At 38.3% G+C, this 1,153,433-nt stretch overlaps 6 protein-coding genes, 2 long non-coding RNA genes and 1 other non-coding gene across 16 annotated transcripts; 4 read left to right on the top strand and 5 right to left on the bottom strand.

Moving 5' to 3' along the window:
• Positions 1–139,506: 139,506 nt before the first annotated feature.
• LOC149065260 (uncharacterized) lies at positions 139,507–158,897 on the top strand. 2 transcript variants are annotated; one of them, XM_089254188.1, is made up of 4 exons: positions 139,507–139,805; positions 149,885–150,513; positions 157,698–157,768; positions 157,808–158,897. In XM_089254188.1, the coding sequence occupies exons 2-4, from the start codon at positions 149,894–149,896 to the stop codon at positions 158,008–158,010; spliced, it is 894 nt and encodes a 297-aa protein (XP_089110314.1). In that variant the 5' UTR covers positions 139,507–139,805; positions 149,885–149,893; the 3' UTR covers positions 158,011–158,897. The 2 variants fall into 2 exon arrangements, with proteins under 2 accessions (XP_089110314.1, XP_089110313.1); XM_089254187.1 differs by having other exon boundaries at positions 157,698–158,897.
• Positions 158,898–208,112: 49,215 nt separating this feature from the next.
• Positions 208,113–211,271, bottom strand: LOC149065261 (uncharacterized). Its single transcript, XR_016195651.1, has 3 exons — positions 211,009–211,271; positions 209,848–209,924; positions 208,113–208,266 (listed from the first exon to the last, which is right to left on the bottom strand). It is a non-coding gene; the product is annotated as an uncharacterized LOC149065261 (long non-coding RNA).
• A 6,837-nt stretch (positions 211,272–218,108) lies between these two features.
• On the bottom strand, positions 218,109–877,745 carry LOC149065262 (cytosolic carboxypeptidase 6-like). Its single transcript, XM_089254127.1, has 11 exons — positions 877,709–877,745; positions 877,413–877,553; positions 863,056–863,180; positions 511,239–511,333; positions 329,424–329,640; positions 296,001–296,123; positions 233,844–234,003; positions 232,743–232,857; positions 232,523–232,634; positions 218,950–219,209; positions 218,109–218,262 (listed from the first exon to the last, which is right to left on the bottom strand). The coding sequence occupies exons 1-11, from the start codon at positions 877,743–877,745 to the stop codon at positions 218,109–218,111; spliced, it is 1,539 nt and encodes a 512-aa protein (XP_089110253.1).
• On the top strand, positions 669,373–670,624 carry LOC149065263 (uncharacterized). The gene is made up of 2 exons (XM_089254194.1): positions 669,373–669,857; positions 669,948–670,624. The coding sequence occupies exons 1-2, from the start codon at positions 669,842–669,844 to the stop codon at positions 670,307–670,309; spliced, it is 378 nt and encodes a 125-aa protein (XP_089110320.1). The 5' UTR covers positions 669,373–669,841; the 3' UTR covers positions 670,310–670,624.
• On the bottom strand, positions 805,395–805,467 carry TRNAS-GGA (transfer RNA serine (anticodon GGA)). The gene has a single exon. It is a non-coding gene; the product is annotated as a tRNA-Ser (tRNA).
• Positions 877,746–910,536: 32,791 nt separating the features above from the next.
• On the top strand, positions 910,537–1,050,530 carry LOC149065265 (ELAV-like protein 4). Of its 7 annotated transcripts, none has more exons than XM_089254250.1 (9): positions 910,537–911,093; positions 966,751–966,809; positions 993,264–993,473; positions 999,759–999,803; positions 1,016,612–1,016,715; positions 1,026,673–1,026,826; positions 1,029,806–1,029,829; positions 1,032,022–1,032,247; positions 1,038,197–1,050,530. In XM_089254250.1, exons 2-9 carry the CDS (start codon positions 966,752–966,754, stop codon positions 1,038,522–1,038,524), a joined length of 1,149 nt encoding a protein of 382 aa, XP_089110376.1. In that variant the 5' UTR covers positions 910,537–911,093; position 966,751; the 3' UTR covers positions 1,038,525–1,050,530. The 7 variants fall into 7 exon arrangements, with proteins under 7 accessions (XP_089110376.1, XP_089110374.1, XP_089110375.1 ...); XM_089254248.1 differs by having other exon boundaries at positions 910,899–911,093; positions 1,032,022–1,032,274; XM_089254249.1 differs by lacking the exon at positions 1,029,806–1,029,829 and having other exon boundaries at positions 910,899–911,093; positions 1,032,022–1,032,274.
• On the bottom strand, positions 945,285–946,604 carry LOC149065266 (uncharacterized protein F54H12.2-like). The gene has a single exon (XM_089254128.1). It carries the CDS (start codon positions 946,602–946,604, stop codon positions 945,285–945,287), a length of 1,320 nt encoding a protein of 439 aa, XP_089110254.1.
• LOC149065267 (uncharacterized) lies at positions 950,744–957,618 on the bottom strand. Its single transcript, XM_089254199.1, has 17 exons — positions 956,593–957,618; positions 956,403–956,504; positions 956,257–956,319; positions 956,083–956,145; positions 955,789–955,997; positions 955,222–955,705; positions 954,450–955,126; positions 954,018–954,365; positions 953,593–953,933; positions 953,166–953,508; positions 952,961–953,083; positions 952,718–952,880; positions 952,406–952,629; positions 952,273–952,372; positions 951,985–952,172; positions 951,635–951,738; positions 950,744–951,499 (listed from the first exon to the last, which is right to left on the bottom strand). Exons 1-17 carry the CDS (start codon positions 956,671–956,673, stop codon positions 951,210–951,212), a joined length of 3,903 nt encoding a protein of 1,300 aa, XP_089110325.1. The 5' UTR covers positions 956,674–957,618; the 3' UTR covers positions 950,744–951,209.
• Positions 1,050,531–1,099,101: 48,571 nt separating the features above from the next.
• LOC149065268 (uncharacterized) lies at positions 1,099,102–1,113,067 on the top strand. Its single transcript, XR_016195652.1, has 2 exons — positions 1,099,102–1,099,370; positions 1,112,328–1,113,067. It is a non-coding gene; the product is annotated as an uncharacterized LOC149065268 (long non-coding RNA).
• Positions 1,113,068–1,153,433: the final 40,366 nt, after the last annotated feature.

Here is a 1,153,433-nt window from a genome sequence, read left to right on the forward strand (position 1 = left end):
TGAGACCCTTAAGAACACTTTGCTCAAGGAGCCAGTTCTTAAACTTCCCGCTTTCAAAAAGATTGATGCCTCAAAATTTGCCTTAGGGGCTATCTTATCCCAGAAGGATGATGAGGGTCATTTCCACCCGGCGGCATATGCGAGCAAAAAGCTTAAAGGCACTGAGAATTGAGTGTGAACTACAGCGTTGTGGAAAAAGAAGTATTGGGAGTGGGTCTGGGCTACCACGTATTTCAAATATTATTTGTAGGGACGTCCGATCACTATCTACTGCGATCAGGGATCACTTTCCAAAGTGCTCAAGCTAAGAGACCCTACCTCCAGGATAGCATAGCGAGATATACAAATACAAATACATCGCCACAACAGGCAAATTGCCCAACGAGGTGGCTGACTTAAGAACATCATGGATCCCCGAGCCATTTTTTGGAGGCCCTACCTACTACTGCTACACCACACATGTCTCCCCCCCCCCCCTGCGGAACCCCCAACGAATCGGTACATGCGGGAATGTACGTGTACGTGTAGTGAAACCTGACGGGGCGACAGAAAGATTCAATGGCAAAATCGTTAGTTCTCCGAGCCATTTGTCAAAAGACTCACTGGGCGACTGATGTCGTTATGTGGATTTTGCCTTATTGGCTCACAGAACTATTGTGAATACAACGACTGGACCCCTGTTTACTTGATGTAGGGTTGAGATCTCAACTCACCCTCACAACTGTTGACCTCTCAAACCCAAAGGTCTTATGGCACAACAGTCGATTATGCCTGGGACCTCATACACCGATTAAGACAAGCACACAAAATAGTCGAGTCCAACCTGCTCAAGGCAGCAGAACAAGGAAGGACTAGAGAAAAGGTGGCAATTTTCAAGAACCTACAGGTCGGCGATACAGTATATTGTAGTCAATCGAAACTCAGCAGGGGGGGGGGGGGAGTTCACCGGAAATTAGCCCACCCTAACAAGGGTCCTACACTATTACAAGAAAATTAGGACCAGTTAATTTTGAGATTAGACTAGTGAACCAACCCTATAGGGTCTATAGAGTCTATGTGGACAGGTTGGTAAAAGTCAAGTCACCAGCAGTAGTGACTAGTAGAGAGGTGATCTGCACCCGAATACTGGTCCACGGGGGAACTCGAATAGTAATTTTGTTCAGGGGCACTATAACCTTAGACCCAGGGATAATTTTAATTCTGCACAGTAATTTAATTTTTTTTAACCACCTATACATGTGTTTTGTTGATGGCGAGATTACGTTCTGCCAGCGACTATATTGTTTTCCCTGGAGAAGGGGGAAGGACAATCCCTTTCTTCCAGTATCAATTATATGACAAGAGTTGTCCGGTTTACTTCCTGCCAAGGACTGTTAATGCGATTTTCCATGGATGAAGTGAAGCTGCCCCTCCGGAAGGCAGTACCCACAGTGACAGAGAGAAAATAAAATCATCAACAAACATATAATACAAAAATATATATGCGCAACGGAAGCACACAAAATAAAGAATGAAAAACCGAAAATAGATGAGAAAACAAGAACATATGTATACAAATTCATACAACACCTAGTGAAACATGGAATCCTTATGAAAAATATCTGGGAATTCACCCGTATTATAATCTTTGCATGCTCGCAGAATTGGTGAAGCATTTAAAATGTTCGTGCGTGCACGAGGTAAATAAAAAACATTTCGGGAACTATGAACCCGTCGCTCGCGAGATGGCACGGAGATACCAAGGCTCGTCCAAGGAGGTTTTACAATCCCCTCCAAGAGGTTATTCATTCCTCCATTGTAAGACGGCACGGGTGGGAATACCAAAAGTAAGAATTGCCCTGGAACTCCAGGCTGGAGCCCTGTTTGCCCCACTCTTGGGGTGAGGACATAATTTAACTGCGAATTTACGAATGCGTTTTCTTTCATACATACATGTAGACTCAAACTTGATTATGACAGCCTTCATGAAATTATGTTATTGTTTCTCTCGTTGAAACTGAGATAGAAGCAGGGTCGTCTTAATACATGAGCCGGTTTCCCAAATGCATAAGGGAGTCAGTCTCGTGTTACTCAGAAGTGAAAAAAAAAAAAAAAAAAAAACCAACAACAATAAATAAGATTCGGAATCAGGGCCGCAACTAGAGGGGAGCAGGAGGTCTGGTGTCCCAGGCGCTGGACCTGAAGGGGCGCCGGATTCACCCTTCAACAACTTCTTCTACACGCAAGAGGCGTCAAAATTCCGGTTTGTCCCGGATGACAAAGTATCTAGTTGCGGCACTGTCCGGAACAGGGGGGGAATCCGGTCAGTGAGATGAAAATCTGAAAAACAATTTGTATTTAATACAACATATAAGTTTGTAATTGAGGAATTTGGGAAGAGGAACGGAGCGGCGAAGTTCCATTCGGCACAAAATAATTCTTTGATTGGCTCGCGTTCGAACTGATAACAGTAAAAAATACCGCGATGAAAGAAAATAATTCTTTCTACTTATAAAGTTTGTTCATTTGCATATGGTCTAGCTTATTTATAACGTCATTCATAAAATCACGAGATTTGCCGTTAAAAGTGAAATGTATGTTTTGAAATAATTTCAAATGATAGTAAAGACAATTTATTCGGCAGTAATTCTGTATTTACTATCATTTGATAATATTTTTCCGATATCCTGTATGGATCCAATACTGTCTTAAGGCACGGCTGGGGCCCCACAAAAATAATATCTGGCTGAAATTTTCAAGAATTCGCCTGGTAGGGCCTCAAAAAAGAATGAAAAAATCCACTTGGTCCGGGGGCCCATGATGCTCTTAAGACAGTCTAGAATAGATCACGTATTTTTATATGAAGGGGGAACATGGTCAGCCTTGGCTTCTATCATGTGTCATTGATACTTTTCTACCGGAGCACATTTCGCCAGCATCCAGGGCCGCAACCAGATGCTTTGTCACCCGGCATATTTGCGCCCCTCGCCATGTAGAAGATGCAGTTAAAGGGCGAACTCGGCACCCATTCTGCTTCCCCCTAGTTGCGGCCCTACCAGCATCATTGACATAGATGGAGCCTACGCCCAAGGTGGAGTGCAGTTAAGTTAGGCATATCCCCTGCCTTACTTGTTACGAACAATCTACACATGGGATTAACCACACAAATTTAAGGAAAAATATTAATATATATCATAATAACTATATATACAATAAACTATAACCACTGTTCATAACAAATATTTATTTATTTACTATTATTATGCATTAATAAATAGAAAAAAAATAAAATAAATAAAGTTTTTTACTCAAAAGCGATGTCACAGATGTTGAATTCGTTTCTTATTTAGAGTATGTGTTCTGAAGATCGAGTTCAAATGTTTACTTGATAGATGGCAGCACATTTCTAAATGCTTAGGAGTAGGGTTACTATATTCGAAAATAGAAAGTAGTAGGATGCCTTAAGAGTTCTAGGATGCCTGCAAGTAGAACTCCTTAATAATATGTATATGAAGGCGTCTTACCTGCAAGCGCAATATTGGTGACGTTACTTATCCAAATTTTCACAATAGATGGCGCTACTATTCCGACCCATAAAACCGGCCACAACAATGATTTTTCAAACTCTAAAACAGAACCGTAAATAAAATAAACAGAAACAAAAAATTCTGTTAATTTTTCGACGGCTATTGGTGAATGCGTGTAAAAAAAACGCAAAAAAATTTCCCAGAAAAATAATTCCGAAACTTTTCAAGGAGGACAAGAGGGTGAATTTTTCCGAAAAGGAAGAGCGTGGGGGGGGGGACGCTTGAGATGATATCAAAAAGGAGAACAGTTGTTAACCCTACTGGAGAGTCTATTTTCATGAACAGAGAGAGAGATAGCTGCATGTTCACGATATCTACCAGGAGAAATAAAGTATTTCTCCTCTAAGATATCTACAGACAAAATGTTCGGAAGCCCGTATTCTGTTCCCTGATGCATAGACAAAATGCAGGATGAAATTTCAAGAAATTCACACGTACTTAAACATATTTTGGTGTAACTTATGAACATATCATGCAATCCTTTAAATTTTGGTTCGTAACCTGCAACATTACTAGCTAAATGCACTGTGAAAATCACGAAGCATTTCATTGATAAAACTTTTTGCAATCGTGTTTCGAATATCACATTAATTTTGTTTAAAATTTGACATAAAAACGACTTTTTCATAGAAAATATAATAGATAGACCAAAATTTGTTACTGTTTTGACCATTTCGAGACGCTTTCTACCAAAAAATGTATTTAAAGTTCACTCCAGGACCATTTTAAAGAAAAGTGACAAGAAAGGTAGTCGGATACCTTAAACAAATGACCCACAAGTGAAAACTTTTCTTCTTTCCTAGTGGGCCGAATAGGCTTTTGGGCCAAAAACCCCCACCAGTTAACATGCTAAAAAAAATATTTAAAATATTTTTTTTGCTAATGAGATAGGGGCAAACGTTGGGGGGGGGGGGGAAGCTGGGGCCCGATATCCGTATACAAGTTTACTCCTATGTAGTTTACCCGATCTCAGGGCCGGTTACCGGGCTTGCGGCATGGATTCTGAGAAACACCGCTTTTGGATAATATGAAATAGGTAGTCCGAAAAAAAAAAAGCTCTGGAAGAAGAAAACCACAACATCCATTTTAAGAATACCATTGTTTGTTCCGACATTTATTGCCGTGTACTTGGGGGGGGAAGGGGGGTCCACCTATGGTTACGAGATTCGAAAATTAAGAACGGAGGATGACTGCGATCCCACCATTAATAACATCACTTCTCCCAGTTTGCCCAACAGATGGCGCTACTGATCAATGAGACCGGCCACAGAGATTTAGTAATTTTTCCCAACTGAAACAGAACCGCTAAAAAAACCAAAAACTGAAAAAAATTCGGGAAATTTCACCGGATATTGGCCAATACGCGTGGAAAAAAAAAACTATGAAAACACTCATATATCATTGAAGAGGTATATGTTTCAGAGTGGAAACATTTTTTTCCGTAGGAAAGAACAACAACCGGAAAATAGGAAAATAATTCCGAAAACCAGAAAAGGAGGACAAAAAGGGCGCGAATTTCCCGAAACGTAGGAGGACGCGAGAAACGACATCAAAAAAGGAGTCTGGTAACCCTCGCTGTTACCATTTCCATTCAGGAACGAGCAAATAACGCTCAATGCTGATTCCTAACAGCACCGTCTTTTGTGGAAATTCGGGAAAGCGATGTTAAAAAAAAGGGATGCTCACGTAGGCGTCCTCCTTAGACCCCTTTCACACGGAGCGGATGCGGGTCCGCGTACCCTTTCACACGAGCACTAAAGCACTTTAGTTTGAAATTCGTGCATAAAAACTATTTTTTCGCTATTTTTGTAATTATTTTTCTCCTTCACCCCTGATTCAGTGCCCATAGGCAGCCTTTGGTGGTTTAATCTAGAGCCCCATAGAATATGGGGCTAAAGATGCCTTCATTCCGATCCTCACAAGTAGTCGATGGGAGGAAATATCTTCAAATATTTTCAAAAGACTTTGAAAAAAAACATCTATCTTTTTTAAAAAAGGGGAGCGGTGGAGACTTTCAAAATGCCTGTGCTTAGAAATATTCACATCACAATTCTGTTTTAGGCCGGGATTACACTATAAAAGTTTTATAAAAGTTCGTTTATAAATCTTGAAAAATGCAACCAATAGGCGGATCAGTTAAGTTCGCTCGAATGTAACAGATGTGTTTATTGGTTATATTTTTCAAGTTTTATAAAAGAATTTTTATCAAAGTTTTATAGTGTAATACCAGCCTTAGGCCCGGGATTACACTATAAAAGTTTTGTAAAAGCTCTTTGATAAAACGTGAAAAATTCAACCAATAAGATCATCGGTTGCATTTGCTTGAATGCAACCGATGCGCCTATTGGTTGAATTTTCAACTTTTATAAAAGATCTTTTATAAAACTTTAGAGTATATTCCCGGCCTTAAGTCCGGATTACACCATAAAAATTTTATAATAATTCTTTTAAAAATGCAACTGATAAATTTATTGGTTGCTTTTTTTCAAGTTTTATAAAATAACTTTCATAAATCTTTTAGAGTGAAATCCCATCCTTAGATTAGTCTCACTTCTGAAATATAAAATTTCATTTTTTTAAGTTTATAGACTGAATATCGAGTAAAATATACTTGTAGGGGTATCGGGAGAACCACCAGAACTATTCAAGTGCTTAGGACCTTCAAACGTCTTAATCTCGTAATGAACAGAACGGCTTTGGTCCCGTCAATGGCCGTTGTTGGCAGGTTTCATTGTATAAAATTGTAAAGTATGGACAAGAGGCATTTAAAGTTGCTATATCTCAATCTCAGAAGGAAACAAAGGGATAGACGTATATGGGTACATCATATTTGATGAATAGGGACCCTCATATGGTGTTTTTAAGGGTATTTATGGCAAATAATTAAAAAAATTCCGTGCAAAATCACCTTTAAAAAAGTAGCCAAAGATGCGGACGAATTCGCTCCGCATCCGCATCGTGTGAATAGCCCCGAATAAACCTATTGTCAAAACTTGTACGTGCGGATGCGGAGCCCGCACTTAGATTTTGACACATGCGGACGACGTCCGGACCCGCATGAACATTTCCTAGGTGCGGAGATATTTCGGCTCGTCTGAAAGGCTCAGTATGTTCCAATTGTTGAAACTTCTTCCGGACCCGCGTCCGTATCCGCTCCGTGGGAATAGCGTCTGGAATCTGGCAACTCTATGCTGAGGTGAGCAATAACCACGAACAAATGTCACCCACAATCATTTGAAAATTGTCGAACGGCGGTAATTGAAACTCTACTGCACAAGTCACGTGGATTCAATTTGAATTCATGAGAGAAACGTTGAACACATGACGAAAATGCGAGGCGAACATTTACATGTTTTAGGGTTGGGAATCGATTAAAAAATTTTTTTAAAAACTCGTTGATCGAAAAATTTTAATCGATTAATCGAATTTTATTCGAATATTTCAAAATGCTATTAACTTCATTAATTTTATTGTTTTCGATGATTAATGCTACAGAAGTGCATTTCGTTAATTTCATACTCACCTGTTCCTTAGATATGAGTAGGACTACTACTACTACTCATAACCGAACATGCACCTCGAGTACACATTCAACATCATCTATAGCAGAAGGCCTCCACACGAAAGTCGTGACGTTACTGAAGAAGAGCATCTCACTTATAGGTATTAGAAGCGTTCCTTTGAAGAAATTTCTAACGAATCGGTACGTACCAAGGTTTTAAACAGCTGGCTGATTCGAAGATGGATTTTAGGAAAATAGAGAAAACTGCCCTTAGGGGGAATCGAACTTACGTCCTCTCAGGTAAGTGCCATAGACCACTGGACCACAAAGGCAACGACTACGTCAATCCTTCCTTTGAGCTCGTCTGCATTGAACGGGACCGTACATGGACGGTCGGACTTGATTCCTGCCTAAGTTCACAATTGCTGACATTGCCAACAGATGGCGACTTATCGGAGGATGACGTCACTCTTCTGCTATCCGTACGAAGGTTTTTAACAGCTGGCTGATGCGGAGATGAATTTTAGGAGAGAGGAGAAAATTCAACGTCCATGTACGCTCCCGTTCAGTGCACACGAGCTCTGAGGAAAGATTGACATATTGGTTGCCTTTTTAGTCTAGCGCGCTCAACCGGAAAGTGAGAAGACGTGGGGGTTTGATTTTCCGCAAATTCGGTTGTAGTTTCTCTCTTTCCTAAAAATTCATTTACAGTTATCGTGTGAATTGCAATATTTGATTAAGCGGGTAACCAAAACATTGTCTTCGTGGCAGAAATTTCGGTTGCAGAGCATTTTCTTCGTTACCCAATCAAGCGGGACGGACTATATTTGAAAATGATTCTATTTCATTAGATCTTCGATTGCGCAAAGCAAAACCGGGACAAACCGTCACTTATAAGGGGCCGTTCAAGTATCAAGTAAGTTCAACTAAGGGGCCGTCATCATCGATAGAGGGGGAGGGGGTTTCCGATTTGCTGACTTTTGATGACAAGGGGGGGGGGGGTTTGGATAATGCTTACGTCATCAACCACCCTTTATGAAAATACGCGTTAGGATTCAGAGGGGAAGAGCTGATGACGAAATTTTGCTGACAAGGGGGGGGGGTGTCAAAAATGGCTAAAAATTTGCTTACGTAATACTTGAACGGCCCCTAATCCATCGTTCTACTGTATTTATAAGAGAGAGGGGGGGGGGAGGAAGAGAGGGAGAGATAGAGAGAAAAAGAGAGGGGAGAGGGAGGGAGAGATAGAAAGAATAAGAGGGAGGGAGAGAGAGGGAGAAGGAGGGAGAGAGAGAGAGAGTGAGTGTGTGTGAAGGCAAAAATGAAATCTTACACTAATCTCCCCGCATTTCTCACATGTGAAGAAAAAAACCCAGTTTTTGTTGCAAAATGGCCTGTTTTTCCAGACTGCCGCGAAGCAGGGCTACTACTACTCAACCGTACATGCAACTTGTGCGCATTCTACGTTATACGGAATTTCTAACAAACTGGTACATGTCAGAATGTGCATGTAGATATATAGATAGAACCACTCACACCCCCCGGACTGATGCAAAGCATCTTATTTCCGTTACCTCAAAAGAGGCAGAGTTGCGTCGGAAAAAGTAGGCAAAGATTTATAGTGGTGGCACTTCTTGCCACGTGCTCGCAAGTATCGAACCACTCGCGTCGTTCTCCCCATGAAGTCAGCCATCAACTCGATGCAACGCGCAAGCCATTTGACTGAAATGCATTGCTGAATCGAATGACTAGGGAGAAAAATTGCCCGTGCGCCCAGTGGCACATAAGGGCCGGAGACCGCAGCATGGGATTTCAAAAAGTGTGGTACAGATTGCGGGGCAAGTGAAAAGAAGTTGGTATGTTGAAGTGGGAGAGATTTGAAAATGCTAAATACACAATGTATACAAAAAATATATACAGCAACTCCACTGTGACGGGAAACAAAGCCTCCAGCAACAATGCTGGGCAGTTTTGTTTCCCTTTCCTTTTACGGTATATGCAATATACACACAGACAGAGCCTCCGCTGCGATGAGAATTATCAAACAGAGCCTCCATTGACAAGGCTGGGCATTCACATTTGAATTACTCACATATACTTATATAATATATACGCTATTTACATAATATAAATTTCCCTTTTTATATAATTTTTGATGCACATAAACATTACTATGTACAATACATATTGGGAACAAATGTCATTATGAGCTCATATACAAATATTCAAGGTTACGAATGTGCATGTACGTGTTGTGAACCTAACGTGAAATTTGTTTCTGCTTTAATGATTGTTACGTGTAGTGCTGCCATCTGCCATAAATTTTTCCAACTACGAGTGAGCGAAGCTGTACTGAAAGAGATCACGGCAACGGGATAAGTCCGGTGGCAAAGTTCTGGCGTTCATTCATTCTGCCAAATTCCTCTGCCAAAAGCCTGTATGTGAAAGGGTTAAAACTCAAGGACTTGAATTCTACTGAATTATATCTCAATGTAATCAGAAAAGATGTGTGCTGCCATCTATCGTATTGCTATTTCGGAGAAAACTGCAGAAAAAATTCTGAGTGTGAAAATTCCCACATTCTTGCAATGGGAAACATTTTTTGTTTTGCTTTGAATACGAAAAATGATCTATAGCTCACTCTTTTGGTCGCTCGCCGATTGGATTGTGTCCTTCGCTTTCTGGTCAATGGAAGATTTTATGGTTTTACTACCCTTTTTTTTCCCACTCTATTCTGAGTTATGTTCACACCCGATGACTGGTTTTTTAACGGGCTATGCGTTTGTTTTCTTTAGGTACAAAATTTTTACCCCTTAATGCCATTCTAGTGTCGTGTAAATGAGTTACAGGGAAAATCCTCACAAAAGATGTAGCGTCCCAAGGTTTCCGAACAACAACCTGATTAAAATCTATCCAACAGGATTTCTTAAACGCTCTCAGTGGCATTAACGAGATATCGTGCCTTCTTAAAAACCTTTTATTTTAGCATTGGTCAGCCTAGATATTTTGTACAATTGATTTCTCAATGAAACACACTTGCCTATAGTTCTTTACTTTGCACCTGCTGGAAGTCGAAACAAAGCCTACTTCATTAAAAAAAAAAAAAAGATACGACATTTTACAGGGGGTTTTAGGGATTTCTACTATGATGCGAGAAAGCGTTAAGGAAACGGCGACTATTGACGGTGCCATATTTCTGGAACCTCTACAAAGTCGTTCGTAGAAAAGTGTTAAATGCAATTTCGCAAGAAGAAATCTCTAGACACAGAGAAACGATGGAATTTCTATTCGGAAACATCCGTTCCATATAATGCGATATTTCCGAATCTCTCTCTGTATATTAGATTCCCGCTCTTGCTCAATGAGTGTAGAATATATTTCATTGTCCTCAAATTATTTTTCCAGTGTGTCATTTCCTTTATTTTCATAAAACATTGAATTAAACGAGTGCAGATATTTTTGTTATTGTGGCAAATCGCTTCGACCTCGGCCTCTCGGTTTTCACGTGATTACCCCTTTCAACACGCGGCTTCTATGACCATATACATATATATATATCCCTTTGATAACCTTTCATCACCTAAAGTCACAGACAATGCCGACGATGACCCGTAACCGAAACATTTCATAACGACTCATCTCTTGTCGATTTTGGTTCCCCATCGTTGCGGACCGCAACCGGCATCCGAATTCCCCTCTTTTCATACACACATACAATTGTTTCACAAATTGGGCATTAATTGTTTTTAAAAAAAAAAAATATATATATATAATGGTTCACAAGATTAGGGTCGATCTCTCGTGTGTCAAGGACTCGGTTGAAAAATAATAATAACTCTCCCTTTAAATAATAATACAATGACGCTAATAATAATCGTCGTCATTTCCCAGACACGTACGGAGAGGGAAAACGAATGAACATTGCTCAATGTAGCACACATGTGAGAGGAAGTAGGATTACATTGCGGAGAGTTTCACATTGAACTGCAGTCCTAATTCCGTGATGGAAATTGTCCTAGGTAGCAATCGGAAGACATGGTCAGTCGTGACGACCAGCGACTGAGGAGATAGAGTTCTCTCGAGATCTTTCTACCCTGAATGAGTTACACTATGTAACATTTGTCCTTGGTTAGTAAAGACCACGTTTTCCAATGGTTTAGAACTAAAAGAGTCTGAATTTTATGCTTTAATCTGTGGTTAGGGGATCAACATTTGTGAATTGGTCATTTGCCATTGACAAAAGCATAAATCCACCTATGAATGAGCATGTGTGGTTCCCCTTAGTACTAAGTGCAAGGCAGTGGTTCTCAAACTTTTGGCACCAGCGGCTCCTTTGCCCAATTCATAGTTCATCTGCGGGTCCACAGAATAGTTTGGAAGATATTCTCCTATTTAGAAGAACACTTCTCAAAGCATAAACAAGCACACAAGCCAATATCTCCAACACGCAGCGACGTACACTTTGAGAAACACTGACGTAAGGAATAACCATTAGATACCTTCAGTATCACTCTTTATAATCGTAGCTTCCCAACCTCTTTTTGTCCCATCGCATTCTAACCCATAGGATCCTATGTTACACCCCCCCCCCCCAGCGGACATCACAGCTCTATACGACTTACGCCATTAAAGAGAAAATATTCCCTCCATCATTAAGTAGTTGTACAATTTCGGATACAAATTAATTTTAGCATTTTTTAATTGATGTAAAAATTTGGTTTAAATAACTTTGAAACAATCCTAATTCCACATATTTGTCCCAAATTTTTAAACAAATATTTCAAAACAGATGTAAGATAGATATGAATGTCAAATTTTACCTTAATGTATATCCTTTGCTATATATACACTAAAAAAAACAGACATATAGTAATTTTTTATGATGATAGATGGCGCTCTAACAGAATCTTTTCCCTGAGAATTTTATTCGACATTTATGGGGATTACTTTATTCTAGATCGAATATTGTTTGCGAAAATATTTATTGCTTTAATGAGTGTGAGAGCTGATCGATTAATAAGGGATTAATCAGTTTCCGATGAATTTTGAGACAGAAATAAATGATTAACAAACTTAGTTTTTTGGTGAGAATTTTGCTTTTGTTAAGAAACGCGTAATACGCACGGAATGACGCGCCGTGTGACAAAGCAAAGCGCCAGACTACAGGCCAAAACATACTACACTAACGTGACGCGATTATCACGTCAGGGACGCTATCTATTCTGAATCAAAGAAATTGTGAATTATAACGTCACGGCAGTGTAGTGTATTTCGGCCTAAAGATAGGGCCGTCTTAAGAGCATCATGGGCCCCCGGGCCAAGTGATTTTTCTGAGGCCCTACCCGGCAAATTCTGAAAAAATGCAACTGCTTCTAATTTTTCTGATGCCCCTCTTCTCTTGAGGTCCCCAGGCCTTGCCCGGGTGGACCAATGCGTTAAGGCGGCACTGCCTTAAGATGGACGCCTTTTATTTTAAGGAGTCTGGAGGGTAGATGAATCAATTTATTTTGCAATTTTATTTTTTAACATTAAAAATATCTGATCTGGTTTTTAATTGACTTTCTGCAGGTTCAAGTTTGAAGATTTATACCACGGAGAGGCTCACATTGTTTTAAACAAGGGTGACAACTTTCGCTGGCTAAATGCAGCCCGCCAAGGGGGGTCAATCCGGTCCGTGAAAGGTGTTCCAAAACAAAATTATCTCTACAATTATAAAAAGAAAATTTAAGCAACACACACAACACGACATTTTCCATTGCTGACCATAGTTCCTTGAGAAAAAAATACAGGACATTTGCTAATTATCGCCAAAATAGTTGCGGAAAGTAAGCAAAGTTGCTAAGTTGCTGTTTGCAAAGTTGCTCTGAATCCACTGAAAAAGGTCCTTCCGTTAAGAAGTCATTCAAGTATTACGTCAGCATCGATAGGGAGGGAGGGGATTGCTGACTTTTGATGACAAGGAGAGGAAGAGGGGTTCGAATAATGCTTACGTCATCAACCAACCTTTATAAAAATATGAAATATTCTTAACCGTTTCGCTTACAAGCGATTGACAAGAAATTCGGATAATCTTTGTTTGACGAATCGGCGATAAATATGGTAACCTTGTCCTAACCTAACCGCATGTAAGAAAAAGGAAGAAAAGAAAAAGTAGCAAAGTAAGGAAAAAAAAACCAAATGAAATTAAAGCAGTAAAAGTATATGTAAAGTGTGAGAGAGAGAGATATATATACTTATCTATCAAAATCTTATCTCTTTCCCTTTCTCTTATCTGTAATACTTACAGATAATAGAGTAACTACGAAGTAGATTTCTCCTTTAACCCTCACCCACCTGTTCTCTTTCGCTCTTAGATGTGTATCACAGAGGTAGAAATAACTACATTTTTTTTCGTAGGGTGACAACAAAGCTTGGCGGTGATGAGGAGATCTGTGAATGTGCCACGGGCCGCTTAAATGCTCTGGAATTGTGCACGGGTTACTGAAGCGTCCTGTAAATGTGCCGCCTATTTCATTTTTACAGAATTTGGTTTGAGGCGGCGGGCCATGGGTTGAGCATATATGACTTATAGAATGGGTCGCAGTGAATCGCTCAAAGAGGAATTATGAGTTCTTAGCCTTCAAATAGCCTTGAAATTAACAGAAATCGCATATAATAACATATAAAGGTATTTTCTTCCGATATTTTAATTTTTAAACATTTTTTGTGATAAAAAATACCCCCGGGGATATGACCCCCCCCCCGCGTACATCTCTGATCCCAATATGCATTAGGAGGTGGAGGGCAGAGCTGACGGAATTTTACTGACGGGGGGGGGGGGTCAGAGTTTTGCTGAATTTTGCTGACAAGGAAGGGAAGCTAAAAAATGGCTAAAAATCTGCTGCCGTAATATTTGAATGGCCCCTAAGGCACCACCACCAGATCAACCGTGATCCCCGATCTGTCTCCCTAGGCCAGTGGTCGGCAAACTCATTAGTCAACAGAGCCAAATGTCAACAGCGCAACGATTGAAATTTCTTTTGAGAGCCAAATTTTTTAAACTTAAACTATATAGGTAGGTACATTGTTATTGACTTAATTAAGGTACTTTTAAGCTGGCCTTTGCTAAAAATGTCCTCGATCTGATTGAGGTACGTTCGCTGAGGTCGACCCCTTCCAACTCTCGCATCCACACTCGTCTTGTATACTTGTTTCGTTTATCTCCTTTTGTTCATCCTCTCTATATGTGTCCAAACCATCTCAACTTACCGTTTTCAATCCTCGACACTACATCTTCTTTCACTCCACAACGCTCCCTAAAATTATTAAGTTATTATTTTACTTGTTGTCTTACGAATATGTGGTCCCTTCTCTGGGAAATGTGCGGAACATGGGTTCACTGTAAGCTCGTTCGGCGAGATGTTAGCCGGAGGACGTCGCCGATGAAAGCCCAAGGCACTCCATCTTATGGAGCAGAAGCCCCAGGAGCATCGTCTTCGGATGGTCGCCCCTGGTGGATTGCTTCAGCAGCGATGTTGGATGCAGATGGAGAGAGGTGGCCACGGGAGAGTCGTTATGAGAGGTGGAGGCCCAGGAGCGTCATCTTCAGAGGTGTGGTCCCTGGTAGATGGCTCCTAGCAGTGTTGACCGATGTTGAATAAGGATGGAGAGAGGTGACCATTGGAGAGTCGTCATGAGAGGTCGTAAGGTGGTGGTTCAGGAGCAAAGCCGCTTGAAAGGTCTGCAGCAATCTTTCTTAATGCAGCTTTGTCCAGGAGCGTCGTCTTCCATGATCTGGCAGGGTAGTTGACGTTTCTTAGTATGGAAAGCATTGCATGCCCCCCCCCCCCCCCTCCCATGGTCTGAGAAGACACTCGTCTTTTTCGTCTATCTACCCCGAGTACCTTAAGAAAAAAGCCTCGTTTTTGACAACTTTTTCCCGAACTTGTTTCGACCCACATGATTGGTCACGGAAGCGTCACGTGACAGCAGCGTCAGGATTTCACTTTTTTTTCGCACAAGCCCGTGAAAAAATGACTCACTTGGAAGGGGGAGAGGGAACAAAATTTCCATGCGTGTCTAAACATTATTTTGCAAAAAAAATTCTGGAATTTTTGTGTGCCCGCACGTGGTATTTTGTGGAAGAGCCACACTCAAGGGGCCAGAGAGCCGCATGTAGCTCGCGAGCCGTGGTTTGCCGACCACTACCCTAGGGTATATAAGCTGGTCCGTCTCAGGAGACGTGGGCCACGGTGGGGACATCCAAGACCAGCAAACCACCCACACCAAGCCACAAGCCAACCAGCGACAGGACCCCCCAAACACACACACACTCACTTTCCCACTTGTTGTACGATATATCAATAGAAAGATATGGGGGAACATGGGCAGGTGCAGAGATGCACATCGCCTGCAGGCCACGAATGGGGACTACGAAAACTAGTTATACAAGTTATATCAAGTTATCAATATATATATATATATATATATATATATATATATATATATATGTATTTGTGGTATTTAAAAATGCGTAGTATTTAAATATTTAAATTAAGATAATGACACGTAGGCTTAGCAGCAATTCTATAACATTAAGAAAAATTAGAATTTATTTAAATTGGTGGAGAGCAGATGAGAGCTGCTGCCGCCACCCTTTGCAAAAGACAAACCTCAACTAGTGCGAGTATATGGGTTTCTTCTATACACTCCCACGCAGACAGCGTGACCCCCAGACAGCATGACCTATATTTACACTACCGTTCTCAAGCACATTCCAAGAATCCGAAAACATGGAGGGTACATCAAACACCTCGTACATCAGGGAACGTTCCTTTCTACGTAGAAATACAATATATATATATATATATTATATGAAAAGATACAAAAAAATTGCGAATGATACATGGTGCACAGACGCACATAGCCTCCAGGCCACGAATGGGGCCCACGAAAACTAGTTATACAAGTTATATATTTATACACATATGAGCATATAGACAACAATGCAATTATGAAAAGATGCAAAAGAATTGCGAATGATAAATGGTGATCGTAGATACAACAAATACGGCGTACAAACTAAAAATACAAAAAAAGAAGTCTAAAAAGTCAAAAACTTTAGTGCAAACAAAAATACAAATATAACGAAGCATCGACCGAACATTAATATTATACACGCCAAAAAACTCTGTATACAATATTCGGCCTAAAATTCGAGAATTACACTTGCTGCATGATCACATTCAAATCACTTTCCAATAAAACTTTGACAAAGGTTACTCGTGATACAACTACAGAACACTGACGCAACGGAATGTTTGCAAATTAATGCATCGCAACATGTTCAGAACACAAGAATCATTTAGCAGAACGTTTGAAAGATCGAAAAAACGTAAATGTGGGACAAAGACTCTGCACATAAGATTCGGTTGACATTTCAGAAATTACATATTCGAACGGGAAAAGGTACGGGACCAAGAATAGAGTTCCCAGTGTTCATGACAAATCGCACAAGTATAGAGCACGTAGCGATGGAAATCGGCCGTGTGGGTGCCGACTGTGTTTATGGCAAGAAATCTTCAGAATTTGACGAGGAGTCAGCATCCGGATCTGTCAGTTGACACCTCAGATATGCCGGAATTATGAAAGTCACGACTTTCTTCAACGAAACGAACTAGTTTGGCAATTTGCTGACAGCAGGACTTCTTCTGAAGAAGATGTTGTTTCCAGAGAGTTTTTTGTTCGCCTCAGAGAATTTCCCAAAATGAAATTCTTTTGATCAAAAAAATTTATCGGCGACACCTACATGAACTGACCATATGTCCCGGAACACCGGGACATCCCAATTTTTTTGCCAGTAAACGTGCTGGGCCGAAAGAATTTTTCGGACAGCTTGTTTTGATTAGGCGATATTGACTTCCAATTGAATTTTTTTAATATCATATAAATATTTACTTGGTTTTTTGGTGTACTTTTCCCTGCGTCTTTTATTTGTGCAAGAATATTGCACATTCGTGATTCTGGCACGACGGAGCCGATAAAATTGATTATTGTACAAGTAGAATCTGTTAAAATTACATTGACTGATACATGGTAACTAACTCAGCTGAATAAAGTCATTCTTTAGTTTTGACATTTTAAAATAAAAACGAATTTCTTATTTGGAAGTTTTTATTTTGGAGAATCTCTCGCGATCCCGCTAGTTGATACCGACGATTTGCGCACACTGGTACTCTGGTCACGCTTACCAAATAAATCGGTGAAGGTACGAGGGAAATGACCCGTGCTCTGTGAAGAAGTAGACCATTTCCCTAGTCCATCCGAGACTCCGGAAGGCCACTGCTGGGACGATTTCGTGAACTTTCCTCCCGGAACGAATTGTGGAATCCCAGTAATGTTGCCATCTATTGAATAGCTCCTCCTTCAACAACAGTTTTTTGGCCCACGAAACTGGGGGGGAGGCAGTGAAACACCGATCTCTTCACTGTTTATCGTTTCTTTGGCCAGTCGATCCGCTGCCTCATTTCCCCAGTTCTGTGCACGTGCCTTGACCCATGATAGGGATATGTGAGAATGTTCAGCGCAAAGCATACGAATATCCCTGGCCATGGACTGGGGGTTCAGAATAGCATACAGCGAAGAAATAGAGTCCGTATCCAACGCGAGAAAACTTACAATCGACCCTCCCAACACATCACCCTGGGTCTGCGCTTACCCTGGGCTAGAGTTTAGTGTTTAGTGTGCCTTGAAGTTGGGAACCACAATCCTTTGCTACTGTAGGCGAATATCTTATCGACCTGTGCTACCACGCGCCTCAATTAAAAGGTTAGGGATGATATAGACTGCATTTTCAGGGACGCTAGCGTTCTTCAAAAGAGTCATGGTAGTAGACGTTATTGAAGTGACTGTATTATTATTTTCAGCGTTAGAATTTGAATTAGTTTCAAAAGTTAAGAGGGGGAAATACAAGAATGGTTGATACTCGGAAAAGAGAGGTAAAAACAGAAGAATCGATATAGGTACGTTGTTGATTGAGGAAGGGTCAAAGTCGTCAATTTCAACATCAGGGGGTACCAATTCCCCTCCCTCCATACTATGGAGTTCCTATTCCTGAACACGAAACCTATCAAATTCGGGTTTCTCCGCTACTAAAAAAAATCAATCAATCAATCAACTATTTGAGCAGCAATATAACAGAGCATTCGATTCGATCAAGGATAATGATGGAATCGGTTTCAATTTATTATCGATACCGTGCTTGACCAAAGTGTATCTGAAATAAAAAAATAAATAAGATAATGTTTGTTTTACGCGCAGGAGACGAATGACCTTTAAGGAGGTCCTTCCTTAGTGTAAGAGAGTCTATATCTACCTCTGCCATAAATTAAGCATTTTTATTTTATTTATTTTCTGGGTCAGACAGGTTTCTTCACTGTATCGTTCACAGCATCGCCATCATCGATACAAACGATATTACGCGTTATTCTTTCGCATCACGTAATCAACCCGATCGGCCACGAAATGAAAAGGAAAACTTCCATTTATAAAGGATCTCTCAAAACGCAAAGAGAATCTACCGTAACACAAATAAGTCTACAGATCGCTATCGGTGATCTATTATACGTGTATCAAACGGGAGGGGGGAATCGTTAAGTTATTCGAGATAATTACTGGGTTTTCGATCCAAAATCGGCTCCGAGCAAATTAATCCGAGAGCACTCAAATATAGATGGCGTTTTCCTTTCTTTCTTTCGTAATTGACACTCTGTACAGAAAAAAAATGTTAAAAATATAACACATGTGAATAAAGAAAAAAGAAAGTGATCCGAAAATGGAAAGAGAAACGCCGCGTTAATGTCATTGAATAGTTATTGTCCTATTAATGGTCACCATTGGAGGTAGAATATACGCTATAATTATGGATGAGTTTAATTTTAGCGTGACGTTGTTATTAGAAGGGTTTTGTATCGATTTTCCTGGGAAATGAAATTTATAATTTGATAGTCCATACATTCATTCAGTGGAACCCGGTTATAACGACGTTGAAAATTAATAGAAATTTTGTTGTTATAACCGCGAACTTTTTTTCCCCTTCTAACGACGATAACCGTGGAAACATGACCAGTTATAAAACAGTGGTCGCGCCGATAGCGGTTTCAAATAACACGTGAGATGTTCCTATTTGTAAATCCTGTAAATATTTTCGAGAGAAAAATGATGAATGAAACACCCTGGGGAACGGCGAAATCGGGTGGATGGAGGGGGCTGACCGGGGGTGGATTCTGCGTCTGAGTGGGTTTGTGAGGTGGCCCTTCCTGGGTTTGCCACGGGGTGAGGGGGCTGCAAGTTGCTCCGGACGATGGAGATAGGGTGCCCGGGCCTCACGGCCTGGAGCCCTAATCATAGGGACCGAGGGCTGGGGGCGCCGGACCGGGGGTCTTGGAATCCAGGCCTTTCGACCCGGCGCACTCGGTTCTCTCCAGCGTCATCCAACTCCTCGGGGTAAAATGCTTATATCCCTCATGTGACAAAGCCTGGGCCTCGACTGGTCTTAGTTACAGTTATAAATAACGTGACTAAAAATGATATACGTGACACATTCATGTAGGCACTCTCGAATTTATATTCTTCACTCAAACCGAAGATTAAGATTATTTTTGCAATCATACTGTGATAATTATTATCAAGCTGTGGCCAAGTTTACTCGAAAAAAAATAGGAAGAAATACGGGATATCGCAGATATATCGTCGCCAAAAAAAGATAGCAAATTGTCGCCAAAAAAAAGTTGCCAATTACAGTTAAAATCGCTGAAATATTTCCAGTGGCAGAAAATGAAGCACTAATGCAAATCGCAGTGAGTTAAAAATGCATTTCACGGAAATGAAAGCGTTAAAGCATGTAACAGATGTGCGAGATGAATATTTATATTTATAGCCGTGATTATGACAAGATAATTTAGAATTTATGAAAATTATCTTCATTCATGGGTCTCAGATATGCCATTTATGTTGCAAGGGACTGAGTAGTTCTTGGAATAAAAAAAAAATTAACTTTTTACACAGTCTTCTCGTGTGCTTCGGAACCCAACTAGTAAGTTGTTGCACTGTCTCACCTGATGCCAAAAAAATTAAAAAAATCCCACGCCTCTAAATGCAATATTCACGGAGATATACGAATTCGAAAAACGGAAGAAATTTGCGAAAGAACAGCACTGAATGCGGGTAAAACGGGTTTTCCGCATTTAGAGCTGTTTTCCCCCCCAATTTTCCTCCATTTTTCGAATTCGAATATCTCAGTGAATACAGTCAAAGCTCGTTAATGAGTCACTCTTGGGAGAGCAAAAATATGACTTAGTAAGCGGAGTGACTCGTTAAACGGGGTAAGCCATAGCTGTGTCAATTTCTGATTGAGGACAATTAGGATTTCCCAAAAAGTGACCCGGTAAGCGGAGTGACGTGTTAAGCGGGTGACGCACTAACGAGGATTGGCTGTATTGCATTTAGAAACAGGGAATTTATTTGGATTTTAGGGCACACGGGAAATAAATGAAAACTTAATTTTTTTTAACTATACAATCTTTTGCAATATGAATGACATATTTGAGTACTACACATTATTTAAAAACTTTTTCTAATTGGAAGTATACCTCTAGGATCAATGGTTTGCCAGTAAAATGCCATATCCCCCGTTTGCTGTGTACCTTGTATATGTAATGTTAAATTCCCCTCCCCCCCCCCTGAAAAATATTTTAATACCCTGCCATTTCCAGAAAAAATTCCCGGAATGGCGATTTTAGCGATACCGTAATTGGAAATTTTCCTTAACTTTGGCAGTTTTTTTTTGGTGACGATTGGCGATATCCAGTATTATCCTGCACATTCAGAATCACCATATCCCATAATTTTCTCAGTACAGGGAGTAGGGGTGGGGGTGGGGGGCACACTTTTTTACGTATGTCTAGAGCAGTGTTTTCCCAACCTTTTGAAGTTCACGGCACCCTTGGGAATAACATTAAAAACTTGGGGCACCCTTCCTTGAATTCAGAATACAGTTTACTACGACAAAAAAACACTGAGTAAAAATACATGAATAGAGTTTTGTTCGATTAAATCATAAATGTGTGAAACTTTTGATTGATGCTTGGAGCTCATATTTTGATTATCAGGCCTAACAGTTGGCAACGGAACACGCTTGTCGTCCTCACGGTTTCCGCAGTCTATTTCTTTCTTTATATTTTTATGTCTCCATAGAACAGATATCCCTCTCATACCTACAGAGGAACATAGACTTGGTTGAAGGGGTGCAGAGAAAAGCTACGCGTGTCCTTATTGGCACACGGAGCTTGAGTTATGAAGAGAGACTTCATTTATTCAATATGTTTTCATTGGATGAACGCAGATGTCGAGGAGATATGATCGAAGTGTTCAAAATTTTCAGCGGAATTGATAGGATGGACCATGAATTATTACAACACCGTCAATCGACTGCTTTTACAAGGGGACACCAGTATCGATTGGTGAAGGACAATGCAAGGTTATGGTGTCGCAGGGAATTTTTCTCTAATAAGGTTGTCAATAAATGGAATAGCTTACCCCCCGGAGGTAGTAAATTGTAACACAATTGACACGTTTAAAAAGAAATACGATAAACATGTTGGGGTAAATCGAGAAGCTCTGTCCATACTTAGAATAAGATAACCATAAGTATTCTTTATGGGCATTGTATGATATTTATCACGTGTGTATATTGTTTATAATTTTTGTTAATTGCATTTTTAATGGGGTTGCTTTATTTTTGAAATATATGACATCCATATTTGTTATGGGCATATTTTTCTCAGCCACCACGTTGGGCATTTGGCTTGTTGTGGCGTTGTATTTGTATTTGTATAGCAGAGAGGGCTTGCTTGCACATATATGATGTTTAAAAGGGCAAAAGTGCGTTAATTGCTTTCTTCACGAGATTAGGATACTCCCCTCTCTCGATCCAAGCCACAAAGCAGCCACCGCCGCCTCACTCTTGGTGAACATACCTTTGAGTGTGGAATCAGAGTAAAGATCAATCATCTCTCGTTGGCAAGCAGTGAAATATGTTTTCTCCGCACTGACTGCGAAATCAAATGTTGAGACAACCCAGTCGAGATTCTCAGCTTGGAAAGAGATCGAAAGTACATATCTATTGCACCTTGCGAAATGAGGTCTTTCTGCTTATCGGAAGATGATGTCACTCTCTGATTATCACTACGAAGGTTTCGACAGCTGGCCGATGCGAAGACAAGTCCAAGAAAAGAAATTCAACTGGCCTTGTGGGGAATCGAAACCGTGTCCTATCACTTGCCGGGTGAGCACCCCCTAGACCACTAAACTACGAAGCCGACGAATACCCTCGTTCCTTCTCGTGTGCTCTGAACGGGGCCGTGCATGGACAGCCAGACCTAACACATTGCCGACACTGCCACCAGATGACGACTCATCCCCCCACCGTCACCACAGTGGTGGTCGGCTGGAGTTGGTTTAATGCGGTTCCGAACTTCGAGGCACAAATGAGAGCCGATCACCTCCGTTAAAAAGTCTCGTAGCAGATAGCAACAGTTGGGAAAGACTGGTCCAGAGGAACGCAGATTTCTATGCACCTTTAGATTTAAGCGACGCACGCGCCTTACTTATTTCTAGATTTATGTAACGTAGGGACTTCCACTTATTTTTAGAGGTACATAAGGCTTCAATGCATGTTGGCGTGGGGTATGAGAGGTCCAACGCATTTTCATTAATACACACACCAACGCACTTCAGGGAAGAAATGCGTAAAAGTCTCATATGCATGCCTTTAACGGGTTACATAACGTATACCTTCACGTGTATCTAGGAGAGTACGCAAACTTCCGTCGCCTTTTCTAACGCAATGTAGGCGTCCTAGCACTTCTAGGGGGTATGAACCCTCCCCCCCCCCCAACATATTTGAATGAGGGTTCGAGAAAGGAAAGGGTAGAGAGGTTAAGCATGTTTCAACGTTTTTTTAGTGTTACCGAACGCACGCATTTTACTTATTTCTATTAGGTATGCAATTTCCTCATTTCTATACGTATACAAGGCTCCATTTCAGAGGTAAACATGCTTTGAACGAATGTTAAGAGGGTGGGGGGGGGGGGGTTTCCAAACCACCAACACATTCCAATTAATACGCACACCTACGCCTTTCTAGGAGTAGGCAAACCACTTTTGTATTTTAAGGGGATGCACATTCTTTCAACACACTTGAAGGAATACGAAAACTTACGCATTTCTAGGGGCTAGTAAGGGGGTTCGCATGTTTTGAACACATTTCTGGGGGGCATATATGCAACAAACGACTTTTTCACCAGTATCTAGACGTTACCCAATTCTCTAACGCATTTCTGGGGGGGGGGGGGGCTTTTCTCGAAGCTTGAAAGCGGGTGGCTTGATAACCCTGCCTGAGCCAGAAGGAAGAGTGCACCAACTCCTAATGCTTTCAGAATGCTTGGTCCGAAGTTGGGCAATCAAAATTTCTGTTTCGTCTTAGGACTAAAAAAAAGATTTCAGGGCCGGATTGTGTGCTATTCGGACGTGAAGGTGGTGCATCCGATTTGAAAACTAACAATCCCATGATTCTCTCAAAAGTTCTCGAAAAATTCCCCTAAAAAAAGTCTCTCGAAATTCCTTCTAAGCGACTTGATTGACCACAACTGCGTCGCTCAAACAGCTGTAGGCGAAAAACGAAAGTCTTTCCATTCTTACATGCGCACGCACACAATAAGCATTTTCCTCACCCATGCTTGCTTCCAATTAAACACCGCAGTTCAACTTCCTCATTTCGGAAATAATCATGAGTCATTATTAAAATCCAACCCAAGTTGCGCAAAAATGTATGAGAATTTAGGTTATACCACTATAGTTATTATCATTTTATTTTCCCGTGTAACATTTTGTTGGCCGTAAATTATGATTTCGTTAAGACTAGAAGGAAGGTGTTGGCTGGAACTTTCGCAGTGGGACGCAGAAAGGCAAACACAGCGCCCAAAAACCAACATCCCTCCCATTAACTGTGAATTTCCTCTCCTTCCAGGAAAAAATTATGTGTAAATACCGAATTTCGTATAAAAGACGAGGAAAGAACAACCCAAAAAGGCTCGATCCCAATGTAAAGTGTCAAACACTCGCTCGAACCTTGGCGACGAGACAAAAGAAACAACGAGCATCACCTCGTGAGTGGTAATAAGTATTATGGAGCGAATGTAGAACACACAGGGCTCGCTCGACACCTTCGGGATAGCATTAATAAGAGCACACAACAAGCAGAAGTTTAATAACATCTTACGGAGAGAGAAGATGAGAAAACGGGCGTGAGAGAGAGAAAGAGCGCGAGCACGTTGTCCAATCCGCTTCTGGACATGGGCAGTGTGTTTATGACCATCTTAATCCGTGTCATCGGTGTAATTATAACGAGAAAATGCACCGAACAAGAGGAAAAAAGGGTCTAATTATTTATCGACGGAGAGGAAAAAACAAAAACATTGATACAGTTTTTGAATGGGTCGATGTCCCTTGTTAATTATGCATAGATAGTCAAGGACGTTGATGAGTATTCGGTTGCTTGTGTTTTATTCTTCGAGGAGATGGATGTGAATTGCTTTTTTGTTCCTGTTGATGGAACGGGTTCCACCTTGTTATGGATGGGGGATCGTCTTGACAGGTCCTTTTTTTTGAAGATGACTGATAAGTGTGGATTTATGTCGAACGTAAGGATTTCATTCGCGACCAGTTTATTGCGCCAGTATCTGTCATTTTCTTCTTCTTTCTCTGGACAGTCACTGAAGATGGTTAAGATCTCAGGGAAAGCACAATCTGTGACCAGCGGAAAATGCGGCCAAACACAATTGAATGAATGTACTTATATACACAGAATTTCATACTTACAAAATATTATAGAACAAAAAATTAAAAAATTGAAAAAACAATGAATAAATACAAAAATACAAAAACAGTGCAAAAACACAGGAACAACGCAATATACAGCTCGAAAATACAAAAACAATGAAAAAGTGCGAAAATACAAAAACAATTGAAAAATACAAAAAAGAACATATGTAGATTAAATGATTAAAACATTTAGCTTAAGTTTAGAAAGCACAAAAGTACAAAAAAGTAATACAAAGTAATACACATATATATACACTGTATATATAGTGGAATGTACCCCAGAGACTTGGAGGCCTTGTCCTCAATAAAAACCCGAAAAGTTGTAATACAGTCGCCCCCCCCCCCACCCCACGGTATTCGCGGGGGTTACGTTCCGGGGGTGACCGCGAATACTGTAAAACCGCGAATAACCGAAACAATAGTTTATTTTTTGTTTATCTCGTTTATTGAACATCATGAGAAGAGCAGGGTGAAGCAGAGATAGAAGGGAATGTAAAAGAGTGTGCAGCGGTTGTTGGCGATGTTTTCTGAAAGAACATTGTGATTTCTGTTTGCCGTTTCTTCTTCGTATCATCGAGCATGTTGGAGTATGTTGACAAGGCTTCCTCTACTAATTTTTCTACATGTGAACAACCATAGAGGGATCTATGTCATCAAAATAATCCATTGTTGATTTAAACTTGCGAAATCCTCCCGCTATGTTACACATGATGAACTTGTTCTCCACTTTTTTACCTTGATCTTCTTCATCTGGTACAGCTTCTATTTTAGGAGCAGTCAGCTGCATTAAATCCGCCTCGGTCAATGCCTCTGAATTGCTATTAATTATCTGCTCGACATTTTCCATATCCATATCATTGAACCCTTCTCCACTTACTTGTTTCGCTAACGTGACAGTGTCTTTTATAATCTCTTCAGTTGGCTCTGTTGAAATGGTTGTGTCCTGGAGCGCAACACATTGTGGTCAAAGGTTAATACAACCCGAGTTGAGTGTTTCTCTCTTAAGAGCTGCCACGGCTCTAGTTATGACAGTAATGACATTAGTGATAGTGTAATTCTTCTATACCTTCAAGACATTTTACGCATTGGCATCTTCTATTGCGTGCACATCACAATCATCTCCATTGAGTGGGGTACATAATGAGCCTTGAATGCTCGACTTACTCCCTGATCAAGGGGTGAATGATAGATGTTGATTAGGAGGTATATAAAGGACTTCCACACCATCAGCTTTCAACACATTGACATCTGATTGTCTAGGAGATTTATCCAGTATCAAAAGAACTTTGAATGACATGTCTTCGCTCTCAAGGTACCTCCTGACTTCCGGAACGAAACACCGTTTAAAACAAATCCAGGAAAAGTGTTTTCATAGTCCAAGTCCTTTTATTGTTCATTCAAGATACTGGGAGATTCGATATCTTTTCTCTTCAATGCTCGCAAATTCGTAGATTTGAAAATGACGACGGACTTTACCATGTACCCATTCGCATTTGCACAAAACAATATAGTAACTCTATTTTCACTTGCCTCAAAAAACAGGCGCTGGCTTTTCTTCTTGATTGATAAATGTTCTTTGCGGCATTTTCTTCAAAAATAGTGCAGTTTCGTCAGCGTTAAACACCTGCTGAGGTGCGTAACAATTCTCTTCAATAATTTTCTGCAAAGTCTTTGGGAATTTTCTAGCTGCATCCTGGTTGGCAGAGGCTTGATCGCCAGGGATTTTCACATTGCGTAATCCGAATCGTTTCTTAAACCTATGAAACCAACCTGTACTTAAAAATTCTGATTTACCTATTATAAAATTCTGATGAAATAGGCGTTTCACCAGTCCTTCAATTTATAGAAGAGTAAAATTTTTTCGCCTTTTCCGTTATAATATTACAATCAATTGGAATATTTTTGTAGCACTCTTGTACCCCCCAAAAAACAGCATGAGAATCACATGGATCCCGTAGGCGATGCAAAGTTTTCGGTTGATTGAATTCTAGATTCCTTTTTCTTGATATATATCTCACCGTAGATTTGTTGATTCCATAATGGCGGGCAACAGCAGCAATTGATTTACTTTCGGCAAGCATAGTTAGTCGATATATCAAATTTTTCATGCAAACCTTTCACTTTTTTTCGTCATTTGGAACCATTATCAGTAGCACTAGAAAAATGAGCTACCCTAAACAAGCACAACTCAAATTTTGTAAACAAAACACATAAATGACGATTGCTGAGTGTTTCCAAAAAAACCAATTTACGATAAAGGAAAAAAAACCGCGAATACAGGGCGACCGACTGTAGTTCGATAAACTTTGGCCGTAAGTTTCACCATTTCCCTTCAGTATTCACATATAATAAAGTTTGTGAGATACACGTTTGGCTCTTTCGTCTCATTCGGTTACAAATCCTGGTCCCTTACGAAGTCAGGTTGAATCTTCATTCTTTTTCGGGTCACGGCAACAACTGTTATCAGAACAACTATTATCATCAACAACTATTATCAGAAACAGATGTTCGCCCATGTAGCGAGACTAAACCATACATAGTCTAACTCGAATCAGCATAATGTCAATTATTGAACTGGTAGATAAGTTGAGGTGTCGACCACGGGGGCTGAAATACCGAGCCCTTTTGGAGGAGCGGAAAGCTTCGATGAACGCTGGGGCTCGTGAGCAACAGGTTGAAGATGCAATGCATAGTAACCCTGAGGGGCACCTAGATCGTTTAGAAAATCTTGAATTACGATCAGCACAAGAAAAGAGGAAGCACCTCATTATAACGAGGGTGTGTACGCATATGAACAGGAACAGATTTTCATGTATGACATGCCATGTAAGAAAAATAAGAGTTAAGATATAAAAAAGGGGAGAGAATATTAGTTTATATATGGTAATGTGCTTCACAAAATCACCATTATAACATCTATCGTATCGTTTATGAGCCGTAGAATCAAATTGTTATATACATATGTACGAGATAATAACTATCTAATCGATTTTCCTTCAATCATGAATGATTAATGGACGCTAGAAAACGAAATTGCGCATACATCTAACGATTACTATCACATAAATGTTCAGAAAAATTGATTCAGAGGCGGATTTGATGGTTGCCGTGGCTTGCTATCTGGCCGAATATCCCGACGATACCGGAACAATTGAAATTAAAAGAAAAAAAGTAGGGCTGGTCCGATTAAAATCGATTAATCAGGTCGGTTAATCGATCAATTGCTAATCCCAGTTAAAAATTGAGTTAATCAATTCGATAATTCGATTAAAATCTTTATTACCAGTTTGTGAATTAACTTCATTTTTTTGAAAAAAACCGATTAGATGTCTTATAAATCATGTAATGTGCAGAACATTTTGGATAAGTGACCATATTTCAGAAAAATTTGATTTAATATTTTGATCAAAAAAACCAGTTAAAAATTTTAATCGATTCCGAGCCCCCAAAAAAATGTAAATGATTTCGCATTGAGTGGATTTCAATTGATCGCACAATTATAAACAAATTTAAATGAGAGCCATCTAGCAGCAAAATGGTGACTTATCCACAATCATCTGACGTATCGATCTTGTATATTCCTTACAAATACACTCATTGCCATAAAAATTTGCGCACCAAGAAATAATTGTGGGATCGAAACGAAAGTTGGCCTGAAGATACATGTCGGGCAGATATGTAAATGATTAGAAATGCAGCGTGATTGCGCATTGCGTAATGCCACTAGAGGGCGTTGAACTTCGTTCTCCTTGGAGTATAAAACAGGTAAGCAGAGCTTGCTGGAGTGTATTTAATCGTTTGCAAAGGAAATGCTGAGGTAGACATGCCGTTACGCCGCCGTCGAAGACCATATGAGCAGTTGTCAGAGTTCGATAGGGGAAGAATCATCGGGATGATGGAAGCTGAGTGGTCAGCTCGGCGACTAGGTCGTTCTGATTTTACTGTGAGGAGGTGTTGGGACCAGTGGACAGAAGAGACGTCATTTACACGGCGACCAGGTTCAGGACGCCCTCGACAGACCAGTCGCCGAGAAGACCGTCACATCATCCGAAACGCACGCGTAGAGCCAACTGCCTCATTGGCCGCTATCCAGACACAGGCACGAACCATCGCAAGGCGCCTGGCTGAAGGACATCTGGTATCGCGGCGCCCATTACGTGTGCTGCCAATGACACCCACCCACCAACGCCTCCGTTTGGAGTGGTGTCGAGCACGACGGGATTGGACTGCAACGGAATGGAACCTGGTCGTCTTCAGCGACGAATCGAGATTTAACTTGAGCAGCGATGACAATCGTGTTCGTGTGTGGAGGCCCCGTGGTGAACGCTTCAACCCTGCCTTCGCTTTACAGCGACACACCGCTCCCACAGCTGGTGTCATGGTATGGTGTGCCATTGCTTACGATACACGGTCACCCCTAATATTGATGCATGGCACAATGACAGCCCAGCGGTACGTCCATAACATCCTTCAGCCACATGTGTTGCCACTCATGGAAGGGCTCCCAGGAGCCATTTTTCAACAAGACAGTGCTAGGCCACACACAGCACAAGACTGCCTCCGCCACATTACCACCCTTCCCTGGCCTACTCTATCCCCAGATTTGTCACCAATCGAGCATATCTGGGATAATTTGGGACGGTAAGTTGGACACCCTACGAGGTTGGTCGAACTAGAGGCGCATTTACAACAACTGTGGAACGAGATGTCTCAGGACATCATACGGAACTTGTATGCCTCAATGCCCGCTCGTATCGCATCGTGCAGTCGCGATAGAGGGGGTCCAACAGAGTACTAAAACTTCTGTTCATCTGTACTTTTTTCTGCAATAAACGATCCTTTTTCTTGGATTTTCTAATCACTTACTTATATCAACGTAGTACTTACATGTGTAAAATTTCGTTTCATTTTGACGACTTCTTCTGGGTGAGCAAATTTTTACGGCAATGAGTGTATATCGGAATGATATTATTACATCAAAATTTTTCAGTAAAAAATGAATAAACAGCAGTGTCGAATATCGCTGCCACAGTTATTTTCGTGTAAACGTAAATCGTGTGAACAGAGAAAGAAAGTAAATTTGATTGAATATTTCATACTCTATAAATACTTAAATAACAATTGCACCTGTTCGCTCTTACGGCGTAAGGTGATCCCAAGGAGTCGCCAACCTAATGAGCTTACAAGTTAGCCATGGCACATTGCACCAGTACTCGTTGAGGTTTTCAGAGATGCTTTTCTTGTTGGAAGTGTGCCTATGGGATCAACGGTTCGCCAGTAATTTTCGACCAAAAATTCTTAAAATCATTCTGTGTATTCGCGACAGTACTGTACGTTGGTGTTGTGTTGTGGGGCCCGACGTTTTTGGTATCATTATCTTCTGAGTTTTGTGCTCTACGTAAGCATTCGTGACCGATTTTTGTAGTTCTGGTTGTACTTTGCCCTCGAATATATCGCGACGTTTTACCAAAAATCAGGAAATTTTCAAACTTTTTTCAAATTCACACTCTTTTCTTAAGTGTTTAAGATTACAGACTTGAAACCCCCAAAATGGGTCGTGACACACACGCTCCTGTTCAAAACACTCCATTCACTCGAATCGGATAATTAATTAGTCTCTGAGATATTATCCCGTTCATGAACACGTGTCGAATCCGGAAATTCGGAAATTCGGGTGTGCTATCCGCGACGTCCGGCTGATACGAATATCGCAGTTATACTAGCACAACCTTTCATCTTTCCTCTTTAAAACGAGGCCAAAATGGTGGCATTATGTTTATTTTCAGCCGAGTTATTGAAGTTTGAAATTACTTCGACAGAAACCGTCGCTCATTTGTGCGCGACAGCCACCCCACACCCTCTCGGAATCGATTTTAAAGACGCTTTTACGCCAAAAAAAACTACCTTTTGTAAGGAAATATCAGTAAAAGAATTTATTTAAGTGTTATGATATTTTGATCGAAGATTTTTATTCTGTACTGGGGGAGGCCCCCTTTTTGAAGGGAGTCATAGAGAGCTGTGAAGAGAAAAGCTTAAAAAGTGGAACATGGTTGAAAAATGTTACTACTTTCAGAATGCATCAGATCCGTCCATAGGACTAGGGGCATCTTAACCCTTGGGTCTATTTGGGTATGACCCGGGTCTTCATGTCTATAATGGAGGGAGAGGGACTGCACTATATGAGATCTGGTACTATATTATTTTCATATGTAAGAACAGCTTACATGTGAAAATCATAGTACCGAATCTAGTACCGGCTTAGTATGGAGGGCCGCCAGAGCAACGGTTGATGTGTTGGGAGGGTCTATTTATTGTGCATGTTCGTTGGATCGTCCCGTATTTTACACAGACCCATTTTTACCATATAATTTGACTCATGGGAGAGATGATAATCCATCATTTGAATCCGTGCCTAGCCAGGATTCTAAAGATTGGCCCGATTTATTAAAATTCCATTCATAATAAAAAAAATAGAAAGTCTCTCACTCTTGGATGAGGGTGGGGGGGGGGGCTGGATAGGACAGGGGGGCCACGAGAAAAAAATGTGATCCGTCGGGGGCCATGAGCTGAAAAAGGTTAAGAAACACTGTCATATAGTACGATTTATCATGTTTACCAACAACGCGACTCTTGGGTATTATGCATAATCCCTGGTAAAAGTGATTAATTTATGGATATTTATCAAACTTACCAAAATGCTCGGCGAACATGCATAACAACCGCATTTATCACATTTGTCGTAACATATACATACAGTAAAAACCCGTTATAACGAGGGCTTACAATTACACAAGGGAATATCTCTCTCTCTCTCTCTTGAAACGCCTCAAAAATCGCACGTGAATTAAATGTATTGAAGTAATATTACTTTAATAATATACGGGGCTTTCTTTGGGGCCCCTGTAGCTGCATTCTTTGTTATACAAACTATAGTAAGAACTATATTCAGATTGAAAGTTCAAAGTAAAACCAAAAAAATATATATATATTTTAACAAACTAGCGAAATTACTGATATATGCTTTCCAGCTAACAAAGAGTTCTAAGAAATGACAACAGTCGGCTACTCATCACCTCTCGCATTTCTAGGAAGAATTGCGAGAGGCGATAAGTAGCCGACTGTTGTCATTTTTGCGGCTTTAATAATTTCATTCTGCCGCTATTGTATTTGTTTTTATGTGTTTCTGGGTGAGATCAGTGTAATTGAATTTTCTCTTTGTTTTTTCAGGATGACACACCCTTTCCTTGTTAATGTTTACGAGGAGCATGTGCGATGATAGTGATAGTAATACATCCTTTCAGTTCAATTCTTCGTGGCAAAGAAAGAAAAAACAAACTCCTTTTTTTTTTGAAGAGTTTTGCTGACGTTATAGCGAAAGCTTCATAATATTTTCAACTCGGTATTTTAACCTTTGACCTTTGAAGACCGGGCACAACCCGCTTCCCATCTCAGAGAGATATCTGAGACCAAATATCTGATCGATGTTGTATCGGACTTATATATGAGATAACAATCGTCTATTCGATTTTCCATCGATCATGAATGATTAATGGAAAACGGAAATTGTCCGCTTACAGTATTCAAATGATTGCTATCTCGTAAAATGTTCAAAAAAGCAAAAAAAAACAGCCAAATTGATTCAAAGGCGAATTTGACGGTAGAGTAATGGATGGGACCATTGTCTAGCAGAAACTCCCATCAAAAACGGAACAATTGAAATCACTCTGTTTCTTATTCGTTATTATCAATATTTCAAAAAAAAAGAAAGAAAAAAATAACGGTAAATGATTTCATATGTTGAATGATTTCAATTTGTCTCATAATAATGAACAGATATCAACAAGAGTCACCTAGCGGCAAAATGGTGAATAGAACAACAATCATCATGTGTCAATCTTTCATTTGTCACAAATACATTTAAAAATGAAATCATTGTATTATATTTTCAGTTTAAAAAATAGTTTATTGCAATAAAATATAGAATAAGCGAATGTATTTAAATGTTAAAATACTCTAACAGGAAATATATTTATATTTTAAATTAAATAATTACTACTGCATATATTTTCACGGTGGTTAATGCAGTTATTAACTGTCATGGGATGACACATTTTTTGGCACTGAAATTGTAATTTCAATCATATGCGAATTATAAAAATTAGATTTTATTGAAAGATAGCTTCGAAATGGACCTTCTAACGCTACAGAAGGTTCGCGGAATATTGACTTTCACTATAAAGATCTGCGACACCAAAAATGTATGGAAACTGATAAAACATGTAGTTGTGGAGAAGGATTCTACACAATTCATAATCACTTGGTACACAGGCCACTTCGTCAAGGAGCTAGACTTTGCACATGGACCATAATATTGAATGCACGAAACAACCTCTTACAGGTGACTCTGCCATACCTTGATAAACTGACACTACTCAGACGTATGTAGCGCCCATTCTGATAGAGGTATTTTGATGAAACTTATAGGTTATATATTATGGGGAAAATAGAGATTCCATTTTAAAAATAGTTCAATTTTTGACCACCAGGTGAAAAAGTGATGTTTTTATCGCAGTATCTTTTCTCCCCCGTGGTCTAAATAACGTATATACCAAGTCTTAATGAAATACGTCCACCACAACACGCGCTACACAGGTCAGAGTAGTGTCAATACAATTCAACTGACTACTCAGCTTAGTTATACTGACGCTAGTCCGACCTTTGTAGCGCCTGTTGTGTGGTGGACGTATTTCATTGAGACTTGGTATATACGTTTTTTTGACCATGGAAAAAAGATAACTGCGATAAAAAAGCGCCACTGTTTCACATGGTAGTCAAAAATTGAACTATTTTTTTTATACTGAATCTTAACTTTCCCCCATGGTGTCCATATATCCTATATACCAAGTTGTTTCATCAAAATTCATCAATCAGAATGGGAGCTACAGGCCTCTGAGTACCGTCCGTTTAATTTTAACCACCCTGTACTTTTAATCTTTGAATGAGACAATGCATGCACGTGCTGGAAGTGGCCTAAACTTTGAATACATTGCATCCCGAAAAATGGGCAATATCGGTCCCTGGAGGGGGCGATGGAATTGCCCTGGGGAGGGCGATAGAAGCCACGGCCATAGCATAGGATCCTATGGGTTCGCTTGAGTTGGGGAGGGGGGGGGGACGAGAAGAAAAATTGTGCAGAAGTGAGGGGGGAGGGGCGATGGGACAAAAAACTTGATCTGATACAGGGGTCTTCAACTTTTCAGACACGGCGTGCCAAACTGAAACTTCCAACGAAGCCCGCTGGCCACCAAGTCACGTAGTTTAGTGACATCTTAATAGAAGGGGTCAATGGGGCGCCGAGTTAAGTAGGGACAAAAATAATTAAAGACCTTTATATACTTATTCTGAAATTGTTTTATAAATTACAAATCTCTTGTGATTAGTTCTGAAATAGTTTTTTTCACCAATTCTGGAAAAAAGTTTTTGATTAATTATTGATTAAATTTATTAATTCGAGATTAATTTTAATCTGAAATCACTTTAAATGGTTCTGTAATTATTTACTTTAGTAATTCCGATATCATTCCTTGCAGCAATTATGCGATCATTCTTTTATTGATTGTGAAATAGTTTCTACCAGGAATTACGAAATTATTTCTCTTATTGAGTGTATAATTTTTTTCTCAATAATTATGAAATTATTTGCTTCAGAAATTATGAAATTATTTGCTTCAGAAATTATGAAATTATTTGCTTCAGAAATTATGAAATCATTTCTTTCAAAAATTCTGAAATTAATTATTGGCTTAATTATTTCGACAAGGAGAACACTAGTATCATCCAGTAAGCGACAATTCCAGGTTGTAGCGTCGCAGGGAGTTTTTAATGGTGTCAATATGAGGAATAGCTTACCTCCGGGGAGGGGGGGGGGGTCGTGAATTCTAACGCAGTAGACACGTTTGAAAATAAGTACGATAAACATAGTTGGATAAATCGAGAAGCGCTATCCATACTTAAGTAGCGTTTCTAGTGGAGCAAAGAGAGGGTTCGAATTCAAAGAATTGCGCCTAAATGCAGTAACATTCTTATAAACATATATCGATGAGAGTCATCTAGCAGCGAAATAATGAACTATTGACAATCATCATGTATCAATCTTGCACTGACTATAAATACAACAAACTGTTATTATGACTTTGTATTTTTAGTTTATAAAAATAATTTTTCATACAATATCGATCAAGGAAATTTATTTAAATGTTAAAACATTTTTGCGAAAAAATATAATATAAACAATTCAATTTAAATTATTTTATATGGTAAATATACATTCATCCACTACACCAACACATGTACCACCTCAAAATAGATATCAACCTGATGTAATTGATTTTGGCATCTCCAAAAACATTCTCTTTGACGTTCAAACTTACACAAAGTCAATTCTCAGCTCACCGCACAATCCAGTATTTTTTATTATGGATTTTCTTCGCTCTTGCACCAGGAGAACAATTAAACGTATTAATTGGGACATGTATAGACAAATTTTGGAAACAAATCAAACAGCAGGGCTGACACTGAACAACGCTCAGGATATAGATGAGGCGGTATCACATTTAACACAAATAATACAAGCTGCATTAAATGATTCATCTACAGAAGTGCTACAGCCTGAAAATAAATATGGACTTTCTAGAGAAATCATGCAAAAGATTAGACACAAAAACAAAATACGTAGTAATTGGCAACGCTTTCGTAGACGTTCAGACAAAATTACACTAAATCGTCTCAATCGTGAGATTAAAGAAGAAGTGCAAAATTTTGTAAATGGTAGGTTTACCGAATTTGTTGAGAATGCTACCTCAGAAAATGGAAACATATGGAAAGCATGGAATCTTTGCAAACCTGGTGGTACTCGTATGATCAATAAAATACAAGGCCCCAATGGTCTGGTTTTTTCAGCAGAAGAAATAGCTGAAACCTTTGCTACCGCCTATGAAAAGCAATTTACACCCAATCACGTACAACCGTTAACGACTCAAGTTGAGCTCCGTCGTAGAGTTGCTCGTTATATACACTTTCACATTAATAATAATATTTCCAGCTTTGAACCCACAGACTTGGCTGAAGTCACTGACATTATAAACAAATTAAACAACAGAAAAGCTAGTGGCTATGATGGTATAAGTAACAAAGCTCTCAAAAATCTGCCTTGTCATATTGTTTTGACATTCACGAACATTATTAACGCAGCATTAAAATTTAACCACTTTCCAAAGATATGGAAACATTCACTCATTAGAACAATACCCAAATCAGGAACTGACCCGTTACTTCCTGAATCGTTCAGGCCCATTAGCCTTTTATCTAATTGTTCAAAAGTCTTCGAGAGGATTTTAGCTCCTAGATTTCAAAAATATCTGGATGACAATAACATAATTCGAAAAGAACAACATGGCTTTAGACAGGAACATTCCTGTGTCACTCAATTGATTAGGGTGACTGAATATATAATCGATGCATTCAACCATTCTGATTATGTGGTGGCCGCCTTTTTGGATATTAAAAAGGCCTTCGATAAATGTGACCACCCCACTTTATTAGCCAAAATGATTGATCTCAATTTTCCCCCACACTTTATACTTTTCTTCTACAGTTATTTGAACGGCAGAACATTCCAGATAAAAATAGGGGACTTTAATTCATCTGTTAAGAACATCAAAGCATCAGTACCACAGGGTAGTGTTTTGGGTCCACAGTTGTTTTTAATATACATCAATGATTTTCCAGCTCCTCAAGTGGGTATACTTGCCTTGTTTGCCGATGATGCGGCTATACTATGTGATAACCGAGACCCCTCCAAGGCCCTGGAAAATCTGCAGGAAACCACAGAAGGAATTATGGACTGGTGCAAGAGGTCGGACATTGTATTGAACCGTGAAAAAACACAATTTATATGGTTTACTAGGAAACATGGTATACCGGATAGGCATTTATATATAGGTAATCACCAGATCAGTCCGGTTAGAAAAATAAAATACCTGGGATGCATTTTAAATAAAACAATGTCATTTTTACCGCACATTAATTATGTACGTAATAAAACAAACAATGTAATGGGTGCTCTTAACAAAATTTCATTTCCCCAGGCTAAGCTATCAATTAAAAATAAAGTTCTTTTATTTAAGTCAATACTTCGCCCTACGATGCTTTATGCCTCACCTGCATGGGCCCATGCATGCAAAACCAATATTAAAATCTTGCAAACTGAACAAAATAAAATTCTAAGGAGATTTTTGAATGCACCTTGGTTCATCAGAAATATTAATATTCGCCAAGATCTGGGCATTCCTCATATATTCAAATATATCAAAGAAATTAATAAAAATCAATTTGAGAGAATGAAAAATTCCAGCCATCAACATATCAAAGACTTGGTTGATTATAGTTCAGCACCTACACCAAAAACATCGGCTCGAACAGTGTATAGGAGACCCCAGCAGATTTTCCACCTCCCTTGGGTGGAGATTGGATAATGCAGGAATAACTTGGAAGCCTCCTAGGCTATAATTAGGACTGTAAATATTATATATATACGCTTATTCTCTACTAATGTGGCACCTATTTTAAACGCATTTATCTATGTGGCACCTATTTTAAACGCATTTATCTATGTGGCACCTATTTTAATCGCATTTATCTATTTGGCACCTATTTATTCACTTTTTTCCGCATCTAATTATCGTATTTAATTAACACCTTGTACATATGGAAATTACTATAAGGCACATATATTGGAACTTGGAAAAAAAATAATAAAAAGCCACCCGGACGAATGGCATTTAATTTGACGAGTGTATAAATTAAAGCTTTGGATTATAACCACCATTCTTTTATTCTGATTGAGTTCACTTTGACGCATGCAGTTACCACTAAGATAAATATGTGGGTTGGACCTCTCTCCATCCGGCAGTGACGTGTCATCGAAGAGTTGTGGTGGCATTTTCTTAGTGATTTATCTGCATTTAGGCTAAATTCTGTATAGCTATGACCGTGACCTGGATTTGACTATGCTTTCTTTCCCACACAAAACACATACATGCACACACACTAATTATCTTACAAAACTGACAGTCTATTTTTTTCCCCCTTCTTCATAGGCCTTACTGGGCCCGTTCGTAACCCCACAATCAGCCAAGAGCTGGGCATGGGGGGTAACAATTTGATTCTGTTCTGTTCTGTATTTTATATGGTCAGGGCCTTTTTTTTTGTTTCAATCAGTTGTCACTGCTACGGAACCAGACATGCACCTCGTCCACATTCGACTGCGGAATGTGTGTGACGAACCTAATGTTAAGTTTTTTACCGTGTAATACTTGTTATGTATAGTGCTGCCGTCTGCCATCAATTTTTCTAACTATGAGTGACGTGCGATGATTGAATAATTGTGCCTGTTGCTCTCTGAGACGTGACTTTTTAAAGGGGGCTCCGGCTCGCATTCACGCCTGTGGTAGTAGTCATTACTAAACAACATATCCAAAATCGGACAACGGGAACATTCCTAAAAACGAATTTCAAAATGGCGGGGTGGTTTTTCTCGATTTTTTTAAGATAAAAGGCAACTTGATGTACGCTTTTCATGGAAATATATTGCTTTATTTTCACAACTGGAACTTGAAGTATCTTCAAACGAATACAAGGGAACAACAGGCAAAATGCCCAACGAAGTGGCTGAGAAAAAAAATGCCTAATAACAATATATCAAAGTTCACTATTCCTTTCAAATTACTGCTTAATGTTTTTTTTTTTGTTAAATACGAATAGTTAATGATTATTATCACACAAACAAAAACAGCAATATGAGAAAAAAATTACCACCAAGGGGCCAAGAAAGATGACCGGACGAAAGAAAGATAATAATAGAAGTGAAGCAAAACAACTTTGATTAATCATTTTCATCTGATTTCATAGTTAGGAGTGAGGTTGTTATTTTTACATCCATTGATTTGGCACAACCTCACAAGCTGTTGAACATTACGTTTGCATCCGCATCGTAAAGTAGCGCAGTTTGTCTCGCAGGAACATCGAATAATATCGAGTAGATAATCTGAAGCTGATGGCAAGTCGCAGAGTATTGGGTAGTACGAATTATTTTTTTCACATACAAATTCCATTCTTTCGGCTTCATTATGTCTTCGGTAGCTTTCCAGGTATTTATTCGTAAATAAGTTCGATAGCTATGACGTTTTGCGGAAGAATCTGCCGTGGGGGGGGGGGGGGCAGACGTTCAGGTGTAACAAATTATTTTGGCGTGGCTACATTCTAGCCTACCACCATTGGATAACGTAGTTTGTCTGTGGTTTCCAGTGACTGGTAGTCGTAAACACAGAAGCATTACTTTTCCAGTGACAGCGATATCAAAATGTAAGTGAAAATATGGATAATATCTATCTCTGAACACAAAAGGCTCAGATTTGCTAGGCCTAAACATTTTCTGACAATCATTAACCTGACATAAAAGGATTATAATGCGTAAATAATTCATATACTCATTTCATAGTATATTCACAGTTATCAGCATAATACCAGGGTTTCACATGGAAATATTTATCATGAGAGATAACATTTTATGTGGTGGGTATATATTATATATATTTCTAATCGATGATATCTCATTTTCACAATATTTTCCACATTATTCACTTTAATCATCATATACATGTAAAAGAAATATGTATTCTCATTTTATATATATAACCAGCGATAATTTATGTTTGGTATATATAAGAGCACACACACATAAGGTCCGCCTCTACCTTACTACTTCACCAAACACCATCTCTTCGGGAATATAGCTATATTGCAATTTACTGCCATTAATGAGATAAGTTGGAAATGAAGGCGCTGCCTATCGGTGGTTGTCTCAAGCTCGTTAATAGGAAAATATCTTATCTATAGCCTCCCTCGGGTTTGAACCTGGGACCGTGACAGCAACCGTCACGGCAGTAGGCGAGCATCTTACCACCACGCCTCTCGAGCGCTTGATCTTACTGGATCCATTGTAATTTTCTGGGCCGGAAAGGGCACCAGGAAATTTATAGTATGCTGTATTATACCCTATTAAAAATGCTTAGCACGCTAATGTTACCAAATCGGCATGGATAAGATGGAGAGGCCATCAGCTGAGCCTACGCTCAGCGAGGACCCCCTCGTCCAACTATTCCAGGTCATCAGAATCATGATGAGTCTGGTAATTCATTTTCATGATGATTAGTGTAATTAATTTACCGTCATGGAATAAACCATCGTCGTGATGGATCGAATTAATAATCCCACTTCATAATCACTTCGAACACTGGCAACTTCGTAAAGACGGTAGACTCTGCACAAGGACTATAATATTGAATACTATGACAGGTGACTCGATCATGCTTTCAGCATGCGTATTCTAAACCTATTAAAAATAATAGCAAAATCAATAACATCGAAAAATAAAATAAATAAATAATAATAATAATAATATTCAATGCACGAATAGGAACCGAAGATTAATAATTGACATGCGAATTGAATGGGGGAATTTAAAGACGAAAATAATAATAATTATCTATAAAAGAAAACCCCGAAATCGATCAATCATTCAGAGAATAATACCGCATACAAAATGGCTGACATATATAGTTTCAATCTCTGAATAACAATGCACATGCAAAGGCTGAATGTGGCCCGAACGTTGATTGAAGCCTATTGGGAGAGAACCGCATGTGTGTGTAATTTTATTATATTTTATTAATATACGCACCTTGCACCCTGTAGCACTAACAAAGAACAAACTCATACGGTATGCAGATCACGATGCCGCCGACTTGGTTGAGAAAATAAGGGCTCGCAATTGTCTAATATTCAACCGTTGAAGATAAATAGCCATCATGAAAAGGGTTTTGGATCGTCATTTAAATCGGATAATTTATTCATCGATTAGTTTCGCTGCGTTTTAAATTGTCATCAAAATCGTTTTTCACATCAAAAATACGATTTTTTTTTCGCATTTTAGTATGAAGTTCCAAACACTAATTCAACTGCAGCATGAATTAGGCATTGTCATGACATGGACGTTCTGCTTCTCAAGTGTTGTATAGGGCTTATTTTCTTGGAATTAGATCTGCATAAGTATGTATAGAGAGTGTACATTAGAGTAACTTATCATGGCACCGTATAAACAAACACGTTTTACAATAATTCTGGAACTATTTCTATCAGTAGTTCGATCACTATTTTTGCAATAATTACAAATTTTCCTCAATTATGAAATTATCTTTTTTTTCACACACAATGACTCTAAAATTATTTCTTTCATTAAGGTGAACTCTCTCACTCACTCAAGTCGTTTACTTGATCGTTCATATGCTCATCCCCTCAATCACACACTTTCTCTCTCTCTCACGCTTTCTCATTCGGTCACTCACTTGATTATTAATACGGTCACACAATGGTCAGGCACTTGTTCACTCATACAGTCACTCACTCACTCACTCACTCACTCAGTCTCTTACTTGATCATTCAAATGGTTATTCAGTTAATCATATAGTCTCTCACACTTAATCATACAGTCTCTCACACTTTCTCATGCGATCACTCACACTTTCTCATGTGGTCACTCACTTGATCACTCATACGATCAATCACTTATATGGTCACTAATGTGGTCACTCGCCCAATCACTTGGCCACTCATACAGACACTTACTCACTCAGTCATTTGGTCACTCATACAGACACTCACTCACTCACTCAAACAGTTTCTTACGCTATCATTCATATGGTCATTTACTTAATCATATAGTCTCTCACACTTATCCATACAGTCTCTCACACTTATTCATACAGTCTCTCACACTTATTCATGTGGTCACTCATACGGACACCCACTCATACGGTACTCACTTGATCACTCATACGATCAATCACTTATATGGTCACTCGCCCAATCACTTGGCCACTCACGCAGTCAGTCACTTACTTGGTCACTCATACGGTCAGGGCACGCGCAATGTCAGGGACAAAAATTTCCGGATTTCGTCACCAAAATGGGAATCATTCGCCATGTTGTCGATTAACATCGAGAACGAAAACTCGTCTCATTGTAATATAATTTTAGCCTCTTTTTATTCACACAATAGAGCTATAGCCTAGCTCTTCTCATTAAGAGTTTTGATGGAAACTCGTTCAGTGACCCACGAAAGTAATCAATGAAAGTGTACGGAAGTTCAGAATATATATATATATACAGCATTTAAAAGTTTCATTTTCTACTCTCGGCTAGAAATGAAATAAAAAAATGTACGAAATGGCCTCAGGGGATCGATCAGATGAGGTCATCCATCTCATCAGATGATAAAAGAAAAAAAAAATGAAATCGGTCTAAAGCATTGTAGAGGTGGTGCAAAGGATTCAAAGAAAAAAAGTAAATCCTATTCCTCATTCAGCTAATCAATTATTGTTGCAACACGGATGCCGCATATACTCCACGCGGCCCGGCCTATCCTCACTAAACGCTTATTTATTTTTTTGACCCGGTTTTTACGGTTTCGTTTTCCGGTGCCTCTTGGCTTTTTTGTTTTGTTCGAAATAATCGAGCGTTGGTTTAACGCGCACGTAGGCGATTTTTAGCCTACACGAAAAATGAAAACCTATACTTCCTGTGAGACCACGGATGATGATTCAATTGCAACCGTTTCCATTGGTGAATTGCCGATCTGGTTGGCATTCGTGACACTCTGAGCAAGGGGTATGATCAGAGGCGTAAGCAGGAGGATGGGGGGTCCCGTGTGCCACCACCAAGCCGACCAGAAATTAAGAAAAAAAATGATATTTCGGTGGAAAAATCAAAATATCGAAAGAAAGATATAGAGGCACAGTGCTGTGTGTGTGTGTGTGAATATTCTGTGTTCAAAGGTTATGGTTGGTTAAATTCACAACTGTCCAATATAGGGAGGTGCCCAAGATACTCAGGTGTTCAAACTAACAGGTTTTGCTATACAGGGTGTTCTGTTAATGGGCCGACAAACTCAGGTGTTTAGTAGGCATCAAGAGGAACAAAAATTGCAATGGAGTATGGTGTCGCAAACAACGTTGAGAGGGTGAAAATCCGGATGAGACGAAAGATGGATGTCAGTTGATGATCGCCGAATGCGTTCGTGGGTTCGCTCACCATATCTGACGTAATCAGCGTCGCGAAACGCATGCGCTGAGGGTAGGATCACGCGCTGCGGACGAAGTAAATTAGCGCTATTGCGGTAGTAATACCCTTTGCTTGGCTTCCACGTTCGCCGGATAATCAATCCGTGCGACCTTTTCCTATGGGGTCACCTTAAATCACTCATTTATGCGACGCCTGTGGACACACACCGGAGGATCTTATAACGCGGATTGTAGTCGCTGCGGCAGACGTCAGAAGCATACCCGGTATCTTCGAGCGCGTCCGGGAGTCGTTTTTACGTCGTTGTAGACCTGTGCAATGACGTCACGGCTGCCACTTCTAACCAACTCTTGTAATAATTAATTCAAATAAATCGCTTTTTGTAGTTATTATTGTACTTTTTGTCGTTCCAGCGTGACGTCGGAACCTGCACGCGTTTTTCGCCCTCTCAATGTGGTTTGCGACACCATGTATGTTCCGTTGCAATTTTTGTTCCTCTTGATGTTTACCAACAACCCTCTGAGTTTGTCGGTCCATTAACAGAACATCCTGTATATGCTATATTAAACAATTTCTGTTAGTCTAAATGCTTTTTGAAGGGCGGTAACTCAAAATTTCTCAGAAAGAAAATTTTTGTGCTCCCTCAAGACTTTTGTGTCCCCTCGAAAGCTCGATCATGCGTACGCTCCGGGTATGATTCTCATATGGGGGGGGGGGGAAGAGAGGTCTGTGTCTAGAAATGTACGGTGAACTGGAGTTACAGTTTGGCGTGGTGGTAAGGTACTTGTCTACCACAGTAAGGTTGTTATCACGGTCCCAGGTTCAAACCCGAGGGAGTGTAATAGATAAGATATTTTCCCTAACGAGCTTGAGGCGACCCTCGATTGACAGCCGTGCATTTCGGACCCATCTCATTAATGACAGTGAATTATAACACAGCGATATGGCGGGGGTTGGAACGACACCTTTTATTATATAATGTCAATAATTGGTGGTTCTGATTAATTCCCAAAAAGAACAATACTTATAACGTCAATGAAAACGCAAAGACCTTGGATATAATCACACATTTTTTGTCTCGTCATTTCGTAATGTTTTTCATAATTTGAGGCTTGAAGTTTAGGAGCTGAAAATGATCAAAATAGGAAACCAAAAAGGCATTGAAAATGCTTATATAAAAATAGGCATTATAAATAGCCATTTATAATTAATAGAGAAATGGAAAATAATTAAAAGATATTAATTATTTATATAAAGGATCCTAAGGGCTATTAAGGGTCCGTCTTTGGAACCGTCCCAAACCGCAAAAATATCATCCACCTATCTCCTATAAAATGAACAGGGCACGACGTTCAATAGCTTCCATTCAAACTCATCCATTTATATATTACGCGAAATCGGAGAGATGTGATTTCCCAAATGCTAGGCCCATCTGTCTGGGTGTAAAACCTATCGTCAAAACTGAAAGCTGTTTGTGAGGCACATTGCGAATGTGAGATTGCATATATCCTCTACTCTTCAGGCTGTGTGAGAAATAGTGTGTTTTAAAACGTCGTTTTCTAGACGTCGAATACTACCAGTTGCGGGAATATTAGTGAACATTGAGACTACGTCAAAAGATAGTATGTCAAGCTATTTGGATTCAACTGTACGTATGATATGAGCGAAGCTTGACGAATTTCTATAACTGTGTTATTATTTGATTTAGTGAATGGCGAGAGAATGGGAACAAGACTTGGATAATTCGTTCCGCAATTAGTCATTCACAAAAAAATAACTAATAAAAACGGCATTCACTATCGTTTTTTTTTTGCATGACTTTCATATAGAGCCTTATCCAATGACACTTGCTATTGTCTCTTTTTTAGGATTTCTAGGAAATGGTAAATTGCAGTGTTCTCTTTCTCTCTATCGTTGGAGAGATTCATTGCTTGCACATCGCTACAGCCTTATTTGGGTGGTTCTTGCGAGTTTTGCACAGGTTCCCACATTGTACACATCTGTCTAACCTCATTCCATGTGAGAGAGACATCTCCTTACTTCTCTCTTCCCAGATGAAATACCGTCCATAAACTCGTGCAGGTGCGTGCAAAAGAATCTATCGTCAACTCCTAGATATTTTTCACCACTAGTTCTTAAATGCCATCCTCACGCACCCCCCAGTCCATGGCCTTTCCTCAATCACACAATCCCTTCGGCTCCTGTTCATGAGCTAGCCCTTCAAAGTCACGTTCAGTAATTCAAATCAGCCCACAGTTTTCTCCAAGCAGAATTTGAAAAAAAAAACAAAAAAAAAAAAACTTCAAGCACACGTACGCATGGCTACAATCTACATCTAGTTTCGTATCGTAAATATTCACACTCGCACGTGTGTTAATTTTCGTGTATGAGGCACGCTTACCGGAGACTTTAGGAGAGAATATTATCCGCAATTCTCCATAACGTGTGTGAACGGAAGCAAAAAATCATTAGCTCAGTTGCGATGACGCGAAAGTAAATGAACAAAGCGCAGTAATGCGAATTGCTCGTTAACCGAAGTTCCATCGTAATTGTCTGTTGTTCCTAGTCATAGACATATGAATAGAAAGAAAGAAAGAAAGGAAAAAGCCCATCAGGCAAGTGGTTAATTGTGGCTAGGTACCGTTTCGTCCTTTCCCGATTCATCCTTATGTCAAAATAGTCCTGTTTCATCCGATCCCTTCTTTCCCCTCCCCCATGTCGATAGGGGATTACATTACTGTCAATAAAGATAAAACACCCCGTGGTTTCACAAGTACTCATAGACAGAGCTCCTGGAAATACCCTGGCAATAGCAGCGTTTCTCAACCTCTTACAGAATATTTAAATTCAGGAGTAAATATACATAGTATATTATTCAGGAATGTCCCGTCTTGGTTTTAAAAGTCTACGTTATTCATACTTTCGAAATTAAATACCTTATTTCCGAGTTATGCAAGATTCACCTAATGTCTCTCGCTTATGAAGCCAATGTGTGCTTATTCATTTATTCACGCCTCAACAGGCAAGTATTGCCCAATTACAGAGATGGACAAGAGAAGAAAAATACAAAAACGCAAATACAACAACTACGAAAAAAAAAAACAAAGACGAGTGGAACAATAGAAATACATACGGAAAAGCATAATAACATGCGTATTCAATACTCACACGAAACTTTTAAGAAATTCTCTTATAGTTGAATTGAACATATCGGGTTTCACATCGCACTGTCTATATAGTATATTGCACATCTCAAAAATAGGGGACAGTCGTAAAATATTTGTTCGGGGTTTAGGGAGGCGGAAAGGTTTTTCTGTTCCGATCGGAACCAAAAAATCAACAAGTCGAAGAAGGTAGCAGCCATCAGCTATATTATTGACAATTTTATACAAAAAGCGAAGGTAACTCCTTCTTCTTCGGCATTCCGATGATTGGAAATAGGAAAAAAACGTCACAGCTCAGTCATTGATGTAGACGTGAAATTGCCTGTAAAACATGTAACGTAGAAATCTGTTTTGGACTCTTTCTAGTATCAGTGAGTCTAGATTGTTGTGAGGACTCCATATAATGGTGCAGTACTCTAGTTTCGGGAGCACATAAGTCCTGAAAAGTGTCGCGATTGTTGCGATTGATTTGAAATTATTGCTGCTCCTCACAACAAATCCTAGCAGTTTTAAGCATTTATTGGTAAGATCATATATATGATCGGTAAATGCAAGCTTCGAGTCAAAGAAAACCCCAAGGTCTTTGATTACGGAAACACGACTGATCGAGACAGCATCAATGGTGTAGTCGAATTCTGTCGATGACAATTTTCTTGTATAGCTGATGACGTGGCATTTTCGAACATTGAGCTGGAAGAAATTAGCCCCACACCAATCATAGAGAGACTGTAGGTCTCTTTGTAGAGCCATGCAATCTTCCAGACTTCCAACTTCGCGATAAATTTTCACGTCATCAGCATACATCAGACACTTTGATGCACTGAAGCATTGAGGAAGGTCATTCACGGAGATTAAGAAAAGCAATGGTCCAAGATTCGAACCCTGGGGAACAATGTAATGTATGTAATAATGTAATACAATCACTCTGGTACGATTTTTTTTCACTTTGGTTAGGGTAGCCAATGGACACATCAAGTACAATAGCTAGAACGAACAACGGGTACTCGACATGTTATCCCACCCCCCTTGATAACAAAGAGGGGGATAAGAGCGGATAAAATCACGTCATCACCGCGGGTGAAACGGCATTATTTTGACCTAAGGATGAAACGGGACAACACCGTTAATTGTAAATTGGATAATCGAACTATTTCCCAGTGACTTCAGACTTCACATTAACCAAGTTCGACTGTATTTCGATACGGACAGTCTGTTCTTACAATGTTCGAGAGAGTTCTTCTCTCGGATTCATTCTGGTCAGCCATATTTGTATATAGAAGCTCTTCATACATACTCACGATCCCACCTGTATTTTAGAGGGGGAAAAAAACGCAGTTGTGTGTATATATCGTCCGATTTTCCTATTAGACGTGTTTCAGTGGAATCATATACGAACCAAATACGTGATCCGAATACTTAGATGGAGGAAAAAAAAGAAGAACAACGAGAGTGAAAGAGAGAGAGAGAGAGAGATATAGAATTCAGGTTGAGTCGTTTTCTGTTCTTGAAACGAGAGTGAATGAGACGACATTAAAGTGCTCCCCCCCCCCCACCAATCCTCAATTTGAAAATGTTAACGTCGACATCGAAAGTTTATGGATTGCTTCCCGCGGAGCTTTTCTTTATTATTTTGCAAAAAAGAGCTTTTAGAGAGCGAGCAAATAAACAAGCAAACAAATAATCTCACTTTTGCGCGTCCGACTTCCTCTTAATGGTGCGTTTTTTCCCCCCCCACTTTGCAACGTTTTTTCTTCTTCTTTCTTTCAATATATTATTTTATTTTACAGAGAGAAAGACCCATTTATATAATATTATTTTACTTTAATAAAACTTTATGGACTTCCTCGTTCGTTAATGTGGTCAAATGGGCCTTAAGAGAGTTCAGGTGTCTCCTCTTCGAATTTGTTTGCCGTAAAAAACCCGTTAATTTACATGTTTATTCCTGTCAAAAGAAGAGAAAACGTGGGGGTTTGTTTCAAACTGTTACGAGAGATCGCGAAGAAAATAACAGTGTTGTATAAACGGTTTTTTTCCCCCCCGTCTTTTATATATATAGATGACGATGACCTTTGTCATTTGAAGTGACCCTTGGTCAGTGATTTCTTCCTCGGAATCCACTCCGAATTCCACTCGATGCAAAAACCGAAATTGTGTGATCGAATCATTTCTTATTCGATGTAAAAAGGTTTCTATAATTAAAGTTCGCGTGTATATACAGAAGTGTTTCTTAACCTTTTTTTTTCGTCCGTGGCCCTCTTTGACCAATGCTGTTTTCTTGTGCCCCCCCCCCTCCTTGCCTTATCCATGACCCTACCATGGAAAGGATCCTCGTGTTATCGAGGCCAGAGATCCTTTCTACTTATTGAATGGTTTTTTTTAAAACAAATTCAGTTAACAAAAATTTCATGAGTAAAGTCAACCCCTGATTCATTGGGCTCCTTTGATCTATTTTCTTCAGCATCAGCTGCTGCGTCCAAATGGCGTGGTGGTAAGATGCTCGTCTACCACCGTGACGTGAACATTGCCTTCCGGTTCCATGTTCGAACCGGGTGTAGTTTCTCTAACGAACTTGAGGCAACCACCAATAGATGACGCTTTAATTTCCAACCCAACTCGTTAACGTCCATAAATCGCGTATAGTGTGTGGTGAAGTAGCCTCAAAACTACTCATCAGAAAATTACGAAACTTTAGGCACGTCTCAATGAAGGGAATGGAGATTATTTTCAAAGCCCTCCTTTTCGAGACTCAAAAATCTCTACATAAAACTCTTTGCGAGGAATCACTGAGGTAATAAAAGAGTTTTACAGCAAAAAAGACCTTCCTGAGAACTCAACGTTATACTTGAACATTGAATGACCGGACACATGGAAGTTTGCTTCACATGGAGTCCTCGTCCAAGTCAGACAATGTTCGGACACCCAGGTGTTTTAGCTAGTTCTAGGCGCACATTTATGTTTCATAAGTATCCTACATCTTAATTCTCCTGGGCAAACAGGAGAATTTCATCATTCCCGAAGCGTTTGATTATGGGTGACATTTGGTCACCACGTTCACATGTTCAAGTTTTTATTGTTTCTAATAAAAGTTATTCATTTAACGCCATATCAGTTTCGAGAATTTCTAGTACCCCCTGCGTGGCCGCAAGTTGTAGAGCCAATTTTTGGCTTTGGGGACATTTGAAACGTCTGGTAAGTCGTGACAATCCAAGAACTTTACCTGATCTTAGAAGCAGCATTTTCACGCCACGTGCTGAACACTTCCCCGCACACACTTCAGTCAGTTGTGGAACATACCATCTTGCGATTTCACATTGTATCTAAAAGTGATGGCCATCATGTGGAACATTGTTTCAGTAACAATTGTAAAAGTGTTTAACAATTGTTAAAATTGTAAACGTTTGCCTAAATGTGTAATTTCTCAATAAAATGCCCTCTGATGGAGACATGTGCAACAAATGTTCTTCCCCCTGAAACAAATCCGCATGACAGTAGCATGCATGCAGTCCAGTCCAAGCGGAATTTCTAACGAATCGGTACATGATCTGTACATGCCGGTCATTTGATCTGTACATGCCGCAATGTGTGTTCTGAGTGAATGTGTGGTCCACTAATGCATTTACTTTGTGCCTGCTGAGTTCGGGATTGCTTTAAAAGTGTCTGACTCAGAGTAGCGGCTCCGGATGGCGTTTACGCACCTATGTTCCTAGGTGATTATAGATTGTTACCTTATGCCTGAATATTGCCCTTTCAGTTTGGCGATGTTTTTCTGAATCGCCCTGTAGAGGGCGGAGTGACAACAATGTATCCGCATCGTTACTCATCCGTCGTCGGGGGAAAAAATAATTTAAAATCAGTATGTGTGTGTGACATTCACCGGACATGACATGACCATCGACGATTTCCTCCTGCCTCTGTTGATTGTGCGTGTCAACGCTATTTCCCCCAGATCACAAACGTCAACACTTTTCATCAAAGTGTCACGCAACCCCCATCAAAATTATAACAAATTATATAAGTGCCACCCTAAATAACTTCTGACCGTTACGTTCATATCAGACATATATGGCAATAGTTACGGTTGGTTCACGATGGGCATGATTCCGTTCAACGACAGGGGGGGGGGGAGGAGGGGAGAGAAATGGCGCCACATTTGTACAAAGAAGCTTTCCAATTTGGCTCCTTTCTTCGAACGACATTCACTATAGGCTAAACGTTTGTATGCACAATCTATTTTCGATTTTGTTTGCATAATACATAATTACTATTTCTGATAGCAGTCAATGGAGAAATTTGCAAATAATCACTCGATTCGCGTGAACTAGTTCTCGTTGCATTCACCGACAGCCAGCGTTGCCCTCAGAAAAAAACAAACTTCCAAGCCTAAAAGCTATTTCAAGCTATTTGAATAAGTTAACCGTCCGTCCCATTGTGCGCATGCTAATATGTTTGTCTCTTTTGTGCATTATTTGACAAATGGAACTCACATCAACTTTCGCTGAACGGATAAAAGACCACATTAGCAAATAACGAGCGCTCGTACGAGAAAGTTTCGTTTTCTCCGAAGCGGGAAAAATACCATAATTTCGACACATTATCGTCAAAGATACATTTTTATAAATACGAATACATTTGGCAACACGAGGTGGCCAAAGGAAAGTTTTGAATGTTCCAAAATAACTGAATGTATTTTTTAACAGCTTGAAGATCTTTGTGTGTGTGTGTGTGATACTATTACTTTAAAATACATTGAACTCAAGTTCAAATCCTGAGAGGGGTGATCATGGCCGCCCCACATCTTGGAGCAAGGGTCCCGAGCCTGGGATATTGTATGGGGCCCCCTGAACAGACTTTCGCGGGCCTCTTTATAGCGTGAAAAAACAAAGAAATGATGAGAATCGTCCCGGGTCCCCAGGACTGAAGCCCTGTCAGCCCCACCCATGTGGGGGGGGGCATCAAATTGATCTTCCGTTTTCTAGGGTTGTATATTCTGATTCAGAGGTTGTCAACATTTTCGAAAGCGCGGAACACTTACTATATTTGATAATTTATCACGGGCCGCTGAAATGATTTTATAACATGTGGTGGGCCGCTGAAATGATTTGATGATCCGTCGAGGAACGGAAAGGTTTAATAGGTTGCCACGAGCTGCTAAAACGATTTGATAACTTGTCACGGGCCGTTAGAATGGTTTGATAACTTGTAGTAGCGGATCGATAAAATAATTTGATAACTGTCCATGTACGGCTAAAATGCTTTTATACGTTTCCGCTGGCCACTGATATGATTTGTTTCATCAAATCATTGATCCACGATTTGCTAAAATGATTTGATAACTTGTTTGAAGCCCTTAAAATAATTTGATAACTTGTTTGAAGCCCTTAAAATAATTTGATAACTTGTTTGAAGCCCTTAAAATAATTTGATAACTTGTTTGGGACCGCTAAAATGATTTGCCAAGTTTCTGCCGACCGCTAAAAGGATTTGTTGACTTGTCACATTCGGCTGAAATGACTTGATAGGTTGCCGCGGGCCGCTAAAACGACTTGGTTACTTATCGTAGGCAACTAGAATGATTTGAAAACGTCTAGTGGGCCGATAAAATAATCTGATAGCCATCCGCGCGATACGGCTAAACTAATTTTATAAAATTGGCACAAGCCACTGATATGGTTTGGTAAGTAGCTGCGGTAGACAGTTAAAATCATTTGATAATTTGACTTGGGGCGCTGAAATGGTTTGAAAACTTCTCGCGAGTTTCTAAAAATGATTTGATAACTTGTTTGGGGCCGATAAAATGATTTGCCAAGTTGCCGCCGACCGCTAGAAAGGATAACTTCTCCAGGGCCGCTAAAAAGATTTGATAACTTGTCGTGGACCGCTAAAAAGATTTGATAACTTGTCGTGGACCGCTAAAAAGATATGATAACTTGTCGTGGACCGCTAAAATGATTCAATGACTTGTCGTGAACTTTTGAAATGATTTGTGATTTGATAACTTTCCGGTTATGGCCAAAATGTTTTTATAAGTTGGGGGGGGGGGTAATTCAAGTATTACGTCAGCATCGACGGAGAGGGAGGGGGTTTCGGATTTGCTCAATTTTTGGGGGGGGGGTTTGAAGGTTTCTTACGCCATCAACTACCCTTTTTTGAAGGTATGAAATATTCTAAGCTGCAGACGAAATTTTGCTGGCAAGGGAGGGGGGGGGCAGTGTTTTGCTGAGTTTTGCTGACAAGGGGGGAGAGGTTCAAAAATGGCTAAAAATATGCTGACGTAATACTTGAATGGCCCCTTGCCACACGTGAAACCAAAATGATTTGATAACTTGTCACGGGTAGAGGCGGGGATTCAGGGTTTCACCAACCGCTGTTTCCTATATTGCTGTGCACACCTCGCGACTGTGTCTAATTTTCTGGTAAACTAATTTACAGAATTTACCACAATGGGCTACGGTTTTGGCTTAGCCTCCCGCTTCTTGTAAATATACTTTTAGTGGCGAGTTTCACAATTGAAACAATGAATCAGTAATTTCTTCAATTTGCATTCTGATGAATTCAAAAAAAAACAACAAAAAAACCAGCATCACCGTCATAGCGCCCGAGTCACGCAGTGGTAAGATGCTCGTCCTCCACTATGAAGGTTACCGTCAAGGTCCTTGGGTTCGAATCCGTGCATAGAACGTCAAAAACAAGTTCTTTACATACCGAACCTGGAGTGGCCATCGATAGATGGTCGCCTTCATTTCCCACCCAAATCCACTGGTGGGAAATTGCCGTATGGCGATGTATGACCAGAATTGGTGTGCTGTAAAGTAGCATCATCATTTTGTGTTGGCTATGCCACAACTAGGGTAAGGCAGCTGGGCCCTAGGGGAAGGGGAAGTGTGGTGCCGTGGGCTCCGAAACAAAAGACGTCGAATTCATCAATGTTTTTCCAAAATTTCTGCGAGGAAATGCCAAAATCATGCTTAAACTGGATGCCAAAATAAAATTGACGTCAATCATTCTACACCGAGTTATTCTATCTTGGGTTCGACTCATTGCTCAGGTTCCGCCGTAGTAGGTCAAATACGACTCTGCTAATGCAGGCAGCGATAGGAAATCGTAACTCTTCAGGCCGCAAACTCCACAACACGTAACAAAATAAAAGGCTACATAATCCCTAAGCTTGTTATAAATCTGGTGCTACGAGGTGCTATCGAAATATATATATACACACACACACACAGAAAAGCATTAAAAACCAACGACCAGAGGTCACTGCCCGTAAAATAACGTCGTCTCACGCAAACATTACATAACAATAACGACTTGTCAGCATAATCCTCCCCATGATCGATTTCATGTAACCACCATCGTTGACCCATCCAACCTTAGAAAACAAATCCAATCGAATCGAATCGAATCGATATCGGGTGAGGATTAAAATACCCAGAAAACACGAAAAGAAATCGATTCAAAATGGAACAGTTCTTTTCTTCTCGTAATCCATTTATTTATGACTACTCGAGGAGAATCGCACAATCGCGTCTTCGAGAAAAAAAATAGCCTGTTTAGTTACGATGGCATCAGATAAGAGATTTGCGTTTAAACGTAAGAAACTGGAATGATTACCATGACGGCGTCCGTATTGCCCAATTGGTAATCGTTGTGTACGGAGGAAAAAATAAAATGAAGATGTCGTCCGCGTATTTCGTAAATCGGTATACCGCAAAGAGGGGCAGCGCTATTGCCCTCAATCGTGTAATTCATATCGATATTATGTCTTTGTTTTGTGGCATTCTTTCCCGTTTTTTTACGTAATCTTTTCTTTTATTTATTCATTCGGAATCATGTATGGACGTTATACCGAACGAACGATACGTCAACTTTTTCTTTTTTTTTGGCGAGGATCGTTTTCTAGAATAACGTTTCGAATCGTCGATTACACGTTTCAAGTTTGGATTCACCTCTTTCAAAGCTACTATATACAGGGTGAATGTGACATATTCTGCCAAACGAAAGGCGGGTTGGTAGACGAGCCCAAGTGGGATACGAAGCATTCTACAAACCTTGTCTTATCACGAACCGTTTTCGAGTTACGGTGGATAATCGATTATGGGAAAAAAAATCTGAAAAACCCCAATTTCTGAAGTTTCTCAAAGACTTAAACGAAAACTAAGCATATATTCGGAAATAGCAGAATGATATGGTGACAACACCATTTCCATCAAAATACCTGAATTTATTGGCGAGCTAAAAGCTGAAAGATTGGCAAAGATCAAAATCAAATTGTTGCTAAAATTTGTATTCACCAATTCCGGAAACGCCCTTGTAGCTGCAGTCGATCAAATTTACTAAAAATTTGGCCATGGTACCCAGCTTTTGAAAGAGCATACAATAAACCATATCGGTGTCCTGGTTCAGGAGAAAAATTTAGCCTTTTGTTCGCAATACATCACTGAAATTGGTGTTTGTCGTCTTTGGATATTCGAGGAAAATTCGGAATTGGCGGTCACATATTTTGGCGGCAATTTTATTTTGCACAAAAAATTCCTATAAGGTGACATTACTTCTACCTACAGGATATCTGTATTTAATGGCGAGCTTCAAGCGCTGGGAGATTGGTGATCAAATCGAAGAAAAAGCCAAATTTGGGAAGTTTCTGAGAAAAATACACGCAAACATATTGGAAAAAACAGAAAAAAAACTCTTATAATGTAAAATGACACCAATTTCACTGAAATATCTAGATTTAATGGCGAGCTACAATCGCTGAAAGATTGGCGAAGTTCCAAATCGAATTGTAACCAAAATTTTGAATCGTCAATTCCGCAAACACCCTTGTAGCCAATCGGTCAAGTTTACCAAAAACCTTGGCGATGGTGTCAGCTTTTGAAAGAGCCTACAACAAGCCATATCAGTGATCTAGTAGCTCAGGAGCCTCTATTAAATACAGATATCCTGTGAATAGAAGTAATGTCACCTTATAGGATTTTTTTGGGCAACATCCAATTGCCGCCAAAATCTGTAGTCGCCAATTCCGAATTTTCCTAGAATATCCACTTCGATAAACACCAATTTCAGTGATGCATTGTGAACAAAAGGCTAAATTTCTCCTGAACCAGGACACCCCGATATGGTTTATTGGTACCAGATCTTTCAAAAAGCTGGTACCATGGCCAAATTTTTGGTAAATTTGATCGACTGCAGCTACAACGGTGTTTGCGGAATTGGTGAATACAAATTTTAGCAGCAATTTGTTTTTCAACTTTGCCAATCTTTCATTGCTTTTAGCTTGCCAATAAATTCAGATATTTTGATGTAAATGGCGTTGTCGGCGTATAGGGTATTTTCTGCTATTTCTGAATATTGCTTAGTTTTCGTTTAGGTCTTTCAGAAACTTCACAAATTGAGGTTTTTCAGATTTTTTCCCCCATAATCGATTATCCACCATAACTCGAAAACAATTCGAGATAGACAGTGTTAGTAGTGTGCTTCATGTTCCACTTGGGCTCGTCTTTACCCCCCCCCCCCCTTCCTTTCATTTAATAGAACATGCCACGTTTTCACCCTGCACACTAGTTTGTTTCGAAAAAAATCAGAGCTCCCCAGAAACTTGCAAGAGAGCAGTTCATTGAATGCTTGTGTTAGAAAGCCTATGTTTGCTTTTTGCTTGGTACTTGACGTTCCTGTTGAGTGCATCCGTGGACATCATCCATGGACATTGTGAATATGGCTGAACTCCGTCTCCAAGCAGTCTTGACTTGTTGGAAGGTCAATGTACAACAGCAGTGGTTTCCAACGTGTGGTACGCGTACTCCTAGTGGGGGGAGGGGGGCGTTGGCATAACGGGCCATTCGGGGGGAGGTTCTTCACTGGCAAGGAAAAAAAAAACAGAGTATCACAATAAATAAAAAGTGCAAAACATCAATCATAACACAATATACGAGAAAGTATGCAAGTATACTATTCATTTCTATAGATATGGACTTTTTTCTATAAATTACAAGGAGTATCATGCCTAGCGGAAGTATAAGTACGTTTCCCACGCATTTCTAGCGAGTAAGCTAGAATCTTACTCATTTTTAGGGATATGGAAACATCCTAGGCATTGCAAGGGATATGCCTACGTCGCATCCTTGCGTACTTCCACATCGTTAGAATTTCTAGGAGGTACGCGCGTGTAACAGATAAACACGTGTCTTACGCATTTAGGAAGGGTAAGTAAGCATCTTAATATAATTTTCATGGAAATGTAAGCCTCCTACACATTTTTCAAGGGCTACGCACATTTCCTACACATAGATGTACGTATCAGGCTAGGGAAGATCGGCATTTCTAACGGATAAGTAAGCAGCATACGCGTTTTTAGGGGAATACGGAAGTTTTTTATACAGTGAAATGAGGTACGCACGCCTCCTATGCGTATCAAATGGTGAGCAAATACTCTTACGCGTTTCAAGAGTACGCATGCCTTGAACGCATTTCTAGTGGTAGGCAAAACAAGCCTGTTTACGCAAAGCGAATGATAGGCAAAACAGTTTTTAAGGGAAGTGATTTGGCAGTCAATAGTTTTTGATAGTCGACACTCGATATAACGCACCCCTTCGTCCCGTTGAAAACGGACATTAGATTCGGAGGGGTCGTTATATCGGGAGTGAAACATGTATGATAGTCGTTCTATGAAAACATTTGGAACTTATCCTACTGGTCGTTGTAATGAAATGGTTCCTATAACGGTCGTTATAACGAGCGCCGACTGTATATTAGTATTAGAGGGGAAAAAAATCATAATTCTTGAAATGTCACTAACACACTGGCTTTTACTGCACTTGATGGCGCTGCAAAAATAGTTTTTCCTCCGAAAAATGGAAATAAATGACCACTTATCGTAACAACATGTGAAGATTTTCAGTTGGGAAAGAATAGCATAAAATAAGGGAAAAAAAGCGCAGAAATTTCCCCCGAAATTTGAATTCAAAGATTTTAGCAAATATTGCATTTAGAAATTTTCTTTGTTGCCCTCAAGGAGAGAGAGAGGGCAACTACTTTCTAATTATGTCTTTGAGGACAGGGGTGTTTCATATATATAGTTAGTTGTTTACATCTTAATTAGCTATACACCATCACCAAACTATAAAATAATAACTATACAACCCCTTGCAATATGAGTGACGTATCCGAGTTCTACACGTAATGTGGATCATTTTTTTCTATTCAAAGTATGTCTCTAAGATCAATGGTTGCCCGGTAAAAAGCGGCAAGGGAAAAAAATTACATAACCCTGTTAAATAAAATTTTACCCTGCACAGGGCGATTGAGAAAAACATCGCCAAAATGAAAGGGCAATCCAGGGGCATACGGTGACAATCAAAAACCACACAAGAACATAGATGCACAAACTCAGCAAGCATCAAGTAGCAATTCTGTAACACAAATACGTTAAGGGCCACACGTACGCTCAGAACATACATTCCGACATGCACCGATTCGTTAGAAATTCCGCATGGACTGCATGGTTGCTAATACTTCTTCGCTTGTCTGGGGGACCCCTGTGTGGCGAATAATATTCGCCGTGGCCGAGGTAAGTTACTCATACTTCTTAACCGAACGTGCCCTCGTACACAGACCTGTGCTGAATTTCTAATGAATCGGTACATGTGTCCTGAGTGTGCGTGTGACCCCCCCCCCCCCTAACGTATTTATGCTATCAGAATTCAGACTTCATGCCTGTTGAGTTTGGGATTGCTTTGAAAGTTTGTGACGTAATAACTCCATGTAGCGGCTCCGGATGTCGTTTGCGCACCTATGTTTTCAGGTGATTTTGGGTTGTTGTCGTATGAGTGCATTGCCCGTTCATTTTGGCGACATTTTTCTGAATCATCCTGTATATAAGAGCGTATCTAGTTCTTGTCCGGGATCACCAGTTGGAAAAGCAGCGGCAAGAAATTAAGTTATTGTCTGTTTTTTTGCGAGGAATGTATGCATAGAGCTGACGTATGTTGATTCGAAGACATTTGAAAGGAGGCGATGACGTACAATCAAGCCGACCCATACTTCATGGGGAAGAATACGGGACAAAGACGATTTCCACCAAAAAAATTGCCAAACGCGGGGAATAATTGCTAATTTGGTAAAAATGCTGATAAAAATTGCCAAAATGATCGGGAAATTAGAAGGCGATTGCAAAGCTCGGTATTGTGGCGCGTTTCACGCAAAACGCGTTGATCACGTCCGATTTATGAGATGAATATTCGTAGGCATAATTATCAAATATTATTTAATAGTTGCTAAAATAATCTTAATTTTTGATTTACACGTAAAACAAAAATTTTGGCGATCTTCGTTGAAAAAAATATCTCTGTAACAAATTTAGGAGCCGCAAGAAAACCCCCGAACAACGCAATCTGGTGCAATTTGTAGCTAATTTGCACCACATTAAATACTTCTAATATTGATAGGGACTAATTATAGAAAAAATTATAAAATAATTTTTTGTAACTTTTTGATTTTAAAACATAGTGTAATTTAATATAAATTATTTGAGCACCAATTTCAAGTTTAAATTTGACTTTTTAATTTTATAGCTTCATATATATCATTATTAGAGGAAAAAAAATCATATTTTTTAAAATATCATTGAAATAGTTGGCTTTTATTACACTAGATGACGCTGCAAAAATAATTTTTTTTTCCGAGAAAATGGAAATAAATGACCAGATATCGTAACAACACACACGCGCGCGCACACACAACACACATGCGAACGATCTTCTTACGTAAACTTCGATATAGAAGAATGCGACATCTGATCAGAAAATGTCGTCCGTCGTGACTCATGAAAAACATAACGAGATTAAGAAATAACGTGAGAAACAAAGGGAAAAGGAAACGAGATTTTTTAGATGATTTTTTGGAAGAATTTACCGTTTCTTCTACGCAAGTCCATAACATCGATCGTGATTTTGTTAAAGTTACAAAACGACCGACATTATTGTCTTTTCTCTTTCGTCGCTTTTTTAGATGGTATATGTATCTATATTGTAGTAATTTGACGTTAATTTATTGCCAGGGTTTTGAAATGCGTACCCTGGGTTTCGCTCTCTTACCATATATCACGTAATTTCCGCAATGAAGATCTGAATTTAATGTCCAAGAGGAAGTACAAGGCCGGAAAACATGAAGAATCTCCCGAAAATTACCATTTTGTGTATTGTTGTGTATTGGCCTTGTTTTGTTGATGTGACGCTTAGAACTGAAGTTACATTCACTTTAGTGTAGCGTTTATTTTACGTCAAGTAATCTCTGAATAAAAAGTTTAAACACGTTCTACGAAAAATGCTATTTTTGACATTTTACTTTGAGTTTGACACATGATTTTTAAAAAACTGTTGATTGTATCATTACAAAATTTTAGTAAGGGGCCATTCAAGTATTACGTAAGCCGATTTTCAGCCATTTTTGTTTTGACCCCTCCCTCCTTGTCAACAAAACAGTGACACCCTTCCCCCCCCACCCCCGTCAGCAAACCTTCGTCAGCAGCTTAGAATATTTCATATCTTTAAAAAGGGTGGTTGATGACGTAAGCAACCTTCAAATCCCCCTGCCCCCCTTATCATCAAAAGTCAGCAAATCTAAAACCCCTCACCTCTCGATGCTGACGTCATACTTGAATGACCCCTTAGGTATTTTTCCATAGACAGATAGAACCGCTCACAGCCCCTGACCGATGCAAAGTTACCTCAAATAAGGCAGAGTTGTGTCGGAAAAAGCAAAGATTTATACTACGAACTCCAAGTGACCGGACAAATTGCTTCGTTATAACGAAATTTCATTATAAAGGAATTCCGGGTGTTTGCATTACTACGTAAATTTATCTGGCGCTATAAAAGGTGTTTGTTAGAACGAGATTTTCGCTATAACCGTATTCGTTGAAATGGGATCCGACTGTAACTAAACTGACACTATTCAGCCGTATGTAGCGCCCATTCTGATGGAGGTATTTTGATGAAACTTTATGGACCATGGGAAAAATAAAGATTCAATATTAAAAAATAGTTAAATTTTTGACCACCAAGTGAGCCGCCTGGCAGTCGAGTGGTTAGGGAGCTAGCTTCTCACTGTGCAGGTCTGGGTTCGAATCCCGGTTCGGGCATGGATGATTGTTAACACTAACGAATTCTCTGGACGGATCATGCTGATCCCTTGGGAATACGGGTGGATCACGTTTTTTTTAAAAAAAGGGTGCCTTTTAATTACATTATCTTTTTTCCATGGGCCAGATAACGTATACACTAAGTTTCATTGAACTACGTCCACTACAACGGGCGCTACACAGGTCGGAGTAGTGCATCACCTCCTAGATAGATAGATAGATAGATAGAGCCGCTCATAACCCCAGACTTATGCAAAGCACCTTACTTCCGTTACCTCAAAAAAGGGAATGATTTATAGTGGTGGCTCCCCTCTAGCTCGCAAGAATCGAATCACTCGCGTCGTTCTCCCCATGAACAAAGCCATCAACTCGATGCAACGTACAAGCCATTTGACTAAAAAGTAAAGCTAAACCCAATGACTAGGGAGAAAAATTGTACGTGCTCCCAGTGGGACATAACGGCCGGAGACCGAAGCCTGGGATTTCGAAAGAATTGTGGAAAACACTTGTGGGCAAGAAAGAAGAATAAGTTGGCATGTTGAATTGGGAGCGATTTGAGAATGGAAACGATATTTTTCCCATATATATTTTCAAGGTTATGAATGAGAATCTAAGATCTATCACATGTATTTGTCTAATAACAGTGTCTTATACACGACACGTTGTAAATCAGGGCCGTAGAGTGCCTTTTAGGGGCCCCGGGGAAGACGTTTTTTTGGAACCTCTCCCGAAAGGCTTATCATGAGGCAAAACAAATACAAACATTCGTGGCGCCCCAATTCGGCTCGGGGTCCAGGGGCAGTGCCCGGTTGCCCCAGCCTAGTTACGGTCCTGTTGTAAATGAAATTTAAGAAAATTCACATGTGCATCAACAGATTTGAGTTTTTTTCATCTAGTTGCGGGCCAGTTTGCTGGATAAGCGTCTGATCGGTGGGAGCGATGACGAGTTCTAACCGGCAAGAGCCCCAGTGATTGATCTTAAGAGGAAATATGATCTTCGACCACGTCGGCGTCAACAGAAGTTACGGATAAATGGAAAACAGAAGCAAGTTCACCTGCAATAAGATGAATCAAGTCATTGATGGCAAGTACGAATTAAGTGTTATTTACTCGGCTTTATAGTGAATTGTGCTGATCTTAGTTCACCCGGTGAGGATTCCAGTGACGGTTCCGGTAAGGACTTCGGCCTAGACGATGATGATCTGCGACTAATTCACAGTGATTCGAAATTTTATATACCAAGATTATCGGTAATCATTCGATCAATTGACGATTACTATATTCTTATGGGATGGACGGCTATACACCGCCATCTTATAATCCCGTTTATAATTTTGATTGCCCATTGGCGTTGATTGTTTGGGTTTTATTCATTTCTTATATGACTTCAGGGGTTGACGATCGATTTTTATGTAAATTATTTAATTTTGCTGCCTTCGTCTGAGGTGGTCATGTTATGTTGTTTTTAATAAAACTTTCCGGGCCCACCTATCCTTCGGGAACGCTTCGATATCTCTCTGAGATGGGAAGCGGGGGTGTGCCCGGCCCTCAAAGGTCAAAGGCCACCCCGGTATAGAGCATAGAAAAGTCAAACATAATATTAAGCGGATTTTTGACCGTGTGGTCATGTTCACCTTAGACTGGCGTCCATTTTCAATGAAGAAATTACAGAACATACAGGGAGCATAAGAACGTACACGATGTCCTGTAAGTCCTAATTCGGCCTTTATCTCATCAACCATTCGTCGCGTGGAGGTATGGTTTCGATTTTAAAGACTCCCAAAATGTGCCAAAAAATTCCCCTAATACAAGTTTTAAGAGTGAAAATACAGTTTGCCCCTAAATAGGAAAAATTTAGAAATTTATTGCTCAATAATCTCTTCTGAGACCAACAAAAAGGAAATTCATTTTTCAAAGTGCAATATTTGCCGAGATATTTGATTTCATAAAATTGGGAAAAGTTGGGAAAGAGCCGCACAAACTAACGGACAACGCTTCTTTTCCGTCCTTTAGGCTGTTCTTTCCTAACTCTTGCTCTAATTATTGAATTCAAATATCTCAGCGAATACTGCAGATACAACATGACATTTTTTTGTTCACTTTAGACCAGACGGAGCGTTGAAAGTTAAAGAGGACGGGGGGGGGACCATATAAAAATTTAATTTTTTCTATTTTGTGTGATACACTAACTCTCAGAACTGATACAGGATGATTTTCAAACACATTTTGAGTACAGGTTCCGCAAATTGGAACCCATACTTCAACGATGAACGGTTGAGGAGACCAGGGGGGTCTTCAACCTCTTTCAAACAAGCATTGTCTATGGCGATTCAAAAAAACACTAACGTAGCAACTCTGGCATATGTTCAAACTCAAACTTAAATGAACATAATTTGAGTTCTTGACATGGGCGTAGCGAGGGGGGGGGGGACTTGAGGATCTGGGCCCCTCCCCTCAAAATATGAGAAAATGACCGAAAAAAAGGGGAAAAGATGGCCAAATCTATTGTTCTATCACTTTGGTCCCCCCCCCCGAACGAAATTTTTGTCTACGCCCCTGGTTCTTGAATTGGGAGGGCGGGGCGGGGTGGCGTTAAATTTGAATAGCGATCAATAACTCGAGAGTAAAAATTGGTAAACTAACATTGACGACGCTCGAGTGCTTCAAGTAGCACCATGGCGTAAAAAAGCAACAGATTGAAGACACTTGTTTGAAAACGTATCAACAATTACTAAAATGTGCTACATGCACAAAACATGTAGATATTTTGTGCTGGAGTTAGACAATCCAAATAACATATCAGCGTCCTCCTCCTAACCACATGATGGTCCGCCGCTCTGTCTCAGTGAAGAGATTTCAGGAGATGGTCGAAGACCTGAGCCGTGCTGCCAGCTGTGTATGTGTGTTGAGACCCTCCGTTTCTATGTAGTGCTTGTTATGAGTAGTGCTGCCATCTGCCGTCAATTTTTATTCTAACTATGAGTGAAGCGTAACAATTGAATAATTCTATCGTTGTGGGTCTGTTGCAATCTGCGGCGAGACTTTTTCAACGGGAAGATCGGCTCGCATTCGTGCTACGAAGACCATCTAATTACCGGTAAAGTTTAGTTTATACCAGCACGCACTTAACACGCCAACATGCATAGTGTAAACTAATGTAAATCATGCGCGTTAACCGAGAAAATTTGCACTAATTGCCACTAATTACAAGCTATATTGAAAAAGTCTTCCAAAAAATACTCATTTGATAGAAAAACATGAAATAGTTATCACATATTGAACAAAGTTAACACTTTTCTCTCACAAGTTAAATAGTACAGAAAGAAGAAAAAAAAAAAAAAAAAGGAAGAAACGTGTAATTTTGCGTGTCACGAAAAGAACGTGATCGCGCGTGTAATTACATGTCATTTCATGCAAGAAATTTGATGCATTCATTTACTTTTGTGAAGTCGTTTACGGCAGTGGTTGTGACGCGTCACGATCTCAACACGTCGATGTTGACGGAAAGCTGCCAATCTAACGAGCCTACGGGACCCGCGAGCGTTAATAGTACGGCAGACATTTTTTTTATAGTATATTCCCCTATTCTAACAATAGCTAGAGAAAGAAAACGCTGTTTGACACGCAAACACGCGTTTGTTTTTCGCACTGACGGCAATAAAGTAAAATACATGTAATTTGACTGGAAACGCTTTTTTCTCCTTCTTCTGTTAGTAAATGATAAAAGAGAGGAATGAGAGAGAGATAATAGATTTGTTCCATTTTTCACAACATCGCGTGTTCGTTTCTTCAGCGCAGGAAGTTTTGTGCTGTTTCTTAAATAAAGAGTTCCTTTTTTTCTTAAATTTTTTCTCGCAGAAGAACCGAACAAAAATTGTAAGTTGTAGATAGAACCGCTCACAAAACCCCGGACTGATGCGAAGCACCTTACTTCCGTTACCTCAAAAGAGGCAGAGTTGTGTCGGAAAAAGTTGGCAAAGATTTATAATGGTGGCTCCCCTTGCTCGCAAGTATCAAATCACTCGCATCGTTCTCCCCATGAAGATGGCCATCAACTCGATGCAACGTACCAGACATATGACTGAAATGGACAGCTGAACCCAATGATTAGAGAGAAAAATTGCACGTGCGGCCAGTGGCACATAAGGGCCTTAGACCGCAGCCTAGGATTTCGAAAGACGCGTGGAAAAGACTTGTGGGCAAGAAAGAAGAGAAAGAAGCTGGCATGTTGAAGTGGGAGAGATTTGAGAATGGTCTAAATACACAATGTATACAGTATATGTGATATATACAGCGGCTCCACTGTGACGGGAAAACGAAGAAACAAATCGTCCCGCAACAGTGCTGAGCAGTTTTGTTTCCTTTTACAGAATATGCAATACACACACACACACTGCGACGGGAATTACCAAACAGAGCCTCCGTTGACAGTGCTGGACATTCACATTTGAATTACTCGCATACATTATATACATTACGAAAAATTTCCCTTTTCTATACTATTGGGAATGTGCATAAACATTACTATGAAGGTAATACATATTGGGAACAAATATCACCATCAGCTCATACAAATACGTATATTCAAGGTTACAAAATTATTATCATACTATGAAAGTAGCCTCCGTTCACAGTGCTGGGTGGCAGCGATCATATATATTTACATAAGATATTTATAAAATACACGCTATTTACATAAAATAAATTTCCCTTTTTGTAATAATTGTTGATACACATAAACATTACTATGTACGGTACATATATTGGGAACAAATGCCATAATGAGCTCATAATAATATTCAAGGTTTCAAACCACCATCGTACTATTAAAGTGTATATACAAAACATTCATAAATTATACAGTGTGTATTACTTAAATATTATTGTTTAGGAGCCTAAGGGCGCCCCTCTATGTTGAATCTGCATCTTTTTCAGATTCTACTTCCGAATCACTAGTGGATTGTTCACTGCTCCCAGTTATTATCAAAATAGTTTCTTTATTATTCATCGGATAGCCCAAGACTTGTTGTAGTTTCCTCGTTGCAGATCTTTGTAAAATGATTTTCCGTTTCCATAAGATCTCTCGTCCGTTTTGTGGTGCTTCTCAATGGTATCGCTCTTTGTACTCGCGATGCGTCACAGCGTCACATAGTGTATCACGCTTCCCGGATGGCCGCATCTACACGTGCTGATCTGCTTGATTTTGAACCTTTGCATGTATTCACCGAATAGATGGACCGTGTTCTGTGAGGGGCATGACTTCTTTCATTTTATCAACTTTTGGTAATACGTCGAAGACCTTTCTTCCAGTTGTGCATATTTGCCAATGGTGTTGCCAAACACCATTGGCAAATATGTAATTGTAAGTTGTAGAGGTTATATGGCGTTACGGTGTTGAGAGGCTTGCTTAAGTTTTACATTTACCTTGCAAAAGACTACCAAGAGAAGAAAAGTCATTGACAAATTAAGCTCTAGAGTGTTTGGAGCACATGCAGCATAGGTTGATTTGGTGAATCACCAGGGTCTTCCATTGCCCCTATTCTTGGAATTTAAGTCCCTATATCCTATATGACGAGAATATCCTTTCATGACATTTGTCCCAGAGCCATGGCTTACACAAGTGTGGGGGCTACTGGGCCTTGGGCCAGTTATTTTTCACGCTATAAATTCAATATGGAAGGGCCCGTGAAAAGTCTGGTTTGGGGGCCAAGATAAAGATCCCAGCATAAAGGCCCTGCTCCAGCACGGGGGGGGGGGGGCAATGCCCAGAGCAGCTGAATCTGAGAACTCTTGAATTCTTGCCTTTATTTTCCTTTGGGGGCCATTAAAGTATTACGTAAGCAGATTTTTAGTCATTTTTGAGCCCCTTTGTCAGCAAAAGTCAGCAAAACACTGACCTCCCCCCCCCGTCATCAAAAGGCAGCAAATCCGAACCCCCCCCCCCGATGCTGACGTAATACTTGAATGACCCCTTGTCCAAATATTGGCTGGCTTGGATCAGGGTTCCATGTGACGCAGACGCGACTTCGACTTGTTGTTGTACAGCCTACACGACGGCAATTTGTGACATTCAACGCATGCGGACGGACCGCCATCAACGGAACTTCGGTTATTGAGTTCCCAGCCACCTCGTTGGTCATTTTGCCTGCTGTGGCCTTATATTTGTATCACATCTCAAATCAGAGACAAAAATTGCATCCTTCAGAAAATTCCCATCGGTGTTTTCCGACCAAATAGGAGGATTAATTGGGGAGTATTTCCACTCCTCAACAAAATTTGAGGGAGTAAAATTGAATTTTTGATGAGTGAATTCAGAGCCGTATAATAAGGGCTGTTTCCATTACGCGCGGGAGTCGATACAAGTTGAGTCGGTACATGCGCAAAGGCGAATTTTGGGTTTTCTCCACCTGCGGGGACTACGCGAATTTTGCCACCCTTCTCCTATTCAAGTCTAATTTCCTTGACTACTCTTTCCTCGAATTGGCCATCCTGTGCTTATAACCAACTTTTCATTCTCCCCCCCCCCCTTGCCCGCTCCTGCACGTACACAGTGTTTGTAAAGTCACTCTTTCGCTCCCTCACATGCTTGCACACTGTTTTAGTCACTCAAATGCTTGCAAAATGTTTTTGTCTCTCTCATTCTTTTCCCCCCTAGTGGTCAATCACTGATCTCGTCCCTCACTTTGTAGGTCACTTGTTTAGTCATTTACACGCTTGCTTAGGCCACGAATCTCACATACTTGTATACTTTTTTCTTTCACTAACATACTTGCACACGCTCTAGGTCACTCACTGACCTGGTCCCTCGCTCTGTAGGCCACTTGTTTGATCATTCACATGCATGCTCACGCTTTGTCGGTCACTCGTTTGGCCACTCACATGTTTGCACACTGTTTTGGTCACTCGCATACTTGCACAGTCTCTAGGTCACTTACTGACCTGGTTTCTCTCTCTGTATGTCAGACGTTTGGTCATTCACATGCTTGCTCACATTCTAAGTCACTCTTTTGCTTGCTCCCATGCTTGCATACCGTTTCGGTCACTAACATGCTTTCATACCGTTTCGGTCACTAACATGCTTGCATACCGTTTCGGTCACTCACATGCTTGCATACCGTTTCGGTCATTAACATGCTTGCATACTGTTTTGATCACTCACCGTCGTAAATCACTAAACGCTCTAAATCACTCTTTTGCTCACTCACTACTAGTCCCCTTGCTGTCTGGGCAGAGACGGATTTATTTAGGGTCATATAAACAAATTTCACCGCCCTTTTCAAATTCGACTAATTTTCTTGGCCGCTTATTCCTTAAATTTGCCGCACCCCCCCCCCCCCCCTTCTACTTGCCACCCTGGGCCATAGCCCGCTTGTAAATACGTCTCTGGCATGCGTGACGTCATTGCTCAAACAAAACCGAGTGCGCCCGCTTTGCTAACGTTTTAATTACGATAGTTTGCAATCGCTGTACTCCCAATTTTACTGAATTATTCCCAAAATTACAAATTATCTTCCCGATTACAGCCATTAGTATGTATATTTATTGGCTTGCTTCGTTCAACCATTTTAACATTTAAACGGAAAAGTGGAAGAGTCACTTTAGGAGAACGTGGAGAGACTTGTTTGAGAACGAAACCGAGCATTCCGTACGCTTTTTCAACCGCTTCTGAATAATATTCAGAAAACCTAAGCCATTTTGCACCTCCTATGCCTAAAAGGCGTAGCTAGGAAAAAAACTAAGGAAACTTAGATACTGCCGATTTCCTTAGGATTTTAGCAGTTTTTTGAGATACGACTTATTTCCTTAGTTTATTTTTTTTACTTACCAACATTACTAAGCGTGTGGTGGGGGGGGGGAAGAGATACGCCTTTTAGGCTTAGGGGGGGCAGTACGTAGGAGGTGCAAAATGGTTTTGTAAAAATTTGTTCTACAAATTTGTCGAACCATCTGCAATTTGCATTATACTTTTTAAGAGATACTAACCCCCGGCCCGGCATTCATAGTTCGTCATACGGGGTTCCCCGAAAGGAGCATTATACTTTTTTATAATCTATCACAAGCCGCAGGATACACAGAAAGGACAAAGTCCGTAGAAACTTTAAAAATGAATTAAAACCGGAAAAATAATCGAAATAAGAAAAACGGTTTGCAGGGTTCGCATCGCTGAATGAATGAGCGCCAGGGGCTCTGCCACCGGACTTGTCCCGTTGCCGAGATCCATTCCAGCCCAGCTTCGTGGCAGAGTCTGGGACAAAGTGAGTGCACCTAACAGTCTGAGTGTGTATCTAGTGTTGTGTTTGATATTTTAGTGCTGCCATCCATACTTCAAATTGTGAGTGAAGTGTAATGATTGAATATGTGTAACGTTGTAGGCCTGTTGCTCTCTGTGACGAGACGTTTTAACGGGAAGATCAGCTCGCATTCGCGTCTTGAAGTTGGAAACCACAGAAAACCAACTTCAGCCGACCACCACTGTGGCGCCGGTGGGGTTCGATCCTCGCGATGCGAGTCCGTCACTATGACCACTCGACTACCACAGCGGCGGGTTAGCATCGCTAGATCACGGGAACTTTTTTTTACAACAGGAAATATGCAAATGAGACTGTTATAAGAGCTTGCTGTGTTAATCCACAACCAGTTCACCGCTCAGCTTCACCCTCACTTTTTGATCAAAGTTCCCACTCTGGAACATCGGTAATTGATACACACTTCCTGAAACTAAATGAAGAATTAAAAATAAAAATTTATGTAACAAATTCCCTTTCTAACACATTAACAGTTAAAATGATTTTAAAGTGACCAAGAACGTCTGTATACATTTTGTTATTTTATAATATTTTACTGCTGCAATATCATTCTACTTCTGGCTTCGAATGATGTTAATTCATAGCAACTGATTATAGTGGACGCGAGTCTGGTATAGAGGACGCCACTACGAATACGTACATATACGGTCGAATTTCGTTACGGGGTGATTTTTGGGAGAGGAGGAATATGTGACCCCGTAAGCGGGGTGACCGGTAAACGGACTACGCTATATGGTCTCTCACGATATCCCCCATCTCCACTGATGAAATCACGGTTCATAAAACAAACCGTCCGTTTGTCAAACGCATTCAATCTTGGAAATTCACTAAAATTCCAGGTAATTATATCAAATTATTATAATTTAGCTCAATTTCTCCTTCCATCCCGTGAAATTTGGCAAAAGCCTAAATAGAGTTACTTTGACTGCGGTAGATTTTTTTTATAGTCTTCATACACATCAAATTCTTCACACCAGGGGGGGGGGTGTGTGTGAAGAATTTACAAAGGGGTGCACACAACCTCCTTCCTGCCGCCCGCTAAATGTTCCATCAGGGCCGCGAAAATGCTCCGGTGGGGAAGTATCAGACGTTAAAAGCTGATCACATTTCCTTCATAAAAATACGTAGTAGTAGTATACAGAAGTGGTTCTCAACCGGGGGCCATATAGCCCCCTATTGGTACTGGGATACTTCAAAGGGGCCACGGAAGAAAATGGAGAAAGGGGCCATGACAGGTGGTTTGGAGGGCTGCAGAGAGCTGAGAAGAAATATTAAGGTGTGAAGAAATAAAGATATAATCAGTGACTATACACTTGCAGAATCAAACAAAACCACCCATAAAACCGGAGCCGTCTTAGAGCATGGAACCACCCAGGCCTCACCACCTACATTTTGCAGCAGGTTCCCTAGGATGGGTTTTTCGCAGGCCCCCGGCTACATTTTTCACAGACCCCTCCTCTATATTAAATTTATAGTGTGAAAAACAAAAAAATGATGAAAACCATTTTAGGCCCCTGGCTGCAGCTCTGTCAGTCCCACTCTTGTGAGGGGTCATGCCCGGGGCTCTCATGTCCGTAAGTGACCCCACCTTATGATATTTTGCATAGTACAATAAATTTTGCAAATAAGTAGGAAATATGTAGGCTGTTTATTTCCAGCTAAGTATGGGACTACCACATAGCATCACTTTGCCTAGGGCGCCCATGATGTTCAGACGGCCCTGAATAGAACTCGAACTAGCGCGGAGCTTAGTAAATTCTAGGCCAGTGATCTGGAGGCCAATCTTATGTGCAAAATTTCCGTTCAGTATAATTCACTGAAAAAATCAATTCAATACACATAAAGGATCTTGCTTCTAAATGAGGGTCGAAAACTGTGTAGGGCAGGGGAGCCACGAGAAAAAAATCTGGTTCAAAGGGGACCACGGCCAAAAAAAGGTTAAGAAACACTGGTATACAGCGTGGTAACTACCGACCGCCCAATAATTACACACGTGATTCCTTGTGAAAAACTAATATGGAAAAGTGTTTTCCGTTTTTGGATCGGTCGAATATTAATTGAGCAAGCTTTTGAAATTTTGTGACGTGTCAATTTCTCTAACGGTCAGTCATGCGCCAAATTCCGAATGAAAGTACATTTCTCCGCCAGCAGCGGGTTATCACTTCTTGAAAATGAACTGAAATATTCAATCCCATTTTAGAAGCCAAGTTCGGCCTCCTTTTTCCAAGATTGGCGCTTTTTCTCTCAATGTAGTGTGACAGTATAACCTTGTTTTTACGTGTTAGTTCCATCCACTATATTGGCAAATTTATCGCCAGATTTGTAAAGTGTTAGCCAAATGAGATGACAAAACCAAATCAACACTTTTTTGCCTAAATGTGGTAATTTGTTCTCTTTCACTATCAGGCCAAATTTTTGTGGGGAAGGTGTTTACTACGCGATCATTTTTATACAGTGTCATGTTAATCAAATTCCATATTGACCGATGAAACAGTGCAATATTTCTTGAGTTATTTTAAAATTTCATCGAAACAGTCACGTGTAAAAGAATTTCAACGAAGATTGCAAAAATGGAAGCTCGATGAAAGTGATTTGTAAAAATAGTAAAATAATAACAGCGGTTCGATCAGGAACTTTCAATCAAACTAGTCATTTTATGAATTGACGTATTCAAAATAATTAGTGGTTTCTCGGATATTTTCTATTCGTTATTCATCGAGTCACATTTTCATTCCGATTTCTGCATGTTGCAATGAAGATTTTTCATTTCCTTTTGACAGCAATTGATTTTTATCATGCCGAAATAATGTTAATAAATTGTTATTTTAACTTTTCACTAGAAAGATTTAGACTACTTTGAAATTTTTATTCCAGCCTATGTGATTCGCGCAGAACTTGGTCATTTTTTCCAGATGAAGGCTTATTCTGGGGCATATTTATTGGATTGGATTTTTTTGGCGCAAGGACCAATTAGGTCAAACTGTGCCAAAACAAATGACCAATTAAAAATAATTGTGCTTGTCGTGTCAAGAAAGGAGGCGTATTTATGAGGGGTCATTTGTCCCGGGACACCCCTCTCCCCTCTAACAGAGACGGACTTCAGGATGTCGCCGCGCTAGGCACTACTAATTTTGCCGCACCTTTACTCTTAAATGTGTATTTCGTTTCTTAATTTTTTTCCGAAAAATCAATGCTTACCCCACCCGCAGCTCTCAATTTTCGAAATGAAAGCCATGTCTTTACTGTCTGTTGGATATTGACTATTCACTCCCTAAGTCACTATTTTGCTCACCCACGTGCTTGCAAACTCTCTAGGTCACGCTTTTGATCACTCACTGACCTTGTCCCATTGCTGTCTGGGCAGAGGCGGATTTATTGTGGGTTACACAAATTTCAGTAAAAAGCTATGTATACCTAGGACACGAAACTTCCATGGACAACGGAATCATTCATGAAATGAACAGACAAATCAGAATCGAATGGCAGCACTTTTGGCGAAAACTGTGTAATTCCGAAGAGCCACATGCCTAAAGAAAAGTGTTTAACCAGTGTGGGCAACCAGCACTGGTATATGGATCTGGAACATGGACACTCACAAGCAAGATATTTGTATCACTCACGATACAAACACAAAGGAGCATGGAAAGATGTATGCTAGGCATCACAAGGAGAGACAGAAAACGGATCACTTGGATAAGGGACCACGCAAAGGTATATGTGATATCAAGGAAAGAATTCAACGTCTAAAATGGAAATGGGCTGGAGGTATCGCAAGAAGACAGGACCACCAGGACAGGATCGGCCACGCAAACTCTCCATTGGTGAGTCCCCGTGGTGTTAAACGTCCGAGAAGACGTCCCCAAGCAAGGTGGATCGACGAGTTTCGAAAAGTGGCTGGAGTCAACACATAAGATTAACTATATACAGCGAAGCCTGTTTAAGACGGATACTGTATGAGACGAAAACCTATTTAAAACGGAATCAAAATATAGTCTGTTCAATGATTACATGCTTGGATTTGCACCTTCATGAAACGGAAATCCGTCTAAAACGGAACATTATTTCAGTCTCTTGACGTTCCGTTTCATACAGGTTTCACTGTAATATATTGGTAATATTATAAGTCAACTGTGGTTGGTTAGAACATCAGGCAGAGTAAAATGGAAAAATTTATAGACCCTTCATCCAGCATGGAAGATGGTTGATGATGATATAAATTTCGCTGCCCTTCTCCAATTTTACTAACTTTCTTGGCCACCCATTCCTCAAATTCACCACCCCCTCAGAACTTGCCGACCTGAGCTTTAAGCCCGCCAAGTTTCCCCCCCCCCCCGTAAATACGCCACTGAGGTGGGATCTCAAAAAATCTTCAGAAGCTACAAAACAGCTCTCCATAAAAAAACACAATCGTTTTCATCATCGTTATTCCTCCATTTTTGTTCCAGACATTATTATGAAAAGAGAATGGCGTCTGTTGCAGTTCGGACGCGCGCGCGCGCGCGGGGCCATCCCTTCAGAAATAACTCTTTTAAGTGGGATATCACGCCTATTATCACGTTAGTAACGAAAAATAGAAGAGTTATTTCTAAAATTAGGAGGAAAAAAAGGGCTTTTATTTTATTTTTTCTGTGCGGAAGAAGAAGAAGCAAAGAACGCAAAATGCCGGCGAAATATATTAGAGCAAATGTTTCCATCTCTTTTTTTTTGTTCTTTGCTCTATTTTAACCGATTCAAGTCACAAGATCAGGTCTACGATCGGCTTCTTTAGTCCGTCGTCGTCGTTGTTGTTGTTGTAACGGCTGCCCAGGCCATTTCTTATAATACATGGGGGGAAAAAAAAGGTCTTTTTTGGATTTATAAATAGAACCAGGGCACCACAGGCAACAACAGGTTTCCTGATGAAGAAGAAAACTTGTCGATAACATCGTCGGCAAATTTCATCTTATTTTTTTTGTTTTGTTTCTCTCTCTCTTTGCTTTCTCTATTACTCCGTGTGTCGAACAATATTATTATTATTTTTAGATGTCAGGAGGTGGCAACGCGATACAGCCAGCAAACAGGGATGGAGACGCACGTTGAAGGATTTAAAGCTCCGCCGGGTTAAAAAGGAAAAGGACCCAGACATCAGCTGTCAGCCCATTCAGGCCGGATATACCTAATATAATACTACACACGAATAAAGAATCGCGGGCTAGTTGGATCAGATTATCCGATTTATCTGTGGAGAATCGCGTCGTGACGAGTCTCGTCCAGGAAGCTTTTTTCGGACGTCTGGAAATGTGTGGGATTTGGTCTCTATATTTAGAGAGGTTTGTTATCCTCTTTAGAGGTCCTCGACGATTAAATGGCGATGAATCATTCGGCTGGCAACAATGCACTAAAGGAAAATTATAATTATACAGCGATTCATTATATTTGAACGAGTTCAACTCGTGGTGTTGGTGTTCGTGATCCAAGTGATGAATCCCCCCTCCCCTCCCCCAAAATCGTTCTGAAAAGAGAATCACCTCGTCGAAATAAAAATCCGGGTTTTAAAATTCATGCTCCACAATAATCCAGGTTTTGGAGCGACTCCTCGCCCTTAATGAGAATTCCGCTTTCGTTAATCCTCCTCGTCCTTTACGTTAATCCTACCGTCCTTATCCGGGTTTGATACTACCTCCTCGTCCTTAAGAAGAATTCATCTTTTGTACTCTTTCTTGTCCTTAATGAGAATCTTGGTTTTTTTACAATCTTCTCGTTCTTAACGGGAATCCAGCGCTTGCAACCCCCCCCCCCTCTGGATTTTTTAACAACCTACTCGACTTTGACCCCTTCAAAATGCCATGCCTTTTTTAATGCTTTCTTCCTATTTTCAGCGGGTGCTAAAATCAGGGTGATAAACTAAGGGGGTTTAGGGGGAAAAGTCTTCCATTGAGAAATCAATTCTACGAAATATCTGGGCTTTTCAATGCTAAAACGACAGGCTTCTATCGAGGCGAGATATCTCGCCATTGCAGCTTAAAGGGTCAACGAGAAATCCGTTATTGGAGAAAACCCAGGTATTGCATCACCTCCGTTAATGTCCTAAATTGAAAGATAAGTTGTATTTAAACACCAAAGGGGAGCGCCATGAAAAGCCAGAAACTTGATCGAAGGCCAAAATGAGCAGCTTCAACAATCGGATAAGTGAGAATTTACAGGACGATGAGATACTGAAGATCTTTTTTTCGTTTTACACGAGCAACCCCACAGCTTTAATCTGCTAGAGCTGTTGTTGCCACAACACAGGTCGTAGATGTCCCCCATCCATTAGTGATTTGGTCAGCTCATTTTTCTGTTTCTGGAGATAAAACGCGCAGGGCCGGACATGGGCAGGTGCGAAGGTTGCGATCGCACCAGGCCGTAAAACTGAATCTTAATACATTCATTACGTATTCATTCAACGATAACTGCTTTAAAATACCAGTTCTGTCGATCTGTTGATTAAAAATATGTCGATTTATTGACAGACTCAAATAGGCAGTGCCATCTTAACGATACCACCACTACTATCAAACCATACATGTACTTCGTCCATATTCCTCTGCGGAACCTCTAACGAATTGGTACATGTTGGAATGTGCGTGTACGTGTGGTGGAACCTGACGTGAAGTTTGTTTCTGTGTAATGGTTGTTATGTGTAGGTGCTGCCATCTGCTACCAGTTTTTTCTAACTATGAGTGAAATGTAATGATTGAATAATTGTATCGTTGTAGGCCTGTTGCTCCCTGTGTCGAGACTTTAGTGCTGTCGTGGTGGGTTGGTAAGATAGAGTTACAGATGGGAAAAGTTCAGGGTACATGGGTTCAAACCCACCTACAGTAAAATATACCTTTTGCCGCTGTGGTGGTCGAGTGGTTATAGTGACGGACTCGCGATGCGAGGAACCGGGTTCGAACCCCACAGTGGTGGTCGGCTGATGTTGGTTTTCTGTGGTTCCCAACTTCAAGGCGCAAATGCGAGCCGATCTCCCCGTTAAAAAGTCCCGCCACAGAGAGCAACAGTCCTACAACGATAAATCATTCAATCATAACACTTCACTCATAGTTAGAAAAGCTGGTGGCAGATGGCAGCACTACACATAACAAGCATTACAGAGAAACACAAAAAACTTCACGTCAGGTTTCACTACACGTACACGCACATTCCCGCATGTACCGATTCGTTGGGGGTTCCGCGGGGGGGGGGGGTGTGGTGTAGCAGTTGTAGGTAGGGCCTCCAAAAAATGGCTCGGGGATCCATGATGTTCTCAAGTCAGCCACCTCGTTGGGCAATTTGCTTGTTGTGGCGTTGTATTTGTACTTTTCAATGGGGAGATCGGCTCGCATTCGCGCCTCGAAGCCGACCACCACTGCGATGACTGTGGGGTTCGCATCTTAACGATACCACAAATTGGCATTCGTGGCCTTCACAACATCCTTGAATGAGTCTTTGATTTTTGACAGGACCTTCAGACTAAGATTTTTAGCTGGCTCTTTATAGAGATTTTCAAGAAAATTTATAGCTTTATATATTGGAAAAAATATTAACAATACCAAGGACAATCAGAGCCTTGTCAGCCTTTCCCATGAGGGGGGGGGGGCATATCATATATGCCGATAGAAAAGATAAGCTCCTGGAATAAGCTACCCTTAATTTTTTGATGCTAACAGTGTTGCACTGACACAACGCGTGTCCTGAAAACGCAGTTTTCTTTTCAAGAGCATTTTTTTAGTTTTAGCTGAGTCTTTCATTTTACATGAAATGAGTCAAAACCTTTCAGTCAGAGAAGTGGAGGGAAGAGTTGGACGTGAGTTGATTGGGCCCCAAGTGACAGTGATTCTGATGATGATTGGCGGTGAAAATCAGCTCGCTCACGACGCTTCTATTTTACGTTAACGCGTGCATCAACGAAGGGGCCGTTCAAGTATTACGTCAGCAGATTTTTAGCCATTTTTGACACCCCTAGCGCATATTAGGGATCAAAGACGTACATGGGGGGGGGGCGCACGAGTCGCCTTCCCCCAGACAAAAAAAAAACTAATTGATTTTTGATGCAAAATGTATTTAAAAAAAATAAAAATTTCGGAACAAAATACCTTTATATGTTATGGTCATCCATTTCTGTTAATTTCAATGCTGTTTGAAGGCTAAGAACTTCAAATTTCTTCTTTTAGCCATTCATTGCGACCCACTCTTTAAGTCAAACCATACATTCTAAATTCATTACTCGCCGACCAAATGCAGCCCGCCACCTCAATCCTAGTTTTGTAAGAATGAACTAAGCGACACATTTACAGGTCCATTAAGTGACTAGTGCCACAATTCCAGAGCATTCAAGCGGACCGTGGTACACTTTCAGATCACTTGAGTGACCCACGGCACAGTTCAAGAACACTCAATCATCCCGTGGCATAATTACGGATAACTTGAGTGACGCGTGGCACAATTCCGAAGCACTTAAGCGGCCTGCGACACATTTCTAGAGTCCTTAAGGGACCCGCTAAACATTTTTAGAACACTTAAGTGGCTCGAAACACATTTCTAGAACATTTAAGCGGCAGGAACACGTTTCTAGAACTCTTGAGCGGCAAGGACACATTTCCAGAACTCTTGAGCGGTAAGGACGCATTTCTAGAACATTTGAGTAGCAAGGACATATTTCTAGAACTCTTCAGCGGCAAGGACACATTTCTAGAACTCTGGAGCGGCAAGGACACATTTCTAGAACACTGGAGCGGCAAGGACACATTTCCAGAACTCTTGAGCGGCAAGGACACATTTCCAGAACTCTTGAGCGGCAAGGACACCCCCGTTGATCCGTCTATGAGCAAAGTCAAGGACGGGATTCTCATTGAAGAAAAGGAAGTGGTACCCCCCAACCAGACTTTACCAGAGAAGACACCAGTCAATAATTTCTGCTGTTTGGTCCGGAACGTCGAAGTGTGTGTATCAGGCCCGTTATTTGGGAGGGGGGGGGGGGAGTCAGGGGAAAGCTATTGCCACCCCGGCTTTTGAAAATACACTACTAAAAATGTGTGTGGTGTATGTATATACACTGCTGGCCACCGTAAATGCAACACCCTGAAGGAAGCATGCAAATAATATGAAATTTACAACATGCATTAGCGGAGGTGAGATATGCAAATGATTAGAATTTCAGCGCAGACGCACATCACGCGCGCCTGTTGCGCCACTTCAAAGCGCTATTTAAGGCTTGGAGATTTCGACGATTTGAAGTACGGCAATTGTGTTTTTCTTGTGGTTTTTTCAAAAAAACGACCAATTATGCCTCGTAGAAAACAGCGATCATCTTTTGATCAAGTATCCGAGTTCGACAGAGGAAGGATAGTGGCCTACCGAGATTGTGGATTATCTTTCAGGGAAATCGGTAGTCGTGTTGGACGAAACCAAACAACTGTAATGCGGATATGTGATCGTTGGATGCAGGAGGGTACGACGGACCGACGTGTTCGATCGCATCCACCTCGGTGCACCACTTCACGTGATGACAGGCGTATTGTGCGTATGGCAGTGACGGATCGCTCAGCCACATCACGAACCATAGCACAGCACATTCAGTCTGTACCGCATCATCCAGTGTCTGCGCGTACTATTCGACGCCGTTTACAGCAGAGTGGTCTGTCCGCAAGACGTCCATTGCTTCGTCTACCCTTGACGCAGAACCACAGACGTCTCCGCCGCCAATGGTGCGATGAAAGAAGGATGTGGACGGCACAATGGAATGAAATTGTCTTTACTGACGAGTCACGCTTCTGTCTGCAACACCACGATGGTCGGATTCGAGTCTGGAGACACCGTGGAGAGAGGATGCTGAACAGCTGCGTTATGCACCGCCACACTGGTCCTGCACCGGGTATTATGGTATGGGGCGGTATTGGATATCACTCTCGCACTCCTCTAGTACGCATTGCTGGTACTTTAAAAAGCCAGCGCTACATCTCCGAGGTGTTGGAGCCAGTTGTCCTTCCTTACCTTCAGGGCTTGCTCACAGCCATATTTCAACAGGATAATGCGCGACCACACGTGGCACGCATTGTCCAATGGTTCTTCGTCAATCGCCAGATTGAATTGCTTCCCTGGCCAGCTCGCTCTCCTGATCTTTCGCCGATAGAAAACATGTGGTCCATGGTTGCTCAACGATTGACCCAGATTGCATCCCCAGCTGCCACACCAGATCAACTTTGGCAACGCGGGGAAGCTGCTTGGTCTGCTGTACCCCAAGAACACATCCAAAGTCTCTTTGAATCAATGCCGAGGCGTGTGGCAGCGGTGATCTCCAACAATGGCGGCTACTCTGGCTACTGATTTTGGCAGGAACCACACTTCACAGAAGTCTATAAATTTAATCATTTGATGCTTGGTCAACATGTTATCTACAAAATAAATATTGTTGCGATATCTCTTGTCTTTCTTGGTGTTGCAATTTGGGTGGCCAGCAGTGTATATACACATACATTGAGTGCATGTTCTTTGTCCCCCCTCCCCCGGAAATAGTTGAAATGACGGCCCTGGGGTGTGAAGATGTAAGGATTGTGCTTGGAAGCGGTATCATTTCGTTGTCGATCGAACACGCCTAGTTTGGCCGTATAAAGTTTTGGTCTAGACCGGATATGCGAAAGTCCTCGCCAGAAGCATCCGGGTAACAAAAATGCGGCCTAGTGTTTCTCAAAGTGTGCATCACGGCTCCTTAGGGTGCCCTGAGGCAACCTTTGTCAGGGGGTGTCGCGGCAAGCTGAAGATATTCTTTTGTGTGCCTATTTATGATTTGAAGTGGTTCTTTTATGAGTTAAAATTTCTGCCAAACTGTTCCGGTTGAACCATGATGCCGTGTGGGGACAGGGAGCAGTGGGCGACAAATTTTGAGAATCACCGATGAAGCCCATCATCGGCTCGGTAAAAACCGTCATGGCTCTTCCGTTTTTTTCGCCATAACGATACGCGTGCGTGAAGCTTCGTGAAAAGTTTCCAAAAAAGAATGATACTGTAGATACCATCAACTGAGGACATACACGCAGAGCCGTAATAATTACGGCGACGACGATAACAAAAAACCGCGTACGCGGTCTCCAACAAAACCATCTCGTGTCCACCCGAACCGATACGGCCGATTCCCCACGACACCACGATTTACATTACGAGATGCGTGACGCTATCGCCGGTCATTAACGTTATTAAAAATCTCGGAAGCGTCACAGAGAGATGATAATATTGTCCAGCCGGTTCCTCTCCGGCATCCCATACATCGATCCGATCGCGGAAACCGTTCTTTGATTGGACATCGCGTGCGGCTCACATGTGTGTGTGTCGCAATGTGGAAAACCTCATTTCGGAAAGAATCACGATCGACATGTAACGCCGACATCGGATTATCGGAAAAAAAAAAAAACATGTCGGAATTGTTCCATTGTGTCTGATTCTTTTGTCCGCGTTTTTTTGGCCACACACACACATACACACGTTACATATTCTTATTCGGGTCTTTGAATTAATATGAAACGGTCGTATAAGAATATAATAATGCGCAATCTCGCACGCGATACAACGGCATAAAAATGCGCTTATAGTCGCGTCGCATTCTCTTACAATACCGTGCACACGTGTGACCTTGTAGGTGTGTGTATCGCCATAACTGATATACATATAATATAAGAGGGAAAGTGATTTTTATGCCGCATAATACATCGAACTCTCTATCACTACCGTGTTATTTTGCACGTGATCATAAATTTCCGAGTCACGGTTTTTATATATGTGTATATATATATATTTTTTTTTACATCCCATTACTTCCTGGTGTGTGTTGTTGGCGTGCGTTGTGCTGCCCGAGAGTGTTATGTATATCCAAGACAGTGTTTTATGGCGGAATAACTCGGAGGTTTTGCTCTTAAATATCTCAAATTTGATGGCGAAGAACTGTCTTATTTAGCACAAATGACCTACAATTCCGGTGGACGCAACAACAGAAACGTTGATGGTCGATCTAGAATGTATTTGATATACATACTATCAGCATATCCATTGCGTTCTTTTTTTTTACGTTAGCCTGGATTGACAAGAACCAATATCTTCAGCTTAGGGGCCGTTTAAGTATTAAGTCAGCAAATTTTTTGCCATATTTGACTCCTCCCTGTCAGCAAAATTTCATCAGCACTACCTCCTAACGCACATTGGTAGGGCTAGAAACGTACGCGGGAGGCATAGGGGGCTCGAGTGCCTCCCCACCAGACGAATTTTTTTTTTAATGTAAAAAACATTTAAAAAAATTTAAATTTTCGAAATAAAATACCTTTATATGTTATTATAATCGATTTCTGTTAATTTCAATGCCATTTGAAAAGAAAGAACTCGAAATTTTTCTTTAAGAAATTCATTGCGACCCACCCTCTAAGCCTACTTCAGTGATCTGAAAATGTTTCAGTGTTCAAATGTTTCAAATGTTTCACTGAAGTAGGCCCGTGGCACATTCAAAGATCACTTAAGTAACCCGCGATATAGTTCCAGAACACTTGAACGATCCGTGGCACATTATGAGTGATATGTGGCGCAATTTTAGAGCACTTAAAAACGCCCCCCTTAAAACTTAAACGCCCCCCAGTACGGTTCTATATCTCTCAAATTACCCGCGGAACATTCCCAGATTACTTAAGTGATCCGTGGCATAATTACGGATCACTTGAGTGGTGCGTGGCAGAGTTCTAGAGCACTTGGAGGATCCGTGAAACATTTAGAGATCGCTGAAATGACTCTGTAAGGGATTTATCATTAGGGAGAATGTTAATTCAGGTGCTCTCAAACTAGCGAAAGATTTTTCTCGTTTTTGGAGCACCGAGTAAGATGCCATTAAGAATATTTCATATTTTCATAAAGGGTGGTTGATGACGTAAGCATCATACAAACCCCCTCCCCACCATCGATGCTGACGTAATACTTGAATGACCACTTATAGAAAACACCCAACCACGCCTCTAGAGAATGACTGAATTGTGGTTTGGATCTAGTTTTGCTAAGGTTCTCCAACCCCGGTATTCACCCCTTTCTCCCCACCCATTAGCAATTTTAACTATGTAAAACGATTACAGTAAAACCTCTTTTTTGCAGACACCCGTGGGACAAAAAAAATTCGTCAGTAAAAGATTGGATTGGATTTTTGGTTTAATGGCGCAAGGGCCAACAAGGCCAAAATGCGCCAAAGCAAATGATTATTTAAAAATAAGATGGAACTTATTCTTGTCAAGTCAAGAAAAAAGAACTATGCGTGAAACGTAAAAAATGACATGAATTGTAAAACCTATCCGTAAAAGAGGGGTGACCATTAAGTAGGTGTTTGAAATGCATACTTTCATTATACGGGGGGTGGGAAATTATAATTTGGCCGTAAAAGAGTTGTGACTGCATCTGAGGGGGGTTACCATTAAGACGGGGTTTTATATTTCAAATGCAATCTTCTATTCGATAATTCTGTTATACAGAGAAAGTATTTCAGGCATTACAGGGACGTTTTTGGACTGGTGCGAAGGATGCATTTAGGGTGAGGTATGGACATTTTGTGCCATACTAAGACAGTGCCCTTCAACAGCTGGTCTGCGCAAGCATTTCGCCGAATTCTTGAAGCCACTAAGTGATTGGGAAGCAGCATTGTTGCGGAGTAAGAAGTATGGTTTTGAAATTTATGGGAAGAAATTTGTTCAGCCATGTCACGGCAATGATGACCAAAAAATAATTCCAGAATAAGTCGAAGAAATAATTTTCTTGAATACATAAAGAAATAATTCTCTAATAAATGAAAGTAATAATTCTCTAGAATCAATGAAAAAAAATAACTTTCATTTATTGTAGAATTATTTCTCTCATTTATTCTAGAAATTTTTTTTAATTTTTGAATGGCTGTGTAATGAAGCTAATCAAAAATTGAATAAAGTTATTAGCCTTATCTTGAGGAATTCCCATATCTGTCAATAGTCCTGTTACAATACCAGCTCTCCATGCTGACCTCAACTCCATCATTACCATCGTCATTTGTTGATATGGATATGCAGGCTTTGCGCATAAGAAACATCCAACGCTTCTGTTGCGTTGGTAACAAGATAGGGTTTAGTAATTTCTTTTTGTTTTCAGAGTTATTGAAAGATCTACAAAGTTCAAATGGCAGAGTCAATTTTCGATTTACCCCGGCGGTGACCTATCGGTTAGAAATTCTTCGGAATATGGACTGGGTCGCCGTTTCGGTTAGTAAGTAAGTTAAGTCAATTTTCGATGAACCGCAACTGTCAAAAAGTTCAATGAGTTGATAAATCACTTCGTTGAATTTCTTGCCTGTATCACTGTTGATGATCTTTGATCTTTACACTTCTACAGCTGCCACATATCTTTTTTCTAATTCTTCAACAAGTTCAGCTTCCGTTAACTGTATTCTGCCTACACCAAGCACTGATCGGCCTTTAGAGTTTGACATTATGGGAAATTCTTGAAGAGATGGTGGTAACTTTGATATGAAAGTTCTTCCAATATCACCTGTGGGTGCAGGTCTAGCAGGGCATTTTGAATACGTAGAAGAAGCTATCCATACATAGATTAAGACAACCATAAGTATTCTTTATGAGCATTGTATAATATTTTATCATGTGTATATATCGTTTATAATTTTTGTTAATTGCATTTTTAATTGGGTTGCTGTATTTTTGAAACATATGACATCCATATTTTTTTATGGGCGTCTTTTTCTCAGCCACCTCGTTGGGCATTTTGCCTGTTGTGGCGTTGTATTTGTATTTATGTCCCTGAGTGTGGATCTCCACAGAAAGTTCACCTGATTTTGCTGGGGGTCTCCTTTTACTAAGCAGCTTTTGGTACTGTGCTTAGCGACACAGAAAGCACTTATGACAAAAATAGCTTGAATAACAAAATTTCATACAATTTCTGCATTGTAATGAGAATCTATTTCCTTGATACCTCTCTATTTCGATAGGAGTTTCATCTAATTCAATCAAATTTGCAATTTCTTCAGACTTAATTGGAACTTCCACCAGCAAGAGAGGTAACACATGACCTGTTGCATAATTTTTGAGGTTGCAAATTTCAATTACCTCATTAGTGATTTCAGAATGTTCAATATTTGCTGGCGGGCCTCGTATCACAAATTTCAAAGTTCTTTCACTATTCATCGGATAAATGTGATACTCTAAATTGTCGTCTTTCAAAACTTTTGTGACCTTCCTGTGATTATTTCCACTAAAGAGGTTTAATAACATGTTCTTATCAGTAGTTTTAGACACCGGCGTGATTTCACTCATCCTTCTAATTTCTCGGAATGTTGACAGCGGGATCATCAGCGTTGATTTCTTCGGATTTTGACACCACAGCTGGATTGGACCCTGAGTCATGTTGATGCCCTGACGATCCAACAGCAGGTTCTATATGAATCCCGTCATCAGCAGAGGGTATACCAGTATTTTCTGCATTAATTGGACTCTCAGTGGATAGTTTTAGCACAACCGCTTTTTCCCTTGCCTTTTTCTTCGCTTTTTTTCCTGGCATTTGTTTTCTAGGACTAAGTAATTTTCAGTTTCTTTTCCTGGTCGATGACCAAGCTGGGGCTTGGGCTCACAATCGGTTGATTGATCACAGCAGTCTTTGTATTTGTTGCCATTTTTACACTTCTAGGTTTGGTTGTAGGTGCCCCAGCAACCGAAATTCCATTAATGTCGTTTTCTATGTCCACGGCACCCCTCCTAGATGGAGTGTCGGAAGTAGTATTATTTAGAGCACTCACAATGCCAAAGAGAACATCCTTATCAGTACCATGCCCTACTGTTCTATCCGGGAAATTAGCTGTATTTGCTTTCGCTGATCTTAGCTTGGTAACCCCATCAACAATGTTTGAATCGCTAAGATCAGAATCACAGTCCCTTGTTGAGTTTCGAAATCACCATTTGACCCATTTATTTGTATTGGGGCCGTTCAAGTATTACGTAAGCAGATTTTCAGCCATTATTGACCCCCCCCCCCCCTTGTCAGCAAAAGTCAGCAAAACATTGACCCCCCTCTCTCCTTGTCAGCAAAATTTCGTCAGCAGCTCAGAATGTTTCATATCTTCAAAAAGGGGAGGTTGATGACGTAAGCAACCTTCGAACGCCCCTCCCCACCTTGACATCAAAAGTCAGCAAATCCGAACCCCCCCCCCCCGATGCTGACATAATACTTGAATGACCCCTTTAGAGCTGAAAAGTACACACTTTTTCAGTGTTTTTTTACCTTTACGTGACTTAACCTTGCTCCATTTTTACACATTTATTCCCAATACCACTAGTAGAGGGTTTATTCAAATCATGCATCATATTATAACGATTTCCAATAGAATCATTACTATTTTTCACACATAAATCTGTTAAGACATTACGAGACAATAAATCCTTATTATTATTTCTAATTAACGCCTTAACTAAGTTATCAGTCTTAGGGCCATCATATGTACCAATATTATCCCTGCATACTACGTTACCTAGTAATAAATATGGCCTCGCCATATGAACCATGACCAGAAATGATACCAGGATCATCCTTACAAATACCATCAATCATGATTTTTGCTACATTTCCCTCATTTGTGCATACTCATACATCATTTATAACACAATATATTATCATTTACAAACAATCCATTTTCACAACTATTTGTTTTGCTACTTTCGTTACCATCGACAGAACTTTTACCATCTACTTGTTCAGTATTTCCATATGAAATAATATTACCAGAGTGCAATTTAACTTCGTTCATGAAATCACATTAGTTTTATTTTGTATTTTTCTTTCAGAGTCATAATTATCATCACAACAAACACTTCCTCCAAAATTATTCTCTTGGATTTTACTACACTGGTGTAAGAAATTAAGGGAATTTGCAGACTTGGTCGATTATCTCTAGAACTACCGTACCGATTTTAATGAAATTTGATATGTATATACATTGACACAATACAAAACAAATAACTATTCAATAGTTGTAATACACACGCATGATCGTGAGTAACACTCGTTGGAGTCGGAAGGTATGAAACAGTGGTTGCAGAATAAACAAAAAAATGGGTTAATAGATGGGTTAATAGGAGGGTATGGTCCCCTCTTACAGATATACAGGTCTCGCAGCGTGATTTCATACTTGAAATAAGGCAGTTTATCATTTCCTGTGGCAATTGGTCCCACTCGTTCAGCAACGCTGTTTTCATTCCCTGGATGGTTCCCGGAGGGGGGTTGCGAGTTGCAATTGCCCTCCCCAGAGCGGCCCAGACATGGTCTATAGGGTTAAGGTCTGGCGATCTGGCTGGCAAATCCATCCGGCGAATATCCTCACTCTCTAGAAAATCGTCGAGCAGAAGAGCTCTATGTGGCCTCGCGTTATCGTCCATTAAAATGAACTCAGGGCCAACTGCACCCCTGAAAAGGCGAACATAGGGCTCCAAGACCTCATCCCTATACCTCACATCAGTCACAGTGCCTCTTTCAAAGACATGGAGAGGTGTGCGGCCATCCAAAATGATGTCTGCCCAGACCATTAAACCTCCTCCGATATAATGGTCGATTTCGCGGGCATTGGAGGGTAGGTAGCGGGTCCCTGGTTCTCTACATATGAACGTACGGCGAGAATCGGTGCTTAGGCTGAACCGGGACTCATCAATGAAAAGAACGGTCGCCCATTGATCCATACTCCAATCTCTATGCTCTCTGCACCATGATAAACGGATTTTCCTGTCCGTAGAAGTGAGCGGGACGCAAACAGCAGGTCTTCTTGCAAACAACCCTCTCTCATGAAGTCTTTTGGAAACAGTCACCCTTGATACATGGGTTCCTGTGGCTGCATACAAGTCAAGAGAGAGCTGAGAACTCCTGTTACGCCTCACTATAATCGACAAATGGCGATCTTCTCTGGCCGTCGTGGCTCTTGGACGACCTTGTCCAGGCTTTCTCTCGATGGATCCGGTATCCTGGAACTGTTTCCATAAGTTACACACGACGCTGGGCGTTAAATTGAACTCTCTACAAATCTGGACTTGAGATTGCCTGCTTCTAGCCTCCCCACAATTCGCCACCTCATTCCATCATCTAAACGTTGATGGTTACTCATTTTTACTGTTACAATTTAAAATTAACCGATTGCTGCAAAATAGCACCAAGAAATTCGCCGAGGTGTGCTAGCGAACGAAATGCGTCTTAACTTACGCGCGCTTATAAAGCCTGTTTCTCTACTGGCTCCGCCTACACACACGTGCACGCTTACGTATTTGACGTACAAGATTTGCATTTTTGTCTAGAAGCAGTGGCTTTACATTCAGTTCAGTTCTTTCCATGAAATTCGATAAAATATGCAAATTCTCTTAATTTATTTCACCAGTGTACGTTTACACTTTACATTGTTATTCTTAGAACATTTATTCAAGTTATCAACTTCCAAAACCTGAACTTTTTCGAAAGTTTTTGATAGTTTATGAACACAGTCTATATATCAGTGATTCCCAATGTGGGCGTTAATACCCCTGGGGAGCAATGGAATGTTCCAAGGGGGTGGTAAAAGCTACGAGTATAACATAGGATCCTATGGGTTAGATTGCGTGTGGGGGTGGGGAGCGAGGGGAGAAAAAAATTTCTGAAGAAGGGGGCGATGGGACAAAAAAAGGTTGGGGAAACTATGGTCTATATATACCATCAAGATTATCAAAGAATATCATACCATTACCAATAAGGTTCTTATGAACCGACTCGTCATTCGGGGAAACTTTATGCTCAACAAAATATGTCAACAATAACTCTTATCTCATTTACAACTCATAGCTACCAACTTTGGAGAATGAGAATTCGGGAGGGTCTCGCGCAGATCCAAATTCCGCACAAAAATAAATATAAAACAGATCTTCTTTAAAACATTTTAGGGATTTTTCATTAGTGAAAGGGAAATTTTAGGGATATTTTCCCGTTGCAAAAAGCGTGACACTGTGCAAGCCATCGCCAATCATGGCCAACCAGTAGGTTAAATTACCTCTTAAAAATCGAATCTCGCAAACCGAAAAATCTCCGTCGGGCCCGAAATGGGACATATGGATAAAATAGCGATTATACACGCGATCGTGCCAATTTTGGATTTCTAAAGACCGGATCGACGCTTGCTGATTGGCTAATTTTGTGTTTTCTCCCCAACAATGAAATATTTTTTTTTGTGATTTGACGAACTGGCGACAACGCTTATGAAGCAACGGCTTTTTTCCTTGTAAATTATTGGGGGATACTTTTTTCCCTAAATGTAGGGACTTCTTACAATCACGGGCAAAATTCGGGAGATATGAGAATTTTTCGGGAGTCCGGAAGATAGAGTAGCGACCCGGGAGACTTGGCAGCTACGACAACTGAACATACATCCTATAAGCCATCATTACTTTGATCGTAAATTTTAGTTACCCATGGCATAAATTTCTCCATTAGTATCTCAAAATTAGAACGTTCGTCATTTACAAAGGTTTCAGCCGCCGCTGTGGTGGTCGAGTGGTCATAGTGACGGACTCGCATCGCGGGGACCCGGGTTCGAGCCCCACCGTCGCCACAGTGGTGGTCGGCTGAAGTTGGTTTTCTGTGGTTCCCAACTTCGAGGCGCAAATGCGAGCCGATCTCCCCGTTAAAAAGTCTCGCCACAGAGAGTAACAGACCTACAAACAGTACAAATATTCAGTCATTACACTTCACTCACTTCACTTCTGAGATATAGATGGCAGCACTGAAAAATCATACACAACACTAGATACGCACTCAGACTGTTAGGTACACACAATTACACTTCCGGCACAACTCACTAGGTAGAAAATTGCCTATGGCGATAGACCTGAGTTGTGCTCGGTTTGAAAAAAAAAAAAAAAAAAAGGTTTCAGCCATCCGACCAAAAGCCAAAATTTCAGCTATGGTCACCGGATTCGAATACGGTTACATTCGAGCAAATGCAACCGATATCATCATTTGGCGTCCCATAAGGGAAAAGCCTAGGCAAATTTTGCCCATTGCGCTAACACTAAGTGGTTTAACATGAGTTGTGGGTCATGAAGAGAAACATTATTCTGTGGAAATTCCCAGAGTTTGGTGGCTGCTCCGGGGACGAAAGTTATAGTATCTGTTACCACATTATATTGAATCTCTGTATATGGGAGATTATGGAAAACCGCATCCGGTAAAGCCATATCAGAAAATTTGAGGCTGCTCCTGTCTGCGGTGCCCTTTTAGAAAAGGAGCAGAGAAGGTCTCAGAGATATGGCTGAGAACTCAACGTGAAGTTATTAAATAGTAATGCATGAAAGTTCAAGTTAAAGCAGAATTGAAACTCACCATGAATTTAGGTGTTTAGTGTAATTGAGAAAATTTACCAGGTTGTAAATGCTGGGAGCATTAACAACTTCACTTAGTGTCACCCGATGATCACCGAAGTAGTTCCTTCTCGGGATAGAGAAGGCGGGACATCGTCCCACATAGTGGAGTGGAGTTTCGTCTTCTTCTCCACACGCAGGACAAATAGGTGAATCTGTATAGCCACAGTTGTGTGTGTAGGTGTTTCGTTAGGTTAGCATGACCAGTGATGATCTGTATAGTATGAGATAAGTTTGCAATGAGATAACATGAGATAAGTTTGCAACCGATAAGCTCATTGGTCAAATTTTTCATGTTTCATGTTTTATAAAAAATGACTTTTATAAAACTTTTATAGTGTAATCCCGGCCTGAAACTGGTTTGAGATGTACAAAAGCGCGTCTCTAGTTCTCACTAATCGCATTCACACACAAGTATTCTACTTGACTAGCTAACTCTTGTTATTCTCGGCTTTAGTCGTGAAACTTTAAAAATAATGTTGCGAAACGAATAACTATAGTTTTCTTGTTCCCGGCGGGTCCGGTGATGATGTTTTCATGAAAGCTTATATATATAATAACTATATAACGAGTCCTGCAGTTCAACCCGTGACTGGCTGCCCTCTCTAGCTGATGAAACCTTGAGTAGTTTTGTTCCTGATGAAACTCTTTGTCTACTGCTATAGAAACGTCCAGTACCTCTACCATCTTGAAACTTTAAAAATTTGTAACCTCCCTTATGGGGTTACATGTCCGGCTCTTTTCTCCTCGGCTAGTTCTCTTCCATGCAAAAATATTGAAAGGGGATTCGTGTAGTTGCTTCAAGAATTTGGCAAAATGTTTCGCCAATTCTAAGGACGATCCCCCTAAGCAACTAAGAGTTTCACAAAGGTTTTGTTCCATCACATATATACTTCTGGAATTTTTTCTCCATCGTCTCGTCCCCAACTCAAACCTACTGATACGGGATCCTATGTATTATCCACAGCTTCTGCAGCCTGGACCATTTCATCTGCCTCTCCCCCCCCCCCCCCAGTAGGTGTTATCGCTCACTTCGGGAAACACTCATCCAAGCAAACAGTTTCACCGAATCTCTGTTTCCCCTCCCTCTGAGCCCAGCTTCAGTTATTGGACCTCGCGGTTCTTGATTTTATTTTCCCCAGTGCGGAATTTCACGTAAACATGTTTATCAGTGTCAACACACACACACACATGGCAGCTTTTCAAAGATGGCGTTTGTTTTCTGCGAGGCGAGGATTTCCAACTTCGAGGCTGGAATACGATCCAATCTGTCATTTGAAAAAAATGCTCTCCACAGAAAGCAGGCAAGCCTCTAACATGAAAATTAGGGCATCCACTATTTCCACTTCAAAATATCAAAAGGCAGATGCCTATCGGGGTTCGAACCCATGACAACTGATAAAGTCTTTGGTTCTCCAGGCTAGTGTGCTAACCACTGAACCAAATAGACTTAAAGGCAGATGCCAGCACCAGTGTAATACAGAACAAGCATTATTCCGACAACAGAAATATGTGAGGGTCAGGCCATGGCCCCCACAAGGGGTGGGCTGAGAAGGCTCCAGCCCTGGGGCCCGGGATGATTTTCATCATTTTTTTGTTTTTCACGCTATAAATTTATCATAAAGGAGCCCGTGAAAGATCCGAGCCTAGGAGCCCTGCTTCAGGATGAGGGGGCCATGGGTCAGGCTTGTACACACTCATCATATTCTTGCATATAACCAATTCGATAAAAAAATTCCCCAGAGAACGTTTTTTAAAACTCGTTCTAATTTATTGGACAGCCTATGTAGCGATACAACATATCTAATGTGCCAGTTTAGCGAGTTTAACAATAGACCAAAGGCAAACAGCAGGATTGAAAAATATATCGCTCTAGAGGAGCTTATCGTTATATCGACTATCGTTGGTGAAGTTTCACTTGTGTTGATAGATAGCATGCGTCTGTATATATGCTTCTTTGCTTTCTATGTCATCTGTGATCACAAATTTCTTATAAGATTTTGATCGCTGCCAGCAACTGTCGCACAACAATATTTTACCCAACAAATGAAATTTGTTAATATTTCTCTGGAAGGATCTAAATTTTAACAATGGACTCGTAACAATGAGTAACTTTTAGACAATACAGACATCTATAAAAAGAGCTGAGAGATCCTGAAGAAACAACATATGCGAGAATTGGAACTTCTCCAAGTTCCCACTTGCAGCTCTTGTTGGTGAGGTTGGGGTGGGATGCAATGGTGTATGTAAGTGGTGTGGAGGTAATTTGTTATCGGGAGATTTACCCCTTATAGAGGGGTCGATCCCCCCGTAACGCCATCGTCCGAGTTTTCACCCACGGTGCCCCGAAATTGAATGGTGAGGATGAGGAGTGGCCGAATATTTTTAAATGTATTCTTTTTCGGGAATAAACGTGGCTCCGACAATGTAGATACATGTTCGAACTTTCAGTTGTCGCAGAGACGTCGGATAGAATGTAGACAATGGCTTATGTGTGAGGCGGAGAGAGCGTTAGGGAAACGTTCCAGGTGCCAAACCCTGATGTCCAGGTTCATTGTGAACTCATGACTTTCTCAGAATTCAATGGTGGGCTGTGGAGAGGAAGATTATTATTTTTGAGAGGACATGACTCCGAGGTCTATATGACGTCTTGGGATGTTTCAGCAATTGCTTATGACTAGAATTAAAATTTGAATTTAAAAATTTCAATTTAAAAATTTAAAAATTTAATTTTTTTGACAGTGAAAAAAGAAAAGTTAGATATAAAGATATAGAATAAGATTATTAAATAAATAAATACACATATATGACACATTCAAACTCTGTGGCCCCTGTGCGTCCGTGCGGGCATCATGCTGGACTCGCATCGTGAGGATCCAGGTTTGAACTTCGTTGATGGCACAGTCGTGGTAGGCTGAAGTTGTTTTCTGCGGTTTTCAAATTCCACGGCGCATGTGCAACCCGTCTCCAGTTTGATAAAGTCTCTTCACACAGAGTGCGGGCAGGAATTCCCATGGTACTTACATAACAAGAAGAATTCAAGCATTTAACAGCTTATACAAGGTGCCTCTGTAGTCTAGTGGTCTAGGGCGTTCACCCGGAAAGTGAAAGGACGAGGGTTCGATTACCCGCAGGGAAATCGTTGAATTTTCTCTCTTTCCGAAATATATCTTCGCAACAGCCAGTTGTTAAAAAACCTTCGTATGGTAGCGGAGAGTGACGTCATCCTTGTATAAGTCGCCATCTGGTGGCAGCGTCAGCAGTTGTGAGCTTGGCCTGAGTCAGGTCCGGTCGTCCATGTACGGTCCCTTTCAGTGTACACGAGCTCCAAGGAAAAATTGAGAGATTCGGTGCCCCTGTAGTCTAGTGGTCTAGGGAGTTCACCCGGAAAGTGAAAGGACGTGGGTTCGATTTCCCGCAGGGGCAGTTGAATTTTCTCTCTTTCCGAAATATATCTTCGCAACAGCCAGTTGTTAAAAAACCTTCGTATTTAACAGCTTCACTTCAGAACACATGAATGATGGATGGCGGGCACCAGTAAGAACATGAAACAAGAACAACTCTGACGACATAAATAAGTTAGAAGCCGCACATACACTCAGAACACACATTCCGGCATGTCCCGATTGGTTAGAAATTCCGCGTATGAATGTATACAACATGCTTGTGAGGTTAAGTAGTAATAATCAAACTCTGTAATAACGATATCAAAGATTCCGGGAAAATTTGTCTTTACAACCGAGGTTAACGATGAAAAATACTCAACCTCAAATTTTTTGATGGATAATATAATCAGATGCAATCAAATACTGTATATGAAGTTGTTTTTTCGTTTTCCAGAATGATCAGATTAATCATATTTCACCTCGAAAAATACGGGTAACAGGGATCATAAATATGAGATATCTAAGGCTCCCACTCAAAAAAAAGTAAGAAAAAAGTAAGCCTCCACAACGTAGGCGTCGTATAATGTCTAGGCCCTCTTTTTTAACACCCTCCCCTCTGGTGTATATATCACACCAGTAAAACAACCACCGAAACTCGCAGCTGTGTTCCCAGACAGAGATGGAATACATCAAAAATTACATTTTCCTCTCTGAATCGTTCTTCTGTTCAATAGTGCTACTGTCTTCTATGTTCCATACACGTATTATGGTTGTGTTTTCTACCTCTCTCTCTCTCTACAACGCCCTCGTACATATGTATGTATGTGTAGTGCTCCCCGCAGGATGGCCTTGGGGTATCTAAGGGGACCCTTGTATACTTATACTCCATTTTCTGCTGGTGGCAACAGAACAACGCACACTGCTAGTGACGTCAGTTTTCCCTCAGAATATTCAGGGGAAAAAATTCCGCTGCACTTGCCAGTATCATCGTTGTGCCGAAAAGAAATGATCGGGCTCAGATTTGGCGTTTTCTATGCCCCACATACAATCACTTTGCGGTATTTGTGAGCCAATCGGGAAGATTGTGCGCCAAAATAAGAAGAAATGAAATAGGATGCCGTGTTTCCAAATGTGGCAAACTTGCTAGCTAGTCTGAATGACGTTTAAGGCAACCAGTGCAGAGGCCTTCTATCTCTAGGAGGTGTTGGTCAAAGGCGTCTGGCTCTGCTTGTTTGTTGTTGATGTTGTCGTACTTACCGACGCGTGTCGGTAAGTACACATTTTTCTCTACCAGCATTCCCGTCTCTATTATGTAAGTATAATCCGTTGTAAATAAAGTGTAAATATATAAACGAAATAATTTCATGGATCAACTAAATATTTAACCTCAGCGATGGAAGAGTCCTTTTTGTCTGAGTCTTTTCCCCTTTCTTTTTCTTCTTTTTGCAAATACTGTATGTACTTGTGCGAAAAATCAGTCTAATAAACGTGTCCGTGCGAGAAGGTCATCCACGAGTTGTAGTAATGCTGGTCTTGCATCTCAGGCGCATTGAATTTCGAACAATCTGGAAGATTCCGGGTATGTGCAGGACTTCCCTGCAATGAAGGCAGCAAGTTCCTCAGTAGAAATAGAAATGAATTAACTTTTGGGTTTGATAATACGATTGAATTACCGACGTTTCGATGTACCCAAAATTCAAAACGAACACGGCTATACGCGTTTCGGAACTATATGAAGTTCCTTCATCAGTAGCAGAAACAAAGAAGAAAGAAAACTATTGAAAAACTCCTTATAGCGGGAGTTACTCGCTGTTGTAGACCAAGCGTCAAATTCAAAAGTTCCTCAGTGCTGTCAACAGGGTCGTTATACATCGATGTTTTGATATGCCTTCAGTCTGGAGAACTCTGGTACAAGTAATAAAGGCATGATAGATCCGGCGACCAAGCAGGCCAAAATGCACCAAATGCCCGAAACCACCACTTTCATATAACGCCATCTAACGCGTCAGGAAAGCATTTCCGACCCTGAATTACATGTGATTACAAGTCGTCTGGATGCAAACCTACTCCCCTAGACGTTTGTAAACCTGGTGCTGAGACAATCTGTATAGAAGTTTCTGGCCCGCGCGCGGATACTTATACTACTTTTCTTGCCAGTGGAATGAAAAGGTTTTGCCCCCCCCACTCACTTTAGACCAGCATTCCTCAATCTTGGGCCATATGCCCCCCCCTTGTGGTCCTGAGATATTTCGGGGGGGGGGGGGCGTTGGGTGAAAATAAAATTGGAGGGGAGCCATGATAGGCTGTTAAGGGGGCCAGAAATCACTGTGAAAAAAATTCAATTATAAAGAAATGAAAGAAATAGAGACTTAAATGTAATATGGTGGGGAAAAAAGTGTGCCAAATGAAGCGAAAACTTCCCCTAGAGCCAGAGCCTTCATAACATATGTGCCCAATCAGACACAACCCAGGGCCTTGAGTGCGTAGGAGGGCTACCACAAAAATGAGATTTGATACTATTTTTTTAAATGTAAATCTGTACGAAAAGTACTCCCAGTCAAGTGGGGGGGGGGGGCCCGATGGTGTTAAACTGGTCCTGCATAGAACCAGAGTCACCTTAAAACATGGGCCTATCCAAGCATGGTCCTGATGTCAATGGGGAGTCCTATACGATGAGATCTGGTACTATAATTCGCGAGAGTAAGTAAATAATAAGTGTTGTTGTTTTCAGCTAAAGTAGGGGGGGGGGGTACCAAACTTTTTTTTACCCTAAGCCCCACGGAGGTGAGACGTGACGACAGCGCATAGATCCCTCACTCCCCCTAAAACCCTAACCAAATCGGGGAGGGGGTCGACCTTCATGCAGTTATTCTTCAATATGAATCTGCTAAAAAAAACAATAATTCAATAAGAAAGGTCTCACTCCTTGATGCGGTGGGGAGGGCTGGCACGAGGAAAAAAATGGTGTAAAGGGGGCAGCGCATGGGCGAAAAACGGTAAAGAGAAACACTGCTTCAGACTATCGGTTCCCAAACGTTTGATTCCCCACGAGGGCAGCAGGTGCAAACGTCCGAATTTGACAAAAACCGTTTACCACGGTCGTAGACTTCTCTTTCCTTATACAGTCGAATCCCATTTTAACGAATACCGTTATAGTGGAAATCTCGTTTTAAGGAACACTTTTCACACACACAGTGCTGAAAACAAGGAATTCTTTTATAACGAAATTTCGTTATAACGAAGTGATTTCTCCAGTCTCTTGGAGTTCGTTATAACGGGATTGGACTGTAATACAAAAAGCCACGAAATCATTTTCCCTCACAACAGGCCACGAAAAAATTCCTAATTAACCCCGTCCCTGTGCAGACATAAGGATGGTCATTTCCGGAAACGTCACCTCTACAAAAAAACCCTTTTTCTCAAAGTCCCCCTGAAACAATCTCATATTCATAAGAAAAGAACGTCTCTCTCTCTCTCTCTCTTTCTATCATTTACCAGGATATACACAACCATTTAAGACTAAAAACTGAACCACAGTTGCTGTCTCGAAAAGTATCCTACAGTTTTTATACCGGGGGGATATCAAGTCAAACGTAACACTGGAACATTTCAAGCCGAATCGTTGAAATGCACAGAAGAGAGCAAGGAGACACTTTCTCAATTGCCAGCTTCCTCTGCTGCCATCGTTCGCAGATATCGCCGATTGATGTGCCGAACAACGTTATGAAACTAACATTGTGGGGCATACACACATACAAAAGACGACCTTCCCCGACGAAGACAAAACGAAGAGTTTTCGTTACCTACAAGTGCCTCCAACCCTACTAACTCGCTATAACACTTGGATTGTATAACAATTCTGGTACGAACGTTGCCGTTGCTAGTTGTTGCGAAGTACCGAGCTCTCGTCTTCTCCGTCTTGGTTTCTCTACTTAGGTAGAGATATTGATCAGTCAATGGCAAAATGATTGCTTAAAAACGACCATCGGTGATTTTTTTTTTAAATTATATATAACCCTTTATACATAAAATATTCTCACTACTACAAAACAATATCAGTATAATCATTTACATTGTCAACAGTTTTCAGGGGTTACAACATCTTGTACCACATCAGATTACACATACTTTCAATCAATTACAATGACCTACAATCGCAGGTTAAGCGATTAGTGATCGGCACGGATTGGTTAAAATCCTTAATTTAACCAATCCGTTTCGATCATCAATCCTTTCACCCGTGATTGCAGTTTAAACTGTGTTGGTGAATACGGCCGTAACTATGACAAATAAAACAGTTTAGTTCTCGGTTAAAAAACGTGTAAGGTCGTAGACTCCTCTTTCCTATAATACAAAAAGCCACGAAATCATTTTCTCTCACTACAGGGCTCGAAAAATTCCTAATTAACCCCGTCCCTGTGCAGACATAAGGACGGCCATTTCCGGAAACGTCACCTCTGCAGAAAAACGCCTTCTCGCAAAGTCCCCCGAAACGATCTCATATCCATAAGAAAAGGGCGTCTCTCTCTCTCTCTCGCTCATTTACCAGGATATACGCGACCGTTTAAGACCGAAAACTGCTGCCCTTTTGTTTCCAGCCCCATTTACAAAAAGACGACTCGAAGACCCTTCAAAGAAAAGAGAACTTTTCTAGAGAGAGAAAAAACTCATTTACCGCCTCTCATTCAATTACATTCCGTCACCAATTTTTAAAAAAAAAAGTTACATAAAGAGACTTTCTTAAGCGTGTTTCTCTCCTCGAAAGAAGACGTAATAATAATAACAAGTAGAAAAATAAGATACATAAGAGAGAGAATGTACAGCGCCATGTCTTAAGAGAATGTGTTTGTTCCGCTCGAGCGGTCAGTGGCCCTCTTTTTCTCAACATGTCTTGTGCTCCATTTTTTTCTTAGCCTAGAGCCGTCTTTAAGAATCTCTCTCTCTCATGTCTTAAATCTCACAGAGTTATTCTGTTATTTTTTATTTTATTTGTTATTATTATCATTATTTCACCTTCTCTCTATAGAGAGAGATAGAGATGACCCGAGGGCGGGTCTGAACCAACGTTGCAGCTTCCTCCATATTTCTCGATTCGGCCCGACTTTCCTCGAACAACAAACTAACTGTACCAATTTCTTGCTCGGAGGGATGGATGCCATTTCATCTTAAGTAAAAAAGAAGTTATATTTCTTGATCTGATTTTTTTCTTTTCTTCTCTCTCTCTCTCTATCTCTAGGTGATATGTACGTATGGACGCCATCTTTTGCCCGTCTAGATTGATGATCGTTTTCACTTTAATGGTTACGTGTTAACCGGTTTTGGGAATCGATGCGTTTATTGTGTGGTGGTGGTGGTATTAAACTTTTCTCATCTTATTATGGAACGTGTTCATCATCTTTGAGAGAGAGAGAGAGCGAAGACATTTATATATGCGGGATTGAACCACAGCGGTCTGACATGTGTGTATGCGGAGAACTGGTTCGGATGATACTAATATGCAAATGAGGAAAAACAGCGCGTGGGGATTTATTATTGACACCGATTGTATTCGATGTGGGATTATGGACGATGATGTAACGGGATGAAAGATGAGTAAATGGTGGGAAGGTGTTGGTGGTTTCGTTTTCAGCCGACGTGGCCCATATCGGCTTGGTAATTCGAGAGATGGGATATATGGACCAGGGGTTTCTCCAAAGTAAAACTCCTCGCGGAACCCTTGATAGTGATAGGAACCGAGAGACGCCCAGGCTCTGTGACACTACATCAGTTGTTCTTGACCTTTTTTCAGCCGCCACCCCAAAATAAAATAAAAAAATCAGCTTCGTGATCCCTTCGTGATGTTGTTTGTTTATTCTAAATTAGTGACACACCAGTGCCGTTATAAGTGCATTTACACCAGGACTTGATAAGTGGATTTGTACGACTCACGTATGGGAAGCTCCTACGAATCGTGTTTGGGTTGTGACCCATAGATCGGGAATTCCTGGCTGTAAGCGGATTTGTGTGACCCTTGTCGAAGCCCCTCTTTGAATAAAGTTTGAGTCGTGATCCCCATAGCTCAAGAAGCCCTTGCTGTAAGTGAATTTGTACGACCCATCTCTCGGAAGTTCACGCGACCCAGGTTTGGATCCATAGAGGCCCTGATTTATGGACAACGATCTCTATCGCACCATTCGACATCACAATTACAAAACACATCGTCATGTACAACAGAACCTCTGAATAGCGGACACCCTTGGGATCGAAAAAAAGTGTCCGCTAACGGGGAGTGATCGTCAATAAATAGAAAGAATACATTGGAGTCCGTAATCTTTATTTCTTTCTTCAATTCCAGAATTAACCGTTTTTGAATGACTTCAACAACCCTTTTCTCAAAATGTTCGACGGGCCACGACAAAAAAAAAATCCGAGGGCCGAATGTTGCCCGCGGGCTATGCGTTGAAGACCCCCCCCCCCTCGTTCTACCTTTTCCGCATTCGACAACAAACCGTAGGGCTTTTGTCGCAATTTGAATATGATATGGCTTCGGTTTGAATGAAATCATATCATTTTACTTTATGCACATATACGGTGAGCGAAATTAGACCAGTATATAGACAGGGTGGTTATAAATAAACTGACGCTACTCAGACGTATGTGGCGCCCAATCTGATTGAGGTATTTTGATGAAACTTGGTATATAATTTGGTATTAATAATTTTTATTAATTAATAACATATTAATATAATATGTGGACCATAGGGAAAATAAAGATTCAATATAAAAAAATAGTTCAAGTTTTGACCACCAGGTGAAAAAGTGGCGCTTTTTTAGCACAGTTATCTTTGTTGTTGCTTTATCTCTTCTGTATGGGGAAAGAAACATCACGTTTCTAAGTGCAATATTTAGAGATATTCAAGTTCGAAAATCTGAGAAGTTTCCCGATTTTTGAATTCAAATAACTCAGCGAATATTAAAATACAATACAATACAAAATACAAATACAACGCCACAACAGGCAAATTGCCCAACGAGGTGGCTGACTCGAGGTGGCTGCAAGAATGGGTTTCTTATTTGCTGCAGAAGAGACAGGGTGACAACTTTCTTATTGCGTTTTTCAAGATAGGGTGTCCATATGAAAATTTACATTTCTTTTATTTTGTGACACTGTATTTTCACTTTCAAAAATGGTAAAGTGATATACGAAGTATGTCACAGTACGAAGTGACTTATAAATACATTTTAAGCTTTTTTCTTTTAATTTGAATTACATTCAAATTAAATTATCATATCAGATTCCTATACAACCTGATGAGATAAAGGCCGAATTATAGGACTTACGGGACACCCTGTACAAAGACCTTTCTAAACTAGTGTCTCAATCGCCGGGCCCTGACATCAGTCAAACTAGGCCGTGAGTGGTTCGCCGTTTTATTTTGTTCCTTTTATGTACACGTCATGTATATGACCAGGCTTTCCAAAGGTTGACAACCACTTGTATAAACAGCATCACGGGACCCGGGGCAAAAGTTTTCCGGTGCATTGAATGGATGTGTAATCGGCATCGGGTGTACATTTGCGTATAGTTTTGAATGAAATGATTTCGGCTCAGCTCTTGGATCAGTAAACCCACAACCTCAAAACCCGGCACCAAGTGGCAACAGTGACCAGAAGACACTAGCCCGTGTTACCATTGCCACGACGATGTCAAGTGTAAGTGGCTGAGTAACTGACCTCCAATGATGCGAGAGATATTCGAGAACACAAAGAGTTCTCGACTCAACCAGCCAGGATGTCAAGGAACTCGGTACCTCGCTGATCCGCAGAGCTGAGTCCCATCTAACAGGGAGGACAACGAGCCACGAAAGCGTCACGACGAAAAACATTGGGATATCCCCCACAAAGCTACCTAACCATGTCAATCCCAAGCCCCAAAAACTGTTATACTTACTTCAGTCTAGGTTAGACCTCAAAGAGAGGCCGTTCCTTGGAGGCCAGACGCGAACGCGTCTTACCGGAGTGAAATCTGCAATTCGAATGATCCTCAACAGACGTTTCCAATACTACAGAAGCGTATTGTAAGATTTTACTCAAGACTAAGAATGAGATATATCCATTTGTTGAATGGCATTGTTGCTGCGACCCAGTGTATGAGTGATTGTTATCACTCGAACCCTCCGAGCTCTTTATCTTTTTTTTTTATTTACCGGGATCAGCAATTCAGGGGTTCTTAACTTTTTTCAGTCACATTTCAAAATCAACAAGATCACCTTTGCGATCCACGGGACTGTTTGTTCTTCGAAATTAATGAAACCAGCGACGCAGTGCGTTGTTATGTAGCTTCTTTAGATTAGTTGTTAACGTTTACTATATAACTTATTTAGAAATTTAACTAGGGTTGGCCGTGAAGAGAGGGGAGGGGTATTATTCCATGCACCCAGGCTCGTTATAGCTGCAAAACTTACAACAACAAAAAACAACACAATCTCGACTAACCATTGACACCAGGAGTCCAAGTAATGAGAGATTTAAATAATGAAAATTTTAATGTACAATGAGCAAAACAATAACACTTGGTATGAACTTAGGGGCCCCCTATGGAATTATACAGACAAAAAAATTTAACACATTTTACCGTTTCTTTACAACTCGCATGATGGTGTAGCTGTCAAGATGGGGGAGGGTAATGACATTACTTGGGCGAAACATATGCTTTGTCAGAGGATTAGAGTTAATTTACTTACGGTCCAGGATAAGAGCATGATCGACGACGGAAGATCTAGTTGACCGTCAGAATTCATCGGGGTTCATCATCATGGATGCGGCCTATCGGAGGAAAACAGCTCTAGTCGCGATGAGGTGGAAGCTACGTAACCGAGGAAGACGGTGAGGTATTCATTATGAAAGCGGATCAGCGTGGTGTTTTTGATATCGGAGACGTAACATTCTGCAGGCGGCTGACATCGCAATGGTACTCGGGTAGTGATTGACCAGCGTCATACGAAGAAGTCATAGCACACCATGGAAAGTCCTGAGGGTCTTTTATTTAGGAAACCTCAGGAAGCCGAATCCCCTTGCCTTGATAGACAACGAGAGTTCAAGGGGGGGGGGGAGTCGGGGCGAGAGACCCACGGAGACAGAGAAGAGTGTGTCCGAACAGCATCATCTCATCGACAAAAAGCCCCGTTTTTCTCCACTTTTCTCCAGATCTTGAACTTTGTCTGCCTTCCGATTGGACGCGGAGAGGTCACGGGATGACCACGTCATGCTCCTCTCGATGAAAACGCGCGAAAATGGTGACTCACCCCTGGGGGGGAAGAAGAGGAGGAGGGACTAGGGAAGGAAGAGCAGGCAAAGTTTCATGTCGAAACACGATCATGATAAATATCTGGAATTTGATGAAAATTGAATCTCTGCCGAAATTAAGAGTTGAGAGTTCTGAGATCTTGAATTCGATTTCTTGATTTTATTCCCCGGCGAACGAGACCAATCGCTGCGTCGACGAACAGGGTTAAGTTTGACAAAAGAGGGATTTAACAATTTTAAAATATATAAAAAATAATACAATTTTCAGCCTCGCTGAAACATATAATAATTAATAAGAGTAATTAGTGACTGTGTAGTGTTTGTTTTTACGTGTGGGCCACATATGAACAGGGAGTATTTACGTGTGTGTGTGTATATGTGAGTATGAAGAATGAGTATAATAAATAATAATCACAAAAAATAACACTACACCTTCCATTTTCCCCATTCTCCATAACAGCGTTTATAATAGACTGCAAATAGGTTTGCTCGGCTCATCTATAGGAAGACCCTGCGAATCCAGTTTGGGTCGTGAAACATAGTTCAAGAATCCCAAGCCGGATCCCAAGCGGATTTACATGCGAGCTTACATGGAAACTCTCAAAAATTTTATTCAGATCTCATTTCTGTCCGGCCGACCTCTTCTCTTGGGGCCCTGCCGGGTGGCCTCATGCGTTAAGATGGCATTGCCTGTGAATCAAGTTATGATGGAATCAACCTGTGAATGGTCGTGACCCATAGCTCATGAATTCCTGGCTCTAAGTGGATTTCAACGACCCATTTCGGAAGCCCTTGGTACCCGAGTTTGGGTCACGACCCATAGGTTAAGAACCCTTGCGCTAGGTGATGTAAGCACATTGGTCCCAGGAGACTCGGGTGCCTCCGGGAAACTATTTATTAAGCTTGCACAAAATATACACTGCTCAAAACAATTAGGGGAGCAAGCAAAAAAGTGAAGAAAACCGTGCGAGACAGCCACGTATTGGCATACAATGGATAGTACACGCGTATCAGTGCGCAATACAGAAAAAAGACGTAAAAAAATTTGGAATTAAGCTTTAATTCTTTGAAAATATGGAAAAAACATGAAAAGATGATTTAGGGCAACAATTTGGTTACATGTAAACGATACAAAAAGTACTGTTTAGACATGATGCATGAGTTTTAATAGGGCGTGTGGTCTCCTCGAACAGCTAAGACTGCTGCACACCTGTTTGCCATGGATGCGATGAGGTCATCGATCAGACTTTGGGGAATACTGTTCCACTCCTCAAGAAGTGCAATCTGCAAGTCTCGGACAGTAACAGGCGGCCTTGGTCGCGCAGCAATGCGTCGTCCCAAACATGCTCGATTGGATTCAGGTCAGGAGAGCACGCTGGCCATTCCATACGCTGTATTGTTTCAGCTTCAAACATGTTCTCCGCCAGACGAGCTCTATGCGGTCGGGCATTATCATCCTGGAAAACAAAGGAATCTCCAATGGCTCCAGCGTAAGGGATGACATGAGGTCGCAGTATCTCGTCTGCATACCTTCGGGCCGTCAAAGTGCCATTCCGAATGATATGCAGGTCCGTACGTCCGCCTATTCTGATTCCACCCCATACCATCCAACCAGCTCGTCTGTATTGTGGCCTTTCACGAACGAATGCGGGGTTATTTCGAGTGCCCCTGTCCCTCCATACCAGAACACGTCGGGTGCCACACTCCAGACTGAATCGGGACTCGTCTGTAAACAGCACTTGGCTCCAATCATGTTGCTCCCAATCTCGATGTTCAGCAGCCCATCTTCTTCTACGGTGGCGTGGGGTCAACGGAATGCAGACCATTGGCCTACGTGCATAGAGCCCTCTCTCATGAAGCCGATTACGTACTGTTTGGCTGGACACCCTTCGTCCTGTTGCCAAGAGCAACCGTCTTTGCAGCTGCGTAGCATTCTCTGCTCTGTTTCGACGGGCTGTTAACCGTACATACCGGTCATCAGTTGCTGTAGTGGCGCGTGGCCGACCTTGCCCTGGTCGACGTCTAACATTTCCTGTTTCTTGGAATCGATTCCACAGCCTTGCAACAACACTTCTGGCGACTCCAACAGCGTCCGCGACACTACGTTGTGTGGATTCCAGTCTGCCTATAACACGCCATGCCATGGATTCCGGTAAATCACGTTGTTGAGACATCCTCAAGTCACCTTGTCTCAAAAAACAATACTGCGCAATCGGATTTCACAGTTACGGCAGTAAAACAGACGTTTCTGCAACATCCCGATTTCTGCCCTTATCTCCTTTTCCTGGTTTTTGACGTCATGAACTTTGATTTGCATATGAAGTTTTCTTCTTCCGTTTCCTGCTAGGCTTTAAATTATGGATGATTCATTTTATGTTACTTATCGGTATACATCTTTGCGTAATTTTGTTAAAACCATGTGCTCCCCTAATTGTTTTGAGCAGTGTATATACATGGGCAGGTGCCATCCATGCACATCGCTAGTAAACAAGTGTAGAAAGAAAGAGAAAGAAGGACTTGTTTTGTTTTAAGAGTTATTTGGATAATTTGTGAGGGAGAGACATGAGCCCCCCTCCGGTAGAGATTCCGTCTCGAACCGCCCGGGCAGATTTAATTTTTCTTTCTGGTACCGCGGCCCTGTTCATTCCCTGCATTGACGAGGTACGGCTCGAACGCGTGATGTCATGTGGATTTTTACTGTGTGAAATTATTTAAAAACTTTGGAGTCTAACTAACGTCTACGACGTTGCCCCTTACAACTAGCTGCCCTGGTGCACCGCACCCTTTGCGCCCTTGCTCAAGCAGCCCCCCGATCTGGGCTTGTCATTGCTAAAACAAGAGACGTTGTTGGCGAATATCAGTGTGCAAACATGTTGGATGTATCGGTGGCAAAATATTTTCCTTAAAGTAGGCTGAATGCGTCCTAAAAAATGCCAAATTTCTCTTTCGTTCTTTGTTTTAAAAAATTAGAACATCCCGAGACTTGAGAGAGATATAGACGGCTTTTTTCTCAGCCCCCAATATATCAAGGAAACAGATATTTTCTGGATATTATGCCAAGGTGAATTCGAAAAGAAAATTCATCTCTACCGTCCCCAACCTCCCCCTGGGGGTCATTTTCGGAAGTTAAGAGAGGCTACTAATGCCTACACTTCAGCGCCTCGCGCCACAGTGCGTGAAATCGGGGTCGCACCCCTAGTGGTCTAGATGGTAGCATGCTTGACCGGTTTTCAAAAGGGCCTGGGTTCGTGTCCGGTGGAGCCCGGGTGACTTTTCTTCCCGAGTTCACCTCGGCATAATGCCCAGAAAAGAATTTTTTGATCCTGAAATTTATTTAATAAAATCAGAACATCTTACTTGAAACGTATATTACATGAATATTTACATGCAAATTTACGCCAGCTTGATGGAATAATTATTGTACGTCTTTCATAAGAATATATATTACATTCAGACCATCTTTGGTTCATGCATTTGGTTCGAGACATCGAACTTACGTCTCGACGCAGGTTAGTTTTTTCATTTAAAAAAATTTACCGTAATTATTAAATTTCATTAAATTAAAATAAAATTTTTCTTTAGAATCGATTAAACTTAAAAATATCCATCAACATTATACTTATTACAATGTACTTTAGAAAAATTAAAATTATTTCATCATCTTCACTTGATTAGAAATTTGACGCTTTCTTTCTTTTCTGATCGATTCATATTATCCACATCTGATACTATACACAACAGATGGCGCACAAAACTACATGGTCAAAAAAAAGCTCGGTATTGGAAAAATTTTGGGTAAATTAGAGATCAAAGTTAAACGGAAAGAAACATCTCTCGACGCTCGTTTTTACGAACCCGTACGGACTTGATAATTAGTTCGTAAATGGAAGAGAACTCGTGAGAAAAGAGTTACTCGTGTCCTTATTGGCACACGGGGTTCGAGTTATGAAGAGTGACTTCATTTTTTGAATATGTTTACAGTGGATGAACGCAGGTGTCGAGGAGATATGATCGAAGTGTTCAAAATTTTCAATGGGATGGATAGGATGGACCATGAACTTTTAGTACACCGATAATCGACTGCTTTTACAAGGGGACACCAGTATCGATTGGTGAGGGACAATGCAAGGTTATGGTGTCGCGGGGAATTTTTCTCTAATAGGGTTGTTAATAAATGGAATAGCTTACCCCCGGAGGTGGTAAATTGTAACACAATTGACACGTTTAAAGGTCTGGACACACATATCCGCACCGTGCCCGACACGTGCGTCGGCCGAGTGTAGGTCATCACACGGTCAAAGAATAATTCTTTGCTAAGCAATGCAGCCGTTCACACATATCCGCACCGTCGCCGAGCACCGTCACCGCACCGCGTCCGCACCGTCACCAACTAGTTTATTTTATATTTTTACGGTGACGGTGCGGTCTCGGGAGAGAGCGCAGATTTTTTTTATAAAAGAGGAGAGAGCGCTCATTTATTTTATGTCGCTTCTCAATTTTCATCAATTGCTGAATTATTAATTCCATTTATTTCTTGATTTTCATCAATTTCTGCATTATTACTTTTATTAATTCTGAATTTTCAATAGTTCTGGAATTATTTCTTCCGTTAATTCTAAATTTTAATCTATTCCGAAATTATTTCTTTCATTAATTCTGAATTTCCATTGGTACTGAAATAATTTCTTTCAATTATTTTCAATCCATCGATTCAAAAGTTTTCATTAATTTTGGAAACGGTTTCTTACATTAGTTTAAAATTTCCTCCATTAATTTTTGTTAATTCACATTTGTGTAGTTATTGTTTTTTTTTTTTTGTATGGGGGTATTTCTTAGCGTTCGTGTATATTCAGAGTATGCTGATTCCCTCTTCCCACAAAATATATGGAATCTTGTTAAAGGGAGGGGGTGTCCTAAACATTTTTCGTGCCCCGAAATTGTTTAGACGCACCTGGTCTCGCTTCTGTGGTGCTAGCGTAATATGTAGAAAACATATGGATAAACATTTTCACAACTTTGATGGGAAAACAAAGTTTAAAATTATGTTTCATTGCATATAACGAAATTTTGCCGGGATTAAGATTTTTGTTAAAATAATAATGTAAACTTGGAAAACTGAATGGGTTTAATTTCCGATGCTCTATAAATGAATCATTGTTTTGGTTTTAACATAAATTATATATATAAATAGAAAACGGTTCGAAAATGTTTGGGGTTTTTCTTATGGGAATATATGAGACATTTTAAATTTGATACTCACATCAGATGCAACATGTTAAGCCATAAATGCTTAACCCATGTCCTGTGCTCCAAATGCGGCCCTCGGAAGCATTTGATGTGGCCCGTGACAACAAAAAACAAAACAAGGCTCTCGAGTGGTCTCAAGCACATTTCAAAATCACTTGAGCGACTAACGGCACACCTCCAGTTCACTTAAGTGGATCGTGATACATTTGCAGATTATCCTATTTGAGTGGTTAGTGGCACATTTCCAGATCTCTCGAGTGGCCCGCGGCACGCTTGCAGATCACTTAAGCGACACGTGCCACTTCTTTTTAGATAATTTTGGAGGATCGAGACTCATTTCTGGATAACTTACGAAGCCCGCGAAATATTTCAAAACAATGAAGTGGCCCACATCTTCCAAAAAGTCGAGCACCTTTGCGCTAAATATCTGACAAAGGTGTTTCAGCGACTGGGACTTTGGCAATGAGTGCTTTAAATTACTATCGAATACTGGTGAGGCTTTATCATTGAATCAAGCCCCGGCAAACTAAACACCCCAATTGTTATTGATTTTAATATCCATTTGCCATCTGCAGAGGAGCCAATTTTCAGTTTAGAAGATTCCGCGAACACACACACACACACAGAGTAAAAGATATGCTCGCTCTTTCGTACAATATGCTCCTACTGAGCTGAGATACCGAGGTGTTATCGGAATTTGACACCACCTGCCCCTACAGATGGTTATATTTATGATGGCGGTTGACTCTGAATAAAAACGAGTGTGTACGTGAGGAGAGAGTACCGCTCTCCCCACAGATTGTTTTAATTTCTATATGACTTTTTTTTTCTCTCTCCCCTTTTATCACTCCGTAAATAATCTCCTCTCTCCAAACTATAAACAAGAATGTATACAGTCAAACTAAGCAAATGGCCGTCTTTTTATTTTCAGCTGCATTAAATAGATCCTATTTTTTGCGGGTTTATCACATACAAAAAATCTATCGGAGATCAATCCAAAATAAAAAATTTATATACATGTATAGATTATTTACAGAAATGCTTAGAACAATTAATTATTGTTAATTTACGCTAGGGCTATTATATCCAAATCACTCTTGTTAATTAATTTACTGAACATTTTGATTACACCGAACCGGCTGCGTTAAAGACTTGAAGCAATCGACACAGCTTCGTAGTCAGCATGCGGCAGCGACACGGGCAACACACGGAAAGGTGTGGTCTGAAGAGGAACGAGCCGAGCCACGGCCAACTGACGCCCGAGCTACGGTCCTGGCACGGTGCGGATATGTGTGTCCAGACCTTAAAAAGAAATACGATAAACATGTTGGGGTAAATCGAGTAGCTCTGTCCATACATAGAATAAGACAACCATAAGTATTCTTTATGGGCGTTGTATGATATTTCATCATGTGTATATATTGTTTAAAATTTTTGTACTAATTGCATTTTTAATTGGGTTGCTATATTTTTGAAATATATGACATCCATATTTGTTATGGGCGTCTTTTTATCAGCGACCTCGTTGGGCATTTCGCCTGTTTTTGTATTTGTATTTGTATAGAATTGATGGAGGATGACTTTTTTTTTTTTTTCACGCGAATCGAGCTTCTCTGAAATATTTTCAAGATGGTGGAACCACTTGCCGCAGAAACGATGTTTAGCTGATGTTTTTTTTTGTAAGGTATCCGACTACCTTTCTCGTCACTTCTCTTTAAAATGGTTCTGGAGTGACCTTTAAATACATTTTTTGATAGAAAGTGTCTCGAAATGGTGAAAACAGTAACAAATTTTGGTCTATCTATTATATTTTCTATGAAAAAGTCGTTTTTATGTCAAATTTTAGGCAAAATTCATGTGATATTCGAAACACGATTGCAAAAATTTTTATTAATGAAATGCTTCGTGATTTTCACAGTGCATTTATATTTATATTTGTGCAGTTGTATTTCTATTGTATTTAGCTAGTAATGTTGCAGGTTATGGATCAAAATTTAAAGGATTGCATGGTATGTTCATAAGTTACACCAAAATATGTTTAAATACGTGTTAATTTTTTGAAATTTCATCCTACATTTTGTCTATAAAACACTGTAATTCAAAAAGTATATGTGATAGACCTTAGATTTTGATCCATAACCTCAACAATATATAGCACAATATCACATTAAAATTTCGTAAGGATGCAATGAATCAATTTTTGCAAATCATGTCACAAAGTCAAGTAAAATGTCAAAAAAATAGCATTCTTCGTAAAACACGTTTAAAGTCTTTATTCGCGTATTACTTGTATGTAAAAACGCAACACTAAAGTGAACGTAACTCTGATTCTAAGCGTCATACAAACAAAACAAGACCCGTTTTGGAATCACAACAAATAGGGCTTTTATAAAACATAAAAGAAATGAAAATCCATATCTTCTTCCAAAATGACGTTTTCAACGTAGTCGGATACCTTAATAAGAGAGAGGAAAAGGCTTTTATTTGTATGAATAAAATACATACCGTGACATAACAGAAACGACGTAACGCATAAGCTACACACAAATTGATTACAAGGATATGATCCCCCAAAAGACCAATATCCGTCCAGGGCAGATCCATGAAAATACACCGAAACGTTTTTTCATGGCAACACATCGTTTTATATATACACGTATGTGTGTACACGTGCACACACATAGGGGCCGTTCAAGTATTACGTGAGCAAATTTTTAGCTATTTTTAATTCTCTCCCTCCCTCGTCAGCAAAACGCTGACTCCCCTCCCCCCCTCCTTGCCAGCAAAATTTCGTCATCAGCTCTCCCCCTCTGAATCCTAACGCATATTGGTGGGATCAGAGACGTACCCGGGGGCATGGGGGGGGGGCTCGTGCCCCTCTCCCCCGATCAAGAATTTTTTAATGCAAAAAATATTTTTTTTTTAAATTGAAATTTCGGAAGAAAATACCTTTATATGTTATGATCCAAATGAATGACTACGTAGTCATTTATTTGGATATTTGATTCATGGTGAGTATTAAGCCTGATTATATTCAAACTTTTTGTTATTGTTTTATTTAGTAATTGGATATTACAGTCATAATCTCCTCCCCATACACAAATTCCATAATGAATAGGGCAGCGTTTCTCAACCTGGGGCCATATGGCCCCCTTGCCGTCCTGGGATATTCTAAGGGGGCCACGAGTGAAAATCAGATGAAAGGGGAGTCATGACAAGTGGTGAAGGGGGGCCCCTAAGAGAGCTATGAAGAAATCAAGTTTTCATGTGAAATATGTTGGGGAAAAAAGTGACTAAACTTTCAGAATCCAGCAGAGCTGTCCATGAAGCAGGAGCTATCTAAACCTATGTGGACCTGGCTTAGGGTGCTCATGGAGGCCGTTCACGGTCACATAATTTTTTATTGTAAATATGTATAAGCTGTTTCGATTACGTAAAGGAGCAGCACCCCAGAATTTTGCCCGGAGAACTATAGTAGTGAGACGGCCATGCATAGAACCCCTAAAAGAAGGAAGTTCACTGAGCTCCAGACCACGGTAAGGTGCAGACCCATAATGATGTATCTGTAAGAGCGATTTATTGTGTAGGTTCGTTGGATGGTCCGGCATTTCGCACATACCTATTATTTCCATATAATTTGTCCCTTAAGAAAGGTAGCAATCTCCCCCCCCCCCCACTTTGATCGATCTTATCTATAAAATTTTTGTTCATTATAAATTTAGTTTGGATTAAACTAAATTCAGTAAGTAGAAAGTGTTTCGCTCCTTCATGAAGGTAGAGGGCCCTAGGGAAGATGAGGGGGGGGGGGCCACGAAAAGAAAATGTGGTTCAAAGTGGGCCATAAGCTAAAAAAGGTTGAGAACCACTGGAATGAATAGAGGATCCGTGCATTGTAAATAGTTATTAAAAATTTTTCTGATACAATATTACGGAGATTATACAATCTTATATTATAATATAAGAATGTATATATAATATAAGGTGATTATGGAGTTATTAACAATAGAATTATCGTATATTATAATCTAATTCTATTGTTGATAATTTCTGTCTATATGATTTTCCCATTTCAAATCTCTACTGAATGTTATTCCTAAAATACTTGAACGTTTCAGTCTTTTTCTATTTGAGGGTAATCGCAGAACTCGTCCATACATCCTTGATTCCATCCTTCGATTGCGTACATTTTAATGGGATGAAATAGAGTTCGATATCGACTCTCGATGTAGAAATTGCCAAACAAACTTTATCGATAACCTAATATATCAATACATTTTCCTCAAACCACCAGCCTATCCGGTCACAAAGAGTGAATTGAATCGTTTATTTCAGAAACCCGTCGACAAGACATTTTTTGACGGATTCAATTCAGTGACATACCGTGAACACATATTTTAGTGCAGAAACAAATCAACGGCCACTGCGTTTTACGGGAAATTTACGGGTATTTGAAACAAACATTGAGTTTATATAGTGCAGAAACCTGGCAAGTGATATTGCATATCGTGTTTCTGCAGTAAATCTTAAATTTAGGATTTACTGCAGAAATGATGATGGAAGTTTAGGGGAAATTTAGGAAAATGAATTAGGGAAATTTAAATTTCCTTTCTGATGTCAACACTGCGCTGGTGGCAACATGTCACAGCTGAACAAATGGTACACTAGTGGAGGGCCAAAAAGTTTCATTCAAAACTAAAAGAAATTAGTGAAAACAAGGATGAAGATATAGTGGCACTTCGTTTTGACTACATGCAAAATCTTCCCTTATCAAATATTCAAGAGGTTTTCTACATGCATCAGGCTTGGCTTTGTGTTCATGACGTGATAACAAAGCTAATATCTACCTTTACCCAGGGCCGTCTTAACAGCATCATGGGTCCCCGGGCCAAGTGATTTTTCTGAGGTTCTACCTGGAAAATTCTCGAAATTTTCATTCAGACCGCGTTTTTGTGTGAGACCCCTCTTCTCTAGCGGTTCCGGCGTTACGACGGCAATGCCATTACCATGAAGGTGAAGTGGATTAATCACCAGATGAAGTTTACGCCTATTGTATCCATGTAAAAGAAGTGGAGTAAGGCATCTGGTTCTTTCTTCACGACAGAGCCTACCCTTCTGGAAAGGTACCTATTAATAAAAAAAAAAATTGATGACCCGGTTAAGCTTAGGAAATACACTACCCGATTATGAAACTTTCTACAACAACATCTTCCAGTGGCCGACTACAGAAGCCGAGTGTAACCTAGGCAGGGAATATATGAAGATGAGTAGGTCCTAAGACTGAAAGCAGATGCGAGTCAAGTAGTTTCCCCTCCTGCGCAGCAGGTCTATTTATTGTCATCTTTTTCTGGTTTAATGTCATTAATACATAGAAGATTTGAAAGGCGGGTAGACCTGCTGTCTTTTGCAGGACACTAATACCATCCGAGGATGACGTCACTCTCCGCTATCCATACAAAGGTTTTCAACACAGCTGGCTGATGCGAAGATATATTTTTTTGGAAAGAGAGAAAATTCACCTGCCTCTGCGAGGAATCGAACCCACGTCTTTTCGCTTTCCGGGTGAACGCCCTAGACAACTAGATTACAGAGGCAACGAATATCTCAATCTTGCCTTGGAGCTCTTGTGCACTGAACGGGACCGTACTTGGACGGTCGAACCTTAACTCAGGGCAAAGCTCACAATTGCTGACGATGCCACCAGATTGCGACTTATCGGATAAGTCGCCATCTGGTGGCATCGAGTTCTTTTTTCTTCATTTCTTTGTTATAGGCTTGCATCAAAGAAACTCCGACGAAAAATTTTTCTGTATTATTTCATGCATCGAGGGACACGAAGAATCCTCTTCATGATTTCTTACAATGATGGGTTTTTAAAAAGAAGTCGTACTTTCGGGGGAATGGACAGTTACATACATGGCCGTGTCAATGATTCATGGAGGGACCCCAGTGCTTTCCATTTTGTTTGTGTGTGTGTGTGATTTATTCATTTGCATATTGAAATAGTGGCCATTGTGTATTTGTGCGACTCTTGTCATAGATGATTGGAGAAGAAACGTGTTTATGGCTTGTTTGTATTATTCAACTCTTCGTGCCATAGAGACTTCAACTTATTCGATAAGTTGCCATCTGGTGGCATCGTCAGCAATTGTGAGCTTTGGCTTGTGCTAGGTCCGACCGTCCACGTGCGGTCCCGTTCGCGTAATTCTTTACCGTACATAGGATTTTTAACATGGGATGTGCCTCGTTCGCTAAGATTACAATTACGTCACTAAATCGTCACACCCGATCGTGACTTTGCACCTTCGGGCCACTATGTAATGCGCATGCGCGACGTAGTTATTGCCATTAAAAGCCTTTGTGTTAAAGGAATTAGTTTTAAAAAAAATGTACGTTATTTTATATATATATATATATATATAAAATAACGTACATTTTTTTTAAAACTAATATATATCAGATAAAACTGCTTTTATTGCAGAAACCCTCTAATTGCAATTTTTGTTTTCAATAAGGAATAATTATTACAACCTACAGTAAGTTTAAATAAATTTATTTGTAATTTCGTAAAAGTAGAGCGGATTTCAACATTAGCTCTTTGGCAGCGTTTCTCAACCTTCCTGAACGCGAGGACCAGTAGAAATTTTGAAAGAATTCGAGGGACCACTGGCGTCCCGTATTACGGGACATTCCTGTGTTTTTAGTGGTTCCGAATTTCTTTTTTTTATGCCATTTGTTCCGTTTTTTTAATGATGTTTATTTACATTTATAATGTTCACCAAAATCGTTAATAAACAGTTGTTTTCATAATTTATTTTGGGTATAAATGCAAATATTCTTCTCAAAAATTATCAACTTAAACTGTTTTTCATCAATTTTTCAGTTGTTTTAACTACAATTCGAGATTTTGTTAACTTATGGTAACTTTTTTAAAGACTATTGGCGTCCCGTATTTTACAGTAATGTGTTTGTGTCATTTGACTGTGTTTTTTTCCGTCAAATTTTTGTTCACTGCGATTTGTAGTAACCTTTTATTTCCCCTCATGCTTCAGCCCCTTTTTACGTAACTAGCAAATTTGTCGTAAATTGAATTTTAGTGCTGCAAATCAGTGATGTCCCGTATTTAGAATCGCAATTCCCCGCATTTTCCTGGATGATGTATAATGAACCTGAGTATGAAGGTACAATTTTTATTTGCGAAATCATGTATGGATATTACTATAATATCAATTGAATAATTTTTTTTTTCGAATCAAATCAAATTTATTGTTATCATATAACAGTACAAAAAAAAAAGAGGAAAATTTACCAAGGAGTCAATCACAAAATGGCCATTAAATTAAATTAAACTGTTACGTTATTTAAGGATTATATGAGCAACAGAAAAAACATTGAAACAAATTCTCAGCACCATCAAGTGAGAACATGTATTGCTTGACACATTTTTTAAAGGGTGATAAATTAGTATTGTGAGTGATTTCTGGTGGTAATGTATTGTAGAATTTTGGGATAAAGTAAGTAAAATGTTTCTTCAACAGTGTTTTATGAGCCAACAGCAGTGAATACATATTATTCAGTCTATTTGAAGATCGAGATGTATTTAAAGGCAAGGAGAATTGATCTTTGAATAGGAGGAGAATAGATTTATAGAAATATAATTGGCGTAATGTAAGTATTCCGAGATGTTGATGAAGCTGTATTGATTGTGTAGTAAAATTATTTGTGATGGATTCTAATTATTCTCTTATGGAGGCTGATTATAGGGTAAAGGGTTGGAAGGTAGTCACAACCTCAGACAGTTAGACCATATAGTAGGAGTGAGTGAAAAAAGGAGTAATAAAGACTTAGTAAAAACGACTGATTCAAGTAGGGTTTGAGATAGTAAAATTTATAAATTGCCGGCCGTAATCTTTTTTGCAAGTACTTGATATGACTCTTCCATTTAAGATTGTGATCAATGTATACGCCAAGGTATTAAATTGTAGTAACTTGTTCGAGACATGAACAATTACAATCGGAATTAATAGTACAATTGCGATTATGGAAAATTAAATTGGGGTGAAAGTGAATGTTAGATTGGGAAGAGAAATTTATAAACTTAGTTTTTGATGTATTTATCTGAAGGTCGTTAGCAACAAACCACTTTCGGATTCTAATTAAATCAGTATTGATTAGGTTAGTTAGAGATTGGAAATCATCATTGGATGAGTAAAGTAATACTGTGTCATCGGCGAAAGTTATGATATTGCCATTTACGTTTAAGTTACATAAATAATTTATGAATATTAAAAATAATAATGGTCCCAAGACAGATCCCTGAGGAACGCCTTTCACTATTTACAACAATTCAATTACATAATTAATAATTACATAATTTACGACAATTTAATAGTTTTCATCCAGTTAGAATTGAATTAGCAAGTCTGCCTGCGGACCACCTACGCGGTCCGTGAACCACAGGTTGAGAAACGCCGCTCTATGGCATGCTGGTCGGGACAGAGGACCAGTTCGGGGAAAAAGAGCGTGTTCGTAAATTGTAGGTTTGCAAAAATCGAGCGTTGACTGTAGCTATGAGTGCACTACAATTGACGTACCATTGAATCAGTAGACGTTTGGATGGACGTCTCTGAAGACACTTGAAGTATCAATGGCCAGTAGATGGATTTATAATGACCCGTAACTTTTGTTCAGATGATTCGGCTGTCAAAGAAAAAGCAGAGAGACGTTAAAGGAGCCGGCATCCATTCAAATGCCATTTGCATTCACGCTCGATGACACGATGACATTGTACAACGAATGAACCCAAATACGACTTGGAAGCAATTAATTAGCGATGAAAGTCTCCATTACATTATTGATCGATCAGCCTTCGATACGAAATAATTATCCCTGTTGGCGATGCATCGCTCTCGATATTCTATCTTTGGCTGACAATTATGCGCGATGGCAACGCCCTAGGTCTCTTCTGCACGAGAAAATAGACGCATGCAAATTGGATGCTCCGTACAAACGTTGTATATTTTCGAGAAAGGACTTTTCTGTTATCATGCAGCATTTTTCCTTATTCAGTGAAAGTTACCACCGCAGTGCACGATGTACATATACTATTCCTTGAAGACAAAAAGCTATTAAGAGAGAAAACAACAACACAGTGGTAAGCCATTTTTGTAACGGCTAATGAACGAACGGCTTCGAGGAAAGCGACCGCATACGCTCGCTCCAAGACGTTATCAGCGTCCGCAATGGCCAAGAAATGCAAATGACGTTAAAATAACATCGTGCTTGGAAGTAAGTTGACATGGGAAGTAATTTATTGCGATACGCAGCTGATACCTTATTATGGCGAGGCTGAAGACACGAGACGAGAAAAGAACGAAATTGGAGCCAAGAAAGTTCATTAGGGCTATTGTATCGGAAAGATCGACAATTACTTTCGACAAGATATAGATCATAATTGCGAAAAAATGCCTGATGGTAAGCGATATGGTACTCGATTTGTTTGATCGAAAATACGATAGCTACGGCCAGCTGAATCCACTTACACCTAGGTCACTTTGCTGTCTAGTTTAGAGGCCCCTCAAACATAGTACGTCTTACCCTGTGAAATTTCTTATAGGCACCTCCCCCCAGAACTTCCCGGCGGACGCACTTCCCACTTTAGAAAAAACTGGAAAACAGTCTCCTCAAGTACTTTAAGATCCTTTAGACCAGATTTTCATAAACGTTTTGTTGTATCCCCCTTCTTCAGAATTTTTTCTCTCATCGCCTCCGACTCAAACCAATACACAGGGACCTATGTTATTATCGTAGGTTCTATATCGTCCCCTGGACCATTTCATCGCCCTCTCCTGAGGAGCCATGTTGTCCACTTTATGAAACAATGCTCTAGAGTCTAGACCATTGCTTCCCAACCTTTTTTTGGTATCGCGAACCAGTTTGTAGTAACTAGGCAGGTGCACCCGCACAGGGCCAAAGCCTCCTAGTAGTATCTAGGAGGCTTTGACAGGGCCCGGGTCCTAAATTCTTGCACAAGGCACCGGAATGGGTATCGAAGAATAATTTTGATGCAGAATATAGTACTGCTTTTCATAATTTCCATATCATGAAAACTTAAGTACTAAATCGCAACTCCCCCATCACTAAATGGAATGAAAGCGATTCCATGGACCCCCCCCCCGGGTTCCACGGACAACCGGTTGAAAAACATCGCTCTTGACAACTTAGAAAAAATGAAAACCAATGATGGATCACCAACAGAGAATGACAGTTCTATGGATTCTTCAAGTGTTTATATGAGATTCGCCCTGGGACCATCACTTAATGTAGGTCCCGGGGCGAGAGCACCGTACAAAAACTTATCCCTTGTGGAAGACCCTTCGTAGGTGTATCCCTTGTGGAAGTCCATGGACTGAGGTAAGACTCGCCGACCACCACGTGAGACGTGATCAGGATGCGTCAGACAGACCTTCCGGTCGAATTTGGGAAGGAAAATGTCCGGGCCTCCGGCTCCTCTGGTTCTGGCCTGGCTTGCTGTCGCGATGTCTGATCTACAGGTATTGTCGTATGGCCGCGGGCCGGGACAGACCACATTAAATAAGCTTGACGTCCACCACCCGAGTTGGTCTGAAGAGATTAAGCCTTCAAGGATGTGTTTGTTCTACAGGAAGAACTGGAGCCTTTTTCCAGAGAACGAAATGAACGCCATGAAGGACGTGATCCAGATTTCGTCGATCAGAAATTACGTCACGGGTGCATCAGGAAGGAAAAGATGCCCATCAAGCACCAATTAACCAATAAGTCTCTATTAAACAAGAGAAGAAAAACGCGTGCAGCTAAATGGATCCACGTGCTCATCAGCGCACGTCACAAGCGTGCCAAAATTAATCACGGAAGAAAAAGATGGCTCTTCCATCGCCAGGGGTCTCTGCGATCGGCCGAAGGTAGAGTTCGAGAAGTTTGAATGCACCGTCTCTTGATGAATACATACCGTAGACAAGTAAATGATTAAAACGAATTATCCAATCACACGTTGTCAATCATCTATCGATAAACATTCTTTTCCGACGTTTGTTTGAGGCTGCGTTAAATTGAGCGTAACACGAATTGTGCGTAAAAGAAAAGAAGAGCTTTACGAGAATCTTCAGTGGGCTAGTTTGTAGGACTTCCCTATTCGAGTTCTTTTCTTCATTCCTTTCTTCTAAATCTTGCATCAAAGAAACTCCGACGAAAAAGTTTTCCAGCTTATTTCATGCATCGAGGGACACGAAGAATCCTCCTCATGATTTCTTACAATGATGGGTTTTTGAAAAGAAGTCGTACTTTCGGGGGGATGGACAGTTACATACATGGCCGTGTCAATGATTCATGGCGGGACCCCAGTGCTTTCCATTTTGTGTGTGTGTGTGTGATTTATTCATTTGCATATTGAAATGGTGGCCATTGTGTATGTGTGCGAAGTGAATTTGATTTTTCAGTGTTTGGACTTGTTCTATTGAATAATATCACGCAAGGATGAACTCTTGTCATAGATGATTGGACAAGAAACGTGTTTATGGCCTGTTTGTATCATTCAACTCTTCGTACCATAGAGACCTCAACCATCAAAATCCAATTCTTGCGTCTTTTCACTCCGCTCTTCATCATTATTTTCTTACTACTTCCCTCACGAACGCGAAAGTTTCGATACCGAGTATCATGGCTGATCATCGATAATACAGTCTAATGTAATCTCTGAGATGACGCTAAATCAACGTATACGCTGTTTTGTCCGTCCATTATGCCTATGTGAGATCGTGAGATAGATTTAGGGCCGAATTAACTTGATCGAGCGAATGATGGTCGAATGAACTTAGTATTCTTACTTGAAGGTAAAAATGGAAGTCACGCTATTGTCTTCGAAGAAGTCTCGTCGCAGAGACCGCGGGCAAACACAATGCCACACAAAAAGAGCACCTGCTGCACATACAACAGACACTCAATTTTCAATTCGGATAATTGCAAATAACTTCTTCCTAAGAACGGGAAAAGACATCCAATCACAAAAAAATGTTTTATTATTTATTTTATTTATCTGTAAAATTATACGAATGGCCGATCAAAGGATGGTTCAATAAAGACGGCTAAGATCAAGGTTGTGGAAACGAGAGACACCCGGTCTTTGTCGCACAGGCGATGTTAGTACTTGGTCCCAAGAGCACTCTTGATCAACGATGACTATTTATTGAACAACGATGGCTGATCAAAGAATGACTATGAAAATTATTACTGATTGATAAACAATAATTCACAAGAACGGTTAGCTTTATTAAACCAAACGTGTCCCCACGTTAATATTCCGGAGGAACGTCCAACGTATAGGGAACACGCTGTGGACAGCAAAAAAAAAAAAAATTACGTGGGGACAACACGCGTGGCGGACTACATAAACAACGCTTACCAATAAAACAATGATCTGATGAAAATAGTTAATTAAAAAGTCACACTATATACTGGCAACGGTTAGTAAAATCATGATCTGACACGATGACTCATAGAACAATGATTTTATAACCGCAACACTAATCGTCGAACAATAATCGGATAAAAATGGCTACTCGAACATTGATCCGACAGCGATGTCTCGTCGATCGATGAACCAACAACGATAAGTAATTGAACAACGACTAAATCGACGATTACGACAGTATAAATATACGAATCCGACAGCGATGTCTAGTCGAACAATAATTCGACAACCACGACTAATCTGAAAAATGTTTCGACAGGAACAGCTATATAATGAAAAAATGATACACGAGCTATAATTCCATATCAGATGCCAATTAAATAATAATCCAACACCGATGGCTTATCAAACAATGATTCTACAACAGCAACTAATCGAACGAAGATGGCTAATCGAATGTGGCAGCAGTGTCTCATTGATCAATGAACCAACAATGATGGCCAATCGAGCAATTGCTACTTAACCGTACATGCACCTTGTACGCATTCCTCTACGGAACTTCTGGCGAACTGTTACATGCTAGAATATGTGTGTACGTGTTGTGAACCTAACGTGAAGTTTTTTCCCGTGCTATGGTTGTTATGTGTAGTGCTGCCATGTGCCGTCAATTTTTCTAACCGAGGGTGAAGTGTAATGATCTATTAATTGTACAGTTGTAGCCCCGTTGCTCTTTGTGGCGAGACTTTTTAACGGGGGAGATTGGCTCGCATTTACGCCTCGGACAGTGGGGTGCAACTCCGTCACTATGATCACTCGACCACCACAGCAACTATCGAGCAATAACCGAACAGTGATGGCCAATTAAAGAATGATACAACAACGATGGCTGATCAGACAGCGATGGCTTCTTTCGAACAACGATCCGACAACGATGGCTAATCGAAAACAACCCGAAAACAATGGCTTATCGATTCGACATCGATGCTAATCGAACAATTATCCGACATCGATGTCTTACCCAACAATGAACCAACAACGACAGGTAAGGCCAATCGAACCATCATTGCAGGCCAATCTGCAATGATGGTTAATCCAACGTGGATGCGATACCGATGGCTAGTCGAACTATAATCCAACAACTATGGCCAATCGAACGATGATCCGACAACAATGGCTAATATGAAATATGCTTCGACAACTATGTCTAATCTAAAAAGATTGTTAGACAAAAATAGTCAACGTAACCATGATCCGAAAACGATGGATAATCGCTTCGACACGTGAATGAATAAACAAACCGTTATTCAACAACGACGGCTGATGAAAAAAATAATATACAACAACGAAGCCTGAAATAAAGGACGATCCAAACGAGGATGTGTACGAAAATCATACACAAACGGTTAATAATGCAATAACCCGACAATTACGGCCAATCCAACAACACGATCCGACAACAGTTATACATGAATAAATAATTCAAAAACAGTCATTACACGAGCGACGATGGCTAATCGAAAGATGACTGAGGGTGGATTCAGGATTCACATCTACAGACACTCACCGCGTCGCGTCAGACACGGCAACCATTCTTTTACAAGAAGATGCCTGGTTTGTGCCCGCGCAGCAACGATACGATATATATGAATACGTTCATTAGTTTCACGTTAAAGAATGTTTGCGATGTCTGACACGATACTGTGAGTGTCTGTAGATGCAAAGCCACCTTCAGACAACGCTTTTTCAGTCAAAAAATGATCGTACGACGATCTGTAATCGAAAAATGATTCGACAATGGAGAGAATCACGATAACCAACGCTACATCATACATCACTCTAAAAGAAAACACCTACTTTTCTCACCAACACTGACCAATAAAAACTGATTGACTCTATTAAGAGCTATACTAATATTTTTTTTTATCAAATACGTAGATCACTTTTGTATGGTTTTCTTACAACCAAGGGAATACAACCACAAAAAGGGGAATAAAAGCCTTAAAAACAACAACAAAAACTGGCCATAGGTTAATACAATATCTTCATGGTATAATATCATCTCTCTTGGAAAACGTATCATTAACGTAACAATACTATAATAAAAACCAGAAAAGAAACACCGTAATAATTATAATAATAATAATAAATAATGATATATATTTCGGTTTCCGAAATTGTCTCATCTCCCCTATTAAATGAGGGGGAAAAGAATCTTATTTTTATAACACAATATAAAAGAGCTCTTCTTTCTTCAAGGGAAGATTCCAAGGAATCGTAGACACAGTCTGGTCGGAATAATGTAGTACATCATACAATGGTTTATGTATTCTTACCATTGGAATATAAGGAAAAGGTTATTTTTGTGGCCTTTCGACGAAATGAAGGCTCCACGAATTATGAATTAAACTTCGGTTTCGTTCCCGTCTGGTGGCATCCACGAAATCGCCATTTACCCGTTTTTCTTGCTGGTCCATATTTCCACAAACACATTATATATGAACGTTTTATTTTTTTATCTATCTGTTGGAAATGACAGTCGACGCTTGTTATAACGACCATGCGTTATTGCGACCGTTCCGTTATAACGACGATATGATAAGTCACAAATCTCCAACTATTCATCCCATGTCACTTATTAATTTAATAATGACCCACAGAGACCATTAAATCCTATAAAACGCCCGGAGGGGGCACCACTTCCTCGCTTCCTTTTTTTTGCTAAGAAATGTGCAAAATCTGCGGTTATTCGTTTGACCTTGATGAGACTTTCGTACGTAGGGGCGCCCGTTGCATATAAATTATTTTATTACAGTTTTCTTGTTTTCTAACCAAATGCATTTTCATTTTTATGGAATAGGCCTACTAGCAAAAATACCCGGCGCTTCCCGGAAGTATTGTAAAAAGTGACGAACCCCCTATTATAAAGGAACAAACTGTTATACATACTACTTCACCAAACACCAACTCTGGCCATATCGCTATATTGCAATTTACTGCCGTTAGTGAGGTGGGCTGGAGGCGAAGGCGCTGTCTATCGGTGGTCGCCTCGAGTTCGTTAGGGAAAATATCTTATCGATATCCTCCCTTGGGTTCGAACCCGGAACCCTGACAACAACCTTCACGATGGTAGACGAGCATCTTACCACCATGCCACTCGGGCACTGCGGGGTTATACATATTGGCAGCATTAAAGAAGAGGCATTGTAAAGGTATATGCATGTCTCGTGGAGGCTTTCTGCTAATAGGAGGTGTTGCTATAGCCCAGGGTGGAAAATTTGAGGAGTGAGTGGCGAGAAGGAGAATGGGAGAAGCAAAATTTGTGTAACCCGCGATAAATCCGCTCTGCCCAGACAGCCAGGGACTAGTCGGTGAGTGACAAAAAAGTGACTTATAGAATTTTCAAGCATGTGAATGGCTGAAATTGTGATCTACCATTGATGATCGCTCACGCTCAGAGCTGTTGGGTAAGTGATCTAGAGTGCGTGCAAGCATGTGTAACCGTGAAGTATAAATGATCAGTAGAGAAAATATTATGCAAGCGTGTGAGTTACCAAATCAGTGTGCGAGCATGTGAATGACTTAGAGAGTGTGTGCACATCGGAGTAACCAACAGGGTTACTTAGAGACACAGGTGCAGGAGTTGAGGGAGGGGGGAGGCTAAGCACAGGGTGGATAATTCAAGACTAGAAGGGGCGAAGGGCGGTCAAATTCGTGTAGCCTTTAGGTGGCAAAACCATAAATACGCCTGTGGTTGAAGGCAGGGCCAGAACTAAGAAGCGAACCAAGTTTGCTGTTTGTTCGATCAAAATAGTGAGGGGGGGGGGCATTAAAATGGCATACTCACTTCTGGTGACAGTGCCAATTTTTGTTGTAGGCCGCGGCCCTGGTTGTAGGATTTGTTGTGAGACTTTTTCACAGGGAGATAGATTAACATTTGCGTCTGAAGCCAAAAAACGATAGGAAACCAACTGGTGATACAAGGTGGCCAATCACCATCGCATCACTCGCGGGATTCAATCCCAAGGTCCTCGTGACGCTAATCCCTCACGATTTCCCCCCAAAGTTTCCCTTCGGAAAAATAGCAAGAATACAAAGCAGTGACTAATGCTAATCAAGGAATGAAAAGTCGTTTTCAAAAACTAGAAAAGACAAGAATTCATTTCAAGCGCATAACTAATACCGTCAACGTTCGATGTAAAGACTCCCTTCATCCCGTCCAAAACGGACGTTATATTGGGAGTGCCGTTAAATCGAAAACAAAACATATATGATATGAAAGCATTTTGAACTTATCCTACCAGTCGTTGTAATGGAATGGTCGCTGTAACGAGCTTTGACTGTATCTCTGAAGAAAACGCCCACAGATTAAATATTTCAGCGATAAAAATGACCAAAAAAAATTATGTATTGCTTGAAAATTCCTAAAATACGACGAATAGCTCGGAAATAGCCAAAATATGAATTGTCATAGAAAAATATAACGAGTCATTTAAAAAGCCGAACCCTAGCTAGTTATAACGATCGTCATCTTCTTAAGACGAATCTTTTTCCCTATTGATTCATAAGATCGTTGTATTGGAAGTAGCACCATTCAATGAAGAATGTTTATTTTTAGTTCGATAATTATTGTGATTTATCAATTTCAATGGTGGTATTTTTATGAGTTAATTAAAATATATCAGATCAAGAAATTGACAAACAGATGAAGAAATGTAGCGCCACCTAGCGTAATACCAAGATGATTTTTGTTTCGTTTCGATTCGGATTTGCACCGATGCTCTAAACCTGAAACTAAATTTGTCTTATTAAAATCGATCAGCAATATCGATAAAAATATGTAAAATGACTGTGAATCTGGCTTAAGAACTTTGGCGGCCCTCTACAATAGCAGTATGCGTGCCACAAGAGTGGTTGACCGCGCTGTAGTATAAAATCCTTTATAGTTTACTTACATTATGACAATTTCATCTGGCTCATGAACTCAATGAATTCTGTTCAAAACTCACCGGTGCTGAGCCCTCGACTGGGAGTGATCGAAGCGAGAGAGGTAACAATAGTGGAAGACTCGTCATTAGAGCTCGGAATTTTTACGACTCGAAAATATGCAAGCATTTACGACCTTAAACTTGCCAATAATAGCCAAATAAATTGTCAAAGGCAAGTAAAGTAACCAGTTACTGGGAATCCACCTCTCAGTAGCTTTCTTGATTACGAGGCGCACAAAACACGATTACTTCACCTCGACGAGGATATTGTGGCAGAAACTAGACGACTGCGTGTTGCCGACTTCGAAAAGGCATTCAAGCCCTGGTCACAGCACCCAAGTATGGACATAGCGGATAATACTATATAATAGATAATACTATCTATAGTAATCTTGTGATAGCGCCTGATACAAGACTGGCTTTTACGGATGGCTCGAAGACTCCCAAAGGAACCAGTAGTGCATTTTGTGGTTTTGCGGCAGGATGACTCTCGTGAAGTATCTTGGAAGAGAAGGCTTGTGTGCAACTGAGAGCAGTATCTTCCAGGCTCAGGTATATGCAATTTTACATGCAGTTCAATCCGAACAGCATCCAGTGCACATATCATCAAGACAATGACATCTCACATATCATTCAGACAATTCATTAAGTCTGTAGACAATATAAAAAAATCCACGCGTTCGCCATATCACAATGTCAGAGAGATTCGCCACATCCTCTGTGGAAATCCAAGAATACGACTGGCCTGGGTAAAGGCTCACTCTGGAGTAGCTGGCAACGAGCAAGCTGACCAACTTGCTAAGGCAATAATCTAAGCCCTTAATCTTCAAACTCCAGATGAACATCCATGGCCAAGAAGCTTAAGCCAACGCTTATTGCGCGAGGATGTGTTGAAGACGTGGCATTGTAGTTGGAATTCCAATGCTGCCGAAGACGCATATAAAGTCCAACGACGGGTCCGGTGGCACCATCATGTTTGACTCAGAGAAAATATAATAGTGGTCACACACGCACGCACTCACAGAGCACGGCTCATTTCCGGTCTATTTAGAACGGTTTAAGCGCTAAACTCACTTTGCTTGTAATTGTGGAGCTTCTGGATCTTTCTAGCATTATGCAACGCAGTGTTCAAAGACGGCTCAGTTCCACTTTGGTAAGATGCCAGAGTGATACCTTAGCCTGGAAGATAAAGACCCTTCATAGTCATACGAACTTCCGCCGCCTGATAGGTCTTGTCAGGTTTCTGGAGATTGCATCAAATGCACGACGAAACCAGAGCAGCACGCGAAACGAGAGGGGGCGGGGCCCCGACGCGAAGTATGTGCCATTAAGGGAGTATTGCAGGCAGGTCAAGGAGTACGGCTTGTGGTCAAAACTACTAAACCACACATGTACCTTGTCCATATTCCTCTTCGGAACGTCTAACGAATTGGTACATGTTGGAATTTGCGTGTTCGTGTTGTGAACCTAACGGGAAGCTTGTTTCTGTGTAATGCCTGTTATAGTGCTACCACCTACCACATATTTTTCTAATTATGAGTAAAGTGTTATGTTTGAAGATTTTACCGTTGTAGGCCGGTTGCTCTCTGCGGCGAGACTTTTTAATGGGGGAGATCGGCTTGCATTCGCACCTCGAAGTTGGGAACCACACAAAAACCAACTTCAGCCGACCACCACTGCGGCGACAGTGGGGTTCGAATCCGGGACCTCGCGATGCGAGTCTGTCACCATGATCATTCGACCACTACATCGGCTTGTGGTGAAGACTGGGAAGAGTTATTGACGTCACATACCCGCCCTCGTGAAAGTGCAGCAGTCAGGCGAGGATTTATAACTTGCGGCCCAGACGACGGCCGACCCATGAATACTGAAGACCGATGCCGACAATCGAACTGAAATGAGGAAGCTGGACAATGTAAAAACATAGGTGACTGTGATTAGCTGATCCACAGCGATTCGAAATTTTATATTCATTATTGACAATCATTCGATTAACTGACGATTGCTACATTCTTTATGAGACGCCCAAGTGGCGTGGTGGTAAGATGCTCGTCTACCACCGTGGAGGTTCGAACCCAAGGGAGGATATAGATTTGGCGTTTTCCCTAACGAACTTGAAGCGACCACCGATGGACAGCGCATTAATGGCAGTAAATAGCGATATGGCCAGAGTTAGTGTTTGGTGAAGTAGTAGATTTTCCTTATGAGAGAGATGGACTTCATATGAAATCATTTTATAATCTTGTTTATAATTAATTTTGATTACCCATTGGCGTTTGATGTTCAGATTTTAATTATCTGTTACATGATTGCAGATTGACGATCGTTTTTATATATTTTTTGCTTTTTGTTGCCTTTGTCTGAGGCGACAATGTTTTGTTATTCACAAACACCACTATTTAAACTTAATTAACAAGTATTACATTAAAAATTTTCCGGATACACCCATCCTTCGGAAACACTTCGATACCTCTTTGAGATGGGAAACGGGGTGTGTCCGGTCTACAAAGGTCAAAGCCAATTACAGCATAAAAGAAATTGTCAAAGGTAAGGAAAGTTGCCTTCTGCAGCCAAAAAATTGTAAAAAAGCCAGTAGGGTTGCCAATTACAGTCAAAAACAAATTGACTCTCTAAGGCAAACAAAGTATCCAATTACGGCCGGAAAATTGTTAAACACAAGTAAAGTAGCCCATTACAGCCACACACACACACACAAAGAAAAACTGTCAAAGGAAAGTAAAGTTGACAATTACAGCCAAAAAGATGGTCACAGGCAAGAAAAGTTGCCGATTACAGCCAAAAAAATTAGTGTGCTCTGAACGGTTGCCAACTACAGCCAAAAAGATTGTTGTCAGATGTGTTGATCATGAGAATATTCTCGATTCTTGGTTTAAGCAATTCAAGTAACCCTCGTTGAAAAGGTGGGAAAAGGGGGGACACTTTTTTTCCTCTATATGAAAAAGTTGGTATGACCAAAATTATGGAAATGTCCCATAAATTAACCTGTTATACGGTCACCCTATAGATACAAGTTTCTGGCTCACGACCGACAAAATTACTGCATATCCAGGGTGACCATACGTCCCGTATTTCCCGGGACAGTCCCGGTATTTTCTGTTTCTTTGGTCGTCCCGACTTTTTGGCAAAAGTGTCCCGGTTTTTCCCGTATTTTACGCGAAGCCTACTTGAATTTTTATTCTTTATTGAAGTCAAAGATTGACATTATTTTTCAACTCATAAATTATTTTATGATAATTACAACTATAAATGAAAATATTAATCTCCCACATTTTAATTTCGGTGAATGTTTTTCATTTTAATTCATTCATTTTAATCCACTGCAATTTGCAGTAATGCATCATTTCTCGCCATTGTGATTTTTCCGTAATTTCAACAATATTTGGCAACTTTGTTTAGTTTTGAATCATTTTTGGCGATAATTGGCGATGTCCCGTATTTAGAATCCCAATATCCCGTATTTCTCTCAAAGAAATATGGTCAGCCTACATATGCATAAAAATTACAAAACGACAGTAATGACATCTGCCGTCGTTCCAAACTACCCAAAAAATCGATTATAGCGATAGAGAGTTTATTTCTTTTCCCATATAAATAAAGCATCTCGTTATAACATCAATTCACACACATACATGATTGGTATTTAAAAATAACCATTTCCATTTAAGACTGTATCGGCTCTTCGGATAATTAAAATCGCGATCGATCGATCCGATCTCCCTCGATCCATTACAACAAAACAAAAGACCATCCAACATCGAAACACACAAAATACAATCCAGTGAAAAGCTTCCATCCAAAGTGAATGAATGGAATCGCATCCATAATAATGAACAGGTCCTTATTTGGATGAGATTTTTTACAAAACGCCATTTTCCAAAATGGTCGATCTGTTCTGGCAACGTTGATATGGTCATCATGACGTTGGAAAAAAGGAAACGGGCTATGCTTTGGAATTTGACACGAGGTGGCGTGGCGAATACGTAATTACGTGAACGTGTTGTTTATTTATAAATGTATGGGAAGACAGAGAGAAGAGAGGAAAGAATAGAGTGTACATATCTCCGTCTATTTCTTGAAGGCTTTTGTCCATTGTTAAAGCCTATTGTCTATCTCATGTCAACCTACATAACATGTGGTCTCCTCATATAGAATGAGACAGAGATATCTTTGCATTTACCGTGTATTCATATTATGAATACACATGCTTGGAAGTCTGTACGTGATAACGATTAAGGAGGCCCCCGTGTTATCTTTCAGGTTCGTTGATTAGGAGAAGAGCCTTTTTGTAATCAAATCGATTGTTTTCTTGTTTTCGTAATTGATTTCAACTGCCTATTGTCAGTGAGGACTGATTGCCACGAGGTTGAATCGCTGTGTTGGCTTATCTCGGGATCAGAGGCTATGAACAAGGATTCAATTAGCTTAATTATTAGCGTTTTTTACAGCCCAACCTTTTTTCTTTAACACGTTAACTAGTGGGGTTTTTTTTGGCCCACCCCAGTAAAGCCGGGTTTTCCTACGAGCAGGTTTTCTGGGCCGCGTGCAACGTGAATCGCCCACCGGGACACCCCGTCCACTCATCAATAAGAGAAACAGTATGACTGTTTCCCTACAGAGCGCAATACGCCTCACGACAGCGCTTTACGTCGGGCGTGACTGGCCGACTGCTTCTGGAGGAGTCAAATGCGTCGTGCGCCGCGCGTTTCACCGATCTTCCCTTCATTTTTGTTGTGTTTCCTTTCCCTTCAAACCGGAGCATGCACAGGACCGAGTAGCTGATGCCAGGGCCACATATGCTATAATATAGCCGCCCTGATGTGATGCGTCACAACGCTTAGCGTGAAAACACAAACGCTTAGCGTGATTATGTAACACGTTTCTGCCGGCGCGAAATAGTCTAATTCGGTTCACGCAAGAAACCTATTCCTAACCGGCATAAAAAACTAACCCGGCTAAAAAAGAAGGAAAAATGATCACTGGCCATATGACCAGGAATACGTAAATTTCACATAAAAAAAATTATGAAATCGGAAATTTCGCATTTATTGGCAAAAAAAAAAGCTTCAGATAGGAAATTTTGCATTTGTTTCGCTAAAAGCAACACAATTTTTCTTTCAAGTGTAATTACGGCTCTTTTTTAATTATAGTAATGTTTCTAATTTAAATTAATTGAAACAGGCAAGTAAAGTAGCCAATTATAGCGTAAAAGAAATTGTCAAAAGTAAGGGATATTATCTTTTACAGCCAAAAAATTGTAAAAAGCCAATAGGGTTGCCAACTACAGTAAAATATCCAATTACAATCAGAAAATTGTCAAAGACAAGTAAAGTACCGAATTACAGCTAAAATGTTGTGAAAGACAAGGGAAGTAGCCCATTACAGCCGAAAAAAAAACCCTGTCAAAAGCAAGCAAAATTGCCAATTACGACCAAAAAAATTGTCACAGGCAAGAAAGGTTGCCAATAACATCCAAAAAAAAAAAATTGTCATTGGCAAGAAAACTGCCCTCTTGAAAAGTTTTGAAGGTACTGCAGCAATATTTTTTTTTTCTACATTTGGCATCTACCACTACTACTCAACTGAAGATGCACAACTCGTATAAACATTTATTTGGGAATTTCGAACGAACTGGTGCATGCAGGAACATGGTATGCACACATATGCGAGGCCTTAACAACATACCGAAGTTACGCATGTTTCGGGATACGTTGGTGGCATTCGAAGTCGGCATGACGTAACCAAAAGTTTGTTGGTTCACCAATAGAGGTAGCTGTCTGCTGAAATGATCGTTCCCAGCATCCCGTGTCACGTTTTTGAAAAAGAAAAATAATTTTCGGAAAAGGCTTTCAATATAATACATTTGGGTACAATGATGATGTAGGTGTTGTTGATGGCCAAAATATCTATATCCTGGTAGGAATGTCCCCCACAAGGTTGGGGCTGACAGGGCTTTAACCCTGCGGCCTGGGACCATTCTCATAATTTTTTGTTTCTCTTCACGCTATAAACTCATCATTAAGGGGCCCGTGAAAGTCTAGTCTAGGGGACCCGCACAAAAGATCCCGGTTTAGAGGCCTAGGATGTGGAGCGAGCCATGCTGGTAGGCTTCATTCGTTACGTTGGACGTCATGTAAGTAGAGCCAACTTTTAATTTGAATATTCTAATTTGACAAAAATTTTCTGTCTTTTATTAGGTGCTCATAAGTTTTTCAGGACTATTAACTTCACAAAACTTGTGCGAATGGGTAGTTTTATCATTCCGAATTGTCGATTAGTTCCATAATTTTTCTAGGCCAGAAATCGGAAACAAAAGTCAACCGAACACGTATCATACGAGTTAGAATTTCCATTTTAAAAACTGATGGAAGATTACATGAACTAGGCACATATACTGCAAAACAATAGCGTGAGAAAATGAGGCCTAGTTTATGCAAGAAAATATTGTCTTTCAACGCACTGTCGACGCTCGTTTTTACGAACAAGTAATGACTTGAATAATTTGTTCGTAAATGAGAAATGCGTTTAAAGCAGTGTACCTCCTAAAGTGGGCAATATCGCCCCCTGGTGAGCGATGGAATGGTTCAGTGGGGGGGGGGGGGGCGATAGAAGCTACGGATTTAACATATAGGATCCTATGGGTTCACATGAGTTGTAGGCGATGTGTGTGTGTAATGAAAAGTTTGGGGAACTATGGTGTAAAGGAATGATGTATAGTTCGGGACCAGATGACTGGTTCGTGAAAACGAGAAGTTTGTGAATTGGAGGTTCGCCAAACTGAGCGTCGACTGTTATAGGGCAAGTACATAGGCAAGTACTGAGCAAAATTGTGACTAGTTTTTGCTTTTAAAACTTCAAATTATCGATTATTTAACTGAAACGTATTTATTCGTAAAAATTAACAAGTTTTTCGCAGATTTATCCGTCTACTTCGTAAATATGAAATTTACGTATCCCTAGCCGTGACTTTTTTTGTCAACCGTCAAGACTCTCTCCATACTGTTGGATGCCCTTTTTTTTTCAAAATGGCCCACCAGTTTGAATTTCTCATAATATGGCCTGTGGTAGCCAATGGTTTGCTCTCTGGGATTCGAAACCCTATCCGGACTCAGAACTGATTCTGAGTTCGTGGTACAAACTTTAAGGGGCCAATAGATCGAAATAGAAATTTTTTGCATTGCAATGTATGGGCAGAAGTGAAGTGTTTATGTTTCGGCGGCCTATTCAAGCGCTAATGAATTAGAGAAAAGCAGAAAAGAGCAAGAAAAAAAGACGCCATCTATTGTGAAGAAAGCAGTGAGAACTTGTTACCATCTGCAGAATGTCCAAGAAATCGATCACTATGGCCAAGGAGTAATGCTGCATTCGTGTATCGTGCACAGTGGCAGAACTCCGATTCATATCTTTGATGGAGGTATCGTGAAATCACAGCGGCATGATTCATTTTCCTGGATCATGTCCGTCTTTTCCGCGTTGGTGAATACTTTCGGTTCATGGAGGACAAGCCCCCTCCCTCCATCTTCCCTTGCATAGAGAAGGTGAAGTGGGCAACACGCTAGAATAAAGATATTAAGCGCATGTCATGGCCTGCATATTCGCCGTACCTAAATCCCACAGAGCAAACCTGGGATGCGCTCGGCAAACATATAGCTCAAAGACATAACCCTCCTCGAACCACACAGGAGCTCAAAATCGCCATGAAGGACGAATGGGACAAAATCACTCGAGCTCTCTTCAACAGTTGAGTGCACAGCATGCACAACATCAGTGTCCGAGGAGGTCACACATCATACTGATGAACTCACGTCTGTCCTTATTCGCAGCATAACGAGCGCTTTCCGTGATATACTCATAGCAATTGTAAACAGTCAGAGGAGCATCTTTTTATATTTTTCTTAACTTTTTTTTTTTTTGCAATATGGCAATATCTGTTCCATTTTGCACCATAAATATACTTCAGGATGTCTATTAAACATGTGCCAAGGTTCATTTTTTCGAAGGATGCCTATCGTTAGGTATGATGAAAAATAACACTGTTCCTTAGCAATTGTCAAGCAGTGTAAGTCTTCCTGCCGAAGAGCTGTGAATGTGGTCAATTGAAAGAAACTGACCAAAAACTGCTGGAAGGGTTTTTTTTTTAACTTTACACAATCTTTCTCTATAGGAAAGCCATTGAAGAACCAGTGCTGCACGGATATGGATCAAAGACAGAGTACGGAAATTTTTGTCAATAAGGGAGCATTCTGACCCCCTGGTGGTGGTGGTGGTGGTATACAATCTCGATGAGAAAAATTTCCCTAAAAAATTTTCTTTTCAAGTTTATCGTAAAATTTCAAAACTAATGTGCTGCCGTCTTTCGGTAAAAATATTCAGTCAAGTATTTATTTAGCAGAAAACAAATTCCAAAATATCAAATGTTTGATAAGCTTCAAATGTTTTTAACATTCACCACTCTATTGTTGAGATAATAAACATTCATAATATCAATAATTTCAAAATTTAATAATGTTCAATATTTAATAATTTAAACTTCATTTAAGTAACCCATCATGCAATGATTCATAATTTGCTGAAATGAAAGAAAGATGAACAACTTCACTAATAATTATTTATAATTACCATTTAATTAAGTGAAAAGTTCAGATAAGTAGTTAAATCCCGTCAAAATGTTTGAGGCCCGCGATGCCACAGCAAGTATTCACACTAGGTGCGGATCTCTCCGCTCTCTTGCGCATGCGGCTTATATACCGGAATTTTGTTCCTGGTGCGTGCACCCCGCCCGCGACATTGCGTCTGGCCCTCGAACAGAGAGAAGTTGGCCATCCGTGTGTCCTACTACATAGTCTTGCAAGTTGATAACGATAACTTATATGGGAAACAATGAGCCTGGTTTAACACACCTCGTCTTCTCAAAATACGCAAAAACTTTCTACAAAAGAAAAATTGACAACGTAAACCGAAGTCCTGATGACAACAAACGAAATTTTTTCTCGCGTTATGATATTGGTGCGTTCCGTATTCAGCGAAAGTGATTAAAACACCCGAATGATAACATTATCCGACGATGATTTTAATAAGCATCGTAGACTTTATTTGTTGTCTTCTCCACCACACTTTCCATGATAGAATTTAATTTTCATGTAATCACCGTGTTTCCTGGCGTATTCCGCAAACAAATATTTGTCAGAAAATGCTTGCTAATGTTCAGAACCAAACCCTGGGCAGTTTAAATGCTATTTAATCAGTTAATATTTGCATGTTATACAGTAAAATTGGGGAACCCGGCGTGTGGACAAAATTTGCCTGAAAAAGATAATGTTAGTAGATTACTTCATATACCAACCACATCGTTTCACTTACAACAGGGGTCTTCAACCTTTCAGACACGGAGGGGCCAAATTGAAACTCCCCACATTTGCCCGCGGATCACCAACTCATGTAATTTAGTAACATCTTAATAGAAGGGGGTCAATGGGGGCCACGAGTTGAACAGGGACAAAAATAATTGAAGACTTTTATTTATTCTGAAACTATTTCTTTTATTAATTATCTCAATAATTTTTTTTGTTCTGAAATAACGTTTTTGGTTAATCACTGATTAAATTGATTAATTCTGAGATTAATTCTAATCTCTGAAATCACTTTAATTTCAGTTTGAACTCATGATTCTTTAATTTTTTCACTGAAATCACGATTCTTTAATTTTTTTACTGAAGTCACGACTCTTTAATTTTTTACTGAAAACTTTATTATTCTGTAAACTTTTTAAAATTTTCTTCAATTAAAATTAATTAAATGAAATTTTTGATTAATATGATAAATGATTTAAAATTTTGTATTGAATGGGTAAATGATGCAACCGTATAATTAGATGACGCTAAATTATACGGTACGCTGTACAACCGTTAGAGGACAGCATTTCTCAAACTTTCTGAGCCCAAGGAAGTCTGAAACAAATTGGCGGACCGCTTGTGCCCTGTATTACGGGATGTTTCTGTAATTGCGCTCGTTCCGATTATTTTTATCATTTCTCATCGCCTTGTTTTGTAAGGCCTTGTAATACTTAGTTTATCGTGAAAATACAAAGTGTTATCATCTATATATATAAAGTAACATGTCCTGACTGATTCATCATCGCCCATCCGAAACCGCACTAGCAATAAATATCAAATTTTTTGGCAATAGTTTTGATTCATGACATAAAGACTCACTAAGAAGGGGTTTTACGACATTCGAGTTCAACATTACGGAGTGTTCAACGGTTACATAGTGAAATAACGCCGAGCCGACACCGCTGAAGCTAGAAATGTGAAATTTGGTCAGTGTTTTTGTTTTGTTGTGCAGAAACTTTCAAAATTCAACCCCCCCCCCTCCCTAACGGTGGGTGATGAACTTTGCCCAGTAATTTTCAAATTACCAAATCCTCGCGAGCGAAGCCGAGTGTAACAGCTAGTAATATATAAATTATATGATAATTATGGTAAAAAATATAAATATTCATCTCAGATATTTGTCAGGTTCAACGTTTGTTTCCACAATTTTTCAACAATTGTAATAACAATTGATAATTGTTCCCACTTCTGGCAACGTTTTTGATCACAATTGCCGATTTATCCCTTTTAAGATCCCTGTTTACCATATTTTTAGATGACCGAAATATGGTCATCTGATCATTTGAACATATTTTTCGTGAAATACGTTATTTTTATTGTGATTGCGGCAGTTCTTTATTTCCCTACCTTTTAGCAATAGTGATTACCAAAATGCATTTAAGGCAATAAATATCTTTTTTTTTGCAAAATTTAGTAATATCCCACATTTAAGATCGCATTTTACTCGATGATGTATGGTGAACCCAAGTATAGAGGTGTAAATTTTATTTGCATCTATATACCGTATCAATCATAATTGTTCAATAATTATTAAATAATTTGATCCTAACTAAATAATAACTAAATTATGAAGTCTACCTACACGGACCACTTCTTGTTCGCGGACGATAGGTTGAGAAACGCTGCTCCAAAATATTCGTACATGAAACATTCACAATGGGTGACATTGAAAACTGTCTCAGCACACGATCGGAAATGACCATTTCTCCATGAAATTTACAAACCTGTCAACAACCACATCAGCAAACCAACTCTCAACAGACATCAATCCCGTGCGAATTTCTGCTGACAGTAAGAGATAGGAAGCCACTCACAGGGCCATTATAAAAACATTAGAACAACTTGATAATGAAAAAAAAAAGGACGTCATTTTTGCCGCTCCATCATCATCATCATCATGACAATGATCTTGATGGATTATCTCATGAACAACATTATCAGGTAATCGCATCACAAGGAAGACATTCTGGGTTATGGGAAAATGTATCACATCCGAGATGGAGTAGGTATTACATGAGCTTTTTGTAGCCATAGTGTCATCATGTGTCCATGGCAGAGAAGAATGGAATCACGACATGGAAGGTCGGGTTGAAAAAAGTATATCAAGGCGTTGCATATACCGGTTCTTTTTTTTTTTTGACTTTTTCTTGTCTACAGTTCTCTGATAACATTTCCCTTCTATTACTATTCTTATAACGTACAATATTGTTACGCGTTCTACTGGACAATATCCCTTGGGCGGATTCATTCGCAAGGTTGGGATACCAATCATCAGACCGCATCAGATTCCCATCAGATTCGGACCCGTTTATCTTTAGAAAATGATCACGGTAATTAATATATCACTGGCTTTTCTTCCACTTTGACAGGTTTCACGACTGTCGTGGATTCGGAACCATTACTTATTACCGTTTTACGATCCCAGGATTCCATTACTCCAGGTTTTCAACCAGTAATCTTCGGGAGCGCCTTTAAGGAATAAGAGATCCCAAGAAATGGTTGGTGTTTTTTAATTGCGGCAAAAATGTGCTGTAGAGACACTATGCAACATGATGGAGGCGGCATGGACAGGGACTGTAGTAGGCAAACCCGTCTAAAGCAACTCAGTCGAGACATCTTAGAAATAGGTTTTGGAAAGATGCTTTAAAAAAATAAATGTGCTATATAGAGGTGGTACGATACAATTGCCCAAAATGCGATCAAATTCAGCTATAACGGCCTCCGTTTTTGCATTTCGGTTATAACATCAATGAGTGGTGGTTAAGACTAATTCCTATAGACAGGGCCGTAATTAGGATTTTCGCTGCCCGGAGCAAACATGATTTTGCCACCCCCACAACTCGATTGAAATTACCATAACTTTATAACGGCGTTCTTTGTTCCCCACCCCCCCCCTCCTAAGACCGCTGCTGTACTAAATTTTTCCACACGGGGCAGTTGCCTCCCTCCCTCCTGCCCTCTCCCAGTTCAGGCCTGCTATAGAGAACAATGGTAATGAATCTTGTTTATAGCATCGTTAAAACGCAACAACCTCGAATGTAATGACACTTTTTTCAAACCTTTTGCTTCCGTTTTTATAGCGTTTTCCCAAGAAATTGAAGGAATTGAAATTCGCATTGAGGCAATGCTTGTCTGTCGGTATCCAAAGTTGAAAAAAAAAATTACAGTAAAACCTCTCTTTTAAGGACACCGGTGGGACAATAAAAAATTGCCCGTAAAAGAGGAGGTGGGTTTTTCGAACAAAGCTCAATTTAATTCATAATCTTTAGCAGAATCGAGGATGAGGATGATTTGGCAAATTATGTAATTAATGTGACTATGAATATTAATAAAAATTCGTGTCACGCATGTTTATCAAGTTTAATTTTTTCCGTACAACATTTCGAATCACTGCAGGCTTCCTATAGCATTGGATTTCTCACAAAAGGTTATTTATGGTAAATATTTGGCGATTTTCCTGATAAGTCCCAACGTTCTTGGTGAGAATTGACGATATCCCGTATATCTATGATCATAATTTCCCGCACGTTTCCTCACTCAAATATGGTCACGCTGATCATAATAAAATAACAATTTCGCGTGGAATTTTTGATTGCATCTGATTATATTTTTCGTATCTAAAAAGTCTTGAAAATGTCAAGCTCGGTTATAACGACAAAATTTCGTGGAATATTGTCGTTTTAACCAATTTCGACTAAATTATTTTAATGAAGCAAAAATTACATGGAAATTTTAAACAACTCCAGTGCATGTCTTCATGAAGCGAGAATGGTATTTATTGCCTACTAGGGGAAATATTACTCTTACTGCATTTTTTTTACATGCACCAGTTCATTTTTTATATCTTGAAAGTATCGGAGCTCAGGGGAAAAGTACAGGGTGACAATTTTTAAAATTTTTTAAAGAATGGGATCTAAAGAAAATGTTAAGATTTTGAATGAGAATGAGGCTCAATCAATTTCTATACAGTGTTATCCGAAAAAAAAATAACTTTTAAGGGTAATTTCACTCCTCTCCAAAACGTTAAGGGGTAATTTTGTAAAAAGAGGTGTATTTTTTGATATAAAAGAAAGAAATAACTATCTTTTTTTAGAAAAATTACCCTAAATTTGGGGTATTTTCACTCCTTAAAGAAATTTGTAGGAGTAATATTGAATTTCGATGCGTGAATCACGCATCTAGATACGTATTAGCATACACTGCATCTATATATGGACGGCAATATTCACCTTCTTCAAATATGATGTGACTATCAGAAAGCAATGATATCATTCATATGACATAGCCTGGATGATTTTTGCCAGGACATCGCAATTTAATTCAAAATGCCTATGACGACCTCAGTAAACGTGTAAACACGCATGGAAACACCACCGCGGAACGTGCAGCCCTGGAAAATGACTTACGTGAATAATGAAAATTTCTTGGTCAGAAGCTTCCGAATAAAACGTGCCAAATTTATAAGTGAATACAAAAAACCCCTGTTAACGGTCACCCCCTCTCTCTTGCGTGCGTGCGGCCAAATATTAATTTCCCTTGTGTGATAAAAGCATTCGTTTCAAACTCCCTGATTAATGGTCATCGCCCCTCTTTTACGGAAGTTTTTTTTTATCCCACCGGTGTCCGCAAAAGAGGGGTTTTACTGTATTGAACTTTGGAGGTTGAGACTTCCAAGCTGAGACTGCGAGATCTGTTTCCGTTCTCTAGAAAAATTTTTGTAATACGATTTCATTTATAAGACATCCTGTCACCCTACTCTATCTCTTGTACTGCATGCGTCTCATTTTCTCGAGCAGGGTCCGCTATGATTACGAGACAAAATCCAACTGCTCTATAGAAATTATCTGAATAATTATCATTATTATCCAAAAAAAAAAAAAAAAGCCACCGTTCGTAACAATTTTGGGTCATTCAAGAACGAATGCCTCATTATAACAAATTCGGATTTAAAAATCGATCAAAAAAAAATGATTCTTTTATCACAATAGCCATCTTATTATCAGTCCCGGTACCCAATTCATATTCAAATTCCCGTATTAAAAAAAACAACAACAACAATCAATTTAAAACAAAAATAATTTTCCTTCATTAATCTCTAAAATAGGCGTCAGTCCTATTCCGAGTCCATGGGAAAAAAAAAAAAAAAATGTCGCAATCGATATCAATTCACAGAAAACAATCCAGGCTAACGAAACGAAAATGATTTCTTTGCCACCAAACAGCGAAAGCGTTTCACTCACATACGCATATATGAAAAAAAAAACAACCCCAGTAATAATAATAACGATGGTGATAATAATAATAAGAGAAAGTCCGTATAACTTGTTCCACATTCGCGGCAGGGAATCCAGTAGTTATTGCAGAACCACGATCTAGGAAGTGAATCGTAAAAGACAAAAAAAAAAACGAAAACGAAACACAAAAAAAATGGGAGATAATAACCATTCCAGCACGAGGCGACTGACCACCACATGGGATCCAGAGGGGTGGCGGTGGTGGCGCCCTCTCACGGGACGGCAAGTGGGCACTAGACGGTAAGGTTTTGTCCGGTTTTTTTTTTCTTCTTCTGCTTCTTCCTTTCTGTGGGGATCTAGTTTTTCTTTTTTGCGGTATTTGTTATTCTTCTTCTCCCCCTTTTACTATAAGAAATGGGTCACGGTTAGTATTCCATAACGGGTATTTAAACACGCTGTTACGTTGGCATCAAGAGTATTTTTTGTAGAGACGTGAGTTTCAGCACACGCATACGACAGCCAGAGAGAGAGAGACATCACCGCCATCATCGGCACAAGCATTATAGGAATATTTATATTACCGATTTTTGTTTTTTTTATAAAGCCGAATAGGTGAGTGCTCTTTCAATGTTGCTATTCAATGTGCTTTCGATACCCCCCCGTTTGGATACTGAAAAAGTGAGAGTTTTTCCACACGGATTGTTTATTACGTGGAGAAAAAAGGATATCCGTCTAATACCAATTGCTGATTATAAAATTGATCGATCATCTCCTGATATTCGGCTTTAATTAATTATAACGGGTTATCGAATGGCTAATTTTTAGTGTGATTTTTTTTAAATTTTTCAATGGCATTTTATAGCATTCATAAGCATTTGATAATGATTGAAACGGAATACTTGTAATAGTTCTTGGAAATGCATTCCGTGCTAATGCCATGCTGGAATGAGATAATATTTGTAGTTTTATATAACAGTACCACCTATAATACCCGGCGCTGCTCGGGTTTTCTTCAATTACTGGTAGGATTGAAAAACTGGCAAACCATTATAAAGGAATAAACGTATTATACGTAATACTGGCAGTATATTAAAGAAGAGACAAACCATTATAAAGTGTCTAAAACGCATCGTTAGGGAACCACTGCAAGCAAAGTAAACATTCTTGAGGCTCAGAAACTATTGTCGCCCGACAGATTTTTTGGCTCTCCAGCATTTTCCAAGCTCTGGTGAACTTTTAAAGTAGCTTATCGTTCAAGTCGGGCCCTGTTTGGTATATAAGTAAAAGTTGGCGACGATCGGTCAAAATTGTAGATTTGTATAGAGAACAAACATATACAAACGCAAAGACACACAGACAGATAAAAAAATCAATAGATATATAGATTTTGGATTGCATTTATTTGTTCTTGAATTTTGGTTTAGATTTTAATTTATCAAGAATTAATTATCAAAATTAATGGTTTGATAATTGAAAGAGAGGTAATTTTACCTGGTTTCTATCACTGGAAAAATTGCAGCCCTAACTAACGAAGAAAGGAAGACCTAAAGGTTATTTTATGTAGAGGGAGTTTCATCGTAATTACGTCTTATCACTTGTTAAGTTTATTCTCGTTGAAAATTTACTGTGAGTTAAAAGTACCTTGTTTTGTCGTTAGATGTACGGCATCCTTATGATAGGCAAAATGTGATGATATCCCGAAGAAAATTTAATGAGATTGCTTTTATCGTATAGCTCCGATTTTTTACGAATTTTAAACGTTTTTTATACCGTAAAGTGAAATTGGTTTCGTTATCAGGAGCGAGAGAAATGTAACCTATTTACGTCCTTGAAGGTTTAGTAATACTAGAAAAACGAAACCGGCGATGGTATTACAGGAAATATTCAGATTATTTTACCGTAGATTTCCGATTTTCTACGTATTATGCTTTATTTTGAGTGTGTGTGTGGAACAAAATCAAATTTTCCGTTAATGTAAATCATTTTGTTTGGGCGTATGGTAACCCTAACTAACGCAGAAAATAACGAAACCCATGTTAGAACGAAACTTTTCTTATCCTATTCAAAATCTACATTATTGTCTTAATTGTGGTGATAATGTTTGAAATTATAATAATTTCGGGAAAATTTGCTGTCGCAAATGTTATCTTTTCGAGAAATGTTTCTGAAATTCATGGGAATTTCTAGTTTTTCCCTGGGAAATGTTTTTATTATAGAAAAAATCACTCGTTATTTTTTTCCCGATAATTATATAAATGCGTATCAGATAAGATATTGGAAAAAATATTAAAATTACTCTGTAAATATTAAAAAAAGAGAAAAAATATCGCGGGAAGTTATTTTTAGGAACAACTGGGATACATTTTTTGTAGGAAAACCATTAATTCTTTGAAACGATAAATATTGAAGGAAATGTTATTTTCAAAATTATTAAAAATTATATTTTATTAATTTTGATTATTAATATTAATATATTTAATAAAATATTATGATATAAATAATTAGAGAATATTATAAATGAGAAATAATATAATTATAAAAATATAAATTAAATATCACATATATTTAATTATAAATATGTGTGAAAATATATTTTTTATATTTTATTTTAAGAAATAAAATATTGCAAGGAACATTTTAATACATGGGAATATTCATTGAATGATTTTTTTAATATCGGTATTAAAATGTTTATCCATTTAAAATTACATTTATTTAAAAAAAAATCGTAAATGATAGCAAATGGTTTTTCATAAATTTAGAAAATTGATTGTGGTATAATTTAACTTAAAATATAGGTATAAAATTTTTTTTAATGATTTCAATATATGCCAATAATAATAATAATAATCAATACATTTCATTATTTGATTATTATTACTAAAATTTAAAAAAATGAAATATATTTTAAAAATTTAGAAAAAGTCACATACAAGCGCAATATCCTTTGTTTTTGTTAAAAATACGAAATTTTTGATGATTTATGAAAAATAAAGAATTAAATAAAAAACATTTCAACAAAAACAGTATTTTTGCAATATAAAAATCTCTAAAATTCGATAAATCCCCCTCAGCAACATCGTTCATATTTCCGCTTGGCAGCTCTCTCTTATGTAAGCTGCATTCAGGTTGTGCAGTCGAATCCCGTCATAACGAACTCCAAGACAAAGGAGAAATCACTTCGTTATAACAAAATTTCGAGGTATTTGCATTTCTCCTACGTAAACTTATTTGGGGGGATTAGAAAAGTGTTCGTTGAAACGAGATTTTCGCTATAATTTTTATTCGTTAACACGGGATTCGAATGTAGTAATATCAGATTTATAGAAAATATAGTTTCTTTTAAACAAAATTTTGTTAATTATCAAATTTTGTTTCACCAAATTCCTCGATATTGATTGATTCATAAAAAAAACCTGAACCATGCGATGTTTTTGGAAATTTGAAAATATTTAAAAGACAATTGAGAACAAAAATTTGATATTTTAAGCCAATCTATAGAAAATAAATTTGTTCTAAAACGGTGTTATTTAGGGTGAGGTATTTGTTTTCCCATAATGTAAATAAATATTGTGAATGTGTTGCGAGTGCATGTACCAATATGGCCTCATTGTGGCACCCGAAATTAGGCCGCCTTACAGGGAAAACAAACCTAATGAATTATTTAAAAAGTTTTCCAAGTATGACCTATATCTATTTGTTCATGTATTGGGAAAAAAATGTCACTTTTGATTGAGAGCATGAACGCTTCGTTCTTTTCTCATCATGCGAATTCTACCTGAAGATTCACCGTTCATTATGATGGGTTTTAATAGCGTTGATGAATCATGAATAAAAATTCATTAAGTTTCATACATTTGTATAAGCCTATCGTTGTGTATATATATAAGTATATTTACTAATTATTTTTTCAGCCACTGCATTCTAATAATCATTTTCCGGATGATAATTCGCAGTTTTTGTACTACAGTTCCAAGAGACCGGAGGAGAAATCAGTTCGTTGTAACAAGATTTCGTTATAAAGGAATTCGAGGTACAGTTGAATCACGTTTTAACGAATACCATTATGGCGAAAATCTCGTTTTAACGAACACTTTTCTAATCCCCCAAATAAGTTAAAGTAGGAGGAATGCAAATACCTCGAATTCCTTTAAAACGAAGTGATTTCTCCGTTCTCTTGGAGTTCGTTATAACGGGATTCGACTGTATTTGCATTTCTCCTAAACTTATTTGGGGGGGGGGGAATTAGAAAAGTGTTCGTTAAAACGAGATTTTCGCTATAACGGTATTCTTTAAAACGGGATTTGACTGTAGTAAATAAACTCGTGCTGGCCCATGCTAGTAAATTTAGCTGTCGTTGTTTAATTTTACTATGGTACATTAATTAAGTTGGATAGTCGTTCATAGATTCTTAATAAGATTTACTGTTTGAAATCAATGCGAACCGATTTATCACGATAAAATTATTAAATTAAAACGAATCATGCATTAAGAGAAAAAACAAAATCAGCAAAAGATAGAAAAGAAGAAAAATTCAGAAAAAAGTAGGAAAATCATTCAAAAAATCATTTACGAACAATTAACCTAAATTACAACTGTACCATTCATCATAGAGGAATTGACAATAATAATTTTCGAATGAATTTATTAAATCAATTGCTTTATCTAAAATCTAGAAAATTAATGTAAGTTCGATTATTTTTTTCGATTATATTCTGATTCATTTCAATTACATTCCGATTTGTTACAAAAATATATCGAATTTATTTCAATTATTATCCAAAAAAGACCGATAAAAGCGAAAGAAAATCAAATTTGTTAATCGAAAGAACGAGCTAAAAGGAATTTTTACGAATTTATTTTTTCCGTGAATAAGAATAATTCATTTTATTTTAGTAGAATCTTTTAAATTTAATAAATTTATAATTTTTTTTTCAAATTTAATAAATTTATAATTTTTTTTAAATTCAATATATATGACTAATTAATAAATTTAATAAATTAACACGATAATCATTATTCGTAAAATATATTTACATTGACAATTTTCAGGAACAGCTAGGAATTAATTGTAATTATGTTTCATAATAATATTAAAAAAAGCCCATCAGCACCTCAAAAATCAATATTAATTGATTTTATTGTTATCTGTCAATTTATAAAGAAAAATTTAAATATATATTAAATGAATTCTCGATATAAACTTTTTAAGTCAAAATACGATTCGTTTTTGTTTGATAGATTTTTATTGAGAAATATCGGTATTCAAAATTAAAATCAACAGAATATATTAATATAAAATTGATTACCAAATATTCGGTAATTTCATGATCATGAATTATCAACTGTCTAATAAAATTCGATAACAATGATTTGTCAGATCGAAAATATAATTATTTTCGAAAGGTTTCTTTTCCTAATAAATATCGATATTCAAACTCGAAACCAATAAAACGTATCGATACGGTATTTCGCTATCGAATAATCGAGAACTTCAAGTTAATCGTTCACATCTTCCCAACTGATCCGAATCAAAAATGAACGATATAGTTTTTTCCTCGATCTTTCCATATTCTTCGGCAGAGAGAAGAAGATTCCACACATTTGTAATCCGGTGGGCGTGGCTCGATTGTGATCCACTTTTTCACTTTTAATGGATTAACTCATTTCTTTTTCTTGAACCAATCAATCTTGTGCTAAAGAAAAGAGGTTTCAATGAAAAGCAGGAAAAAAATAAAAAAAGCCCCAGCAACACACAAACAAAGTGCTCACAGTGTTTCATTATTACTATGATGATGACGATGAAGAAACACGAGGAAAGTCATCGTCATCTCATGTTTCAATCGGGGCCGATTTGAGTCCTTTTTTTAACCTGGGGCCATCTTGAAAAGGAAAAAAAAAGTGAATGTAGGGCAGAAATGATTTCAGACAGTGAAGATAAAAACGAAACCTTTTTTCCCATGTGGGAGGCCCTGCAGGTTAATACATTCAATAACTTGAATTAGTTGTTTTGTTGTGGTAAGAGGAAAAGAGAAACAAATGGGTGCTACAGGAAGTCTCTTTCAAGAAACTTTTGCCCTGAAAGGTGTTGAAACATGAATTATGACCTAATAAACAATGTTACATGTTGGACGTAACATGAGGAAAATCCCATCAAGTTTTTAACGAAGGGTTTTTCCAGTTTTTTTTTTTTGTTTGCGTTCGTAGAATGTGATTTGAATTTCAAGTTCCTCGTTGAAACTTTGTTCGATATCAAAGGGGCTTTAACGGGACTTTTAATTATTGCCTGTATGAGGACTGGCAACAACCTAGGCTTATCGCCATAGGGTAAGATGTACGATATATCTTGGGAGTGGATGTGTTTAGTTTTATGGCAATGGTTCTCGAACTTCGGGCACCTTTGCCCGATTCATGATTCATCTGAGGCATCCCCGAGAAATTTAGTAGATACTTTCCCGTAGAAAAGGACCACTTCAAGGCACAAATAATCACATAAATCAGTATCTCTAGCTCTCCGCGAGGTCCTGACAAACGTTGGTACCGCATACTTTTAGAAACGCTGGTTTAGGGGTTTCAAAATGTAGTTCCTCATCCCCAATGTATGTCCGTAAGAAATTGCAGATGGGACTGGGGGTTGCGTTTTAGAACAAAGTAGGAACTAGAATGAAGTTATACAAAATCCATGTATGTTTATGTCACGACCATTCGCGAAGTCAGGCCAGACTCCGGATACTGACTGCAAAATGTATACAATAGAAACTCTGCGTAAGGGACATCCATGAGGATCTGACTTTTTGTTCCTTGGGAAGAGGTGCCCTCATTCAGAAGTAAACGAGTTCTAATTCAAAGTGGACAAGTAATAGGATATCTGTCTCTTAAATAAAGGTGTCCCTTATTCGGAGTGTTCATTAAGGAGGTTTGACTATATATATCGTTCTCCTGTGAGCGATTGTGACGCAATGCAAGGTATCCTTCGCTATCTCTATGTTTGACGGAAGGGTCTTCGTATGCGACTACTAAGTTAAAACGTTATTCTGGGGGGGGGGGATGTTAGTGTGACAAGGCTTAACGGTTAACGTCTTACGAACTGATCGTAGGCTAGACGTTACCCCCCCCCCCACCCCCGTCCGTCTACAGGTAACTTCTGTCATATTTGCAGCTCCCATAGGGCAAAGCTGCTTGTTATCCCCTCATTAATGGGAGGATATAAAAAGTGACAAAAGCCATTATAAAGGCATAAGCTATTGTACATAATACTGGCAGCATTAAAGGAGCGACAAACCATTGTAAAGGCATATACATGTCTGAAGCGCATTGCTAGGGAACCACGGTAACTAAAATAAACATTTCGAAAGTGATTGTTGAGGCCCAGAAAACATTGTTGCTTGACAGTTTTTTTTGCCCATTTCGAGCATTTGCCCTGCTCTGATGAACTTTAAAGTAATCTATCGTTCAAGTCGGGTCCCGTTTGGTATATATGCGAAATTTGACGAAGATCGGTCTTAAATTCTAGATTTGTGTAGAGAACATGTACAGTACGCACAACTTTTATTTATGAAATGATGTGAGATTTATCCAAAAAGAGCAATTTCAGAATTATTAAAGGAAATAATTTATCAAAAAGAAATTTCAGAATTGGTAAAATAAAAGATATTAGAACAAATAGAAACCTTCAATTATTTTGGAGCCCCTTCGATTTGCCAATCTGTAAAGACACCACTGCACATTACATTAAGTTCTTGTAAATGGGGAATTGGTTCTTACGATGATGATGAGAGAGAGAGAGAGAGAGAATACACCGTCGTACGACTTGTGTGCGGCTGCCCGCGGGATTCATCGGAAGTTAAAATTTGGCCCGCAACGTCTGAAAGGCTGAAGCCCCTGCTCTAATGAATGGGGGATCTGTTAGAAAGGCACAACTACAGTGCACCCCATCAGCACTAGGATCCAGATTGATCAATCCCGCTTCGCCGTCTCTACGACCGCATACGTACTTGTCCTTTATCTGGTTACTTTATTTGTGAAATATATGGCATCCACATTTGTTATGGGCATCTTTTTCCTCAGCCGCCTCGTTGGGCATTTTGCCTGTTGTGGCATTGTATTTGTATTACTATTCTAGTGAATAACTCCAAATGACAAAACTTCTCGAGGTTAATCACTTCTTTCTTGACTGCGTACCAATTTTCGCAATTCATTAGGTTAGGTAGATAGAACCGCTCACAACCGCGGACTGATGCAAAGCAACTCATTTCATTAGGTAGTAGTACCCTGATCGATCTCTCCCCATAATTATAACGAATCAATCTGTTACAACCATGTGATGGATGGCAAATATTTTCCAGTGATTGAGGCATCCGCTCTTGACAATATCGATAGACGGCCTTAAAAATTTTTTATAAATATGGATCTTAATTTTTCCAACAATCACGTGACTATTACAATGATGTAACTCGTGATGCCAATGGTTTTAGGAGGTTCAAGTTGAAACAATTTTAATACCGAATGAGAGAAAGGTGTGGTGCCTTTTTAACCAGCCTTCCTATCAGTTCGATCTGTCATTAGCACAAGAGTCAACAGCATTCGGTTTGCGGGTTCCGTCTGTGTCCTCCCCGTCAACAGATGTCAGATCCGGCAGTGCCGTCTTAACGCATGGGCCCACCCGGGCACGGCCCTGGAGCCTCAAGAGAAGAGGGGCCCCACAAAAATGAGATCTGGTTGAAATTTTCTAGAATTAACCAGATGGGGGCCTCAGAAAAATCACTTGGCTCGGGGGCCCATGATGCTCTTAAGACGGCCCTGAGATCCGGGTTAGTTTGCTATCTCACTGATGATGAATATACACGGAGATCACGACAGAGTTGTTGGTACGAAGAAAACATTGGGGAAAAATGGGTGCAAGACTCCGACCCCCCCCCCCCCCCAAACCAGTATAGAAATTTAAGAGCATATACAGGGAAGAAGGTACGGTGGTACATTCTTACGGTGGAGTTTGTATTAGTGGATTAGGATGAAGGTCGGAACCTGGGCTGGGACAACACTTTCTATAGTAGAAAGACTTCGCGCGAAGCTCGTGACGTCACTGAAGTCGCCCGTTTCACCTATAGTGTACAAAAAGGTAAAGATTTCGCATACGTCGGACTTCTATGTCCAATGGTTACAGGTGAAATGGACGACTTCAGTGACGTCAAAGCTTCGCTCGGAGGCTTTCTGCTATAGACGGTGTTGGCTGGGGGAGTGATTTATGTTCCAGTACCTATGGCTCTGAATATGCCCAAACTCACCATAATTCAAATTCTTCAATGCAGCTTGTATGGGGGGAATTTAATCAGGAAGTCCACTAATACAGCGAAACCTCGATATAACAATACTCTGGAGAATAAGGAAAAAAAAATCGTTATAGAGGAGTTATTTGTATGAGCGTTATACTACCACGACAAAATGCTTTTATAAGTATTTACTCACAGAAAATATATAATACCAGTTGTTTAGTTGATGAATGAGGTTTGTTGTGCTACCCTGTAAAGTAGTTCAGCACTGCCATGTACTACAGAGAAAGTAGCTTTATGAAAACTTCAAAACACTTCCGTAGGGTAGGTAGTAGGTATCCGAGATGTCATTGAACACCCTCGGAAGAACAAAAGCTGGAGAGGAATTTAAAAATTTTTGATGCTGATATTTTGAGTGAAAATTAAAAATATCGTTGAAGCAAATTCGAAATATCCTAAAAAAATATCGTTATAGAGGGTAGTAAAGGATATCGTTGTATCGAGAGGAGCAAGCCGATCTCCCCATTGAAAGCATCAGGCCTAGAACGGTACAAATACTCAATCATTGCACTTCACATATAGATGGCAGCAGTGAAAAACATGACACAGACGCGCACTCAGAACTGTTAGGTAACTATACATACAAATACTTCCGGCGTAACTCAATCGGTAGTAAATGGTTGCCAATGGCAATAGACCGGAGTTATGCTCGGTGTGAATGAATGAATGTATCGAGAGGAGTTTTAACATTAGACCGTAGGCAATTCCAAATAAGATTTGAAAAGCTATCGTTATAGAGGGATTCACACAGGTTTCATTGTACCTCGCAACTACGACGTCAGGCGTAAGCGTCGAGAACTCTTTGGAGGAAGGGGGGTGTTTCAGTGAGCACCGTGGGGCTCAAGAGCTGGAGGTAGAAGATTCCCCCCCCCCCTCTAGTAGGACGTCACGTCTCATTCGTTATGAAACAAGCGTTTGTTATCTTACGCTTCGAAGTTTCCCGTACGCCCTGAAAAACGTTTTTCTCGGTGACTTCTGTTTTCGTAAGTTCGATGATCCCAATTGGACGCGCCATCATGACACAGCATCGTGATGTTGTAATGAGATTAACGATCTGTTTCGAGAATCTTCCTATTACACATTTTATTTTTGAGGTTGATGCATGGAAATAAAAGAATGGATTGTCTTCAAGCGGAAACGATCCATGACACGCGGAATCGCATCCGTATCCTATACACCTTATTCATGTTAATGGTCCGTTGACAAAGCTATGAAATAAGCTGTTATAACGGGGGATTTGGACATCCTGCTGACTTATGGTGTCTATTGGGCCAATTTCACAATTGCTTTATGTTCAATGTACTCGTGATTGCGGTTTGATATGGATCGAATGGATTACTTACAATTTATTTCTTCTCTTAGCCAAAGGGAATGGCGAGATCATTGACGTATATGGCGATGTGCCTGGCCATCGTGCTCTGCGCAAGGGCAGAGCCCGGCCTCCACGGAGGCGGTGATTACGGCGGCCTCGAGGAAAGCGCCAGCTATGGAGGCGGCGACTACGGTGGCGGCGGCGGAGACTATGGCGGAGGTTCCTACAAGGAACCTATCGTCCACGTCATCCACAAGGACGTACCCGTGTACCACAAGGTCGCCATACCAAAGCCAGTCCCGGTACCGAAGTACTACCCGGTCCCGAAACCAGTGCACGTGCCTCACCACGTGCCAGTGCCCGTAAAGGTGCCCGTGTACAAGACCATCCCAAAGATCATCACCATCCCCAAGACCGTGCCCGTGCATAAGATCATCCACGTCCCCAAGCCGGTCCCAGTCGGAGTGCCCGTACCAGTCTACAAACCCGAGCCAGTTCCAGTCTACAAGACCGTGCACGTTCCTAAGCCGGTACCAGTCCCAGTCCACATCAAGGTGCCAAAATACATTCCCGTGCCAGTCCATAAGGTCATCAAGGTTCCAAAACCGTACCCAGTTCCGGTGAAGGTGCCAGTGTACAAAGAGACCTTAGTGAAGAAACCCGTTGTCCTCCATGTACCGTAAGTATAATTATTTTAAAATTTTGGGGTGGTATCATTTACGTTGAAATCCCATTTATATCTTTATAAGACATTAACCTTTTAAGCGGTTCTTAAAATCTTCCTGAATCCGCATTATAAATGTAACATTGGAAATAAAAGCGTGTTAAAAACCCGAGATATTTCGGGGTGACCGAATAAAGCAGATCAAGTTCGACGAGATATCTCGGGATTACCACTGTAAGGGTTAAAAACCCTTCGTTGCTGGCCAACATGTCTCAAATACACTCGAATGCAGGCTCAAGTTTGTGCAATAGATGACCAGCCACCGATTTTTCATGGACAACATCGTTGTTACATCGCATAGGAGACTGCTTGGATAGCATGGTCACCTATCGCCCTTTAACCCTATCGGCGGCACGTTGACGAAATAACTCGCCTCCTTAAAAAAATCCCCTTTTAACACTGACAAGCCCAGACATTTTGTTAAGTTTGCTTCTCCATTGGGACACTTTCTCTGATATCCTTTACTTTGCAGTTGTTGAAAATCGGAAGAAAGGCACCTGCACAAAAAAAATACAGTATGTACCGTTTATTTAGAGGGAAAATTACTCAAAATGATTATATATCATTTCATGGGGTGTTTTATACCATTGTTAGGCCGGAATAACACTATAAAAGTTTTATAAAAGTTCGTTTATAAAACTTGAAAAATGCAACAAATACGCGGATCAGTTAAGTTCGCTCGAATGTAACAGATGTGTTTATTGGTTGCATTTTTCAAGTTTTATGAAAGAATTTATATCAAAGTTTTATAGTGTAATATCAGCCTCAGAGTTAAATAGGGTCACGATGCAACTGGAGTCACCGATTTGGGGGATTCTCATTGACGAGCGGCTTAGGTTTTCTGAATATTGTTCAGCGGTGGTCAAAAAATCAAATAGAATGCTCGGCTTCATTTTCAAAAAGGTCTCTTCGTGTTCTCCTAAAGTCATTTTTCCGCTTTTTCGAGGCTTAGTCCGTCCTGGACTGGAGTATGCTGTAAGGTTTTGGAGACCATGCCTACAGAGGGGGGCATTGACTTGGTTGAAGGGGTTGCAGAGAAGAGCTACGCGTGTCCATATTCCGAAGAGGAATGTGTACGAGGTGCATGTTCGGTTAAGAAGCAGTAGTATTGATTGGTAAGGGGCAATGCTAGGTTGTGGTGTCACAGGGAATTTTTCCTCTAATAGCTTTCTTAATAAATGGAATATATAGCTTACCCCCGGGGGTAGAAAATTCTAACAAAATTGCTGTTGTGGCTTTGTATTGGGTAATGATTTCCATTATACCACAGGAAGGGTTGAACCATGACCTACAATTTAGAGTGGGTTCGTAAAAGCCTGTTAAAATGAGAGGCTAAAATTTTCTTCGAACGTGCAGTCTAGATGTGTCCGAATCTTCACAGCGACGGACTCGTATTGCGACGACTCGGTGTCACAGGTGGTAGTCGGCTGAGGTTGGTTTTCTGTAGTTCACAACTTCGAGGCGCGAAAGCGAGCTGATCTCTCCCAGTTCGGCACGTCCGCGGTCTTATGACCACTGTGCTTGAATTGCAATAGCGATAGAGCCTGGAAATGCTCGGTTCATTCTGTATTCTGATCTCCCCAGTTAAAAAGTCTCGCCACAAAGTGCAACAGGCCTACAACGGTACAGAAATCAAATCATAACACACTTCATTCACAATTATAAATATAGATGGTAGCACTGAAAAAAATCAGACGCACCCTCACGCAGACTATCAAGTACTCACGCACACATACACTTCTGGCATAACTCATTCGGCAATAAACTGCCTATGGTGATAGACCGGAGTTGTTCTCAGTATGAAAGGAAGTCTAGATGTCGCTATGGCTACTGAAAAAATCCAGGCCGAGTCATCACCCGCCACTAATGATCAGTGTGACGTCACTATCATCGCTCCGGCCAAAAATTGTCCCCATGATGTTTTTTGTAACGGTGAGACGTAACTTTGTTTACGTAACACGTTGAATAGAAAACTGATTTTTCCACCCTCGTTAAGGCGGCTTGTGATTCAAGGTTTCTTAGGCCGGCGACCAAGAGGTACGGGAGTGCATAATAGAGACCAGTGACGAAAACAGTTGCATTGTTTTGTTCTACACCGCACACACTCGAGGAGCGAGGCGAAAGAGAGAAAGAGCCCCCCCCCCCCAATGACGTGCGTGATTGGAACAAATCGTTTGCTTTCACCTCGATCTGCTAATTTCTGTTATCTGCTGATTGGATCGTTTCTTCCTTTTTTTTTTTTAATTTTCTTCTTCTGCTGAGGGATCATCACCATCATCATCATCGTACCTTTACATTTCAGAATCCCTCCAGCCATTTTCACTATCCTCCTCTTTTTACCATGTGCGGACATCTCTTCCTCCACCCCTATGTATTTTTTTAATCCCAGTCGCAATACTTGTACCTCGTACCTCTTCGCGCCACTATGAGCGCAGCTTTAGATGTGTCTAGATTATACTTTCCCAACCTTTTTTTGTCCCATCGCCCCCAACGCAATCTAACCCATAGGATCCTATGCTCTACCGCCCTCCGAAACATTCCATCGCCCCCAAGGGGCGTTAACGCCTACGTTGGGAATCACTGATCTAGATAGACATACACACGACGTCATCTTTTGAGAGACGAAACACTATCCATTGTGAGGACGTTCATTTATAGGCGTTCACGGATCGCTCAAACCAAATTCCGATGACTTAAGACCTCATGCAGTAGAATTGCGCCATCTAGTTTCTGACTTTATGGGTTTCGAAGCGAATCTGTGGCACAAATAAAATAGAGCAAAAAAAAAAAACTTAAACGAAATCACAGAATGGCATCACAGAATACAGAATGGCATCAGTCGGTTAACAGTCAATTCGACCATTTTCTCTCTCCGCACGATTAGTTCAGGATCAACCAACCAACCGACAACTTAACCATGACATTGAGAGCAGTTACTACAAAATCATTTATTCACAAAACAGGTATTAGGCGATTGTTTTGCTCTTCTTTCATTATAATATACATGTATACATACAGTAATAATAATAATACTAAAAAAAAAAGGATAAAAACAAAATGGCTTCGAAAGGGTGAACAAATCGGGATTTTTCACGCTCTGTTTCAGCAAAATACAAACTATACAAGTAGGGGAAAAAGACATTGAAATCGTTTCACTTCTGGCGAGAAGTAAAAAAAAGAGACGATTTCTCTACGCAATCCGCCAAAGAAATACACGCTTCAATTGGTCGCGTTGATGTCAATCCGTTCGAAAAACCTAAAGTGGTCATTATTTTATGACCATTCAAAATCGGTTATGGAATCGACTACATCAATGCAATTCATCTCCTAAAAAAAGCTACCGCGATCGAGTTACGTAATTGACCATCAGTCACTATCGAAGTCACAATTTCTTTCCCTACATACGGTTATTTTATATAACCTCATACGTACCTTCATGCATTGAGAAGGCAATGCCACTTTGTGGCATGTGGAGTCACTATATCCATAATTTATAGCCTATTAGACCATCGGGGTGATTTGATTTGATTAAGGCTATAAATGCGGCCACGTGGTGATCCCAATAGCTTTGTTATGTTTCGGGCGATGGAGATGCAGGGGGTTCAATTTAAGTGACTTGTGTTGGTTTACGATGGCTCCTTACCTTCCATACGTCATTGCAAGCTGTCTTTTCGTTGAAATAGTCTTACCACAGTGAGTGGCAACCTCGCATGGAATACCATGATGGGCAATACCTTCTAATTATACACACATTTAACTGCTAGGATGTATAAAATTAACTAAAAGTAAAGCAGGCTCTGTATGAGTAGTTTCAGGACTATTCATGAAAACTTCAAGGTCCATGCGATTTCATCAACTCCTAGAAAGCATCAGAACCCCGTTGCTTTTCGCTACATGTATCCCAACGTAACTCCTCCATGTATGGGTGAAAGGGCAGTGAATAGACACATAGCAGACCACCAGGGATTTGCACAATCATTGCCCTCCCTATAAGGGAATCAAATGCTTTTTCGGCATTTAAAATATTCTTTCCTGCATTTAAAGCTCCCGTAATTACTACGAACAAAAAAACCAAGCACTAATAAAACCCTTGAGATTTACCTTGAAAGACCAAGTGACTATACCGAATAACTCTACTATTGGAAGGAAGGCAAAAGTAAAATGGCTATGCATTTACTCCACCAAAGTTGTGCGTGATAATTCCCGTCCTCTTCCTCCTAACCAGACCATGGCCCACCGCTCTGTCTCAATGAAGAGATTTTGACAGGTGGTCGAAGACTTGGGCCATTCTTGGCCAAGTTTGTTTCTGATTAATGCTTGTTGTGCGCAGTGTTGCCATCTGTCGTCAGATTTTCTGACTGTGCGGGAAGTGTAATGATTGGATAAGTGTACCGTTGTAATGTCCAATGTAACCTCTGTAATTTTGTGTCTTTCTACCCGTTGGTAGTCTTTCGGTGCCTGGTGCTCCGGGCGTCGCGTCGCTCTTCCATCATGGCCCAAACCCTCTGGGTGATCAGCTTATATCCCTTATGGAGATAGAGCAGGGATTATGGTCGGTTTCGGGTCCTCGCGATGCGACTCCGTCACTATGACCCCTTGACCACCACAGTGGCGACGTCCCGTAAGGAAATCAATAACCGTTTCAGGGTCTTTGATAATCTCTTCGGTATCAAAAAAAGAAGCCATGTACGAAGACGATCACCGCAACTGTATAGTATTCATCTTACATGTGTTGAACAAGTAGAGATTACGGAGTCCCTCTAACCCTATTTACTATATAGGTAGCTTTTCCTCTGTACCAGTAGAAGCTATTGGAAGCACGGAGATTAAAACGTCCAGAAGAATTTTACGGAATGGATCTGAAATTCATATAACGCACACACGCATCCTTTTCTTCCATATATTTCCAGGTTCACGAATTCCATTAGAATTTTACGGTACTTCCACGAGTTTCTCATCATTACCACGGGTCCGTAACGTAATAGTTGAGTATCCATTGGAGTAAGTAACCGAGCATAACCTACATCTGCCGAGAAGAAAAAGAAGATTCATATACATATTATGTATTCAGACAAGCGGGCCAAAATGAGGCCAATGGCTTTCGCTTTCAAATCAAAAATCAAGAAAAAAGATGTCTGATGTCTGACGTAAGAGATTACGGACACATACAATATATTTTTTGTTTTTACTTCCAAAAACACCAGGGTCCGTTGGCGATGGAGGATGCATCCATCCATCCGATAACGACAGCAGCGACACGTTAAATATCCATTCTCGAGACACATCATGTACTTGTCAGAACAAGGAATATAACAATATTCCTCTAAATATATAGTATTATACGTGCCCACTTCCCTGAAGACGCTAAAATATGACATGACCGATGGCTCCATTGTCCAAAGAATGTCTAACGGCCATCTTGAAACAAAAGGGATATACACAAACAGAAAAAATCTCTCTTTCCCCTGAGGAAATGGATGGTATCTACGGCGTCCCGTTTTTTCCTTTTCCCACGGAGTCGGAAATGGGAACTCGAATATTGTTGTTGGTAGAGATAGTGTCTTTTATGCTTAACCACAATAATATAATAATGCATAACCATCATCTTCATGTCTTCGGCAATTGCGAGAAGGGAAGTAGAAGAGTAATGGTCATGTGTGTGTGCTGACCTCAAGCCGTTTATACTCGGTTCTTTTGTGTGTTTGGCAACTTGAACCGATCTGGTATCTGGTCTGTCTATACCACAACGTCTGTCTTTTCTTTTCTTCTTTCTCTTGACTGGTGCTCGAACCAATTTATATTCTGGGGAGCGATCACTGGAGAAGATCTGGGTTAATTTCGTCCATGTGTTTGAGTCGCTGTCTGTATGCGTGTAATGGAGCGTTGTGTTGGTTTGTCGGTCAGTGAACTTGACTCGGGAAGATTATGGGTTTTTTTCCCCCTTCCATTCAGTACTATGGCATTTCGTGTACGAGTACGTGATGGTTTTCAACACCAGCAACCCCTGCTACTGTATCCTGTCGGGCAGGTGATAATGGATAGGTCTATTCAATTGATGGAATTGAGGAGTGAGAGAGGAGAAAAAAGAATCGTTAATGTTATCTGAATGAGGTGTTTTTACATCATCAACGCCCATCTATTCTTATTCATGAGGAAATTTGTGTACGATGGCTTTCTGGTGCCATTCATTTTACGATTATATTGTGCTAGATGACATTGTTGGACTTGTCCGGATGCTGTGGAGATGGATTTTTTTTTATGTTGTAAGGAGAAATATATGTCATGTAGCCGGTCCGCAATCTCATTCTTAGGCGAGATGTCGCTTAACACTGATCGTTCCTGATTGATTGATGCATTGGATGTAATTGAATAGTTTCATACTTTTCATGAGTTGTTGTACTGCCATCTGTTGTCCAACTACAATAACAACTATTTTATGCTTAATAGTCGATAAAATATCCACATTTTTTTTCTGAAATGTGTTTAAAAGTGTTCATTTGTTTGCAAAATACATGTTATTTATATAAGAAAATTGATTCTAACCGATTGACAGAATTTTGGAAACTTTTTTAATATATATAAAATTATTTGCATAATACAATATGACTAATCATTAGTAGGTGATACGAAGCTATGATATCCTGTTGAGCTTGACCATCATCCGCGTCACTCTTCTTACGTACTAATTGTATTCTATTTCAGGTTTGGAATATCCTATAAAAGGCGTTGTTTGCTTTTCAAGCTAATGCGCTGTGACGACAAACAAGAATCGTGCTAGGGCCATGATTCCATTGTCGGAATGATATCCTGGTTGGATGCAGCGTTCTTAAGAATGGACGCGATTCATGCTTCGTGATTCTAATTGAAAAAACACGATGGTGATATTCTTTATTGTTAATTTGATTAGAGGAGAGAGTACTATATTATATACCGGAGATATAAATTGGGGTAAAAGTTGCCAATATTTTGGGGCAATCGCCAAAGTTCGCGGAATTTTACTAATTCGAGAGCCCGAAGGGTGAAAACATTGACGAAACTCTTTCTGAAAATTTACTCAATGTTTTTTGTTTGATGATGCTACAATTTCGGATAAATCTCTATATGTTCTCTCATCATTACTTTTTTTTTGTATTTCTTAGCGTTTACGTAAAAGCACACCAAAGCGAAAGCTATGGTGGCGGCTATGGAGGCGGTGATGGCGGATACGGAGGTGGTGGATACGGAGGTGGTGGTCACGGTGGATACGGAGGTGGTGGTCACGGTGGATACGGAGGTGGTGGCGGCGGCGGATACGGTGGTGGAGATCACGGTGGATATGGCGGTGGAGATCAAGGCGGATACGGCGGTGGTGACCACGGTGGATACGAATCAGCTGGTGATGGCGGATACGGTCACGGTGATGGCGGATACGGAGGTGGCGACAACGGATACGGCGGTGGAGAAGGATGGTGAAAAGTGGGGACTTTTTCTAGACTTTCTGCCAAGAGACCTCGAACTACGCGTATGAAAAGAAGTCGGACTGTTTTTTTTCCACAAAAAATAATGTAGATATCGTTGTGGAGATCGTTCATGATTGACAGACACACCTCTCCCTTTCCTATGACGTCATATTCAATCTCATTCCTATGTCGGAATTTCTCGAACAGGTATGCGAACAGATCCATAAGTCATCGAACACGGCACTTGACCGTCGACATAGTAAAATTTACCAATTTCAAATTTCCCTAAATTATCAAATTTGACACAATCTCTGATTCGGATACGTCCACAAGTGCTGTTGCCAACATAGCCTTCACAAACTTCAGATTATTAACTATTCATTCATGTTTTCGGGATGTTTCATTCATTTCTTTAAGACAGCGTGTGTTAGGTATATTTTTCTTTCAGTGAAAGAAATATCCAATAGATGCAAAAACATAGTTTTCTTCCATATTCTTTAAAACGCACAAAAAATTTAAAGAACAAAAATCGAAATATTTATTATCTTCATATTGGCAACACTCTTGAAACAATGTAAATACGCGTTTACGGTCAAACGAGCGCCATTTTCTCTTCTCGAGATAAAGTTATTACCCATAATTCTCCCATCAGAAATTGGTTCGATTCCGGAGGTGATTTTCTTCCAGTGTTGATGTACATATTGTAATAATGCTTGGAAAGTTCTTTTCATGTCGAAATCATGATCATCATTTCGTGATATTTTCCTGTCACTGGTTCTGTCATGTTGTCTCTTTTATATCTCTCTTTACGGGAACTTTAACTCTCACTCGTCCATTTCTTATCCTCTCGCCCTTTCCCCCACTATTTACTTGTTAATAAATATTGTTATTTTATTTATATATCTATTGTACGTGTGTATTATTCAAGTGTTCTATATTTCACCAATGTTTTGAGTACAATACAATATAATCGGTAAAACCGAGGCCTACAGTTTAGAATAGATTCATTCGAACGTGCATGTGTCTCTCGATAAGAGATGGGCGTGTAGACTCTTCTCTGAGCGCCATCTTTGTGCCATTTGTAATTGTTGAATGAATGAGTCCTTGAGCTGATTGAAGCTTTGAACGTCTTTCGGGACACATAAGGTTGTGCTTTATCTTATCCCCAATTGACCCGAAAACTTTTATTAATATAGAATTGAACACTTCTATTGAATGCGGAACGGAACGAACGTTGTGAACACTTTTTATGAGCTGCAGTGCCGCCATCTGCCGTTAGAAGTTTATGGCAGTTTGAATATTTATAATAATCAACAAAAATGATTATTGAAATCTGTTTAAATTGCAAAAAATTAAAAAAAAAATTAAACTTAGTTTAATGTAATGTTTAAACTTAGTTTTTGTGTATAAAGTAATTTACAACATATTTTATTATTCATTACAATAATAAATTTAATATAGGCCACCCCCTTAGTGGTCCGCAGCTAGTCTATGGGCCAGTAGAATGCCCATAAAAAATAGTGGCATGGAACTGGCGAAACAAGCTTAATTCAGCTCAATAATAAATTCAAATGAATATCAGTCTGACAAAAATTATCGCATTCGATGACTCATACATTGAATTACTTCTCGAATATTAATCAAACTATTGCTGAAATAGTCTTTAATTCGCCACCTATTAGCTGCCAGAATCCGTAGCAACTATCTTCGCGCTAAATGCTCTGTGAATCAACGCGGTGCTTCCCCCGAATGTGCCCAAAAGCTCTTTGATGATTACGCACGATTTCATGTGCGTAAGGTATTGATCAGCACCTGTTTCAAGAGCATTCAATGTCTAACGTCATCCTGATTTTCAGTCGAAAGCAGAAACCAAAAGTGAGCCCCGTTCTCTAGAAGTCGGATGTGAATGGTGCTCACACCGCTTGAAGATGGTTGAAGGCGCTTTGTCTATAGTTTAGGACGACAGGACAAAGACGTCTAGGATTCACGGACAAAGACATCCAGAGGCCTCGGAGCTGATATGCTCGAGCACCCGTGTAATTTTTTGCAACAGTCTGAGAATTTATTTACAAATCAAAATTTCTTACATAACGCTCGAGATGAGCAGCCACAGGTGTGTGTGCTCATCTCGAGTGGTATGTAAGGAAGGAAATGTATGCAGAAATGTTTCCACAGGTTGGAAACATTTCTGACTCAACTGAAAACATCTATGTGCCAGTGGTTCAGGGACAAAAAACATGCGCTGGGGTCACGGACAAAGACATCTACGCGCTAGAATACCCATAGAACCATAGTCTAGTCCAGCGGAAACACATTAATTACTTTTCAAAAGTTTAGCGAAGAAACAAACCTATTAATAAGATAAAGCGAACAGAGATCGGTCATATTCAATCATTAATAAGAGTCAAGAGACTAAAACGACGTCCATAGCATACATGAAAGCGCGTGTCATTAATAAGCCTATATTAATGTACATTGTTGCCCTGAATCCATTTTTACATGAGTCTTAACGCCTTTGAAGCTAATCGAACATGATTCGATGGGTAAAGAGAACTTAATTGATATTTATATAATATTAGAGATATGCAAAACAGAATGCACGTGCCTCGAGAGGAGAGATAAACAAGCGATAAGCAGAATTATCACTATGGAAATAACTAGTCCAATAAACTGGAACGGACAAGAAAAAAAACACGAGGTTCTTAAACTCAAACGGGTACAGACAGATAAGTTGTGAACGAGAGACTGGTTATACGTTTATCAGGTGAATAGGCCCCTGTGAGAAAAACTCGTCCATTCGGTGGCCTCCGGGGGCACCCGTTATCTTTTTTCGATCGCCTCGGGGATATCAGAGAGTGGGGTTTTTGGAACCATTACTTTCCATCACTTGTCTCGTAACTTCCTCCATTAACATCATTGGTGAAAATCTGCTCTGCTTTATCTAGGTCTATTCTTCGCCCCCCCCCCCCCCCACGCTCTTATACGAGTGAGAGATGGGATTATCTAGGCCGAGAGAGATTTGAATCCGGGTTAGGCTTCATTCGAAGACGCGTGTTATAGCCTATACAAAAACGTTCGGTTTCTTTCTTTCTCCTCTGCAGTATTTATTCCTCAAGGTCATCTTCAAAGTTGTGTGAAGACTTTACCTGAATGACGAGTTTGTTTGTTTTTCTTGCTTGTTTTTCTTTCCTCGTTGTAACGCTGCTGGTATTTGTTTGGCCTTGAATGTGTGTCGATCGGTGGTCATTGGATTGCATAATAACGTTGAAGATTTTCCTTTGAGTTGACCGTCGGTCGGGGCATGGTTTGAAATTCAATGATGAAGTATTTAAATTTATCAAGGCCCTAGATATTAGAGGTTCCCAAAGTGTGGGTCGTGATAACCTGGAGGTCGAGAGAGGTTCTCCAAAAATGAAAACGTTCGAATGAGGCATTTATCGCCGCAACGTAAGCAGAAATTATATCAAGTTAAAGAACGTCTCAATTCAGCCGAGCCTTGCAATACATGTATCTTATAATGTTATTTTATCAAATTCTACAAGTGCAATAATATCAATATTTGTCAATACTTGTGCTTGGTGATTCAGAAAGAATCTTCTCATTTCAAAATTATATATTTTTAAAAATTAAAAACACAAAATAATAAGTAATATATGAATATAAAGTGGAAATGTCTACGCTTTTATCAGCAACAATTATGAACAATTAACGCCGCTAGTTTGTCGTTTATTACGCGATCTTTTGGTAAAGGAATGAAATGACGTCTAGCCAGTGCCGTCTTAACGCTTGGGCCCACCTGGGGGCCTCAGAGAAATTAGAACCGATTGAAATTTTTGAAAGTTCATCAGATAGCGCCTCAGAAAAAACACTTGTCCCGGGGGGCCCCATGATGCTCTTAAGACGGCCATGCGTCTAGCTAGTAGAAACCTTTCCGAGTGTTCTTCGAGTGTTTCGTGATGTTAGCCGGCAATTGCCGTACAGAGTTGGCGTGTGTTGAGGAAACAAATGCGTTAAAAGCCTAGTGTGATGAGCTAAAAATATAGTCAGCTCATTTTTTGTACTTATTTTTCACTAAGTCAAATTCCGTGTACAGGGGATTGTGCTAATAGATCATTTTGCCAACTAAATATTGGAAAATAATTTGATTTTATTCATCATCCATGGAGCAAATAAAAATCGAGATGAGCAGGTGTCCCGAAAAATACATTCAGAACAACAAATTTATTAGCAAAAAATTCAGTATGTCCCGGTTTTCCGGGACACGTGGTCAACCTATGTATGGAAAGGAGGTCGCGCTTCATGACCTCCTTGCGGTCCTGGGATATTCTAGGGGGGGGCACGGGTGAAAGTCAGAGGTAAAAGGGAGGGGGAGCCAAGACATTTTGTAGAGTACGGGGCCACAGAGCTGTGAGGAAATGAGCTTTCAAGTGAAAAAGTTGGGAAAAATATGCCTACTTTTTCCGAATTCAGCAGAGTTGTCCATGGAACCAGGGAAATCTTTACCCATGTCCATGGGGTCTCATAGAGAGCCTACGTTCCCCTTACACGGGGGAACTCATGATGATGAGACGGTCATGCATAGGACAAGAAAGAAGGTTACTGGGTTACTGTAGCCCAGCGTAGGTGAGGATCCATGGTGGTGTGTCGGGACGGGGTGTTGAGGCGATTTATTGGGTAGGCGGCGTTCATTGGATCACCCCGTATTTTACACAGACGCACGTGCATTTTGTAGTCATATAAGGGAAATCTAGTACACAGGGTGTATCGAAAAGAATCGTCCGATTTTAAAAAATAATATCTATTCAGCTTTTAACCCGTTTTGATCGAATAATGTATAGGTAGAAAGAATGAAATCTTGAGTTTCACGCAGTTGCCGACAGGTAGCGCTGACACTCTTCCTTCGTCCGCCGCTTCAGTGTTTGTGAAGACGGTGACTGCCCAACAGAAATCGTTTTGTGTTCGCGAAGTGTCAGTCAGTAACAACTGTTCATCGTGCCTTTCGTCGACAATACCTTGGTGTCGACAGTACAGCTCAGAGAATCAGACGATGGCATAAACAATTCCGAGACATGGGTTGTCTGTGTAAAGGGAAATCCCCTAGCCGACCCCGCATGTCCGACGAAAATGTGGAGCGTATTCAGCAGAGTTCCGCACGCGGTCCACAGAAATCTACTCGCAGTTGATGCAAACATGCTCGCAAACGTTTGGGGCGAATTTGACTAACGTATAGACATATGCCGTGCATCCAAAGTTGGACATATTGAGCATAATAATATTGAGACACAATTTTATGCTTGGCCATGTAATATAAAATTAATCTTAAGTGTCTACGTTCAGTATTTTTGGTGATATACGCATATGAAATCCGGTGATACTTTTTTGAAACACACTGTAGATTTAATGGGCAATTTGAACTTTTTTGCTGTGCTCATGAGCTTCGAATAAGGGAACAGCATTGACCAAGTTATTGCCAAAGCCCGAAATTGGCCTGTTCACGAATTGGCCGATTTCGTTATTAATTGACCCGAACAATGTTCGAATTTCAGGCTTTGGCTGGCCAGTTCGCGAACTGGACAGAGATCCCTGGCCGAATTCCGTTAAAAAAAAAAGACATGATTCGGGATCATCGCCAATTTGGTGTGCTTTTTCGTCGTAAATACGTCCACGTTAACCATGGCAACCCATCAAACTGCAGACACGGTGAGGTAATGATGTTTTTCTTCAAAATTTGACAGAAAAAGAAACTTTTTATCTCATATAAATAGTTTTTTCGTTGAAATTTCTCTTCTTTCGTTAAGTGGAACTAATCCAATACAGATACTATGTATAGCCATGCATCACACATTGGCGATGGGAAAAAAAGAATTTAGCGCCTGCAGGACCGTTTTATATCGGGTTTTGGCCAGGGATCTCCTGACCCTCCGCGAATCATTTCTGAAAATCGGACTTCAGCCTAAACTCTCGATCAATTCGCGACACGTTCCGGCATAGCCCAACTTGGGAATACTAGCGTGTTACAGTTAACACAGAAAACGTTTTGTGAAAAAAAAAAAAAAAACACTTGCACTGAGTGCAAAATACTCTTATTCAATGTCAATTTTTATAAATGTGCTCAAATTCCTCTATACTAAACTCAACCAATCAATGCCAAACTATGGTATTTGCTATCACGGTATGTACTGATGAATTGGGATTCAGGCACACAATGTATGTTTTATTTAGAAATAAGGAAAAATAGTTCAAAATTTCATCAATAGATGGAAATGTACGATGACTTGTTTAAAAAATATATGCAAAAATTTGAGACAGACAATCACAGTATCAACCTTTGGATGCGTTCTGGTGAATTAGTGACTTTGAAATCTCCCATAAGGGATTCGGAAAGTCGTTCGTGATTCAGTACTGTGTCAATTTAGTAACTGTTTGCGTAACACAATAAGCTGCATAATGGGATTTCCATGGACTAACAAATTTTCTGGAAGCAATTGGAAGGACTACAAATTTACAGCATGAGTAACTCTCCTCCAAGTCTGTACATGGAGTTCCTAGACATACCAGGGGGCAGTGCTGACAATATTTTGCTGACAGGGTGGTCAGAGTTTTGCTGACAAGGTGGGGGGGGGGGGGCTTCGAAAATGGCTAAAATTTTGCTGACGTAAATACTTGAGAACGGCCTCTTTGTTATATAATTTTAATACAAAACCCTCGCGTTAAAGTATGTAACACCATAGTGTTGAAAGGCACACAGAGTTTTAAGACATTTGAAAATGAGTGGTTCTCGAAAAAAGAAAATGTTTCTTATCTAACAAAAAAAATTAATTTTTGCGAAAAGAGCATTTTAATAGAAAACATTAGCAAACATAAAATGCCTGCCAGCAGATTATATGAAAATGTTTCTAGTACAGATAGAACAAGAACTTGATCATACCAGAAAATTTCATAGTAGATAGATAGATAGTACCGCTCACAGCCCCGGACTGATGCAAAAAAAATTTCATAGTATTTGAAAATTGAAAAATTCGAGAAAATGTGTTTCTTGGAAGGAAAATTTGCGTGCACCAACCCCCTTAAACAAGTAATTACAACATTAAATGATAAGAAACTCAAGGGAATTTTTCTTAAAAAGCAAATTAGCCGAGTTCACCAGTAATTAATGGTTGTCGATGCGTTTCGATGCACTCAATGGGTCAAACATCGATTAATTCGAGAAATCAACCACCGAGAGAATTTCATATAATTCAGAAAGCATACGCATTGCACTGCGAGAGGAACATCAAGTTTCGGATCCAATGATCAATTAAGATATCAATTAAGTGTGATATCTCTTCAATCTCTATCGGGCTTGTTCTTCGAGGTTCGGACCATCGCAGTGTGGACCTGAGCGTCGTCCGTGAATTTCGAAACTCGTGCTGGAACAACAGAAACACGCACGCACATCGACGTGAAAGAGTTGAGCAAACACTCGCTGATGCGTTGAACGTATCTTTCCGGTCATGGCGTTTAGATACAACTTCCATCGGAAAATGTCTAATCTACACCCGTCTAAAGACGATCTAAAGCACGAACGGCGATCGTCGATGCGTATGTGTGTGTTGCTCGCTCTCTGAGACACCAATTACCTCAGCAGTTTTCGCTATGGGAAACACGCATACGTCACTCGACACGTCGTTTTAGTTCGCTCATGCAACTGTTTTAAGGTGAAGATTTTTTTTTTATTTGTCATTGACTTTCATCATTACTTAGACCCGACATTTTCATATTGTTTGGGGATATTATGAGGGGAAAAATAGAGTACAGTCAAACTCGGTTGTAACGTCAGTAATTGGGGGTCTGGCTGATCCCCATAGACAATAAATGTTAATGAACCTTGCTTACGTCGATGCGAATGCTACGAACTCCGGTATAACGACACATTTTTGTGTTTCATGATACCTAACGATGTAAAAAATTAATTTTTAGATTTTGGCTATCTGACATGCTCGTAAATATCATGACCCGCGTATACGGGACACTACGGTATTCTCTAATAACCTACCACTTTTCGACTTATGCATTACAAAAGTTGTCCTCTTTTTTGTTTGACAAAGTTTACTTTGCTTGCGTAAAAATGAAAATGACTATGGATATATACAGTAAGCTCCTCTGAATCAGGTATACGGATAATATTCCCCGCATATACCGATAAAATCCTCTGGAACCAAAATTTTTCCCCATAGACACAATGTTAAAGTCTCACCTAAGGCTCCTTTCACACGAGCAGACGTTTAGACTGATTTTATTTTCACCCAGTGAACGCCATACGTGGAAATCGCGTTGTTTGATAAAAGTACTTAATTTTATTTTAAAGTTTTATTCACGATTTTCTCTGCGAGTCACTCAGTCCAGTGCGCTCTTAGTTTGAAATTTGTGCATAAAAACCATTGTTTTGTAATTATTTTTCTCTCTCCACCCCTGATCCAGAGTGCCCATAGGCAGCCTAGAGCCATTCTTTGGTGGTTTAATCTAGAGCTCCGTAGAATATAGGTAAAAAGAAGAAAAATTCCAAAAACATCCAAATACAAATGCAACGCCACAACAGGCCAAATGCCCAACGAGGTGGTTGAGAAAAAGATGCCCATAAAAATATGGATGCCATATAATTCAAAAATACAGCAACGCAATTAAAATTATATTAAACTTAAAAGTTGGGCAATTTGCCTGTTGTATCTGAATGAGTATTTGGTGTTCTGCTCACGCCAACCAAACTTTTCTGGACTGGACGTCGACTCACAATGGCACCTCGAAACTTCAACCGACCAGGTAGTGCAGACTCTGAGCAAAAATGTGCCATACTTGATAGCGGGTTGAAATTGTACCGTTGACCAAGGAACTTCCACACAGGGACACGATGGTTTCTTCATTCAGCATTCATGTCTGAATTTCGACATGGCAGGAGTTGGCATCACCTTCCTCATTCACCAGACTGGCACTCCTTCGAACTGAGAATTACAAATACAATATTCTGGTTAGAGAAGGTAGCTCACACGTACAGTGGCGTTGAAGCCAGGGGTGCTCGGTAATTTGTGCCATGCCGCTGTGGTGGTCGAGTGGTCTACTCGGGACGGACTCGCATCGCGAGGACCTGAAACCGCCCTGACCCCGATCCGTTCCCAATGGCCATAAGGGAATACAAGCAACCACCCAGAGGGTTTGGGAGATGGTGGTAGAGCGATGCGACGCCCGGAGCACTAAGCACCGAAACATCACCAGTGATCAAGAAGACACAAAATTGAGGTTACCTTAGGCAGATGCTTACGCACATGGCCAAAAAATTAGGAACACCCTGCTAATATCGTGTAAGATCTCCTCTAACTTTGATGACAGCAGATATTCTTCTAGGCATGGACTCTACAAGTTGCTGAAACCGTTAAGGGAGAATATTAGCCCATGCTAAAACGAAATGGCAGCTCTTAATACCCTCAAAATAGAAGGTGGTGTTTCGGAGCTTTAACAGACCTTTAAACCTCGTCCCACTCAATGGTCATAAGGGCCTTAAGATCGGGTAACTGTGGGGGCCATTGAAGCATTTTAAATTCTGAATCATGTTCCTCAAACCAATCTGAGATCGTTTCATCTCCGTGGGAGGATGCATTGTCCTGCTGGAAGTAGCCATCGTCATCAGGAAACATTATGGCCATAAATGATGTGGTCAGCAACGATGTGAGCTCCAGCATTAACGTATGTTTCCAATGGAAATAAGGGACCAAAAGTATACCACGAAAATGCTCCCCAAACCATGATTCCACTGCCACGTGCTTGAACAGTTGTCATGTGGCATGCCGGATCCATGGGATCGGGCTGCTGGCGCCACATGCGGATCACACCATCAACGTCACGGAGAAGAAAGCTTTACTCGTCAGACCAGACGACCTTCTTCCATTCATAAAGTGTCGAATTTCGGCGTTCCCTAGCCCACAAAAGCCGGGTTTTTTTTTCAGTTTTAAAGCGAAATCAAATAGATTCTTGTTGCTCGCCAGCAATTAAAGCCAATTCGTTTTAAGGTCCGTCTTATAGAGTGCACGGATATGCTTTGTGATGATCCTGAGTTGTATTGCGCGGCAATTTGTTGCTCTGTAGCTCTTGTGTTGCTGTACACTTTGCGTGCCGGAGTCACCTGGTACCTCTTTCGTTCACAAGCGATTTCTGCCCACTATTCTGCTTTCCACTCGAAGTTTTTTGGCTTAGCTGCCATTCTTTTTTTGAAGACTCGAGGTAATGTGTGTTGTACGAGAAAAGCCAAGAAGGTTAGGCTTCGAGGATACTGGAATCGCCCCTTATGACGCCCACAATCATGCCAAGGTTGCTTACGTCATCAACTACCCTTTTTGAAGATATGAATTATTCTAAGCTGCTGACGAAATTTTGCTGACGGGGGGGGGGGGGGGGTCAGAAATGGCTAAAAATATGCTTACGTAATACTTGAATAGTCCCTTCACGTTATCAACAAACAAAATCAACACATTACCATTCAAATTCACCATCCTGGACCATAGTTATCTTCAAGTAATTAAGTATTGTATACCCGTTCTAAGTTGGCCTCTGACCTCGATGCGCGCGAAAGGAGGGTTCATTTTCCACGGAGGGGAAACGGGGAGGAAAAAACTCGCTAAAATAGCGCAAACGACGTCAACGAAAAATGCCAACCTGTTCCTTTTCCCTGCGATCTTTTCACCCGAACACCAGACATGACCCCCTGCTCTCTAACTTTTTCCGACACAACTCTGCCTCTTTTGAGGCAAAACGGAAAGTGAGGGTGCTTTGCATCAGTCCGGGGTTGTGAGCGGTTCTATCCATCCACAAACTGCTGGCAGGCATTATATATGCTAATGTTATGCTAGGTTTTTTTTTGTTAGATAAGGAACATTATTTCGAACACCACTCGTTCAAATGTCGAAACTTCGTGCGTCCGACAACATTGTGGTGTTACATACTTTTAACACGAGAGAGAGAGAGGAATGCTAATTAGAATTACCGTATATACTCGTAATAAGCCGACTCGTATATAAGCCGACCTCCCCACTTCAGGACCACCAAAACCGCAATAAATTGAAAACCCGTGTATAAGCCGACCTCCAAAAAATCCGTCCATATCAGAGAAAAAAATTCTTATATTTTCATGCAAAATGAATAGCTTGCGGATATTTACAATAGAAAATGATTCAAACTTTTTAATCCGTTCCTTCTGAGTGTCCAAGATCATTGTAATCCATCAGATCATCACAGGGGGTGCGGCATCTTCGTTTTTATCCTCATCGTCATTGTCACTTTCAAAGAGGATATCATCTTCAGTTCCGTCCATCGCATTGCTGATGCAACACTTTTTTAAGGATCAGCGGAAACAGAATTCCACGCCTCATGTACCCATTGGCACACTAGGCCAATGTCAGGTTTCTTCAAGGCACCACTTTTTTGTAGTTTCTTTATCATCGGAACTCATCCATTCCATCCACAAATTCCTCAATTAGTCTTTGAAAGACTTATGCTCACATCTAAAGGCTGTACAATCGACGTTAGCCCACCTGGTATAAAAGCCAATGATATTTTCGATTTTTTTGCCTCGGTTGACATTATCGGTTCTGTGGGATTTGAACATATCCCATACCAATATATAATGCCGGTTTCCCGAACTCTGCTATAAAAATGACTACTGATTTCGGGGGTCAATATTTTTTCATCAAAAACTGACCCGAGTATAAGCCGACCCCCCTACTTGAGGAACGAATTTTTCCACAAAAAAACTCGGCTTATACACGAGTATATACGGTATTTAAAATATTTTTATGGCACAAAATACGGGTAAATTTTGGTGATTTTTGAAGGAGTTGCACGTCGTTGAAGTTAAAATTCGAGAAAAAAAACACCAACAATTGAAATCCTAAATTCTCGTGTTAAATTGTATAAAAATACCCATAATATTTGAGGGGAAAAAAATTGAGCGCCTAAAGCGAATAGAAAATTTTTAAATGTTCCTTAGGCCGATATTACACTATAAAAGTTTTATAAAAGTCCTTTTATAAAAGTTTTATAAAAGTCCTTTTATAAAACTTGAAAAATTCGACCTATAAGCGCATCGGTTGCATTCGAGCAAATGCAACCGCTTATTGGTTGAATTTTTCAAGTTTTATCAAAGAGCTTTTACAAAACTTTGATATTGTAATCCCGGCCTTAAAAGATGGAGATTTTTCCCATAGGAAAGCATGGGATCGTACACCAACCCTCTTAATGGTGATCACGACAGGTAAATCTTTTTCAAAGTTGAGAGTCGTAAAATATGGAAATATTTTTCACACCTGCCAAGTAATTTCCACGTAAAAGTTTGCTACTTGGTCTTCAATTCAAAAACATGCCGAGATGCTTATAGACGAGGAATTACACACTTTTCCCGTTACAACTGAATTTCGTTAGTTATAGTTTCGCAAATTTTTGCAATTTGGTTTTTTTTTTAGATTTGATATGAAAATTTGCGCCTTTCTCCGCGCTATCGCCACAAGAACAGTCAAATCATGACAATATTACTGCTGCATTCTACCAACATTGCAGCGGTCCTTTTTCGCGTTAATTCAATTTACCAAAACTTTTCTTTTTAAGTAATTCTTGTACATTATTATTTTTCCCAAAACTTAGTATAATATTTTCTTTATATTTCTACAACTGGACTGAGCACCTCCAGTAAGAAAGCCGTGGACCCCAAATAGGGAGCCGCTACTTTAAACGCTCATAGCTCAGGAAGTGTTCAGAATATGTCAGTATTTTTGATATCTGCTTGTAGATCTTGTTAAGATGAATTCAACGAGAACACCTTGAGATGGTTACATCGCCACCGGTCTGGGCAGCAGGCCCGCGGCCCATAATCGTAAAAAAATTGTTTTACGCCATACCTCGGGAGGCTCGCAACGTAAATAAAAGCCAATGGGGAGGTGCCCGATTGATATTTTTATAACAAATCGAATGGTACTATTCTGATAGCTCTTCTAATCTGAGCACCAGGTCCGCGACCCGCATTCGTAACGAAGTTGTTTTAAGCTATGAAAGTGAACAACGCAAATACACGTCAATGGTATCGTCTGTTTTTTTGGCTGTAATTTCCAGCCCTGCTTGCCTTTAACAAATTTTTTTCTGTTGATTGGCAACGTTACTTGATTTCGAAAATGTTTTTGGCTGTAATTGGGAACACTAGTCTTCTTTGACAATAATATCGGCTAGAATTGGAACCCACTACTAGCCTTTGACAATAATATCGGCTGCAGCGGGCACTTTTACTTGCATTTGACAATTTTTTTTCTCGATGTCTGGTATATCTATAAAGGAAATATGGTCAGCTGTGGTGGTCGAGTGGTTATAGTGACGGACTCGCGAGGCGAGGATCCGGGTTCGAACCCACAGTGGTGGTCGGCTGAAGTTGGTTTTCTGTGGTTCCCAACTTCAAGGCGCAAATGCGAGCCGATCTCCCCGTTAAAAAGTCTCGCCACAGAGAGCAACAGTCCTACAACGATAAATCATTCAATCATAACACTTCACTCATAGTTAGAAAAACTAGTGGCAGATGGCAGCACTACACATACCAAGCATTACAGAGAAGCAACAAAATTTCACGTCAGGTTTCACTACACGTACACGCACATTCCCGCATGTACCGATTATTTGAGGGGTTCCGCGGCGGGCGGGCGGGCGGGCGGGGTGCATGTATGGTGTAGTAGTAGTAGGTAGGGCCTCCAAAAAATGGCTCGGTGATCCATGATGTTCTTAAGTCAGCCACCTCGTTGGGCAATTTGCCTGTTGTGGCGTTGTATTTGATGTATTTTCATCGTGTTGCGTGTATTGATACTTTCTGCCCCTCAACGGGCCGCAACTCCTGTTTACGGGTATTTAACGATATCTATGATAATATCGGGAATTCAATAAATCAAGCTTAAGTTGCGTACCCGCCTTGCCCACCAGCGACAGTACTGCACCGTTTACTATATATTCTTGAGGTATTATGAAACATACAAAAAATTACATATACTGTAATTTTTGAAACAAAATTCTTTTCACGTAAATATAATGACAAAAAATTGTACTCTACATAGAATATTTATACACAAACTTGGTACATTACTTGCAATTTCATGGATTAGTACATTTTTATTTGAAAAATTCATGCGAAAAACCATTTTTCAACAACTGCAGAATTTTATTCTTACCAAAACTTGTATAGATGGCGCCACAAAATGAAAAATAATTCTCTCGTTCAATAACCAGTGGTTCTATCTACTACATTAGAACCAGAACTGAAATGAATTTAATTGCATCCCCATCTTGACCATATAAGTCATAAAATCTGGGTTGAAAGTCAAAATGTCTTTTAAAAGAAAAATAAATAAATAATCCGCTCATTTTTGGGTCGATATCTTCACTAGAATCATTTGAGTTAGTTACACATGTGTGTAAACCCAGGTCTTAAGACTAGAAGGATTTAGACCGCAATGCTGTTTTGACATGCGATTATAACCGTAAACGGTTGATCTCAGGTTATTGCGGAATTTCATGACTTTTCTCATCTTGTTGATGCATTCATTTTCCCAAAATATACACTTTCTACAATTCTTAATTTACTGATTAAACGAAGTTCTACCTAGAACGAAGGTAGCGGTCCGCTCAGTAGTGTACTTACGTGGGGTGGGGGGGGGGGGCAAGCGGGCTATAGCCCAGGGCGGCAAATTTTGAGGTTTTTTTCCCTAAATTCACGTTTCGTAAACGTATGGAAGTGTCATGCGTCATTTCTATCGTAAATAATAGTATGTAATTATTAAAGCATATTGCTTATATTTATTTATTGTTGTTTTCTCCACACAGACTGTTGTTGAAAAAGTATATGATTAGTTTAGTTTAGAACCGAGCACGCCCAGGCTCTGTCGCTTTTGCGATATAAGCTCATTAATCGTGAGATCGTGGGCGTGCCGGAGAAAACTCAAACCAGCAAGCCGGCCGGGAAAGCTCACTTGGTTCGGACCAACATCCCGCCAACCCCTCAAGCCCAAACACACAAGCCAAAACTACACCCCACACACCCAAACCCCAATCCCCGGGCACATCACCACTCGACAAAGTCAGGGCAGCACGGCGAGTGCGATTCCCTCTCCGTCCCGACACCCGTGACAATGCCCCGCCGGCGCGGTCCACAGCACCCCAACACGCCCCGCGAAGGGAGCCCACCCCCCAAGAACTTCTATTGTGGATATGAGAGAAAATTTGTAACAGGACGGGAAATGTGCCGCAAGTGCTCGAGCAGCAGGGCCGTCTTAAGAGCATCACGGGTTTTCCCGGGCCAAGTGATTTTTCTGAGGCCCTACCACGTAAATCCTGGAAAATTTCAACTAGATCTTATTTTTGTGACCGACAATGCCTTTAGACGACACTGTCGAACAGCCGGTGTTTACGCAACAAAAACACTGCAATGACGATGTTATCGAGAGCACTGCCGTGGCGCTTTTAGTGAAATTTCTAGGAGGCCAAAACAGCGCTAAAGACGCCAAACGGGAAAGCGCCGTTGCTAAAGCGCTATTCTTGATGGGCAGTTGCTTTACCTAAAAGTAAATAATAGAATCGTCCGACGTGACGTAGCCAGTGTTCTTCTCGTGATCGGTGGACTATACGTAGGCAGCCTAAGACTTTTAGCGGACGATGTTGCCATACTAACCAATCATGGAAGGCTAATATATTTCAAGGACATTAAAAATTGGTGTAAGGCAACAATGTTATTCAACTGAATCGCAGCAAGTGTCAATTCATATGGTTTGGTTCTTGAGGGAACGGATCCACGAAATGCTCAAATCTAGGTCGGTAATAAAACCTTAAAAGACCGGTAAGAAAAATGAAGTACCTGAGCGGTATTCTGGGCCGGACAATGAGTTTTGGTTCGCAGATTGACTATGTCAAGAGCAAATCCACCCAAGCCCTATACATGCTGTCCAAAATAACACTTCCTCAAGCTCGTCTCTCCTTCTGGGATATGATCCCGTTCGTGGACACATGTCAAATTTGAATTCGACCAAGATGGCTACCTATCTCTATTTTTAGTTGTGTTATTCAGGAGGACATTGAAGCAAAAGTTGGAAATGTGCTTCAGCACAGGTACCAGCAGCGAGCGCCACAACATAATAAGAACATATCAATTCACATTTGGAATCGGAAGTCACTAGTTTTCTTGCAATATACGGTTTGCATTAAAAACTACACCAGAAATTCGTATTTCATTTTGTAATAAAATAATAATTTCAGAGTTTCATCTATTTTCTCACCCACGAAAATCCACCTACATCGTGAATTCCTAAGCTTCGCAACTTAGCATTACTTTATACACCTGATTGAAATCATAAAATAAAATAAAATTCAATTAAAGTCAAATTCAATGGTTTTTTTATCTTTCGTGATTGACTTAAGTCCGTTACGATTTCCACTCTGACGATCACGATCGACGAGTTGCCGATCGCTTCTCCTAATCTCGCGTATTAAGAGAAAACTCTGGAAGGAGTGACCGGTATGCCTGCCGTTCACTTAGCTCACTCAGAAAAAAGCCAAGGAATGAATCCATCCATCTTCTAAGGGCAAGCCCAAAACCTCCGCACGCTGTCAAGCTAACGATCTCGATAGGCTGACACGAACCTAATTTGTAATAGGCCTTTCGTGGAAGAAGGAGTCCTTCTCACCCAGACATCGCATACAAAGAATTCGCACCATAACATTCTTTTTTATAATGTGCCAACCCCACCGCATCCATTGTTGAAGAATGATAGAGAGTGCTCATTGTTGTGTGTGTGACAGTTAAGGAATGTGTTTCAACAATGTTGTGGTAGAGTTCATTTCCTCGGCATTGTTGAAAAAATCTTTCATTTTCAAAAGTAAAGTTTTTGTAGATGATTCGATTCCGTTTCATCCTCGAACAAGTGAGTTGCTTCGGAATATTTTGTTTCGGGATAGGGTTACCAGATGCACTTATATATATATATACAGTAAAACCTCGATAAATCGTCACCTCAAGTTATCGAAAAATTATGACGGCTTAAGCGGAGTTCCATCAGATTTAATGTGCAATGTTGTGAAAATCGTATAAATTTAGAGTAATATGACATTTATTAAAGTATGAATCAAAATAACAATATATTAATAAAATTTACAGATTCCGAAAGAAAAAAAAATAATAATTTTTTACCTTTTTTATCTCTTATTACAGTAAATTATTGTGGTGAAAGGCACTGTACACTTTGATTTATACTAGTAATTTTTAATTTAGACTAACAGAGCAACTGTTAGAATAGGTAGCTTTTCTTCATAATAGAAACTGTATCTTGCACATTAATTTTACATATACATCAAATTTAATTTTAGTATTTTAATTCTTCACCAGTAGTTCATGAAATAACTACCAAGTAATCTCGAACACTTTTGACTTTGTGGAGGGGCCCTGGGCAGGGAAAAGTAAACAGAAGACCTCAACTTGGGAAAGAATGACTGGTTTTTTTCAACAAAGATATTTTGTTTAAATTTCAAGCCCTAAATTAGTAGAGCCCATGCTTTCTATGATTATTTATTATCCGTGCCCACGCGTTGCACTTTGACTTGATTTGATTCTTCGATTTAAGTAATTTTTGATTCCCTTGCACTATGTGTAATCTTTGACGTATCAATAAATTTTGGTTTTGCCGGAGATGTCCTGGTCCCCCCCCCCCGGGGAGGGGGGCGAAGTGCTTACATTGTTTCTTGCGACAGAGCCTAGGTGTCTTGCAGTTTCTCCAATGGAGCCCATGCAGAAATGAGATCTAGGTTGAACAGTCCCCAACGTTCCAAAAACATTAGTCGGCAAATGAGCTTCCCCAGCGTAACTTTCGTTACTTAAACTGTTCCGTTTGGGTATATAGGATTTTATGGTGACTTTTAAGCATATGGCCTCTTTCTCAAACTTTTTCATAGTGACGAGTTAACCGAAATTAGCGACGAGTAAACGAGGGTTTAATAACATTGTGGTCTATGAGAGCTGGAAGGGCCTGAAGAAAAATGACGACATAACCAGGGTGACGACTTAACGAGGTTTTACTGTATATGTTATAATTTCCCCTTCTTTCCTGCATTATCAGGGCGGAATTAATTTCAATTTTTTTCTAACTGGCGTCGTGGTGCAATTTGACCCCAGCAAGTATTAATGCGTTTCAAAAATAAACAAAAGAAATTTTCATAAAAGCAATAGGTTTTTTACGTGACTTCATTCATATATCAATTAATTCACTGAATGATTTTTCAAATTTGTTTAATTATTTTCTCAAAAAATGGTCTTTTACTAAGACACACATTCGAAAGAAATAGAGGAATACATGATTTTGAAATTTCTTTTAAATTGTATTTCAAATTTTTTAAACGCTATTTTCACGATTAAAACCGTTGTGGAGAAAACTGACGCTCTTCCCCCCGATACGGCATTTCGATCTGAGCACTCCAGCTGTCTGACAAAAAAAAAAGACTTACGCAAGGGGTGTGGTGGGGTCATTTTGAGCCCACAAGGGAAATTTTTATCAATGATATAAAGTTAAAACAAATTAGAATAATTTCATAAATTTTTCAAACACGTGCTACCAACTAGCTTGAAAGGTATTGAAAGTAACATGATCCAGATGCATTTCTTTCTCAAAGGGTGGCACGATGAAGAATGCATTTACTCAAAATGGCCCACCACGCTTGTTAAGGGTTAATAAACATGATGCCGATAGGTTTCAGAGTCGGATGAATGTTTTTTAAATTTTATAGCCAATCTTTTCAAAACATTTCGTGATTTCATCCCGTGGAAGCTATTGAGAAAATTAAATATGTTTTACATTGAAAGTAACCGTCAGACCAGACGCGACCCAGGATCTGTCCCTTCCGGGATGGACCCTTTTACCCGTGTAGGTTCGGTCGTGCTGGGGAAAACGTTTCCCCACGAGGAATTAATTGAAATTAACCAGCGCTTACGGATTCAATTTTTATGTGAAAATGCATATCTATCAGAGATTGAATTTGACATCAAAGAGATGAAAGTAAAAATATATAATGAAAATATAAATAAAAATGCGTTGTACAAAAAAAGCAAGTGGCATTGAAAAGATTCAAAATAATTTTAGCGTGTTGAGAATTCTTCATACGCTGTAGGTACCATATTGAAGTCTCGATTTTCATAAAGTTGATCAGGAGCCTCTGCAGCAACGAGAACACACTTGAACACGTGTCCTCTTGATGTTTTAGGTCTTGAGATATTCTACGTGGTTTACTCCAAAATATTATTAGTAAAATCTAGATTAATTAACCTTAATTAATTTTTCCAGGTCACTCATGTACCATCAACGAAATCATCTATGTATCTGACAATCCGATAAAACAGGCAATACCTAAGTATGAAATGTTCATTTGCACTCTGCGATTAATTATGCAATTTAAAAAAAATCTATTTTCGTTCTTTCTGGTCAAAGACAGTTTATACATCAGAGTTTTGCGACATGAAAGCCATGAGTTTTACTTCAACTTTTTGGCAAATATTCTCATTGCAATAAATGCCCGTGAATTCAGATTGAAGAGTAGTTTTTCCCGATCAAAGACGCAACGATATTTCAATTTATAAAAGTATTTGCGTATGTTTTGATCGTGAATGAGTTTCGGGAAACGCAATTGATCATTGAAGCTATTGCTTTCTTAGATTAAAATTAACTTAAGTAGAATGGATGTCTCAGGTCGAATTACATCTCAAGCCATTCTAGATTTTATGGAGAAATGGGAAAAGTGTCCAAACAAGCTTACATTTCTTCGACTTAACTACGCCAATTCAATCTCATCATTGGGGACGTGATATTAAAATGTATGATAGATTCAATCAGTACTTCAATTATTGCTTCTTATACACTCGTCTCAATGTTAAGGAGGAGTTAAACAGATTTATTTGACCAATTCCAATGCCATTGCAATTAATGTCTGATGGATTTCCACGTTCACAGTTTGAAAATTTATCAAAAATCTATATGAATTCCGAAGACTGTTTCTCTCTTAGCGTAACTAGTTTCTAGGACGATGAAAACGGGACGCATCAGTAATTTCAGTCAAAACTTTCCAATTCACTACTGAAGAAAAAAATGTATTAATTCTTGTAGATATTTCTTTCATCAATTTTTAAAATATTCTTTATTATCAATATTTAGAATTGAACGGCGTCTACGAGTACTCAAGCAAAATTACTTTGCGATAATTATCCTTGTGTTAAAGTCATTCTATAAATTCAGACATCAATGTCCCTCGAATTAGAGGCACGTAATTTCGCGCACACACGCGTACTTTTTATGCGTATCTCTTTTGAGCCGCCTGATTCGGCAATTTGTCTGCTTTGATATTTTTTGTCTGAATTATAATTTAAATGTCATCAGGTAGGAAATATTAATCTTGTGCGTATATATTTTCATCCTGATGGTTTCATTAAACAATAGAAAAAATGAAATTCCTCAAATTATGATTCAGAAATGTTTGGCGCAACTATCGAACGAAATTCCTGCAGCAATGCGAGAAGTAAGACTTTATTAGAGTTTCCGTCTCATCGATGATTATGCTGCTGCAATTGTTGTTCATTAGGAATAGTTTGTTGCTACATCTACCAACAAAGCGAGCTTGAGATTTTTACATTGCTCACAATTTTGCATGTTCTGGCCATATTCAAAGTGAAGGATTGCGGTGCGTTGTGGTGCATCGCGTACTGTATTGCTTATTATAATGCAGTGCGTATTGCGTATCGTGCTGCATCGTTTATTGTGGTGCATTGCTGAGTGTGATGCGTTCCGTATTGTTATGAATTATAGTGCATCGCCGTGCTGTATTTCTCATTGCTTATGATAATTTCTAACGACCATGACTAAGCGAATGCCCCGTAAAATACGGGACATATAGTCACCCATAAATACAAGAATTCAACTTGCCAGAGGCAGTGATACAGCATATCTCGCCGGTGGACTGTAAAGGTGGTACACTCCTGCTCTAGGCACATTTTCAGACCACCTAAATACCAGTCGAGAGGTACCGAGTTGGCTCGAGTAGCTTTTAGGCCTCCGATATTTTGGGAAGCCAATCCAGATTTATGGTTTCACCATATAGAGTCACAATTTATTATTTCGGGTATAGTCGCAGATGAAACGAAATATCATTCGGTTGTTTCAGCTCTAAGCTCCGATATTCTTTTGCATGTGAGTGACTTGTTGAGAAATCCTCCAAGCACTCAAAAATACACTCATTGCCATAAAAATTTGCGCACATAGAAGAAGTCGTCAAAATGAAACGAAATTTTACACATGTAAGTACTACGTTGACATAAGTAAGTGATTAGAAAATCCAAGAAAAAGGATCATTTATTGCAGAAAAAAGTACAGATGAACAGAAGTTTTAGTACTCTGTTGGACCCCCTGTTGGACTTCTGTTGGAAAGGGATAATTCCAGCATTAACGAAAGATAATTCCAGCATTAACGAAAGACAATTCCAGCATTAACGAAAGATAATTCCAGAATTAATGACAGATAATTCTAAAATTAAGGAAAAAAATATATATTTCCAAAATCAAGGAAGGAGATAATTCCATCATTGACGAAAGATAATTCCATAATTGATCAGTGATAATTCCATAATTGATCAGTGATAATTCCATAATTAATAAAAGATAACTCCAGAATTAATGAAAGATATAATTTAGAATTAATGAAAGATATAATTTAGAATTAATGAAAGATATAATTTAGAATTAATGAAAGATATAATTTAGAATTAATGAAAGATATAATTTAGAATTAATAAAAGATGATTTCCGAAATCCGAATTAATGAAAGAGATCATTTCAGCAATAATGAAAGCGATAATTCCAAAATTATGGAGAAAATGATAATTCCAAAATTAAAGAAAGCGATAATTCCAAAATTATGGAGAAAATGATAATTCCAAAATTAAAGAAAGCAGTAATTCAAGCATTGACAAAAGATAATTCCAGCTTAAATGAAAGATAATTCCAGAATTAAAGAAAGAGATAGTTTCAGAATTAAAGAAAGAGATAATTCCAGAATTAAAGAAAGTGATAATTCCAGCATTAATGAAAGATAATTCCAGAATTAAGGAAAGACAATTCCAAAATCAATGAAAGATTAAACTGGCAGAATTGGATCTCGAGCTTCAGATCCTGACGTCATTATCGTAGAACGAATGGGAAACCCAGAAAGTGCAGAGACAACAATTGTAGGAGGGGCGAAGAAACGAGGAACGAATCACTGAAGAGATAAATGACGTCATTCGTCAGATGGGCCGTAAAAGCGGATTTTCGATTTTCGGTTTTAAGGTTTTAGTGACGTCATCAGATTCATCGCATGACATCTTCTAATGATAAAGCAATGTAAAACTGCTGTTTATTGATGATTTGTTTCCTAGAGTAATTATTCCCAAATCATCATTCATTTTTTTGAGCAGACGCCTGCAATATCTTCTGTTACGAGGACATTTATTTTAAATATTTAGAAAGAATATTTTATTTTTAACAGATGTTTTTCCGAGCTCATGCACGCAATGTTAAGTCAATGGGAAATTGCTTTTCTACGAGAACGTAATCATCAGAAATGTCGGTCTCGTCGGAATCGTGCTCCAACATGCGACAGAAACTGGCTTTTAAATGCAGTTTGCTTGTGCAACGTTATTCAGAAATTCAATGATTCATTCAAATGATGTGTTTTCTGAAAAACCATGTAAAATTCACACACAAACACATAATCAATTGTAGTCACACCAATACTCGCAATCAATGTCCTCTTTATTCTACCGGTGATAGGGCTAACTGGAAAAAAACCCATTTTTTTCCCCATTAATGTAATTCTCAACCCGTGGTCGCTACCCACGGGGTTGAGAATTAACTACAATAAAATGATTTTAGTGTTGTGAATATTAACCAAATCACTAAAGTGGTGAGCGAATGATTATCAAATTAGTGTTTTTTTCCCCAAATTCTGCTTGGATAAAACTGTGGGGTTGATTTGAATTATTGAACGTGATTTTGAAGGGCTAGCCCATAAACAGGAGCCACTACTTGTAGAAGAGATTGTGTGCTTGGGGAAGACCATGGACTGGAGGTGCGTGAGGATGATATTCAAGAGCTAGTGGTGAAAAATGTCTAGGAGTTGTCTATAAAGTTCTTTTGGAAAGTAACGCAAAAAGCTTAATATTCTCACTGTGATTACAATCTCAGCAATGAATATAAAACCATTTTCACATGAAATGGGGGAAAAATTCCATTGAAATATCACTGAAAACAATAGAGGCAATGCAAAATTCATATTCAGGTGAAGTGTTGTGTGTAATTTGTTGTGAATTCCTGTGTTGTGATAGTAGTGAAACGTAGTTGTTCGAATCAAAATGAGGACGCGGTAGCCCAGGTCGATAACATTCTCGCCTAAAGTACCGACGGAATTTTTGAGGTGTCGCGAGTTCGATAATCGTTTCGTTTATCATTATAATTATCATTTCGTTTATTATAATCAACAGAAACAACGACATGACCACAGAAGAAAATTTGCTACCGCAGGCACTTTCCAAAATCATTCGAGTGGCACATTCTGAGATCACTTGAGTGACACGTGACATATTTACAGATCACATGAGTGACCTGGGCAAAGTTCCAGAGCACTTAAAATACAATTAAAAGAATATTACTCAAATTCCGTCCCGGAATATTATCAAATTTGGAATCCGATTTCACAGAGATGTTGGTATTACTCAAAATCCCCCCCCCCCAAACTACACTTATTTAATGTAGCCCTTCATTTCTCCACTACTCCGTAATTTTTTGGAATTTCAGCAATGATCGGTGACTTTGCAAAGTTATGACGTAATCACCAATATTGTGACAGTTGGCATTGGAAATTTTGTGCCGTATTTCCGGCAAAATTGTAATGGAAAATGACATGCGTATTTCTTATCACTTATAACTTTCACCGTTAGGCGTCCTGTCGCTTATCGCGTTTTACCAGAAATAGTCATCTTCCCTACAGGGAATAACCTTAGATGCTGAAAATCCTGGATAATAAAGTCAAGTCAAGTCAATACAAGTTGCAGTGTCTCACCGTTAAAGTTTATTTATATATATTTATATTATATATATATAATATTCACACTTTTTTTAAATATAATGAATCACAGATGGCGCTGTATTAAGACAATATCAGCATAACCATGTCTCTACTGTAGCTTGTTTCAATTTACATATATATTTATTTATTAATTATATATATATATATTGATATTATATATAATTATATAGATATATGTTACGGTAAACGGCCGAAAAACGCTTGTAAACAAATACATTCCACCAAGCACTTTGGTAAATGCTGAAATTTAGCAACTTTCATAAATTTTGAATTCTCGTCATTTATTGATCATCACCATCCTGATGCTAATTGAAATCATGATTAATTAACTAATTAGTCATTCAAATTCGTAAAAATTAGTGAAGTTGTGAGTTTTCTGATTTTTTATAAATTTTTAAATCTCAACATTCTTTAATCACAGTGATCCTGATGCTAATTAAAATCTTAATTAACTAATTACTCATTCAAACTCGTGAAAATTAGTGATGCGATTTACCCAAATTCTTTGATTAATTTCTTTTGAAAATGTTCACGCATTTTGCTTTCAATTAGCAGCTCACATAAAAGAAATTTGTTTTCAGTTTTTCATGTTATAAACAATGGAACTTTAACAATATATACAAGAAGTTTTTTGCATATGCGGGGATAGGTTTTGTAAATGGAATAAGCACTAAGAAATAGAAAATATTCGGAGAAATTGAATTTTCTGGATGTAATGCCGAAACTAATATTTCGAAAGATTTATCTTCTCTGAGGAATCGAACCCGAGTCTCCTTGCATACTAAGCAAGTGCGCCACCAGAGACATATTTTTCGATTCCTTATAACACGCATCAGTAGCGTGAAGCGCTGAGGTATCATCTCTTGATAGAAAATATTCATTTTGGAACCAAATCTGCTTTTCTTTGAATAGTGATTTTTTTAAATGCATATTTTCTCATTTTTGATAGTTTTCAACTTTTCCATGATTTTTCAGTGCATAATGTAAGTTTCAATGCATATTTTGGGATTTTTAGGTACATATTTGCATATTTTTAGAGCATATTTCGCCACTTTTTTAGTGCATATAACCCGGGCTCTAATTATTATTCACAGGACTAAAATGTGGCCTGCGGGCCACGGAATGAGAGCTAAAGTAATGGGAAGAAGCTGATTTTTTCCAGTTAGCCCTAGCACCGAGAGAATAAAGAGGACATTGGTATCAATAAAATTGATTCTTCGTGTGTATTTAACATATTTTCAGAAAACACATTATTTAAGTGAATGAATGGATTTCTGAATAACTTTAAAGAAACAATTTGCATTTAAAAGCCAATTCCTTTTGCAAGTTTGAGCAAGATTCGGGCAAGAGACGTTTCTGACAATTCTATAATGTAGAAAAGCAATTTCTCATTGACTTAACATTGCATGAATGAGCTCGGAAAAACATCTGTCAAAAATTGAATATTCTTTCTAAATATTTCAAAAAATGTCCTGGTAATGGAGGATATTTGAGGCTTCTGCTCCACAAAACTAATAATATTTAGAGAATAATTATTCCAGTAAAGAAATAATCAATAAACAGTTGTTTTGCGTTGCTTTAACATTAGACGATGCCACGAGATGAATCTGATGACGTCACTAAAACTTTGAAAGTGAAAATTAAAAATCCGGTTTTACGGCCCTTCTGACGAATGACGTCACTTATCCCTTCAATGATTCGTTCCTCGTTTGTTCGCCCCTCCCACAACTGATGGCGTTTGCACGTTCTACGTCTCTCATTCGTTCGATGATGACGTCATGAAGTCCTTACACTGAAGCTCAAGACTCAATGCTACCCTTTTGAATCGGAGCACTTCATTGATTTGAAAACGTGTCACGGGACACATAATCAAGTAATCTGTGAAGATGCTGTAGATCAGTCAAGTGATCAGCAAATATGCCGCGAGTCAATTAAGTGATCTGGTGATGTGCCTCGGTGATCTATAAATACACGACGAGTCACTTTACTGATCTGGGAAGAGGGCGATGAATATTTTAGTGATCTGGGATTGTGGCATGATCACTCAAGTCATCTATGTGACTATAGGAATGCTTAAGTAAGTGACCGTATGTTTATCCAAGTGATAGACAGTATGAGAGACCGAGTGATTAACCGCTTGTGTGACCAAGTGAGTGACTGTATGAGTATGTGAACGTGAGCGATTTCCCGAGTGAGTGATTGCATGACCATGTGAAGTGAGTGACCAAGTGAGTTACTGAGTGATTGACCAAGTGAGTTACTGAGTGATTGACCAAGTGAGTTACTGAGTGATTGACCAAGTGAGTTACTGAGTGATTGATCATATGAGTGAGTAAGTGGATGAACGAGTATATGACTGTATGAGTGATCAAGTTGCTGACTGTGTGATTGACGGTTTTTTGCTTTCCTACATAAGCATACATTAAAACTGGGTTATAATGACATTCATAAAGTAACGTGATTACGCCGTTAAAACTGAGATACATATTTTAAAATACTAGAATGAAATGCATTGGATCCCGATTACAACGTTTTAACAAAAAAACCAATTAGTATCTCATCCAAAAAGTACAAAAATTCACTGATCGGTATTAAAACTGGAAATGTAAACTGTCTCGTTTCTTCCGAAGGACTTTGTGTAAGTTTTTTGCATATGATAGGGCTTTCCTTTCCTCAACTCCGACATAAATGAAAAGAGGAAGATGAATGTCGTCTTCATTTTTCATTTGCACTCTAGTCATAATCCCGCACCACGGGAGGGAAGGTAAAAAAGCTACATTTCAAACATCGTCTCTGTCATGACAGCAGCCCTCCCCTCAAAGTACTAATTTGAAGTTAACATGTTCGTTATAACATCTTCCTACATTCTTTCCCACGCCTAGGATCACGGTGCATTCATTTCATTTACATTAGATATAACTTGGTCGGATTCATCAACAACATCGACTCCAATACGTGAAAGCAGCATAATCATGACGAAAAGTCGTCGCGCCATAACGTGCCTTGTTTTTCAAAACATCTCTGGCATCGGAGAAAAGACGGCCAAGCTTTCGTCTTATGAATCGCTGCTATCGTCACAACCCGCATTTTGGCAGTTGGAATCGAGAAAAACACCTTTTCCGTTTCTGTGATCATCCATGATATTTATATCTGCGTTTAGAATCAATACGTGGCTGGTATTATCGGTGAATAAAAATTGCCTCTATTAAATTATTGCAGTTTTTCCTTCTATTGCAATTTTATTATTTTCTATCTACACTTTTATTTACTGTGAATTCATTTCTCCCCGTTAAATTTGAACTTTTTTTTTTCCTTTTTTAAATATTTCCTTCCGTTCGTTAATTAAATAATTTGTTAATCACTTATTTCTTTTATTAAATCTTAAACTTGTGCCGATAACATTGACAAATTATTTTTTCCGTAATTTTAAATTTTCATCGATTATGAAATTATTTTCTCCAAAAAAAAAAAAAAAAAAAATTACACAATTAACGATTCTCAATAATTCTGAAATTATTTCTATCAGTAGTTCTGCAGCTACCACTGATTCCGTAACTATTTTTCATTAATTATAAATTTGCGTCAATTAGGGAAATCATTATTTTTTCGCAAATTATTTCTTTCATAAACGTTTTTTTTTTTTTTTCAGCATTTCTATAAATTCTGTAATTATGTTCAAATTCGGCCACCAATTCGTTACGACGGCCCTTTTAATGCATCAAAAAAATACGCAGTACTATTATTAAATCTGGAAGGTATCTCACAGTTCTGAATACGACAGCACAGATTTCAGTGGACCACTTTTTACACATTTAACGTTTATTAAATTATTTATTATTTTATTTTTTTGGAATCTAAGTTTTTCCTATGTAATTGTATAAGTTTATCCTATGTATTATTGGTATTTTCTAAACATCGTCGGCGGGTCACAGCGAAATGCTCGAAACGCCACATCTGTTTGGTTAACGGAAAATTTGCCGCCCCCCCCCCCCCGAAATTTCGCCCCTGATATTTCGCCTGCCCTGACCGGATGTGCGACCTTATGAGTGATCAAGTTAGTCGGAAATTTACCCCCGACATTTGATCTGCTTTGACTGTGTGAGTGACCACGTGAGTGATCTAGTGGGTGACCAAGTAATGCATAAAATTGCTTAAATTTTAGAATGAGAGCATATTTTCAGCATTTTTTCTATTAATCGCGTTATACCAACGTTTTTCATAATATGATACTTTTATCTTTTTATTCTTCGAATTTAATCAAGTTTCTTAAATTTTTTTCAAGAAAATATTTTAACTATTGATTATTATTGTTTTTTGAGGTCATATTTTTAAGTATTTTCAAGTGCATGTTTATGCACTTTTAAATGCACGTTTTCTTCATTTCTTGCTCAAATTATTTTTTTCTCTTAGTGCATACTTCAGTGCTTTCGATACGCATATTATTGTTTTCCATTTATGAGCAAATAATTTTTTAATTTTAGTGCATATTTTTGTGCTCGTTTTTCATTTTTAGGTCATGTTTCTGCATTTTTTAATGCACGACATTTTTTCCCATTTTTTGATCATATTTTTCTATCTTTTGAAGAACTTCGGCATTTCTGAATGCATATCTGCAGGGTGATTAAAAAAAAGATGAAAAAGAAAAACTTTAAGAGATGGTAGAGTACACACAAAAACAAGCGATTTTTTTTTTTTTTTTGATAATTCAAAACAGCACACATAAATACATGGACACAAATATACAAAAGAAAATAAAGACAACAGAACAAAAGACAAAACATACACTATGCAGCTCTTAGGGACCCATTTGGTCCATCCTAGAGCTTAATAAATATTATATATAATAAACGGCACGCTCGATTTATATTTATTTCATTTCATTCATTTCTTTTTTCTTCTTATTATAGATATTTCAAATTTTTCCTTGGTTACCTATTTATATTTTCAATAAACCTTTCAAAATTCGTTATAGAGTTTGAGAATTTCTTCCTTGAGATGTTTATTTATTCTAAGGTCTGATAATGTTTTTTCCGAATTAGTTACAAATAGTTGGTCCTAGGTAATTTATACTTTTTTGAACAAGGTATTTATTTGTTTTTGGAGTTATATACAAGAAGTTGTATCTATTTGAGGTTCTAAGAAATAAATTATGGTTTTTAGTCATAAAAATTATCATTTTATACACATAAATTTGTCTTAGATCAAGTATTAAAATTTCTGATTTCAGTAGATCTGGATTATTAAATAACATTACCTTACGTTTTATGCGATTACAGATAATATTTAAGTTCTTAATATTGTCGTGATAGGCACCTCCCAACACTGTAATAGCGTAAGTTACTCTTGATTGGATCCAGGCGTAGAAAATTGTTTTAAGCAGTTCCGGACTTAAAATGTTTCTTAATCTATATAAAGCTGCAATTTGTTTTCTTATCGTATTACAAACATTGTTGGAATGGCTATTCCATTTTAGGTCGTCTTGTATAACTACCCCTAAATAACTGTATTAATGAAAGATATAATTTAGAATTAATAAAAGATGATTTCCGAAATCCGAATTAATGAGAAAGATCATTTCAGCAATAATGAAAGCGATAATTCCAAAATTAAGGAAAAAATGATAATTCCAAAATTAAGGAAAAAATGATAATTCCAAAATTAAGGAAAAAATGATAATTCCAAAATTAAGGAAAAAATGATAATTCCAAAATTAATGAAAGCAGTAATTTGCAAGCATTGACAAAAGATAATTCCAGCATTAAAGAAAGATATAATTCCAGAATTAAAGAAAGTGATAATTCCAGCATTGACGAAAGATAATTCCAGCATTAACGAAAGATAATTCCAGAATTAAGGAAAGATAATTCCAAAATTAAGGAAAGACATAATTCCAAAATCAATGGCAAAATTGGGTCTCGAGCTTCAGATCCTGACGTCATTATCGAAGAACGAATGGGAAACCCAGAAAGTGCAGAGACATCAATTGTGGGAGGGGCGAAGAAACGAGGAACGAATCACTGAAGAGATAAATGACGTCATTCGTCAGATGGGCCGTAAAAGCGGATTTTCGGTTTTAAGGTTTTAGTGACGTCATCAGATTCATCGCATGACATCTTCTAATGATAAAGCAATGTAAAACTGCTGTTTATTGATGATTTGTTTTCTAGAGTAATTATTCGCAAATCATCATTCATTTTTTTGAGCAGACGCCTGCAATATTTTCTGTTACGAGGACATTTATTTTAAATATTTAGAAAGAATATTTTATTTTTAACAGATGTTTTTCCGAGCTCATGCACGCAATGTTAAGTCAATGGGAAATTGCTTTTCTACGAGAGCGTAATCATCAGAAATGTCGGTCTCGTCGGAATCGTGCTCCAACATGCGACAGAAACTGGCTTTTAAATGCAGTTTGTTTGTGCAACGTTATTCAGAAATCCAATGATTCATTCAAATGATGTGTTTTCTGAAAAACCATGTAAAATACACACAGAAACACATAATCAATTGTATGAATTCCTGTGTTGTGATAGTAGTGAAACGTAGTTGTTCGAATCAAAATGAGGACGCGGTAGCCCAGGTCGATAACATTCTCGCCTAAAGTACCGACGGAATTTTTGAGGTGTCGCGAGTTCGATAATCGTTTCGTTTATCATTATAATTATCATTTCGTTTATTATAATCAACAGAAACAACGACATGACCACAGAAGAAAATTTGCTACCGCAGGCACTTTAGTGGCACTTTCCAAAATCATTCGAGTGGCACATTCTGAGATCAATATTTACAGATCACATGAGTGACCTGGACAAAGTTCCAGAACACTTAAAATACAATTAAAAGAATATTACTCAAATTCCGTCCCGGAATATTATCAAATTTGGAATCCGATTTCACAGAGATGTTGGTATTACTCATAGGAAGGTTTACTTTTCGCGGCAGAGAATCGAGGCCCGGATCCATTTGCAGCCAAACATGTGCATTGAATACGAGAACACGGGGACGACTTCTTTCTTAAAACACGCACATCAGCGTTATTGCAGATTTAAAAAAAAATACCCCTCGTTTCGCAAAAAAACCCTTAAAATTTTGGAGGGGGAATGAAATTACTCTTTAAAATGACATTTTTGACTGCTACGACCCAAACTGTGCAGAACAAGCGTTAATTTACATTACAATCTGAATAATGGTGGCGTGCATATTTATCCTTAACTTGCACGATTTTAATAATGTTAGGAATATGAAATTCTGATATTTCGGTAAAAAAATGTTTTATTGATCAACTTTTAACTATTTGAAAAAATAATCTATAAAAATTTATAATTTTATAAACGTCAAATGCAACATTTTTGTTTTTATGTAATAATTATCTCAGCGTTAATGTAGTATGACATTCGTATTACTGACTGAATCGAGCAATATCGATTGGCGTTACTCCTCGTCGAAACGAATGCAGATGACGCTCCAAACCACGTACTATAAAACAAATTTTACGGGCAATCGGCGTGTGACAGTCGGTGTAATGGTTAGAATACGGGGCTTGTGTAAGTAATAAAGGTTGTGGGTTCGAATTTCAATGTGAACCCGCTCGAATTCGTTTTTTAATAGTGTTACCCGCGGTCTGTTCAACTTACAAGTTTTGCCATATTTCCGGTTGTGGTGACAACATAGTTGATATTTTCAGTCTGGGGGCAGGGACCCCTGTAACGGCCGGAGGAGCGAAGCGACGTCCGAGCGCAACGAGGCAGCCGAGCCCGAACGAAGTTCGGCTTACAGGGGCATTTATTAATAAAGTAGTCGGAAGCATGTTTTTTTGAGTTCTGATATTATATTGTATATCATTATTATGATAATTATATTATGTTGCGATAAAATTGTATATCTTTGTAATATTATATCGTGATCTTTAATGGATCCTGGTGTTTGGCGATAAGTTGCCAAATGTAACAGCCATAGCTCCGAATCGGTAATGTTCGGCTCTTCGGCTAGTACGTCACGAGAAAGGCTCGGATTAGAATTTCCGTCGATCTTAAATGACGTCATTGTGATCTTCGCCAATGAGCGTATCCCATGTTAAAACCTGTGTACATAATGGACTTGTGCGTCCCGGTCTAATTAGCCCTCGTGTGCAGAAAATGACCGTGGTGCGACAAAAATGATCAACTTGGACACACGTTACAACAAGATCCACACATCCGTATAGAATTAAAAATCTATATATATAAAATTGATTTTCTGTGTGTCTGTGTGTCTGTGTGTGTGTATGTTCTCTATACAAATCTACAATTTTAGATCGATCGTCGCCAAATTTTGCATATATACCAAATGCGACCCGACTTGAACGATAGGCTACTTTAAAATTTCGTCAGACCAGGGCAAATGCCCCAAATGGGCAAAAAACTGTCCGGCAACAATGGTTTTTGGGCCTCAACAATCACTTTCCGAACGTTTACTTTGGTTACCGTGGTTCCCTAGCGATGAGTTTCAGACGTTTTTATGCCTTTACAATGGTTTGCCACATTTTCAATACTCTCAGTAATGAGGCTTTTTGAATAGACATCATCAGCATCACCATCATCGCTTTGAGGGTCAGGAAAAGGGTGATCCTCATAGAAATCAGTATTAAAATTGCCGATTTAACTGCATAAATACGGAAATTTAGTGGGGGGGGGGGGGGTTTCCTGCCACATCAATAATTTTAAAAATTGTATTGAATTCTCGATTTTTGAAATATTCAGTTCGCTTAGAGATATACGAAGCCCAGGAGATTAAATATGAAGTAATTAGCCAAACCTATACTTTTGAGCTCGATATTTGAGCAATATCGTTGATTTCATTTATATCTTCTCAAGTATGAAAATTAATGTCTCCATATTGTCCCTTTTGATATTTATTTGCATAAATTCATGTGGGTTAGGATATTTTAAAATTAGTTATGAGCCCGTGAAAAGTGCATCGAAAAAATTCCACAGCTTTAACTAAGGAGTTTTGGAAGCTGGAACAGACAGATGGATAACTTGAAGTTCGGGGGGGGGGGGATCGAAATACCTAGCGCCCCTTAAAAAAAGAAAAATATATATTCATTTCTACGTTTCTGTGTAAATCTAGATTTGCTTATTTCATGAATCGCGCAGGTCACCATATTGGTTAACTTGCACACGGTTTGTATGTCCCTCAAGAAAAAGAGAGGGAGATATCACGTGATCCAAAAAAGCCTCATTGAAGAAAACCCGGGCAGCGCCGGGTATTATAGCTAGTATAATATAAAAGAGAAAAAAAAAAACGAACACACATACACGCACTGACTAACACTTATCGGCACCCACTAAACTATAAACAGTAGTTATGTTATGTATATGCAAACACGTGGAATTTGCAACAGCTGAAGCCCGGATAAATGCAGTCTGGGTCTCCACTAAAATCTGCGTATTGGGCGCATGCGCGCCATATTTATTGGCGCGCGTTTTTCCGGCGAATGTTGGTTGGCGCCAATATACTTCCTGGCAACGTTTAATAATACATATACCTAATTGTGTGATAGTCGGTGTAATGGTTAGAGTACGGGGCTTGTGTAATGAAGGTTGTGGGTTCGAGTTTCAATGTAAACCCGTTCGAATTCGTTTTTTAATGGTGTTACCCGCGGTCTGTTCAACTGTGACTGCCTGCATGAGTGATCAAGTGAATGACCACGTGATTGCCTGTATGAGCGACCGAGTGATTACCTATCTGAGCCTAAATGCCTGATGCAGTGTTTCTCAAAGAACGTGTCGTTGCGAGCTGGAAACATTAATTTGTATGCCTATTCATGCTTTGAAGTGGTTCTTTCATAAAAAACTACTGCGTACCTCTTAAATAATCTGTAAATGTGCCATGGGCCGTTAAGAGAGTTTCCACTGTAGCTCAACGTAATTTCAAAATGTGAATTTTTTCACAAATAAATTGCCCTATCTATCCTGATGTCAAAAAAAAATAATCCATGTTTCTAAGCGGAATATTCACAGAGATTTGCAAATTCAAGAAAAACTGAGGTAATTTGGGAAAGAACAGCCTTAAAATGGACTCGGTGACTTTGTAAAGTTCCTTCGGGAGAGGGGGTCTGTCACGTGGCTTAAGCAATTCAGGTTGTTCTAGTGCCCATCATTCTCAGGAACAAGTCCAAACAATTTCATACGAGGCTTTCATTGTTGATGGAATTTCGTTGTTCGCCAACAGAAAGAAATAAAATCATGAAGTTCTGTCGAAAAGCCATTGTTGTTCTCTATTATTAGTTGTAATTGTTGTCGGTGATTTAATATCAATATATAAACAGAGCGAATCATCGTATCATTAAAGACAAAAAAAAAACGAGAGATTCGACCACGAAAATCTCAGATGAAGCTTTTTGGTTATTTTCTTAACCGGGATTCAGCAACGCCATGATGAGATGTCTCTATTATGGTGTTGTTGTAGGAGGATGAGGGTAATTTGATTGGTAAAGTACAGGAGCGGGTCGGCGTGGAGCGATATAAGAGCTGTGATACTGCTTCAATACAGTCTGAGTAAATTGACCCTGGAATAGCAATAGGGTCGCTTGCTAAGCTACAAAAAAAGTATATTTACTGGGGAAGAGATATGTGCCTGCAGTATTTTTTTCTGTGTTCTTGCAGCAAAACACAGATTAAGACGCGGGACGCCGTGTTACAGTGTTTATCTTAGCTACGGATCCTGGTGTAGATGTTTTTTCTGTTCAGTGACGGCCTTTTTCAAAATTAGCGTTTGAATGAAAGAACAGTACATTTTTTTTCTGAGTCGTGAGACTAGCCTTAAAATAGAATTTTTATGGTTCTGGGATGAGGCGGTGGGTCAGAACCGGTAAAGCGCACTGGTGAAACCAAGGCATGACCTCGTCCGGTTTTTACTAATTACCTCAGAACGGGGTAAAGGCGAAAGAACTATGGACCGATTTCTGGATAGATGTAGATGAGTTTGCGGGACGCTGCGATCATTGAATTGGTTTTCAGAAAGGAGCTTGATGAATGGCATGACGATGCAATCATCAAGGGTCAAAACCTTCGCTCGGTTCTCTTATGGAATCCTAGGTTGTTCGCCAAGTGTGTATAGGCCTGAAAAGTTTGAGTGCACTCTTGGCGGGCATTACATTATAATAAAGGATCCTCCATTAGATATTATTCTTGAATTTTATCAACATTATAGAACAACAGATAAGCTTTTGGCAAATATAGAATTCCAAAATTGTGGATGTGTGGAATGGGATTTTCGTTTTCAGTGGCGCAATAATGAGGTCGAAATGAGATTTCGTGCTTTCCAGTGGTGATGGTTCCAATACGGAAAACAAAAATGACGATCATGAGCTGCGTTTTTACGAATGAGTCTCAAGAGCTTACGTCAGTTCCTCGCAACTCACTTGCGCTATTTGTAATTCATCCTTGATCAAGGAAGCAGCGGATGTACTATCTGCTCATGCTTCTTCTCGTCCCATCCGTATTTTAAGCATGGGTTCATAAGCATGACATTAAGGAGACGTTCAAGAATTACGTCAGCAAATTTTCAGCTAATTTTAACCCCCCCCCCACTTGTCAGCAATAGTCAACAAAATTCTGACCCCCCTCCCCCTTGTCACAAAATTTCGTCAGCACTGCTCCCTATCTCCTAACGCAAATTGGTGGGACCAGAAACTTACGCAGGAGGGGGGGCAGAGGGGGGCAAGTGCATCTCCACCTACCAGACGAAAAAAAAAAAATTTAATGCAAAAAATTAAAATTTCGAAATAAAATATCTTTATATCTTATTATAATCAATTTCTGTTAATTTCAATGTTATTTGGAAAGTAAGAACTCAAAATTTCTGTTTAAGGAATTAATTGTGTCCCACACCCTTTAAGCAATACATGGCAAACCCTTGACCCGTGGACCAAATCTGGCCCTTAAGTTTGTCTGATATGGATTACCTCCTGAAACCTTAATTTTGTAAAAATGAACTAAGCAGCACATTTTAAGATCACTGAAAGCAGAACCTCAAAGATCACTTTCACATTCACAGACGGTACTTTAAAATACCAGGTTAAATATTTAGTTTTGAACTAATTTTTCCAAAAACATCGCTGTTTTTTTTTTTTCTTGTAACTAACATCACCTACCGAGGGATTTACACGTGACAACTATGTAACATTATCATTACCAGTGGCGTAGCCAGATTTTGCGGAGGAGGGGGGGGGGAACGAAATTCGAAAATGCGCCATTTTTTGTTCCTGCTTTAGGCGCAAGCTTTAAATTATGCATTAGTAGAAAGAACTTGAAACTTTTTTCAATTTAAAAAATCCAATTAAAGTTATTCAGTTGATTTTTCTAATTGAATTAATTACTTTTCAATCGATTAATTTATTTCAATTTTCCAATTAATTAAAAAAAAATGTAAATTATATTTTATGTTTCGCTCACTTTTACAACTGCAAGCACCAAAAACAACTGGGGAATCGGTGGTGGTTGAAAAAAAATTTAGATTAAAATATAAAAAATGACAGGAGGATGAAATTTAAAAATTAATATGTACAGGGTGTTCTGTTAATGGAGCGACAAACGCAGAGGGTTATCAGTAGACATCGAGGGCAACAAAAATTGCTAAGGAACATGGTGTCGCAAAACACGTTGAGAGGGTGAAAAGCGCATGCAGGTTTCGACGTCACGCTGCAACGACAAAAAGTACAAAAATAACTTTTCCCCAAGTTCAACGCGGCGCTTAATATTCGGAAAATCTATTCATTTCATGTATCTGAGAAACAAAATGATCATCCATCTTGGTTCAATTCGGATTTCTAACCAATCTCTTATCCAAAAGTTGTGACTGAAATTTAAACCAACACCGCCCTCAACCGACCCGCGGCATATTTGCAGATCACCGCGGCACACTTCCAGAACACTTGAGCTACAAGAACCAAAATTCCACTCGAGGGACTCGCGGAATATTTACAGATCGCTAGCTTAGCCAGTTCTAGACCATAAGAGTCACCCGTGCTATAGTTGAAAATGGAGAGAAAATTGAATTTCTCACACAAAATAAGTGAAAGGAAGAAGCTCTAATCGGCCAAAAAATGTGATTGTACAGATATAAAAATCATTATTAACCTGCGTTTGTTTTTCTCCCACACACTGCAATGTATGTAGAAGAAGCTAACTTTACAGAAGCGAGATGTCAAAATTGAAACATATTTTTCTCTATGAAATCAGCATTCGTACAATTTTCTCAATTGCGATCGATAAATGACAAGGTTCCAAATTTGTGAAAATTAGAAAATTTTACTGGATTTTACGAATTTGAATGACTAATTAGTTAATTAATTATGATTTCAATTAGCATCAGGATCGTTGCGATTAATAAAAGACAATATTTAAAAATTTATAAAAATTAGAAATATCACAATTTTACTAATTTTTGCGAATTTAAATGACTAATTAATTAACTAATTATGATCTTAATTATCATCAGAATCATTGTGATCAATCATATCAATTACGATATAAAAATGAGAAAATTCAGAATTTTACAAATTTTCGTGAAAGTTGCTAAATTTCAGCATTTACCAAAGTGCTTGGTCAAAGTCCGAAATGTATTCGTTAACAAGCATTTTTCGGCCTTTTACCGTAACACACACACACACACACTAATATTGTATATAAATTATATATAATATTAATATATACAGATATATATAATTAATTAATAAATACTATGTAAAACAGTATCGAAACAAGCTACGCACACTAGACCAGTTATTACGATACTGTCGTGATACAGCGCCATCTGTGATTTATTATATTTAAAAAAAGTATATATATATATATTTATTTACATACCACACATATACACATACACACACATATATACATGCATACATTATATATATATATATATACATACACACACATATATACATGCATACATTATATATATATATATACATACACACATTATATATATATATTATATTATATAAATATATATAAATAAACTTTAACGTTGACACTGCGACTGCAACTTGTTGCAGTGTGACAGCTCCGGCCCTATTTGTGGTATTGACTTGACTTGACTTTATTTTCATGTCTACTCAAAATGCACACACACTTTTTTTTTAAAATACTCCAAATTTAAAAAAAAAACCTATTCAATGCAATATTACAATTGTTTTATAGAAGCAAGTTTCTTTTAATCGAAGAGTTCTTTTATGAGGCGTCATTACTTTAAGCATGGCAAAAACTATACTCTAGTAGAAATATCATTAAAAATACTATTTAACCATTGATTTATTCTACATTTTTTACACGTGTTCTTGATTATATGTGCTATCCTATGCTGGTATAAAGTTTTACGTATCTTAGATACTTAATTTTTTGTAAATTTAAAAAAAAAAAATTCATTAAAAACAGCTTGTGCGCATGATAAAATATAACAATATAATTGAATAAAAATTGATTAAAAATAAGGAAACGTTAATAAAGGAAACTTTTCAATTCATGAAATGAAGCAAAAGGTTGAGATTTCATTGACTCAATCTTATTTGAAATTAAATTTTGAAACTTAAATTTCAAATTCCAAAAATTTTTTGTTAAAATTTAATTTTAAGATTGATTAAAAATAAAGGAAACCGTTCAATTTAGGAAATAAAGCAAAATGTTAAGATTTTATTGACTCAATTGCATTGATGTCATGGTATTTTATCACGCATGCAAGCTGTTTTAATGCTTTTTTTTTTGAAAATTCACAAAAAATTCAGTATCTAAGATATGTAAAATTTCATACCAACATAGGATAGCACATACAATCAAAACCATGTGTAAAAAATTTGGAATAAATCGATCGTTAAATAGTATTTTTAATGATATTTCTATTAGAGCATAGTTTTCCACAATGTTAAAATGTACGAGACTCCTTAATTGAAGATTTGGTGTTAAAGTTATTTTTAGTTTTTATGTAATTATTCAGGAATACTTTAGATATTATTTTGATACAATCATTAGAGACTTGCCTTGAATATTTTACCTTTGAATATTATACTGATGTCAAACTTTTAATTGAAGCTTTTTTATAAAATGTTCCAAGCTTAAAATAATAATTACACATATTTTGGCCATTATCAAACCAACTAACTTCCCAATTTCAAGAAGTTCACAACTTCAGCACTTTTCGTGTTTAGATGTTTCACGTTTGAATTTTGTACAAATACGCTAGGACACCTACTTTTTGTAGCAGCACTTGAAGTAATATGCATGAGGTAGTATCAGTTTATTTGAATTCCTCACAAAGCGATATGAAGCTGGATTGATGAAATAAAATATTGATGTCCATAATATCATTTCTGAGTAATAGCGGGCAGCTTTCATAAAACTCAGTTCTAACTATTCATGCAGAAAGGATAAATTCACTTATTTTACCATAAAGTACTCTGAGTTTTTTTCTAGGAACCACTCATAAGAAGACTCAGCTACAAGATGATTATCGAGCTAGGCAGTGACACTGTTTGAATTGCTTTTCATTGATTTCATTATTTTTCCTCTGGTGACTTTCTTTTAATTGGTAACTTTGTCGTTCCTTTCTAAGTACGACGAGGGTTCCATTCGGTCTTTCGCTTCCCCTTGCAGTTTGACCTACCGCTGCAAACACAGCAGCACCGAGACACCTAAAAGAAAATTTAAAATGTTATAGGTGTAGTATTTATAATATTCAGCATATAGGCAACAAAATTATTGAATTATAAAATATTCTGAATAGTGCAAGAATGCTTACACAGGGAAATGACTCACATTTAAATTTAATGGTTTAAAATGTAAGTTGAATTTGCAAACTATATTATTTATTTAAAAAGTAGCCTATCCCTTCATTAAATTTCACGTCACTCAGCACATTAATATTTGTATTTTTAATTAATTATTGACCTGAGAAATGTGATTTACTCAATATTAAAAAAAAATGTTTATATATTAGATGTGAAAAATGTGCTCCAATGATTAAACAAGTGGATAAAAACTGCTCTCAATGCAGGAGGAAATAAAATTCCGACACGAAATAGCAGCGAACATATCTACTTTCAAATTAATTACGCAAAATAAAGTCAGAAAAAATAAATATTTCAGATGTATTGACTGGAATTGTGTACAAATAGCTACATACCTTTTTTTTGCCCGTCGTCAGATGATTATCGAAGTTCTCGGCTCCTTTTTACAATTATTTAAACGAAATTTCTCCCGCTAATGTGTTACAACAGATACAAAAGCAATAACAATAAGTAAATAGTAAAATAAATACTAAAAACTTGAAAAATTTAAATTAAATATGACGATAAATGCACGTGGCGTGCTTCGTTAAAAACATCCAAAATAGCCACGCTAAGGACCCGGATTGTGACGTCACAACCTCGGCGGAGTGATACATTACGGCTTGTATTTCTAGGAGGCTGTGGTTCGAGCCCCCACTGTCACCACAGTGGTGGTCAGCGGAAGTTGGTTTTCTGTGGTTCCCAACTTCGAGACGTGAATGCGAGCCGTTCTACCCTATAAAAAATCTCGCCACATACATCAACAGACCTACAAACGGTACACGTGTAATTCAGTCATAACACTTCACTTCTGAAATATAGATGGCAGCACTGAAAAAACAGACACAACACTAGATACGCACTCAGACTGTTGGGTACACAGCCTTGCACTTCCGGCGCAACTCACTATTTGATAAATTGCCCATAGATGGCGATAGACCTGAGTTGTGCTCTGTTTGGAAGAAAAGTTAATTTATAGCGTGGAAAAGCAGAAACATTATGAGAATTGTCCCGGGTTCCAGGGCTAGAGCCTTGTAAGCCCCCATGGGTAAGACATGCGGAATATACCGACGGACTCTCGTTGCCCTGCATTTTAGTGAAAGCTTTCACTTCAAAAATTCATAGCAGCGAATATTTTCGCGAATTACCTGCTGAAAAAAAATCTTTCATTGCAAGCAATTAAATAAAATGAAAATTAGAGGAAAAAAGATTTTTGGTGACATTTTTTTTCAGCATTATGTATACAACAATGTATGCATACAAGTTTTTCAATAAACAATTTACAAACACAAACAGGCCCAGAGAGCATAATTTGGAATATTATGATAACAATTCACAAGAGCACTCATATGTTTGCTATCAAATAAAAAGTTACAATCCCAATATTAATTTTTACAAAAATATAAATGCGTTTATAGGTCCTTTGTTTCTTTGATTTATTAGTGCATAATTTTTGTTTTTTCAGGCATTTTCAGGACATAAATGCATTTTTTATGGAGCATATTTTGTCAGTTTTTCGGTCATAGAAATTCGAAACCTAAATAGTAACGAGCAATTTCTCCACTATTTCAAAAAACATTTCTGAAGTTTAAAATTCACGTGAAATTAATTTGTTACTTTGTATTATGCTCATTAAACAAAAATTGAATGTGAAATGAAAACTATATGTTTAATATCACGATTGTAGTATAGAAATCAAAGCATCTTTTAATATAAAACCACCCATGAAACCAAAGTTGATTTCCATCTTCCTTTAATTTATCCCATCGGTTGGTCAAATTAGAAGCAGAACACGATATCACCATTTGTATACGTGAAGATCGTGCAGATAGACAACTATACTAATAAAATAATATGAAAACAACTGAAAGAAATTAAAGGCTACTGAAACAATACTGAAAGATGGCAGGCACTTTCCCTATAGTTTAAATGCTGAAGTACACATACGAAATACAATGCTTTGCCCTCTTCCCTCCGCCACGCCCACTTTTGTATTCCTCCGCGTCGGCTCGCGCACGTCCTTGTTATTATATAGGGAGTTTTCACTCCAGTTTCTCTATAGCTCAGTGGTCGCTGCTCTCTGGAAAGATGCTCTGCTTTAGCTGGTGTTGACCAAATTTGCACCTCTAATTTGAAAAACCCACTGAAAACCACCACTGTGCTGCCACCGGTGTTTGAACCTGGATCTTCACGATGAGAGTCCAGCACAATATTCACACGACCACATAGTGTAGGGGGACTGTATTTCTTCGAAAAAAAAATACGGGAAATTTGGTTCTTAAATTCGAGAAAATACGGGACATTGCCAATGAGGCTTTTTGAATCACGTTATATTTCTCTTTTTCTTGAGGGACATACAAGGTAACCAATATGGCCAAGTCCCTGTGCGACTCATGCTTAGAGCAGAAATAGTCTTATATTTCTTCTCAATAAACTCATGAAAGAAAGAAATCTAAATTAAAGAAACATAAAAAATGAATCGGGGTTTTTTTCCTTTTTTAATGGGAGCTAGATATTTCGAAATCTTTTTTAACTACAAGTTATCGATCTAATGTTTTTCCTTCAAAAAATGCTTGATTAAAGCTGCGGAATTTCTTCAATGTAATTTATATGGGCCCATAATTAATTTTAAAACATCCTGAACTATATGGATTGATGCAATTGGATAATATAAGACAATACAGAGACATTAATTCTCATTTTCGCGCTTGAGAAGATATAAATAAAAAGTTGAAATCAAAATGTTATTGCATGGATATATCCACCTTAAAAAAAAGTGGGTCTGGCTCATTATTTTATATTTAATTTTCTGAGCTTCGTATCTCTAAGCGAACTCAATATTTCGAAAATCAAAAATTCAATTCAATTTTCAAAATTATTGATGTGGCGGAAATCTCACTAAATTTCCGCATTTCTACGTTAAAATCGGAAATGTTAACATTGATCTCTATGGGGGCCTTGTATAATTGAAGAAGAAGAAGAAGGAGAAGAAAAAAGATCTCTATGGGATCATCCAGTGTTTGCTACCTCAGAGTGATGCTGATGACGATTATGACGCCTTTTCGAAAAGCTTCATTGTCGCCAAATGACGGAGAAATTGTCAGTTGTGAGGCGAAACTAACCAAAAGTTTTTAAAATACCAGAAGTAGCTGTTTTCATCACCAAGTTTTGAAATATTTTCAGAATAAGTTCGTTTTTTTTGGTGATTCGGGAATTCCGAATATTTCGTTTCGCCTTGATTGATTCACATTCATTTTTTCCATTCCCCTAACCAACCTGAAAAAAAGAAACTTCTAATAAAAAAAAATAATCTTCATAAATAGCAATAGATGCTCAAAATTTCAATAATTATTCTAATTTTTCCAGAGAAAATTTCTTCTATTCTTTGTCGTCTGCAAGAACAATCAAATCTGCGGCGGAAGGAAAGTATTCCACATGATCCTCATCCGAAAACCATCGAAATATTTTGACGCCAAATCCAAACAGTGGATGTTGTTATTCACGCTCTATGAAGGATGCTCACGCTCATGTTTCTCTCGATGGATGCCGGTCAGGTATTTGTTCCATTTCCTTGTTAAAAGCTTTTATTTATTTTCAATTATCGAGTGTTTTATAATAATAATAACCTAACATTCTACAATAATGAAAATTTATATTTCGTATTAGGAATTAGTAGGAATAGCCAAAAATTTCGTTCGGGTTGGGGGGGGGGCGAAGTGATAGAACAATAGATTTGGCCATCTTTTTACGGTCATTTTCTGACATTTCGGGGGGGGGGGAAGACCGGACCCCACCCCAAGTTCCCCTCCCCGCCCGCTACACCCTTGTTTCGCATCCATTTGGCTAGGTTGGGACAAAAAACTCGGAAAAAAACCACAATATTTTGGGACATTTCATTAAAGATTGAATCGCTTTGAGGCCCTGGCGCATGTATTGTATGTTCCAGAGCAGTTTTTGGTGTTAGAAAAATTTTCTTAGACGTTAACAATAGAGTTGAGGCGTGTATTCCATTTGTAAACACGTGTACAGGGCTCTAATGCACACACCGTGCAAAGCTGATGACAACCCATGTGAAGGACTGAAGAAGCAAAGGGTTAAAACGCTTTCTTCGGTTCCTGTCCACCTCATTTATTGCAGTTTCCCAAAGCACAGAGACGAGGTCATAAAATGTAGTCAGAACTCACCATAGGCGGAGATAGACTTTGAAACCTGGGGGGGGGGGGCAAGATGATGCTGTTGTCGATTCATCTATACATATATGGAAACAGCTGACGTATGGTCCGTGTATGAAAACTGGACGGGCTTGAAGAAAAATGACGACTTAACCAGAGTGACAACTTAACGAGGTTTTACTGTGTTTAAAAAAAAATTTCTATACTTCTTCAATTTTTCCTAAAGAACTGCATAATTGATACAATGTTGTGTGAATATACGGAATACTAAATTTATTATATTCTTAATAGCATGCGCATCAAAGTATAATATGCTCATTTGATCTTATTCTTAAGTTTTCTTGCCATAAAGCAGGGCTTGACGAATCCTCCTTGGTGTCAGGTCGCCATGGCGACTAGGAAATCTGCATTGGCACCTAAACTTTTCTTTATATATGCAATTATTCAATTGAAGTCTATGAACGATACAAAATCTATACATATATGCATTAGATCAGTCGACTTCACCTTTGATGCTGGGGGGGGGGGGGCATTGTCCCCCCACGCCCACCCCCCTCCCGTATCTCCGCCCATGGAACTCACCCTATCATTTTTAACGCCAGTTTCCAAAGGTCCCTGATAGCATAAATAGCCAATTTTGCTTGCTCATTATCGAGCCGCCCTCCTGCTCGAGTTCAGATGTCATTCTCGTTCAATTTCCAACACTGAAATTGCAACAACATGAACCCAGGACACATTTTTACCTCCTGAAGAGCAGTTAGTGCACCAACATCTCTCTGATATGTACAAGACATTATAATAGTGTCGAATATCAGTTATAATAGTGTCGTTGCTCTTCAAATTTGGCAATGAACCGTTGGCCCTTGTGTGCAAAAAAGGATAGATTTCCAAGAGACAACGTTATACTGAAGTACTGTTTAAGTTGCCCTGTTGAACTTACAAGAACTTATTCAGAACTGATTTTTGTTTTTATGTGAGCATGATCCCCAAAGCAGAATGTGCCAAAATGTCGCAGAACAACCAGTGCTGTTGCAGAACAATCTGGAAGAATTTTAAGAATAGTGTAGAAAAACGCTATTGTGTATATGCAAATTTTTACCGTAGAACATTTTCAGTCAGCTGAGGGCTCGTTGCAGAACATTGTAAAACATTCTGCTTTGGGGAGCATGATTATTGGTCGTTTCAGTCAAGAAATATTGCAGATGATCCCATCTTCCGGCATGAAATCACAAGAAGTCAGTCAAAGTTTTTACCGGTTGCACGTTCATGTAAAATACATTAAACGTCCATAAATTTTGGGTGATCGAGGTAGATTTATTTATAACCACGTCACATCGTGTAAAAGTGTTGGATACACACCATAAAAGCAGGGTTGGGTTTTTGTCGGTAAAAACTGTTTTTTGCCAGGACATGGTAAAAACTAGGTATTTACTGGTAAATATAAAAATGGTAACCTTGTATATACAATTACCCTCTCAGTATTGATCATTAATATGCAGAGTAACAGTTTCTTTGTTAGCTAATCATTAATAGTTGTTTAAATATTAATTATTATAAAACATTCAAATGGAATTAAGCCTTAATTAAAGGAAAGAAAATATGAATTTTAGAAACAAACTGTTGTAGCACGATCAATGTTTGTCTTGCAACACACTTTGAATTAGGTTTATGTGAAACCCTATTTTTTCCCCTGCACCCTCTTTGTATGCATAAATTCGAATAACTTTCAACATCAATGCTAATAACTAGGATTTTGTACAATTTATAACTTAACCATGCTACTCTAAAAAGCCTGTATAACGATAATCAAAAGGGCCAGAGAAAAGTATCATTATAAGGGAGTTATCATTAGAAATAGAGTATATCAAAACACTATAAATCAGGACCAGATAGTGATATCGATGTAGAGGCAATCGTTATATACGATTATCGTACAGTGGAACCTTGCTACAACGACACTCGATATAACGATAAATTCCTCTGCAATGCTATATTTTCTTGGTACACAGAGTATTGCTATATCAAGGTTTCGCGTATCAAGGTATAGAGATAACGAGGCTATTGCCTACTATTTCTATACTACACTATCTACCAATAAGTATTTGGACACCTGTGGTAGAAAAGAAAAACTAACTTTATTCAAAATCAATAGTTGGTAGAGCCTCCACGAGAGGCAATTACAGCGTGAACCCTCCGGGGCATACTTTCCACAAGTCCTTGTGTGACGGCTAGTGGTATTTTCTTCCACTCGGCTTGGAGAAGACATGTCAGTTCCTTCACCGATTTTGGACGGGTAGGGCACCCCTTAATTCGGCGATCCAACTCGTCCCAGAGGTTCTCGATAGGGTTCAGGTCTGGGCAGGCCAGTCCATTCGATGAACCCCATTGGCACCATACCAAGCCTTGGTTAACCTCGCAGTATGACAGCTGGCATTGTCGTCCTGGAAGTAACAGGGGTCCACCCCCTGTAGGAAGCACATTGTACATTGCACCCTTGTAGGAAGCACATTGTACATTGCACCCTTGTAGGAAGCACATTGTACATTGCACCCTTGTAGGAAGCACATTGTCATCCAAAATAGTGCAGTAGGCATCGGCGTTGAGCTTACCATGAATGGGAACCAAGGGTCCCAGTCCATACCAGGAGAAACACCCCCAGACCATAATTCCACCTCCGCCGAACTTGACTGTTGGCACAATGCATTCTGGCAGGAGACGTTCTCCAGGCAGACGCTAGCCCCAGACCCTGCCATCCGAACGGTAGAGGGTGAACCTTGATTCGTCGCTCCAAAGAACCCGTTTCCACTGATCTACGGTCCAATTTCGATGTGCTTTGCACCACATTAACCGAGCACCGCGGCTGGACTTTGTAATCAAAGGCTTATGGGCAGCAGCACGACCATGAAAACCAATCAGATGTGCTTCCTTACGGATGGTATTCATTGAAACAATACTCCCGGATGCCTGCTGAAACTCCTCGCGGATGAGGGCCATCGGTTGGGTGCGGTTCTTCCGAATTTCTCTGGACAGCACCCGTTGGTCTCTATCTCCCAGTTTCGTTGGTCTGCCGACTCGGGGCAAATTCCGACAATCACAGCTCACCTTCCACTTCTTAATCACATAGGCCACTCTCGATTTTGGGTACTTCAGCTCGCTAGATATGTCCCTTAAGGATCGGTCATTTTTGTGATACCCGATAATTATATCTTTCTCGAAATCAGAGAGCTCCGAACTGCGCAGCATCTTGCATGCGACTAATGCCGATGTTGTTTCCTACACGATATACACCGGCGGAGGGCGTGGTGTATCTCCGGACCGCAGATATCGTCATTTGCATAGGTGTCCAAATACTTATTGGTAGATAGTGTATAAAAACTATTATTTGTTAATACTGGTGTGAGTTAATTTTGTTTTACAAACTAATTTTAATTATGATAAATGATGTAAAATCAAGATTTTGGTTCTTTTCCCATTTATCACTAAGAGCTTGTACAATTATTTTTTACACGTCTATTTATCGGAGGCGTTATTTACGTAGAAGTGGTCTGTAGCAAAGGCTGGTGTAATTTTATGGTCTAAAACATAAGTTTCCTAACCTTTTTTGTCCCACGCCCCCTTCTTCAGAAATTTTTTTTTCTCCCATCACCACCAACGCAATCTAACCCATAGGATCCTATATTATACCCGTAGCGTCTACTGCCCCCAGAACTTTCCATCGCCCACGTTGGGAATCACTGGTCTAAAACATCATCAAATTGAAACAGAAGAGTGGAAATATTCTAATAGCAGGCGACAGAGTCATAAACCAAGCTTTGCTTTTTATAAATATATACTTTTACTAAAATTTATAGGGTGTATGCTTTTCTCTTTCAATCCATGAGCATATGATAACAGGACGAGACTCAACTCTTTATGGCAGGGCTTGACAAATCAAAAAAATATTTCTGCGCTAACCAAATTGCTTAGGAGCTGAGCATAACTTTTTTCTCAAGAGAAAATGGTCCTAAATAGTGTTTTTTCCAGCATTCCTCTTTCTCTTCCTTTGCTAAAAAAAGCACACTGCCACGAAATCAGAAAATTTTGTGTTGTTCAGAGACTTTAATTGAATAATTACATATATAAAGAAAATTTTAGGTGCCAATGCAGATTTTCTAGTTGCCATGGCGACCTGACACCCAGGATTTGTAAAGCCCTGCTTTATGGCAAGAAAACTTGAGAATAAGATCAAATGAGCATATCATACTTTGATGCGCATGCTGTTAAGAATATAATAAATTTAGTATTCCGTATATTCACACAACATTGTATCAAAATTATGCATTTCTTTAGCAAAAATGTATAGACATTTCTTTTAAATATAGTAAAACCTTGTTAAGTCGTCACTCTGGTTAAGTCATCATTTTTCTTCAAGCCTGTCCAGTTTTCATAGACGACAATGCTATTAAACCCTCGTTCAATCGTCGCCAATTTCGATTAACTCGTCACTATGAAAAAGTTTAAGAGAGTGGAACAGTTTAATTTTATGGTTCCCTTTAAAAAAAATCTTGTTGACAGCATTGCCATATGCTTAAAAGTCACCATAAAAGCCTTATGTATAAAAATGAAACGGTTCAAAGAACGAAAGTTTGCTGACTCAAGACCATTTGCCGACTCAGGGGGTGAACTATCTCTGCAGTCCTTAGTAACTACTAGTCCTAATGAACTACCGGTCGGAGGACTGAAGCTAAGGACCGCTTCAACTACTAGTAGTTAAGAGGTACTATGTACTACCAGTCCTTAAGGTCACGTGACGTGAAACAGTAGTTAGAGGGGGAGAAAATTTTTGGTTTCGAGAGTAACAGATCTCTAACCAATCGGGATGCCGTTTGAAGCCTACAACTACTACTAATTATTTAACAATCGTTTTTCCGCAGTGGGTTGTGGCAGCGATTTGATGTTTACAAACAAACATGTTGTAAACAAACTTTTTTTTTCCGAATGACTCGCCATACATTTTTTTGTCACCCGTGTTTTGCAATTTTTTTTTCTCTAATATCGCTGGCTAGTTTAATTATTTTGTAACCGTATGAGGACGTTGCATTTTTCATCTTGGGACTTTTTTTTTAGAATAAGATTCAGTATATAATAATAGTCAAAGTATTTTTCTTGTCCGAGCTCATGGACCCCACTTTTGGATGCTTGGAGAAACGAGTATATGGGACCCCAGCTGCATATAAGCGGGTCGCATACTGATGAAATCAAAATTTGAAAAAAAAATTCTTACAACCAAATGTAAGATTTTAAATTAAGGTTACCGGCACTAGTTGAGCCTATGGCCGTAATGTGCCTTTTCGGGGCAGACTTTCCCTTTTTTTTTGGGGGGGGGGCTCTTCTTGAAAGGGTTATTATGCAAAATAATTATAGATTTTTGGGCCCCCTATTCACCTCGGGAGCCGTACTTGAGGCCCCAGCTGAATACTGTTTTTAATATTGAGTGCTACTTTTTTTTAAAAACCAATTTGTTAAATGATTTTTCATTATCAATTTTTATTCCTTTTAAATTCATTGAAACAACGAATTGCAAATTCTTTCTGGACGAATTAAAATAATAAATTATTGATAATTTATAATTAAAAGAATTAACTGCCTTGCTGCGTATTGTAGTTCTGTATTTTAAACTATGGGTTTCTCCTCAGTATTAAAAAATATTATCAGAACATGATTCTCTATGAATGAGCACTTACCTGTTAATGCAAGTGAATACTTCAATATTTAAAAGATATATACTTCTATATTAAAGATCTTTCATCAATTTATCTGTTTCATATTTAGCTTCCAACAAATAACTTCACCTGATAACTTTCATTTGATCGTATATTTCATTTCAGTTGATTAGAAGATGAATGATTGATTGAAGTTGATTAATAGAAACATGAATTGAATAACAACTTGCACACATGATTTGTCATACAAAAACATTTTATTTCAAACATATATTCATAGAAAGTTATCATAATCACAATTTATTTGTTGTACTTTTCTTAGAAATCGCATCCTTCAAGAATATAATTTTTTGAGATTCATTAATTTTCATTTGCATCTTCAAATGTTGATTTACCTGAAATTAGAAAGAGGAAGAAAAAAACACCTTTATTATGCTTATCAATCTTTAAATGTACTGTATATTTGATTTCAAATTATAACAGTCTTTATTTGCATAAGTAGAGATAATTCGTGCACAATAGCACTTTGTTGACTCGCCACCATTTTATCACAGTAGGATCCAAAATGCATCAACTGTGTTTTACAAGGGAGGCCTGGCATTGCACACAGATGCACTTGTTCATGTCTAGATCTTTTTGCCTAGGGCTTCACAAATCTTAGGAGCCAACATTGCAAAAAAGAAAATCATACTGACACCTAAAATTTTCTATGCAGATCACAAAATATTTGGAGTTTATTTCTGCATCTTCCGATATGTGAAGATCATCACCAAGTGCTAAAAAAGTTGAATATAATTTGTTTTTACTTTGGATTATTTCTCCTAAAAATATGCTTGGCTGCCAAGAAATTTGGCCGGCACCTAAAATGTTTTTCAATTTTTCGAGCCATGGTTCTACCCTAAAATTTTGGTCAGACAGATGAAGTGAAAAAACCTATTGGCACGCAGCTAACTTCAAATTTTCACTTTACTTTCAGCTTCGCTCTAAAACACATCCTTAGCAACCTCTTGTGGATCAGGGAACCCTATTTAAATTAACATAGAAATTTTGCAGTGTTGTATGGTCTTACTAGTTAAAAAGTATAATATTATTTGTCGTCAAACATATTGTTTTAATATTTCCATTCACAAAATTTGCTCATCAGTAAATATAACACGTTTTTCAAAGAATTAATATTGCTTTTCAGTTAGCAAAGCTTCTAAAGGTTTTTTTTAATGCCCTCCCTCTCATTTATATAGCCAAGACAGGTTTTTCAACAGTATACATGTTTTTACTTGCACTGGTCAAATTTTGAGTGGTACAGGTAGCCATTAAGAAATCTATCTTAATTTGCTCAATTCAATTATGTCAAAAAGAGTTGTTCTTTCAATAGTATCTGAAAAAATTATGATTATAAAGAAAATTACTCATAGCAAGATATTTCTCGAGAAAAACCAATATGGTATGGACTAAAAACAATGCCACCTTTCCCCCCCCCCCCCTGCTTATTTTGTTTTTGCACACATAAAATGAGTTGCTGAAATTACAATAATTTCAGAGGGAAGTATATTTCTGTTAAGTTTTATATTGAGAAATATTCAAGTGATTGTACAGTTTACAATTTTCATGAATTTTCTCAACTTAAAATTGAATGTGTATGAAACAGGTTATTTTAATCATGGTGCAACATAAATAAGACACTGAAATACAACATTTCTTAATAAATATGTGAATTTATGTAATACAACCTCTCCGAAACACTGTTATGTCTGCGATCTGATATAACACCAAAATTCTTTGGGTGGGATGGTGGCATTAAATCGGGGGTTCGACTGTATTTGTTCCACTAGGGTTGTTGATACAAATGAAATCAGTGAAAATGATGCGACACAATGTTAAAATTTATGTCATTAAATCATGCATGGAAATATTTTATTTTACATGAAAATAATAATGGAAACTGTTGCTCAAAGTCAAATACAAAGAATTAAAATTACCTTTGTTTGCTCTGGTATAATTGTTTGGTAACTTTGAAAACCTTCACATAACTTCGTAGCTACCTACAGCCAATTTCCTGGGAAACAAAATTTTTCAAGAGTTAGAAAAGTCTCACAAATGTATATACAATATATATATATATATATCAGCTGTTTACTAACAACATCGTTAAAAAATAAATGCTTGTTAAAAGTTTAAATGTTAAAAGTTTCAGTTCCACAACATCTCAAAATGTTATATTTTAAAGTTCTTAAGTATTCGACATGGAAATTTTTTTTCTGTCGTTACCCATACACACAAAATCAAAAACAATTTTTGGCAAAAAATTCAATTTGAACACACACAGCAAGGCCATAACCCAAATACTGAAGTAGTAATATGTTTCAAACACTAATCTGCTTCCTTTCATTATAATATATATATACCTCAACACTAAAAACTGTGCGTGAAATTAAAACTTTGTTTTTTAGTCCCATTGTACGAACTTCATTTTTTATATCAACAAAACAATATAATGATTCCCTATTAAATATTAATCTCAGAGCGAGTTACAGAGTGCAATTTTTAAAGTAGTAGCATATGATTTTTTTCTGAAAATTTAACTTTCACTAAGTATTACAATATTGTTCATTTGAACAGTTCAAAATATCAAATCTATATTTTAATCCTTTAGTGCACGAGTTTTACAAAAATTAATATTTAACATTACTGCCAATTTTTACCATGCTTTATTTCAATTTCACCATTACTCATCACAAAAAAATTAATTAAAATTTTTGCCATTTAGGTGCTATAATTTATTATCAATGAATTGTATTTGTTATTATTTATTTACGCATGTGCTCAATTCATTTAGACATAATTTTTCATTAAAAAAAATTAATGTAGCAAAAAACATAGAATGTAAAATTTCAATCTGATATTATCGTAATAGAAGATTCATCTTTCATTCGCCATGTAAATATTTTCAATACAACCCAAAATATACATGGGCTATTTGATATTTTTCCAGCATTACCAAGTGGGATCCACTGCCCTATTGATTGCGTGACATTATGTCCATTTATATTTTTAAATAACGCATTTACCGAGCAAAAAAATATTAATAATATCTCTAACACTCTTCTTATATAGTTCGATAGCAATAAAATAATTCTTACCTCAGTAATGAACATGCTAGCACTTCGTCGTGGCTTCGATCGCCGATGTCAACATACACGTATGTATACTACAGCAGGTTTTTGAGGATATAACGATGAATCACTTCAACTTTGATGACACCGAAGATATAATCCAAGTTTTATCTGTCATTATTATCGTAAAAAATTTTTTTAATTCGAAAAAAGAACAGCATATTTCATCGCTAAATATCACAGCGAGAGCTCGCGGCCAGAGGCAAAATTTCCTCTTTTCCAAGATGGCCGCCGTGAACTACTTTTCTTGCTGCTTTAGGACTGGTGCTAGGCAGTCCTTAGCAGCGGTCCTAAGTAACTACTAAAAAAAAGTCCTTAGCTTAGAGATAGTATCGAAAAGTCGAACTACTGGCCATCTAAGGACAAATCGGGGCTTAACTACTTTTTTTCGGCTAAGGACCGCAGAGATAGTTCACCCCCAGTTTCCTCACCTAATCAATAGTGTAGGTGCTGCCATCTAATTTCAGATTTAAAAAAAACATGTGGCGAAGATGAAGTCTAATGAAAAAAAAACTATATTCTTCATTCTACTCAGTTCCTTATTAACAAATCTCATAAACCGAGCTGGATCTTTGAAATTAAAAGTTGGTTATTTTTTCATAACACAAGGAGACGTCCAAAACAAAGAAACTTGGAAGAAGCAGACAACAGAGACTATGGGGCTAAATTTATATACTGTTGGTGCTGCCATCTAATCTATAAATTTTCAACAAATCAAACGAAAGAATATAATTATTTCTTTCCATAAAAAAAAAAACTGTGACAATATTTCCTGGAGAGAAATAGGGGAAAATTGGGATTCCAAATACGGGACATCGCCAATTATTGCAAAAAATGACACTAAATCCGGAGAAAGTTGTCAAATATTGTGGAAATTACGGAAAAATCACAATGGCGGGAGATGAAGCATTATTGCAAATTGCAGTGGATTAAAATGAATTCCACGAAAAACGGAACGTCCTCCAAGACAAATGTGGGAGATTATTATTCTCATTTATAGTTGTAATTATCACAATATAATTTATGAGTTGAAAAATAATTTCAATCTTTGACTTCAATAAAGAATAAAAATTCAAGTATACTTCGTGCCAAATACGGGAAAAACCGGTACACTTTGGCCAAAAATACCGGGACCGTCCTGGGAAATACGGGACGCATGGTCCATCTTGACAATATGGATGATCGAACATATAAGTGAAAATTTAGATTATGCAGTCTTCCGACACTGAGCTATAAGTAGGCTGACCATATTTCCTCGAGAGAAATACGGGACATCGCCAAAAATGACGCCAAATCCAATAAAAGTTGCCAAATATTGTTGAAATTACGGAAAAATCAAAATGGTGGGAAATGGACCATTACTGCAAATTGAAGTGAATTAAAATGAATTCCACGATGAAAAACGTTCACCAAGACGAATGTGGGAGATTAATATTCTCTTTTATAGTTGTAATAAAATAACTTATGAGTTGAAAAATAATGTGAATCTTTGACTTCAATAAAAAGTAAATATTTTATATAAACTTTACTTATAGCTCAGTGTCTTCCGATAGGGTTACCAGATTCAAAACTGAGCAAGGAGGACATCTGGCGCTCACCTTCGATAACACTATTTTTCCAAATTTTTGGAACATATGGCGCCACTGTACTGACAGTGAAATTATATAAAAACGTGATTAAGGCTGGGCTTGCCTAGGAATAGGCTTTTTGGGTCGGTAGAAACTTGTTACGCAATCACGCTACGCGTTTGCGTTTTCCTAGCGAGGCGCATCAGCTTAGGTAGTAGAATATAGCCCTAGCCAGGGCTGCAACTAGCGGGGGGGGGGGGGGTTGCTCATTTTGCACAGTGGTGAACGATATGTAGTACGGCTTTCTTCTGGGAAAAAAAAAAAAATTAGGTTTATCTCGAGGTACCCTTTACTGGAGCCCTGTCAGCCTCTTGTCAGGGTCGCCATTAAAGGCGGCATATGAGGCTTCGCACCCGGGCCGCAGGTAAGCTCGAGCCACCCCTGCCCATAGCGTGTCGAAATGCATAAGAAGTTTCAGTATTTCCTGGTATTTGCCTTTTTAAAAAAAAAAAATTCCTTCCTCAATAAATTTCATTTTATATTTTGGTGGACATGGGGGGTGACAAGTTAAAACTCCGCACCGGGTGCCACCAGACCTTGCTACCCCGGTGGGGGGGTCGCAAAGTTCATTCTCAAACATCTCCAACATTACAAGGGGGTGCAAAGATGCGCACTTGCCCCGGGTAAACAACCATCTAGTTGCGGCCCCGGAACAAGATTGTCAAAGAGCAAGCGCATTGAGATTCTAAAGGGGGAAGTAAACAAATAAAATTTCGATTTCTATGCGGGCAAATAACTGCAACATAAAATCGTTAGAAGTAAATAAATAACAATGGGAAGCAATACATATATATATAGTATTAATACAGTCGACACTCGATATAACGACCCACTTCGTCCCGTCGAAAACGGACGTGATATTTGTAGAGTCGTTATATCGAAAGTAATGAATAATTTACCCCTGCCCGTCGAATATGATTCACCATACGCGGGTTCCCCGGAGGGAGCATTTATTTTCTCAATGTGTAAAACAAATTAAATATGCATCCTACCGCCATTTAGTACTATCATTATCTCGCGATCATTAATTTGGTGGCTTTAGGGCTTACAATAATAGTTGTACATTAAAGAAAAAGATAAGCACATTATGTTATATACATATTATTGCATTATATTACGTACGTTATTATTACATAACATTACGCTATTATTGCATTATATTATGTATATAGTGTTCTATACACTTTTTGTCATTATTTGCTTTTTGTTTCTTATTAGCGCCCGAATGGTGATACTTGCATTCGTTCTTAAAATTGGAATGTTCTGTTTTCCTTCCAAGCTTCGCATTTATACAGTATATTAGGCCGAACACACAGACTGCAACGAAGAGGAAAGAGGGCGACTAGTAAGGAGAAAACGTATCAAGGTGAAAGTAGAGGTGCCCGCATAGGCGTAAACTTGTGTCCGGCCCATGGGCTCGAGCCCCCTCCCCTCTGATAATTCGGGTGGATTTGATTCTCACACTGGGCTCAGAAAAACTTTTTTGACAAAAAATTTCTCTAAATAGTAGAAATCATCTGCTCGAAATTTTATTTGTTTACTTCCCTTTAGAATCTCAATGCGCTTGCTCTTTGACAATCTTGTTCCGGGGCCGCAACTAGACGGTTGTTTACCCGGGGCAAGTGCGCATCTTGGCACCCCCTTGTAATGTTGAAGGAGATGTTTGAGAATAAACTTTGCGACGACCCCCTACCACTTGGGGTAGCAAGGTCTGGTGGCACCCGGTGCGGAGTTTTAACTTATCAACCCCCGTCCACCAAAATATAAAATGAAATTTATTTAGTTAATTGGTAATAACGGAGTTAACACTTCTAAAACTTGCAGCTAATTCAAATGAAAATAACTCGAGATAATTAAAATCAAAAATGAGATAATTGAAATTATTTGTCTCGTGTTGGCTTTCAATTATAATCAACTAACGGACGGGATTCCACTGAAATGGAGCCGAGAAAAATAGTCTCAGTGGAAGTTCCCTCGCTAAGCAAATGCAAAATCTTTCATTTTAAATGGTTGGACGAAACAAGCAGAAAACTGTAAATATGCCCTATAAAACGAAAAATATATGTCGCAAAAAATGTTTCATTCCTATCTCAAATAATATTAGTTTTAGAAAAATAATGTGATAATGAGAAGTGTTGATGCTGTAAATAGTTTTGATATTTAATAATCGTTTTACCAACTAATCTCATCGATCCAAAATTTCCCTTTTTTGAGCAAGTTTTTTTGCCCTACAAATTCAGAATTAATGTGCTACTACCTATAGGTAAAAATGTAGTGTATTTAGCCATACAAAAGCACAAAATTAAATAAGTAAATGATCCTTTTCATTTGATAAAAGCTCTCAAAATTTCCCACAAACGCTAAAAAAGCCCCCCCCCCCCGCCGTTTTCCACTTTTATCCAAATTTTTCTCACGAGTTACCCCAGCACCTCTAGAGATAGGTCTCCACAGTCTGCTTGTGACGTCAGTAAGTAGTCATTTTCCCTGAGAATATTCAGGGAAAAAAATTCCCTGCTCGTGCCAGTATCGTTGTGTGAGGAAAAGAAATGATCGGACTCAGAATTGGCGATTTCTATGCCTCACATCCAATCACTATGCGGTATTCTTGAGCCAACCAGGAAGATTCTACGCCAAAATAAGAAGAAACGAAATAGGTTGCTGTGTTTCAAAATGTGGCAAGCTTGCTAGGTAGTCTGAATGATGTTTATGGCAAACAGTGCAGAGGCCTTCTGTCTCTAGGAGGTGCTGGTTACCGATTCGGATGATTTTATCTATATCTACTTATCGAATCTATTTACAGCCACACACCAGTGTCGTTGAAGGGCAAGTATTGTTACGCTCTAACTATTCAATGTCAATTGCGGATTTGTTGAAAAACCTGTATTTCAGGATTTTATTACCGATCAACAACGACGTTCCATTTTTAGTGCATAAAAATCCTATCCGCGAACCCAGTCTGAATTGGAATAGGGAGGAGAAAAAAATTACTCTTTTTTTTTTTTTTTTAAATTAAAAATCATGAAATATGCAAAACATATGCCTTAAAAATTTTGAAAACATGCTCTATCACGTAAAAATTGCGAAATATGCAAAAAGTAAAAAAAAAAAATAGGCAAATCCGAGCCCTACTAATGACGATAATCGAAAAGATAATCTTGGAAAGAATTCAATAAAATGGGCAGTAGAGCGATTGCAAACTGTCGTAATTAACAGGGTTGCAAAGCGGACTCATTCTCGGTTATGCTTGATCAATGACGTCAGCTGGTGCAGACGCCAGCGCCTCACGAGATGACTCTTATTTACATAGCCCTTGCCGGCAACGGGGTTCGAATCTGGATCCTCATGATGAGAGTTCAGCACGATGCCCCTAATTTAACACATTTTTTTTCCATAATACTAGTAGACATGATGCCCAGTCAACACCACCTATATGGAAGCTTCCGCACGAAGCTTGTGACGTTAATGAAGGCCATCTCTCCTATTGCCATTGGATACACTTAAAAAAAAGGGTAAAAATATCGCATGCGTCGGCCTGCTGTATCCAATGGCAATAGGTGAAATGACGTCACGAGCTTTGTGCGGAGGCCTTGTAGGGCGTTTCAATAACACTGGAAGAAAAGATATCGTTAGGAACAAGAACTGAAGTTCCAGTCGCATGTCTATTTCTAATAGTATTTATTGCATCATCGAAAGAACTGATTGAGAAGTTTTCATGCGTAACATCCATATCAAGGAATGTTTTTCACGGACAACTTCTTCGAGAATCGAACCCTTTTCGAAATTGAAGTTTTGCCGCTGTGATTGGTTGAGGAAATAACTTTCGGAATCTTTTCAGTTACTTTGTTTGCGGTCACTTTCCCGTCAATGGGTGGTTTCGGGCCGCCGAGGCCATCATTCGCTGATCTAGACCTGCTGGTTCTTCGACTCTTCCTTCTCGGGAACGATTCCTCAATGGCCGGTGGCAAGTCTCTGATGTGTCCTTTGTAGCAGTAATAATCCAACACTGCGAAGCACATCAGACTCCCGATTTTATGATCTGGAATTGTTATAGGTTAAGGTTTTTTTTTTTTTAACCCCGATATCCACAGAAGACACGAACAGCAAGAAAAGTATTGTTGGTGGCCGGAGATCCCTGGCCAAAGTCCAATAACAAAGGAAATGATTCGGGGAGTCATCGCGAAGTTAGCATATTTTCCCGTGATAATTATGTCCACGTTAAGTATGGCAACCCATCAAATTACAGTCCCGATGCGGTAATCACTTTTTCCCAAAACTGGACAGAACCTTCTCGTCACGTGGAGCTAATGCACTACAGCTACTATATACAGCCATGCATGCCACGTTGGCGATGGAAAAAAAACTTGTTTCGGTGCCTATCGGACCGTCTTATATCAGCACATCGAACTTTGGCCAGGGATCTCCGGCAACTTCGTGAATTGCCGACGAAAGCTCGAATAATTTCTGAAAATCGGATTTTGGCCAAAACTCTCAGCCGCGAAGTGTTCGCAAAGTGACTGGTGAATATTTGTAAGTTCTACGCTCTACTGTGGGGTAACCATGAATTACCACAACGCTGGTTTAGTTCTGGAATGCAATTTGGACTGTGATGTTTTGTGAGAGTATTTTGCGTCTAGTCTCTCGAATTCCCTCTGCCTTTGTAATCCTGGGTATTCATCGGATAGACCGTGATTACTGTAATTATTTTGTTTCGGTCCCGCCCATTTAACAGAACTGTGATGTTTGTCGTGTTGGACTTTCCTGACAATTTCCACTCGATGTTAAACACTCGCTGTGTAATATGTATGTATGTTTGTTTTCTTTCAGGTGGCAGAAGAGCTGAAATGAGTCCATCTACAGAGGGATTGGTGTGGACAGAGTGCAATGATGACATGGACAGACACGAGCTGCTGGAAAGGGACGGACATTTGGTTCCGTTCTGTTGCTCCTTTGGGCGATGAGTGACAGACGGAGGTGTTCTTTCGTGGGCTGGTGGGGTCACCGGGATGTTTTTGCTGTGTCGGAGTTCTGGTGGTGCGATGATGGCGGGCGGCCCACCTGCGCTCTTTTTTGACCTGGGGGGGGGGGGTTTCCAGGAGCTCCCCGGAGTGTGGCTGCTGCTGATTGGAATGGAGTGGGGGTCCCGGCGGAGGCGGAACTGGTGGCTTACGAGTCGGGGGATGTTCGCCTGGCCCGGATGCCAGGAGAGTTCTTCCAGCATGGCCCAGCCCCCAAGGTAATCTGCTTATATCCCGCAGGGGGCCATATTTGGTGTTAGGGTCCCTGCGTGAATTGGACGCACTTCGGGCTTTGGCTGTAATATACAGACGTCAGAAAGATAGATGCCAGCACGATGCTCTATCCCTAAACGCAGGCGTTCTCTCTCTCTCTTATCAAGAATAAAATACATAATATAAAGCTCCAAGGTATTCTTCACGCTAATCATGATTCCGAGAAACATCTTTTCCAAAGGATACAGTCTTTCTCCATTAATGCCATTAAGCTAGGATCTTTTGCTTTTACTGGTTTGCATCTGTTGATTCCGACTTCGAGGGAATAGACGTCAACATCACCGCAAGTTAAAGATGCCATCGACCTAGGAGAAATGATTTAAACACTACAGTTATCAATTACAGTCAAGAAATTTTCAGAGCCAAGTAAAGTTGCCAATCACATTCAAAGGCAATAACTTTGAAGTCCTGAGAATAATCTTAATTTCCTTGATCTCAAAAACTCAAGCAAGCCTCGTGGAAAAAAACATGAAGTTTTAGTAAAAGGTTAGGATGACCAAAATTACGGGAATGTCCCGTAAAATACTGGTCACCTATACACACAAGTTTGATGCCCGAGGACTGAAAGGTTGTGCAGCCTTGGCCTACGTAGAAGAAATTACCTTTTGATCAGTAAATATTATCACTGAGTATACTGAGATAGCTAATTTGATTTCTTTGCTTGACCCTACTCCACTCTTACCGGAGTGGTACAGTGGTAAGTCTTCCACCATGAAGGCTACCTTCAGGGGTCCACGGGTTCGAATCCGGGGGAAGAACATCGGAAACAAGTTCTATACCTACCAAACCAGGGACGACCACCGATAGATGGTACGTTCATTTCCCAAGAAGCAAAAAAAAATCGGTTTGAAATTGCCGTGTGGGCGATATGACCAGAGTTGGTGTGTTGTCCAGATATAGATCACATTTCCTCTAATCTAAGGATAGCAGTACCAGAGGCCTTTTTTTCTGGCTACTCAGTGTATTGTACTCCACTGAAGTGTAGGATTCACCGGAGGGATAATAAGCAGGAAACCATATAACTATAATGAAAACTGTATAATACCGACCTTCTACAAGTTCCAGACGATTCCGGGCATCTGTCGAATTCGATATCCGTCGGACCATATTCTTCCAAGTAAGTTTTGACGGTGTTAGGAAACACGCCGTGGTGTTGGAGCCTGTAGACGTCACGGAATCTGATTCCTTTGATCGACAATCCAGTAACGTGTGGACTCGAATTGATCTCGAGGACTATGTCGATCCGTTCATCCTGATTGACATGGAATAACATTTGCATGAGCCATAAAAATTAATGTCGATAATGAAAAATTGCAATTAAAAAATGCAAGACTGAAAAGTGTCCACCAAGTCTCCCCCCCCCCCCTGAAAATACGTAAATTTTTGGTACAAAAAATAGATTCAATTTCCATCGATAGAGGACGCTGTTCGACAGCTAATAATAGAATTCTGGACACGAATCTATTTGAGGTCATTCAAGTATTACGTCAGCATCGGGGGGGGGGGGTGGTTCGGATTTGCTGACTTTTGATGACGAGGGGGGGTTTGAAGGGAGGGGGTCAGTGTTTTGCTGACAAGGGGGACACGGGGTCAAAAATGGCTGAAAATCTGCTTACGTAATACTTGAATGGCCTCTTTTCAATCACTTTTGGGTCCGAAACGTTTGTTAAGCTCCAGCCAGAAATTCATGGCTGAGGTAAAACGATTTTACCAATAGTTGCGAGTATTTCCACCAATTTCAACATCACAATTGAAACCCCACGTAAGCTCCAGAGACAGGAAAATTCAGAAATAAACTGTTAATCGCACGCCCTTTATTTCATGTGACTCTGATTTGCACATTTTTAGTGATCTGCCTTTGTGCAGCGCTCTCTACCGATAAAAATTCAGACCTTATTATATTATCCTTTCATGGAAAATAATATTTCCGCAAATCACATTCAAGTATACCAATTTCTTCAGTTTTTATGAACTTTTGAACAATTTACAAATTTAATGGACACGCTGTAGTTGGAAAATTTTCCGTGAAATAGCGTTTCAATGGCAGTGGGGGGAAGTTAATTTAGAGGCATTCTAGCGGACGGTGATTCCTCCCAAGAGCGGACAATATGGGGAAAAATTTGATTAATCATGGTATTGTCAGCCGATAACGCGACGATACAACTATGTAGTTATCAATTTGTTTTCACTTTCTGATAAAATTTCGAGACATTCTAGCTTCTGCCTAAAGGGGTAAGAATGATATTGCTGATAGGTGATGTAACCTGGGGGACTATTACGCTCACGTCGTTATACAACGAGGTCGTTAGTGACGTCACGCCCTTAACGCAAATTCTCAACGAGCCTCATAACGCAAATCTCAGCGACCAGCGTCAAAAACTTGATTTTTCTCAGCAACCCGCGGTATGTCGTTATCTATTTTACGAAAAACTCCCTGGTCCGAGAGTTGCGTTAGCTCCGAAAGGGATGGACCAATCGGATAATTTTCTCCGCTGCTGATAATCATCATCACTATCAACGAGTGCTGCAGCACGTGCGTTATTATTATTTTATTTATTTGTACGCGTTAGTGTGTGTTGGTTGTCCCTAATTTTCTAAGCTGCATTTTTTTTAATTCATCCGGATTATTTTTATTTTCATCAAATATTTGAGAAAAAGGTAGGCTATGCACGCACATGATACTGGCGCGCGGTGAAATTTTCTAAATTATTACGTTTAAAAAATGATTTTCTATTGAAGTTCAATGACGCTATGTGAATTTGCAAAACGACTATCAAAAATATCATCATCATATATTACCATGTTTTTAACACATTTAATCTACCGTCTTGATATTAAGTCAAAATCAAGAACAAGTAACCTTTTATTTACATCATCAATTAGACAATTGGTTTCCTTGTGTCATACATGAAAATGAAGTGCCACCAAATTTACACTGTTGTTGACATCTTGTTTTTTTATACACCGATCAGAAAATGCACTCAAGGATTAGAAAAAATTTATTTGTTGATTAATAAAATTTACTTTGATTTTTTTATAGTGTACTTAGTGCGCAGAGTATAGTGTGTGTAATGGTGTTTACTGCATTACACGTCTGTGTACTGCACAGAAAGTAGCAATACTTAATTGATATTACAAATACAACGCCACAACAGGCAAAATGCCCAACGAGGTGGCTGATAAAATATCAATTACAAAATATCAATGTTATTAAACGAATTAAGAAGGGGAAAATCTGGAGACGTTTAAATATATATTGACGTCGATTTTGAACGAGGTGTAAAAAAAAATATTGAGCGAATTTTAAAATGTCTTGAAAACATCGCGATAGAGAGGTTTACCAGTTAAATAATATTCTTATATTGAGATGAGTTTAAGATTAGAATAAAGGCATTTCCATGCAAGATTTTAAAAAAAAAAAAACCGTTTTGTAGAGTGATTTATCTTTTTACCGAGTATAATTTATACCGATTTACCACTATGAATAATTTTTTCCAATCAGTATGTGTACAGATAACATTCTAAACGATAATGCTGCCTCTAAATCATGTTACTAAATTAAGTAACGTAATTCAGAGAATTATTATTCATTATAATGAACAATTTGATAAATTAATAATGAATGAATAATTTCCAATTCTAACTAATTCGTCTCCGTTGCTCTCACCTTCATCGAAAAATGTACGCGCGAGCGGCCATGTTTATTTCCGTAACGCGAACATAACGAGTGGTCTCCGGTTCTCGTTAGTTAACGTTTTACGTAGCGATGTCGATAACGAATATCGCTAGTAACGATGTGAGAAAAATCAACCTTTAGCGATGGTGACGTAAATCTATCCCACAATGCACCGCAAACCCCAAACACGTTTGAAACGCGGGCATAACGACATGAGCGTAATAGACCCCCTGGGGGTCTATTACGCTCATGCTACGGGCGTTGCTACGGGCGCTCTATTGCTACGGGCGTTGTATTTGTAATATCAATTAAGTATTGCTACTTTCTGTGCAGTACACAGACGTGTAATGCAGTAAACACCATTACACACACTATACTCTGCGCACTAAGTACACTATAAAAAAATCAAAGTAAATTTTATTAATCAACAAATAAATTTTTTCTAATCCTTGAGTGCATTTTCTGATCGGTGTATAAAAAAAAAAGATGTCAACAACAGTGTAAATTTGGTGGCACTTCATTTTCATGTATGACACAAGGAAACCAATTGTCTAATTGATGATGTAAATAAAAGGTTACTTGTTCTTGATTTTGACTTAATATCAAGACGGTAGATTAAATGTGTTAAAAACATGGTAATATATGATGATGATATTTTTGATAGTCGTTTTGCAAATTCACATAGCGTCATTGAACTTCAATAGAAAATCATTTTTTAAACGTAATAATTTAGAAAATTTCCCCGCGCGCCAGTATCATGTGCGTGCATAGCCTACCTTTTTCTCAAATATTTGATGAAAATAAAAATAATCCGGATGAATTAAAAAAAATGCAGCTTAGAAAATTAGGGACAACCAACACACACTAACGCGTACAAATAAATAAAATAATAATAACGCACGTGCTGCAGCACTCGTTGATAGTGATGATGATTATCAGCAGCGGAGAAAATTATCCGATTGGTCCATCCCTTTCGGAGCTAACGCAACTCTCGGACCAGGGAGTTTTTCGTAAAATAGATAACGACATACCGCGGGTTGCTGAGAAAAATCAAGTTTTTGACGCTGGTCGCTGAGATTTGCGTTATGAGGCTCGTTGAGAATTTGCGTTAAGGGCGTGACGTCACTAACGACCTCGTTGTATAACGACGTGAGCGTAATAGACCCCCTGGACTGTTCTCGGTTGGCATGCAGGGGTGGGAACACTGCGCCAAAATTAACATCTTGCGCCATCCTGCTTCAATAGTGTATTTTCGTATTTTTCTGCGCCAAATAGCAAATTTCATTATTTGTATGCCCGGAATTTCGGAAAGGACGCCAAAAAAAAAAAAGTTTTGTTCATGCTTGCCGCGAAACGATTCTTTCCGAAAAGAGCGTGTTTTATTCCACTGTACTATCGACTATAACTATCGGCTCCTCATCGCTCATTGGGCTTTCCATCGCGAAACCCCGATAACATCCGTGATCGTGCAACTGGAGATGGTTTGCAATCGTCTTTCTGCTTTAAAGCGCAAATGTGAGTCAGTTTCCGTTTTCAAAAAAAAAAGTTGCCTCTGGAAGTAGCAAAAATTACTGCAGTCGATCGTCATTGTGTCAAATCCCGATGTTTCGTGAAAAAAAAATTTCATTCCTGGAGTAAAAAGAGCAAGTTCGCCGAATTACGAATGCTAATTTGGAAACTTTGCCGAATAACGAGGGGTAAATCACCAAATACCGAGTGTCAAATCGCCAATCTTGCCAAATAACGAGTTCTGAATCCCAAACCCCGTGTTGATTCTTCCGAAATTCTCTCCCATTTTGCAACAATTTCTTTCCGAATATAAGGGAATTGAAAACTTATAGAAAATTTTTAGCCCATTTGAACTGCTGCTGTTCCATACAGCAAATAGCGCCCACAGTAAGCAAAAATCCTCTTAAATAGACTGGCGTGAAAAATTTTATGACAGCCGCTTTCAAACAAGGTGTCGAAAGCCTGAAACACCAAAAACAAGCTGATGAAAAGATGGTTGATAACAAAAGACAGTGCTCCAAAATGGACTTTGTCACTTCCCACACCTGGGTATGGTAATACCGTAGAAGAAGAAGGGTGGCCATATCGTTTTTTAACGATTTCCGGAGACACAACTCAGAGCGGGAAAACCTGTTCTTTGCTCAAAGATTGACGACCGAGTACACTCTCTTCTGTAGGCGCCTCATCCACACGCAAATTTATGATATTTTCGGTTGTGGGAGCTACCTCAAACAAGTGAAGAATCGCAACATCAGCTGCGCTGAAGCATCTTAAGGCGCGTATACACTAGCGAGCCAATTTTGCAACGCACGACCCCCTGCAGCGGTTCTAATCCGCTCGTGGGTACACAAACTTCTTTTGTGTTCTTTGTCTTTCCTTTGTGTTCGTTGAAAAAACCGATTCCAGGTGGGTCCAGTGAAAACAGGTAAAGAATCGTTCACAACACCGTACAAATTACTGAACAACCATTTGCGAATGCTTTCATTGCATGATTCGCGCGCTAGTGTATACGCGCCTTTACGTGCAAAACACCACGGGTGAAACCTAAAACTATTTTATAATGACCCTATAGTTCAAAAAACATGGGGAAAAATGAATTAATGTGAAAATTCTAATGAGAACAGAAAATGTTCTTCTGATGGATTAAAGAATTGGTTACATGCTTTCGTCAATATAAGTCCTAATTCGGTCTCTATCTCATCAACCGTTCGTCAGGTTTCGATTTAAAATTGTATTTGTATAATGCTAATTGTAATGCCCAGAATGTGTTCGGTAATCACTTTCTACCAGTTTCGGGAGTGAATATACAGAACGAGCAGTACAGTAAAAGAAATATAAATTTTCACACGGTTACCCGTCCCCGTATTCTGACATCCAATTAAAAAGTTTCTTCCCTTGCTCTCCCGAGGATAACCATGAAATTCCACGCTCCCAAATGCAATTTTCCTGGGATATTTGTTTTCGAAAACCAGGGAAAAGTTGGGAAGGAAGAGCATAAACGAGAGGGAAAAGGTGTTGTCCGTTAGTGTATGGTGCTCTCTTCCCAATTTACTCGAATTTTTGAATGCAAATATGTCAGTGAATATTGCACTTATAAACGCGGAATATTTTTTGTTGGCCTCTCTTTCTAATTGGGTGTTATAGGACAGAGAGACCATGTAAAATTTTATGATTTCTTTTTATTTTTGACACACTATATTTTCAGTCAAAACTGCTACAGCGCAATTTCTGAATACATTTTGAGCATTTTTTTAGATCAGAACCATACCTCTACGACAAACAGATGAAAGGCCGAATTTGGACTTACAGGACACCCTGTATATAGAAGGCGGTTGACGAAATCAAATAACAGAATTCCGTGGAAAACTGTATTTATTTATAGGAAAAAATGCTTACACAAACACATGACACAGAAATAATTGAGTAGGTGAGTTGAAGGTTGTTATACACACTCATGTCCATAAATTAAGGATAATGCCAGCTCCGGCAAATAAAGGTTCAGAAACAAAACAAACGTTGCTTATTCATAAAGCCCATTTATTAAACAAAAGATGAAGAACAAAAACGATGGTGTATGTATGATACCATTCATAAAAACTACGATTTTTGCTCCCTGGAGCAAATTGTAAAAAATATCTCCTTTACAAAAACTTACTATTACATGGTTGGTATGATGGTTAATACATTGTAAGTCTCCCATGCGATAAAATACAGTCCGTACAACGCCTAGGCATGTTGAGTATCAAATTATCGATCTGATCTTGGGGAAGATCACTCCACTCAGCAAGCAATGCTCTCCGAAGTTCCGGTACACATGTAGGAGGTGGTTGACGGGCTGCAACTAGTCGGCCAATCATGTCCCACACATGCTCTATCGGATTCAAGTCAGGTGAGAATGCTGGTCATTCCATACGGGTGATATCCTCAGATTCAAGGCATTCGTTTACGATGTTTGCTCGGTGAGGACGGGCGTTGTCATCCATAAACACAAATTCTGCGCCCATGGCACCCCTAAACAAACGTACATGTTGTTCCATGCTTTCATGGTTCCGGTTTGAACATGCAGATCTGTTCTGGAACCCAGTATAATTCCACCCCAAACGAGCAATGCTGCACCACCGTAACGGTGTCGTTCAATGATGTTGTCTTGGTGGTAACGGGTACCTGGCGTTCTCCATATGAAAGTCCGACGTGAATCAAGCTGCAAGCTAAACGTGGACTCGTCGGAAAACATCACACAAGCCCACTGTGACGATGTCCACATTGCATGTTCTCTACTCCAGGCTAATCGCTGCCGACAGTGAGTTGCCGTGAGCGGAACACATCTGACAGGCCTGCGAGCATATAGACCAATATCTCCCAAACGTCTGTACACGGTTTGCCTTGAAACTGTGGTACCCGTGGCTGCAGATAGCTGACGAGACAGGTCGGATGCTGTGCTCCGTCTGCTTCTTTTGGCAGTTACTGCCAAATACCGGTCTTCATTCGGCGTTGCAACTCGGGGGCGACCTGTAATGTAATGTCTACTGACATTTCCGTTATCTTGGAATCGTTGCCAAAGCCTAGAGATGACACTTTGGGCAATTCCAAGTTCCTCGGACACTTCCATCTGAGTACGCCCACATTCCAGGCGGCCGATAATTCTACCACGTAAAAAACCATCCACATGCGTCCTCTGTGTCATAACTATTCGCTTATGGCACTGAGCGCCTTACAGAACTCTTGTGAACAATTTCACTTCTTTGCCACCATTCCTTATATACCCCCCCCCCCTTACACTCTCGTCATTGTGACGTGCTATCGGCATCATCTGGTGGCTTCCTGAAATTTGCATATCATTCTTGCAGATGTGTGTGATAATTCTACAGGTGAAATTTTTACTTTAGATTTCGATTTCCGTGTGATTCTGAATTATCCTTAATTTATGGAGATGAGTGTATTTATAGTGCTATTGAAAGACCCCCCCCCCATCTCTTCCACACACGTCTTTAAATTATATGAATGTGAACACACACGCTGAAGGTTAGTTTCGTTTTTAAGGGTGTCCTCTATCGACAGAAATACCAACTTCTTTCCAATCGCTAAAAATATACTTTTCCGTCAAAATGATGTTATTGCAACCTGTATCCAAACTTCACCAACTTTTTTATTTTTATTGATTTTAACATTTTTTTCCGACTCATAAGTCATGATTGCGCACTTGTAAATGTTATGTTTCATAAAACATGAATTTGTTTAGCAGGTCTTCAAATACAGTTATTAGGACTGCGTCAATAGTCCGGGGTCGTGCATAACCACGTTGACTATGTTTTTTTCTTCAAAATAAAGGAACTGGATTTTATCTCCTTTTTATGATAAGTGGAGTTTGAAAATTCATCGTGTGCATTTTGAGTTTGTTGTGTTCCGTACTGTAGTCGAATACCGTTACGACTAATTCACCGTGATTGGAAATTTTATATTCCAAGATTATCGGCGATCAATTGACGGGATTCGACTGTATATCTTGGATAAATGTCATCTGAGGTAAAGGTCAACATCCGATAAGTCGTAACTTTGCTTACATTAGATAGGTATGGCACCAAAAATAAACTGCTTTTTTTAGGAATGTTTCCTCGGAACTTGAGATTATTCGAAATCGACTCATTCAACGAGCAAAATTTCAGTCTGATTCCCTGTAAAGCGATGATGATTTGGAGGAAAAGTCGTTCCATGTTACAGATGCCAGAGATAATTTCACGGCCAGAAACAGTGCTAGAATGATCCCCGTTGTATAAAATTCAGTAAAGGCCATTGGATCTATTGGTGCAAAAGAAAAAAAAACCCAAAGCAGATGGTCTTGGCACATGCGTGAATTGCCTGGGGGAATCATATCGCATCATGGACTGGACGTACAAAAAATCCTAATGACGTTCACAAATACAAGGATAAGATGAGAAGAAAATAAATGAATGCAACTTTAATCAGAAGCTCCACAGTGCAACTGGAGTATGAGGCTGACGAGCTGCCTCAGACAATTCTCGGGGCCGCTTCGGAGAGTTTCCGTACCAGACATGGATGGACTCCCCAGCGCGACCCAACCCGCAAGGGTAAAAGGCTTACATCCCTGGAGGGACAGAGCCTGGGCCGTGACTGGTTTGTCAGACATGGATGGAGAGTCCTCCAAAAGATAGGAATGTTTCTCCAAATAGAAGAATAGCACCTCTTACGCTCAAGAAAAATCTAGTGGTTTCGATAGAAAAGCTCAGAAAAGAGGCCACGGATGTCTTAGCGGAGAACGCACGAAAGGCAAGTATACTGGTAACAACACAAGGACCGAACAAGGGAATAATGAGAGTGCAAACGCAAGAACCCAAAAAAAGAATGAGGGTACCAATACAAGAACCCAGTAAGAATACCGCAGGGGTACGACACAAGGAACCAACAAGGAATCTACTGTATATTCAAGAGAAAGGTCTAATAAAAATGTTCTAGAAGGACACAACAAAAAACGATGGATGTCCGGAATCAGATATGGAAACATAAATTATGTTGTAATCTTCCACGAGTGGCATGGGCGGAGACCCCGTGCACATTTTCAGATCACTGAAGTAGGCCTCAACGATCACTTTCACATTCAAAGATGACTTAAGTAACCCGCGACACAGTTCCAGAACACTTGAACTATCCGCGGCACATTTAGAGATTCCTTAAGTGACATGTGGCACAGTTTTAGAGCAATTAAGCGTCCCCCAGTGCGGTTCTACATCACTCAAGTTACCCGCGGAATATTCCCAGATTACTTAAGTGATCCGTGACGTAATTACGGATCACTTGAGCGATACGTGGCCCAGTTCCAGAGCACTTTAGCGGCCCGGACACATTTTTAGAGCACTTGAAGGATCCGTGGAACATTTAGAGATCATTAAAGTGCATGGGCGGAGATATGGGGGGGGGGGTCATGTCCCCCCCCCCCCAGCATCAACGGTGGTGTCGACTGATCTAATGTATATACGAATTTCAGTTTCAAGAGAGGAATTCCTGTCCGCTGTGGTGGTCGAGTGGTTATAGTGACGGACTCGCGATGCGAGGATCCGGGTTCGAACCCCACAGTGGTGGTCGGCTGAAGTTGGTTTTCTGTGGTTCCCAACTTCAAGGCGCAAATGCGAGCCGATCTCCCCGTTAAAAAGTCTCGCCACAGAGAGCAACAGTCCTACAACATTCAATCATAACACTTCACTCATAGTTAGAAAAACTAGTGGCAGATGGCAGCACTACACATAACAAGCATTACAAAGAAACAACAAAAACTTCACGTCAGGTTTCACTACACGTACACTTCCCGCATGTACCGATTCGTTGGGGGGTTCCGGGGGGAGGTGTGGGCGGGGCACATGTGTGGTGTAGTAGTAGTAGTAGGTAGGGCCTCCAAAAAATGGCTCGGGGATCCATGATGTTCTTAAGTCAGCCACCTCGTTGGGCAATTTGCCTGTTGTGGCGTTGTATTTGTATAAGCTTCAGACCTCCCCCCCCCCCAGCAATACTGACCGTGCCCCACCAGACTTCCAAGTCTATCTCCGCCTATTGTGAGTGGTTGGAAGGAAATCGTTTCCAGCGTCATTACGTAAGATTTTCCTTTCGACGATATTTTTGATATAGTCGAGGAATATCTTTCCGTCATCCTCAGTACCAAGCCAGAGAACAGCAGAGCGCCACTAGAGGAAACTTTTTTAAAGATCTTAAAAGTGCTCACATAATGCCAAAAGAGGTTAAACCAACAATGGAAGGCAGACAGACTGGAGAGGGATTTATCAGAGTTCTGTCAGTTAGTTGACAACAGAGAAATTGACGTCGCATGCGTCTCCGAAATTTTTTTGAAACCTGGAAGAAAGTCTGAAATTGCGAACTTATCACATATTAGAAATGATAGAATCACTTGTATCAAAGGTGGTGTGGCTATAAACATGGGAGTACGCAAAGGGATGGGGGGAGGGTTGGTTCGGTTTCTAACTCCCCCCAGTCGAGGTTATAGTGTTACTCTGCAGGAGTGTTATTCACTCGGAGATACTCGGAGTACAATAGATAAAAAATGACTTGAAGCCTTATCGGGAACTTCTTAAACGAGAGGTTCTATGAATGGGTCATGAAAGCTAAGGGGTCAAGAAAGCTAAGTATTACGTCAGCATCGATTGTGGGGTGGGGGAGGTTTCCGATTTACTGAATTTTGATGGCAAGGGAGGGGGGGGGGGTATGGTTTGGATGATGCTTACATGATCAACTACCCTTTGCATCGAGTTATTGGGCACATTAACTAACATTCTCCCTATTGATAAGTCCCCTACAGAGACACTTTAGCATAGGCGGAGATAGACTTGGAAGTCTGGTGCGGCACGGTCATTATTGCTGGGGGGGGGGGGGGTCTGAAGCTTACAGGAATTCCTCTCTTGAAACTGAAATTCTTATATACATTAGATCAGTCGACACCACCGTTGACGCTGGGGGGGAGGGGAGACATGGTCTCCCGTATCTCCACCCATGCACTTTAGTGATCTCTAAACGGATCCACGGATCCTTCAAGTGCTCTAAAAATGTGTCCGGGCCGCTAAAGTGCTCTGGAACTGGGCCACATATCACTCAAGTGATCCGTAATTACGTCAAGGATCACTTAAGTAATCTGGGAATATTCCGCGGGTAACTTGAGTGATGTAGAACCGCACTGGGGGACGCTTAATTGCTCTAAAACTGTGCCACATGTCATTTAAGGGATCTCTAAATGTGCCACGGATAGTTCAAGTGTTCTGGAACTGTGTCGCGGGTTACTTAAGTGATCTTTGAATGTGAAAGTGATCGTTGAGGCCTACTTCAGTGATCTGAAAATGTGCACGGGGTCACTTGAATGCTCTGGAATTGTGCCACGGATCATTTAAGCGATTTGGAAGTGTGCCGCTTAGTTCATTTTTACAAAATTAGGTTTGAGATGGGGGGGGGGGGGGCAAGCCACATCAGATAACCTTCAGAGCCATATTTAGTCTGCGGGTTTACCATATATGGCTGAAAGAGCGGGTCGCAATGAATTTCTTAAAGAGGAATTATGAGTTTTTACCCTTCAAATAGCATTGAAATAACAGAAATTGATTATAATAACGTATAAAAAGGTATTTTCTTTCTATTTATAGGTATTTTGTTTTTTGTTTGAGGGGAAGGTTTCTGATCCCACCGATATGCGTTAGGGGGGTGGGGGGCAGTGCTGACGAAATTTTGCTGATGGGGGAGGGGTCAGGTTTTTGCTTACTTTTGCTGACAAGGGGAGGGGGGGGGGTCAAAAATGGCTAAAAATTTGCTGCACGAAATCTACAAAAAAAAAAAAAAAAAAAAAAGGAGCAGGAAAGCCTCTACGGTTTAAGCGATCCACAGCAGATCCAAGGTGCTGACATTTGAGGATGAGCAGAAATTAAATCAATTCGCAGAGGATCTAGAAAAGCATTTCTCTCCAAATGACACCTCAACTTCAGAACATCGACAACGAATAAATCAGGCCCGTAAAACACCTGGCGTGGATGGCCTCACATCTAAAGCGAGAAAAATGCTTACTCCGAACACCATAATATCTCTTGCAAAAATTTTCAATCTCATGTTAATTCTGGCTTATTTTCCCACACATTGGAAAAATGATTCAACAAAATTAATTCCAAAACCCCTGGTCAACCTCCAGCATTCACATCATCGTATAGGAGGCCTATCACTCTTCTGTCTCATTTGTGCAACTTGTTCGAGAGAGTGTTTGCTGCAAGACTGATCTAATTTAATAACGAATTCCCAACTCAGTTTGAGAAACAAAGTTTTGATTTACGAACAAATTATTCGCCCAGTGTTAACACATAGTGCCCCAGCTTGGGCTTTCGCATTGGGCTTTAGGCAAGAGCAACATGTAGAAACTACAACGATTCCAGAATAGCGTCCTCGGGCATTTCACTTGTTTTGGAGCACCAAAATTTTTCCGCCTCACCGATCTGCACAAAGATTTGAAGATGTCGCCTATGTATTCCCACATCGAGGAACTACCTCGAAACTACTTCGAAAAACAAGAAAGGCCGCGTCACCATCATCTGAGAGAGATCTTCAATTATGATGCTCGCGAGTCTCAGAAACATCTAAGGCTTGAAAACATATACCATACAAAAAATATGTATCCGGATTTTGAAAAATGTGTATGCGCTTGTGGCACTAGCGCGCTCGCGCACACACACGCACTGTGGAAGTTCCATTTGAAAATGTGAAAAAAATTATTTATGTGAACTTGAAGAGGAGAAAGCAAAAAATATGAGCATTGAAAGATTTAAAAAGAAATTAATCGTAGAATTTAAAAATGAGAAATTCAAATTCATTTTTGAATTCTTCGATTCATTTCTTTTTACATTTTCTATGTTTATATTTTTTGCTTTCTCCTCTTCAAGTTCACATAAATAATTTTTTTCACATTTTCAAATGGAAGTTTGACAATGTTTTTCCCTACACTTCATATTACAGCTGGCTATGGCGCTGGTATTGGTGAGTTTCGACAGAAATTAAATTTTCATAAAGTACATTTAATGGTATATCATACAGTACATATTGGTATTCCATGGTCTAGTGGTGGTTTTGTTGGCATATTTTTCTCCTGCTGCGGCGACCATCCTTATTACGTAGTCTTCATCATCTTTTTTCCTACCATCACCAGTCCTAAGGAGGAAAGTAGTGCACGGAAAAGAATGCCGGTGAAATAACCGGACAATGATATAAATTCCCGACACGTTGTAATAATTACGTATATGGAGCCAGCCCAGGAAAAAACCCTACAATTTCTCTTCAATAATAACATAGTATTGTTTTCCTGACGCGCGTCGAAGACTGGAAACATAACTTACATTATCAGAAACAATGTTTCTCACGAGATTTTTCACAGATGTTAGACAGGGAAACTCATCGTGATTCGACAAGTGCCAACTGGAGTTGAGGTCTTTGCCAAGTGCTGTTGTCCTGATTGAGTACAGAAAGATGCGTTACATACTATAATAAACGCTTTTCTGAAGGAAAAGCCACACAAAATTACTGAGTCACCTGAAACAAGTGATAATGATTTTTCACCTGTAATTCCCAAAGAAGACGCCATCAGGATTCAGCATTGGCAGAAACAGACACGTGACGTTTTCTCGTAAGGTCTGAGCTACCACATGACCGCTTGCCATGAAATCCATCATACCTAAAAACGATCAAAAGAGATAGAAGACATAAAAGCTTCCACCACTTCAATGGCTTCACCACAGCTGTAAAACGGTGTTGCAAAGTAAATGGACTTTTCTTTCCAACTTCAAACTCACGTGCAGTGATGACCAGAACAAAGGTAATTGGGGTCGAGTGATCCAACGAAGTTTTCAAAACAAAAGGGGAGGAGATTGGAAAGAAAATAAATTGAATGTGTGATAAGTCGTGCATCACATATCACTACAGTGCCACCGAGAGGCTTGCGGGGCATCCAAACTCATTAGGAAACAGCAGCAAGGTAGATAAAACGTATTTAACAAAGGGTGCTGTGGTTTGCTCGAGCACATGAAGGTTCGTATGTGGCTAATTTGATCAGTGACTGAGATAAGAAAGTGCTCTGTTATATATCCATTATCCTCGGGAATGAAGTCTCTGATGCTTCTATCATTGGAAGTGCTCAAAATGCCCATTCTAAGCTTCAAAAGAAGAGTCAGAAACCTAGTTTGTACCCTTGGAATAGGTAATGGAAGCGTTCAAAATGCGTATTCTTAGCTTCGAAATAAGATTCAGAGACCACATTGTGAAACCACTTCAGAGCAGTTCCTGACTTTCTCCTTGCAGTAGTTGTCCTTCAGATTGAGTGCCTTCCCAGCTGTCTTATTTCTGTTCCGATTGCACCGTGATTGCACTATTTAGACTACGTGCTCACAATAATCTTTATTGTTTTCGTCATTGCGCGTGCGCATGTAGCGGAAAGGTTGTCTTTGTTTTGCGACATGGTAGATATATGTATCTCTCATTTATATCTTACCATTGTGGAAATACAAATACACATTTGTATCTTACTTTTGTACTATATTGCATGGCATTTCTGCAGCTATGTTGCCACTATGAGAGAAATTACTCTGGAAAAATTGATTTTGTACGAAACGAAAATTTGATTATGAATTTAGAATAATCGTGACTGTTTTTCTAGAATCTCACCTTGGCAGACAAAAGATGATGACGTGTCACCGGGACGAGATCTCGCTATAACGAATAGGGTCCTTTTCTTCTCTGGATATCGGTTACTGCGACTCGTACGAGGAATCTGGTCTGCATGCTCCGGTTCTTTCATGGTCACCATGCTGATTTTACGTCCTAGCTAAAAATGAAAAAAAAGGAAGAAAAATATGACCAATCGTAATTGTCGATTAAACTTTCAGTCGAAATCTTACAAGGAGATTCTGTCTACATCTTTCCGGTCCAGAAGTCTCTGCTGCCCATCTACGTTACAGAATTCTCTTCATTAAGATAATTTAGCAGGTCCACCCATGATAAAAGTTATGAAAACGACAAAATTTCATAGACCTGCCATTTTTCACTTCCAATGCCAAACAAGATGTAGCAGCAAGTTATATCAATCGACACTCACATTTCAGTTGTTCACAAACACGTCAGAGTAAACCAGTGTCCCAAACTTTTTGTTCCATCGCCCCCTTTCTCACAATTTGTTTTCTCTTATCGCCCCCCCCCCAACTCAAGCGAACCCATAGGATCCTATGTTATACCCGTAGCTTCTATCGACCCCAGGATCATTCCACCGCCCACCAGGGGGCGACATTGCCCACTTTCGGAAACACTGGGTTAAACACATATATTCAACACTTAAGGCTGGAGACAATTCATCAAATAACTGTTTACGAGTTACATATGCGGTTTAGCAAAAATAGTCAAACCTCTCAGTCGAAATGAACCTTCGATTCTGGCGTATGGACAGCTACAAGAGAATCGTCAGGGTCTGCAAGTTTGATCCCAGTGACTGTCGGGAAGAATATATCATGCAGGGCTCCCACTCGTCCTACTTTTCCTACTTTTTGGCAAAATGTCCCACTTTTGTCCTACTTTCTCGGTTTTGTCCTACTTTCTAGTTTTTTGTCCCACTTTTCCTACTTTTTACCAAATCCTATCGACAAAATTTGTGTAATTGATTTTAATTGAGCAGAAAATCATTGATATGTTGCCAAATATTACAAATGTTGGAGAATGTAATTAATGATTCTGCCAAAGCAGAAATTGTATCGTTTTGAAAGTTATTTGGGGGGGGGGGGGTATATGTGGACCATTTGGTTATTTTTCAACCATTGACGAGCGGCTTAGGTTTTCTGAACATTGTTCAGCAGCGGTCAAAAAAGCGAAGAGAATGCTCGGTTTCATTCTCACAAAGGTCTCGTCGCTTTCTCCTAAAGTTATTCTTCCGCATTTCCGAGGCTTAGTTCGTCTTGGACTGGAGTATGCTGTAAGGTTTTGAAGACTATACCTACAGACATAGGCTTGGTTGAGCGGGTGCAGAGAAGAGCAACACGTGCTCTTGTTGGCGCAGAATTCTTAGGCTATGAAGAGACACTCGATTTCTTAGAAATATTTACATTGGAAGAGCGCAAATTTCAGGGGGATATGATCGAAGTGTTCAAAATTTCCAACGGCATGTATAGGATGGACACGAGTTATTACCGCCCCGTCAATCTACTGGGAATGCGCTGGTACCTTCTTTTAATGCCCAGATAGAAAACCTGGGACCTATCAAGTTATAATCCGTTTAGTGTTTTTCTGTACTTTCTGTTCACACACATGTTGTGTTAATTTTTTTAATCTTTTTATTTATTTATTTATATGCTTGCATGATTCATACCGAATTGTAATTTGTGATTGCCGGTAAGTGCCATTTTGCGCTCCTTGGCAATTTTTTACCCTCCCCTATCTCTGTATTCCACATTTCTCACTAATAAAGTATTGAACTGTATTGTAATAATGGTGTCAATAAAGGGAATAGCTAATTTCCGGGGGTGGCGAATTCTAACACAATTGACACGTTAAGAAAGAAGTACGATAGACACACATTGGGACTTCGGTTAACGAGCAATTCGCATAACGAACCAAAATTTTGAATAAATTTTGACTCGGTTAACGAGTTCGCATTACGGAGAAAAATTTTGCGCTTTATTTAGTTACATTCACGTTATCACAACTGAGCTGATGGTTTTTTGGTGTCGCCCACAAACACACATGTTATGGGATTTTGGGTAATATTCTTCCCTACGGTATCCACTAAGCTTTCCTCAGTCGGAAATTTAACACGCGTGCGAGTGTGAATATTTACCATACAAAAAAACTAGATGTAGCATAGCAGCAATGCGTATGCTTGTTTACTTCCTAAATTTATATAAAAGTAAAAAGGACATAAAATCATTATAAAAAGGACCGTTTTCAGATCAAATTGCCGAAGTTCAATTACTTTAGTGCAAAAATGTCAGATTTGTTTGGGGGGGGGGAATACAGTCAAACCCCATTATAATGAACTCCAAGAGACCGGAGAAATCACTTCGTAATAACGAAATTTCGTTGCAAAGGAATTCCACATTTTTACATTGTTCCTATGTAAACTTATCCAGTTTTCGTTAAAACGATATTTTTTTTCAAACATATTTATACTTCAGACAATTTTTTAATAACTATATTCTGATGGGAAAACGTGTGGGGGGGGGCGAAGGGGGGAGAGTAGAAAATTATTCATGTTCGCAAGAGGGGGCCACAGGAATGAGAAATGGGTGAAAGGGGGCCATGGAAAAAAAAAGGTTGAGAACCACTGATTTTTAGAGCAGCGCTTCTCAACCTTTTTCAGCCCATGGCCCCCTTTGGACCATATTTTCTTCTCGTGGCTCACAAATCTTATCGAGGGCCCCCTACGTTTTTGTAGATTCTGTTGCGTTAGTTATATAATGTATGTTTAATTATGTTTGAATTGTGAAGGAAGTGTCGCATCATTCCTTCTACAACAGTTGGCGACCCGGACGTGATCTAATTGTTGTAGAAGGAATGAGGCACACAACACTATCTTCTTTCACCATTCAAACATAATTAAGCATTTATTATATATCTAACGCAACAGAATCGGTGTAATAACAGAAGATATTACATCGATATGAGCGGACTGCGTGTCTGTCTGGTTTGAGCGGCAAACGCAAGTTCAGTACTCTCCATCGCGCAGGCGCGCTCTTTCACCTATTACGCGGACAGCGCCATCCCGTGGTAGACGCTGGCGCCACATCGAACCGTTGTAGCTTGTAGGTCTGTTGCTCTCTGTGGCGAGACTTTTAGGAGTTTGAGAACAATGCAAAAAATATGGAAGTAATTATTTCACTAACTGTTTTTTAAATATTCAGTTTTAATGTTTGGGTGCTTTTTTTTCAGACACCTATTGTCCAAATCGTCAGATGTTGTTCAGGTAATGTTGAAGATTTACGTGTGCTTTCATGCCAAGGGTCAGTCGATTCATTCGTTTCAAAACTGAATCGAAACTCAGTTTTACTGAATTACAGTTCAGCGGTTCGCGTTTCTCCCCCGATATTCCAATAGGTGGCGTTGGCCGTATCCAAATTAAAGCAAAGCTATGTGCATATTCAATACGTAGACTTTAGGAATTCAGTATAAAAGAAACAGACAGATACTGATGTATATTGATTTCATCACATGCCGAGTCCAATATTTGGTCCATATGTTACCACTATTTTTCTATCATCGCTCGCGTTGGGAGACGCGTTTCAATTTTTTCCCCCCCGTTCTTTTCCTTGTGGCAATTTCAAACATTATACTCTCCCCCCACCAGTATATCCCGCCATTCAATTCCATCACCGCGGCCATCATCTTTCCATGGTGGGAGGTGAAGTTATGGACTGTTATTCAATCGGCAATATGCTCCTGCTGTGAGCCCATAGCAATAACGAGGTCTCGTAATGGCCCCTTTACCGATTCCTTCACTTAAGAAAAGCAAGGTGTGAGAAGAAAATATCTCTCCGCGTATATATATACGTTTTCAAGGGGGGCGAGCACTTTATTTTGTTCATGTTCAACGTTTATGGCATCGTCGCCGCGTTATATATTTCGTATTTTATTTTCTTTTCAGTGGAATTTTACTTTTTCCCCAAACTTCAATATGTTCCCAAAACCATTAGAGAGGGAAAACTTAAAATCCGCCTATATTTTCTCTCCTTCGAATTCACCAATGGTAATCGATATTTGTTTTTCAGTGTTTGATTAATACCAGTAACCCCACTGTTATTGTTCTCCATCTAGAGAACTACTAGACATTACCACTGCCGCTACTACTCAACCACGAATGCAACTCGTACACATTCCTATGCGCGATTTCTAACGAATTCGTACATGTTGAAATGAGCGTGTACGTGTTGTGAACCTAACGCGAACTTTTTTGTTTCTGTGTAATGCTGCCATCAATTTTTCTAACCATCCAGATTTAGGCGTCAGTCTAGGCCCGTGAAAAAGTCTCGCCACAGGGAGTAACAGGCCTACAACGTATAATTATTCAGCCATTACGCTTCGCTGATTGAATAATTGCTAATAACCTAAATTTTGGAGCTGGATCCGAATGGCTGGGCAGAGGAAGGTCATCCCAGGAAAGGCTTGAACCAATTAACGCTTTTACTGAAGCCTGGTGTGACAAATACAGTTCGCACTCCGCTTTTACGGATATCAACGATTCCAGCATTTGTCTAGCAAAAGTTTGAAGGAAATTCCTAACCCTTCTTTCAGAGTTTGAATACCTGGCGATGGTTTGTAAGTTAGCTTTTTGTCGTCCAGAACCAAGCGTACATAGAAATGGGCTAGAGCTGTCTTCATCAAAAATGCTCCAGTGGGTTCTCCAAAAATGTCTACATCATCCGTTAGCGTGACGTCAGGGCTGTCCGAAGTATCCTCCTATATAGCACCTATCTATAGGTGCAACTGCCATCATTCAGAAGTGAAAGATGTTGGGCCCTTAATAGATCTAAAAGTTTGCGGCCACTGCTGTCGATGTCTTTGTAACGCCAGTGGATATGATGAGCGTTCATATCAGCACCGATGATTGAAGAAGTTTTGCCGGCTGTTTGGGAAATAATGCAGGGTAGGCAAAAAGTCCGTAGAAAATTTAAAAATTCATAAAAACACGAAAAATAACCGAAATAAAAAATGGTTTGCAGGGTTAGCATCACTAGGCCACGGGAATTTTTTTAAGACGGGGAAAAAATATAAAAAAAACAGCCAATTGGTGGCGCGGGCGTACACAAGTCAAAGAAAAGATAAGCAAATAACGAACAGAATTCCACCAAATCGTTTATTACAGCAGTATATGTTCCACATGACCACCACCACCACAGGGGATAACACATTGCAGGCGAGTCACAAATCCAGCAAGGGCAGAGTGCAGCAGGTCCACATACATGGTTTACAACAATGAACTGCTTGTGGATTAAGAGCGCAAGTTCTCATAACCGTCTTATTTGCATATTTCCACCGAAGTCAGTCACTCGTACCAGCGCCATCTATTGACTATTTTCTTTGAGTTATTTTTTCCCTGTCTTAAAAAAATTCCCGTGACCTCTAGCGAGGCTAACCCTGCAAACCGTTTTTCATTTCAGTTATTTTTCCCGTTTTTATTAATTTTTAAAGCTTTTACGGACTTTTTGCCCACCCCGTATTAAGTTTAGTGATAGTGTCTTCTATACGAGCCGATCTCCTCTTTCAAAATGTCTCGCCATAGAGAGCAACAGACCTACAAGCAGTACAAATGTAATTCAATCATAACAAATCACTCACTTCATTTCTGAAATATAGATGGCAGCACGGAAAAATCAAACACAACACTACATACGCACTCAGACTGTTAGGTACCTACACAGTCACAAACACTCCGGCACAACTCACTAGGTAGTAAATCGCCCATAGAGGGCGATAGACCTGAGTTGTGCTCGGTTTGAAAGAAAGAAAGTGTCTTTTATTTTTCGTAAGCTGATGCCAGAACCAGATCTTTACTTGTCAAACCAATTTTTACTGATACACTATTTCTAAATGTCAAGAAATTTGATGCAATTATTCTGTTTTTCGGAATTATTCTAGCTGCTTCACGATTGTGCGAATTAAATTTCATCCACATACCAGGAAGGCCCTTAAGCAATCCTCTATGTTGCCGCTGTTCTTGAATTAAGGCTGGTGCATCATTGTGTAAGTGGCAATTTCACTCCTGTTCAAGTTAATTTAAAGTATTTTAAGACTTGTGGACATTAGTTGTATTATAGACTAGAATACATAAGTTGTGGCATCCTTTACCGATAAATGGTAATTTTATTTGAAATTATTTCCAACATCGACACATGATCTTTGCCTTCTAATAATGAGTGTGCCCATTTCACTACTACGTCCTTTTTCCTAGGTATAATATCATATATATACTAGCTATAATACCCGGGGTTGCCCGGGTTTTCTTCAATGAGGCTTTTTTTGGATCACGCGAATCTCCCTCTTTCTCTGAGGAACATGCAAACCGTTTCTAAGCTCACCAATATGGCGGCTTCCTGCACGACTCATGAAAGAAATCTAGATTTAAAGAAACGTAGAAATGAATATATATGCGGTCAAACCTCGTTAATGAGTCACTCTTGGGAGAGCAAAAATATGACTTAGTAAGCGGAGTGACTCGTTAAGCGGAGTAAGTTATAGCTGTGCCAATTACAATTGTGAGTTCCAAAAAGTGACCCGTTAAGCGGAGTGACGTGTTAACCGGATGACGCACTAACGAGGTTTGACTGTATATATATATTTCTTTTTTTAAAGGGTGCTAGGTATTTCAATTGCCCCCTTCCCCCTGAACTTCAAGTTATCCATCTCTGCCTGTTTCTGCTTTTAAAAAATGCGTAATTGAAGCCGTGGAATTTTTTCGATGTACTTTTTACGGGCCAATTAATATTAAAGCAACCTATGATTATTTAATATAATATTAACTATATGAATTTATGCAGTTGGATATCAAAAGACAATACGGAGACATTAATTTTCATGCTTGAGAAGATATAAATAAAAAGTTGAAATCAATGTCATTGCAGGGATATACAATTCGAAAGAAAAAAGGCCCGGATAATTACTTCATATTTAATCTCCTGGGCTTCGTATATCTCTAAGCGAACTCAATGCTTCGAAATTCGAGAATTTAATACGATTTTGAAAATTACTAATGCGGCGGAAAAACCCCACCAAATTTCCGCATTTCTACAGTAAAATCGACAATTTTAACACTGGTTTCTATCAGGATCACCCTTTTCCTGACACTCAAAGCGATGCTGATGATGATTATGACGTCATTCAAAAAGCCTCATTACTGGGAGAATTGAAAATGCGGCAAACCATTATAAAGGCATAAATAATATACATACCAGTGTTGACTACGGTATAAATAATATACTACAAGATATACAGAAGACTGGATGTTGTGAAGATATTTATTATTTGAGATGTTAATTTTTTCCTTCCTTAAAAAATTAACATCTCAAATAATAAATATCTTCACAACATCCAGTCTTCTGTATATCTTGTATTAACAAGTGGAGAGCGACATTCACGTCATAAATAATATACTGCCAGCGTTGAAGAAATGACAAACCATTGTAAAGGCATATACGCGTCTTAAACGCATTGCTAGGGAACCACGGTAACCAAAGTAAACGTTCGGAAAGGGATTGTTGAGGCCCAAAAACTCATTATTGCCCTACGGTTTTTTGCCCATTTGGGACATTTGCCCTGCTCTGACGAAATTTTGAAGTAGCCTATCGTCCATTTGGTATATATCCAAAATTTGGCGACGATCGATCTAAAATTGTAGATTTGTATACAGAGAACACACAGAAAATAAATTATATACACATATATAGATATTCACATAATTGCTCATATTCCATTTGTTCTAAGAAGTCATTTAAGATGATTTCTCGATTGATATAATCATATTCACAGAATTTTGAATGCAGAGAGAGATTGTTTACATTCTCCAATGCTTCAGCATATGTGAAACCGTCTTCCTCGGATAGGGGAGTGTGGTACCATTTGTCAGCTGACGTTTAGGTACAATCCTATCTGCACTGTTTTGGCGATGCGTGGAATCTTTTCTTGCCGCTGCCAGAAGCTGAGGTCCAAATTCTTGGTTCTCTCCTGACAGTTTGGCATTCTTGCCTCTCAAAGGATCCTTGATCTTGTGTCGCTCTTCGTCCCTGTTTCATTGAATTAGGCCATGGCGGATGATCATCTGGAAGTAGGACAGAATAAAGGTGCCTGAGGATTTTGTCGTTCAAAATCCACTGCTTAAATTCCAGGCGATCGGTCAGATTTAAACAATATATTGCAGTTCCACCTCCAATGTTCCTGATGTTACTGATTTCGCTGTTGAAAACATGAGAGATAGAGAGAAGGGAAGTTATATACTACACTAGTGACTTGTAGATCTTTCATAATTTTATTCCTACACACAGGGGCGTAGCCAGAAATTTCGTTCGGGGGGGGGACCACTTTCATTTCGGGAGGGGACCAAAGTGACAGAACAATGGATTTGGCCATCTTTTTCCCTTTTTTCTGTCATTTTCTCACATTTCGGGGGGGGGGACCGACCCCCAAGTCACCCCCCCCCCTCGCTGCGCCCTTGCCTACACAGTAGCAGTAGGAAGGTTTTACCACTTGTGTGCGCGGTTTCATTTGCTCTAGACCAGCGCTTCTCAACCTTTCTGAGGCCAAGGACCGGTGAAATGTCTGAAACAAATTGACGGATCACTTGTGTCCCGTATTACGGGACATTCTGCAATTTCGGTTGTTTTCATTTTTTTTATACGGTCCTGTTTTTCCAGTTTATTTGGTTTTTTTAATATTTACTAAAATTGTGAATACAAAGTGTCTTCTTAATATATAAATTCGATTATGGTAATTTCGGCAAAAACTGTAAATATTCATCTTAGATGTTTGTCAGATTCAACGTGAACTTGACAAAATCTTTTTTCTTCCACAATTTATAGCAATTATTTTAATATTTTAATAATATTAAAATATAATCATATTATTTTTAATATTATTTTATAAAATCATAATCAATTATTTTAATAACAATTGATTATTGCTACCTCTGCCAACGAATCACAATCGGTGAAGTCCCGTATTTTATCTTACTTTAGATCTCAATTTACCGTATTTTTCTTAATGAAATATGGTTATGGGACCATAATATATTTTCGTGCAACACATTCTTTTTTCACGGGATTTGTAGCCATCCTTTATACTACCATAATTCAGCAATTTCAGCAATATTAATTACCGAATTACATTTAGGGTGGTAAATTGAATTTTTTTGGCAAAATTTAAGGATATCCCGTATTTAGGATAGCATTCTCCTCGATGATGTATGGTGAACCTAAGTGTAAAGGTGTAAGTTTTGAACCCATACTGTTAATACTAATATCAATCACAATTTTTTAATAATTTTCATTCAGTCAGAATTAATTAAATTATCAAGTCTGCCTGCGGACCATGTATGCCATCGTCGCGGACCACCTCTGGTTCGCTGACCTTAGGTTGAGGAAGCGCTGCTATTGACCATTGTTTTCGCTTTTGTCTTTTGTTGAGTACTTCGGTGAATGTGTGTCTCTCGCCATGGCAAAGATACAGAAGATCATCTTATGTATCTTTGCCATGGTTTTCCAAATTTCTCTTTGTGTTTGATGATGTTTGTTGCACAGACATGTTAGCTTCTTCAACGGTAACATATGAACTGATATCACTGTCATTCTCTATATCCTTTCGTTGGGCCGTTGCTTGTATTGAGGTTGGTGTGTTGTTATTTGGAGCTGTCTTAAGCGTGATATGCATTGGCACCTTGTTCTCAGTGGCGTGTAGATGGTTGATTTGTGTATTCGTTAAGCCGTCCTTACATTTCCACTTTTTTCTCTTGTTATTCATCTGGGGCTTTTCCTTACTGTCTGTGAGTTCATTGTTCTTGTTGATGCCAAAGATTTCTTTTTCGATCTCCCTCTGCGATTTCTCGTAATATTCTCCAGTTTGTGTGATTATGTCACCTCTAGCGGGATGATTCCAGTCCTGCCCTTCGTCAGCTTGCTGTGTCGGGGAGACTTTCTGATGCTGGGAGTTTTCTCTTGGTCACCCAGCCACAGCGATAGTGTGTCAAGCCTCTTCTTCGCTTTTTTCCGGTGCGTCGCCGGTATCCCATGTTTAAAGTTCTTACCTACACCCGTTGTGTAGTTTAAGATCTGAAATAAGTTCTTGATGATGTCATCTACATTGAAAGTTTTGCGTGCGTTAAAAGGAAACACTTGAGCGTTCGTTTTGGCGTTGCAGGATTTGTCAGTCCATCCATAAACCGTTCTGCATGGTGAGCTAGGTGATACCTCATTTGCTTCCGGGCATTCTTTATCTTCTGTGTTCCTGTTTTTGGAGACATCCATTGGAACTCTCTTGGAATCCGGAGATTTGTTCGACCTTAATCTTTCTCCATGTGAGAAATTATCCTTAAGAAAAGGATTAGGGCTGCTATATATAGCTTCCCTTTTCTTTTGAGAAAAGTTCTTTGAATTTTTGGTTTCTCTACGGGTAGAAACAAAATCATCCATGTCTTTTTCCTGTAATGGTGGCCCGAAGAATTTGGAGCACGAATATTGGTCTTTTTGTAATGATAGATTGTGCAGTTTGCCCTATCACCATTTGTGATCATCATCATTTGAAGAAATATCAGCTGCATTTCTATCGAGTCATATGTTCATTTGTTCATTGGGAATGAGTTCGATTAGTTCATTCAACAGCTAACGGATGGAAGTATCGAGTTCCGAGATTGTGTTAATTCAGATCATGCTATTGATAATGTGAACCGAGTGCAGTTGTTGATCATTTAAATTCTTGCTTGCTTTTGTCAATGCACTTCGTGCCACCGTTGACTCATTATCCTCTTCTACTCTTTCTAGTGAGACCTCATTTTTGTCTTCGAAGTGAATCAGCCAGTTTTTTTCTCTTTTGATCCAGTTTGTTGATGTTCATCATCGTGTGTCAGTCGACGACAATTTGTTCGTTTCAGGGGGAGTTTTTTACATCCTTGCACTCTCGGCAATTTCAATTTTAATGAATTCTGATGAAAAACCAGAAACGGGACGTATGGTCTGGTGTCTACATGCTCTCTTAAGTATTGATTACGCTATGGGACGAGAAAACGTGAAATACAGGACAGTTTCTCAATGTCATTTTTGATCTGGACATATGGTCTCATAATTAATAATTTTAATCGATATAAAACATCTTAATCGTTAGGCTGCAATGCCATTATCCACCAGGGACTCCTGGAATAAACAACATACATTCAAAAATTGTGTAAACTGTTCAATTAATCCCAGAATCTCAGTTCTTACGGTGGAGCAATACAACTAGGAAAGATTATACAGAAGAAAAAAAAAATTGCATTATTTTGTAAGAGCCAATTATCAGTGAATTGTGCCACTGTAAAGTTACACCATGTTAGACTCTCGTAGGAACCATTAATCAAATGATTGTAAATATTCAACCACTAAAGATATTTCGATGCGGTTTGCAGCGGAGAGAAATTGAAAGGGTAGGTAATAGGGCAATTTCAAAGTTGTTGTCAAAACCCAATGGTGGCCAGAGCTTCAATCGTAAGTCCGTCAACCCTATACGCAACGTTTGTACCAGGATTTTCTTTTTGAATGTCAGATTGTTTCATCTCCGGAAAAACGATTATATATGTCCGGTCACTGTCAAAGCCGCTGTGGTGGTCGAGTGGTCATAGTGACTGACTCGCGTTGCGAGGTCCCGGGTTCGAACCCCACCGTCGTCACAGTGATGGTAGGTTGAAGTTGGTTTTCCGTGGTTCCCAACTTCAAGGCGTGAATGCGAGCCGATCTCCCCTTTAAAAAAAGTCTCGGCCCAGAGAGCAACAGGCCTATAACGGTAAAATGATCAAAAACATTACACTTCACTCATAGTTCGAAAAATATGTGATAGACGGCAGCACTATGCATAACAAGCATTACACAGAAACAAGCTTTACGTTACGTTCACAACACGGACACGCACATTCCAGCCTGTACCGATTCGTTAGAAGTTCCGCAGAGGAATATGGACGAGGTACATGTGTGTGTGGTTTAGTAGTAGTAGCACTGAAAAGTCAAACACAACACTACATACACACACAGTTACACTTCCGTCACAACTCACCAGGTAGTACATCAACCACAGATGGTGATGGACCTGAGTTGTGTCAGCACCTGCTAGAGATAGAAGGCCTCCGCAGTCTGCCTGTGACGTCAGTAAGTAGCCCATTTTCCCTCTGAAGTATTCAGGGGAAAAAAATTCCCTGCTCGTGCCAGTATCATCGTTGTGAGGAAAAGAAATGATCGGGCTCAGAATTGGCGATTTCTATGCCCCACATCCAATCACTATGCGGTATTTGTGAGCCAATCAGGAAGATTCTACGTCAAAATGAGAAGAAACGAAATAGGATGCTGTGTTTCAAAATGTGGCAAACTAGCTAGGTAGTCTGTGAATGGTGTTTATGGCAAACACTGCAGAGGCTTTCTATCTCTAGAAGGTGCTGACCTAACTCAGGGCAAAGCTCACAATTGCTGACGATGTCACCAAATGGCGACTTATCCGACAATTGCTGACGATGCCACCAAATGACCAAATGGTGACTTATCGGATAAGTCGCCATCTGGTGGCATCGTCAGCAGCTGTGAGGCAAGATTGAGATATGCGTTGCCTCTGCAGTCAAGTGGTCTAAGTCCCTGCTCGTGCCATTATCATCGTTGTGAAAAAAAGAAATGACCGGGCTCAGAATTGGCAATTTCTATGCCCCACATCCAATCACCATGCGGTATTTGTGAGCCAATCGGGAATATTCTACGCCAACATAAGAAGAAACGAAATAGGATGCTGTGTTTCAAAATGTGGCAAACTTGCTAGGTAGTCTGAATGACGTTTATGACAAACACTGCAGAGGCCTATCTTTAGGAATGTGCTGGTTGTGCTCGGTTTGTAAGAAAGAAAGTCAATGTCAGACTTTGCGGACACTGCTTCTCTCCTGCTGCGCATCCCATCGGTATCAGGCCCCGATATCATTAATAACCGACCGCGAATGACTGACCCCTTTTCTTCTGACTTTCCATGCATTTGTCTTTATACGTGTGTTTGACCGGGCCTTCCACTTAAAAAAATAAATGAAACCGGGCTGCGGGCTTCTAAAGGTTGCGAATCACTGCTGTAGAAGTTTCACTTCAAAAAAAAAAAAAAATTGCAAAGCGCTGTGAATTATCCATTAAAAAAGCAACTGTTATAGTTTGAACTTGGAACAATGTCGGAAAACAAGCCGCAAAGCCCTTCGCGCTTTAAACCTGTAGTGACAGGTTTTGAAAAGTGATGATTGTAATAACGTGAAAGCGATCTCGCGTACTATTATCACACCTTACTTATCAAACGACACCGTATGTAAATTCTTCAATACAGGGCTCACTAAACACGCAGCATGTCATTACAATCAACCTTTTGGGGACTGAAACTCAAGACAGTGCCAACTCAACAACAAAAACAAAAAAAAATCAAGACAAAATCTAAAAACATGAAGGACCGAAACATGTTATTGGCAAGTTAAATAGGAAAATTCAAAAATAAAAAAACTACAATGGAGGTCCTCCCCCGATATAAACAGAGACATTACTTTTAAATGGCATAAACATGTGCACGGATATATAACCTTCTTCTTAATGTCAATATCCTCGTAAACATGCAAAGTAATGTATTCGTTGATACTTTTCGTATGATGTCAGCGGCATTATCATTACAATTACCTGGAAACGATGGTATGGTGTCATCCTACTTACGTGCATATGAAAGGGCCTGGGGAAATAAGACATTATGGAGACTTCTTATACCTTTTTTTAAACTAAGATCATGATGAGACGATGATGCCATTTCAGAGAATTTCGCAATTTACATCCTCCATCTTGATGACATCGGTAATCGATATTGACAACGATTCCGAACATCTGGAGCAGCTTTAGATGTCACATTGACGCAAAGTGTACTTGCTACGGGAAGAAAAAGCATCATTTTCGGAAAGATTTTCTTTCATATTCATGTGATAAGTTCAGCATGTTGTAAGTAGACTAATATAGCAATCATATAATCATGTTGTATCAAAGTGAGTCATGTACTTGTTTTTTTTTTTTTTTTGAACTGTTCTTCTTAATACCAACTCTCTCACATTCCTGAAATTGCAAAATCTATATCTCATTACACTGCTGAACCAAAATTTGTTTTTTCATGTTGTTAAGGAAGTTTTAATGGTTTTAGGGTAATTTTTGGGCGCTCATTCCTAATCTGGCATTGGTTTCGTCAGATTATCTTTAGCAATACATACACGCAGTGTACAAATCTCATTGAAACCGTAATAGTCTGGCAAGATAATGATTTCAGGGTGATCTAGATCTAGGAAGCGCTCGCTGATTTCGAATACGGCATAGGTATAGTTATATATTGGCTCTAGTTTTGGAGACAAAGGTGAAAATTAAATTTCAATGGTAATACCATGAGCAGTGTACAATTCACACATTGTTGAAAGTATGCATTATCTCAAAAACTAGAGGCAATCTGACAAAACCAATGCCAGACTCGGAATCGGTGCCCCAAAATCATCATAAAATCACTGTTTTTTTGAGAACAAAATCAATGTTGGGCAGCGTTATCTATAATTTATTGCCAAAGTGAAAGAACACTTCAGATTTTATAAATTTATTTCGAATTTCTAGATAAGTAATTGTTCTGTAATTTCGCTCATTTTTTTGGTTTTTGTTGTTGTCGTAATGCTTGTACTCACATTGTGTAATGTAGAGATTGTCATGATAGCATTAAAGATACCGGCAAGAAATTAAAAAATATATATATATTTCTTCCGATCAACCCTATACTGCAGCCATCTTCAACCAGTGTCTCGCGAGCACCAAGAGTGCTCAAAGCTCGTGTCCGAGCACTTGATCAACTTGATGTTCCCGAGCACTTGATCAACGCTTCAATTAACCATCCGGTAAAAATTGCATTTTTTAGGGTTACAACTAAATGCGTATTTTAGGTATACGGATGTGAAAGTTGTCGTAAGGGTGCTCTTCGTTTGATGATGAGTATAGGAATTCCTCGCGACTTAATAACGGTTGAAGACTTTTGATCTAAGCCATCTTCCTCGAGGTTTCCTGATGTTGCCCACCACCTCCAACCTAATATTGTAGGAATGAACTAAGCGGCATAGTTACAGATCGCTAAAGTGACCCGTGGCACAATTCCAGAGCATTTAAGCGGCCCACTTCACATTTTCCGATCACCAAACTAGTCCCGTGACACATTCACAAATAACTTGTGACCCGCGACACAGTTCCAGAACACTTAAGCGGTCCGTGGAACATTTAGAGATCCCTTAAGTTGCACAGGGCACAGTCTCAGGGCACTTCAGTTGTCTGCAGTGTAGGTATACATCGCTCAAGTTACCCGCGGCACATTCCCAGATTACTTAAGTGAGCCATAGCATAATTACGGATCCTTGAGTGACACGCGGCACAGTTCCAGAGTACTTTAGTGGCCCGCGACGTATTTCTAGAGCACTCAAGTGGCCCGGACACATCTCCCAGAGCACTTGAAGGATCCGTGGAACATTTAGAGATCACTAAAGTGGCTCCGTAGAAGACTTGCAATAGGGGGGGGGGATGTTAGTTCAGGTGCCCAGCAAATAGGGAAATGTTTTTCCCTTTTTTTGGCACACCGAGTAAGATGTCGTTAAGAATCTATCTATCTATCTATCTTCTATATATATAAAATTGATTTTCTGTGTGTGTGTGTGTATGTTCTCTATACAAATCTACAATTTTAGATCGATCGTCGCCAAATTTGGCATATATACCAAATGGGACCCGACTTGAACGATAGGCTACTTTAAAATTTCGTCAGAGCAGGGCAAGTGTCCCAAATGGGCGAAAAACTGTCGGGCAACAATGGTTTTTGGGCCTCAACAATCACTTTCCGAAAGTTTACTTTGGTTACCGTGGTTCCCTAGCAATGCGTTTCAGACGTGTATATGCCTTTACAACAGTTTGTCACTTCTTTAATCCTGTTAGTATATGTATAATAGTTTATGCCTTTATAATGGTTTGCCACTTTCTCAATCCTCCCAGTAATGAGGCTTTTCGAATAGACGTCATAATCATCATCAGCATCAGTTTGAGGGTCAGGCAGGGATGATTCCCATAGAAATCAGTGTTAAAATTGCCGATTTTACTGTAGAAATGCGGAAATTTGGTGGGGTTTTCCACCCCATCAATAATTTTAAAAGTTGTATTTTATCCTCGATTTTTGAAATATTGAGTTCGCTTAGAGATATACGAAGCCCAGGAGATTAAATATGAAGTGATTAGCCAGACCTACTTTCGAGTTCGATATTCATGCAATAACATTGATTTCAACTTTTTATTTACATCTTCTCAAGCATGAAAATTAATGTCTCCGTATTGTAATAATAAAATGTGAAAAATAATGTCTTTTGATATTTATTTGCATAAATTCATATAGTTTAGGATGTTTTTAAAATTAGTTATGGGCCCCGTAAAGTGCATCGAAAAAATTCCACAGCTTTAATTAAGCATTTTTGGAAGCTCAAACAGGCAGAAATAGATAACTTGAAGTTCAGGGGGAGGGAATCGAAATACCTAACACCCATAAAAAAAAGGGGGGGGGGGACTATTCATTTCTACGTTTCTTTAAATTTAGATTTTTGTTTATTTCATGAGTCGCGCAGGACGTCGCCATATTGGTTAACTTAGACACGGTTTGCATGTTCCTCAAAGAAAGAGGGAGATATCGCATGATCCAAAAAGCCTGATTGAAGGAAACCCGGGCAGCGCCGGGTATTGTAGCTAGTGGAATATAATTTCAGTCTCTTTACGTTCCGTTCGTAGAGGCTTCATTGTTGAATTTTAAGTTCGCATGTGCTTGCGGATACACAGAAGATGGTCTAGAATTCAATGCATTGCTCAAACATCAAGACCTGCTCAAGCAGTAATTCACACCTCCTATAGTAATTTTCTATATCAGATGTCGAGAATACAAACTTTTTCAAAGATTTTTTAATATATATTCTTATTCTTACGCCATCTATACGTCATTTTAAGAATTTCGTGTTAAAACATTTCTTTGAAAAGAGAATATCTCAGGATAATGGAGCAGTGAGCACACTGCTACTCTCAACATCAGTGGATGATGGGAGGACGCTGAGGATTAAAAACATCCTAGTATTTTATGTTTTTATAAAGGAGTGTTGATGACGTAAGCATCATTCAAACTCCTCCCCTTGCCATCAAACACGAAAGCAGCACCTCCTAGAGATTTACGGCAAACAGTGCAGCTGCCTTCTACGTCATTCAGACTACCAGCCAAGTTTGCCACATTTTGAAACACAGCATCCTGTTTCGTTTCTTCTTATTTTGGCGTAGAATCTTCCTGATTGGCTCACAAATACCGCATAGTGATTGGATGTGTGGCATAGAAATTGCCAATTCTGAGCCCGATCATTTCTGCTCCGCACAACGATGATACTGGTACGAGAAGGGAATTTTCCCCCTTGAATATTCTGAGGGAGAATGGACTACTTACTGACGTCGCAAGCAGACTGCGGAGGCCTTCTATCTCTAGGAAGTGCTGCCGAAACCCCCCCCCCCCTCCATCGTTGCTGACGTAATACTTGAATGACTCCTTTATTGGATAGTCTAAAATTTCAAGTGATCGTGAAATCGGGGAAAAAAATATATCAGAACATTCAGGTTCTTTTAAGTTTTTATAAACGGAATTCTGTGGAAAAGTTGTTTTTTACCAAAAAAAACGAAGCTACAGATTGACAAAAATTTTTTTCTTGAAACAACAAAGAAAAAAAAAAATGATATTGAATAAAGAAGAAGAAAAAAACCCGGAAAACACCCGGATTCTCCAGATTTTTATATTTTTCATCCTTGAAGCTTTAAAGCTGTTATTTGACTTCCAGTTTTCTGGAATCTTCTATTTTTAGAATCAAGGGAAAAAATAAACAAAAAATATCAATGAAAATTTTTTTTCGAAAAAGAAGTGAAAACGCACATTTTTTCATTTTTTTGGAGAAAAATAGGGGGAAAAAAAATCTTACTTTGATACGTTTTGAGAAACGTTATTTTTCTTCGTTGGAAATGTCAGAAAAGCGAGAGAGATATTTATATGAAATTAGATATAAATTTTATATATAAAGTTTGTCTCAAGTTGTTTTTTTCTTTTCTGTTATCGATGAAGTATTTCCTCTCCCCCCCAAAAAAAAGATAAGCGATCGGAAGAAGATTTTCTTGCTTTTAAAGATGAAGTTTCGAGGAAATTTCTACCAAATTTATACCAAAGTCCTTAACCATCTTTTTGACTGACATTGGCATTTGCGCGCAGCAACGCTCCGCTTAATTTTCTTTTCCCTTCAAATACTTACTTTTCATGAAAATTTTTCTATGGATTTTCGGTCACTAAAATGACTAATGAGTGTCGTAGAATTTTATTTTTTAATTTTTTCTACAATGGAATTTGATTTTTTTGTGATTTTTCAAAAATGAATTTTTGTCTGATTTTTTTTTTCCTGACCATGAACTGATGAGGTTGCTTGATCCCCCCCATCGGACGCCTCCTCAGGTGGTGGATGGGGGAACACCTACCAGATATAAATGGTACCGGGGAAATGAAATACCCGGGGCAACCACTTGCCCTGTTGAACGGAAACGGACACCAAAGGCGGAAGATCTTGCTAGCAAGTTTCGGCATGTCGATGTGGAGGTCAAGGGGAAACCACCACATTATGCATCCCAAGAAAACCCATGATGAGCACAACTACAGAAAATATAAGCATTCGGGGCCTCTTTAAAAAGAAGAGGTGTCGGACACGGCAGGGTGGGGCAGGGCCTGCCAGGTGGTCAACCTGCGAAAGCCCTGAGGAGATAATAGTAGCACTATCGCGTGAAATGTGAGAACATTGCACGACAGTTATTACAACAATATCAAAGCAACCCTCGGCCAAGAGATGCAATGAACACAGAACAATTAGCCTTATCAGTCACGCCTCGAAAGTATTACTCCATATCACACGGAAACGTATGGAAAACTACATCGAAAAATGCCTAGGTGATTGACAATTCGGCTTTGGGAAGAAATTGGTGACAAGAGATGCAATGACAGCTTTAAGAGTGATTGTTAAAGAGTGATACCCGAACACCGGAACACTGTGGGAAGAAGGATACGACGTATATCTCTGTTTCATTAATCATGAGAAGGCGTTTGATCGTGTCAACTGGGCGAACTATTCCCACTGTTACAAAGAATCGGGTATCCAGAAAAATCATTAAGCCTAATTCATGACCTATATACAAGACAAAAGGCAATTATAAGATTATAAGCAGGCGAACCAAACCAGCTCGCATCTGTCGTGGCGTGCGACAAGGATGCCTAATACCACCAGGGTTATTCAATGCCTATTCAGAACTAATTTTAAATGAGGATTTTGACGAATACAATGCTGGTATCCAAATAGGGGGTCGGATAGTAAAAACGATAAAGTTTGCGGATGACCTTGTTATAGAGCAGGATGTCCGGCAACATTGACGAGACTACTCTCCAGGATTAACCGAGAGGTCCCGAAATACGGGATGAAAATAAATATAAGCAAAACGAATGTCAATGGGCATTGAACTCACCCACTTCACAACAAAAATCAAAAGTCAACAACATTTCATTTCATTCCGTGCACCGCCCAGGCTCTATCGACCATTGTCCACGTCAACAACAAGTAACATCGTATAAATAATTGGCGGGGGGGGGGAGGGGTTGATCACGGAAGCTAGCTACTGAAGCTTTGATGTGAGATCTAGAATCGCCCTTGCTAAACAAGGATTGTTTAACGAACAAAAACTATCTATATTTATGAAGTTTGGTCAGACCCTGAAGCGGTCATGGGGGGGGGGGGGCTCAAAGGTTATATGGGACAATAATTGCTGAGTCGAAATCATCGAATGTTTAAATATGAAATTTGGTCAGTAGTTCTATTTTGTAATGTTAAAACTCGCTAACGATGGATTTTTCTAAATTCGTACTGTAAGGGAGACATATAGGGAGGGGTTCAAGAGTTATACAGGGCAATCATCGCTGAGCCCAAACTGCTGGAAGCCATAAATATGGAATTCGGTCAGTATTATATTTTATAATATAGAGACTCGTCAAGACGGGATTTCTGGAAATGCAACACCCAAGGGGGTCATGAGGGATTCAAATTGTATTGGAAGGAATCATCCCCAAACAATGCTCAGATTATCAAATCTCTAGCGAAGCCGAGATCTCATAAGCCGTACTCTCTACGCGAGCGAAGCCGCGGGTAACAACTAGTCATATATAGAAAAACTTCAGTCGATTTCGTCGCGAATTGTAAGAGCGGTCAAAAATGAGTTAATTTGCGTCATGAAATAAAATTAATTATAACACAAAAATACTTGGGGTTTCTTGACTCTGCTCTGTAAAGTGGACGATCTCAATTTTAACTTAACAAAACTTTAATCTTAAGCTATTGGAACGTACAACTCAAGAGAGCGACGGAGAAGGCCTGTTGCACATTCTCTCGTGATAAAGCCAGGTTTTCCTAGGAGCAGGTTTTTACAGCGCGTGAAGCGTGAAAACTGATTGGTCAAAAAACCCGAATTTCAAATTTTTAACAAATCAGCGTTTTCACTCTGCACATGGTGCAGAAATTCTACTCCTAATATCTATTCGTTCTAACTTGGGTCCTGATGTAAATAAAAGCACGTGCGCGATGCCCAAAACGATTGGTTGAAGAACATTTCACCTTTTCTTACTGTGCAACACCGCCAAAAATATAGTCCTCCGTCGTTTGCTCCTCATACTATAAAATACTTCATAATTTTTATTTTTTTAAATATTTATTCCATATTATTTCAAAGTTATCTGGAAGACGGGAAAAAATATTTTTTAAAGATCGGTCACATAAAGCGTTTTTGCTGCTATGTCTTCAGGGTGGGTGTTGACGGGATACGCCTTTCTCACTCTAACATTACCGTCCCCTTTTTAAACGGAAGTTTCATTTTATTATTATTATTATTCCAATTTGCAAACAGATTTGCTATACACTTGTATACGCTTCTTCAAGAGGTCTTGCAAGAAGAGCTTGCTGTATCGTTTGATGACATAAATGAAATATGCGTGTCTATCTTGTTTATCAGAGCCATTTGAAAGTTCATTTCTTTGCAGCTGCTCTGGACTCCTATAAACAAAGTTGCTGTCAACAAGATTTTTTTTCTCACCCACACGCTTTGACGTACACTGGATAAGGGTGGGGGGGGGGGGGTCACGATCGTGGTGAATATACGCATTTCAAAAGAATTCGCACTTCTGCTTGAGCAGCTTGTTGGGAGGAAGTAATATTTGTTTCGTCGAAGGCGGCGAGCCGAAGGATTATCACGAAGACACGAAGGTAAAGTTTTGAAAATCTGGTTCCAAAGAGTAATGCTCATTTTTGATTCAGTTAGCCTCATTATATGACAGATACTATAGATCCCGTGAGAAAGTCTGGCCTGGGGGCCCATTAACGATCCCAGTCCAGGGGCTCCTGCTGCTGGATGTTGGGGTCATGGTTCGCAACCTATGCACGGATAAAAAACCGGAACAGCTTCGGTATAAGGGACACGCCAAGATGGCGACTTTTTTTCCGACGGTAAGTCTCCATCGTCGGTGTGCCCGGGTTCCTTGTTGATCGGCTGGGTTTGCGTTGATCCAGAATGTTCCATTCATGATAAAAAAAATACAGCTAGATGGCGCTGGTTGTTGTTTTCTGTTGTTTTGGCGCGTCTCTTGAAACTTCCAACTGCCATTTTGTCGTAAGTGATTCCGACTCTCTCCTAGGAGGGTCTCTCCCTCTATTTTCTTCCAAATGATGCCACCCCATAGCCGCGACATTTTGAAAACCGTTGGTAGATGAGATCTTTTTTCGTGATTGAGAGCTTGATTTCCACAATGTAGCACGTGGATCGGATTAATTGTGTTGGATATATCGCGCCCAAATAAAAATCACCAGCATAAAAAAAACAACGGAAACCAACATCATCAGATTTTTCTATCGTCTCTCAGGTTGTACCTTTAATATTTTCCTTCATTTAAACAGGGCCCATATTTTATTTATACCCTGATCGCTTTATTAAAAACGAGGGCTTTATTTTAACAATGCCCGTGTTTCATTTATATCCTGATCGATTTGTTATTTGAAACGCTGTTGTTTATTTAAAAGCGTCTGGATACTTTATGTTGTTTTAATTATTATTATTATTATTATATTTAGTAATTATTATTATTATATTTAGTAATTATTATTATTATATTTAGTAATTATTATTATTATATTTAGTAATTATTATTATTATATTTAGTAATTATTATTATTATATTTAGTAATTATTATGTGCTTGTTGGTTTCCGTTGTTTTTATGCTGGCGGTTTTTTTTCGGCACCGGTAATGTGTCTGACGGCCTTGGCGACTTTTGATCGGGTCGTCGGGCATGTTTGGCGCCGAAAAAAAAAGTCGCCGAAAATCTCCAAACTGGCCCTTATATCGAAGCTGTTCCAAACAACCGAAATTGTCTTGACAAAAAACAGGATATCAACAACAGGTTGAAGTAAAGAAACGAAATAATGTGGATGACTCTCTCTGTCATCAAATTGGAACTGTTACAGCCCGTGGATTATTATAAAATATTTAATTATACAGACCCGCAAGAAAAATAAAAAGTGGCAACACAACGGCAAGTGGTTCATAATTTGTTTCACGTTATAATTGGTAGCATATCCGGCCATGAAAATCATACGGCGTAAATTAGCTCAGAAATAAAATTGTAAAATTCTGAAGAAAAAAAAGTAATAAGAAAGAATGAGGATTTTTTCTCACTATCTGCCGTAAAATAATAAAGAACTCGCACAAGCTTTTGTAACGACCATGGCCCCCACATCCTGCCGCAAGACCCTCCAAGCTGTGATCTTCGGCGGGACCTCAGACCAACCTTTCAACAGCCCTTCTATGTAGTAAACTTTTAGCATAAAAAAATGACAAGAATTGTCGCAGGCAATGTCCGGGCTGGAGCCCTGTCATCCCAACTCTTGAGGAGTGTGACGTGATAACGACAGAATACCTTATCGAATTCTTTTTTGGGAGATATATGCCTCTTTCTATTTTAATTAGTGTTATCAACAGTTTTTATTTCAACAAAATTTGGAGAATAGTGAAAAAAAATTTTCCAGGAAAAAATTTTTTCCTTCATAACGAATTTACAATCTCATGTTTGAGGAAAAAATGCACGTAATGAAGGGGCGGGTAAAATTACGACGAAATAGAGATAAAGGATGCGGAGTGATATCAAAAATTGGTACAAAGGTTTATTTACATCAGTACCCAAGTTAGAATGAACAGAGTTTAGGAAAACCCGGCTTTAAGGCAGTAACTTTTTCTTCTTCTTCCATCACGCAGTAGAAGGATTTGGCGCATGGCGCAGCTTGGCGGTCTTAACACTCCCGCCGATTGAAATTACAATTACATAAATTCTCAAATTAGAATGAATAATGCAATAAATAATAATGTCCTGAATAAATGAATGAAATGAATACGCACAATACAACTACATCAGAAAATTTTGTACACAAATGCAAAATAATTCTTATTCAATAGGTATAAAACTCGACTACTTTTCACTTCTTTTCACAATTTTGCCACTGGACAAACGTATATTTATAACTCTTATCTTTCCATCATTGCCACGATGATCCTGGCAGTAATCCACTGAGTGCCTGGTACATTCTCACCTTCTAACAGTACAGGTGAATCGATTTCTACATTATTTTTTACGAATCTCCACTTGTTCCGTTCTTGTAGATTATTAACGTAATTTCTCGTTTCCAAAGTGTTTGTTTGAACCAGATTTGCTGGCCTGCAGTGGATCTGGACTGCGCCGCACACTGCGCAGAAATTCCACTCCTAGGAAAACCCAGCTTTAGTTGCCTGTTTCAATGAGTATCGTGATGGCTGACTACACGAACGAGGAATACACTGATATATGCATCTGATTCACGGCCGAGCAGATGGCAATGGGTGCTTAGCACAGCTGATCTACCAACAACAACATTCTATGAGGCGTTGACCGCACCATACTACCTACGCCATGATCGATCCGAGAATCGTTTTTACGTCATTGTAGACTATGCAATTGTAGACATCAGCGGCCGCCACTTCCAATAACTTTTGTAATAATTAATCAAATAAGAGTTATTATTGTGCTTTTCTTGTCGTTCTGGCGTGACGTCGAAACCTGCACGCGTTTTTCACCCTCTCAACGTGGTTTGCGACACCATGTTCAATTTCAATTTTTGTTCCTCTTGATGCCTACTAACAATCCTCTGAGTTTGTCGGTCCAATAACAGAACGCCCTTTAGAATCCAGACTTACAAGGCCTACTCATGTAATTTATAATCATATCTATAAAGAAAGATCCAATCGGGTCTTGAGTTGATCAGGGGGCAAAAATAATTAACTTTTATTTTTCTGAAATTATTTATTTTATTAATTTTCAATTTTAATTAACTTCTGAAATAATTTTTTTTCACAGATTCTGTAAAAGATTCTGATTGATTGGTGATGAATTCAATTAATTCTGATTAATGTCAATCTGAGACCAATTTAAATTATTTTGTAACTAATTATTTCATTCTCAATACATCTTGAAACTATTTCTTTCGATAATTATGCAGTTATTCTTCCATTAATTGTTCAATAATTTCTATATTCAATTACGAAATTACTTGTCTCATAAAATTGAAACAATTCTTTTCTTTAAAATTCTGAATTGTGAAGAATTCTAGAAATCTTTTTGTTTATTAATTCTAGAGCTACTTCTTTCATTAATTTTAGAATTTATTCTTTCATTAATTATAAAATTTATTGTTTCATTAATTATAAAATTTATTGTTTCATTAATTATAAAATTTATTCTTTCATTAATTATAAAATTTATTCTTTCATTAATTATAAAATTTATTCTTTCATTAATTTTGGAATTAATTCTTTCATTAATTATAGAATTTATTCTTTCATTAATTATAAAATTTATTCTTTCATTAATTATAAAATTTATTCTTTCATTAATTTTAGACTTTATTCTTTCATTAATTATAGAATTTATTCTTTCATTAATTATAAAATTTATTCTTTCATTAATTTTAGACTTTATTCTTTCATTAATTTTAGACTTTATTCTTTCATTAATTATAGAATTTATTCTTTCATTAATTATAGAATTTATTCTTTCATTAATTTTAGAATTTATTCTTTCATTAATTATAAAATTTATTGTTTGATTAATTTTAGAATTTATTCTTTCATTAATTATAGAATTTATTCTTTCATTAATTATAGAATTTATTCTTTCATTAATTTTAGAATTTATTCTTTCATTAATTATAAAATTTATTCTTCGATTAATTTTAGAATTTATTCTTTCATTAATTATAAAATTTATTCATTAATTTTGGAATTAATTCTTTCATTAATTATGGAATTTATTCTTTCATTAATTATAGTGATTAATTTTAGAATTTATTCTTTCATTAATTATAGTGATTAATTTTAGAATTTATTTCTTTCATTAATTTTAGAATTTATTCTTTCATTAATTCTAAAACATTACTCACTTTTTACCAGTATATATATATATCTATTCTATAATATAAAATCACAAACAAACTCGAAAACGGCCTGTTGCTAAGCAACCGAGTGACGGAAGTGGGTGAAATTTTTGAGTGACGGAAATCTGTTACGGAAGTGGGTTCGATTCATATATCGATATTCACATTCATATATCGTACATTCATATTCATATATCGATATGATATCATATATCATATATCGATATTGGGTCGATATTCACATATCAGGACCCATTTGACCCATCGGGACCATGTTATGTGCATGTACCGAGAGGCTCCTACATCCTACAGCAGAGCCCTTAGGCTGGAATTTAGATTTCGAGCCCCCAAACCAGCTTTTCAGGGGTCCCTCTGTGATTAATTTATAGTGTGAAAAATCAAAAAGTGAAGAATTGTTGTGGCCCCTGTCAGCCCTTCCTTTGTGGGGGGGGGGGGAGGTCCATGCCGAGAGGTATATATATGTATAATATACACACACAACAGCAGTGCTCCCAACACAGGGTCGGGGTACCCGGGGAAGATTTCACGTATAAGTAAAAAGTTTTCATTTCCAGGGGCCCTTGATGGATCTCATTGTTTTCTTGCTGCTTTAACGTTGAAAAATTTCGATAGCGGAAGCAAAAGATATATCCAGTCTGGGGCCCCACCAAAAGTATGCGAATTGGTGTCCCGGGTAATTGGTTGGGGGGTCCTGGATTTTATTCGTTGGTAAAACGAATACAAATGAAAATTTTTCATGGCACTCGCTCCGGGGGATGACCGACAAGCTTCCAAGTCGGGGGCCCTATGTTTACAGGTTTCATTTTGGGGGCCCTGGATGAATCTCATTCTTTTCTGTTGTAGAATTTGCAACAGCCGAAGCCCGAGATAAAGCCAGTCTGGGGCCCCACCAAAAGTATGCGAATTGGTGTCCCGGGTAATTGGTTGGGGGCCCTGGATTTTATTAGTTGGTAAAACGAATACAAATGAAAATTTTTCATGGCACTCGCACCGGGGGATGACCGACAAGCTTCCAAGTCGGGGGGCCCCATGTTTACAGGTTTGATTTTGGGGGCCCTGGATGAATCTCATTCTTTTCTGTTGTAGAATTTGCCACAGCCGAAACCCGAGATATAGCCAGTCTGGGGCCCCACTAGAAATCTGCGTATTGTGTCCCCGCTACTGGATGTGGGGCCCTGGATTTTATTCGTTGTAAAATTGATAAAAATGAAAAATTCTCACAGGGGGGTGTCCGACAAGCTTGCAGGTCAGGGCTTCATGGAAATGTTGGCAGGTTGTAATTCGGTGCCCCTGAATGTATCTCATTGATTTTTGTGGTTTAACATTGTAAAATTTGCAACACATCGGTAGCCCAAGATATATCCAGTGTGGGGCCCCACTGAAATTCAGCGAATTGAATCTGGGGACCCCCATGGGGAAGTTTTCTGGGGATACTTGATGAATCTCATTTGTTTTTTGTTGCTTTATTATTATTTTCATTAAAATTCGCTTCTTCAGTAGGCTGGTGCTTTCACACGTCCCTTTCCCCTTTTCCATAGCACGCTGATGAAGTGGGACGAAATAAACAAGATATGTCCGGGAGAGAAGTGGGGGGGGGGGGGTTGGCCGCCAAAGGCGGCAGGGGGGCAGAGCCCCCCTAGCATATATATATATATATATATTTTTTTTTTCCTTTATTCCATAACTTTATTTAAACTTTATTTATAACTTTATTAATCCTAGCGATATTTATTTCATTAATTGTAGAATTTTAATTCTAGAATTATTTCCTTTATTAACTTTAGAAGAATTAGCGTCTTTGAATGTTTCCAACCATTCTTTGGAAATGATCGGCGGGCCACGACAAAAAGCTCCGACGGTCAAATGTGGCCCGCGGGTCATGCTTTGAAGACCCCTGGTCTAGACGTTCGTACTGGCGTAGACCAGGGGTGGCCAACAGCTGACCCGTGGGCCGCATGTGATTTTGTACTGCCCACGATAATATGAAAAACTATTATAATTGAGAATTTATTTCAATTGTCAAAATTGCGGTTAATGTAAAAAAAAATCCGATTTGCTAAACACAATTTGTATTTTCAACATGCAAACGCAAAACCTCGTTAAACGCGCAGGTCGCATAATCGATTTTAAAAACCTACTGTGAGGATTATGGAAGTAGCAGTTTTTCTTGCTCAGTCATCGGAGATCAGTTATGGTGATCTAGACCAGCGTTTCTTAACCTTTTTTTGCCCGTGGCCCCCTTTGAAGCATATTTTTCTTCTCGTGGCTCCCCTGTCTTACCCAGAGTCTTCAACCTTCATCTAGAAGCAAGGTCCTTTATATACGTATTGAATTGATTTTTTCAGTGAATTTATATTGAACGAAAATTTTGCAAATAGTATTGGCATCCAGACCGCTGGCCTAGAATTTATTGAGCTCCCCGCTAATCTGAGGTTTATTCAGGACCGTCTCAACATCATGGACCCCCTAGGCAAAGTGATGCTATGGTAGTCCCATACTTAGCCGGAAATAAACAGCCTACATATTTCATACTTATTTTCAAAATTTATAATACTATATCAAGTATCATGAGGGGTGGGGTCATTTATGGACATGAGACCCCAGGGCATGACCTCTCACAAAAGTGGGACTGACAGAGCTGCAGCCCGGGGCCTGATATGGTTTTCATAATTTTTTTGTTTGTCAATTCTTGTTCAATTAAATTTTTATTCTATAATTTTAATATGGGGGGAGGGGGGGGGGGTTCTGTGAAAAATCTAGCCGGGGGCCTGCAAGAAACCCCATCCTAGGGAACCTGCTGTGAAATGTAGGCGGTGAGGTGCCGGATGGCTCCATGCCCTAAGACGGCTCTCGTTTTATGGGTGGTTTTGTTGGATTCTGTAAAGTCACCAATATAAAAGCTTTATGTCTTCACACCTTAATTTTTCTTCTCAGCTCTCTGCAGCCTTCCAAACCACCTGTCATCGCCCCTTTCTCCATTTCCTTCCGTGGCCCCCTTGAAGTATCCCAGTACCACTTGGGGGCCATATGGCCCCCGGTTGAGAACCACTGATCTAGACGAGCAAAATTTTCCTTTCAAATAAGTAAAACTAAAAGAAAAAAAAAATACGCGATTCACACACACAGAAAAAGATTTGGCCGAGCTGCGAGTAACTAACAATACAACTCGGGGTTAGAATTCCAGAAAAATCTCAGGAGAAGATTCAAAAGTTCACCACGTTTGAACCCCAAAATTTTTCTCCACAAGTCCATTTTCGTCCACTTCGCAAGTCCACTATGGACTTGCGAAGTAGATCTCCTGACTTTGACAAAAACTCGGGAAAAATTCTATTCAATGAGGAGCTGGAATCCGCCGCTGACCGTCTTTACTCACTGGCGTACATTAAATACACCTTCCTGAGCTGTTTACCAGCCCGTCTGTAATCCTACCACCAGCCGTGAGAGATAGGCATGAGGTGGTAACATTCGAGTCTGGTCTGGCAAGAAATTGTAGTCCACGCTGGAATTATTTGCGCAGTTTTCTTCTGCGCTGATTTCACTGTCTATGAGAGAACATACGCGCGCGAATACGCTTTTTCCAAAAAAATCAAGAGCTCGGTTAATAATTCATTAATAATTATTTATAATTGGTATTTAATTAAATGAAGAGTCAAGTTAATTAGTTTATAAAAATCCCTTCAAAATGTTCGTTGGCCAGTAGCGAGCAGTCATACTGGGTGCGGTGCGGCTTATACGCCGTAGTTCTCTGCCCTAGTGCGTGAGGCTTATATGCCAGAGTATTTTCCCTGATGCGACCCACGACACTGCGCCTGACCCTTTTGTGGGCCCTTGAACAGAGAGAAGCTGGCCACCCTGGTCTAGACGTTAGTAACGTTTACTCAAGAGTGACGGAAACAACCTCATTATTGAACGCAGCTTTACGCTTCGCGTGAGATATGTGACCTCGAATCCATTATAAAACAACTAGGCCCGAGGCCGAACCACTGAAGATTATCCAGAGGCAGCTTGTCAGTATTACGTGAGAAAGCTGTTATCGAATCCCACTACTTATAGCCTTCATATCGCGAATGCGGTTGGATAATATGCTAATAATGATTCTTGGGAAAAGAAATTGAAAGTTTTCGGGTGTGAAATATAATTAATAAGATATTAGTTGTATTTTTTTTTTTTAATCTCCCGTAATGTTTAAGAGCCATGGATGAAGGATTATTCAGTGGCGTAACTGAGGTCGAAGATATTTAAATTAATTCGTTTTCTCAGGTTCAGTCATTGGAAATTCGTACATTAATCAATAATTTGTCAAAGGGTGTTTTCAAGGAATCGGAATGACGAATATCTGTTCACTGGAAATTGCTTTTTGAGAGCGATATCACGTATTCAGGAATAACATTCCCGACGTTTGGTTTCAGATGAAATTATTTCCATTCAAAAATATAGAAAATATTGTTCCAAAAAAAATTACACATAGGGAATTATGTAGATTTGCATTTTTTCCGTTTCCATTGAAGCGCCCAAGTTTCCGAAACAATATTTTAAAGCAGGGAATATACAACCTTGTCAGTCGCGGGCCAGATATGCAGTATTGCTGTCACTTGCGAAGTAGAAATTCGCTTATGTTACTGCCAAAGCCCCAGAACTGGCCGGCAAAGATGACCCGACCAATGTCCAAAATTCGGGGTTTCGCTGGGCTTTGGCCGGCTTCTATATGTTGATCCCTATATATCCCCATATATATATATATCACTAAGATATCGATATCAAGATTCTTTGATCGTTAGGGTTGATATAAGTAACCATGGTTATTAAGGTTTGCTTTGGCTAATTATAAATGGCCATAATTAAAACACGCCAACGTTGCGACGACCCCGAATGATAGGGATCGATATATAGGAGACGTCGAAAGCCCGGCGAAATCCCAAATTTCTGACACTGGCCAGGCCAGCTGGGTCGGCCGGTTTACGAACTGGCCAAATTTTATCTTTAACAGTAACATGTATAAAGAACGACCATATATGACCCATATTTTACGGGATATTCCCACAACATTTTGATCAACCACACTTTTTTTATATGTCCCGTTTTCCCCCTAGTTCTAAACCAGGCTTAGTTGAACTTTAAAAATCGAAAACATTAAGATTATTTTCATGACTTGTATATTATATTATGGTAATAACAATAATTATCATTAATTATCTATTCATATATAAATAATAACATGTACTGACTGACTGATTCATCATCACCAGCCGGAACCACCGAAGCTATAAATATCAAATTTGCCCAATAGTTTTGTTTCGTGACGTAAAGACTCACTAAGAAGGTTTTTTTTTTTTGAAATTCGACCGCTAAAGGGGGTCAAAAGGGGGGTTTCGAAGGTAATGCATTGAATTCATCCCGAGCCAAAACCACTGAAGCTATGGTGGTCGAGTGGTTATAGTGACGGACTCGTGATGCGAGGATCCGGGTTCGAACCCCACAGTGGTGGTCGGCTGAAGTTGGTTTTCTGTGGTTCCCAACTTCAAGGCGCAAATGCGAGCCGATCTCCCCGTTAAAAAGTCTCGCCACAGAGAGCAACAGTCCTACAACGGTAAATCATCCAACCATAACACTTCACTCATAGTTAGAAAAACTGGGGGCAGATGACAGCACTACACATAACAAGCATTACACAGAAACAAAACTTTACGTCAGGTTGCACTACACGTACACGCACATTCCCGCATGTACCGATTCGTTAGGGGTTCGTTGGGGGGTTCCGCGGGGGGGGGGGTGCATGTGTGGTGTAGCAGTAGTAGGTAGGGCCTCCAAAAAATGGCTCGGGGATCCATGATGTTCTTAAGTTAGCCACCTCGTTGGGCAATTTGCCTGTTGTGGCGTTGTATTTGTATTTGTATAATAGTGAAATTTGCTCACAAGTGTTATTTCATGACGCAAAGAAGGGGTTTTTCGAAATCCGACCTCTTTAAGGGGGTTCAAAAAGGGGGATTCGAAGGAAACAGGCAGAAATCATGCGCCAACAAAAACCGCTGAAGCTATAGTCATGAAATTCGGTCAGTAGTTTCATTTCATGAAGTAAAGACCCATTAAGAAATAGGCTTTCTAAATTTGATCCATTAGGGGGGGGGGGTCATAGGGGTGTGGGGGGGGTGGGTTCGAAGGTTACATAGAGAAATAACGCCGATAATTATGAAATTTGCTCACTAGTTTTACTTCATGATGTAAAAACAGAACTAAGAAGGGGATTTTTTGAAATTCGACCCGTAAGTGGGTCATAAGAGGTTCAAAGGTTGTACATCGAAATCATGCTGAGCCGAAAACGCTATAGCTATAATAATGAAATTCGGTCAGTAGGTTTACTTCATGATCATTTCATGATAGTTTTACAACATCTAAGGGTTGTCATGTGTGTGTGGGAGGGGGTGTTTCAAAAGTTATATGGCGCAATCATCGTTGAGTCCAAACAGCAGAAGCTATAAATATGAAATTTGGTATTATATCTTATAATATAGCCGCCTTATTATATTAATAGCCGCCTGGCAGTCGAGTGGTTAGGGAACTAGCTTCTCACTGTGCAGGTCTGGGTTCGAATCCCGGTTCGGGCATGGATGTCTACTAACACTAACAAATTCCCTGGACGGATCCGTTGGGAATGTGTGAGGATCACGTTATTATTATTAATATTATACAGAGAATCACCACGACGGGATTTCTGAAAATTTAACTCCCAATGTGGGAATCATTGCAGAATAATTTTCATATGATCAAATTCACGCGAGCGAAGCCACGGGTTACAGCTAGTAGTCGTATAAATATAGTATATTAAATTCCCATATTTGTCCATCATACGCTTGTTTTGTTGAATTACACTTTGAATTGCTTCATTTTCCGCGAATGGCAATTTTTCAGCAATTTTAGGGGTAGTTGGCGACTTTTACTTGCCTTTGAAATTTTGTTTTCGGCTGCAAATGACAATTTCAGTTTCCTTCGGCAATTTTTTGGCTGTAATTAATACTTATTTAGCGATATTCAGTATTTTTGTAAAAGATATATGGTCAGACTAGATATGCATCGTGTTGATACTTTTCTATTGGAACAACTTTTGCGGGCCGCATTTTGCCCGCGGTTGTACACCCCTTGTTTTAAAGCTTTGCGCCGCCTACAGTGACGCAGCGTCAACGTTCAGAATCATTCCGGAAGAACCTTAGAGCACTTTCAGGCAATATGTTATGCGCTTTACTATACAATATATAGATATCTCTAATACAGTTTCAATTCGTTGTAGAGACATAATTTGAATTTGAAAGACCCTCAAAAGGAGTTAAAAAGTTTTTCTGCGCCAGTTTTCAGAGTGAAAATACAGTGTGTCACAAAATAAAAAAAAAAAATCCCAAATTTTTACACTGTCCCCCGTGTCTTCTAGCTTCCAATCAGAATGTTATTGCCCTGTATCTCTTGAGCCCAACAGAAAAAAATATCCATGTTTCTAAGTGTGATATCCGCTGAGATATTTGAATTCGAAATCGGAGAAAAGTTATGAAAGAACAGCAAAAAACTAACGACCCAACGCTCTTTTAATCATTTATGTTGTCCCAACTTTTCTCCGGTTTCAGAATTTGAATATTTCAGCGAATATTGCACTTGGAAACTTGGGATTTCTTTTATTGGCTTCAGGAGAGACAGGGTAACAACTGTTTAATTGGAAGTTTGAGGACAGAGGAACACCATATAAAAGTTTTAGGTTTTTTTATTTCGTTACACACTGTATTTTGACTCTCAAAATTGGTACAGGGTAATTTTTTAACGGCTTTTGAGCATTTTTCTAAATTTGAAACTATACCTCTTTGAAGAGACGGTTGATGAGATAGAGGCCGCATTAGCACTTACTTACAGGACACCCTGTATTTTTTTTTTTAGTTCGTATTAGCACTAGCACTGATGCTTCTTAGCTAATCCTAAACCATACAATTTTTACTTGTGAGCAGTTACCAACAGTTACCAGCAGAATGGTTCAAACGTACACGTCTCCTATTTTTTGACAAATCAAGCAAGAACGATTTTCGATCCTTGCATTTTGGAGAGAAATGACATTTTGATGTGTATTCTTCAACAATGACAACAATTTCACACAAACAATACGAGCGTTTCCTCAAACCAATAGACCAAGGGAATTACACGAAATTTTCAAGTGCTCTACCAAAATTGTTCATGCAATCGCCGCTTGCCAATGTGAGTTCTTCCCCTGCAGTAGCAGAAACCGTTTCCGTACTTAATGCTGTCATTTTCATAAGCCATATATATAGTAAGGCAGTTGCTTCCTCTGTTTCAAACTGTTTCAAAAATTTTCGGAAAAGCCGGCTTTGATACGGAACGCCAAATGATACGCAAGACGTAGAAAATTGCAGGCAGCTGCTTTCCGTGACCGCAGTGCTGAGCGTTACATAAACACAGAGGACAGTGTAAAACCGAAGCTCGGATTGTTATAAGATTCTATGGGTTGGTGTTAGTGGGGGCGATGAACCAAAAAGTTTCGGAAACTATGGTGTACAGCAGTGGTTCTCAAACTGGGGCCATATCGCCCCCCTTGCGGTCCTGGGATATTCTAGGGGGGCCACAGGAGAAAATCAGAAGAAAGGTGATCCACGACAGATGTGAAGGAAGTCAGAGAGCTGTGAAGAGAAAAGCTTTAAAAGTGAAACATGGTTGGAAAATGTTACTACTTTCAGAATTCCGATCAGAATCATCAGATCCGTCCATAAAACCAGGGGCATCTTAACCGTTGGGTCTATGTGGACATGACCAGGGTCTTTATGGCTATAATGGAGGAGGGAGAGGGACTGCACTACATGGTGATCTGGTACTATATGATTTTCATATGTAAGAACAGCTTACATGTGAAAATCATTGTACCAAATCTAGTACCAGCTTAGTATGAAGGGCAGCCAGAGCAACGGTTGATGTGTTGGGAGAATCGATTTATTGTGCATGTTCATTGGATCGTCCCGTATTTTACACAGACCTATTTTTACCATATAATTTGACTCATGGGAGAGATGATAATCCATCATTTGAATCCGTGCCTAGCCAGGATTCTAAAGATTGGCCCGATTTATTGAAATTTCATTCATAATAAAAAAAATAGAAAGTCTCTCACTCTTGGATGAGGGTGGGGGGGGGGCTGGATAGGACAGGGGGAGCCACGAGAAAAAAACGTGATCCGTCGGGGGCCATGAGCTGAAAAGGTTAAGAAACACTGGTGTACAGTATAATGTAATTTTAAAGTAAATATAGTATGTGTTTTAATAAATGATGTTCATATAAAATGATAAATATTTAATAATTACAAAGTTAATTACGTGCATTATTTTATTTTTAATTCATTTATTTCTATTTTATTTTAGTTTCATACGATATTATTACATAATTTTACACACATTACGTCAATTGAACCTTTATTAAGCGGAAACCTGTGTTCGACGGAAAAAAATCTCGGTCAATTGCTATTATGAATTGTATCTGATTTATTATTGATTTCAATATGTGATTTAGGACTTTATATTCGAATTAAGATTTAATATGGAATATATAGGATTATATGCTTGATTTCCGATTGTATACGTAGATTTGTGATCTCGCAATTGATTTTATACTTAGATTATGATTTTACACTTAGATTATGATTTTACACTTAGATTATGATTTTACACTTAGATTATGATTTTACACTTAGATTATGATTTTACACTTAGATTATGATTTTATAGTTATGATTGTAATGTATATTTTGTAATGTATGCTTTTTATGAATAAATTTCCAGAGGTATCCAGTCCGTGTGGACAATGAGCCGATATTGCCATATGGCGATGTGGCCTGGGTATCTTTCGCTGCCCGGGTTTTCTTCAATGAGGCTTTTTGGATCACGTGATATATCTCCCTCTTTCTTTGAGGAACATACAAACCGTGCCTAAGTTAACCAATATGGCGACTTCCTGCGCGACTCATGAAATAAACAAATATAGATTTAAAGAAACGTAGAAATGAAAATACTTTTTTCCCTTGCTGGGGCGCTAGGCATTTTGATTCACCCTGGGCTTCGTATCTCTAAGCGAACTCAATATTTCAAAAATCGAGAATTCAATACAATTTTTACTGAAATTATTGATGTGGCGGAAAACCCCGCCAAATTTCCGCATTTCTACACAAAAATTGGCAATTTTAACACTGAGAGTTCTATGGGGATAATCCTTTGCCTGACCCTCAAAGTGATGCTGATGATGATTCTGACGTCTATTCCAAAAAAGCCTCATTACTGGGAGGATTGAAAAAAAGTGGAAACCATTATAAAGGCATAAACTATTATAAATATACTGGCAGCGTTAAAGAAGTGACAAACAATTGTAAAGGCATACACATTATACACGTTTGACACGCATTGCTAGGGAACCACGGTAACCAAAGTAAACGTTCCGAAAGTGATCGTCGAGGACCGAACACAGTTTATGCCCGACAGTTTTTCGCCCATTTCGGGTGTTTGCCCAGCTCTGATAAACTTTTAAAGTAGTTCAAGTGGGGTCCCATTTGGTATATATGCAAAATTTGACGACGATCGATCTAAAATTGTAGATTTGTATAGAGAACACACAGACAGACAGAAAATGAATTTTATATACATAGATAGATTTAAAACACGTGTATAAGCGGAGAATAAAACCGGAACAAATAATAAGTGATTTCTGGTTTTTCTTAGAAAATTTTCATTGCAAAATCTGAGAAGAATTACTAATTACGTAAAAGGGCTCACAACGGGCTTGTGCCTCAAGGTAAACAAAACATCCTCTGTCTCTGTAGCGTAATACGCGCGCTACTGGAGTACTATTTTTCCCACGTCAAGGTTAAAAAGCGTATTTGTAGCTACTTTTCCACGGTTGAATTGACCATCTTGAGTCAGTGATATTGCTTCAAGACCGACCGCAGACGCTGCCGGAGCATGACCGGATAAGTACCGGGTCCGGTGAAGGGAGTGGTGACTTCTAAGAATCGTCTAGAAACCGGAAGAAAAAAGAAAAGATTGTTCGGAATTAAATGGTCTGACGCCCGGGTCAATATTTTTATGAATTCTTTTTTTTCCGAATTTTTATGAATTTCCCCCCCTCCCCCTCCCATTTTTTAATGCGCGCACCGTGGGACGTGGTCGACGCCAGTCGTTCGAGAACCACATGGAAGTAGAGACGTACGCGCGTTAGGCACGGCCTAACAAGTCGTAACTATTCTACGCCTGATTCACCGGGGTTTTGGCGTTGTTGTATCTTCGCAAATGATGATTTAACGTTAATTAACTATTTTCGGCTAATCGGCGCCAGTATTATTAAACATGGACTTGAATATCATCGGATTTCTCTCGGTTTTGTAAGTACTGCTTACTCATATTTGACTTTTTAATCCCTTTTTCTATGTTTTTGGTACTTCATTCATGCTTTCTAGCACACCTCACAATTACCGAAGGCTCCTAGATGTTAGCTTTTATATTTTGTAAGCTGGCTATTGCACAGCTATTTATAAAACACCAAAGATAACATCCAGGTGGGCCTTCCTGTAATCGTATAATAAGCCATTACAACGATCAAATACCGTTTTTGCTTGATGTCGACTACATCAAGCCCGCTAAGGGTTAATGATTATCATCATATTATGTCATTACTCTTAAGCCTTTATTCTCTCATTAATTACTCTTGAAATTAATAACCTGACCGCTTTTATGCACTCTGTGTATAGAGACGCAGATGGAGAAGTTTCGGGGCGTAAAAAACAGTCGGCCCAGCTTAATCGGATATCAACAACGGTGAATTTTAACATTATTTCTATGGGAGAAATTTTGATGTCGGAGGATTTCATCCGTCTAAGCGGGATAATCATTTATACAAATACAAAAGCCACAACGGGCGAGTTGCCCAACCAGTTGGCTGAAAAAAGATGCCCATACAAAATACATCCGTTTTACCGGTTAAGCGGGACCGACTGTTACCAAATGGCTTAAAAAATAGTCTAACTAGCTTAGGGCTTAAGTTAATACAGGTTTACCTTGCAAATTTTGAGGTCTTTCCATTTGATAACATCGTATTGTCTTCCCAAGCTTGTGGTCCAGCTTTCCTTAGTTTTTTTTAGAATTCTTAAAGGCATATTCGTGTTTTACGGAACATGTGAAATATTTAATATCCATGGGAAACACACTTGAAAAATTTTCCTTTCATTCAGGAACCTTCGAAAAAAATATCTGGGTTCTAGGAGCCCAAGAAATAATAATCTTGTTACAGGAGGCCTTAAAAAAATACAGCGGAACTCGCTTATAACAAGGAAACAGTTTTTTTCCTTATATTACGCTGAGGCGAACTCGGAAAGAAAAGTCACCACGTCTCCGCCGGGACTCGAACCCAGACCCCTCTTGCATACCGGGCACAAGCATACTACCATCTACACCACTGGAGAGACATGACCCTGCCTTCCTTATTTCACGCACTGCGGCGTGAGGCGCTGAAGTAGAGGCAGCCTCTCAGCATAATATCAGGAAAATAACTGTTTCCTTGATATCTCTCGGGCTGAGGAAAAAGCCATCTATCTCTCTCTCTCTCTCTCGCTTATAACGTTTTTCAAAAAGCAGTTGTGAAAAACTTTGTAAGTGAGAAAAACGCTTTAAGCGGGGAAAAAAATCTCGAAGAATGGGACCACGTAAATGAATCGTACTAAGCTGGACCCACTCTGTAATTTTCAAGGATGATATCCATGTTGTTTAGATGGTTATACTGTAAATATTTGATAATGTTATTATAGTACACCCACGGTGAGTTGGCCTCTGGCTTCGCCATGGAACGTCACGCGACGGGCGATTCCATTTATCTTCTTCCGGTAAAAAGGTTGCAGGGAAAAGGAGCAGTGGCGTCTTTTGCTCTATTTTAGCGAGTTTTCTGACCCCCGTTTTCCCTCCTTGGAAAACGAAACCTCCCTTTCGGGCGTCCAGGCCAACTCAGTATGGGCATACAATACCCGTGGAATCCCCCTACTGATATCTCATGCATATAAGCATTAGTAATCACACACTGAGAACCGTTTTCTCTTATTTTATTTCAGAATAGTGGCATCACTAGTCCTTAAAGGTGTTTTCTGCTGGATACAGTTCAATGGAAAACCTCCGGGAGAAAAAGTTCAACTGAAGAAAAAGGGCGTTAAACCTGAAAAGCTGAAAATTGAGAAAATGCCCTCCTCAGTTGAAATACAGGTAAATAGTAACAGGGACATTTCGGCTACCATTTTAACGTAGACTGTGTTTTGATTTTGTGGAACATACACTATGTTTCCAAAAGTATGTGTATCCTTTTTTTGAATTCTAGACATTTTTTTGTCAAATTTCAAGAAAAAATGCCGGTTGAATTATTTTGAAATAATCGGTCATGTATACCTTATATTGGTACTTTACCATACCCGTGCAAATTTAGTCACGAAGTGCATTATGGGACCAACAAAAAATTAAATAATTAAAAAAAAATTGGTATTAATTTACCCTGTATATCAGAAAAACGCTGAAAATGACTTGCAACTTGAAAAATATATATATTGTACCAACTATTTTTTGCAACACTTCTCTGCATTTTCGTGAGAATAGATCGTAAATTCACGAAAATACGATGAAAATTCCCGAATGTGGTTTCCGCTTATAACATGCTGAGTTTCAAACAAAACTTTTTAAGAAATTTTTCGTGTTCTTGCTGGCGGTGCCACCTGTCTTCCATTTTCTGAACTGAAGAGAGTAATCGCTTGAAATTTCATGGTATGTGAGTATCGTGTTGAGGTACCTGCTCTCTGCGGAGAGAATTTCTCAAATGGAAGACACACTAGACATTCTTTTCCATACTGCGTGATCCAGCGGTTAATTATTCTGGAAATAACACTGCAATAGGCACGGTGACCATACGTCCCGTATTTCTCTGGACAGTTCCGGTGTTTTCTGTTTTTTTGGCCGTCCCGACAATTTTGGCGAAAGTGTCCCGGTTTTTCCCGTATTTTACACGTATTTATTGAAGTCAAAGATTGAAATTATTTTTCAACTCATAAATTATATTATGATAAAATTACAACTATGAATGCGAATATTAATATCCCACATTTGTCTTGGTGAATGTTTTTTGGGGTTTTTTTTCGTGGAATTCATTTCAATCCACTGCAATTTGCAGTAATGCTTCATTTCCCGCCATTTTGATTTTTCCGTAACTTCAGCAATGTTTGGAAACTTTGTTCTGTTTTCGCGTACTTTTTGGCGATAATTGGCGTGCCCCGTATTTGGAAGTCCCAAATTCCCGTATTTCTCTCGAGGAAATATGGTCAGACTGTGCAATAGATTCTTTTTAATTTGTTCAAGCATGGTGCAATAGACGGCAGACAACTCGGATAAGTCGTATCGGATATCCTCCACAACTGGAGAAAGGACAAAAATAAAACAGCAAAAAATTTCTCTCTCAGAAAGGGACATGTACTCCATTGTACGAAAATCGACAGTAACGGGTTATCCCAGGATATTGGCAATCGAATTTCTCGAGCCCCTCTCTCTATACTTTCTAGCACAGGTGCAGATTTTGGCTGAAAGTATAGCCTTTAGATATACATTACGTACGAGAAGGCACAGACAGAGAAGAGGCCGAGCAAAGAGTGAAGGTGTCTCATTTTTCAAGCACTTTTTCCCTGATAAAATGCTATAGGTGCTCCATATTCTGACAGGATACCCACTATTCCTAAGGCAAAGGAGGGCGAAGAAAAAAAAGGAGCCGGAGGATTTATCACTAACCCAAGGAGTTTTTTCCGCTTTCAAACAGAAAGAGAAGTGATTTATTATTTTTCTAGGCCTTTTTTAATGCGGAGCCGTGTATAGCAGTGAAACCGATGCTTTTCGGCTTGGGAACGGTAAAAAGAAAATGATAATAACCTATTTTCTGTGGAGAATGTTGGATAATATTCGATTATAAGCCGCACAAAGACCGCGGAACAAAAAGAAACTTACACTGTATAATTCCTCCCGGAAAGAAGAATTCTAACCATGACAGTATAAATGTAATAATGATAGTATATCTGTAGGGACGTAAATTCTTTTTTTCCGGGGGGCCCCGGGAAATAACACTTATTACGAACCTTACACACACACCAATGATAAAATTCGGTTGCCTGATCTCACTGGCGTGTAATCTTTCTTGGTCCCGTTTTATCCCACTGAGCAATTTCTCCTTCTTTTTTTTTTTTTTGGTTCTCCAGGATTTCGGGAGAGAGCGAAAGAATTTCTCTTCCGGGGCCCTTCTCTTTGTTAGGTGTGCTCCACCGACCTCAACTCTACCTCCATTTATCCCGGGTCATTCTCTCCGGAAAATTGCTGCCTGGATATACACGTATGGAGAGTGGTCGGAAAGGAACCGAACTGGTGGAAGGGAACGAGTGGGGGAGTACTGTGTGTACACTAAACACATAATAGTCCCTATGTACCACCTCCACTTCTAACTTCACCCGTTCTGCGTGTGTGTGTGTGTGTGTAGTTTCGCCCTGACCCAGGCAATGACTAGAGAAACAGTAGAGTGTGGGAATCATTTTCTCCTGCCGAGGGAAAAAAAGGAAAATAATTCTGTGTAAAAAGGCTGATGGGTCTGGTGAGGTGGATTCCCGCCTCTGGAATGGGAATTGGAGACCACTATTAATTTTCTGCAGTCATTACAATAAACGTAAGAAGCCTTTATTCCTGTTGACTAGACTCTCGTTTTTGGTGGAACCATCTTTATTGTAACTGTTGTTGGTTGAATATAAGCATCTCTTTTGATGGGGGCGAATCTTCTTTAGGGAATCTTTGATGGCCGCCATTGCAGGTCGACATTTCCCGAATGGACTATTATTCCTTTTTGGCAATGCCGTTTTGAGAGCATAATTAAGTGTGAATAAAGGGTTTTTTTTTTCCAACATATACAAAGTGAGAAACATACGGTCCGTGAAGCTTTGTTACCAGAGGGCCGCCGAAGGAAATACTTACGTGTTGCAGAATTCATAGAAATGCTATGAGGAAAAAGAACCGTGGTAAAGAGAAACGTATTCCAGAACTTGTGGAAGAAGTAATTTCATAATTACTTTCGGACAGCATTTTAGAACAAAGGAGAGAAATAAATTCAAAATGAATGAGAAATAGTGTCAGAATCAGTGAGAAATAGTGTCAGAATCAGTGAGAAATAGTGTCAGAATCAGTGAGAAATAGTGTCAGAATCAGTGAGAATTAGTGTCAGAATCAGTGAGAAATAGTGTCAGAATCAGTGAGAAATAATTTAGGAATCAATGAGAAATAATTTAGGAATCAATGAGAAATAATTTTAAAATCATTGAGAAATAGTTTCAGAATCGTTGGAAAAAATTGCAGCATTAATGGAAATACTTTCAGAATCAATGAGGAATAATTTCGGAATTAATGAGAACTAATTTCAGAATCATTGAGAACTAATTTCAAAATCATTGAGAACTAATTTCAAAATCATTGAGAACTAATTTCAAAATCATTGAGAACTAATTTCAAAATCATTGAGAACTAATTTCAGAATCAAGAAGAAATAATTTCAGCAATCTCTGCTTTCAAACAGAATATTGTGAATAATTGTGTGTGTGTGTGTGTGATAATTGTGAATCAGGACCTTGGAGCATCGGTTTTCAACGTATGAACCGCGAGCTACAAGTGACCCGTGAAGCTTACCGTTGCGAGCCGACGACAAAAGTACAAGTTATAGAATTCATAGAAATGCTGAGAAAAAAAAAGAAGGGAAAGCTCTGTAACGACAGCATTCTAGAATTTGTGAAAAAAGAAGTAATTGCCAAATTATATATTTTCAGAAAACATTTCGGTCATTTGATCATTTACGTCGCACCACGGTTATTTTCTGCCCACGAGGGATAATTAGACCGAGATCGTATTACCGATTCCGATCGGCAGCGTTCGACATTTTTATATTTACCTGCAGTTTGGTGCGCTAACCCGTTGGTGTGGAACTCCGTGCGGTAGAAATCTTTTTTTCCCTGTCGTCATGTTATCGCAGTTTCTCTTTTTTTCACCTCCGCGTCAGGAAAGTTTCTGACAAGTAATGAAATGGGTATCGGGAACTCGCGATACTTCTGAACGTCCTTTGGTACTTTACGCGAATATCTTTCTCGACCTGGGATACCGCGCCCAACGTTTCGAAACTAATGACGGAAATAACTTCAGAAAGTTGATGAGAGATATTTTCATAATCAAGAAATATAACTTCAGAATGAGAAATAACTTCGGAATTGATGAGAAATAATGACATTTTGTTTTTGAAAAATGTTTTCAGAATTATTAAAAAAATAATTTCATTATAATTTTTGAAAAATAATTTCAAATCAACAGAAATTGATGTTTAATAAAAAACGGTCCCATCAGAAATAATGGAAATGAATGTCTAATGAAAAAAAATCCCCAATAATGTGGTGGACTCCTCCAACCTCTTGTTAAATTCGGTATCCTGTGCTCAGGTTATTACTAGTGAGTATATAGGTCTTTACTAGTGAGTATATAGGTCTTTACTAGTGAGTATATAGGTCTTTACTAGTGAGTATCCTGCACTCACTAGTAACGACGCCACTGCTGAATATACAGGGTGTCCTATAAGTGCTAATGCGGCCTTTATCTCATCAATCGTTCGTCGTAGAGGTATGATTTAAATTTGAAAAAAATGCAGTTTTGAGAGTTGGGATGTCACAAAATAAAAAATCTAAATTTTCATACGGTCACGGTGTGCTCTAATTTCCAACTAGAAAGTTGTTGCCACGTCTCTCCTGAGGGCAACAAAAAAAAAAAAAACCCTAATTTCTAAGTACAATATTTGCTGAGATATTTGAATTCAGTCTCCCGGAGAAAAATTCGAAAAGAACTGCATAAACTAACGGACAACGCTCCTTTTGTGTATACTATTTCTGATTGGAAGTGCGCCTCTGGTACAAAGATTCGCCAGGAATTTGCGATTTGTACTCGTAGCAATGCACCATGTACACTCAGTGGCCAAAATATTAGGAACAGCCGCCGCTCAAACTTCTACTCATCCATGTGCTGACGTAATAAACCGAACTTGATAATAAAAAGCTTTCTCCCCGGTCAGAAGCAGTAGCAGCTAACGTTGCATTTTGCCTGTTCATGAGGAAAACAAGAGACATGAGTGACTTTGAACGCGGCATGATTGCGGGTGCCAGAAGGGGCGATTCCAGTATCCTCGAAACCTCTAACCTTCTTGGCGTTTCTCGTACAACAGTATCTCGAGTTTCCAAAAAGAACGACAGCTAAGCCGAAAAACTTAGAGTGGAAAGCGAAATAGTGGGCGGAAATTGCTAGTGAACGAAGTTGTGCTCACAATGCGTGCCAGGCGACTGAGACGCAGAGCAACAGGAGAGCTACAGCGCAATACAACTCAGGATCATCGCAAACCATATCCGTACACTCTACAAGACAGATCTTAAAACGAATTGGTTTTAATAGACGGCAACCAACAAGAATCCTTTTAATTCTGCTGCAAAAACCGAAGCAAACGGCTTTTGTGGGTAGAGAACGCCGAAATTTGACACTTGATGAATGGAAGGGCTTGTATGGTCTGTCGAGTCAAGTTTTCTTCTCCGTGACGTCAATGGCGTGATCCGTATGTGGCGCCAGCAGCCCGAACCCATGGATCCGGCATGCCACATGACAACTGTTCAAGCGGGTGGCAGTGGAATCATGATTTAGAGAGCATTTTCCTGGTATACTTTTGGTCCCTTATTCCCATTGGAAACATACGTTAATGCCGGCGCCTACATTCACATCGTTGCTGACCACGTGGACTCGTTTATGGCCATATTAATGTTTCTTGATGATGATGGGCTATATTTCCAGCAGGACAAAGCAACCTCCACTGGGCTGGTACTATCGGAGATTGTTTTGAGGAACATGATTCAGAGTATCAATCGCTTCAATGGCTCTCTCATTCACCGGGTCACAAATGCGGGTCTGTGAGCAACCCGCTATATTTTTTGATTAATAATTTCCTTCATTAATTCTGAATTCACTTCGAATGAAACTGAAATTATTTCTTTCAATACTTCTCGAAATTTTGTAAGCGCAATACTCGGATTCAAAAAATGGAGAAAAGCTGGGAAAGAACAGTCAGTTTTGCTGTTCTTTCATAACTCCACTCCGATTTTTGAATTCAAATATCTTATCCAATGCTGCACTTAAAAAACTCCGATTTTTTTTGTTGTTGATCTCAAGAGATGCAAGGCAACAACTTTCTCTTCGGAAATGGAGTGGACGGGATAACGCGATGCGAATTGCGCGCCCACGAAGTCCCGCAGACTGTAAATAATTTCAACATACTAGACATATACAAAAGTACTAATACTTAGAAATATATATATATACAGTCAAACCTCGTTAGTGAGTCACTCTTTGGAAAGCAAAACTATGACTTAATAAGCGAAGCGACTCGTTAAACGGAGTAAGCCATAGCTGTGCCAGTTCCTGCCTGAGGACAATTGGGACTTCCAAAAAGTGACCCGGTAAGCGGAGTGACGTGTTAACCGGGTGACGCACTAACGAGGTTTGACTGTATATATATACTTTTTCTTTAATTTTTCATTAATCGATTAGTTAAGTCACTAGAAAATCAGCTTGGAGAAAAAAAATTAATAAAAATTTTGAAATTATTCAATTGGACTCACAAGCTTTACAAGCCTTTGCCAGTGTCAAAGCCACTATGCTCATTCATCCAAAACCAAACGCGCACATTTCTCTCGTAGAAACGATGCGTCGGACAATGCCATCGGTGCAGTGCTGCAACATGAACATGGCAGGCATGATTCAACCCCCCTCAGTTTTTTTCCTCTGTCACGCTCTCCTAGTCCCAAGTAAAATACAGTGCGTATGACATAGAACGTTTAGCTATTTATAGAGCACTTCAAATGCGAACTAGAAGAACGACATTTTACCATTTACAGTGATCATCGCCCATTGGTGTATGCCCCAATCCGAGTCCAAGTTAGGATTCTTGTTGCGTCATTAAGTGTTCGGGCCCAACACAGGTTTTCACAATAGAAAATTAGCACCCCCCCCCCCACGCTACCCAGTAAGAAGATTCTAATCTATTCAATTTGTAAAAACAGGCTTGCTACTTGAATGTGGGTGAAGGTAGATGTTCACAGGAATGCAAAATGGTCAAATAAAAGGACAGCGCGTTGTCAAAAAAAAGGACCATCAAAGTTGGGGGAAAAAAGGGGACTCTACAAGTACCGTTGGTCCTCGGGCAAAGTGATGTTCTGGGAGTATTCTATCTGGCTAGAAATTATAAGCACATCAAAATCTTAGTACTCATACTCTAAGATAGGTGGGGCGGGAGAGGGCGAGGGGGGGGGGTTCACAATCATTTTAGCCCCGTTCACATGTGCAATAAAACATCCCGGGAAGTTCCCATTAACGGGGTTTTTCACTACAAACCATTCACATGACGTTTAGTTTATGCCGGTAATCCTCCCCCTTTCTTTTTCCCGGAAGTCGTCACTGGTTACGTGAGGTGAACGGAAGTGGTTGATTCAAGATGGCTGACGAAGGAGCTTACAGTAGTTTTCGCGGCGCAAAGGATTATGGGAGAGAAGTTCGGTGTCGACCTCCAATCCCTCCCAAGAAATATGGGCTTTTTCTGATGAGCTTCTCTCCAAAAAAAAAGTTGTCATGCCAGTAATTATCAGCAAAGCGACCCCCAATCTTGCACATGTGAACGGGGCTTTTAGTCCGCGGGCCCGATATGTGGTATTTCTGTAGCTCCCGGGTCAAAAACTAGTATATATAAGTTGACCATATGCATTTTGTGTGAGACATTCCCGTAGTTTTGGCCGTCCCTAATTTTCCATAAAAAATTTTCCGTTTTTCTCTCTTATTTTCAATGAGGATTTCTGAAATTAATAACTAAAATTATTTTCATGACTTATATCACGATAATTATGACTATCATAATTAATTGTAGTCATAAAAAAATATTATATATATATATATATCACATATTTGCAGTAGCCCTCAGTTTCTTGTCATCGGCGATTTTTCAACAATTACAGCGGTGGTTGGCAACTTTTTGCCTTTGGCTTTAATTGACAACGTACCGTATAGATAACAAGTTCCTGTATGTTCATGAATTTAATATGGTCATGCTATGTACCTTTCGCGTTGTATGTTATAATATTTTTCTACTCCAATACCGTTCGCGGCCGGATGGAACATCCTAGACGGGCCGGAGGTTGTACCAACCCCCCCCCCCTCCCCCGCTTTAGGAAATAGTACTAGGTGCATGGTGCAGTAGACTCTCGATAATCCGGCTGTGCGCTAGTCCGGCCCATACTGTGTAATCCTCCGTTTTTAGGCGGATTTTCTTCGAGCATAGAAGTGGAAAACACGTCACGTCACGTCTGTGAGCAGAAATTTATATTAATTTTCAATGGGCTTTTTAAGCAGCCAACTAAAGCCGGTGATTTCGGTAATCTGATCCGATATGTCCCGGATTAGCCAGCGTCTGCTCTACTAAGTCTATTTTCACGGGGTTTCCTCCACCTGATTCCACCGGAACGGGCCTAGGTGGACCCATGCGTGAAGCCGGCTATAATTGGAGAAACATATAGCTATTTGTAGACTAGTTCTATGTAGTTTGACTGTTCTTTTCCAGGGTTGGGTGTGAGTTTGCTCATGCAATTCATAACATGGATGAATCCTCCCCAGTGTTCAAGTAAAGTAGGCCTACTCGAAAAAAAAATCCAAAAAACGATTTTGAAGGCCAGTGAATTTGTAGATATAGATGTTTTTTTTCCAATTTATAAACGGTACGTCGGAACGTAAGTCGGGGAGTGGTGGTATAAGCATTAACGAGTCAGTTTCCCATTCTGAGAAATCCATCATGGCACGAAAAATATTGTAGCAATTTTAAGACGACTGGTCAAGAATCATGTATTACTGTCCTGCCCCTAGAAGCACGGAGTAGTTCCTAGGGTGCATGGAAGTCTCCTATACATTGCTGGTCATACGTAAACATGCTACGTGAATGTCATTTGCACGATAAATATTGCCTTTAAGGAATGAAATATTGCATGTGAAAATAATTTCGATGAGGTAAAATCTATTTCACGAAGCTTTTGATTTCAATAAAGACGGGGAAAACACACACCAGAGGGTCTCTCGATCATAAATTCCAATTTTAATCACGCTCATGCTTGATAAGGTGCTTAAAAAATACCCCTCAGAAATATTTCTTCCCGAAAATACGGCTGAAATATAACCATTTAATGATTACGAGGCCACCGGCTCCCTCTGCAACCATTTTGCGCTATAGCCTAACACGCACAAGCTCTCTTTGCCGTCATGTACCGCGGACGGAAGCTATATCCCATTCCTTTTTATGTGATGGGCTAAGCTGGCGAAAAGAATGGGTCCATCGCTTCGTTAATGGGCCACCAGTGGCCCATGTTGCGGGTGTGTAGGCCATTCTTCACTTTCGGAGATGGCCACCTACTTTGAAACATTTGCGCGGATAAGCATGGATACAGTTAGTGAGGGGAAAAACTACAGGAATTTGTTTATATATTTTTGGAGTACCTTTATGAATATACAAGACAATGCTTTTGTGAATTGTAAATGATGAATTTTAATATATAAATTCATTTTAATACTTTATAACTGAATTCACAATTTCAAGAATTATCTTGATTGAAGAGAGAAATAAATTATATGAAATCATGAATTATTGGTGAAAAGTTTTTCAAGATGGTAATACCTAAATTACAGCGTGTTCAAAACCCTTGAGAGATAATTTAATGAACTATTTCACTATTAATAATATTGTACCACATGTACACCTCATTAGGTACGTCATCGGGCTATTCAGTGGTACGCGAGAAATTATTAGCAATGACAGGAAAAACGAGTTGGAAGAATAAGTTCGAGAATTTTAGCAAGCTTCTCACGCCTTTCCTAGGGGGGCACCAATCATGTATTACTACCCTGCCCCTAGAGAAATGCAGTAGGGGTATGGAAGCCTCCTAGATATTTCTGGCCATACATAAACATTCTAACGATTTCTGCATACACAAGCGTTGTACGCATTTCTGAGCGAAGGACTGGGGCGGGTGGATGATACGCAAGCCAGGGAAATAAGCTCAAAAAATTAGCAAACTTCTTACGCCTTTCCTAGAAGAATGGAAGCCTCTTAGGCATTTCTAGAAATAAATAAACCTTCTAGAGATTTCTACCATACGCAAAGAGGGGGGAGTACGTAAGCTAGAAAAAATAAGTTTGAAAACATTAGCAGGCTTCTTACATCTTTCCAGAGCATGGAAGCTGCGTAGGCATTTCTGGGCACACGCAAATTTTCTAGCGATCTCTGTCATAGGCAAGCGTTCTACGCATTCCTGGCAGATGGTTGGCGGTACGTAAGCCAGAAAAAATTATTTCGAAACATTAGTAAGCTAGACATTTCTAGGCATATGCAAACCTTCTAGGGTATAGTTTCCCAACCTCATTTGTCCCATAGCCCCCTTCTTCAGAAATGTTTTTCTCCCATCGCCCCCCAACGCAATATAATCCATAGGATCCTATGTTATAGGATATATTTTCAGGCGTAATATGGCCCTCTCTATCAACAACAAACTCATTTTATATAAATTGATCATACGTCATACATTACTTTGCGGAGCCCCTGCCTGGATATGTATTGTACAGTCATTGTATATTGTACATTGTATATTGTATATTGTACATATGTCATTGTACAGTCAAACCTCGTTAATGAGTCACTCTTGGGAGAGCAAAAATACGACTTAGTAAGTGGAGGGACTCGTTAAACGGAGTAAGCCATAGCTGTGCAAATTCCTGTCTGAGGACAACTGGGACTTCCCAAAAGTGACCCGGTAAGCGGAGTGACGTGTTAACCGGGTGACGCACTAACGAGGTTTGACTGTATATGTATGCTAGAAATCCTAAAAAAATATTGTTGCTATTGAACGTTTCCAAAACGTAACATTCCGAAATTTTCCCAGGTCCCCCTGGTTCATCAGAAATAAGTGTATACGCAGAGATACGATGACTGAAACAATCATGGATTGTGCCAAAAGGCTCTCTTGAAATTGCTACACAACTCTGACTATGAACGTAATATCTGCAATTATGATAGCACTGATACACTTTTAGACTTAGAAAGCCTAAATATTTTCTCGAGACGACGATATTACATTCCCTCTCATCCTCATCCCCCTTGAGTCATAATCGATGCTTCCTCAATGTTCCTGGTGTCTGACATGTACTTGTATTATATGCTAATTTCTCCCTTATGTGGTACTGTCAGAATTGATTCACTGCATATGTCATTGTAAATACTTCATGACTTACATATATTATATTCTCTATTTAACCTTAAGTTGAGTACTGTAAACCTCTCTTTTACGGACACCAACGGACAAAAAAATTTGACTGTTAAAGACGGGGGGGGGGGATGACCTCAGGGGTTTGAAACGCATAGTTTCGTTATACAATGGAAAATTACTATTTGGCCGTAAAAGGGGGGGGGGTGACCACGTGTCAGGGATGTCCGTTAAGTGGATTTTTACTGTATATTATTCACCTTTATTATTTTTATCTACAATATCATATTCATACAGCATTAATTACATCACTTTTAACATGTTGCATCTTCAGCATCTCACTCATCGTATGGTGACTTTATTGTCATTTATTAATATTATCACATATAATTAGATAGCTCAATGTGATCATGAATATATGATATCCATTAATTCCCGTGTGGAGGTGAATGTTCCAAATTTTTCATCTAAATCTTCTAAATTTTTCGCCATCTTAAAGATGGTCTGAGATGACTCTTATATTGCCATCATCCCTATTCTCTTACACCAACCGTGGCTTCAATGCACAACTGCATTTAATTGGCAGAGCGATGATGAAGGGGAGGGGGGGGGGTATAAGCTGTTAAAGTCTCATCTATGGCACCCCGATATACGAGTAAAGGTTCAAAGTATGTGATGCTAAGACTAATAAGAAAGATTTCTCGTTGTATTAGTCGGGGATATGAACTTCTCGAAGTGAACGCTGCCAATTATAAATTGTGGAATAATGCGTTTGATATGTAGTAGACTGTGGAATATCTCCACCTAATGTGGCGGAAAAAGGCCGGAGTTCATAAAAAAAAAAAATACCCACTTCCTACCTCGAACCGTACCATCAAAAACATCATTTTTATACCAAAATCCGCTCTTATTCCTATTTTTTTTACCACTTGTTATGCAGTACTTCTGAGCGGCACTGTTTTAAAAAGCAAAGTCAGAGAATAGAAATATAATGCCCATATTTCAAGACAAAGTTTATAATGCCTAACTTAATTGCAAGGATCATAAAATCACAGCAGTTTTTCAACGTTTCTATGTTTTCCAATGACCCTCGTGGGATCATATTCCTCTTACTATTGTTGCATGAAGGGACATATTTAGTTTGTGAAATTGTAATTTATTACTAAAATTTTGTATGTAAAACAAATTCATGCAAAAAACAACATGATCTGGAATTCATGCGGAGGCAAAGTGGAAATTAACCTCCACTACAGGGAGTCAGTCCGTGGTGCCTTGGCCTTCACCAAAGGCGGAGGGTGGTGTTCTACGATATCCAGGTAGTACGGAGGCCGGATAGTCGTTGAGCCTATTGTATATGGAATCTAAGTAGTTGACATAGGGCGCCCATCTAATAGGAAATATTGTGTTTTGTCACCATTCCTTAACCAACGGACTGCGTAAGTGGGATTTAAAACAAAATAATGTTATGTGTCAACTATTTTACAAACAATTACAGACAGACAGAATTTAATTTTTCTCGTCGCTGCCCAGCCCAAAGGGGCTCCCTGGCGACTTACAGACTGCTCTTGCTAGCTATGAAGGGGGTTATAGACAAGTTTGTGTGTGTTTGTGTAGATGTGAAGTGCTTGTAAGTTAATAGAAAAAAAAACACATACAGTCCGATAAATGCTACCATCAGAATAGTAAAATACACAAAGATCAGCCAAACTTCATCAAAATGTTACTCTATGCAATAGAGCAGTTGATCAGTAAAATCAATAGTAGTAAAAAAAAATAATATATATATATATATATATACATACACATATACACACACACATGTATACACATACATATACATATTATGCAATAAATGTATATTATAATGGACACAAAAATGAAATCACCCATGTACAATTCACCAAAATGCTACATAATGCACTAATGAGAAAATAATAATAAAAAATAAATCTAACATACAAAAGAAGTCATAGAAAAACAAGTGTGTTAGCCGAAATTATACAAATTGGTGCAGTGCAAGATCAGTCATGTACATCAAACCACGATGCCACTCTATGCAATAGAGTTGATCGATTATTTCGATAGCAAATTAAAAGTACAAAAATATTATGATAGATCGACAAAGATTATACAGCTCAGTAATTCAGACCCTAACGCACCGACCATGGCACGTGCGGCACGTTTTGAGGCCTGAGAAATTTTAGTCTTTCACGTGGGTTGTAATCGACCAGCTCTCTCAGATGCTCGTATTCTGAGTTCCTCATCCTTTCAAAGTGATCCTCTGAGATTTGTTGGATGTAGATGAGGATGGTTGGAATCTTCAGGTCTTTTCTAATGTCAGCCCCTCTGATGTACTTTGGGGCACGCACAAGAGTTCTCAGTATTTTATTCTGCTGACTTTGCAGACGCTGCATGTTGGTTTTTGAAACATGAGCCCATACTGGGGCGGCGTAGGTCATGATAGGTCTAATGATTGATTTAAACAATATCACTTTGTTTTTAAGAGTTAGTCTTGCACTTGGAAATGTAATGCGTGATATCATTCCCACGGTTTGGGTAGCCTTAGTTCTTACGTGATTTATTTGAGGAACGAAGGATAATGATTGGTTTAGAATACATCCCAAATATTTCACTTCCTCCATAGGTCTTATCGCTTCTCTGCCCAGGTAGATTGGTGCTCTAGTGAATTTGGTTCTTCTTGTTAGCCAGATGAACCGACACTTGGCATGATTAAGCTCAACAGCATTATCCTCACACCAGTCTTCAACCTCCTCCAGAGTCTCCTGAAGATTCTCTATGCATTTATCAGATTTTCTGTTGTTGGTGATAATAATTGCATCATCCGCAAAGAGTCCCAGTATGCCCATTTGGGGGGCAGGGAAGTCATTGATGTAGATGGAGAAGAGCTGAGGTCCAAGAACTGATCCTTGGGGAACCGAGGCTATTATTGGACGAACAGAAGAACAAGCATTTCCATTTTTTACCAGAAAATGCCTGTCTTTAAGATAGCTGTTGAAGAACAACACGTAGTGGTCAGGAAAACCGTATTCAACAAGCTTGGCCAACAAAGTTACGTGATTCGTTTTGTCAAACGCCTTGCTAATGTCCAAGCACATTGCGCAGGTGAAATCCTTGTGTTTGAAGGCTTGTATTGCGAATTCTACGACTCGATGCAGCTGTGTGACACAGGAGTGGTTTCTTCTGAATCCATGCTGCTCAGGACGAAGAAAATTAGAAGATTCGAGGTAGTTATTGAATCGTATAAGAAGAATACGTTCAAACAGCTTAGATATATTGCTCAGAAGGCTGATCGGTCGGAAATTTTTGGCTATGAGAGGGTTAGAGCCAGATTTGCGGATAGGTATGATTACTGAAAGTTTCCATATTTTCGGGAAGTGACAAGTTTTTAACAAGCTATTAAAAATGTTGGTGAGAGTCATAAGGGCAGATTTTTGAGAGCAAGATTGGAGATTTCATCCAGTCCAGAGGCTTTCTTGATCGAGAGCTTGTTAATAAGTTCTCAAACCTCCTCCATAGTTGTTAGCTCTGAATCTTGAAACCCACTAAGACTCTGATGACGTGGTCTGTTGAGAAATTCCTCAATTTTATGCAAGTGTTCCCGCTGAGTGCCAATCGGTTGATTCGTGTTAGGTTTGAATTGACCCTCGTAAGTTTCAGCTAGCACTTCCGATATCTCAGCATCAGTGAAAACCAATTCACCTCGTTCATAACATCATGTCATGTGTCAACTATTTTACAATCAATTAAAATTCAAATTATTTTCTTATATAACATTATTTTATATTTTTTGTTAAATGATATGAAAAAACGTGAATAATAATTTACACAATAAAAAAATTATAGTGATTTGTAATATAAAAAACGTAAGTGTACTATAAATCATCTTGAGAGTGTAATGAGAATTGCTTTCATTATTTTGGCAGATACCGGAGGTGAAAACAGATCCCAAGAAGGTGTCACAGCCCCTGACGAGTGGCACAGCCAAATGGTCAGAGGTTGCCCTGGACGTCACTCATCTCTATTGAAACTATAAAATACGAAGAAATCTTCGCAATTTTCACTGTGGTTATATCTTCACAATTTTAATTCAATTTCAGAGTTATTGAATGCCACGAACGCCGACAGATGGCACTGCAATGCCATTCCGGATGGGAAATGTGATTATGTGAATTTTTTGAAGATCTCGACAAAAAAAAAGGATTTTCTCAGTTTTTCGTTTTCTATTTTGTCTCATCTTTACTATTCAACATTCTCGCAGCATTATGTAAATATTCATTTCGATTCGCTTGAATAATTATTTTTTAGTTAATTTATTGAATAAATTTTCTGAAATACCTATGTCCATTTTATTTTTTCGATCAAAAACTGATACTTTACTGAGAAATATTTACGGAGGGATCCATGACTTTCCGATGGATCCGTAGATTTTCGAGGAATTCGCATTAATAAATATGTACAGGGTGTCCCATAAATTCTTAAATCGTTCAAAAATTCAGATAAATTAAAAGGGATTGGGAAATTTGAATGTGTTTTGCGAAATAGTTATTCTCACACATAGACAGGGCCGTTTTAACGCATGGGCCCAAGAGAAGAGGGGGGGGGGGGTCCCTCAGAAAAATGAGAAGTAGTTGAATTTTTCGAGAATTTGCTTGGTAGGAGAATCTGAAAAATCACCTGGCCCAAGGGGCCACGATGCTCTAAAGACGGCCCTGCACATGGAAGAATTTTTTTTTTTTTGGTTCACAGAAAAATTTCAGTTCAAATTTTTGTCGATGGAAGGGCTGCTCGATAGCGAATCACTACTTTTACAGTCGAATCCCGTTGTAGCGAAAATCTAGTTTTAACTAACGCTTTTCTAATTCGCCAGATTATTTCACACTGTGTTACGAAAATTATGTAAATAATCATTATTTACCATGTACAATGTCATATTTCGCTTGCAAATACAGTGGAACTTCAGTTAATGAGCGGTTTGGTTTACGAGCAATTCGCACAACGAGCAAAAATTTTGATTGGATTAACGAGCGGTGATTAGCATTTACGAGCAAAAATTTTGTGCTTTCTATATTTATGGTCATGTTGTCACAACTGAGCTGATGGTTTTTCCGCTTTCGGCCACACATGTACTGTGAAATTGTGGGTAATATTCTCCCCAACAGTCTCCAGTCAGCGTGCCTTACTCTAAAAGTGAACACCCGTGTGCGGACTTGACTGGTTACGATAAGAAACTAGATGTCGCATTGTAACCATGGGTATGAGCGGTTGGAGTTTTTTCAAAAATAAATTCTGCTTGGCAAGGAGGTGACTGTAGACAAACTGATGGGTCTTTATTGCCTGGAACAGCAAGAACTTATGGAGGGTGCATCTTTTCTGAGGAAGAGAGAAGTGCCTCACTTCAAATGAGGTCAGAGGGACGTGAAAAATGCGGGAATCTGTGCAAAATTCTGTAGAAAAGAACCAATCAAATAAAGCTGTAGCAGTGTGCGAGAAATGAATCTGTCCAAGAAAAATGAAAATTATTCATTTTTGAGAAATCCTAATACGGAGGCAAAAGCATGAGCGATTAGATACGTTCTTTCTCAACGTCGGACAAAGAGAATAAGTTTGCAGAAAAAAGTGGGTCCCTATATATAAGTTGCCCAAAACACTAGTCCTCATCTTTTAGAGTAAGTTTAATTTTGTGATGTAATTATATATTGAATGAAGCCATTTTCAGTCAGTCACTTTCATGTGAATGAATGAATAATTGTGAAACGAATTATGCGAATTTCCATTATTTCCTTTGGGGAAGTTTGATTCGAATAACGAGCACGTTTGGCGGAACGAATTACGCTCGTTAACCGAAGTTCCACAGCAATCATTAATGCAGTGTTCTGTAAATATCGCCAAGAATTTGCACATTTAGCGACGGCTATAAGTGTTGTGGAGCGTTTTCGCCAAATGACCGTTGGCCCGTTGATGGCGTCGCTAACACTATGCTAAGCTCGTCCAGAGAGAAACCTATTTTTGGAGAAGCTATATCGCTCGAGCGACGTTTCTTTTCCCGTATTAAGCCTCATGATATTGAAACTACACGCTGCGGTATTTAAGAATTTAGGTAATAGAGCTCAAAGGTTTTAAGAAAGAATATACCAGGCCTGGTGGGGCAAATGTCCGTTTTCTATGAAGCCATGATCATACGTAGATGAGTAAATGCGGAGAGTAGTTCTGAGGAGCTGAAGGAGATGCATCCGTGAGGATGCGTCATAACTTTATCCTATGAAGGGACCGGAGGATGAAACCTCAGCTATTATGACCCCATACTTTGAGATAATAGAGGATTGGCGTGGGTTCTCTCTCTCTCTACAATCTTCTTCCATCCTGATGGCCCCTGGATCCGAGTTCCTCGTAACTATGTTCAGTCCATTCGAGCCGGTTGTTCTATTGTTACGACACATTATTCTTTCGGGTTGAGATGGTTAATTCTGCTCAAGTATTATCATTCATGATAGATTGAGTTCTCTCTCTCTCGGGAGCACGAGGCAAAACGAACCTAGCTCCACGGTCCAGAAGCAAAAAAAAAATGGTCGCTCGAATATAGCTCCTCCAGAAACAGGGTTCTCTCTGGACGAGCTTGGCGTAGTGTTGGCGACACTATCAAGGTCATTCGGCGAAAACGCTAAGCAACATACGTTAGCTTAGCAAAGGAGAAGTGCAAAGATGTTACGCGAATCGTCGAGATTATTCTAGAAGATTCCTTCGCCTATGTAATGGGCCATTCAAGTATTACGTATTTTCAGCCATTTTTGACTCCCCTCCCCGTTGTCAGCAAAACACTGGACCCCCCCCCGTTCCCCCCTGTCAGCAAAATTTCGTCAGCAGCTTAGAATATTTCATATCTTCAGAAAGGGTTGGTTGATGACGTAAGCAACCTTCAAACCCTCCTCTCCCCCCTTGTCAGCAAAAGTCAGCAAATCCGAAACTCCCCTTCCCCCCCGATGCTGACGTAATACTTGAATGACTGTAGACCCCCTAAGTGGCGTCACTAAAACGGGACTATGTCCATTTGTCGAAATTTTATCGGGAAAACAAGGGAATCTTATTTATCGATCGCAATCTATTTGTAGGTCGCGTTCCTTCAAAATATCGGCATGTAAATACGTGCAAATAGCTGTTCTTTGAAATGAATCTCTGATTTCCTGCATTTTGTTTCATTCTCTACTCACTTCAATGACTTATGAGAGACATTATCGCGAATAATAGGAACAATATAGGACAATGTCAAAAACCTGGAATTCCTATATAACAGAATTTCCGTTATAACGAAGGGATATCTCTTGGAGGTTCAGTCTCTTGGAGTTCCTTATTACGGCATTCGTTTGTACTACAACTAAACCATACATGCACCCCCATCAATAGTCCTCTGCAGAACTTCTAACGAATTGGTGCATGCTAGAATGTGCGTGTATGTGTTTTGAACCTGACGTAAAGCTTGTTTTTGTGTAATGCTTGTTATGAGTAGTGTGCTGCCATGTTCCCTCAATTTTTCTAACTATGAGAGAAGTGTTATGATTGAATAATAATACCGTTGTGGGCCTGTTGCTCTCTGCGGCGAAAGTTTTAAACGGGGAGATCGGCTCGCATTCGCGCCTCGAAGTTGGGAACCGCAGAAGACTAACTTCAGTCTAGCACCACTGTGGCGACATTGGGGGTTCGAACCCGGGTTCTGCTTTTTCTTACTGTTTTCTTTTGACCTCAGGGGAGTTGCGCCCTAGCTGAACGGTTGTATGGAGTAATCATCACTGAGTCGAAATCGATGAAGCCATAAATATGAATCCCCATTAATTCGTCAGTATTACATTTTTTAATGTAGATACCCGCTAAGACGAGATCTCTGAAAGTTCATCGCCAAAGGGGAGTCATGAGGTCAGCGGCGTAGGAAGGCGGGTGCGGTCCACACCGGTACCAGCTCTGAGGGGGGAGTGACAAAAATTGCTGGTTTTGTATTAATGCGCCATTTTGTTACATAAAATAACCTGTGATTTATTTACATGAATCACCATTTTTTCGATCAGAAATTTTATACTTGTTTACTGGCGAGGTGCGAAATGGCACATGCCCATGTACTGTATGCAATCTTTCTCAAGCTGAATAAATGGTTAGGTTCCCCGGAGGAACCCGAGTCCCCTGGGACAATGTGCTTATATCACCGAGTGTGACAGAGCCTGGGTGTCTCTCGGTTCCTACCACTATCACGTAAAATAACATGTCAAATAATTTACATGGGCCTTTACAATCGCTAATTTCAGGTGAACGATGTGATACTGTAATAATTTAGTATTATTGTGTGGTGCGTGGGAGGGAACGGGGCTGTTCTGTCTCGTTTCTTTTGAACTGTTCTGGTGCTCAAGTAAACAAATAACCGGTCCCGGTGACTCATCGTCTCATCCTTGACACAAATATCATTTGCCCCAAGTCGTTCTGTGCAACAAGATGTTATTTTTAACCCGAACATCAACGAAATAGTCAAAAAATCGTCCATGAATAAGGCAAATGCCAGGAAATATTAAAAAAAATTTCTAATGCATTTCGACACACTATGGGTGTCGTTTTCAGAGGATATAAGAATATCACGCTGACCGAGTATTTCACACTTGATTGATTTCCAAATCTTCAATCCTCAGCGGAAAGAAGAAAAAAAAAACTATACGTGTCTGTCCAAGTTCAAACGTCGTGGCAAGAATGAAGCGAAGCGCCTGCGTGTAAGTAAACTCGGTCAGCGTGATATATAAGAATATCATTATAATTCCCCACATCCATAGCGTGTCGAAATGCGTAAGAAATTTTTTAGTACTTCCTGGGGTATTTGCCTTTTATTCGTTGCATTATTTTAAAAAATTACTTCCTCAGTAAATTTCATTTTATATTTTGGTGGACATGGGGGAAGTGACGAGTTAAAACTCTGCACCGGGTGCCACCAGACCTTGCTACGCCACTGCATGAGGTGTCATCAAATGTTATATGGGGGGAATCACCGCCCAGTAATTTTTAAATTACCAAATCCACGCGAGCAAAGACGAGGGTACCAGCTAGTTCTGCATAGTAATTTTGTAACCTTGAATGTTTGTATGAGCTCATGGTGATATTTGTACCCAATACTACCTTCATAGTTATATCCATTATCAATAGTATAAAAAAGGGAAATTTTTGTAAACTTAATAATGTGTGCATGTAATTCAAATGTGAATGTCCAGCACTGTCAACGGAGGCTCTGTTTGATTATTCCCGTCGCAGTGCAGGCTCTGTGTGTATTCTGTGTGTGTGTATATTGCATATTCTGTAATAGGAAAGGCAAACAAAACTGCTCAGCACTGTGGACGGAGGCTTTGTTTCTTCGTTTCCCGTCACAGTCGAGGCGCTGTATGTATGTAATTTGTATAGATTGTGTTTTTTGACCATTCTCAAAGCTCTCCCACTTCAACAAGCCAGCTTCTTCTTCTTTCTTGCCCACAAGTCTTTCCCACATTTCTTTCGGAATCTCAGGCTGCGGTCTCCGGCCCTTATGTGCCACTGGGCGCACGTGCAATTTTTCTCCCTGGTCATTGGATTCAGTCACTCATTTTTGTCAAATGGCTTGTATGTTGCATTGAGTTGATGGCTGTCTTCATGGGGAGAACGACGCGAGTAATTCGAAACTTGCGAGCACGGGGCAAGGGGAGCCACTACTATAAATCTTTGCTAACTTTTCCGACATAACTCTGCCTCTTTTGAGGTAACGGAAGTAAGGTGCTTTGCATCAGTCCGGGGTTGTGAGCGGTTCCATCTATCTATCTATAATCGTTTTTAATCAAAAGTGAAAAACAATTGTCCCCGGTTATTTTCCGATTTTACTTCAGATTGGGGTTTTTCCCGCTTCCCGCCTCTGACGAGAGCTCCTTTCTTCTTCATGGTAACTCGTGGGAAAAATTGGCTAATATTTGATCAATGGGGGGACAATTTTTTAGCGTTTTTAGGAAATTTCGCGAGTTTTTGTAAAATGAAATAATAATAATTATTTATTTTTGTAAAATTTTTGTGCAATGCTTTTGTGACACCAAATACTCAGTTACATATTTTTATTTATAGATGGCAGCACATTAATTCTGAATTTCTGGAAGAAAAACATTCAAAAGGGGAAATTTTTTTTTGAGGGAAATTTTGGCTCGATGAGATTACCTCACTGCATCTGATCAAGTTAGAGCAGGTAGAAGGCCCATACGACCTCAATATTTTCAAATTCTTCGGAAGTTACTGTAAATAATTTTTGTATCGATTGTGATTGACTCGTGTAATACTGTGAAACCGAATTTTCAACATGCCAGAAGTGAAGCGAAATACTTCACAGAAACTAAAGAAATTCGTGTCTGGTCTTGACTAGCCAATGATTATTAAATTTTTTCCGAGTGCAAGGGGGACCCACACCGCGAGTGATAAAGTATTTCAGGGGAATACTAAATAAGTACAGCAAAATTTTGCTTTTGCTTAATATCCCACCTACGCACATACCAGTTGTGGTCACAGCTATCCATCATGCAAGAAGGTTGATTCCTCCTCTTTCTCCTACTCATCATGCAAAAGTATAGGTGGTACGGGGGGGGGGGTGGCGGCGATCCGCAATTCAGGAAAAATTGTATTAGCGGCAGGACGAAAATAGACAATTCGCCCCTCTCCTCGATCACCATACACTTCCCGCATTCGACGAGCATGCATCGCTTACGTACGGAAGTCCACAAATCACTCAAGAACATCGCATGTTATGCGCCGAGTGGACACCAAACAGTTCAGCCGACCTGCCCGCTGTACGAGTGAGACATGGTGGTAAGATCTACCATCGTGACGGTTGTTGTCAGGGTCCCGGGTTCGAACCCAAGGGAGGATATAGATAAGATATATTCCCTAACGAACTCAAGGCGACCACCGATAGACAGCGCCTTCACTTTCAACTTCACTTTCACTAATGGCAGTAAATTGCAATATAGCGATATGGCCAGAGTTGGTGTTTGGTGAAGTATTACCATATGTGTTGTACGAGTGAGACTGATCGGGGAGGGGAGTGAGCAGAGGTCTACTATAGAAGAAAGTCTGTTAAGTACATATGAATAGGAGGAATGTGTCAGTTCAAGTGCCCACGAACTAGGCGGAAGGTTTTCCCCGTTTCTGGCATTCCCTATAAAGTGAAGTTACTAATGGGTGGTCGATGATGTAACTAATTAATTCATTACCCACATCTCTACCCCCTCCCCCCGATGCTGCGACGCCAAATCCAACCTCCCCTTTGTCATCAAAAGTAATACTCCCCCCCACCATCGTGTAGTGATCCCCCCAAGTAGTGATACTTGGATGGCCTCCGAAGCTACACAAAACTATTTGAAAATTAACAAAATCAAAACTCTCTAGAAGCGCTATCTGTGAATTTTTCTTTCAAGCTTCTAGAGAGTAAGGGTGCGATTATAGCGCACGCGTGTTTCTGATTCTGCAAACCCCGCGTCGTCTCCGATTGGTTAAAAACCCGAATTTCAAGCTGAACAAAAAGTTTAAAATCGGGGTTTTCAACCAATCGGAGACGACGCGGGGGGGTTTGCAGAATCGGAAACACGCGTGCACTATAATCGCACCCTTAGTCTTGAAATGACACACAATAAACGAAAATGATTGACGCAATATTCTGAAATTCAATTAAACGTGAGATAAATTACTTGAATTTATATACAAGCAAATTCAGAAGGCGAATGTTTGAACCATTTGATGTGTAGTTGAGGTAGTTTTAAATGTATAAATAATCATTTTGTACGTAATTTGTGATATTTGAAATTTAGGCGAGTGTCTATGTATACTCCTAAGTACTTAGTCACTATGCTTGGGTCAATCGCTTGATGTTCAATAAACAAGTAAGAATTTTGTGGAATCTCTTTGTTTGTCAGCCACATAAAAACACACTTTGAAACATTTAATTTGGCCCTATTTACTAAATTCCGGTATTCCACTTCTTCCATCAGCTCCTGGAGGTTGCTAAGAGCCTTAGAAGCTATCCTGTCTGCGCATATCATGAGGACATCGTCAGCATATAAAGATAAAATTTCTTTAGGCACCTGCGGATAATCATCCATAAAAATATTATGTAATATAGGTCCTAAATTTGACCCTTGATTGATTCCCGCCTTAATGCACTTTTTGGAAGAACATGCTTCTCCTATTTTGACCTGAAATGTTCTGAAAAGTAAGTATGATCGCAAAAATTTTATGATTATCGAGGGATAACCTCTGTTGATCATCTTCAGTAGGAGGTGCCAAATGCAATCGAATGCCTTGTTATAATCTAAAAAAGCTCCTACTGCATAGTCTTTGTAGTTTTTAGCTTCGTGAAGACATTCCACAACCCTCACGAGTTGATTTGTTGTGCCGTGTCCTCTTTTAAAACCAAACTGCTCGGCTCTGGCTACATTGTGATCTTCTATAAATTTAATCAATCTTGCCGCAAATACCCTTTCGAATAATTTAGACAGATGTGGAAGAAGAGCGATGGGTCTATATCAATTGCAGTACTCTTTTGGTTTACCTTGCTTCGGTATAACCTTTATAATTGCAGTCTTCCAGTAATCTGGAAAGTAAACTTTATCAAGAAGTCCATTGAAAAAGTTAACTATTGTGATGATCATGTTTGGGGTAAGCATTTTTATTGATCTACAAATGTATAAAGAAACTGGCCAAAAAAGTACTTTGAGAAGCAAGATGCTTCAGAAGTGGATGTCATCAGCTAAGCATCCAACTACCCACCTGAACAGAAATTAGCACAGCTAAGACCAAAGAATATCTTGGTTACAAATTTTAGGAAGGTATTTTAATTGTCATAGAACAAGCAATAATGGTTAATCTTACTGAAGTTATGATTGAAAAGACCTTGTATTTTTATTAATAATGTACCACAGCATAGTATTGATAAATATTAGAAATATTGAAAGGTATATGATATGAACGCATTGTGAATTATATAACCATTTGTTATGTGACCTATATACTAATTATATTATAAGACCTATTAAAAAATCAGCATAGATTTTTTAATTTGAACATTTGACAATTATATTATAATTGTCAAATGTTCAAGAGTTACGTAATATGATTCTGAGGAGTGTATTGATGTTCTGTAAATTCTAATGACCATTAGAACCTTATACTCTATTTTTCTATTTTATAATTATATATTTTTTAAATATGTTTGTCAAATGTTTAGAAATCATATTGAACGGTTTTGGTGACATTGTTGGAGTTTTTCATGTATATACACATATCATTTTTTGTCCAAATGGAAATATATTGCAAAATATGCTGTAAACTTGTGTTGTGTTAATCACTTTGTGAAACTGATTTGTTTAATATTGTACATATTGTGAGAATGTTTGCAATCGACGAGATTTATTTTGAAAGTAAGTGTAATCTGATGGGGTAGAAGATGTTTTAACCCCTGAAAACTGTTAACAGTATATCGATATTGTTTTGTATTAGCGAGAATATTTTATATATAAAGGGTTATATATAATTAAAAAAAACAAAAAAACTGCCGGTGGTTGTTTTTAAGCAACCATTTTGCCATTGACTGATCAATATCTCTACCTAAGTAGAGAAACCAAGACGAAGAAGACGAGAGCTTAGTGCTCGGTACTTCGCATCAACTAGCAACGGCAACGTAATTTGTGAATTTCCTTCTTTCTCTTTTTCCGTTCATCATCACACAATTTGTGATATGTTTTGCAATTTAACCCTTTGCACTCGAGAGGTGACTCTTGCTCACCACTTTGTTTGGTGCGGAAATTCGATGCGCGGTGATAACTACACTGAAGAGCCAAAAAAACTGGTCAACCTGCCTAATATCGTGTAGGGCCCCCGCGAGTCCGCAGAAGTGCCGCAACACGACGTGGCATGGACTCGACTAATGTCTGAAGTAGTGCTGGAGGTAACTGACATCATGAATCCTGCAGGGCTGTCCATAAATCCGTAGGAGTAAGAGGGGGTGGAGATCTCTTCTGAACAGCACGTTGCAAGGCATCCCAGATATGTTCAATAATGTTCATGTCTGGGGATTTTGGTGGCCAGCGGAAGTGTCTAAAGTCAGAAGAGTGTTCCTGCTGGAGCCACTTTGTAGCAATTCTGGACGTGTGGGGTGTCGCATTGTCCTGCTGAAGTTGTCCAAGTCCGTCGGAATGCACAATGGACATGAATTTGTGCAGGTGATCAGACAGGATGCTTACGTACCTGTCACCTGTCAGAGTCGTATCTAGACGTATTAGGGGTCCCATATTAAGCCAACTGCACACGCCCCATACCATCACAGAGCCTCCTCCCGAAAAGCCTGGCATGCATCTCGGCAATTGTTAAATGAAATATCATACAAAACAAAATTACAAAGACTAATGTTTGAGAAATTATCTTCGTAAAGATGTAAAGACACATTAAATATTGGAATATAAAAGTTTTATGTGTTAATTTGTGTGTGTAATCATTTTAAGTTAGAAGTAAGAAATTCGCCAAAAGCGCTACGAAACGCTTCGAGCTGCTGATTAGTCCGCGCAGAAACGGCCTCGAGTGCAAAGGGTTAATGTCGATATTGTGCAAAAATTGCAACTGCATTGCTGAATTTAAGAAAGGGTCATTTGTTATTATTTCAATTTTTTATGTTTAATGGATTCGTGTATATAGGCCGGGATTACTATAAATGTTTTAGAAAGTTCTTTTATAAAACTTGAAAAAAGTGCGACCAATAATCTTGTCGATTGTATTCGACTGAATGTAAGCAATAAGCTTATTGGGGGCCGTTCAAGTATTACGTCATCATCGATGGAGGGAGGGGATTTGCTGACTTTTGATGACAAGGTGGGGGGAGGGTTTGGATAATGCTTACGTCATCAACCACCCTCTATGAAAATATGAAATATTTTTAATGGCATCTTACTCGGTGTGCCAAAAACGAGAAAAACCTTTCGATAGTTTGTGGGCACTTGAAGTAACATTTCCCCAACCTATTGATAAGTGCCCTACAGAGCCACTTTAGTGATTTCTAAATGTTTCGCGGATCCAAGCGATCTGGAAATGTGTCCGAGCCGCTTAAGTGCTCTGAAACTGCGTCACGCATCACTCAAGAGATCCGTAATTATATGCCGCGGATCACTTAAATTACCCGAGAATGTGCCGCTGGTAACTTGAGTGATGTAGAACCGCACTGGGGCCCTCTTCAGTGCTCTAAAACTACGTCACATGCCACTCAAGTAATCTTTCTCTAAATGTGTCACGGATCGCTTAAGTATTCTGGAACTGTGTCCCGGGTCATTTAAGTGATCTGAAAATGTGCCACGGGCCGCTCAAATGCTCAGGAATTGTAACACGGGACACTTAAGCGATCTGTAAATGTGCCGCTTAGTTCATTTCTACAAAATTAGTTAATTAATTAATTAATTAACCAGGGTGCATAGCTACCAGTACTCACCACATCTTACTGGCGTAACGTGGATCCTAGAGGCATGCCAATTAGGGAAAAAATCCAAATAACCTTGTTTTGAGTTTATATTTGCCTTTTCGGACCTTTTCAGGTCAAGGTAAACGACCCATTATTAGAAAAGAGACGTATAACCACAGGAATTAAACAAGGTTTCAACTTGAGCCCGATAAACCACAGTATTCTCATTGATGATTATACCAATTGGCGTCCTGGGTTTATAAGCTGACGATGTTATATTAATTTGGAGGCGCTAAGGTACCTCCAGGAGCTGTTCACAAATGTCCAAAGATGGAATGCATACCCCGCCAAGTTGAATATGAACAAATATGTGATGATTAGGAGCCATTCAGGTATTACGTCAGCAGATTTTTATCCATTTTTGACCCTCTTTCCCCTCGTCAGCAAAACACTGGACACCCCCCCCCCCCTCCGCTGTCAGCAAGATTTCGTCAGAAGCTTAGAACATTTCATATCTTCAAAAAGAGTGGTTGATGACGTAAGCAACCTTCAACCCTTCCCCCCCCCGTCATCAAAAGTCAGCAAATTCGAAACCCTTCCCTCCAAAACGTATACATAATGTAAATGTTTGTTATGTACTGTACTGTATGTTTCAAAAATTTATTACAGAGAAAGGAAGTCCGAGAATATAAATATTGTTACGGAAAATTCTGCAAATAGTTCTCATTTATCACCTACAGAGGGACATAGACTTGGTTGAAGGGGTGCAGAGAAGAGCTACGCGTGTCCTTATTGGCACACGGGGCTTGAGTTATGAAGAGAGAGTTCATTTTTTGAATATGTTTACATTGGATGAACGCAGGTGTCGAGGAGATATGACCGAAGTGTTCAAAATTTTCAATGGGATGGATAGGATGAGGCATGAACTTTTAGTACACCCGCCAATCGACTGCTTTTACAAGGGGACACCAGTATCGATTGGTGAGGGACAATGCAAGGTTATGGTGTCGCAGGGAATTTTTCTCTAATAGGATTGTTAATAAATGGAACAGCTTACCCCCGGAGGTAGTAAATTGTAGCACAATTGACACGTTTATAAAGAAATACGATAAACATGTTGGAGTAAATCGAGAAGCTCTATCCATACTTAGAATAAGACAACCATAAGTATTCTTTATGGGCATTGCATAATATTTTATCATGTGTATATATTGTTTATAATTTGTGTTAATTGCATTTTTAATTGGGTTGCTGTATTTTTGAAATATATGACATCCATATTTTTATGGGCATCTTTCTATCAGCCACCTCGTTCGGCATTTTGTTGTATTTGTATTTGTGTTTATTATGCCATTTTTCGCCTCCAAATAGTCATTATATTATGTAAAAATAAAAGTTAATGCACATTCCTCTGCAAATATTGCCAAATCGGCAAGAGGTTTAGTGAAGTTTGGCGACTGCTCCGATGATTTGATGACTTCGTGAGGACAAGAGACTATGCCGGATAGTCGAAATTCTACTGTACTATATTTTCTGACGTACCAAACCTCTTTGACCAAAGTCGAAGGGAGCCTCCAATTCCTCTTTTGCGGAGGGCCCCCATCAAATCAAAGTCGGGCCAAGCTTCGTGATATCAGATATCGTTATAAGCGGGCTCGACCGTACATCCTTTTGAAACACCGCGAAAAAATGGCGACACAACATCCATGAAAAAGCATAGATTTTGGATGACGTGGGATGTGTCAGAGAAATAGGGAGTTTGGAGAGAGAGAGAGAGAGGGAAAAACTCCTTTTTTGAACGAAGAAATGATCCTTTGATCTCTCTCATAACGGCCATTGTAATCTCTACGGGTTCTGATAGGTATATACATATAAAAGGAGAGAAGAGGAGGAGGAAAAAAGGACTTTTCCTTTTTTTTCTGTACTCTGACATCTTCCCTGATGAAGATACACGAGGTTTTGATATCAGGGATTCAGTATATGATTCCACAAGGATTAGTATTCCGTGCCTTTCTTCACGCCTTCGCCGTCCTTCTTTTTTTTCGTCCCCAACATAATCTCCAGATATTATATATATATATAGGAGGAGATAGGCAGCAACGAGGAGCCCTAGAGCGAGAATCTAAGATGATGATGGTTCATGTCGTGGATGGAATGCCAAATTATATTTGCTGGATATAATGAGTAAATATCATATTTCCGTTTTTTTTGTTCGATGACTACTTCTTATGTATGACCGAATTACTCGATTTTCAGTAATTTGACGCGTGTCAGATTTCAGCTCAAACCACTCTACTTACGTGCACGAGTTAGTTCGTCAATAACTATTCGAGACAATGGTCTGTAGACTGGTTTTTTACTTACTTAAAGAGTGAAAGAATGAGAGAAAATATATATATTTTTTATTTGTTTGAATTATCGTTTTCACTTAAATTTGAATTGATGGAGTGAAATTTTAGACTTGTGAAGACTTGTCACACGAGCAATCAACATGAGCGAAATTTGGAGAAATTTCAGTTGACTTATCCCGTTGCAAAGATCCCTTTCAACAAGTCTTTTTGGCAGAGTCAGGAATCACATTAGCAGTGTATAATAAAGGCATTAATTAATCTCCAAAATACCATGAGCTAAATGCCAAATTATTTGGAAAGACGAAATATTTAGACCTGTATATCTCAACCTACAGGACCCCTTCACACGGGGGTACTGAAATCTGGCGACAGATAGAAGACTCCGTATCAAGAAGATTGAACACGTATATTTCTATGGAGCTCCTCACACGAGGATATTGACGTATTTTGCAACGGAATATATATGCTACGCAACGGAGTCACTTTTCGACTTTCATGCTAGTCAAACGCAACAAAGTAACGCGTTTCTTAGCATATTCCTTTATATTTCGATTGTACGAGAGGTGCCCACGCTGAATTTTGCAACAAGACAAACAGTTATATATATGTAATTTTTATTTCCCACAGAAATATTCTCTGAAGCAACTCTAACTCCAAATACCTCTCGAATGGAATGTGTGTAACATAAATATAGGCCACGCACAGTACACACGTGCATACGGGAGTTTATGAGATAACCCCCGTATTGCTCCAAGTAAACGCAGTGATATATTTTTTCTTTCGGTATGGTAGCAGCTTAGTCAACTCTCAAAAGAAAATAAAGTTTCTTTATTTCATGGAACTATACTCCGTCCAAATATTGGATATTTACAGCATGGATCTCTCTTAAGGATAATTAGCAGTTACTCATCGGGGCTGGCAGGTAATCAGCTGATTTATTAGTTCCAGGTAAGCCTCTTCTCTAATTCCGCATAATGCAAGGACTGCGATTCCCGTTGGCCGTAACGAATAGGGTCCGATGAATGCGTTTTCAATGTATGGTTATATCCATAATTTCTTTGTCTGTACTTATCTTTTTTTGCGAAAATAATACTGTAGGATGATAATTATTTATAATTACAATTAAATATCAACTTCATCACTGCTAAAATCGCTGAAAATTTGATTTTCTTCTTACACCCCCCCCCCTTCCGGTTCATAATGTACAGGGAGATAAGGGAGGTGAACTAAACATTTCGTCATTTTTACTCATTTTCCCGGGCTTTGGGATATCTTATTTTTAGTAGCGCCATGTGAGGGAGAATGGGCAACTCGACTCGATCAAGTCAACTAAACTCTCAAGTTGGGGCTACTAGAGTTCGATCAGAGTATCCTCGTGTGAGAAGGTCCAGGAAGGAAGACTCGATAATTTAATTCTAATTAAATGAAAAATTACTCAATTGTTGCAATTTATGTTAGAGATATTAGTGGGTTCACACACAAATGAAAAATTTGACCTTCACACACATAGTTAACTCAACCATAAGAACTTAGAAACATGGGATTCTTTTTGTTGTGTTTAAGAAGAGACAAGACAACAACTTTCTAACTGGAACAGGGCAGGATGTCCATTAAAAACTTTAGATTATTTTGGTAAAATTCGAAGTTTTTGGGTTTCTTGGCCGACGTTACGTAAAGATTTTGTCTTTCGACTGTTCGTTCGCACGGATGGCGAACATTTTCAAGAATTAAAATAGGCTACTACTTACGCCTTCTCCCTGTTTGAGTCGCATTGCTTCGTCGGGATTGGTCCGTTGAGCTAGATTTTTCCCATTGTCCGAAGTTGTTCCTAAGGCTTCTGGATAATGCTTGGGTTTAAGTCTCGTCATTTTTAACACGGGAAACCAAGTACTGTTGATCTCCATCCTCTCTTCCTTTCTGTTGAAGCAGTTCTTGTTCTTTTGAATCCCGATTGCTTCTCTAAAAATGCGTGGAAAATATCTTCTGTCGTTGGATAGCACGTGGTTGTCCGCGAAGACAATTTTGTGATCCTTGGTCAGAGCATGCTCTGCTACGGCTGACTTGTCAACCTGACCCAGACAAATCTGTATGGCCTAATCTGGTTGATATCGATCTTTTTTGTAGTGCCTATAAAGCACTTTTCTATAACTGCACGGGATACGGTAAACCCAAGCTGTTTTTAGTCCGTCCCGTTGATCATTGGCTGACCCGAGACATTCACTTCGGATTATGGTTAGATTGAAGATGGCCACGATGGTGAATTTTCTCCGGTGTCGTCCAGTTCTGTCCGTAACTTGAGGAATGTAAGGCAGAAACGCTTTTCCGGTCGCGGGTACTTCTACTTTCCGTGAAGCGTTCTTTGGATGTGTGGCCCTCATTACATATCCCGTAGAGTATCCAGAGAGGCCCTAGATGGTTTTTTTTTCCTTCACCAAAATTTTCTCTGGCTCACAGATTCTTCTTGCTCTTTCTACCAGAGCTTTGATCATACCGTGCTTCTGGGCAGGATGGTGATTAGACTGCCAGTGCAGGTATCTGTTTGTGTGCGTCTCTTTACGGTATACCGTATGGCCATGTCTATTACATTTCCCCGTGACCAGAACATCTAGAAACGAAAGGGTTCCCCTCTTCTTATTTCTCCATTGTGAATCTGATGTTATGTTTCTATTATTTGATGTATATTGTTAAGATGAACTAGGAACTCTTGAAGTTTCTCCTCTCCATGACCCCATATTACAAATGTGTCGTCCACATACCGAAATCACGTTGATGGCTGGTATTGTGCTGTCGCCAGGCCTCAAATCTTCCCATATAAAAATTAGCAACGACCGGGCTGATTGGGCTGGTCATCGCTACCCCTTCAATTTGTTCATAATACAGTCAAATCCCGTTTTAACGAATACCGTTATAGTGAAAATATCGTTTTAATGAACACTTTTCTAATCCACCAGATAAGTTTGCATAGAAACAATACAGAAACCTGGAATTTATAACGAAATTTCATTATAACGAAGTGATTTCTCCGGTCTCTGGGAGTTCGTTATAACGGGATTCGACTGTATTCACCATTCCAACTGAAAAATATGTAGTTGTGAGACAGGCGTAGAAAAGATTCACAATATCTTTCTTGAACAGTTGTCTGATCTGATCCATGACATCTTTTCACGGTACATTCGTGAAGAGTGATGTAACATCAATACTAATCAATATTTCGATGGGCTGTTGCACTATATCACTAATTTTTTCTATAAAATGAATGGAATCCGTGATGAAGTTTTCCGTTACACCGATGCATCTTCTCCGCATTGTTGCTAGGTGTTTTGTGTGTAGGTGAATATGTAGGAGACCCAATGCTGATCACTATACGCCGTAGAGGAACTTCTGGCTGGCGAACTTTTGGGAATCCATAAATGCGTGGCGGAACCACCTCTGATCTACAGGCAGTCTTTTTGATGTCTTCTGTAAGAGAAAATGATTTAATGAGCCGGTTCATCTGACGAAGTATCTGTGTTGCGTCGGATCCTTCTTTGGCTTTCTGTATAGGGCCGGGTCCAACAGGTTTCGCATCTTCTCTTCATAATGATCGGATTGAAAATGATCATGGCGTTTCTCTTGTCCGTCGGCTGCACCAAGATGGTATTATATGCATTTAAAAGATTTCATCGCTTGTAGCTCCCCCGGTATTATGTTTGGCATAGGCACTTTAGATCGCTGTAGAATGCGAGATGTTTCAATGCTGAAATAGGTTGCTTCATTGGCTCGTGGAAACTAGATAGAAAACTTTTTCACTTTTTATCTATAAACTCGATCAGGGTATCGATGGGATTGCTAGCAAATTCGCAGATGACGTGAAGCTAATGGGGGTAATCGGGAATCAAAGCTATAGGGAGTTGCTCCAGGCCAACTTAAATAGGACTGCAGCATGGGCAAATGAATGGAGCATGATGTTTAGCGTTGACAAGTGCGTGGTCGCTCATTTTGGTTCGAACAACCCACGGTTGAATGGTGTCACTATTCCGGATGCAACTAGGGTCACCGATTTGGGAATTCTCATTGACGAGCGGCTTAGGTTTTCTGAACATTGTTCAGTGGTGGTCAAAAAATCAAATAGAATGCTCGGCTTCAGTTTTAAAAAGGTCTCTTCGTGTTCTCCTAAAGTCATTCTTCCGTTTTTCCGAGGCTTAGTTCGTCCTGGACTGGAGTATGCTGTAATGTTTTGGAGACCATACCTACAGAGGGACATAGACTTGGTTGAAGGGGGTGCAGAGAAGAGCTACGCTTGTCCTTATTGGCAATTAGAGAAGCGTCTCACGAACGGTACTCGGAATACCATCGGTCAAAATATCTTAACACGGCGGAGAAAATGAGGTATCGCGCTAAAACACCGTTTTCCATCAATAACTCATACACGAAACTCATATTTCTGCTCACAGGAGGCCGAACACTCTCTCCTTCATTAATCGCTAGGGTGATTCCGATAATTAACATTAATTAACACCGAGAAGAAAATTCCTCATATATACATCTTTTACAGAATTAAAGCGGTCTATTCATGCGAAATATATGGCAAAAATTTCCGGGAAAGGGATATTTATGAAGAATAAGGATATCATTTTTGACAAGGAATAATACTTGAAAATAGGATGGAAAATAAGGCATGTAAATGCGGACATATTTTTTTTTTTACTTTCATATATGCATGTTTTCGTATAAACCTCGTATGTGTCTTTTTTCCATCTGTAAATATACATTCTGAGAATTTCTGGGAGACATTAACATCTTTATCATACGTCTTCACTACAATGTAACGCTTTTTATACTCGTGTCTTTTTTAGAAGAAACATGCGAACAAGACTCCACTTTGATGTGTATATCGTATATTCATAAATAAAAAGAGTTTTTCTCCTCTCTTTCTCACAACAAAATACTGTTTATTATGTATTTTATTCTAAACAGAAGCTGCAATTTCATGTTTGAAATATTCATTAAGTTTCCCATACGCGTACAACGCCGAACTTGTCACGGACATCATCCGCGGCTGCATCCATCTCTCTCTCTCTCTCATTTGCACATAACTTTTTTGTGTTTTATGTGTAGTATGTACGTACTTCAAGTACTTGAACATCAAAAGAGAAGCAAAAGAAAGGGGGGGGAGGGATGTTTTGTGAAAATGGTATCGAAAAATCGAGGCGTCTGATACATCTGACAAGTCAAGCGTCTTCTATCGAGAAATCAATGAAATTTATTTTGTTTTGTTTTCTCTTCAGCGTTTATTAGTATTATTTTATGTAGAATTTAAGCATGTTTTATAGATTGAGATAACGGATAACGCTCTTTTCTTTTTCGTTTTTGAAGACTTCAATGCGAGATGATAGAAAAACAAAAATGATATGATATGAATCGCAATGAAGTAAGTGAAGAATATCTTTTGTTTCCAATGAATGAGATGAAAAGGAATCGCTGATATTCATGTCGTTTTTGTTGAATCATTTTGTTTATTTTTGTGGAATATCATGCTTCATTCATGAGCTGGACGCTTGTAATAATCGGTCGATAAAGAATATGTGCTTCGTTTCCAAAGCATCGCCAAAGGGTGAGCCGCGTTTCATCAAGAGAAGAAATGGATTCACAGAAATCAAAGGGAAGACAACAATGAAGGAATTTTATTCGGGATATCAAGAGAAAGTTCGATTTGTACATTCATGGGAGAAAAAAGAAAACTTAATTTTTTTTCCTTCCTACTTAAATAAATAAGTATTGGGAATCGAGTTGAACATCAAATGCCAGAATAAATGTCGTTTCAGAATAAGGGAGGATCATGAGGAGTGTTGCCACTGTGGTGAGTACGAGACAGGTTTTCTTAACCTTTCTCAGTCGCGACCCAAACGTCAACAACGTGATCAGTTTCGCGATCCACGGGACTGTTTGTATTTCGGAATTAGTGAAAGCAATGACGCAATAAGTGCATTTGAAACAGACTGTAAGTGTCATACGACTCATCTAGAAAGCCCTTGTGAATCAATCCTGGTATTGACCAATAGCTTGAGATGAGTAAGCTGGCTGTAAGTAGGTTTGTACGACCAACCTCGGAATCACTAGTGAATCAAGTTTGGGCCGTGACCCATAACTCGAGTCCCTTAAAAAGGTCGTTTCGTTTAAATTTTATTGATGATTAGCTGCTCTGCCACATTGTAAATTATGAGTCACTGTTATGGTAATTGAAAATTACTTCGTCACTTGTGATTTGTCCTTACGTTGAAGAATTTCCAAGTCTGCACCATTTCTGGTAGCATCACATCTTCACAGAGTCAATAAGTGGCTTTACGCCAATATTTTTCAACATGTATTGGAAATCATGCAATGCGAAAGGGTGCATGCACTTGGTTGCTCTACACTCTCGATCGCTTCCCTTATCAAAAATTGAATCTTCTTACTGAAACGACGCGTTCACTAGCGTTATGAAGATAACAGCCTTATGCACTGAAGGTAGCTAGATTATGCATTCATCACATTTATGCTGTAATACATATAATGTATTACGATAAACGTGATAAATCCGGCGATTATGCATAACCGCCGATTTTATATTGGTGATTATTAACAGCAAAGAAGACTAGCTGCTGGACAAATTTAAAATCTCTATGTGGATGCGACAGTCGGAGCCATGTTTTAAGAACTTGCACCCTATAACAGTATAAGCAGGCTTTAGTTGAGCGCCAATCCAGATGGCGCTATGGTCATGAAAAAAACCCAACTCAGTCTTCCTCGCTTTGTAGTGACGTAATTATGATCTTAGCCAATGAACGTAACCCCACGTTAAAATCCTGTGAATAGGTTGGAATAACGTGTCCCGTTTACCTCGGATTATCAAGACTCGGATACCGACGACCAAAAGTATTGCCGCATTGTGTAATTCAACTCCATAAATTCACTTTAAAAAAAAAAAGGCTCTAAACTGAAATGTAATCATTCAAGACAAACTACCTTAGTTAGAACAAGATATAAAAAAAAGCAAAATATTACCAAAAAAATATATACATTTCCAATCGCATCTAGAAACTGTATAAATCGCAATTTTTTTTTGTATTCATTCCCATTTCTAGAAATTTCCCGTCAAAAATATAATTGAAAACATAACATAAAATGACGGCACTAACAGATATCGCTGCCGAAAATGATCTTCATGCCGAATTGACTTCACGATACGCTTCCGCTCTTCGATCGATATTATTTCTACAGATCTTCCACCTCGTTCTTCTTGTACCATTTTATTGAATGCCCAAAGAAATGAAAAAAAAAAAAGAACCAACTTTTCAATATCACGAAGGAAAAACTAGGGACCATATTGATAAACGTAATTTCTTCTCTTTAATATCGACTATCTTTGAAACCACTTGGTCCTGAAGAGTCATTCAGCCGTGTATATACGTAATATACAGAGAATGAATCGCAAAAGAACTTTGAGCGAAGAACTAGGATTCATTTGAGACCATATGAACCGTAAATGAAATAGAAGTTTCTGGTTAATACTCGAGATCTCTTCTTTCTTTTTTCTCTCCTTGTTCTGACGGGTGTTATCCAAAAAAAAAAAAAAACCCAAAAAAACTTATATTTATATATTTTCCTTCTTTCATCCGAAAAGCACCGAAATCTCTTTAGGGACCTGATAATACCATATAGGTTGGATTTTCTTCTCCACTCGGATCAGGAAAAAAAAAGTAACTACTTATGACAGTATATTTCAGCGTCGGAATCTGCTAACAGATATCTACTAACGCGTGTCGTTGATGTATACAGGGTGTCCTGCAAGAGCTAATGCGGCCTTTTCCTCATCTATTCATCCGTCGTACAGTTATAGTTTCAGTTTGAAAAAAAAAAAAAAATGCTAAGGAGGCGTTCGGAAATTACGCTGTAGAAGTTTTGAGAGTGGAAATACAGTGTGTAACAAAATGAAATAAAATATTATACGTTTTTTAGAACGGGACGATGAACGTCTCGTTCAGCTAATTGCGCTAAGTACAGGTGATATTGGATACCAAGCGAAGATAATTGGAAAGAAGGGTCACATTCTTCGGTGGGGGAATCGAACCACCTACCACGAACTTTCCACGCGCGTAGTCTGTCATTAAGCTTTGACCTCTGAAGAATACCGGACACACCTCGCTTCCCATCTCAGAGTGTGATATCGAAGCGTTCCCGAAGGATGGGTGTATCCGGAAAGTTTTAGTTTATGCAACAAAACATTGTCAGCTCAGACGATGGCAATAAAAAATAAAATATAGTCCTATATAAAAACGATCGTCAATCTGAGATCATATGACAGATAATTAAAATCGAAACAACAAACGCCAATAGGCGATCAAAATCATTAACAAGATTATATGATGATGTCAGTTAATCGAATGATCGCCATTAAGCTGCAGAGTACAGACATTTTCGTTTCTAAGAACACCGTGTTCCTTTGGGCTGAACGAGACTGCGCAATAGACAGCCTCCTAACTCAACAGCAGCTCGTAACGAAATTAGCCTCCAGATGGCGACATGGAACGAAACGACGAACCTCTCGGCTAATTGTATGGAGTACAGGTGACTGGATATACCAAGCGAATATAATTACGAAGAAAAGTCACATTCCACTGTGGGGGGGAATCGTTTCGTAATGTGCCTTCATCTGGAGGATAATTTCGTTACGAGCTATTGCTGAAAAAGGAAGCTGTCTATTGCGCAGTCCCGTTCAGCCCAAAGGAACACGGTGTTCTAAGGAAAGAAAATGTCTGTCCTCTGTAGCTTAATGGTAGAGCAACCACGGAAAATGCGAGGTTGCTGGTTTGATTCCCCATAGAGGAACGTGACTTTTCTTTCATCAGTCTTCGCTTAGTATCCAGTCATCTGTACTTCGTCTAAATTTTTATACGCCCCCGCCCCTCCTATCCTTTAACTTCCAATTAGGAATATGCTGCCCTTTCTCTCGAGAGGCCACCGGGAAAAAAAAAAATCCACGTTTTCAAGTGCAACGTTCGTTGAGATATTCGAATTCAAAAATGGGAATAAAAAAATAAAGAAAGGGAATTGATTTTGAAACATGTTTTTTTTGTCTACTTTACTGAGAAAATGCAGGACAAAAATTTTCCTGATTGGAAATTAGAGGACGAGGGGACCGCATAAAAATTTAGATTTTTTTATTTTGTTTTCCACGGTATTTTCACTCTCGAAACTGGTATAGGGTAATTTTTGAACGCCTTTTGCGGATTTTTCAGATTGGTATCATACTTCTACGTCGTAAGGTTGATGCAATTGCGAAGGGGTACAATTGCCTCCTGGCAGTTTAGTGTTTAGGGAGCTAGCCTCTGACTGCGCAGGTCTGGGCTCGAGTCCCGGTTCGGGCATTGATATCTACTAACAAATTCCCTGGACAGATCGCAAAGATTTCTTGGGAATACGTAATGATCACGTTATCAAAAAGGGAAAAAAAAAGATAAAGGTCGCATTAGCACTTGCAGGACACCCTGTATAAAGAATGTTTGTACATTCAAAATCCGTTATAGCGATGTCGGTTGTAGCGACACCTCGAAATAACGTTAATAATCGTTGGTCTATGTTGTATTTTCCCGTAAATTCGCCATTTCCGATTTCTTACTTTACAAAAATATCCCGTTTTCTCCGGTTTTTGACGAAATTTACTTTAATTATTACCTTCACTGTAAAAAAATGAGATAAAGGCACTTCCGCATATTTCATAAATTGCATAAAAATGGGTACGGCTGCAAATACCCATTTGTTTTTTATTTCTGGCGCGGTAGATATACAGGTCGGTATGATATTCGCCTAAAGCACTGCACCAAAGGATTCGTAGAGGTTTCACGAGTTCGATACCCGGTTCGTGCTCGTCAGAAACTTTCCTGACGCAGGGGTACAACGGTGGCATGACCACAGGAAAAGATTGCTGCCGCAGGGAGTCCCACACCCCGAGGGGGTTGGAGCACCAACCTCTCTGTGAGTATAAAAAGGCTGCCATTCGGAATCGGCAATAAGTTGTAGGTCTCGGTCTAGTTAACTATTGTGTGCAGAAAATGACCGGAATGTGACAAAAATGATCAATGTAATTTTTTTTTACCCGTTGAATACATTTCAAATCACCATATTCTCTAGTGCTCTATTACTTGCTGAGAAGGTTTTTTTTAGCCATATTTGGCGATTTCTCTACGGTTGGCAATATTTCTGGAGAGCATTGGGGATATATCTTTAATTTGTTAACCAGATTTACCATTTTCTCTCGATCAAATATGGTCAGAGTCAAAGAAAAAAAAAATAAGAACGGCTTCTTGCACAGCATCTGATTGCATCTGCTTACATTTTTCGTCAAAAAAAAGTCTCGAAAACGGCAACCTCGATTGTAATGACTCCTCGCTTATAACGAGAAATATTCACATAATCGTCAATGTCGTTAAAACAGAGTTTGTCTGCATGCACGTATCCGTGTTCATGGACTTTCTTCTTCGAAAATATTTGTGATTTTAATTCAAAGTAATCCCCTGACCTGCGGGCAAAAATTGTTTTTGTTTTTCTTAGAGAATCCTAGATTGACTCTGCACGTAATCAGCGAAGATGTTAGAAATTTACTTGAGAGCCCTTGGTCGAGATGAAACTCTGGCGTTGTTTCAAAAATTTAGCATGAGTTTCTAGTACCTTCAATGTAATTTCGAAGATATTTACGAACGGCAGCTTGCGGCTCACCTTGAATCGTGGCGTTCCGATCAACGTTATTTTGCTTTCATTTTTTGTAAATCTTATTTCTGCCTTTCGTGGTACATACACGTTGAAATAAGATTACTATTATATAAACGCCACTGTCGTATCCTCCGATTCCAATATATATAATAATAATTCCAAAACAATTCGTGTCACGCATGGCCGGATTCGTCGTAACTTGGTGTCGCAGCAAACCATCAGAAAATTACATTGCTTTTAGCACGCTAGAAGCTCGTTCTCAGTGCCGGGGCCGGGACATTGCCGTGTTTTAGAGTGAAGAAGTGATGAAACACTGGTATCTGTGTCTTATGAGAGAAGAAATGTGATATATATATAGGTATACTAAAAAAATCAGCTTTGAGAAATTCGACTTAACCATTTCAGTAGCAATGACGAGATATCTCGCCACGATAAAAGCCTCTTATTATAGCGGTAAAAAAGCCAAGATATTTTGTAAATTTAACTTCTCAAAGGAAAACTTTTCCCTACATCCCCTTAGTTTGCACCCGCTGAAAATAGGAAAACTGCGTTCTTCATTAAAAAAGACGGCATTTTGAAGGGGGATTTAGTGATTTCTAATTGCCGCCTAAAGAGTTAAGGACCAGTGTTTGAAACATGACGTGTTTGTTATTCTGGACTTACATTGTAGTCTTTACAACGATCACTTCATGGAAATGCAGGGTGATATAAACACACAGTGGTATGCAGTTAAGGCTATTCTCAAATATATTGATGATGCAATATGAATAAAATGTCACAATCTCAGAAAATAAACACATTATGTGTAACATAGGACCATCATACCACAAAATGTATAGTGGATATTGTCAAATTGAAACTTTGTCATTCTATAATTGAGCCAGTACAGAATTACGTGAGACGCTATGATGTGATATATAGATGCATACAATAGACATAGAATGTAAAATAAAAACGTCTCGCAAAATTTTAAAGTAATATGGCCACCAACCTATTACGGGACTGAGTAATAATCGATAATCAGTAGTTAAATGATCCACGGGGTACACACGATGCTAGCTATTATTTGACTTATACATCCATACAATCAGCATATAATGTAAATATACAATGTCCAGATTTTCAATTAAAATTATGGTCCGTCTTCAAATATGTGACCATAGAGTCTAGCTTGCGTACCAACTGATCCTGGACGATTGCCTAGATCCTTGCTAAACAATCCTGAGGCTTTTTCCCATTGAACGGAAGATGTCTAGAGACTATGTATTGCCTTTACATCGATGACAAGCAATGGTCAAATTTCTGAGATGCTTTTACTTTACCGGGTTCGTCGGTGGAAGGTTTAGGAAAAATAATAGGTAAAATGTATATTCAATCTTCTCAATCTCTCCATGTGGCCAGTCTTATATTCATATGTAAGTTTGTCTCTTGATTTCTCTCTTATTAGACTTATATGCCGATGTGCGTCACATTCGCAATCGCTCTCTTACCAGACTTATACGAAGATGTAATTCTAGCACGTCCCAATCGCTCTTTCATCAGATATGTGATAAGACGTACATGCTAATGACGTAATAAACGTACATGCAGATGGACGTTTTGCATATCTCAATCACTCTCTTACTAAATTCATATGCAGATGCAAGTCTGGCACATCCTGATTTCTTTTTCTTTTTGCATGCCCAAGTCTGGCATATCTCAATCGATCTCTAATCAAACTTATATGCAGAAGTCTGACACTTCTCAATCGCTCTTCTACTTGCCCTCACAATCCCCAGATGTAAGATTGTCATATCTCAATCGCCCTCTACTAAACTCATATGCAGATGCAAGTCTGGTACATCTTGATTTCTTTTTTTTTTTGCATGCTAAGTCTGGTATATCTCAATCTTCTACTTGCCCTCACAAAATCCAGATGTAAGAATGTCATATCTCAATCGCTCTCTTACGAGAAAGCGAATGTAGATGTAAATTTGATATATCTCGATCACTTTCACCAAAAGTAAGAGTGGAACCTATACGCAATCTAACCTGTGTAGGCAGCATCACACCTAAAATAAAATGCAGAGAAGATGAGACGATGCGAAGGGGCAATTCAGTTCCAAATCCTTCTTACTTTCAACTTTGATCTTAGTAATGACGATCTTAAGTCAATTATTTGGGGAAAAATTTTTCATCAAGCAAACAAAGACGTCCAGACAAATAAAATCCGAGATCGCACTGATCTACATGTTTAGGTCATTGGTATAAATATTTGATCAAGTCAACTTTTTCGAGTGCTCACATTCCGATGATAAATACGGAATTGATCACCATAAATTATTGAAATTTATGAATGCAATACGTCTTGGAAGTGAAGGAAGACTCCCAACTCCCAAACTACAATGCACGCAAATTCACCTTACGCTCCCGAAAGCCAGCAATCCTCTTATCCTTTTTTTTTTTTTTTTATCCTCCACACCCTCGGGTTTTCTTCCCTTTCAGAGAGTTTTTTTTCCCCCTTATTTTTATCCATTTTCCTGTTTATATGTATGTGTCCCGGGGGAGCTATATCTCCGTAAGCTTAAAGAGCATTCTTTCCTCCTCACCCCTCCCCACCTCAAGGCTTTCAGTCATTAAAGTGGCGAGAGGAATACAGGAGTACCCTGGGGCATATTTTAACACATATACCTCCCCACTCCCCTCCTGCCATTTCGCTCGCCCTTCCCCCCTCATACCGCCACGGGAGACGTTCTATTTTACCCATGGGTCCTGGTAGGTTGGAGAAGTGGAAAACACACAAGGAACACTAAGTTCTCATACTTTACCATGGATTCCATACAGGACGAGTGGAGTAACGTCTTTCGCCCGTCCCTTCCCCCAAGAAAACATACAAAATCATTTTGAGTGCTTTTAATTCCCTCTCGTATCCTACATCTTTCGAGGAATTTAACCACTCGAAATCTTTCCCCCCTTCAAAAATGATATGTTTGGAATGTAAATTAGGAATCATTGAAGGGTACAAAGCGTTAATGCAGTGATTGGAGTGGATGTATATATATATAGGTACTGTACATGCGTGTTTGCTTCCACGGGAATGTGTAAGAGGTTATGTAATACGATGTAAAAGCGCTCGGACGATGCGTCGTGAGCGAAATGAATGGCAATTAAAGGAGATATAAATACGAAGATGTGGATTTTCGAAGACTTGATGGGAATGGGAGAAAATGCTTAATTCTAGGCTGATAGATTCTCTTGCAGACAACATTTCTAATTTATTGGGGTGGCGCGGGGCGGATCACGTATGGTAATGTTAAGTTTTAAATTGCTTCTATTTACCATCGGTTCGGATTAAATGGGCCCCCCTTTTATCCACGGGAAAACGCGGAGGTTTTCCGTCTCGAATTAGACAGGAACGTCACGATTCATTTCAGTTGAGACGCAACTGGAAAAAGACACGAATGCTGCTGCTGAAGGAAAACTAATCCCTCGAAATTATGATTTTCTAGTTACTCGGCGAGAGGTATATGTAGTATTTAGTTTCTGTAGCGAAATAGGTGAGGTCTGGTCTTTCTGAACCCAATGGGAGATTAATACATAAAGGAAAAATTGGCACTCAATCAAATGAGAGCATGCATTACCGCTATTGAGGGGTAGATGGAATAGTTTGGTTTCTGTATAGGTCAAGTATGTGAGGTTAGGGTCGTCCTAACTTGGAAACGTTCGCCTAAAAATCCGGACTCGTAAAAGTGCGATGGATACTTTTAGCCCCACATTCTCGAATTCAGTTACATTGCTAAGGCCGGAATTACACTATAAAAGTTTGGCAAAAGTCCTTTCATAAAACTTGAAAAATGCAACCAATAAGATCACCGGTCGCACTTTCTAAAATGTAACCAATAATCTTATTGGTTGGATCAAGGCATGCATAACTCAAAAATGCAAAAAATATCCGAGTTGTTACTTTTTTTGAACTGGGCGGTCGATTCAAACTAGAATCAGCAAAGTTGACCACGCATGTTTCATCATGATTGACGCTACCATTTCACCGAAACGGATAATCAAGTAGGATAAACAATGCAGAGCATTCGAGAAAACTAAGTAGGATAGCCGATGCAGAGCATTGGCTATCCTGGCAATATCCGATGCTCTGCACATTATAGTAAAAAAACCCCATCCATTATTCAACCTCCATTGATAAATAAAAACACTTTTATACATGTTTTACAAAATGGTCATCTAAATCTCATAGTTCTTTAAATTTTTTCTAGTCGCGAGCACTGCCTGTACGCATCATCAAAAGAAGAGCACCCCTTGCGGCAAGTTTGACATACGAATGCATGAAATCAAGATGATTGCGATGCTAGAATTCAATTTGCACATGGTGGTTGTGGAATATTTGGAAGTTTGATCGAGTGCTCGCGAGCTGGAAATCGGACACGAGTATCGAGCACTGTGGGTACTGTCAGGGAACACCGCGGTGCTCGCGATCAACGGTTCGAAGATGCCTGATCTAAATAGACGACATCACCCGTAAGCCTTGTCCGCGATCTGCCACGTCGAATTCCGTTCGGGAACGAATCCGGATCCCGAATCGCTGATTCGTGCTTCCATTTTCCTTCAGTTATTCCATTTTATTGTCCGGCATTTATTTGTCAGATAGGACCGACGTGAACTTTAAGGGATTTGGTAAGAAGAACAGGAACAAAACAAAAACAAACCCGGCAAAGGAAATGCGAAAATATCCCTTCTGTCGTATCAAATAAATCTGCGAGAGCACTAGTCGCCTCGTTCGACCATGGAACGATGATGAAACTAGAAAAAGGAAAAGTTTTTTTGGTTTTTTTTTTTCCTCTCCCGTTTTTTCCTTGGGTCCTTTTCTCTGGGAAAAGTGGTAAAGGAGAAAAGACGGAATTTTACCGTATAAGCTTTATATATCCCCAAGGGTACCAGTCGCATCTGGAATCCCGATTCTTATTAGGTTATCTCGGGATAAAGTAAAAAAACACGCCAAACCTTTTGTCTTAGTTTTCTCCTCCTCTTTTCTATTTGTCAGAGGTTAGGCATTTTTGCTATGTTGTTCTTTTGTTATTTTTTGTCCCGTACTGGGCATTAGCACGCACGGCTTCGGGCCCCCACCCCCCCCGGAACCCCAGAGATTTTTTGTTTCCCCCTGTACAATTGCATTAGGCTGTTTGTTTTTATGGCAGATCCAATACTCATTGCGTACAGAAGGGTATTTTTTTTTGCCTCCTTTTCCTTGTTCCTGTGTCCATGCAACAACTATTCAATTTCCGGAAATAATAATAATAATAATAAGATGAGGAAAAATCTCATTTGATGGTGTTTTCGATCCTTCGGTATGAACTTTGAGAATAAAACAGTGACTAAGATACGTATGACTTGGAATCGGCGTTGTTAGTCGGTTTTTTTGGAGTATGTGTCTATATAGTAAAGTGACTATAAATGATCTTCTTTCTAAGGAACGTGCTCGTACAGTACAAACCTCTCGATAACGTACATCCATGGGAACCAAAAAATTTTGTCCGCTAATGCGGTGGTACGATATAGAGAGAGGAACCTTCGTTTACATAAGTTTCATATTCATACGACGTTCTGATTCGATCGGAGTTGGTTCCTATGTATATGTATGCAATTGTTTTTCTGTATGTCTGTCTGTGTATATATATTTGTTCTCTCCGTTTATATATACAAATCTACAATTTTATATCGATCGTCACCAAATTTTACATATATACCAAATGGAACCCGACTTGAACGATAGGATACTTTAAAATTTCGTCAGAGCAAGGAAAATGCCCCAAATGGGCAAAAAACTGTAGGATTTGGGCCCTCAACTTTCCGAGCGATTACTTTGGTTACTGTGGTTCCCTAGCAATGAGTTTCAGACGTGTATATATGCCTTTACAATGGTTTGCCACATTTTTAATACTCCCAGTAATGAGGCTTTTTGAATAGACGTCATAATCATCATTAGCTTCGTTTTTAGGGTCAGGAAAAGGGTGATCCTCATAGAAATGAAGTGCTAAAATTGCCGATTTTACTATAGAAATGCGGGAAATTTACTGGGGTTTTCTGTCACATCAATAATTTTAAAAACTGTATAGAATTCTCGATTTTTGAAGTATCGCTTAGAAATATACGAATCCCAGGAGATTAAATATGAAGTAGTTATCCGGATCTACTTTTGAGTTGGATATCCATGCAATAACATTGATTTAAAAATTTTGTTTATATCTTCTCAATCATGAAAATTAATGTCTCCGTATCGTGTTTTAATATTCAAATGCATAAATTCATGTACTTCAAGTTGTTTTAAAATTAATTAAGGGCCCATAGAAAGTACGTCGAAGAAATTCCACAGCTTTAATTAAGCATTTTCGGAAGTTGAAACAGGCAGATGGGTAAGTTCGAGGTGGGGGGGGGGAATCGAAATATTAGCACCCCTTAAAAAGGGGGAAAAATATATTCATTTCTACGTTTCTTCAAATGTAGATTTGTTTATTTCATGAGTCGCGCAGGAAGTCGCCATATTGGTTAACTTAGACACGGTTTGCATGTCCCTCAAAGAAAGAGGGAGATATCACGTGATACAAAAAAGCCTCATTGAAAAAAACCCGGGCAGCGCCGGGTATTATAGCTAGTAAATTATAGTGTTAAAATGTATATGTTACTATGTGTGTAAAAAAAGATACACCGATGGTTGTGCATAATCACCAGTCGTCTCGATAAAGAAAGTTTGATCGGATTCCACTACATTTGTGTGTCACTTTTATTGGCGATTATGCATAATTCCCAAATAAAGTTGGGAAGTCTGATAAAAATATGGAAAAATTTATATCTTTTTTTCTCTGCATTAAACCAATTAATTTTACCCGTACATGATACATATTTTGCAATAAAAATTAAAATAAATTAAAATAAATGTAAAGAAGATGAAAAAATTTTCATATAACAATATCAGTCGTGTAATGTTGGCTTTCTTCACACGTTTTCTACACACAAAACCAACATTTCCATTCGATGTCAACATCTTGGACTTGTAATGTTCACTAAATTAAGTAATTAATTAATTGACGGTTTGTCGTTATTTGTCAGCACGAGCGTGGAATTAAACATAATCTCAGTTGAATATGATGTTTATTCTGGGTTTATGACCCATTAATCTTAATACAATACAATACAATACAAAACAATACAAATACAACGCCACAACAGGCAAATTGCCCAACGAGGTGGCTGACTTATGAACATCATGGATCCCCGAGCCATTTTTTGGAGGCCCTACCTACTACTGCTACATCACACATGAACCCCCCCCCCTCCCCACGCGGAACCCCCAACGAATCGGTACATGCGGGAATGTGCGTGTACGTGTAGTGCAACCTGATGTAAAGTTTGTTTTTGTGTAATACTTGTTATGTGTAGTACTGTCATCTGCCCCCAGTTTTTCTAACAGTGAGTGAAGTGTTATGATTGAATTATTTATCGTTGTAGGACTGTTGCTCTCTGTGGCGAGACTTTTTAACGGGGGGATCGGCTCGCATTTGCGCCTTGAAGTTGGGAACCACAGAAAACCAACTTCAGCCGACCACCACTGTGGGGTTCGAACCCGGATCCTCGCATCACGAGTCCGGCACTATAACCACTCGACCACCACAGCGGCTATATAATAATATAATAATATAATAAATATAATAATAATAAATAGTTTATATACCCGATTTTATTGACCGCTATTGAGAGTGTCCGCTAACAGGGAGTGAAATACATTCAAGTCCAATTCCACGATACCGGGGATCAGGAAAGCTTCCGTTATGGAGAGGTTCGTAGGATGACTTAACAACACGTATCACACGGAACATTCTCGCAATTTCCTGTTATTTCGTGAGTCTTCCTGGAGAAATTTACCTAGTTTCCAGTATTTTTGACGCAGCTGACAGATATTTGCAAATTAAACAAAAAAAATCGAGCACATTCACGGAATAAATTCTCGTAAACCGAAGTTTCACCGTGTCATCATCTTCAGTAAACAAAATTAATACAGGTATCCTTCGCTTTACGCGGTCTCACTTTACGCGATTGCGCTGTAACGCAAATCTTGAAAAGCTGGTATTAGAAGCCGTAACCTGCAAGATTTTGCCTGGAGTTTCATGTTAACATGGAAAATGAGCTTGCAGATTCAGAATATGACATAGTTATATATACAGTGACAACATCCGTTTGATTTCATGATTTATATGAGACAAATATGGGACAAACATTTGAATATAATTCAACACAGATCTCACAAATCAACATCTTTAGGTAACATTGATAATGCTATCAGAACTTTAATCAAAGGAGAAACACCCTAATGCAACTAGAAATCTCGTATTTCTGTGGGATATTCAGAATTTTCTGACAATCCTCTTGCTTCTGAAATTTCTCATAGAAAGACGAAGAATGCTACTTGTCATTTAAATTTCTACTGTTTCATTAAAGAAAAAAGTTATCAGCCTACATTAGCGTTTCTGAACCTAAGGTCCGCGGTCCAGAAGTGGTCCTCCACAATAGCATAGGCTGTTCGCTGGCAGATATGCTGACTCTGTTCTGAATGGCAAATTATTCGACTTATTGTTACAATTCATATTAGTGCTATATATGCACATGGGTTCAAATACTGTTCAAACCCAAACTCGGGAATCAAAATGATAGGGAGTTGCTCCAAACCAACTTGAACAGGATTGCAGCATGGGCAAATGAATGGAGCATGACGTTTAGCGTTGATAAGTGCATGGTCGCTCATTTTGGTTCGAACAACCCACGGTTCTCTTACGAGTTGAATGGTGTCACTATCCCGGATGCAACTAGGGTCACCGTCAAACCGAAAGATACCCAGGCCACATCGCCATATGGCAATATCGGCTCATCGTCCACACGGACTGGATACCTCTGGCAATTTATTCATAAAAAAGCATACATTACAAAATATACATTACAACTAGGGTCACCGATTTGGGAATTCTCACAGACGAGCGACTTAGGTTTCCGGAACATTGTTCAGCGGTGGTTAAAAAATCGAATAGAATGCTCGGTCTCATTTTCGAAAAGGTCTCTTCGCGTTCTCCTAAAGTCATTCTTCCGCTTTTTCGAGGCTTAGTTCGTCCTGGACTGGAGTATGCTGTAAGGTTTTGGAGACCATACCTACAGAGGGACACAGAATTGGTTGAAGGAGTGCAGAGAAGAGCTACGCGTGTCCTTATTGGCACAGGGGCTTGAGTTATGAAGAGAGCCTTCATTTTTTGAATATGTTTACATTGGATGAACGCAGGTGTCGAGGAGATATGATCGAAGTGTTCAAAATTTTCAATTGGATGGATAGGGACACATTTTGGGTTAATTGTTACTTCACACTTTGGTTTACTATAGCTCATCAAGAAAATGCTCATCAGAAAAAGATATAGCCACGTTGGCGAGGTGGTAGTAGCCGCTGTGGTGGTCGAGTGGTTATAGTGACGGACTCGCGATGCGAGGATCCGGGTTCGAACCCCACAGTGGTGGTCGGCTGAAGTTGGTGGTTCCCAACTTCAAGGCGCAAATGCGAGCCGGTCTCGCCACAGAGAGCAACGATAAGTCATTCAATCATAACACTTCACTCATAGTTAGAAAAACTGGTGGCAGATGGCAGCACTACACATAACAAGCATTACAGAGAAACAAAAAACTTCACGTCAGGTTTCACTACACGTACACGCACATTACCGCATGTACCGATTCGTTGGGGGTTCCGCGGGGGGGGCACTACCTACTACTGCTACACCACACGTGTGGTGTAGCAGTAGTAGGTAGGGCCTCCAAAAAATGGCTCGGGGATCCATGATGTTCGTAGGTCAGCCACCTCGTTGGGCAATTTGCCTGTTGTGGCGTTGTATTTGTATCACACGTTGGCAATGAAAAAAAAAAAAAGATTCTGCGTCCACCGTAACGTTTTATATCAGCACGAACATTGGCCAGGAATCTCCAGTCGTTTCGCGAATCGGTCGGCGAAAGAACGAATCATGCTTGCAAATCAAACGTTGGCCAAAACTTTCACGCATCTAGCGAACTGGACGCAATTCAAGCTTTGGCAGTAACTTATAGTATAATCTCGAGAAACAAAGTCATAATTTTTTTTTATCAAATCTACCAACGAAGCTTAGGTGTCATGCACCAACAGCCAGTGAAAAAGTGATCAATTTCTCAAACTTACCGAACGGCCGTTATGAATAACAACCGGTTATCATGCATAATAACCGATTTGTCACATTTTCACCGTAACATCTATCGTACGCGGCGCGAATAACCTGAAACCCACTTCTGTGCGTGTATTTCTTCACACAAAATGCCCTTGGAAATACAAAGATATATGCCACATCATCATTTCCAATATCGTTGTTTTTACCGTCGACATTTTCCTCGAGAGAGTCCAGAAATAAATTCAAAAACAAAAATTGAATAAATGAATAGATATTTTTTCTTCTCCGAGAGGGCGGTATATTATACGGCTTGCCGTGTTTCTCTCGTGAGGGGCCGGTATCCGATAAGTATTTCCAACATACATAAATACACCTCCAATGTCCAGTACATATGAAGTGGTGAATTCCTCGGAGAATTTCCAAGAAACCGCCGTCGCCCCCCTCCCTTTTCCAATGCAACGAACAGTGTGGAGCCGGCAACGTATTCGATACTGGACTCGGTGGGTATCTATATTTCCACACGCGTGCACACGTACATACATACATACAAGCGTATATATATATCCCCCCATCTAGTGATTTATTGAAAAATTTGCAATTCTGAATGTCGATTTTCTAGTTCTGGGAGCCTTCGGACGGGAACTATATATATATATACGTATATCCATTGGTATGGCCGCACTCTATGGCCTGAAATATCCGTTGGTTGGTAGGCTCATCTGTTATGATGCCGTATTTGATATGAGATTGAATGAAGAGTAAAAAATGACCTATATATATATCATGGGAGAGAGAATTCACGAGAGGCTTTACCGAGCCATATTTGAAAACAACAGACAATGAAGTATATTCTAGAAGTAAAATAACCGTTATATATATATCAACGCAATTTATTGCATTTTTTTTCCCCGACAAAACGTAATGTAACAATAACATTCCAACTTATCTATACACTTCTGTTGTATGTGTTACTGTAAACGCCCGAAGTTGGCCAATTGATCCTTATGATTCGTTGGGTTGGCTAATATGGTTAGCTATGGCAACCCTAACGATTGATGGAACTTGGGTAACGATATTTTAGTGATCCATATATAAGGTACCCATGCAGACCAGGCCATACCGATACAGACGGTATGGCCCCTTTATAGTTCGCCTTTGGCGACAGGAGGTGGACTCCTGTGGAAAGGACTTACGCTGTGGTGGTCGAGTGGTTATAGTGACGGACTCGCGATGCGAGGATCCGGGTTCGATCCCCCACAGTGGTGGTCGGCTGAAGTTGGTTTTCTGTGGTTCCCAACTACAAGGCGCAAATGCGAGCCGATCTCCCCGTTAAAAAGTCTCGCCACAGAGAGCAACAGCCCTACAACGATAAATCATTCAATCATAACACTTCACTCATTGTTAGAAAAACTGGTGGCAGATGGCAGCACTACACATAACAAACATTACACAGAAACAAACTTTACAGGTTGCACTACACGTACACGCACATTCCCGCATGTACTGATTCGTTGGGGGGTTCCGCGGGGGGGGGGTGCATTTGTGGTGTAGCAGTAGTAGGTAGGGCCTCCAAAAAATGGCTCGGGGATCCATGATGTTCTTAAGTCAGCCAACTCGTTGGGCAATTTGCCTGTTGTGGCGTTGTATTTGTATTTGTATAGGAGTCAGCCTTGGCCCATTGAGTGCGATTGGGGGGGGGGTGCCCTGTACCCAAAGCCTACCATCTTCAGCTTTCTTCGAGCCTCGCCCACGAGAGGAAGCGAGTGTTCTTGGGTGTCCTCTATTGACGGCACCCCAAGACCCCTCTCGGCTCTCGTATAGTGGCTTATAGGGATCGGTATATAGGGGGTCAGTCAGCGGAAGAACAAAATTCGGCCATTGACTGGACCAGCTGGGTCGGCCAGTTCGCGAAGTGGCCAACTTCGGGCTTTGGCAGTAACATATGCATCTGTAATTGCTATCTATAAGAAAATGTTTTGCATAAATGTTGCTAACGAGTTTTTATGTACAGGGTGGTTTGAAAATCCACCAAGGGGGTGATCGTACACCTCAAGAAAAATAACTTGTTCACTCCGGGGAACTCCCGTATGGCGGATCTGAATTCGCCGGGCCGAGGCAAGTTACCCATATATTCGTAAAACTAAGTACAGGAACAGTGGCTGGTCGCGGATGTAAGAGATACTAAAACCTACCAATGCAACAGGCTATGCGAGAACACAAAGTAGCTGCCCAAAGTGGCGTCCGAGCGCACTGTTGCACAACTGACACCGGCGAGTAAAGGGGTGACACAATGGCACACCCGTACGCCGGGACCTGGTGACGATATAATCTTATCAGCAGCAATCGGAATACTGGCAACAAGTACTTCCGCCGAGTCTACTAGTATGTCCTGAAGTCAGGTGTCTCCAGAAGAAGTGGGCCAGGGATTTCATGTCTGGGGAGCGTGCAGGCTATACCGCAGGTTCACTACTGCCCTGGATTTGTTGCTGCTAGCTTGGAGATTCTCCCGTTGCCAACGTCGTTTCCGACTTGATAATCAGTTCTCTTTCGACCCAAGGTTCCATTGCAACAGTTAATATGATGTGTACAATCGCACGTCAGAAGTTCATCGATGGAGTTCCGGATCATCCCGTATGTGAGATGGCCATTTGTGCAATTTTAACAGTAACTTATGGAGTCGATTCTTAACGAGTGCGATTTACGCCAAAGGCGAGAAACCTATGTGCTGTTTTTGCTAAAAACAACACGTTTCGATTATTCGATTATCGAATAATCGAAATTATTAAATAATTATTTCGATTATTTTCGATTACTCAGCAGCTTCATTCAATTCTTTGATTGAAATATATACTATAATGCAACCGCTCTTTAAAATAAAACGAAAAAATCCCATGAGAAAAAATATTTAGGCAATTTTTTTTTTGCTGTTTCTGATTTGCGATTGCGATGGTAGATGGCAGCACCTAAATACATAACCAGTTTATGATTAGCAGTTTGGAATGTAGATGACAACAGCACCTCGAACATGAAATATATGAATTAATAAAACGGGGTCGGAAGGGGGATAGGGGCTTTCAGAAAAATGTGAACCGGGCAAATGCTTAGGTTCGGCCCTGGTCAGATCGTCGTACGTATCGTTTATGGGCGTGTGTGAGTACCCCCCCCCCCCCCACCCCCATGCAAACATCTACGTCTGTACTTCCGGTTATGTTATCAAATAGAAGTTTTATCCGAAAATGTTACTAGAAAAACGCTGCCATTTTGTTTCAAAAGAGGTTGTACAGCCACAAAGAAAATGGCCCGTTGTATGGCCGGGATGCATCGCTTTACAATTCGCCCAACATATTTCATTTTTAACTTCTGGCACTGTTTTTTAAAAGTAAATTTCATTATTGTAGTTTATTCCACGTTTCCCATTTCTGTAACTACATGACGTAGCAAGTATTGCTCAGAAACAGACTTAACGTTAGGACGCAACGTATGTACTCGCATTCCGACGTGTTGTTCGTTGGAAGTTCCTCAGAGAAATATTCACGAGAGATCGAACCCTGACACGTGTCAGGGGTTCTTAACCGTTTTCGGTCGGTGCCCCGAAATCAACATCAAGATCAGCTACGCGACCATTTAAGGGCCTGACCATTTATTTTACGAAATTAGTGTAAAACTCAATATTTCAAAAATCGAGAATTCAATGCAATTTTTAAAATAATTAATGCGACAGAAAACTCTACAAAATTTCAGCATTTCTACAATGAATGAATGAACGCCAGGGTCTCTGCCACCGGACTTATCCCGTTGCCGAGATCTCTTCCAGCACAGCTTCGTGGCAGAGTCTGGAACAAAGTCAGTGCACCTAACAGTCTGAGTGTGTAGCTAGTGTTGTATATGATATTTCAGTGCTGCCATCTATACTTCAAATTGTGAGTGAAGTGTAATGGTTGAATATTTGTAACGTTGTAGGCCTGTTGCTCTCTGCGGCGAGACTTTTTAACGGGGAGATCGGCTCGCATTCACGCCTGGAAGTTGGAAACCACAGAAAAACCAACGTCAGCCGACCACCACTGTGGGGTTCGAAACCCGGATCCTCGCATCACGAGTCCGTCACTATAACCACTCGACCACCACAGCGGCAGTAAAGGGTGATCCTCATAGAAATCAGTGTTAAAATTGCTGATTTTCAGCATTTCTACAGTAAAATCGGCAATTTTAACACTGATTTCTATGAGTCTCACCCTTTTCCCGACCCGCGAAGTAATGATGATTACGACGTCTATTCAAAAAGACTCGTTATTGAGAGTATTGAAAATGTGGCAAAGCATTATAAAGGCATAAATTATTATTCATATAGTAACAGGATTAGAGAAGTGACAAACCGTTGTAAAGGCATATACACGTCTGAAACGCATTGCTAGGGAACCACGGTAACCAAAGTAAACGTTCCGAAAGTTATTGTTGAGGCCCAAAAACCATTGTTGCCCAACCGTTTTTTGCCCATTTGGGGCACTTGAATTGCTCTGACGAAAATTTAAAGTAACCTATCGTTCAAGTCGGGTCCAATTTGGTATATACGCAAAATTTGGTGACGATCGATCGAAAATTATAGATTTGTATAGAGGGAACACGAACACACACACACACACACATACACAGAAAATCAATTTCTGTTAATTTCAATGTTATTTGAAGGCTATGAACTCAAAATTTATTTTTAATAAATTCAATGCGACCCACCCTCCAAGCCATATAATGATAAATCGCATAAAGGCCCTTGGCCCGCGGAACAAATATGGCCCTGGGGGTTATTTGATGCGGCCTGCCCTCCACAAACCTAATTTTGTAAAAATGAACTAAGCGGCACATTTACAGATCGCTTAAGTGTCCCGTGGTACAACTCCAGAACATTTAAGCCGCCTTTGGTACAATTCCAGAACATTTCAGCGGCCCGTGGCACATTTTCAGATCACTTAAATGACCCGGGGCACTGTTCCTGAACACTTGAGCGATCCGTGACATATTTAGAGATCACTTGAGTGACATGTGACGTAGTTTTACAGCACTTACGTGGCCCCCAGTGCAGTTCTACGTCACTCAAGTTACCCGCGGCACATTCTCAGATTATTTACGTGATCCGCGGCGTATAATTACGGATCACTGGAGTGATGCGTGGCACAGTTCTAGAGCACTTGGATCCGCGGAACATTTAGACATCACTAAAGTGATCACCACAAACTATCGAAAGGTTTTTCTCGTTTTTGGCGCACGGAATAAGATGCCATTAAAAATATTTCATATTTTCATAAAGGGGGGTTGATGACGTAAGCATTATCCAAACCCCCCCACTCCCCCCCCCCTTGTCATCAAAAGTCAGCAAATCGGAAACCCCCCCCCTTCCCTCATCCATGATGACGTAATACTTGGACGGCCCCTAACAGGACTGTTAGCGTCCATTTATATGATTCATCTAAGAAGCCCCTGCAAACCAAGTTTGGTTTGTGACCTACAGATCAAGTATCCTTTGCGCTACGTATATTTTTATGACCTACTAGCTATTACCCGCGGCTTCACTCTCGGTAATCTGAAAATTGTTTGGTGATGGAATCCTTCCAATAACATTGGAATGCCTCATGACCCCCTTGGGTGTTGCATTTCCAGAAATCCCGTCTTGGCGAGTCTCTATGTTATAAAATATAATACTGACCGAATTCCATATTTATGGCTTCCAGCAGTTTGGGCTCAGCGATGATTGCCCCATATAAGTCTTGAACCCCTCCCTATGACCCCCTTACAGTATAAATTAAGAAAAATTCCATCGTTAGTGAGTTTGAACATTGCAAAATAACTGACAAAATTTCATATTTAAGGCTCCTGCGATTTCGGCTGAGCGATTATTGTCCCGTGTAACCTTTGAGGCCCCTCATGACCCTCTTAGGGTCGAATTTTGGGGAAAAAAAACTCTGCTTATTGAGTCTTTACGTCATAAAATAAAACTACCGACTAAATTTCATAAATATTGCTCCAGTAGTTTCGGCTCGGTATGATTTCTATGTATAACCTTTGAACCCTCTTATGACTTAGGGGTCCAATTTCGAAAAACCCTTTCTTAACGGGTCAATACCTTCATGAAATATAAATACCGACCAAATTTCATATTCATAACTTGGTTTCGGCTTGGCGATGATGAATCATTTAGTCACTCAGAACACGCTATTTTATATATATATATATATTTTGAACCTGTGGGGTCAAGTTTGGATCGTGACCCGTATCTCAAGAATACTTCTCATTGAGTTAGTTCATGCGACCCATCCCGAAAGTTCCTGCGAATCAAGTTTGACTCGTGACCCATGGCTCAAGAATCCCTTGCAATAAGTAGATGACCATATTTCATTCAGAAAAGTAAGGGAAACCGGAACCTTGAATGCAGTTAAATACGGGACATCACCAATTACCATCAAAAATGTGCCTATAAGTCGGTAAAAAATCCCCATTTGTAGTTAAAATCGCTAAAAATTTCAGGGAACAACACGGAACCTGATAAATATGTAAGACGAATATTTGTGAATTCATGACCATAATTATCATAATAAGTTATGAAAACGTTGTTTATATTCAAATTTTTAATCACAAAATGCACAGATTGCTTACTAATGACTTGGAAAGACTGCTCCGTCTAACAACACTGCTGTTCTCGGACTCGAGTACAGAAAGGTACTTCTGGAGACGCGTGTAGGAGTACGGATACGCGAACGCAAACTGGTAGCGACTGTTCTCGTCGTCGAAGGCGAATATTATGGACAGAACGTACCGGTCACGATGTGATGGGCACCTGTAGCAAAACACCTGGTCACGTGGTAATCTAATCCTGAAAGAAAAAATAACATGAAATAAAACGATTGACTGTCAGGGATACCTAAATTTACAATAGAAATAATTTACGATGGGGGGCCCTCTCTCTAAATGGAAGAATGAATCCATGGGCCAGTGTTCTTGAAACTTGGACAGGGAGAAAATTAGAGAAATAATTTGTGAACTAGTGAAGAGGGAGGAAAAAAAACGATGAAAATTTCATAATCTTTTGACTTAACTATTAAACATAGGGTTACTCGACGTCCTCCTTCTTGGAAAAGAAAATTCGTCACAGAAAACGGCAATTTAAACTGCGTTTCCTTCTTATAATCTAATCCTGAACGGTTACCCGACGTCCTCCTTCTTGATGTCATTTCGAGCGTCCTCCTATCGAAAATTCCCCCCTTTCGTCCTTCTTTCCAGGTTTCAGGAATCCTTTTCTCTTTTTTATCCTTAGAATTTGTTTTTGATAGGAAACTTATTTAGCGACATAATAGTGAAATTTTGTGAGGGAAAGAAAATTCGTCACAGAAAACGGAAATTTAAACTGCGTTTCCTTCTTATACTCTTATCATGAAATATGGATTTTAGAGATATCGAAAGTATTCCATCGGTTTCGCACCCTAAAAATGTAATGGTGTACCTTGTAAAAGTGTAAAATTGAAAAGAAGCAAAAATACAAATACATGTATTAGTAAGAAAAATATATGATGGGTATTTGTAATATAAATCATCTGTTGAAATTTAAAAAAAAATTATACTACATAAATAACGATACAAAAATGATTATTAATATCACACGTCCAATTAGAACACCCCAGAAATTTACGAGAGCAGATTATGAAATGCTACAACTGGAAAGCTCAAATTAAGGGTATGGTTGCAAATTTGTATTTTCATCTTTCAAGAAGTCCTTCTTGAGCATATTAGCGGCGAAAAAATTTGCATAAAATAGACTAAATGTTTCTTAAAGTGTCAAATTACTTTTCGCCTCTGTTTCAAAAAAATCAGAACAGTCCGAAAATTGTTTCAAAAAGTTAGAACATCTGACCTAAAACGGATTATTACATGAATATTTTCATGCAAATTTACATCAACTTGATCGAATTCGGATTTTAAGCCTTTCGTGTCGTTGTACGTACAAAGCCAGAATCGTTCAATCGCCAAATTACGGGTAGAAAAACGAGACATTTGTGCAAACGCAAAATTGCATGTGCATTTGCTAGGACAGTATATGGAAAAGCATGCTGATATCATACGAATACATTGCACTGCAACCATGTTTGGCTTTGGCCATGGATTCTATGCATCGAGACATTGAATTTATAAGTTTCCAGCACCGATCAGGATACGACCTCAACCATGGTCCTATCTAACTAGTTAAAGTGTGGAATAAGTGTGTGTTGTTATGGATATACAATGCATGCCACTCCATGTGGATAATCCTGAATATATACGTAGGACGCCCAGCAACTATGCCCAAAGATGGAAAAACCGAACAGGAACGCCTACCATACTAAAACGTGGTGTCTACCATACTAAATATCGGTTTGGCAGCCTACAAGACAATCATTCATTAGGAGCAGGATTGTTTAAAAGTTTGAGAGCATCTCTTTCATTGAAAAATGGACCATAATTCCTTTAATTATTGCAAAGCATTCGCGTGCCACTTGTTGAACGTGCGCAGCGGGTTGGGCACCTCTGGCGTAGATTGTAGTTACTGCCGGGCCATTCAAGTATTACGTAAGTAGATTTTTAGCCATTTTTGACCCACCTCCTCCCACCCTTGGCAGCAAAATTTCGTCAGCAGCTTAGAATATTTCATATCTTCAAAAAGGGTGAGTGATGACGTGAGCAACCTTCAAAACCCCCTCCCCGCTTGTCATCAAAAGTCAGCAAATCCGAACCCCCCCCCCCCGATGCTGACGTAATACTTGAATGACCCCTAAGTATAGTTTACTAAACTTGTAGGTTTAAACTACTAAAATAGTAGAAACACGGGAAAAACAAGCGCACGCAGTTTTGTCACTAAAGCGTGCCTATATATACTTGCGCAATCTACGTAAAAAGGTCTCGGACAAAAAGCTGAAACCACATTCAGTTGCAGATTGTGCATTTAATTATCTCTTACACACCGAAAACATCGGCTGGAAAGCAATACTGTTAAAACTACAGTGATCTCTCAGTTATGCGTCCCTCCTCACTCTAGTATATTACGTTTCTCTCAGTTACAAGACAATTTTCTGCAATCGGGGTCAAAGCCGATATAGCATGAAGGTCTCCCGATAATGAGTGACAATGATATTCACGTATTCGCCTTGTCACTCGTATGCGTCTTTTGTTCTCTTGTATATAAGTGAGAGATCACTGTATTTGAGTGTTTCAAGGTGTAATATGCTAATGGTGCAGCAGTTTTTGCCCGATATACACTGATATATTGCGACACATACAACCGAATGCAATTTTATTTATTTTTTATAGATGGCAGCAGGTGTTTCACATGCATAAAGAGCTGCATTGAATTTCATTCTATTGTTCCGGATAATTTCTCACAAGTCCTTGAAAGAAGCAGAGGATGACGCAATTTTCAGGACGTCACAACTTTCTTTTCTTTCAAACCGAGCCCTACTCAGGTCTATCACCATCTATGGGCGATTTACTAACTGGTGAACTGTAACTGTGAGTGTACCTAACAGTCTGAATGCGTATGTAGTGCTGTGTTTGATTTTTTAGTGACGCCATCAATATTTCAGAAGTGAAGTGAGTGATGTGTTACGATTGAATTTGTGTTGTTTGTAGGTCTGTTGCTCTCTGTGGCGAGGCTTTTTAAAGGGAAGATCGGCTCGCATTCGCATCTTGAAGTTGGGAACCACAGAAAACCAACTTCAGCCGATTGATTCTGTTTTCACAGAAATAGCTGTCTCCATAGCTATTTTCACAGAAATAGCTGTCTCCATAGCTATTTTCACAAATAGCTGTTTGCAATTATTCACAAATATGAATGTCGCATTGAGGATAATGTCCAACAACATTAACTGACTCTCTGACTGACTGAGGTAGATACATTTTCTCAGGGCTTACCGAGTATTTAAGACCCCCATAAGCTTCCCTGTTCAATGCTGCTCCGTACGAGCTGGATGAAGAAGTTAAGAAACTGTTTGCATGTAATAGTTGAGTGTGTGAGTGTACGTGTATAAAAGGTTCGTGCCGTTAAAAGATGACTGACTCTATTCCTCGATTACCTTTACACTTCCGGTTTGGCAACAACAGATTATTGTCCCGAGGGGTTCTTCAAAAATTGCGCTACCAATATTTTTCGCAACACTATTACTCTGTTCGGATTTTATCACTGAAAGAAACGGCTGAAAACTTTTCCCCCAAACACATGGCATATTCCAAAGCATAATTTTCACCCCGCATTAATGAAGTTCCTCCAGACAATCATCACGTGGCTTTAAGAACTTGGCGAAATATTTCGCTATTCGGCACTGGTTCGCGGAGCAGCGCAGCGGTTGAAAAACACTGGTCTAGCCAATATGCTAGCTGTCCAACTTCTGTACACTCTTTACTGTGATTTAACCCCCTCAAGCGATTTTTAAAATTCCAATGATTTCCATTATAACTGCCACAGTGCAAATCACTAAACCTTTGGCAGAATGCCACATTTTTTTCAGATTTTGTGCAGATGGCAATACTTGTCTCCTCAATTCCCAGAGTAATAAGAAAAGAAGAGAAATACTCTGGCTTTTTATCTTAGGGGTAATTCAAGTATTACGTCAGCATCGGGGGGGGGGGGTTCGGATTTGCTGACTTTTGATGACAAGGAGGGAGGGAGGGTGTGAAGGTTGCTTACATCATCAACCACCCATTTTTGAAGATATGAAATATTCTAAGCTGCTGACGAAATTTTGCTGACGGGGGAGGGGTCAGTGTTTTGCTGACTTTTGCTGACAAGGTGGGGGGGTTGGTCGAAAATGGCTGAAAATATGCTTACGTAATACTTGAATGACCCCTTATACTGCACACATATTCCTAAACTACCTAGAAGGGAAGGAGAAGACACCGTCTCTCTACTTCTGTTGTCAAACTTTCACCAATAGCTGACTTCTCTCACTGGCAGATGATCTGACAGTTTGGGGGAAAGACGTAATCGAAAACATGTCAGCGAACAAAGCCTGCCTTTACAGAGATAGGCGGGATCGGCACTGCCGAAACAAAAGACATCAAGTTAAGCGAGATGTCTCATCATTGCCGTTCAGAGGGTTAAATGCTACAGATCAGAAGAATAACCGATTCTTTGAATCTACTGGAAGATACGCTCGGTTATACCCGAGATCAAGGAGTCGCTTTGGTATAACCTTGTGTTTCAGATAATTTCTCTCACAAGTCCTTGAAACGAGCAGAGTATGAACATAATGCAGGACATCACAGAACACCTATTTATACACGTATTTACAAGCAGAGATCTGGACACACGTTTCGCGATCTACAGATAAGATCTCGTCTTCCCGATACAATTCCAACAACTGCCGTGTTCCACAAAAGCAGCGCCACTTATAAAGGGAAAACAAATTCTTCTAGAAAGATCTCGACGATTCGCGCGCCATCTTTACATTCCTTGTTTTGGCATCATGATCATCATATTGCCGACATCGGAGGTGTCGCCAAACGTGCAAACTTTGCGGTATTTACGGAGAATTCTATCACCGAGGTTATTTACACGGGAAAGATGACATAATAAATGATAGATAATCGCTATTTACATAATTTTCGGCGTATAGTCAGTCTTCGGCTACGTACCATTTGCCATCCGAAAACACTAATCTACATCATTCTACGTCGGCCTTCTTTTTATTGTTGATGCGCAACTTGGAAAAGACTGATGCTCGAATTCCTCTTGAGGGACAAGTAATTGAATATATCTTGAGTCCAAGTACTCCAATGAATCAATCGAATCGCTTAACGGTAAATAAGTAACTAAACAGCCAACTAAAACACAAGCACAAACATATCCAATAGAATGGATCACAGTTAAAACCGTAATAGGCTAAAAGACAAAAGGAAGAAGCTAATGGTTAGTTAAGGGCAAACAAGGTAATTTTATCCCGGCGGGTGGAAAAAGCAACAACGTCCAATCATGGACGAGGGAAAAGATTGACGTCAGGAATCCGCCTCAAAACATTGTGCTCTAATTTGAAGTCTGCCTGTAATTACTCGAGGTTTTGGTGAAGGTTTAGATGGTTTGGTGGTGGTGGTGGTGGTGATAATATGGCCGTTGGTGGGAGAAAATGAATTTTCTCTCAGTTCGTTTTCCCCCCATTTACTCCTACCCCCACCCCTTCTCCTAAAATGGGCAGAATTAAAATTTATGTCATCCAATTTCTCGCATCAAGAATGATTGAAAGGAGCCGGGGTTGGCGAGGTCCACCCGAAGTAGCATGTGGTAGGTACTTATAAATCTGATAGGCATGTCTAGTTCGGGGGTGGGGGGGGGGGGGAGGTTGAGAGGGACGAGTCTGCGGCGGCGGCTTCTCTGCGGCAATTTAAAGTGTTGGACCCGATAATGGGGGTTGCCCTCAGTCCACTAACATCATACCTACGTTCTTGAATAACGTCTGGGAGGGTTACCCCGCAAAACTGAGTTAAAAGATGGCGCCGGCGTCATTTTTCAAGATGGAAGCTACAGAGAGTGAGCGAGAGAAAGAGAGAGTCTGTCCTTTAAAAGTCACCGGGGGTGGGGGGGGGTTGATATTGATGGTGATCGTTACGGGAGAACTTAGATGAGAACAATAACTTTGACACGTCCTCATGAAAGATAAATTGACCTGTTATTGGATTAGGAATTAACTTCTATGATGATTTCTTACGTGGATGTTCGTGATTAATGTGTATATGTTGTTTTTTCGCCCCCCTTCAGCTGCTGTTCCTTAATTTCCCCCGTCATAATTTAGTATATATCCCTCTCTCTCAATATATCCTATCAGTTTGGCTCCTTAATGTTTACGCCTCAGTGATATTTCTTGTCATAGGAAATGATAAAAATTATATTTTTATATCATCAACTTGAGAATAGATGCCGGCGGTTATAAGTTTCTCCCCCCCCCCCCCACTAATGGCTGTTAATGTGGTAGAGGACACAATTCGTGAGAGCCGGGGAAGCATATTTTCTGTAATTTATTTTCCGATAAATACTAGGTATGGTACTTAGAGCATTTTTCTTGACACTGGAAATTATTATTTGTCCTCAGTCCATGTAGCGTCGAGATTGATTCGATGCGGTCATTTCTTCTCTTTTTTTCATGATTTATTAAGCTGTTCATGAAATTATGGGGCACCCTGTATACGCTAATGTGTGTGTAACCCAGGTCTTCGAAATTCAACTTAAAAAAAATCCACGAAGAAGAAGTTTCTAATGTGCGGTTTCGACTGTAGATGGCAGTAGCTGAATACTAATAATACATAATTGGTTTCTAACTTTTGATTTGGATTGTAGATGGCACCAACTAAATACCTAAGCAATTTCTGATATCCGATTTGGAAGGCAGATAGCAGCACCTGAACACATGACGTGGACACTACTCTCGAACGCCTTATTTACTTAACTTATTCCTATATATGTGTTTACCTCTTCCGAATAGGTGAGTGAAATGAATAAGTTATATTTTTATGGAATCTATTACTACAAAGAGTATTAGATTAAAATTCGATTTATATCGATTGAAAAACTTTGATTAACCAGTTGAAAACTTTTAATCGATTCTCAGCCCTAGAATAAACCAAGAACCTTTTGAATAACTCTCTAATTAGGAATATTGAATACCTTCCGTGAGTCAAATGTACAGTTGGCCCCGCTCAAACGGAGAGATATATACAGCCGAATCCCGTTGTAACGAACGCCAAGAGACCGGAGGAATCACTACGTTATAACGGAATTTCGTTAAAACGGGATTCGACTGTATGTCAACGGTTCCAGCACATAATATACAGGGTGTCCTGTAAGTGTTAACGTGGCCATCATCTTATCAAGAGTCCGTCGCAACGGTATGATTCCAATTAAAAAAAAATACTGAAAATGCGTTAAAAAGATCAGTGCCAGTTTTCAGGGCAGAAACACAGTCTATCACAAAATATGAAAATCTAAAATTTGAACATTGGGGGTCTGATAGACCCCACGCGCGTCGTCCTCGAGTTGGAATTTAAACATCACCGCTACATTGTTAGTAGAGACAGCTTCATTTTTCCCCATTGCTAAAGTTCCGTCCGGTTCATTTAATCGACTGTTACAGCTCTATGAAGAATTTTCAGTACTGTAAAGAATTATTGATGAGTGCCATCCTTGGTTTAGACATGGATACAAATCAAAACGCATCATGGCGATGCGTAATTTTCGAACGAAAAAGGCAATTCATTCCCTACAGAAATCTCAGAAAATAAATATCCATCAGTTTCATCCGGGATGAATCCATCATTACAACTATCATCATCATCTGCGCATTAGATTCCAACGCAAGTTTCACTATTCAGTTAGCCGAAAACGATCGTAATCAATCAGCGCAGAATAAGAGCAAGAGTGAAAGCTAGGGAGAGAGAGAGAGGGGTCACTCACATACAAAGAAGGCATAGAGAGAGACGATGTCGCTCTCTCTCCCCTGTTCATGCGAAGTACGAAAGAGCGTATATATAACCAAGCGAAGATTGAGATGTAGTTTCGGAAATAAAATTCACATTCCTCTGTGGGGAATCGAACCCCCAATCTCCCACTGTCCGGGCGAGTGCTCTAGCCATGGAGATACAGAAGACAGAGACATTTGCCTTCCTTAGAGCATATGTATGAATGCTGAACGGGACTGCGCATGGACAGGACAGCCTCCTAGCTCAGCTAATAACTCTTACGACGTCAACCCCCAGATGGCGACATACATAAAGAGACGATGTCATTCTCCACTGTTCGTACGAAGTACGAAAGCTTGGATAACCAAGCGGAGATCGAGATGTAGTTCGGAAAGAAAATGCACATTCCTCTGTGGGGGAATCCAGCTACAGCGGAGGGATGATTTGAGCACTCGCTCGGATAGTGAGAGGTTGGTGGTTCGATTCCCCGCAGAGAGGAATGTAAAATTTCTTCCAGAACTACATCTCAATCTCCGCTTGGTTATCCAGGCTTTCGTACTTCTTAGAGAAGATATGCTTAGCTCTGTATCGATTGCAGAAACAGATACAAGACAAAGACATAAGCTAATTTCAAAATCTGTTTATTACAAATCACAGTGATGTAATGAGGAAAGAAAACAAAAATTTGTCACCCTGTAATTTAATAATATCACTAAATTGAACATGGGGGTCTGATAGACCGAACGTACGTCCTCGAGTCCGAATTTAAACACCACTGCTACATTGTTACATCTTCGTTTTTGCATTTCTAAAGTTTCTTCACAGATTAATTTTTCGATTGTTACAGCTGTGAAGAGCTTACATTATTATGAAGAATTATTGGTGCCGTCCTTGGTTCAGACATGACGTCAATCAAAACACATCACGTCAATGAGACACACATGCGTTTCCGGGCGAAACGCATTCACATTCTCTACAGAAATCTCAGAAAATATAAATATCCATCAGCTTCATTTAGGATGAATCCATTATAACCATCATCATAAAATCTACGTATTAAATTCCGACATAAGTTCACTATTTAGATAACCGAAGAAGGATCGTAATCAATCAGCGCAGAATAAGAGCAAGGGAGAGATCGCGCACGCTCAGGCACAGAAGCTCTAGCTCTATATCGACTCCAGAAACAGATACAAGACAAAGACATAAGCTAATTTCAAAATCTGTTTATTAGAAATTGCAGCGGTATGTCCTAAAATTCAGAAAATGTGGGTAGAGCATAGGGCAGAGAGAGCAAAGAGGGGGGGGGGCACTATAGGCATATACGTTGCCTTATGCGGCTCGACGATCTCACTCTCCCTCTCAGACCAATTACAAGGGACTTAAACCTTGTTAGTGATCCAGCGCCTTTCTAATAAATCCTCTGCTCATTCCCTGGCATTGTTCGAATACCATGAGTAATGGTTTGACCGTGTAGCGTCAACCGTGAACCGCGCTCCTTCGCTCTGACTGCATACAGTGTGTGTGTGTGTGTGTGTGTGCGAGAGAGAGAGAGAGAGAGATGTGTGTGGAAGTGGAGTAGCGAGATTTTCAGTGGCGCGAATATTATATATACGTACAGCACTGAATTATTTTAGACGAAGGAATCGAGAGGGGGCGGGGAATTTCAAACGCCGCAAACTCTCTCCTCACGTTTATTCCGTCTTGAGCGGTTGGGAACATCTTGCTTGCAGGCAGCACCAGCAGGCAAGAGGATGTTTCCGAGATTTTGTGAACAGCGATGCTCCTAATATTTGGGGGATATCGAACTGGCGCGAGATGTTTATATGCGTCCAATTCATTCGGTTCAATACGCTATAAACAAATTTGGTTTAAAATGTAAATACATAAGCGCAACTCCAGACTCGGTTTCAATCGTCTTTGGGCGAACGGAATCACTTCATTGACATTTGACATGTCTACCACCGTCAGAGTGGTATGATTTCGCTTGGGCCGTAACTCAACAGCCACATATGATCGATATCATCTTTGTGGTATTGAAAAGCACTTGCCAGTCTGGACGACAGTTCGTTTTATGACGACGAAAATGATTCCTTGTCTAGGTAACTAGCTTTCCTTGTTTTCGGGTTATTTTCAAAATACGTCTCAAAAAGGTTGACTCGGAACCAAATACTGAACGCCATGAAGACTAAATATGGTGGTCGAAGGACATTTTGGCAGCCAAAAAATGATGCGGGGTAAAGAAATTTTCGAACGCAACGGCAAAGTAGATGATGAAGTATTCATCAGTGACCATGACACCACCTCGCAGTTTATAATATGGCAAAGCAGCTGAAGAGAGCGAAGAACGCAGTTTAAACGAATAAGATGCTGGATAAGTTTATGTAGGGGAACGGGCTAACATTGGGACTAATTGGGGCTTTTGGTTTCATTCAATATGTTTGTATCCCTGACGGTAGTTGCTGGTTACGTTCAAAGCAGGTCATCACGTTTGCATGTCATTGTGTTAACATTTCATGAAGTGAAGAACAGTGCATAATTTCAGTGGTGTAGAACGTGTTTCGGTTGAGAAAAACTTTGCACGTGTACCCCCGAAAATCGGTCAGGTTTTTTTAGTGAAATACGTATTGAGGTTCACACCACAGTTAAGTTTAGACATGGGAGAGGGGGTTTCTCTGATTTAGGGCAATGTAAGATCTACCCTGTAGAATGTGCGTTCTATATTATTTTTATCGCCAATCGTTAAATACAGCCGGTAGAAAAAAAAAAATCAAGTTTGTCTACACTTGGGACACTATCCCGTGTTATGCGCTGTTCTCCTAAATTGGAAAAAGGAATTGCTATAGTTATGTTTACGAATGTTTACATGTTGGGGTGCATCGTGTATAATTCAACAATTACTTGAAGCAAAAAACATTCCTGCTTTTGTTTTTTTAGTAGAGTTGTATAAAAATGAGCTTAAAGAGCAACAATCCGAAGATAATATACCACAAAACAGTAACTTCGCTCTTTATGGCGAGGATAGCAATGAAGCAAGAATTTTAGAAAAAAAAAAACATTTTTACGAGCGTTACGCGAAATGAATTTGTTTCATACTCCACTGATGTGGAGCCATGTTCAAACGGTTGCACCACTCCTTTATCTATGTGACGACCATTGTTTCGTCTCCGGAAGCCTGACGAATCTTGTAGATTGTTTCCACATAGGAATCACCAAGCTTCACAGGAAATTTAGTGCAGTAACGTTGTCTTCAAGTTTTTCCGCCATTTTGTTAAAAACCGTTAAAACAGATACAACAGGCCTGTAAGAACCACAGACTTTATTTGTAGGACTTTTCAAAGTTTTTGCTCGTGTGCTGTAAGGAGTGATATTTTCTTACCAGAGAGTTTACTCTGTGATTTTGTGGGAAAGCCTGAGCCTTGAAGCACATTACACTGACGTGAAGAGATTTCACGTTATGTCGGAGACATTGTAAATTCTGATTCGGGGGAATTTCACGTCATATAATTTCAACGTCACATAATTTCCACGAAATCGGAATTCACGACGTCTCTGACGTGACTCGATAATCACGTCACGTCAGTGTGGTGTGTTTCGGCCTTCAGACGTTAATTCCGACTTGAAATGATTTCTGAACTGTCTTCAGTCTGGTGTCGTTTTTAGGACTTTCACGCGTGAATACGTCTTACGAACCCTATGACGATACTGGCCGCATTCGCGAATTTTTGCGTAACGAAATAATTCAAACGCTCATATCTCAGGAAGTATTCACAATGCATTAGTATTGTTGACGTCTACTGGTAGATCGCGTTAAGACAAATTCAATCATACTACTCTGGTTTTAGTACCTTTTTTGGTCTGGGTACCAGGCTTATGGTCCGCTTTTGTAACGGGATTGTTTTACACTGTATCTCGAGAAGTTCCAAACACAAATAGACGATATTGGTATCGTCTGATAGATATCTTTGAGACAGATCCAATAATGATACTCTTGTTTTAATAACTCTCCCGGTCTCAGCACGAGACTCACGGCCCGCGTTAATAACGACGTTTTTTCACGCTATGGCTCGAGAAGTTAGTAACGCAAATAGACAACATGGGTACCGTTTGTTAGCTGTCATAAAAGACGAATTCGATGATACCAATTTCATTACATCAGTACCTACCACGCTTACCACGCTCCTTTTATACCACGCTCCCCGGGGTGAAGGAGGGGGGGGGGGATTGAGCGACACGGCTAAACCCAATTTTTTTTTAAACTCAATTTTTTTCTCGTACTCAACTTTTTCCAATATTTTCTTCAACCGTTCGTAACTTGAACCTAAGGCACTAGAACACGCATAACACACAAAACCTTCATTACTATGCTATGCCCTAAAACTATACTATATCCCAAGTTAGGGGATATTGTACCCACACCTAACTTGGGAAGAACGCCATTTTATTTTTTCAGGTCCGAAATGTGCACGTAAAATCTTTAAATTATCGGTACAAACAGCCTAGACACCCTTCAGAATGTGGGTACTTTTTATTTTTTTTATTTTAACGCTTCAATCAGTGGTTGATTCTACAGTATAAAGTTCGAAATTTACCCAAGTATGGACACTAAACTGTATTAAATAGAAATAAATATATTGGGAATAGGGAGGTGACTATGTTCATAGCATTACACGGCCCATTCCCTATGGTGGGTACTCCAGTTCTCTACGCCACGAAGTGAAAATTTACAAAGCGTTTAAACATGTACAAATACGAGCAATTCAGAAAACAATAGGAAGCAATAGTTCACTCAAATAATCAAAAACACAGCAGCAAGGATTACAAGCCTTGTCAGATATATACACGCCAACGAAAAACAAGAAATCTGTCCACCAGATTTTATAAAATAATGTTCTAAATGTTACAAAATAAGGGGGAGAAAAACAGAAATGGATAAAAATAACAAAAAAATCATATCCACATGCCCGCCACTAATAATACATAACCATTACATGTACAAGATATAGGACGTACTAACGTCCTATATCCTCATGTACTAACGGGACCCGAAAAAGAATTTTTATGGCATTTCCGTAACAATGATGTAAATGTGATAACCACAAGTGTCCTCCATTCAGCTCTTCTAGCGGGCTCCTAGGCGGGAGGACACGAATGGTTTCATAATAACTCTATTACATGTAGTTTATATTTTATATATGTATTAATTTTTTCTAAAATATAAATATAACCAGCCAGAGCTAGTCAACCAAAACATCAAGACCGAAGCTAATCCTTAGCTAAAGCTCTCTCCAGATAATCCCCCACATTTAAACCAAACTCACATTTCTCACCAAAATAGGTTTAGGGCGAAACGACTCGACCTGGCAGTTACATATACGTATATATGTATGTATATGTGTAAGTTCTCTTTCCTGTATTCAAGTTCTTCATGCATTTCATGTCCACAACACACGTGCGTACTCATGTTGTCGTATTCATGTTGCTCACCGAATAAGGTGCTAAGCGAGATGGCACACGGGTGATCCCTAATTGTATATATATTCCCCCCCCCCCACACAATATTTCTATTTTGCATATTTTCATCAAATCCACCAGAGCGAGTGAACTCAACCCAATAAAATTGATGCTGGCTTCTAGTCCGCAAGTTATCAAACCCATTTACTCACCAATAAGTTGTTAAGCGAGATGACCCACTCCGTTTTTTTCTTGTACCCTGTATGTATAATATGGTAAGTGTGAGATAACAGATGAGATGGCATGAGAGGGACCCCTCCAGTTGCTTTTCAAACATGCCTCCATGCTGATATGTGTACATTCATCCGTCTTAGCGAAACCCCGGAACTTTTCTCCAACTCCCAACCCCATCTCGTCTGTAATCCCCACAAAATTTGTTGTCCGGGGAAAATATGTTGTAAAAATTTTTGTGTGTTCCAGACACTGCCAAGCTGGGCTGAAAGAGATCTCGGCAACGGGATAAGACCAATGGCAAAGTTCTGGCTTTCATTCATTCATTCAGTAGAATCTCGATTATCCGACCCCCATTGTTATCGGACTTTGTCCAGAGATATCCGGCGACTTCGCGAAATGGCTGAAAAAACGCCGAAATTCGGACATTGGCCAGGTAAATTTACAACGAAATTGTTCAATACACGAACTGACCAATTCCAGTCTTTGGCAGTAACATATACATTTTTACGCATAAAAAGTAAATTACATTTATGTATGTATAAGGGACTGAAATGTACCAAGAGGTCACAAAATACGAATAGGAGCAAGTTTTGGTATTAAAATGGTGTTTTGTGATGATATGGGTGGGGGTAGGAAGCGAGAATTAATAGAACTCGGGTGTTCCAGCCCGCCCTTCCGTCACATTCGGCCGCGGGTAGTCCGGATTCTACTGTAACATTCGAGCAACACAGACCCACAGGAGAAAAAACGCATCTATAAACTCACTAATGAAAATAAAATAGCCATCATTACTTTTTTTTTTTTTGGCGTCAGAAATCGTAAATCTTCAATCAAGATTTTAAATCCGAACCCCATTATAGAAAGACTCCCGGTGTCATTCATGACCTAAAGCCCAACAGGGAACAAAACAAATCAAAGATGGCGTTGATATCGCCAACTAATTTGCTTAAATCCTTCGGATCATACTTCAACCTTGTTATCGGATCCTCTCGCCCCGGAACATATATATATATATATAAAAGAAAATAATAAAATAAATAAAGAACCCCACCCCACTGATGGCGTTCAGTACACGGTGTCGAGAACATAATCCTGAATGATCCTTTCGGGAATTACTTCATTTGCATAAAACCCCCCCGTAATATTGCGGGGGGAATTTTTTTCGGGGGCGAAAAGAAGGAAATAAATATTTTTAATGTTTAAGGGTGACGGACGGAAGGGGGAGAAAGAAATGGTGAATAATAGCTCCCCGTCATTCCTCACCAACCCTTTAAAGTCATTAAAGAAAGATTAGGTCACTAAAAAATGGCCGAATAAACACAAAACTATACGGTCGCGATGTATTGATATTATGGGAAATCAGCTTGTGGGTGTTTTTTGTTTTAACGCTCTTGTTATCGATTGATTATTTATATATTTGAACGCTCAATGTGCTCAAATGATACGCTCGCCTCCCACACATTAAAAAAAAAAATTGACGTGAAATATTTAATCCATCGTAAAAATGCGATATTAATATTTTATTTGATGGGGAGTTTTTTTCCCCCTTCTCTTATGGTCATTAAGAGCTATAATTTTCCCCTATACTTGAATCCATTAATGGATATATACTACCCGTAATCCATAGTTTTTTTCAAAAGTAAATGACTCATAAAACAAGTCATTACACTTACAAGCGTGGTATTTTGAATTCCGCCAGCCGTCCGTGAATAACAGCCATTTCTTTTTTTAAATATTGTTTTGGCTTCATTTGATTTTTACGTCGCTGGATGATGATGGAAATTAATTTGAAAAACGAATATGTATGTATTCTCTGTTCGCTAATAGTTTTAGGCTGTCGACGTGAACCGGAGTGTTTTTGATGAAGTTTGTGCAAGTTATACAAATACAAATACAACGCCACAACAGGCAAATTGCCCAACGAGGTGGCTGACTTAAGAACATCATGGATCCCCGAGCCATTTATTTTTTTGGAGGCCCTACTTACTACTGCTACACCACACATGCACCCCGCCCACAACCCCCCCTCCCCCTGCGGAACCCCCAACGAATCGGTACATGATGGAATGTGCGCGTACGTGTAGTGAAACCTGACGTGAAGTTTTTTTTTGTTTCTCTGTAATGCTTGTTATGTGTAGTGCTGCCATCTGCCACCAGTTTTTCTAACTATGAGTGAAGTGTTATGATTGAATGATTTATCGTTGTAGGACTGTTGCTCTCTGTGGCGAGACTTTTTAACGGGGAGATCGGCTCGCATTTGCGCCTAGAAGTTGGGAACCACAGAAAACCAACTTCAGCCGACCACCACTGTGGGGTTCGAATCCGGATCCTCGCATCGCGAGTCCGTCACTATAACCACTCGACCCCCACAGCGGTTGTCCTGAAACAGGTTGTCGGTTTTTTTTGGGGAAACAGTTATCCGGAAAACTGAGTGTAAAGCTGCTCTGTATATACAGTAGGCAAATCTTACTGGAAAATCAAGGTATAGGCTCATGTGGAAGTAAACTTTGCTTAAACCTTAATAGGGCAAAAGACTAAGGTTTTTAGAGATTTTAATCCCTTTTGCGCCTTGTTCTATGTCAGTAGGTACGTGAGATCATGCTACTGTAGAAATTTGATGAATATCATTGATAGATATAGATGGCCTTTTTCCCCAGCCAGAGATATCAAGGAAACAGTTATTTTCCGGATATTATGCTGAGGTGAGCTCGGAAAGAAAAGTCATCACGTCTCCGCCGGGACTCGAACCCAGGCCCTCTTGCATACCGGGCAGGCATGCTACCATCTACACCACTGGAGACACATGAATCTGCGCCTTCCTAATTTCACGCACTGTGTCGTGAGGCGCTGAAGTAGAGGCATTAGTAGCCTCTCTCAACTTCAGGAAATGGCCCCCCCCCCGGGAGGGACGGTTTAGAGTAGCATGCTTGCCCGGTATGCAAGAGGGCCTGGGTTCGAGTCCCGGTGGAGACGTGATGACTTTTCTTTCCGAGCTCACCCCAGCATAATATCCGGAAAATAACTGTTTCCTTAATATCATTGATGTTATGCAAATTATAGGGTGGGATATTATTATTCCACCGCCGCCCGTTTAGATCAGCTCGCTACTACATCGAGTGAGGGATGGGATAATAATTTCCCACTTTGCGTCTATGTGGAAAAAATTAAGTGAATGAAACAAAAATTTTGTTTAAAGTCAAAGTGATACGTGAAATTACCTTATTCTTCGGTATAAAACATGGGGAAAAAAAATACAGAAACCGAATGCAGAAGTAGTAGTTAATGAATATCAGACTCTTGTGGAATCTGCAGCAAAACAAACTTTACATAAAGCCTTACATTTCAAGTATTACGTGAGCAAATGTTTAGTCATTTTTGACCCCCCCCCCCCGTCAGCAAAAGTCAGCAAAACTCTGACCCCTCCCCATCCGTCAACAAAATTTCGTCATCAGCTCTGTCCCTCTGAAACCTAACGCATATTGGTAGGAATCAGAGACGTACACAGGGGGGTATAGGGGGGCTAGTGCCCCTCTCTCACGATCAAAAATTTATTTTTTAAATGCAAAAAAAAAAAAAATTAGTTTTTTAAATTGAAATTTCGGACGAAAATACCTTTACGTGTTATTATAATCAATTTCTGTTAATTTTAATGCTTTTTTTTTTTCAAACCGAGCACAACTCAGGTCTATTGCCATAAGCAATTTACTACCTAGTGAGTTGTGCCGGAAGTGTAAGTGCGTGTACCTAACAGTCTGGGTGCGTATCTAGTGTTGTGCATGATTTTTCAGTGCTGCCATCTATATCTCAGAAGTGAAGTGAGTGATGTGTTGTGACTGAATATTTGTACTGTTTGTAGGCCTGTTGCTCTCTGTGGCGAGACTTTTTAACGGGGAGATCGGCTCGCATTTGCGCCTTGAAGTTGGGAACCGCAGAAAACCAACTTCATCCGACCACCACTGTGGTGACGGTGGGGCTCGAACCCGGGTGCGAGTCCGTCATTATGACCACTCGACCACCGCAGCGGCTAGCAATTTTAATGCTATTTGAAGGTTATGAACTCAAAATTTATCTTCAATAAATTCATTGCGACCTAGCCATACAATGATAAATCGCATCAAGTCCCTTGGCCCGCGGACCAAATATGGCCCCGGGGGGTTATCTGATGCGGCCTGCCCTCCTCAAACCTGATTTTGTAAAAAAAATGAACTAAGCGGCACATCTACAGATAGCTTAAGTGTCCAGTGGTACAATTCCAGAACATTTAAGCGGTTTACGGAAAATTCACCGCAAACAATTCACCACCGGAAAACTCACCGACAACAGTTCGATGCGAGTCAGTTAGCAAGGGACTGAATGATTTTTGAGTTACTGAGTCAATAAGCAAGTAAGTCAGCCCGTGAGTGAGAGAAGGAGTGAGGGACCTAGTGAGTAAGTGAGTGAGTGAATGATCTAGTGAGTGAGTAAGTCAGTGGCCTAGTGAGTAAGTGAGTGACCCAGTAAGTTAGTGAGTGATCTAATGAGTGATCCTAAAGATATGGCGGAAAGTTTTAATAATGACTTTATTATCAAAAGGTCATTTTGATAATAAAGGTCTTCATTTTCAAAAAGGTCTCTTCGCGTTCTCCTAAAGTCATTCTTCCGCTTTTTCGAGGCTTAGTTCGTCCTGGACTGGAGTATACTGTAAGGTTTTGAAGACCATACCTACAGAGGGACATAGACTTGGTTGAAGGGGTGCAGAGAAGAGCTACGCGTGTCCTTATTGGCACACGGGGCTTGAGTTATGAAGAGAGACTTCATTTTTTGAATGTTTACATTGGATGAACGTAGGTGTCGAGGAGATATGATCGAAGTGTTCAAAATTTTCAATGAGATGGATAGAATGGACCATCAACTTTTAGTACACAGCCAATCGACTGCTTTTACAAGGGGACACCAGTATCGATTGGTGAGGGATAATGCAAGGTTATGGTGTCGCAGGGAATTTTTCTCTAATAGGGTTGTTGATAAATGGAATAGCTTACCCCCGGAGGTAGTAAATTGTAACACAATTGACACGTTTAAAAAGAAATACGATAAACATGTTGGGGTAAATCGAGAAGCTCGATCCATTCTTAGAATAAGACAACCATAAGTATTCTTTATGGGCGTTGTATAATATTTTATCACGTGTATATATTGTTTATAATTTTTGTACTAATTGCATTTTTAATTGGGTTGCTGTATTTTTGAAATATATGACATCCATATTTTTATGGGCATCTTTTTCTCATCCGCCTCGTTGGGTATTTTGCCTGTTGTGGCGTTGTATTTGTATTTGTATTAGAAGAAATTAAAATTAGAAATTGCTATTGCACAATACAAGAGAGTATTTTCAATAATCCCATTAACTCTATGTTTTACTGCGAAACTTCTAATGAAACGTCAAAAGGAATAATAACAGAAGTAAAAGATAATAAAGAAAGTGAATACGCGATGTATTAACCCCCTAGAATGCTTAAAATCTCTTATTACTTTGATATTATGAAAAAAATTGTTGATCACCAGTAACTAATGGATTTTTTGTAATGATAAACTAGCTGTTACCAGCGACTTCACTGGCGTGGATTCTGCAATCTCAGATTGAATCAGCGATGATTCCCCCCCCCCCCATCCCTCCATCACCGCCGAGCCAAAACCGCTGAAGCTATAAATATCAAATTTTGTGAATAGTTTTGTTTCGCGACGTGAAGACTCATTAAGAAAGGGTTTTTCTATATTAGACCTATAAGGTGGTCATAAGGGAGTTCAATAATGGAGGGGATCCTACGTTGGAATCATGCCTAGTTGGAAACCGCTACAGCTATAAATATGCCATTAGGTCAATATTGTAATATAGACAATATAATATAGAACAATCGGATTTTTTAACCATTTGTAGCACTACTAGGTTAAAAACTAAATTACTAACTAATTCACTCACTCTTTCACTCACTCTCTCACTACCTCACTCGCTCTCAATCACTTAATCACTTACTCACTAGGTCACTCGTTCAATCACTTAATCACTCATTCACTAGGTCACTCACTCACTCGCTCACTCCCTCTCTCATTGACTCAGTAACTCACTCACTTACTCACTCCCTTGCTAACTGACTCGCAACTGTTGCCGGTGAATTTTCCGGACATGTATTTAAGCGGCCCGTGGCACATTTTCGGATCACTTGAATGACCCGGGACAAAGTTCCAAAAGACTTAAACGATCCGTGCCACATTTAGAGATACCTTGAGTGACATGTGACGAAATTTTAGAGGACTTAAGTGGCCCCCAGAGTGCGGTTCTAGATCACTCAAGTTACCCGCGGCACATTCTCAGATTATTTAAGTGATCCACGGCATATAATTACGTATCCCTTGAGTCATGCGTGGCACAGTTTCAGAGCACTTAAGCGGTCCTGACACATTTCCAGAGCACTTAACCGGCCCGGACACATTTCCAGATCACTTGGATCCGCGAAACATTTAGAGATCATTAAAGTGGCTCTGTAGGGCACTTATCAATGGGGGGGGGAATGTTACTTCAAGTGCCCACAAACTATCGAAAAGTTCTTTTCGTTTTTGGCGCACCGAGTAACATGCTATTAAAAATATTTCATATTTTCATAAAGGATGGTTGATGACGTAAGCATTATCGAAACCCCCTTCCCAGTTGTCATCCGAAGTCAGCAAATCGGAACCCCCCCTCCCCCATCGATGATGTTGTATTACTTGAACGGCCCCCGGCCCCTTTCTGACAAATCATATTCCTCCTCTTTTTCCTCTGGCCTTTGTGCTGCAGAATGCACAGCACCTGTATGTATCAATAGAAATTGGTATACGCGATCGTACATGTGAAAGACGCAATTTATTTTCGATCACAAGCCATCTATCAGTGTTATTTCTCTTCTTACAAACTCAGTGTAAGGGGTCATTCAAGTATTACGTCAGCATCGAGGGGAGGGGTTTCAGATTTGCTGACTTTTGATGACAAGGGGGGAGGGGGGGGGGGGCTTGAAGGTTGCTGCTTACGTCATCAACCACCCCTTTTTTGAAGATATGAAATATTATAAGCTTCTGAAGAAATTTTGCTGACGGGAGTTGGGTTCAGTATTTTGCTTACTTTTGCTGACAAGCAGGAGGGGGGGGGGGCTCAAAATTGGCTGAAAATCTGCTTACGTAATACTTGAATGGCCCCTAACGGTTACGTAACCAAGGCGTTTTTTGCTGCAAAGTGTGCATATCAATTCATTTGCTGAAATCGAATGGAACCGTAAATGACTCATGGGTTTCTAATGTTTATGGGTTATGAAAATAGTTGTGTTTTCCGTTTGATCTTCTCTATTTATATAGAGTTCAATTTCACTATTACTTGCAGGTTCATGCTTAGGGCAGAGGCTCTTTTCCAGGAGCTAGAATCTATGCAGGTAATGATAAAGACATTACTGCCTATTACATCTTTGCAGTAACATTTGAACAAAATAAAAAGTAAAAAAAAAAAATTGCAAAATGTTTGCTCGGAATGCGGATCATCGGTCGTTAATCGAATCCAAAATTTTTGTTCGTTATGCGAATTGCTCGTTGACCGGAACGCTGGTTAACCGCAGTTCCTCTGTACAAGGCGCTTGAGGAGGGTGCGCCATCTACAAGAATTAATATGCACTACACATAAAAAAACCATGCGCATAAGAAGAAGCGTGAAGAGGGTGCACCATGTATACGAACTATGGGGCCGTTCAAGTATTACGTTATCATCGATGGGGGGGGGTTCAGATTTGCTGACTTTTGATGACAAGAGGGGAGGGGGGGTTGGATAATGCTTACATCATCAACCACCCTTCATGAAAATATGAGTTAGGATTCCGGAGGGCAGAGCTGATGACGAAATTTGCTGACAGAGGGCGAGAGGGTGTCAGCGTTTTGCTGACTTTCACCGACAAGGGGGGAGGGTAAAAAATGACTAAAAATTTGCTTACGTAATACTTGAACCGCCCCTATGACGCACTACAAATTGTTGTTGCACATGTTGGAATGTGCTCGTACTTGCTGTGAACCTAACGTGAAGTTTGTTACTGTGTAATACTTGTCAGGTCGGGTGCTGCCGCCATCTGCCAACGATGAGTGTAATGATGGAATAATTGTACTGTTGTAAGCCTGCTGCTCTCTCTGGCGAAACTTTTCTAAGGGGAGATCGGCTCACATTTGCACCTCGAATTCGACACTGGAACTACTGCCGCCATCTAGAAGAAGTAAAAACTCTTCATCGTAAAGTATATTCCCATTAGTTCCATTAGTTTCAACGTAAAATCGTACTTGGCACACCAAGTATTTTGCACCGAAAGATGTTAATAAATAATGAAGTTAATGTTAGTTAATCAATTTTTTTTTGACAAAACTAAATTTATACAAAGTGTCGGCGTTTTGTACTCTTTTCCCTGTCATTTACGACAAATTTTCGGGTCACTTACATTTCCAGTGGCCCGCGGCAAATTTACAGATCAATTGACAGACCTGGGGGGAACTGTTTCAGATCATTTAAGTGGCTCGCGGCGCATTCTGACCTCAATCAAGAGACCCGGTATTGAAACACCCCCCCCCCCTCCTTCAAAGACCTTTGTATATTTGGTATATTCCCAGGTCTTTGAAGTGGCCCGCCGCACATTTACAGATAATGTGAATGAGCCGCCGCACATTTACAGATAATTTAAGTGACCTGGGAAGCTCTTTCAGATCATTTGAGTGGCCCGCGGCACATTCTCGGTTCTCTTGAATGTGGCGTGCGGCTCATTTACAAATCACTTGAAAGCGGCCCGCAATCTTCAAATGATTGAGACAGACTACTCTTTTACTTTAAACCATCGTTGATCTAAGCCGGGATTATGCTATAAAAGTTTTATAAACTAATTTTTACAAAACTTGAAAAAACAACCAATAATCTTATCGGCAACATTTGAGCAAATTAAACATATACAAATACAACGATACAACAGGGCAAATGCCCAACGAGTCGGATGAGAAAAAGATGCCCATAAAAATATGGTTGTCATAAATTTCAAAAATACAGCAACCCAATTAATAACGCAATCACAAAAATTATAAACAATATATACACAAGATAAAATATTATACAATGCCCATAAAGAATACTTATGGTTGTCTTATTCTAAGAATGGATCGAGCTTCTCGATCTACCCCCACATGTTTATCGTATTTCTTTTTAAACGTGTCAATTGTGTTACAATTTACTACCTCCGGGGGTAAGCTATTCTATTTATTAACAACCCTATTAGAGAAAAATTCCCTTGCATTGTCCCTCACCAATCGATACTGGTGTCCCTGTTGTAAAAGCAGTCGATTGACGGTGTACTAAAAGTTCATGATCCATCCTATCCATCCCATTGAAAATTTTGAACACTTCGATCATATCTCCTCGACACCTGCGTTCATCCAATGTAAACATATTCAAAAAAGGAAGTGTCTTTTCATAACTCGAGCCCTGTGTGCCAATAAGGACACGCGTAGCTCTTCTCTGCACCCCCCTTCAACCAAGTCTATGTCCCTCTGTAGGTATGGTCTCCAAAACCTTACAGCATACTCCAGTCCAGGACGAACTAAGCCTCGAAAAAGCGGAAGAATGACTTTAGGTGAACGCGAAGAGGCTTTTTTGAAAATGAGACCAAGCATCCTATTCGATTTTTTGACCACCGCTGAACAATGTTCCGGAAACCTAAGTCGCTCGTCAATGAGAGTTCCCAAATCGGTGACCCTAGTTGCATCCGGGATAGTGACACCCTCAACTCATAAGAGAACCATGGGTTGTTCGAACCAAAATGAGCGACCCTGCACTTACCAACGCTAAACGTCATGCTCCATTCATTTGCCCATGCTGCAATCCTGTTTAAGTTGGTCTGGAGCAACTCCCTAGCGCTTTCATTCCCGATTACCCCCATTAACATCACAACATCTGCGAATTTGGTAGTAATTCCATCGATACCCTGATCGAGTTTATCGATAAGAAGTGACAAAAGTATGGGGCCAAGGACACTTCCCTGAGGAACTCCACTTGTGACGTCTGTCCAACCAGAGAATTCCCCGTTCACCATAACTCGTTGCGACCTATCTCTTAACCACGATTATATCCAATTCAGCAAGTTGCCCCCAATTCCAATCTCGCGTAAACGCTTCAAGAGTTTGCCATGTTGGACCCGATCGAATGCCTTCTGGAAATCAAGGTAAACAACATCTACATTTTTGGTCTTACCCAAAGCCTTAGTCACGTGATCATAGAAGCAAAGGAGGTTAGTTACACATGACTTCCCCTTCCTGAACCCATGCTGATTATCCGACAATACATTATTCTCGTCTATCCACTTCACAAACTGCCTTTTGATGATAATTTCCAAAATTTTCGAAAGGCAGCTCGTCAAACTCACTGGATTATAATTGGACACAGTAACCTTCTTAAATATCGGAACAACATTAGCAAGTTTCCAATCTCTTGGGACAATACCCTCAGCAACACTACTCCTGTATATCAGTGCGACTGGACCCAACAATTCATTAGCACCTTCCCTGAGAACCCTGGGATAGATATCATCTGGTCCTGGTGCTTTGCTTGCACATACATGTTTTAGAAAATTCAGGACCTCCACGTCTTCTACTTGAATATCGTTGAGGGTTTTATTACCCCCATGCAACACCCGTATATCGAATATCATTATACCCATTAAAAATCGACGCGAAAAAGTCATTGAAAGCACTACACATGCCTACATTGCTCTCTACCCTAGAGCCTCCTATCGAGAGGGGGCCAACTGTCCCCTTACATCCATTATTGACGTATTTAAAAAATGATTTTGGGTCAGAGCCAAAGTTATCTGCCAACCGAGATTCAACTTCCTTTTTACTGCCCCTTTTCGCTTTCTTCAACAGTCTTCTTTTATCAGTAAACAATGATAGGTCACCTCGTCCACTTTTATACTCTCTGAATGCTCTTTTCTTTTCAAGATAAAGGTTCCACACGCTATCCGTAAACCAAACCTCGTTAGTGCGTCACCCGGTTAACACGTCACTCCGCTTACCGTGCCACTTTTTGGAAGCCCTAATTGTCCACTGGTAGGAATTGGCACACCTATCGCTTACTCCGTTTAGCGAGTCACTCCGCTTACTAAGTCATATTTTTGCTCTCCCAAAAGTGACTCATTAAAGAGGTTTGACTGCATACACATAATAAAATATTATAACAATGCCCATAAAATGTATTTATATGGTTGTCTTATTCTAAGTATGGATAACTTCTCTATTTACCCCAACATTTTATCGTATTTCTTTTTAAAAATTTTATCGTATTTCTTTTTAAACATTCTAATTGTGTTACAATTTACTACCTCCGGGGGTAAGCAATTCCATTTATTAACAACCCTATTAGAGAAATATTCTCTACAACACTATAACTTCGCATTGTCCCTTACCAATCGATACTATTGTTTCCTTGTAAAAATAGTCGATTGACGGTGTATTAATAATTCATGGTTCATCCTATCCATTCCGCTGAAAATTTTGAACATTTCGATCATGGCTCCCCGACATCCAATGTAAATATATTCAAAAAATGAATTATTTCTTCATAACTCAAGCCCCATGTGCCAATAAGGACACGCGTAGCTCTTCTCTGCAGCCCCTTCAACCAAGTCTATGTCCCTCTGTATAGGTATGGTCTCCAAAACCTTACGGCATACTTAGTGCGGGACGAACTAAGCCTCGGAAAAGCGGAACAATGACTTTAGGAGAACGCGAAGAGACCTTTTTAATGATGAAAAACCAAGCATTTATTCACTTTTTTGACCACTGCTGAACAATGTGCAGAAAGATAAGCTTATTAGTTGCATTTGTCCTGTGTCTTGTAAGAATTTTTTTTATAAAACTTCTATAGTGTAATAGCGGCCTTATACCCACTGCCGTCTAAAGGCATGGGCTCACCCGGGCACGGCCCGGGGGCCTCACAAAAATGGGAGCTGGTTGAGATTTTCGAAAATTTGCCTGGTAGTACCTCAGAAAAATCATTTAGCCCAGTGGCCCATGATGCTCTTAAGACGGTCCTGCTTATAGCGGTCTAAGAGTCGCCTCTCTAGTTATTTTAAATATTTCTATGCGTTATGCTTAACTTATGGGATTAGGGGATATAGAAATGACAAAACATCTTTTCATTTATGTTCCTCACAGTTCTTCACAATTTACATTGAACATGATGTGGGAAAAAAAACGATGAAGTAGTTCCAAGTCATAATAATTATTCCTTCAACAAATATCACTGATAATAAGGCCCAACTGGTAGATTCATTCGCATTATTCAAGGATTACATCACTGTCATTACATAGAAAATCAGAATAACTTTTAGACTGCTGCAGCATATACAGTACTATTTCTACTTTACATAATCGAGAAAAAAACCAAAAAACAAAAACTGAGGACCGCACTTGATTCCATGTTAAGTATTCAATTCAAGACTCGGTCTTAAACGACTTAACTGGTAATTTAACAACCACTTGTCTAGACTAGTTGCACATTCGTCTTACTGTTCCAATGAGGAAGCAAAAAAGGATAATGTTTTTTTTTTAACAACATGTCTAGACATTTAAACTTATCTCCCCTTTTTTGAAACGATTATATGTTTTAAACATGTACAGAAAATGAAAACAGCTTTCGGTAGTTCATCACTTAATCATCCCTTATAATAGTGTTAGTCCCATTTGTTTTTGCTTTCCTCTGTTATCATTTAATTATAACAACGGTATCAGTCTGGTGTCATTGAGATCGGGTTTTTCTTTGTTGTTGTCCTTCGTGTGTTATCCGTCTCTTGTGATGGATAATTATAATTAATTGTTTCTTTCTTGTCCTTGTATTCACCATGAAATGATAATTTGTAAGAAAAAAAAGGGTAGAGAGTATAAATTGCATGTTTCGTGAGATTATATTATTAACACCAGAAAGTGATTTTTCAGGGTTTTTATCTCGAAAAAATTATCCCAGATACCAAGTCAGAACTACTACGTAACCGTACATGCAGCTCGTATACAGAAATTTTCAGCGAATCAGTACGTTCTGGAACGTGTTATGTGTGTATGAATATGCGTGCGGCTCACGTAAAGTAGAACTTCTGTTGATGAGCCAAAACGATGAACAAATCGTGATTCGATTAACGAGCAATGATTTCCATAAAGAACCCAAAATTTACGCTCTGTTTATTTAATTCCACGTGATCACAACTGAGGCGATAATTTTTCACTTTCCCCCACATAGATACTGTATAATCATGGGTGAGAGAAGCTAACCCCCGACTTGGAAAATATATTTCGCCATACGGGGTTCCCCGGAGGGTGCATTTGTTTTCTCCACGAAAAGGAAAGTCAAATTTACGTCATACACCTCGACGATCAAAAATTTATTTTTTTAATGCAAAAAAATATTTTTTTAATATTTATATTTCAGAATAAAATACCTTTATATGTTATTATAATGAATTTCTGTTAATTTCAATGTTATTTGAAGGCTATGAACTCATAATTCCTCTTTAAGCGATTCATTGCGACCCATTCTATAAGCCATATATCGATGATAAATCGCATAAAGGCACTTGCCCCGTGGACAAAATATGGCCCAGGGGGTTATCTGATGTGGCCTGCCCTCCACAAACATAATTTTGTAAAAAAATGAACTAAGCGGCACATTTACAGATAGCTTAAGTGTCCCTTGGTATATTTCCAGTACATTTAAGCGACCCGTTGCACATTTTCAGATCGCTTAAATGACCCGGGATACAGTTCCAGAACACTTAAGCGATCCGTGACATATTTAGAGATCCCTTGAGTGATATTTGACGTAGTTTTAGAGCACTTAAGTGCCCCCAGTGCGGTTCTACATCACTGAAGTTACCCGCGGCACATTCTTAGATTATTTAAGTGATCCGCGACATATAATTACGGATCACTTGAGTGATGAGTGGTGCAGTTCCAGAGCACTTAAGCTGTCCGTACGCATTTCCAGATCACTTGGATCCGCGAAACATTTAGAGATAACTAAAGTGACCCTGTAGGGCACTTTTCAATAGCGGGGAGGGGGGGGAGATGTTACTTCAAGTGCCCACAAACTATCGAAAGGTTTTTCTCGATTTTGGCGCATCGAGTAACATGCCATTAAGAATATTTCATATTTTCATGAAGGGGGTGGTTGATGACGTAAGCAATCTACAAACACCCTACCCCCTTGTCATCAAAAGTCAGCAAATCGGAAACCCCCCCCCCCCCATCGATGATGAAGTAATACTTGAACAGCCCCTTTCAAGTTTCAATTAATACGTCAGCATCGAAGGGTCAAGGGGTTTCGGATTTGCTGACTTTTGATGACAAGGGGGTAGGGGCTTTGCAGATTGCTTACGTCATCAACCATCCCTTTTTGAAGATATGAAATATTCTAAGCTACTGACGGAATTTTGCTGACGGGGGGGGGGAGGGGGTCAAAAATGGCTGAAAATCTGCTTACGTAATACTTGAATGGCCACCTAAGCAGAAATACCACTGTATATGAATAGTCACAGTTGTGCCTGCGTTCTTCTTTTTCTTTCTTCCCCTCCTTCTTTACCGTACACCAAGTCCGATCATATCACCATACAACAATCTGCACCCGTTGGCTCAGAAATGAAGGCGCAATCTATCGGTGGTCGCCTAAGGTTCGATAGGGAAAGAAGTTGGTATCTGTACATATATGTGTCCTTCTTCAGGATCGAATCCGCTGAACCCGACTCTAACCATCACGGTGACAGACGAGCATCTTTCCAATGCACCAGTCAAGAAACATCCCGAGCGCGTAACACACAGATATTTCTGAACAATCGTCTTTAAGAGTTTGGTACACGGCACACTCCGGTACGCAACGGCTCATTCGAAATTCTTCGGAGGTTTTTTAACGCGCATTCAACGCATTCGGCTTCACGTTAGTTACATAGTACGTTACGGCACGCACCAGCTCATTAGAAGGGATAAGTACGTGCGGTTTATAGTAACGGTAGTTGCTGCGACAACATTTGTGGCTCACGCAATTTCCAAATTAATCAATCGTCATGACGTAGGAGATAGATTCGTGCCATGCATTTCCGTATTAAATTAATCTAATCAATTGTGTAATTATTGAAATCAATCGCAGAACGGATTATCATTTTAAATGTTACATAGATCACAAATTTCAGTTTTTTTTTTCTTGCAGAAATACAACGTCCATTCCTGCCCCCAATAACGGCCACATGTTCACGGTTCTGTTAGTGGCCGTTGTTTGGAGGTTTTACTGTTTTACTGTGGGTAATTGGGTTGTTGCCCCCCCCCCCCGCTTTATATATATATATATATATAATAAAAAAACACTAGATTAATTACAATATATACAAACATGATGACAGATAAATAAAAGAAGGTGGAAGACAACTGTACAGTGAACGCTCATCGAGGGCCTTCAGCGCGGAACTTGCTTGGGTCCAGCTTGGTCAGGGGACAAGTTTATAGTCAGACCTAGTCTGAGTCTTCGACGTATCGCTGATGTTTTCCTGCCAGCCTGGCCGAGCGTCTTGGCTGCACGGCGATGGTGGTGGTGGACCTCTCCTCATCCAAGTCCGGTCCGATCATCTTAGCCTTGTCCGGGTTTCCTTGCAGAAATCTGACAAACCTGATCAGTTTTCTTGTTGGCTCCGATCTTTTTAGGGCATTGGTCATCCAGGTTGCTTCCATGGCTTCCGAGAGAGAGCTCTTAGATGGAACTCTTGGGTGTGTCGACAAGATGTGGCGTAGTGGAGTTATGTGCCAAGTTCACCACAGCTGCAGCGATCATTGGGGGGATGGACTTGAACCTTCGGAGGTTAACAGAGAATGGGCCGTGCGTTCAGTAACGATCATAATCAGTTATCTGGCACCACTTGCTGTTCCACGCTTTAACGCGACGCAGGATCTTATGCGTGGACCTTCCCGAAGCCTCCGAATCATCCCAGGCTATTTGTCAGTTCATCATCATCATGTCACCCCACAGCATGGCTTTAGCAGCGGATGCCGGCAAGCGGATTTCATTTGTGAAGCTGCCATTCGTTGTGGCCTGCCTCCTTTGCGTAGCGGTCGGCCTCCCCCTCATTGCCCCACAAACCCGCACGCACCTTTATCCACGATATTTTAATGTTAACGGAGCAGAGCTGACAAATTTTGCTGACAAGGGAGGGAGGGTCAAAAATGGCTGAAAATCTACTAACGTAATACTTGAATGCCCCCCCTAATTGAATGTAAATTGGAGACATTTGTTTTACTTTCCAATAGTGAACCAATACGGATTTCAAAATTCCAAACCCGAACCCGGGTTTTCACGATGCGAAAACCATCACTAATACTCACGCAACAGCTCAGCGGTAAAATAACAAAAAAAAAAAAAAAAATGACTGCAGAATCCATCACTGAACATGAAATAAAATTCAATCACACGAACACATGCTTCCAAAACCCCCCACTCCACTCCAACACGTCGATGAAGGAGGGGGGGGGCGACAGGGGTGCTCACAAAATCGGTGACTGCACAAAACACGACCGACCGGCCGGCCATCAGCGAAGATGATTATTTCACTTTAGCTACGTAATGATATATGACCGCGGGTTTCTGTTTAGCTTTTCGAGCTAGAATAGCGGATAATTAATTTTACTTGTACAGGGGGGGGGGGAAAGGAATTAAAGGGTAGAAAGGATGAAAAGGGGGGGGGAGTGAGTTGGCGCTCGCGTGAATGCGCCAGAGAAAGAGTATACACAGTACTGATAAGTACAGCAGGAAAGCCAAAGCCTCTTCCACCATAGGAAATACGTAGATACAGGTGGGAAGCGGGAAGTGTAACAGCAGCAGCAGCCAAAAGTGTAGAGCCAGATAAGGCCGGTTGTCTACAGCCCATTCTGTTTTCTCATCCGGTAAAACAATATATCACTCCCGCTTGGTTAATCCGCTACGCTACTTTTGTCCCGGCGAAGGAATTGGACGAGGCCGGGCTTTCCTTCTCCTCCCCCCCCCCCTTCGGTTATACGTCACATTATCAAGGGAAAACTGGATGTCATCCGGGGGGGGGGAGTGACACACGCAGTGACATACCTTCATTGCGATCAAAGATGAAAGAAAAAAACCAAGAAGAGCAGCAACAAATGGGATCGATCCTGGTTCCCTTATGACTGACCTTTTACGAAAAAGATATTTTATCCACCATTTTTTAAAATTTTTTTTGTCCTTGAGATAGGAAAATATTAACGCCCTCTGGTTGTCCCAGACGTCTCAAAAATTTTGCATAATCCTAATTATTATTCATAATTCCTGATTAAATTACATGATATTTTTTGATATAGTTTTGTTTTTGCATTATTTATCTGTATATATTAATGCTCGAGAGTAATTTCCAAAGTCTGAAATGGAGAGATTGTAATGATGGCACCGTTTTTTTTTGTCCTGCATTTATTGCGTACAGGGTGTTTCCGAAATGACTCCTAACTGTGGATTAATATAACTCGACTATACGTCAAGGGAACACTACTACCGTCGGATTCCATTATAGCGAAAATCTCGTTGTAACGAAATCTTTTCCAATCCTTCAAATCAATTTACATAGTAACAGTGTATTGCGCGATTCCGGTACAACGAAATGAAAAATCCGTTATAACGAACTCGGAAACAAGCGTCCGAAAAACAAACAGTCAATCTTCATCTACTCTTTCAACGTTTTTCAAAAAATCGGACGAAATTTAAATATTGAAAATCCAAACAGTAGTTATAGAGTCTCCTTGGAAAAAAGATCTAACTTTTTACAAGATGTGGATGCAGCTGTCTTTACCTGGTTTCAGGACATTCGTTCCCAAAATGTGCCAGTTACCGGTCCACTCATAGGAGAAAAGGTTTTGGAATTCACACGTGCTGTTGGATGCGAAAACGTTCGAGCAAGTGTCGGCTGGTTGAATCGTTTCAAAGAACGGTATGGTGTGGTAGCAACACGGATTTGCGGAGAAGCAAATTCAGTTGATATCAAAAATGGAAAGCTGGTGGAATAGCGAAAGTGATAAATAAAAAATAGGCCTATAGAGCTCCATCATAGAAATTATATACCAGAAAGGGCTCCACGAGTCAAAAATTGAAGAGAACCGCTGTACTAGATTATGCTTTGCTACCTACAACATCTGAAGCCTTAGCCAGTTTGGAACTCTAAAACGATATTTATCAGATCAAGAGAAACTTCCAGAATATTTGTTTGAGCATGCGCATACGTTAGAGGAGTGTTTCTTAACCACGTCTTTTAGCTTATGGCCCCCTTTACGTCATATTTTCTTCTCGTGGCCCCGTCTTATAAACCCCCCACACTCTTATCCAGGAGCAAGACCCTTTCTACTTATTGAATGGAATTTAGTCAAAACTAAATTTGTAATAAACATGAATTTTATAAATAAAAATTTATCTAGACTTGTGGGTCTGGTGCAAATCCAGACACAGGGCCGTCTCAACATCAGGTAGTTCCCGGAAAATCTGATGCCCTGGAGGGTTGCATACTTAGCTGGCAATAGCAGTTTGTTTTTGTGCCTGCTTACTCAAAAATGGCATGAGGCCCCTGGGTCATGGCTGGATGGGCCCATGTAATATGATGGTCCTGGTTTTAACGGGCAGTTCTACTGGATTCTGATAGTATAGTCACATTTTTTCCCCACCATACTTCACTTCCTTCAAAGCTTTATTTCTTCACAACCCATTTCTTGTAACCCAGTAACTAAGTCTCATTGCTCCCCTTTTACTTGATTTTCACCCATGGCTCTCCTAGAATATCCCAGGGCCACACAGGGGCCATGTGGCTCCAGGTTGAGAACCAGTGCTTTAGAGCAATTGTTGTTTCCTTGGTTTCCACAATGATTGTGCAAATAATAATAATAATAATAATTACGGATTATTTGCCTCTAAAATGTTAATTAAGTAAAACTTATGCAAAAAACTCCATAGCTTAATTGATTCGAGTTGCTTTGTGTTATTTTTAAAATTCAACTTCATTCTTTCATTATCTAGAACGTAAATAAGTATTTTTCCCCCCTAGGATCAAATTCTGCTACAACGGGGCGTTTTTTTGGGCGTGTAAAAAATTAGAAATTCCATTATAACGAAGTGATTTCTTTGGTCTCTTGGAGTTCGTTATAACGGGATTCGACTGTATTACTAAACCGCACATGTACCTCATCCTTATTTACTCGTGGAACCTCTTGCGAATCGGTGTGTTTTAAAGATGTGCAGATGCCACTTTTATGTTCGGATCAACATTTGCAAGCGGGCCGCATTTCCACCGAAGAAGAAGAAGAGTTTCCTGGGCGTCCCCGGGGTCTAAGTCACCACCACCACCACCCTGGAAATCATTGAAAAAGTCTGTGGTATCATCATGGAATATTGCGTATTTTGAAGCCGCTTGAGATAGCTGATGTTGTGGGCATTTCAATAGAATGGGTTCGTAATGCTGTGATTCGGTCCGAAATTACATTCGTTAGCCAAAACACGATTTCCCATAGGTTTCGGTGTGAAAGTCGTTCAATTCGTTCCAAGTGCAGTAGAGTCTCGATAATCCGAGGTGAACAGGACCAAGACTACGACGACTACTACTACTAAGCTACACGTGCACCTTGCACCACTTTCCTCCGCGGAATTTCTCACGAATTGGTACATGTTGGAAGCTCGTGTTCATGTTGGGAACCTAACGGGAGGTTTGTTCATTTGAAATGCTTTTGTTTGGTTTCCGATTTGCTGAATTTTGATGACAAGGCGGGGGGGGGGAGAGGGGGTTTGTGTGGATAATGCTTACCTCATCAGCCACCCTTTATGGGAATATGAAATATTTGTAATGACATCTTACTCGGTGAGCCAAAAGCGAGAAAAACCTTTCGATAGTTTGTGGGCACTTGAAATAACGTTCCACCTATTGATAAGTGCCCTACAGAGCCACTTTAGTGATCTCTAAATGTTTCGCGGAACCAAGTGATCTGGAAATATGTCCGGGCCGCTTAAGTGCTCTGGAACTGTGCCCCGCATCACTCAAGTGATCCGTAATTATATGCCACGGGTAACTTGAGTGATGTAGAACAGCATTGAGGACCACTTAAGTGCTCTAAAACTACGGCACATGTCACTCAAGGGATAAATATTTCACGGATCGCTTAAGTGTCCTGGAACTGTGTCCCGGGTCATTTAAGTGATCTGAAAATATGCCACTGGCCGCTTAAATGTTCTGGAATTGTACCACGGGACACTTAAGCGATCTGTAAATGTGCCGCTTATTCATTTTAACAAAAATAGGTTTGAAGAGGGCAGGCCGCATCATATAACCCCGAGGGCCATATTTGGTTCGCGGGCCAAGGGCTTTAATGTGATTTATCATTACATGGCTTAGACAGGGTGGGTCGCAATGAATTTATTAAAGATAAATTTTGAGTTAGTAGCCTTCAAATAACATTGAAATTAACAGAAATTCATTATAACAACATATAAAGGTATTTTATACTGAAATCTAAATATAAAAAAAATATTTTTGTGCATTAAAAAAATAAATTTTTGATCGTCGAGGTGTATGACGTAAATATGACTTTCCTTTTCGTCGAGAAAACAAATGCACCCTCCGGGGAACCCCGTATGGCGAAATATATTTTCCAGGTCGGGGGTTCGTTTCTCTCGACCATAATTATACAGTATCTATGAGGGGGAAAGTGAAAAATTATCGCCTCAGTTGCGATCACGTGGAATTAAATAAACAGAGCGTAAATTTTGGGTTCTTTATGGGAATCATTGGTCGTTAATCGAATCACGATTGGTTCATAATTTTGGCTCATCAACAGAAGTTGTACTTTACGTGAGCCGCACGCATATTCATACACACATAACACGTTCCAGAACATACTGATTCGCTGAAAATTTCTGTATACGAGCTGCATGTACGGTTCTGACTTGGTATCTGGGATAATTTTTTCGAGATAAAAACCCTGAAAAATCACTTTCTGGTGTTAATAATATAATCTCACGAAACATGCAATTTATACTCTCTACCCTTTTTTTTCTTACAAATTATCATTTCATGGTGAATACAAGGACAAGAAAGAAACAATTAATTATAATTATCCATCACAAGAGACGGATAACACACGAAGGACAACAACAAAGAAAAACCGGATCTCAATGACACCAGACTGATACCGTTGTTATAATTAAATGACAACAGAGGAAAGCAAAAACAAATAGGACTAACACTATTATAAGGGATGATTAAGTGATGAACTACCGAAAGTTGTTTTTATTTTCTGTACATGTTTAAAACATATAATCGTTTCAAAAAAGGGGGATAAACTTAAATGTCTAGACATGTTGTTAAAAAAAAAACATTATCCTTTTTTTGCTTCCTCATTGGAACAGTAAGACGAATGTGCAACTAGTCTAGACAAGTGGTTGTTAAATTACCAGGATAAGTCGTTTAAGACCGAGTCTTGAATTGAATACTTAACATGGAATCAAGTGCGGTCCTCAGTTTTTGTTTTTTGGTTTTTTTCTCGATTATGTAAAGTAGAAATAGTACTGTATGTGCTGCAGCGGTCTAAAAGTTATCCTGATTTTCTATGTAATGACAGTTATGTGTAATCCCTAAATAATGATGAATGAATCTACCCGTTGGACCTTTTTATCAGTGATATTTGTTGAAGGAATAATTATTATGACTTGGAACTGCTTCATCTTTTTTTCCCCATATCATGTTCAATGTAGATTGTGAACAAGTGAAATTAAAAAATATATATAATTTTGCATGGAAAAAATAAATTTTTGATCGTTGGAGGAGGCACGGTATGTCGCCCCCGTGTACGTGATCCCAACAACATGCCTCAGGATTCAGAGGGGCTGAGCTGATGACGAAATTTTGCTGACAAGTGGGGGGGGGGGTCAAATATAGCTAAAAATTTGCTTACGTAATACTTGAACGGCCCCCAATGCATATTGGGAACAAATACCATTATGAGCTCATACAAATATTCAACAGGTTACAAAAATATTACTATACTATGAAAGTGTATATTCGAAAACATTTACTTATTCCTGCGACAGGGTCGCTGAGTGTGTCGCCTTTATGATAGGGTGTGTGAGGATACTAATTCTTTACTTTCAAAAATAGCTCACACGTACACGGGGGGCGGGGAGGGGGGCATGTCCTTGATTTCCAATCGTAAATTACACAGTGTGCATTATTTAAGCGATTAAGTACAAAGATGATAGAAGCAATTCATTTAATGCAGGTGTGTTGCACACAACCTTTTAAGTTAGCGGGTTAGACATGCAGTAATTCAGCCGGTCTGTTTTAGATTTAATACTATAGTGAGCAGCCGGGATTGCTAAAAGGATGTATTGACATGATGCTGACAGTAATTGACAGTATAATTTTTTCTTACACGAGAATGTTCACAAGAATGATTAATAACGGTCTCAGTGATCAAAAATGTACAGTCAGATTGATTTTTAAATTTTTTTTACAAAAATGAATGTACAACACAGAATTTGATTTAAGAGTGCACTAAAGTAACATGCTAAAATTCAAAACTATGAATTAAGTGACTCTAATGTCTCGAAAGTTATGAGGTTATGACTGATCTCATGAATATTAATTAATAGCCCTCATAATATCGCTTCCCATCGCCATAAATGATATTTCCCCCCAATTTCATAATCCTTTTCAATGCAGTAATTCATTTAATTTTTCTTCGTTTCGTTCACTAATAAGCTCGAGAAATTAATACCTGTTGATAAATTACATAAGAAATAAGAGTACGTCACATTCTATACATTAAATAAGAAATATAATTATCACTATAAACTAAAAGAGAAATAACCATAGCCTGAGGAATGAATATCCATTTCGGTCAACATTTCCGTGAATTGATGCGATTTTTTTTTGTTCGTAGGTGAATAAAATGAATTTTAGTTTTTACTTCATTTCTCTTAGGTGTGGGAAAAAAATTTATCTAATTAGTATTTTTACCTCGGAGGGGTTTGGAATGCATTAAGATTTGCATTCATTATTTTCTTCTCTTACTTAATGGCTGGTTGCTTTTGTTGCAGTGAATTATGAATGAAAAAAATCATGAAAATAATGAGAGGAGGAAACATGGAAATATATCCGGGGAAACAAGACGCATCGGCAATTTTTTGCGTACGTAATATAGGTACTATCGTAGAAAGAGAAGTTTTTCCAGAACCTCTTTCGGAATATTGACATAACATAAAAATAAAAACCGACTAATTAATTGTGAATATACTTTTAATATATATAAAAATAGTTTATTTTTAAGTGAAAGGTGTTGTTGTGATCGCAAATTTCATCGTAAAGACTATTTTATTATTAATTATTTATACCGGTATCATTAAACATCAAAAAAATAATTTGTGTGTAGAAAAATAGCCGTTTGAAGAACTGAGTTTTAGTTTCGCATTGCAGTCGTCAGATGGCGGTTGAAACCTCATCACAAAAAAAAAATAATAATTGTTTTATAAATAATTATAATTAGTTTTCTTTCGATGTCACTGGGCTGACCATATTTGCTCAAGGAAAATACGGCGAACCGGGCCTGCGCAATTCGGGGAAAATACGGGACATTATGCCAATTATCGACAAAAGTGATGGCAGAAGTAAGCGAAATTGCTGTTTCGAGCTGTATCACAGAAAAGTCGCCAATCGCGAGAGATGAAGCGTTACTGCAATTTGCAGTGAATTGGGGGGGGGGGGGGGCGTTAAATTATTACGCCAGCAGACATTTCACGTCTGCAAATAATTTTTCCTACATATTTTTTGCTGTTTGCAAATTATTCTTCCTGTTTATTTTTTGCCGTCTGCAAATTATTCTTCCTATTTATTTTTTGCCGTCTGCAAATTATTCTTCCTGTTTATTTTTTGTCGTCTGCAAATTATTCTTCCTATTTATTTTTTGCCGTCTGCAAATTATTCTTCCTATTTATTTTTTGCTGTCTGCAAATAATTTTTCCTATATATTTTTTGCCGTCTGCAAATTATTCTTCCTGTTTATTTTTTGTCGTCTGCAAATTATTCTTCCTATTTATTTTTTGCCGTCTGCAAATTATTCTTCCTATTTATTTTTTGCCGTCTGCAAATTATTCTTCCTATTTATTTTTTGTCGTCTGCAAATTATTCTTCCTATTTATTTTTTGCCGTCTGCAAATAATTTTTCCTATATATTTTTTGCTGTTTGCAAATTATTCTTCCTGTATATTTTTTTGCCGTCTGCAAATTATTCTTCCTATTTATTTTTTGCCGTCTGCAAATTATTCTTCCTGTTTATTTTTTGTCGTCTGCAAATTATTCTTCCTATTTATTTTTTGCCGTCTGCAAATTATTCTTCCTATTTATTTTTTGCCGTCTGCAAATTATTCTTCCTATATATTTTTTGCCGTCTGGAAATTATTCTTCCTGTTTATTTTTTGTCGTCTGCAAATTATTCTTCCTATTTATTTTTTGCCGTCTGCAAATTATTCTTCCTATTTATTTTTTGCCGTCTGCAAATTATTCTTCCTATTTATTTTTTGCCGTCTGCAAATTATTCTTCCTGTTTATTTTTTGCCGTCTGCAAATTATCTACATATTTATTTTTTTATGATGTATATTTTTTGCATTTCTGAAAATTATTCTCCGACTATTAATTTTTTGCCGTCTGCAAATTTTCAGCATATTTATTTTCTCTCCAGTCTCTTTTCCGCTGGCCCACAGATTATTCTTCCTATTTATTTTTCCCTCGTCCGCAAATTTATTTATTTCTTCCCCTGTTTATTTTTTTGGGTTGTTCTTCCCTGACATACTTTACTTGGACAGTAACCAACTTTACAGAAGCGTCATCTGTCGGATCATTGAAAATTAAATATATCAGTGAAATATTTACCACATCATGTAATATTTTTTGATTAAAAAAATGATGGTAGTTCTTCCTGAAAACAAAATTGTATTTTCGAAACAGAAACTTAATATCAAATAAAGTAAATATCAAGTATATTGTGTTGTCAGTAACTATATTCTGGTGAATAATTTTGCCTCATTGAATAAATAAATACTTTTTCGATGTAAAGAGTGTATTTGAAAGTATTGTTATTTCATTTAGAGTGAAATGAACGCTATTTTCGTATGCGAATGAGGTAGAATTTTTGGGAGTGACGAGTCACAAAAGAGATGTCATGTCACAAGCGATACGCGTAGGAGATGACTTCTTGTGTGTGACGTGTATAAGTCGTGTCGACAAATACACAAGGCGATCTTTTCTCTGCGAAGATGACGATGATGATCGTCACTCGTTTCACAAATGTTTGCGAAAAATCATTTTCTTTTTCCCCCCCCCTCCCATTCCGGGCTATCATCCGGGACATGAAAAAGGAAAAACGGGATAAAATCTACAAGATGATGACACTTCGCGCAACGCCATCTTTTTTTTTTCTTCCCCCATTTTCCCCTCCCGGTTCTCTCTCATCCCCTTCTCTCCTCCCATCTCTCTTTTCACTATTCTTCACAATAAGAAGACATTATGTCGCATATTTTCGGAAGCAAAGTGCGCCATTCTGTGACAAATCTGAGGGCGAGAGAGAGAGAGAGAGAGAGAGAGGGGGTGACGACTGCAGGAGAGAGTGAGGGAGAACGGTTCGCGCTCTCTCTCTCTCTCTGTCTCTCTTCTTTCTCCGCCGTCTCCTAAACCAGCAGAACTCCATTTCCAGTCCGTGCGTATGCAAATGACTTATAGATGTCGTCAAGATATGGTTCCCGCTGACACGGGCAAAAGGGAGCCCCGCGCCAAAGTAAAGCGCAACCCTCCACACCCGAAACCTAATAGCTTTTTAAAACGACAATTTGAAGATGTTTCAACGCCGTGGAATGTATAACTCACTTCATCTAGGATTCTTCTACCTCTCTCTCTACTCGGTGTCCTCTTTTTTTCTTTCATTTACAAGGGGAGAGGATTCGTGTCCTCACTTTTCACTCTTCATATTTGTATTTTTAATATTTTCTTTTGTGATATCACTTTGCTGCTGTTGAAGCTCCATTTTCGTAGATATGCGTACATGCTTCTGAAGTTCTGTATGATGTTGCGTTCGAGGAAAAAAGTTTATTTTAAAGGGGCTTTCATGTGATAATTATCTTATATCTGCTTTGAGAAGAGACGTGGTGGGGGCCAAAGGAAAAGAGCGTCAGAAATAGTTATTACGTGTTAATGCCATCATTATTCGTGCTGGAGAGTATGAACCATCGTTTTCCTCCACCTATGATAGTGATAGGAACCGAGAGACACCCAAGGTCTGTCACACACGGTGATATAAGCACATTGTCCCAGGGGAATCGGGTGCCTCCGGGGAACCTAACCATTTATTGAGCTTGAGAAAGATATATTACATACATGGGCAGATGCCATTACGCACCTCGCCAGTAAACAAGTATAAAATTTATGGTAAAAAATATGGTGATTCATGTAAATAAATCACAATTATAAATGACAGGTTATAAATCACGAAATCATCGTAATAATCGTCATAATCGAGAATAGTTCTTGATGGTTCTCCACCTATGGACCGCTGACTACCTCTGGCCCGTGACGATGATAGTCGCTGCGCAGGCGGACTTGATATATTGATTTTAATTGAATGAAGTTATATCCGATTGGTGTAATTTATATTCTCGGTAAGTATAGAGTAATAAGTAGTACTATGAGGAATCAGACCTTCAACCACATCGAGAGAAATACGGGAAAATCGCGTTCCTAGATGCGAATTGTAGCCAACAATGCAATTTTCGGAAAGTTTGCTAACAATTGATTGCGTGGGGAAATGATATCCTGCGCTGGCAATCGCAATAAAAAAAACCGAAAAAATTGATTTCATGGGAAAAACACGTTCATCACGTCAAGATGACCGTATTTAATTGAAAAACAATTCTGAATAAATCGGGATATTTAAATACGTTAAAAATAATTTAAAAATCACCAATTTTCACCCAAAAAGTTCATATAACTTGACAGAATCGTCAATTTTGTGGCGAATATTACCGGAAAATTACGGATGTGTGGGAAATGAAGGGCTACTGGAAACTGGAGTGAATTAAATGGAGGCTCAGCGAAGAAATTTTTCAGCAATACAAATGTATGTGAGGGAGTATCTATAAAAAAATATCACAGCAATAATTTTCATAAAATAATTTCCAAATTATGTGAAAATTATTCGCATTCACAATTTTAGGAAAGATAAAAACTTCTCTTATACTGTGAATTTGTGATTCATCGGCTCGTTTCTGATTCTTGGATACAGAAAAGTTGAGGAACGACGGTATCCCAACTTTAGAAACACGGAACTATACTATAGACTAGCGTTTCTCGACGTATGGCTCGTGGTTCAAAGGTTGCCCGTAAGGATAATGCAAGTAGTCCCAGGCAGACTTGAAACTTACTATTAGCCATGATATTCATATATTGTTCGTTTACGTTATTAAAAAATATCATTGCTAATAGTAAGTTTCAAGTCTGCCTGGGACTACCTGCATTATCCACATGGACAACCTATGGTCCAAGAACCATACGTCGAGAAACGCTGGTCTATAGCATAGGTCCGTGTTTCTAAAGTTGGGAAACGATGGTATAGAATCTAAGTAACGCTGGTCTGCTACACCGCAATTTTTGGCTATAGATTTTTGGATTCGATGCTGATAAAATTTCATGGTCACAAAACTTTATTCATTCAAATTCATTCAAAAACGCAATATACAAAATCTACTCTATAATATAAAATCACAAACTCCAAAAGGGGGCCCGTTTCTAAGCAACCGAAATTAGGGACGATTTTATGTAACGGAAGTAGGTGACGGTTTTTGAGTGACGAAAATCTGTTACGTTTTTGTGTTACGGAAGTCGGTTGGGTCAAGTTTACATTTAACTCTTGCAATTATCGGGACCCGTTTGACCCATCGAGACCAAGTTATGTGCATGTACCGAGAAGCGCCCACGTTCTTACAGCAGGGACTCTAGGCTGGAATAGATGGCGAGCCCCCAAACCAGCTTTTCGTGGGCCCCTCAGTGTGAAAAATCAAAAAATGATAAGAATCGTTCCGACCCCTGTCAGCCCTGCCCTTGTGAGGAGGGGGGGGGGTCATGCCGAGATGTAAATATATATATAGAACACTCAGGGTCGGGGTACCTGGGGGATTGCTCATATACTTTCATGGGGAAGTTAAAAGGGTTCATTTCCAGGAGCCCTTGATAGATCTCATTGCTTTCTTGCTGCTTTAACATTGAAAAATTTGCGATGGCGGAAACCCAAGAAATATCCAGTCTGGGGGGGGGGGGCATGAAATTTGCAAATTCGGTCACGCGTAATTGAGGGGGCCTGGATTTTATTCGTTGGTAAAATGAATACAAATAAACATTTACCGTTAAGCTTCGAGTCAGGCACCCCGTTTCATTTTGGGGGCCCCTGGATGTATCTCATTGATTTTTATTTTTTAACATCGTAAAATTTGCAACATCGGTAGCCCGAAATAAAGCCAATCTGGGGGCTCCACTAAAAGTACGCGAAAATAGTGTCCCGAATAATTGGTTGGGGACCCTGGATTTTATTGATTGGTAAAATGAATACGAATGCTATTTTTTCATGGCACTCGCAGCGGGGGATGACCGACAAGCTTCCAAGTGTCGGGGGCCCCATGTTTACAGGTTTAATTTTGGGGGCCCTGGATGAATCTCATTCTTTTCTGTTGTTTAACATTGTAAAATTTGCAACAGCGGAAGCCCGAGATAAATCCAGTCTAGGTGCCCAACTAAAAATATGCGTATTGGGACCCCGCTACTGAATGTGGAGCCCTGGATTTTAATCGTTGTAAAATTGATAAAAATGAGAAAAAAATTCGTGGTCCCGCACAGGGGAGGTCGGGATGACCGACAATCCTCCAGGTCGGGGGCCTCTTGGAAATGTTGAGAAGTTCCAATTGAGGCTCCTGGATGTATCTCATTGATTTTTATTTTTTAACATCGTAAAATTTGCATATCGGTAGCCCGAAATAAAGCCAATCTTGGGGGCCTCACTGAAAATACGCGAATTGGAGTCTGGGGACCGCCATGGGGAAGTTTTCTGGGGATAGTACTTGATGAATCACATTTGTTTTTTGTCGCTTTCTTATTGTGAAAATCGCTTCTTTAGTAAGCTGGTGCTTTCACACGTCCCTTTCCATAGCACGCTGATGAAGTGGGACGAAATAAACAAGATATGTTGCGAAGAGAAAAGGGGGGGGGATGCAGAGCTCCCTAGTAATGTATAATGTCATATATCTAAACATATGCAACTGTATCGATATATGAGTTGCCAAAGGGTAACTATGTCCGTACTGACAACCAATCATGATCATAGTCAAAACAATTTTCAGTCATATATAATGTACATGTTAATAATAGTCATCAACACGAAGCGGCAATTTTAATTCACGCACCGTATTCGCATAGTCCCGTGATGTACGTTTAAAAATAATCTTCAATATTAGTGATTCGAATGTAACTTAATTTCCTTTTAAATTTGGAATACGAAGCTATATTTGTTAATTCGAATGGCAAGGCATTGTACATTTTGGAGCTAAATACACGAAGTGTTGTTTCAAATATGTCTTTTCTACGTAAAGTTGATTTCAAATATTTCACCAGGTCTCCTCGGAGACATAAATGATTTAGCAGAGCATAAATTCTTATTCTTACGAGGTGTCAATATCGATTTGTATACAACCAAGTGTCGTAAACCCAAGACGTCTTTGACGGTAGCACCAGAAGCCAAAACAGAATGATTTAAAAGTTTCAAAAATCTATTTTGAGAGTGGTTATGATAGGAAGGTAGGTTGGTTTTAAAATCACATCTCCAAGTTGTTATTCCATATTGTAATGAAGATTGTATCCATGCGTAGTAAACTGAAGAGCCAAAAAAACTGGTGCAGGCATGCGTATGCAAATGAAGAGATATGGAACCTATCAGAGTACGGCGCTGCGGTCGGCAACGCCTATATAACACAACAAGTGTCTGGCGTAGGTGTTAGATCGGTTACTGCTGCTACAATGGCAGGTTATCGAGATTTAAGTGAGTTTGAACGTGGTGTTATAGTCGGCACTCGAGAGATGGGACATTGCATCTCCGAGGTAGCGATGAAATTTGGATTTTCACGTACGACCATTTCACGAGTGTGCCGTGAATATCGGGAATCCGGTAAAAAATTAAATCTACGACATCTCTGTGGAAAATATCATGCAAGAACGTGACAGACGTGCAACCCTTCCGCAAATTGCTGCAGATTTCAATGCTGGGCCATCAACAAGTGTCAGCGTGCGAACCATTCAACGAAACATCATCGATATGGGCTTTCGGAGCCCACTCGTGTACCCTTGATGACTGCACGACACAAAGCTTTACGCCTCGCCTGGGTCCGACAACACCGACATTGGACTGTTGAGGACTGGAAACACGTTGCCTGGTCTGACGAGTCTCGGTTCCAATTGCTTCGAGCTGATGGACGTGTACGGGTATGGAGACAACCTCATGAATCCATGGACCCTACATGTCAACAGGGGACTGTTCAAGCTGGTGGAGGATCTGCGATGGTATGGGGCGTGTGCAGTTGGCGTGATATGGGACCCCTGATACGTCTAGATACGACTCTGACAGGTGGCAGGTACGTAAGCATCCTGTCTGATCACCTGCACCCCTTCATGTCCATTACGCATTCCGACAGACTTGGGCAATTTCAGCAGGACAATGCGACACCCCACACGTCCAGAATTGCTACAAAGTGGCTCCAGGAACACTCTTCTGACTTTAGACACTTCCGCTGGCCACCTAAATCCACAGACATGAACGTTATTTAACATATCTGGGATGCCTTGCAACGTGCTGTTCAGAAGAGATCTCCACCCCCTCTTACTCCTACGGATTTATGGACAGCCCTGCAAGATTCATGGTGTCAATTACCTCCAGCACTAACTACTTCAGACATTAGTCGAGTCCATGCCACGTCGTGTTGCGGCACTTCTGCGGGCTCGCGGGGGCCCTACACGATATTAGGCAGGTTGACCAGTTTTTTTGGCTTTTCAGTGTATAATGTTCGTTAAAAGGAAGGATGGACAATTTTATGAAGATGATAGAACCTGTAGAGAAAATATCTAAATTTTTTGGTTAGTATATGTGAGTCTCAGCAGATTTTTTTAATCAACATGGACGGAAAAAATTCCGTAGATGAATTCGTACGAGGTACTTGGGCAGTGAAGTAGAAGTAGTAGTAGTATTATACCAACAATGATGTTGGGTACGTTTGGAACCTGTGTGTGGGTGCTGTCTGGTCTTTCCGCGGCTATACGTTGGAAAAGAAAAACATCGGAATTGGTTAGTACGCATTCTAAACGGCGCTGTGCCTTATCTGCATTTTTTCGCCCCCTACAAACTGAAATATTAAAAATAATTAATTTGCGAAATATTTTTCAGGATTTAAATATATTTATTGATCATTGATCATTTTTGTCGCATCATGGTCATTTTTCTGCACACGAGGGCTAATTTTAGACCGGGAACTACAATTTATTGCCGATTCCGAACTGCAGGCTTGTTTTTTATATTGATCAAGAGGTTGGTGCGTCAACCCCTCGATGGCGGACTCCCTGCGGTAGCAATTTTTTCTGCGGTCATGTCACCGTTTTTTTTGACAAGGACTAACCGGGTATCGAACTCGAGACACCTATACGGAGCCTTTCGTACTTTAGGCAAGTATCTTATCGGAGCACTGGTCGGCAAGATATTTCTTATAAAATTATATATAGGCAGGAAATTGTTCATTTTTATCTCTTTTTTTCATAGCGCAATAATAGACAAAACTAAATACAGTGGAACTTCGGTTAACGAGCGGTTCGGTTAACGTGCAATTCCCATAACGAGCAAACATTTTGAAAAAAAATTGGTTCGATTAACAAGCCACGATTCGCATTACAAACAAAAATTTTGCGCTTTGTTTATTCGTTGTCACGTTTTCACAACCGAGCTGATGGTTTTTCGCTTTCGTTCACACACGTAGTGTGGAATTGTAGGTGATATTCTCCCCTACAGTCTCCAGTCATCGCGCCTCACTCGAAAAATGAACACCGTGTACGGGCTTGAGTACGATACCAAACTAGATGTCGCTTACATCCAAACGATGCAACCACGCGTATGAGCGCTTGAAGTTTTTTTTTTTCTTATAAATTATGCTGTAGAGAAACTGATGGACCTCCATTGCCTTCAACAGCAAGATCGTATGGAGGGTATGTTTTCCGAGGAAGAGAGAAGTGCCTCACTTCAAATAAGGTTAGAGAGACAAGAAAGAAGTCTTAAGAAATCTTAAAAAGGAGGTAAAAACAAGCGTCATTAGATACGTTCTTTTTCAAAGTCGGACAAAAAGGATAAGTTTATTATTATGTTGTATTATTGAACGAAGCGATTTTTATTAGTCACTTTTATGTGAATGAATAATTGGGGAACGAATTATGCGAATTTCCATTACTTCCTATGGGGAAGTTTGATTCGAATAACGAGCACGTTGGCGAAACGAATTAAGCTCGTTAACCAAAGTTCCACTGTGCCGTACAAATTTATTCTGGAAATTTGCTGTTAATGGTCTTTTACGTGCGTAGAATAATGAATTTTAAATATAAAAAAAGGAAATATACTAAAAAATTGAATCGATTTATTTCTAAATTTAAAGTAGAATTTTACACACACATATCCCACAAGCAAAACTGGAATATTCCATCAGCTATTAGAACTCATATCACATTTCATCATCCCAAAACAATTTTTATAAATTACATTCAATAACATAAATCGATACCAAAAATACCATACGTCGTTCATCATACCGTAAAAAAAACAAACAAAAAAAACATATTGTCATATTCATTTCGGTTCTATTTTCTATTAGTAAATATTTGTATGTATTTTATTTTCGCAACTTCTCAGAATACTGTAAATAATGCAATTCACATAAAAACGATATTTCTCTTAATGAATTACGTAGTTCGATGGTAAATTGCAAAAACGATCCATTCACAAAAGAGAAGGGGGAAAAAATTGCGAGAAAACTCACAATGTATTAAGTGTATTTTCATTTTTTTTTCGCCCCCTTCGTACCTGCTTTTCATTCTCATTTTGGATAACACGTGCGAGAAAATATTTTCCTCCTGCACAGAATATCCAGAGAATATTTATTTATTTTCCTTATAAAAAATACTAAAAACCGAGTTTGTATTCAAAACTCGCATATACACACACACACACAAGAACATCTGAAATTTAATCAACTTTCTCCCTGTGTTTTGTATTGACTCGATCTTTGAGAAGCACTTTCTATTTCAGATTTTTGTATTTTATACATATATTTTTAGTTTTCTGTTTTCATTTCTCATTTGCTTAGAGCTATGTTAGTAGTAGTACGGTGCTCTCTCTCTCTCTCTCTCATGTGCTATTTTTATTTTCAATTTTTTTTTCTTTCAACGGGGTATATATCCAAATCAAAACACTCCTTCTCATCCATATTATCTTACCGATAGGAATGCATTCAATGTGCTCCAGGCTCTCTCTCTCTCTCTTTATACCAAACAATAGCGCGTATGGAGAGAAGAAGAGTGAGGCCGAAGAAGCAATGGCTATGGGTATAGGAGAAAGAAGGCAGCGAATTTCGCATACACATCGAAATAGAAAGGAAATGCATCAAGGTATCTTGTTCCACATACTGTTTTTTTTTTCCCCTACTTCTCCACACGCACACACGCACAAAAAACATACGCCATGGCGTATGAAAGCCTCTTCATATGCCTTTAGAAGCAAAAACATGGAGTTGGGAGAGAGAGAGAGAGAGAGAGAGAGAGAGAGAGAGAGAGAGAGAAATACTTTCTCCTCTTAACATGGATGTTATTCCTATTCATCGTTTATCTAATATTTCTGAGATGTATTTTGATATTTTTAGGATTCGGGGAAAAGGAAAATACATATCCTTGGAATAAATTAGTCTGGGAGTACCTGATATGCTTTATATAAATATATGTGTAATGATGTTTCTTTATATGAATGGTTATTACCTCGGAATTTAATGTTTTTTTTTATTGCGGAAGAGTTATTCCTTTGAAAGTTTTGGAGTAATAATTAATTCTTATTTCATGATGCAATGTATCATGTGTTTGTGGAATATGTGAGAGACGTTTTTGTACTGCAGAATGTATGTAGTTGTTTTTCGTGTCCGGAAAATTGACCGTCAAGCAATTCACTGACAGGAAAATTCGCCGACAGGAAAATTCACTGACGGAAAATGCACCACCGGGAAAATTCACTGACGGAAAAATCCACCACCGGGAAAATCCACCGACAGGAAAATTAACCAACAGGAAAATTAACCGACAGGAACACACCGCTATGAAAATTGATCGACAGGAAAATTCACCGACAGCAATTCACTGTCGTGAAAACTCGCCGGCGGAAAATACACCGACAGGAAAATTCATCGCCATGAAAGTTCATGGACAGGAAAATTCGCAGACAGAAAGATTCACCGCCAAGAAAGTTCCATGACAAGAAAATTCAGAGACAAAAAAATTCACCGACCAACAATTCAATGAATAGAAAATTCATAAATGAGAATATATTCACCGACATCAGTTTGACATAAGTGAATAAACGTGTGAGGATGTGATCAAGTGAGTAGTGTGAATACGTGAGTTAATGAGCGATTGAGTTAGTGAATGAACGAGTGAATAGAGAATGGCGTGAGCGAGTGAACGAGTGAATAAATGAAACCGGCCTATCAGTAGACCTAACTTGCTCTCGCTCACTCACAACGTCACGAACTCAATCAGTAGGTAGCTCATTGTATCCCTCATTACGGGGTCACTCACTATATCACTCACTCACCAGGTCACTTATTTCATAGGCCCTTCACTCAATGTCACTCAGTATGTCAATCGACCACTCTCTCAACAGGCCGGTCACTCACTTGATCTCTAGGTCGTCGAATAACTCCCAAGGCCAACTGCTAACTTTGCCATTCACTCGATAAATCACTCATTCTATCACCAACTCACTAGGCCGCTCATTCTATCCCTTACTCATCTGGTCTCTCACTCTCACTCGCTTACTCATGAAATAGGACGCTCATTTTTTTTTTCAAATTTTTCAAATTTAATTTATTTCCAAAGTTAGAATATAACACATAAAACAGTCATATCTCAATGTTTGTCGTCTAGAGGCCTGAGTCTGTACAGAGCAACTAATTAGAAGTAAAGACGAAAGAAACAATAAATAAATAAATAAATAACACAAATGTTATAATAAGAAAAAAAATTAAAAATAATAAAATGATTTTGTATACATTTATGCGACAATTATATTGAAATACAGGTTCACATAACACCGTAGCATTTATTACAATAAAAATTCATATGAGGCAACTACAGGCATATTGATAATGATATACATCAATATCGTCTATTGTTATTAGAAATTGAAAAAGCGATTTCATAAATGATTCAAACCCGGATAAATTCTCTATCACTAACGGCAAAGCATTAAATAGTTTCGGAGCAAGGTAGTAAAAATGTTTGCGAAATATTTATTTTCTAAATGAGGGTATGCAGTAAATTTCGTTTGTGGTTCTCAGTGATATGGACTCTCTTTGTGTGCATAACTTATTTATTGCGATATAAAAACAGTCAAATACACCGCCATGAAAAAATTGATCGACAGGAAAATTCACCGACAGCAATTCACTGACGGGAAAATTAACAACCCGGAAAATACACCGACAGGAAAATTCATCGCCATGGAAGTTAATGGACAGTATGATTCGGTAGATGGCGTTGTGTCTTACGGGGAGTAGATTCAAATTTCTATAAGTTTGGATTTGAGAGCGAGCACTGCAAATAGTTCTGAAACATATGTTTTAAATAGAACAAATAGGCTGTAGATTTGTCTTGTAATCGCCTCCCCAGATACCATTTAACAATTGAATAAAACCATGCATAATATGTTTCTCTCAGAACGTCTGCTGCTACCTTTTGTTTGAAATTGTAGAGCCTGAATATTCTTGTATGTGTTATTAGTATTATACTTTTCACATTGGCTGTCTTACCAAACACGCTCTGGGTCACGTGATGACTAGATAAATAACACGAGATGAATAAAATATCATGTATCTCAAACTATGTCTCATCAATACGGAGTCAGATGAGCTACCGCCACCCCTAGCAAGATAATATAATTTATATACGATATAAAACGTAGTTTTTTAGCTAATTCTAGTACATGAAGTTTCCATTTCAGATTGCTCATAATACAAAGTACGAGATATTTGATATTTCGTACCTGCCGAATTTTTTTGGCAGGAGCAGTCGAGGTTCATCAGACATATTTGACAATGGAATTTTAGATTAAAATCGATCTTTCTCAGAGTAAATTCAGGTTGAAATGAATGACTTTAGTCTCTGAAAGGTTTAGGGTTAAATCATTAGCTAGAAACCATTTTCTGATTAAGCACAGGTCGATATTTATTTGAGTTGTTAGTGTATTAAAATCGTTGGAAGAACATAACAGAACTGAATCATCGGCGTAAAAGATCAAAGTACCATGAATATTGAGTTTACATAAGTCGTATATTATAAAAAGTAAGGGGACTAAATTGGATTCCTTGGGGACTCCTCTTTGTATAGTGATAAAGTCACTTAGAGTTAGTGTTATTAATTTTAACCCCTTGTTTATGATTGGTTAGGTATGAGGTCAGGTCAACCAGTTTAATGTATTACCTCCGATTCCTGCAGAACTGAGATTCTTAATGAGAATTGAGAGATTTACATTGTCAAAAGCTTTCGAGATGTCTAAAAATATGGCCAGAGCAAATTTGCAGCTGTCAATACTGTTATAAACAAATTTGAAGAAGTTCAATTGAGCGTTTTCGATACCACCACTTTTTTGATTTTCAGCAAAGAAGTTTGAGTTTAGGAATTTATAAATTCTGGATGGTAAAATTTTTCCTATAACTCTAGAAAAAATTGGGGCAATCGATATAGGTCTGTAATTGAAAAGGTAATTTTTCAGATTTGTAGATCGGAATGATGGTTGCTCATTTTAAGGAATCTGGAAATTTGGCTGAATTAAAAGATTCATCCCATCGCTTACTCACGAGACGTTCACTCTCACTCACTTACTGACTAACCGGGCCGCTCATGCTATCACTAATTCACCAGTTCACTCTCACTCTGTCACTCTTTCACTCACTAACTAGGTCGCTCACTCTCACTCACTTACTCTCTAACTAGGTCACACACTGTTACTCCTTGGCTAGGTTGTTACTTCCTGACTGGGACGTTCACTCTGTCACACACACTCAATCCCCAGTTCACGTACTTGCTCACATGGTCACCCATTCTGTCACTCGCTCACTCAGTAGATCCCTCAGTCTACCACTGGGTCGCTCATCATGACACTCATACACTAGGTCACTTATTTTATCTCTAGTTCAAGGTTCACTAGTTTGCTCACTCACCAACACTCTTTCAATAACTCACTAACTACTGTATCATTTACTAACTCACTCACTTGACATTCCTCGCTCACTTACTTGCTGACTGACTCGAGTCGAACCCTGTTGTCGGTGAATTTTCCGTCGAAGAATTGTTGGCTGGTGAATTTTCTTAGCTTTGCTCCTGTGTCACTCACTCACGAGGTCAATAATCATATCGCTCACTCACTAGATTGGTCGTTCACTCACTAGGCCACTGACTTACTCCATAGGTTACCTGGAAACTCACTCATTCCATAGGTCACCTGGAAACGAAATCACTCCATAGGTCACCTGGAAACTCACTCACGATATCAATTAATGAGCCGGTCGCTCATTTACTACCTAGGTCACTCACCTACTCAATAGGTCGCCTTGATAATAATGAGGCTATTCTGCAGGACAAATTTCTGAATAAATATACAAAAGACAGTTTGCGGCCGTCTAAACAATATCATTGCATCAAGGCAAAATGATACAGATCTTAGGCACCACCTCGTAATCAGGGGCGTACGCAGGCTCGACCTTTGAAGGGGGCACAAAGCCTTGGGGGTGGGTACAAATATTGTCTTCCCGAGAAATGCTGAGTTATCACACTTCAAAAAGCATAAAAATTAACAGAAATTGGTTAAAGAAGCATATAAAAGGTATTTTCTTTCGGTATTTTAATTTTTCAACCGAAATATTGAACTTTAATTTTTGGTCGTCTTGCAGGGGTCACGGGCCCCCATCCATCCCCTCTCTGCTCTTAATATACATATTTATTGCTATACATCATTGTGCCAGATCTTATCGTGGAAGCCCTATTCAATTGAGGTCCCCGCATGTCCCTACATGGGTGTGGGGCTGGCAGAGCCCCAGCACGGGTCCCGAGATTATTCTGATAAATTTTTTTTTCAAGGGTGGGGGACGTGTGGAGTTTTACCTAAGAGCCCGCCACACAAAGATCTCAGATGAATGGACCTACTGTAAGATGAGGAAAGGGCGTGGGTTTTCGTGCCGTTTTCAATTATTGAACTTATGGTTGGAACTCGACAGGTTCGAGCCCCGTCCTCCTATTGCGAGGCATATTCCCAAATTCGAGAGCTTTGATTATAACCGTCACCAGAACTCCCGTACAAGAATTCTGGCATGTTCTTTAAATAATCATGAAAATGCTTGAAATAATCATGAATCATTGAATCATGGGATTTTTATCTGAGTTGCCGAATTTTTTTACACTATAAATTCACTATGGAGGACCACCCACTAACGATCTAAGTCTACGGGGCCTTTCTCCAGGATGTGTGGGGGGGGGGGGGCGGAGGTCATGATTAGCACAGTTCAAATGCTCGAAGGGGAAGGAAAAATTTTATTTCTTACATATGAAATGTGTCCTACAACTTAGTTTCCTTTGAGATGGGGCACATAGTCTTTTATTTCACCTGCACTGACCTGTTTCCCTGCGCACAGTGAAACCTTAGTTTATTAAGCCTTACGTGGTGCCTTTTTCTTTTGTCCATAACTAACAAACGGGTAAAAATAAAATTTTATTAACCTCAAAATGTGTCTTCCAGAAAACAACTACCGTATATACTCGTGTATAAGTCGACCGCCCCACTTCAGGACCACCAAAACCGCAATAAATTGAAAACCCGTGTATAAGCAGACCCCAAAATCCGTGTATTTTAGAGAAAAAAAAAATTCTTATATTTTTGCATGCAAAATGAATAGCTTGCGGAAATTTACAAAAGAAAATGGTTCAAACATTTTAATCCGTTTCTTCTGAGTCTCCAAGCTGAATCAATCAGATCATCATAGGGGTGCGGCATCAGGGCCGTCTTAAAAGCATCATGGGGCCCCCCCGGGCCAAGAGATTTTTCTGAGGCTCTACCAGGCAAATTCTTGAAAATTTCCACCAGATGTCTTTTTTGTGAAGCCCTCTCTTCTCTTGAGGTCCCCTGGCTCAAGAAAGCACTGTGCGGCATCTGCTTTTTAATCCTCATCTGGGCTATCATCGCCATTGTCACTTTCAAAGAGGATATCATCTTCTGTTCCCTCCATCGCATTGCTCATGCAAAACTTGTTGAAGGATCTTCGGAAAAACAAGTCCACGCCTAATGTACCTATTGGCACGCTAGGCCAATGTCAGGTTTCTTCAATTCACCACTTTTTGTGGTTTCTTCATTATCGGAACTCACCCATTCGATCCGCAAATTCCTCAAATAGTCTTTGAGAGGGTTATTGATGCTCAAGCCGGGCTTTCCTAGGAATAGGTTTGTTGCGCAGCGTGAACCGAATTAGACTATTTCGCGCCGACAGAAACGAGTTACATAATCACGCTACGCGCTTGTGTTTTCCTAGCGAGGCGCATCAGATCAGGGCGGCTATATATGGCTAAGTATATGGCTTTGGCATCAGCTACTCTGTCGTCTTCATGCTCCGGTTTGAAGGGAAGGGAAATAAAACACACAAGAGTGAAGAGAATATCGGCAAAACCGCGGCGCACGAAGCATTTGACTCCTCCAGAAGGAGTCAGCCAATAACGCCCGACGTAAAGCGCTGTCGTGAGCCGTATTGCGCTCTGTAGGAAAACAGTCATGCTGCTTTCCTTACTGGTGAGTAGACGGCGTGTCGCGCTGGGCGAATCACGTTGCGCGCGGCACAGGAAACCTGCTCCTAGGAAAACCCGGCTTCACATCTAAAGCTTTTTTTTTTCAACCGAGCACAACTCAGGTCTATCGCTATAGTCAATTTACTACCTAGTGAGTTGTGCCGTAAGTGTAAGTGTGTGTACCTAATAGTCTGAGTGCGTATCTAGTGTTGTGTATGATTTTTCAGTGCTGCCATCTATATCTCAGAAGTGAAGTGAGTGATGTGTCGTGACTGAATATACATCTAAAGGCTGTACGATCGACGTTAGCCCACCTGGTATCAAAGCCAATGATGTTTTCGATTTCTCTGACTTGGCTTTGAGATTATCGATTCTGCGGCGTTTGAACATAATATGTTCAAATCCAGACCAGACCAGACCAGAATTAGAGTTTTTCCCCCATTCCCAGCTCCGTGTGTGCTGACTGTGGGATTACAAACGGGTCGTGAAGGGCCTATGAAGAACGAAAGAAATTGTAGTGTAGTTGTGCGTGTGTATGTAAAGTGGAAGAAAGAAGAGAAACAAGCATGACAAATATTGGGAGGAATGGTCCTGGTCGGTCATTGCTAAAAAAACAAAGTTAAGCCCAGGGATTTGGTCGTGTAAAATGCCGTCACAACTCTTCCATCTAAGGAGAAAGAAATCTAGCATACATGGTAATGGACAGTGGTCAAGTACATGCGAATGCAATTTTTATATGACAAGCTCCATTAAACATCATTCTACATTCAAGCAGTCCATTGACATATTGTACAAATAATTTTCATTAAAAAAAAACCCCTCAAAAAAACCAGTTCACAGAAAGAAAGCAGGTCGCACAAATACACCTCAAACCAGCTCAGTTCGCCAGTATGGAAATTTTTTTTTTTTTTTTTGATTTTGATTTAAATGCGGTTAAATGCGGTTAAATATGGTTAAATAGGTGCCAAGTACAAGTTAAATAGGTGCCACAATCATAACAATCACATGCAAGTATATGTTCAAATATTGTTATGGGTATGTTGGTAACCAATAATGCCGGTTTCTCGAACACTGCTACAAAAATGACTATTGATTGCGGGGGTCGATACTTTCTCATCGGAAATTGACCCGAGTACAAGCCGACCCGCCACCTCACTTGAGGAACGAATTTTTCCGTAAAAAAAAACACAACTCGGCTAATTTCACGAGTACGCATATATACGATATACAGTACAGGATGCATCATATTGGAAAACATCATTAAACTGAAACCTGTTCTGCCATCTATCAAGTAAAAAACACAATTGTTCGATTGGAATTGAGCGATTAATTTTTTGATTAATCTGTCGTGTCGTATTCAAAAAAAAAAACCAAAAAACAGTATAATATGTTATTATTAATTATTTTATAGGCAATAAAAGTAATAATATTTATTGAATTATTAAATTTGCTTCAAAAATTAGACATTTGATATTTGTGTGCAGTAAATTAAAATGAGTATTACACGCAATACATTTTTCTCGTGGGTAAGACGACTTGATAAGCAAAAACTACGCAATGTTGCATTTACGCAATATTGTTTTTGAACACTAGAGCTCTTGGTTTCTCTACTTACGTAGAGATATTGATCAGTCAATGGCAAAATAATTGCCTAAAAACAACCATCGGTGATTTTTTTATATATATTATATAAAAAACCCTTATACACACATAATATTCTCACTACTACTATTACAATATTAGTATATTGATTTACGTTTTCAACAAATTGCAAAAGTTAATACATGTTTTATTACATCTCTCAAAAAATTATACATATTTTTTTAAAATAAATCTCGGTCATTGCAAACATATATAAAAAATATATATGAATATAATTTCACTAAAGTGATTTACTTTGCCACAAATTACAAAATTTGCCAATCTTTTACAACATAAGTTTACAAAAGTCAGTTTGTCAAAGTTTAAAATCATTCTTCCGCTTTTTCGAGGCTTAGTTCGTCCTGGACTGGAGTATGCTGTAAGGTTTTGGAGACCATACCTACAGAGGGACATAGACTTGGTTGAAGGGGTGCAGAGAAGAGCTACGCGTGTCCTTATTGGCACACAGGGCTTGAGTTATGAAGAAAGACTTCATTTTTTGAATATGTTTACATTGGATGAACGCAGGTGTCGAGGAGATATGATCGAAGTGTTCAAAATTTTCAATGGGATGGATAGGATGGACCATGAACTTTTAGTACACCGCCAATCGACTGCTTTTACAAGGGGACACCAGTATCGATTGGTGAGGGACAATGCAAGGTTATGGTGTCGCAGGGAATTTTTCTCCAATAGGGTTGTTAATAAATGGAATAGCTTACCCCCGGAGGTAGTAAATTGTAACACAATTGACACATTTAAAAAGAAATATGATAAACATGTTGAGGTAAATCGAGAAGCTCTATCCATACATAGAATAAGACAACCATAAGTATTCTTTATGGACATTGTATAATATTTTATCATGTGTATATATTGTTTATAATTTGTGTTAATTGCATTTTTAATTGGGTTGCTGTATTTTTGAAACATATGACATCCATATTTTTATGGGCATCTTTCTATCAGCCACCTCGTTGGGCATTTTGCCTGTTGTGGCGTTGTATTTGTATAACATCTTTTACAGTATAATTTCCATTCAAAGAAAAGGTGATATGTTTATATACATGAAAGCCCCGACAAAGCCATCAGAACCATTTAGTGTGAGTTTTGAGCATTTAACAAACATATTAAAATAAATAAATAAAATAGAGTGAAAGCTTAACATATTTTTATTAGAATTTACACAACATTAATGTTAGAAATGTAATCGCACTAGTTTATGTTATATATGTATGTGTATAGATGACGCTGCATGTCCATCAACCGGTCGTTTCTAGTTATCTGCGTAGGTGTGTATGTGCTTGTATATTGTGTCCTCTCTTGTATAATAAATAGTCTTCTTCTTGACATCGCCTTGTTCGCACCTCTCTCTTTAACAATTAATACACCCCCCCCCCCATATAATCAGAATCATTTGATTTTACTTTTGCACCTCTGACAATTATATTAGATTTCAAAAAAATCCATGCTGATATAGGCCATATAACAAATGGTTATATAATTCACAAAGCGTTCATATCATATACCTTTCAAATATTAAAATAATCAATTAAGTGAATAAATGTATTTACATAAAACACTCTACCATGTCAAAAACGAAATCGATCTGTAGTGATTAACATTGCTATTATTTATAGTATTTTTACAAAAAATATTAATATAATTTATTTAAAGTAATACCGGGTGTTTCTCACGAAGGACCCCTAATTTCGAAAATAAATAACTCGGAAACAGTGATAGATAGAAGCATGAAATTATGGTATGTTTATTTAAAAACCGTAAGAATCTAACCTCAAAATTTTAGTTACAAATTGCGCCGATAGATGGCACCGCAGGCGGCATCAACATAAGTAGGTTGGCCTCGTTCCATTCACATCAAAAGCGATTCAAAATGTGTACCTTTCACACAACACACATGTCGCAAACGAATAATGAAATTGTCGGTGACTCTCTGTAGTGGTCACCAGAAATCGACACACAAGCATGACAAATAGCCTCCTTCAGCTCGTCGAGTGTTGAAGGATTGTTGCGGTAAACAATGTCCTTCACTGTGCCCCACAGAAAGTGTAGTCGCAGGGGGTGAGGTCGGATGAATAAGGAGGCTACTTATGGTAATGCCGCCTGCAGCGCCATCTATCAGCTCAATTTGTAACTAAAATTTTGAGGTTTCTGTATCAGATTCTCACGGTTTTTTAATAAACATACCACTGGTTTCATGCTTTTATCTATATATCATGTTTCCGAGTTATTTATTCTCAGAGTTAGGGGTCCTTCGTGAAACACACGGTATTTATCTCTATACTATACTGTTGGTACATTATCAATAAAAAGTGCACGATATTTTCAACATCATAACTTCAGTATGTGATTAATCATTTTATTACTTGTTCTAACAATTAAAACTCCTTTCTAAAATTTGTAACCAAGATATTCTTTGATCTTAGCTGTGCTAATTTCTGTTCAGCTGGGTAGTTGGATGCTGAGCTGATATAACATCCACTTCTGAAGCATCTTGCTTCTCAAAGTACTTTTTGGCCAGTTTCTTTACGTATTTGTAGATGGATGGAATTTGGAGACCAGCGTGCAGGTCGGTTAGTCTGAAGTATCTCGGAGCACCTGTGAATATAATTTTGATGTTTCTGGAGGTTGTAAATATTGATTTTCTGAGCAAAAGCCTAAGCCGGTGCACCATATGTAGGAACAGTTCTAATAATTTGTTCATACATAATTTTCTTGTTTTTTAGTGATACATGTGACTTTCCATTGCAATTTTTGATCACTTGCTCGACATGATAGTTAAAATTCAGGCGAGTGAAAGATATAGCACTTCATACTATTGTATATAACACTAAAATAATCTCACGTTGCGCTATTACTAATTTTATTTTACCAGACACAAATATCAACTGTAAGTTTTGCAACAAACTTGAGAATTCAATTTATATTAATACTCAGAGAGAATATATCGGTTATACAGCGCATCATTCTTCACCATTTCTAATGCGAAGGATTATTAACAGTTGTTTTTTATTTTATTGGTGGCAGAAGAGTGCTCTAGTGTTTCAAAGGATGTTTCTCAATATAAACACATCCTGTACTGTATAGTTATTTTCTAAAAGGGATATTTTTTAGCTGGTAAAATTCAGCGGATTTTTACCCATTTTTCAACGAAATTCGAGCACTTGACACGGACCATATATTTTTAGGCCCTTCAATGAGGGCTTTGCCCCCTCCCCCCAAACTCTCCGGGTTTTTGTGGCATTCGGGGTATACAGATTATTTTGCCGCCATTCATTCACCCATTCTAGTCTAGTTTTCTCGAGTACTCATTCTTCCAAATTAGCTGTCCCGGACTAGAGTGGTCAGACGCAGGGCCGTAGCAAGCCATTCCTGTGCCCTGTGCAAGAATTTGCATTTGAGCCCATTCTCGGGCCCCCTTCCATGTGGGCCTTGCGCCACCTGTTGCACCTGCCTAGTTACGGCCCTGGTCAGGTGTCCCGGTTGTTTGTTTGTTATTTTTCTCCTTGTCCCGGAAAATGCTCTCGGGATGCCTGTTTGTCCCGGTTTTGCTTGCGCGATGAAATAGAATTATTTTCAATTTTCAATTATTTTCTTCTAATTTAACTGTTAGCTACGTTAGATATTATACTAATAATTCATTATTCCACTGTTATATTTTTGCCATGTTAATATTTTACGTAACCGAAGGACGCTGAAGACATTTTGAACCACTGAAACCCCGTTTATATGTGCAATATTGGGGTTTGAATGGCGGTATTTAGTGAATATAAACCTGCTCGACATTTTCTTTTTCCCATCATATGAAGAATAAAAAAAAGATTCACACCCACGCGGGATTTCCGCGGTTTCGTGAACCTTTAACCATAATTCTTTGCAATTTTTCCCCATTGCCGAGTGTGGGATTGCAGGCAGAAATTCATTTCCGGATAAGAGATCGACATAGATTGGTTAAAAACCTGAATTTAACCAATATCCGTCTTATCAAAATATTGTGACTATAGTTTAAACGATGTCGGTGAATACCCGCCCTAAGCCTTTACATCTTCAATTTCATCAGCATTTTTCCTCAATGCCCGACACCTGACCTTGAGCAATTCCGCACTCTTTGGCAATTTCAGTTTCGGTTTTCTTTAATTGCCTCATTATTTTATTATTTATGGTACACTTTCTTTTCGCGTTCGATTTCCCTGGTTTCAAGACCTTTGCTTGAATCCATAGCATTTGCACTAAAATTTTTACGAGTTTTTACTTTCACTGTGAAAGAGTTGAGCGTCCTCTATGAGCTCAACACAGAACAAAAATGAAATAAAATCATCAAATGCACTGAAAGAAGCTTAGCAACTTTGAAAGAATAGGTCTGGACGTATTATATGCCCCTTCACTGAGAACATATTAACCACAAACACCTAAATATATTGTCGGATAGAATTATCATGTAAATAGTGGTTGATATATATTTGCAGTTGTTATACATATCAAATTATTTCACCTTAAAATACTGGGTTGTTATTTTTCAGCCTGCGAGGCCGTCTGTAAGCCGCTGTTAGAGAGAGACCTCCGAGAGATGGAATGCCTCTGCATTCAGCTTGTGACGTCAGTAAGCAGTCCATTTTCCCTCATAATATTGAGGGGGAGAAAAATTCCCTGCTCGTGCCACCATCATCGTTGTGAGGAAAAGAAATGATCGGGTTCCAATCACTACGCGGTATTTGTGAGCCAATCAGGAAGATTCTACGCCAAAATAAGAAGAAACGAAATAGGATGCTGTGTTTCAAAATGTGGCAAACTTGCTAGGTAGTCTGACGTTTATGGCAAACAGTGCAGAGGTCTTCTATCTCTAGGAGGTGATGGTAGAACTCGGTGTAACAATTCTCGTATTCCGCAACATTGGGTTGTGCGTTGCTTGAAACTTTTAATGCAGCTTAGGCGAACGGCTGGTTAGCGCTTAATATTTCAAAGAGCGGAAATGCGTCATATGGAATGGTAGGGGTCCCCGCGCGTGGAACTCGTGACGTCACTGATGAAGACCATCCCGCCTATAGCCAACAGCTTTTATAACCGAAAGCCTCCGCGCGGAGCTCGTGACGTCACTGAAGTCGCCCATTTCACCTATAGCCATCGAATATGCTGCACAAAAAGGTTTCGCACACGTCGGTCTGCTTTATCGAATGGCTATGGGAGAGATGGACGACTTTGGTGACGTCACGAGCTCCGCGCGGAGGCTTTCGGCTATAGAAGGTGTTGCTATAGCCATTGGATGTACTACAAAACAGGGTAAAGATGGCGCATGCGTTTGCCGGCTATATGCAATGACTATAGGTGAGATGACCTTTTCCAGTGACGTCACAAGCTTCGCGCGGAGGCCTACTACTATATTGATGTTGTTGGTAAGGTTCATATCTCCAAGACTGTCCATCACTCTGGGAAAGAACACAAACATCCCGAGATGGTCCCTCTGGACAGTCGTGTCTGTAGGGTAGGGCTCATATCGTGCCATTGGATAAGAGAGTTCCTCACTCAGACACGATGATTTTTTGCGTCGAAAGCAGTCATCTCTAAATTTCGATACAGCAGGTATTATGGCATTTCAGGTTGAAGCAGACTAAGACCGAAATTACACTATAAACGTTTTAGAAAAGTTATTTTGCAAAACTTGAAAAACTCAACCAATGAGCGTAACGGTTATATTCGAGCGGATTCAACCAGTGGGGGTGTTGGTTGTTCTTTTCAAGTTCAGTAAAATATCTTTTACCAAACTTTTATAGTGTAATGCCGGCCTAACACTTTCCTCAAACCAAAATACCAATATCCTGTTCCAAGAAAGTAACTTAAGTACTCTACATGTATCCAAATCTGCTTCCGTATAATATTATGGACGTGTTACTGCCCGAAGTGCGGCCTATTTGAGACGGGGTCGGCCAATTCGCGAATCGGACAAGAGTTTTGGCCAAATCCCGAATTGCAGAAATGATTCGGACTTTGGCAGGCCATTTCGTAAAGTGGCGGTAATCCCTGGCCAAAGCTCGATTTGCTGACGTAAGACGGCCCAGTAGGAGCCAGATTGATTTGTTTTAATCACCAACGTATGATACTCTATATACATAGTAGCTGCACTCTATTAGCTCCATGTGACGAGAGAAAAAAAGTGCAATTTGAGTGAAAAGACCATAAAAAATGATTATATTAACATATACATAGTTTTTTCTGCCAAATTTTGGAGACAAAAAATGATAAGCGCATCGTAACTGCGGTCCGATAGGTTGCCATAACTAATTTGGACATAATTATTACGAAAAAATATGCCAATTTGACGATGATCCTGAATCATGTCTTTCGTTATCGGACTTTGGCCAGGCATCACCAGCCATTTCTTGAACTGGCCGGTCAATGTCCAAATTTCGGAAATTTGCAGGGTCAATATTCAACTAAATTGGCCAATTTCCGAAGTGGCAAGCCCCTTCGAGATTTGACCAATCGGGCTTTGGCAGTTTCAGGCATACTTTGTTGAGTACACCAGGTAATGGTACGTATGCGCATCCTTCCACACCACCATCAAATCATGCTCTGGTTTGATGGTGGTGGTGTGTGTAGTCCCACACTGTCCCCAATAAATTTCTTCTTTCTTCTTACGTACAGGTAATCTGCCTGGTCCACGCAAAGCTAGTGCATTTTATCTTGGTACCATCATAGGTTTTCCCATGGTATTGGCGGAGATAACACTATTGGCTTTTGGAACGCTCCCCATCCCAATAATAAAACTCCTCTCGAAGACCTCCGGAGCGTGAATCAATTCCTTGAGCATCTATTCGACGCATGCAGCCCTGCCGATTGCCAAATCTGAAGTAAGGGATGGAAAATAATTGCAGAAAAAATGTTTTGTTTGTAAAATTCACAAAACGCAATTGAATAACTAATTTGCAAAGAAACATTAATCTTTGAGATTCATTGCATCTACTAGCTGGGAACCAGGAAAAAATAATGGATACATATCAGTCAATGAAAAATGTATCCCAGAGTGAAATTTTAATAACAAAATTGCCCGTTTTCAAATACAATGGAACCTCTCGATAACGGAAACCCATAGGACCAAAACAGTTTTGTCTGCTAACGGGGAGCGTCCGCTAATGAGGACGTATGATATACATTGGAACCTCGTTTATGAGACGTTTGTCTTCGGTTGAGATTGGGGGGTTCTTATATATTTTAAAGTTAAAATGTAATATATGTTACTGTAAAAGTGACACACCGTTGATTATGCGTAATCACCAATAATCTCGATGAAGACAGTGTTATTAAATTTCATTGCATCTATCACTTTTACTGGTGATTATTCATAATCCCCAAATGAAGTTGAAAAGTCTGATAAATATGAAAAAATTTATAATCTTTGTTCCCTTCATCAAACCAATTAATTATATTTTTACACGTACATGATACGTGCACCTTCACGCATTTCGCAATAAAAATTAAATTAAATTAATTTTTATTGATTAATTGAATTTAAATTCTAAATGTGAAGACATAAAAAAAACATTCAGAACAACATTATCAGTCTTGTAATATTGGCTTTGTTTTCGTATCAACAAGCAAAACCCATATAATCACCATTCGAATTCACCATCTTGGACCGTGGTCATGTTCAATTAATTAATTAATTGACAATTTACCATATTTACCAACACTAGCTTGGGAATTAAACATAATTATAGTAGATTACAATAAATTATGAATATTTAAATTACAACAATTAAATTACAATAAATGTTTATGATTAAAAATTAATGAATTAGAGTTTGGAAAAAAAAGAGTTTGCCTGATTTCACTGTCCGCTACCGAGAGCGTCCGCTAAAGAATAGTGAAACACATTCAAGCCCCGTTCCAAAGGATAGGCGATCAGAAAACTGTTCGTGAATGGAAGGTGTCCGTTACGGGAGGTTCTCCTGTATTACTTATGAAAAAAAACTGTACTTTATTACTTAAAAAGTCCCTCCGCAGAGAGCAGGCAGACCTACAACACGACACTGACATAACATGGACATTCAAACATTTCCATCTTTACTTCAGAACATGGAAGACAGATGGCCGCATGAACACGAAAAAAAGCGCAACTCTACAACATAAATACGTTAGGGCCATACATTCACTCAGAACACACACACACATACATCCCGGTATGTGTCGATTCGTCAGAAATTCCGAAGAGGAATGTGTACGAGGTGTACGTACGTTTAAGTAGTAGTAGTGGTAGTGTATTACTTAATGGGGTAAACGTGCGAGATTTCTGGGTAGTTTTACTACCGCGGCGTATACACCGAAGCGTTGTTCCCCGTGCGGCCCATGACGTTGCAGCTGGCCATTATGTTCGCCCTTGAACAGAGAGAAGTTGACTACCCTCGACTTAAGCCATACACACATGGGTGCCCACCGGTTCCACCTCGAGGAATTGTTAGGATGAAGGCCCTACAAGTGGAGAAGTTGGATACCCGTGTAGTCCGGCCAATGGTGCCCTGCACGTGAAGGAGTGGACTGGCCACAGGAGCCCTACACGTGAAGAACAGGAAAACCCGTGTAGTTACGCCAATGGGGCCCTGCACGTGAAGAAGCCAGGCCATAAGGGCCCTACACGCAATGCAATAATAACTGAGGAACTGTTGAGAATTGACATTACTACAAACGGATGCCCCGTAAAGCCGTATGTCGCGAAGAATCCAGATGTCTGTAAATATGTTTTGTGTGTAACAATTTATTGTTTTGATTTATAATGAAGCTCCGGAAGGGGACGAGATGGTCCCGGGGGCGGGGGGAATTCGGTCGCGGGGTGTGATGTGGGTTTTTGGGTGGTCGGGTGGCGGCTGTTGTGGGACTTGGCTGAGGATGTTTAGTTGGGGGTTATGGGTGCGAACGTCCTGGGTGGTGGTGCCGGGCGACGATGCTGGGCTTGGGAATGTTGGGTTGGGCATTGGATGGAGGCAGGGTGGCGAGAGAGTTGGCGAGGGGCGCCCTGGGGGTGGTTGGTTGGCTTTGGATGGCTTCGCCTAGCTGATACAGTAGGTTTCAGCAGTAGGTTCATACAGTAGGTTTTCCTGGCATGTCCGCGGTTTTAGGACCACTGTGCTTAAAATCCAATTGCGATAGAGCCTGGACGTGCGGTCCGTTTTGTTTCCTGTATTCCATAGACATGGATCGTTAACGCATATTCATATCATGGATTTCTCAGTGAATTCCCAAAAAAGTAAATGTGATTATAGACTTTCAAAGTAGCCAAAGAGGTATTAAAAACGAAAGGCTGAGGTAAACAAATACAAATACAAGGGGCCACAACAGGCAAATCGCCCAACGAGGTGGCTGAGAAGGTAATTTACGGAAGATTAATAAATAAATAAAGTTTGCTGTTAGTAAAACTCGGCTTCTCGAATTACAGTGCGAGCACATGCGAACTTTGTGCCCCTTAACACTCTTCTCGGAAATGTACAGATTAGCCGTAGTTGCGCATCTGCCATTAAAGAGTGGGGGGGGGGGAGAGCGAGGGCCTCGCATCGCTTAATTTAGCAGCTCGGCTAATTTCAATTAGCGGCAGCGCCAGAAATCAATGTGTTTGACGGAGAAGCTCGCAACAAAACCCCAAGACCTAGTGGTAAAAGCATCATGAGGAAGGATCGCCTCCAGCACACAAAATCGAATCCTCTCTTGCATAAACCCACACGCGTGCACACTCTTTTTCCTCCCGACCGCCAAAAAGTGCAAACAATTTACCAACTCCGGCACATGATTGGCTGTTTTCGGGAGTGACTCACTGACTACCTGAAGTATTGGGTATTGCCTGAAGGGCTTTTATAGCTTGGGATATATCCCTATGGGGGAAGAGGAAACCTGAATCAAGAGTATCGAACGGGGTGAGGGAAATGGAATCATTCAGGGGTATGTTTAGTATATGAATATATTATATATAATACACGAAAAACAAATTCCACGAGTATGCGCGTGAGAATACATATTCATCAGTAACCAAGATATTTAGATATCCCCTTGAATTGAAGCGGATTTATGGTCTTGCCGCCTGCGGGCTGCGGACTTTTTTACCGTGGTATTCTAGTATTCGAGTCCAATTTTCTTGACCACTTATTTCTGAGATTTGCCGCTATAGCCTGCTTAGTTTCCCTCTTTTTTTTGCTCAATATGTCTCTAAGTCATTCCTTGGTCACTCACATATTTGCATACTTTTTTTTGGCCAATAAAATATTGCACACTCTTTTGGTCACGCATATGCTTGCTTAAAAAATTGTTTTAAAAATACCGAATGGTTATTATTTCAAGATATACAGAAAACTGGATGTTGCGGAGAATTTTTTGAGATGTTGATTTGTTAAGGAAGGAAACAAACTCATCTTTGCCTCTACTGGGAGTCAAACCAGCACCTCCTGGAGATAGAAGACCTCCGCACGGGTTGCCATAAACGTCAGTCAGACTACCTCGCAAGTTTGCCACATTTTGAACTACAGCATCCTATTTCGTTTCTTCTTATTTTGGCGTAGAATCTTCCCGATTGGCTCACAAATACCGCATAGTGATTGGATGGGAGGCCATGGAAATCACCAATTCTGAGCCTGATCACTTCTTTTCCGCATAACGATGATACTGATACGAGCAGGGAATTTTTCCCCTGAATAATCTGAAGGGAAAATGGACAACTTATACTGACGTCACAAGCAGCGTGCGGAGGCCTTCTATCTCTAGGGGGTGCTGGTCGAACCCGGGTCCCTGGTGTGTTGGTTCGATTCGAGATGAGTTTTTTCCTTCCTTAGAGAAACTAAAAAAACATCTCAAATAATAAACATCTTCTCAACATCCAGTTTTCTGTGTATCTTGCATTAACAATTGGAGAGCGACATCATGTCATATTATCATTATTTGTTTGTAATTCTCAATATGCGTGGATCTACATTTCTCACGTGGATCAAAAAGAATTTTCAAAATACATGCATTAGTTTTTGAGGAAAATATTTTTGTTTCCCCTGCTAAAAATTCGCAATATGGACCACTATGCGTCGTCTCGCTGAGAGAAGCTTAGGATTTTTCTTGAATATGCAGCTGATTTCTTATACGTAGTGGCTTTTAAATTAAAAACAAAGCTATTTTTTGGATCTAATTAGGACGTTGTGGGCAACATGCGGCCCGCGGGCTGCGAGTACGACACTCCTGACCTAGATCATGTGTGCACATCACTCTCATACTCTCATACACAATCTCTCTTGTGATCACTCTTTTGATCATTCAAGCGCTTACATATTTTTTGGTAGTTGCTCTCTCTCTCTCCCTGATCTTCTCTATTATACAGGATGTCGTGTAAGTGCTAGCACGGCCTTCAACCATCCGTCGTAGAGGTATGATTCCATTAAAAAAAATGCTTATAAAAGGCGTTCAACAATTACTCTGTATCAGTTTTGAGAGTGAAAGTACAGTGCGTAACAAAATAAAAAAAAATCTAAATTTTTATATGGTACCCTTGCTTTCTAGTTTCCAATTAGAACGCTGATGCTCTGTATCTCCTGAGGCCAAAGGGGGCGGGGGTAATCCATGTTTCTCAGTGCAGTATTCGCCACGATATTTGAATTCCAAAATCAGAGAAAGAACAGCGTTATAAACTGTATATGCGGAAAAACCGTTTCGTTGTTCTTTCTCAAATTTCCTCCGTTGTTCGAGTTCTAATATATGTGTGAATATTGCATTTTAGAAACATGGCATTTTTTTTGTTGGCATGTCAGGAGAGGCATGTCAACAACTTTCTAATTGGAAGTTAGAGCATAGTGGGAATGTATAGAAATGTAGATTTTTTTATTGTGTGATGACACACTGTATTTTCACATGCAGAACAGAGAAATTAATGAAAGTCCGTTCATTTTTTGAAATGGGATCATACGTCTTCGACGGACGGTTGATAAGATAAAGGCCATGCTAGCAGTTATACATGTCACCCTGTATGTGTCACTCATTTATTCTTTCACATGCTCACACAATCTGCAGATCGCTCACTGACCCCCCCACCGCTCACAGATCACTCGCTAGTCCCCTTGATCTCTTGGCAAAAGTGGATTTTGGTTCTCTACCCTTCTACACTAAATTTCTTTACCACCCCCTCGCCCACCCTCCTGCAAATATGCCAGTGGATATCCCGTGATTGAGACCTGTAGTTTCCACCTTGAGTATTAGTTATTGATTCCCGGACATACCCAGTTTAACAACTGTGCGTCATTGATCGCGTCAAATACTTGATTGATGAATGGACCTTCTCCCTGATCTCCCATATCCCGGTGTTGCATCTGGAGTGTGCTCGGTGCAATCATCGCCACCTCACCCCGGAGGCACGCTGCGGAACATTAGCGTGTGTATGTGAACTGGTGTATGTGTATATTATACGGAATGGTAACGGGTGGCAATCGGCGCCATTCCCTTAATTGGTTAGCGCGAAGCAATAGCTCACGCGTGTTGTTTTGTGTGTGTACTTGGAAATGAGCCGGCGATTCGCATATCACGTACGCTCTTTCCGTACGCATCAAGTCAATGTTGTGCGGCGCGTGCCCTGCGCATCGGCTCATTTATTTACTCTCTCTCTCTTTCCCTCCCTCCTTTCATCAAGTGAGTCACACCGGGAGCAATATGTTTCCAACCAATTAGCTTCAATACCTTGACTGGTATCCAATTAAGACGATTAATTAACCATGCTATAAAAATTTAATCACTTTGATGGGAATGGAATTCTAATTGGACAATTATGCAATTAATTTTTTTTTTTTGTATCTCGAATAGTAATGTCTGATTTTCTTAGAAGATTTACCGTCGGGAAATCTGATTCCCTGGGTACAGGGAGTCGGCATAGTGCTTAATTAAGCACCTGGGTTGGCAAAAAACCCGGGTTTTTTCAGGAAAACCCCAACCCACTGGATTTTTTTTCAGGGTTTTTCCCAGGGTCTTTTAGAGTTTTTCGGGTTTATGATACTTCCGTAAAATTAAGGTATCAGAGATAATGAATGCTTTGAATCGAATTATTTCTTATTTAACTCGTCCGTCAAAATTCACAATAGCCTTAACACCCCATTAGAAATAGTGAAAGTCGTTCCTCAGGTTTCTGTCTTGGAATCATAATTATTTTTTATATTCATAAATGATTCAGGGGCCGTTCAAGTATTACGTCAGCAAATATTTAGCCATTTTTGACCCCCCCCCTCCACTGTCAGTAAAATTTCGTCAGCACTGTCCCCTATCTACTTACCCATATTGGTGGGATCAGAAACGTAAGCGGGAGAGGGCACCTGCATCTCCCCCCCCTAGACGAAAAAAAATTAAAATTTGAGAAAGAAAATCCCTTTATATGTTATTATAATCGATTCCTTTTAATTTCAATGCTATTTGGAGGGTGAGAACTCAAAATTTCTCTTTAAGAAATTCATATGGTGAACCCTTGACCAGCAGACCAAATGTGGCCCTGAAGGTTATCTGATGTGGCTTGCCCCCTCAAACCTAATTTTGTAAAAATGAACTAAGCGGCATATTTACAAATCTCTTAATTGACCCGTGGCACAATTCACGAGCATTAAAGTGGCCCGTGGCACATTTTCAGATCACTGAAGTAAGCCTCAAAGATCACTTTCGCATTCAAAGATCACTTACGTACGCACCATTTTAACCCTAATTTAATTTCCCGTGGTCACAATTGTACTATTAGTCGTGATTGTAATTGTTCGTGCCTTGAACGAGTTTGCAATTAAAATACCTTGGCATATACATTGATCACAAACTTGAACCGAAGAGTCATGTCAAGTATTTACAAAAAAAGACTAAGGCCGCGATTGCGCTATAAAAGTTTTATAAAAGTCATTTCATAAAACATGGGAAAATTTAACCAATAAGCTTATTGATTGCGTTTGCTCGAATGTAACTTAGAGCTTTATTGGTTGGAGAAGTTTTATACGAGGGGTTTTATCAAACTTTTATAGTGTAATACCGGCCTAACGCTAGCAATTTATAAATTTTACTGTCTAAAATCTTGCATGAATCAGTCTTTTCAGAAACTCTTTATTACTCCTTGCTTCACTCACTTCTAATACATGGCCCAACTGTTTGGGGTTCTGACTATCTTCCAACCTATTTCACCCTATGATCAGCCTCTATAAGGGAATGATTAGAATCATCACACAAACGATTTTACTTCACCATCAATACAACTTCATCTCGACATCTCTTAATACTTACATTACGTCAGTTATATTTCTATAAATCCATTCTGTTCCTATTCAAAGGTCAGTTCTCATACCATAATGATAATAGCAGTTTTACGGGGTGGACCCCTGTTACTTCCAGGACGACAATCCCAGCTGTCATACTGCGAGGTTAACCAAGGCTTGGTATGGTGCCAATGGGGTTCATCGAATGGACTGGCCTGCCCAGACCTGAACCCTATCGAGAACCTCTGGGACGAGTTGGATCGCCGAATTAAGGGGTGCCCTACCCGTCCAAAATCGGTGAAGGAACTGACATGTCTTCTCCAAGCCGAGTGGAAGAAAATACCACTAGCCGTCACACAAGGACTTGTGGAAAGTATGCCCCGGATGGTTCACGCTGTAATTGCCTCTCGTGGCGGCTCTACCAACTATTGATTTTGAATAAAGTTAGTTTTTCTTTTCTATCACAGGTGTCCAAATACTTATTGGTAGATAGTGTATAACTATAACACTATTTGAAAGCATAGTGTTTGCGAGTGAGTGCAGTTTTGAGGTGTCGTTTTTGGTGGGTTTTTTTCCCTGGGTTTTTCTTCGGGTCGGGCAAAAATCAGACCAACTCTGGTAAGCCCCCTTCAAGAACATTTCGAATGTTTTATTGGAAAGCCTTTGGACCAGTGGTTCCCAAGTGGGGCCCCCACACCCGATAGGTTTCTGACAATTTGATTTGAAAAGAAGGCAATTCGAGAATGATTTATAAAAGGTTAATTTTATGCACTTTTAATTATTCTTATTATGAAGTTATTTTATCTTTATCATTTTTACAATTATATGTTCTCAAATATTATTTATTGGTTTATTTTTTCCATACAGATTCGAATTATAACAGTCCACGCCGCTTAATGTAATCACATCGGGACTTAAGAGACTCGGTAGGTCATTATTTTATTCGCTCACGGACCTCCTAGTCCCCTTGATGTCCCCGCAGAAGCGGATTCACGGGTTTTCCACCGTTCTCCCATTACACACTAATTTCTGATAACATTAACCGAATGATAACTATATCCGAATAAAGCTCGTTTGCAAGCACTGTGACTATACATATACATGGTTAAACAGGACGTATGGTAAGCGGATGCTACTAAAACGGGATAACTGTTTTTCTTTCCCACATAATAGGCTACAAAAAAATTCTTTTTTTTTTTTTTTTTGGGTTCCTTGGTCACTCTTTTTTTTGTCACTCACAGGCTTGCTTACTCTCTTGGCGCCTCCCATGCTCACACACACTCTACGTCACTGTTTTGGTAATTCACATGCTTGCACACTGTTTTGGTCACACATGTTTCTACATTCTCTAGGTCACTCTGTTGCTAACTGAAATATTCTTTACGTCAACTATTTTGATAGCATGATGACCTGATCCCTCACTTTTTTAGTCACTCTTCTGGTCATTCGCATGCTTGCACAGGTTCTAGGTCACTCTTTTGTTCATTGACATACATGCATACGCTCACTGACCTGGGTTCTCACTCTCTTTGTCACTCTGTTGGGGATGTTCTGTGTGTTGGTTGACATGCTTGCACGTGCTTTAGGTCACCCTTTTGTTCATCCACATGCTTATACGCACTCTAAGTCACTCTTCTTGTCATCCCCATGCTTGCAGATTCTCTATGTCACTGTTTTGCTCACTGGTGTGCTTGCACACTCTTTTGTTCTCCCACATGCTTGAAAACTTTCTAGGTCAGTCTGTTGGCCATTGACATCCTTGCACGTGCTCTAGGTCGCTCTTGTGGTCATCCCCACATGCTTGCACGTGTTCCAAATCACTGCCCTGGTCACCCACATGCTTCTAGATGCTCTTAGTCATTCATTTGCTCACTGAAGTGCTTGCACGCTCTTTTGTTCTCTCACATGTTTGCAAACCCTTCTAGGCCATGGATTTCCAACTGGTGTTCCGCGGAACCCTGGGATTCCTTGGAAGTTTCTTGTTACTGGTACTCGCAAGGCTGTTCTTCATTTTGAGTTCCGGAGAGATTGTGTTTTTTTGTTGAATAATCAGCTGTTTGAAAGAACAGCATAAATAGGGAAAATAAGTTCGTTTATGCAGTTTTTTCCCCAACTCTCCCTCGATTTTTGAATTCAAATATTTCTGCTAATATTGCACTTGGAAACGTGGATTTTTTTTGGGCTCAACAGAGATAGGGCAACAAGTTATTCATTTTGTTTTTGAGCACAGGGTGCTCGTATATAAAGTTGAATTTTTCATCTTATTTTGATAACTATACACAGACTAGAGAAATCTGTAGTTTATTCCGTCACGACACATTCCGCATCAAAGAAAACATGTTAAACAAATAAAAGGGGGAAAACTGGGAATTTTCGAAATCGCAACGGTGACCATATGGAAGTCCCGTTTCTCCGGGACACATTTTTCCCTGTCCTGATTCTTTTTTAAGCAATAATTACCCACTTCGCTTACCTTTAACCATCGTATTTAGTGACAATTACCGATTTTTCTTACATGAAATCGTGATTTCCCCATATTTTCCCCGAGAAAACGGGGTTCAGCCTGAAATTGCAAGGACTGGAAGAATATTTTCTTTAGGGATTTTCCATTCAAACAAAGCTCAATTTCAGGACTCTTAGGGATTTTTTTCTATGAAGATACGAAAAATCGGAAGAATTAAATTTCCGACCGGAGGTGTTATTTATAAGGCCGAAAAATCAGAAGCTAAATCGTCACACCCTATCGTGACTTTCGGCACACGATGTAATGCGCATGCGCGAAATAGTGATTAGCGCTCGTTTTTGTTTTTTGGCGATTGTTGGTTGGCACCAATATATAGGACAAAAAGTCCGTAGAAATTATAAGAATGAATAGAAACCGGAAAAAAATATAAAAAATTGATTTAGTTAGCGTACTTGCCCGGTATGCAAGGGAACCCGGGTCGATTCTCGGAGTAGACAAATCACTTTTCTTTCCAAATGCTAGTTTCGGCATATTTCTCAGTTTATTTCGGGCCGAAGAAATACCAGGCCTTGCTTTGTATATTTGTCGCTTAGAATCAGAGTTACGTTCACTTTAGTGTTGCGTTTTTACATACAAGTAACACGCGAATAAATTTTAAACGTGTTTTACGAAGAATTCTATTTTTGACGTTTTACTTGAATTTGAAAGATCACTCCTAAAAATCTATTCGTTACATCATTACGAAATTTTGATATGATATTTTTCTATACATTTTTGAAGTTATGAACTAAAATGTGAGGTCTATCGTATGTATTCGTGTAATTACAGCATTTTATTGACGATATGGGGTCATTCAGGTATTACGTCAGCATCGATGGGGGGGGGGGTCCGATTTGGTGACTTTTGATGACAAGGGGGAGGGGAGTTTGGATGATGATTACGTCATCAACCACTTTTCATGAAGATATGAAATATTCTTAATGACATCTTATTTGATGCGTCAAATACGGAAAAATACCTTTCGATAGTTATTGGGCACCTGAACCTAATATTCTACCTATTGATCACGTATCCTTCAAGTACTCTGAAAATGTTTCCGGGCCGCTTGAATGCTCTGGAACTGTGCCACGGATCACTTAAGTAATCTGGGAATGTTCCGCGGGTAAATTGAGTCATGTAGAACCGCGCTGGGGGCCGCTTAAGTGCTCTAAAACTGCGCTACATGTCACTCAAGAGATCTCTAAATGTGTCACGGATCGTTCAAGTGTTCTGTAACTGTGTCGCGGGTTACTACGGTGATCTTTGAATATGAAAGTGATTTTTGAGGCAGTGATCTGAAAATGTGCCACGGGCCATTTAAATGCTCTTGCATTGTGCAACGGGCCATTTAAGGGATTTGTAAATGTGCCACCAAGTTCATTTTCACAAAATTAGGTTTGAGGTGTGCAAGCGACATCAGATAACCTTCAGGACCATATTTGATCTGTGGGTCAAGGGTTTACCATATATGGCTTAAAGGGTGGGTCGCAATGAATTTTTTATAGAGAAATTTTGAGTTTTTACCCTTCAAATCGCATTGAAATTAACAGAAATCGCTTACAATAACATATAAAGATATTTTCTTTCGAAATTTTAATTTTTTTAAAAATATGGGGGGAGACGCTAGAACCCCCTATGCCCCCCTCCCGCGTACGTTTCTGATCCCACCGTTATGCGTTAGGACAGTGGTTCTCAACCTGGGGCCACATGGCCCCCTTGCGGTCCTGGGATGTTCTAAGGGGGCCCACAGGAGAAAATCAGAAGCAAAGCTTTAAAAATGAAACATGGTTGAAAAATATTACTACTTTCAGAATCCATCAGATCCGTCCCAGGGGCATCTTAACCCTTGGGTCTGTGTGGGTATGACCCGGGTCTTCATGTCTATAATGGAGGGAGGGGATATGGGATCTGGTACTATGATTTTCATATGTAAGCTGCTATTTCCAGCTAAGTATGGAGGGCCGCCAGAACAACGGTTGATGTGTTGGGAGGGTCGAGTTATCGTGCAGGTTCGTTGGATAGTCCCGTATTTTACGCAGACCATTTTTTACCATATAATTAATCCCTTAAGTTTTGGTTCATAACCTGTGCACCATTGTTATCTAACTGCACTGTGAAAAATACAAAGCATTCTATTCATAGATTGTTTTTTGCAATCTTGTTTCGAATATTACACGAAATTTTGCTTGAAATTTGACATAAAAACAACTTTTTCATAAAAAGTTACGTACGTGGTCCAATATTTATTATTGCTTTCCCCATTTTTTTTAAAGACACTTTATGTAAAAAACAATGGCATTAAAATTCACTTCGGTGAAATTCTATGGAAAAGTGCTCTCGAACGTGGACGGATACCTTAAGTTGCATCAACTACTTGGCGATCAAATATAAAAGCATGATTTCACGGACACTCAATTATGCAAGTTTAAGGGGCGATGGCGGTGAATGCAAAACTTGCCAAAAGAAAAGAAACACGTTTTTTTATATTTTTTAAATACTGTAAAATTTTCTACGCGTGTGCCAAACTACGCTCGAGTTTTTCGCCCTATCCTACACAAGCAATATTTCCAAAATATTTTATTATATAAACCGCTGGAAGACATTATACTGTTATATGCTAATGTTTTCCATTAAAATGGTTTTTTCTTATGTTACATACTTTATATATAACGCGAGAATTTCTCGTTAGAATGATTTTTAGGAATTTTCATGGCGCGAAATTCGGGTGAATTTCGGGGATTTGTTGATGTTCTTGAAGTTAAAATTCACAAAATAAAAACAACTAATATCCCAAGAGATCTCATTAAATTGTATGAAAATTCACAATATTTGAGGGAAGAAATTGAGTGCCTAAAGCGAATAGAGAATTTTTAAATATTCCTTAAAAAGGCAGAGGATTTCTCCCGTAGGAAAACAAGGGAGTGTCAAGATCATGCAGCAACTCCATTAAAGTTAGTATTGTGAGACAAATTATACTCCACACAGTAACAGAAAACGATGGTGAAATCACAATGTTTCTGGACATTGTTCGGCGGTGGTCAAACAATAGGGGCCGTTCATGTATTACGCAAGCAAATTTTTAGCCATTTTTGACACCCCCCTCGCCCCCGTTGTCAGCAAAAGTCAGCAAAACTCTAACCACCCGCGTCAGCAAAATTTCGTCATCAGATTTGCCCCTCTGAATCCTAACGCATATTGGTGGGATCAGAGACGTGGCCCTGGGGGTTGTCTAATGCGGCCTGTTCTCCACAAACCTAGCTTTGTAAAAATGAACTAAGCGGCACATTTAGAGATCGCTCAAGTGTCCCGTGGTACAATTCCAGAGCATTTAAGGGGTCCGTGGCACTTTTCCGATCACTTAAATGACCCGGGACACAGTTGCAGAACACTCGAGCGATCCGTGACACATTTAGAGAACCTTTGAGTGACATGTGGCACAGTTAAGCGGCCCCAGTGTGGTTCTACATCACTCAAGACTCAAGTTACCCGCGGAACATCCCCAGATTACTTAAGTGATCCGTGGCACAGTTCCAGAGCTCAGATTACTCGCCGCGTATTACTCGAAACAAATCCCTACTATGGAACAGACTGCCAATGTGATCAGAGACGCAATACGCTAGCGTATACTATATAGCAGTGTTTCCCAACCGGTGTACCCCGGCACTATAAGGTGCCACGATATCGGAAAGTAGTGTCGCGAGATATTATGGCGATAAATCAAAAAAATATTACAGTTCACTTAAGGTCTTAAAATAAATTTAGTCAAATTAATTACTCTCATGCATGACAGACTTATCGGATAAATCGCCATCTGGTGGCAGTGTCATCAATGTGAGCTTTGACCTGAGTTAGGTAGGACCCGTTCAGCACACACGACCTCTAAGGAAAGAGGATTCGTTGGATTTCTAAATAATAGTCTGGGGCGCTCACCCGACAAATTAGAAGACGTGGGTTCGATTCCCGCTAGTGCAATTTTCTTTCTTGAATTTATCTTCACATCAGCCAGCTGCCGAAATTTTCGTAGTAATAGCGGAGATGACATCACACACACCTTCGCTGAAACACCTCATTTGTGAATACAGTGGAACTTACGGTTAAGGAGCTTAATTCCGTTTGCCCGCGCTTATCCTGGGCTTGAAATCAGTGAACTTCCCTCTTGCGGAGAGGGCGTCTCAACATCATGGGGTTCTCAGGAAAAGTGCAGGGTCGGCTTAAGAGCCTCATCGGCTTCCCACCTCAGATACAGCAATTTTTATAAGGCCCCGTACTTCGATAGATTGATAGATAGAACCGCTCACAACCCCGGACTGATGCAAAGCAACTTGTTTCTGTTACCTCAAACGAGGCAGGGTTGTGTCGGAAAAATTAGCAAAGATTAATAGTAGTGGTCCCCGTGCTCACAAGTATCGAGTCACTCGCGTCGTTCTCCCTATGATGACAGCTATCAAGTCGATGTAACGTACAAGCCATTTGACTAAAAATAGGTAGCTGAACCCAATATGGCACCATGGTAACAACCACTGCAATCTAACATGCTAATAACATAAATCATTGATATGAAATATCTATTGCCACCTACCAAATAAAACGAATATGATTTTTCAATTGGCATTGGTAAAAGGTTTTCCGAATAGTGAAATGTATAGAAAAATAATATAACATGATGTAATCAAACAATTTTAAAAACAATAATATTTACTAAATCATGAAATTTGCTTCAAAATTTTATCGGTTGATGTTTTTGTACAGTAAAAAAATATGAGTAATTTGCAAAGTAGAATTTTCCACGATCCAAAACGCTTTTGATTTTCATTTTCTATGTAAACGAGAGCAGTCAAGTTTAACAAAATTTACTGGTTTCTATTACTGTACGCAAACATCAACTGATAAAATTTTTTATTTGAATTCGATAATTCTAAAATATTATTGTTTTCTAAATTTTATAAATATAGTACAATATATTTTTTATTATTTTACTATACTATTCAGAAGCCGGTCAGCAACGTCAATCAGAAAATATAAGTTTTATTCGATAGGTGAGAGAGAGACAGCGAAAGTTCTAGTGAAATGGTTTTTCTTTGCATGTTACATATAAACTGAAGAGCCAAAAAAACTGGTGCAGGCATGCGTATGCAAATAAAGAGATGTGGAACTAATCAGAGTACGGCGCTGCGGTCGGCAACGCCTGTGTAACACAACAAGTGTCTGGCATAGTTGTTAGATCGGTTACTGCTGCTACAATGGCGATCGAGATTTAAGTTAGTTTGAACGTGGTGTTATACTCGGCGCACGAGAGATGGGACATAGCATCTCCGAGGTAGCGATGAAATTTGGATTTTCACGTACGACCATTTCACGAGTGTGCCGTGAATATCGGGAATCCGGTAAAAAATTAAATCTACGACATCGCTGCGGCCGGAAAAGGATCATGCAAGAACGGGACAGACGTGCAACCCTTCCGCAAATTGCTGCAGATTTCAATTCTGGGCCATTAACAAGTGTCAGCGTGCGAACCATTCAACGAAACATCATCGATATGGGCTTTCGGAGCCGAAGGCCCACTCGTGTATCCGTGATGACTGCACGACACAAAGCTTTACGTCTCGCCTGGGCCCGACAACACCGACATTGGACTGTTGAGGACTGGAAACACGTTGCCTGGTCTGACGAATCTCGGTTCCAATTGCTTCGAGCCCTTACTCCTACGGATTCTTGCCTCCCCCTTACTCCTACGGATTCATGGTGTCAATTACCTCCAGCACTACTTCAGACATTAGTCGAGTCCATGCCACGTCGTGTTGCGGCACTTCTGCGTGCTCGCGGGGGCCCTACACGATATTAGGCAGGTTTACCAGTTTTTTTGGCTCTTCAGTGTATATATATAACACTGCAGTAGTTCGCAACCTGATGCCACGTGGCCCTGGGATACTCTAAAAGGAAGGGCCACAGATAGATAAAGGGCAACAACTGAAAAGTGGAGCCACGACAAGTGCTGCAGGGAGCCCGAGAACTTCAAAAGGTTGCGAAACGCTGGTCTGTAGTATACGCTAGCGTATTGCATCGCTGATAACTAGCCATATGCGATTCGGTTACCTGATGTGTACACAATTTTTTTTTGTATTTCTATCTCTGAAATGTTTGGAAATTGTGGAATGTGAATGGGATACACGCATGAGTAATATATGTATTTACAATCTCTGTATGTATAATACGGATAATATGTATTATTGTCTCTGAAATGTTTAGAAATTGTGGAATGCGTATGGAATGAGCATATGTATTACTTCATTTTGCATTTTAACCATATTGAAAATATGCTCCCCGGTTAGAAGTCCCGTAGGATATGAACCGAGTCATCACACGGTTAGTTAGTTAGTAGCGATGCTCCCTTGTAAGATGTTACCCCTAAGGGGCAATGCTATGTTGTGGTGTCGCAGGGAGCTTCTCACGTATCGGGTTGTGAATAAATGGAATAGCTTTCTTCCGTTGGTCGTGAATTCTAACGCAATCGACAAGCTTGAAACGGAATACGATAAACGTATTGGGATAAATCGAGAAGCAATCCATCCTTAGATGAGGTGACCGTAATTTTATTATGGGCAGTATATTTATATTTTATCATAATTATTGCTTTTCCATTGCTGTTATTGGAATGCTGTATTTTTGATACAGTCTGGATGTGTATTCGGCATCCATAATTTTTTTTATGGCCATCTTCTTCTTCAGCCTCCTCGTTGGACATTTCGTCTGTTGTGGCCTTTGTATTTGTATTTGAGAACATTTACGATAGATATCTATAGACAACATCCATCACATTGAGCTTAAACAATAACAGTTCCCACCAAATACCCTCGTATCCAGTGGTAGAGCATTTAATAACCTTATGGTAAAAAAAAAAACAAACTACATCGATTACATAATCCGGGAAACGTAGTTTTTATAACCCCACAGCTTTATAAAACACTTCACAAAAGACCTGGAAATAATAATAAAAACTAAATAGATGGATTTTTTCCCCTCCTTTCCTTGTAAGGGAAAGCAAAAGGGGAGAGAGAGAGAGGTTTCTTTCATTTTATCTTTGTTTAAATATTATTTTCAGTACGAAGGACAGGAGGGCTGAAGGTACCCTACCTATGAAAGGAGGTCCGTTCTCCTCTCCTTACACCTGATATTATCTGCTCTTAACGGTCGCGCATTAAATTCGAGTTTTATCTTACGCTGCGTTGTTGTGCTTTTAACAAAAGGACGAGTTTCCTCAGAAGATAAAGTGCGTGTTTTATTAACCTCTTCCGCTCTGGGAAAAGGCCGTAAAACTAGGCATTAAAACTAGAGCAGCAGCAGCAGCAGCAAAAAAAAAAAATGCTAGAAGGAAATGGCGATACAGGTTACGCGCCTTTTACTTTCGCCTTAACAATAACTTCTAAGAAGGATGAATGAATGGAGTGTAAAGAAAGAGAAGAAGAAGAGATAAGTAAGAGAGAGAGAGAGAAAAAAGAGATTCTGAAGGAAAGATCACACTTTTGACACTCTCGAGAGGTGAAAATCAAGATCACGTGTCAACGCGTTGAGTTTTCGTGATTCGTATCTCGCAGATTTAGCTATTTCTATCTCCCCCCCCCCCCTTTCTCAGCATTACTCACGTGTTAAATAATGTTTGTTGAGTGTTTAGAATGTTAAAAATTGCACGCGAAATGTTTTTTAAAAATTTTATACGCGCGCGTGTGTAATTTATTTTAGTTTTCAACTTCTTGCTTCTTTGAAGATGCTGCTGTCTTTCGGCACTCTTTTGAAAGCTTCTGTTGTCTTTATCGCTCTCTTGAAAGTTTTTGTTCTCTTCGACACTGTTATACAGAAGATATTGTTGTTTTTTCTAAGATTTTGTCTTCAGCTGTTGCAAAATATATTGTTGTCTTCAGCTGTTGCAAAATATATTGTTGTCTTCAGCTGTTGTAAAATATATTGCTGTCTTCAGCTGTTGCAAAATATATTGTTGTCTTCAGCTGTTGCAAAATATATTGTTGTCTTCAGCTGTTGTAAAATATATTGCTGTCTTCAGCTGTTGCAAAATATATTGTTGTCTTCAGCTGTTGTAAAATATATTGCTGTCTTCAGCTGTTGTAAAATATATTGCTGTCTTCAGCTGTTGCAAAATATATTGTTGTCTTCAGCTGTTGCAAAATATATTGTTGTCTTCAGCTGTTGTAAAATATATTGCTGTCTTCAGCTGTTGCAAAATATATTGTTGTCTTCAGCTGTTGCAAAATATATTGTTGTCTTCAGCTGTTGCAAAATATATTGCTGTCTTCAGCTGTTGCAAAATATATTGTTGTCTTCAGCTGTTGCAAAATATATTGTTGTCTACCGCGCCGTTAAAAAGACACCGTTGTCTTCGGCACTGAAAAGAACATATTATTTTTCGAAAATTTTGCAATAATACCTGGTTTTCAGATATTACGGAAGGTGATTGTTGTTTCACCTATTACAGAAGATGATTGTTCTTTTACTCTCGTAGTAGATGATTGTTGTTTTTAGCTCTTACAGAAGATGATTTTTGTTTTACTCTTACAGAAGCTGATTGTTGTTTTATTCTCACAGAAACTGATTGTTGTTTTATTCTCACAGAAGCTGATTGTTGTTTTATTCTCACAGAATCTGATTGTTGTTTTATTCTCACAGAAGCTGATTGTTGTTTTATTCTCACAGAAGCTGATTGTTGTTTTATTCTCACAGAAGCTGATTGTTGTTTTACTCTTACAGAAAATGTTCCTATCCTCATCTGTTACAGAAGATATTGTTGTGTTCAGCTGTTACAGGAGATGCTGTTGTATTTCACTACGTTAAAAAAGATGTTATATTCAGCACTTTTCAAAAGCTATCGTTACTTTCTACACATTTTTGAAAGCTATTGTTGCCTTCTACAGAATTCTGAAAGCAATCGGCCGCTACCGTAACTTTTCAACACCTCCTCCTACGGTATTCTTGATCACATTTTCAAAAGTTGTTTTTAGCAACATTCTAGAAACAGTTATTTTCTTTACCACTGCTGCGGGTGTAATTTTTGCCATTAACATCGCTGTTCGAATAAACGTGTAGTTTCCTTCACCATAGTGTTCAAGATGGAGTCCGAACTAAGGGTATACGCAAGCACCACACGTTGACAATTAATTTGGTCAATTTTCTTTACAAAAATTTTTTAGCGTCTCTTCTTTTTTCTAATTAAAATTGTAAAGCAGCGGTTCTCAACCGGTGCTCCGCGGCGTCCTTAGGGCTGCTCCGTGTGAACTCCCTAGGGGCTCCGCGGCAGCTCCAGAAAAATACAAAAAAACAGTAAATTTGGAAAAAAAATAATTATAAGTATTTCTGAATAATAATAATAAATCAGTAACTTTGATGAATGAATGAAAAATAGGACTATGGGGCTCCTCCACAGAAATTATATACCAGAAATGGCTCCGCGAGTCAAAATAGGTTGAGAACCGCTGTTATAAAGAATTACAGTTTTACCAGTAAAATAATGCAGATAAGACGGAAATTGGAAATAATATTAGAGTAATAGGACCACAAAAACAGCTTATAATAATACTTGACACCATAATCAGATAGCATCGGATTCTGCTAGTGTTCATTTTCTGATTATATACTGTAATACGGCTGTTTTTTTTTAATGTACCTACCAATAGCTGAATCATCATCAAGGAAACACAATACTACTAATTTCCTTCACTTTTCCACTTTGCTTAAGGCCAGCCGCAAAAGGAAAGGGAAAGCAGAGGCTCTAATATTCCGTCTGTATTCAACACAAACCTCTAAGGAATGGTGCAGGAAGTGTTCCTCTTCTCAAGTTACTGACTCAAACTAGGAATAGGAACTTCAATGGTGGAGATGGCTTTCGCTATGCTGCGCTACGCTATGCTATGTTCCCGGAGCTGAGAGAGGAGAGACAGAGAGAGAGAGATAGGGCATGTGTGTGTATGTAAGTCTTTTACCATTTCCTACACAGTTAGTTGGCCAGGTCTTGAGGGGGAAAAGCTGTCCATTGCTTACCTCCTATCCCAATTCCTCTCTTATCTTCATTGAGTTACGCAGGGGAAACCTAATAAGGAGCGGCGTTTATCTTGAAGAAAAAGCAACCACGGGATACTTTTTCCCCTTTTGTGTCAAGAGCTTCCGCCTCGTGGCATTTCCTATACAAACCCTGAAGAGATAGAAAGAGCCTGACAGAGAGAGGGAGTTCGATTCCGGAGTACAGAACAGTTCTTGACCATTCACCTCTTCTCCTTTCTCTTTGTATTTGTGTATGTACACATCCAGACCACGTATCGCCAGAAGTTACAGTGAAAGTTTTAGCTGACCGATGCGGAACTTGAATTCCTAAAAACGATAAGGTTTGTTTGATTCCAACACGGTGGGAATGTCTCACACGCGCGGTTGTGGCTGTTCGCCGCAGCACTTGATTACCAGACCAAGATGAAACGACACGTATTTCTAAGTTAAACTGGGAATTTCGGGATGGACAAAATTTCTTGACTTTGTGCCGATTCGGAGACAGAACAACAAATATATGATAGAATTGGGATGTCCGACTCATTTAGTGAGTAACGTCGGTATTGTTCTAGATTGAGGAGTTTGGAAAACTTGAATGATTGTAATCAATGCAGTTAAATTCAGTTACAACGTCGATATATGCCGTAACAGTCAATTTTTATTGAGGACCATATCAATGAACATCGGGCTTTAAACGTCAACAAAATATGACGACCTCGTATATAACGGCACTATTTTTTAAGGCGATTTGTACTCGCTTCGTTGGTATTTTCATTATTTGAACTAAATAAAATGATGATTTTGTTTGTTTTTTTTCCGTTGATAACTGTGATAATTAATATAAGATTAGCATTAGTTGTATTGATTGCTGCTGATCACTGAAAAAACATCATTTTAAATTTGTTTTATTTCAGATCAAAATCATCTCATAAGCTTTATCTTCCTAGCTTTATCCTCTTAACTTAATCAACTATTGATATTTTTATCTCCCTAGATTCATCAATTATTAATATGTTTATCTCTAGCTTTATCATCTAATAAGCTTTATTCCCCTAGCTTGCCTATTAAGTTTCTTCTTTTCCTAAGTTCTGTCTAGCTTTATCACCTTTTATATTCATCTTTCTAGCTGTATCGTCTTTTAAGGTTTATCTTTCTAGCTGTATCATCCATCTCTCAAACTTTTTTGCCGCTTTAGCTTTGTCATCTTACTTCATTGTCGTTTAAGCTTTGTCGTCTCTTAAACTTTATCTTCCCTTAAGTTTAATATTATTAGCTTCTTATCGTTTCTTAAGCTTATCTTCCTAGCTCTATCGTCTCTGAAGTTTTATCTTCCTAGACTGACATCCTTAGCTCTATCGTCCCTAAAGCCTTTCATACGTAACTTTATCGGCTTTTGAGCTTTATCATCCTAGGCTTCATGCACATCTTTTGAAAGTTTAGGCAACATTACTTTTAACGTTTTAGCTATTTTCGTTTGAACCGTAGCATGAAGTGTCACGGAACATAACTTTTATCTGATCAACTGTACTGAACAACTTGCAAAAATATTCAAAATGAACCAACTCCGTTAAGAGAGAGAGAGAGAGAGTCACTCCTCTGAAGAATTAATAACTAATTGGTACGTGCCGGCATTTGTGTTCTGAGTGCGTGTGCGCGTTCCTAAAATATTTATGTCGTCAGGGCTATGCGTGTTTATTATTCTTCCTGGTGCTGCCATCTGTCGCCTTCCATAAGAGCCAGACTGCACGTCGTGGCATAGAGTTGCACGCTTCCAACTCGCATATGTTGCTATGAAATGTTATTTTAAATCATGATCAATAGACACGTTAACAGATGAAACATTCGCTTTCGAAAAACGCTAAAACGCTAATACATTTTCTTTGAAAATTCTTGTATCTACACGATGCCTGCCTAATAATTTCAGTTAAAATGAAGGTATTTTATTATTTAAAGGAATAAGAATCTCTCTCACTCTCTCTCTTTCTCAAGGGAGATCGTGTTAATGTGTCACCGCAAAAACACCCGTAAAATTACGGTGTTTACCCGCAACAGGAAAAAAGGATCGTTCGTGACCGGATGAATTACGTCGCGAAGTGTAATTACCATTGGTGTAAAAATATGCCGTGTTTTATGAATAACAGATCATTACACGAATTCCATGCTGGTCATTTCTTTTTTCTTACTGTGGGTGTGAAGTGCGAGAAGTCACACTATGGGGTTACGGGAAATCGTGGAATTTTTTTGTTACTTTGTTTTTTTTTAAGTGTAAAGAAAACATGCAATACTATCACGCGCAAAAGCGATCGTGATAAGTGCTCTGTAATGCGCTAATGAATAATTCATGGCTTTTAAAAATAACAATATAATACTATCGGTTCAAATCAGAATTAGTGGTGTCATATATTGTTCCGTTAACCCGTTAACGGGTTATGGCGTTTCCGAATAAATTTATCAATAGAGTTATTCCTATTCGACTGCAAGAGAGGTGTAAATTTTTTTCATCAACTAATTATTGTATTTTTAATCTAACAAATGATTCTCCAAAAATGCCAAATCTAACAAATTCTCCTCCAACAATGCGGTCAAATCCAATAAGCAAATCAATGCAGCAAGTAAGACGATTGCTAAGACGAATATTTGTTAAACCAAACAAATGCCCCTCCAACAATTAAATTCAACATGAACATTTCCAACAAAGCTAAATCTAACATAAAAACCTCCAACAATGCTAAATCTGACATAAAACCTCCAACAATGCAGTCAAATACAATAAGCATGTCAAAACATCAAGTCAGACGATTTCTAAGATGAATACTTGCTAAACCAAACAAATGCTCCTCCAACAACAAAACCTAATGTAAACATCGCCAACAATGCTAAATCAAACAGTGCTGAATCTAACAAATGCTTTTCCAACGATGCTAAATGTAACAAACGTTCTTCTATCAACGTTAAATCTAAAATACACGCTTCTCAACAATGCGAAACCTAACAAATGAATAAAAATTTCATTCAACAATACTAAATTAAATAACTGATAAATCTAAAAAATACTTCTCAAACATTACTGAATCAAACAAATGCTTCTCTAACTGTGCCGAACGTAGAAAATATTCCTGGAACAACACTAAATTCAATATATACGCTTCTTCAACGATACGAAATCAAATAATTGCTACATCTAGCAAATACTTCTCGTATAATTTTCATAGTTCGAAAAATGGATGGCAGGTTGCAGCACTATAACAAGCATTACACAGGAACAAAACTTCACGTTAGGTTCATGACACGTACACGCACATTCAAACTTGTACCAATTCGTTAAAAGTTCCGTAGAGTAATATGGACGAGGTGCATGCGGGGTTTAGTCGTAGCAGCAAATACTTCCCGAACAGTGCTGTATATAACTGAATGTAATTGATGCTTGCCCAACGATGCAATCATAACAAATGCTCCTCCGACGATACTGAATGTAACACACCCTTCTCGAACAATATTAAATAGAACAGTTGATAAATCTAACGAGAATGCTTCTGAAACAATGCTATAACATACCCCTTCTCCAACAATATTAGATCGAACAATTGCTTCTTTCGCAATTCTAAATCTAACAAATAATTAACCAGCAATATTGAATATAACAAATGCTTTGTTAACAGTTCTATATAGAATACATAATTGTCCAACAATTTTTAGTCTAATATACGCATCTCTAAGGATGCCAGTCAAATTTAAAAAAGAATAAAAAAAAAATGCGTCCCAAACAATGCTAAATCTACTATACACATCTGCAGAGAATGTCAGTGAAATCTGAAAAAAAAAAAAAATTCTCCAACAATGCTAAATCTAACATACGCATCTCTAAAAATTCCAAAAATGCAAACATCTAACAAGTGTTTCCTCCAACACTGCTAAATCTAGCATGTGCAACCTAAAAAGTGCTGTTTTTTTTAAAATAATATTGATATATTCAGTTATACGGGGAGTTTCGATAAATTGACTAACCTCGTATGCTATCCAATAACTGGCTTTTAAATAAAATTAAAGTAAAAAATCATTAACTATATTATTTTGAAATGGCTCTATCACGCCTGAAAGAAATGACCCAATTATAAGCCTTCACATAATTTGCACCGAGCGAATTTTCAATAAGAATAAATATGGAATTCTTTCCTATCGCCACAAAATTCATGCTTCGCAAAATTCGTTTAGGTTTTGTTCTGTAATAATATATATATTTTTTTTAAATCAGGAAAAAGAAAATATTGACGAAATATACCTCATTAAAAATCCCAACAATGGCAATCGTAAGAAATGCTCTTCCAACGATGCTAGATCAAACAATTGCTAAATCTAAAAAAAAAATACTTCTCAAACAGTACTGAACATAACAATTATTTTTCCAACGATGCTAACCCCTAACAAACACTTTTCTAACGATGCTGGACCTAACGAATGCTCCTAAGACAATGCTAAATACTTCATACGCTTTTTTTAATGATACCAAATCAAACAATCGCTACATCTAACAAATACTTCTCAAACCGTGCTAAATCTAACAATTGCTTCTCCAACAATGCAACATCTAACACATGCTTTATTTACAATGCAACATCTAACACATGCTTTATTTACAATGCAACATCTAACACGTTTCAATAACAATACAACATATATTATAACAATAACATGTTTCATGAACAATTCTAAATCTAAGAAATAGTAACGGTCAAACAATGTTAAATTTAACTCACGCTTCCATAAAAATGCTAAACATAACAAATACTTCGCGAATAATTCCAAGTCAAAAAATAATAATTTTCCAGCAATGTTAAGTTTTTCAAATGATTCGTTAAACCGTCTATACGTATAAACAAATGATTGTGCAGCAATGCTAAACCTAACATATTTGAGCCCAAAAATACTCAAAATGAATTCGACAGTTCTTTTTGTAAATATAATATTGACATATTCATATACGGCGAGGTTTCAGTAAATTGACTAACCTCATATGCTGTCCAATAACTAACCTTAAAACGAAATTAAAGTAAAAAGAAAATATTAAACAATATTATTTTGAGACGTCCCATGGTTCCATCACGCCCGAAAGGAATGATCCAATTATAAACCTCCACATAATTTGCACCGCGCAAAATTTTCAATAACAACAAATATGGAATTCCTTCCTATCGCCAAAAAACTTCATGCCTCTCGTAAAATTTGTTTAAGTTCTGTTCTGTAATAATATTTTTAAAATCAGGGAAAAGAAAAACATTGATGAAATATATCTTATTCGAAATCCTCTTATGATAACAATAATAATAGTAATGGAATAGATAAAAATAGTTGGTAAGTAATCTCTAATTTCCATAGAATAAACATCGGGGGAAAATTCAAACAGCGTGATTTTTATTTTGTGTTGATAATTCCACAAAGAAGTGATTCCAGAACACTATGTGGAGCGGGAGACATATTTTCCCTTAGGATATTGACATCATTTCTAAGCTTCGAGGGAGAAGAAGAAAGAAAGAAAGAAAGGACAAGAGAATTATAATCTTCTTTCAAATATTCAACGAGAGTATTTGAAAGGAATTTGAACAGGACATTGGAAAAAAATAGTATTTTTCCTGGGGAGAAATAAGCTCTACGAGTGATTAATCTTAAAAATGCCGTAGTAGCCGAATACTGAATAATAATTGAGTTTTTGATAATTCTGGAAGATGTGAAAGAGGAATTCCGTAATTTTTAAAATAAAACTTAGTGATCTTTTTCCACTGAAGAAATGCAGTACGGGATTTCGTTAGTTCGAGATTAAATCTAAATTTCATACATTGTTTATCGACTTTTTATTTTTATGCGAAAGGTATTTTTGTCAAATAATATTCACGTATGAGAAACCCTGGTTTGGAAATTGTGTGTGCTTGCATGACGGTGTTTATACGTTGGATATGTTTATTGGAGGATGTTTATATATACACGATGAGAATTTTGATGAAATGAAGTTTATAAGGTGACCATTCAGACATAGATTTACTTACATTACGTTAACATTCAGATGTAGAGGTGTTTATACGTTAACATTCAGATGAAGAAGTGTTTATACGTTAACATTCAGATGAAGAAGTGTTTATACGTTAACATTCAGATGTAGAGGTGTTTATACGTTAACATTCAGATGAAGAAGTGTTTATACGTTAACATTCAGATGAAGAAGTGTTTATACGTTAACATTGAGATGTAGAGGTGTTTATATGTTAACATTCAGATGAGGAAGTGTTTATACGTTAACATTCAGATGTAGAGGTGTTTATACGTTAACATTCAGATGAAGAAGTGTTTATACGTTAACATTCAGATGAAGAAGTGTTTATACGTTAACATTCAGATGTAGAGGTGTTTATATGTTAACATTCAGATGAGGAAGTGTTTATACGTTAACATTCAGATGTAGAGGTGTTTATATGTTAACATTCAGATGAGGAAGTGTTTATACGTTAACATTCAGATGTAGAGGTGTTTATACGTTAACATTCAGATGAAGAAGTGTTTATACGTTAACATTCAGATGAAGAAGTGTTTATACGTTAACATTGAGATGTAGAGGTGTTTATATGTTAACATTCAGATGAGGAAGTGTTTATACGTTAACATTCAGATGTAGAGGTGTTTATACGTGAACATTCAGTCCGATGTAGAGGTAATTATACGTTAACATTCAGTCCGATGTAGAGGTAATTATACGTTAACATTCAGATGTAGAGGTGTTTATACGTGAACATTTAGTCAGATGTAGAGGTGTTTATACGTGAACATTCAGTCAGATGTAGAAGTGTTTATACGTTAACATTCAGAGAGAGAGAGAGAGAGAGATGTAGAAGTGTTTATACGTTAACATTCAGAGAGAGAGAGAGAGAGAGATGTAGAGATGTTTTTACATTCCGATGTTAAGAAGTTCGTACGTGAGGTGTCTTATTTCTAAATTTGGTTGTATACTAAATGTTTCATATATCGAACACTTTGTTTACCAATCCAATTTGGATTCAATACTTTGTTTGTAAATAAATTTTGCTCAAGTTGATTTTAAAAATGCCGTACACTCGAATGCTGAATAATAATTGAGTTTTTGATAATTCTGGAAGATGTTTATGAAAGAGAAATTCCGTAATTTTTCAAATAAAACTTGGTGATCTTTTCCGATGAAGAACTGCAGTTCGAGATTAAATCTAAATTTCATACATTGTTTATCGACTTTTTATTTTTATGCGAAAGGTATTTTTGTCAAATAATATTCACGTATGAGAAACCCTGGTTTGGAAATTGTGTGTGCTTGCATGACGGTGTTTATACGTTGGATATGTTTATTGGAGGATGTTTATATGTACGCGATGAGAATTTTGATGAAATGAAGTTTACAAGTTGACCATTCAGACATAGATTTACTTACACGTTAACATTCAGATGTAGAGGTGTTTATATGTTAACATTCAGATGAGGAAGTGTTTATACGTTAACATTCAGATGTAGAGGTGTTTATACGTTAACATTCAGATGAAGAAGTGTTTATACGTTAACATTCAGATGAAGAAGTGTTTATACGTTAACATTGAGATGTAGAGGTGTTTATATGTTAACATTCAGATGAGGAAGTGTTTATACGTTAACATTCAGATGTAGAGGTGTTTATACGTGAACATTCAGTCCGATGTAGAGGTAATTATACGTTAACATTCAGTCCGATGTAGAGGTAATTATACGTTAACATTCAGATGTAGAGGTGTTTATACGTGAACATTTAGTCAGATGTAGAGGTGTTTATACGTGAACATTCAGTCAGATGTAGAAGTGTTTATACGTTAACATTCAGAGAGAGAGAGAGAGAGAGATGTAGAGATGTTTTTACATTCCGATGTTAAGAAGTTCGTACGTGAGGTGTCTTATTTCTAAATTTGGTTGCATACTAAATGTTTCATATATCGAACACTTTGTTTACCAATCCAATTTGGATTCAATACTTTGTTTGTAAATAAATTTTGCTCAAGTTGATTTTAAAAATGCCGTACACTCGAATGCTGAATAATAATTGAGTTTTTGATAATTCTGGAAGATGTTTATGAAAGAGAAATTCCGTAATTTTTCAAATAAAACTTGGTGAACTGTTTCCGATGAAGAACTGCAGTTCGAGATTAAATCTAAATTTCATACATTGTTTATCGACTTTTTATTTTTATGCGAAGGGTATTTTTGTCAAATAATATTCTATAGTGTGCTTGCATGATGTTGTTTATACGTTGGATATGCTTATTGGAGGATGTTTATATATATACACGATGAGAATTTTGATGAAATGACGCTCATAAGTTGATCATTCAGACAGATTTACTTACACGTCAACATTCAGATGTAAAGGTGTTTATACGTGAACATTCAGTCAGATGTAGAGGAGATTCCAACAGGAATGTTGCGTCTCACACATGTATTCTTTGATGGCAATTGTTTGTAATGGTGTGTACTATCACCTCTTGAAGTTTTTCCCACCTTTTCTGAATCACCCTCTATAAGCTAATTTCAAAACCTCGCTTATAACATACACTCGAATCATCAGGAAGGGGGGGGGGTATCTTATAAACGAAACCGACTGTAGTGATTTGGGCTAATAATTGCAAAATGCACGATAAGAACCAGAATTTTACACGCACGTCACAGAACCGTACTTAACACGGAAAAAGAAAACGAAAAATTATATTATAAAAACGGCATTGGTAATATTAAAAAACAAGATTATTCAAAATTATATTTATCTTAGTAAACAGAAAAAAAAAAATTGTAATGTTATTTTATATTTATGATAAAAAACGACAGAAAACCTAAATTCGGTCTGATTTTTTTTTTCCTTGTTTTCGTAAAGAAAGTGAAATCTTGAAGAGGAACAGAAAAAATAAAAAAAATTTCTCTCACACGCAAAATTAACATGTTTCATGGAAAACAGCGAGAGACGTGAAGAGAATCGAATCTTCGATTATTTTTTTTTCGTGTATTTGCGGTGGAGAGTCGAAAACACAACACATACAAATCAAATTTCGTAAACTACCTTTGGCTCGAATTTCTTACGCGTGAAGGAATCTCAAAGTGATGAAAAGAAATTTTCTTTTCTATCTCCACTGATCGATTGCACCAGACGCCCTCGGGATCCAAAAACAAGACTTGAACTATTGAATTCCTACGCGTATCTTCAAAAAAAAAAAAAAACGGGGAAATATGCTTGAAAATTTATTCAAACTTGTATGTTTTGTAAAGTGCATTACGTAATTTATACGTGTATATATATACATTTCCGTAGGAACTAAAAAAAAGTGTATTGCTTTGGAGTTTGTTGGATCAGTGCGGATTCCGCATAAACGAATTCATGTTCAAGGAAATTCATGTTCTTCATCGATACGATGTGTCTTCTCTTCGGTTGTTTTTTCGAGATTGGGATAATCAGTAACACAAAGAATTGAATACGAGAATTTCTTTTTGTTTTTTTTGGTGTCTTATGTCTGAGATTTTGTAGGGAATAGCAGCCGTGGGTGAACTTCCTTCCTCACCGTCGGAAGTGAACTTATTTGTATTGATAGGATATTTTTGTGGACTTTAATTTCAATAACTTCTCGTGAATCGTGCACAAAATGAAACTTACAAAGGTTTTTAACGGCTGGCGAAGGCGGAGAGAGATATGTTTTGGAAAGAGAGAAAATTCCAACTGCCCTCGAACCCACGTCCATCCACATTTCGGGTGAACGCCCTAGACCAGTGTTTCTCAATCGCCGGGCCCTGATATCACTCATACCGGGCCGCAAGTATAGTCCTCCTACCACGAGATGAGATTTGGCTACGGCACGTCATGTCACGTCAAACGATTCTATTTTATCCTAGCAGGACATGCCAATCATGAAAGCTCAGTCACTGATGAACTTTTCTCGCTGTGCAATCGTTTTACCAAAAAAAAAAAAAATTGAATAAAATCATCCGACGTGACGTGACATGACGCAGCGAAAATTCATCTCGTGGTCGGCGGACTATAATTCGCCGTTTCATTTTTCCTTATTCATTTTCCTTTGGTCGTGTGTTTGAGCGGGCCTTCGACTCACAAAAATGAACGAAACCGGGCCGCGGGCTTGAAAAGGTTGAGAAACACTGCCCTGTAGACTACAGAGGTAACGAATATCTCAATCTTTCCTTGGACGGAAAGTAAAAGGTAAAAACCTATGTATGGATAGCGGAGAGTGACGTCATCCTCGTATAATCGCCATGTGGTGGCGTCGTCAGCATCTGTGAGCTTTGGCCTGAATTGTGTCCGACTGACCATGTGCTGTGCACACGAGCTCTAAGTAAAGATTGAGGTATTCGTTGCCTCTGTAGTTTAGTGGTCTAGGGCGTTCACCCGGAAAGTGAAAGGACGTTGGTTTGATTCCCCGCAGGGGCAGTTGAATTTTCTCTCCTTCTAAAAATCATCCGTCATCCTCGGAAACTGAAACTTGTCAATATGTATTATCTAACCAGAAATATATTGCTCCTTATTAACAATGAAAACGTTTTATGAGAATTACTATTTTATTGACAATAATCCACGTAAAAATCACAAGCTTCCTCACTGTTAGTACTTTTAGGCTGTTTTGGATCGAGAATCGGGTAGGACACTACGTATCGACAAATTTGATGACTGACATACAGTACGTCTCAAAAGTTCAGACACCAAAGATTTATAACTGTGCCATGGATATCGTTTCAAATTTTGATTTCATGACTTCTTTGCTCGCGATCTCAATACGACAACATCGGTCATGTCGAGGAAAAACAAGTTTCGGATTCTTTTTCAATTCAAAATTTTGAAAAATAGCTGTCTCAAAAGTTTAGAAAAAATTCCGATTATATGCAACTTTCAAAGTTTGCTTCTATGCTGCGTATCAGAGACGTGGTAGCGTAAAAATGGAAAGCTATCGGATTAGTTTTCATTTAAAAAAATGCCGAATTCGTCGCATATTTCGTTAGATGTACTTCGTTTGAAAGCAAAAGGAAAAGCTGAACAAATACATTGCTACTGCTTTGGGCAGGTCGAAATGAAGTGTCTGACGTGTTCAAGAGACACTGATCAGAGAAGCTTGTATTTGATTCATGAAATAGTGGTTTGGAAATCGCCTGTCACAAGGAAGCACCAAAGAGAGGTGTCAGATTTGAGTGGAATCGTATAATGGAGAAGAAACACTGACATAGGCACAAAATCGCATGTTTTATGGAGACAAATAGCTTGGTATCATATTTAGTAGTGGAAAAAAAAGGGATTCATATGTTCCAGATGGATGTTTTTAGCAGAGAATAAGGTGGAGCTTCGATAATGGTTTGGGCAGCATTTGCTTCTAATGGGCAAAATTTTCTTCTAATGGTCAGGCTTCCTTAATTTTGTAAATAAGTCGCCAACACGCTGATTCTTGAGAAGAGATCGTCGACAACAATTTGCTACTGATTGGAGAAGATTTAAGGGAGACCAAACTTGACATTTCGCCGTTATAACGTGTCTATTCAAAGATCTGCTGCCACAAAAAAAGCTCTTTAATCACGAAAATGTATCGGTTTTAGACTGGCCATCGATGAGTCCTCACTTGAATCCTATTAGGAACGTATAAAATGTGTTTGCAAATGGAATACCGTATTCGACTATTGATGACTTGAAGAGATCTGTCGAGGAAACGTGATACATTTTTGATGTAAATACCCTACACAACTTAATTAGATCCACGATAGTTAATTTAAGGTTGTTAGAAAAAACTGAAAAGCACATTAGCCATTAAAAGCACGTAATTTTTGCAAATCTGAATTTTCTCTAAACTTTTGAGACAGATATATTTTTTTTTTGTATTTCTGATATTTTATGCCAAAAAATGTCCTTTCAGAATTTTTTTTTTCCACTATAAATGCAAAAAAAAATTCTTCAGGTATTATCCATTAAACGTTGCTAATTTTACACGCCGTATTTTTCTTGTTATTTCAAGAGAAAAGTGCATTATCTGTAAACTTTTGAGACGAACTGCGCATAGGAAAGTCCCTTTGCCCTGGAATAACTCGCGAAAAATGATCTTAGAAGCATACTTCCAACTGCGAAACGAGCCCAAATATCATGTGGGGACCTCAATTATTATTTTTTTTTCTTTTGTAACTCAGACTTTTCTCTGGCATGACCACGCCGTCCGGGCAATGTGATTATATTGCGTAAAGCCGAGTTTTCCTAGGAGCAGGCTTTCTGCTGCGCATATGTCCAGCGTGAAAACTCTAATTGGTCAAAACACTTGAATTTCAGGTTTTCAACCAATTAGCGTGAAAACGCTGCACGCGGCGCAGAAATTCTACTCCTAGGAAAACCCCGGCTTAATCGACAGAGCCCAGTCGTGATCGGTCCATTCTGGTCTGTGGTCATATTGTCGCCCTTTCTGTTGTACTTCCACGTCAGGAAGTGTTATTTCTTCTTATATTGGGTTGCTGTATCGTAGTTATATTTGACATCCATATTTTTTATGGGCATCTTTTTTCAGCCAATTTGCCTGATTTGGCCTTGGTGTTTATATTTGTATATAAAACTCGAGAAACAGGGAGCTTCTAGGTAAGGGGTAAGGGGCTAGGTAAAACCACTTGGCTTTTTATGGGTATCTTTTTCTCAGCCGCCTCGTTGGGCATTTTGTCTGTTTTGGCGTTGTATTTGTATTTGCATATTTGTATAAATATCGTCGAAAAACAAAAACACACACACATCAGATGCAAAGTGGATGCAACGTGAGGGTGATTGTAACCGGGGGAAGAAGAAGAAAATGCATGTAAATGTACGTCACAGTGAATAAAAGGCGTGGACTCAGTATTAATAAAATGCAACCATTATCCCGTACTCACAACTGTTAAAACGGTTGCACGCTGGAATAACTTCACAGGCTGCCATCCGCGCCTTTCAGTCACTGCGATGCAGATTCGCATACGGTTTCTTCTTCCCCGGGTTACATTTGCATGCAGGGTGCTCTTTTTCGCCCCGATAAATGTCAACAAGTATGCCGGTTTAACGTTTTCGAAACGTGCTAGCGCGTTTCACGTTAGACCACGCATTCTGTGATGACAATTGTCCGTATAGGGGGTGTACTATCACCTCTTAAAGTTTTTCCATTCTTTTCTGAATCACCCTGTACAGCAGTTGTACTACATGCATAGAGTGAGTGCATTATTGAGATTTCCGCGGACAAAATAAGCTTGCGCTGTACGTAATTGAATTCAAATATTGCGTGGAGATAGTTTCTGGAACCTTCTGAGGAATTTCGGGGCCATTGTTCCCTTCCCTCGTTCAGTGAAAAAATAAAAATTGTATTATTGGTTTATATAGGGGCGGGACAGTGAAATTGTCCCTCTCCCTGTTCGAGGAGCCTGTATTCGATTATGATCAGATGACACCTCTACAGGAATCAAATCACTTCACGTGCCACTTCTGTAATGCATTTGGATGGATTCCCAGACTAAGAAGGGGATTAGAAATCATATCCGAGGGTGACAATGTTTAATATCACATACCGGCTATATATGGGGAAAAAAAATGGGAGAAAATCCCAGACAGAGAGAGAGAGAGTTTAGGGATAAGTTCCACGTTCGACATATGTTGAACTTGCCCGACTTTTCACAAGCGAACTCTAACAGACTCACTAAAAGTATCGAATCCGATATATATATCACCTTTCTCTACACTCATCACATCTCATCATTCCCTACTCCTCTCTTGTTATTGAGTACCTCCTGTGTGCAGCCCTCTTTTGCCTTATCTCATCCCTGCTTTATATTTTGGCTTCTACGGATATATATATGAGTATGTGCGTGTGTGTGTGTGTACAGCATATATACTGCAAGCTCAGTACTTATATTTCGAAGTGATGAGGTCTGCTCAACCCCCGGGCACACAGCAAGGGCTATTACATTTCTAGTTTCTTCCCGGGTCTCTCCCTCCCCCCATGTTCGTATCAAAGTAAACATCGAGATATATTGGAAAAAGGAGACCAAGAGGACACACACACATGGGGAGGGGAATGGTAGGTAGTTGTGGAAGGTGCCACAGCGAAAAACTTTTACGACATGTGATTTCGTCATGTCTCAATCTCTCTCTCTCTCTCTGTCGTCGGTTTAATGAAAGTTCTTAATACATCGGAAATGCTCCGAGCATGAGTAAGAAAGGAAAAAAAAAAAAATGGTGGAAAACTATTAAAGAGAAAAACGTCCGAATATGACTTTCTGATCATCTTCTGCAACATTGCAATCGGGACGTAGCAAAAAAAGTTCAATCATATCGGAGGAAGGTATTACGTAGATTCGTGTTTTCTCCAGGTTATGAACATTGCTCTCAATATCGAGTTGTGCCCAAAACGATCGTGAGTTTTTTTTGTCTGAAAACAAAAAAAATCGAATAGAATGCTGGGATTTATTTTCAGAAAGGTCTCATCACGTTCTGTTAAACTCATTCTCCCGCTTTTCCGAGGCTTAGTTCGTCCTAGACCGTAATGTTTTTTGGAATCTCCCTTCCCCCCGCCCGTCGAAGAAGCAAACTTCACATTAGGTGACATACACACACAGGTTCACATTGGTAACACGGACACACGCATTCCAACATGTACCAATTCGTCAGAAGTTCCGCAGATTAATATGGTCTAGGTCCAGCATGTGGGGTTCGGTAGTAGTTGTAATGTTTTGGAGACAATAACTACAGAGCACGGGTTTCCAACTGATATTCTGTTTAACCCTGGGGTTCCATGACAGTTTGTTTGGGGGGTTCCGCAAAATCAAACGCCACGGAACCCTTATAAATCACTTATCCCGGACAGCTTTCAAAGGAGAAAAATTTCTTGTTTCTGATATTCACAAAGCTATTCTTAGTTTTCACTTTGAACGAGATACTGTCGCGTTTAAAAAAAATCCATACCACTTGTACGACTAACCTAGAGAATGTGGAAGCATGCGAGTGATCAAAAGAATGACCTGGTGAGTAAGGGACGAAAACAGTAACCTAGAGCAGTGGTTCTCAACCTCTGGAAACCCGCAAACCGGTAAATCTCTTTTGGGAAAATTGAAACTGCGAATCTCTCACGGCCCGGTACGACTGGTGTTAGGGCCCGGTACTAGGCCACTACCCGGCGGTTGAGAAACACTGACCTAGAGGGTGTGAAAGCATGTGAACGACAGGAAGATAATGACACAGACATATCTACGGTATGGGAGGATAATTTGGAGGAATGAGTAGTAAAGATAACTAGACTAGAATGAGTAAATGAAATAGCGGCCAAATAATTTATAAAGCCCACATAACGGACGCCGCATAAAAAACGAATATAATGTGATATTAACAATATTCTTACTTGTTTATTGAACATCAAGCGATTGACCCAAGCAAAGTGACTAAGTACTTAGGAGTATACATAGACACTCGCCTAAATTTCAAATATAATGTCGAGCAAGTGATAAAAAAATCCCAAATCGCCATGGAAAGTCTCCTCCGTGTTTGCTACCCAAAGTCACATGTATCACTAAAGAACAAGAAAATTATGTATGAACAAATTATCAGACCTGTTCTTACATATGGTGCACCTGCTTGGGCTTTCGCTCAAAAAAGCAATATTTACAACCTCCAGAAACATCAAAATTAGATGTTTCGGAATGTTCGGATATTTAGTTAGATGTTCGGATGTTTCGGAAGAACACTCGGCATTTTATTCCAGAGGATCTAAAATGCCGAGTGTTAGTCATGGAAAGCTTCAATGTAGGTTAAAGGTTAGGCCATGGCCGTTGGGGTTCTCGGGGTCCTGAAGGGAGAGTCGCTTGGACAAAGAAATTAGGGATGGATCGGCAATGGCCAATCTTATGAATAAACCTTCAAGAAACGAATAGAAACTTAGAGATGAGGGGTAAAATGTCAAATCAAATTAAATGGGTGGAGTTTTCCAAGAGATTGGGACGTCCGAAATGAAATCTTAAAGGAATGAGAAAATCTGGATACGAAGGAATTGGAATTGGAGTGAGAGAGAAATGCAGTAACGAACTAGACTGAAAAATAGAAAAAGAGATGGCTTGTGAAGACGAGAGTTGTAATCACAGGAATCGGTTTCCTGGCTGCGATGAGTGTCTAAGGGGCTAAAGACTGAAGAAGGGTCTCTCTGCAACTTGGTGAGTGATGCATGGATTATATTCTCTCTCCCATACGTGATATAGTGTAGGTACTTGTAATTAATTGTTTTGGGGGCGAACTGAGGTGTAATGGAAAATCACGGGTCATATAATGTTCAGGGCCAAAAGCTTAATTGTTTTGGGTGCCACGAAGATTTTGTTAAGTATTTTTGAATGGAGTATGTATTAATAATTTTTAATAAGGATGATGATATGGAAAATACAATTGGCATAAATTCAATTAACTACAGTGTAAATAAACTAATTAACTTCCAGCATCTCGTGTATGACTACTTTGCGTAAACTTTGCCTGGGTTATACTTTATATATGCACACGCAATTGAAATCAGGGAACGGTATTCGCTTACGTACTTACGAGAACGGTCTCAAACCCGAACGGGCTAAACATCATGAAGCCACATTAGTTAACTCTCAGGGCCATATTTGGTCATCAAGCCAAGGGTTACCATAGGCTTAGAGCAGTGATTCCCAAGTGGGCGATGGAATGTTCCAGGGGGACGGTAGAAACTACGGGTATAACATAGAATCCTATGGGTTAGATTGCGTTTGAGGGGGGGGGGGCGATGGGAGAAAAACATGTATAAGATTGGAGAGGGATTGCTTTGGTAATTATTAACTGCATGACAACTTTTACCACTCATGGGGAAAAGTTGATTATTAACTGCATGGTTATTAACTTCATGACAACTTTTAAGGGGAGGGACGACATCCGTCAAGAGTCCCATCTTTGTAGCGGAATAATGGTGGGCGAATCCGACCTCCTTTCCCATAATCCTTTGTGCCGTGAAAACTACTGTTAACTACTTCGTCAGACATCTTGAACTAACAACTTCGGTTCAACCCCAAGTCACCAGTGACGACTTCCGGAGAAGGGGGGGGGGGAGGGGTTGAATACCGGCATAAACTGAACGCCATGTAAACGGGTTGTAGCGAAAGTTCTTATTACCTGTAACTTCTAGGGATATTTTATTTCTTATATAAACGGGGCTTAAGGGGGAGTTCAAAGGATTCCTAGAGAAATTACGCCCAGCCGAAACCGCTGAAGCTACAAATGAATTTAGTCAGTATTTTTATTTTATAATGTAGAGACTGAGTAAGAGAAGGGATTTTTCAAAATTCAACCTCTGAGGGATGGTAGTCATAAGACAATTATTTCAAAGGTAATACGGGGCAATCATAGTCGAGACAAAACTGCTGAAGCTATAAGTATGGAGTTTTTTTGTCAGTTGTTTTATTACATGATGTAAAGACTCACTAAGGAGGGTTTTTTTTTCAAAATTCGACACTTAAGGGTGTTCAAATGTTATGTAGAGAAATCATACCGAACCGAAACCGCCGAGGCTATAGATATGAAATTAGGTATAGTTCGTTTCAGGTTAACTTTGCAGTGAACGGAAAGCTACGAACGGAACCGCATCACTCGTTGCTATGGGAACGAAAGCCTCTTAACCAATGTATCGATGCGCGGCCTCGGTAAGGTATGGCCGATTCTCGCCAATCTCACTGAGAAAAATTTTACGTAATGTGTGTAAAAAAATTTGCACAGTAAATTAGTAATAATCATAGAAATAAAAAAAAAAAAAACAGAAATTGAAGTGAGGTTTTTGAAATAATTTTTTTTCATTAGAATGTGTTTTAAAATTTAGAAAAATAATAACCTTACATCAGCATTACTCGCCATTGATGTGCCGTAAGTAACACTAAAAATTTCGAAAAACCATAGTAATATTTTTCTCCAATACTTCCCTTCCCTTAGCTGAAATTTATTTGTAAAAAAAATTCCAAACAATAATACGAAAGCGACGTATAATTTTAAAATGCTGTATGTTAATCATGGCTCTCAAAAACTTGGGGATTTTTAATTTTTTTCTTCAATTTAAGGGGGATAGCACCGAATAATAATAATAATAATGCGGAAAAGTTTAGAATTTTTTTACTCACTTTTCTTGCCGAAATTTCTGTCGCTCGACCTCCCTCCCATTCCCCGAATGGTATACGTCGATGACACTTGTTTTCACGACGGTTTTAGTCTTTTGTTACGGTTGATGTGCTGCTCATGGTTATTACGGATGATTCTTATCGAGTTTTGTTTACAGCGGGTATTCAAAAACCAAAAGTATAGTATTCAGGAATGGAAGAGCCAGAGAACGTTTTAGTGTATAAAGGGAGATACAACTACTTCCCCAAACACCAACTCTGGCCATATCGCTATATTGCAATTTACTGCCATTAGTGAGATGGGTTGGAAGTGAAGGCGCTGTCTATCGGTGGTCCCCTCGAGTTCGTTAGGGTAAATATCTTATCTATATCCTCCCTTGGGTTCGAACCCGGGACCCTGACAACAACCTTCACGATGGTAGACGAGCATCTTACCACCATGCCACTCGGGCACAGGGAGATATAACTGTCACATAAAACGTGAAACTAAGCCTAACAAACTGTGCCCCCCCCTCACTTATTTTATCTGAAGAGAAACTAAAGGCAAGGGGTGCGCATCTGGAGAAACAGGTGGCCTTGCTGGGCGTTCGTGTGAGTGAAGACGTGACTCGTGCCAACACTCTTCGTGATCGGCAATAGGGGATTCAGCAACCACTACTCTCCCAAGAAAAGACGGCAATAAATAAATGATTAAAAAAAAGGAGCATCTAAAACCAAAACTTCTGCACCCATAAAGGGCTTCTCACAACGGTATCCACGCTCTCGTGGAGCGGAAGAGAAACCACTTCCTGTTATCTATAAGTGAATATCTGAATTCACTGAAGCCTATTTTCGAGAGGAAAAAATACTGATTGGATATTCCTGTTGACGTAAGCCTATAACTGCGTGTAAAACTGAATGAAAAATTGTATCGTTATGGAAAATTCAACCGCATAGCGATGTAAAATATAATGTATGTATATTCAGTATATAATTGGGTGTGACGAAAAAAGCACGACAGTGATATTGGCGGAGAAAATGTCTAGGATATCGCGCCAGAATTTTGTTGCCGTTGCTGTGGATTTCGATAATGGTAAGCAATATTTTTTCTAATTTAAAAATTTGAAACGAATAAACATTGGTTCAAAACGATATTTTTTCAGTATTTTGTTCAAAACCGTAGAAAAAATTGAAATACTCTGCATAAAGAATCGCCGTGAACCTCCGATGTATGGGAACTATATTTTGCGGAGAAGGAATACATTCTCTAAATTTCTCTTCACTCCAAAGTTTACCTGCAACGAACTATAGATGTTATATGATGCAAAGACTCACGAATAAGTGGTGTTTCAAAATTCGTACCCCTAAGTGTGTGTGTGGGGGGGGGGGAAGAGGGTGATAAGTAGGATTCAAAGTTTATACAGAGAAGGCATGCCGAACCGAAACCGCTGAAAGTATCAAGGAGGTAATATCAAGGAGGTATTGCGTCCAAACGCAATATGGCAGAAGCGTAATGGCTGAAGATCTGGGATGACCCCCAAAACTAAAGGGAGGTTGATACACTGGGTTTTAGCTAAAGTGAAATGGAAAGAAAGGTACTGTAATAGGGAGAAGACCATCTTCTTCTCCGGACAAGGCCCCTTTCCTACATTCTTTCAGCGTTTTAATATCTAAAATAACAATAAGTGCATTATGCGGCAAGGACGGAAGCCCGTTGCACTACTCCACGGAATGTCAAAGAACCACACAATTCCATCTGGTGAGGCCGCTAGAGAAAGCGTGGTTTCAATGAATGGTGCGGGATGAGAAATCACTCCAAAAATTAAAAAGCCTGTTGATTTTCCTCGAGAATAATATAGAGCAGCTTCATAATAAGAAAGACAGCACCATTCAGAACTACAGCAGCCGAGGAGGAGTGAGCGACTCAGGAACAAGGCAGAGGCGGTACGCATAGCTGAGCAGAGCGAGTCTGAAATAAGAGGGGAAGGAGAGCTGGAACAGTAGGATTTGCCATGCCTGTAAGGGCCCAACCCCGCAATGTTGGCCCAACTGGGAGCACAGCACCCAAAAACTCATTAGCTGGCCTCAATGCCGGCTGGCAATAACGGCAAGGCAGGAAGGTGCTTAACCGAGTACTGGAGCTCACTTGTGAGCCCACCACTCAACTGCCCACAAGACATGCGAACGTTACTCGAAGAAAGGCAAAGGCTGCGTTGTATGGCCAACAGCCGCGAGGCAGCGCAATGAAAACAGCGCCAATTAGGCAACTGCTCGCGAAGATGCTGAACTTTGAAGCTGGGACACGACTGGCCAAATGTCGCGAGGCAGCTTTGTGTAGGAGGAGTGAGCTATTATGTGTGATGTATATATTGTGTATTGTGTGTGGATTTTCCGTGACGTATATATATATATATATATATATATATATATTGTTTATAATCGTTTTCGCGGCCCGGGGGACCCAGGAGATTTTGAGGGGGACACTCATGCTTTCGGCACAACTCAATCGGTAGTAAATTGCCTAGGGCGATAGACCAGAGTTGTGCTCGGTTTGAATGAATGAATGAATGAATGCGTCAAATGTCTTTGGAATAAAGTCAAAAGAAGCTCTCTCTGTTTTCTTTCTTCTCTTATCACCGCCAGGCTTTGTTGTAACCCTACAAATTTGTTCTTTTTACCTTCCTTTTATTTCTATACAATTATCAGTGACTTTTCCCCGCACATATTATGCATCCTTCTATTATATACGTATAATAAGAGCAAAAGAGAAATAGTTGGGTAAGGTTAAAAAGAGAAATCTACTTCGTATAACTACACTCCCTTATCTGCACTTAGTATAATGCGGTTTTCCTTTTTTCTCTTCAACTTCTTTTACTTTCTCTAACGTGCGGTCAGGCTTGGATGAGGTTACCATATTTTTCGTCCATGCGTCAAATAGAGATCTTCCGATTTTCTCGCCGAAACCTTGTAAGCGAACCGATTAATGATGATTTCAGTGAATTATATAATCGTAGTTATTCAGTTAACATTAAACCGAACACTGAATTGCAAATAGTAATGCCATTTACATCTTCACCTCTGAATAGATTTAGACCAAGCCTTAATTGGCGCGTCTAATATTTTCCGCCCATCCCAATTGACTGTCTTTAGTAAGTGCTTTACACAGAAAACACACACTCTTTTGGGGTAACCCTCGAAGTAATGCCCATTTTCTAAGAACATCTTGAAGTGATGTCCAAGTTTTAGTGGGCACTTTTAGTGAGGCACAGGTTCTAGAGAACCCTTGAAGTAGTGTCCGAGTCACAGTGAACCCTTGAAGTAGTGTCCGAGTCACAGTGAACCCTTGAAGTAGTGTCCGAGTCACAGTGAACCCTTGAAGTAGTGTCCGAGTCACAGTGAACCCTTGAAGTAGTGTCCGAGTCACAGTGAACCCTTGAAGTAGTCATGTCCAAGATCTTAAAGACCATTAAAGTGATGTTAAGAATCTTAAAGACCCCTGAAGTAATGTCAAGGATTTTAAAAACCTCTTGAAGTAATGCCAAGAACTTTAAGACATTTGAGGTAACATTTAAAGAATTCTAATTCGATAAAAAAGATAATTACATTGTCTGAAGCGAATTTGGTGTCATTTGTACCAGTAAAACGTCCTCCAAAATACTTCTGATTTGGGAAATTTCTAAAACCCTTCACAAAAGAGAATAAACCCAAGACGCGTACAAGTAATTAATTGCAATGCTTCCCTGCCATACACGGGTCATGTTCGTATTCATTTAATTAACATCAAACCGAGCACTGAATTCGGAATACCAACTACATCGTCACCTTTGGATAGATTTAGACACAGCCTTAATTTACGCGTGTCTTATATATTTTCCGCCCAGCCCAAATAACTCCCGTCTTTTATAATTGGAAAATCCTTTCGGTATTTAACGTATAACCTTTTCTCTCTCTCTCTCTTTCGGTTTCTGTCACCGCGCAGAGAACACCAAACAAGCTCCGACACTCTCTATCCACCTCCCTTTTCCCTCTCCCGCACACAGGCGTTTTACACACGAAACTGCTACAGTCACAGTCAGATCAATACAACGCGATGTAACCAGGGGTAATTGATTTCTAATGCGATCTCAGAGCAGCGAATAAGCGACATTAGGTACGGCTCACTGCAGGTTTACCATCTCTCCAACTACAGCTCTCCTTCTCCTTTCACAGGGAGAACAGCACACACACACACACAGTCGACTGTCTCTCTCTGTCTAAACTACAACCACCATTAGCCATGGACTGATGATTAAAGCAGATATTAAACTTGGTCATTCGTCATCATCATCATCATCATCATCGGTACGATGATGAGGCCCCTGCCACAATGGCTTCTCTGTGCGTTATTGTGCTGGAATCATGTCCATAAGATTGAATATATCAGATTTCTGATCAGAAGTTGTTGTTTTTTCTTTTCTCCTCTCTTCCCTCGTTATTATTACATCTTATCCTTATTATGGTGGCTAATAACATTGGCCGTAAGATTGATGAGTTTTGTTTTCAGTGGGTGGAGGGTGTGGTAATTATGTATTTGTACGTTTGAACGCCAATTATTCGACATGAAATATTTGCCAATGGTGATTGATCTATTTTTTTTTTTCCTTGATCGTAATTTCGACCTGTACACTGATGAAGGAAATTAATAGTGGGAAGAGAATCAATATCTTTTATGTTTAACAAATATAAGTGCCTCAGTTGTATTTGTACAGTAAAACACTTCTTTTGCGGACATTCGCGGGACAAAAAAAAAATTGTCCGTAAAAGAGGGGTGTCCGTATCAGACGGGGTTCCTATATTAATTGTTTTTCATAGTACTAACGCTAACTGAAATGGTTCTTTATTTGAACATGAAAAATTCTGACAATATGAGATGAGTTTAAAGTAATGAAAATGCATAATTATTGCATTGATACGGCATTAAAATTGCAAAAGAAATACAGTCGAATCCCGTTATAACGAACTCCGAGAGACCGGAGAAACCACTTCGCTATGAGGAAATTTCGTTATGGAAAAAATTCCAGGTTTTAGCATTGCTCCTATGTAAAAGTATCTAGGGGGATTAGAAAAGTGTTTGCTTTAACGAGATTTTTTCGCTCATTAAAACGGGATTCGACTGCATTTTAAACAAAGTTTACATACTTAATTAACATCTATTGGAAAACTGATCAATCTCAGTGTGGTTGGTGAGTTTTGCTGAGCATTTGAACTCATTCGAAACATATTTTGAGCTGAAAGACCAAATCCAATAACTTCCTGTCATTGCGTTTGCAGAAAAATGTATTTAATCCCTGCATTGAATTCATTTGGAAGAGCACGAACTCCAATTTTACGTTTTTCACTGAATTTGAGAAATCGTTTTTTTTCTCTCTTAGTGATAGAGAGCGACGATTACACTAGAGCTGGCCATATAAAACAACGGGGAATAATTTAAAATACAGGAACATAATCAGCAACACACTATTTCAGATTCTAAACGGACATCAGAGGTGCCAAACATTAACAAATTTCATTCAAAAGTCGCCAAATATAAAAAAAGCTGAACAAATATTTAAATCTTTGCTGCCATCTACTGAGCATAATCTGAACAAAAATAGTAAATATTTGTGTCCGTCCAGGGGTTTTAGACCAGTAGAACGAATGATGAAAATGGCGTGTCCGTGACCGTTAAACAAGGGTTTCTAAACACATTATTTAAAAATCTTAAATAAAGGAAATTTGAATTTGAAATAAAGGAAATTTGAATTTGAAAATAGGTTTTTTTCCTTGATATTTTTATTTGGCCGTAAAACAAAGGCGACCGCATCTGATGGGTTGACCGTTAAGAGGGGGTTTCACTGTGTTCGTAGTTTTCCCCAGTCTCTACAGCAGTGCCCGAGTGGCATGGTGGTAAGATGATCGTCTACCATCGTGAAGGTTGTTGTCAGGGTCCCGGGTTCGAACCCAAGGGAGGATATAGATAAGATATTTTCCCTAGCGAACTCGAGGCGACCACCGATAGACAGCGCCTTCACTTCCAACCCATCCCACTGGCAGTAAATTGCAATATAGCGATATGGCCAGAGTTGGTGTTTGGTTCAGTAGTAGTCTCTATAGCAAAAACAAGGAAACTTCAATCATAGACATTTGGTTTTTCGGTTTAAATGCCAATTCTTCCGGTCAAAAACCTATCTTTAGAAAAAGGAATCTATCGATGATACCAGAATATTCTCGAATAACCAAACAACAGGTTATTCCCGATTCCACCATCGGTATCTCTTTATTGTGCAAATTCTCCCACTGGAAACCGGAAAAAAAAACTCCACTAAAAGATCATACTATATACATGAAGACTCTTTATAGGTCAAGAAAAATGTGGAAATTTCCCATTACGATAAAAAAACAGGAAAAAAAAACCCGGCATATAACAGTTTTCCCCCCTCCCCCCCCCCCCATCCTAGATACATAGTATCCTTTACAGTAAAAACTGCCGGAAAGCGAGCCACGTATCGCTTGAAATAGAAGCGATGATAGCGATCTGATAGCATAACCCAGAGGAAAAATATATACATAAAAAAAGAGAAATAATACTGGATTTTTCTATCTCATAATATCCGCGGGAAAGTGTCCTCATTTATATATACTGCGTTTTTTCCCCCCCCCCCCCTTCAAATGTGAAACATTTTGCAACATTTCTTTTTTCTTTTCTACAGACCCATAGGGCATTTCCATCCCTATTTTTTTTTCAACATTTTTCCTTTTTACCCATAATATAGTTGTTTTTTTCCCTCCCCTGTATATACGTATAAGTATGTTGATGTCCATAAAAATGGTGGGGTAGGTATGTACGTATAAGAAATCTAGCGACGATCCCATTTACGGGAACAACACGTTTATAGCTATCACGACTACTTTTGCAACCATTTTTATTTTGCTATTTTTTTTTCCATGTATGTGTGTGTGTGATATTTTAGCTAAAGACTTCAGGCTAAATTCAACGCCTGACTTCGATATCAGTTTCAGAGATTCTGATGCTTTTTTGTAGGAGAAAATTTTATTTAGTTTTTATATATTTGGAGTAGGGAAAAAAATGCGTCACGTTATCTTATGAAGAGCAGCATTTTTTTGCTGTTTTTTCTTCAGATAGATAGGTATGAGCGTGTGTTATAGAAGGATGTCATAAGTTTCAAGAGGAAGGTATAGTATGTGTATGCGATACGTATAACGAGGGTAGGAAAAAAAAAATGACGTAATCTCTTTAAAAAGCTATTTTCCGTTTTTTTTAAGGGAGAAGAAAATGACCTCCCGGCTGATACTTTTCTTCGAAATAAAATTATACGTACTCCAAGTTTGATAAAAAGCTGTAAATGTCATTGGATAAATACAACAGAAATATTTCCGGCATGTATCGGATAACTTGATGTTTTTATACTTTCTGAGCATGAAATGATTAATTATTTCGATGGATAACAGTTACTCTGAAAGGTTATCCTAATCACCGAATTTCAGTGGTAAATGTAGTACTGATCTGTCATTTTTATTTGAGATTATCTGTGAATTCTAAATGGGTTTTGTGTTATAGTAGAATCCGGGCTATCCGGTTTGATGTGGTGGAAGGGATGGCCGGATAACAGAAAAGTCGGATAGGCCGGAGTTCTATAAATGCTCTCTTCCTAACCCCTTCTCCACCCATACCATCAGAAACACTATTTTAATACCAAAAACTGCTCCTATTCTTATTTTGTGATATCTTGGTACGGGTCAGCACTTCTTACATAAATTTAATGTGTTTGTATATAAATTGTGTTACCGAAATTGGCCACTTCTAGAACTGACCGGCCCAGTTGATCAGGCGAGCTTTCTCCGTGCTTTGGCCCAGCCCCAATATTTCGAATCCTTATATATAGCGGATCGATATATTAGGGCCGGCCAGTTCACGAAGTTGTCAACTTCGAGCTTTGGCGGTAACATATACATAATGTAAATGCTTGTTATGTACTGTACTGTACGTTTTAAAAAAATTATTACAGAAAGTCCACGAGTATGAATATTAGTACAACAATTATGTAAATAGTTTTTATTCATCATTTGTTATGTCATTTTCCGCCTGTAAACAGTCATTATCTTATGTAAAAATGAGAATTAACACACTCCTTTGAAAGTATTGCTGAATTGGCAACAAACTTAGCCAAGTTTGGCGACAGCTCCGATGATTTGGCGACGTCATAGCGCCAAGAAACTAGGCCGGATAGTCGAGATTCTACTGTATGACGTATTGTGGCGGTTTGTGAAATATTCTGGTTGCTGATGTCAATAAAGTTTGCAGTAACCAGACAATTGACACCGTGAAGACAACGGAGCACCAAATCGCAACTGTTTCGAGAGGTGAGCGTCTTCTGAGAAGGTGCAAACAGGGCCGCCCTTACGAAACGCGGGAGTTCGGTGCGAAAATAGTAGCGGGGCCAGAGCCGTCTCAATAATTCGAGGGCCTCTTAGATTTTATATATTCTGTGGGAGAAAGGAATTAGCATCCAAAAATTTATCAAAATGTACAGGAATGCTGAAAAATTTCCATACGAAAAATAAAGATGCAATACAAAATTTTCTGCTGGATTGTGCGAGTAGTAACGTTACGGTAAAAATGTGATATTTATAGAATATAATATGATATTATATAATATGCTAATTATAATACTATTAATATACATAATAACAGGTTATTATATATACTTACAAATCGTCTTATCGAATTTATCTGTGATTAAGCATGATGCCCTAGTGAAATTGGTGGTGCCCGAGTGGCGCAGTGGTATGGTAAGATGCTCGTCTTCCACTATGAAGGTTACCATCAATGTCGACGAGTTCAGACCCGTGCATGGAACGCCCGAAACACGTTCTTTACCTACCGAGTCGGGGGTTCCCACCGATATATTGTGACTTCATTTCCCACCCAAGAAATTTCCGTACGGCGATATATGACCGGAGTTGGTGTGCGGTACAGTAGTGTAATTGGTGAGTGATAAATATGAAAATGATTCTGGATCGTGTGATGAATATGGTCGGACCCAGATACAATGATAAAAAAAATTTACGATCGTGCCCCGAATGTAGTGATACAATACATGTATGAATCATGTATAGTATATATCAGGGCCGGCCAGTGAAGTTATTTTGTGCTGTCTGCGACCAGGTACCGTGGAGAAATTAAATTTGTGATCATTATTTGAACTATCGGTTCCAACAGCATATTTCTTGATTAACAAACTTCTTATTTCTAGTGATGAAATTAATTTAACTAATTAATTCAATTAATAATTCAGTGGCTTATACACAGAAGTTGCACCACTGGAGCGGCCCGCGACGCTATAGCTGACCATTATGTTGTCCCGCGAACATAAAGAAGTTTATATAGTATACAGTATAATGTAGAGTATACGAATATCAATGTATAAGTATGTCATATATATTACGATTTATCATGTTTAATAACGACTAGACGCTTAGGTATTATGCATAATCACCGGTAAAAGTGATTAATTTAAGTAAATTTATCAGATTTACCACCAACACTTGGATACTATGCATAATTACCGGTAAAACTGATAAATTTAGGGAAATTGATCAAAATTACCATAATGATCAGCGATTATGCATAGTAAACAATTATTTTGTAAAATGACCGCATTTATCACATTCACCGTAACAGTAGCCTAACCATTTTTCGCTCAAATTTCTTCATATCTGTATTCTTTTTCAGTTCTCCGGGTACCCCTTCACCAACTGTCATGACTCCTTTTCCACTTGACTTTCATCCATGAACCCTTAGAAACACCACAAATGGGCCATATGGCCTCGTGTTGAGATAGTACGTTTTGAATGACAGTCCGAAAGGTGGCGCTACAGCTCGACAAATCTTTCTACAGATGCTCATTTTTGTCTCATTCACATCTGTTTCCTGCACTGGAAGTAATTTTTCCATCATATGTTTTTTTTCTAACAATGAGTCTCGACTTTTATCTCATGAGACAATGGGTTCCAAAAATGTTCAATGATTTCACAGCGATAAATTTTAAAATTTCTTTTTACTTTTTTAAAAAATTTTCAGCCGTACAATATATTAAAGTTTCCGTTAAAACGTGCGTAAAAATATAGGGTAAATGTCACGCTAAATTATAAAACGTCAAATTGAGATACCATACGTAAAATAATTGTTTCTGGACATTGATACCCAAAAATAAGTTTAGACAATGATTCCTAACAATACGTTTAGACAATGATGCACAACAATACGGTGCGACAATGATGCACAACAATAAGGTGCGGCAATGATTCCTAACAATAAATTTAGACAATGATTAATAACAATAAGTTTAGGCAATGATTCCCAACGATAAGTTTAGACAATGATTCCTAACAATAAGTTTAGGCAATGATTCCCAACGATAAGTTTAGACAATGATTCCTAACAATAAGTTTAGGCAATGATTCCTAACAATAAGTTTAGGCAATGATTCCTAACAATAAGTTTAGGCAATGATTCCTAACAATAAGTTTAGGCAATGATTCCTAACAATAAGTTTAGGCAATGATGAATGGATATCAAACTAAGTTTAGGCAATGATGAATGGATATCAAACTAAGTTTAGACAATGATCAACAAATTGCAAATAAGTTTAGCCAATGATCAATGGATATTTAACAATGAAATTAAACGATAGTTAATAGATATTCAACAATAAGTTTAGGCAATAATCAATAGATATCCAACAATAAGTTTAGGCAATAATCAATAGATATCCAACAATAGGTTTAGGCAATAATCAATAGATATCCAACAATAAGTTTAGGCAATAATCAATAGATATCCAACAATAAGTTTAGGCAAAGATCAATGGCTATGAAACAATAAGGCCATCAAGGGTCATTTTTATTATTTTTTTCATATCGACGATTTATGTAAAACAAGTTTAAATGGTAAATTAATATCATTCGCAGATGACACTATCCTTTATTTTGAAGATTCAGAAATGACAAGTCTAAAAGAAAAAGTTGAAGAGGACCTATTTAAAATAAATATACGGCTAAATAATGACAAATTCAAACTGAATACTCGAAAAACAAAAGAAATTTGCTTAGAAACTAAAACTACCAACCATGAAACTGATATACACATAAAGATACGCAATCACTTCTTGTGCCAATTGAGCTTGCAATGCAATTTTCAAGAAATCGAAAGAGTTTATGACTATAACTATTTAAGGAATTATAATACAGGATGATCTTAACTGGAATCTGCAGTGTGAAAAAAATAGTTAAAAAAATTAGGATCTATATGCAGCAATCGTATATAAACTCAAAACCTTTCATGTAAGGACATCTTTTACGCATGGATTTATTAAATAACAATATATGGAATTTGTGCCTGGGGGTGGGGCATATGATACAAATAGACAAGGATTATATATCACTTACAATAAAATTACATCACTAATTACAAGTATTAACTCTATAACAACAATATAACAGAATGTCACACAATAAAACATACGGCAAATCTATATATATAGAATTATAAAATTCGTAACAGCAAATAATATAAGGCTAACCTTAAAGCAATAGAACATCTACTTGATATAGGAATATTTGCCAAGTGCCACGAGTCAATAAAACATTATTTTTAAAAAGAGGTTTCTGTTACATTTACCCCTAAAATGCTAAAAAAAAAAGTTTTATACAATGAACCGTGGGAATATGAGCTCAAATTTCAATATTTACTCATTTTGCAAATGATATAAATTATAGTATGTAAACTATTTTTTTTTTGTTTCTGTTTTTGTACCAGTACTTTCGGTTTTTGTCTTTTGTATCAGATTTTACTTGCAGTGTTATTGTCAAATAAATGAATAAGAAAACGTTTAGACAAAAAATAGTCGATGGATATCAAAAACAATCATCAATAGATATCAAGCCATAAGTTTAACTAATGATCAACGGACGACATCTAACTATAAGTTTATGGAATGATCATGGATATCCAACAATGTGAAATTGAACAATTATCAATAGATATCCAGCAATGAAATTGAACAATTATCAATAGATATCCAACAATAACTTTAGACAATAGTCAATGGATATCAAACTATTGGTTTAGACAATCATCTATGGATATCAAGCCACAAGTTTAGCTAATGATCATTGAACATCTAACTATAAGTTCATAGAATGTGCGATGAATGTACATTAAACTATAAGTTTATAGAATGGACAATGTACATTCAACTATAAGTTTATAGAATCATCAATGTACATTCAAGTATAAGTTTATAGAATGATCAATGGATATTCCACACAATGAAACTGAACAATAATCAATAGGTATCCAACAATAAAATTAGGCAATGATCAATGGATATCAAATAATCAGTTTAGTCAATGGGTATCAACCTATAAGTTTATAGAATGATCAATAGATATTCAACAATGAAATTAAACAATAATCACTAGATATTCAACAATGAAATTAAACAATAATCACTAGATATTCAACAATGAAATTAAACAATAATCACTAGATATTCAACAATGAAATTAAACAACAATCACTAGATATTCTAGATATTCAACAATGAAATTAAACAATAATCACTAGATATTCAACAATGAAATTAAACAATAATCACTAGATATTCAACAATGAAATTAAACAATAATCACTAGATATTCAACAATGAAATTAAACAATAATCACTAGATATTCAGCAATGAAATTAAACAATAATCACTAGATATTCAACAATGAAATTAAACAAGAGTCACAAAAAGAATTAATCAGAAAAGAATGACTTAATGAATATCTAATAATAAGTTTAGCCACTAAATACCTTCAACGATCAGTTTCCGAGTTTTTTTCCCCGACAATAATTTGCACAAATAATTTGTTGATTTGTCTGAATGTAGTTTCTTACAACATTTGTACACCGAAAAATGATTCTTATCACTGAACAAACTCGCGTGAATTTATTTTCCCAATCATAATTCGAGAAAATAATTCCGTGAGATTAATTCTAAACATTCATCAACGTACCCACACACAGTACCTCATCGATTAAACGCACAATGATTTATAAAACAGTGTTTATTATAACACGATTTTTCATCGATATTTCCATACCTAAATTAATAACTTCGTGCAGGGGTGAAAAAAAGACAAAAAAATTCAACAATAGACGAGAATAAGGCAATTATTTTTTTTATAATTATTAGAACATTTTTTACTAAATGTGTCCTTGACCAATATAGAAAAAATAAATGTCATGGATTGATATGAATCATTGTTATCACAAAAATGATGGATAACAATAACACTATCGCAGATAAAAAAAAAAAAATCACTTGACTTCCGTGTTAATCAAAATATCAAAGCGCTTTCGCACTCTCGAAAACGTCAACGTCACATAATAACATTTCCTAAAAATAATTTTTTCCTCTCATTTAAAGCCCCCCCCCCCCCCAATTTTTTTTCCTTATAATTTTCCCACTCACAACAACACATCGGCAATATACTGCCAGAGGGAGAGAGAGAGAAAGCACGTTATAATATAATTCTAAAAATAAAATCCAGAGCACCGATATCCGCCCTTCTGTCAGGCACAGGGCCCTTTTACATATAAGAATCCCAGGGTAAGTAGAGGAAAGGGGGGGAGGGAGGGCCTTTTTACCCCCCGCCATAACTCCTCTATAATTAATGATAAACCCAAAATTACTCTTTTACTTACTCGTTCTCTCTCTCTCTCTCTCTCTACTCCAACAATAAACCTCTCTTTCTACCCTCTATCAACCTCTTCATTTCCACTCTCCATACTCTGCTATTGAAATGGAGTGCCACACCCCATAGTCCTTAATGGTCCAGAGATCTCTCTCTACCGAGAGAGAGAGAGAGAGAGAGGGTGAGGGTTAATCCATTTCTAAACTGTAATATGCCTTAGAATGATTCCGTAGGGGGAATCATGCACATGGATAGATCACACACACACACACACAAAACCAGCAGTATCTTCAAGATTCGACGAAGGTGGAAGGCGGTGGGGGAGTTTGGCGGTTGGTGCAATGCCACTCACTCTCTCTTTCTCTCTTTTCTTCGGTGAAGGGTGAGGTGGTCAATTTTCGTAACTGAAAGTTTTCCCGAAGATAGTGGTAGTCTCTCCCTCTCTCACCCCCAATTTTCCCATTTTTCCCGAAGACCGATTAGTGAGAGGTGGTGTTTTCCATAATTTGCCTTTTAAACTTCTGATTATTAATATTGCCCAAGCCGAGTCTCAACTTTGGCATTTAATGAGATTGACTAAAACTCTTGGGTTGACTTATTCAATAATATGATAATGCCTGGGCACCCACTTTCTGTGGGAGAGACTATTTTTCCTACGCGCTAGAGCTATCTACCACCTGGGCTTATGGTAATTTTATGCCTATTCGGTATAGAGATTCTTTGGCAACCCTCCCTCTCTCTCTCTATCTCTTCTATGTTCCATTAAGGGAGCGTTAATTTCTTCCATTTTTCATTTTGTTTTCATTTTCAATGTGCGAACAACTGTATAATTATGGATTATTTTTCTTTCGGATTGGTTGTTATTAGAAATCGAGAGAGAGCCATTTTTTTTTTTTTGAATCACGTGCTTTTTTTCCTCCTTCATGTGAAGATTTTTTGGAAATTTCACACTTTTATGATTTTTTTTTGCTTATTCAAGTAGGAAATTTCGGACGAATGTGATCTTTCTTTCGCTTCAAGTGAGCAATTTTTAGGAAATTTCAGATATGTATGATCACATATTTGTTTTTTTTAGTTCTTCGAATGAACATTTTTGACACGTATATGGCCATATTTCGTCTTCTTCAAGTGATCATTTTTGGGAAATTTCAAATTTATATCATGTTATATTTATTTTCCCCCCTTCAAGTGGACATTTCCAGGGAACTTTAAGCTCTTATATGATCATATCTATTTCTTTTCTTCTTCAGGTGAACAATTTTAGGAAATTCCTCACTTATTATATCTTATGATATCTCATGAACCATGTTTCCTATTTCCATGAAATTTGTCTGGCATGTGTCCCTTAAATCCATTGAAATTTGAAATTTTTATTGAAATTTAAATTCTGCATTTTTTTTACATAAAATTTGAAATTTTAAAGTTCCAGTATTTTTAAAAATATTTTCACTTTACATATCTTAGAGGCTAGATCATTGCGTTAAACAAACATTTTAGGACACAAAACAATTTTTTTTTAATGCAGAAATTCAAATTTGAGCAGGAATTGCGCGCGCAGTGGTGGTGTGTATGATCATTTTTCAAAACAATTTCCAACTTTTGCTTGTAAACAAAAACAAACAAGAAATATTTTGCAAATTTGATGGATGCACATGAAATTACATACACTTTAAATGTGACCCTCAAAAATTTGAACAAACTCAAGAATTTTTAATGAATTTTTAAACGTATGCTAGGTTTTTCTGCATTTCTCGACTTTCACGGGTCCAGTGTCCCATTGAAGTAAACAATTTATAAGAAATTTCAGAGGGGAAATTTCTCACTTATACGGATCCTATTTATTCACTTTTCTTCTTCAAGTGAACACTATTGGGAAATTTCGGACTTCTATGATGATATGGGGAGTTGAGAATTCAAGTTACTTAAGGGGATTGGTGCACGCAAATTTTCCAAAAAACACATTTTCCAATTTTTAAATACTATGCAATTTTCTGCGTCTAACTGTGTTCAAGTTTTTGTTCTACCTGTATTAAAAATATTTTTAATGTGTTTTTACATTAACTGCTGGCAGGCATTACACATGCTAATGTTTTTCACTAAAATGCCTTTTTCTCTAAACTATGTTTCTTGTTAGATAAGGAAAATTTTTTCGAATACCGCTCATTGAAACTTTGTGTGCCTCTCAACACTATAGTGCTACATACTTTAACACGAGCTTTCAGGATTTTAATTGTTGGTTGTTTTTTTATCGAAATTTAACTCCGACAACATGCAACTTTTTCAAAAATCATCAAAATTTACCCATATTTTGTGCCATAAAAATTGTTCAAATAATTTTAATAAAAAATCCTCGTGTTATAGTGTGTAACACTACAGTGGTGAGAGACATACAAAGTTTCATGGCATTTTAATGAGCGGTGCTTGAAAAAATCTTCCTTCTCTAACAATAAACATAGTTTTGAGAGAAACGCATTTTAGTGAAAAACATTAGCATGTGTGCCAGCACAGTTAATGTAAAAATACATTAAAAATATTTTTAACACAGGTGGAACAAAAACTTGAACACAGTTAGACGCAGAAAATTTCATAGTATTGAAAAATTGGAAAATGTGTTTTTTTTGGAAAATTTGCGTGCACCAACCCCCTTAAGTCAATTTGAAATAATTTTTCAGGACAAAGAAATTTGTATTTGAAAATACAAGCAATTATCGTGTCAGGTAAATTATATTATCGTCATCAGTGGGCTATTTAGCAACTTCAACTCGCATCACTTCATTCCTATGTAAGTACCGTGATTCCTTATTATTTGATGTATTTTATACGACTAAGTACACATCATCCGAATATTGATCTAAACCATTTGTGCATTCTCAACTTTCCATATATGCATGTATTTATTATTTTCTTCTTTAAGTGAAAAATTTAGAGCAATTTCAGACTTTTAGTCACACATTTATTTTTTTCCCGTTCATTCTAAGTAACTAACTACACCATCATTTAAAACTCTGTAAACTCCTTGCAACTAATAGTATGTTTCTCTCTTGAAATATCTGCTAGGCAAACGATTTGGAACAACCTGCAGCGCAATGACAGAACAGCATTGAAGACTGGGCAAGACGACTGGGCAACAAAAACTGAATTAAAAAAAAAAAAATTTCTCTTACGATCCCAGATTAACTGTATATCCCGTTTTATCCATAATGCTTATAGGCACTCTTCAAGGAACCGTCTATAATCTGATTGTTCCAGTTACTATATCGACAACAATTTCTTCAAGCGCATGGCAATCAATACAAAATCCAGAGGAAACGATTTCGTCTCAAGGTTCTGATAAACAACTTCAATGCCATTTATAGTTTATGAGACATCCAATGGAGTATATTTTGGAATATTGTAAATGGTGCGGATCATAAATTAGATGACCCAAAGATGTCTCTATGCCCATGAACTTTTATGTCATCCCCACAGTGTTATCGATGCAAAAATAATAAGCTGAAAGAGACACTCTCGGGTCATAATCCGACACTATTTACGATTTCGAAACGCCATAAAACAAGCCATACATCACGTAAAATGTCAAATAAAATAAAACAGGAATCTCAAAGTTCTCACAAGTACGGGAATTCCATAATGAAGAGCAAGAGGTATTTTGGAGGTAATTTGTCTCAACGTGCGCTAGACATGAACCAACCACATGTGGTCGGGATCAGGACACACGTGATCTAACTCAACAAAACAAGTGAAAAGTAAAAAAACAGGTAATGATTTTTACCGAGAGGGACTGTGATAATAGTAATAATAGTCTAGAGAACACAATCATCGTCATCAATAATTTTTATCATTTCTTCATCGAAAAACTATTTTCCTGAGTATAATGTCACAAAATTGGCGCCACCGTGTAAAGAGAGAGGCTTTCCTTTCATTTTCCTGTTCCTCCCGAAAAACTAAATGCATACCCATGACCGTAGTTGCTATGCAGCATGGCGTCACAACAAATTTCAACGAAATGTTTCGGGGGGGAAAATGGACATCATATGTATCGAGCACTGGTCAGAGGCGCATCCATGGTTTTGGCGTTCTTCTGCCATTCTAGTTTGATTTCCTTGACTAGTCTTTCCTCGAATTCGCCACCCTGCGACCTCTCTCCCGCTCCTTTCAAGTACACAACTGTCTCTAAGTCACTCCTTTGGTCACTCCCATGCACACACACTCTATAAGTCACTCTTTTAGTCATTCACATGTTTGAATGACGAAATCTACTTGCACACTGTTTCGGTCACTCTCATGCTTGCACAATGTTTCGGTCTCTCATATGAATTTCACTCTGCTTTGGCTACTCACATGCTTGTGCACTGTTTTAGTCCGTCGCATGCAAGCACACTGTTTTGGGCGCTCTCATGCTTGCAAACTGTTTTAGTTACTCACATACTTGCACACGATTTAGGGCCCTCTCTCTGTAGGCCACTTGTTTGGTCACTCACATGCTTGTGGACTGTTTTAGTCTGTCACATGCGAGAACGCTGTTTCGAGCGCTTACGTGGCACACTGTTTTGGTCACTCACATGCTTGCACACTGTTTTGGTCACTCACATGCTTTCACACTGTTTTGGTCACTCACATGCTTGCACACTGTTTTGGTCACTCACATGCTTTCACACTGTTTTGGTCACTCACATGCTTGCACACTGTTTTGGTCTCTCACATGCTTTCACACTGTTTTGGTCACTCACATGCTTGCACATTGTTTTGGTCATTCACGAGAACATACTCTAGGTCACTCATTTAACCTGGTTCCTCGCTCTGTAGGCCACTCACATGCTTGCACATTGTTTCTTGTTACTCACAAACTTGCACACGATCTAGGTCACTCTTTCGGTCGCTGACTGACATGATTTCTTACTTTATAGCTCACCCCTTTGATCGTTTGCGCATTCACTAGGTCATTCTTTTGGTCATTCACATCCTTGCATGCGCTTTTGGCCACTCACTGTTCTAATCACTAGCTCTGAAAGTCACTCTTTTGGCCACTCACTGATCCAATCTCCAACTGTCTCGGCAGAGGCGCATTTATTTAGGGTTATACAATTTTTTCCACCCTTCTTTATTCGACTAGCTTTCTTGGCAACATGACCCCGTAGTCTAAGGCCCGCTATATATACATATATATATATATATATATAGCTCTGAAGGCTATATGTATACAAGAGGACATTAGCCTCTCCCCGTAAATTCACTACTGCCACTAGTAGAACACAAAAGAAGTACGTGGAGTGGATTTGTTCCCTGAAACAGATTTTCGCACAATCAGGAATATGAAATGTTGAATGTGATTAGTAAAAACATTGATTTATTAATAAAGAATCACATTCATATTCTTATGACGACGGTGTTGTGGAAAAAAAAGGAAATTACGATGATTTGTTTTTTCTTTGTTTTCTGGTCTTCGCAGCCTCTCCCTTCCTAAGGAGCCGCGCCTTTCAGGTTGAGAATCGCATCTATTAATTACTCTAGTCTCAAAAGCCGTTTTGTATCTGGCATGTGATACATCAATTCTTAAGGATTTTGGGTGTAGAATTTGAATCTGCAATTAAAAATGCTCGAACACGTAAGGTTTTCATGTACTCGGGACTCTCGGAATCTCGACTATACGATCTAGTCTCTTGGTGATATGAAGTCGCCAAATCGTCGCGACTATCGCCAAACTTCCCCAAGTTTGTTGCCAGTTTGGGGATATTTATAGAGTAATGATTTAATTTTCATTTTTAAATAAGATAATCACTATTTGCGGGTGAAAAATTGCATAATAATAATAATAATAAATAAGAACTGTTTACATAATTTTTTGTAACAATATTTATGTTCTTGGACTTCCTTTTCCTATCATAATTTTTTAACGTTCAGTGCAGGACATAATAAACATTTACATTATGTATATGCTACCTTCTAAAGCCCGAAGTTGGCCGGCCCAGTGGATCCGGCAAATGCCAGAATTTCGTGCTTTCGCTGGGCTTTAGCGGGGCCCCCTATATATTTGTCACTCTAAGATATCGATATTCAGATTCCCTTTGTTTGTCATTGCCAATTATGAACGGCCATAATTATCACATAAAATATGCCAATGTGTAGAAGACCTTGAATGATAGGGATCGACATGTAGGGGTATATAGGGATCGGTATATAGGAGCCGGCAAAAGCCTTGTGAGAGACAGAATTTCGGACATTCGCCGGTCAACTGGGCCGACCAGTTCGAGAAATGACTAACCTCGGGCTTTTGAAGTAACATATACATTTATGTATAAATTAAATTACATTCATGCATGCAATACTGCTGTGTACCAAAAGGTCACAAAATATGGATAGGGGAGGTTTTTGGTACGAAAATGGTGTTTTTGATGGTGTGGTTCGGGTAGGAAGTGAGCATGTATATAACTCTCCGGTCTATCCGGCCCGCCCTTCCGCCACATTAGGCCGCATAGTTCTAATTCTACTGTAATTTAGATTTTTTTGGGGACACAGGACCCGCGAAAGTCAAGAAATACAGAAAAATGTATAGCATATATTTAAAAATTCATTAAAAAACTCCTAATTCACCCAATTTGTTCAAATGTTCGGGGGTGACATCTAAAGTATGTGTAATTTGATGAGCATCCATCAAATTTGCAAAATATTTTTTGTTTGTTTTTGTTTACAAGAAAAATTTGGAATTTGGTCACGCAGTGACAAAAATTGTTGGTTTTAGGAAAAACGCGTTGAAAGATTGCCAAGCATGAATTTTGATGAAGTTATTTCTTTCCTCAAACCCAATACCATAGAGAGAGAGAGAGAGATTCATGGGAATACCAATACCATATAGATTCACCCACTTTTCAAGATTTCAGGTTTCAGATCAATAAAGTCACTGTTTTTCCTGCATATTATGAAATGCAGAATTCGTTGTGTTCCGGCATAAAAGGGCTGATGATGGAAACGGGTGTTAAGTATAACTCACAAGAGGGGCGGGGAGGGGGACGGTGGCTATTTATTGATTCAAGTAAAATCAGCTTAAAAGCAGTATTTTTGAGTAATGGTTACGACTTTCAGTGCCTGTCTCTTATGCAGTCGACATGAGAGAAACATAATACGAAGTCATGACTCTGCCATTGGAGTTGATCAGATGTGAAGATCACGAGTGCAGATATGCTGTACTTTTTACATATTTACTGGGTGAATTCATAAAATACTGCCGCTTCCTGTTCTGTCTGTGGGGGCAGCAGATACAGCAAAAGCCACTACGAAACCAAGGAGTGTCCAGTAAGAAAGTCACTCATCATTGGGAAGGATCATGTAAAAAAAAATTACTCCACACTGTGTGAGCCGAGTAATAACATTTTACCTTCATAATTATATCAAGATTGACCTAATCGAGAATTTCGTAACGGCTATTGATAAATGTCCGTTTTTTCATCATTTGAACGAAATATTTCTGAAATTTAGTGAGGGAAGACCGAAGGGGGGGACATTTGTTGGACATCAAATTGAAAAATTGTTAGAAGATTCAACTTTTGATACCAAGCTGAGAAATCTTGAATTGCCTGCTTAATCCTCTTTCAAAATGGTTATCTGTGGCTAGAAAGACGATAACTATGTTTCGCATGCCGTGCGATTCGTTAGACAACATCATGGACATGGGATCGACGGGGGCTCACTAAAAATTCACTTTTACTCTAATTTATTTCGATAATTTCAGGTGCTTTTAGAGATGGACAACGGGAACGCGCTTTAACTAAGGCATCGTCACCATACAGAATTATTATCAAGGACATTGGCGCATTTCAAGTGATAGCGTGTTATTGTTGGTTTTTAATCAGGGAGATTGGTGATGCACTTCACCAGATGAAAAGCAGTCTCATCTCACTTCTCCAAATCAAATGCACTTAAAACTTCTGAAGTATACTATTAAATCAAGTGCACTTGTGCATGTACATTAACAGGTAAACATCAGTAGAAACCGAGAGATTATAAAAAAAAATTTAAAACCAGTCAATATTAGCCAATATTGTATTTTTGTGTTGTTATATAGCTTTCAAGGAATACTATCCCCACGTGCATTCATTTTTGGGGGTACAATGATTTTAAAGCAGTAAAAAATAGCGCTAAAGTTTTGGTTTAATGGGGAAAGAGAGATAGATGGCTTTTTCTCCACCCAAGATATCAAGGAAACATTTTATTTTCTGGATATTATGCTGAGGTGAACTCGGAAAGAAAGGTCATCGTGTCTCCGCAGGCCCTCTTGCGTACCGGGCAAGCATGCTACCATCTACACCACTGGAGACACGACCCTGCCTTCCTTATTTCACGCACTATGGCGTGAGCCACAGAAGTAGAGACAAGTAGCCTCTCTTAGTGGCCATTTCTTGAAGTTGAGAGGCTACAAATGTCTCTGCTTCAGTGAATCACTTCATAGTGCGTGAAATAAGGAAGGCAGGATCGTGTCTCCAGTGGTGTAGATAGTAGAATGTTGCCCGGTATGAAAGAGGGCCTGGGTTCGAGTCGCGCCGGAGTCAAGATGACTTTTCTTTCCGAGTTCACCTCAGCATAATATCCAGAAAATAAAATGTTTCTTTGATATTAATGGGGAATACAAATACAACGCCACAACAGGCAAATTGCCCAACGAGGTGGCTGACCTAAGAATATCATGGATCCCCGAGCCATTTTTTGGAGGCCCTACCTACTACTGCTACACCATACATTTTTTCTGTAAAGTCGTATTTCCCCCCTGGACCCTTCAGTTGTGTAACCCAGAACTGTGATGTGACAGAAAAAAATCCTAAAATTTTTACTGACTCATTACTTTTTTGAAATTTAATTTTTTTTGTGCATGGACAAAACTAATCTAGTTTTTAGATGGATTATGTAACTGAACTGGATTATGTATCTATGCAACGGTAATTGCGATAAATACGGTTATGATACATAATAACCAGTTATTATGCATACTTACCAAGCATTTTAGCAAGTTCGATAAATTTCGCAAAATTTATCACATTTACAGTGGATTATGCATAATACCGAAGCATCGCGTCGTTGGCAAACATGATCAATCGTACTATAGGATATTATGTGTGATAATTCATACGTGTATCAATATAACGGGGGGAAGGTACGATGGTATAATTTATCTTGTATCGGGGTCCTCATCACACTATTATATACTCATCACACATACTTGGAATGTTTTTTACATTTTTTATGAAATTAACAAGCCGATATTGTCTGACCATATTCCTCGAGAAAAGTACGGGGAATCGTGTTCCGAAATACGGGAAAATACGGAACATCGCGAATTATTGCCAAAAATGATGAGCAAAGTTGCTAAAATCATCACAGAAAAGTCGCCAATAGTGGGATATGAAGCACTACTTCACACACAAATTGCAGTCCTTTAAAAAACTACAAATATGTAAGATGAATGTTCTTGTTTGTAGTCGTATTTATCGTAATGTAATTTCTGAGTTGGGAAGATAATTTTAATCGTTGATTTGGAGAAAAAATTTTCAAGTTGGCTTCGTTGAAAACACGTGAAAACCCGGGAAATTTCTGCAAAAAAGTCGGGACAGCCAAAAAAAATCAGAAAAAACTCGGAAATAATACACTACGTATGGTCGTGTAATACCGATAACGTTTTGGTATTATGCACTATCACAGATTTCAGTTATTTATCAAATTTACCAACTTGGGTATCGTGCATAATAAGCGGTCATTATGCGCAATGACCGATTTATCACCTTTGCCGTAATACAGTCCTTTTAACGAACACTCTTGAAATTCCCCAGATGCGTTTGCATAGGAACAACGCAAAAAAACCTGGAATTCCTTTATGACGAAGTGATTTGGCCGGTCTCTTGGAGTTCGTTATAACGGGATTCGAATGTATCTAGATATCATTATTACAATAGAGGATACATCTATATCACTATGTGATACAACAGCGGTTCTCAAACGTGCTCCGCGGAGCCCTGAGTGTGAACTCCTAGGGGCTCCGCGGCCGCTCGAGGAAAAAAAATTATTAATAATTTTGAATTATAAAAATAAGTCAGAAACTTTGATGAATAAATGAAAAATAGTCCTACGGAGACCCGTCATACAAATTATATACCGGAAAGAGCTCCGTAGGTCAAAAACGTTGAGAACGGTTGTGATACACACTATCTGGTGTCGCCATCTGCAGGTGAACTTGGCATTAAACCATAGCGTCCTCTAGCGGCAAACATTACGATGCCTGTGCTACGCTAAGGCAAGGCAATTTCGGGAAGAAGCGGATAATCAGGCCAGTGTTAATCGTTTATAAATTCTTATTGTATAAATATAGTGAACTCTCACAAATGCGGCTCATGCCAGACCAGGATGAATGGAATTATCGAAATTACCGGTTTACTGGAATTCAGTTGAAAAGCCCATTTGAAAAATACAGTAGCCGCCACTTATTAGAATCATAGATAATAATATTATCTTCCAGACATTGTTATGGCTTTTTGCAAATTACGGAACGGACCAATATGATATACGAATAACAATTATAACGAATTTGCTCGATAATATGGGAGAAACTATCGACGATAGATGGCGCGATTCGTTCGATGGCTCTCCAAAGTATGGAAATCGGTTGATACCGGTTTCGGTTTGGCGGAAAGGACTGTGATTGGTGGAGAACTGGCAGGGCGTATAGAGAAAAATCTAGAAAGTCCCGCCCCTTCAAACAATGATTCAACGCCCCTCCAGGCAGTCCGTATGGTGGCGCCGTCGACTAGGAAACTGTAAAATAGAATTTTGTGGAACGTTCTTTTTCTCGAAGTTTCTCCGGGGTTATGAATAGTGCGGCGCTCACAAGATGGCAGGCTAGACAGGCTAGACAGGTCAGAGAGGCTAAAAGAGACTCGAATAGAGAGATTCGATGAGCAGTGAGTCGTGATTTAACTTTGTCAGCAAGTTGTTAGCTCTCTGATTAGCTTGTAAATACGTGTAAATTGCTGTTCTGTAAATAAATCTGTGTTTGTCCGTCGAACCGCTTCCTGTTTTGCAACCTCGAAGTCTTGTGGAAAATTATCCGCAACAGTATTATAAAAGACATCAGCCAGTCCATTCAAACTCTTCAAACTCCTCATAATGGCTAAATAATAGTATTAAACGCGGGATTTTAGCTTTTAGTAAAAATATCCTATTTCAGAACATTTTGGAAAAAGAAAACGGCAAATTGAACATCTCGCAACCAGTTGTGTGCAAAAGAAAAAAAAAACCAGAGTTTTTTTAGGTTCTCATGCGTCCCGTTCAATTAAACTGGAGGTATGGTCATCGTACTTGCTTTTTGGATTTCTTCCCGATATAGTTATCGATCGATTATTGTTATCTGAAATCCTGAGACCCAATGTGATCACTTTAAGTGACGTGCACTGTATAAACTTATCCGAATATGCGGTGACATGTGTTTTTCTCTTCTATGCTTGAAGAAAATCGTTGGATTACTGGACGGGTCGGAGCATCGAGAGTGGGGGTCCTTTAAGTATTACGACAGCATCGTTGGGGAGGGGGGTTCCTATTTGCTGACTTTTGATGACGGGGGGGGGGAAGTGTTGGATGATGCTTACGTTATCAACCACCCTTTATGAAGATATGAAATATTCTTAATGACATCTTATTCGGTGCGCTAAATCTGATTGGGCACCTGAGCTAACATTCTCCCTATTGATAAGCCACTTTAGTGATTTCTAAATGTTTCATGTCTTCAAGTGCTCTGGAACTGTGCCAAGTATCATTCAAGTGATCTGTAATTATGTCACGGATTACATATATAATCTGGGGATGCTTCAGGTAACATGAGGGATGTAGAACCGCACTGGGGGCCGTTTAAGTGCTCGAAAACCGTGCCACATGTCACTCAAGGGATCTCTAAATGTGCCACGAATCGTTTGTGTGTTCTAGAACTGTGTCGCGGGTTACTTAGGTGATCTTTGAATGTGAAAGTGATCTTTGAGGCCCACTTCAGTCATCTGAAAATGTGCCACGGGCCACTTAAATTCTCTGGATTCGGGCCACTGGTTATTTAAGCGATTTGTAAATGTGCCGCTCAGTTCATTTTTACAAAATTGGGTTTGAGGGTGGGTGGGGAGGGGCAAGCACATCAGATAACCTTCAGGGCCACATTGGGTCCCCGGGGGTCAAGGGTGTACCATATATGGCTTAAAGGGTGAGTCGCAATGAATTTCTTGAAGATAAATTTTGAGTTCTTACCCTTCAAATAGCATTAAAAGTAACAGAAATTGGTTATAATAACATATAATGGGAGGACGGGAGTCAGAGTTTTGCTGACTTTTGCTGACAAGGGAGGGAGAGGGGTCAAAAATTGCAAAAAAAAATTCGCCGACGTAATACTTGAACGGTCCCTATGGCATTTTACAATGCGACTAGAAGTACATGCTATTACATACTACATACTTAACACAAGAACGTCAGGAATACGCAAAAGTTAACGGTTCAAAAAAGTCACAAAAGCATTTCCGAAACTTTTCAAAAAGCACGCGTTTCTTTACGAGAGCCCTGTACATACACTTATTTGCCGAAAAAGGGAACTCTTCCCTCTTTATTACACATCCGAAAAGGGACCAGGAAAGACAAAGATAAGGAGTTCGAGGAGAGGTTTTTTTCCTTATTATTATTATTTTTCCTCCTCCTCCTCCGAGGAGGAAAAACTACTTTCCGGAGAATCTCGGGCCTCTCGAAGACAAATATGAGGTTATATTTCAGTTCAAGTAAAGAGACGAAAGAATATTCTAAGGCACGCGTATTTACTCAAGTGTCAAATTTTTAGTCTACGATAGAATATATACAATAGGAAACAAACGACAGGAGAAAACGGGAGAAAGAGGAAAAAAAAACCATCAACTGTTGAATTCGTGAAATAGTCGCGAATATTCTGTTTGTCCTGGAGAAAAATAGTTTCACTTTGAGAATGTGGAAAAACGTATCCTTTTTTTTTTTCCTCGGGATTTCCTGGTTATTTATGACCTGGAAGATTAAACAATGGAGTCCCGTTTTTCTTTCGGGGAGAAGAATTTGGAATACGGGAAAGTATGCGCTTCGTAAGTGTGGGTATTGTTATTAAGGCTATTATTCCACTTGATGGAGTATTAACTACAGTTATTTTTTCGGCAAGTGCTCCAGTTTTAGGAAACTTAAACAATGCGTTAGAAAAATTTATCTCGACAAAAATTCAAGTTAATCGAAAGAATCATTGGAGTAGAAATTTTTATATACTTTTGAATAGATAATAAGTCCCGATGTGTGATCACTTTAAGCGGCGTGCACTGTATAAACTGTTCTGCGCATGCGCATTCAGAGGCATGTTTTTCCTCTTCTATGCTTGAAGGAAAACGCCGGATATTACTGGACGAGCCGGGTTTTTTTACTACCGGATACTTTTTACTATTTCCATTATAAATAAATGCCTTTTTTTTAGTGCCTATTTTAGGCATTTTTAGCGCCTTTTTGCCTGTCTATTTTGATCTTTTTTAGTGCCTAAACTTTTGGGCTCTATGAGGTTTCCGCCGTGACGTACTGAGTACGTATGACGGAGGGTTTACAGAAAATTCACCACCAACAATTCACCGACAACAATTCACCGCCATGCAATTCACCGCCGGAAAATTCACCGGCAACAGTTCGATGCGAGTCAGTTAGCGAGGGAGTGAGTGATTAAGTTGCTAAGTCTGTGTGCGAGTGAGCGAGCGAACTACTCAGTCCGTGAGCGAGTGACTAGTTCACTCTCTCAATCACTCACTCACTTACTAGGTCATTCACTCATTCGCTCATAGACTCAGTAGTTCGCTCACTCACGGACTGACTTACTAGCATATTGACTCAGTAACGAACTCACTCATTAGGCCACTCACTCACATACTTACTAAGTCACTCCCTCATTCACGGACTCAGTAGCTCACGGACTGACTTACTCACTTATAGACTCAGTAACTCACTCATTCACGCCCTCTCTCACTGACTCAGTAACTCAAAATCGCTCCCTCCCACGCTAACTGTCTCGCATCGAACTGTTATCGGTGAATTTTCCTAGCGGTGAATTTTCCGGTGGTCAATTTTCCTAGTGGTGAATTGTTGGTCGGTGATTTCTCCTGTTCGTGAATTTTCCTAGCGGAGAATTGCTGTCGGGGTGAATTGCTGACGGTAAATTTTCCGGACAGGTTTTGATGACGGAGGCACACGGTGATTTAATCGTGCGTACTGGATACATAGGATGGAGCTGAGGGTTCAACGGCCGTATTCACCAACACAGTTTAAACTACAATCGCAGGTTAAAGAATTAGCAATCAATACGGATTGCTTAAAATCCTGAATTTAACCAAAATCCGTTTCGATCTTCAATCTTTTCACCTTCGATTGCAGGTTTAAACTGTGTTGGCGAATACCGCCGTAAGTGAGTTATCAGTACGTCACGACAATCGTTGTGCCAGCAGAAGAATCAATGGAATTGTCACGGAATATCGATCGAAAACAATCGTACACCCTGTATCCGATATTCCAAACCAATCCTCTCATTATAAAATTCTCGGACAATCGGAAATGACCAAATTCAACCCTGAGAATGATACCGAAAACAACGGGACACACAGAAGGTACGGAAAGGCTTGTTAAAAATCTATTAGACAGTGTATCCACACAAACACACTTAAAAGACTGTCTCTATCGGCTCTTGACTGTTTGCTTCCCGGCCGATAATGCCTCATTAGGACAAGATCGAGTACGTCGAGAGACAAAGAATCTCTCTCTTCTGTCTCGACATTGTCCCTTATCGGGAACATTATCCAAGTTGACCAAAGATAACAGGTTACGGACGATAAGTAGATGTATGTACTGTATATATATATAGGATAAGCTCCATTCTCCTTTTGAATGCACGGAATCCAGATCGGAAAAGAACAAAGAGAATGGAGATGTTTGTGTGTTAATGGAGATTCTTCTCTAAAGGGATCCAGTACAAATTGCGACAATGATTCCGCGAAGTTTTGGTTGCGATATTATATAAAGCAGTGTTTCTGAACCCTTGTAAAGCCCATGAACCATATTTTATTCTCGTGCCCCCCCCCCCAGTCTTATCCAGGCCCCCCCCGTATGGGGTCATTCAAGTATTACGTCAGCAACGGGGGGGGGGGTGTTTGAAGTTTGCTTACGTCATCAACCACCCCTTTTTTGAAGATAGGAAATATTCTAAGCTTCTGACGAAATTTTGCTGACGGAAGGGGGGGGGGGGTCAAAAATGGCTGAAAATCTGCTTACGTAATACTTGAATGCCCCCTATCCGATAACATAGCTACTTATTGGATTTAGTCAGAACTAAATTTGTAACGAATTCCTTTCATTTTTTACATACGATTGATCTCTGGAACTTTTGGCCGAGCCATTATCTTCAAGAGGTTTTAAGAGGCCAAGCGCGGATCCAGAATGGGAGGGGGAATCATCGTACCTAATAGCCGCATTACGGTATATGGGAGAAAATAAGTATGGGTAAAATACGGGACGAGATCCTACGAACGCACACAATAAATCACCCCTCCTGACATATAGGGTTGGAAAGGACGATGGGTTCGCACTACAGATCCGTGCCTGCCATGGGCTATGCTTCAATGAGCCTCCTCCATACATGCATGGCCGTCTCAACATGATGGGTGCCCGGGCAGTGGTTTTTGGGGGGGCCTCATATTTAGCTTACATATTTTCCACACTTCAAAAAATCACAGCACCAGATTTTATCATAATACTGCACCCCTATGAACAACAGGTCCTTGGCCAAAAGCACATAGATTAAGAGATACTGAACTCCGGTCCGGTAAACATACTTCGCCATACGGGGTTCCCCGAAGGGAGCATTTATTTTCTCCCCAAAGAAACATCATCGCATGAGCATAACAAAGCACATAGATTAAGATAGTCCGGATTACCGTGCATTTTTGCCCACGATATTCCCCTTAAAGGCTTTATTTCTTCAGTTCTCTGCAGGCGTGGCTGCCCTTTCATCTGATTTTCATCCGTGGAGGCTCCCTTAGAAGATCCTGGGGCCGCAAGGGGGTTGGTTATATGGTCCCAGGTCGAGAAGCAGTGGTATTTTTATTTAGGGTACAGTATCATTTTTATTTAAGAATTCATCTCAAAAAGCACTGTTGTGCATGGAAAATCCACTTATTCGAACAGCTCAGAAAAGCTACAGTAGTAGAAAAGATGCATTCTTCGCGCATCATTAGGCCATTTGGACCCAGTAAGCTTGAAAAGATATTACTTTTGTGGTAATTGAATTCTTTCGTGGGGTTCCTCATGAATCATGGGGACCTGGGATGTGCCTTTGCGTAAAGACGGTCCTGGCCACGAATGCATTCCCTCGCCTAATTCAATACATTAATATATTTTTATTCCAGAAAGACAAAAAGAAAACCGAGCTCTGCCAGCACCTCCTAGAGATAGAAGGCCTTCGCATGGGTTGCCATAAACTTGGTTCAGACTACCTAGCAAGTTTGCCACATTTTGAAACACAGCATCCTATTTCGTTTCTTCTTATTTTGGCGTAGACTCTTCCTGATTGGCTCACAAATACCGCATAATGATTGGACGTGGGGCATAGAAATCGCCAATTCTGAGATCGTCATTTCTTTTTCTTAAAACGATGATACTGGCACGAGCAGAGAACTTTTTTTTCCCTGAATATTCTGGGGCTCTGGGGGAAAATGGAAACCACGCTCTGCCAGGAATTTCTCCCCAGCGCGACCCAACCCGCAAGGGTAAAAGGCTTATATCCCGGGAGGGACAGAGCCTGGGTCGTGACTGGTCTGTCGGGGGAAAATGGACTGCTTACTGGCTTCACAAGCAGCGTGTGGAGGCCTTCTATCTCTAGGAGGTGCTGGCTCTGCCTGGTGATTAAACGCAGTGTCGCCCTAGTCCTGTCAGCTGCAGTCCCGTGATATCTCGGGTCCTTAAAACCTTCAATTAAAATGTTCAATTCTATGATCAAAAAATGATCAATGAATACGTTTGCTTTTGAATAAAAAATCGCATTTCACTAATTGGAAGTTTTACCACACAGGGTAATTTTTTTATTTTAGAAAGTTTTATTGTTTTTTTTATTTAAACGACCCTTTTTGGGAAATTTAAGAGATTTGCAATTTAAGAGATTGTAATTGAGAGTATGTTTCCAACGTCAACGGTTGCGCAGACTTATCTGCTCTGCGCAGAATTTGGGACAGCTTGTATGGATTTACGGAAATATTGTCTCTCCACCATTTCTCCCCCGAAATTTCGTTCGAACATTTCGTCCCTGAAATTTTGCCCATGGCATTTCACCCTTGACATTCCCGTCCGGACTTTTCGCCCCGGATAGTTTGACACGGACATTTTACTCCTTTACCCACACGGGTAAAAGGCTTATATCCCGGGAGGGACAGAGCCTGGGTCGTGTCTGGTCTAACGGACATTTCACTCCGGAAATTTCGCCCCTGACATTTCACTCCGACCATTTCACCTCTGATATTTCTCCCTTGACATTTGGCCCCGGACATTTATTTAGGCCCCTGGTATTTCTTCCCTGAAGTTTTGCCCTGGATATTCCAATTGCCCTGACCGCATGAGTGGCTGTATGAGTGATGAAGTAATTGACGCCAAAGAGCGATCAAGTGAATTTACGTTCTGTCATTTTGCCTGTTCTGACCATATGAGTGACCAACTGAGTTACCGTGGGAGTGATCAAATGAGTTGGACATTCACTCTGACATTTCTCCTGCCCGACTGAATGAGTGACCGTATGAATGACCGCATGAGTGGCCAAGTAAGTTACTGTTTAAGTGAACAAGCGCATGACCATATGAGTGATCAAGTGATTGACGGTAGGATTGATCAAATGAGTTAGTCATTCATACGGGCACTCACTTGATCACTCCTGTGACCACTCACTTGATCACTCCTGTGACCACTCACTTGATCACTCCTGTGACCACTCACTTGATCACTCCTGTGACCACTCAGTTGATCACTCGTACGGTCATTCACCTGATCATTCTCATGGTTATTCACTCTACCATACCACTGGATTACATAGCCCACTGGATTACACTCACACCCATTTGGTTATCATACGGCAACTCATCCAGTCAATCATACATTCACTCACTTGGCATTCATATAGTCACCCACTCACTCATATGGTCACTCAATCACTTACATGGTGACTTGCTCACTTATATGGTCACTCACCCATTTACATGGTGACTCGCTCACTAATATGGTTAATATGGTCACGCACCTAATAACTTGGTCACTCATACAATCAGGGCAGGTGAGATGCCGGAAGCGAAATTTCCGGATCCCGCTTGTAAGCATGTGTTCGACATGTTCAAAAACAATTTAACATGATCTTTACATTTCTATTTTCTCAAATAGTTATTTATATAATTAATTTAATTAATTTTAATGAATCGATGTTTAATTGCCTGACATAAAACACATTCAGTTTCCACAGTTTTCCGAGGCTACAAATATTTCACAGAAAGCGTATAAAAACCTGGAGCAAATCGAGCTCAAAAGATTGAACTCTCATACGTGAGTAATTAGCGTTAAAATTTATCATCAAGGTAATCAACGGTGAATATAATGTTTTTTATAATTAATTAGCTCTTTAATTATTATTAGTTATACTATCAGCAGCATGAGTAAGTTAAGCACAGGCTGGCCATATTCCATAGAGCAAAAGGAGGAATTGGAATTCCATGCACAGGAAATCGTCAATTGTCGCGAAAATTTATGCTGAAAAAACTGCCAATTACTTGCAAAAAATGTCAAATAATTGCCAATGGGAACAGAAATTGTTGCCGGTGAATTTTCCCAGCGATGAATTGCATAGTTGTGAATTGTTGTTGCTGAATTTTCCCAGTGGTGAATTTTTCGTCAATGCGTTTTCCGGTTGGTCGATGAATTTTTCCAGAGCGGAATTTTCCGTCGATGGTCGGTGAATTTTCCTAGCGGTGAATTACTATTGCTGAATTTTCTCAGTGGTGAATTTTCTATCGATGAATTGTTGGTCGGTGAATTTTGCGGCGATAGTTTGTTGTCGATGAATTTTCCATCGAATAGTTGTTGGTCGATGAATTGCATGGCGGTAAATTGTTCACGTTGAAACTGTCCCCAAAATAGATGCTGATCGAAGAAAAAAAACCTAACTAATTGCCAAAATATGCTAAAAAATTGCCAATGGGCAACGACTAAAAAATGCAAAAGAGAAAGCTAACAATATGCAGTGGTCAAACCTGTTTGAGATTAAGCTTTTTTATCAAGTACAATCCAATACGATTTACGTAAAATTCACCGAAAATAATTCCCCGCCATGCAATTGACCGCTAGGAAAATTGACCGCTGGGAAAATTCACTGATGAGATAGTCAGTGAGATAGTAAGCGAGCGAGGAATAACTGAGCGAGTGAGTCAGTAATTGATACAGTAGTCGGTGAGTGCGTGTCAGAGTGATTAGTGTTGGTGAGTGAGCAAATGATTATTGAATGAGTGTCCGGATGATTGAGTGTGTAAAAGACTGAGCAACCTAGCGAGTTAATGATAGAATGTGTGACCTGATGAGGGAATGACAAAGTGAGCGACCCACTCAGTAGTCACCTAAGGAGTAAATGATCTGGAGATTAAGTGAGTGACCGGCCTACTTAGAGGGTGATCGAGTGATATTGTGAGTGAATGACTTGGTGAGTAAGTGAATGAACCATGGAGTAAATGAATGAACTATGGAGTAAATGAATGAACTATGGAGTAAGTGATTGACCTATATTGAACAACCTGGTGAGTGAGTGACAGAAAGAGCGACCCAGTGAGTGATTGATGGAATGAGCTTCTTAGTGATTGACTAAGTAACCTGGTGAGGCCATTCAATCACTCTCTTATACTTCCATTCATTGACTGATTCGTTCAATTGATCATTCATTCACTCAATCGTTCACTTGCTGACTCGATCATTTATTCACTCGATCATTTATTCACTCGTTCATTCATTCACTCAATCGCTTATTCATTCACTCAATCGCTTATTCATTCACTCGATCATTCATTCATTCACTCGATCATTCATTCATTCAGTCGATCATTCATTCATTCACTCGATCATTCATTCATTCACTCGATCATTCATTCACTCACTCGCTCATTCATTGCGGTTCTCAAATCATTCCTGCCATTTACGTATTTATTGCCGTTCCGCAGATATTGTTTCTCCTATTCATTCATTTTGTGTCGCAAATAATTTCTCCCATTTATGAATTTCTCACCATTTCCCAATTTATTTCTGCTATTTATGTGATTTTGCCACTCCGCAAATTATTTCTTCTATTCATTTATTTTACTGCCGTTCCGCAAATCGTTCCTCCCATTTTCCCGCCGGTCCACGAAATTTTCCAACTATTTCTACTGGTCCGCAGTTGCAAAAATACCGAAAAAAAAAATCAATCTATACCATGGGTCTCAAACGTAGAGTTTTTCACGGAACCCTTGTTTGTTCAGTGTAGTGGAACCCTTGTTGGTTTAGTGTAGTTAAACACTTTTTTGGTTCAATGTAGTGGAACCCTTGTTGGTTCAATGTAGTGGAACCCTTGTTTGTTCAGTGCAGTGGAACCCTTGTTGGTTCAATGTAGTGGAACCCTTGTTTGTTCAGTGCAGTGGAACCCTTGTTGGTTTAGTGTAGTTAAACACTTTTTTGGTTCAATGTAGTGGAACCCTTGTTGGTTCAAGGTAGTGGAACCCTCGTTGGTTCAGTGTAGTGGGTATCCCTTGATGATAATGATGCTGTTCTATGGATCAAATTTTTGAATATTTATCCAATCAGTATCATAGCCGGAGGGCAAAGAGGGCTTCGGCATCTCCTCTTAATCAGGGGGGCGTAGGACGGATTGACCATTGGAGGGGGCACAAAAATTGTCTTCCCAAGAAATTTTGAGTTATCACCCTTCAAAAAAAAGCATTAAAATTAACAGAAATCGGTTAAAATCTACAATATAAAATCACAAACTCGAAATGGACCTGTTTCGAAGCAACCGAAATTAGGAAAGATTTTATGTTACGGAAGTGGGTGACGTTTTTTGAGTGACGGAAATCTATTACGTTTTTGTGTTACGGAAATCTATTACGTTTTTGTGTTACGGAAGTCGGTTACGTTTTTGTGTTACGGAAGTCGGTTACGTTTTTGTGTTACGGAAGTCGGTTACGATTTTGGGTCGAGTTTTAATTTAACTCTAGCACATATCGGGACCCATTTGACCCATCGGGACCATGTTATGTGCATGTACTGAGAGGCTCCCACATCCTACAGCAGGGCCCCTAGGCCGGAATTTAGATGGCGAGCCACCAAACCAGCTTTTCAGAAGCCTCTCTGTGGTTAATTGAAGTGTGAAAAATCAAAAAGTAATAAGAATCGTTCCGGCCCATGTCAGCCCTGCCCTTGTGGGGGGTCGTGCCGAGAGATATGTATATTACATACATATAACACCTGTGCTCCCAACACACAGGGTCTGGTACCCGGGGGGGGATTGCACGTATACTTTCATGGGGAAGTTAAAAGTTTTCATTTCCAGGGGCCCTTGATAAATCTCATTGTTTTCTTGCTGCTTTAATGTTGAAAAATTTGCGATAGCGGAAGCCCAATAACTATCCAGTCTGGGGGCCACATAAAATTTGCGAATTCGGTCACGGGTAGTTGCGTGAGTGGGCCTGGACTTTATTCGTTGGTAAAACGAATACAAATGAAAATTTTTCATGGCACTCGCAGCGTGGGGATGACCGAGAAGCTTCCAAGTCGGGCACCCCATGTTTACAGGTTTCATTTTGGGGCCCAGGATGAATCTCATTCTTTCCTATTGTAGAATTGGCAACAGCGGAAGCCCGAGATAAAGCCAGTCTGGGGCCCCATCAAAGGTATGCGATTTGGTGTCCCGGGTAATTGGTTGGGGCCCCTGGATTTTATTTGTTGGTAAAACGAATACAAATGAAAATTTTTCATGGCAGTCGCAGCGGGGGATGAACGACAAGCTTCCAAGTCGGGGCCCCATGTGTTTACAGGTTTCATTTTGGGGCCCTGGATGAATCTCATTCTTTTTTGTTGTTTAACATTGTAGAATTTGCAACAGCAGAAGGCCGAGATAAATCCAGTCTGGATTCCCCACTAAAAATCTGTGTATTGTGTCCCCGCTACTGGATGTGGGGCCCTGGATTTTAATCGTTGTAAAAATGAAAAATTTTCGTGGCGCCTCACAGGGTGGTGTCCGACAAGCTTCCAGGTCAGGGCCCCATGGAATTGTTGACAGGTTCTAATTCGGCGGCCCCTGTATGAATCTCATTATATTTTGTTGTTTAACAATGTAAAATTTGCAACACATCGGTAGCACGAGATATATCCAGTCTGAGGCCCCCACTAAAATTCAGCGAATTAAATTTGGGGACCCCCATGGGGAAATTTTTTGGGGGTACTTGATGAATCTCACTTGTTTTTTGTTGCTTTATTATTGTAAAATTCGCTTCTTCGGTAAGCTGGTTCTTTCACACGTCCCTTTCCATCGCACGCTGATGAAGTGGGACGAAATAAACAAGATGTGTTGTGAAGAGAAACGGGGGGGGGGGGGTTGGCCGCCAAAGGAGGCAGGGGGGCAGAGCCCCCCCCCTAGTAGCATATAAAAGGTTAAATTTTTTAACCGAAATATTCAACGTTTTTTTTTAATTTTTGGTTTACTTGAAGGGTTCACGGGCCCCCATCCGACCCCCTCTCCGCTCACGTCTCTGCTCTTAATATACATATTTTTTTTTGTCATAAATCATTGCGCCAGATCTTTTCGTGGAACTCCTATTCAATTGAGGTCCCCGCACGTCCTTTGAGGGGGTGGGGCTCGTGGAGCTCCAGCACGGGGCCCGAGATTAATCTCCTAATTTTTATTTCATACTATAAGCTCATAAGTGGGGGGGGGGCGCAGAGTCTTACCTTAGAGCCCACCAAAGATCTCAGCTTAGGGTCCCTACTGTAGGATGGGAAAGCGGCATGAATATCTGCGCAGTGCCCTGATTGAACTCGTAGGTGGGACTCGAGAGGTTGGAGCCCTGTCATCCTGTTGGAAAACATATTCCCGAATCAAGAGCTTTTATTCTAACCATCTCCATATCTCCCGTAAAAGAACTCTGGCATGTGTTTGAAATAATCATGATGCGAATCAATCATAGGGTGTTCATCTGAGTTGTCCAATTTTTTTTTTACACCATAAATTCACTGTGGAGGAGGCCCCACCAACGATCTACGGGACCTTTCTCCAGGATGGGGGGGGGGGGTTCATGATGAGCACAGAAATGCTCGCGGGAAAAGTAAAAATTTTGTTATTATATTAGTCCGTGAATATAATCTAAAAGCATACAATACCGTAACAAACCGTTGTTTTGGATCATATGCTTTTAGACTATTACCATGAGAAGGCAAGGATGTAAACATCAACTGTTAAAGTTTTGCGACAAACTTGACAATTCAATTGATATTATTGTCCAAGAAGTATTTATCAATATCATATTGATTTTTCATGCATCTACCACTTCACACTACTTCTTCTGAAAGATCATTAATAATCGTGTTTTTTTTTTATTTTATAGGTAGCAGAAGGGGGTTCTAGTTTTAAATGATGTTTCTCAATATAATACATCCTATACTGCAGATTGCCTGCTTTGACTCAGCACCAAAAGAAGGGCACCCTTACGGAAAATTTGGCGTACGAATGCATGAAATCACGATGATTAAAATCCTCGAATGCAATTTGTACAAAGTGTTTAATTGGAACGTTGATAAAGTGCTCGCGAGCACCAAATCAGACATGGGTATGCGTGCTCGCGAGCAACGGGTTGAAAATGCCTGTTGTACTGTATAGTTATTTTTCTAAAAGGGTATTTTAGCTTATAAAATTTTCTTCTTGCCCATTTGCTGGTTACGCACAAAAATAACTAAAAAGGCACCATATTTCTCATGGTTAATAAGTTTACTAAATATGGACGCTCAGATGCTGAGAATGGCCAAGTATGAGAGCACTTTGTGTACATAGAGGTTCTTCTGCTGGGCAGAAAAGAAATTCCCTGCACAAATATACAAATACAAGGCCACAACAGGAAAAATGTCCATAACAAATACGGATAACATAGACATCTAAAATAATATTTTAGATGTCTATGGCATCCGTAAAAAAATACCATTCTACCTCTTATACAATATTATTGTATAAGGGGCCGTTCAAGTATTACGTAAGCAAATTTTTATCCATTTTTGACCCCCTCCCACCCCCAGTGCCAGCAAAAGTCAGCAAAACGCTGACCACCCCCCCCCCCTTGTCAGCAAAATTTCGTCATCAGCTCTGCCCCTCTGAATCCTAACTCATATTTTCATAAAGGGTGGTTGATGACGTAAGCATTATCCAACCCCCCCCCCATCGATAATGACGTAATACTTGAACGGCCCTAAGAGGTGGAATGATATTTTTTCATTCCGCACAAACAGATACCGAAATTCTGTGCTCAGAGAAACAAAAGGGGGTCTGTGGAGTTAAAAATCGAAGAAAATGTGTCCACTCAGCCGAATCTTTTTTCCGAATTTCAGCCTTATTTTTCCACGAAATTCGAACACTTAACAAGAACCACATAATTTTAGGCCGGGCCGTCCCATCCCCCCTTCCTGCGGATGCGGATTTATCGTTTTGTGTGGTCTGTGGGCAATAGAAATTATTTTGCCGTCGTTCACATTCACCCATTCTAGTCTCATTTTTCTTGACTGCTCATTCTTCCAAATTAGCTGCCCGGTACTGTGGTGTCCAGATGTCCCGGTTTTTCGCTATTTTCCACCCTGTCGACCCAGAAAAATCTTCCGGGATGACTGTTTGCCTCGGTTTTTTAGTGCAATGAAATAAAATTATTTTCAATATTTTTTTCCAATTTGAACCTTTAGCTAGATATTATGCTAATACTTTATTGTTCCACTGTTATATTTTTGCCATGTTAATTTTTCATGTGATCAAAGGGCACTAAACCCATTTTGAACCAATGGAGCCCGTTTGCATGTGCAATGTTAGGGTTTGAAGGGGAGTATTTAGTAAATATAACCTGCCCGGTATATTTTTCCATCCTAGTGGAAAAAAAAAGATTTACACCCACACGAATTTTTGCGGTTTCGTGCCCCTTTCCCATGATCCTTTGCGGTTTTTCCCCATTGCCGAGTGTGGCATTGCAGGCAGAAATTTCGAGAGGCTCCGACACTGTGATTATAGATGATATTGAAGAAAACCAGACGTGACCTCACCTTTGCTTCCATATGGGACAAAAGCCCGTTTTGGGGGTGTCTTTTCTAGGGGAAACCATTACCAGTATTAGTGGAATGATTTCAATCGGTTTTACGATATGCACTTGAGCACAAATCACTGCTCTTGAAGTTTGCATTGAAAATATTAGGAGTCTTTGGAACGAATTAATCAATTTCACAATTGATACCTATGGGAAAACTGTTTCGGTTTCGGAACAATTCGGTTTACGAACGGACTTCCGGAACGAACTACTGAGTTCGTAATCAAAATATCTTTCCAAGAAATTCATTGAGATCCACTCTTTAAGATAATAATACTAGATAGCAATAACCCTTTGAGACATATATGGTAAACCCTTGGCTTGCGGACTAAATGTGGCCCTCGTGTAATCTGATGTGCCCTACCACCTCATACGTAATTTTGTAAAAATGAACTGGGTGGCACATTTTTGCAGATCGCTTAAGTGACCTCTGGCACAATTTCAGAGCATTTAAGCGTCCCGTGGCACATTTTCAGATCACTTAAGTGACCCATGACACAGTTTCACAACACTTTAGCGGGACGTGACGTATTTAGAGATCCCCCTGAGTGAGAGGTGGCACAGATTTAGAGCACTTAAGCTGACCCCATTGCGGTTCTACATCACTCAAGTTACCCACTCCACATTCCCAGATTACTCAAGTGATCCGCGGCATAATTACCGATCACTTGGATTCGTGAAACATTTAGAGATCACTAAAGCGGTTCTGTAAGGGATTTATCAATGGGGGGGGGGATGTTGGTTCAGGTGCCCACAAACTATGGAAAGGTTTTTCCCGTTTTTTTGGCGCACCGAGTAAAACGTCATTAAGAAAATTCCATATTTTAATAAAGGGTGGTTGATGACGTAAGCATCATCCAACCCCCCCCATCAAAAGTCAGCAAATCGGAACACGCCCCCCCATCAATGCTGACGTAATACTTGAATGACCCCCTAACACATCTTACCTTTCATGGCATACGCCCATCACACTGCAATGCCCACCCACTTAGAGTTTTAAGAATGTCTCGGTTTTTAACAACGATTTCCGGGATTTATCCCGGTTTTACAGGAATCTCATCTGTCCACCCTACCCCTGACTATAGCCTTTTTAGCCCCCCCCCACCCTCTCCCATACCGTAAATGTCTCTCTGTGTCACTATCTTTCAGTCGTTCACGTGCTTTCATACTCCCTAGATCACTGTGGTCGCCCCTTTCTCACCAGGTCATTCTTTTGGTCACTCACATACTTGCACACAGTTTTGGCCACTCACGTACTTCTACAGTCTCTAAATTAGTCATCCAAGATTCGTTTTAAACGCGACACACTATCTCGTTAAAATTCAAAAAACGAAGAAAAGCTTCGCGAATATCAGCAACAAAAAGTTTTCTCCTTTGAAAGCTCTCCGAGATATTCAAGGGTTCCGTGGCGTTTGATCATGCGAAACACGAAAAGAAACGGTCGCGGAAACCCCCCCCCCTTCCAAGGTTCCGCGGAACCCCAGTTGGAAACCCGTGATCTATTCTACTCCCTCTACCTCGCATTTTAAGCTCCATAACACCCCCTCAAAATACATCCAATAATTACAGGGAGTAGAACAACATGAACCGTGGTACATATTAGAACTGCCCTATCCGAATATGCGTACATATAATAATAACAACAACAACAACGTAATACTGTGTGTAAAGAGATGCAATACACCGAGGTATTATAGATGTAGCGACTCCCGAAATTCGCTTTCCTAGGCAATTTGACGTGATTTGTAATATGCGAGTCTCTCGCTCGCTCTGCCTGCCATACATGGGGGCCCCTTTTCGCGAATCTCAGAACAGGATTCGAGTTAGTCTTTCCGCCAGCGTATCAGAACACAGCTGTTACACTTCTCACACACTTCTCCGCATCTCTCTCGCAGGAACCATTTTCCACACACAACCCTTTCCACTCGCCAACGCGCCGTCTTTTATCTACCATGTTGTTCGTATGTAACGTTTTGCGCGCATATACACGTTCTCTCCTATCCGCTACCTCCTCGACTAGACATTGACATGTTATCTTCCGCACATACTCTCTTCCTTTTCTATACATATATATATACAGATAACACCTTCTCTCCACTGGATAAGATAACGATTTCGATGGTTCTCGACTTCCCGGCAAATGTGTGTTATGTGTGTGTGTGTATGGTGTCTCTCTCTTCTCTCCGCAGTTTCCGTATGTGTATATTCTCCAGAAGAGGGAAAGTGAATATATCTGTGTGTGTGTATGTGTTGTATTGGAATGCATTAAAGGTATCTTGTTTTCGATTGGATACTAACGTCTAGGTCGTTTCGGATGTCAGTGGCGTAACTTCCCTGTTCCGTACCGATAGTGGGAACCTTTGATTTATTATGTAAAGTGAAATCGATGTGAGAGCGCTTGATAAATACGTTTGTTTTAAAAGAGGTTTTCGAAGTCGATTATTTAATCCGGAGGGGGGGGGGCGCGGTTCGTACCTTTTTGATTCTCTGGGACGCATTCTAAGAAGAGGGAATTGTTTTGAGTCAAATTGTATACGTGGTGAATAGCCAAGTCCCCCTTTCCACAAATTATTGGCAAATTGTCCGTATAAAAAGCTATTTTTGTTATTTCAATACCTATACCGGGGATGGCCAAATTCTTTCTGTTCGAGGGCCAACATAATGGTCAGCTATCGCGCCGCGGGCCGCATCAGTGGTGCAACTTCGGTGTATAAGCCGCTCTATTATTTATTAAGTTAATTAGTTATTAAATTAGTTTCGTCACTAGAAATACGAAGTTTGTAAGTAGTTTGTTAATCAAGAAATCTGCTGTTGGAACTGATACACTGCTCAAAACAATTAGGGGAGCAAGCAAAAAAGTGAAGAAAACCGTGCGAGACAGCCACGTATTGGCATACAATGGATAGTACACGCGTATCAATGCGCAATACAGAAAAAAGACGTAAAAAAATTTGGAATTAAGCTTTAATTCTTTGAAAATATGAAAAAAACATGAAAAGATGATTTAGGGCAACAATTTGGTTACATGTAAACGATAAAAAAAGTACTGTTTAGACATGATGCATGAGTTTTAAGAGGGCGTGTGGTCTCCTCGAACAGCTAAGACTGCTGCACACCTGTTTGCCATGGATGCGATGAAGTTATCGATCAGACTTTGGGGAATACTGTTCCACTCCTCAAGAAGTGCAATCTGCAAGTCTCGGACAGTAACAGGCGGCCTTGGTCGCGCATTGACATGCTCGATTGGATTCAGGTCAGGAGAGCACGCTGGCCATTCCATACGCGGTATTGTTTCAAGCATGTTCTCCACCAGACGAGCTCTATGCGGTCGGGCATTATCATCCTGGAAAACAAAGGAATCTCCAATGGCTCCAGCGTAAGGGATGACATGAGGTCGCAGTATCTCGTCTGCATACCTTCGGGCCGTCAAAGTGCCATTCCGAATGATATGCCGGTCTGTACGTCCGCCTACGCTGATTCCACCCCATACCATCCAACCAGCTCGTCTGTATTGTGACCTTTCACGAACGAATGCGGGGTTATTTCGAGTGCCCCTGTCCCTCCATACCAGAACACGTCGGGTGTCACACTCGAGACTGAATCGGGACTCGTCTGTAAACGGCACTTGGCTCCAATCATGTTGCTCCCAATCTCGATGTTCAGCAGCCCATCTTCTTCGGGCCGCACGGTGGCGTGGGGTCAACGGAATGCAGACCATTGGCCTACGTGCATAGAGCCCTCCCTCATGAAGCCGATTACGTACTGTTTGGCTGGAGCCTTCGTCCTGTTGCCAAGAGCAACCGTCTTTGCAGCTACGTAGCATTCTCAGTTCTGTTTCGACGGGCTGTTAACCGTATATACCGGTCATCAGTTGCTGTAGTGGCGCGTGGCCGACCTTGCCCTGGTCGACGTCTAACATTTCCTGTTTCTTGGAATCGATTCCACAGCCTTGCAACAACACTTCTGCCGACTCCAACAGCGTCCGCGACACTACGTTGTGTTTGCCCGGATTCCAGTCTGCCTATAACACGCCATGCCATGGATTCCGGTAAATCACGGTGTTGCGACATCCTCAAGTCACCTTGTCTCAAAAAACAATACTGCGCAATCGAATTTCACAGTTACGGCAGTAAAACAGACGTTTCTGCAACATCCCGATTTCTGCCCTTATCTCCTTTTTCTGGTTTTTGACGTCATGAACTTTGATTTGCATATGAAGTTTTCTTCTTCCGTTTCCTGCTAGGCTTTAAATTATGGACGATTCATTTTATGTTACTTACCGGTATACATCTTTGCGTAATTTTGTTAAAACCATGTGCTCCCCTAATTGTTTTGAGCAGTGTAGTTCAAATAATGACCACAAATTTAATTTCTTCAAGGTACTTTTTTACCTTGTCGCGGACAGCACAAAAACACTTCACAAGCCGCATGCGGCCCGCGGGCCAGCTGTTGGCCACCCCTGACCTATACTATATGATCCCTAATTTCGATAACCATACACAATTACACTTGTTTCAATAACTATACAATTGCACTTGTTTCGATAACTATACAATTAAACTTGTTTTAATAATATAAGCAGTATGAATGCTAGACGTTATATTTGGATACTTTTGTTTTATTGTAAGTATGCCTCAAAGATCAACGTTTCACCAGTAATTTGCGGTGAAGGGGACTTGGCCACGCACCCTGTATACCAGTGTTTCCGAAAGTGAGCAATATTGTCCTCTGGTGCGCGATGCAATGGTCCAGGGGGCGGTATACATTACGGATTTAACATAAGACCCTATGGGTTCACTTGAGTTGGGGGGGGGGGGGTGCGATGAGAGAAAAACAATTTCTGAAGAAGTGGGGGGGTGCGATGGAATGCAGAGTTTGGGAAACTATGTTATATGCGAACGATAGCTGAGGTTTCAGTTGCAGATACTAGCCAAACTCATCATTCCATGTTCAATAAAACAAGATACGCTATTTCTAACTGCTAAAGTAGTTTACAGTCATTCGAAATTGTAGAGGTATTCCTCACCGCACACGATTTTTCACTATTGCTTTCCAAATCACGTTATAACGAAACTATAACGGTGTTTCTCACTGTATGAACCTTCACTGTAACGGGATTTGAAAAGTTGATTAAACACAGCGATTTCGCATCTCTTGGAAAATGTCTCTGGTAACCACACGTGACGGGGGTACAAAAAAACCTGAATTCGTCGTTTTAATGATTGTTTTAACTAAGACTGGTTTGATCAATCGATTAATCGGGTCGGTTAATCGATAAATTGTTAATAGCAGTTGAAATTTTAAGTTGAGTTAATCGAATAGATCAGTCCGATCGAAATTCGATTAAAATTTTTATTAACAGTTTATAATTGTACTTGATTTATTTCACTAAACCGAATAAATGTCTTAAATTCCTATACATGCCATTTCAGATGAATGACCGTATTTAAAAATATTTTTAATATATCAAAAAATGATCAATATTTTGATCAAATTTTTCAACATGAGGAAACACAAGTCGATTCAATGAAAACTAGTGTGATGATCTCTATTTTCTGATTAAAAAACGACAGGATTTAAGTTAAGATATTCCAGGATATGACATGCATATTAAGCATCATCGCCCCTTTTATACCAGAGACATGAATGTTCAAACTTTCACTTTTTTGGTTTAGCAGCTGGTTTGGATCACTTATTTTGCTGTCCAAGTATTGCCAGCAATGCGAATGTGTATCTCCTATTGAAACACATTTTACAAAATACATTTTAGGAGAACAACTTCCATAGAGTAACATGGGTAAAGTAAACATCCAAAAGTCGTTTTTGAATTTCTAGAAATGCACATTCATGTTTCTGGAAAAGCGGGGGGGGGGCGATATTAAAATAGCTTCTAGAGGCTGCAGCCTTTATATCTTAATCTATTTCTGTATTTGCATTCAGTGGACGGATGCGTGAAATGAATAGAATATATTTTTTATATAGCATCAATTAATATTATAGTTACTAACACTACGTTTGCTATGAAGGAATAGCATTTGAAAATATTCGATTAATCGATCAAAATGTTTTTGAATAACGGGATGAAAATTTTTAATCGATTCTCAGTCCTAGTTTTAAACCGAACTGGTATCAGTGAAACTTTTCAGGGGTGTCACGACCTTTAAAGTCGATTTTTTTCAGAAATGACCGAAAAATACTCAATTTCGAAGCAAATCAAATGCATAAATATTGCGTTATTGATCCGTTAATTTTTCCTTCAAAAATCGAAAAAACAGAAATGAATTATACTGTAAATGTATACAAGAAAACAATACGCAATTTTCTCAGAGTTATCGGTTTTTGAGCCCTAGCCGGTATTGTGACCATTGCAATTAAATGCAAAATTTTCATTTCATTTCTTATGTCTGATCGATTCGAGAAGCTTTACTAATATTGAGAGAGAGTCGTAATATTCTCCATTATGCACACTAAACTAACGTTGTAAAATGGAATTGAAGTATTTCCCGCATAATCGAATATATTATGTGCTGGAATCATTGATATACGATTAAGCGGGGTGTTCCGACTCTACTTTCCTTTGGTCAATTGATATATCGGAAGTTCATTTTAATAACACATATTGAATATATATTCCTACAAAATTTCAGAGAAGTTTTGGTGCCATGTGTTTTTTTTTTTTGTCTTATGGATGGGCTACAAAAACTTTAGATATTCGATCTGAGAGGAAAAACCACGTTTGTGGCTTCTCGGATAATTTTACAGCGTTATCGATTATTTCTTCGTTTTATTTTGAAAGAGCCAAGAACTCGACTTACACGAAATTTTTTGCATTTGATCTGCAATTGAATGATAAAGAATGATAATGATAATGATTTTAAGCATTAAAAAAAAATCAACATTTCGAATCCCCAGAAAGGTAAAATGTAGGTGTCGTAAAAACCCTCTATAATTTACCTAAAGTTTGTTTTTATTCTCATTATATAAATAACTAGCTATAATTCCCGGCGCTGCCCGGGTTTTCTTCAATGAGGCTTTTTTGGATCTCGTGATATCTCCCTCTCTTTTTCTTGAGGGACATACAAACCGTGTCCAAGTTAACCAATATGGCGACCTGCGCGATTCATGAAATAAACAAATCTAGATTTACAGAAACGTAGAAATGAATATATATTTTTCTTTTTTTAAGGGGCGCTAGGTATTTCGATCGAACTTCAAGTTATCCATCTGTCTGTTCCAGCTTCCAAAAATCCTTAGTTGAATCTGTGGAATTTTTTCGATGCACTTTTCACGGGCTCATAACTAATTTTAAAATATCCTAACCCACATGAATTTATGCAAATAAATATGGAGACATTAATTTTCATACTTGAGAAGATATAAATGAAATCAATGATATTGCTCGAATATCCAACTCAAAAGTATAGGTTTGGCTAATTACTTCATATTTAATCTCCTCCTGGGCTTCGTATATCTATCTCTAAGCGAACTGAATATTTCAAAAATCGAGAATTCAATACAATTTTTTAAAATTATTGATGGGGCGGAAAATCCCATTAATTTCCGCATTTCTACAGTAAAATCGACAATTTTAGCACTGATTTCTATGAGGATCACCCTTTTTCTGACTCTCAAAGCGATGCTGATGATGATTATGACGTCTATTCAAAAAGCCTCATTACTGAGAGTATATTGAAAATGTGGCAAACCATTATAAAGGCATAAACTATTATACATATACTAACAGGATCAAAGAAGTGACAAACCGTTGTAAAGGCATATACACGTCTGAAACGCATTGCTAGGGAACCACGGTAACCAAAGTAAACGTTCGGAAAGTGATTATTGAGGCCCAAAAACCATTGTTGCCGGACAGTTTTTTGCCCATTTGGGGAATTTGCCCTGGGCTGACGAAATTTTAAAGTAGCCTATCGTTCAAGTCGCGTCCCATTTGGTATATATGCAAAATTTGGCGACGATCGATCTAAAATTGTAGATTTGTATAGAGAACATACACACACACAGAAAATCAATTTTATATATATAGATAGATTAATTAATATATAATTCCAAAGTTATATTCTCAGAGGAACATTTTCATGATTGAATATTACTATCGATGATGTATAGAAAATTTCAATTGGAGTGCATTTTGATGTATATGTGACTGTGATAATAAAACTGCAAGTGACAACACTAGAGGAGCAAAGGCAAAATTGTTCTTTGGTAGAAAGTACAGAAATGGGTCTTTGGTTTCAAGAATTATTCTTTGGTGCAATGCAACAAGAATAATAATAATAACTCTTTTGGTTTTGAATTCTTTCAAAAATCTGGGCAATTGCTGCGAATTGTTCGCAGAGTAAAGACCGCGATCGTTTTGATGATTTGAAATATAATCCTTTGTTTGGAAGAAAGCAACAGTTCTTTCTTACAAAAATAATTACTTGAAATCAAATTATATAATTATTTTCAAGTTATTTGGTTACAAAAACAATTATTTCGTTACGAAATAATCCATAGATATGAAACACAAACATACTTCTTAAAACATACAAAAAGAGTGATCTCTACAAATTCACAAAAAATAGCCCTTTTTTTTAAAGTGTAATGTATTGTATTTGCAAGATATACAGAAAACAGTATGTTGTGGAGATATATATATATTTTGAGACGTAGATTTTTTTCAGGAAGGAAAGAACTCATCGGCTGAAGAAGTGGTCGGCTGAAGTTGGTTTGGTCGGCTGAAGTTGGTTTTCTGTGGTTCCCAACTTCAAGGCGCAAATGCGAGCCGATCTCCCCGTTAAAAAGTCTCGCCACAGAGAGCAACAGTCCTACAACGAAAAATCATTCAATCATAACACTTCACTCATAGTTTGAAAAACTGGTGGCAGATGGCAGCACTACACATAACAAGCATTACAGAGAAACAAAAAAAAACCTTCACGTCAGGTTTCACTAGACGTACACGCACATTCCCGCATGTACCGATTCGTTGGGGGTTCCGCGGGGGGTTGTGGGCGGGGTGCATGTGTGGTGTAGCAGTAGTAGGTAGGGCTCGTAGGTAGGGTAAAAAAGGGCTCGGGGATCCATGATGTCTTAATTCAGCCACCTCGTTGGGCAATTTGCCTGTTGTGGCGTTGTATTTGTATTTGTATTTGTATCTCTGGCTTTACCGGGACTCGAACCCGAGTCTCTCGTTTGCAGGAAGGCTTTCTGCTACAGACGGCGTTGACTATACGCACGACTATAATTTTTACTACCTTGTATATTTGTACGAGCTCATGGTGATATTTGTTCCCAATATGTATTATCTTCATAGTAATGTTTATGTGCATTCCCAATAGTGTAAAAACATGAAATTTTTCTGTAATGTAAATAATATATGGGAGTAATTCAAATGTTAATGCGCAGCACTGTCAACGGAGGCTCTGTTTGATCATTCCCGTCACAGTGGAGGCTCTGTGTGTATGTGTATATTGCATATTCCGTGAGAGGAAAGGGAAACAAAACTTCCCAGCACTGTGGACGGAGGCTTTGTTTCTCATTTTCAGTCACAGTGGAGGCGCTGTATATATATTTTGTATACAGTCGCCCCCCCATCCCCCGTATTCACGGTTTTTTCCATTACTGGAATTTTTTATTTATTTTTGTCAACGCTGAAAAATCGTCTCATTCATGTGTTTTGTTTATAAAATTTGAGTTGCGCATGTTTAGGACGGCTCGCTAATGGCGTTACTATCATCACTAGAGCCGTGGCAGCTCCCAAGAGAGAGAAATAGCCACCTCGGGTTGGTGGATGGATGGCACAATGTGCGCTGAAGGACACAACAATTTCTACAGCGCCAACTGAAGAGAGACTACAAAAGACATTGTACAAAGAACAGCTAATTAATACTAGCAATTCAGAGGTATTGATCAAGGAGGAATTAGTGCAGTTGACCGCTCCTGAAACGGTACCAGATGAAGATCAAGATAAAGAAATAGAAGACAAGTTTCACAACATGAGTAACATAGCGGAAGGGGGCCCGTTCAAGTATAACGTCATCATTGATGGGGGAGGGAGGGGGGTTCCCGATTTGCTGACTTTTGATCACAAGGGGAGAGGGGGGTTTGGAGAATGTCATCAACCACCCTTTACGAAAATATGAAATATTCTTAATGGCATCTTACTCGGTGCGCCAAAAACGAGAAAAACCTTTCGATGGTTTGTGGGTACTTGAAGTAACACCCCCCCCCCCCGTTATTGATAAGTGCCCTTCAGAACCGCTTTAGTGATCTCTAAAAATTTTTCGCTGATCCAAGTGCTCTGGAACTGTGCTACGCGTCACTTAAATAATCTAAGAATGTGCCGCGGGATGTAGAACCGCACTGGGGATCACTTAAGTGCTCTAAAACTACGTCACATGTCACTCAAGGGATCTCTAAATGTGTCACGGATAGCTTAAGTGTTCTGAAACTGTGCCCAGGGTCATTTAAGTGATCTGAATATATGTCACGGGCCGCTTAAATGTTCTGGAATTGTACCACGGGACACTTACGCGATCTTGTAAATGTACCGCTTAGTTTATTTTTGCGGATTATCATTATATGGCTTAGAGGGTGGGTCGCAATGAATTTATTAAAGATAAATTTTGAGTTGTTACCATTCAAATAACATTGAAATTAACAGAAATTGATTATAATGACATATAAAGGTATTTTCTTACGAAATTTCAATTAAAAATTGTTAATTAAAAAATAATAAATTAAATAGATAATTAATTTTTTTGCATTCAAAAATAAATTTTTGATCGTGGCTGGGGGTACTAGCCAACCCCCCCCCCCCCCGCCCTCTATAGTCTCTGATCCCACCAATATAGTGTTAGGATTCAGAGGGGCAGAGCTGATGACGAAATTTTGCTGACAAGGGGGAGGGGGGTCAGCGTTTCGCTGACTATTCCTGATAACGTAAGGGGGGGGGGTCAAAAATGGCTAAAAATTTGCTTACGTAATACTAGAACGGCCCCAAGGGCTTAGCACGTTCAAATCAGCAATATATTGTTTCAATGACATAGAGCCTTCTATGGTATGCTCTTCACATGTAGAAAAATTCGTAGAGGACGCCTTGTCATCATATTCTAACATACTTGATGTCATGAAGAAGAAACGGTAAACAGAAATCACAATGTTATTTCAGTAAAACATCACCAACAACCGCTGCACCCACTTTTACGTTCTCTTATGCCTCTACGTTACCCTGCTCTTCTCATGCTGTTCAATAAACGAGATATACAAGGAAAAAAACCCCGTTGATTTCGGTTAATCGCGGACTTCCCGTATTCGCGGTCACACCCGGAACGTTACCCCCGCGAATACGGGGGGGTGGGAGGGCGACTGTATTGTGTATCCTCAAATCTCTCCCATTCCAAAATGCCAACTTTTTCTTCTTCTTACTTGCCTCACATGTCTTTTCAACACTTCTTTTGAAATCCCAGGCTGCGGTCCCCGGCCCTTATATGAAATTGGGCGCACGTGCAATTTTTCTCCCCCACACATTGAGTTCAGCTATCAATTCTAGTCAAATGGTACGTTGCATCATTATCTCTCTCTGAGATGGGAAGCGGGGTTTGTCCGGTCCTTCAATGTACGTTGCATCGAGATGATGGCTGTTTTCCATGGGCAGAACGACGAGGGTGCTTTGAATCAGTCCGGGGTTTTTTGAGCGGTTTCATCTATCTATAGGTTTTACTCTTTAAAGATTTTGCTATTTATTACATAAGGGCATGAAAATGCTAAAAACATCACTTGCTGGTCTTCAAAAGGATTTTTTTGAAAACACGAAAAATAGTTTTAAATTTTTAATAATTCAAAATCTATCGACACATTCTGTTTTACATAAGGAAATACCCTCTAGTGGTGAGTGTCAGAACAGATCCCTCCATTAAGACATTCGTCAATAATTGCAAATAACCCAGTACATGGAAACACCATTTATATACAGGGTGGCCAATAAATTTGCAAACAGCCTGAAAATTCAAAAGCGTTGAAGGAATTTGTACGTTTTGATGCAGTTTGCTCTAAAAAGAAGTTAATCTGGTGGAAATTTCTTTTTGGTATGTAAAGGAAAAGTTTAGTTCAAATTTTTTCTGATAGAGAGCGCTGCACGAAAGCAAACCACTGCGAATGTGTAAATCAGAGTCCTACAAAATGCAGGGTGTGCAATTAACAGCTCATTTCTGAACTTTCCTGTTACTGGCGCTTACATAAGATTTAGTGATGGAGAAAGCACCAATATCGAAGTCGTTTTGCCTCATCCGCGAATCGCCAGCTGACGCTTTAGGGGCCGTTCAAGTATTACGTAAGCAAATTTTTAGCCATTTTTGACCTCCCTTCTTGTCAGAAAAATTTCGTCATTAACTCTGCCATTCTGAATCCTAACTCATATTTTCGTAAAGGGTGGTTGATGACGTAAGCATTATCCAAATCCCCCCTCACCCCTTGTCATCAAAATTCAGCAAATCGGAAACCCCCCACCCCCCATCGATAATGACGTAATACTTGAACGGCCCCTTACGATCGTTTCTGACACAGACATTGGTGAAATGTTGGAATACAACCATTTCTGCCAGACTGTTGTGCAACACCCTCTATCGACAAAAACCAGAACTAATTCTTTTGTGAAACTTTGGGAGAGTGGGAGCCACTTCATTAGTTTAACTTCATGGCACACGGGCCACATAAGCGTTCTAAAAATGTGGTACGGGCCACATAAGTGATCTGAAAATGTGGCATGGGCCACTTAATTCAAGTCAGGTTGTACCGTGGACAACGCAATTGGAGTAAGCACGTGTCGTAAGCGACTTCAGTTATCTTGAACAGTGTCCCGCATCACTTAGGTGATCAATGATTGAACGTGCCGCGGGTGAGTGACTCAAGTGATGTGGGAATGTTAAAATTAAATGACATGGAAAATTAAATTATATGGAACTGCTTTTCGCGGTCACTGAAGTGATGGGGATTTGTGTCGCCGGTACACTTGAGGATGCCAAAAAATGTGCCGGGGACCGCTTAAGTGATCTGGGAATGCACAGCGGGTCATACGAGTGATCCCAAAATAAGCCTCGTGACGCCGAGGCTCTCTGGAACTATGCTACGAATCACCCAAGTGATATGGAACTGCACCGCGGGTCACTTGAGTGACCTTTAATAAATATTACGCTTAATTCATTCTTATAAAATTAGGTTTGAGGAAACGGGCCACATCAGATGACTCAGAGGGCCACATTCACCCCACGGGCCATCAGTTAAGCAATGTATTCTTTATACCAATTCCTTCAATTTTTATGAATTTCTGAGCTACTGTATTTACGAACTTTTTGGAACACCCCATAACTTTTTTTAATAAGCATGGAATTTAAAATATTTTATAACTTTTCATGAAAATAACACAAAGAAAAGGTTATCAGTTGTACTTCGAACATAAAAAGAATCTAATTATAATTACCAAAGAAATAGACAAATGACATTAATAATGTGAGACAATTCACGCATTACATTTCCAACTACAAGATTAACTCTTAAAAACAAAGTCATATTGTTTAAATCAATCATTAGATCTATCATTACGTACGCCGCCGCAGTATGGGCTCGTGTTTCAAAAACCAACATGCAGCGTCTGCAAAGTCAACAGAATAAAATGCTGAGAACTCTTGTGCGCGCCCCAAAGTACATCAGAGGGGCTGACATTAGAAAAGACCCGAAGATTCCAACCATCCTCAGCTACATCCAACAAATCTCAGAGGATCACTTGGAAAGGATGAGGGACTCAGAATACGAGCATCTGAGAGAGTTGGTCGATTACAACCCATGTCATAGACGAAAATTTCTAAGGCCTCAAAACGGGATTTACTGAGCTGTATAATCTTTGTCTATCTATCATAATATTTTTGTACTTTTATCTTGCTATTGAAATTATCGATCAACTCTATTGTATAGAGTAACATTGTGGTTAAATGTATATGACTGATCTTGCACTGCACCAATTTGTATAATTTCGGCTAACACATTTGTTTTTCTATTACTTCTTTTGTATGTTAGATTTATTTTCTATTATTATTTTCTCATTAGTGCATTATCTAGCATTTTGGTGAATTATACATAAGTGATTTCATTTTTTGTGTTCATTATAATACTTGTATTTATCGCATAATATATATATATACGGGGTGATTATAAAGAAACTATCCCGACATATGGACCCCTAACTATCATACCATTCACAGAAACTGAATGAAATTTTGGCATAAGGTATTTTGAGGTATGCGCTCAAGAATGATATGGAAAATAACAGTGTCACTCTAACAGTTACGGTTACAGTGAGAAAATTTCGAAAATATCAAATGGCAACACCAAGTTTTTTGTATTGGAATGCGATCTCCATACTGAAAAACACTAAATAGCGATGGAATGGCACCTGTAGCAGGAAAATCCCTGGAGCTAGGCAAGGAAAAAGGACTTTGCCGTGCACCAGAGCATTAATGTTCGTTTCATTCGTCACACCGTTTCTTCGGCTGAGATCCCAGCCTGATTAGTCCTCCACGAGATCATGTGGAAAACACAATAAAATGCTTTATTTTATGCTGCTTCTCTGTCCTTATTGGTTGTGCTCACTTTTGGCCTATCTACCGCCGGTGATTTTCATGCTACAGTTACACTATTTAGGGTTTTTCACAATGGAGATCACATTCCAATACAAAAAACTTGGTGTTGCCATTTGATATTTTCGAAATTTTCTCACTGTAACCGTAACTGTTAGAGTGACGCTGTTGTTTTCCATATCATTCTTGAGCGCATACATCAAAATACCTTATGCCAAAATTTCCTTCAGTTTCTGTGAATGGTATGATAGTTAGGGGCCCATATGTCGGGATAGTTTTTTTATAATCACCCTGTATATATTTTTTAACTACTATTGATTGTACTGATCAACTCTATTGCATAGAGTAACATTTTGATGAAGTTTGGCTGATCTTTGTGTATTTCACTATTCTGATGGTAGCATTTATCGGACTCTATGTTTATTTTTTTCTATTAACTTACAAGCACTTCACATCTACACAAAAACGCACAAATTTGTCTGTAACCAACTTCATAGCTAGTAAGAGTATTCTGTAAGTCGCCAGGCAGCACCTTTGGGCTGGGCAGCGAAGCGACGAGAAAAATTAAATTCTGTCTGTCTGACATTAATAATGTGAGATAATTCAAAATACCAGACACTTGTTTCAGTATGAGAAAAAATCCAACTCATTCCTTATACAGGGTGGGCAAAAAGTCCGTGGAAACTTCGGAAATGAATAAAACCCGAATTAAAACGGTTTGCAGGGTTAGCATCGCTAGGTCACGAGAATATTAACTCGTTACCTAGCGATGCTTACCCTGCAAACCGTTTTTAATTCCGGTTTTTGTTCATTCCCAAAGTTTCTACAGACTATTTTTCTGTGAAAAATGTTTTTGACAGGAAAAAGAAGTAACTCAAAAACAGCCGATAGGTGTCGCAAGTACGAGCGCCTTCGGTGAAAATATGCAAAGAAGACGGTTATAAGAACTTGCGCTTCTAATCCACAACCAATTCACCGTTGTAAACCCTGTATGTGGACCTAACGCACTCTGCTGTTTCTGGATTTGCGAATCGCCTGCAATGTTTTATCCCCTGAGGTAGTGGTCATGTGGAACACATAGTGCTGTAATAAACAATTTCGAGGCATTCTGTGTGTAATTTTCGTATCTTTATTTTATTTTTTTTACTTGTGTACGTCAGCGTCATCTATCGGCTGTTTTTGAGTTATGATAACACATTTCAGGCGAATCACAAATCTAGCAACGGCAGAGTGCGGCAGGTCCACTTACACGGCAGGTCCGTTTACAACGGCGAACTAGCAGGACCAGTTCTCATAGCAGTCTTATTTGCATATTTCCACTGAAGTCGCGCGTACCAGGGGGGCGCGGTAGCCCGGTCGATAAGATACTCGCCTAAAGTACCAAAGGATGTTTAGAGGTGTCGCGAGTTCGATACCCGGTTCGTCCTTGTCAGAAAACTTTCCTGACACAGGGATACAACAAAAACGGCGACTTGACCGCAGCAAAAAGTTGCTACCGCAGAGGGGGCCCCCATCGAGGGGTTAGCGTACCAACCTCTCGATGAGTATAAGAAACAAGCCTGCCGTTCGGAATCGACAATAAATTGTAGGTCCCGGTCCAATTAGCCCTCGTGTGCAGAAAATGACCGTGGTGCGACAAAAATGATCAAAATGATCAAATGGTCGCGCGTACCAGCGCCACCTATCGGATATTTTTGAGGGTTTTTTCCCCCTTGTCTTTGAAAAAATTCCCGTGACCTAGCGATGCTAACCCTGCAAACCGTTCTTAATTTCGGTTATTTTCCGGTTTTCATTCATTTTCAATTTTTTTACACACTTTTTGCTCACCCTGTATTGAACTCAAGATTTTCAAAGAAAGTTTCTCCTCAATCCTGTGCAAATATCTGCTAAATCAAAATTTGAAGATCCGGGAAGAAACTTCTAGAAAAATGCAGGAGAAAGTTGTGAACTTTCTTATGTACATACACAGAGTCAGTTTCTACAAATACTTTTGTCAAGAGGGGAAACTAAAAGTAAGAGAGAAGAAAAAAGTACGGTGTAGAGTTTCCTCTCTTTCCTGTGAAGTCATACTTGATTCCTATGCATGCGTTCCAGGATGTGTATGAGAAAAAAACAAAATAAATAAAATTCCAAGGGAAAAGGAGAGCATTGAATTTCCGGTTTTTCCTTGGAAAGTCAGAAAAGCGGAAATCAGAATAGTTTCCACCTTCGTGGAAATGCTCTTCTCGCCGGTGTCTTGTCATGCAAACGCATCAGCCGTAAATATGAATTTCATTGAAACGTCAGGACATCACCAGGACCGAGCGAGAAACCGGGGAAAAAAAGAAGTAAACAAGCATATGTAATCTGGATATAGTATACAAATCCCGGGACATACTTTCCAGGATTTTTTCTAGTGAGGGGGGGGGAGAGAAAAATATTTTAACAGTAAAGTTTCTGGGATTGAATTAGTCGAAGTTGTGTCATTCTTTTCCGGATCAGGTGAGATTTCAAATTTTTTTCTTGCAAAAAAAAAATACCAAAAAAACATGGAAACTTTACAAGTTTCCTTTTTTTTCCGACGTGTTGATGCTTTTTTGTTTTTAGTTTGTCGAGAAAAAGTTGTTGCTGATTTGGATTTGATTGTGTGAAAGCTGGAATATAAGTCGGTAGAGAATTATCAGCACGTCTCTGGCCCGGTGTGTTTACAGTCGATTCGTGATAAGTCAAACTCAGATAGCTCGAATATGTGTTTAAGTCGAAAATTTCACTCGGCCTCCCCCCCAGAACTTTTTCCGTTTTTTAGTGTTAAACTTCTCTCTTAATTCGAAGTTTTTTCTTCCTTCAAGTCGAAGGTTTCAGGAATGAGTGGAATTTAAAAAATAGCAGTTTTTATTAGAACTCAGCATTTAGCAATAGAATTTAACTATTAAGTATATAATGTAACGTTAACGATAGAATAAAAAATTATCATTGGTAATAGTGCACAGCTCTAATTATAGCATTTAGCAATAGAATTCAGCATTTAGCAATAGAATTCAGCATTTAGCAATAGAATTCAGCTCTAACTATAGCATTTAGCAATAGAATTCAGCATTTAGCAATAGAATTCAGCATTTAGCAATAGAATTCAGCTCTAACTATAGCATTTAGCAATAGAATTCAGCATTTAGCAATAGAATTCAGCATTTAGCAATAGAATTCAGCTCTAACTATAGCATTTAGCAATAGAATTCAGCTCTAACTATAGCATTTAGCAATAGAATTCAGCTCTAACAATGTAATATAACGGTGACAATAGAATAAGGAATTATCATTGACAATAGTGTACAGCATTTAGCAATAGAATTCGGCATTTAGCAATAGAATTCGGCATTTAGCAATAGAATTCGGCATTTATTAATAGAATTCCACATTTAAGCAGCTTGCTACATTCAACATTTAGTAATAGAATTCAGCTCTAACAAAAGAATTTAGCAATAGAATTCAGCTCTAACAATAGCATTTATCAATAGAATTCAGCTCTAACAACAGCATTTAGCAATAGAATTCCACATTTAAGCAGCATGCAACATTCAATATTTAGCGATAGAATTCAGCATTTAGTGATAGAATTCAGCTCTAACAATAGCATTTTCCAATAGAATTCAGCATTTAGTGATGGAATTCAGCTCTAACAATAGCATTTAGCAACATAATTCAGCATTTAGCAATAGAATTCCCCATTTAAGCAGCATGCAACATTCAATATTCAGCGATAGAATTCAGCTCTAACAATATCGTTTACCAATAGAATTGAGCTCTAACAATAGCATTTACCAATAGAATTCAGCAGTTAGTAATTCAGCATTTAGCACTAGAATTTAACTCTAACAATATAATACAACTTTAATAATACGGTAAAAAATTATCATTGACAATTAGCAGTAGAATTCAGCATATAGCATGTTGTTCCACTTAATCTAACATTTTCGCACTCTGAAATCGGAATTTCCAATACGTCGAATTAACGATAACTCTTAATTTTAATTTATAAGTTTTTCGTCGAAGATATAGAATTTAGCAATATAATTTAGTATTTGGCATCAGACTTTGCCATTTAACTGTAGAATTTAGCATTTACCAATGGAACTTAGCAGATTGATTTGTCTTCTTGCAAAATAGTGAATGACTTTCTGACGAGAGGAAGACAAAATGAGAGAGAAAGAGTCAAAATTCATTGCATTTTTTGACAGTTCTCTGTCAAAAAATGCACACGCTTTATTTGTAATTCATTTGATTTGTACGAGTACCGTGTAAGCGTCCGTTCATAATATGTTTGCGGCAGTTTTGGCTATTTATAACTAGCCATTATTGTGGTTAGCTGTGACAACCCTAAAGACTAAAGGAATCTGAATATCAATATCTTAGTGATACATGTATAGGAATCAACACATAGAGACTGGCCAAAGCCCGAATTTCGGACATTGGCCCGGTCAACTAGGCTGGCCACCTCGTGAGGTGGTTAACTTCAGGCTTTGGCAGTAACATATATATGCACATCTCGGTAACTCGAATGTGCAGCGACCGACAGGAAACTTCGAATTGAATTGTATTAGTAAAACATGTCAAACTACTGGGGACGAAGGAAATCGGGAAAAAACATTATAATTATATATGTTACTGCCAAAGCCTGAAGTTAACCACTTCACGAAGTGGCCAGCCTAGTTGACCCGGCCAATGTCCGAAATTCGGGCTTTGGCCAGTCTCTATGTGTTGATTCCTATACATGTATCACCAAGATATTGATATTCAGATTCCTTTAGTCTTTAGGGTTGCCATAGCTAACCACAATAATGGCTAATTAGAAATAGCCAAAATTGCCGCAAACATATATATATACGTATATATATATATATATCAACGCGGCGATGGAATGTATAGGGATCAATTTATGGGGGCCTGCTAAAGTCCGGCGAAAGTCCGATTTTCGGACATTGGCCACTTCGGGCTTTGGCAGTAGTGTGTCCATGGCAAATACATGGTCGAAAAAAAATCCCATTATACCAACTTTTTTTTCTAATTTTTCTTGGCATTTTAGAAAGTATATCTCTGTGTCATTCGAGTACAAAATACAGCTGTGTACAGGGTGATTCCACAAGTCTCCTTGCCGTATTTAGCTGACGAACCATTCATACTATAGACATACTCCCAAGTATAAAATATATCCAAATAACGTGCAGAACTGAGATATGCTCTTCATGTTGCATTGTAGTAATTGAAATTTTCGAGTGATTTTTCTGAGGTCCCCTTACCAGGCTAGAGTAACCCTCACATAAGCGTATTTACAGGTGGGAGAGCACTTATTGAGCTAGAGACTAGGGCATGGCAGCAAGTTCGGAGGGGCGGAAAGTTTGAGGAATGAGTGATCAAGGAAGTTAGTAGAATGGGTGATGGACGGGGAAATTTGTGCAGCCACCATAAATCCGCTCCCGCTTAGAAAGCTGTCCTTCCAGTAGGGAACACCTCTCGCAACATTTTGAATCATCAAATCATCAACGGTATCTTCCCCATTGGAAGGGGAGGGGGGGGGGGGGTAGGAGTCATGACCAACACTTTGGGAACCACTGGCAGGTGGTAGAGGTAAAAGAATACAACGCTTTTCAGACACACAGTAAGAGAGAAGGGAAAATATAGTTCGAACAATCATCATAGCCTCTGGATATTTTTCAAAATTAACGTTAAATCTCTGTATGTTGAAAATTAACAAATTTGATTTCATTTCGGAAATTGAATTTTAATGCGAGGATCACGCATCTAGACTAGTGGCGAACACTAGTCAGAACGGTCAAATTTAAGGTAAAAAGTCGATTCATTCATCCTTCTTGTCCCAATCCAATACTGCGATCTCGTTCAAAGTCCTGCAGTTGCGTAGAGAGGGCCCTCAATGCGCCTATAAGAGGACTCTTCAGCAACGAATAATAATTTATCAAGTGAAAACTCAGGCACAATAAGCGAATGGATTCTCTGAAGCCGTTTCGAACAGAAAAACGGGACAGACACTCTCACGCCCTCTGGTGACGGGAACATATTCCCATAATTCCTTTGAAACACTAATCGTTTGCAAAACTGCAATAGAACCTCTCGATAACGGCCATTCGTGGGATCAAAAATTTCTCCCGCTTACGGGGATTGTCCGCTAAGAGGGAGTGTCTGCTAATAGGGAGGTACGATATACAGTGGAACCTCGTTCATATGACTTCCACATTTATACGACACTTGGCTTCTCGGTCGGTGTTAATATATATTTACAGTACATGCGGTTCGGTATTAGTGGTACACCGGTGGTTATGCATAATCGCCAATCGCATCGATGTATAAATATATTTTGATCAAACTTCTCTACATTCATTGCTATTACCGGTGATTATGCATAATTCCCAAATGAAGATTGAAAGTGAAACATGGGAAAATTTATAATTTTTGTTCTTTTCATTAAACCAATTAATTATTTTAACATGTACTTGATACGTGCACTACACACTCACACTTTGCAATGGAAATTGGAATAAAATATGTGTGAAGAAGATAAAAACATTCTCGTAACACATCATCATAAGTCTAGTAATGTTGGCTTTCTTTACACGTTTGCAGCCAACAAAAAACTTCGAGTTATCGTTATTTCGACTTATCGAATATTTCGATTCCAGAGTGGGGGGCGGGGAAAGAAATATTTAATAAAATAACGGCGCTATTATCGCATTAGTAAAACTACGCCATACTACTGAAGATGAAGCAATTCGAAAACACAAATTTAGTCATATTCAATTATTGAATATGACTAGAATATGAATTATTGAATATATATTCAATTATTGAATATGAAAATATTCAGAAATAAACTTAATGTGCAGTACGCACAACTTTTAACCGAACGATGGCGATATCTCTTGGGTTCTAAAAGTTGTAGAATGAAGTGGTTTTCACCAAAAATTACGGTTTGTGATTTTCTACCCAACTATGCGCAATTCGTCTTGATGAGGAGTCATCTACATATTTATAAGATGTATTATTGATGTATATCAAACTTCAAAATCTTCAATATAAACCCTTATTGTTTTTCCATCTTATCTGATTTATCACATTGCATTTACCCTAAAAAATAAAATTTCATCGCTGTAAGTATAAAAATGAGAGAGACATGAGTGAAAATGTGTTTGGGGACACTCTGAATATTGAGAAACTGTATTTGAAGGTCGATTGCAATGGGAAAAACACACACCAAACAAGTTTCGAACTATAAATACTGCATATGCTACGCGAATGTTTGGATTTAGTGCTGTTAAAAAATAAATGGTTTTTATTTTATGGAGGTGAAGAACAAACCTTTTTCTCTTACTCTTCATTTTAGTGACTTTATATCCGTGATATTGAACGGATATTTATACCATAATTATTTCAAACGATGTGCCACAAAGCAATTATTTATGACGCCAATTTCATCAATTTAGAAAAAAAATATATAAGAATTTTCCGTCGAACAATTGCAATATTTTATATTATAATTTCGTGTTTTTCATTTTGCAATTCCCCAGTTTTTAGTAATGCTAAAAAAAAAATACGGATGAAACGAAATGTCGCGGATTTAGCACACACGACTCTCCCCTACCTTAAACTTGGCGCGCACTAAGATAATTTATGCTATTGGGAGAACCGTTATTAATTGATTATCATCTCCAAAAATATTAACATCAATCTAATTGTATGGTATTAATTTGTGAATTCTTTGCAACATTATTATATTTACCATTTCAGCTCATGAATGTTGTCTAAGGAATGAAACGAATTTTTGAAATAGTGAAAAATTGCAAAAACAATAATTGCCCCATTTCAGTAAAGTTATGAGCTTTATATTTAAACATTTACGCAAAATTTGTCATGAGGAATTTTCCAATGAGTTTCAAATTTATATCTAGCATATGGTCCCGAAAAATGGTCATTTTCATATAATCCCTTGCGATTTGAATGGAAATTGATTCTGTTGGTTTTTCGACTATGCTCATTCGAAGGAAGTGAAAATTAATAAACTGAAGAGCCAAAAAAACTGGCATGCGTATGCAAATAAAGAGATATGGAACCAATCAGAGTACGGCAACGCCTATATAACACAACAAGTGTCTGGCGTAGTTGTTAGTTCGGTTACTGTTGCTACAATGGCAGGTTATCGAGATTTAAGTGAGTTTGAACGTGGTGTTATAGTCGGCGCACGAGAGATGGGACATAGCATCTCCGAGGAAGCGATAAAATTTCGATTTTCACGTATGACCATTTCACGAGTGTACCGTGAATATCCGATAAAAAATTAAATCTACGACATCGCTGCGGCCGGAAGAAGATCATGCAAGAACGGGACTGACGAGAATCATTAAACGTGACAGACGTGCAACCCTTCCGCAAATTGCTGCAGATTTCAATGCTGGGCCAGCAACAAGTGTCAGCGTGCGAACCATTCAACGAAACATCATCGATATGGGCTTTCGGAGCCGAAGGCCCACTCGTGTACCCTTGATGACTGCACGACACAAAGCTTTACGCCTCGCCTGGGCCCGACAACCCCGACATTGGACTGTTGAGGACTAGAAATACGTTACCTGGTCTGACGAGTCTTGGTTCCAATTGCTTCGAGCTGATGGACGTGTACTGGTATGGAGACAACCTCATGAATCCATGGACCCTACATGTCAACAGGGGACTGTTCAAGCTGGTGGAGGCTCTGTGATGGTATGGGACGTGTGCAGTTGGCGTGATATGGGACCCCTGATACGTCTAGATACGACTCTGACAGGTACGTAAGCATCCTGTCTGATCACCTGCACCCATTCATGTCCATTGTGCATTCCGACGGACTTGGACAATTTCAGCAGGACAATGCGACACCCCACGCGTCCAGAATTGCTACAAAGTGGCTCCAGGAACACTCTTCTGACTTTAGACACTTCCGCTGGCCACTTAAATCCCCAGACATGAACATTATTGAACATGTCTGGGATGTCTTGCAACGTACTGTTCAGAAGAGTCAGAACCCCCTCTTACTCCTACGGATTTATGGACAGCCCTGCAGGATTCATGGTGTCACTTACCTCCAGCACTACTTCAGACATTAGTCGAGTCCATGCCACGTCGTGTTGCGGCACTTCTGCGTGCTCGCGGGGGCACTACACGATATTAGGCAGGTCCCAGTTTTTTTGGCTCTTCAGTGTATATGCTTCTATTCATAAATTTTTAAAATATGTTTTAATAATTCATAACTCATATTTAAAAAAAGCCAAATTGAAAATGAGTAATAAAATTATGTTTGGGCTATTACAATGTATCATTTAAAATAAAAAGTAATGAGATACCTATATTATCTCAGCAATTATGCTCATGTTTCTGTTTAACACATTACGACACCGGGTTTTCAATAATTTATATTTCACTAACTGTTCGTTCAAAATTAATGAAATTTGGTATTTTGGCATTTCTTGAGATACGGAATCCAAATATGGAAGGAAAAAAATGGGGTTACCATTGAACTTTCAAAAGTTGGATCTAGTTTTATCCTCTTAGATGACCCCTTAAGAAAAAATTAACTTAATACACTTATGGAAGATCTTAAACGAAGAAGAATGTGCTACCTTTCTTTTTTTTTACAATAAACAGAACCCAAGATATCGCCATTTTTCGGTTAAAAGTTGTGCGTACTGTACATAAATTAATTTTAATGAATAAATTTTCTTGCTAAATGCTAAATTCTATCGATAAATTTTCTTGCTAAATGCTAAATTCTATCGATAAATTTTCTTGCTAAATGCTAAATTATATCAATAAATTTTCTTGCTAAATGCTAAATTATATTCATAAATTTTGTTGCTAAATGCTGTATTCTATTCTTAAAATGCTAAACTCTATTACTAAATGCTTAACTCTATTACTAAATGCTTAACTCTATTACTAAATGCTTAACTCTATTACTAAATGCTTAACTCTATTACTAAATGCTTAACTCTATTACTAAATGCTTAACTCTATTGTTAAATGTTAAATTCTATTGCTAAATGCTAAAATATTTCGCTAAATGCTAAAATATTTCGCTAAATGCTAGAATCTTTCGATAAATTCTATTGCAAAATGCTGTATTCTATTGCAAAATACTGTATTCTGTTGCTAAGTGATATACATTTATTATATTGCAAAATGCTATATTATATTGCAGAATGCTATATTATATTGCAGAATGCTATATTATATTGCAGAATGCTATATTATATTGCAGAATGCTATATTATATTGCAGAATGCTATATTATATTGCAGAATGCTATATTATATTGCAAAATGCTAAATTCCATCGCTAAATGCTGCGTACTAAATGCCATTTTTTAAATTCCTTTCATTCCCAAAAACTTCGACTTAAAGGAATAAAACTTCGAGCTAAAGGAAAATTTTCACAATAAAATACCGAAAAAGTGCTGGAGATGCGTGAAAACTTCGACTTATCGCGATATTCGAGTTATTGCGCATCGACTGTTGTTATGTCCATTTAAATGAGTAATTGAGTGACGATTTGTCACAATCAGTAACACGAGCTTGGGATTAAACATAATCTTAGTTGAATATTAGAAATTCTCGGTTGATGTGAGATTCATTCTCTGTCTTCTTAAAGGGGATTGTCCATTAGGGGAAGGTTCCAATGTATGTAATATAACGATCGCCAATTTTCGTAGCGATTCGACTATTCTTTCTAGGTGCGTTTATTACTGTCCCGGATGAAACTAGGGTCACCGTTCTAGGAATTCTCATGGACGAGCACCTTGGGTTTGCTGAACATTATTCAGCGGTGGTGATAAATCGGATAGAATCCTCGGTTTCATTCTTTAAAAAGGTCTCTTCGCGTTCTACTAGTCATTCTTACGCTTTTTATGAGTCTTAGTTCGCCCTGGACTGGAGCGTGCTGTCATGTTTTGGAGACCATACCTACAAAATCATGCGTCTTCAACCCGTTGCTCGCGAGCACCACGGTGCTACCTGAAGTAATCAGAGTGCTCGATGCTCGTGTCCGATTTTGTGCTCGCGAGCACTCGATCAACATTCCTATTAAACACCATGGAGGAATTGCATTCAAGGATTGAAATCATCGTCATTTCATGCAATCGTATGTTAAACTTGACGCAAGGGGTGCTCTTATTTGGATGATTGGTACAGGCAGTGCTAGCGACTGGAAAAAGGTTGAGGACCTCTGCTACAGAGGGACATAGCCTTGGTTGAGAGCGGTGCATGGTAGAGCTACGCGTGTGCTCTTGTTGGCACACAAGGCTTGAGCGATGGAGAGAGACATGATTTCTTAAATGCGTTTACATTGGAGGAACGCAGGTGTTACGTGGGGGAAGATATAATCAAAGTGTTTCAAATCTTCAACGGGATAGATAAGGTGGACCATGAGTTATTCATATACCGTCAATCGACTGCTTCGACAGGGGGGTGGGAGCGCCAGTATCGTTTAGTGAGGGGTAATTCCAGGTTGCGGCGTGTCGCAGGGAGTTTTTTCTCTAATAGGGTTATTAATAAATGGAATAGCTTACCCCTCGGGGGTAGTGAATTCTGACACAATTGTGACACGTTTAAAAAGAAATACGATAAACATATTGGAATAAATGGAGAAGCTCTATCCATACTTAGTTAAGACAACCATAAACTTCATTATGGGTAATGGTGGTATTATTATACAGGGTGATTCCAAAGAGAGTTAATCAACGTATAAATTAGAACTTGGCTGAAAAGTTTTCTGGGTTTTTTGGCCGATGTGAAGTACAGTTTTCGTCTTTCGCCGTTTCGTTCGCACGAGGGCGATGATTTCGTGAAAATTTTCGCCCTCGTGCGAACGAAACGCCGGAAGACGAAAACTATACTTCACTAAAGTGATAACAATACCCGAATGATAACATTATTCGTGATTCTAATAAGCGGTAGCTACTAAAGTAGTATTTGGATCGTTTGATTGCCGAATCCAAAATATCGTTTCATAAACAGTAATACCCCAAGTTACGAAAGAAAGAGAGAGGGAGAACTCAGAGTTTTTCACGATTTTTTGTGAAAAATGCGCATTTTTCTAATTCAAGTAGGCAATTCCTATAATCACTGATTAATTGCTGAATTGGAAGCATCTTCGTCGGCCAAAACATCTGAAAACTTTCAAGCTAAATTCTAATTTACACGATGGCCACGAAAGCCTTTTTTGTTTCATTCAACGTATAAACTTTTAGGGGGAGGTAGAAAACATAAAAACAAAACGGAATCCTATAGGAATGTATGACTGTAAACTCCAACCTGATCAGCTGGAGGATAAACGGAGATGCAGAAATGACGAGCTAATATAATGGGAGGAAAAACTCTTTATTTCGCAATACTTTACACGAGGACAGTACGTGTACACGCTAAGCTTCACAAGTACTCAAATTTCTTACCATCACAACGGCGACGCATCGATTATTGAACCTTTTAAAAATACTCTCATATCTGGGATGTTTGCAACTGCGACGGAGGTTCTTAACACGAAGAACTTCGAGCACTTGTTGTGAATCTATGTGTACACGTACTGTGTCCTCGTATAAAGTATCGCCAAATAAAGAGTTTTTCCACCCATTACTAGCTTGCCATTTCTGCATCTTCGTTTATCCTCCAGCTGATCAGGTTGGGGTTTCCGGTCATACAATTCCTCTGTGATTCTGAGAGTTTTCTACCTCCCCTCAAAGTTTGTACGTTGGGTTTTGAATCACCCTGTATAGCAGCGGTTCTCAACCTTTTTTGACTCGCGGAGCCCTTTTCAGTTTATAATTTCTATGGCGGAACCCTGTTTGGCTCGAGGAGCCCTTTTTTGTACGTAAGTTTTACGACAGAACTTTGCAGGCCTCTCTTATTTACTTATCTATCAAATTTACTGATTCATTTTAATTTCCTCGAGTTGCCGCAAAGCCCCTGGGAGATGCACACGGAGCTCTTGAGGCTCCACGGAGCCCTGGTTGAGAACCGCTGCTGTATAGTATTAATCATTGGTATCTTCTTTCGTGATATACGCTTTGTATTGGGTTTCTGTATTTTGGTTATGTCTATGTACATATTATTCATAGGTATCTTTCTTTTCAGCCACCTCGTTGGGCAATTTTTCTGTTGTGGCCTAGCCTTTGTATTTTTCCACAGCGATCGCAATAATAAAGGAGCCTACATAATTACTAAAGCTTTCATCCTATGCAAATAGAGAAACCGAATCATGTAAAATGCTGTAAAGAAATTCAAAGTACCGAACAGAAATTGATTTGAGACGATTTCTTGAACTCTCTGAAGTAAAATATAAAAAAAACAGAGTTATGCACACTTAGCATTAAATTTCAAAACGGCAAATATGCTTGGTTGTCTCATCGACTTACGCTCGGAATTCGTTCCGTGAAGGAGAACCAACCCCCTCCAATATATTTTACGATATATATTTATATCGTACATTTTAGCTTTGAGGAACTTGTATGTACAAGACTCTCTATTGCCATACGGATTCAGTGAACTGCGTTTTGTTACTGTCACATTCAATGAACGTAGGATGAGAGCAGATACGCAGCACGATACATTATGGACGCCGTGGAGCAAGATCACGAACCTTTAATATCAAGACTTGTAATATTTCATGTAATGCAGAACTGCGTTTCTTCTTTAAATAAGATAAGAGAACAAAAAAATCTCTTTTTACGACTCACTTCATTTACTTTCTTTGTCGTTGTTTTGAACTGAAACAGACGCCTGTAGCTGTTTTATGCAAACAAACATGAGATAGCATTTATACAAGGGTGATACAATCCACGCCGCTTAATAAGATCACATCAGGACTCGGGGGGGGGGGGGTTTGATAGCAATAGCCGAATAATACTTAGAGCATTCCCAAAATGTTGCGTGACAAAATTCTCTTTAAACGCTAATATCTCAAAAACTACGCAACGCAAGTCAAAAGCAATAGCAGATGCACATTGCAAGTACAAATCCAATGATATCACTCCAGTTTCGATATATCTTTCCGTCTGGGCACCATGCTTGCTGCCCTTATTAGTAGCAAATTGTCTCCCGAGATTGTTATCTCGGGAAGTACGCAACGAAACTAGACGACATTGGTATCGTTTGTTAGCTGTTCCAGAGACAAAGCGGATGATAACCTATCTACGCGATTCCGGGAACAAACAATGTATTCACGTCAAATATCAGGAGTCTGTGACATAGCCTCTACTCCCGCAATTATTGTAATACATTTTCCTTCGCTATAGGAAGGCCATTGCAAAAGCAACTCTACATGTGGCTGACAGCGAATACTACTGGTCGATTAGGAAGGTGAGTACGGAAATGTTTGTCGATAACGGTAGGAGATGGGAAAACTTTCTAGCCTCCTATATATGGACTTGTAGTCTAATAACTTACTGGAGAAAAGTAAGTTTGGTCAAACCTTAGTTTCAGAACGCACAAAATAAATTTCGGCGGAAGAAAAAATATTATTACATTATCCGAAGTCCCAATAACTTTAAAAGAATATTTTTTTTTAATGATACGATGGTGTTCGGTTTCGTTCTTTCGAAAAGTGATAAGAATACCTGGATGATAACATTATCAATGATTTAAATAAACGGCGAGAACTGTGTTTCGTTTTATAATTTCTATTGTGTATTTGGAGTACAGGTCTTCTAAGAGTTTTCGTCTTCGACGTACCCTTGATTGTTATGAGTCGTTTGTATGGGGTCTTCAATGGTAACGGGACATAGAATTGTTGGTGGTTACGACTTCCGTTGATGGTTACGGGGGATATAATCCTCGATGGGTCGTTGGTTGCGACGTAGGAAACTTTAGATGTTTTCGAGATAAGGGTTCCTCGATAGTAACGAGACACGAAACCCTTGATGGTAACGAGGCATGGAACCATTGGTCATAACGAAACTCGGAACCCTTGATGGTAACAAGTCATGACAGCCTTGACGGTTACTAGACATAGAACCATCGATGGCTACAAGGTATTGGAAACTTGATAGTTACTACACATTGGGACCTTCATGACTACGGGGTATGAAACCTTTGATGTTTTCCGAGATATTTTTGCGAAACACTTGATGATTACGAGACTGTTTCGTGGAATCCTTGCTGATAACAAGACAGAGAACCCATGGTGACCACAAGACTGTTCAGTGGCACATTTGGAGGCAACAAGATGTTTTAATGGACCCGTTGTTATTTACGAAACATGAAACTCTTGATGGTTACCAGACACGGAGCCCTCGATGGCTACGATACACGGAGACCTCGATATCTACAAGGCACATAACAGCGGATGGCTAAAAGGGTGATCAATGGAACCATAGATGGTTACGAAAAATGATATCTTTGATGGTTACGAGATATGTAACTCATGATTGTTACAGGACTGCTCCACGGATCCCACAAACAAATGTCAACAATTCTGTCAAGTTTGTTTGTTTAAACATCAATGGGAAATTTTACAGCTTTTGATATCGAGTAACCCCTAAGAAGCTTTAGGGAAACACTCTGGTTTCGTGAAACAACAGTTTGAAACCTATGATTCTTAGCAAATCCAGATTATCTATTTTGTGTTTGAACTGAAGAACTTAGGATGCTCACTCCGGTTTTTTTTGTATATAATAGCAACAATTATCTCCCATACATTATTACATTTATATTAGTATTACTTGAAAAATCATCTAAAAATTACTAATAGTAGGTATTCTAACGCAAATCATTTCAAGAATATATTTTGCAATGCATTCAGTATTTATTTATTATTCCGATACGTTTAGAATCATCTCGAGAGTTCCCCGCTTGGCATCTCCCGAATAGAATAATAACACCTGCAAAAATTTTCCCGCATGACTTGGGTGAAAGTATTTTTCCGCTGAAACGATCACACAAAACTCATCGAAATCACTCGAACGACTTCCAGTGAAAAGAATGTTTTTAAATAGTTGAAAATGTTCCCCCGCGCCTCTGTGATCTTCCATTCCGTTTCACATCCACGGCCATCAACCTATCAACAACGTGGCACGTGAGAATTTTTAGCAATTAACTTTCGAAAGTTTGTTCGTAATACTAATTAAATAGTGTTTCCGATAGAGAAACATACTAAATATCGGATTTATGTTTAATAAATTCCCGGAGAGATAGGGTATTATTATTAATAATTTTATCCAACTAAAAACAACATATGCGCGTACAATTTTTCTGACTCCTCTGACACATACACAACGCTATACAAATGACTAAGCTGCGAGAGGTAATTACGACAATTTTAAACGCATGTCAACACCAACTGGGTTGTTTAAAAGGGTGCATAGGAATATAAAAGTTTATCGATTATTTTCAGTGAGAGAGAGATATATCGATAGGAGAAAATCACTAGCATTTGGCTGTGTGTGTGTGCGTGTGTGAATCGTGGGAAGGTATTTATCGGTTAAGATAGATCGGATCGAATCGATCGATGAATGGTTGAACATGTGGGGAGATGGAAAAATTCCTAAAAGCAAGTAGCGTAGGCAGTGGCGGTGGCAGAGTTGCGGCAGCGCGTGGTCATGTCGTTCACAGTGTTCGGCGACATCGCTCATCGAATTTATTCCCCTCGATCCTAATTCTTAACGCAAGAATAATTCTTCGTTGTAACTCTATCAGTTATTTGGCAACGTTTGCCGATCACCGACCGCTAACACCGTCGCGTCGGCCAATGTTAATAAGAGTGTATATAACGACGTGGGGAATTTCCTCGAAGTTTTCCCGTTGGGACAATAGAAATACATACTTCGATTCTTGCATGTAATAATAGCGTTGCCAACAAATAACTAGAATCGAGCTCATTTTTATTTGCATCCATCATTGTGTACTGATTAGATTCTTATAGGTAAATACTTTTTTCTATTGGCAACAGGTAGATAGAACCGACTGTAAACAAGTTCACACCGACGTTTTGAAGGTGTTTTAGCCTAGCCTTAAGCCGGGTTTACCTAGGAGTATAATTTCTGCGTCGTGTGCAGCTTGAAAATGCTGATTGGTTAAAACCAAGAAATTCATGTTTTTTGACTAATCATCGTTTTCACTCTCCACACGACGCAAAAATTCTGCTTCTAGGAAAACCCGGCTTTAAGCCCTTTTCACTTTAGGGAAAGTGATACCTTTAACATGGTGAAAAACTACGCTCTAATGGAAACATCATTCAAAATACTATTTAACTATTGATTTATTTCACATTTTCGGCACATATTCTTGATTGTATGTGCCATCCTATCATGGTAAAAAGTTTTGCATATCTTTTATACTTAAATTTTTATAAATTTAAAAAGAAAATCATTGAAAAAGCAGCTTGCGCACATGATAAAATGCCATGGCATCAATCTAATTGAATACAAATTAGTTCAAAAAACATAAAGGGGAAACTGAAGCAGAAGGTTGACATTTCATTGACTCAAAATTATTTAAAATTAAATTAAATTAAATTTTTGAAATTTATACTTTTAAATTATTTTATGGTATTTTATCATGCGTGCAAGCTGTTTTTATTGCATGTTTTTGAAAATACACCAAAAATTGAGTTTCCAAGATTTTCGCATTCCATATTGACGGTATTCGTTAAAATGGGAGTCGACTGTATTCTGTATATATTCCACTGTGTGTTCCGTTTTGCCTTACGTTTTTGTTTATCCCACTTTGTGGTATACTTTGTATGTATTCCACTCTGTGGTACACTTCGTCGTACACTTTGTACGTATTGCACTTTTGTATGTATTGCACTTTGTTGTACACTTTGTATGTATTCGACTTTGTATGCATTCGACTTTGTAGTACACTTTGTATGTATTCTCCTTTGTACGTATTGCACTTTGTATGTATTCTCCTTTGTACGTATTGCACTTTGTAGTACACTTTATATGTGTTGCACTTTGTAGTACACTTTGTATGTATTCGACTTTGTAGTGCACTTTGTATGTATTCGACTTTGTAGTACACTTTGTATGTATTCTCCTTTGTATGTATTCTCCTTTGTACGTATTCTCCTTTGTACGTATTGCACTTTGTATGTATTCTCCTTTGTACGTATTGCACTTTGTAGTACACTTTGTATGTATTGCACTTTGTAATACACTTTGTATGTATTGCACTTTGTAGTACACTTTGTAGTACACTTTGTACGTATTGCACTTTGTAGTACACTTTGTATGTATTGCACTTTGTAGTACACTTTGTAGTGCACTTTGTATGTATTGCACTTTGTAGTACACTTTGTATGTATTGCACTTTGTAGTACACTTTGTATGTATTGCACTTTGTAGTACACTTTGTATGTATTGCACTTTGTAGTACACTTTGTATGTATTGCACTTTGTAGTTCTAATTGCATTTTTAATTGGGTTGCTGTATTTTTGAAACATATGACAACCATATTTTTATGGGCATCTTTTTATCAGCCACCTCGTTGGGCATTTTGCCTGTTGTGGCGTTGTATTTGTATTTGTATTTGTATTTGTAGTACACTTTGTATGTATTCCTTTTTTTACATATTGCACTTTGTATGTATTCCTTTTTTTACATATTGCACTTTGTATGTATTCCTTTTTTTACATATTGCACTTTGTATGTATTCCTTTTTTTACATATTGCACTTTGTATGTATTCCTTTTTTTACATATTGCACTTTGTATGTATTCCTTTTTTTACATATTGCACTTTGTATGTATTCCTTTTTTTACATATTGCACTTTGTATGTATTCCTTTTTTTACATATTGCACTTTGTATGTATTCCTTTTTTTACATATTGCACTTTGTATGTATTCCACTTCTGTAGTACACTTTGTATGTATTGCACTTTGTAGTACACTTTGTATGTATTGCACTTTGTAGTACACTTTGTATGTATTGCACTTTGTAGTACACTTTGTATGTATTGCACTTTGTAGTACACTTTGTATGTATTGCACTTTGTAGTACACTTTGTATGTATTGCACTTTGTAGTACACTTTGTATGTATTCCTTTTTTTACATATTGCACTTTGTATGTATTCCACTTTTTACATATTGCACTTTGTATGTATTCCACTTTTTACATATTGCACTTTGTATGTATTCCTTTTTTTACATATTGCACTTTGTATGTATTCCACTTCTGTTGCACACTTTGTATGTATTCCGATTTGTATGTATTCCACTTTGCATGTATTCCACTCTGTGGTACATTTTTTATATATTCCAAAACGTTTTACTCGATTTAGGGCCGTTTCATGAGAAGCAATTGCAACTATTTTTCAAAAAAAAAAAAAAATTAAGTAAAGTGATTCCATAGAACCTAAAATATTAATTTCCTTTACATAAAATAAATTTCTGAAAATGCGTATGTTAAAAACTCCATGAACCAAAACCAAAACTTTATGTTTAAAATCAAGTTCGCTTATGTAATGAAAAATTCCACACAGTGAACAGAAAACGTAGACACACACAGTGACCATTTTTTCTCAGATGAAATCAGACCGGGGTTCATTTGTGTACGCGGTACAAAATGAAATTATAAAAATAGAAATCGATAATAATATAATCGTATTAACGTTACTAACGGATCATACTCCTCGCTTATTCAGCGGTACACTTTGTAAAAATTCAATTCCGTTCTACGTTCTGTATGTATTCAACTTTTGGGGTAAACTTTGCATATATTTCACTTCGTCATACGCATTGTATAAATTAAATTTTTTTTCTTACACTTTATCCCCAAAGCAGAATGTGCCGAAATGTGCGACGTACGTCGCAGAACAACCAGTGCTGTTGCAGAACAATCTAGAAGAATTTTAACAATAGTGTAGAAAAACGTTATTATGTATATGCAAATTTTTACCACAGAACATTTTCAGTCAGCTGAGGGCTCGTTGCAGAACATCGCAAAACATTCTGCTTTGGGGCACTTTATATAAATTTTTACTTATATATACTTTGTTAAATTCCATTTTATAGTCTTATAGTTTCTTTCTTTTCAAATTCATGGTACACTCTGTATATATTCCGTTTTGTCTTACAGTTTTGTTTATTCCACTTTTCAGTACACTCTACATGTATTCCACTTTGTGGTACACTTTGCATGCATCCCACTTTGGGATGCACTCTGCATGCATTCCACTTTGTGGTACACTTTGTATGTATTTTACTTTGTGGTGCACTTTGAATGCATTCCATTTGTGGTACACTTTGTATGTATTCCACTTTGTGGGACACTTTGTATGTATTATACTTTGTAGTACACTTTCTATGTATGTCCGTTTGCGGTATACTTTGTATGTATTCCACTTTGTGGGACACTTTGTATGTATTCTACTTTGTAGTACACTTTCTATGCATGCCCGTTTGTGGTATACTTTGTATGTATTCCACTTTGTGGTGCACTCTGCCTGCATTCCACTTTGTGGTACACTTTGTGTGTATTATACTTTGGTATACTTTACATGTATTCCACTTTGTGTGGTACACTTTTCATATACTCCAAACTGTTTTACACGACTTAGGGCCGTTTTATAAGAAGTAATTTCAACTACATTTCTATAAAAAAATTAAGTAAAGTTGTGATTCCATAGAACCACCTAAAATATTAATTTCCATTACATGAAATAAATTTCTGAAAATGTGTATGTGTTCTACTCGAAGGGTCAAAACCAAAAATTTACTTTTTTAAATCAAGTTCGTTCAGGTAATGAAAAATTACACGCATTGAACAGAAAAGTTGTACAACACACACACACAGTGACCATTTTCTCCCAGAGGAAACCAGACCAGGGTCCATTTGTGCACTCGGTGTAGAATGAAATTATAAAAATATATAGAAATCGATAATAATCTATTCGAAACCCATTCGTATTGACGTGACTAAAGAATCATCCTCCTAACAACAACAACAACAAAAATAGAATAAATAAATGGTGGAAGCTTACAAACCCAATAAACGTAAAGCTCATCTATCTTCAGTTTCCGGGCTCGACTGACAGCAACTCATCCGGGGGGTTTTTCCCAGAGAAAACCGGATGCTACGCGGAAGACCACCCCGCCACCAACGGGATGCGAGCCAAAGTGAAACTTCTTGATAGATAGTATAGAATAGAAACTATACGATAAAAAACAACAATATTTTTTTGTTTTTATCTGGTAGTCACTATCTTCTATCTTCGAAAGTACGTAGTCTCTTTTGGCAAGCAATTGTGTCAACTCTCCGGGAAAAACAATAGGTTCCGGAGACGCTTCTGGATTCTCCCTTGGCTCTAAAGAAATCTCAATGTTTCCTTGAAAAGGAGTAACTAAAATCAATTATCCCCCATACGCCATTCTCGTTCTACATATTCTCCTCTATAATTTTTCATGTTGCAAGATATGCAATATGCTCATTTTTCATATCTTCATTCTAATATGAAGATAGATTACTCGTATTTCCGACTTCTTTTCCCCTCTCTCGTTATTCATTATGTGCTGCATGTCTTATAACGCGGTATATAATGTATTTTACGAGGATATAATTCATATGAGAAGCGGTTTCAGTAATGGATAATATCCATTTTTAATGATTCGTGTTTCGAATGGATGTACAATGGTCATTTGGTCACACAGTGTATGTGAGAATGATTCCTCGTCTTTGTGTGGAACTTCAATTAAACTCGCATTAATTGAGAAACTTTCTCCGAGAGAGTTGTGGTTGGAGATATTCTTGATTTATTTTGATTTTTCTATGCAGTTGAGATCTAATCGATGTGTATTTTATAGTTTTATGCAAACTAGTACGAAATTTAGGTTAATGTATTTTTGTGGTAATCATTAAGGATCCATAGTACTGGTGACAAGCTTCCTAGATTCACAATAGCTCTGGCGAAGGATATTCCATAACATGTTTGGAATTGTATGATTTCCACCATTTCTCATAATTAACTCATTAATCTAACATTTTCATCGGACATAATTTTTGTTTCTTAGGAATATGTGTCCAAAGCGAAGTTCTCGCTGCTGCGTTTGTTTTCTTGTACAGTAAAAGTACGTTTTTTAACGACATTTCACGAATATCACGGGAGAAATTTTCGTTGTTATCGACTTGTCGTTACAAGAGAATTTCAGTCATTTTTGCTTGTTCAGGTTCTAAATTTTCGAACATTCTCGCATATATCTGCACTGTAATCGTATTTTAAATGATTCTGTTCCAGTATCAGCGAACATTGACTAGCACCACGTTCAATCTGAGCCTAGTTATGATCAGGTGTGCACAACTCTCACAAGAAATCGATTTTTGTTCTTAGAGCAGATGATTCCCTAAGAAATTTTCGCATAGAGTATTTTATGATGCAAAAGATCCCAACCGACTGAAGAATAAAAATGCTCACTGAAGGCTTCATGGATTTCTTAACTCCCCCAACGAATCGGTACATGCGGGAATGTGCGTGTACGTGTAGTGCAACCTGACGTAAAGTTTGTTTATGTGTAATGCTTGTCATGTGTAGTGCTGCCATCTGCCACCAGTTTTTCTAACCATGAGTGAAGTGTTATGATTGAATGATTTATCGTTGTAGGACTGTTGCTCTCTGTGGCGAGACTTTTTAACGGGGAGATCGGCTCGCATTTGCGCCTTGAAGTTGGGAACCACAGAAAACCAACTTCAGCCGACCACCACTGTGGGGTTCGAACCCGGATCCTCGCATCGCGAGTCCGTCACTATAACCATTCGACCACCACAGCGGCTAAATAAATACGGGAAAAATTGATAACCTCTGTTCTCTTCATTAAACCAATTAATTATTTTTAGTGCTTGGTACGCGTATTTACACTTATTTTGCAATAGAAATCAAATTAAATTAAAATAAATGTGAATAAGTAGGTGAAATCATTCATAACAACATTATCAGAGTCATATAATGTTGGCTTTCTTTACACGTATCGACAAGTGAAACCAACATTACCATTTGAGTTCACCATCCTGAACCATAGTTATGTTCATTTAATCACTTAATTTAGCACATTTACCAACACGAGCTTGGGATTAAACGTAATCTTGGGGTAAATATGATAAATTCTCTGTTTATGATCAGAAATTAATAAATTAAAATATTTTAAATAAAAAATTAGAGTTTGCTGTCCACTATCGAAAGTGTCCGCCAACGGGGAGTGAAATACATCAAAGCCCTATTCCACGGGACCGTGGATCAGAAAAGTGTTCGTTAACGGGAGGTGTCCGTTAGGGGAGGTTCCACTGAACTTCTTTTTTGACGATAATATTGTTGACGTTATAGTCGGAAGCTTCGTAATTTTCAACTCTTTATAATCGGATGGGTTTTTTTTTTGTATCAGTAACTTTAGCTACAGTCGAATCCCGTTTTAACGAATACCGTTATAGCGAAAATTCCGTTGTAACGAACACTTTTCTAAACCCCCAGAAAAGATTGCACAGGAGCAATGGAATTCCTTTATAGCGAAATTTCATTATAACGAAGTGATTTCTCCGGTCTCTTGTTGTTCGTTATAATGGGATTCGACTGTATTTAACAAGTGCTCGTTTTAGCGGGATTCTTGCTATATCAAACTTTTACCATATCTGTAGAATTCGGTTTTATTCAGTTGTACTTTGACATATATGGGACCAAAAATTTTTGTATTCGATAGTTTCGTCATTGCAGACCAGTAACTGAAATATGAGCACGTTCCATTCCGAACGTATGTCTGTCCGCAATTCAAATAATTCGGAAGTTGGTGGGAATTCCAAACGGACTGACCATATTTGATGCATAGATTAAAAACGGCGATGAAGAACAACTGTCGTCAGTAAAGCCGGGTTTCCCTAGGAATAGAATTTTTTCGCCGTATACAGCGTGAAGGAGGGGATTGGTTAAAAACCTGAAATTCAAGTTTTTTAACCAATCATCGTTTCCACGCTGCACACGGTGCAGATAACCTGCGCCTAGGAAAACCCGGCTTTAGAGTCGAGAAAACACTCAGGGAGATGAGAGGTTCAGAAATACCGAAATGGCATTCAAGTGAAGTATGACTAAAGGTAATGAAAGCTGTTTTTTTTGTTGCAAAACATTGCAAGTTAGCCAGTTATCGTTCTATCTTAAGATATCTAATAAATTTGCTAATGCTGATGGATTAGTATGTGATAATTTTATTCCAGAATTATTTCGCCTATGTTGGTATATCATAGATTGAATTAAAGAATGATTCAAACAAATACAAATACAACGCCACAACAGGCAAATTGCCCAACGAGGTGGCTGACTTAAGAACATCATGGATCCCCGAGACATTTTTTTGGAGGCCCTACCTACTATTGCTACACCACACATACAACCCCCCCCCCGCGGAACCCCCAACGAATCGGTACATGCGGGAATGTGCGTGTACGTGTAGTGAAACCTGACGTGAAATTTTTTGTTTCTCTGTAATGCTTGTTATGTGTAGTGCTGCCATCTGCCACCAGTTTTTCCAACTATGAATGAAGTGTTATGATTGAATGATTTATCGTTGTAGGACTGTTGCTCTCTGTGGCGAGACTTTTTAACGGGGAAATCGGCTCGCATTTGCGCCTTGAAGTTGGGAACCACAGAAAACCAACTTCAGCCGACCACCACTGTGGGGTTCGAACCCGGATCCTCGCATCGCGAGTCCGTCACTATAACCACTCAACCACCACAGCGGTAGCTTTGTCTCAGCCCAGAACGCCTGCCCAATTTTGGTTTCATTTTAGACACCTTAATGAAGCGATTACTACCGCAACGTCCACCTATCCGTCACACTGCAAGAATGTGCACGGCTTTAGCAATCAATGCGTGTATGCTTAATTCCTGTCCAATGAATCGTGTGCTTTCTCATAAGGTAGATTTGCACCGTTTCTACCGAATAAAACGACTAAACCAATCAAAGATTCACCAAGATCACCTAAATAATTTACTTTGGAATTTCGTAGAACGTGAGGATGGGTGTTCACATTTACGGGGTGTTGTGTAAGTGCTATGCCTACATCTCTTAGGGTGGTATTCACCGACATGGTTGAAACTATAGTCGCAATTTTTCTGATAAGAGATCTAGACGGATTAGTTAAATTCAGGTTTTTAACCAATCTATGCTGCTCTCTTATCCAAAAATTGTGACTACGGTTTAAACCATGTCGGTGAATACGGCCCTCAAACCGCCTGTCGTAGAGATAATGATTCCAATTTTTAAAAATTCTGTTAAAAATTACCGTATACCAGTTTTAGGAGTGAGAATGCAGTACGTCACAAATAAAAAAAAAATCTATCTTTTCGTACGGTCCTCTTCTTCTCTAACTTCAAATTGTTGCCCTGTATCTCCTGAGACGAACATAAAAATTTCATGTTTCTAAACGTAATATTCTGCAAGATATTTGCATTCAAAGATCGGAGAAAAATCATGGAAAAGACAGCTATAAAACCTAACGGACAACGCTCCTTTCCCAATTTTTCAGATACATCAACAAATATTGCAGAATTAAAACAAAAAGATGTCTTTTGTTGGCCTCAGGAGAGAGAGGGCAACAACTTTCTAATTGGAAGTTAGTGGAGCAGAGGACTGTAAAGTATATAGATTTCTCTATTTTGCGTGACACGCTGTGTTTCCTCTTTCAAAACTAGTACAGGGTAATTTTTGAACACATTTTGAATATTTTTTTTTCAAATTGAAACTCTACAGCAAACGGTTTATGTGATGGGATAAAGTCCACATCAGCACTTACAGGGTACGTTGTATAATTGAAGAATCAAATAATGAAGCAAAATTTCAAGCCGCGCGGTTGTTTTCTCTGCTGTAAGCTTCATGTTGCCAAAAAGAAAGAATTACAAAGCAACGGTTTCCTCGATAAATGCTCTTGTTTGCAGAAAATGCACAAGAGATCTCTTCCTGTCAAATTTTGAGTTCTTAGCCTTTACAAGATTCCTCGAAAGACTAGTTATTTGTGGAGATGATGGTGATCCTTGTCCCCCACCCCACGGGGACTCGAACCCTGGTCTCTCGTGTGCCGGACGAGTGCTCTACCAACTAATGTATGGGAACAAATGGAATGTTGTAGCCTTGGAGCGTATATATATGCTCACGCTGAACGATTTCGATTCAAGCTTTCGTTGAACTCTCGCAAAACGCACCGTGCTTTGGACTCGTCAGTCGTATTCAGTTATGTTCTCCGATGAAAAAGAAAAATTCTATCTTCATGGTCCAGATTGTTTGCATTTATATTTGCATGATGTGAGGCCTGCAACACAGCAATTAGTAAGCCGTTGAATGCATGGTGGTTCGGAGAGAGTTTGTGGAACATTTTCTGCTGAAGGAAAGACTGATGTGTTTTATTTGCCCTCAATCATCAACCGAAAAGGTTACGAAAAACTTTCATAGGAGCTAATTTATATCATATAAAGAAGTTCTTTGTGGTGAAGATTACATATTAGAACAAGATGATGCGTCAGTTCATGTGCGTCAGGTTTTCAAGCATGAAAACATCAATTTCCTTTCATGGCCAGCTCGTTCCTCCGATCTCAAATCCACGGAAAGCTTATGTCCTTCCACATTGTTAGGGGCTGATTGGGCTTCAGCTCTGAAGCCAGAAACAAATACCATCATTTTTGTTTTGTTTTTCCGTGATATAAATTCACTTCAGAAGGGCTTGTGAAAAATATGGCTTTGGGGCCCGCCAAAAAGTCTAGCTTAGGGACCCTGTCCCAAGATCTGAGGGACCATGGAAATACATGTGGGACACCCTTTGCATATCATTATATGCTGGTGGGAGGCAATTTCCCTTCATCGAGCATCTGAAAGCCGCCATATCACAGCTTTGAAGCTATGTCTCTTGTGACACTCTGGTTGATTTTGGTGAAATCGTATGTAAATTGGTTTAAATTTTAATTTTCTTTCCCCTAAAATCAATGTTTTATAATTTTGTCTATACCAATTTTTTTTTTGTTTTTCTATTAAAAAAAATGTGAAATACTTTCCTTTTTTAAACTCCAAGTATCTGGTAAAAATTTATTTTGCACCATCACTGAACAGATTGGAATTTTTTGACAATTTTTACTTCGCTTCTTATTGTGATCTCACTAATATTTGATAGTGTCTTATAACTATGTATCGCACTGTGTAACGAGCACTTGCTCTCCACCGGGCTCGGTAGCCCCGGTCGATAAGATGCTGGCCTAAAGTACTAAAGAATGTTTAGAGGTGTCGCGAGTTCGATACCAGGTTCGTCCTTGTCAGGAAACTTTCCTGACACGGGGTACAACAGAAACGGTGACATGACCGCAAAAAAAAAATTGCTACCGCAGGGAGTCCGCCATCGAGGGGTTAGCGCACCAACCTCTCGATGAGTATAAAAACAAACCTGCCGTTCGGAATCGGCATTGAATTGTAGATTCCGGTCTAATTAGCCCTCGTGTGCAGAAAATGACTGTGGTGTGGCAAAAATGACCATTGCCCTCCACCCTCTTTCCTTGTACGGCAGCGTTGAATCTGTATAATTAACTCTTTTTAGGAGCTAAAGTTTCAACACGCGCATAAGACATACGGCGAAAAATTGTACTCACCATTCAGGCCTACAAGTTGACTTGACAACAGGTGAAAAACTGGATTGGAACGTGCTTGTGAATTCACTGAAGTTGACGAATGTGAACACGACACGCTAGGAGGAGAAATTGACCGCATTTGATTCTCTTTGCGAAAATTACATTCAATCACAAAACTTATATGAGTAAAGTAAAAGAGTAGATATCGTTTTTGTGTTGATATGATAAAAAGGAAATGCTGCTACAGACACAGACTCTCTCAAAATATTCTGGAAAACTTTCATGTAAAATGTTAACCAAAAAATTAATGGAATTTTTAAAAAGTTCAAGGGAAAAACAATCAATTTTAACTTACGATTATGATTTTTTTGGTTGAGTCGAGTATGACGGTTAGCATTAACATTCATGTTTCGAGGAAAACCGAGAAATAGCTATATCTTGAAACTTTGTGTTTTTGCAGATGCATGAAAGTTTTAGAGCTGGGGTCTTCAACCCGTTGTTCGCGAGCACCACGGTGCTCTCTGAAGCTCCTGGAATGTTCGATGCTCATGGGCGATTTGATCAACGTTCTTATATACACCTTGTACAAATTACATACAAAGGCTGAAATCATCCTGGCTTCACGCATTCATACGTCAAACTTGCCGTAAGAGTGCTCTTTTTTTTATGAGGGATACAAGCAGTGCTCGCGACTAGAAAGGTTGAAAACATATGTTTCAGAATAATAACTACAAGCGGAACTAAAACATTTTCCTCTGCAAATATTTGGGTAAATCGAGAAGCTATCCATACTTAGAATAAGACAACCATAAGTATTCTTTATGGCAGATGTCTTCAACCTTTCTCCAATCGCGAGCACTTCCTGTACCCATCATCAAAAAGCGAGCACCCTTATGGCAAGTTTAACATACGAATGCATGAAATAAGGATGATTTCAATCCTTCGATACAATTTGTACAAGGCGTTTAATTGGAACGTTGACAAAGAGGGCTCCCGAGCGCGAAATCCAACACGAGCATCGAGCACTATATGTGCTTCAGGGGAGCACCATAGTGCTCGCGAGCAAGCGTCTTGAATATGCCTGCGTTATGGGCATTGTATAATATTTTATCATGCATATATAATGTTGTTGATTTCATTTTTAATTGGGTCGCTGCTTTTTCTCAGTCACCTCGTTGGGCATTTTGCTTGTTGTGGCGTGGTATTTGCATTTGTATCAAACAATTCATTCATAAATTCTCCACATAACAATCGAAATTCAGTATTTAAAAAAAAAAAAATTCATGTCCGACTTTTGTTATGCATGCAAAAAACAAAAAGGCCGTACTCCCTAAGATTCCACTTCCCTATATTTTCAATCCTTGGCCGCCTCATCAAAAGAATGTTCCGCATTTCTCGGGCCGTGTAAGAAGATAAGAGCTTCCGTAAACTGCAGACTCTGTTCCGCATACCAATGCTGTACACAGCAATATGTGTATATATAAGTACCTATATATATATATCTATAATAATATTATTATTTTTTCAAAGACATGCTCTCTCTCCCGTATTCGTAATTCATCATTCGTGTCCGTTGCATGTAATGTAACGTGACTGTGCCCATTTCTGACGTCCGACATGCTATCCCAATTTTTTTTTTGTTCCTATTCCTCTTTTTCAGTGCGTTGCACAGCATGTGCATGTGCACGCAATTCTCAGTACAAAGGGGGGGGGGGGAACGAAAGACCTAAAATAGGCCGCCGTGAGATTTCTTGGAATAACTTATTTCAATGTCTTTCGAGATTCCTCAAGAAGAAAAAAAGGTTTAGAAACTCCCAGAGAGAGAGAGAGAGAACAGTTGTTACGCAGAATAATAACGAGAAACTGTATATACTGTGAAATCTGTCTTCAACAGAATCGGAAGGTGCCGAGTTTATTTCTCCGTTGAACACAGGTTTCTCGCTTCATAGAGGTTCAGAGTGCGTGAAATTATGTAACGATCTGTTATAAAATTTAGAAAAAAAATAATTGGAAACAAAGTAAAAATAATTTAAAAATGAATAAATTAATGCACATAATTTATTCTATGATTATTAAATACCAGCTATAATGCCCGGCGCTGTCCGGATTTTCTGAAATTGCTGGCATGGGCAGAGATACTGGAGGGGGGGGGGCATTGCCCCAACCCCCAGCGTCAAAGGTGGAGTCGACTAATCTAATGCATATGTGAGTATCATCATCATATCATCGTCATCATCATCGTTCCCCCCCCCCCCACCAGCAATAATGACCGACTTCCAAATCTATCTCCGCCTATGATTGCTGGGAAGATTGAAAAAGCGACAAACCAAACCATTATAAAGCTACAAACTGTTATACATGATACTGACAGCATTAAAGAAGTGACAAACCATTGTAAAGGCTTGTACACGTCTGAAACGCATTGGTAGGGAACCACGCTAACCAAAGTAAATATTTCGAAAGTGATTGTTGAGGCCCAGGAACAATTGTTTGCCCGAGAGCTTTTTTTCCCATTTCGGGCATTTGTCCAGCTCTGACGAAGTTCTACAGCAGTCTATCATTCAAGTCGGGTGCCATTTGGTAAATATGCAGAATTTGGCAACGATAGATCTAAAATTGTAGATTTGTACAGAGAACACACACACACACACACACACACACAGACATTGTAAAGGCATATGCATGTCTGAAACGCATTGTTTAAGAAACATAGTCATCAATGTAAACATTCCGAAAGTAATTATTGAGCCTCAGGGAACCATTGTTGCCCGACAGTGTTTCACTCTTTTCCTGCATTTGCATAGCTCTGACGAAATTTTAAAGTAGCCTATCGTTCAAGTCGGATCCCGTTTGGCATACATGCAAAACTTTGCGACGATCGGTCTAAAATTTTAGATTTGTATTAAGAACATACACACAGAAAATCAATTTTATGTATGTAGATTTCTAACTTCATATGATACATTATTTATATGATACATATACTGTATTTACTGTATTATAAAATTATGAAGTCCATACATTAACTCTTCGCATCGCCGAATAGTGAGTAAAAAATAAACAACAAAGCTGTAAATAAATTAATTTTAATTTTTTTCAATGGTCAATAAGGGTTTTCTGTGTGCAGTTCGCACCCTTTGTTGCATGTTTCAGTAAACAGTTCTGTTTCAGAAATCATACAAAAATGCCCGAGTCATTGATGTCGGAGAATGCAAAATTACTACAGTTCTTTTCTAATGTTTTGACGTCATTTGCATAAAACTTCACCCCCACAATGCTCTTCTTCTGAATTGACGATATTCAGGTTCTTTTGACTTTCTCTAAAATTCTCAATGAGTGTCTATATTTGTCATGTCATGTTCAATCCGTGCATTTTCCTCTATGTTTACGTAATCCTCAGCACTCTGCGATCACAGAAAGCAGCTTGAATGCAATTTTCTACGTCTTAACATATCATTTGGAAATTCGACCTCTGCACTAATTTTTCCCATAGGAAAGCTTGCTTTTCGGAAACTTTTTTTAACAGTTTCAGGAAGCAACTTGTCTTACTACATGTTGGCTAAAATCACAGCATCAAGTACGGAAACGGTTTTAGCTAATGTAGGCGGAGGATGACGCAGAACTCACATTGGCAAGCAGAGATTGCATGCGGGTAAAAGTATTTGGCAAAGCATTTCAACATTTTGTGTGACTCTCTCGGTCAATTGGTTTGGGAAACACTCGTAGTGTTTGTGTGAAATTTTCCGTTATATAACAGCATACAATTTTCGTTTCCGTTTCCACGTCACACGGATTCCATTCAAGCCAGTTTTTTTTTTAAATTGGGATTTTAGCATTAAAATCATGGGACCAAAATGTTTTTTCCGTTAAAGACAGGTATCCGCGTATTACAGGTTCCGTTATTAGACAGGTTTTGCTGCATTAGTATTCATCTCAGATGTGTAATACGATGAATTTTTGTTGTCTATGCGTACGCGTAAGGCCTACGATAAGGCTATCGATGTACGCATGAATTTTTTGGCACAGTGGTGATAGAGTACAGTGAGCGTTCACTACTGATCTGTGAAACGTTTGGCCCAATTCATATAGATGTTACAGTAACTGTGATGTTAATGTTCATAATCCCCGAGAAACGTGATAAGTTTGATAAATTTCCCTAAATTTATATTACTTTCTCCGGCAATGATGCATAGTACCCAAGCGTCGTTGGGAAACACAGTAAGTACTAATCAAATTATCACTTTTAACGGCAATTATGCATAATACCCTAGCACCGCGTCGTTGGCAAACATGGCAAATCGTACTATATGATGCACTATACATGTCCATTCATGTATCGTACCATTCTATCGGGTTACGACCGTACAATTTGTTGTCATTGTATCGGGGTCCGACCAGTGCCGAAAATATAATTTTGAAGAGTAATTTCATTTCCATTCGAAACTTTCAGGAGGTATTTTTGTTTAAAAAAATGGGGGTACATTTTTATCTGTTAGAAATAAAAACATCAAAACTATTAAAAACATTACCTAAAATTTGAAGGCGTATTTTTACACCTCAACGAAATTTTGAGGAGTGAAATTGAATTTTGACGTGCATTAGCGAACACTGTGTCCGACTATATTCATTATACACACTGGACTTATTTGGATTATTTTTCATAATTATCAAATCCACAAATTGCACTAGGATATCATGCATAATCACAGATAATTATGCGATAATTTCCAAGTGTTTATCAAATTTAACAACGGCACTTGATTATTATGCATAATCGGCGGTAAAAGTGATGTTTTCAGTATTAATCATATTTATCAAGGAAGCTTTGGCATTATGTATGTGTGCCATTAAATGTAAAAATTTATGAAAAATTTATCGATGACGAATGGTGAGTATGCGTAATAACCGATTTATCTCACCATAACACAGACACTGCATAATTATAGATTCAGTTATGTTAGAGAAAACCAGTTCTAATTATGTTAGAGAAAACCAGTTCTAATTATGTTAGAGAAAACCAGTTCTAATTATGTTAGAGAAAACCATATCTATATTGGTGTTTATTTCTGTCTTGGCCGTCAGCGGTCTGCGAATTATAATTTATTTTTCACCTGCCAGCAAATTAATTCTCTCATTTCTTTTTGCCCGGCCCTGAAATTATTTTATTACAAAATTATTTTATGTTATTTATTTAACTTAGCCGATTCGCAAACTGTTTATAGAATTATTTTTTTTCTTTCTACTTATTTATTTTTCGATGGTATGAAAATTATTCCTATTTATAATTTTTCTCCCATTTATTAATTTTTTTGCCGGTCCGCAAAAATTATTTCTCCTATATATTTTCTGTTTTCGCAGTGAGAGAGAGAGAGAGAGATCCGCAAATTATTTCTCCTACTTAGGTTTTTACCCATAAACAAATTATTTCCCCCACTTAGGCTTTCCCACAAACAAATTATTTCTCCTACTTAGGTTTTCCCTCAAACAAATTATTTCTCCTACTTAGGTTTTCCCACAAACAAATTATTTCTCCTACTTAGGTTTTCCCACAAACAAATTATTTCTCCTACTTAGGTTTTCCCACAAACAAATCATTTCTCCTACTTAGGTTTTCCCACAAACAAATTATTTCTCCTACTTAGGTTTTCCCTCAAACAAATTATTTCTCCTACTTAGGTTTTCCCACAAACAAATTATTTCTCCTACTTAGGTTTTCCCTCAAACAAATTATTTATCCTACTTAGGTTTCCCCACAAACAAATTATTTCCCCCACTTAGGTTTTCCCACAAACAAATTATTTCTCCTACTTAGGTTTTCCCTCAAACAAATTATTTCTCCTACTTAGGTTTTCCCACAAACAAATTATTTCTCCTACTTAGGTTTTCCCACAAACAAATCATTTCTCCTACTTTGGTTTTCCCACAAACAAATTATTTCTCCTACTTAGGTTTTCCCTCAAACAAATTATTTATCCTACTTAGGTTTCCCCACAAACAAATTATTTCCCCCACTTAGGTTTTCCCACAAACAAATTATTTCTCCTACTTAGGTTTTCCCTCAAACAAATTATTTCTCCTACTTAGGTTTTCACTCAAACAAATTATTTCTCCTACTTAGGTTTTCCCACAAACAAATTATTTCCCCCACTTATTTATTCTATTCCGATCCGCAAATTATTTCCCCTACTTACTTTTTTTTTCTGGTCCGCATACAAATTATTCCTATGTTACCTCCTATTTATTTATTTTTTTGCCCGTCGCTCTCTCCAATCATTTGAATTTATTTTTTCCTCCTATTTAATTATGTTGGCCGATATCCGCAAATTACTCCTGCTATTTATTCCCCCCCCTCCCTATTTGTTCATTTTTGGTGGTCCGCAAATTTTATTTCAATCTGCAAGAATGATATGCAAATTTCAGGAAGCCACCAGATGATGCCGATAGTACGTCACAATGACGAGAGTGTAAGAGGGGGGTATATAAGGAATGGTGGCAACGAAGTGAAATTGTTCACAAGAGTTCTGTAAGGCGCTCAGTGCCATAAGCGAATAGTTATGACACACAGGACGCAAGTGGATGACTTTTTACGTGGTAGAATTATCGGCCGCCTGGAATGTGGGCGTACTCAGATGGAAGTATCCGAGGAACTTGGAATTGCCCAAAGTGTCATCTCTAGGCTTTGGCAACGATTCCAAGATAACGGAAATGTCAGCAGACGTTACAGTACAGGTCGCCCCCGAGTTACAACGCCGAATGAAGACCGGTATTTGGCAGTAACTGTCAAAAGAAGCAGACGGAGCACAGCATCCGACCTGTCTCGTCAGCTATCTGCAGCCACGGGTACCACAGTTTCAAGGCAAACCGTGTACAGACGTTTGGGAGATATTGGTCTATATGCTCGCAGGCCTGTCAGATGTGTTCCGCTCACGGCAACTCACTGTCGGCAGCGATTAGCCTGGAGTAGGGAACATGCAATGTGGACATCGTCACAGTGGGCTTGTGTGATGTTTTCCGACGAGTCCAGGTTTAGCTTGCAGTCTGATTCACGTCGGACTTTCATATGGAGAACGCCAGGTACCCGTTACCACCAAGACAACATCATTGAACGACACCGTTACGGTGGTGCAGCATTGCTCGTTTGGGGTGGAATTATACTGGGTTCCAGAACAGATCTGCATGTTCAAACCGGAACCATGAAAGCCAAAATTTATCGGGACATCATTCTGGAATAACATGTACGTTTGTTTAGGGGTGCCATGGGCGCAGAATTTGTGTTTATGGATGACAACGCCCGTCCTCACCGAGCAAACATCGTAAACGAATACCTTGAATCTGAGAATATAACCCGTATGGAATGGCCAGCATTCTCACCTGACTTGAATCCGATAGAGCATGTGTGGGACATGCTTGGCCGACGAGTTGCATCCCGTCAACCACCTCCTACATGTGTACCGGAACTTCGGAGAGCATTGCTTGCTGAGTGGAGTGATCTTCCCCAAGATCAAATCGATAATTTGATACTCGGCATGCCTAGGCGTTGTACGGACTGTATTTCATCGCATGGGAGACATACAATGTATTAACCATCGTACCAACCATGTAATAGTAAGGTTTTGTAAAGGAGATATTTTTTAAAATTGCTCCAGGGAGCAAAAATTGTAGTTTTTATGAATGGTATCATACATACACCATCGTTTTTGTTCTTTATCTTTTGTTTAATAAATGGGCTTTATGAATAAGTAACGTTTGTTTTGTTTCTGAACCTTTATTTGCCGGAGCTGGCATTATCCTTAATTTATGGACATGAGTGCAGAAGACAAGGGGCTCGTATAAAAATTTAGATTTACTAGGCCACCTGGTAGTCCAGTGGTTAGAGAGCTAGCTTCTGACTGCGCAGGTCTGGGTTCCGATCCCGGTTCGGACATGGATGTCTACTAACACTAACAAATTCCCTGGACAGATCAAAATATCTCTTGGGAATTCTTGCTGATCGCATTGTTATTATAATTTTGTCACACACTGTATTTTCACTCGAACTAGAACAGGGTAATTTCAACGCCTCTTTGAGATTTAAAATTGGAATCATACCTCTACGACGGACAGTTGATCAGATAAAGGCCGCATTAGCTGTTACTGTGTAGCTCACCCTGTGTAGCAGAGGTTGCACAACCTCCGGCCCACTAAGGTGTTTTCTTGTCGTAAATTATTAATAAACAAAATATGATAAAAGCGTAGACTGACCATATTATATTTATACAAATACGGGATATCACCAGTTATAGTAAAAACAATTGCCAAATACAAACAAGGTTGTCAATCACAGCAGAAAAAAATAGTCTACGTCACGTAAAGTTGTCAAATAAAGGCAAAAGAAAAATTTTAAAGCAAAGTAAATTTGCCAATCATAGCTAAAACTACTGTCAAAGACATTTATTTGTAAGTCATGAGAATAATCTCAATTCTTGATTTCGAAAATCCAACTCAGCTTTGCTGTAAAGGGGGCGGAGGATGGGACATTTTTATGAAAGACTTGGGACGACGTGAATATAGTATTCATACAAGTTTGTGACCCGCAAGCGGCAGAAATACCGTTCACCTGACCCGCGCACCGAAAGGTTGTGCACAGAATTTTTGTGCACAGAAAGGTTGTGCTCATAAACTGTGGGCGGCAGGACAAATACTTTTTTGAACGCCTTTACCCAAAGTGGAGAAAAAGACTATGTGGGTAATGAGAGAGAGTCTATGTAAAAAAAGAGAGAGAATGGAATGGAAAAAAGAGAAAACCAGTTTGAAAATGGCAGTAAAACCCGTTTGAAAGACGCGCTAGGACGCTAGGAACACGGAAAAACAACCACCAGCGCCACTGCCTCGCAGAATTCTTCGAATATTCTGGAACGACAACCCAGCAGAACATCAACATTCAGAGCGCGCCAACAATGGCAACTTATCGCCGGAAAAAAGTCGCCAACTTGGCGTGTCCCCTATATCGAAGCTGTTCCTGTGTTACACTATAGTTCAGTGATTCTCGACTTTTGGATGCCCACGGCCCGGTTTCATTTACTTTTGTAAGTAGAAGGCCCAGTCAAACATACGACTAACGGGAAATGAATAAAGAAAAAGATAACGGCCAATCTCACTCGCGGCCCGGTATGAATGATGTCAGGGCCCGGGTACCGTGCTGGTATATATATGGACAAAATTAGTATAATCTAAATTGAAAGTCATTTCCTGGAGCACTCAGAAAAAATCTTTGGATGCTGAATAATCGGATCAAAAACTAGTTTAAAATCTTCAAAAGAATGAATAATAATTCTTTTAAAGCGTGGGGGCCGTTTTATTTTCTTCATAATTGCAGTTTAGTTTTTTACTTTTAAAATTCGTTCACGAATTTAAGCTTAACTAGGAAATATTTCATTCTGTGGCCACACCATGGAGAAGGATTGCCTTTGGCGTTCAAATAATCTGTATCTGCCTGAACGTATTATTATTGATAGATATAGCTCATAGGGGGACTTATAAATAATCTCGGTAGAATTTAAATTAGATTACCTACGAAAAAACAAGACCTTATCGATATAATGCTTGTCTTAAAAGGGTTATAAGTGTCGATGTGTCCGAAATACTGGCTCTTGGGAAACAATTGGATACAATCAAGTGCGCTTTGGAAACACGTCTTATAAATTTGGAGATCAACTAAACTTTTTTTACCCCCAAGTAAAATAATTCTAAGACTCCACCCTTATACCGAAGAAATTTTAAGATCAAAGTAAACCCCACCTAATGAATAAGTTAATTATTATATATCATTTGTTTGCATGGATTGGTAAGCGGCAAATGCAGGCTGTGGTGTCGCAAGGAAGTTTTTCTCTTATAGGGTTGCGAATAAATGAAATATTTACCCCCGGGTGTTTTGTGTGAATTCTAACGCAATTGACACGTTCGAAAAGAAATACGATAAACATGTCGGGGTAAATCAAGGAAGCTCTATCCATACTTGGTATAAGACAACCATAATTGTTTTTTATAGGTTTAGTATTGTACAGGGTGGGGGAAAAAGTCCGTAGAAACTTTAAAAATTCATAAAAACAGGAAAAATAACCAAAATAAAAACGGTTTGCATGGTTAGCATAGCAAGGTCACGGGAATTTTTTAAGACAGGGAAAACTCAAAAAACAGCCGATAGGTGGCACTGGTGCGAGCGAGTTCGTTGGAAATATGCAAATAAGAAATTGCACTCCTACTCAAATCAGTTTACCGTTGTAAACCGTGTATTTGGACCTGCTGCACTCTGCCGTTACTGGATTTGTGACTCGCCTGCAATGTGTTATCACCCTGTGGTCGTGGTCACGTGCAGCACATACTTTGTAATAAACGATTTGGAGGCATTCTGTTCGCCACTTGCGAATCTTTTTTTTAACATGTGTACGTCAGCACCACCTGTCGGCTGTGTTTTTAGTTATCTTTTCTTTTCCTGTCTTGAAAAAAAAAATTCCCGTAACCTAGCGATGCTAACCCTGCAAACCGTTTTACATTTCGGCTTTTTTTCTGGTTTTTATTAATTTTCAAAGTTTTTTCCGCCTTTTTCCCGCCCTGTATATGTATAGATATCAAAGTATATAATATAAATATTATAACTTTTTAAAAATATACAGTCGGTCCCCCGTATTCGCGGGGGTTACGTTCCGGTGGTGACCGCGAATACGGGAAATCCGCGAATAACCGAAGCCATAGTTTTCTTCTTGTATATCTCGTATAGTCAACATCATGGGAAAGAGCAGGGTGACGCAGAGGATAGAACGAAATGTAAAAGTGGGTGCAGCGATTGTTGGCGATGTTTTCTGAAAGATCATTGTGATTTCTGTTTGTCGTGTCTTCTTCATATCATCAAGTATGTTGTAATATGATGACAAGGCTTCCTCTACCAATTTTTCTAAATGTGAACAGCGTACCATATGGGGATCTATGCCATGAAAATAATCCATTGCTGATTTGAACGTTCGAAGCCTTTCCGCTATGTTACTCATGGTGAACCTTCTTTATCTTGATCTTCATCTGGTACCGCTTCAGTTTCAGGAGCAGTCAACCTGCATTAATTCCTCCTCGGTCAACGCCTCTGAATTTCTATTAATTTAGCTGTTCGACTTCCTCTATATCCACATCATTGAACCCTTCTCCACCCACATGTTTCACTAACGTGACAATGTCTTTTATAGTCCCTTCAGTTGGCTCTGTAGAATCGGTTGTATCCTTTAGTGCACATTGTGGCAAAAGGTTAATCCAACCCAAGAGGACTGTTTCTCTCTTGGGGGCTGCCACGGCTCTGGTGGTGACAGTAATGTCATTAGCGAGCCATTCTAAATATGCACAACTAAAATTTTGTAAACGAAACACAAGAATGACGATTTCTGAGTGCTGAAAAACAAATTCCAATAAAGGAAAAAAAACTGCGAATACGAGGGGGCCGACTGAATGAATGAACGCCAGGGTCTCTGCCACCGGACTTATCCCGTTGCCGAGATCTCTTCCAGCCCAGCTTCGTGGCAGAGTATGGAACAAAGTCAGTGCACCTAACAGTCTGAGTGTGTAGCTAGTGGTGTATATGATATTTCAGTGCTGCCATCTATACTTCAAATTGTGAGTGAAGTGTAATGGTTGAATATTTGTAACGTTGTAGGCCTGTTGCTCTCTGTGGCGAGACTTTTTAACGGGGGGATCGGCTCGCATTCGCGGCTTGAAGTTGGGAACCACAGAAAACCAACTTCAGCCGACCACCACTGTGGGGTTCGAACAGGGGCCGACTGTAGATATCAGTCTAACACGATCCTTCTAAACATTTCATACTTGGATTTTCTAATCAAATTTCCAACTGAATTCAGGATGTAGCATAAATTCGTAAATAGTTCAAAAGTTCATAAAAATCGAAGCATTTGGTGAATTTGAATCGAGTTTCCGAAAAATATTTTGTGGAACAAGGGGAAATTGTTTGTTTCAGAAAAAAAGAAGTGTAGTTCAAACTTTTGTCTTTAGAGAGCAAGGGGGAAACCAGTCCGGCAAGAGTAACAACACTTTAACCTTTCGGCAATAACAGGGAACTTGCGCTCCAGTGGTGCAGTGGTAAGATGCCCGTCTTTTGACGTCCACCATTTGGCTCCAGCATTTGTGTCGATCCCGGGAAAGAATACGGAGAAATTCTTCCCCTACCAAACCTGAGGCGACCACCGATAGATGGCGTTTACATTTCCGGCCCACCTTGATAAGGGGCCATTCAAGTATTACGTAAGCAGATATTCAGCCCATTTTGACCCCCCCCCCCTGTCAGCAAAAGTCAGCAAAACACTGACCCCTCCACCCCGTCAGCAGCTTAGAATATTTCATATCTTCAAAAGGGGTGATTGATGACGCAAGCAACCTTCAAACCCCACTTGTCATCAAAAGGCAGCAAATCCGAAACCCGCATTGGCCCCCATTGATGCTGATGTAATACTTGAATGACCCCTAAGTAGTAAATTTCTTTATGGTGATATGACCAGAGTTGTGCGGTAAAGATGTAGTAGTAACAGCGGAAATTCATGAAATGAGCGTTAATCGTAAACCCTGCATTTAACATTCACATGTTACCAATGATTTGTTTATGTCAGTGCCCTCTATCGATAAAGATTATAACTTTCAGTCCCCACTTCGTAAGAATAACTTTCTTGAAAACCGCATTCAAATATAGCAATTCTTTCAATTTTTATGAGTTTTCAAATCATTTACAAATTTATGGGACACCCTGTGTTTTAACTCCGTTATAGCCTAACACAGGGGGGTGTTCAACTCATGGCCCGTGGGGTCACATTTGGCCCTCGGAGCTTTTTGTCGGGGCCCGCCGATTATTTTCGGAAAATGGTTGAAAATTATTAATTCTAGAATTAATGAAATAAATAATTCCAAAATTGATGAGAATTCAGAACTACTGAAACACAGAAATAATTTCAGTATTAGCGAAAATAATAATAATTTATAAATCAATGAGAGAAATAATTTATATAAGAATCAATGAGAGAGAGAAATAATTTATAATCAATCATAATCATAATAATAAAACTAACATAACAATCATAATTATAATCAATCATAATCATAACAATCAAAATCAATCAGTCATAAAAAGAAATAATTTCAGAATAAATAAAAGTCTTCAACTATTTTCACTCGGGGCCCCGTTGCCCCCCCGCACCTGTTAGGATATCTCTAAATTACACGAGTAGGGGGGATGGGGGTCCCGCGGGCCTCGGAAGAAGGTCTAGCTTTGCCCGCCAGGTCTGAAAGGTCAAAGGCCTCCCCGGCCTAACACATTAACGACTCCTCAAGTATTCAATTCACGACTAATTTTCTGATTATTACCCCCGATTCTATGAAGAGAATTCTTATTGGATTCGGACACACGCACAAAAGCAAACCTCTCATTAGTTAGCGAAGGGCAGAGAGAAAATGCTTTTACGGGCGATAATTGGCAAAACAAGTGAATGACTTGAATGAAATTTTCTCCGGCTTTTATATTCTGCGTTTTCCGGGCACAAAGCTGTTTCCCCCCTTACGGGATCGTCGGTCGGCGCGGCTTGGAAAATTCCAGCTTTGTAACCTCCTTTTACCTCACAAGAGCTGTAAAAGCAACTTCTGAAAGGAGCGTTGTAGTGAGCACGAAGTCATTCGGATCTACCGAAGCGCGAACAGACTCCAGAGCTCTCTCTCTCTGCACCTCCTCTCATTCTGCCCTTGACGCGGCGGAAGAATGCGGAATTTGCGCTATTTAAGGGATCATTCTCTCTCTCGCTCGATCTCTGTGTCGTGGCTATAGTGGACATCAAAGGCACTTTCTGGAAGCGATGATGATGATGAGGAGGACGAGGAGGTCGACGGCAGTGGTGGTGTGGCGGATTCTCCGGCCTCTTTCTGGTACGGCCCCTCCTTTGTTATATATGTGTGAGAAAGTGCGCGTCGACCAGTTAAAGGAAGTTCCGCGATATAACGATGGAAGTCAGTCCAACCGTGAAATGCAGACGCCATTCCCACGCAGACTCGTACACGCCACGACTCACTCAGTCTCACTCACACGCTGGAGAAGGTTCGGGGAAAAGTACATGATAGTACCGACGGCACTCAGACGGCCATAACACAAGCTGGGTGGTTGCAGTTTCAGAAGCTAATAGAGGTAAAAAGGAGGAGAGCGAGAGAGAGAGCAATGTTACGGCAATGGAGAGAGAGAGAGAGAGAGAGAGTGTTATGATACATATATACGGTATGATATACTGTACATGTGTGATGTGAAGGTGGGAGTACCCTCCGAACCGACGCCATTGAGAACTCATAGTTATTTCTCTTCCATGGAATGGCAACAGTTACGCTTTTGGGAATTCAACGTCAAAGGGATGAGGAGGAGGAAAGTGTCGCAGCTAGATAGAGGAAAGACTAAACTCGGCTCAGAGCGAGCTCACACAGAGTTATGAGTCTAATTTTCCTTGTGAGGAGACGATGGCGTTGTGAAACATCGATGGAGAAGTTAGGACGGGTTTGATCTTCACACAAGGGACTATTACCGTCTGAACGTTTTGTGGACACTCGTAAAGAGCTGCGATAAGCCTCTCTTGGCTGTTGAATTTTTTATCTGAGTATAACTCTTTCTGGTCTACTATTTATTTCTTAGTCACGGAATTGAATTTCCGCATCGATCCTACGTAATATACCATTTGAACTTACGTTAGGACTCGTAACAAAAGCACATTACAACTCTAGCTCTTATTATTTACAACAAGTATTATGTTATTCATGATACAGTCGAAAACTAGACTGGTTCTTCCCAACTTTTCCACTTCTAGAGCCCGCTTAAAAATACGTAGGGGTTCAATTACTCCTATAAATGAGTATATAATTTTTTTTCTTGCATTCATTTTAATGAGTAGGATTCGTGTATATCCCTAGACATACATTTAAAGAAGAGTCTTTCATTGAGCTAGAAATGCGTTCGCACCCCATAAAAAATGTGAGAGAGCTACACTTTCCTTCTTCTGTGAATGCAGAGGCTGCTTACTTATGCACAGATATGAGCAGGTGTCATGTCACTAGAAACGTGGAAGCGCTCGCACTGCTAGATATGAAACTTCATATTTCTGCATTCGCAACCCTAGAAAAGCTCATCCAGATCTCATGCCTCTAGAAAAACGCAAGCGTTCATACTATTAAAAATGCGCAAGCGTTCATTCTACTAAAAATGCGCAAGCGTTCATACTACTAAATGTGCGCATGCGTTCATACTACCAAAAATGCGCAAGCGTTCATACTACTAGATATGCACAGACCGGTTTCATACCTCTAGAACTGTGCAAATACTCGTACACCTAGGTATTCTCTCAGCCAGGTCTCATACCTCTAGAACTGTGCAAATACTCGTACACCTAGGTATTCTCTCAGCCAGGTCTCATACCTCTAGAAATGTACAAAGTTCTTCGCACCCGTAGACATGCGAAGACAACTTTCATACCTTTACGTGCGCAACCCTAGATATGCTCAGATAGGTTTCCTGGCACTAGAAATGTGGAAGCATTCGTATCCCTAGATATGTGAGCACCCAGTTTTCAAACCTACAGATATGCGCAAGCGTTCGTACCTCCTGGTTAATCATGAAAGGCGTGCATAAACTTCTGAAAATGTGTAAGAGCCATGCATATCCCCACTACGATTAAGAGGCCTGGGGGGCCCTACCATCAACCTATTCTTATAAAAAGGATATCCAAGAGAAACATTGTCGTCTAGCGCTCGCGATAACTATAGGTTTCCACTCCGAGACCGCATGCGCATTAGAGACAAATAGATGATCGAGAATTGATGTACTAATATTACGAACAGCTAGCAGCAATTGTTGAACAGTTGGTACGACGACGCAGAACGAAAGGCCTCTGGAATGTGTGTGTGTGTGCGTGCTCATGGTTCGCATCCCACCCGTAACGTGTTTTTTTCCCTCCATTGAAACCATGCCGGTTGGGCGGCTGGACTTTCAGGGCTGGGCGGCAGCTGGTCAGGTGTCAGGCAGCTTAATGCGTTTTGTGTAATGTACAATTAGTATACAGTCGCTAGGGAGGGACACACACACACTCATACTTCCGGCACAACTCAATCGGTAGTAAATTGCCTATGGCGGTATACCGGAGTTGTGCTCAGTTTGAATGAATGAATGGTTTTTTTTGTCCTGATTTACCCCCCCCCCCCTATATATTTAATTTCTTAAATGATTAGATTTGTTTTTTTTTTATACTTTTCGCTTGCACTCAAAGTTGTTATTAAACATCCCGACATTCCCGGAGGTGTGTTGGGTCACGGAGCGCTTGTTGCGGGGTATGGCGTATCAGCCAGCCCACACTTATTGCTTTTCGCATGGCAAAATGAAAGTATTTGAAGGTTTTGTGACAAACGCAACGCCATCATGAGTGTAAAATACCGTAAAACAATCTGTAAGGGGTTCCCTCCAATTCTTGCATCGTTTTCCTTCCGTGTATTCGGAGGGAAATCCAAAGAAGAGGTGGGGGGGAAATAGAGTTTCGGGCGGAATTCGAACCACGAATCTTCCGGTTGCCATCGATTCTACGTCGTCATCTTACCAACTGCTCAGCCGCTGCTGCGAGCCGTTCGTAATTAAATAAATCAATTCCCGAACATCTATTTATCTCTAATGCCCAAACGCTCTCTGAATGGACGCATAGTAATCACGAGAACCATGACAGCTGAAAACCTCAAATAATATGTGAAAATGCTGCAATTGTTGGACAACTGCGATTGCCCTTCTGATAATATTTTATCGTAGAATTTTCTTTCTTTTTACAAAAACAAATACGCAAGAAAATATTAAGGCAATGTTGCTAATAATCCTGGCATAAAAATATGTTCCGGACCAGAATCTTTGCTTATCAAAGTCTGCTGTCGAGAATAGATGTAGACCAGAAGTGACAGGCCCGTCGCCATAAATTTCGTTCGGGGGAGGGGGGGGGACCAAAGTGATAGAACAATAGATCCTGCCATCTTTTTTTTCGGTCATTTTCTCACATTTCGGGGGGGGGGCAGACCCCTAAGTCATTAAAATTTTCTAAAATTTACTAGGTAGGGCCTCAGGAAAACCACTCGGCCCGGAGTCCCGTAATGCTCTTAAGACCGCCCTGCCCCTTTCCCAGGGTCGTAGCGTACTTTCTGGGAGACAGTCTTTCCTTGGAGTCTCCTTGAAATGGTTATGCTCAGAAAAAGGAGGAGTTACAAGTGCCCCTCCCCCCCCCCCCATTCGGCTCAGGGTACAGCCCAAGTTGCCTCAGAATAGTTACAGGCCTGCCCAAGTTGCAGGGCCTGGTGTTCTAGCTGGTGTTTGCCTGCTCCTTCTGTCTCTTAGTACTGGGTCTGAAAGGGATAATTTCAAATGAAGTTCGTGAGTTTTATAAATATGAAATATAAATCGCGCGTACGGAAATATCACTTTAATTTAACCACTTTTATTATCCTCTTAGCCCGTACGTGGCGTGCACTGTACGTATTTTACCATAAAATTGAATAAAATAAGTATGAAGAAGATAGATCCTATATGCGTATGCTGCAAAAATACATTTTACTTTTTTTTAATGTTTTTAAATCTCTTAATCGGAGGAAGGGGGTGGCGATGGGGACGATCACCACACCAAGAGTCTGATAATATGATAGAATGAATCTGTCCCGTATTTTACGGAACAGTAATGACTAGCAAAAATTGCCTCCTCCGACACATCACTCTGGATTCGCGCCTGGAAGACTGGAGGCGGGGGGGGGGGGGGCACTGACTACCGCCGGTCTGAGACCGGCCCTGTGTATGTGTATATATATATATATATATATATGTATACGCATGTGTATGTATGTGTGTATATATGAGAAATAGTTCGGTTTTTTTTGGAAGAAAAAATTCCTTTTGTATTATTTATACTGAGCGTATATTTATTTTTCTCGCCCCTCTTATCTAACCTCTTGCAAAAGAGTTGAAACCGCCCACTGGCAGTTGATTGATTGGAGGTGGGGGGGGGGCGGTTGATGAGAAACGTTTTGCTTTTATAAACCACTTCAACGTTTTTTTGTTTTTTTTTTTGAAGACGAGATATTTCAGGGTGGTTGAAATTAAGCAGATCAAGTTTGGCGAGATATTTCGGGGTGGTTGAAATTAAGCAGATCAAGTTTGGCGAGATATTTCGGGATTGCCGCTAAAAGGGTTAAGAAGTCATCAAAATACGAATACCTTACTCTTATCGTGAGTTATGTCAGGCATATTTCTTTCTCCCAGTCACGTGTAATTGAAGGGGAAAAAAAATTGGCGTTAAAGAGGGTAAAATGGGGGGATGGGAGGTATTTCTTGTGAGGACGAACAATTTTCACAATGGAAATTCGGGTAGCAAATGTTTTTTATTTGTATGTGTTGTCATGGAATTCGAACCACTACCGCGAAAATGGGGGAGAGAAACCTAAAGTAACCCCCAGAGTAAGAAAGGGAAAAACCCCACACACGTAATGCCAATGAAAACTAAAGCCGGGTTTTCCTAGGAGTAGAATTTCTGCGTCTTGACTAATCTTGGACGATGGGAAAGAGATTTGTGAAATTTCAATAAAAAAGTTAATTTTCGACCACCAGGTGAAAATTTGGCGCCTTTTTATTTCATTTAAAATTTTTCCACGATCCATATAGCGTATATACCAAGTTTCAATGGAATGCGTCCAGACGGGCGCTACATAGGACTGACACTGCTCAGACCAGTGTCGCACCCGTCAGTATACTGACACTACTCACACCAGTTTAGCTAGTATACTGACAAATTTAATGTATTTCACTCCTCGTAAGCGGTCACTCTCGTTAGCGGACAGTAAAATCAGGTAAACTGTGATTTTTTCCCCATAGATTCCTATGATTTTAACAATAGATACATTTAATTGTGTTTGAATTCGCTATGGTTATAGTACGAGATCCACGCATCGAAGGTTGTGTGTCCGATTCGGTCTGTGACCCATCCAATTTTTTTTCCATCTTTGCTGTCATTTACTGATTTACTAAAAAATTGTTTCCATTTTTGTTTCTGATTTAATCAAATGCGGTTCATATGCATCGAGAAGACAATAATAACGCCAGCTATCATTTGCTGATTCATTAAAAAATGCTTTCGTTCTTCGTCAAATCAACTTTGAAATTCAGTTTCGCCCAAAACTCCGCCTCTCGTGACGTCTTGCTGGTTTTTTTGCTCGCAGCAACCAATCACCGGCGTGCTAATGCTTCCTGTGTTACTAAGAAAGTAGGGATTGTAACTACGCGTCCAGGCAGGTGCCTCAGATTTTGTTGTCAAGTGTTTTTGTCATTTTGTCCGATAAAATGCATTCATAGCCAATTTGAACAATTGCGGTCAAAATTTGACGGTAGTTCTAGTGTTAGGCCGGGATTACTCTACCAGTTATATTCACGCAAATGCAACCGTATGCCTTATTGGCTGCATTTTTAAAGTGTTATAAAAGAACGTTTCTATCAAATTTTTGTAGTGTAAACCCTGTAGGCTGTAGGGCCCATTGGCTGGCTCGCAAACGAGCAGGTACTGCCAGAAATGGTGCCAGAACAGAACAGAACAACCCGGCCATAGAGACTAAACAGCAATAAAAATTGATAAATAAATCAACGGTTTCACCATTACTTATTAGTTTTATAATTAAGTCTCTAATTAACTAAATTCTTCCGTCTTTAAAATATTGCACACACACACACACACACACCATGTTACAAAATATAAAAATGTTCAAAAACTGTACGAAAATGCTATTGGGGTGGGGGGCACACAGACTCCCACACCCGTACCATCTTTCTAGTGTTAAAAAATCCGGAAACAAATTCGGATCCGTCAATGCAAGTGCATTCAGAATATATGAAAAATAAATACGATTCTTAGAAAAAATAAAGGCCATGATTGCATCGGGGGTGATGCCAAAGCAAAAAAACTCTCTCTCATTCCGGCACAAAATACTTCTATATATATGCCTGGTATTTATCTATTTTTCTTTTCCCACGCGAAAACACCTATCATCAGCATGGCTTAGCCGGTGTAAAGATTTGCATACGTATATTCCCACCCAAAAAAAAAATGTATCCAGGATAGAACAGGATAGAACAGTATGCATGGGGGAAAAAAAAAATGGTAAAAAAATAAGAGAAGACAGGTTTTTACGCATAATATGATGCTGGAATAGGAGATTTTCCCGAAATTTTTTTCCCACGGGAGACGGTAGTATAGGAAAAGCTATACACTCACACACACACACGTTTAGATTCCGTCGTAGGTGTGAGAACCCATTTCTCTAAATTCATGCGGAGTTTAAGCAGATGCATAGAAACAGCTTTAAAAAGCTCAAATACTGCGTTTATCCGTCGTGGGGAGAAGGGGGGGGGGATCGGCGGGTCTACCACAAGTTATATAATAGCATTCGCATTCCTTCTGATATCGCTATTCTTTCGTGTCTTGGATATTTTAGATATTTTCACGCGCTTAACACACAAAAACTGAGACCCCCCCACCACCATTCCATCAGAAATAACACGCTCAAAATGGTGTTACGACCGTCGTCGCCGTATCCATCGCGGCATCGGGTTTTATCTACCCCAAGTTGGTGGCGGTGTTTAGATGGATATCACTAGGGCTTTGCGAGCAAATTACATGCTGAATGGTATGCGTTTTCGGTTCGGATACACGATACGTAATAACACTTCTTTGCATTTTAGTGGTGGGGGGGGGGGGAGAGAAGGGAGGGGAGAGAAATACCATATTTCTATATAGGGTGAATACTTTTTTATGCATATCCATCATTTTTGTCTTAGGATTTCATGAAATATTCATGGTGGAATCACGGAAGGTGTTGTGGTTATGGTTGCGTATTTTGTTTGTTGTGTTTCCCATATTTGAACTTGTGCTTGTTTGTGCAATTCTCTAGATTTTCCTTGAGAAGACTGCAAGGATTATCCACGATTGCTACTACTATTCAACCAAACACCAGGGCAGTAACTGACTGAAGCAATCGGGGCGTTGCCTCAGGGACCCGAGTTGAGTGGGACCCCCAGAAAAATATACACTAATTGTACATACCCTTTCAAGGGGGGGGGGCACAAGGAAAAGCCTGCCCTTGGGCTCCGAGAAGGCGCTCTACGGCCTTGCCACACATGCATTCCGTCCACATTCATCTGCGGAATTTAAAACAAATTAGTACGTATTCGAATGTGTATGGGTATGTGTTGTGAACTCTAACGTGGAGTTTGTTACTATGTAATGTTTTTAATGTGTAAGTGCTGCCATCAGCTATCAATTTTTCCAACTACGAGTGAAGTGCAATTATTGAATAATTGTACCGTTGTGGGACTGATGCTCTCTGTGGCGAGATTTTTTTTTAAGGGGAGACCGGCTCGCATTCGTGCCTCGAAACTGGCAACCACAGGCAACCAACTTCAGCCGACCACTACTGTGGTGACGGTGGGGTTCGAATCAGAGTCCTCGCGATACGAGTCCGTCACTATGACCACACCACCAACACAGCGGCTATCCAGTATTACTTCACTACGTCACAGCACCAAATTGTTTACAATATTAATTCGTCATAAAACGCATTGTTTGCAAAATCTATTTATTTACAATATTTTAAATCCAATTTAACAAACAGTAATGAATTATTAGATCATGATAACTTTGTTTTTCAGTTGGGTGATATAATTGATGTCTGTAACCACGAGGGATATATCGAACAACCAATTTTACTTGATAACTATAACAAATAGTTTGGTTTTTATTTGATAGGTGGCAGCCGGTGTCCCAGTGGAAAGTTTTTCCCGCGTATATAGTAATAGAGTCACATTGATATTTTTGTTTAATGGTTTGATTTAATAATACTGTTATATAGAATTCCTGCTGCCATATACAAAAAAAAGAGAACAATTTACATCGTACTGAGTTGTCTGCTCCAAAATATCATACTGTCTATTAGTTCCCTGCTCAAAAATATTCATATTCACAACACCACAAAAAGTAGTTGCTGAAATCTTGCGGCAAACATAAAAACACAACCAGTATGATAACGCGTACAATTAATACCACATATCATCCATTTTCCATGCTGCACACCGGTTTCGAATCAACAGGCAATTTTAATTCAAGAAATATATTAAGTTGGTTTTGTTTTTATCAGATAGGTGGCAGCACTTTGTTTCCCGCGTGTATAAAAATAGGTTATAAATATTGAATTTAATACGATTTTTTCCTCTTCCTTTTGCGCCCCATTCCTGCCTGTCCCCGAAATTTTTCCACTTAACCTCATTGGTCCACAAATCGGAAAAGGTTGAAGAGATTCCAGGTTGAACCTGTTTCAGACAATAACGTTACAGCTCTAATTAATGGGGTCGTAGTTATAGTCAGTATACAGGGTCTTTATAATTAAATTTGTACTTTGAAAAGGCCATAAAAGGAAAACTACTGGCTATGATGTTATCAAACTTGGTAATAGTTTACAAGAAGTCGTGTGATTCAATTTTCCGCAAAAAACAAAAATACAGTTAAAAGACTCACTACCAGCGGGGGATGGCGCCATATGCAATATTGTTAAACGAAATAAGACACGAGGACAGGGGTTTGAAATGTTTTTAATCGTTTCTAAATCGTATTGCAAAGCATGTTGAATGAGTCGTCCACCATTTTCTGAAAGCAAGTGAAATCGCATTACTGCGTTCTCAACAGTAGATCATAGCATATCAGGAGGAATATTACGGACCTGTCGGTGCATCGCATTTTTCAATTCCGCCAACTCGTTTATGTTATCACCATAAACAGTGGCTTTGAGGTATCCCCATAGCCAGAAGTCACTGGTGTTGACGTCTGGTGACCGGGGTGGCCAAGAAATGGGGGAATTGCCAGCTTATAATCCGGTCATCCGTGAAATGATGCCGAACTAACTATTTGACATATTTGTCAATGTGAAACGATTAAAAACATTTTAAATCGAATGTCTTTATACTTCTTCATGTCTTATTTCGTTTGATAACATTACATACAGTGCCATTCCCCGCTGGTGGTGAGTTTTGGAACTCTCTTTTTTGTTTTGCAGAAAATTAAATCCCATGATCTGTTGTAAACGATTGCCAAGTTTGATATCATTTCGTCCAGTAGTTTTCCTTTTATAATAATAATAACGTGATCTTCACGTATTCCCAAGGGATCAGCATGATCCGTCCAGGGAATTTGTTAGTATTAGGTTTTTTTTTTTTTTAAAGCCGAGCACAACTCAGGTCTATCGCCATGGGCAATTTACTACCTAGTGAGTTGTGCCGGAAGTGTACCTAACAGTCAGAGTGTGTATCTAGTGTTGTGTATGATTTTTTTTTCAGTGCTGCCATCTATATCTCAGAAGTGAAGTGAGTGAAGTGTATTGACTGAATATCTATCTGTACGGTTTGTAGGACCGTTGCTCTCTGTGGCGAGACTTTGTAACGGGGACACCACCACTGTGGTGACGGTGGGGCTCGAACCCGGGTCCCCGCGATGCGAGTCCGTCATTATGACCACTCGACCACCACAGCGGCTAGTATTAGGTTAGTAGACATCCATGCCCGAACCGGGATTCGAACCCAGACCTGCACAGTGAGAAGCTAGTTCCCTAACCACTCGACTGCCAGGCGGCTTTATAGCCATATTTCCAGAACTTTAATTATAAAGACCCCGTAGTTGCAGTCAAAGACGCTCATACAAAAGTTTCAATTCTAAACAGTCAAAGGGCTGTTAAGCAAAATATCTAATATCAATTTTATTATCGGCTATATTTATGTAACTACAGAATACAAGAAAACATTAGTACTAATATTAGCTAGGGAAAAACACATTATTTTACCATATTTCTAGTCATACCACCAAAAAATAAAGGAAAACAATATAGTAATCCCATAACTTGAAATATAAAATTTAATCCGATAATAATAAATTCCATGAATACATTAAACTCTTTCCCAGGCTTTTTTTGAATATTTCAGGACGTTATTTGATGATATAAGACTTCGGAGATGAAAAAAAAAAAAAAATAATAATAATGTATTTTTCGAAATATATCAAGATAATCGATTTTGAATTTATTCCGGATTCAGCCGAGAATAAATAATATGATATGATTATTCCGCAAAAGGAAAAAACCACCGATCTAATGTACTTTATGAATACAGCTGAACAAATATTTGAATTTTTCAATGGGAAACGGGGGGAAAAACATTTCGATATATATAAAAAGGACTTATAGCCCTAATGCATGAGAGATGAACGGCTCAGCTTAGTTCCTTCGGTCTCATCCGTATTGTACATTTCAAAAATTACCGAACCCCCAATGGCTATTTTATAACCATTTTTAAACGATTCCCAAGGATTTCGATTCCCGGGATCGAAATTCCTACACGGAGAAGAGTCAAATTTAATATTTCCTCTTTTCCAAATGATTCGTCATTTCGAGTGTTACCTCTTTGCTGCAGGAGATATTAGAAAAGGCTTGATGGATATGTATATCCATAATATTCAAGAGAGGCACCAAACTCTCTCTCTCTGTCGTTCGCATGATCATTTTCCGTCTCGATGGCAACGTGGAGCTAAAGATGGAGAGAGAGCGAGGGAACGAGACGCTTTTGACGTCACGGAGATGTTGTTCAATGATGTTAAAGTCGCCGCGATGTCCCGTTAAGATGGTCGTTTTAAGAAAACGTCTGGAATCTTCCATTCCTCTCATATAACGCAGCTTATGTATATAGTATCGAGAGAACCCCTCTTTTCTCGTATGTAAGTTCGAGTGTGTGTGGAACGATCTTTAAATATTTCGGAGCATATTGTTGCGTCCCGAAATCGCTATTTAGGGGAAGAGTTCCAATTTAACGACGGTCAGTAAGTATCCAGTATCCTCCCTCCCGAAAGCACTCGTAGAGATTTCCAGTTTCTCGGTCCCACCACGCTCGAATAGAGTGAAGCAGTTATCACTGACCATCGTGATGTCGTATCATATTAGATGAGAGTTCTCGATGCCGTAGTTATTTTCTGTGGGTAGGATTTGATGATCCGCAGAAATGTTGAGGGCGTCATCGAAAATCGACCTAAAGACTCGGAGAACTACTAGAACAGACGCAGTCTTGGGTGGAATCAAATGAAACCGAAATAGTTGTTACAATTTGGTTTATTTTTGTATGAGTGCGGTAAGACTTAGTGTAGAGGTAGAGCGGGAAGTAAAAAAGGTAACCCTATACTGCGCGGGATGGACTTACCCAAGCAGTTCACGTGGAATCACGTGATAGGAGTTGGCGGTAGGCCGACAGTATCGTCCTACAGGCAATGGGCTGCATTTTTTTTCATCGGATTCTACGGAATGTTTGCGAGTAAAGTAGAGCTCGTGAAAATACCGTGTTTCAAAGAATATACGACACGGTTTTATATTAATTTTTGCTTCAACAAATGCACCAGGGCTTATTTTCGGGGTAGGGTTTATATTAGGAGCATCCTGAAAACCCACTAAGGCATATTTTTTTGGCAGAATATCTTTCTTTTTTTGGAGACATTTTTAAATGATGGCTTTACACAAAAATTGACAAAAAAATTTCAAACTCTGAACTTCATAAAATGTTTCTTTTGGGTGTCGTCGTTCAAATTGAACGAAAAATTCAGTTTATATACCGAAGTTTTAGAACCATCCTAGGCGATGTATTCGTTCGGTCCCCACCATCGAACTGTACCGGTTGTTTACTTATGACGACTGCATTCATTGGGTAGCCAAGATACGTAATATATTGTGACAGTGAACCTGTTTAATGGATGGGAATTATCTTATTGATTTTCCAGTCTGAGGGTAGATTAGATGTGTTCAGTGAGACGTTGAAAATAATGAGGAGATAGTTGCAAATTTCATCAGCGCAGAATTTTAGGATATGATTAGGGATCCCATCGGGGCCAGTAGAGTGGGACTTTAGTTTTTTTTAGAAGATTCAAGAGACCAGGTTTAGAAAAAGAGATGGGACAGGAGTTATGAAGTGAATCAGAAAAGACGTATTGGAGGGATCTGGGATCGAAGGAAAAAACAGAAGAGAAGGTCAGGTTCAATTCGGAGGCAAGATCAAGGGGAGTTCTTTCCGAATTAGAGGAAAAGTTGAGAAAGAATAGCATAAATGAGGAGAGAAAGAGAATTTTCCAATGGTTTTTGCTGTTCTTTCCGAATTAGAGAAAAGTTAAGAAAGAATAGCATAAATAGGGGAAAAAGCATTTTCCTTTAGTTTTTGCTGTTCCTTCCGAATTAGAGGAAAAGTTGAGAAAGAATAGCATAAATGGGGGAAAACAGCATTTTCCGTTAGTTTTTGCTATTCTTTCCGAATTAGAGAAAAGTTAAGAAAGAATAGCATAAATAGGGGAAAAAGCATTTTCCTTTAGTTTTTGCTGTTCCTTCCGAATTAGAGGAAGATTTGAGAAAGAATAGCATAAATGGGGGAAAACAGCATTTTCCGTTAGTTTTTGCTGTTATTTCCGAATTAGAGAGGAAAGTTGAAAAAGAATAGCATAAATGAGAGAGGAAAGAGCATTTTCTGTTAGTTTTTGATGTTCTTTCCAAATTAGAGGAAGAGTTGAGAAAGAATAGCATAAATGGGGAGAGAAAGTTAATTTTCCAATGGTGTTTGCTGTTCTTTCCGAATTAGAGAAAAGTTGAGAAAGAATAGCATAAAAATGAGGGGAAAAAGAACATTTTCCGTTAGTTTTTGCTGTTCTTTACGAATTTTTCTCCGATTTTCGGAAACAAATATCTCAGTGAATATTGTATTCAGAAACGTGGGGATTTTTTTTTCGTACTCTGGAAACACAGAACAACAACTCTCTAATTACATTCTTTTAGAGCAGGGTATCCGTAAAAAAATGGAGATTTTTTTATTTTTATTTTTTGACACGCTGTGTTTTCACTCTCAAAACTGGAGCAGGATGATTTCTGAACACACATTTGCAGCATCTTTTTTAAGCGCAACCATTGCTTTAAATGACAAACGCTTGGCGAGATAAATTCCAAGTTAGGACTTCCCTGTGCAGTGTAAGGAAGGAAATAATAGAGTTTACATATAAAAATTAAATACATAATAGTATTAATTAACGTAATTGGTATTCGGATTATTACGAATTAATTAATTTTGATATTTAATGTAATTTGTTAATTTAATTATTGAATGAATATCCAAGGGGGAAGGGGTGCGGGAAGGTAAGTCGTATTGCAATTGGAGGGGAGTGCGGGGTGGAGAAAAGGTTAAGAATCACTGCTGTATGGCAACAAAGCTTTCTTTACCATTGTTTCTGCGCGTGAAAAACGCACCATAGATGGATCTACGCAGGGCCGATTCCAGAAATCCTGCCGCCGTAGGTGAATAATATTTTGCCTCACTTATAAGATGCGACTATCTGAAAAGAGTTTTGTTTCTTCACCTCTATTACTTGAATAATAGTGTTTCCCGTAGAGTTGGTCACGGCACCCCCGGTTTAAGAAGTCGTGAGAGAATTTCCTAAATAAAAGGTCCTGATGAGAGTAAATATGTCAAATCAATATATTAGCTCTTATTTCGATGGGTAGGGGGTGGTCGCAAAATGGGTGCGCCTGTTTACATTTTTTCCTGTGGGTTTTGGAAGAATGTCTGCCCTTTACAGGGTTAACTGAACTGTACAGCTATACTTTTTCCACCCACGGCTCCCCTCACCCTAATCAATGCATCTTCCGTGGCTCGCCAGATCAGGTTAACAAAGAATCTCTTTGAGAAATCTTTGTCGTACCACCACTCTACGGCAGCCCGACAAAGGTCGACGGCGTACAGTTTGAGAACCCCTGATATAACGCATTAAAATTCAATATAAAATTTACTAAAAATAATTTGAAGAAAAATCTTATTCAATGAAGTACCATAAATGTGCTTTTGCTCACTTTTATAAGAAAACAAGAAAATTAATAAATTGATATTCATTATAAATTAATTCATCGAAAAATTATAAATAATTATAAATTTATTCAAGACGGAATCATGGTTGCGCCTTCCCCCCCCCCCCTCCCAACTGTTCCTTAACGCCATCTATCAAATAAAACTGTTACATTCTTTGATATCTGCCGCATGAAAAAAAAAAAAAAAAAAACCACAACATACGGAATACTAGAAAATTTTCATAAGGAATATTACAGTCGACGCTCGATATAACGACTCCCGTCGTCCAGGCAAAAACGGATGCTATATCGGGAGAGTCGTTATACCGAAACGAAAATATGTGATAGTCGTTATATCGAAACGTTTGGTCGTCATTCTACCGGTCATTGTAATGGAATGGTTGCTATTACGTGCAGTATTTATAACAAGCCTCGACTATATTAGTATCGTGGATGAGGATAAGGCCCTTGGTCAGACGTGAGGACCACGAGGGAAAAAATACGGTCCAAAGGAGGTCATGGGCTAAAAAAGTTTTAGAACCATTGCAGTAAATATATTTAGGGATACGTAAATTTCGTATTTACGAAATAACCGCGATAAACGCGAAATTCCCGAAACAATTGCGAAATTTGACTAAAATTTGATTTTTTTACTACTTTTTAGCGAAATCTAGGTAATTTACACTTTCTCAATTGGGAAAGTCGTAATTTTGGTCATCATACTTGTGAGCGGTCTTGAAAGGTAAAATACAAGCGTCACTTCTTCTCCCTCTGACATTGTGCTAGATGTGAATACAGTCGAGTTCGGTTATAACGAAGCCCCTTTGTGATTCGTGTTTGTAATAATCAAAGTGTACGCTATAAGCGAGGCGTTGTAATTAGCTTACGTAGCAATAGCCTATAGGCCTTTTTGAGATTGTCGTGGACAAAATAAGCTTATGCGAAACATAATTGAAATACGTAAATATTATAATAAGTAATATAGCATGATACAATTATTGATAAAATTTAAGTGAGAAAACGTCAAGATATCATCCGCATACAATGAAATGTTGTACTAAAAGTTTCTGTTTTCTGACTTTTTTCCAGAGTTTTTTACAGTATGTTATATCCGGATTATTTTCTTAGTTAATACCATTCTTTTGGTTTGTTACATCCACAGAACAATTGCGTTTTTTTAATTGTGATGTATTTTTGAAATATATGACATCCATATTTGTTATGGGCATCTTATACCCGGATTATGTTATAAATGTACTCGACTGTATATGCAACTTTTTGGAATTTCGGAAAAAGATGCTACAGAAAAGCATTTGAAAAATAAGGTTAAATTAGGGGAAAAGTAAGAGATATATTACTACAATGTTAGATTTCAACTAAGTACTTTCCAGTAATACGGCCGTTTTTTTTAAATTTACAATTTCTATTTCAGCTATGTTTTATGTATCCGAAAATTTTTTTTCTGTGAACGAATGTGAAATTTGTCATTTGGAATTCATTAGTGCGAATAAATGCGAAATTTCTAATTTTTATAATTTTTTTTTTGCGAATAAATGTGAAATTCTGGTTTTAAAACTTACGGCGAAATTTACGTCTTTAATTATGTTAATGAATTCTTATTGACGAGCGGCTTAGGTTTTCTGAACATTGTTCAGCGGTGGTCAAAAAAGCGAATAGAATGTTTGGTCTCATTTTCAATAAGGTCTCTTCGCGTTCTTCTAAAGTCATTCTTCCGCTTTTTCGAGGCTTAGTTCGTCCTGGACTGGAGTATGCTGCAAGGTTTTGGAGACCATACCTACAGAGGGACATAGAATTGGTTGAAGGGGTGCAGAGAAGAGCTACGCGTGTTCTTGTTGGCACACGGGGCTTGACTTATGAAGAGAGACTTCATTTTTTGAATATGTTTACATTGGATGAACGCAGGTGTCGAGGAGATATGATCGAAGTGTTCAAAATTTTCAATGGGATGGATAGGATGGATCATGAACTTTTAGTACACCGCCAATCGACTGCTTTTACAAGGGGACACCAGAATCGATTGGTGAGGGACAATGCAAGGTTATGGTGTCGCAGGGAATTTTTCTCCAATAGGGTTGTTAATAAATGGAATAGCTTACCCCCGGAGGTAGTAAATTGTAACACAATTGACACGTTTAAAAAGAAATACGATAAACATGTTGGGGTAAATCGAGAAGCTATCCATTCTTAGAATAAGACAACCATAAGTATTCCTTATGGGCATTGTATGATATTTATCACGTGTATATATTGTTTATAATTTTTGTTAATTGCATTTTTAATTGGGTTGCTGTATTTTTGAAATATATGACACCCATATTTGTTATGGGCATCTTTTTCTCAGCCACCTCGTTGGGCATTTTGCCTGTTGTGGCGTTGTATTTGTATTTGTAATACATGGAGAATAAAAATCTTCGCTGTCACCTATCAAATAAAATTTTTTATAATTCTGCGATTGAAAATTGATAATTATTTTTTGTTAATGTAATGCACAAAATTAGAAGTAAAATTTATTATAGTATTAGATAATATTTTGTAAGCAATAATATTAATTAAAATATTGAGCCTTACTGAAAAATTTTTAATAGCTACTATTTATATAAGGTAAATTGTTTATTGTCAGTGAAACGTTTAAATAGTCAGTGAAACGCAATCTTGGTAAATGGACCTCTTGATAAAGTGTACTTTCCAGATTACTGGAGAAATGCAATGATAATAGTTATACCGAAGCCAGGAAAACCAAAAGGGTACTGCAATTCGTACAGACCCTCATCGCTCTTCTTCCACATGTTTAAATTATTCGAAAAGCTATTTGCAGCAAGATTGATTAAATTTATAGATGATCACAATGTAGCCAGAGCCGAGCAGTTTGGTTTTAAAAGAGGCCACCTCTCTCTACAAATCAACTCGTGAGGGTTGGGGAATGCCTTCAAGAGGCTAAAAATTACAAAGACTATGCAGTAGGAGCTTTTTTTTTTAGATTTTAACAAGGCATTCGATTGCATTTGGCACGAGAAGCTCCTACTGAAGATGATCAACAGAGGTTATCCCTCGATAAAATCATTGAATTTTTGCGATCGTACTTACTTTTCAGAACATTTCAGCTCAAAATAGGAGAAGCATGTTCTTCCAAAAAGTGCATTAATCAATCAAGGATCTATTTTAGGACCTATATTATACAATATTTTTATGGATGATTATCCGCAAGTGCCTAAGGGAATTTTACCTTTGTATGCTGACGATGTCCTCGTGATATGCACGGATAGGGGAGCTTCTAAGGCTTTTAGCAACCTCCACGAGCTGATGGAAGAAGTGGAGTACTGGAATTTAGTAAATAGGGCCAAATTAAATGTTTCAAAGGGTGTTTTCCATGTGACTGACACATAAGGAGGTTCCACAAAATTCTTATTATTTATTGAACATAGGACGATTGACCCAAGCATAGTGACAGAGTACTTGGGAGTATACAGAGACACGCGCCTAAATTTCAAGTATTACGTCGAGCAAGTGATAAAAAAAAAAAATCCCAAATTGCAATGGAAAGTCTCCTCCGTGTTTGCTACCCAAAGTCACATGTATCACTAAAGAACAAGAAAATAATGTACGAACAAATTATCAGACCTGTTCTTACATATGGTGCAGCGGCTTGGGCTTTCTTTCAGAAAAGCAATATTTACAACCTCCAGAAACATCAAAATTATATTCACAGGTGCTCTAAAATACTTCAGACTAACCGACCTGCATGCTGATCTGCAAATATATAATGAAACTGGCCAAAAAAGTACTTTGAGAAGCAAGATGCTTCAGAAGTGGATGTTATCAGCTCAGCATCCCACTACCCAGCTGAACAGAAATTGGCACAGCAAAGAACAAAGAATATCTTGGTTGCAAATTTTAGAAAGGAATTTTAATTGTCGTAAAACAAGCAATAATGGTTAATCTTACTGAAGTTATGATTTTGAAAAGACTTTGTATTTTTTATTAATAATGTACCACAGCATAGATAAATATTACTATAAATAAATTTCATAATTTTTTTGTAAAATACTGCAAATGATGGCAATGTTAATCACACACACACACACACACACACACTACCAATCAATTTCATTTTTAACATGGTAGAGTGACAGTATTTTATGTAAGGGGCCGTTCAAGTATTACGTCAGCAAATTTGTAGCCATTTTGACCCCCCCCCCCCGTCAGCAAAACTCTGACACCCCCCTTGTAAGCAAAATAAACTGTTATCAGAGGGGATTATTGACGGGGGGGGGGTTATTACCCCCTTCGTCATCACTGCCCCCCACCTTCTAACGCATATTGGTGGGATCAGAAGCGTACGCGGGAGGGGGCATAGGTGGCCACGTGCGCCTCCCTCCCCCCAGACGAAAAAAAAATTAATGGAAAAATTTTTCTAAAAACATGTAAATTTCGAAAGAAAATACCGTATAATGTTATTAGAATGAATTTCTGTGAATTCCAATGCTATTTGAAGGGCAAGAACTCAAAATTTCTCTAAGAAATTCATTGAGATCTACCCTTTAAGCCATTGGCAAACCCTTGACCCGCGGACCAAATGTGACCCTGAAGGTTATTTGATGGGGCTTGTCCCCTCTAACCCAATTTTGTAAAAATGAACTAAGCGGCACAATTCCAGAGTGTTTAAGTGAGCCATGGCACATTTTCAGATCACTGAGGTAGGTTCGTGGCACATTTAAAGATAACTTAAGTAACCCGCGTCACAGTTCCAGAACACTTAAACGATCTGTGGCACATTTAGAGATCCCTTGAGTGACGTGTGGCACAATTTTAGATCACTCAAGCGGCCCGGACGCATTTCCTGAGCACTTGAAGGATCCTTAAAACATTTAGAGATAATTGGTAATTTTTGGTAATTGTGGCAAAGTGGGTAACTTTAGTGAAATTGAATTGTTTAATATTGTAGATATTGAGAATATTTGCAATCTTCAAGATTTATTTTTGAAAGTATGTGTAATCTGATGTGGTAAAAGATGTTTTAACACCTGAAACAACCATTTTGCCATTGACTGAACAATATCTGTACCTAAGTAGAGGAACCACTGACGGAGAACTCAGTGCTCGGTACTTCGCACCAACTAGCAACGGGATGATGCCAGTCTGTGCTTTCTTAAAGTTAAGGTCATATGATTATTACGATCTCTAACGTACCATCAACTTCTTAATTTTATATATTCCACTGTTTCCTTTTTCCGTTTCAATTATGAACAGGGGCATGAATCTCTTGGTTTTGAAACGTCTCATCGGGCTTACTTTCCCAACATCACGACCATCACTAACAGGAGCCGTTTGTATGCTAGTAACTTTCATGTTTACTGGAAACCCTCTGATAACCACTCTTAGTGGACGTTCAACGTCCACCTGGAAAGTATGATATTCAAACCCAAGCTCATTAAAGAGCTTTGTACAGTTACGAAAATCATCGGTGTGAAATAATTTAACTGACATCTTATTAGCACCAGATTTAACCTCGGGTTTGCGCTTGCACATATCAACGATCTTAGGATAGTGCCAACCAGTCCATTTATTCAACATGACAGGAGGGATATTGTCTGTTTTCTTAGTGTGGGTCACCTTCTGAGAAAACCGGTAAGATCAATATCTTCATTAGCTACATCCTCTTCGTTACCCTTATCCTCTGAGCTAATGAGATCCTGTGGTACCTTGCTACTGCCGCCTTGGTCCGATTGTTGTATTCTACGATTCCCATCTTCATCCTCACTTTGTGACAGCACCTCACAAGGGGCTTCATTGGAAGCAGAGGGGATATTATTGTCATCATCTGGAACAGATTGAGAATGAGAAACCAACTTTGGGACAGAATCCTGCGATTTATTGTGTTTCTTTTTAGCCTTCTTTGCACTTCTAAGAGAAGACTTGTTAATGAGCGGTGATGATAAAATGCCGGGGAATTTTCCTGGGCCTTGAATTTGGATGCAAGCGTGTGCTTACAGTGGGCCTCATCGATTTCGAGGATCCTCATAGTGTACCACAATTGTCGCAACGCTACATTTGTCCTCAACGAGAAGAAGACGATTGTCATAGTCAGCTAAGTAAAGTCCCATCTACGACATTAGACGTTTCTGGTACATCTGACGGATATCAAGAGCGAGTTTTGCTAGCTTGCTCAAGGCATCGAAATCGCTAGGGGCCTGACCAGGAGCGGGAAGACGGATGGGACAGACCTTCATGTTTACGCCTGGAAGATTGTAAGCCACAGCTTACCTTTACTGATGTGCCATACAGTATGGCGCTTTTAAGAATTCAGTGAATTAGGATATTGAGAAAGTGTTTAGAAATTAAGATTGGATTATCCTGGTGGCCAAAATAGAAAAAAGAAGAGATCAGAAAGAGTCGAGTCTTTTCCACGGGAGTCCAGCCTTATCAATGCGGTTTATTGTAGAATCCAATTATACAATTTTTATTAATACTATTCCTTACGAAAATATCAATTGTTAAAATTTCGAGATGGACTTGATAACTTAATAAATATTATTGCGTTTATATAGAATATTTGTTATAATTACAAAATATTTGTTTTTACATGCAGAACATTAATAATAAAAAAACGATTGCTAATTTTAATCAAAGAAGTGTAATAGTTTTAATTTATACAAAAATTGCCACGTGTTCAAGACAAATAAATTCAATTGGTCGAATGGTCGACGCGTTTCGGCTCTTCAATGGAGAGCCGTCATCAGGACCTCATGGTCAGAATTTACACGAATCCTAATCGAAGTATCTAATAAATTAGTTTCGTGTGAATTCTGTCCACGAGGTCCTGATGACGGCTGTCCATTGAAGAGCCAAAACGCGTCGGCTATTCGACCAATTGAATTTATTTGTCTTGAAAACGTGGCAATTTTTGTATAAATTGAAACCAGTCAAAGTTTCTAATTTTTGTGATAATTTAATAGTTTCATTTGATAGATGGCGGGAAGGGTTCTAGTTGATTTATATGTGTTTCTAATATGTAGTGTAATACTGCGCTGTATAATTGATTTCGATATTTTCCGGAAAGCATATTTTGGCTGATAAAATTTTGTTTTTCCCGTTCATTGGATAAAAACAAAAGTAAGTATAAAAAGCACTGTTTTCTTCGTGATGAATAAGTTTGCAAAACATGGACGTTTTCGAGTCTGTTTTATTTTTCCTCTAATCAAATTTATTGTTATCATATAACAGTACAAAAAAAAGAGAAAAATTTACTAAGGAGTCAATCAAAAAATTACCCATTCTGGTAAAAGCTAGTAAAAATTAGTGTGTGGAAAACAGAATAGTCAACTAAAAAAAAAAATCAAAATTATTCAAATTAAAATAAAAAATTCATCGCAACAGAGGAGTGCAATTTAAAAACAGTTCTACATGCTGCAAATAAAAATATAAATTTTGTTTAGATGTTTAAATAAAAGCAAAAACGACTAGATGCAGCATGTAATTAAATTAAACCGTTACGTCATTTAAGGATTATATGAGCAAGAGAAAAAACATTAAAACAAATTCTCAGCACCATCAAGTGAGAACATGTATTGCTTGACACATTTTTTAAATTATGATAAATTAGTATTGTGAGTGATTTCTGGTGGTAATGTATTGTAGAATTTTGGGATCAGGTAAGTAAAATGTTTCTCCAACAGTGTTTTATGAGGCAACAGCAGTGAATACATATTATTTAGTCTATTTGAAGATCGAGATGTATTTAAAGGCAAGGAGAATTGACCTTTGAATAGGAGGAGAATAGATTTATAGAAATATAATTGGCGTAATGTAAGTATTCCGAGATGTTGATGAAGCTGTATTGATTGTGTAGTAAAATTATTTGTGATGGATTCTAATTATTCTCTTATGGAGGCTGATTATAGGGTAAAGGGTTGAAAGAGGTAGTCAGAACCCCAGACAGTTAGACCATACAGTAGGAGTGAGTGAAACAAGGAGTAATAAAGAGTTAGTAAAAACGACTGATTCAAGTAGGGTTTGAGATAATAAAATTTATAAATTGCCGGACGCAATCATTTTTGCAAGTACGTACTTGATATGACTCTTCCATTTAAGATTGTGATCAATGTATACGCCAAGTTATTTAATTTTAGTAACTTGTTCGAGACATGAACAATTACAATCAGAATTAATAGTACAATTGCGTTTATGGAAAATTAAATTAGGGTGAAAGTGATGTTAGATTGGGAAGAGAAATTTATAAACTTAGTTTTTGATGTATTTATCTGAAGGTCGTTAGCAACAAACCACTTTCGGATTCTAATTAAATCAGTATTGATTAGGTTAGTTAGAGAGTGGAAATCATCAGATGAGTAAAGTAATACTGTGTCATCGGCGAAAGTTATGATATTGCCATTTATGTTTAAGTTACATAAATCATTTATGAATGTTAAAAATAATAATGGTCCCAAGACAGATCCCTGAGGAACGCCTTCCACTATTTCCAATGGGGTGCTAAGTCTATTGTGGATGTTGACTGATTGTGTTCTATGGGTTAAAAAAGAAGCAATTAGATTCAAAGCATTATCTCTGATTCCGGTATATGACAACTGATTGAGTAATATATGATGATTCACGTTATCAAATGCTTTTCTTATATCAAGAAATATTGCAATGGTTTTTTTAGATTTATCAATATTTTCAGCGATAAATTCAGTAAATGTTAGTTGAGCAGTTTCTGTGTTCTAATTAGGAAGGAATCCAAACTGATTGTTAGAAAAGAAACTGAAATGTGACAAGAAAGAAAAAATTCTATTTTTGACGTTCGTAAAAATGTTTTTCGTGTAAAATTTTTTCGAGCAGAAAAAAAAAAAATCCCCCATATTCATAATGTCAGCATATGATTTTTTCAATCCGCACAGATATCGAAATTCTGCGAGAAGAGAAACAGGTTTGCGGAAAATGCATGTAAAATAAAAGACAACGTGCCCCCTATTTGGAAAAAAATATATTATTGGGTGCCTTTTACATGTAAGAATAAAATTTCTGGTTTAACGCGAGCATCTCGGTGATCCCCATGCCCCCCCCCCTCCATCCTGGAACAAGGCTCCCCCTAAGACTGAGATCTCTTTGGTGGGGCCTTCTTCCACAGTGAATTTATAGAGTACAAAAAACAAATAAATCGATTTCTCCCGCGCCCGCGTGCTACAGCCCTGTAGGCTCTACCCATGCGGGGTTATAGTGCCAACTTGGGCCATTGAGGATAGATGCTTCATTTCTTACTCAGGAGATATTCACCAACAACTCAGATGACCTTATGATTCAATGATGCGCATCATGATTATTTCAGTTGAAGCCATATGTCAGAGTTCTTGTAAGGGTGCTTTTCTTCTGGTGGTGATTAAAAATCAAAGTTCTTGGTTCTTGAATATGCTTCTGAAGAGGGTGGCAGGACTCCGATCTCGTGAGTTCCAACCGGGAACTTCACGGAAACCCATGGCCCTCACATCCCGAAATAAGGGCCCCCCAGGATGAGATCTTTTGTAGGCTCCCAGGTAAGACTCTTCACTGGCCCGCGTAGAGTGAAAACAAAAAGTGAATCATCTCGAAAACACCCTTGAAGGAGCCCTACCAGACCCAGCGCCTGAGGGCTCATGCACGGACCTCTGTGAAATAGGATCCTACACGATGAAATGTGGCACGAGTTATGACAGTAACTATGCAAATTAAGAAGCGGTACCTAAGCCCTCTTTCATTTTGCCCTTTGAAGAGTTGAGTGAATGTTTTTCGAAATTTGCTAGCGGGCCGATAAAAGTGAGTGAACAATTAGACAGACCGGCATAAATGGATCAAATAATTTGCCAATATAGTGAGAGCGAAAAATGACACGTAACAACAAGGTTAACATCACTCTACACCAGAAGTTTTCAACCTTTTTCTAGTTCGCGAGCACAGAATGTAGCCATCATCAAAAGGGGAGCAGCACCCTTGCAACAAGTTTGACGTACCAATGCACGAAATCAGGATGATTCCCAATCCTTCAATGCAATTTGTACAAGGTGTTTCTTGGGACGTCGATGAAGTGCTCGCGAGCACTGAATCGGACACAAGCATTGAGCAATCAGGGTTGAAGATACCTGCTCTATATACACGAACAGTGAAAGTGCCAATAGTGAAAGAAAATAACGGAATTCGGCGTCTCTAATGGGATTGAATATTTCATTTTCAATCCGTGGCAACCCGCTGCATGGGGATTTTTTTTCCTTTCGTTTGGTATTTGGCACGTAACTGACTATTACAAAAGCGACACGTCACAAAATTTCAAAACGTTTTAACATCCTTAATGTTCATCCGATCCTAAAATCCTAAACGCTTTTCCATATTAGTTTTTCACAAGGAATAACGTGTGTAATTATTGGGCGGCCGATAGTATCCACTCTGTACAGCAGGTAATATACAGGTATTAATTAAAGAATCACTTTATCTTTTCTACAAAATAATGACCAAAACCACTAACGTTTCTTGAAATTTCATTAGGGGTCATACACAGAGAGAGATATATCAATAATTTACGTATGATATACTCCGAATTTCTCTTCTCGTAAACACGGAGCTGTAATTTATAGCTGTCTGCACTGAGCGTCGAGTATCAATAAATCTCAATGTAATGACTTCATCGCGGTGAAAAGAATAACTTTTTGGAAGAGATATATATCAAAAGTAACGCAGTTCACAATTGCTAAGATTACAACTTTTCAATTCAATGATTCCAGTCTAGACTGCAACTGAATTAATAATAAAAGACGAGGGAGTGGAGTAATGAATTAAATCATTCTCCATGAGAAAATGGAATGTTGGTCGCATTAATTTTATAAAACTCTTAAAATAAAATCTGTGCTCTTTTACAACGGCGTCTCACTTCGACGGTGTATACGAGCTTTAGAAAAAAACAAGTCTCGAGAGAAATCGCAAAGGAATAGTGATACAAGGCTTCATTTATGGCGAAGTGTTGTTCGCATTACAAGAGTCCTCCATTTTTTTTTTGCTTCTCCTCCTCCTCTTTAATACCTTAGTTTGGCATTTTCTTCTTCTTCTTCGTCTTGTTTTTTTTCTTTATTATTTATTATTGAACTTTGGGACTCGAGCTCAGGACCATTAGTTTCACTTCAAAAGGTTTGGAGTGGCATTACAGGTTCACCAACCAATCCATCAAATCTTGACACTAACACCGAACACACCTCCTAGTAGAGAGCACCCCCATCAAGCTTTTTCTCTCTCTACTCTTTTTCTTGCTTTAAGGTTCAAGTTTTAAGGGTTTTGGATCATGGAGAATGAAGTGAAAGAGAGGAGAACGGATTGGAATGAAGTGAATTTTGAAAAGGTTTCTAAAAGAGAGAGAGAGGAATTCTATACTTATTTAAAGATGGTGGTTGAAAGAAAATGCTTCAGAGGGGGGAAAAAAATCCTGAGGTATATAATAATGTATGTAATAACGTCAGGAATGAAATTCCTCGAATTCTTTGAATGGGGGAAAATCCTTCAAAATTTCATGGAATTGAAGCAAGCAGAGGAGTTAAAGTGAAAGTCTTATTTTTTTTTGAGATGTTATTTATTCCTGCTACGAGCAATGATTACATTAAAATATAGTGAAATCTCTTATTTTAGGGTTTCTCATTTGCCGATTTCTGCCCATTTCCTTAATACAGGGTGATTATAAAAAAACTATCCCGACTTATGGGCCCCCTAACTATCATACCATTCACAGAAACTGAATGAAATTTTGGCATAAGGTATTTTAAGGTATGCGCTCAAGAATGATATGGGAAACAACAGTGTCAGTCTAATAGTTACGGTTACAGTGAGAAAATTTCGAAAATATCAAACGGCAACACCAAGTTTTTTGTATTGGAATGTGATCTCCATTGTGAAAAACCCTAAATAGCGTTCGAACGGCAACTGTAGCATGAAAATCACCGGCGGTAGATAGGCTAAAAGTGAGGACAACCAATAAGGACAGAGAAGCAGCATAAAATAAAGCATTTTATTGTGTTTTCCACATGACCTTGTGGAGGACTAATTAGGCCTTGTGGGATCTCAGCCGAAGAAACGGTGTGACGAATGAAACGAACATTAATGCTCTGGTGCACGGCAAAGTCCTTTTTACTTTTTCCTTGCCTAGCTCCGAGGATTTTTGTGCTACAGGTGCCATTCCAACGCTATTTAGTGTTTTTCAGTATGGAGATCGCATTCCAATACAAAAAAACTTAGTGTTGCCATTTGATATTTTCGAAATTTTCTCACTGTAACCGTAACTGTTAGAGTGACACTGTTGTTTTCCATATCATTCTTGAGCGCATACCTCAAAGTACCTTATGCCAAAATTTCATTCAGTTTCTGTGAATGGTATGATAGTTAGGGGCCCATATGTCGGGATAGTTTTTTTATAATCACCCCGTATTTAGTATTGCATTAGGGAAGTATTTTTTTGTAGTAATGATTTGCCAGTTCTTTTAACAATTTTCAGGGCATTTAAAAATTTATGAAAATGATTCATAAAAACGAGGCAGAGAAGTTCTGAAATTTCTGTATCGTCGCCATTACTCTCGCATGAATTAGATCCCATGATATCTCTTATTAACTGTACTGTTGATAGCACTGCCAACAACTATTAAAATTTCAATTATCGGGTTGACATCACACTGAAAATATTTACATACATTTTTTGTGGCTTTAATAATTGCATGCCGCTCTGCTAACTTTTTAGTTTTTATGTGTTTCTGGTTGAGATGAATCCGCTAATTGTTCATAATTTGTTGAGAACGACACCTTGGGACCCTTCCATTGCCAGCAATAATTATCCGTACTATACATTTCCCGAACATTTCCTACTTACAAAAGTAGATTCTGTGATGCAAAATATGTTGTTATTGAATTCCTCGCTATTCGAACGGCTCTTAAACACAGGATATCCGGGTGATATATTACGTACTGACTATTTCTTTCCGGTATTTTGTTAACAGGTTTTCCTTCTTTTATTTCTCTACCGGAATCCCACGTTTCTCGTCTTTACTGAGAATTTCGTAATAGCGTATCATTCACTGAAAAATTGGTTGCTTTTCTAAACCCTCACATCTTTGGAACAAAGAAGAAGCTTCTCACCCGGAAATTTATCGCAATAGATGTCAATTTTTGTATCCGGATTTTTATTTTAAATGAAGAAAGAATGCAATAAAGAATATTGAAATATTTTAAATGAGGGAAAGAGCAGCCCCTAGCAATTCAGAAACAAAAGCGGAAGAATAGCCTCTATTCGAGGTGATTGAAAATTATGAATGAAGATGAGTTTTCTTTCCGTAACGAATGAGAAAGAATTTTCTTGCCATTACCAATGAAGATGATTTGTGACAAAAAATGCTTTGAAATGCTCACGCAACTAATTTTGCACATTCAAAATTACTCTTATTCTGACAAAGGTGTGCATCATCAGCACATGCAGTAATATTTCGTACCATGTGTTTCCCACGAATAAAAATGGGTTCCATGACACATAATACGTTGTTATTAAATTTCTCACATGTTGAACGGCTCTCAAACATCGGATATCCGGGTGATATCTTACGTATGAACTATTTCTTTCCGGCACTTTGGTAACAGATTTTACCTTCTTTTTCTTTCCACCGGAATTTTTCCAGTTTCGTAATAGTGTTTTTTTAACTATAAAACTGGATACTTTTAACCTCTCACGTCTTCCATATGAAGAAGAGCTTTCTCTCCAGGAAATTTACCGCAGTAGATGGTCATAATTTTAGTATTCAGATTGCATGGAAATGAAAAAAATACGCAATGGAAAAGATTGGAAGTATTTCAAATCAGGGCTGGACAAATCCCAGGTACCAGGTCGCCATGGCGAATAAAAAATTGGTATTGGCGCTTAAAATTTCCACTGTGTAGTTATTAAATTGCAGGCTGGAAGCAGAGCAAAATGTTAGAATTTATAGTTGCTTATCTGACAACATCAAAGAATGTCACTACTCCCTGAAAAAGTAAAAAAAAGCATTATTTTGATGTTTTTTTCCTCCTAGAAAAAATTTCCTGGCACCTCTAAAAGTTTTTTTTTTGGGATTTATCCTGCCTTGTTTAAATGACGAGGCAGTAACCACACAGCAATTCAGAAATGAAAGCGAAAGATTGGCTCTATTGGAGATGGTTTAAAATAACTAATGAAGATGATTTTTCTACAAACATCTAGTGAAGAAGAATTTTCTTCCTGTAAGAATGGCAAAGATTTATTTTGCAATAACCAATGGAAAAGACTTTCCTTGCCATTGAAACAGAGAAGAAGGCTTTTCTTGAATCAATGAAGAATGCTTTTTCCTGCCACAACCAAAAAAGAATCAAAGAAGAACTTTTTGCCATTACCAATAAATATGAGTTTTCTTGACGAAAACAATGAAATCTTCTCGTCATAACTAACGAAAACTACTTTTTTTTTTACAAATACAAATTCAAAGCAAAACAGGCAAAACGCCCAACGAGGTGGCTGAGAAAAATGTTCCCATAACAAATATGGATGTCATACGTTTTCTAAGATACAGCAACCTAATTAATTGTAAAGTTTTTATAATTTGCAATTGTAAAAACTAAAACACACACACATGCACATGATAAAACATTATACAATGTCCATAAAGAATACTTATGGTTGTCGTATTCTAAGTATGGATAGTTTCTCGATTTACCCTATCTTGTAGAATTTACTACCTCCGGGGTGTAAGCTATTCTATTTATTAACATTCCTATTAGAGAAAAATTCCCTGCGACACCATAGCCTTGCATAGTCCCTCACCAATCGATACTGGTGTCCCCTTGTAAAAGCAGTCGATTGGCGGTGTACTAAAAGTTCATGGTCCATCCTATCCATCCCATTGAAAATGTTGATAACTTCGATCATACCCCCCGACACCAGCGTTCATACAATGTAAGCGTATTCAAAAAATTAAGTTTCTCTTCATAACTCAAGCCCCGTGCGCCAACAAGGACCACGCGTAGCTCTTCTCACCATTCAACGATGTCTATATCCTGTATAGGTATGGTCTCCAAAACCTTACATCATACTCCAGTCTAGGACGAACTAAGCCCCGGAAAAGCGGAAGAATGATTTTAAGAGAACGCGAAGATACCGTTTTGAAAATGAAACCGAGCAATCTATTCGTTGTTTTGGCCAACGCTGAACGATGTTCAGAAAACCTAAGCCGCTCGTCAATGAGAATTCCCAAATCGGTGACCCTAGTTGCATCCGGGATAATGACACCATTCAACTCGTAAGAGAACCGTTGGTTGCTCGAACCAAAATGAGCTACCATGCACTTATCAACGCTAAACTTCATGCTCCATATCACTTTGAATACGAACTACCCCCATTAGCTTCACGTCATCTGTAAATTTGCTAGCAATCTCATCGATACCCTGATGGAGTTTATCGATAAAAAGTTAAAACGTTATGGGGCCAGGGCCACGTCCTTAAGGACTTGTGACACCTGTCCAACCAGAGAATTCCCCGTTTACCATAACTCGTTGTGGCCTATTTATTGACCACGATTCTATCCAATTCATCAAGTTGACTCCCATTCCAATCCTGTGTAAACGCCTCAATGTTGGCGAGTTTACCATATTGGACCCGATCGAATGTCTTCTGGTAATCAAGATAAACAACATCTATATTTTTCCCTTATCCAAAGCTTTAGTCACGTGATCGTAGAAGCAAAGGAGGTTGGTTACATGTGACTTCCTCTTCTTGGATCCATGCTGATTATCCGACAATACATTATTTTCTATATCCACTTCACAAATCGCCTTTAGATAATTTCTAAATTTCTAAAACCTTCGAGACGGAGCTTGTCAAACTTACTGGACGATAATTGTATACAGCTACTCTACTACCCTTTTTAGATATCGGAACCCTAAGAGCAAGCTTCCAATCCCTTGGGACGATACCCTCAGCAACACTACTTCTGTAAATCTGTGCGACTGACTCCAAAAATTGATTAGCACATTCCCTGAGGACCCTGGGATAGATACCATCAGGTCCCGGTGCTTTGCTTGCACATACATTTTTTAGAATATTTGGGACCTCCACATCTTCCACTTGAAATTCGTTTCGGATTTTGTTACCCTATGCAACACCCGCACATTGAACATCGATTTCTTTATCAAAACCTGAAGCGAAAATAATCATTGAAAGCACTACACATGCTTACATTGGTCTCTACCCTAGACCCACCATTATCGATTGCGGCCAACTGTACACTTACATCCATTATTGACGTACCTGAAAAATGATTTTGGGTCAGAGACAATGTTATTTGCAAACCTAGATTCAACTTTGTTTTTACTATAATTTATGGCTTTCCTCAACACCCTTCTTTTATCAGTAAACGATGAGAGGTCCTCTTGTCCCCTTTTATAGTGGCTGAATGGTCTTTCTTTTTCAACATAGAGAATACGCACGCTATCCGTGAACCAGAAAGAGTGAGGTGTACAAACACGCTTTTTACGTAGAAAGGGTATGACGTCCTGCAAAACAGAGGACAACATTTTACTAAATCCTTCCCATTGACTTATTGCCCAGACTGATTCCAACCGGTCTTTAAAACTCCCGTTAACCTTTGGCTCAAAACATCAAAGTTGTTTCTCCGGAAAAGGAAACCATTCTTTTATTATCAACCTTACCCGAAGAAAAGTTACAGAGAAAACTAACGACATGGTGATCACTGGAAGAAAACTGTTCCCCGCCCCTCGACATACTTTCAATAAGATCCTCGGAACTAGTGAGGACTAAATCCAAAGTAGCAGTACCCCTAGTGGCTTCTGATATGTGCTGATACAAAAAATTATCGAGCACCAACTTAAGAAAGTCTCTTCGATATTGATCTCTTGCTTAAAGGTTCTCCCAATCGATAAACGGGTAATTGAAATCCCCTAATATGGCAACCCTCTCATGCTTACACAAGTAGTAAATTTCATCTTGAAGTTTGGCGATGTAGTTTGGATCCCATTCGGTGGATTATAAAAACCCCCTACCATGAGTTTATGATACCTTTCGTTTTCAAGCTCAACCCATGTACTCTCAATATGGCTTCTCTGCACGTTACAATATCGAGAATTCAGACATGATTTCACGTATATCAATCCTTTCCTATCATAATCTACTTCTAAAAAAAGTATCGTATCCTGAGATGTGTTGAATGGTGTCACGTTCTGGAGTTCCCGTTCCCCTAAAATCATTTTCCCCTTTTCCGAGGCTTAGTTCGTCCTGGACTGCAGTATGCTGTAAGGTTTTGAAGATCATACCTACAGAAGAGATATTGACTTGGTTGAATGGGTGCAGAGAAGATTTATGCGCACCCTTATCGGCACACGGGGCTTGAGCTATGAAGAGAGACTTCATTTTTTGAATATGTTTAGATTGAATGAACGCAGGTGTCGAGGAGACAAGATCGAAGTGTTCAAAATTTGCAGCGGGATGGATAGGGGGACAATGCGAGGTTATGGTGTCGCAGGGAATTTTTCTTTAATAGGGTTGTTAATGAATGGCATAGCTTACCCCCCGGAGGTAGTAAATTCTAACACAATTGACACGTTTAAAAAGAAATATGATAACATGTTGGGCCTCTGTGGTGGTCGAGTGGTTATAGTGACGGACTCGCGATGCGAGGATCCGGGTTCGAACCCCACAGTGGTGGTCGGCTGAAGTTGGTTTTCTGTGGTTCCCAACTTCAAGGCGCAAATGCGAGCCGATCTCCCCGTTAAAAAGTCTCGCCACAGAGAGCAACAGTCCTACAACGATAAATCATTCAATCATAACACTTCACTACTCATAGTTAGAAAAACTGGTGGCGGATGGCAGCACTTCACATAACAAGCATTACAGAGAAACAAAAAACTTCACGTTAGGTTTCACTACACGCACACGCACATTCCCGCATGCACCGATTCGTTGGGGGGTTCCACGGGGGGGGGTGTGGGCGGGGTGCATGTGTGGTATAGCAGTAGTAGGTAGGGCCTCCAAAAAATGGCTCGGGGATCCAGGATGTTCTTAAGTCAGCCACCTCGTTGGGCAGTTTGCCTGTTGTGGCGTTGTATTTTTATTTGTAAGAATGATTCATTCTCCAATCGTTTGCCCAAGATTCTGTAATGACTACCAAATCTAGGTCCTCCACAGCTATCATAATCTATAAAAATATTTATTATTACCCAAGCTCCTACTATTTATTAGAACACATTTTAATTTACCCCATGATTTAGTGCCAATCGAGAAGCCATGCAAGTCAGAGGTGGGTAATTTCTCGTTAATATTGTTAATATTATCATTAACTATCCCCTATTTCCGTCCACGTAGTCTGGGAGTAAAAACCTAACCAATTCCTATCGTAAACCTCTTGAACTCCCCTCTTCCGCCTATTTAGGTTAATCGCATCCTATCAATGAATGCGGAATGCTCCAAGAACGAGAACGCGGAAGGATGAGCAAATGTCCTTCAGGCCTAAGTTGAATTGGTGGAGAGATCCTAGTCCTATACTCCTACTACCTCTTGGCAGTACTGGAATCACTGCCACATCTGAAGTAGTATAATATCAAGTCTCGGTACTATGACAGAGACCCACTAATATCCCCTCGAACATGATTTGTTCCCACTCACATGAATATCCGCCCAGTGAGCTTTCATCTCGAATGTTCTGATCTTCCTCCCCCCCTTCCCAGGAAAGGAAGACAACCCTGAAAATCCTTACACACCCTGTTTCCCAGTTTTCTAACCATAGAATCGCCGACAATTAAACCTATATCACTATCTCCGTTCTACCTCATCCTCGACCACCCTTTCATCCTCTAAACCAGCGGTTCTCAACCTTTTTTGACTCGCGGAGCCCTTTTCAGTATATAATTTCTATGGCGGAGCCCTTTTTTACTCGAGAAACCCTTTTTTGTACATAATTTTTCATGGCAGAACCTTATAGGCCTCTCTTATTTACTTATCTGTCAAATTTTTCTGATTCATTTTATTTTCCTCGAGTCGCCGCGGAGCCCTTCGGAGCCCCGGTTGAGAACCGCTGCTCTAAACCATAGTTCCCCAACCTTTTTTGTCCCATCGCCCCCCCCCCAACGCAATCTAACCCATGGGATCGTATGGAGGTACCTGTATCTTCTACCGCCCCTTGGAACATTCCATCGTCTCCCACGGGGGCGTTAATGCCCACGTTGGGAATCACTGCTCTAAACTATTATTGTTCGTGGAGATTGCTTCTTCGACGGCAGGTGGCTCCGTAATGCATGGTCCCGCTAAAACCATAATTCTCTCCCGTAACGCTCTTAGACCTGTAATTCTAATCTTATATTGGATAGTCCCTATCCAAACATCCCTTACACTTGAAACTATCATCTACCATTCCATGGACTAGAGAAACCTTTCGTCACAAGCCCACACAACACCCATCGAGGTCAAATCATACTAATACTATTGCTAAAAACTAGATAATAGCACTGAAAAAATAGAAGAAACATTAACACAGGAAATCAAAATGACCTAAAATACATTTAAGTGCAAAATATACATAAAAATGTCTACGAAAAAGTTAAGTAAAAAAATGCTCAACAATCGAAATATACATATAAAGAATAGAACACATACACACACTCTTAAAAAGTATTAAGTTACAAAGTGGATTAAATACTTATTAGTATTAGCTAACTACATCTGTTAACTAACACTAAAACAATCAGGCCAAAAAAATTACTGAGAGAATACCCAGGAAAAGTATACACTGTTCGATTCGCTATATAATACTCCCGCCAAAAAAAAAGGCCATTGTTTGATGTAGCATACCATTGTTGGTTCTGTCTTCAATATCCGAGGATGATGTCGCTCTTCGCTATCCATGCGAAGGTTTCCACAAACTTTTCTGATGCGAAGATGAATTTATAGGAAAGAGAGAGAGAGAGAGAATTCCAACCGCCCTTTTGCGGGGGAATCGATATCACGTCCTCTTACTAGCCGGGTGAGCGCCCTCGACCATTAGACTACAAAGGTAATGAAAATCTTTCTTTATAGAGCTCTTGTGTGCACTGAACGGGAACGCACATAGACCGTCGGACCTAATTCAGGCCAAAGCTCTAAGTTGCTGACACTTGTCACCAGATGGCGACTTATCATATGATGAATCGGTACGCACGAGCTCTAAGGAAAGATTGAAATTCGTTACCTTTGTAGTCTAGTGGTCGAGGGCGCTCAACCGGCTCATGAGAGGATGCGAGATCGATCAGCACCTCCTAGAGATAGAAGGCCTCCGCACGATGCTTGCGATATCAGTAAGTGTCCATTTTCAAATTCAAATTCCCTTTATTTAAGATTTTTAAACACAGTTGCAAAATATTTAGGGGGCTAAGCAAGCTTGTGAGCCCACAAAACAATATCCGATACATAGCTGTCGGCATAAATAATAACGAGAGAAAAAAACGAAAGAAAAAAACACACATACATATAACACCAAGAAATAAGTGGCAACAGGAATGGAATTGATAAACAAAAACATTTGGCATTTAGTAGCGTATGCAAGATAAAAGAAGCTTACATTGCAATATCAAACAGATAATTTAAATCTTCTTGAGTTAACAACCAAGATTTTAAACTGACAAAAAAAGATGTACATGAAGATTGTTCTTTTATTAACTGAGGAAGTAAATGAAATATTTTGGGAGCTAAATAAAGGAAAAATTTTTGGAAACGAGTTTAATTTGGTTTTGGTACCTCTATAGTATGACGTCTAAATTGCATTCCAGATTTATATAATTTCAAATTGAGACTGCCACTTCTTTTATAAAACATTTTTAAACTTTTACAAACGTACAAATGTTGAAGAGCGAGCAGCTTCAATTGATTGAAAAAGTGTAAATGTATGCGTGAGTCTATTTTTACTCAGAATGATACGGATGAAGGACTTCTGTGTGACAAAAAGTGAAGAAAGATTGCTGAAGTATGTCCCACCCCAACATGTAATGCCGTAACTCAATCTAGATTCTACTAACGCAAAATAAAGAAGTTTTAAAATTGATTGGGAACATTTATTCCTGATAAAATGAAATTTCCTTATGTTCCGATTTAATTCTACACTCAAATAATTAATATGTGTTTTCCAGGATAGTTTTGAATCTAAAAAAATCCCTAGATACTTAAAGGTGTCTACTCTATTTACAACTGTGCACATATTCTGATATACAGGTATACCGTGACATGGCAATGACTTAGTACTAACTATGGGGAAAAAATTAACCTTAAGAGCTCTTTATAATTAAATTACGTGCCCTACCGGCCGGATGAACTGGTGGTTTATTTCTTCAGTTATTAAAGTTCTACTCTACATGCGGGAGGTTCGTTATATCAGAGAATTATTCTTGAAGATCCGTCGCTACACCAGGAGTTGTATCGACCTCCGTGTCCATAGTCCGGAGGAACTGCGTGGGCTCTCGGAAGTCCATGGTGGAGGTGCCAGGGTCGACTCCACATTTCATGTCTATAAGCCAGGGAGGACGCCGGCCATTGTTGTTCCCTAAGGTCTGGGAGCTCAGTGCATCCGATTACAATCTCGTTTCCTCAGGCTTGTTGATCCATTCGCATCCACCACTTCTTCGGATAACGATTCTTCATCCCGGAATGGTTGACATATCACGCGGGGCTTAAATTAATTCATGGTATTATTTTTACCTTACTTAGTAATTAACGATTACGCATGATATCGGGAGCCGAGGTGAAGCAGACCTCGCTCATTCGCAGCCGGAACCAGAAGAAGAAAGAAAAATAGAGAAAGAGCGTCGTCCCAAAAGGCAACTCCAAAAACAGGTTTCTCTGTCCTCAGCGAGCTGGGCCTGTGTTGGCGATTGTCCCTTGGCACTAACAGTCATTAGGCGATACGCTCTACAACACACACAAAATAAACAGTCTAAATAAAACTCACGAGAAGAAAGACTAACGCAAAATGGCTCACCGACGTCTGAGATAATACCTTGGTAATCCCTCGAGAACGGTCCCGGCTAAAACTACGGAGATTGACCGGTGAGCAGCGTGCAATAAAAACACGTCCTATCCCTGCCTCGGCCAAGACGAGAATGGGCTTTTACCATAACCCATGCAAGAAACACTTTTCTTGCCATAACCAAAGAAGTACCAATGAAAAGGACTCTTCCTGCCATAACCAGTGAAGAAAATTTGTTTTGTCATCTTGTCATAACCAATGAAGAAGAATTTTCTGTCCATAAACAAGAGAAAAAAAAATATCTTGTCTTAACTAATTGAGAGGATGACTTTTTTGATATAATCAATGATGATATTTTCTTTTAAATAACCAATGTTGAATAATTTATTCGGCATAACTAATGAAGAAGACTTTTTTGCCATAACCAATCAAAAAGACTTTCTTGCCATAACCAATCAAAAAGACTTTCTTGCCATAACCAATCAAAAAGACTTTCTTGCCATAACCAATCAAAAAGACTTTCTTGCCATAACTACTGAAAGTTACTTTTCTTTCCATATCAAATGAAGATGATTTTTCTTACTGTGAAGAAAAACTTTCCAATGTTCACAGAATGAATTTTTCTCGAAACATTGAAAATTGATTTGCATCTATAACCAAATAATTTATCTGCAGCATATTCAGAAATATTGTGTACAATATATTTCCTACATATAAAAATAGATTCTATGACATCAAATATGTTGTTATTGAATTTCTCACACGTTGAACGACTCTCAAACGCAGGGTATCCGGGTGATATCTTACGCACGGACTATTTCTTTCCGGTATTTTCTTCACAGATTTTTCTGTCTTCCAGAATTTTTCCAGAATCGCACGTTCCTGCTTTTCACTGACATAATAGGGTGTTTCTCTACTCTGGAAAACTGGTTGCTTCAAACCCCTCACGTCTTCTATACCAAGGAGAGGCTTTTCACCCGGAAATTTATCGTAGTAGAAGGCCATTTTCAAATCCAGATTGTTTGGAAATGGGGAGAAAAAAAATACAATAGAAAACATTGAAATATTTTAAATGAGGAAGAGGCAACCGCATAGCAATTCAGAAATGAAAGCGAAAGAATAGCCTCCATTCGGGATGGTTTGGAAATAGTCCACCATGGTCAGAAACTTGCTCATGTGTAGATTTCCCGAAGTCAAAAGAGAAGACTATTCATGATGCCCTGACTCGAAGAATAAAGTATTATTCAAGAACATTTTTTCTCATGTTGTGTGGGGCGTTTATGAATAGAGAATTTATTTCTTCAGAGAGAGAATTCGTAGAAGAGTTTCGAGACGGTCGTTGAATAACAATAATACCACCGCAGTACAAAAGCGGGACGATTTCTAATGGAAATTGCGTGAAAAACGTGAGGGAAATCATTAATCCAACTTAGAATCCAACACACTATACCAGAAATATAATACAGAAGTTCTTTGTATCAACCATTACAGTTTTCTTTTGGTACACGCAGTAAGAAAGAGGAAATGCATCTTAGAACAAAAGAATGAAACGTCGCTCGATACTTTTGAGTTGCGGTGAATAATGGTCATTTGGCTCTGTTATAAATTTCATGGATGCTATCGGTAGTCGATAGATGGCACAATCGTTGTTTTTTTAGAAAAAGAAATAACGAGTAAAACAAAGCGATTTCGTTGTCGTTTCCTCGTGGATTCCAAACTGGTAGCCAGAGCCGATCTCCAATTTGAAAAAGTCTCTCCTCAGAGAGCAGGCAGTCCTTTAACATGATATTCAAATAACACGAAAATTCAAACATTTATCATCTTCACTTCAAAATGTGAAGGACAGATGGCAGCACGAAACAAGCACAAATCTAACAACATAAACATGTTAGGGCCACAACACAATTATACACAATTGCATTGTACACAAACACAATGCGTTCTGGCATGTATCGTTCCGTTAGAAATTCCGCAGAGCAATAGGTACGAAATGCATGTGCAGTAGTTGTCTGGTAACCATAGCAGTTCTAGGGCTATACGATCCTTGCGGCAGCATGGGGTGACGGTGTAAGAGAGGAGCACGCAAAATTAGGAATAAGGGGAAAAATTAGTTGCAGAAACATTTGGGTGAATATATTTTGGGGATGTATAGTTTCGAGGGGAAAACCAATTGTTAATGATTGCGTATGGAGTATACAAACTTGTGAGTTTTTGGGGCATTCTACAGAGGGTTGCAAAAAAATACTTTCGTATGGGAGAGATTATCGTTTCGATATGCCACTGCTACTTTATCGCACACTAATTCCAGTCATATATCGCCATATAGCAATTTCCCATCCAACTCCACCAGTTGGGAATTGCCATATGGCGATATATGATTGGAATTAGTATGCGGTAAAGTAGCAGTGGCATATCGAGACAATAATCTCTCCCATACGAACGTATTTGAATCACTGCCACTGCTGGTAGCGTCCACAGGTTCCCATTTATTCAGTGGTAATAAAATGTTCTCCACCACTTAGAAAGTGTTCAGACTCGGACTGAATGAGATATATGTAACGTCACTCTCCGCTACCATACGAAGGTTTTAATAACCGGCTGTTGCGGAGATATATTTTGGAAAGAGAGAAAAAATTCAACTCCCCTGCGGGGAATAGAACCCATGGTAGCGGAGAGTGACGTCATCCTTGTATAAGTCGCCATCTGGTGGCAGCGTCAGCAGTTGTGAGCTCGGCCTGAGTCTGGTCCGGCCGTCCATGTACGGTCCCTTTCAGTGTACACGAGCCCCAAGGAAAGATTGAGAGATTCGGTGCCCTTGTAGTCTAGTGCGTTCACCCGGAAAGTGAAAGGATCCATGAACCATGGATGCATATAATCGCATTCTTCATCAGATGCTTCTTTTACGATACTTTCAACGCCCGTGCATGATTATTTCGCTTTAATATTCTCAAAGCCCAACTTAATCATCACTCAAAACAGTAGGCAAATGACTACAAAAGAAAAACACCGCCGCCATAAGCAAGCACTTACCACACTGGTATCAGACGCTTCACTAATTACGTGCTAAAACACATAAAACGCGCGCGTTTGTGGATGCCTACTTGAATTTTTATTCCTTATTGAAGTCAAAGACAGAAATTATTTTTCATATTATGATAATCACAACTATAATCTAGAACATTAATCTCCCACATTTGTCTTGGTGAACGTTTTTTTTCTTCGTGGAATTCATTTTAACCCACTGTAGTTTGCAGTAATGCTTCATTTCCCGCCATTGTGATTTTCCCGTATTTTAGGCAATATTTGGCAACTTTGTTCGGTTTTGGCGTCATTTTTGGCGATATTTGGTGATGTCTTGTATTTTCCCGTATTTGGAATCCCGATTTCTCGTGTTTGTCTCGAGGAAATATGGTCAGCCTACGCATAACTAAACCAAATGTGTCCCTCAACCTCACCAAATTTTGTAAAAATGAAAAGAGCGCCACGTTTCCAGATTGCTCAAGCAACATTGCGGTGCAGTTCCGCAGCACTTACGAGTCCCGCGGCACATTTTCAGATCTCTTGAGTGACTCATGATACATTTCACCATCAATTAAGTGGCCAGCTATGCAGTTTTACATCAATTAAGTGGCTCGCGGTACATTTCTAGATCGCTTAATGGGCCCGCGGTGCAGTTTCACATCACTTGAGTGACTCATGGCACATTTCACGGTCAATTAAGTGGCCAGCTATGCAGTTTTACATCAATTAAGTGGCTCGCGGCACATTTCTAGATCACTTTAGTGACTCATTTACAAGTCACCCAGATAGTCTTCGCTGCTGTTTCAAATCACCTTATTAGGTGTGTGTCCCCGCACTCTCCTAATGGTTGAACATTCCGACTTTCGAGCAACATACACAAACAACACTTTCACTCGTGCACAAATTCGTGGAGATTTCCCCAGAGGAATTTTTGCGAGAGACGCTTGTAGTAGGTGTCATGGAATAACATAACTACATTCATCGTAGGGAAAAGAAATCGATGAACCGGGGATACGTAATCACATTCCTCATCAGATGTTGCATTTTAAGATGCTTTCAACGCCCGCGTTTAATTATTTCGTTTTAATATTCTTAAAGAACATTTTCATCATCACTCAAAGCAGTAAAGAAACAACAACAAGGGAAAAAAAAACCACCCTAAAACACAGCCATAAGCAAGCACTTACCACACTGGTATCAAACGCCTCGCTAATTACGTGCTAAAACATATAAAACGTGTGTGTGTGTGTGTGTGTGTGCGGAAACTAACTCAATCTGCGGGAGGGGGGAGAAAAGTGCTCATTGATTTTTCCCAGAGCCGACAGAGAGATAGATACCATGTATGAACCGTAAACTTCATAATTAATACACGAATAATTAATCACCTAGTCCATCATTTGCAAATTAAGCAAGCCCGGAGAAGCTAGGGCGAGAGACGGCGGTGGATTTTCTGATGGATTCGGGATGGAATGACATAACATCTGTGCTGGTTGTCCAAAAAGCAGCAAAAGTTTGGGAAAACCTACCTCCTTCCCTTCTCGTACTTTCAGTTTTAATTGCAGCATTTTAAGCAGCGGCAGTTTCAACGGATGAAAGGCAATGTGAGAGAGATTCGGCAATGGTGTGGATGAAGTTAATGCATTCGAGAGTGGGGGGTGCACAATCTGGCCACCTCTTCAGCGATCTTGTAATTACTGACTCTGATGGATACCTCTTTAGTTATGTGAGAGGGAAAATTCAAATTACCACTTTTTAATATTCCGTTAGATGCAGGAAACAGACCCGTCCCGTATGTTAGGAGTCACATTTCGAGTCGTTAGCTTTTAGCTGCGGGGGGAATGGTGGGTTATTTGAGACTCTTTCGTCATCACTACTCCAAATATGAAACCCCCCCATTTTCGCACGTTTGCTGTATAATTGGCTCGAGAGAGAGAGAGAGAGAATTTTTAATTGATTCGGATTTCATCTAATGCGTCCCGACTGATTACAAATAAAGGCTCCAGCTACATGTAACGCGTATGCGCTTTCTTACTGCGGTGGGGGTGAAAATGAATTTGCATATATGATCTGGTTTTGCGCGCCTTATGATTGATGCCTCACTTAATGCTCATTAACTCCTGTGCGAATCCTACCCTTTTGCTACGACTCGCGTTCCAGATTTGCACTAAGTGTTCCAGGCTTTGAATAATGAGTTACCGCCTGAAGAAGTGCTCCACGTTTTTCAAATTATTTGATATTCTGATTGTATTTTTGCTTTGATGTTCTGCTAGATATTGCCAGAAAAATTATTTGCACTCAAACTCCGTATTTTACAAGATATTCTCGTATTTTCACGTATAATTGAGTTCGTTCCGACTTTTTTTTTTTTTTTTGATGAAAATGTACATTGTTAATAACAATAACGTGATCCTCACGTATTCCCAAGGGATCAGCATGATCCGTCCAGGGAATTTGTTAGTATTAGTAAACATCCATGCCCGAACCGGGATTCGAACGCAGACCTGCACAAGTACAGCACAGACAAAGAACGAGCGAAATAACTAGTTTCTCTAGAAACATAGAACCTGGAGGAAAGTAAGGAAAAGAAAATGCATGTTTTTTTTAATAGATATCGCCAAGAAAAAACAGCGAGTGGCAATTGTGTAGCTGACTTATCATTTTTAACAGTTTTTGTGGCTTTAAGAATACCATTTCTAGGTGAGATGAATATCTTATATATAAATGTGAAAGTATGTCTGTCTGTCTGTCTGTACAAATCTACAGTTTTAGGCCGATCGTCGCCAGATTTTGCATATTTACCAAACAGGACCGGGATTGAACCGACTTGAAGGCTACATAGACTACTTTAAAAGTTCGTCAGAGCTGGGAAAATGCCCGAAATGGCCGAAAAACTGTCGGGCAACAATGGTTTTGGGGGCCTCAACAATTACTTTCGGAACGTTTACTTTGGTTACCGTGGTTTCCAACAATGCGTTTCAGACGTGTATACAATGTATGCTGCCTTTACAATGGTTTGTCACATCTTTAATTCTGTCATTATAACAGTTTATTCTTTTATAACGGTTTGCAACTTTTCCAATCCTCCCAGTAATTGGAGAAAAACCGGGAAGAGCGCCGGGTATTTCTGCTAGCCTATATACAGGGTGGCCTGTAATTGCTAATGAGGCCTTTATCTCATCAACCGCCCATCGTAAAGGTATAGTTTCAATTTAAAAAATGCTTTAAAGGCGTTTGAATAATACTCGCTGCACATGCTGGACATATAACGTCACTAACAACAGAGAACAACAACTATTACGACAAAACTGGGAATAAAAATGTTTAACGGCAGCTGATGAACTCAATGCTTGCCTCAAATCATCAACACTGGCACGAAGTTAAAAAAATTATCATTATCCACTAACATGCGAGTTCAACTAAAAAATGACTCAGCACTGCGATCATTTTCACATCAGTTGATCAAACTTGGCAATGGAAGAATTCCCGTAGACCCAAGCACCGGACTGATTACGTTCCCAAATGGATTTTGCCAGTTGTGAAACTCAGTTCAAGATCTTGCAGACAAAGTCTTCCCAAACATTGAACAAAATCACCGAAACCATGAGTGGCTTTGTGAGAGAGCGATTCCGGCACCGAAAAATGACAGTGTGAATAAGATCAACGAAAAAATCCTAAAAATTATTCCAGGAGACCACATCTTACAAATCGGTTGACACTGTCACAGACTCAGCGCAGACAGTTCTGTAACCTGCAGAATTTCTGAACTCTTTGGATATTCCGGGTGTGCCACCACACAACTTGACCATCAAAGTCGGAGCACCTATAATGCTTTTAAAAAATTTGGAGACACTGAGACTCTGCAATGGCACTGGACTCTACGTGAAGAAATTGCACAATTACATCACCGAAGCCACGATTCTAACTGGATGCGCCGAAGGAGAAGACGTCTTCATTTCACGTGTCCCAATTATCACTGAAGAAATGCCATTCACTTTCAAGCGATTACAGTTCCCGATTGGTTTAGCTTTTGCCATGACAATCAACAAAGCGCAAGGCCAGTCGTTAGCAGTGGCAGGTATCAACCTACTTGAGCACTGTTTTCCACACGGAGGACAGCTTTACGTCGCCTGTTCGCGTGTTGGTAATAACAAAAATTTGTACATCTACACACCAGATGGAAAAACAAAAAATATAGCGAGCGATTGCCTGGAGTTTGTAATTAAAATATTAAAAAATAAAAGTAATTTTTTCTTAATTGATGCAGACATTTTTTTGATTAAGAAATAATTAATAAGCTATACGTATATAAATTTTTTACGGGACGGACAACGTCGCCGGGTATCAGCTAGTACTTGATATTCTTCATAATTTCTTGCGAATGACACCTTGGGATATTGTACTAACTGCGTACCAGACGCCATCTTCGACCATGGCCGAGGGGGAGGCCCTAAACTTCCTTTGCACTGAACCCCACCGTCAAATTCGGGTGCTGTGTGTGGTACGGTATTCCTCATCAAGGATCACTTATAAGCAATATTTAACAATTTTTCTGACTGTTGGTGGCATTTTTGGCGAGAACTGGCGCTTTCGTGTATTCATGATCCCCATTTCCAGGTTTTTTTTGTTTTGATCGAATATACACTGTACGGAAACTTCTTGCCCCATATTTGATGGCATCTGATTACATTTTTTACTGTTACAAGACGATGTTTAAAACCTCTGTCTCGGTTATACGGTAAAGCTGCGCTGAAAATCGATGTCGTTTTAACCGAGTTTGAATGTATATCCATGGCTTTTTAAAATATTTCATTTTTCTATTCTTTCATTTTATTTTTCTCCCCGTCGCTTCGCTGGGTGGTCGTTTGTTTCCCTTAAATATTTTTGAATTTAATTTATTCTCTACCACAAAAATACATGGACGATATGACGATACTGAAAATATTCCACACAATGTTTATACGTCTAGTGTCATAGACTTGAAGTATAATGTCAGAGATTTGATGTCTAATGTCATAGACTCATAGACTTGATGTCTAATGTCATAGACTCATAGACTGATGTATAATGTCACAGTCTATGATTCAATGTATAATGTCACAGTTTATGATTCAATATCGCAGTCTATGATTCAATGTCACAGTCTATGATTCAATGTCACAGTCTATGATTCAATGTCACAGTCTATGATTCAATGTCACAGTCTATGATTCAATGTCACAGTCTATGATTCAATGTCACAGTCTATGATTCAATGTCACAGTCTATGATTCAATGTCACAGTCTATGATTCAATGTCACAGTCTATGATTCAATGTATGATGTCACAGTCTGTGATTCAATGTATAATGTCACAGTCTATGATTCAATATCACAGTCTATGATTCAATGTCACAGTCTATGATTCAATATCACAGTCTATGATTCAATGTCACAGTCTATGATTCAATATCCCAGTCTATGATTCAATGTCACAGTCTATGATTCAATGTCATAGACTTGATGTCTAATGCATAGGCGTACCCAGCAAGGGGCAGAGCGGGGCAGCTGCCTCTCACCTAGAAGAGAAATTAAAGTGTAGTAATTGATACACAACACAGACGTATCAATTCAGTACCGGTGAGCTGCCCCCTTTAGTTCATATCCTGGGTATGCCCTTAGTCTAATGTCATAGACTTGATGTCTAATGTCATAGACTTGATGTCTAATGTCATAGACTTGATGTCTAATGTCATAGACTTGATGTCTAATGTCATAGACTATGATTCAAAGTATAATGTTTCGATGTCTAATGTCACAGTCTATGACTCAATGTCTAATGTCACAGTTTCTATAAACTCAAAAGTACGAAATAGCATATATCGAACGCTACGGATTTCTCAAACATCAATTCTGTTTCGATACTTTATAGAGAACTCGGGCAGAGAAAAGTTGAATGCATAATTTACTTGTGTAATAGCTTCTCCGTGATAGCTTCAAAAAAATTCTGACTGTCATTTTCTGTTGCTTTATTCATAAACGAAATCACCCTCACAATCTTAAACTATGCGATTCTCACTGAAAAATGGAAATGATTCGATACCCCCCATTATGAATGGATCTGTCTTCTCTAATTAGCATCGACTGTCAGATTTGATGGTGCTGAATGCAAGAGATTATACTTTCTTGTTTATCGAAGGAATCGGGGCCCCGAGTCCCGCTCGTTTCGGGGGGGGGGACTTCTGGTGTACATAAAGAGTTTAAGAAGTTTCTCCAAGTGGGGAAAACACAACATACATGCGCACACATCAAAGATCTCCCATCATCTCTATCCCTGTAGACTCTTTTATCATATGATCTTTGGATGGCAGCGTTTGGAGGGGGAGGGGTAGAGGCCGAGAGGGAAAAAAGGTATTATTTCGTATTAAATCTTCCTCATCAGAAAAGCCTGTCACCAGGTCCCATGTTATATCATCTCGCTTGCCCGACAGGTTCAATATGGCTGTCAGACTTAACACGTCTGATTGTCACGTGTATCGGAGGAGAAAACAATTAACTTCTAACAAAATGGCCTCTCCCTACAACTGACAGTGACTGTCAAGGGAAAAAGACTCTCTCTTTCTCTCTCTCTCTCTGTCTCCGTCTACACTAGCCGGTGTTTGTCACAGTCTGAATCTGTCATATCTCCGGCCAAATGTTGCCCCGGTTTGTTCCTTAAAGCTTGAAACTTCTCTTCGCTCTCGGAAAACGATGTTATTAGATCTCTGACCAGTTCATATCGATTCCCTTTTTTCCTTTTTCCTATTCTATTTTTTCTCCTTTTGGTCTTTTCTTTTACGCACAAAAAGAGTGAAAAATATTGTTTTTAATATAAATCTAAAGAACGCACTTGGAGTGTGGAATTTGTATGTTTTTCTAAGAGCCGAAATAAAATTTAAAAAAAAACGGATTTTTGAATTCTTCCGCAATCTTTAAAAATTGGTTGAAAAAAAATACTTCTTTCTATGCAGTGTTGTATATTAAATAACGCAGGCCATTTTGTGAGAAATTCAAACTCTGCGGTGGACCAATTTGGAGAAAAGCCATCGAACAGAGATGCGGGAGTCGCAATGATTGACAAAAGAGGTCGTGCTCACGAGTGAACACTTTTTCTTTTTACTAGTAGGCCAAAAACCTCACCTGTTTGTGTGCTTTGGCTTGAAAGAGCACTTACGCGTTTACCTATTGGCAGTGGCGTAACCAGCCATTTCTGTGCACACACTGAGCAAATATTTCATTTATGCCCCCCTTCTGGACCATTCTTGGGCCCAGAATGGCTCATTTATGCCCACTCTTCCTCCCCACTCCAAGTGGGCTCTGTGCGGGTGTACTTGCCTAGTTACTGCACTGCCTATTAGTCAATTATTGATGGGACCAAGAGCTTTTATGCGCTCTCCGTGCCGTAGTCTCTTAATATATTTTCGATATAATTTCTGCTTGGTTTCGAAACACATTACGCGGATCCCTTTGTCACCAGTGCAAACCCTTAGATAGCTGCAAACAACTACTGCAGTGTGTTTTCAGCTCATTTTGATATTGAAAATACCAGGTACATGTATCAAAAAATATTGATCGTGTCACTCGCCGATTGTGAAATTCTTTCAATGTTATTATTTCCAGTGTTTTGGGCGTACTTACAATCTGACGTTTTAAAAGAAAATTTGTCAGGTTATAACGAACTTAAGTGTAAACCAACCAATACCCAGTCCCAGTACGAATTCCGCAGCGCCTACTGGTGTGGTGGTAAGATGCTCGTCTGCTACTGTAATGTCCCAGATTCGAACCGAAGGATGGATATATATAAAAAGGTATTTTCCCTAACGAGCTTGAACTGACAACCGAGAGATGGCGTCTTTATTTCCGAATCGTTAACGGCAGTAAATTGCAGTGTGGCGAGATATGGCCAGAGTTGGGGTGTGGTGTAGCAGTACATATTCGGAGGAATTCATACCTAATAGATCGCCACCGGAGTATGTAAAAACACACCCAGGGAAGCCCGCAAGTCTCCGCAACCCTAACCTTCGGCGATTCAACCAACCGGCACTCAATCGAAATCAAATTGTAGCACATGATATCAAAGCAAAACAGAACAGGAAAGAGGCAGACAGATGATACGACAGACCAAAATGTAGACGAAGACATGTACAGTTTCAAACAATAGTTGCAGGAAAAAAAGTATGTGCATTGCCCACGGTATTATTTGGGTATGCATGAATTGCAGTTAATGAACTACATAAACACTACGCGTCCATGTTTTATTTATTACCATTTCAACAACCTCTTATATCTTATTGAAAGAGATATTGGAAGAGATGAATGATTCTCTCGAATCTTGAACCACCCTTGGCTTGTTTGTTACCAACTACTGGTTGCTTGGCGAAAACATTATTAATCGTCTGCACAAATCAAACGATGTACTCAAAATGAATCTCACAACCAAAGAGCGACTATTACTGCTTCGACTTTGGAAACTGGTCCCAAACTGCTACTCAACTGCACATGCACCTCATATCAGAGTAATTTCTAACCAATGGCATCATCTAGGACGGGGATTCCTCGTAAAGGAAGGTAAATTTTCTTCCCTGAATTAATCTTAGCATCAGCCAACTATCAAAACCTTCATATGAATAGCGTAGAGTTACATCATCCTTTCATGAGTCACCCATCTGGTGGCAAACATGTCAGTGTCTCTGAGTTTGGTCAGACTGTCCGTGTACGCTCAGATTCGGCGCATATAAGCTATAAGGAAATAAATTCGTTTCTTCTGTAGTGCAATTGGTCTAGCGTACTCACCCGGCATTCGAGATGACGTGGGTTCGATTCCCCGTAGAGTCCGATTTTCTTACCTGGATCCATCTTCGCATCAGCCAGCTGTTAAAACCTTCACGCAACGCTCAACATGGGAGCAGGTTAAGGGTTAAAGAAGTAGCTGAAAGTATAACTGAACTCAGTTCACATCCTCCTAGGATACCCTGTACATTTTCATGCAATCAGCATTCAAAGCAATTCCTCTGTATTTACAGTTCCAATGACAACGAATTGACTCGCAATTGTGGGAAGAGAGAGAGGAAGAGAATGATTCTCTCCAATTCCGGATCCTCTTTATTTCCGATATTAATTTCCTTTCAGCCATATCCTACTCATCCTTCCACCAGTTGCCAACTTCTGACCAGCGACTCCTGGATGAGAGAGAGAGAGAGGTTTCACCTCAATGCAGCGTGGAAGACACGGGACGGCTGAACAGGAGCCGGTCGAGGGAATCAAGCACGAAACATAATAGAGTGAGAGGTTGTTGCCGGCAGTGGCGGCTGTGGACTGGATGATGGTTCGAAGGGATCCGAACCCCCCCCCCCCCACCTCCGACACATTTTCCTTTGCTACTACCACCATCCAACTCTTTAGTGAAGGACGCTGATTAATTTCCGATCATTGATTAGTTGGAGAGAGAGAGAGAGAGAGAGTCGAGAGTGTGTGGAGGGAGATAGAAAGAGAGAAGACACAGATGCTGTGTGTGAGTGTGTGTGTGTGTCGCTAGTGACATATATCGCTATGTTTAATTGCTACGGCCAGAGCGGTGTTCATCTAAGTTTTGCATATGTATGTGTATATGAGGCGGCTTTTCGCGATCGTTTGCGTGCATGTTTTGCGCATGCAACTTCCATTACGCCACTGATACACGCTCGTAAACTCTTGAGAACTACAGGGATTTCCAAGTTCGAATACGTAATGCTACATGGATTCCAATCGGTCAATGATGACTGATGCGTGGGTTTTAATTATCTACAAAGTTACAGGTTATTCTGAGGTGTATGTTTAGGGTGGTCGGTAGTGGAGTGGATTTCTATGGTTTTTCTCGCTTTCGAGGCGTGAATGCGAAACAGGAATTCCCTTGCTGAGTGTGTAACAACCCACGTACACAAAAGATGTTATTACAAGCAACTGTAATATATACTTCTCACTTCTGACAATGGGAGATAGATATCGGCACCTCGAACGTACAACACGCAAAGGGCGGATCGAGATTTCTCACACGAGCAAGACATCTTTCTGGTGTCAAGCCACACCAAAGAAATAAGACCTAGAAAACACAGATTTTTTACGCTATGCGTATGTATTAAACGCCATGCATCCAATTTCTCTGTAAATTATTTCATCCAATACAATTTGAACTATAAGATGGACATTCATAATTTGAATTTCACATAGACAAGACTTTTTCCTCCCCAATTTTTTCCTGTAGCTAATTTTATTTCCTTATCCCACTCTTCTTTGAAATACCGGGCAGACTCGTCCACCCTCTTCGAGCGAAAGTGTGACGTCAGTGTTATCACTGTAGGTAATCTCGAAGTGTTCCTAGAGACCCCCGAGTGAACTGATCCACCATATTCTTACTGAGTGTGACGTGATCATTACAACCAATAGCTATTCCCTCTGCCGTTTTTCTATGATTAAACGCTAATTTGAACTAAGGTGCCTGGAATGTACCGAGCGGACCTATTGCCTCCATCTAATAGTGGCAAAGCCGAATTCCGTTCACACTGGCGCTTCATCGGAAATGAAACAGCTATTGACTATATTGACGATACTGACATGACACCATTCGCACAAATATGGTGTATGAGCCAGTCTGGTGTTTCCAGGAGCTCTACGTTTAACAGAAAACTAATTTTATCACTCTGAGATGAATGCGATGAGTCAGCAACAGCTAGAGATAGAAGGCTTTCGCCAGCACCTCCTAGAGATAGAAGGCCTCCGCAGGGAATATTCTGGAAACAAAAATTCCCTGCTCATGCCGGTATCATCGTTGAGAGGAAAATAAATGATCGGGCTCAGAAATGTCGATTTCTATGCCCCCCACATCCAATCACTCTGCAGTATTTGTGAGCCAATCAGGAAAGTTCTACGTCAAAATAAGAAGAAACGAAATAGGATGCTGTGTTTCAAGATGTGCCAAACTTGCAAAGTAGTCTAAATGGCGTTTATGACAAACAGTGCAGAGCCCTTCTATCTCTAGGAGGTGCTGCTTCCACTCGGGTTGCCAAGTTTGTCTGCGACGTCATGAGAGTAGTACGATAAGACTACCTAGTAAGTTTGCCACTTTTGAACCACAACATCCTATTTCGTTTCTTCTTATTTTGGCGTGGAATCTTCCTGATTGGCTCACAAATACCGCACTTTGATGGGATGCGGGGCATAGAAATCGCCAACTCTGAGCGCCCGATCGTTTCTTTTCTCCCCACACAACGGTGATACTAGCACGTGCAGCGGAATTTCTTTCTCAGAATATTTTGAGTGAGGATGGACTACTTGAGTGACGTTACCAGCAGCGTGCGGGGAGCCTTGCTGGATATAAGACCGCTCTGGATATTTATTTTTCCAGACTGGTTTCGTCAACCGCTCAAGAGGGTTGGTGCACGAAAATTTTCAAATTTTTCAATTTCTAAGTACTATGAAATAATCTGCGTCTGTAACTGTGTTAAAAATTTGTTCTACCTGTACTAAAAATATTTTTTTAAATATTTTGATATAAACTGCTGGCAGGCATTATGCACGTGCTAATGTCTTTTCACTAAAATGCGCTTTCCTCGAAACTAATTTTTTTATTAGATAAGGAACATTTTTTTCCAACATCACTCATTCAAATGTTTTGAAACTTTGAGGGTTTTCCTCAAAACTAATTTTTTGAGGGTCTCTCAGCACTATGGTGTTATGTACTTTAACCCTTCTTCATCTTGCTACCCCTTGGGATAGAATTGCATCTGGACCATCTTGTTTTCAGTATCTTTGGAAACTTGGGGGCAAATCTCTCTCATTGTTATGCTGAAATACGCAAATTAATGCTCCAAAAAATATGAAAATATGCCTTGAATTCTGAAGATCATGAAAAAATATACCTCAAAATTACTGAAGATCATGAAAAAGAAAATGCTTTATCATGTAAAATTAATGAAACACGAAAAATACATAAAAAACATGCAGTCATGGAAATCATACCCCTACTTATTGTATTTTTGAAGAGTAATTATTGGCATTTATGCAAATTAAAAAGACGTATTCCGTGTTTTTCGGATAAAAAAATGAGCACAAAGCAAGAGATTCTAAAATCAGAGTTCTCATTATTTTCTCCCAACTACGGAATCGCCAAGGATCAATTCGGATCAACAAATTACAATCGACACTTAATCGATTACGGCTATATATCGATATACGTTTATATAGTTCAGAACTTTACCGAATACTTAGACGAAGGATGACGAGAAGAGCCAGTCCCTCGCCATAAGTGGGTGTCCGATGGAGCCGCGCTGGAAACGTAGAGAAGTGAAGAATCCTTTTATTCCCAGATCCATCTTTCCAAAATTCTTGATACAAAGACCCTCTGGCGCTGAATATTCATGGAGAGTTTCGCGTCAATCTTAACACGAGGCCGTTGTTACCAAGGTATCGAACCGATGACAGAGTGGTACAGAGAGAGGAGAGGAAAACGGGGGCCCCCCTCACAAAGCCCGGGCCTTAAGCGGAGCCAGTAATTGATGCAGCTCTGATTGCGAGGCTTTAGAAGGAGGAAAAGTAAGTTGGAAGCCGTGTGTAGAAGATAACAGAGAGCACCCCCCTCTCTCTCTCGTCTATTCGACTTTTGCTAGGGTGCTCCTCCGTAGATTTACCATCATCACCAGTAGGATCAGTGGAGTAATCTCTTCCTTGATAGACAAAGCCTAACCGGAATTCTAGATGTTTCTAGGCCGAAAAAAAGAGACCTCATCGATGGTGTGGAGTTAATTTTTTTTTGTTTTTCCTATGCTTAATATGTTCTAGTTATAATGACATGAGATATTATCCGGAATCTTTGCTGTCGTCTTTCGAATACCGGGAAACACGCTCTTTCGGAATCACCATGTAATTACGTGTCCGGAAGAATATGGAAACAAAGAGAAATGTATTTGTATCCACACAATGATTAGGAAAGTTTAAAATGGTTGGTGGCATTTTAATATTAGTCTTGCGCTGAGAGTGTTGAAAAAGAGTGAGTGATCAAGTTAGTGACAGCGTGAGTGGCCAGTTGAAGTGGTGAGTGACCGTATGAGCGGGTGCTTGACGATGTGAGTGGGCATTTTGAGGAAACTGAGTTTCCGTATAAGTTATTAAGTGAGCGGGTGACTGTGTGAATCGTGTCCGAAAAATTCACACGGAAAATACCGCCATGCAATTCACCTCCAAGAAAATTCGCCGACTTCAGTTCGACACGAGTGAATGAATGAATGAATGAGTGAGTGAGTGAGTGAATGAATGAATGAATGAATGATTGAGTGAGTGAGTGAGTGAGTGAACAAGTGAGTGAGTGAATGAACGAGTGAATGAATGAAGGAGTGAAACCAGGCTGTCATGAAAGCTAGCTCGCTTTCGCTCACTCACCAAGTCACTCAGTCAATCACTAGGTAGTTCATTCCATCACTCACTCACTCACTGGGTCTTTCACTTTCTCTGTCACTCACTCACTCACTCACTGGGTCACTCACTCACTGGGTCTTTCACTCTCTCTGTCACTCACTCACTCGGCCGATCATTATACCTCTCACTCAGTAAGTCGTTCACTATATCACCCACTAGGTTACTCATTATATCACTCACTAGACTACTCATTATATCACCCACTAGGCTACTCATTATATCACTCACTAGACTACTCATTATATCACTCACTCACTCACTAGGCTACTTATTATATCACTCACTAGACTACTCATTATATCACTCACTCACTAGGCTACTCATTATACACTCATTGCCATAAAAATTTGCGCACCCAGAAGAAGTCATCAAAATGAAACGAAAGTTTACACATGTAAGTACTACGTTGATATAAGTAAGTGATTAGAAAATCCAAGAGAAAGGATCATTTATTGCAGAAAAAAAAAAAAAAAATAAATTCCGCCTTTCAGATGTAGGATCACATATATCGATTCAATTTGTATTGATAAATGCAGGTGCTATGCATTCTGCAGCACAAAGGCCAAAGCAAAAAATGGAGCAGTATGATTTGTGAGAAATGCGATGTGGCTTAATGTAAAGTTTGTTTTGCTTTATACAGCTGTCTGATATTCATTAATTCTTTGTGCATTTAATTTTGTGTATTAGGTTTTTTTTTTCCACATTTTATACAAAAAAATAAGGTAAATTCGGTGGGTAATAATTTCCTACCCATTAATTTGCATATAACAATGATATTCATATAATTTATACAGTAAAATGATCTTATATACCTTCTGACGTATAACAAAGCAAATGCTGCCTCCGGGGAACCCCAGTATGGCGAATCGCATTCCCCGGGCCAGGCTGAGTAACTCATATAACAAGGCAAAAAAAAAAATTAAAATTTGTACCTTAGTATTATTGCCATATGAAGGGTTAAAAGTAATTCAATGGCACCAAATTGGCATCAAATTTTGAAAAATTAATTTTCGACTAAATTTTTTCTAGAAAAGCGCGCCATCTTCACTACACCCTCTATATAAGAGCAGCCTTGTATATCTCGTTCCGAACATAAAATCATCGATATCTATAAAGCAGCACGGTGTTCATGCAAGTACATTCCACCAGTAATCTGGGTGACTCACACAGGTTTAGTAGCGCCGAATTATTGTGCATTCACGGGAAGCTTATTCAGACGAATCCGTACAAAACAATAAACGTGTTTTGCGCGAGCTGGCTAAATAATTTAATAGATACAAGATTGGAGGGAGATCTATCTCATCTGAATTCTCTCCAAGCTGATTGATTCCTCATGTCCAGTGCCTCCTCTGGTACGATTCTATTTCCTTTATGGTTCTGTTGTTGGTTGGGGGGGGGGGGAAACAAGATAAAAGGGGGGGATTCCTATCATTCGTGGTATTTGGATCGGAATGGGTGTAGAGAGGAAGAAAACCACACCGGTTCCTTTTCTCCTCCAGAACATTCAACTCCATGGCAGAGGGAGAGTTCTAGAGTACACTGCCAGTTCTTTAAGGTGACAGGCAATTTTCCATCAGGGGCACGTATTCCATGAAGAACCGATGTGGGCGGAGTCCAAAACTCCCGTACAACCGTACAAGGAAAGAGAAATAAAATCCAAAAAAAATCCCAAAAAAAAAAATAAAATCACGATTGAATGGTGTAGGGGAGGTAAATTTCTTTGGCCACGTAAAAATGGAGCTTTCGTGCAGCTGAGGCCATTCTTTGGCTTGCATCAAGGCCCTCCCGCAACCAATGACATACCGTCTCGTCAAGGGTTTGGACGGGTTGCATTGGGAAAATCTATATATATATATAGAGGTAGGAATTTTTTTTTTTTCTGTACAACAATGGAATTCAAACGAAGTTTATGAATAAAACACATCTGTGTGTGGGACATGAGATGCATATTATTGCTCACAACTTACCATAGGGAATATTAAAAAAAAAATGCAATATCATTATGAGGGAAGTGCATTTCCCGAAGGAAAATATCATTCATGTTATTCATTTAGATTACGGAAAAGTATATGCGTATATATATATAATGCACGAGAGAGAAAAATTTGATTGAATGATTTGTTGCTTTGTTTTCTAAGGTGGATTCCATTGATCAAAAAATACGAAATTGGTTTGGTATGAGAGCGATATATAGCTCATGCCTCCGGCTCCATCTTGCTTTACTAGCATGAAATACGAAAAGATCATACCACTTCGTCCAAAATTAAACATGGAAAAATTAAAGCGTAGTATTTACCGAAATTTAATTAAAGTATAGTGCTTTACCATGAAGTAAGTTACCAACTTTAGCGTGTGTTTGCATTTTGCGGAACAATATCAGCATTTATATGGTGAGGGACAACTTTAGTATCTGTAAGTTGAGTAAGTCATCTGTAAATGCAAGAACATTATTAGCATATGCAATTTTAAGAGCATTTATAGTATCTAGTATCTGTACTTTCAAGCAAAAATTGAGCATCTGCACTCGAAGAACAATTTTGTCATCTGATATTTTAGGAAAATTTTTATCATCTGCAATTTTTGAAACAATTTTAGCGACTGCAATATTTTTGAAACAATTTTAGCGACTGCAATATTTTGGAAACAATTTTTCATCTGTAATTTCAAGGATAATTTTATCATCTGTAATTTCAAGGACAATTTTATCATCTATTATTTTATGAACGATTTTTTGTAACTGCAATTTAAATTACGATTTTATCATCTGTCACTTTAAGGGCAATTTCAGCATATGTAATTTTGAGGACAATTACATAACATTTTAAGCAAAATTTGGGCATCTGTATTTGGAGAACAATTTTATCATCTGCAATTTTCGAAACAATTTTATCTGTAATTTAAAGTACAATTTTATCTGTAATTTAAAGTACAATTTTATCTAATTTAAAGTACAATTTTATCTAATTTAAAGTACAATTTTATCTAATTTTAAGTAAAATTTTATATAATTTTAAGCAAAATTTTATCTAATTTTAAGCAAAATTTTATCTAATTTTAAGGACAAATTTAACATTTGCACATTGGAAAGCAGTTTTAACACCTGCATTTTGAAGAAAAATATAAGCATCTGCATTTTGAGGAATGATTCCAGCATCTGCTGAGGAGGATGAGGAACAATTGTCACCATCTACATGATGAGATACAACTTTAGTATAGTATATATAAGTTGAAGAGAGAGAGAGAGAATAAGCTAATTGTAGGGACAATTTTTCAGCGTCTATAATTTCAAGACAATTTTAGTGTCTGTACTTTTAAGAAAACTTTGAGCATCCGTATTTAAAAAAAAAGAAACAATTTTTAGCATCTGCAATTTAAGGAATACAATTTATAAAAATAGGAAACTTGTTTGGCATGGGAAGAATAGCTCATATATGCACGGCACTTTACCGCACACCATCTCCGGTCATATATCGTCATACGGCAATTTCCAACCAGTGGAGTTGGGTGGGAAATAAAGCCTCTCCATCCACATCGGTGATCGCCCCAGGCCAGCACCTTCTAGAGATAGAAGGCCTCTGCAGTTTGCTTGTGACGTCAGTAAGTTGTCCATTTTCCCTCAGAATATTCAGGGGAAAAGAATTCCCTGCTCGTGTCAGTATCATCGTTGTCCGGAAAAGAAATGATCCGGCTCAGAATCGGCGATTTCTATGCCCCACATTCAATCACTATGCGGTATTTGTGAGCCAATCGGGAAGATTCTACGCCAAAATACGCCGAATAATCTCTAGGAGGTGCTGCCCAGACTCGGTAGGTAAAGAACTTGCTTCTGACGTTCTATGTCCGGGATCCGAACCCATCATATATACGCGGCTCGCTTCATATTGCTTTGCTAGCATGAATATGATAAGATGATGCCAATTCGTAAAATATTCACACACTATTAAGCATCACTATAAAATACTCTTACTTTTTTTCAAAAAACAATGAATTTCCTCAGTAGCTATATTATTCACTGAATATTCCAGTAGGTTATCTTGAAGGCTAGAATTATACTTTGGCCCCTCCCCTCAAAACTAATAGATTATTCATCCCCCATGAAAAAAATAGCATCTGCACGTGCTAACTAACTAATATTGTGGTGATTGGTCTATATCAGTGTTTCTCAACCTTTCTGAACCCAAGGACCAGTAAAATGTCTGAAACAATCGACGGACCATTTGCATCCCGTATTACGGGACATTTTTAGTGGTTCTGACAATTTTTGTTTTTTTTATACATTTGCCCCGTTTTTTCAATGATGTTTATTAACATTAAATTTGTAATGTTCACTGAAATCGTTAATAAACAGCGTTTTAATACGTTATAATTTTGAATATAAATACACACATTCACACACACACACACACACACATCCCATATTGTCAAGTTGAACTGTTTTTCCTCAATTTTTCCGAAATTTTAACTACAATCGAGAGAGAATTTTGCTGAAATTTTGAAAACGTTTTTAAAGACCATTGGCGACACGTCCCGTGTTATACAGTACTCGGGTCATTTAAGTGTACCCCTCCCCCCATCAAATTTTCGTTTGCTGTGATTTGTAGCAACCTTTTATTTCGCCACCTTTTACCCCTTTTCGCATTAATTGGCAAATTTGTCGAAAATTGAATTTTTGGGCTGCAAATTAGTGATAGTCCATATTTAGGATCGCAATTTCCCGCATTTTCCTCGACGAGGTATAATGAACCTAAGTGTGAAGGTACAATTTTTATTTGTTAATCCATACGGATAATTATTATAATATCAATTACAACAATTGATTAATTTCCCATCCAGTTAGAATTGAATTATCAAGTCTGCCATAGGTTGAGAAACGCTGGTCTGGCTACGGGATTTCTAACCCTAATAGCTACCACCGGGAGCAGCCAACCACACCTCCATGAGGAGAGGGCAGTGAAATTAAATAGAAAAAATAAAGCAATATTATTATAGATGTCAGAAAACAATTTGATTATGTGCAAAACTATTTAGGTGACAAAAAAAACTATCTTAGAAAATTTCCAACACAAAGAAAAATTGATCGGGTGCTTAGCTGAAAAGAGTGGAAATGTGAAATGTCAATACGGAATTGTTCAATCAAAATTATCAATCTTTAAAATGCAATAAGTTACAACTTGTTTCTCAGGAAGTCATTTAACTTTGGGGAGGAAGAATTAAAACTTGTGAATAGTTCCACTGTGCGTGAAGAGTTAGAATTCTCGTTCAAAGTTTGTTAACCCCGGGATTATTTATTGCTTCCACAGCAATGGCAGTAGTGCAAGTTATAATGATTTCCCAGCTGTTATTTTCAACACGTAAGATACGTTTATTAAGGAGCAATCCGCATGCTTGAAACAACTTCAGCTTCTGCATTTTCAGGAACAATTTTAGTGTCTTAATGTTGAGTAACAGTTTTAGCATCTTATATAATGTTGAGTAACAGTTTTAGCGTCTTAATGTTGAGTAACAGTTTTAGCGTCTTATATAATGTTGAGTAACAGTTTTAGCGTCTTATATAATGTTGAGTAACAGTTTTAGCGTCTTATATAATGTTGAGTAACAGTTTTAGCGTCTTATATAATGTTGAGTAACAGTTTTAGCGTCTTATATAATGTTGAGTAACAGTTTTAGCGTCTTAATGTTGAGTAACAGTTTTAGCGTCTTAATGTTGAGTAACAGTTTTAGCTTCTTATATAATGATGAGTAACAGTTTTAGCGTCTTATATAATGTTGAGTAACAGTTTTAGCGTCTTATATAATGTTGAGTAACAGTTTTAGCGTCTTATATAATGTTGAGTAACAGTTTTAGCGTCTTATATAATGTTGAGTAACAGTTTTAGCGTCTTAATGTTGAGTAACAGTTTTAGCGTCTTAATGTTGAGTAACAGTTTTAGCTTCTTATATAATGTTGAGTAACAGTTTTAGCGTCTTATATAATGTTGAGTAACAGTTTTAGCGTCTTATATAATGTTGAGTAACAGTTTTAGCGTCTTATATAATGTTGAGTAACAGTTTTAGCGTCTTATATAATGTTGAGTAACAGTTTTAGCGTCTTATATAATGTTGAGTAACAGTTTTAGCGTCTGATAAGGAAACGTTTTAGTGTCCGATAAGGAAATGTTTTAGCGTCTGATGAGAAACCGTTTTAGCATCTGCATGTTATGAAGAAGTTTCAACACTTGTATTTTGAGGAACAATTTCAAAATCTTCACGATGGGGAACAATTTTAGTATCGATTAATTTTAGGGATTATTTTTAGCATGTGCAAATTTATGGCCGATTTTAGCATATACAAATTAATTGCCAGTTTTAACATGTAATTTTAAAGAAAATTTAGCACATGTAAATTTATAGTCAATTTTAGCATATGTGAATATACGGCCAATTTTAGAATATGTGAACGTATGGCCAATTTTGCCATTCATATTTTGAACAATTTCAGCACATGAAATTTTAGGAAAGATTTTGCAACTGCAATTTTAGAAAAGATTTTGCAACTGCAATTTTAGAAACAATTTTAGCATCTGCATTTGCAGGAAAAATCTCTGCTCGATGAGGAACAACTATAGTATCTGTACGTTGAAGAATATGATTAAGAATAATTTGAAGGTCTATCATTTTAAGAGCAATTTTAGCGACTGTAATTTTTAAAAAATTTTAGCATATGTAATTTCAAGGACAATTTTAGCATGTGTAATTTCAAGGACAATTTCAGGCCCGTCATCTACGGGGGGCAGGGGGCCATTGCCCCGCCCCCCCGGCTTTCAAAAGTACACTAAAAGTGGTATATACATATATACAAATATATATATACATACATTGAGTACATGTGCTTTAACCCCCCCCCCCTCCCTGGAAAAAGTTGAAATGACGGCCCTGGACAATTTTAGCATGTGTAATTTCAAGGACAATTTTAGCATATGTAATTTTAAAAACCGCTTGAGGGCAGAGGTGTATTTATGGTTTCGCCACCTGTGGGCTGTAAAAAATTAGCCGCTCTTTTCCCATTCACGTAAATTTTAATGACTCAAATTTCAGCCCTGCACCGTAACACTCTTGCTCCCCCCCCCCCTCCCCGCTGGAAATACACCCCTATCCAAAACAGTAGTTTTGGTCACTTTACATGCTCACACACGTTCTATGTCACTCTTTTGGTCGCTCCCTTTCTTGGTCACAATTTTGCCGCTCACTTTCTTGGTCACTCTTCTGATCGCTCACTTTCTTGGCCCCTAGTTCTCTAGGTCACCTTGTTGGCTATCCATATGCTTTCACATCGTTTTGGTCACTCACTAACCTGGTCACTTGATCTCTAGGCCAACTCCCATGTTCCTACACTCCCTAGGTCACCATTCTGGTCAATTAACTGACATAGTAACTCCCTCTCTAGGTGACTCTTTTGCTCACTTACTGACGTAGTCCCTCGATCTCTAGGTCATTTTTTTTTTAAATTTGCATGCATACACACTGTTTTGGTCCCTCTTTTGGCCACTCACCTTTATTTCTTGATCACTCTTACACACAATCTATAGATCACTCTTTTGGCCGGTAACTGACCTCATTCCTCGCTCTCTCGGTCACTCACTAACAAGTTCTTTGCTCTCTTGGTCACTCTTTTGATCCCTCAAGTGCGTGCACACTCCATTGTTCATTGACATGCTTGAAAAACCTGTAGGTCACTCGTTTGGTGACTCACTGACCTAGTGTCTCACTCTGTAGGCAGAGGCAGACTTAGGCAGAGGCAGATTTTTATCTCTTGTCGGCTATAAAACTTTCTACCAATCTTCTCCCATTCTAAGCAGTGATGGAAATCTTGGGTAATTTTCCATATTCGTGGGAAAAATTTGCCAAAATTTGCCCAAGTGGGAAATTTCGAAAGTTCATCAAACAAAATAATTTTTTTGAAAAAAAAAGAAAGAAATTAATGCAGTGCAATACTTTTCTACTGTAAAATACTTGATTGCGTATTTTCCCCGCTAGATGGCAGCGCATTTTTCGGAATGAGTGGGGGAAATTTAGTCAAAAGGGGGAAATTCTTAAGGGAAATTTTGCTGGAAGAGGTTACTGTCACTGATTCTGAGTGAGGCTCGAGTACTTGCGCGATGTCTCTAGCAGCGTGCGGAGGGCTTCCATCTCTAAGAGGTGCTGCTATAGCCCGGTAAGCCAGCACCTCCTAGAGATAGGAGTCCTCTGCACTGTTTGCCATGAACGTCATCCATACTACCTAGCAAGTTTGCCACATTTTGAAACACAGCATCCTATTTAGTTTCTATTTATTTTGGCATAGAATCTTCCTGATTGGCTCACAAATACCGCATAGTGATTTGATGAAGGGCATAGAAATAGCCAATTCTGAGCCCGATCATTTGTGTTCCGCACAACGATGATACTGGTACGAGCAGGGAATTTATCCCCCCCCCCTGAATATTGTGAGGGAAAATGGATTGCTTACTGACGTCCCAAGCAGCGTGCGGAGGCCTTCTCTCTCTAGGAGGTGCTGGCTAAGCCCTCTCCCGTAAATACGCATCTGTTAACGGGTTTAACACTCCATAACTAGCATGGCTGTTGGCGTCTAAGATAGCTTTAGAATAGCTATAGAAAGCTTTTCCATTTTCCCCGGAATGTGAATTTCTCTCAAACGTGGCTGTTATGAACATTTAACAAACTCTGTTTCTAGCACATCGGGTAGAATCTATATATTTCTAGACATTGCCCACGTCCGCATCTTATTAATGCGATCGATGTGCACATGCCAATAAAATATTCATTAGCTCTATATGCCGATAAATCACTTGTCAGTTCTGTGCGCCAATGAAACATTTGTCAGCCCTACGTGCCAATAAAGAACTATTTTGTTAGACGCGCGTGTGTGCCAATAGAACGCGTTTCTCAGTCTAATAAAGATAGAACCTTGTCTTGTGAGATCTGCGGATCGAGTAATTTCTGTATAAATCAATTTCGCGTTATCTAATGACGGTGAGTATCGAAAGATCACTGGATACCGTATATATGATTAGTAATAAATTTGAATTGGTTTTCTGAATGCAGTCATTGAGCCAAATCACGTTTCTTACTTTAGTCGGAACAGAATAAATGAATCGAAAGGAATGTAATCGTGGTGATAACATAGAGGAAGATAATGCATCTAAGTCTGTATATGTTACAGTAAGTGTGATAAATACCGTAATTATGCATAATTGCTGACAATTTTGAGAGTTTCGATGAATTTCCCTAAAGTTTACTACTCTTACCGACAATTATGCACAATATCTAAGCTTCGTTGGTAAATAAGGTGAATGTTAAAAAAATTAACTTTTACCTGCGTTTGTGCATTACACCCAAGTGTCGTTAGTATACATTAGTGTTTCAAAATGTCAGTGCCGTCTTAACGCATGGGCCCACCCGGGCACGGCCCGGGGGGGCCTCACAAAAATGAGATTAGGTAGAAATTTTCTAGAATTTAGGTAGAGCCTCAGAAATACCACTTAGCCCGTGGGTCCATGATTCTCTTAAGACGGCCTTGCAGAAAGTGGGCAATATCGCCCCCTGGTGGGCGATAGAATGATCCGGGGGAGAGGAGGATACAAGATAACGGTTATAATATAGGATACTATGGGCTTGTTTGAGTTGGGTGGCGATGAGAGAAACAAAAATTCTGATTAGGGGGCGATGGAACAAAAATGTTTGGAAAACTATGGTATACGTGATAAATAGCACTAAATTCATAATATTTGTCGGCTATTATGCATAATCACTATATCGTATTGGGAAATATGATAAATTCGTTCCATTGCCATGATAAGGTGTATTATTTAGATGATGGTACTTGTGATTCAAAGCAGAGTCTAAATCGGATATAATGAACTCTGATTTAATGAATTTTTCCGAACATCTCCAAAATAATTCTTATAACTAACTTCTACTGGACGAATTCTGAAACTGGACCGCGATATAACGAACTCCTATTTAACAAATTTTGAGATCGCACCCCAATATAATGCGTCTCTAATTTAACAAATTTCATGATCGTACCCCGATATTACGCATCATTTTAACAAGTCATCTTTACGTTTAATTTTTTTAGCATTTATCAAATTTACCATTGACACTCGGGTAGCATGCGTAATCACCGGTAAAAGTGACGTATAAATTTACACATAGAAATTTGTCAAACTTAGCAAAGGGGTCAGTGATTATGCATAACAACCAGTTATGGCTCATAATAATCCAAATTTCATTGATAAACATGATAATTCGTGCTAAGTTCACATTTGTCGATTATTATGCATAATCGACATGCGCATGGGTCACTTTGAGTAATCGGGAGCTGTGTCGCGAGTCACTTAAGTGACCTGTAAATGTGCCGTGCGTTACTTAAGTGCTATTGAACTGTGTCGTGGATCACTCACGTGCCTTTGAACTGCGCCGCGGATTACTCACTTGCTCTTGAACTGTGCCGCGGACCACTCACGTGATCAATAAGTATGCCGTAGATGCTATTAAGCAACTAGCAGTGTTCTAAATGAGTCACTTAATTTATCTGGATGTGTACATGGGTCACTTTGATTGATCCTGAACTGTGTCGCGACTCAGTTAAGGGATCTATAAATGTGCCACGGGCTACTTACGTCCTCTAAAACTGTGTCGCGGGTCCCTCAAATCATCTATAAATATGCCGCAGGTTACTTAAGTGATCTAAGAATCAGCCACAGGTCATTTAAGTTATCGGAAAATGTGCTGCGAGCCAGTTGATTGCTCTGGAACTATGCCGCGAGGTCCCTTTAGAGATTTCGGAATAAGCCACGGACGACTCAAGGGTCACTCAAACAGTTTGGCCATGTACCGCTCAGTTCATTTTTACGAAATTAGGTTTGGTGTCACGGGGGGCCACATCAGAAGACTCCGACGGCCAGCGGGCCATGGTATGAGCACGTGTGATCTCTCCATTATTTTCTTCTGTGTTCTTTCATTTCGCAACGTATAAAAGTTCAAATCTTCCAGTCTTCCCACATCTCAATATTCAATTCCACGTTATTCAAATTTCACACACACACACAAAAAAAAAAGCACGAAATTCTTACGATCAATTCACAAAGACACAACATGCAGAACAACGGGATGGGGGGGAGAAAAAAAATCAATTCCAGCACATACTGTCACATTTGCTCAACACCATACTTTGAATTCCTATGTTACTTAATACTTATAGATGTACTTTTCGTTTTCGCCCCCATGTGAGCTCCCGTCTCTCGAAAAAAGCTCCATTTTTTTCTCTTATTCAGGAGCCCATTGTAAAAACTCATCTCGTGATTTTTTCGGGGGGGGGGGCGTTCATTTTTTTGTTTTTTTTATATATTTCCCATCCTCGCTATCACGTAATTTGTACACGGGTTATTCTCTGAGACCTCCCTTTCCCTTATGGTTTATGAGATGCAGTATATCACAGTACATGGAAGGGAGAGGATGTTATAAAAATAGAGAGTGTGTGTGTGAGAGAGAGATGTGAGGCTCTTCTCAAAGTATCTCTCCGAGTTCTGTACATTAAAAAAGAGCTCTCTCTTTCCTCCGACGAGCCAAGTGCTTTATATTACACCTCTCTCTCTCTCTCTCTCTCTCCCGGGAGGAACTAATAAGGGACCGGGAACTTTTCCTGGAACATGATAGGAAAAAAAATAATAATAAGGAAATGGGAAAAAGAAAATGCGTCGTGCATACTTTTTTTTTTTTACTTGTGAGAATATCACATTCCACAATGCACGAAGCATGCGCATTAAAGGCCTGGAAAAAAATGTTGAGGGAGAGACATGATGTTTTTTTGAGGAATACCGACACGAATTTCTTGACGTACTCTGTTCGTTTTTGGAGTGTTATATTGATGGGGAAGTACAGAATAGATGAAGCAAACACATTCGTTCGGCTAATTTTTTTTGGGATTTTCCTTACGCTAATCAAAAAGAGGAATGTTTCAGAATATTTACGAAAAACTAACGGCGGAACTTGGCAACGGCACTGGGAATCAGGTAAAAAAGGAAGAATTAGTTTTGGAATGAGTTGAGAAGAAAGTATCCTTCTGAGCACATACATAGTTCGGTATTTTTCGGTATCCGAGCATTCTTGACTAAGCTTGAGAAGATTCTCGACTTTTTCCTGAGAACTCTTGAATATGCATGATTTGCATTTTTTCCCCCTCCTCAACATTCTTAACTGAACTGAATGGCAGACAACAGCCCCGGTCTATCGCTTGGTGATTTACTGTCTTTCACCCCCGAAGGAGTGGGGCTGAAGCTGAGAAATAGCCAATATCACCCACCACGGGACTCTATGGGCACCCGGCAGCAAGCACAACAACCCATGGTTGAGGAGCTCCATCCCAAGAGAGCCACCTCCATCACTCCGGATCACGAAAGTTCCCCCTCTCAGTCCTCGAGCGCCCGCAGCTCCAACTCGTCAACATCCGTCACCCGTCAGGCCCACACGGGGACCCTCAGCCTACCGCCGCGAGTAGGTAGAGATCACTCACTCGCCCCAACTAACCAGGCCACGCTGCCTGGGTGCCAACCATCCCGGAGAGGAAACCTAGAGGGCTTTTTGTTTATCTGGTAGACGTACTTCACATAAAAGTTTTACATTATTCACAGTATGGCTCACATTTGGCCCCTCCACGTAATAATTCCGCAATATTTCACACTATACTGTCGCGCGAGCATTTGCCTCTACGGGGCGCAGTCATGATAATCACATAATTTGAGCACGACATTCGTGGTCTCAGAAGTTTCAAGCATTCTTGACTATACATAGGTTATGGAAGAGTTGATAAACTTTGACGAAGGATATTAAGAAGACACCAATGAATAAAGCAAATACACGAAAATACAAAAAAATCCTAATGCATTTCGACACCAACGGGTGTCGTGTTCAGAGGAAAAATATTCAACCACTAGTCACGCTGACCGAGTTTCCCACTTGGGCTGAATACCAAATCTTAACGCTCGGTTGGAGAGGTTGCTCAGCGGAGAAAGTACGTCAGCTCGCTTCAAACGTCATGGTCTATACATAGGTTAGCAAGTATTTCAGCCCCTGCATTTTCAACTCATTCCACGTTGTGTAAAAATTATTTTTACTTTATCTCTGTTGGCTCCACATAGTTTGGCGAGCCTTTTCTTCTTTTGAACATTCGTGACTATGGGGGAGTTTGGCAATTTTTCTTCTGAGGAATATCGACTATAAATAGCTTGGGACGTTCTTCTTCTGATCGTTCTTGACTATGGATGGTTTGAAAAGTTTCTACATTGTGTCACAGTACATAGAAAGGAAAGGGTGCTATAAAAGAGAGAGATAGAGATGTATGTGTGTGTGTAAAGCTCTTCTCAAGGTACCTCTCCGAGTTCTGTACATGAAAAAAATAATTTTCTTTGCATTGACGAGTCAAGTGCTTTGTATTACACCTCTGGCTCTCTTTCTCCCGGGAAGAACTAATAAGGGACCAGGAAGTTTTCCTGTAACGTGATGGGCAAAAAATAAGCGCACGTACTTTCTTCATGGAGAATATCACATTCCACCATGTACGAAGCACGAAGCATGCGCATTAAAGGCCTGAAGAAGTGGAGGGAGAGACATGATTTTGAAGAATACCGACGCGAATTTCTCGATGTAATCTATTTTTTACGTCCCTTGAATGAAGTTGTACATCGTTGGGGAAGTAGATGAAAGTGCAGAATGTCTGAAGCAAACATTCGCCCAATTGTGTGGGTTTTCTTTATGCTGATCAGAAAGAGGAATGTTTCAGGATATTTACGGAAAATCTCTCTCAAAGGGTTAAATAAGTCCCTAGTTACGTTTACTTAGGTAAAGAACTAACTTGACAAGAACATTAAAAATTAGGAAAAAAAGGCAGAATTAGATTTGGAATGAGTTGGGAAGTGTTCTTCTGAGCATACTTGACACGTAGTTTGACATGTTTTCTCCACAACATTCTTGAATATGCATAGTTTAAAAAAAAAGTTCATCTCCACTATACATAGGTAAACAGTTTTTGCCCTTGCATTTTCATCTCATCCCATGTTGAAATTGGAAACGTTTTATTCTACGCGTTCTTGACTATACATAGCTTGACAAGTATTTCTGTCCTTGCATTTTTTCATTCACTCCACATAGTTTGGAAAGTATTTTTTCTTTAGCTATGTTTTTGATCCACACAGTTTCACAACTTTTTTTTTCCTCTGAGCAATCTTGACCATGCATAGTTTGGAAAGATTTTCTATTCTGACCATATTTTCGACTTTCTTTCTTTGTTTTTTCTTTCAAACCGAACACAACTCTGGTCTACCGCCATGCGCAATTTACTGTCGCTTGAGTTGTGTCGGAAGTGTCAGTGTGTGTACCCAATAGTCTAAGCACGTATATGGTTTTGCGTGTGAAGTTTTAGTTATGCGATCTATCTTCATGTTATGGGACTGACTTTATATTTTCAAATTGTAAGTGAAGTGTGTAATGATTGAATATTTGTAGCGTTGTAGAGCTGTTGCTATGTGTGACGAGACATTTTTACGCGGAAATCGGCTCGCATTCGAGCATTTTCGGCTATATATATGTGTTAGAAAATTATTTTTGCCCTTGAATGTTTGACTCATTCCATGTTGTTTGAAAAAAAGTATTTTTGTTTTAGCTGTATTTCGATTCACACAGTTTGGAAATTTTTACTCCTGTTCGTTCTTGACTATGCATAGTTTGGATTTTGTTTTCTTTTGAGCATTCTTGACTATATATAGGTTGACAAGTATTTTTGTCCATGTATTTTGAACCATGCATAGATAAACAAGTATTTTTACCGCGACATTTTCAACTCATTCCATGCTTGAGAAGTATTATTTTGTTCAGTTCTGTCGGCTCCACATAGTTTGATAATGTTTTTCTTCTTCTGAGCATTCATGACCATACGTAGGTTGATAAGTATTTTTGCGTTTGCATTTTGACTACACATTGTTTGACAAGTTTTCTCCTTCTGAGCATTTTTGTGACTATACATAGTCTCACAAGTAACGCACATTTGCCTTTGGTCTTTTGGCATATTTCAAATAGTTTAAAAAATGCTTTTGTTTTAGCTGTGATGACTCTATGTAGTTCGACAAGATTGGTTTTTTTCCCTCTTAGCATTCTTGACAACTGCTAGTCAACCGTACATGCATCTAGTACACATACTTCAGCGGAATTTCGGACGAATCAGCGCATGTCGGGAAAAAATTCTGAATATACGTGTGACCTTTACGCTTTTCTTTGTCAGAGTTGTACTTGTTTCGTGTTCTTGCTGAGCTTCTATCTGTCTTCCATGATTTGAAATTTTTCTTTGTATCTTTCTCTCATTATTGATTATACATAGTTTGACAAGTTTTGTTTTCCTTGCAATTTTCTTCCGTTCATTCTTAGCTATGCATTCCTTGACAAGTATTTTGGTTCCTGCATTTGACTCATTTTGGTCGCATAGTTTGAAAAGAAATTTCTAGTACGCCATTGCAATCCTGAGTACGGAAATTTTTAGTAACTGACAACTTTTTTCTATATATTTCTAGCACTGTCTATTCCACATAGTTTGAAAATATTATTCAAGTTAAAGTATTGTAGATTCCACGTAGAGCCCTAGAACCATTGTTACCTTATCACTATTGGCTCCACAAAATTTAAAAAACTATTTATGCTATATTGCTTTGATGTCTTAACATAGTTTAATAAGTATCTTTTCTTAGAATTGGTGACTGCAAATACGGTAGTTCGAAAAGCGTTATTGACCTCAAAATGAAACGGCATTGCTAGCAGAAACATTTTTCGACATTTTAAATTACAGCTTAATTTCAGAACAACAATTGAGAATACTCAGTATTGAAACTGCCTTCCAATTGGTTCGTGCAGAGAATTCAAAAAATGTTAAAAAACAAAACCAATAAATTCTATTAGAAACTCATACATTGTGTGTAAGCTGCTCTGTACCTTTATAATAAATACCTCATAGATTACGGTGTAAACGGTATAAATATCACATCCAAACTCTCGACTAAATAATTCTCAGACTCATATTTAATCCACGAACACATTATCCAGGGGGGGTTTTAGTTTTATTGCCATCGGACTCGAAATCAGAGCTATTTCAAAAGAGAACTCTGTAAATTGAGAAGGGCAATAATTTCAATTTAAATGTTATAATTGGGAAGAAGCGAGACAATCGCGGCTATTGTCTTTTCGGTGCAAACGCTATTAAATTTAAACTTTATAAGCATCGATTGTTTTTAACAACTCCCTCTTGATCGCTTTCCGGAATTTTGCTCTAACCTCGAGATTATACTGAGAATATCCGAATTCCTTTCGAAATTACCGCTTTGTTCCGTAGGTTCTGTGCATGGGGGAAAGAGGGGTTTGCCTCAAATACAATTGAATTTTCGAATTTGCATACAGCCTGTTTTGATGGTCTAGTTTTGCTCTCGGTATCCGGAAATTCTCGTGTCAGTATCGATGTCTGTAATCCCTTGCTTATGTTAATTGTTTTCAATTGCTTCATCGTTCATAGCTTTCGTTAGAAAAGTCTTCATGGAAGTTTCATGAGAAATAATTGCGATTTTATTCTAATGTTTATGCTTAAATTTCTTTCAAGTTCCATTACAAATACGACGGCCCTGCAGATATCAAATATTTCCATTAATTCTTTAAGCTGTTTTTAAAATTTTTTTCTGATCTGCATTATAACTGTCATATTGGAAATACATTTAGAAAGTGTGTTAAGGACCAGAGATATTTCGGGTTGACCGAAATGAAGCAAAATCAAAGTGTGACGAGATATCTCGGGACAGCCGCTGTCAGGGTTAAGCAATAAACTTTCACTAGCGATACTTAATAGAGCCTGACAGTTCAGGAAAAATGCCATAAATGTTTTTGTTTTTTTTTGCTTATTTTCACTTTTTTTTTTTTGTGAAAATGCGTTTTTTTTTAATTTTTCCTGTCGTGAGTGCCTATTTCCAGGTCCGTATCCAGAAATTTCGTTCGGGGGGGGGGCAAAGTGATAGAACAATAGATTTGACCATCTTTTCCCATTTTTTGGTCATTTTCTCACATTTCGGGGGGGGGGGGGAAGACCCTCAAGTCCCGCCCCCTCGCTACTGCCTTGCCTATTTCGACATTATTTTATGAATATTCGTGAACTTTAGAACACATATTCTGTATAACATAGATATTTTAACATTGAAAACTTCAAAAGAAATTTTTAATGTTCACCACAGTAGTCTATACGATACAACGGACGGTTGATGAGATATAGGCCGCATTAGCACTTACAGGGCACCCTGTATATATTTACAGACTGTAATTTAAAACCAAATAGCTTGTGTCAAATAACATACAGTATCATGATTGATTGCTGGTACATACAAATGATATTTTTAACAAACATTGGAAGAAAACAGATATTTTCTGGATATTATGCTGAGGTAAACCAGCACGTCGTAGAGATATGCCTCGACATTCTGCTTGTGATGTCAGTTAGTAGTCCATTTTCCCCCAGAATATTCGGGGGAAACAATCCCATGCTCGTGCTAGTATCATCGTTGCACTGCCCGAGTGGCATGGGTGCTAAGATGCTCGTGTACCATCGTGAAGGTTGTTGTCAGAATCCCGGGTTCGAACCCAAGAGATGATATAAATAAGATATTTTCCCTCACGAACTGGAGGCGAACACCGATAGACAGCGCCTTCATTTCCAACCCATCTCATTAATGGCAGTAAATTGCAATATAGCGATATGGCCAGAGTTGGTGTTTGGCGAAATAGTATCATCATTGTGAGGAAAAGAAATGAACGGGCTCAAAATTGGCGATTTCTATGCCCCACATCCAATCACTATGCAGTGTTTGTGAGCCAATCAAGAAGATTCTACGCCAGAATAAGAAGAAGAAACGAAATAGGATGCTGTGTTTCAAAATGTGGCAAACTTGCTAGGTGGTCTGCATGGCGTTTATGGCAAATAGTGCATCGGGCTTCTATCTGTAGGAGGTGCTGCAGTGAACTCGGATAGAGAAGTCATCTTGTCTCCGTCGGGACTTTCCTCTTTCTGAGTTCACCTCAACATAATATCCAGAAAATACGTGTGTAGATGCAACAATGGCTGCAGAACTGTTCAGACGCTTTTTTACGGAGCTCCTCTTCAACTTCCAAAAGGAGGCATTTTCCTGTTTGTTTTAGCAGCGCTCACTAGTTCCCGTTTTCGCCTACATAGTGAGGTCTCCGATGAGACTAGTCTCAAGATTCTAGCAGGAGCAGTTCCTAAAATATTGCCATCATCCCGCCGATGGAAGCTGGACTCCGACAGCGACCATAGTGTGAATCGGCGAAACGACTTCGAGTGAACTTTGCGCGATCGCAAGTGATTTATATATTAATTTAAATATAATCATGGGTGTGTCGATTTCTGATTTCATATTCCGAATCATCTATACGCTAAATTGTGCTGATTCATGTCAAACTCTCAAGGGTTTTGCAATTTTTCTGACCGAATTAGGCTTAGTATAGGATCTGTCCCACTTTCTATGGCCGCTTCAACATTGCTACCAAGGCAATGCTTATTCTTTGTTTTCTAAAGGCCATCAGTGTGTTCCTTTGCGTCTCACTGTCGGACACGAGACATTGCTGCCTTTTATAAGACGTGTGACTTTTTCATTACTAACGCTCTTGGCAATCGGAAAGAACGACGACGTACCTCTATAATGACGGGTATGCAGGATAAGACCATTTAAAATAGGTATCTGAGCACTGTTTTACACATAGGAATGAAGACTTTTAGAGCACTGAAGAGAAGTGTAGTAGCAGACGGTGCTAATCAGCTGCGCACCTTACAATCTTCAATGATGTCGTTAGTAGAGGACTATAGCGGTACTGCAGATCAAACGGAGCAGATGGATATAGGAGCTTTGACACTGTCCAAGACAGATTACGAAGGCGTCTTCTCTAATGAGCATGTGCGAAGAATATGGGAATGGCTAACTGCTCCCCGCAGAAACTCGGTAGGAAAGCACAAGCGATTTGTGCCTTTACACGCCCAGGAAGAATTGCGTATACAATTTCACCAATTGGAACAATCACTCAACTGCCAGGAACAGCATATGAACATCGTCTTACCGAGGGAAGAACATACTGTGGTATCACCTGTGGCTTCTAAGAAGACCCCGGAAGGACTTGCAACGATGGATCTTGGAATAGTTGCTGAGGAGATAAACCAGGTTGATCACAAATTAAAAATGGAAGAGGCATCTGCAACATCGATTCAGGAAAATGGTGTGGCAATCACTGGTGCTGATTCTCTGAAGAATACACATGTGTTCCTTTCGTTGGAGAACCCAAAGCCGCCCTTAGGATCACAAAATGGTACTTCTGGGATACAAATGTTAGAGGTGGTTGAAACAGCAGAGTTTTCTTCTGAGGATTCAGCGCTGGCTCAGAAAAACACCGATCAACCCTCCGCCACAACTGACGAAGTAAAGGCAGTGCATGACAGGAACAAGAAAAGATCATCGACGAAAATAACACCAAGAAATTGTCATTCGATTGAACATTATGGGTCTCCAGCTGATGTCTTTTCTACAGGGAACTCTGGAAAGAATGCCCCACCATCCTGTGACGCATTTAACTGTGCCTCAAAAAGCGTCAAAAGTCAAGACAACAGTCCAAAATGTAATGATATCAGGAAAATTGCACGAAAAAAGCTAAGGTTCTCAGAAAAGATAAATCCGGTTGTCCTGATGGGAGCAAAGGTGTCTTTACAGCTTCCAGAAACTGGAGGGAAATTTGAGGAGGAGCTGAATGAGGAAATCCAGCCAGATCAGCAACGCCAGAGGAAGCTCGCATCTCCACGCCCATCCTTTCTAATAATTGACACTTGTACAAAGAAGAGCAACACGAACTCTATCAAAGACCAACATAGTGATCAGCTCTTGAATAGTCCATATGGTAAGTTCGACCATGTAACAGAAGTATCGAAGCACAGTACACCCATATCGGACTGGTATGAAAGATCTACCAAAGAGGAGGAGCTAGAGGTACGTACCTTGGACTCGTGGCCACCCCAGATAACACAACAGCAGATTAGAGCCCAGAAAAGTGGAAATAAAATTCCACGGCAATGTAATTCTGAATGGCCGGTTCATCTTCAGGACATTGGAAGGGACAACAACGGTGAGCCAATTGCAAACACCACATATAAGAGCTGCCTCCGAAATACTAAAAAAGTGCAGTGGAGAACGCCTTTGGAAGAACGCCAGTGGCAAGCTAATCCTGAACCGCTGAAGGGTATCGAAGACATACCTAATGAAAACACTATCTCGAGATACACAGTCCTTGACACTTGGTCACCTTCGAATGATACGTGTGAGTCGAGGGGAAACTCGCACCAAAAGTTCATTGATTCTCCGAGGCCTCAACGATTGCGAAAGATAAAAAGTGAATCCCGATGCTCGAAATTTATGTCGGCCAACCCGCTTCACCCAACATTTCCATTGACAAATCACAAATCCGGTAGCACCGGCGGCTTATTTATGAAGCAGCAAGATTGTGGTAGATGGCGACATCACTTTGACTCAGATCGTCAGCGACGCACGGGAAATATGAAGCATCTTAATGGAAATAGCTATAGTAGTGGCAAAAACTATAGACGGCAGGCAAATTATGATAATGGCAGATCTTGCCAAGAAGCTGATCGTTTCCGATTCGGTGCTCAACTCTATCAATATAACTTCCCGTCGATCCTCGATTTCAGGAGAGAAGGAAAGGACCGATGTGTGGAGTGCTGTTTCCAAAACCTAGCACATGGCACAAATCTCGATGTCTATCACCGTGCCAATGATCGTATGTGCACCAGTTTTCTTCTTATCAAGGGTAGACGAAATATCATGAAATAGATTGTGTAATGGCCAATAATAGTTTACTGAGTAAAGAGCAGGGAATTAGATTACTTCAGATTAACTTAGATCACTCTAAAGCGGCTACTTATCAATTGGAAAAAACTGCCAACGAAATGAACGTGGACATAGTACTGGCCCAAGAGCCCTGGGTCTGGTCCACAGCGCAAGGTCCGGAACTCAAGGGTCTCCCCTTGACTTGGTCACGCTGGACATCAAATAATGGGAAGGCTGCGATCATGATCCGCAACAGAGCACTTCATGGAGCTGTGCTGTCGGTTATGAATAACTCGGTGGCGGTGCAACTGCATGTAGACGGAAGGGAGCTGATCGTGGCTAGCTCATATTCCTCTCCATACAAGGACATAAAAGAAGCCATCCAGGAGATTGAGGAGATCGTGGTAAAGAATGGAAGGCACGGGATCATTATTGCCGTAGACTGGAATGGACACAACTCTCTATGGGGTTATTCCGATAATAATGAAAGAGGTGAAGACATCCTAGACTTCCTTATGTGCAAAGACCTCTTCCTTTTGAATGGCGACAACAGCACACCGACCTATGGACACACTGGATCCTTCGGCTGGCCGGATCTATCTATATGCAATCACGTGTCTCTAGCAAATGCCATACAATGGTCTGTGGGAGAGGAATATTCGGCAAGTAGTCACTCCTATATTCACATGGTGATATGTGACTCATCTCCATCAACTAGAACCCCTTGTTTCAAAACAACGCAGCGTAAGCTCTTCAATTTTATTCGTATCCTCAGAAGTACAACACCAGTCCTGATAAGGCAGATTCGTGAGTGCCGAACGTATGATCAACTTCAGCATATTACAAACACTGTGCATCAAGTAATAGAAGAGGCAGGTAATAGGTCGTTGCTTCCTGGGAGCAACGGATCGCAGATGCCAGTTAAATCCAAAAGCACATGGTGGACAACTGAACTGGAAGTGTCACGCAAGAAGCTCAGAGCTCTGAAAAGACGATATATACGAGCAAAAGATCAGGAGGACAAAATTCGCCTGCGCATGACATTTAATAAATATCAGGCTCAGTACCGTAAAGAGATTCGTAAAACAAAATTATCTGCCTGGCGTGCACTATGTGAAAAAACAGCCTCTGAATTTGGTACCGTATATAGTGCTTCTATGTCCCGCAAAACGAAGCCGCAGCTGACTATGAGCCAATTTGGTGACGAAACAATTTTGCAGGCGGGGGAAAGACACCTTAATGACATTTACCCCGATGTTGACTCCGATGACTATGGTCCTCCTTATATGAGCTCTGGTATGTACTTCGAGCCGGATTTGAATATGAGAGCAGTATCTAAGCAAGAGATAAAAAGAATCGTTGACCAGCTTAATATGCGGAAAGCCCCGGGTCTAGACCGGGTGAACAACAGGATGGTCAAGGCGATAAATAAAGCATTTCCAGATCTTTTACATTCCCTATACAATAAGTGCCTGCAACTGGGATGTTTTCCAAATCATTTCAAAGAAGGTAAGCTACTCCTTTTATTGAAGAAAGGAAGACGTCCAGGAGACCCAAAAGCTTACCGCCCTATCTCTTTACTCTCTGGCTTCGGGAAGGTACTGGAGAAAATTTTGGTACAACGAGTCATGTTTTACACGGAGAGGCAAGGATTCTGGCATGCCAACCAGTACGGATTCCGACAAGGTCGTTCAGCAGAAATGGCGCTTGCAGACATGATGGAAGAGGTTAAGACGCAAAGAAATCGAGGTAATGACGTAGCCATCATATCCCTGGATATAGAAGGGGCGTTCGATAACCTCAGATACTCGTCTATACGCCGCCGTCTAGCAATAGCGCCCATACCACAACAGCTCAAGGTAATTTTATCGGATCTTCTGTACCACCGTCGAGCGGTGTTGGTCACGGATGCGGGAAAAGCTGTGAAAGAGCTTCAAAAGGGTGCACCTCAGGGCTCATGTTCCGGCCCCTTGTTATGGAATCTTGTTCTGGATGAGTTGTTGAAAATTAATTGGCCCTCAAACGTCAAAGTTCAGGCTTATGCTGATGACCTTTTGGTAATTGCATCTGCCCCTACTGTCAAGGGATCAGGTGATCTAGCAGAAGAAGCCCTTAGAACAGTGTCAAATTGGCTGCACATGCATAAGCTCACTCTCTCTATCGCTAAGACAAAATTCTTGTGGATATCAAAGAAAAGGCCTCCCACCATCTGGTTCCAAGGGAAAACCATCAAGAAAACGGACGTGCTATGTTATTTAGGCGTTTTTATCGATAAGCAACTTAGCTGGGACGATCACATCAAAGAACAGAAGAGAAAGGCGTCACGTGTTCTTCAGAAGATGCGCCTGATGGCTGGACCACAGTGGGGACTGACACGGGCTCTGAGGAGATCCCTCTACTTGACAGTGGTTGAGCCTATGATAGCTTATGGAGCTTCAATATGGCATTCTCCCAAGGTCCAGATGTTCAGACGGCTCGATTCTATACAAAGACCCTTCCTTCTATATATCTCTGGTGCGTATAGAACTACACCTACGAATGCTCTTCAGGTGATCTTGGGGCTCCCGCCATTATCTCTCAAGATAGAATTCCTGGCACGAGTCACACGTCTTCTAAAGCTTCACAAGCCATGTCCATTGTTAGAGGAAACATTAGTCCCGGACGCCTTCGAGCAAAAAACTATAGGCTGGACCTCGCATCCTGCAGAATCTCTGCAGGCCAATCAAGTATTCCTAGAATCTTCGGAGGATGATACACCTGAGGAGAAATCCGTCGTATATTACACGGATGGCTCTAAACTGGAATCAGGTACAGGAGCTGCCTGTATAAAAACCGTGGGAACGGAGATCGTGCGTAAATGGGCTGCTAAACTAAAAGAAAATAATTCAGTATATCAAGCTGAGATGCTCGCTATATTTACAGCAGCTCTGGATGCAGCTACAAACAGGAGGCAGACTGTAATAAGATCGGATAGCCGTTCAAGTCTCCAGGCCATTCTAAACCCGCTCTCTGAAAACGCAATGGCGAGAAAGATAAGGAGTATACTTGTATCTCACCCATCAATACGCATCTCCTGGGTAAAAGCCCACAACGGCCAGTGGGGAAACGAGCTTGCGGATGCGGCGGCCAAAGAAGCGACCAATACCGGAGTCTTTTACGACGAACTCTTATATCCAGCTTCTCACGCAAAATCACTCCTCTGGAGGGACATGATAGCAAATTGGCAATTGCATTGGGATATGCCGGAGGCGTCAGGAAGATCAACTCACGAAGTTATAAAGAAAGTAGATACTAGGAGCAGGGGCTGGTCACGAGAGCTCATCTTATTTGTCACCGGTCATGGGCCTTTCCCAGCAACCTTACATCGCTTTAAAGTGATTGCCAGCGATAAATGCTCTTGTCTTGAGCCTGGCACGCCCCTGCACTACGCCACATGCTGTACAGAAACGATGCCCTTTCACTTCTGTTCGCCGGCTGCCCATTTACACAGACCATGGATGCTTGGCATACTACGTCGAGAGGAATCAAAGGAAAAGATAAGAAAAATGGTGAAATTCCTTGAGGAACATCCCGAGAAGATAAGGGATCCGTCTCCTCCAGCTCCTGCAACTCCGGTACCAGCGCCGGTAAGGAGATCGCCGCGTCTTCACCCTGACAGTGCGCTGGTGGCACTGTTTGCGAGCGAGGAGCAGGATGAATCCCAAACCTAATTAATGACGTCTCGGAGAAATTAGACTGACTGTATTGAACTGCCCGAGTGCAATGAGATGCTCTGCCCTTCTTGTCATTTGATTCAATCCTTGATCACTCAAATTTCTGATTGCGCCTTTTGCGATACGATTTCTATACAACTTTCCATGACTATTTATTATCTGTGCCCGTTGCACTTTACTTTAACTTGATTAATTTGATTCTTCGATTTACATAATTTTTGATTTCCTTTCACTATATGTAATCTTTGACGAATCAATAAATTTTGGTTTTACCGGAGATGTCCTGTTCCCCCCCTCGGGGGGGGGGGGGGGCAAAGTGCTTGCGTTGCTTCTTGCGACAGAGCCTGGGTGTCTCGCGGTTTCTCCAGTTCTCCAGAAAATATGTGTTTTCTTGATATCTTGGGATGAGAAAGAAGCCGTCTATCTCTGGATAATTTTGGAACTTCACCACTTGGAGTCGTGAAAATGATTTCATTTTTAGTGCATAGTAAGCTCATTAAACTATAAGTCTAAAGACATAGACATTTGAAAGCGACATACAGTTTATCATTAAAGATAAAAATTCAGATTCAACTTAATATGGGACTCAATTAAAAACAACGAGGAGAGAAAAAACCTCAAAAAACGTCAAATAACTAAATTCAATTTTCCATTACTTTATACCGACCAACACACAAACGTATGCTTCAACGAAACAAAACTATATTTTGTTAACTCGGTCCGAAACCAATACCAAATTATTATAAAAAAATTTTAAAATTTCAGTGAGAAAAAACGATATAAATGTTCTACAATCATTACTGTAAGTTAAAAAATAGCGTTTTTAGTGAACGTAAAAACCGGGGATTTTTATCTCAAAGAATCAACATTAAAACCTTTAAATGTGTATGCGATTTTCTTTTAGATACAAATACGTGTCGTGATTATTATCAAGCCAATGTTTAGAGGAAAAATAGGAAAAAAACATGTTTTTAGATCGAAAAATATATAATTGTGTGAAAAAAAAACAGAAGCTTTAACGAAACATTAACTCGTTGTCGTTTCCGAAATAAAACGCTGTTTAAACGTTCGTGATGAGCGATAATAACGTTCTAAACCTTCGTTATCGTTCTAGCGAGAAAAAACATTTATTATTCAGATATTATCTCACTAATGGAAATATAACTGAAAAATAAAACATATTTTTTTTTTTCGAATATTTGGAAATATTTCATGCATCGTAAAGTGAATTACATGAAAAAACTAGTATGGAGACGATGTATGACCATTGGAAAAATCTTCGTTTACTTGATAATATTGAATACTATTTTTTTTATAAATTTTATAACTACAGTCGAATCCCATTTTAACGAATACCGTTGTAACGAAAATATCGTTTTAACGAACACTTTTCTTATCCCCAGGTAAGTTTAAGTTGAACTAGTGCTGAAAACAAGAAATTCCTTTATAACGAAGTGATTTCTCCGGTCTTTTGGAGTTCGTTATAACGGGATTCGACTGTATAATTACTATATTTTGTAACTACAACTATTTTATTTTACAACTAAAATTGTTTTTAGCTATAATTATTTCATTCTATAACTATAATTATTTATTTTAATTTTATAATTATTTATTTTAGTTCCGTAATTATTTTAAAATATAAATTGTTTTAAATTTTAAAATTTTTAGAAATTAATTTTTTTTAATTTTTTAATTATTTTAAAATATAAATTGTTTTAAATTTTAAAATTTTTAGAAATTAATTTTTTTTAATTTTTTAATTATTTTAAAATTTTAATTTTTAAATATTTTATATTTACATCGGTATTTTTATACAGGGTGTCCTGAAAGTGCTAATGCGGCCTTTATCTTCTCAACCGTTTGTCGTAGAGGTATGGTTTCAGTTTAAAAAAAATTTCCAAAACGTATTCAAAAATTACTCTGTACCAATTTTGAAAGTAAAAATACAGTGTATCAAAAAATAGGAAAATCTACGTTTTTTATACAGTCCTCCTGCCCCCTAACTTCAATAAGGAAGATGCTGCACTATTTTTCCTGCACACTGTATTCTCACTCTCAAAACTGGTACGAGGTGATATTTGAACGTCTTTTGAGCATTTGAAATCATACCTGTACGACAGGCGGTTGATGGGCTAAAGGCCGCACTAGCACTTACAGGACAACCTGTATAATTATGCACTGAGGTGTTGAAGCGTGGAGATAAAAGGTTGACTGGTATAATATATATAATTATATCCAGCCCGTGGGGTGTAGAGATCCACCGCATTTACAAAAATTTTAATATATGAGCAGTAAATTAACTCAAAAATTAGAAAGATTCTCACTCTTAGAACATTGGGGGGCTCTGGCGGCTTTTAACTATAACTCCAGTCGAATCCCGTTTTAACGAATACCGTTATAGCGAAATTCTCTTTTAATGAACACTTTTCTAATCCTTCAGATAAGTTTACATAAGAACAATGCAAGAACATGGAATTCCTTTATAACGAAATTTCATTTTAACGAAGTGATTTCTCCGGTCTCTCGAGTTCGCTATAACGGGATTTTCGACTGTATTTTATTTTATAACCAAAATTATTTTTTAAACTATAATTGTTATGTTAACTTTAATTTTATAATTATTTATTTTCGTTTTGTAATTCTTGTTTCGTAATTATTTTAAAATTTCAATTTTTGAATACTTTATATTTATATCTGTATTTTTTATACAGGGTGTTCTGAAAGTGCTAACGCGACATTTATCTCCTCAACCGTTTGTCACAGAGATATGGTTGGTTTCATTCTTGAAAATGCTCAAAATCTATTCAAAAATGACACTGTACGGATTTTGAGAGTGAAAATACAGTGTGTCACAAAATAAAGAATATATAAATTTTCATACGGTCCCCTTGTCTTCTAACTTCCAATTAGAATGCTGTTGCCCTGTATCTCCCGAGGCCAACAGAAGAAAAAAAAAATTCATTTGATCATTGATGATTTTTGTCGCACCACGGTCATTTCCTGCACGCAAGTGCTAATTAGACCGGGGACCTACAATTTATTGCCGATTACGAACGGAAGGATTGTTTTTTGTACTAATCGAGAGGTTGGCGCGCTAACCCCTCGATGGCAGACTCCCTGTGGTAGCAATTTTTTCTGTGGTCATGACGCCGTTTCTGTTGTACCCCTGTGTCAGGTAAGTTTTCTGACAAAGATGAACCGGGTATCGAACTCGCGACACCTCTAAACACATTTTGGTGCTCACGCGAGTATCTTATCGACCTGGGCTACCGCGCCCCAAAAATTCCACGTTTCCAAGTGTGATATTCGTCAATATATTTGAATTCAAAAACCAGAGAAGAGTTATGAAAGAACAGCAAAAACTAACGGGCAAAGTTCCTTTCCCCTTATTTATGCTGTCCTTTCTTTCCCAACTTTTCTCCTATTTCTTAATTCAAGTATCGCAGCCAATAATAAACTTGGATTTGTTTTTATTTTTTGGAAAGACAGGTCAACAACTTTCTGAAAATATATTGAAAATACAGTGTATCACAAAATAAAAAAAAAAATCTACATTTTTAAACAGTTCCCCCAACAGTACTGTGGTGAGCCACTGTGGTGGTCGAGTGGTTATAGTGACGGACTCGCGATGCGAGGATCCGGGTTCGAACCCCACAGTGGTGGTCGGCTGAAGTTGGTTTTCTGTGGTTCCCAACTTCAAGGCGCAAATGCGAGCCGATCTCCCCGTTCAAAAGTCTCGCCACAGAGAGCAACAGTCCTACAACGATAAATCATTCAATCATAACACTTCACTCATAGTTAGAAAAACTGGTGGCAGATGGCAGCACTATACATAACAAGCATTACAGAGAAACAAAAAACTTCACGTCAGGTTTCACTACACGTACACGCACATTCCCGCATGTACCGATTCGTTGGTGGTTCCGCCGGGGGGGGGGTTGTGTGGGCGGGATGCATGTGTGGTGTAGCAGTAGTAGATAGGGCCTCCAAGAAATGGCTAGGGGATCCATGATGTTCTTAAGTCAGCCACCTCGTTGGGCAGTTTACCTGTTGTGGCGTTGTATTTGTAACTTATAATTAGACAGTTGTAGCCCTGTCTCTCTTGAGGCCTACCAAAAAATATTTCCAAGTTTCTAAGTGCAATATACGCTGAGATATCCGAATTCAAATTAGATGAGGGGAAGGGAGTGTTGTCCGTCAGTTTATTGCTGTTATTTCATAACTTTCCTCCGATTCCTGTATTCAGAATATTTTGCGAATACTTCACTTAGAAACATGCAAAAATTTTTTCTGTTGCCCGGCCTCAGGAGAGATACAGGGCAACGACTTTCCAATTGGATGTTAGAAGGCAAAGGGGACCGTAAAAAAATTTAGATAATTTCATTTTGTGACACGTAATTTCCCTTTGAACTGGCTTCCCTTTGACTGGCACAGGGTAATTTTTGAACAATATTTGATCATTTTCCAAATTGGAATCATTCCTCTACGATGGACGGCTGATGAGATAAAGCCCGCGTTAGGGGCCGTTCAAGTAGTTTTCCGTTCAGCAAATTTTTAGCCATTTTTGACACCCTACACCCCTTGTCAGCAAACTTTCGTCGGCACTGCCCCCCTACCTTCTAAAGCATATTGGTGCGACCAGAAATGTACGCAGGATGGCGGGGCTCGTGCGCCTCCCCCAAACGAATAAAAATATTTTTGAGTGCAAAAATTTTTGAAAAAAAATTAAAATTTCGAAAGAAAATACCTTCATATATTATTATAATCAATTTCTGTTAATTTCAATGCTATTTGAAGGTAAAGAAGGAAAGAATTTCTTTCTAACAAATTCATTGCTTCCCCCACATTCTAAGCCATACATGGTAAATCCTTGACCAGCAGGCCAAATATGGTCCTGAAGGTTATCTGACGTGGCTTGCCCCCTTCAAACATAATAATGTAAAAATAAACTAAGCGGCACATTTACAAATCGCTTAAATGATCCGTGGCACAATTCCAGAGTATTTAAGTGGCCCGTGGCACATTTTTAGATCACTCAAGTAGGCCTTAAATATCACTTTCACATTCAAAGATCACTCAAGTAGGCCTCAAATATCACTTTCACATTCAAAGATCACTCAAGTAGGCCTCAAATATCACTTTCACATTCAAAGATCACTCAAGTAGGCCTCAAATATCACTTTCACATTCAAAGATCACTTAAGTAACCCGCGATGAAGTTCGACAACACATATAAGATCCGTGCAAATTTAGAGATGTCTTGAGTGGCATGTGACGCAGTTTTGGAGCACTTAAGTTCCCCCCCCCCCCAGTGCGGTTCTACATCACTCAGGTCACCCGCGGAACATTCCCAGTTTATTTAAGTGATCTGAGTCATAATTACGCATCACTTAAGTGATACCTCGCACAGTTCCAGAGCACTTAAGCGGCCAGGACGCATTTCCAGAGTATTGAAGGATCCGTGAAGCATTTAGAGATCACTAAAGTGACTCTGTATGGGACTTATCAAGAAGAATGTTAGTTCAGGCGCCCAATAACTATCGAAAGGTTTTTTTTTCCCGTTTTTGGCGCACCGAATAAGATACCATTAAGAATATTTCATATCTTCATAACGGGGATGGAGGGGGGAGGGGTTCAGGGGCGTAGCCAGAAATTTCGTTCGGGGGGGGGGGGGGAGACCAAAGTGACAGAACAATGGATTTGGCCATCTTTTTCCCTTTTTTCGGTCATTTTCTCACATTTCGGGGGGGACCAGACCCCCAAGTCCCCCCCCCCTCGCTACGCCCTTGGAGGGGTTGATGACTTAATCGTAATACAACCCCCCTTGCCATCTAAAGTCAGCAAATCGGAACCCCCCATCGATGCTGACGTAATACTAGAATGACCCCTTCGCACTTACAGGACACCCTGTACAGTTTTGTTGTACTTACTGAATAATAATAGTTATTTTTCTTTTGAAAGACGATATCATACGGATGAAAAATACTAAATTTCATATCATATTTTCAATATAGAGAGATATAGATGGCTTAAGAGAGGCTACTAATGCCTCTACTTCAGCGCCTCACGACACAGTGCGTGAAATTTGGAAGGCAGATTCATGTGTCTCCAGTGGTGTAGATGGTAGCATGCTTGCCCGGTATGCAACAGGCCTGGGTTCGAGTCCCGGCGGAGACGTGATGACTTTTCTTTCCGAGCTCACCTCAGCATAATATCCGGAAAATAACTGTTTCCTTGATATTTTCAATATTTTTACTATTCTATGTAAAACATGTACTTTAACAGCTGAGAAGATGAATAAGAAAATCTTATATGAACTTTAAATTTTGAAGTCAGTTTGTAAGTAGCATTTATGACATTTTTGAAGAAGTAGGTAAGAAAACAAAATCTGATTATAACCTGTTCATGTCAAATACGCATTTTATGATATCTTTTAGTTATACACGCACATTACTTTTGGTACGAATATTGAATATTCTACATTGGAGTGACAGTATAGGTTTATATTTAGAATTTTACAGGGTGTCTGCTTTTATCTTTGTCAAACTGCTGAATTCACTGGTAAACGAAATTTCACTTTTTTCGTGTTTTTTCGATCAAATAGGGTCATTCTTATAGTATTTTCCCCCACTGATTCCGAATCTGCTTTCAGAATTTGTGTGTCAGGCATAGTTTTTGAGTAACATGCGTTTAAAATTTTGAAAAATGTATATTTTTCGCATTTGCTTACAACTTAAAATAGCTTAAATTCTAATATTAATGGCAGTTCAAAAGGTATTTTTACATGATTTTCTTCTGTATTTTGCAGCAGGAATATCTTTTTAATGTCCAACAGTAATCGGCCGGCGTGTTTGAGCTATAATTGCCTTGATAATGTGATTACGTGATGGATCTGTCCTGGTGGAATCGCTTACCGTGCTCGTCGCTGACATCACCTAGACTTTCTGGGAAAAAATCTAGATGTGAATGAAGAAAATGTATCTTCAGTGACATATTGCAACCAAGAGCTTTATAGTTCTGAAGTAATTCCTCCACAAGGTCCTTATATTTGTCAGTCTTGTCATTTCCAAGAAAGTTCTGGACTACTTTCTTGAATGACTCCCATGCTGGTGTTTCTTGCTCATTTAGGGTGTCATCGAACTCAGGATCGTTCATTAATTCTCGAATTTGAGGGCCAACGAATATGCCTTCCTTGATTTTAGCGCCACTGACCAGTGGAAATTTGCTTTTTAGATAGCTAAAACCGTCGCCGTTTCAATTCATTCCTTTAACAAAATGTTTCATCAATCCCAGTTTAATGTGTAGAGGTGGCAGGTAGACTTTCTGAGGATCCACCACTGACTTTCAAATCTCCGCAAAAGTGCCAGGCATGTCTTTCATACTGAACCATCATGAAATAAAACTTTTATGTTTTCATGTGGGCCCCGTAAGCGAGGCGAATGGAGGGGTTTTTGTTACCATTGTGCAAAAGCACTGCTTTCAAGCTGGTTTTAGAGGAATCTATGAATAACCTCCACTATAGGAGGATGATACTGATGCCTCAATGCAACGTACAGATCATCAACATCGTTGCAATGGACTAAGTCGTCTTCCTTCGAAAAAAGGTGCTCAAATTGCTTTTGGTCGAGGAGCAAAGCTTGGACAGTTTGGTCAGGAATTCCCTAGAAAGAGTGAAAGGGACTCGTAATTCCCTTGTCCCCATGGCTAGCGCATGATCAGAGGTATCTCAAAAGAATCTTGATGTACTATTCCATAATATTTAGTCAGATGAGGCAAGCTTTAATATTCATAATACCCATTATCAGGCTAGAAAGGTTGATCTTCTAAGTATAGAGTAGTAAGGCTAGTTAGGCTAATCCACAACAATGGAAAATGCAATTGCGGAAAACTTGTGCCTGATGGACGATTTCTGACGACGGATTCAGAATAAGCATCGAAAAATACGTAAGAAACAGTACTCAGCGTCAAAGAAACAAAAACCTTGTTTACCAGTGATATCAATCATAGACGAATAAATTACAATTAAAGAAAGGACGAATTAAAGGATAATGAAAAATAAATTAATTGATATTAAAAATAAGGATTAATTTAAGGATCATAAAAATTAAGAAAGAAGGATAAATTATATTAAATAAATTTATTCTTAGCCCATGATATCAATCGTTAGTTTTCACAGAAGTTTCCAATAACACATAAAATGTTTCAAATGCTGTCACAAACACCATCTTAAAGGCCATTTTTGCGTACAAATTTCAAAAAAAAATTGCGAAATGCAATTTTTCATATTCTTCCTTTGAACTCTGAACCATGCCTAGTAAGTTCTTAAGTAACATAAGTTTTTCACAAACTGCCATAACAATAGAAATGTATCCATTTCCACACGACCAAAACTAAGTTATAGCTAATTGAAATTTGACCATCTTTGCTGATGAGAATATATATCTCAGAGATTAATAGTTTTGGATTTTTTTCTCTCAATAGCACATTAATAACTCTCAATACGTAATGTCATTGAATGAAAGATCAGTAGAGATATAATGATTGTGTTGGACATTAACTTTTACGGCTTATCGGAACGCAAAAAATACCAACGATGTTAGCTAAAAATATACGGAAATGAACGCCAGACAGCTGTTTCGGGGATACAAAACCCCTTTTCTTAGGTGGAAAAATGAAATGAAATTGAAGAAAAAGAAACTGTTATAGTGCAGATCACTCGCTAAAATGAAAACATGTGGTTTCACGGCGAGAGAAAGAATCATATCATCATCAACATCTTTCTCTCGCCATCATCACACCGCATCTGCCTGGCGTTCATTTCCGTATATTTTTAGCTAATATCGTTGTCATTTTTGCGTTCTACATTGATAAAAAGGTAATTCCATTAAAAGGCTTATTGGGCTTCACTGGAATGGTGCGTTTTCTCATGAGGAATATGTCAAAAATTTATAAAATTTAACTTTCTATAAATCGGTGAAATGTTTGTTGCAGGAAAATGTGTTTTTTTTGTTGTTGCACATATCAGTTCATGTGACTTCCTTCGAACTCCATGCCGACACATCCGCTATCTGCGAGTGAAAGTGTGACGTTTGTGTTATTTCTATAGTCAATCACTGTTCCCTATCCTGCTGTTTTACGGATTAGACGTTCCTTGGAGAGGCGAAACAAGTTTTTTACTCTCAGATTTGTTTCAAGTCCTCTTTTCTTTCTATGCGCCTTAATCTAATCTATTTTTCCAATCAGAAATAAAGAGGAAAACAAGGTAAAAATCACGTGAACAAAAACATCTCCAAAAAAATGACCCACCGCATTCTTAGTCAACTGTACAAAAAAATCAGTTCAAAGCATTTTTTCCAATCGCATAAGGACGAACTAACTCGTCTTTGTAGGAGAAGCGATTAAGCTAAGACCACTCATACTCACTAATTACGATTAAGATAAAACAATTTTTACTTTAAATAACAAAATATTAGGGTTGTTCTAGTTCAGCAATTTTCCTAGAAGCGCTGAACACTGGAATAGGCTGTTGCGGATTCAGATGCAACCTACTTGTTCAGTTATTTGATACTTCGGCATTATATCTTATGGGGTAAAAACTATGATTAACCCCTCTACGTACAGGACCAAAACTTCTCGTCCAGGTGAAGATGAAAGAAATGCATATATGGGCACTCTCTCTCTCTCTCTCTCTTCTTTCAAGACTCATTTGTGACTCTGTAAAGGAATTTTTCTTTTCGTTTTCCAAAGCATTGTCTTTATATATATTGTTTTTGCCCTCACTACGGTTTCGCAAGCGAAATAAAATATAGTATTACAGTCGTCGGAGAAAGGGTGGCTCATAGGGTGAGGGGGTGAAAACCTGTTCCTCAGAAATCTTATCTCCCTCAAATATCTCCTCCCCCCACCCATTTTCTATGTATTAACAATTTTACCAATTTCCGAGATTTATCTGTGCTGGTTGAACTTCACATCGTCCAAATATGTTGCCAAACTCTGGGGTAAAAAAAGACAAAGTAAACAATCGAACGTATGACGATTTATTTTCATCTTACTTCAAACGCACTAGAATCTACATTTCTCAACAAGACAGCAATTAGACACTGCAAATAAATGTGTAAAAGCAGCGATATTTACTGACTTTAACCATTTTCCTCACAAAAGAAAGTGATGTTAAATTACTGATTCACTATCCCATTCCTGTAAAACAGCGCCAGAGTAAAATTCCGAGCCATTAGCACAAACACTTCAGTGAGTGGGATAACGATTATAAGTAGACTTTGCTTCACATTCTCAGCTATTTTTCTTCTGTTTTCCACGGAAATACTGCTATCAAATTTCATATCAGAGACACAAAATCGCTTTCAGACAAAGAGAAGACTTATCAGAAAGATATTCCCTTGTCTCTTGAAAAGACAGAGACTTACTACATCAATCTCAAGAAAAAAAAAAAATTTGATAAATTGTTTGAACTTTAGTAAGTTTTTGAAGGGTTCGTGAAGAAAAACAAAAAAATAACGATATTATTATTTTCTTGGAAAATTACCATTATTTCAGCTACAAGCACCTGTGTTTGACTGAATATTGAAGATTCAGCTATTTCTTAGTTCCTTAAGTGTTGTGCCGGATAGATATATGTATGAAGATGACAGAGCTATATATGACTAAGGGATGTTTGGGGCAGGAAAAAAAGGAGGAGGAAAAAAAAAAATATCCGGGAAAGATGGAGGAAAATGCGGAGTTGTTCTGATTAATCACTCGTATGACGAGAAGAAAATGAGGCGTGAGGCAATGAGGAAAAATGATGGAGCAACTAAGCGATTTTCTCCGCCATTTTTTTTTCTTTTTTTTGCTCCGATGCCCCATTTCCCCCTCCCCCCCCCCCAGCCTTGAGCAATATTTCCGTATTTTCTCCCAATTCTTAATCTTCCTAAGCATTGCATTCGTCACTTCCGAAATTATTTGTGACTCGTCTGTCGTTAATCTTAAAAGCAACTGTCAAGGAAGTTGTTATCGTAATTGGGGTATATAAGACTAAATAATGTTACTGATTTCGGATTCGAGACCCTCCGCATGTGAGCTATCGTTAAAGAATAAGAATTCATCGATTGGATAGCTTTAATGAGATGAAAAATGCATCGACGAATTCTCGTGAATTTATCAAAAAAAAATTCATGCACTAGCAATTCACAGCGAAATGATTCCTTGAAATTCAAATTCATCGCCGCGGTATATAATAGCTTATTTCAAATAGTACTATACGAAATTACGTATTATTCGATTTTTTTATCAACATTTAACTTCATTGTATTTTGAATTCTAAGATGTAGCAATTGGGTTTACGATCTGTCGTACATTTTTCTTGTCGATGAATCAGTTGTCGGTTAGTTTTTCTTCAAGTGATTTGTACGCCGATTAACTGCTTATCAAGATATTTTGGAATGATAGATATTTACAACTAAAATACAACTACAATTACAACTACGAATTGTTTGTCGGTGAATTTTTCCTGGATGAATTGTTTGTTGAAGACCTTCTAATCCACGAATTGCTTGTTGGAGATCTTCTAATCGAGGAATTGTGTGTCGGATGATCTTTTCAACGATGAATTTCTTGTCGGATGATCTTTTCAACGATGAATTTTTTGTCGGTTAATTTTTTTTTGGTTGGTTTGGCAATGAATTTCTGTCTGGATATTTCGGAACGATTGATATTTGCCGCTAAATTTTTCATCGTCGAATTGCTCGTTGGAAACCTTCTAATCGATGAATTGTTTGTCGATTGAAATTTTCATCGATGAATTGTTTTTTTGGAAAAAAATTTCATCGGTGTATTTTTTTATCGGAAGATTCCTTCATCTTTTAATTGTTTATCGTGGAATTTTCAATCGTCGAATTGGTTTTGGAAGACCTCTTCATCGATGAATGAATTTCGGAGATCTTTTTATTGATTAATTGATTGCCGGAGACATTTTTATTGTTGAATAGTTTGTCGGACACCTTCTCATTGACGAATTGTTCATCGGCCAATCGGTTTTTTTTTTGGGTAATTTGCATTACGGAAGGCTGTTTTCAGTTAACTTTCATGCATAAAATTTTATTGGGGAATTTTCTTTTGATGAATCGGTTGTCGATTAATTTTTCTTTCGGTAATTTGAATGGCGACTGTTAGGGAATTTTGGAAATTTTCAAGTGACTGGTTCTTTATCTCCATACTTTTCATCGACAGACAGTTTTTCGGTGAATTTTTCAAAAAGATTTGTTTGCTGATAAGTTATGAACGAATTGTCCATTGATGAATTTTGCACGGAGGAATTGTGCATCGCTTGATTTTATTTTTGTTGATTATATTCATCGTTGACTCTATTCGGTGACATTTTTCTTTTAATCACATGTATGATGATGAATGGCTGTCGGTGAACTTTGTTCTGGTCATTTGCATATCAATGATGGACTTTCCGTTAATTAAGTAATTGTTGTTGAACTCTTTTTTTTTAGGCAATGAATGATGGTGAATTTTCAGTTGGGTAATGGTTCTGTCAAATTTCCATAGCTGCCAAGTCTCCCGAATTTTTCGGGAATCTCCCGAATTTTAGCTTCATCGCTCGACCTCCCGAAAAGTTCTTAAATCTCCCGAATTTTTACGAAAATCACAAAAATCCCTAATTGTTCCTAAAAATTCCCTACTTCATTAAAAAAAATCCCCGCTTATGAAAACAATCCCTAAGGAATTTCTTGTGGGGCATGAAGCCTCTTTTTTTTCCCTTTCGAAATGACGTCACACGTCGTAAATGGGGAAATTCCCTTTTTAAGGAAGTTTTACAAACCCTCTGATGGTAACAAGAAAGTTGTTTGTCTTATCGTGCAGGGAAATGGCTTAGCAGCCAATAGTCCTGGATAATAATCGAAGATTCTAGTGACGCGTATATGGTCAAAATTTCTTTTGTTGAAGTTACGTACGTGCGATATAACAAAGCATGAATAATGATAAGCAAAAACATATTTAATCAATTTTAAAGATACTTATTCCGATGAATTTCCTTTCATCAAACGTTCCAGAAGAGGGCCGACTTTTCCTTTTTGTACAAGTTGTGTTACTGACATAAACATCGGTCATGGTGGAAAGACTGACATCATCACTCATGTGAAATTTAAAAAAAAACATCGAGCAAGTGTCACAAAAAGTCAGTGTTCTTCAAAAATTGACGGTGTTTTCCTTCATCTTCCGATGATTTTGGGGTCATTCGCACAGAATGTTTGTTCACAGCGTTTCTGATTGAACACAATATTTATATTTACATCATTGAAGTTTTGGCCTCCAATTTCACTTGTTTTTTGCGTAGGAATTTTATTCCCAAGGGTTTAACTTCCATGTGTGTAAAATCCCTATTTTAATTTGACTTCAGTAGGGATTTTATTCCCTACGCTTTAACTTTTATGTTTGGAAAATTCCTATTTTATTTGGAAAAATCCCTATTGTATTTATTAGGGAATGGTTTTAGCATAAAATACGGGTTTGCGCGAAAATCTCCCGAATTTTCATTTTCAAAAGTTGGCAGCTATGAATTTCCTATCGATAAATTGTTTTGTTTCTGTGAATGTTGCCCTCGATGCATTTTCATTTCAGTGTCTCTTGTGGTTGGGAGCTGTTTTTGGTGAATTTATCGTCGATGTAATATAGGAAAAATATAGTCTCCAGAGTATACGCAGTAAGAAATTCGATTGACAGTTTCCTTACGAAATGGTGAATATGAAGAATTGGATAGGAAGAAAATTCATAGCGAATTCCTTTTTAAAAGAAAATTCGAATCACTGAGCGAGAGTGTAGACCTCAAATGTATTCAATATAAATACAAGCCCTCAGAAACCGGCTATAGAAGCTATGATTTAGTTTGAATCCCAGCTTAGATTCAACCGAAGAGCTCCGCCAGGAGTGCGCACTGCAAGAGTAAATCTCCCAATAAAAACCGTAGCCGTCAAGTTCAATCCCTTTCCATGGACAAGAACAATCCAGATTTCTTGTTTAACACAGAAGAACGTAACAGAGAGAACTTCAAATCGACGTTGTATACAGCAAAACCGTTTTTTCTCCTTTTATTTATTTATTTTTTCAGGAACAACCGGCTATAAATTGAGCTTGCAGGCACATATTAAGGCTTTTGTATTCTCCGGGTGATTCCCAACTTGCAACCAGTTGCTATGTTAAAGCTTAACGGACTACTTTCCTGTGCTCAAAACGTAAATGCAAGGAATCGTCGCTACTAGGACGCCGTACTCCGAAACAAAATGGTATTGAAACATCGCAAACATTCCGTTATGAACCATTACAGTGAAACAAATACCGAAAAACTCCAGTTTTTTCTTCAAAAATATGCTCGTATGTCTGCACTTGGCACTATTTGATTCTTCCAATTCAGAAAAAACATGCTGTTGCGATGCTCAGATATCGTATTTTTGTCATACATGGTTAACAGCTAATCAGTAACTGAACATAGGACTGTTAGTACAGGGTTGTTTTTAAATTAATTCACACTACTCAAACGTATATAGCGCCCATTCTAATGGAGGTAGTTTGATGAAATTTAATACATGAGATATACATTTACGAAGGACAATTTAATAGAAAGGTTGTCAATACGATATCTCGGTGTGAATCAGTTATTGCCGCCGCACATTTTCCCCATTATTGTCCAAATACAAGGAAAGGACTTGATTTTATTTCCTTTCAACGGACACCTATTTAAACTTATACAGAGTTTCTCCGTTTAAATGGCGTTCTTAATTCCTTTCACCAGCTCTGCCACATTGTAAACTGAGGGTCAGAGTCACGGTCGCTGGAAATTACTTCATCACTCACTTTGTTGTTGCCATCGAGAATTTTTTCAAGCGCGCCATTTTTGGCAGCAGAAGTGGCCTTAGTTCGCTGAATTTCACCTTCCTAGCGGCAAGCAATTGATTTCGATGTAACAATTTGGGGCATAATCTTGAAAATATCGTGATGAGAAGATGAGTTCACTTTATGAGAAATGATGACAGTTTTATCCCGTACACGCGCTGCTTGCTGCGTTAAATGTCAATTACTTAGAATGCCAAAATAGTGATCCAGAGGCCAAATCAGAAAGCTTTCGTATCATAACCAGTTTGTAGACCATATTATGGCCTACAAACTGGTTCTCAAGGCCGCTTTCACTTAAAACCAGAGGTCCTTGAAATGCCGATATACAATAATACACCATGCGCCAACTTTGAGCAATATTTTTGTGTCAATATTATCACTATAGCTAACAATTTCAGAAGCATCAATTCGAGCAGCAACTTTGTTTATAGATCAAATATGAATTACGAGTCCGGTCTCCTACGAATACTCCTTACATAAAGGAGAATACATATTCATCATCCATATTTGAGCTAATAAAAGGGGTGCTGCTCCAAGTGAATAAACCTGTTCTCAACTCAATGATGAATCCCGGTCTCCTTTACAGGCACCTGATCTGAAACAAGGAATAAAATCGTGGTGTGACGTAACGTATGTAAGTCCATTCCCGTTTTTGTAGGACTACACATATCTGTTACCTCATTATAATCAAAATTTTTCATGTCTAAACTGACTAACCAATCAGAGGGTGATGGTACGTGGACGTGAAACATTTCCTCATGGACAAATCTCTTAACTCGAGCAGGGTATGCGCAATTTCAAAAACGTGTTGGGTCACAGCCTTATGGCCATTTCTTGGTTTATCTCGGGGGGGGGGGGGGTTCAAGGATACGTCTTTATGGCATTGAGCGGGAAATGAAAACGTATTTCGGGCTACTGCAATCATACAGTCACTGTTATGTACCACACATCACCCTCGGCTTTTTCATATCTTTTAGGCACTGATTAAACCCCAATAGGTCGATAAGATAAGAAAATGGATGCCGTGATTTCTCTTATGGTGCAGCCATAAGCTGTAATAGAAAATACAGATGAAAAAACTTGAAATATTCAAACCAAGGTAATCACAAAAAAAAACAACAACAACACCCTAAAATAGAAATATCATGACCTTCTTTCTGTGAAAAACTCATCTTCAATGGCAGAAAAGGAAAAAAAAAAAAAAAAACCAGAGGATGAAATCTGATGATACTAAGATCAAACACTTTTAGTTTTCTTGAACAGAGCACGTCTCATTCTTATGATTCCAACTCCAGGATCTCAGGAAAGAAACAAAAAATCTGGAGGCTTTCTTTCATTCTGACTTATTCATTTTGGTATGCGGTTGACCGTAACCGTTGGTGCGTTGTCGTCTCGAGGAATCACGAATCTCCGTGATGTCCCTTTTGTGTTGTCCTCTAGTGGTTCGTTCTGTATCCTTAATGCGGAAGTAAAAGGAGCAAAAAAATAAGAAATAGTTGACTTGAGAAAGGGGTTGTTCCAGAGAAGAGGTGGGATTTCCTGGGGGGTTTTTTTTTCTTCGTTTCTCCCGTTTTCTTACTTTTTGTTTCTTTGCTTTGTGTCCATATATACAAATGGTCAATCACTCAGATGCAAAGAAAGCACTCACGTCTCTGGAAACATAAACCTCAGGAAAAAAGAAGTTAAACTTGGAAAGCGCGTCTTCGGACGTGTTCCGCAGGAAAATAACGTCGAGGAATAATACTATAAAAAAAAAAGAGGATTGCAACTAAAACTTGAACAACATTGAAATACGGAAGCACAATTCAAAAACATTTTAGAGCAATATCTGTATTGTTTGGTTTGTACGAAGTATCATTTTCGTTTTATGTGACGCGATTCCTTTTGCGATTATGTCTATAATTTTGTGTAATGCTTTTAAGAGTGTAATCTCAATTCATTATCGGTGAGACTACTTGGCTGTGGCTGTTGCTGGCAGGGCCGCGACTAGACACTTTGCCACCCATTGCAAGCACGCGTTTTGGCGCCCCTGTGCAATGTAGACGAAGCAGTTAAAGGGTGAATGCTGTGCCCCTAGTCCAACGCCGGGGTAACCAGACCCGACTGCTTCCTCCTGATTGCTGCCTTCAAGTTTCTGGAAAGCAGGCCCATAGTTTAGGTTTCTTATTCCCTTATGGTTTACCCAAACTTAAAATAATCTGCAGAAGAACTTCCATAGGCGGTCACCTTAGTGAGCAGTTTTTCTTCGAACAAACGATAGACACAACACAACATCCACCCCAATTCTGTGGCCGCGTTTTCATGTGGTCGATGACCAACCTATATCCTCGGCCACTACTTCCTTATCAATAAAGACCCGTTTATGAGCGTCAAGCAGTTTAGTAGTTAACTAAATCCCCAAAGTGCTCAAAAACTGTCCCAACGTTAGTAATCAAGTTGTCAAAACTCATTGGATAATACGAGACTGCACCCACTGGCGCATGCGCATATAGACATTACTAACCACAAAATAGAATCTGGTTTATCTATCTGTCTACTTGACAAAGAAACATCTTGACAACTAAACGGCGTATTGACATCTTACGGTAAATCCCCTTCTAAAAATCAACCTACTAAAAATCAACTGCCCCTGCGGGGAATCGAACCTAAGTCACCGCAGGGGCAGTTGAATTTCCTCTCTTTCCAAAATATATCTCCGCATCAGCTGTTGAAAAACTTTGTATGGATAGCGGAGAGTGACATCATCCTCGGATGATGTCACTAATATATCTTCAGCTTCAATATGTATGCGAATTTATTAATACAAAAAATATAGTAAAAAGAAACATCAATTCCATTAAGCATTTCAAAATTTGCATTTTATCGACGCATTTTTGAAATTCAATTTCTATGACAATACAAATATTGTCAAAAGCAATAACATGAAGTATTTTCATTTGCTCCTGGTTTTCATATCCTTGTGTAAGCGGGGAAAAAAAATCGTCTCAATGAACTCGAAAACTTTTTCTGCTGTTTACTGCCAGAAAAAATGCGAATACAATAGAAAATCTTAACTCGAACATTTGCTGAAGACAATACTGTCTTCATACCCGGCATACACATACCCCCTTCAACGCCAACACTTGCAGCAGCAGCCAGTTGCGGAGAGCCGCTTGTTGCAACTCCACTTCATCCGAATCTTCATCCTCCAACAACAAGAAGGTTGGGAATCGGCCAATTCAAAAGGACATCGGGAGGGGCTCAGGTGCTTCGGACGATCACTAATACAATTAAATACATTCTCGAGTGGTGTTTTGACGAAGTTACCGAAAGCACTTGTTGCCAAAACACACACACACACACACACACACACATGCTCATCCAACAATACCCGCGTTTAACACGAATTCAATTCGATCCCACGTTAGAGACAGGCGTTGCCACTTTATAAGGTTTCTCACTCCTTGTTCTCTTTCTCGAACGGCCCTTTCGAAAATTCTTTTGAAAACCTCGAATTTGAATAAAGATAAAGACTTAATTACTTTTCGTCCCCGTTAGTTCTTTCAATTTCGTTTCATTCAATTCCCCCACCTCTTTGTTTGTTTAGCGCTTTTGATTATCATTCCGGCCGTAACAATAAGAAATGGCGTATTTAGAAGAATAGAGAAATGTGAATATATTGCTTTCTTTTCTAATCAAAACGACTTGATATCTTAATTTCTTTTTCATCATCGTCGTTATTATTATCATTGTCGTCATTACGGGACGTGGAATGGAAGAAGACATAATTCCATTTCATTCACCAATGGCATTGGGGGGGAAAAAAAATGCGTTAAAGTTTATTAATAAAATAAATGAGGCTCTTGTGAAATGTTTCTAATCAATTTGGTGTCCGTTTTTGTTGTTGTTGTTTTTTTCCGCCAATTTGACGCGAAGTGATGAGTAGTTAACACATTCGTTTGATTACCTTAGCCTTTGTGAAATACTTGAAACTTTGTTTACTGGAAAAATTTTGTGTTTCCACCATTTTTACAATCTTGAAATTTACTGAGTGTGTGGATATTAATTTGAAAAACAATTTCTGTTTTGTTTGAATATTTTCCCTACAGTCTGGTGATCAGAATTGTAACTGGATTTTCTCTTCTTTTTATCCCTTAAAGCAGCGATTCCCAACGTGGGCGTTAACGCCCCTGAGGGCGATGGAATGTTCCAAGGAGGCAGTAGAAGCTACGAGTATAACATAGGATCCTATGGGTTAGATTGCGTTGGGGGCGATATGAGAAAAAAATTGCTCAAGAAAGGGGCGATGGGACAAAAAAGATTGGGAAACTATGCTTTAAAGCGTAGTTTCCCAACCTTTTTTTGTCCCATCGCCCCCATCTTCAGAAATTTTTTTTTCTCGTCGGCCCCCAATGCAATCTAACCCATTGCATCCTATGTTATACACGTAGCTTCTACCGCCCCCTGGAACATTCCATCGCTCCCCGGGGACGTTAACGCCCACGTTGGGAATCACCTCTTTAAAGCATAGCTGCCAGCTTTGGAGAATGAGAATTCGGGAGGTTTTCGCGCGGATCCAAAATTCCGTACAAAAATAAATGTAAAGGGGATCTTTTAAATCATTTTAGGGATTTTGCATTAGTAAAGGAATCTTTTGAATCATTTTAGACTTTTTTTCACCTTCTCATTAGTAAAACGGAAATTTCAGGGATATTTTCCGGTTTAAAAAACCGTGACACCGTGCAAGCCATCGCCAATCATGGCCAACCAGTAGGTAGACATCCTTGGGTTAAATTACCTTTCAAGAATCAAATTTCGCAAACCAAAAAATTTCCGTCGGGCCCAAAACGGAACATATGGATAAAGCAGATATACGCTCGATCGTGTATAGTATACAATCCGAAATTGACACGATCTGTATACACTGTATACAGATCGTGTGAATTTCGGATTTCGAAAGGCCGGATTGGCGCTTGCTGATTGGCTATAATTTTGTGTTTTCTCCCTAAAAATGAAATATATTTTTTTGTGATTTGATGAAATGGCGACAATTTACACAACGCTAATAAAGCAGCAGTTTTTTTTTTATCGGGTAAATTCTTGGGGAATAATTTTTTCCCTAAAATCTAGGGATTTTTTACAATCACGAGCGAAATTCGAAGATATAAAAAATTTTCGGGAGTCCGTGAGATAGAGTAGAAATTCGGGAGTCTCTCCCAGAAAATTGGATTGACATTGAAGAGCCCAGAGCTAGCTGGGCTGAGTCGTACATTGTATAATATCAATTATAGCAGACGGCCTCCACGCAAAGCTTCGACGTCACTGATGAAGGTCATCTCACCTATTGCCATTGGATATAGCAGGCCGACGCATGCGCCATCTTTAGCCTCTTTTTTTAGTATATCCAATGGCTAAAGGTGACATGACCTTCTTCAGCGACGTCACGAGCTTCAAGTGGAGGCCTTCTGCTATAGATAGTGTTGATTCAGGACACTGGAGCCCCCCTCAAGAATTTTTATGAAGCATGCCCTCAATATACCCATGAACATACAAACATGCAAAGCAATGCACATACCGACCCTCTCGGCGTACTGTATTGAAACCCTTGTATACGAAATGCCTGGCATCCCTGGTAACCCTTAAATGTTTTGCCCTCATCGGAACCAATGGATAGGGCAGAGGAGATGTCAGTAGAGGAATGTCACTTGGGGTTGTCGTGTCACAACTTCCTTTCCGAAATTCTGCAATCAATGAATAATACGGAATATAAATTTGAAAAAAAAACCCCAACATAATACAGTCTATCCCACTTATAACGTTCCCACTTAGAACGTTTTACCTGCTTAGAGTACGACCTATTTTCATGTTCCCAACTCCTATGTTCCAATTCCTATTATAATTTCCTGTTCAAAGCGTTTTCCTGCTTAAAACGTTTTTCTTTTTCAATGACAGTTTCTTGGAAAATGTTATAGGATCCAATGTATTTTTCCCCGGCGTTGAGGGGGCCCCCTCGGGAGCACTCGTGTCCCCAAAAAACCACATAAAACAGTACTTCAAGACAGGCAACCTTAGTCTTTAATGCCGTTTTGGCAATAGCCACGGCGGGCCACAGCAGGAAGATCCGAAAGCTACATTTGTCCCGCAGGGCACGAATTGAAGACCGCTGCATTAGGTGATGTAAGAGCACTGTCCCGGGATGCGTGGGAGGGGGGGGTCTCGGGTGCCTATGGGAAATCCATTCATTTGTTGTAGCTCGAACAATATTCATGTACATGGCAGTTGTATAGATCAGGCAGGGCCGCAGTGTTCCTCCTCAGAGCCCCCAGGACAGACTTTTCCTTCAGGTCCCCTCTTGAAAGGCTTATTATTAGGAAAAACAAATGCAAACTTTTGTGGGGCCCAGGGGCAAGCTTCCGACTGATTGTTCACTGTTAGTTTTTTTGCATTTCATGTGTTATATAACGGATAGCCAACAGTCGGCAATAACGGCAGTAATAACTTGGCGTAACGGCTTGGCGTAAGTCTCACCAAGAAAACAGCAGGGTAAAACTAACCTGTCTCACGACGGTCCCCCCTGCAAGAATTTGAAAATTGTGGTCCCATTCTAAAGTGGTACCTTAGACCCATTCTGGGTCCCACCTCCAAGTGGGCCCTGTGCGGATGCATCTGTTGCACCTGCCTAGTTACCGCCTTGTTGACGATGATCCCGAACCATCTCTTTTGTTATCGAATTTTGACCAGGAAGGAGCTCCGGCAACTTCGCTAAATGGCTGGCCAAAGCCCAAAAATCGGACATTCACCAGGGTGATTTACGACGAAATTGGCCAAATCGCGATCAGGGCAATTCCGGGCTTTGGCAGTAACATATACAAGTTATATGGGTAAAATAATAGCCTAGATAAAAGTAAGTTTACTTCGGGCTTGTTATTTTCTCGTAGGAGAAAACTTTCTTTTATTAGATGGCTTGAACGGGAGTCGGGTCATTCGTAAGGAGAAGCGGTCGAAGCGAAAAACTTTGCCTCAGCTGCTCACTTGCAACTTCTTGCCATTCTTCTCCTTTGGAATGCATACAGCGTTGAAGAAAAGGCAACAATTCAACAAAACTAAGCAGAAACTTCTATATATCCACACAGTTTATTTTCTCCCCTCCCACAACCAAGTAAAATGAAGTAGAAAAAATAAGATGGCGCCGGAACTTGTTTGACAGTTCGGATCCTGACAAAAGACTTTCTTGAAGGAATTCGACAACCCGAAACCACTCAATCAAAGGAAATTTCTCCCCCTAGTGCAAACTTCTCCGCTGCACAGAGCGCATGCGCATTTCAGTACTTATTTGCTAACCCTAACGCCTCTTAGAATCTCTCTCTAGGGGTGTACAGTAGAGAATATTGTAAATGAACATTGCTTATAACGTCGGCGAGAATGCAATGAACTCGGATATAGGGACAAATTTTTCGTTGTTGTATGGCATTTTGATACCTAACGAAAGGGGATTTTTAAGACGTTTGACACTCCGACGTTCTTCAAACCAGCATGACCCGTATACGGGACATTACCTGTAATTTCAACCTTTCCGACTTTACTACCCATTACAAAAGTATCCCATTTTTTGTGGGCAAAATTTTACTTCAGTTATTAATTTTTGCTAGAATTAGAAATGAAGGTATTTGCAAGATTTATGAAATAATGTATAAAAATGAATTACGGCTGTAAGTATTCATCATAGCGTTTGCCCTGCAAATTTTTTACCCCTCTGTGAAATACATTTCAAATCACTACTACTACTACTAAACCCTACATGCAACTCGTCCACATTGCTCTGCGGAATTTCTAACGAATTGGTATACATGTTGGAATGTGCTGTATGAGTTGTGAACCTGACAGGAAGACAGTGTTATGTGTAGTGCTGCCAACTGCCATAAAATTTTTCTAACTTTGAATGAAGTGCGATTATTGAGTGATTGTACCGTTGTAAGCTTGTTGCTCCCTGTGTCGAAACGTTTTAAACGGGGAGATCGGCTCGCATTCGCGCACTTTAAATCACTGCACATTTTCTAGAGAGTCATGTGTTTCGTCACCAAGGGTTGTTTGTCAGCCATATTTAGTGGTTTTTCTGACACTTGGTAATATTTTTCGTTAGAACTAATGATGTTTCGTATTTATGGTCCCGATTTCTCTTTTTCTCTCGATCAAATATGGTCGTCCTAACCCATGTTAAAACAATAGATTCTAGCATTTGATCGTATCTGGTTGCAGTTTTTGTTCGAAACGGTCTCGGAAACGGCAACCTCCGTTATAACGACAAATGTTCACGGCATCTTCATAGTTGTGACCGAGTTTGACTCTATATCTACATTTCGGTGCTACAATTATCATATGTACAGTCTATCGATCATGCAAATACAAAAAAATTGAGTGAAGAATGATTAAAGTATCGACTTATGCTGCGGCACGGCAGTAAGCCACTCAAACGGTATTCCTGGCTTGTTGTCTGCACTACTAGTAGTAGCAGTTTTAGCCTTCCACCACCATCCAGCGTCCAACATCTAACGATCATTGCCAATGATGGGGCAGTCGCACTACTCGCCCATGACCTACCTACCTTGTATCGCCGTGGGCAAGCCTTGACACTAGTGTGGCACACTGGCTTTGCACGCACATCTTCTAACATTGCCGAGGAATTCTTCGATCACACAGACATCTACTTATGTCTTCATTGAGACAGAGCGACTGAATATGATCTGGCTAGAAGGAGGAGGAGCACACCCTGTAATATCATGCATATTACGTGAGGTTATCCCGAAAATCGGCTTTTTATATGATATGCTGTATATTTCGGTAGCTAATGCTATCGTTTCATTCAACTAAACCTTATAGAATATTTCAAGGGGGGGGGGGGGAGGTAGGATGTGTCATGGACAAGGCTGCAAGTTTTGACGAGAATACGTACTTTGAATCACGTAGTAGGTACTGACATAATGAAATTGGTCAGATTTTTATGGGAAATAGCTAACAGACGATTTACCATTATCTTTTATTTACGTTGTGAACATCCCGAGATATAGCACAAAACAATTTCGTTACGAAAGCGGGCCACGGGCCTAGTGCCCAGACCGAAAGAGGTATTTAAATCAGAGTAGCATCATTCGATTTGCTTCAAAAACGCTCACCAGACAAAAACGTTAGATTTTACTTGCTTTGCGGACCTCTTAAGATATAAACAATACAAAAAAAACTTGAAACAATTCCGTTACGAATGCGGGCCGCGAGCCTGGTGCTCTGGCCGGAACAAGTGTTAAAACCGGCGTGGTAGCATTGACTGTCTTAAACGATATCTACCCGTAGACCTCAAAAAACATCGATATACGATATCTTGACGATCCGGCATAGTTTAAAAACAACAATACGTTAATGAATATTACAATATTACCTTTCACGTTTGTGTAGTCATTTATCAATGAACAGTAAAATAAGTTTAAATAATTTTAATAGCTTTTTTGAAGCAAGAATTTAGCCTACGTTTCACATTTATGTTTTGTTCATTCTGAAAATGTGTGTGCATCTGCAATACTGTACAACAGCGTTTCCCAACCTTTTTGATATAGTGGACCCTCCTTTAGTGAACGTCAAGGCGTCACGAACCGGCCTATAGTGAAGGTCAATTTCCACGTTGCCTTCCCCATGTCCATATCCAAATTGTGTTGTTTTTTTTCCCAAAATTTGCGTATTGTAGAACATTCAAGTTGTAAATTAGTTTCACAATGCTAAATGTGTCCTTCATGCAATAATAGTGAATGAAAATGATCCCACGGACCCATGGGGGGTTCGTTGAAAAACATTGCTGTACACTAAGTTATAAAGTATATCCTGAAATGTGTGCAATATTTTATATGTATGTCCATTTCTTGTAGTAAATTTTTAAAACGGAACAGTTCAGTGCATAACACACATTTATTAAATAATATTTATCAAAAAAAAAGCCGGAGTTCTATACATTTTATAGAACTCCGGCCTATCTGGCTTTTCAGTTATCCGGCCCCGCCCTTCCACCACACTAGGACGGATAGTCCGGAGTCTACTGTATTCTAAATGCTTCGTACCCGGGCAGCGCCGGGTATTATAGCTAGTATGTTATATAGTGGGGAGTGAACTTTATAATATTTAATATTATAAGTAATATTATTATAATAATATTTATTGATAGAAAGTGCCTGAAAAAACGAGAAAAAAAACAACAACAATAATACATTTTTGACTACCTGCATCGTTTTCTATGGAAAAGTCATTTTTAAACTCCTAGAATCTTTGGAGGATGATACACCTGAGGAGAAATCCGTCGTATATTACACGGATGGCTCTAAACTGGAATCAGGTACAGGAGCTGCCTGTATAAAAACCGTGGGAACGGAGATCGTGGATAAATGGGCTGCTATAAACTAAAAGAAAATAATTCAGTATATCAAGCTGAGATGCTCGCTATATTTACAGCAGCTCTGGATGCTGCTACAAACAGGAGGCAGACTGTAATAAGATCGGATAGCCGTTCGAGTATCCAGGCCATTCTAAACCCGCTCTCTGAAAACGCAATGGCGAGAAAGATAAGGAGTATACTTGTATCTCACCCATCAATACGCATCTCCTGGGTAAAAGCCCACAACGGCCAGTGGGGAAACGAGCTTGCGGTGCGGCGGCCAAAGAAGCGACCCATACGCTTCTATGGCCTTCTATACCAGCTTCTATACGCTTCTAATACCAGCTTCTCACGCAAAATCACTCCTCTGGAGGGACATGATAGCAAATTGGCAATTGCATTGGGATATGCCGGAGGCGTCAGGAAGATCAACTCATGAAGTTATAAAGAAAGTAGATACTAGGAGCAGGGGCTGGTCACGAGAGCTCATCTTATTTGTCACCGGTCATGGGCCTTTCCCGGCAACCTTACATCGCTTTAAAGTGATTGCCAGCGATAAATGCTCTTGTCTTGAGCCTGGCACGCCCCTGCACTACGCCACATGCTGTCCAGAAACGACGCCCTTTCACTTCTGTTCGTCGGCTGCCCGTCTACACAGACCATGGATGCTTGGCATACTACGTCGAGAGGAATCAAAGGAAAAGATAAGAAAAATGGTGAAATTCCTTGAGGAACATCCCGAGAAGATAAGGTATCCGTCTCCTCCAACTCCTGCAACTCCGTACCAGCGCCGTTAAGGAGATCGCCGCGTCTTTACCCTGACAGTGCGCTGGTGGCACTGTTTGCGAGCGAGGAGCAGGATGAATCCCAAACCTAATTAATGACGTCTCGGAGAAATTAGATTGACTGTATTGAACTGCCCGAGCGCAATGAGGTGCTCTGCCCTTCTTGTCATTTGATACAATCCTTGATCAGTCAAATTTCTGATTGCGCCTTTTGCGATACGATTTGTATACAACTTTCCATGATTATTTATTATCCGTGCCCGTTGCACTTTAACTTGATCAATTTGATTCTTCGATTTACATAATTTTTGATTTCCTTGCACTAAATGTAATCTTTGACGTATCAATAAATTTTGGTTTTACCGGAGATGCCCTGTTCCCCCCCCCCGGGGGGGGGGCTAAGTGCTTACGTTGCTTCTTGCGACAGAGCCTGGGTTTCTCGCGATTACCCCAGTTTCTCTAGACAATTACATACGACAGACCTTAGATTTTGGTTCGTAACCTTGGCAATATATAGCAGAATATCATATTAAAATTACTGGTAAAATGAACAGATTTTTATAAATCGTGTTTCACACTCAGGCAAAATGTCAAGAAAATGTTATAGCCAAAGCCCGAAGTCGGCCCCACTCCGTGAATTGGCCGCCCCAGTGGACCCGACCAGTGTCCGAAATTCGAGCTTTGGCTGGCCTGCGTATATATGTCGTTCGTTCCCTATACATCCCTATATATGGATCACAAGATATAAACATTCAGATTCCTTTGATCGTTAGTATTGAGATATGGTTAGCTTGACAAATGGGATTGGGGGTTCGGGTGTGGGGGTGTGGTTGTGCTGCTTGGGGGGTTGGCGGGATGTTGGTCCGAACCGGGTGTGCTTTCCCGGCCGGCTTGCCGGTTTGAGTTTTTTTCCGGCACGCTCACGATCAATGAGGTTATATCGCAAAAGCGACAGAGCCTGGGCGTGATCGGTTCTATACCACACCATACTATGACAAATTATAAATGGCCATAATTATCACAAAATATATGTCAATGTAGCTATGACCCCTATTCGTGAGGATCGACATGTATGGATGTATAGGGATCTATAAATGTAGGGACTGGCCAAAGAGAGGTAAAATAATCTCGCGAATTTCGGTTATTGGCCAGGCCAACTGGACTAGTCAGTTCACCAAGTCACCAACTTTGGGCTTTGGCAGTAACATAAGCAAAACAAGCCTTGTGTTTGTGTGTGTGTGTGTCACAACAAACAGGGCTTTCATAAAAAATGAAGATCGATATTTTTCTTTCCTTCGATAACGCTTCCAACGCGCTATCGGATACCTTAAGTCAGCGGTTCTCAACCGTTGCTCCGTGGAACCCTTGGGGCTCCGTATGCACTTCCCAGGGGCTTCGCGGTCACTCGAGAATAACAAAATAAATCAATAAATTTGATAAGCAAACCAAAAAAAAAAAAAGAGGCCTAAAAGGTGTACCGCCGTATAAATAATATACTAAAAAGGGCTCCTCGAGTTGACCAGGGCTCCGCCATAGAAATTATACACTGAAAAGGGGCTCCGCGAGTTTCGAAATGGTTGAGAACCGCTGCCTTAAATTATTTCGCTGCGCAACTTTTTGACAACGAATGCGCCCAGTATCGTCGGGCGATTCATTCCGAACATTCTACGTCGAATGCGCGGCTCCAAAAATGACTAATACCAGATAAATAATTTTCAACTACGTGAGAAATATAATTTCAACATTTCCACCACGGACTGATGATAATAATAACGATAACAATAAAAGGTGGGGGTGGGGGCGGACAAGACAGAAAACAGCAGAAATCAATCTCGCATCTCTTCCTCCGCGTTGTTCTCAAATTCGCATCAACGTTTTTCCTCACTCTTGCGCTTTGTTCGAGGAAACGACGATGACGGACCATGTTTAAAAATTCTATCCGCGTCATCATGTCATTTATCCCAAGCTGCTGTCATCCTCGCTGGGGCTCCTATTTCCGATAAGATGGCTGACACATCTGTGGCTCTCTCTCTCTCTCTCTCTCTCATTTATCCACTGTGAATGCTGTTGCCGGTGCTCACACACAGCAACGGAGAAAAGCACGGAACTGAGATTCGTTTATTTTTGTTCTTTTTAATATATTGATGTTTATCAACTCTAATTACAGTTGAGTTTAATTAAGACCTATCAGTTTTTCAGACAAGCTAATGACCCGAGAAAGTCTAGTCTGGATACAGCACGTTCCTTTCTCTCCCGATAATTAAGTCTTTCAATTATTTCCTCCGGGATCGAGCCTAATGCAATATATATATGAATATACGAATCGTATATTCGCGCGTTTAAAAATGGCTGCTAACGCTCAATGTTATTAATTTTCTGTTATTGAGTTATTGGTTATCACGAGTGACTATAACACGCGCCGCGCCGCGTTCTGAGCTGCGTGTGTTCCGTTAAACATCCGATGATCGTAGATGTTGAATTTAAAAATTTGAACTGGGTTTTTGAAAAACAAAATTTTAGACACTCTCCGGCCTTTTGCGAGTGCTTACAGACTATGGCAGAAGGCCGGGCCGTCACTACTGCTACTACTTAATCGTACGACCGCGCAGTCCTCCGCGAAATTTTTAACGAAACGGCACATGCCGGAATGTGTGGTCTGAGTGTAGGTGTGGACCTAATGTATTTATGTTGTCGAGTTGAACTTGTTTCGTGTTCTTGCTGCCACCTGTCTTCCATATTCTGAAGTAAAGATGGAAATGCTTGAATTTCCATGCCGGCTAAAAGAGAAGGCCGAGCTCCAAGAGATCTTGGCACCGGGATAAGTCCGGTAGCGAAAGATCTCTTCGAACCCCCTTGGTTGCCACAGTGTTGGTCGGATGAAGTTGGCTTTCTGGGGTTCGACCGCGAATTCTAGCGGATCCAATACCATCTATAGCAAACGGCCTCCACGCAAAGCTCGTAACATCCCTGAATAATTCATTTAATCTAGAATCATATTGGATGTACTGCAAAGAATAGGTAAAGATATCACATGCGTCGTCCTGCTATATCTGATATGGCTACAGGTGAAATAATTTCTTCATTGACGTCGTGATCTTCGTGCAGAGGCCTTCTGCTATAGATGGTGTTGCCCAAACTCCCCTTTGAAATTGTCACCACAAAGAGCAAACAGGCTTACAACGGTACAACTGTTCAAACATTACACTTATACAAAACAAATACAAATACAACGCCACAACAGGCAAAACGCCCAACCTACTAAAATCTCTTCATTGAGACTGAGTGGCGGGCCATCATCTTCATAGGAGGAGGAAGAGGTAGCAAAGTTCTGAAATCGCGTGTCATAACAGCTATGACCAGAGGATTGATAACAAAACATGAACGTGGCAGTATATCCCAACCTTTTTGGTATCGCGGACCCCTCTATAGTGAAAGCCAATGCTCTGCGATCCCCACATATGTAGAAATCAATGCTCCACGAACACCCCCCCCCCCAGCGTCAGAAAGCCAATGTCAACACCATACACCACCACCATATAAAATGCGAAATTTATTTGCTTTTTAATAATCTGCACATCATAAAAATTCATAAAAATTACTATTTAACAGTGCAATCTGTGATTCATTGCAATGCTGACAAATGAAAATGATCCCACGGTGGAACCTTACAAAGTATTCGTTCGACCCCGAATGACCCGTGGACTACAAGCTGGGAAATACCGATGTAAAGCATATTCAGTCGGCCCCACTTAAATCAACGATTTCATCACGTAATATGTGATAAAGCAAGGTATTCGATTGTGCTGGGGGAACAATTCAATTGCGGTTTAACACCGATAGTATGGTAAGATATAGTGAAAACTCTCACGAAAGACCAATACTAATAAAATTTCTCGAATAAATTAGGCGTCAAAAACGAAAAGAAAATTTATATGTAATTGCGATGATCACAATACAGTCGAATTTCGAATACCCGGGCTCCACTGAAATGCTCTTGTGCATCGGTTAAATTGTACCACGGCTCATTTAAACGACCTGTAAATGTGTCGCTTAGTTCATTTTTACAAAATTAGATTCGGGGGGCAAGCCACATCAGATAACCTTCAGGGCCACATTTGGTCCACGGGGGCAAGGGTTTACCGTATATGGCTCAAAGAGTGGTTCGCAATGAATTTCTTCAAGAGAAATTTTGAGTTCTTACCCTTCAAATAAAATTATAATTGTTTTCTGTTAATTTCAATAACACATATAAAGGTATTTTCTTTCGAAATTTTAATTTTTTTATGTTTTTTACATTAAATTTTTTTTTCGTCTGGGGGGGGAATACTTATGAGCCCCCCCCCCTGCTCCCCCCTCCCGCGTTCTGATCCCACCAATATGCGTTAGTTGGTAGGGGGCTTACTATTACGGATTATAAAACCAAGACTTCTGGGATGCTTTAGACCAGGGGTGGCCAAGTTCTCTCTGTTCGCGGGCCAACATAATGGCCAGCTATAGCGTCGCGGGCCACATCAGTGGTGCGACTTCGGTGTATAAGCCGCTCCATAATTGATTGAATTAATTAGTTAGTTAGTTATTAAACTAATTTCGTCACTAGAAATAAGCAGTGTTGGTACTGTAGTGTGCTGCTGTCGGAACCGATAGCTCAAATGATGATCAAAAATTTAATTTTTTCACAAATTTAATTTTTTCACCTTGTCACGGGCCGCGCAAAATCACTTCACGAGCCACATACGGCCTGCGGGCCAGCTGTTGGCCACCCCTGCTTTCGACACAATATAATTAAAAAGTTTGTTAAACGAAAAAAGAACTGAGAAATATTACACCTAAATCCTTCACACAATCAACCCTTAAAAGTATTTGAACATCAATACTGCAATCATAAGTGGAGAATTGCCTCCTACTATAGGTAAAAAATTTACTGTCATCAATGTTTAAATACAACTTATTATTTGCACACCATAAATTAAGTTTATTAATGGATTCTTGTAATTTAGCAGCGTTATCGATATTATTAATAACATGGAAATTTTTTACATCATCAGCAAACATTAAGCATTTAGTATCAATACAATCAGGTAAATCATTTATAAATAAAATAAAAAGTTATGGGGGTTACCCTGGGGAACACCAGAATAACATGCATAACAAGAGGATTTACAACCATTAAAAATTACTCTCTGTGGTCTCCCAGTAAGGGTATGACTCAACCCACTTCAGCAGATGTCCAGAAAAGCCCCAACCCCTGATCTTCTGAATAATATGATTCATTGAATCGAGTGGCTTCGAGAAATCAGGATAAACAACATGAATTTGCTGCATATTCTCTATAGTTTGTGCTATAACTTAATAAGTAAATGAAGAGTTCTTGGCAATAAAACCATGCTGATAACTAGAAAACGAACGTGGCCATAAATTCTTTCATGGATGATAAGTGTTCAAATACCTTACAAATTGAATTCATTTTAACTATAGGTCGATAATTTTAAACATCAGATTTATCACCACTTTTAAGACAGGCAACACTGAGCAAGTCTTCTAAATTGTAGGAAGGACACCTGAACTTACAGAGATATTAAAAATGATAGACAGAAGGAAAGCTAAATATGAGCCACAACCCTTAATTATGTATGGGGAATACCATCATCGTCTTGGCCTTTACGACTTTTGAGTTTTATTATAGAACACAAAACATCATGTTCGGTAATGGAATCAAAAGAACGCAAAATCTTAACTTGGTAGTTCAGTCGCAGACAAGCGGCCCATTCTTCCGTCCCATTAGGCCAGATATTCTGGATTCCATGTACCTTGATTATTTTTTTTTTACTTTTAGGGCCCTTTCACACGGAGCGGATGCGGACGCGGGTCCGGAAGAAGTTTTAACAATTGGAATATACTGCGCCTTTCAGACGAGCCGAAAAATCTCCGCACCTAGGAAATGTTCATGCGGGTCCGGACGTCGTCCGCATGTGTCAAAACCTAAGTGCGGGCTCCGCATCCGCACATAGAAGTTTTGACAATAGGTTTATTCGGAGCTATTCACACGATGCGGATGCGGAGCGAATTCGTCCGCATCTTTGGCTACTTTTTGAAGGTGATTTTTCACGGAATTTTTTTAATTATTTGCCATAAATACCCTTAAAAACATCATATGATGGTCCCTGCTCATTAATATAATGTACCTACATACGTCTATCCCTTTGTTTCCTTCTGAGATGGAGATATAGCAACTTCAACTGCCTTTTGTCCATATAAACTTTAAAAAATGGAATTTTATATTTCAGAAGTGAGACTAATCTAAAGATGGGATTTCACTCTAAAAGGTTTATGAAAGTTATTTTATAAAACTTGAAAAATGTAACCAATAAACACATCTGTTACATTCGAGAGAACTTAATTGATCCGCCTATTGGTTGCATTTTTCAAGTTTTATAAACGAACTTTTGTAGCGTAATCCCGGCCTAAGACAGAATTGTGATGTGAATATTTCTAAGCACGGGCATTTTGAAAGTCTCTACCCCTTCCCTTTTCTACTACTTGCAAATTCTTTGATATCTCCTGAATTTTTTTTTCTTTTTTTGGAACATCGAATGTTTTAGATGTTTTTGGATTTGATTTTTCGAACATTGGATGTTTTTGGGATTTTTCTTCCATATTTTTCCGAAAAGGCGGATGTTTTTTTCCCCATTTTCTCCCATCGACTACTTGTGAGGATCGGAATGAAGACATCTTTATTCCCATATTCTATGTGGCTCTAGATTAAACCACCAAAGAATGCCTCTAGGCTGCCTATGGGCGCTGAATCAAGGGTGAAGGAGAAAAATAATTACGAAAATTGCGAAAAAAACAGTTTTTATGCACGAATTTCGAACTAAAGATGCGGGCGATTCGTCCGCATCTTCAGCGCTCGTTTGAAAGGGTATGCGGACCCGCATCCGCTCCGTGTGAAAGGGGCCTTAATTGGTAAAGTTAGCGCCCTCTATGAGCTCAACGAAGAACAACCATAAAGTAATTAAATGTACAAGTTGAAAGCTATTTAGTTACTTCGAGGCCAGCCCCACTCTCAAATCTAGGTTTCCCTCGAAGTGTTAACTTTAAAACATATCTATTATTAATGCCAAATGTGTTTGATCAAATAAAAATATGATATACATAGTGGTTGCTGTGTATTAGCAGTTGTCAAGGGGAAGATTAAAATATAATTAAATAATACTAATGTATGGTGTTCGTTGGAACCATTGTAACTTTCCGAGTTGGTATGTGGTCAACTCCAGTGTTACCCGCAATTTTTTTTTTATACAAAAACAAAGCCACAAGAGGCAAAATGTCCATAATAAATATGCATGTCAGGTATTTCAAAATTACAGCAACCCACTTAAAAATGTACAAAACATATATATACAGTCGACTCTCGTTATAACGAACTTCAAGATACCGGAGAAATCACTTCGTTACAACGAAATTTCGTTATAAAGGAATTCCAGGTTTTTGCATTGTTCCCATGAAAACTTATCTGAGGAATTGGAAAAGTGTTCGTTGAAACGATATTTTAGCTCTAACGGTATTCGTTAAAATGGGATTCGACTGTACATGATGAAATATTATACAATGCCCAAATAATATTTATGGTTGTCTAATTCTAAGTATGGATTTATAACCTCTCGATTTACTCAAACATTTCTTTTCAAACGTGTTAATTGTATTAGAATTAACTATACCCGGGGGAAAGAGAGCTATTCCATTTATTAACAAACCTAGTAGCGAAAAATTCCCTGCTACACCAAAACCTAGAATTGTCACTTACCAATCGATACTGGCGTCCCCGTATAAATGCGGTCGATTGACGGTGTACTAATAATTCATGGTCCATCTTATCCATCCCGTTCAAAATATTGAACACTTCGATGTTATCTCCCCGACACCTGCGTGCATCCAATGTAAACATATTCAAAAAATTAAATCTCTCTTCGCCAATAAGGACACGCGTAGCTCTTCTCTGCACCCCCTTCAACCAAGTCGATGTCTCTCTGTAGATATGGTCTCCAAAACTTTACAGTATATTCCAGGCCAGTACGAACTAACCCTCGAAAAAGCGTAAGAATGACTTTAGGAGAACGTGAAGAGTCCTTTTTGAAAATGAAACCAAGCATTCTATTCGTTTTTTTGACCACGGCTGAACAATGGCCAGAAAACCTAAGCTTCTCGTCAAAGAGGATATCAAATCGGTTACCCTAGTTGCATCCGGGATAGAGACACCATTCAACTTGTAAGACAACCGTAGGTTGTTCGAACCAAAATGAGCGACCATGCACTTTTCAACGCATCATTCATTTGCCCATGCTGTAATCCTGTTTGGTCTGGAGCAACTCCCTATCGTTTTGATTCCCGATTACCCCCATTAGCTTCACATCATCTGCGAATTTGCTAGTAAAAGCGCTTCTAGAGTTTGCCATGTTGGACCCGATCGAATGCCTTCTGGAAATCAATATCTATGTATGTGCGAGTTTTATTTTTTTTTCATATATTTTTTATCTAATGTTTTGTTTTATTTTAAATTTCTCGCCATGCATTAAGAACTTTGTCTTCTTTGTGTTGTGTATGTTTTTTCGTTCTTGATTTTTTATCCTTACGTATTTTTTATTTGACATTGATAATTTTGTCTCGTTTATGTTGTATATGTGTCTTCTTTCTAATGTTTCTGTTCATGTCGTATGCTTTATATATTTTATTCACTAATTATCATGTAAATTTTCAATCACCCGTACAGGCATCACAGCCTCTGGATGATAAATACGTTTTTTTTTTTAAAATCTAATCCAAATCTCCGTATATTGAAAATGAATAACTTTGATTTGATTTGAATACGCTTCACGTTATACCATCATTCTCTTTTGAATATGGGAAGTGTTATTGGGGGCTTAATGAATATTTGAAGTAACACTTAATGATACTTAGTGGGTATGAATTTTCAGAAATTTATACTAAATCTAGAAATTTAAACTAAAACTGAAATTTAAACTATGATTGTGATTAATATTTTCCAACATATATGTACCAATTAAGTATTCAGGAGATTGAGGAGGTTTTCTAACGGCAAATTATCGAGTACGGTGAATTCGAACGATACATTAAAATGTACTCTATATAATATTATATTAAAAGCTAGATGTGGATACCAAAATTTTAGGGAAGTTTAAATAAATTGTACGTTGGAGATAAGCTGTAATCACTAAATGGGTGCAAATGTGATTGGTCATTACAATGATGCTTTATCGAACTCAACTCTAGAGTAAGTTCACTTGATAAAATGCTATGGACACTTAACGAATTCGAGATGTGACGTCACTCTCCGCTATTCATACAAAGGTTTTTAACAGTTGGTTGACTTATCCGAGGATAAGTCGCCATCTGGTGGCAGCGTCAGCACTTGTGAGTCAGGTCTGACCGGCCATGTACGGTTTCGTTCAGTGCAATAGAGCTAGCTCTAAGGTAAGATTGGAATTCATTCCCTTTGTAGTCTAGGAGGCGCTCTGATAGCAAGTGGATTCGATTCTTCACTAGAGCAGATGAATTTTCACTTTTTCAAAAATTCATCTTCGGGTCAGTCAGCTATCAAAAAACTTAACGAATTGATAGCAAACGTTGAAAATGGATTTACGGAAACCAAAATAGAGAGAGGTGCTGAACCCAGAAATCTTAACGTTTTCTTCTGTTTCTGGAATCTGAGTGGAGTGATGAGGAAAGAACTTGAGAGAGAGCGAGAGAAGAGAAGACTGAATTCATCAGATTTACATGTGTTACCAAGAATGGACACTTCCTGAGGAATGGACATCTGTAGAGACAACGAAATGGTTCTGTAATTTATCTTGATCGTAATTTAATAAGTAATGTCTTTCATTGACAGATTTGATTTGTATTGTTTCATGTATCGTTCGAAAAACACCGTTAATTCAAGTATTATTTGAAAAAAAAAACATTGTCAACTTCATCATTGTTTATGGCCTTTGAAAGCACTTCATCATAAACGTCGTTATTTTAAGCATTGTTTGAAAATTGTTTTGATACAGGAATTTTGAAAACATCTTTACCCCATACAATAAGCATAGTTTGCAAATCAATTGTTATCAATAAATTTTTAACGATAACTTTTAACAAAGAATATCTCGAAGAATACTTTAAAACAGATAATTTTCTAGAAGAATGCTTCTTATCAAAAAGTTTTACCTATAATTCTTGAAACACTCCGCATGCCTCCAACTGAATATTGGTACAATTTTCAAAATTTCTGTCAAAACTAACAATTAAAATTATTGTAAGCCGATTAGACACTCATTGATACATCGAAAAAATTATTTTTCATAAAAATTCATAGAAGTTCCTCGCAGCATAGAAGCATATTCTAATTCCAATCAATACATTTATTTTATATTTTTAATGAATTTCTCGCAAGAACTTTTTCGAATTTCCTCATCGAAGAACAACCGCATATCTCTTAACTGAATATATGTACGATTTTTGACATTTTCTTTGAAAAACATCCGATTAAAATTACAATCCTATAAAAACCTCAATTAACATTAAAATATATCATTTATATATAGTTTTTCATAAAAATTTTTAGAATTCGCTCACAGTTCCTCCCGACTCCCGATCTCTACAGCACATTTATTTCAAATTTTTAAGAAATTTCTTGAATCAATTTTTCGGAATTTCGTGATTGAAGAATTTTTTCTTGAGGGGGAAACTGGTAAGAACTTTCCACTTTCATTTATTATTATTATTTTTTTCAAACGATGCATTCAAATATATTCCTAATACTGTTTATATGAATAACATTATGATCTTTTCATCTCGCTGACTTACATCCTTCCCCATCTGCTCATGCTCATTGTCTTACGATCTTTGAACAGAATGGGATGAAAACGTCTTCTCTTCTAGAAATGCATAACCGAATAATCGTTTGAAAAACATTGTTACCTCAAGTATTGTTTGAAAAACACCGTTATCTCAAGTATTGTTTGAAAACACCGTTACCTCAAGTATTGTTTGAAAAACACCGTTACCTCAAGCATTGTTTGAAAAACACCGTTACCTCAAGCATTGCTTGAAAAACACCGTTACCTCAAGCATTGTTTGAAAAACACCGTTACCTCAAGCATTGTTTGAAAAACACCGTTACCTCAAGCATTGTTTGAAAACATTGTCAACCACCTTGTTATTGTCTATTGCCTTTGAAAGTACTTCATCGTAAACCTCTTTGTTCTACGCATTGTTTGAAAAATTCGCAGATCCAGACATTATGAAAGTATCCTCTTGCCCAGTACATTTACAATAAGCACAGTTTGCAAAAAAAAAGAATTGTTATCAATAAAGATTTTAAAGAATATTTTCAACAAAGTATTTCCCGAATAATATTTTTAACGAAAAATTTTTCGAAGAATATTTCCATCAAAAACATTTAACCATAATTATTGAAACACCCTGTATATTTCCAACTGAATAACGGTACAATTTTTTTGGAAATTTCCTTCAAAACAACCAATTAAAGTTACAATCCTATAAGGACCTCAATGAACATTCAAAAAAATTATTTCTCATAAAAATTCTTAGAATTCGCTCGCAGATTCCTCCCGAACACGTTTATTTCCTATTTTTCGGAAATTTCTTGTAAGAATTTCTTCGAATTTCGCCTTCGAAGAATTTTTCCTTGAGGGGGGGGGGGAAAGCTGGTAAGAACTTTCCACTTTCATTTTTTTTTTTTTTTGTCTTACGATGCATTCAAATATATTCCTAATATTATTTATATGAATAATCTTACGATCTTTCCCTCTCGCTGTCTTACGTCCTTCTCCATCTTCTCTCTCTCTCTCTTTTTCTTAAGATCTTTGAACAGAATGAGAGGAAAAAGTCTTCTCTCTTCCAGAAGAGCATAACAAAATATATATATACGGCGATGTCCTCATTTGTAAGTCTGCGATTCTGGGCTGTCTGACGTTGGCGGGCGCCACAGGGACCATCATAAAACGATTTAATGAATTTCGGAACTTGGTAAGTATTGGGAAGGACTTTATTGGGTTGATGCCCGACAGTGCAAGGGAGGGAAAAGGAAAATTTAGAAAAATGGGGATAGTTTTTCTCGCCCCCCCCCAACGTAAATTTATTATTTAATTTACTAACTTTTTTTTTCTCCTCCTCTTGGGTGGAAAAAAAAAATTTTAATTCAGTATTTTGTACATAATCGCTATTTTCTATAGTTGACGGTGTTATATATTATTATTGCCCTTCTTGCTTATATTGGTAATTTGCATCGAGGAATTTAGCAACACGTTGAAGCTGAAGTAAATTATGGATTTTTTTTTTGTATGGTAGAAAATACCTTCGGTGTTATTTGAAATAATTAATTAGGAGGGAAAAAAAATTAGTTTGGTGGAGTTCTCGAATTTCTTATATTAGTGTCATCTTGGTTCAATTTACTCACTTCCTAATTGGATAATTTTTTTTTTTTGTCCTTCTATCTTCCTTTCATCTCAATTTATAGTGTATTGCGTGTGATCAGTTATTACAATAAATTTCACTAATTATAATTTTTGTTTAAATTTATTAATACTTTTGAATTTACCTGCTCAGAAACAGGTTTTAAGGTTTTTGTTATTTATTGATATTAATTTTTATCATTGAAGTAATTACACACAATGATGTTGGTGCTTCGGTAGAATATTCATCATAATGCAGAAAAAAGATTAAATTTTGTTTTAGGTTTTTATAAGAATATCTTTGAGATAAGCTTTTTTTTTTTCGAAAAACATTTCAATTCCACCTATTGTTTTGAAAGCATTGTTACTTCAAGTATTGTTTGACAAAATCGTTTGAGGAAATCGCTGCCTCCAATATCGTTTGACAAATTGTTGTCAAGTATCGTTTGACAAAAGCACTGCTTTAAGTCAAAATCGCTGCTGCAGGTATCGTTTGACGAAATCACTGCTTTAAGATAAAATCGTTGTTTCAGGTATTGGTTGAAAAACATCGTTTCTTGAAATAATGTTTAAAAAATATTTCCATCCTTATCATTTTTCATCACCATTGAAAGCATTTCATCGTAAGCGTCTTGATTCGTCTTTAAACATCCTAAAGCACTGTTTGAAAATGGAATTTCGAAAAAAAATCTCTGTCTCAAATATTATTACAAGAAGCATTTTTTGCAACAAAATTGTTATCAACGAATTTTTTAAAGATTATATTTAACGAAAACGTTTTCGAAGTATCTTTCCATCGGAGTATCGTCTGAAATTGACGATACTCCGATGGAAAGATTAGCAATGTCCATTGCTCCGATTAGCAATGTCCTCTTAAATGTTCTTACTATTAGCTTTATTTGAAAGATATTGCTGTCTTGTTCAACTTGAATGTTGTTACTTGAATAGTTTTTTTTCTGTTAACATACTGTTACTCTTGGCATTTTTGAAAAAAAAATATATCGTTGAAAAATAATATTAAAATTATAATTATTGAAATTAATATTAAAAAATATTATTAAAAAATATTATTAAAAAATATTATTAAAAAATATTATTAAAAATATTATTAAAAATAATATTAAAAATAATATTAAAAAATATTAAAAATAATATTAAAAAATATTATGGAAAATAATATTAAATTATAACATTTCCAACATTGAAATATAATTCCAGAAACTGATGGAAATTCCGAATTCCAAAATCGGTGAAAATTCAAAATTCCGGAATCGATGAGAATTCCGCATAAATGAGAGAATTAATTCCAGAACTGATAAAAATTCCAAATAAACAAGAGAATATATAAGTAAACGTTGAAAATAATATTACATATTATTGACAAATAATATTAGATATTATTGAAAAAATAATACTCAAAAATACTGTCGAAAAATAAGGTAAAATATTTTAAAATTTATTGTTTCGAAAACATTGTATAAAAATGACTACAGCATAAACGAAACACTGCTTGCGAAACCATTGCCAACAGAACTTCCCTCTTTTTCAAAAATGTTTCTCTTAGCAATATTATTTATCCTCCAACTATTCAAGGAAAGAGATCAAATGAAAAAAACCCCTCCCCCCAAGTATTTTGTGCAAAATTTTTTGTCAACTCTGATGACATTTTTGAGAGCATCTCTAAATCCAGAGCTTCGTTTGAAAAATTTCGCAATGATGAAACATTAACCGTCTCCGAGTATTGTTTGAAATACGTCGTTGCTCCAAATATTCTTTGGAGCACAGTTTGAAAAACGTTGTTAAGCCTTGGAGTCACGAAATTGTTTGGAAACATCGTGGCTTCCGAAAATTTAGAAAACGACAAAACAATTAAAATTTATTTTCTATTATGTGAAATTATCTATCTATATGCATTAATTAATTAATATATTTATAGAATAATTAATAGAGAGAATTCTCAAGACTGTAGTTGGATCTTAAATCATGTATCTTTAGTGAGTTAAAAATAAATATAAAAACAGATATTAGAGGACGATGTTCGCACGTATTGTTCGTAAATACTTCTGCTAAATAATCCACTTTCTTATTAACCAGCAGTTCTAAATTCTGTAAATATCCAAATGAAATTTCAATTATTCCCCCCTTCCCCTATGCAGAATATAGGAACCGAATTTTTAAATCGAATTCAAGCAAACTCTAATACTTAATATTTTAGATCGAAGAAAATGACGCGAATACATTATGAAACGGCCTTCCAAGTTCGATGGGAAGCATGGAGTTGCTTTTGCTGTGCCATCTCGCCACCATCTTCTCTCTCTCTCGCACGGCCGAAATTTCTCAAATCATCGTAGGAAAAGCAAGAGAAACGGAATTTCTAACTGACGACATCTTTAATAATTTATGGCCTCCATTTTAACTGTCATCGTCATACTTTCGCCCGCTCGTCCAATCATATTCTTCGATGCCTCTTTCGTGTGCCCACACGCACACATTCGCCTCCCCATACACGTCAATTACGCTCCTTTTGGAGCCAGAATTGCAAGATGGTGGTAGATTGGGTAGGGGGGGGGGTTGGAGGAAATTTGGTACCGTATGGGACCGAAGAGAGGCGGGGGGGGGTCGGAGTCAGTTCATCTAATAGCTCATCCTATTTCGAAATCTTCGGTGAAATTGTGATCTCCGGGACATTTTAATCCTTTGATGGATATCTAAATATCCCCCCTTTAATATTCCGGAGATTAAGAGTAGGAGGAGGAGCAGCAGCGGGAGAACTCGCATGTTCTGGTAGTAATATGGTGTAAAGGAGAGGACTTTGTAAAGGTAAGGGTCGCTCATTGGTGGGAATGGAAGGTTGTGGATACGGAACGAAATGAGTCGATTGGAAAGTGGATGACGGGTGGTATGTGCGGACGTCGGATGGATACGGCCGTCCTCGTCATCGAAAATTACTTGCTCCCTCTTGGCATCAAACATATCAGTTAAGTCATCAATGGCGACCTCAAGTCGACGTCGTAGTCTCTTCTAGGAGGGGGAGGTTGTTTTGTAGCAGTGTCGGACGGCGGTGGTGGTGGTGACGACGACGATGACGACTACGGTGATGAAAACGCATATTCATTGGCTTAGCTGTATATTAGGCAGCAACTGGATGTTGCTGCGAGATAACACTGGTGTGATAACTAATGTCGAAGTTGGACTACTAATCGATATGGTCAACTTGGAATTTCGGGTAACGAGAATTAAGATATGATGATTGAAAGTGATGTACCTGCTTATATATACACGGGGCGAGCAAGGATCAAGGAGAATAAGAGAAGTATTTGGGGATTATTAGAAATTCGAAAAAAGAATATTCTTGATACAATACTCAAGCGCAACAAACTGATGAATCTTAAACATTACTGTCGTAATAATCACTATTCAGAACTTCATATTGGTATATATTCATTGTATTTGCATATTTGTCCATAACGATATAACTTGAAAAGCTGAAAAATTAGCAAAACAGCTGCATTGCGTTGACATAAAGCTTATGTGTTGTCTGGAAATAGGTCTGGAAATAAATCCGGAAAGACATCGTGTTTTCCAGAGATTGGTCTAGAAATAAAACTAGGGGGTCATTGTGTTGTTGTAGACATTGTGGTCTAGAGAGACAGCTCGAAAGTAATTAATTGTGTTATTTCGGAGATTGGTATGGAAATGAAAACCATATAGACATTGTGTTGTCTACAGATTGGTCTGGAAAAAGACTCGAAAATCCTTGTGTTGTTTGAAGATGGCTATGAAACATGAATCCAAAAATACATTGTGTTGTCTATAGACTTGTATAGAAAGTTGTTGTGTTGTCTGGAGATCCGTATGGGAAAAAGAAATCCAGATATAAACTGTGTTGTCTAGATATTGGTCTAGAGATTGGTCTAGAAAGAAAACTAGAGAGTTATTGTGTTTATCTATCGAGACGTTGGTATATAGAAAGATTCAGTTCGAAAGTGATTGTGTTGTTTGGCGATTGGTATGGGAAAGAGATCCAAAAATACATTGTTACTTTCTCTATAAATTTGTGTAGAAGAAAGAAAGTTCGCAAAAGTCATTCTATTATCTCTGGAACTTGGTATGGAGAAGAAATTCAGGAAAAAGAAAATATTGTGTTGTTTTTAGAAATCGGTATGGTAAAGAAATTGAAAGAAGACATTGTGTTTTCTAGAGATTAGTGTAGAATAGCATTGAGAAGAGCGCAACAAAATTGAGGCAGAGTGGCGGGCCATGATCTTATTCCGAGGAGGAGGTCTATAATAGCGGTTGTCTATAATCAATTGGGGAGGGGGTCCCTAGACAGGGGTCGTGGTGTTTTTATTGGGGGGGGGGGGTCACAGCTTGATTGCAGAATTATAAAGAAAAATTTAATGCTGAGTTGGGAAAATATATGTAAGTAAATTACAAAGAAAAGTTCGAATTAAATTAATACGAAAAATCACCGTTTCAGCGTTGGTAGGCTATGGTAGTACAGTCTAATCCCGCTATAGCGAACTCCAAGAGACCGAGAAATCACTTCGTTATACAACGAAATTTCATTATAAAGGAATTCCAGGTATTTATATTGTTCCTAAGTATTGGAGACAAACGGCTTGAAACGTTTGAAAGGAAAGATTCCAGAGTATTTTTCCCACTTCCATTCATGTTACTTTCATTCTTACTTACATTCTTTGCAACACCCAGGTTACAAGCAACATCGCGAAAATTGCTATATAGGCTAGAAAATCCTCTATATCCAATGCAGGCATTTTGTAGCAATTCAAAAACAAACAATTTAAAAAAAATTTTATTTCATTTGCTTGAAGTTGTTTTTCTCTATCTCAACTACCTTCTTTCATTTTATTTTTTTCAAATCACGCCAGGACTTTTTGACCACCCTGTATATCGTTTATGATTTTTGACAAAAAATTGTACTCGTTGCAGCATATTTCGATAGGAGTTCATTTGCACTCCTGTAGATGCCATTGCTATCGCATCACATTTTTCCAGTATCGAATAGAGCCGCTGTAGTGGTCGAGTGGTCATAGTCGGTTTCGAACCACACCGTGTCGCCATAATGGATGGTCGGCTGAAGTTGTCTTTCTGTGGTCCCCAAATTCGAGGCGCGAATGCGATCCGATCTCCCCATTAAAAAGTCTCACCACAGAGAGCAACGGGCCTACAGCAATACAATTACTCAATCATTGCACTCATAGTTAGAAAAATTGATGGCAGATGGCGACGCGCTACACACAACAAGCATTACACAGAGACAAATTCACATCAGATTCGATACACATACACACACAATCCAACATGTACCAATTCGTTAGAAGTTCCGCAGAGGAATATGGACGAAGTGCATATCTGGGTAAGTAGTAGTAATAGTATTGGATAGAATGCCCCCATTGTTTGAGAACATTCTGTTTGATGCATGTAGTTGCTGCTGCTATATATGTGGGGTTCAAGGCAGACACCAGGATTCCCATGGTATGGGATGGGGTCCACGACCAAAAGTACTTGGGAGCCGCTGGGGGGGGGGTGCTCCAGAAAGAGAGCTCGCAAAAGTCATTGCTTTGTCTAGAAATCGGTATGGAAAATTAACCCAGAAAGATATTGTGTGTCTAAAGCAGGAGTGGTCAACTTCTTTCTGTTTGCGGGCCAACATAACGGTTAGTGACAGCGTCGAGGGCCGCATCAGTGATGCAACTGCTGTGCATGAGCAGCTCTATTATTAATTGAATTAATTAGTTGGTTGTTAAATTAATTTCGTCACTAGAAATAAGAAGTTTGTAAGGAGTTTGTTAATCAAAAAATCTGCTGTTGGCGACCGATAGTTCAAACAATGATCACAAATTATTTTTTTCACGGTACCTTTTACCTTGCCACGCCAAAAGTATGCTGCCAAAAGTCACGCCAAAGTATGCTGCCAAAAGTCACGTCAAAGCATGCTGGCCAGCTCTGGTCTAGAGCAGTGATGGACACACTTTTTGTTTTAGAACATGGCCAGGGAAAAAAACTGTTTTGTCGGAACTGGACATATTCGGACATTCATTCATTGGAATTTATCTTTCAATTGGAATTTTCACGCTTAGAAGTCAATTGATGGGCTATGTTGTATTCTTTGAAGACTCTGCCACGGTTTCATTGCAAATTTATGAATAATTATTTTAAAATGCGCGATGTGCTGGTAGAACCTCTAAGAGAGTCGTAATTTGCCCATCACTAGTTCGGGTATGCAAAAGATATTCAGAAAGGGGAGGGTTAGCGAATGCAACACAACTGATGTTTCATAATATGATGCTGATGTAACATAAACTATGTTTATGGATTCGCATAGAAACAATTCGATACATTAAACAAATGAAAAACCATGCATAAATAAAAAAAAATCAAATACAAAAACTACACCATGTAACATTTCAGATTCCCCTAAAAGATTTCCGGCGACTATACACTTCTGGGGAAAAAAAATAACCATTACTCCCTGTGTGAGCTTCTCACTTCCATAATAAATTTCCCTTATTGTTCAGTCGTTTACGGCTAATGGATTTAATGGACTTCCTAAATGATATGTGAAGAAATGGAATATTTATTCGAAAAATATTCAAAGTCCTTCAGCGTATATTCAGAGCCAAGTATTTGGCGAAGAACGACTAAGTCTGAGACGCGTTCATTTCAGAGACAGTGTAGCTTTTTATGTTTCATAAGAATATTCATTCGTTTTGAACGTCACAGAAAATAATCATCGGGGTGATTTGAAAGTATTCATAGGTATATATATATATGTATACATATGCATACACATGTATTTCGATTACTGAAACATTTCCCATTTCTTGCCCCATAAGTCTTTTTCAACACCACCTTTCTCCTCACGTCCTTATGCGCTCCGGAGCATTTCTCTCTCCCAATTTCAAAATTGTGGAATATTTCCAGGAGAATTTAAGTAAATGGCTCTCTCTCTCTTTTACTCTATCTATCCATCCACTTCTTCATACTCATATGCATATGGATCTATCTTGTTTTTTTTTTCCAGCGATGCACCAACATGGAGAATGAGATGCATTATCTCTCTTCGAAGTGAAAGCAACATACTGGAGATGTTATTTGAGCCGGAGAAGGAACGAGGGAAAGAACAACGTAAAATTTCTAAATCAGTGAACATATTTAAGAAGTTATGAAAGAAAAATGTTACATTGTGTCTTTTCTTTCTGGAAAGCTTGTAATGCGTTTCCAGGGGGTTCTTTCAAACAAAGAGAAGGGAGATGTGACACATAATGCGATACATCAAGATATTTTAAAACATATTTTGCTTGGTTTATTTTAGTTTTTACTTTGAAAATAAAGCTCCGTTTTATATTCAAGGTAATTTCTTTTTTTTCTAATTTTATCGAAATAATGAGAAATGCTTCGATATTTCAAATATAAGAATATTCTCCCACGTTTTCGTACTTGCTCGAAAAGGTATTTTTAGCATATATTTATCACATACAGTTGAGTTCACTTATAACATACCACCCTTGATGATACGTATGTTGTAACTAGAATCCGGATAATACGCAAACGCATAAGTGCAAATGCGATTGCATATTTAAGCATTTTTTTTATAGTTACTGCATATAAACGAATAAAATCCCTGAAATTTCAGATTGAGTGAATATTTTTAAGCATATTTATTTGCATGTTTTCGCACTTCTAAATTCAGTTTTTTTCATTTTTTTATGCATAAGTTTTATTGCATATTTTTCTTTTCTCTTCTGTGCTTTTGATTTCATTTTTTCTCATTTTTGTACTGTACTTATATATATATATTTTAAATTTTTGTGCATATTTTTTTTCCACTTTTCTAAAGATTTTTACTTTTTAGGACATATTCCCGCATCTTTAAATGTACGCTTCTTTTTCTCCTTTTTTGTGCACATTTTGCCATATCTTTAGAACTTCAACATTTTTAAATGCATATATATATATATAGGCTATATTTTTTCATTTTACGTATATTTTTCAATATTCCCATTGAGCATGATGAAGAATTTTTGGAATATATTCTATTTCACCCACCCATTTTTCGATATTTCTAAAGAGATATTTACACATTTTTTAATCAAATATTTCAGTATCTTAAATGTATATTTCAGAGATCTTAAATGAATATTTCAGCGATTTAAGGCATATCTTTAGGCAATTTCAAATGTATATTTTTAGGCAATTTCAAATGTATATTTTTAGGCAATTTCAAATGTATATTTTTAGGCAATTTCAAATGCATATTTCAGCATTTTCAAATGCATATTTCAGTGATTTTAAATGCATATTTAAACAATTTTTTGAATGTATGCATTTTTCGGCCCTTTTAAGTTCATATATTCATTTAAATTTTTGCTTACGTTTTTCTGTTTTGGTCCCATACATTATTTCGAATGAATTTTTTTTTCCATTTTTTGCACATAACTTGTCACACTTTGGCATTTTAAATGCAGATTTGTCTATATTTTTAGTACATATTTCAGGTTTGCTTAGGGCATGTTTCAGCATTTTTAGTGTAAATTTCTTAGTACATATTTTATTATTTTTTAGAGCAGGATCAAATTATAACCGACTTGTGTGTTCAAATTCGCTTACATAGGAGTTGTATACATGCAACAAGTGCATTATTGAAATTGTACAAGATTGCAAAATAAGCTTATGCAGCACGTTATTGAATTTAATATATCATGAATACATTTTTTGGTTGATATATGTATTCTGAAAAATTCTTAAAAAAAATTTAGAATATTGAACTCATAACAAATTTTTGCTTAATTTGATTTCAAGAAATTTCCCGCAGAATTCGGTACGTTCAAACGGATAGCACTTTCTAATCATCCGCCACATGCGCGGATCCAGGGTAGTATGTTGAGAAGGACAAATTAGTGGAAGCAAAGGACGTACGGTGAAAATATGTACAGTATTTTATGGGAGGAAAAACCATGATTTTCAATTGTATTTCTATCAGACCAGACAAGGCCCGGGCTCTGTTCCTTCTGGGATACTGTATTTCTGGCTCTTAAAAGCTATCTACTATGAATCCGGATAGGTAGAAGGGGGGCTTCCAGCCCCTGATTCATTATAAAGCCATGTATAAGTAGCAAAAGTATTTATTTTGAACTAATTTCTCGTTACTAAAGAAATTTCGTTGTAAAGAATACATTAAGATATCACCCGAATGAAATGAAATATTGCACAAATACAGGTTTTTCTTTGCAGTATGTCATATCCGAATCGTTTTTTTATGATAAAAAAGTGTTTTTGGTGCGTTATATACAGAGTGTATGTTCTAAGAGGTGTATGTAATAACCGAGGTAGAAAAACATGGATATTTCTCATCAAAATTTGATACTTGTAACATACTTATGTCACAAGTGTCATATTCCAGTGTTATATATATAGAGTTTTCATTTCATTCAATTTTAATTCACAAGAAGAATTTTTCATTTTAAACTCACTCCAACATATTGTAACACATGTTAACATTTTTGTAACAACCAGTATGAGATCTCAGATTTCCTTGGTTGTGTTTGTATTGCATACTGTACAAAAAAAAAAGAAAGAAAGAAAAATCTTTCATTAACTCTAGAATAAGTATTTTTCAATGTTTTCAACCATAGTCTGAAAAATATTACCGGGCCACGACAAATTGCTCCGAGAGCCAAATGTGACCCCCGAATCAAGCGTTGAAGATCCCTTGGTGTGGTATTCTGAGAAAAATTAAATTCTCATTTCGAAACGCATCATAATTAATCCCCTACTAGAAATCACATATGGTTGAAGTTAGAACACATCAGTGGATAACTCTATTTCAATTCAAATAATGATGTTAAAAACAAATTTTCAAAACATCTAAAGAAATGCATAAGTTCCACGACGGATTCAAGATATTTCATTTTCCTTCAAACAGCTTTAACTTTGATTTCTTAATATAATCCTCACAACTTTTTTGTCGTGTAACAATTGTCCTGGAAAGACGGTTCGAAAGTCATTATATTGGTCAACACATTGGACTAGAGAGAGAGAGCTCGAAAGTAATTGTGTTGTTTGGAGCTCAGTATGGAAGAAATTCAAAAAGGCATTGTGCTTTCTAGAGATCTGTTTGAAAACTCAATCCAGATACACATTGTACACATTGTGTTGTCTAGAGATTGGTCCAGAAAGAAAGCTCGAGAGTCATTCTGTTGTATGTAGATCAGTATGGAAAAGAAATTCGAAAAAGGCATTGTGTTCTCCAGTGATTTGTTTAACCCTCAAATGGCTGACCTCACGCATCACTCAACATGTCACTTTCTTGAGAAAGAAATGTATCCGGTGCATCCTGTCTTCAGTACCTTTCATGCAGGTTGTTCATACGTTTTTGACAAATTTATGAGTTGTTCTATTTTTTCTTTCCGTTATTTCATTCGTCAAAGTTTCCGTGGGGTCAAAATCCAGAAAGACGTTGTGTTGTCTAGATATCGATATGGTAAGGAAATCCAGAAAGACGTTGTGTTGTCTAGATATCGGTGTGGTAAAGAAATTCAGAAAGACGTTGTGTTGTCTAGATATCGGTGTGGTAAAGAAATCCAGAAAGACGTTGTGTTGTCTAGATATCGGTGTGGTAAAGAAATCCAGAAAGACGTTGTGTTGTCTAGATATCGATATGGTAAAAAAATCCAGAAAGACATTGTGTTGTCTAGATATCGGTATGGTAAAGAAATCCAGAAAGTCGTTGTGTTGTCTAAATATCGATATGGTAAAGAAATCCAGAAAGACGTTGTGTTGTCTAGATATCGGTGTGGTAAAGAAATTCAGAAAGACGTTGTGTTGTCTAGATATCGGTGTGGTAAAGAAATTCAGAAAGACGTTGCGTTGTCTAGATATCGGTGTGGTAAAGAAATTCAGAAAGGCGTTGCGTTGTCTAGATATGGGTATGAAAAGGAAATCCAGAAACACATTGTTGTTTAGATTTCGGCATGAAAAAGAAATCCAGAAAGACGTTGTTTTGTCTGGATATCGGTGTGGTAAAGAAATCCAGAAAGACGTTGTGTTGTCTAGATATCGGTATGGTAAAGAAATCCAGAAAGTCGTTGTGTTGTCTAAATATCGATATGGTAAAGAAATCCAGAAAGACGTTGCGTTGTCTAGATATCGGTGTGGTAAAGAAATTCAGAAAGACGTTGCGTTGTCTAGATATCGGTATGGTAAAGAAATTCAGAAAGGCGTTGCGTTGTCTAGATATGGGTATGAAAAGGAAATCCAGAAACACATTGTTGTTTAGATTTCGGCATGAAAAAGAAATCCAGAAAGACGTTGTTTTGTCTGGATATCGGTGTGGTAAAGAAATTCAGAAAGACGTTGCGTTGTCTAGATATCGGTATGGTAAAGAAATTCAGAAAGGCGTTGCGTTGTCTAGATATGGGTATGAAAAGGAAATCCAGAAACACATTGTTGTTTAGATTTCGGCATGAAAAAGAAATTCAGAAAGACGTTGTGTTGTCTAGATATCGGTATGGTAAAGAAATCCAGAAAGTCGTTGTTTTGTCTAGATATCGGTGTGGTAAAGAAATTCAGAAAGACGTTGCGTTGTCTAGATATCGGTATGGTAAAGAAATTCAGAAAGGCGTTGCGTTGTCTAGATATGGGTATGAAAAGGAAATCCAGAAACACATTGTTGTTTAGATTTCGGCATGAAAAAGAAATCCAGAAAGACGTTGTTTTGTCTAGATATCGGTATGGTAAAGAAATTCAGAAAGACGTTGTGTTGTCTAGATATCGGTATGGTAAAGAAATCCAGAAAGTCGTTGTGTTGTCTAGATATCGATATGGTAAAGAAATCCAGAAAGACGTTGTGTTGTCTAGATATCGGTATGGTAAAGAAATCCAGAAAGTCGTTGTGTTGTCTAAATATCGATATGGTAAAGAAATCCAGAAAGACGTTGTGTTGTCTAGATATCGGTGTGGTAAAGAAATTCAGAAAGACGATGCGTTCTCTAGATATCGGTGTGGTAAAGAAATTCAGAAAGACGTTGCGTTGTCTAGATATCGGTATGGTAAAGAAATTCAGAAAGACGTTGTGTTGTCTAGATATGGGTATGAAAAAGAAATTCAGAAAGACGTTGTGTTGTCTAGATATCGGTATGGTAAAGAAATTCAGAAAGGCGTTGGGTTGTCTAGATATGGGTATGAAAAGGAAATCCAGAAACACATTGTTGTTTAGATTTCGGCATGAAAAAGAAATCCAGAAAGACGTTGTTTTGTCTAGGTATCGGTATGGTAAAGAAATTCAGAAAGACGTTGTGTTGTCTAGATATCGGTATGGTAAAGAAATTCAGAAAGACGTTGTGTTGTCTAGATATCGGTATGGTAAAGAAATTCAGAAAGACGTTGTGTTGTCTAGATATCGGTATGGTAAAGAAATTCAGAAAGACGTTGTGTTGTCTAGATATCGGTATGGTAAATAAATCCAGAAAGGCGTTGCGTTGTCTAGATATGCGTATGAAAAAGAAATTCAGAAATACGTTGTGTTGTCTAGATGTGGGTATGGTAAAAAAATTCAGAAACACGTTGTGTTGTCTAGATATCGGTATGGTAAAAAAATTCAGAAACACGTTGTGTTGTCTAGATATCGATATGGTAAAGAAATCCAGAAAGACGTTGTGTTGTCTAGATATCGGTATGAAAAGGAAATCCAGAAACACATTGTTGTTTAGATTTCGGCATGAAAAAGAAATCCAGAAAGACGTTGTTTTGTCTAGATATCGGTATGAAAAGAAATCCAGAAAGACATTTTTTTGCCTAGATATATTTTTTCAATATATTTTCTTATTTCTTCCTAAATATTCCTCACAAAATTTTCGTGTATGTTTTGAAATCAGTTTTGATTCTTTTACGGCCTGCTTTTTTCTATAACAAAAAAAAAAAAATCTCGGGAGATAGCGAGATGAGTTTCTCACTTAAAATGACCAAAGAAACCAGAAGTAAATAAAATTTATCGATCCTTTCCCATAAAAATCCAAGCTGCATGCATATATATATAATATCTCAGTAACTGAAAACGTTCTTTTATCCAATAAACGCTCCACCGATCTCGGCACGAAATATTAAAAAAAAATAAAAAATAAATAAAAAAGATAAAGGCCGCCGCCATTGTTGAAATAAGGAAATTAAATCTCAGTGGCGTAATGTTTACTCCATCGTTCCCATGAATCCTCTTGAGAAAACGTCGAACAAAAGCCCTGTTCTTTCGATGCAAAAGGATGAGCTTTTGTGCGTTGCGTGTGAGACTTTTAATTTACTTTTTTTTTTTTTTTTACTTTTAAATATATTTTTCTTGTATAGTCATCTTCGATGAAGCTTCTTACAATTTCACGTACATCAGATTTCTTATTCTCCTCTTTTTGAGCCTTTACTTTCTTCTTATTCCTCAATTTTTGGTCTTTTTAACGCAGCCCTTACCTCAGAAATTCGCTCACAAAAGATAACGAGGAAAGCCTTTTCGAAACGAAAGTATCGTCAAGGAAATTGAATTAATTAAAAGTTTTAGCGGTTAGGAGCTAATTAACTTTCGTGAAAGTTTTCTGTTCGCGTCATATCTTCCACGTTTCGTAACGTTATTCGTGAGTAACTGAGTGAGAGTGAGTGCTCGGGAGCAATGGGTAAAGCGCGTGTGCGGTTCCTCCTAATCTTTTCCAGCACGAGTTGAGGTCTGTTGAGAGAAATGTGGAAAGGTGTCACTCTTTGTTTCTCACTTGAATTAAAAAATAGGTGTATAGCTGAAATATACTTCACATATTTAAATTATTAATTAATTTATTGTGGTTTTTTTATTCGTTTTAGTTTGTTATTTTTGTTTACTAACACGTGCTTGTGTACTTTACTTCAATCCATTATATTGGCTCGTATTCAGTTTACAGAAAAAAGTTTCTTACCAAGCAGTTAATTTTCTATTTTTTTACTCGTATTTTCTGAATAATTGTTATTCAAAAGGGTCACATTACACAGTTATGAATTTCTGTGTAAACTAGTATTATATACAGTATTTTCCAAAAACTAAGAATTAAATACACAAACTAAAAAAAAAATCGCAAAATGATAATAAAAACAGAAATGGATGAACCACACTGCAGAAAATAGAAAGACAGAGTAATAGATGTGAACAAATTTTTCTTGTGGGTTGCTGGGTATTCGTGTGGGTGCTATATGGCATCCATATTTGTTATGGGCAGCTTTTTCTCAGTCACCTCGTTGGGCATTTTGCCTGTTGTGGTCTTGTATTTGTATGTTTTGTATATACTTGCAATGCATCAACCAGTATGGGTCTCGACCCCCATGGTTCATTTTTTGTTTCTCATCTTGAATTTATGTAAGAAATGATATCCAATGAAGTGAATTAAATCGAATTAAAAAAATGGTAAAAACGCATTCCCTTCTTATTTATCGATCAGGATCTAATAAAAGTGTCGATGAGAACGGAAAAGACTACGCAAAGCTTAGAAACTACGAACAATGCACATAGAAACGTCCTCTCCACTTGTCAATACAAGATTCATCGAAAGACTGGTTATTTGGGGAGATGAAGATTACAAGGAAGAAAATTCATCACTGCCGCCACGGGGACTCGAACCGCGGTCTCTCGCTGGCCGGACGAGTGCTCTACCATCTAAGCTATGGAAGCAGATAGAATATTTCAACCTTGGAGCGTATATATATGTTGAAAGGCACCGTACATGGACGGCGTCAACAATCAACTAATAGTATGAACCTTGTATTGGCAAGAGGAGAGGACGTTTCTATATGCATATGGCCATCTGGTTGGCCTTTGTCATTCACGAGCTATTAGTTGATTGTTGACACCGTCCATACGGTGCCTTTCAACATATATATACGCTCCAAGGTTGAAATATTCTATCTGCTTCCATAGCTTAGATGGTAGAGCACTCGTCCGGCAAGCGAGAGACTTGAATCTTGTTGATTCCTTGTAATCTTCATCTCCACAAATAACCAGTTTTTCGATGAACCTTGTAACTACGAACAATGTTATTGGATAATTAAACTCTTCCATTATGATTAAGAAATGGGTATAGTTTTTATAAGCATATGATTTAAATTTTAATTTCACAATCAGAATTCAATTTTTGATTTTAATCAGAATTCAATTTTTGATTTTAATCAAAATGAAAGCGATAGGGAGTTGCTCCAGACCCACTTAAACAGGATTTCAGCATGGGCAAATGAATGGATCATGACGTTTAGCGTTGATAAGTGCATGGTCGCTCATTTTGGTTCGAACATCCCACGGTTCTCTTACGAATTGAATGGTGTCACTATCCCGGATGCAACTAGAGTCACCGATTTGGGAATTCTCATTGACGAGCGGCTTAGGTTTTCTGAACATTGTTCAGCGGTGGTCAGAAAAGCGAATAGAATGCTTGGTCTCATTTTCAAAAAGGTCTCTTCGCGTTCTCCTAAAGTCATTCTTCCGCTTTTTCGAGGCTTAGTTCGTCCTGGACTGGAGTATGCTGCAAGGTTTTGGAGACCATACCTACAGAGGGACATAGACTTGGTTGAAGGGGTGCAGAGAAGAGCTACGCGTGTCCTTATTGGAACACGGGGCTTGAGTTATGAAGAGAGAGTTCATTTTTTGAATATGTTTACATTGGATGAACATAGGTGTCGAGGAGATATGATCGAAGTGTTCAAAATTTTCAATGGGATGGATAGGATGGACCATGAACTTTTAGTACACCGCCAATCGACTGTTTTTACAAGGGGACACCAGTATCGATTGGTGAGGGACAATGCAAGTTTATGGTGTCGCAGCATTTGATTTATTTTTCTTCATTTCAATCAGAATTTGTTTTTTTCATTTTAATGAGAATTTATTTTTCATTTGAATCAGCATTTAGTCTCCAATTTTAATTGGCATTTCTTTTTTCAATGAGTCAGCATTTAATCCATTTTATAATGAATCCGCATTCAATTTTTCATTTTAATGAGCATTTAGTTTTTAACTTCACTTGGTCTCTAAGGGACGGTAGGAACGTAAATTTTCATGTGTGCTGCATGTGGCCTCAACAATACGTTTGCTGCCAGTCTTGAAATCTGTAAGAGAGTCATCAATCCAATGATATTTAAGGATACGGTGATGGCACTTGAATGGCTTTCTAGAATTTAGTTTACGGACATGCTTCGCTCTTGCATGTACAACTGCTATGTTAGGCATGAGTGTTCTATTACTTATAGGAAATATCGGAACATGTCCCACACTGTGGACTCTGCACTCAGTGCTGTCAGATAAGCATGCGATCCGTGATAAGAGTCCTTGAGGTCTTGATGTTCATTGATGTTCATGATAAGGTTAAGCCTTCTGAATAGTGCAGATCTGTTTACGATATTGGGATACCAGTCGAGCGGGTCTTGATTAGACGTGATGATTACGAGTCGTGCTTTGAACTGTAAGTTCAAGTACGGTTCTTGTTTCGGAAGGTTCCAAATTTCCGAAGGTTTAATAATTACAAACCTTCTCCGACACAGTAATAACACTGGTTAATAACCTAAATATATATATATATATATACTACCTATACCACTATATACTTGTAATTGTAACAATGTAAGAGTATAATTCATCTGTTTAGGATCGAATGATTAATATAGGTTTTTTTACGATCATTTAATTGTATTTGTAATTTTATTAATTGGTCATTTTTGCAGCACCACGGTCATTTTCTGCACGCGAGGGCAAATTAAACCGGGGCCTGCAATTTATTGCCGATTCCGAACGAAGAATTTTCTTTTTAATACTCACAGAGAGTTTGGTGAGCTAACTATTCAGTGTGGGACTCTCTACGGTAGCGATCTTTTCTCTGCGGTCATTTCGACGTTTCTGTTGTGTTCCCGCGTCAGAAAATTTTCTGAGAAAGACGAGCGGGGTATTGAACTCGCGAAACCTCTACACACCCTTTTTTGTACTTCAGAGAAGTATTTTGCGACCTGGGCTACCGCAACCTCAGTTTTAATCAGCGTTTAATTTAATTTTTAATTTTAGTCAGCCTTCAGCATTTAATTTACTATATTTTAATCGGTATTCAATAATAAATTTTAATCGGTTTTCAATATTTAATTTTAATCAGCAATTAAGTTTTTTTAATATTTATCAGCATTTATTTTTTACTTTTGTTAGCATGTAATTGAATTTCAATCCCCATTTAATTTAATTTTTCATTTTAGTTAATATTCAGCACTTAATTTTGTCAGAATTTCATTTTACTCAGTATTCAATAATAAATTTTAATCGGTATTCAATATTAAATTTTACTCAGCACTCAATAATAAATTCTAATCGGTATTCAATAATAAATTCTAATCGGTATTTAATAATAAATTCTAATCGGTATTTAATAATAAATTCTAATCGGTATTCAATAATATATTTTAATCGGTATTCAATAATATATTTTAATCGGTATTCAATGTTAAATTTTACTCAGTATTCAATAATAAATTCTAATCGGTATTCAATAATATATTTTAATCGGTATTCAATGTTAAATTTTACTCAGTATTCAATAATAAATTCTAATCGGTATTCAATAATAAATTTTACCCAGTATTCAAATCATCAAATAAAATAAAATTTATTCATTTACAACATACAGAGATTTAGATTAGTTTAAACAAAACAAAACATATTTATCATCCAGAGGCTGTGATGCCTGTACGGATGATTGAAAATTTACATGATAATTAGTGAATAAAATATATAAAGCATACGACATGAACAGAAACATTACAAAGAAGACACATATACAACATAAACGAGACAAAATCATCAATGTCAAATAAAAAATACGTAAGGATAAAAAATCAAGAACGAAAAAACATACACAACACAAAAAAGACAAGGTTCTTAATGCATGGCGAGAAATGTAAAATAAAGCAAAACATTAAATAAAAAATATATGAAAAACAAAATGAAACTTGCACATATACAATAGACAAACACAAACAAGAACATTTTTTTTTAATTGAAAAAATATACATAATTAAAGCTAAATTGAATAAATTTTATTGCTCCTCCTAAAGGTCAAAATAAGAGTCTACATCATCTATTGAAATTAATAATTTGAATAATGATTTTTTTAAATGTGTGCGTGTGTGGGTATATTTTGTATTTCTAGTAGTAGTGAATTATATTATTTCGGAGGTAAATAATAAAAGTGTTTACAAAAAATTTCTTTCCTAAAAGTAGGAATACGGTAAATCAATAATATATTTTAATCGGTATTCAATAATAAATTGTAATCGGTAGTGAATATTTAATTTCAATCAGCAATTATTTTTTTTCATATTTATCAGCAATTATTTGTTTTCATATTTATCAGCATTTATTTTTTACTTTTGTTAACATGTAATTTAATTCCAATCACCATTTAGTTAGATTTTTCATTTTAGTTAGCATTCAGATCAGAATTTGATTTTCCTCAGTATGCAATAATAAAATTTAATCGGTATTCAATATTAAATTTTACCCAGCATTCAATAATACATTTTAATCGGTATTCAATAATAAATTTTACTCAGTGCTCAATAATAAATTGTAATCATTATTCAATAATAAATTTTACTCAGTACTCAATAATAAATTTTACTCAGTATTCAATAATAAATTTTACTCAGTATTCAATAATAAATTTTATTCAATATTAAATAATACATTTTAATCGGTATTCAATATTATAAATGTTACTCATCATTCAGTAATAAATTTTAATAGGTATTCAAAAATATATTTTAATCGGTATTAAATAATATATTTTAATCGGTATTCAATAATAAATTTTAATCGGCATTCAATAACATATTTTACTCAGTATTCAATAATAAATTTTACTCAGTATTCAATAATAAATTTTATTCAGTATTCAATAATAAATTTTATTCAGTATTAAATAATATATTTTAATCGGTATTCAATATTATAAATGTTACTCATCATTCAGTAATAAATTTTAATCGGTATTCAAAAATATATTTTAATAGGTATTAAATAATATATTTTAATCGGTATTCAGTAATAAATTTTAATCGGCATTCAATTATAAATTTTAATCGGTTTTCAATATTTAATTTTAATCAGAATTATTTTATTTTCATCAGCATTTATTTTTTTATTTTTATCTCAGCATCTATTTTTTGCTTTTGTTAGCATGTAATTTAATTTCAATCACCATTACATTTAATTTTTAATTTTTATCAGCTTTTATTTTATTTTTTTTCATTTGTATGAGATTTTTTTTTTGTTTTTATCAACATTAAATGTAATTTTTCTCAGCATTCAACATTTACTTTTGATCCATATTCAATTTTAAATTTTAATCATCATTTAATGTAATTTTTTAATTTTAATTATTATTTAACTGATTTTGGAATTTTAATTAGAACTTAATTTTTCGTTTTGTTCAGAATTTAATTTTCAATTTAGATCAGGACTCTGTTTTTAACTTTAATCAGTATTTTAAATTTGCATGTCCGAAAGTTTCGATCCACAAGACAATTTTGTTCTGATGAAAATTTTCACATACACATATATTTATTGCGCATACTTTTTATAAATGACGAATATAAAAGTGATGTAAAATATGTATAAATATAATAAATGATGTATAAATAAATTATGGGAATCAGTACATCGATAAATACATCGCCCCCCCCCCCCGGGTTACGGAAAAAATTCACCGCCAGAATATTCACCGATATCAGTTCGGTACGAGTAAGTGAGCCAGAAAATGAGCGAGGAATGACAGAGCGATTGAGTCAGTAAACGGTGCAATACTTAGTGAGTGAGTGACAGAGTGGTTAGTGTTGGTTAATGACCGAACTAGTGAGTGACTTAGTGAGTGATCGGGTGATCTAATGTGTGATCCAGTGGTAGACTGAGTGATCTAGTGAATGAGCGAGTGACAGAATGTCTGAACAGTGCGTGAGCTGGTGACAGTGTGTGTGTGTGTGACAGAGTGAATGAGTGAATGACATAGTCAGTGATTGAGTGACCTAGTTAGAAAGTGAGTGACGTACCTACAGATAGAGTGGTCGAGTGACATAATGAGCGAGATTGTGAGAGAGTGACCTGGTGAGTAAGTGCGTTGCCCGTGAAATAACACGATGCGGGAGATGCGTAACACATAATTACAACGGTGCGAGAGATTTGAGTTAGCGATTTGAGTTTACACCGATGCGAGAGATTTGAGTTTACACCGATGCGAGAGATTTGAGTTAGCGGTTTGACTTTACACCGATGCGAGAGATTTGAGTTAGCGGTTTGACTTTACACCGATGCGAGAGATTTGAGTTAGCGATTTGACTTTACACCGATGCGAGAGATTTGAGTTAGCGGTTTGACTTTACACCGATGCGAGAGATTTGAGTTAGCGGTTTGACTTTACACCGATGCGAGAGATTTGAGTTTACAACGATGCGAGAGATTTGAGTTTACAACGATGCGAGAGATTTGAGTTTACAACGATGCGAGAGATTTGAGTTTACAACGGTGCGAGCGATTTGAATTTTCAACAATGAAACTGCGTAAAAGAATACGTGAGAAAAATTTAAAAGTCGTTTTAAAAAATCAAAACAACCTTCAATGTTATCAAAAAAAAAAGCAATTAATTAAACAATTTCAAACAAATACACAACCGCTCATATCAATCGATCATAAATATTATCTCCATAACAATAAAATAATAGTCAATATTTTTAATTAAAAACCACAAAAAATTTCATTTTAATCTATTTGAATTAACAACAAAAACTACAAAAAAAATACTCATCGCATTTTGATAAACTAACTTCAACTCAGTAGTAGTGTTTTGTGCGTTTCTGGAGTGGTCTTGTTGTTTTTTGGTGCGTTTCTGGAGTGGTCTGTGTTCCATCCTTCTATATATTGCTTTTCACATAACATAATTGCTTCTTTGTTTAGTTCCCGGTCAGTGAGGATATAAAAATAACTCTCCTCATAATGGTTGATAGAAAAATACGATTTTATTTGATCGTGATATCTTTCCTGTTCGTTTTATTTCTCACCATCTATGTTGTGCTTACTAGAGTTGACGTTTCTCCTGCTAGTTTTCGATCTGTCAACATAACAAACACTTCTTGTTATAGGTCAATACACTTGGGTAGACGCATATATTTCCATACATGCTTTAAAGATAAAAAAACAACCGTCTATGATATTAGAATATTTTACTTGGAAAAGGGTGTTCTAAAACCATATTTCGTCGGCGTTCAGCTGTTTCCCCATGAATACTCAAAGCTCTGCGAACGTGTTTAAACATGATCTCATGCTGAGGTTTCCATCCACCTGTTTGGTGAGCGGACCTTCTCAATCTGGTAAATCGACTTTTGTGAGGAAAATAATAAAAAGTAATGTTTACGAAAAAAAAATAGAAAACGTACTGTGGTGTTATTCTGTGTTCCAACCTTGGTTTTTAGAGGAAAATAATTTAGATATACATTTCCATCAAGGGCTGCCCGAAAATTTCGATAATTATGATTTAATAATTATAGACGACCTCTTAGAAGCCATTGACGGTAGTGTCTCACAACTGTTTACCGTTAAATCACATCACGAAAATAAGAGCGTAATTTTAATCACTCAAAATTTGTTTCCGAAAAATAAAGTTTTTCGCAATATTTCCCTTAACACGCATTATTTGGTGTTGTTCAGAAACATCAGAGATTCCAGTCAGGTTCAGTGTTTAGCTCGTCAAGCTTTTCCCGGCCAGTGCAGATTCTTTTTGGATGCATATAAAAAGGCAACGGAGACTCCGTTTTCATACATATTTATCGATTGTCACCCTTTATCTTCCTCGGTGTGTCGATTGAGAAGTTCTTGTTTTCCGGATGCTGACGGTAAATACTGGGTCTTTGTTCCTAAATCATGAAATCAGTTCGTAAAAACTATCACCTGTTAAAACTTTTGCAATCTACGACACCATCTCAGCGTCAAGCTCTGTTAAAAACCATCACTCCTTCACAGCTGCATTCTATTTGTGAGGTTTGTTACAACGTTTTACACGGGAACGTTCCTGTTAAAGTTTCAAAAATCAAAAAATATAAATCAGTCATTAGAAAACTTGGTGATAAAAAAGTCTCTAATAAAAGAAAAAAAAATATTTTAGTAAATCAAGCAGGTGGTTTTTTACCATATATCATCCCAGCTGTTATTGGTGCAATAGGAAGTTTGTTTCAGCGATAAATGGCTCAAAAAATGGCTTTGGTTCCGCATGAATACTTGCTACCGCTACCTAAACGGTATAAAGTAGAATCCCATTTGGAAAGCGATATCGAGTCACTCCTGAATACAAACGATATTCCAGACGATGTCAAAGCTAAATTACTTTCAAATCTTTTATCAAAATACAAGAAAATAGTTCATACACCAGTAGATCCCGTTAAGGTTGCAGTCGTTCCTGATAGTAAAGAACAAGAAGCTCAGCCATCTAAAGTTTCCATAGAAGAAGAAGAAGATGCGGATCCGATTGTCAAACAGATATTATTGTCAATACCGCTCTCGACAAGAAAATTCGTTCCACTTTTGATTGACAAAATGAGAGAGGGTGATATGTCATGGTCAAAACTGGGTGTAGTAGAAATTAATGGAAAGCCACTTCCTGGATCAAATATTATAGATTTTTTCTCATACATTATGCGTAACAGGAAATTTGTTGACATACCACCAAGTTTTCCTTTGTTCTTTCACCATCTCACAAAGCAGAACATTCCCATTGAATGGATTCAAAACAATACATTAAAGCAAAATGAAATGGAAGCTCGCGCCAAACGTTCTCCTTTAAGAGATCCATTTCTCGAATCTTATTTCACTCCGGTTAAGACTCACGGGAAAGCAAAAACCCCGAAGTCAAGGAAAAAACTGCGGTCGCACAGTCCCGGTAAAAAATGGTTGGAATACTGAAAGACATTTACTACGATTTTAAAAACCCAGCATCGTTAGGAGGTATCAACAAGTTAGCTAAGCAAGCTAAAGTGCCAGTACGCAAAGTCAAAAATTGGTTAATAAGTCAGGATCCGTACACTCTGCATCGTCATGTCAGAAAATATAAGATCAAAACTCGCCCTATAATTTCTCTGGGTGTGAATGAATTGTGGCATATGGACTTGGCTGATCTTAAAAGTTATGCTCGAGATAACAGAGGCTACAAATATCTTTTAGTAGTTGTAGATGTTTTTCGTCGCAAACTCTTCGTTCAACTACTGAAAAATAAGACACAAGATGAGGTTTTAAGGGGTTTCAAAGAAATTTTCAAAACAGACAGATGCTCTCACCTTCAGACTGATAGGGGTACCGAGTTTTACAACAAAAAGTTTCAAGCTTTTTTAAAAAAACATAACGTGAAGCATTACTCCACGTTTTCTGACACGAAAGCTGCCATAGCTGAACGGATGATTCGAACAATAAAAAGCAAACTGTACCGTGCGTTCACATACCGAAGATCGTATAAATACATTGATATTTTACCTGCCATTGTCAAAAGTATAAACGATACTGTGAACCGCACCACTGGATTCGCTCCTTCGAAAATACGAAAAATTCACCACTCGGAAATATTTGAACGATTGTACGGTTCGAAGGCTCCTATTGATTTCAAATTCAAACTGAATGACCAGGTAAGAGTTTTGAAAACTCGAAAAATAATACAACGTAAATCATACAAGACACCTTGGTCTGTGGAAATTTTTTTAATTAATAAGCGTTATCCCACAAATCCCCCAACTTATGGTTTGATTGATCTTCGTGGTGAAACGGTTACTGGACGCTGGTACGGTGAAGAATTGCAGCGTGTTATTAAATCCTCTCAAGATTATTGGGGTATCGAAAAAATTCTAAAATCGCGTGGATTCGGTAAAAGCAAAGAGTTTTATGTTAGATGGCTTGGCTTCTCTGACCTGTACAACAGCTGGATCAAGGCTTCTGACTTGAAATAATGAGAAATCAATTTTTCATTACTTTGGCTAGCAATGTTAGCAATGAACTTTTCCCCAACAACACACAGAGTCATTTTATAACCAAATTGCCAACACCCTTAAATTTAGAAGGATCGAATTGGAAGTGTGCTCTGACAGATATAATTTTTCCAAAATCGTGGCATAATATTACGGAAAAGAATTCAAAATACCAAGTCACTTATCCGGATGAAGTTGATGAGCCCGACATCAAAGAATACGATATTTTGATTTCTAGCAACAAGTATGACACCGCCTTTGAGGCTATAAATAGAAACATACTGTACACAGCAAACACGAATATTGTCAACTTCGATGTCAATTATGAAACTCAAGATGTCACGTTGAACATTCCAAACGGTTATGAAATTAGAATAGAGAAAGATAACGCTCCGCTATTACTGAAGCTCTTGAGTTTGATCGAATTGAACGTAGTTTTAACAACAACTACAAAATTTAAACTGAACACAAATTTAAAACTCAGACCTGGCATGAAGGACGTGAGCGAACAGTATATTACTTTGGTTGATAAACGAAAACTGCTTGAGGCTAAAAAAATTATTCCAGTCAAAAGTATCAAAGAAAACAACAATAAAGACTTGAAATTCTTTGATGTTATAAATGATAATATAAACATGGTTATGATAAAAGGCGTTGTGCGTTTTTCTCTTGATGAAAGTGAAAGATATGTGACTGTAATAGTATCGCCAGGTTTTGAAGTTATCATTGATAAAGACAACTGCGCTACCTTTGCTGCACTGCTGAGTTTGAAAAGAAATGTTACGATACTGACAGGAACTTCTTTTCATTTTTATGCAGGATCAACAGTGAATATAGATTCGGGTGATTACTTCGAAATAAGAAAAACTATGCTTAGAACAAAGGTCATGAAAACACAGAACTTTTCTTTACCTCAAGGTTTATATTCAAACGGGAAACAACTTTCAAAGTATCTCGATAAAATTAAAATCGACGTTTTAAAAAATGATACAGTTAAATTAACAGTTCCAGATGATCATGAACTACTTTTATCAAGAGAGTTCGCCGATATTCTAGGTTTCGAAGAAATGAAATTTGGAGTTGGTGAACACGTAGCCCAATATCGTCTACAACTGGAGGCGGGAATATCTGAAGTTTTCGTATACACCGACTTGATATCGAGTCAAATAGTTGGAAACACAATGGCACCGTTACTAAAAATTATTCCAGTATTAAAAGAAAAAGAGGGTGATCAGGTCGTCCGCAGCTATTCAAATCCATTGTACCTCGATCTTCAGAAAAATTATATTGAAAACGTGGAGGTGGAATTGCGAGGGTCTTCAGGTGATTATATACATTTTACTGATGGTAAAATATTTCTCGTGCTGTCTTTCGTGCAGATATAAAGACAAGCTGTATCACACGTTCATTCAGACGCAACGAACATGTTGTGCCCTAAAGATTGCACTGAATATTATGTAAATCAGAGTGGAACAGGTCTCCCATATTTTGCAGGAAGAGCTATACAAAGAGGGTCCGGGTATTTTTCAAATCTTTTTCGGCATGTAGTACCTTTAATCGGGAAATATTTTGGTCGGAAAATTTTGAAAACAGGAGTAGGCGTTGCATCTGACGTTTTAGCCGGGAAGGATTTCAAACCATCAGTTAAAAATAGATTCATAGAAATGAGAGACAACATCGCCGATGATGTCGTCAAGAAAATGCAATCTGGAGGTCGAAAACGAAGAAAAAGAAAGAAGTCCATCACTACAAAGCGCAGAAAAAAAGACATTTTTTCCGGATAGTTATAAATGAACTGAACTCTTATGGTTCCGCATCATTTATTGTTGATCATGGCTACTAACGCATGTCCGTGTTTGAAGAGTGAACTCGATTTGTTCGAGAAAAATTTCATGCAACTTGCGATCGAAAACAGTGCTTTCATTGAAGTTCAACCGGTCTCTAGCATAAGTCAACGCGGCCCTATAGAATTTCTCGTATCAGGATCAAGTTCAGAAAAATACATTGACCCATCTCAAATTTTTCTCCACCTAAAAGCTAAAATCGTTAAGCGAGATGGAACATCGATTCCTGCTGGTGCTAAAGTAACTTCTATAAATTATATATTAAACACTGCATTTGCTTCCATGCAAGTTTCTCTCAACGATCGTCCGATACTGAATGACGCGAATTACGCATATAAGGCTTATCTGGAATCATTACTGTTCACCTCACGCGATGCAAGAGAAAGTTATCTCACTAGCGCTTTGTTTTTTAAAGACACAGAAAAAATGGATGACTACGACCCGAGCACGACAGAAAACGCTGGTTTAATAAAAAGAAACGCCTTATCATCGGAATCAAAGGAAATGGATTTAATCGGGAAGCTGCATTTCGATTTGGGTCAACAGTCTAAATTGTTAATAAACGGCGTGAATTTGAAAATAAAATTTGAGAGAGCGAAGGACAGTTTCTGTCTTTTAGCTGATAAATCCGATTATAAATTGCAAATATTAGAAGCAAGCTTGTACATTAGGAAAGTTCAAGTTTCACCTTCTGTTATAGTCGGTCACGCTAAAGCTTTAGAAGGTGGAAATATTCAGATGAATTTTCGAAGATCAGAAGTGAAATCTTTCACTATTGGAAGTGGTGTTCAATCACACTCTATATCGAACGTTTTCTTAGGCGAGATACCTAGCATCGTAGTTTTGGGTTTGGTTGGTAATCAAAATTTCAATGGTCATGAGAAAAAGAACCCGTTTAATTTCGTTCACGCCAATTTAAATTATATTTGTTTACGTAAGGATGGCATCACCTTTCCTACCAAACCATACAGTCCTATTTTTGATAAATCTATTTATGCGAGGAATTATTTCTCTTTATTCACTGATCTGAATAAATTTTCCAATGGCTCATCAAATATCGATATAACGTATGATTCATACAGTAAAGGCTTCACGTTTTACTGTTACGATCTTACCAGTGATTTTTCGGGGGACATGACACATACCAGCCCACCAGAAAACTCGAATCTATCTATCGAAATGAAATTCAGTGAAGCGTTGCAAGAAACGATGACACTCATCGTTTATTATCAAATTCCCGTCACGATTCAAATAGATAAAAGTAGAAGCATTTTTACTCACTTTTAACAATGAATACATTCGAGTTGTATCAGCTCGCAATGAGTGACGACATTTTATCGCGAGTGTTTGCAGGAGTTTTTGCAGCAGATCAACTTCCAATGAAAATAAACAAAAAGCACAAAGGTTTCATTTCTAACCTTGATACGAGTGATAAACGGGGGTCCCATTGGGTGGCGATGTATTTCGATAATAAAAAATGTTACTATTTCGATAGTTATGGAATGAAATGTAGAAGCAGACACATATTAAAATTTATCAAAAAAAATTCTACTTCTATCGAGTGGAATGACGTCGTTTATCAATCTCCCTTCTCAAGATCGTGTGCTCTGTACTGTTTCTATTTCTTATCACACATTGTTAGAAGAAAAAAACTGCATGAATTAACATCAAATAAAGATGTGAATGAAAAAATAGTTTGCTCTTATGTCGCCAAACAAGTAATTTATCCAAATATCTTACATATCGGAGCCATACAAGATTGCAACAGTTTACTATAATAAAGCCAACTTTTGTTATCTATAAAAATCGGGAACCGAGTTACAATCACCGTATTTACTAAAATGGACCGCTACGGATTCGTTTATGTTCATGGAGAAGATGGAATTTTGAAGACCTATACTTTCGATTGCAAACTTTATCGAAAAATGATGGATTGTATTACTGCTGCAACAAGTTTCAATTTTGACTATCCAGATTCGTTTGGTTCCCTCGACCCTAAATATTACAAAATCATAACTAACGAGGAAATATTGGAGGAAGTTCATAAACTTGTTGCATCGAATCGTTCGCATTATGGTTTTGGGTTCATGGTTGAAAATACGGAATGTGGAAACTTTGTTCCGTACATACTTTGTGAAAAGCTCTACGACAACATGAAGCATTGTCTCACAGACGCTATTGAAAACAGTTTTGATTTAGCAGAAACTGTGTCATCACAAGTGTTTTTCTTCAAAATTATGAATAGTGACCATATTATACAAGAACTGTTTGTTGGATCGAATCTTGGAATAAAAAGCCGTTCAATGTACACACATCTAGATATTGTATCTGACAATGTGTAACCCCGTCATTGTTTTTGTCCATTTCTGTGATCTTAATTTATGCTACTTATGAATAAATATATTATTTTTAGATTGACACGATCTTTTGTGTTCATTGTGGAGTGTTTTTAAAATCAGACTCAAGTAGAATCTGAATTATCATGCTAAAAACGTCATTGAATCGTTTTTGGTCATGACAATACACTAATAACTTCCCATGAGAGATTAAACGCACTCATAAATGAGGTGAATTATCCAAATAAGTCTCGAACGACGAAACTGTTAGAGACTTCCTTTCATTTTTATGCCGGATATGCAACGGCGGATATAGATCCGGGTAGTTTTTTTTTTCAGACAAGAGAAACTATGTTTAGAAACTAACTTTACCTCAAGGATTATATTCAAATGAGTCTTTGTTCAAAGAAAAGTCAAGAGTTCACGTCTTCGAGTTTAAAAATGTCAAGAGTTCACTTCTACGAGTTCAAAAAATAACCACATCCTTAATTACTAGTAGAAAGAAATAACCACAGCATGAAAACAATCAATAACAGCTACTTACTCGTATAATACGAAACATTAAGTGTACGCGCAATAGTAGTCTTGAAAAACCGTATAAATACTGGAGCTCATCGACCCACAATTTCATAGTCCACAATCGAATCTATCAGTTGTTCATCATCTTCATCAAAGTTAGGATGGCTACCAACAACGGTAAGTCTCGTTCCAATATTTTTTTATTTACTGTTCCAGACACCTATTTTATTTATTTGTAAGGTTAGGATTTGTCTGATAATTTTTTAGATAAAAAAAGACCCATTTCTGTTTCCTCTGATGAAGAAGAGGAGGTTATCGTGATACCTGATAAAAGAAAGAAAACCAAAAACCAAAAAAAACCATCCAACACTGATGAAGATCCGACGAAAAAAAGCTCTACATATGACTTAGACCTTAGTGATCAGCCTCCTCATCACAAAATAGAAAGCTACAAAATTCACATAGGTGAAGGCTTTCAGCTTGAAAATAGGGAATTCCGTAAAATTATGTACCTAAACTTATCCCGTATTATTGACGGAGATGTTAAAAATCGCTTCAACTTACCCATAACTTTGCTCGATACGCTAAAAAAGGCTATTGAGTGCATGCAGCAATACCTAAAACAATAAAGATTGTGGAACTATGATTTTTGTAAATACAATGTACATAAGACATAGATTTTCTTGTAGACTGAGCGCTGATGCAGAAAGCTATATAGAAAAGCTATAATAGAAAGCTATAGGTATTGTAGACTTAGAATGCTAATTCTTTCTGTATCATCATACATTATCTCTATTGGCATCGTAACCTCTTAATTAAAAAAGTTATCCTCACAATTTAGAGACAAAGGAGCCTCCTTCTAGGTGTGGCAAAAACACATCTAGACGATGGATAGGTTTTCTCTGATCAACGACTCATAAATCAGGTGCCTCCTCCAGATGTTAAACATAAACATCTAGATCAGTGTTTCTTAACCTTTTTTTGCCCATGGCCCCCTTTCAACATTTTTTCATTGCTGTGGCCCCCCTTGTGACAATAATTCACCCCCCTCACCCCCCCCCTCCGCCGTTTGAAAATAGTTGGTCAAATATTGAGCATGTAAACATATATGTTTGAATTTATTTTTATTTTTTTTAATTTACTAAAATAATGGTATAAAAGTATATAATAATGGTATGTAATAAATAGTATAGTAAACGTGATACAATACAGGGGAAGGAAGTTAAACAAGTAAATCAAACACTAGCAGGCTCTGTCACCGAAGTGATAGTTTCCCGAAGGACGTGGTTGTGTCGGGAAAAATTCCAGTCGGTGACAAGGCCAAGCGGTCCCCCCCCCCTCCCCCGCTAATCAGTCAAACACTCCTTCAGCGTGACATGAGACATAAAATATAGCTAAACAGTGCGGCACAATGCTTGGTGTCCACAAGAACAGCTGCACGAAATATTCATAGAGAGTATCTTGAGCGGAGAATATGATGCAAAAAAATATAAAAAATATATATATATATGTGCAGTATTAAAAAAATATATTAGTGCGCCAAATGCCTGCACGAAATATTCATAGAGAGTATCTTGATGCGGAGAATATGATGCAAAAAAATATAAAATATATATATATATATATGTGCAGTATTAAAAAAATATATTAGTGCGCCAAATGCCTGCACGAAATATTCATAGAGAGTATCTTGATGCGGAGAATATGATGCAAAAAAATATAAAATATATATATATATATGTGCAGTATTAAAAAAATATATTAGTGCGCCAAATGCCTGCACGAAATATTCATAGAGAGTATCTTGAGCGGAGAATATGATGCAAAAAAATATAAAATATATATATATATATGTGCAGTATTAAAAAAATATATTAGTGCGCCAAATGCCTGCACGAAATATTCATAGAGAGTATCTTGATGCGGAGAATATGATGCAAAAAAATATAAAATATATATATATATATGTGCAGTATTAAAAAAATATATTAGTGCGCCAAATGCCTGCACGAAATATTCATAGAGAGTATCTTGATGCGGAGAATATGATGCAAAAAAATATAAAATATATATATATATATGTGCAGTATTAAAAAAATATATTAGTGCGCCAAATGCCTGCACGAAATATTCATAGAGAGTATCTTGAGCGGAGAATATGATGCAAAAAAATATAAAATATATATATATATATGTGCAGTATTAAAAAAATATATTAGTGCGCCAAATGCCTGCACGAAATATTCATAGAGAGTATCTTGATGCGGAGAATATGATGCAAAAAAATATAAAATATATATATATATATGTGCAGTATTAAAAAAATATATTAGTGCGCCAAATGCCTGCACGAAATATTCATAGAGAGTATCTTGATGCGGAGAATATGATGCAAAAAAATATAAAATATATATATATATATGTGCAGTATTAAAAAAATATATTAGTGCGCCAAATGCCTGCACGAAATATTCATAGAGAGTATCTTGATGCGGAGAATATGATGCAAAAAAATATAAAATATATATATATATATGTGCAGTATTAAAAAAATATATTAGTGCGCCAAATGCCTGCACGAAATATTCATAGAGAGTATCTTGATGCGGAGAATATGATGCAAAAAAATATAAAATATATATATATATATGTGCAGTATTAAAAAAATATATTAGTGCGCCAAATGCCTGCACGAAATATTCATAGAGAGTATCTTGATGCGGAGAATATGATGCAAAAAAATATAAAATATATATATATATATGTGCAGTATTAAAAAAATATATTAGTGCGCCAAATGCCTGCACGAAATATTCATAGAGAGTATCTTGATGCGGAGAATATGATGCAAAAAAATATAAAATATATATATATATATGTGCAGTATTAAAAAAATATATTAGTGCGCCAAATGCCTGCACGAAATATTCATAGAGAGTATCTTGATGCGGAGAATATGATGCAAAAAAATATAAAATATATATATATATATGTGCAGTATTAAAAAAATATATTAGTGCGCCAAATGCCTGCACGAAATATTCATAGAGAGTATCTTGATGCGGAGAATATGATGCAAAAAAATATAAAATATATATATATATATGTGCAGTATTAAAAAAATATATTAGTGCGCCAAATGCCTGCACGAAATATTCATAGAGAGTATCTTGATGCGGAGAACGTGATGCAAAAAAATAAAAAAATATTAATACATATGTGCGGTATAAAAAATATATTAAGCTATACAGTGCGGCACAATGCTTGGTGTCCACGAGAACAGCTGCACGAAATATTCATAGAGAGTATCTTCAGCGGAGAATATGATGCAAAAAAATATAAAATATATATATATATATGTGCAGTATTAAAAAAATATATTAGTGCGCCAAATGCCTGCACGAAATATTCATAGAGAGTATCTTGATGCGGAGAATATGATGCAAAAAAATATAAAATATATATATATATATATGTGCAGTATTAAAAAAATATATTAGTGCGCCAAATGCCTGCACGAAATATTCATAGAGAGTATCTTGATGCGGAGAATATGATGCAAAAAAATATAAAATATATATATATATATGTGCAGTATTAAAAAAATATATTAGTGCGCCAAATGCCTGCACGAAATATTCATAGAGAGTATCTTGAGCGGGGAATATGATGCAAAAAAATATAAAATATATATATATATATGTGCAGTATTAAAAAAATATATTAGTGCGCCAAATGCCTGCACGAAATATTCATAGAGAGTATCTTGATGCGGAGAATATGATGCAAAAAAATATAAAATATATATATATATATGTGCAGTATTAAAAAAATATATTAGTGCGCCAAATGCCTGCACGAAATATTCATAGAGAGTATCTTGATGCGGAGAATATGATGCAAAAAAATATAAAATATATATATATATATGTGCAGTATTAAAAAAATATATTAGTGCGCCAAATGCCTGCACGAAATATTCATAGAGAGTATCTTGATGCGGAGAATATGATGCAAAAAAATATAAAATATATATATATATATGTGCAGTATTAAAAAAATATATTAGTGCGCCAAATGCCTGCACGAAATATTCATAGAGAGTATCTTGATGCGGAGAATATGATGCAAAAAAATATAAAATATATATATATATATGTGCAGTATTAAAAAAATATATTAGTGCGCCAAATGCCTGCACGAAATATTCATAGAGAGTATCTTGATGCGGAGAATATGATGCAAAAAAATATAAAATATATATATATATATGTGCAGTATTAAAAAAATATATTAGTGCGCCAAATGCCTGCACGAAATATTCATAGAGAGTATCTTGATGCGGAGAATATGATGCAAAAAAATATAAAATATATATATATATATGTGCAGTATTAAAAAAATATATTAGTGCGCCAAATGCCTGCACGAAATATTCATAGAGAGTATCTTGATGCGGAGAATATGATGCAAAAAAATATAAAATATATATATATATATGTGCAGTATTAAAAAAATATATTAGTGCGCCAAATGCCTGCACGAAATATTCATAGAGAGTATCTTGATGCGGAGAATATGATGCAAAAAAATATAAAATATATATATATATATGTGCAGTATTAAAAAAATATATTAGTGCGCCAAATGCCTGCACGAAATATTCATAGAGAGTATCTTGATGCGGAGAACGTGATGCAAAAAAATAAAAAAATATTAATACATATGTGCGGTATAAAAAATATATTAAGCTATACAGTGCGGCACAATGCTTGGTGTCCACGAGAACAGCTGCACGAAATATTCATAGAGAGTATCTTCAGCGGAGAATATGATGCAAAAAAATATAAAATATGTATACGTATGTGCGGTATTAAAAAAAATATATTAGTGCGGCATAATGATTGGTGTCCACGAGAACAGCTGCACGAAATGTTCATAAAGAGTATCTTGATGCGGAGAACGTGATGCAAAAAAATAAATAAATATTAATACATATGTGCGGTATAAAAAATATATTAAGCTGTACAGTGCGGCACAATGCTTGGTGTCCAGGAGTACAGCTGCACGAAATATTCATAGAGAGTATCTTGAGCGGAGAATATGATACAAAAAAATATAATATATATATATATATATGTGCAGTATTAAAAGAATATATTAGTGCGACACAATGCTTAGGTCCGACAGGTAAAGCTTTACGGAAACTCGATGCAGAGAATGTGACGCAAAAAAACCAAAATGAGCATACATATCATACATATGTGTGTGTGTGAGAGACATAAAAAAGAAAATATAGCTATATATAGACGGTGGGTCAATGCTTGGTGAACCACGAGAGACAGATATAAGTAAAATTTATATATGTTGTCTTCTTAATGCGGAGAGTGTGGTGCAAAAAAAAAAAAGAAAAAAAAAGTAGTGCCACACAAAAACAGCAGTTGAAATAAATTGTGCATTTTGCAGAAGATATGATTCAAAGATGGTTATATGCAATGTGCGACATGAAATGTGACATGCAGGAAAGTAGGGTGGCACCAAGCCGGGAGCTTCGAGAAACAGCTATACAGAAAGTTGATCCAAAATGTCACGTTGCAGAGAATGATCACATATTTGCAGTGGGTAGAAAAAGGCGAGAAAAAATAGCAGCACAAAATTGATGCTAAAATGTCATGTCGCGGAAATTATGATACACAAAGTATTGATGCAATAATGACATGGTACAGTAAAATGTGAAGTAAAAAATGGGGATAAAAAATGAGACATGGGAAAATATATGCGGCTTGATGAGAAACACCGTATCACCGTATAGGTAGATAAAGGTGGACGGTACAGGGGCCTCAAAGGATAATGCAATAAGTGATTTTTAATCAATGGGACCCTTGTGCTTGATGACCAGAAACAAGTTTCTTTATGTCTGGTTCTATCGATGTGAGGGATAAACGTAAATCACCTCTGTCCATTATGTTGAGGCGATTTCTTGCTTTGCTGAGCAAATTGTTCACACGACTAAACCCCGATTCTACTAGGTAAGAAGTCGGAAACGCCATGAAAAATAACTTTACTTTATCCCAAAGCTGTGGGAAGTTTTTAGAAGCAGCACTCCAAAAATTGTATTTATCCTTATCGAAAGATAATTTTGCTGCCATGCTGCTTTGTAAGTCAATCAGCGCTTCTTGTAGTGAAATATCAACATCTTCGACATCCACAATAAATGGATTAACCACCCAGGAAGGAATTTTCATTTCGAGCAGATCATGGAAACGAATTTCCATGTCACTATGGAGTTGCTTTAGATGGCCCACGTACACAATTACATCATCGTCTTTCAGTTCATGGCTGATTACTGCCAAGGAAGGAAACTGGGCGAACTCTCGCCGTCCAACATTGGCAGCATACAACTTCACTTTTTTTAGAAAACCAGTGATGATTTCTTTGCTCGAAAAAATGTCACAGTGGCTACCCTGTAACATTTTATTCAAGGAATTGAGCTTTTCGAAGACATCACTTAGGTAAAATATGTCACACTTATTTGCGATCAATTTGTCTCCCATTTCCTTGTCTTCGAAGAATGTAACAATTGATTGCCAGAGGGTGACAAAACGGGAAAGGCAGTTACCCTTGGACAGCCAACGTATTTCAGTATGCATCAACAAACGTGTGAAGTCCTCACCATTGTCTTCACATAGCTGTCGAAACAGGCGGTCTTGAAGAGCGCTTGATTTGATACAGTTGATTGCTTTTATTACGATCTGAAGTGACTCGTGCAAACGACCTGCCAGTTTTTTTGAAACCAAGTGTTGTCTATGAACTATGCAGTGAATGCAAAATACTTCTGGTGCAACACTTTTCAAATACGCAATGAATCCTCTGTATCTTCCCGTCATAGCAGCGGCCCCATCTGTAGCACAGGCTAAAATGTTCTGAAGAGGGATATCTTTTTCTTTGAAATATGATTTAACTTCTTCAAAAATTGTTTCTCCTTTAGTATCTGTTTTAAGTTTGCGTGCAAATAACATTTCTTCTTTCAATTTGTTGTCATGCAAATATCTAACATAGGCCATCAGTATTGCAGTGTTATCTGGTAATGTAGATTCATCAATTTGCAGAGCAAATTTCATGGTTTTCAACTGGGAGATGAGTTGGTTTTCTACATCTTCTGCCATTTCATCAATTCGTTTCGACACTGTCGAATTGCTCAAAGGAATGGATTCAATAACTTCACGAGCATTTTGGTTCATGACAGTTTTGATTACCACCGACACTGCTGGCAAAATCAGTGATTCCCCAATAGTGTGAGGTTTGTTTTCCTTGGCTATCAGTTTTGCTATCTCGTAAGACGCTCTAAAACCTTTTTCATTCACAATCGATTTCATAGAAAACATTGTTCTTACTGTCGATCTTGTTTCAAATTTATCCCTCAATGCTTGAAAATACTGTAATGGTTTATCCTTCTTGTCTTTATGAGACGATTCCAGATGCTTTTGCAACTTACACGGACGCATGCTTTCATTGGAAAGCGTGTTCATGCATAACAAACACAGAGGCAATGTTTTCTCTTGTGGTGATGGAATGAATCCATAACCAAGATACTCGACTGAGTATTGTCGACATTTTTTTTTTTGCCGAGGAAGCCATGGGTAATCTAAAAAAAAAATTATTCACTCAATTTAAACTAATTTTTAAATTGTCTGAAACCACAAAATGAAACAATGAATTTCATTTTGAAAACCGAAATCAGTGAAGCCAAGCCACCTTCCTCTCAGCCAATTTTCGGTAATTTGTAATACAAATACAACGCCACAACAAGCAAAATGCCCAACGAGGTGGCTGAGAAAAAGATGCCCATAACAAATATGGATGTCATATATTTCAAAAATATAGCAACCCGATTAAAAATGCAATTAACAAAACTTGTAAACAATATATACACATGATAAAATATTATACAATGCCCATAAAGAATACTTATGGTTGTCTTATTCTAAGTATGGATATAGCTTCTCGATTTACCACAACATGTTTATCGTACTTCTTTTTAAACGTATCAATTGTGTTACAACTTACTACCTCCGGGGGTAAGCTATTCCATTTATTAACAAACCTATTAGAGAAAAATTCCCTGCGACACCATAGCCTTGCATTGTCCCTCAACAATCGATACTGGTGTGTCCTTGTAAAAGCAGTCGATTGGCGATGTACTAAAAGGTCATGGTCCATCCTATCCATCCCATTGAAAATTTTGAACACTTCGATCATATCTCCTCGACACCTGCGTTCATCCAATGTAAACATATTCAAAAAATGAAGTCTCTCTCCATAACTCAAGCCCCGTGTGTCAATAAGGACACGCGTAGCTCTTCTCTTTACCCCTTCAACCAAGTCTATGTCCCTCTGTAGGTATGGTCTCCAAAACCTTACAGCATACTCCATCCAGGACGAACTAAGCCACGAAAAAGCGGAAGAATGACTTTAGGAGCACGCGAAGAGACCTTTTTGAAAATGAGACCAAGCATTCTATTCACTTTTTTGACCCCCGCTGAACAATGTTCAGATAACCTAAGCCGCTCGTCAATGCGAATTCCCAAATCGGTGATTCTAGTTGCATCCGGGATAGTGACACCATTCAACTCATGGGCGGAAATACGGGGGGGGGGGGGGGGGGGCACCACCCAGCGTCCAAGGTGGAGTCGACTGATCTAATGTATAAATGTACATACGAATTGATATCATCATCATCTTGTCCCTCCAGCAATAATGACCGTGTCCCCCCCCCCGACTTCCAAGTCTATCTCCGCCTATGATTCAACTCGTAAGAGAACCGTGGGTTGTTCGAACCAAAATGAGCGACCATGCACTTATCAACGCTAAACGTCATGCTACATTAATTTGCCCATGCTGCAATCCTGTTTAAGTTGGTCTGGAGCAACTCCCTATCGCTTTGATTCCCGATTACCCCCCATTAGCTTCACATCACCTGCGAATTTGCTAGTAATCCCATCGATACCCTGATCGAGTTTATCGAAAAAAAGTGAAAAAAGTATAATCACTAAATAATTTTGACGTGTGAAAGTTATTGGACCTAATTTTTAGTTTAGTTGATAGATTATGGAAGGAAAACACTTTTTTTCTTCTAGTTTAAGATGATTACCGCTAGTTATCGAAGTAGAGCAGGGGTCTTCAACCTTTCAGACATAGCGGGCCAAATCGAAACTTCCTACGAAGCCCGCGGACCACCAACTCATATAATTTAATGTTATCTGAATAGAAGGTGCCAATTGGGTCCCGAGTCAAACAGGGACAAAAATAATTGAAGACTTTTCATTTACTCTAATATTATTTATTTATTTAATTAATTAATTTTATTAATTTTCATTATTAATTATTCTGAAAAGTCTTCGATTAATTACTGTTTCAACTAATTTATTCTGAAATTTCAAGTGTGTTGAAATTACTTTAAATCATTATGTAATTACTTATTTCACAGTAATTCTAAAATTATTTTCCTTCTCAATATTTCTTGAAATTATTTTTTTCAAGAATTACCCAATTATTCTTTTATTGATCGTGAAATAATTTCTATCAGAAATTACGAAATTATTTCTCTCATTGATTTACAAGTAATTTTTTTTCAGAAATTCTGAAATTATTTGTTTCATCAATTCTAAAATAATCTCTTTCATTTATTCTAGAATTATTTGTTTCATTTATTCTAGAATTATTTGTTTCATTTATTCTAGAATTATTTCTTTCATTTATTCTAGAATTATTTCTTTCATTTATTCTAGAATTATTTCTTTCATTTATTCTAGAATTATTTCTTTCATTTATTCTAGAATTATTTCTTTCATTTATTCTAGAATTAATCGTTAAATGACCGGTGGGCCATAACAAAAAGCTCAGAGAGACGAATGTGTACCGCGAGTCATGCGTTGAAGACCCCTGTAGTAGAGATTCATCATTAATGTCACAGTTAATTATACTGAAATGCGTTGTCATATCTCTAAAAACTGTTATATCTCTAGGACCAAACGTAGGTCCCGAGGGGAAGGATCGCCTCCCCCGCCCAATTGCCGAATAATATGAGAATTATTGTTCTGTCCTGTATTTTACGGGACAGTCTAACAAACCTACATAATAAATCTCCTCTGACACAACTCCCTGGATTCCCATGATGTATAAACAAATACGCACAGTGTCACTTGCGATCATAGGTACTTCGGGGCGTTTGTGCAAAAGGTATCTCTCATCTAGTTGCCCTTTTATCTCTTTTCCTTCCCGTCCCTTTCTTCTTTTCTTCTCTACCATAACTAACAAAGGGACTGTATCCACACGATATTGTTCGACTGAAATCTTTCATGCATGTTGTCAGGAGCAATTAACAGTAGCTTCTAAAATACTTATTCTTGATTTGGTTGAAACAATAATTTATTGCTTAATAAAAATACCAAAACAAAATTAAAAATGTATTTATAAATTATTAATTATAATAATTAATTAATATTATGTATTATAAATTAAAATCTAACACACTTCAAGAAAAAAAATTAACTTCCTAAAATTACCTGAAGAGCTACAAAATTTCTGAACGAGAGTGATTTTTTAAGAAGTTTAGATTGATGTGTGCGGTATACTTGAAGCTCCTTCTGGGCAAAAACTAAGATGCGTGATGAGCAAAGAAAAAAAACGCTTCAAGAAGGTAGAGTTTATTCACTCTTCATCTGTGAAAAAATCAGAGTTGAACGACAAAACTTTTTTTTGGGGGTTTTTTTTGGTCACGATTTTTGCAAAACTGACCACTATGCGACGCGCAACTTCAATTACAGTATTTGACATTTTCACTTCGACTTGAACTCTAAATGTTTGAAATCTATGTAAATTATTCCTATGCATAAAATCCGTGTAATTTTTTACCTCTAAAGCCATAAACTTTAAATTGACAGATACGAAGAGATGCATTGAGCCAGCTATAGAAATTTTAATGCATATATACACTTAGGTCAGAATTCATTGCATTTTCTGAGAAATCAGCAGACACAGTGAGTCTCCAACAAATGGATTTGAATTAGATATTTGAAATGTGGCCATATGCCCTTTAGGATTTTTTTTTCTTCTAATGTCCACATTATTCCTGCAGAGTAGGAAAGTGCATTGAAACTATTTGGGATGATACAAGGCTGTTTATAGGAAACAGTATCGGTAATAGGTCAGTATCGAACAGCATATGCATAATATCGGTTCTTTCTTTTAGAAAACCATTAAAGAGCTGCTGGTGTTAATCTTAGAGGAGGTCTCAATACATTGTATCAGCATTATAGAAACCTATCAGCAAAACAAACGAAAATAAGACCGAACGACGACCCAAATAGACGAAAATAAGATATTTTTAAATATTAAATGTGCTTGAAATTATGTTTTTCTCTTTTTCCTTTTAAATCCTGAAAGGAATAGCATAAGAATTCTTGGGATTGAAGCAACAGTAATATTATGCCAATTAAGAGTTTCTTAGGTAAGTTATGCAGTAATATAATTAAAAAAAATTGAATTTCGTGGGTACTTTTCCCCGTTTATGGGTTTTTGTATTACAAAATTTCACACTTAATCAAAGAAATTATTTTCTTTTGTTATATTTTCATTGAGATCATATGAGGCGGAGGGGGGGGGGAGTAACTTTCAGAGAAGTTTCAGGTGTGTGATTTTCGCATTTTTGTGCAGCCAACTGTTTTATGGCCTCTTCAACGTCGTATAAACGAGGTTCCACTGTATTGAGTAATAGTTTACTAAAAGCAAACACCGAGTGTGTTTAAATGTTCAATGATACATATATAATGCAATGAAAATTACTGTGACTAAGGCCATCCTGTTTTAGGGCTTCAAAAATGTTTTGGATTTTGACATGTCCAAATGCGTAATGATATACGTATTTCGCGTAGATGAGTATTTCACGTATAAGTGTAGAGGTAAATAGCCCCCGAACTATATTGTCAAGCTCTACTAACTACACGAACTTGATAAGGCTCTGAACAAACACACATTAATCAGTTTATCATTGCAAATCCAAAAAAAGTCATGAAATCAGAAAAAAATTGTGTCGTTCATAACTCAAATTTATCAATCACATACAGAAAATTGTAGGCGCCAATACCGATTTTCTAGTCACCGTGGCGACATAGCACCAGGGATTTATCTATCAAGTTGAAAATTTGTTAATTCCAGGGCTTATTTCCGTTAAAGTCCTTATTTAACATTTTAAATTAAAATTGAGAAAAAGGCAATGCAAACAAGTCTTACCTTCTCTTAGATTGCAGAAGATGTCAGATTCAATAGAATTACACCGTATATATATACATAAACATTCGTCTCGAAATCTTATAATGATGTTGCACAATCTCTTATGAGTATATGACAAATTACATAAACATACGCACACACACACGCAAATCACTATATTCACTTGTGTTTTCGTTAAACTAATAGGATTATCTGAGACTTGCTCAAGTACTAAATTTAATCTTTCACTACTCAAATTCTTACAGTAGGCGTTGAACTATCCTGTCATCCAATCACGGGTCCAAATTATTTTTTTTATTTGTTTGAATTGTATTTATGACTCTGCCTTAAGGGCCATATTGGCTAGCCTAGGTACGTGGGTGGGTTTGGGGGGGGGGGTTTAACAAATATCCCTTAAAGACAGGCGACACCATTCCTCCTCCTTTTATTTTTATTATTACGGTAACGGGAATTCGATTTCCCCGGCTTTCATAGTATACTGCTATTTCTTTTCGGCAGTGGCAATGCATTGCACCCCCACTCAAAAGTCATAAAAAAAAAAAAAAAAACCCATGCATATAGCGATCATTCTTTATTCGATTTTCTGACTCCAACAGACCACCCAGTGTCCAGCTGGGGAGAGTTTGTTCTATGCTAGATGGCTATCTGTCTGTATTTGCTTGGAAAGGATGTTCCATATCCCCCCACATTGACGAACTAATATTTTTTTAACCCCTCTTCTTCCAGGATTACATTTACTACACAATCGCCATATCCAGCACCCAAAAGAATATCAATGAATGGCCAAAAAATCGTTGTCTGCTTTTTAAATGGCAGCTTCTTTGTATGAAAAGTCTCTGGACAATTTCCTGTCTATACAATTATTCCGGGGGTTCTGTAATTCCATTTTATCAAATGATCTCATGAGCAAAGGCCTCTGAAGGAAAGCCTCCTAAAAAGAAAGACTAAACTTTTGACCCGAAGCTATTTCTATGGACGTTGTGTCTTGGCGCATTGTCAGCCCCCACAACGTATGTCGTAAAACCACCCAGATACACGCAAAACTTTTTCTTCCCCCCCCCCTTTCACCTCATGTTAATGTTACTTTAACAAGGAAAGTAATGGGAAAAATGTTCTACATATTTTTTTGTTGGAAATGAAATGTTTTTAGACACGCATTTTCCACATTTCTTCGTGGCCCCCCTATAAGCAGCCGTGGCTCCCCTTTTGCGATATTTTCATCCGTGGCCCCCCTGGAAAATCCCGTGGCCCCCCGGGGGCCATATGGCCCCCGGTTGAGAACCACTGATCTAGATGATGGATAGGTTTGGTCTGATAAAAAAAAAGACTGATTTTGATTTCAGTTTTCAATGATGAAGAGGAGGTTATCATGATTCCGATAAAAGAAAAAAAAAAAGCCATCCTCTACTAATAAAAACCCGACCAAAAAAAAAAAAAAAAAAACCTTTACATATGTCTTAGACCTTAGTGATCAACCTCCTCATCAGAAAATAGAAACATATAGGAGACGGTTTTCAGCTTGAAAATAGGTAATTCCGTAAAATTATGTACCTGAACTTATCCCGTATCATTGAATGTATACGGAAAAAAACTATTTCTAGAGGGTGAACTAGTTGATCGAATCTTATAAAACAATGTTCATACAGAGAAAAAAAAGTTTCGGGGGTTTCATTAAAACATATCGAAAGTATTTGCAGGAAAAAGATCCATATAATTTATTTACGAGATTAAAAAACGAAATACGTAAGTTATTTACCATTTTCAACTTTATCAAATTTATACTCTGTGTAGAACTTACTTTCACAAAAAAACAGGATGACGAAATATGTCGTCAAAAATTCTATAGTTGTTCAAAGGTAGAAAAAATATTAACTGCGAATAACTATGAAGACGCTCTTTCGAGAGCCTTCGAAAAGATCATTGATAATGTTGAAAGTTTCATAAGGAATGGATCCGGGTGGGTTATAGAATCCCTAATTTTTATTGACGTAACCATTGGGAGATATAAGCCTCTATCAGGTGCTTGCAGTGACGCCAAGTTACCAAGTGATTTAAAAAAAAAAAAATGTCTCCTAAACATAAAAACTAATCAAAAAGATTGTTTTTTACTTGCGGTGTTAGCTGCTCTTTTTCCAGTAAAACATAACAAATGCTTTGGGTACTCGTACACCAAGTTTAAAAAATATTTGAATTTTAACCATCTCACTTTTCCAGTCAATTTAGATGATATAAGACAATTCGAAGAAAAGAACAGTATCGGTATAAATGTTTACATTTACGAACGGAAAAGCATTCACCCTTGTTATATTTCTAAGATGAAAAAAAACAAGAAACACATCAATTTGTTGTTACACAATAATCATTATTTTGTAATAACTAAAATTAATAGATTATTAGGTAGTGCAAAACAAGGAATCCACCACGTTTGCCCATCTTGTTTCATTGGTTTTAAACGGAAAATAACTTTTGAAAAACACAGAAATTTATGTACTAATAACTACCCAGTATGTTTACCCAAAAAATTAACTTTAGAATTTAAAGCCATAGAAAAAACCCTTAAGCATCCAATTTCCATGTACGCGGATTTTGAAGCCCTGACGTGTAAAATATCGGAACAAAAAACTTGTAACACCGTTAGAACTGAGTTACATAAACCAATAAGTTTTTCTATCGTTGTAGTTAAAAATGAAGAATTGTTTCTAACAGTATATTTTTGCGGTGAAGATGCCATTAACGTGTTCTTAAATACAGTAAAATCGCTCAGTGAAAGTCTCATTCAGGATTTGAAAAATATTGTACCCTTAAAAGCGAACACGATTGATTTCAGTAAGAATGTTAAATGCCACATATGTGATATTAATTTTACAATAGATGACCATATTGTCATAGATCACTGTCATGTTACAGGAAATTTTCGAGGATATGCTCATAACTCATGCAACTTAAATTATAAAAAAAAATACTTCATTCCACTTTATATTCATAATCTAGAGGGATATGATGGGCATTTCATCATGAATGGTATTAGAAATCATCATGTGAAAAAATTAAAAATTGTGCCGCACAACAGCGAGCGAATAATGTGCATAAAAATAGACAATGTAATTATGCTTGACTCCTTCAAATTTTTACAATCTTCTCTTGCAAATCTAGCAATCAATTTAATAAAATCGAACTACAATTTCCCGCTTTTTAATAAATTTTTCCAATCTAAAAACAGATACCTCTTGAAAAGTAAAGGTATTTTCCCGTATGAATATTTTGACGATATTAAAAAGCTCCAAGATACATCCTTACCAGCCAAAAAATATTTTTTCAATACTTTAACAAATAGTAATATATCTGAAGAAGAATACAATCATGCTCAGCTTGTGTGGAAGACGTTCGATTGCAAAACATTCGCAGATTATTTGAAAATATACCAGATAACAGATACATTATTACTAGCGGACGTATTTGAGAACTTTCGCATGCTCATTCTCAAAAATTACAACCTCGATCCTGTTTATTTCTTTTCCACGCCTCATTTGACTTTTCAATCAGGATTAAAATTCACGAAAGCAAAAATACATCTTCTTCCTGAAATAGATATGTACACATACATAGAAGAAGGTATGCGAGGAGGAATTTGTTTTAATAATACACGCCACACCATTGCAAATAATCCTAAATTAGATAACTATAACCCTAATTTAGAAGAAATTTATATTATTTCTCTTGATGTCAATAACTTATATGGCTTTTGTCAAACGCAATATTTACCCATTTCAAACTTTCGGTGGTTAAATGAAAGTGAAATTCAAGAAATAGATATTTTAAAACTTAAAAAAGACGATAACATTGGTTACATATTTCAAGTAGATTTGTCATACCCTTACTATTTACATGATAAACATAATACTTTCCCCTTGGCACCAGAGCATAGAATAATAACTGCTGATATGCTATCTCCATATCAAAAATCTCTTGTTCAAAAATTGAAATTAAGATATCCAAGTAAAAACAAAAAGTTATTGAACACTTTACATGATAAAGAAAACTATATCTGTCACTACAGGTTACTGAAATATTACCTTAAGATGGGGCTGAAACTTAAAAAAATTCATAAAGTCTTATCTTTTCATCAGACTCCATTTTTGAAACCATATGTTGATTTAAATAATCATCTAAGGAAGCAATCGCTCAACGATTTTGATAAAGGATTCTTCAAGTTAATGAACAATGCTTTTTATGGGAAGACATGTCAAAATGTTAGGAATAAAATGGACATAAAGTGTGCCCTCAACAAAAAACAAGCTCGAAAATACTTGTCATTACCAAATATTGAGTATTTTGAAGTTTTAGACACAAATTGTGTTTTATTCAAAAGCACGAAAAATAAAGTTATATTAGATAAACCTATTTTCATAGGATTTTCAATATTAGAACTTGCTAAAGAAAAATTATATAAATTGTATTACAAACATTTTCAAAAGTTTTTCGGTTCAGAAAAATGTAAACTTTTATTCACTGATACCGATAACATGGTGTTGAAAATAAACACTTGTAACTTGTATGAAACTTTAGCAAGAAAAATTTAAAGATATAATAGATTTTAGTAACTACCCTTGTAATCACCCGTTGTATGATAGGGAAAACCAAAATAAACTAGGTCTATTAAAAGATGAAACAAAAGGTACCCCGATAAGAGAGTTTTGCTCTTTAAAACCGAAAATGTATGCGTACACTTTCGGCAACGAAATAAAAAAAACTGGGAAGGGTGTAAAAAAAAATATTTTAAAAGATCTAACTTTAGACATGTACAAAGAATGTCTCTATCAAGAAAAAATGCTAAGAAATTTACAAAGAAATATAACTTCCAGAAAACACCAAGTCTACACTACCGAAAATGAAAAAATAACTTTGAATTCTTTCACAGATAAAAATTATTTACTTGACCCTGTGAATGTCTTATCATATGGACATCATGAGATTAATCACGATGATACAGAATGAATGCGTTAGCGCTCAATTTTGTTTATTGAAGCCAAAATATTGATTCATATGAACTCTAAAAATGATGTATGTGTTTGTACAAAAATGCTGTAAAAATATTGCATGTCAACCATAAGTATAGCTTTTTTTTTTAGAATATAGAATTTAAACAATAATTATATAGAATTATTTATAGCAAATAAATAATTCTAAAATCTAACATGAACTCGACAAAAAATATTAAAAAAATGCTTTTATATTTTATTTTATTTCTTTAAGATTGCATATTTACTCTGAAAAAATGTTGTATGTATTTTACTTTTGCCGTTAAAAAATTTTGAAAAAAAATTTTAAAAATTAAAAAAAAAATTTTGAAAAAAAATTAAAAATTTAAAAAACAATTTTGAAAAAAAATTAAAAATTTAAAAAAAAATAAATAAAAAATAAAAGAACTGAAAAAACATATTTTATGTAGGAAAAGACTGTTGAAAAAAATGTTGCTTTAACTATGAATGAAATGAACTATGAAGCTAAGAAATGTTGCTCTAACCTTTTTTGCTATAAAACTGTAATTTTCAATTTGTATAATCAATCAAAAACCCACACATATATTTGTTTGATTATACAATATATTATTTAATGTAATACATGTGTAGTGTATCCTTTTGAAACATTTTTCTTTGGCAAATATAAACAAATACACTACTACTAAATAGTCAACCATTTTCTTCAAAATTTGAAAAAAATTGTTGGCTGGTACGTAATTTAATATTTGAGGTTTTTTATCCAATCTGGACTTACGATATACCTCTTCTTCTAAATTTTTGAACAACCGAACACAAAATTGTTTCGGTGTTCCTTGGTGGCTGTGGAAAAAAAAAAGCTCGTTTTATGGGGAGGTGGAGACGAGCTAAAATGAAAAAAAAAACCAGTTTTTTACAGGTCAAGCCGGTTACAACGGATAAACCTGAAAAATCGAAAACTCGTTAGCCCCCCGCGGACATGGGCATTGAATGTTTTAAAACAACGCCTAGTTCGCGGGGGGCTTATGGTTCTCGAACTATTCAACAGCTCAACCGAGTGGCGCAGTGGTAAGATGCTCGTCTTTCACTCGCGCGGGACTTATGGTTCTCGAACCATTTCTGTTCAGCCGATTATGCCCGTGTGGCGATTAGCATCAGTTCAGCAGAGCATCACAACTTCAAACTCCTGGTAGGCATTTGAACTCCAAAAGAAAAAAGCTTACCAGGATATTGATATTGTGATAAAAGCACAAAACAACCAGGTAAGACTTGATGTAAGGTAAGGAAGCTAAAAAGTACATTACCCTAAGGTTATAAACCGAGAAGGAAGATAGCACGACACCACTCCAGAAACGCACCAAAAAACAACAAGACCACTCCAGAAACGCACAAAACACTACGACCACTCCAGAAACGCACAAAACACTACTACTCAACTCAATAGCAAAACAACTATAATAAGCAGTTCCTGCTATTATAATTCAAGATTAAATTTAATTAACAATCACAAAAAAAATAATTAAGAAACCATCACGAAAATCATTTTCCTCACATATAAAATAACTATTCTTCCAAACACACTTTCTTAACTCAATTATAATAATATCCTGATATATATATATTCCATTATTATTCTTTTTCATTTCCTATTCTTATAATCGACAGACTTATAGAAAGAGTATAGAGTAATTATAAGTCACTTTTAACTTCTGTTAATTAAACGCGTTCCGGTAATATCTCTCTCTCGTGATATCGGACATGATTTGCATGTCTCGGAGTGTAATTAACTCGTACATTTAAACTCAATATTATAACTAACCGGTCTATAAATTCATTTTAACGTCCATCGTGTTAGATATTAATTAATTGATTGCACTCTCGACGCCGAGAATCAAATAAGAAAAGTTGATGAATATATATGTATATTTTAATAATAAAGCAATTATCTTTTATGAGTGAAGCTATTCTCGTTAATTAATAAGTAGATATGTTCTCCATTATTAACTATGTGTGTGATGATTTGATCTCCGATGGGAGAAAGAGCTCTTCAATTAAATTTATTTCCTATTCAAAAAAGCTATCATGACATATTCACGTTTTTTTTTTTCCTCTCTTTTAATTCTTTTAATTAAATCCCTTTGAAATATTAATTGAATTTTTAATGAATTTCATTAAAATGAAATCACTATATCGTGATCTCGAGACTCCAACTAGAGTCGATTTCACTCCTGGATTGTCCAGAAATTAAATAGTAAAATATAAGATAGAACAAAAAAAAAGGAGAGATAGATCATTAACAATTAAGAAACTATATATTCTCAGTTTAATACTTTCTTTTTTGTTTTTAATAATGGGATATTGCTAATGATATCTTAAATAATTGATGAAGAATCATCACACGGTAGTTATAAGCGATTTATTTGATTTGCATTTAGAACTGAGAAATATTTATATGATGTCGTCATTCATGGGTAAGAAAATGCAGCCTTTATTATGAATTTAAGGGAGAGCATTGAAATTTATCTAAATTATAAATGTGTTTTCAAGCCTAATAATTATTCTCATAATTAAAATGTATTCACGCCCCTTTCCCACCAAACTTCAGGAGTTCTTCTATAAGGAAAAAATGTCCTTATTTAAAAATTTGTATTACTGGTACACATGAAGGTATTCGTCTAAGAGAAATTTTATATATATATATAATTTTGCCATATTATGCACGCTACTACCAACTATTCAGGATCTATGCTTGTAAAACGGATTCTGGACTGCTCTGATTCCATACTGATTCAATGGGATTTGGAGCAAGTCGTCCTGAGCAACCAAAAATAGGTGTTGGCATACACTCACTGAGGCAATATGTAAGTATCATTATTTTAATAGAAAAAAAAGTTGGACGTTTTCATAATTTCTCGTATTTATTTTTCATTTTATTTTATGGTAACAATGGTGATATATTAATAGTAATGCGTAAAAAATGAAGAAAGAAACAGTTGGAGTTTAAATGGCCCAAAAATGCTCCGAAATAATAGCCGGTTTTTAAGAAATAGCGAAAACTCATTATCCCAAAAAAGGAAAAATGAAAGGATAAACTATATGGTTGCAAAAATTTATGTAAATAGCAATAATTTATCATTCATTATGCCATTTTTCGCCTGTAAATTGTGTAAATATTCATTAACTTTTATGCGAAAACGAAAACGCATTTCCTTGTGAATCTCGCCAAGTTGACGACAAAGTTAGCGAGTTTGGCGACACCGATAATGCTCTGAATTATGTCTTGGCGCCAGTTAAATTAGTAGAAAGAATTAGATCTCACGAGAGACTTCTAGAGTTTGCTTTCCCTCTAGTGCTTGTGAGAAATTTATCCGGAGCAATCCACGCCGGTTCTACGGGCGTGGGTTCGAATCCAACTTCTGACACCAAATCGTTCCGGGGATAAATTTCTCACAAGCACTCGAGGTGGCAAATAACGAAGCAACTCGCAGAACACACAACACAGCACACACACAACACATTTATATTTCAGAGCAACTATTTACAACTTTCTGGATCTTGAACCCTGCGAACTACGCGGCCGCAGAAGCCGCCAACTGAACGGAGCCAATTTTTATGGCACTAACTGAAGGGGAGGGGCGATTTTTTAGAATTAAAATTAGCTTACAGTTGAAAATTCTCCAGACCCGGCCTTGTTTCTAGCAGAAATTCGAAGACACGTTTAAATAGAGGGGGGGGGGTGCTGGAAGACGGCTTCTCAAACGTGCACAAGAGTTTCCACGAAATACAAATGACTGGATAACAAGCGAAGATAAATGGAAAGAAAAAACACATTCGTCTGTGGGGAATCGAACCACCAACCTCGCAGTTTCCGGGCGTGCGTTCTACCATTAAACTACAGAGGACAGACGTTTTCTTTCCTAAGAACACTGTGTTCCTTTGGGCTGAACGGAACTGCGCAATAGACAGCCTCCCAGCTCAGCCGCTGTGGTTGTCGAGTGGTCATAGTGACGAATTCGCACCGCGAGGATCCGGGTTCGAACTCCATCGTCGTCATAGTGATGGTCGGATGAAGTTGGTTTTCTGTGATTCCCAACTTCAAAGGCGCGAACGCGAGCCGAACTCCCCGTTAAAAAGTCTCGCCACAGAGAGCATCAGGCCTACAACGATAAAATTATTCAGTGATTCCACTTTAGTCATAGTGAGAAAAATTGGCGGCAGATGGCAGCACTGCACATAACAAGCAGAAAACAACTTCACGTCAGGTTCACAACATTCCAACATGTACCAATTAATTAGAAGTTCCGCGGGGGAATATGGACGAGGTGTGCATATGTGTGGTTCAGTAGTAGTAGGTAACCTCCTAACTCAGCAGCAGCTCTTAGCGAAATGTAATGTAGTTTAGCGTAGTGCATGCTCGTAACGTAGATTAATGGTGGAACACGCGCCCGGAAAGTGCGAGGTTTGTGGTTCAATTCCCTACACAGAGGAATGTGACTTTTCTTTCCAATTATCTCTGCTTGGTATCCAATCATTTGTACTTCGTACAATTAACGGGGAGGATCATCTTATGTCGCCATCTGGAGGCTAATTTCGTTAGGAGCTGCTGCTGAGTTAGGAAGCTGTCTACTGCGCAGTCCCGTTCAGCACAAAGGAACACTGTGTTCCTTTAGGAAAGAAAATACCTATCCTCTGTAGTTTAAAAGGTAGAACACGCGTCCGGAAAGTGCGAGGTTGACATTTCTTTCCAATTATCTTCGCTTGGTATCCAGCGTACAAATGGCGGAGAGGTTCATTGTTTCGGTCACAAGAGTTTCTGTTTTCCTCCACTACCATCTATTTGGCGCACGCTTAAACAGAGGGAAGGTAAACTCTTGTGAGATCCCATTGTTCCCTTTTCTTTCTACATTTTCTAGCGCCAAGACATCATTCAGAGCAGGGGTGGCCAACAACTGAACGGTGAAGTGATTTTGTGCGGCGCGCGACAAGGTAAAAGGTACCGTGAAAAAAAATTGTATTTGTGGTAATTATTTGAACTATCGGTTCCAACAGCAGATTTCTTGATTAACACAAACTTCTTATTTCTAATGACGACATTAATTTAATAACTAGCTAATTAATTGAGTTAATTATGGAGCTGCTTATACACCGAAGTTGCAACACTGATGCGGCCCGCAACGCTATAGCCGACCATTATGTCGGGCCGCGAACAGAAAGAAGTTGGCCACCCCTAATTCAGAGCATCGGCGCTGTCGCCAAACTTGTCGATATTGTCGCCAACTTGGCGAGATTTACAGGAAAATGCGTTATTTTCGTATTTACATAAGATAATGACTATCTACACAATAATTTACAGGCGAAAAATAACATAATGAATGACAAATTAGGGATATTTACATAATTTTCGTAACGACATTTAAATGCAAACTTGCTATAGAAAACAAATCTGAGAATTGCGAATCAAATTTATTTTATAGAAGTCTGTTCGGATAGCCATACGAATTAAATATTAGCATTTATTTTTATCAATTTAAGAAAAAATATATATTTTTAGTAATATCAGCATTTTTACGAATTTAAGTTACTTCATTGAGGACATTTTTTTAGTCAAAACGTTGGATCGATAGAAAACATGGGGAATACGGGACCATGCTCTTGTCCAATATACAGGGTGATTATAATTAAAGTTCTCGTACTCTCAGCAATTTCTTTCAAAAACTGCTTATCCGAATGCAGGCATATTTTTAGGATATCTTAATGAGACCATAAAAGAGAGACAGAGATTTATGAAATTTAAAAAAAGAAATCAATTTTTCCGAACACTAGGTAAAAAGTGGCGATTTTTAATTGCATTTTACATTATCGCATAGTCCATGCGATTGGTAGATTATTTACCAATTTCCCATGGAATACGTCTAACAGAATGGGGCTACATAAGTCTGAGATGTTTCTAGTATACTGATACTGCTCTGGCCTATGTAGCACCCGTTCTGGAGGACGTATTACATTAAAACTTGTTATATATACGCTATGTGGTCCATGCTGAAAAGGAAATTTCAGTAAAAAAGTACAGTACTTTTGTACCTGGGGTGGTCGAAAATTAAACTATAATTTTCTTTATATTTCATAAATCTCTCTCTCTCTCAAATGGTCTCATTAAGATATCCTAAAATTTCGTCTGTTTTCGGATAGACAAATTTTCGAGAAAAACTATTCAGATTAGGGAACTTTAATTGCAATCAGAGTACGGAAAATTGAGTTATAATCAACCTGTATTAGGGGACATAAAAATGTAAAATAACTATTTAACGGCAAGATGAAAATTTCCATGAGATATTGGTGCGACGCGCCTAATTAGGTGCAGAATCATGGAATTTGTGGAATTCAAATGTGGAACCAGAACAAAAAAACTCATACAATAGTTATATGCACATCCTAAAACTCCCGATATTGACACCAAACAATTCCCGAAGTCTACCTACAGAGTGTATTTATGTTCAGTAGAACTTTCTACACTCATTGCCATAAAAATTTGCGCACCCAGAAGAAGTCGTCAAAATGAAACGAAATTTTACACACGTAAGTACTACGTTGATATAAGTAAGTGATTAGAAAATCCAAGAGAAAGGATCATTTATTGCAGAAAAAAAGTACAGATGAACAGAAGTTTTAGTACTCTGTTGGACCCCCTCTAGCGCGAATGCACGATGCGATACGAGCGGGCATTGAGGCATACAAGTTCCGTATGATGTCCTGAGACATCTCGTTCCACAGTTGTTGTAAATGCGCCTCTAATTCGACCAACCTCGTAGGGTGTCCAACTTGCCGTCCCAAATGATCCCAGATATGCTCGATTGGTAACAAATCTGGGGATAGAGCAGGCCAGGGAAGGGTGGTAATGTGGCGGAGGCAGTCTTGTGCTGTGTGTGGCCTAGCACTGTCTTGTTAAAAAATGGCTCCTGGGAGCCCTTCCATGAGTGGCAACACATGTGGCTGAAGGATGTTATGGACGTACCGCTGGGCTGTCATTGTGCCATTGACCAATATTAGGGGTGACCGTGTATCGTAAGCAATGGCACCCCATACCATGACACCAGCTGTGGGAGCGGTGTGTCGCTGTAAAGCGAAGGCAGGGTTGAAACGTTCACCACGGGGCATCCACACACGAACACGATTGAAATCACTGCTCAAGTTGAATCTCGATTCGTCGCTGAAGACGACCTGGTTCCATTCCGTTGCAGTCCAATCCCGTCGTGCTCGACACCACTCCAAACGGAGGCGTTGCTGGGTGGGTGTCATTGGCAGCACACGTAATGGGCGCCGCGATACCAGATGTTCTTCAGCCAGGCGCCTTGCGATGGTTCGGGAAGACACAGGGGCCCGTAGTGAAGCTGCTGCCTGTGTCTGGACAGCGGCCAATGAGGCAGTTGGCTCTACGCGTGCGTTTCGGATGATGTGACGGTCTTCTCGACGACTGGTCTGTCGAGGGCGTCCTGAACCTGGTCGCCGTGTAAATGACGTCTCTTCTGTCCACTGCTCCCAACACCTCCTCACAGTAAAATCGGAACGGCCTAGTTGACGAGCTACTCGCCGAGCTGACCACCCAGCTTCCACCATCCCGATGATTCTTCCCCTATCGAACTCTGACAACTGCTCATATGGTCTTCAACGGCGTCGTAACGGCATGTCTACCTCAGCATTTCCATTGCAAACGATTAAATACACTCCAGCAAGCTCTGCTTACCTGTTTTATACTCCAAGGAGAACGAAGTTCAACGCCCTCTAGTGGCATTACGCAATGTGCAATCACGCTGCAATTCTAATCATTTGCATATCTGCCCGACATGTACCTTCAGGCCAACTTTTGCTTCGATCCCACAATTATTTCTTGGTGCGCAAATTTTTATGGCAATGAGTGTATATAAACATGCCTCATAAAATTATATTTCTCAACAACCATTTTGAGACTTAGGGACTTTCTTTTGCACCGTGTATATCAAAGAAAATTAACTTATCTACATAATGTCATAAAAGCAATTTTTATTTGTTTTTACCAAGCACAGTAACACACCGAATAAGTATCAACTCTCCCGATGTTTTTTAAAAAAATTTAAATTCCCTAAAATCCAAAAATTGCCTTTGCAAGATTGTTGTTTTACAAAAAAAATCTATATTTATGTTTCATATCCGACTTTAATTCAATATTGTACGAAAATTTTATCATATTTGAAATCCAAATTTCACTCGATTTATTTTGAACACGCGTGTTTCTATATTACATTGAAAATTAACATTTCATTTGATTTGATATTTTTATGCTTAAATTTGCGTCGATTCGAATTTTTTTGATATAAAAATATAATTTACGTATTTTTCTTTTCCAGTTATTCAAGAGCTGTCTTAATGTATATTCTTTTCGGTATTTATTTATCACATTTGTGCTTTTCTGTGTCAAAAGAATGATTATTTTTGATTCTCAAAATTTAATTTTCGCAATTTTACTATAGAATTTGCATTTATTTTATGATAAAGTGTTATTTGTTGTTGGAAAAACCACTAGTAATTTATACAGTGTGTCCTGTAAGTGCTAATGCGGCTTGTATGCGTGAATGAATGAACGCCAGGGTCTCTGCCACCGGACTTAACCCGTTGCCGAGATCTCTACCAGCCCAGCTTCATGGCAGAGTCTGGAACAAAGTGACTGTGTACACCTAACAGTCTGAGTGTGTAGCTAGTGTTGTGTATGATATTTCAGTGCTGCCATCTATACTTCAAATTGTGAGTGAAGTGTAATGATTGAATATTTGTAACGTTGTAGGCCTGTTGCTCTCTGTGGCGAGACTTTTTTAACCAACTTCAGCCGACCACCACTGTGGGGTTCGAACCCGGATCCTCGCATCGCGAGTCCGTCACTATAACCACTCGACCACCACAGCGGCTGCGGCTTGTATGCCATCAACCGTCAGTCGTGGAGGTGTGATTCAAATTAAAAAATGCTCAAAAGATGTTCAAAAACTATCCTGTACCAGTTTTTGAGCGTGAAAATACAGTGTGTGACAAAATAAAAAAACATAATTTTTATTCGGTCCGTCTGCCATCTAACTTCGAATTAGAAAGTTTTTGACCTGTCTCTCCTGGGGCCAACCAAAAAAGAAAAAAAATATTCCAAGTTTATTATTCGCTGGAATATTCGAATTAAAAAAATCGGAGAAAAGTTGGGAAAGGACAGCATAAATTAGGGGAAAGGAGCGTCGTCCGTTAGTTTTTGCTGTTCTTTAATAACTTTTCTCCGAATTTGAATTCAAATATTTTGGCGAGTACTGCACTTAAAAACTTGGTATTTTTTTATTGTCCTCAGAATAGACAGCGAGACAACTTTCTGATTGGAAGTTAGAGGACAGGGGGACCGTACAAAAATTTAGATTTTTTTATTTTATTTTGTTACACACTGCATTTTCACAATCAAAACTGGTACAGGGTAATTTCTCAACGCCATTTGAGCATTTTTCAAAATCGAAACTGCACCTCTACGACGGCCGGTTGATGAGACAAAAGCCTTATTAGCACTTACAGGACACCCTGTACAAGTTCAATACCGAAAACTAATTCTAGTCTAATACTGAAAAAATAATAATAATTCGCGTATTATTTCAGTACCGAGCTTGAGTTGAATTTTTTACTTCCAGACTTGTTTTTCTGAGCACTTAGATTACGTTTGTCTATCCTACATACTTTTGTATATTGATCATATTATATACAAAACATATATTCTCTTATAAAACTTGAATTAATTTCAAATTTAAGTTTTCAACCTTTTTTTTCCTTTTGAAGTAAACTATCAACTTGTCCGTTGCCAAATTATTTTATATAAAAAAAAAATACTTCTAGTAATTTTGTGTAATGGAGCCGCAGTTCAAGAAAAGCTTTAAAAGTTCATTTTTCCAGCTCTTACGGCTATTTCTATCTGTTTATTTCTCTCTGACACTTCAAGGTATTATAATTAATACTTATGAGACTTTTTTTTTGTCACGTATGGCTTTTTAATCCGGTTAAGAAATTAAATTTTTACTCCAGTATAATATAATCTCGTGATATTATAAAATCCTTAAAGAAAACTTGCACATTTAGTTAAAAGCGCACTATTTAATATTATTTCGAAGTTGAAATCGTGTGAAAATCCCTGCGTTTCGACGAAAACTTATCTTCTTTTATTTATTTTTCTTAATGCGGCATGTTTACCCGAAACTGAATATATAAACCGAAATATACATACGTTTAAAATCGAAGATTAAGGGGACTTAATACCTTTAACATGGAGAAACACACACACTATGCTCTAATAAAAATATCATTAGAAGTAGTATTTAAACATTGATTTATGTACAAATGTTCTTGGTTGTGTGTGCTACCCTATGCTGGTAAAAAATTTTTACATATCTTTCACAAGTAATTTTTTTCGTAAATTTTCAAAAAACTGCATTTAAAACAGTTTGCGCGCCGGGTAAAATACCATGAAATCAGTGTAATTGAACAAAAAATGTATTCGAAATAAAAGAAACTGTTCAGTTGATGAAGTAAAATTTTGAAATTGCGTAGGCTCAATCCTATTTAAAGTTAAATTTTAAAATTTGAATTCTAAAGTTTTTAAAAGTTTTAAATTTTAAATTCATTTTTAAATAAATGAAATTTCAAACTTTTTCTTCGTTGCATCAACTGAACAGTTTCTTTTATTTTGAATCAATTTTTAATCAATTACATTGATGACATGCTATTTTACCCTGCGGACAAACTGTTTCCAATGTTTTTTTTTAAAATTTACAAAAAAGTTGAGTATCCAAGATATGTAAAACTTTTAACTAGCTTAAGATACAATTAACAGCATGTTTAAAAAAAATTGAAATGATACTACAACTAATACCACTTTATCACAAAAATGAGAAACAAAAATTGCCACGTTTTTAAGACAAATAAATTAAATTGATCGCATGGTCGACGCGTTCCATGCAAAATCCTTTCATCCTCCCAATCAGAAACTTTCGGCATTTTCTTCTTTTGTTCATCGAGCACTAAAACTTTGCAGTGATTCAGACTCCCTCCAGAATGAACTCAATATCCTTCGTGACATCGCTTCTAATCGTGGTTTTTCACCTTTCATCATCGACAAGATCCTCAAAAAAATGAGCCAGACATGCACCACGAACCTGCTCCCAGCTGACTCAAAACAGTTTTCTAATACCGTTGTTCTTCCATTCGATTCTTCAAGTTTCATGATCTCTTCTATCTTCAAGAAATTTGACTTCCATACAATATTCCAGCCAACAAATATACTCACCTTTTCTCATCTGAAAGATCCTATCTCACCCTCCAAAGAATCTGGTATCTACTTCATCCCATGCAAGAATTGCGAAAATGGATATATTGGCCAAACTAGGAGAAATCTAAATATTCGAGTTCTCTAACACCGAAAGCATGTTGAGAAGGGACGGACGGATAATTCGGCTATTGCCCAACACTGTTGGCAACATTCACATTATTTTGATTTTGATAAAGCGTTTGTTTTTAAAAAAGCAACACACAATTCTGAATTGAATTTTCTCGAGGGATACTTCAAGAGAACATGCCAGAATTTCCTCGTTAATGATGGAAGAAACAAGCCACCTATTTGGTCAGCTTGGACAGGCTTTATTAACCTCAGTCGTGACAAAACTTTCAACACTTTGCAACCGATGGCTCCCCAATTCGCATCCAAAGACCACTCGGATGCAGCAAATACAAAGGCGAACTCTTCGGACGACCAGACGTAAACATCACCCCTCCACGACTCATTCGTGTAAATTCTGACCACGAGGTCCTGATGACGGCTCTCCATGGAAGAGCCGAAACGCGTCGACCAATCGACTAATTGAATTTATTTGTCTTAAAAACGTGGCAATTTTTGTATAAAATACTATTTTAAATGATGTTTCTATATTAGAGCATACTGTTTAACCATGTTAAAGTTATCATGTCTCCAAAATATAATATTGAATTCGGTATCGACCTATGTAGCGATTTTACCATTACCCCTGCATTCATTCATACAATTCTGAGAAAACACATAATAATACTATTTCAAATCGAAATTGAATAGAAAAATATCAGTTTGAAAAGTTCACAGACACACAGAAAACTGCTCAAAATAAGTCCCAAAATTTTTCGTAAATTTTTTTTATTATGCCAACAAAAATTCAATATTTCTAATACTGCATCAAAATTATAAATAAATCTTATAAAACGATGAAATCGCATCAAAAACTTATTCGGAAAATGAAAGAGAAATCTTATTGAAACAGAATTGTCGTAGACTGTGGAATGTGCCTGTGTCATTTTCTGGCGTGTTTTCAGTGCTTTCATTTTAGTTTTCTGCCCTGTGTTTCCATTGTCTTTACAGGGTCTTTTATCGGAGAACCAATGGGGAAACCGAAAAATACCAGAAACAGCAAAAAAAAATAAAGAAACAGCGACTAAAATGGCTACTGATGCCGAAACCAAAAAGAATAAGCGGAGCAAATGCTGCTGAAAAGATAATGATGCCATTTAACGCGAGATGCTGCGGAACATAACAAAGACACACACATTTGGCTGGTATCATCCGCACAAAATAGCCCGCAATACAGATAAATGCTATACATTTATATATATATATATTTCTGGCTATGGAATGAAAATGATGATAAATAATGAACATTACATCGGTTTGGTTGAACGTAATAATGCAATAACGGAGACGTATGCATTTTTATTAGATATTGGATGAGTAGTATTTTCTTCTTTTTTTTACTTTTATTCGTTCGTATAATGAAAAGAACGATATCTGTAATACATGTATATCGTGAATACTATGATTACTAAGCCTTTTTTACAGAAAAATAGTACTATACAGTAGAAATTCGATTATCCGAACACATCGGGCCCGAAGGGTGTTCAGAAAAGTTCGGAAAATCGATTTCGAAACTAATTTGATAACGCAAAAAGGAGTAAATTTAAATCCGGGAACAAACGATACCCCCTACCTCAGGCAAAACCGTAATATGAACTTCTCTGTTGTCAAGAGAAGACACACCCATAGGATTAAGATGAATTCGTCTGACGAAAGAAAATAGATGGCAGCTAAATCTGCTCTTATCCACGCGTTTGTTTGCGTTACATCGTTTGTAACCGAATAGACTGTACCCGGATCCGTCCCCGCTTACATCCATAGCTCATAGGTACAATACGTACAATTGTTTCGAATTGGATTATTGTGCAATAGAAGGAAGGTATCGAGTTGGGAAATAAGAGGATTGAAGTTCCAAGAAAATAACAACTGTTGAGCGTCATTGACTATAGAAAACTGAAAATGAGTTAGGTTGTAATGGTGTTCGGTTAACCGAGCTGTTCGGAAAATTGATGTTCGGATGAACGAAGTTCTACTGTACTGTCCTGTAAGTAATGATTAGGCCTATATGTCATCAACTGTCCGTCGTAACGGTATGGTTCCTGCTTGAAAAATGCTCAATACGGGTTCAAAAATTTTCCTGTACCAGTTTTGAGAGTTTACATACAGTGTCACAAAACAAAAAAAATTCTATTCGGTTCCCCTGTCCTCCAAATTCCAAAGGGCAAGTTGCTGCCATATCTCTTCGGAGGCTGAAAAACAAACAAACTGCAAGTTTCTAAGTGCAATTTTATATGCACTTGCCGCCTGCTAGTCGAGTGGTTAGGGAGCTAGTCTCTCACTGTGTAGGTCTGGGTTCGAATCCCGGTTCGGGCATAGATGTTTACTAACACTAACAAATTCCCTGGACGGATCATGCTGATCCCTTGGGAATACGTGATGATCACATTAAAAAAAATATTAATATTCGCTGAGATATTCAAATTCAAAAACGGAGAAAAATTAAAAAAGGACAGCATAGATACAAATACAATACAAATACCACGCCACAACAGGCAAATTGCCCAACGAGGTGGCTGACTTAAGAACATCATGGATCCCCGAGCCATTCTTTGGAGGCCCTACTTACTACTGCTTCACCACACATGCAACCCGCCCACGCAACCCCCCCCCCCCGCGGAACCCCGAACGAATCGGTACATGCGGGAATGTGTGTGTACGTGTAGTGAAACCTGACGTGAAGTTTTTTTTTTGTTTCTCTGTAATGCTTGTTATGTGTAGTGCTGCCATCTGCCACCAGTTTTTCTAACTATGAGTGAAGTAACTATGAGGGGCGTGCTGTCCGTTAGTTTTGCTGTTCTTTCTTTCATAACTTTTCTCCGATGTTTCCAATTCAAATATCTTAGCGAATATTGCAGTTAAGATCACGGAATTTTTTCTGTTGGCCTGAGGAGATATAGGGCAAAAACTTTCTAATTGGAAGTTACAGGACAAGGTGTTCGCATAAAAATGTAGATTTTTTTTTTCATTTTGTTACACTTACCAGTTTCACTCTCAAAACTGGTACTGGGTAATTTTTGAACACCTTTTGAGCATTGGAGTCATACCTCTACGATGGACGGTTGATGAGATAAAGGCCGCATCAGCCCTTGCAGGACACCCTGTATGTTGTTGTTAGACAGATATTATACAATAGATGAATGTAATATTGGGGGGGGGGGGGGAGGAAATCAAAATACATGTTCAGATGAATATACGTTATAGCTGAAATTCTGAATACAGAAGAGCCAGTGTTATCAGCATATTTTTAAAGATTTTTTTCCATCAATATAACTTTTCCAGAAGTCTTATAACATGACAATATTGTGTGTCCTTTGCAATTTGTTGAACAATACATCTTATAACGATGTGACATTTTTTGACTTGACATTGTATTTTATTTATGCTTTTTATCTCCAATAAAAATAAGTGTAATTCGAAGACGCTTCTTTTCTATCATTGATCTATTGCTTAACTCTAGAAGGGTCGGACTATACGTTATACATAAAAAGGGCCGCTGGCAGTCATTCAGACTGCTGCTTCTTTTTAGTGCAATATACAGGGTGGGCAAAAAGTTCGTAGAAATGTTAAAAAATGTTAGAAATTTCGTAGAAAGACAGGAAAAAAATAACTAAAACAGACAGTCGATAGGTGGCGCTGGCGTACACAAGCCAAAGGAAAGATACGCAAATCACAAGCAGCATGCCCCCCCCCCAAAGTCATTTATTACAGCAGTATGTGTTCCACATGGCCACCACCACAGGAGATAACACGTAGCAGGCGAGTCACAAATCCAGCAACGGCAGAGTGCAGCAGGTCCACATGCACGATTTACAACGGTGAAGTGGTGGTGGATTAGGGGGGCAAGTTCTTATAACCGTCTCATTTGTATATTTCCACCGAAGTCGCTTGTATCAGCGCCACCTATCGGCTGTTTTTTAGTTTTTTTCCTGTCAAAAAATTCGTATCACTAGCGACCTAGGGATGCCAATCATGCAAATCGTTTTTTCATTTCTGGTATTTTTCCGGTTTTTATCTATTTTTATAATTTTTACGGACTTTTTACCCACCCTGTATTTTAATCACACTAAATTTTTACAATAAAAATTAATAAGTATTATTTAATACAGTAAAATTGTTCATTTTGAAGAAAAAAAATTGTTTTCTTACGCATACAGGGTATGCATATATGAAAAATTTGAGAGCAGCAGTGAACGAAGATTTACCATGAGAAATGGTAGACAAACATTACATTTGTATCACGTGCATTACTCTATTTTGATGTACACGTTTCTATATACATAGAACGGTCTCTTCTATTCACTTTACTTAGTTGTCCGCGCACGATATGAATAACATATACTATAATGTAAGTGTAAATTTTCACTATTGCGGAAAAACTAGGGCACTATCAAAATTTCATACTACAAATTGCCTTTCAAAGAATATACAGTTAAGAAAAATACACATCTTTTTGTCTTCCTTTCTCGTCAGTATTATCTAATGCAGTGGTTCTCAACCGGGGACCATATGGCACCCTAGTGGTACTGGGATATTTCGGGGGGGGGGGGCACGGAAGAAAATAAAGGGGGCCATGACAGGTGGTTTGAAGAGCTGCAGAGAGCTGAGAAGAAAAATTGAGGTGCGAAGAAATAAAGCTTCTATATATTAGTGATTATGCAATTACAGAATTCCAAAAAACCAGGGCCGTCTTAGGGCAAGGACCCACCCGGGCCTCACCGCCTACATTTTGGAGCAGGTTCCCTAGGATGGGGTTTTTCACAGTCCCCCCCCCCAACTAGATTTTTCACAGACCCCTCCTCTATATAAAATTTATAGTCAGTCCCACTCTTGCGAGGGGTCATGCCCGGGCGTCTCATGTCCATAAGTGACCCCACCTTATGATATTTTGTATAGTACAATAAATTTTGAAAATAAGTAGGAAATATGTAGGCTGTATATTTCAAACTAAGTATGGGACTACCATAGCATCACTTTGCCTAGGGGGTCCGTAATGTTGAGACGGTCCTGAATAGAACTCGGACTATTGTAGAGCTCAATAAATTCTACGCCAGTGGTCTAGAGGCCAAACTCTTTTTTGCTACACTTTGGTTCAGTATAAATTCACTGAAAAAAATCAATTGAATACGTATAAAGGATCTTGCTTCTAGATGAGGGTCGAAGACTCTGGGTAAGACAGCGGGGCCACGAGAAAAAAATATGGTTCAAAGGGTGCCACGGGCAAACAATTGTTTTCGTTGTCCGAGTTTTCATCGTAAGTCTCCTCAGCCTCCGATTTATTGTCCAAACGTCATTCAGCACTGATAAAATTAGACAATTTTGTTCTAATACTTCCTTTTTCTAAAAGCCATTTCTACACAGTGTGAATGAGCCTATGTTTCCCAGGAAACTTTCGAAGTACAGTCGAATCCCGTTTTAACGAATACCGTTATAGCGAAAATCTCGTTTTGACGAAGACATTTCTAATCCCCCCCAGATAAGTTAACATAGGAACAATGCAAAAACCTGGAATTCCTTTATAACGAAAATTCGTTGTAACGAAGTGATTTCTCCGGTCTCTTGGAGTTCGTTATAACGGGATTCGACTGTAGATGGTGGCATGAATAGTTATGAAACGTCAAACCAAAACGAAAACTTAGCTTGCCAGGTGAACGATCGGAAAAAAAGAAAGATTCCTCAACTGTGATAACAGAGCTCTATAAAATATAGGGTTTGATTGTGGATACATACTGTCCGTGCTAAAAGACTTTTTTGGATTGCCCAGTAACATGATGCAACGAATGTAATTGCTTTATTCATTTTTTTCTTATTGGTATGTTACTCGTGAATATATGTTGTGCTGTGTGTGCCATCAGGGAATGATAAGGAATAAATTTAAAAGCAAAAGTTTACATCAATGCCCACCACAAAGAGAAAACGTATACAATTTACACTTGGCCGTTTTAGGTATAAGCGTCGATATTTCTCGAACAAAACCTTCAATATCTTCAGTTTTTGAACACAGAGATAAGTACAGAAATAACGAAAAGTTACTGAAAGTTGGATTGTTTAGGTCAAATACTGCAGAGATTATAGCGTTTTCAAAATCAAAAACCGTCAAAATGACTGCTCCGGCCGCTCCAGTGTTAATTCTAACAACGCAGTATGAGTTGATATTTTTTTAACATTAAAGAATGTGGCTTTTTTCATCATATTACAATCTTTGTTTTGTTACGATGTATCAAATCATAATGTTTTTTACCTAACGAATATGAGTATCGTCATCATCATCATTAACAACAACCATTTTCAATCCACTGCAGGATGAAGGTCTCCTCTACATTTTTCCAATCTGCTCCGTCTGATGCTTCAGCCATCCAGTTGACTCCTGCCACTTTCCTGATCTCGTCAATCCATCTTGCGTGGGGACGCCTTCTCGGACGTTTAACACCACGGGGGTACCACTCTAGAATACTTGTGGTCCATCTGTTGTCCCGTCTTCTTGCAATATGTCCAGTCCATTTCTGTTTTAAACGTTTGATTTTTCCCATGATATTATATACCTTTGTGTGGTTCCATATCCAAGTGATTCGTTTTCTATCTCTTCTTGTGATGCCTAGCATACATCTTTCCATGCTCCTTTGTATCGTCTTGCTTGTGAGTGTCCATGTTTCAGTTCCATAAGTCAGTGCTGGTATCACACACTGGTTAAAAACTTTTCTTTTCAGGCATAATGACATGTGACTCTTCAGAATTACACAGTTTTTGCACAAAAGTGCTCCACCCAATCCTGATCCTTCTGTTTATTTCATTAATGATTCCGTTGTCCATGGTAATTTCTTGTCCCAGGTATACATAGCTTTCTACTTCTTCTATCTCTGTGTTGTTGAGTAAGATTGTCCTCTTCAACGCAAATGGGTTGAACATAACTTTAGTCTTTCGCAGATTTATTTTCAATCTCACCTAAATACTTGCGTTCGCCAGTTCTTGTATCATTTCTTCTAGTTCGTCTGGATTACTGTTGATAATAACAACTTCGTCGGCAAAACGCAAATGCTTGAGAAATTCTCCATTCATTTTAATTCCATTTTTATCCCAATCCAGTTTTCTGAATATTTCTTCTAAAACAGCGGTAAAGAGTTTTGGTGATATAGTATCACCCTGGAATAAGAGTACACCATAACATAATTCTTTCTTCCAAATAAATTATTACACCATGATCCTTTTTTTTCCCCAACAATATGTCATATTACGTTGTATTTTGTTTCTCAACAATGTATTACATCACAATGTTTTTCCACAAATATTAATAACTCTCTCTCTCCTACCCCCTCTTCATCGAATCCATCACACTAAACCAAATAACGAATTAAATCAGTGTTAAAGTGTTCGGATCCCGAACGATATAGATGGTCGTAACACGTAACAAAATAATAGAATAGTTATACGAAAATAAACGATTCCGGTAAGTTTGTGGAAGTAAAAATAGTGGAATGTAACGTATAGAAAAATTGTTAGGGGGGGGGGAAACCAAACGGGATCGTTCACATTAACCAAGTTAGTCCCCTAAAAAAAAAAAACGCAAAACAAAGCTAAAAATACTCTGGAAAGTTTCGGCCGAAGTCACCAAAGGTCAGACCTAAAAAAAGCGAGAGAATACGTATTTTTCTATCACATCAAGTACAGCGTTATTTATTTATCTATTTGTATGCCTCCCTATTCTATTTTACTTCTTTTTATTGTACCATTATTTGGTCAGTACTGTACGGTTCTAGCTGCGGCGGTGGCGCGCCATTTTGTCTCCTCTCAATAGCAATGTCTGGGGGTATTGCATGCCACAGTTTAGCCATTCCCTAATATGGCGCCCGTCTTCTCGCTAACTACAGAAAGAAGAACGAATAAGGGGGGATAAAAGTAATGTTGATCTTTTTTCTTTTTCAAGATCTTTTCTGGCAACATTTATTCGTTTTACCGGTGGAATCAGATCGAAAAAAGAAGAACGCTTTTCAAAGTTAAGGAAGATTGAGATCTTTCGTATGCGGGGTAACGTGTCTTCCTCTACCAATAGGTATGCGTATTCATTTTTTTTAATGCTTTATTTTTCTATCAATCAGAATGATTCCCAATATGCAAGTATTATTTCCCAATGGAATTCGACTGTTACAGACCATTCGCTAACTACTATTCAGTGTCGGAAGACTAGATTTTCTTGTCTGTTTAAATGTGGTTTACAATATATGCTGAGCAATGCATGAATTTTATGACGATGCTTTCCTCCATATACGTAGGCCTATATGGAAGTAAGGATTGCCATAATATGTATTATGGCAATAGTTGCTCCGCAAATGTATCCCACGGCATTTCAGCAGTGCAGTCTCTGTTATTTGACGAGTGATTTTCGGAACAATGTATTATTTGACAATGATTTTTTTCCCAACAAAAATAACTATCGTTTAAAGATGTATTTTTATATTCAAGAAAATAATAATATAATCCGATGAATATTCATTTTTTTCCTAGCAATGTAACACGTGACCAAATATTTACTTGCAATTTATCCCATGGCAATGTCTTTCCCCCAAGGATATGTCTCATGGCAATGTCTTCCCCCCAAGAATATATCAATGGGCAATGTTTTCCTTCAAGAATATATCCCATTCCCCGTCTTCCTCATACATTTTAAGAATGTATAAAATGACAATGTATTTCAGGACAATGCTTTTTTCTCCAACTGTATATCGTTTGACACTGCTCCCCAACAAAAATAAATCATTTGAGAAAATACCCTTCCATAATTTATCAAATGAATTTTATGGCAATATGTATGAATGTTTTTTTTAACAATGGTGTGTGTTTCATGGCATATATTTTTTTCCAACAATGTTTTTTTTGGAACACTGAAGGTCCGTAACTAAGGTTTTTGTGGGGGTGGGGGGATATTGTGCCCATCAGAGTAAAATTCCATGATTTTATATGATGGTATTTTTAATTATATATTTAACTAGCTACAATCCCGGTTTTCTTCAATGAGGATTTTTTGGGTCACGTGATATCTCCCTATTTCTTTGAGGGACATCCGTGTCTAAGTAAACCAATATGGCGTCTTCCTGCGCGACTCATGTAATAAACAAATCTAGATTTAAAGAAACTTAGAAATACAGGTGTTTCAAAAAAGAACCACCCGATTTTAAGAAAACATCATAATTATTCAGCTTTTAATCCGTTTTGATCGAATAATGTATAGGTAGAAAGAGGGAAATCTCGGGTTTCACGCAGTTGCCGACAGGTAGCGCTAACGCTCTTTTTTCGGCCGCCACTTCAGCGTTTGTCAAGATTGGCGTTTCCCACAGTTAGAAAACAATTCGGATGGCTTCATTCTCCAGCAGGACGATGCACCACCACATATGTCACCACTACCAAGGTGGACATACGAGAATGTTTGAACAATCGCACTGCTAAACGATGGATCGGCCGCATGGTACCTGACGATTCAGTTAAACATCATTGGCCTCCAAGATCGTCGGACCTCACAGTGTGCTATTTCTTCTTGTGGGGAGGGGGGGGGGGATTGTAAAAGACCACGTGTATGTGCCTCCCCTTCCAGCTACATTAGCCGAACTGAAGATGCGCATAACAGCAGCAGTGGATGCAAACACGCTCGCAAAAGTTTGTGACGAATTTAGCTACCGTATAGACATATGTCGTGCATCCCAAGGTAGACATATTGAGCACCTTTGGTTAGTAAAAATATCTATGATTATAGCCATGTAATATAAAATTAATCTTAAGTGTCTATGTGAAATATTTTTCGTAATATACGCATTTGATGATTCTTTTTGAAACACTCTGTACTTTTTCCCTTTTTTACGGAGTGCTAGGTATTTCGATTCTCCCCCCCCCCCCGAACTTCAAGTTATCCATCTGCCTCATTACTTAGAGGATTGGAGAAGTGACAAACCATTGTAAAGGCATATACACGCCTGAAACGCATTGCTAGAGAACTAAAATAAACATTCCGAAAGTGATTGTTGAAGCAACCATTGTTGTCCGACATTTTTTTTTCTGCCCATTTCTGGCATTTGACCTGCTCTGACGAACTTTTAAAGCAGCCTATCGTTCAAGTCTGGTCCCGTTTGGGATATATGCAAAATTGGGCGACGATTGATCAAAAATTGAAGATTTATATAGAGAACATTCACACAGAGAGAGACAGAAAATCATTTTTATATATACCTTATATACATTATTTTAACTGCATTTGCTTAAATATGTAGATCCCCCATATCACATTAATGCTATTTCAAGTATTTATGATGTTTTTGGGAGTTATTTGATAATTATTCATTTAAACTCTTTAAAGACAGGGTTCTCAAAATTTTCCACCCGCGGCGCCCCTTCCGCTAATCAACGATTATCCGCAGCTCCGTTGCAGATAGTTTAAACCGCCAGTCTCCGACGTAGAGCAGTTTAACAAAAAAAACTTTGTCGGTCGGCAATCCGCGGCCCCCCCCCCCGACAAAGGCTAGCGGTGCGAAGTTTGAGAACCCCTTTGTTTAGGCGGTTTTCGAAATTTTTCCTGATCTACATAATAACTGTCACATTGGAAATAAAAGCGGGTTAAGTACCCGAGATATTTCGGAGTGACCGAAATAAAGAAAATCAAGTTTGACGAGATATCTCGTGATTGTCGCTGTGAGGGTTGACAGTTGCAGCGACAATCCCGAGATATCTCGTCAAACTTGAATCTTTATTTCGGTCACTCTAAAATATCTCGGGTTCTTAACGCGGTGATTCAAATTGTTTGATCGTACGACTAACGCCGTAACCGTTGACTTTAGTAATAATAAATAAGACATTTAAAATTCTACATTTCTGAAGTACAATATTCGCTGAGACATAGAGAAAAATTGTAGAAAAAGCATAAACTAATGGGAAATATGAAATTTCCCCTGTATTAATGCTATTTTTCTTTCCCATTAGTTTAAAATGCTAATTTGGAAGGAAATATCAATTTATATTTTTTCATGCAAGTCTTCTTTCTTGTGATTCCAAAAACCGGCCTTGTGTTTATATTTTTTACATGACGCTTAAACCGAAATTACGCCCACTTTATGTGTTGCGTTTTCACATCAAGTCATTTGTGAGAATAAACCTTTACGCATTTTTGCAAGAAATGTAATTTTTTTTAAATTTTACTCGAGTTAGAAACATGATTAGAAATTTTTAATGATATTCTGCCGTATACTGTTAAAATCATGAATCGAAATCTAAGGTCAATCACATATATTAGTCTAATTAATGAAATTTCAAAAAATTCATGCGAACATCTACAGATTTCGATTACAGAGCATACCATAGATTCCTTTAAATTTTGATTCATAACCTGCATCATCACTAGCCGAATGTACTGTAAAAATAACAAAACATTTCATATTCATGGAATTTTTTGCAATCCGGTTTCGAATAATAAATGAGTTTTGCTCAAAATTATTCTTATAAAGAGCACTTTCTCTTATGCCATCGCTACATGGCATACGTAGTCCAATATATATTACTGTTTTTACCATTTTGAGGCGCTTCAAATTTGGGATCAAACGATACCCTTATCCCAGGCAAAAACCGCAATATGAACTTTCTTGTTGTCAAGAGAAGACGCTCATAGGATTAAGATGAATTCATCTGACGGAAAAAAATAGATGGCAGCTTAATCTGCTCCTATTCATGCGTTTGTTTGCTTGCTTGTATCGTTTGTAACAGCGTAGATTGTACCCGGATCCGTTCCCGCTTACATCTATAGCTCACAGGTACAGTATGTACAATTGTTTAGAATTGGATTATTGTCCAATAGAAGGAAGGTATCGAGTTGGGAGGTAAGAGGATTGAAGTTCCAAGAAAATATAAACAGTTGAGCATCATTGACTATAGAAAACTGAAAACGAATCACGTCGAAAAGGTGTTCGGTTAACCGAGTTGTTCGGGAAATTGATGTTCGGATAAACGAGGTTCTACTGTACTGTCCTGTAATTGATGATTCGGCCTTTGTTTCGTCAAACGTCCGTCGTAACGGTATGGTTTCAGCTTGGAAAATGCTCAATACGCGTTCGAAAATTTTCCTGTACCAGTTTAGAGAGTTTAAATACAGTGTGTCACAAAATGAAAAAATTATATTCGGTCCTCCTGTCCTCCAACTTCCAATGAGCAAGTTGCGGCCCTGTTAATTTTTCCGACACAACCCTGCCTCTTTTGAGGTAACGGAAGTAAATTGCTTTGCAAAGTCCGGGGTTGTGAGTGGTTCTATCTATCTATTTATCCCTGTCTCTTTTGAGGCTAACAAAAACAAACTGCAAGTTTCGAAGTGCAATATTCGCCGAGTTATTCGAATTCAAAAATCGGAGAAAAGTTGGTGAAGGACAGCATAGATGAGAGAAAGGAGCGTTATATATATATCAAAGATTGTTTTTTCTATCAAAAAATGTTATTGAAGTTTACTCCAGTACCGTTCCGTAGAGCATGGGTTTCCAACTGGTGTTTGGGGTTACACTATTTTGTTGTTCCACATGATCGAATGCAGCGGAACCCTTAAACATCCCAGAATCGGCAGAGATTTCAAAGAACACTTTGCTGTTGCTAATAACTCGCGAAACTCTTCTTTCTTCCGAAATTTTAATGAGATAATGCCTTTAAAATAATCTGAGACCTCTTAGATGACTGAACAACTTGAGAAACAGTAACATTACATGTTTTTTACTTCGAATTTTCTGAACCAGAAGCTTCAAGGAGTTAACTAATTATTTTCCGTTACATGAGAAAATTACAAGTTGTGAAAATTATGCTTTTTGGGAAATATTTTACCCACTAGTGATATTCTTGAAAGTTATAGAGCTGAATTTACGTGAACATCAACGCCAGATCTTTGCCACTGGACTTATCCCTTTGCCGAGATCTCTTCCAGCCGAGGTTACGTGAACTTTACGAGAGAGACCTTGGGCCATCTCTTTACGCACGAGTCCCACCCGGACATAAGGGCTTCCACGTCGTAATTACTTATGACAATAAATATGTAAATTAAGAGGTCGTTCTTTTTTTTTGTGAGCCTTCTTTTATTTTGCCCTGGGTCTATGAGACGACAGTAGAGATGACTCTCTCTCACTAGATGGGGGGTCGGTCGTTATTCACCTGCAGTGACATGTAGTTTCTCTCCGCATAAAATTTCCATATCTGTGCGTAATGACAAAAGAACATGCTATCTTATAGAATACAGGGAATTTTTCTCTGCTCAGCGAAAAAGAAAAAACTTCGTGTACACCAGGAAGCATTGTCAGACTCTAAACGCCCATACATTGCAAAAATCATTCACTATGAAAAAAATGTGGCTTTCTTAGTTAATTACACACACACACACACACAGTATAAATATTGTTACGAAAATTATGCAAATAGTTCTTATTTATCATTTATTATGCAATTTTTTGCCAGTTATTATTATATGTAAAAATGAAAATTAATGCATTCCTTTGTGAATATCGCCAAATGTGCAACAAACTTAGCGAAGTTTGGTGACAGCTCTGACGATTCGGTGACGTCATGGTGCCAAGAGACTAGGCCGGATAGTCGTGAGAGCCGGATAGTCAAGATTCTACTATGTTTTCCAAAAAATAGTGTTGAATTTAGACACATCTGAAGTTTATTTATCTTTTCAAACCTTAAGAATTCATAAAATACTAACGAATGGTCAGATATATAATTTCGAGGCCCACAAGGAAGACAAATCGGGGACTATACATACAAAGATGGGAAGGGGGTCAGTGTTACCCCATTGCTTTTTCCGGCAATTATTGAACATTTCAATATTTCACCGCATCGTAAAATATTTTTTATGAGAGAATAGAGCTACAGTCGAATCCCGTTTTAACGAATACCGTTATAGCGAAAATCTCGTTTTAACGAGCACTTTTCTAATCCCTCAAATAACTTAATATAGGAACAATGCAAACAACATGAAATTTCCTTTACAACGAAATTTCGTTATAACGAAGTGATTTCTCCGGTCTCTTGGAGTTCATTACAACGGGATTCGACTGTATAACGCAAAGAGTTCGTGGGTGAAATCAAATCATTGATCTATTAATTTATTTTTATAATTATTTAGTTTCTGAACCATTCTGTGCAAATGACCTCTTTTTGAGAGCGTGAGTGTGGAGCATCCGCGGAGCCCTTATAGCTCCGTGTGCACTTCCCAGGGGCTCCGCGACCACTCGAGGAAAATAAAATAAAAATAAGAGTAAATTTGAAAAAAAATAATTATAATTATTTTTGCATAATAAAAATAAATCAGTAATGATAATTTAATAAAACATATGCCTACGGGGCTCCGCCATAGAAATTATATACCAAAAAGGGCTCCGCGAGTCAAAAAAGGATCAGGAGCGGACGTATGGTTATTCTGCGTTGATCCGATGGACGGGCAGTGACAGATGGTGTCGTTCTGCTGAAGGTCCGGTGGGACTTTGGGCCACCGGGGTGTTCTTGCTGGTCCTTTGCGTGGGTCGGAGGTCCGGTGGTGCGATGTCGGCCGATGTTCTTGGTGGCTGGCGGGGCTTTCCTTTTTCCAGCATGGCCCAGCCGTAAGTTGACCTGCTTATATCCCACAAGGGACAGAGCGGGGGCCATGTTTGGTGTTTTCATAACTGGTGTGGAGGAAACTCGAGAGAGACTGGGGGAATCTGCATTGCCCTATATTCCTGATTTCAGCGCTACATCGCTTCTAGGTTGTGAATATGATCAACGAATGTGTGTGTGTGTGTTACACCTTTTTTTTCCATGGTTGGGAGCACCTGACGATGACCTTTCCGTAGGGTTTCAACCGAGCTTGTTGACTGAGATTGGAAAAAAAATTCACATAATTTCAGTGATGTGGAATCGGAATCTGTATAAACAATGTGTTTCTTGTAAAATATTTTTTAATCCTTGACGCCTTATTGACAAGGGACAATTTGCCGCTGTGGTGGTCGAGTGGTTATAGTGACGGACTCGCGATGCGAGGATCCGGGTTCGAACCCCACAGTGGTGGTCGGCTGAAGTTGGTTTTGTGTGGTTCCCAACTTCAAGACGCAAATGCGAGCCGATCTCCCCGTTAAAAAGTCTCGCCACAGAGAGCAACAGTCCTACAACGATAAATCATTCAATCATAACACTTCACTCATAGTTAGAAAAACTGGTGGCAGATGGCAGCATTACACATAACAAGCATTACAGAGAAACAAAGAACTTCACGTCAGGTTTCACTACACGTACACGCACATTCCCGCATGTACCGATTCGTTGGGGGTTCAACCCCATTATAAAGGCATAAATTATTATACATACACACACATCGGCAGCGTTAAAGTGACAAACCATTGTAAAGGCATATACACGTCTGAAACGCATGCTAGGGAACCACGATAACCAAAGTAAAACCGAAAGTGATTGTTGAAGCCCAAAAACCATTGTTTCCTGACAGCTTTTCGCCCATTTCGAGCATTTGCCCAGCTTTGACGAAATTTTAATGTAGGATATCGTTCAAGTCGGGACCTATTTTGTATATATGCAAAATTTGGCGACGATCGACCTAAAATTGTAGATTTGTATAGAGAACATACACACAGACAGACAGACAATCAATTTTATATATATAGATTAGATCAGCACCTCCTAGAGATAGAAGACGGGTTAAAAATTTCATCTGTAACGTCATTCAGACTACCTAGTTGCCACATTTTGAACCACAGCATGCTATTTCGTTTCTTCATTTTGGCGTAGAATCTTCCTAATTGGCTCATAAAAACTGCATGGTGATTGGATATGGGGCATAAAAATCGCTAATTGTCAGCCCGATTAATTCTTTTTCCGCACAACGGTGATGCTGGCACGAAAAGGGAATTTTCGCCCCTTAATATTCTGAGGGACAATGGCTACTTGCTGACGTCACGAACAGCGTGAGGAAACCTTCTAAATCTAGGATGTGCTGATTACATGCACAAAGAGACTATCGGAAGAACTTCGACCTTACAAAATCAATTGTGTTTTTGGTAGCATTATATGGCGCATGTGTTGTTCTGTAATATATGGGAGGGTCAGTGTGACCCCTTTCCGTCTTTCTTGGTATATCCATTCTTATCTAAGTTTCTAAGAAAGATAATGACAAAAGCTTTGATTCACGGTAAGAATATGATAATTCAGGAAAAGTCGGAAAATTTTAAAGCTTATGGTACATTTTTACTTCAGATATGGAAGCAGAAAGAGCACGCAAGATCACAAACACCCCGTCCGTCTTTCTAGTGCTAATGCATGCGTGTTGAATAAACATTTCAGTAAAATTTCAGAATTTTCGGAGCAGTAGTTCTTTTTTTTTTAATCTCACGCATGAGCTCAGAAACTACAATCTGAGAAAATCGCATTCGGAGTAATTTTTCTTGTATACATTTACACTATAATTCATTACTTCTATCTTTTATCGTGAAAGAACGAATCAACCGATTGGCACGAAATTTTTAGTACTATTTTATTTGCGCAATTGATTTTCGCAAAAAAAAAAAAAAAAAAATCGACTTCAAGGGTCATATATGTCACCCTTTCAAGTAAACTGATTAATAAAACTCATTTTCAAAGCATCAAGTGATTGTGATCAATAATGTTTCCGCCATTCATTATTGTATTTAGTTGAATATGTTCCCACAGTAACGGCTAAAGAATAAAACACAGAAATCCCCATCAACAAACATTTTCAATTCACTGCTGGATGAAGGTCTCCTCTAAATTTTTTCCATTTTGCTCTGTCTGATGCTTCAGCCATCCAGATGGCTCCAGCCACTTTCCTGATCTCGTTAGTCCATCTTGCGTGGGGACGCCTTCTCGGACATTTAACACCACGGGGGTACCAATCTAGAATACTTGTGGTCCATTTGTTGTCCTTTCTTCTTGCAATATGTCCAGCCCATTTCCATTTCAAACGCTTAATTCTTCCCATGATATCATATACCTTTCTGTGGTTCCTTATCCAAGTGATTCGTTTTCTATCTCGTCCCCCTTGTGATGCCTAGCATACGTCTTTCCATGCTCGTTTGTGTTGTCTGTAGCCTTTGTATCATTTTTCTTGTGAGTGCCCATGTTTCAGCTCTATAAGTCAGTGCTGGTAGCACACACTGGTTAAAAACTTTTCTTTTCAGGCATAATTTCAAATGACTCTTCAGAAGAATTTCAAGTGACTCCTTTTTTTTCCAAAAGTGCTCCGTCCAATCCTGATCCTTCTGTTTATTTCATTAATGATTCCGTTGTCCATGGTAATTTCTTGTCCCAGGTATACATAGCTTTCTACTTCTTCTATCTCTGTGTTGTTGAGAAAGATTGTCCTCTTCAACGCACACGGGTTGAACATAACTTTAGTCTTTTGCATATTCATTTTCAAGCCCACCTGAATACTTTCCTTCGCCAGTTCTTGTATCATTTCTTCTAGTTCGTCTGGATTACTGTTGATAATAACAACTTCGTCGGCAAAACGCAAATGGTTGAGAAATTCTCCATTCATTTTAATTCCTTTTTTTATCCCAATCCAGTTTTCTCAATACTTCTTCTAAAACAGCGGTAAAGAGTTTTGGTGAGATATTATCACCCTGTCTGACTCCTTTTCTAAACTTAATCTTTGCTTTTTCTTTATCGAAACGAATAGTTGCAATTGATTTGTCATATATTTTCTTGATGATATTGATGTAAGTCTTCTTTACCCCAATTGCATCTAGAGCTTTAGCAACAACAGATGTGAGGACAGAGTCAAACGCTTTCTCAAAATCAATGAAGGCCATACACAATGGTAATTTGTATTCCTTGTGTCTCTCTATAAGTGCCCTGATTGTTGGGATGTGATCCATTTTACTGAATCCACTTCGAAATTCTGCCTGTTGTTTTGGTTCAGCTTCGTCCAATTTGGATTCAGTGGTCGATAGTTCTTGTTATCTTCTTTTACACCCTTTTTGCAAAGAAGAACCATCATTGTGTTATTCCAATCTTCAGGCACAACCGATTTTGTGAGACAATTTGTGAACAAAGTGGCTAGCATACTGGCAAATTCTTCTCATGCTTCTTTAATAATGTCTGTTAAAATCCCATCTTCACCTGCGGATTTTCTTTTTTTTTCGCACACCTTATAGCCTTGCAGACTTCTTGTTTCAGCACAGGTGCTACTTGTTCAAAAATTCTGCTTCATTTTCTTTTCTTCCTGCTCCTTTTCCTCTGTCCCGATCCCGTTCCTCATGTTTGTATGTTTGTTTGTAAAACAGAGAAATATAACGCTCTTTATATCCTTCCATGCATGAAAATACTATTTGAAATTTTGGAGCCCCCCCCCCCCCCCCCGTAGGTAGAAAAACACATTCAGACGCCCAATGGGCTCAGATGGCCAACCATACCCGTAAACAGAATCCTACATAAAATTCAGTACACTGAAGCATTGTTTTCTTTCAGGTATTTGATGGAGTATATTATGCAGTATTTCATATTCTGGATACTATACAGGTGATGATATCTTCAAAAACAAAAAAAAAAGTTGCAAATATTTTTGTGTACGTTTCTCGCAGGGAAAAATCAATTTCAAAAGTTTCAAAAACTTTGCAATGTTTCCTCTCTCTCTCAAAAATGTCTTCAAAACGTTGCCCCATAACAATTTATATCTAAGGTCGCCTCTCCCTCCTCTCGAGAGTATAGTTTATTCATTTGTTTTAAACATTTCTGGTCCCTTGCCTTGAGGGTCGTAAGTGAAAGCTATTCCCTTTTTATTTTTCCTCGCCCGTATGGCCTCCTGCAACCTCCTTGACTCGAACCCAAGCCTTTGCCCCCTCCGTATCCATAAGAACAATTTTCTTCCCTTTCCTGTTTTTTTTTTTTTTTTGCTTTTTCTCTCTGCTCCCTCTTTTAGTCTTTATTTCTCTTACAAGCCCAGGGGGGCCCCAGCTGGATGTTTTTTCGACCGAGGAAAAAGTTCCTCGGGAGCAGCTGGGCAGTAACTCGGCCTGTCCAATGAGATATTGATGAGGGAGAGGGGAACACAGAAAAAGTTAGGGACTGTGTGAAGGATGCCTGAGAGCAATCCCTATTTTTTTTATCTCTCCCTTGCTCTTTCTCCTTGTGTTCTTTTATTTTCTTGGGTACCGAACCTTCATCCATGAACGTGTCGTGCGTGATGGTACTGCAGATTAAGCACGTGATTGTTTTTTTTTTGCTCCTTACTCCGCGTTCAATATCGATGCGATCTTTCACAGAAATTACACAGTAATATCGATTACTTTGAAAAGGGAAAAAAATGTTTATTTTAAAGTAACTTTCGAAGGTGTGCGCGAGCGAAAGATGATAAGGATGTCCCGTTTTTTAACTCTCACTATGTATTTCTCTGGTTTTCTATAACGCGTTACTCGGTGTGGATGTATTGGATGTTGGTGTTTTACTGCGTGATGTTTTTCGCATCATATATAGGTGAAAATTTGAAGTTTTATTTAACACAGAGTACAGTTAACACAGATACAAAAAACATATTACATTCTAATTATTACACCCAAGGGATCACACGATCCTTCCAGAATTCCTTGGTTTGTATATGTTACTGCCAAAGCCCGAAATTGGCCAATTCCGTTGTCAATTGACCCGGTCAATGTCCGAATTCCGTTGTTTGGTCAGTCAGTTCGCGAAGTAGCCGGAGATTCCTGGATTAAGTCCGATAACAAAAGACATGATTCGAGGGCTGCCAAGTTGGCGAATTTTTTTGTCATGATTATGTTCAGGTTAACTATGGAAACCCGTCAAACCACAGTCACGATGCGGTAGCAATTTTTTTTTCAAAATTTTACAGGGAAAATTATAATGTCTTTATTATTATTATATTAATCAAATCAAATCTCACTCAAATTTCTCTTTCTTCTATTTCTTCACATGGAGCTAATCCAATACAGCTACCCGTTGACAATGGAAAAAAAAATTGATTCGGTGCCTACCGGACCGTCTTACAGCACATCGAACTTTGGCCAGGGATCTCCGACCGATTCGTAAATCGGATGGTGAAAGCTCGAATCATTTCTGAAAATCAGACTTTGGCCAAAACCCTCGGCTAATTCGCGAAGAGGGCGCACTTCGGGCTTTTGCAATGACATCTACACTCGGCAACAGAAAAAAATTTTGAAATTGGCTTTTATCAAGTTATAATCATGAAATATAGTTAACAGACATACTAAGAAGAAGAAATATTCACATATTGATTTCTGTTTGTTATTCAACGGATCAGATTGATGTAATTAATTAATAATCGTTCGAATTTTTCATTACATTTTCCTGATTTTATTCCAAGGTTCAAATTGTCATATTCTTTGGGAGCAATTTATGGAAAATCGTTTTTATATTGCGGTTCTATTCGGTTTTATGACTTCATATTGGATTTCTGTTTGTATAGTTTGTCTCACTGTTTGTATCATCTTGAACCAGGCAGGGTTTTTCTGTATAAATAATAAAATTTTAGAAAAGCAAAGTTTTCCAGTATTAGATCTACAGTCCAATCCCGTTAAAACGAACGCCAAGAGACCGGAGGAATCACTTCGTTAAAACGAAATTTCGTTATAAAGGAATTCCAGGTTACCTAGCTAGTTCCTATGTAAACTTATTTGGGGAATTAGAAAAGTGTTCATTAAAACGAGATTTTCGCTATAACGGTATTCGTTAAAACGGGATTCGACTGTATAACCATTCTTGCAGTCTTGGATCATAGAGACTTTTTGGGATACATGAATAATTACTTTTTTTCAAAGCATTTTTGACTGTGTCAATATTAGAGGCATTGTCTCCATCCCTAACTGTACTATCCGGTCTAGTCTCTTGGCGCCGTGACGTTGTCAAACCATCGGAGCTGTCGCCAAACTTCGCTAAGTTTGTTGCCAATTTGGCGAGATTTACAGAGGAATGAGTTAATTTTCATTTTAACATAAGATAATGTTTATTTACAGGAGAAAAATGACATGATAAATAATAACCAAAACGTTTTTTGCATAATTTCCGTAACAATATTCATATTCTTGGACTTCCTTTTTATGTAATAAATTTTTAAAACGTATAGTACAGTACATAACGAACATTTCCATTATGTATGAAGTACAGACCTAGACCAGGAGATCACAAAATATGAATAGGAGCGGTTTCCGGGATAAAAATGGTGATTTGATGATATGATGGTGGGAGGCGGCAAGAAGTTAGTATTTAATAGACCTCCGGCCTATCCGGCTTTTTTGTTATCCGGCCCACCCTTCTGTCACATTAGGTCAAATAGTCCGGATTCTATTGTATTACTATATCATCGGCGTAGCTTATTAGGTTCCCATTTAATTCCAAATATTTAATATAATTTAAATACATTAGAAATAAAATGTGGTGCGAGTACAGATCCTTGAGTGATCCCGCTAAAGAACTTGAGTGATGAAGTTCTTTTCATCATAGCCTACTGTTCACTATGTTTTTAAGGAAAAAGCAAAATTTGCATTAAATATTTTAGCACTTTTCCGAAATTAGACTAGAAAACATACCTAGAATTGTAAATACTTTGAACAGAAAGCTTTCAAATTAGCGAAATACATTTTTTTTTACATTTTTGCAACTCTTGTCATTTTAAATTTATCGATAGACTTTTGAATAACACAATAAGAAGCTTCAATTAGAACCACCCCCTGCTAAGTAAAATATGGTAAATCGTTATTGCACGTAATAACCGGTTATTATGCATACTTACCGATCGTCTTGGTGAGTTTCTCAAATTTATCGCTTTTACCGGCTGATATGCATAATACCGAAGCATCTTTGGTAAATTTGATAAATAATGAGAACATTATCATTTTTACCGGCGATTGTGTACAATAACCGAGTGTCGTTGGTGAATTTAATAAGTACTTGAAATTTATCGCTGTTATCTGTGATTATGCATAATACCCAAGGGTATTTGGTGAATTTGATAAATGTGAAAAAAAATTCCAAATCAGTCTAATATGTGTGATAAATATAGTCGGACCTCGATATAATGGTAACAAATTTTAAGATCATATCCCGATATAATGATGCAATAAATGTAGCAATTATCATAAATAGTATATTATATATTACTATTTATTACGTTTATCAACGACGTGACTCTTGAGAATTATGCATATTCCCTGTGAAATGATAATTCTTTTAGTACATATTAAATTTACCATCCACGCAATTTTGCACACATTTACCATAACATACGCACCAAGCATTTGAACACAATTATTATTATACATTAGTACAAGAATATGCACAAGAAATATATTTCTAAAAGATATCCATTAATAATGAGAATGCATTATACATTCTTCTTCACTCATTCTTTTCCCAGTTTTAGTTTGTCTTTTTATTTCCCCAGCAATAATAATGTTACAAAATAATAGCCAAGATGACAAATATATCGTCTTTATGTGCAGCTTTTGTGCTTTTATATCAGAAGGAAGTCGCGCTCATTTCCCTTCCATGTATTCTTATTACCGTATTCTCTCTTCTTTTACTTATTTAATTTAATTTTTCCTTTTTCATTAAATGTGGAATCGCTTTCTACATCGTTTCCATTTGTTATCGTGGCTCTTCCAGAGATAGAAAACAGCAGCATTTTTTTTTTTGTTGGGGGGGGCAGCCTTTGCAACTGAAGGATTATAACATAATAAAAACGTCATTGGAACGCGACGTTTGTTGAAAAAGAACCAACAAAAAAAATTGGAGGAATAGAGGAATATATATATACAAAGGAATAAAAGCATTGAGATATATATAGAAAAAATAAAAAAGATGGCGGAAAGAGATAGAAGGGAGAGATTTCAGCATGAAAACGGTCACGTCAAAAAGCCAGCCATGAAGGAAAGACAAATGACAGTAAAGCGAGTTAGGGAAGAGTGCAAATATATATGTGTGTGTTGTAGAAAAATATCCAAGAGAAGTAAAGGACGGAAAGATAGTTCGAGGAATCATGACCGGATTACAAATTTCCCGTGAAAATTCCCAATAGGACACGATTTTATTTTTTTGCTTCTGAAAAAAAAAAAAATGAAGGCAAAGAAACGTTTGCCTGAAATTTAAAGTATGTGACAGATGTACGTACGTCTAAGTGCTACATGGAAAAGAAATCGATGAAAGATGACCAGAAACGCGATTGAATATCACTTGGAATGTAACGTCAGTACGTATTAGAGTCTTGGAAGTTTTAGGTATGGTTGAGCTCACTGAAGGGAATATGTTTTTGAAGGCAGTGAATGTGCTTGAATGAAGCGTTTTGTCTCTTGAAGTCTATTTTCAAGGGTTTCGAGTTAGTAGTTATGAGGTGAAAACAACGTAAAAGACTGTGATAAACTCCTTTATTTGCGGCATTGCTCATAATCATCGCTAGGCAACTGTTTCTTCTTGATAATCGTCGCTAGAAAACTGTTTCCTTTTCGTAATCATCGCTAAAAAACTGTTTCCTTTTCATAATCATCCGTAAAAAACTGTTTCCTTTTCATAATCATCGCTAGAAAAATTGTTTCGTCATAATTATTGACTGCAAATTATTTCTTTGTAATCATTGTTAAAAATTATTCCTTTATAATCAAGATTTTAAAATTCTTTCCTTATAATCCTTGTTAGAAAGTTATTTATTTTTTATCATCGTTCGAAAATGTTTCTTCAAACTATTGTTCAATTTTTCTTTTTCATAATCATTGTCAATAAATTCTGCCTTCGTAATCATTGTTAGAAAATTGTTTTTTCATAATACTGTTTGTTCGTAAACTGAAAACTGTTTCTTCGTAAACTGAAAAATGTTTCTTCGTAAACTGAAAACCGTTTCTTCGTAAACCGAAAACTGTTTCTTCGTAAACTGAAAACTGTTTCTTTGTAAACCGAAAACTGTTTCTTCATAAGCACTGTTTGAAAATTGTTTCTTTACACAAAATCCGTGTTTGAAAATTATTTTATTTTCATCCATATCGTTCGAAAATTCTTCCTCTTTCATTATCGGTCGAAAATTCGGTGTTCATAACCATTGCTCAAAAAATATCTGTTGGCAATGATTGTTTATAAAGAAAAATTAAGTACTGAAAGATAATTCGAGGAATTATGACCGGATTACGAATTTCCCGTGAAAAATTCCCAATAGGACACGATTTTATTTTTTCTTCTGAAAATAATGAAGGCAAAGAAACGTTTGCCTGGAATTTAAAGTACGTGACTGATGTACGTACGTCTAAGTGTTACATGGAAAAGAAATCGTTGAAAGATGACCAAAACGCGATTTAATATCACTTGGACTGTAACGTCAGTACGTATTAGATTCTTGGAAATTTTAGGTGTGGCAGAGCTCACTGAAAGGAAGTATGCTTTTTAAAGGCAGTGAATGTGCTTAAATGACGCGTATTGTCTCTTGAAGTCTATATCTAGAATTTCGAATTAGTAGTTATGAGGTGAAAACAACGCAGAGGAAATGCGATAAATTTCTTATCTGCAGAAATTCCTGGAAATTCCTTATATTCGCAATTTCTGAAAATCCTTATTCATGATGTCTTATTTACTTTTGATTTGCTTTACATGTCTGAAAATGACATTTCTGCTTTCTCGGACTTTCTATGTAAGCCTATTAGGGGCCGTTCAAGCATTACGTCAGCTCATAGAAAAGATATATTTAAAAAACACTTCGTCTATTTAGCTCCCAAAATTTACAACGCCATTCGAATTGGCAAATATAGCTTCATATTCTAAATTTAAAAAGGAATTATTATAAGTCACATTGCTGCTATCACTAACATTGAAGACTGTTTTTAAATGTATATCGCGGGACTATGCGAATACGTACATCATTTAAATATGTTTATGTTTATGACTATTGTTAACATGTACATTATACAGTATATGACTGTGAAAATAGTTTTGACTATGATCATTAATTTCGTTGATTGGTTGCAGTACGGTCATAATTACCCCTTGACAACTCATATGTATCGATGTAATTGCATGTTTAGATACATCGCATTATACATTATATTGTGATTTTGAATTAATTTGTTTGAATAAAGTTTGTGACTGAAAAAAATTTTTTCTTAGTGATTTTTGACCTCCTCCCCCTGTCGGCAAATGTCAGCAAAACTATAGCCCCCTTCTCCACTTGCCGTCAAAATTTCGGGTTCTGGACTACATAAACGATGTGTGGCACATATAGATATCCCTTGAGTGACATGTGGCACAGTTTTAGAGCACTTAAGTGGCACCCAGTGCGGTTCTAAACCACTCCAGTTACCCGCGGCCCATTTCCAGATTACATAAGTGATCCACGGCACAATTATGGATCATTTGAGTGATGTTCCAGAGCACTTGAGCTGCCCGGACACACTTCTATATTACTTGGATCTGCGAAACATTTAGAGGTCACTAAAGTGTCTCTTTAGGGGACTTATCAATACGGGGAATGTAGTTCAGGTGACCAAAAGGGAATTCTTCCACATTTCTAGGAAATTCCTGGAAGAATTTCCTTTTGGTAAAAAGAAAAATTCATGTAATATTGAAAACACGATTGAAATTTTTTGCTCCGTTACATTATTTTACTAGCCGTGATATAGTTTCGGTATCGGTTTCGGTAATTTAAAGGATTGTATGATATTCTCTTAACTTATATTCAAATTTGTTGTTGTAGGTCTTAATTTTTTCTGAAATTCTGAAAGCTCACGTTGCCTTTCATCAGAAAATAAAAGTCATAAAAGTAATTGTTTTTTTTTTTTAATTCAATCTTTCAAAGCCTAGTTCTTTTTTACCGAAAAACAGTGTTAGAAAATTTACTGTCTCGAAAAGCATTGAAAGAGCCGATAAGTTAGAATATTTGTCCCTCGAATTCACGAGGGTGTTTCGGATCATTAAAAGGAAAGCAAGACTGTTATTAACACAAAAATTCCCTTCAAATATCACTATGTATTGCAAGATGAAGTGAAAAACTAACAAATGCATATCATTGAGACCAAAAAAAAAAGCATAATCCAGCTTCTAACGGAATACTTATTTCAAAGTATTCCCTAACACGTTCGGCGACTACCACATTTTTGCGAAAATAACGCCTTATCCCGACCAATACAGTTACATATCAAATACATAGTTGCTAGGGGGGAATAATGTACATACAGACACACACACACACATATATATAAAGTTACTTCCCGAACATCATCACCACCATCACCGCCATCGTCGTCCCGAATTCCCAATCTTCTATCCAGGATTTCGTTCCATTAATCTCCTCGAAGATAACGGTAATTAAGGCCGAACGGTCATCAGCAAGACTTATCTTAAACGGTGACTTATCTCTGAGTGTCATACTACGATATGAAAATAAGACGATGTAGGAAGAAAATGGGGGAAAATAAAAAGAAAATTTTGAAGGAGGAAAAAAATGAAAGGAAAATTGAGTAGGAAAAAAAAAATATATATATAGGATGATAATAGACGGGGAAAAAAATCAGGAAAAAGGAAAGATTTAACGGGAAAAAAGAAAGATAATATTGGAAGCACTTAATCAAGGAATAAAGAAAAGGCATTAGGACGTGTATATTTTTTCCCTTTCAGTTCGGATTTGCTTCTGTTTGGTTAAAGTTCATTATTTTTCATTACCTCGGGATTATTTTAGCAATATTTTGATTTTTACAAATTTTTGATCGCAAAACATTCTGTGCTCTATTTGCGTTTCTATTTTCGTTTTGTGAAATAACAAGGGAATTCGGGCACGTACTGTTAGAGATTTTTTGTATGAGGATAGTTGCAGCCGAATTTGGTAAATTCGAATTCCAAAACCACTGGGAACAATTGAATTCGAATTCTCCAAAATTGGAATTATCCAATTAATCTATCAAGTAAAATTGCAACTTGCATCAATGCAATCATTTGCAATGATTCAAATTGCAGCAACATACACAACGGATAATAATAATCAATTATTGCAGTTTTGTCTTCGGTTACGGAACCGTTCTTTCCTCAAACTTTAATATAATTCGCAATTATAATAATTGATCTTATCTGCTATAATATCCCGCCGCTGTGGTGGTCGAGTGGTTATAGTGACGGACTCGCGATGCGAGGATCCGGTTTCGAACCCCACAGTGGTGGTCGGCTGAAGTTGGTTTTCTGTGGTTCCCAACTTCAAAGTGCGAATGCGAGCCGATCTCCCCGTTAAAAAGTCTCGCCACAGAGAGCAACAGGCCTACAACGTTACAAATATTCAATCATTACACTTCACTCACAATTTGAAGTATAGATGGCAGCACTGAAATATCATACACAACACTAGCTACACACTCAGACTGACACACTTTGTTCCAGACTCTGCCAACTGGGCTGGAAGAGATCTCGGCAACGGGATAAGTCCGGTGGCAGAGACCCTGACGTTCATTCATTCATTGCTATAATATCCCACTGTTCTGTAATTAGCATCACTGCAGAAGTTCTTGACATTGTTCAAAGCCTGGTTTACGGAAATCCATCATGATCATCAGTTTACGAAACTGTTTCCCCAAATTCTGCTTGTCATTCTGATGCTATCAAGGAAAAATATAATTTCACAAAAGTACAGTAGACTCTCGGTAATTCGACAACCCCAAAAGTATCCCCTTAAAGCCGGGTTTTTTCTAGAATTAGAACTTTTGCGTCGTGCGTAGCGTGAAAACGTTGATTGGTCAAAAACTTGAAATTCAGGATTTTTTGGTCAATCAGCGTTTTTACGCTGCGCGCACTGTAGAAACTTGCTTCTAGGAAAATCTGGCTTAAGCGGGTATCAAGTTAGCGGGGTATCGCTCTAAATTTTTGTCCGGCCGTTTTTGTGTACGTAATTACATACATTCGAACAATTCCATTAAATAAAATGCTGATTCTCATTAATTTTAATTCGGGGTTGCTTCATAATAGAATCAAAACGTATAAAACAATTTACCTCATGAAAAATAATCAAGTTTTGTTGTTCTTTCCGAATAGAGAGAAAACAAAAATTCTTCTACACTATTCAGTTTATCTCGCGGTTGTTCGGCTGTTTCCTGAGTGCGTAGGAATCGACGTATCACATCTATAGCTTTTAATGTATCATGGCGAGATGGTGCAGGTACTGCTTTATCTGAACTTTTTGAGATTCTATTTGAACATGAAGTACTTGCTTTTTGGTTGATCGATTCAAGAACACCGTCGTCTTCTGGAAGTCCTGAAGTTACAAGATCACAGTCGGTATTCACAAATTCATCGTCGATGCAATCACCCGTGGAGTTACAGCGTTATTTATCCTTTCTCGACGCGTAATCTGAGAGGAGTATTCAGAGAAATTATTGCTTTCCAAAGATTCAGATCAAAAAAACAACATGACGGAAGCATTTCCAAATCGTGGCAGTCGTGACTGATTTCCATGCAGAATCAATCATTTGAACAGCATCTGAAACAGAATTTTTTGCGTCCATTCCAACGTCCACAAATTCACAATTTTTATTTTTGGTCTGTGATTTTCTGTGAAAAGTTTTCATACTTAGGATAAATCATTGATCCAGTTCGACTTCAGCGGAGTTAAGGGAAACATGTGTCGAGTTAGAGAGTTTTCCCTACATTGGAATTAGTACTGCGCCAACTAAGGGGATAATAGATGTAGAGTTATCCGGACAGTCGAGTTATCCACGTGTCGAGTTATCGAGAGATTCTGCTATAATTCGCAGTTATAACAATTGATCTTTTCTGCTATAATATATACACTGTTGTGTAATTAGCGTCACTGCAGAATTTCTTGACTTCGTTCAAAGCCTGATTTAAGGAAACCGTTCATGATCATCAGTTTACGAAACTGATTCCCCAAATTTTGCTTATCATTCTCATTGCTATCATGGAAATATACTTTCACAAAAGTATTACATACAATCTGAACTTTCCGATATTTTTCACACTTTTAACTGCGATAAAATGATTCCGATTTTGAATGTTATCATTTTATGCAGAGGTTTAAAAGCATAATCGGTATTAAGTGATACATATTCTCGGTGCACTCCAGCTGAACAATGCTAAAATGGGCATTAAGTTATCAAATAAAAAGTGGAGAAAAATAGAATTTTGAAACTTTTGTTATGTGACAAGTGACTTCGAACTATCCAGGAAATTCGGAAAAAAAAAAGCTCGGCTCAAATTACACCAGCACATGAAATTTGATAGAAAATTCAAGGGGGAGCTCGTGGAAGTTCTGATTATCCAAAATTTGAATTAACCAAGTTCTACTGTACTTATCAGCTATTTCGATGCTGCAGAAGTAAAAGTTATTCGAGTGCAAAAGTCATACACAGAGCTCGGACGTTTAAGCAATAAAATAGTCAAAAAAGGCAGGCAGAAAGGCACAAAGACTCCTTAAATTAGACACTAGAAGAAAGAGCATTTATAATTGATGGAAGAAAGAAGAAGCAACTAAAATCTAGTTATTAAGGATCCGCAAACTGGTTGCACTACTGGTTCAATTACAGCTTAACTTGAATAATATATAATGCAGTTACTGTAAATTGATTTCTAGTCGAAATAAAGCGTTTCTAGTCCCTCAGAACGAGGTAGATTCCATCAACGCGGGGCCCGCACAGAAAATTATGAAATGACTTTTTCTTAACAGCCTACGCATATGATGAAATAGCATGGCTTGAATGAAATTGAATAAAACTTGATTCAAAATATATAAGGGGAAATGTTCAATTCATAAAATGACGAAAGCAATTTGAGATCTATTCTTAAAATTTTTAATTTACACAAAAAATAATTTCAAAATTTAATTTCAAATAACACTGATTCAATAAAAACTCATTGTTTCGCTGCATTTCATGCACTGAACAATTTCCTTTACTTTTTAATTGCATTGATGGCATGCTATTCTATCAAAGCATGAAATTCGCAAAAAAAATCAAATTTGTATGATTTTATACTGCACATAGGATACAGAATTTGATATGCGTATAAAAAGTTGAAATAAATCAATGGTTGATTGACATTTCGAACACCCCTTATATTTTTGAATACCCCGCTCACTCACTTTCATATTTCCTAAGTAGTAACACATACATCTGCCATTCACAGGTGCTAATGAAATCATCTAAAATCCGGTATAACTCCAGCGGGCAGGGGAAGGACAAAAGCCAGTGCGTGTAGAGCTGGTAACAAATTCATTCTCCTAAAGTCATTCCTCCACTTTTCCGTGGCTTAGTTCGTTCTAGACTGGAGTATGCCGTAAGGTTTTCGCGACCATACCTACAGAGAGACATAGACTTGGTTGAACGGGTGAAGAGAAGAGCTACGCGTGTCCTAATTGGCACTTGAGTTATGAAGAGAGACTTCATTTTTTGAATGTGTTTACATCGTGGAAATGTTATGTTATATTTACTTAGAATTTGACAACCATGAGTATTATTTATGGGCATTGTATAATATTTATTATGTGTATATATATTATTTTTGATTGCATTTTTAATTGGGTTGCTGTATTTTTGAAATATATGACATCCATATTTTTATGGGCACCTTTTTCTCAGCCACGTCGTTGGGCATTTTGCCTGTTGTGGCGTTGTATTTGTATTACTTCTTGCTTGGACCCGCAGCAAAGAAAGTTCAGATTTTGTTTATTTTGTTTTATTTATTTATATTTTTTTATTTATGCATTTTTTGGATGCATGTTTCAATCCGGAAAAAAATAAGAAAAGGATGACTGGAAGTTAAGAGAATTTGCCTGTAATTCTGAGAAAGGAACAAAGTTCACATGCGCCATACCTGAATCAAACAAACGTTGGATTCTCCAAAACATTAGAGGAAAAAATTCGAAATAACCAGGTAATTTCAACATTAAATCAAATAGAAAACTCCAGGGGAGTTCCTAAAATTCGAACTAACAAAGTTATAATTATCCAAGTTCCACTTCGTTACAAATGTATCAAATATTTCGTAGAAATGATTGATAAATATCAATTTTTTTGGAGGATTCAACACTAGAACGACGGGAATTTTGAACTCCCTAAAACAACCGAAGCGGTCATTTTCACCGCAATAGGATAAAAAACTGAGCATGTATATTTTTCTTTATCGAAACTGGTTTAAAACAGCATCTATTCAGTCTTTTAGTCCACGTATTGTTTTCATCAACTCCTTATTCATGCACCAATTTTTTTTTGGAATTTAAGACAAAATAGCTTGTCAAATCCCGAACATTGTATACATATATCAGAGAGTTTATCAATGCCGATCACGCTGTGCTCAACCAATTTATTTGATTGGAAACATCTACGGCACTCACACAGTAGAGTTTTGCCCTGTCCATGATTTCGACTCATCTTTGATACTCAAGACGTGGATTTCCTGTGCTTACCAACAATATATGAATTTTATATTATTTCAAAATCAACAGAATTAACAAGAATTTTAGCTCCTGATTATTTTCCGGATTTTCCCTGATTATTCACCATGTCTAACTAACATGTCTTACATGGCACCAGTTTTCCGTCAGGTTCGCTTGAAAAACAAGCCTAAGGTTTTCAACAAATGATTATAGAAGTATTACTGTTGAGCAAACCCGAAAGTGACTATGCAGATGGAAAATGAAGATCTTTGTTATAGGAACGTACTTTTTTACGTCCCGTGAAGAATTCTAAACTCCTGATACTCACACCAATGCAATAAAAGCAGCAGGAAACCACGAAAATGACATATAAATCAAATTGCGTATGCCGCAGCTTTGAAATTCACAAAATTAATGCTGGCAGATAGGAAACACCATGATGAAACCTCGGTTCGCCCAATACTCGTGTTAGAATGAGAAAGATTCACATTTCAAGAATTTTTGTGAATATTTGGAAATGACCGCCACCGTCATTCTAGGTAGAACTTCGTGCCATCTCTAAACTAAGAAACGCGAAAAAATCATATCCAAGGAGCGTGTGTGTGTTCAAATGCCTACACAAGATGAGAATGTATATATCAATAACATGAACTTGACCGTTAAGTGTAACCGCATGTCAAAGTATCTGTGCGTTCAAAAATAACCGCATCCTTCTTTCTAGCGCTAATAGTTTAAAGATCAATAGAGTAGTTGGTCACAAGTAGATATATTTTTGTTACGTCTACTATGTACCACGTATGGTTCACCACTCCAAAATGTTCGAAACCCACGAAAGTTAACCAATAGACAATTTAAAGAGAGAGTTTGTATTTCTATATATATATTTTTTCCTCCGAGCATTGGCAACACGTTTCAGTCACGAGCAAATGACGGAAGATAAAGGAAAAAAACGGGAACTTTATCCTTGAAGACGCCGACATGAAAATTTTCTTTTAGCTTGTCTCAAGAAACCAGACAAAGTTTCATGGTATTTTTTTTCTTCCTTTTTTTGGAAATCTCGGTTGTTTTTTTCCTCCCCACTCAGACAGTTTCTTTTCTCTTCCATGAAACTAATCATTTTAAAATAAGAAACACGGAACGCAGACAGGAGACGGGGAGAGAAAAAGTATCTTTCAAGTTATTTCTTTCATTACATTTAAGATAGGATATTTTTTTTTTTTTTTAAATGGACAAGAAATACAAAATTTCTATATTTTTTTAAAAAATTTAGGAATTAAATATAGAAAAAAAAGTGATGTCGAGAGGATGAAAAAACGCTTGGAAATATGCCAAAATAAAATCCATGACGGAATTGAAATTTCTAATATAATGTGCTAGAAAATCTTACTTCGATAAATATAATTGTTTTATAGTGATATTTTTTCTTTTTCATGTTGACTGTTATGCTTAAAAGTCTTTTTTTTTTTTTACTTTATTTCAAATCCTTTTGTGATGGTTTGAAGAAGTTTTGAACGTTAAGGAAATAAGAAAATTTTCTGTATACAATAGTAATTATTATACAGGGATTTCTATATGTTTCATGCTTTAAACTTCTCGTTAGTTTTGGTTTACATTTTCGTACAGCGTGACATTAATTAATTCATTTCTGACTGGTATTTTCATTCGAGAACTAACTCGTGCCATTAAATATTCTTAAATGGTGCTGAAGTAGTTTCATCAGGAAATTAATACTTCAGATACGGAAAATTGGCTGATTGAGGAGATATCGATGTTTCCGGAAAGGAAAATACATCTCGGCCCTCACGGAGGACACGAACCCCTGTCTTTTGCTGGACGAGTGCTCTACCAACTAAGCTACGAAGACAGATAGAATTTCCCCTCCATGGAGCGTATGTATATGCTGAATGGCTCCGTGCAATGGACGGTGGCAACAATACGCTGGATGACATCAGGGCCACTAGATGACGGTATATGACGAAAGACGTCACTCTCCACCGTCCATTGCACGGAGCCATTCAGCATATACGTACGTTCCAAGGAGGGGAAATTCTATCTGTCTTCGTAGCTTAGTTGGTAGAGCACTCGTCCAGCAAAAGACCGGGGTTCGTGTCCCCGTGAGGGCAGAAATGAATTTTCCTTTCCTGAAACATCGATATCTCCTCAATCAACCAGTTTTCCGTATCTGTCGTATGAACAAGGGAGAGTAACGTCTTTCGTCATGCATTAATACTTGCACATAAAAGAAAGTACAGTAGCACCTCTCGATAATGGACACACATGTGACCGAAAATTGTATCCGCTAACGGGGAGGTACGATGTACGGAAGAAACTATAAGACTATTACAATTATACAACGTTTGACATCGGTCGCAATTGTAGGAAAGGGAGGGTTTCGTATATATTTTAATGTTAAAATATATACGTTACTGTGTATGTGTGAAAGTAATACACAGGCGGCAATACATAGTCACCAATCATCTCGATAAAGAAGGTTTGATTACATTTATCACTTTCACCGGTGATTATGCTTAATTCGCTAATAAAGTTTAAAAGTCTGATAAATATTTAAAAAAAAATATAATTTTTGTTCTCTTCATTAAACCAATTAATAATTTTTTTACCCATACATTACATGATACGTGCGCTACACGTATATTTTCAATAAAAATTAAATTAAAATATGTATGAAAAAGATAAAAAATATTCATAACAACATTATTAGTAATGTAATGTTGGCTTTCTTTTTAAACATATCAACAAACAAAACCAAATATGACCATTCGTATTCACCATCCTGGACCCACGTATGCATAGTGTGTCATTATTTGGTCCTTTTCTTTTGATTTTTATCGTGTTTTTTCTCCTTTTTCCCCGCAATGCAGGTACAACCAGCGTTTTTGGTATGTAAATAAATTAGTGAAAATAGTCACGTTTAGATAATTTAGTTATTAATTGACGATTTATCATATTTATTAACGAGCTTGGGATAAAACATACGTAACCTTAGTTATTAATGATTACTGCTCGGTTTATGACAAAAAATTAATAAATTAGAATATGGTTGATTCTACTGCCCGCTATCGAGAGTGTTTGCAAACGAAAAGTGAAATACAATTAAGCCCCACGGGACCGGGGATCAGAAAAAGTTTCCGTTAATGGGAGGTGTCCGCGTCCGTTAACGTGGAGTGTGTGTGTGCGTTTAAGGAGGTTCCACTGCATAGAGAACGAACGAATCCTCCTGTATAACGTTCTTCCTTGCAATCTAATGTATTGGGAGGAGAAGCTAATAATTTTTGGTGATTTTAAAATTCCAGTGAGTATTCAAAATTATTATTTTGAGCAAATGTTTACTCCACATATCGAAAATTATGATTCCGTTTGTATGTTTCTATTTCTCGTCTGATGTACGATTGACATGTAAACTACCACCAAAGGGTTGAAATTTGAAGAAAAAAAAATTAACTAAATTGATTGTTTTTTCATAATGCGTCAATTTTTTTAGTATTAATTTAATTAATACTAATTCAAAAACACGTGCGAAATACCACAGTTTTTACTTATAGAAACATTCAGATTTAAAATATTACAAGGGTTATATTTTGAAGTGGTTATCATAGGTTTGAGATAATCAGTCATTGTTTAACCCCCAATACGATTTTAGTGTGTTTGTTAAAAATTTCAATAATTTGTACATTTACATTAAGTAGGAAAAATTTGGATTTATTTATTATAAAACCAAATTTCTACTGAAATTCTCATTAAAACTTACAATGAAGTTCAAAGCACCGAATTTAAATTTATTCTAAAATATTTATTTTACTTGTGTTACTTTTATTAAGATCTGCACATTTATTCGATATGTAAAAGAATAAGAGATTTTTTGAATTAATTGAATTAATAGTAAAGTTTATGTAAAGATCTTTTTTTATATAACTTGGCTGAGAAATTCAGTGAAAAAGCCGATTCAAAATGCATAATACGGAAGTTTATTATACAGTTTTTGACATACGACAGTTTTTAATTGTACAAACATTCAATTCAAAAATTCTACAATGATTCAATCTTTAATTAATTGACAAACGTTTTGAAATATCAGAACCAGCACCTTATCTCAATTTCAGTGTAAATATTCTATTCAATTAAATAATAATTTTTAAATTTACACTGTGTGAAAAATTTCTATTCTGTTTATAAAAGACGTATTTCTGCTGGTATATATTTCATTTTATTCCTACTGAACTTCAAATAAACCTGAATTATTATTATTATTATTAATTTTTGTTGTATTCATTTGAAATTAGTTTGTTTATTTTCCTTTACATAAAATTTACACATTCATTTGGTATATATATAAAATCTTCGCGACAATCTCGATCGATAGGAAAGAAATTTTAGGTTTGACATGATTAGATTCAGGAATTTTCGAAAATTTAAAATTGATGTAAATATTCCAATATAATATAAACTATGTCGAATAATAAACTATGTCGAATAATAAACTATGTCGAATAATAAACTATGTCGAATAATAAACTATGTCGAATAATAAACTATGTCGAATAATAAACTATGTCGAATAATAAACTATGTCGAATAATAAACTATGTCGAATAATAAACTATGTCGAATAATAAACTATGTCGAAGTTTAAAAACGCATCAAGAACGGCTTGCATGCATGATAAAATAACCAAAATAACCCGACAACAATGTTATTGAACAATAATTTATTGAAAATTAAAGAAATTGCGTTTATGTCATCGCAGACACTTGTGAGATAGCACTGTGACGTCACAAAATTTACGTTCGCGTGTGAAATATATTCTCATGTGACCAGTGGGGTGCGGCATCGTGCAGGAAGTAGGGAAAGGTAATAAACTGTCTTTGTTCGACACAAAAGATCGTCCAACCCAACTATATTTTCGTACACCACCAAACCTCTATTGACATCCCCCCCCCCAAAAACCCATTTGCTTTCAACCTTCATCACACAATCGGTTAGAGCAGTGGTTCTCAATCTTTTTTGACTCGCGGAGACCTTTTCAGTATATAATTTCTATGTCGGAGCCCTGTATACCTCTTTCTTTTATTTATCTGTCAAATTTACTGATTTATTTCAGTTTCCTCAAGTCACTGTGGAGCCATGGAAAGTGCACACGGAGTCCCAAGGGCTCCGCGGAGCACCGGTTGAGAACCGCTGGGTTAGAGGGGAAAAAGAAAGCGTTTCAGTTTATTTGGTGTGTGTGTGTGTGTGTGTGTGTGTGTGTGTGTGTGTGTGTGTGTGTGTGTGTGTGTGTGTGTGTGTGTGTGAATATCCTTTCCCTCACAGAAATTCCCCTCTTATGTCGCTTTCACTGTTATTTCGATATAGAAGTTTCACTTCATTTTTATTATAAAATGTATTATAAAAATTTATTTTCTATGTTTTGGCTGGAATTCATTCGAAAAAAGCCCATTCCCTTTATTAAGTTTGTGATTAAACTTTTAATTTATTTATGTTTGTACCTTCCATATTGTAAACTTAAATTTTTCTTCAATTTAAAATTCATTTTATTCATACATGGAAGACTTCAATTATGAAAGTAATTTGTAAAACTTGAAATGAAACGTATAGTATTTTACTTGAATATTTCTTTCATCATGCGATATTGGTGTTATTTTCAATACAATCTCTCTGTCTATTTCTAATTGCCTCAGTTTTGAAACGTTATTGTAAATAAAGATCTGCATATATACAATTGGATATTTATTTATTAGTTACAGTTTTAAATAAAAAATAGGATTTTGAAATAGAAAATACATCTGAAATTTTAAACACGAGTTTTTGTTAATATGTGAAAGGAAAGTTTATTTTACCATTTCTAGGAAATTTAATTATATACAAATACAAATACAACGCCACAACAGACAAAATGCCCAACGAGGTAATTCTAATACTGTAATTCAGCAACTGCCTATTACGTAACGTACAATTTGATTAAATTCAAAACTATCTATCGAATGAAACGTTTTTTTCTAACGAAGTTAATTTCTAAATTCCGAATTATAATTTTAAAATATTTTTTTCTTTTAAAAATTTCAAGTTGTTTAAAACTTCTAAGGAAATTATAATAAATAATATGAGTATTTTCTAATACAGAAATGCTCTTTTAGTATATTGTGCTACAAAGTTCTTAAAACTGCATTAAAATGAATATCAGAATGACTTACTTTAGTACAGTTTCATCACGATTTTTTAATCTTTAGAGATTACATTTTTAGTCATTAGAAATATTTTAGAAATTACAGTGAAGAAATATAAGTAATGCTTATATATATATTACTTAAGAATTACAAAGTATGTTTTTTTTTTCATTAGTTAGTCCTATTATATTAAATAGTCACAACTTAATTTATTTATTCATTTTCATGCATATTGATTTCAGTTTAGTTTACGCACAAACATTCCAATTTTCTTTTATCACATTCTTATATTTATTATTTCATAAATATATTCAACAAAAGAAAGCCAAGAAAAACACACAAAAACAAAAAAAAAATCCGTTTCTAGTATTTCACAATAAATACGACAAACCCAAACACATAATAACAACAACACGGAAATAAAGCTCTCAGTATCACTTGGAAACCTAATAAATTTGGTATCAATATTTAAAATCCTCACGTATCTTAGGAAATATGAATTTTTGCCAGGGAAAACGGCATTTTGGAGATACCAAAAAAAAAAATATATAATAATAATAAATAAAGAAGCTTCAAAGACAAGAAAAATTTATACATTTTATACATATATCAAGGGCAGAAGCATCTATAAACAAAACAAAAAAAAATTTAGGAATATATACAAATAATATATATATATCTAAGAAACGTCAGGATGTAAATAAATAAATAAATATGCGTGTATATGCTCTATTTTTTTTTTCATCTTTTCTTTCTGGGTAAAAAAAAAAAAAAAAACGGGAAAATAGAATGGTGTGAAAATAAATATTCGGAACGTGTCTAACATTTTAGCTTTCTTTTCCTTGGGTTTTCCTTTGGGAAAGAAATACATATATGTGGGAAAGAAAACTTCATGCCGAATAGGAAATAGAACCACTCTTGAATTTCGAATAAATATAAAAGAGAAAAGACAATGGAGAACGTGTGAGAAATGAAAGAACGTGTAGAATCGAGAGGAAAAAACGAGAACAATTGAAGAAGATAAGGGGAGAACGCGTTAAAACCGAACACACAACAAACAACAACTACACGGGAAAAGAGCCTGGAAACAATTTTTAAGCATAAAAACGAACGAAAATATTAAATTTTGTGTTTGGTATGTGAGCTGACGTTTCGAGTTAGAATATGTTCTATCTCTCTCTTTCTGATGAATGATTTGGTTGTTGTTTTTTGTGTGTGCTTTTTGTGCTCCGAAAGTTATTTCTTGATTGATTATTGTTTCTGGTATGTTATTTATGATTCATGGAGGTGAGCTTGTTGTTTTAATGTCTGGATCAGGCTCGAATTATTGGAGCCAAGGATCTAAGTGTGTGCGTGTGTGTGCGGAATCTTGATGATTTGATGCATTGGCGAGAATTTTTGTTTTCTTGTAATATAAATATACTGTACAAAAAATATATGTATAGTCAAATCTCGATGAGTAGAACGTGTCGCAGCCGACAAAAACTTCCACGAATTATCATTAGTTCGACTTTCAAGTATTACGTCAGCATCGATGGAGGAGAGAGAGGGGGGTTCCGACTTGCAGAATTTTTATGACAAGGGGGGTGTTTGGATGACGCCTACGTGATCAACCACCCTTTATGAAAATATGAAATATTCTTAATGGCATCTTACTCGGTGCGCCAAAAACGAGAAAAATCTTCCGCTAGTTTGTAGGCACCTAAACTAAGATTCTCCATAATGATAAATCCCTTACAGAGCCACTTCAGTGATCTACAAATGTTTCACGGATCCTTCAAGTGCTCAGGAAATGTTTTTGGGCCGCTTAAGTACTCGATAATTGTGCCACGTGTCAATGAAGGGATCTCTAAATTTGCCACGGATCGTTTAAGTGTTCTGGAACTGTGTCGCGGGTCACTTAAGTGATATTTGAATGTGCCACAGGGCCTATACTTCAGTGATATTTGAATGTGCCACAGGGCCTATACTTCAGTGATCTGAATATGTGCCACCTAAATGCCCTGGAATTTACGCCACGGGTCATTTAAGCGACCTGTAAATGTGCCGCTTAGTTCATTTTTACAAAATTGGTTTTGAGGGGGCAGGCCACATAAGATAACCTTCAGGGCCATATTTGGTCCGCGGCTCAAGGGTTTATCATGTATGGTTTAAAGGGTGGATCGCAATGAATTTCTTAAACAGAAATTTTGAATTCTTACCCTTCAAATAGCATTGAAATTAACAGAAATCTCGATTATAATAACATATAAAGGTATTTGCTTTCGAAATTTTAATTTTTTTTTATGTTATTTACATTATTTTTTTTTTTGTCTGGAGGGGGAGAGGCGCACGAGCCCCCTATGACACCCTCCTGCGTTCGTTTCTGATCCCATCAATATTCGTAAGGAGGTAGGGGGCAGTGCTGACGAAATTTTGCTGACAAGGGGGTGTGTCAAAAGTTTTTAAAATTTGCAGACGTAATACTCGAACGGCCTCGCTGTTTACGAATATTGTATTGGTAAAACATGCCAAACTGCGGAAGATAAAGAAATTCGAAAAGATAAGTTATTCTAATTTAATCATATATTAACTTATTGAGCAAGGATATTAAGAGAAATAAACTAGACTTAAACACGGTGTTCTGTTAAATGAATTGTCAAACTCGGAGGGTTGTTAGTAGGCACCAAGAGGAACGAAAATTGCGATGGAACATGGTGTCGCAAATCACGTTGAGAGGGTTAAAATCGCGAAAAACGCATGCCGGCTGAGTCCAGAGAAGACGAAAGGTGATTGTCAGTTGTGATCGCTGAATGCGTTCGTGGGTTCGCTCACCATATGTGACGTAAGTAGCGTCGCGAAACGCATGCGTTGGGGTAGGATCACGCGCTGCGGATGACGTAAATTAGCGCTATTGCGGTGATTATCTCTTGGGGGCTGTGTTACATTATATTACTAAATGCTACATTATTATACTAAATGCTACATTATTATACTAAACGCTACATTATTATACTAAATGCTACATTATTATACTAAACGCTACATTATTATACTAAATGCTACATTATTATACTAAATGCTACATTATTATACTAAATGCTACATTATTATACTAAATGCTACATTATTATACTAAATGCTGAATTGCTGAATGCTAAATTATATTGCTAAATGCTGAATTGCTGAATGCTAAATTATGTTACTAAATGATAAATTCTATCGCTAAATTTTACTTTTTAAATTTCTCTCATCCCAAAAACTTCGACTTAAAGGAAGAAAACTTGGAGTAAAGGGAAATTTTTTTTTAACACCGAAATAGAAATAAAATTCTGGATCTGAGGTGAAAACTTTTCGAGTTAAACAGATATTCGAGCTATGGAAGTTCGTCTTATCTTGAATTGACTGCATATGTTACGGTAAATATCATAAATCCGGTCATTATGCCTAATTGCCGAATATTTTGGTAAGTTGAGTAAATTTCCCTAAATTCATAAAATCAGAAAATTTTTTACATAGATTTAGAAAAAGAGTGAAAATGAAGTGCGTGTGTGTGTGTGTGTCAAAATAAAAAAATCTAAATTTTTATACTGTCCAATAAGAATGTTGGCTGGCAAGACGTCACGAGAGGCGGAGTTTTAGGCAAAACTGAATTTCAAAGTTTAAAAACGAAAAATGAAAGGATTTTGTATTGAATCAGTAAACGATAGAGGGGCGCAGTGTAATACGGGCTCAGCAAAAAACAAACAAAATTGAATATTGATTATGTTGAATTATTGTTTAACTATTTTAAGATTATTTTTCTTTTTCTTTATGAATATCTTGAGAACAATATTTTACCAATGATTGGTTCGTGGCCGGCTCTCAGTATATATCAGTATGCATAAATTTCAATTTGCTCTGGACTGATTGTTATAATCCTTTGGGCAATCACGTCAGTGTATAATGTATATTTGTATTTTGTGTTTGCGTGTGTTGTGTTACTGTGCGGTTTAATGTGTTATAACACGTGTTTGTGTAAATAAATTTCAATTTCAATTAGTCACTATTACCGGTGACTATGCACAGCGTCATTGTTGAATTGGATAAACTCCCCTAAATTAATCAATCTTACCGAAGATTATGCATAATATCCAAGCGTCACGTCATTGGTAAACATGACAATTCGTACTTTACGGTATACTATACCGGGTAATTGATACATGCGCTGTACTATTATATCGGGGTACGATCGTAAAATATGTTATCATTATATCGGGGTATGAATATATTTATCACACACACTAGACTCATTTGGGTTTTTTTAATATTTATCAAAATCACCAATTACACTAAGGTAGTATGCATAATCACAGAAAAAGACGATAAATTTCAATTATTTATCAAATTCATCAACGGCACCTGCTTATTATGCATACACATATCGATTTTGTGCCGCGGTGAAATCTAAAAGAAGTTTCTTCATACAGTATGCTGAAAAAAAAAAAAATCAAGACCACCTCACTTTCAATTACTACTGTCGCCACCTGGAGACCATTAAATAAGAGAGACTACTGAGCCTCTATTTCAGCGCGTAGTGCCACATTGTGTAAGTTAGGAAGGAATGGTATAAACGTATCTACAGTGGTGTACACAGATAGTGCGCTTGTGCCCGGCAAAGAGGACTGTGTTCGATTCTCTGCGGAGACAGACTTTTCTTTCTGAGTTCATATGCGTGTGGTCCAACAGTCATCATTGATTTGAAATATTGGACTCGACCTCTCAACCCAAACACGCGAGATTTTTGTAGAAGCTGAGTTTAAAGTTATCTTCATTTTAACTCTAAATCAGAGAAAGGTTATTAAAGAACAGAAAGGACTAACGGATCCTTTCCCTCATTTGCGCCGTCTTTTCTTCGGGTTTTTGAATTTGAATATCTCTGCAAATATTGCACTTAAAAACGTAGAATTTTTTTTGGCCCTCACAACAGACCGGGATGCCTATAAACAAACCCTACATTTCTAGATACATTGTAGAAATTTAGCGCATCGTGATCGGCCGAAATACGTGATGAACTATTATGTCACTCATGGTGAAGTTTTTGCTGGCGACGTTTAACAGTAGATACATTTGATTGTGCTTGAATCCGCCAGCCGCCGTTGGAGTAATGGTTATAGTACAAGACTCATGTACCGCAGGTTGTGTGTTCGATTCGGTCTGAAGCAAATCCAAATTCTTTTTTCCATCTTTCCTGTCATTTACTAAAAAATGTTTCTATTTTTGTTTCCCATTTAATCAAATGCGATTCACGTGCATCGGGAAGACAATAATAACGGCTCGCGAAGCGAGCGCCCCTCTATCATTTACTGATTCAATACAAAATCCTTTCATTTCTCGTTAATAAACTTTGAAATTCAGTTTCGCCTAAAACTCCGCCTCTCGTGACGTCATGCTAGCCTTTTTCTGGCTCGCAGCTACCAATCACCGGCGTGCTAAATCTTCTTGTGTTACTAAGAAAGTAGGGATTGTAATTACGCCTCTGGGATACAACATTCTTATTGGACAGTATAAAAATTTAAATTTTTTAGTTTGACATACACACACACTTCATTTTCACTCCGAAAACTGGTACAACGTAATTTTTGAACGCCTTTTGACCACTTCTTAAATCCAAATCACACCTCTACGACGGACAGTTGATGGTATAAAAGCACCATTAGCACTTACAGGACATTACCCAGTGTAATACGGGCTCTAAATTAACGGCACATTTTTTAGTGAGATCCTTAAACTCTATGATCCACCTCTGGATAGATCTAAAGTTAGAATAGGATATATATTTAGCTATAAAAACAGTCAGAATTACCTTTATAAAGGATTTCCAGATAGTTTCTTCGTTTCTGTCTAAAACGGGTAAAATAATGTGGATGGGGGAAAAGAGGTGGAGCTCAAAATAAATTAAAAAACACAGAAGACATTAAAAACAAAGCAAGCGCGATTGTCATTCTCTTGTAGAATCCTCCCCAATTCAAAAATGTATATATCTATCTCTGATTTTATAGCCAGCAAATCAGAGAGAAAGGCTTTTATCCACGTAATTACCGCTCATTAATCAAGCCATTAGAGTGTTAACTCTCCCGTCCTCCCAGCTCTTGGCCCAGAGAGAGAGAGAGAGAGAGAACTACCATTTTCCCACCCTCTTTTTTTTTTCCCACGATATAAGACGCTCTTGTTCCTGCTGTTCCTGGGGGTTCGAACACGTAATCTCTCGACTCGCGTGGTTGGTGGTAGAAAGAGGGAGACTCCATTCACTTTTTTTCGATGCTACTTATCTTAAAAAGTTGACGCTCTCCGAATGAAGAATATGGGATTAAAAGGAGGGAAAAGGAAAAGGGAAATTGCATGAAAAATAGAAGAAATAAATAATGGAAACTACTATCGCACTTTGGTTAAGCCCTAAGCAATTTACTATCGCTGGCGGAGGTGGGGAGGGGGGGAGGCCGGTGTACGAGAGTACCGAGTAAGTTTGGGTGACAAACAGCATTACACGAACGCCGCTTCTCTCTCATTCATTTATCTCCATTTTTCCTCATGTTATTTAGAAGAGGAAAAGGAAATATTGCCGGAATAGTGAAAATATCTGGACAAGAAGTTTGTTTTGCAAAAATTCTAATCATATTTGACTTTAATTTTCTATCGCATAGGGGGTGCGAGGGGAAACGAATTGAGTATTAATTGAATCGGAAAGACTTTTACTTTTTTAGGTAGTCTTGGAATTACTTTCAAATTAGAGGAGGGGAATTCAATGATTCTCATTGTTAATGTGGCAATAAAAGAATAAGGAATTATTTTATGTAAAGAAATTAGTCTACAATTAATATGTATACAGGGTGTTCTGTAAGTGCTGATGCTGCTTTTAGTTCATCAACCGTCCGTCGTAGAGAGAGATATGATTTCAATTTAAAATATCCCCAAAAGGCATTGAAAAATCTGGGGAGAGGGGGGTTCACGTGGAATAAATACTGCTGTAATAAAAGATTTGGGGGCATTCTGTTCGTTGTTTGCGTATCCTTTCTTCGACTTGTGTACGTTAGTGCCACCTACCGGCTGTTTTTTTTTTCCTGTCTTAAAATAATTCCCGTGGGCTAGTGATGCTAACCCTGCAAACTTTATTTCGGTTATTTTTCCGGTTTTTATGAATTTTTTAAAGTTTCTACGGACTTTATGTCCACCCTGTATAATAAAAAAAATAAATAAAACGGTGTCCAAAAATTACGCGACGGCAAAAAAGAGGACTGCGGGGCCGGTAATGTTATTAATGTTAATACTTACAAAAAGAAGTGAAATCCCATCGAAAACTTTCCATGTATAAAATGTGTCTCGAGATTCTATATCCGTAAAAAGTTGTGATATCTGAAGTTGAGTCAAGTCAAATGTTGTGACATTAACTGTGACACTTTGATTCACAAATCATTCCAACGCTCTACACCATAATTTCCCAACCTTTCTTGTCCCATCGCCCCCTTCTTCAGAAATGTTTCTACCTTCGCTTCCCCAACGCAATCTAACCCATAGGATCCAATGTTATACCCGTAGCTTCTACCGCCACCCCTGGAACTTTCCATCGCCCCCAAGGGGCCGTTAACACCCACGTTGGGAATCACTGCTCTACATTTTCAGTTGAAGAACATTGTGGGAACATTGTAGCAATTACGCAGCACGAAAATGTGTCGACGGTGGTCAAGTATTGTTATTCACGCCATTAATCAAATTCCATCGAATACTGCTTGTGCAAGGACGCCTGTATTTATAGGTTGACTTAATTTTACATTACATAGTCAGGTGTAATATGTGCCGCGAAATTGCCAAGTCCAAAATGCACTTTAACTAAAGGTGTATAGCAGGTATCTTCAACTCGTTGCCCGCGAGCACCACGGTGCTCTCTGAAGCACCCGGAGTGCTAGATGCTCGTGTCCGATTTTTGTACAAATTGCATTCAAGGATTGAAATCACCCGCATGATTTCATGCATTCGCATGTCAAACTTGCCCTAAGGTTGCTCTTCTTTTGATGAAGTGCACAGACAGTGCTCGTGACTAGAAAAAGGTTAAAGACTTCTGGTGTAGAGCCTTGGAATGATTTGGGAATTAAAGCGTCACAGTTAATAACAGCATTTGACTTGGCTCAACATGATATCACAAATTTTTACGGATAAAGAATCTCGAGACTCGGCTTCATTTTTGACATGAAATGTTTGTGATGGGATTACCCTTTACCTGTTGTGAGAGTGAAAATGCAGTGTGTAACAAAATTGAAAATGTGACTTTGTAAACGGTCCCTTTGTGCTTCACTTTCCAAATAGGAAGTTGTTGCCTTGTCTTTTCCGAGCCGAACAAAAACAAAAATAAAAAACTCCCATGTTTTTAACTGCAACATTCACCTAGATATTTTAATTCTAAAATCGGAGAAAAGTTGCGAAATAAAAGCAAAAACTAACGTGGACAACGCTCCTTTCCCAACTTTTGTCCGCTTTGTGAATGCGAATATCTCAGCGAATATTGCACTTAGAAGCTTGAAATGTTTTTTTGTTGGACTTGTTTTGGAGACAATATTTTTTTGGAGAGACCGGGGCCAAATAACTAACTTTCTAGTTGGAAGTTAGAGGACGAGAGGGAACGTAAAAAAATTTAGATTTTTTTTTTATTTTGTGACACACTGTATTTTCACTCCCAAAACTGCCCAGGGTAACTTTTGAACACGATTTGAGAATTTTTTTAAATTGACACCATACCTATACGACGGACGGTTGATGGGATAGAGACCGCATTTGCATTTACAGGACACCCTGTATAGTAGGGGGTCTTCAACGTCTTACCCTCGAGGGCCACATAAAGTATTTGTTGCGTTCCGCAGGCCACTCAACGGCGTAGGGGGGTGTGCCCCCTACCCCTCTGATACGGTGATCAAAGACGATCACAAACTAAATATATTTCAAAAAATTGTAACATTCAACTCAATGAATTTTAACAAATATTAATTTTGAATGATTTAAAAACAAACATTTCAAATTATAGTGTCAGAAATGTCTTTTTTGCAATATTAATACATTTGTGCTACTTGAAAACGCTTTTGGAAGTTGGTAAATCTGAATGCGTATTCCTGGATACTTTTCTTCGGACACATACTTAGAATAAAAATCAATAAATGAATTAATTTCAAAAACTTTTAACATTTAACTAAACATTTAACTGCAGAGTCACGTTGCAAATCTGCGAATTCTAATTGTAGCTCTGGTGGAACACTTTCGATATCGACCGAGAATGGTGGGGAAAACGTTTTCATAGAAATTTCGTTCTCGCGGAAGTCTGAAAGTCTGCTTCTGAATTCCATTCTCAGATTTGAAATGCACAGTACATAATCGTCCGGTTTTTTTAGATCTATTTACTATTTTTGTTTTGCAATTGACGTTCCCAAAGGACTAATTTAGTTTCGAACGCTTTGACATTGTCATAAAGATTATGGACAAGTAGATCTTTTCTCAATAAGCGGTAGTTTAGATCATTCAGATGACCAGTCATATCGACGAGAAATGCGAAATCTCTGACCCACTTTTTATCTTGAAACTCCCCAATAAGTTTTCCTTTGGATTCATGAATTCATCATCTTCCTCCTTCAAGGAAATCAGGCGCTGAAGCATCTTTCCCCGGCTCAACCAGCGTACTTCTGTATAATAAATAATGCTCAGCTTCCGAATCCTCTAAGAACTTTTGAAACTGTCTGTGGTTAAGTCCTTTGGATCGAATGAAGTTAACCGCTTTCACCACAACAGACATTACATGCTCAAAGTTGGAGAAATTTTTTTTGCACAAGTTGTCCTGGTGTATTATGCGCAGTCGAAAGCCATCATCATCTTATTCCCACATTTTTCGGCATCTGATTTGATCAATGTGACTATCCCTGTCTTCTGACCGGTCATAGAGGGAGCACCACCTGTAGTTATGGCAGATAGGTTGCGTAAGTCCAACTCACATTTGGCCAATGTTTCTGTCAAACTTGAATATAAGTTGAAACTTCGTGTGGTATCCTTAAGTGCACAACGATACTAGCTAACTCCTCAACAAGTTTAAAGTTTTTGTCCACAAATGAAAATGGCTGTTTGTGCGGTATATGGTGCATCTATAGCTACTGAGTAAAACAAAAATTACTCACATTTGGATTTTAAGGTCTTGAATACATCTGCTGACAGATCCTCCGCGCGTCTTGCTACTCCACACCAGACAAACTGATGTTCGAAACAGCTTTAGCCTGTGATGGGCAAAGCACATCAATTGCAGACTGAAGACATTCTTTAACGAATTCTCCATCAACGAAGGGCTTCCCACGTTTCGTAATTTTTTCTGCTATTATATAACTAACACGAACACAATTTTCAGACTGTTCATTTCTTCCAAAGAATAATGACTGCTGAAAGTTCTTCTTCGACTTCAGTTCATTGACTTTTCCACTTCGAAAATGTCCCTACAATCCAGAATACTTCGCGCTATGCTTGGTATCGTAATGTCTCTTAATATTATATTCTTTCATCATGGCTACGCTCTCATTGCAAATTAGACAAACTGCTTTAGCCTTGTGGTCGGCGAAAAAATAAAGGGCCGACCACTTTTCTCTAAAAAATCTCACTTTGTCTTCAACTTTTCCTTTCTTGCTGTCACGGTTCGCCATCATGCACTCATTTAAAGACTAAAAGGCTTCTGATCAAAGGCTTCCAAGACCAAAAACAGACGTAAACTTACTGCACCAATATTGTACAAATCCCCTTCTTCCAACCAATCAAGATGTCATACATCCATCTGCTCCTTTCGCAACCATGCACCCGAGAAATACGATACCATGGAAATCCCGTTCATTTCTGCTTTCTCCCACTCAAGGAGGATGGGATGTACTCGAAAATGATGTACTCTATGGTGAAAAGTGTACGGTGGCCTTATTAAGAAGCTAAATGCTGTACACTGATCAGCCTGTCCTTGTTATAAGTCTATATGAAGCTGGGTGAACTTTTTTGTCGAAATCTTCGTTTTACCCTTTTTTTGAATGCTATTTCGTCAATCGATCGAAATGTTTCGGCGGGCCACGGATTGAAGACCCCTAACCTAGGGCATTCACTTACTCACCAATTCACTCATTTACAATGTCAATCGATCACTCGCTCAGTATGCTGGTTACTCACTTGATTTCAAGGTCATTCATTCACTTTCTTGGTCACTCGCTCACTAGGCCACTCACTTTTTCCTTCATTCACAAGCTCACTCCTTCTATCATCACTCACTACAATGCTCATTCTATCATCAACTCACTCGATTGCTCACTGTCTTAAGCATTCATTCACTTCGTCGCTCACCCTGTCAGTCGCTCACTCACTAGTTTGCCACTTCACCAACACAAAAACCACTCTATCACTCACTCACTAACTACGTATCAATTACTGACTCACTCACTCGTGTCGAACTGTTGTCGGTGATCTGTTGTTCAGTGTATTTTCTTAGCGGTGAATTTTCCGTCGATGAATTATTGGTCGGTGAATTGTTCACGTTGAATTTTCCGGCGGTGAATAAAATTTCCTTTTCCGCAAATTGAATTTTCCGCAGGAAAATTCACCGACAGCAAGTCGTCACGGCTTCGTGGATTAGCGTGCACGACATAGATGGTGTGATGAAAACCTAAATCACAGTTTTGAAACATCTCCACTAATAAATACAGTACAATGCCCTGCCTAAGAAAGCTGCCCAAATGCTCTTCATCAACACAATATAAAAAGTCAGAAGAACGAAAATACGCCATCCTTCCTGACCGCAAACTGGCCTTTCCAGAGTGTCTGCAAAAATTATGCAGTCCGTGAGATTCGCGCATTCAAAATTTGATTCAATTTTTAGACCGTAACCTATATTTGCTGCACGACAAGAAGGGTGGACTACGGAAGAAGCAGGATGAATTTCAGCCTTCCAGACCAGTAAAGCTCATACCAGGGAGAGTCTACAACTTGCGGCCACGTAGGGGTACTGGAAATTCACGAAACTGATACGTCGTTGAACGGCGAACTTTATTGGAGAAACTATAAACACTTAACATGTTAACGTGGTGAATCAATGCCACCCATAATTCAGCTAGCGCACCGATGTAGCTTCGGGGATGATGAAAATCTCCTAATTGCTCAGAAGAATTAAGACGTAGGATGCTTATGGAACAGGAATGTGTCCGTAGAATGAGCTAAAACATCTGGGTGTCCGAACATTCGCTGACTTGGACACTTGGACCAGGACATGTGACGCAAACATGACATCGATTCGTCGTTGTACGGCCTACACGACTAGTGACATCGAACGAACGCATACGGACCGCCACCAACGGAATTTGATTATCGAGTCCGGACGTGCCAAGGACGCTATAATATCAATTTAGATTTCGATTCTTAGATCATGATCTATCATAATTATTCCGTTGATTTATACTCCTGTAATTGGACTTGTTATTCTGTTATACAAATTTATATAGATATATATATACACTAGCTATAATACCCGGCGCTGCCCGGGTTTTCTTCAGTGAGGCTTTTTGGATCACGCGATTTCCCCTTCTTTCTTTGAGGGACATACAAACCGTGTCCAAGTTAACCAATATGGCGACTCTTGAAAGAAACAAATCCAGAAACGTAGAAATGAATACATTTTTTCCTTTTTTAAGGGGCGTTAGGTATTTTGATGCCCCCCCCTGAACTTCAAGTTATCGAGATCTGCCTGTTTTCAGCCTCCAAAAATGCTTAATTAAAGCTGTGGAATGTTTCGATGTACTTTTACGGGTTCATAATTAATTTTAAATCATCAATTAATTAATTTTAATCAAAAGACATTACGGAGACATTAATTTTCATGCTTGAGAAAATATGAATAAAAAATTGAAAAATCAATGTTACTGTGCGAATATCCAACTCAAAAAGCCGGTCCGGCTAATTACTTCATATTTAATATTCTGGGCTTCGTATATCTCTAAGCGAATTCAATACTTCAAAAATCGAGAATTCTATACAATTTTGAAAATTACTGATGTGGCAGGAAACCCCCACTAAATTTCCGCATTTCTGCATTAAAATCGGCAATTTTACAACTGATTTCCATGAGATCATCCTTTGCCTGTCCCTCAAAGTGATGCTGATGATGACTCTGACGACTATTGAAAAAGCGGCAAGCCATTGTAAAGGCATAAACACGTCTGAAACGCATTGCTAGGGAACCCCGGTAACCAAAGTAAACGTTCCGAAAGTGATTTTTGAGGCCCAGAAACCATTGTTGCCCGACAGTTTTTTGCCCATTTGGGGCATTTGCCCTGCTCTGACGAAATTTTAAAGTAGCCTATCGTTTAAGTCGAGTCCCATTTGGTATATATTCAAAATTTGGCGACGATCGATCTAAAATTGTAGATTTGTATAGAGAACATACACACAGACAGACAGAAAATCAATTTTATATATATAGATAGATATACATATTTAATAAAATTCCGGATGCACCCATCTTTCGGGAACGCTTTGATATCTCCTTTGAGATGGGAAGCGGGGTGTGTCCGGTCCTTCAATGTTCAATGTCCGTGAAATCACTGAATATCAAATCGAAACCTTTAAATTCAGAGATGGCCTTCAGAGATAGATGCATTGCTGCGAATACCTTTCTTCAACAGAACGTAATTCACACAAACAACCGAACATAACATCATAAATTCGCTAAAAACAATTTCTCTCGACATCATCCCAATCAGTCTCCAATCAATAAAACGAAAATAACCTCCACCGTATCATATCCAAAAAAAAACAAAAAAAAACAAATTATATCAACGCCAAAAACAAACAACAAGAAGAGAAAGAACCCGAAACCTATCATTTGAAGAGTTTCTTAGAAACTTGAACCGGATTTATCCGATCACTAAACACGTATGTGATTCGGCTTAGAGAGAGAGGAAAAAAAAAAATTAGAAGAAAACGCAAAAATAAAGCCAAAAAAACACGATATTTTTTCCTCCAACTGATGATATTAGACTTAAATGTTTAACGCACCACAAATTTTACGATTTCCCATTAATCGGTTTGACGTATCACAGAGTCTAAAAAGCAATACTATTTTCTTTTTAGGTATCATTATTTTCATTCATGGATAATATTCTTTTTCCCCTTATTTTCACCAAAAAAAAAAATAAAGAAAATATTTATAAAAAAGGATCTTTTTCACTAAAACTTATAAGAAAAAATATATATAACAGCATCATCATTCCCATTTTACCCATTTCCTTTTTTTCCTATCTTTTCTCCCAGTTAACACACTATTCTGGAAAATATTCCCCTTAGACAATTTTTATTTGTGTATTTTATTTATTTTTTGCGCTCCTTATATGAGTTGGTAATTTTATTTTATTTTTACTTCTTCTTCTTCTTCCTCATCCAATGAAATTGTAAGGAGTGATTGCTTCTGCTTCTAAATGCTGCTGCTGCTGCTACAGCTATGCGACGAATGGCTGTTCATCATTCGAAATGGGTAGATATAGATATATCTGCTATATATATAGTGAATAGAAGATTTCTAAAGGAGAGTTTTGACAGAAAAAAGTGAAAAATAAGAAAAGAAAAATATATATATATAATTTTTTTCCCCCCAAAATGATCCACACATCATTTTTAGGCTCTTTTCGATAAGACGTTATTTATTTTTTATCATTCTGAATCACAGATTTAAGCATTAATAGTAAGAGAGAGAAGAATAGAAAAATGTATATATAAAAAGAGTGAAACGATGCGCATTCCGTCTTTATTGCACACAAACTTCTCTCTCTTTTTTTTTGGGGAGATTTTTTCCACTTTTCTGGAAAAATGTGAAGAAATAAAATATATTTAAAAGAATTTAATATGTTTTTTTTTTTTTTTTTAAAAAACCTATTCGGAAGTTAAAGGTTAAATGTAGCGTAAAGTTTATGATGGCGATTTATTTACCACTTTACCATGGACTGTATTTGGATAATTAGGTGCTGAGAAATTGTCGTTCGGGTGAAATAGGAAAGAAAGTTAGCTGAAAATGGCTTGCGCTAACCGATAAACCATGTCCTATCGAATCAACTGAAAACATCTCAACATTTTTTTTGTTCCCTTCAAAATAATCTTAGATATCTTTTTGGTTTTTGTCTTCATGAGTATCCTAAGTACAGGATGGTTATAATTGAAGTTCCCGGAGTTGGTTTTTGAGTAGTTTTTCTCAAAAACTTCTCATCTGAATACAGCCAAATTTTCAGGATATCTCAACGAGACCACGGGAGAGAGATTTGTGCAATAAAAAATAGTTCAACTTTTGACCTCCAGGTGAATAAGTGGCTTTTTTATTAAATTTTCTTTTCTTTTCATGAGTCATATGTATACGGTGTATATATACAGTTTCAATGGAATGCGTCCACCAGAACGGGTGCTATATAGGTCTGAGTGGTTTCAGTATACTGACACAATTCAGATCTATGCCGCGCCCGTTGGGATGCAGATATTCCATCGAAACTTGGTATGTACGAAATATGGACTATGGAAAAAAGGAAAATTCAATAAAAAGTACCCCTTATTCACTTGGTGGTAAAAAATTTAACTATTTTTTATTACATTAATATCTTTCTCATGGTCTTATTAAGATATCCTGAAGATTTGGCTGTATTTGGATGAGCAGTTTTTGAGAAAATCAATTCAGAGCCCGGGAACTTTAATTATAATCACCCTGATTGTGGCTGCTTATTTTACCGCTCGTTTTATTTGACTTAACTCTATACAGCTTTGGTTTTTCATTAAAGATCGATAAGAGGTGAGATTTCATCAATCTGCTAATAATTTTCTTGTGATTATGTGATTACAGCTCTATCACATAGTTTTATTTATCTTCAATTCGAATCTTGCTTATGACACAAAGTTCTTCAATTAGCCATTACAAAACCAGATACGAAATGTCTACCAACCTTCTAAGATAAAGTCTCGCCATAGAGAGCAACAGGCCCACAACAGTACAAATGTTAAATCATTGCACTTCACTCACAGTTTGAAAAATAAATGGCAACACTATAACAACCATTACACAGAAACAAACTACACGTTAGGTAGTTGTTTTTTTTCTAGGATTTTTTTAAAAATCAATTTAATGAAAAATCCTCACATTAAAGCAAGTATCACATTAAAGCATATAATATCTCAGTGCTCATAGACGCACAAAGTCTCAAGTCATTTGAGCGAGCTATAATTGGGAAAAATGTCCCTTATTGTGACAAAAAACATAGTTTGCAAAAAGAGGCATTTCAATGGAAAACATTAGCATTTGTAATGCCTGCCAGCAGTGTATATTAATAAGATATTTTGTAATACTTCTAATGCATGTAGGACAACAGATTCTATAACGCAGTAAGGCCGGAATTCAACTGTAAAACTTTTAGAAAAATTATTTTATAAAACTTGAAAAATACAACCAATAAGTTTATTGGTTACATTTGCTCGAATGCAATCGATGCGCTCATTGGTTGCATTTTCCAAGTTTTATAAAATACTTTTTACAAAACTTTTATGATGTAATACCGGCCTAAGACGCAGAAAATATTATATTATTTTGAAATTGAAACGTGTTTTTTTCGGCAAATTTTGCCATATAGTGAATAGAAAATTTCTAAAGGAGAGTTTCGACGGAAAAAGTTACAAGTTAGAAGAAAAAAAACATAATATACATATATATTTATTTTCTTATTTTTAAAGTTTTGAAGTTGAAAATTTCAATGTCTAGGGCTCTCATCAGGAGGAACACCCTGGCATTGGCTTAACACAGAATGTTTCTGAGAGCATACCTTGGCCTCCAAAGCCTAAATAGATGCTCGATCCCGTGACGTTCTGCTGTAGTACCATTGAATTCCAAAATATGGAAGAACCAAAATAAATAGCCAAAACGAATATTTTTTTTGTTGAAAAGAAGCAAAGTTACAGTCGATGTATAAAATAGATACAGAAGGTGCACGCAAGTACATACCACGTGCAACGCCTAGCAAGGCCGTTCAAATTTAAAGTGAACAGTTATAATTATTGGTGCGAGGAGGAAGTAAGTCCTAGGTGTAAGGAGGATACTTGTTGCATATCAAGATTTTTTTGAGATTAATTAATGCATTTTGAAAATCGTTGGCATTATTGCAGGTATGTTTTATGCGAGAAAGTTGAGAAAATACGTTTTTGAAAACTTTTTCTATATATATATATATACAGGGTGATTATAAAAAACTATCCCGACATATGGGCCCCTAACTATCATACCATTCACAGAAACTGAATGAAATTTTGGCATAAGGTATTTTGATGTATGCGCTCAAGAATGATATGGAAAACAAGTGTCACTCTAACAGTTACGGTTACAGTTAGAAAATTTCGAAAATATCAAATGGCAACACCAAGTTTTTTGTATTGGAATGCGATCTCCATTGTGAAAAACCCTAAATAGCGTTCGAACGGCAACTGTAGCATGAAAATCACCGGCGGTAGATAAGCTAAAAGTGAGGACAACCAATAAGGACAGAAAAGCAGCATAAAATAAAGCATTTTATTGTGTTTTCCACATGACCTTGTGGAGGACTAATCAGGCTGGCATCTCAGCCGAAGAAACGGTGTGACGAATGAAACGAACATTAATGCTCTGGTGCACGGCAAAGTCCTTTTTACTTGCCTAGCTCCGGGGATTTTCGTGCTACGGGTGCCATTCCAACGCTATTTAGTGTTTTTCAGTATGGAGATCGCATTCCAATACAAAAAAACTTGGTGTTGCCATTTGATATTTTCGAAATTTCCTAACTGTAACCGTAACTGTTAGACTGACACTGTTGTTTTCTATATCATTCTTGAGCGCATACATCAAAATACCTTATGCCAAAATATCATTCAGTTTCTGTGAATGGTATGATAGTTAGGGGCCCATATGTCGGGATAGTTTTTTTATAATCACCCAGTATATATATATTTCACTCTCATAAAACTCATTTTGGTTTTCCTTTTTCTTAAAATAATTCTGTTTTTTGTATATATATATTTTGAAAGAACAAGTGAGCAGCACTAGCGCTTTTGCCATTCAAAAGATATTTTTTCACTACCTCTTCATTTTTATCTTCTCATTTCTCTTGTATTTTATCCTACTATATATATATAAAAGAGACAAACTTCGCGTTCTCTGTTTATTGCTCACAAACTTTTCTTTTTTGGGGAGATTTTTTCCACTTTTCTGGAAAATGTAAAGAAAAAATATATTTAAAAGGATTTAGTACATTTTTTAAAAATCTATTTGGAAGCTGAGGGTTAAATGTAGCGTAAAGTTTATGATGCCGATTTATTTAGCAGTTACCATGGACTGCATCCGGATAATTAGGTGCTGTGGAATTGCCGTTCGGGCGAAATAAGAAACAAAAATTTTGTTGAAAACGGCACGCACTAACCGACAAACCCTGCCCTATCCAATCAATCGAAAACATCAACATTTTTTTTTACATCTTTTTAGATTTTTTATAACTGAACGTTATGAATATATCTCTATTACAACTCGTTTTATTTGATTTAGATCTCTATATCCCTTTCCGACCTGAGCAATCAGTTTGTTTTTCGAATTTTTGGAAGGTTTTCTCCTTTTTTGACACTTAAAAAATTCATTAAAAACTTAAGTTCCAGCATATATTTATTTAATTTAAGCTTTAAATTGTTTCCATGATGAAATATGATTCAATTTTTTACAGCCAAGATCATGCAGAGTATATTCATCTTTACATACAATTCTTTCAAGAATTATAATGCTGGATTTTATGTAATAAATCATACTTTTCCCCGAAGACACTTTCTCTCGGAAGCCATCTTAAGAACTACATGAAAGTTAAACTTCAAGGGTTACTCTCTGATGAAAGCCCTTAAAGTTCATATTTACCACACTTCTAACTCAAAACTTACACAATCCTTTAAGGCAGGGCTTAACTTCCTGAGCGCGAAAGATTCTACAAAGAGAAAGCAGCCTACACATTCATGGCACCTGTGTCTAGAATAGCCAAAGCTTTTTGTTGTTCTGATAACGGGCGAGTTCTATAATCAGTCTTTTAATAATTTTCTTATGATCATATAATTCCAGCTTTATCACATAGTTTCACTCATCTTCAATTCGAATCTTGCTTATGACATAGGATTCTTCAATTAGCCATTACAGAACCTATACGAAATCATGTCTATCAACCTTCCAAGATAGTCTCACCACAGAGAGCAACAGACCGACAACGATACAATTATTCAACTATTACTCTTCACTCATAGTTCAGAAAACAGATGGCAGCACTGTAAAAAGCATTACACAGGAACACACGTCACGTTATGTTCCCAACATATGCAGAAACTCAGTAGAGGAACATAAACGAGGTGCATATGTGTGTGTTTTAGTAGTGGTAGTAGTAGCCTTCCACAATGCACCAAAAAGATCTTGGCACAATCTTGGCTTCCCACGCTTTCCTTATGGGAAAAGATCACCTGCCTTTAAGAAACATTTAAAAATTTTCCATTCATTTTAGGCCCTCAATTTTTTCTAAAATTGTATAGATATTTCAACAAAATTTAACAAGAGATTTTAGGATTTCAGTTGCCGATTACTTTTTTTTTCGAATTTCAACTTGAAAAACATGCAACATTTTCAGAATTAACTTGTCGATATATTTTTTAATAACTTTAATGAAAAATCCTTTCGTTAAAGCATGTAACACCTCAGTGCTGAGAGACGCACAAAGTTTCAAGACATTTGAACAAGCGATAATTCAGAAAAATTTTCTTTATCTTGAAGGAACATTTTTCTGAATTATCGCTTGACTACTGAATTGACCACGTGCGGGACACTTTTTCTTGAAAACGCTGTGGTTTTCACGAAACAAGTGGGGTTTGAATCAAAATACTGCATGAAATAAGGAAATCCAGTGAGCTCTTTCTGAAATATCTCTAAAACTTTTTGAGATATTCTAATTTATGTTCTGAAAATTGACTCATTTTCAAAAGTTACGCCAGCCATTGTACAATGTAAAACACACAATTGATTTAAATAGTTCCTATACTGTATGTTGCTATGACTGTTATGAAGTATGCAATGAACTGAAATTTTCAAGATACACAAAATATTATCAGAGATATGGCAGTTTCGTGAAACGATACGGGAATTTTCACAAACAACGACTGCGAAATATTGAATTATATACCTATGACCAAAATCTTAGTTCATTGCACATCTAATGTTATCTGGAATACTGTTGAAAAATTTCATGAGAATGATCTTGCATTGTTGTTGAGAATTTTTGTTTCGCGTGGAATAAAAGCGACGAAAAAATTAATCTTCAAAAAAAAAAAACGCGTTTGGAAATTGTTTGTTGCCTTTGAAACCATTGTTGCACATGATTTAAATCAGCCATAACTTTGTTGTTACTTATTGCATGTACAAGAACAAAACAGTTTTGGATTTTGCCTAAAACCCCCTTCCAAATGAATTTATAAAACCATTTTCGACAATGTTCGAAATGATCGTCATTTGAACGTAGTCAGTTGCCTTAACAAAAAAAACTTAGTTTCCAGAAAAGAGCATTTCAATGCAAAACATTTTAGCATATATATAATGCCCGACAACAGTTTATATTAAAATGTTTTGAAATGCTTCTAATGCACGGAGAACAAAAAATTCTATAACGCTGTTACGTTTGCATTGGATGAGCGCGGGTGTCGGGGAGATATGATCGAAGTGTTCAAAATTTTCAACAACATTGTACACCGCCAATCGACTGCTTTTACAAGGAGACCCCAGTATCGATTGGTGAGGGACAATGCAAGGCTATGGTGTCGCAGGGAATTTTTCTCTAATAGGGTTGTTAATAAATGGAATAGCTTACCCCCGGAGGTAGTAAATTGTAACACAATTGACACGTCTAAAAAGAAATACGATAAACATGTTCGGGTAAATCGAGAAGCAATCCATACTTAGAATAAGACAACCATAATAGTCTTTATGGGAATTGTATCATATGTATATATTATTTATAATTTTTGTGACTGCGTTTTTAATTGGGTTGCTGTATTTGTTAAATATATGGCATCCATATTTGTTATGGACATCATTTTGTAAGCCACCTCGTTGGGGATTTTGCCTGCAGTGGCATTGTATTTGTATTTGTAAGACAGAAAATTATATACTATTTAAAAATTGATTTTTTTGGCAAATTTTTCCATATTATGAATAGCAGGTTTGCACAGGAGAGTTCGGACGGAAAAAAGTGAAAAATAAAAAATGGAATTTTCTTTCGAAATGGTCCACACATCATTTTTAGGCTCTTTTTGATAAGACATTATTTTTTATTACCATTTTGAATCACAGATTTAAGCCATAATAGAGAAAGAGCGAAGAATAGAAAAATGTATATATAAAAAGAGTGAAACGATACGCATTCCGTCTCTACTGCATACAAAGTTCTCTTTTTTTGGGGAGATTTTCCCACTTTTGTAGAGAAAAATAATGTTTTCTAGGAAAAAAAATGTATGAAGAATTTACTTTATTTTCTATCTATTTCAAAGCTAAAGGTTAAATGTAGCGTAAAGTTTATGGTGCCGATTTATTTACCACTTACGATAGACTGCATTTGGATAATTAGGTGCTGAGAAATTGTCGTTTGTGTGCAATAAAGAAAAAAGTTAGTTGAACATGGCTTTCTCTAACTAAGGGGTGCTCAAACTATTTCCTGTTCGTTACTATGTCCGCTAGCTCCCCAGAGCAGTTTAGCAAGAATATTTTCGAGAAAAAAAAAAACCTTTTGTCAGGGTCACCGTTCCGTGGTGTCCCTGTAAAAGGTTGGAGGTGCACCAAGGCGCCACGGTCCACAGTTTGAGAACCCTTGCACTAACAGATAAACAGCATCCTAGTGAATCCTCAGAAAATACAACGCCTATACAAATCTACAATTTTAGATCGATCGTCGCCAAATTTTGCATATATATACAAAATGTGACCCAACTTGAACGATAGGCTACTTTAAAATTTCGTCAGAGCAGGACAAATGCCCCAAATAGGCAAAAAACGCTCAGGCAACAATGGTTTTTGGGCCTCAACAATCACTCTTACTTTGGTTACCGTGGTTCCCTAGCAATGCGTTTCAGACGTGAATATGCCTTCACAATGGGTTGTCACTCTTTTAATGCTGCCAGTATCAAGTATAATAGTTTATGTCTTTACATATACAACGGTTTTTTGCCACATTTTCAATCTTCCCAGTAATGAGAGCTTTTTGAATAAACGTCAGAATCATCATCGGCATCACTTTGAAAGGTTCAGACAAAGGATGAAAGAATCCCCCCATAGAAATCAGTGTTAAAATTGCCGATTTTACTTTAGAAATACGGCAAATTTGGTGGGGTTTTCCGCCACATAGATAATTTTAAAAATTGAATTGAATATATCAAGGAAACAGATATCTTCTGGATTTTATACCGAGGTGAAATCGGAAAGAAAAGTCTGGAAAGCTGAGTACGTGCGCGCGCGAGCCGTCCATCTCTATTTCTTTCGTCCCACCTTGGATGCGGGGAGCTTTTCTAAAGCTAAGTGAGACTACTAATGCCCCTACTTCAGCGTCTCACGCCCCAGCGCGTGAAGTAAAGAAGCCAGGGTCGTGTCTCCAGTGGTGTGAATGGTGGCATGCTTGCACTGAATGCAAGAAGGTCTGGGTTCGAATCCCGGTGGAGACCAGAAGACTTTTCTTTTTGTGTTCACCATAAAATACAGAAAAATATCTGTTTCCTTGATTACACCCAAGCACTGTTGGTGAATTTGATTTCATACGAATATGCATGAATAAACAAGTGTCGTTGGTAAATCTGATGCATACGAATATGCATGAATAAACAAGTGTCGTTGGTAAATTTGATGCATGCGAATATGCATGAATAAACAAGTGTCGTTGGTAAATCTGATGCATGCGAATATGCATGAATAAACAAGTGTCGTTGGTAAATCTGATGCATGCGAATATGCATGAATAAACAAGTGTCGTTGGTAAATTTGATGCATGCGAATATGCATGAATAAACAAGTGTCGTTGGTAAATTTGATAAATACTTGAAATTTATCACCTCTATCTGTGATTATGCAGAATACTCTGGTGAATTTTATAAATATGAAAAAAAAATCCAAATCTGTCTGGTATGTGTGCGCTGGATATAGTCGTACCACACGATATAATGATACATGTTCGAATTATTAGGTATAGTACGACTTACCATGTCTACCTACGGCGCGACGCTTTGGGTATTATGCATAATCACCGGTAAAAGTGATAATTTTTTAAAGATTATTTCTGATACAATTTGTAATGGAGATGGTGTATAACAGGGCTGCACAGTCCCTTGTTCCGCGGTCCAAATGTCGCGAAAAGTGTTCGGTAGGAAGGTATCAATGCACGCGTAACGATATATACCTGTCTGTACTCTGATCGTATTTCCTAATAAAACGGCATACTTATAGCAAAATACTCGACATCGAAAATTATCGCCAAAAAAAGTGGTCGAAGGCGAACAAAATTCTCATTTGCCTCTGAAAAAATGAGCGATGGTAAATGAATCATTAGTGCAAATTGCAGCTAATTAAAATGTAATTCGAATGTCATTCATTATTAGTTTGATAGATAATATGTGATAATTATCCTACTCACACACGTCCTATTGTAAAATAATTAACACAGAACATGACAGAAAAGCAACGAAACATTCGCACATTTCTGGCAGTTTTAAAAACGGTCGTTATAACGACCCGACGTTATAGCGACCATTCCATTACAACGACCGGTAGGATAAGTCCCAAATATTCTCATAGAACGAATATCATATAACATATGTTTCACTTTCGATACATCGACCGTCCCAGTATAAAGTTCGTTTACGACGGGACGAAGGGGCGGGTCGTTATATCGAGCGTGGAATGTATTTAAACGAATTTCTGCAAGTTCGGGATATTTATTTTTAATGCCTTTGATATTTTGTAGACATGTTAAAAACTATAAAGACGGATGCGGTCAAAATGACGGATACGTAGGCATTTGAACACACACACACACTCCTTGAATATGATTATTTACGTTTCTTAGTTTTAGAGATGAAACGCAGTTCTAGTTCGAAAGGCGGTAGCGGTCATTTTGACCGCTCTTGAGATTATGTGTTACTGTTAGAGCTGGTCAGATTAATCGATTAAAAAATTCGATTAAATTTTTTATTGAAAGCTATTATGATGAAGTTGATTTTTTTTTTGACTAAATCGATTAAATGTCTTAAATTATGTTTCTATTCGAAACATTTCAGATGAGTGACCGTATTTAAAAATATTTGAATCGATAAATCGATATTTTAATTAAATTTTTTCGACATGAGGAGACACCGATTCAACGAAAACTACTGATGATTTCTAAAATTGCCGATTAAACGACAACATATTCAAGTGATTCCAACAAATTCGAGGGTATGACAAGCACACATGTTCAGCGCATCGTCCCGTTTATACCAGAGATACGAATGCGTAAACTTCACTTTCGACTTTATCAGTTGGTTGGATCACTTATTTTGACATCTAAGTTTTTCCAGAAACGCAAATTTTTATCACGTATTGAAACACATTTTACAAAGAATTTTAGGAGAACAACTTCCATAGAGTAGCAAGGGTAGATTAGGCATTCGAAAAATCATTTTCCAACTTTTAGGAATGTGCACTGGCAAAGGGCGGGGGGATATTAAATAGGTTCAATCGGGCGTGGTCTTTATTTCTTAATCTATTTCTGTATTTTTTTACATCAATTCAGTGCATAGATTCGTGAAATGAGTAGAATATATTTTTACGGTATCAATTGATACTGTGTGGTTACCGGCACTGTATTTGCTACGAATGAATAGCATTTGAAAACATTCGATTACATTTTTTTGATTAACCAGTTAAAAATTTTAATCAATTCCCAGCCCTAGTTACTATTGTTACAAAAAATCTTGAAATGGGAATTTTTCATATTGCGAACATAAATATCGTAACAACCATAGGTTTTATCATGGCGTTTGCATCTGCCAGCGTTAATTTTGTTTGAATTGCAATTGCATCATCTCCAGCACTGAATTTCAGAGCTGCGGCATACACTATTCGATCCACGTGCCATTTCCATGGTTTTTTTGCTGCTCTTATTGCATTGTTGCGAATATCACGAGTTTAGCATTCATCGTGGGAAGATGAAAAACACCTTTCACACGACAAAGGGCTTTTTAATTTTGTACGGTATAGGCACTTTCTGCTCTGCGTAGCAATACCACTCTTCCGAGGTACTACATTGTTTTTGTTTGAAAATCGTAGGTTTGTTCATCAAGTGAATCTGACGGACAACTGTTACTAGGTCAGGCATGTTGTTAGTTTTTTATTCAGCCATCATTATCCATGGTACATCAGTCCTAAAACTGGTTCGTCCCCATGTTGAGCAGCCGCCAATCCTCTCTGTCTTGGGATTTGTTGATTATAGCTACTACTTCACCAAAGACCAACTCTGGCCATATCGCTATTTACTGCCATTAGTGAGATGGGTTGGAAGTGAAGGCGCTGTCTATCGGTGGTCGCCTCGAGTCCGTTAGGGAAAATATCTTATCTTCCCTTGGGTTCGAACCCGGGACCCTGACAGCAACCTTCACGATGGTAGACGAGCATCTTACCACCATGCCACTCGGGCACTGTTGACTATAGCTGGCACATTCTGAGTCATTTAGTAGCGTTGAGATCAAGGTGATTCTGGGCCTTTCCTTGGGATTTTTCCCCCTCTATCCTGCCTTTCATCACATCGGTTCACGGAACCTTTGCCCCCGATATTTCTCCTCCGACATCTCGCCTCTGGCACGTTTCGTCCCCGATACATTTGGCCCCCCCCCCCGGGAATTTCGCCTGCCCTAACCATATGAGTGACCCAGTGAGTGACCACATGAGTGACTCAGTGAATAATCAAGTAAATCGGATATTTACCCCCTGACATTTCGCCTGCCCTGATAGTACGCGTGACCATATGAGTGAACATATGAATGATGGTACAAGTGAGTGACCAAATGAGTGATCGAGTGAGTTGGACATTTATTTACTCGTGACATTTTGCTGCCCCTGACGGCATGAGTGACCAAGTGAGTGAATACATGAGTGATCCAGTGAATTGAAAATTTATATCACAACGGACATTTCATCTGCCCTGACCATATGAGTGACCCAGTGAGTGATCATATGAGTTACTCGGTGAGTAATCAAGTGAATCGGAAATTGACCCCCCTGTCATTTTTCTTACCTTGACCGTACGCGTGACCGTATGAGTGAACATATGAATGATGGTAGAAGTGACCAAGTGAGTGACCACATGAGTGATCAAGTGAGTGACCACACGAGTGATCAATGTAGTGAATATAGGAGTGATCGAGTTAAGAAATGAAAATGAAATGAAATAAATTTAATGAAAATTTACCCCCGGATATTTCACCTGCCCTGACCCTGTGAGTGATCATATAAGTGCAATAAATTGCAATTTTTGGCAAAATTTAGTGATAAGCCGTATTGAGCATTGCAATTTCCTGCATTCTCCTCGATGATGAATGGTGAGCCTAAGTAAGAAGGTTTTTATTTAAACCCATCTGGATATCTAGGAAGCGTGAGGGGAGGGAAAATTTACCTTGGGGGATGTTTTTGTTCAGGACGGTAATACCTCTTCTTATATTGAAAAATTTCGCAGCAACGTAAATTTGGGAAAAATATTTTATGCTTCAACTGAAAATTCCAAATTCTTAGGATCCATTAAATTGTGAGTCGCTTGGTCACTCAGTGCTACGTAACCACCTATAAAAAGGGAGGGGATGAGGAGGATCATCTTCGCAGACACTCCACCCTCGCACTTTGTCATTCACTCAATCGTTCACTTTGTCAATCAATCAATCGCTCACTTTGTCAATCAATCAATCGCTCACTGGGTCAATCATACGGTCATTCACTTTATCAATCATACGGTCATTCACTTTATCAATCATACGGTCATTCACTTTATCAATCTTTCGGTCACTCATGCAGCCACTCAATTGGTCACTCATGCAGCCACTCAATTGGTCACTCATGCAGCCACTCAATTGGTCACTCACTTGGTCACACATTCCCTTATGCGTTCCATCACTCAGTAACTCCCTTGGTTACTCACACGGTCAGTCCCTTGATCACTCATTTGGACACTCGTACCGTCACTCCCCTGGTCACATATACAGTTACTCACTTGGTCACTCATGTGGTCATTCACTTGGTCACTCATGTGGTCATTCACTTGGTCACTCATACGGCCATTCGGTCAGCCACTCAGTCACTCATAAGATTAATTACTCAGTTTCCCCTTTGATCACGCATATGCTCAATCACTCAGTCATTCCCTTGGAAACTTACACAAGCATTTAATCGGTCACTCACTCTTGGTCACTTATTCAATCAAACGTTCCATCGCTCAGTAACTCCCTTTGTCACTCACATGATCAATCCCTCGATCACTCACTTAATCACTCATACAGTTAATCACTTGGTCACTCATACGGTTAATTACTCAGTCTCTCCTTTGGTCACTCATATGCTCAATCACTCAGTCACTCACTTGGAAATACACAATATATAATCGGTCACTCATTCACTCAAAAGTTTCATCGCTCAGTAACTCCCTTGGTCACTCACACGGTCAATCCCTCGATCACTCACTTTACCGCTCATACAGTTAATCACTTGGTCACTCATTCGTTCATTCATTTGGTCACTCATACGGTCATTCGGTCAGTCATGTGGTCACTCATACGGTCATTCACTCATAGTCAATTGCACACTAGTTGATACGGTCATTCACGTGGTGAGTCATTCTGCCACTCGCTTAGTCATTTTTACGGTCACTAACGCACTCCTACAGTCCATTTCACACTGCCAGTCATACAGTCAATCACTCATACGTCCAGGGCAGGTGAAATGCCAGGTGTGAATTTTTCGGGGGCCGAACGCTCCAGGGGCCAAATGTACCGGGGACGAAACGTTCCAGGGGCGAAATTTCCGCGGGTCAAATGTAACGGGGACGAAACGTTCCAGGGGCGAGATGTCGGGGGCGAAAGTTCCGGATCCCCATCACATCTCGTAGCAAACCGCCGTGACGGAGGACATTGTCCATACCAGTGTAGGCGTCTGTGTAGTTCAGTACATGGCGAATAATCAGGTAAAAACGCGATAAAAAATCCTTGTTAGCTCTGATTTTGAAAATATATAGGATTCGATGTTGTTGGTAAGAACAGGAAATCCGGGTCTTGAGCATCAGGCACAGATGGATTGAAATCGTGGGCAGGGCGAAATTTCACTATGCAATTCCACGCATCTACTGTGTGTGCCGTAGATGTTCCCAACTGAATAAACTGGTTCCGCACAGCGCGATCGGCAATGAAAAGCTTTCTTACAAAGGTTTTTAACAGCTTGATGGCGAAGATATATTTTGGAAAGAGAGAAAAAAATTCAACTGCCTCTGCGGGGAGCCGAACCCACGTCCCTTCACTTAGTGGTCTAGGGCAGTGGTTCTCAACCTGTGGCCATATGGCCCCCTTGCGGTCCTGGGATATTCTAGGGGAGCCACGGAGGAAAATCAGAAGAAAGGTGATCCATGACAGGTTGTGAAGGGAGCCAGAGAACTGTGAAGAGAAAAAAGCTTTAAAAGTGAAACATGGTTGAAAAATATTACTACTTTCAGAATTCCTCAGATCCGTCCATAGAAATAGGGTCATCTTAACCCTTGGGTCTATGTGGCATGACCCGGGGGTCTTCGTGTCTATAATGGAGGGAGCGGGACTGCATTATATGGAATCTGATACCGTGATTTTCATATGTAAGCTGTTACTTCCAGCTAAGTATTTAGGGCAGCCAGAGCAACGGTTGGTGTGTTATGAGGGTCGATTTATCATGCATGTTCGTTGGATCGTACCGTATTTTACGCAGACCGTTTTTTAACATATAATTTGACTCCTGGGAGAGATGATAATCCGCCATTTGAGTCCGTGCCTAGCCAGGATTCCAGAGATTGATCCGATTTATTAAAATTTCATTCACAATAAAAATATAGAAAGTATCTCAATCTTGGGTGAGGGGGGGGGGATAGGACTGGGGGGGCCACGAGAAAAAATGTGATCCATAGGGGGGCCATGAGCTGAAAAAGGTTCGGGATTTCACTGGTTTTACGATTTTTTGTCAAGCAAATGCAGTTTATTAGCGAATTTCTGTCAAACCGTACTATCCTATTGCTGTTGCGACGAACGCTTCCGTCGTTCTGGTGTTGAGATTAGCGACTTACTTCATTGTATCGACTTTTATATAAAAATGAATCTCCAAATCGATCTCCCTCTAGCTCTAATACTTCGATGAAATCGAATTTATAGTGTACGGCCGTGATTACACTGTAAAAGTTTCATAAAAGTTCATTTATAAAACTCGAAAAACACAACCAATATGGTGATCATATCGTGACTTGCTTGAATGTTACTGATGCTCTTATTGGTTACATTTTTCAACTTTTATAAAATAATTTTTAACAAACTTTTATAGAGTAATCCCTGCCCAAGGCAGACTTTAAATGAAGTCAAAGATATATTGGATTTTTTGTCTAAAACTGCCTCAGAATATTTTCGATGTATTCACATTGTTAACTGAAACCTGTTTCTCACTTTTCCTATTTTCTGTAGTTTTGAAACTTTACGTGCATATATGATACAAGGGAGTATACAAAGCATATATTATATGCTTTGTATACTCCCTTGTGACTTTGTATCTATATATCATGCGACCACAATAGTCACGCTCCACTTTTTCCTCTATAATTACTCACTGACTAGGAAGTGCGTAACGCTTTTCCTAGCTGTTTGCGTTTCACATACAGATTGTATAACTGTATTTTTTTTCATCTAATTTTCATGTAAAAATTGTGTATTGCATGATACTCGGAATGCAACGGACTAGCATGTGTAATCTTCTCGTAGTCACTAAATTTGTAAATATCTATTCTTTTTTTCTTTTAATTTATTCAGTACGTCATGTACTTTTACACTCTATTCAGTCGTATCAGATGCGATTTCATGCATAGCCAATTTTGCAAGCATACATTTCTTTTCTCCAGCCCTTGTTTTAAAACTGTATACATGTATTTTTTGGTATTTTGGTCCCATCACACATTCAAAGGTATATTGTATTTTACTCCAAAACTCCTTCACAATATCATCGATGTATTCACATTGTTAACAAACCCGTTTCTTACTCTGTGTAATTTTGAGACGTTTCACGTACATGTATTCTCTCCTGTAACTGTGTATCATACGACCATTATAGTCACACCCACATATTCCTCTATAATTCTGACGAACTAGAAAGTGCATAGCGCTTCCCCCTAGCCGTTTGCGTATTCATATGGTTTGTAAGTGTTTATTCATATATTTTTGCATGAAATAGTGTATTGTTAGATTTCTGAAATGCAACGGAAATGCATGGGAACTCTTCCCCCTAGCCGCTAATTTGATATTCCTTCTGCAGGTACACAATTGCATCTTTTCTCAATGTAGTCTTTATATACAGATGTAATTTCATGCATACCCAATTTTGTACTTTTTTTTTACCTTTCTGTACAGCCCTTGCTTTTAACTTTTCGTGTATTTTTTGGCACTTTGATTATTTTCACGCCATCTTGACTCTTCCTGCCTCCTGTCATACTCTTTTCAACCCCGGCAGTGACCTATCGGTTAGAAATTCTTCGGAATATGGACTGGGTCACCGTTTCGGTTAGGAAGTAAGTGAGTCTTAAATGAATTAATTAAATTCAATAAACGAAGAAAACTTTCAGGAATTATTCAGGAATAAAAATTGTGCGTCTATGACTTCAACAATCGCAGAAGAAATATGAAATTCGGAGCATCTCGGTGAAAAATAGGTTCGGATATTTAGCGCCGGGTGAGTGAGTGGAACGTTAATTACGTAACGTGGAACTAATCCGGAAATGACAGAACGGTTTGCGTCAAATTACTGGCACGGGAACTAAATTCTAATCATTCTATTAAATTACACAGTTCCAATACCTCTTCATACAGGGGGTGCGTGTGTGACACAAAGCCTTAAAAATTACTGAAACAAACCTATGCTGCCTTACCTCAACCTCTACTCTTCCATCAATTGCAATTTCTTCTTTCGCTGTTTCCTCCATTTATGCCTAATACAGGGTGTCCCACATGAATTAGTTAAATAATTTAGAAATTCTATTTTAAAACAAAAATCGTAGGAGTTGGTATATTTTGAATGCGGTTAGCGGAAAAAGTTATTCTCACAAAAGGTGTTTTCTTTTTTTTTCAGTGGGGAAAAAAATAGTTCAACGTTCTGTCGATAGAGAGCGCTGGGCGAAAGCAAAAACAGGAGTGATTGAACCTGAACCTTCCTTCAATCTGTGGCCGCAGCGGTGGATCTAGAGCTCACTGCTGGAAGGGGTGAATTTTCGAATTGTTGTGAATAGGAAACTATACGTCCCACATTTTTTTCCCGTATTTTCCGGGACAATCCCGGTTTTTCCTTTTTCTTTAATCAATCTCGGCTTTTTCTGGAAAAAAAATTAACCGGTGCCCCCCCCCGTATTTTAGTCGAAGTTTTCTTAAATTTGTTATTTAATCAAATACGTACGTTGATACAGGTAATTATATTTAAATGCAATATTATATCATATAGAAGATTCGAAAATTGCACGAATTATATCCCACTTCGCATAGATCCGCGCCTGCGTAGCCGAAACGTTAGTAAAGCTTCAACCAGTGATTCGTGGCTTAGTACAACTTGACCAATACTGATATTCATACGTCAATTACTAAGTCACCTTCAATGTATTAATTTAGTATGTTGAAAACAATATCTATTGGAAAAGGAAATAACACAGTCGAGTTCACTTATAACAGTTTTCCAACCTTTTTTGTCCCAGTGCCCCCTTCTTTAGAAAAATTTTCCCCCAACGCAATCCAACCCATAGGATCCTATGTTATACCAGTAGCTTCTACCGCCCCCCTGGAACATTCCATCGCCCACATTGGGAATCACTGACTTATAACATACCACCTAGGTCAGTGGTCGGCAAACCGCGGCTCGCGAGCCACATGCGGCTCTTTGGCCCCCTAGAGTGTTGCTCTTCCACAAAATACCAGTTTTTGGCACACAATAGCTCAAGATTTTTGAAAAATGTTTAAAGGTCATTTTGTTCTCGCTCCTTTCCCCTCCCCAAGGCCCCTTTCACGCGGACTCAGGTCCGCATACCCTTTCACACGAGCACTGAATATGAGGGTGTTTCGCCCGCTTCTTTAGGGTGAAATTCGTGCATAAAAACTATTTTTTCGCAATTTTTGTAATTATTTTTCTCCTTCACCCCTGATTCAGCGCCCATAGGCAGCCTAGAGGCATTATTTGGTGGTTTAGTCTAGAGCCCCATAGAATATGGGCCTAAAGTTGTCTTCTTTCCGATCCTCACAAGTAGTCGATGGGAGAAAATGTCTTAAAATATTTTCTGAGCTTAGAAATATTGACATCGCAATTCTGTGTTAGGCCGGGATTACACTATAAAAGTTTTATAAAAGTGTGTTTATAAAACTTGAAAAATGCAACCAATAGGCGGATCAGTTAAGTTCGCTCGAATGTAACAGATGTGTTTATTGGTTACATTTTTCAAGTTTTATAAAAGAATTTTTATCGAAGTTTTATAGTGTAATACCATCCTTAGGCCGGGATAACACTATAAAAGTTTTGTAAAAGCTCTTTGATAAAACGTGAAAAATGCGACTAATAAGATTACCGGTTGCATTGCTTGAATGCAACCGATGCGCCTATTGGTTGAATTTTTCAACTTTTATAAAAGTTATTTTATGAAACTTTATAGTATAATCCCGGCCTTAAGTCCGGATTACAGTATAAAATTTTTATAATAATTCTTTTAAAAAAAGCTCGAATGCAACCGATAAATTTATTAGTTGCTTTTTTCATGTTTTATAAAATAACTTTCATAAACCTTTTAGAGTGAAATCCCATCCTTAGATTAGTCTCACTTCCGAAGTATAAAATTTCATTTTTTCAGTTTATAGACTGAATATGGAGTAAAATAAACTTGTAGGTATCGGGGGAACCACCAAAAATATTCAAGTGCTTGGGTCTTCAAACGTCTTAATTCGGCCCTGAGTGAACGCCGTACGTGGATCACATTGTTAGATAAAAGTATTATTTTTAAAGTTTAAAAAAATTAAATGATTAAATATAAAAAAAAATAATAAATATTTAAAATAATATTTCAAATATTTATATTTTTTAAATAAATTTAAAAAGAAAAAATTAAAATTAAATTAAATTTAAAAGTGATTAAAGTATGTAGTCAATTGAATATTCGTAATGAATAGAATGGCTTATAATTTTGGTCCCGTCAGTGGCCGTTGTTGGTAGGTTTTTATTGTATAAAATTGTGAGGTATGGACGAAAGCAAGTTAAAGTTGCTATATCTCAATCTCAGAAGGATACAAAGGGATAGACGTATGTGGGTGCATCATATTTGATGAACAAGGACCCTCATATGGTGTTTTTAAGGGTATTTATGGCAGAATAATTAAAAAAATTCCGTTAAAAAGTAGCCAAAGATGCGGACGAATTCGCTCCGCATCCGCACCGTGTGAATAGCTCCGAATAAACCTATTGTCAAAACTTGTATGTGCGGATGCGGAGCCCGCACGTAGGTTTTGACATACGGACGACGTCCGGATCCGCATGAACATTTCCTAGGTGCGGAGATATTTCGGCTCGTCTGAAAGGCTCAGTATATTCCAATTGTTAAAACTTCTTCCGGACCCGCATCCGCTCCGTGTGAGAGACCTCTAAGGAGTCATCTTTTTTTCGCGGGCTTTTCCCGAAAGCCTGACTCTGCTGCCATGTGACACTTCCGCTACCAATCAGGCGGGTCGAAACTAGGAAGTTCGGAAAAAAGTTGTCGAAAACGAGGCTTTTTTCTTAAGGTACTCGGGGACAGATAGACGCAAAAAACGAGTCTCCTCTCAGAACATGAGATGGGGGGACATGCAATGTTTTCCATACTAAGGAACGTCAACCTCTGCCCGGTCAGACCATAGAAGAGGACGCTCCCGTGGCCACCTCTATGATGATCGTTTATCATTGATAAATCATGCAGAAATAACTCCGAAAACTGAAGCGAAAAAAACCGAAATTTTTTTTTGCAGTTTGTTAAATCAGAGTTATTAGTATGGATGTTTTAAGCGGGATATATATGTAATAAGGGAGGTAAATCAAAGTGAATGAGTCAAAAATCGGGGGGTTACAAAATTGTATGTTGTATCCAGGGTATGTTATAAGTAGAGCTAGGATTTTTATGACCTGAAAACCGACAGAATATGCTCCATAACAAAATGCATTTATCGCCTAAAAAAGCTAAAACCCTGAAAATATACCTTTATAAATAGGCTGACCTATTGCATCAAGTAATCAAGAAATTACAGGAAATCGCCACAATTTTTTATCAAAAACATTATGCCAAATGTACACGAATAAAGTTTGCCAATAGTTGCTAATATCGCCAGAAAATCATCAATAATTGTCAAAAGCGATGTTAAAGGTAAGTAAAATTTAAAAGTGTTATGCAAAATTGCGGGAAGTGAAGCTAGGGAAGAGAGAGTTTGGGGGTGGGGGGGGGGAATCTACTGAAACCATGTTATGCTAAAATGTGCAAAACAATGACCCAAAAAATATTAAAATCTGAGTTAAGTTCCAAGAATCATGAGAAAAATGTCCTAAAATGATTACTAATAAACGCACATGCACCTCGTAAATGGCCCTCTGCGAAACGGTACGCACTGGAATGTGTACGTGTTGTGAATCTAACGAAGATTGTTTCTGTGTAATACTTTTTTGCGTGCAGTGCTGCCATCTGCAACCAATTTTGCTAACTCTAAAATTACTGAAAATTATAGAAAATATCTTAAAATTACTGAAAATCATGAAAAATGCTCTATCACAGAAATATGCAAATATATATATATATATATCATCTTCATTTCTATGGTTTATGAGTGCATCTATTCACTCGCTATAGCCTATTTGTTTTCCAGAGTAAGGGTGTGAACATAGTGCGTCCGTATTTCAGATTCTGGAAACCCGCGTCGTCTGGTATTGGATAGAAACCCGAATTTCAACTTTTTTTTAACTTGAAATTCCGTTTTTTAACCAATCGGAGACAACGCAGGTTTCCAGAATCTGAAATACGGACGCACTATGTTCACAACCTATGTGTTGTGACCAACTGAGAAGTGATGTGAATGTAAATGAATAATTGAATATATTACTATACAACTACATACATTATGTAGTACATACATTATGTATTGTCGGATAATCAGCATGGGTTCAGGAAGGGGAAGTCATGTGTAACTAACCTCCTTTGCTTCTATGATTACGTGACTAAGGCTTTGGGTAAGAGCAAAAATGTCGACGTGGTTTACCTTGATTTCCAGAAGGCATTCGATCGGGTCCAACATGGCAAACTCTTGAAGCGTTTACACGAGATTGGAATAGGGGGCAACTTGCTGAATTGGATAGAATCGTGGTTAAGAGATAGGTCGCAACGAGTTATGGTGAACGGGGAATTCTCTGGTTGGACAGACGTCACAAGTGGAGTTCCTCAGGGAAGTGTCCTTGGCCCCATACTTTTTTCACTTTTTATCGACAAACTCGATCAGGGTATCGATGGAATTACTAGCAAATTCGCAGATGATGTGAAGCTAATGGGGGTAATCGGGAATGAAAGCGATAGGGAGTTGCTCCAGACCAACTTAAACAAGATTGCAGCATGGGCAAATGAATGGAGCATGACGTTTAGCGTAGATAAGTGCATGGTCGCTCATTTTGGTTCGAACAACCCACGGTTCTCTTACGAGTTGAATGGTGTCACTATCCCGGATGCAACTAGAGTCACCGATTTGGGAATTCTCATTGACGAGCGACTTAAGTTTTCTGAACATTGTTCAGCGGTTGTCAAAAAATCGAATAGAATGCTTGGTCTCATTTTCAAAAAGGTCTCTTCGCGTTCTCCTAAAGTCATTCTTCCGCTTTTTCGAGGCTTAGTTCGTCCTGGACTGGAGTATGCTGCAAGGTTTTGGAGACCATACCTACAGAGGGACATAGACTTGGTTGAAGGGGTGCAGAGAAGAGCTACGCGTGTCCTTATTGGCACACAGGGCTTGAGTTATGAAGAAAGACTTCATTTTTTGAATATGTTTACATTGGATGAACGCAGGTGTCGAGGAGATATGATCGAAGTGTTCAAAATTTTCAATGGGATGGATAGGATGGACCATGAACTTTTAGTACACCGCCAATCGACTGCTTTTACAAGGGGACACCAGTATCGATTGGTGAGGGACAATGCAAGGTTATGGTGTCGCAGGGAATTTTTCTCCAATAGGGTTGTTAATAAATGGAATAGCTTACCCCCGGAGGTAGTAAATTGTAACACAATTGACACGTTTAAAAAGAAATACGATAAACATGTTGGGGTAAATCGAGAAGCCATCCATTCTTAGAATAAGACAACCATAAGTATTCTTTATGGGCATTGTATAATATTTTATCATGTGTATATATTGTTTGTAATTTGTGTTAATTGCATTTTTAATTGGGTTGCTGTATTTTTGAAACATATGACAACCATATTTTTATGGGCATCTTTTTATCAGCCACCTCGTTGGGCATTTTGCCTGTTGTGGTGTTGTATTTGTATTTGTATTTGTATTTGTATTACTATTACTATACAACTCATCACGCGCCAATTGGCTTATGGACTATCTAAGTTCTGTGGTTGAGCTTCAATTTCAATACTGTGTTTGCAGGCTTCTACACGGATCACATAAGTAATCTCGGAATGAGCCGCGGATAACTTGAGTGCTGTAGAACTAACTGCACTGCGGGCCGTTAAAGTGAGCTTAAACTGTGCCACATGGCATTTAAGGGGTCTCCAAATGTACCACGGACTGCTTAACTGATCTGTAAATGTGCCGCGGTTCAATTAAGTGATCAGTCAATGGGCCACGAGCCTACTTGAGCGACCTGAAAATGCGCCACTGGATATTTAAAATGCTCTGCAATTGTGCTAAGGGTCACGTAAGCGATCTGTAAATATGCTACTTAATTTATTTTTACAAAACTACGTTTGGGGTTGCTGGCCACATCGGATAACACTGACCGGGCCGTGAATTGAGCTTATATAGCTTAGGCCGCATTGAATTTCTTGGAGAGGAATTTTGAGTTCTTAGCCTTCAAATAGCATTGAAATTAACAAAAATATATTACAATAATATATAAAGTTGTTTTCTTCCGAAATTTTAAATTTTTTTAAAATATTTTTTGCTCCAAAAAAAGGAATTTTTGAGAATCTGGGAGGGTGTGGCCTAGATGGGCTAGTGCCACTAACATCCTGATGTGCGTTAGGAGGTGGGGGCAGAGCTGACGAAAATTTGATGACAAGGGGGTAGAGGGTCAAAAATGGCTAAAAGTTTTTGGCGTAATACTTGAATGACCTACATGTAAGGGTGGCAGGTTGCTGTTCTTTTCAAGGGCGTAGCGAGGGGGGGGGGGAACTTTGGGTTCTGGTCCCCCCCCCCCGAAATGTGAGAAAATGACCGAAAAAAGGGAAAAAGATGGCCAAATCCATTGTTCTGTCACTTTGGTCCTCCCCCGAACGAAATTTCTGGCTACGCCCCTGGTTCTTTTCACGAGTGTTCATTCTGATTGCTGTTTGGAAGTGGCGCGCCAAAGAAAGCCATGACAGCGCATCATTTATTAAAAATTCGGTATTTCAAATAATGAACAGGATTATTTTCATTCGAAAAAGAAAAATCCGTCAATTTCTGTAAATAACACATTATATTTCCAAATTCGAGTATAAAAAAGTAATTTTCATCCCAAAGATTGTTCCCTAAATATATATATATATCGATATATTTTTCCACAAATATTTATAGAATCGAATGTTTCATTCCTTAACACAATCGTGTGATCTCCTCTCACTAAAAAAACAACAATCATTAAAATTTAAGACCTCAATAATCACAACGCAAGGAACAGAAAGAAAAATTCTTAACACAATTTTTCTCTTTCAAATCCTTTTTCTTTTCTTGTTTCTAGCGAAAATTTTCGCTTTTTGGCATTTTCAAAACACTGAAAAAAAAAAGAAGAAGAAAAGAACTAAATCGTTTTAGAAGTATTCAACTTCAAAACGTGAAAACTGCAAAAAGAAATGAAAAAACGGGAAAAAGAAAATTTAAGTCATCTATAGCACATTATCTATCATACTTACTTGAGCGGAAGAAAGAACGTTCATAGAAATAATAATAAAAAAAAAAAGAAAAATGAAAAAAAAAAAAAAAAAAACTTGAAAGTATGTATCTATGAGTAGCAGCCAATCAATAAACAGGAGAACAGAAATGAAAAAAAAAAAATGAAAAAAAAAAACTTGTCAAAAAAATAAGAAAAAGTAGAAAGTTCTCGAAAACCCAGTCTTTCACAGCTTCATTCACATTCCAGAATCCTCATTGGAAGAAAAAGAGTTAAAAAAAAAAAAAATGCCGAAAGCGCCCTCTAGTGCCATCTACGGTCATCTTTCTACATACACACACATATATATATATATATACATTTGTATAATGCGTTCAGTTTTACATTACCCAGTCATTTCCGAACCATTAAACACACGGCAAGAAAATTGCAAAACGAATTGAAAAGGAGTTGGAAAAAAAAAATGAAAAAATGATACAGGGAAGAGAAAAAGAGTGAAAAAAAAAAAATAATAATAAAAGATTTCGCTTTTTGGAAATGGCAACAAACATGGAGTCTAGTGAAAGAGGTGGAAAAAGAAAAATTCAAAAAAAATAGTAATAATAAATAAAACGCAAGAAAAACAGTGGATTTCTTACGTGGAAAAGAGAGAAATTGAAAGAGGAGCGAGAGTAGAGGAAAATATTCAGGTGGGAGGGTTTTTACTTAACTAATGACGCGTGTGCTCATTAAAGTACTCTGCGGCTTCTACTGTTTTATTTCATTTTTTTTTTTTTAGAATTTTATTCTACATTTACTTTGAAATTTCCAACCGCTTTATTCAGGATATATATATATATATATTTTAATATTCTGAGCTCTAGGAAATTTTGGGAATATTTTTAGAAAATTATTATTATTTTTTTCCCCCCTGGATAAAGACAACGATAAAATGTTTAAGTGTTTTTCATACTCGAGAAATATAACTAAGTATATTTTAAATACACGTAACAAATGAAAGTCTTAGAAGTTTCTATAAATCTGTGAATTTGTCAGAAACTTTTTGTACGTGACGCATAAAAAAAATGAGTAACAACAAAAATGAGTAAAAAACGATAAATCATTCAATCATAACACTTCACTCATGGTTAGAGAAACTGGTGGCAGATGGCAGCACTACACATAACAAGCATTACAGAGAAACACAAAAAAATCTTCACGTCAGGTTTCACTACACGTACACGCACATTCCCGCATGTACCGATTCTTTGGGGGGGGGGGGGGTGGTGTAGCAGTAGTAGGTAGGGCTCGGGGATCCATGATGTTCTTAAGTCAGCCACCTCGTTGGGCAATTTGCCTGTTGTGGCGTTGTATTTGTATTTGTATTTAGAGTTGGTTGTGAATATAGATTATATGTTCGTTTTTTTTTATAAATTAATGAGTTACAAAGATGTATGTAATTATGATACAGTGAAACCTCTTTAAGTCGTCACCCTAATAATCCGTCATTCTTGTTAAGTCGTCGTTTCTCTTCAGGCCTGTCCAGCTTTCATAGACAGCAATGTTATTAAACTCTCGTTTACTCGTCACTAGTTTCGGTTAACTCGCAATGGAAAACTTTGAGATAAAGGAACAGATGATTCCTATGGCTTCCTTTAAAAACATAGCTTGTGTTAACAGCATTGCCATATGCTTTAAAGCCACCATAAAAGCCAAAACGGAGCAGTTAAAGTAACGAAAGTTAAGCTGAGAAGTTTATTTTGCTGACTAAAGTTTTTGAAACGTTATGGAGTATTCGAGCTAGATCTGATTTCTGGAAGAGCCCCTCCCCCCCCCCCCCACTAATTTAGGGCTTCAAATTTAAACAAATTATCTTTGTTGAAAAATCAGACATTTTTTTTCCAAAGTTGAGGTCTTCTAATGTGTGCTTTTCCCTACCCAGGGCCCCCAAAACTCCCTCAAAGTGGATCTTGTATTCGAGATTACCTTGATAAATTTTACCAAGATTGCCTTGTTGTAGCATCATGAATTACTAATAAAGAATTAAAACACTAAAACTAATTAACACTATATAAACACTATACTAATTAAATTATGTATATGCAAAATTAATGTGCAGTAGTTCTGTTGTGAATAAAACCTAACTATTTTATAACAGTTGCTCTGATTGGTCTAAATTAAAAATTACTGGCATAAATCAAAGTGTACCAGTACATTTTAACACAGTTAAGTAATAAGAGCTCTAAAAAGATAAAAATTTCAATTTTTTCTTTTGCAATCTATAAATTTTATTGATATTGTAATTTTAATAAATATTTTAATATTTTAATAAATATTTTAATATTTTAATAAATATTTTAATATTTTAATAAATATTTTAATATTTTAATAAATATTTTAATATTTTAATAAATATTTTAATATCCATGTAGAAATCAGGTATAGATCTAACAGTCCCTAACGTTTCAAAAACCTTAGTCGACTAATGGTCGACTAAAACTTTCCCAGCGTAACTTTCGTTACTTAAATCAGCGGTTCTCGACCTGGGCAAGCCCGCGGACTGGTTTCATTCATTTTTGTGAGTGGGAGGCTCAGTCAAACACAAGACCAACGGAAAATGAATGAAGAAAAAATAAACGACTGGTCATTCGCGGCCCGATATGAATGATGCCAGGGCCCGGCGGTTGAGAAACACTGACTTAAAACTGCCCCGTTTTGGTACATCGGCTTTTATGGCGACTTTTAACCATATGACAATGCTGTTAACGTTAACAAGACCCTTTTAGTTGGGTGCCATAAAAATAATCTGTTCCTCTCTCTCAAACGTTTTCATGGTGACGAGTTAATCGAAATTAGCGACGAGTAAACGAGGGTTGAATAACACTGTTGTCTATGGAAGCTGGAAAGCCCTGAAGAGAAACGACGAGTGACGACTTAACGAGGTTTTACTGTATTTGTTGTTTTTCAACTATACTGCAGTATAAAATAGTTCGCGCACTTTTTGAAAATAATTTTGGAACTGTTAATTTCACTATTTGACGAACTTAACTTAGTCATTAAAATACTCTGTGGTCAGTATTATTCTATTTATTTTATAATTTTATTTTATATAGTAAAACGGAATAGTAAAATTTTTATAGTTTTAATAAGTTAACAACTTTACAGTTAACAACTCTTATGGCTTATTTTAAACAGTTACTTTCACTCATGGCATAGCTTTGCCCAATGTGAAAATATGTGAGATACAATTGATTCATTGCATTTTCTATCTCTAGATCTTCAAGCTCTGATATCAAAAGCTTTATTGAATTTAAAAAACATGCAGCCGCTATCTCTACAAAAACTATATTTTTCTCCAAAAGAGAGTTAAATAAAAATATAGTTTTTGACCAAATTTGCCACACTTTAGACATATGCAATTAAATTTAGTATTCGTAAAGACTTTAGTGTTGGTAAAATTAGATTCATTTTTGCAAATTTTAGCTTTAAATGCCATATCATGACCTTTCTCGACGTCATTTTGACAAAACTTAAGTCGGATTTCCTACAATTTACTTTGAAATTTTCAATCACTTTATTCAAAATATATATTTTTGTTCTGAGATTATTTTTAGAATGTTCTATTTTTTTTTGGATGAAAATTGAGAAGAATTAAATGGTTAATTTCAAAATCAACGAAAATATTCAATAATTTTGCTCCCTCTGTTTATTCCAAAGACTTAGGTTTCAGGTCCCGTATATCCACACTACAAGTCTATAATAGATAGGACTATAGTACTTACAATATGGTTTGTGGAGTACAATCCAAGTAACAACAGTATAGGAATGATGTTTTCATAAACTTGTATTTTTCTGAATGTTTTATGAAGTTTGAAAAACTAGAAATGTCATGAACTTTGAAATTCAAACTTGTGGATTTATTTTATGTATTGCATTATGTATTGCTACAGTTTCGTTTGTTGTTTTGCTTATAGTGCCGGACTCGTGATGCGAGGATCCGGGTTCGAACCCCACAGTGGTGGTCGGCTGAAGTTGGTTTTCTGTGGTTCCCAACTTCAAGGCGCAAATGCGAGCCGATCTCCCCGTTAAAAAGTCTCGCCACAGAGAGCAACAGTCCTACAACGGTAAATCATTCAACCATAACACTTCACTCATAGTTGGAAAAACTGGGGGCAGATGACAGCACTACACATTACAAGCATTAACAAGGCATTACACAGAAACAAACTTTACGTCAGGTTGCACTACACGTACACGCACATTCCCGCAGGTACCTATTCGTTGGGGGGTTCCGCGGGGGGGGGGGGTTTGCATGTGTGGTGTAGCAGTAGTAGGTAGGGTATCCAAAAAATGGCTCGGGGATCCGTGATGTTCTTAAGTCAGCCACCTCGTTGGGCAATTTGCCTGTTGTGGCGTTGTATTTGTATTTGTATTTGTATTTGTATAACAGTTCCATTAATTTTCAGAAGACATTTCATTTAAGTGCCTTCATTCATGGCCCGTAAAAGAAAAATAGATTGTATTAAAAATAATGTTATTGTTCTCATTTTTAACGTTGATAAAACCTACTAGAAACCGACTTTGCCACTTGGGCTGGCAAAAACTTCAGAATACGGAGACGCTACTACGTTGAAAAACCAATAACCAAACCCATCTGGTGACTACAAACTTATTTACCATTTTTTAAAACTTTTTTTCCCAAGTTATTTAACATCGTAAATTTACTGATCCGAATCAATTTCATGAAAAAAATTCACCAATTTAAAAGAAGCTTTCCGCTCCAGTCATTACCACTATTATAGCTAATTAAATTTTATGTTCGAAACCGAAACTGTCCTCGAAAACATATTCAAAGCATTCAATTTGGGAACTTTTGTGATAATAATGACAAAATCTGGCTTCCTAATCACTATTCCGATCGCATTTGGAAAAAAAAAACCCGCAAAAAATACTACTTTTTTTGTATCTCTCTGACATGTTTCTACATTTCACGTATTCACGGAAGAAAAACTGACAAAAATGTCCTTTTTTTTCCGTGGAAAACTGTTTTTTTTTTCTGATGATAGATGGGGTTTTTTTCTTTCATTTTTCTGAAAGAAGTCACATTACCCCGTTTTTTTTCATCACTTTTTTCATTTTTTGCCAGTGTGTGAAAGTGTCCAAGTTTTCGGTCAGATATAACTCGATGTCACGAATCTAAAAACGAAGCTATGGTGAAAGAGGGAGAGTTTCAAATGTACAAAGAGGCGAGATAAAAAGTACTGAATAGGAGATTGGTCGAAGTGATAATGATAACGATAAAAAAAAAACTCCCGTTCGTCTAAAGCAATCAATGGACGTCCAACCGATGTGCATTAATCATGTTGTTATAACACGTGGAAATTTTTTTTCGGCCATTAAATAACCCCGCAATGGATTCGAATAAAAATTTATGTTCATAATAGAGCTTTGGCAAACATACACAAGGATCCTAATAGTTTGCTATTTTTTCTATGGATGCCATTTGGACACGTTTAAAAAACGACGTCGTTTTAAATATATGTCTCGCGTCCTATTTTGAGACGGTTTGGATCAGATTGAAACTTGGAGAAACTGCTCGTAGAGAAATACGATTATTGTTGTTTGGTGTTTCGTAAATAGCTGGTGATTTTTTTAAATATTTATTACAGTTTGTTTTTCTGGTTTATTTTTTTTCAGGGTTTTAATTATACATACACGTGATGTATTTATTGGGATGCACTGTTTGCAGCTCGCAAAATTTTATTTTATTTTTTTTGCATTTACTGCAGTAAATAGCTTTATTTTTCAATGGTTACTCTCTTTTATCCAAGACTAACTAATTTAATGCTCTAAAGACACTATTATAGTTGACTGCAACATTACCGTAATGTGCTATACCTCTCTGCTATGTAATAATTCTTTTGGATGCTTAGAGAGGGTCTCTATATTTAACAGTATTTTAGATTCTCTTGAACAGATTGCGTTTCAGGCAATTTTTAGGAGTAAGTTTGGGTGACCTTAGAAATACTTCGGGGCTCGACTAAACCTAGAAATGTTCCGGAGGCTATACTACACATAAAAATGTTTCGGAGGCTGTACTACACATAAAAATGTTTCGGAGTCTCGACTGTACCTAGAAAGGAGAAGTATACTTGAATCACCCTCGCCCACCGTTCACCACAAAATTGTATTATCGACTTAGGCGGGTGGGTGCAGGGGGACAACCAACAACCCTCTCCTCGTTCAAAGAGCCTGTTTTCATTTATGGGCTCTACAACGCCTAGAAATGCAGATGAGGCTCGACCACATCTAGAAATATTTCGGGAGCTTGGCTACACCTAGGAATGTGAAGGACACTCGACTACACCTAGGAATGTGAAGGACACTCGACTACACCTAGGAATGTGAAGGACACTCGACTACACCTAGGAATGTGAAGGACACTCGACTACACCTAGGAATGTGAAGGACGCTCGACTACACCTAAAAATTCGAAAGAGGCTCTACTACGCCTAGAATTGAGAAGAAAGCTCAACTACACCAAGAAATATTTCGGTGGCTCCACTACACTTGGAAATATTTCGGCTTCACGAATACACCTAGAAATGCGAAGAAGCCTCGACTACACCTAACAATATTTCGGGGCTCAACTACGTCTATAAATATTTCATAGGCTCCGCTACTCCGAGAAATCGAGAGGGAGACTTCCCGTACCCTGAATATGTGTACGGACCTTCCATACTCCTAGAAATACGCAGAATACGTTTTTCCTCCATTTGCTGATTATTGATATTTTACGCCTACGACAGGTTGGGAATAGAGATTGGGTGAATATTTGAGTCCAATTTATCTCGGCATTGTCATCAAACGTCGTATCATCACTATTTGCACCTTCATTGAATAAAATCCCAATTGATAGACAAATATGGATCATTATTTACGCCAAAAGACTCAGCTGATTTCATTTTTCACATTATTGTAAATCTCATTCCAAAGACTGCTGTATACAGCGACGTTTTTTTGACCGCTCAGTGTACTGTACACCCTATCGAAAGCGATAAGAGGGAGTTGTATTATCATTTTCGAACGTTATATATATATATATATAGAACATGTATTTCCTAAAAAGTTATTACGATTCCACGGTATAAAGATCCATAAAATTCGAGTCTCGAGAGCCGTGTTGACATTGTTCTCGAACAACGAAAACGTCATTTCATCATCTTCTTTTGGCGGTACCGTCAGTAGGTCGATCCCGTGGTTATAAGCTTGTTACCGAAAAACGTTATTGAGTTCTGAAATGTGTGTTTGTCTAGATGGATATATATATATACACGTATGAAAGGCGGGTTAAGAGACACTATCCGCTTCATGGCGGCTGCAGCAGCCAAAAGCCGATAGGAAATTTTTAACGTAGCGTCATCATACAATCGTTGTTCCATCTCACCATTCCCATCCATGTATTCCTGTACTAGTAGTAGATAGACTCTAGCATGGAAGAACACCCCCCTCCCCTATTAAGCCTCTCCCCCCCTCCTTAATAGGATTTCATTGGTTTCGCGTGTGGTGGCCGTCATCGTTCCGAACCGCGATACCGCTCTCCGGTCACGTAGTCTTCATTGGGAATTCCACCACTCGCTCAATATAGTAATTGGCTCTGGGGTCGCTCTCTCTCTCTCTTTCTCGCTCCCCGGTAAAACTAGAAAACTGAGACCTCGTATTTTCTCCCCCTCCTTGTATAGCCTCCACCTCATGCCTGTAGATGGGATAGATGGATATATAGGCTGAGGGGGAGGAGAGGAGGGCTCTCTCGCGCGATGAGAAGATCTACAAAGTCAGACTGGGGTTGGCCACTGTTGCCGCGGCGGACATTCCCGATTCTGGACACAAACATCGCCCTAAATGTGTTGACTTAACGTCTCTGCTAGCCCTGATAGGAGAAAGTTTCTCCTTTTTTTTTTTTCCTTGTGGTATCCTTATGGGAAGGGTGGTGGGGATATATATAAGGGATATACCCAAAAGTATTGGAAACCAAGGATTGGATGCGGTGGAGCTTCATTGAGGAGGAGGAGGAGGAGTTGTATCAAGAAGGGGAGCTAACACTGTGTCCATCTATACAGTCTATGGACTTTGGTTTTTGAGAGAAACGGGGGAGAAACGTCACATATACACATACACTGAGATAAACCAGCTAATTGGACAACAAAAGCGTCTTGAAAAGAGGAGCGGAATTAGATTGTTATGGTCAACATCGACAATCTTTTCTTTCTTTTCCCACCCGATTTTTAATCTTTTTAGGAACTGCTGGAATCGCAATCATACTCCAGTGGCGTAAAACTTAATTTCCACTGATACAAATCTTATGATATATCAGCTAAATCTTTATTTTTATATCTTCTTCAGGAAGAAAACAAAAGTCTTCTTTTTGGAGATAAATCCTTTTACTTTCAAGTTCTTGAGGTTTGTTGTGGGAACTTTCTTATATTCTGAAAGTAATATACTCTGTGTGCTATGTGACTTTTTTAAACTGGAATTTTTGTGCTTTTTTGTCACTTTTATACACCATTCTTCGGATGTTGATACTTTTCTATGGGATTTAGGAATAGAGAATTGTTGTAGAACAGCATCCGAAACAACCGAATAATCATCCGAAATAATCTAATAAACGTTGATTTTTTTCTGAATTTATTCCACTTAATTGGAGCAGTTCTCAACCGGGAGTCATATGGCCCCTAGTGCGATCCCTTGGGATTTTCTAAGGCAGTGGTTTCCAAACTGTGGGTTGCGACCTTCCTGGGTGGGGGGTGCAGCGTAAATGAACTAGGGGTGCCACGAAAGATTTTCCAAAACAATTTATATGCCTTAAAAAAATGAAAACGTAAAGAAATATATATATATATGTTAAATTCAGTCGATTCCCGTTTTAACGAATACCGTCAAAGCGAAAATCTCGTTTTAACGAACACTTTTTTAATGCCACCATTTAAGTTTACGTAGGAACAATGGAAAAACCCGTAATTCCTTTATAATGAAATTTCGTTGTAGAGAAGTGATTTCTCCGGTGTCTTGGAGTTCGTTATAACGGGATTCGACTGTATAAAACACACCTTAATTCCTAGGTGAGCTGCTGATTATGCATGTGCGCATTCAGTATTCAAAAGTAAAGCGCACAATTGATAAATTAGAAAATAAAAGGTGTCTGCAAAAAAGGAAACTTCCCCATTTTAAAATTTAAAATATTGAAAAAGGTAAATAGAATGAGATTGAAAAAAGCATTATTTTTTCATATAAACAGGCAGCTCTTTGTAAAATTTCAATATCCGGGTTTGACGAAACCATGCAGTTGCAGATTTTTTTATTATTAGGGAGCCCTACACAATCATTCAAATTTCATTGATTGCCAAACACAGGTTGATATATCACTGCATGTACACGTAAAAAATCTCTAAATAATTGTCTGTGAATTTTTTCCCAGCGATGATTTTTTCGACGATGAATTTTCCTATCTCTAAATAGTTGTCGGTCAATTTCCCCAGATGTGATTTTTATCGGCGGTGGATTTTCCCGGCTAGGATATTTTTCGTCGGTGAATTTCCCCAGCAACCATATTTTTCGTTGGTTAATTTTCCTATTTATAAAAATTTGTAGGTGAATTTTCCCAGTGGTGATACTTTTCGTCGGCGAATTTTCCCAGCGGTGACTGTCGTCGGTGAATTTTCCAATGAGGATTTTTTTCGTCTGTTAATTTTCCTATCCCTAAATAGTTGTCGGTGAATTTTCCCAGCAATTATATTTTTCGTTGGTAATCCAACGAATTTACAGGTCTCCTACCTGTAAATAATTGTAGGTGAATTTTCCCAGCAGTGATCTTTTGCGCCGGTGAATTTTCGTATCTGTAAATAGCTGTCGGTGAATTTTCCAAGTGGTGATATTTTTCGTCGGTGAATTTTCTCAGTTATGATTTTTTCGACGATGAATTTTCCTACTTGTAAATAGTTGTAGGTGAATTTTCCCAGCGAGGATTTTTTTCTTCGTGAATTTTCCCAGCAGTGATCTTTTGCGCCGGTGAATTTTCGTATCTGTAAATAGTTGACAGTGAATTTTCGTATCTGTAAATAGCTGTCGGTGAATTTTCCAAGTGGTGATATTTTTCGTCGGTGAATTTTCGCAGTTATGATTTTTTCGACGATGAATTTTCCTACTTGTAAACAGTTGTAGGTGAATTTTCCCAGCGAGGATTTTTTCCTTCGTGAATTTTCTCAGCAATCATATTTTTCGTTAGTAATCCAAAGGAATTTACAGGTTGTTAAATAGTTGGCGAATTTTCCCACGGTGATTTTTTTCGTCGGTGAATTTTCCTGGCTGTAAATAGCTGTCGGTGATTTTTCCCCCAGTGGTGATTCTTTTTCATCTGTTAATTTCCCTATCTGTAAGTAGTTGTCGGTAAATTTTCACAGTGGTGATATTTTTCGTCGATTGATTTTCCTATTTGTAAATAGTAATTGTCGGTGTGAATTTTCCTATCTGTAAATAGTTAACAGCGAATCTTCGTATCTGTAAAAATTTGTCGGTGAATTTCCCATGAATCGAATGAATCAATATCACCAAATGGATCCTTGATTTAAAATCGAGAATATCATGAAATCGATTTAAAAGCAAATATATTTAAAAGAAATATCCGTGCATATTTTACCAATACTATAATTTCTCCTCCGTGATCAGAAATTGCGTATCAGATTTCTCATTGGAAAAGGGGGGGGGACAAAAATTATATACGAAACAAAAAAAATTGCAGTAATTAATTTATTAATGAATCTATAAGTCAAACTTTTCCAAATTAACGGGGGTGGGCGAAACATGATACGAAACGGGGGAGAAACATTCTCGTAAACTCATTAAATAGCGGGTTGATTCGTGTTAGATTCAATTACGAGTCCGTTCCCTCCAAAAATTGCAACTTTATTAATTACTTTCCCCCAATTAAAATTTAATGATGTTTTTAATCATAAGAAACATTAGCCTCTCCCATATTAAAGAGCTATGGTTTATGTGCCTATCAATGATAGGAAATATCTATTCGGATTTTTTTTTTTTGATTTTGATTTTGATTTTGTAAAACAAGTGCAATTAATTGAGATGTCCTTGAATGTTAATTAAGGGAAAAAATTATTACATAGTTTTTTTTCCCTGGTGGAAAGTAATTCTGTGTCGAGGTAAATGTTTGAATTAGTTTAATATTTATCTTGATTACTTCAATATGACTCTGGGAATGTTTTATACGCGCCATTTCGACTGATCTATGCTCTACAACAGAGGTGCACAACGTCCGGGCCGCGGGCCAAATGCGGCCTGACAAAGGGTTCCATCCGAGCCGTGAAAACCGTCTCGGTTGAAAAATATCGATACACATAACACGATAAATGACTCTTGGTTGATTATATTTTTCATTGACTATATATTTCATTTATGAAAATACGGAGAAATGGAATCCATACAGGTTATCACCAATCCTCGTCAAAAAGGTAAGTAAAGTCGCCAATTACAGCCAAAACATAGTCAAAAGCAATAATGTTAAAGTCACGTGGAAATTATCTTAATTTCTTAATCTCGAAAATTCATATATAATAAGCCTCGTTGAAAATAAGGGAAAAAACAGGATACGCATTTCATTATAAGGTGGGCTGACAAAAAATTAAGGAAAGCCAGTAAAACACGGGTCATATGGTCACTTTATATATCCCGTACAAGTTTCTGGTCCCGCAAGTGGCAGGAATGAAACACATCTGGCAACTTAACTTGCTTTTGGAAATTTTGTTGGCTGTAATTGGCAAATTTGACACATTTTCTTGCCTTCGATTACTGTTTCTTAAAGTCAGCAATACCGCTCCCTGGCGGACGATGGAATCTCCCAGGGGAGCGATAAAAGCTACAAGTATAACATGGGATCTTATGGGTTCATATGACTCGAGGGGCGACGAGAGATTAAAATGCTGAAGAAGGGGCGATGGAACAACATTTTTGGGAAACTATGCCTCAGATAGTTTTTTGGCTGTAATTGGCACCTTTACTGGTCTTTGACAACTGTTCTGGCCGCAATTGGATGCTTTACTTGCCGTATACAATTTTTTGGCTATAATTGGAAACTAATTGCCGTATACAATTTTTTGGCTATAATTGGAAACTAATTGCCGTATACAATTTTTTGGCTATAATTGGAAACTAATTGCCGTATACAATTTTTTGGCTATAATTGGAAACTAATTGCCGTATACAATTTTTTGGCTATAATTGGAAACTGTACTTGCCTTTGACAAATTTTTTGGCATCTTTTTTTGGCCATAATTGCCAACTTTTTTTTCTGTAATTAGCAACGTGGCCTTCCCTTTGACAATTTTTTTGGCTGTAACTGACAATTTTACTTGCCTTTTATGAATTTTTCTTCAGTAATTGACAACTTTTCTTGCCTTTGAAAAATGTTTTTGGTGATATTCCGTACTTTCATGAAAAAAATTATAAACCAAGGCATTTGCCATGTCTTCAGTATTGATAATTTTCTTCTGAAGTGGAATAACCAATTTCAATCTGAATAATTGAGTTAAAAATCCATTGTTGAATTTTTTATTGTTAAAATGATTGTTGCGTAACGGGAAACGTATTATTATAGGGGGGGGGGTCCCTCCAAAAAATACTCGTTTGGAAATTTTGGCAGCCAGGCTACAAATATTCATGAAAAATCGCCGAATCTACAGAAATCATCGAATATACCAAAAATATAAGCACACTGAACCAGAATTAAGAGGAATTCTGTGTTAAATCAAATTAAATAACTATAAAATCAATCAAAAATTAAATAAAGAAATAATTTCTGAATTGTTCGAGGAAAAATTTTACGAATTTATTAAAATGCTGAATTAATAAAGGAAATACAAATTCTCTGGATTAATGTACGATTATTTTCTGAATCAACGGAAATTTGAAATTATTGGAAAATAATCATGTTCACATATAAATTCAGAAATATTGGAAGAAATAATTAAAGAATAAATGTAAAATTCATTATTACCGAATTAAATTAACTAAAATACATCTCGTAATCATTTAGAAACCCCGAATTAATAACAAAAATATATATATAGAATTTAGAATTTATTGAAGAATTGGTGGATCAAGAACTTGTGAAAATTCAGAGTCAGTAAAATAAATAATTTTCGTATCGATGAAAATTCAGAAATAACGGAAAATATGGAATGACGGAAATTGATAAATAATTTAAAATCAGAAATGATGGAAGTTCGGAATCAATCAAAATTCAGAGTTGATGAAGGAAAAATTTAAAAATAAACTAAATAATTATTTCAGAATAATTGAAAATTCAGAGGTGAAAAAATAGAATAAAGGAAATACTAATTTTAGAATAAATGAAGGAAAACTTTTTCAGAAAATGAAAGAAAAAATTTCACAGAAAATGAAAGCAAAAAAATTCAGAGTAAATGATAAACAATTTTGGACTAAACGATAGGAAAAATTTCAAAATAGAGGAAAACATTATTTCAGAATAAATGAAAAAAAATTCATTACGAATGAAGTTTCAAAATAAATTATGATTCAAAATAAATGGAAATTCAGAGTTTTAATCATAAGAGAAATCATAATTCAAAATTCGAAAAACTTGAAAGCTCAAAATAAATGAAAATTCACAATAATTGAAAATTCGAAATAATTGAAAGCTCAAAATAAATGAAAATTCACAATAATTGAAAATTCGAAATAATTGAAAGCTCAAAATAAATGAAAATTCACAATAATTGAAAATTCGAAATAATTGAAAATTCACAATAATTTAAAATTCGAAATTATTGAAAACTCACAATAATTGAAAGTTCACAATAATTGAAAGCTCAAAATAAATGAAAATTCACAATAATTGGAAATTCGAAATAATTGAAAACTCACAATAATTGAAAGCTCAAAATAAATGAAAATTCGCAGTAATTGAAAATTCGAAATAATTGAAAACTCACAATAATTGAAAGCTCAAAATAAATGAAAATTCACAATAATTGGAAATTCGAAATAATTGAAAACTCTCAATAATTGAAAGCTCAAAATAAATGAAAATTCGCAATAATTGAAAATTCGTAATAATTGAAAACTCACAATAATTGAAAACTCACAATAATTGAAAGCTCAAAATAAATGAAAATTCACAATAATTGAAATCTCAAAATAAACGAAAATTCACAATAATTGAAAAATCGCAATAATTGAAAACTCAAAACAACTGAAAACTCACAATAATTAAAACTTCAAAATAATTGAAAACTCGCTATAATTGAAAACTCGAAATAAATGAAAATTCAGGAATGATGAAAAATCACACGAATTGACAATTCAGAATTAATGAAAAATGAAAATTTATAGAAAATCAGGAATGACGAATACTTGGAATTCAACAAACATTCAATTCCAAAACCAATGTAAAGAAACGTCATCAAAATTGAAAAAGGTCAAATTGTTGAAAATTCGAAACTGCAGAAAAAAAAAAAAAAAATTGAATCTACAATCGATTGCAGAAATTATATCGGAATAAGAATTCCAGGCTAATTTTAATGCCACTTTGCTCATTATTATTTCTCTCCACGTTCCGGAATCCAGTATTCATTATTAATTTCAAGATCCAAATAAATTTCGTGAAAAACGTTCATTAATATTTTCTTTTTTACCCTCCCTTTCTAATATTTCCAATTAAATGCTGAAGTAATTCCGACTAAATGAAAGAAATTTACGAACACGATGTTATCGGATTATTCTGAAACCTGATGCAAGTAAACATCAACAATAGGCTTTAGAAAAATCCAGGAAAAAATGAAACAACAATTATATCGATAAGTGTTATTTGTAATCATCATCATTGTTTCATTCTCTTTTAATAATCTACTCTGATATTTCTATAATTAAAACGATAGAAAATATATTTTTCCCGTCTTTTTTCAAAGAATAAAAGAACTTATTTGATTTCAGGACTTTGCTAATTAACTAATTATTTTTGTTGCTTATCTCACGTTGTTAGTTAGTCCAAATACAAAAGTGAATTGATTTTTTTTCCCCAAATGTATAAATAGTGCATTTTCTGGTTACTTTCAATGAAGGATGTAGAAATAATAATTACTAATTAATCATTTAATAAATATTCATTGCAGTGAAACCTCGCTACAACGATAAGCTCCCTCTACAACGATATATATATATATATATATATATATATATGTGTGTATGTATAATTTATATATAAATCTTGTTTTGAATTGCCCATGGTCTAAGGTGATGATACACTTCCCGATACAACGATATCCTCTACTACGATAGATTCCTCGATATAACGATATTTTTAATATTTTTTGTTTTGATTGTGAAAACTGCTATACACACAAACGGTATTTTATATATATTGCTCAAAATCGTCTCGAATATCATTTTAACTTCTTCAATTACTGTCATTCCTCCAAGATCGTCTAATAACATTTGTATTTTGCAAACGCATGATAGCCAAAATGGTGTATAAATCTGTATACGCCACTGTATAGAGCTGGTATTGCCACTTTCTCTGTAAGAACGAAAGCGCAGTACGGTAAACGTATTTACAGGCAGGCCCGTCATTTGGGGGAGGGGGGGATCAGGGGGGCCGTTGCCTCCCCCCGGCTCTTGAAAATACACAAAAAATGGTATATATATATAATTATAAATACATTGAGAGTACATATTCTTCGCCCCCCCCCTTCCCGGAAAAAGTTGAAATGACGGCCCTGTGTTTACAGAGGCAATGCAATTTGGAATGAATTTATTGATGAACTACAATTAATCGTTCAATTATAACTAATAACAATTGGTAATTATAAGTTATTGTTAATTAATAATCATCAAGTAATTATAATAAATTATAACTAATTATAATTAGTTATTGTAAAATGTTTTTTACAAAAAATTTCAATTACTTATTGCAAATTATTATTAATAATAATTAACAGACAATGAATTATTATAATTAATAATTACAAATTTCTAATATTATTTAATATTAGTAAGTATTCATAATTAATAATTGATTGCAATTAATATATCTATTACGATTATAGTTTTCGTGAAGAATAAATACTTTAAAGCGTTTTCTGATTGTACCAGCAAAACGCAGATTTAGAAAAGACGTCAAAACAATATAAATTTGCTGGCACATGATTATAATTTTGCCTCTGGATATAACGATAATCTCTCTATAGCGATTATTTTATCTTGGTCCGCAGAATATCTTAAAATTGAGGTTTCACCGTACATGACGTTATATCACTGATTGACTCTTCATTAACATTGCATTAAATATCGCATTTAAAATCGAGTTTCTATCCCAGCATTCTGTTCAAGTACTTGTACGACGGTAGTTCCCGAAGAGTATCGTGCTGGACTCCCATCCTAAGGATCCAGGTTTGAACCCCGTTGGTCGGCTGAAGTTGGGTTTTCTGCAGTTTTCCAACTTCCAGGCATGAATGCGAGCAGCTTTGGTATAGCTTATGAGTATACAAAATATATGTTACAGCAAATGTAATAAATTGGTTGTAATACACAACTAATCGATTTATTTGATGATCATCTCTGTAAGTTTGATATTCTTTTTGCCGTGATTACGCATAACCACTCAAGCCTCGCTGGTAAATTTGATAAATAACTTGAAATTTATCAAATGCTATGATTTTAGAACGATTTATCATGTTTACCAACGACGCTTGGGTGCTATGCAAAATCACAGGTAAAAGTGATAAATTTAGAGAAATTTATAAAACTTTAAAAAAAACGGCCGGCTAACAACATTATAACCTATTGTTATGCATAATAATCGGACCTATTCATTTTCCGCCGTATATATTACGCGATAAACGTGATAAATCCGGTGATTATTCATAATCGCCCGCTTTATATTGGCTTATTAATAGCAAAGATGAGTTTTGCTGGAAAATTTTTCAATCTATATTTGAATGCGACAGTTGGAGCCCACATTTCACGAGCTTGCACACTATAACTGTTTATACTATAAGCAGATGTTAGTAGAGCGCCAATCCAGATGACGCTATATTCATAAACAAAAACCACAAATTAGCTCACTTTTTGGTGACGTAATTATGATCTTCGCCTAGCAATGAGCGTAATCGCGTGTTATCAAATCCTCCGTAAAGGATGGAAAATAATGCATACGGCCTAAGACAAAAGTTATATTTCCGCCCTCCAAATCCTCTAACAACGCCAGTGTACAAGGTGTCCTACAAGTGCTAATGCCGCTTTTATCTCATGAACCGTTCGTCGTAGAGGTGTGATTTAAATTGGAAAAAAATGCTGAAAATGTGTTCGAAAATCAGACAAATTTGAGAGTGGAAATACAGTGTGGGTCCCAAAATGAAAAATCCAAAATTTTCATACCGTCTCCGTGTCCTAACTTCCAATCAGAAAAATATTGCGCTGCCTTTACTAGGCACAAAAGAAGTCGTGTTTTTTCACTGCAGTATTCACTGACCTATTCCAATTAAAAAAAGTCGGAGAAAAGTTGGGGAAAAACAGCATAAACCAACGGACACCAAATTCTTTCTCTTTCTGTTCTTTCCCAACTTCTCTCCCATATTTGAATACGGATATCCACAGCGAATACTGCAAGTAAAAAACATCGAAATTGGGCTCAAAAGAGACAGGACAACGACTTTCTAATTGGAAGTTAGAGAACATGGGGAGCGGCGTATGAACATTTAAATTTTTATATTTAGTGGCACACTGTATTTCCAATCCCAAAACTGGCACGGGCTGATTTTGTTTTTTAACGCATTTTCGGCATTCGAATCATACCTCCACGACGAACGATTCATGAGATAAAGACTGCGCGTTTTGCAACTACAGGAAACCCTGCACACCTCAAATAATACGAGAAAATACTTCCGTACGCCTCACTACGAATTCCTGACAATATTCGATTACGTACAGAGAGTGGGGGGGAGGGGGCGCATCTCAACGCACACAAACGCTCTCTTATTCAGTATCTTTATTTGAATATAAACGACTGGTTCATGTGTTTACCCGTGATTAGGAGAGGAAATACCTCGTTTAGATAACGTCGCACACACACACACACAGAGAGACAGAGTTCGGATACAAATATTTGTGTATCGAATTATATGCCGACTCGAGCGAAAATTGGTGCGGCTCGAGCCACGAGAGCACCGAGAAGCTTAATATCGCGAACGATATTTACAGGAGAGTTCGGCGGCAAATCGTTTACCGTAAGCATTACTTCGAGAAGATTGGATACAACATTTCGAGAGTATAAAAGACGATTCTCTCTCTCTCTCTCTCTGTCGTTCATGAATAAAATGAATTCACATCGCGCGAGACTATGGATTCGTTCGAGGTTCCGCGAGAAATAATGACTTGTCTATTAAGAATTGTCGTTTCGTGATCGAGTCTGTTGGGGAATTATCTGATTGGCGATCGTTGTGCACACCAAAGAGTTTTTGCGCAATCTTATTGCTCGTGTGTATTTTATATCGAAGTTGATCAACCTTTAGGAGAGCTCAGGCCGCTCCGTTGGTTGGAATGCAGGTCGAATTAGTTGATCGACGTGGAACGGCACTGTGCGTCACTTGAGTGATTCGGAAACGTGCCTCGGTCCGATTGAGTGATCTGAAACTGTGCCGCAGGTCATTTGAGGGACCTGGAAATATGCAGCGGGTCACTGAAGTGATCTCTAAACTTGCCGCAGTCCGCACGAGTGATCTGCAACTTGTTATGGGTCATTTAAGTCATCTGCAAATGTGCCGCCGGTCATTTTAGTGATCTATAATATCTCGCGAATCATTTAAGTGCTCTGGAACTGTGCCACAAGTGACTCAAATTCTGTGAAACTGTACCACAGGTGACTCAAATGCTCTGGAACTGTGCCACAAGTGACTCAAATGCTCTGGAACTGTGCCACAAGTGACTCAAGTGGTCTGGAACTGTGCCGCGTGTCACTTAAGTGATCAATAAATATATCGCAGGTCAGTTAAGTGATTTGGAACTGCACCGAAGGTCACTTAGGTGACCTGGAAATATGCGGCGGGTCATTGAAGTGATCTCTAAACGAGCCGCAGTCCGCACGAGTGATCTGCAACTTGTTATCAGTCATTTAATTCATCTTCAAATGTGCCGCCGGTCATTTTAGTGATCTATAATGTCTCGCGAATCATTTAAGTGCCCTGGAACTGAGCCATAAGTGACTCATGTGGTCTGGAACTGTGCCACTAGTGAATCAAGTGCTCCGGAACTGCGCCGCGAGTAAATGAAGTGATCAATAAATATATCGCAGGTCAGTTGAGTGATTTAGAACTGCACCGAAGGTCACTTGAAAGTGACCTGGATATATGCCGCTGGCCACTTAATTGCTCTGGAACTGAGCCGCACGTTGATCAAGTGAATTGTGAATATGCTGCAGGGTCATTTAAGTGATATGGGAATATTGCGCGGGTCTTTAAAGTAATGGTGCTAAACATTTTGGAGAGTGCAGAGGCCACTTCATTGGTTTGGAAACGTGTCTTGGGCAACTTGAGTTATTTGGAAATGTGCCACGAGTCATTCAGGTGATCTGAATGTGTGCCGCGAACCACGGGCACCTACAAGGACAGGACTGACAGGGTTGTAGCCCTGGGGTTGGGACGGATTATATCATTTCTTTTTGATTTTTCACTTAAAAAAATCACTAAGGGCCCTTCAAAGATCCTAGCTTAGGCGGTGCCCTTATTCAGGATGAAGGGGGCATGACGAGGTAAATTTATGTGATCTACATGTGCCAAGAGCCACTCCACTCAAGTACTCTGAAAAATGTCACGAACAGGTCAAGTGATCTAGAAGCGTACCACGCGCCACTCAAGTAATCTGAAAACGAACCGAGCCAGTTGAGTGAACTTGGAGGTGTGCCGCGGGTCGCTTAAGTGATTTCAAAATGTTTTTGGTGTCACTCAAGTGGTCTGTATATGTGCCGTTGATAGCTTAAATTTGCCGCGAGCCATTGAAGTAATCGGGTGGTGATGTGGCACGGTTCAGTGACATGGGAGGGTGCCACAGGTCACTCAGATGATTTGGAAAAGTGTTTGGGGTCACTCAAGTGATCCAGATATGTGTCGTTGACAGCTTAAATGATCTAGAAATGTGCCGCGAGCCACTGAAACAATCGGGGAATTGTGCCACGGGCCACCAAAGGCATTCAGTGCATCCATGTAAAGTATCATCTGTTGTATGCTACGTGAGTGATTTGCTTATGTGCCGAGGGTCACATCAGATGTCTCCGAGAAACACATTTGTCCCCGCGGGTCATGGGTTGAGCATGTATGCTTTAAAGCAGGGGTGGCCAACCCGCGGTACGCCATCCTATCAGGAGTGGTACCCGAAGACTTCTATTCCATTTTTCAATCAAAAAGAAACTCTCTCCAACTTCCAGACAATCCTTTCCTTATGAACGATAAAGACGAAGAGCAACAAAGTGGATATTTTCACGCAAATAAAGGGACAACCGAACATTGCAGAAACTGGGAGAAAGATCACGTCCCGTAAAAACGGGACCTATGATCCGCGTGTTAAAATTCGTAGACTGCCATGCACATTAAAAATAATCTCGATTATGGCACGACTTGGAAATAGGTCGGCCACCCCGTTTTAAGTTAACGATTTTTCAAGTAAATTATCAAATTTCAATTTCCGAGAAATTGAACACAAAATAATTCTCAATATACAGGGTGTCCTGTAAATGCTTATGCGGCCTTTATCTCATCAACCGTTTGTCGTAGAGGTTTGGTTTCGATTTAGAAAGTGCTAAAAACGTGTGCGCAAATTTTCCTGAACCAGTTTTGAGAATGGAAATACGGTGTGTCACAAAATAAAAAAATCAGAATGTTTATACGGTCCCCTGTTCTCTAACTTCCAATTATAAAGCTGTTGCCCTGTGTCTTCTGAGCTCAACAATAAATATCATTATGTTTCAAGTGTGATATTCATTGGCACATCAGAATTCAAAAATGTTAGAAAAGTAGGGAAAGAACAACGTAAATAGGGGGAAGGAGTCACTGTGAGTTTGATTTTACTGTTCGTTCCCAACTTTTCTCCGATTTTGGAATTCAGATATCTCAGTGAATATTGCAGTGAATAAGCGTGGAATTATTTATGCAAAAGACAGGGCAACCACTTTTCAAGTAGAAAAGTTGGAGAACAGCGAAACCGTGAAAAAATTTAGATTTTTTTTTATGATTTAGAAAATTTGCGACAGACAGTATTTCCATTCTGAAAACTGGTACAAGGTAATTTTTGAACGCATGTTTAACCTTTTTAAACTGGAGTCTTACATCTATGATGGACGGTAGCTGAGGTATGACATGGCTTAGAGGTAGACTATGAATATAGTTGAGGTATGACACGGCTTAGAGGTAGAGTATAACGGTAGCGGAGGTATAAAACGGTTTAGAGGTAGAGTATGATGGTAGTAGAGGCATGACACGGTTTAGAGGTAGAGTATGACGGTAGTTTAGATATAACACGGTTTAGAGGTAGAGTATGACGGTAGCTGAGGTATGATACGGTTTAGAGGTAGAGTATGACGGTAGCTGAGGTATGATACGGTTTAGAGGTAAAATATGACGGTAGTTTAGAGGTAGAGTATGACGGTAGTCGAGGAATGACACGGTTTAGAGGTAGAGGATGACGGTAGTAGAGGCATGACAGGGTTTAGAGGTAGAGTATGACGGTAGTAGAGGCATGACACGGTTTAGAGGTAGAGGATGACGGTAGTAGAGGCATGACACGGTTTAGAGGTAGAGTATGACGGTGGTAGAGACATGACACGGTTTAGAGGTAGAGTATGACGGTAGCTGAGGTATGACATGGCTTAGAGGTAGACTATGAATATAGTTGAGGTATGACACGGCTTAGAGGTAGAGTATGACGGTAGCGGAGGTATGAAACGGTTTAGAGGTAGAGTATGATGGTAGTAGAGGCATGACACGGTTTAGAGGTAGAGTATGACGGTAGTTTAGATATAACACGGTTTAGAGGTAGAGTATGACGGTAGCTGAGGTATGATACGGTTTAGAGGTAGAGTATGACGGTAGCTGAGGTATGATACGGTTTAGAGGTAAAATATGACGGTAGTTTAGAGGTAGAGTATGACGGTAGTCGAGGAATGACACGGTTTAGAGGTAGAGGGTGACGGTAGTAGAGGCATGACACGGTTTAGAGGTAGAGTATGACGGTAGTAGAGGCATGACACGGTTTAGAGGTAGAGTATGACGGTAGCTGAGGTATGACATGGCTTAGAGGTAGACTATGAATATAGTTGAGGTATGAAACGGTTTAGAGGTAGAGTATGATGGTAGTAGAGGCATGACACGGTTTAGAGGTAGAGTATGACGGTGGTAGAGACATGACACGGTTTAGAGGTAGAGTATGACGGTAGCTGAGGTACGACACGGTTTAGAGGTAGAGTATGACGGTAGCTGAGGTACGACACGGTTTAGAGGTAGAGTATGACGGTAGCTGAGGTACGACACGGTTTAGAGGTAGAGTATGACGGTAGTAGAGGTACATAGCATTGCCACTTACAGGACACCCTGTATATACGAGCAAAGTAAGATAATAACGAGCAAATAAATAATTAAAGTGTAATTTCTTTGAATTGGGAAAAAAGAAAGCATTAAATTTATCTTCGTTGTGACCACCGTTCAAAACTCTAAAATCCATTTCCTAAGAACCCATGAACGTTACGCGATAGAAAAGACAGCGAAAGTAAGTAGTAGAGAGGAATGAATTACATATTATTTTTTTTTCCCTAATTTCTCCTTGTCCCGGAAAAAACGTGCCCGGGAATCGCATTTTCCTAAAAGTACCTTATTACTCAATCCTTCCCAGTGACAATTGCATCCTCCAAAAGCCGAGGAGAGTTAATTAAAAATTTGTCGCGTCCCCCACTCTCCGTGTGTTCGCAATGTAACGTACGAGTATCTACTACTTCATTATTTTCTTTCAATTTTTGTGCAGGGGCACGCACGCGCTTTGCCGCCCCTCCTCGATTCTCAAAGTGCCTCATTTTAGTCGGGATTAAGAGAGCCGAAATCCACTTCTACCGAACCTTTATATGCTAATCCAATTACTTTTCCTTTTTTTTTTTTCCTGAAATGAGAACGAGGGAGAGAGAGAACAGAATAGTTGTGCTTCTCTATGTATGGTGTTGATCTTTATCTAGTTTTGTCAATTTTTGCTTCTTTTTTTGTTTTTTTCAATGTAAGACCATTGTTTGGTTTTAATGTTTTTTCCCTCCTTGGATAAAATTAAGTATGTAATGAAAGTATTCGTTTATTTTCTCTGAGCAGGTTCCTATCTAATTTTGATATCTACTTTTTGTTTCAGGTGCAATTTGAGTTGTAGAGAAAGAAGACAGACATGTTCTCTCCATTCTTTAGTACAAGATAATTATTCGAGGATGACGTCACTCTCCGCTGTCCATACAAATGTTTTTAACAACTGCCTGATGAGAAGATATGTTTTTGGAAAGAGAGAAAATTCAACTGCCCTTGCCGGGAATCGGACCCATGTTCTTTCACTTTCCGGGTGAACGCACTAGACTACAGGAGCAAAGAATATCTCAATCTTTCCTTGGAGCTCGTGTTCTCGGAACGGGACCGTACATGGACGGTCGGGCGCAGTTCGGGACAGTCGCAATTGCTGGCGATGCCACCAGATGGCGACTTATCCGAGGATGACGTCACTCTCCGATATTCATACAAAAATTTTGAACAGCTGGCTGATGCAAAGACATATTTTTGGAAAGAGAGAGGGAGAGGCGGAGAGCTGTTTAAAACTTTTGTATGGATAGCGGAGAGTGACGTCCTCCTCGGGTAAGTCGCCATCTGGTGGCGTGGTCAGCATTTGTGAGCTTTGGCCTGAATTGTGCGTAACCGTCCATGTTCAGTGCACACGAGCTCCAAGGAAAGACTGAGATATTCGTTGCCTCAGTAGTCAAGTTGTCTATGGTTTACCGGGAAAGTGAAAGGACGTGGTTTCGATACCCTGCAGGTTCAGTTGAATTTCCTCTCTTTCTCTCTTTCCAAAAATATACCTTCACATCAGCTAGCTGTTAAAAACCTTTGTACAAAGTAATTATACCGAAAACTAATTGTTTTGTTAAGACGATTATTTTTTACGAGAGAAGTTCACACTTTACTTACTGGGACACGAACCACGGCACTACCGCAGAGTGCACTACCACTACGCTATGCGTCTATAACACCTCCCCCCCCCCCACGTCTCTTCCCTAGGAACAAATCCAGGAACAAATTGTTGGGCCGACGTGCGAGAGGAATCCAAGCGGCAACGATAGGTGAAATCGCAACTCGCGATTTTGAAGTCATTATATTGCCAAATTGCTACTTGAACCAAGCAACTTGTCAAGCGTCAAATATTTCTTGGAGTCAAAAGTGCAACTCGCACTAAATCACAAACCCTGAACTAAATTCTAAAACTCGAGCATTTATTTTATACCAATTCGGTATGATCCTTACTCAGTAGTACAAGTTGTACCACACCCGAGTTTACCCCTTTCGTCCACCCAACTGTGTGCGATTTTAATTCAAATGTTTGCCGAACGTTACACTTTTACAGCGTTCTGAGAACAGTAGTGGCAATTTTATTTGCACATTTTAGAGCATGGTGTGCTCGGTTAAAATCGCGACAAACATAAATGTATTTACTTATTTACAATGAGTTAAAGCTCAAATTCCCTTGACTCTCCCCCAAAAGTCCTTATCCTGCAACTAACATTTAGTAGCCGCTGCTACTGTTTCATTCTAGCGATTTCTTGCTGCACCATCTTGCACTTTGTATTGGTGCACATGCTGTCTATCGGGATTAATCTTTTCGCGATTCGTTGTATTCGTCACAATTATTGCAACGAACTTTATTGGTACACAGTGCCAGTATCTGACCTATCGTCCCACATTTCTTACAGAATTGCCCAAGGTGTCCGTGTCTCCAACATTTGAAGCACTGTAGAGGTTTTAAAAGCTCTCTGACAGCACTTCACTGCTCTATCCGGTTTAAATCTCTCCTTCTTCCAATGTCCTCCGAAAGGAACCCGGATCCAGCTCAGCAACCCAGTTGTTGCCATCATTTTTTGCTCGGAACTTCGTAGTTATTCGAATTCTTCGTTTTTGACTCTCCTCCAAGTTTCTTTGTAAAATGGAGAACAATACTTCCCCTCGTACATTGGCGTAATCAGGGGAGGGTGCAAGCAGAGATTACAGTGTTATTCTACTGGAAAAAACGTGAACATGCCCTAAAAAATAGAATAAATTTTAACCACACCCCCCTCCCCCAAGAAAATTTTCGATTTTCTGTACGCCTATGCTCTCACACGCCATAGACCAGCGTTTCCCAACCTTTTGAAGTCGTCGGCACCCTTCGGAATAATATTAAAAATTTGGGACACCCTTTCTTGAATACAGAGTGCAGTTTACCACAACAAAAACCACTGAGCAAAAATACATCAATAGAGTTTTGTTCGATTAATCATTAATGTGAAACTTCGGATTGATGCGTAGTGAACAGGTGCTTGAAATCAAGCCTTGCAGTTGGTAATGAAACACGTCAATTGTCCTAAAGGTCTTGCAGTCTATTTCTCAACAGATGGCAGCACTGTTCCGATAAGCCCCTTTCACATGGAAAAGAGAAAATTCAAGAATTTTTACCAATGGCTGTTCCCTATTTCTTTCCATACGAAGTAAACAAGTCGTCAAAAGCGGGAGCTAGAACTCCCAATACTACCGCAATATTTGCACATGTGAACGGGGCTATAAATCCCCCTCTACAATGATATTAGTATTTCCCGACACAGAAACAAACTTCACGTTATGTTCACGACGCATACACGCGCATTCCGGAATGTACCAAATCATTAGAAATTCTGTAGAGGAATGTGTACCAGGTTCATGTACGGTTGAATGGTAGTATTCTATTTCTTGCTTTGTATTTTACTCTCACCAAAACAGAGAAATTTTGCTTGCATATGTGTTATGTTGAAAAGTGCAAAAGCCTGTTAATGGCTGTCTTCATTAGATTAGGATATTGCTCTTTTTCAATCCAAGCCAAAAAGCAGCCACCGACGCCTCACTCTCGGTGCACTTACCTTTGATTGTAGAATCGGCGCAAAGATCAATAAATTCATCTCGTTTGCAAAAGCCGTGAAATCTATTTCCTCCGCACTGTCTGCGAATCGAATGTTGAAACAATCCAGCCGAAATTCTCAGTGGAAAACGATGGAAAGCACATCTCTTTTGCAATCTTGGTAAGTATAGTGGAACTTCGGTTAACGAGCCGTTCGGTTAGTGAGCAATTCGCATAACGAACAAAAATTTTGAAAAAAAAAAATGATTCGATTAACGACCGATGATTCGCATTACGAGCAAAAATTTTGCGCTTTCTTTATTTACTGCACGTTTTCACAGTTGAGCTGATGATTTTTCGCTTTCGTGCACACACGTACTGTGGAGTTGTAGGTAATATTCCTCCCTACAGTGTCCGGCCAGCGTGCCTCACTGGAAAAATCGAGTGTGACTATTATACGAAACTAGATGTCGCATTCTAATCAAGCGTATGTGCGCTTGTTTTTCATATGAAGTCTGCTTGGCAAGGATTCGACCATAGACGAACTGATGGAGCTTATATTGAGGGTATATTTTTCTCTCTGAGGAACTGAGAAGTGAGAAGTCCCTCACTTTCCAAATGTGGTTAGAGAGATGTGTAAAATGTGGGAATTTATGCAAAATTCTGTAGAAAAGTTCAATAGAAGCACAGTGAAGCAAGCAATAAATCTGTCCAACGCCAATGCAATTTCCCAACTCCGAGAAATCCTAAAAAGGAGGCAAACAGCAATTGTCATTGGATACGTTCTTTTTAAAATCACACAAAAAAGAATAAGAATGCAAAAACAACAGAGTGAGTCCGTAAATCATCCAACACGAGATAGTCCTCTTCTCTCTGTCGTTGTTTAGAATAAGTTAATTGGTATACATTATCGTATCGCATGTTTGTTTAAGGCGTAATTACATTATATGCACTGTACATATTTCACTTGAAAGCTCTAATTCTTCACCTCCCTTTCTATGGGTGTGTGTGTGGCTCCCTTAAGCACTTGTCGTGGCTCCCCTTTCCATTTGTGGCCCCCATCTATCTGTGCCCCCCTCCTTTTAGAGTATCCCAGGGCCACAAGGCATCAGGTTGCGAACTACTGCAGTATTATATATATATATATATAACATGCAAAGGAAAATCATTTCACTGGAACTTTTGCTGTCACCTATCGAATGCGACTGTTATATTTCCCGAGAGTCGTTGCTGACCGGCTTCTAAATAGTATAGTAAAATTATAAAAAAAATATTGTACTACATTGATAATATTTCAAAAAACAATAATAGATACAAAATTATTAGATTTAAATGAAAAATTTTATCTGTTGATATTTGTGTATAGTAATATAATATCAGTAATTTTGTCAAATGTAGCCGTCCTTGGAACCTCGGAAACAGAACCATTATTGGAACCATGACGTAAATTAGAATCGAACCTAGACGGACTCACGTTGCAAATTATTCATATTTAATTTACTGTATGAAAACATTAACCGCTAAAATTTTGAAGTGAATTTTATGATTTTATAAATATTATTGTTTATAAAAATATTGTTTTATACCATATTATATTATTTTTTCAATATATCCCACTAATCGGAAAACTTTTTACCAATGCGAATTTAAAAGTCATATCAATTTTATTCAGTAGGTGGCAGCAGATATTTCATATAAATGATTTATGTTATTAGCATGTTAGATTGCAGTGGTTGTTACCATGGTGCTATATTGTGTTCAGCTATCTATTCGTAGTCAAATGGCTTGTACGTTACATCGACTTGATAGCTGTCTTCATAGGGAAAACGACGCAAGCGATTCGATACTTGTGAGCACGGGAACCACTACTGTTAATCTTTGCTAATCTTTCCAACGCAACCCTGTGTTTTTTGAGGTAACGGAAATAAGTTGCTTTGCATCAGTCCGGGGTTGTGAGCGGTTCTATCTATCGAAGTACGGGCCCTTAGAGAAATTACTGTATCCAAGAGGGGGGGGGGGAAGCCAATGGGGCTCTTAAGCGGACCCTGCACTTTTCCTGAGGACAAATGATGTTGAGACGCCCTCCCCGCAAGAGGGAAGTTCACTGATTTCTAGCCCAGGATAATAATAATAATATATATATATATATATATATTATTATTATTGCATTGTATTAGTGATTAAATGCCGTTCTTATTAGTCATTTTTATGTGGATGAATAATTGTGGAACGAATTATCCGTGTTTCCATTATTTCCTATGGTGGAGTTTGATTCGAATAACGAGCGATTCGTGTAAAAGTCCGTTCGCGGAACGAATTAAGATCCTTAACCGAAGTTCCACTCTATTGATAAATGAGGTCTTTCAGCGAAGGTGTGTGTGATGTCATCTCCGCTATTACTACGAAAGTTTCGACAGCTGGCTGATGCGAAGATAAATTCCAGAAAGAAAATTTGACTTACGGAAATCGAACCCACATCCTCTCACTTGCCGGGTGAGTGCCCTAGATCACTATTTAGAAATCCAACGAATCCTCTTTCCTTAGACGTCGTGTGTGCTAAACGGGGCCCGTACACATGGACAGCACTACCCAGGACCGTCATTTCAACATTTCCAAAACACATATACTCGACGTATATATATATATATACCATTTTTAGTGTATTTTCAAAAGCCAGGGGAGTTCACCGCCCCCTGACCCCCCCCCCCGCTAACTGACGGGCCTGGCCCTACCTTACTCGGGCCAAAAAAGCTCACATTGATGACACTTTTTTTACTTTTATTACCAGACTCGTCCCGCTCCCCATCCGATACAGACATCAGAGCGTTAATTGATGATAAGTCAGATCCGATAAGTCTGTCATGCATGAGAGTAATTAATTTGACTAAATTTATTTTAAGACCTTAAGTGGACTGTAATATTTTTGATTTATAAAAAAAAAGAAGAAAAGGGTGATCCTCATAGAAATCAGTGTTAAAATTGCCGATTGTACTGTAGAAATGCGGAAATTTCATGGGGTTTTCCGCCATATCAATAATTATAAAAATTGTATTGAAGTCTCGGTTTTTGAAATACTGAGTTCGCTTAGAGATATACGAAGTCCATGAGATCAAATATGAAGTAATTAGCCGGACCTACTTTTGAGTTCGATATCCATGCGATAACATTGATTTCAACTGTTTATTTACGTCTTGTCAAGCATGAAAACTAATGTCTCTGTATTGCCTTTTGAAATTCAGTTGCATAAATTGATATAGTTTAGGATATTTTAAAATTAATTATGGGTCCGTAATGTACATCGAAGAAATTCCAGAGCTTTAATTAAGCATTTTTTGAAGCAGGAATAGGCAGATATGGATAACTTCAAGTTCAGGAGGGGGGGGGGGGGGCGATCGAAATACCTAGCGACCCTTTAAAAAAAGGAAGAAATATTCATTTCTACGTTTCTTTGAATCTAGATTTCTTTATTTCATGATTCGCGCAGGAAGTCGCCATATTGGTTAACTTAGACACGGTTTGCATGTCCCTCAAACAAAAAGGGAGATATCACGTGATTCAAAAAGCCTCATTGAAGATAACCTGGGCAGCGCCGGGTATTACAGCTAGTCTGTAATAGTTCTTGGATGTTAAATGATGCCTATATCAGTTTACGTGAAGGTCTGGCTATCGATCACGAGTCCTTTCCGTTTTTGATTTGGTTAACAGAATATATCCCGCGTGATCACAGAATATCACCAATACGGCACGTGTCTTATATATATGTTCGGTAAATGGGATAAATCCTGTAATTATGCATAATCACCTACCCCTTCTCCTAACCAGATCATGGTCCACCACTCTGTCTCTTAGTGAGGAGATTTTTGCAGGTGATCGAAGAAGGCCTGGGCCGTTGCTGGAAGCTGTACATGTATGTGTTGTGATCCTTACGTGAAAGTCTGTGTAATGCTTGTTATGTATAGTACTGCTATCTGCCGTCAATTTTCCTAACTATGAGTGAAGTGTGATGAGAACTTCGTTGTAAGCCTGTTGCTGTCTGCGGTGAGACTTTTCAACGGGGAGATCGGCCCGCAATGCATAATCAAAGGCTATTTTTGTAAATTCGATTAATTTTGTGAATTTACCATGCTTCCCTGTGGTTACGTATGATAAATTGTAAATGTATTACACAAATTTGCTAAAAATTTGGTCTAGGACGATGGATTCGATCGATGATACTGGTTATGTTTAAAAATGTTGATAAATGTGAAGAAATCTAACATTAAAAGACTAAGAAGAAATCTTACATTAGGCCTACATAATTCGCACGTGCTCATACTTGAAAAACACTTATTTTCGTTCAATTTTTAATGACAAACTATGCGTCGCGCATCTGTCACGTACGGGATATATAATTATTGAAAATTGAATTAGTGATATTTCCGCATGATTTCTCTCTCTCTCTCTCTCTCTTTCATGTTTCAAATACTTACCAACTTCATTCAGGAATCATGTACAGGCCTACTCGCCGGCAAAAGTGATCAATGAAAGAAAATTTAATCAAACTTACCGAGGGGCGATTATGTATAATTACCGATTTATCGAATCTAACATATGCTTGACTGGCCCCTAACTGAGATGCGTTCAGGTTTTCGCATGTCATTTGCAACATATGTAAGCATGACATGTGGACGGTACAAGATTCATTGAAAGACTGGTTATTCGTGGAGATGAAGATTACAAGGAAGAAAATTCACCTCTGCTCCCACGGGGAATTGAACCCCGGTCTCTCGCTTTTCCAGACGAGTGCTCTACCATCTAAGTCATGGAAGCAGATTGAAGATTTCTACCTTGGAGCTCAACCGGTCACTCGTCCGGCAAGCGAGAAACCGGGGTTCGAGTGCCCGGGAGGGGAGAGGGGCAGAGGTGAATTTTCTTCGGGTAAATCGAGAAGCTATACTTTCCATACTTAGAATAAGACTACCATAAATATTTTTTTATGGGCATTGTACAGGGTGTTCCAAAAAGAATCATCCTATTTTTAAAAAAAATCATAACTATTCAGATTTTAATCCGTTTTCATCGAATAATGTATAGGTAGAAAGACCGAAATCTCGAGTTTTACGCAGTTGCCAACAGGTAGCGTTAACGCTCTTCCTTCGGCTGCCACTTCAGTGTCAACATGGCGACTGCACAACAGAAATCGTTTTGCGTTCTAAGCTTCGCGAATTGTGAGTCCGTATTCATTGTGCTTTTCGATACCCTGGTGTCGACAATACCCAACACCGCTCAGAGCATTAGGCTATGGTATACAGAATTCCGAGACACGGGTTTTCTGTGTAAAGGGAAGTCCCCTGACTGGCTCCTCATGTCAGACGAAAATGTGGGGCGCATCTGACAGTTTCGCACGTAGTCCACAGAAATCCACTTGTAGTAGATGCAAACATTCTCGCAAAAGTTTGGGACGAACTTGACTACCGTATACACAAATGCCGTGCATACCAATGTGGACACATTGAGCACCTTTAATTCGGTTTGTGAAAAAACTTTATGATTAGCCATGTAAGGGGCCGTTCAAGTATTACGTCATCATCGATGGGGGGAGGGGAGGGAGTTTCCGATTTGCTGACTTTTTATGACAAGGGGGGAGGGGATTTGGATAATGCTTACGTCATCAACCACCCTTTATGAAAATATGAGTTAGGATTCAGAGGGACAGAGCTGATGACGAAATTTTGCTGGCAAGGGGGGTGGGGGGGAGAGGGAGGTCAGCGTTTTGCTGACTTTTGCTGACAAGGGGGCGGAAGGGGGTCAAAAATAGCTTAAAATTTGCTTACGTAATACTTGAACGGCCCCTAATATAAAATTAATCTCAAGTGCCCATGTTCAATATTTTCAATGATCAGTTTTTTATAACTGTATTTTGAATTGGGGGTCGCTGTATTTTAGAATTATATGACATCTATATTTGTTATAGGCATGAGCGGAGATACGGGGGGGGACATTGCCTCCCCCAGCATCAAAGGTGGAGCCGACTGATCTAATGTATATATGCACATATGAATTGACATCGTCATCATCATCGTTTCCCCCAGACTTCCAGGTCTATCTCCACCTATGGTTATAGGTATCTTTTATTCAGCCACCTGGTTGAGCATTTCGCCTGTTGTGGCCTTGTATTTGTGACATAGGGCTTGGATGGAGAAGTGAACTGAGTAGTGGATGACAATTAATAAGAAGGAAATTTATGAATGATTTTGAAGGCCTTGAAGAAGATAGTGAGTTTGAGTGCATATATATATATATATATAGGGGGAAACCAATTAATTTCCCCAGATCGGCAGGATTTCAACCTTAGCACGATGATCGGAAGGAAACCTGTTCGTAAAAATCGAGAGATGGGAACGTTATGGCGCTTGATTAGTTGTAGGATTTCAGTCTGTCTTGAAATTGAGCTCATGTTTCACGCACACTGTTGGTCTCCCCTTAAAAAAAAATGAATAACCATTATATGAACAACATACCTCTTACAGTATTCAAAAATTTCACTCATATGAATATTCATTCATTCCTAGTTCCGTCTTTACAAGGTAGAGGGCAGCACCTGAACCAGTGAATGCGCGAAACTTAAATAAAACGCACAATAAGAAATAAATTTCAAAACACATCCTCCTCTTTGAAAGTAAAATGGTAGTAGATTGCCTCTGGGGAGAGTGTGCATGGGTTTTGTATGGTTATTGAAGTAAATTAAAGCTGATATAGAGACATTTGTTGTTGATAAAGATCCGCGCAGGCTCAATCTCTTGTTCATAAAAATGACGGTGAAAGTGACCGAAGCGATAAACATGATCCATCTTTACGCACTTTTTTACTATCGATCTCCCATATTACAAACATGACTGTTGACATCATCCGGGGGAGAGTAATTGACATCTTACGCACAATATAAGCCGCTGTCACCTTCCCTACCGGCCAGAACAATATAACTAAGACAAGGTTATTGTATCTAAGTGCGCGGTGGGTATCGTAATCTCAGGTCGTAGCTCCCACCAAGAAAGGTTATTCACTACTACAGTGGAACCTCGTTTATACGTCGTCCATTTATACGACTTCCACATTTATACGACGTCTTTCTATGGTGAATAAAATTGGTGCCTGTGCATTTTAATGTTTAAAAGAAATCATTTATTCGACACAAAACCTCAATTACTACATTGAACATCGTAGGACCAGACACCCACCTCCCCTTCTCAAAGATATATCGAGCGATCCCGAAGGATGGGTACATCCCGAATTTTATTAAATATACATATATATATATAATATGCATCAAAGAGAAAATTAAAATTAACAAATCAGCTTTCAATGAAAACTTTTTCAAAAACAGATTTCAATGAAAAATTTCAAAAGTTAGAGTATCGCGCCACAAAAGGCTGCTTTATACACATAACCCGAAATTAAATATTATGAAAAAGGTGAAAGATGAGAAGTTATTGAAAAATTGTGAAAAGGAAGAATATGGATCAATGAGGAGGTCGTTCTCAAGGGAGAACCCCCCACATTGCTCCAAACTGCAAAAATGTTTCTAATGATGGTAAGCCTAATAGGCAAAAAATTACCATCAGTTCCCCCGACATTTTTGCGAGAAACAAGCTTTGGAAGTCAAACAGCAAAAATGACAAAATACAATAAGAATCAAAATATGAAATAACAAATGAGTTAAATATACAAAATCTACATACACAAAGTGTGTTAAAAATTTCAAAATGAGAAAACTTGAAAAAAACATACCGAGATTAAGAATCTTTTTAGAGCATGCTGGCCGAACCGACTACCTGGGTGAAATTTTGAAACCCAGAAAAGAAGATGGAAATCCGTTTCTACTCAAGATATTTAAAAATTCAGAATATGCTTCAAAATAATCTTTAGCATTATTGCAAGTTTTTTTAATTCTTGAAAGTTGTCCAAAAAATATATTTTTCAAAATTCTAATGCTAATATTAGAATTGAAATTAGTCAGAAAATTGACTTTAAATTGAAATTCTTTTCTTTTGTCGAAAATACCGATAAAAGCTATGTTATTAGATAAGCAAATTTTAAGATCTAGGAAGTCCGTAGATAGGGGGTTGTGATTGGTTTTCTTGAATGTCAAATCCGTGGGGTAAATTTCACCGCTAAGATCAAGAAAATTCTCAAAATTAAAAATAATGAGATCATCGATATATCTAAAGCCCATGATTTTATGTTTAGTGAAAATTTTAGTTTCATGGAAATGTAGAAAAATATGTGCAAAAGCACTAGAGAAGCAAGTGCCCATGGGTATACCTTTGATCTGATTACATATATATCGATGCCATTATGTAAGTAATTTTCGAAAATACAAAACTTTACAAGATTATTCCAGGTGTTTTTATCTAAGTTAATAATGTTTTTGTATTTCACAAATAAATTATCACAGATATTTATGATGTTTTTATGAGGAATATTAGTAAGTAAGCTTTCAAAATCAAAAGTTTCAATTCTCTCAATTTTTGCATTTTTTAAAAAATTGATCACTTTTTGATTATTTTTTATAATGAATGTGTTTTCATCCATCTCTATTTTAACAAGAATATTTTTTAGGATATTGAAAAAGGTTTTACCGCAATCACTATTGTAGCAGTTGGTCCCACATGTGACAAATCGAAATTTAATTGGTTTTTTGTGAAACTTAATGGGGAGAAAAAGATAAGGGTAACGGGATATGAAATTATTTACTTTAAGTTTTTCGAGGAAAGCACAATTTCTGTTGTTTATTTCTTTTAAATGTCTTTCTATTTTTGTGTAAGTGCAGGTGTTGTTATATTCATTAAGCATAAGTTCTTGTAATATAACTTGCAAAAGTTATTGACTACTTTCATTTCTAATATTAGTATTAGAATTTTGAAAAATATATTTTTCGGACAACTTTCAAGAATTAAAAAAAAACTTGCAATAATGCTAAAGATTATTTTGAAGCATATTCTGAATTTTTAAATATCTTGAGTAGAAACGGATTTCCATCTTCTTTTCTGGGTTTCAAAATTTCACCCAGGTAGTCGGTTCGGCCAGCATGCTCTAAAAAGATTCTTAATCTCGGTATGTTTTTTTCAAGTTTTCTCATTTTTCAATTTTTAACACACTTTGTGTATGTAGATTTTGTATTTTTAACTCATTTGTTATTTCATATTTTGATTCTTATTGTATTTTGTCATTTTTGCTGTTTGACTTCCAAAGCTTGTTTCTCGCAAAAATGTCGGGGGAACTGATGGTAATTTTTTGCCTACTAGGCTTACCATCATTAGAAACATTTTTGCAGTTTGGAGCAATGTGGGGGGTCCCCCCTTGAGAACGACCTCCTCATTGATCCATATTCTTCCTTCTCACAATTTTTTAATAACTTCTCATCTTTCACCTTTTCATTATATATATATATATATGAAACTGATTTTCTATCTCTGTGTATTGTGTATGTGTGTGTGCAAATACAAAACTGTGTCTATACAAATCTACAATTTTATACGGATCGTCTCCAAATTATGCATATACAGACGAATCCCGTCATAACAAACTCCGAGAGACCGAAGAAATCATTTCGTTACAACGAAATTTCGAAAAACTGCCGGGAAACATGGTTTCTCGTCCTCAACAATCACTTTCGGAACGTTTACTTTGGTTACCGTGGTTCCGTAACAATACCTTTCAGACGTGCATATGCCTTTATAATGGCTTGTCACTTTTCCAATCTTCCCAGCAATTGAAGAAAACTCGGTCTCGATTACTACTACTGCTAAACACACATACTCCCCTCGTCCACATTCCTCTACGTAATTTCTAACGCATTGGTGCATGTTGGAATGTGGTGTACACGTGTTGTGAACCTGACGTGAAGTTTGTTTTTGTATATTGCTCGTTATGAGTAGTGTCGCCATCTGCCATCGGTTTTTCTAACTATGAGTGAAGTGTAATGATTGAATAATTGTAACGTTGTAGGAAAATACTGAATAAACTGGAAATGTTTGAAGAGAATTTAAGGTGGGGATCTATCTCCTTCAAGGCCTTCAAAATCATTCACGAATTTCCTTCTTATTAATTGTCATCCACTACTCAGTTCACTTCTCCATCCAAGCCCTATGTCACAAATACAAGGCCACAACAGGCGAAATGCTCAACCAGGTGGCTGAATAAAAGATACCTATAACCATAGGTGGAGATAGACCTGGAAGTCTGGGGGAAACGATGATGATGATGTCAATTCATATATGCATATATACATTAGATCAGTCGGCTCCACCTTTCAAATTAAGAAGCGAATCACCTTATCATCAATATGCTAATTAGACCGGGACCTACCATTAATTGCTGATTTCCAGAACGGCAGCTTTTTTTTTTATGTACTCACCAAGAGATTGGTGCGTTAAGCTCTCGATGTGGGACTCCCTGCGGTAGCAATCTTTTCCCATGGTCATGTCGCCGTCTCTGTTGTACTCCCGTGTCAGGCACTTTCCTGACAAGGACGAACCCCGGGTATCGAACCGGCAACACCTCTAAACATCTTTTGGTACGTTAAGCGAATACCTTATCGACCTGGTCTACCACAACCGTGCCCGTACTTACCTCATATCGATTGAATATCCCTGTATCAACTTTTGAAAACGATTATAAATCAAAGACCGAACTGCTGGTTGCGGATCATCTGCTGCCGAAAAAGATTTACGGTCGTATTCACCGACAGAGTTTAAGTGCAATCGCAGGTTAAAGGATTAGAGTTCTCGACACGGATTGGTTAAAATCCCGAATTTAACCAATCCGTGTCGATCTCTAATCCTATAACCTGCGGAGATTGCAATTAAACTCCTCGGTGATTACGGTCTCAAGAGTGCAAGATGGAAAACGTACCTCGGCAAAGTTAATATTCTGCTAATTTTATTTCTCTGAGCGATTTGATATTTCAATGTCCCCCACTCCACAAGTGTGATTGAAATTATTTTATATTTTTTAATAACATAATCGGAGATGAAATTGACACATTGGATTTAACCACGGATGATGTCACTCATCCGCTATCTACGCGAAGGTTTTCAACAGATGCGGATTTTAATAAAGAAAGAAAATTCATCTGCCCCTGCTCGGGAATCGATCCCACGTCCTATCATTTGCCGGGTGAGCGCCCTAGACTACGAGACTACAAAGACCGCTACTTCTAGACTACAAAGACAACGAATCGCAATCTTTCCTTAGAGCTCGTGTGCACTTGAATTCTGTTCCTTTCCTAAAATTCATCTTCGCATCAGACAGTTGTTAATAAACCTTCGCATTGATAGAGGAGGGTGCATCATTCTTGGATAAATCGCCATCTGGTATCAGTGTCCGCAATTGTGAGCTTTGACTCGACTTAGGTCAACACCACCTATAGAACAAGGGCTCCGCACGAAGCGCGTGACGTCACTAAAGAAGGTCATTTCACCTACTGCCATCGGATATACTGAAAAAAGAGGTAAAGATATCACATGCAATGGCAATAGCTGGCCTTCTTCAGTGACGTCACGAGCTTCGTACAGAGGCCTTCTATCTCTAGGAGGTGTTCGTTAAGTCCGGCCGTCCATGTACGGTCACATTTAGTGCGCGTGAGCTCTAAGGACAGATTGAGATTTGTTGCATTTTTAGTCCCCGGCAAGTGAGAAAAACTAAATTGGGTGTTCGATTCCCCCGCAAAGGCAGTTGAATTTTCTTGCTTTCCTAAAATTCATTCTCGCATGTTCCAGCTGTTAAAACCCCTTTCGGCCATTGGATTCATTTTGTACGTCTGTTGGGGAGGAGAGGGTCATTTTTGTCCAGTTGGTATCAGTTGGACGACTTACGCGTTTATACGGCGTTTTGACCCGGTATCTCGTATAAACGAGATTTCAATGTACTTCCCTCTCCGATCAGCTCCTATATATATTGTAAACTTAGCAGAGAGTTACACATTTCTCTCACGTCTCCTTGACCTCCCAGCCACCTTCTTATATATATATATATATCACCACTATTCCTACCCAATGTATTGCACGTCAATCAGAGCTGAGAAACTCTAGTGCACTCTCGTACATACATGGGAGGAGGGGAGAAGGTATAATGGACAACAGACAGACACATGCATGCACATTCACCCTTTTCAATCTTGGATTTTGCCTTCTCCCAAAACGTCATGCATGTGCGAGCAGAGAGAGAGAGAGAGAGAGCTGCTGCTGCTGCTGCTGTTGCAACAACACCATTAGCGGGAGTCATGGGTTGGTTCCGCAATTAATTGTCAACTGTTCGGTTGCAATTCTATGTAGTAGCGATTCTGTATATCTGACGTCGGGGGAAACAATCACACAAACTCCAAACCCCCCACTGTGCATGTCGGAAACCTGGATAATGCTAGGATCGATTCATGAGCAAATTCTTGACGCGAATATTTGTGTGTAGTTGCAGATCCCTGGGTTGAAAACCCCGGGATGTGTAAAAATACTCCTGTGAGTGTTTTTACTGATATGTGCTGAAGGATTACGGCAACTAAATGCCTAGGATATCGTGGTCACACGGAACGATTTCATGTTCATCGGCCAACTAGGAGCGCCCCGTTTCAAGTCAAAAATAAATAATTTCCTGGTTTTATCTGCGCAAAAACACAGAATAATAATAATAATACAGTAAAACCTCTCTTTTGCGAACACTGGGACAAAAAATATTCAATCGTAAAATAGGGTTGACCGTTGATCAGAGGCTTGAAATAAATGCATACTCTTATTATTCGGGGCGGGAGGGGATTAGTATTTGGCCGTAAAAGAGGGGTGACCGCATTTGAGGAGGTGTCTGTTAAGAGTGGTTTTGCTGTATATTAGAGCCCGGGTTATTAAAGCCCCACTGTATCTATATACTGAAAAGTGCACTTTTAAAAATATGCACTTCAAATTGCCAAATCATGTACTTAGAAATGCCAAAATATGCATAAAGAACCCAAAATATGCTCCAAAAAAATCCAGTAAAAGTTAAAATTCCTAACTATATACCAAAGAAGGGAAAATATGCATTAAAAATCACCATCAGGAAAAAAGAATCCGATATGTTTTTAAAAAATGAATATTTTATATTTCTTAGTACTATTCATTTGCAAAAAAATATCCCCACCATATTGGTGTATACTGCATATGCAAATAACTCCTTCAGACAAACAGGCATGTATTCTCAGAGACACAATCTTGGGATGATTTATGCTGTTTCCCAAACGGACGGTCTCGGAGAGAGAGAGAGAGAGAATAACTCTCCTACATGTGCGGATCCAGGGAAATGTGTCGCAGGGGTGATTCCTTGTGTAGGTTCGTTGAACCGCCCCCCCCCCCGCCCCTTGATATCATATTTTGAATTTTGTTTTGCGTTTACTGCCAAGATGTCTCGAACTAATCGCATTTGAACCGACCATGCCACCACCCGAGGGGTGGGCCGACAGAGTTCCATCCTTGCGGCCCAAGACAATTACCACCATCATTTTCTTTGTTTTTCATGCTATGAATCCAAAAATAACAGTCCGTGGAAACTTTGACTAGGAGGATCCGCTAAAGGTCTACGCACAGGGGACCCTACTGCATTATGGGGGGGGGGCAGAGGCCCATTTATGGGTTTTTTTCCCGCCTGTGTGGTATATGAATTTTGCCGCCTTTCTCCCATTACAGTTTAATTTCCTTGACTACTGTTCCCTTGAATAAGCCACCCTGTGCCATAAACCGCTCGTTCTCAACCCACTCCTGCAAGTACAACCGTGTGTCTCTCTTGGCCCCTCCCATGTTGACACACTCTCATGAGACATTCTTTTCAGTCACTCCCATCCTCACACACTCTCTTAAGAAACGGTTTAGCCGTTCACACTGTTTTGGTCACTCGCATACTTGTCCACGCTCTAGGACACGCTATTGGTCGCTCGTTCCTGCCCCAGAAAGGTGGGCTGGCAGGGCTCCAACTCTGGGGCCTGACACGATTATCATATTTTTTTTATTTTTTCATGCTAAGAATTAACTATAAAAGGGGCCACTTCAAAAAGCCTTACCAGAGCCCGCCAAAGTTCCCAGTCTAGAGGCCATGCATTCATTGACATCTACACATGCTCTGGTCATTTTTTTGGACATGATTTCACCCTCTAGGGCAGTATTTTGTTCATTTACACATGCTCCATGTGATTTTTGTTTTTGGACATTCACATGCTTCCACACACTCTCTAAGTCACTCTTTTGGAAATTCATAAATCTAGCTCCCTCATTGACCTGTTCTCTCACTCTGTAAGTCACTTTTTTTTGGCTTAGTCACATGCTTGCAAACTCTCTAGGTCACTTTTTTGAATATTCACAAACTTTTACACTCTCTAGGGCTCTCTTTTGGTCATTTACATGCTTGCAAGACGCTCCAGGTCACTCAATAACCTACATCACCAAACACCCCTCTGGCCATATCGCTATACTGCAATTTACTGCCATCAAAGAGATCGGTCGGAAATGAAGGCGCTGGCTATCTGTGGTTGGCTCAAGCTTGTTAGTGGGAGAAATATCTCATCTATTTCCTTTCTCGGGTTTGAACCTGGGACCGTTACAGCAACCTCCATGGCGATTGACGAGCATCTTACCACCACGCCACTCGGGCGTCACTCACTAACCTGGTGCCTCGCTCTGCGAGTCGCTCTTTTGTTTATTCACATGCCCGCTCACGATCTAGTTAACTCTTTTGCCCACTCACCTGGAGAGCACATTCTCTATGTCACAATTTTGGGTCACTCACTGAACTTGTCGCTCACTGTCTCGACAGAAGCGGGTTTATTTAAGGTTATACGAATTTTGCAGCCCTTCTCCCATTCTACAAACTTTCTCATCACCACTCATTCCTCAAATTTTCCGGGATGTGCTATAGCCCGCCATCATGCCCTTCCCTGTGAATACGCCACTGGAAAACGGGGGCTTCAAGTAAACCTATATTTGAAACAGACTAAGGGAAAGGCCGACCTCATAACTTACAAACATCAGCCAACCCCCAACTCATGAACAAGAAAATCACTAAAATATTAGACGCCTTTATGCATCCATCGAATGATAACATTTTTCACGAACTTAGGTTCAATTCCATTATCCAAATTCAATGAGCTAAATTCATACAGGAGAGAAAAAAAGCGCTCTGCAATCCGTAAAACAAAAAAAAAAAAGGAAAAAAAGAAAGAAAATGCAATACATAAAAGATGCATAAATTACAGACTCGTTAAGTGGGAGAGACTTTCGTTTAATTGCATTCTTGCAATAAACTAATTTGTCCGAAATAATGTTCCGAATGTCCCGGAATAAAAATGCCGCACAGTGAAACCTTTATCCGCGGAATTTATTTTCCTCCCCACCCCGTCTCTCCTGATCCACGGAAAGGGGGGAGAAAAAATGAAAAAGGGAGGGAGGGAGGGGGGAAGAAAACCTAAATTAGTAGTAGTTGTAACAGTCCCGGAAAAAAAAGGGGGGGAGAAGGTGTCCCGTATTTTCCCGTTTCTTCCCCTCCCTTGCGCAGAGAAGGCCGCATACAAACGACAATCTTAATTTGGGTGGTTGCAGAGAGAGAGAGAGAGAGAGAGAGAGAGAGTATGTGTGTCTGAAATTTAATTTACGCGCCAGAGGAATTCAATTAAATTTTCTAGACAGTCTTTCTCTCTCCTATAAGAGAGGAGAATATTTTATTTTATTTTTGGAAACGGGGGAAAAAAGGGATAAATAAAATGGATTTGAAAAAGAAAAAAATCCCTTGGATTGAAATGAATAGACTTTTTTGTAAAATGGCCAGCGAAAAAGTTTTCGCGATGTTTTTCATCAAAGAGAGAAGTTTTCGTGACTAGTTATTTTTTTCCCACCCCGCTTCATTTTTAAGAACTTTCGGGTTGCAAAAAAAGCATTTTGTGTTGCTTTTTATTGCATTTTTTGTGTTGGTTTTTTATTTTTTTTCTAACCTGCAACTGAGAAGTTTTACGAAATTTCGAATCTGATACCAACTTAGTTAGTAAGTGGCTGTGAGGAAAATAGAGTCGCACATCAACATGAGAGCAATGGTACCCTAAATGAAATTAGTTAAGCTATGGCAAAACATACCGTGGGGGTGATACACAAAACCGCAAAGTTCCTACCGGTTTTTTGGGATCGCAGACACGAGGACTATTTCATACATACCAGGGCCGCCCTTACCAGAAACGGGGCCCGGTGCGGAGAAATAATAGCAGTCGTGATTTCTTTGTTTTTTCTGTGAGCAAACTGGAGTCGAAAACTGAGTAAATGAAAGTGATGAAAATTGAGAAATATAATGAAAGTAATAATTCCAGCACCTACTAAAATTCGGAATAAATGAAAGAAATAGTTTTAGAAATGATGAAAATTCGGAATAAATGAAAGAAATAGTTTTAGAAATGAGGAAAATTCGGAATAAATGAAAGAAATAGTTTTAGAAATGATGAAAATTCGGAATAAATGAAAGAAACAGTTTTAGAAATGAGGAAAATTCGGAATAAATGAAAAGAAATAGTTTTATAAATGATGAAAATTCGGAATAAATGAAAGAAATAGTTTTATAAATGATGAAAATTCGGAATAAATGAAAGAAATAGTTTTATAAATGATGAAAATTCGGAATAGAAATGATGAAAATTCGGAATAGAAATGATGAAAATTTTGGAAATTCCAGAAATGATGAAAATTTTGGAAATTCCAGAAATGATGAAAATTTTGGAAATTCCAGAAATGATGAAAATTTTGGAAATTCCAGAAATGATGAAAATTTTGGAAATTCCAAAAATAATGAAAATTTGCATAATTCCAGAAATGATGAAAATTTTCAGAATTTATTAACTGAACAATTCGGAAATTTTTTCTTTCCAGAAGAAAAAGGAGAAAATTAAAAAAATATTTGTTTCTATTAGAAAATGCAGAAAATTCCAGAATTATTTCCTACTAGAAATTCCAGAAATGATGAAAAAATTCAGAATTTATCAATTAAGAATTTCTTCCAAAATTATTTTTCCTAAAAGGAAATGAAGAAACCAAGTTTACCAAGTAAACAATTCAAGAGTTATTTCTTTGTAGAAGGAAATGCAGAAATTTCGGGAATTATTCCTAGATGGAAACGCAGAGTTCCAAAATTGATGAAAATTCAGAATCCATGAAAAAGTATTGCTACCGTAAATACGGGGTTCCCAGCATGCAGGCCGGTGCGACCTTACCTGTCGCACAATCCCTATTCCCCATTTTTACGCATACGCAAGCTGTCAAGCATTTCAAAGATAATAACGCATGTCTTAACAATCGTTTTCACTAAGTAAGCCGGCTATGAATCGCATGTGCTGTAAGAATTTCTTGGATACCACATGCTTCTTACGAATGTCTATGTGAAGCAAAGAGCCTGTGCAATGATTTCTTTCAGAGAGCGACCCACAATTCTAAGAATACGCAACTTCGTATTTTACGTGAGGCACGTACTCTTCTTAAGCATTTTCCGTGGTAAGCAAGCCTTCACCGACACGCCTAATTGACAAAGAGTCATTACGTACTTATACAGGGTGGCCAAAAAGTCCGCGTAGAAACTTTAAAAATTCATAAAAACCGGAAAAATAACCGAAATAAAAAATGATTTGCAGGGTTAGCATCGCTAGATCACGGGAATTTTTTTAAGACAGGGGGGGGGGAAACTCAAAAAACAGCCGATAGGTGGTGCTGACGTAAACAAATCGAAGAAAAGATGCGCAAATAACGAACAGAATGCCTCCAAATCGTTTATTGAAGCAGCATGTGTTCCACATGACCGCCACCACAGGGGGTAATACATTGCAGGCGTGTCGTAAATCCAGCAACGGCAGAGTGCGGCAGGTCCACACACACACGGCTTACAACGGTGAACTGGTTGTGGATTAGGAGCGCAAGTTATTATAACCGTCTCATTTGCATATTTCCACAGAAGTCGCTCGTACCAGCGCCACCTATCCGCTGTTATTATTTCGGTTATTTTTCCGGTTTTTATGAATTTCTAAAGTTTATACGGACATTTTTGCCCACTGTGTATATTCGTTATGCGGTTGTAATTCGATAAGCCTAAAATTCCGGGAACAGAGGGTGGGAGAGTGTTCACGTCAAAAGAATTCCACCAATTATATGTTGGAAAACGATTTTTCGAACAAACTTTGATTGAAATTAGTCAAATATTACACGAGATATTCAATTTCGAAGTTTGAAAGAGAATTCAGGGGTCGTTCGCAAAATGTACATCGGAAAATATTTGAATTTTTACTTGAAGATATAATGAGATAAATCAGTTTGAAATAGATCTCTAATACAATATGTACGACAATTTTGTTGTATGAAGTTGTAATATTCACGTTGAAGAAAGAAAAATTCATCTCTACTTTATGGGGGACTCGCCCTCTAGTATGCCGGACGAGAGCTCTACAAGCGAGGCATGTAATCACGGAGAATATTCTCTCCTTGGAGCGTATACGGAGTGACTCACAACTCAACATACAATCTTTCAAGGGAGGGATACAAAAGTAAAACAGAATCCCATAGGAATGTATGACCGGAAACTCCAACCTGATCTGCTGGAGGATAAACAAAGATACAGATATGTCAAGCCAATAATGGGTGGGAAAAACTCTGGCGATACTTTTCACGAGGACAGTACGTGTACACATTAAGTTTCGCAAAAAAGTGCTCAAAGTTCTTACCATCCACATCGCAGCAATCTCCGTCGCAGCTGCACACGCCCGCGAAATGCCGTATAGTTTTGAAAGTGATCGGCAATCAATGAGTCACCGTTGTGAGGCGTGCGTAACTGATAAAAACTTTGAGCACTTGTGAAAGTTGGCGTTTATATGTACTGTCCTCGTAAAAAGCATTGCGAAATAATGCGTTTTTCCCACCCATTACTGGCTTGTCATTTCTGCATCTTCGTTTATCCTTCAGTTGATCAGGTAGGGGTTTCCGGTCATACATTTCTATGTGACTCTGTTTTGTTTTTGTGTTTTCTACCGCCCATAAAAGTTTATACGTTAAGTTTTGGATCACCCTGTACATGGTGGACGTGACATGTTTTGTCAAACAAAAGGGGGGAGCGGCGATAGAAGTGCCTATTTAAGGCATAGGCCCGGGGGCCTTTAGAATAAAAGGGGCCTCACAAAAGTGAAATCGGGTTAAAATTTTCGAGAATTTGTCTGATATAGGGAGTCAGAAAAATCACTTGCCCCGGGGGCCCATGATGCTCTTAAGACGACTCTGGGTGATAGACGAGCCCAGGTGGAAGTGAAAACAGAAACCAACTCTGTCCTATATCAAACCGTTTTCGAGTTATGGTGGATAACCAATTATGGGGGAGAAAAAATACGTCAAGTCTGAAAAAACCAGAATTTTTTTGAAAATTCTGAGAGACCTACACGCAATCCAAGCCCACATTTTGCAACAACAGAAAAAATGCTATAAGGTGCCACCAATTTCATCGAAGCATCTGTATTTAATGGCGAGTTACAAAAAAAGATTGTAAAGGATTGGTAAAAGATTGACGAAGTTGAAAATAGAATTGTCACCAAAATTTTTCATCGCCGATTCCCCAAATACCCTTCTAGCTCTACCAAAACCGGTCAAATTTACCAAAAAACTTATCCATTGCACCAGCTTTCGAAAGAGCCTATAATAAAACCATATCGGTGATCCAGTTCAGATGAAATTTAGCCTTTTGTTTGCAATACATCAGTGAAATCTGCGTTCGTCGAAGTAATTTTAGTAGGTTTTTTGGCGACAATTCGATTTTTCACTCACACCGATCTCTCAGCGCTTGCATCTCGCCGTTAAATACGGATATCCTGTAGATAGACCTATTGTCACCTTTCCAGGATGTTTTAGACAAAACCAAATAGTCGCAACAATCTGCCACTTCCGAATTTTCGGCTAATATCTACTCTGCGACAAACGCTTAATTTATAGCGATGCATCGCGAAAAAAAGGCAAAATTTCTCCTGGACCAGTACACAAGATCACTTGTTTCTGTTTGCGTCATTACTCTCTACTAGGTCAAAAAGTTTTCCTAGAAATGTCTGTAGGGCATAAAAAAAACTATAAAAAAAAGTTAAATTTCATAATTTGTTCCCAAAATCAATTTGTTTATGCATTAATTTGATTAATGTTAGCAAATATGAATATTTACTTCACTTAAAACATTTTCGCAACAAACTTTCTCGACAAGCTGGATATTTTGAGACAATCATTTTCTTGTTTGTGAAGGACCAGAGTAGTATCGGGCCCACTCCACCGCCGGAAGTGACGTCACACTTCCGGTGGTGAGATATAGTACGATGTATCTTATCGCACTTCCTGTGTCTTATCTCTTTTCCGGTGTTAAGTGGCAGATGTTGTTAATTAAATGACTTCCGGTGTTGAGATATAGTACGAGGTGTCTTATCTCTTTTCTGGTGTTAATTGGCAGCAGTTGTTAATTAAATGACTTCCGGTGTCTTATCTCTACAGAATGACGACATCCGATGTTTATTAAGTGACATATGTTTTCTATTAAGATACTTCCGATGTTTATTAAGTGACCTCTGTTGTGTATTAGGTGACCTCCGTTGCTTATCTCTACAGAATGACGACATCCGGTGTTTATTAAGTGACATCTGTTGTTAATTATCGGACTTCCGGTGTTTATTAGGTGACCTCCGTTGTTTATCTCTACAGAATGCCGACTTCCGGTGTTTATTAAGTGACATCTGTTGTTCATTAAGCGACTTCCTGTGTTTATTAAGTGACATCTGTTGCTCATTAAGCGACTTCCGGTGTCTTATCTCAATTCCGGTGTTTATTAAGAGACATCTGTTGCTCATTAAACGACTTCCGGTGTCTTATCTCTACTGTTTTCTATTAAGAGACTTCCTGTGTCTTATCGCCATTATTTTTTACTTCTGTGTTGACTTATTTCTATTGGTAATTAGGGACTACGGACGCTGTAAATATTTTTGACAAGCTTCTAGACTCATCGAGTGACTATATTTTGAAAAAACGGGACATTTCACTCCAGAGCGTTTCCACCATCTAAGAGGGGGCTTTTGTCCTAATTTCCGGTTTTTGCCAGAATTCTCACCTTGTCTCGGCACTTCCCGTCTCTTTCCTTCCCCCAATGATATGTGTTTTGACGACGTCATGTTACGACTTTAAAGCATGTCTTTACGCCCCTGTTATCACTGTTATTCGCTGATGTATTTATGTTCTCTTACTTATCCCTCTAGCTGACAGTGTTCAACCACATAGAAGGCATCCGTGCAAAGAAAGGATCCGAAAATTTTAGCAGTTCCTTTTATTCCAAATTGATTGTATTATGATTTCAAACGTATCCTAAAACAATGTATTTAGAAAAAAGAAAAATATCTAGTTAAGAATCTCAAATTTATTTACAAATCAAACTTCTATTTATCTCAGACTTGTCTCAGTAAATAGTTTGCATTATGTTGTTTGTCAATCGTTATAACTATTTTTTCCAACTTGCTTCTCACCATACAATTTTTTTCTAATTCGCTGTCGATCTACTGTATTGCCGTTAACGCTGAATCGTTTTAAAATAAGAAACATTGTAGAAAAATTGAGAATTAAAAACGATTTAAAACAAATTTTATAAAAGTAAAATAAAAATGACGTTTTATATAAAAAAATTAATCGAAATAAGTCTTCAAAACAATAAAAATAAGATATAATTACAGAAATAAATAATTTTGAACGACTAAAGATAATAATCTAATATAAATAAAATAACAAAAGTAATGAAAAAATGAAACATGAAATAGTAACGATGAAAAAAAAAAAGGAGTGAAAAAACTAACAATGAAAATAAAATAAAGGAGTGAAAAAACTAACAATGAAAATAAAATGATTACACAAAGATAATAAAAATCAAATACATAAAATAATTACGATGAGTAAATTAAATAAAGAATTAAAAAATAACAAAAGAACGAATAAAACTAATGTTAAAATTTGAATAATTAAAAAATTAAATGAAATAAAATAAAATGATAATACAAATAAAATAACAAAGACAAAAATCCAATAGATAAGATAAAGACATGAAAAAAAAAATTGTATAAATAAATGCAAAAACTATCAATAAAATTAACATAGCGGTAGTAAGAATAACAATGAAATTAAAATATTAAATGATTAATAAAATGAAGCAAAAACAAATGAAAATAAAAAATAATAATACTATGAAATAAATAAAATACTAACATAAATAGCTGTATTAACAACTGAAAAAATAAAACAGATCAAAATAATTAACTATGAGATGGTTGTTTGAATATATATTCTTACTAAATTTAAATGTATTCGAATGTGTTTCTCACCAAGCACCCTCGCTGCATACAACGATTTCAATATAACATCACTGAATTCTTCAGCGGAAACTTCATAGAGATTTTCATCACCACACTATAAACATTCAATTTTTCCTGATTTGAAGAAAGATTTTGCTGATTATATTCAAATACAAATACAACGCCACAACAGGCAAAATGCCCAAAGAGGTGGCTGAGAAAAAGATGCCCATAAAAATATTCTTGCAGCATTATTCCTTAGATATCACTGTTCCATACCATACATATGCACAAACATCTAAAGTGCATGCAGTGAACTGCTACCATTCACTGAAACGAACATTTTCTTAAAAGACGAGAGGTTACTGATGACAATGATAAAGGCTAAAAAAAATAAACTGCGGTTTCTGTTATGATGTGTGTCAACTAAAGAGTGGACATCCTTCATGACATTGGTGCGAGAAAGAATACAAGTTACAATGTTCTCAGAAGCAAGTGTGTGTAACCAATAAAATAATTATACTCTAAGAAAAGGGATAAAAAAACATTAAAAGTGATAAAAACGATTGAAAAAAAATTCAATATGGAAGTCAACTACCAATATGAGTCTTTTTTTTTTTACTATTTCTAAATCGCATGTCATATCATAACTTAGAATGACTATATTATTAACCGAGCATTATTTCTCTCTAAATTATTTAGTAGGAATCTTTCATTCATTATTCCTTTCGTAAAAGTTCTCAGTGAATGCTTTCCCAAAACAGTTTTTGGTTTTCAATCTTTGATTCGGTTATACTCGATTTTTTTTCTTGATGAAGGACTGAATTCTCAGTGGTCATCCTCTCATTCAGTTTACTATCTTTTACTAATTTTGACACATTCCACTTCAAATCAAATTGAATTTGTTCTTTTTATACATGCAGAAAAAGGTGAATTTATGAGAAACGCGTTTACCATCTAGAGGCACCGAAGATTAAGCAAATTACGTTATAATTAAGGAAATAAATAAAATAAACAAAATATTAAAAAAAACACACAACATTAGCAAGACAGAATTATTAATGTCAAATATAAAATAGACAAAGAAAAACACATACAAACACAACATAAATAAGACAACATTCTTATCTTATGATGAAAAGTGCAAAAGAAACAAGGCTTTAACCATTGAAACAAGACAGATTTTACATTTACTTTCACACAAAATTACAAGATTTAACGAAATGAAATGATTTTTTATACATAAATTATTCTTCTTAGATTATTTTCATTTTTTCATATATTCAACGGAATGGGTTAAATCTCGTGTTTCTAGTTTTTCATAGATTTCACAGCGATGTTCAAGGCCTCACCTAACCGTTATGCTTTAAAACGAATCAATTAATTGGTTTGTTCTCCGACTGCCAAACAAGAGCAGCAATACTAAAGTTAAAAATTTCCATATTTATCTAATATTGTAAAATACACTTTGTTAGAGTTTTTTCAAATCCGGAGTAACTACGTCGATTGCATGTATTCTTTTCAAACAAATCAAGATGAATCTTCCGTTTTAATTCTCTTCTCATACGGTGGTTATGAATTCATTTTTCTCTCATCTTTGAAATTACATAGGTTTCGATGTGATTCGCATATGATGGTTAGCTATGTATTTGTTCTCATACATTTCTGCATTTGTTTTGTCCATAGCTTTGATATTGCAATCATTTGCATCCATACTGCAATTTTCAACTTCTCTATTCCCGCGAAATCAAAGGGATTTTACTAAGATCATCGATTCATTCAACGTCTTTTAACTCATACTCTGGCTTGTTTTTTTTCTCTACTCCATAATATATTTTCCACTTTTATATTTAAACCCAAATTAACTTCCATTTTCTAAACTAAATTTTTCAAATGGATTTGGATTCATACAATTTTCGAATGATGTTCAATATGATGAGATTTAATTCAGCTCTTTCACGTGACATTCTTTCAATGCATTAATTTATTTCCATACATTTTACCTGATTTTTCAAATTACCAATTTTTTTTGATAAAAACACACTTATGTATAACTTTTCTGTATCATCTTTACCAATTAAAACAGAAAACCTTGATCGTTTTGAGTTACTAAAATACGGATTCGATTATTTTACTCTTTGTAGGCCTATACAAACTCAAACTTATATTTGGATCTCATCATTCGCTATGTTTCAAAGAATTATTTTTAGATAAAACTTGCATTTTCGATAAAAACAAATTTGCGTCGAGGTTTCTTTCTGCAATTTCTCTAATGTTTATTATCTCTGTATGGTTTTTTATTGTAAGCAAACAAATACACACACATACACATTACACAAATACGGGCCAATAACACACGAAAAGGAATACAGAAGAAAAAGAAAAAAAGACATACACATATAACGAATATACACCATGTGGCCTCAAGGGACAGAATTCGAGAATTTTTTGTCATGAATTTTATGAGTCTCAGCTATCAGCTAAATGACATCGAGGCTTGATAACTCCCATCTCGAACATCATATCAATTACGAAACACCCATATCATTAAATACACAGTGATTCTCACCCATATGACCATTAATGCTGGGGATTATACTTTGATTAAGACAAATTTTATCACTTTAAATTCACTTGAAACGTATATGCGTCTGGTAAAAAATTTAATTCCCCCCTTTCCCCGTACAAGACTATTGAAAAAGACGATTAAGTCAGCAACATTTGTGCGTCATTCTTAACTTCAAGAATTTTGAAGTCCTATATTACGACACGATCTTAACCATTCGATGGGTTTATCATCCAAGATTGTCGTTTAGGACAGATACAAATAAGGTGAAAAAAAGGCGTGAAAAAAATCCACTATATTGATGATACGCCTTTTTTTCACCTTATTTGTATCTGTCCTAAACGACAATCTTGGATGATAAACCCATCGAATGGTTAAGATCGTGTCGTAATATAGGACTTCAAAATTCTTGAAGTTAAGAATGACGCACAAATGTTGCTGACTTAATCGTCTTTTTCAATAGTCTTGTACGGGGAAAGGGGGGAATTAAATTTTTTACCAGACGCATATACGTTTCAAGTGAATTTAAAGTGATAAAATTTGTCTTAATCAAAGTATAATCCCCAGCATTAATGGTCATATGGGTGAGAATCACTGTGTATTTAATGATATGGGTGTTTCGTAATTGATATGATGTTCGAGATGGGAGTTATCAAGCCTCGATGTCATTTAGCTGATAGCTGAGACTCATAAAATTCATGACAAAAAATTCTCGAATTCTGTCCCTTGAGGCCACATGGTGTATATTCGTTATATGTGTATGTCTTTTTTTCTTTTTCTTCTGTATTCCTTTTCGTGTGTTATTGGCCCGTATTTGTGTAATGTGTATGTGTGTGTATTTGTTTGCTTACAATAAAAAACCATACAGAGATAATAAACATTAGAGAAATTGCAGAAAGAAACCTCGACGCAAATTTGTTTTTATCGAAAATGCAAGTTTTATCTAAAAATAATTCTTTGAAACATAGCGAATGATGAGATCCAAATATAAGTTTGAGTTTGTATAGGCCTACAAAGAGTAAAATAATCGAATCCGTATTTTAGTAACTCAAAACGATCAAGGTTTTCTGTTTTAATTGGTAAAGATGATACAGAAAAGTTATACATAAGTGTGTTTTTATCAAAAAAAATTGGTAATTTGAAAAATCAGGTAAAATGTATGGAAATAAATTAATGCATTGAAAGAATGTCACGTGAAAGAGCTGAATTAAATCTCATCATATTGAACATCATTCGAAAATTGTATGAATCCAAATCCATTTGAAAAATTTAGTTTAGAAAATGGAAGTTAATTTGGGTTTAAATATAAAAGTGGAAAATATATTATGGAGTAGAGAAAAAAAACAAGCCAGAGTATGAGTTAAAAGACGTTGAATGAATCGATGATCTTAGTAAAATCCCTTTGATTTCGCGGGAATAGAGAAGTTGAAAATTGCAGTATGGATGCAAATGATTGCAATATCAAAGCTATGGACAAAACAAATGCAGAAATGTATGAGAACAAATACATAGCTAACCATCATATGCGAATCACATCGAAACCTATGTAATTTCAAAGATGAGAGAAAAATGAATTCATAACCACCGTATGAGAAGAGAATTAAAACGGAAGATTCATCTTGATTTGTTTGAAAAGAATACATGCAATCGACGTAGTTACTCCGGATTTGAAAAAACTCTAACAAAGTGTATTTTACAATATTAGATAAATATGGAAATTTTTAACTTTAGTATTGCTGCTCTTGTTTGGCAGTCGGAGAACAAACCAATTAATTGATTCGTTTTAAAGCATAACGGTTAGGTGAGGCCTTGAACATCGCTGTGAAATCTATGAAAAACTAGAAACACGAGATTTAACCCATTCCGTTGAATATATGAAAAAATGAAAATAATCTAAGAAGAATAATTTATGTATAAAAAATCATTTCATTTCGTTAAATCTTGTAATTTTGTGTGAAAGTAAATGTAAAATCTGTCTTGTTTCAATGGTTAAAGCCTTGTTTCTTTTGCACTTTTCATCATAAGATAAGAATGTTGTCTTATTTATGTTGTGTTTGTATGTGTTTTTCTTTGTCTATTTTATATTTGACATTAATAATTCTGTCTTGCTAATGTTGTGTGTTTTTTTTAATATTTTGTTTATTTTATTTATTTCCTTAATTATAACGTAATTTGCTTAATCTTCGGTGCCTCTAGATGGTAAACGCGTTTCTCATAAATTCACCTTTTTCTGCATGTATAAAAAGAACAAATTCAATTTGATTTGAAGTGGAATGTGTCAAAATTAGTAAAAGATAGTAAACTGAATGAGAGGATGACCACTGAGAATTCAGTCCTTCATCAAGAAAAAAAATCGAGTATAACCGAATCAAAGATTGAAAACCAAAAACTGTTTTGGGAAAGCATTCACTGAGAACTTTTACGAAAGGAATAATGAATGAAAGATTCCTACTAAATAATTTAGAGAGAAATAATGCTCGGTTAATAATATAGTCATTCTAAGTTATGATATGACATGCGATTTAGAAATAGTAAAAAAAAAAAGACTCATATTGGTAGTTGACTTCCATATTGAATTTTTTTTCAATCGTTTTTATCACTTTTAATGTTTTTTTATCCCTTTTCTTAGAGTATAATTATTTTATTGGTTACACACACTTGCTTCTGAGAACATTGTAACTTGTATTCTTTCTCGCACCAATGTCATGAAGGATGTCCACTCTTTAGTTGACACACATCATAACAGAAACCGCAGTTTATTTTTTTTAGCCTTTATCATTGTCATCAGTAACCTCTCGTCTTTTAAGAAAATGTTCGTTTCAGTGAATGGTAGCAGTTCACTGCATGCACTTTAGATGTTTGTGCATATGTATGGTATGGAACAGTGATATCTAAGGAATAATGCTGCAAGAATATTTTTATGGGCATCTTTTTCTCAGCCACCTCTTTGGGCATTTTGCCTGTTGTGGCGTTGTATTTGTATTTGAATATAATCAGCAAAATCTTTCTTCAAATCAGGAAAAATTGAATGTTTATAGTGTGGTGATGAAAATCTCTATGAAGTTTCCGCTGAAGAATTCAGTGATGTTATATTGAAATCGTTGTATGCAGCGAGGGTGCTTGGTGAGAAACACATTCGAATACATTTAAATTTAGTAAGAATATATATTCAAACAACCATCTCATAGTTAATTATTTTGATCTGTTTTATTTTTTCAGTTGTTAATACAGCTATTTATGTTAGTATTTTATTTATTTCATAGTATTATTATTTTTTATTTTCATTTGTTTTTGCTTCATTTTATTAATCATTTAATATTTTAATTTCATTGTTATTCTTACTACCGCTATGTTAATTTTATTGATAGTTTTTGCATTTATTTATACAATTTTTTTTTTCATGTCTTTATCTTATCTATTGGATTTTTGTCTTTGTTATTTTATTTGTATTATCATTTTATTTTATTTCATTTAATTTTTTAATTATTCAAATTTTAACATTAGTTTTATTCGTTCTTTTGTTATTTTTTAATTCTTTATTTAATTTACTCATCGTAATTATTTTATGTATTTGATTTTTATTATCTTTGTGTAATCATTTTATTTTCATTGTTAGTTTTTTCACTCCTTTATTTTATTTTCATTGTTAGTTTTTTCACTCCTTTTTTTTTTTCATCGTTACTATTTCATGTTTCATTTTTTCATTACTTTTGTTATTTTATTTATATTAGATTATTATCTTTAGTCGTTCAAAATTATTTATTTCTGTAATTATATCTTATTTTTATTGTTTTGAAGACTTATTTCGATTAATTTTTTTATATAAAACGTCATTTTTATTTTACTTTTATAAAATTTGTTTTAAATCGTTTTTAATTCTCAATTTTTCTACAATGTTTCTTATTTTAAAACGATTCAGCGTTAACGGCAATACAGTAGATCGACAGCGAATTAGAAAAAAATTGTATGGTGAGAAGCAAGTTGGAAAAAATAGTTATAACGATTGACAAACAACATAATGCAAACTATTTACTGAGACAAGTCTGAGATAAATAGAAGTTTGATTTGTAAATAAATTTGAGATTCTTAACTAGATATTTTTCTTTTTTCTAAATACATTGTTTTAGGATACGTTTGAAATCATAATACAATCAATTTGGAATAAAAGGAACTGCTAAAATTTTCGGATCCTTTCTTTGCACGGATGCCTTCTATGTGGTTGAACACTGTCAGCTAGAGGGATAAGTAAGAGAACATAAATACATCAGCGAATAACAGTGATAACAGGGGCGTAAAGACATGCTTTAAAGTCGTAACATGACGTCGTCAAAACACATATCATTGGGGGAAGGAAAGAGACGGGAAGTGCCGAGACAAGGTGAGAATTCTGGCAAAAACCGGAAATTAGGACAAAAGCCCCCTCTTAGATGGTGGAAACGCTCTGGAGTGAAATGTCCCGTTTTTTCAAAATATAGTCACTCGATGAGTCTAGAAGCTTGTCAAAAATATTTACAGCGTCCGTAGTCCCTAATTACCAATAGAAATAAGTCAACACAGAAGTAAAAAATAATGGCGATAAGACACAGGAAGTCTCTTAATAGAAAACAGTAGAGATAAGACACCGGAAGTCGTTTAATGAGCAACAGATGTCTCTTAATAAACACCGGAATTGAGATAAGACACCGGAAGTCGCTTAATGAGCAACAGATGTCACTTAATAAACACAGGAAGTCGCTTAATGAACAACAGATGTCACTTAATAAACACCGGAAGTCGGCATTCTGTAGAGATAAACAACGGAGGTCACCTAATAAACACCGGAAGTCCGATAATTAACAACAGATGTCACTTAATAAACACCGGATGTCGTCATTCTGTAGAGATAAGCAACGGAGGTCACCTAATACACAACAGAGGTCACTTAATAAACATCGGAAGTATCTTAATAGAAAACATATGTCACTTAATAAACATCGGATGTCGTCATTCTGTAGAGATAAGACACCGGAAGTCATTTAATTAACAACTGCTGCCAATTAACACCAGAAAAGAGATAAGACACCTCGTACTATATCTCAACACCGGAAGTCATTTAATTAACAACATCTGCCACTTAACACCGGAAAAGAGATAAGACACAGGAAGTGCGATAAGATACATCGTACTATATCTCACCACCGGAAGTGTGACGTCACTTCCGGCGGTGGAGTGGGCCCGATACTACTGACCAGGTATAGTATGTATAATACTCGCCTACGCGTGATCAATTAATTGCATGTTGAAAATATGTAATTCTTTTCGTTTTTGTTCCGTATTTCTAAATGGCGAGCAAGCATCAGATGATTAACTAATGCAGCGAACTCTGAATACGGACCAAAGAAAAAAATAATAATAAATAATAATAATAATAATAACCTCAAACTGGTAAAAATTATGAGCCAGGTAATCCACATCAACAAAAAATTTGGGAATTTGAGCGGAGATAATTACTTCATTAGCCCCGTTTTTGCGGAAGGAAGGACGAGATATAATGAACAAAAATTCTTTATTTTTGGAGCAAAAGAGATGATTGAGGAACATGTTATAAAACTGGGAAAAAAAAATTACTCTCATACCCTTTACCTCCCTAAGAAAATTTTTACGTGTAGGTATCTTTTGTGAAGAATACATAAGAAAATTTTCCACGTTTTAAATGGTCGGCGAAAAATTTCACTCTTTCTCTCTTCCGCGGGAGGCATTTTTCTTGTATAGGAAATGGTTTTCAAGAAAAGAATTTAAAACAAAATGCCTTTCAAAATTTGTTAATCGGATTAAAGCCGTAAATAAATTCTTTTTTTGGGCGTTTTTTCTCCCCCAAATGAGCGAAAATTAACATTGACTGATGATGAATAATGGACTCTGCCTTGAATGTATTTTTTTTTTTAAATTAATGTTTCAGGTAAATTCCCTGTGAGATCATAACTCTCTAGAGTTAATACGGCACTGGCTTCGGCTGATGGGAGTAACTAATGGGAGAAATTCATCGTTTGACACCCGTGTTTGTGCGTGTACTGATAATCCATCGGTCGATAAAGCATGTGATAATTAATGTAGATGACATTATATCTACTATCGTACGGATTAGGATTGGTCTATTGTTTGGGGTATATCGGCGAAATGTATATAATTACTTGTTATGGCGAGGAAGAGGTACGGTCCATGGTACAGAAATAGTCTTCCGCATTCGTACTCTTTGACGAAAGAAATTTTTTCAACACGAATTTCATGCGGTACATTTCTAAAATCGGAAGTTAAAAGATATTGTAAGGTGTAAAAATATTTTTTCAAGAACCGGAAATTTTAGCTTCTTCACCATTTTGTTGAACAATCGATCAACATATACTTTTTTTCTATCTTTTGCTCCCCAAATGCTCTTCCATAATGGTTAAAAGCCATTGATATATAGATCAGTGTTTCCCAAAATGGGCAATATCGCCCCTTGTTGGGATTGTTTAGGGGCGATCAAATTTTCGAGTATAGCATAAGATCGTAGGGGGTTCGCTTGAGTTAGGGGGCGATGAGAGAAAAATGTTTCTGAAGAAGGGGGCGATGGAACAAAATGTTTGGAAAAGTAGGATATAGGCCATGGTTTCCCAAAGTTAAATTAGTTTTTTTTTTCTCTCATCGCCCCCCAACTCAAGCGAACCCATAGGATCCTATGTTATACCTCTACCTTCTATCGCCCCCTGGAATATTCCATCGACCACCAGGGGGCGATATTACCCACTTTGGGAAACACAGTGCTAAACATTCACTAATCAGTAGCAAACTGTTCTTGAAGATCTCTTTAAAGCATCAGAGTTTTAACGACCGATTTCCGAAGTTAAGGAAGCCTGACGATTAGAAGCAAATTTTGTCCATTACAAGCAAATTTTGTCCATTAGAAGCAAATGCTGTCCATTAGAAGCAGAAACAAATGTTGTCCATTAGAAGCAGAAGCAAATGTTGTCCATTAGAAGCAGAAGCAAATGCTGTCCATTAGAGGCAAATGCTGTCCATTAGAGGCAAATGCTGTCCATTAGAAGCAGAAGCAAATTCTGTCCATTAGAAGCAGAAGCAAATTCTGTCCATTAGAAGCAGAAGCAAATTCTGTCCATTAGAAGCAGAAGCAAATTCTGTCCATTAGAAGCAGAAGCAAATTCTGTCCATTAGAAGCAGAAGCAAATTCTGTCCATTAGAAGCAGAAGCAAATGCTGTCCATTAGAAGCAAATGCTGCCCATTAGAAGCAGAAGCAAATGCTGCCCATTAGAAGCAGAAGCAAATGCTGTCGATTAGAAGCAAATGATGCCCATACCGTTATCGAAGCTCCACCTTACTGTCTTCCGAAAACATACGTCTGTAACATGTGAGTTCCATTTTTTCGCACCACTAAATATAATACCAAGTCCATTTATCTCCGTAAAATATGTCATTTCAGTCTCTCTTCTCCGCCTCTCTTTGGTGTTTCCTTGTGACAGGCGATTTCCTAACCCTCATTTCTGAATTAAATACAAGCTTCTCTGACCTTACCATGAACTGTATCTGTTCAAATTTTCCACTCCAGGATCTTTCATAATTTCATGCGAACTCATTTTTTGAGTTCTTCTCCAATCTTTTTGATTTCGCGTGAACTTGTACTGCGTTGCCTACCACAACTAGGTCTTCGGCTTTTGAGACTCACGTTGACTCAATACACGCCAGACACTTCATTTTGTCCTGCTCAAAGCAATACCAATGCCGTTTTTTTCAGCCTTTCTTTTTGCTTTCAAACGAAGTACATCTCACAAAATATGCTACGAATTCGACATGTTTTTGTTTTTTTTTATGAAAACCAATCCGATAGCTTTCCACTTTTGTACTGCCAGGTCTCTGATACGCAATATAGAAGCAAACTTTCTGAAATTTGCATATAATAGGTAGTTTTTCTGAACTTTTGAGACAGCTACTTTTCAAACATTTTGAGTGTAAAAAAATCCAGAACATATGACATGAATGTCGCTCTCCACTTGTTAATACAAGATATACAGAAGACTGGATGTTGTGAAGATATTTATTATTTGAGATGTTAATTTTTTAAGGAAGGAAAAAACTCATCTCTGCCTCTACCGGGAGTCGAACCCGGGTCCCTCGATTGCCGGACGAATCCTTGACCTTTCGTCCGGCAATCGAGGGACCCGGGTTCGACTCCCGGTAGAGGCAGAGATGAGTTTTTTCCTTCCTTAAAAAATTAACATCTCAAATAATAAATATCTTCACAACATCCAGTCTTCTGTATATCTTGTATGAATCCAGAACATATTTTTCCCTGGAAAATGACCGAAGCTTAAAGTAGACTTTTGCATTCTGATCGCAAGGAGAAAAAAAAAATGAAATCAAAATTTGAAACGGCATTCTAAACGACAAATTCTAAACTATTGTGGAGGAACAGCCAACAAGCCTGCAAAAGTGGAAATGTTCAATCATTACACTTTATTCATGTTAAAAAAATTGATGGCAGATGGCAGCACTAGAACAAGCATCATACGCAAACAAATTTCACGTTAGGTTCAGAACACATGCACGCAAATTTTCCAACATGGTCCAAGTCTTCTCCGAGACCACTTGCTTATATCTCTTCATAGTGACAGAACGACGTGCCATGATTTGGTTAGGAGGAGGACGATGTAAAAGATAATTCGGTACGTTTTTACGTATTTTTACAAGATATACGGAAGAAACTGGCTTTATATATAATGTATATATATATATATATATCCTACCCACGGAACACCATTAACGCATTAGTGAGACCTAGTTTGGCCTACCTGTTTGGAAATGCATTGGCACTATACTCACATTAGGGTGAAAAGAAATCGATGGAAATGATAATCTGAAATTTAATCGGACCAATCTAAACTATTGAAATCCATTCGCAGGCTGTTCGTACAAAACGGCGTGGAGATACGAATCTCAGCTGGAAAATGGCACCATAAACAGGTCAAGGGCATCCCTCAACGGGCCAGTTGAACTTCTTGTAGATGGTGCAGATCCCTTTCACCCTCTGTCCCAGGGCCTTCTCGGTAGGGAGGTATCCTTCGTCTTGAGCGAGCCAGCCAATGTGCCTCGACGTCACCTTCGGATATTCCGGTAGATCCTTGACCTTTCTCATACCCTTCAACAGATCTATTTTTGGGAACGGATCGTGGGTCGCATTCGTCTCGGTATCGAGATCGCGGTACTCGGCAACGAGGAACCTCCAGACCTCCTCCCAGTTTTTGACGGCTTGTTTCTCGTTGTGGACGGTCTCCTTCCATATCGAGTCCGGGTCAGGCCTCCAAGGATTGGCCATTTGTGCGATCAAGAACGGACAGGAAAACCCCTATTTCTAGCTGGTAATCGTAATTTTTTTTTTAATGTGATCGAAGTATCTGATTAGCAGAAGCTTGACCAACTCCATTGTTTGATTCTTATTGTTGGCACCACAACGAATGGAGTATTCGTTTGATATTTTTCTTTAGTAAAACACTGTGTAAACTTCTATAATGGACACTCTCCGTTAGCAGATACCTCCAGAGGACGTACTTTTTTTAAATCCAGTAAAATGAAGCTTCAATGTCTTTCACTGCTTATTAATGGGCACTCTTCATTAGCGGACAAAAATGACCTCCCCCAAATACAATCGAAAATTCCACAATATTTTTTTAATAATTAAATTATTGAAGCAAATTCCAGATAATTATCCAACTTCGGTTCATTTACAATGCTTTTTGGAAGTTAGCAACTGAAAATATCCAGTGGCATATTTTCGGGGGCTTAGCGGGCTATAGCAGAGGGCGGCAAGTTCGAAGGGGAGGCAAATTTTAGGAATGAGTAGTCAAGAAAATTAGCAGAATAGGAGAAGGGCGGCGAAATTTTTATTGCCCACAATGAATCCTCCTCTGCCCAGTGAAAGACGGATTAGGTTATTGAATTCCCTAGGGAGTTCACAAGCATGTGAATGATCAAGAGAGTGTAGGCTTTGGACTGACCGAAAGATCGACTTAGAGAGAAAAGGACCCGGTCAGTGACTGCCGCGAAAAAAAGTGACCTAGAGCTTGTGCAGGTTTGTGAGGGACCTTGAGCAGGACTCTTCAACCTGTCTCGAGTCGGGAGCAGTACCTATACCCCCCATCATCAAACGAACGGCACCTATCACAGCAACTTTGACATACTTATGTGCCTGGAATCTACATAATTGTAATCCTTGAATTTTTACACGGTGTTTATATTGAGGCATTGATCAAGTGCTCGGGAGCACGAAATCGGAAACGAACATTGAGCACATTTGGTGCTTCTAGGAGCACCATGCTGCTCACGAGCAACGGGTTGAAGATGACTAACCTAGAGCGTGTGATAGCATGTGAATCACTAGGACAGTGACCAACAGAGTCGGTGAGCATAGGAATGACTGAAAGATAGACCGAGAGAGCAAGGAACCAAAACTCCGCAAGCATGTGAGTGACCATAACAATGTGCAAGCAAGCATGCGAATAGCCAACACTCACCTAGAGAACGTGTGTGAGCATGGGAGTGACCTAAAGAGTACGAAATTAAGTGAGTGGCCAAAACAGTGAGAGGTTTAGCGACAGAGTTGTATTTGCAGAGAACTGGGGGGAAGATCAGCGAGTTGTTGCCCAGGACGGCGAGTACGGGGAATGAGTGGTGAAGAAAATTAGACTAGAGGATGACTGAGAGCAGTATATTCACCATCATGGTTTAAACTATAGTCACAATTTTTTGATAAGAGATCCTAACGGAGTGGTTAAATTCAGGTTTTTAACCAATCTATGTTGATCTCTTATCCAAAAATTGTGACTACACTTTAAACCATGTCAGTGAACACGTCCCTAAACCAGCTAGAAGAGCGGCAAAACCATAAACCACGCCTCTGAAAATATCTCTGAGATTCCCCCTCCCCCCCTGTGCCGTTTAAAAACCTCCAATTCCCCCAGTACGCCCAAAAATAGGTAATGTGTACGCCCTTGGAAGTAACTCGCCCTCTCGGCCTGAAATAATCATTTCAACTTGACGGCGCGGCCTTGAAAGCTAAAACATTATATCAAACGGAAATTCCACAGCAGTTGAATAATATTTCAAGCTCTAATTATAGTAATTGCAAGACAGAACGTTTCTAAATTAATATCTTCATATACAATTCTGTGAGAGAAATATTTGTATATGTTATATACACATGATGCAAAAAACAAATGGAGAATCGCGTTGAATATCCTGAAAATAGTATTGCAAATTAATTTCCGTAGCAGTGAAAAATGTGGATAAATAGCCCGTTTTTCCAAAAAATTCTTCGCTCCGATTAGCGCTTCAGATAACACGCGCAGTACTGTATCATCATCATCACGTTCATAACAGGTATTAACTCATTTGTGTCATGATGATGACATTGCGTGTACGGGAAAGGAGCGGGTACGCAGAGGGCCAAAATACTCCTAATATATTGCCCAGCTCTTCAGCGCTGTCATATTTCCAACAATGTGGGACGACTGGATCTTGTAATCGCCAGTATAAGGGCTCACTCGATCTTTTCGCATGACCGCTAGTGAGGAGAAAAATTAATTTAAAGCCCCTCTCTCTCTCTCTCTCCCGAATGCTCTCTAACAAATTCCGCGGGAAATGGGCATTGTTTGATTATTATAATGATAGTATTATTAATAACAATAGTATGGGTTGTCATAAATGGAAGAAATGGGTCCGAAACAATGTTTTTTTATGGTATTCTTATGTGTGTGTATGTGTGTTATGACTGGATTGGGGGTGTGTGTGTGTGGGGGGGGGGGAGGAATGAGACTGGAGTTTGATCATTGTTGCCATGGTGACCGAAAGTTATGATTAGTCACCGTTTTATGGTCGGTTGGATTCGGTGAAGATAATGTAATAATGATTATATAGATTTTTGAATCGCAGATGTCCGAAATAAAATCGTGGTTTTCCTTTTGGTTGTTTTTTTCAATGTATATGATACTACCAAAGCCTGAAGTACGGCCACTTTGCGAATTGGCCAAAAGTTTTCGCCAAAGTCCGAATTGCAGAAATGATTCGCACTTTGGCCGGCTATTCCGTGAAGTGGCCGGAGACCCTGACTAAAGCTCGATGTGCTGATGTAAGACGTGGCCCGGTAGGAGCCAAATATATTTTTTTAAATCGCCAACGTGTGATACATGCCTATATACTATATATAGCAGCTGTATTGGATTAGCTCCATGTAACGGGAGAGAAAAAATGAAATTTGGAAGAAAAACTATAAAATCAGTTATATATAAGCACGTAGTTTTTCCTGCCAAATATTTTGGAGAAAAAACTGATTATCACAACTGCGGTTTTTGATTGGTTGCCAATAATTAACTTGGACATGATATTTACCACGGAAAAATACACCAACTTGACGATGATCTCGAATCATGTCTTTTGTTCATCAACGAATGTTCAATTGAATGTTGTTGTTTTGGTTTACGGATTCAGAAACTCATTGTTTTTTTTTTAAGCAAAACGATTTTTGAAATCCCCGAATAAGTACAATATATGAATTTACAGGCAGAATATTTGAAATTTTTCAATACAGGTGTAAATATGGCGATTTATTAGTCAACGATGCCAATTCTAATCAAAGTGTAAATAATACTACCAGGAAACTAATTGCTGTTTATTCCAGAATAAGCTTCCTGAAATACAATAGTAATAGCAATTATTGTCAGTTGTTTCGAAAGTATTAAAAAAAACGATGTTTTTCTCTATTCTTACAGCCCATTTGATGATTTTGCGCATTAATAAGGTTCATTATTCTCCTTAATTGATAGTTGTACGACTATAACTTTGGTTTACGTACCTTTCAGGAAACATTGTTAATTGGATCTGACGATTCGTTTATATGTACAAGAATATAAAATAAAATAAATCATTATTGGTTTTTTTTGGGGTTTTTTTCCCCATCCACGTGTGTTTGACGAAATAATTGGAAAAGTGAATATGGTGCTTGAAACCATTGTAACAAGTCAGTCACTCGAAAATACAGGGTGATCAGCGAATAAGCCCTTATTTCAAAATTAAATATCTCTACAACAAAGATGAATAGAATTATGCGGTAAACGGTACGTCTATTAGCAAAACTGTAGGAATGTTGTACAGAAATTTCGAAAATTTAGGTTTTTTTTTTAATTTTTTAAAATTTAAAAAAAAAACAAAACTGGAGATTTTGGGGTTCCGAAAATCCTCATTTGTGTGAAGAGAAACCACTGCATTCGCCTAAAGTTACTGCATGGGCTGCGGTATGCGCCAGAGGCATTACCGGCCTCGTGCGAGAAACGATTACTACTGAACGTTACGTTACAATTTTGGAACAATTTGTCAGCACACATGGCGCATACCGCAGCCCATGCAGTAACTTGGGGCGGATGCCGTGGTTTCTCTTCACACAAATGAGGATTTTCGGAACCCCGAAATCTCCAGTTTTGTTTTTTAAATTTTAAAAAATTAAAATTCGAAATTTCTGTACAACATTCTTACAGTTTTGCTGATAAACGTACCGTTTACCGCATAATTCTACTGATCTTTGTTGTAGAGATATTCAATTTTGAAATAAGGGCTTATTCGCTGATCACCCTGTAGCTGTTCCGTAGAATAAGTCTATGCTGCCGTTGAAACAGATTCCCGATTTGCCATCTCGAGTGCTTGTGAGAGACATTATCCGGAACAATATCTTGAAACTGGGTTGGATTTCTATTTTACTTATAGATCCAACACAATTCATCGATTTCCTCAAGCCAATGCTTTCCAAAATAAAAAGAGTAACTCTATAAATAGCGGTTTATTTATTGAATTTTTATAATCATTAAATTTGTGAATACGCAATGCATGATAGAAATGAAACGAGTCATTATATTCAAAATTCCCGTTATTGTTCTATTCCGATAACTTGAGACCAAAAACAAACAAAAAATCGGATAATTAAAACAAAGACGGAGATTCTGCGCCAAACTTTTGATCACGAATCTCCGTAAGAAACTAGCAAAAAGAAACAAAAATCGCAATAATTCCTTTTTTAGGGAAACTTGGTGAATGTTCTATGCATTGAATTTCACGTCAGTTGAAAGTGAGGCGGGAAAAAGTATGAGGATCATAATACCGTATAATATACCAGTCGAGAGCCATTCATTACATAGTGAAGCCCCCCCCACCCTCTCCCCTAAAGCAGAAGTATATCGATCCGAAAACTCGTATCGAATAATCGAACCGCCCCCGTAGCTAAAACGCTTAAAAGCAAAAAAGCAAATGCAAAACCAGCAGATATCGAGTGAAACATTGATCCGATTAATTATCGAGAGTTCGGAAATCTTCGTCGAGAGTAATGATCTGGAAAAGGGAAAGAGGAAAAACGGGAAAAAAGGAGCTGGAAAATTGGGATTAAAAATATTTTTTCGAAGTGATTGGATATCAATTCCAGTTTTTTCGCTGTCTCTATATTTTCCATCTTTCTTACATTGTTTCTCTTCCATTCTTACGTGTAAGGCCGGGATTACACTGTAAAAGTTTGATAAAAGATCTTTTACAAAACTCGAAGAAAACAACCAACACGCCATTCGCTTACATTCGAGAAAATGCAACCGATTACCTTATTGGTTGCATTTTTCAAGCTTTATAAATAAAATTTCATGAAATTTTCTATAGTGTAATCCCGGCCTAAGAAATAGATTTCACACGTGATGAGGTCAATTTCATGTCTTATAAAAGGAATAGATGTGTAAGGCCGGGATTACACTACAAAAGTTTGATAAAAGTTCTTTTATAGAACTTGCAAAATGCAACCAATAATCGTACCGGTTACATTCGCGTAAATGCAATCGATAGTCTTATTGGCTGCATTTTTTAAGTTTTATAAAATAACTTTTATCAAACTTTTATTGTGTAATACCGGCCAAAGGGGCATATTAGTAAAATAGTATATAATACTTTTACATATATAGTATACTATATTCATCGGATCAATGTTTCACTCGATTTCTGTAGGTCACTTGAGTTGCCCGCTGAATGTTTTCAGATCACTGAAGTGACTGTGGTACATTTACAGATCATTTAAGTGGCCCGCTGCACATTTACGGATTACTTGAGCGACCAGCTGCACATTCACAGATCAGTTATGTCATCTGCGGCGCTGTTCTAGATCACTCGAGTGGCCTGTACCACAATTCCAAGCCACTTAAGCAGCCCCACGGCATATTTGTAGATCACTGAAGTAACACACGGCACACTTATATATAGATTACTTAATCAGCACACGGCACATTCCCAGATCACTTAAGTGATGTGGGACGCTTTTTAAGAGCAAAAAAAAAAAAAAAATAAGTGGCTTAAGTGACTCAAGGGGATATTCTCAGAGATTACTTTAGTGGTGTGCGGTGCTGCTCCAGATCGCTTCTGCGACACATTTACAGATCACGTAAGTTTCCCACGGCACAGTTAAAAATCACTAAAGTGATCCGCGACACAGTTAAAAATCACTAAAATGATCCGCGACACAGTTCCACATCACTTGAAAAGCCTGTAGCTCAGGGGCGTAGCCAGAAATTTCGTTCGGGGGTGGACCAAAGTGGCAGAACAATGGATTTGGCCATCTTTTTCCCTTTTTTCGGTAATTTTCTCACATTTCGGGGGGGGGGACCAGACCCCCAAGTCCCCCCCCCCCTCGCTACGCCCTTGCTGTAGCTCACTTCTTGATCACTTTAAAGTGACGTTGTTCTTTTCTTTAACATCATTGTGAGTTCAAGTTCCTTGAAAACAAGAACAAATTTATCTAAAAAATAGAAAATATATTATTATTTCTATAGAAATATAAATTTTAATAAAATGTGCTTACTCATATATAAATATTTCATTTCCACAATTTTCCGAATAAATTGCAATTTCTCTTGTAAAAAAACACACAATGGCTCGTGAATTTATTTCAATTTAACTGATTCAAGTTAAAATGTTATTTGCTTGTAATTATTAATTAACTTTTTCGAATATCCTTCATTAATCAAACGGGTTATTATAATTTTGTTTTATCTTAAAAAATATTATTAAAAGACAGCGTAATTTTTGTTTGTCCATTAAAATAATAAGTAGGCCTGGATTTTTGAATAAGATTATAATTAATTTTTTTGGTCATTAAATTTCTACAAATAATCATTTTTATGAACTTAATAAATTGGAATCAACCTATACTACGCGAAAGACGTATTTAAAAATATTGAAGTTTGGGTAAAAAAAAAAAATTTAATTGCGTTTCATTATTTTCGAAAAAGGAAAATTATTCCAAAAAAAGTATCTTTTTCTTAACAACTATCTAAAACAATCAAAATGAAGCAAATTGAAATTTCAGAATATTAAAAAAAAATTAATATTCGTCAATTTAGGAAACATTTTTTTTTCTCTCAATTCGAAAAAGAAATTAATATTGGTTTTTTTTTTCAAATTGGAGAAAAATTTTAATATATATATATATATATATTAATTTTTTTTTAATTTGAAAGAAAATATATATTTCAATACTCGATATGTTTTATTTAGTTTAAAAGTATGTTAAAAAAATAATTTTAAAATGCAATTTAAAACAATTATTTTCTTTTATTTGAAAAAGGAAAATTCAATTTCATGGAAAACGGAAATTTAATAAATTTCTGAGAATTATCCATTTACTTATTTTCAAGGAAACCACAAAATAGAAATTTATCAGAAAAATTTCTTTCAGGAATCGGAATAATCAAAGATATTAATGATTTTAGTATTTAAAATGAAAGCACGATAAACAAAAATTTTGCAAATTCAAATTTCACGATTTTAAAAAAAATAAATAAAAACATCTAAATTTAAAAAATTGAAAAACAAAAATATCTAAAAGGATTTTCACAATTTCCTTTTCAAATATTTAAAAATATATATATTTTTAAGAAGTAGATAGTTAAGTAATTTTATGTAGAATATGTATTATATACTCTGCGTAATACTAACAAAATTTAGACATTAAAAATTTTTGTTCATTTTTAAATAATTATTTCTTTGCATTATTATTATATTTGGCATGCAAACATAACTGCAAATATAAATGCCTCGGGAATACTCAATTTATTTCCATAATCCACCAGAACTTACAAAATCCCAGAAATCATTGCATATAAATTTCTTATGATCAGATTTTTATATTCTCATTCAAATTTCAAGTTGAAGAAAATTCCTAATTGGAAAATTTCTTCTTTCTCCAGAAAGAAGAAAATTTTTTGCACTTTTTTTTACCCCTTGTCTATGGCGGAAGAATAATGATGAAGATTTCCAGAAAACATATGGAGACACTCTTCGAAAAAACTCGATGTGAATACATGTTTTTTCCCTATTTTAGCGGCTGCTCAACCTTTTGCAGAGTGCGGGCCACTTGATTGATTTGGGAATGTGTCGCGGGCCACTAGAGTTTTTTTTGGAAATGTGCCTCATGCCGTCAACGCAATCTGAAAATATGCCGCGGGATACTTGAGTTTCCTGTAAATGCGCAGTGAGCCGCTTGAGTGAATGTGTCGCGGGCAATTCAAGTGATCTGGGAATGTGTCGCGGGCAATACAAGTGATCTGGGAATGTGTCGCGGGCAATAAAAGTGATTTGAGAATGCACCGCAGACAATTCAAGTGATCTGAGAATGGGTCGTGGGCAATACAAGTGATCTGGAAATGTGTCGCGGGCAATACAAGTGAACTGGGAATGTGTCGCGGGCAATTCAAGTGATCTGGGAATGTGTCGTGGGCAATACAAGTGATCTGGAAATGTGTCGCGGGCAATACAAGTGAACTGGGAATGTGTCGCGGGTAATTCAAGTGATCTGGGAATGTGTCGCGGGCAATTGAAGTGATCTGAGAATGGGTCGCGGGCAATACAAGTGATCTGGAAATGTGTCGCGGGCGATACAAGTGATCTGGGAATGTGTCGCGGGCAATTCAAGTGATCTGGGAATGTGTCGCGGGCAATACAAGTGATCTGGGAATGTGTCGCGGGCAATAAAAGTGATTTGAGAATGCACCGCAGACAATTCAAGTGATCTGAGAATGGGTCGCGGGCAATACAAGTGATCTGGAAATGTGTCGCGGGCAATACAAGTGATCTGGGAATGTGTCGCGGGCAATACAAGTGATCTGGGAATGTGTCGCGGGCAATTCAAGTGATCTAGAAATGCGCTTCGAGTCACTTAAATCATCTGGAAATGGTCCAAGAGCCATTTAAGTGAGCTATGAAAATTGCTCGAGCAGCTTGGATGAACTTTAAATTTGTCGCGGGCCGCTCAAATTATCTGTAAGAGTGCTGCTAGTCACTCAAGTGATCTGGGAGCGTGAGACGGGCCAATCAAGTTATCTGGAAATGTGCCTCATGTCACTGACGTAATCTGAAAATATGCCGCGGAATACTTGAGTGTTCAGGAAATGTGCTGCGAGTCGCTTGAGTGATGTGGAAATGCGTTTCGAGTCACTTTAATGACAGCTAGAATGCCCCGCTCGGAACGGCTTTCGCCGATCCCCAAGGACCGACTGACCCATGTTCAACTGCTGTTCATATGGAACCCTACTCCACCTCAGTCCCAGGGTCGTCACGACTCCCCCGGACCGAGTGAGTTTTCCAGTCCTACCTGGCAAATTCTCGAAAAATTCAACTACTTCTAATTTTTCTGAGATCCCTCTTCTCTTGAGGATCCCGCACCGTGCCCGGGTGGGCCCATGCGTTAAGACGACACTGCTCAGTCCTCGAGGGTCTCACTCAAGTATTTACTACTACCAACTTGGAAATATTCCAAGAGTCATTTAAGTGACCTATTGAAATGCCGCAAGCCACTTGGGCGAACTTTGAATTTGTCGTGGGCTGGGGCTCAAGATACCTGTAAGAGTGCAGCGAATCACTCAAGTGATCTGAGAGCGTGCGACGGGCCGATACAGTGATCTAAAAATGTGCCGCCAATGAGCTGGAGGTGTGCCGTGGGTCACTCAAGTCATTCTGAAATGTGCTCAGGGTTGGTTGATCTGGATACGTACCCGTTGGCAGCTTAAATGATTAACAAGCCAACGAGGGAAGACATGGGTCCAGGACCTGGCGCTTGGCCACAGAGAGGAACAGGGGGCTCGGGCTCAATAAAGCTGGAAAGGACATCAGAACAGCTCATCGGAATAAATTGTATAATAGAAATATTTAAATCTGTATATACTTTTTTTTTTTTTTATAATGTGTTTTTATATTCAATGTCATGTATTTTATATTTTATATGCATAATAAAGCACCCGACATCGCCCAGCCCCTCATCCGGGCAATGGCTAAAATTGACAATGGTCGATAGAGCCTGGGCGGTGCACGGAATGAAATGAAATGAGCTTAAATGATCTGGTGGAAATGTGCCGCGAGACACTAAAGTGATTTGATAATCTCTCGTGGGACACTAGACCGATTTGATTACTAGTCGTTGGCCACATCAGATGAATCTGATGTTTGGCCCGCGGTCTATGAGTTGAGCATGTATAGCATGTTGCTTATATAATCCAGAAAAATATTCAATTTTAACTTTTGAATCGGATTTTCACATTTGAATTAGATTTTTACACTTGTACGGTTCCACATAAAATGTGTCACCGCTTTTAGCCGGATCAACAACGGTCCGCGCTATCATAAAACTCGAGGTTTAAAACTCATCAATCACACGATCAGACTAAGCGAGTCAGGCGATGGAAGTATAACTTAATTCATTTTTAATTTAACATTTAACCAAAATATCGAAACAAAGTATTGATGAACAATAAAACAGAACAATGTGAGCGATAACATAACAAAAATCAACTATTTTAAAGAACGCTGGACGCATGCGCATCACACGGCACAAATCACCGCACAAGCTATGATGACGGAATAATCTTCATTTGCATATCCGCCACACACTCATTAAAATTTTTGAATCAGATTTTTACATTTTTATTAGAATTTTTGAATCGGACTTTCATTTTGAATTTTGAATCCGATTTTTACACTCATTAGAATTTTTGAATCAGATTTTTACATTTTCATTAGAATTTTTGAATCGGATTTTACATTTAATTTGAATTTTGAATCGGATTTTTACATTCTCATTAGAATTTTTGAAACAGATTTTTAAATTTTTATTAGAATTTTTGAATCGGATTTTCATTTTGAATTTTGAATCAGATTTTTACACTCATTAGAATTTTTGAATCAGATTTTTACATTTTCATTAGAATTTTTGAATCAGATTTTTACATTTTCATTAGAATTTTTGAATCAGATTTTTACATTCTCATTAGAATTTTTTAATCGGATTTTTACATTCTCATTAGAATTTCTTAATCAGATTTTTACATTTTCATTAGAATTTTTGAATCGGATTTTCATTTTGAATTTTGAATCAGATTTTACATTTAATATGAATTTTGAACCAGATTTTTACATTCAATCTGAATTTTGAATCGGATTTTTACATTCTCATTAGAATTTTTGAATCATATATTTATATTTTTTTTTTCATTTACATTCCAGATTTTTACATTTTTATATTCATTCAAATTTCCAAGCTGAGAAAGAAAAAAAAAAATCCTAATTTGAAAATTTCTTGCATCTCCGGAAAAGAAAAGGAGAGAAAATTCCAAGACTACTTTTACGACGGGAGTATAATGATGAAGATTTCCGGACAAGATATGGAAACACTCTCCAAAAAAACTCGATGAAAAAATCATGTCTGTTTTTTTCCTATTATTATTATTATTATTATTACCCATGACTTCCCACAAGGGAATAAGAACGTCAAATTCCCCGGAGAATATAAAAATTGCAGGGGAGGGAAAAAAGAGCAAATAGTAGGGAGAGAAACTCTTCCCTCACCTCTTTTTCCATGGCTTTGACAAAAGCCTTTTTGTCAATATTCGCAGTGGAATGAAATGACAAATAGATTCCAAACATGACTTCGTTGCTTGCATTGCCAACCAAAAAGTAGTAAATACCAAAAAAAAAAAATTGCTCTAGGGGGGGTCTCTAGGAATGAAGGAAAGAAAACGAAATACCATCAAAGATGTCGGTTTCTTCTTCATAACACGGTAAAGAGAACCAAGAAATAAGATCCAAGAATTTTTCTTCTCCTGGAATTAGGGGAATTTCCCGGGGTATTTTTCTTCGCCCGGCTATTACCGTTGGTGTTATACACTTACCCCCCCCCCAGTGCCCCGAGGGGCATTATTCATTTTAATAGCCCTGCCACACCGTCGGGCTCGGGTTTTAGCCGAGACTTGCTGTAAAAGCCTTGCAAAGTCATTAAAATATGCAAAATTACTCCTCCTATTATCATTTAAAACGTTGTTTCCTTGGAATTAGTTTGAGCGGTCAAATATTAGTTAAAAGTTAAGATATTGGGGGGTCATTCCGCTTAATAAAATTCTTGGGATATTTGAAATTTTTTTTTTTTTGGTCATTTAATGGAATTTTTTAAGCAATTACTGATTGGTCGACGATCATTTTCTTATTCGGTTGAGCTAATTGAAATAGTTCGCGACTCTGATAATTTTCACACTTTTCGATTATTCAGTGCTTCGTGGAGGTTTTAATTATCATCGTTGAGGATCCTTCGTCTCAAATGCTTTAATTTCTCCTGGAAAAATTGATTATGGCGCTAATTGTTACTGTTTAAAGTTAGCTTTCGACTGTAATAACTGTTAAACTTTTGCCTTTTAGAAATATCTGATTATATTTTAGCACATTTATATTGCTCATGTGAAGCGTTGTAATGTAGTAGAGCGAGGAGCTTGAAACTCTCAGGCACAGCGAGTCGGATTGAAACTTCCCACGAAGCCCGCGGGCCACTAATTAATACTGAGGGACCAATGAGACCATGAGTTGAAAACAAGGACAAAAATAATTGAAGTTTCTTATTTTTACTGAAGTCATTTGTCTCATTAATTATCTATTTTGATTAGTTCTGAAATAATTTTTTTCACCAATTCTGCGAAAGTTTCTAATTAATTACTGATTAATTTCAATTTGAAATCACTCTAAATGATTTTGTGATTATTTATTTCGGTAATTCTGAAATTATTTCCAATGCACATTGAAATTATCACGCTTCATTATTTTCATGTTTTATTATTTCCAATATATTGTCATAGACGGAGATAGACTTGGAAGTCTGGGGGAGGGCGCACGATGATTTTGTCAATTCATGTATACATATATTCATATATACATGTGTTCAATCGACCCCACTTTACCCCCCTCCCCAAGCCCCCCGTATCTCCGCCCATGTATATTATGCAGTTATTCTTTCATTAATTGTGAAATAACTTCTATTAGAAATTACGAAATTATCTCTCTCATTGAATATTTATAATTTATTTTTCTCTCTAATTCTGCAAATTTCGATCAATTCTAGAATTATTTCATTCATTAATTCACTAGGTCGCCCACTCACAACACATTCACTAGGTCGTTCCGCTAACTCTTAGTCGCTGACTCAGTCACTCGATCATTAACTGCAGAATCATTTACTGATTCCCTCACTCGATCATTCCTCGCTCGCTCATGTCGAACTGTTGTCAGTGAATTTTCTCAGCTGTGCATTTTCCGTCGATGAATTGTTAGTTGGTGAATTTTCCTAGCGGTTAATTTTCCTAAGCGGTGAATTACTGTCGGGGAATTTTCTGGCGGTAACTTTTTCGTAAACCCTGTGAGATAGTACATGTTACTAGTTATCTTAACGCATCGGTCAACCCGGGCACGGGCTGGGTGTCTCAGGTGCCTAAAGGACCTCGTGATAATGAGATTTGGTGCAACGATATTAGAGATAAAATATATAAATTCACTAGGTTATCCGCGGCCTCAATCACATGGATTTCGTGAACTGAAAATTTCTTGGTGATGATTACTTTCAATAACATTTGAATCTCTCAGGAAACCCCTTGGGTGATGCATTTCAAAATAGCATTAGCAAGTCTTGGTGTGAGTCTTTATATTATAAATTATAATACTGACCGAATTTCATATTTATAGCTGCCAATGGGCTCAGCGATGATTGTCCCATATAACTTTTGAAACCCCCGCCGGTTCCCCTTGCAGCAGTGCCGTGTTACGGCACGGACCCACGTCGGCACGGCCCGGGGGAACCAAGAGAAGAGAGGGCCTCACAAAAAAGACATCTGTGGAAATTTTCAAGAATTTCTCTTTTAGGGCCTCAGAAAAATCACTTGGCCCGGGGGCCATGATGCATTTAAGACAGCCCTGCCTTACAGTATGAATTTTGAAATAACCATCGTTAGTGAGTTTAAACTTTACAAAATAAAACTACTGACCAATTTTTATATTTGAAGTTTCGGCGATTTCGGCTCAGTAGTTATTGACCTATAAAACCTTTGAGCCCCCACATGGCCACTTTAGTGGCCGAAGACATTAGCTGAATTTCAAAAAAAAAACTCTGTTTGTGAGTCTTTACGTCATGAAATAAAAGTTTCAGTAAGAAAAGAGTTCAGTAAAAAAGAGTAAAATCCAAATTTTTCCGTCGCATGGTGGCCTAGCACCTGGAATTTCTCATGCCCTGACCTAGAGAGCGTGCAAGCACTGTGAATGACCAAAAGAGAAGCCTGCAGAGCGAGGGACGTGGTCAGTGAGCAATCAAAAGTATGTTCTAGATTCTAGATCATAGTTCCCAACCTTTTTTGTCCCATCGCCCCCTTCTTCCGAAATTTTTTTTGTCCCATCGCCCCCCCCCCCAATGCAATCTAACCCATAGAATCCTATGCTATACCCGTAGTTTCTACCGCCCCCCTCGAACATTCCATCGCTCTCAAGAGGCGTTAACGCCCACGTTGGGAATTACTGATCAAGAGTGTATGAAAGCACGTGAACGTACAAAAGAGTAACCTACAGAGAGAGGGACCACGTCAGTAAGCGATGAAAAGCGTGAACTAGAGCGCAGTAAGCATGTGAGTGAACAGAACAATGTGCAAGCGTGTGAGTGAACAGAACAATGTGCAAGCGTGTGAGTGAACAGAACAATGTGCAAGCGTGTGAGTGAACAGAACAATGTGCAAGCGTGTGAGTGAACAGAACAATGTGCAAGCGTGTGAGTGAACAGAACAATGTGCAAGCGTGTGAGTGAACAGAACAATGTGCATACATGTGAGTGAACAGAACAATGTTCATACATGTGAGTGAATAGAAAAATTTCCAAGCGTGTGAGTGAATAGAACAATTTCCAAGCGTGTGAGTGAATAGAACAATTTCCAAGCGTGTGAACAATGTGCAGGCATGTGAGTGAACAGAACAATGTGCAAGCTGTGCAGGCATGTGAGTGAACAGAACAATGTGCAAGCTGTGCAGGCATGTGAGTAAACAGAACAATGTGCAAGCTGTGCAGGCATGTGAGTGAACAGAACAATGTGCAAGCTGTGCAGGCATGTGAGTGAACAGAACAATGTGCAAGCTGTGCAGGCATGTGAGTGAACAGAACAATGTGCAAACTGTGCAAGCAATGATCAAAAGTGTGACATGAAGAGTGTGAGAGCATATGAGTGGCCAAAACAGTATGACAGCATGTCAGGGACCCAAAGAGTGACTTACTAACTTAGGCGCATTCACAGGAGCGGGAGGCCAAGTAGTTTAATGCTCAGGGTGGTGGAATTGAGGATTAAGTGGTCAAGAATATTAAAATAGCATAGGAGAAGAGCGGCGAAATTTGTGTACCCCGCAGGCGGCAAAACAGTGAATACGCCTCTGCGTAATAGTCGATATTTCTGTCATGATAATTCCCCATTCATCCTACACTGTCAACGGTCGTAACGGATTCCCAAAAAAAAAACCACGGCAATCGTCACCAATGCTGTAACCACAAAAAAGGTGATTTATATTCACGGATAACCATTCATGGCCTTATACGTGCGTATACGCGCGCGTGTGTTAGTTAAGGTAAGAGAACCGGAAAAAAAAAAATATATCTAAACGAGTCTGACAAAACAACGTGCCGCACGTACGATCAATATGTCTACTCTGAAAGTATTAAAAAACAACAATAATAGGAAAGTGTTAATTGAGAAGGGCATATTCACGTCAGTATAATCACGTAGGAACAAAAAATAATAAGTACAGAGTGACGGATTAAGTTTCGTGACGAACAGATGGCAGCAGCTACTTTCAACCAATCACAGTCGTAGCACGTGATACAGCGTATACATTCTTTTTTTTTATATGTATAATTCTTTGTATATATCAGAACCCTCTCTCTCTCTCTCTCTCTCTCCATAGCGCGTACGTACTACCCAAATCCTACCAGATGTCGTGACCCACAACAAAAGCAGCTGATGATCTACGAGCAGCTGATAACCCTAACGAGTGTGTGTGTTGGGGGCCATTTTTTTTTTCTTTACTCGTCCTTTGTTCGTCCCTTTTTTTTTATAAACGTACTGTATATTTGCCGTCCATTTAAATTCCATGTATGGTTCCAGCACGTGATTCCCATGAAATTCCATATCGTGAAGGAAAAAGTACATACAGGGTGTCCTATTAAGTGCTAATGTAGCCTTTAGCTCATCAACCGTCCGTCGTAGAATTCCAATTTAGAATATGCTCAAAATGTGTTCAGAAACCATTTCGTACCAGTTTCGAGAGTGAAAATACATGCAGTGTGTAACAAGGTAAAAAATATAAATGCTTAAACGTTCCCCTCGTTTTCTAACTTCCTGTATCTCTACTGAGGCCAAAAAAAAAAAAAAATTCCCATGTTTCTAAGTGAAATATTCCCTAAGACAGTGTTTCTCAACCGCCGGGCCGCGGCCCGGTACCAGGCCCTAGCATCAGTCAAACCGAGCCAGGGAGTGATTCACCGTTTAATTTTTCCCCATTTATTTTCCGTAAGTCGTGTTTATGACCGGGCCTTTCACTAGAAAAAAAAAATGCTCAACCGGGCCGTGGATTTCCAAAGGTTGAGACCCACTGCCCTAAGAAATTTGAGAACGCTTCCTTTCCGTCAGTTACGCTGTCTTTTCTCATTTTGATCTCCGGTTTTGAATTCGAATATCTCAATGGATATTCCTCTTCGAAACATGGATTTTTTTTCTCAAGTGGCTTCAGGATAGACAGGGCAACAACTATCCAATTGGAATTTACAGAAGACAAGCGGACCGTATAAAAATTTATATTTCTTATTTTGCGACACAACTGGATTTTCGCTCTCAAAACTGGCACAAGGTACTTTTTGAACGTCTTTTCAGCATTTTTGGAAATTGCAATCATACCTCTACGGACGGTTGATGAGATAAAGGCCACATTAGCACATACAGGATATCCTGTGTATTAAGTTACGGTAAATGCGATAAGTCGGTTATTATATATAATGACGGCATACATAATAGATGCGTACTTACCAATGGTCTCGGTAAGTTTGATAAATTTGTCACTCTTACAGGCGAATATGCATTATACCCATGCGTCTTTGGTAAATTTGATAAGTACTAAAAAATTATCACTTTTATTGGAGATTATACACACTGTATTTTCACTCTCGAAACTAGTGCTGGGTGATTTTTTGAACGTCTTTTGAGCATTTTTTGACGGGAAACTATACCTCTACGACGGACGGTCGATCAGAGAAAATCCGCGTTAGCACTTACAGTAAAGACACCCTATACAATAATCGGTACCGTCCATGTATAAGGGAATCATCCTGATTGCTTCATGTGCAAGTAGAGTATTTGCCGTCGGCCCCGATGCTGTCCTTTCGCATACGCCCAAGGAGGAAGGGATTCTCAGGTGCATAAGAGGGGGCCCTATGAAAAAGGGATCAGGCCATGGTTTTGTAAAGTAAGGCTGGTGATTCCAGCCAAGTACGGACACGTGAACATAATTTTCGATAATAACTTTTCTGACGATATTTTATAAACAGTTAATGTTATTTGACATTTTGTTCAGGAATGATTAAAATAAATTTATGAAAATTTTCACCAAAGTTCATAAATATGTACAGTAAGTTTTTTTTTTTTAGTTTTTCGATGGATTTGAGAGTGTATAATAAATTAATGTTTCCTAAATCAAACACTGTTGAAAATTTTATGAAATAAATCAACACATTAGACATGCGTATGCATTTATCAAGCGAACAAAAACATCAAACTATAAGTACTACAAACAAAAGTTGAACCCTCGGGGTTTACAGCGAACCTCCGGATTCTTGAAGCATGTTGTTGGTCATCACTTTCTAATAGCCGCACTTGATTTTGAATCACTTTGTACGATCCACGCTTGCTCTTGAAGTACATTGTTGTCCTCATACTTACTTTTGAGGCGATTTATAGCACTAATATTTATTTGTAAAACAATTTCTGGCACCCTTGCTCATTCTCGATGCTCTTTTTTTCTGCACACATGCTTATAATATAAACATGGAATAACATGATCAAATCTGTCGTTCTATAACTTCAGTTCCCCCCCCCCCCGAAATGCCAGTTGTCCTCCCTCGGAAATTAATTTCTGGCCCTACTATGGCATCCATACTTACTTTTAAGTCACTTTTATGCAGCCGTACGTGTTTTTAAGGAAATTTGTAGCACCCATGCTTTTTCTTCAGACAGTCGTGGCGTTCATACTTGTTTTTGAAGCACTTTGTGGTGTTCATGCATCTTTTTGAAGCACTTTGTAGCGTTCATGCTTGTTTTTGAAGCACTTTGTAGCGTTCATGCTTGTTTTTGAAGCACTTCGTGGCATTCATGTTTGCTTTTGAATCACTTTCTGGCACACGTGCTTGCTTTTAAGGAAATTGGTAGCAGCACCCATGCTTTTTTATTCAGGTGGTTTGTGACGTTCATGCTTGTTTTTGAAGTACTTTGTGACGTTCATGCTTGTTTTTGAAGCACTTTGTGGCCTTCATGATTGTTTTTAAAGCACTTTGTGGCGTTCATGCTTGTTTTTGAAGTACTTTGTGACGTTCATGCTTGTTTTTGAAGCACTTTGTGGCCTTCATGATTGTTTTTAAAGCACTTTGTGGCGTTCATGCTTGTTTTCGAAGCACTTTGTAACGTTCATGTTTTCTTTTGAATCACTTTCTTGCACACGTGCTTGTTTTTAGGGCAATTCATGGCCCTCCATGCTTATCATCGATGAAATTCGCGACACTGATTTCGTTGTTGGCTCGGTGGCGTTATCCCGATGTTCAATGACATACACAAGCATGACCAAACCAAAGGACGAGCATATAATTCTGTACAACACAACAAAAATAAAGCAATTCTTTCTTTAGGGACGAAACGACAGAACACAAGGAAAGAGAAACAACGGGGACGGAATCGAATGAATGGAATACTGAAGGGGGAGGGAAAAGGAGGGCCTGGAAAAGGATATCGAAAGAATAAAATGTCTTCTATATTGGAGTAAGGGGAAGAAAACACAGAAAAGAAAAAAAGAATAGCAGTAGAAAATTAATGGTTTTTAACGATTAGAGTTGGTCTCAGGTGGCATTTGGTGGTGGAAAATATCTTTCGAGATTTCCGGAGTTTGGGACTGTAGGGTTCGAGGATAGGAAATAATGGTAAAAGGGGAGGGGGAAATCGCAAAGAGAAATATGACATATAATTCTTTTCTCATTGTCTTGAAATTACAGGAAGTTACCCGTAATAAGGGTATCTTGTGTTTTACGCTCATTATTTCTTTGTATGGGATGATGTTTTAATTAACAGGGATTTTGTTCAGAATACACGTTTCCGGAGGACCGCGGACCGCTCTACTTAGATGTTGTTCGAACGTTATTGTTTGGAAAAATGCAGGTTTTCACGACAGGGGTGAGTTAGATGAAAGGATATAATGTCGGAGGAACCGTGGTAGAAGAATTTGATTATCAATTTGAAACGATTGGTGCACACTACGGCGCAGACGCATTTGGGTAACAATGAAATCAAAAATTGAGTGTAAGCACCTTTTTATCAAGAAAAATGTTTTTTGTACAGTCTGGGCCGTCGGATGATTGTCGAAATTGGTAGGATGAGATGCTGCAATTTTTTTACATTGATATGAAGTTCGGTAGACTGAAATCCATTCAACAGCCGTGGAGGAGAGCGTGACAGAAAATCTTCAGGGAGAACGTAATTATTGAACTTTGGAACAGATGTGTTCAGTTGAGTCATTTTTGGGCATTATTGTGACGTTTGGCTGAAAAGCCGACAATCATTTATTCCTTTGAAACCGGATAAATACGTTGCTTTACATTTTTTTTTTTTTACATGAAACGACTGCAGAATTTGTAAAGACGACTGCCTCGTGACTTTTATCTCGATCATTTAGCTACACATAGTTGATGTCGAAAATATGAGAGGTCGCTATAATGTGACTCGACTGTGCACATATTTTCATTTTTTCCTTTTTTTTTGTCTCTCATTGCCTCCAAGTAGTTTGTCCTCTCCGCAGACAGACCTCCAATATACGATACTTCAATTTTCACGACATGAAAATTAAGGCACGTGCTATTTTCGATTCAAAATATGGAAGGTGGCAGCACCAGAAGAACACGAAACACATGTAATTATCACAATATGAGTACTATAAGGCCACACATATATTCAGAACACGCATTCCGATATGTGCCAATTCGTTAGAAATTCCGCAGAGGAATGTGTGAGAAGTGCATATACGGCTAAGAAGTAATGGTATTTTTCCCTGTTCTACAAATAATTTCCGGTTTTTTTTTTGTGGTAATTAAAAATGTCCTGTATTTTTATGTATTTACTGTCCCGACGTGATGTAAATTTTTCGATGAAATATGCTAACCCTTACATATGAATTTTAATAAGCTTTCGCAGATTTACGGAAAATTCACCGCTTTGAAAATTCATCAACAACTATTCGACACGAGTCAGTGAGCGACAAATGACAGTGAGTGATTTAGAGATAGAATATATATAAGTGACCTAGGGTGTGAGTGGGTGACCTAGTTAGTGAGTGAGTGACCTAGCGAGTGACAGAGTGAGCAAACTTTGGGGAGTTTAATGATAAAATTAACTAACTATTCAGGGCTAGGAACATAATGAGTGGCTTAGTATCTGAGTTAGCGATTGACAAAGAGAGTAACCAGGTGATTAAGTGTATAACAGAGTGAGCAATGAGCTGATGATAGAATGAGTTATCTAGTGAGTTGATGATAGAATGGGTGACCCAGTGAGTTAATAGCAAAGTGAGCCACGTAGTGAGTAAGTGAGTGAGCTAGGGAGTAAATGAGCGATCTATATATATAGCGATCAAATGAGTGGCAGGTCTACTGAGAGAGTGATCGACTGACTTTATGAGCTACATTGTCAGTGATCGTCCTGCTGATTAAGTGAGTGAGAGATATAATGAGAGACCTATATAGTGAGTGAGTGACAAAGACAGCGATCCAACGAATGAGTAATAGAATGAGCTACCTGGTGAGTAAGTGAGCGAGACTGAGCTCTAGTGACATGTCCGTTTCGCTCTCATTCATTTACTCACTCGTTCATTTACCCACTCGATCATTCATTCGCCCGTTCGTTCACTCATGATAATTGATAATTTATTCACAAAGAAAATCCAACTCATGTCGGTGAGTTTTCCCAGCAATAAATTTTCCCCTCGGTGAATTTCCCGGACTCGCCTCCCTTATGAAAAGCATATCTAGCCTTATGTAAATTTATCTTGAATTCTAGCATGAATAATTACCATTCACTAATCTATATTAACTAGGAGTTTGAAAAAATATATACCATAAATAATTTAATTTTTCAAGTATTACCTTCATTAATTACTCATCGTTGATTCACACTTCTCTCATAACGTCCTAAAAACTCCTTCTAAAGCGTTTTTGAGGATCGCGGAGTACCGGTAGGTGTTTGTATCAGGCCTCGGCAGAGTGTTAAAAGGCATTGTCCTCAAAAAAGTCCTTCTATGGCCCAATTATATCGTTCAGCTTGATAATGGAACCTCTGAACAACTTCCCTCGCGAAGTGGGTGTTAAAAACTCGTGAACTCTTCAGAAAAAAAGTCTGGGAAGTTTCATAAAATTTACGTAGAACAACACAAGAGATGCTAGAGGAAAATTTTATTTTCCTTCGTGTACATATTAGCACACGATCTTATCCATCTCACCGAGTCGAGTGCCCATCCTTCTCTGGCATCCCTTCAAGTACCTAATCAAGAACTCACTCTCAGCAAGAGACACCAGAGACAAAAGACAATGGCCGGCCATATTTGAATTAGAGGAACGATTCGGTGAAGGTTGGGCAAAAACAAAAGATTCCAAGAGATGGGTGGGAGAAGAGAAGAAAGAAAAAAGCGTGAAGAGATGTGTTTTTGGGCTCATATCTCATAAGTATGCAAATTAACGTCATTGAATAAGAAGCCCTTCTTATACACCCCCATTGTTCCATTGAAATTTTCTTTGCACGTGTATATAGTAGACAATTCAAAATATAATTTATTTTACAGATAGAGGAACGATCCAGTAAGATATCGATAAGTCTTCACTCAAGTTAGGGGCCCGTTCAAGTATTACATCAGCAAATTTTTAGAAATTCTTGACACCAACCCCTCCCCCTCGCCCCGTCAGCAAAATTTCGTCATCAGCTCTGCCCCCTCTGAATTCTAACGCATATTGGTGGGGTCGGAGACGTACACGGGGGCCTTGGGGGCTCGTGCCCCCTCCCCGATCAAAAATTTATTTTTTTGATGCTAAAAAGTAATTTCTTTTTTAAATTGAAATTTTGGAAGAAAAATAACTTTATATGTTATTATAATCAATTTCTGTTAATTTCAATGCTATTTGAAGGCTGTGAACTCAAAATTTATTTTTAATAAATTCATTGCGACGCAACCTCTAACCCATATATGGTAAACCCTCGGCCCGAGGACCAAATATGGCCCTGGGGGTTATCTGATGCGTGCGGCCTGTCCACCTCGAACCAAATTTTGTAAAATTGAACTGAGTGTTACAGTTACAGAAAGCTTAAGTGACCCGTGGTACAATTCCAGAGCATTTAAACGGCCCGAGGGACATTTTTAGATCACTTAAATAACCCGGGACAAACAGTTCCAGAACACTTAAGCGATCCGTGACACATTTAGAGATGCCTTACGTGACATGTGGCATGGTTTTAGAACACTTAAGTGGGCCTCAGTGCGGTTCTACATCACTCAAGTGTATGTGACCCGCGGAACATTCCCAGATTATTTAGGTGATCCGCGGCATAATTACGGATCACTTCAGTGATGCGTGGCACAGGCTCTGTAAGGAATTTATCATTAGGAAGAATGTTAGTTCAGGTGCCCACAAATCAGCGAAAGCTTTTTCTCGTTTTCCGTGCACCGAGTAAGATGCCGTTAAGAATATTTCATATTTTCATAAAGGGTGATTGATGACGTAAGCATTATGCAACCCCTTCCCCCCCCCCCTTGTCATCAAATGTCAGCAAATCGGAAAATTTCGATAGTTTATAAATTTTTGTACTCCCATTTCGCGGAGTTCTTTCCAAAATTATCGTTTAGATTATTATCATAAGTATCTATGTATATAAAATTGGTTTTCTGTCTGTCTCTGTTCTCTATAGTCTATAAAAATCTACAATTTTAGACTGATCGTCGTCAAATTTTGCATTTATACATGTTGGACGAACGATGCTTCTTCAAAAATTAGTCAGAGCTGATCAAATGCCCAAACTGGGCAAAACACTGTAAGCACAAAAATGGTTCCTGGTCCTCAACAAAGGCTTTCGGAATGTTTACTTCAGTTACCGCGGTTCCCTCACAATACGTTTCAGAGATGTACATGCCTTTTCAATCGTTTGTCACTTCTCTACTGCTGCCAGTATATGTATAATACTTTACGCCTGTTATAATTGTTTGGCATTTTTTCAATCCTCCCAGATACCGACGCAAAAACCGGGCAGCGCCGGGTATTACAGCTAGCATATTATAAAAATACCACACGCGCTTACCTGTGACACTACAACAATAGGAACGAGAGATCATTAACTTGAAAAAGTAAAATAAGAAACCAAAATGCAAAAAATCACGTTTCGTGTGCTGATGTTGTCTGCTAAAAAAAAGTGTTTGAGCAGTGGCATCACGCAGTAGCTCCAAGAACACGCCCACTGAGCGTCTAACTTCTTAAACTAGCTTTCCTTTGCTGAAGAAAGTTAGTAAAGTGAGGGAAGAGGGTGGCAAAATTCTTGTAAAAATCTCAATAAATCCACCTCTGACCAGACATCAAGGTGCTTATTTAGTGAGAGACCAAAAGAGTGACCCAGGAAGTTTGAAGCACAGAGAGAGTGAAAGAGTGACTTAGAGCGTGAGTAAGCATGTGAATGACCAAAAAAGTGACATAAAAAGCGAAGGACCGGTTCACCGACTTAGAGCGTGTGAAGTCATTCCCATGCCCTATAAAAGACTGACCTACAGTGGTTCTCAAGATACTACTAGTATCTAGTAGTACTGAGATACTTCGAGGGGGCCACGGAACAAAATGGAGAAAGGGCCATGGCAGGTGGTTTGGTGGGCTGCAGAGAGCTGAGAAGAAAAATTAAGGTGTGAAGAAATAAAAATTTTTTATATTAGTGACTATACACTTACAGAATGCAACAAAAGCACCTATAAAAGCAGGGCCGTCTTAGGGCATGGACCCCACCCGGGCCTCGCCACCTACATTTTACAGCAGGTTCCCAAGGATGGGGGTTTTTCGCAGGCCCCCTCCTCTATATTAAATTTATAGTGTCAAAAACGAAAAATTATGAAAAACATATCAGGCCCCGGGCTGCAGCTCTGTCAGTCCCACTCTTGTGAGGGATCATGCCCGGGGGTCTCATGTCCATAAGTGACCCCACCTTATGATATTTTGTATAGTACAGTAAATTTTGAAAATAAGTAGGAAATATGTAGGCTGTTTATTTCCAGCTAAGTATGGGACCACTTTGCCTAAGGTGCCCATGATGTTCAGACTGCCCCGAATAGAACTCGGATTAGCGGAGAGCTCAATAAGTTCTAGGCCAGTGGTCTGGAGGACAATCTTATTTGCAAAATTTTTGTTCAGTATAAATTCAATAAAAAAAATCAATTCAATACGTATAAACGATCTCGCTTCTAGATGAGGGTCGAAAACTCTGGGTAAGGCAGGGGAGCCACGAGAAAAAAAAATGGTTCAAAGGGGGCCACGGGCAAAAAAAAGATAAGAAACACTGACCTAGAGCATGTGGAAACGCGTGTAAATGATCAAAAGACTGGCCTATAAAGTAAAGAACCATGTCAGTGTTGAGATATACAAACATTCTTGAAATGGGTTCGTAAGATCATAAAAAAACACGTTTTGTGTGCTGATGTTGTCTACTTGAAAAAGTGTTTGAGCAGTGACGTAACGCAGTAGCTATAAGACCACGCCCACTGAGCGTTTAACTTCTTAAAACTAACTTTCCTTTGCTGAAGAAAGTTAGTAAAATGAGGGAAAGACGGCAAGAGACTTGTAAAAAATCTCAATAAAGCAGTGAAAAAATGCCATGATACAAGTCTTTCGAGATTATTTCCCAGGTTCGTACCAGGTGGATCCTAGAGACATACTTCCAATAAGAGAAATTTTCCAAATAACGTGTAGTACTCAGATATGTCATTCACGTATCAAGCAGTGGTATAGTTATTGAAACAAAAGAAAATTAACTTTATATATACCGTCCCCGGGTGCTTAAAAGCCCAATTGGAAAGTTGTTGCCCTGACTCTACTGATGGCAACTGAAAAAACTCCACGTTTCTAAGTGCAATATTCACAGAGGTATTCTCTCTCTCTCAAACTCAAGGGAAAAAAAATGGAAATTTGGGAAAGAACAGCGTTTAATGTGGAAAAAAAACCGTTTTGCCCGTATTTTATGCTGTTTTTACCCGAACTTTCCTTCGTTTTTCGTATTCGAATATCCCAGTAAATATTGGTTATAAGGGGTTATATAATATTTTATTGGTTAAATAAAAGGGGTTAGCGCACCAACCTCTCGATGAGTATAAAAAGCAAGCCTGCCGTTCGGAATCGGCAATAAATTGTAGGTCCCGGTCTAATTAGCCCTCGTGTGCAGAAAAATTACCGTGGTGCGACAAAAATGATCAAATGAGCTAACTACACGTTATTTGGAAACTTTTTCTAACTGGAAGTATACCTCTAGGATCAACGGTTCGCCATTAAAATGCCGTACGCCCTGTTTGCTATGCACCGTGTATATTCTTCCTATTGGCTTGTGCCCTAGTATTTTCTTTGTTCTTCGTTTACTGCAAAGAAACCTCGAAAAGAGGTTCCATTTGAGCACGCTTTATAGATGAAAGAGGAAGGAAAAATACCGGTTCTTACTAGGTGTCCATAACGAACAAAGATGGCTGAAGAGGTAACTTGCTGGCCGTTGTGGAATAATTCCGCGCCAGCTGTTTCGTTCTTGAACTGACATTCTCAGTCTTCTTTTATCTTTTCTTTCCTTATTCAATAAATACTCTCTCGGTGTTTATGCTTATTAGAACACATCTAAGAGAAGAGCCACTTCTTTGCTGAGGTAAGAGAAAAATCACGAAATAAAAATGGCAAAAAATGAAGGGAATGAAACACAAGAGACTCGATTCCCGCCCAAACTCTCTCCCTCTGTTATTTTTTCTTTTTATGCCAAGCAATTGAATACAAATAGCCTGCTTAAATAAAAACCAAGTCTCCTTGAGATTTCTCCTCCTTATTTTCCTTTTTTTTTTTATTCTTCATTCTGGAGCGACATCTTGAATCTTTGTTGCGCTGAACAATGAGGGAGAGAAGATGGCGGATGTCTGTGGCGTGGTTGGAGGACAGTTCACGTGACCAAAGCTATTTTGATATTTTTGCTTCTTATTTATTCCTTGGGTGAGGATAGAAGTGCCTTGGCACGGTAGAATTCCATTTGTTCACATCCCTCGCCGCTTTCCTTTTTCCTTCATTATTCGAGGATATCACGGGAGTTATCGCAATTAACCTTTGGTTTTTATACCTCTCTATCAGTTTATTATTATTTTTTTTCCAAGAGGATCGTTATTTGAATACGTTTCAATTTATGGAATTAATTTTCTCCTTAATTCTTCACTTCCTAATATTCCCATATTTTAAAGTTTCTCAAAAGTTTCAGATTATTTTGAAATTTGAATGAAAATTTCACGAGTAAAGACATTTTATCCATGCGGAAGCGAATCTTTCCAAAGAAATTTTATTACGCATTATGTAAATGATGAATTTTCCATCGATATAATCAGAAGGTTCTCAAAACTGTGTGCAACGAGTGCTGCGTTTAAAGATCAGTTTTTTAAATTAATTATTAAAACCGTAATTTCCAACCAAAGTTACCTCAGCAGCATGATGGTTATTTAGCAGTAGCCTAATATGTATAGATGATATCCCCCGGACTCACGAATAGCTCACACAATTGATAAGATTGAAAGCATTTCATAGAGGCTTTCAATAGATGAATCCTGCCGGCTGTGAAATAAGTACCTATAGCTTATACTCACTTAAGCACTTGTAAAAAAAGGACCTATGTATATGTATTTAATTCTCACTTTTGTTAATATGCTTACTTGTATACACGTATAATGCTTTTGTCTGTGAGATATTTATGATACGTAGTATTTACGGGAGCAATGGCCAAAGAAACCGATTGTGTACGATATGAAACGAAAGGAAAGAAGAAAGAACAATAAAAAGAACAAATGAAAACGGAAGCAAAAGAAAAGGAAAAGAAAGGCTACAAATGAAAATTTAAAATAAATGAAATGAAAATAAAACGAAAGTAAACAAAGAAAAAAAATGATATGAAAAGGAAAAAATAAAGGAAACAAATGAAAAGAAAAGAAATGGTAATGGAAAGGAAAAGAACGGGAACAAATAAAAAATATGAAAAAAAAACCAGAAAGAAAGGAAAATGATGAAAAAAAAAACAAAGAAATGAAAGAAACAAAATTAAAAATGGAAATGAAAAGAATCGAAACGTATGGAAAGGGGGAAAGTAACAGAAAAAGAATCGAACGCTAAAGAAAAAAGAAAGAGAAAGATATAGCGATTAGAACGAAGAAGGGAAAAGGAAAGGGAACAAAATGAAAAGGAGACGAAAAGAAAGGAAAAAGAAAGCAAAATATTTTAAACGAAACGGAAAATTAAAAGGAAAGTGGTAAGGACAAGAGATAACGAAACACGGAAAAGGAGAAAAAGAAAGAAAAGGACTACTAATTACAATATCAGATTAAAATCTCATGTTCATGGGAAGCCCCACATGCAGCACGAGCTTCCAGGCCCGAACACGCATGTCAAATTCGTGGGAATGATTCTGCACTCTGCCAGTATACATTAGAATTACGTATAAGCAAATTTACGAAACAAAATATCATAGCATAGAAGTTTTGAATTACCTGCTTAGCCCTTACATTTTCCACAGTGAAGTTGAACCACATCCGATGTTTCGGGTTCGACAAGTCGGGCCTCACGTACAGGTCATATTCGAACTCACTGACGTAGTCGACCCTGCCAAGGTTACCTGAAAAAAGAAGCATTACTCTGGTTATAGCCACTATAAAAAGTATCCAGTCAATAATGGTACATAGCTTGTATTGCGATTTGGAAACTTATTAAAACTTTTTCCTAAAGAATTTGAAGCATTCTTATCACGCTGAATCTTTACTACAGAAAGTTTTACAGCATTACTTAATATTCGGAATACTTTGAAGCATTGTTAATAAAAAGAATTTTAAGCATTGTCAATAAAAATAATTTGAAACATTGTTACTACAGGAATTTTTAAAGCATTGGTAGTATTCAGAATATTCTGAAGCACTATTACTAAAAGGAACTTGAAGCATTGTTGCTAAAACGAATTTGAAACATTGTTATTAAAAAAAATCTATCATTTTTACTAAAAAAAATTGAGATCACATTGTTATTATAAAATGTTGAATCATTGTTATTAATTTTTTTATAATCATTGTCAGATGCTGCCTGCTAGAACTTTCAAAGCATTGTTGCTACAAAAATTTTGAAAGCATTGACACGGTAGGAATTCTCGCAGTATTGCTAATATAGAAATTTCCGAAGTATTATTACTATAGGAATTTTCGAAGAATTGTCATTATAAGATTTTTTTGGAGAATTTTTACAGCAGAACTTTTTAAAGCATTGTTACTGCAGAATTTTTTCATGCATTGTGATTCTAGGATATTTTGACTAATTGTGGATTGTAAGAATATATGAAAGCATTTTTAACTATAATAATTTTTGGAGCGTTTCATACAGAAATTTCTCGGGCATTGTTATCACAAATATTTTTTGAGGCATTGTTACTACAGGCATTTTTAAAGTATTGCTTATTTTCAGTATAGTATGAAGGATTATACTACAAGTTTTTTTGATTAATTGTTAATTTTCAGAATATTTCGAAGCATCATTGAAATTTTTTTATACCATTTTTGAATCATTGTTACTAAAACAATTTGAGAATCATTGTTACTAAAACAATTTGAGAATCATTGTTACTAAAACAATTTGAGAATCATTGTTACTGAAACAATTTGAGAATCATTGTTACTGAAATTATTTTTTTATTCATTGTTACTTCTTTAGGTCATTCTTAATGCAGGATTTTTTTAGTAATTGTTACCGCAGGAATTCTTTAACCATTGTTAAGTTACCAAAGGAATTTGCAATCACTTTTAAGTTACTAAAGAACTACTAACAACGAAGAATTACTAAAGGAATTTTTAATCACTGGTCAAGTTACTAAAGGAATTTGTAACCACTGGTCAAGTTACTAAAGGAATTTTTAATCACTGGTCAAGTTACTAAAGGAATTTGTAATTTAATAACTAACGGAATTTGTAATTTGTGTAATAATTGTGTTAAGTTACTAAAGGAATTTGTAATTTGTGTAATAATTGTGTTAAGTTACTAAAGGAATTTGTGTAATAAATGTGTTAAGTTACTAAAGGAATTTGTGTAATAAATGTGTTAAGTTACTAAAGGAATTTGTGTAATAATTGTGTTAAGTTACTAAAGGAATTTGTGTAATAAATGTGTTAAGTTACTAAAGGAATTTGTGTAATAATTGTGTTAAGTTACTAAAGGAATTTGTGTAATAAATGTGTTAAGTTACTAAAGGAATTTGTGTAATAATTGTGTTAAGTTACTAAAGGAATTTGTGTAATAAATGTGTTAAGTTACTAAAGGAATTTGTGTAATAATTGTGTTAAGTTACTAAAGGAATTTGTGTAATAATTGTGTTAAGTTACTAAAGGAATTTGTGTAATAATTGTGTTAAGTTACTAAAGGAATTTGTGTAATAATTGTGTTAAGTTACTAAAGGAATTTGTGTAATAAATGTGTTAAGTTACTAAAGGAATTTGTGTAATAAATGTGTTAAGTTACTAAAGGAATTTGTGTAATAAATGTGTTAAGTTACTAAAGGAATTTGTGTAATAAATGTGTTAAGTTACTAAAGGAATTTGTGTAATAATTGTGTTAAGTTACTAAAGGAATTTGTGTAATAATTGTGTTAAGTTACTAAAGGAATTTGTGTAATAAATGTGTTAAGTTACTAAAGGAATTTGTGTAATAAATGTGTTATGTTACTAAAGGAATTTGTGTAATAATTGTGTTAAGTTACTAAAGGAATTTGTGTAATAATTGTGTTAAGTTACTAAAGGAATTTGTGTAATAAATGTGTTATGTTACTAAAGGAATTTTCGATTCATTGTTGCTGCAGAATATATTTAAGCATTGTTACTGAAATTTTCTTTTAGGCAGTGTTACTGAAAATTTTTTGAGGCAATGTTACTGAAATTTTCTTTTAGGCTACCGAAAATTTTGAAGCGCAGTCAACACAAGAACTTTTAAAGAATTGTTGATACAGAAAAAAAATCGAGAGAAGTTTTAGGAGTTTCAGAAGCGTCACTACTAATAAATGCATCTATGCTATTGTTGCTACCGGAATTTTTAAAACTTTGTCACTTCAAGACCGATAGGAGCACGGAATGAAACACAGCAAAGTCATTTCCAACATTTATTCCAGCCAAAATAGGTGAGCTGTTCATATAAAAAGCTGTTTCCCCTAACGAGCTTGAGGTGACCACCGCTAGATGGCGGCTTGATTTCTAACCCAACTCGTTAACGGCAGAAAACTGCAGTATAGTGATATTGCCGGATTTGGTGAGTGGTGAAGTAGCAGACAAAGTACGAAATCTTGCTTATAGTGTACACATTGGTACCCGTTCTCCTCATATTTTTGTGATGGACACAATATTGAATTAAACGCAACGTATTTTAGACTGTGAGAGCAATGTTGCTGGATTATTTCCCAGCTAACAAAGCAAGCCACACCTGAGAAATTTACATTATCTTACGGTAGGGAAATTTACCTTTACAATATATTTCTCATTCGGTAGATGACGCGTCAATGGATCGAAAGAGACCATGCTCCAGTTTCAAAACTGTTCAAAGACAATTCGAACCGAGTCTCATCCCACCTTCTCTCCGATGTCCCGCGCTGCCACTTAACGTCTCAATTCCCGAAGTTTTATTTTCAGAATTCTCCCTGAAAAGGGGTTGCCACACGTCACGGGGGGCGTATTCAAAACGCCTGTTTACCAGAGGAAGACAATTTTCAGCGAAAGTTATTCCCATCTACTGGATATTTCCGACATACAGCGAGAGACTAGAAGGATGTTGCGTATGTGTGCGTGTGCCAGGAAATGTATACTTCCAGCTCATTGGGAAAATACTACGCCTCACAATTTCTAATGGCAAGAGAGAGAGAGAGTAACAGAGAGAGAGATATCCAGTTACCCGAATGCTCGACAATGTACTAAGTTTTCACGGCAACTCCCCCATCTACCCCCCCCCCCCTATCTACAACATCCATGTACATTCTTTTTAATTGCTTTTCTGCTCTCTCCCATCGGGTTTGTCTCCAGAACGAGCAGTTTCGAGATACGAATCACTCCATAATCAGCGGAACAGAAGACATTTGAGCAGTGTTTCTCGAGGCCGTTGCAAGAGTTTGCTCTGTCGTTGCTAACAATGCCCTTTCTCCCCCCCCCCACGCCACCCCCATCATCAAGTAAAAGACGTCATCGTAGTCCTTTTTTGATTTTTGTTGCGAAGGGAACGGCAAATGGGGGATGAAAATTGTCCATCATCATCATCATCATCATCATCATCATCTAGAGCGACACACAGCCAACTCTCTCTCTCTCTCTCTCGCCAATTAAGAGTTTTAAAAGCACATACTGGGAGAAACATTCAAATCTCTCAAAAGCTGTTAAGATGCATTCTCAAAAACTTTGCTAATGGCGGAGAATGCTCCTTTGTTTTTTTTTTTTTTCTCTCGGCTGTAAAGCGATGATGCATTTTTCAACAATTTCTTCTCACATAATAAAAGACTAAAAAAGACTAAAAAATATAAAAATGTTAAAAAAGCATCTAAAAAAGGAAGAGAAAAACAATGTAAATGATCTCGGGCTAATTTATTTGAAGAGAGAAAAGTGTTCGGATACATTCTTTGCATTTTTGTTTTTCTATCAACTTCTTTTCTTGTTTGTTTGAAAGCTTACAAGAATTTTTTAGATGGTTTATTTCTAATCCGTTTAGTAGAAAATATATAATAAAATAACGTCAGTATTTTTTTCCAAACACTTTAATTTATTTGGTATTTCGCGTCAGGTATTTAAATAAGTAACGTTTCTACTGATACATTTCGAATGTAGGATTAATTCCTGGTACTTATTGTTGAAAGAATGTAATGAGATTATTTGTTTGATGAATTTATGAAATTTTTATACCTTCATGTAAGAGATTATGATTTTTTTTTATGTAATTCGTTTTTTTTTTGTCTGTTTTTATGGCGACAATGTTACACCGGGAAATGTGAAAATGATGTAAACTAGTAATGTGTAAATTGTATGTACAGCGTCGAGTTTAAAAATTATAAATCGAGCTCCTATCAGGAAAATATGAGAAGACCAAGAAGGCTTCGGTGATGAAACTTGGGGCTGCTTAATTCTGCCGTGGCATCGCGTATGGTAAGGCTGAACGCAGAGTGAGGCGACCAACAGGTACACGGGAGTGTATGATAGTGTTACGAAAACTATGTAAATAGCCATTTTTTATCATGTAGTATGTAATTTTTCGCCTGTAAATAATCGTTAATCCATTTTCCTGTGGATCTCGCCAAATCGACGACAAACTTGGCAAGTCTGGCGACAACGATGATTTGGCGAAGTCATAATACCAAGAGAAGTGTAAAGATCACGCGAGAATTGTTGAGATTATTCTAGAAGGTTCCGTTTATCTATACAGTTGAGCAACGTCCGCGGAACTAAGAGCAGTTTGTAGAGTTTTAGTCGGGAGACAAGGTCTTTTATTTGTCGGTCGCTCTCTATTTGTAGGCCGTGTTTCAAATCGCTGTTTGTGAATACGTGTAACAACTGTTCTGCAAAATAAATGCAGAAATGCAGTCCATCGAAGAATTGCTTCATACTTGGCAGTCTCGAGTGTTTGGGGGAGCGACGAAACCATTTATATTGGTTTTTTTTCTACACTGCACACATACTCCAGAAGCGATGTGAAGGAGAGAAAGAGGCCACTCAACTAGGTGGGCGACTCAGATTTGTGCTTAATCAAGGTGAAAACAAATCTGCCGATTTCTGCTATCCGTTGATTGGCCGTTTCACCTTTTTTTCCCCCTCTCTAGTCGCGTAATTCTCGTAACTCTTCGCTCCACTATGAGCGCAGCCTAAAAATGCAGAACCTGCGGCCCGTCAAGGGATTCCATTCTGCTCCAGAAAGTTGTTCCACAAAAAAAATTGTCGATACACACAACACGACGAATGCCTTGGGTGAACCTATTTCTTATAAAAGATACTGGATATATCGCCAAAAAGTTGTCAAAGAAAACTACAGTTGGCAATCTAAATTGTAAAAAGCAAGTCAAAAGTCTTCCAACCGCAGTTAAAGAGATAGGCAAATTCATGTAAAGTTGCAAATCACAGCCAAAAAAATTGGCACAAATGTATGTAAAGTCACCAATAACACCCATAAAGTTGTGTAAATTGGGAAAATAGATGTTATTGCCACATCCCGAAATTCTCGAAGAGGCCAGCCTTGACCTGGTTGATATACGAATTTCCGGCTCCGGGCAACCAGTTCGCGAAATGGTCAAATATCCCTGTTCAAAGTCCGGTAACGAAAGACAGTATGCCGAGTCATCACCAAGCTGTCGTATATTTTTTGACGTCCAAGTTTGTCACGGCAACCCATCAATCTGCAGTCACGATGCAGTAATCTTTTGTTTTTCCTACAAAATTTGGCAGGAAAAACAATATATATGTCCGTATTATAATTTTTACAGTTCTTTCTCTCAAATTAGGTTTTTTTGTCTGTCGTCTCATTGAATCTAATCCAATACAACTACTATATATAACTATGTATCACAGGTTATCAATAGCAAGAAAAATGATTTTTGCGCCAACCAGAGCGTCTTACATCAGTACAGCGAACATTGGCCAGAGATCTCCGGCCACTTCGCGTATTGATCGAGCAAAGCGCGAATCATTTCTGCAAATTCAACTGAGGCCAAAACTCTAGGCCACTTGGCGGCACTTGGGGCTTTGGTAGTAACATCGGCACAACACTAGATACGCATTCACACTGTTATTAGGCACGCACGCACACACACACACACACGCTGTTCCAGACTCTACCATGAACATAAACATAATATTTTGGTTATACGTATTATATCTGAGATCATAAACTAGTTTTGATCTATTGCATGCCAATTTATATTCGATCATTTACATACCAATCACATTAGATCGACTTTTTACAACGAGTAAGACGCTGAAAAGACAGTAATTGGACCATTTTCGCCTCTGCCCCTGCCACTCCACTGATCCATTTACCGTTCATTAACAACGGACACGAAAAGTTGTCTCCACCACATCTCAGCCTAAGACAGCATCGGGAAGAGAAGGGGGAGGTCCCCTTCCACATAAACCTTAAGGCGTAATGCCGATTGCGGGCTCAAACCGAATCGATCATTACACACGCTTGCCTTTTCGAGTGATACCCGCGACGTCCTCTCTGGTCCTCAATATCTTTTCCTCATCGAAAAGTTCTCGATCTTAGGCCTAACTTAAAACTAAATAACAATAAAACCTAAAAGCTAAATCCCAAGCCCGAAGAGAAATATTAAAATAATTAAATGAGATTATAATTTTAAATTGTAAAATTTGATTTCTCTTTCACCCACCGAAATAAAATAATTGTCTTACTGAATACCTCTCAGCCTAACACCTAAAAACTTATGTTATTTTCGATCACTGAAGAACATCTACTTCTCCACGGACGAACACTCTTATATATTTGTAATTAGACTACTTCCGATCAATGGAAGTGGCCAGTGGGAATCTAATCTGAATGAGCTTCACTTGCAAATGTTGTCTTTTAAATAGACATCGTAGTTCATTGTTGAACACTTTAAAGAATGCATTTTTCAAGCTAGCGTGCCAAACTTTGCCAACAATCGAAATGGATGACAGAAAGAAAGCCGTGACAATGGAGAAAAAATCATATCAACAATGAAAAGAATTTCGTTTGAACAAATAAAAAAGTGTTATAATTTTTTTTTATAATAGTTGTTCCGAAATATGTAGCATGACTGTTTTTGTGGACGTACCGAAGACTTTACCATGTTTCGATGTTGTAGAACCAACTAAAGAATGAGCCCTCTCTTTAGGTGAAGAAGTTCATAGAAGGTCATGATCCATGTTTTCGCTGTTAGATAAAAATTGAACGTTGTGAAGCTCTTTGGTTTCTTACAGAAAAGTTGCACAGTGTCGAAATTACTCAAACCTTTGTAATCATTCACAATCTTTGTACTCAAACCACCAGTGTCCGTAGGTTTCAATCTCAAAAAAGTTAGGCATGCAAATTTCCGAACACGCACTCAGTTTTTCTTATAAACGTAGACGGCAACCGCAAATGACATTGTCGTTAATTCACTCTCTTCTCCAGACCAAAAATATAGAATTTATTTGAAAGAGTTAAATTTTACCATCCCCCGCAATGATCAGTTACGTACGTCTCGCACGTCGAATTCGAAATTATAAATTCAATTAAATTAACGGGAAAGTGTTGAAACTAAACTTCATAAGTTTTCGAAATTTCTGAAATTAGATTCAAAAATTAATTAATGCTTGTAAATATGAGAAATCGAAGCTCGTACATTAAACAGCAAATTTCAGTTTATCTAATTTAACAACGTTGATCATCTGCACTGTAACAGCATCACTTTTGAACTGGCATTCAATAGTGATGAAGCAAACATTTCGTGGAAGCGGGAATGAATTTGGGAAATGGTAAATATCGTTTTCTGCTCCAGAAAGAAGGTTGCATAGCAGTTGATGGTGGCAAAGCAATAGTTCAATTAGTTATTCAAAACATTACACCGAGAATCAGGTTCCATTTACGCTACAATTTCGGAATGAACGGGAAATGGAAGTCTACTGCAAGATAAAATGTGTAAAAATGTAATTCACCGAAAAAGAAGAAATAATAAGTGCATTGGGTTTTGCACTCCATTAACTGGACCGTAAATGGAGTTTTATGACCCATCTTGGAAGCCGCTGCGAGTCAAGTTTGGGCCATAGCTCAAGTATATCTGGCTGTAAGTGGATTTGTGCGATCTATCTTGGAAAGCTCCTGCGCGTCAAATTTGTGGTATAGCTCAAGTACATCTAGCTGTAAGCGGATTTTGGCGAACTATCTCGGAAGGCTCCTGCGAGTTAAATTTGTGGTATAGCTCAAGTACATCTGGCTGTAAGCGGATTTTGGCGAACTATCTCGGAAGGCTCCTGCGAGTCAAGTTTGGGCCATAGCTCAAGTATATCTGACTGTAATCGGATTTGTGCGAGCTATTTCGGAAGGCTCCTGCGAATTAAATTTGGGCTGTGACCCATAGCTCAAGTATACTATCCCATCTCTGAAGCACCTATGAATCAAATCCGGATCGCGACCGAATCCCTGGCTGCAAGTGGATTTGAACAACCCATCTTGGAAGCCCACCCCACGACCCAAGTTTTTGTCACCATCCATTGGCTAAGAACCCCTGCTTCATATGATATGATGAATAAATATTGTCTTATATGTTCTGAGGTTAAAACCAGTGCCGATGATGATGTCAATCTTCGCTTTCCATAAGACGGTTTTTTAACAGCTTGCTGATGCGAAAATGAATTTAGGAAAGAAAGGAAATCCAACTGCCTTTTGCGGGGAATTGAACCTGCTAGGGTGTTGGAAGGACGTGGGTTCGATTCGCCGCGATGGCAGTTGAATTTTCTCTCTTTCTTAAATGTATTTTCGCGTCAGCCAGCTGTTAAAACACTTTCGTAAAACCAGGGTCTATGTCAGTGTTTCGCAACCTTCCTGAACTCCAAGAACCGGCAGAATGACTGGAAACAATTCGACGGACCTTTTGCGTCCCATATTACGGGTCATTTCTTTATTTTTAGTGGTTCTGAGTTCGTTTTATATGCATTTTTCCCGTTTTTTCGAAGATGTTTATTTGCATTTATAATGTTCAATAAAACGATTAATAAAAAAAAACGTTTTTATAACTTATGATAATTTTTGGGTATAGATACAGATATTCATCTCACATTGTAAAGTTAAACTAGTTTTTTCCTCAATTTTTCAGAAATTTTAACCACAATTGGGGATTTTGCTGACTTCTGGCAACGTTTTCAAAGGCAATTGGTGACGTCCCGTATTTCACAGTGATCGGGTCATTTGAATTTTTTTTTTTTCATGTCAAAGTTTTGTTTACTACGATTTGTAGCAACCTTTTATTTGCTCCGCCCTTCACCTCCTCCCCCTTTTTGCTGTAATTAGCAAATTTGTGGTAAATTACATTTTTGGGCTGAAAATTAGTGACATCCCCTATTTAGGACCGCAATATCCCTAATTTTCCTTGATGATACGTTACAAATGAATTGTCATGTCTGCTTGCGGACCACCTACGCTATCGCCGCGGACCATAGGTTCAGGAACGCTGGTCTCTCTCAAAATTTAATTCAATTGTTACGTCATAGATATTTTTTAGCGAATTTTAGCTGGATTTTCACTTATACGCCTCTGAAACCGCTGAATAATACAGTCGAATCCCGTTATAACGAACTCCAAGAGACCAGAGAAATCACTTCGTTAAAACGAAATTTCGTTTCAAGGAATTCCAGGCTTTTGGATTCTTGCTATGTAAACTTAGAAAATTGTTCGTTAAAAGGAGATTTTTGCTATATTGGTATTCGGTAAAACGGGATTCGACTGTATATTTACGAAACTTGGTCAGTAGTCTTATTTCATGACGTAAAGACTAACTAGTAAGATATTTTTTTGTTTGAAATTCGACTCTTAAGGAGTCATAAGGGGGTTCAACAGTAACATAGAGAAATAATGGAGACGAAACCGCTGAAGCTATAAATATGAAATTAAGTGAGTGTTATATTTTATAATGTAGATACCCACCAAGATGAGATTTCTCAAAATTCAACCCTTAAGTAAGAAGGAGGGGTTCATGATCCCTTCAAATGTTATACGGAACAATCATCACCGAGTAATTTCCAGATTACCAAATCCACGCGAGCGAAGCCGCGGGTAACAGCTAGTCATGTAATAAAATCATTAATACTATAAAAATGCATTTCACACACCTATTCGGAAGATGCTAAGAAATACAGTATAGAAATGATTAAGAAACTATATATGGTTGCGCCCGCTAGAAACAATTTAATATGATAGACATAATTTTGCCAGAACTTATCATTTCTTCACTTGCATCTTCTAGAGGACGAAAGACTACTCTTCATAGTAGAAACTATAAATTTTGGTCCCATCTAGGGAACTCCGATCAAACTCAAATCATCAGTTCTCGTTGAATCGACTCGTCGAAAAGTTTGATCAAAATATTGATTCAAATCTTTTTAAATACGGTCGTTTACGCAAAAATGCATAGGAACATAATTTGTGTAAAACATCTAATCAGTTTTTTTTTAAACAAATCAAGTTAATCGAGGATGACGTCACTCTCCGCTATCCATACAAAGGATTTTTAACAGCTGGCTGATGCGAAGATATATTTTGGAAAGAGAGCAAATTCACTGCCCCTGCAAGGAATCGAACGCTCTAGACCACTAGACTACAGAGGCAACGAATATCTCAATCTTTCCTTGTAGCTCGTATGCACTGAACGGGACCGTACATGGAACGGTCGGATCTAACTCAGGCCAAAGCTCACAATTGCTGACAATGCTACCAGATGGCGACTTATCCGAGGATGACGTTAGTCTCCGCTATCCAGATAAAGGTTTTTTAACAGCTGGCTGAGAAGCGAAGTTATATTTTGGAAAGAGAGAAAATTCAGCTGCCCCTGCGAGGAATCGAACTCTCGTCTTTTTATTGAGGAAGGGTCGGCCTGAGTTAGTTCCGACCGTCCGTGTACGGTCCCGTTCAGTGAGCTCCAAGGAAAGATTGAGATATTCGTTGTGTCTGTAGTCTAGTGCTTTCACCCTGAAAGTGAAAGGACGTGGGTTCGATTCCCCGCAGGGACAGTTGAATTTTATCTTTTTCCGAAATATATATCCTCATCAGCCAGCTGTTAAAAAACCTTTATAGCGGAGAGTGACATCATCTTAGGGTAAGTCGTCATCTGGTGGCATTGCCAGCAATTGGGTGATTTGATCGAAGTTAGATCCGACCGTTCATGTACGGTCCCGTTCAGTGCACACGAGCTCCACGGAAAGATTGCGATATTCGTTGCCTCTGCTGTCTAGTGGTCTAGGCTGTTCACCCGGAACACTGAAAGGACGCGGGTTCGATTCTCTCCCTTCCCAAAATACATCTTCGCATCAACCCGCAGTTAAAAACCTTCGTAAACCAAGTCACTTTGCGAAATTTTAATTAATAGAAATTTCAGCCGGATTTCAATCGGTTTGATCGCGTCGATTACAGCTAAATTAAAATTTTCAATTGCGATCAACACTCGATCGATTTTTTGAAAAAATCGATAAGCCATTCCCCCCCCCCCCCCCGGATAAAAACAATAATAAATCGATTCAAATATTACCTTACAAACGCTACCTCAATAAAAACGGTGAATCCTCAGCACTTCAATCGAAAAATAGCGAATTTATTTGTTCACTTTCGGGAACTTTTCTCAGCGGGGCTGTGAGAAATATCTGAGAATAGAGAGACGTAGAAATCGTATCCCGTTCTCCTTTTTTAAGCCTTTTCTCCTCAATGACTGATATCATCGGATTCATACGATATATGCGCCGAAAATAAAAATAAAAAACTGCGCCACTACCGGAATAAAATACACTAAAATTTCACGTCTTAAGCGAAATAAGAAAAGGTTCAATGCATCAAAGCAAGTACAGAGAGAGAAAGAGAGACATATATATAAAGGATGAAGCGTTTGTGAGGAGCCAAAAAAAAGGAGCAATATCACCTAGTAACTCGATACTTTCATGAGATTTCGGCTCCTATGGTAGGAGAAGAAAAAAGGGTATAAGTCAGTTGAATGCGATACCCGGTGTTTCATTTCCTGTGAGTTATTCCTGATATACCTACGCGTCCCGTTTTTTTTTCTTCTCTCCCGAAAAAAAAAAAAAGGAGAAGAGTCGCGTGTTTGGACCCCCCTTTTTCTCCTGATTCTTATTTCTTGACGGTTTTTTAGGATAGTTCACAGACAGAGACGAATTGTATGGGCTAACAAAGAATTCGAACCTCCGTACGTGTTTCCCATACGCAAATAATGAAAATATTGCCGAACTTTATCCCGTTTAAAGCAAAATAATAAGTTAAGCGAAAAAGTATTTTCTAAAGTGAAATTGACGCAGTTATCTATTTGTTATCGTGATGATATTTACTTGGAATTTCTATCAGGATATTATTAAGGATTGGATTTCTTTGGATGGTTAAATGTGATTTATAGATAAGATTTCCTATCCTTGTTTTTTCTTGCAAGACTCTTCTGTGATTTTTGGCTTTTGCTCCAGTGGGAGGGTCGTTTACACCGGGCATCTTCAACCCGAGCACCACGGTGCTTGCTCCCTGAAGCACCCAGAGTGCTCGATGCTCGTGTCTGATTTCGTGCTCGCGAGCACCTCGATCAACGTCCCAAGTAAACACCTTGTGCAAACTGCATTAAAGGATTGAAATCATCCTGATTTCGTGCTTTGGTGAGCCAAACTTGCCGTGAGGGGTGCTTTTCTTTTGATGATGGGTACAGGCAGTTGCTTGCCTAAAACATGAAAAAGGTTGAAGATATCTGGTTTATACCATTGTTCTTCAACAGCTGGTCCGTGCACCAATGCCGGTCTTCGAACCATTCTGCCAAATTCTCAAAGCCATTACATGATTGAGAACTACTGTCGAATCCCGTTATAACGAAACTCCAAGAGACTCACTGCGCCATAACGAAATTTCGTTACAAAAGAATTTTAGGTTTTTGCACTGTTCATATGGAAACTTATGCGGGGGATTAGAAAAGTGTTCGTTATATAAAACGAGATTTTCGCTATAACAGTATTCGTTAAAACGGGATTTTACTGTATATTGTTGCTGACATGGCGTAGATAGATTTGAAAGTCTAAAAACTCAAATCTGTCTCATAAGGGTGAGAGGGTGGGATGATGATGATGTCAATTCATATACAGGGTGATTCAGAAAAGCTGGGGGAAAATTTTCAAGAGGTGCTAATACACACCAATGCAAACAATTGTCATCAAAGAATGAATGCATGGTCTAACACGAACTAGCGCATTTCGAAACGGCAGCTCCGCAAACGTTAAAACGGCATTCCTGTTGAAATTTATCGGGAGATAAAGAACACCACGCATGCAAATGTAACCTGGGGAAGAAGAAGAAACCGTATGCAAATCTGCGTCACAGTGGAAAAAAAAAGGCGCGGACGCCACCCCTGTGAAGTTATTCCAGCATGCAACCGTTATAAAAGTTGTAATGTACGGGATAATGTCGCACTTTAGTAATGCTGAAAAAAGCAGACATGCATTTCACTTACGGAGCTGCAAACGGAAGTACCACAGGGGCAGCACGAATGTTCGGTGAGCGTTTTTCCCCCGAAAGGAAGGTTGCCCAATCCGAAAACATTTGCACGCTTGCTTCGGCGGCTGAGCGAAACGGGACCCTTTCTTGCTTCCCGGTCAGTTGCAGGTCGTACAAAGACTGCCACAGCAGCAGGTGTGTGGAAGACGGGATTTCCCCAGGTTACATTTGCATGCAAGGTGTTCTTTTTCCTCCGGATAAATTTCAACAGGAATGGCGTTTTAACGTTTGCGGAGCGGCCGTTACGAAACGCGCTGCGCGTTTCGTAAGTTCGTTTATAAAACTTGAAAAATGCAACCAATAGGGGGATCAGTTAAGTTCACTCGAACGTAACAGACGTGCATATTGGTTACATTTTTCAAGTTTCGTAAAAGAATTTTTATCAAACTTTTATAATGTAATTCCGGCTTTAGTGTGAGGAGATATCAATTATTTCAGGAAAGGAAGATTCATCTCTGCCCTCACGGATTCATCTCGTCACAAAGAGTTCTTGCCCGTCGATAAGGCTCTAACATGATATGTATGCCTTTTTCCTCTCATAAAAGCATGTCTTATTGAATAATATAGTCATCTGTGGAACGACCAAAAATAAACATACCTCCTTCAAAAGAAGCATCAAATATTAGGAAACCCTTTTTGGCCTTTCCGCAGTGGCCAGGAGGCCTCATGACCAACCTCGACACGTTCTTGACAGTCCCTCCGTGTCCCTCACTGTCACTGCTGCTACTGCTGCTTTCCTCTGGAAATTAAGGAGAGAAAAATTATCAATTAAAATTCGAAACAAAATTTTATTTTTTCTCAAACGCAATATTTATGTTACACCCTGTAATTGACACTCATACATTTCACATACGGCAGCGTTTCTCAACCACCGGGCCCTGACATCAGTCAAACCGGGCCTTGAATAGCTCACCGATTCATTTTTGCCCATTTATACCCCATTAGGCTTGCGTATGACCGGGCCTTCCATTCACATAAAAGAAATCAACCGGGTCACGGGCTTTCAAAGGTTGAGAACCACTGACATATAGAGAGAACTCGGATTTTTCTCTCAAATATTCCAATCTTCACCATAATTAGAGCGAATGCAAAAAAAAAAAAATTAAATTTGACTCAAATTGGTGAAATTTCCTAAACCTGAGCCAAAAACGAAAGATTACATGGTATTACAGACACGTAAGCGATATGCACAGAATATATTTCGAGAGATCAATTTCAGTAGAAAAAAAAAATATTCAGCAAAAAATTGCAAAAATTGGGATCAGGAGAGGAAAGAAAAATATTATCTCTCCCTCTGGATTTTTCCTTGTTTCCCGGAGTACACACACATACACACACAAGAAATATATATTAGAGAAACTGTCAAGAAATGATGAATCGCTTTCACTATAAAACTCTCGACTGCTATAGCTAGTAGTAGCCGGCGGTACTACTGTGCTATACTACCCCCAGATGCTGCTATATTGTATGCGTTTCTTCGCTGTATAGATTCTTGACTATCCTGATACCAAACATTCTAGTAGAAAGAAATGATAAAGGAAACCTTTTAATATTGCTTAAGAGAAAGCTATTTCAGTCTGGTTCGAAGAGCGAAACAGAATGCCATGTGCTCTCATTCACATGAGAGTTCGATTTTTAGTAAATTTTTTCATAGAAGAACATCACTGTCGTTGAAGAAAATTACAGCCCCGATATAAATAACTCCGATTTAACGAATTTTTCTGAAAGCTACTGTGTTATATATCAACAATTATGTAACGATTGTTTTAAGATTTAGCCAATAAAAATGTTGATTTTGTCTGATTCGCAGAATCAGAGCTCGGCTGCACTCACAGGAATCTGAAAATTCTTAACCATTTTCTCGATAAGATGAGTCTGAAACTCTGATTTTTCTCATTTTCTCGTGGATTTTGCATTCACAATCAGTGTAAAAATATAATTCATAGAAAATGTAATTCATCGTCATCGTTGAATTCACGTCATATGTAATTTATAGAAAATATTATTAATTCATGTATGCGTTCGGATAATTCATATCTATAGACCCATAATTCGCAGTCGGCTAATTCATAAAAAAATATATTTTATCTACTCATAATCCGCAGTCGGATAATTCATAAAAAATTTATTTTATCGACTCATAATCCGCAATCGGATAATTCATAAAAAATATATTTTATCGACTCATAATCCGCAGTCGGGTAATTCATAAAAAAAGATATTTTAACTACTCATAATCCGCAATCGGATAATTCGAGTAATTCATAAGTCGAGTAATTCATAAAAAAAGATATTTTATCCACTTATAATCCGCAGTCGGATAATTCATAAAAAAGACAATTCAACGACTCATAATTCGCAGTCGGGTAATTCATAAAAAAGGCAATTTAACGACTCATAAATCGCAGTCGGGTAATAATTCATAAAAATAGGCAATTCATCGACTTATAAATTACAGTAGGGGAATTCATACAAAAGATAATTCATCTCGACTCATAATTTCCAATCAGGTAATTCATAAAACAGAAGTTATCGACGCTATGAAAAAATTATATTATTATTATTATAAAAAATAAAGTTTATTAATAAAGTTTATTAAGATTTAGCCAATAAAAATGTTTATTTTGTCTGATTCGCAGAATCAAAGCTCGGCTGTACTCACAGGAATCTGAAAATTCTTAACCATTTTCTCGATAAGATGAGTCTGAAACTCTGATTTTTTCTCATTTTCTCGTGGATTTTGCATTCACAATCAGTGTAAAAATATAATTCATAGAAAATGTAATTCATCGTCATCGTTGAATTCACGTCATATGTAATTTATAGAAAATATTATTAATTCGTGTATGCGTTCGGATAATTCATATCTATAGACTCATAATCCGCAGTCGGGTAATTCATAAAAAAAGATATTTTATCGACTCATAATTCACAGTCGGGTAATTCATAAAAAAGACCATTCTTCGACTCATAATTCGCTGTCGGGTAATTCATAAAAAAGGCATTTCATCTTGACTAGTAATTCGCAGTCGGGTAATTCATAAAAAAGAAAATTCAACGACTCATAATTCGCAGTCGGGTAATAATTCATAAAAATAGGCAATTCATCGACTTATAAATCACAGTAGGGGAATTCATACAAAATATAATTCATTTTCACGCATGATTCGCAGTCGGGTAATTCATAAAAAAGGTATTTCATTGACTCATAATTTCCAATCGGGTAATTCATAAAACAGAAGTTATCGACGCTATGAAAAATTATATTATTATTATTATTATTATTATTATTATAAATAAAGTTTATTATTACTTGAAAAAAGCATATTTCTAGCAATCGATATAAAACTATAAAATGTGACTTTTTTCGGTCGAATTTTTGACTATTCTTATAGTCCTAAAAAATTGTTAGTTTTATACACACGTGTATAACATTAGGAGTTTTATTTATTATATTATTTTATTACATATTTCGTAACAATTTTCGGGAAAAACATTATCAACTTTATTATTATACATTTTCGTAACTGTTAATTATTTGAAGATTGTGAATCTCGCTAGAGACATTCAACAAAAAGCAATTGTAATAAGAACAACGGAAATATTTTATAATACAATATTTTTAGTTTATATATATAACGAATATTTGTACACCGTTTAAATATATTTAATATATAATACGATATAAGATAAATACGTTACAAATAAGATGCATATACGTTCGTATATCGTATAATGCACGATATACGAGCAAGTAATGATAAATATATACACAAAACGACCTTGAAAAACCTTAAATAAATCATATTTTCATCTCTTAAAATGAATCAAAACTCATTTTCATAGATATCTTTCAGTTAAATTCATTAGATAGATGAAAAATCCTAAAACAAGACTATGAAACCATAATAAACAATAGAAAAACAGTTCCTAGAGATTATAGGATTAGATGAAATCAGAGTCGATTGCTGAAAAAACAATATATTTATGTAAATATATATTGTTATTCACAAAGCATTTATAATTTATCAACATGTGGCGAGAAATTTATACACAAAACAACCTTTAAAACCATAAACAATGCATGTTTTCATCTCTTAAATGAATCAAAACTCATTTCCATAGATATACTTTAGTTAATAAACGCATTAGATAGACGAAAAATCCTGAAACAAGACGACGAAACCATAATAAACAATAGAAAAACAGTTCATAGACATTATAGGGTTATATGAAATCAGCTGATTGCTCAATAAACAATAAATTTATATAAATATCTTGCTATTAACAAATCTATTAAAATTTAATATAATTATCAGATGTTCAAAGGTTACGTCAAATGATTTTGATGGGATTGTTAAGAGTGTTAAGAGTGCATTGTTGTGCATTGTTGGAGTTTTCATGTTTATATACATATCAATTTTTTCTCAAAATGGAAATTTAGGTTTTTTTGTAAATTGGTAATTTTGCTTTCCAATTTGCGGCAAGGTGGGTCACTTTAGTGAAATTGAATTTTTTAATATTGTAGATATTTATAATATTTGTAATCTTCGAGATTTATTTTTGAAAGTATGTGTAATCTGATGTGGTAAAATATGTTTTAACACCTGAAAACTGTTGGCAACGTAAATCAGTATACTAATATTGTTTTTTAGTAATGAATATTCTTAAATAAGGGGGGGGGACAGAAATGGATAAAAACAACAACAAAAATCATATCCACATGACTGCCACTACTAATACATAACTATTACATGTACAAGATATAGCATGTACTAGGAACCCGAACAAGAATTTTCATGAGAATCCCGATACAATGATGTCATTGTGATAACCACAAGTGTCCTTCATTCCGCTATTCTAGCGAGGGTTCTAGGCGGGACGACACGAATGGTTTCATAATAACCATTACATGTAGTTTATATTTTATATACATATTCATTTTTTCTAAAGTATAAATAAGCAGCCAGAGCGAGTCAACCAAAACACCAAGACCGAAGTTGATCCTTAGCTAAGGCTCTCTCCAGACAATGCCCCCATTTAAACCAAGCCCACATTGCTCGCCAAAATAGGTTTAGGGCGAGACGACTCGACCTGGCAGTTATATATATATGTATGTATATGTGTAATTTCTCTTTATTCTCTTTATTCTCTTTATTTCTCTGTATTCAAGTTGTCCATGCATTTCATGTCCACAACACACGTGCGTACTCATAGTGTCGTATTCATGTTGTTCGGGAGTAAGGTGCTAAGCGAGATGGCACGGGTGATCCCTAATTGTATGTATTCCCCCACACAATACTTCTATATTGTATATTTTCATTAAATCCGCCGGAGCGAGTGAACTCAACCTAATAAAACTGATGCTGGCTTCTAGTCCGCAAGTTATCAAACCCATTTGCTCACCAATAAGGAGTAAAGCGAAATGACTCGCTCCGATGGATATTTTTATATATTTTACAATAATATTCTCATTTCGTTTTTTTTTTATATCCTGTGTATATAATATGGCAAGTGTAAGATAACAGATGAGATAGCATGGGGAGGGGAGATGCCCTCGCTTTTCAAACATGCCTCCATCCTAATATGTGTACATTCATAATGAAACCCCGAAACTTTTCTTGAGCTCCCAACCCCATATCGTTTGTAATCATAACAAAATATGTTAATCGTGAAAGAGAGTGCCCAATTGTCCGGAGAAAATATGCTGTAAAAATTTTGTATGGTTTTTTTTTTATTTTTTTGTTCTTTTTGGATACAAAATAAAGTGTTCCAGACTCTGCCACGAAGCTGGGCTGGGAGAGATCTCAGCAACGGGATAAGTCCAGTGGCAAAAAGTCCTGGCGTTCATTCATTCATGTAGTAGTAGTAGTGAGCATATTTTATGTATAAAGGGTTATATATAATTCAAAAAAAAAATCACCGATGATTGTTTTTAAGCCACTGACTGTCCGTAGTTCAGAACCAAGTACAGAAACCAAGACGGAGAAGACGAAAGCTCAGTGCTCGGTACTTCGTTGCACCAACTAGCAACGGCAAATCTATTAAAATGTGATGAGAAATTCATACGCAATACAACCTTGAAAAAAATCATGCATAAATCATGTTTTCATCTCTTAAATCAATCAAATCCCATATTCCTACACATCTTACACTTAATAAATGCATTAGATAGATGAAAAAAACCCCAAAACAAGACGATAAAACCCATAATAAACAATTAAAAAAAACAATTCACACAGAAATTGAAGGACTAGATGAGAAATCAGTTGATTGCTCAAGAAAAACAATGTCCAAATACGAAAGAAAAAAACACCAACGAAGGTGATAGGAATGCAAATGAAGCCTCTATATCCAATCAATCTCCAATAACTAGTCATAACCTTAATTTTTGGCAACAATATCAGCTTATAATCCCTCATACTCCTCAACCGGAATATAATCCAACGCCTTTTCGGCCCTTTTCTTGTAGCACATTTTTTTTTTCTTTCACCTCATTCACCACCACCACCACGACTAGGATAATAATAATATATATATATTTTTTTTTTATCATTATTATTATATTATTATGCTCTCCAATATCCAAACCGCGGAATAGTAGTCGACATTGAAAAACGATATGACAAGTTATAGAGGCGAGGACTATTTCTCATTCACGGAGAAGTGGTGTGTACATACCCGGGGAAAGGAGGGGGGGGGGTATGGTATTACACAGGGCAATAATATTAAGTGCAGGTACGTGTACGATATATATATATATAAGAACTAGAACGGAGGAGATTCCCGAACCGAAAATTTGTCTTCTTACGCCTATCTCAGAGGATAATTAACGAGCGAAATTAGTAAGTAAGTAGTAACTGAACGAGAATATGCGCGCAGTAACCGAGCGACAAAAGCCTTTCAAAGTAATTCCTACGTAATTAGAAAAGAGGCAGTGGCGGCAGTGGTAGTTGCTGTTGTAGTAATAACAATAATAATAATAATATCGACTAAAAAAAACGGAAGAAAATACTTGGAAAAAAATTGTTTCTGCACAGAGAAGAAAAGAGCGACCGCGCGAAAACCATTTCTAGATTAGGGGACAAGAAATCCACATTTTGATTAATTACCATACATTAATTATCTCTAAAGGGACTGAAAAGGGGGGTGTTTGAAACAAAAATTACTTGACCATATATCTTCCTCACCCCTTTGGGATCTTTTTTTTTCCTACCTGGAACGACTTTGTTTTAAAATTGAGGGGCTTTTAAAGAGTATTGGATTATGTTGTTGAGTCTGTGTTAATTTTCTACCAGAAATGAGCGATTTTTCGGTAATTAGTCGGGAGATTCTGAGAAATTTCTGATTTTTTTCTGTACGAGAATAAGTTTACTACGGTGATGTGTGTTGGTGATTTTTCTAGGAAATTAATATTAAGTTATAATTATATTCGTTTATTATATAATGTTGCTCGACTTTCATCGTGTTTTTTAAGGATTGCCGTGAGAAAGATAAACTTCAAATGTGTGCTGTACGGAACCATGATGGATAGTGTGTGATGTGTTCTCTCGTTGTTGTCATGGAGTTATTAAATTTTAAATTTATTAACTTATTTTTTAATTTGCGAAATTTATTCTGGGAAATGATGTTGTGTGGACTTCAATTTTTACCATTCAGTACTTACGGAAAGAAAGTATGGGGCTCTTCTTTCAGGCGTGCTAAAAAGATGGGATAGACAAATTTTTTGTTATGAAATTAGACAATTCCTTTGGAAAATTTTTAAATTCTATATGGGAACGTCTAAAATTTTTGGAATCGAAGGAATTCACTGTGAAAAAGAAAATGGATCGGATTTTTTCCTCAAAATATCCACAATTGAAAGAAATTTTTCTCGGTATAGAACTGGAAACTTGGAGCTGCTCTTACTAAGGGGACGTTCAAGTAATACGTCAGTAAATTTTTAACTGTTTTAACCATTTTTGACCCCTTCCCCCTTATCAGCAAAATTTCGTCAGCACTGCCCCCCTACCTCCTAACGCCGATTGGTGGGATCAAAAACTTATGCGGGGGGGGGGAAGCATAGGTAACTCGTGCGCCTCCCCCCAGACGAAAAACAAAATTCCAAAAAAAATTAAAATTTCGCATGAAAATACGTTTATGTAATTATAATCGATTTCTGTTAATTTCAATGCGATTTGAAGGGTAAGAACTCACAAAATTTATCTTTAATAAATTCATTGCGACCCACCCTTTAAGCCATATAGGGTCAAACTTTGATCCACAGACCAAATGTGGCCCTGAAAGTTATCTGATATGGCTTGCATACCTCAAACCTAATTTTGTAAAAATGTACTAAGCGGCACATTTACAAATCGCTTAAATGACCCGTGGCACAATTCCGGCACATCGAATAAGATGTCATTAAGAATATTTCACATCTTCATAAAGGGCGGTTGAGGGCGTAAGCATCATCCAAACCCCCACCTTCTCATCAAACGTCAGCAAATCGGAAACCCCCTCCCCCCCCCTCCCCCATCGATGCTGACGTAATACATGAATGACCCCTAACTAAAACTTACTCGATACTCTCTATAACATTTAACACAGTCAAAAAATTATAAATTGTTTATTTGAACAATTCCATTGGCAGTTTTCGATAAAATCTGATGTTAGCAATAAATGTGTACATGTATTTCAACTATTATATAAAAATTCTGTTGACTTTCAGTAGCATTTTCGCAACTTTTAAGGCATTTTTTTGAAGCATTTAGGACATTTTTTTAGGATTTTTCGTCCACATCCCGTTTTTTTTGCTAATAACTATCAATTATTCCACGAGAAACTCTGCGTGAAGAACCCCTGGATTAGTGCATACCTACGAGCTTCTTCAAATTCCTCGCTTTGAAAGGTGACCGTGGCATAATTAGGCATCATGCATCAAAGTCATCCAACATCATGATAACCTCAAACATCATGAACCTCTGTTCTTTTCCATATGTGTGTTCGCATAAGAAAAATTTCCATTTCACGAAGTTTCGTAATCATAGTAATGTGCAATCTCTAAACGGCCCATTTAAATCTCAAAACGGTCACTTTGACTGCTACTGTGGTTCAAAGTAGAAATTGTGGAACTCCGTTTTATCCCTATACTAAGAAAAGTAGAAAGCTTACATCCTAGGAGTTCAAATGCCTCAGCAAGTTGAGAAAAGTCACGAAATTTCAATGCCCTGGGATTAACTGTAATCACATATCAAAGTGGCTTTGTGGTCGAAATTACAGCATCCGTCGTTCTGGTGTTGAATATGTAGTAATTTTATCCTATTCATCGTAGGCAGGGTGATCGCGTGGCTTTTTATGCTGCCGTAATGTTGCATTTGCTCGAATGTAAACTATGAGCTTTATTGGTTGGATTTTTCAAGTTTTACAAAAATGGGTTTATCAAGCTTTTATAGTGTAATTCCGGCCTAATACAACGATTCATCATATTATTTTGCTGATTTATACGCCTGTAGTCGGACTTGTTATTCTGTTACACTAAAATTCCCGATGCACCCAGCATTCGGGAACGCTACGATATCTCCTTGAGATGGGAAACGTGGTGTGCCAACACCACCTACAGAACAAGGCCTCTGCACGAAGCTTGTGACATCACTGAATACGGTCATTTCTCCTATTGCCATTGGATATAACAGGCCAACGCATGCGATATCTTTATCTCTGATGCAGTATATCCAATGGTAATAGGAGAAATGACCTTATTCAGTGACGTCACAAGCTTCGTGCGGAGGCCTTGTTCTATTGGTGGTGTTCGGTGTGCTCGGACTTTCAAGGTTCAATGTACTTCAGGCGGGTACCTTATCGACCTGGCGATTGCGCCTTTCACATTCATTTTCGACGCACAAATCGCCTTCAATGTACTTCGTAGAAAGGAAAATTTATTTCAGCATAAATCACATCAATTTCTATTAATCGAAGAATAAGCACACCAACATGCAATTGAAACGCTTATTTGAAAAATCCCATAACTGACGTAAAGTTTCGAAATTGAGTTAACACTGGTTTCTAGTAGTTGATTGATAGACGCTTCGTTTGGTGCAAAAACCCACTGAAAAAACATTTTGTATACCCCCGTTTTGCGTCCCTTAAATATTCATTTAGTGCAGAAACCCCGCAAACGACATCACTAATGTAATTTATGCACTAAAAGCTTGTAACAGTTAGAAGTAGTGACGTCATTGACGGTTCTGTGAGATATAAAAGGGGATGAACAGGTGGTTTTTGATTATCCTGCGTTTTGAAAGTTTGCTTTGCGGGTTCTAGTGATTATTTTCCGTTCTCTGCTTTCAAAGTTTAAAAAAAAGTGTCTAGTAAATCGCAATCAGACGTGGAAACTCTGAAAAAAGGAGTCGCTAATCCAGGCACGTACAAACGTAATATAATATACAAATCACGAGTGTAGGACAAAGAATATGCCGCTTTCAAAGGTAAGACAATCACTCAGAATACTCTTCCAGACAAAATCAATTGCAAATGTTCCACCAAGTTTTTCAAACTCGGCACCAAAAAAGTTCCGAGCGAAAAATTTAAGGTAATTTCTACTCAATGTGTGGAAAACAAAAAAACCATACAAGATGAGTATCATTGGAAAATGGTGGCCATACTCATACAGGAAAACCGTCAATTCTGACGGAAACGTCAGGAAGGAGAATCCGATAGGAGAAAAGAATCCAATTTGAAATATCTACGTGCGGACACTTTGTCTTCAGTCATAGTTTTTACCTGGAAAAGTGAAAGCCAAGGCGTTCAAAATTTCTTGACTACGTCAACATTTCCTTACAGAACGCCCTCTTGAACCATCTATTACGAATACTGCTGGGAAAAATCCCGATCGCAAAACAAGAAAAAAATTGATAACCTGCAAAAGCGTGTTGAATTAGCACCTCCTAGAGATAGAAGGCCTCTGCACTGTTTGGCATAAACGTCATTCAGACTACCTAGCAAGATTGACACATTTTAAAACACAGCAACCTATTTCGTTTCGTCTTATTTTGGCGTAGAATCTTCCTAATTGGCTCACAAATACCGCATAGTGATTGGATGTGGGGCATAGAAATCACCAATTCTGAGACCGATCATTTCTTTTCCTCACAACGATGATACTGGAACGAGCAGGGAATTATTTTCCCTGGATATTCTGATGGAAAATGGACTACGTACTGACGTCACAAGCAGACAGTGGAGGCCTTCTATCTCTAGGAGGTGCTGGTTGAATACTATGCTGAATTCTACAAGATTGTGAGTTGCCTGACATCTGAAGTTAAAATAAGAGAAGATTCTGACTTTACAGAATGGCGAATGTGATTTCACTGATGATTATTTTATTTCTACAAAAAATATCTGTAATTCACAAAATAAAGTTTAATGTTATTAAAAAGTCAGCTTTGTTGATTGTTACCCCCAACTGAACTAATTAATGCCATAAAAATGGTAAAACAATGATGTAAATTTATTTTATTGCAGAAACCCCATAAGTGCGGAGACTGGAAATTTTCCTTACCCTTCTTCCCCGAACCTTAATGAATGTATCCTGTTTCAATTTTATGTATAGAGATAAAATAACTGCTTTTAGTTCAGTTAGAGGGTTTCTTCTTTAATATCTCAAAATTTGAAATTCTGCACTCTTATGAGGATTTTGCAATAAGAGCTTTTTTTTTTCAATTCACCATCAAGACAATTCATGAAAAAAAAAGTACTTCATCGGCAAACATTTCACCGCAAATGTAATTTGTAGAAAATGAAACTCACCGATGTGCAATTCATCACCAGGGAAAATTATAGAAATATATATATATATATATATAAAGTATCGACACATAATTCCACTGCCGTAGAAATCTACATTCCCCCGAAAATAAAATTCATCGGTGCGCAATTAACCGCCAGGGTGATTCATAGGAAACTAGAGTGCATCGATGATCGATTCCTCACCAGGTAGTTCATAGAAAAATTACTCTCCGACATTCAATTTACCGCGTCAGGTTAACTGATAGCAATCGCAAATCACTGATGTTCGCGATTTACCTCCAATATAATTTATAAACAAAAGGAACATTCGCATGGACGCGCAATTCGCCATCTTGATAATTCATATTCTTTGATAACAAAATTTTAAAAAAAAAGCGCTATTCCCCACTTGGGGTAATACTTAGAAAAATGGATTCATGGATATTTAAATCACTTCCAGTGGTATTTATATAAAACACAATTCATCAACGTGCAAATCATTGTCGGGACGATTGCTATGCAACGAGAATAAAATTCATCGGTGGGTAATTTGCCACCTTCGGTGTTATTCATCGAATAACATACTACATCATACATCTAATTTTGTATAGAGCAAATTCATCGTGCATCTAATTTTGTATAGAGAAAATTCATCGTGCATCTAATTTCGTATAGAGAAAATTCATCGTAAATCCTATTTTGTATAGAGAAAATTCATCGTGCATCTAATTTTGTATAAAGAAAATTCATCGTACATCTAATTTTGTATAGAGAAAATTCATCGCAAATCCTATTTTGTATAAAGAAAATTCATCGTGCATCTAATTTTGTATAGAGAAAATTCATCGTGCATCTAATTTCGTATAGAGAAAATTCTTCGTACATCAAATTTTGTATAGAGAAAATTCATCGTGCATCTAATTTTGTATAGAGAAAATTCATCGTGCATCTAATTTTGTATAGAGAAAATTCATCGTACATCTAATTTTGTATAGAGAAAATTAATCGTACATCTAATTTTGTATAGAGAAAATTCATCGTAAATCCTATTTTGTGTAGAGAAAATTCATCGTAAATCCTATTTTGTGTAGAGAAAATTCATCGTACATCTAATTTTGTATAGAGAAAATTCATCGTACATCTAATTTTGTATAGAGAAAATTCATCGTACATCTAATTTTGTATAGAGAAAATTCATCGTAAATCCTATTTTGTAGAGAAAATTCATCTTACATCTAATTTTGTATAGAGAAAATTTATCGTAAATCCTATTTTGTGTAGAGAAAATTCATCGTGCATCTAATTTTGTATAGAGAAAATTCTTCGTACATCTAATTTTGTATAGAGAAAATTCATCGTAAATCCTATTTTGTGTAGAGAAAATTCATCGTACATCTAATTTTGTATAGAGAAAATTCATCGTGCATCTAATTTTGTATATAGAAAATTCATCGTGCATCTAATTTTGTATAGAGAAAATTCATCGTGCATCTAATTTCGTATAGAGAAAATTCATCGTAAATCCTATTTTGTATAGAGAAAATTCATCGTGCATCTAATTTTGTATAAAGAAAATTCATCGTACATCTAATTTTGTATAGAGAAAATTCATCGCAAATCCTATTTTGTATAAAGAAAATTCATCGTGCATCTAATTTTGTATAGAGAAAATTAATCGTGCATCTAATTTCGTATAGAGAAAATTCTTCGTACATCAAATTTTGTATAGAGAAAATTCATCGTGCATCTAATTTTGTATAGAGAAAATTCATCGTACATCTAATTTTGTATAGAGAAAATTAATCGTACATCTAATTTTGTATAGAGAAAATTCATCGTAAATCCTATTTTGTGTAGAGAAAATTCATCGTAAATCCTATTTTGTGTAGAGAAAATTCATCGTACATCTAATTTTGTATAGAGAAAATTCATCGTACATCTAATTTTGTATAGAGAAAATTCATCGTAAATCCTATTTTGTGTAGAGAAAATTCATCTTACATCTAATTTTGTATAGAGAAAATTTATCGTAAATCCTATTTTGTGTAGAGAAAATTCATCGTGCATCTAATTTTGTATAGAGAAAATTCTTCGTACATCTAATTTTGTATAGAGAAAATTCATCGTAAATCCTATTTTGTGTAGAGAAAATTCATCGTGCATCTAATTTTGTATAGAGAAAATTCTTCGTACATCTAATTCTGTATAGAGAAAATTCATCGTAAATCCTATTTTGTGTAGAGAAAATTCATCGTGCATCTAATTTTGTATAGAGAAAATTCTTCGTACATCTAATTTTGTATAGAGAAAATTCATCGTAAATCCTATTTTGTGTAGAGAAAATTCATCGTGCATCTAATTTTGTATAAAGAAAATTCATCGTACATCTAATTTTGTATAGAGAAAATTCATCGCTAATCTAACTTTTAAGAAAGAAAATACATCGTAAATCTAATTTTTTTTTTAAATAAATTTGTCGTGAAGCTGATATTAAAAAAATGTTCATCGTAAATCTAATTTACAAACTGTTGCGGATGAATAAATTTTTTTTATTTGAAACAAATTTTTGAGGATGAAGCAAACTTTTTAATTTTATACAAATTTTTTGCAAATGTCTCTTTTTTCGGAAAAATATTTTTGCGGACGAACACAAAATATTTTCCACAAAAAAAAATTTTCGTTAACGAATGCAAAATTCTCATCTTTTTAATATATATTATGCGAACAAAGGCGAAATTTCCAATTTGGAAAATTTATTTTTTGCAAAATTTACATATGATACTATAATTATAATTGCATTATATATACAGGGTCAGTAAAAAATTGCGTAGAAATACCTGAATCGTGACTATCCATGAGTCAATATCCGGAATTATGCTGATGATTCAGTTTTTCCCTAATTTTCCTTTTTGAGAAATCCTCCGACCTTCAATGGGAAGATACGTGGTATATTATTCTTCAAAATCTTGGATATTCACTTAACTTTATATATTGCTCCTGAAGCCCCCTCTTATTTTTCTCCACTGCACTCCATCCATGCTATACCTGTACCGTATTTTATACCGCAGCATTTCTTCTGTCTTGGCAACGGAATGTGTCGGTGTGTAGTATCTATTTATTTTAGCTTTTTATACTGTGTACTTGGCCTACTTCAATTGTTTCCGGTCGGACATGATTTCCGAGGTTTTCTTGCCGCCAAATAATATCTTCTAACACTTTGCCTCCCATCTAGAGAAAAATGTTTCCTTAGAAGAAATCGTTATCGATTGGAAGTTTCGCCTCCGATATTTCACCCCTGACGATTTGTCCCCGACGATTTACCCACTGATGTTTTGTCCCTGACATTTCACCCGGACGTTGTGCCCCCGACATTTTGCTCCCTGACGTTTCATCCGGACGTTGTGCCCTTGACATTTCGCCCCTGATGTTTTACCCGCGGCATTTCAGCCCTGAAGTTTTGTCCCTGACATTTCATCCGGACGTTGTGCCCTCGACATTTCAGCCCTGACGTTTTATCCACGGCATTTCAGCCCTGACGTTTTATCTACGGCATTTCAGCCCTCATGTTTTGTCCCTGACATTTCACCCGGACGTTGTGCCCTCGATATTTCGCCCCTGACATTTCACCCCGGGTGTTTTGCCCCCGACATTTTGCCCCCTGACGTTTCACCCGCGACATTTCAGCCCTGATGTCTTATCCACGGCATTTCAGCCCTGATGTTTTGTCCCTGACATTTCACCCGGACGTTGTGAGCTCGACATTTCAGCCCTGACGTTTTTTCCCTGACATTTCATCCGGACGTTGTGCCCTCGACATTTCAGCCCTAACGTTTTATCCACGGCATTTCACCCCTGATGTTTCGTCCCTGACATTTCACCCGGACGTTGTGCCCTCGACATTTCACCCGGACGTTGTGCCCTCGACATTTCACCCGGACGTTGTGCCCTCGACATTTCGCCCCTGACATTTCACCCCGGGTGTTTTGCCCCAACATTTCACCCCGGGTGTTTTTCCCCCGGCATTTCACCCCTGACGTTTTATCCACGGCATTTCAGCCCTGTTGTTTTGTCCCTGACATATCATTCCAGGCGTTTTGCCTCCGACATTTCGCCCCTGACGTTTTGCCCCACGCCTGTCACCACTGGACGTTTTGCGCCAATGTTTCGCCCTAGGCCGTTTCGTGGCCGGTAAATTTCACTTATAGAAATTTAGCCACGCCCTGACCGTGTGAGTGACGATGTGAGTTGGTAAGTGGCCAAGTGACTGTATGGGTCATCAAGTTATTGACCGTATGAATAAACAAGTTAATGACAGTATTAGTTACCAAGTCAGGGACCGTATTAGTGATGAAGTTAGTAACCGTATGAGTGACAGATTTATGTGGTGAGTGACTGTATGAGTGAACAAGAGAGCATGTGCATGACCGTATGAGTCAGTAACAGTATGTGACAGTATGAGGGACCGAGTAGGTGTGGTCACTCACACGGTAGCTAGCGAAATCATGAAACCTGTCGCTCACTTGGTCAGGAAAACAGTCCCTCACTTGATCACTTATACGGTCACACGCTCATTCAGTCAAACACTCACTCATCCGATCACTCGCCTAATCACTGGTCACTCACACAGCCAGTCACTTACTTGGTCACTCAGTCTGTCATTCATACGGTAAGGGCGGGCACAGTGTCAGGGGATGAAATAATGTCTGGGGCGAAATTAACGGAGGTGAAATATACCGCGGAAATGTCGAGGGCGAAATATTTTGATCGCGATGAAAGAAACAGAAGATGTGTGAATTACAATCACACTCGGTTATAACGACCTCCGTTGTAACGACACGTCGGTTATAACGCCAATAAATGGTTGCCCAGGTTGATCCCCATTATTATCTATGGGTATCAACCTGGGCCATCAGTTAATGTACTTTCCTTATAGCGTCGATGAAAATGTCACGAGCTCGGATACAACGACACATATTTCGTCGTTTTCTGGTGCTTTTGTTACCTAACGTTGAAAAGGGATTTTTACCCATTTTTGACGACCCTTGCGCAATTTCAATACAGGGTGTCCTGTGAGTCCTAATGCAGTATCTATCCCATCAACCATTCTTCGCAGAGGTATGCTTCAAATTCAAAAAATGCTCAAAATGGGTTCAAAAATGACTCGGAAATGTACCAGTTATGGGAGGGAAAATATAGTGTCACAGAAATTAAAAAAAACTAAATTTTTATATTCAGTTTCCCTGTCCTATGAAACATAATTGGATAGAACACCCTTGCCCTGTCTGGTAACAAATAAAAAAATTTCACGTTTCTAAGTGCAATATTCGCTGAGACATTTCAATTCAAATCGGGAAAATCTTGGGGAAAAAGCATAAATGAGGGAAACAAGCGTTATCTTAATTTGTGCTGCTTTTTCCGACTTTCCTCCGATTTTCGAATTCAAATATCTCAGCTAATATCGCACTCGGGAACATGGGGTTTTTTTTCGCGTTTGCCTTGAAAGAGACAGGACAACAAATTTCTAATTGGAAGTTAGAGGCCAGATAAAAAAAATTAGATTTTATTTTTGTGACACACTGTACAGTCGAATCCCGTTATAGCGAGAATCTCGTTTTAACGAAGAATTTTTTAATCTCCCCCCCCCCCGTTATGACTGAGTGATTTCTCCAGCTCTCCTGGAGTTCATTATAACGGGATTCGACTGTATATGATGACTGGAAACATTGATAACATATTTAACATGTTAAAAAATGTCCTTATTTAGAAAGTTCTTCTTTTGTAATTTGTGTAACTTTCACATTAATTAATTTTTCAATGCATCTAAATTTATTAATTCAGCAAAAAAGTTTACTAATTATGGTTTTAGGAAATGTTATTTACCTACTTTGTGCCAAAACAAAAAAAATCTCAAAAAACTATGTTTTTCCTATTTTTAACTAATTAAATTATTAATTAATTAAGTAATCAATATTATTTATGTTGTCTCTGTTCATGGGCCATGGGGGGGAAAAATTCATGTTGAAAATGCAGGTCACTCACTTGGTCAATCATATAGTCACTCATACGGTCACTCACTTGATGACTCATATGGTCATTATTACGGTCCCTCATCCGTGCACTTGCTTGGTCAATTATTCGATCATTCACTTGGTCACTCATTCCGTCACTCCCATGTTCATTATTACGGTTACTCCTATGGTCACTCATCCCTCGTACAGTGAACCACACAGTCACTCACTTGGAAACTCAAAGAAACACTCACTCGGTCACTCATTCGGTCACCCATATGGTAAATCACTCAGTAACTCCATTGGACACTCATACCGTCACTCACTTGGTCAATCATACAATCATTCATATGGTCAATCACTTGGTCAATCATACAATCATTCATATGGTCAATCACTTGGTCAATCATACAATCATTCATATGGTCAATCACTTGGTCAATCATACAATCATTCATATGGTCAATCACTTGGTCACTCATTTTGTCACTCCTACAATCACTCACTTGGTCAATCATACAATTATTCATATGGCCAATCACTCGCTCACTCACTTTAACACTTACACGATCAATCACTCGGTTACTCACTCGGTCACTCATGTAGTTTATCACTTTGTCACTGATACGGTCAATCACTCACTTTGGAACTCGTACAAGCAATCACTCGGTCACTCATGTGGTCAATCACTTGGTCACTCATACGATCAATCACTTAGTCACTCTCTTGGTCACTCATACGCTCAATTAATCAGTCACTCACTTGGAAACCCATACAAGCATTCAGTCGTTCACTCACTTGGTCACTCATACGGTCAAACACTCAATTACTCGCTTGTATACTCATACTGCCACACACCTAATCACTCATACAATCGTTTATATGGTCAGCCACTTGGACACACATACTGTCACTCACTCATACCGGCAATCCCACGCTCATGGATACTGTCGCTCACGTGGTCAGTCATTCTGTCGCTCACTTACTCATTTGTACGGTTACTAACTCACTCCTAAGGCCGATTTCACATTCACACACACACTTAGTCACTCATCAACTTATATGGTCACTCACACAGTCAGTCACTCATGCGTTCAGGGCCGGTGAAATATGAGGTGCGAAAATTTCGAGGGCGAAACGTCCGAGGGGCCAAATGTACCGGGGCAAAATGTCAGGGGCGAAATTTCCAGGGATGAAATGTGACGGGGACGAAACGTTCCAGAGGCGAAAAGTCGGAGGCGAAAATTCCGGATCCTTAACGGAACCTGTCTTCAACGGGAAAAAAATCGCGGTCCCGTGATTTCAATGCCAAAATAAACATTAAAAAACCTGGATCAAACGAAACCTGTCTCACTCTGAAACGGAAAGGAAAATTTAACTCTTTAACGGAAAATTTCACGCAAACACTGTGAGTATTTGGCCGGATAGGATCATATACAAAATCTTGCTCCACCGAAATATTTTACGCAATCTATGCTTGCAAATGCGAGTTCTAAATCCTTAGAATAGCAAAAATCCATTTCTGTACTTTTGACGCTGTAGTTTTGATAAGCAGTAAAGCAGCGGATTTCTGAAATTGTAACTTTTCCGACGCAACTCTGCCTCTTTTAAGGTAACGGAAGTAAAGGCCCGTTTACACGAGACAATTACTTTAGTTGGTAACTTAATTTTAACTTACTGATTCTTCTTGACAGTGTCCACACGTAAGTGGTAAGTAGATGCTCATTGGATAATTTTTACAGAAGCGAGCGCAGGTAGCGCATGCGCGCTTCAGTCTACTTCAAATCCACGGAGAGAGAGAGACGCAACGCGCGGGAGAATAATAGTAATAATTTTTTATTTATCTGACATTCAGAGAAGTGCTTTTTTTAAAGCTCAAAGCTTTTGTAACGATGCATGAAGATGATCAGGTAGAACTTATGAATACTGTTTTAAAATAATATCCTACATAAAAATAATCAACATATCAGATTTATAGAGAAAATATTAGCAATAACATATATTAAATAATTACATTTCTTTCAAAATTTTAACAGTTAATATTTGCTTACGGTAATTAAACGTTAGTAAAGCACACAAAATAAGCTTTCGCTATGCTGGTTTATATTTTTTTCGATTATAAGTTCAAAACTATGATAAACTTTCTGCGCATTTTACTTATGTTAAATTAACCTATTCAAAAATCGATTGTTAAAAATTTTAAGCAAAAGTGATAATTTAATTAATACAATTGCTTATAAAATATTTATACATATCCATATTATTTTGATTGTTAATTTGCGAGACAAAAGTCAGAAGTCATTCATCAATTTCAATCAAAGAATCATTACAGTAGTTTTATTTGATAGATGGCGCTCTACTTCATTGATGTGTTTCTCATATATGATATGAAGGGTACACACAACCATAGTAGAACACAAGTCCAGTTATCTTTATTATAGATAATAACACTTTAAAGTTTTTAAAAGTTGTAAAAGCAGGGCACTAAAAATGGTAGTTTTAACTGAACTTTGACATATTTAATTTCTTTACATCACTTGAACTGAATTTATGTATCTCTCTCAATTTATTATCAATTATCTATCAAGACTAAGTTGTTATTATCCATAATAAAGATACATGGAATTGGTCTACTATGGTTGCGCGGAAAACCCTCATATAATGTTGTATAACGTAGTGGACACACGATCTTTGGTAATCCTCCTCAAAGTGAAATTATAGTGTAAAAAAACAACAAAAAATAACAAGATTTGTCCCGGGTCCTGCTAGTAACAATTTGATTTGAATTGCCTTATGGGGGGGCGGGGGTCTTAGTGCTCAAATAAACCATTGAAGATGGATGCTTGATTTCTACGCAAGAGATTATTCACTGACAACTCAGGTAAAAACACTTTGACTCAATGATTAGCATCGCGATTATTTCAGTTTCAGTCATAGTTCTTGTACGGGTGATTTTCTCCTGGTGATGTTTGCAATACATTCTAACAACATGAGATGCGCTTAACCCATTTGTGTGTGCCCACGAGTAATTTTTTTTTTTTTTAACACATACGTTTTCTTGTTAAGGGGTACTAAAATAAGTACAGTGGGTGCAAATGAGATGAAGTGATGAAACTTCATAATTGTTGCACAGATGTTTGTTTGCAATTAAAAAATCGCAAAAAGTATTCAATGTTTGCGTACTGATTTCATATATTTTGGAAAAACTGATCAATCTATGTTTGGTGGGTTTTGCGGAGTATTCGGACCCCGTAAAATATTGGCCGCATGCGGCTCACGGGCCAGCTGTTGCCCACCCCGTGGTATATATCATTGGCTGATGGCTCTCGATAATTTTACTTTGCAGGTTTTTACTCCATTATTTGCACCCTTCATCATCGACACATCAGCAAATTCACCGCACAATTTTGTGACTATCGAACCAACAATTTGAAGCTTCGAAGTTGGTGTGCGTCCGAGTTCTTCTGCAGCTTTTTTTACCTATTTCTTGTAGAATCAGATCTGAAACAAGTAAATACTTGCCCTTTTTGCTGAAACAAACCAATCTGCATGGCAAGTCTCTTTTTTTTTTGTGTCTTCGGAAAATTTTCCCCCCAACTTGATTACCGTTTTACAGCAGTTCCTCTTCCCCAATGTTCCTTTTGCTTCGAAATGGAAGATACAGTAAACCCCCCCCCCTCTTAACGGACACCCCTCAGGTGTGGTTACCCCCCCTCTATTACGACCAAATGATAATTCCCCCAGGTACAATGAATGTATGCATTTCAAATCACTTATTCGGACGTCACCCCTCATTTACGGATGAATTTTTTCGTCTCATCGGTGTCCGCAAAAAAGACAGGTTTTGCTATATCTGTGTCCTCCAGACATTGAATTCATTTGCAAGACCACGAACTGCCATTTTACGTTCATCGTTGTATTCGATGGCATCAATAGTGCTGTCTTAAGGCACTGCTTGGGGGCCTCAATACAAGAGAAGCCTCACAAAAATGAGAACTGGTTGAAAATTTTAAACAGTGTGAAATAATGTAAAACAAACAAGCATAAACAGAATACTACCATCACAATTTCCAAACATTAGTAAACTTCAAACCGGAATTTCATTGGAAAGAAGTCAAAGTGTGGGGGGGGGGGTCAAAACCCATCTCAATGGCCTTCCCTCAGATGCGGTCACCCCTCTTTTATGGATAAATTATAATTTCCCCGTAGTATAGTAAAAGTACGGGTTTGAAACCTCTGATTAATGGTCACTTGTCTTTTACGGACAATTTTTTTTGTCCCGGTGGTGTCCGCAAAATAGAGGTTTTCACTGTATTAGAATTTGCTCTGCTACCTAGTGAGCATAATCTGAACCACAATCGCAACTGTGTCAGGACAGAGGTTTTAGTCCAGTAGAACGAATGATGAAAATGGTGTCCGTGGCCGTATCTAAGGGTGACCATTATATACATTTATATATATATAAGCTGCGATTTGAAATACTGTAAAAAACCCCTCTTAACAATCAGGTCTCAGATACGGTCTCGTCTGTTTTTCCGCCAAATTAAAAATATCCTACCAAAAATGCTTATTTAAATAATTCATTTCGAACCCCTTCTTAACGGCCACCCCTCAGATACGGTCCCAGACACCATTTTCATTATTATTTCCGTTAGACTAAAACCCCCGTACGGACACCGATATTTGCAATTTGTGTTAAAATCATGCTCCCCAGATGGCAGCACAAGTTCTAACATTTGATCCACTGTTGGCCGTGCACACAATTGCATGGGGGGGGGGCATTCAATTATAACGTCAGCAAAGTTTTATCCCTTCCACTCCCCAGAACTCAAAATTTCTCAAGAAATTCATTGCGACCCACCCTCTAAGCCATATATGGTAACCCTTAGCCCGATGATCAAATGTGTCCCTGGGCCTGCCCTCCCATAAACCTAATTTCGTTAAAATGAACTAAGTCGCACAGTCACAGATCGCTTGAGTGACCCGTGGCACGATTCCAGAACATGTAAGCGATCCGTGACACATTTGGAGATTCCCTTGAGTGACATGGCAAAGACTTAGAGCTCTTACGAGGCCCCCCACTGTGGTCCTACATCACTCAATGTTCCCCGCGGCACATTCCCAGATTACTTAAGGCATAATTACGGATCACTTGAGTGAGGCGTGGCACGGTTCCAGAGCACTTAAGCGGCCCTGACACATTTCCGGATCGCTGGGATCCGCGAAACATTTAGGGATCGCTGAAGTGGCTCTGTAGGAGACTTACCAATAGGGGGAGTGTGTTCGTTCGGGTGCACACACAAACTGGCGAAAAGTTGTTTTCTTGTTTTTGGCGCTCCGAGCAAGATTCCATTGAGGGGTCATTCAAGTATTACGTCAGCATCGAGGGGGGAGGGGGTTTAGGATATGCTGACTTTAGATGACAAGGGGGGGGGGGGTTTGAAGGTTGCTTACGTCATCAACCACCCCTTTTTGAAGATATGAAATATTCTAAGCTGCTGACGAAATTTTGCTGACGGGGGGAGGTGGGGTCAGTGTTCTGCTGACTTCTGCTGGCAAGGGGGGAGGGGGTAAAAAATCTGCTTACGTAATACTTGAATGTCCCTTAAGGATATTTCATGTTTTCTTAAAGGGTGGTTCATGACGTAAGCATCGTCCAAAAATCCCCCCTTCCCCCCCCCTTGTCATCAAAAGTCAGCAAATCGGAAACCTCCCCCCCCCAACCCCATCGATGCTGACATAATGAGATATTGTGCGGTGAATCTGCTGACAGGCCCGTCATTTGGGGGGTCAGGGGGGCCGTTGCACCCCCCCCTCCCCCCGGACTTTATTGTTTGCCATCATTGTTGAGGATTGCAGAGCAATATGCCTTTTCCGCACATGGTACTTCTCTCCGAAATGCTAATTTAAAAATCGTTCTTGCTTAGTTTGTCTAGAAATAGGAGCCATTATAAAGACTCCACGAACATCTCACAAGTGAAAATCGAATGTTTAGAGGCTGCTCATGTGACAACTTAACACCTAAGGTAACTACAGTGTGTTAGTTTGCCTTCACTTCATTGATTTATTTCGCTACGCATGAAAAAAAGCCATAATATATTATAGTGAATACATCAACTTTATACACAAGGTGTTCTGTTAATGAACCGACAAGCTCAGAGGGTTGATAGTAGGCTTCAAGAGGAATAAAAATTGCAATGGAACATGATGTCGCAAACCACGTTGAGATTGTGAAAATCTCGAAAAACGCATGTGGGCTCTGAGACCAGAGGAGACGAAAGGTGGATGTCAGTTGATCGCTGAATGCGTTCGTTGGTTCGCTCACCATACCTGACGTAAGCAGCGCCGCGAAACGCACGCGCTGGGGTAGGATCACGCGCTGCGGACGACGTGAATCGGCGCTATTGCGGTAGTAAGCATACCCGGTATCTTCGAGCGCGTCCGGGAATGGTTTTTACGTGCTCGTGGACGGCGCAATGACGTCAGCGGCAGACACTTCCATCAACTCTTGTATTAATTAATCAAATTAATCTTTTTGTAGTTATTATTGTACTTTTTGTCGTTCCAGCGTGCACGCGTTTTCCGCGATTTTCACCCTCTCAACGTGGTTTGCGACACCGTGTTCCATTGCAGTTTTTGTTCTTCTTGATGCTCACTAACAACCCTCTGAGTTTGTCGGTTCATTAACAGAACGCCCTGTATATTTTAATGTGAAAATACACTACAAATGGTATATATATGCATGCCTTGAGTACATGATCTTTGCCCCCTCCCCCCTGGAAAAAGTTGAAATGACGGCCCTGTGGTCTGATGCCGACGATGAAATGTGCAAACAATGAAGTAAGAGATATCTAAGAACTTTATATCTATAGGGACATTTACATCCAGCGATGTGTACCAGGCGTGCCCAACATCTGGCTCGTGGGCCGCATGCGGCCAATGTTTGAAGGAGTTGCGATAGCACCTACTCAGCAAAACCGCACCGAAAATCGATTGATCATTCTTTCCAAAAGATGTAAATTCAGTGTGCAAACTTTATGTATAATATACTAGAACCCCCTCTTAACGGACACCCCCCCCCCCGTCTCAGATGCGGGAACCCCTCCTTTACGGGCAAATTATAATTCCCCGCAGTATAATAAAAGTATGCATTTCAAACCCCTGATTAACAGTCACCCCCTCCCACTCTTTTGCAGGCCAACTTTTTTGTCCCGTGAGGGTCCGCAAAAGAGAGGTTTCACTAGAGAGAGGTGATTATTTGAGTAGGCTTTCAGCCGAGATATATTTAGCCGTAAAACAGGGGTGACCATTAAGAAGAATTTTATTGTATTTCCGTATATCTGTTACTGCCAAAGAACAAATTTGGCCACTTCGCGATTTGGCAAATTTCGTTAAATATTGAACCGGCCAGTTTGCGAAGTGGCCGGTTATCCCTGGCCAAAGCCCGACAACAGAGACATGATTCGGGGAACATCGTGAAGTTGGCGTATTTTTAAGTCAAAAACGTCCATGTCAGTTATGGCAACCCATAAAACGGCAGAAGTTTCTCTCTCTCTAATTTCTCTTTTTTTTTCCCTCCCGTCAGATGGAGCTAATGTAATACAGTTGCTATACACAGACATGTATCACACGTTGGCGATAAAAAAAAAGTGTATTTGGCTCCTACCGGACCACTTTACATCAGATCATCGAGCTTTGGCCAGGGATGTCCGGACACCTCGCGAATTGGCGGAGAGTTTTGACCAAAGCCCGAATAGCAGGAATGATTCGGACTTTGGTCAAAACTCTCCGCCAATTCGCGAGGTGTCCGGCCCCCGTCGCGAATCAGCCGCACTTTGGGCTTAGTCAGTAACATTACAATATTTAATTATATATATATATAGAGTCTTTCACACATATTATCTTTCCACTATTATTACATCGTGGGAAATATTGAAAAAAACTTCCAAAGATATTAGGTTTTTTTTTTCCAGATAATTATATCAGACGTGGTGATCTTATTAATTGATTAACGATTATGCAAATTTGATAGTCGACGATAAGTTTCCTAATTCCCGTCCATCCAATATATATGAGTGTAATTATCATAACCGAAAAAATAATCGAAATACTTCTCAGCGCGATGAAGAACATCATTATCTTCACTATAACGATTGGCGTTTACCAATGTATTAAAAATATTTTTCTTCTACATGATGAACATTTAATCAAGAACTTGTGAAGCAAATAGATCTTTGATGGAAAAATATACCCCATTCATGATATACCCCATTCAAATTCATGTTAAGATAAATATATATGCAGTAAAACCCCCCTTTTAACGGACAACCCTCAGATACGGTCATATCCTCTTTTACGGCCAATCGAATATTTTCTACAAATGCATTTCAAACCCCTGGTTAATGGCCATTCTCTCTGCATTGCGGACGAATTTTTTTTTTTTGTCCCGCCGGTGACCGCAAAACAGAGGTTTTACTGTATTTGAATTAATGGATTTTTTCAATTAAAGGAAAATTCTCCCATTAGAAAATAAACTGAAGAGCCAAAAAAAACTGGCATGCGTATGCAAATAAAGAGATATGGAACCAATCAGAGTACGGCAACGCCTATATAACACAACAAGTGTGTGGCATATTTGTTAGATCGGTTACTGCTGCTACAATGGCAGGTTATCGAGATTTAAGTGAGTTTGAACGTGGTGTTATAGTCGGCACTCGAGAGATGGGACATAGCATCTCCGAGGTAGTGATGAAATTTGGATTTTCACGTACGACCATTTCACGAGTGTACCGTGAATATCGGGAATCCGGTAAAAAACTAAATCTACGACATCGTTGCGGCCGGAAAAAAGATCATGCAAGAACGGGACTGACGACGACTGACTAGAATCATTAAACGTAACAGACGTGCAACCCTTCCGCAAATTTCTGCAGATTTCAATACAAGTGTCATCGTGCGAAACATCATCGATATGGGCTTTCGGAGCCGAAGGCCCACTCGTGTACCCTTGATGACTGCACGACACAAAGCTTTACGCCTCACCTGGGCCCGACAATATCGACATGTTGAGGACTGGAAACACGTTGCCTGGTCTGACGAGTCTCGGTTCCAATTGCTTCGAGCTTATGGACGTGTACGGGTATGGAGACAACCTCATGAATCCATGGACCCTACATGACAGCAGGGGACTGTTCAAGCCGGTGGAGGCTCTGTGATGGTATGGGGCGTGTGCAGTTGGCGTGATATGGGACCCCTGATACGTCTAGGTACGACTCTCACAGGTGACAGGTGCGTAAGCATCCTGTCTGATCACCTGCACCCATTCATGTCCATTGTGCATTCCGACGGACTTGGACAATTTCAGCAGAACAATGCGACTGACGAGAATCATTAACATTGGACTGTTGAGGACTGGAAACACGTTGCCTGATCTGACGAGTCTCGGTTCCAATTCTTTTTTTGGATTTTTTAAAAAATTTATTTTCAAAAAAAAAATTTATTTTTCAAACGCATTGTTAAAATTTGCTTTTTCAAACGCGCATTGTCAAAAATTTTTCTAACGTGCATTTTCCGGCATTTGTCAGGACAAATGCCGGAAATGGACAAAAAACTGTCGGGCAACAATGATTCCTGGACCTTAACAATCACTTTCAGAATCTTTATTTTGGTTACCGTGATTTCCTAGCAATGTGTTTCAGACGTGCGAGACAGGCAAAGGATGATCCCCATAAAAATCAGCGTTAAAATTGGCCGATTTTACTGCAGAAATGCGGAAATTTAGTGGGATTTTCCGCCACATCAATAATTTTAAAAATTGTATAGAATTCTCGATTTTTGAAATGTTTAGAGATACGAAATCTAGAAAACTGAATATGAAGTAATTAGCCCGGACCTACTTTTGAGTTGGATATCCACGCAATAACGTTGATTTCAACCGCTTATTTATATCTTCCCAAGCATGAAAATTAATGTCTCCGTATTGCCTTTGGTTATTCAACTCCATAAATTCATGTGGGTTAGGATATTTTAAAATTAATTATGGGCTCCGTAACAAGTACATCGAAAAAATTCCACAGCTTTAATTAAGCATTTCTGGCAGCTGAACCAGAGGCACAGATGGATAACTTGAAGTTGAAGTGGGGTGGGAGGATCGAAATACCTAGCGCCCCTTAAAAGGAAAAAAGTATATTCATTGCTAGGTTGCCTTAAATCTGGATTTGTTTCTTTCATGAGTCGTGCAGGAAGTCGCCATATTGGTTAACTTGGACACGGTTTGTATGTCCCTCAAAGAAAGAGGGAGATATCACGTGATCCCAAAAAGACTCATTGAAGAAATTAAATTCGTAAAATTGATTATAAATTCTCTGTTTACCTCTATTTTATTATCAATCTGTACATCAAAATGGGAAAAAAAAAGTTCAAATAATTGATTACTTAAGTTTTATATCGATTTTTTGTTTATGTAACCTACTTCTCTTGCTTGTTACACTCGACAATTATGAATGCGGATTACGTAATTAAGCTTCAATTTGTTCGACTTTTATACACAGCCGCTTTTGAACAGTAATTTCGGCTTGTGACAGGCGTTGCCACCTTGTACATAGTGTACATCTTAATAAAAAGTGGGGGGGGGGGGGGTTGAAACTAATCACGTACCGCACGCATTAAAGTAAGAGCCTGCAAATTATTTGCGGTTTTTATTGATACACATATGCAACATTTCAAATAAATGAATGCAAGGAGAATCTGGGGAAAAAAAAGAAGAGCTTAAGGCCTTATGCCCCCAGACTCACTAATGGCATTAACGCTGACCGCATATGTCAGAATATTCTCTGAAATTTTAATTTCTCAAGCTACATTAAAATATACAGGGAGTTCTGTTAATGAAGCGACAAACTCAGAGGCTTGTTAGTGAGCATCAAGAAGAACAAAAACTGCAATGGAACACGGTGTCGCAAACCACGTTGAGAGGGTGAAAATCGCGAAAAACGCGTGCACGCTGGAACGACAAAAAGTACAATAATAACTACAAAAAGATTAATTTGATTAATTAATACAAGAGTTGATGGAAGTGTCTGCCGCTGACGTCATTGCGCCGTCCACGAGCACGTAAAAACCATTCCCGGACGCGCTCGAAGATACCGGGTATGCTTACTACCGCAATAGCGCCGATTCACGTCGTCCGCAGCGCGTGATCCTACCCCAGCGCGTGCGTTTCGCGGCGCTGCTTACGTCAGGTATGGTGAGCGAACCCACGAACGCATTCAGCGATCAACTGACATCCACCTTTCGTCTCCTCTGGTCTCAGAGCCCACATGCGTTTTTCGCGATTTTCACCCTCTCAACGTGGTTTGCGACATCATGTTCCATTGCAATTTTTATTCCTCTTGAAGCCTACTATCAACCCTCTGAGCTTGTCGGTTCATTAACAGAACACCCTGTGTATAAAGTTGATATATTCACTATAATATATTATGGCTTTTTTTCATGCGTAGCGACATAAATCAATGAAGTGAAGGCAAACTAACACACTGTAGTTACCTTAGGTGTTAAGTTGTCACATGAGCAACCTCTAAACATTCGATTTTTACTTGTGAGATGTTCGTGGAGTCTTTATAATGGCTCCTATTTCTGGACAAACTAAGCAAGAACGATGTTAAATTAGCATTTCGGAGAGAAGTACCATGTGCGGAAAAGGCATATTGCTCTGCAATCCTCAACAATGATGGAAAATAAGTTGGCAAACAATAAATGGCATTTTCATACTATTCAAATGTATGTAAATCTATCTCTATACAGTGTGTGTTCCCCTCCTGAAGTGCAATATCCCATATTTTTGAAGTGAAACTTGTTTAGGGGCATAAAAATGAAATTTCTTGAGGGGATAGAAAATCCGTCACGGAAAGTGGAAAACGCTTTCTTTTTCCTCAAAACCGGTTCCGTAGAATGACTGATCGTGTGCTAAAGTTCCGAGAAGCGGATGGGTTGTGGTGATGGTGGAGATGCCAATAGAGATTCAGCCATGTAAGAAAATATTTTTGGGTGGGAGGGTTAGTTTGGACCCTTTGCGCCAGACAATGTCAATATCAATTTCAATTTATTTTATTAAATAACAGTTACATTCGCAAAAATAACACTACCCAAGAGGCAAATGGCTGCCAATACTGGGGTTATGATCATGAAAAAAAATTAAAAACTGATACCAACGTTTCATGGGAAAAAAAATATATATACATAAATTCAAACACACAAATAATCATAAATACAAAATCAAGTTAATTAGTAGTACAAGTATTTTGAAATTAATTAGTAAATATTTATAATGTGTTCATTATGTTGAAGTAAAAAAAGGGGGGGGGGAGAAATGTGTGTGTGTATATACATGTACATATTGTGGCTGGGTTCCGGAGTGCTACTTCAATTAGACATTAAAAGGGATTAATAAGATTTGCAGTTATGGAACTATGTGAAAATAAATTCCAATATAATTTATTGAGTGAAGATATTCTCTAAGTTTTCTCTTGAAATGAGGCAGATTTGTAATTGTTTGCATTTCATAAGGTATTGAATTGAAGAACCTTGGCGCTATGAAAATGAAGTGTTTTTGCGAAATATCTTTGTGTGCATGTGGAATAGAAAAAATACAATTTGGTCTACGTGGATTTACTGTAATGCGCATGGGCAAATGGTATTGTTTTTTGTACAGAGTAATTGTAACTTTTAGCAAGTACAGCTGACGAACAGTTAAAACGTCAGAATTACGGAAAAGAATATTAGACTGGGTGTTATAGTCATTATATATTAGTCGAATTACTTTTTTTTGTAGATTAATTATAGGACGAATATTACTATTGTAATCTCCACCATATATACAAAGACCGTAATATATATGTGTGATTGAAACCGCGAAAAATACAAATTTCTGATGAACACTTTATTAACCTGACTTCTGAGATGAAAAAACTTGAAAATCATGTACCTCAATTTATTATGTAGAAGGTTTACGTGTGATTTCCATTTTAAATTATTATCGAAATAGAGGCCGAGATTTTTAATACTCTTGACAGTTTTAAGACAGTTACATGAACATGAAGTGAGATTGCATTGGTTAGTATGGTATATATCAATTGAATAGGGTCAGGAGAATTATCTCGTAGGGAAAATTTCATGTATTTGCTCTTTTCAATATTAATTTCCAGATCATTAATAAGAAACCAATTCCGAATTTTTAAAAGATCTTCATTTATTTTTTCATTCAATACCTCTAGTGGATAATTACTTGCATACATGGCCGCCGTATCATCAGCGAAGCAGATAATTTTACCAAAAATATCAATGTCGCAAAAGTCATTTATGAATATTTGAAACAATAAGGGACCTAAAACTGAGCCCTGAGGGGCTCAGTTTTACTCTAACCTGAGCCCTTTTAATTATTAAAGGAGAACTGTAGAAACTTGAACATCTGACTCTTTGGATTCTATTTTTCAAGTATGATTTCATCAAATCGTGTGTGCCACCCCTGATGCCAATTGAATACATTTTCGAAAGGAGAATATCGTGATTTATTGAATCAAAAGCTTTTCTTATATCCAAGAATATTGCTATTAGTTTGTGGGATTTATCAACGTTTTCATAGACAAATTGAGTGAAAGTTAATAATGCTGTTTCAGTATTTTTTTTTAGGTAGAAACCCATGCTGATTATCAGAAAAGAATTTTGTTTTGTTGAGGAAGTCAAATACTCGGATTTTTATGATGGTCTCAAACACTTTCGAAAATGTTGGAAGAACAGATATTGCTCTATAGTTGTTAAAAACATTCACATCTCCTGATTTGTAAACTGGAGTAACATTTGAAATTTTTAAAACATCAGGAAAAATAGAGTATTTAATGCAGTCATTAGAAAGACAATTTATTACCTTTCCCTACCTCCCGTGACGCCACTGGAAACGTAGAAAGTCTCCTTTATATGATAGGCGATGCGCACAGTTTGAAAGAAAAGAAAATTGGGTTAGGTTGGAGTGGGAAGGAATTTGTGTTCCCACACTATCAGGGCCGGACTTAAGCAAGGGTGTGGTTGCAACGGCCCGCTAAATTTTTGGAACCGCGAAAGGGGGGGGGGGGGGATAAAAACATTCTGACTTCAACTTCTTAACAAGCAATTGCTTAAAATTCAATGCAACATAGAGAACCCCTCATTCAGGCATTGAACCATACAGCCGAGGGTTTTGGCAGACAACCCCTCCCTCTCCAAGCCAAGAAGGACGGTGCAGGATGGAGTCCTTGGCACTGGACCAGAGGAGGTCGCTTTCTCGGACAAAAAATTATTCTTTTTAACCAATTACATGAAGAAGTCATAATGCATTCTTACCAAGCTGAAAGGTTATCCAGTCGAGGTCCTGGGTAGACAATCGATTTCCTAACCCTGACACCCACCAATCTTCAAGTGTCTGCGGCACACTTGCAATTTTTTTCGCTGGGCAGTAGACACTATTGTTCATATTTACTGCCAAATGGCTTTTTTTTATGATCATGAATAGTAGTTTGATTGCCGTTCTCGATCACCAATGTGAACCTGGTCGCAATCAGGGTACCTATGAACAATGGGGCATTGAGAAACCCCTGTTCAGAGGGCCGCAAAGCTTTATTTTGCACAGGGCCCGACATTTAGCACATTATTCCCGCAGCCTAGTGGTTAAACAACCTAGAAGTTTCACTTCTATCACGCGAGATTCTCACACAGGTGTTGTTGTCGTTGTTTTTTAATATTATATTGACAATAAATTTTGTTTGTCATGTAATAACATTCAGGGGTATTCCTTCATTTGCTTCATATAACCCCTCTCAAAAAATGTTTTATCTCTATATTTTTCTCTGGATATTTCATGATTTCTCTGATATTTCATTTCAATCGTGATCTGATTCATGACAGAATATTGATTAGGTTTTAGTTCAATTTGTTCTAATTGATATTTGTTAATAGTATCCTCGAAGCACGTTGTTTTGTTGGTCGTTTTACGTGATATGTCAGTTTCGTGCCGTGGATTTTGGGATGGATGAGTCCGGATCTTGCGTCTGATTTTAATGCCGAATGGTAAGATTCTGATTCCATTTTAATCCAATTTATTTTAACTTATCAATTTTGGTTGGCAGTACCGCAAAACGCGTTGTTTTGGTTGCCAATTAAAGATTTAATCGTACACCCTGCATTCTATGGGACTGTGATTTGTATATTTCTAAAGATTTTCTTCAGTGAAAAAACTCCTCTGAAGACAAAAATATTTGAAATGATTTCTCCCCATTCCCCCGTTCTGACAATTATCACCATCCGTGAGAATGACTCTTTTCACAAGCGAATCAAATACATCAATTCCTTCACTCTGTGCGGATTTATAATCAATTTACGAATTTCTGGGATTCCCTGTACATCAAAAACATGACGAAATTGGAAAATTTTGTGATCTCATAACATGACTCAAAAAGGGCATCATCCATGGGTATTTTGTTTTTTTTTTATCCCAATCGCATTCGATTTCGATTCACAATTTATCTAAACCGTTGCAGAGAGAGAAGAGAACGCTATAGAGAGAGAGAGAGAGAGAGTGAAGAGAGAGACACACTTCCCACCCATTCGGCCAGTGGGCAGCACTGGGCAAAGCATCATTCCTCCCACAAACAAGAGTCACAACCCCTCCGCGCAAATCACCCAACACACAACGACGGGAGGAATTCCCACGTTCACCGACGCACACCCGCCAATTAATTCACCGAGTCACCGAAATCCATCCAAAAAAAATCACCGAAACCGTAGCCCCCGGGCCGAAACGGCCGGAATTAGGGTCCGCACTATATCCCCGGGCGCCCGTTAGCTGCGAGGCAAGGCTCGGATGCGCGTAGGTGAAGCGGTGACGCGGTCGCGATTTATCCCCGAAGCTTCCCCGCCGAGCACGTCATTTTAGTTTGTTGTCTCGTGCAGTGGAGGTTGGTTTTTTCGAGAGTAGCGACGTTTGAAACGCCGATTTCTTTCTTAGTTTTCGTTCCCTTCAGTTGTTTGGGCCTTATTATATGTATATATATATACGTATATAGTTATATATCTCTCTCTTCTAGGACACCCCTTAATTTTAAATCAAATATATATGTAAAAAAAAAACTATATTAATTATATATATGTGTAATGTACTAGACGTATTTTCGTGGTAGTACGTTTCGGAATAAGTTTTTTGTTGTTGAAACTCCAAGTTCTTCTCTGCAATTTGTTTTCTTAAGAAAAATTTCCCCCTTGAGGATAAAAAAATTTGATTTTTTTTTTCCCCCCGCTTTGAACTAGTTTCAAGAAAATTTTTTTTTTAATATATACTTATATATAAATACATATATATATACAAGAAAAGAGCATATACATATTAGTGCCGCGGCTTTCTGTGAGAGAGAAGGCACCCGATTTTTATTGTTTCAAGACGGAATCGAGAACATATTCCAAAGTGAAGCCACTACAGCAAAAACGTGAGTAGAAAATTTTATTTAATTTTTTGTTATTTCGTTGATGTGTCAGTATTTGTTTATTTGATCGGAGTTGTTGGTTTTTTGAGGAGAGAGAGAAAGAAATCCGGCGTTTTTTCGGTGTGGCGTGGAATTTGGCGTTAACTTTGTGTGTTTTGGTGGGACGAGTTTGGAGGATATTTATCGGGTTTTCGTACCGTATTCATGATAGGATTTAGGTTTTTAGTTCGATTTGTTTTAATTTATATTTGATATATATTTTTTTTGTTGTTGCTGGTGTCCTCGAAAGCACGTTTTTTTTTGGTTGTTTTTACGCGGTGTGTCAGTTTCGTGCCGTGGATTTTTGGGACGGATGAGTTTGGATCATGCGTCTGCCGAATTTATTATATGTATGATCCCGATTCCATTTTTAATGTAATTTTTTATTTTATCAATTTTGGTTTGGTAGTATCCCAAAACGCGTTGTTGTCGTTACACTTGACGACGGTTTCGTGCCGTGGATTTTGGTTGGATGAGTTTGGGATGATCATACTGTCGAGTCCCATCATGAGTTTATTTTGATGCCGAGTTTACTATGAAACGATTTTGGATCGTTTCATGTCATTTCAATGAGATTTCTTTAATTTATAGTGTATTACAGTGGATCCTGCTCGTAACGTTATCACTTGGAGCGTCTTCCTGCTTAGTTTGACTCGTTTTCGTGGTACCAACTTTCACTAATAGATATCGAAATTTTCTGTTGGAAGCGTTTTCCCACTTACAACGGGTTTTTTTTTTCCATGGTCGTTTTGAAAAACGTTATAAGTGGGATTAACTGATTTCTTTCTTTTTTTGTTATCCCATGTTTGTTTTAGTTCCATTTTTACATTTTCGTGCGGTGGATTATGGATGCAGACCAGAGCTTTGCAGCGAAGCTTTTTGGAGTTTAAAACAAATCGTTCAAGTCACTGATTGATCCCGAGAGATTTTAAATGATCCGATTAAGATCTTGATTATATTTGATCCGATTTGTTTGATTGTGTGTATGTGATGTGTTTTTTGTTGATGCAAAATGTTTCTTCAAGTCGCGTAAATTTTTAATTCCATTTTACGTCAGCTTCTTGCTGTGGATTTTGGATGAGCTCGCATCATATCTGTCAAGTCTCATCATACGTTTGAATTTATAGCGATGCAATTCAAATAGGATATCGATAGAATTTCAATCGAATTTAATTGATTGATGTAAAACAGTGGACCTTCCTTTTAACGGAAATGCCCCCGTTAACGGACCCCTTTTTGAATTGCGTCAACGGGCTTCATTGTACAGTGAAACCCCCCTCTTTTACGGCAAAATAATTTTCCTCGTGTGTGATAAGTATTCATTTCAAACCCCTCATTTTATGTATTACGGTTAACCTCTTTTATGGACGCATTTTTTGTCCCCAAAGATTCCTCGAGAGGTTTTACTGTATTTTACCACTAATTTTAACGGGCACTCCCGTTACCATACAAAATCTTCGATTCCCAGAGCTGCCCGTAATTGAGGTTCCCCCTACTGTATATTTTTTGTTGATGGAGCCAAAACAACGCGTTTTGAGATTGCTATCATATCACGTAAAATAGTAGTTTCATGCCGTGGATTTTGGATGGATGATTGATATGTGAAGTCTTGGCATGCTTCTGATTTCGATGATGCTATTCAGGATAAGATCTTGATTACATTTTAATACCAGTTTTTTTGTAATTCATCAAACTTTTTTTGTTGATGGTATCGTAGAACGTTGTTTTTGGTGCTATTTGTACATGCCAGTATCTTGACGTGAATTTTGGATGGATGAGATCGGATCGTGTCAAGTCTCGGGACGCTTCTGATTTTGTTGCCAGTTCAGGATAGGGTCTTGATTGCGTTTTAATCTTCTTTGTTCAATTAATGTATAACATTTCATGTTGATTCCAAAACGAATTCTTTTTTGGTTTCATTAAATGTGATGTCCGTCCAGTATATCGAATTCGTGAAACGCAAGTTCGGATCATCGCTGTCAAGTCTCATCATGCGTCTGATTTTGTTGCCGATACCACAATGATCTAATTCAAAATAGGATGTTGATTTAATTTTTCTGATTTTGTTTTTTGATGTACTATATTTTTCTTGATAGTATCGCAAAGCGCGTTTTTGTTCCATTTTACGTGATATGTCAGTTTCGTGCCGTGGGTTTTGGATGGATGAGTTCAGGTCATACTGTGAAGTCTCACGAGTCTGATTTTGTTGCCGATTCTACAATGATCCGAAATTTAATTGCATACTGGATATCAATTGCATTTTAATCTCATTTGCTTTATTGATGTATTGTATTATTTTGTTGATGGTATCCTAAAACGCGTTGGTTTTAGTTCCATTTTATGCCGTGGATTTCGCATGGATGAGTTCGGATAATATTGTCAAGTCTTAAACATTTGATTTTGATGCCGACGCGTCATTCCCTCATTCTAAAACATTTCATCGCATGATATACAGTCAAACCTCGCTACAGCGATGTTCGATATAACGATAACTCCCCCTAGAACGATGTTTTTAGATCTTGTTTGGAGTCTCCTATAGTCTGACGTTAAATTCCTCTTGTTATCACGAAATTGTTTACTATAAATTTCTCTCTAGAATGAGAATTTAATAAAATTATATATTTGAGATTTTGCAAATGCTACATTGTTTTATTTCGCTTGAAATTAGTTATTTTTAAATTCCTCACCAGTTTGTTTAATAAAATCAGTATTTACGCTCTGAAAATATTAATGGATTTGCCGTGAAGCTTCCTGTGTAGTACGCGAATGTTTTGTATTATATACCGCTTCATGGTGCGAAACAATCAACTGAATTTTATTAATCAACAAATTAATTTGAATGTTTTGTTGCGAATAGTTTTTAATACATTCTATGATGGTACTAACAACACCCCCAATTCGGAGGAAATGCCAACAGCGTAAATTTGGCGCTAAATAATAATGCTCTCTAAATGTATCGATTAAAACATATTTTATTCCGTTCACTACCGTCTTATCGGGGTTTCCACTGTACAGTAGAACTTCTCTATAACGGGCACCCATGGGACCAAAAATTTTATCCGGGCGCGGTGGCCCAGGTCGATAAGATACACGCCTAAAGTACCAAAGGATGTTTAGAGGTGTCGTGATTTCGATACCCGGTTCGTCTTTGTCAGGAAAAAAACTTTCACGACACGGGTACAACAAGAACGGCGACATGACTGAGAAAAAATTGCTACCGCAGGGAGTCCCCCATCGAAGGGTTAGTGCAGCAACCTCTCGATGAGTATAAAAAACAAGCCTGCCGTTCGCAATCGGCACTAAATTGTAGGTCCCGGTCTCTAATTAGCCCTCGTGTGCAGAAAATGACCTTGGGGCGACAAAAATGATCAAAAATTTCATCCGCTAATGGAAGATACGATATGTAGTGGAACCTCGTTTATACAACTTTTATATTTATACGATGTTTCGCTTCGGTCCCGATACATTTTATTGTTAAAATAGATATATTACTGTAAAAAAAAAAAGATACACACCACCGGTGGTTATGCATAATCACCAATAGTCTCGATGAGCAAATTTTAATGAGATCCCGCTACACACATTTGTGTCGCTCTTACCGGCGATTATGCATAATTTTCCCAGACGAAGCTGAAAAGACAAATATGGGAAAATTCATAACCTTTTCTCTTCATTAAACCAATTGCTTTACCCGTATATGGTACGTGTTCTATACATATTTTGAAATAATTAAGTGTGAAAACGATAAATATTCATAAAAAGTCTTAATGTTGGTATGTTCATAACGCATTACCGTTCGAATTCACCCATCCTGGACCATAGATTGCGTTATTACGTTCAGTTAATTAAGTAATTGACGGTTAAATTAGATTACGGAAAATAAATTAGTTTGCCTGATTTTACTGACCGTTATCGAGTGTCCGCTATAGGGGGAGAGTGAGATTCATTAAAGCCCTATTCAACGAGACCGGGATCAGAAAAGACGTTGAACGGGGAGTGTCCGTTAGAAGAGATTCCATTGTATTAATTTTTTTGTTACTATCCCGAAACACGTTTGTTTTGGTTCCATTCTAAGTGTTTTCATGACGAGGATTTTGGATGAGTTCTGTCCATATCTGTCAAATCTGATCATGCTCACTTTGTCGGTGATTATAAAATGATCCGATTCAGGAGAGGGTATCGATTAAATTCTAATCAGATTTGTTTGATTGTATTTTTTTGTATACTCCAAAATACGTTGGTTTTGGTTCTATTTTACTTGATACGTGTCGTGGATTTTGGATGGATGAGTTGGAATCCATATCCGTCAGATCTCATGATGAGTATCATCTTGTTGCCTATTCAGGGTATGATCTAGATTGCGTTTTGATCCGGTGTTTGACGTATAGTCAGGGCCATCTTAAGAGCATCGTGGGGCCGAGTGAGGCCCCTACCTGGCTAATTCTTAAATTTCAACAGTCTCATTTTTGTGAGGCCCCTTTTTTCTTGAGGCCCATGCCTTAAGACGGCGCTGCGTATAGTATTTTATGTTGGTGGTATCCCGAAACGCGTTGTTTTTGGTTGCAGTTTACGTCAGTTGCATGCGGTGGATGAGTTCGAATCATTTCTATTTATTGATTTACTTGCGACAACAGCGGAATAAGTGATAATTACATGTACAAGTTCTGATTATATCGGTCAAGTCTCGTCACTCGCCGCAATTTGATGCTAACTTGCTCACGATTTCAATCGCATCATTGTGTGATTTATAATCGGTTAACGTATTTGGTTTAATTTTTTATTTTTCCGGTTGAGAGGCGTCCGACTCCCGGCTTAGTTATCCTATTTTACGTAAGCTCCCGATTTCCATAATATTTTTATGCAGGACTTATTTTGTAGAAAGATTGTATGTTGAGTTTCCGGATCATGGAATAGTGTTTTTATACGTGGAAAATGAGGAAAAATCGGATTATACATGAGTGTCTAGTCGGATTTTGCTGGCTTCACGGATTTGGATTCAGGATAGGGTCTTCACATATCAATCCAGTATTGTTTAAAATAAATGCAAACTTTTTGTATATCCCAAATGTGTTTCCGGTTCCATAAGTGACGTCAGTGTCTTATTAGCTTTTATCAACTTTTTGATTTTGGGTGGATTGGTCAGGCCTGATCACACGTCAGACTGTCTTGTTTACAATGATGCTATATTATGAGGCTTGTTTAATTACATTTATGTCTTCACTAAACTCGGTCAGATTCGTTTTTGATCCCGTTTCACAAGACAAAATGAATTTCGTTGATTTTGGATGGGTTATATAGGTCAGTTTCGCCACCTCAGACCCTACCGGATTTTAACGCGGACTTGTTTACAGTGATAAGATTTAAAACATGATAATATTTTTATCAATCTTGTTTTAATTAAATACATTTTATTGCATTGTTGTAAGTGGGGTGCAGGTTGAGGGATCGCGAAAAAACGCGGCTTCCTTTCCAATGCTTTCGTACGTAAAAATAGCAGGTATACGTAACGGTGAAATTTTTTTTGTAAACCTCTATATAGATACTTTGTGGACCAAGGGGGAAAATATCCCTGCAGAGGGATTATTATATGGAGAGGAAATATTCAGTCGTCACTAAATTTATGCTGTTGGCATCTCTTCTAAATCGGCGGTGTTAGTACCGTGAAATTCATGTGTTTATTCACAGCAAAAAATTTTAATTGATTAGTTTAATAAGTAAAATTCAGTTGTGACCCACTCGTCCTGTCATGTAGTTTGCCGTACAACACTTTTGTATTGCGCAGAAAGTAGTTTCACGGCAACTTTCAAAGGGTAGACCGTGCAAAATGCGATGTTATATTGAATACATTCGGAAGAACAAAAATTGGTAAGGAATTTAAAAATTTTCAGTGAAATAAAAACATATCGTTGTAGTGGTTTCGAAAAGTCCTCAAATTACCGTTATAGAGGAATTTGTCGTTGTAGCGAGAGGAACTTAACATAACGACTATAAGCAATACAAACAAGATTAAAGTTATGAGAACTTGCGTTGAGGGTGGAGGAGTTAAAATAACGTTGAGGGATTTATCGTTATATCGAGTGATAAGATGTAGTGAATTATTTTTTTTTAAACGTGATCCTCACGTATTCCCAAGGGATCAGCATGATCCGTCCGGGGAATTTGTTAGTGTTAGTAAACATCCATGCCCGAACCGGGATTCGAACCCAGACCTGCATAGTGAGAAGCTAGTTCCCTAACCACTCGACTGCCAGGCGGCAACATACTCCCTGTATATGTTTATCGTTGCTTACGGATCATTAAATAAATCCCATCGAAGTTGCGGTTTGTTAAAATGGATGAGTTCGAGTCCTTTCTGAAAAGTTTCATCGCACATTGGATGTCTATCGTCGAATTTTTACACCACCATTTGGGATGATCCGATTAATATCATCTTGATTACATTTCAGTCTAGTTCGATCAAATATACAGAGAATAGAATAATTTTCTATTGATAATGATTCGAAACGCCGTTGTTTTAGGTTCCATTTTACGTGAATTTAATGTCTGTTTCATGCACATTCGGTTGAGTTTGGATCGTATCGGTCAAGTCTCATCGGATTTCGATGCTGACTTTGTTTACAATGATCCGTTGTTTCAAAACATGATCATGATTGTATTTTTGTCAGTCTTATTTAATCAAATACAATGTATTTCATTGTTGTGAGGGATTTTTTTTAATTGAAAGGTGCAAAACACTGGTTTAATTTCCGATGCCATTTTGCGTGATGGCCGAATAACGGCATTTAACCCGCGAGCACGCGCGGTGGGTCTTAGAGACCCGGTCGTAATACTTATTAGAGGCCTAAGTACTTATAGCGCGCGTTCCCCCGGGAAGTTTGATAGATCTTTCTACGGAACTTGAGAAAAACAACCAATAAGGCTATTGGTTACATTCTCTCGGATGCAACCGATGCGCTTATTGGTTGCATTTATCAAGTTTTATAAAATAACTACAGTATTAAGCCGGTATCACACCAAGTTTTAGAAAGGTTATTTCATGAAACTTGAAAAATTCAACCAATAAGCTAATAAAAGATTTTTTGCAAAACTTATAAAAACCAATAAGCGCATCGGTTACATCCGAAACAATGTAACCCGGTTACATTTAATGTTAAGTATGATCCCGGCCTTATCTCAAGCTTTTATAGTGTAATTCCAACCTTAATGTGCAGCATTGAATTTCTCATTTACTTAAATGTAACCGATAACCTTACTGGTTGAGTTTTTCAAGTTTTATAAATAAACTTCTATGAAACCGGATTATTGGATAATCCCAATGAATAATCCACGCAAACATGGCACGACCTTCTCGCTCAGAAGCGTCAAATAACGCTGCACATTCATCGTAGCCGTTTTCCACCCATTTACTTTGCACTGCGTTTGAAAGATGGGTCCAATCATGAACGAACCTGTGAACCCACACCACACTGTCACTTTTGGGGAATGCAATGGTTTCTGCGTGTATTCACGTGGATTAGACGTCTCCATGAAGCGAAAAATGAGCATCTGTCCACAAGATGTTATACCGAGGTGAGATTTTGGAGAAAGCCCACCTCGCAAATGCTTCCCTCTGTAAGATATCAGCTGGTAAAAGTTCGTGGCACGACTGCATTCTGTATGGGTACGGATCAAGGATGCCATGAAGGTTATTGCGTAAAGAGGATTGTGGTAAGCCCAAGCATGTCTGGCAGCTTCACGAGCGCTGCTGGTCCCTGCTGCTGATTCGGACGCTAACGCTTCCATTTCGGCTGCAACACGCGGCGAACTTGCCTTCCTTAAACATGGTCGTCGGTATCTTACACGATATCCTCCAGCGTTCTAGTTTCCTCACACCATTTGACAAGCTTTAATGCCTGTCGCTGTTAAAAGCCCTTTTTCCCAGTCCTCGCATTCTCTTCTGAAAGGCAATGGTCGCTGATTCATGGTTCACGTAAATCAACTTCACCAGCAAAGCTTTATCCTTCGCACTCGGCATCCTTGTTCACATACGCGGTTTACAACGGTGAACTGATTGTGGATTAGGAGCGCAAGTTCTCATAACCACCTCATTTGCATATTTCCACAAGTCGCTCGTACCAGCGCCACCTATCGGCTGTTTTTGAAAAAATACGGGGCCTAGCGATGCTTACTCTGCGAACCGTTTATTTCGATAATTTTTTCATTTTTAAAGTTTCTACGGACTTTTTGCCCCCACCCTGTATTTTGATTAGTATTGTTTAATTGTGCTGCATTATTGTGGTGGTGTTGGGGGTTTTCTTTTTTTTTTTTGTGTGCCATTTCACGTGCTAATGGCCGGTTTTACATCGATGCAAGGATCATCCAGTGGAGTTTTTTGTAAACATTTATTCCATGTTTATCAGGCTTCCGGATCAGGGCCGTAACATGTCTTTTCGGGTGTTGACATTCTTTGGGAGGGACTACTGAAAGGGTTATGCCCAGTAAAATGGTTTTTTATTGTTCCCCCCCCCTCTCATTTTGCATATTTCAAGAAGATAATCATATATATTGCTGTCCCGCCCCTATTTCAAGAAGATAAATTCAAATTTTGCAAAATCAATGGTTTTTTAGCGTGTGCCCGCATTCGGCTCGGGTCAGCGGGGCATTGCTTCGGTTGTCTCCCGGCATTGCTGCGAATCAAGGCAATCCAGACACTAGTGTTAGATTCATATTTTTATACCAATGTTACAATGATGGGATTCAGGATAAGATCTTGGTTACATGTTAGTCTTTATTTAACCCTTTATATATAACCGGTGTTTAAAATTTTCCTGATCCGCATTATAAATAACTGCCACATTGGAAATACAAGTGTGTTCAAGAACCCAAGATATTTCGAGGGGAACTAAATAAGGCAAAAGTTTGACGAGATATCTCGGGATTGCCACTGTGTAAGGGTTAATAAATTTGTATTCTGTTTTAATTTAATTTTTTCCTGATAGTGACCCCAAAACATGGTATGTCGGTTTCACGCACTTTGGTGGATTTGGATTCGACGAGCTACTTCTGTCCCGTATAACGGGATATTTCAGTACATTGTGTATACTGCAGTGATCTTTTGTTTTCTCCAATTGATTCGCACATTTTTATTATTTTGGTTGTAATTCTGTCTATAATGCTATTTCTCTTGAGTATTGTGATGTTACATTGTCCAAGGCGCTGTCTGCCCATGTTCTCATATTATTTTGCGTATTAATGTTTTTATATCCTTCTATTATTCTGGAAAGTGTCTGCGAGATGCAAGTCCAGCACCTACAGTTACTGCCCTAATTGTTATACATCTGGGACCTCTTCCCCTTCTCGTACTTTTCGGGTGGGCTTTGTGACGAATGCGATGGGAGAATGTGTTGGGTTTCGGCACCTAATGGGGGTGCTCTGGACCTCCGTGGGAGGTTGACTTCCTTCCTACATGCTCCCTATACGTTATAGCAATGTTTCTTAACATTTTCAGCTCATGGCCTCAGGTCCTATCTAGCCCCCCCCCCCTACTCTCATCCAAAAGAGATACTTTCTATTTTTTTTATTATGAATGAAATTTTAATAAATCAGATCAATCTCTGAAATCCTGGCTAGGCGCGGATTCAAATGGTGGATTATCTCTCCCAGCAGTCAAATTATATGGTAAAAAACGGTCTGCGTAAAATACGGGACGATCCAACGAACCTACACGATAAATCGACCCTCTTAACGCATCAACCGTTGCTCTGGCGGTCCTCCATACTTAGCTGGAAGTAACAGCTTACGCATGAAAATCATCCCATATAGTGCAGTTCCCCCTCCATTATAGACGTGAAGACCCGGGTCATGCCCACATAGACCCAAGGGTTAAGTTGCCCCTGGCTCTATGGACGGATCTGATGGATTCTGAAAGTAGTAATATTTTTCAACCCTGTTTCACTTTTAAGGCTTCATAGCTCTCACTGACTCCACCACCTGTCGTGGACCACCTTACTTTTGATTTTCTCCCGTGGCTCCCCTAGAAATTCTAGGACCACAAGGGTGCCATGGCCCCAGGTTGAGAACCACTGCGTTAGAGGTTCCTGTTGGAATATTAACGTGGGAGTGTGTGTGTTCTCAGGACGCTCCAGTATTTTGAGTTGCTCCCAATTGTTTTATACATTTTGTCCAGTTTTTTTCAGCTATGCTTATTCAAATTCGTAATGTTTACTGAAATCGTGAATAAACAGCGTTTCCATAGTTATTATGATAATTATGGCTTTAAATACGAACATTGATCTTCCGTATTTCTCAGGTTCTACGTTCCCCCCGCTGAATTTTTCAGCTTATTTCGAACTATAAATTGAGATTTTGACGACTAATGGCAACTTATGGCAATTTTCGACTTTCCCGTATTTTACCATACTTACGGTCGCCTTCACCAACACTCTTTGAACTGCAATCGCAGGTGGAAGGATTCAAGATCGAAACGGAATGGTTAAAACTGAGGATTTTAACCGATTAGTGTCGATCACTTAATCCTTTTAACCTGCGATTGTAGTTCAAACTCGATACCTTGAATGGCCGTATTCACCGACAAGTTCCCCTTATTTTTCTCAATTGTAATATGGTCATCCTATTCATTTGAATGTTTTTTTCCGTCGATTATATTTTTCTTCACTATCATTTGTAGCAGCCGTTCATTGCTCCCACCTTTCACCCATTTTTGCAGTAATTAGAAAATTTGTCGTAAATGGCATTTTTTTCCCCCCTACAATTACTGATATCCTGTATTTAGGATCGCACATTTTTCTTGATTGAGGTATGGCGAACCTACCTAATGAAGGTAAAATGTTTAATATCACAATCAGTGCAATTGAATAATGTTTAATTCAGTTGGAATCGAATTATCAAGTCTGTCTGCGGAGCACCCATGGCATCGCCGCGGAAACAAATTGAGAAACGCTGGTGTAGAGATACTGATTTTTTTCGGAAAATTTCATCTCTCTGCTTCTACCGGGACTGGAACCCCGGACGAGTGTCCTACCACTAAGTTATAGAGACGGAATATTTCTTTCTTAGAGCGTGTAGGAAGCAGTTTCTACTGCATCCTGAAAGAACAATTTCAGAGGACAGGGAGTCCCCGCGTACTCTGAGTGGTTTTCTCAGAAGCTGCTTATCCGAATGCACCAAATTTTCAGGATATCTTAATGAGACCGTGGAAGAGGGATTTCTGTAATAAAGTAGTTTGATTTTCGACCACCTGGTGAAAAATTGGCGCTCTTTTATTGAATTTTCCTCCCCCCACGGACCATATAGCGTATATACAAAGTTTCAATGGAATACGTTCTCCACACAACGGGCGCTACTTAAGTGGGAGAACTGTCGGTATAATGACGGGTGCGCCCGAGTGACGTATCGGTAAGATGCTCGTCTTCCACTATGAAAATTACCATCAAGGTCCACGGGTTCGAATCCATTGAAGAATATCATCTGAAACAAGTTTACCTCACGAACCTGGGATGACCACCGATACATGGCGCCTCCATTTCCCACCAAACACTACTGGTTGGTTGGAAATTTGCCGCATGGCGATATATGACTGGTGTGCGGTAGTAACAGTATACTGACAGATGCCACCTTGGTCTCTGAGCAGTGTCACCTATACTGGAACTAATCGGACCTATCTATCTCTCGTTCTGGTAGACGCATTGCATTGAAACTTGGTATATGCCATGTATGAACCGTTGTAAAATAAAAATTCAATCAAAAAGTACCACTTTTTCACCTGGTGGGTAAAAAATTGAACAATTTTATTCCGTAAATCTCTCCCGTGGGTCTAATCAAGGGCGTAGCGAGGGGGGTGGGAGACTTGGGGGGGGGGGGGTCTGGTCCCCCCGAAATGTGAGAAAATGACCGAAAAAAGGGAAAAAGATGGCCAAATCCATTGTTCTGTCACTTTGGCCCCTCCCCCCCAAACGAAATTTCTGGCTACGCCCCTGGGTCTAATTAAGATATCCTGAGAATTTAGCTTCATTCAGAAAAGCAGTTTTTGGCAAGAACTACTACTCACAGTGCGGGAACTTTAATTATAATCTCCCTACATATAAATTTCGGTTCTTGTCGGAGGGTTTCACCACCAGTGTCTAGCTTTCATTACATGCCAAATTCACAAGGATTTAATTCAAAATGTGACCCATGATCACATTTGATCGCATTGAGTTATTTTGTTGATCAAAGGGATTTATTCACGGGCTTCGTTTGCAATCCCATTTTACGTTATAATGACAGTTTAACTCAATGGACATTCTGTAAAAAGAAAAATGCGCACACCCCCCCCCCCCTAATCTTTCGGATCATTTAAATAATCCCATTAGAATTGCATATGTTTAGACGGATTAGTTCGGATCATATCGGTCCAGTCTCGTCAATACATTCGTGTCGGGCGACGGATTTTGGTGCCGACTTTACAATATTTAGGAAAGTATATCGATTGATTTTCCATTGAGGTTTGTTTCATTTAAAATCATGCTCTTGGTGTTTTTTGTCGGTAGTGTTTCTAAGGCCGGGATTACACTATATAAAAGTTTGATAAAAGTTCTTTTATAGAATTTGAAAAATGCAACCCAATAACCGTACCGGTTACATTCGCGCAAATGCCAGCAATGGTCTTACTGGCTGCATTTTTTAAGTTTTATAAAAGAACTTTTATGTAGCATAATCCTGGCCTAACCATTCGTTTTCGATCACACTTTTCTTGACGTTATTCCAATGTGTATATTTCGCGTAAGATATAATTAAAACGGAAGCCGCATTTTTCTGAAAAGTGTTTTATTATCAATCCAAACAAACTTAAGATCTATTCAAGATCTTATTCTGAGTCTCATCATTGTATCATATGTACAGGGTGGGCAAAAAGTCCGTAGAAACTTTGAAAATGAATAAACACCGGAAAATAACCCAAATAAACGGTTTGCAGGGTTAGGTCAGACGGAAATTTTTTGACAGGAAGAAAAAAAAACACGAAACAGCCTCTAGGTGACGCTGGTACGAGCGACATCGGTGGAAATATGCAATTGAGAGGATTATGAGAAAACTTGTGCTCCTAATACGCAACCGGTTCACCGTTGTCCCACGTTCGACCTTGTGCCGTTAGATGAGTGTGCTGCCCATGATAACATTCCTTGAGATCCTGGTCAAAGTGCATGATGGGGGGTGTTGGTCATGTGCAACACATATTGCTGTAATAAACGATTTCGAGCCATTCCGTTCGTTATTTCCGTATTTTTCTCTGACTTGTGTGCGTCAGCGCCACCTATCGGCTGTTTTTCAATGTCCTCAAAAACCTCCCGTGACCTAGCGATGCTAACCCTGCGCAAACCGTTTTTTATTTCGGTTATTTTTCTGATTTTTATGAATTTTTTAAGTTTTTACGGACTTTTTGCCCACCCTGTATTAAAATCGGAAGCTAGACATCCGGGTCTTCGTGATGGAATTTAAGTTGTTGGTGCACGAGCTTGACTTCCCATGCTTTACTTCGGAAGACACCCCCCCCCCACACCACCGTTATGGAATACAGTAGAAACTCCCATAATGGAAACTTCCCCGTTACGGGACATGTTTCTGGTCCCCGGTCCCGTGGAATAGGGCCTTAATGCATTGCATTTTACTCTAATTATTGGACATAACGCGGGAATTAATATATAATAAGATTGAGTCCAAGCTCGTGTTAATAAATGACAATTCGTCAATTAAACGGCCCCTTATGGTCAGTTAATTAAGTATTACGTAAACACATTTATAGCCATTTTTTACCCTCCTCCCACCCCCCTTGTCAGCAAAATTTCGTCGGCACTGCCCCTACCTCCTAACATATATTGGTGGGATGGATTAGAAACGTACGCGGGAGGGGAGCATGGGGAGGGGGGCCTCGCGTGCCTCCCACCCCAGGACGAAAAAAAATTTTAATGTAGAAAAAAATTTTTAATGTAGAAAAAAATACCTTTAGGTATATGTTATCGATTTCAGTTAATTTCAATGCTATTTCAAGGGTAAGAAGTCAATTTCGGTTTAAGAAATTCATTGCGACCCACCCTTTAAGCCATATATGGCAATCCCTTGACCCGCTTACAGGATGTGACCCTGAAGATTGTGATGAGGCTTCCCCCCGGAAACCCAATTTTGTAAAAATGAACTAAGCGGCACATTTACAGATAGCTTTAATGACCTGTGGCACATTTCCAGATCACTTGAAAGGCATGTGGCACAATTTTAGAGTACTTAAGCGGTCCCCCCGATGCAGTTCTACATCACTCAAGTTACCCGAGTAACATTCCCAGATTACTTAAGAGATCCGTGCCATAACTACGGATCACTTGAGTGATGCGTTGCACAGTTCCAGAGCACTTAAGCGGCCCGGAAACATTTCCAAAGCACTTGAAGGATTCGTGAAACATTTAGAGATCACTAAAGTGGCTCTGTATAAGATTTATCAATAGGAAGAATGTTAGTTCGGGTGCCCAATAACAATCGAAAGTTTCTTTCAAACTTCTATCAAACTTTTACAGTGTAATGCCGGCTTAAAAGTGATCAATATAGTGAAATTTTATTGTACTTTCTTCCCTTTCAGAGAGAGTAACATATACATTTTAACATTATAGGAACCAATACGAGGTTCTTCCACTGTAGATCATACCTACCCCCATTAGCGAACACTCCCCTGTAGTGGACAAAATTTTTGGTCCACCCTGGGTGTCAGTTATCGACAGGTTCTGCTGCATTTAAAATTTTTCTATTTTCTCTCACTTGAGAAAATTTTTTTTTTTAAGAGTTCTGTGCATGTTTCTATGCATTTTAACGAGAGCTTTTTAGAGGATTTTATTTTCTGGCCTTCCGCCCCCCCCCCCTAGAATTTCAATTTCAACAGCATACAACTTTTTGGAAAATCGCTAATTCAGGCGGCATTATGATCATTTTTGTCTCACCACGGTCATTTCCTGGAGACGAGGGCTAATTAGACCGGGACCTACAATTTATTGCCGATTCCGAACGGCAGGCTTGTTTTTTATACTCGTCGAGAGGTTGATGAGCTAACCCCTCGATGGGGGACTCCCTGCGGTAGCAAGTTTTTGCTGCGGTCAAGCCGCCGTTTTTTGTTGTTTCCTTGTCAGGAAAGTTTTCTGGCAAGGACGAACCGGGTATCGAACTCGCGACACCTCTAAACATCCTTTGGTGCTTTAGGCGAGCATCTTATCGACCTGGGCTACAGCGCCCTCGACATTGAGTTTTGGAAAATATCTTTTAATAAAACTTGAAAAATGCAACCAATTATGCGGTATCGGTTACATTCGCGCGTATGTAACGCAGTAGGTTTGTTTTTGGAAAAACTCTTATAGCATACTTTTGTAGTGTAATCTCAGTCCAAGGCCGGGATTACACTTTAAAGATTTGATAAAAGTTATTTTATAAAACCTAAAAAAATGCAGCTATAATAATAAGGTAATCGGTACGATTATTGGTTTAATTTTTTTCAAGTTCTATGAAAGAACTTTTATAAAACTGAAAAATTTACATTCGAGCAAATGTAACCAATAAAGAGAGCTTTTTTTGGTTGCATTTGCTTGACTTAAAATAGGCTTATTGGTGGTTTTTCTCCAAGTTTTATAAAAAATCTTTTATCTAATTTTTACAGGGTTTTTTTTTTTTTTCTTATGTTTTGGTAACATTTACTCGAGTGTGACCATTAGTCTTATTAGTTGCATTTTTAAGTTTTATAAAATAACTTTCTCAACTTCTATAGAGTAGGCTAATGCCGGTCTTATAAACAAAATGATTACGGAAAAAGTCGCTGCGCAAAAATGTTCATCATGTTGTTATAAATCACACAACGTAAACCCGGTCAGTACTACGTAAAATGGCACCAAAAATACAGTTTTTGGATCCCCCCTCAAACGATACAATGTATTTTAACCGAACAAGACTGATCAAAATACGATCATTATTCAATCGGATCATTGTATACATTTCGGCATGAAAATCTCTCTTGCGATGAGAATTGACAGATATGATCCGAATTCATCTATCCAAAATTAACGATATTACATCAAACAACACAAACAACCGAATTTACATGTAATCAAGGACTTATTTTGAATCGGATTGTAATAATGGTATAAAAATCCGCGATTTCATCTGTACATATAAAATAACATGTCCTGAGGACCGATTCATCATCGGAGAACCGAAATGGCTGAAGCTATAAACATGAAGTTTGGCCTGTATTATATTTCATAATATAGATTGACTGAGACGGGATTTTTGAAAATTAAACCTCAGACGGGTCATTGGGGGAAGGAGGGGGGGGGTGTTTAAATGTTATGTGGAGGAATCGTCGCTGAGCAATTTTCGGATTGTCAAATTCACGCGAGTAGAGCCACGGGTAACAGCTAGTTTTAAATGTGCTCATTGCTTCCGGATCACTGAACGATCCGATTGGAATTTCATGGATTTTGATGGGTCAGTTCGTATCATACCTGTCAAGCTTCATCGATTAGATTGTTACGACCCTCACGTGGGGTCTAGCGATAATGAGATTTGGCACGGCGACATTCACGAATGAATACGGGCTTGTAGGCTTCGATCTCGGTAGAGGTCCAGGACATCGCTATATTCGAGGGCCAATAGGCCCAAGTTTCCTGAAGCACCCAGATGCCTATAAACAGACATACTTTAAAAAGTTATACCTTGACTTTTGCAAATTGAAAGCTATTTTCGAACACACCTTCTGAAATTTTTCGCGTTCTTTTAATTTAAGAGTTAACTCAGTCCACACAGCGTCCTATTTATAGGGACAGCAATTTGATTTCTAATTTTACACTGTGATCATTGGTTTCTAATGGCTAACTTGATTCAGGAATAATCTTATCTCAAATGGAATAATAGAATGCCATAATTTAAAACATTTCTGTTAATCAGCTCTCGAGAGTCGATCCAACACCTATGCCAAACATCAGAAAATTACAAAGTCCTCAGTCCAACACACAATAAATTAGTGAGAATGCTTGAAACTAGAATAGGGATGTTGAGACCAGTGAACGCAAAGAAAAGCACCAATCATACGCATGATCTGGATAAATGGGGAGGAAAGAGGATAAGAATTTAGCCGTCCTATGTGAGACGCTGGGCGTTCATGGGTAAAATATATCTTGTGCATTTTTTGGTTATGTTGTTGATATAATTCTCCAAATCTCCTGGTTTTCTATCTCATTCTGTGTCATATAATGACGTTTTCCTGAAAATTTATGAAAAGTAGAAAATGTCTTTTTTGTATATAAAGTGCTCGTGAATCTCCCTCTTTTTTCCAAACTTATATTTGGAATTCCGGCAAAAAAATTCCTGGAGTATCGGAACGAATTCGGATTTGTTTCCATACGTCTAAACATTGATTTCGATGCTGAAATTACAATTTTATTCCGAATAGCGACTCGATAACAAAGGCGTTTTGGTACTGTATATATATAGATTGGGGGTGTCCACATGATTGAATACTCATCACTAATTACAAAAGGTAAAAATTTTCGGCCGAACAAGTATTTGATACATTTATTTCTCGTTTTAAAACAATAGCCTCGGTTTGTTTTTTTTTGAATGACTGATTGCAAAACTTCCTGCATTAGGGACTGCTTATATAACACTATATTTTTTCGCAAGGGTCCCGAGCACATAAAAAAAATGTATTCAAAAATTTGAACTTTTACATGATGCCTAAGCCGAGAACCGCGGATCTAAAACACTCCCGAAACACCCCTGAATTTAATTCCCTTCACTTAAACTGAGCATTTAGAGAGATATAGATGGCTTCTTTCTCAGCCAGAGATATCAAGGAAACAGTTATTTTCCGGATATTATGCTGAGGTGAGCTCTGAAAGAAAAGTCATCACGTCTCCGCCGGGACTCGAACCCAGGCCTCTTGCATACCGGGCAAGCATGCTACCATCTACACCACTGGAGACACATGAATCTGCCTTCCTAATGTCACGCACTGTGTCGTGAGGCGCTGAAGTAGAGGCATTAGTAGCCTCTCTTAGCATGCCTGCCCGGTATGCAAGAGGCCTGGGTTCGAGTCCCGGCGGAGACGTGATGACTTTTCTTTCCGAGCTCACCTCAGCATAATATCCGGAAAATAACTGTTTCCTTGATATCTCTGGCTGAGAAAGAAGCCATCTATATCTCTCTAAACCGTCCCACCCAGGGGCCATTTCCTGAAGTTAAGAGAGGCTACTAATGCCTCTACTTCAGCGCCTCACGACACAGTGCGTGACATTAGGAAGGCAGATTCATGTGTCTCCAGTGGTGTAGATGGTAGCATGCTTGCCCGGTATGCAAGAGGGCCTGGGTTCGAGTCCCGGCGGAGACGTGATGACTTTTCTTTCCGAGCTCACCTCAGCATAATATCCGGAAAATAACTGTTTCCTTGAGCATTTAGATTCTAGAACCATGAAAAAATCAGCAACGTGGAATGGAACATACATCAAATAAAAATTCAAAATGAGAAATTGATTATTAAGTGTTGAAAAAGGAACTTTTAGGTGATTATTTTATATATATAATGACTTATAACCTGCTAGAAAGCTATATGTAATGCCTAATAAACTGCAGCACGCACATTGTATAATACCGAATTATCAGAGGCCTAAACTTGTATCCGGTTCGTGAGCCCAAGCCCGCTCAATATTTGCGACTCATCTCGATAATGCCTACAAAATACAATGGGTTTATCCCCCATTCCCGGACCCACAATATTTTTGAGCCGTCTCAATATTCTCAATAACTTCACGCTTTTATATCATTTCGAATTTGATAACGCACTAGTCAGTTTTAAACACTCTCAACGAAATTATGGTAATGTACGACCCCTCAAGCGAAGATAAGCATGAAAACCAGGGAAAGATTTCGAATGAAAGACGAAGTTTTTTTTTGTGTGAGTAGATAAAAACACAAGGTTGCGTTGCCTCAAACCGGGGTCTACACCGTAGCAAGAGAAAGAATATTGCTTGTGCATTTCTTCCATATAGAACTGCCTGACGTAATACTACGTCGGAAACATTGGACGAGTTCATTACATTTTAATCCGAATTATTTTTTTTCGATGGTTGCGCCATCCCTGCCTTAGAACCCCACGTTACGTCAATTTTGAGTTGTCTTTCCTAAAAATTTCTATAGGCTTGCGCTTCATTTCCGGATCATTGGTTGCTTATGCGGATTAGTTGCAATCGTACATAAAGTTTTATCTCCGTTCAGAATCTGATTTTGACGCAGATAAATGTTTGCTAATCAGCCGAACGCTTCAATTGTAATCTGTTACATTTTAGCGAAATCGGTTTTTTGACTGGATAACGTTCCATATTATAGCTTGCGTTACACGTTCCTGAAGTCAATTCCTGCACAAACCAACAGATGTAGTTGCTATGCAGCACCATTACACAGCTGCAATCCATGTGAGAAAATATCTTTCCCTAATTGAGCGATGACTTTTCTCTCCTCCAAAGTTTAAAAAACCACATAGACCGTGTGTTGAGCTGAACGCTTCAATTATCCAATTAAGGATAGAATCTTGTTAATGTTTTAATCCCCAAACATGATCATAGGGATCCAAAAGTGCAGCTTTAAATGCCATTCTAAGTGACGCAATGTATGTTTTGCGCAGTGAGAATTTGTTTTACAGAAATTTGTTAATGTCTGTTTCCTAAAGCACCCCCGGATAATTGAATAATTCGTTTCTGATACCGCTTCTATGTACTTGTATCCTTAAGTCGAAATTGATGCTCCTTCTTGATGCATGCATTTAAATCATTTCCTATTATTTACGATGCCCAGTAACATGTTTTGCAATGTTATTTGGTATCCCTGGGGGTTTTCCCATCAGCGCATATAAAATATATTCCAATATATGAAATAAGATTTCCTTAAATCAAAATTAAGGGCCCGCTGAATGTCCTGGACTAGGAGTTCTGCTTAATGATTCCGGTAATGTGATGGGTTGGCCCCGAGTGGCGTGTCTGGGAGATGCTCGTCTATCACCGTGAAGGTTGCCGTCCTGTTCAGAATATAGATATTTTTCCTAACGACTAGCTAGGCACCTCTATTTCCAACCCAACTCGATAACAACAGTAAATTTCAGTATAGTGCAATAATGGCAGAAATTGGCTCTCATTCGCGGCTCGAAGCAAATCTTCCACAGTTTTAAAAAGTATCGCCACAGAGAAGAACAGGCCTCTACAACGGTACAAATATTTAATCAATGCACTTCACTCACAGTACGAAAGCTGGATGGCAGCACCTACAAAAAGAACTGCACAAAAAAAAACTTCGTTAGGTTCGCAACACGTATATTCCAACATGTACCAATTCGTTAGAAGTTCCGCAGTAGAATATGGACGAAGTCTAAAGGGGATTTAGTAGTAGTAGTAGTATGGGCGGAGATACGGGGGGGGGCGTCAAAGGTGGAGTCGACTCGACTGATCTTATGTATATATGAATTGACATCGTGTCCCCCCAGATTTCCAAGGTTTCTCCAGTTTCTCCAAGTCTATCTCCGCCTATGAGTAGTAGATACGAGCGCGTAGTATAGAGCGATATGGTTAGTGCGTGGTGAAATAGTAATGTAATGGAATTCGTGCAATATTGTAGAGATTTGCAATGGACGAGGGGCTGGTGGGAATGATCATCACCAGTTCCGTTTCAAAATTCTTATCCTTCGAAATCATCCTAACTGGACTAATTCAGAAGACTTCAATGAATCTACCCTAAAATATACCTGTACACAAATTTGGATCCTGTTATGGGTTAACGCTAAGGATCATCACGATTCAAACAAACCCGAAGACTTCGTTGTTTTAGAATTTGCTGTCTTTTTAAAATTCATTTCCCATCCTCATTGGTCCGCCGTATTCGTCATATACCATGTGGAAAAGTCTACAACAAGCATCTATGCAATGCACCATGGCCGTAACTAGCGGGGGGGGGGGGAAACAACTGCTCCTGGTGGCAGAATTTAGGGGACAGCAGTTTTAGGTGGGAACAAAGAACACCATTACCAAATTATAGAATTTTAAAGTTGTGGGGGGGGGGGCAAAATAATGTTTGCCCCGGGCGTCGAAAATTCTATTTACGGCCCTGCAATGTGCGGTAACTATTTCCTCTGCTCTTAATCAGTTCGTCTCTGTTCATGCAATCCTTCAAGCAGTTTTAAAATCTTGCATTTCATTCCATGCTGAGTCATACTTACGCGGACAATGTGATTATCAGCAAAATTTTAATGACTTTTTTTTTAATACTTTACGAAAATGCATGGACGTAAAGATTAGACTCGTGCGTAGAATTTCACCCGATAAGCATTTTAAAGGTACGATGCGGTTCTCTTCAAAATCTGAAATGATTAGGTTTGTCGCCAAAATCGGGCAGCTCCATTTTTATCAACGTGGGAGTGGGTGGGGGGACCAGAAGTTAAAATTCCAATTTTTAAGTTAAAAAGGGGGGAAATTTGCTCCATTTCTCACGATTTGACTGTAACTCATCTCCTGTGGATGATTGAAGTTTTTTCTGTAGCAAGATTATCATTATAATGACTTCCTGGGAGCATTATTTTGTGCAAAAACTATTTCCAGTTTCAAAATTAAACGTTAATTTGAAATCCTTAGTTCATTTTCAGTGATGACACTCTAGAGAAAGGGAATAGCCGGATAATTTTTAGGGCCAAAGAATAGACTGATTCAGTCTTGTAGAACTAGGGAATAGCCGAATTGCATTTTGTGTAGCCAAGGAATAGCCGAATCGTACATGTTGGACCGCTAAAAAATTTGGAAACACTTCTCCCACGACCGTACGAAAGCTGGGTTATTTTGTCGAGGCCAATGGAAAACGTTTCCTGTTGTTGCCTTGTATTTGAATTTCAATTAAATTTGGAACGGACCGGAGTTTGAGCATCGATTAGCAATCGTCCATCAAGACCAGCAATTTCCAATCGGGATACCGCAAGGCAAGATGCGGGGCTCCACGAATTTTCACTAACTACAATATACTCTCTGTGGCAGCGGTTCTGAACCGGTGCTGCGCGGAGCCCTAAGGGCTCCGTGTGAACTCCCGGCGGCTCCCTGGCCGCTCGAGGAAAATTAAAAAAAAACTAGTTAAAGTATTTTTGACTAATAAAAGTAATTCAGTAACTTTGATGAATAAAAATAGAAAATAGGCCTATACGGGCTTCCGCCATAGAAATTATATACCAGAAAGGGCTCCGAGGGTCAAAAAAGGTTGAGAACCGCTGCTCTATGGTATTAGTCAAATCCCGTTATAACGAACTCCAAGAGACCAGAGAAATCATTTCATTATAACGAAATTTCGTTGTAAAGGAATTCCCGGTTTATGCATTGTTCCTATGTAAACTTTTCAGGGGGGATTACAAAAAGTGTTCGTTAAAACGAGATTTTTCGCTATGGTATTCGTAAAAACCGGATTCAACTGTATTACTAAAATACTAATAATTTTTATTATATATAATTATATATTTGTTTGTTAATAGAGAAACGGTGAATTCCCTAGTTATGTTTAAGGATTATTACTGCCCCCCCCCCCCCCATACACGGTCCTACGTCCCTAACGGGGGCTATGACTGGAATTGACAATTGTCGCTAGAGATCATTACGTGTACGGTTGGGGTTCCCTGAAATAGTGTTTTATCAGTTAACGCTTTCCCGAGAGAGGAAAGGAGGTGTTTCGAAACACCGAAAGCACCAAAGACACTCCAGAGCTATGCAGTAGTCGCAATCGTGGGGCAAATACCACTCTATGGGCCCCATAGAAGTTGGGCTGATAGGGCTAGTAGCCCCAGGAGGATTCTTATCTTTCCCCCTCATATTCATTATAAAGGGGACAATGAAAAAATATGCCCCAGGTCCCATTTGAAGATCTCGAAGTACCCTTCTGCCGGTTGTGTGGGGGCCAAATAGTCACTATAATTTCAGTCTGAAATGCATCCTGTGAACCCGTTAAGACGATGGTTCTCAAACTTTGGTCTTCTCCTGCTCCCGAGTGAACATGTATCCCCGGCTCCCCAGAAGATTAATAATTTTTTCATAAGAACTAAGTTCTTTTAGTTTATTTTACTTGAATCGGCACACATTAATAAGAATAGCTCGTGCCCCCCGCCAATGATTGGTGGCACTCCAAGGAGACGCGGCACACACTTTGAGAACGACTGCTCCAGTCCAGGAGGTCCTGTACTCAAACCAGCAGTATCAGATATATTTCAAACAGTTGTCAAAGTACTGAAACATGCCGCCAGTATTTGTTCACTAGGCGTAGATGTATGAAAACCCTACATTTGGATGTGCCACGACTTTTTTTTTTTTGGGGGGGGTTGTATTGCACCTCCATTCTGTTTGAAGGGCAAAGTTTTGAGTCCCACAATTGTGAGGGGCGCTCGGAACCAAAATAAACGCACGCGCACGAGCGTGGATTAAGTTTTCCATCGGGAGAATGAGACGCGCACGCGGTTTTAAAAAGCCCCACCGAAGAGCAGCTGTTTTTGACAATTCGTGCTTTGCCTGTAGCCCCCCCCCCCCCGCGCAAACTAGTAATTTCTCTAGTATGAATGTACGTGAGAGAGGGTCTTTTGGGGGGTCCGTTTATGTGCACCCTCTCTCATAAAGCCTATTGTACCGGGCACGTGGTTTGCGCGTATCCACCGTGTTTTGTGTGATCTCCCCCCTTGCCTTGAAGGGACCCCCCATCCACGCTTCACCTCATTCGTAGGCCTCCCCCCCCCCTTCCTCCGTTGCTTTATATTTCGGAGGGGGGTTTGGGGTGGGGGCCTCCCGTACGGATGAGTTTGTGTTCCGTTTCTGTCGTAAAATAAATTTTCGTGCGTGAGATTCGGTGCTGATATGAAAATGGCCGCTCGCGTCAGCTGGAACCTTTCTTTTTTTTTTTTTATGTGGTGTGAAATATATTGCAAAAGCTTTTCAACGGCTTTCTTTTTTTTCTTGTACGTGTGCGGTGGATGACGGGAAATAAAAATGGCGGAGTACTTCGGAATAATACGTATCGGATTCAGTTGTTTTTCGTTGTTTCAGATGCAATTTAGGAATATATAGTGAATGAGTCCTAATTGCTGAATTAGGGTTCTTCCCCTAACGGACTGGGGGAGGGGAGAACCAAATATTTTCTAGGCCCCTTGGGCCAGAATTTTATAAAATCTGAATTCAGTCTTTTACATTGGATGATAAATCACAATGTCGATGCATATATATTTTTTTTAATTTCAAGCACTGCCTTCCCTACGTACAGTCGGCCCCGCTTAAACGGATATCAACGATCCCGGCACATAATATCCGATTGTGTTCTAATTGTTCCAGTTTCACACCGTATAGATTTTATATTGATAAAACTATAATATAAAAAAAGTACATTATACGGTAAATGCGGTTATTATGCATGCATACTTGCCAAGCATTTTGGTAAGTTTGATAAATTTAGGGAAATTTATCTCTCGTATCTATGATTTATCAAAGCATCGTTGGTAAATTTAATAAGTACTAAAAGTGATCACTTTCACCGGCCATTATGCACAATACCTCAATAAACAATGATAAATCGCACATATCGGCCGTATTCTGCCAGTTTAACTGCAATCGCAGGTTAACCCTCAAATGCCAACTAAACATGCAGTTTTTTATCAGCTTTTTTAACTGCTTATACCTCTACGTCTCTGAGGCCGGGATTACACTATAAAAGTTTGGTAAAAGTCCTTTTATAAAACTTGAAAAATCCAACCAATAAGGTTATTCGTTGCATTCTAGAAATTGCAACCGGTGACCTTACTGGCAGCCCTTTTCAAGTTTTATAAAAGGACTTTTACCAAACTTTTATAGTGTAATCCCGGCCTGAGAGTAGTTACGACATACTATACATCAGTGTCTCCTAACCTTTATCGCCCTTAGCCTCCTTTTTGGACCATTTTTCTTCTCGTGCCCCCGGTCTTGCCCGAGGGTCCCTTTCTCCCGTTATCAACGAGACAATTTCTTTTTTTCAAAGTAAATTTATAACGAAAGAAATTTTATAAATAAGGTTGGTATCCCCTGACCCCTTGACTAGAGTTAAGTGAGCTTTCCTCTTGTGGCGGTCGGACTCTATGCAGGGGTGTCTCAATATCATGGGTTCCATGGGCAAACTGATGTTCTGGGAGCCTTGTACTTAGCTGGAAGTAATTTCTTACATATTTACTACTTCTCGAAAATCATTAAGACCAAATTTTATATGGGCGTGACTTCTCCGGATATGACCGGGTTTAATTGCCCGAATTAAAAGCTTTATTTATTCATGAAATTTTCTCTTTGGCCTTCTCAACTACCTGCCATGGCTCCCCTTAAAACATCCATGTACCACAACGGGAGGGGGTGGGGGCCATAACGCCCTAGGTTGGGAACCTCTGCTATACATAATTCATACATGGATCTTACCATTATATCGGGTACGATCGTAAAATTTAATATAACGGCGTCGGACTGTATTTCGTTACTCATTTTGTAATTTTTTTCAAATTTATCAGATCCATCAATTACACTAGGGTATTATGCATAATCACAGATAAAGACGATAAATTTCAAGTATTTATGAAATTTGCCAACAACACTTGGTGACTATGCATAATCACGGGTAAAATTTATCAATCTTATACCAAGAGGATGGTAAGTAGGCATAATAACCGGTTGCCGATTTATCACATCCACCCTAACATATACTGTGTGCGTATAAAATTACATTATCTGAGCAGAAATATATCAGCAGAATGAATTAAATATCGGATTTTAAGTTTTATATTCATAATAACTAGGGTTAGTATTTCTATGACTTTGCATATTTTTCACATGCATTTTGCATATTTCACTATTTTTACGCGATTGAGCATTTTTTTCGGAAATTTTAAAGCATTTTTCATGATCTTCAGAATTTAAGGCACATTTTGGAGAATTTGGCATATTTTCAGCATAACAAAAAGTTTTCCATACTTTTATTTCTCGCGATTGGTAATTTTACTTACCTTTGAGATTGATTTTTGGCAATGATTAGCTATTTCCTGTGATTTTCCCCGTATCCCTCCAGGAAATATGGCCAGTCTATTTTACAAAAGCATATTTTTAGTTATTTCAGGGCGTAAATGTATTTCCTTATGGAGCCATACTCTATCGATTTTTAGGCCACAAAAACCCTAGCCCTAATAACATACTAATATCAGTACCAAAGGCAACTAGTGTGATATATGTATATAGGATGAAATGAGAATTCTAAAACTAAATTACTTCAATGCTCAAAGGAAATCAGCAAATTGAAATTATAATTATCTTATGTTTTTATATTTTCGGAGATTTGCATTTTTCGGCACAAGGCCATGTGCACACTCATGTACGAAGTCGCAAAACGGGTTCCACGACTATCATCTGCGATTTCTATCTATGAAAAGTTGCGAAATCACAGAACGCGTTCACACGTGTTCAGCGACTTGTCGCTCGACCGATTTGTTGCGCGACTTTGTACTATATGAGTGTGGGCACAACATGGCCCAAAACAATTGCAATAGAAATTAGTCGTTACACCTTCAATATTAGATTTTGTTAACTTCCGTTCTCTCGCAATTTCAGTTTGTCAAGGAAACATTTTATTTTCTGGATATTATGCTTAGGTGAACTCGGAAAGTAAAGTCATCTTGTCTCCGCCGGGACTCTCTCGAACCCAGGCCCTCTTGCATACCGGGCAAGCATGTGCCGCCAGTTTGTGTTTCAATTATTTATTGCATTCAAAACTTTCAATCTGCTTCACAAAAAATTCTTTTCGCGTGTTTTTTTTTTTTCCTTCCAAGTCTAAGATATTGCATGAAGCCATGGCATTATGCAGATTTTTGAAGAAAAATTTTCCATTTGAAAGGTTTAGCGCCCTCTATTGGCTAAACAACAATAAAATAAAATTACTGAAGATAACTTTGACATATGGCACGAATTATGGAATTTTTTTTCCATGACTTTTAACTGTTCATATTTTTATCATTTCTGAATGTTTCATTCAATAAAAGTATTATGCACATAGTGGTTGATATGTATTTTTAGTCTTGAAATTATCACATTGGGTGGGAAACTTTTAACATCGTCTCTCTACGGCAGAAATTTCGGTTCCAGAGGATCTTGTCAGTATGAGCGGGGTACCAGAGTAAGTACAGCAGGGCAGACTTAATATTACTTTCTGATATTTCTTGGGTTATCAAATCTAATTTTGGGGGGGGGGGGGCTTTCTGGAGCCCTTAGTGGAGAACTGATTAAGCAGTGGCACCTTATCTTACTATTTGTAAATTTAAATTATTAAATTTACAAATCATTTTTGAACTGAGTAATTGTGTTAATTATCGAGTCCATTTTAAACATGGTCGGACTTAAGCCGGTGCCATGAAAGTGGCCCTACTGGGTGGAAAAATGTTGGGGGGGGCCGAATTTAAGCATGTGCAGGATGTTTTAGTACGGTGAGTTCTTTTTATTCGTACAGTCAAGCCTATTAGTAATTTATCCTAGCCGCTGTGGTGGTCATAGTGACGGACTATCATCGAAAGGTCCCGGGTTCGAACCCTACCGTCACCACAGTGGCCAGTCGGCCACTTCCAACGGCCTTTCCAATTTCGAGCCGATCTCCCCGTTAAAAAAAGGATCGCAACAGACCTTCAAACGGTACAAACGTAATTCAATCATTCTTCACTCACTTCACTTTTGAAATATAGATGGCAACTCTGAAAAATCAGTCGCAACACTAGATACGCACTCACTGTTAGGTACAAACACACTTCCGGCACAACTCAATGGGGTAATAAATTGACAGTAGATGGCGATAGACCTGATTTGTGCTCGGTTTGAAAGAAAGAAAAGTACTTCATCCTTGCCGCTGTGTGGTCGTGTTAGGCATCATGCTGGACTCTCATCATGCTGATCCAGGTTCGAACTCGCCTGGTGATCACGCTGTTAAATCCGCCTCTGGCTGCCACTTATTGGATAAAATCAAAACTATGTTATAAATATCTAAATATTAAATTATTGTTGATCTTAAACCAATGAGGATGAAAATGAACTACATGTGGTAGTTCAAAATGTGGTAGTTGCCAAATAAAATTTTTGATACATATATACCCAGTTGAATCCCGTTATAACGAACTCCATGAGACCGGAGATATCACTTCGTTATAACGAAATTTCGTTATAAAGGAATTCCAGGATTTTGCATTTCTTTTTCATTCTTACGTAAACTTATCTAGGGGATTAGAAAGATGTTCGTTAAAGCGAGATTTTCGCTATAACGGTATTCGTTTAAACGGGATTCAACTGTATATATCAATATAAATCTTGTTAGCCAAAATATCTGTTATTGTGTATTTATAGTTTCTAAAAGAACAGTTTTCTGAAACTGAACAATGCAGTAACTGGTATTGCGGAGTATTGAATTCATACCGGTGTGCAGTACCAAAATAAGATAAACATATAGTTTCAAACCACAATTTCATTTTCATGCTGAACGTTTGTTTGAAACCAGCAACTATTTAAAGAGTTATATCAGATCTGATTGTTTTCATTCAGTAGGTGACAACAGGAGTCGTAACTTTACGTGGTTTGTCGTATTTATTATAGCAAAGTTCTAATATGAAATACGATACGTCAGAAGGAAAATGAATTTTCGTCCTAATTTTTTTTCTTCACCGGTTCACAATATTCTGGTACAATATTCCTGGTCACAAAATTCCATGTACGCCGGTTAGCGAAAATTTCTCTTAATTTCAACGGTTTGCAATGTGGAAAAACATTGGAAGAACATTGAACTAAACCGTAAAAGGCCGGATACTTTCAGTGGCAGTAGGTAGGTAATTTTTTCCATTGCTTCGGCACTACAATGCCCTTTTTGAGAATTTCTTTTCGAGATGTCCCGGTTTCTCAGTCGCATAAAATGGTCATCCTATCCTCGGCCGGCACCTTCCGAAGTACAACAGTCCGGTACCTTGAGTCTTTCTCCAGCGTGGCTTCGTTAACCACTTATATCCCTGTTTGAGACAGAGTGGGAGCCATGTTCTGGTTTGGTAGTGGTACCTTAAGTCGACTGAATCTTTGAGTGAGGTTTGTATTGTAAACCCACGCTGAGTTGGCCTCTGGCTACATCATGAAATGTCACGATGGGCGATTCCACTTATCTTTCCGTATAAAGGTCGCAGGGAAAAGGACCGGGTTGGTATTTTCCTTTGGAGTCTTCTTTTTGCGCTATTTTATATAGCGAGTTTCCTTCCACCTTTTTCCCCTCCTTAGAAAATGAACCCTCCCTTCGCGCGTCAAGGCCATTCAAAGAGGGAACTTTAATTATAAAGACCCTGTACATTCAGGCACCTATTTTGGGTTAAATGTGCGATCGGGTATGTATTTTTTTTTTTGTAGATGAATTTGTCCAGTCCTTGTAGAGGATGTGTACGAGGTGCATGTACGGTTAAGTATATAGTAGTAGTAAATTATAGTAGTAAATTATAGTAGTAGTAGCAGCCAGCCATCCATTGGTTTCACACAAATTACTGAGTATATTAGATCCTAATTCTGACTGTACCGGGATTGGACAAAAAATAAAATGGCGTCTAAGAAACTCTTTATTTCTAGTATCGGGATTCAGGACCATGCTTTCTTTTTACACGTGTTTCGGGAGTGAGGAAAAAAACTGGAAAGAATAAGGGAGAAGAAAGACTCGACCTATTTCTTTTGAAATTTCCTTTTGCGGACAAAGAATGGCCGCTGTTTGGTCGATAATTCCTGGACAGTCCGGGCTAGTTTTTCTTGTTACATACTCCCAACCTTGCTTTCCCTCCTTCCTTTACCGTCCTGGAAATGTCTGTCGGGGAAAAAAATCCCGGAATCAGATTTTTTTTTTTCCCCCTTGGAATCGGTCATCAAATGTTTCCTTTCGAAGGTAGAGGGTCACACAAAAAATTCTTAGAAAACTGGAATTTCTATTGGAGTGGGTTTGGGTTCGATGACCGTGGTTGACTTTTTTTTCCCCCTAACTGGGAAGATATTTAAAATAAGGGGTGCTCAGCCATTTCAATCCGCAAGCCAGATAGTGGAGCATACATGGTGACCATATGACCCTCTTTTACGGGACATTTTCAGTAATTTTGACCGTCCCGATTTTCCAACGAATTTTACTTGATTTTTATATTTTATACTGGAAACTAAGGATTGAGATTATAAATTATGATAATTATACGCTCTAATTATCGTAGTTATAGCCAAATATATTCGTTCCACGAATTTTCCCATACATTTTAAGTTTCACCAGATCTCTATTTCCCGCTATTGGCGATTTCCTATCAATTTCAACATTACTTGGTAATTTTATTCACCGTTTGAAAATTTTTTTTTGGCTGTAATTAGCAACTCTTGTCCATTTTCTTCGGCTGGAATTGAAAACTTTACTTTGCCCTTGACAATTGTTTCTGACGATGACCCGTATGGATCCCGATTTGCGGTACTTTTATAAGGAAAAAAATTTGCTGCCTGGCAGTCGAATGGTTAGGGAATTAGCCTCTCACTGTGCATGTCTAGGTTCGAATCCCGCCTCGGGCATGTATGTTTACTAACAAATTCCGTGGACGGAATCATCTTGACACCTTGGGAATACGTGAGGATCAGGTTATTAAAAAATTTATATGGTCAGCTTTCTTTACTGGTGATATTTTTTTTTTTACGCGGGACGGATGGAACTTGGCGGGCTGCGGACCGGAGGTTGTGCCACTCGGTTTAGAAATGGTGTTTATTTTTTCTCCACAGATGATCGGGATCAGTAACCTCATGGTCTGGCCGTGCTCAGAGGTGGATTTGCGGTTTACCGCACTTCTCTACAGTGAATATATTTCTCCAAAGCGCGTCCTTGAATTTTTATTCATTGAAATCAAAGATCAAAATTATCTTCCCAACTCACAAATTATACTACGAAAAAAATGATTATATGGGAGATGAATATTCTTATTCATAATGTCATGAGTTTTTTTAACCTTTTGTTTCTTAGAATTCAACTTAAATCCACTGCAATCTACAGAAGTACTGCATTTACCGTCATTGGCGGTTTTTCAATAACTTAAGCAAAGTTTCCTCCCAACTATTGCTAAATTTGACACAATTTTTGGCGATTTAGTGCAATTTTCTTGATCGCGTTTGTTTCCCGCCCTGGGCTATATAGTCAACTTAGCCCCAGCCCCTGTGATACCCCCCCCCCAAATACGCCTGTCTCCAAGTCCCGCTTTTGTACACCCCCATGCTTGAATACTTTCATGGTCATATTTTTGGTCCCTACTGGACCAAGTTCACGAGAAATCGGGTCATTGAACAATCAAGAGTGCATCGCGGAAAGATGTGGAAATTGTGGTGGACCAAAAAGGGTGCTTCGCGGAGAGCTGCAGATATTGATTTGTGTGACTGTTTATGCCTTGAAGTGGTTATTTTATATTGGATCAACCACAGAGCTCCTCATAACACCAGTTGGGAAACCTATGCTATAGATAGTAACCATTTAAGAAATGGCGCCGGAGCTTCGTTTGCAGTGGGTGCTCTCAGCAGCAGCAGAATTCCGAAATTCTCCTGCATAAACTGGAAGTCGAGCATCCACAGGTCTAAAACATTTCAGACACCTCTGCCCTTAAATACTTGCCATGGAGCCCCCTTTCATTTGATTTTCACCATGGCCCCTTCTCGAATATCTCAGGATATCTACCAAACTATTCTGGAGCGGCAGATGTGAACCATGAATTGGACAAGAGAGAAGTGGGGGGGGGGGGGGTGTGGCAAAATTTTGACAACCACCGGGTTAAAGGATGATTGCATTTCCATCGTTATTAACTTCCACCAAGAATCGTTCTCGTGTGTGTGTGGTCATTTCAATTGATACAGTGTGAAAATTCAGTAACAATCATAACAAACTTTACCCACTGTTTGGAAATTTTAATATTTAAAATTCTGCTCTATTACGTGTTTAAAATAAACCTTCGGGATATAATAAAAGTAAAATATAATGACGTTTCACACACGTTTCCCTCGTTAACCGTTTTAAGCCGCAAAAATGTAATAATCGATGACGTTTTTACTCCCTCTAGCGGGGTGTGTGGGGGAAGCGGGTTGATGTTCCCATGGAAAGCATCTCTTCCGTTTCGGGTTTTACGACGGAATTCGGAAATACTTTGGCACGAACCTGTCTACGGCTTATGTGTTCGTCGTCAGCAACGGCTTCCGATATAATAACGTCCCTGGACATTAAACGCCCGGAATTTCGGAGTTTGGGGGGGACCAGAAAAAATATATATAAACTTGAAATTTTAATAAAACGGCGAACGATATGCATAATCATTATGCGACGAGAAAATGAAAAATGGCTCCTTTCGAGCTCCCTACCGAACTTTTTTTTTTAATCCACGGATTTGTACGTAATGACCCCTTTGTGGTCCTGAGATATTCGAGAAGGGGCCATGGTGAAAATCAAATGAAAGGGGGCTCCATGGCAAGTATTTAAGGGCAGAGGTGTCGGAAATGTTTTAGACCTGTGGATGCTCGACTTCTACTTTATGCAGGAGAATTTCGGAATTCTGGGATGGCTCGGACTGCTGCACCCACTGCAAACGAAGCTCCGGCGCCATTGCTTAAATGGTTACTATCTATAGCATAGGTTTCCAACTGGTGTTATGAGGAGCCCTGTGGTTCAGTGAACTTCTAAACGTCAACAAAACTCTTCAAAATCCTGGAACCCTGAGAGCTCCTAGTAGTATGGGCCCCACTCCACCGCCGGAAGTGACGTCACACTTCCGGTGTTGAGATATAGTACGAGGTGTCTTATCTCTTTTCCGGTGTTAAGTGGCAGCTGTTGTTAATTAAATGACTTCCGGTGTTGAGATATAGTACGAGGTATCTACTATAGTACCAGATGTATAATTACAAATTATCTCTTTTCCGGTCATTAAGTGACATCTGCTGTTAATTAAGCGACATCCGGTGTTTATTAAGTGACATCTGTTGTTGATTATCCGACTTCCGGTGCCTTATCGCTATTGGCCGCTGCTGCCTCATCGCTATTGGCTACTGATACCTTGTCGCTATAAACTTCCGGGGGATCGGTCGTCATTTTTCTCAGTACAGAGTGTTTCATTATGCAACAGGAGACGGATATCGCTGTGACGGCCCAGAGAAAATTTTTTAGCCGTGAAGAAACCGGAAAAGCCTTAATCGGGATCATCGTTGTGTCCGTGATTATAATTATCACTTTATCTAGCCTTGCATTGACTGCGTACGACGACCCAAGCTTTAAATTTAGAGGAAACTGTTCCCGTTCCGAATCTCTTGGTGATGGTGTTTTTTTCACGAGATGTAATACAATTTATGATATTCGTGTTTTTGTCAATAACACACCGACGATAAAAGGAATAAATTTAAATTCCAGACAGATGTATAAACTTATCGAGCATGCAATCGATATCTTGATATGAATAAATATTTGGACTGAATGAACTTGTTGTGTTTCATTTTACTACGCGTGAAGATTATTCACATAACATTTTAATAAAAAAACTTCAAACGACAGAAATAAAAGACAACACAATGTATCGGCAAAATCTCTTTATTACTTCTTGAAAAACATTCGTACAGCAAAATGTTTTTTCACATACTGATAAACAGCAAAATCATTTCCTTTTCTGTTTAGTTTCTTAACAATACTTTCTAAACTTACATTTCTACTTCTCTGTATCACGAAGAACACAGCATACTGTCCACATACATTGGAGGTAGGTGATTGTAGAGGAGTCCAGTTCCATAAAATGTTTTTATATCTTCTTGTAAATGATGCAATTTCTTTTCCGTAAGTCTCTGGTTTCTGTCCGTAAGAATCGAAAAATTCCAAGGTGTTCTTATCCGGAATGTTGATTGCCATCCAGTGAGAACCAGGTTCTGTATGCTTATCTGCGTTCACAACTAAAGACGCCGGATAAGTTTGAATATGCAAAGGTAACATGTCACATGGAAACACGCCGATGAAATATGGTGTTTCCCGCTCTAAAATTGTTTTTATTTGAGACGAATACATATTTTAACTGCTGAAATCATGGAGGATGTTTCGTGCCTGATTTATTTCTACGACGTTGTCGAACTCCAGGTAGACAATGACAGAGACTGGTTGGACAAGCGGGGATTTAAACTTTGTTTCCAGTCGTAGGTTGCCGTGCCTGATCAGATTGAAATGATCACCTTGGCAGAGATCGGCGCTGAGATCAAAGGCGTAGATAGCGTACCCCAATGGGAACTCACTTCGAGAGATGTCTATACCCCTGTCTTGACAGGCTTTTTCAGTCCCTAAAAACAAACTATGATACGCTCTGACATATAATCCTTGATCATATTGGGGCTCTAGAGGCTTGAAAGGTACTGGCTGTCCGTCAGTATATGCGGCTATGAAGTTAAGATCGTAATGTTTAAACTCGAACGGCGATTTGCTATACGATCCCGAAAAAGCGTCGTTGTCTACTAAAGCGACTACCACTCTCTTGGGTAATTGTCCAACGACGACACTGTCTTGAACCCACGACATGCTACCCTGATGTAGCGAGTAAACTTTACATATTACTCTGTCTATCGGATACTTGGCTGGAGTATGGCTCAGAGCTTTCGCATGTCCCACAAGCACACCAGGAGACACTTTGACATGTCTTATGTATAAACAGGCGTCACGGAGAATGACTTTGAAGTTTGCATCTTTGTCTGGTGAAAGGAGACAGAATTCTGACTTGCTACGTATTATTTTTATTCTTAGAGAGACAAGATTCAGTAGGAGTCGCTGTTGACAAAATATGTCTCCGTGAATAGTACCCATCATGTCGACGGTCTTACTTTCTTCGATGAACGCTGCTCGTTGTATTAGACCTTCGTTGGGATCCTCTGACTTCGGGTCCACATCACTCATTTTTCCGGCAGTGTCTTTGTAAAAGAGTTCTGTAGTCAGTTGGCTGGTTTTGCTTTCGTTTCCGTGATTCAGGAGTTTTTCTATCATAGCTCGGTAGGGGTACGTGTTACTGGAAGATGATATCAGACGGTCATTCAGGGAAACATCAACTTGGGAAAACATGGATTGCAAGAATAGGTTCACAGGGGCGACTTTACTCCCTTTATCCAGAAAAGTTCCATCGCCTTTCACGACCTTAGCTCTCACATGAATTAACGTTTGAGAGAGATCCAGATACTCGTCACCACTTCCGCCAATGTTAAATTCCAGTGGGCCACCATCGGAGACGTTTGAAATTGGGTAATAGGTAACCCATTTTCCACTTTCTATGGTAGTCTGTGTTCCAGGTAGAGTGAAAAGGTTGAGTTCAGATTTTGCCAGTTGAGGAGAATCCTTCAAGAGAAAAGCCATCACGGATCGAAAATATCGTGTGTGTTCACGCTGGGTCGTTTGGCTAAAATGATGCGTTTCACCTTCTTACGTTTCCTTTTATGTCCCGCTCCAAACATGGACCGAGTCTTGGCCACTGCTTTCTCCGTCAGTATCTTACCAGCTTCACCCATTCTTCTTTTCGCTGCTTTTTTGACGTTTTCCCCTTTCATTACGTCATCAACAATATCAGCGCCGGAGCGTAAAATCTGTTTGCCAACAGTTTTAGCTCCTTTTTTTAGAAAAGGTAAAGCTACTCTAAAAAGACTGCCGAATATGTTTCCTAGTCCATATCCTCTCTGCATTACAACGCCCGAATAATACGGCAGGCCTTGGCCGGCTTGTTGGACATAATAGTCTTCAAACTGTTCAGTGCAACAATGGTATGGAACCTTCATCTTTCGTATCTAGTTCGTAAATGATAATAGGTCGATAAGACCGGTGTTTTTATAAGAGTTGTCTCATGCGGAAGTGAAGAATCAGAATCGATTTTCCTCTACTGAAAGGTATGTGATTTCCCGAACTGTCTCGAATTTCTATCTCTATAGTCTGGAATTCTTTTCGAGCAATAGGGAGATAGTGAGGTCTATCATAATGAGAGCTTATAACCTCGTTATCTTTTCCTTTCACGCGAACGACTCTCAGTAGTGGAGCTTGCACATCTCCCACAACCTGAGGCTGCACGATATCTGAATAGACGTACAAAACTGGAAAAAACACGTTTGTGTCAGCAACGTAAGGACTTTCGGTAGTTTCTTCGATCAGCAATGGTTCAAATCCCAGCAGCTCCGCAATGCCAGTTTTTAACAAAAGTTTTGCACCATCTTTTAGAGTTATTTTCACTTTTCTCGTGTTTTCATTGTAATTAAACACTATTTTGTTTCTTAAAGCCGGTATCTTCATACCGTTCAAGAGATCGGGAACTGTCTCGTAATATCCGACTGGAACGTTTCTTCCATGTAGTTTGTCATCACCCAGATCGAATCCGAACAGATTATTTTTTTCGGTTATGTTGTACCATGTGTGAGAATAAACAATCTCCGAAAGTGCACACTCCCATTCACCAGTCAAGCTTATTGGAAATGGCAGTCTTGTGACAAAATGGGATATAGTGTTTTCAGGATAGTATGATCCTGAACTGTCGCTGGGGAGTGTTACATAGAACGACATCTTGTTGAATGACTGATAAATGCGCAAACACTGTCACTTATATACGCTTGAGATGACTCACCCATGCGTTGAACTTGCTGTCGTAGCCTTTAAATTTTACGTAATACTCCATTCTACCTCTCAATTTGCGTCTTTTTAGAATTTTTTCTACTTGATAATATTCGCTCGGCTTCACCTTCTGCAATTCAGATTCGTAAAAAGTACCCTGGACAATCTCACCGTCAGAGTCGCTTATCCTGTACACTGGAGGTAAGCGCTCGAGTCTCTCTTTAATAGTGAAAATCTCTCGAGTCCAATTATGTTCATATCCTTTCTCGAAAACCATTTTGACGCGACTTATGCGGACCGTATCTCCAATGTCAAACTTGAATTTTGTCTTCACGGGTTTCAAGATATCCTTATACAGTTCATTCCAAACGACCGATTGATTCTCTTCGGTAACAAGAACGGGTTTAGTCTTTATACTGCGGTGCCACGTGTTGTTGTAACTATGTAACAGATCGCTTAATACGTCTATGTATTTGTGCGTATTATTATGTGTGAAATATTTAAACATTTTCTGTTTTAGAGTTCTGTTGAATCTCTCGACGACAGAGGCTTTTTTCTCGCTCTCTGTTGAAAAATGTGTGATATTCATCGATTTTAGATAAACTTGCAGAGTTTTATTTTTGAATTCTGTACCTTTATCGGTCTGCAAATACTTGCATACGCGGCCTCTGAAAATTTTTCTGAACGCTTCGGTAACTTCTTTTCCGGTTTTATCTTTTAAGGGTATGGCCCAAGCGAACTTTGATAAAACATCGATACAAGTAAGTAAGTACTTGATGCCTTTGTTTTCCTTCTTCAGAGCCTGCATGTCTACCAAATCGGCTTGAAATTGTTCGTTTATACCTCCCACTATCACTCGATTCCTCTGAAAATTCTTCCTCGATGGCTTGTGCAAAGTATATGCTTCGTTACCCTGCAATAATTCTTTGACATCTTTCAAAGTCACGTTTTTACCGACTTCTCTCTGTCGCCTGTGAAACGCGTTGATTCCGCCAAAACTGGCCGGTTCGGAGGGACTTGTATATTTCTCCATATTTTTTCAAAATCGGATATTCTTTTCCTAAATCTTATCGCATCCTCGAGCCAAAACCCTCTTCTATCCTCGCCTCCAACTACGAATATTGATACGTTATCGCTAAAACACACCTGTTTCTTAGCTCTGTTCATTAGCAAATGAGAGTATAATTATATCGTGTGAGAATATATACTAGAAAAAATAACACAGGTTTCTAAATTTTCACATTTTTATTGTATTATAGTTACAAGCATAACCATTGAGGAGACATTATTTGTTCAACGGAATTTTTAAATGCTTCGTTTCCTCTAGGTACTTTTCCAAATTTCTTCTTTCGCAGATTATGTCGTGTTAGTTCCACGATATTTGTTCCCGGGACAACAACGCCATCTTGAACAAGTTCGCCATCCTCATTCCAAAACAGCTGTCTATTGTTCATTTTCAAGGTGTCAACCAGTTCTCTAGCTCTTTTCTTCTGACTCGGAGCGACTTTTCGTATGATCATGTTCTCAAAATCGGGTCTTATATCTTCTTTCTTTTCCCCTAAAATTTTAGTATCCACATTTTCGGCGAGTGCTAGGTACCTTTGCAATACCTGTAAATACTGTTTCGCTTTTTCATCATCTCTCAGACCTTTCTTCTTGAGAACAGTGCTGATATCACCATCTAACTTGCTTAGCTGTTGTTCTACAGCGTTCAAATGTCTATCTGCCGGCACGATGACGTATTTTTTAGCGTGCTCCATTTATGAGGGAAGAGATAACGGATATAGCTGCTGGTAAAAGTAGACTGAGAAAACCGTTACCTCTCTGGACTAAAATACGCCGTTTTTTATATAGTGGGAGATTCTTCTTAGACAGATTTCTCAGACTCCTCTTGTGACGACTGAGCTTAGCTTTCTGAGTTTTCGTGACAGGAACGTTACCTTTTAACACGTTAAGACACACTTCGCAGAGGGCCCGTATGACACTGTTGCTACTTTTCTTTATCAATTCAGTGCGCTTTCTGCCTCTACAGCAGGTTAGCTCTTTAAGAGTTTCTAAATTTTGTTGTGCATACCTCGACATCTTGATCCTCACTGACAGTCGAAACCTCTTTCTCGTATATACATAGCGTATTTGACGGCCTTGATCAGTGCGCAATGGGGATGATTAAAGCCGTGTTTGAAACAGCGGACTTTAGGATTTGGTAAAGAGGGGGATTGAGGATAACCGATGAGATCGTAACAAGGCTTCCCCATCATCCGCTGTATGAACTTGCACTTATCTTGACCTTTGCAGTAAATAACAGAATACGAATCCGATAACAATGAAAGAATACCGGAAAGTTTGTCATAAGGTATGTCGCCGTCTCTCCAAGAAATATGATGTAGCTTAGACATTACCCATGTAGCAGACGCTCTTTCTTTACTGCTCAGTTCGGACCATTCATAAGGTGGCTGGAAAGTATAGGCCCCGTAACTACTACCAACTAACGAAAAGTAAGCCAGTTCCTTAACTATAAATCCTCTCGAACCACATTGGAAACCTTCAAAGTCTATGACAAGACCCCCTTCCATGATGTGACCACTTTGGCTGCTCGACACGAAATGAATTTATCTGGGTTGGTAAGCGTAATATGTATCATCCTGGAAAAAACCGGTTCTCAGTCTTAATTGTTCTTCCGTATTCGGTTTCAAGTCTATCAACAGGTAGCCGTAAGCGGGTTTGCAGGCATCATTAAAAACCTCTTGAAAAAATGCTTGTCTACCCGGATACATCTGCCTAGCTAAATGTTGAACTTGGCTTCTATCTCTCGGATTTTTGAACAAGACCAGATAATGTGCATTCAAAGATATTTCTCGCATCTGACTACCTTTATGAAAGAAATTTTGAACGATGAATATCACAGAAAGGTTTCTGTGGTGGCTTCCGCGAATAAACAAATTAGTTAATCGCCTGTCATTGCCTAGCTCTGACATCAGATCATCGATAACGAATAGCGTTCGTGAACCGATGTAAGACTCGTAATCTGTAGGTAAACCTTCTACGAATTTGACACCTGAAATCTGTTCATAAAACGATTGATAAATACCATAGAACCAGACAATTTCCGTAGGAAATGGATCAATCATTTTTTCGGCTATGAGTCTCGAAACAAAACGGGTTTTTCCCGAAGAAGTCGGTCCAGACACTATACATCCAAAAGGATGTTTAAGCTTCAACTCCTCCATCGTAAATGACAGATATTTCTGTTTGCATAACATTAAATACCAAAATAACACAAGAACGAGAGAAACAAATCTATAACAAACAATAAAAAATTTATTCATTAGAGTAGAGGTCTTCGCCGTTATTGCGATAATCAGAAAAAAATTAGTACCCATAAGGTAATGTTGTAAAATCAGGCAGAAGAACCCTCTTGTCATATACGATGCCGTATTTCTTCTCTTCTACTCGGGTTGTGACACGCCTCCTTTTCACCTCTCTTGTAATTTTGTATTTGTCTTGAATGACGACCTTCGTGGAGAAATCCATTGACTGTACTAGAGCCTTCATAGTGTCGAAGTTGAGAACTTCCGAATTCTTGAAGTTTAGGGTGAAGCCGCGAATCTTGCAGTACGTTTTACCGTCAGATCTCCTGTAGGCATAGTTTTTGGCTCCACCTGTTGTTATAAAAGTAATAAGAATAAATTTTCCGTTGATAAAATAATGAGAATTTTTGTTGATAAAATAATGGGAATTTTCGTTTATGAAATAATGAGAATTTTCGTTGAAAAATAATAAATTGAAAAAGGTACCTGACACAAATTCGGTAATCACATGACCATCGAGCTCATCTGTAAACTGTCCCAGGAAATCTCCCAATGGCGGGTCATTGTCACCATCGCTAGCATAGATGATTCTAAAATAATAGAAAAATCAAATAAATGAAAAATCAAATAAATGAAAAATCAAATAAAAGAAAATTCAAATATAAAAGAAAAATCAAATAAAAGAAAAATCAAATATAAAAGAAAAATCAAATATAAAAGAAAAATCAAATATAAAAGAAAAATCAAATATAAAAGAAAAATCAAATATAAAAGAAAAATCAAATGCAAGAAATGCTCACATAAAATTAGTTTCATAAAAATTTATAGATACTTACGAGTCCGTGTCAAAATACAACAAGGCATCGCCTAGTTTCTCCATCTCGGAGTATAGCTTCAAGCGAGCCCACGCTGTTGTAAAGGCAGCCAGGAAAACATTGGTCCTGTCGGTCTGGGGTATGAAATCCGACTTGTACTGCCATTCAACTGCAGCAACGTTCTCAGTTGGCAGATACAAGTCCTTGACCTGCAAAAACAAAAATATTTTTTAGTTTGATGAAATCAAATGTGAACATGTTAAATATTTTATGAAGAATCATAGCACATAATAATTATTAAAAAAGTACCTCTATCGCAGGATCATTCATCATCTTATAAAAATCGGAGGCTTTAGTCAAGTACGACAACTGCGACTTATTCTCCTGCATACCCCAGCGACCCCAGAAGCTGTTGTAAAGATGTTGAAAAATTGATAGCTACCTATTCAGACATAGCTTCGCCACCTGTCGACGTCCGGGGTTAATATTAATGTTTCCTGGCTCCAACTGGATTCCTTCAACCTGGTCATATTGCTTCACGTATGAGTTTTTCTCCTCATTCGTGACGCAGTTAGACGGCCAACCCGAGGACTCCTGCTTGATTTTCAGGAAGGCGTTTATGTAGGGGGCAAAAAGACCTTCCCGAGATTCTTCGAAATGATAAACCTAGAAAAGAAGTTAAAACATATGACTACACAATATATTGCTAGAGTAATAAAGTGATGAGATTAAAGTGATGAGATTAAAAAAATACCTCGTAAATTTTCATCACGACGTAACCTTTTTCAACTGCCTTCTTGAGCTCTTCTGTAACCCATGTTCCCGTAATACACCTTTCCTCGTCGTTGTGGTGGCATTCGTTAGACAGTGTTTCCACACACGAACGGCATAGGGGAAAAGTCAGCTTTCCGCCGGATCTAGAAAAAATGAAACTCATTAGTACCTGTTATAATGATATGTGAAAACAAATAATAAGAAAAAAAATCATTCCATTTACCTGTATGGGAGTACGGGCAGATATAATCCTCTTGGTGGCTGTACTTTGCACTTTATGATACCAAAATACGACCCCAGCTCCCCAAAGTTCTCCGTAATAATCCGGGGGTGGCCAACCGGATATCTGCAAATGAAAGGAAAATTCATTTAAAAACATTTCATACGTTAGGTCATAATAACTTATAAATAATATTTAAAGTACTTACCTGCAGTATTTATTGACCCACGGGTATAATGACGTGAAGTCAATGTATTTTGCTGTTCCTTGGTAGAACAGCTTGGTGGCATTTGTTCTACCACCATAAAATGCATCTCTGGGTGCCAACCTGTCGACATAGTGGAAATCCATCAAGAAACTTTTCAGACCCCCGTCCGTTTTCTTCATGGCATTGAAGTCATGCTCCCACATGACTTCAAGCCTGTACCCGCCTTGACGGATTTTCTGCTCTTGTTCTGATGTTTTCTTGTGGAGTTCCCACATGTATGTCTGCGTGCTAGGATTCACCAGGTCCCTATCGAAGCACTGCGGGCAGCCGTGCCAATAGCATCCTGAAAAGAAAAAAGAGAAACATGAAAAAAAAAAATAATAATTAGAGAAAAAAGTTTTGAAAATAAAATCCGAAAAGTAATTACCGTGAAACAGATACACCGTGTTTGTTTCGGTACAGAAACCGTCCACACTGAGACCAAGCACTCTTTTTTCTCCAGTCCCGTTTCTGGAATGGTGAATTTTTAGGTTGTTCTTCTCACCCAGGTATGACAACCATTCGATACTAAGGCGGCTGCTGTTGGTTTGATTCACGTAACCGTTGACGGGCACCATCCCAATTGACCCCACCTCAATGTACTTCGACCTGTACGTTGCCATACAGGCCGAGGCTATGGTGAGGTATTGGAATGGGTCGACACCGGTTAGCTCCAGGAATTCCTCACGAAACTGCAAGCAGCACCGTCGAAGAATATCGACGTCTGACCTAAAAAAAATAAAAAATTTTAAGTACAGTGAAGAAATAATAGAACAATAAATAAAACGTATTATAATATAGAAAAGGACTTACTTGCAGTATTCGTACATTTCGTGTTTGAACACGAATTTCCCGTTTTTTCTCTGCTCATACCAGCCATCGAATTTCGCCTTCATATCGGCGTTGAATGTTTCCGGGTTATAGAACGCTTTCTCCGGAAGGGCTCCATCGTAATCCTGATTTTCTGGTCTGTTGAGGAGATGAGGAAAGAAACCTTTCTTCAACTCTTCTAGACCGAAAGTCTTTGGTAGTTTGGCCAAAGCCATCGGGAGAAAGTTGAGGCTGTCTATAACCCGGATTTTTAGGGTGTCCAGCCGCAAAGCCATAATCTTTGATCCGCACGGCACAACTGAAGGTTTTACTCCTTGCTCTAGGAGATATCTACAAAGGAAAAAAAACAACACATAAAAAAAACAGTAACGTGGTATTTATGTAAACATTTTCGAATAGTGGTAAAAAACTTACTTGAGCAGGAACTGGCCATCGAATCCCTTCATGTTGTGGGCGATTGCGGTGTATCCTCTGTGTTCCTTGCGGAACAGCCATGCGCAGAACTCGTTGATGGTGTTGTAGCCACTGAAGACCATCTCTTCGCCGTCCGCATATTGAGCAACTGCAAAGTTGACAATATGCTCCCCCGTTGACTGGTCTGTCTCAAAATCGAAGAAGATGAGCTTGTCGGTGGGGGCCTTCACCGTCTTCTTCTTGAGAGAGCATAGGTGTTGTTCGTCATGATGGAAAACTTTGCAGTTGCTGCAATATTTTTCCCCGCAGACGTGCTTGACACGAGGCCGCTCTTTCTCGACGAGAAACCTCTTGCAGGACGGGCACTCGTAGAATTGTTGGCAGAAAGTTTTGCTCTTGCCTTCAAGACTCTTGTGCCTTGCGTAGCAGTCGGCGGATCTACATGTCCTGTGGCAATCCCTGCATAATTGTGGGTCTACGGGGATGCATGCTTCGCTGAAGCAGGTATTGCATCTCGTAGCACATTTGTGTTTTTGAACGTGATCATAAGCTTTGTCGCAGTCCGGACAGTAGAATTTCGATGCGTGAAAGCCCTTGGGAGATGTTATCAGGTCGTAGTGCCCGCCATGAAGCAACAAAAATATTTTTTTGTCCTTCTTGGCCGTCTTGAACACCACCTACATAAAAAAAGACATAAGTAAGAAATTATATAAGAACATATATTACATTGTATAGTATAATATTAGTATAATTCTCGGTGATGATAAATTACCTGGTAAAATTCTTCGGAGGACTTGACAAATATTTGCACGTCCAGGACCTCGGCAAATTTGGCGATTGCATCAAAACCACAAGGACCTTCGGGTACTCCGGCTTCTCTATACAGATCCAAAGCCATTTCCCTCTGTATATTCTTACGGCCGTCTTTCACCATCGAGAGCTTCGGATGTTTGTCTAGGACAGCTTTGCCTATAACTATTGCCCTGGCACAACAGAGTCCGTCTTCGGGCGTACGTATGATTGACATCTTTGTCAACCGGTCAGACGATATATTGACGATCTTTTGTCGGCCTCCTCCTCGTGGTAATCTGACTGTGATAACGTCAAACCTTAGAGAAGGGTCGTCCAGAGGTATGGAGTTTTTACTCTGCAGCACTTTCATTATTACTGCCAGCAGCGACTCAATCGTGAGCGAAGCCACTGGAACAAGTGATGTAGAGATTGGCCGGTCCAAATTGTCGGATGTCATGACGATTCTGAAAAAGGAGAAAATAATCAATTATTCCAAATAATTCGTCACTTTGAATATCCAGTCCCTAAATATCCAACAAATACATACCGTATTCGGTCCTCGGGGTGCAACCCGCTAGTTGTCTCGTCTATCAGTTGCCTCAACAACGCTCGCAAAAATGCCACAGCAGCTATTAAACGAGTTGACGGGTCCACCAACTCCTCCGTTCGTATTCGAGCTGTGAAGGTGATCTGTTCCGCATTAAAGCGGACATTTTTCTTGCGGGACTTTTCCTGCAACACGTATGGTTTCGTGTTCTGTAAGAGAAAAAACGAAAATGAGTATTGTGGGGAAACAGTAAAATAATCAAAAATAAACAAACTCTATTTCAAGAAAACTTACTGCATTTTGTCTCGATGTACCCTCGCCAGGGTCCCTTACTTGACCTATCTGATCCTCGGGTTCCTGTTAGAGAGAGAATAAATGTTAGAATATGTGAAGAGAGAAAACAAGTGTTTTTTGTATATAACAGTCAAATAATCAGTAATAAACATGTTCTATTTCAAGAAAACTTACAGTATTTTGTCTCGATGTACCCTCGCCAGGATCCTTTCCTTGACCTATCTGATCCACGGTGTCCTGTTAGAGAGAGAATAAATGTTAGAATATACGAGGAAAACAAGTGAATTGTAGAAAACAGCCATAAGACAACTGAAACTAACCTTCTCAGCTTGGTTCATATCTATTTCTTCCAAGAACGGGTTTTCGATGAGTATCAGTTCTGCCTCGTCCATGGTAAAATCAGATCCGAACAGATTAGAATTCTAGAAAAAATACAGTATTATCATCAGTATAAAAATCAGTGTTAAATACTAGGTGAATCTTTTAAATATATGAATTAAATAAAGTTACCTCGTCCCAATCGATAACATCAGGCAATGAATTGTTGTCAAAAACAGATTCCACGTCGAAAACATTCTGGAAAAAAAACATAAATTTAATACGCTACATTAAAACACGATATCTGCACATTTAGAATTGATGAATATATAGGTACTTACATTACGATTTTCCATCTTGCTCCGAGTCGAAAAGAATGATGAAGTCGATGAGAGAAAGCGAACAAGCTAGAACGGTGAAGAAAAAGCTAATGGTATCTGTCTCTCACAGACCGCGCTATTTATATGGTAGGTCCGGAAGTAAATAGGGGTCTGTAGAGATAAGACACCGGAAGTATCTTAATGAACAACAGATGTCACTTAATAAACACCTGAATAGAGATAAGGCACCGGAAGTATCTTAATAGAAAACAGATGTCACTTAATAAACACCGGATGTCGTCATTCTGTAGAGATAAACAGCGTAGGTCACCTAATACACAACAGAGGTCACTTGATAAACACCGGAAGTCGGTTAATTAACAGCAGATGTCAATAAACACCGGATGTCGGCATTCTGTAGAGATAAACAGCGTAGGTCACCTAATAGACAACAGAGGTCACTTGATAAACACCGGCAGTCGCTTAATGAACAACAGATGTCACTTAATAAACACCGGATGTCGGCATTCTGTAGAGATAAACAGCGTAGGTCACCTAATAGACAACAGAGGTCACTTGATAAACACCGGCAGTCTCTTAATCGAAAGCAGATGTCACTTAATGACCGGATGTCGGCATTCTGTAGAGATAAACAGCGTAGGTCACCTAATAGACAACAGAAGTCACTTGATAAACACCGGAAGTCACTTAATTAACAGCAGATGTCACTTAATGACCGGAAAAGAGATAATTTGTAATTATACATCTCGTACTATAGTAGATACCTCGTACTATATCTCAACACCGGAAGTCATTTAATTAACAACAGCTGCCACTTAACACCGGAAAAGAGATAAGACACCTCGTACTATATCTCAACACCGGAAGTGTGACGTCACTTCCGGCGGTGGAGTGGGGCCCATACTACTGCTCCTAATAGAACATTCCTGCTACTGAAACGCAAAGTCCTTCATTTTGAATGTTGACGTAATGGTGCTGTTTAGAAAATTTCAGACCGTTAGGTCTGATAACTAACATGCAGGGTGTTCCGTTAATGAGCCGACGAACTCGGAGGGTTCTCAGTACTCATCAAGAGGAACAAAAATTGCAATTGGAACATGATGTCGCAAACCACGTTGAGAGGGTGAAAATCGCAAAAAACGCATGCAGGTTTCGTCGTCACGCTGGAACGACAAAAAGTACAATAATAACTGCGAAAAGATTTATTTGATTAATTATTACAAGAGTTATTGGAAGTGGCGGCCGCTGACGTCATTCTAGTCTACAACGGCGTAAAAACGATTCCCGGGTCACCACACACACACTCTCACACAATCGTGGCGAAGGTGGTATGGTGCGCACAAGGGATCATCGGATATTGCTGTTGGTACATCCGCTGTGCTAAGCGCCCATTGCCATCTGCTCGACCGTAAATCAGATGCATACCAGCTTATACCTCGTTCTTGTAGTCAGCCATCACAATACTAATCGAAACAGACAACTGCTACACGTGCTTACTACCGTAAGAGCGCTAATTCACGTCGTCCGCAGCGCGTGAAACTACCTCGGCGCATGCGTTTCGCGACGCTGTTTACGTCAGATATGGGGAGTGAACGCATTCAGCGATCAACTGACATCCACCTTTCGTCTCCTCTGGATTAGTGTCTGCATGCGTTTTACGCCATTTTCACCCTCTCACTATGGTTTGCGACACCTTGTATGTTCCATTACAATTTTTGTTCATCTTGATGCCTACTAACAACCCTCTGAGTTTGTTGGTCCATTAACAGAACACCCTACAGTCACGCATTGAGCAGCCTCACAATCATTTAAGGGGTGTTCCGCGAGATCCCTCAATGGTTATAATTTTTCAACGTTGGGAACCTGTAGTCTGCTTTTACAAGGTGGTCCTTTAATACATGCACAAATCTAGGGGCCTCTCGTATCTGAAGGTCTCTTGAAAGGGACGAATAATTTTTAGTAATTCGTGATATTTGATCATTAAGAATTTTTGTAGATAAATTGGCGTCAATGCTAAAATAAGAGGCTTTTATGGAGACGAGATATCTCGTCATTGCCGCTCTTAAGGGGGTTAATGCGTTAAATGGTGAGGGGGGGGGGCCCGGCATCTGTTGGCACGAAGATGCGTTATATGACAATATCGCTGTCTGAGAGGCGATGGAATGATCCAGGAAAGTGCGTAAAATCTATGAGAATAACATAGGACCCTATGGGTTCTTGTTGGTGCGATGGGGGAGAAATTTCTGGAGGGAGCCAAGAGCAAAAACGTTGAGAAACTTTTCTTTAGGGGCCCCCGTTATAGGAATATGAACGTGGGTATGTCTAGTTTATCAAAATGGTGCAAAGAAAAATTATCACTAGTCGACAGCAATATTTTTCTGTCGTTTGTTGTAGGGCATTTGTGATGCTATGGGCATCTGAAGTCATTTAGAACACTGTTTCTCAACCACCGGGGCCCTGACATCAGTCAAACCTGGCCGTGAGTGGCTCATTTTTACTCATTTATTTACCGTTAGTCAAGTATATATCCGGGCTGTCCACTCGCATAGAAATTTCAACCGGGCCACAAGTTCTTTATTGTAAGAAAACCCTTGCGCTTGTACAGAATACTTGGCAACCCAAACTACTATTCTATATTTCTGAGTAATGCCCCATTAGTCCCAGAATCATTTCAGCAGTTCAAGGACGTGCCCAGGGGTGGATCTCTTGTTTATAAATAATTGAGGTGGAGAAGGAGGGTCTCGGCCCTCTATGGGTTGGAGTCAAATGATGCAAGCCTCCAAGCTCCTGTTATGACTCAAGCTAAAGTTAATAACGTTTTCGTGGAGAGTACTGAGAGAAAGTGTCCAGAGAACCTACTTTGACTCCTCAACAATACTCGGGACAACAATGGGTGTTACCAGACTCCTCAACTCGAAGACTGACAATATTACATTCCGTACAATTTTCTGATTAATTTTAACGTCCTATTCGGCATTTCTGAATGTAATGTACGAGCCTATTGTGTGATCTCCCGTCCGTGGCCATTTTACATATTTCGGGCTCGCAATCCCTGCTGCTGCTCGCACTAATGCACTCGCGGGCTCTTCACTCGGTCCGCTTTTACGACGTCTAATTGCTAATTCAATGCTCGTGCAGTGATTAAAGGGGTTTGTGAAATGGTCAGCAATTAATGTTATGGTCGGACCTTGAGTACGTTGTGATGTCCATTAGTCAGTTGAGATGCGATTGCGGAGCATTTAAAAAAAAGTCTTGAAATTATTCAGCTTTTTCCTCGTTTTGTTCTGATTCGGTATACATCGATTTTGCTCTCAAAATATTCAAATGGATGGATTTTTTCCTTCAGACACTCAATCTTATCTCGTAGCCGAGTGATTTTTTTCCCCCCCTTGAGATCAACCCCCCCCCCCCTATACCCTTCTTGAAATTTCTGGGTTGTTGCCAGATAAGCAATGAAATCTAACCGCGTATTGCTTTATTGAAATTTTTATGCACTTTATGCAGGTTTATGTATTCAATTTAATGATAAAATTCCAATGGAATTCTCTATAGGTTCTTTATATACGAGTGGATTTTGATATTTTATGGAGTATGAGATATTGAATACAGCTCGTGGCAATGCGTTAGGCCTATGATCTTTATTTCTCAAAAGCTAGAGAAACTATGTCCTAAGTAGGTAGCTTCGTTTGTGGAATGGGCCGTAACGCGGGATTCCAAGCCGTATTGGTTGAATACGTTCTGGAATTTCCGTGGATTGCTGATTTCATTATGACCATTTATCCATAGACTATACTTGCCTGTGATGAGTTCATAGCATTGCAATTATATTCTCTAGCTGTGGGACACGGAGCCAAAATTGAAGATTTCAATCCGGCACGGCTAAAGCAAAGACTGTTTTGTTTTTAACCAACCCTGGGATAAACTATTGACTACCGTCACGGTCTTCGCAGAGGTTCAACTGTTCGTCATTAGATAGGCTGAGAAAAGCCGTTCATCTCTGATATATTAAGGAAACTGATATTTTCTGGATTTTATGCCGAGGTGAACTCGGAAAGTCACGGTATGCAAGAGGGCCTGGTTTCGAGTCCCGGTGTGGAGACCAGATGACTTTCCTTTCCGAGTTCGCCTCGGCATAAAATCCGAAACGATATAGATATCATATCCATATCATATACTCCAATTTAAGGCTGATGATTTCTTGATATTTGTCATCAGCTTTAAATTGTAGCAGCAGCCATTTTATTTGGCTCTAGTACCGATCTCCATGAGGGGAGATACGGGGGCCCCCAGCATCAAAGGTGAAGTCGACTGATCTAATGCATATATGTATAGATGAATTGACATCATCGTGGGCCCCCCCCCCCCCAGACTCCTATGCCGATCTCTGAATTTTCTGACGTTCTTTTTTTTAGTCGTGTTTACGACAGTATCAAATCTAAGCAAAACATGTTAACAACGCGAGGTACAAATGGTAAGCAAACCGCGAAATAGTTTAGGTGAATAATAGTATTTTTCCTCAACCGAAATGGAAAGCAATTACAATCGCTAATCCAAAAAGAAACTTCTACAACGGAAAATTTGTATGGCACATTTCAGCGAGAAAATGTCGGAAGATGAGGTGTCAAGGTATCAGTGTGATCCATATACATATTTTTTAAGAATTGAAAATATTCTATTTGTTTGTCACCATTTCAACTTTCATCTCGCACCCTCAAAAAAAATGCTCTCCCGCACCACGGGGTAAGTACCACTGTTTTAGAGGAAACGGCATATTTCATTTCTCTCGGCGGTCTCTCTGAGCGACAGCAATAATGCATTTCAGGCCTCTCTCCGGAACAGCAGCATCACGTTTCAGGTTTGTTTCCAATCCCTCTTAGCGACAACAGCGCGCTTCAGCTTTTGTGCTAATCCCTCTGAGCGACGACAGCGTGTTTTTCGGCTTTCTCGCCGGTCCCTCCGAGCTTTTTTCCAGCACTCTTCTTATACGTTAGAGGTTCGATAGGAATAGTGACGTGGGAGTGTGTGGTGTTTCAGGTCCCTCCGAGCGACGGCAGTGCATTTTCATCTCTCTCGCCGGTTCCTCTGAGCGATGGCAGTGCATTTTCAGCTCTCGCCGGTCCCTCCGACCTTTTTTCCCAGCACTCTTCCTATACGTTAGAGGTTCCCTAGGAATAGTAACGTGGGAGTGTCTGGTGTTTCAGGTCCTGAGCGACGGCAGTGCATTTTCATCTCTCTCGCCGGTCCCTCTGAGCGATGGCAGTGCATTTTCAGCTCTCTCACCGGTCCCTGCGAGCGACAGCGGCACATTTTCAGCTTTGGCGCTGTCCCCGAACTGTAACAAATCGGACTTGAACGCAGCGCACGGAAATATTCCGGAATGAGATGCGGAGATCCGCAAGTTTCAAGTTTGTAGGACGCCCTTACAAACCAATTTTAATGGGTTTTTTTAATAAATGTTTTTTCCCCTTTCGTCATAGGGTTACACGAGGACACAGCACTTTCAGACAAGAATAGTTTCGTAACGTTACAGTCGGAGGGGGGAGGGGGGTCATGGACCCCTAAGTTATGCGGTTCGAGTGTAAATAATGGATAACAATGGCCACATAGGAACGAGGTTGCACTGCGAAAAATCTCCGGGGTCAATGGAGGGGAAAAGATGCGTACGGCATCCGTACGGAAAGGGTTAAGGAAATAAACGTCGGAGATTGGATAGAAGAGAAAAATCGCTAACCGGAAGTGTTGTACCCCCTTTTTTTTTGTGTAGATACACGGTAATTACCTGCCAGTGTAATACTTCCGAGGGGGAGCCTCTTCTAGTAAAAGCAATTGCTTCCGGAAATGCGTCCCTTTCCAGCCGCTGGGGTTTCGAGTTCAAGGAACAAATGGATTACGGAGGGGGGAAAAAAGAACTACGAGGATGTCAATTAGGGTTACCACATCCGTCTGTGCTGTTGTTCTCCACCTTGTTAATTACAACTCCACAGTACCCTTTTTTTTTTAAGGCACCATGGATTATGAAATATTGTTTTGAAGTCCCTGATCCGTGTTTGTAGTAGTTTTTCACTTCTAATTATGTCTTCGCTATGTGTTTTGAGAGCCGGATGTTGAGCAGGGGAAAGTGAATTTGTCCGTGCTTTTTGAGAACAGATGTTACTCATTTCTAGTACACGTATTTACTTATACACGTTGGTACTATGAGTTTGAGATTATTTTTCAATAGGGGGAACATTTCCACTTCTTTTTCCCTCGAAATTCACTTTTCAAAGGTTTCTGAATCATTGGAATGAACTCTGATTATGCAACAGGAATGCTTTTGGTCGAAATTACTATGTAAAGTTTCTACCAAAAGGGAACCATATCCACGCCTTCAATTACTTCGGTATTTCTCATTTCAAAAGGGAACAAAAAAAGGTGGTGGTCCTACTTCCGAAACAATATTTTGTTTTCAAAACGGCTCATTTTCCAGAAGCGCTTTCGAAATCACATTTTACTGTAGAATCTCTCTATAACGGGCGCATTTGGAACCGAAAATCTTGTCCGCTATCGAGGCGTGTTCGTTAATGGGTAGTGTAATTACGCCGGAGAGAGTCCTGTCGATGTTGTTCGAAAAAAAAAGTATCCGTTAGTGGTGGTGTTCGCTAACCGGAGTGTCCGTTATGGCAGGTTCCACTGCAGAATGATCGTGGTTTATGTTACTCACGAGAGAGTAGTAAAGGTACCTTCCTTATGTGAAACTTTCTTTTAAATCGACCTGTGATGTAGAAATTTCTAATTTTCAGACTTAACCATTCTCCAATTTTAATCAAATGATAAGATTTTTACTAATTTTCGTTCAAAATGGAACATTCCCAAAATTTAAATGGAGATAACTCCCTTCAATGTTGATAAGGGAACATAATATTCAAATATTCTAATACCAGTCCCGTATGTGCTGCTACTTGTTTCGCCATTTTCCACTTTTGTAAAGCAGTCCATTTCGGAGAAAATGAATTTTTCACTTCTGTAAATTTAGTAATTGTGGAGATGTTCCGTTTTCTAAAACAAGCTCCTCAATTTCCCCCCCCCCCCATAGTGAAATGGGATGCACAAGCCTTTTCGTTAACGGGCCAGATATGTGGTATTTCCGTCGCATGCGGATCAGAAACGTATGTGGCATATGACCGGTATTTTGACCCGGACACTCCAGTGGTCTTGGCCGTTCCAATTTTTCCATGAAATGTCACGGTTTTCACTGGAATTTTTGTTTCACTGAAATCAATTATTGATACCAATTATATGGCAATTATGACTAGTCATATAAATGCAGGATGCATAGGTAACGGCACGCACTGCATTTTACTGGTGAACCGTTGATCCTAGAGGGTCATACTTCCCATTAGAAAATTTACCCAATTAAAGTGTACAACTCAGAAACGTCATTTATGTTAATTCCTTTATTTTAATAACTAAACAACTTTTTATACGCACACCCCCGTGCCCAGAATACCAATTCGAAAATGTTCGACCTCTCTCCTGATGCCAACAAAACAAAAACAAGTTTCTAAGTAACATTCAACGAGTTAAAAACAGCACATTAAATGCTGTTAAGACTGTTTACCCGCATCAAGGGGCGCATCTACGGGGGAGGGGGGGGACTCCCTCCCACAAGCGAAATGCGACAATTCATGAAGTTTTCCTAACTTCAATATAACATTGCAACATCCTCACATCCTAACAGAACGGTGACCCAGTCCATATATTCCTAGGAACTGAAAAGTCGCCGCCGGGCCCCACGGGGCCCCCAAGATCTTGATCGGCCTCAATACGGTTCTTCTGCGGCCGATCAAGTCTCAGAAATGCATATAGAGAACAAGTCGATGACAGTAGATGTACGAAGCCTTTCTCGCTTGCCGCGGAGACTTACGTCCAATTAACCTCAGATGATGCCTGCCACAGATGTGGGCGAAACGTCAGGAAGAAAATCTCCTAGACCATGGCCTAATAACCCGGAAACCGTTTGCAAGTCATTTAACGCCGGCCATGAAAGCCTCAGACAATATTTCAATCATAATATAGTTTGGTTTTTATTTGATAGGTGGCAGCAGGGGCGGGGGGTTCCCAGTGCGACGCGTTTTCCTTCCTAAAATGAAATATATAAATATGTACTATTGGAGATGACTAGGAAATTTTCCTGCATTTTTGCCGGTCTGCAAATTATTTCTCCGTCTGAAGCAGCGTCTGATTAAGTAACACCTCAAATGTTACAAACACTTATCAAGAGATCCATTTGGACGTCTGCAGAGCCCCCGAGGGCTGTCGCATCGGATTTTATTAACCTGCAAATAAACTTGGAGTTGCTTTTTTCAACGCAACCCATGAGTTATAAAGCGTGAGGGTCTCTCACTGTAAGGGTGGATTCACATTCTAAAGACACTGTGTCGTAATAGACAGGGCAAACATTCTTTAACATAAAAATGGCTGCCTGTGAAGCCACGATGCGATGGGTTGTGAATACGTTCATTGGTTTTGCATTAAAGAATGTTTGCCGTGTCTGACACAACGCGGTGAGTGTCTGTGGGTGTGAATCCACCCTTTAATCCGTTACTTTTGAAAACTTTTATCCAGGACACCCCCCTTATATAGCACTTCAAGAGAAAAATACCGAAGTCCCTATATTATAATCAATTTCTATTGTAACTTGAAATGTGGATGAAAATATTTGTCATCGGATTGCGAAGAAATTATACCGGGTGTCCCATAAATTCGTAGGTATTTCAAGTTCGTAAAAATTGAAGGAATTTATATCTGCATGCGGTGTACGGAAAAAATTACTCACGAAGGAGGGCTTTCGTTCGGGGCAGAAAAGAATAATTAGTTCACAATTTTATGGATGGGGTCAGCGAAACCAGTCCGGCAGCAGTGATTGGACCTGAACTGTTCCCCAAGCTATTCTATATCTGCGACGTTAGTATATCTTCAACAGGGTAATTCGTGGCTGAGGTTAAAAAAAAAACTTTAACCAATAGTGTACATCAATTCTACAATGTCTACATCATAATGAAAACTTATGTAAGCAACATTAAAATGAGAATTCAGGAAATGAGCTGTTAATCGTACGCCCTGCATTTTATGACGACTCCGATTTTACATATTTTCAGTGATTTTGCTTTCGTGCAGCGCCCTCTATCGAAAAACTTGAAATAAATTCTCATCTTTGCCAAAAGTGCCCGCTCATCCTTTTTTGGGAGCGCGGGCCACTCGAGTTAGCTGGAGATATCCCTCGATTCATTCAAGCGATTTAAAAATGTGCCGCGGGCTGCTTGAGTGACATGGAAATGTATCACGTGCAATTTAGTTGATCTGGAAATGTGCCTGAAGTGATCACAAAGATTGCCGCGTCGGTACTCGAGTTATCTGGAAATGTGCCACCACCCAATTGAGTTATCGGCAAACGTACGAAGTGTCATTTGAGTGGCCCGTGGCTCGCCTCCATTTCGCTTAACTCAATGTTTCTTAGCCTTTTCTGACTCGCGGAGCCCTTTTTAGTATATAACTTAAATGGTGGAACCCTTCGGGCCTCTTTTTATTTATTAATCAAATTTACTGATTTATTTTACTTGAACTGCTGCGAAGTGCACACGGAGCACCGGTTGAGAACCGCTGGCTTAACCGATTTGGCAATGTGCTTGAGGTCGCTTAATATCCACTGTTTCGGGTTTTAAGTGTCACTTGCCTCATTTCCAGATCATTGAATGACTTGGAAATTTTTCGTGCGGCCCTTGAGTGGTTTGGTTATTTGTTACCGGCCACATCCTATAACTCCCAGGACCATGGGTTGAGTATAAATGTATGATCAATACGCCAACAAAAATCCCACCTTCGTCAGAATTTTTCTGCAGACCGTGTTCAAATGTGAGTATTCTTTAAACTTTTATGAATTTTTGAACTATGGAATTTACGGGACACCCCTTTTTTTGATTTTACGCTGTCGCTATTCGTTATAATGTTTATTGTACAATAACTATTTCAGGATGTCGACGAGTGTAATGCGAATGAGAATTTTAGGACACGATCACAAAATGTCATCCGGTAAGTTCTGTGAAATTAGGAAAAACTAAAACCGAATAAACTAATATAGAATAAGGTTAATTTTATTTTCAACTAACAAATTAACCACGATTATGTATTATTTAAATGTTTGATTTCATGACTTTATTAGGAAAGTGCGGACACATAATATTGCCCGCGAATGCACTTTTTCTTTTTTCAGTTCGCTCGAGAGCAGAGCCAAGGAAAATCCGTTTGATAAGTAAAATGTTTAATTTAACCACTTCACGTACAAGGGTTTTGGCAAGAAATTTGGTTTATCTCTATTTAACGGATCGGCGATAAATATGGTAACCTTGTCCTAACGTAACCGCACGTAGGAAAGGGGAAAGAAATAATGTGAAAGGTATAATAGATAAGGAGTTTTTTTAGAGTTCTTTCGCTTGTACATGTATATAGTGGAAATACAAATACAACGCCACAACAGGCAAAATGCCCAACGAGGTGGATGAGAAAAACATGCCCATAAAAATATGGATTTCATATATTTCCAAAAAAAATATAGCAACCTAATTAAAAATGCAATTAACAAAAATTATAAACAATATATACACATGATAAAAATATTATACAACGCCCATAAAGAATACTTATGGTTGTCTTAGAATTTACTACCTCCGGGGTAAGCTATTCCATTTAATAACAACCCTATTAGAGAAAAATTCCCTGCAACACCATAACCTCGCATTGCCATTGTCCCTTATCAATCGATACTGGTGTCCCCTTGTAAAAGCAGTAGAGGGGGAAAAAATACTTCCTTACACATAATGGACTATCGTGATAATCGGATCGGTATTAAGATGTGGCCGAGAATGCATAGGCAAGGAGAAAGTTGGTGGGTAAAAAGTGCGTAGAAACTTCAATTAAAAATTCATGAAAGCCGGTAAAATAACCAATATAGAAAACGGTTTGCAGGGTTAGCATCGCTAGGTCACAGGAATAATTTTAACACAGTAAAAAACTCAGTTGATAGGTGACGCTGACGTACACAAGCCAAACAAAAGATATGCAAATAACGAACAGAAGGCCTCCAAATCGTTTATTAAAGCAGTATGTGTTCCACGTGACCACCACCACAGAGTAATAACGCATTGCAGGCGAGTCACAAATCTTGCAATGGCAGAGTGCAGCAGGTCCACATACACGGTTTATAACGGTGAGCCGGTTGTGGATTAGGAGCGCAAGTTTTTATAACCGTCTCATTTGCATATTTCCACCGAAGTCGCTCGTACTGGTGCCACCTATCGGCTGTTTTTTCCAGTCTTAAAAAAATTCCTGTGACCTAGCGATGTTAACCCTGCAAACCGTTTTTTTATTTGTTATTTCTCCGGTTTTTATTCATTTTTAAAGTTTCTAAGGACTTTTTGACCACCCTGTATGTAACATTTTATTAACTGAACGAGATTGTATATTAGCATACGAACGGGTAACGAGATAAGAGCGCGTTAACAACGGTGTACCCTCAATTTATATCGTATACTGGCACTAGTGTCTAGCAACGTCATTCGTGATCGGTTCAGTCAACACCATCTAATAGCAGAAAGCCTCCGCGCGAAGCTCGTGACTCACTGAAGTTCATTTCACCTATAGTCATTGTGAAGATATATACACACTAAAGATATCGCATTCGTCGGACTGCTATATCCAATGGCTACGGATGAAATGGACTTCAGTGACGTCAAAGCTTCGCGCGGGGTCCTTCTGCTATAGATGTTGTGATCTGAACCAAACCAACACCATTATAAAGGTTCGTGATGGTGAAGAGAGGAAAGAAAACGCAGAATTTGTATTTATTCATTCCACTGATGTTTGGACGTAATATTACGCCCGTGATCGTAAAGAGGTTAAATATAAATTGTTTTTGGAAGTTTTTCATATCTTTTATGAAAGTAGCATTTTTGCGGAAACTGCAGAAATACCCGGTTGGGTTCGAACCCGGGTCTGCTTAAGGGTTGTCACTATCCCTGAAGTAGAATTGCCTTAGACAAATTTTTTAATATTTTACCAAAAAAAAAAAAATTTATCCCTACTGCCGTCTCAACATCCTAATAGCCCCGGGGCAAAATGAAAGGGCGCTTAGACACTTCTTAATTAGGGGCGTACCCAGAATCGACCTTTGCACAAATGGCCTAGGAGTACAAAAATTATCTTTCCGAGAAATTCTAAGTTATCACCCTTGAGAAAGCATTAAAATTAACAAATTGGTTTAAAATAGCACGTAAGTATTTTCTTTCCCAAAGTATTGTTATAAAAAGTTCAACAAAGTATTGAAGTTTTTACTCTGTTTCGGAGGCGTCACAGTCCTTCTACCCACCTCCCCATGCTTGGGGGGGGGGGGGTCAATGTCCTTAATTTACTTATTTAATAACATAAATCATTGTGCCAGTTATCGTGGAACCCTCCTATTCGACTGAGGGTCCCCGCATGGCCTTTACGGGGGGGGGGGGGTCTAGCAGAACTCCAGCCCGAGATTCCGATTTTATTTCTATAAGTTTATGTGGCGGGCCCCGTGAAGTCTTAGCTGTTGGCCCACCGAAGATTTCAACAAGCAGGATGTGGAGGGGGCACGTATCCTCGAAGGTCTCGTGGGTCTCTCATCCCATGGGGGGGGGGGGGGGCATATTCACGAATCACGAGCTTTGATTTTTGACTATCACCAGAGCTACCGTACAAGAACTATTTCATGTGCATTGAATCATAGGGTGTTTATCTGAGTTCAGTTTTTTACACTATAAATTTATTATGGATAAGGTCCCATTTAAAAATCTTGGTCTGGTGGGGGGGGGGGGGTTATAATGTGCAAAGAAGTGCTCGCGTTGAAAAAAAAAATTGCCTTCCATCTCTGAATGTGCCCTCCAACTATATTTTCTTCCAGATGCTGACATCATGTCTTTTATTCTACATGCACTGACCTGTTTCTCTGCACAGTTTCGATATCTGCAGAATCTCAAAATAACATGCTACCTAACACACTATAGGATTTTTTTTTTCTGCGCAGCGAAAAGTCTGAACACGGAAGCGTTCTCATTTTTACTCACTGCCAGAATTTAAGCGTCTATATTTTGTAAACTTAGAATGCCACCATTTTATCATGATTAATAAATTACTTTTATCAAACTTTATCAGCCAAAATATGCCTTTTAGGAAATAACTACACAGTACAAGATATATTGTATTCAGGAACATTTAACTGGAACGCATGCGCCGTATGAAAAACTAATGTATATGATATCAGTAAATACTTTATAAGCAATAATAATATTTAAATTGTGTAGTTTGCTTTAAAATTTCAACAGTTGATGTTTGTGTACAGTAAAATTATATTAGTAACACTCGTGAAGTGGAGTCGCTGGTGACTTCTTAATTATGCAAATTTTTCTGCCATTCTTGTCTAGTATTCTTCACACGAAGCCAGTGAGGGCCGCTTCTTGCAATGTTACCGATATTATTTTACTGTAAACAAAGATCAACTGTTAAAATTTTAAACGCAAATTCAAGTTTAGATAGTAGAAATTTTATAAGTAATAATATTAACTAATGTCATACTGTATTGGTTTTCTACATGCGGCACATAAATCAAAAACTGGTCGCTCAATTCCAATCGAGTTATCAACGGTTTTTCATTCGATAGGTTGCAGAAGGGGCTCCAGTTCTATACATCCTGTACTGTGTATTATTTTTTAAAAAGGATATTTTGGCTGATAAAATTTTTATTTGGTTATGGACAAAAAAATTTATTCATCTGAGCAGAACTGTTTTCTCCCTCATTTCAGAGTCGTTTTTCCAAAGAATTTGAGTGATTGACAAAATACCACATAAAATTTTAGGACCCTCCAGTGAGGGCTTTGCCCGCCGCCTCCTTCCGGATGCGGATTTATCGTTTTGTGGACCTATGGGCTATGCAAATATTTATATTTATTCCTTTGAAGACGACGCCCATCGGTGTCGAAATGCATTAGGAGTTTGTATTTTTCGTGTATTTACCTTATTCGCTGGTGGCCTCTTTTCAAATTTTGCTGCCATTCATTTACCCATTCTAGTAGAGTATTGTTGACTAGTCATTCCTCCAAATTAGCCGCTCCGGTCTATAGCCTGCTTACCCCCCCCCCTCCCAATACCGTAAATATGTTTGTGCCATTGTCTTCCACATGCATTCACGCCCTCTAGGTCACTGTTTTCGTCCCTTGCTCACTAGGACATTTTTGTCATCACTCGTACTTCCACACTGTTTTGGTCCCTCACATTCTTCTGTTGGTCATCCAAGTGACCTGCGTTCTTTTTAAAACACGACGCGCGTTAAAAATCCAAACAGCTTTACGAATATCAAAAACAAAGCTAGCTTTCTTTTGAAAGTTATCCCGGATTTTTAAGGGTTCCGTGGTGTGTGATCATGCGGTACCCCAAAATAACTGTCGCAGAACTTCAGGGATACGCGGAACGCCAATTAGAAACCCGTGTACTAGACTCATTTAGATTTTTTTTTCATATTTATCACCGACGCTTGTGATTATGCATAATCGCCGGTAAAAGTGCTAAATGCATCAATTTTGCCAAGACGATTCACAGTAAAACCTTTCTTTTGCGAACACCGTCGAGATAAAAAGAAAATTCTCTCGTAAAAGAGGGGTGACCGTTAATTCGAGGTTTGATATGCATACCTTTACAGTAAAACCCCTCTTAACGGACACCCCTCATGCGATGACTTCTCTATTACAGCCAAATGAAAATTTCCCCTCGTGTAATAAATGTATGCATTTCAAACTGCTTATCCGGACTTATTTTGAGGTCGGAATGGGGTCATGAATCGCTCTGTTGAACGCAATACGAAAATTTTGCGAGTTCGGACGCAACGCAGTGTATGTCAATAAGGAAGACTTGCCCTGGGACTACAGGGTATGTGTGGTTTTTTTAGTAGTAGCCTTCTGCGCGGTCGGGTGAGCATCGTGCTGGATTCTCATCGTGAGAGTCTAGTTTCGAACAATGTTGGTAGCATAGCTGTGGCTGATACATCTTCAGTTTCCCCAACTTGACGCAAATTCGAGCCGGTATCCTGTTTCAAGAAGTCTCTCCGGCACACATGCCCACAACATGATACTTACATAAGAGAAAATTCAAAACATGCATCCTTGCATGTACCAATTCCACAGAGGAATGTGTGTGCTAGGTGCATGTACGGTCAAGTACAGTCGAATCCCGGTATAACGAACACCAAGAGACCGGAGAAATCACTTCATTATAAAGGTTACTGGTTTTCGCATTATTCCTGTGTAAATTTACCTCGGGGATTAGAAAATTGTTCTTCACAAAACGAGATTTTCGTTATAACGCTATTCGACTATAGTATTAGTAAGCTCGTTTCTGAATTGCCCTGTTTTTGACGCTTGCATTTTGGTCTCCATTATGATGTTGACGTTGGTGGATAAGGCATAATACACTGTTGAATTTGTTTTACCTCGGCCACGAATCACTGGCTGAAGCTTTACGAGCATTTCAAATGCGAGATTAAAGAAAGGTTCAGGTCCCAAATTCTGAGGTTTGCTTTTGTTGATTGACCTCTGTTGACAAAAATTTAAACTAAATTTTATATCCGTACCAAAAAATCCCCCCCCCTTCGTGAGAATAATTTTCTTCACAAAAACCACATTAAAAAAAAATAGCAATTCCCTTAATTATTAATTTTGTAAATAATTCACGAATTTTTGAGACACTATGTATCATATAAATAATTTTATAATATTATAGTGTATGCAAATCAAAGTTTTCCGAGTTTTACTGGTTTGGCTTATACCTGCGGGGTGCCAAAATGATGTATGAAATTATGCTTGTTTATCTGTCATTGTCACTGGTTATCCTTAATGTTGTTTCAAGTGGATCCTACGTATCTTGTCGCCCTTTGACGAGAACCTTTTTTGGTTTGCGAACGGGGTTTTTAAAAACCACCGATCTAGCGTACAAGAGAATGAGACTTTACACATGCTCACTGTTACGAATTCGAAAAAAAAAATTATTTTTAACCCTATAGGCGGCAATGACGAGATATCTCGTCTCCATAAAAGCCTCTTATTTTAGCATTGACGAGCCCCTAGATATTTTGTAAAAAAATTTTCTTAACGGGAAGCTTTTTCCTGCACCCTCCCCCTTAGTTTGCTCCTGCTGAAAATCGGAAGGAAGCCTACTGCATTAAAGATGATGACATTTTCAAGGGGGGGGGGGGTGAGGCTGGTTATGATTTCTAATCACCGAACAGCGAGTGCCAAAGCTTGCTAGTATCAAAGGAGAAACATCAGGGGATCGGTGACAAAGCTGAAATCGACCAGTCTCAGATAATGGTAATGCCGAAATCGACCACTTACTTATGAGGGACCAGTGACAAGGCTGAAACTGACCGGTGTCGCTCAGAGGAACCAGTGACAAGGCTGAAACTGACCGCTGTCGCTCAGTGGAACCAGTGATCAGGCTGACAGCTGAGATTGACACCCCCCCCCGTCTCTCGGGATCAGTGAAAAGGCTGAGATTGAGCCCCTGTTGCTCAAAAGCCAGTGACAAAGGTAATAGCTTTTAATAACGCTCTTCTAGTGTCTATCCGGGTGACTTTTTCACCGAAAACCAACTCCAGTGATATCGCATACAGCAATTTACTGCAGATCGAGTTGGGTCGGAAATCTTTCTCTGCAGAGAAAATCGCACTATACTTCTGTCCTCATCTTCAGCGCGGAGGGGACTTTGGGTGAAGCCGCATTCAGAAGGTGGTCACCTCACGCTCGATGGGAAAACATTCTTTGCAATCCCTGGTAGATCAGACCTGAAGCTAAACTTCATGATTTTACTTCATGATTTTTTTGAACGGAAAAAATTGTTATTTTCTGTGTGTGTGTGTGTGTGTATACATATATCCGGGACTTTTCCCTCTCACCTACATTGTATCCAGTTATGTAGCGCCACACAAGTCACTCCTGGTGCGCACTCCTTTTACCGATTCATTGGGGGTTCCGGGGGGGGGGGGAAATGGCTCGGGGATCTATGAGGGTCTTAAGTCAGCCACCTCGTTGGGCAATTTGCCTGTTGTGGCGTTGTACTTGTACACATAACGAGCATTACACAGAGCATCGTACCACTGCACCACACCATGGATAATTGTTTGGATTTCTCAGGTGACTTTTCGAGGACACAGTAGACCATACACGCTCGACCCATATTGCCCCGGGGTCAAATGTGACCATTGGAGTCATTTCACTGAAGTGACCTGCCGCACAACTACATATCACCATACATATATTTGTCACCTTACCGTCGGTATACCATTTCACCCATCTTAATGAACCAAACTGGAATTGTTTCTTCAAAAAAACTCTGGTGTGTATTATTATTCACCCGAAAGGAAGATAACTTGGCGTGATAGTTTCACGTGTCGGCGTCATGTCGGGAATATCGCCAATTTCGCAACATTCCAAGCTAAAACTTTGAACGGAAAAAATTCTGTTATTTTCTGTGTGTGTGTGTGTGTGTGTGTGTGTATACATATATCCGGGACTTTTCCCTCTCACCTACATTGTATCCAGTTATGTAGCGCCACACAAGTCACTCCTGGTGCGCACTCCTTTTGGCGTTTCGCTACTCTTTTATTTTTATTTTTTGTTCCTTCAGTTGAGGAAAGACGGAGGGGGGGGACGAAAGAGGGGGGAAGAGAGAGGTGCTCCCTCGTGCTATTGATTTTGCCATTAGCAGCAAAACCCTCTCCAGGACCAGATTTATGTTTCCCGTTTCTCTTTTTTTTTTTGTTCCTGTTCCCCCCTCACCCCTTTCAACTTCCATCTACCTTCAGCCCCGAATCCTATAGATTACCCTTCTCTTTTCTTTTTTTTCTCCAGGCCGATTTTGCCTCCAGGGTTGTACAGGAGAAAGAGAAAAAGAACGAGATAAATTGCCGATTTTAACTCATAACCGATGGCGTTTTCTGTAGAACAATGCTTTGTTTTTACTCCATCAAATGTCGTATGTTGCCTGTCGTTATTTCGCCTAGGTTTTATTTGGCACTTTTTGCTTCCCTTTATTTTTTCACGCCTGTTCCCTTCTCCTTTTTTTTTTTTTATAAGTCCATTAATCGTCCGAAACCAATGCTGGAATGCGATGGAGAAGAAAAGAAATTATAAACAAGTGGGAATTAAATAAGATCTGCTGAAATGCTTGGAGGTTTTTGTGTAATTTTATAGTTTATTTTGGATGGCTTTGTGTGTATAACTATAGTATTCTGAACATTTAATTTAGTAACGAAACAATTTACTTACAATATTTAAACAACGGTAAAACAAAACGAGTTAGAGGAGAGCAGGCAACACCTTCTATAGCAGCGTCACTGAAGTCGTCCATTTCACCTATAGTCATTGGATATACTGCAAAAAAACAGATTTCGTATACGTCGGACTGCTATATCCACCGGCTACAGGTAAAATGGAAGACGTCAAAGCTTCGAGAGAAGGCTTGCCGCTATAGGTGTTGGCATAGGTGAGTAGGACAATGTAAACAAAAATATATATATATATAGAGCCAGACGGCTTTGACTTGAGGTTTCTGTTGTGTTGTCAGAAGGAGGAAACAAAATAACTGCAGTCGAACCCCTCGATAACGGACACCCATGGTACCAAAACTTTTGTCGGGTAATGTCCGTTAATGGGGAGGTATAATATGCAGTGGGATTTCATTTATACGACGTTTATTATCAGTCGAATTGGTTCCTGTCTGTAAAAGTGATACACGGGTGGTCTCGGTAAAAGAAGCTTGATTAACTTTCACAACATTTATAACTCTTACCGGCTATTCTGCACCGCAACTCCCAAATACAGTCGGAAATTTTGATGAATATACAAAAATTTATAACTTCAATAAACCAAACATTTCACCCGTATACGATATGAGCACTACACGTATTTGCAACAAATTAGAATAAGTATGAAGAAGATAAAAGCGTAACATTATCAGTCTTGTAATGTAGGTTTTCATCACATGTTATCAACAAACAGAACCAACATTACCATTCGAATTCTCCATCCTGGAACATAGTTATGCAGTGCAGTCTTAACGCATGGACCCACCCGGGCACAGTCTTAAAGGACGAGGGGGGGCTCAGAAAAATGAGTAGTTGAATTTCTCGAAAATTTTTCCAGGTAGGGCTCACAACCATCACTGGGCCCGGGGGCCCATGATGCTCTTAAGATGGCTCTGTAATTATGTTAATTTAATAATTATCATAATTGTCACTTATAATTGACTCTTTATCATATTTACCAACACTATTTACACATCTCAACAGGCTGAGCCCAATTACAGACATAGGAAACTACCACGGACATAAAAAATACCAAAAGTACAATATAAAAGGCAAGTTAAATAATTACAATAATTCGTCAAATTTGCACGTTAAAAATAAAATCATTAAACACATAATACAAAAATGCGTAATGGAAACACAAATTTACAATTCGATAAAAGGAAGACTTTTATAAAACTTTAAAAATTCTACCAATAAGATTATTGGTTACATTCTAGAAAATGCAACCGATAATCTTATTGGTAGCATTTTCCAAGTTTTATGAAATTACTTTTATCAAATTTTTATAGTGTAATCTCGGCCTTAGAGAAAAATAAACATTAATGAGAAATATATACAGAGTACCTAGCGGAATAATGAATCTCTCTGAAAAATATCTGGGAATTCGCACGTATTATAATTTTTACATACTCGCAAAATGGGTGAAGTATCCAAAATGTTCATGCGAGCACGAGGTAAATAAAAAACACATTGCGGGAAATAATGAGCCCGTCGCTCGTGAGATGGCACGGAGATGTTAATTAGGCTCGTCAAATTAGTCACTGATTCTGCCGTGAAAAGGAATGACAGTTGTACGTTGTTGGTTACCTGGAACGCACACACCACTAGCATGGGATTATACGTAATCTTCGTAGAATATAGAATTCTCGATTCATGACGGAGAAATTAGTTTACCTGATTTCATTGTCAGCTGTCGAGGGTTTGCTAACGGGGAATGAAATACATTAAAGTTCTATTCCACTGGACCGGGGATCAGAAAAGTGTCCGTTAACGCGGAGTGTCCGTCAGTGAAGGTTTCCACAAATTCGTCTGTGTACTGTTTCTCTCCCATTTTTTTTATCTCTACTTACCGTATCTGGTTTCGCAATTAATGTTTGTGGAATTACCAAGAGCTTTATTTGTTCTGTTGACAATTGTTTTCACGTTAATGATCATGTTCCGTGTAGAGATCGGAAATATTGTTTGGATCTCTTCCATATTCATCATCGGAAGAGTCTACAAATGGATTCTATATATTGTCTACGAATAATGTAATGGGAAATCAATGTGTGCAGAAGATTTAGGCAAAGTATGATTTTTATTCAAGCGTATGTAATAATAGATTCAAAAAATTTGGGAAGGCTGTGCTACAGACACGGCCGCTAGCATTACGTTGTAAATACTAAATGACATTGGTATCATCGGATTTATCTTTGGACTACAGTCGGTCCCATTCAATCTGTTCTCAACGATTCCAGCTCATGATATCCGATCAAGTGGGAAACTATTCAATTGCCATTTTACAACGTTAGGATAGTTTGGTGAAGTAGTTTTCAATATACAAACACCAACTCTGGCCATATCACTGTATTGAAATTTACTGCCATTAGTGAGATGGGTCGGAAGTGAAGGCGCTGTCTATCGGTGGTCGCCTCGAGTTCGTTTTTCAGGGAAAATATCTTATCTATATCCTCCCTTGGATTCGAACCCGGGACCCTGACAACAACCTTCACGATGGTAGACGAGCATCTTACCACCATGCCACTCGGGCCTTATATTTAAAACTGGAGGATCTCAATTAAAGCTGCTTCTAATAAATCAGACACCAAAAATTATAAATAAAAATTATATTTAATTACAATGATCACAATATACCCAAGATTTTTTTAACTTTTCATCAGTTAGCTTCGCTCTATTGGCTCAATAGAGAACAAAAATTGGAATAATTAAATGTGCGTATGACTTGAATAGTTGGAGGTCAGTATCTATTTTTAAATGTTTTCTTTAGTTTCATCGTAGCAACATATTTACCATTATTTCCAAATGTTTCATTCAGTAAAAACATTGTGTATAGTGGTTGATGTGTATTAACAGTTGACGTGTGAAGCGTAATCTTCGATTAAGCGGGGAAAAGTTGTTGAAATTATATTTCGCATTTAACTTTGTCTCTAAGGTAGAAATTTTGGTGCCGGAGCACTTGATCCGTTTAAGCGGCACCGACTGTATAACGGGTGATACCATTGTCTATTAGTTGCGTTGCGAACCACTCGAGATATAGCATTAAAAAAAATTCGTTACAAAAGATGGCCGAGGGTCTGGGGCCCAGATCAGAAAAGGTATTGAGACCTCTTGGATTTGTATTAATGAGATCTAACCACAGATAACAAAAACTCTGATATATATTCTGAATACTTCGTGATATATGAGCGTTTGAATTATTCGTCATGCGACTTTTCGTGGAGGCACCCGGTACCGTCAGATTTAAAAGACGTATTTTCACGTCAAAAAAAGAACTTTTGCAGTTCAAATCAGAATTCCATAATGTGTAATCGGAGTCATTCTTTCCTCAGACAGCAGAGTAACCTCGACTTTTCGGCAGAAATGTCGGTGTTATTTAAATTCATTGCCTTCAGTGTAATCATTGACACAGAAGAGACCGAGCACGACCAGGCTCTGTCGCTTATGAGATTTTAGCTTATTTCTCTCGAGGGCTCGGTCGTGCCGGAGAAAATTCCGAAAGACGAGGGAGATTATGCCCCCCCCCCTTCATAGGGCACAGCATATATTCGCTAATCGTATAATTCGTTATACATACAGTCGTTGTGACAATATACATTCATTCGAGATTCAAAAATATAATTCCCAATGTGTTAAGAGGCAAAATTACAGAAAGAAAAAAATCGGGAGCCCTATCGTCCGACCCAAATTAGGGAACCTAACTCACGCCGTTAGTAGTTCTGTATAAGTTCCGGGTGCTATTCTCCTGCTTCCGACTGGATCTCTGTGTAAACGCCTCTTGTTGTCAATCTAGCTGATCTCCGGGGATAGGGGGTTTCACCGGGATGTGCCAGCCCGCCTTGTTTTCGTCATTCAGGCTCTCCATTAGCTTGGCCTTCTCTGTGTTGTCGCTCAGGAAAGTGAGGCTTACTAGCCGTTTGGTTAGTTCCAGTCTTTTGAGTATCCATTTTATCCAGGCCGTGGTCCTGCGTTCAGCAGGGGCGCAGATGTACTGTGCGTGGTGGCATTGCCACCGCAGTGCTTTTTGGTCCCAATCTGACCGCACCCGCACTTGTCATTTGGTACCACTTTCAAACGGCGAAAGTTCGCTGCGAAGGGTCCGTGTCCGGTGTTCTTGGCTTTTCACCTTAGGGATTACGTCGTTCGTCCGGATGCCTCCGAGTTGTCCCAAGCCAGCTCCCATTCTATCATTGATACAGATAACTTGCACACATTTATAACTAGAAAGAAGGATATAGTAACCCCCCCCCCCCTTTTAAGATTCTTTTCAGTTAACGGGGGGGGGGGCATTTTGCCAGTTGTGGCCTCGTATTTGTATTGTATTGCTCGAGATTTTAACTAGAGATGGGACTAATGTTCGGCAACTATTCGGTATTCGGCCCTTTTGTCGAATATTCGATCTGGCGAATAATTCTTAGATTTCGGCCGAATACCTGCGTAAATCTAAGTGCATAAAACTAATTTTGAAAAATTATTTTAATTCGAAATTTTCCTATGAATTAAAAATTTACTTTCCTGATCTACTTTATGTGGTGTGTATCTTTTTCTGTGGGAGAGGTTACGTCAGGGTGAATTTCTACGATAAGGGAAACATGAAATAGAATCCTATTGCAATAAGGTAGAAGTGAGCGTGAATTACACAAGTTCGCGAACTGAAGGCTGTACCAAGACAAAATACGTATCGAGCTACTGAAAGATCCAAAGGAAAATGGCGAAGAACACCTGAAGAGGGAAAAAAATAAGATGTCGTAAATTTTATGGTTCGTTACTAGTTGAGAGTAAATAATGGTTGACATTTTCTTAGATGTAAAATTTGGTTTAAAAAGAATTGATTCAGTAAGTAAAAATATTAAAATACAATGTATCATCGTTAAATTTGTCAATATCGCGACAGTAAAAATTTTTCGATTGCCAGTTTTAATATAATTTGCATAATCTAAATTCAGTATGGTTTAAAATTACCAATATTTTTATATTCAATTAAAAAACGGCAATTTTATAATTGTGATGAATTTTGAAAAAAATTGATATTCGGCCATAAAAATCAACTGAACATTCGGCTATTCATAATTTCAACTTCAACTTTTTTCAAAAATTGCCAAAATTTACCCATATTTTATGCCATAATTTTTTTTTAATAATTTCAATAAAAAATGCTGGTGTTACAGTAAGTAACACCAGTTTACCAGTTTTAGTGTTTTTTTGGAAAATTTGCTCGTACCCCACCCACCTAGTGGGGTGACGGAAGTCGAATTATCGCTATAGTTTTTCACACTTGGTGCCATCTATAAAAAATAAAGAAAATTACACGAGACGTAATCGGTTTCTGCCACAAACTATCCTATTGCCCGTTAGTTCCAACTGGTCAGTCAATACATGAAAAATAGCTAAAATTTCAAGTCCAGATGAAAAATATTGATCGGTATTATGGCGCATGAAATGCTTGGATCATAAAAGTTAACGATATATCGGTATCGTGCTACTATTCATTTCGATGCTGCACGTCCGTTTTAAAGAAACAACCAATTTTACTTGGAGAATTACGCAGATAGCTTTGTGTTTATTTCACGTGACGGTAGAGCAGGGTTCTGGAGACTTTCTAGCCTAAAGAGAACCACACACTCTCCCACGTTAACATTCCAATAGGAACCTCTAACGCATAGGGAGCATGTAGGAAAGAAGTCAATTTCCCACATAGGCACAGAGCACCCTATTAGATGCAGAAACCCAACACTTTCTCCCATCGAATCCGCCACAAAGTTCACCCGAAAAGTACGAGGTCCCAGATGTGTAAAGACTTTCTTGCCTGGGAGACCGGCTCGCATTTACAAAACCGCAGGAAACAAACTTCAGCCGATCACCACTGTGCCACTGACGGGGTTCGAACCTGGATCCTCACGGTGAGAGTCCAGCGCGACGCCCATACGACCGCACAGCGGCTATACCAATAACTTACGAACGTGATAAATCTGACGCGGTAATTTCGTGTTCGCATCCCGTTTATTATTATAATCACATGATTCTTCGCCCCCCGTCGCCACCATTAGTCATTTCCCAGTGAAATTTTACATTAATATATTATTCAAAATAAAACTCTCTCTGGATGGACTCGGAGTGGTTAATTTCATCGTTAAGGAGAATCCTGAATCGAATATATCTAGGTCTTTGGAGGGAGGGGGCGCCGGGCAGTTTATGAATACATATTCCCTTTTGTGTGGAATCAACGATTCCACATCATTAGCATTTCTCTCTCTCGCCGGCGATTACATAGGAAGCGTTCAAAATGTCTGTTAAATTAATCACTCACTACGTTATATATATATCATTGCTGAGTTGGAAGCAAAGAATTCGGGACTTGTGTGTGTGGTGTTCCGTGGGGAGTAATCGGAGGATGTGTATTATAAGTTGAGCAACTAACTGCCAGGTGTAGAGTTTAATTTAGGGGGGCTACTGTGTGTGGTAAGAGCGTGAGTGAGTGAGAAATTTGCGTGTGTGCGCACCCCCCTTAAGCCTCGCTAAACAGTAGCGTGTTGTCACGCGATGGGAACTTGTTTTGAGTTTGAGCGCACACACACTCACTAAAACGCTATGCATGGTGCCGAAGGATAGTTAATAAGTGAATATAGAGAATGTGGTGGACGCTTTACGCGTGTAATAGTTTTTTCCCCCCGTGTTGATTTAATGTTTGGAATTCCTTAAAATTCGAGCTGTTTTTTTTTGGCCTCTGTTAGAATTAAGATCTTTTTTTCCCCCCTATTTGGCTCTGAATACAACTAACATTCTACTGGTAACGTTGTGTAATTATAGTCAATGGCGTAGTTACGGAGGGGGGTTGGCGGGCTATAGCCCAGGACAGCAGGTTCAGAGGCGGCAAATTTAAGGAATGGGTGTCCAAGTAAATTAGTAGAATGGGAGGAGGGCGCCCAAATTTGTATACAAAGATGTCGCTCTCCACTGTTACTATTATCTTCGTATCGACCAGCTGTCGAAACCTTCGTTAGAAATTTAAGGCCGGGATTACATTATAAAAGTTTGAAAGATCTTTTACAAAAGGTAAAAAAAACCAACAAGCCTATTCGTTATATTGGCTCAAATGTGACACGCCTGTTGGTTGTTTTTTTTTTTCATGTTTTCTAATAGATCTTTTATCAAACTTTTATAGTGTAATCCGGGCTAACCCTCAATACGTCCGCTTCTTCCCAAACAGCAAGGGACCAGGTTATTGAGTGGTCTGAAGAGTTTGAAATCACGTGGTGTGCAAAAAAGTAACTTGGAGCATGAAAAGGCATGTGAATGACCAAACGAGTGAACTACAGAGCAAGGGTTCAGGTCAGTGCATGGCATACAGAGTGAGGGACAAGGTCGGTGTGGGACGTACAAAGCTCTAGGGAAGGTACAATACAAGCATGCGAGTGACCAAGAAAATTAATAGAATGTGAGAAGAGCGGCGAAATTTGTATAACCAAAACCAAGTAACTGAAAGAGTGTACAGGCATGTGAATGACTGAGTGACTTTAGAGGCACTGTGAGCGTGCAGGTGGGGAGGCCAAGCGCGTTATAGAACAGGGTGGTGAATTCGAGGAAAGAATATAGTCAAGAAAATTTGACGAGAATGGCGACCAAATTCGTGTAGCCCACAGGCGGAAAACCCCATAACTTCGCCTGATTATAGTGAATATTTTAAAAGTTTATTTAAATTGCTCGGACAGTGAAAGGGGGGGGGGGTAAGTGTCGTTGGTACTAGTACATTTTCTTAACGTATATCTATATCCGGGACAGCACTCGTGTCCAGCCTGTCCAAATACGTTCCAAGGTTGGTGGTCATGGGAGAGTAGTGTGGCCACTCCTCTATTGGCATTGATAAATAAACTCAATGTTGGAGGCTGGAAGGTATTGGAAGGCTGATCGAAGAGAACTACCAGGACCTTTTTGTCCTCTAGCCTAGGTCATACTGAAAGCGAATATTTACGAATGACTATTGCGCCAGGCGTGACACGAGTATGGCCCTGGCCGAAGCGAATATCAACTGACGAACATTGGATCAGGCTTAGCCAACGTGTAGCCAGACTCTGCCGCTGATGCTTCATTGTAGCAGAGTTCAACTTTGCCAGTAAATAACTTGCAAATACTTTTTGGATCAAACTGGATACGAGTGTGGTTCTAGCTTTGCACATATCCTGATATAAACTAGTAGCGTTAAGGCCAGGGCCACACTCATTTCCAACCTGGTCCAAAAAGTTATTCGCAAATATTTGCATCCAATGTTTGCCTCTTCTCCCTGGTGCTGCAGCGGCATTGTCTGACTTCACGCTGACCCAATGTTCCTCGGTGAATATTTGCTTCTAGAACTCTAAAAGGATTCTAATACGCCAACGTGTTATGACTTTTGGCGTTCTTCGACCAATGTGTGACCAGATTGATAGGAAGATTGGAAAAGGTGGCTCCTTTGACCCGCGGGGGGGTTCTCTTCGACGAGCAGGGCTGGTTCTGGGCATTTTTCAGTGGTAAGCGAATATTATTTTAGGAGTAAAAAATCGACCGTCCCTTTCAATTGGCGCCCTAAAAATCGGCCCCTCTTCAATTGACGCCGCCCGCGGCCACGCCGTTGACAGAAATTCAACATCCAGCCCTTTCGACAAGCCTCCAAAACGCCTTGACAACACTGAACGGTCATTATTTATAGTGGAGCGGTCATAGGTTGCCCATGACCAACTCCAAAACGTATTGGGCCATGCTGTATAAGAATGTGGCGTCGGCTGAAGAGAACGATCAGGACCTTCCAGCTCCTATCCCAAGTCGAAGGAACCGCCTCCATTAGATTTCAGCTGTTCTAAAATTTGTTGTCCCTGAACTTCTTGTTCGGAAACTATTCAAAGATATGCTGCTGCGCGGGTTATGGCCCTGACCTCAGCTCCTGAAATATGAAGAGGGGTAGCCCCCTTCTCTTTAATGAACTGGCTGCTGTCTCGGGAACGTGCTTATTTGTGAAGTTCGTAGCGACCATGTGCATTTTTGTGTTTTACGAGTGGTTTGCTTAAGTTTTATTCGGAATTTTTCAGATATTTGTTATGGGAGGGGGAAATATTTTTGTTAAATACTAAGCTGTTACCCACGGCTTCGCTCGTTTGGATTTGGCATTCTGAGAATTACTCGGCGATCATCCCCCATTTAACATTTGAACACCTGATGACCCCTCCCTTGGGGGGGAGAAGGGATTAACTTTCAGAATTTCCGTCTTAGTGGGCATTTCCCGTCCGATGTAACGACCGCCGAATATAACGTCCGTTTTCGAAGGAAAGATGAGGGTCGTTATAACAAGTGTCGACTGTATTGGTTCGCGGAAAATTCACCGCTAAGAAAATTCACCGACAACAGTGCGACGTGAGTGAGAAATGACCGAATGAGTCAGTAAATGATACAGTAGTTAATGAGTGACAGAGGGTGACCTAGTTTGGGAGTGAGTGAACTAGTGATTGAGTGTATAACAGAGTGGGCAACATAGTGAGTGACTGACATAGTCGTGAATGACATTGAGTTAGTGGCCTAGGGAACGAGTGATATAATAAGCGGCTTAGTGAGAGATATATTATACATGTATACAAAGTGAGTGACCCTACCAGTGACTGATAGAATTGGGCTACCTAATAATGGAATGACCTTGTGAGTGTGCTAGCTCTAGTGACAGGCCGGATTCACTCATTTACTTGATCACTTGCTCATTCGTTCATTTACTCATGTCAGAGCTAATGTCCGTGAACTGCTTATCGGTAAATTTTCCCAGCGACGAATTTTCCATTCGGTGAATTGTCTGTGAATTGCTTTCGCTGAGTTTTCCGGAAACTATATTTAGGGTGGCCCTTTTAATCCGTATTTTACGGGATATTTCCGCAATTTTTTGTTCATCGCGACTTTGAGAAAAAACGGTTCAGTTTACGGAAAACTTTGAATTTTTGAAATCGGGTATTGAGGTTATTTTCATGACTTACAAGCTCACGCCTTTTTGGAACTTTATTTCTTGCCTGTGGCTGGCAACTTTCTTTCCCTTTTTTGAAATTTTTTTTTTTTTGCTGTAATTGGAAAGTTTACTTCCATTTTTACATTTTCGCGAAGAGTGGTGACACATCTCGTACGGACTCCAATTTCCCGTATTTTTCGTGAAGGAAATATGGTCAGCCTAGGCTTTTATAGAGTTTCGTGTATTCATAATTTTCTGCCGAAACACATTTCGCCCGCGGGCAGGAAGTTGTGCAGAACCACCGAATACAATGTTGAGATGAATTTTTAAAAAGAAAGTTTATATATATACTGTAGTCTCTGCAAACAAAAGAGTGGCATAATGTTTAAATTTGTTTTTACCTCGAAAGTGGGAGATGAACCCCTTCCTTACGCGGACCGCTTGAGTGATCTGTAAATGAGCCACAGACCACTTCAATGAGTTGGGAAATATGCCACGCAAGTGATGTTACCATGCAAGTACTACACGTTACTCTTGAAAACTTTTTTCTAACTTGAAGTATGCCGCCGGATCACAACGGCTCGCCAGTAAAATGCAATTACCCAAGCACCCTGCACATGAAAACAGGGATACCGACACTCTTTTTACTGAAAATGTTCCGTGTTATCTTTGTTGAATTTTCATTGTTTTCTGAAATAAAAGGTGGAGATTATTTTTGGCATGGTGATAATTATTTCTTTGCCTTGTTTTCAAATTGTCCAAATTGCTGTGGGTGCTCAAGCACCCACGGAAATTTGTGGAGCTTGTCTGAGCACCCCCAGAATTGATTCGAAAAATCGAAATTTCCTACATGTAACACGACGAGCATCTTAAAGTTCAAAAAACATCCGACGACGCTGCTTCGCCGTCAGAAAATACGGAAATTATCCACGGATTTTAGATGAGACGGGCTGCCCTAATGTGACCCGTATTTACCGGAACATTCGTAATCCCGACTTTATTCCTTCACAAAATGTCTCGTATGTTCCAATATTTTCAACGAATTCTTTTTGAAATTTTATCCTTCATCGAAATTAAAGATAAAAGTTAGTAAATAACTTATGAATTATAACTGTCTAAAAAATATGAATATTCATCTCGCATGCTGTTGATGTTTATCTTATGAACTGCATTTCTAAACGCTGTAGTAGTAGTAGTGTTTGGTGTGTTTCTGGAGTGGTCCGGTTTTTTTTTTCTTTGTGCGAACACACTACTACTCACTGCTTTGCAATAGCGCTTAATTTTTCTCCTCCTATTAATTTTTGCTATTTTCAGCAATGATTGACAGTTTTGCCTTTGTTTGGAAACTGAATCCTACATTCCCCTATTTTTTTAGGTGACCATACATCCCGTATTTGCCAGGACATATCCGCATTGTCACGTGATTTCTGCCTATCCCGACTATTTTGTAAAGCTTGTTGTAATTTTTATTGATTGAAATCATTGATTGAATATATTTTTCGACTAATATATTATACTTACAACTTACGAAAATATTCTCGCATCTATTTGCCATAAAAAACGTTTCATTCCTTGGGAATTTTAATTCCCCTGCAATTTGCAGTAACACTTCATTTCCCGTCATTGGTAATTTTTCAGTGATTTATGCAATAGTTAGCTTGATTTGGGCATTTTTATTTTATTTTTTTTTTTGCGTTGCCCCGTATTTGGAATTCCAGTTTTCCACATTTCCCTAAAGAAAATATGGTAAACTCCAAGTTTAGTGATTGTTAGCAGTTTCTCTCGTATTGATGTCATAAGAAAGCAAAATTGCCAGTTATGACTGAAAATTTGCTGAATAGCGGGAAAGTGTTACTGCAAATCACAATTCATGAAATGAACTTGGAACATGTGTGATTAAAATTTTTTTGTTACTGCCACAAAGCCCAGCATCGGCCAGTTCACCCAGGCAATGTCCGAATTTCGGGCCTTCGCCGCAGTGGCATCGGAGCTGTGGGTGCTTGAATGGAAAATTTGTGGAGCTTGTCTGAGGCCCTCCCCCTCTCTCCAGAATTGATTCGAAAATCAAAATTTCCCACATGAAACGCGACGAGTACCTAAAAGTTCGAAAAACTTCCGAAGACGCTGTTTCGCAGTCGGCCTGTATATCAATCTGATTCGCTGTCATCACCAAGTTGGCGTATATTTTGTGTGGTAATTATGACCATTCACAAGGCCGTAGCGAGAGGGGCGACTTACGGGTCTGGTCCCCCCCCCCCGAAATGTGAGAAAATGACCGAGAAAAGGGAGAACAATAGATTTAGCCATCTGTCCCCCCCCCCCGAACAAAATTTCTGGCTACGGGCCTGACAATAAGTATGGCTAGTCGTGGCAACCCTAATGATCAAAGGGCCAGCAAGTTCTTTTGTTTTAGCAATGATATATATAGCCATAATTATTATATAAAAAGTCAGGATCATTTTAAATAAATTTCGGTAAATTGAAATTCCATGGGCTACTTGTACGAAAAAAAACCCCGGGTTAAATGGTCACTCTATATTTGTAGTTCAAAAATTGTTTATGCATGGATACACAACCTCTGGCCAACACCACACTTAAGATATACTTCTAGTGGGGTATTGCGCTCCGGCCCGCCGGGGGGGATCCATTCCTGCACAATTGTTCCGGTAAAAATGTATCAATGTGCACATGATAAATATCTAGTCTGACGACATATTTCCTTCTTCATAAAAATACGGAACATCGCTAAAAAGATTGTCAGCCACTTACAAGTAGTTGTGAGAAATAGTAATTTTAACCATCGTAAAATAACCCTTTAAGTGGTTTTTAAAATTTTTGTGATCCGAATTATAACTGGGACATTGGTTTTTTTAACATGAGTTTATTTCCAGAGATATTTCGGGGTGACCGAAATGAAGCAGATCAAATTTGGCGAGATATCTCGGGATTGCCGCTGCAAGGGTTAAAGCCGAAAAATCTGGGAAGGCAAGTGAAAATTGACAGTTGGAGACAAAAAATTGTCAAATTCTAGTAGTGTTGCCATTTACAGCCCAAAAAACTCGTCAAAGGAACGTGCAGTTGTCAACAGTACAGCCAAAAAAAATTTAAAGACAAATTATGCTGAAAATTCGCCAGTTGCGGGAAATTCAGGGCTTCAAGACTCAGGCTAAATGTAATTTATCCAAACAACGCACGTTTGGCAAATAGTATGCGAGAGTAATAATTGAGTCATAAGTTGGCTGACTATATTTTCTCGAGCGAAATACGGGAAATTGGGATTTCAAATACGGGAAAATACAGGATATCGCGAAGTATAAACAAAGTTGCCAAATATTCCTGAAATTACGGAAAAATCTCAATGGCTGGCATTTAAGCATTACTGAAAACTGCAATGAATTCCAAGAAATAAAAACGTGCACCAAGACAAATGTGGGAGAATAATATTCTTATTTATAGTTGTAATTATCACATAATTTGTTAGTTTAAAAGTAATTTCAATCTTTGACTTCAATAAAGAATAAAAATTTAGGTAGACTTCGTGCAATAAAACAGGTACAGTCCCGGAAAATACGGGACGTATGGTCACCCCGGCTATAAGTATCGTGCAATGTATACTTGATAGAAATAAAGATTCTTGGTTGGAAAATTCAAGGAATTTTTGTTGAAAATAGAACAAGAAAAAACGGGACATTTTTTTTTTTGATAAAAAAATTCCGACGGCCAAAATGATGAAATCCCATAAAATACTCATAATACCCGTAAAATAGTCACCGTATAAAAGTTTCTGGCCGAAGGCTGATATACCCACTGAGTTATAAAGCCCGGTTCTCCTAAGAGCAGGTTTTCTGTGCCGCGTGCAACGTGAATCGCCCAGCGCGACACGCCGTCCACTCATAAGAAAAGCAGCATGACTGTTTTCCTACAGAGCGCAATACGCCTCACGGCAACGCTTTACGTCGGGCATGATTGGCCGACTGCCTCTGGAGGAGTCAAATGCGTCGTGCGGATATAGACTTGAAAGTCTGGGAGGGGCACGATGATTGCTGGGGATGATGCCAATTCATATATACGCAAATACACTAGATCAGTTGGCTTTACCTTTGACGCTGGGGGGGGGGGGGCGCATGGCTCCCCTGTATCTCCACATATGGTCGCGCGTTTCACCAATCTTCCCTTCATTTTTGTTGTTTCCTTTCCCTTCTTTTCAAACCGGAGCATGCAGACGAGACGAGAGTAGCTGATGCCAGTGCCATATACTATAATATAGCCGCCCTGATCTGATGCGCCAATTTAGGAAAACGCGTAACGGGATTGTGTAAGACGTTTCTACCGACGCGAAATGATCCAGTTCGGTTCACGCTGCTCAAAAAACATATTTCTAGGAGCAGGTTTTCTGTGCTGTGCGCAACGTAAATCGCCCAGCGTGACACGCCGTCCACTCGTTTATAGGAAAAGCGATACGACTGTTTTCATACAGAGCGCAAGCGCTTTACGTCGAGCGTGATTCATAGGCGGAGATAGACTTGCAAGTCTGGGGGGGGGGGGGGTACGGTCATTATTGCTGGGGGGCAAGATGTCAATTCGTATATACATTAGATCAGTCGACTCCACCTTTGACGCGGGGGAGGGGGGCGGCGGCAATGCTTCCCCACGTCCCCCCGTATCTCCGCCCATGGCGTGATTGAACTGCTCCTGGAGGGGTCAAATACGTCGTGCGTTTCACCGATCTCCATTTTTTTCCCCTCTTCCTTTCAAACGCAGACGACAATAGTTCATGTCAACGCCATATACTATATTATAGCCGTCCTGAGCTGATGCACCACGCTAGGGAAACACAAACGCGTAGCGTGATTATATAACGTTTCTGCCAACGGGCCACGGTTCAATTCGGTTCACGCGACGCAAAAAATCTAAATCCTAGGAAAACCCGGCTTTAATAAACTTCAATAATAAACTTTAATTAATAATAAACGGTCAGTGGATATACCTCCGCGTCGCATCCATGCCATAGTCAAAAATAGCAGACGAAAAGTCCAGGTGCTAAGCCCGTGGAGTCGCTACAGTCCAAAACTGAAACCGTTGTTTGTTATTATTCCCGCGTGCTTTCAAACAAAGCGAAACTTGTTTCCATTGTATGCAGATCATCTCAACAATGGTGTAAATTCAATTGGGCGTTCATTTCTGATTGTTTACAGGTTCTAGTGTTTGTTTACATCTTACTCCATCTGGTGTGGTGTTTATTTTCTGACAGGTTCGTAATTATTTGATTTCAAGAGTATAGTAATCCATTGTTATAAATTTACCATTGATGAATGTTCAGTGTCGTCTTAACGCATTTGGCAAGGCCTGGGGACCTCGAGAGAAGAGCCGCCCCCCCCCCCACAAAGAGATCTGGTTGGAATTTTTGGGGTTAAGCATGTAAATTCGCCAGTTAGGGCCCCAGAAAAATCGCTTGGCCCCGAGGGCCATGGGTGTAGATACGGGGGGGGGGGGCTCATCAAAGGTGGAGTAGACTTAATATAGATGAATTGACATCTTGCTCCCCCCCCCCCCCAACAATAATGGCTGTTCCCCCCAGACTTCCAAGTCTATCACCGTCTATCCCCATCATGCTCTTTCCAATCCATGCCATGAGCATCGTCTAAATTTCTTGGCTCTGAATGTTTGGATGGGAAACAATTCATTGAGTGGCGTAACACACCAAGAACCATGTAATGCCCAGCTCGCGAGGGCTTTGCTTTGGATATGGGAAGCATAGCCTTTAAAGGGATGGACTAAATAGATTGCTAGCATGGAGATCCAGTATCAAATATATATTCAGTACTATATACTTTGTTTTTGATGGATTTATTGGGGGGGGGGTGTGGTTAGGGACCTTTTTATACCATATATAGGGTCTTCAAGATCCCTGTATCGTAACCAGAAATCATATGAAAATTACGGAAATGTAATATGTTCTGATGATGGGAATATTCCATAATCAGATTAACGGCAATTGGTTACATATCCAAGTGAAGTATAAACATGGTTACGATGGAAACTTTGCTTTAAGATTAATAATTTTTGTGTCTTATTAGCAATCGCTTATTAGATTAGATTTTGAACATATTGGCACAAGGACCAATTTAATCAAAACAATGACAAAATCGCTTATTATCTATACCGTTTAGCTTCTCTCTCTCTCGAAACATCTTTACACAGCCCCTTCGCCAGGGCTAGATCTTGAACCCTGTAAATTATGTGACTGCAGAGGGTGTCGTTTGAAGGGGGGGGGGGTGTGTGGCAATTTTTTAGGTTGTTTTTAGGGTGCATATTTATTAGAGAAAATGTTATGTGCATCTGCTTGATTGGGTTACTTATCCGCTGTGATTGGGTTGATAAGGACAGTGATGGCCTACTAGTCACTTATCTGATTTTACAAAATGTTATTTGTAGCTTACTTTCTGATAAATATTTTAGAAATGCTGTAGATTATTATTCGTGCTGATTAGGCGATAGATTTTATTCCCGATCTGTGGTTTATCTTTTTTGTCGCGAGGTTTTTAATTATGCCGAAACAGTCACTATAATTATGCTTCAAATGTTATTGGGCATACAAAAGCTTTAACAGCTGGCTGATGTGAAGATGAACATAAAGAAAATTCAACAGACCTCTTTCTATAGAGCTTGTGTGCTGCGCTGAACGGGAACAGTGTCAGAACTCTGGCCAAAGCTCAGTTGCTGACACGGCCACCAGATGGCTTATTCGAAGATGTCGCTGTCCGTTATTCATAGAATATGTACTGGTATCGATGAAAGTGGAGAGTGACATCCTTAGATAAAGTCATCTGGCGTCAGTGTCAACAATTGTGAGTTTTCGCTAGAGAATTTTGACTGTCGCTGTTGAGTGCACACAAGCTCCAAGGAGAAAGGTTAGTTTGCTTTTGTATCATAGTGTGCTGATTCGACAAGTGAGAGGATGTGGATTCAATTTCCCTCAGAAGGAATTATGGGTTTTCTTTCCCGAATTCATATTTGTATCAGCCGTTTGCTGTTCAAATCTTTGTATGAATAGCAGAGTGTAACATTTTTGATCATTGGGTGTTCCTGTTGTGTTCTTGGTAGGTGCCGGACTACTTGGTGGAAGCTGCACTATATGACAAAACACAAAACTGTTGATAGTGATTACCTGAGATTCAAATTTACTTCGATACAAAGCTTATCAGCAATTGTTCGATTAATTGATGATTACCAGATTCTTAAGGTGATGGCATATAGCCATCCATCATATATCATATTTATAATGTTAATCTCCCATTAGCATAGTTTGTTCATACAGTAGACCAGTAATGTAGCTGTTTGTTAATCCAGCGTTTTATTTGAGGGAAGTTTTCTTCAAACATAAAAGAGGAAAACATATCGCTGTATGTCTGTGCGCAGAATTTTATATTAAAATGTGCTTTTGTGTAATTGAATTTCAGTAATCCGGTTGACCCTCGTCTGATATGTATCAGGTTAGCGATAGTCTACTCTATTTTATTTATCTGTTGTACGATTTCAGATTGATATAATCATGGTGCATCAGGGACTGCCAATTTATTTTTTGTTGCCTTCGCCCTTTGATTTCATGTTCATAACATTTCAGAATGCACCCATCCTTTCTGGAACGTTTTGAAATTTCTGGGATGTGAAGCGGGAGTGTGTCCGGTCCTTCAAAGTTCGTTTTGAGACACAGCAGTGGGCCATGTTCTGGTTAGGAGGAAGTTATTTAATGTTCTCTTATTAACTCTAGTAAGAAGCGTGGGATCAGGTCTGAAAATAAAGACTTTGCGCAAAACCAATGTTGTACCGTAAATTTGGAATTCACCGGGCAATGTGTCTGAATATAGTGTAAATACATTGATAAATTTAACATAGTAGTGATGCCATGCAATTTCATTCTGATCCATTGTAAATTTACACCATCATACAATTGACAATACATTTTAATCATCATACAATTTGACAAATGTCTATCTGGTTATCTTGTGCATGCTCAGTCCTGCAAGAATTTGATCATCAGTTTGTGAGGCATCACTGTTTCATGGGGGAAAGAATACCTGCTGAAGTGTTGAATATCTGTGTGGCGATACGAATCGACACGTTTCTTGACGGGTCTTATTTTCTTTCTTTTTTGCAGTTTTGATGAACGGAATGGACACCACGGTGCCATCTCAACAGAATGGCACCCTACACAATTCAATCCAAACAGGGACATCTCCCGAAGATTCGAAGACAAACCTCATTGTAAATTATTTGCCACAGACTATGACGCAAGAAGAGATCAGAAGCCTTTTTTCTTCCATAGGGGAGGTTGAATCCTGCAAACTCATCAGGGACAAAGTCACTGGTAAGTTTTTTTCCTCTTTCTTGATTTTCATTTTTCGCGTAAAAATTGTCTTGTTCGGGTTTGTATGTGTTTGTCCAGAGCCGTAACTAGGATTTAGCAAACGTTTTGCCACCCCTGAAACTTTAAAATTTGATAATTTTGTAACTGTTCTTTGTTCCCACCTAAAATTGTTAGTTGTCCTCAGCCCCCTCTAGTTTTGGGTCCACATTTGTGTGTGGCATGGCCCTCACAACGGTGAGGCTGACAGAGTTCCAGGACAGTAATAATTTGTTGTGTTTTCTTGCTGTAAATCAGGGCTCGACAAATTGGGGGAAAAATTTAGGCCTCTGCCAAATTTCTTAGGAGCCTGGGGTGATTTTTATTTCGAAAAACTGTCCAAAATTACATTTCTTTTTAACTTTTTCGTGATGTTATATCCTTTTCCTGACACACTGTCTGGAAGTCGTAAATTTAGACTACAATTTAGCAATCACAAAGAAAATTTTAGGTGCCTATACAGATTTTTTTTTAGTCGCCATGGCAACCTGGCGCCTCCGATTTGTCAATCCCTGCTATAAATTCACTATAGAAGGGCTTGTGAAATGTAACGTTCCTGCATACGACCCAGGTTGTGATCCAGATAATTGGTGCAAAGATAAACAAATGATTGCAAAGAGATTTTTAAATTTTAACGGAATTGTTTATTAATATTTTAACAGGTTATTTAGGTTACGATTAAATAGTTAACAATGAAATAATTCTCAAATAATTGTACCAATCCACGTGAAAGTCCAAAGAGTTCCAACAGTCAAGCGCAGTCCGAATTGGCAGTTGAAGTTGGACAACGATGCTCCAACAACACAGGGTGTAACCTTGAAAGGAGCAGGCAATGTCATAATTCATTGAAAGGCTCGACATGGTGGGAAGGTACAGTGAAACTAATAGACCTGATAGTAAGAGCTATGGGGACGATGAACACCGAATGAGATAGCTGGTGACTAGAACCAAGAGCCAGGACGACAATCAATATAAACAAGGTGAAGGTAGCACATGACTAATAGCATATCGCAGTGATTATGAGAAGACGTGATGTACCAGAACCAGCCGGCAACCTGCCGATTACAACTGTAGTTAGTATTTTAATGACATACTGCCAAACAGTTAGTCATGCGACTCACCATGAGCCAATGAAGAAAACACATAGCTTGCGGTGGTAGATGAATGACGAACAAATGTGCTGTGATCACGTGCCAGATCTCCAAGTATTTGTAACTGAAAAAAAAGAAGTCTCACCACAGAGAGCAACAGGCCTACAAACAGTACAAATATACAGTCACTACACATCACTCACTTTACTTCTGAGACATAGATGGCAGCACTGAAAAATCATACACAACACTAGATACTCACTCAGACTGTTAGGTACACACACTTACAATTCCGGCACAACTCAAAAGGCAGTAAATTACCTATGGCGATAGACCTGAGTTGTGCTCGGTATTTAAAAAAAAAAAAAAAAAAAACTGAAAAAAAGAAGTGCGCCATGGCCAAGTCCAGGGACCGACCATCTCAGAAAAGACATTAGAACATGACCAATGTGAAAACAGTAGGCCTATAACAAATTTACATAACTAAACAATAACATTTACATTTTAAAGAAACTACAATACGAAATTGGCAACAAACAAAATGGTGATATGATTAAGATCGCACACTCCAGTCTATGGATAGTAAGATAATTACTTGTAAACGTGCGCACGTTGTAAAAAAAAAATTCTAGACAGCAATATTTTGCAATTTCTATAATTATACAAATTCAATTATATAACATGTTTAATAATTAAGAGATAGAGGTGGGTTTGGCAAATTACACAGGAGTTGCCAACTATTGTTACAAAAGTCTAGTTTGGAGATACTCTCAAGATCTCTGCCTAGGGACTGATGGGGGGGGGGGGGGAGGTCGCCAGTGGTGTATAAAATATGTCTTTTTTTTTTTTTTTTTGATATGATAGCTCGTTAACTCGCCACCCTGACTAGCCCTTCCGGGAATGTCCAGACGGTTTAATATTAGCTTTTTAAGAACAAGTGAACCTAAACTTAGTCACGCCAGAATTTAAGAAAGTCTCATTTCACTTGTGCAATGGTTTAAAAAATTATAAATAAAAATCAAATTGAATACTGTCAAAAACCGAAGATGAAAGGACAGGGAAAAGTTTACAGGTAGCAAAATGTGGATTTGAACCAGAGACCCACAGCTTTACAACTCATTGCATTACCAACTATGCCATTGATAGACGGTATATTGAGTCTTAGTGAAGTGTATAAAATTGAAACATTCCCTAGTTGGTGCCAATAGAGAGTAGGCCTAGTAACCTATTTTTGATAATCAGGCTCATAACATGTTGAACACTGTAGCAAGCCGCTTCTGAAATGAAAGCATCGTCTCGTTGGTAATCATCTCAAGCTTATTGGGGGAAAATAGTTTATATTCTTCCCCGGATCAAACTTGGGACCTGATGGCCACCTTCACAGGGGGTAGACGAGCATCTTGCCGCTTGGGTTGGAAGTAGGAAAGTACTGGTAGTTTTTTTGAAGGCTGGTCAACATTTGACGATGACTGCCAATGGCGGAACAGCCATACCACTTCCCCATGACTAACCTTGGAATGTATTGGGCCAGTCGTGATGCAAGTGTTGCCTTGGATTTAAATTGTTACAAAATCTGCTGGCCTTATAGATGGGCCTAGAGTTCTTTTGGAATGCCATGTCAACTAATTCGCCCGTATTTGAGCAATAGTGGGACCAGGATCGCAGTGTTGAGGGGGGGGGGGTCTGAATCTGGAGAGTCTGTGCCCATGTGTCGGACTGAGGGGAGGGAAAATTGTCTTTTAACCCCTCCTTTGACATTACTAGAAGTGGTGTCAAAATATGCTTCCATGGGGTTGTCGAAGCATCTAGTTGCCGCTCTGAGTTTGAGTCAGTATTATTGCTAGGGCTTGACATATAAAAATCTAGAATAGGCAAGTGAAATTTCTTTAGCAAGCATAGATTTTCCTCAATAGAGAGTCCAAAATGATGGCTCCCCCTCCCCCGGATTTTCTATGATTTAATGACCAATACCAACAGGACAATTTTTCAAGTGTGAGCAAATAATACTTTGGTGATTCGGGGAGGGGGGGGGGGTCTGTCCAGCTGAAATTTAGGCCAGTTTTCTGGAGCTTTCACAAGCCACTGTGGTGGTAGAGCAGTCATAGTGATGAACTCTCATTGCGAGGATCCAGGATCAAATCCCACCGTTGCCACAGTGGTGGTTGGTTTTCTGAGGGTCCTAACTTCAAGTTACGAATGTGAGCCGATCTCCTTATTAAAAAGTCTTACCACAGACAGCAACGGGCTTACAATGGTACAAATATTCAATCATCACCCATTTACTCGCTTCACTTCTTAAATAAAGATGGTAGCACTGAAAAATCAGATGCAACGCTATACTCACTGACTGTTAGGCGCATGCACACGCTTTCAGCAAAACTCAGTAGGGAAATTGCCCATGGCCATAGACCGGAGTTGTGTGCTCAGTTTGAAAGAAAGGACCCTTCACAAAAAATTGATCTGATAAACGGCCCCCCTCACAAAAATTTGGATTTGAAAACAGACCCTTCACAAAAATTTGCATGTGAAAAATGGACCCTTCACAAAAAGTTTGGATCTGAAAAACGGACACTTCACAAAAAGTTTGGATCTGAAAAACGGACACTTCACAAAATATAAATTAATGAAACCATAAACTTGGCATTTCATTTCTTTTGTGATTAACTAAATAGATTATTTTGCTTCACAAAACATTTCTTGTTTTTCATAAAATTAGACCTTTTTTTACAAAAATTTTCTTAAACAGGACCTTCCAAAAACTGTCTGGACAGACCCCTGATATTTAAAAAAAATAACCGCTATGCACTTTCCTTCAAGAGGTGCCCCCTTTCAGTTGGCATTTTCTGCGACTGCATAGTTCGCAGGATTCAAGGTCCAGCCCTATCTTCTAATATTGAACCATTATTACGAAATTAGAAACTTTTGTGTCATGGCTATATTTCAGTTTAGCAAGTTGTGTACAGAAAATTTTAGGTGCCAATAGTGATGTTTTAGTTGCCATGGTGCCTAAGATTTGTGAAGCCCTGGCTATCACAACATAACCATCACTATTTCCTTATATTTTATTTTGCCATTCCATGTGTCTTTAGAAATTCCTAACTTTCGGCCAAAGATGCATGATGAGTCTGATCTCCTTGATGGGCACCTTAGGTGGGCTTATCAAACATGTGTTCGAATCGTGTGCTGATCTCACATGTAATGTTGATGGGATGATGAGTTACGAGACAAGATGCAAAATATCTATTTTGGCACACCAAAGAGATGTTTGAGGTCTCTTGAGTCACGTTTGAGCTCGCCACTAGTATTTTCTTTTTACTCAGTGGTAGCTTTATGCCTAAAATTTAACCCCCTGTTCTACGTCCACAGTATTTAATTTACCCATCAAGCTTTATCTCATGAGATAGGGCTGTTATTTTACGTGGTGTTTATGATGAAAGCCATGCATGATGAGTTAAGGTGTTCAACACCTGATCTGACCTGACTATACAGGTTGGCCTACACTGTGTATACTCAAGCTTGTTCCAGAGTAATTTTCTAAGCTAACATGTTATATGGAAGGGATGACCAGTAACAAAATGGCTGCTCACGAGGATCCATCTTATTTCTGAACGTCAGCAAGACTCGTATCATTACATCAAATAAACACATTTCATGCCTCTCGAATTTTACATGGCAGAAAGCTGTGGTAGTGTGGCAATCAGTTTGTATGTGGATAGATATGAAACTAGTAAAGAACATTGTATGCAAAGCAGGCAAAACATATAAATCTAGCTGCTCCGTCCTCAATTTTGCATCGCTCTTGAGCAAGCAAGATTTTGAGTAAAAACTTTAATTCACAGCAGAGTGACGGTCCTAAAAACTCTAATTACGTTATTGGCCTACAAAGAATTTGAAGACACTGTTAAACTCTATCTATTAAACTGTTTCAGCTGCCTCGGAACAGTTTAAATTTTGTTAATCAATAGGCACTTGAATACATTGTTGGGCAATTATTTAAATTTCTCCTATTACTTTTAGCATCTTGTAGGCCGGCAGGGGATGTTGCAGACTAAATTGAAACTTTCCACGAATCCTGCGGATCACCAAGTTATGACACAATATTTCCTGTTTTTAAATGGGTTTCCCCTAAATTACTGAACACTTTTATTTTTACTCTGAAATGACTTGTTTCATTGAATTTAATTTTTGTTTTCAAATGATTTCTTTCACGGATTCTAATTTTTAAAATTTTCTTTTAATTTTGGAATTTGTCCTGATGATTTGAAACTGTTTCGAATTTTTGTTAATTATGAAGTTTTCTTTTATCAATTTTTTTTATAAATTACTTTCAATAATGTTAAAATTATTAATACTGAAGAAAATAATTTCAGAATTAATTGTAATCATTTTTTTCATTAAAATTTTTCGTTGATTGTTAATTTTTTAATTATGTAAAATAATTTATTTTGTTAAGGTGTGTTTTCTGTTAAAATTTCTGTAATTATGCATACTTATTGGATGCCAAATTTCATCTCACTCACGAGATATTTGAAATAATTTCAATAAAGTAATTCTGCTTTGGGTCCCAGAATTTTTCAGGACAGTCTTTTTTAATGTATCAAATGTGCAACTTTACTATGGACTGTGGAAAGCATGGGCAGCGATACGGGGGGGGGGGGGTGCCCCACCCATGTATATATGTATAGGCATTATCATCGTGTCCCCCAGACTTCCAAGTCTCTCTCCACCTATGATTGAAAGTATCTCACAGCTTTAAATACATTGGTACAAATTTTAGTGGCCAGCATTCTTTGACAAATTCATTTTGTGATTTCATCACTTTTCTATGTGTAAAGTAGCTATTTTCGCAATGATTGGTGGGCCATGACAAAAAGCTCAGAGGGCCGCAGGTTGAAGAGTCCCCCCCCCCCCCCCCCTGTTGGTAATAAAGCATGTTTGCATAGGATTGCATGGAATTCTGCAAGGATTTTTTTATAACTCATTTGTAAGGATCTTGTATATGTATATTTTTTTAATTTGCTAGTGTTCGATTTTTTCAATTTTCAGTTCTTTGATTTTATTTTTTGTTTATAAAAAGGTTATTTTTGTTTATTAAGCACAGATTATGTAAGTTATTTCGAGTTTTCAGTTTTTTTTTCTCGTTTTTCTTTTGTTTCAGATCTCAAACATTTACCCGGGGATGTAAATAACTTGCATATTTCGGGTAAGAGACATGTCTTGTTTCCACTGCCTACACTTACAGGGGGTTCTACTGGTTGATGTTTTTTTTTCCGCTAGAGGTTCCCTAAACTATTGTCTATAAATCTTTAGCATGTTGTCGATGAAAAAATTTAGATACAATATTGGATTACTAGAGGTCTTTATTCTATAATTAAAATTATCCTTCTACATGAAATCAAAGTTCAATGAGTTTCCTTGAAATTCTAGAACATTTTTCTCAAAATGTCGGTTGTGCGGGGGGGAGAAGGAGGATATATTTTGAGCCATTGGGATATCTTCGCTTGACAAAATTTCATTGGAGATTATTAAAAGGCAACATGTGTGTAAAACTGAACAATTTTGCTGGCCTATACTAGTCTAGTATTTCAGTCTTTGATAGCAAATATTCCACAATTCAAATAAACTTGTTCTAGTGTGCATGGATTTAGACCATTTTTAATATCTGTAATGTCAATGATTCAGCGTATAATGTAATTATATAAATTAATTCACTTTAGATGGGTGACGTTGATTCTTTGGGAATGCATGAGGATTCCATTTTTAATTTTTAAAAAAATTGAAGCCATAATTTTGGTAACTCCAATTGGTTTTTATAGATAATAGTTTGGGACCTCTAGAAAGATAATCAACCTGTATTAGTCCCTATTGTGTAGAGGCATTTAAATGTTTTTTGTTTGATTTGTGTTCAGTTTTGTTCTTTTTTTTGTTGCTTGAAATTGTGTTATTCGTAGGTGCCAGTGCTATTAAAATTTTCCGGTCTGAAAAAATTTTCTTCTAATTTTTAGTACCTTCAGAGATTTTAAACGAAATTTGTGTAAACTGTGCTTTACATAAATGAAAAATCTCCAAAGAAAAATCCTCATTTCTTGCAATCCTGGCTGACCCATAAATCCTCCTGACTGATCATACAGTAGAACATGATTAATTCAAACTTTTACAAACTCCCCTTGAGTTTTCTGTATAATTTAATGTTAAAATTTCTTGTTTAGTTCAATTTTTTTTGGATAATTGAAAGTTGAAGGCAGGGGTTTCAGTTTGGAAAAAGTTTAAAAGACCAGGACTTCATTGTTTAGTAAATTGATCAAGAAAAATATAAGAACAAATAAAAGTTTGCAAATCTACTTTTTCTCTACACCTTTTTTGATAATTTTAATGCTCATTTTAACATGCGATAATGATGCTAAAGCTGCATAGACTGCGTACCACTTAATACAGATTGTTTTCTCAACCTATACATCAAGGTGTAACATTTGAAAGCTGATTTCCCCCCCCCCCCCATTAAGAATATGTAAATATCAAAGTTCAGATTGTATATATTTCCTTGATAGCATCGGAATGATAAGCAAAATTTGGGGAAACAGTTTTATAACTGATGATAAAGAACTGTTTCCGTAAATCAGGCTTTGAACATGGCCAAAAAATTCTGTAGCGATGCTGATTCTGGAACAGTGGAATTATGTAGCAGTCAAGATCAGTTAAATTGCAATTGTAAATTACTGAAATTTGAGAAAAAGTTTCATAACTTGTAAAATTTTCACAATTGGTAATTTTTATCCTATGTGAAAGGTGATTAATTTGCAATTGGTAATCATTTTATGGATCCGGGATAGATCAATTATAAAAAATTCAAATTATCCAATTAAACTTTTTCCAGTGACTTTAGACTGAATTAACCAAGTTCGGATGTATTTCCTGTAGAACAGGGTTTAAACTACGGTCACATTTTTTTCAAAATGTGAAAGGAAATCTTAGAATGCAAAAGAAGTAGTAGCCACTTTAGCAAAAATGCGTACAGGAGGTACGAAACAAGAAGACATCCAACTATAAATCATTAACATTGTAGCATTTCGCTAAAGGAATTTTTTATCTAGCTTAAACCCTGCTGTAGAAAAATATGGACAATTTGTATTATAAATACAAGAAATTTTCAAAAGTAAGCAGTGTTGCTAAGCATTGTCAAAATCACCAAAAAAAAAAAAAAAAAACATTGCCAATGACAAGAAATGGAGTGCTTATATAAATCATAGTGGATCAAAATGGATTATACGAATAAAATGTTTGACATGGTGAAATATGCGAGGTAGATGTTATCGTATAGGGTCATTCAAGTATTAGGTCAGCTTCAATGGGGGAGTTTCTGATTTGCTGACTTTTGATGATGAGTGGGGTTGGGTAATGTTTACGTCATGAACCACTCTTTATGAAAATATGAAATATTCTTAATGGAATCTTACTGTGCCCCAAAAACGAGAAAGACCTTTCGATAGTTTTTGGGCACCTGAACTAACATTCCCCCTATTGATAAGTGCCCTACACAGCTACTTTAGTGATCTCTAAATGTTTCGTGGATCCAAGTGATCTGGAAATGTGTCCGGGCCTCTTAAGTACTCTGGAACTGTCGCACATCACTCAAGTGATCCGTAATTATTCTGTGGATCACTTAAGTAATCTCTGAATTGGCCGCTGGTAACTTCAGTGAGACGTAGAACTGCTCTGGGAGCCACTTAAGTGTTCTGGAACTGTATCGCAGGTCACTTAAGCGATCTGTAAATGTGCCGCATAGTTCGTTTTTATAAAATTATGTTTGAGAGGGAGCAAGCCACATCAGATAACCCCTAGAGCCACATTTGGTCTGCTGGTCAAGGGTTCACCATATATAGCTTAGTGGGTGGGTCGCAATGAATTTCTTAGATAAATTTTGAGTTCTTAGCCTTCAAATAGCATTGAAATTAACATATATTTATATACCTAAAGGTATTTCCTTCCGAAATTTTAATCCTTTTAAAAAAAATAATTTTTGCATAAAAAAATTTTGATCGTGATAGGGGGCACGAGCCTCCTATGCCTCCCTTTCTCCACGTTCATGTCTGATCCCACCAATATGCGTTAGGATTCAGGGGGCAGAGTTGATGGAATTTTGCTGATATTGGGGGTCAAAAATGGCTAAAACTTTTCTGACATAATACTTGAACGGCCCCCCCTTATGTTGGCAAAAACAACCTGATTCATTGATTTCGTTTAAGCGCATTAAAAATTCTAGTGAGCTTCATTGTGAATACAGGACAGCCAAAATTATAGGAAAATACCGGAATGTTCTAGAAAATTGAGAGAGGAGTCATATGGTGACACCATGCAATTACCAATTCTCCCTTGTATATTTGTATGACATGTTTTCTTCAGCAGCAAATTATTTTTTGCTATGTGTGATAAAACTATAGATCTTTCAAGTCTGGGAATTGGCACCTATGCATTGTTTGATGGATGATAACCAGATCATCGCAGCAGAGATTGATCATTATTTTTTTATTTTTTTACTTTCATTGTTATATTTTAGATATTTTGTAATCAATACTTTTGCACTTTGAGTAAATAGGCCTATAAGATTGCTAACTTACACAGTGATGTATTGACTTGAATTGCAAGTAACCAAATTAACAAGCACACAATCATAAATTATCTGTTTTAAATTGCAAGCAATTATGTAGTGTTTGGTCAGAGCATGATATCTCCAAAAAAAAAAGGCTTTTTGATCTAAGTAAGTAACCAATCCTTTTATTGGGAGGAATTATTCTAATATTGGGGGGGGGCGACTTCAAAATTACTTGTATTGGAGAAAAATTGGTTCCGGAATGTGTTAGTTCCTATCAGCAGGGTATTAGCTGAATTTAGCAAGATCGACTGTATTGTGAGAATAGTTCAAGCATGAAATCTTCCCAGCAACGGAATTGTCGTTTGTGTGAGAATATGAAAGAATATGTAGCCAAGAAAAATAGTTACATTATCGAATGATACTTCAAGATTGGTAAACTTTGCTGTGTTTGCTCCCTGGAGTTTCCAGTTTGATACAACCAGTTGACCAGGCGTTTGTTAGCTTTGAAGAACTTTAGCCTTTTGCAGAAGTATTCATTCCCTTCTAAAGTAAATCTTTCCCTATGTAAAATTATTATAACCCCCTTGCCTTGTTTCAGTTAAGATTCTATACTGTATTGCGTTGAAGATTTTTCTATTTATACCATATACTTATTGGTGTCCTATACTTTGGTATATCATGTAAACAAACAGTAAGCTTAAATTTATGCGTTATAAAAAGCTAATCTACCTCGTCCTTTTGTATAGGCCTTGGGCCAACAATATTACATAAATAAATAAAACTAAGAACAAAAAATTTGATACCAATAGAAAATAGCTTAAATAAAGAATTGCTTAAAAAAAATTGAGAAATATCTTTGTTTTTCTAGTTATTTAGTAAGATATTTTTCCTTTTGATACCTTCAGACCTGAAGGTATCAAAAAAAGTAAGTCCATTCTGCTGAGGGAAAGCCATTTTTAAAAGGGAAAAATTGGTTGTGTGACAGCTGCTGAAGAGATTATATTTTTTTCCCCTATCTTTGTAATGTACCTTCAATTACTCCCTTTTCCCAGAGGGCCCTGCCCTTCATTCCTGTCCCTTTACAACAGTACAGTAGTTAGTTTCATTCCTCCACCACCACCACAAAAGGCTGAGAACAGATGTGACTTGCAGGGACCCATTGTTGAGATGCAGCCAGACGCAGTCGTTACTTTGTCAACACGCGCACTTTGATTACAGGGTTCCCCCACGTGTATATAATATCGCGAACAACGTACTTACTATGTATACGGTTTTTTCTGTGTGTGTGTGTGTGGGGGGGGGGGGAAGCGGCGCAGCAGCAACAACCGTTGTGATAAGCTTTGAACCACATGCATGTAATGCCCCCCCCCCCCCTTTTCAGTTGGCCGTTGATTCCACGTTGATAAAAAAATATGGTCTGAAGAGGGATTTTGGATATTAGGTCATAACGGGTTATGACTTTTTACCCCGCTTTCAGCGTTTTTTTTAAATGTGTATTCAGTTTACCTATGAAGATAATGTAAAGAAAATTTTGAATTTTTTTTTCTGTCCCAATTTTATTATAGCATTGGTGAATATTCGGGTGAGAAAGGGTCTGAAGTTTTTTTAATGTGTTGGGCTACCCCGAATCGAAAACTTCCTGAATTACACGAAGGCGGAGCAACTTATGACAAGATTATATTAGAATTAACGTTTTTTTGTTTCATTTGTTAACTTTTAAAGTTAGGATCCTACGAGTATTAGATCGTTGAGATACCGTTACTAATATTCTTATCTTTTGATAGTAACAAAGTTCAGGGAATTTTGATACGGTTAAATTGAGTACTTAATTTTTGCAGGCAAAGATAAAACATGAGTATTCCTCTGTAACAATCTAGGGCTGAAAAAATCACGCATTGTCTTATCTCAGTGGTGCGGAAACTTTTTGAAGCGCGACCCCCTTTGCACCAAAAAAAGTTTTTAATCGGCAACCCCTACATTGGCTGACCATATGTCCTGGTTTTCCGAGACCCTCCCAATCTTTTTGCCAGTAAACGTGCTGTCCCGAAAACCCTTTTTTGGAAAGCTTGTTTCGATTAGGTGATATATTGACTTCCAAAGATATTAATTTTTTTTTTTTGAATATCATATAAATATTTACTTTGTTTTTTGATGTACTTAGTGCCCCTTATACAGGATGGAAGCGCAGCGATGTGTATGGCCCTTGATTTTCGTATACAGGGTGATTAAGAAAGAATCAACCGAGTTCAAAATGATTTTTGAAATCGACCACTAAAAGAATCGTCCGTAAAACATTTTCCCCCGTATATTCACATCTATTCTGTTTTTTCAATTTTTAAGAAATATAGGCAATTCTTAAATCGATTATCTAAGTCGTCCTGTAAAAGTACTAACTTGATATCGTCCGCCGCATGCGCACTAGAAGCCCGAATGTACAAATTTTCTTTTTATCAGCTGTTTGGATAACTTGTTTTGCTATCCAAGTTGTGCCTGGAACGCGGTTTTTGCACACGTGTTTCAATAATGCCCTATTGAAACGCGTACAAAACATTTTAGGAAAATAACTTGCATATATTGTAGTAACGTAGAGTAAACATTCAAACGTTATTTCCCACGGTTTTTTTTGCAAGGACATTGCACATTCGCGATTCTAGCACAACGGAGTCGATAATATTCATTATTGTACAAGTAGACTGTTAAAATTACATTGTCTGATACATGGTAATCAGCTCAGCTGAATAGTCATTTTTTAGTTTTGACATATTTTAAAATAAAAAATTTCTTATTTGGAAATTTTTATTTTGAAGAATTTCGTGACCCCGCTAGTTCATTGACACTACCTGCCCCCCCCCCATGGGGTCGCGACCCACGGTTTGCGCACCACTGGCCTATCTAACAGCGCATTTTGCTGTATTGTATAAAATACAGAATAAAAAACTACGCAACTCTGAAAAAATACACAGAAAATTCTTTGTGCAAATCGAATTTCGTATTCACCGGCAAAATAAAGATTTGAATGGCGATATTTATTGATCAATAGCCAGTTTTGTTCTATGAAAGTGATGGGACATGATGATACATCGGAAACTGTGAAGCAATACAATCGATTCCCATTTTAACGAGAATACCGTTATGTATAATCTTGTTTTATAACGAAGATTTTTCTGATCCCCTAGATCAGGTTTTTATATTGTTCCTAATCAAACTTAAGTTCCTGTTATAACGAAGTGATTTCTTCGGTCTCGGAGTTCGTTATAACGGGACCCAACTTTAGTTAGAAAAACACCAAGCCACATACGGACTTTTAAATTGGCCACCACTTAATCGTGACTTAAGGTTCAATAAAAATGCATTTAGTCTAATGTTAAACTGCTACCGCTCGATACAACTTTTTTTTTATCCTCAGATTTTTTGTGTAATAAGAATTTTTTCATTTAAATTTTGTTCAAAATCTGTATCTACGTTTCATTTTTTTCTTCTGTGTTTTATATTCATGTTAATTTATATATGCATAGTAATGCACCAGACACCGGGGCAAAGGCTACAATGGTCGATAGAGCCTAGGCGTTGTACGGTATGAAATGAAATCCTCGGATTATCGGAAAATCGACATTTCGCTGTATAAATAAAATCAGTGAAAACTTACAATTTGAATAGCCCCTTTGGACGGGCAGTCAACCGCCACTGTCCGTCTGCCCTCGGTTCATGAGATAGTATTTAATTTTAATTATTAGTTGTGAGAGAAAGCTTTTAGGAATCCCAGTGTCACACGATGTCTATGTAGATGGGCACAGTGTTACCCGGGAATAATTTTGAAGAGTAATTCAACTCTTCAAAATTTCAAGGGGTTTTTTTGCGGAAAGATTTTTTTGTGTTAGTGAAAAGTAACTAAATTTCAAGAAAATTTTTTCAATAAAGGAGTAGTACAAAATTGGATTTTGATGCGTGTTAGCGAACAGTGGATGGCAGGGCCGTAGTCTGCCTCGTTTTGAAAAGGTTATAATTATGTAAAATAAGTGTAAATTTTTTTCTGTGGGGACCATTTCGTTTGATTCAGTGGGCGCTATTGCCCCAGCCTAGTTACAGGTCTGTTCGATGGGCATGCACATCGGGTGTATCCTATCTCCAATTCTTTGCGCAGCTGTTTGAATTAACGAATTTCTAATGTTATACGACGGAGTTTGTGCCAGCAATAAAGTATTAGAATGTGCGAGACTTCTTTTGGCCAGACAGTACTGTAGCTTTTTGTGTGATTTGTTTACGAGGCCTAGGTCTCTTCAGTTGGGAAATGGTTCAAAGGAAAAAATGTATCCCCAGAAATTTGTAGAGAGATTTCATTTCTATTCGCAAAATTTATAAAAACCAAATATGAGGACGTATCCTTTTTATAGAAGTTGTCTCGTCGGAAATTTTTCTTTCGAATCCGTGCGCACCATTTCCGCCGCTGAGTTATAAAAGACACATTTAAACAGTCCTCCAATATCTTTTCCAAAACTTTTTCCTTCCCCTTATGTGTATGTATACTTCCAGTCGATGTCAAGATCACGCAGCTCGGGATATACTTTTTTTATATTTTCCGTGGAAAAATAGGAAAAAAAAATAAAAAGCCATCGTAAGCGAAAAATCTTCTCCACGACCACCCTCCCCCTTATTTTACTCCACCCCCAAATTGAAAACGGTATTGCGCATGCGTTCGGAATGGATGGAAAGACGTGCGAGGATTTCCAAAATAGAAGTGAAAGGTAAAAGGAATGTGTGTTGTGTGCGTGGAGAAGATGGTTTGGGGGGGGGGGGTGCCCCTCAGAAATCGATGGCCGCTTTTGCTCCTGCCGTTGATCTTTCCCTTCGACCACCCGATCGTCTTTCTCCAACATCCCTCCGAAGCTATATTTTAGGAATTTTGTGGTAAAGTTCGTTGATGGAGAGTATTTTCTTAATTGTGGGTTTATATCTGGCTAGTTTATACAAGAGCTGGCATATTCCCCCCCCCCCCTTCTTGTCCGCGTTGTCAGTTGGTGGTCAGTTGCGGATTCGGCGGTCTAGACGTTTTCTCTAACCCGTTTCCTCATGGCCAATTGAGGTATCCCCCCCTGGAAATGTAGTTTTATATTGGAATTTTCTTGCGAAGAATTGCTTCGAGACGTGTAAGGAGTGAAGTAGGGTCTTTGGTTACAAATTAACGTCCGATTGATTTATGAATTTTGTGGCACGCAATTCGCGTGTATGGAGTCGCGTACCCTCAGAGTTTCTATTTGATATCTGACATTTGGTTGGCTATCCAGTTCAATGGGTTCAACTCATAGCATTGGCGTACGCAAAGGTGGGTGGGGGTGGGTTTGGAGTTCTAACCTCCCCTCCGAGAAAATTCTGCGTACGCCTATGACTCATAGGTTTTCAACTTGTGTTCAGCGGGAGTTCTGCAAGAGCTTTTCGTGGGTACTTCGGTATTAAGAGCTGCAAATTCAATAAAAATATAACCAATGCGATTCAATAAAAATATATCAGAAATTACTAACCAAATGTCTTTTCAGAAATTAACAGTAATCGAAAAATTGTCATCTGAGAGAATTTGGTTTGTACCAGAATGCGTCTCTTGAATTCGAATTTTATTTTGCATTTAAAACAAATCTGTTCAAAATTTCGGAGGTCAGGGCAGAGCCGTAACGACTCCTGCCATCCCCTGTATTTGAGAACGAGCTGTTATAGGGATAATTCGGCACCAGGGCCATCATTTCAACCTTGTGCCTCCCCGTGTTATCCCCCAATGTTTTTATATATATATATATATATATATATATATATATATATATATATATATATATATATATATATATATATATATATATATATATATATATATATATATATATATATATATATATATATATATATATATATATATATATATATATATATATATATATATATATATATATATATATATATATATATATATATATAATCATTTCTAATGTATTTTCTAAATCCGGGGAGGCGGCAACGCTCTTCTAAACCCCCCCCCCCCCTTCAAATGACAGGCCTGTTCGGCACCCTCCTGGTCTAGCACTGCGGGTAGAAGACCTGTCCTTGTTAGTTGAGTTTAATTGCAGCATCGCTGTATAAATTAAACTTCCTCAGCTGAATTTTATCTTTGCCATAGTTTTGCGCAGTTACAAATTGAAACTATAGTATATCAGAGAATAATCTCTGGATGAGAGAACCAGTGTCATCTATCGGCTAGATTTTGAAAATTTTTTTGTCAGATTACATCCAATGACTTGGGCTTTGGAGCAAACCGCATACTCGTATAATCTGCCTGATTTTATGCATTTTTAAAATTGTACTGTTTTTTTTATTACCTCCCCTCCCTCCCTCCCTCCCCAATTCACGTGTTTGGGTTCCTTTGGGATCCATATTCTTTCGTACAATCTCAAACATTGGAAACCTATTGTCGAGCTTTGTCAGGATGTTTGGTGCTCGAGTTGCTCTATCTTGAGGTAGCGTGTATACGGTCGGGCCGTAACTAGGATTTTTTTGCCAGGGAGCAAACTTTATCCGGTTTGCTTCCAAGAGTTATAGAAAAAGTTTTTTGCGATATGTTTCGAAGTGAATCTTTATTTTTATCACAAAATTTTGTTGTCCATTCAAAATTTTCGCCTAGGGCGTCCTCCCCTCTGTCCTCCACATCTTGTCGAGGTCACTCGCTCGCTATTTCCTCGTGTCCCGAAAACTTTCGTCTTTTTCTGATTAAATTTCTAGTGTACGAAGTTTAGTGATTGTGATGCCGATTTCGACTGCCTGACTAGAATCGAAGCCTTTCTCTTGTACAGGCTTCTGCTTGATCTTAGATGTAGTCGAATTTTTCCCCTTTTCATGAATATTTGCCTTGAAAACTTTTTCTTTGTAGCTCCCTGTGGCATAATTATCTGCTATAGATCTCATTTCACTAATAGCCCACCTAGAATAAGTCGGGGTCGCAAGAGTGCTACATGTCTCCAGCATTCAAAATCACAGCCTAAGTGAACGTCTTGGTTTCCAGGGTCTGAGCACAAGCGAATTTTGCAATTGTTATTGCTACGACTATATCGAAAGTCTCAATTCCTGGATTAGTTTTTTTTTCCCCTTTTGTTCTTGACTGGTAATGTCTAAATCGTCCAGTTCGACTTTCCTGAATTGGACAGTTGATGCGTGAAATGACATTAAAAAGGTTTTTTTTTTTCGATTTCTCTCTCTGGAAGACGTCGCGGGTGTTTATATATTTTTTTTCCTGGCGCTGTACATTCTTTAAATGTTCATTCATTCGTCTCCCCCGAAATCTTCAGAATGATCATGAATAGCTTGCGCGCAATTCCCCCGGAATGCCTTGGTGATTCATCCTGCTTGATGAATGTGAGCATGTTCTGGTTCTTCCTGCCTTTTTTTTTTCTCCCTCTTGCTCTCGTTTCGTCTCGTGAGCAGAAAAGTTTAGGTGGATGGGGAGTATGTATGTGGAGCGACCTGGAAGAAGATGGTGATTGTGGAGCGAGACTGTCTTATCATAGCTCATTCCTCCGAAGATCCCTGGGTTTTTATTTTATTTTTGGTGCCCTTTTTCTCTCTTCTCTCTCCCGTATTTCCATTCCTGGAGTCTTCCCGACTCAACGCGATGTCCGGATATCCATTACTGGATTGGGTAACTGCTCCTATTTGTAGCAATTTCACTTATCATGGAGAAGGCGATGTGGGTCGGGATGGTGTGGTACCTAGAGAGAGAAGGTCCCGTGAATGTTGTATGTATTTCTGTGGCGTCGTTTCTCTCTGCTGCTACTGGCTCGTAACGCATTAAGGATTGAATTGAATTGCTTTCCAGATTCTGGTGTTGCACAAGTTATGTGCTCGCAACCTAGTGGTAGGAAAGTGTGTGCATGTGAAGTTAGGTGCTCTTCCCCCCCCCCGCCCCACTCAACTCTCTATCCTGTCTTCATTGCTATTCCAAGGCTCCGACAAATAGTGTGTGGAACGTAATGGATTGGAGATTTTTTTTTTTCCTTTGCTTCCGGACTCGAAGTACATCAAGAGTCTCCGCCTGTCAATTTTTCTACGGTTCCGATGGCCGTTGTAGCGATCGTAAAACACCTTGGCCCAATGTATATTCATCGAAGGAGTTTTTGTGATCGGAATTCTCTTCTCTTGAAGAGGTCGTCTCTCATCAGGAACGTTTTCGGATGTTTATAAGTCTGCTAGCCATAGTTTGTAAGGCGTTCAGCGCTCTCTATGGTTCAAACCTTTCGCGGTAAGAATCTGTAATGGTGAAGTTTTACGACCGAATATTTTGTTACTCTTAAAAACAGTTTCTTAATATTCGCGGAGTTTTAAATACAGTCGGCCCCGCTTAATCGGATAACGGTTAACTCCACTTCCTATCCAGATCATGGCCTGCTGCTCTGTCTTATTGAAGATTTTAGCAATTTCATGCCGCACAAAAAACAGTAAGTTTTATGTGCCAATATACCGGTTACTATGTTTGTCTTTCGGAAAATTACTTTTTATATACGACACCGCTGCAGAAAACCAAAACATGCCGCTGTGGTGGTCGAGTGGTTATAGTGACGGACTCGCGACGCGAGGATCCGGGTTCGAACCCCACAGTGGTGGTCGGCTGAAGTTGGTTTTCTGTGGTTCCCAACTTCAAGGCGCAAATGCGAGCCGATCTCCCCGTTAAAAAGTCTCGCCACAGAGAGCAACAGTCCTACAACAATAAATCATTCAATCATAACACTTCACTCATAGTTAGAAAAACTAGTGGCAGATGGCAGCACTACACATAACAAGCATTACAGAGAAACCACAAAACTTCACGCCAGGTTTCACTACACGTACACGCACATTCCCGCATGTACCGATTCATTGGGGGGTTCCGGGGGGGGGGTGTGGGCACATGTGTGGTGTAGTAGTAGTAGTAGGTAGGGCCTCCAAAAAAATGGCTCGGGGATCCATGATGTTCTTAAGTCAGCCACCTCGTTGGGCAATTTGCCTGTTGTGGCGTTGTATTTGTATTTGTATTAATGATAACCAGTATTTCGGTGCTTCGCCACAGAGCAACAGGCCCACAACGATATCATTACACTCCACTCATAATTAGGAAAATTGATGGCAGATAACAGCACTTCACATTGCGGCTGTGGTGATCGAATGGTCATAGTGACGTACTCGCATAGCGAGGTCCTGGATTCAAATGCTACCGTCGCGGACTGAAGTTTGTTTTCTGTGGTTCCAGACTTTGAAGAGCGAATGTAAGCCTATCTCACCTTTTTGTAGGCTCGCCAGACCTACAAACGGTACAAATGTAATTCAATCATTACACTTTACTTCTGAAATATAGATAGCACTAAAATCAGACGCCACTAAATACACACTTCCGGCACAACTTACTAAGCTAGTAAATACTCATAAAGCTTGTAAGTTTGCCCATAAATGGCGATAGACCTGAGTTGTGCTCGGTTTGAAAGAAAGCACTACATAACAAGCATTACACGGAAACAAACTTCGCGTTAGGTTCACAGCACGTACCCGCACATTCAAAGATGTACCAAATCGTTAGAAGTTCAGCAGAAGAATGTGTACGAAGTGCATGTATGGTTTAGTAGTATTATTCTGGTGCATAAAGCACCATGAAAAATACAGGGCTCCCACTTTTTGATAAAATGGCTTAATTTTGTCCTATACATTCTAGGTTTTGACCTACTTTCTAGTTTTTAATGCTACTTTTCTACCAAATCCTATCAACAAAATTGGTGTAATTGATTGGAATCATCACAGTATATTGCCAAATGACACAATGTACTTCTAGATTGCAATTAATGATTCTGCCAAAGCGGAAATTACATCGTTTTTCAGGTTATTTAGGAGGGGGAGGAAATGTGGATCCATTGGTTTATTAATTTTTCTTTTGCCTAGTTTGAGGATTAAACAAGTAGTGGTCACACACACATTAAAAACTTCTGTCTGGATGCAGGGGTGGGAACTCTGCGCCGCACTGCGCCAAAATTAACATCTTGCGCCATCCTGCTCCAATAGGGTATTTTCGTATTTTTCTGCGCCAAATAGTGAATTTTGCTTCAGTATGCCCGGAATTTCGGAGACGACGTAAAAAAATGTTTGTTCCTGCTTGTCGCGAAACGATCCTTTCCGAAAAGAGCGTGTGTTTTATTCCACTGTACTTCAACTATCGCCGTATTTAAACTACCGGCCCATCGTCAGGCTTTCTATCGCGAAACCCCAATAATATCCGTGATCATGCAACTGAAGATGGTTTAAAGCGCAAATGAGAATCGGTTTCCGTTTTCAGGAAAAAGTCGCCACTGGAAGCAGCAGAAATTACTGTAGTCGATCGTCATTGCGTCAAACCCCAATGTTTCGTGAACAAAAATTTTCATTCCGGGAGTAAAAAGAGCATGTCGCCGAATTACGATTGCTAATTGAGAAACTTTGCCGAATAACGAGCGTTAAATTGCCAATGTTGCCGAATAATGAGTGTTAAATCGCCAACCGTCTGTTGATTCTTCCGAAATGCTTTCCCATTTTGCAGCAATTTCTTTCTGAGTATAAAAAATTGAAAACTTGATATAGAAAATAATTTATATCTATATAAAGACTAGAAAATCTTTAGCTCATTTGAAGGGCTGTTGTTCCAGACAGCAAATAGTGCCCTCAGTAAGCAAAAATCATCTTAAATAGACTGGTGCGAAAAATTTTATGACAGCCGCTTTTTCAAACAAGGTGTCAAAATCCTGAAACACCAAAAACTGATCAAAAGATGTTTCATAACAAAAGACAGTGCAGTTGTTTTACTTTGAAAAGGAGTGAGGGTTAACGAAAATATTGTTAATTTTGCTGCTCCAATTTATAAATATCTACTCCGAATAGTCAATTTGCTGCTCCAAAGCTGCTCCGAAATGGACTTTGTCACTTTCCACCCCTGTGGATGGAAAAAATAATTTTGTATTTACTATTTCATGGTCTTGGACAGTAACATTCATCATTCAAAATTATGGTGCACATTCTGTGTGTAGCTGAGACAACAGTTTGCATTACAAAGCAGTTGGACACACAGGCCTATTGTAGGTTTTATGACTACTGCTACGCAATAGCATTCTTTAAATTTTAATTTACACATTTTGTACTGATTTGGAAGTGGTCTCAGAGGAGCGTTGTTCTTAAAAGACTTGCATGCCTTAATTTGCTGTGCATCAAGGGAGAGAGTTTGGACTTTGGAAGACACTTCGAGAAAAAGAATGTAATATACTGTGAGCATAGAGTAAATAATTGTATGTGGTGTTTTCGGCCCCAAATTTTTGTTGTTACCAATTGATTGTTGCATGACCATTTACCAAAATCATGTCACTTTACTTTGGCTCGTGTCAATGTTATAGGATACTGAAATAGTGCTATGATTTTTTTTTTTAATAAAAAGTAAAATTTTCGATGCATTTTGTTTATTATGCTATAAAATGATTGTTTTCTGGGGAGGGGGGGGGGAGTTACCCCCGTTCAATTTTTTAGCCTAATTTATTTTTTCTAATTTTGAGTAGGAGCCCTGTAAATAATATTTGATATCGTACAGATACTATTTTCATGCTACTCATCGGCTTAAAAACAAGTAAATTTTAGTTGAAAATTAATAACAAATCGTTTTGAGTTTCATTTGATAAGTGGCAGCATGGCCCCTAGCGCAAAGTTTATCTATTTTAAGCAACATTTATGCTCATTTATATTTTGCACAAAAAATATCAACGGGAAATCGAATAGAATTCGAACTCATTGATCACAAAAAGGTATTGTACATGTGTAAGTACAGGGGGGGAAAAACCCCGTGCTGTGTGTGTTTAAAGTGTTTAAAAAATTCAATAGTTAAATAAATTTAAATATCTTGTTAGGCCATATTATTTCGGTCGAAATTCGCTATAGCGAACCCGACTTGTAACGAGCTTCAGGATATAACGAGAGGGATTTTTATTGCCATCCTATAAGATTATTTTGGAGTGATGTTTGGTTCCTTGAAGTTTCTCTAACGGGGTTTGATTGTATATGTAAATGAGCCATCTGTCGGGGATGCACCTGCCGGCTATAGCAAAGCAAAAGCTAATATTGTTTATTAGCTTTTGTTTTGCTGTAGTAATATACTCTTAGGGGCCATTCAAGTATTACGTAAGCAGATTTTCAGCCAATTTTGACCCCCCCCCCCCACTCTGTCAGCAAAATTTCGTCAGCAGCTTAGAATATTTCATATCTGCAAAAAGGAGTGGTTGATGACGTAAGCAATCTTCAACCCCCCCCCCCCGATATTGACGTAATATTTGAATGACCCCCCCTTAGCTAAAGCTCAGAGGCGTAAACAGGGGACTTGTGCTTTCCCCCTCAAAGCGAGAAAAAATTGAATATTTTTTGTAAGAAATATTTCAAATATTTCTTTGCTAAAGTCAATAAGTCTTTATATGATAGTGTCACTTTTTGTTGATTAAATGGTTTTTGAAGGTTGGTAAGTCCAATTTTTTCTGGAAGAGTGCCCCCTGCAAAAGTTCGATCATGCGCATGCCCCTTTCTCATATTAGTGATTACCGAAGGATGTGCTGCGCCACCATGTGGTGCAACGCGATCACTCAAGCGTGTTGCGAAATATTTTGAGAACAAAACATTTTTTTTTTGTAATGCGTGAAATTCTCAGTGTCGCGACCTGTGGTCCGCGGACCCCTGGATGTTCGTGAGTACTTTGCTAGCGATCCGCGGTATCATTTTCATTCACTACCATTGCACCTGCCTACCATTGCATGGATACACATTGTGCTGCGATATCGTTATTTGACATTTATTGTTTTGTGTAATTCACATATAAAAATATTTTTTTTTTTTGGGGGGGGTTTGTGCTCCAAATTTACCTTCGTTGCAGGGGGGACGCGGACGCGGTGAATTGACTTTTACTTTTGGTGTTCCTGATTCATTGATTTCACTAAAGGGGGGTCCGCGTCATCAAAAAGATTGTTGAAACACTGCTTTAAGAAGATGCGGCCGCAGTATTACGAGATCGAGCGGAGCTGCCTCAAGATACTATTTGGAATCGGCAAGGGTTTCTCGAACGTTAAAAAACTAGGTATCACTAGTGCTTACTGCGTAGCGGTATTCTCCAATACGCATCTTGATGCGTTATTCGCGCAAAAAAAATTGTGTTACTTAAAATTTCGTTGAAGAGTGAAATTCTTTCGAATAATTTTTATTAGGTATTTCTCACCTATAAAGAAAACGCCCTTAAAATTTTGGAAAAGAAATTACTCTTAGAAATCATATTTACCGATAACACTGCTGCGTGACCTCTTTCTTATTGTTAGCAGGTTTTTCTATGACATTAAATTTAGTGTTTTAAATTTGTGTGTTCTGTATTATTTCAGGTCAGTCTCTGGGGTATGGATTTGTAAACTACGTGAGGCCGGAGGACGCCGAAAAAGCAATCAACACCCTAAACGGGTTGCGTTTACAAAATAAGACCATCAAGGTGTGTTGAAAATTCTGCTGTAAATATGAATTGAAGTACTTTTATATTTAAATGCAAGATTGTTTCTCATTGTTCGGCCAGATACACGAGATGGCTACCATTATAAGTAACCTGTTTCACGTTTTGTGTCGGCCGATCTTATTTTTTCATGTAAACTTTCTTGGGACGGAAGCAGAGCACGGTCGCTCCCGGGGATGTTCTCTTGGTGTCGTTTGTTTAGACACGTCGAAAGCCGGGATTACACTATAAAAGTTTTGTAAAAGTGCTTTTATAAAACTTGAAAAATACAACCAATAAACTGATCGATGGCATTTGCTGGAATGTAATCGATCAGCTTATTGGCTGTTTTTTCAAGTATTATAAAAACACTTTTAAAAAAACTTTCTTCGGCCGGGATTACACTGATTAAAGATTTGATGGGGTTTTCTCTCATGAATCCAGCAACGCAAGTCAAGAGGATCTGTCATACTCTTGATTTGACCGTCATGCGAATTTGAAAATATTCTTTAATTGAAAGTTTGGTTTATTGTATGTAGTTAATGTAGATGAATGTGCATTAGGCCGGCATTACTCTATAAAAGTTTGATGAAATACCTTTTACAAAACTTGAAAAAAAAAACCAATAAACCATTGTTGCATTCGCTCCAATGTAACCGATGTGCTTATTGGCTGTATTTTTCAAGTTTTGTAAAATAACTGTTTTAAAACTTTTATAGTGTAATGCCAGCCTTAACCTTTTTTACACTAGCGTACCGATAAAAAAAATAATAATTTGTGAATCGGTGAGAAGATAAAGTGGATCGGCGAACGAAATGAATAAATAAGGAGAAATAATCTGTGGATCGTCGAAAAACAAGTGAATAGGAAAGGTAATTTGCGAACCTGCAAAAAACAAGCAGGAAATATAATATGCTGATTGGCAAGAAAATAAATGAATAGGTGAAAATAACTCGTTTAACAGCAAGAAATTGTGTATCAGCTACATAGATCTAGCTTAATTTTTTTGCGATAATTCCCATGAACCAGCTCCGGTCCGTGAACCTTTGGTTGAATGCTGCATTAGGGCACTCCTTCGTGAAGTGCGTTGCGGCTTCCTTGGATGTAGTACTACTTGTAACCGTGCACGTTACTTTATGGAATTTTCTAGCTTATTGGTACTTGCGGAATGTGTGTTCTAAGTGTATGTGTGACGTTAATATATTTGTTGTCAGAATTGTGCTTGTTCGGTGTTCTTGCTGGTGATGCCATCTGTCTTTTATATTTTGAAGTAAAGATGGTTCATGTGCTTGAATTTTCGTGTTATGTCAGTATCGTGTTCGAACCTGAATCCTCACGATGAGGCTCGCACGACTTACACATCGTACTGTAGTCAAACTTTGGCAAGGGTGTCCCGTCGAGGATAATGATGTGTGGTTAAATTTTGTTTTTACACAGCTATTTTAGTTTCCGATTTATTTATTCTTATTACGACCCAGGGGGTATGTTGTAACGGGAGAACCAATGCTGACTAGAGTTTCAGAACGAGTGGAGTCATCCATTTACCGTGTACTTTGTTCGTACCCTGGTTTCCGATTTTGCGAGACGGTGCCGTTGCTGATTGGTTAGAGCCCGATATTCAGGTTTTTAACCAATCTGTAACGGCTCCAGCTCGCAGAATCAAAGCAGCGTGCACTATATTCGTACCCTCACACTAGTTTTACATCCTCGTGCATATTTACCTGTGTTTTTCCGTAATGCCTGGGAACGACGACTGAAATTAAATAAAATGTAGATACGCCAACAGTAAAGCCATGCATGATAGTTAGGTTAACCAGATGCCAGTTTGAGTGACCCCGAACTAGTGTCCCAGGTAATTTGAGTTTTCCCAGGAGAAAAAATTGTCTTACGATCGTGAAACCTGGTCGTAGATGAAAAATATCTGGCTTTTCATATTTTGTGTCTACGGAATCTGGTCTCCTCCGATTATTATGGTGTATCTTTATTTTTTTGAATTCCGATTAATATTCTTTCATTACCCTCTTGGAAATTCCACGATTCCTTTGAGCTAGCAAAGGTTAGTGACGTTACTATACTCCTTGCAGACCCGAGCATTTTTTTTTAAATTTTCAAAGTCAGACTCTAAGGCTCTCAACCTTTTTGACCCACGGAACCCTTTCCGGTTTATAATTTCTATGACGGAGCCCCGTATACCTATTTTTTATTTATTGATCATAATTAGACTTATTTTTATTATTCAAAAGTATTAATTTTTTTACTGGTTTCCCCCCTCGAGCGGCCGCGGAGCCCCTGGGAGTTAACACGGAACACCGGTCTCGAAAACCGCTGTCTTAGATGATACTAAAAAATGCGTTAAATCGGTTTTTTTTTTTTTGTGAAGAAACATTTCTCAGTTTTTTTTAGCCAAGCTTATATATGCAGGGTATATTCATCTTCGCATAGTTTGTTTTTCCTGGATTTTAAGTAATCAGCTTTTCCCGGAGGTACTTAACACCCCCCCCCCCCCGGAAGTGCAACTTTAAGTGCTGACCTCTGATCAAAGGCCGCAAAGTTCATATTCACCGTATTTCTAACTCAAAACTTGCGCGATTTTTTTAAAGTGAAGACTACTCGCTGAGGTCAAAACAAAAATTATATAGTGAGGAAAAGCAACTAAGGGTCTAAAAGGGTTATTGGTGTTACTCTACCGCATAGTTCCCAAACTTCTTTGTTCCCCCGCCCAACTCAAGCAAACCCATAGGATCCTATGCTATATCCGTAGCTTCTATCGCCGCCCTGGACCATTCCATCGCCCACTTTGAGAAATACTGCTCCATTGTAACCACCTGGGCCCCTACCGAGTAAAAGTGTACCTGGGGATGCGCCAATTGTGAATTTTAACGCGTCCTTCTCCCGAAAATTCGTGTACGTATCTGAATTGCTATTGATCATCAGAGCCAGCACTGAATAGTCCTTCAAAGATGTCATTATTACCATATTTACTGATTTATGGAAAATTCACTGACAACAGTTCATCCGAAAGGAAAATATCCACTGGAAAATTCAACACTTCGTCATCGAGAGACCGAGATAGTCAGCAAGCGATTGACTTCAGCAGTTGAACGAGCGAGTGGCAATGCATTATAGGTCACTGAGGGTGTCTATAGTGAACGGGGAAGGGGTGGCTATTTTTTATCTCCACTTTTTTGTGCTTAGTCTAATAATTTTTTGAGGAACGGGAGATCCCCCCCCCCCCACCTCTCCTATTCCGCTTTTGACTCACACTTGCTCATCCACTTCACTCACTCAATTGGCAACTCGCAATAACTTGGTCACTCGCTTGATGACTTCCGTTACTCAGTGGCTCGGTCATCGCTCACTTTTTGGCGAACTGTTGGTAAATTTTCTCGACCCGATATTTTCTGTATTCTACTTTAATGCACAGAGAATTAAATATTTCGTGCGCCACCGAATGCAGCCCATGTCTCGAATATCGGAAGACTATATACATTCGTTTGTCAGCACATATTTGACCATTAGACATTTGTTCGACTTTTTTCCCCCTCATCGATTTTAATGGTCCGATATATCGATATCGTCCTGTGTGGATGGTCATTATACGGAATTTATTTACGGGTATACACAATACTGTGCGTTATATACACGAATTTTTTTCTAGTGTATTTTACTTTTGAATGTTAGCGTATTGAATTTCGTTTTCACATTGGTTGTAGAAATAGTGAATTATTCTGTATATACTGCATGTAAATATCTATTTGAGACTCGAGGGTATAGCGATTTTTGTTTTTTTTTAGGAGCTATCAACGGCAGTAGCCCTCACCCTTCGATTTTTTTCTTTCTGATGTGATGGACGGACGTATAGGTCGTTTGTCCTAATGTCACGGCCTATTGTGCATTGTCCTCTTACTGCTGTATCGGAAATCGGTTATGAGACATGTCCGCATCGGAGAAACCATTCCACAGATTTCCGTAATGGAGTTTTTGCCTTTTCCTTTTATATATGACATTGGAAGGCTTTTTCTCGTCCGGCTTTCCGACGCGCTAGAACTCTCCTGCACGTTTTTCCCACGTCGCGAACGTGTCTCCCTCTAACGGATCTGGCGTGAATTTTCATTATAGAAGGGATACGATTAAAGCAAATGGAGATGACTGACGCACAGCTAGTTCTGTTTCGATTGATCGATTTTTTTTTTAGTCCATTGAATAATTTATATTCACCGTTATATACCTAGGGTTGAGTCATCTCTGTTTAAAGAGCATCGTATTCGTATTGAAATATCATTGCTTGGAATATTTTGCCAACGGTGGCGCTTGGGCCGTGCGGCCACACGGCGCGCCGCTCTAGTAGGGCGCGAAATCAGATGACAGGTTGGAAAAAGTTTATTGAAGAAAATAAAATTATAAAAAAAAATTCTGGCCGCTCTCTACGGAACCTGATTTTTTCGTTTTTGCCTGAAGGTCCTTTAGGTCCCATGCCGGGCCCCTGTTGTAGTTTTGCACTTGTCCGTATATATACTTGTATATGTTACTTTGAGTCTCGTATCTGAATGCATATTGTCAAAGGGTCCTCTAGTCATCCTGAAGTAGGAGCTCCAAACTCCCTGTGTACCTTTTGAAATTGTATCTAAATGCACATACATGACTAGGGGTCCTTTAAGTTTACAATTTTTTTTCCCTCTAACTCAATTTTCTCCGGCATGACCCAACCTCTGAGTCAATGAGCCTCTATCACGTAAGCAACAGAGCCTGGCTCACCGTCACCGCAGTGGTGGTCGGCTAAAGTTGGGTTTCTGTGGTTTCCAACTTCAAGGTGCGAATACGAGCCACCAAAAAATAATTCTCGTACGAATAGAGATCGTCTCGATCCGCCCCTGCATTTTGGTGTTTGGATTGGACAAATGAAAGCCACGCAGTTTTAAGCTCAACGTTTCATAGGAATAAAACGTTTTAGCTCATTTGTAAGAAATATCGTTATTTAACAAAGTGTGTTCGAATGTGTGTCAGTATACAGTGAAGTTACTACTCTAATTCACATGGATCTACTATGGGATGTGTGGTTTATATTTTTGCGGTCCCCCCGAAATACCGGGTATCTGAGGTTGCGAGCTGTTTACCAGAAAAAGCGTTAACCGTGGTCCGGGTTTTCATATTTTGCTCCCAGGGCTCCTCTTTTGAAATTGCCCATCGCTCTGATCCCCACCCTCAGAATATGTGCCTGTACCGAAGAAACTTTCAACAAATTTTTTCACGCATCTACTTTTTTATAACGGTCAACTCATAGGTCCTACATGTTCAACCCACGCCCCGCGGTGCAATTGTGGCCCTCGCAGTCATCTGATGTGGCCCGTGACCTGAAATCAAATTTTATAAAAATGAACTATAATTATAAAAACGCGGCACATTTACAGATTACATACTTATGGCGCCCGGGACGAATTTACAGATCACTTGGTGACCCGCAACACTGTGCCAGAGATGTCAAAGAACTCATCTGAACAGCGGCATATTTTACAGATCACTTGTGGCGCAGTTCGATATCTCTAGAGTGGCCCGCGACATGTTTACAAATCAATGAAGTGTCCCGCACTCTCAAGGGTTGAACCGGTGATGGTTGAACACCCCTTTTCTTAGGTTATGGAGATTCAATGGATAGTGTTAAAATTCGTCACTAGTTAAGAAAATATTGTTCAGCGAATCCGGATTAAACGCCGTCGATTGGAATCGGAGCCGCAATTAGAATTTTGTCAGATTAGTGCGAACCTGATTTGCTCTACCCCACCCTCTGTAAAATTCTACGATTTTCTTATGGCGTTTTTGTTCTCATCTGAAATTTTCTACTCCATAAATTTGACCGCTCTTTTTAGTTGGTCCCCTTCTCTCCCCCCCCCCTCCTCACGCAAGTTCCGAACCTGATTAGAGTAACCCGGCCTTTTGAAATTCGTATGCGGTGCTACATACGTCGGTTGATCAGTGTGTCGTATATATAAACCGTATCCCGATGTGCTATTAATATGTCACGACAGCCGCGATATCGGTGGCCTCACCGCATATTATCCCGGGAAAATACGCTAGCATAAAATGAGACCAACGATCAAGCGAATTTGTGCTTTCCTGGAATTTTGTGAAAGCTTTTTAAAAGAATTTTCTCCTCTAACATTATTTCTGTCTACTCGGCGACGTGCGTTAAGTCTCGAAATGAGATTTCGCCCACACACGATCGCGATGTTTCTCGGGAAGGAATTACTCGATGTAGTTTCACGCTTCTCGCTCATATTGAAGCGGTTTCCGAAGGCGTTTGTGGCGGCTTTGATCCGCTATAGTGGCGTCTGTGAATGAAATGGAGTGTCGTCTATAAAATGTGTTTTCCGGGAATAGATGGGCTCGGAAATACACTAATACGATATTCCGTTGATACTGATGACGGCGGATATAATCTCATCTCTTCGTGTACTGTATTCATCTGTTTCAGAACAACGAAAATCGAAATACCTTTTCGAATTCATTCGACATGAGGTGCCCCGGGTATTATAGGTGTTGTATGCAGATCGGCAGAAGCAGTGGGCCGAAACTCCGGCACCCAGAGGTGTCTGCAGAGGCGGATTTATGGTTTTACCGCCAGTGGGCTTCACAAATTTTGCCGCCCTTCTCCCATTCTAGACTACTACATCTTCAAATTGGCCTCCCCAACCCCGTGAATGCCTCTGTCTTTTTCTCTTTTGGTCGCACTCTTTTCGTGGCTAATTAACCTGGTTCTCTGCTCTCTAGATCACTCATGCTTGTACTTTCTTGGTCACTCACTGACCTGGTTCTTCGCTCTCTTGGTCACTTTTTAGTCGCTCCCATACTTGTGCACACTGTAGGTCACTCTTCTGGTGGTCACCGATGCAGTTCCTTGCATTCTAGGTCACTGACCTAATTGCTTGCAGTGTAGATCACTCCCATGCTTACACACTGTTTTAAAAACAGTGAAACTGAAGTCTAACTCTTAATGTCACTCCCTTGCTGTCTATTTTGTTCATGCAAAAAAAATATGCTTGCAAACTATCACTCGTTTGGTCACTCGCCAGTCCTCCGTTAAACAGACATTGATAGAATGGGTGAAGACGAAAAACAATTATCTTGACTACTCATTCATCAAACTTGCCGGCCGCGTGTGCCTTCAAAGCCCCTGCGCCGCCTGTAAATACACCTAGGTATCTGAAGTGTTTTAGACCTGTGGGTTCTTTGGTTAAATTTACGTAGATTTGGATTTCTGAAATTTTGAGGATTCTCGGCATGCCCCCTAGTTAGTTATCTTTCTTTTTGTTTTACACAATGAATTGTCTCGGGGCACAGACTGGAGCCTTGTCAGCCTCGCCCTTGTAGGAAACCCATGGTGCACGATCCTGTGCTGAATAGTACTCGGCACTAATTCCTCCTTCCTTTCCCTGCCCGGCACCATGTAAATATGAACATTTACTACTTGAAAAATTTACTTCTACTTCCTCGTAAAAAATAATGCATGTTAATGATGCTCAACATCACGGGTTGCCGGGCACAAAGTGGTGCTGTTGAACCATCAATAATTTGAGCATTTTGTCGCACCACGGTCATTTTCTGCACACGAGCAGTAATTAGACCGGGAACTACAATTTATTGCCGATTCCGAATGGCAGGCTTGTTTTTATACTCATCGAGAGGTTGGTGCGCTAACAGCTTGATGGGACTCCCTGTGGTATCAATTTTTTCTGCGGTAATGTCGCCGTTTCTGTTGTATCCCTGTGTCAGAAATTTTCTGACCAGGACGAGCCGGCTATCGAACTCGCGACTACCTCTAAACATCCTTTGGTACTTTAAGGCGAGTATCTTATCGACCTGAGCTACCGGGCCCCGTATATGAACACTGATTCATATGAAACACTGATTTGGGTATGCATTATTTATGTAGGTTACTCATGCCTAGAGTTGCCAACTGGTACGGATTGTCCCCAGTTTTTACGGACGGCCGCAATAAACTAGAGGTACGGGAGATACTCTTAATACTACGGAAATGGTTAAAAAAAATCGGGTTTTTGCGTTTCTTGCGGTATTTTACTTATTTTCATTTTATTTAATTGCGTCGAACTTTACCATAACAATAAATTCGTATATGCAAGGGGGAGAGTTCGAGAGAAGACAATCTCGAAACCGATGTGTTTTAGTTTTATCTGTGCGCGTGAAGCAATTTGTAAAGCCGGGTCTAAATCCGCCGCTTTACTGAATGTCTAAACGCGTAAAACCAGTTTTCCGTTGAAACCGCCCCCACGCTGTGGGCTAAAAACAGGTGTTCAAGTAGTTCAGCGCTGCGGGTCTGGACCCGGCATAATAGATGATCGAGTTCGTGGAATTTGTGTCGGTAAGAATGCTTAGTCGTACGAGCTCTAATACGAAGAAAGCAGGGATTGGGGCGAGCGTCTAGAGTTGCTGGACGTCCGTATATATGGCCCACAAGGACGCATATGTAAGTTGGGAGTGCAATGTATATTCATGAGCCACAAAGCAGAATGTTTAGCACTGTTCTGCGACGGGCCCTCAGCTGACTGGAAATGTTCTGCGGTAAAAAACCCCTATACATTTAAGTGTTTTTTTGCACTTTTTCTTAAATTTCTTCCAAGTTTTTCTGCAGTAGCGCTAATTGTTCTGCGACGTATGTCGCAGATTTTGGCACATTATGCTTTGGGGTTCATGAGTTATTAAGGGACTCGCCGTCCTCGGAAAGTTGTTTCGGAAGGGGAGGGCTCACGTGGCCTGAGCCCTCAAGTTTCCAGTGCCAATAAGGTGCTATGTTCAATGAATTTTAAAATAAAAATTTAGTGATTTTTGTTTAAATTGTAATATGATTATTTTTTGTCCTAAGGGGGTAACCCTCCCCCATGGCAAAGCTGAACATTCATCACTACTGACAGGCTTCAAGCCAATGTTGGCATGTCTGTATGCCTGACAGATAGAAATTTTTGAAGATTTGTCCAGCTCTGGTAAATATACTGTATTTTAACGTGCATAAGGAACCTCCTGATTTTTTGGGCTAGGAAAAAAGTTGAAAAAATACATCTGTAATACTGTCTTGTATAAGAAACCCCCTCCTATTTTTGGGACTTAATTTTTGGCAAGAAGGGGGTGGTTCCCCCTTATACACGTTAAAATATGGTGTATATTTCTTTGAAAAAAGGGGTGCCACAAGTAAATTAAGTTACAAACTTTGCCCCAATATTTTGTCTTACTTTTCGTCCCCCAAAAATGGTGCCCCTGACATTTTGCCTGCCCCAATTGTATGAGTAATAAGTGAATGATTACATAAGTGTCCAAGTGAGTGAACAAAAGAGTGCCCATATAAGTGAGTGATTGAAAGTGACAGTATAAATGAACAGCGCCCAAGTGGTGCCATGCAAGATGCTAGTCTTCCACTATGAATGTTACCATCAAGGTCCATGGGTTAAATCTGGGCATAGAACGTTAGAAGCAAGTTCTTTACCTACAGAGTCTCGAGCGATGGATGGAGCCTTCATTTCCCACCCAACTCCTCTGGTTGGAAATTGCTATATGGTGATATGACTGGAGTTGGTGTAGAGTAAAGTAATATAAATGAACAAGTGACCTTATAAATTACCAAGTGGGTGGCCGTATTAGAGTGACCAAAGGAGTTCCCAAGTCAGTACTTACCTATCATATGAGTGACTAAGTGCATGATGTGACTGATCACTCATTCATATGGTCATTTATTCAACCATACTGTCACAAACTCTAAGTCACTCATATGGTCAGGGCAGGCAAAATTAGAAGATCACAGCAAATTATCCTTGTGCAATAAGAGTTATGATGCCAAAAGTATGAAACCAACATATTATGCTGTCAAATGGTTATTTTAATGTTCAAGTTGTGATCTATTGAACCATGATTGACCAATTATGGAGTATTGGAAATTGTCATTGTTATCATCTGCAGGTGTCATACGCACGGCCAAGCAGCGAGGCTATCAAAGGAGCCAATCTGTATGTCAGTGGTTTACCTAAATCTATGACCCAGCAGGATTTGGAAAATCTTTTCACTCCTTATGGGAGAATTATTACCTCTCGTATTCTCTGTGACAATATTACTGGTATGTTTTACAACCTTTAGACTCTTCATTCTTACCTGATATGTAATTATTTATGTGTGAAATTTATGAATATCCTCTTTAGAAGATCTCTTATCAAATCCAATTAATATGATATGACAATGTATTTTATAATTCAGTTGTAAGTGTTTCTATTTATGTAGATACAATTGCCATGAATTTCTGGTTCATATATTAACAGATTTTTCCCTAATAAGCTGAAGATTACAACCATGCATTGTTTCATGACCTTCCTCATCATGGAGCTGGATTTCTAGCCAGATATATTTGGCAAAAGGTCCTTTTCCAGCCCAGAATTGTTCGCACCACACACCTAGAGTGAATTTATTGTAAAAAAATATCTCTGAAGCTTTGGACTGAAGTGTTATCAGCTCTCCTCAAATTTGGGGAGACCATGAATGGCTTTCCATGAGAAGGAGGCTTCTTCCGAGCACAACTCCAATGTATTGTCATTGAGCAATTTACTACCATTAGTGAGTTGAGCTGGGGATATGTGTGTGTATTAAGTCTTTGTGAGTATCCAGTGTTTGTGAAGTTGCTGCTGTCATCTAGATTCCAAATTATGAGTGAATATTACATATTTGTACTGATGAGAAGAGGGCTAATGTGTCTCTAGCCTGTAGTCATGTCGCTATCATGTCTTCACATTGTGAAACCGTGGTTTGTTCCCAGTGTTTGTAAGCTGAAATCGGCTTTCAGTGATTTTCCAACTTCAGTGCTGGAATGCAAACTTGTCTCGCTTTCAAAAGAGAAAAAACCTAGCCACATCATTTAAGAAACATTAAATTTAGATGTGGGGAAAAAAATGCCTTGTCTTTTTCAGAATTTGAAAGATGGCAGAAGCTGGATGCATTTAGGTTCCACAAAAATGCTATTTTGACAAAGGGTTCATCTTTGTAGGTGAAACTAGTAAATTGTTTCTACATAGTGTCAGACTATAGCTAGGTTAAGTAGGAAAGGGAAAAGACCTGAGAAATTGGCATTATTGGGACATGGCCTCTCAGAAAAGTTTCACTAATTTCACACTAGTTCAATCACAGTAAGCCTGTTCAAATAATGACCTCATTGTGCATCAAGTATATAAATGAGTGATTCTCACGAAATTTGTCTAAATTGTGTTCCCAGCAATTTACATTAAATATGTTTGCGACTGAACTTTTTTTCTGTCGCTTTCTATATATATTTCTTACAATTTCTATATAGTTGGCACTCTGTTTTTTCATCAATATATTTTTTTAATTTACTTGAACAAATTTTCATTTGTGCTGTCTCTAGCACATTTTTTTAAATTTTAAAATGCTAAGTTTCTATGTTAGAACAAAACTATATTCTTTTTAATAATATATATTTTTAAGTCGAGCATGCTTTCATCTTTTTTACAAATTTAAAGATTTTTTTATCAAAAATGTTTATTTGGTTAAAACCATCCCCAGCTTTTTTTTTGTTCATTACATTTGGAAAACATTGGTTCAAGTCTTACAATACCAGTTGGCACCTATCAAATTTTGTGTTGAGAAGGTTAAGGAGAATGTAGCCATCACTTGAACCTCCTTTTAAATCAATTACAATTGTTAATTACAAATTAGATTTATTCGGGAAAAAGGAGGCGAGTGTTTTTGTCTTTCTCCTGGCTATTTTGTTTTTGTGAGAAATATATAGGCCTAATTAGAAATTTCACTTTACTGTGTGTTTGTTTAGAGACATCTATTAGTACTGAAAAGGTGCATGGCTTAATCAGTTTTGCTAAACATGTAAAAATGTCTTTCTCCCGGCATTGGATAACCATAACAAACTTTCGATCACAAGTTAAGGGAGGAAAAGTAAACAAAATCTCCAAATTTCTTAGTTGCAACATCAAGCTGCAGAAATGTTTCATCTAAATACTTTGTAACTCATGCTCTCACAAAACATTCTCAAAACAGACGAATTAGAAATCTGCTTTCCCGATTAAATTGATGAGCGAAAAGCATGAAACAAAAATTAAATAAAAATGCAATCAATAGAAAAATTATTCAGAGTATTGGTGCTTGTCCAATTTGAAAATGAAGTACCAAAATATTTGGAACGTGTTTTGAGTTTCAAGTGTAAATATCAAATTAAGTGCTGAAACAAGTTGAATGCCTCATCAGGTTTACCTATCTCTTAACATGGTTAGATTACTTTTTTTATCAGGTAAAAGTGTCCCTAATAATTTTTTTTATAACTTTTCATTTTTTGTCCTATTTCGTGAGGATGTCCCAAAGCAGAATCTTTTGCATTGTTCTGTAACAAGCTCTTAGCTGACTGTTCTTCTGTAAGAACTCCCATATAATAGTGTTTTCTACAAAATCTTCCAGATTGTTCTGCAGTATCTCGCAGATTTCGAGACACCCAGTTTAACTATGGCCAAAGATAACCTGGTGTTGATAAAATGTTTTAATAGCAAAAATTGCAACCAGTGTAATATTAATTAATTATATGTAGCATAAATATATTAGAAACACCAATATCGTTTTATTTATAAAATGTTATTTTCCCTGTAATTGTTATTCAGCCTATCTGAAGTTTATTGTATCATTATATACGTGTCTCCTACTGCCTGTTGTTCCCCTGGTGCATAACATCTTCCCAGCCAGGTGATGCCGCCTAGTTTGAGGGAAGCACTTTTCTAGCTGAATGCAGTAATAATACTAATTTTATAATTGTGTGTATTTTGAACTTGGCTTACAGGAACAGGCTCTTCATACGAGGCGAGAGAAATGAGTTCAATGCATGAATTTCAGTTTTATCTGCTTAAAATTTTGGTTTTTTTTTTCCTTTTTCAATTCCTTTCGACATGAATGCTGAGGAACTGTCTCAGATACAAGTTTTTTTATTATTTTGAATTATTATTTCTGTTATTTGCAACTTTCTTAATTTTTTCGATTAGTTTTTTGTTTATTTTGTGCAGATTTATTTAAAAAGCCGCTTTGTTTTCCCTAGGTCTCACTCCGGCTAACTCAGCAGGTCTGTAAAAACTTTACTGTGCCATACTGCAAATTAATTTTTTTTTGCATGAACGATTTTTCCTCACACGTATCCCAAAGCACATATATTTGTGTGTAATTTTTATTTTTTATCACTTTGTGTTTGGCAGTTCCCACGACTGTTTAATTTTTCATTTGCACTCATTTACATGGTATATAGCAGAAATTAAATTTCCTATATATTTTAAAGCTGCATGCGAGCGAATGTTTCTTTCGTAGAATGTTTGTCAGGTATTAATGTGTTTCGTGTGTAAGTAGAGCGAGTATCAGACATTCGAGCTAACATTCCCATACCCTGTAGGTGGTTGTTTCAAATACTAGTAGATTAATGTGAGCAATTATTCCTTTGATTGTGATTTATATTCTTAATACCGGAACATACAGGGTTCTGCAATGCAATGTTCTTCAACCTTTTTAACAGCTGTGGAACGGTGAAAGTAGATGAAAAATTTCGTGAACCGGAAGAAATGTGTAAACGAAGAAATAAATTGCGGACTGGCAAAAAAATATAAATAATTGTGGGCTGGATAAAATGATGCACAGACCTTATGACCACTAAGACAAATAACTTTATAGAGATAGCATAAATTAAATGCTTGACAAATGGAAAAAAAAAATCTGGGTGTAATCTAAATGAGGAACTCTTTGAGCTTTCGTCCTCCAGTGTTGATTTTGAAAATATTTAGCTTTAAACTATAACTCAGTAGCACCCGGTTTTGTCCCACACAACATTCAAGAAACAATAGTGCAGTTTTGTTCAGTGGGTGCTTTCAATTTTCTACTGATGCGTTTAAATGTTACTTGAAAAATAATGAATACACTCATAAACTTATGATTCTTCAATCATTTAGCCGAGTATGGCAGATAATTTACTTTTATCCTTTATTATATTATTTCTTCCTAAATACTAAAAATTTTAAATTGCACAGTAACCACCCACTTCATGATCTTGTTTCAAATTTCATTAAGGGTTGCAGGGCAGTATGTTTTCGGGTGGATCGCAGCAGTTGATTCAGAAATAATGCACTACTGGTTTAGCCCGCTTACCCGGTTTTGCCCTACTCTCCCCTACATAGAAATCTTCAATGTCAATATCAATTTTTTAGTTACCGTGACGATCTGGCAGGGGGATTTGTGAAGGCATAGTATAACTTTCAATAAATCTAAATTTATGTGACGGCTGAATGAATTGGTTAAAATATTTTGGGGTCTGAGGCGGGAAATTCTCAGACTGGCACTGGGCTGCAGACTAGCAGTTGAAGGACATTGCTGTAATAGGTACTTTAAGTTAGATATCTGCAGATTCTGATGCATTACTGAGACGAGTATTTCAATATGTAACACAAAGAAACTCCATATTGATTTCTTTCCAAAAGTTTAATCTCAATTATCTGCATTAGAGTTTACAGAAATCTGACGCTGTGTACACATTGGGACACCCTGTATTCATTTGCATTAATTTCAATTAATGTAATGTATAATGATTTCAATTCAAATTATTAGTGGTATAAAATGTTTATTTGCATCATTGTATGCATGTTTTTTGTGCCCATCTGTGTTTCTTTATGTGCTATGTAACTAGACCCTAATAAATTTTGTTCATCATAGAAGGAAAATTGTCCTGGGACAGCGGTTCCTAACTTGTGCTCTGCAGATCACTTTATCACGCTGTGGTGTTGTACATTGTGTTTGGTTTCAATTTATTGTGCACTCTTCCATAAGCATACTTAGGATTGACTTGGGTGGGGTCATCTTTTTTTTCTTCTGAAAAGTAGGAGGTTTTGTTGTTTTTAATTAAAAAATAACTCATTAATCTCTTGGGAGTTTTTGAATATCTAGGTTAAGAACTTTTTGGTTTTTCGTGAAGCATGTCTTCGTAACTGTTATTGGTTTGGTCCTCGCACATTGAGCTAGGCAGTAGCTAATATATTGTTGACTAGAATCTTTAATGTGGCATGTTTGTGGCCTTTTCAATGTTTATACTGCATTGAAGCTTTCAATTTGTTTGTGTGTAAAACAGCACTCCAATAAGTTCCCAAATTTAAGCTGTAGGTGCACTGATTCCCCCCCCCCCTATTTTTATTCAAATATCAAGTAATTTCAATCAAAATTAAAATATATCAACTGCTTCATGGAACTTTTTAAAGTTTTTTTTATCCATTTTATTTCCAGGTTTGTCCAAAGGAGTTGGCTTTGTGCGCTTTGATCAACGCATTGAGGCCGAACGCGCCATAAAACATCTCCACAACACTATACCCGAAGGTGCGACTGAGCCAATCACTGTGAAGTTCGCCAACAACCCAAGTAACAATGCCAAGGCCATCACACCTCTTGCAGCATACCTGTCTCCTCAGAGACGATTTCCTGGACCGATTCACCATCCAGCGAACCGCTTGAGGTATATCCCCCTGTCACCAATTTCAAGGTATGATCCAGTTTTTGAGGTCTCCTTTTTCGAAAAGCAGAAAAAAAAATACATATTAGCTATTCGTCCTTTGCGAATAAAACATATTCTTAGTTTTAAAAAAAAGAAATTTTTTTTTCCGTTCTTTGAAATCTGTACACAAAGATTTTGCTGCCTGGCTTTTTGCTTAATGTTTTCAAACCATAATGTGCCAGAAATAATTCACAGAATCTTATTAGAGTTGAGTGACCCTTTAATAGTACAAATCTATAAATTTAGGACATTGCCCATGAAAGAAACTCCTTTAACGGCTTAATTTATCCTGGTTTTGAATGTAAAATTTTTTTTGGTTTATTTTTGAAAGTATTTTAACTCAGCATAATTGCTATGTGCGTTTTTTTTCCTTGTAAAAGTTATTTGGGGGGGGGGGGACTTTCAAATTGAAAAGGTGAGAATTCACCTTTTGGCTTTTCTGCATATTCAATTTGCACAAAAAATAATTCTCGCCTAATGTGTGTATTATCTTTTTGGCAGTAAAGATAGTGAAGTGAATAAAATACACACTGATCCAATTTGATGCTGGAAAGATGGCCTAAGAGGTATTAAATTTTTCTGCCTGAGCTCAGATTCAGTCTGAAAGGGATTTTAAAGGCAAAACATTTTAACCTGGAACTTGAATACAAAATATCCTACTATGCATTTGCATCGATGAGGCTGAAAATTGACTGATACATGTTTAAAATTATGACAAACCATAATGACAGCAAGCTGTATGGCAAACAGAGCTTATTAGGTCTTTGAAAAATGCAAACTGTTGCAAAAGAGATGTACAACAATGCCAAATTTATTTGGCAGAATTTATCTTGGGTGTGGATGTCGAAGCAAACAACACTTTGTTTAACCCCTTTCACTACCACATTATGTAAAAATATAATCATGTAAAAAAAGCGGGATCGTGTCTCTAGTGGTGTAGATGGTAGCGTCCTTTCCTGGTTTCAGTAATGGGAACTCTGCTCCAATCGTCCTGTACTGCGCCAAAATTAACATCTTGCACCATCCTGCATCAATAGTGTATTTTCGTATTTTTCTGCGCCAAATAACCAAAATATTGAATTTTGCCTCAGTATGCCCGGAATTTCAGAAAAGATGCCCAAAAATGCTTGTTCCTGCTTGCCACGAAACGATTCTTTCCGAGAAGAACGTGTTTTATTCCTCTGTATTTTTCAGCACCACTTCCTCCCATCTTCTGTAGTCATGCTATCTCGTGATCTTGAAAAAATAGTGGTCTCTGTTGGAAAGTAGTTTGACTGCACTATAAAGTACAGCGTTGGGGGAAAAAACTCGCGGGGTGCTTTTCACGCTTTGTAAGTACTAGAGATATTTTTTACATTTGAAGCGTAAATTTTCAATCAAAAATATTTAATTTTTATTTACCCTTCGCAACTTTACCCAAGACAGTTTTTTTAAAGTGCTATAAGCATGTCGAACCGATAATCCATCTGGCCTCGTTGAAAGAGTTGCCCGAAGTCCAGAAAAGTTTGCTAAATTAGAGAGAAGGTAGTGATTTTTTTTCGAATCAGTTTTCGAATTTTCCCGGCAAGTTCCACGCTCGACTTTGTACCCGAAAATTGGATTGGGATAACTGGGGGGCCCTTTATTTAAACTATCGGCCCCTCATCGGGCTTTCCATCACGAAGCCCCGATAATATCCGTGATCGTGCAGCTGAAGATGGTTTCAATGGTCTTTTAGCTTTAAAGCGCAAATACGAATCAGTTTGTTTTAAAAAAAAGTCGCACTGCAAGCAGCAGAAATGACTATAGTCGAAAAAAGTCAGAAATTATTATATTATATTGTCATTGCGTCAAATTCCGATGTTTCGTGAAAAAAAAAAAAAAAAAAAAATTCATTTCGCGTGTAAAAGAGCAAGTCCGCCTAATTACGAATTCTAGTTTGGCGACTTAGCCGAATTACGAGTGTTAAATCGCCAATGTCGCCAAATAACGAGTCATCGCAAATCTCGCCAAACATCGAGTGTTGAATTGCCAAACATCGTGTTGATTCTTCCGGAATTCTCTCCCATTTTGAAAAAAATTGCTCCCATTCTGAGTCTAAAAAATTGAAAACTTGGACTTCTTTAAAAAACTTTAAACTTTTAGCCCATTTAAACTGCTGCTGTTCCAGACAGCAAGCCCTCAGTAAGCAAAAAGTGTCATCTTAAATAGACTAGTGTGAAAAATTTTATGATATCCACTCTGTCGAACAAAGGTGTCAAAAGCCTGAAACTCTATGAAGAGAAAACAAGCTGATGAAAATATATTTGATAACAAAAAGACAATGCAGATGGTTTGTTTTGAAAAGATTTGGGGCTAACAAAAAATATTCTTATAAGTCAATTTCATTGCTCCAATTTACAAATATCTGCTCCAAAACTGCTCAGAATCCTATATTTTGCTGCTCCAAAATGGACGTGGTCACTTTCCACCCCTGTGGTTTGCAATAGGGTCTGGGTTTGAGTCCCAGTTGAGACCAGATGACTTCTCTTTCAAAGTTCATCTCAGCCTAATATTCAGAAAATATCTATTTCCTTATGTAAATTTTTGTTAGGTCATTTTAGTTCTAATTAAGGTTTGAAAGCAATTTTTTCCCCCAAAAAATAAAGTACACAACAATTTAACAGACCTGATGCTTGGAAGTTTTGTCAGCACTATACACTTACAATCAGTAAGAATTCAAATATATATGTTGAGTGCACATAATAGTGAATATTTATCTGTTTTACCACAAAGAGAGCAGTAATTTTTTATATTTTTTTTGTTAGAGGACCATTTTGTAAATGCAGAGTTTTACACAAAAGTGAGATTCAATAAATGTTTTTTTTAGGGGGGGGGGGCATCTAACTGAATTTAATTAACATATTTAAATAGTTGTCCAGTAATTTTGCTGTTTATGGTAATTGTAAAATAATTGTGCAGCCTTTATGCTTCAAAATACCAACAACGGATATAAGGGATGTTATGGGGATTAAAAATTAGTATTAATTTGGAATTTCACTCTTTCAGTCTCAAATGTTTTCTCATTTAAAAATATTTTCGTAATTTCAGAGTGAGTCATTCTGAAATAGCAAGTTTGGCAAAAAAAATTGATTTTTTTAAAAATTTCAAATTTTTTGTTTTGAAAGACCATAATCTAAATCTGAAGAAATGTAGTCAGTTTTGAGAAACTTGAATATTTAGCACTACTATGTTCCCTCTCTGTTGAAGCAAAAACAAACTTATTGAAAACTTGCATCAAATTAATTATGAGCGGAAAATTCTATTCATTGGTGGTCATTTAAATATATACATTTTCTTATCAGTTTCGTGTAATTAGCCAGGCACATTGACCTTTTATTGCTACTTAATCTATAGATTTGTCAAGTTTTCTTCTTACTAGGATACCTTCATCCCATAGTATTGTCAAAGGGTTAATGTAAAATCTTTGTGTGCATGGTTTTTTATTTTGACTCATTCACTGAATATTTACCAGGCCAAATTCGAGTGCAGAGAATTTTTATTGCATTCATTCGGACGAATAATTACAGAAAGGAGACGTCACAAAACTGGGACATAAAATAAACAAAATCAGTTTATTCTTTACTTTTGTTTGCCTTATTGCTTGCTTTTGATTGTGATTTTTTGCATTTTTGTTTGTTCAATTGATTTTTTTTTTTGTCTGATTTATTTATTTTTTTGTATTTTTCTATTTATTCCAGTTAATTTTCTTTTTTCCGGGAGATTTTAATACTTTTCTTGATTTTTATATTGATTTTTTTCCCTCTCGTATGTTGTGGAAGGTCATGAAGAACCTACTGTACTTAACATTTTGCCTGTTAAATATTCCCTTTTTGACTTTTATTCTTGGGAAAAAGAGTATCTGAAAGACACTGTTGAAATCCTAACTAAGCCTTATATATTGTATTTACTTGCATAATAGGGAGTTATGTTAAAGATCAAAATGAGGAAAACAAACTAAATTAATATAACTCCTTGCTTCGTTTACTCTTAGATAATTGCATAAAATTTGGTTGCATTAAGGCAACTGACCACGTTTTCTTAATGCTATTATTTTTTGTCTACCAACTGTTTCTCAGAAGTCTTGCTAGATCCCTCACCTTTTTACTCTCGTTCCACAAAGCATCATCTACCAATTGGTCGAGTGCATTTCAAATGAATGTAACTGGAAATCAATCGGTTATTTTTTTCCAGAAATTCTGAGTCCCAATGTGATCACAGCAAGCTGCACGCACTGTACGAAAAAAATTCAGTGAATCCTTCTAGATTTTTAAAGCAGTGAAAATTGAATAAAAACCTTGTCCTATATAGTTTTAATTTTTTTTCCCTCATCTGTAGCATCCTCAGTCATTCCTATTGCTCAGGTTTTGCAATTTTTAGGCCAATCGATTATACACAGGACTGTGGGAAATATATTTTAACCTGCTTTGTTACATATTGGCAACATTGCCATGCTATAACAGTGACTGACTATACAAAGGTGAGGAAAGATTGTTCTAAATTTCAATTTGATCTTTGACACACACCAAAGAGTCAGAATAAAATATTACACATAGATACGGGTAGTGTTTGTGACTAAAGGTTTTCCAACCACATCTAGGTGGAAGAGGATACTGGAGGAAAACTGGGAGACACACACCCCAAACCCCGGCTCTGTCACTAGAAGCAACATAAATATCTAAGTTTCCAGGAGGTACCTGATCATCTGTGGCAAACCTAGAATTTACCAAGAGATTGAACATTACAAAGAGTACAAGTTTTGTTTAGAAAGTATCCAACCATAATTTTTTGTGCATGAACCAATGTGTAGAGAGAGCTGGGAAGGCGTGGTTTTATGCACATATGTAGGCAATCCTAGATTGTATGCTTGAATTTTTTTTCCTGCCTGTAAAACACATTTTAATTTTTGACAAAATGGCGGGAAAAACAATGTTATTGCATTAATTGTCATGAAGCCATTTATCGCTACGTAGAATCTCCTTTGTAGTACTCTTTGGTAATGGTTGTGGCATGTGACGAGTACTCATGATTAACCAAGCCACTGGAGTCAAAGATGGTCAGCATGACTTTAACATTGCATCTGCTGATGACCAAATCTGCAGTCAAAATGGAATGAATATATCCAATGCTAATGCTTGCCTCATCTGCAAGTTCTGATTGTGATTTGATGATCTTGCACCACCACCAGAATCCTCACTTGATCAAGAAAAATTTTATGGATTTTTAGGGTCTACCACAACATGCTTCACTCTCCATGTGCTGCCATCTTTGCAGCAGTTGTACCACTCCTTTATTGGTGTGGGTGCTCGTTTCTTTATCTCAAAAGGCCTGTTGAATCTTGGGATTTTTTCCACTCGGGAATCACCAAGCTTCATGCAAAATTTAATGCAGTAGTGCTCTGGTTTTTTGTGCTATTTTGTCAAACACTGAAATGGAGCAGCCCTCACTTACATCTCATTCGTTGGCAGTCTGGCCGAAAGCTTCTGCAGGCAAGTAAAAATTCAAGCATGCACACTAGGAATGCCTGCATATGTGCACCAAACCATGCCTACGTAGCTTCTTTGGTTCATTCACAAAAAATGTTGGTTATACTTTTTGAGTAAATCTTCTGCATGTATAATGAAAATTATGTATAGCAAAGAATCACATAAAAACAAAATGCTATGGACACCAGTAACAAACATAGAGAAGTGTACGAGATCGACATGCAAAAGTTGCAATCAAGACTTTGTTCAATCGTGGTTCGAAATGATGTAAAGAACTGAGCACCTCATAGGAAATGAATTATACTGAAAACAACTCCCGAATTTGCACTATACAAAACTAATTTGATTAGTCTTTTTTTTTTTATGCTTTCATTGAAGGTATATTTCTTCTAATTTTCTTCTGCAGCCGCTATTCTCCATTAGCTGGCGATCTCCTGGCAAATCCCCTTCTGTCTGCAAGCGCGGCAATGAATGGATCTGGTTGGTGCATCTTTGTCTACAACTTGGCTCCGGACACGGAGGAGAACCTCCTGTGGCAGTTGTTTGGTCCTTTTGGAGCTGTTCAGAGTGTGAAAGTCATCCGCGACCTGCAAACTAACAAGTGCAAAGGTTTTGGCTTTGTAACCATGACCAACTATGACGAGGCTCTGGTTGCTATTCAGAGCCTGAATGGCTATACCCTTGGCAACCGTGTTCTTCAGGTCTCTTTTAAGACCAACAAATGTAAGACATAAATCGGTGCTGCTACTGATGCTATCTGCCCCAAGGTGCAGGGAAGGGGAAAATAAAAAAATTAAAAAATACATTTAATAAGCATATTTCATTTTCATGCAAATTGCATTTCATTTGGGAAAAGGGTGATTCGGACATATTTCATTTTTGGAAGTAATGGATTAATTGGGAAGGAAAAAAAAAAATCATTTAAAATTTTTCATAATCTACAAGAAAATCCCGCATCTTGGTGTCAGTAGCTATCTTCCTCGGCAGTTGCTGGCAGTATATTTTGTATGCTATAATTTGATTATTTCTTGTACAAAATGCAGAAGGGAAGGGTTTATATCCACCAAGTAAGTAAGCGTTCAAATTATAAAGATCCTGAATCACTATAAATTATTCCTCACACCCAAGTGTGTATGTTGTTCCCAGAACTACAACCCCTCCCCCAGAGTTCTCTACAATGGCAGAGCCTACTTCCAGCGATGTGCAGTGCCATCTATTGTCACAAGAGAAAACACTTTGAGAATCGGTGTTGCTGCATAACTTTGGTCAATGAGTCGGCTCTCCTTTTTTTTCAAGCTGAAATGAAGTCATTTCTTGTGGAAAGACTAATTTCTTTCTGTCCCTGATGTCTTTAATTTTCCCCCCTATTTCGGAGATAAAAGACAGGAAGGGACAGGGAGAAAGATCAATTCAAAATGACTCGTTCAAAGAAAACACATTTTCATATAGCCTTCCTTTATTTTGTCGAACATCTCTGTATCAGTGATATATTTTATTAGGGAATTTGCGCTTACTTACGGATATGTCTCTCCCTTTTCCATACGTGCATATAAAAAAAACCTTATCAACAAATAGTTCATTTCATTTAAGATTTGTTTCTGTGTGTTTTTTGTTCATTTGTAATCAAGAAAAAGATGAGTTATCTTTTTGTTTCTTTCCTTTATGTATGTGTGTATATATATTTTGTGGTTTTGTTTCCTCTAATGCAAACTTTGGGCATTATGAGTAATTTTTTTTTGTTTTCCAAGTGGAGTTCTACTTAGTTTCTTTTTTTTTTTTTTTTTTCTGCCAGTGCTGCCAAACGAAACTAGTCAACCTAAATAAAGGTTTTTTTCTTTTTTTTTCTTTTTGTGAAATTCCAAACGTGGGGAAAAATTTCCACAAAAATTCAAAAAAAAAAAAATTATATGCCAAAGAGCATTTTTTTTCTCTTTATGCCATATATTGTGGGTATCTTTAAAAAAAAAAAAGATACAATAAATTATTCATTAATATATTTTCTTTCTTTTTCTCTCTCATTTATCTTTTTTCGCCCTAGATTGCTTGTTTAGTGCATTCCATTTGAATTAGGTATTATAGGTGAATTTGTCATTTACATATATATATACTGTTTGACTTTATACGATATATATATCTGCATATTTATTCAACGCTAGTCAAGTTTGTTGTATCAAATGACTTTTTAGCACTATGACTTATTATATTGTGTGGAGAATCTCCGTGGATATTTTTTTCCCCCTTTTTATTAAATTCTGAAAGCTTTTTTTTTAAGAGGGAAAGAAAAAAACGAAAAGGAATTCCTGTTGCCGACTTTGTTTTGTCATTTGTGAGATGAAGAAACGTGATTGTTAATCCCTGAATGTTTGTGTGCTATGCATTTTTAATTTTTGTTTCTTTGTGTGGATTCTTTTTTTTCTTTTTTGTCCCTCTGTCCCAGTGTATTGCAGTTTACAGTTCAGTTTAATGCCTCCAGTTTTTTTTTCTCGCCCATACTTAGAGTATCCATGACTCTGAAACAAAAATCAGGAATGATATGTCTTCCGAGAAGCTTTTTTTTTCTTCTGTTAAGCGATGTTGATCACACACATAATCTTATTCTGTACAGGTCACTATAACCGACATTTATTGTGCGAGGTTTTTTTGGTCTCGTGCAGTATTAAACATTTTCAAATATGTGAATTATGATTTGATTGATTTTCGATTCACTTTGCAAGTTTTTTTCCCCCTCATTTACAAAAAACTAATAAACTATTCAATCATGCTTTTCCACCTGAAATTGTAAGGATTTTAAGCAAAATTTTGTGTGGTTATCGAAGCTCTTTTGGCTTTGATCACACAATACAATCTCTATGAACATCAATTGAGCCAAAAATTAGTTAATGGCAGCTGTTATTGACTATCAGTGTCTCTGAATTCTTGTCAATTTTACAGACAGGACTGCTCTAATTCTATTTTAGTAGTCAATTGATCTCGTAATAATCAACTTGGTCAATGCACTGTAATATTTTTCATAATCAAATTTCTGAAATATTCTAAAGCTCTAAATTTGGGTATATTCACTTGCACATTCTTCACGATGAGGTTTGAAATTAATTTGAATTGAGCAAAAATTTTTTTAGCTTAGACTATATTTTCTTTTGTTTGGAAAATATATACAAATTTAATATTTTGTATAACCATGACAATGTTTTGGTGTGAAATGGTTCGAAATGAAATCATTGACTTGTACTGCAATACAACACAACAACTGGAGGCATTGTTATTTCCCCCCCTTTCTTTTCAACGTGAATTGTTTCTTGTATTTGTGATTGTTTTAAAAGGAAAGCTTATATATACATATTATATATATATTAATCATCTACTTATTAATTGTTGTGTGTATTTTTAACCTGCGAAAAAAAAAAAATATTGTTAATGTTTTAAACTCTGAATTTTCTCCCCCCTCTTTGCAAAAAACGTGCTGAAAGAATACATCGATTCTTTTTTCCTGGAAGTCTTGTCAATCAATATTGGTTAATATTAAAAGAAGGAAAAAATAAAGCCATAAAATTTTAAATATGAAAAGTTTTCCAGCAGCGTTCTCGATGAAGGGAAAAAAAAACAAAGCCTCCAAAAAAAGTTTGGGAAGCCATTAATAATAACTGTACTTGTAACTTCCACTAGAGAAGTCTATTTTTGTAAGGATGTCCTAGAAGATCTTGTTGGTAGAACAACTTTTAAAAATAAAAAAAAATTCAAAAAAATTCTCATATTTGGGAAGCATGAAGGATATATTGCTGTACAAGTGGCTACAAAGACACTCTATATATATTTCAGGGTAAATTTTACCTGAAGAAAAAGAATATATTGATCTTCCACAATATAAACTAAAAAAAAAAAAAAGGCCCGCCCTCTGTATTTGAAAATAAAAATATATGGTCCACTCATGTTATATGGTTGAAATGTGGATGTATTAGCCAATTGAGAATAAAAAAAAAATTTTAATACGCGACTTTCTTTGCACAAATGCAAAAAAAAAATATAATGACGAAAAAATTATTTCTGGAGTGAATGCAGTTTATTGGTCTCAATTGTATATAAATGGTAGTTGGGTATATTAGTCGGAAGTTAGGACAATTTTTTGATATAAACGGGGTGAAGCCTTGTGGCTCAAAACCTTATATTGAGATGGCTCATATTGCACTGTTGTTTTTAGCCAAAGTGCTTGCCCTCGGTAAAAAAAAAAAGAAAACCATCGCGAAAAACGTGAAAGGAAGGTTAAAAAAAAACCTATATCTGAAAGCAATACGTAATGATATTATATATTGTAGGGTTTTTCTCTTGTTCTTAAGTCAGCATTATAGTATCTATTATTCTGCAATATATTTGGCTTTTATGCTTGCATGCATTGTGTAGTGTATGAGGGAAAATATAATTCTCGCCCAACCCAGTAAGCCCCCAAAACCCCATTTTTCACTTTTTCTTCCCCCAATTTTTAAATTATATATTCTATTAAATTTAAAAGAAAAGTTTTTTATAATATATATATATATATATATTTGAAACAGCTTTTTAGGCACATTCATCAAAGTTATAATACATTTACAGAAAGATAAAAATCCATGCGCGATATATATACGGTATAACGTATTCCCTGGAGAAGTGTAAAGCATATATAATTTTCTTGAGCCATATAAGATTGTTTAAATTCAATTTATTTCGAATGCTAATACATTGATTGATAGTGGAATGTGGTGAAAGTTTCGTCTAATGAGGTAAAAAGATGTTTGATATAATTTTAGAGGATAATTACAATTTCATCGTTCCTCGACGCTAATTTCCCCATGGCTGATCTATAACCCGAGACCTTGTTCTTCCGATCGATGGTCAGTGGCGTTGACGACAGGCTTTTGATAGTCTCTTCTTAGTCCACTGACTGCAGGCCTTATGATCAATCTTGTCTTTGGTCAATCTCATAAGCCGCAGGCTTTGTTGTCTCTGGTCAATTGCATTTATCAAACCCAATCCGGCTGTTCTCTAGATAGCAGGTTACTGCCGTTGAGTGAAAAGGGTCGGGACCAGTTCCTTTTTCACCGCAGGCTTTTGATTTAGTCTCTGGTCGATCTCCTGAACCGCAGGCTTTCTATCGTCTCCGGTCAGTCGTATTCACCAAAATCCAACCCAATTCCAGCTTTTCTCTGAATAACTGGAAAAGGTCGGAACCAGCCCCTTTGAGCGTAGGCTTTCGATAGTTTGGTTAGTCCACGGGCCTTTCGATCGATCGCGTCAACTGTGAGTTTTCTATCTTCTCGGGTTACAATTTCGGCCTTCCACTGGATAGTAGGTTACTGCTGAGGAGTGGAAAGAGTCGAAACTGTCCGTTTGACTTCAGGCTTTCGGTATTCTCTGGTCAGTCGCATTTACCGCAGGCTTGCGATCTTTCGATAGTCTCTGGCCAGTCTTATTTACCAAAACCTAATCCCGGCCTTTCTCTCGATAGCAAGTTACTGCCGTTGAATGGAAAGGGTCGGGAATAGTCGTATTGGCCGCAGGCTTCCGATCTAGTCTCCGGTTAGTAGCACAGACTTAAAGCTCTAAAAAAATATGCCAATCGAGGTAAACCAGTGACATTACTAACCCCGTTTTGTAATATTTCGGCGAATAGACCAGCCATTGGGCTTGTTAAAAATAGAAGTCAATAATTTTAAAGTGGTTCATCACCATAAAATAGGACTTCTCCTGGTCATAACTTATTTTTTAACTTAATTATTCAAATAAAAAAATTAAGATCTATCGTATTTTTTGAACTTTCATAAATAGATAACGGGTGTTATAAAAATGATCTAACGGATATAATCATTGAAAATCATAGCGTTGCGGGCAATTGTTAATTTATCAACTGTTTTTTTTCACCCTCTCATCCCTTCCGTCTAGTACAGTTGGAGAAGGAAACAAAAAGCATGGAATATATAATCTCGGTCTTCCATCGATTGCTAATTAATCTTTTTGGGACTACTTGCGACATCGGGGCAGTATATGTTTCATTCATACTTGGCGAGTTGTTTGGGGAATTCGTAATTTAAAGCAGTAAATGGATAAATTGGGGAAAAAAATTTGTTCGAATTTTGATTCAGCGTTAGAGTATTGCAAGTCTTTAGAAGTGGGCAGGATGAAAAAAAAATACAATTGGTATATGTATGTATACGTTTGAAGTTTTTGAATCGTTTGAAGTTAATGTGTTGAATTCAATGTAACTTTTGCCTGTGAAGGAAAGTGTTAATGTATACCGGGACTTTTTCCTAAATATTTTTAGCTCTGTATAAGCTTCTCGCCTGGTTAAACCCGATATAATGACGGTAGTGCAATACTGTTTGTAATTTGGTAGGCAGAGAAATGTTTCTATATATAAAATACTGCGAATGTTTTATTTCAAGATTTCATGAATTTTTTTTTCCTCTTTTTTGAATTAAATTATAGCCCTTGATGTATCTCTGAATTGTTCAAAACCATTCGACTGAAAAATTCCTATTCTGTGTGGAATTACATACATCGAATAGTTGAATCAAATGTTGGAAATAACTTTCAAAACAGTTATATGCTGCTCAAAAGCTGGTCAATCTATCGCATTACATAAATATTTATATTAATGTTATTGAAATTGATAACTGTTTGAAATTGTTTCGTACCGTAAGGAATTGTGAAGAAAAATCCGCTATTCGAAAGAATTTGCCTTTAAAGGGTTGGGGGAAAACCTGGTTTTAATTGATTTTACATATTGCTATTGACTCATGAGCATGTCACATAATCATCCACGTATACGAAATAGTAAAATCAAGATTCAGGAAAAATCCATACGTTAAATTATTTTTCCAGTTAAATATTGATGTTCACATGGGGTGGTTGATTTGTCACCAAGGAACAACGTTTGTGATTTTGTTATCAGCCAAAAAAGTTGTGTAACTTTCATCTGGAGAAGCTTAACTTCCAGTCACATTGTAGATCGGTATTTGATCGATGACTTTACTCTTTTGAAAAATTAAAAAAATTGTCCACTGTCATTTTCAGCTCCGATTGGTCTGGAAACCGAGCTGGCGAATATTGCGAGTTGACAATGCCAAACGGCTCCGATTTCAAGCATTGATCTTGTTTTAAAAATACTGCTGTTTAACAACTTGCTCCGATTTCAACATTCGGTAGCTGCTCTTCTAAACACTATTTCTGCTGCTGTTGGCAATGCCAGATATAGCTCCAATTCCATGCATCGCTGCTGCTTTTGCGAATGCCAGGCAGCTCCGATTCCAAGCATCGCTGTTGACAAAATTCTTTCCAATTTCAACATTCGGCAACTCCGATTTCGTACATTGCTGCTGCTAGCATTGCTAAGCAGCTCTCATTCCAAGCATGGTTGCTGTTGACAATGCCAGGCAGCTCCGATTCCAAGCATCACGGCTGCTGTTGACAAACTTTGTTCAGATTTCAATATTGGGCAGCTCCGATTTCAGACATTGCTGTGGCGGCTTTTGGCATTGCAAGGCAGGTCTCATTCCAAGCGTGGCTGCTGCTTTTGGCATTGCGAGGCATTTCTCATTCCAAGCATGGCTGCTGCTTTTGGCATTGCTAGGCAGCTCTCATTCCAAGCATCGCTGTTGACAGCGCCGGGTAGCTCCGATTGCAAGCATCGCTGTTGACAGCTCCGGGTAGCTCCGATTGCAAGCATCGCTGTTGACAGCTCCGGGTAGCTCCGATTGCAAGCATCGCTGTTGACAGCGCCGGGTAGCTCCGATTGCAAGCATCGCTGCAGCTGTTGACAAACTTTGTTCCGTTTTAAACATTCGGCAATTCCGATTTCAGGCATTGCTGCTGCTTTTGGCATTGCTAGATGGCTGCTGTTGATGCCAGGCAGCTCCGATTCCAGACTGTTGCTGCTTTTGGCAATGATAAGCAGTTCCGATACCCGACATTGCTGCTGTTGACAATGCTACGCAGCTTCGATTCCAGACTGTTGCTACTATTGGCAACGCCAGGCAGCTCCGATTCCTAACATTGCAGTTGTTTGTATAACCACCCTTACTCATGACTTAGCGGATTTTTTCTTCCCATCGACAAAGAGTTGGAATTACTCTAATTTTTTGCATATATATACACTATAGTGCAAGAGAAATGTTTCGACAATTTCTATGAGGTTGTAGTTGAAAACGAATTGAAAATTCACAAGTTAAATTTATGTAACAATAATTCACAATTCAAAGCTCAAAAATATGAATATCGGGCTCCTCCGAAATCTCTAAGGAGGGAAAAATATCCGAGCATTTTTGGACCATAAATAATTTGAGTATCTACTTGTTAAACGTTGATGTAAACGAATTCGACTGATTACATGTTGGCAAATGAAATTTAATAAAGGAAAGCTGCTCAAAAAAAAAAAAAAAAAAACCAACCACATTCCATAATTTAATTTTGCTTTTTGAGGAAACATATCAAAGTTTACGAATAAAGAAATTAAATGAGTCCATATCAAAATCTAATACAAAATAAATTATATAAGAAATTTAAAATTATATGTAAGGGCCCCAAACCCCTCATTAATTTATCATTTGGAGATATGTGAATGGTGAATTTTCTCGGAAAAATGTTAGTACCATATACTCTTTTACATTCCGTAAATCATTAATTGGGCTTCGTGTAATTTTTTTTCCTCTTCTATTCGCCCCAGTCTATCTTTTGTATTTATTGAAGCCGGCCATTCTTGGAGACATTTTGATTTTGTTTTTACTTCGATGCTAATCAATTGAGTGGATTTTTTTTCTTTTTCCATTGAATATATATATAGGCTGCTATAAAAGTATTTGTTGGTAAGCAAAATGTATTTCCATGAACAATAATGGATATATTCGATTATGTGTATTGTAATATATATATATGATGTTCGATCATATTCAGTGTACGGTGTAATTTATTCAGTACTTTAAGTATATTGTACCTAGTAGAGTATTTAAAAGAAAAATAATCCCTCTGTAATTTTTTCCACCCTTTGTGCTATGTATAAATCCTTCATCCTGATAATCCCTTGTATCTGATATTTCGCCGTTTAATCTGTTCCCCCATTTACGTAATCAAAAAAATGACACCCCCCCCCCTAATTATAATCTCTTTATAATCCTTGTTCTCTGCTCAATCTCATGTGTAAGTGTCAGAGGTATGGTCGGCGTTTTTTGAATAGTGCTATTAATGCATTCTGTAGCCTTTTTCAAAAGCATAAAGAAAAAAAAAGGTTTAAAAAAAAAAATACTATATAATTATTATATTTAGAAGTAGATTACGGTGAATGTGTTTCATTTACGTATAGGTGTTGATTTGTTGCTATTGTAATTAATATTAGGGAAAAAAAAACAAGTTATTTAAACATTTAGTCTTTTTTGCTTGTAATGTACCTTACCGGTCGATATTTAATCGTTTCAAAAAGATGAGAAAAAAAAAAGTGTGTAAACTCCATGTTTTTTGGAGCTTTAACAACAAAAAATTATCCAAAGTGTTGAAATCAACGTGGCTGTGTGTACTTATATTTGTACTGTTTATTATGCGGAAATTGTCTGAGATAAGAGAAGAAAAAAACAACACGAATTTCTACTTACCAAAGTACAAAATGAAGAAAAATAACGAAATTCTAGTCATTTTATATACAATTTTTATTTTTGCCGGATATTATAAATATTTAGTAGGAAACCGTACCGTGTGCAAATTACATTGATTCATCTTCAATCTAAAAAATTCGCATGTGTTCAATTTTTTTTTATCTCGAAAATATGAATTTTTCCCTATTCTATTTAAACTGTCCAAGGATTCGGAATTCTTTTGAAAACCCAGTATTCATTGCTGTAATTTAAAACTGATATTTATTGGGAGTTGTATAAGATTTATCCATTACCCAACTGATAAGTCATCGGCATATAATCACTGGGTAGATCGATTGATGGCACTGCCTCGAAAATTTTGTTATAAATCCCGATAAACAGGCTGCAATTTCTTCTCGAAAGTGCGAGCCTGACAAACCTAGTCTGTATACTAGTCATTTTTTTTTCTTCAACTACTAGATTGTGATAAAATTTCTGGTCAAGATTCGAAGATGGCAAGAAAACTTGCTCATGGCACAATGACATTCCAAAGATAAGCTGCGGATGTTTTTTTTAGGATATCTTTTGGGTAATGTATACTTAACGTTGTTTTGATTTTGAAGCGTACTGCGTTGTTTTGTAATTGCCATGTTTAGTGAATACGTTTTCTCTGATCCCGAACGTTTTCAATTTTTGTTAATGCGATTTCGTCTATAAATGAATTGGTGACGAAGTTATGTAAGTTGAGGTGGTGCGAATCGCTCTTATGTGCAAAGATACTGTCGATTAAACTGCAATATTCATTTGCATTACCACCTCTGATTCCAAACTTTATCGTGGATGCGGTTGGCATTGCCGGCTCCGATTCAAAACTTTGTGGTTGTTGGCATCGTCATACCTGATTTCAAACTTAGTGATCGTTGGCATTTACAAGTTCCGATTTCAGACTATACGGTAGTTGTCGATGCCGGCTTTGGTTCAAAATTTTGCGGTCGTTGACATTGCCACAGCCAATTTCAAACATGAAGATGGTTGACATTACCACATCAGATTCCAAACATGTGGGTGGTCGGTATTGCCACATGCGATTTCAGACTTTGTGGTGATTGGCAAGATCCGATTCCGAGACTATACGTAGTTGTCAATGCCGGCTGTGGTTCAAAACATTGCGGACATTGTCAAGTTCCGATTTCAAACTTTGTGGTAGTCAGCATTGACCCATGATTTGTAGAGTGGTTGGCATTACTACATCTGATTTCAGACTTAGGCAGGATGCACACGAACGGATTGGTTGAAAACCTCTGAATTTCATGTTATTATTAACCAATCTATGTCGAGTTGCATGCTGCATCGCTTCAGTGTGCATTCTGCCTTAGTGAGGGCATTGACAATTTCGGATTCCGGTCTTAACGGTAGTTGTCATTGCCGGCTGTGGTTCAAAAAACTTTCATACACATTGTAAAGTTCCGATTCGAAACTTTGCGGTAGTTGGTTGGCATTTCTGGCTGTAATTCCGAACTTTGCGGTCGCAGGCATTGCCACACCCCATTCAAAATTTCGTTGTCATTAGCATTGCATAGGTGTAAATCCAGACATTGCGGATGTTGGTATTGTCAAAGTTCTGATTCCAAACTTAGGTCTTCGGCAATGTCGCATCCGATTCCAGACTTAACGGTAGTTGGCATTGACAAGTTCCGATTCCAGACTTAACGGTAGTTGGCATTGACAAGTTCCGATTCCAGACTTAACGGTAGTTGGCATTGACAAGTTCCGATTCCAGACTTAACGGTAGTTGGCATTGACAAGTTCCGATTCCAGACTTAACGGTAGTTGGCATTGACAAGTTCCGATTCCAGACTTAACGGTAGTTGGCATTGCCGGCTGCGGTTCAAAACTTTGCGAACATTGCAATAAGTTCCGATTTCAAACTTTGCGGTCGTTGGCACATCCGAATCCAAACATTGCTGTCTTGGGCATTACCAAGTTCCCATTCCGGAAATTACGATTGTTGGCCTTGCCACATGTGGTTCCAATTGCAGAATTTGCTGTTGTCGGCATTACTAGCCAACCTTTACGGTCTTTAATGTCGGAAAATCCGATTCCAGACTTTGCCAGTAGAGCTCCGACTTTTTTTCGAATTCAGTTTCTGGCGTGTTATTGGCTTCATCCACAGTTACGTTTAGTAACTCCTGAACGTTATCACTCGTTTACTCGCCAATATTCGCCAAACTGACCGTTGTGACAATTTATAAAATACATAGAATATCTGCAGAGCTTAGCTCTTTCCGAATCGCACGTGTGCGGTTTCCTACTTGTCAAGCGTCCAGTCGACAGCAGTTTTATACCTGCGTTTCTGGTAAAAATCGAATCTCTACTAAACACTACTACTACTCCTTCCACCCGAATCGTAACAGAAGAAAAAAAAACATATATATATATGCTTTCACACGTAACTGTGTTTTTATGTATCATCGAGCTAGAGCGAATTGTGACCGCGTGATTCTCGTTCCGGACTTGGCGTCATTTCTATCGAACGAGAACATCTGCCAGCATGAGCGCTAGCTCTTTGAAATTCGTTGTTTGTGCAACCAATAATTTGAAAAAGTAAAACATTCCTCTTCGTTTTTCGGTTTGTGAAAGAAACGTTGAAACAATAAAATAAAATAACCCATGCTTTTAAAATCGAAGTTTTGGCTTCATTTTTGGGAAAAAGAAGAAAAAATTTTATCCAACCGTATAGAACGACGCAATTTGAACAAGGGGAAAGAAATATTTAAATAAAAGAAGCAACTAAAATATATATTAAAAAAAGAAAAAAAAAATATCGCCATTTTTTGAAGAAAAACGTATCAAGAGAACTGCCAATCAGGTAAAAATATATATATCTATATATGTTTGTACATTGAAAAAAAAAAAAAAAAATTGAACGGTGAAAAAAAAAAAAAAAAAGTTTGAAAAGTTTTTTCAAACGAGGATTGCTAGAGGTTCTATATATATAAATAAATGAAAAATATATATATACATATATATATAAACTTCTGACTTTGTAAGAGAGACCTGTTGGTCGTTGTTTCTTGACGTAGTTCGATTGTACTGCAATATTTGTACTTTTCCATGTTGAAACTTAATAAATTTCCACCATCCTACGTTCTTATGTATTCTTATCTCTGTGTAGTTTATTTTGTTGTGAGCCGAAACACAAAGTTTCTGAAAATGTAGTATAATGGTGGATCTAATGGAATTTTTTTTTTGTGTTCGGTTTCTTTTTTTGTACGAGTGTGGAGGTAAGGAAAGAGCAACCCTGAGGAATCGCAAGGTGTGTTGACGCTTGGCCGATATTGTCCAAGGCCGGAATTGCACTAAAGCTGTGGTGGTCCAGTGGTTATAGTGACGGACTCGCGATGCGAGGATCCGGGTTCGAACCCCACAGTGGTGATCGGCTGAAGTTGGTTTTCTGTGGTTCCCAACTTCAAGGCGCAAATGCGAGCCGATCTCCCCGTTAAAAAGTCTCGCCACAGAGAGCAACAGTCCTACAACAATAAATCATTCAATCATAACACTTCACTCATAGTTAGAAAAACTAGTGGCAGATGGCAGCACTACACATAACAAGCATTACAGAGAAACAGCAAAAACTTCGTCAGGTTTCACTACACGCACATTCCCGCATGTACCGGTTCGTTCGTTCCGGGGGGTGGGCGGGCACATGTGTGGTGTAGTAGTAGGTAGGGCCTCCAAAAAATGGCTCGGGTATCCATGATGTTCTTAAGTCAGCCACCTCGTTGGGCAATTTGCCTGTTGTGGCGTTGTAGTTGTATTTGTATAAAGTTTTTAGAAGTTATTTTATTGGTTGAATTTTTTCAAGTTTTATAAGTTTATTGGTTACATTTCCTCGAATGTAACCATTCAAATGCTCAATGGTTGAGTTTTTCAAGTTTTCTAAAATTTTTACAAAACCTTTTTGTAGTGTGATACCGGCCCGACAGGAAATTCGTGGTGGTTTCATCTTCGTCTGCGGGATGTTTGCGAGTAAAGAGGAGCGACGCGGTGGGGGTGTTCGTTTTTTGAGAAGCAGGAGTTTGCCTTCGCTTGCCAATGCATTTCGCGAACTCGGTGAATATACTGTCATTTGGGAGAGTAAGATAACTTTGCCTAATAATACTCAAAAAAATCGCGATCGAATAAGGCAGATACAAAACTCCTAATGCATTTCCGACACGCTATGACTGTAGTCTCCGGAGGATAAAAAATATCACTGACCGAGTATTCGACTAGGATTTATTACCAAATTTTCAAACTCGGTTGCTCAATGGAATGAAAAATGTCTAAATCGAATGTCGTGACTAGATTAAAGTGGAGCACCTACGTGCAAGTCTCTTGCAGTTACACCCGACTTCAACCCAGGCCTGTCAAAGGATGACTTATTGTCTGCTACCCCGACGGTGTGGGTTGAAGCAACAGCACCTAGAGATAGGCGTCCGCAGTCAGCTTGTGACGGCAGTAAGTAGTCCATTTTCCCTCTGAATATTCCGGGGGGGGGGGTAAATTTCCCTGCTCGTGACAGTATCATCGTTTTGAGGAAAAGAAATGATTGGACTCAGAATTGGCGATTTATTTGCCCCACATCCAATCACTAAGCCATATTTGTGAGCCAATCAGGAAGATTCTACGCCAAAATAAGAAACTAATTAAGATGCCGTGTTTCTAAATGTGGCAAACTTGCTAGGTAGTCTGAATGACGTTTATGGCAAACACTGCAGAGGCCTATGTCTGCTGGTTGAAACGTAAAAGGCTTCCATCACACTCCGGAGCATCAGACACCTGCATGGGCAACGTCCTTCCTGATTCCCTAGACCATTCCATCAGGGTAACCCAGTGGTATCCCTCTGCTCACCTCGGCTGGACCACTGTCTTCCAGGACTGTTTAGTGAATTCAAAATCGGTACATACAAAAATGGGCATTAGCTGCGCAAATTCCAGATTATATGAAGATATTTACAAACAGTACATACACACACAAATGGGCGGGAGCTGTCCAAACAACCCATCGCATGCCCTACGCACGTTTCAGATTATATGAAGAATCAAGTCTTTTGCATTATCCGATTGATCTATCCGAATTTTCTTGCAATTCCCGCTCGTAATGAATTTAAGCCATGGTGCTGCTATCGGTGTTGATTTATTCCCGTTCATAAATGCCCACGTTAGTAATGGCAACTCATCAAACCGCAGTGACGGTGCATTAATTTTTTTTCCCTTCAAAATTTGACAAAAAAAAAAACTTGAAAGTTCCCCCAACTTCTTTGCCCTCGTTATATGGAGCTAATCCATTACAGCTACTGTATGTATAGCCATATATCGAACGTTGGTGGTAAAAATGAATTTGGTGCCTACTGCGGACCATTTCACATCCAACTTTGGTCAGGAATCTCCGGCCACTTCGTGCTTTGGCAGTAACATGCATAGTGCATACTTCCAGCTATATATAGTACGAGGCCGTAGAACACAGCTGCGCTCCCAACTTTTCAAGTCCTCGTACCCCCGAGTCTGTTCCGCCCATCACAGGTTCCCGAAAACTTCAAAAACTTAGACCATTTAATTTAACATGCTATATTTTTTGGTTGAATAGTTATTTTTGAAGTAAATTAACGAAGACTGGAAAAATTAATGTAATGTGTGTGTATACCTATTGAGAGAGAATTACAAAGTTGAAAAATTAGGCTCAAAAAGAGGGTAAATATTAGTCTCAAGAATCCGGAGCTTTTCGAAGTGAAAGACGAAGATACTTTTTCATTTCTTTAATTTTTCTAGCTGGGTGCCAGCCATTACCATTTTGTTTTCGCGTACCCCCCTGGTTAGGAACCGCTGCCTCAGAACATCACTTTGCCCTGGGACGCATGGTAGTGAGATGGCCTTGCATAGAACTCCCGCAACGAGGAAGCTCACTGAACTCTAACCCGGGGTAGGCCAACGCAACCTACAGAACAAGGCCTCCGCACGAAGCTTGTGACGTTACTTAAGGCCATTTCACCTATTGTCAGTGGACATTAGGCGACGTATGCGATATCTTTACCTTTTTTGCAGTATATCCAATGGCAATAGGAGGGCGCGGTAGCCCAGGTCGATAAGATACTCGCCTAAAGTACCAAAGGATGTTTAGAGGTGTCGCGAGTTCGATACCTGGTTCGTCCTTGTCAGAAAATTTTCCTGACGCGGGTACAACAAAAACGGCGAAATGACAGCAGAAAAAAAAAATTGCTACCGCAGGGAGTCCCCATCGAGGGGTTAGTGCACCAACCTCTCGATGAGTATAAAAAACTAGCCTGCCGTTCGGAATCGGAAATAAATTGTAGGTCCCGGTCTAACTAGCCCTCGTGTGCAGAAAATGACCGTGGCGCGACAAAAATGATCACATGATGGCAATAGGGGAAATGGTTTTCAGTGACGCCACAAGCTTCGTGCGGGGGCCTTGTTCTGTGGGTGGTGTTGGGTTGGCGCGGATCTGTAGTGCTGTATTGTCGGGAAGGACAATTTATTACGTAGGCCGTCTTGTATTTTACGCAGAAATATTTTTCCCATTTAATTCGGCAATTGAGGAGGATAGTCTATCCTTCCTCCTGGATCCGTGCCTGTCCCACGGTTTCAGAGATTGATCTTATTTATAAAATTTGTGTTCCTTTCAAATTCAGTTTTGACCAAATTCATTTCAATAAGTAGATAGGGCTCTTCTAGGAGATCACGGCTGGATGAAGGTTGGAGAGGGGGGGCGTCGTCGTCTTACCCCGGGACAAAAATTTTTGAAAAAATACACCAACTTTGTGATTTTTACCTCGAAATCATACCGTTTGTTATCGAAATTTGGCCAGTGATCTCCGGCCACTTCATGAACTGGCTGGCCGAAGCCCGAAACTTGGGCATTGGCCAATTCGCGAACTGGCCAGCTTCGGATTTTGGCAATAACATATACTCTCAAAAAATCATAGTACCAAATCGCATTATGTAGACTCACGAGGACGTGGGCTATAGGAACATGGGGTAAGATGACCCTAGTTCTATAGGCAGCTCTACTGGATTCAGGAAGAGGTCACATGTCTTTTTTATTTTTTAAAAGATCCCCCCCCCCCATCTATCTGATTTTCGCACATAGCCTCCCTCAGAATATCCCAGGACCAGGTTGAGAGAACCGCTGATGTTCTATATAGTTATTTACAATATTTTCTAGAAGGCTTATTTTTGCTGATAAGATTTTATTTTTAGCCATTTATTGGTCATGGGAAAAAAGTAACTAAGAAAGGCACAATTTTTCATGATGAATATGTTAACAAAATGCGGACGGTTAGAGTCTAAGAATGACTGACAATGCTAGCATGTACACAGTTTTTTTGCTTCTCGGAAAGAAAATTTCCCCCATGTTGTATAAGGTAGCATGTGTTGTTTCGTCATTTCGCCCAGATATGGAAATTCTGGGCGTAGAGAAACAGGTTCGTGCAGGTGAAATAAAAAAAATATTTGCTCCTTCTTCTGAGGGAAAAAAGTTAGAGGGTACATTTTTGTTCATGTAGGAATGAAATATTTCCTCTCCCCACCAGCATCTCGGTGCTTATCGTGCCCTATCCTTCATCCTGGAACCCCCCCCCCCCACCCAAGACAGATCTTTGATCCCTATAGTGAATTTATAGCGTGAAAAACGAAAACTGAGATTTGTGCTCGGCCCAGCTCTATCCTTGGAAGGGGTTGCTGGTAGATGCTTGATTTCGTACTTGGGATATATTAACCGACAACTCTGGTGAACAACAGTATGATGCAATGATTAACATCATGATAATTTCACTTAAAAGCGCAAGGGTATTCACCCTCTTTCGGCGCGCGCAAGTCACTTCATTGATTTGAAACGTGATGCGGGCCACTTAATTGAGTGATTTGGACTAGCGGCGCAGATTACTCAAGAGATATGTAAATACCCTGCGGGCCAATCGGGTGGTCTGGTACTGTGCCACAGGTCACTCAAGTGATATATTAATATGTCGAGGATCATTTAAGTGATATGTAAACGTGCCGCAGGGCACTCAAATTATGTAGGAATGTGCCGCATGACATTTAAGTGATGTGGAACTGCATCGCGCGTCACTTTTCGACCTGAAAATGTGCCGCTTCATTCAATTTTACGAAATTAGTTTTGTGGTCGCAGATGACTTCGAGGGTCATATATTATAGCCCGCGGACTATAGATAAAGTATGTATCAGTTATATAATGCATATGTCAGAGTTCCTCTACAGGGGCTTTTCTTCTGGCGATGGATATAATCAAAGCTCTTGATACGTGAATATGTCTCGCAATCGTCTGCAAGGATCCAAACTCATGAGTCGCAACTATAAGTTAAACCAGACACGGTGCGGAGACTCGTAGCCCCACATCCCACAGCAGGGTCTCTAGGCTGAGATCTTTGGTGGACCACCAGGTCAGGCTCTCCATGTGCCCCCCTTCCTCTATTATGAATTTATAGTTTAAAAAACAAAATGATGAGAACCATCTCAGGCCCTGACAGACTCACTCTCTTGTGGGAGCCGTTCGAGGACCTCAGTTGAATAGGGGCTTGCACTATGAGACATGACACAATAATTAATGACAATAAGTATGTATATTAAGAAAGAGGTGACGAAGCGCTTTTTTCATTTTGTCCTGGGGCTATGATGCTGTAGGGACGCAGTTTAGTTTGGATAAATATTTAAAAATTTATTTGAGTTCTCCGTATAGTACAGCCTGATCATCATCTCAAAGGTTGTGCAGAAGTCTTGTAACTATCGAGGATTCCGCGGAAGAGTCTTATAACTATCAAGAGTTTCGTGTCTTGTCTAGGGTTCCGCGAGAAGTTTCATGTTGAAAACCCCAGGTCTTGAATCGGGGTGTTTTCGGATTATGCGCACATGAAATCCGGGCCGGTCCTAGCCCGTCCTAATTCTGCCACCTGAGGCAAATAGTATTTTGCCGCCCTTAAGATACAATTTTCTGAAGAGAGTTTTCTTTCTTAACACATCTATTACCTTGATTCAGTGGTTCCCAAAGTGTTGGTCACGATCCCCTTGGGGAGCATGTGTAACGATGATTTAAGATGTCGAGAAAATTTCCTAAACAAAAATGTCTTGGAGTAAATATATAAATCAATATAATGATTCTTCTTTGAAGGGAGGAGGGTGGTCCCATAGTGAGAGCACTTATTTAAATTTTTTCCTATGGGTTTTGGAAAAATGTCTGCCTTCAAAGGATTAGTTGAGCTATTTAGTACACATATATCACTTCATATAAACGCAGTAATGGGTGGCTTCAATGCTAAAATTGGAGAGAAGAAATGGCGAAAGTCATGGTTACGGTGTATGAAACGAGAGAGGAAACCGACTTGTCGAATTCGCAGAGAGTGAACAGTTTATGCATCATGAATTCGTTTTTTAAGGAGAAACCCCAAAAAAAGTGAACCTGGAGAAGCCCAACTAAAACAACAAGCGAGATCGACGACATCCTATCTAATAAAAAGCATACGATCCATGACTGCAGTGTTCCCAAGTCAATACAGGAAGCGATCATCGACTGGTGAGATGTAGAATAATGCTTAACACTAGAATGGAAAGAGCGAAACTTATCAAAAATATAAAAACTGTCATCGATATGGCAAAGCTTCAAGAACATCGATATAAATTTAAGTTAGAGCTAAAGAACCGATTTGATTTGATATATAACACCACTGAAAATGGACAAGATTTCACCGCGATGAACAGAACTTTAAACACTACCCTAAAAGAAGTAGCAAAAGAAGTCGCTGGCGAAAAAGGAAATCAAAACGGTGAAGAAAATAATAGAAGAAACAAACACAAACTGATGAAAGACCAGAGAGAATTTCAGATTAAGAAGAATGACCCTAAATCAAAAGTGGAATATGCAGAACTTTGTAATACAGTACGAAAGCGGATTACAGATGTCATGAAGTTTAATTGCGATATTGTAAAGAAAGCACTGGAAGATAATAGGAGCTTAAAATCAGCAAAACAAAAACTGTTTTGCGAGAAAGGAAATTTTTTGCACTAAAAAGGAAAGATGGAATAATCACAAAAGATTTAGATGGAATCATTAGTAATTAGTAAGAATAGGATCGGGGCAGAGGAAAGGAAGCAGGAAGAAAAGTAAATGGAGCAGAATTTGTACGAGTAGCACCTGTGCTGAAAGCAGTCTACAAGGCTATAAGATGTATGAGAAAAAAGAAATGCCCAGGTGAAGATGGGATTTCAATAGACATTATTAAAGAAGCAGGAGAAGAATTTGTCAGAATGCTTGCTGCATTGTTCAAATTATTTGCAAATTATCTCTCAAAATCGGATCTGCCTGAAGATTGGAATAACGCAACGATGGTTCTTCTTTACAAAAAGGGTGTAAAAGAAAGTAACAAGAACTATCGACCGATCAGTCTCCTATCAGTAATTTATAAAATCTTCACCAAAGTGCTGACATATAGGCTTGAATCCAAATTGGACGAAGCTCAACCAAAAGAACAGGCAGGATTTCGAAGTGGATTCAGTACAATGGATCCCATCCAAAAAAATCTGGGAACTTATTGAGAGACACAAGGAATACAAATTACCATTGTGTATGGCCTTCATTGATTTTGAGAAAGCGTTTGACACTCTGTCTTCACCTCTGCTATTGTTAAAGCTCTAGATGTAATTGGGGTAAAGAATACTTACATTAATATGATAAAGAAAATATATGACAAAGGAATTCAACGATTCACTTGGATAAAGAAAAAGCAAAGATTAAACTTGGAAAAGGAGTCGGACAGGGTGATAGTATCTCACCAAAACTCGTTTCCGCTGTTTTAGAAGAAGTATTCAGAAAACTGAATAGGGATAAAAAAGGAATTGAAATACATTTAGATTTTTTTTTTTTTGTTGGCATCAGGAGAGACAGGGCAACCACTTTGTAATTAGAAGTTAGATCACAAGGGGGAGCGTATAAAAATTTACTTTTTTTTTAGTTTTGTCACACACTGTATTTTCACTCTCGAAACTGGTACAGGATAACTTTCGACGCCTGTTGAGCATCTTTTAAAGAGCAATCACACCTCTATGACGAACGGTTGAGGAGATAAAGGCCACGTCAGGACTTACAGGACACCCTGTATAGTTCATCTCAACTGCCTAACAAAGTCTTAGCCGGAAATTGAAAGAGAATAACAAGTGGTCCCCACAAAATAACAATTGCTTATAGGAAGTGCCATCAACAAACGTTATTTTACAGTATGTGCAGGAAGTTCTTATTCAAGCTTTCTTCTTCTCAACCGGTTATTGAAACAGCTTCAAATGCAAAGGATTCTAATGACATGCTGATTTTACATATGCCATATATTACAATGTTCCCCCTTACCCAGTACGCTCTCTGAGCACGCTGTATCTACAGGGTGAGCAAAAAGTCCGTAGGAACTTTAAAAATTCATAACCGAATAAAAAACGGTTTGCGAGGTTAGCATCACTAGGTCACGGGAATTTTTTTTGACAGGAAAAAAAAAAATCTCAACACGGCCGATAGGTAGCGCTGGTACGAAGCGTTCTGTTCGTTATTTGCGTATCATTTCTTTGCCTTGTGTACTTCACCGCCTCCTATCGGATGTTTCGTGACTTATTTTTATCCGGTCTTAAAAAAATTCTCGTGACCTAGCCATGATATCCCTGCGAACCGTTTTTTATTTCGGTTATTTTTCGGGTTTTTATGAATTTTTAAAGTTTCTATGAACTTTTTGCCCACCCTGTATATGCCATAAAAAACATATTTCGTGTTATTATGCAATCCATTGGGGAGTTGGCGGGATGTTGGTCCGAACCGGATATGCTTTCCCGGCCGGCTTGCCGGTTTGAGGTTTTTCCGGCACGCCCACGGTCTCACGATCAATGAGCTTATATCGCAAAAGCAACAGAGCCTGGGCGTGCTCGGTTCTATACCATACTATTATGCAATGCATACCATTCTATTGAGTTGTGAAATGGCTGCTCTCTTGCATCGCCGCAGATAATCAAAACACGAAAAGTGTTGAAAGTTTTTGGTATGTTACGTGCACACGTCGTGTATGTTGGTCATTTTCCGCACACGAGGGCTAATTTTAGACCTACAATTTATTGCCGATTCCGAATGGCAGGCTTGTTTTTTATACTCATCGAGAGGTTAGAGAGCTAACCCCTCGATGGGGGACTCCCTGCGGTAGCAATTTTTTGGAATTTTTTTAGTTGTCAGCACCATCTGTTATCGGCCTGTGCTTCCAAAGATGAAAATCACAACTTATTTCCATGGTATTAAAGTATTTCAAGTTTGTTTCTAAAAATAATATCATATTTTACCGCAATAAATACATTTCTTGAATTTTTAACTTCAGCATACGAATAAGGCAGCATGCTATTTTATCATTTTGCACAGATATCGAAATTCTGTGAGCAAAGAAACAGGTCTGTGCAGGTGGCACATGGAAGGCACATTCCATGTAAGAATAAAATTGTTTTCCTTTTTTACTGAAAGTATCTCGGTGCTCATCATCCCCCCCCCATTCTTGAGCTGAGGGCCCCCCCCCCCATAAAAAACAAATCTTTGATGGGGCCTTCTCTATACTGAATATAGTAAATTTCTAGTGTAAAAACGAAGAAAAACAGCGAAGTTTGTCCCGGGCCCCAGTGCTAGATCCCTGCCAAGCCCTGCCTTCGTAGGGCTCATAGTGCTCATTTAAACCATTGAGGATGGATGCTTGATTTCATACTCAGAACATATTAACTGACAACTCAGATGAACACCCTATGATTCAATGATAAGGATCATGATTATTTCAGTTAAAGCCATATGTCAGATTTCTTGTGCGCGTGCGTTCTGGTGAGAGTTATAATCAAAGCTCTCGATTCGTGAATATGCCTTCCAATAGGTTGACAGGGCTCCAACCTCGTGAATCCCAACCATGAGTTCAACCGGGCACGGCACGAATACTCATCCGCAGTATGGCCCGAGGCTGAGATCTTTGGTGGGCCCCAGTTCAGACTCTTCACGCACTCCCCCCCCCCCTCCCCGTAGTATGACTTTGTAATGTGGAAAACAAAAATAGAATCGTATCTGATGAGAATTATATCGGGATCTGCCCGACCCACTCTTTTTGTGAGGGCTATGCAGAGACTTCAGTCCTACATAGAAGAGGAATTTCCACGATAAGATCTGGCCTAATGATTTATGACAATAAATGTGTAAATTAAGAGTTGCTGCCTAGGCCCTCTTTCATTTTGTTCTGGGGGTATGATTTTGTCGGGGGAAATAGTAGGAACACGCTTTTTTGGATTAAATGTACAAAAATTTGAGTTCCGTAGAACAGCTTCATTATCATCAAGGTTTCCGCGGACCAGCCTTATAACTATCAAGGGTTCCGCGGACCAGCCTTATAACTATCAAGGGTTCCGCGGACCAGCCTTATAACTATCAAGGGCTCCGCGAGAAACTTTGACCTTGTATAGAGAACAGATATATATGGGTAAACAAAAATGGGCAGTCGGAACATTCTGGAGCCAAACAGCACGACGCTAGAGATTCTTCTATTATGGTGTTGGCTGAAAAGGCCATTTGTCGGGAGATGAACAAGAAACCCAAATTTGTGCTGTGGGAATCGACTAAAGGAAAGTTATTCAGCAAAAATTTTGATAAAGAATGAAAAGATCCTTCACAAAATATAGAAGAAAGCACCTGATTTTTCTTTTTTTTCATAAACCAGCTTCTCTAGAGATAGGTGACATTGTTTGGCAGTGCAAGAAAGTAGGTGTGTTGAGATGAATTAATTATTGAATAGCAAAGAGTGTTGAATAGAGAATTTCAACAATGAAAATTATTATATTTACCTGCGCTTATTTATCCACGCGGCTTTCCCTTCAAAATTATTTTGATGAGTAAAAATTTCCTAGAATGAATAAAAAATGCCGCCCCTGTAATCATGCCACCTCGTCACCTCATGCCTGTCACCGGCCCTGCATAAAGTGTCGGTCAAGCAATTCCTGAATACAAAGAGATTCTATATATTGCTAAAGAAACGGAATTTTTACCGGAGCACAATTCACAATATAATACCGAAACCACGAATAAACAATACGGAAATTAAACAAAAAAAAAAACCTTGTTGAAGTGTCAGAATTTTTACAGAAACAGCAAGATATCCGAATAACATAGATAATAATTACATGTCCCGTATTTTACGGGACCACGTAATCACGGAAATACGGGACACATGGTCACGGAGTTGTTTAAGGATAGAACTTGGAGAAACAAAGAAAATTACTTTTTCCAGGTTTAAAAAGACAAGAGTTGAATGAAAAAAGAATGGGAAATGGTTGGGAATTTTTTCATTTTATTCTTTTCCACTAAAGCTTTTTGCTTTTTTTCTTTTCTCTCAAATGATTCTGGAAGTCTTGGAAGAAAAACAACAGCTTCTCTAAATCAGGAAAGCGTTCAGGCGGTTGCGATACCGCACAGTTCTTCCACCACAAAATTTGCTCTCTCTGCTGGACCAAAAAGAAAAATGTTAGAGCTATTCCGGGTTGTGTTTTCTCTACTTTCCCCCCCCCCCAAGCTTTTTTTCTTTTTACATTGCTTTTTCTTTCAAGCCTCTAGGTGGAAAATGGAAAGACGAGTTATACTCACCCTACACTTTTATCCCGCTGCCAGTTCTACTATCACCTGCCCTGTGTACTTCCAATTCTTTTGTTATTCCCCGAGGTCTCCTAAAACTCGAATGCAGCAGTTTTTTTTTTTTTTACTCTCCTGCTCCTGATTCCCCCTGTTTCTACAACACTGTACGTAGAAGTCGTTGAAAGGGAACTAGGGATGTCTATTCCATTTTTTTATATTTTTTTTTCATTTTAAACTTTCTGTTTTCATCGTTAGCTCCTGGCTGTGTGAGCCAAGATATAAAGGTTTTGATACGGACCGTTTAAAGCATGTTTTTTGAAGTCTATAGCTTTTGAGAAAAACGTTTAACTTAAACGTCGATGAACAGTGTATTTTTGAGGCCGAATGATTGCCTATAGTTCAAAATAGGAAAATAGAAGGGAGAAAAGGTAGCTTTGAACTTCCAGTTATTGGCATGAAACCATCGGTTTCTATGCGTGCTGAAAGGATATATGGGAGAAAGATTCATAGATTACTCACCATTCTGCTATCTTACCATTTATCATTTCGAAGATTGGGTTATATTTCATCCTTTTTTTTTTGTACGTTAATGCAGTGTTTGTTTTTCTTACGTTTGTCGCATCCTCTTTTTCTGTACGTCAAAGCAATGTTCATCTTATGTTTATTTCATTCCATTTTTGTTTTGTACGTCAAGGCAAAATTTGTTTACCTTATGTTTGTTGCGTCTTCTTTCTTGTACATCAAGGTCAGGTTTGTTTACCTAATATTTATCGCATCTTCTATTTTTGTTTCGATGCAATGTTTGTTTACCTTATGTTTGCTTCATCCTCCTTTTGCACGTCAAGGTAGAATTTTTCTTACCTTACGTTTATCAAATCCTCGTTTTGTATATCGGTGCAAAATCTGTTTATCTTACGTTTGTTTCATCCCCCTTTTTATACGTTAAGGTTTGTTTAGGTTTTGTTTGTTTCACCCGCTTTTTGTACGCCAAGGTTTGTTTGTTTCATTCTCTTTTTTGCACGTCAAGGCAGAATTTCTTATCTGGTATCTGTTGAGTTTTCTTTCTTGTACGTCAAGGTCAGGTTTGTTAACCTTGTATTTACTGCATCCTCTATTTGTATCTCGATGCAATGTTTGTTTACCTTTTGTTTGTTTCGTCCTCCTTGTGTACGTCAAGGTCAAATTTTTTTTTTTTGCCTTACGTTTATCGAATCCTCTTTCTGTATCTCGATGCAAACTCTGTTTGTCTTACGTTTGTTTCATTCCCTTTTTGTACACCAAGGTTTTGTTGTTTCATCCTCTTTTTTGTACGTCAAGGCAAAATTTGCTTATCTGGTATCTGTTGAGTCTTCTTTCTTGTACGTCAAGGTCACGTTTTTTTACCTTATATTTATCGCATTGTATATTTGTATCTCGATGCAATGTTTGTTTATCTTTTGTTTGTTTCGTCCTCTTTGTGTACGTCAAGGTAGATTTTTTTTTTTACCTTACGTTTATCGAATCCTCTTTCTGTATCTCGATGCAAACTCGGTTTATCTTTACGTTTGTTTCATCCTCCTTTTCATACGTTAAGGTTTGTTTAGGTTTTGTTTGTTTCGTTCTCTTTTTTTGTACGTCAAGGCAAGAATTGTTTATTTAAAGTTTGTTTCGTACCCTCTTTGTACGTCAAGGCAAAGTTTGTTTAGTTTTTGTTTGTTTCATCCTCTCTGTTGTATGTCAAAAAAAGGTTTGTTCATCTCGTGTTTGTTTCATTTTTTTTGTACGTTGAGGCAAATTTTGGCCATCCTATGTTTTAGTGTCTTTTTTTTTGTTGTAAGTCAAGGCGAGATTTGTTTACTTTATGCTTACAGCACCCTATTTCGTATCACGATACAAAGCTTATTTACCTTAGGTTTGTTGGAAGCATTCTATTTTGAACGAGGTGCTAAAAGTTTGTTTGCCTTATGTTTGTTATATATATAAGCCTAGGTGGTTTGTGATTCGTTCTGTTTTGTACTTTAAGACAAGATTTGTTTGCTCAAATTCCATAGAGGTTTGTTTGTTCGTCAAAGCATAAGTTACTGTACTTTCGTCCTCTCTCTTATGGCTTCTTGTGACTGGGGGAAACACGTCCACAACTTTGTAATTTGAAGTTAGAGGACGGGGGGAAGCCATATAAAAAATTAAATTTTGTATTTCCATTTATATACGGCCTCTTATATAAAAGAAATGACATATCGATTTAGTGTGTGTGTAGTAAGCCAATGCGAAGATTTTAGGAGAAAACTATTCTCTGTGTTGGACGACGTTATACCTTTTGTACGTAAAAAGGGGGTTAGTTCATCGCAAGCCCTTCTGGTTCACGGATAACGCGCGTAATCTTTGTCTTGATAACAGAAGGGCATGCATTTAGCGAGTACAAAAAAATCGCCTGCCATCTGTTGCAGAAAAAAAGAAGGGCGTTGAAAAATTCATGAGGGATATACTGTAAAAGGGAAATGGAATTTATTTGATGAGATATTCGAATTCAAAAAACGGTGGAAATTAGGGGAAAAACAGCGCTAAATGCGGATAAAATGTTTTTTTCGCATTTAGAGCTCTTTGTTCTGAATTTTCCGATAACAAACCGATATGGTTTGTTTATTGTAAGCTCTTCCGGAAGCTGGTGGAATGGACAAGCTTTTGGCAAATTTGACCGATTGTAGACAGAAGGGTGTTTGCAGGATTATAGCGATTAAAAATTTAGGCGATATTCAATTTCGAACTTTTCAATTGGTATGACCTTATAGGGCTTTTTCTACGCTTTCCAAATATGGGCTTAGTTTGCGTGTAGGTCTCTCAGAAACTTCACAAATCCGTGGTTTTTTTAAGATGGGTTATCCATCGTAACTCGAAAACCGTTCTTGATAGGACAGGGTTGGCAAAGTTTTTCATGATCCACTTGGGCTCGTCTATCGGCTCTCTTATCTTTTGGTTTAAATATTTTATATTCATTTGTGGATTTCTATAATAATGGACTTTCATGGAACAATAGCAGAACGTCAGGAGTCGAATTCTTTTCTTGTCTCAGTGCTCAAGTGCTCTCAGAAACGTTCTGCCTTCAACGAGGGGTTGTCTCCCCCCCCCCCCCCCATCCATCCCCGATGAAACTCTGGAACAAATTTATTACTTTTCTATTTTGCATTCAAATTCTATATCCGGTCATCATCAATTTTACTATCGACTTCATTAAATTTTATTCAGATGTCAACAAAACAAAATAAATTACAAGATATATAGGAATCGATATATGGGACCCGGCCAAAGCCAGAAATTCAGACATTGTCCGAGGCAAGTGGCCCGTTCTGTGGCCGAAACATATCGATAAAGCTCACCAACATCTCGCTTTAAAAAAGGTAATGTGACAGAGATAGATGGCTTTTGCTCATCCCAAAATATCAAGGAAACAGATATTTTTTCTGAATATTATGCGGAGGTGAACTCAGAAAGAAAAGTCACCTTGAAATAAGAAAGGCAGGGCCGTGTCTCTAGTGATGTAGATGCTAGCATGCTTGCTTGGTATGTGACAAGGCCCTGGGTTCGGGTCACGGCGGGGACAAGATGACTTTCTTTTCCGAATTCACCTCAAGCATAATATCCAGGAAATATGTGTTTCCTTTATATCTTGGACAAAAAAAAAGCCGCTTGTCTCCATGTACCGTCCCACGTGTGTGTGTGTGTGGGGGGGGGGGGGAATCATTACCTGAAGTTAAGGCTACTAATGTCTCTACTTCAGTGCCTCACACCATAGCGCGTGAAATACGGAAGACAGGATCATGTCTCTAGTGATGTCGATCATAGTATCCCAAACGATGTTCCATCGCCCCTTCTTTTTTTCGCCCTTTCCATCGCACCGAAATTTTTTTTCTCTCATCGCCCCCCAACTCAAGTGAGCCCAAAGATAACACCCTATGTACTACAACCGTAGTTTCCATCGCCCTCCGGGGGGGGGGGATATTTCCCACTTTGGGAAACACTGGTAACATGCTTGCCCGGTACGCAAGAGGGCTTGGGTTCGAGTCCCAGCGGAGACGAGATGAAATTTTCTTTCCTCGTTCACCTCAGCATTATATCCAGAATATATGTTGCCATAACAACGTGACAATTGCCCACCACCACCCTGCTATCACCGATCCTGATTTCATACTCCCTGTCAATAATAAAGGGCCGTTCATGTATTACGTCAGCAAATTTTTAGCCATTTTTGACCCCCCCCTCTCCCCCTTGTAAGCAAAACTCTGACCCCCCCCCCCGCTTGTCAGAAAAATTTCGTCAGCACTGCCCACTACCTCCTAACGCATATTGGTGGGATCAGAAACGTACGCAGGAGGAAGGGGGTCATAGAGGCTCGTGCGCCACCCCACAGACGAAAAGAAAATTTGATGCAGAAAATATTTAAAAAAAAAAATTGAAATTTCGAAAGAAAATACCTTTATATGTCATTACAATCTATTTCTGTTAATTTCAATGCTATTAGAAGGATTTGTCTTTAAGAAATTCATTGCGACCCACCCTTTAAGCCATATATGGCAAACCCTTGACCCGCAGACCAAATGTGGCCATAAAGGTTATCTCATGTATCTTGCCGTCTCAAACCTAATTTTGTAAAAATGAACTAAGCGGCACATTTACAAATCGCTTAAGTGATCCGTGGTACAATTCCAGAGCATTTAAGCGGCCCGTGTCACATTTTCATATCATTTAAGTGATCCGCGACACAGTTCCAGAACGCTTAAACGATCCGTGGCACATTTAGAGATCCCTTGAGTGGTATGTGACACAGTTTTAGAGCACTTAAGCGGCCCCCAGTGCGGTTCTACATCGCTCAAGTTACCCGCGAAACATTCCCGGATTACTTAAGTGATCCCCGGCATAAATTACGGATCACTTGAGTGATACGTGGCACAGTTCCAGAGCACTTAAGCTGCCCGGACACATTTTAAGAGCATTTGAAGGATCCGTTAAACATTTAGAAATCACTAAAGTGGCTCTGTATAAGATTTATCAATAGGAAGAATGATAGGTGCCCAATAACTATCGTAAAGTTTTTTTTCGTTTTTGGCTCACCGCATAATATGCCATTAAGAGTATTTCATATTTTTATGAAGGGCGGTTGATGACGTAAACATCATCCAAACCTTTTCCTCCCCCTGTCATCCAACAGGCAGCAAATCGGAAACCACCTCCTCACCATCGATGCTGACGTAATACTTGAATGACCCCTAAGCAAGTTTCGGAAATAAGCGTTTGATTCTTAAAGTACCGTAGTTTTGGCAAAAAGTACATAATTCCGAATAGAAAAATAGAAATGAGAACAATAAAAAAAAAAAAATGTAAAATTCAAGCACAGGCATTATTCATAAGCCAATCTTCCCGAACAATCTTGCAAATCCCGTCTTGTTCTCTTCCAATTACGTTAACAAGAATAAAAGTAATTCCGGTAAATTTATTTCCCGCTTGTAGCAAAAAAAAAAATAGCTCTTGATCTTGCATTTTTTTTTGGTCCATAGTGCAAGCAATCGTTGGCTTGACCACATGCACTCGATCACTGAAGTGAGGGGTTATTCCCGCATAAGCGAAAAAAAAACCCCAAAAAGTGCGAGAGAAAACTGGCAACGTGGGCAAGGAAGGAAAGGCAAAGTGACCCTTCATGTATGTGCTCCGGAATCATTCTTATGTCCTCAATGTCTGGTTGACAGGTTTGATTGATTCCGCTCCGGGCCCACATCAACTGCTTTCCGCCTACCTCCTTTGATCGCGTTACAACTGAGTCAGAAACAATGACATTGATTTCTGCGATTGTTTCCAGTCCGGTAACTGTGTTTTATTGTTTTCGCTCGTGTTACATCTGCGATCCGGTGTGTGGTATGTGTGCTTAACAATACTTTCTTTTGCGTCTTTTATAGGATAATTTGTGGTTGACCAGAACTCCGAAGATTCTTTCGGGTTCATTTCCTGTGAGTGGAAATAATGTAAATGTGCAGTATTGTACGATGAGTAAGTGCAGTAAAAATACCTCGAGTTGTTTTTGGTTAACCTTTTGGTTGAAGAATTATCGGTGAGATGCTTTTCTCACTGCGGGAGCGGAAAAAGAACTAATATTTTTTGCAGTTTTCTTTTGCAAGGGATAGATGACAATCAAACTCAGACATTGCGAACTCAATGCAATCGAAGGAAAAAGGGGTGATAAAAACGCAAAATCTGGGTTCGAACCCCAAAAACATTTACACCGCCAGTGATTGCTGTCGCACCAATCTATCTCTATTTGATCTCATTCAGTACAAGCACACATCTGTCAGAGAATAGAGAAATAATAATAAGAATAACTAGAATATATATATGCCTACGCCATCTATACTTCATTTAAATAACTTCATCATAACAAATTTCTAATGATCACAGGATGACTGAGCAAGATGCTACGCTCATTATCTTTCGATGATGGAAGTGCTCTGAGGATGGTTAATCCGCCATTTGTGGAAGTCCATTGTACATATATATGCAGCTTCTTTCAAACCTTTAAGCGGTTTTTTTAAAATTTCACAAATCCGCGGTTATAACTGAGATAGTGAAAATCACTTGACCGCCCCCCCCCATACTCTTTTTTTCCCCTCTCAGGGATAATATTTTGTAGCTGATAATGCTTTACTGTAGGTGATAATTCCGTACTCAAAAGTTTAATTCTGCTCTAAGAGAAAAATCTCAAAATCTGTTTTGGATTTAGAGCTCTATCCAAAAGTTATTATTGTCCTTGAGCTCTTTCCAAAGTTGTTGGGTTCCAAGAGCCTTATCCAAAAGTTACTTCAGCGCAAAGACATTCAAACAAAAGTTACTTTTGCCCAAAGACATTCATACAAAAGTTGCTTCTGCCCGAAGACATTCATACAAAAATTACTTCTACCCTAAGAGCTTTATTCAAAAGTTACTAGTGCCCTAAAAGCTATAGTCAAAAGCGCAAAGTAACCAGGCAATGCATAAAAAGAGAACCCAACTGGTTTTTATCATCGCAATTTTTTCTGAAGTGTAAGAGATGGCTTCCAGAAATCTCTCTAATGATTTTTAAAAAAAAACGGATGATTTCCATGTTGAAAGATGGCGTTGTGAAGTTGCAAGAATCTTCAGCTGTACTCAAAGTAGGGTGCGCTGTCTTTGGATGAAATATCGGAGGACTGGCGGTGTAGAAAATTTAGCTTCAATCTGGTCGCCCTCGTAGTACCACGATGAGAGAGACGATAGAAAACTGATAGTAATTGCCAAGGAAAATCGCCGTGCCATCTCGAAACAGCTGACTGCAGACTGGGTGAAGTATAACGTCCGCGCCCTTACCATACGCAATCGTTTAAGAGAAAAGGGATTCGGGTACTGCAAATCAACACCTAAATCTAATTTAACTTGGCAGCAGAAGCGGTCTCGGTTGCTATGGTGTAGAAACCACGTCCACTGAGGCACGAATGATTGGAATAAAGTCATTTTCAGTGATGAGTCAAGAATCAGCTTGAGGAGTGGAAATAGCTACAATAAATTCGTCAGGAGAGAAGTTTAAAGATGAGTGTATTGGTAAAAGAACTAAATTTCGTCACTCGTTTACCGTGTGGCAGGATACCGTTGATAAGCCAGGAAAATTAAAAAAAAGGCATTTCGAGAAAAAAAATTGAAAATGGGCAAAAAAAAAGGCATTTATGGCATTTTGCCTAGGTTTAAAAAATTACCATCCTTTTGAAACCTTACATTTTAATTTCTTAAACGAATGAACAAATTTTCTGAACAATTCGAAGGAGCTTATCAGAGCCATTGCCAGAAATTCTTTCGGAGGAGGTTTGAAGTATCAGGTGTCAATCTCTTGAATAAAGTTATAAGGGAAGAAATAATTCTTGAATAAAGCGCACGCGCGCACGCACGCGCGCACACACACACACACACCTGAATAAAGCCTTTGGGCAAAAAAACAAAAAACAAAAATCAGTGAAACTCTGAGTAACATTTAATTTTCTAAAGAAAATAATGTCTTCAGATTAAAGTTTTAAAGCTAATAATGTCTTTAGAAGGGAGCTCCAGAGACAATAATGTCATTTGAATGAAGCTCTAACAGCAACAGTGTCTATTGAATATGTTAGTTGTCAGAACAACGACTTTCGAATACAGCTCTCAATGAGAGTAAAAGTCCTGGGATGAGAGCTGTCTGGGGCAGAAATAACTTTTCAACACACCTATTACTTATTAGTAGCGTAAATAGCATTTGTGAATAAAGTTCATTTTTTTTAGAAAAACTTTGGAACAGAGATTATTTGCCAGTTATGCCAAAAAATGTTAAGATATGATAATTCTAATAAGACTTTTTAATTCTCACAACCACCAGAAATGCGTAATAACTATTCTTTATCTCACATTCCATCAAACTTAGGAATTACAATATGGATATGTGCTGTCATCCCGGCAACTAAAAAAAATCCGTTTCTCCAAAAATTATAAGTGACTGACAACAATTACATATTTACAATATTTCAGGGCAAAAAGGGAAAAAAAATTGCAATAAATCTCTTAGGGCAGAAATAACTTTTCAACAAAGCTGTCGACGCAACAAGAGGAAGCCATATTGAATGCTTTAAATCCCATTTCATAGAAAATATCAGCCTGCCCTACTTACATCAGATCACCGAATTGTTTTCATTCCTTCCCATTGCCTCTTCTGGAAGTTGCATATAAATAAGTCTTCCTATTTCTATATATCGCTCACTTTGGAGTAGGAATAAGATTCGACGAGAAAGCAGGAGAACGAAATGAAATCCATTATGCTAATGTCAACATTATGTTGCAACCTTTTGTTACTTACCGCGGCAGATATATCGCATATGCGAAGGAAAAACACTTGGAGATAGATCTATCGCACTAACGAGTGGCAAACAGAAAGAAGCAGTGCAAAGCCAGAGAAGCAGCAGAAAGAAAAACAACAGCACCACATTCCTCCTTTGGCTTCCCCCCTTTGCACAAGAAGTAGTATGACACAGCCCATAAAATACAGAATCAATCTCCCTGCATAAACTTTCCTCCTTCGGGCAGACACTAACACTGAAATATGGGCGCTTGTCCTAACGTAACCCCCCCCCCCGCGGCCACCGCCATTGCTTTCAGCCTGTAACAGCACCCCCAGCCAACCCTAATTTCATCGAAAGCCTCCACCACCACGGGCTTTTCTCGCCTTTATCCCGTTGAGTGGACCCGAGGCCCACAGGAATGACAACACTACTTATCACGGAAAGGTTACTGGTTCGATTGCGTTTGCCTCTTTTATTTCTCCTGTTTATCTGTATACCTCTCACAATCCAAGAAGATATATGCTTACAGGAGGAAAAAGGTGACCGTAGGGAAGGGGGGGGGGGTTAAAAAAAAGGAATACGCCACTGCGAGGGGATCTTGAAATAGGACCTAGTAAGATATGGTTAAAAAGTGATGTGCGTCCCATACGATTCGCCAACATACAATTCAAGCATAGAATAGCATTTTGTCTATTGAAGCTACACTTCACTAAAAATCAGTAAAAATGAAACAAATCTGAGAGTCTTTGACCTGAAAAATACCGAGTAAAATTTGTTCTCAACAATCGGATCATTGATATTAAACTTTCGTTTGAAATAAAATTCTATTGACTTCTGTGAATCTTTACTGAATAATTGAACTTGAATGAGAACAGTTTGGAAATATCGTTGATGATACGATATTCCTGAGGCCATTATTAGGTCCTTGTTTGGGTCTAAAAGTGATTGGTGACTGAGAATTTTTATATTAAAAAACATGATTACTCTTGGAACCAAATAGTCATTGCTTCTTGTAAGTTATTCGAACGTTATTGTTGCCATGAGAGCTGTATTGAAAAGTTACAGTTACCATAAGAGATGTAACGTAAAGTTACCATTAGAGGTTCTTTCAAACATTATTATTACCATACGATTTTATTTAGAAAGTTATTGTTATCACGTGAACTTGATTCAAAAGTTATTGTCACCATGAGTGATCTTGATTCAAAAGTTATTGTTATCATGTGATTTTGATTTAAAAGTTGTTATACCATAAGAGCTTCATCAAAATGTTATTTTTCCTACACGAGCTCTATTCAAAAGAGTAAAACTTACCAAAGATCTTTATTAAAAAGTTATTGTTACCACATGTGATCTTGATTCAAAAGTTATTGTTGCTACTAGAGTGTTATCCAAAAGTTATTGTTGCCAAAAAAAGCTTCATTAAAAGAGAGACAGAGCTTTATTTAAAAAAAAACCATGCATTGTCCTTAAACCGTTACTATAACTATCTTGTTGTCCTAAAAGCTCTATTAGAAATAAAGAAATTTAAGTGCTACTATAATTGAATTGCTACCATAAGAAGATTGTTCGAAATTTGTTGTTACGATAAGAAGATTGTCCAAAACTTATTGTTACCATAAGAAGAGTGTTCAAAAGTTTTTTCATTGTTATACTTGAACAGAGATATCATTCGTAAGTTATAGTTGTCCTGAGTGCTTTGTTTAAAAAAAACATTCTCCTGTTATTGTGATTGATCATTTATTTCTGTCACAAAAGCTTTATTCGAGATTTATAAATTAAAAAAATATATTAAATTTTTAAAAAAATTAAATTATAGTCGAAATAGTCACAGTCAAATTTACTGTTCTGTGAAAAACATTCAACATTAACATTGTTGACTTCTCAATTTATTGAAAAGTAAATTTTTGTTGCTATGTATTTATTCATTCAGAAAGTATGTTTTGTTATTATAGATTCATCCAAAAGTTGTGTTCCACCAGCGAGAGCTTTGCTTCAAAGTCGTGATTCTCTGAAAATTTTATCCAAAAGACACTGTTGTTCATGGAACTTTATTCTAAAGACACGCTACTGTCCTGTGGCTTCATTATAAAAAAAAAACTGTTCTTTAAAACCTCAATTGTTTTTTCAAAAATTATTGCTTCCCAAAGAGCTGAATTCAAAAGTCAATGTATGAAGAGCTTTATTTGATAGTTATTTTTGCCACAAGGAGATAACTTCATGAGTTATTTTCTGCCTTAAGAGTGCAATAATTATTTTTTTCCCAAGAGCTTACTGCTCCTAGGCCATTAAGAGCTGTTTATTAAAAAAATACTGAAAAGTTTTATTGAAAAATTATTCGTGCCCCAAAAACTTAGTTCAAAAAACTTACATTTTTCCCAAAATCTTCATTCAAAAGTTACTTTTCCCCAATAGCTTCAAACGTTATTTTATATTCCAAGAACTTTTTAAAAGTTATTTTCCCCATGAACTTTAAATGGGGAATTTCTGCGCTAACAGCTCTACCCAAAAGTTTAGTTCTCCTCTAAGAGCTTTATTGAAAATCTGTTTTGGATTTAGAGCTCTATCCAAAAGTTATTATTGCCCTTGAGCTTTTACCAAGTTGTTTGGTTGCAAGAGCTTTATACAAAAGTTACTTCAGCCCAAGGATATTCATACAAAAGTTACTTCAGCTCAAAGACATTCATAAAAAAGTTACTTCTACCCTAAGAGCTTTATTCAAAAGTTACTAGTGCCCTAAGAGCTATAATCAAAAGTTGCTTCTGCCCTAACAGCTCTATCCAGAAGAATAACATACAGCGAGCTTCATCCAAAATTCTTTTTTGAGAATACATTTCAAAAGTCATTTAAATACAAAAAATATTGTTGCTCTAGAAGCGTCATGATTTCGATTATTTTACAGTCATTGCCGTTGAATCTATAAATTCAATGAATACATTCTCTTGAGATTCTCTTTCGATACGTTTTTCAAGATAATACACAATACAGACCAAAATACAAGTGATAAAGACAGATACAACGTAAGTTAATTTTTTTTTTTTGTCACATAACGTCCAATGAAAGTTTGTTTGTTAGTCGATAAAAAAAAATCGTTATGAATAACGACGAATATTCTTTTAATGCCACAATTCTTCCCTCCCATCATAAACGAGTTAACCCGTCGTCGCTGTAGGGGGGTGTATGGCATCAATCTACTATTAAAGCAATGGGGGAGCTCTCTGGATCCCCTCATACTGGTATATATATATATTTGTTATGAAAAGAAAATGTTATTCCCACAAAAGAATGGAGAGCCATCTTCGCAGTATGACTCAGGCGCCGTAAGAAGAAGCGATTCTTCAGACCAGAACCCACGTGACTGTTGGCGCGATCGCCACAGATTCGCGATCGAACAAGAAGAAGTAAAAGGGGGAAAGTCTCCAAGAAAAATAATAACAAAAATAAAATAAATTACCGAGGCTCAAACATCATAAGCGCGCAAAGTGAAATAAGGTGGGTCCTCTTCCATGCAATAAATTACGCTCATAAAAATAAACCTAAAAGTGCGCAATAAATCACTTTTTTATTCAAACCCGTTTTACTTCTTTACGTAAAAATCCCTTCCACCCAATAGAAAACAAAGAACGTCTGAGGGAAGAAAAAAAATCCCTATTTTTTTCCCCCTATCTATTACCTTCGTCTTTGGGTTTACAGTTCTTTCCCTCTTTTTTTTTTTTTGTCCCTTATTTCCCTGTCCCCACGTGTTCTTAGCTCTCTACTTATGCTTTCTTTTCATTGTTTTCTTGGTTCTCCCTTTATCTGGTTTCCCACGGAAGCATTTCGATCCTTTACGTTTTTCAATACATAGACGATCAATATGCACATATCGCAAGAGAGAGATCCCCCTCCTCCCATCTTTTCTTCTTTCTTTATTCCTTCGTTCCTGTCGGCTTTGATCCAAAAAGAAAGTGAAGTAGGACGAGAAAAAAAAAAAAAATTATGGCAGCACCCCCTGGCGAAAAAACGTGAAGACATTCGAAAGAGGATATAAAATACTGAAGGAAAAAGTAAAAAAACTAAAATCCGAGGGACGTTTTTATAGCGAAGATTGGTATGGGTCTCCAGGCGCGTTTTCCTTTAGACGAGACAGGTTTGTGTTGAACAGATATAGTAGTCGCACGTTGGATTGCGCGACGATGTCGTTCGTGGTGACTGGAAAAATGAAATGAAAAGGGTTTTTTTTTTTCGTGTAGTTTTATATATTTGCAGAATTTTTTTTTTTTTTAGAAACCAGTTATTTTGAAATGAAGCGTGAAAGAATAACTTTCGGAAAATGGTTTGTTGTTAATATTATAACGAAGTAAACTTTTTCGATAGAACGTATTTTAACTGACTGTCAGCGTTATTCCGAAAATTAGTACTACATTCGAACCACCAATATAATGAATCGAAAGAAAACAGTAATTCTATTCGATAAATCGAGGAAATCATTATATCGAGGGGAAATTTATCAAGAGCATAAACACACTCGGAACGGCAAATTTTAAAAGCTTTCACTTTGGGATTGCTGTTACACCTTATTTCCGACAACAATTGGAAAAAAAAAAACCATTCATGAAGTTAAGAATAATGTCAAGCTACAAGCGAAACTACTCGATAGAAGAAGTACGATATGTCTAACAATTTTAAATAATTCGGTCGAACTTTCCATTTTTTCCTGCTAACCACAAAAATGTTTTCCTCTTTAGATGACCCGCCATTCTTTGCTGGTCAAGACAGAACTCAAACTTGAACTAATTTCACTTCTTCACTGAAACCTAAACATGGGGACAGCGCAATCTTTTATGGTATTGGTATACACTGGGGTGGCCAACAGCTGGCCTGCGGGCCGCGACAAAGTAAAAGTGCCATGAAAAAAAAATTAAATTTGTGATCATTATTTGAACTATCGCTCCAACAGCAGATTTATTGATTAACAAACTGCTTACAAACTTCTTATTTCTAGTGATGAAATTAATTTAATTACCAAGTAATTAATTCAATTAATAATGGAGCCGCTTATACACCGAAGTTGCACCGCTAATGCGTCTGCGACGCTATACCTGACCACTATGTTGGCCCGCAACAGAAAGAAGTTGGCCACCCCTGGTCTACACCGATTGGGAACTGAAACCTTCCCATGCATACTTTATACGGCTTTATCGTATCCGTTATTCAACAAGGAATAGACTACTGGCCCTCCCCTTTTCTTATTTTATCTGAAGGTCAAATCGTAAGAAGTCAAATCTTTAGATTGTGGTTTTGGGATCACGAGAAATGAGGGGGAAAAAATCAAGGATAGTTAAAACAATTAGTTATATCGAGGGTCTTACTCGTTAAATAGGGAGTTGACCTATATTTTCGGGAGTTGACCGAGACGAATAATAAACTTTGATAAAATTTCTCTGGTTTTCCGATTATGATTCTTTCTCTGATTCTTTCCTATGAAGCATGTGCTTCCATTCTTACTTTCTAAGACACCCATTTTCCTACAAGGGTGGGGTTAACATGGCTCTATCCCTGGGCCACAGGATGCGTTATTCCAACCTATACATAGGATTTTAACATGGGGTCTCACGCTCATTGGCTGAGATCACCATTGCGTCACTAAAAGGGAAGTCGGGGCTGATAATGTTTTAGTAAAAGCCACAGCTTGCTTCGCTTTTTAGCGACATAATTATGATCTTGGCAAATGAACGAAACTCCATGCTAAAATCCTATGTATAGCATGAATTAATGCACCAGGGACGATTGTCACCATTTTTTTTTCACTCTATAAATTAACTATAGAGGAGCCGGTGAAGGTCCCAGCCTAGAAGCTCTGCTCTAGGATGTGGGATCATGCCGGCATAATATTATGCGAGATATGGATCATATCACGTATACTAACACCATATTCATAGAGATGGATTTTTTCACTCAGAACTCTTAACCAACAAAATGCTGAGAAAAAGGAGATGTTTACTGCAGTGCCTACTCATTTCGTTCATCATTGGTGTCCTCAGTTACCTACTTTTAAATTTTGTCACGCAGCTGTGGACTACAGGATGGTATGGTATTCTGGAGTGTGAGGGCTGCGGCAGTTTAGAGCTTTTTCCTGCAAGAGAAATCATTCTGCCGAGTGAATTCTGGGAGGAAATATATCCTGTGAATTTCTGTCGCCGGGAGGGGGGGGGGGGGCGGGGCGTTGGAGGAAGTTGTTACCTGGGAATTTTCTCACTGGCTGTCGGTGAATTTTCTGTCGAGGAGCTGTTGTCGGTGGATTATCTGTTGGCAAGTTGTGGTCGGTGAACATTCTGCTGAAGAATTGGTGGTAAATTTTCTGTCGATATATTGTTGCCAGTCAATTTTCTGTCGATGTATTGTTTTTGTTCAGGAAATCGTGTCAGTGAATTTGCTGTAAGCTGATTGCTGATGATGATGAATTTTCTACTAATGACTTGTCAATGCATTTGTTGTCGATGTATTGTCGTCGGTGAATTTGCAGTCAATATAAAGTTCTCGGTGAATTCTGTCGATTTATTGTTTCAGCGAATTTTCTGTCAATGGATTGTTGCCAATGCATTTTCTGCTCAAGAATTGTCAGTACATAAGCTGTCGATGTAATGTTGTCGGTGAATTTTCTTTTCAGGAATTGTCAATGAATTCTGTGCTGAAGAATAATTTTGGCGTTCATTCATGGTCCACGAATCGTCGGATAGTTTCCTGCTGAAGATTTATCGGTGAATCTCCTGTAAATGACTTGAGGCTCATTATAAGCATTTTTTATTTACTGTTGGCAAGCACAGGGTATCTGAATTCACATGGTAGCAATCGAAATTTGAAGAACATGCGATTTCAATCAACGGAAAGAATCTTGAGTTGAAAAAAAAAGTTCACCTAATTATATAAGAAAAAGAAAACATAAACTACTAAACACTTACGTACTGTGTTACGTGTGCTTTCTATTTAAGACAATTCAGTTGATTTCGGATTGAGTTTTGAGCTTTTTCCTAAAAAAGTATCAGTCACAATATTGTATACAGGGTGTTCTGTTAATGGATCGACAAACTCTTAGGGTTGTTAGTAGGCATCAAGAGGAACGAAAATTGCAATGGAACATACTTGGTGTCGCAAACCACGTTGAGAGGGTGAAAATCGCGAAAAACACATGCAGGTTCTGAGTCAGTCCAAAGGAGACTGAAGGGGGATGTCAGTTGATCGCTGAATGCGTTCGTGGATTCACGCACCATATCTGACGTAAGCAGCGCCACGAAACGCATGCGCTGGGGTAGGATCACGTGCTGCGGACGACGTAAATTAGCGCTATTGCGGTAGTAAGCACGTGTAGCAGTTAGGTATTTGTTTCAATGAGTATGGTGATGGCTTACTACATGAACGAGGAATACACTGATATGCATCTGATTTACGGTGGAACAGATGGCAATGGGTGCTTAGCACAGTGGATGTACCAACAGCTATATCCGATGAGGCGTTGTCCGCACCATAATACCTTCGCCACTATCGGTCACTATTACTGGAGACGGGGACCTTCCACTCAGCACGTCGCGAGAGATGCAGTGAGACCCCCAATTTACGCACTCCTCAAATGGAAGAAACCATGCTGTAACGGTTTGCAGATTCTCCGTCGACAATTACACGAGCGGTTGCAGCTGAACTCGATGTTCAGCACATGGCGGACTGGAATGTTCTGCATAGTGAAAAGATGTACCCCTTCCACATCCAGAAGGTACAACTCCTAACCGAAGACCACTATCCCCGTCGTGAACAGTTCGTGCGCTGGATGCTTGACGTCACCACACATTCTAATCCTCAATTTCCTGCCACTGTTTTATTTACTGATGAGGCCATCTTTACGCGAGAAGGCATTGTCAACATACATAATGCACACATGTGGGCGGTGGATAATCTCCATGCCAGTGCAACGTGGAAATTTCAACATAGGTTCAGTGTCAACGGGTAGGCAGGGATCCTCGGTGATTATCTTTTGGGGCCGTACTTGCTGCCCGAACGCCTGAACGGAGCGACGTACCTTGTTTTTCTGCAACACGTTCTCCCGGAATTGTTGCGGAGCAGCGAGGCATGTGGTTCATGCATGATGGTGCCCCTGCACATTTTTCCCGTGAGTTGCATAATCACCTCGATGTTACATAACCAAGGATGTGGATTGGACGCGCGGGACCCGTTGCTTGGCCTCTACGTTCGCCGGATCTCAATCCGTTTGACTTTTTCCTATGGGGTCACCTTAAATCACTCGTTTACGCGACGCCTGTGGACACACCAGAGGATCTCATAGCGCGGATTGTCGTCGCTGTGGCATTCATCAAAATCGTAACTGGTATCTGCGAACTCGTCCGGGAATCGTTTTTACGTCTTAGACTGTGCAATGACGTCAGCGGCCGCCACTTTCAACAACTCTTGTAATAATTGATCAAATATATCTTTTTGTAGTTATTATTGTACTTTTTGTCGTTCCAGCGAGGCGTCGGAACCTGCACGCATTTTTCACGGTTCTCACCTTCTCAATGGGGTTTGCGACACCATGCATGTTCCATTGCAATTTTTGTTTCTCTTGATGCCTATTAACAACCCTCTGAGTTTATCGGTCCATTAACAGAACACCCTATATTATGCATAAAACGGTGGATGGGAATCTTTCGTTCTATTCTGTAGAAATATACTCGCATAAAACAAAACATTTTCATCCAAAACAATCCAATTTCCTCGAATTTTCTGAACTTAAAAATATCATTAGAATTTCTCTTCGAGGAAACATATGCTCCCCGACGCAAAATCTTCCTAATAAGTAATTGTCAAATGCAAGCAAATCGAATAATTAAAGCCGGGGAAAAAAAAGGATGTTCGAGAACTGAATTCAAAGCCATATTTAATTAAAACTGGGCTCGTAATCATTATTTTGATGATAATATTACGAACAGAACCATTAAAAGAACGAATTTCGTCGAGCGATGAATTCTTTTTTTCTTTTTTAAAGATCTCAAACTATACGGAAAACTCTAACAGTAATTCTGACGGGGGCGATGAAATTTAAACGAATTCAATTGAATTCATCCAGGGAGGGGGGAAAAAAACCCACGACATCGTAATGAACAGCGGGAATTTTCATAATGGAATTAGCGTCGACGGCGTAATAAAGATCGTCGTGTTTGAATGTTCTAATATTTGTTAAGCATTAACGTACTGTGTGCTGTTTGTGTGACTAAAATATAACCTCTTAGATGATCTTCATTTTTCTCGGTTATATCTCTATCTCAAGGCAAATATTTCTACACGGTAAACATCTACTTGAAGAATACAACATGATATCTAGAAACGTGCTTAATTGGGAAAGACTTTGGAAATAAATCCCGAAGAGAAGAACTTGTGACGAAAATCCAGAGCCGTTCCTATTAAAAAGAGGGGACGACGATATATGTGTAGATAAACATATATTACCAGAACGCATACACGTGTATATATATCACACCATTTCGGAAAAATTTCCTTATAACTTATTAAGATATATATTTATGCGTTGAATAATGGTAATGTTTACGAGTTTTGAACATGGTCATGTTGATGCGTGTGAGGAGGGGAAATGCAGGATTTATAGCTGCTCCGAACATCTGTTTCCATCTCGAGTAACGATTTTTCAAATTGTTCATCCACCGTGATTTCATCATTTTGAAAAATTATGGGAATTGAATAACATGATGAATCCGGGAAATGAAAGAGTAAATTTTAAGACCGTGGAGGAAATATTTATCGCGAAGAATATTCAACTTGGAATCGCGGAGCTGTTCGTGGCATCAATTACCGTTCCGTTCTTCTGAGATTTCATTGTTGAGGAATAAAAAAATAATTTAATAATCTTTACTAATTGAATCCTTTTTTAGAATTGAACTTCATCATTATCAATTATCTTTAAACTATTAATACTTCCAGACCGGTGAAATTAAGCGATCAATTTCGTGGACCAGAATTAATAAGAGATAATTTTTTAATGATGAAAGAATAGGAGCTGGGACTCTTGCGTGCTGCCATCTATCAAATAAACACAAAGGGTTTTTTTTATAATTCTGAAAGTAAAATTAGTTTATGTTTTAGTTTATGGTACGATACCATACATTTTTAATGTAATATGTTATTAAATACCTATATAACAAAATATTTTATTCGTTTTGTTGCGTAGAATATAAATGTCGTTGAAACTAACCGCGGCAGTATTGGATATTTTCATTATATATTTTTTATTTGGCGCAAGCGTTCTAGTGTAATAATATCTATTATTATACGAGAAAAAAGCGTTAGACAACTGCTGCCATCTATCAAATAAAACAAAAATTATCAGTTATAATTCTTAGTGGAAAAATAAGTAGTTCGTTTTAAACCGGTGTGGAGCATAAAAATGAATAAATGATATCAAATCATAAATTATTTATCGTCATGTCCATACTAGTGCAAATTTTATATGTCTCATATACAGTCGAATCCCGTTATAACGAACTCCAAGAGACCGAAGAAATCACTTCGTTACACCAAAATTTCGTAATAAAGTAATTCCGGGTTTTTGCATTGTTAATATGTAATCTGGGGGACTAGAAAAGTGTCCGTTAAAACGATATTCTTTGCTATAACGGTATTCGTTAAAACGGGATTCGACTGTATACGGGTTGCTATATTTTTACTTTTGCCCGAGAATTTCCGAGGCTCTGATATATTTGAAAAGAACTGCCCCCGTAATATTTCTACTATTTATACGTATCTTTATTTCTAGAAGATATTCCACATATTCCGCACCGCAACTTGGTGTGGAAAATAATTTTGCAGCTTTTTTTCATAGCTTTCTTTCAACACGAAATCACTGTACTTGAAATTATATAATTTCAATATTCGCGGTACAGACGACTGGATACCAAGCGAAGATAATTTGAGAGTCAAGTCACATTCCTCTGTGGGGAATCGAACCACCAAATTCGCACTTTCCGGGCGCGTGCTATACCGTTCAGCTACCAAGGACTGGCATTGTCTTTCCGAAGAACACTGTGTCCCTTTGGCTGAGCTGAACACGGTACTGCGCGGTAGACAGCCTCCTAACTCAGCAACAGTCCCGTTCAGTCTAAAGGACCCAGTGCTTTAAGAAAGAAAATGTCCGTCCTTTTAACCACGTGCCCATGGGCGAAGATACGGGGTACGTGGGGGCATTGCCCCCCCCCCCTCCAGCGTCAAAGGTAAAGCCGACTGATCTAATGTATATATGCATATTTGAATTGACATCATCATCATTGTGCCCCCCGGAAATAATGACCGCGCCCCCCCCTCAGACTTGCAAGTCTATCTCCACCTATGCACGCGCCCGGAAAGTGGGAGATTGTTGGTTCGATTCCCCACAGAGGAATGTGACATCTCTTTCCAATAATTTTCGCTTGGTATACAGTGCTTGCTGACAATAAATATAGCTGTAATAAGAAAATATCGCCTCAGAAACTTGTAAAGTGTACATACCCGAATTTCAAGCAAAATGCACAAAGGCGCTGCCGCCCATGTTAAATTTTAAATTTGGTTTAAATAAAACAACCTGAGGACTTCTGAGACCGGCTTGCTGGGTGTAGCTGGGGGGCCCTTCGATCGTCGCGAGGTTTCGTGGGCCCCTCCTGGGCTTGTCTGGGAGGGGGGGGAAGCTGCTGCTACTGAGGGGGTTACAACCTAAAAGACCAGGCTTCACGCTTGCAGCTAGGACTCAGACATAGGGTCGGGTGTTTCGGGAGGGGGCGCTTGCTGGTGGTTCACCAGCGGGCGCCCCGGCCCTCCGTAGCACGATGCAACCCACACGGGTAAAGGGCTTACATCCCAGAAGGGACAGGACAGAGCCCGGGTCGTGTCTGGTATGACGGAGTCATCTGTGCTTCGCATAATTAGCGGAGAGGTTGTTCATCGTTTCGTTCAATTGAAATATTCTTTACTCAGTATCGTTATAAATGCCTGAATAATTGATAACTTTAAAATTTTATTTCGTTTCAGTTGCCGTAGTATTTCCAAGACATTTATAATTCGTTTTTCATTAAAAATTAACACGCTGTCAAATTCATTGAAAGGTAATTATCATTAAACTGCCTTACTTATGATCTTTACTTTCTTACGCGGGAAAATTCAAATGCGATTATTCTCTATTAAATTGCTTTAATCGGAACTTTAGCCTAACCTGTCACAGCGTAAGTGCTTATTACAAAATTATCGAATACGAGATTTCTTAAAGAAAGATACACACACGTGCAAAATCGGATTGGTTGCTATGCCGTATCCGTAATTGTGGAGGTAAATTTCCTATAACTAAGCATTAGGATATTTATACACAAAGCGGGATACCCTCTCAGCGTGGCGGTAATTTGATTTTTGTAGTACCAAGTAACTTATCTTTTGAGAAGATAATTATTACATAAATTAGATTATATCCCGGCTTTTGTGAAAGAGTTTGCTTCCGCATTTTCCCGTAGAATACGCTGAAATTGGAGTACCGAGGAGGGAAGACGGAGAGAGAGAAATAATCCGGATGATTATTATCGCTGAAAAGAATACAGTTAGGGGAAATTATTATTATTATTATTTTTTATTGTTATAATTCTTACTTCATTTTTATGAGAAATCTTAATGAATAAAACAGTTTCAGTGCCTTGAACTCTTGACTCTCTTTCTTTTTTTTCTTGAAGATATATTTTTACTCCGGGTTCAAGTGAAAAATCCAGTTTTCCAGACGGATGCAATTATGGAGCTGATTATGAAGCTTAAAATTGCATATCTTTCTCCTTTTTTTTTCTTTCTCCTTCCGGGACAAGGGAATGAAAATAAATTTCTCGGATTGAGAGAAAAGAAATCCATTCACTAAAGATAGACAAAGGAATGAAATCTTAAAATGAGTCATAAACAAAGAAGGCGAATAAGAAAAGTTGCATGAAAAAAAAAACTGGTGGAAATATATATATATATATATATATATATATACACACACACACACACACATACACATACAATCTCTCTCTCTTCATTAAAATTAATTTTTCCGTTTTCTGAATCGAATATTTCGGAAATCGAATAATTTCTCATCTGATTTTTATGTTTGGGAATTTTATGAGGTGAAATAAATTAATATATGGACCGGAAAAATTTATTTTCAATCAGACGCGCGAATATTACAAATACAAATACAAATACAACGTCACAACAGGCAAATTGCCCAACGAGGTGGCTGACTTAAGAACATCATGGATCCCCGAGACATTTTTTGGAGGCCCTACCTACTACTGCTACACCACACATGCACCCCGCGGAACCCCCAACGAATCGGTACATGCGGGAATATGTGCGTGTACGCGTAGTGAAACCTGACGTGAAGTTTTTTTTGTTTTTTACTGTAATGCTTGTTATGTGTAGTGCTGCCATCTGCCACCAGTTTTTCTAACTATGAGTGAAGTGTTATGATTGAATGATTTATCGTTGTAGGACTGTTGCTGTCTGTGGCGAGACTTTTTAACGGGGAGATCGGCTGGCATTTGCGCCTTGAAGTTGGGAACCACAGAAAACCAACTTCAGCCGACCACAATTTTCAGTTGCACCGGCAAGCAAACGACGTAGTTTCAAACCAACACGGCCACTACTCGTATGTAAAGGAAGCCCGGGTCAGAAAAACCTTTTCGAAGCATAAAATTACCCGCTCCAGCTAACTTACTGGTGCGAGCGTAAGTGGAGCTCTCTGTGGCGAGACTTGGTAATATCTGCTATTGTATAAAAGATAGAAATTTACTTTAAATTGATAGTAGTATATAACAATAAAGCAGTGGTTCTCAACCTTTTCAGGCCCGCGGCCCGCTTTCACTCATTTTTGTGAGTCGAAGGCCCGGTCAAACACACGACCAACAGAAAATCAATGAGGAAAAATGAAACGGCTAATCACTCGCGGGGTCCGGTATGAATGACATCAGGGTCCGGTACCGGACCGCGGCCCGGCGGTTGAGAAACACTGCAATTAAGTAATATTCGTTCTATAACTAACCTACAAAAAAAAAGTAATTCGACTAATGTATAATGATCCCATCTAGAATTATTTTTCTTAATGCTGATATTTTAATAGCTATCCAGTTACACTTACTCATTAAGCAGAAATGACTCTGCGCAGAAATCAATACCATTTGAACATTCACACAACAGTGAATCCACGTTGACAAATTGTATTTACTCTATACCACATGCACACAAAGACATTTTACAAAAACCCTTTATATATTTTCATAGCACCGAGATTTTTCAATTCAATACCATATGATCTGCAAATAATTACTGATCTACCTCATTTCAAAAGAAAGCTTAAAGAATATCTACACAATACATGGTACTGACATTTATTTCCGCATAGCACCGTAACAGCAAAACCCATTAATCTACCATAATCTTCATTAATAATTAATTGAAGTGATATTAATTGTTCCCATTAATCTACCTTTTAATGTCTAATTGAAGTAGCACTCCGAAAGCCAGCCACAATATGTACTATGTACATATACAGGGTCTTTATTATTAAAGTTCCACTTTGAAAGGGGCATAAAAGGAAAACTACTGGCCATAATGTTATCAAACTTTGTAGTTTAGTAGTTGTTAGTACTTTGTTAGTTTACAGTAGGTTATTGGATTCAATTTCCCGCAAACAAAAAGTTGAAAAACTCACCACCAGTGGGGGAATGGTAATTCCAATATTGCTGTATGCAATATTGTTAAACGAAATAAGACATGAAGACATTGATTTAAAATGATGTTTTTAATTGTTCTAAAATGAAACTGTTTGCGGGGTTATGCGAAATCGCAATGGCTACGTTGCTTACGGCAGGAGGAATGCAAATTAGAATTATGCAAATTCTCCATTTCTTGGCCACCACGGTCACCAGATCTCAACCCCTGTTACTCCCGTCTATGGAGTTACCTCAAAGCCACTGTTTATGGTGATAACATAAACAAGAATTGCAAATTGTGATGCACCGACATGTCCGCAACATTCCTCGTGATAGGCTAAGAGCTACTGTTGAGAACTCGGTAAAGCGAATTTAACTTACTTTCAGAAACTAGTGGACGCCACGTTGAACATGCTTTGTAACACGTTTTAGAAACGATTAAAAAAATTTTAAACCGATGTATTCATGCCTTATTTCGTTTAAATAGATTGCATACAGCGCCATTCCCCGCTGGTGGTGAGTTTTTAAAAATTTTTTCCCGGAAAAATGAATCCAATGACTCCCCTGTAAACTATTACCAAGTTCGATAACATTTTGTCCAGTAGTTTTCCTTTTATGACCATTTCAAAGTGGAACTTTAAAATTATAAAGTCCCTTTATATGCATATGCAGTACATTTCTTCACCCCTATCCTTTCTTTGACACAATAGACATATTGTACATATTTTATTAGTTTATTTCATGGCACTTTGTATTACTAATTAACTCGATTTTGTATTATGAGTATTTATATGTGATTTGAATTTTATATTAAGGTTGATGGAAGCAAATATAAAATTCAAATCACATATAAATACTCATAATACAAAATCGAGTTAATTAGTAATACTTCCATCAACAGTTTGTATCAGTTCTGAATTTTCTTATGATTATAGCTTCAGAATTGGCAGCCATTTTCTTGGGTAATGGTATTTTTTAGTATTGAATTGCTAATTAATAAAATAGAATTGAAATTAAAAAACAAAGTGAAATACGGCTACATAGGATGTCCCAAATTGTTTGCACAGCAGATATCTCTGCATCCATCGACTTAAGAAACATACTTAAAATTACAAAAACGTTTCCACACACACACGCGCACACACACTTTACTATTTTATTTCAGAATACTTGTACTACTAACTAAGTCGTTTTTGTATAACGATAATTTGTGCGATTTGAATTTATATGATTTTTCCATCGAAAGTTTGTATCAGTTTCTAATTTTCTTATGATTATTACCCCAGTATTGGCAGCCACTTGCCTTTTGCGTAATGTTATTTTTGAGAATGTAACTGTTATTTGATAAAAAATAAATAAATTCAAATTGAAATAAATAAATATATTGCATTGAAAGCTATGCAATTTTGTTAATGACTTCTTTTTAGTACACAGGGTCTACATAAAAATATGATGTTTATATTTCTTTATGTATACGATCCCTTCGGAAATCTAAGGCATTTTGAGTAACTGCCCGACATTTGAAAATTGTTTGTTGTTGAAAATATGTTTATAAAGTCAACGGTTGCAGAGATATTATGATCTGTGCTATCTATTATCTTATCTGATATATTATTTTATTATTATCTGCGCAAACAATTTGGGACACCCTCTGCTAAGGTGTTAAAATGTGGCGGTGCTGTCGGCAAGTGTGAGTCGGTGTTGACGCTCCAATATCATGAATCTGCGAACACATCGTATTCGTGTGAGGGTTGACACTGTAAGGCGTTCGCTACAGCAACCTTACCAAGGACTTTATGAAGTTTTGAACAGGACTGATGAATTTCTTTACTTTGCGTATTCAATAATGAATCTAAGTGTATTTCCATTGATCGTTTAAAACCTGCATTTTTGTTTAATTCTCTCGAATGCAAAGAATCTAATGTTTGCAAATCATCTCTATGTAATGCCCCGGCTTAGTCACGAGGGCCGGACGGAAAGTTCGTTTTCAACACCTCATCAAGCTTAACTCTCGTGGGGGAGTACTGTGGCTGTGCGGTCGGTCGGCAAGTGTGCGTAGGTGTTGGCGCTCCAATATCATAAACCTGCCAACACATCGTTTTCGTGAGCGCGCCTTTTCTTTACCTCTCTTTCGCTGTTCGAGAGTCTTTCGTTTCTTGCAGAGTCAAGATGTCATTTTCTATGTGTCCATGTATTCTTTCGTTTCTTTTCATATGTCTAACGTACCACGTGTTTCTTCAAATTAATAAACTTTTTATATTTAGCCGTTCTCTGCAATTTAAGTAATTATAGTGAGTCAGATGCACGCTATCTATGGACAAATTACCGTTTCAGTGTAAATGCCAGTACACAACTTTCTATGCCAGTCATTCGACCATAAAGGTGACTATAAAAATATGCACTCATTTTGATGTGAAACTCAAACGATGCATGTCCTCTTGAATCTATCAAAAACAACTATTAAAAAGAAAACCAACTAATTCTAAGAGATATTTTTCTGAATACACTTTGTGTAATGACATGCGAATTCTAGTGAAATTTTTGGTTCCAAAATTGATGGATCATCATACAAATCAAAATGAAATTCAAAACCACTTCAGATACAATGTACTAGCAAGGAATTTCGATTATTTCCATTCAACGAATCGGCGATAAATATGGTAACCTTGAACTAAAGGTACGTTGGAAAAAGGTAAGTAAAGGTAAAAAATATATGTGAAAAGAAAAAAAGTATAATAGATAATGTAGATAAGAGAGTTTATTTTTTTAGAATCCTTTTTTCACCCTCACCCTACGTGTTCTCTTTCGCACTTACACGTATCTAGTAGAAAGATACATTGTAAAGAAAAGAAAGAAAAAAAACGCAATTTCCGCAAATAATAGAAAATCATTGTATAATAGACAATGGTAGTATTGCTATAAAACTTCGCGATGGTAAAGAGAGCGGAAAGAAAACACAGAGCACTTGTTTGAATTCATCCCAAGGTGTTTGGACGTAATATTACACCCTTGATCGTGAAGAGGTTAACTTGTATATTTTTCGGTACGTTATTTATTCACTTTTTGGTAATAAACGGAGCAAATGTAGCTGATGATGGATCTGGTTCATGTATAGATATCGAATTAACGATGTGCACGTAATTGATTTCCAGAAATAAAATGGTTTCTGATTCGCCGACGAGGGGTAAACGTGGAAAAACCGAACACAATCAGGATCTGTCACCGAAGTGATTTCAACTCAGTGCCCCGAAAGACGTACCTGGCAGGACACGTGCCCCCCCCCCCCCCAGTTAAGCACTCCCTCATGATTTACTAATGAGAGAATCTGGTTTTAAACCGACAGACTCATGAGTTCTGCGGCGAATCGATCGTAGGGAAAGACTTTTCCCGTTGATATTGATATTACCGACCCAACCGTTTACGGCATACATACATTTTCAGTGACACGTCGGGGGTTGGTTTCGGTTTTCAGAGTAGAAGGATTCTGAAATGCATGGAATTAGTTCTCGAGGTCAAAGAATCGATCGATGTGTTCGACTGACCCACAATGTCTGAGACGGGGTGGCCGATTTGTTTGGCTAACCCACGAATTTTGAGTCGGTTGGGTTTTTACGTGCTCAACAGCTCTATGAATTCTGAGATGAAACGACAAACGTGCTTGACTGTGGTTTATAGATTCTGTCACGGCACGATGGACGTGCTCGACTGATCCACGGATTCATAGACGAAAAGATCGAAGCGCTATGCATTCGCAGACGAAACGATTGACGTTATCGAATGGCCTATGGGTTCCTTTACGAAACGGTTGAGATTGACGGGCTCGGTAAGTTCGTGAAACCGATTGACGTGTCCCACTGGCCTACAGACTAACGTGCTCGACTGGTCCACTGATTCGAATACGAAACGGTCGACGCTCTCGACTGGCTAACAGTTGAAGATAAAAAACGATTCAAGTGCTCGACTGGCCTAAGACGCCTTGAAAAATCACTACCGGGCTCATCGAGATCGGAAAACCCAGTTTTATATTAAATATGACGTCAAAGTAATCACTAATCATTTAAAAAAAAAAGAACGGCATAGGCAACAATTATATCTAGTGGGTATAGACTAACCAATAGATTTAAATGCGCAATGATTGACGTAGTTTCACTGATGAGATGATTAGAATTCTTGATTGGCCAATGAATTCCTACGTGAAAACGATTCCAACATGGCCAATGAATTCCTTCAATGAATCGATACATTGACTCATGTTAGATTGCTGATATGAAACTTCCAAAGCGTTTGACTGACCATTTGATGATCATCAAACTGATAAACAAATTTTGAACTAAACCTGATAAACAAATCCGTGTAACGTTGGGTTCCGCGAAGTTTATGGAGTAAATCTCATTACTTTGTCCAGGGGTTCTAAAACTTATTCCACCCGCGGTGCACCGTTACTTAATCAAAGCGTGTATCCGCGGATCACCAGAGCAGTTTAACAAAGCGTATCTTCGAAAAACTTGTCGGACGAACGTTAGTGGCGCACAGTTTGAGAACCTCTGACTTCAATGGTTCAGAATGACTGATGAAAAAGGACACTGAAATCAATACGTATTGTAACTAAATTTCGTTTAATAATGCTTTCGTCTATATACAGGGTGTTTCAAAAAGAATCATCCGATTACAAGAAAAAAAATCATAACTATGCAACTTTTAATAAGTTTTGATCGAATAATGTATAGGTAGAAAGAGAGAAATATCGAGTTTCACGCAGTTGCTGACGCTCTTTCTTCGGCCGCCACTTCAGTGTTTGTCAAGATGGCGACTGCACAACAGAAATCTTTTTCTGTTCTAAGCTTTGTGAATGTGAGTCCGTAACAACTATTCATCGTGCTTTTCGTCGACAGTGCCCTGGTGTCGACAATACCGCTCAGAGCATTTGGCGATGGTATAAAGAATTCCGAGATACGGGTTGTTTGTGTAAAGGGAAATATCCTGGCTGGCTCTGCACGTCAGACGAAAATGTGGAGCGCATCTGACAGTTTCGCACGTAGTCCACAGAAATCCACTCGCAGTGGATGCAAACATGCTCGCAAAAGTTTGGGACGAATTTGACTATCGTATAGACATATGCCGTGCATCCAAGTTGGACATATTGAGTATAATAATATTGAGACATAATTTTATGCTTGGCCATGTAATATAAAATTAATCTTAAGTGTCTATGTTCAATATTTTTCGTAATATACGCATTTCAAATCGATTCTTTTTGAGACACCCTGTATATAAAACTTATTTTCTGTGTGGTTGCACATGTTCTCTATACAACAATTACTATTCTATCTACAATTTTAGACCAATCGTCACCAAATTTGGAGTATTTACGAAACAGGATCCTGATCGAACAATAAGTTACCTCAAAAGTTAGTTAGAGCTGCGCAAATGGTTTCTGAATTTCAACAATGACTTTTAGAATGTTCATTTTGGTTACTGTTGTCCTCAAACGATGCGTTTCAGGCATGTATATGCTTTTATGATGGTTTTTCACTTGTTTAATGTGTGTGCTGCAAGTATTATATATAATTGCTTTATTCCTTTATAATGGTTTGCCACTTTTTTTCGATCCTCCCAGTAATTGAAGAAGTCCCGGGCAGCGCCGGGTATTATTGCTAGTTTAGTAATAAGATAACAACACGTGTCAATTTCATGTTAACATATGCCCAGCGCGTGTTATAAAACATGTAAGTAAATATTATCTAATTGATTTTCCCGAAACCATCCCCCCGCAAGGGAAAATCATTCTCATTACGCTACACGATTCGTCAGTGGATATTTTTATGGCGTTGGGATAGAAGAACTACGGTTCAACTAGCCACGAGAAATGTAATGCAGTACTCGCCAGAACTTTTCTTAAGAAATAATATAAAAAGAAGGAGAGGTTGCAATTTTCTCTCTAGCAGTTGCAATAAACGTTCCTCACGCACCACGTACGAAACGTCTAGGAAAAGAGTTCCGTGTGTACACGACGCCATACGCACACACACACACATATACCGAGAGAGTATAAATATCTTTGTTAAGTACAGCAATCAAAGAGCGAAATCATTAATCTTTGTAAAGCAAAGAACTCAAGACACATTTTTCCCGCCCTCGCCAACGAACATATCGTTACTCGGGCCGCTAACTCTGACGTATAAAGAGGACGGTCGTATCCTCTAATTTTATCAGCAATAACTTTCAACCATCTTGTGGTATGTGAGCCAGACAAGACTCTCTTTCTCTCTCTCTCTCTTACTCTTCCAGTATCAGAAGTAGTGGTAGTAGTTCAGAAGGAAGTAGAAGCAATGTTTCCGGGCGCTTTTCTTTGAGGTCCTACCGTGTAATTACTTAGACCGCACTAACTCTTTCTCTCTCTCAATTCCTCTCCCAGGGAAGAGAGCGAGAGTCAGAGGAAGTTTTAGTTATGGTTGCCTAGAGAGTCAAAGTATATATTTTTCCACTGGTGACAGAGTTTGCGAAATTATTTTCACCGCCTATAAAGATAACGCCTCATCTTTCTATATCATAAAAGATATACACTCATATTTATACCGAATGCTTTAGAAATTTCAAATACGGTGTTGGATATCGCGATGTTTTAGCACTAGTGAGAGTTATATTGATGCATTTCCGCGTAGAAAAAAAATAATAATCTTGAGGTTTCATATATATTGTTATCCGAACAATAGCTGAGAGTATTTATAGACCTTAAACTAACATTTGATTCGATATGTGTATACTGTGAGTAGTTGGTTTCGTGACGATGATTGAATAACTTGTTCGACTGGGCAGTTTGAGTTTTTTTCTCCAACATCCGTGGTTGGCATCATCAGGAGATATCATTGAAACTGGGTGAATTGTCGTAATAGAAACGTCGCTTTTTTTTATAGAGAGACTTCGCTTGAGTGTACTTGATTACTTAACCGTACACCTTGTAGACATTCTGCTACGTAATTTCTAACGAATAAGTGCAGGCAAGTGTGTGCGGCTTTAACGTATTTATGCTGTCAGACACTGAAGTAGGCCTCAAAGATCTTTTTCACATTCAATGATCGCTTAAGTAACCCACGATACAGTTCAGAACACTTGAACGCTCCGCGGCACATTTAGAGATCTCTTGAGTGACATGTCGCACGGAGCACTTAAGCGGTAATACTTGAATGACCGCTATATCACCATACGTCAATTTTCAACCAGTGGAGTTGTGTGGGAAATGAAGGCTCCATCCATCTACCCAGGCTCGGTAGGTAAAGAACTTGCTTCTGATGTCCTACGCTCGGATTCGAACTCATGATCGTTGATATTAACCTTCATAGTGGAAGACGAGCATCTTACCTCTGCGCTACTCGGGCGCTTTTTGTTTCGTCTGATACTGGTTCTGCTGTTTCTTTTTTTTACAAGCGTAAATATCTACCAAACTGTTATATAAAGCCGCGGAATTTGGCAAGGGAACCGCGGGAGACAAATATTTGAGAACCACCATTCCAATGCACATAATGATGTAATTGAGCATTGTCTTATAAGGAAGCCGCTTTAATTTCACGACTTGTTTATCACTGCGCGTTCACACAGACATGGATTCCTGCGTAAATACCATAAATTATGGAAAAAGCACAACGATTAGAGCCCGGATTATATACAAATGCAACTATATCTACCCAAAAAGCAATTCATTTCTAAATGCATTTGTGCATATGCGTTTGCATATTTTGACCTTTTTTAAGCATCAATGCATATGAAAGCATAAAATATCAAAGAACTTTCAGTACAAGTGCATATTTTTGAATGTTTATTTAAGCCCACTGATTTTCCTTCATGATTTTTCAAATAAATATTGTTCACAATATTTTTATAACATGCTTTTTTTTTTTTTTTTCGCGTAGGTGAAATTGAGTGAATCAATACCATATTTATAAAGCATTTTACGAATACTAACTGTTTTATTGTGAGGCTATTTCTAGAAATATGCAAAGTGTTAAATATGTCTTAGAAATAGCGTCGAAATTCTTTTGTTACTGGTATTTTCGTTATTGAGCAGCTACAACAAACTGAAAATTAAAAAAAAAAATGCCCGAATAAAAAATATGTAGAAGTTATTTGCATATGCGGTATGTATATATATATGAGGGGATGTTTTTGTAAATGAAATACATATGCACTAAGAAATAGAAAAGATGCATTTTAAAAACACATATGACTTTTTTGTTTTTGCATGGTGATTTTTTTAATGCATATTTTCTCTTTTTTTTACATGTTTCGGAATTTTTGACTTTTTCAAGGTTTCTAGTGTATATTCTGGGGTGTTTAATGCATATTTCGGGATTTCTAGTGTGTATTTTGATATTTTAAGTGCACATTTTGATATTTTAAGTGTACATTTTGATATTTTAAGTGTACATTTTGATATTTTAAGTGCACATTTTGATATTTTAAGTGCACATTTTGATATTTTAAGTGCACATTACGGATTTTAAGTGCACATTACGGATTTTAATTGCTTATTTTTAAACATTTTAAGTGAATTTTTTAAAAATTTTAAGTGCATATTTTTTCGCATTTTTAAGTGCATATTTTTTCGCATTTTTAAGTGCATATTTTTTCGCATTTTTAAGTGCATATTTTTCGCATTTTTAAGTGCATACGTTTTCGCATTTTTAAGTGCATATTTTCATATTTTTAGAGCATATTTTACAACTTCTTTTAGTTCATATAATCCGGGCTCTATTATTGTTATTGTCTCTTCTGATGCTTCGAAGACTCACTCCAAGGGATATGAGAAAAACGTCACACTTTCCCATCCACTATAAGAAACCCTCGATCATATGTAAAGATAAAACTTCTTTCAATATCGCAAAATCGCACTTTCAAAAATTCCACTAGCCGTCATCAGAAAGTAAAGCGATGTGAATAATCAAGAAAGATTTATTAAGAAGGATTAAAAACATTTTTTTTTTCCTCTTTAAAATCTCAAAGAGAGTATTTGAAAAAAAAGAAGTAGAAACTGTATCGAACTCATTTTGACCTCCTCAAACATTCCATCCGATGGTGAAAATGCCGAAGTCAGCTTGAATTCATTTATTTTTTTCACATTTATCTCAAATATTATATATTCATTTTTCTATTTTATTTTTACTCTCAGCAAATATCTTTCTTTTACTTCTCGACGTCCATCTTTTCCTTATTCATTTCTTATTATATATATATTTTTTTCGAAAATCTCTTACTCATCCTCCATTTTTAGGACGAAAAATAAAATATGAAAATCTGCTCATTCCACTGAAAAGAGGATCGCAATAAGACTAGAAAAGAAAAATAAACGTAAAATAAAATTTATTTCTTATTCCTCTTCTCGCTTCCAAAGTTATTATTTGACTAAGCGTATACTTGGAGAAAGATATTACGAAGGAATAACTCGAGAATTTTCCATAAATTTTCTAACAATTCATCGCCATACAGAATAAGATGGCGAGGAGGAAGAAGAGGAAGAAGAATCTCGCGAGAAATTTAAATGGATGTTTAAGAGTGTGGGATTCGGAGGAATTTCTGGATTATTCTCGTATTTTTCTTATTATTTCTCCATCTTATATCATCGATATGGGGGAAGACGATGGGAAAGATTTCTTTTTTCAGCTATCATTTTATTGTTCCGGTCTTGAAGGGTGTGTTAAAAGTTTCTGTGTCGAATGACATTCTGTATTATTGCCATTAACGTCAGCTGAAGGTAAAAAAGTAAAACGAAATAAAATGGCTGGTAAATGTAAGATTTTGAGAAATGGATTGTATACTTTTTTCCCTGTATTTCATCATTTCGATATGGAATGTTTGTATGTGACGTTTTACTGATTATTTTGATGCATCTATAGGTTTTTTGAAAGAGATAAATGGATATTAATTGTTTAATTATTCTTTAGGATTGCCTAATGTCTTTGCTACGAGAGTTTTAATTATTTACGAGTCAGTATTCCGTAAATGAATTATTCTGGAACCTTTCAATCTTGATTTCTTTTGAAATTTTTTAACACGGTGATTAATATACACCCAGATAATGATTAATTCCAAAGCTAAAAAATCATTCATTAGTGATTTTAAACCAAAACATCACGCATTCACGGTAATAATATCGTATCTTCTGATGTTTCGAGAACTTAATGCGCAGACTAGGAAAAAACCTCAGACTTTCACTCGTTATGAAAAACCCCGATCACTATATAAAGACAAAACGTCGTTGAATATCGTGAAATCACACTTTGGAAATTTCACTAGTCGTCATCAGAAAGTAAAGCGATGTGAATAATCAAGAAATATTTATTAAGACACATTAAAAGCTTTTTTTCTCTCTTTCTTTAAAATCTCGAAGGAAATATTCCAAAAGAGAAGCAACTACTATATCGAACTCATTTTAACCTCTTCAAACATTCTATCCAATGGTAAAAATGCCGAAGTCAGCTTGAATTCATTTTTCCATTTTATTTTTACTCTTAGCAAATATCTTTCTTTTACTTCTCGACGTCCATCTTTTCCTTATTCATTTCTTATTATATATATATTTTTTTCGAAAATCTCTTACTCATCCTCCATTTTTAGGACGAAGAATAAAATATAAGAATCTGCTCATTCCACTGAAAAGAGGATCGCAATAAGACTAGAAAAGAAAAATAAACGTAAAATAAAATTTATTTCTTATTCCTCTTCTCGCTTCCAAAGTTATTATTTGACTAAGCGTATACTTGGAGAAAGATATTACGAAGGAATAACTCGAGAATTTTCCATAAATTTTCTAACAATTCATCGCCATACAGAATAAGATGGCGGGGAGGAAGAAGAGGAAAAAGAATCTCGCGAGAAATTTAAATGGATGTTTAAGAGTGTGGGATTCGGAGGAATTTCTGGATTATTCTCGTATTTTTCTTATTATTTCTCCATCTTATATCATCGATATGGGGTAAGACGATGGGAAAGATTTTCTTTTTCAGCTATCATTTTATTGTTCCGGTCTTGAAGGGTGTGTTAAAAGTTTTTGTGTCGAATGGCATTCTGTATTATTGCCATTAACGTCAGCTGAAGGCAAGAAATAAAATGGATAGATAATGTAAGATTTTGAGAAATGGCTTGTATTCTTTTTTTTTTTTTCCTGTATTTCCTGTTTGTATGTGACGTTTTATTGATTATTTTACATTTAGGTGTAACTATCGTTATTAATTATTTAAATATTTTTAGCTGGTTTTTTTTGTTTAGGGATGTCTGATGCATTTACTGCGAGAGTTTCAATTATTTACAAGTCAGTATTCCGTAAATGTTCATTTTGGAACCTTCTAATCTTGATTTTGTTTTGAAAATTTCCACACTATGATTAATTTTATGTACCCAGATAAGGATTAATTTCAAAGCTAGGGATAAACTTGCTCTTGTAACGAAATTGTAACGAAATTTATCTAGGTACGTTTTCGAAAAAACGTAATACGTAAATATTAGTTTGTATTTTTTTGAAAAAGCAAAGCTCGATAACGTTATGTGGACATAATGTAGTAATTGTTTCTTGTGAGTAGTGATTTTTATCTGAATATACCCGTATGTTTTTAAACGTCGATATTTTTTGAGGGATGGATTCAAGTTTAATGGATTTTATGATAAATGAAATCGGCAATGTTCCTTTGTACTCTCATGCTTACTGGACTTACCTGATCTTGACTTCTCATTTTTTTCTATGGCTTGGATTACACGGTAAAAGTTTCATAAAACTTCATTTATAAAACTTGAAAAATGCTACCAATAAGGTTATCTGTTACATTCGATCAAATGCGACCAATAGCCTTACTGGTTGCATGTTTCAATTTTTATATAAGAACATTTATGAAATTTGTATAGTGTAATCCCGGCGTATGGGAAAAATCTTCTTCCTTTAAAGAACATTCAAAAATTTTCTATCCACTTTAGATACTTAATGTTTTTCCCCAAAGTACTATAAATAATTTTAGACAAGTTACAACGAGCATTTACAATTTCAATTGTTAGTTATTTTTCTCTCAAATTTTAACTTCAACAACATGAAACTTTTTCAAAAATCACCAAAATTTACTCATATTTTGTACCATAAAAATTAAGTAATTTTATTTAAAAATTACCATGTTTAAGAGTATGCAACACTATAATGTTGAGGGGCTCACAAAGTATCGAGATATTTTAATGAGTGGTGTTCGTAAAAATGTTCCTTATCTGACAAAAAAACTTAGTTTTGAGAAAAGAGCATTTTAATTTAAAAAATTAGCATATATAATGCCCGCTAGCTATAAGTGAAAATATTTTTGAAATATTTCTAGTACAGATAGAAAAAAAAAACTTGGATACAGTTAGACGCAGAGAATTTCATAATATTAGAAAAATTTAAAAACAATGTGTTTTTTGGAAAATTTTCGTGCACCAACACCCTTAAGTATTATTTTTTTTTCAAAATAAAAAAAAAAGAAGTAATGAACTATAGTGTAAATGTGAACAAGAAGAAATACTTTGAATTTTCTAACATTGCAGTTTCTGAGCTCATCAATATGATGAGGTATCTTGGGTATCTTTCCCTCCTGTAAATTGATTATATCTCAAATTTTGTGTTTTGGAACTTGAGGAGTAAGATTCGTGCACTTCTCTTAGTTCCTCATAAATAGAATGAGCAATAACACGTTTTGAAAATTGGAATTCAAAGTTATTTTTCAAGAGGAATGAAATTAGCAATGACATTTTGAGAGAAATGTGAATTTTAATAAATGATAGAACAATACTGTATTGTCAAAAAACAAATAAGAAATAATTGTTTTTTGCCTCAACTCAATTCAATTAATGTTTTTAGGAATTGTTTAAGCAATAGACACTGAATTGAGCAATAGCGCTTCCAAAGCAAAAATATCGCAGAATTTTCAAAAGTGCATTAACGATGATGTTTCGGGAAAAAACTATTTCAGCAAAATCGTTCTATGAACAAAGAGCTGCGCTTTTATGTTTTGTGAACAATGATTTCGGATAATATATTTTTTGTGTACTGATAATTCGCGTAAAAAAAAAAAAATAGACCAGCAGTGTGTCGTGTGAACAATGATATATATAATATATATCATCAAGATATATATATTTTTCTAAAGAATATTCACAGTAAAAACATTTCGAAAACGATGATCACATCAATAGTTTCTTTTCGAAGAATCTTTTGAATTTTTACGCGGAAAATCTCCTGAAACATTTTCTTTTATGAAATAGTTTGAGAATTGTTGGCAGTATTATTCATATTCAATATTATTGTTATGAAGAAGTCGCCTTTCCTTCCAGCAAGCACACGCGCGGTCGCCAAAGAGACTGGTTCTTCGCCAGGAAAACCTGTTCTGGAGGAGCGGGCTGTAAAAGAGAGGAAGACGAGTTTTGCGATTCTTCGGAGTTTTGCCGCGATGTAAAGCAGTCGCCTAGGAGCCTGTTGCTCCAGAACAGGTATTCCTGGCGAAGAACCAGTCTCTTTGGCGACCGCGCGTGCTCGCAGGAAAGGTGACTTCTTCATAACATTCATTGTGTCCGCGGGCAAGAAGCAAAAGCTCTGAGACGACTGCTTTACATCGCGGCGAAAACCCGAAGTAATAAAACCTCGTATTCCTCTCTCTTACAGCCTGCTCATCCAGAACAGGTTTTCCTGGCGAAGAACCAGTCACTTTGGCGACTGCGCGTGGGCTTGACGGCAGGAAAGGTGACTTATTCATAACATTATTTATACATAGTTGAATATTATGTATACAGGGTGTCCTGTAAGTGCTAATGCGGCCTTTATCGTAGACGTATAGTTTCAATTTAAAAATGCTCGAAAGGCAATCAAAAATTACCCTGTTCAAGTTTTTGAGAGTCAAAATACAGTGTGTGATAACAGAAAAATCGGCATTTTTATATGGTCCCCCTGTCATCTAAATTCCAATTAGAAAGTTGTTCTCGTGTCTCTACTGAAGCCAACAAAAAATTCCAAGGTTTCTAGTGGGATATTCACTGAGATATTCCAATTTAAAAATCGGAGAAAAGTTTTAAAAGGGCAGCATAAATGAAAGAAGGAAGTATTTTCCGTTATCTTTTGCTGTTCTTTCATAAAGTTTCTCTGATTTTTGAATTCAAATACCTTAGCGAAAATTGGACTTGGAAACACGGAATTTTTTCTGTTGGCCTGAAGAGATACAGGGCAACAGCGTTCTGATTGGAAGTTATAGAAAAGGGTGATCGTGTAAAAATTCAGATTTTTTTATTTTGTGACACACTGTACTTTCACTCTCAAAACTGGTGCAGGGTTAACGCCTTTTGAGCACTTTATAAACAGGAATCATGCCTATACGACGGATTGTTGATGAGATAAAGCCCATATTAGCACTTACAGGACACCCTGTATATTCTAATGTATACAAATATATATTTTACAGTCGAATCCATTTTTAACGAATATCGTTGTAGTGAAAAAATCTCGTTATAACGAACACTTTTCGAATCACTCAGATAAGTTTACTTGGAAACAATGCAAAAACCTGGAATTCCTTTATAACGAAATTTTTCGTTATAATTAAGTGATTTCTCCGGTCTTTTGGCGTTCGTTATAACGGGATTCAACTGAATTTTTTACACTTGCATACATCTTATGGATTCATACGTGCAACGGGCATTCAATTGCGTTAATTTCTTTGAATGAACGTTGAGAAATTCAAATTAGAAAGAGATTGTATGACATGAATGTCGCTCTCCACTTGTTAACACAAGATATACAGAAGACTGGATGTTGTGAAGATATTTATTATTTGAGATGTTAATTTTTTAAGGAAGGAAAAAACTCATCTCTGCCTCTACCGGGAGTCGAACCCGGGTCCCTCGATTGCCGGACGAGTGCTCTGACCACTAAGCTACAGAGGAGATAGAGATTTTCCTTCGCTAGAGCGTATATATGCCGAACGGAACCGTGCAATGGACGTGCTATTAGCTGATCGGTTTCACCGTCCATTGCACGGTTCCGTTCGGCATATATACGCTCTAGCGAAGGAAAATCTCTATCTCCTCTGTAGCTTAGTGGTCAGAGCACTCGTCCGGCAATCGAGGGACCCGGGTTCGACTCCCGGTAGAGGCAGAGATGAGTTTTTTCCTTCCTTAAAAAATTAACATCTCAAATAATAAATATCTTCACAACATCCAGTCTTCTGTATATCTTGTGTAGAAAGAGATTGTTTCAATTTAATATGAAATTTCAAGGAAGAATCTTGAAATCGCGTGAAATACGAAAATCTTAAAAAAATAATGAAAATATAATGAACGCGAATAAAACAATATTAAACTATTCATTCAGTTCAGATAGGTACAAAGTGCAGTAGACGCTCCTTATTAGAATCACGGATTATGTGATCATTGGGGCATTGTTATCACTTTTTTTTAAGTACGGAATGGTCCAATATATCATAACATGGGGAAAAATGTGTTTGCAGTCATCAGGACCAATTTTTTTCTGTCGCATATTTTGAAGCTAAGGTAAGACCAGACTCATTTTCAAATATAAATTGTCGTTATCAATCTGCAATACTATGCTGGAAGTCAGAAGGCTCACTTATTGACGATAATATTCCATATGTACCGTCTACTGAGGTGACTTCTGGTGGTGAAAAACTTACTTGAGTGATCGTTTGTGGCGCTGCAGTCGTTAAGGCCATTTGCTTTACATACAAATGAGAGGACTTGTGATTTCCGTGCTTATCCAACATGTTCCATAGGTGGTGTTGGCTTATCCTGATAAGGGATATCGCCAATAAACTGGTTTTTCGACGAGATCCAATACCAAGAAAAATTTGAAGTCCTCAAACATTCATTTGTGCAGTCCCATCAGTAATTATTAGTAGACGTTATGAAGATTGCAAATCGATTGAAGTTTTGGTTTTGCATCCGTTGCAATGCCAATCTAGGTTCCAAAGGAAATTTGGGGTCATTTTGCTTACTTTCTATATAAATGTCATTTTCTCTCAGCGTATCAACTTGAACGGTTTAAATCGATGAAATCTTATACAACGTGAATAATAATTGAAGTTTATTTTAAACATGAGATGTGTTCTCTTATAAGGACGAATATACACAGAAAATAGCTTGACTTTACAAGATTCACTGAAAGTCTGGTTATTTGTGGTGATGATGATTACAAGGAAGAAAATTCATCTCTGACCCCCCCCCCCCCCCGAGGCTTGAACCCTTGTCTCTCGTTTGCCGGACGAGGGCTCTACTAACTAAGCTATGGAAACAGAATATTTTAACTTTGGAACTTATATATATATGTTGAAAGGACGGAGGCAACAATGAACTAAATGAAGTGGGTGACTTTGCATTCCACGGTAAACGAGTGACCGGGGTTCAAGTTCCCGTGGGGATAGAGATCAATTTTCTTCCCTGTAATCATCATCTACACAAATAACCAGTCTTTCGATGAATCTTGTATTAACAAGTGGGGAGGACGTTTCTATATTACAGCTTGGCTTTGTTCATGATTTGTTCCAGGGCGAACTCCTGAAATTTCTGTGGGAATCATTCATTCTGTAACTTTTTAATGCCGTAACTTGTATTTTTTCCTTTCGATTTCGGATTTTTTTACGTGTATGCGGATCTTTGAACTGCGTGTAAGTTGTTTTTTGTGCATGATCATTCATAATGCAGTGAAACCATCACGTAGGTATATTTTTTTGTTTTGTTCTGTTCGAAATTTCAAATCAAATCAAATTTATTCATTTCTAACTTACAGAGATTTAGATTAGTTTAAAAAAAAACATATTTATCATCCAGATGCTGTGATGCTTGTACGGATGATTGAAAATTTACATGATAATTAATGAATAAAATATATAAAGCATACGACATTAACAGAAACATTAAAATAAGATACGTATACAACATAAAAGAGACCAAATTATCAATGTCAAATAGAAAAAGTACGTGAAGATAAAAAATCAAGAACGAAAAAACATACAAAACACAAAAAAGACAAAGTTCCTAATGCATGGCGAGAAATTTAAAATAAAACTAAACATTAGATAAATAATATATGAAAAAAGAAATGGAACTCGCACATACATAGACAAACACAAACAATTTTTATAATTAAAAAAGTATACATAATTAAAGTGGCAAAGCTAAACTGAATAAATTTTATTGCTCTTCCTAAAGGTCAAAATAAGAGTCTACATCGTTTATTGAAATTAATAATTTGAATTGGAATTCGAAATTTTAATTTTTTCCAGAAAGCTTACGTCCTTATAATAAAAATAAAATATTAATTTCTATAAAGAATATGATTTTTATCCAGTTTCAACTTTAATGAGTTCTTCTGTTTCATCGCACTGTTTCATGGACCGGCTTTAAGGAAGTGTTATAATTAAAGCGCGGGTTATTTTGGACTTTTATAGCATTAATGCATATAAATGCATAAAATCAAAGAAATGTCAGAATATAGGTACTTATTTTTAAAGTTTGTTTAAGACCAAGAACTTTTTTAAAAAATAGTTTTTTCAAAAAAATAATACTCATTATAAGTATTATAGTAATAAAAGACAGGAGTATTTCCGAGTGCACCTCAGCATAATATACAAATATCCGGAAAATAACTGTTTCCTTGATATCTCGGGCTGAGAAAAAGCCATCTATCTCTCTCTAAACCGTCCCAGCCAGGGGCCCATGTCCTGAAGTTGAGGCTACTACTGCCTCTACTTCAGCGCCTTACGCCACAGTGAGTGAAATTAGGAAGCCAGGGTCATGTCTCCAGTTGTGTAGATGGTAGCATGCTTGCCCGGTATTCAAGAGGGCCTGGGTTCGAGTCCCAGCGGAGACGTGATGAGTTTCCTTTCCGAGTTCACCTCAGCATAATATCCGGAAAATAACTCTTTCCTTCTAATAATACATCAGTTTTTCTCCGCAAGTGGAATTTAGTGAATTAATAGAGATATTTGTATATATTTTCCAAATTTCACCTTTTTCATTGTAAGGCTATTTATGGAGATAGAGTCAAAAGTGTTAAATGTTTTTATAAATACTGCCGAAATTCTGTTGTTACTGGTATTTCGTTACTGAGCAGCTGCGACAAACTAAAAAAAACAAGATTATTAGTTTGCATATGTAGTGTTATACACACGTGAGGATATTTTTATAAATGAATATGCACCAAGGCCGAAATTACACTGTAAAAGTTAGATAAACATTCTTTGGTAAAACTTTTAACATGCAATGAATAAGTACAGCTATCGGACATATTTCTTTTTTTTTTGCGAGTTTTGAGAAAGATCTTTTATCAAACTTTTATAGCATAATTCTGGAAAAAGAAACATTAGATATGTATTTTGAAAACGTGTATTTTTTTTTTTCGCATGGTGATTTTTTTTTCTAATGCATATTTCTCACTTTTTGTACATCTTTCATAATTTTTAGCTTTATCAAGATTTGTTAGTGCATATTTTAGGTTTTTTAATGCATATTTTAGGTTTTTTAATGCATATTTTGGCATTTTTAACTGCATATAATCCGTTCTCTATTCAGAATAAAGTCACCTGTTTTGAAAATAAAATTTCATTGCATTATTTTTCGTTATTTTTGTTGTTATTGTGGCATTATTGACTCCCCGTGTTGGTCACACCACACTAAATCCCCTCACAGCTTTGTCATCAAATTATGCCAGGAGCCTTGCCACTGTGTTGTTATTTTTTCATAGAAAATTGGGGTTTGGCCCATTAAAATAATAACTATATATATACAGGGTGATTATAAAAAAACTATCCCGAAATATGGGCCCCTAACTATGATACCATTCACAAAAACTGAATGAAATTTTGGCATAAGGTATTTTGATGTATGCGCTCAAGAATGATATGGAAAACAACAGTGTCACTCTAACAGTTACGGTTACAGTGAGAAAATTTCGAAAATATCAAATGGCAACACCAAGTTTTTTTTTTTGGAATGTGATCTCAATTGTGAAAAACCCTAAATAGCGTTCGAACGGCAACTGTAGCATGAAAATCACCGGCGGTAGATAGGCTAAAAGTGAGGACAACCAATAAGGACAGAGAAGTGGCATAAAATAAAGCATTTTATTGTGTTTCACACATGACCTTGTGGAGGACTAATCAGGCTGGGATCTCAGCCGAAGAAACGGTGTGACGAATGAAACGAACATTAATGCTCTGGTGCACGGAAAAGTCCTTTTTACTTTTTCCTTGCCTAGCTCCGGGAATTTTCGTGCTACAGGTGCCATTCCAACGCTATTTAGTGTTTTTCAGTATGGAGATCGCATTCCAATACAAAAAACTTGCTGTTGCCATTTGATATTCTCGAAATTTTCTCACTGTAACTGTTAGAGTGACACTGTTGTTTTCCATATCATTCTTGAGCGCATACATCAAAATACCTTATGCCAAAATTTCATTCAGTTTCTGTGAATGGTATGATAGTTAGGGGCCCATATGTCGGGATAGTTTTTTTATAATCACCCCGTATATATATATATATATATATAAATCATATCTAAGAATCACACTTGAACCAAATATAAAATGTTTGGTTTTTAAATGAAAATTTTTATTTCAATTTTAAAACTTGGCAAAAAACCCAGCTGACGGTACTTGGTTCAAAATCTCCTGGTCGGATCGTAATTACCTGCTATATCCCATGTAAGTGCACCGCTGATTTTACACTCGCTTCTCTATAGGTAAAACAGAGACCCTTTCTTCAGTTCATGTGGTCATCGTACTCACAGCCAAAAGTTTTCGGATATAGTTATCAATCGGTTATTGTTATCAGACCACACCGACCTCCCCAAGTCCCGACGAGATCAAATTAAGCGGCGTGCACTTTAGTAACAAACATAAATGAAAGATGGTGGTAACTGAAGTGAAATTCGAGCTTATTGTGCCGATAAGAACACGCGTAGCTCTTCTCTGCACCCCTCCAACCAAGTCTACGTCCCTCTGTAGGTATAGTCTTCAAAACCTTACAGCATACTCCAGTCCAGGACGAACTAAGCCTCGAAAAAGCGGAAGAATGACTTTAGGAAAACGCGAAGAGACCTTTTCGAAAATAAAACCGAGCATTCTATTCGATTTTTTGACAACCGCTGAACAATGTTCAGAAAACCTAAGCCGCTCGTCAATGAGAATTCCCAAATCGGTGACCCTAGTTGCATCCGGGATAGTGACACCATTCAACTCGTAAGAGAAACGTGGGTTGTTCGAACCGAAAATGAGCGACCATTCACTTGTCAACGCTAAACGCCATGCTCCATACATTTGCCCATGTTCCAATCCTGTTTTAGTTGGTTTGGGGCAACTCCCTATCGGTTTGATTCCCGACTACCTCCATTAGCTTCACGTCATCTGCGAATTTGCTAGCAATCCCATCGATACCTCGATCGAATTTATCGATAAAAAGGGAAAAAAGTATGGGGAGCCCAAGGACACGTCCTTGTGGAACTCCACTTGTGACACCTGTCCAAAAATTCCCCGTTCACCATAACTCGTTGTGACCTATATCTCAACCATGATTCTATCCAATTCAGCAAGTTGCCCCCAATCCCAATCTTGTGTAAAAACTCTTCAAGAGTTTACCGTGTTGGACCCGATCGAATGCCTTCTGGAAATCAAGGAAAACAACATCATGAGTTTTATGTTCCCAAATCTCTATTTTCATTAAAAAATCCAAAATATTCCACGTTGATTTCAGACTTTCTTTTGAACTATGACGAGAAAAAGTATGTTTTCGTGAAAAAAAATAAAAACAAGGAATCACAGGATTAATGTTATTTCTTTATTCCGATATTTCATCAAAAAATTTCTTCCATAAAAACACGAATTTCCAAAACCCCTTAAAATCATACTAAAATTATATAAAATTGATTGAATTGTGAACCTCTAGAAATTTATTTCCCCTTATAATATTTCGAAAAAATGATTTCTCCCCCCCCCCCTATCTTTGGATGTTATTATGTTAGGTTCTTTTTCCTTCAAATGAGGCTTATTAAAGTGATAGAACGCATTGGAATATTTTTCTTTTGAAGGAAGAAAAGAGTAAAAACGAATTGTTATAGAATTTAAATAACACCCTGAAATCGTATTCATACATATGTAGAGATGGAAAACAGAATCCGCTTATAGAATCCTGTTAGGAGATGAAAAGAGGAATCCTTTGATATTTCTTCAGAAGTGAAATCAATAATAAATTGGATTTAAATTTTTATTTTTATTTCTTGCGTTTTTTTGAGGGGGAAAAAAATTTACTTTTATGTTATTACCTCGGAGAAGTAAAAATTGAGATATCGAGAAGATTCCGTATCTTTACTGTGCATGAATGCAAATCGAGAAAGGAAAGCATCAAAGAAAGATACTCGAGCAAATCAAAAGAGTATTATTGATTTACATATTTTTGATTTCTTCCAAGAAATATCGTGAGTACTACGTAGCTATATGTAGCTACTATTCTCGTTATATGTGTCAGAAATATTCTATTCTGTTCTTTGAGTAAGGGCTTGCAATGATAAGCGAAATTATAGGAAAGCATTTTTCTAATATAATGTCGGTTTAAGTGAAATACATCAGTCTTTCGCAAAATAAGATTTTAATGAATGATGGTGTATATATTCTCTTGGAAAATACATTCTATCTATCTCACATCTGAATTCACTTGGCTAATTTTTTGCTAGAATAAAAGATGTTGTGTTTTCAGTGTTGAATTATGATTTTTATAACATAAATTTAAAAATTCAAGCCTTTCCAATATATTCGTTTGTTGTTATAAGAACGGTAATTTGGGAATTTTTTGGATAATATTGTGGGATAATAAAAACTGTCTTAAATTTGCTGAAAAATGGAGAAAATCAGGAGTGATTTGTGAATGATTTCAGTATGCAAAAACACAGTATTTATTTACTTATACAAATCCCAGCAGGTAAGTATTGCCCAATTATAGAGATGGACAACAGAAAAGTAAATACAATAAAATACAAAAAGGGAATGCAAAAAAATGAAATACTAATACAAAAGGGGAATACAATAAAATGCAAATACGTACTGAAAAACACATACAGAAAATGCATAATAACATGAACATTTTATAATCACATTTGAGAAATGTAACTTACTAGTAATTCACTATCTTTTGAGGAATTCTCTAATACTTGAATTAAACATATCTGGTTTCACAGGGCACAGATTATATATATTACAAGCCTCAAAAATATGGGACTGTCGCAAAGTATTTGTTAAGGTTTAGGAAGGCGAAAAGTCCGCTAAGCAGACCAATTTCTCTAAAATTGGCCCGAAAAGAAAAACTCTACAAGTTGAAGAAGATCGTAGTCATCAATTACATTTTTTACAAAATCATAAATGAAAAATACAAAAAAAAGACCATCGCAGTTTAGTAGTACTTATGAAATTAATGTAAACGCGGAATTGCCTTTAAAACATGCAACGTAGAAACATGTTCTGGACTCGTTCTAGAATCAGTGAATATAGATTGCTGTGTGGACTCCATAAAATAACGCAATATTCCAGTTTCGGGAGCACATAAATCCTGAAAAGTATCGCAATTGCTGCAATTGATTTGAAATTGTCGCTGCACCTCACAACAAAAACCTTAACAGTTTTGAGCATTTATTGGCGAGATGATATATATGTCATCTTCTTGGCGTCGGAAAAAACACCAAACTCTTTGTTAACAGAAACACGGCCGATTGAGACTCCACCAATAGTGTGGTCAAATTCAATCGATGACGATTTTCTAATATAACTGACGACGTGGGATCAACGAATATTGAGCTATAAGATATTTATGTTATACTTTCCTCTCTCTCTCTCTCTGAACTATATATATATATATATATTGACAACTTGATACTGAGTGAGGTCATATTGTATGCATCCTGATTTATATGACAGAGTATTATGCTTACTAAGTTTTTCAAATTTCAAAGTTTATTAAGCAAGTTTGCTTTCATAATTGAGAAGTTAGGAGAGCAACAGCTGATCATATACATTATTCAAACTTTTTTTACCTGGGAAATGGAGTTGCAAGTACCAAACTAGTGTTTCCAGTGAAAAATAATGCATCAAACACTTTCCACAAATACGAGATTTCCACATATATTTTTCACAAAGGACAATTGACCAAAAAATATGAATTGCAACAAAATCGAAACAAAAACATTTCAAAATTAAAGATAAAAACAAATACTTTTTACAAAAAAGAAACGCTTCACAAAAAAAAGATCCAAGCAAACATGTTTTACAAACAACGATCTTAGCAAAAACGTTCTTCAACAAAACGAAAGCGTTTGACAGTCCAAGACCTTCGCAGATCTGACAAAAAGATCTGTACACAAATGCAATTAAGATGTAAACGAGAAAGTTTTGTGTTAGCAAAGGTCAAAACGAGGATGATTCAGAATCGAAGATCCGAACAGAAATGTTTTCAAAATCTAAGATTTAAGCAAATCCATTTCATAAACGAAGAAACATTTCCTTCCGATCAGAGCGAATTGCATGCAAAGATGTGAGCAAAAAAAGATCCGCTAACAACGATCTGAAGAAAAAAGTTTCATAAACAAAGATCTAAACCAGGTTTCGTGAGCCAAATGTGCCAAATGCATTTGATACATTAAAAAGGCTGTCAGTACATGGTCGAGGGGAACCTCCAAAACCCTTTCGGAGGCCTGTGTGTGATTTTAGTAGAGCATTTATCGAGGCTCGAAATTCGGCATGAAATAGGTATAACATAATTACATAATACTTACATAATACTTACATAATAATTACATAAATACAGGAAAAACCTTAATGAAAGAAATTCTTTTATAGAATTATTGAAAATAATAATTTCATAATTGATGAAAATTTAATGAAAAAATTGTTTACTGGAGGAAAGCATTGCAGAAATTATTGTGAGAGGATTTTCAGAATTTTTTAAAGCTCATGCAAATATCGAGAATTGGCGAGAGAAATAATTTCGTAGTTACTGGAAAGTTATAATTAAAGAAAAAAATAATTTCAAAATTATCGGGGACAGATTTCAGAATTAATGAAAGAAATAATTAATAAAAAATCGGAATCGCTAAAAAATGTATTTCAAAATAAATATGAATTCGATTTTTCAATTTTTTCTTTAATAAAGGTGTCTCAATTATTATGGTAACCCTGGTTGATAACGGTAAATACCGTTCCGTTATGACTTGGTTGACGGAGGGCTGCACGTAAGGTTTTAATTTGGCCCACGATGCCTGAAAGGTTGAAGATCCCTGATCTAAACGGACACGCTTCATAAAGAAAAGAATCAAAACAAAGACGATTACAAGTATAATTGTTACTGCCAAAGCCCGAATTTGGTCACTTTGCGAAGTGGCCAGCCCAGTTGATCCGGTCATTGTCCGAAATTCAGTCTTTCGCCGGGCTTCGGCAGTCCGCCTATAGGTCGATTCCTATACATCCCTTTATATGGATCACTAAGGCATCGATATTCAGATTCGTCTGATCGTAAGGGTCGGCATAGCCATGGCTAATTATAAATGGCGATAATTATCGCAAAAAAATACGCCAACATGGTGATGACCTTCAATCATAAGGATCGATGTAGGGATGTATAGTGATCGATATATAGGGGCCGGCTACTACTAAACCATACATGCACCTCGTCCATATTCCTCTGCGGAACTTCTAACGAATTGATACATGTTGGAATGTGCGTGTCCGTGTTGTGAACTTAATGTGAAGCTTTTACTGTGCAATGCTTGTTATAGTGCTGCCATCTGCCTCCTATTTTTCGAACTATGAACGAAATGTGATGATTGAAGATTTTACTGTTGTAGGCCTGTTGCTCTCTGTGGCGAGACTTTTTAACGGGGAAATTGGCTTGCACGCGTATCTCGAAGTTGGGAACCACAGAAAATATAGGGGCCGGTTGAAGTCCGGTGAAAACCCGAATTTCGGTCATTAGCCGGGTCAACTGGTCCGGCCACTTCACGCAGTGGCGAACTTTGGGCTCTGGCAGTAGCATACTCATGAATAAATCCTGTATGTCTTAATTAATGGTGGGTCTTAATTAATAACTAAATTTCAACGAATAAATATGTGTAGAAAAATATATTTCCATGGAACATGTGCATTTGATTCAGTTTGACTCAGTTTAGTTAACTTTTAATTATAAATATTCGGGGAAATAAGTTTTTGAAAAATTAGGAATTTTTTGCAAGATTTTACTTGAAGAGAAGAAACTCATAAAGTAATATTTCCTCTTATATGGCTTCGAATAATTACCCAGCATAAATACATATTTAAAAGAAAAACAAATATATGTTATGAAGAATCAAATTTCAGAAAAAAATATACTCCGTGATTTAATCTAATTATAATTATAGTTAAAATTTTTTCTAATGATTTTAACATAATATGATATTAAAATTTTGTATTTATAAAATGCTGATTGAACTAAAACATGATACAGTTATTGTTAATATTATTGTTCCTGTATTTATGGTAAAAAAATATATACTTTTCTATGCTTTGTCAAAATAATACGTTCATTAAAAATATCAAAAAATAATGAGTTCATTTACATTGTTTTGGTAAGATTATAAGTTCATTAACATCTTTTTCTAATGGTAGAAAAGGTTTCTCAGCAACAGAAGCGTAACTTAATCAATTGTGTCTAGAAAAGAAATAGTTGAACAATTAATATTTTGCCATCAACGTTTTGTCAAAATGATAATTTTGACAAAATCAAAATTTTTTTCAAAATAATAGAAAGTTCATCAACGTCGTTGTTTCTTCAGGAATATTAAGTTCATGAATGCTTTTTGTCAACAATAGTTCATCAATGCTTTTTGTCAACAATAGTTTATCAATGCTTTGTCAACATTAGTTCATCACCGTTTTGTCAACAATAATTCATAAATGCTTTGTCGACAATAAATCATCAACAGCTTCTTTCATCAAAAATAACTTCATTAACAACTTTTGGTAGTCAAAAATAATTTGATCAAAAACTTTTTGTTGTCAGTAATTGAATTCATCAATGTTTCTCAATATGATTTGTTGTCAGAAATTAGTTCATCAACAATAATTAATTCATCAACAATAATTAATTCATCAACAATAATTAATTCATCAACAATAATTAATTCATCAACAATGGTTTATCAACAATAATGAATTCATCAACAATGCTTTGTCAACAATAATGAATTCATCAATAATGCTTTATCAATAATAATGAATTCATCAACAATGCTTTATCAACAATAATTAATTCATCAACAATGCTTTATCAACAATAACGATAAACATGTTGGGGTAAATCGAGAAGCTATCCATTCTTAGAATAAGACAACCATAAGTATTCTTTATGGGCATTGTATAATATTTTACCATGTGTATAAATTGTTTATAATGTTTCTAATTACATTTTTAATTGGGTTGCTTTATTTCTGAAATATATGACATCCATACTTTTATGGGCATCTTTTTCTCAGCCCCTTCGTTGGGCATTTTGCCTGTTGTGGCGTGGTATTTGTATAATAATTAATTCATCAGCAATATTTCCTCAACGCTGATTAGTTTATCAGCAATGTTTTGCCAAAGTAACAACTTCATCAACAATCATTTTTCAATTTTTTTTCCAGGGTTGTGAATATGAATGGAATAGTTTACCGAATAAGCCGAATAAGATGGATATTAGAGATTCGCTTTGTATGAAACTGAACGGGAACCAACTCAAATCTATATATACTGTAGAAAGCGCAAAAGTACAGTTGGGGGTTGTTGCTGTTTAGCAATATCTGGAGGTATTTTTTGTCATTCTCATGGCGTGAATAACTCAAAATTTGCTACTTTCTGAGTTGTTGTCTTTTTGAACTGGATCGTCGTTATCAAGTTTGATATGTGTTGCCCAACAACAATTATTTTCTTACTAAAAACGTAAATTTTTGTTTATACTTAATTCAAAAGTATTTTTCATCCAAAAAACATTGCACAATAAATATCTAAGATATTGGATGGAACATGAAATATTATATATTTACTAAGAAGAATGTCGTTCAATATTCTAAAGATCTGTACAAGCAATGCACCATCGACAATAACTTGACCGTCAGCGTATCGTGCGATATAGAGAGAAATATTTATTTGTCGTTGTACAATCCATCGGCAATATACTCCAGAACTATTCGACATACAGCTACGTGAACTGTAGAATAACTAACAATGCTTGAGCAAAAGGAACCGCTTACACCGCAATCCACGGATACGAGCAGAGATCTAAACGACTTCGAAACGGTCGTGTTTTATGCTGCGAATGTGAATGTTTTATCAACAATAGCTTATCAAAAATATTTTGTTGTTAATAATAAAATCATCAACACTATTTTTTTGTCAGTAATTTTATCTTTGTCATCTTGTTTCCTTTATTTTTTCAATAACGTTGTGCGTATCAAAAATGTTTTGTTGAGTAATCGTTGATGAACAAATTCATCAATGTTTTGTTGTCAATAATATGTTTACCAACAATATTTTGTCAATAATAATAGTCAGTTCACCATTATTATACCGTTGAAAGGTTTATCACCAATGTATTTTGAATAATAATATGTTGATTAGAATTTGTCAATAATAAGTTCCTCAACAACGTTTTATTGCCAATAACAAATTCATCAACGATATTTTGCCAATAATAAGCTGATGAAAATTGTTTTGTTGTAAAGACCATCAATGTTTTTGTTATCCTAACTCCATCAACGAAATTTTGTGAATAATATGTTCATCAACATTTTATTATCGAAAAGTTCAACAACAATGTTTTTTTCAATAATAATAAGCTAATCAGCATTTGTACTGTGAAAATATTAAAAAAATTTTGCTATAAAATTCAACAGCAGTGTTTGGTCAAAAACATCATCAACGATGATTTGTATGTAATACTAGGTTCATCAATAATGTTTTGTCAACAATAGTAGATTTACCAGTAATGCTTGTTCAACAATAATAGGCTCGTTAACAATTTTTAAGATAACTATCAAGTTTAATAAGTTCGTCAACGATTATTCTCTTATTACGTGAGTTTTATTTATTTATTTTTATTATTTCAACATTGATCCAAAAACATAGTTCAATAAATATATACGTGCTATGGGCGAAAGACGAAAAATAATACTGTATGTCTAAGAGGAACCTATTGGCCAATTTTTCAGGCATCAGAATCGCGTACACGCAAACAGACCATTGGCAGTAACTTGACCATCAGCGTACCGTACTAAAGAGAGAGAAATGGAGATTTATCGTTACACGCAATCCACCGGCCGATACTCAAGAACTATTCGATATACAGCTACGTAAATCGCAGAATAATAATTAATGAAGCCTGAGCAAAAGGAACCACTTGCACCTCAGCGAAGAGCGATTTGCATGCAAATCCACGGCTATACGACCAGAGAAAGCGAGAGACTTCGGAGACCGGTCGTGGCGTGAGTGTGTCCGGAAGTTGACTAGAGACAAGAGGGTTTTCTTGTAATTTCCCAATTAAAATGCAAATTAAAAAGGAGAGACAAGTGAAGGAGAGAATCGGCCCGATGTAAAGACACACACACACACGAAGTAACTCGGATCGATACAGTACTGGAATGAAAGCATGGATCGCAAGAGTCGTTTGATTGCGATACTGGAAGAGAAAATGATTTTCCAGGATCTGCTCGTGTATTTACTTATTTCTACTTTTCTTGCTCCCAATCGTTTCGGAATGATTTCTGGAAACTGTGTGTGTATGTGTAAATGCACCAATCTATAAAGTCTTTAACGGAGTAGTATCTTTCGATTCATCGGGATTTTTATTTTGAATGAGCAAATTCGAATACTCTTGATTGGTTTCCTCTCTTCTCTCTCTCACTCTCATGATCTGAATGGAACAACGTTCCAAAGGATTACATTTCGTCAAAATTATTATCAGTCACCGGTTCTTTTTGAAGCGTTATTTATGCGAGTGAAAGATGATGAGTTGACTTGGGTTTTAAAACTGATGAACGCCAGAATATAGGGTTACATTTGGCATTGAATATAGAGATCAAAAGATCTTGGAGGGACTTGAATTCTTTCTGTATGAAATTTGGAAACGTGCATGTTTCAGAATTGAGATTGTACCGGCGATAACTTCATCCAGTCTTTGGAGATCAATCTTTGAGATAGATTCAATCTCACAATTCTGAATTTTGAGATATAATTTCACCGAGCAGCTCGTGCGTAAAAAGTCAGACTCGGTGACGCGCACGTGGTTTATCACCAGACCGTAAGCGCATTAATTTCGGTGATACATTAAAGTGCAGGATAATTTAATAAGTTTTTCATTCGAAAAACATGAAAACGTATATACAGAGTTTTCTTCGTTTAAATTTTATTTTTCGCTCTCTACAGCTGCCTCATTACACACGCGGCCAGGTCACGGGCTGAAATGCTTTCCGACACGATCCCTTCTTTCGGGAGATCGACCTAAAATCACTTCGGTGTGAGAGAGCCTATCTAGTTTTGCTCAGTTTACCATTTTTGTACCCTGTTCTGTTACACATTGAGCCACGAGCTAGTGTCATGACCGCTGTGAGAAATACTTCTTCAATTACTTTGACGTTGACTTCGCGAATATTGTCTACATCATTTTTGGCTTCTTAAATGGCCTTTTGCTGCCGCATTTCCTTCAGCAATAGGTTCTCAGTCAAGCTTTTGAAATGTAGTCTGAAACTCCAGTGGAAACGCTTATAGTCGCAACTCACGCACGCACACACATGCATTTAACTAATGAAAAGCAAATTCTTGTGCAAAATGACGTTTCATTATGAAGATGATGATCTGAAAAAATCAGCTGCTTACGTTCGAACTGCACATGGATCGGGTTCTATCGGCTCCAGCCAATTTTAGCTTGCTCTTCTCAAGGGAAACCTGCGCATTGGAAAAAAAAAAAGAAGTAACAATTAAAATATACAATAAAACTCTGAATCGATGAAAAAATTCACACGCAATGTAACTTTAAACAAAACATTGATCGGAGATACTGAAGACCATTCGCATTGCACAATTTCACATTACCACAATCGAGCGCCACGACCGCAAAAGCCAGGCGTCCCGTTTTGCGTTAGAAATCTGCTAACGAAAAAATACGGTGTGGGATATGTACTCTCGGAAACATTTTCTGTCTCAGAACTTCAAATTCAAATACGACGCATCCAATTAAAACAACTTACACGAAAGAATTCCAATTCCCCTCGTCGTCTACAACAGAAAATAAACTAACAAAAAAAAAAAAAATTATCAAGAACCATTAAGAAATAGTCTGTTTCTCCACCCGTCATTAAACTACATAGAGTTGGTTCTAGGAATCCAAAATGGACGTCACTGATAGGAGAAAAAAAATTTCTCATACAAAAAAAAAGAACCCCCTCTTATACATCTTCTTTAATCAAATCTGCGAATAACCGAGTACCACAAACGAAATTATCATTGGATGGATCTTTTCTATTATTTTTTTTTTTACCCCGATAAGTTTTTTTTCGTCTTTTTTCATAATAATGCTAGAAATCACAGAACAACGGGAAGAGAGAGGGTAAAACAAAAATATATAAAGCAAACGTAGGAAACTACGGAGGGGAAAAAACCTGGAAATGGATTGAGGGTATATAATAATAATATAAGGATAAGGGAGAAAAAAATTGGAAGAAAAAAAAATTCAAAACAAAACCTAAGGCTAATTCCAAAATTTCTTTCTCACAAAGGAATTACACATTGATGGGTTGGACGTGTAATGAGGATTGCAGCCGTCAGGAACGGAACAAGAAATGAAAGCACAAAAGTGAAAACAAAAAAAGTACACACATATATATATATATATTAGTATACCAATGTTATCCATTGTATTTCCGTATGAAGCCCATCGCACTGGTGAAAAAAAATAATAATGTTGAAAAAAAAAAATGTTTTTGTTTTGTTTCTTTGTGCCTTGCCAGCAGAAAAATACGAAAATAACGTTGTCATTTGGAGGAAAAAAAATCATTTTTTGTATATTAAATGGGGGAAAAATATATTATTTTTATTTTGTATATTTTGTTCACCTCAGGAAAAGTATATTAATATGCATAGATATGGTTTTTTTTTGCTATAGGATTTTTTTTGCATTTGAGTGCCGAGTCAAGTTTCTGATGCATTTTATATTAGTATATATACCCACGCGGCTTCCCTTACTTGGATTTTGGTGATCTTGAGAGTTGTTCGGAGATGATTTCCCCCACATTTGAATCCCTTGGGAGGTGAGTTTTCAGAAATATATACAAAATATATTGCTGACAAAAATTTCATATTTATAGGTTGAGCGGTTTGGACTCGGCTGTGATTGCAACATTTACATCCTACAATTTGAACATCCTACACCGTCCTTATGACCCACTTAGGGATTATTGAAAAAAATTTGAAAAATCTTGCGTTAGGGAGTCTGTACATTACAAAATAAAAATACCAACTAAATTTCATATTCATAGCTTCAGCGTTTTCGGCTCAGCGATGATCACCTCATTTAAGCGTTAACCTTTTTATGTGCTACCCTTAGGTATTTTGGAAAATCCATTCCTACTGAGTCTTTACAAATGAAATGTAATTGAATGTAACAACTGGCTAAATTTCATAGAGTGTTTTCAGCGGGATTTCTCTATACAACCTTTCTACCTCCAAATGGTTCAAAGGTTTTTGAACCTATTTTGAAAAAATAATAACCTTCTGAGTGAGTTTTTACATCATATGAAACTACTGGCTATAAATTTCATATTTATAGTTTCTGTGATTTTGGCTCAGCATGATATACAAATACAAATACAACGCCACAACAGGCAAATTGCCCAACGAGGTGGCTGACTTAAGAACATCATGGATCCCCGAGCCCCTACCTACTACTGCTACACCAACCACACATGCACCCCCCCCCCCCCCCGCGGAACCCCCCAACGAATCGGTAAATGCGGGAATGTGCGTGTACGTGTAGTGCAACCTGACGTATAGTTTGTTTCTGTGTAATGCTTGTTATGTGTAGTGCTGTCATCTGCCCCCAGTTTTACTAACTATGAGTGAAGTGTTATGGTTGAATGGTTTACCGTTGTAGGACTGTTGCTCTCTGTGGCGAGACTTTTTAACGGGGAGATCGGCTCGCATTTGCACCTTGAAGTTGGGAACCACAGAAAACCAACTTCAGCCGACCACCACTGTGGGGTTCGAACCCGGATCCTCGCATCACGAGTCCGGCACTATAACCACTCGACCACCACAGCGGCAATCTCTATATAACCTTTGACCACTCTTTCTTATGACCGTTTTAAAAGTCGAATTTCGGAAAAGCCCTTTCTTAGTGAGAAGAAAGGGTTTCTAAAAAGTGAAACCTCGCCCCTAGATCACAAAATGAAACTACTGTCCAAATTTCATATTTATAGCTTCAACAGTATCTTCTCGGTGATGAGTAAGTCACTCAGGACATGTTGTTATATATACAATATACATAAAGATGTTATGAATTCGTATATATTATGGATGGTATGGTATGGTATGGATCTGAAAAATAGAAATTGTTTATTTTCGTCAATTAAAACGCATAGTATGTTCCACTTTTGATCAAGGTTCGATCCAAAGTGGTTATTATTATTTTATCAGCAATATTTTCAAGAATTATAAGCTTTTGTTTAGGGTTCGGATTCAACGAGATCATTATTATTAACAATCAGAATAAAATAGTTCAATCCCAAAGGGATTATTAGTGATGTGTAAAAACGTCGTGTTGATGACGTGTGACCCCGAGCATGGTTATTCTAGAGATTGGTTCCAAAACATTACTATTTTTTAGCAATGATTCCAAATAGTTCAAGCTCTTGTTTGAGTTCACTCCCGCAGATATTATCAGCGGTTAATTTAATGAATTTAACTGTTTGTTTAGAGGGTCAGATTATTATTATTAGTGATGGTTCCATACATAATTCATGCTCTTGCTTTGAGTTTCTACCTAAAGAGGTTAAGAGAGAGTAATATAAGTATTTCAAGTTTTAAATCAGGATTTTAGCCGAATAGGTTCATAAGGATATTAACAAAGTGCACTCCAGTTTCCGATTCTGAGAATCGGCGCCGTTACGGATTGGTTCAAATCCTGAATTTCAAGTTTTTTTTACCAATCTTGCTTATCCTTCCATGTACATACATTCAAGTTTTTAGATTTTACAAGTTTACATTCAATTCACGCTTAGCAAGTCCATTGGCCTAGAGTGTACTGTGGGTATTATAGGGTCATAATAGACAATTTCTCTAAGATGCGGGTGTTCAGAAGATCGTAGCCTGTCAAAATGAGCTTTTACAAGCTCCTTGATATAGTCCAAGATTAGTGGTAAATCAAGATCTTTACGGATGTTTTTTCGTCTCACATACCAGGGGGGCTCTGGTAAACTGACGAAGAATGATGTTCTGCTGTGCCTGTAAACGTTTCATATTTTCAAGACTGGTATGAGCCCACACTGGGACAGCATATGTCAGAATGGGACGAATAATAGTTTTAAAAAGAATTACTTTATTCCTCAACGTTAGCCGGGCCCGTGGGAATGTGATTCTGGATAACATCCCAACTGTTTGTGAGGCCTTATTTCTTACGTACGTCACCTGAGGAGAAAATGAGAGCGACTTATCTAGTATACAACCAAGATATTTGACTTGGAGTTTTCTTGTCAACACCGTGTTGCCGATGTATATGGGAGTTCTTGGAAACTTGTACCGTCTTGTGAAGAGAATATATTGACATTTTTGATGATTCAACTTTATATCGTTGTCTTGGCACCAGTCCTCAACGTCTTCAGTTGATTCTTGTAAATTTTCAATACATTTTTCCCCTTTTTTGTGATTGGTCAACAGGATGGCATCGTCAGCAAATAGACCAAGCATTCCGCGCTGAGGAGCTGGGAAGTCATTCATGTATAGTGCAAAGAGCAGTGGTCCCAAACAAGAACCCTGCGGGTCAAACGCTCTTATTGGTCTAACAGTTGCCATTTTTGACTTGGAATCTTCGATTGGAAAGGTAACTGTTTAAAAAGATGATGAAATAGTCAGGCAAACCCAGGTCAATTAGTTTGGATAATAAGGTCGCGTGATTCGTTTTGTCCAGACAGAGAGCACAGACATGTTCCTTGTAGTTGAACGCAGTCATCACGAACTCGGTAACTCTGTGCAGCTGAGTAACGCAAGAATGCCCCCGCCTGAATCCGTGCTGCTCACTTCGAAGAATGTTTTTGAAGGACAGGAAAGCGTCAAGACGTGAAATATAGATACGTTCAAAGACTTCAGAAATGTTACTGACTAAGCTGATAGGTCTGAAGTTTTGAGAGAAAAGTGGGTCAGTTCCAGATTTATGAAGAGGTTTGATGATAGAAAGTTTCCAGACATTGGGAAAATAGTTTGTCTGAAGCATGGTATTGATATTAGTGAATGATTTGAGGATAGAAAGAGGAAGATTTTTAAGAGCGAGATTTGAAATTTCATCATGACCAGAAGCTCTTTTAGTTTTGAGTTTGTTAATGCCCTTGATTTCGTCAACATTGGATAAACCGGCAGCACCCATTCCGCGCAAGGCATCCGAGCGAACTCTATCCAGGAATTCTTGAACTTTTCCATGATGAGCTGAAGCAAACTGTTTGGCATAAATTTCTTTTCATAGTTATCAGCAAACGTTTCAACAAGCTCTTCGTTTGTATACAACAGTTGACCTTGTTCGTTTGTAATTTTGTCCACCGCTGATAATTTTCATTTACAGATTTTCAATGCCTTCCAAAGTGACCCATCGGATGCTGTGTCTTCCTCAATGAAGTGGGCGAATCTCCCATTGACATATTCAGTTGTTTCTTGTCTTATTTCCTTTTCCAGTCTCTTTAGAGTGGTTTTGTCAGACCGTCTTCTAAATCTTTGCCAGAGTTTTCGGACCTGGTTTTTTAGTCTGATTTTGTCCCGCAATTCTTCAGAAATGCCAAATATGTTTTCTTTTGCCTTAATCTTCCTGGTAGAGGATTGAATAGCTGTTTTAATTTGGTCAGTCACATCAATTACTGCATTTTGAATACAGTTCGTCGTCAATATTGCTGAGTTCCACACTGCTAATGTTTCCAGCGTAGAGCGGAAGATTTCCTAGTTGGTAACCAGTTGGTAACTAGTTGATATGGAATATCCTTTGGTCTAGTTATATCGATGGTGAAAATAATAGGGTTGTGGGTTGAATTAAGTTTGGCAGTTGTTTCGAAAGAGATGTTGTGCCTAAAGTTTTTGGAGATTCAATAGTCCAGAACATCGGGTCGATAAAATCGACTAGTAGGATAATTGGTCGGAATGTTCGATGAATGAATGCACAAGTAATTATCCCTACAAAATCTTCCGAGAACCCTTACTTGTCTATTTGTGGAATGGCTGAAAAATGTAGGGCTTTTACAGTTCCAGTCGCCAGCAATTAGTACCGGATTGTTGATATTAACGAGATAGTTCAGGAGATTGATATCAACACGGCTATTAGGTGTTTTGTAAATTGCACAAATGATTATCGGTGATCTGTTGATGAAGATGTTTACTGCCGAAGTTTCCATTTCAGTTGAAGAAGGAATCAAAAGTTTTTGTGAGGAATGCCTTTTTTAACGAACACCGCAATTCCACCACCCCTTCCGTGTAGACGGTCTTCACGTAAACAGATAAAATTAGAGATATTGGAAGTATGAGAAGGTTTTAAAAAACTTTCACAAACCAGTGCTGCATCAATTTGTAGGTCATAGAGTAACTGTTTGAATTCTTGTAGATCCTATTTAAGCCCAGTGGCATTCCATGCCAGAATTTTCAGCGGTTTGCTGATAGTTGACACTGGTGTATTAATTTTTGAGCGCTGAAATGAAGCCAATCAGAATTTGAATAAGGTTATCAGCCTTACCTTCAGGAATGCCCATATTCACCAAAAGTTCTCGCACAACATTGGATCTCGATGTTGTTCTTCTGTGAATTCTCCACTGTTTCATTAGTAGTTGAAGGCATACAAACTGAATGTACAGATACATCAGTTTCATCAATGACAAGGTAAGATTCTGGCATTTGCCTGTTTAAAAAATTATTATAAGATTTGGAAAGTTCAGACGGCTTGACTATGTGATCGCCGAAAGGATCATCACGATTATTAAGATGTTCATTGAATACATGAATTACATCTGTGAAAATAATTCCAAATTGATTATTTTTGTAATCTAATATTTTCACTTCCTCGGCTTCGTTATACTTTCTGTTCAGCTCGTCGATCAGTTCGGCTTCCGTGAGATGCACTTTGCCTATTCCAAGAATATGTGGTCCCTTTAAGACTTCGTCTACAGAACGTTGTAATACCAACGGGGTTGTACTAGCCTTGACCCAAGGATTTGACTCCGTTTTAGTAGAAAACTTATTTTCAGAAAAGTTGTTTTCCCCATTTCTGTCTTTTCCTCGTTCTAAAACTACATTGTTTCCTACGCTGCCTAGAAGGGGGAATTCTCGAAGCGAAGGTGGAAGCTTGGAGATGAAGGTTCTTCCAGATTCACCTGTGGAAGCAGGTCTGGCAGGACACTTAGAATACGTTCCTTTATGAGGGCCTCCACAAAAGTAACACTTTTTCTTGTTCAGATCTCCCTTAACCAAGCAGCTTCTAGTACTGTGTCCTTCTGAACAAAATGCGCATATGGCTTGATTATAGAAAAAATAACTTGTATGTCCGAATTTCATGCAGTTCCTGCATTGCAGGGGAAAACGATTTCCTCTGTATCTTTCAATCTCTATTGGAACCCCGTCGATGTCGACCAAGTTGGCAATTTCTTTAGAGTTGATCGGAACTTCCACCAAGAACAGCGGGAGTACTCTTCCTGTGGTATAGCTTTTGAGATTGCATACTCTTATCACATCGAGGCCTTGTTTTGATAAGTCATTAGTGATATCAGAGTGGTTAACATTTGCTGGTAGACCACGTATTACAAATTTTTAGGACCTTTCACTATTCATTTGGTACGTATGATACTCGAACCTGTTATCGTTCAAGAACCTTGTGACTTTCCTGTGATCATTTTCACTAAATAAATTTAACAGAATGTTCTTATCTGTCGTTTTAGACACTGGAGCAAATTCATAAGTGTTATTTATATTTCGAAAGGTTGCAAGCCAGTTGGATCCCCAAGAGGATAAGACAATTTGGGGTACATTAACTTTTTTTCGTCTTCTGTTGACTTGAGTAAATTCATCGTTGTCACCATTAGGATAATCATTGTCAATTCTAGATTCTACCCTATTCAGTTCCACTGAATCCGACTCTCCATTGCACTCTCCAACCCCACCTGAGTCTCTCACTGAACTTCGATGACTTGTTGAAGCGATTGCAAACTCATTTGTTGATTTATCTTCAAATATGGGGGTAGCAGTAGCTCCAGTGGAGTTGTTATTTCCAGTGGAAAGCATCACCTCATTTGCTCTTGTAGATGAACATGGAAGAGAAAGAAAGATATATGAAATATCACCAGGTGAAAAAGTAGCCCTTTTAATTGCATTAAATTGGCCAAATTATTTATTGTTTACGTACTGAATATGCAAGAGAAAACATTGAAGTAGGGTTGCGAGAAATTCCTGAACTCTTGGTCACGAGGACGCATGAGCATACATCTCCGGCTAGGCTCCTTCAATATATTTACAACAGATGGGGCTACCACACCAACAACAATGAAAAAGAATTCCTTTCAAACCCCAAAACAGAAAGCATTTCGTATATAAGGTCTCACACATTTAGTTTTTTTTTCTGAATTGAAAAAGGAAAAGATTGTCTGACTCTTTAATAAATTGCCCCATTGCCATCTTTAACGTAGTGGCCCGCCAGTCACAGCCCGGGAGGGGCCTTCTCGAGTGCATAGTGGCACTCCACGATCATGGGCTCAGGTGCTATGATAAGTAGCAGTTGCCGCTTGGCCAAATACCTCATTTTTCCGAACTGAAATTCAAGAAATTGACAAGACCCACATAATTTGATGGCCGTCTGGAAATTTTAGGGCTTTGTTCCGGGGGCCCCTTCTGGAGGCAGACATATTGTTTTATCGCCTGTGGGCTACACACACCCACACAGATTTTTCTACCGCTTTCACCCATTCTAGTCTCGTTTCCCCTTCACTATTCATTCCTCTACCTCTGCCACCCCTGGCTCTATTGGGATTGTTGCCGGGGAATTTTCCCAGTGTGGAATTTTACTGTCGGTGAGTTGCGTAATTTATGCCAGTAAATGTTCCGTAAATCAAAATTTCATATCGATTAACTACACGTATTTATTAATCACGAATCAAATTAATTTGTTGAAACGAAACCAAAGGGAATTTCCGGTTTATATTTTCGATCCCGATATTACGAGATTAATAATATTTTAACAGATACTATTAGGCATCCTAATATGTTAATTATCGAGGGATTTTGCAATATTTGCGAAAGGGATTCCTCCTTCCCACGAACATTTCACAGAGAAGAAACCTCGAAGAGAGAGAGAGAGAGAGGAAAATTAGATCTTAACAAGGAATGAGACACGACGGAAAAATAATCCTCTTAGAGCTTCCAAAATAATAATTTCACTTTTATCTTATTTGATATTATTATTTCTTTTATTATTATTCTTTTTCCCTCTTACTCTTCCACCCGTTAATGGTTTTCTCGCGGAAAACCATTCGAAAAAGCCATTCCTTTAATAATTCACTACTTCCCGAGAGAGATCAAAAGAGATAATTCATACACATTATTTATTCTCCTCTCTCACTCTCTCTCTCTCTCTCTCTCTCTCTCCTCCGTCGGTGCTTTTGCTTAAATATTCCCAATGCTATTATCAAGGTTATATATTAATAAATATTATTGCACTGATTTTTTTTTTTTTTTTTTGGAAATTACTAACACGTAAGTCAGTATTTATAGGAGAAAAAATGGCTCTTGTCTGGTTTGATAGAAATATTTTTATTTAAGGGGAGAAACACAAAAAAGAAGAAGAAGCTTCCAATAACTTATAATGACGATTCATATTCAGTAAGAAATTTAAAATTAAAATGATAATTTTTTGAGAATAATGCTTTCTTTCGACATCATTAATATCGAATCAATTCGAAGAAATATTTTCTGTTAAATATTTTTTTTTCTCTCAAATATTATATGAAAGTAATTTTAGTTTTTGGGAATTGTATGTATTTACGAATTTTTAATGACTTTTTTTTCTTCAAAACTCATGAATCAAGTTTTTAATGAGGTTGGGATTATTTGATGCATTTATGAGGTGCTCATCAGAGAAGATTGTATTTGTATTAAGAAATAGGGAGAGAGCGAGGTTGAAAATAATTTAATTCTCGGTATTAGTGGTTTCTAAGAATAAATCAACTACGAAAAGGCAAATAAAAGGGAAATGAAAAACTATTAATGTGCATTTGCACAAGCTATGGGTGTGTCACCTTCAGGGGATGGGGGAAAAAAATGCATCATGCAGACCAAGGATCCCGCGTGGATTTGTTACCAAATCTTTACTCTCGGTCGCTCAGCGGAAAGAAAAAATATGCGTCTTTCTAAGTCAAACGTCGTGACCACAATGAAGCTGAGCGCCTGCGTGTCTCCTGTAACACCCTGATTGAGTGCTCGCGAAATGAAGCTATTTGATTGGTCTATTAGAATTTCCTATCAATGCCTACTCGTAATGAACTTAAGCCTTTGCGCTGCGATCGGTGGTGTTGATTTGTTGTCGTTTACTAATTTATTTTTAAATTAACAGAGTTACAAATAATTCTCGTTTATTTGTTGTATTATTTGGAATGATCACTATTGTTTCTATAGTTGAAAAATAGCTATCTTGTTTTAATGTAGTAAAAACATTTTTTTTATAATACCACATATGCAGGACTCCTCCAAGCGCGGGCCCTGTGTGGCCGCATCTGTCGCACACCCTGAGAGCGACTGATAAATTTAATCGAATACTAAATATGTATGCAAAATAAATAGCCGTGGTTGACTGCAGTGCATTTTATGGTGTGAAAACAAAATCAGCAGACAACATGGGCCCAGAGCCCTGTCTGGTCCTGCTGTGCCTCGTGTGAGCTATGACGTCATTGATGACCTCTTGGGATAGCTAAGACGCCTTCATATACTGATTATGAAGGTATACTGATGTGTATTAAGGAGTTCTAGGGATAGCTACACAATGCAGTACAATGTCTCAACGACAAATGTTCATGTAAAGCACGAGGAGAAACAAAAATTCAATTTTCCTCTGCTTTTCTATCATGGATTGCGTTCATCTGAAACAAAAGCATTTACCTCTAACACCATCCGGTCAAAGCAAATTTTATGCACGGCAACACCAAGTCTATCAACGCACACCATCACTCAGGTCGGTATTCACCGACATGGTTTAAACTAGTCACAATTTTTTAATAAGAGATCGACACGGATTGGTCAAATTCAGGTCTTTAACCAATCTATATTGATTTCTTATCCAAAAATTGTGACTAAAGTTTAAACTATGTCCGTGAATACGGCCCGTAGATCCCTTATTCGCGTTTAAATGGGGCTAGAAGAGGTGGGGCTTTCTGATGAAAATTCTGTGGTGTTTGGTCAGAACATGATATCTCCAAAAAAATGGTTTTTTGATCTGAAAGTAATTCTTACTAATTATAACTAATTTGAAGTGAGATAAATGCACGAATACATGCGTACGACCAAACAGCACGAATGATATTTTCATTTGTATTTGTGTGTATGTTTTATTTTTGATTTTCAAATGACAATGAAAATGCTTATACCCCCAAAAAATGTGATTTTGGAGCTATCATGTTCTGACCAAACACCACAGAATTAGTACCGACAGAGTTGAAAAATTTTAAAAAGAGCAATTCTCGAAATATTGAAGGTTTATAGATTATAGCATCTGAAATTCCCTAATAAACTAAAAAAAAAAGCATGTTAGAATAGGCATTTATGGCAGGAAAACTTCAAAAAAGGCAATTTTTACCATAAAAGTTTGAAAACATGCAAAAAAAGGCATTTATGACATTTTGCCTGAACCTCCTGGCTATACTGATTAATAAGTACGAAACCACAATTTCGTTATTCAGTTATTAATATAAAAATAATAAAAGTGATCCATTCGAGAAGCTTCTTTCTCACTCACTCTTTAATCTTTTAAATAATACATCATTCGGTGAAAACCAATATATTGCTCAAAGTCTCGTGTTCGAGTCAGTTATAAAAGAAAAATTATTCCAGTATTTTTCTTCGAGTGAAATGTTGAATTATTTGTTAGGAAACATAACATTTTTGTTTTCGGAACGAAAGAATATGTTTTCCGCGTTAAAAAAAAAAAAAAAATGGCGCATTACATTTTCCATGAACTGAATCAGTTTCTGTCGATAGATCATGTATTATTCAACCATATTGAGTCTTGGGGGAGAACAAAGAAGGGAGAAATGTGTTTCCCATGATTTTGTTGTTTTTTTTTTGCTTTACCTGGACCTTTGCCGTCAAAAGGTCTGTTTCCATTTTGTTCTCAGAATTTTAGACAATTTATAACGAAACAAACATATGTTTGTTCAACATCCTACGAAGGAAGAAGAAAAAAAGCATGATCGTGGGACTTGGATTTAAAGTTTTAGAAATGGGAACAAAGCAACGCATGCGAGTCTTCTCTCGAGTTTTCGTCCGTTACTTGCATGGTGTATTCGGGATCCGGAAATTTCGCCTAACCCTGAACGTATGAGTGACCATATATGTAAGTGAGTAATAAGTCTGAGTGAGTGAGTGACCGTATAAATTACCAAGTGAGTGTGCGATTCACTGTATGAATGATTGAGTGACCGTGTAAATTAACAAGCGAGTGACTGTACGATTCACCAAATGAGTGACCGTAGAATGACCTGACAAAGTGAGTGACTGTACGGTTCGCCAAATGAGTGATCGTAGAATTACCTGACCAAGTGAGTGACTGTACGATTCACAAAATGAATGACCGTAGAATGGCCTGACAGAGTGATTGACCACATGAGTGGCCAAGTGAGCGACCACATGAGTGAATAAGTGAGTGACCACATGAGTGAATAAGTGAGTGACCACATGAGTGAATAAGTGAGTGACCACATGAGTGAATAAGTAAGGGACCATATGAGTAAATAAGTGAGTGACCACATCAGTGACCAAGTGAGTGACAGAATGATTGACAGTATGATTAACCGAGTGATTGACTGTACGGGGTCACCAAGTGAGCGACTGAATGATTGACAGTATGATTAACCGAGTGATTGACTGTACGGGTCACCGAGTGGGTGACCGTACGTGTGAGTACGCAATTGACTGTATGAATGAATGAATGAATGATCGTCCTGACCAAGGGAGTGGCCGTGGGAGTAGCCAAGTGTGTGCCCGAGTTATTGACCGTATGAGTGATCAAGTAAGTGACTATGTGATTAACCGAACGAATGAGCAAGTGAGTGGCCGTAGGAGTAGCCAAGTGTGTGCCTGAGTGATTGACCGTATGAGTGATCAAGTGAGTGACCGTATGAGTAAAAAGTGAGTAACAGAATGAATGACCAAGTGAGTGACCGTATGAATGACCAAGTGAACGACCGTATGAATGACCAAGTGAGTTATCGTATGAGTGTATAAGTGAGTTACCGAGTGGTTGACCGTATAAAGCAATTTTATTTCGATTATGCATTGAGAATTTTATTTCTGATTCCAAAACTATGTGTTGGCGAATTCATTCTATACAAGGCGGTGCAAGTGGATTTCAGCTCACTTTTTGGTGAAATTTGGCAGCATTGGCGCTCAGTACTTGCCACTCACTATATTTTTCTCGAAAGATCAATATTTTCTACTAAATTTATGAGTAAAAAGTTGACAAAAATATCAAGTTTATCAAACCCCCATCCCCACCACCGTTTAAGTTTGTATTATTAGCATAGGCGGCAGGGTAGAAGTGTAAAATCCCCCGCCCCCATAGCTTTATTTGTAGAAATATTTGTTGGTTTCATTGTTTAATTTTTTTTACGCAAGAAACGTAATTATTGGCACCCAAAAATTCAGCATAAAAAACATTCGGTACGCTTCCAGTATGGAAATATTTTGACGGTACACAGAAAATATACAAACAAATAAAACTTGAAAATTTTTCCACACAGAAAAATATACATGATTTTCAATTCAGACCACTCAAATACATTTACCCACACACGGTGCATGATAAACTAGCTGAAAACTCAAAATATAAATATTATTAACTCAAAATATAAATCATTTTCGGTTTGGTTAAGCACGTGCACACGAAAAAAGTTTGACGGGAAGTATATGAAAATTATATTCGGTACTTGCGTTGTTTTCATTTGGTCGTCCACACCATTTTGAAGTAAGTCGAGAACGATCAACGATTCTGGTGACATTTTTGAAGACTTTTTAACAGGGAAAACCAGTCCTTCGACGGCCATCCTGAAGCTACGCACAACCGAGCAGAGCGGCGAAAACAAAATGTCTTGAATGCGCTGCTATTATCGCTTATGGCGGAATTCCCGCTCTGCTGCGGTGCGCGCCGCTATAAGCATTCGCAGACTCTAAACATATTTTGTAAACTTTTCCCAATGAAAAAAATGGTGCCTTTCTTATAGGCACTTTTGCCCATAACCAATATAAACGGGTAAAAATAAAATTTCATCAGCAAAAAAATATGCCTTCTAGAAAATATTTAAAACGATTATGCAGTATAACAGTATTATATAGAAACATCCTCTCCACTTGTCAATACAAGATTCATCGAAAGACTGGTTATTTGTGGAGATGAAGATTACAAGGAAGAAAATTCATCACTACCCCCCCGGGAGGGGGGATTGGAATATTCTATCTGCTTCCATAGCTTAGTTGGTAGAGCACTCGTCCGGCAAGCGAGAGACCGGGGTTCGAGTCCCCGTGGGGTCAGTGATGAATTTTCTTCCTTGTAATCTTCATCTCCACAAATAACCAGTCTTTCGATGAATCTTGTAATAACAGTATTATATCATATGTGAGGAAAGACATTTATGATCCAGAACCCCTTGCGCCACCTATCAAATAAAACTGTTATAATTCTTTGATTGAGATTAGCAACAGGATTTTGATTGGCTCACCGCATGGATATAAACAATATGATATGATACTAGTTAATATTTTATAAGCAATTATATTAGAGTTTGGAATCTTACGATGGCTGCCTGACGGGCTAAGGTAGACACATTTTCTCAGGGCGTACTGAGTCTGTAAGGGAGGGTCGTATTCATAATTTTGGGATTGGTTGAAAAATGATTTTAACCAATCCCTGTGTCGATCTGTTATCAAAAAATTGTGACTATAGATTAAACCATAGTTTCCCAACCTTTTTTTGTCCCATCGCCCCCTTTCTTCAGAATTTTTTTTCTTCCAACGCAATGTAACCCATAGGATCCTATGTTCTATCCGTAGATTCTACCGCCCCCCTGGAACATTCAATCGCCCCCAAGAGGGCGTTAACGCCCACGTTGGGAATCACTGGTTAAAATATCGGTGAATACCGCCCTAAGACTCCCATAAGCTTCCCTGTTCGATGCTGCTCCGTACGAGCTGGATGACGGCGTTATTCACCAACATGGTTTAAACTATAGTCGCAATTTTTTGATAAGAAATCGGCACGGATTGGTTAAATTCAGGTTTTTAACCAATCTATGTTGATCTCTTATCCAAAAATTGTGACTACAGTTTAAAGTATGTCTGTTAATAAGGGCCTGAAGAAGTTAAGGAACTGTTTGTATGTGTATAAAGAGGCGTGCCAATAAAAGATAATAAAATATACAGCCCTATGCAGTTCTCAGAGAGTCAGTTATGTCAAATTAATTGTGAGATCATTTTAGGAAATATGAATTCGGTGAGTTGTGGATTAGTTATCACAGAAATTTGGAAATTGTAGAGCTATATCCGAAAGAGGTGAAATATCAAAATTCAATAACGCATTTCATATGCAATTACAGAGCCTAACTGTGAATTATCTGAGCAAATAATTGACGAAAAGTGTGGAATCCTGCACCTAATGGTTACAACAGAGTATATATATGTATGTTAATTCTAACGAATTGCGTGATTAAATACAATATATATGATTACATGTGGATACAAGATTAAATGCGATGAACATGGGTAGTAGCGTTCGGTATATATGCAACACTATGCCTCCAATCAATCAAGAGAGAATTAGAACTATTTACACTTTTTACAAAACTAAACCAATTCACTGACCCATATCAGGCCAGTATGTTCTTAGGTCCAAGCGTAATTTAATGAATATTATCGCTTATAGAATATCAGCTATAATATCATTCCGTATTACTTTTTTCATGGGAGCCTAATAATCAAAATCTGGTTGAAAATTTCAATCGAAGAATTGTAACAGTTTTATTTGATAGGTGGCGGAAGGGGTTCTAGAGAGAGAGAGAGTTCATTGATATTTTTCTCACTTGTGAATGCAGGGTGATTCTAAATTCAGGGGACAAACTTTAAGGGGTGATATAAGGCACCCAAACACGCATTTTTGATCATAGAATGTGCGGTCGAGGGTGGTTTTTGGAGAGAGCACAACAACACTCCACCAAAAACATACATCATATTTTTCCGAAGGATTTCCTGCGGTATGTGTCATAAACCATTCGAGGGTGCATATACACCTTCCAATTGGATAGAAGTTTGTTTTTTAATTGGTGCAAGGACGATCAAGGTTATGCTGCTCCAAGCAGTGATCAAACTGATGGTAAAATTTACGTTACTCAAGTTGCAACATGAGAAGACCTACCACATTACAATACCCTGCACACTGGTCACGAGCATTGGCGTATGCAATATCGAATCGCCTTTCAGAGGGCACACGTTGGGTTTGGGGAGCCTAAGGAATCCCTCTTAGTGAAAAATTTTGAGCTACTGGCCTTCAAAAAACATTTTAAATTATTAGAAATGGATAAACATAGCACATACAGTATAAAGGTATTATCTTCGGATGTTTTACTTTTTACTGAAATATTTGAAAACATTGTTAAGTTTTGATCACCTTGGGGAGGGCATGCCCCCCCTCCCCCTGTTCTCTCCTGCGCACGCCTTTGGTCACAAACTCAGGGCTGTTACTTCGCAGCAAGGAATAAATAATACGGTAGGAAATGCTTAACTTTTTATGCTACGCAACATAAAAACACGTAAGCAACGTAACGCGGAGAATCACGATTTCAAAGTAGGAGAGCGATTCTTGGATTTTCAATAAATATATTTTTTCTTCGGGATGAGAATAAATATTAATTTTCATGTTTTCTCATGAGCAAAAGCCCATTTGCGATACTTGATATTGAATGAGATTTTCCTTCTAATTATTTTTTAGTAAATTTCACGAGTTTCAACGCGTTTTATATCATTTGAAGGGCAGACATTTTTTCAAAACCCATAGGAAAAAATTTAAACAGGTGCGCCCACTATGGAACTCACTCTCCCCCGTTCAAAGAAGAATTATTATATTGATTTGATATGTTTATTCTCATCAGAGGACGTTTTTATTTAGGAAATTCTCTCGCGGCACCTTAAATCATGAACATTATCCCTTTCCCCTCCGCCAAGGGGTCATGACAAACACTTTGGGAACCACTGTATCAAGGTAATAGAGGTGAAGAAAGAAAACTTTTCAGACAGTCACACATTTAATGGCGGTAAAATATTATTCGCCTCAGTCGGCAGAATTTCTAGGACCGGCCCTGTATGTAAACCTTGTTTTTCCGTATTCAGTAACAGGAATTTCTCAATCGATAATATCAGATATGTATAGTAGCAGATCATACATTCAGATTGAGCATCGTTTAGATGCAGCCGGAGTCACAAAATGTGGTAGTTTCGTATACACCAAATCGTAATAAAGCGCACTGTATGTGTCGCTGTTTAAGTGCAGAGTTTTTCGCGCCATCTGTGAGGTAAATTCTGAAATATTTTTTCAAACGGGAAAGAAAGCAAATCCCTAAGCCTTGATGAGAAAAATTTCACTCTTTTTATGCCAACTGGTTGATTGTGTTAATTAATTTTGAAAATGTGACGATGAAAATATGGTAAATGCGTGCAACACAAATCGTAATAAATTATTAACCACCCACTGTTTGTGTGTCGCGTATTACGTTATGTGGAATTTTTTCGTACAGTGCCATCTGTGTATAAAATTTTGAAATATTTTTCATTAAAAAAATTCAAGCGAGGGCTACGCCATAAAAAGTGCTGTAGTGAAAAAAAAATAACCGCGCTTTTTTGTGTGTGTGTGGTTGATGGCTTTTTTAATTTCAAAAATGTGACACACATTTCAACCGCAAATTTCGCACTAAAATTCTTAAAATTTTGTTGAATGTTCCAGGGTGGCGGTAGAAGCTATGGGTATAAGATACGATCCTATGGGTTACATTGCGTTGGGGGGCGATGGGAGGAAAAACTTTCTGAAGAAGGGGGCGATGGGACAAAAAAAGTTGGGAAACTATGATTTACATCAAACTTTCTCGACCAAACAAATTTCTTAGCTAAAGATCGATACCAACGAGCAGGGACCACGGGACGACAAACACTAGTTCCCATGGATAAACATACACAAATTGCAAATCCGAAACTGGAAAATAAATATTTCAGATTTGCCCACGCCGTAGATAAATAAGCAGCCGAAACCTATTCGATCGCTCCAAAAGTCAAGAAAGTGATAAAAAAACCTCTCCAAGAGTGTTCTTTGTATGCTTATCATTTATTAAGCCACGGGTACACGGGAGAAGTCTACGGTTGCAAAATATCACAATTTATGCAGTCTAGACACTTAATTTGTCGCGTTTGCCATCAATTTTTATTCTTAGCAGTAGAGAGTCTACGTGCTTTTCCTTTCGTTGTTGTTGTTTTTTAGGCTGTAGGTATGCGTGCTTGTTTGTACACATACGGAATGAAGTGATTCGACTCCAGATCTCAAGTATGCAACTTGATGTTCCCTGACCGGGAGTGGAAATTCGAATTTAGTGATATTCTGTTCCGTTGTCAGAATGAAAAAGAACTAACTATTCAGCTGGTCAATTTGGTCATTCTGTGAAATTTTTATAACTCGTACAGACAATAATATTTCTTCCAAAATAATGTTATTGAACCGTTACCTGTAATTCGAAGCTATTTCTAATACTGTGTTTCAAAATCTCATCTCTGATTCAAAGCTGTTTGGAACAGCATACGATAGCTTTTTCTCCTAACTGGAACATACAGGTTCCGGCCATAATTCATTTTCGAGTGTCAAATCTCATTTCAAACTAAATAACAAACATTAATTTCATAAATTGATTAGCAGGATGCCCTTGGGCAGAATAGAATGATAAATTTTGATTACCTTTATTTTTTAAATGAATTTTAAGAGCAGTGAAGTATTTGAGAACAATGATCTGAATAAAAACAATGAATTGTGATTTTGAAACAAACTTTCTTATGCTAACCATACTACTCTCAGCCTACTGGTTTGGCTTATAACTGAGGAATTTTGCGCGATAGTTATCGTTATCCAAAGATCATGTCACTTCCCGCTATTACTACGAAGGTTTCGACAGCTGGTTGATACGAAGACAAATCCTTGCGGTTGAACAGGACCCACGTCCCCTTCGGCCTGAGTTAGATCCGTCTGTCTATGTGCGGCACCGTTCAGAGCACACGAGCTCTAAGGAAAGACCATTCGTTTGCTTTGTAGTCTAGAGCACTGTTTCTTAACCTTTTTTTGCCCGTGGCCCCCTTTGAACCATTTTTTTTCTCGTGGCCCCCCGTCTTACCCTGAGTCTTCAACTCTCATCTAGAAGCAAGATCCTTTATACGTATTGAAATAATTTTTTCATTGAATTTATACTGAACGAAAATTTTGCAAAGAAAATTGGCATCCAGACTACTGGCCTAGAATTTATCGATCTCCCCACTAGTCCGAGTTCTATCAGAACCGTCTCAACATCACGCACCCCCCCCCCCCAGGCAAAGTGATACTATGTTAGTCCCATACATAGCTGGAAATAAACAGCCTATACATTTCCTACTTATTTTCAAAAATTTTTGTACTACACAAATATCATAATGTCCCTACCTTACTTATGGACATGAGGGTCCCGGGCATGACCCCCCTCACAAGAGTGGGACAGTCAGAGCTGCAGCCCGGGGCCGGATATGGTTTTCATCATATTTTGTTTTTCACACTATAATTCAATATAGAGAAGGGGGGTCTGTGAGAAATCTAGCTAGGGACCTGCGAAAAACTTCATCCTAGGGAACTTGTTGCAAAATGTAGGCGGTGAGGCCGGGTAGGTCCATGCCCTAAGACGGCCCTGGTTTTATGGGTGGTTTTGTTGGATTCTGTAAGTGTATAGTCACTAATATAAAAGCTTTATTTCTTCACACCTTAATTTTTCTTCTCAGATCTCTGAAGCCAGCCAAACCACCTGTCATGGCCCCTTTTTCCATTTTCTTCCGTGGCCCCCTTGAGGTATCCCAGTACCACTAGGGGGCCATATGGCCCCAGGTTGAAAACCACTGGTCTAGATAACTCGCCCAGCATGTGTGAGGGGATTCTACCTTCACCACCCCGAACTTTATAGTAACCCTATCTACGGAAGTTGCTTTTTCTTTCCGTCTTTTCTTTATATATACTCTTGTTAAAGATTTTTTCCCACACATATGATGTGTATACATGTAAGAGCGAAAGAGAGTGGCTTCACTATATAAACACACCACCTATAATACCCAGCGCTACCGGGTTAATGAGACTTTTTGGATCACCCTCTTTCTTTGAGGGAGATACAAATCGTGTCTAAGTTAAACAATATGGCGACTTCCTGCGCGACTAATGAAATAAACAAATAAAAATTTAATGAAACATAGAAATTAGTATATTTCCCCCTCCCCCCCCCTTTTTAAGGCACGCTAAGTATTTCGATCCCCCCCCCCCCGAACTATCGATCTGCCTGCTTCAGCTTTCAAAAATGCTTAATTAAAGCTGTGGATTTTTTTCGATATACTTTAGGGGCCAATAATTAATTTTAAAACATCCTAAACAATATGAATTTATGCAGTTGATTATAAAAATCAATGTTATTGCATGGATATCAAACTCAAACGTAAAAGTCCGGCTAATTACTTCATATTTAATCTCCTGGGATTCGTATATCTTTAAGCGAACTCAATATTTCAAGAATCGAGAATTCTATACAATTTTTAAAATTATTGATGTGACAGAAAATCCGCATTTCTACAGTGAAATCGGCAATTTTTACACTGATTTCTTTGAGGAAATCGCCCTTTTTTTGACCATCAAAGCGATGCTGATGATGATTACGATGTCTATTCAAAAAGCCTCATTACTGGGAGTATTGAAAATGTGGCAAACCATTATTATTATATATATATATATATATACTGGCATCGTTAAAGAAGTGACAAACCATTATTATTATATATATATATATATATACTGGCATCGTTAAAGAAGTGACAAACCATTGTAAAGGCATATACACGTCTGAAACGCATTGCTAAGGAACCACGGTAACCAAAGTAAACGTTCGGGAACTGATTGCCGAGGTTCAAAAACCATTGTTGCCCGACAGAGTTTTTCCCATTTGGGACATTTGCCCTGCTCTGACGAAATTTTAAAGTAGCCTATCGTTCAAGTCGGGTCCCATTTGGTATATATGCAAAATTTGGTGATGATCGATCTAAAATTGTAGATTTGTATATTTAATACATTTTAATTCAAAACGATTTACAATAGCCCTTTATCACGACCCAGGCTCTGTCCCTCCCGGGATATAAGCCTTTTACCCTTGCGGGTTGGGTCGCGCTGGGGAGCCCCCCATCTTCCAGACCCCATCGGTAATTTTTCTAGGTTTGGAAACATTTTTGTGTATAGTATTTCGGTCGATGGCATATGGTCATCCTTTAACAATTACAGTCACCTGTTTCTACTGTGAGACGACAAGCCTGGTAATTAAATTCTGAACTCCGATATGATTACCAAGCTACATTCAAGGCAGTTATTGGTATATTCAGTTGCTTATCTTAATAGCTCTATAGTGTGAATACATCAAAAATATTTTGGACATGAAATCAATAGGATTTCTGGATATTATGCCGAGGAAAATAAAAAAATAAGTGTTCTTTCTCTACACGTACCGATCTCAGGAGCTCTTGTATACCGGGCAAGAGCACTTACTATTATACCATTGAGAGACAACCTTTTCTTCCTTAAAACACGCACAGTAGCGAGATTTTTATTTAGACATTGCAGCGCTTGTTTTTAACTTCAGCCAGTGGAGGTCATTTTAAGATAGAAAATGATGGTCTCTATGGTATAAAGGTAAGTGTGCTTTCCTGGTATGCAAGAGGTCTTGGGTTCGATTCCCGGTGGAGAGAAACAACACTTCTTTTTCCCTGTCATCTCGGCATGATATCCAAAAAACCTATTGATTTCAAAAATATTTATTTTCCAGTTTCGGATTCACATTTGTGTGTGTTTATCTATGGGAATTAGCATTTGCTTTCCCGTGATCCGCTTGAGGGTCTTATCAAGTTTTTCCTACGAATTTGGTTTGGTCGGGAGAGTTTGAGGAAAATAATGCGAGAGTTTCGAGATTCTTATCCAGTAGAACGGCCGATGTAGTCAATTTGACTGTTTTTGATGTTTAAAACGCTGTAATTTTGACAGTCTGCAACGTAGACACTCAATGTTCAGTGAATTTTCAGCATTTCTATACGTCTTTTGGTGTACAAAAAATTAAAGACATTGAAGATTTTATTCGGGAGGTACCGGAACGGTCAAGTCAAAAAATGACTGCTATTTATGTCATTTGTATATGTTTTCTTGTTGGGCTGATGATGTATGTTTTATAAGTGTATATACACTCCCTATCATTCACTGATGGCACACACAACATAACGCATGTTTACTAGTAGCATACATACAGATAAGAGAAAAGATAAATAAAAAAAAATTAAAAAGCTAAATATATCATCGAAATAGAGCAATGTATGATATGATGTGTTCATCTATCTTTTTCCACGGTAAATCACCAGTTTCTATATTTCCATCCTCTATATTTTAACATGTAAAGTTATAAACAGTGCCGTCTTAACGCATGGGCTTATCCGGGCAAGGCCTAGTTATATAGGAGGTCGTGGCAAGGCCCGGGGGCCTCAAGAGAAGAGGGGCCTCAGAAAAATGAGAAGCAGTTGAATTTTTGTAATGCTCGCTAGGTAGGGCCTCGGAAAAATCACTTGGCCCGGTGGCCCATGATGTTCTTAAGACGGCTCTGGTCATAGTCATTTTATGGGCACCCTGTGTAATTAAGAAAAAGTAAATTTCTTCAAAATTAACCAATTAACCGTGTGAGAGACAATGCTCGTTGCTTTCCATCATAACAATTTAGTACGAGTAAGTTTACTGTATTAAAAAAGAAGGAGCAATGAAAAAACGACTGAGTTAGCCCTAGTAGGTATGAAATATAGTCCGTCCCTTCTAGAGTGTTTATCTCATAAGCTTTTCTTTGCAATTTTGATTTGTAATTAGACCGGATGAGCCAAAAGTCTATATTATATAGCGCTAAAAGTGTTAAAAATTTTACGCCCCAACGAAAAAAGAAAGAAAGCATTGAGTATTATCTTCTTCAGAGATGTTATAAAGTATTCAAATGAGATAAAGATTTCTTAAATATTTCAATGTCACAAGAATGATTAATGATAGGGATCTAAAAGCAATATGTGCATCTCGTTATTATACAGTTTTCCAAGAACCGTGAGTACGTCTCGAGAGAGAGAAGAAAATAATCTGAAGATAAACACGAAACTAGTTTATATTATGTGAATAGTTTCTTTTTATATATCTACAGCACATATATATACTGATAGACTGAGGTGGGGAAATGAAGCGTACCGATTACTGGATGATGATGAGGAATACCAGGAATAGGAATAATCAAAAACACTTCGACAGTTCGAGAAAACTCCAGCTTTGCTTCTCTATCCATCCTACCTACCTACCTACCTACCAACCATCATCAAAGTCATCTTCTGAAAAGCGCAATCAGCCAATCACAGTCTCTCTTTTTGGTGATGGTGGTGGTGGTGGACGCGGTGCAAAGGCAAGGAGATCGGTGATGGTGAAGAAATCGTTTCCTGGAATTTTCGCTTCGCTGGCACAGAGTTGCTGATTCATTTGATGAGGAGTCTTCAAGAAAACGCTAAGATGCCTCACGACGCCTCCCCCCGTCCTCCACCCACGGGAGGAGTTAAAAGAAGCAGAAAAACGCAAAAATTATTTCCGGGGTCTCGACCTAACATTTAGTTTAAGGCTGTTTAAAGGTCACACATATATATTTCCATAAAAAAAACAAAAAAAACATTTCACTCGGAAGGAATCAAATTGGAGTGGATTGGGTGGATTAGAAGGATGTGGTCGGGACGAAATACGAGAAATATTATACATGATAACACACATAATTTTGTAATTGGGAGGAGGGTAACTTTCAGCCCAGCATCGCGGTAGAGTCTGGAAAAGCGTGTGTGTATGTGCCTAAAAAAACGAGTGCGTATCTTGTGTAGTGTCTGATTTCTCAGTGATGCCATCTATATTTAAAATTGTGAGTAAAGTATAATGATTGAATATTTGTGCAGTTGTGTGAGCCAGTTTCTATCTTTGATGAGACTTTTAAACACGAGACTTCGGCTCGAAGTCTCGTGGAAAAACCAGTCTGACCTGGAAAAACCAACTTTCAACCAAATTTAAAAGAAGCAGAAAGACATAGAAATTATTTCCGGGGTCCTTGACCTAACATTTAATTTAAGGCCGTTTAAAAAAGTCACATGTCATATATCGATTGGGATTCAATTGGATCGGATTATGTGGATTATAAAGATTAAGTCTAGACCATATTAAAATTTATATATGTAAATAACATGTCCTCACTGACTGACAGATTCATCGTCGCCGAGCTGAAACCGCTGAAGCTATTAATATGAAATTTGGCAATTGCTTCATTCCATGATGTAAAGGCTCACTCAGAGAGAGGTTTTTTAAATACAAAATTCGACTCTTAAGGAGGGTCATAAGAGGGTTCAAAGGTTATGTAGAGAAATCATGGCGAGCCGAAACCGCTGAAGCTGCAAAATGAAATTTGGTCAGTAGTTTCATTTTATGATCTAAAGCAGAAAAGTCATCACAGTAATCTTCATCTCTACAAATAACCAGTCTCTCAATGAATCTTGTATATGAAATTTAGCCGGTTGTTACATTTCATGATGTAAAGACTGAGTAGAAAGGGTTTTTTTTTCAACGTTCAATCCCTAAGGGGTTTCATAGATTGTGTACAGAAATTATGCCGAGCGAAAACCGCTTAAACTATAAATATGAAATTTGATGAGTGATAGTTTCATGATATGTAGACTCAATGAGAAGAGTTTTCCCGAATCGCGACCTAAGGGTATCATAATTGGGGGTTAAAGGTTATATGAGGCAATCATCGCTCAGCCAAAACCCGCTAAAGCTGAGAATATGAAATCACGTCAGTATTTTTATTATGTACACACACACACTAAGGCAATATTTTTCAAACTCTATGGTGGCAATATGGATGGTGGAAGGTGTTCAAGTATTAGACGTGGCAATAATAGCTGATCCCAAACCGCTGAAGCTATAAATATGAAATTTCGTGAGTATTACTTTATGTAATATAGAGGCTAATTAAGACGGGATTTTTGAAAATTCATCTCCCTAGGGGTGCCATGTGGGGGAAATCATCGCCGAATAATTTTCATGTTAAGGAGGAAACAGTTATTTTCCGGATATTTTGCCGAGGTGAACTCGGAAAGAAAAGTCATCACGTCTCCGCCGGGACTCGAACCCAGTCCCTCTTGCATACCAGGCAAGCATTCTACCATCTACACCACTGGAGACATGACCCCGCCTTCCTTATTTCACACACTGTAGTGGCGTGAGGCACTGAAGTAGAGGCATTAGTGGCCTCTCTTCTCCGCCGGGTTGGAGTCCCGGCGGAGATGTGATGACCTTTCTTTCCGAGTTCACCTCGAGCAAAATACCCGGAAAATAACCGTTTCCTTGATATCTCGGACTGAGAAAAAGTCATCTCTATCTCACTCTAATTTTAATATTACCAAATCAACGCGAGCGAAGCCGCGGGTAGCAGCCAGTATAATAAATACACGATAACGCACGTTATATTGTAACTGGGAGGAGTTAAAAGAAGCAGTTAAACGCGAAAATTATTCCTCTCTCGGATCTCGACCTAACATTTAATTTAAGCCTGTTTAGAAGTCACGCACATAATATAGGAACTTAGTTTTCTCCTTGTTTAAAAGGAATTAAATTTGATTAAATTGGATTATGGATATCAGGATGATTCAGTCTCGGCTATATGAGAATATTACACATAATAACATACACATAATTGTAACTGAGAGATTATACCAATTATTTTGAGCCTGGAAAAAAAAAGCGTTAAGGCTTCACTTTTAATAAGTGTACAGTTGAATACCAGCGCATAACGAAATCGTGCTAATTAATTAAAAGAGCTTCACCCTCTGATACATTTAATTAATAGTAATGGAAGCGGTATCTGCATAAATGTCGTTTATACCAATGAGTTTATGAATTCCACTGAAATGAAACGACTTATAATTTTCCGAAGATTAAATTTGATGTATAAATTAATCCCCTAAACTGAGTTAATGAAAAATTGTATGAACAATCATTTTTAAATAATTCTGTAATTTGGACTGTGCTCTCAGAGTCTGTGTCCCGGTAATTGAAGCGATTGGTGCATTACTGTTATTACTATTTTAAATGCACTTTTGCGAAATGATGGTAAATAGCTAGTCAGATGAATTGAACAAGAAATATTAGCATTAAGTTAGATAGAAAACTCAATGGGAAATCGAGTTAACGAAGTTTTACTGTATTTGCAAAAAATTATGGAAGAAAATTGATTTTGGTTCCAAAACTTGTTCGCAGCATCGAAATGACCGATGTATGGGGTTTACGGAAAATTCGCTGCCAACAATTCACCGCTCGCTTACGGACTGACTTACTCCCTTATTGACTCAGTAACTCAATCACTCCCATTCTCACTGACTCAGTAACTCAATCGCTCTCTTCCTCGATGACTCGCATCGACGAATTTTCCTAGCGGTGAAGTTTCCGGCGGTGAATTGCTGGCGGTGAATTTTTCTAGCGGGGAAAGGTTGGCCGGTGAATTTTCCTATAGGTGAATTGCATGGTAGATTTTTTCTGCAGTGAATACGTCTTTTTAATCAATGCATTCGCAAAAGGTTGCGAAACGAAATAATATAAGCGCTCACATTATCTCAGGGACTATTCAGAATACTTAAGTGTTTTGTATGTCTGCGGGTAGATGTCGTTGCGACAAATTCAGTGACAACAATGTTTTAATACTTCTCCCTGCCTGAGTGCCAGGCTCATAACGAAATTGTTTTACGGTATATCTCGAGAGGTGTTCAAAACGCAAACTGACTTTATTGGTATCGTTTTCTGTTAGATAATTCCAGAAACAAATCTGATGATAAAATTTGTTTAGGTCAATGCCCACCATGTGATTTAAGGAAAAAAGTACAGGCGTCCCTCGCTTTTCGCGATTGATTGGTTCTGCAAAATAGTCGCGTGAGATGAAATCGCTTAAAGCGAGTTTAATTTAACATGGAAAAGACAGGAATTCGTTTTCTTCAGAAGGAGAAAAAATGAAAGCAACAGCAAAGAACTTTTTCTTAATTAATTAATTAAATATTTACATTTATGCATAAATCTCGTGAATCTAGCAATCAAAGGAAGGGAATGAATTAAATTAATACTGTTTTTTCTGTCATCACTAGATTGATTCTAGTGAGTGTGGATGTTTTCTTCGCTGGAGAGCATGGTATGATAACCTAATAACTCATTGCAGTGAAACAGCAAGATTCGGCTAACAAGCAGAATTTTGCGTCTCCTTATAAAAAGTTTAGCAGCAAAGCCAGAGAAATTGGAGCCAGAGAAAAATTCTAGTTTCTATGGAACCGCTTTTTCTCGATTAAATTTCTTATGTTATTGTCAGTGTGTTGCTAAACATTGTTCATCAATGAGATCTGGTGAGTTTTTTGTTTGAGAATTGCTCTCACTCATATTTGTCTCAGCTACATCATCGAATCCAACGTATTGCGTCTTCAAAGGATTCGCCTATGCTATGTATCTTTAATTCGCAATTTAATTTCCAGGATTGAAGTTGAACCCCAAGCCGAATTTCGCAGGTTGGAATGCCTAAACTCAGCTTTTGCAAATCGCGTAGAGCGAGGCATACCTGTACGTATTCAAGACAAAACTTGCGGCCGTGTCTATAACGCAGCTTACCTAATTTTTTTCCCTTAAAATTTCATTTCTAATCAATCTTTTCAGCTTCGAGTGGTATTTCTTTGGTTGTATATTGTATTCGAAATATCCAGAACGTGAATGATGCAGCAATAAATAACGCTAACAAAAGTTTTCTGTAGTATTATTTATTCTTAATAGACAAACACTTCAAAAATAAAACATATAAAATATCAAAATTCACAGTGCGTGTTTTCGATCTCGATTACCAATCATATATTTCACATTGGGATGGAATTTCAAACAAGAAAAATTGAGAGAAAATTTCGGTGGTTATTGAAAAATTACGCACACTAAATATAACCAAAGTGCTAAAGAAAGCTTGTTTTGCAGAACATAACTCACTGGAGCAGCCGTCTTCGTAGAGACTTCCTTCATAGTCATCATACCTTCGACTTGGAACCTTTTCTGCTTCGATCTTTATAAAGCATTTTTCATAGTGATCAAGGTTTATCGATTATCTCTTGTGATTGAGACAAAATTCTTGTCACGGAAAAGCCAGCCGATGTAGCTTCGGGAATGATGAAAATCTCCTAATTGCCCAGGAGAATTAAGACGTAGGATGCTTATGGAACAGGAATGTGTGCGTAGTATGGGCTAAAACATCTGGGTGTCCGAACATTGGCTGACTTGAACACTTGGACCATGACATGTGACGCAAACATGACATCGATTCGTCGTTGTACGGCCTACACGACTAGTGACATCCAACGAACGCGGGCGGACCGCCACCAACGGAATTTGATTATCGAGTCCGGACGTGCCAAGACGTTATAATATCAATTTAGATTTCGATGCTTAGATCAAGATTTATCATAATTATTCCGTTGATTTATACTTCTGTAATTGGTCTTGTTATTCTGTTATACAAATTTATATAGATATATATATATATGTATACATATTTAATAAAATTCCGGATGCACCCATCTTTCGGGAACGCTTTGATATCTCCTTGAGATGGGAAGCGGGGTGCGTCCGGTCCTTCAATGTTCAATGTCACGGAAAAGCGTTAGGGTTTTGTTGCGTGAGTTTTAGTTCTCTATACGATGGCTGATAAAATGATTTCATAATCCGACGGAATTTAATATCATTAAGTTCAAAGGTATGTTCCAATTTCGTGTGTACGTGTGCGGGACTTTTCACCCATTTATTATATCAACAAAAATCTGTAGACTTTATAAAAAAGTCAAGCTCAACCCACCATTAGCATTACATAATATATAAGGTCATTTCAAAAATTTATTACGAAAAAGGGAAGCTGAGGGTGGCAACGGATCACGTGCCCGTGATGTATTTTTCCACAACGTGTGAAACATCTGGAAAAAAGAAAAGTTTCCATTGGGACAAAGTGTAAGTGTCTTTTCGGATGCGTAAAAATAGGTCCAGAAGCAAAATTTGAGAACTGTTTTCAAAAACGATTTATTATACAAATAGCTTCAAAAAATGAATAACCACAAGATAATGAATCTAAAAACGAATGAGGAAACCACATTCTTTCATTTTTCTCGTCTTTAAATTGTAATTTTTTTTTGTCTTGTTGTGCGTAGTTTTGATTTTAAACGGAATTAATCGAATATATTAAATAATATAAGAAAAATTCATAAGAACTTGAATCTCCCACAGTAAGAATATTTCTCAACTAAGGGAGGTATTCACCGACATGGTTTAAACCGGTAGTTACAATTTTTGGATAAGAGATCAACATAGATTGGTTAAAACCCTGAATTTAACCAATCCGTGTCGATCTCTTATCAAAAAATTGTGACTATAGCTTAAACCATGTCGGTGAATACCGCCCTAACACGAATCAGTGTTCAAACCCCACACAAACTGAAAAAGAGATTTGAAAGGCCTGCTCATCGGGGAAAGAAACATAAACATATTTTAACATAAAATTCGAGTTACGACCACACCCCACACAAACACCGTAATTCCAGAAAATAATCTCGAAAATTCTAACATGAATAAATCAAAATACAAAAAGAAAAGCATTTCTCTCTCTCTATCTTTCTGGAAAGTAAAGAATTAAAAATTAAATGTTATAACTTTGAAAAGTAATGGGGAAAATAGGAATAGAAATTTCAAATTCTCGCAAGTAAATTGATGGATATTCCCTGACTTTTTCCCTTCCTTTCTTTATCCCCGATGCTTTCTCTGAGTCAAGGGGCCTGGTGCACGATCTTGGCTTCCCGTGCTTTCCTGTGGGAAAAATATCCTTTCCGTGACGAACACTTAAAATTTTTCTATTTACTTTAGGCACTCAATTTTTTCTCTCAAACGCTATTTATATTGTTAAAAGTATGTAAAGCCTTTGTGTTCAGACACACAAAGTTTCAAGACATTTCAACAAGTGATGTTTGAAGAAAAAAATGTCCCATATCTGACAAAAACTCAAATTTGAGAAAAGTCAATTTCAATGGAAAACATTAATATACCGGGTGGGCAAAAAGTCCGTAAAAATTTTAAAAATTCATAAAAAACTGGAAAAATAACCGAAATAAAAAACGGTTTGCAGGGTTAGCATCGCTAGGTCACGGAAGTTTTTTTTTAAGACAGAGGGAAAAATGATTCAGAAACAGCCGATAGGTGTCACTGACGAACACAAGTCAAAGGAAAGATACGCAAATAACGAACAGAATGTATCCAAATCGTTTAGTACAGCAGTACGTGTTTCACATGACCACCACCACCACCGCGGATAACACGTAGCAGGCGAGTCACAAATCCAGCAACGGCAGAGTGCAGCAGGTCCATATACACGGTTTACAACGGTTAACTGGTTGTGGATTAAGAGAGCAAGTTCTTATAACCGTCTCATTTGCATATTTCCACCGAAGTCGCTCGTACCAGTGCCACCTATCGGCAATTTTTTTAGTTAGTTTTTCCCCTGCATGTCTTAATAAATTTCCCGTGGCTCAGCGATGCTAACCCTGCAAACCGTTTTTTATTTCGGTTTTTATTCATTTTCAAAGTTTCTACTAACTTTTTGCCGATTCTGTATATTATGCCTCTTCAGTTTAGTTTTTACTGCAAAAACTCGAATACAGATCGACGTAGACACTTTCACGGTACTTGAAAATTTCGAAAATGCCTTTTTATAGAAAAAACTGGTCCTAAGAATTCGAATTTTTAAATCATATTTTGATAACTATACAAACTCTAGTAATATGAATGGCATATCTAAGTTCCACACGTTATTTGGATACTTTTTCTAAGTGGAAGTATGCCTCCAAGATCAACGGCTCACCTGTAATTTTCGGCAATGGGGGATTGGATATGCACCCTGTATACCGAATTGCTATTGTTTCATTTGTCTCGACTTCTGTACTTTTCATACTATGTAATATTTTTCCTATTGTGTGTGAATTCGAAATCAAAATAGTTAAATTATCTAAATATTAATCAAGGTATACAAGGGATAAAAAACATATTTCACATCCAATGCGAGTCAGAGAGCACACACAAGAACAATCAGTTCCAAACAAAAGATAAGAAGGTATTTCAAAAATACCTGAATCTCTGAAATGGAAAGACTTTTAAGACAAAATGCGAGTTAAGACTACACCCCACAAACAGCGTAATTACAATATATATATATACATGTTTGGAAAATTCTGATGAAAATACAAAAAGAAAACAGTGATTTTTTTTCCCTCTCTTTTCAGAAAGTAACGAATTAAAATGTTATCACTTTTAAAAGGAATGGGAGCGGGAGAAAAAAAAAAAAAAAACCAGGGATAAAAATCGCGAGATCTTGCGAGTAAATTGATGGATATTCCCTCACTTTTTCCCTTCCTGTCTTCATTCCCGATGTTTTGCCGAGTTAATGGTCCAAAGAACGTGATAATTACTCCGTACCAAACCTAACAACCCGACAATCGTTAAACCTCATTAACCTTATTAGTATCCGCTCCCCCCCCCCTCCCTCCTTTTTTTTACTTTTTACTTTTCTTGCCTCATATCCCCTTTTATCCCATTTTCGTGCCATTTTCTCCCTCTCTTTTTAATCCTACTGAATGGAATAGATAGTGGGAAAAAGGCGATGGGGGAAGGGACTGGGAATCGTATATAATTGGAAAATCGACATCAAAAGGTATGGCTGAATGTTCTGGGTTCCTAAGGAAAAAAAAAAGCAATAGTGGTGAAAGAAAATTCCTCGAATAAATAAATTTCTTATACGAGAGAGAAGCATATAGAATAGACCGGAATGTATAAAGAGAATTTTTTTTCTCTCTTTTATTACTCGTGTATGTGTGTATATAGAGATCTTTTTAGAAACTTTCAATGGAATCCAATGTGTTTTTGAGAGATCTTTGTGGGAAATGTTTTCCATTAAAGTAATAATCTTGAGGAAAGAAAATACCATGTCATTTTATGGTCTTTTTATTAAGGAAATGATAACCTGAGGTATTTAACAATCGAAAACATTTCGAATGGTTCTGATTCATATAAATTCATATAATATAAATAAGGAGGAAATGTTTTTTTTTTTTTTTCTCCTAACCACTAATACAGGGATTCCTAACCTATGAATCGCAGGGGCTTTTCAGATTGGTGGTGCAAATACGCATTTTTCAAATCCGCTGATAACTCAATATTTGCGCCATTGTTTCCAGGGGTGTCTTAGCGATTTCGGTTACCTGTGGTAGTGCCCTGAAATTCTGTAGGTGGCTATGTTGAGGCATGCTTTCATACACATTATACAGTAGAACCTCCCTTAACGGACACCTTTCTGACCCCCGGTCCCGCGGAACGGAGCGTTAATGTATTTCATTCCCCGTTAGCGGACACTCTCGAAAGCGGACCGTGAAACCAGGCATATTCTATTTTTTTTTTAAACTCTACTGTTCATAAATCGAAAATTCATCATATTCAACTAAGATTATGTTTAATCCCAAGCTCGTGTTAGCGAATGTGATAGAACGTCAGCTAATTACTTAATTAACTGAACATAATTGTGGCCCAGAACGGTGAATTCGAATGGTAATGTGTTGGTTTTGTTTGTAGTGAACATGTGAAGAAAGCAAACATTACATCATTGATAATGATACTATGAATGTTTTATCTCTCTCTTTCCGCACATAATTTAATTTATGACATGAATGTCGCATGAGATGAGTTTTTTCCTTCCTTAAAAAATAAACATCTGAAATAATAAATATCTTCACAACATCCAGTCTTCCGTATATCTTGTAATTTAATTTAGTTTTTATTGCAAAATAAAGGTAAAAATAATTAATAGGTCTTTAATGAAGCGAAGAAAGATTATAAATTTTTCCATATTTGCCAATTTCCAACTTTATTCGGGAATTATGTATAATTGCCAGTAAAAGTGGTAAATGCTGTGAAGTTTAATTAAACTTTTCTTTATTGAGATGATTGGTGGTTATGCATAGCTACTGGAATACCACTTTTACCATAAAACACACATATCCACACACGAGAAGCCAAACGTCGTATAAATGTGAAAGTCGCAGAAACGATATTCCACTGTATATCCTACCTCCACACCAGCGGCCACTCACCGTTAGCGGACAAAACTTTTGGTCCCGCGGGTGCCTGTTATACAAATACAACGCCACAACAGGCAAAATGCCCAACGAGGTGGCTGATAAAAAGATGCCCATAAAAATATGGATGTCATATATTTCAAAAATACAGCAACACAATTAAAAATGCAATTAACACAAATTATAAACAATATATGTTATTGAAAGATGCTACTGTATATCTTTGGAGAGAAGTCGGCATCCAAAAAAAAATACATAAAATTGTTGCACGAAAGGCAATGCCGACAAATATTTATACAAAAATTTGAGCAACCAAAACCAAAATACATGAGATTAATGAGAGAAAACTTCAGAATTGATGATAAAAATAATTTCATACTTAATGAGGAAAAATAATTTCATATTCGATGCCAATCGACTGCTTTTACAAGGGGACACCAGTATCGATTGGTGAGGGACAATGCAAGGTTATGGTGTCGCAGGGAATTTTTCTCCAATAGGGTTGTTAATAAATGGAATAGCTTACCCCCGGAGGTAGTAAATTGTAACACAATTGACACGTTTAAAAAGAAATACGATAAACATGTTGGGGTAGATCGAGAAGCTCTATCCATACTTAGAATAAGATAACCATAAGTATTCTTTATGGGCATTGTATGATATTTATCCCGTGTGTATATTGTTTATAATTTTTGTTAATTGCATTTTTAATGGGGTTGCTTTATTTTTGAAATATATGACATCCATATTTGTTATGGGCATCTTTTTCTCAGCCACCTCGTTGGGCATTTTGCTTGTTGTGGCGTTGTATTTGTATTTGTATTTGTATTTGTATTTGTATTTGTAATGAGGAAAAATCATTTTATAATTATTAAGAGATAATTTTTTTAGATTTAATGTGAGAAATATTTTCAGAATTAACAGAAATTCAAAATTTATAAGAAAATCAATTTCAGAATTAATTAAAATTCAGTATTTATGCAAGAAATAATTCAAGAATTAGTTAAAATTTATATAAGAGCTAATTGTAAAATATTAAAATTCAGAATTTGTATAAGGAATAATTGCAGAATTTATACAAGAAATATTTCCAGAATTAATGAGAGAAATCATTTCTGAATAAATGGGAGAAATAATTCCAGAATTAATGAGAGAAATAATTCCAGAATTAATGAGAGAAATAATTCCAGAATTAATGAGAGAAATAATTCCAGAATTAATGAGAGGAATTACTTTAGAATCAATGAAATTTCAGAATTTATGAAAAAGGTAAATATTCAAAATTAGTACTGAAAAACTTCCAATAATTTAGGATCGAGGCTGAATAAGGGTCCGAACCCTTTGCTCTCACTAATACGAGTACTGATACTTGTGTGAGATCGAAATTCGATGAATTTCTTGATGGTGCTGAATAATAACTCCATGCATTTCTTAGCTGACAACCAATGGTGCCCACTAAACATGGCGCTAAAAAAATTAGAGTTTTTATTAGAGCATGTTTGAGAAGATAAGGGATCCGTCTCCTCCAGCTCCTGTAACTCCGGTGCCAGCGCCATTAAGGAGATCACCGCGTCCTCACCCTGACAATGCGCTGGTGGCACTGTTTGTAAGCGAGGAGCAGGATGTGAATCCCAAATCTAATTAATGAAGTCCCGGAGAAATTTTAAAAGATCTTCAACAGTGATCAAAAGCGAATTAGACTGAGGGTATTGAACTGCCCGAGGGCAATGGGGCGCTCTGCCCTTCCGTCATACAATCCTTGATCAATCAAATTTCTGATTGCGCCTTTTGCAATATGATTTTCTACAACTCGCTATAATTATTTATTATCCGTGCCCGTTGCACTTTGATTTTAACTTGATTAATTTGACTCTTAGATTTACATAATTTTTGATTCCATTGCACTATATGTAATCTTTGACGTATCAATACATTTTGGTTTTACCGGATATGCCCTGGTCCCTCCCCCCCCCCCGGGGGGACCGAAGTGCTTACGTTGCTTCTTGCGACAGAGCCTGGGTGTCTTGCGATTTCTCCAGTTCTCCAGAGCATGTTTGAACAATCCCTGTAATACTTTAGCTATATTTCCACTGCAACATCAACGATTGCGCAAAGAAGCTGCCTATACATTAAATAACTCCTCGGTATTGCCGCGATCACATGACCCCGTATTTTGCGGAACACTCCCATATTTTTCTTAAAGTAATTCCTCTCATAAATTGTGGAATTATTTCTCTCATAAATTGTGGAATTATTTTTCTCATAAATTGTGGAATTATTTCTCTCATAAATTGTGGAATTATTTTTCTCATAAATTGTGGAATTATTTCTCTCATAAATTGGAACATTTTGGAACATTGGAACATTTCATAAATTGGAACATTTTGGAACATTGGAACATTTCATAAATTGGAACATTTTGGAACATTGGAACATTTCATAAATTGGAACATTTTGGAACATTGGAACATTTCATAAATTGGAAGTTTAAACATTTTTGGAACATCACAAAGTACAGTACATCCAAATATACACGGAACAATTGAACGTCAAAGATTTTAGGATGATGCATGACAAAGTTTCAAACATTTTGTTCGTATACAAAATTTTCTCTAAGATTTTAAATTTAGGATTTAGCCATTGTATTAAAATAACAATGGGCAATGCACTATAGTATTACTTAACGATGCATGCACCTCGTACACATTTCTCTACGGAATTTCCAACAAATCGGTACATGCTGGAATGTGTGGCTTCTCACGTATTTATGTTATCACAATTGTGCTTGTTTCGTGCTCTTTCTGGTACTGTCATCTGCATTTAATATTTTGGAGTGAAGATGGTGGGTGCTTGTATTTTCATGTTATGTCAGTATCGTGTTGTAGGTCTGCCTGCTCTCTCCGGAGAGACTTTTTCAAGACCCATTCAACCCCGGAGTTGAAAAACCACAGAAAAAAAAACCAAATTCACTGTGCGTCAATAGTGATTCGAACTTGAATCCCCACATGACCACACTGCGGTAAATGAATATGCTAAGCCTTTGATATTCCACCTACGACCACAAAAACGAAGACCATACACGCAACAATACATTATTAAGTTAACACAACTGGAAAAAAACTGGCGAAATTTTACATTGAAACTAAACTGAAAATGAAGTTTTCAGTAAAGGATAAATAATTGGGTGATTATAATTGAAGTTTCCAAATACTCTGAGTAGTTTTTCTCAAAAACTATTCATCCGAATAAGGCAAAATTTTCCGAATATCTTAATGTGACCATGGGAAGAGAGATTTATTCAATAAAAAAATAGTTCGATTTTTGACCACCAGGTGAATAAGGGGGTCATTCAAGTATTACGTCAGCATCGAGTGGGGGAAGAGGGTTTCGGATTTGTTGCCTTTTGATGACAGGGGTGGGATTTGAAGGTTGCCTACGTCATCCCTCACACTTTTTTGAAGATATGAAATATTCTAAGCTGCTGACGGAGGGTGGGGTCAAAAATGGGTAAAAATCTGCTGACGTAATATCTGAATAGCCACTAAGTGGTGCTTTCTATTGAATTTTCATTTTTGCATCGCCCATATAGCTTATATGCCAAGTTTAGATTCTTTACGTCCTCCAGAACGGGTGCTTCATAGGTCTTGAGTAGTGTCAGTACACTGAAACTATTCAGATCTATATAGCGCCCGTTCTGTTGGACGTTTTTCCATTCAAACTTGGAACAAACACACTATATGGATAAAAAAAGAAAAGAAAATTCTATGAAACAGTGCGACTTATTCACCTCTGGTGGTCAAAAATTTAACTATTTTTTATTACATAAATCTCTCTCCCATGGCTTCATTAAGATATTCTGAAAATTTTGGCCGTATTCGGATATAAATAGGTTTTGAAAATGAAACTGCTCAGAGTACGGGAACTTTAACTATGATCACCCTGTACATTAAATAAAAAAAAAATGGAGATTATTGTATTGCCCTACTTTCTCGAAAATTCCTAATTTGTGCTTTTTTGAATGATGATAATTTTTTAATTTTATTTATTTATTTTTTTCTATAGAGCTCAGTAAAGATGAATGAGGACAATAAGTGAAAGGAGGTCAGTTGAAGAAAACGGTAGGAAAAAGAGAAAAACCAACTTTTCTTCCTTTTTTTTTCCCGTTTTCTCCTTATATTTTTTTCCTTTTCTCTCTTACACACGAAGCTTTTCCCTTCTCGTGAAAAACCTTGGACATTTTATTTCCTTTGAAGATGTATTTCATCGTCTTGGACATTAACTTCCCTTATTACACACCAGTGAATTCTCAGATACCCCTCTAGGGTGTTGGAATCGTTATTTTTGTTAGTTTTTTTTTTTTCCCCTAATGCTATCAAAAGTCTTTCATTGAGTGAATAAATTGCCATAATATCAGAGTGAAAAGGGTATGACAGATATGAGAATGAATTTCTTGTTGTTGCAGTCATTTCCTTTTCGTATGGCCTTTAGAACGTATGGATGCCTTACAATAGAGATTCTTCTTTGGCTAATCGAAATATTCCAGTATTTTGCGCTTTTTTTTAAGTTACCAAAATAACAATGTAACAATGTTTGATCAATAACGTGGAACGTATTTTAACTAACAGTAAGTTTTATATAATATGCTTTCAATAAACAATGACTTCTCAACATTTTGCCAACTAAGAGAAGAATGACTTACGAACACA

Source organism: Pholcus phalangioides, unplaced genomic scaffold (assembly GCF_987345545.1).
Source record: "Pholcus phalangioides strain wild (caught in Gottingen) unplaced genomic scaffold, Ppha-v1.0 ptg000040l_1, whole genome shotgun sequence".
NCBI classification, from domain to species: domain Eukaryota; kingdom Metazoa; phylum Arthropoda; class Arachnida; order Araneae; family Pholcidae; genus Pholcus; species Pholcus phalangioides.

Coding starts and splice junctions, on each gene's coding strand:
- LOC149065262 (XM_089254127.1), bottom strand. CDS start 877,745: ATGGGCAAAAATGAATCGGTGAGCTATTCAAGGCCCG. Junction 511,334..863,055: donor AAAATGTAAGGGCTAAGCAG/GTAATTCAAAAC, acceptor TTCTCCTCCTAG/CGTGTCGTGTTCACATTCGT. Junction 296,124..329,423: donor GCAGTCTTTCCAAGTCATTA/GTAAGCAATCTG, acceptor GATTATCCGCAG/GTGCCTAAAGAAATTTTATC.
- LOC149065267 (XM_089254199.1), bottom strand. CDS start 956,673: ATGTTTTTTTTCCAGAATGTTTTCGACGTGGAATCTGTTTTTGACAAC. Junction 953,084..953,165: donor TGGGTCAATAAATACTGCAG/GTAAGTACTTTA, acceptor TTTCATTTGCAG/ATATCCGGTTGGCCACCCCC. Junction 952,173..952,272: donor TGAATGATCCTGCGATAGAG/GTACTTTTTTAA, acceptor TTGTTTTTGCAG/GTCAAGGACTTGTATCTGCC.
- LOC149065265 (XM_089254248.1), top strand. CDS start 966,752: ATGTCGACGAGTGTAATGCGAATGAGAATTTTAGGACACGATCACAAA. Junction 966,810..993,263: donor CGATCACAAAATGTCATCCG/GTAAGTTCTGTG, acceptor TCTTTTTTGCAG/TTTTGATGAACGGAATGGAC. Junction 999,804..1,016,611: donor AAATAACTTGCATATTTCGG/GTAAGAGACATG, acceptor GTATTATTTCAG/GTCAGTCTCTGGGGTATGGA.
- LOC149065266 (XM_089254128.1), bottom strand. CDS start 946,604: ATGGCTTTTCTCTTGAAGGATTCTCCTCAACTGGCAAAATCTGAACTC.
- LOC149065260 (XM_089254187.1), top strand. CDS start 149,894: ATGGCGAGATCATTGACGTATATGGCGATGTGCCTGGCCATCGTGCTC. Junction 150,514..157,697: donor CCCGTTGTCCTCCATGTACC/GTAAGTATAATT, acceptor TGTATTTCTTAG/CGTTTACGTAAAAGCACACC.